Below are 1,106,423 nucleotides of genomic sequence, written 5' to 3' on the forward strand. Positions count from 1 at the left end.
AAAAATAATAAAAACTAATTTGCCACGAAATTCGACAAGGTCCGGCTGGATATTAAATTCTGTGTTCACCTTGAAGAATTTTTAAAGTTCCTGAGCGACGGTAGTGTTTGAATCGTGACGTGAACATGCTGGCTTCTCATTCATTTGATACATTATGATCATTAGTTGCGCAAGGAATAATGCAGGGGTGAGGTGGGAAGTCTTTGTTATCTTATCTCCTTGCACTCAAATAACGAGTTCTTAGTCGTTGCGTGATGAGTACGAAGGAATACATGCGGACGGACGACTGGGAGAGGCGAGGCGAGGACGAGTGTGTAAAGACAAAGTTTCACAGGCAGGGTTTTTTAACGATGATTATAATAATGGTTTAGGTTTTGTTTCCAAAGGCAGGAAGTGGCTGAGATAAAGAGTCGAAAGACTAAAAATGATGAAATAAAAAAATATGCAAATAAAAAAGGCAACTCCACCAAAACCCATTACATAATTAATTTTTAATGCGCGGAATGACTATTGTTATAAGTTATCATTACCGCATTAACTAATGTTTAATATCGTCGAGGTGTAGCATGGATTCAAAAAAACGAAATTAAGACATGTACTGCATAAATTTTCGAATTACGTACACATTTATATTTCCGGTAAGTTTTTTTACTAATACTATCGGCGGGTTGGATCAAGGAGCGTTTATTCTTAAAAATAAATGTTAACGGCGGCCCATCTTCCAAGCAATCACGTCTGTCTGGCCTTTGCCCATGTGGTCATAAATCACTCTCATCTCAGACATTTTTGACGTCTGTTTGCTTGTGGAAGTTTCAAGAAAAATTTTACGAGAAGTTGGACGAGGTTAGAAATTAATTATTATTTAGCTCTTACATTACAACTTGAGTAATTTCATACAAACCACAAAGCAAAGGGGTAACTTCTCGGGAAATTCGGTATTTCCCCCGCATTAAAAAAATAAACTACAGAAAATTAACAGGAAAACATTCAAGTAAGTTCTTTTTCTCATTCCATTATGCCCCAACAACTTGTCAGGCATACATACCAACCATCGTCGGGTAACTCTACTTTGCCATCATTTTCACCGTGTTTTCACCATATTACGTACAAGAGTAAGGACACCAGAGTCTCATTATTGACTCTAACCAAACTGCTGCCAAGCTCGCAGGTGGATGAAGGATATGTAGGGAAGAAAATTAGTTTTGAAGGGAATGGATCCGATATACGACATAGGAGCAGAAGAGCCGGGGGGTTTCAGAATTAGGTGCAGTTGGGTGGTTATTTCCCTCCCGTGCTTCCCTCCTTTCCCAACTTTCATCACTTTTGCCCAAACTGGAAACTTTGCTTTCACAGGAGAAAATACAAGTCATTCTTCTCCCTTCGTTTCCTTCGTCCACTTTCATCGTCGTTGGAATCAAGCTCTCTCGTGGAAAGTATCTCCCGCAGTCAGTTGACAAGAACCCGGGTAAATTCCCAGGCCGTGCACCATGAGCTACCAGCCAGGACTTTCCTCTCTCTCCAGGTTCCTTTTCCCTCTATGAGGATTCTGCTACGTCCCACGCTTCAATTTCTCTTCCCCCCGACAGTATTTCCGTCTCCTCGCCATTCCCCTCTTTCTTCTTACCAAACCACTTTCCTTCGTGTTCTCCACTCTTCAATTCCACACGGATGCAGAGGAAACTGAGGGAACGAGCGGACGAGGTCTTATCCACGGCATTCTCCGCACTTGGAAAACAGAAATTGCTGCTGCTGGTGAGACCTGAGAAGAACATGCGTGCTCAGATTGAGCTTGACTCAAATATTGATTTATTCGTAACGCTGCCTTGGTTGTGTCCTTTTCGGCTCTATTCGAAGCATTCCATTCACTTTCGTACAGCTATTTTACCAGAATTGTGTGTTTTCGAAGGCCTCGAGAACATATGATTAATGATTCGAGATAAGTAAATGCAATTTTCGATCACTTAGATATTATTTTATGTACGAGAGCACTTCCTTTTTATTGTTCATACTAATAAGTTAATGACAACATACTGGTGCAATTACCAAAATGACCAAGTAACGTGGGAGTTATTGATTTGTGTATGTGTACATAAAGCAGAGAGGATTATCCGACGTTAATACTCGGGATGAATACCTGAGAAACTATACATCTCACATCAGTCATTCTCTAAAGCGATACGAGATCGTTTCACAAACAAAGCCCACTGTGAGACCACACCCGACGAGAACAAAGGATTAAATCCATTCTCATTAATGATCTGGACGAGCAGAAGAACAAAAAACACGTTCGATCCCCACCAGCTTTTCTTTATTGCTTGCTTAAGAATCCTCTGCTGGTCATTTCACGCTTTGATATCCTCCTCAGTTCGTCATCCTCTCTTGTTCTCCAGCAGACCACTCCAGCAGCAAAATCAGACGAGGACTCGACTCTCCTCACCTGCACCCACTTTGTCCAATGTCCAATCACGAGTAATAGGCTAAGAAACCACATCCACGATACTTGCCTTATTTTATTGACGTATTAACAATAAATGCACTAACCATTTAATCATGCCCACTGATCAAATTTACTCTAACTAACAAGTTGTAAGCATGCAGTATTGTCACATTCAGAAAAACCGTAAATTTCATCTTGCCCCAAAAAGAGATTCGTATAATTTTCTGAAGATTCTTTAACAACTTACCTTCTTTACTTGTGTGCAAATAGAAACAACCACATTCATGATACAATTACCTATGTGGCTGGTGCCACCGAGACAACAAGAGTTTATCGCAGTATTTTAGTCTTCACATACCATTATTTCATCTTTTAACCTTGTTGCAAAGATTAATGCTCAATCTTTGCGTTTCATGTCTGCCTTTGGTTCGGCTTGTGAGTAATGGTAATTCGCAATATCGAGGAATAAGTATGGGTGAGTGGTGGTAAAGGGTTGAATAAAATCAAGGGCGTCATTACACAAACCGGACAGGATGAAATGGATGGCGACTGGCTGGCAGATGTTTTTCGTTCTGCGTTTGCTACATTGGTTTCATGTTCCCACAACAAACAACTTTTGCCAATTGTAGTTCTAACATGGATGATGCATAAAAGTACCGGGCTCTATTTATACAAATATAAAATATGGTCGAGCTGAAAGACGAAACCAACGAATTAATATCGCTTTTTATTGCTCTTCGTTCAATCATATACAATGAATCTCAGCAACTAATTAGATTTCTTCAACTGATGTTCATGTATTTATCTCAAATTTCAAGACGACGGTGATGACTTATTTATTTGCAACATGGAGCTCTTTATATGATAAGGGTTTACTCTGTACGTACATTTTCTGGTTATTGTACTGAAGAAGTGACACTTTTAATGGAGGTCACTCGAGTCATAAAACTTCCGGGCCACGCCTCGGAGCGAGCTTGCCTTGGTAAATAAATGGGTTACAGAACTAATAACAACAACAAAATACTTGAATCCTAGTTTTGAGTGAGCCCCATTGGAAAAGTTGACAATACTTTGTGAAACGACACATGTATTTATGGTTTTAGGGCAAAAATGGAGTTGTTTATGGCATCCATAGGTTTTTTCGTTTTCAGACTGACTTGGTCAAGATTTGGAAGGTTACATGGGTTACCCTTGTACCACGAAGGGTATGCAAGTTGAAGTGAACCTCCATCATCGGATGAAGAGTGAAGGAGACATGAGAGTTTCTTTTCTTTTGTGCTACGACGACCAACCATTTTCTACGCTCTTTTTCGTCTTACTTGAGATGTGTACGTCTTCTATTTTGGTCTCAAAAAGATCTACTGCTGCTGCTGGTTGGGTACTTTGAATCACGTTTACGCTTTCATAAAAAATATTTACAAATAGTGAATTTTGGATATGCGCCAACTTGAAAGCTGATATTTATGAGATTTGCCGAGAAAGTTGGAATCTAGAGTCTCATGGAAAGATTTTGCCCTGGTGAAGTAACTGGCGACACTAATGTTGACCAGGCGTTGTCGCATTCCTAAAAATACTTTCGTATTTCAAAGTTTAATTTGTCCTTAAACAAACGTATGTATTTGTTCAAACCAGAGGGGATGATAGGATTAAATATATGATGCAGTGTGCTATGAGCCTGCATGGGCCCAAAAGTTGATTTAATACTTACATTCCATTCTTTATTAGGAATAATTAAATTAAATCACTTGATTGTACAAAAATGGATATGTAATACTAACTAAAATTAATTTTAACAAGTACATTTATTACTTTGTATGTATGAGATACAAATACATATTTATTTGGTTTCGTAAGCTATTCATGAGAGAGCAAGAATAGTGATCAGTTCCAAACATGGAGAAACGAAGGTCATCGGGGATGAGAGAAATCATTAATCTCTTTCATTTTGAAAGTAGGTTTGTATTAAGAAAGTAACTTTTATTCATTTCGAGATTCACTCCAAAACCTTTGAATTAATGAAATGAATTGAAAGTGGTTACATGCAAGTTTCCAGTTTGTATGATTCGTATCTAGCCAAAAGTACACTACTTAACTATTCAATGTTATCTCATAGGCTAGTAATATTTGTTCTTTATTGGATAAATGAAGGCAGCAATATCTTAGCCTTGTCTATCTAATACCACCAAAACAACAAGTTAACGATTGTTCAAATACATAATTGCATATGCATTTTAACATGTTCAACATTTATTTAGGTATATATGTCCACGCTGAATTCTTATTGTAGTTGTTGTATTTGAGTGCTCTGATTTCTAATTAAAATCATTATTTACTGTTGCAAGAAGATGATACAAAGGAAATCTTTTTCATGAGCATTTCCGTACAAGGGAAAGTAATGGTTTTGCAGCAAAAAAGCATATAAGTTTTAATTTGTGGCTGATGTACAAGCAACACGGCGGCCATGTCTGAAGGGAACAGGCAAGCTCGAGACCGTTCTTATTACCACAGAAAGTACGGCTTGCAGCGTTGTTGGGGTTTATTTCATTTTCATTGATTTCGTCCTTACGGATAAGAACACCCAGATGAGCACCACTGGCACTACCACGAACCAAAGGGGAACTGGGGTGGTGGCCCCCAACCAGGTCGTTCAACCACACCGTTCAAGCGTTCGTTCGTTCGTTCGTTCGTTGGTGATTTTATTCCTTCCTCTGTCCGAACCCCCAACGCCCTTCCTCCTCCCAAACTGGAAAAAACTGGTGCTGGCATCTTCGTGGCGAGAGAAAACTCAGCCTGGCTTCGCCAACAACACCAGTACCTCCATCCCTACTGCTTTCTTCGGAATCAAAATTCCAAACTCGCACTCCGCCGTTCTTACTGCCAGAGAGTGTGTGAAAGAGGAAGAAGATTTATTGTACGTGCAAGATTTACTGGAATTTGTATGCCAAAACAGATTGAATCCCAGGGGTGAGCACACACCATAACGCTGACGGATTGTGGATATGATGAACCAAAATGTATATGATGAACACTAAAGTTATCGTTAGAAAGCAATCTTTAAACTATTTCACATAGAAACGCTAATATATAATCATCATTAGAAAAATATGATGAATAATTATTAGAATAATTTTGGTGCGCCACGCTACACAAAAATAGATTATCTGAGACATTTTTATTAAATGATGTACATATTTGTTCCAAAATGGTTTGTTCTGACGTTTAGTTGAGTATATTTACTTTTACTTGCAGGGAAAAAATTGCAAGATTTAGAAATAAATTGGTAAATAGCATTTGTGATTGGCCAGTCATATTTCCATATGGCAAATTAAAAAAGAAAATTTATAAACTAACAAAATTTCAAATTAATTCAAATCCTGCCAGGTTTCGCTTATATTGGATCCAATATCTTGAAAGAAATACAAAAAAATAAAATTGCACATTTTGTTCATGAATCAGAAATGAAATGAGATGTTACTTTACTCCATTTTATACAAGCCTTATTGTTACAGACGAAAAAATAAATTCTCAAAGCTTCCAAATGAGTTGAGGTGGTGGATCCTCATCCATTATGCATTAACCATTGCTCTGTGCAAGAAATGGCTCAGTGCTCACTGCATATTCAATGCGCTGCATAATTCATTCACACCAACACAAACCAATTCAAACTGTCAGTATCTGCTTAGCAGACTTGGCACGATTTGAAAACTTAAAGCAACTTTTCATCCATAGCTTCCCTGATTTTATCCCGTCGCACTGTCAGGAGTGGGATCGTGTTCAACAATATTTCCTAACATTACATCAACTTCAAGTTGCTTGAGACTATCATTATCCATCGGGTTGAAGAAAATTGTCTAGCTTACGTTACATTAGTAAAGAACCCCGAGGACATAATTTAGACATTACTTATTGTAAAGCCAATCTTTGGGATTTGTGGGAATAGTGGAAGTAATGGGAATATTTGATACTGCACTCTGTTCTTTTACGTGTTCCGTGTTGAAGAAGGAGGGGAAAATGAGACGACGGAAAATGGAGAGCTCATTCTCGTAAAAAGCCCACTCACGCCAACAACGGGTACGACGTAAAGAAGAGATTTCTTCTGGCGGACCTTATTAGCGGAATAGGCAGAACAAGACAAAGAAAAGTTATCGTGAGGCATTGACGAGATTCAGTTCTGAGGAGTAATAATAACGAAATACGGGGAAAGGAGATGCAGAGGGGAGATTGTACGGGGAGGAAAAGGGAACGATGCTGATGGGCAGCAGGGAGGGCGACCCTCTTCAAACTGATTATTTCGATTGGTTGTAAGGTTGGGATCAAGGCACCATATTGTATTCGATGCATTGTATTCGACCAGACGGCCAACTTTTTTCCGTCTTCCTCTCCTTTGTATTAATAACAAGGCTTTTATTTAAGGCTGCTTTGCTGGTGACCTGCATGAAGCATTTGCTCCATTCTCAACCACATCCACCACCAACTCTATTGAATCCTACTCGGGAATAATGACAGGAAAATAAAGTGAGGAGGGAATGAGTTCTCTTAATTGGTCCTTTGCTGAAGAGCAGACAGTTGCTGAAATGAGACTAATTACATATTTGGGCTACGAAGAATGATACAAAATTCAACACTCAATCTCATTTCATTTCATTTTGCGGAACTTATGGGCCAAGAACGATGGATTATTGAGAATTTGTAATCTGAAATTAAATGACATAAGTGTCTCATCCTTCACCAAATAATAATGCTTCCAAATTATTAAGACCGTAAAAAACGCCATATGACATTGGTGCTGGTGGTAAATAATTTGGTTGGTGAAGTTTGACATGCCAAATGGTTGTGATAAAGAATGAGAAAGAGTATGTTTTATAAGTACCCTCTTCCGGTCCTTCGTGAAAATTGAAGGTAGCAATAAGTCATCGTGTATCTCAAGTCGGTCCTTCGTCTTTATAACTTTCTACACATTACACACACACCATCAGACAAGGAACAGGATATGCAAATGAATACGGAATCATTAGAATAAAATCGACAAATTAGTTTGTACGATTCAACAGCAATAATTTATTTATTTTACTGTCTCATAAAATTTCTTAACAGTGAACACTTGATTAAATATTTTCATATTCATGGATGCATCATAACGAGCTCTTCATTGGTACAGTTTGGCAATAAGATATTTTAGAGATTATTTTAGAGATTACGGATGATAAGTCATTCATACTCTTCAAAATGCTATTGTACTATCAATCATAAATCCTTCATGATATAAAGTTTTATACCCTGTTTTATATAGTAAGTACGAAGCTGCAAATACCTTCTAGAGAATTGTGAGCATATAATATATACGATAATGATGAAGTGAAAGGAGACAGCAATCTAAAGCCAAGAGTTGCTTTGCAAGTTTAGAAATAGACATTTTTTGCAATCACATATTTTTCATAAGAGGAATTTCTGTTTCTATCTTGATCACAATAAATGGTCAGGGATATGGATGTACATATAAGTATGTATGTATTCGTATATAAATACATTTATATATATGATATATTTATATATTTATTATAAGGGGAATAAGGGATACCTTTCTTTCTTAATACAAGATCATGATCATTCTGAATAATATGTAATTCAGCAGTCTTCTTTTCAAGCGAACAAGTAAAGGAAGCGAAGGAATATCTAAATTCAGATAACGTGGAAATGACTAAATGATTCACTTCACATATTTTTCATTCAAAACGAAATTACTGCTACAATAAATTAAGCGTTGCTTTTATAATATGCAAAACCGTTAGATCTTTCCCTAATGGCTTCCCTGTTTTCTCATGTATATGTTTTTCGTGTTGTCTGTGTATGGGGCCCGAGTAATTGAAAATCTGACAAGGTGTAATTTAAGGGATGGGTACTATTTTATGACCCGTGTATAAAATTAACGAGTCATAAAAGTAGGGTTTATTTCGTTTCGACTTAGGCACCTGTTGTAGACGACTCTGAATTGTTTGCCAATTTATTTGCAGGAATACTCAAGCAGGAGTCGGCAGAAGGTGGTGGGTCGTTGTTATTGTTACAAGGCGAACTTAATGTGGACTCGTCGTCGTCATTGCAGTTGGCTTTTTCATTAAGAGGATGATTACTACATTCAACATGAACAACTTCTTGTTTTACACCCGAGTCGCTCTGGATAGTTTCATCAGTAGAACATTGGAGAATTTCAGAACCTTCAATAGGATCAGTGTCGTTTGTTTCCGATGATCCAGCTACACAATCCTCATTGATGACTAAATCTGTACTGTCATTACTATTTGATGGAGACGATGGACGGCAAATATTTTCTTCATTAATTGACTCTTCTTTATTTAACGAAAATGTGGAGTTTTTAATGTGAGTAGCGACCGTGTCCGAAGATTTAGGTTCCTCGCTTGAGGGATTCGAATTACCATCAGAAATTGATTCGACAACTTCATTATTTGTCAGACTTGGACAATTTAGTTCAATTTCTTTGTCACAATTTTCAGACGTGGTGCTCAAACCCGAGCCAGAGTCCACTCCCGAGTCAAAATTTGATGCTGGTGGGGGACTAGTACAGGAACCAGGAGCAGGGGATAACTGCTTCTCAAAAATTTCTGACACCTCGTTCGAATCGCTAATGATGTTGGATGACTGAGGCTGTGAATACTCTACTTTTTCACTGACTTGATGAGATTTTGTGTTCAAATTTTGTTGCGTTGAACTGGATTGAGAATTATTTTTAGGACTTGTATGATTTTTTAAGGAGGACGAGTGTCGTTCTTTTTTCGAGAAGTTGTCCTTTGAAATTGCGGCCTTGATTTTCTTTAATGACAGGTCCAACGAAGTGCTGTTATCCTTTGGGGTTTTCTGTTTATTTTTTATTGGCAATGGCACTTCTGTAGCTTCAGTTTTTGGTACAACGACGTTATTATTCGTATTTTCAAGATTAAGAACCCCATTTTTGAATCCTGACAATGATGGTGAGGATAACTCGCTTTGATTTGTAAGAAAATTAGTGGAGCAAACCATAGGATACGTTGAGGTTGTGTTTAACGAGGCCATCGACTCATTAAAAGGTCTCGAGTTTAAATATGGCATGGAGGCAAAGTTGTTGGTCACCAGAGGGGCCACCATAGGAAGAAAGTTTGGATGAGGCAGACCTCCCATTGGAGAACTGAATTGAAGTGCATTCCAATATTGGAAAAATTGACTAAGCGAATTGGGTGGCGAGTACATTGAAGCTGACGGTACAGCAGTTGTTGTCGGTGTGGCCATGCGCGATGGCGTGGTCATCGTCTGGTTCAATTTCGCATTGCTGCTTGTCGAGTTTATCAATTTTAAGTCAGTTTGGCCATGAAAACCGTTTGACGAAAATAAAGTTCCGTTTTGCTTGGACGTTGAAATGGTAGAATTATTTGATAATAGACTTGGACTTTTGGGATGATTATTAGTATGGTTGTTATCCACGGGTTTACGTGGGCTTTCTACATCGGCCGACTGTTTAGATTTGAAAAATTTTCTAGGTTTTGTAGGCGAAGCTTCGACTGAGGGTGTACACGTAGAAATGGGTTTAGAGGCCGTCGGTAAAATATTTCTAGGACTTGTGAATCTAATTTCTCCATTTGATATCGTGGTTTGATGTTTGAGCTTTTTTGTTGGTGGTGGTGGTGGTGGCGAATCATGGAGAATCTCTTTTCCTTTAAATCCATTACTGGGTTGTTTGACTTCAATGGAAGGGATCAGATTGACCGTCATTCCTGAGGATGCCAGTGCAGAAAGAGGAAATGGTAAGGGGTTATGATGACTGGTATTACCGAGAAGCGATTGAGAATTCATTGGCATCTTTGTCCCGTTACTAGCAGCCGACATTTTGTTGATATTTTGTTTGACGTTCTTTTGCTCCATTGGCAGTTGATGATTTTTAACAACGTTGTCTGCAGATGAAGCATTCAAATGTTGTCTGTGAAGATCTTGAATTGCTTTTTGCATGTTTGCCTTCTTACTTTCAAAGGAAGTATCCTGATTTGAAGAAACTTTGCGGCCTGCTTGTTTTTTGTCAGTAGGAGTAAGAAGTAGAGTTTTTTGTAATGGAGATGACTTGATGGATTTTTTACTCGATGCCAATTTTCCGGCCGGGTGGACGGGTGGCGTAGTGGAATTGAGCAGATGACCATTCACCGCCGGGATGTTAAGCTTGACATAATTGAAATTAATTTTGCCATTTGAATTGACTCCGTTGATTTGAGGCTTGATTTGAGATTCTGGTTCAGACCCTGGTTGAGCAAGTGGAAGAATGACGCTTTTGGATTTCTCATGTAAATGATCATTATTGTGATCAACACTAGAATCGGCTCGAGCAATAATTTTCTCTATTCCAGAAATGATACTTTTGGCACTTATCACTCCAGACTCGCTAATTTGTAGCTGAACCTCTTTGTGCCCATTCAACTCGGTTCCTTCAGTACACTGGGACTCCATGTCCTTAAAGTCGATCTTGACTGCATTATTACTCATCTTCTTTCTTTTCACGTCCACTTTCTCCGCTGCATTTATTTCAGAGGACAGTTTCTTTTTGCCATTGACTTTCCCATTTGAAACAAGTTGTTTCAACTGAGGCAACTGAGGTATGGTTGATCCCAATGAGTTTGCAACATTGGACGATTTCAAAACTTCCGAGTCTGTCAAGGATCTTGCTTTTCGTTTGGTTGGCGATGTTGCTTGATAGGGATGTGCGTAACAGGTCAATTTTGGAGTGCCTCTAACTCGATACGTCAGTTGCAGTGGTTTTGTCATGCTCTGAAATTGCAAATGCCAATATCATAACGTAAGTTGAAACCAAAGCGAAAGTGACGTGCGTTTGAATAATTTTCTTACCTCAGTCCAACTATATTTGTACCTGAAAGAATTCAGAAAATATTGAAGAAATTGAGTATTACACATAAATATGTACATAACTACATATTTATATAAAATAGCAGTATGTATGCAATAAAAATATATGTCTAGGCTTACGCAATATCCATAAGAAGAAATTCGTGCGGGAGGACTCTTTCACCATACATCACTTCAATGTCTGCATCTTTAGGCAGCTCGTACTTTCCTTGCACCCATTGCCTCAAAACGTTGACGCTCACTCCGGCAGGAGTTTGCAAATACCTTCTGCTGTTCTCCTAAAGAATACAATTTCACTAGTGCACTACATCCACATGATATTCAAATGCACAATTTTTAAACGAGATGCATGCATACTTGGACATTCTTGTCGGTGGAGGAACATTCCATGGAAATGTTAATCTTGTCACCAGAAGTTATGTAAGGTTGCTTGAAGATTTGTCCAGAGTCGAGCTGAGATGTAGGAATACTGTTTGGATGTGTCTACGCAGGGAATAACCAAATATTTTTCATCATATATCTTTAATAAGCATCAAAAAATCATGTAAATGTAATGAGCCTACATTGTAGAATTGCCTTCTTCTCTCCATTTCCCCTGAAAAAAGATTAGTGATTTTATTACAAAATCCGTAATATTGATTCCGTATCTATTATAATTAACATTTGCATCAAGCTTACTTGTAAAAATACCCGGTACAAGTTTGTAAATAATTTCTTGGAGCATCTGATCCGATCGTATTCCTGACAATGGTTTCGTCGAATGTAACTGGACATCGCAAACTGGGCAGTACTCACTACTCTCCAAGTGTTTCACGATACAGCTTTTGCAAACTGAGGAGCACAAATAATAATTTGCCATTAAAACATTACACGCATTATTGTACAAGTACATATGTGTGTACATGATATTCATGTGCTTACAAGAGTGGAGGCATTCGATAGTCGTAGTTGCATCAATCATGTATCCTCGACATAAATTACATGATAAGTTGCTGCTGATGTCTTTCAGCTTTACTTTTCTTGTGGCGTTCATTTCCGTAACTTTTGTCCTGCAACGCTTAAATTGAGCTAACGTACACCGGTGTATTAAGGCCGCTGCCGGTTGGCGAATTAGTCACTTATTTTAGACTTTTGTCCTGGCACTAGTTTTAGGCGTAGTTAATGCACAAGGTTTTATTTGATGAATAATTACAACTTTAGAACTATTAAAATCTCAATACATACAGATGCACATATGTCAACATTTTGAATAAGTTAATCCGAAATTACTAAATAATTTGAGCTTTCACTTTATTACGTTCACGGTGGATTCAGGTTGCGTTACTCATGCACTCACGAAATGTTTAAATGTAATTTTGCTCCCAAGAAGCGTGCTGTTTAGAAAAATATTAATGGTTCATTTTACTGAACCTCTGACATCATATCACGAAAATTGCAACACAACTTGCAAGGCACCCGCATGCACAATAGGACTGCTGTTGCGGCTGGAGTTTTGCAAAAATTCCCAAAAGTTCACCTCTGAAAGTTGGCATGCTCGTTGGATTCTCTAATCGTCATATCTGTTCTCCGTTGCTTAATATAAAAACACGCTGCTCTGCTTTCTCGATATTATTATGAGCGAAAGTAAATACATTACTGTATTATATATTATGGCAAAATGCTTCGTCTCGAATCAGCACAAGTTAACTTTGTGCATTTCACTCAAACTTTGAGCATAATTATACATGTAAGCTCAAAAATGTAGGTATTTTGTCTCACAATTTGTTTAAAGTTCGTATTCAAATAGTGCTGATGTTGCTTCAACCGAAGAGACGACTTTAAAAGTATGGAGCAGCAGCAGGCCAAAAGGATGGAGGGACACTGTGTGTGTTAATTTTGAAGGGCCCAACAACATTTGCGTGGAAGGTACGGAAGGGGATGGACGACGATGGTGATGCTGTTGGGTATGGTGCTGCTACTTCAAAACAAAGAAGTTTGGGCAGCAGGGCCCTTTGGCGAGATGATGGTTCTGCTGGTTAGAGAGGAAAAGCAAATGTTCACATTTTCGTCACGGGAGAGCCTTTCTCGCATAGGCAAACCCTCCTGCATGCTATCCCTCATGGAATATAATATACTTATTCAATCCTTCCCTTGTTCTACTGCCGATACTCTGTGTGGTGATCCCATGGATGGAGTACATGAGAATAGGAAAAATGGAATACGAGTCAACAAATGTGAACATGGATAGATGAGAATCCAGAGAGTTTCAGGTTACCAAACCATGCAACTTAATAACGCAACGGGTTTACATTCATAATTGTACTTGTAGGAATAGACCTTCGGGGAGGCGATTCTCAAATCAACATCCAGCCAAACAGCAGCAGCCTTGTAATATGGTTCCACTGGATTCTAGTAATAAAGCGTAAACCGGGTTATTAAAATGGACTGAATAAGTACTGGTGAGATGAGGAGGTGGCCTTATTACTGCTGCAATGATGCACGGTGATAAATGATGAACACGGCACAAGACTGATTGGTGCAATGCATGTAAGACTTTGCCAGAAAATGTTATCTCAATTTGTATGAGAATAAGGAATTTATGTATTTCATTCTCACACAAGGAAGATGTATTTCTTAAATTAATGGAACAATCGCTACATTACATACTTACATGTGCAAAAGCTAACAGTCATACGTACAATGCTTATTTCATTTCACAATATCTTTATGGCTTTGCATATGTACATAAATACTTAAATGGATATCTACAATTTACGATTTCTAACATTCACACAGCCATATTTCCAATGATAACTTGTTCGTTCATGATACTCGGGCTCGTGTCTATTCTTTGTATGAAAATTATACTCAATGCTACGCAATATAAATATCTCTACTATGAAGTGTAAAATAGTAGATATGTATGTACATATATGAAGACTAACAAGGATATGATACAGCAAATATTTATTCTCTAACATAAGTGCAAACTTGTGTTCACATCTGAAAATGAGTGAGATAAAATTAAAGAACAAGTCAAATGGGTGGTGTATGAACCACCGTCTCAATCAAGATTTAGTCACTTCCGGTGCAAAATCTTATTTGGTCAAGAAATTATGAGCATACAAAGAAATGCATAAATGAACTGGCAAATGTGGTCCTTCTTGCATAAATTCACATGAAATCAATCAATATGCATAATTTTGGGCAATTTGCACAAGATTGTATCAGTGCATTAGAAGCGAGGTGAAAGTTGAAAGTGGATGAGACGATTCCAAGCTGCCCCAGTAGTGAAGAGAAATGGAGATTCTCGACTTGCCTCAACTCTCCGTCCAGCCCAGTTTGCGAAAGTTCAGATTCGCAGTTTAATTTTTTTGGACAACTTTTCTCCAAATTTTGATACTCTTGGGAAGATTCTCCTTTTCGGAGAAAGTGAAGGTGAACAATTTGAGATTTCAACTTTTTAAATACTCGTCGTTTTACCCATTTGTCACATTTTTTAAAGGATTTTATCTACAAATATGTGCGTTTTTCTTTGACAGATTTATTTTCTTTCTGCATTGGAAATTATAAAACAAGAGATACAAAATGTCCTTGATCCCGTTGTTTGTCGTTCGACGGGCTCTCAATGCTAAGACAATCACTTTCATCCAACAGAACCGAACCATGGCTGGTTATTGGAACAGGGACTGGAGACCTGCTGTAGAGCTTCCAAAAGTAAGTAGACCACGTCCCCTTCCCATTGTTTTATCGTTTGAAATATTTACAGCGTTATAAAATATTGCACATACAATTTATTTACTTAAAGACGGAGGAAGAAAAGAGGGCCGCTGCCAAAAAGTATGGTATGATTCTTGAGGATTACGAGACGTTCGCAGGTATGATTGTATAGAGAAATATGTAATCTATCCAAAAATGCATCATCTTACGAATTTTTGTCTCTTGGATAGACGACGGCACTGGATACGGAGACTATCCCAAACTGCCACTGATCAGTGCTGAATCAAGGGACCCACATGCATTGTACGATATCCCAGAATTGAAGCGAAATTTTGGAGAGCCAATGGCTGTTGATGCTGACATGGTTGGTGAGGATCGGTGGGATATCAGCAGACGCCTACGATTCCCAATTACTCATATGGTGGCAGCATACGTTGGTGTCATGTCCATGTTCGCATTGTTATTTTTTATTGGGGAAGAAATTCGTTTGTATCCAGTGAAAATGATGAATAAGCACATGTTAACCGATGGCAAGAAGCACTACTCGTTTGAGCTAGAAGATAAATGAACAGTCAAATAATAGTCAATCATTCTATTCTGTCTAGGGTAGAATTATGTAAGTATAGTATGGAGTACGAATTGTCAAAATTGGAGTGTAAAAATTGAAACCTCTTCTGTTATATTAAATCAAAATAAATCGCAGGTTGTCTTAACTAAAGGCTCTATGAATAATTTATTTGGTTGATTCTACCATTAAACACGTTGTGATTATTAGTGTTTTATAAGTAAAAGCACATAATTCAGTCAAAATATTTTTCTATAAATACTACTGGACATTTTTATATAGTAACATTTTTATGACTTCAAAAGGTGAGAATCTCTTTGTAAATTATCTACTGGGGAAGAATTATTCATAGTACTAGCTTGGGATAAGCGTTCAGCAATTTTTTCCATGTTGTGCTTTCTTCTGGTGAAAGGCACATGACGTTCTCGGATGAATTCCACATCATTCCCGAAAAATGTGAATCGCTTTTCACCGGGCGGTCCCATGATTGATCTCAATGCCATATTTCGCTGAAGAGTTCTAGAGTAAAATTCTACCCCTCCTTTGGCATAAGACAAATTAAGGCTTCCAGCTCGTTTGTCAGCATAATTTTCATAAAATTTAGTCAAAAGATCACTAGAAACAGCCCAAATTCCAAAGCAGAAAAGACTAAGCCCGGAATATACAACTGTTCTGAATGATCTAGGTTTATATAATCCGTACAACATATCGTTGGCATTACGAGATAAAAAGAAATATAACATTATCGAAGAGGACCCCATTATACCGCGAGAATAGACATAGTGCGTATCGGACATGCAGATATCTCTTGCAATTCCAAATTTTTGAGCATTTTCGCTCAATACTAGAGCCTCTTGTAACAATTGACCACCGTCCGAACCCCACTCCACATTATTTCCATCGACCTGGGAATAATACCAATAACTGTATATCCATTTCTTTTCTGTTATTATTATAAAATAATGAACTAAAAAACTCACAATGATGTCATTTCTTTCAAGGTCTGCCTGTGTTTTATATGAATAGTTGCGAGGAATCCCAATTGCCACACCACCGGTTGTTTTTGTGGAACCAGCGAAAAACATATCCATGCCATATACTGAGAAAAAATTAACAGATTGTTTCTGTTTTTCTGGCAGTTTTACATCTTCAAGAGCTGTTTTAGCCCTCTCAAACACGTCTGCCGTAGGTGGCGTCATGAATCCATTCCTGAGATTGCATGGTTGTTGAAAACATTACAAATTTAATATTTTAACATTTACAAATAATTATGACGCGATGAAACGTATGTACTTGTAGAGCTGTACGGCATTCCGATAGTTTGGAAGAAACCAGACATGGAGAGCTACATAGCCCCCAAAGTACCCACATGCTGCGGCGACCGCGACACCTGACATGGCGAATCGTCCTTTTTCAGACAACCAAAATCTGGCGAACTGCGACATGTTCTTGGCGAACGGGGTCTGTTCTGGGGTGATGTCGGGAAGTTTGGATGGACCCACTGCCATTTTCTTTTGTCTTTGCCTTGAGACTTTCAAGAGATCAAATTTATATGATTTAGTTTGTCGACTCCTATCAATAAATAAAATACAAACTAAATAAATATAATGGGTAATGAACTCGCGTTACATCAAATTAGTTTTCTAAGCTTACGTTCAACGAAGGACTATTAGAATGAATGGGTTGGAGAAATGTCATGGCATAACCACTGCGTACTATTAAAGGATTATTAAAGTACTCAAAATTTTAAAGACGCAATTAAAGGAAGGGAACAACTTACAACTAAAATGCAAAAACCGAGTATCAAAAGAACGTGAATACGAATTAGGGTTGGCGGAGTTGAAGTTGGGGCGACGTGCACGCATTTTGCGTACAGCTGATAACAAAACAAACACTGTGCGAGTGAGGGTGTGTATCATCGCAATTAATTTAACTGTATACTTTAACTAGTTATTTAAACATGTGACCTCAAGTTCAAAATTGTATTTGAAAAGATACGTTTTTCTGTAAAACATTGTTTAGTTTGACTTGATAAGCATCAAATATTAGATTTAGTTGGACACGTTCTGGCTGGTAAAAGTATAAACACTTTCTCTTCACTTTCACTCACTTGATTTGTGAATTTCAGCTTTATTTTAAGCTGGACTTTGCTGGATGGTTGGTGATGAAAGGGATAAGGGGATGAGCAGCATGGAGGACTATGACGATTTTGAGTCTGGAAGCCTGGGGGACTCTGCCTCCTTGGATGGAGTTGATGACGATGAAGACGAAGAAGACGATGAGGAGGAACCCAAGCTCAACTTTATCCGAATTCGCAATGACCTTTTAGGCATATTGGAAAAGGACGCCGTGAGTTGTGTTGCAGTACATTCCAAGGTAAGCAATGAAGTTTTGAATTTTAATGAGCTACGTACTTTTCAAATGAGATTTCTAAGATTTTAAATTTTTGCCATGTCAAAATTTTAGTTCTTGTGCATCGGAAGTCATCGAGGAGAGCTGTACATTATGGACCACTTGGGAAACAATGTGACACCTTCTCCGAGAGGATCCTTTCCTGCCCACAAAATAATGATAAACTGTATTTCCATTGATGCCGAGGGTGAACATATTGCAACTTGTTCCGATGATGGCAAAGTACGTATTTTTTTCTAATTGTGTGCTGACCAAGTAGTTTATAAATGTTGTGAACGCTTTAGGTCATTGTTTTCAATCTTTGTGATGGTCATTGCGAGACTACCCTTTCCTTGGACAAGAAACTTCGATGCGTGGCAATTGATCCTCAGTACAGTAAAAGCAGCTTTAGTCGAAGATTTCTAGTCGGTATGAAAATAAATTATGTACCACCAATAATAATTACGCGGCCTGTTCTTAATGACCAAGTACGAATAATAATTGGATAATGCTTTTACTTCAGGAAGTGATAGTGCCATGCTTTACCAAAGAAACATTTTTAACTTGCTAAAGCCATTCCCCATTTTGGAAGGAGGCATTGTTTCCACGATTAAATGGGGCAGTCGTTTCGTTGCGTGGAGTTGGAAGGACGAAGTTCGAATCTACGATATCGAAGAGGAAATAATGATAAGCCGTGTTAGATTCGAGTGGGAAAGCAACAACCTCGTCAACAACAGCTTGATAGAGCCTTCTTCCTTACATATGTCCAGCAATGGGTCAAAGGAGAATCTAATTAAAACTTTGCATGAAAAATATCGGTGCAATATTTTTTGGAAGGATAAATACACGGTGTTTATTGGATGGGCTGACATAATCAAGATTTGTCAAGTGGTGGAAATTAAAAATAAAAACATTCAACCTGGTGCTCCTTCTCACTACGTGAAGATCTCTTGCATGTTCACGACCGACTTCTGGACCTGTGGAATTTCTTCCTTTAGTAATTACACCACTGTGCTATCCCTCACAAAAGAGTTTATGGCCATTGGAAATGGTGACACTAATAATGAATATGCAAAAAATAATAACCTACCAAACGTCCAAATTTTGGAGACAGACACAACCTCTTATAATGTGCTACAAGCGGACGCACTTCGTACTCGAGGATACACAGAATACAAACCGTTAGATTATCATTTAGAATCCCTTATAGACGAAATTTTATTCTTCATTGTGTCCCCAAAGGATATTATTCTTGCTAAAGCAAGGGATCAGGATGACCATATTCAATGGCTAATGGAGCGCAAGTAAGTTGAATTGTAGAACTACAAACTTGTCACTTTACAATATCCTCACAAACCGTGCAAACTAGGATATCAAAAAATAATAACTTAGGATGAAAGAAATTATATACGATATTTATAATTACAATTTATTGCAGAAAATTTGAAGAGGCTCTAGAAGTGGCCATTCAGGATCCAAAATCATTACAACGGCATTCAGTCATGAATGTGGGACTGGCATACTTGGATCATCTCGTTGAAAATGAAATGTTTGCAGACGCTGGAAAGTTGTGTTTTAAACTTTTTGGTAAATAATTTTAACTACAGGGTGTTAATAAAGTCCGATCCCATTTTTCCTGTAAAAAAGTGAAGGCTAGTATAAAAAAAAACTACCCGTGATACTTACAAAAAATGTTCGACATATTTACCTTAGTATTTGGTCTTGTTACCATTTACTTTAACCATGCCCTCAACTCTTTGTTTAAGGCTCTGTGCTAATTTTTCCAATGTGCCTCTGGAAATCGAATTCCATACATCTTGAACTTTTTTTTACTAGCTCTTCCCTCGTCCGGGGTTGTGGCTCTTTGTATACATTTTCCTTAAGTATGGACCACTGGTTCTTCAGGGGATTCAAATCTGGGCCGTTAGCGGCCCACACCCCCTTGCTCCAGACCGTTGAAACTTGCGTCTTGATGAGACTCAAACTCGCTTTTGCTGTATGGGCTATAGCACCATCCTGCATGAAAACTATTTTTCTTTCATTCGGAAATATTTCCTTGTTCCCCATGCTATCGAAATAGATAGGTAATATTTTTTCCATATAATGCTTTGCATTGACTGATTGGCCTTTTGGTATGATATGTAGAGGGGTCACGCAACGTGCACAAAATCCACCCGCTACCATAACTTTAAGCCCGAATTTTGGGATCGCTCTTGATGGTACATCCGATTTGTTTTCTGTCCTGTAACGAACATTTTGTTGGTTCAATTTTGGATATAGTTCAATAATAGATTCGTCAGTCCAAAGGATGTGACTGCGCAATTCTTCACCAAGTCTTTTTTCACTCAAATGGGCACTTTTCTGAAGGAGTTCTTCAAATTTAAGACGGTCATCGATATATTTTTGTGACATGAGAGGTTTTTTTGGTTAGTTTGTAAGCTGTGTGACCCCACTTCGTAGTTTTCACAAATTTTTGCACGGTCACACAGTTAATTTGCTTCTTCTTCTCTTTATAGCGTTTTGAGTCATTTAACTCCCTTGCTCAATTACGTAATGAACTACCGGTTTTCTTGCAAAGTCTGTTTTTAATCATTCTTTTTGTGGTAGGTGACACCTTTCTGGGTCGCCCTGGTCGCTTTTTGTCGTGGACAAAATTTTTATTCTTCCATTTCCAAACAGTTCTGCGGCTGCAGCCCAATTTTTGCACAATTTCTGTAGGTTTAAGCCCCTGCTGATGCAATGTTTGTATCTCAACTCTAAGATGCTCATGACTTACACGTTTAGTTGTTCCTCCCATGGTAAAAATTTGAAATAAATAACTTCACTGGTTCAAAAGTTCCAGCTGAATTTGTAACAACCACGCTCCAAAAAATGCATGGGATCGGACTTTATTAACACCCTTTATGTGTAGATAAACTCAAACCATTGCTTGAATTGAATTATAAAATGTTTTCCTAATCCGTGCCTAATATGATAGGCAAAGAAAGCCCAGAAAAATGGGAAGAACAAGTTCTCAGATTTGTCCCCCATGGGCAACTCAGAGCAATCGCACCCTACCTTCCCCGAGGAGAATCGTCCAAACTTCAGCCATATTTTTATGAAATGATTTTATATGACTACCTTAAAAATGACCAGAGTGCTTTCCTCGGGCTCATCCGAGAGTGGAACCCACCCCCAGAGCTGTTTAATGTTACAACCATCATCAATGCTGTCGTTGATCACTTAATTATTTATGACCCAGAAAATCGATTCCTCCTCCAAGCCCTTGCAGATCTGTATTCATACCAAAAGAAATTTGGAAAAGCTTTGGCAATGTACTTGAAGTATGCCCATGAAAATCTTATCTTGAAATTATCTACTAAGGTGAATTACCTAAAATAAATGATTGTTTATGATTGTAGGTTGCAGGACCCTCAGGTATTTTCGTTGATTCAGAGGTATGGACTCTATGAAGAAATAGAAAGCTGCATTGAAGACCTCATGCATTTAAACGTCAGTGAAGCCATTAATCTTTTCATGAAACACAAGGAACGCTTAACGCCATCCATTGTAATTAGTCGACTTGAAGGAAACAGATATTATCAATACTTGGTAATTCAACGAAATACGAAATTACAAGTTACGAAGTTTACGAAATATGAATTATATTTTATGGGTAACATAACGCTTTAAATTTGTATGTGTAGTATTTGGACGTGCTATACAAGGGAGAAGGAAAAGACATGAAACCTGAGTTTAATGGGATGATGGTTTCACTTTATGCCGATTATGGTCCCTCTTACCTTCTTCAATTTCTCAAGTCATCAGACAGCTACCCTATTCAAGAAGCCCTAGATATTTGCAAGCAACGGAAGCTATATGCTGAAATGATTTTTCTATTGGGTATTTAATCAACTGTAACAAAATTAGTTATGCACAACTACAGTGATAAGGTTTACTAAAATTGGATATGTATAAAAATTAGGGCGAATGGGGAACACAAAAGAGGCTTTGCGTTTAATTATTTACGTTCTGGATGATATTTATCAAGCGATTGACTTTTGCAAAGAACATGATGATACGGAGCTATGGGAGGACTTGATTAATTTTTCACTGGATAAGCCTAGTACATACACAATGATATTATAATGTCTTGTATGTTTTTAATCCTGTAACTACAACTTTAATAATTTTACTTTTTTAGGCTATATTACAATTTTATTATGCAACATTGGAACATATGTCGATCCCCGCATTCTTATTCAAAAGATTGAAAACGGGCGAGAAATTCCAGGATTACGAGATTGTTTGGTTAAAATTTTACAGGACTACAATCTACAGGTATAAATTAATTACTATTTCTTGACAAATATGCATTTCCTTTATATCAAGATCAAGATCAACAAGGGATAATTTGTGTTTTGACAGATGGAATTGCAGGAGGGTTGCAAAAACATCTTGGTAGGCGACTGCTTGTCATTATTTCAGACATTGGTTAGGACTCAATTGAAGGGGGCTTGTTTAGAAGGTTCGTTCAGTATGTACTGACAGCTACTCACAATAACCCTAATGATGCACATGTCAGTGATGTTTCTCTCCGATCTTCTAAAGACCAAGTTACTAAACACAATTACTGTGGTACTTGAGCACTTCTGCAGCATTCACGGAGCTATAATGGTGAATGCTCCGCTTTCCGATGGTGAAAATACGCGTCTTGCCAACTTAAAACCTTCGTGAATTCTGCAGAGTGCTCAAGTGCCACACTAACTGTTGTTTGTGTTTAATAACTTGATTTTTAGTGCTAGTTTTTAGAGGTTCGGCGAGAGAGAAACATGTCTGACATGTGCATTATAACTTGTAAGTGATAAATATTCGTTTGTTTCTCAACAACTTAAAATTACTAATTTATATTGCTAGAAGATCAAGAATGTGGGTCATGCCATAAAGGAATATTAGTCGGAGGTATGTACATAAGCAGTTTATATATTTCGATAAAAAAGTATTTTATTTCTGAAATTGGAATCTGTGTTGTGTATTCTTAGATAATTCTGGTGAAGATTCCAATTTGCTCTATTTCTTTTGCAAACACATTTTCCATGTTTCGTGCATATCGAGCTTTGATTACCAGGTACGTAGCTAAATAATGAACAATTTGCATATTAATTGCCAAATTCAGCTCGCCCTTTGAGTCGACCTAATTTGCAGTCTCGAGTTGTATGTGTGGGGGGACTAAACTTCTTTGTTGTACAGAAAACAAAGAAGTTTTAGTCCCTTGTGTGTAACTCTCTTTGTGATGACCTGTTGTGTGTGATGTGTGACGCTGCTCACGTCCGGCATATTATTGTCCTTTGATGTATTATGCATGAGTTTTTGTTTTGTATATATTACAGAACTGTATCATTTGTAATCTCCCACGACGTGCGACTGGTCTTCTGGAGAAACTGTGATAAATTGTGCCGAGAGAGGAGTATCAAGCATTCAAAATGTTATTTCTACACATTCTAAACTTTCAAGTCTGAGAATATCGAGCCCATGCGAATTATGGAGCAAATTTGATTTGTTGTCAAAGGTTGAAGATACACAACATGTTAAATTAGATTTGGACTTCAAAACACATTCTGCAAAACTTGTTCTTGTTCTTCCCTTCGTGTCTTTTGTGGATGTGGGTGGTAGAGAAATTCCAACAGGTACGTGTGTACATAAGGTCTAATTAAATGATATTATTACCCAACCTGTTTGCCTGGAGGCGGTTGGTGGATGAAATTCAATCACAATGGCTGCCTATTATTTTAAAATAATACGAGAGAACGGTTCTATAAGGAAAATATTTATATAATAATTAAACTCCGTGTTCACATCTATTTTAACCATTTTACATTTTATAGCCCCCGAGAGATTACATTTGCTTGAAGCTAGGGTGTAAGTTCTCTCGCTCTTTCTAATTAATTATTAAACTGTCTGTATTCTTAAATCAAACGTACGCTCAATCATTGTATTTATTATTTCAAAATATTGCTACATACTTATTATTATGGTTATTATTTATTACTTTGTGAATATACCCGAGTCAGATAATGAGAATAAAGTGTGGCACTGATTTTAAGAATAATACCACAAAATTGCAGAATAATTGTACGAAAATAATAATTCTTGAGCTTGCTCAACTTCACCCATCATCGTCATTGGGGTTGGAAACATTTTCGTCATCTTCGTCAGATCCCACAGTTACATTTGAATTTTCTTTTTCCTTACCAACCACCTCTAGACCTTCTGTCAAAGCTTTTCCTTCTTCTTCCCCCACTTCCTCCTCAGATGAGACTTTCTCTAATCCATCGAGAGGACGAGTTGGTGGAACAGGATAGAAACGAAATGAGTCTGTCTTTGCATCCTCGCCACCGTCGTCCCATTCTCCCCACTCTCCCATATCCGATTCGTTGGAGGAACTGGAGGATGACACCACTGACGGCTGCTGACTATCAGGACGAAACTTGAGAAAGGACTCAAAGTACTGTTGAGTAAATGGGATGAGATTGGCAGGTTTCCGGAGAAGAACAGCTTGGACAAAGTCACTCAATACTGCTCGAAGGTCCGGATGTTCTAGCAAATAGCATCTGTGGTCAGCAGCCAATTCATCCTAGCATCATTAGATCGACACATGTGCATTAATATTGTGTAATACGCTGAATTATAAAGTGCACTATACATAAGTATGTATGTGCTTGACTTTTTGAAATTCAAATATACCCGTTTCAACAAGTATTTTGCATGGAGTTCGGCATCACAAGCCCAAATGTATGGAGGATAGCAAGCTTCGTGTTTTCCCTTCTTGCTTTCCTTTACAGGTTCGAACCAGAGAGGGATGAGGGCATGCACGTTTTCAGGCTGACATCTTAAAATCAATCGTCCAAACTGATTCAACATTGAATCCCAAAGTCTTTCCCCGAATTCAAACTCTACAGTTCGCCTAATTGACCATGTTCGAACTTGCTCGCCTTTCACATTTTCCCATCCATTTGTCAATGTTACCTGCGTGCGATGTTCAAAAAAGAGAAAATTGCATAAAGAAATCCAAAATAAAATACGAGGCACTTGATTTGATTGAACAGACACGGTTTCTGCCCACTTACATATTTATTTTTAACCACAGATCCTGTGAAAGCGAGTGTTTTGAGTTCCATATCCCCACCTGCCCTTTTTTCTAGCATGATAAGTCTCAAGAGAACAATATTTACCGACTCGGTGACGAGTAATCTTTGTTCCAACCGACTCAAATTGATAGCCTTTTGCTCAACCACTTCTCCATCCTTGTACAATGAGATTGTGATGTGCATTACGTCTTCCTCCTTCATGATGAAAATTTTTCTTTCTGTAACTTTCCCCTCGCACACCGCCCACTCATGAACAAACTCTTGGAACGGTTTCATATCGAAGGAGACGAATCCAGTGATGGTGGTCTGAAATGTTTTTTTTTACATGCTGTAAAGATCTATGTACAAATGCATGCGGTTTATAAACGAGCATACTCCACATTCCAGATCTGGATCTGGCGTCCCATAGCAGCCCGAATGGACGCAGAGACAGTGTTTGTCCCCAAACTTTGAAGGTTTCACGCTCGTGTACATTTTTCCTGAAACATTCCCAACTTCATCCACCATGAGAAGGGACTCGGAGAAACAAAGGTGTTTATACTCCTCTGGAGCTGTATTATTATTATTGGATCAGAACGAATTAGGCCAAAGACTAACTTTCACTCGAATTTCATTCAGCAATTAACATACGCATCCGAATCTTTTGAAACCATTCCAGATTCATTCTATTTTTCATGGGGTCTGACAACATTTTGACCTCATCCTTCAAATCGGGACAGCATTCGGGAGGAAGCTGGGGGACTTCTTCCTCTTCGACGCGTGCAACTTTAAGACCCACGACCCTGGCCTTGCTTGCTATTTTCTTATTACTTTTGCTTTTCTTCCCTGCAGAAACTGTGCCGGATTTTGTCTTGTCAGATCCTGCTGCTGATTTGTTGGGAGAAATTGATATCTCATTTTGAACAACTACGGGTTCTTCTAGTGACACTGCGGATTCATCTTCGTTTGACATTTTGTAGGCAAAGTCTGGCAGAGTTAACCAATTCTAGGTTAATTAGGACATGCATTTAAAAATGTCATACGACAAAATCACAAAACGCTCAGAAATGAAATGAATTTCCAGAAATGGACAATTTCTATGGAACAGAGAGTCGCATTTTGCCCTTGGAAGACGAAGAGAAGTCTCATTTCGTCCGTCATCCTCGTCTCACTTTCCCATTATGTGAAAGTTTCATTCACAGTGAAACCTGAAACATTACGTTCTACTCTGCGTCGATTATCAAATGGGTTTGTTCTCCTGAATCTGTATCAATTGTCCTGACTGCAAGGGGGGAGGAACTCTTATTTGTATAATACAACATTGGCCCAATAACTAGGTAAAGAATAGATACAACCATCTTCTCTGACCTTGGACAACAGAACATACTAAACAGAACATACTATACATACAGCCTACATTTTGTCAATTATTGTCATTGCATAACTATGGATAAGAAATTTGCGTAACTTCGTTAATTGGGTAACTGTGGTGGTGGTGGTCCGACCAAGACAGGATAGAACATGTTTTCACGTTATATGCGTGTCTGGACGGGACGGAGGGAATGCGTTGTTGCGGCAAAAAACTAGACTACTCGCAGCTGCTGTAGTGTAGCACGTTACTTGCTATAATTTCGTTTTTCGTTTTTAATTCTAGTCAAAGTGAAAGAGCTTTCGTATGTACTTTAAACTCCTAAATTGAATAAAAGTATTCCCCGACTCGTACTGAATTGCTCGGATCAATTTAGTTGAACGGAGAGAGGCCGGTGAGGAGTGTAATACAACAATGGAAACGGAAAAGGAAAAAGTTTCCGACAGCGACAGCGAGAAGAATAGCGAAGAATGCGAAGAGGACGAAGGCGAAGACATGGTCGCGAAAGCCACAAGGGAACAATTTGTTCAAAGTATGAAGGCAATGGAACAAGTTTGCAAAATTTTGAGATGTGTCAAATGGTAAGTTATTCTATTTACTTATTTGCTGGTATTGCTCATGGTTCAACAACTTTAAACCAAATTAGAAAACGGGTGGTCGTGGGTTCATAGCCACTGCGGAAACCAATTTTTTAACCTAATAGCAATTCCACATTCAAAAACTAATGCTCGAAACTTCAAAATTTCTATCTAACAAACTAGATTTACCTACTTATAAGATTTGTTTCGTTTGTTCTTGATTTCTTTTTTCTGTAACCATCTCTAACGTTTTTAAATTAGCAGGAGCGTCCAACTACGTAGGTAGTATCATTATGGTTAAATGGCAATAAAATAAATGAGATGGACTAAACGATGTGCCATTATGCATTGCTAAGTCGTTCCATTGATAAGTTGTAATGAAATTAGGCTGAAAACGATAATTTGGCTAATTTCAGTGCCGGTATTCCCACGCAGCCGAGGGAAAAGGTGTACACTTTAGGAAATTGCTTCCACAAATATTGCGCTTCCTGTGTAGAAAGCATGTCCGGGAAACCTTGTGTCGTATGCGACGTCGTTGGAAGACTAAACAGTTCTTTGGAGGAAGATGCATTCTCGTCTTCATTGATTGATGCTCTTATGGCACTCAAGGAAGAGATGAAAAACATGTCGCGTGAAGAATTGAATGAAATTGAACTTGGCGATGAAGAGGCTTCACCACCACTTGATATCGACTTGGTGACTGGGGGACCCATTGTGCCGAGGTCCGCGACCTCTGCTGAATCAATTTTTGGATGGTTGAACGACACTACAGCTGCACAAGATGAGAGTAGCCCTACGACTGACAACATTGCCCCCACCAGTCCCCCCAAGTCACCGATGGATAACAACGTGAGAGAAAATTCCCCAGATATGTTCGAGGATTCTCAGCCTTCTCCTGTTGTTGCCCCCAATGCAAGACAGAACAAAAAGCGCGCAAATTGTTCTTCTGATGCCAGTGACACTGAGGATCCCCCAGACTTGGTTGCCGCCGACTCGCCTTCTAGGCCAACCAAAAAGAGTAAAAGTTCTCCAGAGTCGGATTCGGATGTTGATGCTGCTGATGATGATGATGATGACACGGACTTTGAAGAGGATACTTTTAATTCCACGCCAGAGATGCCTAAACTGACTCGAATGTCACCTGACATTGACACAACCATCGTTAAATCCAGCTCGCAAGAGGCTATGCCAGGTAACACCAGGCGCAATTCTACTAGGTCGACCGTATCATTGGACTCTGCCACTACACCAGCATTGGGGAAACGGCGTAAAATCGCACCAAAGGCTAGTAGTCAACCTGTTAGTCTCAAAAGTACCAAACATACCGCAAAGTCTAGCAGCAAGACAGTGGTGTCTGATGAAACAAAAACAATCTCGCCATATTCTACACCTATTCCTGCAAAACGGGGTGATGCTATTATTGGGAATAAGGCAGACAGTCCTGCCTCACTTGGATCTGCGTCATTCTCGTCAACAACAGGCAAAGTGGACAAGAAAAATGCAAAGGGAGAAACACCGCTCCATATTGCTTGCAGATCTGGTCAGGTAGAAAAAGTGAAGCAGTTGATACTTGCGGGGGCTGATCCTAATGTTCAAGATTATGCTGGATGGACTCCTTTGGTTAGTTAGTTCCTTCCTACAATAATAATACGATATGATAATGATATGACTTACTTATTTTCTATTATTAATGATGAAATGCTTCATTTTTTGCGTGAGTGGTGAAAATGTCTGATAATTTTTTAATTGTTTTTAGCACGAAGCAATAAATGGAAAAGCAAGTCCCAGTTGTAAGTTCGAGCTAGTAAAATTACTCTGTGAGGGTGGGTCATGCAATCCCAATATCCCTGGAATGGATAACGAGTCTGCTATTCATGAGGCTTCGAGGGGAGGTTTTCAAGATATTGTCGTTTATCTTTTGGACTATGGTGCTTCTCCAAACATTCGAAATCGAGTTGGCAACCTCCCACGGTATAACATGAAACCTAATTGTCATTGCAATTGGTTAAGTTTTATTTCCTACAGAGATGTTGCTGCCACTGAAGAAATCGCTAAACTATTCGAGGACTCTTCAATTGGTGGAAACAGTCCTGACATTTCTTTTGTCGATGACCCGGTTGTCCTTGAAATACAGTTGTCTAATGCGCTCATCTACTTTAATTGTGATGTTTCCCCTGAAGAGCTGTCATATGTTGAAAATACTCTCAAATTGAAGGTCACTAAAACCTTGCAGTAAGTTACTAGATGTGTCTATCTGTGGAAAAAAATTATGACGACATTATGGACGCAAAGTTTTATTAAGCACAATTATAAATTCTAGGGGCGAAGTGACTCATATGATATTCAATTGTGACAGCGAGAAGAAAGTGCAGTATTCTTATGACTACCTACATGGAATCGCAAATGGTCTCTGGATGTTGAGTATGCAATGTAAGTTTCCCGAGTTTCTCACTTTCCCCACTTTCGCTCTTATAACACCGTACTAACACCGTAATGAGACTCCCGTTTGGTTATTTTCTTATTAATATCACTTAAAAATATGTATCAAAGGTTCGACTACTCTTTAAAGTCTCTTAAATTAAACTAATAGTTTTTTTGGTGCTTTTAGGGATCAACGACTCAATTGAAGCCAAGAAAGTCCTTTCTCCTAGTTCATTTGAGGTTCAAAGTTGCGATGTACTTGAAAGTGAAAGAAGTGCACCAACTTCTGCCCGAACAAATAAAGAGCTAGGGGTAATAAGTTATTCTCAAAAATATATTTTGTTCATATCTTGATATTATTGTCCTAATAGTTATACGTACCAATTTGTAGAATCCAGGACTTTTTCATGGATTTTGCTTTTACTTATACAAGAATTCTGCATTCGACAATATTGGGAAAACCATGTTGGCTGCGTTGGTCAAGTCTACTGGGGGTGAAGTTATCAACCGAGAGCCGAATCCCAGCGTCGTGGACCCATTAGAGTATCCGATCCGATTTCATGTGCCGAAACAGGACAGCCACAAGCTGACTCTTACATCTCACATTATTCTCTACGATGATAAAAACAAGCCTCCTGCGTCCAAAATGCACAATATGGAACATATAAAGGTTCTTAAGGTTCGGTGGATGATTGACTCGCTGGGGGATTTCTCTCTGAAGGATCCGGACAATTACCTTTCATAAATGATTTCTAATTCTCTACAACATACTTTTGTAATCATAATTCAAATTAATAAACCATTGCTTAATTTTTGACAGTTTTTGAAAATATACATTTGTTTTGTTCAACTTATATGTGAATATTATCAAGCATGATCATCAATCACGAGTGCGGCATATACACTCGACACTTTTTCCTGATATGTAACTCAATGATCCAAGTGACAATGACAATCATTTTTGTAAACGGCGATGAAAAACATTTATTAGGGAATATTTTTGGGTCAATGGTTATTTTACAACCATTTGACCCAGGGTAAATCCATAAGTAAACGCTATATATTACGGAGATAATCATTCAGATCTAGCGCAGCGTGTCCATATCATCACGGATACCTGTCACCACCAGCACCACTTTCAAGATAACGTGCTGGATGGATAATATTGTTTGCTATACTGCATTAAATAAAAATAATGTCTCATTGTGTTCCCACTTAACGGAGGTCGTCAATTAATTTCCAATATTGTCGAACTGATAATCATTCATAATCCGTCGATTACATGAATCCAGGGATTCCCGTATTAAAATAACTTGAATCTGTCGAATCCATTTCTCATGATCTTCTGACGCCTGCCAATTATTAAATATGCACTCATTAAATACTTATGTAGTTACATAGCATATTGGGACAGGTATAAAAAGGCAGCCGTACTTTCCTCCGACCCACATTACCTTTCGAAGTACATCACCTTGCACACAACATGAAAGTCATAATTTCTCTCCTTTTGGCCACAGTGGCTCTGAGCCATGTCTCAACCACCCCGGCCTCAGTGGTCAATTCTGCCTTACTCAAGGCCTACTCAACCAAGGATCATGCCGACATTATGATTGTTCTCAAGGCGAAAACCTCCCAAGTTCTTGCCCAGGTCGAATCGCAAATCTTTGCCACCACCGACGACAAGGCCACCACCCTCTACAATGAGCTCAACAGATTCACCTCCTCCTCCCAAAAGGAAATTTTGAGCATCCTCACGAAATTTAAGTCATCCGGAGTTAAGGGATTTTACATCACCAACAGGATCTCTGTGCGAGGTGCTCCCTTGGAGTTGGTCCAAGCCCTTGCCCACCGAGATGATATTGAAGAGATCCGCGAAGCCAAGGTCGTCCATATTGAAGCGCCCGTCGAAGTTTCCCAAGAACGAGTTTTGGAATGGGGAGGTAATTATCTCCATTTCCAATAATTATTTCCATCATAATTCATTTTATCGAATTAATCTATCTTTAAATTCATAATGTTTGCAGTGTCTCAGATTAACGCTCCAGAGGCGTGGGAGCGAGGATACACGGGGGCAGGAATTGTTAGCTCAAACATTGAGTAAGTCGTTATGACATGTGGTCATCGTTATTAATTGCTCTCCAATTCATTCTAACACCATTTGATGTCCACAGCACTGGTGTCCGATACACTCACGTTGCTTTGCGAGACGGCTACCGAGCAGACTATGGATGGTTTGGTAAGTATGGCGAAAATCCTAACTTTTGTAGAGGCATCACATTTGGGGGAATATGCGACTTGCTCAACTTTCTCTGCTTTCTCTTATGCACAGATCCTGAAGGAAACACTGAGCTACCGAATGACCAGAATGCACATGGCACTCACACCATGGTAAGCCCTCATTTGAATTTGTACAATAGGCATCAAACCTGATGTATGATATGATGAACAGGGTAGCATTGTTGGGCGAAACGGTACGGGTGTGGCTTCTGAATCCATGTGGGTGGCTTGCAAGGGGTGAGTTAATATGCAATGAAAGTCTATAAATGTTATTTAAAATAAATCTACTTTAATATTGTTTGAATTTCATTTTCAAGCTGCTCAACGAGTGCCTGTTCTGAGTACGCATTGATTTCTTGTGGAGAGTGGACTTTTTGCCCGACAAATTGGGATGGGTATAATTTCCTGTCTATACTGATCATAGGAAAGGAGTATGTAGATGATTCGAATTTGTTGTCACTGGTTTTAGCACTGGCAGTGATTGTACCAAACGACCAAACCTGAGCTCCAACTCGTGGGGAGGTGGTCAAGAGGACGCGTGGTACGATGAGGTTATCAACTCGTGGAATTCTGTCAACATTATTCCTATCTTTGCACTCGGAAATTCCGGCCCAGGATGTCGCACAGCGAACAGTCCTGGCGATCGACCAAACGTTATCAGTGTCGGAGCGACCAATGCTGACGATGCTGTCGCCGTCTTCTCCTCTCATGGCCCAACCCTTGCCACCAGTGTCATCAAGGTCAGTCCCGTACCGTGCGCTTCTATGCAATTTTACGTGTTCCAATTTCCACATCAGTAATTCAATATGCAAAACTATCAAAATTGTTAAATAGCCCGAGGTCTCAGCGCCAGGAGTAAATATTAGGAGCTGCGGAATTGCGACTGACACCAGTTACACCCTTTTGTCCGGAACCAGTATGGCCACTCCTCATGTGGTAAACAAACTTAAGTTTAACCTTCCTAGACCGATAATATGTAAATTGTAGCAATAACCTTTTATCTATCATCGGATTTATAGGCTGGCGCTGTTGCTATTCTTCTGCAAGCCGGCTTGGCCACACGACCGGAAATAGCCACAGCTCTTGAAAGTATGAATATTTTGCACTATGGGATGAAGTATCTAGTTCTGACTATATACTTCATCATACGGTTTTTTAATTTTTAAATCAAGGTGACTCCATTCTAATTAATCTATTTTTGTCCATATCGCAGCTACCACTGTGAGACCAGAAATACCAGAAATTGTGTGCACTGGTGGAGGTGTTAATATCACTTATCCATGGCCAAACAATTCGTAAGACAACTGAAACTTCATTTAAGATAAGGATATTCTGAATATTTTGATTTAAAATATTTTTTTTCCATTAGATATGGCTGGGGTCGTATCGACGTATCCGCTGCCTTGAACTCCGTCCTGCCTTGAATTCAATTCTCAAAAAATAATATCCGAGTATAATCTTTGTAATAAATTTCAAAAATTGTACATGATTCTATCCATTGCTTTATCCAGTCCAAAATTAACATTGAAAATAAAATGTCAAAAAATGTGATCAATTTCTAAATTATATATATTTCATTATTAACATGTACATACAAAATACAAACACACGGCAAATGTTCCCCATTACCAACAAACACCCCGTATTATTACAAGTTTATATATAAGTGAACAATAACATCCCCTTAGTATACCTTGAATCTAGGACCCTTAACAATTAACTTGGGCCTGAGGACTTTTATTCTCCACGGAATAAACTTTATTTTTGGTTTGATGAGTTTCAGTCTTGGCAGTCTCAGGGGGACTTCGTGTCCCCAGCCGCCTCCTTTCCCCTTGTCGTGAGTATTTTCAAGACTAAAGCTGAACCCTAAACTCGCTCCCTTTCCCTTCCCGTGACCCTTGTGATGATGGTGACCTTTAGGCCTTCTGTGACCTTTCTTTCCTTTCTTATGTGGTTTTCTAGCATCCAATTCCATTATAAGGAATGCCACTAAAACCTATGCACAAGAGAATTGTTATTATTATTAGCACTTTCTCGACGAAGGCACTGCTTTTTCAAAACTTGAGTAAGAAATCACTTACCAGCAAAAGTAGAAATTTGAAATTCATTTTTCACCTGTGGTTGCCACTACCACTAATCTCACCACCGTATCAGTTCTAAAATAGATTACTGACTAACGTGCTGTGATTTACAAACTCTTCTTTATATACATCGTATACAAATTACAAAGGGCGCAGATTTGTAGGATTATTTGATGAATTCATTCATGGCCCTCAAATCAGCACTGTTTATTTATGCATGTAAGTAGATCCTCCCAACACTGAAATGCCCCCTGCGCCGAAGGCTGCAACGCAACTATTACGCGCATATGACATAACAAATGTATAATTTGTGGTCACTCTGTAGCCATCAACGAGATATTTGAAAAAGCATTCTACTTCCTTTATTCATTTCCACCATAATAATGATGATATGCTGTAATATTTAGTCGCAGTCCATGTCAGTCCACACAACTACGGACGGCGTACCTGCTTTTTGGCTACTTGTTATACATGTGTGACATACATAATATTGAGGTAATTACACATTCGCCGAAATAATTGAAATTCTAGGGAAGGATTCGAGTAGGAAATATCCTTGCCTTTACAGCAAATAAGATAAAGATGACTAAAATCATCACACGATCACTACTACTCTGCTTCTCTTGTATAGCACTTAAGTTAGAATTCTTAATTTTATTAATCTGCAGTGTGCATGCATCTAGAGTATAATAAGCGTGTGGAAGTATGTACATAAGTACTTACATAAATGCATCCGTTGAAGAGCTACAAAAATTCGAGTGTCAACTTTTTTTGCACAGGAAGTAGCAATAAGTCAAATGTGTGTTACTACAAGCACCTACATACTTTGTGCCTTGTCCCGTAATTTGTTAATCTTGTAGAGCAATAACATGATATTAATTTATTTAAAAAATATTGCACACGCACCACAGCTCAGCTTGGTAGTAATGGAGCCATTATAAATGTTATCATCTCCACATTTCCGGACACCAATTGGGCATATATTTACTGAAATATTAAATGAACATAAAGGCATCTCGTGTACAAATTCGTACATTCAGTGGACTAATCTGATAGTATGACATGCACTTATTGGTGGGGACACAAAACACTATTTAGGTCTAGTTAATGGATTATCTGAATCTTTTTTAGTGTTTATCTGGTTTAAACAACAGTGTTGATTACAATCCTTACTACAGCAGAGGGGCATAAAAAGTCAAGCATTCCCTTAACGTTTACTACTTAAATCATTGTATTGTTATAGTTTGTAAATAAGATTTTATAACGTCATGTTTATCATTTCCTAAAGATAGAAGTACAAAAACAGGTCACATGTGCATGACAAAACTTTCTCCCCTCCGACCTATTCTACAGATTCTACGCCAATATCTTCAAATCGTGAACTCGTGTACAATTCAAACTTTTGTTTGCATACAACACTAATTGCTTATGATGCTGCTACTCAATCAGCAGTATACGCGCAGGGCTGAGAAACAGGTTTGGCTTTTATAAACAAAAGAGCAAATGTGGTTTGAGAGCGTCGTCACAACAAAATTCGAAATAACGTATCCCTATTCCCTGCCAGTATTGCTTCACTGTGCGTGCTGTGCATTCGTTGCTGCACAAGGTAGCAAATTCATTGTTAGGCTGCATAGAAGTACAAGAACAAGGAAGATGATGCGGATAAAGGCCATTTTGAATTTATAAAGGGTGTTAATAAAGTCCGATCCCATTTTTCCTATAAAAAAGTGAAGGCTAGTATAAAAAAAACTACCCGTGATACTTACAAAAAATGTTCGACATATTTACCTTAGTATTTGGTCTTGTTACCATTTACTTTAATCATGCCCTCAACTCTTTGTTTAAGGCTCTGTGCTAATTTTTCCAATGTGTCTGTGGGAATCGAATTCCATACATCTTGAACTTTTTTTACTAGCTCTTCCCTCGTCCGGGGTTGTGGCTCTTTGTATATATTTACCTTAAGTATGGACCACAGGTTCTCCAGGGGATTCAAATCTTGGCTGTTTCCGGGCCACACCCCCTTGCTCCAGACCGTTGAAACTTGCGTCTTGATGAGACTCAAACTCGCTTTTGCTGTATGGGCTATAGCACCATCCTGCATGAAAACTATTTTTCTTTCATTCGGAAATATTTCCTTGTTCCCCATGCTATCGAAATAGATAGGTAATATTTTTTCCATATAATGCTTTGCATTGACTGATTGGCCTTTTGGTATGATATGTAGAGGGGTCACGCAACGTGCACAAAATCCACCCGCTACCATAACTTTAAGCCCGAATTTTGGGATCGCTCTTGATGGTACATCCGATTTGTTTTCTGTCCTGTAACGAACATTTTGTTGGTTCAATTTTGGATATAGTTCAATAATAGATTCGTCAGTCCAAAGGATGTGACTGCGCAATTCTTCACCAAGTCTTTTTTCACTCAAATGGGCACTTTTCTGAAGGAGTTCTTCAAATTTAAGACGGTCATCGATATATTTTTGTGACATGAGAGGTTTTTTTGGTTAGTTTGTAAGCTGTGTGACCCCACTTCGTAGTTTTCACAAATTTTTGCACGGTCACACAGTTAATTTGCTTCTTCTTCTCTTTATAGCGTTTTGAGTCATTTAACTCCCTTGCTCAATTACGTAATGAACTACCGGTTTTCTTGCAAAGTCTGTTTTTAATCATTCTTTTTGTGGTAGGTGACACCTTTCTGGGTCGCCCTGGTCGCTTTTTGTCGTGGACAAAATTTTTATTCTTCCATTTCCAAACAGTTCTGCGGCTGCAGCCCAATTTTTGCACAATTTCTGTAGGTTTAAGCCCCTGCTGATGCAATGTTTGTATCTCAACTCTAAGATGCTCATGACTTACACGTTTAGTTGTTCCTCCCATGGTAAAAATTTGAAATAAATAACTTCACTGGTTCAAAAGTTCCAGCTGAATTTGTAACAACCACGCTCCAAAAAATGCATGGGATCGGACTTTATTAACACCCTTTATATGACAAGTTTCGTTAAAAGTGCTTCGAGAGAAGACTTACATGAATATAGCAGTAAGTGTATTAATAGATGGATTTAAAAGATTTTGTGCTAAGCACTATAGTAGTTCCGAATTATCCAATAGCACAATAAAAGTATTTAGTCCCGATCAGGGATGAGGACTGAGATCAGGGACGAGGACTTCTTCCCTTGAACAGGGTGCGTGGTGGATGGTCAACAGTTCAAACAAAAACCTATTAAATACAATTATCTCGCAAACTCGAGCTCGAACAAAAACTTTGCAGAAACGAAGCTATTGAATACCATCACCCTGCTCAATAATTTAATTACTCTGTTTGTCCATTGGGCCCCAAAATCTGATCTGACCTGCAAGAAAATAAGTATAGAACCTAAATCTTCCCTAACCTGTACAATCCACATTACAATTTTCCCTATACTTTTCAGTGTCACTAATTGAGTTAGTTTTTCACATTCCAGTGACATTAACATGACAATGTATGACCAAAACCTTATACAAATTTTATACTTGCTGACATAAATTCAAACCACTTGAGGTTTGAAGTACTTTCAGGTGGGTGGTATGTGCTCAAGTGTCTTATCATTTGTTTAACCAGCGTATGCGCATACGTATAAATGTTTACACATTTCTTTTCCGGGACGCTTTAATTGATCGTGACCTCTACACCCACCCACATTCCACTAGAAATCAAATCCGAATAATTTATGACAAGGACAATTTTCAATAATGCACAATTCACTTGAAAAAACATTTTATGCATGAATTTAAGTAGCATTGATCAATACCCACTAAAAGTTTTCTACTCAACGGATTATATCCATAATACAATGTCAGAAACTTTGCAATGAATTACTTATATTTTCCATTGCGACAGATTTTATGTGAGTAAACAAAAGCCCGTGGAGCACAATATTTATTTGTTTTGCTGATCGGCATGATTCAAGCAAAAGTTACTAATGCAAAGTTACGTATGAACATATACATACATACGTCACGAGTAAATAATATTTCGCAGTAAGCTCCTAAAATGATATGGTGAACACATCTCACAAGAGAGGAGGGCATAAAACTGATCTCTAGAATCCAAAGATGAATTTCTTGTATGCAACACTAATCCGAATAAAGAGATAGAAATGCTTTGAGACCAGCCGAAACACTTTCACTGGAAGAAAGGGTAATTTGTCTTGCCTTCCGGCGTATGCATTTACATCAAACTCGTCCATCCGACCGAGCTCAGACAAAAAAGTCTCGGATAGAATGCATTAATAATACCAGGATTCGAAGGTTGATTTGCCAACTTAAGTGTGGGTGGTGTATTCTCATTGTGTTGATGGGTAAACATGTCAAGAAGAATGTCGGATTTTCTTGCGCTTCTGACTTTTGCTGCCCTTGCAGTCAAGGGTGTAATGCCATGTAGTGGCTTCTGATCGATCTTTGCGATACTTTATTTGAGTGTTTTGTACAATGTTCCGCAACTACCTACATAATAGTTTTAAAGTGACTTGTGTCAGGTTATTATTTAAACGGTTTATGCAAGTTCTTGTAAAATATGGGACAAATTCTGACCTAAATGTCGACCTTCGAATTCAATTGTACACACATGTTTATACAAGTACATAATTTTCATAACTTAGTGATGGGATCCAAATGCTCTCAACATTAGACCATTGTCGTCATTCCTAAATATGTCACATGTGTACTATCAAGTCTGGCACATGTGTGTAAATAAGTACTTATGATACATACTCGTACATACGTAAACGTGAATGTAGTGCATGGTCAATGATAATGACATTATCAAAATATCATGTAAATAAGTCATAAACATTATAAATTATCACCCAACAGAGAATTTATTCCCGATCATTTCTTCATTAACGGCATAAAATGTGGTAACTAATTACATTTTCTAGATGGAAAATACCATTTTCATTAATTATAATTTTCAACATGAAATGACTCCACTGGGAAATGTCCCTTCTTTTATGGCATTGTGTGACTAAAGTAATTTCTAAACTGTTATTACACACATTATATTTGCTAAAATCTTTAAATATCTGAATTCATACACGAGTCAGGATAGAAAAAGAGAAGGCGTGTGTAAATGTGAGAATTCTTTTACAAAAGTCGATGAGATACATTTCTATAAAAACCTTCATTTGTGCATTCTCAACAGTAGTGAACGAATAACTGCAAAACTTTGTGCTAATGCAGTGTCACACGACAACTTATCTCTTGTTCTATCAAAAACAAATCAGATGAGGCACACACAACGCGATTTTTTGAGGATTGTTGCTGCTGCTTTCAAATCATCGCTGGAAAAATAAAATATCAATACAACTGTCTGTCGATCATTGTTTGCTCTGATGAACAATTCTTTTGTCATAATGATTTCTTCTTTCCTCGCAAATAGACACATTTTCGAGCTCTCCAGTAGGTAACGACGACCATGCAGAAATAAAATTGCATGGGACGACCAAACATAAAAGATAAATCGCTCAATTATCCCGATCTTCGTTGCATTGACGAAACAAAGCATAGGAATGAGAATAGATTTCTTAAAAAAATATATTTAATAATACGCTTCAACTCAAGTCTTGAATCCATTTGTCGTTTATGCTTACACTGATTTATTCAATGCTAAATTATTTATTCAATTGTATCCGAAAATAAACCTTACACAGACGAATATTGAAACTGATTCTTCAGAGTAATGTAATAAACTGAGAAAAAAATAAACTATTTTCTTTTCTCAAATTAATCTTTGTCCATTTTAAGCAAGCATCTCCAATTTCCCACTTCCATGAAACACAATTAGGCCAGCGTCTCTTGCATGCGTCAACTCTGGAACGAGTCTAATAAGACTTTCACCTTCACACTTTCTCCTTGATTATCATTATAATTCTGGGCCTGCATGGAACGTGGAGCTTTGGTGTTCTTTGGGGCTGAACTAAAATAGATCATCTCATCTGTATCGAACCAAACCCACGTTTAACGTGAGCCAAAAGATGATGACGCAACTACTGGAAAGAAAGTTTTTTCAAGTCTGGGTTTCGCCATGTTCGTCCGCCCCTGTTCGCAGTAATGTAGGATTGGGTGGCGAAAAGTAAAACACAAGATGCCTGTTGTACATAGTTTGTGTGTGAATAAATGATGTTGATTGTGCTTTGAGATGGGTTGGGGGTTGGAGAATGGAGTCGTGGAAGGAAGCTAAAGTTTTTTGCGTCTCTCTCCATTGGACTCGCACTGGGAGAAAGTCGCGTGGGTGGAAAACTCCCTTCAACTCCTACTTTTTAGTGAGATATGCATCACAGTCTCTCTCCGATGAAAATGATGGTGTGGGGCAAAGTGGACACCCTCCGAATTTTGGCTACTAGCCCAGTTATTCTACTGGAGATTATACTGAAGGAGAGAACGATGACGCTGGTGAATCTGGTGTTCAGGCCCAACTTTGCTCTCCCCGAGACTTACCCCTCCATAATAATTTGTTGGGAGACTCCGAGCTCTTGTGGATGGATACACATTTCGCCATCGCATATTTAACTCCTTCTGCTTCTTTTGGATATTACGTTAGCGAATGGTTTGTCCTTCCTCGCGAGCGCCTATATAGAGTCCGACGCTTTCTCCCGTTCCTCACAGTACCCTGAGAGCAATTGAGGAGGCACATTTGCAGAGAAAGCTGACGGGAGCGAGACCAACCAACCAACGCTGTGCCACCAATTCAACAAGTTTGTAACTACTGCGTCAATCATCACTCAAATTCAGTTTCATTTTTCCAAATCCAATTCAACAGCATCTGTCACCTTCATAATCTGGCAGAATAATTGATTTCTGAAATAAAACTTTGCACTAAAAACTTAGTAATTGGATTCTGTAATTACCTCCCGATCTACTCCGTTGGCTCTGTCGCTGCTTCACATTTCGTAATTAACTTTATTCCCTGTCTCAGTTTGCAACCTACCAACGAAACGTATTAACTCAGGTAAGAAGAACAGAATTTCTCACATTTCCCCGCATGCACTTTCCCCATACTCAACTCGTCCAGTAATTTGTACTAGTACACCGTCAAACGATAGAGTAATTGAAAAGAGCAAATAGTACACAAAACGATGGAGATTATGCATGGGTAAAATATAACAAAGTATTTTTTGAAAGTATTTATTCTGCATGTTGCATTCAAGCTTTTCTATTTCAGATTCATAAAGGCATTAATCAGTATACATTTGTACGTACGTGGGCTGCTGACAGTTTAAATAACTCCAAGTAGCGACATTTCAAAACTTTTGTCATCGGGTTTAGTTGTGAAACGAAGTTGTTCTTCTGAATAGAAAATGAGGGACATTCATATGAGCATGCTTTTATCCCATAATTCGGTTGTTGAGTATTGTTCATATGTTAAGCTTTCCTCCAGGGTGTTCAGTTATGCCCTGCTGCTCGTTCACTTTTTTGATGACAGTTAAGTTCGGATGGCTTGCAGTTGAGTGCCTCATGTAACGACATAAAATTTCCTGAGTTGAACAACAACTGCGCTTTATGTAGAATAATAACTGCTTAAGTTAAGATGAAAGACGCTGTTGTATTCAAATAAAGGCTAAACTACTTGGAATATTGTTGAATACCGCCGGCAATTGTCAGAAATTTAAATGGACAAGTTTTTTTCACTTGAAGGAAGAGTAATTTGTTAGCATTTTGTTAGCACATGACGGAACGGATAAAAATATGCATGTATGGGTGGGTGGGACTCTATGACAGGGAGATTTGTATTTAGCTATGTATGCATTTACATAGAGAAATTATTGTTTACTAATTTATTTATTATTATGAATGATTGACACGAGTCTCTTTCACCAAATGACTATTTGAGTTACTACTCACTTGTGTCCACAACTTATTAAGGATTATTTCTTAGCTCACGAGTTAGGGCTTATGTTCCCATCATGAATGTCTGTCTGTCACCAGAATAACTCGCTTGAAACTTATTCGATTGATTTGAAGTTTGGCACACTTCTTTATTGGGCAAATTGTGAGATTAGGTTTGAAGATGCGCAAAATCAGGTCAAGTGGTTACCCAGCAGGGGTCATATGCACTAATAAGTTAGTCATATTTCATGATATGTCAGATTGTCAAAATTGTTGTATTCCCCTTGCTTGTCATTTACTATTTAATCCTAAGTAACGGTAGTGTCCCTTAATGGATGCAAGTGATCCACTTTGCAGTATTTTTTTTTTACAGTTTTCAGCATTTTCCATTGTAAATTTTAAACAACTTTTAGTTTTTAAAATGGAAATTGGTTTTGTGGCTTGACCATTTCTCGTAACCTGAGAGTGATAAAGTATCAAATAATCTTGCTACAATGGATTTGCCAAATCTGAAGCAAATTGAGTCTTCGTTAAGGTTAAGGTAGCATGTAAATATTGTGATAAGAAGATTCTGCTGTTTAGAGTAAACCCTGTGGCTCGAGCTATGCAAAGCTGTACTGAGAGTTTGCTTATGCATAATAAAAATAGGCGAGTGTCTAATATCTAATGCATAATGGTGAAAGTCATGACTTCAGTTGAATGAAGGTCGAATCGTAAACTGCGACATGCAACTCTTTAACTGTGGCGAACAACTTAGATTTTCATTTCGATCTTTCAAATGTCGTCTTAAAATAATTTTTAATGCTTACTGAATAAAAACATCCTGACCGAGTGAATTTTTTAGTTAACTTCTTGGCATTCATGATATGAGAAGCTAATGCGAATAACTGCAAAGGCCATGAATCTTCCAATCTTTTGAAAAGGCTTTGCGCAATCCATCTCCAAAATGCTGTAGTACACAAGTGCATTCGAATAAACGTCTTTGTTAACAAGTCAGCTAAACAAACGATCTCGTTTTTGTCCATTAGATTTAGTCAAGATTTGTGCAATCGAGAAAGTTGGCAAGATTTTCTCCTCGGTCTTTCAAGTTTTTTTTTGCTTTGGGAAGTTGAGATTTAGCTTTAATCGTTGTGTAAAACCCTTCTTGTTTTGCAAACTTGCACTGCTTACAGTTTAGTTTAAATGGTATGAGCAGTTGAGGGCTGTTTGATGAAGCTAGGTTTTCTAAACACCAAACAATTTGATAATTTTGAATAATAGCAGACATATCCATCCCACAATTCCTCGTCTCTATCAATTCCTCTGTCCGTTCCGTTCTACTATTTCTGATTCTGATAAATGTCCGGAAGGAAGTTTGTTGGTTTTGAAGATTTTGACTTTCGACCATTTTGCCAAGTAAATAAACAGTCGACAGACTGGCGTTATCATCAAGATTATCGCTTTTATGCATGCAGCTTTGTTTCTAAATGTGAAATGAAGACTCATGTTACTTGGACATGGGAATGAGTTAATTAATTAAATGGGCCACATTGTTTCCTAATTTTGAAGATTGTGCAACTGCACAATTGGAGTAAAACAAATCGGAAACTGGGTAGTTGCCAGCGAATCCTTCCCAATGTGCCTGCAGAGCAGAACCGTCCATCTCTTTGGCCGACAGGAGGAGGAAATATTTTCTCTCATTTCTCTTATTCTTGTCTTACTCCTTGTACACACATATGACCTTATAGTGTGGGGGCGACTAAAATGCTTGGTTTGTGCTCATGCTGTCACACAACGTTCTTGCTCTAAGGATAAGCCTAAAAATTCATGCATGTCCATATTTCGCTTTCTCGATCTCAAAGGAGTATCTGTATGACTATATACAAAGTGGTGGTAACGTACAGTGTGGAGATAGTCAGCGGATGTGCATAAAATAAGAGTAAAAAAGTCAAATGCAAGAGTTTGCATGTCATATTAAGCTTTGAATTATGCAACAAAGTATTCTTAAAATAAGCTATAAAAGTACAAAAGCTATTGTACCGGAAATGACACACATAGCGTAAATCAGTTGGGCTGAAAGAAAAGTTATCCCAATCAAAAGTTAAAACCTACAGTGCATCCTTCACTTAGCCCGAGTAAGGGCAGAGTCCGCTTCTTAATTTTTGTCTGAATTGACCAAACTACTAATATTCTGTAGTGGGGATGGTCGAATGTTAGTTACCAGGACCAGTGGGGCTTGCTTATTTCGAATCTTAAACTCCCAAAGTCATATTTGCTGCGCAGAAGTAATTTTTAGCCTCCATACCAAATTTCAACCGAAAATTGCAGCTTTTAAAAACGGTATGGGTCACCCCTAAGGGTAGCTCTGGTTCAGTGGTTCCCCTCTAACGTTTCGCAGACACACAGACACACATACATATCGGTTCCATAAGCCCTGACTCGGGCTAAAAAGTTATGATAGCCATACATATATGATCAATCTAGGACTAAAGATTGTTAATGTAGAACTAAAATGTGTATGTATCACTTTCGCATTGGATATGTAATGGGCTAAAATAACAAAATTGCATTCTTTTATTTTCAGCAATGGCGAAAATAATGAACCAATGTTCTGTCCGAATGATGATAACCCTTGTGATAGCTGCATTCCTCACATCACAAGTTCTCGTGACGGTCAGTGCAAGATATTTGCCCACGAGAAGCCAAGATGACCGTTTAGAGAAGTTGCGAGAGCTTCTGCGAGACGTAAGTGCCCAAAATGAATTGACCCAACACGTGATTTTATACAGGTTTTTATTATTTACTACATTTTAATACCGAGCCAAGCTTAAACAATAAAAAACATCAGTCAGGAAGTAATTCCAATTTCTCATTAATAAAGAATTAACAGTTTCTTATTCAAAATATGTTGGATAACGAAAGAGTATTTTTACAGAAATAATCTGAATATAATAAAAAAAACTTTTGAGATCTACGCAAGGGCTAAATTGGTACAAGTCAGCCATTATTCTAGTACAATACAGTCTTCTTCTTGTGAATTTTCCATCAAACTTTCAATATTGCGGATGCGGATGAAGCCATCTTCGTTTTGGGGGTCCACGCCAATCTCACGAGTGCCACCACTATCCGTTGTCTTATCATTTGTAGTAATATCCTGGACACTCGTAGCCTTCTGTTCACCTTCAGGGCCCTGCTCATCAACAACACTCTGAGGCATATCACAATCTGCAAAATGATGAAAGTTTGCCTTTAGATTTTGAACAAATTAGGAAATTGCAGTTAAATAAGCTGAGACCAACAAACATACCATCATTTGATCCACTCAAGGGGCAATCCGTCTGGTTCTCTAGTACAACCACTTCTAAAACCACTAATGGTTCAATTGCTTGAGTGTTACTCTCATCATCATCATCATCATCATCAATGGTTATCACAATTGGAGGGGATTTGTTCAATCGACTCTCAGAACTGAGAGAATTTACATCTTTTGCTGCATTTTGGCCCAGATTCGCCAGATTGGCATTCCTACTTTCCTGTCTTTGCCACATTTTCTCCAACGTACTCTGGCCTTTTGGTAAGACTAAACTGCCGTTCAGTTCAATAATTTTTTTTTCAATTGTGTCACGTGTGCCAGGTTTCGTTTTGTCCTTATTGGCCTCCCAATATTCGGAGGCTTCCATCCTGCTGACATGAGCTGATTTAATATAAACATAAAAACAAATTAAAAAATATTTCATTTGCAACATTTGATACATACCTTTAGCATAAAATCATACAATCTGTAAGTATCAGTACCTGGCGAATGAGGATGTGCTGTGCACCACGCATTATACAGTTGATTGTAAAGCTCATACGTTGATGCTATCGGGGCACTTCTTTTCTTCTCGTCTAGAAAAAATTATCAAGGATTAACACACTTGTATGAAATTATAGAATTTAGAGATAAATAAACAGAAATTCGAGGGGGCAGAAGAATATATTCGAATCGTAAGGGAAGTCAGTTTTGACGACTCCAGAGGATTGGATGACATTTGGTATGCTCACCTGATAAGCGTCTGTTATGATTTAAAACAACTGGAACTTTATCTGACATGATGGAGAGCGTGGAGAGCCGAATTGTCGTCTACTTTGTTTTTGTCTTGTTGTTTTTCCTGCTGACTTGATACTGTTCCTTCCTCGTCCTCCCACTTAACTAATTGGGGACAAGTAAGACTAGGCCTGAAATCACCCCAACTTGCAATAAATTGACACACTGCAACTCCTTACGTAATATTTGAATTGTTTTCTTCACAGCTATTGGAGGGGGACCTTGAAAGGAGACCTGCGACCTCGGGGGTCGACTACGAGATGATGGCGCAACAGGGACGTCCTCCAGTTTACAAAAGATCCACAAACGCCTATACGGATTTGGATGCTGCTGCTGCTGCTGGGAAGGTTGGACCCAACTTTCTCCACCGGATTGTCCCCAACCTTCGCAAGTCGCTGGACTAGAGAGCGATGACGACACGTAGTAAATGACGACAAAATTCGTGGAGCGAGTGGAGAATTTTACAAGATTTCAGATATTGTTTTTTTGTGCATGTGTCCTTCAAAAAATCCATGCGTCGTAAAATATGATTCTAATTGTGTATCGCAAACCTTGTAGTTTAATAGATACATACATGTTATGCATACGTAACTAAGGATTGCTGTTTATATCGATTTCAATGGAGGCAAGTTGACACCCTTTTCAACTTGTCTCACCAATTCTCATCAAATCTGTTATAGCTTACACCGAGTCTTGGAATTCTGCTATTTTCATTTTCTTCCTTGTCGGACTCCTCAATAATTATTATAAACATGATTATTTAGAATTACGTAATCTTCGTATAACTTACCATCTTATGCACTAATGTCACTCTTTTAGTACATGCATAAATAAGCGCAAATAGCGAAATCTTACTAATAATTGTATTTACTTGTTACTCCTTTACATTCACACTTCATTGATCAAGTCTTACTGGTCTGTCCAAGTAGCGACCAAATAATATTTTGCCTGTCCTTTTCACTGTAACTGAATAGAATTGAGAGTAAAAATAACTATAAAAGTAATTGCTTATATTAATGTTCACTTTAATGAAAAAAAAACTGTTCCATCTCATTTATCAGTTTCTCTGAAAGGCAAACAATGCACCGTAAGGCTGGAATGAATATTCGCAAAAAATAACGGTGCTTTATTTGCTGGTACTCTTACATGTTTTTCATTTTGACGTACAACAACATTGTTTTACCAGGTTGGGAGCCTGTTGTTTGCATAAATGTTGGTTGTTGTTGACAGACTATCGGGAAACTACAGATAATTCACAAGCAAAAAACTAGTAGTAGTAAGTAGTAAATACTATGATTAGATTGTCTCATTTTGTCACTTCATTATGGATAAAATAGGCTAAAAATAACCACACTCACCAGCTAAACTAAACTATAGCAAGCTGTGTGTTTGATTAATTGATTCGCTGTAATAACGATGTATATCTATGTACATGTATGTTTATCTATAAGTGTACATTCAACATTTTATGTTTGTACTTATTATGTAACAGAAATATCTTAATGTTAAATTGTCACCTAGTTGTTGGTTGTAATTATTGAATTGCACAATTTTATGTTAGGCAATAAACGTGGATTCATTCATGTGAAGTTATGTTTTCATGCAATCATTTCATTCCTCTTTATTTGAACTTTTTGGAAACAAAAAGGTCGTCAGCGGGGAGAATTTACCTGGGGAAATGGACTTTGTGATTATGGTGAAACTACAGGTATAAATACCCCATGAAAGTTGATTATCTGAAAGGATGGAATTCTCCAACTTTCACAAGTCTTCCGACCGCACTTTGCAGAGTCATCTCATTGTACTGCGTATATATGCAAACACCAATTTAGCGTATCCGTGTAGGTGTCCGGAACCGGAGTATGATTAAGAATGCATCAAAAGTAAAAGGATATCCGTTTCTGGGTTAATGGAACAGACTTCACACGGTTTTGTTCCTGCATGTATTTTAGACTTTGATGGTCATATTTGTCTTTCTCGCCTACATAAAGATAGATTGAGCATTTCTAAATGCGTCTGTCTAGTCAGTAGCATATTAATACAGATGCATATATATGTACATATTTACATATAAACCATGATTGAATGGGAGCGACATGACCCTTCACTTTCACGTAAAATACCGCTATCTTGGCACAACCTAAACCTTTCGTGTGATCTAGGAATGTCATCCAAAATAGAGCACTAGAGATTTGACCTATTAAATAAAGTATGTAGCCTACAGCCTGTACAAAGTGAGTGTAAATAGTATTGCATGGATGCACTACTTCATGCACAATTCATCCATGCAATGTCCAGAGATCTGAATCTTGGCGCTTTTGTCGAGTATATAAATACGGCTGAAATCCGTACTCCAGGTTTATTCTTGGATTCCTTCGACATCAAACAGTGATCTCGGCGAGGGAGAAATTGATAGCATAATGGATTTGAAGCAGGTATGTAACATTACACATAATTCATAAATGTATGCAAGTAAAATTTGTAGTGATAATAATATTGTTGTGGCTTTCGATTTCAGATTTTGTTGGGAAGCTTGGTGCTTGGCTTTCTTGGGGTCGTAGTTTCTGAAGAATCCAGTCTAGCCCAGCAGCCACTCAAACAATTTCAAACTACCCAAGCACTCGCTCCCCAAACTGCCCAGAAAAGATTTGACTTGTGGAAGAAAGAGAAGAAAAACGGCGGAGGGGGTGGTGGAGGAGGCGGTGGGTGGGGTTCAGAAGTGCCGCCATCCATGCCTGGGGGATTTGGAATGTATCCACTGTGGAAGTTTCACAAGTTTGACGGCTTCTCCCTTCGTCCAGTTCCCATTCAGCTCGACATTGGTCACGGAATCCCGGCCCTTCCTCAATCCAATCTCCCAGCCTACCAAAGTGCAAGTGGGTGGGGCAGTGGAGCTCAACAGTCGTCGTACGGTGGGGGACAACAAAGCAGCAGCGGTGGATACGCCCCAGCCGGAGGTTATGGACAACAACAAAGCAGTGGATATGGACAGCAGAGTGGGGGTGGATATCAATCATCAGGAGGTTACAACAACCAAGCTCCAATCACCATGGCTTATCAAGCAGCCCCACAGCCCAGCTATACTCCAAGCTATCCTCAGCCAGCTTATGGTGGCAATAGTCAACCAAATTATGGACCACCCCCTCCTGCTCAACCTAGCTATTCAGCCCCACAAACACAGAGTTATTCGGCCCCACAAACACAGAGCTATTCTGCGCCAGAAATGAGCTATGGGGCATCAAATGCTCAGCCTGTGGCAACAGTTCCAGGTTTGAAACATTAAATTTTGCCACACACTTTGTATTTCAAGAATTGTTGCAAATGAGTGTCAATATGTATGCGTTTTAACATTATTTTATTTTCAATTTACAGGGGGAAACAGCTTCGGAGCTCAGGGCCCATCGTATGCTGCTGCTGCCTTTGAAGGAAACAGTCCCTACGGAGGAGTCTCTGACTTGTCAATGCCATCCATGGACACCAATAATCAAGGAGGATATATGAAGAGGTAATCAATCTGGAAAACAGTTGCGAATTGTTATCTATGTTAAACTACGAAAGATTGAACCGTCTTTACCTCATGGTCTTATTTTCTCTTACAGATATTATAACAGAGACAGTGATAGCAGCCAACAACCCACAAGTTCAGTTGGAGAAAATGAGAATGATGCTCAGTAATGAATCTCGCCCTTAACTAAATTATTAACTATTATAACTAAATTATTTTTGAGGGTACTAAAATTTAGGTGCATTACTACACAAATGGTCTTGTCTAATTTGTTAATTTATGACTATATAAATTATTTTTACGCAAGCTTGTGTACACTTTGAGACAAGTTCAAGTAGACGAGTTCAATAATTCAATAAGTATGCATTGCTATCTTATTGAAGTTTGTGAAGTATATGAGAATGATTGCATTTATAATTATTTTTATATGACCCTATAATAAAGACGAATTTTATACTAATCTCAATCACTTTCACTCTTTTTATTTTCATTCTAGTCACCCGACTAATAACTACTTCAAGCATACAAAATATTACAACTAAAGTTGTGTCGTAGATGATTTACTATAAATGACATTAGGTAAAATAATTGCCATGTATTGACCTTGAAGATACCATTTACACTACATTTTCAACCACAAAATGCATTTTCACAAGCAATGGCAAATTGCTAAGAAAAAGATGGTACAATAATATTGCAACAAGATTGCTTTAAACCTGTTTGAAGAAAAATTGCTTTCGATTTCAATTTTGTAGAGTTATATGATAAGATGCATTAAATCTCTTTTTGATAAGTGGCACACTTTTTAAGTAACCAGCTCCTGACACGTATGATGTACATAGGGCGGATATGTATGTACTTAAATTCCTCAAAATATGTATGTAATATGTGCTTAAAAAACAGGAAAATATGCATATAAAACATATTTGTCTATTGCAATTTTCTACTGTATTTAAATTTAATTGTCCAAAACTTTCAACTTTTTAACACTCTTATAAACGAATTATTAAATATATCATTTTAATCTTCATCTAATGACCCATAATGCGACATTAGTTACATTTGGAGATTTTCAGGGGTAATTTTTTGACTTGAAAAATGGGGCAAACTGGATTTTCTAGTAGTTCACATGAAACCACCCTCATGATTATCATGATAATCTAATTTTGACAAAACTTTAATTTCTCAATAAAGAAAAATATTTTCACATTAAAAACCTCGAAATATGTATTCAAATATTTATTTTTAGAAAAAGGCTCGAATATGTAGGAAAATATGTGTATGTGCGAAAAATAACTCAAAATATGTATGAAAATATGTATATGTACGAAAACCCTAAAATATGTGAAATATGGAAAACAATGTTTGAATTTTTGAGATCACGCTTCGATGGGATGACAGTACACAAAGCTTTAGTACGATCTGATTTGATATGAAAAAGTTAGAAATACATATGTACATATCCGCCCTCTGATGATGTACTTTCCAAGTGATGCCATGATTCTACAGAGGTAAACTCGAGATTTATATGTTCATTTGTCAAACTGACTACAAAATCAGGCTCAAAATCAAGATCTAATTCCGGTTCAGTCTCATAGAAGGAAGATTACAAACTAAAAAAAACAATAAAACTGGTTCAATATCTAAAATAAAACAGACAAAAACCTTCAAATGTTCAATTAATATAACTGTACTACCACATAAAAACTGCTGAAGATTACTTTTTTAGCAGAGAGATGTCAAATGCATGATATTATAAATGGTAAAAACTAACTATGTGTGTCAAAAACTACGCATGGTTGAAAGACTGACAAATCCAACGAAATATGCGAAACCCACTATGGGTTACTCTCTAACAGAGCAAACTCTGACAAGTGGATTTTATTTCATGCAAATATATTTCATGCAAAGCATTTTCGATACAACAAACTTGTAACTGATTTCAAAGTGTTATGAAAGGATACAATCACAAAGTTTAGAAACTAAGAAACTAGAAGGAAAGCACTAAAATATATATGTATATTGGCAACATTTATATTTCTCCGCAGAACGTATTCAACCTTTTTCAACGTTCGTTAACATAAAGATATTAGTAATAACTGATTATTTGGTCCTATGCATTATTCTAATCATTGCGGCAAATTTATGTCCAACGACATAATTTTGACTTCATCTTCGACCTCGATTCCTAGTTTGACCTTGTGGCTTTTGCTAACGTAAAACTTAAACGTTATGATATACCATCCAAGCTTATAGAGAGGTATCGAGATGACGAGGAGACGGACAGACAAGATGGTTCCATAAGCCCTGGTTCGGGATAAAAATTATGTGGTTCTCATAAAAGTTAATTCCACATTGTCCCATCCTCACAGGCTCAGACGATCTATTCCATCCAATTCCAACTTACAAAATAACACACATGAACAGCGTAGATATTTAATTATTAATGATTCTTCATCAATGGACAAAGGAAGTTTGTACTTTTTTATTAAAACATTAATGCGAATGTGGAGAGAACTTGAACCTCCGAGTCTTGACTTTTTTTAATCCGCACAAAGTTTCAACTCGGATAATAATTTTTTTATATTATTAGTCACGCCTTATTACACCTAATGAGGGATGAGGCGTGAGTTTTTGTAATGAAAGGGAAACTACTCGTTTCGCGAGAACAAAATTCTGCAGAAAAATGTGCCTCGTTTAATAAACTACGGTCTAATGGAAAATTCATGCAAATGATCTGTCGTGTTATATATCTAAAGTCAGTTTAACTGTTGACTTTCACCTTTGTGTTGTCGAAAACTAAGTACACAATGTGTACGACACATGTATGTGAAGGCTTAATATACAAACTGGTTTTAAGTCATTTTAAACAGGTGCATTCATTTATTTATGATGATTTGGTTCGTGCGTCTGCTTGAGGAAGTATTTAGAAAATGTGTTATTCTTCCATAAGCCGAATGCATGCACTTGCTAGAAACAAATTATATACGATATTATCACGAGCGAGGTGTCTATTTCACGAAATTACATTTGCAACCGTAAGATTAGAGATGCTGGTATTAAATTTTATATCAGATTAATGGCAATCCGTCGCAAGATGATAATCCTTCTTTGTCAGGCAGCAGGTGGGTAACAACGCAGGTCTTATCTTAATACCAGTTTGATATATACTTTGAGGACTGATATTCTATAACCTTGCGTTTCTCTTGTGTGTTTTTATGATCTGCAAATCAGAATAACTTTGAGAAAAATGTGTTAATGTGACTCTTGGAAAATGTGACGCTATACTTTCTGTTTTTTTTAAGTAAATGCAAATAACGGTGTGCAGCATTAAGACAATTGAAAGTTAACCCAAATCATATGCAGACTTTTCATAGAAATGCAATATTGATTTCATTTATTCTATTTTCTAACTTTCCACTCTCGAAATTTCTCTGATAATTATAATAAGGTTTAGGTTTCGCATAAAGTGATGTGATTAAATAAAGTGAAACCACACGTGAATTTTGTATATTTATATATTTTTATTATTTTCGATTGACTTACAAATTGATTGATTGACTTACTTTGTATTCAATCCATCATATATTTTGTTTTGTTAAATACGAGCATAAATGGGAAGCTAAGAGGCGAGAATAAAATTTAAATATTTATTTTTGGGGGAATATCATAAATAAAATATGTACGACCAATATCGTTCAGCCCGTTGCATTTTTAAAATAAATGCAATCCTTCGATTATACATTTGTTCAGAGTGACCCTGCTTTTAATTCTGCTCCTTTGAATAATTTTGAGATGTCTCAGATTAAAATACTATTCTGGTAATCAAGACTGCCATTTCCTGGCTCACAAAAAACGAAATATCACACCAGACTCTTAAATGGTATCAAGAATGGCAGATTTCGCTTAATTCCTTTCTCCGAGAACCTTTCAGAAATCAAATCCAACATTTCTTAACAATGAAAAATAATAATTTAAGTATTTTGGCTTGAAGCTATCTTCATAAATAATTGTGTTGACATGTAGGAATTAGTTAGTAGGCTGGACTTCCGTACTCTTGACCTGGAGGACCATATTCACCTCCGTTTCCAATTCCGTTTCCGCCATGACCAATGTCTCCTCCACCAGCTCCGTATTCGACTGAAGGCCCGACACCACCTCCGTCGCCAATTCCTGGAGTCTTGTAGCGAATAAAGTACACCTCTGGTTTGGACGGTCTGGTTGGAGGAGGAGCTGGGATCTTGATTGGTGGCGCAGGTTCAGGCTTCTTGACTGTTAAGATTTAAAGATGTATTTAAATTTAAAATTAAAAATATACATGCATTTTTTATTATGTCTTTACCTAAAACATAGACCAGCGTCTTGGTCTCTGGTGGGGGTGGAATGTTAATTTCTGGGATTTCTGGGGGTGGAGGAGTTGGGGCTTTGATAAAGATTATCTTGTAATGTTTTTGAGGGGGAGGTGGTGGAATAAATGGTCTTCTGGGTCTGGGAACGTTTGGCTCTGGGGGTGGGACATGCACATAAACCTACAAAAATTAAGGATATACATTGAAAATGTATTGTTTTATTTAAACTATAATAGAAAAAGAAAATGACGGAATTTAACCGTTAAAATTTTAAATTACATGTTTATGCACCACTGGGGGTGGCCCTCCGCCACCTCCACCGCCAAATCCACCCGGACCTCCTGGACCTGGGCCCCCATACCCTCCAGAATAACCTCGATGGGGGTCAGAATATGAAGGTACCCCGAAGGACGCTTGGGGTTGTGGTTGTTGAGAATTTGTAGAATATTGTTGTGGCTGAGCTTGAGTTGATTGAGTTTGATATTGCTGCTGCTGATATTGTGGAGCTGCTGTTACCAGCATCCCGAAAGATGCTAGTACCTAAATGGAATGAAATATTGAAGGTAACTGCAAACTAAACCACATAGTTCACGAAATACAAAATTTGTTTCACAAAACTTACCGCAAGGACTTTCATTGTTTCCACAGGACTATAATCAGCAAAATCAGATCAATAGAATCCAAAAGTGTAAAACAATTTTTGCGAGTTTGAGACCTTTTCGTTTGATACGTTCAGTACAACAATCAAAACATAACTCAATGACTGCAGGTGACCAACTTCCCTTTTAAAGCTTGGCTGAAGTCAGCGTCCACGCCAACACAGAAGACGAAGGAGCTTCCGACAACAATTGGATGAACCATAATGCATGCATGCAATACCGGTATATAACATGCAGAGTGATAAATATGGTAAATACTGAGTAAGAGCACATTCGATTTCAATGAAGGGAGTTAACTTCTTACTCTTGATCTCGACTTAAAAAACTAAACCAGTCACTTTTAACTATTAACTTGAGTCCATACATCTTCACAAAAAAACACCACTGCTTGTGACACAAAGAGTTTAATGGAATAATCTCACTTTTACTCGAGACATTTGATATACTAAACTCACAATTTTGTACCTTTTTCTACATCTTGAAGCAAAATTAGTATGCAATATGAACTCTGCATTCAAAATCTTGTTTTATCAAAAAAACACAACTTTTGTTTATCTTGTAAAGTTGGTCATGTTACTTTTACTTTAGCCCATCACGTCTTATCATACACATTATGCTACATATTAAAAAAAAACTATTTACCAAAACTTCAATTTCTACTATCATTAACCGAGTTTTTTATCAACTACTAAGCAAGGTAGTCACTTAATTATTTTATTATTTAACTTAACATGAAGTTATGCATGTACCTCCCTCACGAGCGAAATGCAGTATTATGACCCACGTAATAATAATTGGTACGTACAACGTTGACAATATGAGTGATCATATATAAAAAAAAATAGTGTTGTGGTAACTAGCCTCATCGAACCATAGTGCTCAAGAAAAATCCCCCTTCCCCAAATGTTAGTTATAAAATTATAACTAACGCCAAGCTTCTATTTGCGCCAAGAATTATCACGCCGCCGAAAGTAGTTAAGAGTTAAGCCAAAAATTTTTCATTGGTTCATTGATTTTTAATTGGCATGCAGTTTTTGGTGACATGTCACAGAAATTTTGTAATTTGTAGTATGTATATATATCTGCTTAATTTATTCATTTTTAATTTCGTTAACGAAACAAGCCAAGAGTACATGAGACAGTCTTAAAACAATCATTATATGAATATAAAGTGAATAACAAATTAACAATGCTAATAATAATGGTAAAAACATTGTGAGCCCAATGGTTAAAAAATGTGTCTGTCATTAATTGGTTCATCGATGATCTTCATTGTCGCCTGCGTATTTTAGTTGTTGAAGAAGCAACGCTCTCTGTTTCTCAAGTTCACTTTCCGAAAGTTCATTTGTATCAATACTGCCGTCACGTCTATGTCCAGATGATGATGTTTTTAAATCGCCTTTATTTTTATCCTTTTTCTTGGAATCGGTATCTTTCTCCACCCAAGACTCCAGGGAACTGTTACTCTAAATAAATCATCAATATCATCAGAATATAAAAATCAGAGCCATAGATTATGAGAAGGCAATACAAATTCATTATTTAGCAGAGAAGCATTAATAAAGATATATGAATACATGAATTTTTCATCTAAAAGCTCAATAGTGGCACAGAAACGACTGTACAACAAACTGCTAGTGTTTCTACAAGACCTACTAAACTAGCTAAAATAATGTAAATGCATTCAATTTTAATTGAACCCAAAAGATAGAGAAAGAGAGATGAGTTAATTTGTATAGCAGTAATACTAATGTTATATTGAAAAAATAGGATAACAAAAACATCAAGTTACAGAAGATCTCTTTTTTGACTTTTTCTTCTTCGCCTTCTTCTTTTTCTTTGACTTTTCTCGTAATTCAGAATCAGAACTAATAGATGATCGGCTTTCTGATCTTGACCGAGAAGATGATCGTTTTCTATTCTTCTTTGACTTTTTCTTTTTCTTCAGGCTTTCATCCAGCTCGACAACCTAATAAAAACATATAAATGAAAATGAACAATAAAAATGTTTCGATATCTATCAATTAATTGCCTGCATTGATAGATTAATTAGTTAGTTTGCTGCAAAAAATTGCCCAACTTACAGGAGAGTGAGACTTTGAGCTATCTGAAGAAGAAGCCCTCTTTTTATGCTTCTTTGCTTTCTTGGTCTTTTTTGTAGAATGATGGTGATGGCCACAAGTTTCATCCATTTCATGAACATATTCCTATTCAAGGTAAAAAGTTTACTATTAAAAAAATACGCCCAATAGCAGAGGAGAGATAACAATAAGCCAAGAAATACCTCAAAAACCTTTTGACAGTCGGCTTCACTGTCAAATGCTTTGAATTCGACAGTATCAATAACCTTAGAACGAATATCATCCCAAGTAGTTTGATAGTCAACTTCAAATCCTTTTAAACTTGCAATTAAATCTAGACCGAGCAATTTAAGTTTCTTGGTATGCTCCTTAACTTTCTCCTTTGCTTTTGCCTCAGCCTGTAAATAATTAATTACGTTTTTTTAAAAAAAAACAAAGATGACTACTATGAAATCATTTCATTACTAAATATATCTGTAGCTGTGCAAACCCTATGTTGTATGTAAGGCATAATAAATACCCTAAGATAAATATAGTATAGTATATCTTATTCCATGTGCAAACCTTTTCGAGGAAGGAATTAAATGTAAGTTTAACATTGCCTGCGTCCAACGTTGCAGCTCGTTTGTCTTCGCAAACAACTGTAGCAAATTCTTCAAATGTTGTCACTTCCTAGAATTATTAACCTTAAGTTTTATAACTATTGTGTAATATATATCCAAAACTCAATAAAAAATTAGTACCGTCACATCAAAACTTTTGCCACGTAAAATTTCTCGGATTATTTTTTTCTCGTCTTGATAGCGAGATTTTAGATCCTCAACCTGGGTATAAGTAAAACTAAAGTTTACAACAGAAATACAAAGCTCATAACCGAAATTATATAATTATTACTTGTAAATTAAATTCCCCTATAATAAAGCATTAATTAGAATTCTTTTACTTACGTAAAATTTGAACAAATCTAAAGGACTTGAGCCGGGTTGACCAAGCATTTGTGCGAAACGGGCGTCAGAACTAATAATTGGATACAACTCAACCCACAAAGACATAGATGTCAATTTCCCGTGATCATGAAGCTCATCCAACAGTTTAATAAACCCGTCTCTATTTTTACGTTCTATTCGGCGCTTCCTTTTCTTTTCTTCTCCGCGTTCTTCCTCCTCTTCTTTCTCTTGTTCTTTAATATGCTTCTCAAACACGATTAAGGCATCCTCTTTGTCCATTGCTGGACATATTATGAAATGCAAGAATAAATTAATTTAGTTTGCACAATTAATAATATACACATGATTATAGTTTTTATTCACAGTGCATACCTAACAGCTCTCGATCCTGGAAAAAGGCAGAGTTTTCTAATAATAGTTGTTGAGCTTCCTGCCATGTAGTCTGGTATATGATGGATGTCATCCCCTCTAATAATCCAGACAACTTTTTCATGTTTCTCTTCTTTGTCGTTTTCCCTTCTTCTTTCTCTTTCTTTGCAAGGAGCTGGATTGGGGATATTGTAAGATAAGATTAATAATTAAGATAAGCTGTATTTCAGAACGTTAATATAAACTCACCTGTATTGCATCTTCATAAATATCACGTCTATCAGCATCAGGTACCTAAATCAGATATTGATGCTATGAGGATTTACCAAATACTAACTATATAATTCCAATAATTTTGTAATGCCTTTCGCCAGATATCCATTGTTCCAAATAGTTCTTCACAGCGATAGTACTTTGTTATGCTCGTCATTTTATCATTTTCTAGCAGGAATTTTTCGAGTTCCTCTTTAGCTTTTTTGACTTTTTGTCGAGCATCTTCCCTTTCATCTTTCTGCTTCTGAATTTTATAAGCGTTGAAGGCTTGCTTTCTTTCATTATTTTTTTCAAACACTTTAAACCTGGGATCTCTGCATATAAGTTTGCTCGCCTGCTCCCATGATGCCGTACTATGTACATTCTAAACAAATGAAATAACTATAATAATGTGATTGTTATGATATATATAGACTATTGTTAATAACAACAGTACCGTGCAAGTAGTTAACGACTTGTACCTTTTCCCGAAGCAGTTCTTTAAATATTTCTGTAGCCTCTTTTTTGTCTTTAACCTTGGGAATTTCGTCCTTTTCTTGTACTTCATCCTCGGAACTTGAATCTCCTCCAGATTCGTCGCTCTTTCCTGCCGATGTCTTTGTGTTATCATCCGTCAAGGTACTCAATCTGCTAGTTTCGTCTAGAACAGCAGCATCCAAGCTTGATGGCGTTGAAACTGCCAGTCTACAAAATCATATACATTTTTTAAGAAACATTGCACCAAAGTGAACATGTATACTTGAGGATATTTGTCCAATTATAATTATTACGGGGGAGCATTCATGACGATTGCAGGAGGTAATCCTTGAGGAATAATCATTCCAGGAGGGAGTCCAGGCATTGGAATATGACCAGCGCCAGCAATTGTTGGGGGGATAGAAGGGACAGCAGTTTCCATTGCGAGTTGTTTCTTAATTTCATCTAACTCAGCCGGGATAGTCCATTTACTTTCCTTTGTGTTGATATTATGATAATATTTTTTGCCAGTATCAGCAGTATATTCCTTCCAGGGACATTGAGACAGTAGTCTCTAAACAATCAAAGGGGTAATTCACTTTAAAAAAATTCAGCATAACCACTTTTTAATTTATTGTCATACCTCTGTTGGCGATTTCATTTCCTCTGGCTTATCCCATGAACTTTGCTTAGTTTTGTTATTGTAGTAATAAGTCCGACCATCAGGAGCGGTATGATCTGACCAGTCACAAGTAATGTGAGATGATGCTCCGTTGTTAGTTGCAACAGGAACAAATCCAGGCCTGCAAATTTCACATTACACCCAGGTCAAAATGTGGTTTAAGGTATATAATGAATATCAAATATCACGTTTACATTGTTGGAGGAGGGATTGACAATGGTATCCCTTGCGGTAAGGGCATCCCTGGCATAAATGGTGGCATCCCGAACATGGGTGGCCCTGGTGGAAGACCGGACATGGTTGAAATATTTTTGACACTCTGCATAATAAAACAGTTTAAATGCATAAATGTTTAATTTGATTCATTCGCCTAATCAAATCGGAGCCAAGGCATATATAGCCAAGCACGATTGCTTGACTTTAAGTATCTAGGTAACGTTAGTCTCCCTTAAGGGTAACTAGGCACTAAAAGTCAAGCAATCGTGATAGCCAAGGTTTATACAGCAAAGCGATAACCACAATTGAACCAACTTTGATTCGTTGTCATAACATAGGTACATAAATCTATACCATAAAATTCAGTCTAGAGGACAGACTGAAATAAGTTGATTTTCTGTCAAAATGCCCATTGAACTTCAAACAATTTTTTGCAAATAAATTCAATTTGCAAGTTTACTTTATTTTTCTTTGAGATTGAAATTCGGGTTTGTCTTTAAGTCATAATATAACCTAAAGGCGGAAGGCGTCTATACTTTATTCGAGTGATACTTATTATTAATAAGTCATAATTCTCCTGCTTGTTCCCAACGTCGATGCAAATTTAAAATACATATTACGAACTCAACTTCAAACTCTGGATCGTGCTCTCTCCCATCTTTTAGCTTTGCGGAATTAAATCAAAGCACAAGGTACTATTATTAATATAAATTTAATAAATGAATAATATAGTTTATAGCTGACAGCAATTCTTTGCACTCGGGCACAGCAGCGGTGTCATTAGTTAGCGATCTATATTATAGATTCTATAATTGAGGCTCAATATTTCCTGAAAACTTGGCACAAACAGGACAGATTACAGACTAATTTACAGTCTGTAATCTGTAATTTACAGATTAATGAAACGAAAAACGAAATGAACTCACGTCAGAACAAGAATGTGAGAAGGGTTGTCATCCGGCGGATTTTGTCAGTTTTTCCATTGAGCAACTTTTGCACCTTACATATCCTTAATTAAACTTATGTAGAATTATTTACTTTGAATGTTTTGAAAATTATCCTACGAGAACGAGATTGCAATTTTCAAGCCGGATTTTGAATGAGACTTGGGCGCCTGCTGGCACAAGGAAAACGTAGACATAGAGGCCATCTGTTTTTAAGTCCGGCATTTTATTGGCATCCATCTACCCTTCACACGAGGTCAAAATTTCGAAAACCAAAAAATAGACATTTTCGTAAAGCTTCTTATTCCACAAGGGAACAGGAAATTTAGTTTAATTTTGACAGGAAACGTGTGGGGGCCCCTGAATTGTACGAGGTGTGGTTTTTGTGTAGAGTAGAGGTCGCTGCGGCTGATCACAGGACTTGGCTGGAGATATTCTTCCATCACTTTTCTGAGTGAAACGAGAGAGAGAACCCGGTTGGCCAGCAGAAGAGACGACGAGAGGTAAGATCTTAACATCGGCAGCCATCATTTAAATAATTGTGTCCCCCACGACCTTGCCTCCCATTGACCGCTCGTAACTTATTGTTTTGTAGGTTACAAGTTCCCGAACATCATCATCACTGCCAACCGTTTATTTTCACTTCACTCACCATGTTGAGCACATTGCGTACCGGTTTGGGTGGAGTGTTGAGAAAGTCCTCGTCCCTTCTGGGTGCAGATGCCCCACGAACATCATCCGTCATCCTGAACAAGGACTGTAAGTTCACCAATACAACAAGCCTAATATTTAGTCGGCAAGTATAGTTAATCTAATTGAGTGGTCACAAGATTCATTTTTCGTGGTCAGTTCAGTAAGTTGGCCAATTTTCAGGTCACTTTGTTGAAATCATTTAATAGACTCTTTTGAACTTTTAGTTTCAATATATAAGTTGCATTTCTTTATGGGCTTGTTTGCTACACAACTATTTAGGAATTTTATTTCATGCTACAAATACAATGTAGATTTATAATAATTGGGGGTTAAATTACTTTACTTAAAAAGCTTTGCTTTTTTAAACAAATGTTTATTACGCATTTTCGATCGATCTAATTTCAATTTTATAATGGTGTAAATCTTTAATAACAACTATTATGAGATCGCAATAATTTTGCAAGCAGTGTATATACAAAATATAAAAGAGTAACAATTGTATTTTATTCATGATTTTACTATGCAGTGTGTTAGTAGTAGCTTTTGTGGGATTTGTCATTTTTATTTTATTTATACAGCTTATTTATTATTTGGAGTTCGAGATTATTCAGGACGATTGTGGTATGCAACCAGTGCCCCGCCTTCCAGCAAAGCCCCCTCACCACCAACGCCGAAACCTGGTAGTCCTCCTCCGGCTAAATCCTCTGGTGGCCCTCCATCAGGTCACTAACTACTACTAACTAGTACTACCAACATCAGCTAACTATCAACATTATCACTTTATTCGTGCTTGGGTGAACCTACTTATGTTGTTGAGTACTTTATATTATTTTTGCTTTATACTAATCAGACTAAAGACGGAAATTCTAGTCATCATGAATCGGTTTTCTCACCTGAAATTCTAAACAAGCATTTGTGTGACATAAGAAACCATTGTTGAAATTAAAGTCAGTTAACCATAAAGTTAGTTAGTTACCCATGCTGATTCTTAGGGCGACAATACTGCCCCGATATGAGTGTTAATCAACTTGGAAGCAGTTCAACTTTTGTATGTGATCTCTCTATTTATAGCATTAGTAGAGTATCGCTTTACGAGTTGTGTTAGTTTGCTTGTGACGCGACTGAAGGATGAATAGTGCAACTAATGTATGCAGATTCACTCTGCCCATGTGTGAGGATTGACGTAGCATAGAATAGCATTTATCTTATACAGTAAGGCCAGGTGAAGTTAATAGTTGTAAATTATCAAATTATCAACAATGTTGAGTTTTAATTTAAATGAATTGAAGATGAGATCAAATGAAGAAGTGTCTAAACGCTATAATTTTATGATTTGATACGTTTTAGGGGGAAAGAGTGGATTTGCTGCCGCTGCTCCCAAGGGCAAGGGTAAAGGAAAGATTACTGGTAAGTTCCATTAGTTTTAACAGTATGAATTTCTGTTTATTAACAGTCGTATTACATGATTTGGATTTTATTTGTAGCCGTTATTGGTGCCGTCGTTGATGTTCAATTTGAGGATGCTCTGCCTCCAATCCTCAACGCTTTGGAAGTCGCTGGAAGACAACCCAAGTTGATTTTGGAGGTTGCACAACATTTGGGTATGTTTGAAATACTGCTTACTTACCATAATCATCTAATATGGAAAATAACTGGCCTATTTTCAACTGTGTATTTTAGGTGAAAATGTTGTCCGAACAATTGCTATGGACGGAACTGAAGGGTTAGTTCGTGGTCAAAATGTTGCGGATCTGGGATCTCCTATCACCATTCCTGTTGGACCAGAAACGCTAGGAAGAATCATGAACGTCATCGGTAAATGGAGGGTTTATTTTATTAAGTAGTTAATTAATACTTCTTTATATAAAATAGAACTATGAAATGTTTATTTTACGTTCGAATTATTAGGTGAACCTATTGACGAGAGGGGTCCAATAAACACGGATAAATTCGCACCCATCCATGCTGAAGCCCCAGAGTTCACGGAAATGAGTGTAGAACAAGAAATTTTGGTCACTGGAATTAAAGTGGTTGATCTTCTTGCACCATACGGTAGGCGAAATGTATTCGAAGTTAAAATTCATCATTGAAACTCAAATTATCAGAATTGGCCATGAGGACAATAAGGGCACGACCAGTTAGAAGTTTTAAACACTTTCTACAAGTAAACTTAGTCTCGTGGTTCAATAGTATATTGATATGTTTATATTTCATGTTATCTTATTATATAAGGATGCTATTTTTGTATTGTTCCTTCATCTCTGCAATTACCAATGTTTTTATTCCCAACGCTTCTTTTTATGTGCAGTCTTTTTTCACCAAATTGAATAGTTCCTGCTGCTGATCAGTCCAATTTTTAAAAGGTTTTCCGTTTTTCTGTGTCTATGTCGTTGCCAATCGCAAGTTGTTCATCACGGGGGTTTGGTAGAGGACGCCTGATTTGAATGGGTCACTACTCTAATAGGATAGAAACATTTCAATAACATACCCACCCGTGAATTAACAGAATTGTGAATTTATATTTATCAACAATATAATGGTCTTTGTTTTTTTCAGCTAAGGGTGGTAAAATTGGTACGTACAGTCAAATTCCCTCAATACAAAAGTATGACTGGCATAAGTGTAAATTAAATTTTTATTTATTCATGTTGTAAATAGGTCTATTCGGCGGTGCTGGAGTCGGAAAAACTGTGCTTATTATGGAACTGATTAACAACGTTGCAAAGGCCCACGGTGGTTACTCTGTTTTCGCTGGAGTCGGAGAAAGAACGCGAGAAGGAAATGACTTGTACAATGAGATGATTGAAGGTGGTGTCATTTCACTCAAGGACAAAACGTCCAAGGTGAGTTGATACAAGTATAATTAAAAAAGGCACGAAAACTTGAATTTAAAGGACATTAACATGTTTTTACAGGTCGCATTGGTGTACGGTCAAATGAACGAGCCCCCAGGCGCTCGAGCTCGTAAGTAATTATTAGCGTATACCGTGCCTCATCATGAGGCCCTCATGAAGATCAATCGTTATGACTATGACTATTTGAAGGTGTCGCCTTGACTGGACTTACTGTTGCTGAATATTTCCGAGATCAAGAAGGACAAGATGTGTTGCTTTTTATTGACAATATTTTCCGTTTCACTCAAGCCGGTTCTGAAGTGTCTGCTCTGCTGGGTCGTATCCCCTCTGGTAAGATAAGAAAGACGCAATTAGTTTAAATTAGAATATGCATAAGACATCAAGTGAGTAATCTATTTTATTTATTTATTTAGCCGTCGGTTATCAACCTACTTTGGCAACTGACATGGGTAGCATGCAGGAGAGAATTACTACTACCAAGAAGGGATCTATTACATCTGTTCAAGCTATTTACGTGCCGGTTAGTAGTAAGGAATAATAAGAGTGCAGTTGTACATCAATAACTAGGACTTGATTCCATTAGTTCTATCGTAAAATTGTCATTGACACCTTACACTATTTGTTCTGTCTTCAGGCCGACGATTTGACTGATCCTGCTCCTGCGACAACTTTCGCTCACTTGGACGCCACCACTGTGTTGTCTCGTGCCATCGCAGAATTGGGTATCTATCCAGCTGTCGATCCCCTTGGTACGTTACATTACTAAATAATTGCTTATGACAATTGCAATAATGCTGCTTTGTACTTGTAGACTCCACGTCTCGTATCATGGACCCCAATGTCATTGGTGAGTAAAGTATTATACAATCACTATTTTACACAATCGGTAGATTACCAACTAAATTACGTAACGTAATGTTGTCTCAATTTCAGGGCCTGAGCATTACGGAGTTGCTCGAGGTGTTCAGAAGATCTTGCAAGATTACAAATCCCTTCAGGATATCATTGCCATTTTAGGTATGGACTATTTATTTTGAAGGTGATCGAAAAGTTTCTAAATGATAGTTACATAACCATCTTAGGTATGGACGAGTTGTCTGAGGAAGATAAATTAACTGTTGCCCGCGCGCGTAAGATTCAACGATTCCTGTCACAGGTAAATAAACAAAAATAGACTATAAATTTTGTGGTTAATTGATAAAGTATTCTCTTAACTTGTAATTGTGAGCAAAGCAAACTGCTTTATGTCATAGGCAAACAAAGTAGTCAGAGTTAGTTTATAGAACCCGATAGCTGAACCGATCGAGTTCAAATTTTAATATTTTAACCATGTTGTGCATATTGAGTAAAAACACAAGTTAAATTCGAAAACGAGTCAGAATAGGTTGCGTGGGGGTATTCAAGTTCTTCTAAGAGTGACACCTACGATCTGCACTGTAGGTTTTGTAATTTACATTAAAACACTAATCTGGGGAATACGCCAAATTAGATTGATTTTACAAAATATACTCTACGATAATTTAATTCCAATTCTCAGCGAATGTGTTTATATTTTGATTTTTTTATTTCAGCCCTTCCAAGTCGCTGAGGTCTTCACTGGTCATCCAGGAAAATTGGTACCTATTGAGGAAACTATCAGAGTAAGTCTTTCTTTGCATCCTTGCGTGTGTGTTTTTATCATATGAAACGTTTTTTGTGACATAATAATATTATTTTTTAGGGGTTCAAGAAAATCCTCGGAGGTGAAATGGATCATTTGCCTGAAATGGCCTTCTACATGGTCGGTCCCATTGAAGAAGTCGTACAAAAGGCAGAAAAATTGGCGCAGTAAAAATTGCAGAGTCCCAACAGTCTTAATTATCTAATTAAATAAAAAATGATAGTCAATTATACAGAATATTCGGCTCTTAAATTTGTTGATCTTATAGAAGAGTTTCTGTAAACGGTTTGAATAAGCAATATGACATTATGGTTGACTTCAATTTTTGTTAGATGTGTATTGGATCCGGTGTACGTTGGTGGAATGCGTGTGTATGTAATTGCTGGTGATGATTTTTCCCGTCGAGTAGGATGTTATTCGCTAGTTCAATACCCTTTTAGAGAGGCTCTTTTAATAGAACATTCAATTATTGGTTATTCGAAGCGTCAATCTGAGCAAAAGCATTTGTAGGTAATAAGTAACGTAGTAGTTGTACATTTATCGAGAAATTAAAATAAAGTAATATTTAATGTTTTTGGTACTTTTATGTCCAAACTTTTCTACTCGTTATGCATACAACATCATATTTGGATTGCATTTTTGTAATCTATGCAGTTTTCTGTCACTATCATGTTCAACTCGCATGCATGAGATTTTGTAAGTGGCAGACCATTCATTCACGTTGAGATTTGCCCAGTCTCGCACTAACTAACTCGCTCATTGGTGCACTACTGTTTTTCCCTTTCACTTCTGCTCACTATTAATAAATAGTCAACTCTTGAACATTCCTGATTAATCACTAATTGTTGATTAACCCTAATGGTTCGTTTTTTTAACCCATACACAATATCAGACAGGACAATGTGAATATCGGCTCAAAATATCCCAGGACGTTCCGCAGCAGCTGGGCAGAAATGGAATAATTGAATTTTATCACTTGTTGCAGCAGCTGTTCACCACAAAAGTGAGTTGGAAATTTGGAAATATTTCTCAAGATGCAAGAGAGAAAGTTCAATCCGTACAATTTATTAAAATAATTAAGCGTAATTAATTTGGTAATTTTGCTGTCTAATTGCAACTTCTTTGCAGAGTTTAAAATGTTCAACAACACAAATGGTGCTACATTCGCAGAAAAGCTCGGACTGGACTCAGAAGTTCGAGAATTGAAGTTTGGGTCTAGTTTTACTCCTGGAAATCGGGGACAATCAGGAGGCTTTCACTCTATCAAGTAAATATAGTTGTTATTATATTTATTATTAATTAATTAATTGACAATCACTTATTATTTTATCCTTCTCTTAGATATGATTTTAAACCTGCAAGTGTGGACAAATCCAAGACTGCAACGCTGGAAATGGGACCGAGGTAAGTACAAAGAATGGTTAAAGAATTGGTGAAATTACATATTTTCTCTGAGCGTAGTAGCGTAGACTATTTATTAATTATATATTACTTGATGGAAGGATGGACTTGATGCGGCATCGTTAAAATTCTGACTAATTTATAAATTTCATAAATTATGAAATAATATTACTAATGCAAATTATTTAGAAATGAAATGCTCATGATTGAATGATTTGTTAATGGACGGTATGATTTGACGGCTTTTTTATATGCAGTGGACAGGTCACGATATCCATGCCACATTACGACAATACCGGGAGCACTATTTTTAAAGGATCAACGAGACCATACACTAAAGAATGTGTACTTATTATTGATAAACAAACTGGAGAAATGGTTCTAGAGGTAACGTATAGTTTTATAAAAGAGTGTTATTAATGAAGGGCATGAGATCCTCAGTTAATCTTATTCTATGGTTCTAGAAACTATCACACAATGTTCAAGTAAAAAAGACAAGGTGAGTTAGAAAAACATAAAGCTTGTCGTTTAAACTTTTTGATCCTGTGTATAAAACAATATAAATATTACTTATAGGCAAGAGGGGAGTGGTAAAAACTCGTCCAAGAATGCTGGACTTTTAGGAGATGTGGAACCCAGTCCTCCTCCATCTGCTCCGAGGTCAGGCTCCAATCGCACTGATTATACTTCATCGTCGTCGAGAGGTCGCGAGGACGGTATGGGTTACCCAACTAAACGCCCAGTCCCACCAGCAGTTTCAAGCTTGAATCCACCAATTGCTGCTGGTGGTGGTAGTGGTACGCATGGACGACGACCAAATTCGCCTTTGCCTCCAGCAGCGAGTTCTTCGAGACATTCCCCACTCCCTTCTCATCATCATACCTCTTCTTCAGGGCGATCTTTATCGCCATCACCCTTTGAAACTACATCAGGAAAATCAGGCACGTCAGTTGCTGCCTTTGATACTCTAGTTAGCAAACAAAGCACAACAAACTCCACTCCTGCAATACTTTCGTTGACAAGTATTGAAGATCTATTAACGACCACATCTCCACAACAGCAGCAGCAACAACAACAACAACCTCCCCCACTTCTCAAGACATCTGCAAGTTCCAATAATAATAAAAAAGGAGCAACAGATCAATCACTTGTTGGTCCTCAACCTGGGACAAGTGCTTTCATGAAAGACAACAAATCTACTATCCATTCACCAAGTAGCAAAAAGATAGTTTCGGGTGAAATGTCAGATTCTTCAGATGATTCAAGTAGCAGCTCGAGTAGTGAAGATGATGACGACAGCAGTAGTGCATCAGACATGGAGGAAGTAGCATTACCACAAATTAGCATCGCCCCAGTGCCTATGGACATTTCTAATGGAAAGCATCCTCATACGCATAATGCATCACCAGCGGCCAGATTTCCTCCTGCAACCGTACCTGGATCCATGCCAAATTTTTCCGATTTGGGAGATATACCTTCCCATCCTCATCTATTGAGTGAAGATTTACAGCTATCCGAGTCTGGCTCCGACTCGGACTAATTATTGTTAATTACCACTATCGTCTGCCGCTAATTTGTTATGTCACGTGTAAATCAAAAAAACTGCCAATGCACATCAGAAATTTGCTAAATTGCCGAGTATGCAATAATATTCATTAATGGCACAATGCCAAAAATTAGCTTATTGAGCATTAATTTGAATATATATTGTATAATTGTATTGTATGTTTGTGCTAATTTTCTTTGACTGATGCTATTTTGCAACGATCGATTGGCCTTCTTAGAGAAGTGAAACGTCCAGAAGAAATAAATGCAAACAATTGCAATAAGTGCAAACAAGCCAATCCACCCTTGTGTCAAGGGTTGGTTGTTTTATACTTTTTTTTATTTAAACATTAGGGAATTTGCAAACTTTATAGTTTTGCATTCTCGTTATAGCGTTTCCAAAATCCGAAAAGTAGTAACAAAGTTGTTGGAGCTTTGTAAAATCAGTAACGTGAAGTTGAAGCTCCCGACTCAACCTTTGTGTTATCTATATAACTACTGAAAACATAAATACCGTATGCATCAATGCATATAAGTTGACTTGGAGAAACTATATATATATATGCTTTACAACTCTAGGTTTAGAGTTGGAGAAGTATGTACATTTAGTAGTATATAATATGGAAATGTAAGATGAATGATTCAAGTTAACACTTAACTGAGGTCATTTTCTACATTTCATTTTATGATTGCATCATAATTCATGACATTATAGACAGAGATGTGGTGATTCATTCTACCCATAATTTATATATCTGCATATTGTCTCATCATCACGCTGCTGCCTCGAACGAACGAAGCAAACTAATCCAAAACCGAAAAGTTTCATGAAAATGTAGTTGAAACTGTTGAAAGCTCCCTTTATGGAAATGGATCAGCAGACATCAACACTACTATTATGCTTTCGTTATCTAAAACGAATAAAAATAAAATAAAAATAAACTCTCCGCTAAGCTAACTGCGTCCTTCCAGCAGTCCCAACGAGGAAGATAAAATGACAAGGCAAGAGGGTGATATTTTTATGGAGATAAATACAGATGAAGTCCAACCAAACTAGGGAAGCGATAGCGTAAGACCCTAATACGAGAAATTTTAGTTTTAAGACAGTAAAAAGAATGTAACTCAACTTTGCCCTGCCATTTGTGACTAAACGAATATGGAAAACCGGAAAGTAAAGGCGTTGCGTTGAGAGAACTGTATGAGCGAGCAGTTCAAATCTCATACATGAGGTACTCGTACGAGAACAACCACAGTTGTCCTTCCTTATATTATGAGTTGTGTGTGGCTGAAGGGCTGTGTGGACTTTTGTTTATTGATGCAGCACGGGCGGGTGTGTAAAAGAAGGGGGACATTTCTTCCCTTCACGCCTTGTTTGGTGTACGACTTTTTAGAGGACTACATATCTCTTCTATCGCTGGAGGATGAACTATGAATGACGTTGTTCAACTGTATGCGTAAGTACACGTATCATCATCTTGAGAAAGAATCAGAGATCACATTCCAGCTCACCCACCATTGCCCATTGTAAATTGTAATGCTCCTTTGAAGAAATGGTCAAACTTTAACCAGTGATTGGATGGAATGTGCAGCAAGAATCTTTGGTTTCGAGTACCTTTTAGTAATAGAAGCTGTTTACGTGTGGTGTGTGTTGTCATAATCGTTGTGGGCCTGACCCCTAGATTGGTGACGAACTTGGTGTACATTTCATTTTTCGTTTCTTCTATTATTTCGTATTCAATGGATAAATGAATGAAGGAAGAATAGAAACTAATTTAGTTCCAATTTCAATTCTCACTTTTCTCACTTGCTTTTATATTATTCGTACTATAACCATTCGTCGTATGTTTAGGGTTTCAAAAATATGTATTTAGTCTGAACTCTGTCATGTCACAATTCCATTATAAATCGGGGATTGTTAGTTTTATGCATTACCAAGGCATGCATAGTACTTATGCATTGCAAATTGCATACTTGCATGTAAATATGCATGTAAGCAACTGGTAATTTCGCTTCTCTAATGTCATGTATCATGTTGATCTGCCATAATCATGCATTGTCCTTACTTTCCTTTATTACTACTATCGTATTGTAACATTAGTCATTTAACATGATGTCCGAACTCTGTAGTAACTTTATTCTATGTACATATATCAATACGCGAATAATATAGGATCCCGTCGTCGTCTCTAAAAATATGATTGTGTCGAATTGGCAAGAAATTTAATACTATCTTTGGTAAAAATTATGCGTTCTTAACCCGCTTGTCCATAGTTTGTCATGCATAAATAACTGGCAGTTTTGACATCTCAGAACAACTTGATTTTCTGGAGATTTGGGCTGAGCTGCTTTGTCGAAGGCAACTCTAGATTAACATATTGATAAATGTAGTGCACACACGGACATGTTGAACGGTTACGAATTACGATGGGACTATTACACAGTTTCAACGAATGTATACCCTAATTCTTCAATGCGTGGTTAAGTAAATAGTTAAATGGTTCATGTTTTCTTGTAGATTATGTAATGAGAACGACAGTGTTGTTCAAGTAATAAGAATTTGTTATAGCCTTCTTATTTATTAGTCAGCGTGTGAGCGTATAGCAGAAGTGGCAGTGAGATAAAGAGGCTTTAGGGGAGGAAATCAACGGACTGGAAGAAGGAAACCGCAGTAGCACTGCATTTCAGAATCTACAAACATTACACGTAATATTGTTATACTGTTTTAGTCAACTGATCTTGCCTCCTCTTGTTCAATTTATATTCCTTGTTAACTAATAATAATAATACCATTTATACATTTCAACAACTTGTTGCCGTACAACGATGTCTTATGAGCAGTAGTGGTGTGACGCTGACGAATTCCTCCATTTACTCATTCTGCTGAAAATCTGCACTGTTTAGTAGTCCATTTATATTAGTAGATTGTTGCTGTGAATCTGCTGTGATTGTGATTGGCGATACGACCTTTAGTCTTGTACACTTAAATGGAGACAAGTAGTACTTTCCATTTATTTTTGCAGACAAATGGTGAGAGTGACAAGTGTGGACAACTGGTTAATTTAAAAGGGAAGGCAGCAAGCAACAACTTATTACCAGATGACAGAATAGTGTGTGAAGCGAATTATTTCAGTTCAAACGATGAGGTAATCCTAATAATAATAGCTAGTTCCTAGTATTTAGGATTAGCACAGTGTATAAAATGAATTGCGGGAGAATGACAGGAAATATCTTATAAGCCCAGCATGCTCATTCACGACATCAAATAATCAACAGAATATGTAATGTGCTCATGGCATTAATAAATGGGGTGGTGCCATGCGGTGGTACTATGTACAAGTACTACTGCAATTTGCAAGGCAATAATTTCGCACATCAAACTGATAGTAGCAGTGTATTTTATTTTGGTGGTTTGTATCATCATCCGTGCTGACTGACTGGCCCTGGGTTAGGCCACAACATATTTTGCCAAAACCACATCCCAGAAGTCTGCATAATGCTCAATTTGCTAAAAAAAATGAAAACCTCCGGCATGTTATGTGGTACAAATACGTTGTACATTGGTGACTCAAATATGCACATTATTTATAACGTGCTGAATATTCTGTATTGCTGAACAAGTTGAATGTGGTCATCTCCATCTTAACAATATAGCCAAGCCACCATCACTAACCATAACCAAGTAGCCAACACAATATGCAAATTCTCAGTTTTATTTTCATCTATCACATCATTGTTTAAAGCATTACACACAACACAAAGCACGACTGACCATAAAATTGATCTCTAAAATATCTCTCTGGATTTCAAGTATTGGTTGGACTTGTGACTTTTTGTGTTCGACTCTATGCATTTTATGTTGACTCGACGATAAGCACAACAGGTAAACGGAAGGTAACATGTAAATATTTGATGGGCAAGTGTCAAGTCAATATTTTAGATTGCTTTTCATTAACCCCATTCATTGTTTGAGTTTGATATTGAAGTTTAAAATTTAAATGCCAGCGATAATTTGAAAAGGATAGTTTGTGCTATTTAATAATATTTATTTGACGGAAATATGCAAGTTGACTGACACGGCAAAAGCAATTAACTAAATTTTCCTTGTTTTTTAGTTCCTGTTTGACGTAATAAAAACCAGATCAAACTATTGTAAATGAAAAAATCTGGACAATAACTGATCGATCGTCTCGTCGTCATCATAATTTCTGCGACAATTGAGATTTATTAGAAGATTTATCATTTACTTTATCTGCTTCTCAATCTTGTCACAACGTGAGCAGTAGCGGTTCGGTGATAATTTATTTGTTAACTCGTTTGTGCCGCAGAAAAAGAGTGAAGAGGTCAAGTTGGTTGGTGATTTCTACTCGAAAGCTCAATTCACATTCAATTCCAGGAAGTGCTTGGCTCGGTGAATCATCATCATCGTCACTACTAGCATCAGGAATATAAGCAATGTGTGGCGATAAGAATACTTCACGCTACCCCGGTTTTTGGATAATGAAAATCTGTTTGTTTTGACGCCTGTTTATCAACAAAGAGAGTAGCAAGACTGCCTTGCCTTTCACCTTTTGATCTGATTTTTATTTTTTAAGTGTGATCGATTTTGAAGGATTCAACAAAATAGCCAGTTTTGGTACGAAACTCATTCGTAATAGTAGTTTAGCAAGTTAAAATTAATAATTAATAATACGTATTATGTGTGAGGTTTTTGTTAATTTGAATCAATTCTAGTCACATTTCCTTCCTCTTCTTCTGACACATATTTACTCACACTAGTACAAGTTTTACTGAATTATTGTTGAAATTTAAATATGTAGCATAACTAAACTACTAAATAGTAATCTGTGTTAAAGTGATTTATGGGAACTGAACTGTGCATTTTAGAATTGTGTTTAATTCCTGTTTTCACTTTTGATTCCCACAACAAACAAGTTATTATTAACAATTTCCGCCCGTTTAGTCGTCTGCGTAATCGCAAGTTCGCCATCATCTTCCTTGCAAAATGGGAAGCAGTCTCAGTACTTATCGCCGTGGCTCTGTTTCTGGTGAAAACCCAACTGCGTTGAAATTCAAAGAAAGCATTCGGCCCACGACAGGGATTGGATTAGTCACAGATGAACTTTTGCCAAAAGAAACCAACAAACCAAACCCGGGTTTCTCTACTACCAGATCCGATCTCCAACCAACATCCGGCGAACTTCATAACGGTGGACAACATTCCGGTGTTTTGAACAGTGACAACTTTTTAAGAAACCAAAAGAATCTAGTAAGCATGAGGTCATCCAAATATTCGCCAAAAATCCAGGCACCCATGCCTAATCCAGATGAATTGGAGAAGCGCTTTACTAAAGTCTTGGTGAGAATAATATTCAATAATAATAATGTGATATAATAAGTAATTAGCAATGCAACATTATTTTCAGACGTCCATGGATCTGCCTCCAGATAAGGCTAAACTATTGAAGCAATATGATGATTCCCGCAAGTGGGAAATTGTCCGTGATCAGGTAAATTATACTATTTACGATTCGGATGTTATGTTATACCATCTCATTACTATCAGAATTTATAATATTGTATATTGTTGATTTACAGGAGTTGGTACAAGTTCGAGAGCCGCCTAGAAGTTATCTCAAAAAGATCCAAACATATCTAGACCCAAAAGCATCTAGAAGCTTTAAGGTTTGTATACAAAATCGTATACTTTTTCATGGACAATTGATTTCATTATTCTGCTTTTGATTTTCAGAAAAGAAAAGCATTGGGTGAATCAACATCAACTCAGGTTATTATCAGCAATTTAACATGTGATATCATTTGCATAGTTCCAACATCCTACAAGTTTATACTGTGAGCATATTTCCATTTAATAATAATTTGTTACTCCTTGTCAGGTTTTAAAGGACCTGGAAATTTCATTGCGAACAAACAACATTGAGTAAGATTATCTATTAAAATAATACATATTACCGATACTTGTTTAATTGATACTTAATGTTACAGATGGGTCCGAGAATTTCTAAATGAAGAAAATCGTGGATTGGACATTTTGTGTGATTATCTAAATTTCCGTCTAGTCATGATGCGGCAAGTTTTTTTGGACTATAACAATTTTTTTGTGCTTAAGTAAACTTAACTCGTAGGGTTAATTGCATACAACTGTCTCATTGTCTTAAATGTTTTACAGTCATGAGCAAAAGTGCCAAACCCTTCCACCTTCAGAAATTGAGAGTCCGACTCATAGCAGTGGGGCCGATTATGGTCCATCGTCCTTAGCAAATGGTTCTAATGCAAGCCAATCAAAGAGCATGGATAGTCCTAGTATCAACAAACGAACGTCGAAACACATGATGAAATTGAATATGGGTGACGCCAAAGATGATATCCATGTGTGCATTTTGTGTCTTCGTGCCATCATGAATACGAAGCACGGCTTAAATGAGGTTCGCTCGTAAATAATAAAGAAGTGGCATAGCTTAAAAAAATTCTTTCCGCGGAACTTTGTTAATTTAACATAATAACTATCTTTAGGTCATCATGAAGCAGGACTCAATCAACGCCATTGCTCTTAGTTTAAGACACAAAAGTCTCCGGTAATACATAAATATTGTTTTTGATATGATTATGGTTTTGTTAATATATTTAAAAGATAATCACTTGTGTACTTCTATCATATAGGACTAAAGCGTTGGTGCTGGAACTATTGGCGGCAGTTTGCCTAGTCCAAGGAGGGCACCAAATCATTCTAAGGGCGTTTGATAACTTTAAGGATGTAAGTTATTTCTGTTGTTACATACCACTAACCTAAGCGTATGAAAATGGCGTTGATAACATTTTAAGCGTCTTTTGAATTATTTTTCTAAAGGTGTGCGGAGAAAAAAGCAGATTTGCAACCCTTGTCGATCAATTTGTGAATTACGAGTCCTTCTATGTAGAGTTTATGGTAATTTTAGTGAAGCTCTTACAATTTCTCGTTCAAATACTGTATTTCTAGTGAAAACGCCAAAGTCATGCCAAAACTTTTTTGCATTTATTCAAAACAGGTAGCGTGTATGCAATTTATCAACATTGTCGTGCATTCCGTGGAGGTAATAAGAAAAATCAAATCTACTTAATATATAATTATGAATATTTAAAACCTTGTATACTAATTATAAATACAATTACCAGCGTAGTAGTGGGATATTTCCAATTTTAAGCCCAAAGTATCCATTATGAAATTGCAAATTACATGTCATAAAAGTAAATGTTTTATTTTGTATGTAGGATATGAATGAAAGAGTGTACTTGCAATATGAATTCATGCAACTTGGAATTGACCAGTACCTAGAAAAACTAAAAAATACTCAATCTGAAGAACTAAGGGTATGTCCCATTATATTGATATATTTTTTATTGTATGCAAACTTAATTATTGTATTGCAGGTACAAATCTCTGCGTATTTGGACAATGTATTCGATGTTGCAGCCCTCATGGACGATTCCGAAATGAAAAATACAGCCTTAGAACGAGTGTCGGATTTGGAAGTAAGAATTTAACAATTCATTCATAAAGGGAGACTTGATTGTATTCAAGATATCTAATACATACTTAAGTTCTCAGATTTATGTGTTCTATCAAAAAATGTATTTTGGTACAAATCAAGTATTTATTTTTTATAGGAAGAAAATTCTCAACTCAAAGAAATTTATCAAAAGCTGGAATCGGATAGCATGTCTCGAATGATAGAACTAGGTGTCTTTTTTATCTTATTTGTCAATGAAATGTAGTCAATGAACACATAAGGAAATTACGGAATTGTATTATTACTAATATTTGACTGACTTATTACTATCTAGAACAAAAACTACACTTAGCTATCGAAGAGAGAGACTCACTTTTATCTAAACACGAGGCAATAACTGAAGAAGTGACGACCCTTAGAAGGTAAGAGGATTTCATTTAAAAAATGTAATGTATTATATTTTTATTATTTTATTACAGAGTGGTAACGCAAAAAGAAGAAGAGAAAAAAATCTACTTAGAAAGGCTTTCTCGAAATATGGATGCAGAATTGAAACTTAAAGACGAATCAGATTCCAACGACATTTCCACAAATCCAAACGTCAACACAGAGCGACTTATGAAAGCTTCAGTACCTGCTCCACCCGTTCCTGCTCCACCTCCTCCTCCACCCCCTCCATTTGCTCCAAGAGGCATGCCAGGGCCTCCACCACCACCACCAATGATGGGTCACCCCGGAGGCATGAATAGTGCAAATTCCAATATGACAATAAAGAAAGCCTTGCAACCAAAATGCAAGCTGCCAACATTGAATTGGACAGTCTTGAAACCGAGGGAGGTGAAGGGGACTGTTTTTAATCAACTTGACGACTCCAAGTACTACAGCGTGATAGACTTTGATGAGTTTGAACGAACTTTCCAAATTGGATCTGCTGGGTCTGTGGGGAAAAATTTGGATGAAGCAGACAGCGAAGGAACTCTAAACAGTTATCCTTCGAAAAGGTTCAAAAAGCCAGAGGCCGTATCATTACTGGAACATACTCGACTAAGGAATTTAGGTACATAAAATATGTCGTATTAATAATATTATGCTTTCTCTTCTTGCCTTGATTTGAATTTGTGATAAATTGTATACCTTATATTATTTATAGCAATCTCAAGACGGAAGCTTGATCTATCTATTGACACAGTTGTCCGAGCAATTAATGCACTGGATCTTACGACTCTGAAATTGGAGCATGTCGAAATTATTACACGCATGATTCCCAATGAAGTTGAAACTAAACTTTACAGAGAGTACGTCAATGAGCGTAAAAACCCTGAATTACTGACTGAAGAAGACAAGTTTATTTTACAACTTTCTCGAGTTGAACGAATATCCACAAAGTTGGCTGTAATGGCTTACATCGCTAATTTCAATGAAGTAGCCAACACAATTCAGCCTCAGATTCATGCAGTAATAATGGCATCCAGAGCAATAAGGACCTCTGAAAAATTTCACCAATTATTGGAAATAATTCTGGCATTTGGAAATTACTTGAATGGTGCTAAACGAGGTTTGTTTGTTTGTTATTATCTTATTTAACTGAATGTAATGTCATCCAGACCTATTATTTACTTGATTGAACGTATTAATTACTCAGGCCCTGCGTATGGATTCAAAATTCAGGTAAATTAAATTGCACACCTTTTCAATCATGTTTATATGATTATGGTAATTTATTTATTGGAATATATTTGCTTATCAGAGTTTGGAATGCTTGATGGATACGAAATCGTTAGATCGAAGACAGTCGCTGTTGCATTATATTGCAGAGACTATAACATCGAGATATCCTAACCTGGCTGGATTCGTCAATGACCTTCAGTTTGTCGAAAAATCATCCTGTGTTTCATTAGAAAATGTACTCAGCGACCTGCATGATTTGGAAAAGGGAATGGAACTCACTAAAAAGGAATCTCAGTTCCTTATGCAGAAAAACGAGCAAAATAATGTAAGCATGCAAAGGAACATTCATTTGTTTGTAGTTTAGTGCTATCCGTGTTTAATACATTTGATTTAATATATTTATAATTATTTAGGTCGTGAAAGATTTTCTATCTACTGCCGAGGACAGGTTGAACAAAATCAAAGTTGAGTGCAAAACTGCTGTCAACGACTTTGGCGAATGCGTGGAATTTTATGGAGAGGAAAGGCAGCAAACCGATACTAATGGATTCTTTTCTGCAATTGTAAAGTTTCTTCGCGCCTATAAAACTGCAGATAATGAAAACGAACAACGGAGAAGGTTATCCATGAGAAATCAATCTCCTCCCGAAACTATGAAAATTACCGGGAAAAAACAACAAGTAATTTATAATATATAATTTCTAATTTTTCAAAGTATTCATATAACTACTTGATCATGTAATAATGTGATTCATAAATAGGATGCTGTCATCAGCGAATTAAAGCGCCGTCAAGGTACAGATGGAAATAAGAAACCCTTTGAAGTAAGACACAAACCTATATTTCCATACTGATAGTAATAACTAGTATGTACTTAATTTTTATGTAATGCTATTTTTAGGGCCAAGACGGCATGTACGGCTCACGCTGTGAAAGAAAAAAGAACTTTTATCAAACCTTGGAGGATGGCGCATTGGAAGATATCTTATCAGATCTAAAAAACGAACCTTATAGACGTGCAGATGCGTTACGACGGTCTCAGCGTCGAAAAGTTAATGAACGCCTTTCAAGAAATTTTGACGACTTTGATGTTTAACGTGTCTTACATTTGCATAAAACAAAGTACATATCTCATTGTTCAAAGTTTCAAATCCATAACGTTTTTTTATTTATCGTTAGTTGTCAATGTGCCAATATGTTGTTGATCTGATCATGTATGGTTTGAAGATCTGTTGATTTTGATAGAATATGTAACATGTTAAAAAATATTTACTATGTTCGAATGTTTCTTGCTCGTACGCTCATAACCGAAAATGCCTTATAATAATTCAGGATCGTATGCACTCTTATTTACAAATGTCTATATATAGGACAAATACAATATTCAATGCAATTTATTTGGTGTGAAAGTGCTCTGGACCAAGAGAAATGACAATCGCTTGCAAATTGTGCTTATAATAACCATAACTAAATTATACGTGTAATGTCTGGAGGTAAGAGATCTGATTCTTTAAAGTGCCTGTATGATCTGCCGATATACTCGTTCATATGCAATGCAAGAAAATATATGTCTGAGATTTAGCCTGAATCCAAAGTATTACAACTCATTGTTACCTTTACCAATTAGTTAAATCGATGTGTATTTTTGTTATATCCTGATACAATATTCTATTTAAAGAAATCTTAGTTTAGATATAAGTAGGTGGATAGTAAAAAGTATATTTATATTATATAAATAGAAAATTACACACTTTTTAATAATATTTTATTACTATACAAGCAGACCGGATGAACTTAGTGATGCAATACATTGATTACAAGTACGTTGGAATTAGTGTGGAATAAAGACTTGCAACATTGGTTATGATCTTGATTATTATAAAGATTTCTTGTCATTCCTTAGACTTTGAACTTTTACTGATTCCCAATGCCAAGATCAGAAAGGGTAGTCTCCATTAGATAAATATGGATGCAGATATGACAGATTCTAGATAAAGTTCTGGATTCTGGATTTCATGTGTATATAGTACAACCGAGAGTTCGCCTTTTTACCCATTTGTATTTGTATGCTTATTTATTACACATTGCATGCACGTTACTATGAAATACATACGTATGCATGAATTGACTACGTTTAAATTGGTCTATTATCGCAAGTATGTATTTAATTTTGTGATGATGATAAAGTCGAGCGTCGAAATAGTGAGAGACTGATTATTATACGAGCATTAATTATATGTATGTATGTACAAACCACTACTTTTACTTCTCCAGCTAGCCATATAATAGTGGTGACTTCTTATCACACTTATGCAGCCATTCATTACATTTTTTTTCGTCAGCCCATTTTATAATCCAACTCCTCCAACGGGATCAAGTAGTGTCTATGTAGTTGAGAAGGATAATTGTGTGGAGTAGTAATTGGTGTATAATTTGAATTATTTTGCACTTTCGTTTCAAAAACATGGTTTCATCAACGAGTACAAATGGTGTGAGTAAAGGATGTGCTACAAAGAAACTGAATAGGCAAGTTTTTGCATCTAAAACATGGACCATGTAAAAAATGGTCTAGATATGTAGTTATGTACTTAAATTAGATAATAATTGTCACTTGCATAGTGAGTTGAGGAAGCCGCACAAAGTCCTAGGGGTGGAGTTTGCACCAATTAATATTCCTTTGGAGAGGAGAAAGCAGACGGTAAGGGACATGTTTTTCAATTAATTATTGCATAGAATTTATTTTTTATATAGACAAATACAAATTATTGTACGGGTTAGTTGGCCGTGCTAACTTGGACAGCACTATTTTTCTTCTCTGGTCCAGGAGGACCGGTAATTCTTGTCTATACGTTCTTTTTCACCAGACTCTGGCCACTTTCACTTTTGTACGCTATTTGGATCGTGTATGACAGAAACACGTGCAATGTGGGGTCGAGAAAGTAAGAATGCATCATCGATTCATGATAATGCGATACCCTTTAATGGATACATAATTCGTTGAGTATAAAAGTTATTACATATACTTTTGGATAAATTTAAGCAGTTTACTTTCTTTTCTTAATGTTTCGAAGGAATGGCACTATCACCAAATTCTTCAAAAACTGGGTTTTGTGGAAATACTACGTGCGCTATTTTCCTATCAAGGTAACTTTATCACAGATGGATTTTAATCGTTTTTAAATTAAACAATTAATGTATACATTAATTTTATTATCGCTTAAAGCTTGTGAAAACAGCCGAATTGGATCCCAAACGGAACTATTTACTGGTTAGGATAGGATTAGTGTGTACTTGCCAATTTTCTCATTCAGTTGATTTATTAAATAATGCTTACATATTTTAGGCTTCTCATCCTCACGGAATTTTAGCAAGTGGAACGTTTGCAAGTTTTTCAACAGAGGCAAACAAAGTGTCCACAGTGTTCCCGAATATTCAATTCAACATGTTGACACTTCCGCTTAACTTTTATCTTCCAATTTATCGCGAGCTTTGTTTGGGACATGGTAAAAAGTTTCAATCACTCATCCTCTGTTTTCAAAAGATGTCCATAAACTAATAAGATCATGTCATGGATTGTTATTTGCTGCAACAGGCTTATGTTCTGCGAAGAAGGAGAGCATGAACTATCTTTTGAGCCATCCCGACGGGGGTAGAGGAGCCGTTTTGGTCCCCGGTGGGGCTCAAGAGTCGCTAGAAAGTCATCCGGGAAAGTACGTGGTACAGTTGAAGAAAAGAAAAGGATTCGTGAAGGTGGCTTTGCAAAATGGGTGAGTCGCTTTTGACTAAGATTTTGAATAAGTTGGGCATCACATTTTTTAACATGGAGTCGTTTTTTTAGCTCTCCGCTGGTCCCGATTTATTGTTTCGGAGAGAATGATATTTATGACCAAGTTAATAACCCGGACGGATCATTACTTCGTGGGTTTCAAAATAAAGTGATGGAACTCTTTACATTTGCTCCGCTCTTCTTTACAGGTGCAGTGAAAAAAATCATATTTATTGACTAATCATGACCGCATATAAATATTTTATGGGTTAATTATTTTTGTAATACATACATAAATTTAAGGGAGAGGAATATTTCAATACAACTATGGAATTTTACCTAGAAGACATCCAATTTTTGTTGTGGGTGAGTTAAACTTCCTTACATGTATAGTCCACCAATTTATTACCACCTTGCTATGAATAATGGAGCAAAATATAAAAGTATAATCAATAATTTGCCTCATTTAAAATATTATAAGTCGGAGCCCCCATCGACGTGGAGAAAGTTGAGTCACCTACAAATGATCAGATCGACTCCTTGCATTCGAAATACATGCAAGCATTACAAAACCTTTTTGACAAACACAAAAGCGAATTTGCACATTCCGATGCTCAGCTTAAAATCATTTAATTTATGACTCTCAAAGAAACCTGACTGTTCATCATCAATTGTCCCCTCTCAAATCTCAGCGACTTGTTTTGCTAATTACAAAGTTGAAAATCACACAAGTGTAATATTTTTGTTGAAAACCATACGAATAAAAAAATGTTGACAATAAATGCAACTATTGAAGGGACTATGTAGTGTATTCATCACTTTTTGTCATATTTGCGATTCTCATTAATATTTAAGACCTCACATTTCATTTTTCATTGATATTGTCTTGTCAGTTTGGCAGTCGATGTAGAAAAATTGGCCATGCAAAAGTTTGCTCATACATACGTAATACATAATAACTTTCGCTCACACGAACCAGGTAATAAAATTGCTAATGAAATTCTGACTCTGTTCGTGCGAACAGTTTTGTCAATTCACTAATTTAGTTGAGTGCTATAATAATCTACAGTGGAGTTAGTGTTTTCCTGTGCTGAGGAGGATGGCCCAATTATCAAAAAAACTTTATCTCCGCCTTAAATTAATCCGAAGTGGGGATGTCGCTTTGCATGTTCAACGACGATAAACATTTGCATGCGGAAGAACGCTGCTCTAGCTCAATTTCGTAAACTGCGAGTTCATGTGTACTTACGTACCCGAGGGCATTTATATGTCCACCATGACGCATCCCTTGAAGATGTTTGCGACCTGCGATCGTGTGGGTGTGTCAAGTGGAGCGCGATCCCTCGATAATTATTTCACCACCTCTGAAGAAGCGGAAAGGTGAGGAGGGAAAGTTGGAGTGAGTGTGGAGAAAGTAGAGGCGGAGCGGGGCATTCAAAGGATATGGAATTTCAAGCGGAAGGAGAGCAGTGCACATGGAGTTTTCTCTGCATTTGGCTCCTCATTTACTCTGATTCTCCGCTAAAGAGATACTAAATAGCATTGCAATCCCAGCCCAGCTCGCAACTTTCTCTCCCACACTTTCACTCTCCCTTCCCACGTCGTCTCTGCCTCACACTGCGTGTTGTAGGGCTCCTCACTCCCACCCACATAAACTCTAAATTGTAGGCAAGAAGATACCCTCAGTCTGCACAATTACAATTCACAATAGGTAATCAAAAAGTGCAAGTAAACAAATATGCGAAGATTTTTCTAAATTTAGTGGGTTATATTTTATTCTAGCTACTAGTCAAGAAATAAAAGAAGGAGAGAATTCAGCTCAACTCTGGAACAGCGACAGATCTTCATTTAACTTTTTTGTCGTATTGTTGCTTGTTATTAGTGTAATTAATTCATATGTAACTGGTTGATGTGAGAGAAATATATATATTAATGTACTAATTTGATTTATTTTAGAAAATCACTCGTCGTCGAAGAAGGTAGTGAGGTTAGTTCGTTCGAGAACCGAAGGATTCAATGCACAGATTCAGACAACTCTTGAACAGAAGGCTCCTCCAGCAGTCGCAGTGCTCACTCCCCTCTCAATGCAGTGGGCTCTGCTTTCCCCTGCAACAATGGTTACCTCTTCAGCGAGATCTCTCAATTTCTTGTCCCTCACTCTACAGTTCTAATTTCAACAGTGGAAGTGGAGGAAATCGCCCCGGTGGGGGAGGAGATGGGAGTAATAATGATGGGGATGGAAGGTCACAAGGCCCTTCGGCTGCATACAACACCATTTCTGATATTCTGAACGTGACCACCAAAACGAGAGAAGAGGATTCCTGGGTGGATAAGCGAGCTTCGAATGATCTAAGCAATATTGATGAGACGGAGGACAATGAGAAGAAATTGAGTGAAAGTATTGACCCTCGGCCGGTTTTGAATTATGCGTCAGGTCCTGGGGGCACGACTAAGTCAGGCGTGATTATGGGGATTGAAACTAGCTGTGATGACACGGGTGTGGCTGTTGTAAACACAGAGAAACAGATTCTTGGCGAAGGTAACATAAATAAATCAATTTGTATACTTATTCTTAGTGTCAGAGAATTGGGATTTGTCGCCCAGAGTACAATCTAAATCATAGGATCTATAAGGAGCAATATCGTAATCGGCTATGCTAAATATATCTCTCGCTTGATAGATGAGTATATCTGTATTTTATTAATCAAGTCAATTGTGTTGTTTGTATTTAGCACTCAACTCTCAACTCCAGATCCATTTAAAGTAAGTTGGTGGACAACGATAATAACAGTAACCTGTTCTAAATTTGAGGTGAAACTAAAGACTAATTATTTTCTTGTGTGTACAGCCATGGTGGAATCATTCCTCCAGTTGCGAAGCATTTGCATGAGCAGCATATTACGAGGATAATAAAGGAGGCCATGACGGAGGCAAAAGTCACTGTTAAAGATCTGGATGCCATTGCTACTACCGTAAAGCCTGGTGAGCTTAGAAACTGAAATTGTAGTCATTTATTCACTTTTATATGTGGAGGTCAGTTACAGATAACATGTTCAGATTAAATTCTTATTATTCAGGTTTATCCCTTTCCCTTTTGGTGGGTTTGAAACATGGAAAGCAACTCTGTGTTGAGGGAAACAAGCCTTTTATACCCATTCATCATATGAAGGCTCATGCGTTGACGTGCAGAATGTTGCAAGATATCCAATTTCCTTATTTGGTTCTTCTCATATCTGGAGGGCACTGTCTCTTGGCTTTAGCAAAATCAATTGACGACTTTGAAATTTTGGGGACTACGATTGATGACGCTCCGGGCGAAGGTTACATTTGCTCGTTTTGTGTGTAGCTTATTGTAGGTTGGAAAGTGGACGTATTTATATATCAGATGATCCGGTACTTGTTTAATTGTTTTTAAATATTTTATGCTGGTTTTCGTGAGGTGGTAATATATGTAAACTATTATAACTACCACTGCAGTTCAGTAAGCACATAAAGTGATGGTGAAAGAAAAGATTTGCAAGTTGAAAATAAGAAATATTTTCACTGACAATCTTTTGTACCACATATTACTTTAGGTAGGTTATGTATATGCGGCGAATAAAATGTTAAAAATATCAGACGGGTGGTTTCCCCATATCGGGTTTGACAAGATGAGCCACTTCTAAATAGATCAATACAAAATACGTTCACTTTGTTACCTAAAAAGTACGATCACTTCTTAGCTCCGGTGCTGAGGATTTTGAAATACCAAGGTCGAGTTGATCTTCAACTCAGTGATCCTATTTATTATGCAATTAGTCTAAGCTACAAACAAAACGAACAAGTGTTAACCACCTATTTGCGTAGCATTTGACAAGGTAAATATATACTGACACGATTATGAATTGGGCGAATGTATAGATACTACGCAGATTAGCCAGTATTAATATAATTTCTGAATTCATAGACTGCAAGGAGATTAAAACTTTACAATCTTCCCGAGGGATCATCTCTTCCTGGAGGCGCTGCTATAGAATATTATGCAAGGCGTGGAAATCCCGAGGGCTTCAAATTTCCAACTCCAATGTATAAGTATCGAGATTGCAACTGGTCATTTGCAGGTACTAAGACACGAATTAATTATTAGTAAAATATTCATATCTGACCAATTCGATCTATAAATATGTTCGAATTTCGATTTTATTAGGTCTAAAGTTTATCGCGCTTCGTCACATTTTGAGGGAAGAACGAGCACATGGTATGATATTGACTTCATGTGAATATGCAATCAATATAAGCATATTAGACTGTATATAAATGTTCTAATATGTATGAAATTGAATTGCATAGGATGCGATGGTCCAGATGTGATCCCGACCCATGCAGACGTATGCGCTAGTTTCCAGTATGCTGTTGTTGCTCATTTGTGCAAGAAAATACAGGTTAGTTCGTTCGAGAACCGAAGGATTAACAACAATAAAACTTGAATTCATAAGAAGTAAAAAACATTTAAAACTTTGATCTACAGCGAGGAATGATCTATGCCGACATGAAACATCTTATTCCTGACAACAATCGCGTTCTGGTATTCTGATTCTTAAGCATTATTGTATACTCTATTCATAAACAGGTCGAAAACAATTATGTTATTCATTCTTCAGGTTGTCTCTGGAGGGGTTGCTTGTAATGAATCGGTGAAGAAAGGACTTGACCTTGTTTGCCAAGAGATGAACTACAAACTAATATGTCCTGAAAAGAAATTGTGTACAGACAACGGGGTTATGATTGCATGGAATGGAGTTGAAAAATATCAAGCTGGAATTGACTTGATTCCTCCTTCAGACCTCGACTCCATAGATATTGAGCCCAAGTATTTGACATTGAAATAGTTTTTGGCACGAGACTCATGAATGAATGTATACTTCATTAATTATATGTCTACAATTTCAGAAGTGCAATGGGAATTTCGCTTCACGAGGAAATTCGTCAGATGAACATTAAATGCAAAAGGATTAAAATGTTGCATTTATTTCAACCAGAAATTCCCAAAGTTGCAAGCACTGGCACTGTCGGCTAAATCCAGTACTTTTAAAATATTTCCTGGAACCTATGACTGAACTACAATTTGTGTCCCCTATACAGTGTCGGACAGATGTCTACGTCCACATAGTCGCGTCAATTTCATTTTCAAATTGTCACTGAACTACTGAACCAATTTTCATCATTGATATATCAAATTCTCACAAATTTAACGTAATTTCATAGCACATTATTAGTTTTCCGCTAAAAAATTTATTTTAGGCCAGAGATGTATTTTAATTCAAAATGAAAACAATTGGATGGACAAAAGTCAACGTCCAGTAAGAGAAAACATACAAAAAAAACTGTAATTTATAAGGAATGTTATAACAATTAATTTTTAATATTTGGTTGGGCCTCCGTTCGCTTTAAGGACGGCTTCAAGGCGTCGAGTCATAGAGTTTACCAAATTCTTGGTCACATCTTCAGAAATGGTTTCCCAAACTTCACGAATTCTGGATTTAAGGCCCGGAATTCCTGAAAAAGATTGTTTTCTTATTTCTCTTTCAATGTGGTCCCACAGATGCTCAATGGGATTCAAGTCTGGAGATTGGGGAGGCCATTCTAGCTTCGGAATTTTTTTTTCTTGAAGTATTCCATGGTGGACTTGGCAGAGTGTTTCGGATCGTTGTCTTGTTGGAAGGCAAATCGTCGTCCAAGTCCAAGTTTTCGAACAGATTCCTGGATATTACGGTCAAGTATTCCCTGGTACTTGTATTGGTCCATAATTCCGTCAATAAATTCCATTTTTCCTGCCCCACTTGAAGCCATGCATCCCCACACCATTACCGACCCGCCGCCGTGCTTAACTGTGGGGTTGAGATTTTTTGGATTCAAAGCTTCTTTTGGATACCTCCACACTCTACGACGCCCATCTGACCCACAGACATTGAACTTTGACTCGTCAGTCCATAAAATATGTCCCAGAATGTTTGTGGCTTGGAAATGTGGTCTCTGGCAAACTTCACTCGTTTGGTTGCATTCCTCGGTACAATAAGAGGCTTCCGGACTGCTCTGTGGGATTTCAAATTTCCCTTGTTCAGTGTTCTTTGGATGGTCCTAGGACTAACTTGTTTGTCGAACATCTCCTTGATCTCGGTAGATAGCTTTGGAGCACTAAGTGAGGGTGTAACGTTGACTTTGTTGAGCACGTGGCGTACTTCTCGGTGAGCCAAAATGGGTTTTCGACCACTTCTGACCTTGTTTTGGACTGAACCATTAGCTTTAAAGTTCTTAATGATTGTCTGGATGGTTGTCCTTGCTAATTTATACTTGGTCCATATTTGTCTCTGCGACAGCCCCCTTTTTGTCCACCCTTCCAGTCCTGAATGACAAGATCTCGAATAGCGATAGGAATTTCCTTGCGTGTCGACGCCATCATATTTTTCTGGAAGAAAATTATTTAAAAATTAATGCGGCATATGTTATTGATAGATTTATTAAGTTACCTGATTTTATAAATTGGAGAGATTTTTGTTGTTGACAATTAAAGTGAAGTGGACGTAGACTTTTGTCCGCTCAAATTTCATCCTCTCTCGCTCTGCACTATGATTCTCAGTTTTCCCAGAATTTTCAGAAATAACTCATATGTTTTATGAAATTACGTTAAATTTGTGAGAATTTGATATATCAATGATGAAAATTGGTTCAGTAGTTCAGTGACAATTTGAAAATGAAATTGACGCGACTATGTGGACGTAGACATCTGTCCGACACTGTACATACATAATTACATGTGTACTTCATTACGTGCGTAGAAGATAACAACAATAATTAGAAGCTAGCTCTAGTTCGAATTCAGATTTTACATTATTGTGAATTACCAGATAGCACAATGAACTTTTGCATTTATAAACGTTCCATCCAATTTTTATCCAGTTGTATGGAACCCGTTTACAGTTTGACACTTTTGGTTAAATTTCAGTAAGGACAACGACTCATTTTATGATTAATAATGATTATGCTACAGAATTACCACTCAAAGCAAATTTTATGTGGTCAATATACCACAGACTGTGATCTCACAACAATATTTCAACCGATATTGGTTATACCTGTTTTAATCGTGTTTATTCTGCGACAGTGTATTTGAATGAATACGGCTTAGAAGCAAAAAGTAATGTAGTCAACTACTACATATGACTCAGAAGATGTTGCAACTGTTGTATGCCTTTGTCTCCAGAGCTGGGATAATCCTGATTAAGGATTATGGATTTTAATCCCGGATTATGGATTATTAATCCATAATCCCTAATCCGGCAATGAGAGTTTTTTGTAGATTAATCCCAATCTATAATCCCTATTTTTCAGGAATTAGAATTAATCCGGGAATAATCCCATTTGATTTCATTAATCCATAATCGTGATTACGGATTACTAATCCTGATTAATCCCAATCATGATTACTAATCATGATTATTAATCCAGATTAATCCAAATCATGATTACTAATCATGATTACCTATTCATGATTAATTCTCAATCTGGATTACTCAGTTCAATTCCCAGTTCCATTTCATCCCACTGTGTAGCTTGAAGTCTCAAGTTCTCACAACTTTGTTCTGTCAGCTACCATTTGAAGAATCAACATGTTCTCGCTGCCTTGTGCTACATATATCAATTGAAACTGGCCTTTTAAATATTTTATGTGAAACCACATAGTTGAAGTTTTTGCGCTAGATATAGTGTAAAAATCATTAATCACCAAATTAATCCGGATTATTAATCCATAATCCATAATCCTGAAATTTCCAGAATTTATGGATTAATCCGGATTAATCCTGACATGAATTAATCTCACGAAAATAATTTAATCACAATCCACATTATTTTGTGGTTAATCCATAATCCTTAATCCACCCTAAAAAACCAATAATCACCCAGCTCTGTTTGTCTCACTATCAATTGTCATAAATATGTGTATTGTATGGTAGCCAAAAATATTTGCCATTTAGTGGAACCTAGAGTCAAGTCATACGCCAAACTGGTGCAATACTAATGATCCGAATCGTTCTTTTAATGAATTCAGATGACCGATGATTTACCATGTCTGAAACAATAATTCATGACAATAATAACCACATAGAATTTTTCCATGTGTATATACTTCAGTCCTATAGCATGAAGTCTCCTGTGAATTGTGATGTATGTATAATATTAATGATAATCTATTTGCAAACTGATTCTGCAACATAGACATCTGCACGTGCAAAAAGTTCACGTTGCATTCCTCACCCGGATATAGCACTTCTAGTCACAAAGTATATTATATATGTTAATCATAAACGTTGTAATCTCCCGTTGTAGTGTGATCACTTGATCGTGACAAAACATAAATAAATATTGAGCTCTTTAATACTAAAATTGAAAAATATTTATTTATCGTAATTATATTTTCGAGCTAAGGGCATGTTCAGCGAACAAGGGAAGGTGAAGATTACGCAAAAACTGGAAAATTGTAGATACGATTCACTTTTTGTTTTTTGACTTTTTCTGATTCTTCTTCGAGCTGGTGGAAGGTTTAGCCCCACCAGCACTGCCCAGACCAGCCTACACAAGTTATATTGTTTACTTGGTTTAAATTGATTTCTCTTTAGTTATTTCGTGTTACCTTTTCTGCGGGAAGGACGTCGTCGGAGGGAAGGATATGAAGCGTCTTTCCGTCCACCACCGCTTTCTCTCTCACGGTCGTCTCGTTGTTCTCATTGATGGCCCTCGTTATCGCCGCCCCCACCGCGTTGGCCGCCTTCTTACGCTGCGCAGGCCTGTCTTATAATTTAAGCAATGGATAATTACCACAAATATGACTCATGTCTAATAAGTATAAAAATGGGATTTTACTACGAATGTTGTTGTTCACTGCTGAATTAACTTACTTCTCTTTTGAACATCTTTCGCTTTGGCAATTGTCCGTTGTTTCACTTTTGCCCCTACCGGAATCTTGGCTTTCACCTTCAGCTTTCCCTGTGGCATCCTGTCCTGATAATTCCTTGTAACTTTAGATATTAGTGGAACAAGAAGCTGTTTGCTTGTTGATTTTATATTTTAGCGACTTAATGCACACGATTTTGTTTTGCCTGTAACCAAAACTTATTTACTTCATGAACCTCATGTGCAACTGCGAAAAACCGGGCTGAAAGAAGAGCAGCGTAGTGAGAATTTGAGACGACTCGCTCAAAAATATTGTATGCATGTGTGTTGCATTTGCATTGCAACTTTGCAAAAATAAAACCAGTGCTATCATGAAACTGCATATATTGAGTTTTATAAAATTTGCATCAAATCGAAATAAGCGTCACATGCGTACGCAATTAAAATCTCATACTGAGGCTGGATGGCATAATATCACGCTATGAATGAACGACGCTCCATTTCAGAAACTTTAAATGGGCCGAGGTTCTTGTCTGCTGCCAAACACTTTTGCACTTTGCTTACCTAAATGGTTTAGGTTGTCGCAACACGAAAATCTACGGAAGTTGTAGATTCTCAACAAGCAACTCCTGTAAAAATAAAATGTTGGCATCGATAATCATTCCTTTTCTCTCAGCTACGTTCAAATACGTTGGTAGATTTCATAGTAAATACACTTTCAAGGCTGGATTGATGACTTACGATATATAAATACATACATTCTATGTACATACATAATAATTTGCGTGCATGTGGCGTCTTGTACTATACTTTGTCAGTTTTTATTACTTTTAAGAAACTCTTAAGAAAATGTCGAGTTTGTACGTTTCCGAAAATATTACTGTGTTGTATAAATTAAACAGCAGCAAATTAAGAAAAGCTTGCAGTAATCTGTGCACATTATGTACTTATTATTGTGCACCGAATAATGGGTCCAACGAGTTTGTGGAAAATTGCCTATTATAGAAATGCAATGCATGAAAGTTTATAAAGTGATGGTTAATGCATATATTACTTGGGAAATTGAAACACCATCCATAATCACCGGCCTACCTCTGGGAAGATGCTTAATACAAAAGGAATAGGTAAGAAAGGCACTTATGTTAGTTTACATTATTGGTGCATTCTTTTGTGGCTCTCGTTGGCATTTTCAGGACGTACCTTTATTCTAGAAAGGAAATAACAATAAACTGTGTCATCATTTATGAGCCATGAATTGGGACACATGACCAATTATAAAAGACCCCTCCACTATAAATATTCAGTCAACGAAAGCTAACTCACGCCTATTTGAGCAAATCAATAAATTGTTGTTTCGTTTGCAATAATATTTTGCACATAGTATGGCAGACCAGCCAGCCGCACAGCATAAAGCAGAATTTTCAGGTTGTTGGTGCACCCACGAGACATTTCTATCGGAAGAAAATCTCGTCGCCACTGCAGCACCACACGATCACAGCATTTTCTCCAACTCCGTGCATACTTTCATCGCATGGCATAAGAAGCACAAGCATGCAGAACCGATGAAAGGGTAACTCCATACAACGAGGAGAGAGAAATGTAGCATAAAAAACAGGGAGCTAAGCAAATGGAACAAGGAATAATAGTTAACAAGGAAGGAACACGATACTAAAACTAATGTGGAGAAAGCACAGTGAAAGCAAGCTCCACGAGAGCAGAAAATGTTGGCACAAACACGTTCCGCTTGCCTTCCACCTGCTTTAATATTATGCTTATGTTCATACACGCTCTGAGAAAATCTGGACCATTTTTTGCCCTTCTACTTCCACAGACTTCCCAATGCCAATGCAATTTATTAGCAGAAGAAGAAGCAATAATAGTTTGCGGCATTGTTGTCAATCAAATTTTTATAGGTCATGCTATATCTAATTCGTCAGCATTACAGTACCACTCAAATTATAAGCAATTATTTGTCTCCAATTCGCATTTAATGAGTAGCATTATAGTTCTCTTTTTCCACATACTAAATATTTATACGCGACTTTTAGTACATACGTACATACAATAATTCAAGGCAATACTATATGGTTTCACTCTATTGAAAGGAGGAAATTGATGGGGATGGAATACATTTACATTTGCAGAAATGGCCTGTGCTATTTCTAGAGTTGGGGGTAATCCTGCACCAATCCTGAGAGAAAGAGAGTGTTCTTGAGAGTGGAGCAGGAGAAAGCTGAGCATGATGGTGCATGGTGGCCTTTATATTACACGAGTCCGTGCTGGAAGTAGACCATGGTGGATTTTCTATCTGCTTTCAAGAGTTCTGGATGGGAGGTTGCTACGATAATGACAAAAAGAGCGAGTTGCTTTTCACCACTGCTTCTCTAAGCCGAGCATTCTATTCCGGATCCCCGTGTAGCTCAAATGCCCAGGCTTGTGAAGAGTTTTTCGAGGAGGGATGTGATGGAGAAGGAAAACGGGCGGCTTTCTCCATCCGCATGAGAGAGAGAGAGAGAGGGAGAGAGAAAGGCAGCAGCAGCAGCAGAGGTCTGGATATATGGAGTAGTATTGATCTGACGACAAGGAGGACGGTGGGTTATAGTTGGGAGAGGCCAACCAGCGAGGCAGACCGGCCAACTAACTAACGATAGGCAGGATTCATCGAAATCAGCTCTGGGTGGTTTAGGAGGAGGGAGAAAGCAGTTCTTTTATACAGAATGGAGACAACGTGCCTGATCTGCCTTCACTCCAGTTATTTTAATTCACTACCTGCATCACGTCAGACAAAGAGCTCGTTTATCATGGGCAGCGGATATTAAGCAGTAAATATCCATTCCAAATCTGTTCTCTCTCTGCACACTCTCGACGAGGAGCAAGTGAGGCAGTGGAGCCATAGGAGGAGAAAGCTATAGGGGGGCAAGGTCGGCAGGCGAAAATTATTAATACATACATAATCGGAGTACGCATAGCAGCCTTCGTCTTCTTAATCCTTCTTCTTCTTCCTTCTTAACAGCGCCCAGGAGTGGTGGCCGTCTTTCGTTCAATCATGTGCATAAATGTCGATACTTTCATTTCCTTATGCCAATTTACCCCGTGCTTACCACTTTTAATATGGGACTCGCTTCCACTATTCTGACGATCACGTAAATTATAGTCAGATCTCCATCAGCATTTTAGTTGATATTACTTTCGGCTTCCCTCAGTATATCTGCATATTCAATTTGTCGCAGTTTGACTGAATTTTGAATCTCATTCCTTGTCGTAACTCGAAAGTTTACATGAAAACTTGAATGCAATAATAAAAGTCTGTTAGGAATAGAACAAGAAAAATTCATGCAAATGAATCTGCAAATGCAAGCGTTAGAGAAAGTTAGCGAGAACATTTACCTTCTTGCTGGAGCTGTCTCATCACTTGCGGTGCTCATCACTTACTACTTATTCAATGTCGCAAAGGTACTTCCGCTTGACATATATTTCACTTTTATACATGAATATTTAAATGGAACGAAAAGATCATTTTCCGTTTCAAATAATTTTTTGAGTAATTATATGTAATTCAATAATTTATTTTTAAAAGGAGCCCAGGATTCATACCAGCAATGAAAAGCTGCGTGCATTTTTGGACAAACATGTGCACACTCTAAAAAATAAATATTATCCATCGTGTTTCTGGGAAGGGAGGTTACAATCCGTGATGGGCTTGCGTCTCAGGTGACGACTAGTGACGATAAATTCCTTAAATTTATATTTTAAAATAAACGCAATGAAATTTAAACCATGACGTGAAAATTTGATTCGCATGATTTCAGACTTTCTCCAGCTTTCAAATTGCCTTATCGACGGGAAATAGTGACACTTTTGGATGGTGGTCAGGTCGGTATTGATTTTCTGGAACCAACCCAGAAGAAAGACAAAGAGTAACACCCCATTTATATTTACTTTATTTTAACTTTGATTTCGATTCGATTGAACAATTTTGATTGATAGTTGATTGATTATTTTGAAGGCCTAGCCTTAAAGTACTTATCCTACCTGGGTTAACTAGTTCGTCCCAAACTTCTTACGTAAAAACGCTAGCAATGACGTGTCAAAGTGCTGGGGCTACAGTCATTGTGCTAAACCATAGAGGACTTGGAGGAGGTAATGTCACATAAGCCTTGAACATTGACCAATTTCTCTTTATGGCCATTGTACATGTTTTTACTGAACATTTATTTCAGTTCCCATAAAGGTGATGCCCTCATTTTCTGTTCTTTTGGAGTGGAAACTCGTCGTTCGTAACTCACAAGCTAATTATTTATAACTAATATGATTTATTAATAGACACCCAGACTGTATTCTGCGTCTAACTGTGAAGACCTAGTCGAAATAATTCACTACCTGAAACGAAAATACCCTGGAGAAAAGATGATGACAATAGGAACGTCGATGGGAGGGTACGTGGTCATTGGCAATCAAATCACTGGGCATTAAGGTATTAATTTGTGACATGAATTTCATAGAATGGTTTTCTGCCAATATATGGTCAATCACCAACAAGAAGCACAGGAAACATTTATCTGCGCAATGGTGATTTCCATTTGTTGGGATGTGGTCAATGGGGTCAAAAATCTAGAAAAGCCATTTATTAACCACTACGTCATAAACTACGGGTTGACTCAAAATGTAAAATTTTTGTCAAAAATGTAAGTATACAGTTTATACAATCAAATCAATTTGTAAGCTTTAAATTTATAAAATATTGCAAACTCTACTCACCAACTTTTCTCCTACAATTTTCCTTAAATAGGTACCGACAAGTACTTGAGGTGCGTTGCAAGCATTTTTAGTTCCAAAATTATAAGTCGTAATTAGACCCTTATTATTTCAATTACCATTATAGGTTCGTGACTGTTGGGACTTTGAAAAAGTAAGAATATGAACGCATGTACGTAGGTGTTTTATTATTGATTTTCAAAAGGTATGTTCCGCACTGTTTCTGACCAAAGTTTTGATGAAATAATAAACTTCGAATACATTTAGGAGGCTGTGATTTTTTTCATCCCTGTGGGTTAACATAAACGCTGGCAATAAATCGGCAAACTTTACCTCGGCGGAAAAAATGTCAGATTTGCAAATTAAATATCGTAGTGTGATTTAATTTTTAATGCTGGATGGGTAATACGTGTCGCAGATTTATGATCGAATGCTTAAAATTTACGATGAAAACTGCCCAACACAAAACACAAATTCAATTGTGCCAATAATTTTAAATGATGGCGAAAAGAGATCTCGGACAAAAAGTCGCCAGGACGCTCAAAATCCGTTTCTTCCACAGAAAGGCTCCGGAAACTAGAGGAACCAATAATGAGAAATCCGTGATTGAAACTGTCCTATTTAGCAGATGAGATGGGGGTTCCAAAAACAACAATTTGTTCCATGTTAACTGAAGACTTCGGTATAAAAATGGTTTCCGTCCTTTGGGTACCAAAATTGCTTTCGGCATCTCACAAACAGGACCGAGTCGACTTTTGCAATGCCAATTTTAGCCTATTAAATAAAGACTTGAATCTGCTCAATATTTTATTAGCTGGATATGGTACTTGGGTATACTATTATGACCCGGTGACCAAATAATAACTCATTCAGTGGTAGCACGAGGGGTTGCCACCGCCCGTGAATTGAAAAGTGCAAAAATCTGACAAAAAATTGATGATGACCATTTTCAAGGATACCAAAGGTCTCCTCCTTATAAAATTTATTGCTGGAAATACTACAATAAACGGGGCTGTGTGTGCAGGAACCCCGATGGTGCTGCGTCCTGCGGTTGAAAAGAAACGTGGGGTCAAAATAAAGAGTTGGCCTTTTTTTAGACGACAACGCACCACCAAATACCTGGCTGTTTTAGAGGGCTGCTGCAGACGAAAATCTCTTTACCTGCACAAACCACACCCCGTGCAGTCCAGACTTGACCCTTAGTGATTATTATTCGTATCGAAACTTAAAGAAAGACATCAGGGATAAACGGTATTCGGATGATAATGAAATCAAGTCGTAAATTTTGGCATATTTTCGAGGTAAATTTTGATGAGTTGTTGCTAGCGTTAATGATAACTTACAGAACTGAAAAAAATCACAGCATCCTAAATGTATTTGAAGTTTGTTATTTCATCAAAAGTTTGGCCAGAAACAGTGCGGAACATACATTTTGAAAATCAATAATAAAACACCCACGTATGTACGTATTGCTTTTACTTCATTTCAACGAAGTACATGTGTGATTAGTTTAGTTATTGGTTGCATGAAAAACTACATACAAAACGTTACCGTGTCACTGGTCCTTAGTGTCTCAAAATACATAAACTTTTGCAGATTCTTCGCAGCACGAACCTGAGGGAATTTGACTCTCATTTTACAGCTCCTCAATTTGGCTTTGAAACTGTGATGGATTACTACAGGTAAAATATCACCAAACTGTCAATGAATGATGTGATGAGACATTTTTATTTTTCTTAAACAATAAAGAAAGTGTGAACTAAGGATTAAAAAGTTTATATTTGAATTCCATATACAGATCTGCTACTGTTATAGATAACGTTGACAAGTTTACGATTCCTGTGTTTGGACTTTCTTCTGAGGACGACCCTTTGCAACCCCTGTCATGTAAGTTCATAGTAAAATATTGTTTTAAAACTGGCATGTTAAAGAAACTCATCATCATTTTGACAGGTCTGCCGATTAAACAGGCGGAAATGGAAGGGAGTAATTTGGCGATGATTGTGACCGTCCGAGGTGGACACCTTGGTTTCTTGGAGGGCGTGGTTCGGAAACCTTTTCATTACATGGAACGAGTGGTGCATGATTTTGTGACGGGAGTTCGAAATCACAGGGAAAATCTTTTAGGCTTCAATGAGAACTAATTACTACAATAATCCGCAGTTTTGTCTGAAACATTGCTCTGTTCCACATTGATGACATCAAGCAATTCATAGTATAATTCCCTATTCAGACACAGGGAGGGATACATAAATAGCTCATATATGTAGCTCATTACATGTTTGCAAAGCGCAAAACAAAATTTACTGAGAATATAGACGATACATACAAATAACTCACCTGAATAAACCACATGGCTCATGTTGCGTTGTGTGCATCTCAGTCAGTACATATATTATGTAATAATACATGCAGTTCAGAGATACAATGACGACGATAATGTAATCAATAATGACGTGTATGTATATTTAGTATATGACATATGACAAGTTGCAGATTGTGGGATCCTGGTGATACATACATTGTAGTGTATTTGTTATTTTTTTCATCAGAATGCCTTCATCCATTAAATGTATGTGTATATACAGGAATAGTCACTCTGCACTTTTATTGCCTATGCAAAACGGGCTCATGTATAAATGATAACCATTTAAATCGTTTTCATGATTCCTGAAATGATAAGGCCACGTCTTTATTGCTAGAAATTAATTATAGGGACAGAGTTTTCAATATAGTTTTGAAAAGTGCAAGTTTTGTGATAATATATCAGTCAAGCCCATAAATATTAGCACAAAGGACTTTAAACCTACAAAGGAAATCAACTATACATACATTTGGTTAACTGTAGATCGATTTAGGTTAAGTATCTTACATATTATCGAGGATGAACTAAAGTTTGGGAGGTAACCGACAAAAAACTATATAATTTTAGATTTTCATGGTCCATTAAAAAATTCCAGCTACAATAGGAGGGTTGGTGGTTTTATATTATTCGTAAATAGAAGTACCTTATGTGCTCGCCTATAGTAATTCCATTGAATTTTTTATGTGTATTGATTTTCAATAATAAAGATTCAATTTTATTAAAGATTAATGATTACATGAAGTTTGATTTCCAAAAGGAATTTCTCCAACATAACATTACAATAATAATTATAGTAATACGAGACAGTATGCAAATAAAATTGGATTGCACATATGTATTTAAGATAATGCTTCAAAGCATATATGTAAATATATGCTTTGACGAACGTACGAACAAGTATATCGTACTCGTACAAGTATAATCATGAACATTTGCCTTAATAATTTAGGAGTACTAAGCAAATGGCTTACCAGCAGTAAATCTATTGATTAAATCAAATGCATACTTGGGTTGATCATATGGCACGATATGCCCTGCATTTCGTACCAAAAGATAACTCAAATTATCTTCAGCTTTTACATATCCTGCAATTTCATTGCCAACTCTCCAAATTTTCCGGTCAGCATTTTCCCAAGATGTTTGTCCATGCCATGATAATTTGTGAAGAAAATTTTCTGTCAATACGTTCGCAACTATAATATCGAGCTGCCCGTTGTAAAATAAAACTTTGTAGCCTTCCTTGGCGTCCAAAATGTCGATAATCAAGGGAGACACTGACTTGTACATATCTTCTCTCATAAATTTCTCAACCGTACTTCCGTCATTGTAGGTTTTATTGCCCACATGAATGGAACGTCGAACGTGGGGCTGTTGAACAAACGCATTATAGTATCCCATCTCCTTAGGCTCCGCAGACATGAGGAAATTGAAGTAGAAATCAAATCCAGTACAATTCTTAAAGTAGGAGGGCCCTTCTGTTAAATCCCCGTCCAGTAATTCGTCAATGACCTGTCATGGAATAAAACCTTTCTCAATTTTCTATAACTAGATTAATCGCAAATCTATCTATTTACCATGAATGCTTCCATGAATTTTTCGTTCTTGATAAAGTCTCTCGCTTTGGCTTCCATGCTTCTAAAATAAATTCTCTGGGTTTGATCCACCAGCCCAATATTGTACAAATAGTCCCCATAGTTCAACATGTTCTCAGGATCTGAGAACCCATCGCCAATCACCATTCCCTTCAGGTTAATTTTAACTTTGGGCGACTTTTGATTTTCTTCATGAATTTTGTGAACAATGGCTGGAACATACTTTCCTAATGATTCATAAAGGCATCTGTTTGCACTTACTGTAATTCTCAATAGTCTACATACACAATACTGCTATTAAATAAATACCTGCATAGGATTCCCCAGTTGCATAAAAATCTAGAGATTGGTACTCTGGAAAGAGCGTGTAAAATTGTGTCATTGCACTGTAGACATTACCAGCCACATCATCTTCGGATTGGGCGTACCCTTTATCATTCTCCGTGAAACTGAAGCCTTAAGAATTTGTCATATTTACTTTAAATTTGCATCACAGATAGGACAAAAAATAAATACAGCGAGATCTTCATACATACCAGTGCCCACGGGATTATCGATGTATAACACTGAGGACCATATCAATAATAAATACAGTAATAGTAAGTACAATAATAAATAGTTGGATATTATGCGTGATACCTGAGTGAGTCAAACTCCAAGAAGTCGTGCGGAATGTAATGTCGTTGTTAGCATCGATTATAAATGGACCATTTTCAACGAAAAGTCCAAACAGAGATGACCCCCTGGACCTCCCTGAAGCCACAACACCACAGGAGCTTTCTCGCTGTTGTACTGCAAAGCATATTCCAGTCACTTATCTGCGTAAGATTTTTTTGTATAATTAATGAGATGAACTTACTGCTGCAGGGAAGAACCAAAAGAACATGTTGGAGTTGTAAGTTTCGTTCACAGTAAAATAACCAGTGTAGCTCACAATTGATGTGAGATTAGTCACCAGAGATAGCTTTCGAGCTTCTTCGACCTTGCCAGAATTGAGTAAAGGAGTCACAAATAATGGTTCGCCGACGTCCCTTAATTTCTTATTACGTGAAATTTGTGCTGGCTTAGGGTACACTCTTTTACGTGAAAATCCATGTACTGTACATGCAGTAAGTACCAATAATAGCAAAAGCATAAAACACCGCATTATGAAGAAATGTTGCGAAAATTCTCTCTGAAATTATTGGGCTTGGTTGTTCTTTCTGTGTGCAGAAATCTTATAATATAAATAGTATGTAGCTTTATGGTAGGAATTGTCCGACTGAAAAGGGATTACACTATCTTCCTCATAACTTGAGCAGAATCTTTATCAGGAAATAAGAGACACAGAGAGAAGATAAATTCAAGACGACCTAACTACTTAAATTAAACTGTTGACTGCATGCATGTGAGTCAAGCTGATATGATTATACTATGAATATGAAAATAATGCAAAGCATATAACCAGAGGAAAGTAAATGTTGGTCTCTTTATTTGGATTTTGTTCCAAATAAATCATACAAAAGTCATCAAGTAGTAATACGCATGTACTTTATACTCTTTCGGTACAAAAATTAAATGAATTATTTGTGAAAGTATTTTACCATTAATACAAAAGTACTATTACGTATGTATAAATAGAAAATATGTAAGTTATAGTTTCACTTTATGCAAAAAATATGACATCTGAACACTATTTTATGTCTGAACTTTAGCCATATATACACAGAACTGCATAAAAAACACAAGTATTAAATCATCATCCTATGCATCTACTCTGGTTCCGCAAATAAAAAAGAAAACTTATTTAACAATTTTCCCTTCAGCCAACCCTACAATTCGTTTTTCTATCTCCTTAATTACCATATCGTACTTTGTATAAGCTCCAGTATGGAGCATACCACTTCGCATTTGTGTCAGTCTCTGAATCTCTTCTTCATTTGTTAGGGTCTCATCTGTTTGGTGCTGAGGTTCCTTTTTAGTACTTTCATGATTTTTTTCTGATCTTGCACTTGCTCCCTTCTTGTTCTCAGGAGCTGTTGCAGGCGGTCTGTGGTCTTGCATGCTGCGAATTTGCCGTGAACAATCTACTAGTACTTTTCTCTCCTTCTTCATTTCTTTATGTTGTTTATTAGCAAAAATCTGCAACCTAAATAAATATACCAATAAAAATCAATTGACTAGAATTACAACCGTTGAAAACTAAAGCGTAAAAGGAAAGTAACTACTTTAGCCTTAAATAATTATTAAATTCTCATACCGTAGAGCTTCATTTTCATCTTTTAGCTGGGCATCTCGCTCCTCTTGCAAACGGGAAAGTTTTACACATAAACTCTGAGATTGTTTCTTGTACTGGTCCCGTGATCGCTCTACTTCTATAACTTGCCTTTTAAGTAGTTTGTTCTGAATAAAATAAAAACGCACAAAAATATATTAATCCATGAAATTCTTCATGCATTCATGGGCATTTAAAGTACGTACCTCTTGCTCCAATAATTTCAATTTTTCAACTATGCGAGACTCAGGTCTCTCATATCTCTCCATCTTTAGTTTGTTAATATAATCTTCTTTCTCTTCTAATTTCAGTTCGAGGATCTCTAGTTTTCCTTTGCATTTCTTAAGTTCAGCCTCAAATTCTTGATTACGTCTACGCAGGGATGATATCTGGAATAAAAATATACACGCGACAATTTTATATCAATTTATAGTACTATAGTGAGTGAAACAGTGGATGACTTGCCTCGATTTTATGTTCTTCTTGCATTCTCAGAATACTGAGTTTCGCATTTTCCAAAGTGGCTGTACTGTCCAAATTTATTTTTTGGTTCAACTCAAATAGCTAAATAAAGTAATACAATTATATTTAAGGATCCCTAGCGTAACAAATAAATAACACGGTACTTACCTCTAACTCTTTCTTTTTAACCCGTTCTTCACGGTCAAGTATGCCTGCTGACAATTGGCGAACTTCTTTTTCTTTTTTTGATAGGTTGGCCAGTTTGTCAGCCATCAACTTTTCTCTTTGTGTGTCTCTAGAGGCAGCTTCTTGAGCAAGTATATTTAAATATGCCCTTTCTTTTGCTTGTAACTGTAAAAAATATTAGAAAGGCTAATCTCATTTAGCTAGAATTCATTGCTATGTTGTTAAATTTCAAAAAAATATGAACAACCTTGTGCTTAAATGCAGTCTTTTTCTCTGCTTTCCACGTGCGAAGGTCATCCGTTGTTTGAAACACCATAGCAGGTGGGACGTATAAATTTTCACCTGCCGAGAGGTCAGTACACTCTTCGATCTGGGTAATTTTATTTTCATTGGTATACTTGCTTCTCCGTGAAGTCGAAGGTATTGGTGGTGGTACACTTTTCGCAGTATTAAAAAACCCACGAGTATCATCCACATTTTCACCTTCCGAGAGGTTAGTATAGTCTTCGGTCTGGCTAGTCCTATTTTCATTGGTACTTTTGCCTTTTCGTGATATTGGTGGTGGTGCACTTTTCGCAGTAGGATAAAATCCATGAGTAGCCTCCACATCTTCACCTTCCGAAAGGTCAGTACAGTGTTCTTCAGTCTGGAAAATCCTATTTTCATCGACGCCCTGGCCTTTTTGTGAAATAGATGGTATAGGTGGTGGTACACTTTTCGCAGTAGGATAAGGTCTAGAAGTAGCGTCGACATTTTCGCCTTCAGAGAGATCAGTACAGTCTTCTTCGGTCTGGCTAGTTTTATTTTCATTGATATCTTTGCCTTTTTCTGGACTTTGAGGAGATTGTGGTGGCGTAGTTTTCATAGTGTTAAAAAATCCATTAGTAGCGTCCACATTTTTACCTTTAGAGAGATCAATGAAATTTTCTTCGGTCTGGATAACTTTATTTTCGGCGATATCCTTGGGTTTTAGTGTAATCGAAGGTACTGGTGGTGACAAACGTTTCACGGTGTTAAAAAATCCAGGAGTAGCTTCCAGTTGGAAAACAGTACGAACTTCTGGCTTCTCGCCGGGAATGATTGTATTTGGATACCCCCACTCAGATACGATATCTAAAGTGGTACGTAGCTCTGTGATATCTGCCTCAGCCAAATCTTTTAATTCTGCAAAACTAACTCCCATAACTTCTTCATTGATTAAATCTTGACTAGAAGAAAGTTCGAATCTAATGACATGAAATTCAACTGCCGTTTCCTGAATATAATCATAAAAATATGGAGCAGAAGCTCTTATCCGAGCAGTGGCTTTGTCCCCAATGAATGTTCTTCTACTTGGATCGGAAGTGCTAAGAACAAACGGATCCGATTTGATCTCACAACCATAAGCTTTGTACCGTATTTGCCAGACATAATTATCAGCTTCTGCTGGTTTCTTTGGGCTTCTGCCATTCCATAGCTATTCATACCATAATAATAAGTTTAATATTAAGCAATACATGAACATTGTAAGACTAGAAGAAAATTTATACTTACAAATTGTAAATTGTGAGCAGAAATTATAGTTATGTTGAAAATGTACAAATCATCACCATCTGCTGGTTCTCCTAATTGAAAGCACCCATCTGTTTCACTAATTCGCCAGGTAAACTTATCCACAGAATTCTGTAAAGTCACCATAAATTCAATCACATAGATCAATATGTGCACGGATTTTTTTTTATTACAGTATCGTCATAATACCTGAATTTCTGAAATAACATCCACTCGAGGCGTTTTATCAATAGACTCTATATTTTCAAATCTTGGCTTTTCTGGAGAAACTTTTGTCTTATTTGAAATATTGACCTTCTTTTCATCAATAACTTTTCTTTGTACGTTAGGGCTAGTAGTTAGTTGTTCAACTGAGTAGTCTTCGATATGCAGTTGCATTAAAAGTTTCGGGTGGTAATTTTTCCATTGCTCTTTAGTTCCAAGTAGCGGATATGAGTGCTGAAATAAAAAATTTAAAAATCACATAATTTGGTAAGTTTTTGCAGAAATTGTTTCTAATATCTTATTTCTAATGTTATTAATATTTATTTGCGTACAGCCTTGGATGCTTCAACATCGCCTCCAGACCATGGGAAGGCATCTTTGATGTGTAAAACCGTATAGCCAAGCTCAGTATGATGTTTGCTAATATCATTAAGCAAGAGACACCGTACTTTTATAGCCGTTTTATTTGCCCGGAGACTGCAACATAAATTTCAGTTTTATTAAAGTACGCTTAATAATAAACACCAATAATTGAATATTTTTCCTTACTCTTTCAACTGACGTCTCGAGAATTGCCACGCTAATTGCACATTGAACGCAGGTTCTGTGTTGGTTGAAGATATTGGGAAAAACCCAGAACGCAAAACTTCGTCACAACCTGCAAATAGAAAATCCCATTTTCCAATTACTTGTAAACTAAATTTATAAATGACATTTAAATAGTTCTATTATTTTTTTTACTTACATTTCGCCTCAATTTTACACCTTACACCGGGTTCTTTACAGACGAAATTCTCTCCTACCATTCATAATGCAATATTTGTCGTAAGAATTTTTTATTCAAATAGATGAATTATCTCTTCATATCAGGTAGTAAGTAATGTATAAAGCATACCTTTGAAAAGAGTGAGGACCAAAGATAGTTTTTCTTCCTTCTCTCTACTGGCCATATTTTCTAATTCCAAATATTGTTAACTTGCATATTATTGAACGCGTTTCACTGGATGAAAAGTAAAATCCGAAATCAAAAAAGTTGAACTTTTTCAAAATACCGACCACACCACGATTGCTTGACATTTAGTATCTAGGTAACTCTTGGGTCTTTTAAAAGACCCAAGAGTCTACGAGTCTACAAGCCCTACGGTCTCACCCGTTGTCAAAATTGTAACTTCCTACGACAAATTTGGGACTTTTCTATGGCATTTAATTTTTTCAGTCAACCCCTAACCACTTAAAAGTCCCCCACCGACCTAACCTATCACGTCTATCTTCGAACCTATCCTTATTTTTGACCCGAAGACGAACTTCGCAAAATATCAGGTCGCTAGCTTGTGTTTAAGGAGAAGTATCATGTATCGAAATTTTATTCCATCTACTCCGATGATCCCCACCGGTCAACCACTTGACCGATTTCGCCCATCTTCGAACCCGTTTCCTAACTTTGTCCAATATGTACAGGATAAAAATTTCAAGTCAATCGGTTCAGCCGTTTTTACTATCGTGTTTACGGACGGACGAACATGACGGTTCCGTAAGCCCTGCCTCGGGCTAATAAAAATGAGAATTTATTTTATAACTCGGCCATTTGTCGTAACCTTATAGATTGATAAAGTGTCAAATAATCTTGCGACCACACCAATAATTATTAAATAAAGTTGTCATACCAAAAAAGAGATTCGCTCGCACGTGTCGAACGGTGAAATTAAAATTGTCCGTTCGAGTCTCCAGTGTTTTGCTGTGATAGTGGACGGTTTTTTTTTGCTGGAGGTGTTGGCGGGTGCGTGACTCTGCCCATTGTGCCCCTACACGTGCCTCGCTCAAGGATTGGCAAATATACGTTCGTCTCATTTGCTTTCTCACTTCACAAGTTATTCACATTCACACTTTGAATTTTTGTTGTTATTCATTTTTGCAAATTATTATTATAATCATAATAGTCAGATGGGATTGCTGCTGTAAATGTTCAAATTCTCTCCATTTGGATAATTTAATTTGCTGGCAAGCTGGTCAACCTGTCGCCTTCGTGCAGTTTTGCTTTTATGGAGGAGTTCAGAGTAAGTTTGTTCAATTGATATATTTTGTGAATTTACCACTACTTAAAACTATTCAACTTCAAGTTATAATTAAGAATATTGCTAATAATTGATCATTCATAATAAATCCATATATTCCATATAATATAATATTCCATATAATCCATATAATATTGGAAAAGTTTTTTATTTGCTTATATCATTTTAAATTTTTATGTATTTCTAGCAAGCTGACCGAGCTCTGCTGGAGTCAATGACAGGAGATTTCGAAATTGGTCAAAGTGCTCCCTCTCCTCCGGCTAAGCCAACTTGACACTCTCTGAAAGCCCTAATAGACCAGAGGACTCTTCTATTTAAATAACATTATGGATCGTTGTCCTGTCACTTCGACCGCTTTGAAGCCTGACGGTAAGGCACATAGACGCTCCAACGTGCCGTCGCGTACATCCCGAAGCAGGAGTAAAAGCAGAAATCCCAGTCCAAGGAAGCAAAGTAGTAAGCAGACCACGACCATGATTTTGGAACATCGAAAGTCGAAGGAAGAGCGCAGTCAAAGTCCACGAAGGAAAACTTCACTTGCTACCATAGAACTTGATCAGAAACTCGCAAGTACACGGACATCATCAAAGGAAACAATTAGCTGCACTTCTCAATCTTCTCGTCTCAACAAGTACAAAATTCCTAAAAAGTCAACCGTGTTAGACAGTGCAAGCGAATCTAGTGTTTCCAAATCAGATCAAACAGTAGAAGCGATTCTCAAGGCAAAAATGGTAAAATCAGTTTCCACACCACAACCACAGCTTTCACTTATAGCTTCCGAATCACAGCCGAGTCTGCTAAACAATAAGGAAAGGAAGGAAGCTAATGTCAGGATGGGCAACGTTAAAACGTTGGAGGAAAGAGATTCTCAACGAAAGCAACGGCAGCCGCTGCAAGCCAAACGACGACTTGCTCAAAATTCTGCAAGCAATCTAAAATGCAAAAGTGAAGATGACATCCTTCGCATTCCGAAGAAGGGCGCAACCAACACCACGAAAGTTTTTGCTGATTTACCCGATTATGAAGATTCTCTGGACCAGGACGATGACGATGAGGGGACGGATGCGGATTTGAACAACCCAGTTAGTACATTTATGTGTTTTTGTTCAAATTGCATTCTTATTTTTTTTATCAATGACAGATTCCTAAAATTCTGAAAATGGTGAAAGACGATAATAATAATGGCGTTGGAACGGAACCTCACGGACCAGTGGTATCAGAAGTAACAGCAATGGACGTGGATATTGATGTACACATGGATTTGTCACCGCCACTTGCTTCTTCGAAAATTATTGTAGTTCCAGATACCAATATCTGGATTAGTAAGCATTTTATTGATATTTTATTCTGTTCAATATATTAGGGAAATAAATGGGATTTATTTGTTTGTTCAAGATAACTTGGGTCTAATTGAGACCATCGTGAATAAAGACTTCGCCAAGCCCGTCATCATTGTAATACCTTGGATGGTTCTGCAAGAATTAGATGTTGGTCTACACCAGAAAGCAAAACCTGGACAATCTTTAGCGCAAATGAGAAGGCCTGTCCAATACATACATTCTCTTCTGGCAAGCAATCATCCCAAAATTAAGGGACAGAAGGCATATGAAGCAGCCATTTCCAAACTCAAATTTGATGAAATAGTTGCTGATGACTCAATTTTGAATTGCGCAGTTCAAAATTTAAAAATCAATACTACTGTGGTGAGTTGCTTGCTAATTTGCATTCAAACTTCTTGCAAATTAATTTGTCATATATTAAAAAATGACCATTTTCTTTTAGATATTCTTATCAAATGACAAAAACCTACTTAACAAAGCACTTGTAAATGAAATTATTGCATGCTCAAGTGGGAATGCAATGGACAAGATTACTGAGGCCGTGCTAGGTTCTAATCTTCAGCCAAGAACTCCATGTCTTCCATTTTCACCGCCATCGTCATTCTTAATCCCCTCTGCCTCGACAAATTCCGTACTGTATCCCCCAAACTTGGCAGTCAAAAGACGTTTAGAGTCATCCGACAGCAATAGTAGCAACGACAGTTTGGACTATATTCTTGATAATAATAATGACGTTGAAATGCAAGAGGAGGCTTCAGATCCTAGTCAACCTTTATGTAAGGTTAGAGCTGTCGGAAACACTTTCTCGTCATCCTTCAAACCCGAAGAAGCTGATTCTTTTCAAGCGTTGGAAAGTGCACTTTTAAAAGCATTCAGCTACGTAAGCATTTCCATCTTAATTGTGTAATATTATCTACGCTATGCATTGAGTACACAATTTGTATTCTCGCAATCTCGCATTTACAGATTATTAGGAGAAAAATGATTGAAGATTATGGGATGGGTGGATGGGAATATGCACTCAAAATTAAGCCTCCATGGACTTTAGTGAATGCCGTCAAATGTATGTTGGTACACTGGATAGCCAACTTTTCATATGTGTTCTCTAGGAGGGGACAAACACATTTGGAAAGTCTCAAGCCACTGGTTGAAAGTCACAAGTATGCGCGATCGGATAGTCGCAAGCGCTTGGAAGAACGTATCATTGATACCTGCATCTCCCTCTTCAACTTTCTGCATAAAGATTTTGAAGAGGCAGATACAATTGTCGAATGCAGACGCATTTTACTGGTACGGCCTTACTTCTTTGTATGTATATATTTACTTCATCTTCAATTAAATTATTATGTGTATGTAAATATATTTCGTTTGATTTTAGGAACTCTCTTTACCGGGCGCGAACAACTCATTTGATGTTACAAATCAGAGCAATCAATTATAAACTTAGAATTATTCGTCCTTGCAAGAGCTATCTAGTCATAGCCCGTTTACTACAATTATGACAATTAATAATTACTTACGACTCAGCTATACCGTGCCCGTCCAAGAAAATATATACAATAGACATGTATGCATTTTGCATACTACGAAATGAATGTTTCGTATATTTATTTGAAAAAATGTATTTTTGTACTTTGCAGGCTTACATAAATGTTTTGTATGCTATTACTAAAATGTCATCAGTTCATTATTATCCGCAATTCCAGTTATTGGATCGGCTGGGGGTGGTTTGCAGTTGTTGTAGTTGTTCCAGGTCTGTTGGTAAAATAGGCAGAGGTGTCATAATTTATGACATGCAGTCCAAGCCCAGTCACAACTAGTAGGTCAGGTGAAACAAACTCGATTGCAAGGATATTTCTTGGCAATATTCTTTTGCATACAATCACCCATTCAGGAAGTATTTCATCCATATATTTGTAAACTAAAAGTGCCTAAAATGGAACCGATAATAATAATTATTTTATTTTTTAATTGAATTGAATTGAAATTGAATAATTTATATAAGCAGTTACACTCACACAACCAAAAGTTCCAATAATAATTTCATTCTCTCCATCCCTATCAACATCTTCGACGCAACAACACTCGACAGCATCCCATCTTGAACTGAATTTAAGGGGACTCCCAGCTCGAAAATGTTCTTCGATAACATTTCTTTAATAATTTGTAATTATTTTCATTATATTATGTACTTATTGTTGGTTAAACTTGGATTACTTATTATTATGAAAACGCTTATGACTAACGTGTAAACGTAAGTAGGAGAGAGAGCAGAAGCAACAATAATGTTTAAGCTGAATCCATCCGTATATGATTTAATTGAGGTGATCAGTCCTTCGTAGTAATGTTCAATGGTTTCAAAGCTCTCGTCTAAAGATTCCAACATGGAATCTGTCATACATTCCCCATCCTCTGCACATGCACTTTCTGGCGAAGACTCATCAGATTTTGTCACATGATTCGTTGATTTATTACTCTTCTCCCATAATTGTATGATGTCCCGTGCTCTAGATGTACTTGTGGTATCTTTAGTTTCGGAGATGGACATTCCTTCAAAAGCATCATGAATCGACTTTGAAGGTGTAATGCTTCCTGACGTGACGGTAGTTTCTGAATCCATACGTCTTCGACGATGAAATTTTGATGTAACAACCCAAATCAATAAATTCCCTGATTCCAATCCACACATAGTTATTCTTCTATGATTAATTAACAAAACAACTCGTTTGTATCGTTCGGTATTAAGTTTAACATAACCATATCATTATTGTACCTTGTGAGCTCGTTGACTGGCTGAATTAAAATTCGGGTACATATGGAAGGGAAGGTTTGTGCTACTGTAAGTTGTAAGTATGTACGTATGCAAAAATTTGGATATACATTAATGATTAGTTCAGTAAAAAAAATGTTTTTTTTACATTCTGGGAAATAAGTTTTCACCGGAACTTCTATAAACGTCAAGTTGTCCTCGTCTGCTTCATAAGAGTGAATTTTCTTATCAGATCCACTTATCAGTAGAATGTTTCCCTAATCATGGCGATGATAAAAACCATAAACATTCACCTAATTCATCGTTTGTATGTAAAATGCGAGTCTTAAGTATCTTACAAAGTTTCCATTTTCCTTTACGACTGGAATATGGTACAAATGATAGGGAATGTAATCGAGAAGAAAATTAGTACAGTTTTGTGCAAGCAATTCAAACTGACTAGAATGAAATTCTTCTTTGGGATGAAAAGTTGACTTGATTCTAGAACCATCTGAAGACGTCGAAGAGGTTGACGTTGGAGAGTCTTGATCCACGGAAATCCAAGTTGAGTAGATGTTTAAGTGCGACGTAACAAATCCTCCTTTTCCCATCCCATCTGGAATTGCACCGTTCGTGGACGCATTGCATTTCTATAAAGATAACCCAAAAATGAAAGAACCACTAATTACAAGAAATATGCTTATAAAGTGATTATTCTTAAGAAACTCTACTGTTACTTGTCTTACCTGGACATATGCCACCGCTAACACTGGAAATGCGTCGATGTATGCGTCGATTGAAATAATGTCACACTCATCTGAATAAAACAGCAATTATATATATGCAATAATGCGCATACTAAGACTTGCGATCTTTGTGTAGATAACTATTGATTACGTAATTATGTGGTTGATTATTACAAGGTAAGTTTTGAAGGGGCAATTGTTGCATGATCGAGGCCCAAATGTGGGCGTAGATTTTCCCATAATTACCCGTCCCGATTATGAGATGACTTCCCAAACGCCCCACTGAGTAAATTGTTCCCTGAGAAGGTAACTGGTTGAACTGCTCCTCCTTCATGTTTTCCTAAAAATCATCTATGTTTTCTGGACTTGCAGTAAACTTCTCAACTGGAACGAGAATGAAGACAAATCGTGGTGAAAGTCCTTGCCGCTTCAAAATCAACAACAAAGGCAAAGTGAGACTGCTCTGAGTGAAAGCTCCCAACTTTCTCTCTGTATGTGAAGCAAAAACGAGGTGAGGCGACAAAATAATAGCAAATTTGTGCTACGTCGCATTATATTTGGTATTATGGATATGCTAAAATTTAAATGGATTATGATGTCGTGTGTGGCGTGTGCAGTAAGACGATATGGAGATATGGACTCGTTGTTTATACATAGAACATTATGGAATGCAAAAAAACGAGATACGAATTTCAGCGTTTTACAACGACTAAATGTTTTTTTTTTTGCTTTGACAATTTATTTTCTCTTTCAACATAAACTGACGAGACTAATTTCTAAGAATTTCGAGGTAATTGTACTTATAAATTGATCATCCGTGATCAATCAAGAACAATAAAATACTATTCAAGTACATTAAGATCCCAACGTATTTATTACACATAAGATTTAATTAGTAGATATATATATATGTTAGATATATGAATATATAGGTAATCGTTAATCATCATAAATATTTCGGACATACATAATAATCATAATAATAGTAATTAATGAACTGAGCAAAAAAATCCACATTTTGTTACATTATAAGTACGAGTACTGCTTTAGTTGGTGTGGGCATAAGAATATGAATAAAAGTACATAAACTCCCCATGCAATAACGTTGCATTCACAACTATCACATTCTACCAGGGTCTCCAGACTCCATCCTCCTCCAGCCGATACATGACCTCATGTTTGGAGAGATTGAGAGGTTCCGAGAATTCCTCGTCCATGGGCTCATCATCACCCTCCTCCTGTCTGGCGGACCGGCTTTCTCCGCCTGGACTCATGTTGTAGTAATTATGATTGTAAGAAGAACTACCAGTGCTACTCGTATGGGTGCTCAGGTTGAGGACGTAGGCGTTATTCGCATCGGTGGTCCTGGGCGTGGGCCGTAGGAGCATTATTGTACTGTCGTCAAGGAGTTGGACGGGGGGACTGCTCATGTTTGTAGTGCTCATAATTTGTTTGGAGGGGTGGTGGTGGTAGTGGTGGTGGTGCTGGCGGTGATGCTGAGGACGGATGACCCTTTCGAATGACTCGACTGACCCTGGGTGATGATGGTGAGGATATCCACCACCCTGCTCAGTAATGATGGTCCTTCCAGAAGGGGGAGATGAGTCACCGTTGTCACGAAGAAAGCCATCGAGCACGATGCTGGGAGGGAGGACGACGGTGGTGTTGTGGTTGTTGTTGGAGTCGTTGGAGAAAGCGGAGGGTGAGAGACAGGAGCTCTGGCTGTGGGTTGAGCTCGGAGCTTTCTTCGCCCGGCTAATAATAGTGGTGGTGGTGGTGGAACTGCTCGTGGGTGGTGAGAATGAGGCTTCCCTTCGTAACCGAGGGACATTGAGGGCAAATGTGGCAAATTGGGTATGACTCGGCTCCACAACTACCAAACCTTTGGTGGATGCGATGGGGAACAATTTCACAGGTTCTTCTTCCACGGAGGAAGGAATGGAGGAGGATGTGACACTTGTACTGCCACCTCCACCATTGCTGGACACAAGCATTACTGATGATGGCATGGCCACTCCGGCCTGGCTAAATGAGGTTGGTAGCTCTACATTTTGCTGAAATTGCTTCATATGCTCTGTCAATTTGTGCACAATGGTGCTTCCGATTTTGGATTTTTCAAGAAATCGAATCGTTTCAGAGAAGCATTCCTGGAATGAATCAGATTTACTTAGGATTAGTTTACTGGGACTTTTGTGAAATACAACATAAATACATGTCAAGAATTTGGAATTTGTCCCTGTACATGTTTCAAGGAGTAATCTAACCGGGCACAATCAATGCCCAAAGCAACAACTCAACTCCCCAGAGTCCAAATAAAATGGGAGTGCATTTAAGGCCATACAACTATAGCAGGTGCATTTATATTGTGTGGACACAGTCAAAGAGTGGAAGAAATAAGACTGTTCCGAAACACGAAAGGGCAAACGATATGCATACGCGGACCGAAAACACAATTTTATGTGATCTCATAATTAATAATTTTGTAAGGAAAGAAGGTGAAAATCAAAAGTTTCACTTTACCTCAAACCCCTCCATAAATTTTTGTTCGTCAGACTTTTTAACCGACTGAACATGCTGAAGCGTCAGTTCCAAAATATCTGCCTGCACGATGAGTTACACAAAAAAGAAGATAAGTTCCCGACTTATTTGTATAGACCATTCCATCATCATGTGAACTTACCTTCTCAAGAGACCTCTTTTGCGACCCCTGTGATCCCTGTTTAACAAAAAGACAGTCATATAACACAAATTGTGCATATAGAGCTGGCATATGTAGCAACCATGCAACAATTTGCAAAAAAAAGTCGGTGGGGCAACCTTAGCTAACTCCACGCGTGGTATACTTTTTCTGCCCAAAAGAACTACCCAGCGAATGGCTTATTGCCTTTTAAAACTCGGTTATTGGGACGACCAGTTCTATTCCATTGTTATTTAGAGGATTTAGTTTTGGGCAATTTTAAACAGTGAGAGCAATAAGTCGGCAAAATTTTATTACATGGCCATTGTAATTTACGTTTCCTTTTTCCAAAATGACACTTGAGCCACTTAACGGCAAAGTCTTAACCACCAAATTCTACTATATAACTAGAACTACACTACTATACAAAACGAGCGAGCTCCTGGAAAGGAGCACAAAGAAACGGTGGCCGACAACCAATTTAAAGAAATGGAGTCTGGTGGAGTATTATTTTTCTTTATGAGAGTGGCAATAATGGGGTGGGTGGTTCTGTTGTGGGCAAAAGAATAAATGAAATCAATCCATTTTCTCACCTCAACCCTCTGGTTGTCGACAATGAGACTCTTCAGAATCGCCAGACTTTGATTTATTCTTGCACGACGCCGCTTCTCCATCAGTGGTTTCGAAGCCTACATAAGAACATATTTATACATACATGTTTTCCCGGCGTATGGATAATGTAAGGTTACAAAAAATCCAACCACTCACCCTCCTTGTTTCCGCAGTTGTACTTTTATTGTTGGAAGTTTTATCTCCATTTGTGAATTTGGTGGAGTTTGCGGAGGCAGTCATTTTGTGTGTGGGAAAAGGTATACTTTTTTTGCACTGAATTTTGCACGTAAACTCTCCCGAGTTTTACGGGAGAACGAGGGGAAATGTATGTGTATAACAGCTCTGATGGATAGATATCAACTTTCCCTGGTGGAATGCAGAGAGAAAGTTGTGCTTCTCGCTAATTACTTGGTTTCCTCGGAGTTGAGTTCCGTAAAGGTGAAGGACAATTTGCAGGCAGTTCAAGCCGTGGTGGTGGAACAGTGCAGACGACGACGACGACACGCCAATTAATGGGAGAGATGGTTGCCTGCTATGCTATGCAAATAAATATTATCCCCGACTGTCCACTAATTCACCTCTTGACTTGCACAGGTCGGATCGGACTCTGTCCAGCCAGACGTATACGTACGTACACACATTCACTTTACGCTATTATAGCTTCCCCCCTTTGATTATGGAAATAATGGAGGGTACAAATAAACACTGCTGGTGATGATGATGATGATGAGAAGCTTTTGGCTGAATCAATGGATCACAAACACACACACACACTCTCGAGTCGTCTGATAAAAGCTAGGTCAAGCCACCAATTGAACAAGTCAGACAGACGTCGACTGTTTACTCACACTTCGTAGTCAAACCACATTCAGATGAGGAATGGCATTTCTGTGCAAATCGCTCCATTCAGCCACAAGATATTATCTCTCGCTCTCACAATATATACACAGTGCTTAATTGCTGTATAGTCCTGTTGTATATATGGTTATCAACATTTGTCCAACGCCAGACCAAAATGTCGAGCTCTCGTTCTTCTCGTTATATGTATATGTACCTGCACAATAATAATGCGTAGCCCTCGACTGCTCTAATAACAATAGGATAATAACTCCCCTTCTTCTGCACGGACCGTACGTACCTCTCCGACTGATGAGGATGAGCTGATGATGAGGTGAATGATTTGTTGAGGTATAAATGTGATTGGTTTGCGAGATTTGCGACACGAGCGAGAGTTGAGACTGTTTCTTCTACTGCTGGAGAGACCACAATTTGGCTATGTAGTTAGTTAGTTGGTGGTGATGTACCTACATACGAACGTACCAATAATACGTGTATGGATGTATGTACAAGTTATTTCTCTGATAGTTGGCAAAAATGTTATCTGTTGCAGACAGGACAGCGAGCGATTCTATGTACATGTCCAGCTATTTACAGATATTTGCACTATGTCTGCAGCGTCCGGTGCTCATTCCAAGTTTATCTATTAGTCAATGTGTCACAAAATCCAGGACTTGCTTCTTCTTCAACTCTTGTGTCTCGCTCGAGTAAGGTTGAGGATGAGTAATGTGCGGCTGCAAGTTTAATATTTTAACCCAATAGTCCATTCGATGGGTTCACTTACAAACTCTTTTTTTAAATACACAATGCTATCACTTTATACTACTAAAGGGTTGACTCATGTGTCAGCCAGCATGAGACGGAGTAGGTAGAGATGTGTACCCTTTGTCATTTACTACAAGACATTACATATTAAAGGTTCGGTGCATGCATGCTAAGAAAAGTTTGAGTTGGGTTGGCCGAGGTCGGGACTTTTTTTTAATTGTTTGTCCCGTATATAAACCCCACAGCACAGCATTCACTCACAAAAGTCACAACAAGAATGAATTTCATAAAAGTTTACACAATCGAAATATTTTTTGTCTCAGGTGGACAAGGAAAAATATCTAGTTGTTGTCCCGAGAATGGAATCCTATTCAGTTTTAGGCTTGAATTATTCTTTTGCTGCACACTTGCTCAGTTTTTTAGCTTTATGGCTTCTTGGTTGGAGTGGAATACTTGGAACATAAACTATAAAGTATGAAATAGACACTTGTTTGGGTCAAGTCAATCCAATCCTTTCGCAGTGACAGGAGTAGATAATGGAAACGAATGATAAAACCACTTAAGAGGAATATATATGATGGAAAACGGACACGCAGTGCGGCGTTCGGGTTGAGGTTGTAGCGATTTAACCAATTGTCAAGTCAAAATTGGTGAGAGAATGGTTGATTTTACTGTACATAGTGATCACCACGATCATATATTTGTGCATACAAACACATATGTAGGTACATATAACACACCACCCTTTTTTCCTTGCACATTTTTATTCGACTCGTGTAGAGAGGTGACACAGACAGGTAGCAGACGGCCAGTCGGCTTTGCTTAATATGGTCAACACTTTAGTAAAATTGTGTATCATTGATGTTTTGATTTGCTCCCTGTTGCTTGTGCATAGGCAGCCAATTGTATGACAAAAAACCAAGCAAGGGGAAGTAGTGGCTGTTGTGCAGGTATTCAGGAAACGAATTGTGTTGTGATTGTATTGTATCAAGTTTCAAAAAGAGATGAGGATGAGTAATGACATCAAGTGAACACGCGGACAGTGGTAACCCATTGGGGTGCACTTTTATGAATTTCACTCAAGTGTGTTACTTCACAATGCGTGACCTTTTTCCAGTTGACCACTATCGTCTCTCCTCCTGTTGCGGAAATCACAATTGTATTTTTATTCAACGCTTGATTGTCACGTGATCTCACAGAAACCTATTGTATTTGCTATTCAGTTCATATGTAAATTTGTCTTATTTCTGTGTGTTATCCAAAATTATTGTATTATAAATGGCTCAAAATGTTTCGGAAGTGTAGTTGTTTCTCTGAAACGGAACTTGTTGGCTTGAAATCTTGACTTATTATGGTGACATCAGTGTAGGTTCGTCATCTCGAGGTATGATAGTGATCACGTGAGCCTATCGGCTAGTGTTAAGGTCATATACTATGTATGTTAATCTATGTATTCTGCTTGCAATACTACATATATGTCACAACAGGTACAAGTGTAGCGTACTGATGAGAAGGGGACAAACGCAGGTAGTTCAACCTGATTGTTGTGTCGTTGGATGGTGAAGTACAGACGGCGGAGAGACTGGTAATAAATAATGGGAATGGGCAAGCACTTGTCACTCTACGTCTTAAAGGAGGACAGGAATATTATCGACATTTCCTCTGTGACTGGTGGTCGTAGCGGTGGGAGTACACGCGTCGCATTCTAAAGGCAGACTGAGACTGAGGCAGACCGTCGTGTGCCTTTCATCCAAGAAAGAAAACCCAACAAAATCCGACGAGCCAGCAACTTATTGGTCTTCTTTCTAGTTACCTTTCTAGACCACCCTATAGCATAGCAACTCACTCGTTCGTGGAGTTTTCGATATGAGCGTGTAACTGGCGGAGGAGGATGAGAATGGGTATCGAAAAGTAAGTGGGTGACGTCTCCCACCTACGGAAGCTTAAAAGGGATATTGCAACTTCACATCAAAGCGCGTACTTTCACCAAAGCGCGACTTTATACCAAAGCGCGTACTTTCACCAAAGCGTGACTTCACACCTAAGCGCGACTTCATACCAAGGCGCGTACTTTCACAAAACGCATACTTCCGCCAAAGCGCGTAGTAAGACTTAAGCGCGAATTCACATCAAAGCGCGACTTCATACTAAAGCGCTTGCTTTCACCAAAGCGCGTACTTTCACAAAAGCGCGTACTTTCACCAAAGCGCGTACTTCCACGCGCTTCTGTGTGAGTACGCGCTTTGCTTCTGCAAGTTTAACATACAAAGCCCAATGTCCCTTTTACGTACCCACTTCCAAAACTTGTACTTTTGGAAAGCTCCGTCCGATCACACTTTTGTACTAGTTGCATACATATATAACCAGAACCAAGGCTCAAAAGCAGCCACTTTTTTAGCAGGAACAAAACCTAAAAGTAATAAAACTTTCTGCTCTCTCACTAAAATGGCTTGATCGTATCAAACAGAGAATCTCTCGCCTGGCTTCGCATGCATCTGTAATCACACGGTGCCATTTTGCCCACGTACATATCGATGGCGATTTTTATTTATGAAATTTCTCACCTGTAAGAATAATAAGCCTTCAAGTGCAACATGAAATGCGCCACTCCAAAAAGACGATCGGAGTGCACTACACCCTTTCATTATGCATACATCCACTATTTCTACAATTATTATTATTACTGCCGTCGATCCATATACATAGATTTGGCAACACTATAACCAGCTATATCTTCTACCCACATCACAATCCATGCACCAATTTATTTGAGCGTACATATGTCATTCTCCTTGTCCGTCGTTCTCGTGCCTCCGCACACGAATCCAAGAGCAACTCCTTTTACGTCATACGCAGATCTCTGCCGCTTGAGACGCTGAAAAGTCAATATATAATGATTGCATGTCCATTCTCATCTCAACGTGCCGATTGTTTTTGCAAAGTTCCGAAAAGGAAATCTGTCCGTCACACGTAACAACTAGACATGAGTATTGACCTGCAATTGTAGTGTGATTTGTTCAGTTTATGCAATTGGTCTCGACTGACCCACGGCATATGACAATGGCATTATAAATAATACCAGACATTCAATAACAACCAACAACCCCAGAGTGTGATGGTCTTTCTGTCTCTCTGTTCACGTCTTTCTTGGTGTTTGTTCAGGCCGTATAATGCATAATATGAAGGAGCGACGTTGGTCCTAACTGATGATGAGGTGCTTGAACAGGTTGGTCACCCATCCAAACAACTGGCTGGCTGGACGCGTGGATGTTGGTTGCATTGGTTCTTGTCTGCGTGTGTGTATTATGTGTGTGTGGGGTTAAAGGCGAGGCTGGGTTAAAAAGCGAACCGCATATCGCATAATAATGTGCATGTCGTGTGGTGTCGCGTGTGATGCTATTTGCTCTAATTCCACTACATTTACATGTTGTTGTGTTGTGCTATATGTATTATAACGTAGAATCAGTACAAGGATGATTCCTATCGATATCCCACGAAGCAGTCACCTTTGAAGCATTTTCATGTCCTGTATGCGTTTGAGCATTTCAGCCCATGCAGCAATGACCAAATCACACATGACAACCACTTGTCCATCGGAATTCCCATAAAAAAATCTCATCCGTGGGTATCTCCCTCCTTCATAACGACCAAACAGGCACACACCACACGACGAGGAGTGGAAATGTAATTCGTAGAAAATATGCCTTGTTGTTAATGCCAGCTTATATTCTTCTCGCGTTATTACTCTGCTGCTGCTGCTATTGCGTTATGCCATGTTTTATTCATCAATTGATTCGTCAGTGCTCAAACCAACAACCTGCCCACAAACTGTTTATGCTTCTGTATAATGATCTACTTGCAGTGTTTCGTGGACGCTATTAATAAATAATAATATAAGCGTCAACCACCACACGACGTAGATGAACTTACCAACGTGCGAGAGCAGTGGACAGCAGCCATGAAGGGAGTTAATTTATATGTAGGTGTAGTAAATGGTGAAACCAAATATTGTGGGATGGATGGAATGATGAGATTATGAGATTCATGGGCAAAGAACGAACGGACACGGACCGACGGACAAGGAATAAATGAAATGCTAATAATATCCATGCCGTGCTCCTCCTGTAAAACTCACGGTACGACTTTTCTGACAAATAAAGAAAATCATGAGACACGATTCATGCCTGCTGGTATAGATTCCAATCCTCCGTGCAATAGAGGATAATGATGATGACGACGATGTAATAGTCGTGAAAATATAATGGTTCGTTGGTTGGTTATCTATGTAGTTGGACGGTCGCGAGTTTAAGTCGGAGCGTGGTGTCGTGGAGAGAACTGTCATTTTTTTCGTCTTTTTTTCATTCGCTCACCTCTTTTCGCAGCAGCAGCACATGAATTATGAATCCGTGCACCAAGTCAATACCATGATGAGGAAGCTGCATAAGTTTGAAAATATATATATTTCTATAGGGGCTGTCACCCTTATGTTGTGCGCAGTCCACACAGACATTATCACACAGGTGGTGTTTGTGTTGTATTGTTAATTATGTATGCATGTATGTATGTGCTCTGAAAATACTTTGCCATGTGGGCATTATAAGCGAAAGGAATATTTTTAGAGAAGCGGCCAATGTTAATGAATGATTTGGTAGCTAAAAATATTATATTTTTATAAATAACATAATTCAGAGTTAGATTTAGCTTCGAAGTTCACTAAAATTTTACATACAAGCATTTTTATCCTCTCAATTAGAATTCAAAGCTGTTCATTTTCATCAATTGAAAAAAATGTGTAACCTTCATTTTCATCAGTATTGGAAAGTAGATACATACGAACTGAAACACTTTTATGCACTTGTTAGCTGTTGTCAAAGATGAGCCAGTTCGATATACAGCCTGTGGAATAGAGGTTCAAATGGATGCCGTGGTATAATAGATCGAACCATAAACGAGATAATCCCTGAGATGTAGTAAACTGCATGAACTTGTTCCTCGCTTCCTTCGTGTGTGCGTGGGTCACTTATTTCTCCCTTTTCACTTAACAGCAAGGCAAGTGAATGACTGACTGGAGTCATTGTTATTGGAGAAGAAATGAGGCAAAAAGTCGCTGGGCTGCCTTTTTGGAGTATTGATGACGATGGTTGTGGATTCGAAAGTTAAACCCAAAGACAAATCCTACCAAGAAAACGCTTCAAGTTTCAGATATTTTCAAACTGACTGTTTTTCTTTTGGTGTATTTTTTACATTTTTACATTGGAGCCTCCTCTTGTTTCAAAATTCAGTGCTGCATTTTACTTTTGAGGTTTTGACTAATGCCTGTAGATTCGACTTTGGCATAATTGTTGTTGTGTGTGTGTGCCTTTGAAAGGATTATGCTGTCAGAGCGTGTGAAGGCGAAGGCTACTCATCCCCTAAGGAGGTATAAAGTCCAGAAAGGTTTCGTTAGTTTGCCGTTCTTTTTTCTGATGGAACACGACCAAGCAACCCAGTAATCAGTATCATTCAGGACGAGATGCTAGCTGATGTCCTCTGGCACTCGAGAAGGGATTTCTCAAAAACTTTTTTTGCCTTCTTCCTTGAGAGGATCTCTTCTCTCTCGACCAGCTTGTACCCTTAATTCCTTCCTTCTCCGAAGGTTGGGCACATTATATTTCAACTTCAAATCACGGCGAGGACGACGACAACGTGGTGTAGCATTACTTCCTCGTAAATAGCACACAAAGCAGACCCTTAGTATTGCCTTTGTGCATATACATATGTATGTCTGTACATATCTGAGTATATAACTGCATATGTAGCTGCTTCCATCATCGTCCCTTCCTCCTCGTTTATTTTATGGCCTCTTTCGTTCATCGGTGCACTTGTAATACAATTTTATGTGATTCTTTTTATCTTTTACTTCAAGTTTTGTTCTTCTAGAGTTCCACTAACAAACAACAACTAACAAGTGCACTTGTTTCGTTTCCCCTTCGGCTTCTAACAGCCAAACACTTGTTCTCCTGAGTTCTCGCCCTTCTTTCCTTTCCTCCTCGTGGGATCTAGCCCTGAGTCAATTCTCATTTCTCATTAAATAATGCAAGGCGTGCATTTATATATATATTGACGCGGACACCTGTGCTGCTGTGATGACTGGATTTTCCTTTCTCTCAAATTAATTTTGGGCTCTTATGGCCACCCATTTAAACCCATGCGGGATTCATGCATTATAAATGTGTGTATGCTTCTACTTCTATGATTATAAATACGCATAGCATATAATCTCATTGATTCCGGTGGGTGGATTACCTGACTGATCCCCTCTCTCGTCTCAATGGAAGGAAAGGAATGCAAACCCACACGAGGAAAAAGTGGTAGGAATAATAATCATCAAGGAAATGTTCTTTGAAAGACACGCGAACCAAACTTCCGAATCCTTTTGCCACACGAATGCATGTTCTCTCTCTGGCTCAACCTCTGTGGCAACAACTCAGTACGTACGTACGAAAAAAGTAGTTTGCAAAAAAAAAAACTTTTCGTCTTTGGATTCTCGCAAAAGTTGGTAGAGTGGGCCGAGGGTGGGAGTATTGGGTTCTTTCTGGCAGCAGAGAACTCCCAAATCACTCGGATTAGTGAACCGGGTGGAATCCAGCAGTCCTTCAGTGTCACCCGTTTCCAAGAAAGTCCATTTTCTCCTTCTCATCCTCAGTCAGCGGCAGCATGTGCAAGCAGTAACCCACAATTCGCCAGCTTTCCATCCACGCAGAGTTCCAGTTTTCTCCGTCATTCGTCCGTATCATGTGGTTTTGTTGGCTGTTGGCAATTCTCTCTCCTCCGCGTGTCCTTCGCTCTCTCCAGCCAACCAACCCACCAACCAACCCAGCAACTTCGTCCTGGCATGACACTTACTTTCTCCGTTTACACCCTTTTTGTATGAGTTCAACGCGGAGAGGTCTGACAGATCGATAAGCGCGTTGCCAAAAACCACGCTTCGATTCTCTCTCTCTCCCGTCTACTACTTCTCACTCTCACCCGCCTGGCTTATGTACATCCTGTCCTCGTGGGCTGCTCTTAACCGTCGTGAACTGGGAGCAAGAGTACAATTGGGACGATGCTATAGGGCGGTGGCATCAGTAATAAGTAGGAGCTCGTGGCAAAGTTGCTACTGCGAAACCTTGGACGACCACGCGTTTCCAATCTTTGCTCGTCGTCATCGTCGTCTTGCTGTGTAGTCGTGGCTGTCTGTGGAATCGCTTCCGTTCTAGTTTCGGCTGAAGTGGAACGAGGCCCGTCTGCTTCTGTCGCGTGCCGAGCTATATTTATTTGCCCAATGTGCTCCCTGCTTTCTGCTCCCACTTTTCCTATGGCTTTGTAGGTTTCGGACTTTTATCCATTATGGGTTTCAGCAGATATTGCACAACTACTTTTTCTACTTCCACCGCTACACGCTTTCCATTCTAGAGCCTCCGCTCCCCCTCACTTTCACATTAGAACCTCCTGTTCGTATTCCCACGCCTTGCCCAGCACTCGTCAGGCTGATTCTATACGGATTTTGAAATATGCATGTACATGTGCATAAGAAAGCATTATGACGCGCGGACTGTGGAATAATCACTCGTAATCAGCACTAGTATTTTCTTTATGCTTCAGTGAGTCAGTGAACATACAATTCGTGTTATCTATACGCATGTACAACCTTGTGCCGTAAATACGTGCTGAATTTTAGCCAATTTCTTCAGGTCATCCATTCAAAGTACAGAAACCTTGGTCGCGTGCAATCATCTTGTCAATGATTTCACCAATTGGCAGTCATGCTAAGCAAATGAGTATGTATGTTCAGAAACGGTGGCTTTTACATCTTGCAACTTTCATCACGCCACGCCATACACATCACTTTTTGTTGTGTGTTATGCTGTATTGTACTCCATATTCTTGCAAGTGGCTACCATCTCATAGGGTAGGAACACGGAAATGGGAAATATCACATGAAGCAGGACTGTGATAAATGCATACTTGTCACGTCCTTAAAAAAGCAAACTGTAGAGACATGTGGGTATCCATGCGTGTGTGTGCCCATTATAATACACTGTTTTGCATAAGCTAAAGTGAGACACGTGCTGCAGCTACATACATATTTCGTTATCGCACAAAGTGAGACTGCTGCAGGAGGACACACGTGTACAAGTGTTTTACTCGGTTGTTGTACTAACTATGTAACCCCGTCTCACCGCCGTTTTTCTGCTGCGTTTTAATATTTCAGCACGAGCCTCTCTCTTGACGTGTATGACAAACAAACTGGACTGATGTTGCCCACTTGACGACTGATGATGAATCTTAAATTCAGAACTGCACGAAGAGAGAGCTGCTTCTCCTTTGCCCAAGGAGAAAGGGTTGAAAAGGGACTCTGAACGTGGATTATTATAAACTTCCTAATTGCTCCTTACCGAATAGTATGCAGCATGAATGAGTAGCCTAGACATGAGCAACCAACGTGCCCGATGTGGCTTGGGTTGGGGATTCAGAAGTTCAAAGAAAGTTTGAGAAAATTTTGAAGGGGGTAATAATGATACAGGTTTGGAAATAAACGGATAAACTTTAAAGAAACCATGTGTGTATTAAATAGCATAACTAGAAAAAAACTCGGAGAATATAATAAGGGGATAATATTAGTCATGATTCTAGTCTAACTCTGTCCTATTCGTATCACTAAATGTTTCAGCCAAGGTAAAAGCACTTAACGATTAATAAGTACATTGTCGTCGCAACTTCCTTCATTCACTCAAACACGATGCAGTAATCCAGTGTTCTTGTACTAATGCATGTACTACATGAATTAGCAGGATAATTGTGGTAGGAAACAAGTGAGGGGAAATTATTTAGCAAAAGTTTCGTCCAGTTTCTTTTTAACTTTGAGTTGCTACATGCATTGGCCGATGGCAAAATTAAATGAGATCCACCATGATCTACCCCAGCATCAACCCACCTTTACTTACAATAGAATTCTCTTGAAAACCTCCACGTGTGGATTTTCTCATGATTCTTTCCCATGTGTGCACTGAAAGTGTATAGTGCGTTGCATGCAAGTTATTATTGCCACCCTTCTGGCTGGGAAGCTGTGGCACACCTCGTGCACACAGATTCAGATTCAGAGCCCAGTTCGGACTGAAATATGCTAATGATAAAAACAAGTCGTCTTCGGGTTTTCTGAAGAATAGGAATCACCAACTTCATCCACGAGGAGAGCACAGCAAAACATTTTAAGTAACTCCAGCCAACTTACCTTCTTGCGTACCTTCTAATGATTCACGAGCATGTGAACAATTTATACGAGTCTGTGGTCGCACACACTAAATTAAGTAAAGTGAGCTGACTTCTGAGATGAAGAAAAAGAAGTTTGGTTTCCCTTCTACTTAATCAGAATTCGAAGAAACGCGTACTGTATCTTATGCATCGAAACCAGAGAACCTACTCCTTGACATTGAATTCTGGAGAATCACACACCACCGACAGACAAAACATGGGCTACGGATGACAGTGGATGCGTGCACGTACTTAGCTCTGTAGGAGAATCTATGATTTATATTATACCAGTCATTCTCCTTCCTGAATATATTAGCATAATATTCAGGGATAATGATAATAAGTAATACGATATCCAATTCCCGTAAACATGCTTGTAAAAAATAATAAGAACTGTGGCATGCATATATGTATGTACAAGTATTTTGATGGACATTGAATATCTGCAAATCTGATTTCGCTAAAAATATGCACTTTTCTTATTTAACTTGTGGCGAAAAACTCCCGATTTCTTAATCTGGCATCATTCTTCTTCCACGAGTAGCTACATACAGGAGTGAGTACATAAATTAATGCTCCTTGTAACTGAAACAACAGGCAAGTGTCAGTCTCTGTGATTTTAATCAATGCGAACCACCACGACAAGGAAGCCACGCTTAAGTATTTAGCAAAAAGTCTGCTTATGTGAGACACACTGCAGGAAATTCCACGTGGTCTCAAGCTGAACGAAATGAAATAAAGGTAATGACATTGCACGGTTGGTTTGCCTGGTGGTGAGACAATTACACGCTTTTCACTTTTATCCCATCATGAAGTTTACAATCATGATCACGTTTACTTTTTTGCTCGCAGGCATTTAAAATTTGTTCGTCCCTTTTGGACACGAATTTACATCTCATTTCCATCCCATCTGATGATGGGGAAGCAGTAGATGATTGCAGTCACTCTCATCCACTACACAACCACAACAGGACAAGAGCATGGTCACGATCCCCTTCTTCTGCTGGTCCTAAGTAAGACTAGGAGTGATAGTTCACCGAGAAAATTTTATTTACATGTCTACGCCACAGCAGTCTGCCTGTAGTAAGTATGCATGTTCTACCAACAAATGACAGAACAGTAGTATGATGATGACTCCAGAAGCTCCTTGTATCCTTTCATACTTTTATTAATAAAATTCAATGATGTAACAAGTGTTTATCTTCTGAATTGTATTTTTTATCATGAGGAAAGCATTGTTGTATTCCCAGAGTTCGCAGAGTATTCCTTTCTTACTTTTTTTAGGAGTATACATATGAAACAATTCAAATAAAAAGTTTTTGCCTGTTGATGTAGTTCAATTCTTACGTTTCGTATGATGATTCCGAAACCTCGGATAGGCAAACAACATATGCTCAAGGATAATGCTTGCATTGTTGGTACCGAACACGGTGTATGAGAGATGTGAAATGTGATCTATATTAGACTTGAATGTCATAGAAAAGTAATGACGAACTGAAGGCATACGCTATTTATTATACAGAGTCAATGATACATACATATGTATCTTGATTTCTTGTGCATTCGGTGCTAAAAACTCCAACCGAGTTAAAGAAAACACTTGCTCATTCACGCAGCATTCAAAGGAAAACAGAAAAGATGTGAGATTATGTAGTTCTCTATTTTCGTACATTTCGAACAGTGGTGGCATGCCCATTGATTTCCATTGTGCTTCTTGTACGATTATGCAGAAACAGAATCTATCCGTCAGCAGTATTCTAAACTCAATACATACACACATCATTGTCAGTAAGTTGGCATAGATTTGGTACGAACCGACAGTTTCTAAATACCTTCTATCTCTTCTGCATCTGCTTCTTCCAAAGACCTGTACACATACTGGCTTAAACATGGTTGACGGTATAACAAACATGTTGAAAGTAATATCTGATTTTTTTTCCTTCAGACCTTTTGCAGGTTTAACCTGTCCATAGGAGGTCAAAAGCCAGGTTGATTTCATGAGCTTGAGTTGGAAATACAAAATAAGCGTGCAAGACCAAAAGTCGCACGTGCTGATATTATACTACGCATTATTCCCACATAATTCTGTTTTCGTGCAATATGCAAAATGCAGAAACACGTTCCATCATCATCGACAAGATCCCAATCCAATTTCCAACATAATAATTTCCTTTGATGATTCATCCTCCTCCACGCTTTCACCCACAATCTTCATCCACTCCCACATTTATTCTACCTCGACGCAGATTGCAAATATGTACATACTTATGTATACCCAGCGATTTCTACCTCCTCTACATAAGAGTATGTATATTCCTGCATCAACTTATAAGTACATACATCAGTACATTGGTGATGAAAGAAGAAAAATTGAGCAAGAGCTGGACCCCAATTTATGGAAGCGAGGGGCGAATTAATTTTGTGGCTGTATTAATATATTCAATTACAGATATGGATGGACCACTCTTTCCGTAGTGGATTCGCCAGTTTCTCTGATATTGCACTTTGTACGAATTTGCCATAATGGCGTCGTGTGCGTGGAGGAGCGTAAAACATTGATGTAGATGCTCATGAACCGATACATACTGCGATTTGACTGCTCACTCAGGCTCTGAAGTCATCAAACAAGACAAGGAAATTCAATTGAAGGGTTAAAAATTCATCTCCTAGCCTGATCCACCAGATTGCTCGTCCTCATCTACATGTGCAAGGCAACTCGGCAGAAAGGAGAATGAGAGGTTGGAATGGAATAAGCTTGCTCCGATTTCTGATCATTTGGTGAAACCTGTCGACTTTGATGGAAAGAAAATTGAATTAAATTGGAACCACGTACATGCTGCACCACAGATTCAAATCAAGTAAACCTACCCCGGCTGAAAATTGTATGCCGTACTGGCAAGATTATTGAACTTGTTTGTTGATGAAATAAAATGTACGCATTGTCCACAATTAATTGACATCATGGGAGGTTAAAATGCATACTTCGGTGAACTTTTTTAGCTCATGTAAACAATTTGTTTCAAAAAACGACAGGAGTATAGGGTAGAAATGGCTTGTCCCTTATTAAAGAAATCCAATCAAAGATCACAGCCCTCATTGAAGGGAAGAGGGCGACCACGTATAACCTTGCAGAGAATGAGTATCACAGTTTAAAGAGAGGATGTAGCATCTAGTCCTTTGTTTCTATAGTCATTTTGTTCCTCACCTAAGAGTGATAAAGCGACAAATAATCTTGATAGTCACAAAATAGCGAAATGTCTTTGTCGAACTATACCAATTAAATGAATGATTATTCTGATCGGATTAAAGCACTTCGTCGCAATTTCGGAAATCTGAATTCTTTTCGGGAGAAACATGGAAGGTTCAAATGGCACTAATGTAGAAAAGAATAAGCTGTGTAACATTTATGAAAGGTATCAAAGAAGCAAAGCTTCCGGTGGATTTTCTGGCATTCGGCAAAATATAATTTTTAGCCTCTTTGGATTTGTCGTAAGTGCTTTAAATCTTGTTAATTAGAATTTTTATTTTATTTGCCTCTCATATTTTACAAAACATGTATACAAACATAGATTTTTCTTCTAATTTTCTCCTTTCTCCGACGCCGACTATGGGATTATGGTGTGTGGGCAGTTATCAAGAGGCACACCCACAACGAAGATCTAGTGTAAGTGAACGCATTACTTGCACTACGTCATGTGTTTTTTAATTCTACATTTTGATTTACATCTTTCAAATGAGAGATTGATTGGGTTTCAGAGACTCGAAGCAATTTTTTGAGCCAAGAGGTCGGAACATACGTCGACCAGGTGACCCGGTCAATCCATCATTATACAAAAAGTCCAAAGATACATTCGGATGCGAGACACAGGATCGATTCAAATTGAGATGGTTAGCGAGGCAGCAGGAACTGGACCATGCAATTTTACAGGATCGTACACTTTTTGGCTGGATTCGAACAACATTTTCCTTGGAGTGAGTGTTAAAGATCCACTGCTTTTCAGTAATTTTGTGCAATCACCTAAATATTTGCATTCCATGGTGGTATTAGGATCGAAGACATTTTGCACGCTGGTGAGATCCAATATTATACCCACTTATAGGTTTCGACCTTCGTCCCAAATGCTCCAATTTAGGACTCAAAATGTTTTTGACTTTTAACACCTATTTACCTCGTTCTTTTTCAGCTGGTCCGGATTGCGTCAAGTATCTTATTTTTCAGCGACATTTGATTGGGTTGACTTTCATTTGGACAGTAATTTCATGCGCCATTACTCTTCCTATTAATTACATGGGATCCAATACTGGTATCAGAAATAACGACCCACCTGCCGTCATCTTTCTTCGTTTCTCAATTCAAAATCTAATTAATAAGTATGCACTTATAACATGTATTGCAGTAATTAAGCATGTATAGGATGACATTTCTGCTGTAGTATGAAAAGTGTATGATTGTTGTATATTTTAGGCCAAAATATTTGATGGTTCATTTGTCACTAACAGTTTTGCTAATTCTTCTTGCAACAATCGTTTTACGCCATTTCTCCGAATATCTTGTATGTTATGGTGACTATGAAGATGATGCTTTCCGAAGTGTTTTCATTCAAGGAATTACGAGAGCCCATAATGCCCGTATATCAGAAGAAACAATTAGAAATCATCTGCAGGAGGTTTACCCCAACGTTGAAATACGGGAGGTTTTGCTCATTTACAACTTTTCAGAATTGTTCGGGCATTATGAATACTTGTACGAATTTACTTTTTTCATCGAGATTGAAATTTTTAATACGTATGTATAAGTAACCATGCAAAATTTTTGCATACAGGAATACTGTTCAGCAAGCTCTTTTACACTATGAAGCATTTGGGCAGCTTTACGGGAAAGTTCCAAAAATTGTTGGATGTTGTTGCGGTATTTGCTGCTATTACAAATGCTGTATTTGCAGACTTTGTTGTGGAACGGTTGTGGAGACAAAAATTAATTTTATCAGTACATTTCACACTCGCTTACTCAAATATACTGACATAAATTATTTTCTAGACGGATGCAATCGATTTTTATGAAACAGAAGAAGCACGATGCAAAAAGTTGTTGCTGTTTGAAGCAGGGTCAAGGTTAAAATCCCGGAGTTTAGGAATGGCAGTGGTCACCTTCGAGGTACTGACAATTGACTTCCATATTTTTATTTCTTTATGCAGAGTGATAAAACTCATTGATTGCTTTTTTTTCCGAAGAATGTGGAGATGGCTTTCAGATTCATTAACGACCACAGCTGGGCTATGAAATATTTTAAGAAGATCCCTCAATCTGAATGCAGTCGCAGATTAGGTACTGACAAGTGGAAAGTATCACTGGCTCCGCACTCCCTTGATTTGCTGTGGTTGGTTGTATTATTATTGTGTACATATATTGTTCATCGTCATGTCCAGTATTCATGCTTAATTGTTTGACCCGGTAACAGGCTCAACATTAGGTCTGGAGTTACTGCTTGGTATTAGCGACATAGTCAAAAGTCATTAGGCGTATTGCGTAATACAGTCGTAGTGTATATATTTTTGCATATATGTAGGTACATTCGGTTCTTTTTGCTCAACATGCTGACATTTTTTATCATGTGCATCTACACCACGCCCGTCTACGTGCTCCAAGGTCTTACAACAGTAGTCCCTTTGGAAAGCCTCCTGCTAGCTCCTAATAAAACCAGGAATAAAACTAATAAATTGGGGAACGAAGAAGGGGCCATGGAAAAAGTGTGGGTACGTGCACAATAAGCATTGAAAAAAGATAATTGGGAATGACAGATATTTTAAAAACTGGCGTAGCGCATTATATTTATATAATTAGCGTGGTTTAAATTCCAGACCAGATTTATGTATGACACGGCCCCAGTGCTGCTTCTGTTACTCTTTGCTGTAACAATGCCGTCTTTGGTGACCGTTTCTGATCTTCTTGCCGGGTTTTGGACTAGATCTAGTATGCAGAAATTAATTAATTATGCTAGCTCTTAATTATGACATTCATTCCCAATTAACTATGGATAAACAGGTGAAAATAGATCCCGGATGATAAAAACATTCACTTTTCTTATTATTATGGTCATAATACTGCCGAGCATTGGTCTCGTGACGTAATACAACTTTACATTATAAGATTGGATAATCCATTGTGTTTATGGTGTTTATCCATCGTTTATGCTTTAGACTCACAAAAGTGCTGGCGGAGAGGAGTCACAAAGATTTGATCAAAACCGTGTTTCGGTGGCAATGCATCCTTGCCCCACAGAACGGAGAGTTTTTCGTAAACTACATGTGCACTGCAACTTTCGTTGGTACTCTTTCAGAATTGATAAGGTAATGTGCATAACTATGATTTGCACCATGCAAAAAAATACATTATACATGTTAATTTTTTTTATGCACACCGCGAGTGAAATTAGCAAAACGTTCATCATGTGCTTAATATTTCAGACTTCCTGAAATCCTACTATTTAGCATATACACGTGCTGTCTTCAAAGTCCGGGTAAAATTAATGGTTGAAATTATTAAAATATGATCCTGATTAATTAAAATAATAGGAGAGCAAAGGTCACTAAAGCTTAGCATGCTTTACGATTTTCCGCTGGGGTCGCAATATGCATACACGATGCTTTATTATGTCACGTTCGCAGTCTTCAGCTTCATTTTCCCAGTAATCACACCGTTTGGTAATTCAAAATTGCACAAAAGCTCAAGTTTGCGCATTATTGTTGTAAATTTTAACCCTGAACCTAATGTAATATCTCAATGAAGGTCTATGTTACATGATTGTGAAGCATTTTGTGGACAAGCACAACATTTATTTTGTTTATGGACCTTGTTTGACCCCGAAGCAAGAAATTCATGGCCTTGCATCGAATCTCTTGATGCTTGGGAATTACTTGGCGCAATTCACTGTGGCAGCTTACTGCATAACACAGGCATATTTTCATCAGCTTCACCCAAAAAATGAGACAACGGAAGAAAAGGATCGTTTTAACAGAGGCTTGATTTTCTACGCCATTTTGACTCTGGTCCTTACCCTTGCCCCATATTTCCTTCATTGCTGCTGTGGATTTTGTCCATCCCTTATGCCTGTCTTTTATCGAGTAAGGAATGTTCCAAAATTATACTTGGAACATTGAAGCGGATGCATTTATTTCAATTGTATTACATTACTTTCAGCGTACATCTGAACCGGATGTGACATGTGGACCGTTTGCTCCAACAAGGCGACTCTATTATTCAAACAGATTGGAAATCCTGGCGGACGAGGAGCTGAAAGGGTTCTACAATAAAGCAGCAGCAAATCGAAGGTTTGCTCCTGATGTATTCCACGACCTCACATTTCTCACGTCCATTACGAGTCTGATGAACCGCAAATGTCTTCCTGCACACGATTCTTCGGATTCGGACTCTGAAGACGAATTTAAAAATGCAGATTGTGCACGTCCACTGCCAGTACCAAGCAATATCATTCCTTTGAATTTCAAGTCAAAAATGATTAAATCTCCACAACATTGATAATGCTGTCCGAGATAAGAAAGTTTTAATTTAAGCTTGTGCTATTTTGTGTCATTCGTGGCAATTTGTGTTTGTGGTGAATAAAAAGTATTTTCTTCAATAAATGTTCAAGCCTTTATTTATTTCACAGTTACAGACCGAACAATATTTCTCATAATACTTTTACTTAACTTTCACATATTTTTAGTGACTGGTTGTGATGTAAAGTCAGAGGTGGGATATTTTTGTAATGAACATGTCATGGCACTTTCAAAAATCGTAGGAATTTCTAATAACTTATCAGGTACACATCATTCTCTCAAGATAGGACGACTATATTAGCTTATTGGTGCAGATGAAGGCTGACGACGCTGAACCTTTGCTTTATTTCCTCCATGCATTCTCGAGACAGCTGCAATGTCAAATAGAGTTGAATTTATACTATGGAAGTATTTATTATCCAATCATAGAAAGGTTGCAGACGATCAAAGAGTAATATATTAGAAGATAGAAAATAAAAAATCGTTTATTCACCATCATAGGACGAAGTCCAAAATCCAAAGCGATTAAGCTTTTCATATGAAAGAGTGCCAGGTAAAATGAAATTTCTGTAATTTCTACAGGGTCGCTGGATCGTTTGCATTTTAAGTTCAGAGTTTTCAATTCTGTAACAGAAATCCAAGTTGTGAGCAAAAGTGCAAGGCATTATTATTAATTAGTTATTAAGCTCCATATACTCATGATGAAATTCGTATTGAAAATATGTTGATTTACTAACTTTTTAGGCATACGATTGACCGTGAGGTTTGATATCCTTCAAGGTCCTTTATCACGAAATCATAGCACCTTTCCCGATTTATTTCAGCACACAAATCATGTGGGACTCCAGTAATTATGTCGTCAATCAAGCTAACATATCGAGTGTTAATCGATAGCTGACAAACAAAACATTTTTTTATAGATTGTAGTTCATTGTTTGATAATAAAATAAATTATAAATTAAGACTAACCTCTTCCAAGTTGGGCATAAGTTCATACACCACAGTTATCAAAATGGGATGACAGGGCACCTCCAATTTTTTTAAATTGGGAAACAAATATGCAGCCCTTCGTAAACACGCAGCATCACAAAAGTCGGAGGGCAACTTCAACTCCTGTACAGTCATTGATGGTTTCATTCCCGTTTTCAAGAATTCTTCCCACTCACCAAATAATTCCGTAAAGCTAAATTATGCAGGTAAGATCATGTTTGTGAGTGATTTTTTATTTATTTCAGTAAACAATTTCGTGACACTTTTGGTGCCGTCAAATGTAAAATTTTAGCAAAGCAAAACGAAAGTTACCTAAGTGTTCTCAACTTTGGAAATTGGTCAACAAAGCAAATGTGAGGAAATGTCACTGATATGCGACCCAGCATTGACCCTACATCGATAAATACAAGTACAATAAATTTGCAGTGAAAGATAATTTCTTTTGTGCAAAATGACAACCATGACACAATGCATAAAGAAATCGATATTTATTATACTTACCCTTGATCTTCAAAGTTTGCAGTTGTTGCATTGTAGGAAACTCAATTACACACAATGAGCTGGAAATTGACAAATTTAACCAAGTTAATCAGATTAATGGAAATCGTATTTAATATCTCGTGAAATGCAAAATTGAAATAATATCATAATCATCACCTCATTGCGACATCCGACAATTTAAATGTCTCCAACGTTGCACTCTGACTCTCCAAGAACCTCTTAAAGATAAAAAATATTCGATACCTTACATGAGCATGGTAGAAGACAACCATAATCTATTGTACTCAGGAGGTAATACTACTATATTACATTACTTTACTCTACTAAACACTACGTTTTTTTAGAGAGATACAAATAAAGATCAAAGTTATTCGATCCGTCACCTTCATCCCATTAGAACTCGGTAGATGAGAACCCCAAAAATCCACGGTCAAATGTTGAAGAGAAAGATTTATTTCCTGCGTAGTAAAAGTTGAATCAGATTAGTGAGGAAATACATTTTTCAATTAGTAGAAAAATTATAAAGTTAACAGAATATTATAAGATATCAGAATTCAAGGTTATTCAGCCTTTGACTTTAGTCTACCAGTTTTTACATTTATTTAGTTTACTAATATTCGCAAACTTTGAATTATTTCAATTAGCATTAATGGAAAACGACCAAGGTTCACAACTTACCGATAATGTGATCAAGTGAATTTCGTTCATTTGGGCTTCAATTTCCAGTCGTCGTATTTTGGTGATATCGCAAAGGAGAAGGGACTGAATAAGGCACATGACTGCTTCACCCTCATCAAAACCGTGATGGCTAATTAAAATGATATGATCCAATTTTGAAGCAGCTTGAACAATGGTGTTGATAAAGTCAAAGAAATTATCCAAAATTTCTGGACAAGCTTGCAAAAGATGAATTCTCAAGATCCGCAGAGATTCTAAATCAAGATTGGTTGACATCCCCTTCCGAAAGATTGGTTTTCCACAATCCTCTCGAATTGTTAATTCATGAATATAAGGACCGCATGCTTGAAAAAACTCTTCAATCGTCCCTTCTCGTGAGCTTGGTTGCATGACACTTGTTCCCAAATCAAACATGGAAAAAGGGCACTCTTCGCTCATCTCCACTAAATGTATGAAATCTACCTGTTGAATTCAATTTATAATTGGAAAATTTTAGATTGGTTAATTTTGAATCCATGAAGAAGGAAAGTTTATTCCTAACAGAATTTATTGTCTGATGTCTTTATGTATAATACAAATTTGTACATGACAGGATATAGCTTCCTAGGAAGGACGCTACCAAAGGGTCCAAAATATGACTGGTGAAATTGAAAAAATTGAATTGCAATGATTTTAAGGACATAAATGTGTGTAATTATAATGTAAAAGTTTTTTGTTGTTCACGTTGATACGTTTATAGACAATTGATATAAACCATTCAATTTATGCACGAGCGATATTTTCTATGCATATTAGCATTAATTAATCTGACATTTTCCTTTCTTTATGCTCTATATATATCGGATGGAATTAAACCTACCATCTCATTGATGCCATAATTTCTTGAATTTGTCCAGTAATTGTCTTCATTGAAGCTTAGTGTAACCTGCGCATTGGGTTAAATGAAGAGAAATGAAATTATACGTGTAGATCTTGACGATGATAAAATAAAATAATTATCTTTATATGTGTATTTAGTACGTTCTCACTTTTGAGCAATAGGGGTAGAAAAATGTAGAAGCAATTTGATTCCAGATTCTGAAATTAAAATGAAAATTCATATTTACAACGTAAATTTTACATCATGCATATCACTCTTTCTCCCACAATGTACATATACTGTACAATATCCATTTTTGAATTTCGTCACTATACATATATCCTGCATTTCTGTTTAACTTTTAGCTCATGTTAAATATAGTCTACTCATTATAGAATAAATATGGTTTTAAAAAACTTTATAATTTCTTGATTTTAAAATTATTATTTTCCTCCCTGTGAGAAAAACTTTTTTGTCACGACAAGTTGCAAGCCTGGACTAAGGAAAATTAAACCGCAATTGGAATGCCATATATCCGACCATCATTCGATTTTTTCGTTGTTAAATGCAAATAATGCAATGAGTTTTATTCCCACTTTGTATTGTATCAAGGCACACTCACAAAGGTTGAAAAGCTTACCGATTAACTTCTCGAGCTGCTTTCAGCTCATGTAATGATAGAAAACTTAGCAGTTTTCTAATTATCTGTAATTATAATCAATAGTTTAGTCTAATTATCCTGTATTCGTATACTTCATGTGAAGAAATATTTAATAGGTGCTCACCAAGTCAACATCCATTGGGTTTAAACGTCGATCCCCTTTGGGCGATGCTGACGAAGACTTTAGCCGCAGAGCTCCAAAGGCTCTAATTTCGGCATCCAATGAACCTTTCTTATTCTGAGCAGACATTTTTAGACTTGTGAAGGAAAAGTTTTCCAATCTAGAAAATGTATAAGCATTTTGTATTGTTAACTACTGGCGACATTATCCACATTAATGCAAATTCGCGTATAAATAATTAAAATTAACAAAGGAAAAGGTATAGCTTAACCCAGAAGAACTTACATCAATTTGACTAATTTGTAACAAGATTGTGTCGTAATAATGCGCTTATCTTAAGTCATGTCCTATCTGTGGAACTATATTGTGAGCAGTGAAATGGGAAAGTACTGTTAGATTAGATATTTAGATTGTCTCAAGACCTAAAATCTATTGTTAGTTTTCTACGTTGCACAATATTATAAAACCCACTGGATGACCATAGTAGTACTTCTTCAAAGTCAATTCTTTATGTCACTTGTGAAATAGTGTAAGAGAGGATTTGAGAAATGCCTTAAATGCGAACAACGAGTAAGGATGGCGTAAAACTGGGAATTACGTCTCGTTGAATCAGATTTGGAGCACTTTCACCGTACGTTGTTGAATCAGATGGAGATATGATCGAGATCATTGCCATTGCCATTAATGGCCCAGTATAAAGGCTAAAACCCAAAATAATATTCTTCACCCTTTCTGCTACGTCTTAACAACAACTCGGTTACACAACCAACTTCTTCCCCGATTAGTTCGCAAAACCAAAACCCTCTCTGCTTCCTCCCGTTATATAAAAAGAAAGATTATGTGTATAAAGAGAACACGGGGCAAGTGTGCAATATTTAGTTCGCATGATGATGAGTCGAACTCGAACTCCATAGAAATTATGAATGATGATATTTCGTAATAAAAATTATTAAGTAGCATGAAAAATTCATTTTCCAGTAGTACTACACATACACCTGCTTCGCTTGTCTTTGTTTGTATTTACTTATCTTTCTCTATTGGATTTGTTCGAAGCAGTATGGCTGGCACCAATGATATCAGAGTATGCAATGTCATGTTATTACTCTTGAATAAATTACATATAAGATAAGCAGTGCAATTTGTTTTCCTTACGTACTTGCACAGCTTCCTCCAAAATGGATCGAGCTGAATATTACGAAGCGTGAATGCAGTTCCTACATTGCTACCGTGGAGGACGAAAATATATGCCAATGTGGAAATCCAAAAAATTACCACGCTAACGTGAAGCATTTGCATCGCTTGGACTCCATCTGGACACCTGCCCACAACACAAGTTCTTTTCCAACGGGTAAAACGATATGAATAAATTATCCACGAACCAAAACCGAAATCAAGGGTAAAATCATGATTATGTTAATACGCAAAATTTTGTGCAGATGCTTTTGGTAGTGTAATATTTGAAGGGGAACATCATCCAAATAAGGGTAAAATATAACGTTTATTTAGTATATCATGTTACATAATTTTAGTAAAAAATATATCTTTGAAGCTTAAATTATTGGAAGGAGTGACGACATAACTTCACTTGCCTTTATATTTCTTTCAGCACATTTTGTAAGAGTAGGCTATGACACAAGTCCAGAATTGGCTATACAGCTTATGACGATGGTGTGGGGTCTTCCCATGCCCAAACTGTTAATTACAATTCAAGGAAGTTCGACAAACTTTCACCTCTCAGATCGTCTAGGGAAAGCTCTGCAAGTGGGACTAGTTCGGGCTGCCAAATCATGCAACGCTTGGATTTTTACATGTGCCCTACTTAAAAAAATATAAAGTGGCCGATCATTAATGCAGTGGGTATGAATGAGAGGTACATATATTTTCAGCCGGACTAAATGATGGTGTTGCTAAACATATTGGAATGGCACTGCATTACGAGAGGAATACCACTTTCAAAAAGGGAACAAGAGTTGTGACGGTGGGTATCGGTGGGTGTACATACAAACTCAGCAATTAAATCCTCCGAGCTTAAATCTAGCTGCAATTCTCGTCCATAGCTCCATGGGGTCTGGTCGAACATCGTGAGGAGCTTCTGGTCAAGAACAAGGACAAAGTGTACAATCCGCTAGAACATGCCCAGTCGAAATTTAAATGCCTCAATCCAAAGCACAATAATTTTCTGCTGGTTGATAATGGAAGTATTGGCAAAATTGGAGGAGAAACATATTTTCGCCGAAGGTTAGAAAAATGCATCTCCCGTCATCCTACAGGACCTAGTAATACATAAATAAATACGCTATTTTTCGCTATTTTTACACATTCATTAGAAATATGCAAACTTATGTAGGTCGAGGGTGTGATATTCCTGTCGTTTGCATTGTCATTGAAGGCGGTTTATTTACTTTACGATCAATTGGCGATTATCTTCATGATGATCCTCCAACTCCCGTCGTCGTTTTTGCCGGATCTGGCAGGACTGCTGATTTTATATCGTGGATTTTAAAAAGACTTCAACAACTTCCTGCAGAAACAGACATTGGAGTCTTAAGGGAGGAAATTTACGCTCAAATGATGCGTATTTATCACGTAAATGCATTACAATGCGTCGTCCTGTTTGCGGAAGTGAGAAGAATTATTGAAAAGAAAAATCTTGTAAGAGCAAATCTACTAGAGTTAAAAATTTATTTCCAACTATTCATTTTTTACTATGATATTTGGAAATCAATTTAAGGTGACCATTTACAACTTGCATTTGACTGATGAACCTTTCGACACGGTGATTCTCGGTTCAATATTTCGGTCTCAGCACTTTACACCTTTACAACAATTGTTCTTAACCTTAGTTTGGGATAGGGTGGACATAGCCCAATCGGTCAGTAATTCTTACTAATTTCACTTAATATTGAGCTTTCGATAAAGGCTGCAAACTACTAGTAGCATGAACATAAATCGAATATAATACTCGCTATAATACTGATGAATTACAGGAAGTGTTTGTATATGGTCGAGAGTGGTCTGCAGGTACAGATGGAAAGCCTAATTTACTGTAGTTTAAATATTGATGACCTATTTGACATATTTATCTATAACCTATTCAAAAACTAACTTGGATGCTTTTATAGAACACTTGGAAGTGGCCATGATGGAGGCATTAGTGTTCAATCGCCTCGAGTTTGTGAGCCTGTTGCTCGAGCATGGCGTAAACATGCAGCGATTCCTGACTGTGACCAGGCTGGAAATACTTTACAATACGGAACACTCTCGCGTTCTCAAACTCTTGGTTGCTGAATTGGCGAAACTCAAATCCCGCAAGACAGGTCCAATCGACAGCAGACTGGAAGAAATTAAATTTACAATTCACGTACAAATGATTTCGTAATTAATATTTATTATCGAAGCAATAACATCAGGGCAAAATGTAATGCTTGCATTCTCTGAAGGATATTGGCGTCGCGATTAGCCACGCAATGGGACACATTTACAAGTCCAGCTATATTCACATGATGTCCAACGCAATGACCACTATGTCCAATTTGGGCTTAAACTATGCTGGCGAGAATACGGAAGCGAAAAAGGAAGTGAGTTTAGCTCATCCCTTCGACGATCTGTTTGTCTGGGCCGTTCTTTCTAAACGACACGCGTTAGCTCTCCTGCTCTGGCGTCACGGACAAGGTATTTTTAGCATATTTCTTAACTCAAGGGCTACTACTTCCGCTACTATTATTATTATTGTTGTTATTATTAGGCGGTTTGACCAAGTCCCTGATTGCCATAAAATTAAACAAGTTTATTTCGGAACAACTTGTAGAGAAATCAAACCCAAATCTTGCTGTCGATTTTCAAAACTACGCTACAGATTGGGAAAATATTTCTTGTATGCATTACTTTATGTATTACACTATCGACTCGTTAATAATATCAAAGATTTAATTAATAGTTGAACTTGTGGATTCATGCTTCAAACAAGATCAAAAACTATCGAGACAGCTGCTTACGATGGAGCTGGAACGGTGGAGCAAGATGACAAACCTTCAGGTATAAGAATTGCTAATTTCTCATTATTACGGTTCTTACCTTAATTACCTCACTGATTTCGAAAACATAGTTAGCAGTGATTGGAAATCACAAGTCATTATTAGGTCATCCATCTTGTCAAGTACTTCTGTGTGATCTGTGGATGGGGGCTCTGAATATCAAATCCTACTCAACTCTCAAAGTTGTGGGTGGAATTTTCTTTCCCTTTATTATATTTTTTCTGGAATTCAAATCTACTGAAGAGCTCAAGTTGCTGCCACACCAAGATAAACCACTCAACCCCACGCATAGCCGTATCATGGATGATTTTGTTGATGACGACATGAGTGATGGCACAAGTCTTATGACGTATGAATCCAAATCGAAAAGCACATTTGTTGGAAATGTTTTCCACAGACATCGACACGAAACGTCTACCAAGCCTGATGAAAATATGCGCGTTTCGAAACACATGGACCATGCAACCCATCACCCTGACTCTATCAAGCATTTTGCGTTAATAGAAAAACACGAAAACATGACCGATTCCCACGTCGTGATTCAGACTGATAATGTGAGGTCCATTTTTCCAACGGAAATAAAAAGTGCTCCCTCTTTTCCAAAGATACCAGGACGCCAACGCCAGCGTTCCAGCTTCGTTACCACCCAGCAATCTCTCTCATACTTCCGAAAATTTTATGAATTTCAACGAGCTCCAATCACAAATTTTTATCGGCATGCGGTAAAATCCATGTAACAGTATTTAAACGAAATATTCAATTGAAATGTAGCTAAAAACTATTTTCCATTTGCAGTTTGCGTACTTGATATTTGTGATTTTACTCGGTTACCTAATTCTCGTTCCACAAGATCCGAAACGTTTGCATTTCGTAGAAATATATATCGTCGCATACCTGATTTCCTTAGGTCTAGAAGTTTGTCGCGAGTTTCTACTAATTGATGCACTCAACTACGGTAAGTAAATTACAAATTTATTTATTCCTTACATCAAACTTTATTATCGTATGTATTTAATATGCTACTTCATTTGAGGAATGTTTAACGTGGTTATATTTTTGTAGCTCAGAAACTTATAGAGTTCAGATCCCACATTTGGCAAATTACTGACTTTGTTGGAGTCTCCTTTTTCATGGTCGGAGTTTGCCTCCGGCATACCTATTATTTTGAACACGGTATTTTGATTTACCGTGTATCAAGTATATACTGGAATATCAGGTATGCAGCTACTTAAGTTTGACGTGATTATTTCAGCAGTTCCAGCCCATACCCAATTTAATTCGCTACATGTGTAACAGATTATATCGCTACATGGAGGTGCATCGTTTTCTAGGCCCAAAGATACTGATGATGTTTAAAAGATAGAGAATCCGTGTCGGATTCTCTATCTCCCCAGTGCGGAGAAGGTGAATTAGTAAAGTGCCCTGTGGGTTATTGGATTATACCGTTGATCTGGGCCGTGTATATGATGGTCGCCAACATCTTAATCGTCAACGTTTTAATCGCCGTATTCAATGGGGTGTACGCTGAAGTAGACGCAATGTCACTAGAGGTTTGGCTATTTCAACGCTTCAACTTTGTAATGGAAGTGGAAGGGAAACATCTGCTGCCCCCACCGCTCATGATCATTTCTCATTTGTACGAAATACTGATCTGGCTTTATCGGAAAATCAAATCCTGCCTGTGCGAACAGGAGCTGGAGACTCAACTTGATGAGGAAGATGGACCAAAAATAATATTAGGAAATGATCACAGACTTAAAACCTATTTGACACCTGCAGAATTCAATATTGTTAGTCATCATCATCATCATAACTCGAGACGTGTTGCATAATTTATAACAATTGCAAAATCATTAATTAGGTTTCCGAATTTGAAGAGGACAACGTGGCCATGTTTAGCAACAGATCCACGTTCGGAATGTTCTCTGATGATGAAAATGGGAGCTTTGCTCTGAAAGGGCTTCAACGACTTGATCCCAGATTGACTATGGACACATTTAAAGATCGCCAAGTTCAACAATTGAGGCAAAATTTCCAAGAACTTTCGTCCGAGCTGGAATCCCATCGTGAGAAATTAGATCGACTGCTATCCTATTGGGAGGAGGAGTTAGAACAGGACAATCAAGATCCCGATAGCTTAGATACCTCTGAAACAACTTCTAGGACTTCCAGAACCTATGTCCGACGAACTCGTACAGCAACTTTACCAGGATCCATAGAAAAGAAGACAAGAAGCTAGCGTATGGGTTGAGCAGATACGCATGTGAATATGTGCACATATAAAATAAATGTAATCATCAGTGATCATACGTATGTAAATATGCAATGCAATAATAAAAAAACAAATTACATATGCTTATTGATTTGCATGTTTAATTAACGCCTTTCACAACAATTGACACATTCTGACTGTATAATTCTATGCTAGTTAGCTATATTTTCTTGTAAACATATTTCATTAGTTTATGCTACTTTAGTAAGTTTTATTATCAGAGGAACACCATCATGTATGTATGTAGGTATATAGACACATTAGAAATTGGTTGGTTGGTGTATATTTTACTAAATGTCCACACGAGAGGTTTGTGTCGTCTGAAAGGTTCGATTTATGTTTCCCTAAAGGATATCAGATCATTAACAATAATGACAATGTGTATGTACTTACATGTATTGATACTTAATTCCACTGTGTTTATATTTATATTTGATTTGATCCAAAGAACATTCGCAGCCTTAGATGGAAAAATATGTTCACCTTAGTTAATTCAGAAGTTCATGTACAAAATTAATGCAACATTGTTTGATTCTCTAGTATATAGTAGTATAAATCGTAGTTAAAACTAATGTGTAGGTCGAGAACAAGAGCTGGATCAATGGAATATTTATAAATTTATAGATTATAATGAACACGATGACCAAGTATTTAATTTTTACTACATAAATAAACGTTGTTCTTGAAGGAAAAAAAAGTTTTTCTACCAACCATCGACAAGATTGATCATTTTCATATTTTACACTTGTTTTTCTTTTCCCAAATGCAATGATTGATAAATTTGGGGTCCGTTTAAATAAAACTGAAAATACATTTGTATGCATATTAAAATCTCGCTACACTACGCTGTACAAGAAAACCTCACGTAATAATTAAAAGTGATTGCAAGTTACGGTAAAAGTATACTAGTTGGAAATTTTTTTTACAATAAATAATAAATAACGTAACTGTCCTGCATTTGTTGCGGCCTCAGGAGAGGGATCCATTATTATGATTTAATATGTCTACAGCAACTTTGAAGTCATTTTGATCATGATGGTTGTTATGAAATCCTCCTCCTGGTTCACTAGCAGGCGTAATAACATAGGAATTGTGGCTTCGAGGGCGACTACATTGGTCCATCTTTGGAACAGGAATGGTCAACGTGATACTGTGTCGTCGATATTTTTCGACATCACTCTCAATGCGTGCATTGTTCCCATAATGAAGTCCTTTAGTGACACCGCTCTCTGGGTTCAATTTGTCCCCCACACCAAATGCATCCGACAATGGAGGCCATTCGCTCCCTGCAGCCGCCAGCTCTCGTTCAATGCGGGCATGTTCTTTCTTCCCATTTGTCCGATCGACGCCAAATTTCTTTGCAACAAAGTAATTGACGACTCCATGTTCTATAATTATCGCAGTAATGAGATTGACCAGGGCGAATACGAGCAGGGTAAACCGAAATTCGTATGACGGAGGGAGTTGAAGTTCCAAATTTTTCACCAGCCAAGAACATGGACTGAGGACCAAGTAGGCCGTGAACGAGGTGAGAATTATTAGAGCAGCCAATAATCTGTGATTTGTCAGTAGAGATTTTCGATAAGGTTTTCCTCTGGAGAAGACGATGGCTAGAAAACAATATTTAATTAATTATCATCAGCATTATTGGTAATAGTTAGTAATAGATGCCTTTCAATTATTATATAAATACGGCACCAAAAAATACTTCTGCTTACCCATGATGATGTATTGGAACGTTGAGACAGAAAAGAGCGTATAGTTTTCATAGCTGGCATACTCATCTTCTTTGTGAACGTAGGGGCTGAACCAGGACTGATACTGGACAAACGCGAACGCAAAACTCTGGATGCCCACGATGGATGCCATGTGACAGAGGATGGATATGATGGGTGCGGCCGAAACCAGGCTGGCAGATGGAGGTTGCTTAGAACAAGTTAATAAGAACAATATAAGAACACACAATAAGAACAATATAAGAACATACAATAAGAACAATATAAGAACAGTCAATATCTTTGTGCTTCTCTACCTTCTCAAGGGGTCCATCGTAGGGTTCAGTATGGCCGAAAAAGAGGGCGAAGATGGAGATGAGAAACAAATCAATGTACAGAAATTGCAGATCTCCTGCGAATTGCAGAATCAATTAGATTACGCAATTCAAATTTCGATACATAATAAATTCGTACGATTCTCAATACGTAATAAACTAAAATAATGCAAATTAAACTTACCCAAGTTCGATTGAATTGTGTACAGAATGATAACGGAGACGAATTGAGTCAAAGAGTACACTGCCATGTATTTGAAAATACCAAAGCTGGTGACAAGGGCGGCTCGACCTGAGCAACATATAAGGAAATCGTTAGTGTCATGTACAAAAATGAATGCAATTAGGTAATTAGGCAACACTTTATTACCCTCTCGGATGATATGAGGGACGCATTTTATATTAGATTCAGTGGAAGTGAAAGGTGACGCCACGGATGACTCAGCCTCAGAAAGTGAAATTCCTGTCATACAAAGTTGAACTTGATTTAATTCCCAATAAGATTTGATTTTAATTTGAAAAGTATTCAGCGTACCGGCATGAGCGGCCTTGAGTGCACCAACGTCGTTCGCACCGTCTCCACACATTCCTGAAATCAGATACAATAAGTGGTGTTGTGATGTGCATATGTAATGATATAGATCTTGTGTTTGAGCTGACTTGGGATGAATAATCTCGACGATCATACTTCCTACGACTTGAGTTTGAATTTTTACCTCGTTAACATCGCTAGATGAGTTGTTAACTTGTACTAAAAATATTTGTCTAATGTCAAAGAATCGTATGTGTATACAACAAATGTGTATGCATTTAGCAGACAACGATGTCTATGAAACGTCCTCTCCCGGTTGTCGAACTCTTTTTGAATTTAGGTCCGACTATGTTGAGCATGATTAATAGAACTGGATGAAAGGCACGCAATTTGTTCCATTCAGAACCACAGACCAAAATCTGCATAATATGATTGGCACTTGTCAACGGTCGTTTCAATGAAATTGCTCAAATGAACCCAAGCCAATGACGCAGATCTACTACATACTTTCTAGGAAGAGATAGAACGAGATGATAGAAACGTTATCTTTGATAATACTTAGGAACAGTGCACCCCGTTTCGTTGACATAGTTGATAATATGAACTTGATACTATCATTATTTTTATTACATGGCCATGTTTGCTTACCGACAAAGTATTGTATTGCCTGAAGATGTTCCACAAGTTGCTGTTTCTGTTACAAGAAAATAAAAGACATGTTGTTGAGATAAAATTGGTATTTCAATAAATGAATCCGGCTTTTGATTCTTACCTGATCTGGGCTCATTCGAGCAAACACGGTTCCTCGGACCAAGACTTTGGATAGCAGATCAGGATAGTGGAGTTTTATTGCAGCGAAAGCACTCCCACTGACAGCAAAGTGATATCGGTTCAAAGCGGCTTCCATGTTGATTAAATTCTGTTCAATGGTGGAACAACTAGCTCCACTCTCCATCGACACAGGGCTCTGACTTCCGCTGACAATCTGTGCAAGGAGGACAAAAATGAATGCAATTTCATTACTCCCAGAACGAGATTGTATTCATAACAAAAACCAGAAATATCAAAGAGATAGAAAATTTATGTGCATAAAATGAAAGCAACACACACCTGCTTGTTAACAATTGAGAAAGAGATTGCAGGCTTTCGATTCTTATCCTTTTTATCCATCTCCACGTTGATGACAATGACTTTCGCATTCTGTTCTACCATTCCGCAATCCCTTGCTACGGACAACGCAGTCAACATATTGTCTCCTGTAATTGCAGGATTTCACAAACTTTAGTGAAAGTGTTGATTGGTAGAGCCTCATGAAATTGTATTTAACATACCGGTCACCATGATTGTTCTTATGCCGGCTTTCTTTAATGTAGCCATCTCCGTGCTAGAGGCGGGTTTTAGGCGATTATCTAACACGATCAAGCCTAAAAAGATCAGATCTGTTTCCACTTCTTCTCGAACAACTCTCTGAGCCTGTAAAGTGCAACTAAATATGAAGACAAGGGAAACAACGTTGACCATTTAAGATGGAAAAATATCATTTATACCTTTGCATAGTTGAGACCAAGCTTCTTGTACCCAATGGCAATCACTCGGAAACCTTCTTGAGTATATGCTTCCAAAACTAAGTTGAAGTTCTTGGGAACTACAAAAAGTTGTCAGGAAATGGAAATAAGTAAACATGCGAAAACGAATTGTCTCACATTTGTTTTCAAACATGTTATACATTGTAGCGCAAAACTGAGGTTTATTTACCTGTTTCTCTTCGACTGAGTGACGTAATCATTTCTGGAGATCCTTTGCAGTAAAGCTGTGAAAAATATAAAGAAGGTAAGATAAATTTGTTCTTCCTAAAATGATCATGTGAAGCAAGTACTTAACAAACACGCAATTTTAAGAGCTGTACACAGTCAGTCAAGTTGGATAGAGAAGTAGACTAACCTCAAATTCAGACGCACCCAATGTTCGGGTAATGACCGACATTCGTTGTAACGACGAGGAAAATGGGAATTGTCTGATTATGCCATGACTTATGCCAACTTCCGTGTCTCCAGCCTAAGAAATAGAAAATTAAATGAAAGACTAATGTATAGCAGTTGACAGATACATATATGTATCAGTATGCTTCTATGCGATATAGTGCATACAAAATCAATGCCTTAAATATATATGGTGGAACGTCATAGTTTGCAAAACCAATTGGTGAGAGACTTTCAATATTAGTCCAAATATATAAAGTAACTTACAATATTCAAATTATCGTTCACTTCTCTCTGTTTAGGACGAACAATAGTTGGAGCAATTTTATCAAATTTTTCATTATCTGCAACTCCTGGCTCTTCCAAACTCCATTCCGTCCACTCGAACATCTATTTTTATACCGATTTAATTTTCGTATTTCTATTAGCTGATAACCTTACTATAAGTAATTATCAGTTTTCTAATACCTTCAAGTCCAATGGGTCGCCGATTAATGTACCGTCAATTAAAGTCAAGGCTGTAATGCAATGATGTAATTAGTCAAGGTAAACAAAATCTCAAATTTCACTTCACCCCAAGTGATACTTTTGCTGTCGCATGGACTTTATTACAATTTGTACTTGAAACTCACTGATCTAGATCTATGTACTTGATTGATAAATATAACTACCGAGAAATTTTAAAAATTAAAACGGCTTTCACAACCAAATACATTTCACTTCAGTTAAGGAAAATTAAGCGTTTCTTGGAAGAAGTCAATCCTACGACAAAACATTAATTAACTCACAATGACAAGCTGCCATTCCGATAAACAATGGTCCGGGTGCCAGTTTGCTCACTTCTCGAACTGGGGTTTGGAACGTCGCAAAGTCTTCGGACGTCTCATCGTCCAACTTCCTCGTTTCACAGCTGGATGGAACAGCCCCCCACAAGTCCAACCCCTCCTCTGTCAGCGTCCCAGTCTGACAACAGAATATGAAGTAATGATCCATGCTACTCACTCAAGCTTTATGTATAAAAAAACTAAATACTTTGATGAATAGATTTTCATCAAATGGATCATGTTCTCCTTTATGACTTTTCAATGAGTTTTCATACAAATACATATGTACATCAAACAGCTAACAGAATTCAACAGACTCAACTCCTGAATCATGAAGAGCATATTAATAGGTCCTCTCAAAGCTCTAAAAAAGATCTGATTTTTCTGCTCATCGCTCATTCTGATCATTTCTGCTCGGCTGTGCGCATGCGATTTCGCTCAAAATCAGATTTTCTTGCTCAACAAAAAAATCGAGTTTTGGGTTGATTTTTTCTCTCATAATCCTGCTCATTCTGCTCCACATCAGCACATCAGTTGTTTGTTTACTTCAATTTTTCGTTTAAAAATTAAGTAAAGTTCTCACATATTCTTTATCATTATGGGTCCCAAGACCCAGGTTAAGCGTACCAGTGTCGAAAAAGTTGCAAATCCCGTAATTTGTTGTAACAAAAGTAGCGTCGTGGAGGTAGGCGGCCGAAAAATATTTCGCTGGACAGCACAAGTAAAAATTGACATGGCATATTATGTCGTCAACAATAACACCTCATTTAAGGTAAGGTAAATGATAATTTGTTATCCACATGTAATTTTGAATAACCAAATCCTTAATCGCAAAAAAATATTTTAGCAGGTGACCAACCGCACTGAATTCCTTCGTCGTCTCCAAGATGCTTTGCCCTTAATTGCGAAGAAAGTCAAATAAAAAATGGATTTGACAGATTTCTTAAAACGTACACAGAGACTAAAGAGAAGTTAAACCAGTCGGGTTTTGGGATTGACCCTGAGAAAGACGAAACTCTGGACAAAAGTGCGGTCATTTCTTTCAATTACATCAAATCTAATGATTTTCAATGCGATAAAATTACGATTCAGCGAAGCCGAAATAAAAATACTGGAACTCAAAATTAAATTGGAAACTATTACATCTAAATTTTAAGCATTTGATTTATACATAAAATTGTTTATTGCTGCTACATAAAATGAATTATTTGAGATAATGCTGTTCGTTAATTCTCCTGCAATATTTTCACAATGCCTGTTGTTGAAACCCATTAAAAGCCATGTTAAAGCCATGCACAATGATAAAATTTCTCATATCTCTTGACGTTCAGTTATTTTCGGAATTGTATGAATTATGAAACTGAATTTAGAACCATTAAAATGATAAACAAATAATTGAACTTCCCACAAATAAAGATCACGATTCTCAAGAATTATGATCGATAAAAAAAGTGGTACGTTCAAGGTTTGAGCAGAAAAATCTGATTTTTTATTTTTCTGCTCATTGCTCATTTCGCTCATTTTTTGAGCCTTGAGAGGACCTAATGAATAGCTTTTTTGATCAGACATGTTCTATTTCTAGTAGTGTGCACTCAGCTGAATAGAAAACAGAGAAAACAAGGACTAGTGATTTCCAGCTCGTGTAGGTCACCTATAAAGGAACGACAGGTGGCTAATTTCTGCAGTATTAATACAGTATTTCCAGTTTTATGGTCAAGACACAGACTTCAATAAACTATGGAATGACATAAATATTTGAGCTAAAAAACAAGTGTGAATTGGCTTCTGTATAATATACATACACAAGTTTTGGTTTCCATAAATTACTAAATGACATTTCCAAATAAATAGTAAAATACACAACACTAACCTTGTCGAAACAAACGCAGTCAATTGATCCAGAAACATTAATTGCTCTTGGGCTAATGCAGTAAATCCCCTTTTTCTGAAGGCGTCGCTGTGCATATAGCCTCCCCACGGTCATGGCAGCTGTTAAGGAATTAAATACTCTTAAAGCAGGCAGACATAGAATTCTAAATTCCGTTTCCGTTGGTTAATAACCTGGCAGTGCAGGGGGAACCACCTATTATAATAATATAATATTATTATTAATATTAATGATAATATATGATAATCTGCATAAAGCATCACATATGAATAATATCATTCCCCCCCCCCGTAGTGTTAGTCAATCGCGGGCAAGTAAATACTCGTTTACTTTTGTCACTCAGCCGGCTTTTCTCTCTCCCCGTCACCGTGCAAAAATATTATACTTGTAGATAGAAAAATAAGAAAATGGATAAGTCGGGGGAGGATAGTAATCAGGTAAGGTTGATACTCTAATTTAGTTGTTGTTAATGAGTAAGAAAATGTTTTATTTTATAGGAAAATCCAGTCCCTGTCAAACGGATCAGGATTTTGGTGGATATGCCCGTGTCAAAAGCCCCATTTAATTTAATGACTTGCAATTCTCAAGGAGAACATGTTGAATTAAATGGTGAGTTAATTCCTTATAAAAATTGTTGTTTAATGACATGATAATAATAATGTATTTTTTGTAGTTTTACAAATTGAAGACGAATCTCCGTCAACCTCCACCAAAGTGAAAGCGGAGTCAATCATCAAAGCTATGTTACAGGGGATGATTGACAATAGTGGATATAAGGGGACAATGGAATCTTTCTGGGAATCGGACGAGAGGAAGAAGTTGAGTGATAAGTGGGCTAGTCACGTCAAAAAATCCAAGAATGACACGGAAAAGTACACCCCCCTCGAAGTGTTTTATAATAATGACAAGATTGCGATGCAACTGGTAGATGGGTTGCTACAAGTGGTGAAAATGAAAAAAGTTGGGACTGAGTGGAAATTCAATGGATGGTCGGGTCGTCAGCAGAAATGTAGCATTTCTGCTTGTACTACAGTGTGTCAGGTAAATGAAATCATGATCGTTAATAACTATGATTGCAATTATAATTATGATAAGATAATACACGTTTGTATTACTTTATAGGTTGGAAAGTTCTGTTCGACTCATGCCCCCAGAGAAGTTTTATTAATTCAAGATATGCGAGCTACTCCCCCTGTGCTGGCCTTGTTAAACCTTGACCCCACAAGTCACCCCTACACTGAGAGTGAAATACGAAAAAAAATTGCTGGGTGTGGGGCTAAGAAATTGTGGCGAGGAAAAGAAATGGATGGGGGGACGGAATTACGGAATCAAAATATCCAGCTCTATGAATATGCTGTAAGGAAAAGTGCCAGTAAAGAAGAGACTTTCTTTCGGATCATAGGACGCTGGCCTTATCAGGATGACAACAACAAACTCCGTGCTTCTGTATATGTAAGTGTTTTACATATTGATAATGACTGTCACCATTAATTAAAATGTATATTTTTATAATTGCAGTTGGCTGTGTCATTGATGGTGATGATAAAAGGAGGTGCTACACTGTTGAACTCGAAAATTCTCTTCGTTGGGGTTGACTTAACCTGGGTGAAGTCTTTTTTGAATCACAACGGGGTGCTCTTCGAAAAGGGAGATCAAGTTCAAGAGTCTGCTAACTCGACTCCACCAGGCGTATCAGGAGAAATTAATCGTTGTCTGCCGTATGTCTATCTCGGAAGAAACGATAAAGGTCAATTCTACACGGGGGTACAAAATTGCATACAACTACGAACTGCTGGAGCAAAATCTCCATACCATGATGTTGTAAAGGCTGAAACGGGGATGGATTCATTCACAGATGATGAACACGAGGTCATTTTTCAAAGCCCTATCCCGAAGTTGTTGCAAAATGTAGTTTCCAGTACTAAACGTACCAAGTTCAGCCAAGCAGAAGAAGCGGAATTTTGCAAAATGGAGGAGGCTGCCAATAAATATGAAACCCTTGCTCACTCAGCTTTGAAGATTGGAGAGATGGTCGGTCAGACCTACAAAGGGGCCCTAGTGAAGGGAATGCCAAAGCAGTTGAATCATATTGAGGGTGCTATTAATTTTGTTGATCTCATGTCTATGTACTCTTTTTTGTTTGAATCATATCTGGTCATGAAGGAAGTTAGTCAATTAGAGATAGGTGGTGATGGAAAGGTTGTTATTACTTTTGTTGTGTAGATACTTCTACGTGTCATGTGCTTGTTTCAAATGAATTAAATAAATACTATGAATGGTTACTTACTATTGTTATCAAGTCCAGTGAGTCAACAATAATGTTTCGAACAGTTTCTCCATGGCGTAGCTAAAAACACGTACATTCAAAGGAGACATTTTTTTTATATTCGCATTACAGAAAGTTGTATGTGCTATTTTCAGTCCACCCACCTTGGTAAATATGCTGTTGATAAACCCTACTCCAGCAATACAAGCAAGTACAGCAACAAACTTGTAGGAATCCCTCTCAAATTTGTAATCCACTGGAGGAGGATACCTTCAAATTGACATTGACCATGTGTTTTAATTTAACACCAGATAACTGGCTCTCACTAGATTATACTACTTGCATTCGTTTGTAACTTACAATATTGATCTCACCAAACTTCCCTTTGCCGTTAGAAAACCTGCATAATTCATAAACAATTGATGGTTGCGAAAGCTTTATCTTTTTCAGTTAATTATTTCAACATTCTCACTTTTCCAATTGCATAGATAACGATACTTTTTGGTTAACAAGACAAAGGGGCAAAGTAAGACAAAAGTACATTTTTAAGAAATAGAGGCTGAAATCGTCGCTTTCGGTTATCTCAGATTAAAGATCATACATGTTGTTAAGTTTATTATTATAAACTTTCTCTAGACTTCTCTCGTTGGCGAAAGACTATAAAATTTAGACCGATAGCCACACAAATTAAGCATTTATTACTTCTTTTCGGTATTCTTCATGTACAATTGCATCATGGAATAATTTTATAAAAATTGAAAATCAATTGTTAATAAATTGTAGGCCAAAACAAAATTTTATTTGTTAATAAACCAGGCTCGGACGCATATTGAAAAATACTGTTCGTACTAGTAAAGAAATTGTTCAAGTCTGTATTCATTTTCTGTCTACATAAGTACTGACCATCAAAACAACCATGAATTTTAGCAACAGTAAGAAATGGGGAGAAAGGAAATATTCATATAACTGACAGAACAGAGATTGCTAGTACTAAATGTTTCCTGTAAATTGAACCATGTTGATGCTATGACCTAAAGTTATCTAGTAATGAACCATGCATCCGGACCGGAAATTGGAAAAGTTAAATTCAGTTTCACTTGTGTATGGCTGCTACGTCGCAACCATAAAGTCAGTCGCGATTCTATTATTGATCGCGAATCAGACGTCAGAGGAAAACATTGTTGTTTCGCTACGATTATATGTATGCACAAGTTTTCAATTTTGTTTCAACTTTGAAGAGCATGTAACAATTCTTATGTATTAGGCATGTAGTTTATTTGTTCGGCTTACCACAACGCAGGACAACAGCCAGGACCCGTTCCGAGCCATAGTATCGTGTCTGCATCACGGTAGTTCCCGAAAATAGCGTGTGTCTAGCATGTTCTTTCACATTGTACGCGATATCTGGTCTGTTGGGCAACGGGATTTTGGTGACAGGAACGCTCTCTCCTGGAAACACGCATGGAAAGAGTTTTAGAGAAAGGAGTTTGATCCCAAATTTCATGCACTCTTCCTAAAATTAATAGCTCAAGATCACGCGCTGCTTTCTCCCACATCTTTCTCAAGTCAAGGGTACTACGCACATTGGCGTTTGGGAGCTGGAGCTAGGAGTCTGTTGGCAGTTTGAGATCCGAGATGAGAGAGAAAATACTAATGGATATTAATTCATCTCTACACATATAGTCAGCACATAGTCCAAGTGTCCCTGAATATCTTCTAGATATTTATGTACACATACTCCCGAATGATCAAAGAAGTTTCCTGTCTATACACCAACTGCGCAATTCATGTCGAAAATGCAGAAAGCATACGATGGGTATTGTAGCTTTCTCTCGGTGACACACATGTTGGGAGAATGTACAAATTTTTGGTGGGATTGTTTTACCTGTAAGCATGCTTTCATTGACAATACAATTTCCTGAAAGAAGAGCAGCATCGCAGTGCATTGTGCACCCGTGAGGACCTGGAATTATGTTTAAATCATATTTAATAAACTACTATATAGTAGTTTATTGATATATATATATCAATGCAGCAAAATTGTTTGTTTACCATTATTTATTACGATCACGTCGCCAGGAACAAGATATTCAGTTGGTATTGGCTCATACACGTCACCGCCTCTGGACACCATCACGATATCAGAGGATTGGACAGTTGTCCTTAGCTTTTGTTGATTCTGTAAATTATCGAGTATCAAAATGTTTGCAAGGAACAAGGTAATTGCAAATAAGAGATAATTGCAAGGAGAAGTAGTGGGTAGAAAATTAACAAATAGATTTATGCAAATTTACAATTAACCTGAATTTCGCAGCAATTCAGATCAATTTAGAAATTGCTCCGAGTATATTATTCGAAAGGTTTATCATTTATTTAGGACGGAAGTGCGCATTTCCTGGAGTTGAACGTGTATTCATAGGAGCAGAAAAATAATATACCTTTCTAGTTTGAATGATTGTTGAGGTGATTCCGAATACTGACATGACAATTATGGCGATAGAGAAGTAAATATAGTTGTCAGAGAGCCAGAGGCTGACAGAAAATATTTGAAATACGTAGAATGGGTTGAGAACCTCAAGAAACAAAAGCTTGACGATGCTTTTTACTTCGACTTTGATCTCGTTATTTCCATAAATCAGTCTCCTGTTAACGAATAAATAATTAAACTCGTACACATAAAATATATAACCAAATACTACAAGCACATGTCGTTAATACTTTGTCTCGTGGTAAGCTGTGTTTACCTACATATTCATAACTCATACATAACGCTATAGGACGAGCACAATATTGTGCACTGAAAAGTACAGGATATTGATTGCAATTATGATGACTATCAATGTCCGAATCGACCTTTATTTCGTGCACGGGAGAAAGAAAATTCCTACTGCCCATAATTCTGATCTATTTACACAATAAATAATTCAAGTTTTGATTTCATCCTAGGAAATGTTGCACCTGCAACATGAAATAAATGGGATCGATCGATTTAACAATAATAATACTTGTGTTCTCCTCAAGTTCCAAAACATTATCGAGTCAAGTAATTCAAGTGATTGGCTTTTGACTCGGCCAAAATTGCGGACATATAACTGAAGTTTATTATCAAAGTTTCTGCTGTGTGTATATTTACTTGAGACAATTAGACAAGCTTTGAAATGGGGTTTGAGAAATGTTACCGTTGACACTGTTGAAAAATTGAGAGTCCACTGCTTTCATGTAGTTGATGCGTATTTGCACAGTCAAATCCTGGTAATTTGCAAAATGCCCCATATTGTTCGTCCCATAAATATCGAAGCTTTTTGCACGTAAAAAGTCGCACAGCTTGCGTTTCTGAAAACAAAAGTGATGCCATTTATGTATCTATATTCGTGCGTGATGCTTGGAATATGCATGTATTTGTGCTTTTGGCGATTTATCATTGTCAAAGATGATACGCAACAATATGTGAGAAAGTCGACTTTACTACCTCTGATACTCCCGTCTCCTTTAGGAATGGCTAATTGTGGAAATTCAATGTTGAGTAGTTCCTGTTCAAGTTTTTGATCCCATGCTTTTGTAGTTTCGTTAATTTGGTCCTGAGGTAATCCTGCTGCGAGGAAAATTTGATTGGTTCTGCAAAAAATTTAGCCCCGAATAAATTTATGTTTTAATAAAATTAGTAAGTCAAATTAAACTGCTAATAATTAGTGCAATAATTAACTCATGCAGCAAATATTTTTGGTGAAAGTTGAATGAGTGGATCTATATTTGCTTTCAAGTGATGTTGATGTACTACCACAATAACCATTGCACGATGCACAACTCTTTTATGCATCGACTTTAGAAGCAATTAGGTATCTACATGCAATTCTAAAACAACACCAGCTTTCTGCATATGCTTCTTTTAGTCCATTCACCTAATAGGCGAATGTATGCATCTATTCTGGGATGAAATATACATATTCATGTTGTGAGAGAAACTGGAAAAAAGCATACACGTCGATACACAAGGAAGAAAACTCATCCTCCAAAGCCACTCATGATGCTAAGCAATAGTAGAAAGTAAAGAAGACATTGCACTGTGTAAGCATGTATTGCATATTCTCAGGACTTGGTCAGCTTTGTGGGTGAAGCAGGTGAACGTTCGTAAAGCGGGGAGAAAGCAGCTCAGAAAAAAAGTAGTTAGACTTTGAGATGAAAGGATATACCTTGAAGAAGATTGTTTTACAGAAGATAGGAACCCATGACACCGTCCGAGAAAAAAATCTGAAAAAGCGTTGCGCCACCACCAACCACGACCACCACCAGCAGGCTTTGATACTTTTTGGTCAACCACCATGTCGCCCATCGTCGTCCCGTCTTTGTCCAGCGACTCATCTTCGTCAACCATTCTCAACGACGAAGAATGTGTCGTTGATTCAATGTCGCTGGGAAGTTGAGACTCAGCAGCGTCAAGTCTTGTTCTGCAAGGAATCCAATCAGTCAACTCAACCACCGCTCCATCATTGTCGTGAAAAATCAATGCAGCGAATAAAAGCATCCATTGCACGCGACATGAGTAGTATATCAAACAAGTAGGTAGCGTCCAGTATATGACAATAACCAATAGGCATAAAGCGCAGCAGTTAGAATTCCGTTCAACTCATGGACTACATACATTATCATTTTGATTGAAAACGGCTGAAAACTTGTGACTCCAAAAATCGAGGAAATATGTAACGGTTCTTCGTGAGAGTTGCTTCACATGTGAGCTTTGTCATTCGTTGCTGTTGTGACGGCTTGGCTTTGCCATATGACTTTTTAAATGTAAAAATAGACCTGTCTAAATCTAAACCCTGCAACAGAATCAAGTAGGAGCTGTTCTTTTGGCTCAGTTTTAGATATTCTGTCCTACGTCGTACAAGTATATATGCATATCTTACTCATGCATCATGAGATGAGATGATGGTTAGCAAATTGAAGGCCATTTTTGAAATCTATTACATACGAAAGGAGAGGTTATCATATTCTTAAAAGTACGTACGATGCTCTCTTCTGTCAACCACAGTTGTCCTTAGCATTTTGCAACACCTCAACTCATACGAAGGAATCTGAGTTAGATCATCGAGCCTCCGCGTTGTTCCAGTTAAACGAAGATTAGACTAGTGCATAAGTGTAGTGCAGGTATATGCCGTCTAAATAATTGTGCTAGATCTTTAGTCTTGGCTACTTGTATTTTTGTAGTAATAAACATGCAAACCTACTCATCATACAAAATCTCACGTTGCACCCAAGCCTCCTTTTATGTTTTTTGTTATTCATACTTACCGAGAGTTAATATTGCTAATTAAATTAAATTTTGATTTGGGAAATAATAATAAGTAGGTTGTTTATGAAAACCAAAAAAGTTGAGTCTACGCCTCCTCCTCATTGTCCCCATTTATTTATTTGTTTAATTTTTAAAGTCGCTATTTTGTTTTATTGCTCAAACGGGCATGCTGTTATGTGTGCATAAAAAACCGATGGAACAAACAGCGAGCGACTTTATTTTGATTTCCTGGTCCAATGGGATTATGGATCTATGCCAAGGCTAACAAACTGGAAAAATTAAATTAGACTCGTGTGGGCGGAAGGGAAAGGTTATTTAGATTTAGAAACATTCGTGCTCAAAAGTATCTCTAAATGTGCTCTATCTTGCAGCTATATTAAAAATGACAATTAATTTGTCCCAGTATATGAATGTTTCCTTCATACATGTAAATTTATTATGTACCTTAAGCCACATACCACCGTAGAAATTAACTTGAGACAAAGTAGCATTTCCAAAAGCCAAGCTCCAGAAAGTCTGTGCATTTTTCAATGCATATTTGCACATGTAGTAACGACAGCATCGGTCTTTAAAATAGGGTAATCTATTGCATTCGCTAATGAGATTTTATGTAAACAACTAGATTTTTTTGTACTCGAAAGAACATAATCCCTAAATAAATACTCGAATGAATCACGCTCCAATTGGGAGTTTGCAAGGGTCGAGTACGTACATATTATTCTTGCAACGCCGAAATGCTATTTTATTCAATCCGTGCCAAACGGCGAGACACTGTGGGTTGAAGCAACAAGTTTATGCAAGTTTTATATATTTGGGTATATGTAAAATCGAAGGGGATTTAAAAGTTTAGCATGTCACGAAAACCTTGACTTCAGAATCAATGGTCTTTGTCGCAATTTACTGATTGCTGGAATCGGGATGAAATCATGCACTTCACTCGCAATGATTACTAGATTCGCCACTTTCAGAAAATTGAAAAGAGCAGTGAAGACATGGACGCAGTACTGTGGCGTGGTTTCCAATTTAATCCGACGGAAGTCGTGAAAGATGCATGAGGTCCAAATACCAAAATGGCATTGGACAATTAATTACTTATTGATGTCATCTACTATCTGGCTGAAAGACTCCGAATCTCACTGACAATAAGCTGAGACTAATTAACAAAAGTGCTAACGACTAGGCTTTACTTTTAGACAGGCCCTGGTTAACTTGACAGCAAAATAAGTACATATCTATATATTTACGCCCTTAGTCTGCACATTTTAGTCGTCTTCCCCATGTTTACACCATTAATAAATCATGGACGAATTAATATTAATTGCGTCAGTCGACTCGTAGACTTTTCCATTTGTTGCTACATTTAAATTATGGGCGTACTTAAATCACTGGAAAAAAATAAGTGCATGCCGACACTATAAAACTTGAGCTATTTCTACCCGCGACAAGAGCACATTATAAAAAATATTGATTTATTTATTGTGACTCGCGAATACCGAGCCATTAAATCGTTTGGACTTTGTCCGCCATTTTATGAAGCCATTATTTAAACGTTGGTCCAAATATTTATGCCGCTCCCTTTGTTGAAATCAAACTGTATGCCGGATGTGTACCCAATGCCACGTTAACATTAGGCTTGGAACATGATATGATCTTGGGCTTCAACTGAATGTGTAAACTATGCTTCCAGAATTACAATCAGAGTTCTTGGAATATTAACTTTACGATCTTTTCAGTATCAATGCATTCCAGCATAAAAATCCAAGTATGTACACGTACATATAAATAGAGCAAGAATAAGCGTAGGCATAAATATGTCATTAAGCACTGACTGTTCCATTTTGTAGACGAAGCAATAAAGACTTTTGTCGTGTTGATCGTGGCTCAAATAGAACTATTTAAAATTTAACCCATTCGCAGCACGGGTTTAGTTCGATAAGAGAGGCTTGTGCTAGCCATATGTACCGCAAACAGATTTTTGTCACTTACCATTTTGCCTAACTTTAATGACAAGTTGTAATACGATCCGATATTTTATTGATCTAAATAATGGAATGCTTTTCATACGAATATGAATCAATTTTCCTTACCTGAACAGTTGGCTTGAAACAGTAAAAACGTTCTTGGCATGATAACGTTTATACTTCTGTTGGTATTGTTCCTGGAAATTAAAAATGGGGAATAGGAGTTCAAATTAATTGTCCTCCAACCTGGCCCACGGCGTAAATCTCTATTGATGTGTGAAAGCTGATTGTTTATGTGCCCATAAAAAATGACAAATTCTGTTGTCAATGTCCATGCAATGATTCAATGAAAGTGCATGAATACTTAAATGAAATTTCTAGCAATTTGCCTCAAGGACAGGTTGATTTTTCCAAAACATGCCAGATATCAGCAATTCAGTTAATGAAAGAAGAAAAATGGGATTGGACTTACGATAATCAGAACCTTCTCTGCAGCTGCGAGAGGGACGCGCTTATGAGTAGCATAGACCTGTGAAATTAATTATTAATTAATTTTACTAAATTAATGATTAAATTAATTATGAATAAAATTAACTCACCATTAGCCTTGGCCACCAATGGAAGATAAGTCTAAGCAATCCAAGAGTGATGATGATGAAAAACCTGCATATTTTTTAAATATGGATAAATTTTAAACCAATGTGTTACATGCAAAGATTTCTATTTATTTATTTTCGTAGCTCTCGATTACCAGGTAATGGTCGTCTTCGGTCTCGAGCGTGCATAGCCTTCGATTTCCATCTCATCCTCCTCCCCGTAATTCAGGTAGTCCGAATACTGAGATGTCTCCGAACATGTCTCCTCTCCTGTTTTCCCACCTCCTCCACCTTCAACCCCGCCACTCCCTCGACGACCTCGCCCTAAATCATCCATAAGTTTTTAACTTGCAAGTCAGCCCATCAATCAAGGCTGCACGAAAGGTGCCTCAACAATGAAGCCAAGTAGGTAATATTTAAATATGTATAGGGTCACTTAAACATATGGAAATAAACTTGACGCTACAAATACATATAAATTTATGAAAAAGCAATATCTTATCAAATCTAATTTTGTTTTCAAAAAGAATACCAGCAGCATGAACATCACAATTGAGACTGAATGCATTCGGGTTATGAATTCACGCAAGCTGCATGTCATGGATCAATGTAGCTTTTGCGAATCAAATGCCTTTACTTTCCTTCGAGTAAGTAATTAACTGGGATTCATCAGATAAGTAAACGAGCAATCTTCATGACATCAATAACATTTTCTTTCGCCATTCTCACGATAGCGTTTCATCCAGATTAATTCAGTTCGAACTGGAAATTGTTTACTCGCGACAACTTATTGGGGAAAGTTGAAAGACAATTGACTCCATAATGAACTATCAATTACGCTGTGTGCTAAAAATACAAAATGTCATTACACGTTCTGTCAAAATCAGACGTTTGTCTTCTCTCTCTGAAGGGAAAGCAAACGAACGCGCAGAAAATAATTTTGCATGTCATTGCAAATTGCCATGTCCCCGATGATTTAGTGCGACCCGGAATTATCAAAACTACCCCTTTTCATACAACAGTAATTTTAGAAGCTTACAAACCTCGAATTAGTTCAACCTCTTGGTCGGCATATCGGCCTTTCCCACCACCAATCGTCCTCCGGAACAGGAAAAAGTAGAACGAATAACACCAAGCTCTTAGCTTCTCCTGCAAGCTATTTGCCGTCGATCTTTGAGTCGTGCGAGCCATTGCCAGAAACAATATTGAACTCAATTTTTAATTTTTAACATGCAGTTTGTACTTGTCCTAAAGTTTGTCACCACTCTTACGAGTTTTCTTAAAACGCCACGTCTATAATAAATTAAGTTGACTGAGTAATGTACTTAAGGAGTTGGTTGGTTAGTTAGTGGTGGGTGATGGTGGTGGTGAGGAGGAGATGTGTAGACGGGCATGTACGGTTTGGAATTGGTAGCAAGAACGGCAAGAGTTAAAGGAATGAAGCGAGTGAGTTCGGGATTGAATTACAGATTCGCATTCAACACCACAATAATTTCAATACTGTTGATAGTTCAGCTCGCAACTAGCACCCAGCACAGTTAACAGCCGCACTTATCTTGCACGTAACAATGAACGTAACTCTACACCAAAATTTATTATATGGAACAGCAAATTTTCATGTCTGCATAGGATTACGTTCGGTATTGTTTAACACCACTTTATACCGTGATTTATGAGTCTGTTTCTCTAAAATTGGTTAAGATTGTCTACCGGAAAGGTAAAAATGCTATCTAGAACGGATGGGTCTCCAAAAATGGGGTCCGAACGTCGTCGGACCGCCGAGATGGCAATGGATAACTTTTTCTGCCGAGGTGAAGTGACCCCTGCTGACTGATGATGCGGATGGTTCAGGTGGGAGGAGGGGAGGAGTGTGACCTAGTCAGCCGCCCGGATTATGCAGGAACCATCGTGCTTGTTTGAACTCTCCGTTGTCGAAAACGAAGCCGGATGGCAATTGGCTGTTCACTTGGAGGTAACCGTCACAGTCAAAAATGTCCTTGGAAATGTTATCCGCAAGTGCTGGGTCAAACACGAAGGAAGTGTCTTCTTCCACGCCTGTGTTGCCACTGATTGCCACACCACTCAGTCTGTTACAGTTTTTACTCGTAGCAACTTTTATTTGTGTATCTGAAGCCATTGTTGTTGAGCAATGTTGAACGCTGAATTTGATCCGTTTTAATACTATTATTCACTTGAAGATGCTTGATTCTCCCAGGATTATAATCAGGAAATTCAATAAACGTGGATAGACACATGCAGCCGTTTAAGAGTAAAACTTAATTCCCAAAACTAAGTAGAGGTGAAAGTATGCTTTCACTCACTTTTTCTGTTATTTAACCAGTGAAAAATTGGTAAAATTGGTTAAAATCAGTGCCCGAGTGTTTAAAAGACGAAATTGAGTTAACGCCCTTACAAATTGTATAGTGTTGTAGCAACAATTCTCAGAATTTGATTGTACCAGTTGGTGAAATGTGTCGGGTGAGTAAGCGAGTACAGAATGTGTAAAATAAGTGCGAGAGAGTGTAATACGCTCTTCGTTCGCCTAACGCAGACAGTCTATTGACGAAGGAAACCAATATTCAGACCTCTGGCTTAGTCAGCCAACTTTCCGACTCCTAGGAATTGCAAACGGGATTTTTGCAAGTATGGTCGGTCGGTGGGGGTTACGATAGTATAGCGACTGCTGCTTTTCTCCTCCTATTTCTCGTCACATGCCTACGCAGAAAGCATCCCGGATCATACTTACTGGTTCCTATACTTCTTTCTAGTCTAAGAACCGAGTTTCCCAGCATAACCCCATAAAACCATCCTCGACCCGTCGCAGTTTATTCTTGCCCGGTAGAATTTGCACGGGGCTAAAACCCACGCTATTCTCCAAGCGTAATAATAATGTCGACTCTGCCGCGTGCTCCACACAAGCATTGCTTACTGCGTGGCCACCACGATGACATATATTTGTCAAATCATGATTATTTTGCACATAAAGGCGACTACCTGCATATATTTCTGGGTAGGTTCCAAAATCGAAAAACAGTAACATGCAGAAGTTTACATATTTAGATATATAAACAATTAGTTCAAAGTATTGTTATTTTCTTTAGCAAACGATATATCCAATTCGTATGTGTACTTAATATGCACGTATTTCCTTAGTTCAGTTGTGAAGTCCGACATGTGTACATATGTATGTATGCTGCTAGAAAACTTTGAATAGGTAGTTCTTGCCATTACCTAAGATTGTGGTACAGCATTAGTTAATGGAACTTTAAAATCTATTTGTGCACGGTATTCAACCTTATTTATCCAATACCCTAATAATTTTAGGTGCACTTAAATATTGGTGATTACGTCTAAACAGGATGAGATATATATTTCAATCGGTTCAGAATTCGTACAAGTACTTATTCACATACTTACATCCCGTGTATACTCTCCCTCGTTACATACGCAGTTTTACTTATATGGAATTTGACACTTTACTCGCAAATTCGTGAAACAAAGCTCCTTTGAGCTTAATTTAATGAGAAAATAATTAACACGTGTCGTTGTATTTACACAGTTGGTGACGCAAGATTCAATACAAGTGTCCAGTTTCATTCATTTCTCTAGAAAGAAAAAATCTATATTGGCAATGTCTCATTTTTCATGGAGCCAATCCATAAGTATTTGTTACTGTGCGTCGTTGGTAATTTCTTCGAATTCATTTATCGATATATGATAACTGCCGATCACTCACTTGTCAGATTTATGATTGTATAGCTCTATGCTGGTGATGCACACATTTGTGATTTCCGCTTTAGCATAAAAAATGAAAATTTCCAGTGAACTTAGAGAGAACATATGCGAAAACTTAATTTGGACTCTCTTTAACAAGAAACCACCTTACAAATTCGCAACTGGAAAGACAATGATGGCTTACTTTTAGTGTTATCAGTAGTGGCCTGATGACTGGAACCGGAAGTGAAGGCATTTTCCTCCAGTTCCATTCCCAAATTATCAAAGCATTGAGAAGGTGGTGGTGACGACGATGACCTCGAAGTCTGTTTCCCAGACATTTGCTTACGTCTCCAAAACTCTGCAGTAAAATAATTTGATATAAAAAATGCATACACTTGCAACGATCGGATGTATATGCATCCAAGATAACTTTCGTCAAAATGAAGAATGACATCATTGAATATGTAATGTCATGACTATTCAGCAAAACTTGTGCTTACCATTTAGATTTCCCTTCGCCATGTTGCTGCTGCCTCATTAATTCTTCTTTCCCGAGACTGATTTTCTGTTGGGAGACATTTCATAAAAATGACCAGAGTTTACAACTTCCACGAAGACTAGAGAATGCTACAGAGATATAACTATAAGCTACGTATATGTACATATGCATGCAATGCTTCACAATTTATGTAATCCTATTAATTATGCTGAGTTGACGCTATAATTCTCAATACAATTATGCCAATTATTAAATGGTACTTACCAGTTAAAAGTATGTGGAACGAGTAATTAAACTTGAACAATTCACCAAAATATGACCTGAATATTACTTGAAGCTAAATTTCCTTTGAAATCGGTGGTTCTAAGATCTCGCTAAAAACGCCGACTGACTAAAGCATTCAGCCCCTATTGAATTCAAGCACTTATAAACCACAAACAATTGATGGCATCGGTTGACGACCGAGTCGAGTATATAAATGTCCAGCCTAAACATTCGTCTTTATAACACAATGTGATCGTAATTCGTACTTTCTAACCATATTTTTAATCACTTTTATTGCATTTCTATTCTTTATTCATGAATCATCTTTCTCTATGTGTCGGATTTTACATTTTAAATTTCTCTGACCCTATAAACTTTGTCCTGATTCATATTTCTTCCTGTCTGTACAAAAAACAAAAGAATTTATAAACGAAAACAGAAGTTTCTTCCTTACCCAAACTTTCTAACCCATTGAATTTTTTTACTCGTGTGTAGGAACCCAATTATTTAGCATTGCATTATTTTATACATTGTGGACAGAATTTGCAAGTATTGGCAGTATTGTTCAGGCGAGTATAAGTAGTAAATCACCGTTATGATTGATATTTTACAATATAGTAAAATAATACAGTCATATTCAATAGTTGTAGCGATGATAAATTTTCCTTAATTTTGGACACTGCACACTCACTTATAGCCTGAAATTCACGGACTCACTTGTTTTGCGTATACGGATGAGTTTTAGGGAAACTGAGACTTTTATTATAAAATTCTCGCTGTCATCAGTCATCACTGCTCCATTCCATGACTGCAAAAATTATTCAGTAGTATTCGCACTTGATTGATGTTATCATTCATTCACAAATATAGAAATCGCAGACGAGGTGAACATTGTTGGGATACACGGCCTAGATAACTTCACTAACTGCCAGTTATTGTTTGCTTTGTTGTCTGAATATACGGAAAAAGTCCTGAATCTCTTATTTGGTCTGGAAACGTCCAGTTTCAGCTACACCACTGCTATTGTGTCAAGGCAATACATTTATGTTCACAAATACTCGTATTATTGTAATTACAATGTGTATGTATGTACATCTGTCCAACAAGATTGTTTGTAAACTGACCCTCAGAGATATATGTATTATCTTATTATCTGAAGGATTCAATGAATCGTAAAATCGTGAAATCCTGATATCCGTGGTTCCTTTTCTTATGTACAGAGTAGGAAGGAATAGAGACATTCTCCTATCTGTATATGTATGTACTTCTACATATTTTGTACTAGCACAAACGCGTATTATGTATTATTATACAATTTCATTGGTTGCATTTCGTAGCTCATTTACTTAATAATGGACCCATCCATGCAACACAGGCTTGCTCACCTTCAACAAAAACATATTATTTAACACTGTTGTTAAATAAGTCATTTCACACGTAGAGCTGAACTGATCTATTTTTTAAATGCTCTTGTTTGCGACTCACTTGATTAATAGAGATTTTGTTCCGCTTGACTTGATGATGATCACGTTTGTAAAAATATTAGCATATTTATCTACGTGTGTACATACATTAACCGTTCGGCGTTCCTCCGTTGAATTTGCTCTTTCCAGTATTCAACGCTAGCTATCTCTGTGATGGCGTACTTTTACAAAACTCTCCGAGTATGAGAACACACTGACAACAAAGACGGTACAAATGAACCAACCACTTTTGGGTGTTATGTGTTAAATCGCTAAATGTATAACTCAATCTCATCAGCGCCGACTGACGACGAGTTTAAATCATTGGAATCGTGGCGTAACATATCAGAAATAAAATTGCAACAATTCAGTAGTAATACAAAGCACCGGTAAGTATTTAAATATTAAACGCCCTTTGCTGGAGAAAACAAAAGAAATATTTTTCGAGTAAATTAATTACACAGCGATTTTTATTACGCTGATGGTTCATCGTGTGAGACGAAAGTCAAGTTATTTCCAAAATAGCCTTGAGTATAATGCAGGCAGTCACATCACTTCATTTTGACACTACAATTAAGTAGTGTTCTGAGCGAACAATGGGAACCTTTCTTATTGATAGAGCATGTGTGCGCAATGGTGCATACAAAAATTACCCATGGTTGTCTACGATAGATTTACTACTCAGGTGCATCTATTTATTATGTTTATTACTTAATACGCATATGTACTTTTATAGACTCTGGGCATTGTAAAAGTAGTATGCATTTATTTCAGGTTGTCCATTATCAAATGTAAAATAGTATCTTGAAATAATGGATTCAGTAAAATATGTATATGACACAATTAGAAAATATACGTCATGTAAAATAAATACTTGATTTACATTCGAGTAGAAAAATTATGGCAAATCATGACAATTGCAAAAAGGATGCCTTATTTTTTTACCAGTAGAACCATACAATGCAATTTTTGATTAGCAGCAATTATTTAGAATTTTTATTTCAATGCAGATGTTTGTTCCAGGGTCAGAGGAAGATACTCCAAGTGCTTAATATTAGCTAATTAGCAATTCTTGGCACTTTAAATGATAAAGATTGAGAGAATATTAGAATATGCAGATAGTTTCAATTTATTTAACGAGATTCTACAAGGATGATTTTAACAGTTTCAATATTATCTATTTTCGGATCTCATGCCCAACATTTACTTCAGCAATATTTAACTGATTATATTTATGCTATGGGCTTCACTCACGCCTGACCTAATCAAGTTTTCCGAATCCATTAGCTTAAAAAAATTAAAGGTCATACTAACCAAATATCAGAAATGATATAGAAAATCACATTAATATATCAACATACATATATATCTCAAGATTTAAATTATGCTAATTGTGAGGTTTTATACGTTCCATTTAAAGTATTGAGTAAACATCTAACTAATTGTAAGTAAATTAAGGTAGCGACCATATCAGTCTAAGGTACACTTATTAGTATTATTACTGTAATATAACATCAGTCTCAACTATCCAAAAGAACAGTTGCTGCAGTTTCTAAGTTCCACTGTGTTCTCGTTAAAGCAACTTCACATTTTGATTTGTCAGCAATTCCTAATCTATTAAAACGAAAAATTAAGTAATTATTTCATTGTATGCATGTACATCACATTTATGTATATCGTAACAAGGTATATAACTTACTTGAACAATTCTCCCACTTTCAATAGTCTTTCTGCTGCCGCAATACTCCCATTACATTGCTTTAAAGCGGTCATAATGTCGTACCGAGAAGCTGCAGGTACATTTGTAGATAGAATATCTGCAGCTTGCATAATTCCGTTGTAATTATTCCCCTGGATAGCATACGATGATGAGGATGAAGAATAATTCAGACTGTTCTGAGGAGATGGTGGTGGTCTATAAGCTGGGAGTACTAATCCTTGTTGTTTCGACGTAGTACTACCGATTCCAGGAGATAAATTATTCCGGGTTATCGTGGGAGGTGGGGGTAGAACATATGGGAGTTGAATATTTGATGAGTTCGCTGTAGACGACCCAGAAAATATTTTCGAGTGAGATAATCCTGCCCAAGTCTCATCTCCACTATTCAATGTAGATGAATTGGAGATGCTTGTTGCAGAAGACGAGTAAATCATGGAATGCGTTTCAATTTCACTCAAAGCTCTGGAACTCGAAGAGGTGTTAGAACGTGAAGGCGAAGATTTACTCGTCGATCCTATACTTAGTCCTCCAAGAGCATCATCCAGCCATGAGAAAGCTTCGTCTCTTTTCTTTAAAAGTTCTAATGGAGGCTTCACGACAATTTTGTTAGTCGGCGACTCATTGCAATGATTCGTTACAAAGCTGCCATTTGTAGTAGAAGAACCATTATGTCCAGCAGCTGACATGTTGAAGGATGGAGAGTTCCCATACTCGCAATCTGGGATTGCACCATTTTGGTTTTGAGATGCTGATTGAGATTCGTCAGTGTTGCATCCTTCAGGTGAGTGGGGAACGAATGAATAATATCTTGTACCATTTTCAATCGGAGGGCTAACAAAAATTCTTTCAGTGTCAAAAGGATCTGGTGAGGGATAATCGTTTTCAGAATATTGAGACCATTCAGCAGAATCCACAGTATTCACAGAGTACAAACTTGCTGCAGCTTTATACACGTCCCTAGTAGACGATGTGTTTTGACCTTCGGAATTGTTTGCATATAGATTAGGAACTTTTGGGTGAAAGGTGTTTTCGATTGATCCTGATCTGTAATTTTCGGGTAGCAAGTCGGTTGACGTTCTGTGACTCATGGGTGCTTGTCGTCCTCCGAAAGAGTTATTTGCAGCAGCACTGTTCGATGAAAATGGTGGTGGTGGTCGCACTGGTCTACGATCTGCACGGCGCAAATACATATAGTTAGCCGAACACAATAACGAACTAAATAAAATATATTAATTAATTCTATTATGAATTAACTAACCCTTTGGTGATGATGATTCAAAGGAAGAGTCACCAATTAATGATATGTCCACATTGGAATAAAGAATGTTTGGTGGTTGAGAATTTCCCTCATTGAGATCAATTAGAATTCCTTCTACTGAATGATGCGTGTGAGTTTGATGATTTGGAATAGCAACGTTTTGCTTAGGAACTTGTGACCAATCTACTTCAGTACCAGATTCATTTTGGAATTTGGAATAGCTGTAATAATAGTAATAGTTAATTATTAACAGTCCGACACAATATCCTGGTCAATTAGATGCTAACCCGTATTGCTGATTTTTGTGCATGCTTCTCAACGGGGGGATACTGTTTGTGACAGTTTGTTGAATCCCTAAAATACAAACGATTAATCAATAAATAAGGATTAGTCAAGTCGAACTAAAAAACTTTAAACGTAAGTTCGTACTTCTAGTTCTGCTTGGTAACTTTGGTGCACTCTGTGTTTCATCACTTTCTTCCACAATTCCAGTTAGATCAGGAGGTTCCATAGGATTTTTTAAGTATACTTCGTCAATGAAACTGGGACTTCCTTTTAATAATTCGAATACGAAAATATCAGTCATATATTACTATTTTGCATTCAATTTCTTGAGTGGATTTCATTACCCCAGCTTTTTTCACTCACACTTCCATGTCCAGTATGAATGAATGAGTTTCGTAATGGAGCACTAACGAGAGGTACATTCAAAATCAATGTTCATATTGTAACGAAATTATCATAACAAACCTAATATCGTCCGGCTGTCTTCTTCGCAGTGGTGTTACGACGCATCTAGGAAACAGGCCAACTTGGAATGTCCTTAAACACTGGCCTTTCCAGTAATAATGATCTGGCTTTCCATCTATGATAATAACCTTATCTCCATCTTCGAGTTGTAATTTCTCTCGATCCCCTTCTTCGTGGAATGCTTGAGAAACTTGCATTTCCTGCAACATCCCCGTTTTTGGTATTACGCTGGGTAATCGATATGGTTGTGAAATAAAAATTGTTGCTTACTGATGGGTAAGTTTCTGCTAAGTAGGCTCTAAGTGCTACAAAACTAGGTCTTTCATTTGGATCATGTTCCCAACACTGAAAAATGTACAACATTAAATAATATTCATGTTAATTAACATAAAGGGTCTCATTTAATAGGCCAGACTTTTAATTGAAATCACATAACTAAATATATTGAAATTCCATAACTTGAATTTCCAGTACTTTATATGCCTTAAAACAACCTCTATAACTGAATCCATCAGACACGGAATTTCATAACTTATGAATTCATTTATATGTAAAAATCTACCAAAATAGTTACTGTTCAGGTATCCCTTGCTCTTCTAATCAGTGGTAAACCATACAATCATAATCTAGGAGTGCACAGTAGTAGAAATCGGAGACACCAAGGAATTTTGCAACCACTTCACTGTCAGAAATCTGGTATACTTGTGCTGGTATTGATTTCTCGGTATTATAAAGTTGCTACCGCTTGGTATTAAAATCATACCGGTCTGTGATAATTTCCTACCGACATGGTAAAACTTTAATAACGAACTGTTATGTGTTACACCGTATTACTTATCAATACCACTTTGGTAGAATCATACATTTATGATAGCCTGGTAATGAATACTTGATTTTATTTGGATATTGGATTTCTAAGAATGTTCGAAACAAAATTTGTTAACCAAAAGTATGGGGCCTAAGCTCCAGGATTCCCAAGTACAAATAATGTACATATGTAGTTGAATCAATCAATGAAAAATGAAAATACTTTTAGAAAACGAGTCCACTGGTGAGCTACATAATGGTAAGCCTCAAGCATATGAGATTCTCGTTAGATTCCAAAATAATGCTCTACACCGACATATGACCTCGTTCCAACTTTAAACAAACTATGTAGGTTAACTGGAGTATTAACCGGAAACTAGTTCCTTTAAAAGTGAGAAGGGGTGCTGGGGACCGTTGTTTCCTACGGTCTAGGAATTGCAATAATTTGGAATGGTTTCAACGTCAGAGAGAGAGGAAGCCGTGACCGTTCCTGTTGGGATATTGAGCCTTCAGGGTCTGCCCTGCTAAGGCCGGTAGGCCGCCTACTTGTTGACAGAATTTGTTTATACAAAAATTCAAAGAAATAGCTCATGTTTTTCTAAGATTTCTAAAGGCAAATCCTCCAAATTGAATAAAATGTATGATTCAGAAAAGTCTGGCAGATTTCAATTTTACAGTTTTTAAATTGAATTAAAGCACTGGAAATTCAAGTTATGCGATTTCAATATATTTAGTTATGTGATTTCAATTAAAAGTCTGGTGGATTAAAAATAACCCTTAACATAAATTGACGAACAAAGGGTATGACTTGGACTGACCTGTAACATGCAATCGTAAAGAGAACTAGAACAGGCGTCTGGTCTATGAAGGCGTTCACCCTCTTTGTCAATCTTTTGTAATATTTGGGCCCCATTCAAATCAATCCAAGGTTCTTCGCCAAATGTCCACATCTCCCTTTTCAATAAATTATAAATTTAATAAATAATAAGTAATCTTTACAGATTTATTAAATCATATTTTAAAAATAATATTATTTTACCAAAGCGTCACTCCAAACATCCAAGTATCTGCATATTAAATAATTTAGTTCTACAATTACTATTAGTTGGTGACTACCTATTTATTTTGAATTAGTACCAGATGCATGAGAGAACTGTCTAGCTTTCAAACTTTCAGGCGCACACCAAGGGAATGGAACTTTTTGTCTTTCTGTCATCACATAACAGTCGTGTTCCTGTGGCAGGGCACGCATTAGGCCGAAATCGCCTATCTTAATCTCACTTTTGGACGAAATAAAAACGTTCCGACAAGCGAGATCCCTAAATAAAAACAATTATTATATGCGAGAAATAAGCGAACCTATCGTAATTATTTAAAATAAATAATATACCTGTGCACACATCTCTGCAATTCCAAGTATTGCATCCCAGAAGAAATTTGAAGGGCCCATCGAAATAAATCTGCAAATAGTGAATATAGCACCAATAACAGTCTACAGCTCATTTGACACTACAACCCGAAGAATATTTTATTTCATACCTAATAAAGAAGTATGGCTACACTGTTTTCTGAGGCAATCGAGACTGAAATTCAGAAATCATACTTGAGTTGGTCAGAGAGACATATCGACTATTAATAGAACAACACTTACAGGGAACCACTTTCGGCCAATTCCGTGACCATCATCAAAGGTGAACTCAAAACTACACCGTGTAACCTGGAAATGATGAATCAGTGAAATCAGTCAATAAAATATAGCACATGTAGGATTTCTGTAATTAGTCTGAAAAGGACCTGATAAGATTTGGATGTCTCAAATGGTGCATTGATTGCACCTCTTTAACAAAATCTAAAATGACAATAAATACATGTAATAAATATATAAATATGTATTGGTGTGTTTCAGTAAGCATTTTAAAGCAAAGCCCTACCTTGCAAAATTCCTGGCAATGCAAGTGCATCCTGCTTCAAAACTTTCACAGCAACTGGTAGCACAGACCCTATTGGCGTTTTCCACGACTGGCAAGTATTTAATACATAAGACAGAAATTCACCATATTAAATATTAAACATGTTTGGCTTACCCCCATCAAAACTACACCGAACGAACCATCTCCCAACTTTCGACCAAGTTCTAAATCCTAAAAGAAATAAGTTGTTTGAAAGGTTAAAAAAACTATGATCAGACCAAACCCCCAAAATATATTAAAGAATCATCCATCCACTCACGTACATACCTTTTCTTGAATAAGACATGTTAGAGTAGTAGTTCCAGAGTTATCTATAGACGACCGTTTCTTTTTATTCGCATTTAGCGAAGTCTTGGATTTCTGTTGACTAATAGCCTGTGGAACAATTTTCTGGACCAAGTTTTTATTGCGGATTTTATTTTTGCGTTTCTTAATTGCTTCCATAAGCCGACGAGCTCCTGGTTTTCCCATTCCAATTTTATCCAGGTCATCAAGGGTAACATAGTCGAAATGGGAAATTCTTGACACCTGCGTTGAATCAATTTTAATTTAAGTAAATATATTTTACAAAAAATTTGCATACATGTATATAACTAGATATAGTATGTGATGATAACAATATTTTACCTGAAGCTCATCTCTAATCCTGACATAAAACTGTTCTAGTTGAACATCTTTAAGTATATGGATTAGCCATTCTGACCCCTCGTCGTCTGACATCTCTCTCTCCCTCTCAAACTTTCACTTCAGTTATACTATCGTCCAAACTGTGCAATTGCTAATCCTCATTTTATCTGCAATTAAAAAAATTCGTGTCATTATAAAAATTGAAAGTATAAGTTTAAATCCCACCACCTTGTTTGTAAGGTCAACCACGCGATGACTACGTAAGTTATGTGTGTTCAATTATCAACTATCCTCTTTTCGCAAACAATTAACATATGGTGCCCACAAACAAAGATAACATTATTTGAAGTATATATACATACAATACAGATTGTGTAATCTCAGCTTTTGTTGAGGACATTCACTGAATGCCATCTTCTACAAGCAAAAGTTATGGCTACTTATTATACGTATGCTTTATTATATGATATTTCAGTGCTGGCATTGAAACAAACTATCTAAAAACTGTCCTTTCTTTTGTTTTGGATGGTAGTAGCCACCCCACAAGTATTAAGTTTTTAGACGCTAGATTACTTGTTAACACGTATGTATCATGAATGAGGTTGACTCTTGACTGATGTTGGACTTGGAATTTTGGAGAATGCACATAACACTTTTTTTTACAGCGCAGATCAACATCAATATGTAAATGCTCCAGTTCGTCCTCGAAAATTATGAAATGAGGAACATGAGTATAATTCACTCTGTTTAACGTAAACAGACTACTCGCTATTACTGTAAATATAAGAACTAGCATGATAAATTAGTACAACCCAAAGCCAGGAGCATGGAGTAATAATAACATAATCCAGATACTAGCACATATGCTTGTTTTGGTAAAAAAAATTAACGTGTCGAAATTACCCATGCAAATTTGCGATGATCCTCTGCATATCTCTTAAAATATTAAGACGATAAAAACCAAATATACGAGCAGGAATTAAGTACTGCAAAAATCAAGGAGTATGACTTTGGTTGTGGGGTTCACCATTTAAACTGGATTACTGGAATAACTACTCAAAGCGATGTCGCACACTTCCTCCAGTCGGACGGACTACACCTTCTCAACTGAATATATATAACTAGAAAGATGCCGTGATCTATAATACAACTTCTCCAGCGGATATGTTGGGCTGGATTGCATGGCTAGCAGATGAAGTTTGAGAAGTCCTTAAAGGACCAGAAGGGTTCAGCTTTGCTAACCCCAAGGACTCGTTAGCTTTGATTCACAGACAGTGAATGTGCAGTATGAGACGTTTCTCTCATTCATATTCTTTCAATCCTTATTTTTAAAATGCTAGTCGTGGAAGACTCTCCTGGCCATTACAAATATATTTTCATGAGAAGCTGCACAACCACTACAACCTCCTTTTCTTATTGCCACTAAAATGTCTCCTCAGCTAACAAAACTACTGCTGTCGAACTGGGCTAAGCAACTTACTGCACTGATCTTCAACCCTTGCAAACCAAGATAAGTTGCGTACTTCCGTTAATTTTTGTCTTTCGAATAAAACCTTTTGTGGTTGCAGCTGTTCATTTCTTATGAATGTATTCTTATGCCAACTCACAAGTTTAATATTCAGGCGCAGATACCGACACAAATTATACTAGTAGCAAGTATAATACACACAAATCGATATACAAATAAGTATGTCTGTCTATTGCGACACAATGCAGCTATAAAATAGTATTTAATTACATTAGCCAGCTAGACGTATTAAAAATCATGCATGCATACTTCTAGTCCGAAAAGTGGCTATTGTTTCGCCGTAGTATGTTCAACATGAATTCGTAATTCAGGTCCAAGGTTCCAAATAATGGAAGAGAAAATGATTCTTTTAACTAACTGTTGAGCTGTGCTTGGTTATTATGGGAAATTAATTTACAGATGGATGATAAAATGCCGATGATTGTGATTCACAATTTTGTGATCGTGGGAGCAGGATACATATAAGTGCGAGATAAAGTCATCAAAACTATACCGGATTTAAGTAAAGTGCAGGAATAACGCTATATTGTATGCACGGGATGACACAGTTTAAGATGTAAAATATGTACTTACTTTCTAATCATAAACTCCGAAATAAACTCGTACCTTTCTTTCATTATCTACTAATAGTTGTGTAGCAGACACATTCAATTTATTGGAATTCTCGTGCAACGACCTATTGTATTATTTATTTTATTTATTTATCACGACGACTTCTGGATATTTATTAAATATTTATCAATTAACTAAAAGATGACACTTTAGGTTTCAGCCGAAACCATCGACTAAACTAACTAACTAACTGATGGTCAATTGCTTTCACTGGAGTATTTGGCAAATCCCAGGCACATTTCGCATGGAATATTAATTATCGGGACAGCTGAGTAATGCACAATAAGCTGCCTGGCGTAGTTGGTCCGTTGAGTCACAAAATACTTTTCCTCCTCTTCAATGGAATGGTAAACAAAAAGCACCACTGTCTCAGTCTCAACTGTCTGTCCATCTAAACACAAGAAATGAATGGATGTGCTAAAAGTGTTGCTAAAAAACAAGTCAACGGCATAAATTTGCACTGCGAATTTCTGAGTGAATTGTAGATGGCTCGAATGCAGCTGACGTAAATGATTCACTAGATTCAACGGTTACTCGTAAAATGACAGCATATATATTTTTATGGGGAAGGTGAGCATCTGGTAAATTGACCAGGTAATAGATAGATAATAAATGAGATCACGCAGGATGTACTGTAATAAATTTACCCAAACCGTGTGGATATGAAGTATAAATACCTGTTGTCAGTTTAGAAATATTAAATTTCACATAAATATTCTGCTAACAAAATTACATTTTTGTGTCAAATTTCAATTCATGTAGCATCTATGTTATTGGTGAAAGTGATTCTGTAATTTCTTATTTTCTTGACTGTGCAGCTTATTAAATTACATTAAAGAGTAAATTATGTATGTATTTCCCAGATACTTACCATATTAACCATTGCAATTTGTGGTATCAGCATATGGATTTCAATATGATCTGATAAAAAGCAATGAGAAGGACAAATCGCATATTGTTAACGTATTTCTGATAACGTCCTTTTGTTATTTGAATAAATTGATTGCAAACTTTCCGTATATCATAAACCATAACAATTTAATACCGTCTGCACTCATTGATAAGTTTTTGTTAAAGTAATAAAAATGTACGTTGAAAATTAGCATTCCATGAATCAAGTCCAGATAATTATTATATTTGATGTTGATTTTGGTTTGCATAAAACGATAATAAATTCATTTCGCACATAGAGCAAGTGTATATACACTACAAGTATACACTTGCTGCATGGTATTACAAACCCTCATGTCAAAAACGGGTTGTATATATCGATTGCGACTTTAAAAATGTGTACCTTTTTAGCAAATAATTTTCAGCTGTACTCTTTATATCATATTTTACAACCCAGCAATCCTGTTTTGTATTTGTCATCACCATTAAGCACAGCACGTATGTATACAGCAATAAAAATGCAATAATACTACAAAGTTTTGGGGCAAAACTGAAGGCAACAAAATTGCAAATTATGGCGATGACATAATTTGACTACAGTTTCAAGCATATCTCTGACAACCAAGTGGTGATGATCTAGGAGTGGATGGGCAAAGTGGGGGTGTGGGTTGTGCCAAGGGCATCTCATCTTTGGAGGCTTTGGCGTTCAGTTTACCACGCTACGATATACACATTAAATATTACGCCTGGTTTAATTGTTTCAGGTCCGACCAAGCTTTTTGTATGTATCTATATATACATTTTGAGTATTTATCCTTGCACATATGTAGTAAGAGTTGGAAAACTTTGCTTGGAATGAGTCATCATCTCGACCTCACCCCAACAAACTTGGGTTAGAAATTTAGGATTAGGGTTGTTTCCCCTCGCGAATCACAAATAGACCAAAATGTTCGACCATGTGCGAAGATGCAAGGCAAAAACACAAATGTGCGTTTTCCTTTCATGGGTGTGGGGGAAGAATATGCGGTGCTTATTTATTTAGCGTGGGTATTTCACTGTGCAAAATACATTCTCAACTTTCCCTACCTACCAACGAGTAAAGAACTTGCACAACAAATATACACCATTCATGCCATGCACTGAAACCTGATCTGACAAAATATTCCGTACATGCAATTCCAATATGTGAAGGCGAATAATTTGGTAACTCGATATAAACTATAGGAAGTTGTCATGTGCAAATATGTACATCGGTTTGAATGAATGAATTTCCACAACGTGAACCATGGATGAAATGAGACGGGGTGTAATATATGCATAAGACGTTAATATGCTACTTGTAATTATCTGTAGAGCTTCGTTCTATAATCCGACTGACTTGAGACCTCCTCAACGGATTCCTTTCTATTTCTTGCAATCCTTCTCCCTTTATAAACATAAACACGGACGCATCCTTCGATCTTTTGTAAACGCATGTATGCAGAAAGTGTTGAGATGCACTAAGGTCTGCTATACAACCCAATACCGCATAAGTTATGATGCAATATGTAACAACGTTATGTAGTTGTGCATCCTCGCAGATATGTAGTTAGCCGTTTTTATGCCATACAAGTTCACTTTGACTAACCCCACTTGGTCGATCTTCTTGATCGTTGGAGTTTTAGCGTGCATAGTTAGTTTCTGCTGCTTCGACTGCTGAGTAAGAAAAAAAGTCGCTTCAAGAATGAGCTCATAGTTCCCTGTTTGTTAGTTGTGTTTCAACTCTGAGTCAGACCGTTGCCTTGTTCGACTACAGTTTTTGCATTTTGGCCGGCTCGACAACATTTGCAGCTTCACTTTATCATAGTGGACACTCATCACGGTTCATAAACCGACGATACAATATATACATACTTTCATTACACGCTGACATACCTCACCTGTGGTTAGCCTGGCCTAGCCCGATTTGCCATCCCATGCTGGCTGTATTTGTTATCAGTTCTGCAGTGGTGATAACAAAGTATTAGGCAAAAGTTGAACCTCTGGCCAACCAACGACTGCTAAAAGTGCTATGTATCTCCGAGTTTGAGCTCATTGTCATCCTCAATTTGCATTCTTATAACATTCTCAATTTTGCAAATTGGGTGTTTAGTCACAGGAAAGCAAATATACTGAGAGGATAAACCCATCCCAGTGCACACTGCACACATCCCGGTGTTAATGGTTATAACTTTACAGAGTCAACATTTTATGAAATTCATACATTTATAATCCAATTGTGTTTAGTGAATAGGATAGGAGTGTACCAACTAACATGTGTAAGCTAATCATCGTGTAAACCAAAATTTCCTCAGTCTATGGAAATTTAACAAATTGAGTATAAACCACAGTTTGCAGCATAAACTTATTACAATTGTGTGGATAAAACTCGCTATTTGGCCAGAAAAGTGAAAAGTCATTGTGTTTAACTATGGCCCTTCATGATAATGTCGGAGTTGGAGATTTTGTCCTTTTGGACAGAATTACCAAGGATAGTTTCATTGATAACTTGGAAAAAAGGTACGATACTACATAGTACAGCAAATATGTAGCTTAAATGCAAGAACAGTATTTCAGCAATGCGATTGATTAACTCATTTTCATAAATAGAAATTATACGTTATATGTAAGAATATGTGTGTAAGATAGATACTTCACAGTTCTGCATGCATATTTACGCATAGGGGAACAGGAAAAGTATCAAAAATGGAATACTACAAAACCAGTGACATGTGCTATCAACTCTCCTTCCAGTTCCAAAATACATATTACATGACACGAAATAATTTTAAAGGTTAAAGTTAAAAAGAATTAGAATAATATTTTCCTGGTTAATTAATCCGGGTGTAATAATGTGCACCAATCCTATATTGTTACTACAGATTGGCATCGAAATAGCTACAATTTATTTTGTAAATTTTCTTGATTGTCGAGCAGATGATGAGAAGGATGAATCTACGTATTAAATACTAAAATAATGGCAAAGTTTTAAGCCAGCGAAGCGTTCCAACTCAAAGCTGTAATATTTTATCGAACAATGAAAAAATAATAATGTAATTAACATGGCGAGACATGCACTTTAAAAAGTGATGGCATCAAATATTCATGTATGTAACAGCACTCTGCAGCACATTGAGATCGTGATAAATCCAAACAATGGACAAATGTTAAATCAAGGCTAACCTACAGAATTACTTTTAGAATAAAGTGTAGAGTACTAAATTCAGTTTCTGAGAGATTAAAAATATCGTATATTATGGGCATTAGCATGAATAGTTTTGCATTCACGACCTTTTCGCTTGATACGTAAGGCTATTATTATGAGTCAGGTGCAATTTTTGCAAAAATATTCCAAGAATAAGAATCCCTGAAGAATGTGGTACTGTCCAAGTGGCTTTGCGTGAAACACTGATAACTGCTGCTATTGTAACTGCAGTGCTTATTTTCAATGGCTTATTCTTGTAAACTGTACATATCCACATCCAACAAGACAATAACACCACACTTTAAAAATGTAATCAACCCTCAGGCAGATTCATCTATGATACGTTGAACCTCAGCTCATCCTCTATCTATCACTATTTTAATCTCATAACCAAGTGAGTGAAAGGATATAGAAATCATGATCCGAGGAGAACATTACACGTTGTTGATTGTTTGCTTGTTGCACTAACAGCTAATATTGTTCTGTGATACAACATTCTACACAGCAGCACAAAATTCTGGAGTTTGGGTGAAGTTTTAGCATAGCACTAAAAATGCTAAAGTTGTGTTATGTGGTAATTTGTATTACGACATGTCTTACTAATATTTTTTAAAAAAACTAAAAAATAGTTTCATGATATTTATTTACATTAGTATAACTTGCTGCAACCTGTGAAGCATTATTGTTGACTCCCTTCACCTTCCGGGTGCTATTATTTGTTGATTAAGAAAATAAATATACAGTCAACAGTAAGGCTCATTCTGCAAGCATAAGTGTTTCGACATACATAACCTTAGCATAAGACACAAAAAAAGCGAGGTATTTTACTGTCGGAATTTCTTTCAGTCTGCATCCAACATGTTTTATTGCTCGTATTATGATTGCAGCAAGTGCAATGTATTGTCGAGACTTTTGAAAGAAGAAGTGCGGTTGCATTTTTACATAATTTGCAATGCTTTTTGTGTGGAAGGAAGGAAATGAATGTTATAATATCCCAAGATTTCTTTGTATGGCTCCTTCTGCGAGATCTTATTCATAATGAAAAGTGTAAATTTTGAATGTACTCTCAGCATGCAGTTGCAGTAATGTGAAATTGCTCATTAGGCTTGGTTTATATATTCTCTCAAATGTGGGTGTTTTCTCCCGTGATTGAAACCATCGTGGGGGAGTATTTCCGTGCTGTTCGTATCTTGAAGGAAATGGATTTCTAAAGGTTGTTTGTAGCAATGTTTTGTCTAACTTGGCTCGTGGTAAATGAGGCGTGGTACGGAATGAAAAATCATTCAGACAAATATTAAATCCACTATCGACTGAATTTCTCATGATTTTAAAGCAATAAACATCCCAGGAATAACTCATAGTCACTGTAAATCCTATTAACATGCATCCCAATACAAATAAATATTCTATTAAAAATTGTAATTCCATCAAACATGAAGTATTCAGATATTTCCTGACATGATTATGGAAAATACATAAGAGCAGCGACAACAAGATTCTATTTAATCAAATTCTGGCCAAAAGCACACGAGATGGTAAGATTCAAATCTTCACGAAGAGGATTCGATAAAAGATGTGACGCAACTAAATGTTTCCTTACTTTGGTTATGCCAACGCCAGTGAGTCATTCTTCACACAGATGCTGCATAATATGACACACTTGCAAGTAGCGTGTCGTCCCTGATGTCTCACTTTTTTGTCTTCTCGCGTCTTTCTTGGTGTATACTTTTTGGGCGAGAATATTCCATTCAAACTATTTTGATGCATCATCCAAACAACGCCACACCTTTCTGAACAAGGTACAAACGCTGAATATAGCGACAAAGGTTGCATGACACTGTCTTCTTTTGGTCTTTTCTACCACGACCTTGACTCCCTCATTTATAAAATAATGGAAAGAAACAAAATACACATAGTTTAATTGCCTGTTCATAATATCTCTCTGTTGAAATAAACAATGGTTTTATCAGTCGTCATAAATCCAGGAACTCAGATATCGAACAAATGATAAAAGCATTATTTTCCATGATTGATACCTCAACGAGAATTTGATAATAGACTCCATCAGCAAAATGGTAGTTAAGTAGCACAGAAGTGGGAATGAAGTATGGGTTTTGCATATCCCTTCGCTAAAAAAAATTGCCAAACCATTTAAAACTCTTTGTTTCTTATGTTTTTATCGAATTGCAAAATTTTTCAGATACTGGGTTTCAAACCAATTTTTTCTATGCTTATACATACATAATTAACAATTACCAGTCATGTATCAAAATGAAGCTACTGAAATACTCTTTCAGAAAATTGTACCATTTGATATGAATTGTTATTGTTGACCCAAAGCATGTCATGTTAGATAAATACTTAATTCAGACGACTTTTGTGTGTCTATTCAAAATCCAGAGTTGAGGTGGAATGATGTCCGGTTAATGAGAGCTCATTATCATAAATCTCTCCTCGCTCTTGTGGTACATACATATCTGCCAGATATTTAAGTAGCTGGAAGAAATCGATTCAAAGTTCGGCAACTGGATCAGATCAATAGTTCATTCGCTTAACGGAAGTCCTTCCTTTGCCACTGGGCGTCAAACCAGCAGCACACAGACTTGATATTATTTTCGTGAACCTACATGCACGAGGGCGGATTCTCATGTTTTGTCTCTTTGTGCTCAAAATATGGTAGTTGTAGCTTCTGCAAAAAATCTCTTGCATTTCATTTAGCCTGCAAACTTGAAATAAACCAAAATTTTATGCTCGTTAACTGGCTGGATGGTTTATGTAAAGTTATACCCATTCTTATCAATAGAACCGAAGTCAGCAGTAGGAGATACAAATACACGTATGATCGGTTTTGTGTACTACAAATGTGTGCTTTCACATGCATATATGCATTAGTCTTATTTCCACTGATTTTGGAGTCATAAAGAATGCTGAAATATTTGTTGTTCCTGAGGAATTCCAGCCCTAAAATCTTTTTTTCTGTAACCGGCAACTTTTTTTCCCATAAATGGACCGTGAAATAGTTGTGCAATGCATGCATGCACTGTTGAAATGGATGTAGATGCGTATGTACAAAATTAGTCTATTTTTGAAACCATGCAATTCTAGAGATTATTTTATCTTTACGAAAGGTCTCAAACTGCTCATACCCATTATACGTAGGTACATACATACTTGTGTACATACTACAAATGTTCAATTCATATCCTGTATGTTTCAAATCCTTTTACGTATGCATGCAAGTGTTTTCTTCAAGCTGCCTTACGAGATGACATTTGCGTTAGTTTCAGATTAGGCGAGCATTACTTGCACATCATTTTCAATCTCACCCTTTAAGGAATTCTGTTAAAACCGTCACGTAACAATGCATTCGAGCAACACAAATGACATGAAATATTGTGTAAATAGACCAAGTGAAACACGGCTTCTGAAATTCTGTTCTATTCGATCTGCTAGCAGTGAGCATAAGTATTTAATACTTACTTATCCGCCCGCTTATGCTATCTCATCTCATCTTTTTCTATTTCAGGTTCAAAGCAGGCAGAATCTACACGTATATTGGAGAAGTATGCGTGTCAGTTAACCCGTACAGGCAAATGCCAATCTATGGGCAAGACAAAGTCAATGAATACAAGGGTATGCACAATTCAGTGTTGATTATAAAATCGTGTTTAACATCATTTTGACGCGATGAATATTGACTTGACAAACACGTAATGTGTAACGTTGAAACTTACAGGGCGAGAGTTGTTTGAACGCGCCCCTCACATTTTTGCCATTGCAGATAGGTAAAATATCTATAAAACAAGCCACATCTTCTTGATCCAACTCAGGACCTGAGACTTAAATCGACAAGATATTTGTGTTTAAAAATTAATCTGTAATTAACCCACGTAATCTTGCAGTGCCTACAGATCCATGCGAACACAAGGAAAAGATACTTGTATAATGATCAGTGGAGAGTCCGGGGCTGGTAGGAATGATATTGTTTAGAGTGGTTTGGAGTTTGATTGATTGCCAAGTAAATATTGAGTATCAATAACTTTGCCAATTGCAGGAAAGACTGAAGCATCCAAAATAATCATGAGATATATTGCTGCAGTGACCAACGTAAACGGTCATCAAGAAGTTGAACGAGTCAAGAACGTCTTAATTCAGTCAAATTGCGTATTGGAAGCGTTCGGAAATGCAGCAACGTAAATGCCTAATTATATTATAGCATACTTGCATCTGCCATTTTGTACTTTTAGATGATTTTATTAACTCGTCAATTGAACCTTATTCTCAGGTGTCGAAACAACAATAGTTCAAGATTCGGCAAGTACATGGATATTCAATTTGACTGGAAGGGTGACCCCATTGGAGGACAGATTGAAAATTATCTACTTGAAAAATCTCGGGTGGTCCAACAGCAGAAAAATGAACGGAATTTTCATGCCTTCTATCAGGTTAAAAATCCTTCTTGTACTTATTTTGAGGCAAAATGGAAGGAGTTCTAAACGACCAAGCACGATGACTCGTTAGAACCTGCAAATTGCATCTCGTACATATGTAGAAATGAGCAAAATCAAGAGTGGTTATTTGTCGTTAACAGATATAATTTCTGGTATTTCATAATCCTTCAAGTCATTCAGCATGGCAATTAGCAAGATAAAAGATTATTCTGATAAAGCGCTTCAAAATTAAATGCTTCGTTAAACTGCAATCGTGAGGTAAAAACTGTGATGACTGAATGGGTCACATAAAATGCTCCATTATTTACCCCTATGTAATTAAACCCTATCTCAAATTGTGGTTCATGACGGAATTTGTTCACAATGTATTATTTGTGTCAGCCATTATGATGTCATTTAGCTTATTGGTACACGTTTGCAAATGCATGTTTATTAAAGAACACATATAAGTAGTTCAGAACTCGAATATTTGTGACATAAACTTTACATGACCAGATATTGCATTGTAGAATGTAATATGTAGAACTCAGTAAACCACAGATTATTTAAAAGTCGACAAGGAATCGTCATTTGGTGATGAAGTATATGTGCACACATTGACATCCTTCCTGTTGGTATGACACATATATTTTTATTATTTGATAATATTAGAAATGAAGTGGAAATCGAAAGTGACTCGTCAGTATTAGACCACGTTCTCTTCTTGTTCTTGTTGGGGGACGAGTTCTATTAGAGAATACAGAAATTTCAAAATTACCATTAAATAACTCTAATAGGACCAGAGTAAACCATGACCATAGAATGACGATGCAGTGCCATCCATACATGGCTTCATATAAAAAATAATAATGCATGCATCCACAGAAAGCCCACTGTATAAAGTGGGAAAAATGAGATCACGACAATATGACAGAAGAATTGTAGCTCATTAGTGACAGCTTTGATATTGATTGTTTGTCTACACACTTTCACTTTATAAATTATTTTGATGACAGCTAATCTCTGATGATGGTCAACTGCGACAAAGGGATTTGCAAAAATCTCCAGGGGCATATTTTTATACCAATCAAGGGGGTGTGTCAAAAGCAGATGGGATAAATGACAAAAATGATTACAACACTGTCAACTCTGCGCTTAAATTACTTGGACTGCATGATGCCGAAATCAACACTGGTAATTTATAATCTTCTTCAGACTTCAATATCTTATCATTCAAAATAAATATGATAACCAAATAATTCTTTTGTTTTTACACAGCTTGGGACTTGGTGGCTGGCATCTTACAGTAATTTACACATATTTATTTATCATCATGAAGCAACTTGCAAAACATTTGAGCAATATCAATCATGACAATAATTTTAGTTCATGCAAATTAAGTAGTTTAAGCTTGAATCTTCTTACTAAATGAATGTCTTACAGTTTGGGAAACGTAACACTTTCCGCGGATGGAGAGGGGGCAAAGGTATTGCATATTACTAAAATCCCTCAAATTTATTATTCTCTATCCCTAAATATATCGACTTTGTGACTAATTTGCAGATTGCCCACAGTTCTCGAAGTTCCGTTGAAGCAGTTGCTAAACTCTTGCAAATTAAAAGTTCCGAAATCACTAAGGCGTTGTGCGAGAGAGCCATTGCGGCTGGAGGCAACGTGGTACAGAAAACTTTGACATCTGGCCAAGCCATGTATGCGAAAGATGCACTAGCAAAAGCCGTGTATGAGCGAGTAAGTAGCTGCTATTTCCAGTTTTGTAAAATTGTACACTATTTATTTGTGGTATGATGAGTAAATATGTGTGTTCAACCTCTAGCTGTTTAACTGGCTTGTACAAAGAATCAACGAGGCTATTAAACCTGGCGATATGAATGGCTACAAGGGAACTGTGATCGGAGTTTTGGACATTTACGGGTTTGAAATCTTGGATACCAATTCCTTCGAGCAATGTTGTATAAACTATTGTAATGAGAAACTTCAACAACTTTTTATCGGTAAGTTTGTGTGTACCCTTGTATCGTAGATACGAGCATATTTAACTTTATGCTTCTGCTTACTAAAATTTTCGGAACTTTGTCATCTGGAATTTGATAATCTGTTTACAAAATAATCACAAGAAATAATGATCTGGTTATGAAACGAAACTGAAATATATTGTAAAACATGCACCGATTCCGTTTTACGTACTCTCGAACCCGACTTCAAGCACTTCGAGGTCCTCAAGAATTAGCACATGGACGACCAATCCCCATCACCACGGTTCCTGGGACAGAAGAGCTGAACGACACTGGTCCAGAAATACAAGCACCACCGGACGAGCTTGGCGGAGGGCGTTACCAACTTTCGACAAATAATCCATTCGCAATTTTTGAGAATCCCGAGTATCATGCGAACGAAATACCATTTCCGAACCCTCCGAGCTGGGGACCTGTTTCATCAGTAGTCACCAAAATGATGCGCTGGATAAAACTCAAACTGGGATGGTCTTCCTAACTTCTTGATATTTTGTTCATATACACAATACATATACTTCAGCTTATTCCAAATGCCATGCTTGTAAAAAATGACATGCTATTTTAATGCCTTGATCTTATGTACATACCTATAATGTAACAAAGTAAATAAAGTCGCACTAACGATTCTACGTAATATGCATTACTATCAAATATGGTTTTGCTCTTGTCCCATTGCAGTAGCACTACATATTTAATGATAATTTTGACATTTCTGTGTTCTCCAATAGAACTCGTCCTCAAACAAGAACAAGAAGAGTACCGTAAAGAAGGAATACAGTGGACGCATATTGACTATTTTAACAACCAAGTAATTTGTGAGCTCATCGAATTGCCTCACAAAGGAATAATTGCCATTATGGACGAGGCTTGTTTATCTGTCGGAAATGTAACCGACAAGACGCTGTTAGAACACATGGATAAAAGTTTGAAAGGTCATCCTCACTACACTAGTCGACAATTGTTGCCATCAGATAAGACTTTGGTTCATGCTCAAGACTTTAGAATAAAGTAAGAAAAATTCAGTCCTTTAAATCTTTTATCTATGTTTAAGACTTGTTAATATTTTTTGAAACATTATTTTGCGCAGGCATTATGCTGGAGATGTTACCTATTCGATTGAAAATTTTATGGAGAAGAACAAAGATACACTTTTCCAAGACTTGAAGAGACTCATGTTCAATTCAAAGAATCCGATAATTTCCGGAATGTTTCCAGATGGTGCACAAGACATTACGAAAACCACAAAGAGACCGGTGACGGCTGGAACGGTTTTCAAAAACAGCATGATTGCCCTAGTAAAAATTCTTGAATCAAAGGAACCTTATTATGTGCGCACCTTGAAGTATGTGCTTAACTGAAACCGAATTTTGATTGAAGATGAGTCGAATAAATCTGTTTTAACGGTTGACTTTATTTTAGGCCAAACGATATGAAATCCCCGACGTTGTTTGATAAACAAAGAGTTGAACATCAAGTGGCTTACCTGGTATAAATTTTTAAACAAAATTCAATGATAAATATACAATCGTATATCTTAGCGTTTTGAGTTTTATTTTAAATTATATTAAAGGCTCTCATGGAAAATGTTCGTGTAAGACGAGCTGGATTCGCTCACAGAACACCATACGAAAGATTCGTTCAAAGGTAAATGGTTGTATCTTGATTTTCGGTTGCTTGCCGATGCAATTTTATGCAAATTAACGATTTAAAAAAATTGTGTACTAAACACGAGTTCAGATGTTAGCTCTCAAGTTTTCCAGCACGGTTGCAATAATTTTTGAGCACGCTCCCAAATATTCTGCTTGTACATAATGCTTGATTCATCTCTTTCTCATCTTCTAAGATTTCTTGAAATGATCCGACATAGTTATGCAGACACGAAGCTTACCTGCCAAAGGAATAGGTTTAACGTATTTTTGGAATTTCATTTTTTTATGCATCTTGCGATGTTTGGAAATGGAGTTGGCGACTAATTTTTAATTAAATTATGCGTCAAACATTTGAATATTTTCTACTATCCGGGTTTGTTAAATATTTGATTTGATTCTTTATTATTTGTTCAAAGGTACAAAATGTTATCACGAAGAACCTGGCCAAATCCGAAAACCAGGTAAGGAAAATGAGATGATGCTTTAGTAAGCGTGGCGTGGACGCGTCTTTGTTTTGGTAGTTTGGACGCACCAGATTTGTTATCGTGGAAGTTATTATTTCCAGGAATATGCAAGAGGCCACCAACGCCATTCTTCAGGACCGAGGTCTAATCAACGATGTTGCATTTGGAAAGACAAAAGTCTTTATTCGAAGTCCACAGACGCTTTTCGAATTAGAAAATAACCGCCAAGCCATGATCCCAGGTACGACAATTATACGACATTTTCAATGCGCATACTGCAAGAAATAGGTAGAATGATTTCACATTTCCTACCCCCTTTTTTTCCTAGAATGATTTCACAGGTTAGGTTACTTAATCTGCAAAAAATCTAGATGTATGCATTTCATACATATATATTCCAAATTTCTCTCCATATAACATTACAAAATAATCGGGTTCACTATAAGTTACAAATAAGCTAAGATAGCCTCGTAATTGAAAAACTATTATTTTATATTCAGTCAGTCAATTAAATATTATTAAAAATTTCCAGGAATTGTGACCTTCCTGCAAAAGATCTGGAGGGGATATCTTGCTCGCGAATATTACAAACGACTTCGTGCCGTGTACAGAATTATGGGCGTCTACCGGAAATATAAATTGAGAACGTGGGTAACTGCTACGCAGCGAAGCCTTGGTTTTCCTGTGTCATCGCAAACGGGGATAAACAAAGGAAGGATTCCAGTCCCAGCATTTGGACTGAATGCAAATTGGCCATCTGCACCAGGGTAAAACATTATTTTTCTCTTAAACAATTGAGTCAATAGCATAAGACATACATGGATTATTTGTCATTGCATTATTTTCTGATAACCTTGTTTTTCCATTTGCAGACCTTTAAAGTCGTTGGTTGGACTCATAATTGCCGCATACGGTCGATGGTGGGCATATGGAATCCTGCGTAGAGTTCCAGAACACGATTGGGTACGCAGAAACACATTTAATTTTTGATCTACATGTATTTCAACTTTGACCACAATTTATCCTCTATTTAATTACAAAAAAATATATAATTGCATGTATGTGTATTTAAATATTTTAGCCGCAGTTGCGCCTCAAGATTTATTGTTCAACCGAACTAATTAAACGACGACGGGCGAACTGGGGACTTTCACGAGATTGGAAAGGAGATTATCTACTTTTAGAAGGACTTAACCAGGCCCGAGATTATCAGCAAAGTTTTCAAAAGTTGCAGAAAAAAGATCATTTTCAACAAGTTTTATTCAGCTCCAGAATTCTGAAAGCTACTCCAGGTAAAGCGCGTTCAATTTTCATAGTGATCCTACATTCGGAATTGTACCTTGTGACAATGTGCGTTACACAGGTTTTTTCTTGATTTCTGAAAATTAGGTTCTGGTGGGAAATGCGCCGAGAGGTCCATCATGATTACGGACACTGCAATTTACAAATTGGACGGCCCGAAGGGTTCGTTCAAAGGCATGAAGTCAGGAATACCCCTTAATCAAGTTACTGCGATAACGATAACCCCCGGGCCAGATCAACTAACCATCCTTCATCTAAGTAGTGGAAGGGACATGGTGGTCGCACTCCATTGTGGGTCCATCCAAGGAGTGAGTTCTTGGGTAGTCGGCACACCCGACGGAGGCCCACCCCCTGATTTGACTGGAGAATTCGTCACAATGGTGGCAACACAATGCTTAAGGTAAAAAAAACAGGAACCTCGATATCTCGATTGTCGATAAAAACATTAATTGTTCATTCAATTTTGCTTTATTAGAAGGAACAATAAATCAGTTCCAGTAAATGTAACATCAAATGTGGAATGCAAGCTTGGCAAGAAATGTAAGTATGCAATCAGGTTAAGGTGGGTGAAAGTATTTCGAACGTTTACCATGTTTCTTCTCTGCTATAGCAAATAGTATTCGCGTGCAAACAAGTGACCAAGCCGTCCCAACGTTTGCCAAAGACGGTCCAAATCGATTAATGTTAACTTGGCCAACGGTACCCGAACAACAAGTTAATCGAAACAGTTCTCGTCCTCCTTTGTCCAATATCAACAATCGCAATGTTACAAGCAGTAACGGGAATGGGAATTACAATAATGGAGCTCAGTCTCGCATAAACAATGGATACAACAATAACAATGCTGAGAATGGAAATGGTATTGCAAAGCCAAAAACACCAGCCGCACCTCCACCCCCCATCCCGCAACGAATTCAAAGCAATTATTAAGCATTGGCATACGAAATGTCACAATGTTATTGAAAATTCTCTTTAATAATTTGCTACCAATGCAAATAATGTATTACCAATACTATAACATATTTACATACGTTATACACAATGATATTTAAACACTGAATCGTGATGAAGCAATGACTAAAGAATATTAATAGGAATGTTGTAAATTCTTTCGATTTCTGTTTATATCTTGTATTTATTCAATTGAAAAAAATATTACCGGTGCCATTTCTGTTTTGTTTGTGATTTGTGTAGACAAGGTTTCTCGTGGCTTCTTATCTGTCATAGTCTATCAAACGTAGGTGTAAATATGTATGCTTCATAATCTATAAGACTAAACGCTATACAACGAACAAATATAAAAATAAATGATGTGTATTATTGTCGTATTTGATAAGTATTGTCAAGAACTTGTCAGAAACTTGTTGAGTATTCTTTGAATTTAATTAAATCACATTCAAGTAAAGCTCATGAAAGCTTAAATGCACGTCAACGAAGACAACCCCAGGTCAACATTGCAATCTTTGGAAGAATTAGGGCAGTCAGAATGCCAGATATTAAGTTTACTCCATGATTATCAAAAAGGCTGACTCCACTAATGTGGGTAATGTTAGGCCCAGGGATTTCATGAATTACTCCTTTCGAGTCCTTGCCTAGTTGCATTGCATAAAGTCATGAGTCTAATCATAAATTTAATCTCACTTAATTTTTGTGACATTTACCAGAATACTGTAAAGTCGCACCCAACACAGAGTCAATCACACTTCCCAGTAATCCACCAATAGTTCCAATAATCAATAAAGGCCACTACAATTTCCGTCATCAAATTAATTCTTCCTAAGATATTATTATTACCGATTACTGTAATGTACTTACTTGAGGTGGACTCCTTTCCAAAATAGCGGAATCAACGACAAAGATTGTCGTCATATAGTATCCTAGGCCAACTGCGCAACCTCCCAGTGCACTCATAATCAACCCACCCAATGTTATTCCTCCATTAGTACCGGTCGGCACTTTCTTAAAAGTCGTAATCAATCTCGGTGTTGTTGTTTGTATGACTGTTCCCAGCTCTGATTAGTTAGTATTATAAATTATTGTTTGAATTAAATTAATCCTAAGTTAATTTGCATATAAACTTTCTCATATTTCAAAGATTGATTTATTACCACTTGCCCAGGTGTCGCCATTCGCACAAGCCAATGATCCAAGAACTGCAGTCCCAAGCCAAGAAGCTCGATGGTCTAGTACAAAGTCTATCGGTTTCTCCCCCCACCCAATATCGACCAAATATAGCTGAAATTAAACAAAATAATCCGCAATTAGGCATATGAAGAATATGAGTATCAATAAAGTTGTCTAACTATCGCCAACTGTGTTGCCATTCCTCCATTGCATATAACTTGAATCCAGTTCCTCTGACCCCCTATTTAACAAAATTGATTTACAATAAGTCAAAGGGGAAAAAATATTGTATCTAACGTACGTACCTTCCTTAAAATCTTCTTCAAAACGACGTTTTCTGCTGCTTCTAAATTTTGTAGCTCTAGAGGATGTCAGGAAAAAGACGATCAACGACATCATGAAGCAATAGCTACTGATAGTTAGGAAGAATCCAACAAACAGAGCTGTCAATTTAAAAAAATAGATAATTACATATTAACTATACGAGGAATATGTCCATTAATTTATTTTCCAACTACCGCAGACAGCTCCGCTTTTGCTGAGACTCTTTTTTCGAATTCCATACGCAGTGAAGACCACGGGCACAAGGAATGCGACGAACCAGCGTCCAGGAGTGACATCATGATCTGTTAATAAACATACTTGCTTTCACTTAGTTTACAGCCATTTAAGTGGTAAAATTATGCATGAAGAGCTGTAAGATGTAGCACAGTAATTTTTCTAATGTTATGGATTACCTCCTGTAACGGATGCTGTAGTAATAATTGGAAAAAAGTAGTTTACAATCCAAATTAGTGTGGAAATCGAAAAAACAGCCGCACCAATTATAATGGGAAGTATGCTCGGACCAACTTTCCGTCCCAGTTGCAGTTCTTCCAACTTCATTGTCAAAAACGGCTCAACAATTACAATTTTTCACAGATATTTACCTCATATTGGTTATGAAACGGAAGCAGAAAGTTACGCTGCGAATAGAACAACAACAACATTGGACTTGATACAGTTTAAGCACACCCTCGGGCTGCCTGGTGAAAGTTGCTTTAAACAAACGTGAGAGTTGGGACGAGTTGAGATTGTCTGTAAATGTTGCTTCCGTATTTAAGCTTATGTTACAGATTCGCTAATTTATATTTGTTCAACGTGATATTAGATGACGATTTTGATAATAATGATTAAATTTTAGTCTCATCATATCATCTATGAATTAGTATGACTATCTTTTTGCCTTGTGGTGCAAGAACTCAATTTTTGAGGTGTCTTGCTTCATAAATTCAAATTAATAGCTAAACATACTACGAAACGTGTACGTGTACTCAAAATCGTTACACTAAACACATTTCATGAGCTGCCTCTAATTTCTTTCCCAAGTGTAATAAATATCTAACATATTTTCCATTGCGTTATTCATCTCCTTTAGATAAGGCTATTTCTTTAATTTAAATGCAATGTCTGGAAACTTTCTCTTTGGAAAGTATAAACGAGGAGATGTGAACGACTCCTAATGCTTTGTGTGAGCTGAATTTCAAAGAATTTTGAAAGAGCGAGTAAGAGCAAAATCATCAACGTCCTTGAATTCATGCAAAACACGCAGCACTCTGATTGATTTTGTGAGTTGATTACATTTTGGCATATTCCAGGCCACACTTTTGATGAGCAAGTTATTACACGAGTTTTGAGCAGCAGTGGATTCTATACATACAGGATCCTTAATGAGATGTTGAAAAGTATAGCATAACCAATTACAAGAATGGCAAATGAAATATTGCTTCTCCACAATGTAAGTCTGATACCTGCCAAAGGTAGATATATGCATTTGCTTAAATTGCTTATATATATATGCCCATCACCCTGGAAGAACTTATCGACATTGCTCCTGTTTGGTTGACTAGTTCGATTAGACTTCTTTTGGCTCCATACATGTGAAAGTTGGAGAGGAAAATCCCTGGAAATGCCAAATCAAAAGGACAGTGAGAAAGCCAGAGAGGAACGTTCCACTCATGGTGCGAGTGAGAAAGCTGCTTTGCTACCTACTCTGTGATGGGCACGTACTCTTGAAACCTCGTCAGGGGTGAAAAGACAAAGCTCAATAAAAAGAGAAGACGCTCTCGATTTCTTCAATTACATACTCCACACTTTCTCATATGCACTTCATGCACGCAATTGTGTCAATGTGTCCGACGTTCAAGGTTGAAATCTATGCTTATTAAGATGCCTAATAAAATTAATATCTGACATTTCGTTTTTCAATTCAACGACGACCTAAGGACTCTGGAAGTGTGCACAATGGAGGAGGGTGGATTTGCACTACGTGACTGCTGATTACACAAAGTTTGGAAGCAATAGCTCATTAGCAGAACCTTAGCGTTGGCTTTATGATGTGATGGATGAGGAGAAAGGTAGGAAAAGTGTAATGAAGGGAGGAGGAGGCTGTTGGAAGCAGTCGTTGTCGGCGTCGTAGGTGGTGGTGGTGAGATTCCAGGAATAAGGAGGCGAGAGGAGGGGTTGGGCTGCTGCTTTCTCCGGGGGACCGAATGGGGTCGACGAGTGTGGTGGTGCTTTCTTCCAGTTTTTCCCAGCCGGGTTCCTCCACAACTCGCAGTCTATTAATACTTACCGCTCCACCACCAACTGCTCCACAGCCAGCCAGCCAGCAGCCCTCCTCGCTCTCTCTCTCTCTCTCGCAATGTAAGTCAGAGAAAGTGGAGTGAAAATGTGACTCCAAACAAAACATACGTTCATGTGAGCTTTCATCTCGCTGGATCCTTTGCGCGTAAGTAACCACACTTTCTCTTCTCTAAATCCTCGCCGACCACCGAACACTCCTTGGCACCGCCACCCTAAAGGTCACGGCGAAAAAGTATTTAGCTAAAAATTAAAATATGGAAAGCCATGCGGAGTGGGCGAAGAGCTTTTGCCGTGTGTGACAATAAATGTGTTTGAGCACGTCACGTCGTCATTTGGGCTGTTTTCCAAAATATCTAATTCCATGAGTTTCCTCCGCTGTAAGATTTGTTAGCTAGCATCATTCATAATTTTATGTAACTGTCACCGCTTATTTGGGCGGCGATGATGGAAAGGAAACATCTAAAAACAAACCGTTGCATTAAATATGTCAGGATATTTTTATTTATTGACATTTCACGGTTCTATGTTTAATGCGGGGTAATTACTTTGTGTGTGTGTGTCTCTCTCTGTCGCCGAGTAATACGATCGAATTATTGATTCTAAAAATACGACATGGTCAAGTTCAATACAGTCAAGGATAACCGGGTTGTCGAAAATTACTTTCCACGTGTCGATTTGCCAACCGTTAATTTGCAGCATACCACTATTTTCCGGGGTAGAAAGCCTGATCCAGCACTTTGATATGAATAACAGTTCGGCTGTATTGAAACGATGAAAGGTTCATTGAGAAAAGTTTGAGTGCTCATAAAATATGCAAATCCACAAGCTATGATTTCGAATTGGACTTTAGTTTGTACAATATTTATCGATCAGCAAATAAATTTCTCCCCTCTGCCTGATGACAAAGCCTTCGTTGCACGAAAACAATTGTTGGTTTCATATATAATTAAATGGTGATGGACATTCATTTGTACGAAAGGAAAACAAATTTTGCGTTCTATTTCGGTCCCAAACTTTAAACTAAGACACGAGGCAATATCAATATACACATATTTTACTCCAGTTCGTTTTCATTCCTAGACACGTGCATACATATATCTGCTTTCGACTCACTCTTGTACACACATATCTAATTCCCTTTTCACATGTCCAATCAAAACTAATAAACAGCTCCACGAGGAAGATATCTCGCCCATGTGGAATGTAAAAATAGCAAAGTTTTCTTTGACATGATCTCTACAAAATTCTTCTAAATGTGCAGACCTGCTTTCTACTAGATAGACACTGCATAATTATTGCCTCATCCCTGTATATTACAAATGCATGTATATACCTAACTAACTACGTATGTAAATTGTTATTTTTTTAATCATTCCTACGTGGCATTCCAATCCAAATATAAAATATGCAAGTTCAAGGAACGCGTGCTATTTTGAGCAATTTCATATATATGGACCTGTACTCATTGTGAATAGCCTAAAAATAATAATAAGGTTGGTGTTTATTTCCGTCGTGGATATTAAAAGAAAAGGTTAACAGTGGATGGGAAATGCAGTTTAAGAATAATAAATTATGGGCTAAATGAAATTCAAATGCTACTTTTCTTAACCGATTTCCTGATTCATGCAGTCAGGTCAAGGCAGGTGCGATTAATAGGAGCCTCTTTTTCCTCATAGCCAGTACATACATTCATAACCTCGTCACGATTCAAAATAATAAAAAATCTTTACCAACAATAATATAATATTGAATTAAATACTACTGGTTGGTACTAGATTTCTGTCTGTGATCGTCATGTTGATGGCCATACCTGAACAACCTGAGACGACAATGTCGTCCAGCTTGTCCCCCAACACTTCATCTGCTGGCAGTATTGAAGGTGGCGACGGCCGAATGATGGGAGGAAAGCCCCTTCCAGGACAAAGTCCCGGTGGTGGATCACCAGGAACGATGATTATCAATCACAACCATCAATCCGGACAATCACCAAGAAACAACATTCCTTCCAATTACTCCAAAATACACGGTGAGTAGTTTACTTTGGATATCTACATATGTACAATGTATATTTACTATAAACGCTATTATGCATATTAAATGTACCAAAGGAGAATGGCACAGTGAACAAAAGATCCTCTAGGTTTGAACTCGAGTCTACAACTTTTCCTGAATTTTAGCAATTTAAGTGAGACAAATTATATTGGATGTATGACTGATATCACTTGAATTATAATTTTGTTGGGTTTTTTTATGACTCAATCAGACTGAATAAGCATTCCATGTTTCTTTCTTCGGCATGCTGCCTCTGAATGCAATCATATTTTCACTTTTAACCAACTGTCGGCAATGATAATTTGGCACTGGGGTTGCGACCATTATCAGAGCCAAGAAATATAAGAGGTATATTAAATAACCGTCCACTACAGATTTTGTGTTGTACCCAAAGTCATAATAATTGGAAAAGTGCCAAAGGACAGGCAGGATCACCTTTTGATAGCTATAATTGTACGGGAAATGACGCTGCGGATGACGCCAATGCAGTTATTATTAGAGGTTGTGCCACTCATTGAGACTTTGTTAAACGTTCGCCTTCTCCGTCCTGAGTCCCAACAGATGAAAAACATGATCACAGAAACACTCACTCGCTTTGAATGCTTAAGGTGTATTTTAAGCATCCTACATATATTTTTTATGTATGTTCCGAGTAAGCATCCATCATGTCTAGTCATTAATACAAGCAAACAACTCGAGTAAACCTTGATCTATATACATAATAGGTGAGACGGGGGATCGTGTGGCTGGAAATCATTGGAAAAGCCATACAAATAGATTCAAGTCCGATGTGTACAGCAAAATCTCTCAATCAACACAAGTTGACCAGTGTGTTTGGCCATGGTCAGTATGTTGGCACATTGTTTACTCAAATTGCTGAAGCGAGGTTTGTCGAACGAACGTGAGGTTTGGCACTTGATGTGTTGTGATTAGAAGAGATTACTGAGAATTCACTCTTTAGTCTCAATTTGAGGAGAGAGGAGATTCTTTGATGGCACTCTACTAACGCTGCCGAGTAGTTTGGTCAAGTCATAGCGGACAAATGCTCAAAACTAATTTTATTCACTTTGCAAAAATGGTGAAAAGGGTTAATAATCACATTTCATTTCTAGACACGTAACCAAGTTTGGTTTTTCTATCAAAGCTCATGAAAAGTATAAATGTGCATTTGGTCGGAATGAGAATTGGAGAAAGTAACTTCCCAAATAATAAAATCAATACCATTGACCAATACGTTGAATAACGACCAATAATCGACACTGAATAATCTTTCCTGAGAGTTTCTGCCAATAGTTTGTTTGCTACATCCTTCAAATTATTTTAAGCCGCACCTTTGCATAATCAAACGCAGAAAGTATCCTTAAATTGCTGGAAGTTACATGGAATAGATACAACCAAATGTACCAGTAATTTGAAGTACATTTGGTTGTATCCGTGTGTGCGTGCTATGTTTACATACAAAGAGTAATTGCATCAAGTTGAGCGGAAATCGACAATTCAGAACATTCAAATGATGGAGTAACTTCTTTAGGACAATTTCAAATCATTATTGGATAAAATCGAGGGTAAAAATAGTTTACCATTTAATTGATGGTGTTAAATTTTCTGACCTTGTTCCGAACTTTGTTGACATTAGCAGTGCACATTTATATTTGGTCATTTTAATAATTAATTAAATTGATGAATCCATCATCACGTCATATGAATTGTTGATCGATAACCCAAAGTTATCGGATTTCTTTACTACATTGCATTAATTGGATTGCCTAGCAATGTATTATTAAACCATTACAGATAACCAATAGTGCAGTGATGGTCAGGGTCATAATTGATCCAGTTTCTATTTGTACATGCACCCACTCGAGTGTTTTTAGTATCATGCAAACCAATGCTAATTTATGAACTTGAATCCATTGTAAGTATTTTTTGAAAAGATTGCACACACACATGGCGATTGGGAAGAGGGCGGTGTGTGACATTCAATACTTCATCCGCTATAGTGAATAACTTGCCAAGTTGCTCAAACTATATGTGGTTGGAAAGCTGGCAAGTCCAGGAAAGTCAGGCTTGTTTCTTTCCCCTGTAGCCTAATTTCTACGCTTCTGGCAGTGAGTCAGATTGTGTTAGTGATATGAAAGTATGGCAAAAGTCGTATTATAGGGAAAGAAAGAAGGCGTATTTTAGTAGTACATACATAGTTCGGAGTTTACCTGTTTCCACCACCACCAGCTCAATGCTAGTACCTTTCTTTCTTCCCTGTTTTATTTGCAGGGCACTAACTCACCATCCATCCATCCATCCACCAACTAGCTGAATTATACATAAGATCTTACCTTTCCTCTGCTGCTGGGTTAGCAGTGACTCCTCAGTTCAATTTAGAATTACGCTATATACTTACACTTCTAGCTGCGGAGCCTTATACTTTTGGACATATGACAACTCACTCGCATTGTATTTACGTTTCTGAAATGCAAGGATTTCTGAGATATTTCGTTGGTTGCATATAAATGTGTATACGTGGCCGCTGAGAAACGACCTTCTGGCAAATTACAGTTTTCGACCAATACGCAAATCCGCACGGAAAGAGAAAGGAAGCGCTGGGTACAATATGGCGTGTTGATTTTTACCCTGATATGAGACCCTTACCTTTTCAATTTATGTAACCTTATTACTGAACCTGGTTCTCGTTGGCGTTCGTATAAAATGTGGAACATAAGAGCAATACATCGCATCCGATATTGTTATGAGTAATTTTTTAGGCAAGCAGGTCCTTGTTAATAACAAGTTGTTACGCCGTCTTACTCCTGTTGTAGATATGATTACTTTCTATAATGTCATAAATTTATGTTTCCCTTTCATTTAATCTCTCTTCAGAGTAGTGCACGAACTTGAAACCAAGGTCAAGATCACTATTGGGTTCAACGGCTGAAATCAATGCGATTGACATAATAGTTTTCATTTTTTTCATAGAATGGCATAGAAATTGAACATGTCTGCATTTGTCGTAATATTATGTATTCAGTGGAAAGTTTATCCAAAATTTTAGTGCCAGAGCACCTTGTCAGACCTTTTCGCAATTGTTTGGTTAAACAATGCATACAACTTTTTTGCACAAATGGATAACACAATTCCAAGCCTAACGTTGCTACATATATGTTACAATAAACCCCTGGAAGGTGTATACATTATTTTACCTGTCACGCTTTCACGACAAAAGAATCACGTCGCATCGGAACGGACAAAGTTGAAACAAGAAAATAAATCGATGAGAGCGACATGTAGCATCTAGAAAAAGTTCAATTCAGAGAAAACTATGAACGTTGATTTCAGCAGTGAAAGCATTATGGCTGGAAGGAAATGCGACATAAAGTTGGAGAAAGCTAATTTACCAATTCACCTTGAACTGACTTGTGCTAAATGTTGTAATAATGAGATGTAATTGGCCACGTAATTTTAAGAATTGGCCATGAAACTCCTATGCGGCTCATTCTTTTCTTACAAACACTTATTAAGACCTCCTCGTACGGTACTTAATGAGATTGAGTAATGACAGACAAGGAAGGGTCTGATTTGTTCCGTGGTTTTGTAACATTTTTTCATGTCCGAATGTTCATGTGTCCCAGAGAAATGAGAGGCAATTTTCCTTTATTCATTACAACCCTTCTTGGTATTCTGTTATTACGTCCATTTTTATTATTATCTGGGTAGATTAACATTGTATAGCGTAGAATACGCACGCAATTGCAATATTATGGTGACTAGTATTAAGAAATCCATGCCTGAATCAGCGTTTGTGAACCAGCATATCAGTTGATCATTAAGCCAAACAAAACAAAATAAAGCTCAAAAGAAAGTACATATTGCAATATTTTTTTTCATCGATACACAGGCTTATATACGAGGACGATATTTGGTATGCCAATGTATGTACATATTATATGTACCTAAGACATGGCAAATCACTACCCAAAAGAATATCTTTAAGAAATTTGTGTGGAAATTAAAGAACGTATAGTGTTCAAACAGACTCTTGATGAAAGACGAAAACATCAAATAAATCTGATCCATATTTCCCAGTTTCATTTTCTATTAAACTGTCAAACGCAGCCAAAGTTATGTAGGTTAGGGAATTGAGTTTGTTGCACGAAAATAAATTAGTCGAGCTGTTTCTCATCTGTTTTATAGTTTAGATTAAATTTTCTCCTGCCTTCTTACCTTACATACTTACTTACTCTTTACTTGTGGAAAGTTGAGGTGAGGACGCTGAGCGCTGTTTCGGTGTCATATCTACATACATGGGATTGAGAACAAGTAGGTTGAACGGTGTTGGCAAAGTGTAGGTAGTCGCTAAGGTGGATAAATGCCCTGAAAACCTAAAAATAGACTCCCATAAAAGGGATATTACTCGCCTTTCGAGTAAAACAAGTCCAGCACACACACGGGAAGAATGCTTACACAGAGACGATGCAAAAATATTGTGCATATCGGAAAGTTGAAACGTGCCTCGACTTTGTTCGTTTGTTTACAATTTTCATTCTCTCCGTCTCGTTACATATTTCGTCTCCGTCCACAATGCATTTTCCTCCTTTCTCCTCTACTGCTTCCATTTCCTCTACTTTTGTAAAAAAAACTTGGTTGTTGCGTTTCGTAACTTTTGCAAAAATGTGCAAAAATCAACTAATTGACTGAGCTACGCTTTTATTCCGAGTCAGAGCTTATGTAACTGTCGCCTCTGTGTGTCCATCCATTTGCGAACTTATCAGATTGATTTTAAGTGATGCGCAATAAGGATGCACTTTCGTTAAGGATGTCCCGACAGGGTGGCCCACGCTTGACTTAGAATTTATAAGTGATGTAATGCCCGACTCGGGCATATGAAGGCTACACTGACTGTAGTACTTTTTATGTCATGTAAATAAGTACATGGAGACATACTTACGTATGAACCTACCGAATGTTCATAGTGCTTTGTCACTTGCTGTATCCAGCGGTTATAAGAGTAAAATTCGGATTTATATTTATTATGTCTGCACTTGTGAATTCTATACAGAAATATGATTTGGAGTGACTCGAGTAGATGTTTCATAAGGTTTCAATAAATTGCCAATAACAGTTTATTTTGGTTCTGCAACTCTGAGATTATCTGAAAGCGTGGTCGTATATTCCGTAATTACTCATTCTTTGAGTAATGGCTGATAAATAATTGTGGCTCAATTTAGGATTGGTGAAAGTCCCACCAATAAAACTTTCACCAAGATTATGCAGCAATGTTGGAATTTATGAGGCACGTATGAAAGCAAGGAACGCGTCAAGTGTTCTTTTTATAGTGAACGAGTGACCCTTTTTCCATCATTTAGCGACTCGAATATCGTCAACCCCTGCCTTTGCCAAAAATAGATTCATCAAATGTCAGTAATTCCCTGTACCAACTTTGTGCATATGGTTTGGTATTTTTGTATTGTTATTTATACATTTTTTTTATGTTTGGTTTACTAACTCCATATTCTTTACTGTAGTTCAAGTTTCACATTTAATTCTGTTGAATATATTGGGTGACTACGTGGTTTATTTTGAAAATCATAGAAATCACGAAAACCAAAAAATTGTATTTTATGTTATAAATTCAAATATAGATGAATAGATTTGATGATTAGGGAGCAACATCCGTTTTATTGCGAAGCTAATAGAGTTGATTTAAATAGATCATAGATTTGTTTCGTAGGACTTGGCTGAAAAAAAGTTTTTCTCATCGTGCACTGTTTTCCTTCTGATGTTTAGAGTTTAGATTTTGAGACAGAAATAGAATATTGATATTTATTTTTAGAAAGGCACTCATCCTATCCTCTGAAGCGTTTTTATTCCTCAAGTTTCAAATTTAGACCAGAGAACGTATTGTGAAAAAACAGACACAACCGTAAGCTTCACATAGACGATGACACGCTCAAGTTGTAGTCAATGTTAACCAAAGGTGTGTGTGTGTTATGGCTTTTTTCCACACCGCACCAAATCTATTCCTATTTGTTTTCTTTTACTCTGCTAATGATAACAAGCGTCTATTTTCATCCAAAATCCCAACTGACTACTAATAGGCATCGGATGCTCTGTTCTCTTTATAAATATTCGTCTGAACTGCGTATTTGCACCAAATCTTGAAAAGGAATTTAATAAAATTCTGAGAAGCTTTCCCATCATAAAATTAATGAGTATAAATATATGTACATGTACATTAAAGGAACCATAAAATAAATAGTGCTATAACACGTGAAACGTAATTTTTAAATATATATATATTTTTTTATTATTACCAAGTTGATTAATATGAGGTCACCCAATAAACAGTAAGCTGCAAACTACTTTGTAGAAACTATGTGTCAGCAACGCTATGGGTTCTCTTACTCGTTGATGCACGCGGTATGAATATTAACTAATTACTAGGGCATATTTACAAATGTTGTTTTTATGTAATTCGCCGCACAATTAATCTCTGGCACTTTTAAGCTTGAAACATTTTGGTATGGTAATTTGCGGACAACATCATCTGGAAAGTGGATAGAGACAAAGGAGCATACAACTTCCATCAGACTCTGTGATAGTCCTGGTTGAAATTAGTTAAATTGGTTTCGACGACGTCTGCAGCACAGCGCAGTGGTGCTTGATTTTGACTCCTTATAAAATTTGCACCCGAGAATTATGAAAGTGGATACGTACATACGACACTGCGAACATAAAGTATTTAATGGTTCGTGACGATGACGTAAATATTTTAGCCAAACAATAAGCATGATTTGCATTTCTATGAGCGCTTCATTTCAAGTAGATCATCTGGATCTGTACTACATAATAGGTACTGAGCACTCTAGGAACTTTTTTTCAATTTAGCACACATTGAACATTCAAGCAAGCGATTCAAGTGTAGCAAAAATATCGATAACAAATTCGGTTGTGATATATTACCATACGTAATGTGCTGAGTTAAACAACGTGAGACAGCCGTAGCTCACAATTAGTTGCTTGCAATACAGTTTTATAACTTTGGTATACCTGATGTGTGGCAGTTTTCACAGCCAAATAGATTATCACATTCAGTTGTCCATTGGAATTAAGCATCCCGACACACAAAAACTTCCATTCTTGAAGCATAGCGTACATACGTATGTATACGTACGTATGTACATACATATTTGCGTACAGCCGTTGCAGTCACCAAGTCATCAGTGAATTAGGCAAGCAAATACATAATAATAATATCCAAGAACTGATTTGGTCTTCATTTGTCCAACACTTCCAAAACCTTCAGTTCCTCAGTTTTCATACACAACGGTGGTACGCAAATTTAATGCATGTCATACTTCTTCAGCCTGTTCTCTTGTGAAACAAGTGTATTTAATACCATCATGAACATTACATTACAAGAAATAATAATAATTGTGTCGCTATGAAGCAGTTACATTTTACTCTTTCACTACATTCGTGGCGTTTGAATAACTTGCTAAATCAGTGATTCCACTTTAAGCGTACATACATAAGTGGCAGTGCTCAACGACTGTTCAATTCAAACATAGTGGTTGTGTTGCTACCTAATTTCGTACAATGTATGCGGTTAATAGAGTTATATAACTATCGTCAATGGTGCAATTGTTAGTTGAGGTGATGGGGAACATTCATGTATAAAAATAGCTACCTCCATTTTAACAATCTACAAGATGCAGATGTAATTCCCACAAAAAATTGCGTCGACCCTGAAATCATATCTTGAGGCAATTCTTTCACAAGCACCAGAATAAGTGTCATTAGATTTGCTGCCTGCAAAATCCTCATTCCTCTTCCGAATGGTTTCCAACAATAAACTCCAACATAGAAATTTCGCATCACCTGAACTCGTCTTGCTCACTGAATGACAGGAAGTGACAGGTCTCATTTATAATACGATGCTGCTACAAAATACGTCAATGAGTGATCTTTGTATTCTTCTTCGTGTTCTATAAAACCCAATTAATGTGAACTCGTTCACACTCGCAAGAGCAACGAGATGATTAGCAGTTGCTGATTAATATAACCCCAACAACGCAGAACTTCATCTTTTGTAGCGAGTTCCTCTCGACTGGAAAGCAATATTGCAAAAATACAATCGAGGGTGTTTTTTTTGTTCCTAGAGCTTGAACATGTTAAAATAAGACACCACGGCCAAACTGTTGAGTTCCTTACTTCACGCAATATAGTTAGTCCTTAAAATCTAAATATACACACCATTCACATCATTATTATACAAGAAAGAGTTCAACAGTAACTGTGATGTTGCTTGAGCATCAGTAGTCGAGAAAAGCCAGTCAGGAACAGTATGTGTTGCGTATATTACTATGTACTTTTGATGCACACCAAGCAAACCTAACCAAACCCAGTTAGTTGCAGTTTGGAAAGTGGCAATAAACCATGATTCCTCTTCTGCAGATGTACTATATTTACCATTCAACAGAACCTAATTCAGTGTCAAAATCTGTGCTACTTGATCAGGTAGCAGTTTAACCTTTGAAAACGCGACATATTTCGTCTTTGCAAAAGTGAAAGCTTCGGTTCCTTAAAAAAACATCGCATTCAGGGACAACATTCTTGTGGAATGAGCCCTAATAAACGCCACCAAATGCATGTGCGGGTGAAAGTCCTACCACACTCGTTGTACATTGCACATCATGCTTTCAAGAACTATCAATGTGATACTTAAGCTACAAAGTGATCAAGTGACCTCAGTCGTAGCGTGAAAATATCATCGTCACAAGTGGACTGCAGCCTAAAAAGTGATCTTGCGTAGACTTATTGGTAGTTCATACTGAAATTTTTAGAATCATCGTTGACGCACATATGTAGCATTCGAAATCGTGGTGTAGTGGTATTTTATAGTAACGTGCATACTGCGTAATTCAGACAGTAACTGAAATATGCAAGGTGTGGCCTGACGAAAATAAAATTTTACTAAATAAATAAATACACATAATTTGCCGAAATCATATATGATCCCAATAAAAACAGAACTCTGCAAAACAAATTTCCAGGAAAATGCCAAGAAAAAATATCTCAATTTCGATACGAAATTGAGCAAAAAAAATTGTGCACAATAAATCAATATAAATATAACAACATTATTATTACACAAGAGTTGAATTGCAAAAATTGCCAGTGACGTGAATGGGTATTGAAAGGGATTTTAGTATGCTGAGAATGCCGGAAAATATCCTAAATTGTGGTTTGGGTATGTTCCTCTGTTTTTACTCTCCCCCACACGACTCTGCTTTGTGCGTTATTAATAATAATTATTATAAGCTCGTTACAATTATGTCAGAATATTTATTATCAACTACATGGAGGAGGAAACCGCATATTAGATAATTAGTTAGTTGACGTCGACAGTGTCAACATGGTTCTTATAATACCAGCTTGATCAGCAGTAAATTTAGAGATGCCATTAAAACCACTCTGCATTCTGTGCACTCGACAGTAAAGCATTATTCTCCTCACACACAACGCAACAACCACGTTAATATAACAAACTGTACAAAAATTATTTGCTCCATCATATCTCGCTTTATTGAGCATCGACTTGTTTTTATCATCTCGAAAATACAGCCTTCTGGTCCTTGCTTTTGTATTTATGTTGTGACCGAATTAACTCCTCGACGCTGCTGAGCAATGTCCAATGTATCACTGTGCTGCATGGTTAAAAAACCACCAGCCATCCAGTATACGCAAGTATAATATGTCGTATTTATTTATCAGTTTTTGGGGGAGGAGGCATGCCGTTGCAGCATAAATGGTCCCTGTGTGTATGATAAAATAAGTAAAGATAAGTCAAGTCAACATACATACATATGTACTTAACTCACCAACTCAATGCGACGTCTGTTTTGTAACCACCAGCCAATAAAGTAATTCCAATATGCGTGTACTCGTACTTTTTTGGTGCTTAATATTTTTTCGTCATCTTATATATTTATGCAGGATATCATGAATTCATGATTGCTCAAACTCTAGTAAGACGATCCACCAGAAACAACAGACATCACATAAATATTGATCACGCAGCAGTAGTAAATTAAAACACTCAACACAAAATCCAGATTATCCCGATGCTTCAGTACGAGAGATATCACTTTCTGAATAAATATACTTCTTATGCATACTCTGAAATTCTGTATAGTGTATGTACACACGAGTATATGAGAGGTTAAGGAGTATGGTTAAGGGGTAAACAGATAGACACCTGTTTACTTTTTATTAATGAATTTCACGTGCGTGCGTTCAAAAGTAGTTATAATATACATAGATCGATGCTACTAAATTAATTAGTTTAATGGAAAATTACAAAGCGGTTTAGGCCTGAAATTTATTTCGTACAATCAGGAAAACTGAGCGTAATGTACAACTAAAGAGAAACCCCATGTAAAAATTAAGACGCATTCGTCTAAAAATATACTTATTTTAGAGAATCTATTTATTAATATTTATGTATGAGCATATGTACACATGTGGTTTTGAAGATTTTCCTTTGCTGGGAAAAAAGGTGTAAATTTTATTTATTTTATTCAGATGCATACTAGCATTTAACAGATCGTTATCATCTGTACACCGTTATTCTGTAATTTAATAGAATCTTGGGCCGATCGAATGGCGTCACCCAACAACTTATGCATAATGATAGATAGGAGCACGGTTTGCATCAATGCAGAAAGTGATAACCCTCCATAGAAATAATGGAATTGTGCCAAATACGACCATTTATCTTAACCAAACCTTGTTAATTGAATGTTTTGGCGTAAGTGGGATTAATTTCTCGGTAGGACTGGTGTTGGTCTGTTCCGCCTACAACAACAACCCATGAGTTTCCATCGTGTGCTCATGGCCATTGAGCTTTTACTATTTTGAATCCAATTTTCCTTCGGCTTTAATTATGCTGGTTCTTGTTCGCTTTTCGGCAAGCACCTAATAACATGGTTATCAAAACAACTGCAGTGCAGTGATGATCATCTACAGCATATCTTTTAAACACAACATGACACCAGCTAACATTTTTCTTTTTGAGTGAGGTCGAGCTAGACATATGAAAAATAAATTCACCAGCCTGAATTGCATGAATTTATTTATCGCGAGAAGGATATTTTGTAAGTATATCGTATTTAGCCACCATTGCCAAATGTTATATCTGCAAAACTGCAACAACGACGCGTAGCATACATCATGTAGCAGCTGATTAAAGAGAAAATGCATTTTTATTCGGCGCCCTCACCCATTTACGTACGTACGTTGATGTCATTGACGATAATCATGTTTACCATTGAAAGAAAGTATATTTTGTCTCCAGTTCATCCCCCGATTTGATTTTAGGGTGATCTCATTGGATTTTCCGAAGAATTTTGAGGGAGCAGCCAAATTTTGGCTTCAAGTTTGTCTATGAGCCAAAGTATAAAAAGAAAGATTTTTTCAAGTTGGTTTTCAAGTTTCAATATGAGGTGCAAAGAGTTCGTTAAGTGTGTGTAAGAAACATATTAGTTGTTGGTCCATATACATACTTTGTTTATTGAACTAATTGGACGACAAAAGCTCAGGAAATAGGAGAAAGCAGAAAGAGAAAGGACCTGTTATTCTAAGAACTCACAAATTGGTAACCTGCCTGCACACTCGGTAAACATATCAATAACTAAACCATTCTGAAAACCTGATGGCTGAGCAAGTAGTGATTGCATTTTTCGGGTTAATCATATATTTGTTTCCTCTCCACAACTTCATTTCGTCCATATTTTGTTATCATTTACATATACAGTATTACTACCATACATGCACATGTTATAAATTTTCCATACAGTTTATGCGTACGGTATACCTATATTGTGTACATATGCAGATTGATAAATTTGCGAACCTCAAATAAATGTCATGTGACTTTGGGTTATCTCTAAATTGTTTATCGCCAATTTAAATCTTTCTTGTCTGGGTTGACCGATGATGGTCCCAACATCAGAGTGCTCATATATGTAATGTGCATATGGCTACGTGGTTAATTACGTCCGAAAAATACCTTGCTCTTCAGGCAAATTGTGGAATAAATAGAGATAGCCCAATGTACACGAACAGTTTAGCTTATCATAAAGATACGAGTCTGTTACAGTGTTGATTACGGAAAACACGTCAATTTTATTACGCCAAAAGTTTTCTGCCCATGTCTAATATATTTTATTTTAAGTAAGTGGTTCAAATATCCCAAAATATTGACGCTTGGCATACATTTTATCTGCATTGTACGATGTGTGCATAATTCATGCAATAATATAGTTTCAATCGCGAAACTAAGTAAATTCTAAATATTTTTTGCCTTTAATAATGAAGTGGTTTAAATTTTCAATTCTGTAATGCGTACTAAAATATTTATGCGGAAACATGCTATATTATGCACAATATGAACTAGTACAAGTTGTAAATATCTACTGTCCGACGAATCCATCAATGAAGACGTGGAGCATCGCTGAATGCTACATATGCATTACTTACATACTTCAGTTTGTATATGACCTAGTTCAGGTCATACACAAACTTCAGAACATTTAAAAATACCAAGCAAGTAAACAAGGATTAAATTAAGTAAGGAGTTTGATTGGTTCAGTAAAAATAACGTATTTATAAAAACAAGGAATATAAGTACGTGTACATATTCCAACGGGACTGTGCACATCCATTTCGTATTTTTTGCGATCAATTGTGCAAGAGTTATTAGGTGTGCACATAACTGATTAGGATAAAAGCGAGCTTATAAATTGCAGCCGGCACTACGAGACTGAAGGAAAGCTTCTTTCTATCCTTGATTCTAACGAATGACCAACAAAATGATAAAATAATTTGGCGATGTTTATAGCGTCCACTTAACGGTGCCTATCTCGACTGCAAAAAATATCTATCACTTTCAGTGCCGACCACCAATACGATTTGGGGGAGGGGATTTATTATCATTAGATCACGCATTGTACGCCTGATTTTTCCCAAACTGTTTTTCCAGTCTTTGTTCTCCCTCATGCATCATGCTTTTAGAACCTGGCTGTTTACAGGCAGTCTTAACTGTAATTGAGACCGTCCCGATAAAACTTATCAGCGAGATAATTCGGTCCAATACACAACTGAGAGATGGGAAGCAGATGATGTGGTGGTAGACGAGGAATACATGTTTGGGTGGATGCAGAATTCAGAGAAAAAATTTAGCTGATTGTGGTACATGTTTGATCTTCGCTACCAAATTATTAATAAATATACCATCACCGAGCCGAAATTAGCTACAATATTACATCACCTTTGCCTAAACTTAGCTTGTTTTTGTTGTGTGTTCGTGCAGAGATTCGGGGGGATTCTGACCAAAGCAACCCAATGTTACTACGAAGGGTGTGCCCAACTAGTGAAAGTAGCGGCGGCCCTTCGATGAACGGAGTCATTCCCGAGTTCCACATGATGGACCCCTTGCTGCAAGACCACGCATTCCAACAGCAACTTCTCCAGGTATGAATCAATTCGATGATTTTGAAAATAAAAATGTTTCCAGTAGAATTAAATTATGTACTGATCAACGAAAACATAAATATCTACATACATACGTATGCATATACTGAATGCCAAGAATACGTACATATGTTACGACGAGATGCGGAGAACTTTGTCGCAATCGGGCATTTAGTGTGTGTGTGTTGAGTACATGACAGAATGTTTTTTTGTCTCTCAGGCCGATGAGTCTCGAAATAGAGAAAGAGTTTCTTTATAAGTAGGTTAAGGGCAGTAACCGATTGGTAATGTTGCGTAATCTTGAACAGTGTCGCGTTGTTTCAAACCGTCAAACAAACTATGACTTGCCATTGAGCTAATAAATGCATCCGTGTCTCATAAATTTCTAACCAAGTGACAAATGATCAGCAACTTGAATGTATAATAGCAACATAAATACATATATACCCAAAGCTCAGACGTGATATACGCTGAGGCAGTCAGCTTTTTCTATCAATTTGCAATAACTAGCGTTTGTCGAACTGGCCAATATTTATGCATCAATTTTCAAATATTTTCCGCTTGAAAAATTAGCTTCAATTTCATAAAGAAGACCTAACTACAGACTAAGCATAATAAGCACTTGTTGGTGATTTATTCGGGAAGATCCTTCACTTGTTTAGATGTATATATTCCATATGGTTTTTACCCATAACATAAAACTAGTGACATAATTATTTTTTTACTAACGATAATTGTCATTATAATTGTTGACTTTACAGTTGAAACAAGAACAAGAACTCCAACATCAGCTCTTGCTGCAGAGTTACCAAGCTCAGCGACAGAAGCTGGCGGAGGCTCATGAAAAACAGCTTGCCCAAAGACTAAAGGTAATGCAATCAGGTCAAAATTCAATTTGAATCAAAATTCACTTATTTCACATTAAGGAATTTAATAAGGCCAAATATGAAGCCGATCAGACAGCTAGTTCAGTTCTCACTCATCCAGAAACTAAATGGGTAAAAGCTATAAATTCAGGAAGAAAGTGTTCCCTTTGGCCTACGATACGTACGTATGGATGGATGGATGGATGTGCACCTATTGCCTCTATATATCCGCAGATTCGGTGCACGAATATGAAATGAGATGCTGGAGAGTTGGCATATGCACAAAACCATAGTTTGATGTACTGCCTATGAAATCTAACCCAAGAGTCATGTTCATGTGAAGTGTGATTCTAAAAATAGTAAACATTTCAAGGTTAACCGTTAACCACCACCCTTCAGAACAGATGAAATTGAACGTGGTATTTAGTAGTAGAAGCCTGTGTATGATGAAAAAGAGTGGAAAAGCATGTGAGAATGTTGGCAAATTGTTTTAGTGCTTTATTGTGTTCGGTCTTCATCATCACAGAATATCCCGAATTCAACATGCCACTACCATACCACACTAAATATTTAGTATTATTTAGAATAATAATAGATCCACAGAAATCTACAACATTGTTTCACCTTGCCTCCCCTTTGAATAAACTGTCTACACATATGCTATGCATAATAACAATGAATAATACGATGCCGCAATAAATTAAATGTAAAGACGTGTGATCCACGTATGGAAAAGTTATGGCGTACCAAAATAGCATTTCAGACTACCAAAGGTTGCAATTTAATTTTCTCTGAGGTTTTCCCTGGAGCTTGTCTGCTTGACTTCCTGGTTCCAGGATTACATTATTGTACGGTGACGGGACTTGGTGGCTTTGCGAAGGGTAATTGAAATTGGATGAGAGGAAAGGAGGGCACGGGACGAGGATCTTATTGTGCGGAATGAGGTTGAGGGTATTGTCGTAGGTATGCAGGTCTCTGACAGTCAACAGTCGGCGGAACATAGTTGGTGAGGTAGGGAAATATCGATTTAGGACCAGAAATAGTCCAGATTTCTCCAAGAAAGCATGGCATATTTTGAGGATGATTTTATTTTAGAACTCTCTCATACGTACGTATACGTAGTTCATACATAGCCCCACTGTAAATGCAGAGTAACTTTTGATGACGAATGAATAAGTAGGAGAAATTCTATACACTTGTTTAATTGTTCTTCTATCCAGAGGAAGCCACACATGCTACATTGCATGTCAACTCTCTGCAGCAGTCGACACAAAGTATTATGGGAGTCCTGTAAATGGTAGGATTACTTATTAAGAGGGGTTAGTCGGAAGTGGGATATGTGCATCATAAAAGAATAAGATTCGTAATAAATAAATAATAATGCTCCTTCCAAGCCATGATGATTCTTGTGCATGCGAGTGTGTGTGTGGATTTGGCCTTATTTGGCTGGTGGGGGAAAGCAGCTTTCACTCCACGCTCCATCCCGTCGCCGTCGTCGTCGTCCTATGGGCGGAATGATGTGGAGGAGCAATGACTACTGTGATCCATCCTTCTTCTAACCTTGAGCTCCTCACTCCTTCCAGCTCGACTGCTGCTGCTTTTCCACTTTCCACCAGAAATAATCTCTCTTCTCCTCTCCTGATTTCTCCCAGCTTGTGCTCAAAAAGATAAGAGGCTTACTCCAAAAGGACAGAAACGACGCAGTTAGGCTTCTATTTGCGGAATTTTATAAATAGCAACATAAATACATCAGCCTATAGGGAGCCACCTGTGATATGTCGGGCACATATAGGATCTGCATACATAATGCATATAGCTTTGTTCACATTTCCGCAACTTTCCACATCAAAGGAATACGTGGTATTGTGACAAGAACTTCAAATGATGCTCGTGTGGAAATGGATGTAATATTTCGAGTGGAGAAAATAAATCGTTTCGGAGAATCTTTCATCCCATTGAAGTATGGCAAAGTCCTTCCATAATCTTTCCTAATCATCATGCCTAAAGGAACGAAAACATGAATTCACAATATTGTGGTTGCACAACATGAGAAGACAACGCTGTAAATTATATATCATCATAACCACCATCATAAACCGTCTCTTATTACCATTTGATTTAATAATAGCAGCAACAAGAAGAAGGATGCTTCGAGAGGAGATGCAGGCAGAGTGAAAGTTGAAATTAATATCGTAAATATTGTTGAAAACTGACAGTTGTCATACTTTCACCAGTTTGCAGACGAGTTGAGAAAGACTTTGGTTAATAGTTGGATAAGTCGTTACAATAGTTGTCGAGATTTCCAAATCAGCGCAGTATATAGTTTCAATCCATCTGCACGAAATTTCACTTATTCATTGCTTTCTGGACACAATTAGACGTGCTAAAAATAGCCTGTTTTTACATTGTGAGGGCTGTATGTGTGTTGGTTGGTTGAATTAAATAATGGGAAACGTTGGTGCTTGCTTCCTCTCTTTGTTCGTGCTTGTTTTGAGGATGAGAGAGAAAAGTTTGTTCATGGAAAAGGAAGAAGTAGAACCATACAAAATACATCAAGTGGGGAAAACAGTTCAGCATGAAACTCGGCAGTTTGGTCTATTTTTGCTCTTTCTCTCCGCCCGCACTGCTTGCACTCGTGGAGAGCTGGGTAGTTGCGAAACGGGTGTTTGCCATTCCCTAGTCTTAACTTAGACGCTAAAAATCAATATTGTATATGTCCCTTGACCTAAAATCGGTTATTTATACATGCGGCGCTCCTATATACCTGCAGCAAAATTCTTGTTAAACACAACATGCTCAATGCGAATCGGGTTGGGTTGAAACTAAGCTATACTCCACTTTTTTATCTACATAAATGACATGGCTGAACCCAAAATTAGACTTTTATTACAAACAGGTTGCCTTTCGTAAAGCAATTTTATTATGGGACAAACTTTATGAAGCCATTGTGCATATGAGTCAGCATAACAAGAGCGAGCAATAAGTATACAGAGCTAAAAGTGGATGCATGAATGTAATACCTTAAAATAAAGTCACAATGTCTATAATGCGATTGATATGTATGGTTACTCTAAAATTAGGTTAATGAAATGAGTGCGTGTGGACTTTGGTTTAACGCCCGTCGACATGTGATAAGGTCATTTTTTAGTGAATGAACCATTTCTTTCAGGAGTTCTGGGAAAATAAACGTCGTCAGGATGAAGAAAGGGACAAATTGGAGGCGTTGAAAAATAAGGACAAGAATGAGCAGAGCGCGATCGCCTCGTCGGAAGTGAAACAGAAACTTCAGGGCTTTCTCCTGAACAAGAAACAACGGGAAGCGGCGGCTTATGGGGCTGCAGGAACCCCAACACCAGGTATACCATACATAATGAGTCGTTTGAAACAAAGTAAAAGTCCCAGTGTAGAGGCACCAAATACATGAAAAATATGTATGTAAATATGCGCTTGCTTTTGAATGTGATAGGTCAACCAGGACCATTTCCATCACATCCGTATCGTCGTCCAATGTTGATGGCGAAATACGAAGATGACTTTCCCCTCAGGAAGACAGGTACGTTGAAACATATGCAATGGTTCGGTTACTAATGTTTGGCACTGGTTCCATTGAAGGAGTCATAAAATATAATAATAATAATAATAATCAACCGCGTACAAGCTTGTTTGACGTGACTGTGTTTCAACTGTGTGGGTTTGCAGCATCTGAACCTAACATAACCTTACTGAAAATGAGACTAAAGCAAAGAGTTTTGGAGCGTCGCAGTAGTCCTTTGGTTCGTCGAAAAGAGCGCTCACACATTAAACGTCGTTCGTATCTCGCAAGTACGCTTCATTTATTGACTTTATATTATTTTTTGAAAATTGCTTTATTTTTTGAGTGGCAGATGCACCTTTTATTTATTAAGCGAAATTATACACATGTACAAGTATGCAACCGCATTTTTCCTTTTTCAGTGGATGGAAGTGGTAGTGCGGGATCAACGCCTGATTCAGGACCGAATTCACCTCCAATTAACTGTGGAATTGTGGGCACACCACAATCAGGAAGTGGTGGGGGCACACCTCAGCATGATGACAGTGGAGGAAGCGGAGGGTCACCTTATGGACATTCAGCATACGGCCCAACAAACAGCGTGTGCGACTTAACACTCTACAGCAGCCCTTCACTTCCCAACATTTCTTTGGGGGCGAGAGTGCCCCACTCCCTCACTTTGGGAAGACCAATTCCTCCAAACTCTGTAAGATTCTTAATCTCGCAACAACTAGGCGTAGGTCGTCGTCGTCTATATTTTTCTCACCAAATTTCTTATGCACATGTTGACAATATATTTAGCAGGAAAGTAAGTTGGCTGCTGTGTCGGAGACTGAAGTACGCTGCCCGATTCCACCCCTTTCAGTACAGTCAGGCAATGGTCCATTAATGCCAATGCCGTTTTACCCACCTCCAAATCTTCCCATGGACCCTGCCGAGCTTGAAGCTTTGTATCAATCTGGCGGAATGATGGCGTTGACCACATACCAGGCTCAAGCATTGAATGCTGCTAGTCAGGCACAAGCAGAACAACTTGCACAACAGCAGGACCCTCAGAGGGTGGGACCAGGACGTACAATCCATCACAGTAATAAATTTAGTTTATCTTATGATAAAAATATAAGTCATTATACTACATATGTATGTATCAAAGTCTAGAGCAGTAGAAGGATTGCATCACGAGGATAAGTCGAGCACAAGTATTGAGGTCAATAATAACTTTATTGACAAAGTATAAATCTAACCAAATAACAAAGTTGATATTAAGCACGGTTCATAAAAATAGTTATTTCTTAACTAAAACAGTCGTTGTCTTTGGGAATGTAAATTTCTCCCAAAGAAGATCCTCATAATTTTGCACAGGATAATATATTTGTGTGCCATGTACGGCGATATTCACCATCTTCTTATCCTCCTCTGGCGATAAGGCACAAATAAAGTTGGATTTCTGGGACACTTTCTGATTCATCATTGTTATCTTCATGCCTGTCCCTCCACCAACTCCATGAACTAAATAGCAAACATTATCATTATATATGCCGATACAATTAATTACTTTCGTTCACCTCTCTTATAATGGGCCAACACGCAGTAAGGGTGCTGCCAGTTCATCGCAGCTCGAAAATTTTCATGTTTGGTCGTCTTACTGTCTGCTTTTCCGTCACCAAACTTAATTCGCTGTAAATAAGGGAAATGTTGTAATAATTCATGTAATTTAGTCTTCATTTGTTTATTGTACACTTGCCATTATAAAAGTTGACCACTTGTCAACGAGATCCGCTTCCGTGACTGGAGACGTGGAGTTCTTCCTAAGATGGGTGGAATAACATGGGCCTTTCTGCACGAACAATTTAGTGTTATTTTAAATGGCAAACTACATAAATGTATCACTTACTTCGCTGCTAACGTCATAAAACCATTTAGACTCGAAACTGGGGTCATGTTCGTATCTATCCATCATTTCCTTCATGGTCATCTCTGGCTTATCATCCGGAGGTTTGAATTGGCAGATCACCTAATAATAAACATAGTTTATAATGAGATGAGATAATAATAAGATAATAATACTGAGTTACAAATACATACCGTTCCATGATACGCACTCCTGTCCACTTTTTGCGACTCCTCATACTTCTTGGCTTGAATAGCTGAGGTCTCAGAAATAAGTCTTGGTCACCCTTTGGTTCTGTACCAGTTGGAAGAATTGGGAAAGTTTTGGGCTTATTCTTAGCTTGTTGGTCAAGTTGGAAAAAAGTGATTTTCTCGGCAATGCATTTGTTCTCTTTGGATTTACAAGCACTAAAAAAGTTGTCGGTCTTCCTCTTTTTCTTACTACATAAATAAATTAGCTTATTGATTAATTATTTGATTTTTAGTTATAACCTTACATTTCTTCTTCTCCGTGATTGAGCTTATAATGGGGGGACATGCATGATTGTCGAATTTCTTCTAAACATAATTTCCCATTTGCTTTTGTCTCATTGCAAATCACAATAGGATCGAATCTCTGACCTTTAACTAAATATATGAATGAATTATTTGTACGTGGATTGCATCATAATATTAAACAACGAACGAACCTCTCTTCTCGTTTGGATCCTTTTGTACATAGTTGTACTTTCTCTTCCTGCTTTTAACATCTGACCAAAGGAATAGATAATAAGTAAAATAAATATAAAGAATATAAATAAACCCACCTTCATTATTATCTTCTTCTTCTGATAAGAGTGACGAGGTACTTGGCTCATTTGTCGCATCAAAGGAGTCCTCATTCCAACTTTCAAAACCACTACTACTGGTATCCATTGTCGTGACTATTTGTAATATTATTGAGCACCGAATAATTAAATATTGACTAGAACAAAGTTTGTGTTTTGCGTCACATGAATTGAATGAGCGGCGAGTGGGGTGAGACCATAAATTGTCCTCTATGGCTAATATAGCTATAGCTGGATATAGGTTTGTATAAAAGACAACTTAATTTGTATCTTTGTATCAACAGGACCCCTTGGACGAACTCAATCTGCACGTAAGAAATCATGACGATATTTTCACTGAAGTGACACTTTATTCATAAATATACATACTTAATATACATTACATACGTACACAATTTCAGCTCTGCCACTTGGTCATCCTATGCTGGTCATGAACAGTGTTGGAATGGTAAATGGAATCACAGGATCACAAATTCCTGGCAATCCAAACATGAATCAACCACCCACAACTCATCAATTGTTGAGAAATGCAATTCGCCAAACTGTATTAACCAGGTACTTAAAATGAGCTTGTGATTGCTCGACATTAAATTGCACCGTATTGTTGAATTTTATGGCATCTTTTCTTAACAGAGCTGGGTCTCGGGGTGCGGTGCTTGGATCTCTTAGCAGGACTGTTAGCGTTGAAGAAGACTCTGGCGAAGGGGAGGGCGAGGTTGACGAACAAACTCAGCACATTCAGCAACAACAGGTATTGTGTTTTACATAAAAGTAGCTTTAGGGTATAAAGTTTAGAGGAAAACAACTCAAGGATTAAAAAATAGTCTCATCGGAACGTTCAAGCTAATATTTTTGCAGGCCAGAAGCGCTTACGTGAATCGAATGGTTCAGCAACACCTATTGAAGCATCAACAACCACCTGTCCCTGAAGGTTCTACTAACATTCCTGGCGGCACCAATGTCGTATCCGCCATTCCTCAAAGACTCCATCACACCGTCAGACCCCTTTCTAGGGCTTTATCTAGTCCCCTGGTTGCACTAGGCTCACCAGGTTCACCCCAGGATGTATTACAACAAACAATGTCTGCAAAGCCTGGTGGCACTGGATTAGCGTTTGATAACATCATGCTAAAACATCAGTGTTTGTGCGGGTAAGTAATTTATTTCAATAATGTACACTTGTATTTAAATGGTTACAGACAATTTCCTTTTACACAGGGATAACTCTCAGCATCCTGAACATGGTAAGCAACAGCCATGCTTAATTTTAAAATAAGTCGTGATAATTCTAATCACCAAGTTAATTCATTTTTATGCATATGTCGTTTAGCTGGCCGTCTTCAGAGCATTTGGGCAAGACTTCAGGTGAGATCAGATTTTGGAGTTAAAGTTTTTTGTATATGAGGTACTTGGTAGTACTGATCATCGAGTGACACTGTATTTTAAAAACTTGGGTATTTTTAACCAGTTTTATTTTAATTTATAGGAAACGGGACTTATTGGAATGGTAAGTAAATAGGTTGGGTGAGAGAGGTCCGAGAAAGATATTTATTGCATGACAATAATTAACAGAGTTTGACTAACTCTAAAAGCTTTCTCTTTGCGTTGTGAACAATTTCCACTTGTCCTTCTGCACATGGACTTCTATTTCGATGTAGGGATTGTTATGTAAACATAAAAATCGTCTAATATTTTCTGTATAATATTGCTTCCGAGTTCAACGAAAGAGTCAACAACTTCGGATGGAATATTAACTTAGATTTTAACGTTTTCATCTTTCTTCTTATCAATAGTCGATGCTACGATAACAGAAGCAGGGAGAATATTCTCTTGATTTTTTTTTACTTATATTCTTTAGTGTGAACGAATTCGAACAAGGAAAGCAACTTTGGAGGAAATTCAGGTATGCACATTTGAAAGTGAAGGAATATGTTTTATGGAATTTTATGTATTCATTGATAATTGATTAAAATTCTGTCTTGTTATTCTCCAGGTGGTCCACAGCGAGGCTCATACTTTATTATTTGGTAAATTATATTTTTTGTGCATTCTAATTTTTCAGCATTGAATAAGTCCAGTACATAATCATATTATTAAATTCAATACTGTCATACAGGTACAAATCCGTTGAGTCGTCAGCGTTTGGAATTGAGTCGTTTCCCCGAATCGAGCCTCCCAATTAAGAGTTTGGTTCGATTGCCGTGCAATGGAATTGGCGTGGACTCTGGTGAATGCAATAAATATTAAACTCATGAAACAAAGGCAATATCAATAATAATCAATTATTTTTTTCAGATACTGCGTGGAATGAAATTCATACTCCTGCGGCTGCTAGAATGGCAGTTGGTTGTGTCATGGAATTAGCTTTCAGGTAAAACAACGTTTATTACCGGATATTCTAATATCTATCCAATCAACCGGAATCCAAGTCACATTTGTTACTTAAATCTATTATAGGGTTGCAGCCGGAGAACTCCGCAATGGTCAGTGTATATGTAACTTTCACTTATGTACAAGCATTTGACAAAGAAAAATACATCTTCATTTCGACTAGTCTGGACAATTTTTATTTTCAAATTGTTGTCAGAATTAGACTAAAAATATGTATTTATTTTTAGGATTCGCAATCGTTAGACCACCAGGTAAAATTCCTAGCATATTGATAATTTTCATAAATACGCAACTAAGACAGTGCTCATAATTCATTACCCTTTACTTTTTGGTTTTATCAGGCCATCATGCTGAACCTGTGCAGGTATGAAATATTTCTTATTTATTTGGAATAAGCTAAACCTTATGGTAATTGATTCATCCTTTTTACTGTAGGCAATGGGTTTTTGTTTCTTCAATGCGGTGGCTATTACTGCAAAATTACTCCGAGCAAGATTTCAACTTGAGAAAATCATGATTGTTGATTGGGACGTTCATCACGGGAACGGAACTCAGCAAATTTTCTACGACGATCCTCATGTTTTATACATGTCTATCCATCGGCATGATGATGGTAATTTTTTTCCTGGGACCGGTGCTGTGACTGAGGTATGCATACATAGTTAAAAAATATACGCTCCTTTATCAGCATCATACTTAACATGATAAAAAATATGCAGAGTAAAGGTATGCATAGTTTAACTGTGGTTTTAATTATTATATTTTTCAGTGTGGACATGAAGATGGAATGGGCTTCACCGTTAACATACCGTGGAGTGGAGGTTTAAATCCTCCAATGGGGGATGCAGGTACACATTGACATATTTTTACTGATTTGAACGTTTGGATCGAATGTAATATTTTTTTGTATTTTTTCAAATTCAGAGTACATGGCAGCTTTCCGATCGGTGGTGATGCCGATCGCTAATGACTTTCAACCTGACGTTATCTTAGTATCATGCGGTTTTGATGCTGCTGCAGGCCATCCAGCCCCGTTGGGTATGATATAAACTTTATATTTAGTTTTTGACCATGATGACCACATCTGATATTATCAAAAGTATATTTTAAATGTGTCATGACTTTTAGGTGGGTACAAAGTGACGCCGGCTTGCTTTGGTTGGATGGTCCAACAGTTAATGACTGTTGGACATGGTAAAGTACGTAAAAAACTATTATATCCTTATTTTACATCGCATCACACATTGTGCGCAATTAACACACTGTGTTTCTTATTTCAGGTTGTACTGGCATTAGAAGGTGAATTTTATTAGACATTTGAAGATAGAAAATGCTGAATATCAAAATGCATGAAGAATTGTATAACTATTCTAACTCTGGTTACAGGTGGCTACGATCTTCCAGCAATCTGTGACTCCAGTCAAGAGTGCGTGAAAGCCCTGTTGGGAGAGCAAATAACTCCCATACCTGAAGAGGAGTTACTTCGAACTCCCAGCGCACCTGCAGTCGATACCCTTTTACAAACAATGACTGTTCAAAAACCCCACTGGCCCTGCATTAAAAGGTTTATTTTACGTTCTTGTAACTCGCATTGCATCGAAGAAAACAATTATTAATGTATAATTAATGGCATCCTTTATATTTTGTAGGTCTTTGGTTTCTTGTTCTGCAGTGGAGGCTGCTGCAACTTCGATGGAAGGCAAGATTTTATTGAGAGAACGGGTCGAATCGGAAACCGTAACTGCTAACATGGCGTCGTTGTCCATGCATAATGCTCGTCGACCCAGTGAAGCCACGACTAGGTCCAACGACAGTGAAAGTTCCGATGTTTCAGCTTCCATAAATTCGTCTTCGAAAGTGACAGGTCGCCGATCTTCCGACATGAACATGAATGAAGATAATACAAATGAACAACGGGTGAGAGGGGACAGCGAGGAGCCCATGGAACAAGAACAATGAGCTCCCAATGTAATCAACTCATGAACTTGGTCGCGTCATATTGGTAAGAAATTATACACAAAGCTTCCGGATCCGAATCTGAGACACACAAAAAAGTACTACTACAGCGACCATACGAGTCTATAACAAAATTCTTGTTTTGTTTTTACAATCCTACGAATTAGAGTGAAACACTGTTTCGTGACCAATACTCCAAGTCGAAATACAATTATTTTAATAGGTATAGAATGCGCTGGATCGCAACAGTTTTGTCCGGGACATGCATTTTTTGTTACGTGCAACATGCCTCCAAAAATAAACAATTGATCGAGTCTCGTAGAACCAGACATTTTATTTACTCTTGTTAAAAATGATCCAGATTGTTTCACAGAGATTTCTAATACAAAATCAAATATAGTTTGAATCTGAAATTGGTTATCTAAAGTGTTGCATACATTTACATATATCCTCTAAAATTCAACTAGTCTTGTTCGTTTGTTAAATTTCTTTGCACGTTTATGTATCTTCGCAACTCGTTAAATACATTCCCGTCACGAATCGACTAGCACAGGGTCGGCTATGTACGACTTCGTATATTTACATATATATGCATATTATGTAATACAGGATGTTTACAGATTTTGTAGAAAGACAATTACATGGATTACTTGTGATCCAATTTGCGCCAAATTTGGCAAACATGATCTCGAAGGTCACGACCACATCTGCCAAAAGTTTCAAATTTCTATCTTCAAAGTTGGCCCCCAAAAGTTAGCCCAAAGTGGACGAACCGTAAAAGCGGTTTCCGAAGCTAATTTGGCCGCGAAGAGTGCCCAAACGATTATCCAAAAATCTGAAACCTATCTTATCGTGTCCCTCACATATAATTGTATTGATTTTGTAATAAAACGATGGTAATTAGTTTCATCCGACCAAGGTATACCACGAAATGCATACCCCTCAAAACGATGAATTCTGCCACCCTGAAGAACATTGACCACCACGATGTCAATCAGAATCCTATAACCAAAAAACAGGTCACAATGCAATCCCAGATGTCTCCTGGACACGTTAATAGCATTTTATGACACAATTTTAAAAAATCTGTGCAGAGGAAGGCGAAAGTCCGCGCACTTAAATTTGCCCATATTGTAAACAAAAAAACTAACAGTCAGAGGCTGTTTGAAGGTCATGTTGGTAACAAAAATTCCGAATTTGTCGTCACATTGACCTGGGCACTCGGCTACCTTCAAAACTATAACAGGACAAAAATAATTTGCTGCAAAACGGACCGAAAGCAGATTTCAAACCATGGGTCTGAAAAGAAGGAAAAGTTGTCTGACTTATTCCTGGTGGTAGATGCAATGATGGACCGTGGAGTGCTAACGTTGGTATCTGGTGCGTCTAATGCAAAAATAAACTCGAAGTACTTTATGGACAATGTTTTACATAAGTTGTTCGAGGTCAAAATTGCAAAGAAGCATTTTGAAGAGCCTGACAAAGTTTGCATCCATCACGACGCGACATTTTCATATACGGCCGAAATTACCCAACCGGACAGCCAAGATTTAAAGGAAAACCCCGGAATGACCTCCACATCTTTTTCCGGGGTACATATTAAGTAACATGACAGCAGTCCGATGGATTTTTTGAGGCTTGGGTGCCTAGAACAAAGTATTTTCAATGACAGAGATAAAAAATGTCTGCTGCTTGGAAAACTCTTTCACCGATTCCTCTACTTTGAGGTCACTTTTTGAGCTCATTTTTAAAGATAAAAATTTGAAACTAGGTACATGTGTGACCGTGATCTTGAGGATTACGTGTTCGAAATTTGGGGCCAAAGAGGAATATAGGTTCCCAGTTTACCCATAAATTTGTCTTTCCACAAAATCTGTAAACACCCTCTGTACGTAGTAGATGTGTTTAATTATAAATGCATAATACATGTACCACATTATTAGTACTTATGTAAGTACGTATGTTTGTCGCCAATGAAGAGTTTTTTATGTTAACAATGTCAGAATGAGTGCTATGCAAACCTCATATTCACAAACGATAACAAAGTAATAGTTCTTGTATGGTTCGTTTCGAATCTTTTTTTTTTACACAACGCATGACAATTTGTTAAACTTTTATGTATTTCAGGAATCCGAGTTTTTTAAGACTATGTTTCAGAGTAACCCACAATTTGCTTTCTCATTTTAACATTTGGAAATTGATAAAATTGTGTAACAAGAAAATTATGCAAAAAATACATATATATATATATATATATTTAGCCAATAGTTTATGTAATATACATAATAATGTCAAATTCCACTAATGGAATTATCTCAAAGTTTTTTGGTAAACCGTGCGTACCTGTGTGCATGTGGTCAAAACTGAAACATTCAAAAAGAAGAATGTGTAACAAATATTTTTAAAATTTTATGTATAGCTTTACAACATATTATGTAACAACTCAGTCAGCACAATTTGTTGTTGATTGACAAAGTGTACACGACTTGAACGGAATGAATATTTTATCGTATAATATAATTACAAAAAATGTCAAAATCTTTGTACTCTTTTCAATTTAAACCGTATTTACAAGGCGGGTTTTAGTTAACATTTTACTGATTTAATTAATTGTTAAATAATATTTTATTAATTAGCTTATACACAGTTACTTGATCATCATCTTAAAATTATTCTGTATCCATTTCTATAATTATTCTTAGCTTATATAGCACAGTCAAGTTTTGTAACTTACGAATTCTAGTCAGATTTATTTTCCACATATTGATGTCCGTATTATTATTACTCTTATTTAGTTGCTGGTGTGAGCATGACGCTATGTAAGCTTCCTTCCGGCCACTTCCGGGCGGCAGTGTTTATTTTCTTGAACAACAATTAAAAAACAATTCTGTTTGTCCAAAAAGTATAAAACCTCATGCTTTCCACATTATTTCCTTTGTTCATTATGCACAAAAGTCACGGCTATCGGCTATGAAGACCAGACAATGAGTGCATGTGTAACAAAACGACGACTCTTTAAGTGAAATGGAGCATAAAATGGAGTAATACTATTGTTACAATAGTCTAAATTTGTCGTATGCAACAATGCAACACACGGAAAGGGTTGACTGGTCTAATTCCTTGCATGATTTTTCCTTCGGCATAAAACATTTATGGTGAACACCTGGACCAAGTAACTTGTTCTTTCTCCACGTCTGTTATGCATAGTATTTCATAGTATGATGTATCTTATTCCATGCGTGCGTGCACCTTCAATTTATGAAATAAGTTGATATGCAAAGAAGACGCAGGGAGAGAGATGGTCCCGGAGAACGGGAAGCAGAGAAAGGGTTAAAAAAGTTACATCATTCATCGTCGGAAGTGTTTACGGTGGTGGTAGCGGTGTTGGTGGTGGTGGTGATCTGCTGGGATATAGTGTATACTTCTATTATGCTATAAAAAATCACCTACCTATAGATAGATAGTACGTACAACATACAGTATTAGTGGCTGGAATTTTGAGCGTGTTGTGGCAGCAGCGCTGCAGAATTGGATAAGTTGTAAAAAGACAAATGAAATGAATTGGTCAGACTTGTCAGGCTTTCTGCATGACAATTATGACGAGAGTCCAGTTCATCCAATAATATTCAACTCATGATCTCTTCTCCAGTTATCTACCAGTGCAGTGTAGCGTCGCTAAACCATCGAGAAAAAATCTCATAATTACTTAAAGTTGTGGTGTATGAATGATATGGTGAGTTAATGTCATTATTCTTCTTCTCCGGTTCCCAAATTTGAACTACGAGCAATCCAGTAACAAAGGCAGCCGGCGCAAAATAACGAGTTTTTTTTACCGAAAAAAGGTGTCAAATTCACAATTTTTCCAAGTGACTGAACTCAAGCCTAAATTAGCTAGTTGGTTATACCACATACATGCAACACAACTAATTTGCAGCTTGATAGGCGCAAGTATAGACTTGATTTAGTTTATTCGAGTGTATTTAATAAAGTTACCACTATACACAGTTATTGTACAATACAACTAATCACGCTTATCAGTCACAACTAGACAGTATAATATGGTCTAAAAGGACACTTGAATTATAGTGGTGACAATGACATTCATGAACAATGTGCCGCAATTATAGTCGAAATTAACGATACACAACGCGATGGAAGTCTTAATCCAAACCATTCTTGGAGTTGGATTAAGGGCTCGTCGTGACCTTTTCTAATGTCGTCTGATGATGAAATGAAGGACATGGTTGGCGGATGGTGAGTTACTTGGGAATAAAATTAAATGCAATTTAATTGGTGGGTGCATTAAGTTGGTTTAATTGTTGCATTTTTAAAAATTAAAGTTGTGTATGTTCGGACGAGAGGGGTTGGGACGAAAACCCTTTGGTATACTGCGATGGTCAAGGTCTGCACTAATTCCTTAAGGATGCATGGCTTTAAAGACTCATGGCGTCGAAAACAATAATGATATGCATTCATATTTTCTTTCAGGCTGCAATGTTGCGGTACATCAAGCATGCTACGGTATTGTGCATGTGCCCACAGGTACTTCACTTTTTTTACACCTATTATTGGTAAATTAAATAAACTATGCTTATTTAATACTGATTCATTTAGGCCCATGGTTTTGCCAAAAATGTCAATCACAGGAAAGGTCTGCCAGGGTGGTACGTAAATATCGTGTGCGTGGTGTATGTAGATCTTTTTTAATGAATAATAATGCTACCTTGCAGAAATGTGAGCTATGTCCAAGCCGTGATGGAGCCTTAAAGAAGGGTGAGTCAGGAGTGCATAAGATAATACAACACACGTCAACTGATTACTAACTATTTGGTTTTCCCTTTCAGCTGATGTGGGGGGTGGGTGGGCACACGTCGTATGTGCGCTCTATATCCCGGAAGTCCGTTTCGGAAATGTTACGACAATGGAACCCATTCTGGTATTACTTTAGTTCAAAACAATAATAGTACAACTAAAATGACGTGACCGACATAAAAATGTTCAACCTTATCAAACTTTGAACTTTAGATTTCATTAATTCCCACGGATCGATTTGGCCGCACGTGCTATATTTGTGAGACCAATAACAGGGGCTCCAAAGCTACCGCTGGGGCGTGTATGCAGTGCAATAAACAGGGATGCAAACAAACTTTCCACGTAACCTGCGCACAACTGCAAGGTAGTTAAGTAAATGCAGAGAGAATTAATGCATTATATCAATGTCATGCATTATTATATTTATGGAATATTATTATTAGGACTGCTATGCGAAGAGGCTGGAAATATGGATAACGTAAATATTAATTACTTATAAATGAAAAATGACTATAGTGAACAGGCGTCTGCACACCTTAAGTAATGTTTTCCATAATTGTAGGTTAAATATTGCGGTTATTGTCAATATCATTATGGGAAATTGGTAAAGACCAGCATCAATTCCATAAATAATTCATTTCACAAGATATCTAATTGTAAAATTTCTTGATAATAACACATAGAAAACAACCAAAAATATGAACGTGAAAATTAAAATTATTCCGCCGTTCCGCCCGGTCCCCAGTAGCACTAGTAATAATACGAATGCCGATTCGCCAGGAAGCTCGCCAGAAAAAGAAAAACCTGGAAGCAAGCAACCAAGCTCCACCAGTGACGAAAGATTGTCATCGACAACTTCATCAAGTAGCTTATCCAAAAATCACGGGACGGGAGATTATACTCCAGCAAGGAAAACAGGAAGCAGTAACAGTATAAGCCCAGATAATAGTAAAAACAACAAAAAAACCAGCCATTCCTCTGGAGGAAAGTCTTCAGACAGTTCATTGTCATCGAAATCAACTAGTAACAATGCTGCAGTAACGCCAAAGATTGGTGGGTGTGGTTCTCCTACTACTTTCCCTCGTCGACAAAGATTGATAACAATTAATAACGCCTAATTTATCATTTTCAGCTCAACCCATTCTTACTCCTGCTACTTTCTCAACAGCTCCACATTCAAATTCAAAGAACCTCGAAAAAGAAATTGAGGAAAAGTCTGTAACTGACCTTGGTGTTGAAGGTAATCTCCAGCCCTCTTGTAAGAAGTTGACAAAGGAGAGTGACACAACATCAAAGGAAGACAATTTCACCGTAAAGTTGGAAAGGGTGGATAATCCACTATTGAAGGTTTAAGTTCGATAAGCTTAAGTTCGACGGTTAGAGTAGGACACAGGGTTGTAGGTCATGTAATCTGTAACATTGCATGTTATAATGTTTCATTTAAAGGTAACAGGTTACGTCCCGTGCAGGTTACAGGTTACTAACTAATTATGCCCCACATTGAGGTATGGTTCGTATTTTAGTCGAGCAAAGTGAACAGGTTAGCTTATACTAAGTACGCGGAAAGCATGAAATTTACGAGAGCCAACTAGTAAAACTAGCTAGGAGAGTTTTCTGTGTACCTCGTATAACTTAACCTTTTTTAGAAATATCTCTGTAACTCTATGGGCAATTATGCCTGAAAGGGTTTTATGCTGTAAATCAACTTTAACCTAACCTGCGCGCTTAAAATCCAACTACCCCCCCTACCCCCCCCCCCCCTTTGTAACTTGTAACCTGCTGGGACGTATCCTGTCACATGTAAGCTTTAAAGGAGACGTTATAACATGTAAGGTTACAGGTTACGTCCCCTAAAACCCTGTGCCTTACTCCAAGCCGTTCGACAGATCCGGTGTTAGTTGGGTGTAATTGAAGAATATGAATTTAAATTGAAGGGTACTTCTTCGAAGAAAGACTTTAGCAGTACCTTACAGCTGAAAGAAGTTGTGACTGGAGCATTGGACAGGTCGTCTAGCAAATACGATCACGCGAGTTCTGGACTAGGAGGCAGTAGCGGGATAGATCGACATTCTCATCACGGGGAGAAGCCAGCACCTCCGGATATTAAACCTCATGTTACGGTAACACCAAATAAATAAAAATGCATTATTTACTTAATTAATTCAAATTCAGCTGGACATGTGTACGGATCCATTATATTAAATAATATTTTATAGCTGACACCCATCCCAATGCGTGGATCTAGAATAAGTCTTACAAGAGGTGATAGCGACGAGAGAGAAGAAAAAGAAAAGGAAATCTCGTCGTCGACGGCCAAAAATAAATCACCTGTTGGAAGTTCTATGCAATTCAGGTAAGATTAGAGACTTTAAATGAAAACCTCTCTTTATGGATAATTAAAATATTTCTTATAAAAAACTAATTGACACGTTTGTCCGATCTGACGTATGATGGTTCTTAGAAAACTAATTAATTATGTATCATAATACTTATACATAATTAATTTCATAGCTCTTTCGGACAGAAAATGAGCAATCCTGTACAATCCGCATCAGAGCTATTAGAGGTGAATTCAAAACTATCAAAACATTCTGCTGATGCTAGCTCGCCAAACGAGTTCCCTTCAGACAAGTCTGGTCCCCCTTCTAAGAGATCAAGGTATATATTTAGTAGTTTATATAATTATTTGATTTATTCAACAAATAGTCAACAAATAGTTGAATAAGTCATCAAGTACATAAAAATAAATACGTAAGTAGAATACTTAATGATCAGGTAAAAAAAGGTGTGCAGAAAAATCATTAGAATAGGGCATTCGCTAACCCTTGTCCTTGGCTACTCGAACCAGTGGGGTCGCTCCTATAAACATTTTGAAATTCCAACTTACTCATAAGTTATTTTAGCCTAATTTTGAAATTTCATCTTATAGCAAATTTTTAGTCGGCTTAGGTCGACAGATGCATAAATGGATGCAAAGATTTCTTTGTTAACGCTTAGAAGATGCTGCGCAACAACCAGTAGTAATTCCTCATTTACTTGTATTTTTAGAGGTGCAAGTCGGGACGACGAGCGTGGCAGGAAAACCCCTACCAAGGGACGAGGGGGTGGACGTAGAGGTTCTGCTCATTCTGGCTACAAGCGGGACAACTTTATGGATGAAAACTCAAACGAGCCCATGGAAGTTGGAAATATGAGTAAGATATTACTATAAATACTATTATTACTGGGAGTTTATATTTTTAACGTTTATAATTTGGTTACAAAATCTTGAATTGCCAACAGGTACATCACGTGGAGGTAGAAATGGAAAGAAGCAGCCAGGCGGATCTCGACTAATGGGGCGACAGGCTGGTGACGATCCTCCTGCGCCCACCCTTTCTCAACTTAAGGCCCAAATGGAGTCAGCTGCAGGTGGAGAGACAGCTAGCAGTGGTAGTATCAACAACAACAACAGCGTTGGAGTTTTACCAACTCATATGTTTGGAAATGCACTGAACCCAGCATCATCGATGGCACAAAGAATGGTAGATACTTTAAGCCAAGAAATGGAAGCTGTGGCTGCTGCAGGTGCTGTTGGAATTCCAGACATTGTACCTCCACCAGCCCCTGTTGTTGGAATTACTCTTCCAGGAAAATCTTGTACGTTGAATAAATATTTTCTAGATATGTTTTACCTATTTATTGACCTTATTCTTCATCTGTTACTTTGTATAATTGTTTATTTCAACTGTTTTTAGCAATAGTGAATGGAACTTCTGGTTCAACTACTTCCACGCTCCCCAGCGCTTCGGGATCTGCACCCCAGACATTAGAACAACTTCTTGAACGGCAATGGGAACAAGGATCCCAATTCTTGATGGAACAAGCCCAACATTTAGACATTGCTCAACTATTGTCTTGTTTGAACCAATTGAAACAAGATAACCGGGCATTGGAGGAACATGTAAATTTTCTTTTTTTCTAAGGACTTACGTTTTAAATAAAGGCAATGTGGATTAATGAATTGCCTCGACTCAGAAATATTTTATATTTTTTTTCTTTTTCTTTATAGGTTGGTACTTTGGTACAACGGCGTGATCAGCTAATTGCCATAAACGCACGCTTGAGCATCCCATTAGGAAATTCCAGCGCACTTGGACCATTGGCTCCCGCATTTAACAACAATGTGAATGGTATCTCAGCACAAAACGGCCACGGGACCCCTCCGCCAAATTTGTCTGCTCAAGGTGTGACCCCTCACTCGAGCATACCAAAGGGTTTACAAGTGAACCCTTCAACCCCATCGCCTCAGCAGCAACAACATGCTGAATTAATGATGCAGTCAACCCGGCACGGCCACAGAGAGGAGCGAGTTTACCATTCGGAAATGCAAGGTATATTTGTCTGAGAATGACGTGAATTTAACAATTTAATATAACTTAATTGTTTAATATATTTCTGTTGCTAATGTTTTTGCAGTGTCTCGGGCGGAAATCAGCGTTGCTCATCCTACTTCAAGCCCACATGGTCATGGTCATCAACAAGGGCGACAGAATGTTGCCCCCTACGGATACTCGGGTTCCACCCATTCTAGTGGTGGTGGTGGCTCTGTTGGTCAACCATCTCACCACTCGAATCAACCATCGTCACATCATTCTCATCGTGATGGTCGTTGAGTTCTGGCTTTCGAGAAGAGTGGGTACTGTATATTATTCAACTAAATCTCAGGTTCTGTCACGCTTTTCAGTTTCATCCACAAATATTTCCCTAATATTCCTATTATGGATCATTTCCATAAGCAGTATACATATGTATGCTATTAGTATGCTGTCCGCTGTGCTCTTGTGTTCATAAGATCTCATGTCATTTGCTTATATGTATGATACTCTATATTTTGGAAATATCTATATTCTTTCGGATCCCGTAGAAAAGGACTTCAAAAAACAACACAGTTCATTGAGTTTAAAATTCGGGATATATATCTGATGAGCAACTTTTCTTAATTTATTCGTATTATAGTTTTCCTACTTGTATAAACTTCAACCATACCACCAACAAATATACAAATTAACCGAGTAAAACTTCCGTAAAAAATTATGTACAAAGAGTAAGTAATTGATAGTGTATGTAAGTAGTTAGTTGTGTAACAGTAGAACATTATACTATATATGCGTTGATTGTATTTCTAGATTTTCTATTGGTTCACGTATGCCAGTAAGGAGAGTGTGTATTTCCTTCTTTGTGTAGTATTTTTAAAATAAGAACATATGCCAAAAATGTGTATGTATAGTTAATTATAAAACAATGTAAGTAGTGGTTGGACTTATTGTCCGCGTTTTGTAATGGAGTACAAAATTGATTTCATATTACTTTTACTTCTTGTAGTTGTAGTCAATATGTATATTACATACTCTATAGTTCATGTCAAATGGGACTTGAGTAGTTCGTACATCACATGTTTAATATTTTGTAACTTTATAAACTTTGTTGTCTAAAAAATACTAATAAAATTCCAGATAATTTCATGATTGACATTCAATTCTTGCAAGATTATTTTACAATAACAATGCAAATGATTACATGTACGAGTTACTGAATTATTAGGTTTTAAGATGCTTTCCATCCTCCTCATATATATTCTCTCCAAATAATTTCGCATACATATCTAACTATATTTGGCACGACGAGTAATATCACCTAATTTCATAAGTTTTGCTCATTGCAGTTATTCAATCTTGGGCTTGTATAATTTTATTGAATATAGTCAATAAATTAAGGCGTCCCTTCAGTTGTCCGACTGAACTGATTTGATGAAGTATTCGACCAAACAATGCATCATTTATAATTTTATGAATATGACGAACATTACATCAGTTCCTTTTAGACTAAATATTGGCTTCCTCCCTCACACTCTAGTAATTCAATTGAATTTGCATTGCTCAATTACAAACCGCATTGAAGCGCATTTTGTAGCTGCGAGCAAATGCGTTCCTTCACAAAGTTTGCAACTACTTGCACCTACCTCTCTGTTAAGAATGAATCCACGAGCAAATTCAGCAACATGCAACATGGGTGTCTTGGTAAATAAGCACGTCAGTAAGTGCATAGTAGTAATCCCAACTTTATTTACTTCCGCTCCCACTATTTACTTGATAAATACATAGCTCAGCATTTTTAGTAGCGCCACGGGACTCCATGAATAGCAACACAGCGTAACGGTTTCATGAAAACAAGCGCTACATTTTATTGTCAATTTTTTCAAATGAACAAAATATGAACTAATAACGTTTATTTCTCATATTTTATGAACAATTAAAAAGTGTTGATTATATATTCTTTTTAATACTTAAAAACAAAAGAAAAGTCTGGAATTTTATTTAACATTTTAATACATATTAAAGTTACACATTTCTTGAGTCATCATTAATCATTGACGAGCCAGTATGCATATCGGACTAAAATTTACAAATAATTAACGATAAGGAAATCCGCTGCACTTGTTCCGAGTCATAATATTGTACTTTACACTGTTATAATAGGCTATATTGGAGATATAATTTTATCGTGCAAATAAATAAGAATCTCATGATATTATTTATGCTTAATCAGTATTAGATTGTCTTGCTTGGATGGCAAAGTTAATTTACAGTTTGCTTGGTAAAGAATTATCATAATTCTTATACGTAAATATTTAGTTGTCTTAAACTTGCATATCTATGTATGTATTGTATTTATTGTATGCATGTAAGTATTGCTCGATAAATCATTCAATGCTCATGTTGTTGTTAATTCATTCAAATTCTCAAAAACGAAGAAAACCCAAAGGACTACCAACCCACATTGCACTCTGAGATAAACTGAGAATTTTCGCCTTGCTACATTTTACACAATCCATTCTGTCTGTTCTCCCAAGAACGAAGGTGGCGAGAGAAAAAGAGACAAAATAAATTTGTTCAATTCTGAGATTGAACTTATCTTGACAAATTCGCCTTTTAAAAGTTTCATCGCTGTGTATAAAAAGTAGGATCAGTTGCTTTAACAAATTAATTAATTGTTGTCCATACCCGAGGGCACCTTTATTTAAGTCAAACAGCAACTCTAATAGTTTTTCAGATCGAGCTGAAACATGCATTCAAACAGTTTGCACAAAGGTTGGACTAGAATCCATTCAGTGAAGACTCGTATTTAAGGCTACCCTTTGACGTGAATAATTTCATTTCGGTGCATTTACAACAATGCATTAAAGTTGCAAGGATTTATTTTTGCAGCTGCAGCTTTTTTTAGCTTACGCATCTACGTGTACATATGTATTCAAGCTCTACGCTTCTTCTCATGTTCTTACACCATAAGTGACTGATGCCAACTGGTGGACTTTGAAGATTTACGATTTGTGGGTTTTGTTGACTGCATGGATGGTTTCCTACATAATTCGCTAGACACTCCTGCTCCTTAGATTTCAAATGCGAAAAGTTATTGTTACCAACCACCGATCTTGGTGCATGTGCTATGTGACTCTGCGTGTGCTGGTGGCGTCGACGTCTCAAAAGTGTCAAAAGAGGTATGTAGCTATACACTCATTCTCAGCATTGCATTTTGGATTAGGAGCTGCAGCAGGGATTAATTTTTCCTTACCTGCCATAAATCCAACGCGAAGAGGATCTCGCAAATCAGTGAGCTGTTGGTGTTCAATCTATCGTGTTGTTATTGTCATCACTCAGCCATTCATTTGTATATTAATAATAATAATAGTAGTTGTTAGCAGTGATTTGCAGTAGCTCAATGCATGTAGCATATCACATTGATCCAGTTTTGTAGGAGCGACGCGTAACAAGTAAGTTAGTGGACTTATTTATTTTGACGATAAACAAGGTTATTTACAGGTATGTACGTATGTATGTAAGTACGTACATGAGTTGTAACAATAACGATTACCATTTCGCAATCAGCTACTGCATTAGTTTACTTTTCTTATCTTTGAATTTAAAAACACAACAAACGATGATTTACTGCTGTACTGTTGCGATATGAAAAGAGTTGATTGATGCGGATTAATAGGGGAAATTTGTTCCTTGGTATTGATGGCATATTTGCGCAAGAGTGATCCTAAAATTTGTCATACTTGGCTCTGTTTCCAACAGACCGAAGAGAACAAGTAACTCAAAATAGGCTTACGCAATTGTTCACTAATTATTATTCATTTGAGTCTCTTCAAACGAAACATGCAGAACTATTTCGTACAATTTTTGTTTCATGAAAACGCCAAGAGAACTGGCATGGCTTGATTGTTGCATTATTAGTTCTCCTCATATCTAATGTATAGCAATTAACGATTTTTAATTAGATTCGGACTAATATGCTAATCAAATTAGAAACTCTCTTTTTGTGTAGAATGAAATTAACGTGATTCTGTTGTTCAATTATAGGCCAAAGAGAAGATATTAGGCAGGCCTGATGCACAAATAAAATCCTGCCTCCATTGTTTTGATACGGTGGGTGGATTCTTCACCTATTTGAAAATAAGTGCATATGTTACACTTGTTGGCAGCAACGCATATCATCTTCAGTCGTCTCAGTCGTCAGACTCATCCATTCTCGTTGCTGCTTGAGACACAGATTATTATGTAGTCTCAGTCAATTCCCTCGATTTCGCCAAACTTTATCCTTCCACTGACTGCGTTAAACAGAAAGTTGGTGGAACAAGCAGTAAGCAAGAAGAAGCTAAGAAGAAGAAGAGGATACATTTTCCCTTGTTGTTAGTTAGTTGAAGAGCTACCAAAAATGTGAGTTGTACGTACCGACAGAGTGAGAGTTATTCATCACTATTCACTGAGTTGGACACTACTTCTGAAAAGTTGTTGTACATTGTGCTTCAAAGTTTCAAAGACAATAGAAACTTATTTGAAATCAAGGATTTTCCTTAATCCGTCCTCGTGATACCGCGTGGGCGAGTAATCCGACTGATTTGTTTCGATCAATGACAGAATGAGAGTAGTGTGCGGTGAAACGTGGTTATTGTGTGGACTTGACTAAGAAAATAAAACAAATCTTGGGTTGAGACTGCGAAAAGTGTCTCGGAATCAAAGTACAGAAATATATCATTCTTATTATTAATCCTATTTTGTGTGCGTCCCAAATACGAAGCAGATTAATTTAGTAATGTGAAACATCAATACAAGAATAAGATCTAATTCCAAACAAGAGCAAATTGAACTTTGTGTACACATATGAAAATATTATGTGACGACTAGTGACGAGACTGAGTGATACATGTACAAGTGATCGTCACATCTACTGTGACATTTAAACTGGTTTTCGTGATGTTGGAAATGATTATAAACTGTTTTAAGGGGTTCCTCTTCTGCACAAAGACAATGGTTTTGCCTGCTTAACAATGTCATCGTGGAATTGATATCTCCATTATCAAAATAGCAGCAGTGTCTAGAAATTAAAGCTTAAGACGTTATTTTTTTCAACATGCCATCAGTCACTAATACTAACCCGATGGAACAAGCAGTCGCACGCGGATGTGTTGAATGCATTCGGATGCTCTTGGAAACGCCACCATTTTACAGGTAAAGAAATTAAGTCTTTTCATGAAAATATAAATACATGTGCAAACTCTTCAAGTTTGGAGCACTATTAATTGCACTGGCACCACACGTATGGAGATGCATAAGAATCTAAATATGTATGCTCAGTCAGCATCATTTGATGCTTAGATTAAATAGCGTGGGATTCTAGCGCAGTATCTGAGATGATTATCATGCATAAATATTTTTAACTGTTTGGGTGATTATACGCTCAAAAAGATCACGCCAACATTGCTTTTCACGCCGAATTTATTCCCCAGGTACGATTTCAAATCGAATGAATAAGTTGGTTGGTTGGTTGGTGGGCGACGAGGGATGTCAGTTGTTGAACTAGGCCACGAACTAACTCACGATGATGCCTCACAACAAAGGGCTTCAGGATTTCACCACTGGCACTTGTGTAGCAGATGTGGCTACAAATGCATGCATTATTGCTGTCATTGAAATACTCTAAAGATAGATTTACATGATTAGTAACTAGTTGAATAATTCCAAGCGACCCCGATAGCAGAAAATATTTGGTCCATGATTCATGAGTTCAATTAATTTGAGTACAAAAATATGTGCATATTTTTGTAAAATATTTATTTCTTAAAAAATTTGTCCCATATTTTGACGAAATTTTTCCTAGAGACATTCCTGGATTAGGGACAGCAAAATTTATAGTTTGGCATGCCACACCTCATGGGGGCAGACTGACTAGACACGCATACAGGCATTACATGTAGGTAAAATTTTGTATAGTTCTCAGGAGAACAATCATAATAACTATTCAGCGAAATGAGTTGGCCATATCACAGTTGCCTTTCTCCGTGTTTGTTTAATCGACCACGACCATAACAATTATTAGCATGCATCATGATCTTACATTATTCTGGCAGTTTTTAATCATATTCGTATATTTCATTGTTTCCAAAAAATTAATTTATAGGAAAGAAGATGTCAATAGTGAGCAAAAGATCTTAATCTTGGAAGTTGAATCTTGTGTTTAAAATAACTTATTGATAGGTAAAAGAGAAAAGAAACATTAATATTAGAGCGATGTAGGGCAAAAATTACTTGCCATTTGTTCTGACCTCATAAATTGCCTTTCTTCATCATCAACATGCTAACAAACTAAAAAATATTTGGCAGTTTTAATACTAAATTGCATCCACAAAAGTAAATAGATAATCACAGATTATCACCGACATATGTACATAAGCGTTAACTGTTAGCACTTACGATCTCTTCATGTATCTTTTAAGCATACAAATAATTTCACTTACCTGGCAGTAATTTAATAAAAATACTTCATCACCATCTTCATACGATTATTATATGCAAGTAATTTTTGAATAAAACTGATCATTATTCGAACCCAACTACCTAAGGAAATTGATACTAGGATCAATACATACATGCAAAATAACACTCAGGCTAAAGTTTCCAGCTTCTTATTAACAAATTGTTAATAAAAATTGTAGTAAGAAAAAAAGAGTCCATTTATTCAAATGATACACATAAAAGCGAAATGAAATAGCTCAGGGTAATTTTGCGAACAATGGATTGCCAATTATGCATTATTGTTTACATTGTGGATAACAATTATCGTTGTGAATCGTTTCGTCATCCCAGCCAATTATTATGTTTGCAGCTAATTCACATTTCGGTAGCAATACGCATTTTATAACTTTCAAACAAAGGGTAAAGAATACTTCCTATCCTAGCCAAGGAGGTGTCAAAGCGTTAAAATTGCCATCCGTGGGAATTTACAGAAGATTGAGGCACAGCGAGTACAATACGTGCACAAAGTTCAACTCTTGACGAGGCTCATTTCGTTCGATTGCGTTTGTTTCGTATTTATGACATTACTTCCAATCCTACTACATCACGTATCCTGAGTCGAAGAAGAGTTAGTTACTTGCAATTGCGTAATTGAAATTAACCTGTTTCTTTCATACGTAGTTCAGAAATTGTTGACAACAGGACTCATCATTGAGTTACTGAAATATGCAGTCTGAAAAAAACTAACAATTGCGACACATTTACATTATGTCACATTAATGGTGGGGAAGAGCAACCAAAATTATGCCGGAATTCAGTATTTATGATAACCTGCCGTCGTTTCAGCAGTTGTCAAACAAATTACAGAAAATTACACTACTACTTTATTCTTCTCTTAAACATTCAGTTTCACTTTTACCCTGCTTATATGTACATAGGTAGGCACCTACATACCTCATACTTATGCATATGTATTGTTGTTGAGGTTATGCATGTTTGTTAATTTGAGAAAAGTGGGAAGGAGACAATTGAATTAATTTTACATTAATCTGCAACTTGCAATTGCTATAAAACGGAGAATTGGATTTAGGAGAAAAGAGAGAATTAATAGAATTAGAAGAATCTTAAGAGCCCTGGATGGAAGAAGAAGCAAGGTATTGCATTACTGACTGTAACTAATCCCTAGTCTCATCCTGATTTGATTATTCATCGTGCTGCTGGTGATTGGAGCTCGTGTTCGTAAAGTTTTCTGAAGGAGCTTTTCCGACAAATAATGTCCCCTTGTTTAAACAATGGGAATTAGAAAGTAGTGGGATGGTGGTGGTAGTTATTGGTTTTGTAGTTCCTCTTTTTAAATAATTTGGAAATAATGTCCTTTCTGGCATGGCGTTGTTGTTGAGATTATTTTATTCCACCCACGAAGGGCAAGCCGAGACTTATTGAAATTACGGATGATGATGAGTTGTTAGTGGATTATTATGCCCACAATGGAGTGACCGTTTACATCTTGATCACTTAAATATATTATTGTTGGTCTCGCTACTCGCTCTCTAATTCTCGTGATTTGAAAACTTCATATTTGCTGAAATGGATTTTATAATAACAATAATATTCGACGAAGAAACTGTTAATCCGCATTATTTTCTATAATTCAACTATTTTGTATGTTGTGTGCGCATGCCGTACATTTGCCTGGCATTATTATTAGCTAACTAAACATGTACTGATCCTACACAAGCGAAAAGATCATTACCCGTTCCATGGCGCCCATTATTACCTAACAGCTTCTCGCTCCTATTAGTACGAGGAGGTCAATATTTTTTGAAGCAGAAGTCTGTTCGTCGTGTAAAAATATGAACTTTTTTCTGTGTGAACCATAGTTAGTTTGGTGTACATGAGGTCGTGCGTTACTCCGCCAATTCATGGATGAATGACTCTAGTCTCCCAGCGACACGATAGGAGCAGCATAATCGCCAACGTGAACGAATAATTAGGGAATGCTCATATGCCGATTGACCCGCATTTGGAGTTAACCGCTTGTAAACCAATTCCCCCATAACGGAGCCATAACTAATGCAGGCGTGCTTCGAATCTAGATTAGCATTCGCCCATTGTACATAATATGCCATGGTAAAACACCCAATTGAATCAGGAACAAAAAATTCTAGATTGCATATTTACCACCGCCGTACTTACGTCTAATATCCATTCGTTCTCGAAACGTTAGCTGACGAGGGACTTTGTTTTGAGTATTTCCAAATATCATTCTTCTGAAATATGTAGTGCTGCCTTAGATGGTCGTGGTCACCCATGTAATAATTCCGTATAATGCCAGCAAGGAACCTACGACTCAAAAACCGGAACAAATTGCTGAGAAAAGTAAAGCAACGAAAATGTATGCAACAACTTAATTTGCAAAATATATTTTAAATGTCAGAGTATGAGCTATATTGGTTTGGGGTTGAGGTGATATGTTGTGCAATTTTTAAGACTCTTTTAATTTCCACTTTCTCAATCAAACTGACTGACTGGTTGAACATGGGAGTAAAGGACTGGCTGACACTGCATTTAACCCTATGGAGCCAATTATTGGAGTCTACTAGATTGGTCAATTAGTCAATTAGCTTTTAAACCCAGCCAAATAGAGGTGATGTCTGAGTGAAACTTGCCAGTCGTGAAATTTTGATAGAGTTTTCTTATAATCGAAAGGATTAGATTTATTATCGCCTTTGATCTCAATTCAACGCCCAATCATAAATGTTATCTGATTTATCTTAACTTGTAGATTTAACGGAAATAAACAATTAAATCTCAAAATCAATCGTCTCAAAAATTTACCAGACATACAAAGCGTACAAAAACATCAGTAATTTTTGTACTTGGAAATTAGATTCTTATCTTATTGACGTTTATTATTGCCCTGCACAGTGCAATTTTGTCTCAATTTATGAGTCTACTTACAAAGTAGGTACCCCTCATGCCAAATTGTTTTAAATCCATCGAACGAGCAATTTAATATTTGAGCTATATCCATTTCCGTATTTTAATCGTTATTTAAAAATCGAGGAACAAAGTAATATTTAGGTGTGTACAGTGTCCCTACATGTGTACATACATATAGACACATAGACGTAAGAAATGCCGTCTGGATTAAAAAAGAGAGAAATATCTGTCCAGTCACTATCTCAATTTCAACACCCTGAATTTCTAACATACTTCGAATGATCTAAAAATCATCGTCTCAGCATCAATATGAAATCACACTTTTCATTGCCAATTTAGTACACTGGATATTAATGCTGAAATATGTTGACAATTTGTGAAACATCTGTCTCTTACTTTTCTGAATACCTACCAAAGCAGCCTGAAACTCGTGTGCTCAAAAAGCTAAACTGAAAACTATGTGTATACCAACAACAAAAACATTCTTTGTTAAATCGGGATAACCATTATTTAGTTTCTTTCTTGGTGTAAAGTCAATTTAGAAAGGCGATTTTAATGCAATGTTTGACAGGCGAAAAATATGGCTATTATGCTCTCGTCTGTAGCTTTGATTTCACAGTGAAACCCTCTGAAATAGGTAATTAAATTTTCATCTTCAGTTAGTTTGCGGCCAGGCATTATTATTATTGTGTGCGTATGTATGTTTAATGCAATGTTTGTTGTGAAAGACCGACAGCCACAGTTGGTCTTTATTATACGTACATACGTAAAGGTATGTAGTATGCATTTTGATATTAATAACACTGCTTATTCGTTCCACTAAATTGTATTCTTTTCTCTTGCATCTTGCACAGAAAATTTTACCTGCTCTACAACGGCCTACTTTCAGCCAACCCACCATGAATTTGTCACATTGCTATTATTACTATTATTGTGCTACCAAGGCAAGACGACCAAGTTCAATTCAGCCCTTTTTATTATGTCGGTACGACGCCACGATGGTGGTAATTCCTTTATGATTTCGACGTGGCCAGGTTTTTGACATCGAATCAAGCTTGTGTGAGCAAGTGCGGATGCGAAAAGTTGTCAAAAATAGAAAGGTGGTTGGTCGGTTAGGTTCTTTCCGTTGCCTCGGTTGGTTATTTAAATTACTTTGAAATAAGACACTACCCAGGTCATGTGGCGTTAAAAATAATATTCATTTCGTCCAATTACGATAAACAAGATAATAATGAATATGAAAGAAAATAAAAGCACAACGCATTTGAACCTCAAGTGCATGCAAACCCATTACTTATTTATCTATTAGACGTGTACTGGCTTGCTCTGTATGAATGCGGATTGCGAACCAAAGTCTAAATGAATCAGTGTTATCTCCCCACGAAAAATAATTCATGGGCATGTTTAGTGTCAGGTGAAAAATTGGTGTCAACGGCATGTGCTGTCCGCCTGTTCTTGGAGTAGCTCATAAAAAGAAAAGACAATCATGCTGATAAAGCAAAAAAATGAGTCAGATTTAGATCAGAAATAGTGTCAACGGCTGCTGCATGGTTTCTCATTTCTAAAAATTGACACTTTAGACATTTACTGAATTTAATGAAAATGATGTTTACCATCTATTTTCACGTCTCTAATTATTTGGACCAAGGTTGAATGGATTGGTGTGATTGATGTTTGCATTTATTTATTACTACTAGAGATCAATGTCTTTCGTATGAGATCAAGCGATGCTATGCAGATTATTGCAATTATTTCAACTTTGAGAGCTATTGAAGCAAATGAGAATTCATTCAAGTTTGTATCCGCGATGCTATGTAGTTGTGGTTTTGGGTATTACATATTTGGGAAGATTAGCAGAAGTCGAATTAATCCATCCCACCAACATTACTTACTTATTACAACCGCGAATGAAGCTTCCAAGAAGATTATAGGAAATCGAAAGTCAAGTTAAAAGGCAGATCAGAAGAAATAGGAAATTCGCTGTATTTTCAATGGAATGAAATAGGAAAGTTTCAATGCTACCAATTCAAGCAGCTACAGCCAAACGTGCAACTTCCTCGCAGCTACAAATGACATTAATCGCGGCAGCTATTGAAAATTTGATGAGCATTGTTGTAAGTCGCCATCACATCAGTGAAACTAGATGAACGAATTGTGTTCCTTCTGTCAATTTCACACTGTGCTTATGGCCGCACTTCTTCCAACTACTTCCTCTCTCCGGCCATGCTCCATTGCACCCAGGTTGAAAAACTGTGCTAAATTGATTTCTTGGACCTAATTATTAATAACATCATCAACCACTCCATTATACTTGCTTAGAACTATTTAGAAGAGCACTATGCACATATAACTCTGGGTGTCCTGTTGTTAGGTTCATAAATATACGCATTTAAATATATGGTTTGTCGTTACTTCGTTCGTTGATCTTGGGTTTATTTTCAAGTGAAGCGATTGACAGCAGCAGTTGTGGTAAATTATTTGTCGTGGTTTGACTGTAAAAGTTTTCAGAAATCTTATCCAACACAGTAGAACGATTTATCATTCGATTGGTTGGGCAGTGCTTGTCTTTGATATTTGACAGTTACGCTAATTGCCATGATTGGTTTTGCCATGAGCAAGCTGTCTTCACCGCAGTATCAAAAACCAAAAGCATTTACTTTTCATGAAAGTGAAAGAAATCGTTGCGTTGTATGCATAAAAAACTTTTCATTTTGTAATTAGCGATAAGCAAGCAGCGGGCGGAATGCATTTCTATACAAAACATGTCTCTAATAAAACTGCTTTTTAAAATGTAAAATTTAATGTATGCCCAGAAAATATGTGGTATGAAGGATTATGCTGCACTATTTTACAAGTGTGTAATATTATTTATGTTTGTGCAGAGATGAGAGAAAACGTTAAAATGACTATGCTTCTGTAGTGGCTCTGCAATTTCGTATGCGCATTCATACAAAATGACAATGAGCGAAAGACTCCAATTCATTCACGATGACAATCCCATCACCATTATGCTTCCAACATCCGATCCCCACATGATCCAACCACCAAATTCATTTCGAAAGAATAAAAACTTGACGTGTGATGCGACTGATGAGTTTTTTAAATTGTCAAATAAATTATCACTGTCTTTGCCTCTCTTCTTCCTTCCAAATCGTGACAAAGTGTTCTCTCACATGTCATAATCGTCCATGTTGCTTTGCACTGACACGTGGTACGGAAAAAATAAGACTTTATCTCGCTCAATATAGTAGCCACATTAATATACACTAATAACTAGTAAAATTTTAATTTACCATTACATAGTATAGTACATATATCGCAGAGTTAACCTCTTGACGACGAAGTACACACATGTGTGTAGTATTATATTTACCGTTCACGGCGAAGTACACACATTTGTGTAGTATTTAATTTTCCGTTGACGACGAAATACACACATTTGTGTAGTGTTTTATTTTCCGTTGACGACGAAATACACACATTTGTGTAGTATTTTATTTTCCGTTGACGACGAAATACACACATTTGTGTAATAATTGAATTTTCCGTTGACCTCGAAATACACATAAATGCGAAGTCATATTTTTTTGCAAATTCGAGAATTTCGCAATTTAATTTCGCATATTTTTTGGTGCTATTGCTTGAAAATGTCCCAAATTATTTTCACACAATCTGAAGAGATTGTGGATGAACATCCTCAATTGCATACTCCTTCATGGGTCGAAGAAACTTATTTGGAGACACAATATGAGATGGGCGAGGAAAATATCGACGACGAAGCCATTTTGGAGTTCGAAGCGGTGGATGAAGAGGATGAGAAGCCCCTGATTGAAACAGTACGTTGTACTTAACGTACATATGCGTGCCACCGATTGTGCTAATTTTTTAATTTTTAGGATGGAATTGAATGGGATGGCGATCACGAATATTTCTTCCCAGAGGCGGAAGATTTTCAAGAGAGCGTCTTTGTGCGAGACCCGGAGGTCAACGATGCATCATCGCCATATTTTATACTTCGTAGATTTTTAACAGAAGAAATAATTCAAGAAATAATTTATCAAACCAACCTCTATGCCAGGCAGACAAATATTCCCAAGTGGACAAATTTATCAGTTCAGGAGTTCTGGGTTTTTTTCGCACTTAATATTCTAATGGGAGTCGTTCGAAAACCAACGCTTCAGGATTATTGGAGCACTAACTCGTTGATTGCAACGTATTCGTTTGGCGACTCCATGAGTAGAGATAGGTGCATACTTAAAATACTGCTACAGTTGTACTCAAGTGTTAATCTTGAAAATGAATAGGTTTTTACAAATTCTGCGTGCCCTTCATTTTGTGAATCTGGAAGACCCTGAATTGAATCAGACAGACAGGTTTCACAAGCTTGGATCAATTTTGTCAAGAATTTTGGCCAATTTTAAGAATTTTGTGAATCCTGGAGAATTTTTAACACTGGATGAAGAGTTGATGCCATACAAAGGAAGACTGAGCATCCGGCAGTACAATTCAAAGAAAAGAGGGAGGTTTGGCATCGAATCATTTTTTCTCATGGATTCACAACATCGCTATGTATTGGACATTATTCCATATCAAGGGAAGACCACTACAATTCATGATCGGTCTTGGATTACAAAATATGGCTTTGGAGGTGCCATCGCTCTGACTTTCTTACAAAAAGGATACTTTGGAAAAAATCATCGCCTTATCCTTGACAATTATTTTCAGTCCCCTACTTTGGCAAAAGTTTTAGTTAGGAAGCGTGTATTCGTATTAGGCACTGTCCGGAGGACTAGAAAATTCATGCCAAAATTTAATGATCCCGTAACAAAAAAGCCAACAACTTTAAAATCTGGAGAAATCGAAACATTCTCGGATGGGGATCTCTTACTAGAAAGGTGGGGAGATCGAAGAGAGGTTATGATGTTAAATACTTTCATAGAACATCGAATGGAAGAATGTGAGTCAAGAAACCCTGCAAACCAAAGGTTCAAGCCAGCAAGTGTCCTTGTGTATAATAAAACGATGGGATCTGTGGATAATATGGACGCCATCATTCGACCATATCAGACTCTGAGGAAGACAAAGAAATGGTATCGTAAATACGCATTTCATCTTCTCGATATTTGCATCTACAACTCTTTTGTAATTGCTGGCCACTTCAATTCTCAAATAACGAAAAACGGTTACAAGGCATATCTTCTCAGTTTAGTGAACAGTATGCTTGACGAGAATCAACTTGAACTTGGCCAAATCGAGTCCACATTATCCTCAAACTCTTCAAGATGACAATGGGAAAAATAAAAGGTCAAATTGCAAGCTATGCATACAGAATAAGCAAAGAAAGGCAACAAAATATTTTTGTGATGACTGCAAGGTGTGGTTATGTGTAAAGGGCGAAATAACTTGTTTCGAAAAATTCCATAAGAAATGATTTGTGATGTTTTAGAGCGTCTTCATGTTTTTCATGCAGTTTTCAGTATTTATATTTGTGATATTGCATGATGATTTTGAGGTTTTTAACTACAAATTATGGTAATTATGGTCAAATTCTAAATAAACCCATAAAATTCGATTGTTTAAAAATTCCGGTTTTCGGGTTTGTTTCATTATAATTAACCCAGACGGCAAGGGCATGCCTCTAATTTTAGTATTCGTCTCCAATTTAAAGCATCCTAAAGTATCTTAGTGATAAATATATTTTAAGCTGATGTATAATTAGTCAGCAACGGATTATCTTTAACAATTCACTTAGAAGATAAGAGGTTAATATGGTTATACACCAAATACATATGTCGAAATAAATGCGATACCGCAGAGTACCCATTGCATTGTCACACATTATAAAATGAAAAGCTGTCTTCAAAAGAGTTGCAAATTTGCATATATCTAAATACAGAGTACATGTGTACATATTTGCATGTATAGAATTCTGCACAGATATCGTTGTTGAATATGAATTCGGACACTTCTCCAGGAGTCGTGTCCAAATGCATATTCAACGACGATTAAATGTACATATGCTAATCGAATCAATATCGGTAAAATCGTGTGATACAATTTTCACAAAAATCGTAGTCAAGCTTAAAGAAAATACCAAGTACATACATGAACAAGAGACAAAGAGTTTAAATATTTTAAAAATTTAGTGCATTCATGCTGCATGCACATGTTATGCAATGGCAATGCATTTGAATAATTATAACATAATTATGATGCATTTTAATACATTTTTTACGCAAATGTCACTTTATGTCTGATAAATAAAGGTGTTGAATAATGAATTGTGAGTGATATTTTTTGCCAAAAAGTACTTAGCGATTAACAGTAGTATTATTGGCAGTGGCTTATCTAATTTGGGAGTGGACTAACGAACAGAGAGAGTTTTCTCTTTTATTTAAACGCAGCCACACACTCCCTCAATCCATCAGTGTTAATGTTACAAAGATTCAGAAAAACGGTGGAGTTGAAGGATGACTTTTGTGCACAAAATAATGTGGCTGCCACTGGTATAAATAAACACATAAATACGATCATGCTAGACTTGGTTGTATAATGGCCAATTAAAAGCAGTCAAACAGCAGCATGCAGAATAATGAAACAATATGCAGTTGTATTTAGAATAAGTATGAGAGGCAAAAGGTGAGGATGAGCAAGACTGATTCCAACAACATAATCCACCGTTCTTCTTATTTCACTCATTTAATTAAAGTGCATGTTTTCATTGGCAGTTAAAGTCATCATAAGAGTTGGGGTGGATATCATCACATGCATGCACATTTTATCATTCATGCTCCACCATGGATGAAGAGGGATAGAAAGTTCAAATATGTGGATTTTCTCAAGTACCTTTCTTAAGAGGTGCATCTATTAGCACAGCTCTTACTTGCTCTTACTAAGCATTATGTATGTATGGGTCTGGGCAATGGGATGTAATAATTTCATATTGTATCAGAATTAGAATCAAGCAGAGAAGACATACAAGAGGCGAAATATCTCGAGAGCAGTGTCCATCGATAATATCTTCAAGTGCTCAGAGTTTAGATAGTTTGCAAACGAGCTGCTGCATATGAAAGTGATAAAAATTTGAACAATTATCCTGATATACATACATTACGTACAAGTGTGCAAATATCTGACCGTGGGGTGGTTATAATGACCAGTATACGTAATATATATGTATTACTGTTTCACTAATACACTGGGTTTTGGCGTTGACTAATGACGGTATCAAATGTTGAACCAATCCATGCAAGAAAAATGAAACTCATCCTGTATGGGCCCGTTTTCATTTTTTGTTTTAAGAAAGTGATAGATATTACGCATTGTCTCGACGCTGCTTATATCATAATCTCCTCCTGCTGCTCCAAAGGTGTGGTATTTAATAATATCTCGTAATCACCCAAATTAGCCAGAGCAGAGTACATTGGCATGTTGTGGTTCTTTTTCTGTATTATTTTAAAATCAAACCACATATGCAAGTTGGTGGTGGACTTCTTGCCATTGATGCCCATTGTCTAAGTGGCGATAGTCTGTGAAAGAACTCAAAACTTATGAGTCGTATCACTGCTTCTTCTTCCTCTCCACCAAATCAGCGCACTTGTGATTTGTGGCTATTTTGTCATTAACTGTCAGTGAGCTTGTGACAATGTGAGTCAAACAATAAAAGTGTGGTAAATTAATTCATACGTAATTGCGAAAAGTGATCTCCCAACCTACTTGAATTGACAATAATCAATTTTATCTGTTTGAGTATAAACCTAACACACTCAATTTAAAGTTATCTGAAGTATGTATATTTGGAATTTGACGTTAAAAAAATGTTTTTAGAGTTGAAAACAAGATAAACTCGAACATTCATAACATCAATATCCATGAACTTGAACTTATTTTGTGCAGTGTGGACGCTTGTTGTGGAGCGGATGGGTTGAGACCGATTCATATTGCGGCGACACAAGGACATATTCAGGCCCTTCGATTTCTATCCTCTGCAGGGGCTTGTTTGCAACGTTCTGACGCATTGCAGCGCACTGCCCTTCACCACGCCGCAAGTGCTGGACAACTTCGTGCGGTCCGATGGCTTCTCAGACACGGGGCCAAAATTTTGCTAGGTAAGCACACACCATTTATTTCGTGAGCATGTACTTATTTTCGTCTATCAAGCATTTCATTTAAAATAGTCAATATCCAACAAATTACGTCAAGTTACGTCCTTACAGTGCAGATTTATGTACAGACGAAGTCAGTGAAATAATGTGAAATTGACTATATTTGTTTGTAGACAAACGGGGACGAAGCCCGATTCAAGTCGCAGCGGATCATGATTACATGGAAGTAAGTACTCATTCACTCAAGTTCTGCTGTATTGTCCAGTTCCCAAGTATCATAAATTTCTAGTAGTTACATACCTAGTCAAACTAAACAGGGTTGTGCATATGTTCATATATGTAGGAAGGCTTGACATTCGAAATCATTATTATTTTTTAAATGGTTAGAATTTCAAAGGTCAAGTGCGTATATAACTCGTATAATAATAGTAGTATCATTAAATGTCAAGTATTATTAAACTGAATGTGCATTATTATGTACTTTTAATCTCCATACCATAACTTTTTTTCTATTCTATTTCTTTTTTTCTTCTATTCACACCATGAACAAAAGAAAGTTACATATCAGATGCATTGTTTCCTTGTAATGCAGATGTAAGCACCACTTACGCGTTGTTGTACTAACCAGACTAATAACAGTTGGAGATATGAAATTATGTTGTTTATAATGAACCCGTTGAACCATGAGCTTTTTCTATGCAATATGTTACGCCAGCCAGTCCAAGAAGTCTTAATAGAGAGAGATCAGCAAAGGAGTAAACTTAAAAATGGAAATTCAGTTAATTTGACCTGGCATTATATGAATGGTTCTCATATGCACAACCATACATAATATTTCATAATAATAATTTCATAGTATTGCTTTCACATAACAAAATGCAATATAAGAGTGTCAAATTAACAAAGATACTGATTTTCATTGCATCTTTGTTCATGTTATGCTTGCGTTTATCTTTCACAGATTGTGAATGTACTTGCCAAACATGCAACTTCGTCACCTCTACCTTCTGTCATAAATTCATCAAACAACGATTCTACCGACAACGATAACTGTGAGTCCCAAACGAGTCGGCGGTCAACAACTCAAACTTCTGAGAAGGACACAACGAGTGACTTTATTACTGGGATCGTTGACGACTACAGTTTTAGTGACGCGTCCAACCACAATCTACGAAATCACCACCAGCAGCACAAGCCATTTAGTCACCTGCACGTTGAGAGAGAAAATCCTGACAAGATCACCTCTTCAAGTCCAGGGGATTGTGCCTCCTCCAGTGGAAACTCGAGCCTTTCGGCCTCCACGAGTGCCCCCTCCTTGTCCCCCTCTTCGTCCTCAGCCGTTTCTTGTGGATGTTCTACCTCAGATGAAACTACCCTCGTCAAGTCGGACGTGTCAGACACTTTCACCCTCGCAGATTATCAAACTTCTGGAACTTATGGTTCTACCAATTCCCTCATAGGAGCATCTCCCAACCCATTCTACTTGCACCCACCTTCAGTCGCAACTCCCACTTCTCCTGTGACACTTGATTTTGGCAACAGCGGAGCAGCAGAGGTTGGAAAAGGGATTCTAAAGAAATCGAATCACAAACGACAAGGGTCGACTGTCACTTTAGCCAGCAGTTCCCCATTTTTTCTACATCCCCCAGAAAATTTGGTGAGTGAGACACAAAAGGTCGTCGTGGGAAAGGGCATAACAATCATGGCTCCTGCCCCCGTCAACTCGAGTCATTCTCACCATCACCACTTTGCCGACCCATGCAATGAGTCTACACCGAAGCTCAAGGTCGGATTGGCAGAGTCTTCTTCGTCCTCGTCAACATCATCCCCCCCACAAACACCCCCAGCAGGGTCGAAGACTGGCATGTCCACAACCATTTCAGAATGTATTAGCAAATTCCAGACAGAGAAATCTTCTTGTAAGCGAGAAAGTCCCAATGGACTCGTCTCAAACAATAACCGGGTTCCGGGGGGTGACACCACAAAACTGAAAAATCAAGTAAATGCAAATAATATGCCACCACCTCCTCCTCCCCCTCCGCCCATGCCACCCTTACACACACAGTCCGACACCACCCCCAAACAACTTTCCTGTCCTCTGCCAAATATACCCAAAGAAAGTGAGATGAACAAGTCAGCCGAGCCAGAACCAGAAAATGATTACGAAGACATTGAAGAATTAACTAATGGTAAAATAATTGACTTTGAGCAGACCAGGAAACTCTTGCGATCTGTTTCATCTCCCCCACTGGTAAACGAGAACAGTAGTAACGGGCACGGAGGAGGGACGAGTGAGGAGAAGAGCTGCGAGGAAAGTAGTCAGCATGTCCCCTTGACCCCGACCAAGCCATCTGTGAACCCAGGGAAAGTCCCCTTCATCCCTCCACACTTTCCAACACCTCCACAAGATGCACTCATTAAACCGTCCGAGTATTTAAGAAGTATTCAAAACAAGTCAAAGTCAAGTCAGGGCACCCTTCTTGGTGGGAATCACGGCAATACTAAGCAACAGAATTCAGCCAGAGTTGAGGAGACAATGAAAGCATTGGGAGTGGTCATCCCCTCTGATAATTCGTCTGGGTTGTTGTCAGTTCCAGAGGAAACCAATGCTGAAGACGAGTTTGAAGAGATTAACCCTGAAAGGATCAACGGGTTTGTGAAAATGAATAGAGAGTCAAATGGGTCGACTGCTACTAGCGATACAATTGATGAGAACAACAACACCACCAACGGGAACTCCTCTTCTGCATCTGTCGCCTCGACAAATAAAATTGGATGTGGTATGATTAAAGCAGAAGAATTAATGGTAGGTCCAACAAAAATTGTCATTGCTTAATGTATGCATGTAGTTGAGATCGTGTTACTCTTGACACACTATGCAACTAACTTTTGTAGAAGGTACATTTGAGGAAGACGCCAATGTCAAGGACAAAATCTGCTCCGCCACTGGGCCGAGTAATTCCTGACGCTGACGAGTCCGACGCATCTTCGACATGCGGAAGGGGCGGTCAGCAGCAGCATCAGGAGAATGGTCATGAGCCCCTGAAAAGGACCAGTACCATGTCGCCCACAGCATGCATCATGGGTGGTGGGGATACTGTATCGAAAGCGGATGTCATCGCCGAGTTGGCCGAGGTAATTAAAATAATAGAATTTAATTTGTCTTAAATATTTAATTTAGCATTTAATTTATTTAATTTTTACAGAGCAGCTCAGTGGGCGGGGTTCGGGAGTGGAAAGAAGAACTAAAGAGAAGGCAAAAGGAACAGGAAAAAGCAGTTCAAAAAGAAATTGAACAGTTGTACCAACCCGTCAATTTTGTTTCAGAGGTTTCAGAAACAATTATTTAAAAATTTCCATTCCACACGGTATTCCCCAAACAGTTCATCAAGCCTCATTTTAAACTAAACACTATTTCGTAATGGTGAAGGATTATAATAATAGATTCCAAGTCAAACCTCTAAAATTTCATTTTGAGGTCTTAATTTAATATAGAAATCAGACATATGCGTAAAAATTTAAGAAATGTTTAAAAAGCATTTAAAGATTTTTCAGAAATTTATTTGAAATTTTGTGATTTGTGCCGGATTTCCTTCGGATTTTTTTTTCTTCAATGACTTATGACCAAAGGGAATAAAATCGCATGTTATGACGTGCAAATTTGGGGGTTTGGCATGTAATACATCAATATGCTATTAATAAAAAGTGCTAATTAACATCTGAACTCGAAATGAGCTTGTTTGTTTTGGGGAATACGGTATATAATACTTGAATGTATGTACAGCAATAAAGACGCTTGTTGAATAAATAATGTGAATATCTCCAGGTACCCTCGACGGATATGACTGGAGTTCCAATCCCGGACTGGAAGCGTCAAATGATGGCCAGGAAGGCTGCAGAGAGAGCACGAAAAGAGGCGGAAGAGGTGCGGCGGATGGAGGTCGAGAAAAACAGATTAGCGTCGATTCCGATGTGGAGACGCCAGCTGCTTCAGAGACGGGAAAGTGACGCAAAATATGCTCAATAAAAATATAGAAAATAATATCCGCACAACTGTAAATACATATTTACCTCCCTAAAATAAATATGATGGGGACTTAGTCAAATTTGCGAAGGTTGAAGATTTATATTCGCTTACGCCAATAGAAAATACTTAAAAAGAGTTAGTTTTTCTTCTAATTTTAACACATCTTGTCAATGAGAATGGGAAGGAAAACTTTTTGTGCTGTTATCTCATGCGGAACAGCAAAGTAAAGTACATTGTGGTGCGGAAAGACCCAAGTTCCGTTAGATCCTTACTTTGCTGAGATATTTCCCGTGAACTGAACTGCGTCACTATACGACGTTTGAGTATCTGGGTTAATCGGACTTTTTAGCCAATTGGTTAAAGGATGAATTTGTATATATGCTGAACTAATAATCAACCAAAACACCACCGTCTGTCGAAATTCTTTTTGAATTCTCAGGCAAAGCGGAGACTCGCTGCGGTGGTTGCGTCTGCTGGTTGAGTGAGGTTAGCTTGAATAAGGGGACTAACTAAATTTAGATACCTGGGAGCGTGAGAGGCGCTAATTAAACAGAAAACACTAAATATTATTCGCATGACCGGGCATGAATGGAGCGACTCGTGATTTTTATGTCACATAAATTCCTTATTTTTCCTTATCTTAATTTATGTAATTTTAAAGCTGCTGAGTAAACAATTTATTTTTCTGCACTTTATCTTTTTGTCCGTAATTACATAGCTTTAAACACGGAGTCTATCTAAATAAACACACATATTATGCATGTTCATATGCAACAGTCACCACTACTGATATACATTTAGAGAAATTCAAAATCTTAAAATCAAGCATACATGTAGAAACTTATGCCTCGCTTCGTGTTTCAATGTCGTCTAAAATCTGTTGGCATTTCTGTTGTGCCTCTTTGTATAGTGAATTGGCCTCTTGAATCAAACTTTTGCGAAGGTTGGCATCCGTCAAAGATTTGCAATTTATTATAACGTTGCATCGCGCCCCGTATATTCCAGTTTCCACACATTTCACAGCAACCTGCGTTAATTAGGTACCAATTAGAAACATTTTTTAATGACACTGCCGACTAGTAGTATACGTGGCCTGCACATCTTTCGGTGCTTCTACTATTCAAACATAACTTAAGATAACGAATTAATATGCTTCTTAATAATTGATACGTCTGGAGCCATTTAATTAATACAGCATGTAAGGATACAGTAATTTGCGAATTATCTCAAGTACTGTCTGTGGTTGTCGAATGTGAAGAAATTTCTATGTATTGTAACCCATTATATTGTGAAAAAGATAATAAAACTATTTCATTTTGAATTGATATGATACAAATCTCTACTTGATTTATTACTACGTGTTACTTACTTACCTGAACATCTGAAATGCAGTTAGGATTCCCAATTTTGCTTATTGTTTCCAAAACACTCCACAAGGAAGCCAGCTTTCTTTCCAGTTCCATCGGAACGTTAATCGCGTTCAGCAACGCAGTTTGGGCAACATCAGATTCTGCATTCTTAGTTTGTCTGATTGCCTCCTGAAACATCAAGTGGTTAAATGTCTAGACTAATTTTATGGAAATATGCTGATGTTTAATTCATTGAAGAGATTAAATCTAAGATATCTTAAAAGTGATCTCTTAATAGGGATCTCATCTCACTACTTTGAGACTTACGACATATTTGTTGAACGCATTCGTGTCTGCCTCAACGAAGCGCAGAAGGTGGTCCACTCCTCCATAAAGTGGTGGAATTATATCTCGCATCGTGGAATCAAATTCTTCCCACTGCTTTTTGCCATAGGTCAACAGCCCAACCATGCTTCCCAGTGCAGCACCCTAAATAATTACACGACATGTATAAAAAGAATAAGTTCTGACACATTTATTCAGCAGTTGGACATACCAATGCTCCTACAACGGCAGCAACGGATCCTCCCCCTGGAGCAGCAGTTCTAGCTCTCACTTCTTTAATAAATTGTGTCAGTCTTAAATCCAACAGTGGTTTCGGAGGATCGGATGATTCAACCTTCCATTCGATAATTCGTTCTCTGTTTTTTATATGCAGAAGACAATAAAACTGTATAGCAATTCTAAATACTATTCATTAAAATTCGTAAGGGGAAAAAATGTATGTTAAACGCACTTTGGATCGAATGAGTACAGTGAATTCAATCCAAGTCGATCTATAGCCAATTTTACTTTTTGATCATCATCAAGAATCATTAGATTTTCGCGTTGAATGTAAAAGTTTGCTGCGTCAAGTAATGCGGAGAGTGGCACCAGACCCACAAGTTCAGACCCCACAACGGACAAATTCAAAGACTCTGCAATTGCTTTGGACTGCAGTACATTACAAAATCACGAATCTTAACGAATTGTAGCAGAATATTCACCAAATCAAATCGGAATATGTACATATTTATTCTTATGTAAACCTCTTCGAAAACGGTATGCAAGGAGGTGATCTCGCTGTCAGTAATGTTATAAGAAATTTGGGCCAAATTGGCTTCGTCTAACCACCATCCAATACCCTGAACGGCTTTAAGTTTCCCCTCTTTTCCAGGACCACGGCCATTTTCCCGCAGATCAAGAGCTTCACAGAAATATTCGAGTATAATTCGTTGGCAAATCAGAAATACGAACATTTGCATAAACATTGACATTTAAGTGCATATATAAAATATGCAAGTTATGCATTACCAATTCTGTGAGCTTGCTCTTTAGTGGACAGAATATTGACGTTATAAGCCAGCAAAAACTTTCTTGCTCCTACCATACTCGCTCCTGCGTTAAATCATTTTCACTGTGTCATTCAATTACTTATGTTCTTTTTGTATCTTAAAACAAACTTCCACGTTCGATAATATGATATTTTAAGCACCCCATGATGGTACAAATGATGCGGGGCCTGAAAGTATACAATTATTATTAACTTTTTAAGAACCAAGGTTTGCAGATCTCACGTCTTACCAAAATCTGGTTTCCATTCCTCTTTAGTGATCTTTAGAGAGATGAAATTTTACAATTTAAACAATTTAACATGTATTTGTTTAATTTCAAGTGAATTCTTGCCTTTTTCTCAATTCCTTCATATTCTCCTGCCCTGATTTGAGGGACTGCTCTTCGATACTCAGCCCCAGCCGCAAATCCATACAAGTAAATCGGAATTGCAAGTTCTTCTGCAAGACGGGAGCCCAACCGTTTTGCACACTTCACGCAATCCTCCATCGTTGCGTTACGCACGGGGACAAAGGGACAAACGTCCACTTAGGTTAGTAAATTAATTATGTTGTTCTAACTTTATTTTAATGATGATGACTGTGTAGGTAATCTTTTTAACCATGCAAATAAATATGGAATGCTTACTTGCCCCAAGCCGAGGATGTTCACCCTTATGATTCTTCATATTAATTATTCCATAGGCAGCTTTGGCAGCTGAAATTTTATTTGTTTCCCTTTTAATATTAATATTTTAATATTAGTACTAATTTGATATACCATTTAACGCAGCTTCAACAACCGAGTCTGGACAACCCACGAAAGTATACACCTATTTACAAAATGCATGGAACCAACGCAAAACACAGTAAAAATGCTCAAAGATATTAGAGAGTTAGAGATTCCTTGTACTCTGACTGTAGACTGTACTGTGGACTCTAGATGATGACGTCATCAGCTTTTTGTACTAATTCTACAGTCTACAGTAGACAAATTGAAACACGGGCTCAGTTTGTACTACTGTGGAAAATCAAGCGTTGGCAAGTAGGATATCTCTTGAACGCCTCAATATAATCTAACGCCGTTTTCGCTATTTCGCTACTAATTTTTGACCCTAGGTCGATTTCGAAAATGGGCTCCCTGAGGTCAAGGTCAAGGTCACCTTGGCATGAAGTAAACGCAAAGTTCTACCTTAATTTTCATATGCGGTGTCATTTTAAAGGAAATTTCACCGAGAATTCATTGTCGTCAATACTTTTGACCTCCGACCAACCCATGACCGAGAGGACGAGGTCAAAGGTCAAAATTTAAGTGTCGAATGTTTTAGACTTCGGCTTGGGCGAGAATTTCAGAAATCGATACAGTTTTAACGTACGAAGACCCCGTGACCACGTCAAAGGTCAAAAATGTTGAATTATTATTTGGACCGTTGCAGTCGTGTTTAGTTTGAGGCGGGGAGTTCATAAATCACTATCATTTCGGCTTACATCAGCCTGGTGACTGTTGTAAACGAGGTCAAAGGTCAAAAATGTCGAATTTGTAGTTTTGAACATTTTATACACACTTTGTGGGAGGGGGTTCATTTCGTATATCATGAGTTGATTTGTCTCAATTTTTGACGCATCTATTTCGCGGAGTTTTACAATACAATTTTTCAGAGTACAATATAATGGAAATTCTCTAGGTCTTTTGAATTTTGTACTAATTTTTGTATTGTACTGTAGTCACAGTACAGTACAAGTAAAAATACAAAAAATCTCTAAGTCTCTATTTTATAGTTAAATTGTACAGATCGATTCGTAGACTTTCCAGGGTCAACTCCAAGCAAAGTAACTCCAGCCGTGGCTTTAATTGCATCTGATATCGTATCCAGTACCTGGTTTGATGATTGTTAAAATACGAAAATATGATTTTTTGACAGATATTATAATTCCCAACCTTCGCGTCCTGTCCCTCCGAAAAATTTGGAACGCATTCAATCAAAGGAGCGTCCATGTTAACGAGAATTGAAGACAATTAATTAAGAATTAATTTTTCAATTGCAAGAACTGATGATTGTGTGTGGCTCAAATAATTACTGGATTAGATTATTTATTGCTGTCGAGAATCGAGATGGTAATAAATAAAACGAAAGGAAGGATCGACTTGGGATTTTTCCAGTTAAGCAGCGTAGTTCAAGGCTGCTGGATGGGTTTAATTGCTCCTACGCCTATCATTTTCAACTGTTGAAATCTGTTGCGTAATCCATTTTTATTAATGAATGTAATGAATATGAGAAGACTCCTTTATATTTTGTCGTTCTAATGAAAAATATTACACAGATGTAACGTATATAATAATAATAAACACCTATAAAGTTTATTTAACGTTAAGAATTCGTCACACAAATACAAGTACAACATACTATTGCTACTTAAAATTCATACATATTTTCTATGACTGATGTTTATTATCAATAGATATCTAAAGTAGATACAAGCAAGAAATACTAATTAATTTAGTACACAAATATCATCATGTCAAAAACGAATATAATTCATAAAGTACTTAAACGACAAGGATACAGTAGAACAACAACTAAGACACCATCATATTATTTTCAACATGAATATTAATGAATAATATGATCTGGGCATAAGCTTATTTAAACATATAGCCTTACTAACCATGCATTATGTATGTACGAACATAAAAAAACGATTTTGTTGTTATATGTGTGTGTGTGTGTATGTGTAGATACTTAAGTAGCAAATCTCGCAGCTCGAAGCGTCTTCTTGTCACTGGAATTTGTTGCAGTAGTTGCTGTTGTTGATGGTGGAACTGCTGCAGCTGCAGCCCCAAACCGTGCAGCTCTGGTTTCTTTCTTCTCGGACTCGTCAACTAGTCCGAATCGCTCTTTTCTCTTGGCCAACTTTACATCGTCCTCAGTTGTAAGCTGAAAAAATGAATGCATTCAGTTATATGCTAAAAATAACAAGAGAGGTAGTATGGCACAATTATCATTGTAAATATACATATATTACAGAAACAACTTTGCTTTCACTTGAAGTCACCGCACTTGTTCCGTTGTTGAAGCGTTCTGCTCGTTTCTTTAGCTTTTCATCAACTATGGGAGCAGGTTTTCCTTCTGTCGACTTTGCGACTGCTGCAGAAGGTGTTGACGAAACACCTCCTGTTGCTCCAAACTTTTGTGCTCTCAGCCTTGCTTTCTCTTCTGCTGTAAGGGACACAGCGCCGACTTTGACAATTTTCTTTTCATCCTTGTCACCGTCGCTTGCTTCACTGGGCGTGGAGTCAGTAACTGGGAGAGCTTGAACTGATTCTCTATTTATTGTGATTTTCTTTTTAGCAGCCGGACTTCTTACTTCCGAGTCACCATTCGCTTGAGTTTTGGATGGTGAACTGGGTGCTGGTCGTTTAACAGCTTCCACAGTTTTAACTGGGGAAATTGGAAGTTTGGTAGGAGAACCAGCAACAACTTTGGAAATACTAGCTGGAGGAATTTTTGAAGTAGGGGAGGTTATGTCTATCGAATTCGTCGTTAAATCGGCAAGATCGTCACTCTCATCATCATCGTCCTAAAATGGAACAAATAAATTAAGCAATGAAATAACAAAAAGCATAAGAATGAAAAAGATTCATTTGATTGCACATTGCAAGAAGAAATTGAAGCATATTGTTAACCACATGATGGATATTAAATTAATATTATTAATATAAATATAATTTACGAGCATGGAATCTTCATCAATAAGTGCATCATCCAAAACCGAGTCATCAGAAGGTGGTTTTTCTATTTGATTACAAAGAATTACTAATTTAACTTAGTTGCTAAAATTGACTGAAGAATTAACTAATTTATGGACCAATTAGTTCCCAGTTAGTTAGGAAATAAATAGGAGAACAATTTTTTCACTTTACCAGTAGACATTGCGGTTTGTAGTCTCGTTACAAGATCTGCTTTATTTCCACTGGTAGATAATCCTCTTGTCTTGCACTCTTTCTTCAGTTCAGGCAACTGCGCAAATTGTATAAAACAGACAAATGTATTCAGTTTTCAAATACTTCCAAGAGAAATCAATGAAAAACTGCTTCTATTTTTTTAAATTTACAGATACGCCCAAAAGTAATGAAAAGCTGGAGATGGAGCCTTTTTAGGAGAAATTATAATCTTGCCGAAGCAAAGAGAGCTTTTCGGTATTTCGGTAGATAAAAGTAGTGCAAAGAACGGACATTGACAAATCTGCCTTTGACTCTTCATTAGCGTATCACACTTCCTCAACAGATAACTTCCAGCCTTACCTTGAGACTTGCTAAGTCGTCCATGTTACGAATATTGTTTTTCACCAAAAACGCTTTATTCAAACTCAAATTTATTATTTGATGAATCACAGCTCAACGTCTACTTTTATTAGGCCGGAGAATGAGAAATGTGGACGCTGTGAGCAGTCGCAACTCCCGCTCGAATTCTCCATGCCCGTCTCTTCTCACATGCTAACAGGGCCAACTTTCTCCACTTCAACTTTCACCCACTCTGATAACCCTTTCCCCGATAACTGCATAACTATGTTACTTATTGTGGTATGAAAACTAGCCTTTGTGGCATATTAAGCATGTATGTGTAGCAGGATCAGTTTAAAAGAGGTTGTTACTTGGTTTTCTGCAAATAATGAACTTTCACTTCCTTTCTCCCGTTCCATTTATTCAACCAAAAATTTAAATCATTGTGGATAAATGGCATCACAATTTGTAGGCTTGTAGCACATTATTTCTACCGTAAATTTTACAATGATTTATTGAGACAGGCATAAATTAATTAGGCTGGTTGCAAATGCAAAAATAAGTAAAATAATATTACACTATAAATATTACGTGGGAAGGGATCAGAATGGGACTAGGGTGAAAATGAGGATGATGGAGACGATAATGAGGAATGGGAGCCAGGTCTTGATGAACCCTGCAAAACTGACATAACGGCCGTGAAGGACCATTCCTAATGCCAGCCAGACCATGTTCCAGGAAGAGGAGCCTTCATAGCGCATCAGGTTAAGGGCGTAGGCCACGTGCGAGTGGCAGTTGTCGCAGCACAAATTGTGCATCCTCGTCTTGTACTCTTCCGACGCTTCGTAAATGGCTCTGTCCCAGGCCTGACCTCCGCCCACAACTTTCTCTGTGCTGAGAACCTAGAAGTCAGCCAATAGTAAAATGACTTCTTTGCTATTAAAGATGAAGTCGATTAGTGTGTAAACTAACCCAGTACTTTGTAGGTTTGCCGAACGCCATGTCGTCTTCGGAGACGTAGTATGGCCCGGCAAAATCACGGATAACTCCGGTGGTATAGGCAATTCCCATGTGCCCAATTATAGGAAATAACCAACTGATGATAATATAAAAATGTTTGTGAATATGGCCCACTTATAGACATCTACAGAGTACATCAAGAGTGTCAAAGATATATTCTTATCTTACGTGAGAAGTGGGATAGGCGTCCATACAATGGAAATTGGATATTTGCACCGTTTGACGTCCATTATGGGTTGAGCTTCAGACCTTTCACTTGGATCCGCTGGTGTTGTTCCACCCATTATTACGAATTTTTAGCATGCATTTATTCGGCTATCATAATTCATGACGCCATAACTGTTTTCCACCTGTGATTCAGGATAAGAAAAGTTTGACCTGTCGTTTTGGATACTTTAGTGTGACAAAATGAACATTGTAATGATTGATGCAAATTAACCTAACCAAGCTAAAACTCATTTATTAACCTTTTAAAAACGGATTCCACCAATAAGGTGGAGGGCGATTTCGATCTCTTGGCGACGGACTACACCAATAAGGTGTAGGCCAAATTTTTCGCCTTAGCGACGGACTACACCAATAAGGTGTAGGCCAACTTTTTCTCGTTGGCGACGGATTCCACCAATAAGGTGTATGGTTACAGAATTCCGTTGAGACCGGGCTACATCAATAAGGTGTAGGAAAAAATAAAAATAAAATGACCGAGAAAATTTTCTCAGTTCCATTCTTTCCTCCTTATTTGTCGTTGGTTTTTCTTCAAGCCTGAACTAATTTTTTTAGAGTTTAGAGTTGTAGTTGTAGTGGGGGGAGGAACTCGGAGGAAGTGCATCAGAGGTCACGCCGCGCCCCCGAAAAATTATCCAACATTGGCGCCGCTAATAAATTGGTCGGCGTTGACCTCTGACCTGTATCATGTTGTAAATATGATACAGTTCATATTTTTTTAAAATTATCACAACGTTCTCTTTAGCTAATATATTCGCAATAGTGTCACCACCGATCGGAACAAGTCACAGAACACTGAAGGACAAAATTATAGCTAATAACTTGTTTAAAATATAAAATGCATCCCAAAATCAGTGTCATCAAATTGATGACATGAATGATGACGATTTATTCGTTTAGTTTATTTTTGTAGTACTATCAAAATCAAATCCGATCTTTTTATCAAAATTAATATCGTGTGTTCATTTGGTTCAGTTGCAATTTCATGTTAAAAATGTATTATGTTCTAATTTTTGTTGTCGAATCAGTTCCAGGTCTCTAATAAATCATAACTGCATCAGTAGAATATTCAAAATCGGTTTGCATTAATTCAGTCCCCAACTGATTTTATCACCGCCCCACAAGTCGGTCTCAATGGTATTCTGCCCCCCAGTAAATCCGCCCCCAAATGCAATAGAAACCATTTTTAATTCCGTTTTTAAATGGTATCCAGGTCAAAATTAATTAGTTTTTATAAGGTTAATTGTATCTTGATGAGCCTTATAGTCTACTGCATATGTAGGGTATGAATAAAATTCAATATAATAAATAAAATTTTATACACAAATCAGCGAAAAATCTACCACACACATTATATTTCAATCACATATAAACCGTTTCCCGGCTCACATTGTCTATCATGCCATAAATTTAATCAAAACACGGCAAATGCGTCTTTCAGACTTGCAGAATTATTGTAATGAAATCCACTCTCTTCTTATACGCCACTAAAACTACATAACTCGCTTAAAGAGTTGCACCAAATCTGACTAAATGCACTAAAAGTTAAATCAGCATCAGCGGTGGTGATGGCGCACGATGATGACGCTATACGCTATTCATGCTGCCATTTAAGCTCGTAGCTGGCTGGCATAGTAAAAGGGAAGACAGAGTATTCTTATAAAGCCATGGATGGCACAATGTCCTGGGAGACCCAAAATCCTGCCAAAATTATTTTAAGGCCCAAAATCCTCCCATGGGGGTCGGAGACCATAAAAATGTGGTTCATTTTGATTTTCGAAAGTGGGTGTGGTCAGGAGGGGGGTTTTTATGGAATTTTCAAAAAGTCGCAAATCACCCCTAAAACCACACCCACTTTGTTCAGAATTTAACGCTGATGAAAATGAGGTATCATACATGCCCCTAGCTCTTACCATTGTCTCGCAAAAAAATAAAATGTAGCGGAAGATCGGTGTTTTTGTCAAAAATCGTCAAAATGGCCTACTTTGAAGGGCTCTCAAATCCTTGATACTGAATTTGTGCAGGAAATTGTTTCTGCATTTTGAAGTACTATCATAGGACTAACTTAGGCCACCGCCTCGGTCGGATCTGAGACGGAGGTTTTTTGCAAATTGAGCTCAAAGTTGACGAAAAAAAACATCGCGAAAAAGGTGGATGGGAAGGGACTTTTGAAGGGCCACTAAATCCTTAAGGATAAACATTATCACCAACTGACCTATGCATCCTAGGCTACGGTCATAGTAATATGTAACAGCGTGACCTTTGTTCCATTATAAGCAATAGTGTTCCTATAAACGCGGGTCAAACTTGGCTTTCCTGAGGGCCGCAAAAATTCCTGAAATTGGCCAACTTTAAACGGCTCTCAAATCCTTGATACTGAATTTGTGCAGGAAATTGTTTCTGCATTTTGAAGTACTATCATAGGACTAACTTAGGTCATGACCTTGGTCAGATCTGAGACGGAGGTTTTTGGCAAATTGAGGTCAAAGTTGATGAAAATAGCGTCAAAACGACATCGTCGGGATTTTGTTTTTTGATTTTTTGGGGAAAAATTTTTTATTGTTGATTTGCACGAATCATGACCTCTAGGTCACGAAAAACAGGTTTATGGGGCAAGTTGAGATTTGTCTCACTTTGCCCCAAAAATCTCAACTTGCCCCATAAACCTGTTTTTCTTGACCTAGAGGTCATGATTCGTGCAAATCAACAAAAAATTTTTCCCCAAAAAATCAAAAAACTTCGTCATTTTGATGTCGTTTTGACGCTATTTTCATCAACTTTGACCTCAATTTGCCAAAAACCTCCGTCTCAGATCTGACCAAGGTCATGACCTAAGTTAGTCCTATGATAGTACTTCAAAATGCAGAAACAATTTCCTGCACAAATTCAGTATCAAGGATTTGAGAGCCCTTCAAAGTAGGCCATTTTGACGATTTTTGACAAAAACACCGATCTTCCGCTACATTTTATTTTTTTGCGAGACAATGGTAAGAGCTAGGGGCATGTATGATACCTCATTTTCATCAGCGTTAAATTCTGAACAAAGTGGGTGTGGTTTTAGGGGTGATTTGCGACTTTTTGAAAATTCCATAAAAACCCCCCTCCTGACCACACCCACTTTCGAAAATCAAAATGAACCACATTTTTATGGTCTCCGACCCCCATGGGAGGATTTTGGGCCTTAAAGTAATTTTGGCAGGATTTTGGGTCTCCCAGGACATTGTGGATGGGTTCTTTCTGCTGTTGGATTATTAAGGGGTGAAAGCCCTTTATAAGATCGTTATGTCCGTCTGTCCGTCTGTCTGTCCGTAGCTCCGATAACTTTTGAACGAAAAGACATAGAGACTTGAAATTTTGAACGTAAACTCCTAACGTCAAGGGACAGGACGAGTTCGAAGATGGACACTGTGACATCGTCACCTGTGACGATGACGTCGTCACAGTGACGAAAAGTGACGAAAAAGTGTCACGTGTCAATTTTGGCATGCGACACATCATTTTTAACTATTTTTCAACGAGGAATTTGAAAATTCATGTCATTTTGTGTTTGGACGTCACCTGTGACGATGACGTCGTCACAGTGACGAAAAGTGACGAAAAAGTGTCACGTGTCAGTTTTGGCATGCGACACATCATTTTTAACTATTTTTCAATGTCAAATTCAATGGTGACCTCCATTTTGACCTCAGAGGTCATGTAAAGGTCATAGGACATATCTATTTCAATTTCAACTGAAATTTAACCCCGAATTCAATGGTGACCTCCATTTTGACCTCAGAGGTCATATAAAGGTCACATAAGGGTTATCAACTGTTAAATTTGACACAAATAAGACACAAAAGTCGAAAACACGTCAGAAGTGTCAATCTTAACAAATTTTCGAACAATTTGATATTCACATTGACGTATGACACTCCTTTCACCCCTTGGTTACATGCGTTGTAACGGTTTATTACATGCTAGATCTTGAACTCTTATATTTCTTATGTATCCCACAATTCTTCCAACAAGAACTTCCTCCACATTCGTTCTCACCCAACCAAACCAAGCAAATGTTGTAATGCAAAAGAAAATCAGCCACAAACAACCCTTTCAAAATCGTGGCTGACTCGAGCAAAGTTGTTGGCAGAGTGGTATTGCTAAAAACAAATGCCATCATCCATATATCCATATATCAATTCGACTACTAAAGTGAATAAGTATAATATAACAGCTGAAAATTGTTCTAAGCGGACGAGGAGTGTCCTTAAATTAATGCAGTTGGATTAAGCAATCGACAAAGTTTTTATACGTACATCCACTCACCCTCTTCCAGCCAGAGTGCTTCCTGTGTGTGGCTCCTTCTGAATATTGTAATTTCAGTGGTTGAAACTTAAAGAGTGAGCAATATAGTCCTGTGCTGTTCTTCATTTACGTATGTACACACACATAATAGTTCTGATAATCCACATTATAATAGGTCGTGAATCGTGATGAGGACAACGATCATCATGTCCAGACTGACTCTCTACGTTTTATTCGGTGCTACTTTCCTCCCGGGTTTTCTCTCGGACCCTTTCGATCCACGTAAGTCTTTCCTTAGAGGAAAATGACGCTGAACTTACTTTCACCGTTCGTTTCACTATACCCTCCTCTCCCCAATAGTAATAAGTCACAGAGAACAACGTGTTTGACACCCCATGCCGCAAAAGAGAGGCTGCCGAGTCCTTTGATAACGCACTCTACGTTTTACACTTTAAACTTTAAGAGAAAGTTAGGCTAGTTTCTGAGAGCTGAAGCAATCAGCAGATCATTTACTTACTTTATATGGATCAATAATTGGGATTAAGTTTGTCCAGAAAGAAATTTATTAACCATTTGCATGTGCTGCTGTTGAGGTTGACATTGTAGAAGGAAAAAATTACAATGATGATGATGATACATATGATGGTTGTCCTTCATTCTACTGCAAACAGAGGCTTATCTCATATGTCTAAGGTGGATATCAGGTGCAAAAATTAATGATCAATACTCGTAAAAGCCACCAAACGTTGTGATTCATGGAGTTTCCCATTGTGCCTTGTTATTATGTTATTTAAATGACTTTAATATAATCAGATTAGATTAAGCCGTGACAGAATTAATTTGAGATTTATAGCATAAAGTGGAATTTATTTGAATATTCTACTATAATAGTAATGCAATCCTTGATTTGATCGTCTATGATTATGTTAAACCATTTCAAAGGAGTGATTATAATTTTTATATACTTTCAATAAAAATAGTTCGGCTCAAAAACGCAGTTCTCCTCACATACCTATAGTTAGCTTTAAACGAGCAGTTGTCGAGTTGATTGATATTATAAAATGCATTGCTTTCAAATTATTGAGATGACACTCAATAAATAAACCATGATGGTTTATTTTTATTTTGTGTGCCTATTATTGGACACGGTGTACATTTCACCATAAAACAGTTACTTTCCTTCAAGTCAAATTTTAGCATAAACTTTGACATTCATTCAATGGAGCATACAACGACAATCTACTTTTTTTAGTTCTTGTAATGAACATGCAGAATAAAGTGCAATGCACTTGTGCAAAGTTGTTGGAACTACGACTACTTTTGCTGATACTCTGTGTACGTAGCTGCCATTTATGAGCGAAACCTTCTTGAAAGATTGTTGTTGAGCATTATTTTGGGGTACCTGACTCCAAATCTGTGGTGGAAAGCGTCTCAGATTTGCAGTTTACTATACACATAGTATATGGAGTTCAACGCGAACGAGTGAAAACTCATCTCTCATTTCAGTGCTAATAAGCTGTATTCATGAACTGTGACCACGATGAGTCATTCAACAATATACGAAATCTGGTCATTTCTTATTGCCAGGATGAGTTCAAATAAACAATGCGAGTCCCTATTGCATATTAGTCGTCCCTCATTTTCTTTCATACATAACGACCTATTTGATAAGCATTGCACGAAATTGTGTCATAATATTAAGATTATGCCTTTCATGTAGTTTGAACATCTCTTTTACAGGTACCGCATATTCTATTGGAAATGGTGTTCCGTCTGAAGTTAATAATGAAATTGTTTCCCATGAAATTGTGCCCTTGAAAATCCGAGAAAAGCGACAAGTGTCTGTCTCAATCCCACCATCGTCGTCTCCGCCCCAAGTTTCTGCACCAAGCAAAACCTCTCCCATTGGGAAGCAGAATTCAATATGGGCTAACAAAACTCGAAACCCGGTAACAACGGGTCAAAGTCAAAGTCCTTCAAGTGGCAGTGATGGAACAAATTTGTTGAGAAATCCGGGCAACATTTTTACCTCAAATAACGCCACTGAACATCAAACCACTATTTTACCTGCGGTTGAAGAGGATGATGCTTTTATCAACGGAACATTGGCAGAAATTCCTTTCTCACCCACAGACTTCAATAAGGAGAATTATACAGAGAAAGTAAGAAGATTAACAATTGCAACCACAATACAAAGAAAAAAAGAATGTCACATTTAAAATTCTATTAAATGATTTTTAGGAAGACAACTTTTTGTACTACGTCGTCCAGTATAAACCACCCACAGCCGGTGAAGATTTTTGGATTGGAGGCAATAAAACAAAGCATGATATGCTATCCCAGGCACATAGAAGAGCAGCCGTAAGTGATTTAGTAGACTTTCATAGATTGATTGATGATGATGCAGATATAAATAAATAATAATTATTATTATTTTTTTCAGACACTAAAGCCGAAATTTGATTTTCCGTTTTATGGACACCTTATTACCAACTTGACCATTGCTACGGGGGGATTTATTTATTTAGGGGATCAAGTCCACGCATGGCTGGCTGCAACACAATACGTAGCACCATTGATGGGAAATTTCGAAACGCAAACCTCGCCAAACTCAAATGTTAGCTTTCTCAGCACTAGCGAATTCTTCGTGGTAATTCTGACAATAATTTATTCATAACCTACAAGTTGATTAATTTAATTCAAAGTGCGTTTAATTAAAAATCAAGGTGGAATGGTCAGAGGTGAAACTTCATGATTCTCCCGAAATTGGGAATTTTACCTTCCAAACAACATTATATAAAAATGGAACCATCGTATTTGCATACAAAAATGTACCCATCGCTGTGAACGCAATTAATGATACACAGCATCCCGTGAAGGTTGGGTTGAGTGATGCCTACATCAGGGATAAAAGTATTTTAGGTGAGCCGCTTTCTAAAAGAAAAGAATTTGGGTTTCTTTAATTATATCAAAATATAATATCATAATAAATTCATTATTCTTCGCCAAATAGTTCTCAAGCAAAAGACCATTTACGAATACCATCGTGTGGACTTAAAGGATAAGGGTTTCCAAATAGTCAATGGATCCGCAATTATTTTCCGACTGCAGGAGACATGTTTAACCTTCACGACATGCGAAACTTGTACAGCAGAGAACGGCACAGATTTTGACGTTAGCAAAATTTTTTTAGATCATCTTACGGGGTTATTTTATTTCACAAAAAAAGCTTGTATTATTCAAATTTGTGTTTAGTGTGCGTGGTGTCCAAAGCTTAACCGTTGTTCTAGCGGATGGGACCGTCAGCGTCAAGATTGGATGCTCAATAACTGCGACAAAGAAAATGTTCACGTTCAGCTTCCTAAATATTGTCCTGCAGGAGGCTTCACTTTCAATTACAGTAATCCCACTACCTCGTCATCTCGTCACGACGACATCGACTCAAATCATGATACTCCTAATTTCCCTGACCATAGGCAGTTCAAACCAGAAACGTCACAGGTTCAAAAATCCAAAACTTCAGGTATGATCTACATTTTTATTTGACATCACAAAATCATAAAAATAAAAACGTGGATGGCATAAAAAATAAGACATTATACATTTTGTTATTTCAGACTCTGGTGGCACCAGCGCAGGAGGTGTGATTGCAATACTGTTTTTTGTCATTGTGATTTTTGCCTCAGTTGGCTGGCTGGCGTACGCCTATTTCTACCCGCATACCACTTCAGGCCAGCTACTAATCAGGGTAAGTTCAGAACTATATGACCTACTTAATAATAATACGTTAATATTTGCATCCTATTTTTAGTTTAGTTTATCCATTGTAAAAATATTTAAAATTTCGGTGCTAAATACCTGCAACCATTTCTACTTTTCAGTATCGACCAAGCCAATGGACAAGGGGGGATCGAATAAGATATAGCGCGGCGTCCATTCACATGTGATAACATTAGTACTCTTGCAGTGGTAATGTGACAAACCAACCCCAAGTTTTGTGAAAGTCAAGTCAACTTTTAGAGATTCTCATATTCAGAGCCTTTTCTTACTATTTTGCATTACTTAATCATGGTCTGAGTCTCGTCAAGATTAAAAAATCTTAATATTATTTGTAAATATAGAATCTCAATATAATGTATCGTAAGCCACTTGAAATGGGTCAGTCCCAAAACTAAATAATGGATGATTGACATATATATATTTTGTCTTCAAACATTTAAATTAACGTTACCATTAAACTTTAACATCATATATATTTAGGCGTACAAAAAAATTGGTGCATCCACTAAGTCTTATATTCAATACGTATGTATATGTAGCCGTAGGTTTATGCAGAATTAATAGCTTGTACTATGAAGCAGAAACAATAGTTATTGTGAGTGAGTGAGGGGGCTTTAACAGGAAACATAGTATATCGTGTAGTATTAATAATTTACCATTTAACTGTATGACGATGTATGTATGTATGTACATATGTATTTGTTTTGTGTGGATAAAATAGTTTTTATTCGCCTGATATCTCCATGTGTATTGTATGGTTGTAAGTATCGTTAGATCTGATTTGCTGTAAGTAGGACACAAATTAAATGTCACCATCTCACTCACGAATATTTTCATTATGTTTTAATAATAAATACATACATATGTCATGTTTCGACTTTAACCTGTACTTTTGAAGTAGTTTGATTATCACAAATATTTTTAATGTGGTAATTCCTCCAGTAAAATAATAATTAATGATTATTGGCAATTGCACTCATTGAATGCTTTTTATTACAATTTGTTAACTTGTATTGTATTGATCAATCTCTGCTGATAAAAATGAATATGAATAAATAAACTGTCCAAATGCTGATTTCATGTCCATCGCCTGTCCCTGGCAATGATTTGTTCAATGTCAGTCATAAAAAAATAATGTGTGCAAACAAAGTTAATGGCGTATACTCTTTCGAATTTTAAATAAATCAGTTAATATTTTAAACTGAAAAATAAATAATAGTATTAAAGTATTGAGTTTAATCAAAAAGAATCCAATATTGCATAAAACTTCATAATTATTTTCATAGTTGCACTTTGTCATTTTGATGTCAAACCAAAGTGAACTTTTCCAGAGATCAATAATTCTCCTCTCAAAGCCATCACATCATTGGCCAAATATATCTCGTCTTCTTCGGATGTTCATCATACGACAGTTTTCTCATCTGATGATAATGGAAGACAGTTAATCAACATCTTATCCCGACCCACGTGCTTTGCAGACACAACATTCTTAATTGCAGAGACGACTCATCTAGCTTATGTAAATACTAATATGCATGAAATCGTAGTGTGCATGAAATGCCTAGTTTTTCAACTTTGATCCGAGCCGAGACGTCAATTTTGCTTAATGCTAATGACACGTAGGCTTCTCTTATTTCGTGTGGTGTAGTGCGTCAAAGTGGTTTTACCCTTTGCTTAATTTTCGGCCACAATCAAACTACCTTTATAATTTTACGTAGGAGTCTTTCTACACTGCTTCCTCATACACAGAGAGATACACTCATTCATTAGCGAGGAGTGAGTAAAATGACCTTCATTCACGTAATCGTCTCACTTTATACCTCAGATTTGTTAGTTGGCCCATGGTTGTGATTCATAGCAAAATGCGAACACACAGAATGAGGAAGAGTTAGTTATTTGGGCGCCGACGCGAATGTACATTTCTTTCTACATCCCTCTTGCTCCAATGATGATGAGCATGAGAACTTGTTGTATTAAGAAGATCGGGAATCAGCAAAGCAAACTGCGACTTGTTTTCATTGCCAAACTTGCCAAACTCATGGTTTAAGAGTCCAAGTTCATGTGGCAAAAAACTTATTGAGTCCATCATTTTCAATAAGAAGAAGCAATCAGCAATCACTATATTGACCACCACCTGCAGCTCTTTCTTTATACTGCGATGTGGGATCAAGCCAAATGTGCGTGTGGGTTCGTGATAATGCAATTAGTAAGGTGCATGGAAATCGGGAACTTTTGGGCCGGGTGACTACCTAATATCACAAATGACAAATAAGATAACTATTATTGTGTAGCCAAAAAGGAAGTCAAATCAAATAATTAGTGATGTCAATAAGAACTAAGAAATTCAAACAACGCATTTGAGTTGAAATTCCAGCGAGCAAAAATAAACTTAAAAAGTGGAGACAACGTACACTGTGTAAAATAAGGAAGGATACTTTCTTTCCGTAATCATGAATGACTGATCAAAGCGCTTTAATGAAGGTTGGTTTTTTTGATAATCAATTTTTTCGCAACAGATCATGCAATTATCAAGGAACATTGTTATGAATCTTAGGATTTTACATAATTTCGACCTTCGTCTTTTCTACTTTCCCTGACATTCGACTTTTAATATGATTGATTTTGACGATGTCAAATTGAACATAATGACTAGATTCACCGTGAACTATTTAATAATTTAATTACTTCCGGTTTAATACTCAATTTATCTATTTGATGAACCGGAAAGTATGTAGAGCAACACTCACAAGTTCATACGTAGTAATAATTCCCTATATAGACGTCATATTTATTATGATGAAAATGCAACTCGTAATAAATGTAACAATAAACGAAAGAACGCTATAACCGTAAAAGTTTACCCCCCTCTTTTGCTTCTCAATTTTGCACCATGATGATCCATGAAAAAATGAACCATTTCCTCTAACGGCGATTGCGTAATACTTGGTATTTACTACTGGCGTATTTGTAATATTCTAGGTTAAAGATGGACACTGAAGATCCATTGTACTTTCAACATGAATATGAAACGAAAAGTTCAAGAATTAAGTCCAGAGCAAGTAACAATATTGCTCCCGGTGGTGGTGCCAACGTTCGAAGGAACAGTTTTCAGCGTCGCCGTGCTGAGGGGGACGGCCGTCAGTCACTGGGTTCACCCCCCTCGTATTTCGGTGAGGATGAAAGTCCTCGGTTTAGGACAGCAACCGCAATGTCCGAACAGCAGAAAAATAATCGAACAATCCCAGAACGTGTCGCTCAATTTTACTATTCACTTGGTCTCTTTTGCTCATCTCACTCATATGTAATACACAGCACATTTATATATATGTACTAGTTTTAAAGCCCCACTGACTTTCACTTGGAAAGTAAGGAGTGTTCCATTTTCTCAATTATGCTTTTCCATAGGTAATCCTAACCTTGGCAACGCTGGTGGTTTTCATTTCTTGGTGAGTTTCACATATTTACTTTATTAATAAGTAGGAAATTTCCCTCGTTTTTACATTTTGTTCTCTTATCCACCCCTCTCAACAGCTACCCGTTATTCAGCCTTCCATTTCTTGGAAATAAACCAAAGGAGTTTGTGACTCCCTATGTAAATTATACTGAACCCCCAGTTAACGGATTTGATGGAGAATGGCCGCGATGGTACCGGGGTCATCCAGCAGCTTTTATTCAACAAGGTATCGCTTTTATTGATATACGTACACCAAATTTCATAATAGTGGGTACTAATTATTTGTATTCAACAGTGATTGTCAAGTCTGCTATCACGCCATGGTCGAATGAGCTGCTTCTCACGGATGCATTCAGAGGACCCTTGGCTGAAGTTTTTTATATTATAGATCTGATGAAGCAGTTTCAATTGGACAATAAGTATGTCAATCAGAATCAATAAGCATGATCAGCAAAAATGTGTATTAATTGAGTCTAATTGTTTTAAGGAGTGTTCCATTTTCTCAATTATGCTTTTCCATAGGTGAGATTTTAAAGTAAGAATTATTAAGAATGTGATCCTATTCCTTATCTTATTCTAGGGGAAGTCAAGTCTAGAGTGCTCAAAGGGAAAGTAGCAATGCTACCTGAATATGGATGCTTAATGGTAATAAATTATATTATGAAATATATGAACTATAAACTTTTCTGCTGCCAAGTTTCATCATTCAAATTTTTTCAATGCAATGAAACATTTTTTCAACATGGTTTGAATTTTTCACAGGTCTCTCCGGGCGGTGAGTCTTAATTTATTACCCAAGAAAGAGAATAGTTTTTGATGTATCTCACCATTTTCATTTCAGATTTTTGGAAAAATTCACTAGAAAAGTTTCGAGGAGATCCCGACGTATTGGCCACCATATTAAATTATCAAAGTCATCAAAAGGGACGAAGTGGACTGGCGGAAATCCTCTTGGGAATGAGTGTACGCGATACTGGGTTCAAAAGATTCCCTTTAAAAAATCGTGCAAGGGTTGTATCTTACGCCATTACATTTGTACTTCAAACTTTCGAGCCAAGGTGGTAGCCCAAATATGTACATACTATATGCATACAACTATCAACTGTATGTATGTGAAAATACAATATGCCTTCTGATCTAGATACGTCGACGGATTGCGGAGAGAGCTAACTCGCGTTTATCCTCCTCATAGGCCCACTGAATTGAATTCGTCTAAAACACATGAAGATCACAAGATGGAAATTGATGATTTAAATATGATTCATGTGTTCTACCCCTCACAATCCTCAATTTTTGAACTCTTTCCACTGATTGTAACCTACTTCGCCATGTTTATTTACGTATACTTCTCTGTCAAGAAGATTGACATCATCACATCGAAATTAGGAATGTCTATCAGTGCCTTGGCTACAGTGATAGCATCATTGTGTATGTCTGTAGGATTGTGCAGTCATTTTGGAATGGTTAGTTCATTGATTTTGTGGTTGATTTCTTGTGGGTATCATTTTCTAGTTGATTTGATTGCGTCTGATTTTCCACTAGACATTTGAAGTTAATGCCAAAGCAATATATCCGTATCTAGTAGTAATTATTGGACTTGAAAATATACTAGTGTTGACACGTTCTGTGGTTTCAACTGCAAAAAACTTGGACGTTAAAATTCGGGTTGCTCAAGGCCTTAGCAAAGGTATGTTCCAAGGTTTTATACATATACATGTCTAATAACATATAGTTTTGATTGGAACCTTTATTTTCAGAGGGTTGGGGTATAACAAAAAATTTGTTGACAGAAATTACCATCTTAACGATTGGATTTTTCACGGTAAGTTTAGTACATCTGAAATATTAATATACATTGAACTTTGTTGTTTATTTTTTCAGTTTATTCCAGTGGTTCAAGAGTTTTGCATTCTAGCTATAGTGGGACTACTTTCTGACTTTTTTCTGCAAACTTTCTTCTTTGCTACAGTGTTATCTGTCGATATCCATCGACAAAAGTTTTCTGCAGATTCAACTCGAGACATGCGATACGTGTACCCACCTTTACGAACTCCCATCCATCCCTCGGAGGTTTCTAGTAGTATGCACCGAGTAAAATCCAATCCACAAATTACAACAGATCAAAATGGAAGCCTCAAGAAATCTCAGAGTGGTATCTCAATTGTTGCTCCATCACACAATACTCCAATTCTTGTCAAGATACCCAAGCGCTTACAACTTGTATATTTCTGGGCACGAACTAGATTTTTTCAGAGAAGTTTCACAATATTCATGATTGGATGGATATCCATAATTATCTACGAATCAGGAATCGTAGCTCGATATTCGAAATTTGGAGTGCACGAGCCAGACGATGTCGCAATTCCACTGCATCAAGCTGGACCTATTCATTCATCAGCAGCTCCACTCAGTTTCCTTCGCTCTTCTAATGACAAGTACTCAAAGCCTTTAGGGTTTGCTAAAGGAGGCCAACCTTTACAAAATAAAACTCTGGATGGACAAAACAACAAGCTCCTCAGGGACCTTTATTCTCATAACCCTTATATTTGGAGAAGATTGACTCCATATCACTGGCAAGTTTTATTTGGGGTTTACAACATCTCCCTGACCGGCAGATATATATCAATATTACCATCCATATGCATCTCCGCTCCACTCCAACCCAAAGCTGCCGCTTCTCAAAGACATCCACTAGAGTTCCAGAACGCCAAACGTTTCAATTGGCAAGCCTTGAGTGCTGCCTTTGACGCGATAGACATGGGAGATGAATATGACACAAATCCAACCACATCTCCTGTTGGACGACACTTGAAAACAGGAATACTTAACGACGATGACGATCCTTATATTCCGTCATCCCCTGTCGAATTGGCGTTGACCGTGTTGCTCGCAATACCCAGCCTAATTTTCATTGGATATCTCGTGGTGGTTCTATATCGTTGCATATGCTCGAGGAACTATGCAGAATGGAGATCAAGCTGGACGAAAGCTAATGAGACTGCTCAGGATCATTACACACAAGTTGTATTTGAAGCGGTGCCACTAGTACTGGATGGGCATCTCCAAGATGTAGAGTGCATTGCAACTGATGGGACTACAATTGCGTCTGTATGCCTCAGTGGTACCCTGAAAGTCTGGCATGTAAACAACGGAGATAATATTGTAACTGTGGATAGACAAAGGTAACCTACATACATATCTATCTATTTAACTCCGTCAAATTTTGTCGTTTTTGTTATACATTATTTTAATTGCTATTTAAAATATTTGGGCAGGTATTTTGAGAAATGTAATGATAAAGAAGACAGCTATTGCACCTGGGTTCCTTCTGATGCGGAATCTCCGGTTTGTTCTCCCTCTGAAGAAAACCTCCTATGCACAGTAGCGGAACAATTGGAGACTACTACGTCAAACAGAATTTCCAAAGTATCGGAACATTCGGATTTCAATAGACATCATCTTCAGGATTCCACTACATCCTCCAATAATAGTCGTGGAATACCAATTCCAAAATCCCTTCGCCTAAAACATAGCAATTCTAATCCTTCTTCAGCTAATTGTTCAACTTCGCCCAACTCTAGATCTGAGTATTTGCACACAAAAATGATTCCAGAAGTTAAGAAAGTACTTAAAAGTAAGAAAAGATGTGTTTTAAATGTTGTCAACCAATGATGTTAGATGTTGTAGTAAAAGTAGTGTTTTACAATTCACAGCTAGGACCAGTAGCAACCCTGATTCGTTTCTGACAGATTCTGATCCTTGCTTCGCTAACTTTTCTGAAGAATATTCCAGAAACATTAATGACAGCCATAACTCACTGTCTGAATCTGCATTGATTGACGATGTTTCGGCTGTATGGTGCATGGATTGTCAAGAAAATCTGATTTTCTTAGGTACTGGCTCCGGTCGGTTAGAAATATGGAATGCAATGAGTGGATCATTGAAGGTACGTTCATTATAAACTTGCGTACTGCATACTTTGAAATAAAAATGATTAATTAATTGTTGAACTAATTGTGTACATTTATATTTCAGTGCATATATGCAGACGGTAGTCCTGCTGGGATTGTATGCATTAAGGTAGTAGGAAGCAGGGCACTTTTAGCCAGATTGAGTGGTTGTTTGGATTTCTTGGAGCTTGAATCGTCTTATGGTGGGCAACCCACAGAGAGTCCTTCTCCCTACCACATGTGTAAGACTTACATAATTGCATGCATAGCACATTTTTTCCCAGTGTTTTGGTTTCTAATATTCCAGCTAGAAAGTTTGTATTGCAGGGAATTCAGAGAGTGATGCCATTTCTGGTGACGCAGGAGGTCGCACGGCTACTTTCTCCATTGACGTCGAAAATGAAATTCGTTGTATGTGGCTAACGACTCAGAAAGCGCACCAGCAACCGATTACGTGTTTGGATTGCGAAGGTGGAAGAATTCTCACTGGGAGTCAAGATCACACTTTGAAGGTATTATTCGTTTCTGAGTCTCACAATTTCTAAAAAATAAACAAAAACTCTTCTAATTCGCTTTTATATGCAGGTGTTTAGAATAGAGGATCATGTGCTTCTTTATACTCTCCATGGTCATTATGGTAATTCCATAATATTGGAGTGCTGTTTTATGTGGTGAAATATAAAGAAGTGGGATTTAACGTTTGTGAATTTCTTAGGTCCCATCACGTGTTCATTTATTGACAGATTTTCTCCAATGACGTCAGGAAGTGGAAGTGGTAGTCACGATGGTATGCTATGTGTTTGGGATTTACTGACAGGTACATCTGACATATGACATTGATCATAATTCTTGCGCGTACATGTATAACGATAAGTTCTGTCTATAATTTCAGGAATGTGCATGTACTCCATCCAAGCTCATGACGGTCCTATCAGTGCTATTACGTACTCAGCTAGCTATATCATCAGTGTCGGAGGGGATGACAAAATATGCGTGTGGGAACGATTTCAAGGACATTTACTTAATACAATACAACTGGTAATAAAAATTAAATATATGACCAAAGTGTGATTTAAAAAATAATCCAAATGTTCCATGGGCGCATAGGACCATGCATATTGTTCCAGTTTGGTTATGTTGACACAAAATCTACTTATTACAAGCAAACAGGTAATAATCCCAAAATCTGTTATATTTTACCTCTCAGTTTCTAACAGTTGATAATTATTCTTTATTTCCCAGGGGTCTTTAATTGTTTGGGATGTCCGAAGTGGGCAGCCGGTGAGGGCAGTGAGACTGGGACACCGAGACAATGCAGTTTTCGTTCGTCAAATTATCGCTTGTGCAGATGCAGTTTTATGTGATTATGGGTCTCAGTTGCGTCTTGTACGCTTCCCAAGTGTTGTTAGTAAATATGACTAGTGAAAATAATAATAATCAATCGACATAGTACTATTTTTCAAATATATGCATAGCTTTAAATAGGTGTTCAACGATTGTTGCCGACGAAATAAGTGCCTTTACCTTCCTAATCGGTCAAGTACAAATTAGTCGCTTACATGCATATGATGAAAGTGCTGGTAAAATCCTTTGTAACGACTCAATTCCAATTACCTTTCACAAATACAACTGATGAATTGAATGTGATCTGTTGTGCTTAACTCGGCCTGTTTGAGGCTTTAGATGTCTATTTTGTGAAAAACGTATATATATATTGTTGATGATGTTCCTCCCTCTATGTGTCTATAGGTTGATAAATTCAATAAAGAATTCATTTGATCTCGAGAATTTCCTTTCAAATCACTTCATCTCAAGTTCCTTCGTTTTGGGACATGGCCTTTGGTGGACAGACAGTAGGCGTCGTACATACATGCAGTGTAGCTTTCACAAAGGATGATTCGAAGCGCAATGAAATTAGAGGCTAACGGAGGAGACGAGGATAGTAAATAGTTTAATCACTCTTGTGATCTTTTCCCCTGAGAGGAACCATCCATTCTCACATCATTTCGCTTGGATGATAAGGGAAAGGGAATATCGTCGATAGGAAATGCACACGCACACAAAGTTTGCTGATGTACATCACACTGATCCTGAGAGGAGGAAGACAGGTACAGATGTGACATATTTGTTGCACATTAACTTCGAAGAAAATATAACAACCTTTATTAGTCATTCATAGTGTTGGTAACATTCATAATAATAATTTGTCATTGTATAATTTGATACACGAGGAGATTGACAAGGATATAATAAAATTACACATTATACATATTATGTATGTATGTATACAGCTACATATAACAGCAGGGGGATTTTCAGGTCTCGAACCCAAACCATTCATCATCATACCATCAGCTTTAACTAGCTATACTTATTTATGTATTATGCAGAATAAGCAGGATTTCGATACATATGCGTTACTTTAGGAATGATGAGTACTGATACTACTGATAGGATCATTTGATAAGGTAAGGTAGAGGTTTGAAATTAGTAAAACTACGATGGTTTCACACTGCAGACTGACTTGTTTTAAAAAAGTCGCTAGTTGTTTGTAGAGAAGCTTGAAACGAAATTAGAGTCAGAATAACTATTTACTATTCAAACGTGGGTGTGAACCCTTGTTGTTAATAACTTGTTACAATTTTTTAATTATTGAGATCATACGCTTAGACGGTGGCCAACATTTTTAAACACTGAACTAAATTATATTCTTGACAAATTTTAATGTAACACATTTAGTACATTTTGTAACATATCAATAGGTTTTTCACACTCTATAATTTGAAACTAATAAGTTTGTTTTGTGGTTATGTATTTACAGCACAAACCTCTTCACAATGGAACCGTAGCCGTCATTTTCGTTCCTTTTTTTATGAAATCCAAGACCGGTCCGATCAATTTCGCTAGAAAAAAAATCAAAGCTCATTTTCGATGATTGGTTGGGTGTATTAATTGTGCAAAATTTCAAATCGGACTAGTTTAAGTTTAAAAACTCGGGCTATGAATTTAAACCTTACTCGAAGTTGCGTTTGACAAAGTTCCCAAAAGAGTTCCGGTCAATTTCACTGAAAAATACCATTAGGTTTTGATTAAATGACTTATGATATACCTGCACTGATACCAATGTATTCCTATGGGTGTATGCTTGTCACTCATACACCCAACATAAATCAGCTAAAACGGTACATATATATGCATATACCACCACAACATATTTGCCAGCATTGTGTCATACAGGTTTCCAAAATTCCAACAAAGGCAAATTTAAAAAGCATGCATTCGACTGTAAAATATTCCGTATAATGAAAATAAGTAACTTACTCAAAGTTGCGCTTGACAAAGCTCCCAAACCCATTTCTGTCGATTTCACTATGAAAAATAATCTTGTTACTAATTATCTATACAACTATACCACAGATATGTATAAATTCAATTAGATGTCAATTCCGTATTAAAAACGTATAGTATTTAAACATTACTACTCACTCGAAATTTCTCTTCTGAAGTCCGAAAGCATCGCCACTATCAATTAAAAGTCCATTCCAGTTAACCAATCGGGCAATGTAATCAAAAAATGACTATATTGTTAAATGGACAATTCTCACCTCAAGGAGTCGAATCGCTTCTGATAGTTATGGGGCGCCCAGGACGATGGTCTTCTCGAAGGATAGCCATCATAAAATCGTCCTAAATATATGTAAATATGTGTTATTGCTTCAATCGAGATTCTTTGAAAAACCTGAGTGCGTATTACTATCGACTTCTTGGATAAAAAGTAAACAATTAAAACTTACGTGCATGCTGACCATATACATAGCATTCCAAAGCTATCCAAGTAAATTACAAGTCAAATTATCATAGCACTTCGTATCATCATGCAGAGTACAGTTCTTGTCGCCTTGGTTGGATCTTTCAGTCTGAATCATGCAAATCTAAAGAGAAATTTCGGCTTTGTCCAAGTGATTGCCGTGCTATTGCATGCATGCAAGATTCGTGTTTGCGTAGGTGGTGGCAGACGGCGAGGAATGAATAGACAATCAAATGTACAGACGACAGGGGTAAGAAAATGGTCTCCGAAGAAAGGATTAGGTCATGCATTTCAGTTATGGGATGTCCTCTGATTTTAATGCACAAGTAAATAAGCAATACGAAAGAAAAAATGTTCATGCAAGTTTTATTGTATCGTGCAACAGGAAAACAATAAATATTTAGTTAGAAAATTTTCAGGAAAATTGTAAATATTTCAGTAATGTGTGCAATAAGTTAGCAAAGTAGATCTCACAGCGAGAGAAACCGCTCCTACAACTGGAATATAGACACCATTCCAAATTCGCGTATTGTTTGAAGCTTTGATACACTAATCTACTACAGGATAATAAAGGGAAAGTGACAGAGAAAGAGGCACACAATGCAAATCAAGTAAACTTGCGTTCTCGCGTGCTAACTACTAACGTTGGAACTATTGGAAGTGTAAAAATTGCGGTAGGGATTATTGAGATTTAGCTTTCTTCCTGCTTGCCCATTATAAAAGACTGCATTCTAAGCACGTATATTTGTATATTTGTATATAGATCCGACAACTTCCTACTTCATATTTATACCTGTACGTTCAACCACCGTCAGGTGGTCTGAAGAATAAATGATCATGCAATTCTGCTACAGGTTTACTTTCTATAAAGTTTTCATAATGAGGGAAATGTATGCCGGTCAGGCGAGTCTTTTTCACCTTTGATCTCCCAGATTTAGGCGACACGGACACTTCTTTTCAGAATGTTCCCTTTCCCTAACGAATCAAGACTACGAAGTTTTCCGCCCGCAGACCCCAACGCGTGAATAAAGTTGGCAACCTCATCATCATAACTAACTCTGCGGAGAATATTCCCTCGACCAAGAGAGTCCAAACCACCCCCTCGTTTCGGGGAACCACCTCCGACGTATCCTAATCTCCAATTGTTGCTCCTAGAATCCCCCCAATCGTTCCCCATCCCGTCCAGTGATCGCAAAATGTTTCCTCTCCCCAGGCTGTCTAAACCTCCACTTCGGGTCCGTACGTTGTATTGAGACGCCAGGCGTTGGAGGGGGTCGTCAGAGTACAATTCTAGAGAAAAAGCGATTTTTTCATGCAACTCATGCAAAAGACATGGAGATTTGTTCTGAAAGTACGAAGAGATTTTGTAGCAGGTAAAACTAATAAATTAACCATTGCTTTTGGTCTTGGTCGTGGTCTACATTGTGGAAAGCTTTGTTGGGGTTAATTACGTGCCACCCAACATGCGGAGGTGACATTGTGACATGCCTTATACTAGTAATACTAATAATGCCTTCTACTAATAGAATGTCAGGCTAATAATAAATATGTACATAAGTCATTGCTGCGAAACTAAATTCTATATTTGAGCAATTATTATTAGATTAAGTATGTGATGCAATGCAATGAGATTTTGCAAAATAGGCACAAATTCCTACGGTGCAAGAGTTAAAGAGTGTAGATTACGAAATCTATGATGATGTTGCGTGAAATACCATTATTCTCACATTGCCTCACCATGCAAAGTGAAGTCAGTACATATGTACCCTTCCCCACGGGGACAGATGAGACTTACCTTGATTCAGTGAGCTCCAGAAATCGTCACCTCGCAGCAGTCCTGACGCAATCTAAAACATGACAAAAATAACATGGTTGACATTTTATAAATTGAAGATTTGATTTTGATTGGATTAATATTCATTAAAAACTCAATGCCGAACAAGTTAGAAAGGGTGGGGCAAGAATGAGATGAGTTTAGGCTTCCGTACTAGTTTCTTAAGAATTAGGATTCAGGAAGTCGTGGGATGAAGGATTTATTACAAATTCATAAATTTTTGATTGAGTTCCTTTGTTGCAAAAACGTCCAGACTGACGCTAAACTTATCGCTATCTTTCTGCATAAAGAATACTTGTCGAAGGGTGCTTAAGGAAATGAATAAAGTTTCTTCTTTTTAGTATTCAATGTTCGAAGCCATATTCATTGTACGCTTTTTCACTTTCTTAAAATATTTAATTTCCTCTGAAAGGATCAAATTTGTACGTTCTCCGTACATCAAGGGAGTCTGAACTGGTAGTCTAGCAGGTGACTTAATTTTTTACTCGAGTAAACTAAAAAGGCTTAATCTTCTCCGATTCTCACGTAAATTGAACAAGCGAGGAGGAAATTGCTTGTGTGAGAATAATTATTATGCAAATTGTGAGTTGAACCTTTATGAGAGAGTTCATTCATGTGTAATGCATGGAAGTTTAATTCTCACTAAATTCACCTCTGCATCTGTGACGACTCTGCCCACAAAGATTCCTTCGTAATGACTACTTCGTAAATATTTATGGTTTTGTCAAGTGTTGGATGTGTTTGAGTGGAAGGGGAAGCAACAATGTAACAAAGCAGAGTTGCCAGAATTCAAGATCCTCAAAGTTAAGTGCATTTCATTCAACAAAACCACAAACAACACAACGTTTTTACAGTGTTCTAAATTATTTAGCTGATTACATTACATTCCTCTTGTCACGACCTTCAGCATGACCTTTTGGTTCGTGTTTGGGGGTTTAAGTAGTATGTGGGGGAAAAAGACAAATTGTAAAGTTTTACTTGAGACAATAACGCACCTATAGCTATCTATGTGTAACCCTCCTAAAATGCACATACACCCCTGCAGAATCGTGATATGCATTGACAAATAGATGGAGAAAAATTGATCATGGATGGATATGCTGCTATTCTTATCTTCGTCATCGCCCCCACCTGCATTTATTATAACCCTGAGATACATACATATTTTATGAATCAAATCTAGCCAGAAACGTAGAAGTTTAGCTACTCAGTCTGGACACGCGGTTGGTTGCACATACCGTTTTCGAAGAAATAGAAAATCTGTACATGAGGATATTGTCACTTAGCGGGGGCTACTTTATTTGTTGGGGAACTGAACTGAACTGAGGAGTAAGTGGTCTAGTAATTATGCTGGTAATTAATGCATGAATAGTGACCGGTAATGGATATTAAGTGTGGTGGTGAAAGTTGAAAATCTGAGTATGCATGCCATGATTTAGCAAATGTATTGAACAAAAGTACCACATGTCTAATTTATTAACAACCTAAAAGTAAGGGTCATACCTGTTGTTTTAATGAATCATCACTTGCGGGAGCTCCTAATACGAGTGGCAAAAGTATGCAGAGCGTAGCAGACGCCAGGATCCCAATTCGCCTCATCTGTGAAAGAACCACATATCATTATGTTAAATATACTAATATGTTTTGGACATTTTAAAATGCTGACCAAAATATATTTATGAACAAACTTACGTTGATAACTGCGGGAAGAAATGTCGACTGCATGTTCTTTTTCAGAAACAGACGCTTATGTATTTCGTTACGGAATTTGGATGGAATTTCTCTTCGTCTAAAACCACAAATAACGACAAATAAATAAATACTTATGCTCTCGCTTTTTAAATTTCAACCCTTTCAAGCTTTCGATAAAGTTGCTCTAATAATTTCTCTCACTGTTTTATGGGGTGCAGCCTTTATTGAAAATATATCTCTCTTTTATGACTGAGATGTGTTGTTGTAGTTGTAAAATTGTGCCTGACACGAAGGAACGGTTTGCTTTTCCCCGAGACGATAAAGTGCAATGGATTGGAGTATCACTTGAGCAGCGGTTCGAATCTAGAGGAGGGTGACAGAAAAATGTCACAAGTTATAAAAACGGAGGATCAGTGAGCGACTTCCTTCCGAAACTCCTTACGTACGTTGAGTCTGCTGATGTATTCTCTGCCAGGTCGATCAAAAGGAGGAGACTCAAAGGACTTGAAGCTGGCGACTGAAATTTATGTGCGGAGAAAGCTCCTTCTTATACCCCAACGCAACCCCCACTTGCTTTCTCCTCAATACAGCGTTATTATCACCAAGCACACTTTCACCACCACCACCACACGCCAATCCATGCCACAGGTTTATCTCTTATTTGCATCATCCCACCAGTTGTGGATTTAACGGCCAGGAAAAGTTTTACAGTCTAGCACGACACTTACTCGGCTGAAATGAGATATAAATGGGAACTCAGGATAAACAAAGACAAAGGAAGATGTGAGTACAATAATTGTGTCCCATGTTCTAAGCTTGGCTAATTACCTGGACCAGGAGAATGGAAGAGATGATGCGTTTCCAGCTTGGTCAAATGGCTAGTCGTCCATTTTGATGGGCCCTAAGTGACGCTCTTATCTAAGTTATCTGCCATTTCCAATTAAACTTTAAGTGGTTTAGGTTTCCTGGAAAATTAAAGGGATATTGATTAAGGTAATTGCGGTAGTGAGGACAGATGTGGCAGGAACATGGCCAATAATAGCAAAGTTGTACCGACTCGCTGATTAATATAACCTACACAAGTATATACATGTACATCCATCTATCTACCTAGTAGGTGTGTATGTATCTAGCTGCTGATACATGCCTACATATACTTTTCAAATAGGTTTAACAGCTATAATGTAGTTGGGCCTGTGACTATTCCAAGTTTTTGAGACACGAAAACCATATTTTCGCTGACATCAGAGTTCGCCCACGCCCCTAATTTTTGACGCATGATAACAATAACTCCGGTCTGAAATGGCAAAATTTTGGAGAAAATAACAAATCCAACGGAAAAACAATATGTCAATGGATAAATGAGTGAGCGAATATGCATCATGTGTCAGTTAGAGCTACGTATTCACAACAAAAGAACATGTCATCCTCCATGAAATTCAATGACAAGTGACAAGGTTTTCACAATGCTCGATCAAGTTAGACAAGTGTCTTACAACTGATCAATTTATCACAGGCTAGCAAACTGTCCGTAAGTTTTAGAACTAAAATTATGTAATTTGGCGTACGTTGAATAAAGTTCTTCAACTGTTGCTTAATTGTCCATTGAAATAACATTGTTGGAAGGTCTAAATTTTTGTCGGATAATCCAACTACTCTTCGTAATTGCAAAAACTGTTTCCATAATTCAACCATGAAGAATTTCAGCTTGTTTAACAAATTTTAAAACCAGTACCCATATAGCACCATGCCAAATTTCAGCCAATAATTTGGTGGTTTTTACATTTAATTTTCAGCTAATTCTAAGTACATACTTAAATATGATCAATTGAACAATTCCCTGCATGTCATCCTTCTACGACTATTCTGCATCAATAACCCCACTACCAAATCTTTATGACCATTGTTCATCTTACATCTTACAACATCAATTGTTGTTAGAACTTGACTTAACTCCTCATTTGCCCCATACTAAGAACAATTATACCAAATATCAAGTCGATAGGATAAGTTTAACGAGAGTTATCGCAGGAGAGCAGACAAACAGACCAACACGATGGTTCCATTAGCCCTCACTGAGGCTAAAAAGTAATATGCAGCTTTAGTGTATAACCGAGTCATATAGTTTCTACCTATGGCTATTTCAAATTGATTTCGCAATAAAAAATTAAATGATAGATTTAGCAGAGTGGTCGTGTATGTTTCCCTTTCTTCAACATGCTTGTACAGTTTCATATGGCTCTGTAAATGTCACCCTCAATAAATAAGCCATTAGTTGATTTAGAACTGGAATGAGAAACCTCAATAGCTCGTGAGAACTGTGTGATGGCATTTCATTGTGTAATGTCAATCAATTTGAGACATGCTGTCCTCTAATAAACTGAAATATGCTTATTCCAAACTCGTGGTAATATATAGTCTCGTACATGCAGTGTTCACGTCATAATCAATAATTGACAACATCCCTTGCAACCTGTGGAGTGTGAATTGATGTTTAGATGTTCTGAGGACGCATCAATTTTCTAACTCTTAGGTTCCTTATAAGTAATTCTAATAGTGTCGCACATTGCCACATATATTTGGTTGTGTATAATATATGCATAACTTTTTTGCCTTGGCCAACTACGATTTCTTATTTTCGACTATTTACAGATAAACTCTCCCATCAATAATAACTGGATTTGAAACAGAGTCCGCAATGCTATAAACTAGTGAATATGCAACCCACGCACGTACATATGAGCTACTTGACTCATCCAAATAATGCCTGACGACGATCGACGATAAGGGTTTTTTATTCCTTCTCAGGGGATTTAGTTTATTGACGCGACGAATAAATCTAATGGTACATGGAGATGTTACAAAACCGAATTTAATGTAATTGAATCAAAGACTTGTCGTGCGGATGCATAACGTCCTTCGTCTTCAGCCTCTCTTTTCCTTGAATATTTTGTACCCGAAAACTTGGGAAAATTCTAGAAAATGGACATATTCAATTTTAAAGGGATTGGATAACAGCGAAAAACGGAAGTTTGTACAGATTTATTCCGTTCTTGTTTCTATTTTTCTTTCCCTTCTATGAATAACCGACTACCTTGTTCGTGCGACGTTGACGTCGCCCTCGTTCCTCATTTTACATACGTTTATCAGTATAACTGAATTCCATGTTCACTACTTTCGGGCTTCCTTTTGATGTAGTCGTCTGGTCCTTCAGGGAACAATATTGTTGATCCAAATACGCAATGATGATGATGGTGCTCAGTTTCTCACAACTACTGCAGAATACATACTTCAGATTGGTTTTAACTGAACAAATAATCGTATTTCCTATGAGAATAGCTAAAAGCATTTACTCAAATCGAGTTCGAATGAAAGTTTTCAAACAGTAACCTCTTTAATATTCGACAAATATCACAACAATTGCATTCGTTTTTGCATAAATAAGAACAAACATTTAAGTAGAATGTCGGTGATGTAGTTAGTCCAGCATTGCAATAAATATGATGAATGAATGTGAATCCGACAATTTGACTCATGTTCTTATGAATTTTCGAACTCATCAAGTCCTTGGAAAGATATGAAATTTATTTAGAGGACCAATTTGATCACAATTTGTTCAGATATTCGTCCACGGGCAAACATTCATATCGATTCTGTAAGCCCTGGGTAAAAACTGTCAGGGAAAGTGAAAGTTCTTACTTTGTACGTATGAACATAGATATGCAAGTAGTATTATGAAACGATAAGTGAGAAATGGTTATGCATATAAATCGCCACGATAAGAAGTTTAAAATATTTTATTAACGACGAAATGTCATGGATGATACTACTGGTATATATTAACCAGCATTATCTAAAATGGATGATGTAATGATTTAGGATTGTGTGTTCCTCGTCACAGGAAATGATTAATGTTCAAAGTTATTGTTAGCTTAAAGTGTGACAGCATTATTTTATTAACACGAAAAGATAATGCAGTTCAAATAAAATTGTTCGACAGATTGAGTAGCGATTAGAGAAATCCCTCAAGATGCTACACACTTATTTACATATTGCCCATGATATGTGTCTACTTTGTAACTTATGTATGCTATCTAATCTACATAACTAGTGGCTGTACATGCAGTTATGAATGACTACATATATCACGGGTTTAAAGCTAGACTCAAAGTGATGAGTAGACAGAGTTCAGTATTCATACAGCACTGTGAACTACTAGGGTTTGAAAATGTCAAGTACAATTTGGGAATTTTAACAGCTTTTTTGGCCATATAATATCGATAAAATGCAGAAAGAAATTGTAACATTTCTTGTAAAATGATGTGTCCGTGTGGAGTTCCTGGGTTTACCTCCACGAATGCGGTAGTTGTAGTTGGTGGAAGTATTTGTGTAGTAGCAAAACATTAGGACTTGGATTCAACGTGGATGCAGTACAGCATACCATTTTCAATCGAATTCAAAAAGTGGGCTCCATCGACGTTTTCCAGAAGTGCCGAACTGGCATAGTTTGAAATGACACATATCTAAAAATATCAGCAGAAAATGATTAGCTCAATGCGAAAAGTATTTCTCATCTCATTCCATCCCAAGAAGATGGTGTATTTGCATATGAAAAGGAAGGAGTAAAACCTAATACGTGACGGACTTACATCCTTCGCGTGCTGCTGCGAGCGATTGGGACCTTTTAACAGGAGGGCCGCCGCTGGAATGATTGATTGGGAAATGGCCAGGTCGGGATCTAACTACGACTTGTTTGGGGGGCAGGAGATCGTAGTCGCTGTAGGTGCCAAACAGCCCCAAATGACCGTTCTCAACCTCTTCCGAGGGATCTTTTTCGATGAACGGTCCATTTGCTTGATTGAATATCACAGGGTTGTTGGCAGACTTTGCAAATTGCTTGGGAAGTAACAACCCCGCTGGGAGAAATTGTTGCTGCTTCTCTCCATATGAACTACTCTCCTGTTCATAAAAAAGTCAATTATCACTAATAAACCACTTTAAGTTACATAGCGCATCAATTCACATCCATCTATTAACATAGATGCCATTTTATATCCAACTACGAGTATCAGGATGTTCTTTAATCCAGTTCTACATAATCCTAAGTTGTGCAATATATATGTCTGACAAGGAAAAAGTATACTAAATATAATCGAAAAAGAGTTTTGTAGGCTGTCTACTGCACTTGCGGTCTGGTTTTCTGCGACTTGCATTCAAAATCAATGTATATTTTTAGTTCGTCTGATTTTTAACTCCAGTAAAGAACAATTGAGCTAAACTAAATAGCTGGCCGGTTAAGTTATTAAGGTTATAAATAAATGTCTCACTACCTCTTGAGTTCCTTTGTCCATGCTGTCTCCAACTTTATTATGCAACTCCAGGTTGTCCTGTTTCCCTGCGTTTCCAGCATTTTCTCCTTGGACACTTTGATCACTCGATTTATCTTTAAAGCTTGGAATGTGAGATCGTTGGTATTGAATAAAAAATCGGTACATGTCAGGGCTCACTGCCTGATGTGATGGATTTGGAGCAAACATGCTTTCACTGCCACACATTACTGAGAAGCTATTCAATATTTGCAAGAGAATCCCACAACTAAACAAAACTATGGAAGGGCTCAGATGAAAATGTCCGGAAGGGGGGATTTTTATTCTCACTTTATTTCTCATATTGTGAAGAGTTTTCTTAAAACGAGGGTCAAGCAATAATTGGAAAATCTTGCAATAAACGTGTCTCAATGCACCCCACAAGTGAGAATTTCGTAGCTAATGACCTTAGAGTTTTTCCTAGAAGAGGTCCCTTCCTACGGTTATGGGGACTGGACGAATTGTTCGAGATTGGAGCCTTTTTATATCCAAATTTTTCTGACGCTGGATTATTAATGTCGTGGCTCAGAATTAAAATCCACCTGTTGTTGTACAGATTTCATTTTATTATCCGTGGGGTTGTCGTTTCACCCACATCTTTCTTGGCGTCGCAGTTGTAATCCAAAAATTAATTACTTTTTGTGGCAGTAATGGATGTGGATCACTTGGATGTAGACACCCCACATTTGTAAAGAACTCGAGAAGACGAAGGTTATGTAGAAAGGAGACGAGGAGGAAACAAGACTTTATTTGGATTTATTATTTCATACGTTGCATACCATAATTCCACTAGAGAAACGGAAAAATTTCTCGATCCTCAGAGGATGAGATCATCCCACATGGTTTGTTCACTGCTATTGCAAAACACGAGCAATATTTAAGTAATAAGCCGGTCCAGCTCAGGATCAGGAGCAGGTCGTCGTGGACTGACTGCAGGAAATAATTTCAAAAACTCCTAAGCTGAGCTGTGGACAGTGACGTCACGCGAAACTACTTTCAGATTTCATGTGTAACAGTATTTGTTAATTAATTATTAGTTAGGAAATTGTGTAACCATTTTCTTTTTCTTGCCATACGGAGAGTTGTATGATTCTCCCATGAGCCGTAAACTATGGCAAGTTATTGAACCAGAGTTATGTAGGTATCAGTTTTTAAGTGAATGACTTACTCATGCAAATAACTGACCCGTTGCATTGTGGGTCCGGCATATTTATTTTAATTTGGGCCATTTTGCATACCATGCAAGACAAGGATAAAATTTCATTCTGATACATTCTCAATCACAGTGACATTCATTCGTTTGTTTCGCATTTTGGCACAACATGGCTTACGAATGAGTGAGCGAATGTTCTCACAAGTGCATGCTTTGGTAATATAATATATAGAATAGACATTGATAGTTTTATACATGCATAAATCTATAGTTGCGCTTCTCTTTACAGTAATCTTTATACTCGTGTACGCAATAAAAATATGTAATGTCAATTCCAAGGTTGGGATTAAGGTTGTGGATAAATTTGAAAAAAGTTTGTTATTACTGATACTGACACATATCATTGCAAACACATAATGCTACATACAACAGTCAGTATACTGAACCATTCTAAATAAACAGTTGCAAACGAAATGTAGCAAAATGGTGAAGCCAAATGGAAAGGAAACGTGCCCTCTATAAATATTTAAACCATGAAAACAACAAATTTGTGGTTTTGACGAAACGGGCAAACCCGTCACAATATTTTGACATACTTTGTGACGACCTCACACAATGGGACAGAATAAGCGAGGATAATTTCGACACATATCAAATTGTATAATTATTGATTCGGGTTATTCGCACTTTTGGTGCGTTTTGTATCGATTTCCCCAATTGTTTCGCACCATTTTGCGTTACCGATTGCTCGATACCAATGATGCTACTAATCCTAAGTGATTCAATGGAGGAGTGATTCCTATATAATTAGCATCAATATTGATGCAAACAACTGGTTAACAGACAGACAGACGGACAAGAGGAATTCTTCCATTCTCCAAGAAATAGCTCCCATGCTACGCAGAGCGAGTAGTATTGAACAACTATCGGGCATAGAATATGTATAATCGAATTATGTTTGTAGAATGGAAAAGAGAATTATTGTGTTTATCCTTCGTGTCCCCAAAACTGATTTATCGCAGTAATGCAAAACATTTTTTCCCGAATTGTGTTGCGTGCAACGAGCTCATCAATCCGAGACAAACCAAAAAAACTCCGATACATTCAACCTTCTGACATGTTATGATTTGCAATATTTCTATATGTTGGTTTAATTTCTTTTAGTACATATGCAGAGAAATTCAGTCTAAAACCATCATTCTACTGACTCGGACTTTACATATTATTTTTAAATGTAATACTAAACAGGGTAACCCCCCAGCTCGCAAATATTTCCTATGGAAATGTTCATACGCAGTTCAGGCAAATAAGCTTGTAAATTGCAATGATTCACAAAAATAAAGATCTAAAACTCGGTGTGTGGCGCATGCGACGAGAAGTTTGTGCACAGAATAAAACATAATTTGTGAAACTCTGTTTGTGTAGAAAACTTGCATCAATGGAGAAAACAGAATCTCAACAAGATAACCTTCCTTCCGGTCCGAATTCCGGTACGGATGTAGTGACACCACTTTCACTTTCTGGGGAAGGAAATGATCCAATTGTCCCTGAGGAGGACGAAGTAGAAGAAGACGAGGAGGAAGAGGATGAGGAGGAAGGTGAAGATGAAGAGGAGGAACAAGTTATGGACGAATATGAAATTCAAAGTGCATCTCCTAAAGACGAGGACGAAGAAGAAGTCGATGCAGATGTAGAAGATGATGAAGAAGAGGAGGACCATGATATTTATGGAATTGGAATGTCAGTGAAAAGTGAAGGTGGAGTTACTACAACGTCGTCACTACCATTGCCAAAAATGAGGACCCGTTTTTCAATGAGCAATCAACAAATACTGGATTTAAACGATCCTTACAACCAGCGAACTTTTGAGGACAACATTTCTCGACTTAATCATTTGTTGGAGAACAATCAGAAGGAATATTGTTTGATCAACTACAGAGGACAAAATCCAGAAGTAAATGAGTTTCGACTTCATCGAAATCTATTGGCAAAGGTGGTTTATCAAGATGAGCTAGACTTGACTGGAAACTTTCTCCAGCAAATTGTTGGGTATGTAATAGTACATAAAGTTTATGCATATGAGAAACCAATTTGTTGTGTCATAATTTCTAAAGTTATAAATATTCTACTTAATACATAAATTAACTAAAATTAAATTACTAGGCGCCGTTTAAATGATGACGACATGCCGCAACTAGCAGAATTTTTAAGTACCGAAGCCCAAGTTTCAAGACTGAATCTCGCCTACAACAATTTTGGCGATGACGCAGTTTCTACTCTGGCAGGAGTTCTACTGGTGACTGAGATTTTTATTACGCTTTCGTTGTTTTTCGTCCTGGTCGCACTATATTTAACCAACTTTTTTAGGCATTTTGCATGGAAGTAAACATGATCAACTTGTTGTAGGTACGAGGAGATATATATCACGTCAATCTGGCTCACAATGACATTACTCCGAGAGGATGCTCCCAGTTTCTTGAGAGCTTGATGCAGCGTTCTCCGCTCCATTCTTTAAAACTATCTGGAATTAAATTGGGAAAAGAGGTACCTGTGAATGCGTGTAATCTCATCGTATCTCACCCAATCTTATCTTACGGTTCTCGAGTGCCCGTACATTATGCTCGTGTTTATGCATTATGGTGCACTTCCCGTGAATACAAATCTAATTAGCGCCCTACCAGTTTTACGCAACTTGCTTCCTAATGAAGAAAGTAAACTTTCTTTTGTTGGCAGCCACCATGCTGTATCGTATCGTTTATGTTGTCGTAATTCTGCATGGGAGGCGAGACTCATCCAAGTGATGATGCAGTATTAAAAAGAGGACAACGAAATCTGAAAGCTTTTCCTTGTCACCTCATGAATTCTTGAAAAAGTGAAGCGAAACTCTAACGGGATTTCATTAATTTATTAAAACTCGATTTCAGGGCTTCGACTCTCTCATTTGTCTTGTCATGTGTGGACGTGGACCGTATGACTTGGACGTGAGTGAATCCGATATGTCCATGGCCGACTTTCAAGGATTGTGTTCCAGTTGGCAAGCTATTGACAGAGATGAAGATTTCCCCAAATTCCTGGTGGACCACCCACTTCCAATACCTCTTGGTAAATTATTTTGCCATCATACCCCATGCGTCATCAATCTCTCTTAAATAGCCACACTGTTTGCATAGTAAATACATACGACGTACGTATACATTTCTTCTACGTTGCATGGACTTTGTTTGACTTAAATGAGTTTTTGGTGACGAATTTTCTCGGGCTAATTCATTTCATTTTATAAGATCTTCATGTACCTGTTCGTGCTCTGTCTGCTCTTGTAGTAGTAGAAAATACAAGAATGGTGTCCAACAATAAGAAAAAGTAGGCTGCTGCTGTTACTGATCAAATATTACCAGCCTCAGACAGTATAGCGCAACAAACGGCTCACATATTTATCTATAGAGGACATCAAATAATGGAGAGAATGGGCCAGACGTAATATGCACATACTTGCATACATACATATATTTCGCATTATTATGGCTCATCGATGAGAAAAGAAGTCAGTGGGTGTATGTTGCAACTATTTCTGCATCCCGGTGGAGAAAGGAGTTGTTTCACCCAAATAAAAATTTTAAGAGTTTGGAACTGAACTCTCTTGAGAGTTTGTGTTGCTTCATCATTGCGTAAATCTGTCTTTGTTGAAGGCTGGCTTCAAAGGGATGGAAATGAAATGAGAAATCAGATCCACATGGAACACGAACTGTTCCATCTCATCTGTTCAAATATTTAAAATTCCTTTGATTGCTGATATATCCATCAGATCAGATCGCATCCATCCAACCAACCATGTACATACACTGACATACAGAGACAAACTAAAACTCGAACCACCAAAGTTTTTGTCTCGAAAGCCAGGCGAAAGCTCTATATACTCATTTTGTTATTTTAGAGGTTCTGGCGGACATGAAGGTGGCCAATAATGAAATGAAGAGACAAGAATACAATTTAATTCAACGGAGAAGCATTGTCGAGCTGATAAGAAAGGATGCTGGTGACATGGTGAGTTCGCAGTAGTGCAAGTGTTGGTCCTTGATTGGCATTGCACAGTGTAGTCAATTGAAAGTAATTGATACCATTTTGAGATAAATTAATTAATTGATGGCATCTTAAATGTCCCTCACTCCACATGAATCGAGTTGACTAACTCGTTTGACTTGACTCTGCTCGTTTGTCATTTGTTCTATCCTATCCTTCTCGTATGCACAGAGAAGTGAAACGAGAATGGAGAAAATTCCAGAAATCCCCAAGCAGGATTTTGGACCACTCCAGGATCCTTCCCGTTTGGTGGAGAAAGTCTCAGCCACCATCCTGCATGGGTTATTTGAGATTCCGGAACTGACGTCGATGGCGAATAATAATAGTGGCGACTATGGCACGGACAATAATTATGACGATGCGATAATGACGACAACTTTGGACAGAGGTCAAGCAAAGATTGACATGATTTTAAAAAAGTCTCAAAAGCTTCCCGACACCGGCTTAATTATTGACGAATTCAAGAAGATCAAAGAAGCTGGTTGCATTCCCTTTGACGCCAAAGGACGACCAGTTATAGTTTGTCCCAGCCTGTACTCTCTGAATGCTGATAACATTCTTGAACTGGAGTCGACCATCACTGGTCACTATGGACATTTTATTCCATCCCCTTTGGATGACTTGGTAGAAGGAGCTCAAGAAATGGCCAGGATTGAAACACAATCCACAAAAGCTCCAGATGACGAGACTGCACAGCAAGCTGCAAATAAAGTGGTCACACGCGTCCTCGCAGAAGCAGCTAAATTCTCATCAAACACAGAGTACGACGAGAAATCGGATGCCGCTCAGATATTATTGGCCTCCGTGTTAACAACGTGTCAAAGGGTGAAAGAATTGGAAGACTCGTCGGCGGAATTTGCACAGGAGGACTTGAATGCGATTTGGGACAATGCTACTCAAGAAACAGTGAACCTAATTTACAAGAGAATTCCTCCAGAACGTTGTTCCTTGTCTCCAAAAGAAATCATGAGTTTTGTGAGAAAGTTTATGGAGTCTGCTAATCGAACTCTTTTGCGACTGTTACAAAACCCTTTCATTCCGCCACTCCTTTTGGACGTTGGGAACGCAGTTTGCAAAGAAGTTGCAGCCGAGGAAAGCTTTAAAAGGGTTGGACAGGAAGGCGGGGGTGGTTGTTGTAGTGGTGTTGGTGAAGCAGTAGTGTCGGACGAGGGGGGCCGCCGCTCCGTCATTACAAACGCTGATGGGCGTTCCATGGAGGGGAGCAATGTTCAAAGGATCATCACCAGCTTCTTGGAAGGGGCAGTCACGGCAGCAGCCACCTTAATTGGTTCTGCAGACCCTTTCTCCTTGAGATCACGAGAGCCTGGTAGTTCCTTAACTCGTGCGTTAGAAGCAAGTCAGCACGTTGCAGAGGAAACAGAAGGACGTGTTGGTCGGACGGTGAAAGACTTTATCCTCGCGGGAGCGTCACTATCAGTCGATGCCAGTAATGCAAATAAGGTTCGTTATCCTTATCCTGCTTATTTGAGAACATGTACATATATTGATTGGCCGTTCAGCTATAAGATCCCCACCCTCCTATGTAAAAAAGGATGGGGTGGGACAGATGGCGAATTTGTGGTATAGTGCTATTTAGACAAAATAAGTGTGGAAAGTGCTAAAGAAGCAACAAGAAGCCATGAGCAAATAGCATTCCACATCATACGTATTACTAATCATTTCCAATTTTACTGGTTTATATTGTTTCTGTATTCTGTATAGTAATTTTATTACGCAATGTAAATAATACTCAAAGAAGTCTGGCCTAAGAGGTTCAAGTGTTTATACTTTCCAATGTTGACGCTGGTTCCTCTTTGTCTGGCCTTTCCTTTGATGTTACTTTTGCACTTGTCTGGCAATGTCTGATCTTTCGCATACAACTCATTGCATTGCATGCATGTACATGTAATGGTCATTCAGACACATAATACGAAGGGAAAATTTGGCGTATTTTTGCCAATAGGACCAATAATTAATTTCATGAACTATTAAACAATGTGCGTGTAACTTGCTTTCAACAACATCCGTAACGATTTGAAGGATAAACTTAAAATCACATGATTGGTTTATATAACATTAGAAATTGGAGACCGTTCTCGACACCTCCCTTGATCCGGCAGTTGAATTTCTAGAAGAAGCTTTTGACCAAGTGGTGAGTATTACTTGTAATTTTCAAGATATTATAAAATTTCGTGGTACCAATTTCAGAAGTTAGACCATAATTTGTATTTAGGCCAACTTGATAATTGAAATGGAAAAGCGTCGCAATGAACACGAGGTCCCAGTTATCAAGTTCCCCTTTGCCTCCAAGCCTACACGGTTGGTGCTCAATCGACCAATATTTCAGGACTTTGAGCCAATAATGGCTGCAAAAATGGGAGACTTTCTCCAGGTTTATACAGATTTGTCTGGTGATGTTTGATCTCAAATACATGATTAAGTTGTCTTATAATATTCTAGTTGAATACATCCGTGAAATGTTTGCATATGCGAAAGTGGAATCTCGGCGAGGATGGAATGATAAGTCTGATGGACGGTCTCTTAGCTAACTCAAATATTGTCCTTTTCGACATTGGATGCAATGCCATAGGGTACTTTTAATTGCAATCATGTATTCTTCTCCATTTCTACATCCTTCCATTCTTCATTTCTGTCTTGACAATGCAAAAGAAAAACGTTGTTTAATTTACTATTTTTTTATGCTGCAATTTTCCATGTCTTCTTCGTTCATCACCCATTTAGACCTGAGGGGGCGAAATGCTTGGCGAGATTTATTCAGTTGAACCAAAATCTGAAACATCTCATCCTGAACCATAACCGCCTCCGGAATCCAGGTCTAAGGTAAAAGCTGTGTGCTCACTAAAAAACCACGTCGCCTACTTATCCTCGAATATAAATGCCTTTGCAAAATCTACTTTTCTGTAATTTTTTCCAGATATCTAACAGAAGCACTTCCAGGCTCCAGCGTAGAGTTCCTCAACATAGCATACAACGACATTGCGGAATCTCTCGAGCAGTTTTTTGAGATTCTTCCAAATACTCGGATTAGATCCCTGTACGCACTGGGGAATCGATTCAACCAGGCCTCGTGGACTGTAATTAATTGAAATACTTAGTTTTTTAGCATCCACTTTTATTACTTATTAATACTCTAATTACACTAATTGTAATTACGGTTGTACTCACAGAAGCTAAAATATTTATTTGACACGGAATGGCTACTCCCAGAATATTGTGACTTCCTCCTTCAAGACGTGGACGGAAGTGGGATGATTGTGAAAAACGCTCAAACTCGAGATGCGAATGGTGGGTGGCCATGTTATGAGAATGAAAGCAATCTGCACACATTGAAACGAATTTTCGTTCTATTTTAGGAAGTATGTGTAATGCTTATGTAAAATGTAATTTTTCCATTTCAGAATGGTATGATGTTCAACCTCTGGTTGCACGGGGACTTTACCGAGCTCCGTATTTCGAAGAAACTGCCCACATTACAACCCTCCTCAAGGACACTTACTAGACAGACACAAAATTACACTCCTGTCTTCTTTTGATCATACTTTTTCATAATCAAATTGACATTCGTAATCTAATGACATCAGTATTATGTAGATTGATATTGATAAATTGGGGGAAAATGAGACTTTCCTTCGATTTCATTATCGCTATAAAAAACTTGACAGCACATTTCCGAACATTGATGCATCCTCAAATATCTAGAAGTGTACAGACTCTCAGAATTACTTACTCGCAAGGACACTGAAAGAATTGATTGATCGTTTTACCAAGTTTTGTTTTGGGAAAATTGAGACGCTCAAAAGCATTTGCATCGTAGTACCCTAGTCCATATAGTTCCATCCAGCCATATTGCGACAAGATTTATAAGTAAAATTGTAGTGCCTTATCCATCCATTTATCTTGGAGACACAGTTGGCTGTCTCCCCGCATTGATTGATGGCATGATGAGAATGAGACGAGAAAGTTATAAAGTTGTGACGGATGGTTTTATCAGTGGTGGCGAGAGCTGGTGGAGCCGGGCAGTGCGTCCATCTGGTGGGGTGAGAGAGGCACAGCTCGGCAGTTTTCAAGCACCGGAAGCTGTGGTGGTAAAACGATGACTGATATTCAACACCTCTGCCGATGATGATAAACTAGACTTGTCATCACTTTTTCTTCACGACAAAATTTGCAGACAAGTGGGTGGGACACATTATTAGTAGTGATTTTGGAGATTGGCTAAAATTGAGTGAATGACGAGTAAGGGTTTGGAAAATCCCTGCTGTGAGTGTCAACTTTTGCCCGTGATACTAAGAAAAAAAAGTTTTGTTTGGCCGAGTAGTTTGTCAATTAAGTGAGTTCTTGGTAGTTATTATTCGAGATAAATTTTACTGTTGAATTAACCTAACCGTCAAGCGGCAGAACTTAATAAATAACATTCTGATTTACAGTCGTCAACGGCCAGCATGATTTTGTTGGAGATAAACAATCGTATTTTAGAGGATACCTTAACGCTCAAGTTCAAAAATGCTTTATCTGGGTATGTTTTGTGTATTGAGACATTGTAATAAAGTTGAGATAACGTACATTGCAATGGAAGGTAACAATATAATGGTTTACTTTACTTTAATTCTTAGGAACAAGCCAGACTCAACAGATATCCAAGTGGCTGATTTCGACGGTGTTCTATTTCACATTTCCAGTCATAGCGGCGATAAAACCAAATTGAAGGTGCATATTTTATTGCGTGTGTTCGTTTGCAGACAATTGTAATATTCGCTTAATTTGAGATTTAAAAAAATATATTCTAGGTGAGTATTTCCCTAAAGTTTTACAAGCAATTGCAAGAACATGGGGCAGAAGACTTACTTAAAAGAGAATATGGAAGTTACCTCCTTTATCCACCTGAAGACGGTATTTGCTATTTAATTCTGTTAATTCCATCATTACATGACGAATCCTTGTTTATGTGTTGACTTAATTGAAAATACGTCCCAATTCCAAATGTTTAGGGTATAGCGTGTCTCTCCTGTTTGACTTGGAAAACGTGCCAAACGACTGGGAAGACTTGGTAAAGAAAGTAGGACTTCTTAAACGCAATTGTTTCGCCTCCGTATTCGAAAAGTATTTCGAATTCCAACAAGAAGGAATCGAGGGACAGTCCAGAGCAGTGATTAATTACAGAGAAGATGAGACCTTGTAAGTTCATTTATGGTCTATGGTTATGACATGTAGATAAAATAGAAAATAATTTCAGAGTTGATCAATTGATCAATTCTTTTTTTTCTGCATTTAATACATTTCAGATATGTTGAAGCTCAAGCAGACCGAGTTACTGTTGTATTCAGGTGAGCCAGACGTTGGGTTTCTTGTTGCATTGCAATAAATCACAATAATTACTTGATCTACAAGTTAATTTTTTTTAATAATTACAGCACAGTATTCAGGGATGAGGATGACGTAGTCTTGGGAAAAGTGTTCATGCAAGAATTTAGAGAAGGCCGACGCGCTTCGCATACAGGTGAGAAGAATTTATTATACCACATGATAAATGGTATGACCATAGGTTGCAATAACCAAACAGTACAAGGGTTAAGCTTACGACTTTCAACTTCATTTAACCTAAAATTTAATCGAAATTTCGTATATGTACTTACATATACAGTAAACGGAAAATTCTAATTATGAATTTCAGCACCTCAAGTGTTATTTTCGCATCGAGAACCACCCCTTGAGTTACAAAACACTGGGGCACGAATTGGGGATAATATTGGATACATCACTTTCGTATTGTTTCCACGTCATACGAATAAAGAAGCAAAAGATAACACAATCAATCTGATCCACATGTTTAGGGACTACCTGCACTATCACCTGAAATGTTCAAAAGCGTACATTCACTCAAGAATGCGTGCAAAAACTACAGAATTTTTGAAAGTTTTGAACCGTGCAAGACCAGAACCAAAGAATGTGGAGAAGAAGACTATATCGTAAGTCTTACACAATTAGAGATACAAAAGAATCGCATTAATTTTATAATAAGTGATAAATTTTCGTGTTAATTTAATAACTCATAATAATGTATTGTGAATTTTCAGAGGGCGGACATTTATTCGACGAGAATAGTTGAATGGAACTGGTGTACACATCGTACAAACGCAATAATAATTGTATTATTACCCTTGTAATCAATTAAAGTCAACAAATTATTACGGTGAAAGTCATATGAGCCTTCCAATCTTAATTGCTTTTTAAATCGTGCTTCACTTTTAAGAAATGTAACGGTAGGATATGATACTAATTCTGATTCGATCCGTAAAAAATACTACTTCAATTAGCATATTCGCATCATAATGATGATGATTATTATACTATTCAAATGTTTCATTTTTTCAACAACTGTTTATGTATTAGTTATATGTCTGAATTACTTATTGAGTGATAATTTATTAATGCAGTGCAAATATTTGATAAGTTATGTTACATATGTCAGTGAAAAGAAAGTATTTATTTAGAACGCAATCATCTACCTACTTCACCAACAACAGCATACTTCGGAATACGGATGGCGAGTTATACAACATATATGTAGTCGACCTACTTATTTGTTACGTGGTAACATTACTTTATTATTATTATGATATATAGCCAAACAGTTTTGTGATGCTAATTTAAAATTTGGTTCCAAAGCCTAAAATAAACCCACTTTAAAACTTGTCCAAACTGCTTGCAATATATTTTTTTTCAAAAGGGATGCCTGTGTTTGATTCTGCCAGAATCCATAGTTTTCATCAAGGCAGTCCCCCACGGAAACTAAAGTGCATAGAAAAGCAAATAGATTTAGCTGAAAATATAGAATTAATTACGGTATTTGGTGGATTGATGTCTGATCCACAGACTCAAAATCAATCTGGGGAAGCTCGTAATTGTCCAACCTTTTTCAATCACATTATGAACTCAGGGACGACGCCAATGACCACGACTACTACCCATAAAAATAGCAATGAAATCAAGCAGTTTTACATATTTTTAAACTCTGTAGTTCTTCAGGTTTGAATAACATTTCCTGATTTTATTTTTTTGCATTATAAATTCTAATAATTAAGTATATAATTTTTAGTATTTAGAAATTCTGGGATTCAACAAGACTATTTCCACCTTTGCCCAAGAGTCTCATGATGAAGGATTTCCAGTACAACCTCGTCCAACACCAAAGATCGAAAAGGTGTGCTCAGAATTAACGCATAAGGATGTTGAGCAGTTCCTGCAATATTTTGATGATGAAGATACCACACCATTGAATGAGGTACATGTAAATAACGTTGACATATTTTAGCAAATATTTGTTTATTTATAAATAAATATCGTAATACGACGTATGTATGTCCTTGTTCATGTAGAAATGGAAATATGTTCGAGGTAAATGTCCAGTGGAAAATCGACGCGAAGAACTTAGATTAAATGTACACCTTCAGATCTATGTCTACATCACGATCCCGTTCAGGCGAGATTTTTCTGATGATGCGAAACAAACAAACATGCAAAGTTTAATTGAAGAGTTTAAAGCAAAAGATCATGACGATGTGGACGACCCAGAAATTCTAAGTCTACCTTTTGTAATGAACCCAGTAATGCATTCAGTTTTCTCCAAATATTTCACGGTATAACCGATCGCTTTATTATCCTGCATCTCAAATATCAAGATACTTATTTGTCGTACACCGTAGGAACATTGGATCCAAGCCTTGCGTAGTAATCTCAAAATGTTTTGCCAATCTCTGTGCAAACGGCTTCCAGATCCATTCGAGACAGATATCGCCAAATTATATCGCCTTTGGGTCAGCACAAATAACATGATGCGTCAATTTGGTAATATTTCAAGCTCTTGGAATCTCCTCGGACCATGTGACACTTTAAACTTGGTGCCCCCTCCCAAATTGTCGATGATTTGTCAACTTCCGGACGATTCCTTGTTCAAAACCTTTTTTGAGAAGATGAAACAATGTGACCGTTCCATGAAAAATGAGTACATGCAGAAAATCCGTGAGCGACAAAAATTGTTACGAAGCTCTTGACTTAAATTTCCCTCTTCTTTATCCAAGCTATTTACAAATATATCTAGAACTGTGTGACGCCCTAGTGACTTGCTTGAGGGAACTTTACACAAAGCCCGATGACCAGAAAATCCCATGGGACAAAATAATTGATCAATGTTCACAAGCGAGTCTTATTAGCCGTGATTTCAAATCGTCGTCAGAATATAGTCTTCGTGGACAAACTGAAAGCATGATGGCAAATGGAATTAGTGACGACTCAGAATTTCAGAGTGAAATTAATTTTCTCGTGCCAGAGAGAAAATTACAAAAAACGGCTTCATGTCAGCACCAGCAATTGTCCACACGGCAAAGACAATTCTCCTCTTCGTCGCTTGATTACGAGGAGGGGACAAATCATCAAATGCGGGAAAATCAACAGCCTCCTTTAGCTGAAGAGACGCCATGTACTACTACCAGTCGAAGCAACAAGAATAACAATGAGGAACCCACATTGCGAATAATTCGACAAATGCTTTCTGCCAGAGGAGGAAATCCTGTTTATGACGATGCATATGAAGATGCAGGCATAGGGGACTTTAACAGGGTACAATTTCTACCACCTCCTCCAAGCAAATTTGAGAATATTTCAAATCATAGCCCTCGAAGTCTTTTGAATATGATGCAATGTAACGCAATGCTGCGTGACATAGTCAACGAAAGTGCAAATATAAATGAGGAATGAATAATTGGGGGATACAACAAATACATAAAATATACCAAGAGTACAAATGTATAATTGTATTTCTTCTTTCTTACTACTCAAACAAGACTTAATAATAATTTGATAAAAGTAATATAATAATGGCAGAAAAAACAGTATTTTGACATTATCGACTATCGACGAAGAACAAAACTAAACGAATGCTGAATCATCAATAAAATGTACACAAATATCCATCAGCCAAATAAAAAAGCTCATTTCACTGTCACTTAATTTAACAATTAGGCAATCTCATGCATTTGGTACTAAACGTTCACTCAATAATATGTACGACACATTCTATGCGAAAATGTTAATTGCGATATTAATGAATTCAATTTAAACGTCACACTACGTTAATCTAGCTAGAGCTTGGTATACTTTGTTAAATTAGTGAAAGGAAGCAACTCTGTAAATGTTAACAAGGTCGAAGCAGTATAGAAAATTACGGTCAGCTTGTGATACACAAAATCGCATGCACGTATACGAATCTCATAGCTTGAAGCCTGATTGCTTGTGACATTTTTATTTGTTCGAGATGGTCCACATATTAAAAATATTTCAAGAAAAAAGTGACCCCTCACATAACATCTATAAAAAATTCATTAGGTTTGGTAGATGTGGACGCGCTGTGGAAATTCGGGTTATTATGATTATTAGCATCTCCATTAGCATGATTCACATATCCAACATTGGGATGAATATTCATATGAGAATGTGGTTGATGAACTTGTTGGACACCTTGTAGGACACTTGAACCGGATTTTTTCGATCTGTTAGACCCGGAATCTGAATCGATTGACCGGATTTCTGGAGGAGCGCAAAATCCAAGTGGCATTCCGTGACTGTGGTGATTGTCCCGAACCAAATGCTGTCGTTCACGTCTTGATCCGCCAGTGTCATTACTACTTCCGCCTGTAAAAATGATAAGAATAATGTTACACAGTCTTCTTAGTTGTTTTTAATGATATTCTGTTTGCGAATCATGCATAGGGTCCCCATCATATTTCACATATTTATACTACGAGACTCATTTTTCGCATACGATATATCGAGTACACGAAAACACCTTAAACATGGTGGTAGTTCAAGTGGTGCAAAGTACTCGGCCTGTTTAAAGTGTAATAGTAGGGAAAAACGTTGACTTACCAGAGCCGCTATTACCACATGGCTCCTGAGGATAGCTGTACGCGTTGCTTTCATATCCCCCTGTCATGGAATATGGCATTGGGGCATACATTGGAGCAAGAGGAGGCTGTTGATGTACCGCACTAGAAGAATAAGGATTGCTCCAGTGAGGTGACGATGACGAAGGAGGCGGTAGCGGCCCCAAGACATCCGATGATGAGAGAGATTTGTTATCCCCGTCTCGTATTTGCATGCCTTGCATCATTGAGTTGACTAGTTCTCCACCAAAGACGTAATAACATTGTTCGGAAAACGTAAGTTTATTAACGGTATGTCTAATAAATCCCGACTTCAACATCGTTGAAGCATATTTTCTGGCATCTTTCCTTTCGTTGAATCCTTCAACATGTGTCAGCAACCACTCCACGACATCCGACCCTACACGTTCATTCACAAGAGAATAACATATAATGTGGTAATATGCAATATTTATAAACCTTATTCTTGTCCAGTCTACGTACACATTATTATTTTTAACTCTCTAAATTTGTAAATATTTACTTACCAATGAAGGAATTTGGGATGGGAATTTTTAACCATAGTCTGTAAATATTCAACATTTAATTCTTGAAAATTAAAATAAACGACTGATAAATTTGTAAATCAAGTTTTAACCTGTCTTTCACTTCGAGTCCAGACTCGGGCTTTTGCATTTCTCGGACTATTAAACTCATTGGCGTGGCTGTAATTAAAATTTAATTTAATTAAAATAAAATTTGCTAACAATAAGATGTAATATTTTAGTAGAGATGCCTGAGAATTTCATCTCCTAAATATTTACATATCGTTATTTGTGATTTACTACGTAGCATCATTGTAGTTTTAATGGCATGACATGATAATGATATCCGAATGTTGGACATTGACAATGAAGAGGGGTCCTTCGAATCAAGAAAAGTGGACAGTAAAAGGACTCAAGATATTTCTTTCGCTAATCGCACCCGCAGGTGGATAGGACGATTAAGACCAATAGTGGATAACAATTGATTATAACTATTAAATTAAAACCACATAATTAAAACCAGAACTTACTTGCAGTAAGTCGGATAGGCATTTCTTCAACGGTTCCTGAATAAAGAACATAATAAATGTAAATAAATTTTGTCGTGTTGTTCACTCATCGTGAGAAGAATCATCCCACAAATACATGATTTGCTTGTTGTATGTTATGTACTTTCTGTTTCTGGTATACTGGATGCAATAGAAGAGCTTGTAGATGTAAGAGTCGTCACAGAAGGAGGTCTAGCTGGATATTCTCCGATAGCTGCCGTCGTATGAGCGATCCAAGCCCCTGGGTCAATGGGTCTGACAGGTTCCGTTCTTGGGATAGTGAAGTAACCCTTTGGATTTGGATCCCAGCACTTGGCCACACTTAATAATTAGCAATTTTCAACACAATGATTAGTTGGACACCTAACTAAATATTTTTTTTTCATTACTGTTCGTAAAGACCCAGAAATTGTATTTTAAGATTTTTTAGAAACCGCTGAATGTGGCATAATTTTTTGAGGGCAGGTATTTTTGACGTTATGGGTTTTTCTAGATTGATTGGTGGCGAAAGGTCGTTTACATTTGGAACAGTCGAAGTTGGTAACACTGTGTGTGTGCTAACTAACTACCCCGCTCAGACTCCAACTCTCAACTAAACAACAGCTACCTCCAGATACACGAGTATGACGGTCTGAGACATGACGAAACATGTTCGAATTCCGACTGTGAATACTGTCAGACAATTGTGGTATTTTTTCCATACTTACACGAGTTTTACGGGACCCGGCTTTTTAACAACATCTCGCAGAACTTCCACCTAGAAAAGATCATACAACACATAAATCATAAACCCTCAAAGGCATTGGAAAACAACAAATAATTAAGAAATATACACACCGCTTCGTCATTGGTCATATTTTCGAAATTTATATCGTTGACTTGTAGTATCATGTCGCCAGGCTCGATCCTACCGTCTTTTGCCACTGCACCCCCTTTCATAATAGACGCAACATAGATACCCCCATCACCTCCTTTATTACTTTCTCCCACTATTATACGTGGAAATTAAATAAATCCAAGATTGAGTATATTTGAGTATACTAGAGGTCATGACACAAAATTAATTATACCGATAGAAATTCCAAGAAAATTGTGCGTTCCATTTTCACCCGGGGTCGTCATGTTCAAAGTAACGGTAATTATGTTGAGACTCATTGTGGAATCTGTGATTGATAAGCAGTAACTCGTGAAATTTGAAATATGGTTAACCCATTCGGTGAAAGTCAAAGTAACCTGTGATTGATGAAAAACTAGAGGTTCTCGACATTGTTGGTTGCCTGTGTTTTCTTCTTCTTTGGCGTCTCTGTTGCTGTTGTCGCGCGATAACTTTTGAGACGCTAGTATGTTCTAAGTAAATATCAAGTAGTAAGATCAGCTCTGAGGTCATGTTTAATTTATTTGTTATATCAAAAATTCAGTTATGAAATACGAGCAAGCATAAATACCTGTCGTAGCAGTGATTCTACTGGAAGCGTCATCATCATCAGACTGGAAGAATGTGGTCGTTTCTAGATCTGAACTCATCAGTGAAGATTCGTAGTGTCCCTTGCCGTGCATACCGTCAAATCGACTATACTTGTCATATTTATCTGTCAGTTTGAAATTTTGATCTTTCTTATTGCGATGAGGGTTATAATTGAAACCTGCAAGAACTTTTTTAAATTGTGCCTCTTTATTAAAAATGTTTATATTGGCCTCATATTACGTGAGCTCATAATTGATTCGGTTTCCGTGCAAGTGGTCGTGTCATCAGCAAATTGCTGCTTAGCTGCACGTAGTCCTTTGGGTCTGTTGTAAAAGAAAATATAAATATTCCACAAAACGGCCACAATTTTTAAAGCAATTAATTATAGTAATTAAAGCAATCAAGACTCACATCGTTCGTGTAGGCTTTTCAGCCCCCATCCTCCCATCAGATTGTGCCACACTGCTGTCGGCGCAATGTGAATTCGAATCAGAAACATTACTCCCCTCGGTAGAGACCAACTAATTAAAAGAATTATCAACAGAAATCAAGCAAGGGCCAAACATGGACAATTCCTAATCAAACAAATTTTCAACGTACCCATGAAATTACTTTTCCGTTGAAACATGGCAAATTGACATCATCATCAACTATTTCCTCCTTCACCACCCTGCACAAATTATTATTGAATTAGTTGTGCATCCTTTTTTAGTATTATTGGTCATTTACAGAGAATGTGAAGACGACTTGTCTCTACAACACGTACCCAAAGTCATCGTCGAAAGATTTAAAGAAAAACTTGTAACTCGGTCTACTGAATACATTCTTGAAGTCGGACAATGTGACTCTGTCGGGGGGCAGAGGTATTTTGACCTGAAAAGATTTTATTAAGGAAAAATTGTATAGGACTTATTTATATAAAATTAATATAGTAAACAAATAAATACACAATTTTACCAAGTAAGGTGTCTCTTCCTCATCAATGTGGTAGATAATTTTAGTTTCCTGTTGAGCTTCCTCCATGTTACTCAAGCTTTCCTCTCCAAAAACGTCCTCGACCTCACTAATTAGTGATTTTAATGGCAATGCAACTTAACCCTTATTTACACTTCTCAACATTTACGAACCAACACGCCTGGAGAAATCATCGCTCACTAAACTACTGTTTAATTTTTCGAGATTCTTGTTTACCTTTGTGGAGTGGATTTTGAGCTATTCTATTATTATTATTATTACTCGCAATTACTAATAAAATAACAATGGTCCTCTTTTTGACGATTACATGCAGTTCTCCTAATAAACTAGCTCTTTCTTCACACTTCTTCACGTCACAACATGTACGATTATCTTTCTCTCGCCTCAAGGTGAGTCTAAAATAAATTGGTTGAAACGAAGCAGGGAAAAAAGTTTGTTATTATTGCAGATTTATTTATGAAACCTCACTTCTGCTGCCGTTCTCGAAGTTTTCGATAAAAAAAATAGTCTTCCTTACATACTTTAAGTTCTGGGACGACGACAAGTCTATAGATACGATATCATAGAAGAGTATCTTGCAAAACAGCACAGCTTTCTTTTCTTGTTCTTGTTGCACTACAGCTACTGCTGCTATTTATTACACCACCACCAATATAAATAAACTAAAAACTACCCCATTCGTCTTTCTTTCACACAGTCATAAAAAAGCCCAGAGAGAGGAAGAATGAGGTACAGTTTCGAGATCAGTGCAGGCAGAGGCTTCTCTTGGCGAACTGGCAAAGATGTCGTCTGTGGGGTCCAAATTGCAGGGGGCGTGCTCCGCTAAGAAATCTTTGTTCACATACTTGCTCATTCTAAGGACTTGAGATTGGAGCATTTTCGAACATAAAGAAATGTACAATCGCGTGTTAGAATAATTTTAATTTATTTTTCATTACTAATTTTGTAATTGCGTATTGCAAGTTTATTCAGAACACGGTTTTAGTCCTACATATGTCCTGTTATAATGCGCGCCATAGTGCTCTGAAAAGTGTGCAATGTTTCGAATTATTTTGAGGTCTCCATTTTCTGTCGTCATAAGATGCACACGTTTGACTTTTAAATGTGCCATAATGTCAAATGAATCAAGCGAGATGTCTCGCTGAGGGTATGTGTTTACGTACAAAGTGTTAAGCTTGTTAGCTTATTTATTTCACTTTGGCACAATCTCCGCTTTCCGGCTTCAACGCTTTTAAATTGACGTCAGTTTGTGACAGAAAGTCATGTTGTTTCATTCCATTGGGCGAGTTAATAAGGTTCAGAGTGATAAATCCGGTTCGGGTTGATGAGGAGATATACCGGATGTTGGCTCAAAAGTTGGCTTTTGATTTCTTTTTTCAATTAAAGCTGAAATCATAGACTACCCATGTTGTACTTGGTTTCTTAATTAGCTTCACACTATGTCAGAGAACGCATCAGGACGATGACAATTAAATGTCCGTATCTGTTCGTATGTGGCGAATCTCGATGGATGACAAATTTTCACTCTTCCGTAACCATATCCCGAACATGTGGTAAGGAAATCCATTCAACTTTAGCAAAGTCATGTTGAAAGAGAAGTCGGATAATCAATGAACATTTTAAGGAGGAAACCATTTCGTCTCGAGGGTCTGAGGAAATATATTCACGGTTCTATGTAAATGGGACATGTTTGGTTGTTGAGATTGTCGACTTCTTCGAGCCATATATCTTCAGAGAGGAGTGACATGTTTTTACTTCCGAAACCCCCGTTTTTTAAGATGTTTCCCCTTTTGGATTTTATCGCTTAGTTTACAAACAAATTTTACTTTAGAACGAATACAATTTTCATGACTTTAACTTTATGGCCAAGTTTGTAAATGGTTTAAAAAGTGCAGGGAGAAGGTGAATGCAAAGATTTACATATATTTTATGTGTAGCTTTAATGCTGATCATTTAAATTACTCAAAATGATACGTAAATATCCATATTATGCGTGATCACTAAATAAATTGACATATTTTCATTCTTTAAACTGGAAAAAAGAAATCGGTTCGTTACTTTGAAATCACTCAGCAGATTCGTGATTTTAACTACTGATTTACAATATATAGACAACGTACGAATATATTATTCAAAAAACTGGAGCAGCAGCTGAACTGAAACTCTGAGGTCGTAACTCTTGACATTGAGCCATTTGGCTGCTAATGAATATAATTGCAGATGTTTGAGTGCGGGTGGATTTTATCGCCCTATGATGAAACTCTGAAAATAGCAAAACTTTTTGGCAAGACTTTCTTCCTCCCATATCGCCAGTGACGATTCATGGGAAAATCTTCGCTTGAAAAGCAACGCGGATGCAATTCATATGTACATCACCCACAACTTTAAGCATACCTGCTACTGTATGTATGCATGCATATACGCTTAATACCACGACATAAAAAACAGCCAATAAATGACATGCCTCTCTGATCACACTATTCATTAGAAAAAAATCAAGAAAAGAAAACACAAGAAAGTTGCTTTTAGAATCTCTCAAATCCAGAATGTTATGCATGTGTCGAATATACAAACGTTTTATAACTGGTATACATATATTCTAACGATCCGGAAACCTGATGCATGCAAAAGTTGTGCTTTCTTGTTTCTTGGTGCGAATTGAAGGCGGATATATGGATAAGCAGAAAAGTTTAAACTACTTTAGTCAGTTGAGTTGCATATCTTACATAATTTGAATCCTCGACTGTCATCCCTATTAAACTAACGCAAACCCACCGTGCTGGGTAGATGTAAAAAAGCGATGACGAAATGGTTTGAAATACTCTGAAACTTTTCTTCCAAACTTCTTAGTTGCAATTTGGAAGTTGTTGAAGTTGGTTTGAGGCGTTTACCTTATCCACTAATTCCATGCAATAAAAATTTAAATTCTTACAATTTTTGACATTTGTGCAAATTTAATTTAATCATAATCCAAAATGCCGGTACTTTTCTAACTTCGTTATTTGTCTTTGTGTAGAAGGGGTGTATTTTTGACATTAATATTTTTTGCAGCCACGTAATAAGGAACTAGAAGACGAAGTTTTGGCCTGGATTCAGGAAGTTATGGGGTGAGTAAATAACTCCATCCGCGTCTCATACATGGGACCTTTCTGCACTGATGTGGTGAAAGCCCCGGAGTGCTCAGCATGGAGGCGGTCCCAACCACACCCCACCTGAGACTTTTATTTGTTACAGGGAACCTTTGCCGAAAGGAGCCTTCGAAGATATTCTGAAGGTATTGCAAATATTAGAATTAATTTTTAACTGAACATATTGAAATTGAAACATTGTAATATCTTTGGATTGAAGGATGGTGTCATCCTGTGCAAACTTATCAACAAAATGGTTCCTGGGAGTGTGAAAAAGATACAAGAAAAGGGTACTGCCTTTCAACTAATGGAGAACATTCAAAGGTAAACCCAAAATGCAATAATTCCTGTATTGTTTCTTTTGGGTTCAATTATTTATTATTCGACAAACGAAGTAAAATTCTTTATTCGAATATCAACTTGAAGTTATATTAATTAGATTTCAAGCTGCGATCAAAAAGTATGGTGTTCCAGAAGAAGAAATATTCCAGGTAAGTTCACATACAAAAGACTGCACTAATAAAAAGTTTGCTTATAACGAAAAGTCTCATGCAAAATTCAAGAACTAATTATACTCATCCTCAGTAACAATAAATTCAGGTTCATCAGCATATATGCAAAAGTATCGTTTTTTATTATTCCAGACTCCCGACTTGTTTGAAAAAAGAAACGTTCAGCAAGTTGTCCTCTGCTTGTTCTCATTGGGCAGGATAACGCAGAAACATCCCGAGTACACGGGGCCCCGACTAGGTATTAATTTCTGCCCCATTTTTTCCATAGTCTGTGAATTGTATATTTTGACCGTTTTGTACGTTGCTGACCAGGTCCGAAGATGAGCGAAAAGAACGAACGGGAGTTCACAGAGGAACAATTAAGGGCCGATCAAGGTCATTTAGGTCTGCAGATGGGTTACAACAAAGGCGCATCGCAATCTGGCCATGGTGGAATGGGAAATACAAGGCACATGTAATTTTAACCGACTTCTTGGTTTTGGCAACAGGATAAATAAATAAATAAATAAATATTTTTAAGCTTATCTGACAAAGATAAATTGCATGTTTGTGTGGTACAAGAGGAGAACATGATTTCCTACCACCTTAAAACCAGAACACTTCCGTAACAACAATTGAATACAGTTACATATACGGCAAGTATATAAGCCAGTTTTCACGACGAAAAATAACACACTAAACTAACAAAGACAGAACATAAACTCCTATATGGTTTTCGACAAAGTAATTACTGATTTTCTTTTGTTCATGTGTGAATGGTTTCAAAAATCTATGTCACTCGGTCAAATAAAGACGTCCAGCCAGACATCCCACATCTACTCTTTCCACGTATGTACATATGTGTATGCATATGGAACACATTTTCTCATTTATCATACCCAAGCCACAGATTCTTTACACACACCACAAGACACCATCCGGTTTATTTCCTGCCCTTGACTCCAATTTTATGCTCTTTTTTTACGTGCTTATTCTCTGACTTTGGAAACCTGGAATTCAGTATTTAACATGAATTGCATTCATCTGGTATATATATATGAACGAAATATTGTTTATACATGCATGGACTTTGTTCATCAAACTATTTCTTTAATCACCATCATTTTAATATTTTAACATATAAACCAAATATTAAACATCCTGGCGTAATTATATATTTATAGCTAATCGTCATTTTCTAATTTCTAATATCAATTACTGTCACATTCATCAAAAACTGTTTCTAAAAGATTCACCGACAAGCTCACTAGCGCATTTTATTTTAGATAAGTCAACTTTGGTTTAGAGAGTCGTTCATTTTTTGGACTTTGGCCATGACTTTGGGCTAAATATAGTTTCGTTTATACATCTGCCACCCATAAACCAACGTGCGGCATAATTTATTAGCCTATACGTTGCATGTATTATGTTTCGTATTTGACAACACTATTGGTATTAAACATCACAGGTAAAATTGATTATAAAAGTGAATAAAGTTGCTGGTAAAAGGATTAGTCTAATATTAATGACAGTTTATCGCTGACTAGATGATGACACAGCATTGTTAGTGAAGTCGTACACGTACTAATAAATGACAAATATTATATTTATATTAAACATACATTGGTATTAAAGATACATAACATGTGTAAGAACATTGGACACACTGTAAAAAAAGTAATTTGCCACAATTTAAAATACTTGACCTTGTAAAATTTATCAAATTATATACAATACTATAAATCTCATGGAGAGAATTTCCATTGCACTACTTACAAATGTGATTACGTTGCATTATCATGATCATGTATTTTCTGGAGGGAATGCTTTTAGGATTATTAACTGCAGTCGTATATCACGAATAGTGTAAAAGTTTAAAAAGAAAGTAGTAGATCCTCGCGACAAGTAATTACTGCTAAAATAGAGACCTGTTTGACACCATAGCTAGCTTTCTGTTGCTGGCTGGAAGGAATGCTAAGATTTAACTTCGCTATTACTGACTAGAGTGTTTGACACTGGTTCTGTTGCAATTGACTCTTGTTCTTTGGGTGGAGTAGATTCATTTCCTTCTAGTTCTTTGACTTCAGGAAGGGAGGTTGTAGTACTAGGCGCTTCACTGACATTTTTTCCAGGATCATGGAAATGCGGTGCGATTCCGTAAGGCCTCAAATGATAAATTAAATAGTCTGAAAAAATACGATAAAATAAAGAATAACATTTAAATGGAGTATTAACAATTGGAGAGCAAGCTATTTATCCTTTTGCGAGTCACGCAGTCCATCCACCATCTGAGACAAATTACTGTAAGCTATAGTTCGTTCAGCACTTAACCAAGGCAATGTGAAATTCAGCAACTTATATGGACATTGCAAGTTCGCGAAAATGCTAGGTTTCTCTGTCAAAAACTGCGTTACTAATCTAAATTCGAGTAAATTCCTCGCACCAAATTCCCCCACTCCTACGCTAAGATATTGACCTACGTTCCAAAACGAACAATGCAAATCTTTCATGAGTATAACTTCAATTTTGGTAGGAAGTAGGAACAGTTTAATTTTGTTGGAAGCAAAAGATAAACAGACTCTTATTTCTCTTAATACGCGATTTGAGCTTGTGGTGAAATTTAACAAAAATATAAATCATATTTTCCAAATCTTGCAATTTTTGAGAATTTTGGCGCAAGTATAAAAATGCGTAGAATTATTTTCTTGCTTTATTTTACAAATTCAGCATCGAGTTTTTTATTTATGTATTTTTCATAAGCTGAAAATATAGCGGTTTATACCGACGTCGGTATAAAACCGACTGTCAGAATTGTTCAAAGAGTTTAGTTTACAAAGGTCTATTAAACTGACAATTTGTGACAAAAAAATTTAGGCTGCAATTTAGGTGGCTTGTGCTCCAATTGTTAGTAATAATGTAATAGAGATAGAGGGTATTTGAATAAAATATTGTTTGGTTCTAATCTCACCTAATACATACATCTGGTTTGGATTGACATAATGGAATGATATGGCAGTGTCGCTGCAGCATCCCAGGCCCTGTAATATTATTATAATTCAAATTTTAAACAATACCAATCCGTTTAAAAGCTTGGTGACCAAATAGAAAAGCACGCATTACCTGTTGTTGTGGATAGTAGATATACTTCCAGTACCAAAAGGATTCGTCAACATGACCAGGAATAACATGATGCTCTGGAACAAAGGGTAGGAAACGATAGCGACCTAACGGATCCCGGGAATCTCCAGCTTCTACCCCCACGTTCTCCATACATTTTCCTGAATTAGGTTGCATGATTATTTTATATGCACATTTGTCCATTTAAATATTTTGATACTAATTTAGTTTTCGTACCCATTTCAACATCTTCGGCTCCTCCATGATCCTTCCTGCACTTATTATTGTCTGGAATAGCATCTTCAACGAATCGCCTTAGAGCTTCCTTACTGAGAACATACCCTAAAAAATAAGTTGAAATTATTATAATGTTTATCTTCTTTTGTATTTCAACCCATATCCAATATGTGTATACCTGCACCACCACTCATATAACCCTGTTTGACATAAGGTTTGAACTTGCACCCAAAGTAAATAGGGTATTCTGGATCAATATCTTTCAGCATAAAGCGAAGGTTTTCAACAATGACGTACGTGTCATCATCGGCCTTCATGAACCAATCTGCTTCATCGAAATGATGTTCGTATACATATTTGAAAGCTTCCTTTGTTTTCGCCCACAAGAAATCTCGTCCCTCTTCAACATTGGGAAGTGCGATACTCGGAAGTTTAGGATCTATGCAAAGCAAATTAAAATGCATTAATTTAAACAAGCACTGCAAATTATATAGCGAGACATCATTTATCACCACACCCAAATCAATCAATAAATCCAACACAAATGCAACAAAAGTGTTATTTTACACCTTGCTGATCACACTTTACAACTTTTAGGAAAATTGGCGAAATTTTTATTTTTATTATTACCTGCTGTAGAACTCATAAAGACAAGCTTGTTGCATCTTTTTCCCCAGGTTCGCTGCACATGGATAGCCTTCTTCTCGTGATTATCTGGATTTGTCATAATCCAACAAAGAACTCTTACTGCAATTGAGAAATCAAATTAGTTACATTGAAATTTATTTTCCTAGATAAAATACGTACATTTTAAACATAATTATAAATGTACCTTCTTTGGATAAGCGTTGTGCTTCAATATCTGCTCCCTTGTGCATTGCTTCGTCTGAAGAATGCTGAGAAACTTCGTCACGAGGGCCAGCTACATCATCCAGCGACCCATGGGAATGAGGATCAGTTTCATCATGATTGTGACCATGACCATGGTCATCAAGTACTCCCGCCGCTAGACTTGTCAATCTGAAAAGTCAAATTATGTATTAGATATATGGATAAAAGTTGAATTAGGTGTGCACACTAATAGATAAAAAAAGGCAAAAAAGTAAAGAAACCTGGACGGGATTAAGTTGTTGGTGTAAGAAGAGTCTGCACTAAGATTGAGCAGGACATAGGCGAATCCAAACCCAAACAGAATTCCGGTTGACAGAGTTATAATAAAACTTCTCCCAAGTCGTCCAGCCAGCATGGTTAATGAAACTACTACTATCGGCACGGCCTTTCGTGACCCTCCACCATCAAATTTACAAAGTTGTAGAGTTAGAAGAAGAATTATGTCCAAATATTACTTGCTCCCGAACAGCAAAGTCAAGTCAGGCTACAAAAAAGCGTTAATTTGGTAAACTTTATTGCTCACAAAAGAAACTTGAGATTAGTGCATCATTCTGATACACAGCGTAGTATTATCCGTATAAAATATGGTGTATGTACGTATGTACATACACACGTATGAACATTTACAGTACACGTCACGAAAAATATGGTGGAAAAATGTCAGATAACTTAAGTAGGTGAGACAACACACCACCGGCCAATAATAATAATACTATTAACACAGTATTAATGAAGATAAATTCCTGCGATTACTATACCATTGTCTAAATAAATATAGTGACATATTTAATACCTGATGGTTTCAACTGGAAATTACACGTTATGTATTACAAAGATGGCAAAACTTGGAAATTAGGGATATTAAATATTTAAAGTTCGTTCAGCGTATGCACTATTGGAACCAGCCCCACAACACTGAAGTAAATCGGGCAATTAACAACTTTCCAAACCCCCTCAAGGTTACTTCATGCAAGACAATGCATACTCTGACAAAGTCAACCAAATGCGTGGCATTATGGTTGATGGTAACAATGAATAATGTGTAATATTAGGTTCCTTCTGCCAATTAACTGGATCAATTAGTAATACCTTAAAAAACCGTCGGAATAACTGTTATATGATTGAAAACTATTTATGAACCAAGTTCTAACCAAGTCTTTCCTAGCAAATTATGCTTTTATTACTAAACACCGCCACTGCTAATCCTAAGTAGAAATGTTTCCAGTTTGTGAGAACTGATTAGGAATGCAAACAGATGCACCAATTTAACATGATAATGCAAAATTGTAGTCGCGTCACCGGCGTTTGTTGCCACACTTACTTGTATCACTCACTAACTGATCCATTAAATTTAACGCTAGTGGAAGTCGCCCTGTCAAGTGTGACCAATAGTATTTAGATTCACGCAATTTCGAGGATTAAACCACCAGAACGTTAAAGAGCTATACAAAATAGTTCTAACTCGTATGCTGTGTTTTTTAAGTTGTATATCGAATTTCATTATCTACTGCATCCTGTCCTGCCTGCCTGTGCCTTTAATGGTATTACTTATGTATTCACATTTACTCCACTTCCACATGGAACGCCTGTTTCCTCTCCATTGTTTGACGTTTTAGACTATATCTGATTAGGGTGAGAAGTGCAGTTGATGTTAATGCTGTTTACACTATTTATCGACTATGGGCGAAATCATTTCGCCGAAATGGTTTTCGTCATCACTAGTTTTTAAACATTATCGGACTCTACAAAGGTCAACTTTTTTGTGTTCTGATGGCCAACCAACAACATGCACCTAATGCAAAATGACAATGTAAAGTGCAAAATCCCTCAATACAACAACAGAAAATATGTATAAAATAATACATTGACTAACTACAGTACAATCACAGCTCCAAGTCCAGCTCCAGCAATACACTAAATATGTGAGTCAGTATAGGATTTAAATGTCATATTCTGTATAAATAACATTTCATTACTCAATTCAATTTTTCACAAAAGCTGTCAATAAATACAATGGGAAGAATAAAGTCGGAATGAATTGTATTTTGTTGTTTTATGATTGTGCGTGCCAAACTCTAAAACCATAAGAAACAACCGAATTCATAAAATGGTGTCATGCATAATACATTGAATCCGTTTACCAGGCTCGACTATCCAGCCCTGTTCAGAATAATTCAGAGATGCAATGAACATAGAATTGTTATCCACAATTGTTATCTTACATACATACCCCGACACGCAGCCATGCTTAATGAATATAAGTTCTACCTATACCCAATCCTGATATGTAAATAAATATTGACATTTTACTATTTCTTACTGCATTTTAACTGAAAATGAAACGATATATATCATTTGGTCAATTTCAGACCATCGAGAATAGGTTTATATTATGACGTCATGTATTTGTATTGTTCATGCATGTATAATAGTAGCAAAACTGTTCTGGAAACAAAGCCCAAAGCACACCACAGGAATTTTCGTATGAAATCTGTACTTTCAATGGTTACTACCGCCTTTAAACTCTTTTAAAGCTAAAAGCTTAACCGCATTGTTTCCCCAACCACCACATTTTTTAAATGCCGAGTCTTTATTAAAACCACCACCATTACCAAAACAAAAATTAAACTTTTACCTGTCCACCGTATTTGTTTTCACATTTTTATTCGGAAAAAATACTACACGAATCTGGACAAATTCCTCGCAGATATCTGAAAAAACATGCGTATATTATGAAAACTTACAACTTTTCATACATTTAATATATAATTTACACAGCAATTAGTAACCTCAATGTTTACACACACACCTGTAACAATCTATAGTATAGGTCAGGACTGGACTTTTACTTTGACAGTATTATTTTCGTATTCCTTCTTTCACCGAAACAACAAATAGTAACAAAAACAAATTAAAGCATTCCACACATGCACTCACACAAACTGACTGACTATTTTAACGACTTGACACTAATCTCAGCTGACTAGAGGAGTGGGTGGTGCTGGTGAAAATGGAGAAAGTGGGCGGAAGAGAAGGAAGAGAGATCGAGTGAAAGTGGTTTGAACGGAGCGGGAGAGGAGGCACAGACCCGATGCCCAAACTGACTGAGCTGGCTCGCTGAATGACAGACTGTAACCTAAAATCCGTAACGTGTGTTGTGTAATAAGGGGAAGAAGAAAAAGCAATCGCGAGTAAAAAAAAAATCCGTAGCAACTTCTCATCCGTCTGCTATTTGCATGCAACACGAAGAATCGCTTTGTTGGTCTTGCACCCCTTCTTCTTCTGCAACTTGTGCTTCTCTGCCACCATCCAGCGTGCTACCACGAGCACGTAGGATTTAGTCGACCTGGAGAAGTCCATGAGATCGGTTAAGAAAGCTTCTTCTTGAGCTATTTATTGGCGTGCATCTTTGTTTTCGCTACCCTGCGAATTTTTGGCTACGATTAGAATGCAGGAGGACCAGCTATTAAATAATTGCTCTTGGATTAATAGTTTCGTTCTGAAATTATGATAGAAAATGCACATTTTGCATGAACATTGGGAAAGTGTGTCTTATTTAATTGTTAATAGTTCTTAAATAATCAGAGTTTCGATTTGATGTGAATGTTTGTGTGAATCTGTGACTGAGAGGGGTTAAATTGAGGTGTATTGTTCTATAAGAATTATTTCAATGCAAGTCAGTGTCACATTCAATTTTAGCAAATAACATAAAAGTAAAGTTTTAGCATGATTTTGTGTATCTGGGCTGAAGATGGATTATTATATGCGATACGCACGCTATCATTATATAGATCAGAATGATTTCGAAAACGGATCTTATTGTGCAGGTACAAATGACGTTTACTTTTAAAAAAGTTGTTCATTCAACTAAACAACATATTAATAACAAAATCATTGTTTAAATACGCTTGCAAATTGTAATCTTAAAAGTCCCTGGAATAATGTGCAAATTTATTATGCAAGTATGCATGTGAATGTGAGCTCATATTTATCTGGCCTGTGTGGCTTGCAATTTTTCTCTCTCGTAACATTTTTTACATTACATTGTCTACCTGGTATTTTCAGAATATTTAAGTCGCCTTTGGCGTGGCAAGGTTTTTGGCAACAGCAGCATCTTTTTGGGAGGGGATTGGTTTAAGGCGACAGTCGTTTATAATTACGACGACGGTTTGCATGTGGATTAAGTAAATTAACACAGAGCGAGCAGCAGCAATATCTTGGTAGACAGGTAGAACGCGTTGACTTGCATAATAACGTTATGATAATTACTATCTTAGTTATTAGACTGGCATCGTGTGCGACATAAATAGTCTGATGTGATACATATACAGACATTTTTACTCCTAACATTATTCAGGATTCTTAAGCAAGTTTTACTTCAAGAATGAATTAACGACGACAAACTGATTCTAGGGATCCTCGGTCTTCTAAAAAATTATGCTTGCATTAAATAATCAGAATATTTATGTAGCAGCTCGGCTCCAGAATTGTTCAACCAAACGAAATAAACCAACAAATGTAATCGCAAACTAATTGCTTCCAGAACTACGTATTTTGATTTTTATAAATTTAATACTTTGTGGACATACAATGGTCGAATGGTCATGAAAACTTTTGTTTGTCCGTTCAGTATTTTTTCATTTGCATGCGGAATCTCAAGTCAACTATGTACATATGTATGTACATACGTACTTCCAGAGTGGAAGTAATGCAGGATTTAACAACACAAACTCGTTAAACTTATTTAAACGATGTGCAAACTCAGGAGGGGAGCTTGCGAGGTTGATAATAACAGATATTGGTGCCCTTTGGATATGTGGTAGGGACCCATGAGTGTACTAAAACCCTGAAGTAGTTTGACTCCATGGCCACATTTGCGCCCGCCACACCCACTCAAAAATGTCCAAAAAACGCTTTCACCCCAGTTTTCACTCACTCAAATCCACGCCAAAAATCCAATTTTACTCGGATTTTGAAATTTCTTTCACCATTATACTCCCAGATAGTTGCTTTCTTCAATCCAATATCAAACTCAATTTTTTCGAAATGTTTAGTATTTTTAAAATTTAAAATTCTGAATGAGCATTGTTGTAGTCATCAACAAAACAAATTATGTTTGCGAAATAATCATCAATAAAATTGAGTTTGATATTGGATTGAAGAAAGCAACTATCTGGGAGTATAATGGTGAAAGAAATTTCAAAATCCGAGTAAAATTGGATTTTTGACGTGGATTTGAGTGAGTGAAAACTCGAGTGAAAGCGTTTTTTGGGCATTTTTGAGTGGGTGTGGCGGGCGCAAATGTGGCCATGGAGTCAAACTACTTCAGGGTTTTAGTACACTCATGGGTCCCTACCACATATCCAAAGGGCACCAATATCTGTTATTATCAACCTCGCAAGCTCCCCTCCTCAGAGGTGCTGATTTGTGTTGTCAGTAATTATTTTATGAGCATAATACAAAAAAGTACATCAGAAAAGCCGGTATGACGGTGTCAACATGAGAAGTGAGAACATTCATTCACCCCTTCTCGTACAAGGACTTGCTAAATAATTTAGCTTCTATATATGTAAATATATGTTAGTAGACAATGAGTTGGACCGTGTTGCCTATTGTAATAGTTATTCTAATAACAATAAACATGTTGCATAATTAATGTACATTTATCAGTTTTCGTCAATTAGATAACCTTAATCCGCTCTCGTTTATTGGTGTTCATCCAAATGCACCTTGTTGTTTATTACATTCAAGCACATGTGTATATGTACGCTCAAAATTGCTAATATTAAATATTATGTATACTATAATTATGAAGGCACCAGCAAGTGCCATACTCCGTAAGTATTTTCTTGTCCACATGGCGTCACCAACAAGAAAATCCAGCAAGAATGTATGTAACATGAATCTAAAATCCCGAATAAGTGACTATACAGCGTGCTCAGTTGAATAAATATATGAAGGCTATATATTCATAATATGCGATGAGATGACCAAGAAAACAGGGCTTATTATTTTTCGATTGGAAGAGAGACGATGAGGCAAGAAAAGTTGAATTGATCTGCAAAAAGGTGCAATGCAATGATAATACATTTCTGGTAAAATCTGGTTTGCACTTAAGAAGACGAGAAGAATGGACCCATTTAATGCCTGCTGGAGTAGAATTGGTAATAAAGATCCATCCAACTACAACTGGCTTTCAATCTCACTGGATATTACCAACTACTTTTTGTAAAGGTCTCTCCTTGTTATGTGTGATTCTCTAACGCACAAGTTAAATAAATACTACTCTACTACTCATACCATGCCATGACTTTAGTAATTTTGTAGCGTCTCTTCCATTCTCTGCACGTCATTACAATTTGGTTTTATCAACTTGTTTCTTTTGATTGCAAATGTTATTGGAACACAACTTCAATGAAACCCACTTGACTGCATAGACTCGCCATTTATTTATTCTTAATCAGTTGCACTGTTTTATTAAGGAGCAAGTTTATATTGAGACCCCGCAGATTTAATGTAATGTAAAAATGCTGGTATTTTAAGAGGTATGCAGAGATTTCAGAGATGATCATCTCACCATTCTGTTGTAATCGATGTGTTTTGTCAAATGTCAACATGGCAAGATAACTCCACTGTATATAAGTATATGTATGTGCATAAGCGTAAATGACTCGTGTTTGACAAGACCCTAACGCTGTTAACACTCGTGAAAGTGGCCATAATATAAATTTAATGGATGTTGTAATTCGTATATAATTTCATTACTCTGTTCCATATGATGAATGTATGTATGTAGTTTTGAATTGACATTGACTGGACTCATGAAAATGGGAGAACCATGGCGAGCTGGTTAAATAGCAGTGCAGTCCTTCACATAATTTGCACAGCACTTATTTATTATCGGCTCACATAATATTCCGCATCGTAACACAATTCCTCTCGTGTTAACTTTTGACTCTTACGCATAATATTTGTTTTTGGCTTGGTTAGTTATTGTCACGATCCTGTTTATAATACACAACAATAATCCCATTGCTTATGTATAAGACGAGCGTATATTTATGCAAAAAGTCAGTTCTAGTCACATAGACGAGTTCTCATATATTTGGAGGAAATGAATTGTAATTTTTCTGATAATTTTTTATATCTCTGACTATGATCATTTTTGGCTACTAGATACAGTTCCAGTTCCTATAATGTTGTTTGGAGTGACAACGTGACATTAGGAGAGATTTGGCAAACGCAAGACAATTAATTAAAGTTTAGCCTAAAATCTTGGATCCAAGACAAAACCCACAATCATGGGATCATCAGACGCTAATAGTAAGCCACGAGCAACAGTTGTTGCTGGGAAGAAAATCTCGGGTTCTTCGAAAGCCGAAAGTGCTGAACTGGGTTATCAACATACTTTGGTAATTTTTAAAATCACGCAAATACCACGTTTAAATGATACATGATTAACAAAGTCCCTGATGATTTCTAGATGTATGGTCGCTACACTAGCGAAAATTTGGGTCAATTTGCCAAAGATGAAGCTCGGCGTATTAAATTACTGGAGAAAAAGCGGAGGAGAGAGGACAAAATGCGGAAGCAGGAACTTCGGGAAAGATCCAGTAACCGGTACCTTAAGGGCATCAAGAAAGGCTTTTCCTTCGTCTGGCAGAATACATTTGCCAGACTGGGAGAGGACTGGGTGTTTCTTGCCATTTTAGGAATTCTAATGGCTATCATCAGTTTCATGGTGGATTGGGGAATTAGTATTTGCAATAAAGGTGACGCTTATGTATATATGATTGGTGATTGTAACACAAAATATTGCGTCTAAAGTTTGAAAATGCCGTTTACTTTAAAACGGTTACAGCTAGAATTTGGCTCTATTTGGATTTAAACTATCATGTATCCGTCCAGTATTTGGGTGAGACAGCAAAGTCAAATCACTCAGGACCCAAACTTAATTTTGTGTTTTGGAATTGTAGCATGGATTACTCTTCCGGTGTGCTTAATTTTATTCTCTGCAGGCTTGGTAATTAATTGATTTATTAATTCATGTACTCAAATCAAATTTCAAATCGCAAATCAAGTTAACTAATATAAAGCGGAAAAATATGTACTTTGCTAAAAATATTATAATATCAGGTTAAAATCAAGGTCAGAATTAGAGCTAAGTAGAAGACGTCGACATTTTAAAGTATCTACTTTCGATTTTCTAATTTCTATAAAATGGCAACGTTTGGTAAATATTCCGCAAGTCTCTGCGCACAAGTGACCAGCGGCAGAGCGCCAGGGTTCCATCTGCAGATGCAAACACCCTTGAGCGTGGCTTTGAAACACTTTTCCTGGCGTGTCTGATGTTTTGGGTTACGCCTTGATGATTTGAAGTTTGTTGTGTTTCATGCTAAACAATTTACATCGAAATGTAATAAGTTGTGAATGTGTTATAGGTCCATATAATAGCACCCCAAGCTATCGGTGATTATTTACACATAAATATTTAATAATTATTTCAATCAATGTTGCAAATAATAATATAATTGCAAATAACCAGGGAGTGGAATTCCCGAAATGAAGACTATTTTACGCGGAGTTACATTAAAAGAGGTTCATTAACGTTTTAAATAATGAATTTGTAGAAAAATATTTATAATATCAAAACTTAACTAATTGATTGTTCTCAGTATTTAACGTTTCGGACTTTATTTGCAAAAGTTGTGGGATTAACTGCATCGTTAGGGAGTGGTATGTAAATTTTTACCTGGATTCCCTTCATGCCTTTAAAAATGTTTTCAAAAACTGTTTAATTTTTCAGGGATGCCCCTAGGAAAAGAGGTTGTTTTGTAGCACGTAGAGTTTAATTTGGAAGTTGTCTACAACTGACGCTATGATTTCTCTCAGGGACCATTTGTTCATATCGGCTCTATGGTGGCGACCCTTCTCAGTAAACTTCAGTCCTTCCAAGGGATCTATGAAAACGAGTCTCGAAGTAACGAAATGTTGGCAGGTGGGCTGAAAATAACTGTAGAACTAGAACCTGATAATATTAAATAAATACTAATTTCCTACCAGCTGCGTGTGCCGTCGGAGTTGCCTGTTGTTTCGCTGCCCCCGTGGTATGTTTTCTCGTTTTCTCGTTTATTTTCTATGAATTCAAATTTTATTTTTATAGAAATAGTTCATTAACAAAAAAACCGGTAACAATCAACATCGAACAGTTTGTTTAACACATAACTTTTAAATTCAAGAAATAACAACTTTCTCATAAACTTTCTTCTGAACACTAACCTTCTTCATCTTATCAACATCCAATACTTGTCTCGCTTTCTCTCCAACACCCATATTCTTATAAATTGGAACCATAAATTTAACCTCAGTAGGAACAGCTTTGAGCTTTTCTTTCTTTACAACAATCCCCTTCCCCGTCATCATTGCAATCAGATCGCTAAAAATACCATCTTCCCAGCCATGGTCGAAATGAGTAAACTTTTCAGCCAAGTTATAAACATTATGACCATCAACAGTCTTCATTCCCAACATTTGAGCTACTAGCACCCCCTTATGGCCTAAAGTCTCCACCTCCTTCATCTTTTGCAAACTTTGTTTTGATGTGAAGGTGGTGGGGTCAGCCTGGAACACGTTGTGGATGTTTTTGGAGTCGATCCCTTTCATGGTGGTGAATTTTGCCGTAGAGTGCGTTTTAGATCCTTTCATAGTAAACTCACGTTTCTCTGAATGGTCTTCTCCGAATCGATAACCTCCCTCCTTGTTATCTCCAACATAGACATAGGGTAGTTTGTTGTTGAACGAGGTGGGAATATGAGGAGAAAGTGCGAACGAGAGAGAAATGTTGTCATCCCCTATTTCAAACCCCATGTCGTTCAACTCGAGCGCTTTCTTCACCTCCTCCAAGTTCCCTGCATTGGTATTGATGTCACAGTTGATAAGATGGATCTGCTCGACTGGTTCGGAAGTCGTATTGTTGTGGAGGGTCGTGAGGAGCGACATCATGATCTGTGGGATTAAACAGTGTTACTCTGTCTTTCTGCTCGGCGTGGGGACAGTACTGGACGACGAGGGGGTGGGAGGAGCTACAAATTAAATAATTTATATATATTAAATTGAGGAATTGAATAGTCAGAAGAAGATGACAAAAAAAACAACCATACTCACCATACAAATTTTCAAACTCTTCCTGAGAGTTGATGAAGCCGAGCTCACGGTCCTCATTCAAGGTCAACCTTGTCTCCCAATCCACTGCGGTGGCTCTCTTTAGTTGGGGCACTATTATCCCCTCGTCAGTCTTTGTCTTCTTTATAAGGGGTTGTTCTGCAGGCGATGGAGGAGGTGTGTCCATTCCGGAAGAAGTAGCGGGGGTGGAGGTTGACTGAGTGGGAGTGGCATTGAGCCGCAAAACGAAACGATCCATTTTTTCAAAAACTTATTTTTTTAATGAGAACAAAATTTAAAATGATGATGAGAAATAAGAGAGGGATGATGAAAATGTGGAGTTTGAATGAAGTGGAAGAGAGAGAAAGCGATTTGGGGTATGTGAGACATGCCATGCTTTCTATGCCATGCTTTCTATTCGTCCGAGAATTATATGGCTCGATTTGTAATAAATAATAATATTGTGAAGTATAGCAGTGTAATCATTATTATGATGTAACTATAAACAGGGTGGAGTTCTATTTAGCATCGAGGTCACAGCAGTCTACTTTGCTGTCCGAAATTACTGGAGAGGGTTCTTTGCCGCGGGGGTCGGAGCAACATTTTTTCGACTCTTGGCCGTTTGGTTTCAAGGACACGGTAGGTATACGACTCACCTGCATAACACAGCATAATCTGAGGTGCATACTTCATAAATTATAATTCAACGTTTTTTAGAAACTCTCAAACCTGTGTTCAAAACAAACTTTGGTGGAGAATTCCCTTATGATCCACTAGAACTTATTGTATATGCAATCATTGGGTAATTTCTTATACTTGTCTCTTGAAAACCGTGCGATATAATGATTAAATTCGTTACACAAACTTTCTCCAGAGTTGTGTCCGGTCTTTTAGGTGCATTGTTTGTATGGATGCATAGAAAGTATGTCTTATTTATGAGAGGAAATAAGAAGTTAAACGCCTTTCTACAACAAAAGTAATACATCTAATATTTTGCATTGTTTGATTGATCATCTAATTGATCATGATTTGATTGATTATTTGATAATATTTTATAATTTCAATAGTCGTTTCATATATCCGGCATTGATCTCGTGGTTCATTGCTTCAGTACACTTTCCTCTGGGATTTGGACAGTTTGTTGCCGGTGAACTAACTACGTAAGGCAGCAAAAGTATAAGCAATTAAGCTACATATGTACGCACATAAATCCATCTATATTAATTACCGAATTGTTGGTTTACAGGCATGACCAGGTAGTTTCTTTGCAGTCTGAAAAATGCTATAAAAACTTTCTTAAAAATATGACATATTTTTCAGGTAGTTACTTTGTTCTCAAACTTTTCATGGTCAAAAGAAAACTTTACTGTGGAGGAAGTTACCATTATGAAGCACTGGATCAATCCTTACACAGGAATCTTTGTTAATTGCACGTTATTTCTCATTGTTACGGTAAAGTAAATTTTCATTTCTTGACGTGAGAAGCAATGATGAAAATGAGAATGTTCATTCAATGATTACAGTTTTTGCTTTCCATTGTGGCATCGACTCTGCCGGTCCCGTCTGGCAACTTTGTACCCGTGTTCAAGTTAGTACTGTTGGTGATAAAATGGAATAATTTTTGAGAATTTCTATGAGCATTTTGAAAAAAATCTTAATAGTGATTGAATGATAAACAGAAAATGATTATTGCTTTTGAATTGCAGAATGGGCGCAGCTCTAGGTCGAGTTTTTGGTGAAGCTATGTTTGTAATGTTCCCAAATGGTATCCGATTTTCAGGAGAACAATGGCCAATTGTGCCAGGTTACCTAAATTTTTAGACCACAATTAACACTAAGATCTATAATATGGTAATTGATTAAGTATAACATTTTGACATTATTTAGGGGGTTATGCTGTTGTGGGAGCAGCCGCGTTGTCTGGAGCTGTTACAAGAACAATTTCTATAGCTGTTATTGTGTCGGGTGAGTTTCGATGCGAAGTGTGTCGAATAGTGCGTAGTAACATTTTCTACCCGATCAAAAACAATCACGAGCATTTTGTATGGTACTTATACACTTATGAGTACGGATAATATACGATAACATGATAATATGACAATTGCTGTTTTCAGAAATGACAGGTCAGATAACGCATATTATTCCGGTGATGATTAGCGTACTTATTGCAAACGCGGTGGCTGGTGTTCTTCAGGTATTCCAACAATTGTAAATATGTCAAAGTTACTGATTATTAGGTACATAATTAATTTGATTAATATTATCTTCCAGCCTTCATTGTTTGACTCTATTTCAATGATTAAAAAATTGCCCTACTTACCCGATTTTATCCCATCTAGTTCAGGTTAGCCAGAATTTTTTTCATTGTACGCTTATGAGTTTATAATTTGCCCATTTATATATTTAGCTGGAGCGTACAACATTACCGTAAAAGACTTTATGATACGAAACGTAAAATTTATTTGGTACGGGATGAGCTACACAGAGATGAAGACTATTCTCAAAGATAATCGGACACTCAGCTCCTTTCCTCTAGTGGAAAATCCGAGTTCGATGATCTTGCTGGGTTCAATTCATAGACAGCATTTGATTAAAGTGTGTTATGAACTTTTAAATTTAAAACATAGGCTATTGTTAATCCAATATTATTATGCAAACTACGATTAGGGGCTGGAAAAGCATATCGGTCGTGAGCGCCGAATACAGGCCGCTGCTGTATGGCACCGAGAAGCCGCGGCGAGGGCGCAGGAAGAAATGGAACGCCAACAGTTGATTGAAATGAGAGCCCGTCGGCCATCAAGGTTCGAAGTGGTCCCCGTACCGTCCATTATCACCTCCAAGGCCGACTCGAACGACAGTGTTCGTTCCTCTGACCAAATGCAATTCCGAGATCCCGTAAGCAACATTATACCAGATTCTTAATCCGCGAGATCGATTATTTTGATTATGTTCTTGGACATTTGTGTTTACTTTCAGGCGCTGATGACACAGGGCGGATCTGGATCTCTGCTGAGCCCTACCTGCGACGGAAGACCGATGAAGTCCATCTTAAAGAAAACCAATTCCTTCTCCTTGCACAATTTTGGGCAATCCCCGAGTCGATTTTCTCCATATATGACGGTAAGAACAAGTAAGGAGTTTAATACCTATTGTTTGGAGCTACCCGTGACGAAAAAGATAAATAAATGAAGTTCTCGAAATGCATTATGTATTATCGATGTCAAACTGCGTAGAATTTGCGAGAATGTGGTAATTTATAAATAAGGAATTAATTATTTCCACCTTCGTTTTCCAACATTTGTGAAGGTAACTGGGGCGGAGAGCAGAGTAAGGAACGCTTTTCATGCCATATTTCAAAAGTCTGCTACACTACAAGACGCGCAACCTGGGGATTCTGTAGGGGGCGAACTTAACGTTTCGGAAGCAGTACTTTCACCACCACAAATCTCGGTACCAAAAAAGACTGTGCAGCTGGTGAGATATTTTCCTCGACTAATCCTAATAAATAGCCCACATAATAAAAAATTTGAAACTAGCCCTCATGTTTTTACTTAGCCTCGAGAACGAGTGATTGACATGTCAGTAGATGATCAGAAAGTTTGGGAGGAGGAAGAAATGTAAGTATATACCCCGTAGACAATAAATGACTGATGGTAATACCAGGTAGAGTATTTTTCCCCACTTGACCGATCACTCATTTGGACCGAGAGTGAAAGTATGTGTAATATTATTATTATACATACTCGAATTCAAAATATTTTCCAATACAATCTCGTTAGCCTCAAACAAAAGTATCCAGATTGACAAGTTGAGTTTTCATGATACGCATAATTAAATTTACAGGGAGAAAGCTGTAGATTTTACAAAATGCCCCATCGACGCTGCCCCCTTTCAACTCGTGGCTACTACGGTAAGATTTTTTAAACTATTTACACTCATGAAATTTTAAATGTTTAATACCTTCATTGACTAGAGTAGATACCTGTCATTCCTACGTAGTCTCAATTTGCCTCATGTGGAATTTCTGCAATCATTTATTGCTCGTTTCATATATAAACAAACTTTACAAATTCACAGACACTCCTAAAAGTCCATTCCATTTTCTCTCTGCTTGGCATCACACATGCATATGTGACAGCGACGGGGAAGCTCATAGGCGTGGTGGCAATGAATGAGGTACATAATCCCAATAGCACTTACCATAGGCTTTGTTTTTGCTAATCTCCACATTATTTTTGCAGCTTCGACAAGCAATCGAGCAGTGCAATGCGGGGACGTTTCGAAGACCATCCAAGGCAGTTAACCTTTCTCCTGACTTGGAGAGCCCAACATCGGACGACGCGGACGGAGGGCGAGGGGATGAAAGTTCTGGGAGTCGAGACGAGCTAAATTCCCTGGAAGACTCAGCCGTGGACACCGAAGCTGACGAAACGACGGACGATGAAAATCAGCGACTAAACTGAAATTCGGTCACCGGTGGATTTTATACAAAGATTTATTTAGCAACGTTAATTTGACTAATAAAAGATTTTTAGTTTTTTTATTTGCACTCTTTACTTTCGATATTTTTTCACAATATGGCACACATAGTAAGTCCAGCAAATGGACATACTTTATTCATGTAGTAATTTTAGGAAGCTGAAGTATAATGTGATGTTTTATTGGAGTTTAAATATTACGTACAGTGAAATTATCATAAAAAAACATTGAAAGGAAAGTTCTTTGTCGTCTTATGCCATACTTGTACTTTTTTCTTCATTTTGGGGCATCTCACATTTCTCATCTCGCTCCAACTTTGACTTCCACTCATGTGCTCATTTTCATTTCATTTCATCATCCCTACATTTCACATTTCGCCGGTCATCTCTTCTTCTTGCTAATCTAGACTGCTTCGTTTCTACATTTTGTCGTCGCCATGTCGTGGTTGTTTGGGATAAAGAGTACCCCGCCGGCCCCCAACCCCTCCGACATTCTGGGGGTGGACATCAACTCGGCGGCTGGTGGGAGTGGTGGGGACGGGAAGGACCCTGCAAAAGAAGCCGCTCAAAAAGGCATCGAGTCCAACTACAGATTCGACTCGTCAGCACTCGAAAGAGCTGCGGCCGGTATGTACAAAAGCAGTTTATCCTGCATCTTATTGCAAGTATTGAAACGTTAAAAAATAAAAATGATGGTGGAAAGAATAACAGTTTACATTAAATAAATAATTGTCAAACTAACCTTGTATTGTTACTTTCAAAGCGGCCAAGGATCTAGAAAAATCGTCACATGCCAAAGAAGTAAGTAGGAATCATGCAATTGATTTAAATTCATTTTTTTTCAGCCGAGTAATTTATAAACTCTTTTCTTTTTAGGCTTTAGAGCTAGCAAAACTTCAAGAAGCTACGAAACAAAAGGACTATGACGCAAGAATTGCAGAATTTCAAGCGGCGACGGAACAATCAAAAATGGACTCTCTTCGTTTGGCCGCAGAAGAGAGGAGGAAAATATTACAGGAAGAGTCAAAACTTAATCAACAGAAGGCATTGTATGAGGATGAACTCGCTCGGAGACGGTGGGTAGTAACGTTACACTGATTATTTTCTGAAAACATTATGATTATATTTGTTATTGATCGGCTATAATGGTTCATGTAAAATGTAAACAGATATGGAGACCAACTTGAACAGCAGAAAAGGGCTCAAGAAGAAACGTTACGAAGACAAGAAGAATCTGTGACCAAGCAAGAACAAATTCGTCAGCAAAGTGTTATGAAAGAACTTCAGATGCGGGAGGCAGAGAGAAAAAACAGAGTTAAAGAGGAGGCGGAAATCAAAGCAAAGGTAGAGCGAGAAAATCGGGACATTTACTTGGAACAAATCCGTTTAAGGGCTCAAGAGGGTCGAGTTACCACATTAGAGTCTATAAAGTACTATTACATTATGCATATTTTATTTTATAAAATGACAACGGAAACTCATTAAAAAAAATTTGTTTCCTAGAACCATTGGATCTGTTGTGGGTACTGGTCTTCAATCATTTGTTTCTGACTGGGACACAATGGTTAAGGCTGCAGGAGCAATGTCACTACTTGCACTAGGTGTTTATGCAGCAAAGAATACTACTTATCTTGCGGCAAGAAGAATGGAGGCTGTCCTAGGAAAACCATCACTAGTCAGAGAAACCTCAAGATTTTCTCCGCTGGAACTTTTTCAACACCCGATTCAAATAGTTAAGCGGCTGTTTAGGAAACAAGAAGAAGCCCTTTCTGGAGTTGTGCTCCATCCGAAGCTTGAAGAACGATTGCGTGACATTGCAATTGCTACTAAAAATACTAGAACAAATAAGGGATCACATAGAAATGTTATGTTTTATGGTCCACCTGGTATGTTTCATTTTCTTGTACAACAACATGTATAATATTGAGAATGTGTTTCTCATTCTTTTTTTTGTGTGCCTCAGGAACGGGTAAAACTTTATTCGCCAAAGTAAGTTTTGCGTACATCTGCAAAGTAGACGATTTTCGAGGAATTGGAACTGTACATTTGAATTTTTATTGTACATTGTAGAGACTGGCAGTTCATTCTGGAATGGACTACGCACTTTTAAGTGGTGGAGACGTTGGTCCCTTAGGGAAAGATGGTGTAACAGCTATTCACAAGGTGTTTGATTGGGCCCATGCATCCAGAAAAGGACTTGTTCTATTTCTGGACGAGGCCGATGCTTTCTTGAGGTACTTTTACTTAAAGTTCTAATGGTTGAATTGATAACGAGAATTTCGTCAGAATCAAATTTTAGAAAAAACGACTGCCGATATAATTTTAGAGTATTTACGTGTTTTTCTTTTCTGCTTCTTTAAGGAAACGATCTGCAGAAAAAATGAGTGAAGAAATGCGTTCCGCTTTAAACGCGTTTTTGTATCGTACTGGTGAACAAGTAAATCGAATACAACAACTTGATTTGTAAAATCCAATTTTACCATTTCCATTTAACAATTTTTTTAATTGACCGTTCTAGTCCAAGAAAATCATGGTGGTGGTTGCATCCAACACTCCTGGTAAGTAATGTGATTAGACAGATAAGTTAAGACTTGCATAAGATTTCACTAATGTTGTGCTTGTTTTATGACCAACTTGATGACTTTAGAGCAATTAGATTTCGCTGTCAATGATCGAATTGACGAGATGGTACATTTTATTCTACCTGGTAAAAATTTTTTTGCATTCTTCTAAGACAAACTGTAATAACATCAGTTAGTTTAGTGTTTAGTCTTCAAAGGTACATACATTTAATTTTACCTAAATAATATTTATTTATCTACTCACTAGGTAAAGACGAACGGGAGCGACTCGTCAGATTATACTTTGACCGTTTTATCTTGGAAGTAGCTGATAAAAGAGGGTCCCGAATGAAATTAGGAGAGTTTGACTATTCACAAGTATGTTCCGAAGTTGCCACTGTCTGTGAAGGTATGAGTGGTCGAGAAATTGCGAAATTAGCATCAGCTTGGCAGGTAATAAAGAACCGTCAGATTTGTAATTGTGTCGTCTTCCCATAACTATAATTGGATTTCTCTCTCACACAGGCAACTGCTTTCGCTTCTGAAGATGGAATTTTGACAAAAGGCATGATGTTAGACCGAGCAAGAGATGCTGCAGTACAACATAGACAGAAAACAGAGTGGTTAGCTGACTCAGAGAGAACTAAAACATTTGCAGTTTGATTAGAACTTTTAGTAATAATTAGCTGTTTATATTCTGGATACCATATTTTTGTAATAGTCTGACAGGAAGTTGTATTCATTGCTTTGCTACATTACCAGTCTTAGTCTTATCGTCGCCAAGTTTGTAAACCCGTGTTGTTGAAAGTTATGGATGAATAAGATTCCTAGTGAATTCGGTACGTCTTTGCTTAAATTGTATAATATATTTTTTAACCTGTAAGGAATATAAGTAAGGCCACCGCAGTAAGTTAAATTTCTACTAGCATGTGAGGCTGAATACTCTGGTCTACAGATTTATCCAATGTAATTGATATTTTAACTTTGCTCAAAAGAGCTTTGTTAACGGGTTCTGGTCGAATTTCATATATACGCAACCCAATCTACGTAATAGGACCAGTATAATTCAGCTAATCGCTCAAGGGCTTCGTTTTTAGTCTGATGGGAACGAGCTAGATTGATTATGAGCATAAATGATATCATATTTCGGCATTTGCATCTTTAGGCTACAAATTGAGACAGAATCCTATTCCATCCTCTTGCGTATGGTTTTTGTTGTACAACAAGAACCACAATTTTTGTTCTCTGGTGACAACCCTGCCGCACAAATATAGATTTGTCTACAACAAAATGGTTTCCAACCAATATATAAAGAGCCAGGATAACCTATGCGTCTTGTACCTTCGCACTATACTGCTATCTATATGAGAACTCATTAACCTTATTGGAGACTTTTAGCTGAAGTGGTTATTACCTGATCAATATTAAGGAGCAAAATTATGGGAAAGAATTGTCGAGATGAAATAGTATCCCAGTTGCTATCAAACTGGCTATGACGCTACGAGCTGACTGATCCATCGAACAGAGAGAGACCACTAAAACACTTTATGAAGTGAGACGGGCATCGAATGCATGCCAGTTGGTCATAAAACTCCAACCGATCCGCAGCACTCCTCACTCTAGCTCTCTCACAATTTCACATCTTTCTCAAGCAACTTTGCCAAATATTACACAACCACCACTACCACTGGTCTCACTACAATCTTTTTCTCTTCTGGACTACTGGAACCTTTAAAGTGGAGTACTTTTACATACAATCACGCTATATTTGGCAGGAAGTGAATCTCAAACCGGACCACAAGCTGACATCCCTTCTCCCGACTTAGTTAGCTGCTAAATCCACCCATATCTCATTTCTTGAGAAAACATTCACTCACTCGTTTGCTCTCTATAATTCATGGAATTGTGCAGGTCATCCCACGAGTCGAGATGAATTGGCCCACTTTCCAACATTCCGTCAAGCTCATTACGACTTGAGCGAGCGTTTAAATTTTGTAGTATTATACGTTGAGAAACCGATATAATTTGACATTTTGTTACTCTTCATTGACAACATTTTCAAGTTTGAGACATTAACAAAACAGGATAAAGGGAAAGTTTCCAAGAAAGAGTACATTTTTGGCAAAAGGGGGCACTTTGAGATCACGCAACAGCTTTCTCCACTCTTCCTCTTCTCCATCCGCTACACCATTAGTGAGTACAAATCTTTTCTTCCTCTTTTGTAGATTATTTTAATAATTAAGGAATTAATAAGCGCTTAAATTGATGAAGAACAATTATTTCCTGAGTTTAGTGTATATATTTATTTAACTTGCGTTCTTGATCGTTTTTCAAACAATTTCTTCCTACACTAAAATAAAATCAATGATTAATTCCAGCACTGACACGAATTTGTCGCTACATCAAGTCAGTACACATATGACAAACAAACGGTCACGCAAACAGTTCATTCTGCAGTATATTTATAATTTATTATAGAAAATTAGAGAACAAAGGTTGGCGGAATACACGTTGTCTGATGGGAGGGAGTTGTCACTATTGTGATAGCACTGCCATTATTATCCTCGGCTGGATCAGTATGACATTATGGTTATCTGTCCTCAGCCCTGGATAGAGCTGTTGTTTCGGGTGGCTTCTTGTTCATTCATGTATTCATGTATCCCATCCGGATAGCAAATTTCAGATCCCATAAAACGAAACAACATTGTTCTTGCTCTGGCGAGGAGAAGAAGTGGGTGGCAAATTAACAACTCCACCCGTTTCTCATACTTCTATGTATGCTGTGAGGAGTACCCATAAAAGAAGAAAACAGTTTCGCTCGTCATTACACTTCCGAGTATTTGGCAAATTTGTAGCAGCATGGATACTCATTTTTCTACACAACTTGTTGCCAAAACTGTTCCAACGCCAAGGTCATTAATTCGACTACTGCAAAATCCGTTGGGAATTTTCGAGCCATTCTTAAGATTTAGCAGTAAAAAAAACACCCTTGCCTACAGAAAAATTGGTGGATTGACGCCGATGAGGGCCGCCTCGAAACCAAAGCACAATACAAGCATGATTTGGTCAGCATTCTTTTGCCTCTCTCCGGTTTTCTTCCTCGTTCCAATTCGCATTACGCCAAGCTCCAGTCTTTCGAGTGGAAAAGAAGGGAACGTCTGAATGAAATTCCGAAATCCAATCTTCGACCACAAAGGTTAACTTTACTAACGCAAGTACAGATTGGGCTGGGAATATGTGGGATTTCTTTTATATGCTTTGATCAAATGCCGTCATTGCTTATACAACAACCACGGCTTGCACTAAAGCTCTTTCTGACCACTACTGAAAGGAGTCACTCCTTCAACATTTTCCCGAAATTTCGTACATTCATATGCTAGCTTTTCATAGTATGCATGCAGTTCCATGACCCTTATTATCATTTCATAATTCGTATATAGAACATCCTACGATATGTTTCTGATTTCCTCGTAATTATTTTACCAACAGACCTTTTTTTATTAGAGAACATTGTCGTGTACAAATGAAAAAAGGTGTTGTTAATTAGTCTACATTAGTTTGGGTTGGAAAAATTCTGCCAATTGTTATAAAAAAAATAAATTCGTCCCACAACACAGCGAGTGTTGTAAAATAGTTGGATGTCGTTTCTGTATGCATACATATTCGAGGATATGTCGGCCAGAATAAAGTCTAATTTAATTTTATGACATTTCGTGAGTTAAAAGTGTCATAGTTCAGTTGATTAAGCTAGTTCGTCGTATCAAAAGTTTCCCACTGCTGCTCTCATATAGTAAAGCTTCTCCTGCCCATATTCCCCCTCGTAATATACATACAATGTACATACATACGTATTTGGCGAATCCGGCCTGTCGGATTGTGTGTCCATCCAGCCGTATGAATAAGCCGGCTTTGGATGGTTCCTTTCTTCCATTATACATACACCTCATCCATGATTCCCATTCTGTTTCTGGCGATAAGAGCCAAAGAATCAAGACTGGATTCTCCAATTCCCCATTTTCTTTTCATAAGCTGTGTTCATGCACCCGAATGGAGACCAATGTCTTCCATGACTCTTATTCATCTAGCCAACCAGCCAGAAGTCATCATCAAAATCTTCTTGTCACTTTTCATTTTATTCTGTTCTTCGATAACATAATGCTTTCTACGGGCCTAAAGGACAGGGAGGAAAGGAGAAAGTTGCATCCTCCGGGTACGCTGTTTCTGACAGGATGAAGTGTACAATTTTCACAGTATAGAAGAAAACTCTTTGACACCTTTGATTTGATAAGAACAACTTTCATGGCATTGGTTGGGCAGAAGTCCTCAGTCGGTCATAGATACTCAAACTTATGTACAAGAATAGCACGATGGTTTTTTGTCATGTCATTGTTCCATCGTATTGTGTGGAGTTGGTGGACTTATTTTTTGTTTGATGGAATCCAAGCACTAGTTTAATTTGGGTTCCTCCTTCCTCACAACGACGAAAAAGTGGGTGGGGTTGAATCTGACGCACGGAAAAAATAAAACCGGATAGGACCATCCACAGCTTTACAACACTATCCTGTTCCTGTCATGTGAGGACAAAGAGAAGTTCAACGCCGCACTACTTTTGGAGATAAGAAGAAGGAAAACTTGATGTAAAATTTAGGAGAGATGCGAGTGATGGAATTTTTAAGTGGGACATTTAATCCTTGACTTTCTTTCTGCTGGAAGTGTTCTTGCGAGGGCAAACCCATTTTTTGCTTTATTTCTCTCGCATCAGTTCAGTCGGAGATCTAAAAGAGATTATGCTTAAATTATTGCCAAGTTGACTGCCTCCCGCTCCCAGAGAGATAAGCGCAATAAGCAACGTGCACTCATATTAGTCGAGAATGCATTATTCTGATGAATAAATTACCCAGTTTTAGAAGGGATTCAATGTCTTAAAGTGTCTCCAAATGCAATTATAGAAATTGCTATGTAGATTTAATGAGGATGCATTGTGCAATTGTAATTCCATTGCTCGTCGAATCGTATGGTTCGCATAACTAATAGAAACATTGGAAATTCATAGTTGCAGTGCAGTTCAATTTCAATTGGACTTTTTTACGACGTGATGCGAATAGATATATTGATTTGTTTAACACTAGCGCCATGTACATATGTGCGCATAATAAGATTTAAGTGCACATTTATTTCTAATGTCTCCAGACTACTTGAGAAGAGGACCCTTTCACCCTGATGAGTTAAAACTGATGAAAACTGAACCGAACTTTCATCAAACTTTCTCAGGTCTCGCTCTCTCTCTCTGCCAACCCTTATTTATAGAGGGAGAGAGATGAAAGAAAATGTTGATTCAGCACATTGGATCAACATCCTGTTTTCTCTCTTTTCCTCTCTCACCAAAAGAAGAAGAAGGATCTGATTCCAGTCTCGGTCTCGGTTTAGGTAACCAAAGCTTGATGAAAGCAGTCCCACTTGCACTCTGTATCCACCCAAAGTCCACCAGGTTTCATGACACAGTCAGTCAGCCTGTTGCTTCTTCCTTTCCTTTCACCAGTCTTCTTTGATCTTGGTAATGGAAGGGAAAGTGTCTCCAGTGGTTCCTTTGTTGGCATTGCAAGGAAGTCGGTATCATTATTGTTAAATAAGTTGCCACCACACAAGAAAACTCACCAGAAGATGTAAAACCACTTCACACATTGGGTTGAAAAATATTTACCATCTTGTAACACTCGTTTTCATTTCAAACCTATCTTTTCATGCCAACAAGTCTTTTGGGAACAAATACTCTTTGTACTTGGAGATATGTACATGCGGAATTAATCATTAATTATACAGACTTTTTCTTCAAAGCATGGACTTTGATTATTTTGCTCCGCCGAGGATATCAAATCACATGTTGGTACTTTATGAGGAGTTTTTGAAGGATTTCCAGACATGCATTGTTGTTGATGAAAGGCAAATATCTAACTCGCAGTGTATACACGTATGCATTATTTTGGGAATACTCTTTCAGATATTGCATTTCAGCACATCAACTCATCACAATTCACAAGGACACATATTCATCTCATCATTATTGTTGGGTCATCATTATGTGAAAGCACATCTTTTACCTGTTTTTGCTTGCACGACACGCGTCAGGTCGGTGCTGACTTGGAATGACAATATGCTCATGCAAAAGTATAAAGAAATACAATGTTCCATCCTCGCCTTGATATAGAATGGCTCCTTTTCTCTCTTGTTTTCTCCTCCAAGCATCTATTTTTTTAGTGCACATCTTGCACCCATTCTTTAAGTCAAAACAAAGAAAGGTTTCTGAAGATCTATGGTTGTATGTACATACATAAGTATTTCCACTACGTGTCTGAATCCTGCTTCCATGATATTTTCAGCAGTTGCACCCATCTGGCAATCACACGGTGAAGTGAAAATACATCTCATAAATACATGTGTTTTACTTTCTCTTTTCCTTCGAAACATTCTGCTCAGATTTCTCGCCTTGTTATTGTGTGGAACGTGGAAAGAAAAATTAGATTGTCAGTTATCCTACTTAACGGCATTTCATTCTCTGCAAAATAAATTCAATTAGTTTCATATCTCTAGCATGTACGAGTACCTGTCTAATCTTGATAAGGGTCACGGAGAGAAAGCTGGATTCAAAACTAGGCTGTGCTGCTTCACAGTTGCCACCGGCCAAGATATACAATCTTTGCAGCAAATGTAAGCAAAATAGGACTGCCTAGGTTTTCGCAAGAAAGCAAAATATTACGCTGTATAAAATCCAGTTTCTGTTTCTTATTTGCAGTAAGGATTGATGGTCGTTCTTCGTATACAGTATTTTTTCGAGACAGGAATTTAGCTTCATTTGACATTATTAAACATGTCACTTTGGACGAATGAGTTAGTTTTGTTTCCCATGCCGTTAAGCTGAAGGTCTTCAGATATTTATAGGCTGTTCTTGTCATATTATGTGAAGCAACTGAAGGAGCAATGAAATTCCACAGTACGTACTGGCAGTCAAGTCAACAGGTTTCTCAAGAGCATTTCCAAGAAGAGAGAGAAAGAGGAGCTGTCCCGGCATTGTCCCACTCCTTCGAATTTTGTTCCCTTCTCCTAGTTTTGTTCCTAACAAAGTTCATTACATTTTATTTTTGGTGAGAGCAGAAGACAACAAGAAACAAGAGACAGACAGGAATCTTACATCTTGAACCCGAAAATCGTTTCCCCTGAGTGTGATTCCATCTCGCTAAAGTGTTGGAATTTATTGCAAAAGCTTTCCAAGGGTCCTTTTAGATAATGATATTTTTTAATCTTCTTTTGCCCCTTTCCCAATATTCGATCCCATTTTCGTCTACTTACTTATTGTGTGGGAATCATATAGAAAATATCTACAAGTCATAAATTGTGGCCTTACAAAACCAGAGCATTTTCTTGAATCGATACCAAAATAGACATATTTTACGAACGCATGTGGCGACGTATCGAGGGCGATTTAGAAATGGGGCACCCTAATCCCGCATCAGCTTGCATCTCTCCACAGAACGGTCATAAAATAATGCAGTTTTTCCTTTCTTAATGCGAAACACATTCTGCTTAATCAAAGAACCAACTCCAACCTTTGCACATTTATCGAAACCACCATTTTCAGGAGGGGATAGTGTAGCAATAAAAACCAAAAAATAACTTTGTTGACACTCGGTTACTGGTTTTAGTGGCAGCAACTATAAAAACACGCTCATACTCGAACATGTATCCACCCAGAAGGATGGAGGTAATGTACGTACATATCGACATATGAACATACATGACCTCCAGGCAAGTGTATAAATGGGAAATAGGTACCTGTATAACGTGCTGAGATGTTCATGTTATAAAGTCGACGTACAATGTTATGAATAAACTTTGCAATTATGATGCTGCTTTGGTAAAGAGCTTGTACTCTGAATTTACCAGAAGAGGGAAATAAAAAAATGGAATTTGCATGGGTGAATCAATAAAAACGTTTTTTAAACTTGAATCAATCAGTAAATATATGAATTGTCGAAGACTAATTGTTTGCTGTGGATTAATCATGTTCATGGAATTTTGAGTGAAAATACCTGAGCGGTGTAGGTGAACAGTGTAATACAAATATATGCACAGTCTTACATGACACCAGTCTTGTATTCCAACAAGATAAGTATTTAATAATTGTTTTGCCGAGTTGCAGCCTGATTCGTCAAGGGAAATGCACCCAAGGGACGCACGTCGTTCCTTCCCCAATGACTGCTAAATAAATGCAACGTAGCTTTAACTAAGTCGTTCTCACAGCTTGAGAGGCAAACTGCTGATAACCAAAAGTAAAATAAAAACTCTTGCTTCTAAACACGAACGAATGAAATGTATGTAATCCAGTGAAAGCTCTTTTTAATCGGGTTAAATTGGTTATTCATTATACAACAGCTTTTTGATCAAGTCTTCAACAGGGAATATAATTTATGCATGTAGGCACACATACATGTTTCCACGTCTTTTGAAAATAAAGTTGACGGCAGTGTGACCCTTTGATTTCTAATTCATTGACATCCTCGTCTCCTACGATATAATCCTATTTGTGAAATAAAAATTCAACCAAGAAGCTTTGTTTGAAACGTGGGTCTATCAGCTCAAAATACCTTCATTTATATGCCAAAAAACATTTTCAGTCTAGATTTTGGTATTCGAAACATGTTTCACAACCAAAAAGGATATGTAGCTTTCTTTCACTGCACTTGCCAATTTGGAACAATGTGAGTCAAGTGGAGCTCTCTCTCTCTATCTCCAGGCGATCTCCTCGCGTAGTGGTATCCAGTCGGTCGGGGTTTATTGTGGGTGAAAGTTGGAGCGACGTCGTGTAGCTTTTGCACTATGCATAAGTCGTTTACTCTTGAAATTCACACCCTTTTCATTTCCATCCACAGCGTTCCTTCTCACGTCGGTAAAGCGACAGCTGCCAATAGAGAAGGTCAAGCTGGATGTACAAATACCTTGACAGGACACTAATTTTACACATGTAGTCCTGAAGGTTACAGGAAAAAATACCCAGGAAATCCTCAGTTGAAATGGTTAGAATTCGTTAGATATTTGATTTCTACAAAAACTTGCCTCCACTTTTGAACTTTAGCTAAAAGTAGTTCAAGTTTATCAGTTATAGAGTCCATGAAACTACAGGGATTAGGGGGAGGTGTTAGTTGACATCCGGTGAAAACATTTGACTGACATATTACTTAAGGAACTGGGTTTATTGAAGAAAGTTTGTTTCTTGGCAGTAACACAAAGTGGAGTTAGAGTAAAGTTTAAAAAAATCGTGTGCCCATAGTCTAACTATTTTTACTAATTTTGAAGTTTACAAACTTTGATACAAGATTGCGAATTAAAAATAAAGTTACGAAACAATCTTGTCTCATTTAACAAATCACGAATCTCAACTGTTTCGAAGGTAAAAAGAAGGTCACTCTACGAGATTGCATAATTTTGAGTTAAGGAACGTATGTACATATAATTTCCACATATTTCAATGTTGATATGTACATCTAAATCCGTAGTCTATTTATTTGTATTTTCATTCTTCAAGGCAAAAGTTTTAATCAAAAAGTAAGGATTCACAAATGTATAACGATAAAGCTTCGCATTTAATCAGTGTCTTGCACATATATGTTTACGTCTTCTTCATTCCTTGAAAATGCACAATAATGAGACGGGCGAAAATTGTGGATAGTGTATTGATTACTTTCTTTAGATCAACTGGGTCAAACTAACTGCTTCAGCTGGAGGCAATTTTACTTTGGAGCACATGCAATGTAACTTTCATTAAGCAACTAGGATTTCAATTTACTTTATGCATACTTTGCTATCCATTTCTGTTTTTGTTCATTTATTGTGCAAGCGAAATGTTAGAGGGAAGAACTCATTAAGGCTTCTTCGTAATGTTATTGGATAACAAACAAAGGAAGACGTTACATAAATAGAATTAGTGTTGGGACTACTTATTATACTAATCTGTTAGGTGCCACTCACATTGATTATGCAGGCTCTGTAGAAATTGATCACTTGTGTTCAACATTGAAATTTAATCTCACAGATTGGTCATGTTTCCTTCTGCACACATTCTGAAAAAAATTGAGATTAAGATGCATCAATTACAGCATCAGAAGTAACAAGTGCCTATATGCAATTCCAATATTCATGCCACATTTTACAAATAAGCTACACCCACGGTACATACGTAATCACTCAACAAAAAACCAATTATTTCACATCGGCCTTGATCCTCTCATTAGAGACAAGAGAGAAAGTCCATGTTTATATTTTGCCTGTCCAAACAAGCAGTTAATTTGGGGATGGAATGCACATGAGACGTTTTCTGGTAATTTATAATGCAATGGGATAATTAAATTGCGAGCAAATTAAAGGAGCTATGAATGACGGTAAGAATTCAATTTGACTAATGGAGCCAACTTGGATGGATGGAGGATAAATGGAGGAAGCAGAAGAATGAGGAGATGCTCGAGCAGTTCATTTTCTTATAATTTGTAACTCACTTTTAGGCAATAATTTTATTACATTTCACGTGACAAGTGCAATAAGATTCCATGAAATTTTAGATTGGCGATCCAAAAGTGGTTGGCACATTACAAGACTCGACGCTGACTTATACTTAATTAGGTGAAAATTTCAAAAGGGAAAATTTGCAAATTCAAATTTGTTGATGTGGTTCACAGGTGCCAATTTGTGAATAATTAATTAGGAGACAAGATAAATCATCATCAATCTTATTGCTGTCAATGTACGCTCCTACCAAGATATTTCACAAGAACAATCCCAAGATAATTCAATAACGGTTTTCTGGGGAGCCTGAGAACTGAAGATGTTGGATTCTATGTACATATACTTTCATCTCCAACTTTTTATCATAGTTTCAGTATTGCTTATGTCTATTTTTAGCATTCAATGCATTCTACCTCCAGTGAAACTGTATGGTTTCAACTATAGTTGTACCCTTCAGTTTCACTTCATAACAGCCAAAAATTGGTTTGTTTTTATGTCTTCCTCTCCATTCATCCATCGCAAAATGATTTATTCATCACTGTTTTTTGTCGACGACATTTTATAATGTGGTCCTTGCAAGCCACTACAAGAAAGGGAAACCATTCAACAATTGGGCTACTGACTGACGTATAAAGACTCAGACGTGGAGAGAGAAAGTAACGATGAGAAAAAATTTGCCTTCATGTTACATACATTCTCATTCTATGTTATAACCCGGAAAAGTCCAAGCTATGAAAATCTGAATAATGCTGAAACTCATGGAAAAGTCAGACTCCATGTAACACGCTGATTAGCGGCGCGACACTTTCTCGCTGAAACCCGGCCGGAGTATATTTGGAATCTAGATTGTCTAGGAAAAATTTCATGCAGATGCAAAACCACATGAAATGAATAACCAATTCACTAATACCAAGTATTTCAATCTCCTCTTGGCATATTTCATTGGACATTCAAAGGAAAACTTGAAGGGTGGGAAATGACATGCAGAGAGAAAAAGGTTATTTGAATTGTAAATTTTGAGTTCAAAGAGCTGGATCATCAAACTTTTTAACATATTGATTTCTATATTTAAATTAATACTTCGTGTTGAAGGATAGCAAAAAACAAGTTCACATTTTGTAATACGCTGGCATTGCAACATTACTTTCACCGGATGAAAAGAAATCACAACATTTCTGACGCTCTCTGAAACTTTGTTGCCTTCTGGACTATGTAGAAAGGTATTCAATGGACTCGTTATTATCATTATATTTCGCCCGAATACATTCATATTCACTCATTCGCAAGGGTAAAGTATTGGGAAGCCCGAAAAGTACATAGGCTATTTTCTTAACTGTGCTTTTAGTAAATAATTTATATTTTGGTGGGGATGAAGAATTCCATTGAATTTTCAAAAGTGGTCCGTACAACTCCATATATTAGTAGGAATGCGCATGCAATATTCAAAAGATACAATAAATTGGTAATAAATATTCTCCAATCCAAGTCAATCATAAATAGTTCAAAAGTCAACTTAAAAGGGAAGAAACATGGAATGCAATTTGTGTACAATTTAAACTTTCATTACAATTTCGTAATGTCAAATCTGGAAATTATATAACGACTACTTGAGTCGAAAACTGAATTGTACATATCATGCATAAGGAATTAAGGAGTGAGATCGGTTGTGTGCTTGTCGGTGACACCAATTCTGTGTTATGTGCATGCATTTTCTCACAGTAAATTTTATCTGTCCGTACTACGTACATACATGCGTAATATGTATATATGTATTATATATAGTAGTGCGACGTCACGATCAAGAAACGCCTTTATTAATTTATTAATTAAAAAAACCAAATGCTCATTTCTGGCTAAAAACCATTATAATTTTGACATTTAACTACGCCCTCGGAATCAGAGATATGTTACCAACTCAAGGTGTCTCGGGCATATTTATGTAAGTAGTACCTCTATTTGTATTTATTTCTGTGGTCTCGAGCAATTTATTAGAGGGTGAAACTCTCTGATAAGATCGTTATGTCCGTCTGTTGGTCCAATAACTCGTGGACGCAAAGACACACAGACTTGAAACTTGAAATTTAGCTTCGGCGATATAGGTCACAAGGTCATGGCGCCAGGTTACAGGTCATAATTTTCTTAAATGAGATACCATGTGAGGACTCAAATTATGTAATAGTACTTTCAAAGAGCTACCCAACGGAATATGTAATTTTGACCTGCGGTGCCCGGTGACCGTGTGGTCCACGGCCAAAAATGTCGAAATACTTCACCTGGGTCAATTTTGACAGATTTTTAACGGACAACTACTTAATATGATAATCATTTTCACATAAAGTTTAACTCTCAGATTACATAAGTTGTAAAGGTTTATTATACTAACTTTATACCTTTAGAACGGTACTCTATTGATGGAGATCCCCATACACATATATTCATTTTGACCCATATTATCATCGAATTAAAGCAAAATTTTATAAAAATTGAAAAGTTCGAGAGTTTTGATCGCGCATAGTCAAATACATTGTTCCTATCGTGGACTTATCGCTTAAAAATGCCAATCCTTTCCATTTCCTGTTTAAATCTTATTTTCTGGAGGACAAATGGCAACAAAACATTTAGATGCCGTAGTGCCCGTAGTGTAAGCTACTCGACGCTGTGGTTTACCCCGTACAAGGAGGAGGACAAGATTTATTGCGAATTTCTCCTTTAATATGAATTTTATGAGGTTGTGCATCTGCACTGTAGTCTCACCCTCCACTCGGATGTCGGATGTTGAGTGTGCTACAAATTCAATAACAGGCCGTAAAGAGCACTAAACTAAATACAATCAGTCGGTTAGGAAAAGTCTTGTGTGCAACTTCCTATTGCTGCCAGACTGACACCAAGACCATAATGCAGTGCATAACAACCTCTCGTACAACCTCCTGCTGCTGCTGCTCAGTAGTGCAAATTGCTCAAAAGTGCCAAACAACAAACGCTCTCAAACCAACATAAAGTGAATTCCAGCATTCATTAAATCTCACTGCGATGCGATGAGAGTTGAGAATCGTTGACACCACTCAACTCAATGTTACGTGCCCTTACATCTGAAACCACGAACACAACCACCCTCGCAGCGCTTATTGTGATTATTGCTTCTTCTCCATCCATCTTTTGCACAAATGTACTTTGTAGTGACGATTGTGCCAAAATAGTAATTTAGAGGAGAGGCTTGTCCTCCCGTCTACTCGACTAAAATCGAATTCCTAATTTATTACTCACTCAGTACTCGATTGTTGTTCTCAAACTAAACCTGACGGGGTTCTTCTTACTAAACGCCATACAATCAATGTGGGATGCAGTCAGTAACAGAGGATGCATAATTTTACAGACAATTGAATACCCAAGTTTTTCAAATATGCACATGGGCTATGCCGTGTTAATGTTCATATTCAGATATGTATGCGAATGTAAATGCTGTATATATCTGAATTTGAATATTATGTATTTGACTCTGAACTTTACTTTGAAAAACCATGAATGAGCTTATTCGTTTGGTCCAAATTTACATATATTGAGCCTCTTCTGAGAGGAGTCCTCTCAACTGAAAGAGTGAAAGGCACCTAGGAAGCTATTGAAAGCAACTAATCCTGAATAACAAAACTGAGCCCAACCTTTAGCCATGCATTTATTTGCCAAGAAGTGTGACAACTACACATTGAACAAAAAGCAGTTGAAAACTTTTAAAGCCTTTAGTATTGCAGAAGAAGCCGGAGGATGCCTAAAAGAAATGGGACGGAGACGGCACCAGACGGCGAGATCAGCTTCGAAGAGTCCCAACAGTGGCAACTAAACGTCCTCAGTCAAAAGGAGGAAGAATGCCGGCTTCTGCAGGAGTTGGATAAAATCCACGGTGGTCCAAGTCGCACTGATCTCAATGGTAATTCCGCTCTGCTTTCACTTTCTCCATTCCGTCGACTAGTGTTCTCGGCTCAGAAATGTCGTCTATTGACATTGCAGTGCTTCAAACTCTTCACTCAAGTGAATCGCCTCTTCTTACTTGATTTCACTTATTGCCCCCACTTAAACGTGTTTGAATCTGTGTAAAACAATGTATGTACATATGATTTGTACCCACGTACGAGAGTAGCAAAGTGGAACATACATAAATATGTATGGCTACTGTACTGTCAGTGAGTCTCAACAACAATGATGTCTTTTCTTTTGTTTTTTATTAGGTGAACTACGTTGTCCCAGAGCGTGGGATTCGCTGTATTGCTGGGAAGCAGCAAATGCTGGGGAAATTGTCAGCGCACCTTGTCCTGAATATGTTTTCATGTTCAATCGGTCGGTAAGTAATAAGTTAACAAAATTTAAAATATACGTACGGCATTTATTTTTTATTTTACGGTGAAAGGATGAACATGCGAGGATGGCGAATTTTATGAATACAAATAGATTCATAGCGGAGTACTTAAGCAGAGGGGCTGTTGGAACATGTCGCAGAAAATTAGTAGTTTACATGCATATTTTGCACAAGTGTATGGTTATAATGGTCACATAGTTTTCTCAACCACTTGTTATCACGAGAGTCATTCACTTTATTGCTCATAAAACAATGACATTCGTAGGACGTAATTGGCCTTGCTTGGCACTAAACCCAAGGGTTTCATTTCATTTCCTTTGTCCAGAATCCACATTGTGTCAGTAGCATGATAACAACTGATCATGATCTCAATCATTAGTTGCATAGATTTCATTACGTATATAAGTTGACTGCCTCTGTTGTTCACCGATTGGATTTTTATCTCAGATAAAACAAGCATCCACTGTTTGGACCATAATTGAATTAGATTGCAATTTGTCGTCATCATCCTAACCTAAGACTACACTCGTCTGCGGCTTCAAACTGCGGTATTTCATGTGACTGCACTGTCGCAAATTATGGGCAAGTCGGAGAGGGTTCAGCATTGAAATTCTATTACATAAGGCAGGAAGCAGCCTTGGATGGGAATGTGGTTGCGACATTCTATGGATTTCGAGTAATGACAACAGAAGGGAGCAGAAAAAGAGTGGGTGGCTATGGCATGAGTAACGACATGGCGATGAGAGAAGGACTGACCCATTTTTCCATGTCACTAATGAATTCTCTGGAGATTCTCTGCGTGTTCTAGAATGATGTTGACTTTTAAAATCAGCTGGACAACAACTAATGCCTTCTTACAACAACTGGTAAAACTTTTAACCTTTCTCTAATTCGTAGGAGGAAGTCTCCAGGTACTGCACCGAAAATGGTACATGGTTCGTTCACCCAGGCACCAACAAGCCCTGGTCGAACTACTCAATGTGTCTGGGTGGGAAAGTTGTCAACTCTGATGGAGAAGCAATGCAAGACTCTCTGATCATGGTAACTCATCAACGACAATCCGATTTCTATTTCTGTGGAAAAAGCCGCGTCAGTGCAATTTGTTGAATGAAATGCGTAGGAATGGCTCCCGATAATCAAGACGATCTCACAAGTTGGCTACTCCTTGTCCATGTGCACACTCATCATTGCATTTCTAATTTTGATCTCAATCAAGTAAGTTTACTGAACCATTTTATACCATTTTATTATTCAACACAGACGGTAAACCTCGCAAAATTACAGGAAGCTGCGCTGTCCTCGGAACACACTGCATGTGAACCTTTTTCTTTCGTTCATGCTTCGGGCATTTATGGCGCTTTTGAAGGACTCTTTGTTCATCGACGGAATCGGATTGCCACAGTCCATTGTGGACGGTACCATCTTTTCTGCAGAAAAATCAGTGAGTTATACTTATCTTACTTTAATTATTACTTGTTATTATTTCTATTCTTATTCTTCTTCAAACTACCGACACTTTTGACTTTTTGCATATACACAAATATTTGTTAATGTTGTAAAAACACTCGTGGTTATGTATTTGTATGTATGTACGTATGTCATCAAAACATTTTATGGCTTTTTAAAACCAACGAGAGAGACCAGGTTGAAAATATTTGTGCTCCAACTGGGAACATAAATCTACATGCATTTGAATACATCAGGCTGTGAATGAATTTTGAAAATGAGGTCGTGATAAAGTTATGAATAAATAACCTCGAGCAGTCTCTAGTTTATAACCAAATGTAAATAAAAATACGAGGAAAAATACAAAGAACTTCTTTCATATGGATACATCGTATTGCATATTTTTGTATATGTATATTATAGAATTGGGAATGCAAATTGGTGACTACCCTCTGGCAGTATTTTATCGTCGCCAACTATTCATGGATTTTGATGGAAGGTAAGCAAATTTTGCGATATTTCACTACTTTTTTCTTTATGGGATAATATAGTCACCACCTTCAGTTTTCTATTAATAAATTATTTTTTGGAGAAAGTACGTGTTTATGAGGAAATGTAGATTTACAAATTTTTGCCACGTTGCCTTTTCCTGTGCTTATTTCCTTGTCTCAAGGCATGTCTTAAACACTTGATATCCAATTCAAACATTTTTACAGGTCTTTACCTTCACAATCTGATCTTTCTGGCTCCTTTCTCCGACTCATCAGCCATCACTCTCTACGTTCTGCTTGGATGGGGTAAGCATAGTGCATGCCTACTTGTAAACTAGGATGAAAGTAGATCCCTCATTATTAAACAACAGGGAAGTTACAAATGAGACGACTCTCTAGTCTCAACAACTTTTGTGCAACCACTACCCAAGCAAATTCGCTATTCGTGCTTTCTCTAGTCAGCAGAGTTATTATTCTATGCTAAATATGCCTAGTGCATACTATTATTATTTGCCACACTTCCGCTAGAACTAAATTAAGTCTGCACTAGTGAAGGGACTGCGATTGGCCAAGGCCCAAGCTTTTTACCCTTGTGTCATTCTGTATATTGCAAGTTAACGGAACTATAGCTTTCTATTCAACCGTCAGTCTATCCAGGTTTTGTGGGTTCTAGTTAATAAGCGACTTTCTCCATTAGTCAATTTGATACAACAATGAGCGTTTACTCAACCATGTAGAACGTGAAAACTTTTAAGGCTTTTCTCTCGTGTTCATTGTGCAAGATCGCTGCAAGAGGTATTGGTGCTGGTGAGCAAGAATGGTTGCTTATTCGAGCCGGATTCATTAATGGGTGTCATTTACATTCAAACCGAAAGAGGGTATTTCGCACCTGTATGAGTTTCATAGTTTTTTATGGTATCCTTGGCGGAGGCTATTTCTGGCTTCCGAATTTCTTGAAGGTGCTATCGGTACTGTGAGTAACAAGTAAAATATAAATGTTCGGACGTGGTTGAGACATTGCAAGCCTAGTAGTGAAGCTTGTACTTGAAATACTTAACTAATCCTAAGTATGGCAGGGAAAGTAGCCGAATTCTAATGTTGTGTTGCGTAGATTTTGCTCATACGTGTAAATATGCGATGAAAATATACTTTTTGCTTTTTCAAGGACTACCAATTCCTGTGATAATCTCATGGGTCGTGTGTCGAATCAACTTTGATGACTCTCTCTGCTGGACTACACATCATAACAATGCCAATCTTTTTCTCATCGTCAGGTATTGTCTTTTGTATATTTATACGTACTTACATACTTGCAATATTTTTTTATTTCTAGCACACTTGTTGCATTGCAATTCTAACGTAGCGTTTTAAAATGGTATCCTAATAAGTCTCACTTAATTTCGTTTCAGAATTCCAATCATCGTGACAATTGTGGTAATAATTATTATGAAAACGATATTTGTTAATGGTTAATGGTCTTATTTGGTGTCAATTTTAGTTATATAAATGCAAGAGTACTAATGTTGCGTCTGGTTGTTTTTTAAACCAAGCCCAAAATGTCTACTCATTTTGATTTTACAAAAAAAAACGAATTTGCTTTGTTTCTATTAAATCTGTTCCAATCGGATTACTTCCCTTGTTTTCTTTCACTCGACTCGAAGATTTAGGCAGAGTATAAAACAATATTTTGTTTCTATTCATTCGTTGATCCATTCACTCCACTCATTTTTTTGTCTCCCAAGGTCTCCTTTTTATAACGAAGAAAACTTTGATCTATTTATCCGCTTTCTCTCTTTGTCATAGTTGAACTTTCTCTTCTTCGTCAATATCACGCGAGTTCTTCTGGTAAAGTTACAATCTGCAGTATCAATCGAGACAAGAAAATACAGGTGAATAAAATTTGATGTACATTTATTTAACTAAAAATCTTTCGACACTTTGAAATTTATAATTCGTTTTCGTTGACATGTTTACAGGTACAGGTTAGTATGCATTCTGCACAGTCTGCTTGCATGCTCTCTTTCTTGAAGCTTATCGAATCTCTGCTTTATTCTGCCCCACCCACCCATCATAAAATACATAGTTGTACATATGCGTGCATATTTGCTGTCATCTAAAAAAATGTGGTCAATATAAAATTTCGAGGTTTTTTTATATGAAATCGCAGAAAATGGGCAAAATCTACCCTGGTTCTTGTTCCTCTATTCGGCGTCCATTACATGCTGTTTGTGGGAATGTCATACTATTGGGGTATAAATCCCCTGATTGAGGTTATCTGGCTGTTCTGCGACCAATTATTTGCAAGTTTCCAGGTATTCGACGCGTACTGAAAACCTGAAATATGTGTATTCTACATTATAATATAACGATTATCATAATCAGGGTTTCTGCGTGGCAATTCTGTACTGTCTGCTGAACGGAGAGGTGCGAAGTGAAATCACAAAGAAATGGCGAGGATGGAGGTCTGAGTCGGAGTCGAAGAATGTCTGGGTTCCATTGCACCATATCACATCACGATTTAACCACCACCGGTTAGTGTCACTTTGATAACTTCATAAAAGAAAGTTTGTAACGTGAAGCCACGTGAAGTGAAATGGAATCACACTTTTATTATCCCAATTTATATAGGTCAACTCAAGAGATGGGAATGAGTGGCACATCGATGGCTGGCGTTTTGAGCAACTGTACCGCAGCCGTTAAGCAACCACTCACCGCCGCTGATAACACCAACCCGAGACGATTGGATAGAGAATTCACCGAAGAACATCAAATAGAAATTACTCAAGGAGATTAAGTTGTGCTAATGTTGCAGCAGTGACGTCCTATGTACTTCCACTCGTCATTCGGCTATTTCATGACCTGATCATGCAGTCTCAGATGTCTTTAGGCTATTTACGTGGTAGGAGAACGGACAGAGAAGTATAAATTACTAGAAAACCGTGGGGAATAATTGTTCTCAAATGCTACCCGTATCAAGATGTTAATAATATTCAAAAGTGACGGGAGAAAGTCGTGGTGCTGATATATTGCGCTGAATATTTTGAATATATGCTGCTGAATATTTTTAATTAACTACCCTCCTAAAATGATGGAGTTTGTCGCTAAATTGTGGAAATGAATCCCCAATGATATTTACCCCCTCAATATCAGAGGAATCCCCTTAACCAATATATGAATATTTTATTCATATGGCTCATCATGCAGATTATATGGATAAAAAATTGTCGTCCCTCACAATGAGAATTTCTATGATTATTATGTAATATTGTATTACACGTACCATATTAACGACCTTGCACGTATGTTTGTACATATAGATCTGCTTTCTTTAATTATCGTGAGCATTTATTTACATCTCAAAGGGAACCTTTAAAAGTCCCATTATGTCACTCGACCTGTGTAAAGTGTAATGTTTCCACAAGTTAGTTTATCGATGGTCTCAATTCATAAATATGGATGTATATTATAGTGAAAGTAACAATTTATGGTGATAAAATGCCAAGTATTAATCTAAGCTACATATTGCATTAATTTTCACTTTCTCAATATATCATAAAAGTCATGCATCTTTAAAATTGCAAAAAATACATATATATGTACATATACACAGATGTTATACAAGAATAAGTCAAATGTATCTATTTATTTTGTTTAAATCATAAATGCTAACGACGGAATTGCATTATATTAATGTGTCTCAAAAATACAAAATTTCAACTGGTTTTAAAAGCACTTGTTAAACCTTAGAGTTAGTATATAATGCATGCAAATTATACTATGCATAAATATATGCTAATCTGGCAAACATAAATATATGCATACATGGTGTAAAATTTTAAGACTTTGTCCTATTTTGAAAATAAAACCCTTATAGCAACTATTGGTTGGTGTGTTTGGACTGTTGGTTGTACAATTTATTCAAAACTATTTTCAAAGCGTTCACGGGTTAGAAAACATCAAGCAAGAAACTTGGAGCTGAGCTTTCTTGACGACTTGCACGAAATCAGAGGACTTCAACCAACAATAAAAGTGTTCTGCATGAATTTAAGTATAGCGTTAAGTGTCTTCGTTCTACACTAAAGGCTTACGACAAATGCATACAAAAATTCACTAATAACTACAACATGATGCTATTTTACTCTAATTAAAGTACAACACAATAATGTTCATTTTTCCATTTGCTAATCACACGAATGGGAAAATGCTTGTCTACTAATGCCTTGCTCATTTCGTTGGATGATTCTTTTTAGTTGCAAATTTGCTGTCTGGAGATTAATTCCAAAAATGATCTCCCTTTCTGTCCAGGTTCGCATCCTGTTGATGTATCAAAGTTGTTTGAACTCTACGTGATTGAACTTTTAACTCAGACTCTTTTGATCGAAAGTAGTGGTGATGAAAGTTAAGAATCATGTACTTTGACATTTTACCACACGACTCATTTTCATCCTGTGGTGATGTAAAAAGTATAAGCTGTCGAACTTTCATCACCAGCTTATGAAAATATGTACGAGGAGAAAATTACAAAGAATGTAAAAGCTTGGCACGTAATTATTTGGGTGGAAATGATACTTTGAGTAAATCATTAAAGAGAAAGCAATCGGCACAAAACTTTCCTGACATACTGTCAACGTACACTTTATCGATATTCGATATCTAATCAAATTCCACAAAGTTGCAAAGAAGCAAGTGAGGCGGCATCAATTATTGTACCTTCTTAAACAGTACAACATCTGCACTCGTTAATTCGACGACGTAAGGCACATACTTAGGTAAACACAGTTCAAATAGAACTTGCAGTCTTATTTTACAACATCATCATTTCCAAGCGATAAGTACGGGAAGTACAGATAAATGGAGTTCGAATTAAAGTAAATAACAAAACAATGGCGGAAAAAGACGGCTACGGAGATAGATTTGTGCTTGAAACTGAGGATGACAAAGGTATCTAACGAATTTTACTTATGTACGTACGTACATGCTTTGCTGATTTAAGAAGCTTATGGAGCTTGTAAGACGAGTTCAGCGTATTGCAATTCATAATTTAGAATAAGTAAGGTGCACTTTGTTTTGTTTTTGTTTATTTTTTATATATATTTGCAAATGCATATCATTCCTAAATATTATAAATTATGTCATACGCTACGTTGGCATTGGAATCTAGAAAATAAAAGTAGTTTGGCAACTTCTACATAAATCACGCACCATTCATTGAAACTCCATATTATGCATTCGATAGGATCATGCACATACTTCACAAATTATATTTATATAAAAAATAATTTCAATTTTCGCATGCACTACCTTGGAATATGCAAAATCAGTGTTCAATGCACGAAATGGGGTACTGCACGAAATTGGACGAAATGATTTTTAATTCATCTTTAAATACGATTAAACTGAATTATCTAGTTTGAACACAATCAGTGTAAACCAATTTACAACAAGGTCTCTCTAGAGTTATTTATTCTTAACTCACAATTTTTCCCACGTAATGATTTTGAGTAATTTAAATTAGCGTATTTGACAACTTCCAACCACATGAAAATGTAATAATTTCATACTTGAGTATATGTACATATGAAAGTTTCGAACAATTCATGCAATTCATACACGATACAATTTTATATGTATTATATCCATTTCGTCGGAACACTGTGCAAATGCTTAATACACGCTGGCCTTGCTACTTCCTTTAGGCAAGTTTGGTATCATGCTGATACAAGTACGGTAACTAGATAAAATTTTGTCAAGAACAAGGCGAGTTTAAACAAAAGACTCCTCGAACCGTGTAAAACAAGAAGAAAATTGTCATGAAAAATTAATTTTTGGCCGACTCATTTCCAAACAGTTGATACGTCGACCAACGATTCATTAGAACAAGGATCGCGACAGTGTTGTCCACAAAGTAAGAAGATGCGTTGCGGTTTATGCATCATTGGCACCATCGTGTTCCTAGCTCTAATTACTCTCGGAGGGGGTTGTCTTTTCAGAAATCCGACCATTTTCAAGTACCCACTTCACGCCTCCTGCAACGTAACTTGGTAAGTTTGTAACGTCACAACCCACAATCCGTTGCACTGATAAATAAATATCTAACATGCACAATGTTTAAAAATGACAGGACATTCCAGGAGAAATGTGACGGAGTAGCGAATAAATTGATTCAACAGATGGAAGTCTGGAAAACAAACGCTACTTGCGGTAGTGGGCAGAAATGTCTGTATACGGTAATTCCTATTTGCCAAAATTACAATGGGTTTGAGTTCCTTAATGACAACTGGACATATTTCCAAACAGTTTGGCTCCATCGATGGAAACATTTTAAAAGGGACGCATACAACACCCAAAGCCGGCTATACTGACGATCTCGAGTTCAAGTTCTACCCAAACACTGCGTCTGGAGGATGTAATTTAGTTGTGAGTCCTTATCATAACTTATGATTTGACTCATTACGGTTATGATTCATATAACTATAATGAGAAATGTGGTACGAACGAAAACATGTAGATACCTAAATAATTCATCATTTGTCATGGTCAGGGATTTTCAACGTCGAGGATTTTTTTCGCTGTTCTTGATTTCGGAACAAATTACTGCAGTCTTCACAACTTGATGGAAGGTTCTGGACTCATAAATGACCCAAACTACAGTGAATTAACTCGTGATGAGGTTTGCACTCAGTACTCGGCAGCGAATTGTGATAAGTATTAAGGAAACTTCATTTCGAAGACCCATTAGGAGTCAAATCGTTCTCACAGTATTATTTTTCTGCTCAAGCACGAACTTGTGAAAAGTTTGTTAATGTATAACACCAATAGAAATAATAAAATTGCACTTTCCTGAAGCTCATAAACCGTGTTTTAATTAATTGATATTTGCATATAAAAATCATTTTTTTCATGCAATTCTTGCATATAGCGTGTATATGATATCTCAAGTTACCTCAATCCAGACTCTGTTTGCAGGGGAGCGCCATTGAAAGCGGCTTCTCTCAAAAGCTTCACCGGCCCTGTTTTTCGTGGCGTATGTTCACTTTCTCCTCTCTTCCTCCTCCACGTTTGCACCAACGCCCAGCTAGTTTGTCGACCAGGAAGGTCCCAAGGACTCAAGATGAGTAAGGCACATCCTCCAGAGTTGAAAAAGTAAGTGCTCAACCGTTTGTATTCATTTGACCCCATTGTTTGTAAACATACATTCACCGGCTTATGTATCACCTGTTTCCCTTCTTAAGAAGGGATGAAAAGATACAAGGGCTAACCTTTGTATCATCGAAATTGGGTCAAATCAAAAATGAAGGTGGTGATTAATAATGTTTACTTGATACTTTCAGGTTGATGGATAAGCGATTAGCAAGTAAGTGAAAGTTAAATAATCATATTCTATCTATGGGGAAAATTTCACATGGATGCCAACTTTTTCGCGTAGGATATATGTGTATGTGGTTGCAATTATTTTTTTGTTTTTATTTCCAGTGAAGCTTAATGGGGGGCGATCAGTTAACGGAATCCTGCGTGGATTCGATCCCTTCATGAACCTTGTGTTGGATGAAACCATTGAAGACTGTAAAGATGGAAATAAGAAAAATATTGGAATGGTTGTAAGTTGTTTTGTTCGTTGTGCTCAAACTTCAAATTAGTATCTTGTATTGTAATTAAATGAGCATTGTGTATTTATTCAGGTGATCCGAGGTAACAGCATCATAATGATGGAAGCATTAGAAAGAGTAACGTGATTACTTTACTACTTACTTACTATACTTTGGACTGTCGATTTCGTTCATAGGTGACTCTAGGCTAATTTGCTGCCTTGAAATGAGGCCATATTGTTCATATTTTAATTTTGTATGTGAAAATTAAATGTCTTTTGTAATAAAGGTTTAAAACTGTCGTATATTTGTAGTTGTGTTGTAGGATCTCTTTATTTTTATCAGAGCTTCCCAATCAGTCAATTTATATAAATAAAATAGTAACATTGCACATTATTTAGTATAAGGCAATAGATGAATATCAATCATTATATTGCCACCGAACTTCAATTTGAGAATGTACATAAATACATAGATAATAGCACAATCACATATTTAAACTAACAATTACATGTATGAAGATGTGTGTGTTGTTGAATCGTTAACATATTTTGTTCTAGAAGTAGGTAAAAATAAGGTATCGTTACAGACAAGGGACAACCTTTGCAGAATATAAAATGAACACTAGTTGGTTGGTCTAAATTGATCTAATTTTAGTTCATGTTCGGTAACTTTCGTTATTAAAATAGTTTCAATAGTAGGAAAAAAGTATACAAAGTATTAAATTTAAAAAACTAAGAAAAAGACTTAATTAATTTTCGGCCATCCAATTTGGCATCCATATCTTTTGTATGCTAAAGCTGTCGAGCCTCCATCAACGCAGTTGTAAACCAATTCGCTTTCTGGGCAAATGGTTTCTGAAAATAGGATATGCAAATTTTAAAAAAAACTTCATTAGATCAAGTTTCGGCCATTACTCACCTTCGCCATTCTTTATTGTGACTAGAACATAATCTGTGGGATTAGTGATTGATAGTTTGGAGGCCAATATTTTTGCTACTTCCTTGTTGGTCGTCGAATTCCTGACGGGTACCATTTTTCTAAAATAGACAAAATCAGCTCTACTAATTAGATCGCTAAACAAATGTCTACAATTTAAGCTTTGTGTTAACCTGATTAAAGTTCCATTTCTTTCATCTGGTATGAGAACGCGTACTGAAGTAAGGCTTAAACTTCCTTTTCTTGCATCGGATTTGTTAACTTTCAGTGAAGAGACTGCAGATTGCAGCATTGATAAAGAATAATTATTTTGCTCAGCTAAAGCCGTGGGCAATAGCCCAATCATGTAATCGACATGCGAGGGAAGATTAGCAGAACAAACATTTCCCATTGTTTGCGACAAAAGAGGTAGAAAGGAATCGGAAGAATAATTGTCCAGCTCCTGAACCTGAGTTACAACATTTTCATTACATGAAATACACAAGTATCATTGCTTATTTTTTGTACATGCATAGTAAAAGAAAGAGAAGTCTGCACCCTCCGTCAACACTTTGGTTTTTCTTGATGACATACCTGACAAACAAACTCGTTCCATTTATCAAGCTTCTCGAGTGGAGATATCGAGTCTTCAAATCCTGAGTAGATAATTCTTAACTTTGCGTAGATGATCTGATGTTCTTTATCAAACTGAGCAATATCTGGGGTGGATGGTAAGTGTAGTGGTTCACCGTTTTTTGCATTATAAGCTTCAATCAATCCTCGAATGTGCAGATTCAGTGGTGAAATCACGAGATCCACTAGGCAATCTGATTGAAAATGATTAATTAATTATGTAAATAAATAAATAATTAATGGCTTAATGGATAAAATACCTTCCAAAATGGAATCAATGTTTAAGAATTCGCTATGACTTAATGTTTCCGTTTGCTTTTTAATTTCCTTGCGCAGCTCTTCACTCTCCGAGTTGGAAATGCCAACCAAGTAATTTTTCATTCCCGAAAAAAATTGTCGGACGTTACGCATGACTTTAAATGGGTCCTGGACTTTAGCAGCAATTGTACACGAAATGAAGCTTTTTATAGTTGGCCCAAAAACACCGTCATCTGTGGTGGCCAATTGTTTTACGACTTTTTTGACAGATTTTCCAGCCTTGTCGACGTTTCTACCAACCTCTAGCATTCTCGTGACCTTAAAAAGATACAAAAATTAGCGATGCCATAAACGTGTAAATAGAAACAAAAAAATGAATAATACTTGAAGCACTGGATCCGATATATTTGGACTCCTGCTTGGTCGAAAAGTTTCATTTTCATGAAGACTGGCATTGTTGCTACTGCTGTGAACAGTATTACCCACTGATGAGAGTAAGTCTAGCTGCTGAGTTGATTCGGAAATTATCCTCATCAAGTGATCCCATTTTTTAGAATTCCATGGAGGTGAAATTTTGTCCTCTTCATCGCTGTCTGTCACCTCATCTGCATTAATTTCGGCTTTGCTACGTTCCAAATTGTCGTAGCATGAGAAGCGACGTTGTAAGCTATTGTACGTTTCGTTGGTGCTGTTATTATTTGTAGAAGATGTAGAATTTTCGTGACTGCTTTCACTGGGAGTCGTCTTATTACGTCGCACATTTGTAGGAGAAGGAATAACGGGGAATTTTGAAACATTTTCCTTTAAACGCCTTTCCTCTTCTTTCTGTAAGTCAAAAAGTCAAATCAATGCGTGGAATTCTCGTAACCGACGACAGACGATATGCATACTTATTTTTGGTGTAAAGTAGTAAAATAAATTGACGACTGTTGAATTTGAGGTTTGTCATAATGGAAAGGTGCAGTGTAGTTGGAATTGTTGACCCATTAAAATAAATGAACAATTTTCTGTGATCTGTAATTTTGGGGGAGAAATTGAATGACATTTTAGCGTTCGGAGTGGTCATACTTGTCTCACAGTTGTGAGAAAGATGAGAACGATGAAATAAGTAGCGATAGTAGTGAAAGTATATGAAAAACTTATGTCTAGATCGAAATGGGATGAAATGAAATAAATTTTATTTCACCAACCTGCCACATTACCAACTCCCAGGAATTATCCAAACACCAAGCTTTGGTGTTTGGAATTTCCATGCTAGGTGTCATTTCCGGGGTTCCTGCTGCTCTCATCCCCGGAATTGGTTCATAACAAGTGTCTAATAATAAAAATAATATTCATAGTAGTGCTTGGATGGAATACGTTTTGGTTTATGATACCTATTAGAAACTTACTTATAATACTGAAATTTTTGGACCCATCTTTCCTCTCGTCTGCTGTGACTGGTTGTGATGAAGTCGCATTTTCGACGTTGTCTCCTTCAACTCTGTTTATCATCTGTGGCTTAAGTTGTGTCTTCTTAAAATTAGTATGGCACAGGTTGTCAACACTGGCACAGGTAACCTGAGTTTTTCGACTACTCTTAGTTGAACTACTTTTTCTGGCACGCATTTGGTTCATAGACTTGTTTGCTAAACTGACGTCAGCGCAACCACTCAGTTGTGTGGTGTTAATTGCCGTTTGCCCAATGTTTATTAAGTTTTTACTTTCAGAATGTTGTGTTGTTTTGGTTAGACCTGGATCCATAATGTTCGGTTTTCCTTGTCCACCACTTCCTGTCATGTTGTTGGAGGGGCAATAATCGTCCCTGCTTGTTGTATCGCCACCATTACTACTAAAGTCTAGTTTCAACAAGGATAGAGTGGGCTGCGACCATCTAATATTAGGTTCAGTGTTACGATTCCCGTTCAGCTTCCTCAACGTTATTGAATCCACAGGTTCTGAATACAGACCAGGCGACTTCCGGTTACCATCGTTGGCTGTGTCGTCGCCGAGAGTGAGATATTGGGATCTACTGATATTGCTTTCACTGCTTCTCGAACACGAGGTGAGATTTAAATTTTGAACATTGAAACTTAATCGATGATTGTGAATATTCATATTTTGTATGACAAATTCATCTCCCGCGTTATCCTTGAATTTAGATTGATTGGAATTGATCTTGCTGCTACTGCGTGATGAGGAGTGATTAACGTTGTTATCATCATCGTCCATAGGTGTGAGAACAGATGGAATTAAGTCGGGCTTAAATGTAGACAATTTTGGGGTATGTGAACGTTCATGGGGTTGTTGCTGCTGCTGTGGACTCCATAAGTCCTCGTAATCGCTCTCCTTGTCGCGAACAACCGTCTTGGTCTAACAAAAAGAAAAGAAAAGGTTCATAAATAAATAAGTAAGCAATGAAGCTTCTCTTGAATAAACAATGGGCACGCCACTGTGGAGTGTGTACACGTTTATCTACAAGTGCAGCCATGTGAGTGGGTGGCAAAATTATAAATTATGATGATAATATTCACGTCTCACAGTGTCAAGTACAAACAAATAGCAAGAGTCATCTTTATATTCCCGTTAAAATAGATATATTAAGACAGCAGACGATATATGTAAGCTCCTATGACCCGATACACATTGCATGCATACATTTACAATACAATATACACCAGGATATGACCAAACTTAGAAAGTAGCAACTATTACTTATGTAAGCCACAAGGGATTAATAAATACTTTCACGCACTGTGTCACGTACAGTGCATTCGTTATTCCCGAAAGAGTAAAGTAAAATTAATGAAATGAATCCACAGAAGTATTATACCACGAGGTAAAGACGCAAAGAAAGGAAATTCAGATCTAATGTAGTAAGTACAGTACGATCCTCTATCAAAATGTAGACGATACATTTATGCATGCTTTTTAAGAGAAAGTGAAAGAAAAATCCATGCTTTTTTGGCTGAATAACACAGTCAAGAACAACATGTATTTTTTGTGTCACAACAAGATCCTGAAGAGAAAGAGAAAAAAATCAAAAGAAGGTGAGTAATGAAACAGTAATAAGAATATGGGAGGATATATGAGAAGTAAATACAAGACGCAAAAGGGAACAAACAAGTCAAAGTAAAGAAGTCTCATCTTACTCCTTTGAAGATATCCAAAGCCAAAATCTCCGTGTCTTTGTAATGGATAGATTCGGCTTTGTTTCCTCCGCCAGAGTTTCTTTTCTTCTTCTTTCTCCCTGTTCGCCCACTTCTATCGCTGGTGGTGGACTGGATATCTGCAGAGGGGGTGGACTGCAAGGAGGATGGTGGCGAAAGGGGAGACAGTAAGGCTGACCTGGACCATCGCAAAGGCACGGGTGGTGGATTCGGAGTCGCAGAACCACCACCACCACTGCACTTTCCCAGTTCCAGCGTTAACGTTGTGGGTCGACAAGGTCTAAGTTTGTTGAGTCATTATGTAAATAAATTTCATATGCACCATTCCTGAGTTCAATATTTTTAATATCAGGAGCATATTTTTCTTACTTTTTTGAGAGATCGCATAGGCTGTGGCTTGAGCTTGATTGGCTTCCTAGACTGGATTGCACCAAAGAAGGATGGCTCGTTGGATCAGTAGGACTATCTTTCAATCCTGCACTGCTACTTCCAGCAGGTAGTGACCAGAATTCTGTGGAAGCCAAACAGGAATATTGTTTAAAAAAAATTATATATTAGCAGTGGGTTGAAACTAACATGATCACAATTTAACATACTATGATTATGATTATGACCATGAAACTAGCATACTATGATTATTAGTGAACCTGGTCACGTTGCACGATAATAGATTAAAATTTGCTTACCTTGACCTAGTAATGCCAATGATGCTAATTTCTGTCGAGATGTTGCATCTGAAATGATCTCGGGAAGTCGGAGACAAACTGGGATTTCGTCGCTAGAATATTTTAAAATGCAACTTAAAACTTTTAGCAATAAAATTTCACTTTCACTCAGTTTCTAATTAACTATGTGATGGGTGTCAATCCACGAATGTGGGCCAATTGGAAGTTTGGAATGTTGGCTGAGTAATTACTACTGAAAATATAATTAGTTTGGACTGGGACTAGCACTAGCACGCCCATTAAGTAGTATCCGCACTCTGCTTAAAAACTCTCTAGCTCTGGTGCGAAGGTTTCTTTTCGAAACTGGTAGGGTTGAGAAAAAAATGGAGGTGAAAGCACATTTTCGAACGTGGAGGGGAAAGTGTGGAAAGAATTATATACCTTGTATCGCCGCAGTAATGGGCAATAAGCTGATGAACAGTTTCAAAATCGTGAGTAGAATTCTCCAGTGATATTTTATTCCCATTCGCCTTGAGCAGGTAGTGTTCTACATGGCTTGGCAGCTTGACTGAAATGGCCATTGTTCTTGGTAGCGTACAACTACGGACAAGGAAATTCCCCACGTTGCGCCCCTGTTGTAAGGATAATACATAATAATACAATGGGGGTCGAGAGGCTTAAATCACATTCCACACGTTCATCCTATAAATTAGGCTGCACAATACAAGTGTCAATTATAGCCTGCTCATTAATTCCCTGTCATGTACAAGAGCACACATTATCTGCACTGCGTGAATGATCAACTATTATCCATGTGAAATCAAATACACGGGCAAGCCTTTAAAGTGGCAATATTACACAGGTTCAGTGTGCACATACATTCATCATGCTTAAATTCTTAATACTACGAGTGCAGAACTAATACGTTGTACGTATGTAAACTCGACGCCAAAAATATATTACCAATAAATAACCAACGGTGCACCGCACTATCACAAACACACAATAAGTGCAAACAAAATATGTCCATACAAGTGTTGTTGATCATATTTTGTAAAAGTTTATATACGCATGTTGGGATTGTTTATTATGAATGACATTTACGTCACCTGAAAATAGTGAACGCTATAAAAAATTATGGGTGTGTCTTTTCGGCCAAAATAGTACATTAACGTTGGTATGAATTTGTGGGAGCATTCTCAATATGGACCGTAGCACTAGAGTAAGTAAGAAATGTTACCTGGAGAAGGTGCAGAGCCCCAGATCTTTGTAACGATGGTAGAAACCAAACAGGGTGCGTTCGAATCAATCGTTCCAAAAGAGAAATTTCACAAGTAGGAGATGACGAGTTGGAGGAAGGACCAGATTCGGAGCTGGAAGCGTATGAGGAGTCACTTTCTGGAGATGGGACACAGTCAGACATGATCTGAAAATACAAATACACCGGAAGTTAATAATACTCATTGTGAAATTAATTTACATTTTGTTGTCCAACAGTCGAACTACCCAACTATTTATATAGAAATATTGGTAAGTCTACTATGTCAATGTTTGTCACATGATGAGTCATGGTCTGGCTAATCATTGCTAAATTTTAACAAGTACGCTTATGTGTGCCTCGATCGCCATATCTTCCGTATTAAACAGTAGTAGTACACGTGTAGTAGAAAGAAACTAGAAAGTGTTGAAAAGTCTGACGAGATCTGATATTTCACTTTCTCCTCCTCGAAAAGTTCTGAACTCAAATGCACCACAAGATACCATCCAAGTGTCTGCTGCATTAGTCCCCTCAACCCAACCAACAATATAATAAATCTTCTGATTAAACCTCCTGGAAAGAACCAGAATTCACAGCGGTTAATTCCTGCTTCACTTTCACTATTTTACTTGATTAGAAAAAAGAACTGCTTACAAGGCAAACATCTTTCCAAAATAATAGCATTGTCATTGTCGTACTAAACTGAACAAATGCAATCACATAAAAGTTAGTGACGCTGGCACAATGAATATTGTTCCATTTTCTTCCTTGTATTTATCCATTATATTTATTAGAAGAATGGAATGGCAAGTCAATGAATGACATGATGAAAGTGCAGCAGGAAAAAGTCAGCGGTAGCAGTCGACCAAAACACAAAGAAAGAAGATTCCGGATCAAACGGGAGTCAAGAAAGCAGTAAACGAGCAATTCAACTAAAAATGAATGCAACAGATAAAATTGCCCATGCACTCATCCCCAGTCAGTCGCGTGTAGCATCATATCGTGCAACTTGTAATCGGTGAACGGAAGCGAGTAAGTTGCAAAAAGAAAGTTGAACAAGAGATAACCCGAAACATTACTCATTTGCCTCATACCAAAAAAGAAAGTCGTTTGCTGAATTACATCTTCTGTTTGTGGTGCAAGCAGTTGTCTTTTGCTTAGTGGATGCATCTCCCTCCGTTATAATTCCAATTCCAACAAACTTTTCCACGACACAGGCACAGTGAATGAGATGTAGTTAACCGAAACTCATCGACCCATCTGTCTACACTGATAAAATAAATGTCCCCAATTGACTTCCACCACCAACACCGACCGACAACAATAATGCTCCCCTCGCTCCATCCTCTGTGGCTTTTCCTTGGTGCATGCCATGATCATATGAATACCACTATTTAGCTCATGGGGTGAAACGCAGCAGCAGAGGAGCATAGCAGCAAACAAGTTAATATCAAAAAGAATGTGAACTTGGCCTTTTAACCACAAACAAATGCATTCTTTAATGACAATCGCTGCCTCATCCTCCAAACTTTTTGTAGTCTTTAATAATGTCGGGAAATTCGGCACAAGCCAAACCACCAATCTCCAGACAATCGCATCTATTACGCTGAACGTGAAGGGAATTTCTCGTTGTAATTAATGTTTCCGTTTCTTTACTTATTACTCCCCCACAATATTTTATCCTTCGCCTCCAAAATATTATTCAACTCACTCATGATCTATCCAATAAATTGACATTGATAACTGTCGTCATTTTAAACAGAGCGAATCAATTTTGATTTCCACTCTTCTGTCACAATGCCATGCACGAACAATAAAAGTGGTTCTTTTCATATTATTAGCACAATTAGCAGGAAGCCTAGCTACATATGTACAAGTAGAAGGTATAATTGATTTATGCAGTAAAAGGGACGTAAATAGCAACAAACTTCATTTGTAAGAAACAATGGGGGCGAACATCATAAATGTACAGGACCGTAAATAGTAATTATTAGATACTATCATACATGTGTCATCAACTATCCAAAAAATACTCTATGCACCCTAACATCTTTGTATGTATATCCATCAGAAATCGAAAACTTTGATAATAAGACAAGAGCTGGACACAGTGAGACAAGACAATCAATTGGAGATAATTTGACAGAATACTGCTGTTCTGCAGGGAATAACAAGAAAAATACGAGATAAAAAAGTTACCAGACAAGGAAATTCAGCAAGTCAAATCCAATCAGAGAAATAGTTTCCCAAGATGGAAAATTAACCAACTTATTACCCCAATTCCACGGGGTCCATCGGTCGTCTTCGCAATCTTATGTATGCTTTTATTAGTTCACTAAGAAAAGGTATGTCCAGAAATAACATGCCTCGAAATAGACATATTTAGTTTGAGACTCCACTTTTCATGCATGCTCTTTTCATGTATATTTTATTTCACATACGCCCTCCAATTTTCTCTCGGTTGTCAACTGCAAGATAAGATTATTTTGGTATGTGCTTAACAAAAGTTCAGTACATCAGAATAAGGAAGATCCAGAAATGGTATCGGTCAGTCACAAGTAAGCATTAATATTTGCTTACCAATATTGTTTAATCAAGTTTTATATGTATCTCACTCAACAAGGACCATAGTTCACACAATTGGTGGTAAAGGAAATTAACAAATATCATTCTTGCATATGTTCATTAACCACGTTCACCATTTACTGATTTACTATTACTTTTAAAAAGTTTTCACTAGGTACACATTTCTTAATATAATTATTGGCACTAGCAGACCCACTTTTTCCAGGTATTATTTATAATAGGTGTTGTTGCCACTAAAATGCTACAAAGCAATATGAACGATAAATTAACGAGGTGGGTTCTGGGCTAGTGTTTAATGACACTGCATTAGTTGGCAGTCAAATCCGAAGAAAACCAAAGGAAGTGAGTCATCATCAACAACTAAAATTCTCAAGTGATCAGTCGTCTCACGTTTCATCCTGAGCAGTTATACGTACGTATATTATGAACTGAATGGAATGAAATCCTGCAACGCCAGCGTAAATATCTATTATCATTCAGATAGACATATCGTGTCTTTTGGCAAAGAACGGACATGAAATAAGCATGAAATGAAGGTTGCCAATATAATACAGAGATATGTATAACCCACCCAAAATATAAGAGTTTCATGCTGCTCGAATGACTATTTTTTTGTGCATCTAGCTAGATAGAAAACCGTACTATTTAACGTTGCGAACCAAAATATCGCAAAAGCAGACTGTCGTTTTACATATCTCAACAAGACTATACATGCAGACCAATCAGTCAGAACAACTGTCCTAAATCTTTGTTGATGTAGTAGGATTATTGCAGTAGGGGCATTCAGTTCGGGAGAGATTTCAAATGTAGACACATCAACGAAACTGGTAACTGGCATGTATAAAATAAATGTAAAAAATCCTGCGTAAGACGAATTCACATATTGCCATTCCCATTACCCTGCACAAAACGACTCTTCTTTCTCCCAAAAATAAACAGGGAATAAGAGAACGACATGAAAAACTCGAGATGAATGTGCAACAGCAGAGTGACTCGATTTCCACTTCCTGCCTCCTCTCATTTTTAGGTTTCGCGTGCATTATTGGCGAGATTCCACAAATCGGAAAGCTGTTCACTGCCATAGACTGAATACCACATAAATACTAAGCAGCATACATCAGGTTAGACCATTTTGCCCATTAACTGAACCAATTCTCTCACTTCCACTCTTCTTTCATCAAACGAAACCGATCAAACAGCGAGCTCATCTTTGTCAAACCGTGAATGAATGAATGAACGAGCTTCAGCTAATTTAAGATAATGTGACAGTAGACAAACGAACGATGCGATATATCTCCACTCAAGTGGAAAGAACAGGGTTTAATTCAATAAAACAGATTCAAGATGCGTGATGCAATGAAAGGAAGGGTTTGTTGCATACCAACCAGCTCTCATCTGCTTAAGATTAGTTTATGCGTACAGTCAATGGAACAAGTATAGGCACCACCCACACAAGCTAAATAAAAATGGTTATAACTTTGGCATGCATTATCAAATTAGCATGAAACTTTGTACACATTTAGTATATCTAATGTAGTGTTCGATTATAATCATATTCCCGACTGAAATTATATAACCGTAACGTTATTCTGATTTTGACACCAACGCGTCAGGTTGGAACCTGCAAAAAGTATTGGCAACCTATGTCTTAATTATTTGTGCGAAATTTTTATAACGATAAACCTGTGCCTTTTGTCACGGTAAGTTAATCAGATCATAAAATATAACTTTATCTGCTTCGTAAGTCGAGAATGGTATTGTCTAGAGTCAAAATTGCGACACCAAACGAGCTATTTATGGCGGAGCAAGAAATAATCTTGCCTCCTAATCAAACAAAGTTGGATATCGAAAATTCAGATAAAAAACATGCTCCGCTATATTTGCTATTCGAAACGTAGCCAAATAACATGAAGCGACATTTTTAATTGCTGGTTTCCAGTGATCCGGTAGAAAAAAGATACCTAATCCTAAAATCAACGGGTTAATAAATCAAATTATCACTCGAGATCGGAATATTTGAGCTCCCAAAACCATGTTGAATTTGAGTACGAACTGTGGGGTCAACATATCATACAATATGCTGATCAATCAAAAATCATGCAATGGGGTTTGAGGGTCCAGTATCCCGACAGGCGCGAAGGTCCCCGAAACGAACAAACCCAATTAATTGGAATGGGCTAAATACCACCCTAAATAGATTCCTAATGAATGAAAAAGGGCCTGCTGGTCTCACATAAGCTAATTTTACTTATTCAGAGCTAATTAAATGGTTCAAGTCTGGCGGATGCAATAAAAGGCTCAGAAAAACGAATATGTGCATATGGCAGTTAAACACAGAAGAGGAGCGATTATGGTTTGGGGTTAAATGACTAGGTCGTGGCGTAGGTAGCTGGTCATTATCGATGGAATCATGACCAATGAGGTCCAAATAATCATTCTAAGCGATAATTTTAAATTATTTGACAAAAACTTGACCTAGGAAAGAATTTAATATTCCAAAAATGCAGTGACCCCAAACATTTACCCAAATTAACTATGTAAGTTTTTGGAAATCGAAACGGTTAAGCTTCTTTCGTTGGCCGCACAGTCTTCCGATGTGATTTTGATTGTCCGTGTCGAGGAAAGAGGGACTGGTGGGAAACCACTCGTCGAAAAACGAGCTTATCAAAAGTTCGAAAGAAGTGTGGGCAGCCATATAGAAAAGCGTTATAAAAAAACTTGTGGGATCCATTCGAAGGCCTATTTATACTCTAATTCCGTCGAGGGGAGGTGCCACGTAATATTAAGTGACAAGAGTCCTCAGCGTGCAGCGAATGTGCAGCGAATTCATTCCTCCAGGAATATTTTTTTACTTTTAAAGTTTTTGGAGTTATCGGCCACCCCCAAACTTTAAATTTGTTCCATCATCTCCCCAATAGACATAATAAGACAGTGGTAGATGAATTTCGACACCATGACCACATCTTTGACCTTTTTGGGCGACCTTCGGATCAGCCACCAACCTTCCACCCCTGTTCTTCAGAAATAAACTGTTCCAGCCACATCACCCGCATATCCCATTTCCACCACTTACTCGTCAGAGGGGATACCAGCGGACTTACGGGGCGATCTCTACGTCCCCAAGTACATGGTCGGAGTTTGAGACCGTGTGGTTGTATGCGGACCGATCGCTCCGGCGCACATTAAGCGCCTACCTAAGGCGAGTTTTAAATAACTCATACCGTATCATGTTTATTTATTTTGGAATCTAAATTAAACTATGTCTTCCTTAAATTGTATGGAATGTCATCTCGCCTTTAAGCCTCACCAGCACAAAATCCGCTGCAAAACCTGTAAATCCCCCTGCCATCGCATTTGCCTGCCTAATAAAATTCCCCGTGCTGAATGGACAACAACCTTCCAACAATCATGGATTTGCTCCTCATGCTCAACATCTCAACTTTCATCGTCTACAAACTTCGCCGATATTTTACCTCATGACGCAACATTTAATGAGGACGAAAGTGTTAATCTTAATATTGATGTACAGTTAAATTTAAACATAGATTTAAATAATATAGCCAAAGTTCCCCCTCCCAGTTTTATGAATGGAATGAGGATAGGACACCTTAATTGTAACGGTATTCTGGGCAAAATAGATGAAATTAGACATTTTTTGACCACTAAACCTTTTTCAGTATCTTGCTTTTCAGAATCGAAACTAGGTCAGTCAACTCCCTCAACTTTCATGTCAATCCCAGGTTACAACCTTGTACGGTCAGATAGATCTACTAGAGATGGTGGCGGCTCTTTAATTTACATTAATGAATCTTTACGTTACTTACCCCTTACTTATGACGTTGATTTTCCTGTTGAAGTCGAAATTAAGTGTGTTCAAATATTCCCCGAATTTAGAAAGCCAATCATTGTTATTTTGATTTATCGGCCGCCAAAGGAAGTTTTAAAGTCACAATTTATTCGTTCGCTGGAGTCTTTATTATTTCAAATTGAGAAGGACAAAGTAGATTATATGGTGTTGGGGGACTTAAATTTTGACCTCTTAACTCCAGACCCCCACACCAAGTCCTTAAATAGTGTAACAAGTAGTTTTGCGCTCAAGCAGATAATCACCGAACCCACTCGGGTCACACTAAAAACTAGTACCTTATTAGATCCAATTTATACAAATTGTCCGCAAAAATTTTCTGTGTTTTCAGTTTGACAAACTCGGATCACAGGTTCACATATACTGTTTATAGAACACACAAAATTAAAGTCCCACCCAAGACTGTTATATACCGTCCATTAAAAAATGTGGACTGGGAAAAACTTGGTATCAGTATTACTAAAATTAATTGGGAACCGCTTGAAGAATTATCGTGCGTGAATGATAAGTTAGATATGTTTCAAAATATTGTACTCAAGTTTCTTGATGAAGAATCCCCACCACAAAAGAAAAGAATTAAAGGAAACTCAGCAATATGGATGTCTGACCATATTCTTAATCTAATTGATCATAGAAATAGTTTAAAAAATATTTGTGATACTAAACCCACGCCAGATAATATACTAAGGTACCGTAAACTTAAAAATTATGTAAAAAACCAAGTAGGCAAAGCGAAGAAGGATTTCTTCATGTCAAACTTTCAAAAAACCTCCGACTGTAATCATATTTGGAGGACGTATGATAAATTAACTGGCCAGGATATAAAAGTCAGCCTAGACATACCATTTTTACACAAAGACGATAATTTAATTACCGATGATGCTCAAAAAGCTGAATTGTTAAGTAATGCATTTTTAATCCCGGATACTTCCTCACAAGAGGAACATGTAACCCTAGTTAATAAGTTAAATTTAGCTAAATCCGACCAAAATATGGAGAATGAAAAAATTACTTTGAATCTACATGACATTTCATCCTCTGTCAAGAAAATGAAGTGGAAAACGTCACCCACTGACAAAATTAGCGCTGTAATTTTAAAAAATCTTGTACCACATATTCTTATCCCGATATGTATTTTATTCAACTGTTTTATGAAATCGGGGGAATTTCCTGTAGAATTTAAGAAAGCTATTGTTGTCCCGTTATACAAAGGAAAGGGCAAAGTAACAGATGCGGATAGCTATCGGCCCATCTCAATGTTACCTAATCTAAGTAAACTGTTTGAATACTGTATAAATTTTAAGCTTATGAATCACGTAGAATCCAAAGGTTTACTAGATGAAAACCAGCATGGGTTCAGATCAGGCAGATCGTGTCAAACAGCACTTACTTTGTTTTCAAATAGTATTTTCAAGGAGTTAGATAAGCCCAATAATACAATAATAGTCGTATTTTTTGACCTAAAGAAAGCATTCAATTCCTTGTTACATACGTATCTTGTTAACGATCTTTTGGATATTTTTAAAATTAATGTAAATCTAGCATGTCTGATTTATAATTTTCTGTTGGATAGACAAATAAGTATAAAAATAGGGTCGTTTCAATCTAAGTCATTCCACGACAGCAGGGGTATCGGTCAAGGAACGGTCAATGGACCTGCTCTATTTATTTGTTATTTTAATAAGGTCAAAAACGTATTATTTGATTGTATGTACTACTTGTTTGCCGACGACCTTTGTCTGACCCTCAGCGATACAAATCCTAATCATGGTATAGAGAGAATGGAAGTAATATTAAATAGGTCGGATAAGTGGTGTACTGATAATGGCCTAACAATGAGTTACAGTAAGACCAAATTAATGATTATTCGCAAGAAATGTAATAATACTCCTATTGTGAAGAAACTAATTTGTAATGGTCATGAAATCGAGAAAGTAACTGCTTTCAAATATTTAGGTGTGTGGATTGATGATCAGTTTTCATTCAAAAAACACTCTGATTTTGTTCTCGCTAAAGTCAGCTCGAGTGCAGGTTTTATTAACAAATTGAGACGTATGTTAACTACTCACATGTTATCAATGTTAATTAATGCCCACATAAACTCTGTTACCGATTATTGTCTTAATATTTGGGGTCCATCGAGAATTAAGGGCTTCTGCGAGATCCAGAAGGTCACAAATAATCTGCTAGCCATGCACTTCTATCCAGATATAGCGAAATACAAGAAAAAGAGATTTTGGTGTAATAGAAATTCGGATGATTTGATTTCCGCCAAAAAAGAATGCTTTGCGGCCCACGGTAAAATTAACTACTTTGAGTTGATGGAAAAATGTAATCTGTTGACCATCACAGAACGGCTTGAGTACTATAGTTTATGGAATATTTTTAAGATTAGAAAATTCGGTTCTAAAGTCGTAGCCATGAATGAACTATTCTCTCCGCGCAGTAATCACTGTAATATGGTAACACGAAGTAGTAGTAACTGTTCGGCAATCACACATAATAGTAAACTCTATGAAAACTCTAATCTGTACTACTCTTCCTCGCTCTGGAATTCTCTCCCCAAAGAAATTACTGATTTAGAAAATCCAAATCTGTGTTTTAGAGCAGGCCTAAATAGTTGGCTACTTGAGAAGAGAAGCGACGACTTTGTTTATTAATTTAACATATGTAACGAAGAACTCTGTTTTTTTATTTTATTACTATTAATTATCTTATTAGACTTAGTTTAATTTTATATTGACGAGTCTTATTTGTTTTCGCGTCGTGTCTCTCCCGGGAGTCCAGTCTTAATTGTACTGTGGGTTTTTTTTGACACTTGAATAAACTGGATAACTAACTAACTAATTAGAAGCAGTGTGACGTAATAAAATTGGTAATTCTTTGGTTTATGATTTTATAAGTTAGAGGGTGCCAATACTTTTTGCGGACTAATTTTGCATATTTTCCAACAAATTATTTAAAAACTATGTTTATCTAATTTTAATCAATAAGACATGATTATAATCGTACACTACATTAGATTTGTTAAATGCGTACAAAGTTTCATGTTAATTTGATAATGCATGTCAAAGTTATAACAAGTTTTATTTAGCTTGTGTGGGTGGTGCCTATACTTGTTCCATTGACTGTAGATTGACAAACAGGGTTAACTCGGTTGGTTAGGTTGAAGGTGGTGTCATTCAATCTTTTTGATCACCAGCTCACTTTATAAACACTTCTAAAAAGAATTACCTCATCATATGTACCAGTTTTGAGTTATTTGGTAGCAGATTTACTTAAAAACGAAACTTTAAAGTGCCGGATATTGCAAACAAAGAAATTCATAAGTCATAAATCAAGTTGCAATATGATTTCATAATGATTCATACTGTATTCAGTTAAAAAACCTCATTTGCAAAAGTGTCTCATATGAACAGAAATATGATGTTGCACTAAATCTTGTGTGTATGTACAAGGGCTGAGAAGATTTCATTCACAAAACATAACCAAAGGGTGGATAATTAAAGTGGAGTCAGTCGCATTCACCAACAAACTATGTACAATAGTACTCTACTTACTACTTGCACTCCGTTTTTGCATAATGAAAGGATGTGGCTCTGCTGTTTCTCAAAGAAGAATAAAACACAAAACTGTTTTTGTTGATGAAGGGGGCTTAACGAGCATTATAATGCCGATGAGATTTCTCCTGCGCAGAGATAAGATGCAAAGCTTGAATTTAAATTAAAAGCAAAATTAAGGTACAGATTGGATCATTTACTTGACAAAAAATTGCTTAATCGTAGAATAAGTATAAAAAAGAGTGAAATCTAGCACGTGAGGACAATGGGATGAGTAAAGAAAACGGTACCAAGAATACACTTGCTAAAGAATGGACGAATTATAACTATAATTATATGCACGCACACAGTGGCAAATGAAGATGGCGATGGTACGAATAAATGATATGTTTTTACATTTTGAAGTTTAATTTCGCTTAAGGCAGCATTATCCTCATTCCATCATACCACTTTACTGACAGTCTAGAATGATTCTCATTTTTTTGGCAAATGAAAATTTGTATGCGTTCAATTTTTATTAGCATGAAATTAAGACGAAAGTAACCAAAAGACATACTCACCAGTTTTTTTAAGTTATAAGATGAGTGCCTAAATAAATATCGATATTTTCTTTAATGGAGAATGAAAAACAAGAAACACGTCAATAAAACAAATCTGGTCTTGCATCTATTGGTTCCAGGTGTCAATTTTAGGTAGCAATAATGACAGGAATAATATAAATGTTCATTCAGTTCACAAGTGAGACACGCTGAAACTTTTGCTCGCATTAAATATTCACTAGATTCTCCTGGAAATGTTTTAAAGTCGGAGAATTTGATGTAAATCCCAATACGCCGGATTTGTAACTTTAGTATCCGTGCACGCGGTTGGTTGTGGAGTTTACAAGAAAGTTAAGTTTGTCGTCGTCGTCCTCTGACACACGGCGGACATGACATTGCTACACAACTTCCATCCACTGCACTTCACTGATGACTGAGCATCCAAGCGAAAACTGACATGGTACTCTTGTGTCTTTACACGAACAAATTCCACATCACCACTGAAATGCAACACAAGCAACACGAGGGAACAAGAGCCAGCTCTCAAACAAGAACGAGTACACGTCGAGACGGTTTTCACGGACTGAACTAAAGCCCTGCAATCCTGGGTGAGCAATAAACTACCCGAATTTCCTTTTCCCCATACAAGCAGGAGCGCAACCACTAACCAATACCAAACTAACAGTAAATAAACCAGACCACCGTAATTGATACGAAATAGAAGGAAAGTAGCGTGTTACTCGATCCTCGCTCGAAAAAGTTGGGAATTGAGATGTATCGTCGCTGAGGAGTTACTTATGTGTGCACATGTAACAAAATAGTATAGTTGGTTTTGAACTTTAGAATGATAACAAACTTTAAGAGAAACATTACAAACTAGTCTCTTAAGCCCGCAGTGCGGGCTCTAAGCAAAACGATTTTATTATTTTATTACGAAAAACGTTCACTCACGACCCCATCGGCGTGACCACGAAAAACGTTGTCACGACTCTAAAGGGTGTGACCACGGAAAAACGTGCCGTCACGACTCTAAAGGGTGTGACCACGGAAAAACGTGCCGTCACGACTCTAAAGGGTGTGACCACGGAAAAACGTGCCGTCACGACTCTAAAGGGTGTGACCACGGAAAAACGTGCCGTCACGACTCTAATTGGGTGTGTCCACGAAAAACGTTGTCACGACTGTAATTGAGTGTGACCACGAAAAACGTTTAGTCACGACTCTAAAGGGGGTGACCACGAAAAACGTTTAGTCACGACTCTAAATGGGGGTGGCCACGAAAAACGTTCAGTCACAACTCTAAAGGGGGTGGCCACGAAAAACGTTCTTCACGACTCTAAAGGGGGTGGCCACGAAAAACGTTCAGTCACGACTCTAAAGGGGGTGGCCACGAAAAACGTTCAGTTACGACTCTAAAGAGGGTGGCCACGAAAAACGTTCAGTCACGACTCTAAAGGGGGTGGCCACGAAAAACGTTCAGTCACGACTCTAAAGGGGGTGGCCACGAAAAACGTTCAGTCACGACTCTAAAGGGGGTGGCCACGAAAAACGTTCAGTCACGACTCTATCGGTGTGACCACGAAATTCGTTTAGTTACGACTCTAAACGGGGTAACCACGAAAAACGTCCGGTCACGACTCTATGGGTTGACCACGAAAAACATTAGGTCACGACTCTAAAGGGGGTTACCACGAAAAACGTTCAGTTACGATTCTAAAGGGGGTGTCCACGAAAAATGTTAGGTCACGACTCTAAAGGGGGTTACCACGAAAAACGTTAGGTCACAACTCTGAAGTATGGCATTGTTCTAACGTTTTAAGTACGTTTAGGCACTTAAACCAAAAGCCCGCCCTCTAGCCCTGAAAAACAGCCAACATCCGATAGGTGGCGCTGGTAGGTAATTAAAATTAGTAAGGCACAGGTCAAGTGTCAACTTTACCGTGGGGCACAGAGGTCACAGGTCAAGTGTCAACTTTACCGTGGGGCACAGAGGTCACAGGTCAAGTATAGTGGATGTGCCCAGGTCACAGGTGAAATGTCAAATCTAGTGGGTGTGCCCAGGTCACAGGTGAAATGTCAAATCTAGTGGGTGTGCCCAGGTCACAGGTCAAGTGTAGCGGGTGTGCCGATGTCACAGGTCAAGTGTAGTGGGTGTGCCCAGGTCACAGGTCAAGTGTCAACTCTGTAAAGTGTCAACTTTATGGGTTGTACGCAGGTCGCAGGTCAAATGTCAAGTCCAGGGGTGTGTGCCAAGGTCACAGGTCAAATGTCAAATCTAGTGGGTGTGCCAAGGTCACAGGTCAAATGTCAAATCTAGTGGGTGTGCCAAGGTCACAGGTCAAATGTCAAATCTAGTGGGTGTGCCAAGGTCACAGGTCAAATGTGAAGTCTGGTGGGTGTGCCCAGGTCACAGGTCAAATGTCAAGTTTAGGGGGTGTGCCCGTTCATTTGATCAAGTCTCGGCAGATCTAAAGGGTGTGTTTCGTTGTTATCGTGTTCGTCAACGTTTTGGACACGTTTTGACACTTTAGCGAAAAACGCCCTCTAGAAACGAAAAATGTAACATAGTGCCCCACCTGCCGCTAGGTGACATTAGCTTGGACAATGTGAGACACGTGTGTAATCAAGCGCCAAGTTCAACTGGTAACACACACCACTGCACAATTCTTGGTTCTGATATCTAAACCCTGACTTTAAATATAAAACCTCTTTTTACCAAAGACAAGTTCTGTACATAATGTATGTACTGTGTGGCTTCGTTTTTTTGTTTTCCATTTAAGGTAAATATGGGCTTCTCTCGAATCTCGCCTCCAGACCTCGACCTACCAGAGAGAGCACATCCAAGCCGAATATTCATTAAGAATTAAAAACATCTCACATAAATATCCTTCTTCCGTTCCATGGTCAGCAGGGAATTCTCCAAAATATATGTTGCTGCTCAACCCCTATCCAGCCAAAGTAAAAGAATGCCATTCCATATCCTCTTTAACATCCCAACCAAAAGTTACGATAAGTTGATAACTGCAACTACTGGAGGATTTGGAGGATGTATAAGACATTCATACATATTCTTGTATATACGATCCGTTGGAGACCACCAAACAACACAAATAACACGCATTCGATCTTCTCCACCTACGCTAAACTCGTGCTCGTTTTCATAAAAAATGTGAATGTGATCTCCAGGCAGAAGACCTGCAGATGCATTTCCCTCTGCTGGTGAAGCCTTCTTTGGATGGGTGTTCACTCGTAGTTCTTGTAAACAATAATATATAAATCTTAAAGCACCACCAAGTCAAACAAAACACGCATATATGTAGTACTGCAGTCAAATTCATACATCCTTCCAGAAATGGATTCAACATGCCGCAGATGATCATAATTTGGTATATTTTGTGATATTTTTTCAGTCATTTATCCATGCAAATTAATAAAATATAAATGTAACATAGGCATACAAATTTTCAAAAGCAAATGACCAAAAATTAAAACTGAATTTTGACTAGGGATTATCCTTTTAAACCAGTGCAATGATTACAAAATGCAATTCGTAACTTTGTTGCTTTTGTAAGTTTCTTTCGAGTAATGTTTTGTACTCATTTCAGAAAGAATTAACATTAAAAGCAACCACAATGTACTTATTTTTCTAGTAACAGTTTCAAAACAAAGGGATAAGCAGTAAGCACTCTCTGGGGCGCAGTATTCGCAGGGTCGTCTCATACCAGATTAAAATTTATTACAAGCAACAGGAGATAAGGTCGTAAAACAACGGACTCATTATTAACTCATCGACTCTGATTTTATGTCGACATGAAAGTAAATCATAAACCAACGAGTCCAAACAAATCTAATGCATTATTGTGTTCAATGACAATAGAATTAGATAACTCATACACACAATTTCTTGGTTCCAATTAACCCGAACCTAGGCTTATAGAACTATCATGTCACCTGATTTTAACCTACTTAGGATTAGTCGTACCTTTTAACAAGACCTTAACATGGGCGTGATCGGTCCAGTGGGGGAAAGGTCTGTCAAGTGGTGGGGGTAGAATTTTATAATACAAATTGTTCAATGTTTTATAAGGCTTAAAAGATTTGTGAAATTGATAGCAAAGAGCTGAAATTATGAATGCTGGGTAAATGGGGAAATTTATACCCAATAAAGACGGCAAACAGACAGGATTTTGTAAAATAATATTAGCCAGGACACCCTCTATTAAGGTCATATAACTATAACTGCACGGTGATGTACTATACGCATGTTAAAGATAATAGCATAGAATGATAGGGTTTTGCCAACTAATTTATTTACATATCAAATGTATCAAAGATGATCATATGTATCAAAGCTTCACTGCACTGGGAGTATTTAAATGGAAACAAAATTACGTAAAAAAAAGTTGTGGAGAAAGAATAAAAAGAAATGCTTACACTGAAACCAGGAGGATGTAGCCGGACGGGAGCGTTGCAAATGTCGAAAATGTCATCCATGCTGTGAAACCTTTTCCTGGTGCGAGTTTCACTATTTCTCCTGCCCGTTGGCCCGTTCATGTCGAGAAGGTTGGCGTTGGAATTCGCCCTTGTCCTCGTGGATATTGGAATTGTGACAAGTTGGCTGTTCGACACGAGCAAGGAGGACAAATCGTCACTGCTAAATCGTTTCTCAAACTCACTCATCATCTTGTATTCCTCCTTCGATGCGGAATATTATTGGCGAATGACTAATATACTTTGCTTACTAATATAATGAATCAGTCTTGTTCTCAGCAGTACTTATGTTGCTTAGTACGACGGCAGTGGTTAATTGGCACAATAGTTTGTATAAGAATTAGTTGTTACATTTTTAAACCGTTCATTGCGAAATATTGCAATATATCTGATAAATTTCTTTAAATTAAACCGAGGCACACTTTCTTTACACAACCAACGATCAGCGGTTTGTGTTCTAGGTCCCGACTGGATGGCATTATGTATGTAATTGCACTATAATTCGAAACTAGTTTATTGGAAACGATCAGTACAAAGAGCTACGTTCATCTATTTACGAATACAAAACATATACATGTATAAATTATAACGATAATTTCTTTTTCGTCTAATCAGTTAAACAAACCTGAGCCGTTTTCCAACCGTGGACATCATTTTCGAGAACGGAAATTTATTTTTCTATTTTGTACTTGGAATTTGGCAATTATAATTGCAATCTCTTTCTCAAATTTTGACTAAGCTAAAATAAGGCACCTAATAATATTGGCGTGCCCTTTAAATTCAAAGTAAAAACAATTACAAGTTATATACCTAAAGTTCGTTCCATCCCCTTCCAATTTCACAACACAGTCATAAAAATATTAGCTAATCGACAATTTGTAAAATTACGATTAAGAAAACTTCACAGCACAACCAAACAAACCAAGCCAGCTGCTTTCACACAAGCACAAAGAGGACGGCATTCTTATTGTCTCTTCTCTTTATCAGTTATCCTGGGGGGCTGGTAATGAACCGGAAGTGGTGAAAGTTGCAGCTGGAGACTCGTGTTTGTCAACATAGAGGAGATTTTGTTGAAGGTAGCGCTCGCTAGCTCCATGTGCTCGCTACTCATTCTGGGGGGGCAATCCAAAAATCCCTTTCTCTCTCCTCAAAAGTCTAGGTGCTCGTGCTCGCTCATCGAACAATAAATATTTCACAATTTCCTCAGTATTCATTTATCGATAAGCTTAGCAGGGTAGAATTTTAAACAAGGGGCATTGCTGTGATAATACAAAAGTAGCAAAATATTTTCACTTCCAAATTAAGGCAGTATTACTAAATTTTTGACCGTGTGTGCATTTTCTTTTCTTTCCGCATTCGTGACGTTTTTCTGACATTAATCATTTGCAATTGTCATTGTTCAGATTGTATATTTATATATTCTCTGTATATATATATTCTCCAAAACTTGACTGCTGCATTGTGCAATGTGTAATATCTGAGAAGAAAAAGTAGGTTAAACTTCGATACAGTCGAAGCAAAGATTTCCAATTTTTAGGGTATTTTAATTTCCTGTCATATTCGTAAAATGTACAAACGCAGTGAAATTCATTGATTTTTTTTGTTTGTGCTCATCAAGAAGTAGTCACAAAATCAGTTGGAATAAGAAGAAGACACAATGGCGAGAAAGAAGTATTTGGACGAAAATGGGGACGAGACACAAGGGATTGAGAGAAAATGTCAGTCGCAACATGTACAACAGGGTGGAAAACCATTTCCAAACCATCATTTCATGGGAGGTGGTACCAAGAATGAGTACAGACACTCGAACGCTAAAAATTCTGACGAATCTCACGACCATGACACTTTAGTAGGAAACCAGCTACTATCTCTTGGATTAAATATTCGCGAAATGCCTGGTGATGGGTAAGGAACACATAATATAGATTGTTCACTCAATGGATCTTAAAATTAAACCCTTGATGTTTGATAGAAATTGTTTATTCCGAGCCCTCAGTGATCAAATTTCTGGTAATTCAAGAAACCATCAAGGTATTATCAATCATTTAAAACGTTAACTATATTATGCGTTCATGTTTAGATATTTTCTTTTTCACTTACTAACTACCATCTTGTTCTGACATAGAATATAGACGAGCAGTAGTACAATACATGAAAGAATTCCGAGCAGATTTTGAACCATTTGTTGAAGACGATGTTCCGTTTGATAAATATGGTATAGTATTTGCAAAACGGTTTAGGTTAATATTATTGTGGATATTTATACTAAAACTAAATTTGTTTAGTACAACGACTTTCGCAACCTGGGACCTTTGCAGGCAACGACGCAATTGTAGCATTTGCTCGTCTCCATAATGTAAGTGTGGTAATTCATCAACTGAATTCTCCAGCATGGATAATTCATCCCTCAAAGGATTCTCAAGAACAAACTGGTGGACGGGAGGTAGATTATTTATTTACAAAACATTTCTTACAGTGCGCATCGCCTTATTGTCATATCTTTTCTATATATATGTTTTTTTATACAGATTCACATATTTTATCACAATGGAGATCATTACAATTCCGTGCGACGATTGGGCGATGATTCTGAAAATCCTACAAATATTCGTCTACACGCACAAGTACAGTAGAAATGTTTACTTTATTTGTAAATATTTAGTATGCTATCTGCAATTCGTTATCATGATAGAGGCTAAAAAAATGTATTTTAAAAAATTTTAAATTACATTTTTAGTCTGGAAGCGCTCAAACAACCAGTTTCCCCAAGGGCAGCGGAAAGAAATCTCCGCCACACACAGCTTGCAGTAATGCCTCTCAGCAATCTTCAGATTGCTACTCTGGTCAGTATCAAAGCAAAAGAGACGAAGACTACTGGGTCAAAGACAGTGGCGATGTGGATCGACTCGTTGAAGAAGTTATGCAGCAAACCAATTATCCAGATGCCAGTTTCATACGAGAAACCCTCGTAGATTACAACTTTGACATGGTGGCCACCATAGACTTTATAATTTCAATGTCCGTCATGATGAACCAACACCAGCATCATTACCATCAGGAAACAACTAGCGTTGATGAGAGACCTGACTCCAACAAATTGAATAATGAGAAGAAGACTTGTGATGGTAATGATGCATTGCTGGGAACTCCATCGAACTCTGTTGTTGAAGCTCCAGCCATCCCTCCTCCTGTGATGAAGAAGGGCGACAATGACCCATTATATCTCGCAGATAATAATCCAGTTCGTCCTGTCGTGATAATCAGTCCGAGTACAGAAGATCCACTAACTTCAGGTAATATTAACAACCAAAGATTAAAATTAGTTTACGAGTCGATGGTCATTGAACGTATGAATTAATCGTTTTGTGAATTTGTTTTCTAGAATCTGACGACGGCAGTAGTGGCAGTGGCTCCCCTGTCGAAGGTGTCATTTCTAGTCAAGAAAATGTCGAAAAAAAGAAGCAGTCTGTTCGGAAAGAGGTAAACTTATATTGCAATATGCTGTGACTAATTTCTGTACGTTGTGACATTAACTAATTAATAAATACTTATTTGTTTAGTCAAAGCGTTCCAACCGGCATAAAAAGGAATTGAAACAACGAGAGAGAAAAAGAGAGGCTGATCGTCGAAGGCTGGCAAACGCAAGCCCATCAACCACTACGAATGTAGTCGAGGAGAAAGAAAATACCGTCGTCGTGTCCCACTTTGGGACTTTAGATATTTGAAAACGTGTGCTACTATAAAACACCAAACCATTTAACTAAAGCCTTAATACAACCACCGATGCTAATCACTACACAGATTTTACGACCTGCTTTAATACCGCAACCATTAAATAAAGCTAACATTTTGTCGCCAAATATTATAATAATTATAATTATTAATTATTACTATTATTGTATGTTGTAAAAGTTGTTACTGTAATAAGTTGCCCGTTCTACCTTTTAGAGCTATGCAATATTTTAAAACGAAACGGTTTAGTTAACTCTGGTGATGTATGTATGTGTATAAATAATTTTCGACCGATTTGACTTTGGTGCATACGCACCATTAGAGTATGTAGGACCAGCATGCATGTTTTTTTAATTGACGACTATAAGGATAATGTAATGCTAATAATTTGTTTGTTGCGATTCTTTTGTTTAACTTGGACGTTATTAACTATGAAATAAAATCAGCAAGTAAATTATGAATGTATTGTATAACCATTATTGTTTGTCATCATACGCTATAGATATATTATATATGATATATATTTTAATTAAGAATAAATTAGTACAATAAATACTTAATCACAGTAATTTTTGCATTACGTCGTTTACTTGGGTAACCGTGAATGGTGGGAATATCTGTAACAAAAGTACTACACATGTACAATTCTATAATGCTTTATTATTTTACGCACTTGCATTTTTCTATTCAAAACTCTAACTCACCACATGAACCCGATATCCCAGCTTCTTTAATTGTCGAATAATTAGGTTTCCGGATCCTGTCAACTTTTTTTCCGAAGGAATAAAATCGCTCCTGTTGCAAGCGTACATTACATGGAACTGTAGATCTCCCCCATTCAAATACTTGATTTCATGTTCTGGGAGGTTTCGGTAATGATGAGGAATCGGGGAAGGTTTTCCAGTTGCATCAGTACAAAATATAATCTCTGAGCATTCACATTAACATAAATTCAGGTTAATTTAAATCATTAATTTTTCAAATCAGGCGTGTAGCATGTAACTATTACTTTTGCAATGATGATGTGGCAGAATGTTGGAAATAACACAATACTCTGGTCCGCCCAAAAATGACTCTAAAATAGTAGTCAATTTCCTGAGAGATACTTCATAGGCTGATAACTTTGGTCCGAGGGGTTTAGAAACTCTTGAAATGTGGCCCTGTAGAAGAATGGAAGGAAAGGAAAAAGATATGTAAATATCTATTTTGACATCACAAATAAATGATTTATTATGATATATGAAAGGAAAATGAAAACCAGGTACTTTAGATATTTTGTCTCTGGCTATTTTGTCAAGTCTTGCTCCAGTGTATCCCACGATTTCCAGTTCGGCACAAAAATCCAAACACAAAAGTTCTCGAAGGTAAATTTCAGATGTATTTGCTGTGAATTGAAATTCAAGATTTTTGGATCAAAAATAAATATGCAATTGCAAACTCAAGATCGTGTCTTCATATTACCATAATATGTTTGTACAAATTTTTCTCCCAAGACATAATTTATCAAATTCTGTGGAAATATCTCCCTAATGCTCAGATAGTGAAGAATTGCAGGAAGACAGCGGCCATACTCCTGCGAAAAATTAGATTACCGATAGGTATGTGTAACCAAATAAAGTGTTTAACTTACTACGCTTATTGTTTAAAAAATAGTAATTCATGATTAATTTAAATCATAAAAAGGGGCTGAATCTTAATATTACTACTTACTTTAATCTCTTCCGTTCTTCGTGGAGACGCTAGTTCTTCCACAATGAGCCAGCCCAATTTGTCACAATCTACGTCAAACATTGTCATGACCAATGCAATCCGCTCCAAGTCTTTAAGTCTTGCACTCTCTATATTGTCCTGGATAATTTCCACCACAGCGTTAAGCAGAGGTTTGTGTGCCAATTGAGTCTTGGTTCCAACCAGAGCTAGATGTACGCTTGAGTGAACGTTCAACCTTCCCAACTCGGGAAGAAACGCTTCTTGCAATTTGATCAACACGGGTTTGAGTTTCGGACTTGAGGTAAATCTAGCAAATTTGGCAACGGCAGAAATCGAAATATAGTCAATTTCCTGTCTCGCAGAAATAGCAATGTTGAGCAATTTTTCAACTATTACTGGGTCATCTATATTCGTCTCAGTTTTGAAACACGACATTGCTACGATGGAGGCCTCTTGATGATTCATAGTGTCCACCTCTGTTCTCAAATAATCTTGAATTTCATATTTTGCCGAATAATTTGGAAGTGTTCTAGCCAAGTTTAAGCAGTACATGAACCGAATGAAGTGTTCCCTGAGGAAAAAATGACATAATGAAGAGAATAATGAAAAAAGTAATTAGGTTCTCTTATTCTCTTATAATAACCTCTTTAGCCGGCCACATTTCTTGAGAAGGGTCAACATGAACTTCTTATGGAAGTTTGAAAACCTTACCAATTTCACCCCATACCAGACATCTGCAGTTTGGAAGAGGAAATCCAGACCCCAGGTCGACATTCGCGATACGCATTCTGCATCCAAGGCTGACCAAAGTCGTACATAACTTGGATCGTTGGCTTGCTCTGATGGGGCGTAGAAGCGAAGATGGTGAATAATTTTGAGCAACTCTTCGTCAGTTAGCTCCCTCAAGTTCGATAACACGGCGTCAACAGTACTCTTATTCGAGGGACAACTTATGGGCTGACCACCGTTGTTTACCGACGCCTGAATAAACTCGTGCACAACTTGATGGCATACTTTATTCTTTGGCTGCTTATTGGGATCGAAAAACGTGTTTTTGTAGCCGGTCGTAGTCCTCATGTAAGCCTCTGCGTTATTATTCTCATCATTCTGCCACAAATACTTGTGTACACCACTAATACTACTGCAACGCGGAGTGGGCAAAGTGGATAAGCTCCTTTTGAAGAATTGATGCCAGCACGTGTTACCGTGAAAATCTTTTATTAACCTGTAATTACAATAATGTCGAGAATAAGAACCACCAGTTTTGTGAATCGCCCAATTCGCAAGACGAATCGTCTGTCGTATGTTTTGCAACTCTTGGCAGAATGAAAAATGACGACAAACGGGAGCTATCATGGTCAAACAATTAACACAATTTTTCGTTCTTTATTTATTATGTACTATATGAAATAACTATTTTCATTGGAAATAAATTATCTTCAGCAGCAACACGAGGAGGGTAAATTCGCGCTGTGCTGCAACTTCTTGGTTGGTTGGTTGGTGAGATTCTGCTTGTGGGTGAGCCATAATAATGCTTTCACCCGAATAATCTTAGCAGAATGATGCAACTTTCTCCACGGTGTACGCAATCATCCTCTACATTACACAGTGAGTGTTGGATTTTCTGTTTACAAAAAGTCTCAACGGGTGGTCACAAGTAGATAAGTATGGTGGTGTTGGTAGTTTTTGGTACTTGCAGGGTGGTCTTGTGAGTGAGATTTAATAAAAAATTACTCCATTTTCATCATGTACATACTGATGTTGAGCAGGATTCTAGTCCGGGCAAAAAGTCCTGTTTTGATGGGAATCGAGCGTGCACGCCCTCATCCCTACTTCTGCACGGATTCATATGAAATTTTAAACTTTGTCCTAGAGATGCGAAATTTGGCATGCACATGCACCAACATATGCTGCATCATAATACAACATCAATTCCCGTTCCGTTCGCTATAAATTTTTCAGGAAAAATCAAAAACCAAATGTCATCCCTATCATTTCTTGGTTTTTGATTTTTCCTGAAAAATTTATAGCGAACGGAACGGGAATTGATGTTGTATTATGATGCAGCATATGTTGGTGCATGTGCATGCCAAATTTCGCATCTCTAGGACAAAGTTTAAAATTTCATATGAATCCGTGCAGAAGTAGGGATGAGGGCGTGCACGCTCGATTCCCATCAAAACAGGACTTTTTGCCCGGACTAGAATCCTGCTCAACATCAGTAAGTGCTTAAATTCGCTTTCTCCTCGTACATATCCATATCCCGTCCAACTTTCTCTTTCTGTGACTTTATTCTAAAAGAGAAGAGAACGAGGTTTTATTCTCTCTGATTCCGCCTCTTGGCCAAGATTGTCATAATTGAGATAAAATCTCAATCATCAGACTGTCATGTCCAGTGCAGCCAACTTTTCCTTTGTGACTTCCTGATTAATTTTGAAGTCGGACCTAGCCTTCATCATCCGAGGAAGGATAGGCGACCGTATATTTGTCTATTGGTGGATGAATGAGAAAGGGATAATATCCATTCTCATCATATTAGGATTCGGGCAGGCATAATTAGAAAGCAGAATTTGCATTATGTGTTGTGTGCTTATGATTCAATAATCCTTCTCAAATTAGTCTCAAAGATTGAGGCGCATCAAATTACTTTATTTATTGAGTCACCTTAATATAATTTTACTCAATTAATCCAGAAAGGTTCAATTTGGATTGTATATATTTATTATATGTAAGTTTGTATGTATGATGGGTATCCTACTTCGACACGGTTTCACGAGCAAAATTTAATCTACTTCACTACTTACAACTACGTGTAATTACATGTGTAGAGTCAAGAGTTAATTTTGTTCACTCAAATTAAGCAATTCTTGAAACAATGCTGTCACTCTCATTCATACGCCTACATGAAAAGTGGATCACGAAAAGCATAAAGCACCACACCATCAAAAGGTACAAAGATAAAATGATGAAATTCTGGTTCTTGTTCTTAATAAGAGATCGTATTTGATCTCTTTTCCCGTTGCCTTCCCCAGCCCCATGTATTCACTGGAGCTGCGTACTGAATTTGCTTCACAGACTGGATGTTCCTTTTAAATCCTGTCCCTTCGCCAAAATAATCACGATCAGATTTCGAAAGAGGAAGCCAACCAACTCGTGCAGCAGATCCAACGTGCCTCTTGTCGTATGGATTCTCTGCCGTAAATCCTCTGAACTGTCTCGGAAACCATCCCCCTCTTGCAAGTGATCCTGAATTATTAACAATATATTAGTCAATCTTTCTCTTTTAAAAATGTATGATGCCACTTCTACATACTTTTAATGATGGGCTGGACTATCAAATCGCATGATTTAATGAGACAGTTGAGGATGATGGAATCCTACAACATTGCTCGATTTGTACTTACCAAGGAATCGTTTGGTCTTGATGGAAACAACATTGCTATCCTGAAACCCATCGGAATCCCCATCAACTCGGTTATTAATGTCGACGGGGTAGTCGTAAAAAAGGTCATCCGAGATTTCTCCAGATTCGGTATCGTCAAATTCACGAGTACGTTTGAATGGTTTGGAATTTATTTTCGCCATTGCACCCAAGTGTCGTTTGCTTTTGGTTAAACTTTCATCAGAAGACCCTGATCGCTGTCGTGCGGAATTTGATGCAAATCCTGACTTGGACAACACAGATCCCAAATACCTCTTTTCCATTTGGGATAAAATTTGTTTCTGCTTTGATCCTGTTGCTGATGCCGCAACGATTGAGCCCAAATGGCGTTTCAACATCTCGGGTGTCAACTGACGTGGTAGAAGTAGCTTGTCCTTGCCTCCAGAAAGAGCGACAACGGATCCCAAGTGACGTTTCTGTAAATCTTCTACGGTGCCTACGTCAGGGTTGTAGCCAATCTGGGATGAGATTGAAGGGATGAATGCTTCCCTCGACGTCGAACGACCCAATTCATCCGTGTAATCATATGCTGCAGGACTGCGGAAGTTCTCTGTAGCACATTGGACGTCACTTGTTTGAAGTAGCTGAAAATTAATGGATAAAATGTGTCATTCAACAACACTTTATAATCCTAGGGTGTAAGGGAAGTAAAAATCACTTCTCTTGCATGAGTGACTGTGTATGCATGTAGACTTTGCGTGTGCATTGGTGACGTGTTCCAAATGTATAATTAAAATGGGAGTGAAAGCTTTCTCGGTGTAAAATACCGATAAGTGCGTGGTTGTCGATCTCATCCTTAGTCCTCACCACTGCATTAATGGAGCAGACATGAAATCACGATGACTCAATGACATTTTATTGGACAGTTTGATTTTTCACCCAAAATATCACTACAGCGAGAGCTTTCTTGTGTGTATGTATGTACATCATGCGAGGTTGAGCCATTAGAAACTTGTACTTCCATTAGCTTCATGTGTATGTAAGTAGCTGGTTGGCGTAGATAATAATATGTCACTCAACTGAAAGGCCCAAGTCATTTGCTTAAGTTATGTACATCCATCCAAAATGATGAGCCAGTAAATCATGGAGATTATCTATATCTCCCAAGAAAGTAAATTATGAGCTATACTTTATAATTACGTATTTCTTAGAAAATTGTATTGGTGGGCAGATGTGAAAGACGCATTGAAGAAGAGAGAAATATTATGTTGTTTCTTTTCTGTATCAAGAGCATGGAGAAAATAATTGAAGGATTAGTATTATGTACAAGTAGTCATTTTATGGAGTTTGATCCTGCTCATTATGGAATAGAAAAGCCCATGTAAAAAATGCTAAGATATTAACTTGTGAATATTTCCTTGATCCTTGTACGATATTTTCTACAAGTCATTAAATTTTCTCGCAAGAGACATTCGTATTCATTAGTTTAGCTTGTAAAATTGCTACATATCTTCTAATTTTCTATTTTCGAGATATTTACATATACACATGTTCTACATTTCTGTAGAACATTTCTATATCCAATCAGAATGATATGTGAATACGTCAGTTTTTAGCTCGGGTCAGGGCTTATGAAAGCCTCATATCCGTCCGTCGTTGGGTCAAAAATTTAAGATAGTACTCTAATCTAACCCTGACTCGGGCTAAATGAAGTGTGCCCTTTAGATTTTTACAGATATAACATGACAAATCGTATAAATAATAGTACCATCTGGATCTCATGTTGATCCAGTTGAGCTATCTGATACATAAACAAGAAACAAGATGCACAGCAATATATTTGCATTATAAGTGACAGTGACCAAACTGTACCAATAAAAATTCAATTTCTTACCTACATTCAGACACGTAGTGAACAAGGTAATGAGAATTTCTGAACGCTGCTTGTGCAGAAGCTTTCCCGAGTATTGACGGCGTCAGACATAGATTAACTGCCGTAATTGAATAAACGGCTCACTTTGATTTCCGAATGAAAGCCTTGGTGGAGCACATAATTGTTTCTGACACCCACACCAACCAAGACAAGAGGGGTTTCTTTACCAACAAGTAGAACCTACGTCAAATTAATTCCCTCCGTGATGGTAAATGCGACTGTTCCGCATACCGTGGAAGATCCCTGGTTTTGCATACATAGATCGTACTGGTGATGGTTTGTACGTGTATGCATTGACCTGTGTCCCTGTCGCTTAGGTCGGTATTTCAAAATAATTAATAACATTTCTATGTGTTACAGCATAAATTTGAACAAGATTTATGCTGTCAGTGACTTTAAGCTTTATAAACCTACATCAACTCGGCTTTATTTCTTTGTTTCGACTTTGCTGTTCCCACGTACATAGATAAATATCAAGACATGCTCTAATTGGACCAAGTTTTAATTGGAAAGCAACACTTGTCTTGCAATTCCGAACTGTGTAAATATCAAAGATGTTAACAAGTTGTAAGTAAGTACCAGAGGAGAAAATAGAAAATTGGAACCAAGAGTCGGCATCGTTCAACTCACAAACTTATTGCACAAATTCGAGGAAGAATACATGGGTGGAAAGGGTACAGTACATAGGCTCATAAACTTTTCAGCACTACATTCCATAGCTCGGCGTCCCTAGTGGATGTTGGATCTCTGGAGGTGGAGGGCGGATTTTTTTTGGAGGTTGGAGGGCGAGAATTTTTTTAAATATCGGATACTTGGAGGTTAGAGAGCAAATTTTTTTTATGAATTTGGAGGTTGGAGATCGAAATTTTTTGGCGAATGTGGATATAATATCCTAAATTTGGAGGTTTTATGTATGCATGTCCTCCGCCGAGCTCTGCTACAATCTCCTTTTCTGCTCAGCGAGGTAAATACGGAGCAAGAACTTTGAATTAATTCTAATCAATTCTGCCTTGTTACATTTCCCTGTGTCGATGAAAGATCATGCTGTATAAATGTCGTACACTAGTGGATTTGCTGGAAATAATGAATAATATATAGTCCTGTCTATCAGATTGAATATTTATTACGTGCATGTACGCGTGGGTGGTTTGGTGCGCAGGAGATCTTATTTTATTTTTCTCGAACAATGTTCCAACCCATAAAATATAAGTCATCTATTTATCTAGGGAAATCATAATGGGATGCAATGGAGCGCATTGTGAGATTACCTTATCAAACCACATTAGGACTTTACGACACTAAATGGATGACGGATGATGACAGGGGAAAGAATGGACGTGTCATAATAACGTGACGCTCTTATGTCTTACATTCTCCTTGTTGACCGTTGACATATTAAAAGCCCAGAGTTTTCTCCCACTCACGCCTCTACATGAAATGCTTAATTGAATTTTCCTCTTTTCATGAATATGTTTTGGTACTTTTGCATGTTTGATTTGGCTATTTTGGATGACGTTGAGCAATACTTAAGCTGGAGTAATCATCATAATAACATATTACGAAACTGCATGATAGCATACTTAGTTGATGTACTAATTGGACATTAATAACCAATTGTGCACATACAAGCCTTGTACCAGGAGGCACGTGTGTGCTTACTTTCATGCAATATATGGTGATGATTATAAATGATTTCAAAATGCTTGCTATATTACATTTACATACATACAAAAGTATAACCTTGGGTTTCTACTCTGCTTTCACTGTAATGGTTCGAACTTATACTTTATGCACCCTTTGATCCAAATTGATCCTGTCTCACGTAGATATTCTCCAGTTCCATATCAAAGATGAAATTAGAAAAAAACGACAGCTTTCACATTTGCGTATGATGATTTCGTTGGCAGAATCAGTAAAAAGTACAATTTAATCAAATCATATAATGTCTAAAACAGATTTTCCTCCGACATGAATTAGATATGTTTCCTGAATACCAATCGGTATGCATGAGACTACTAGCTAAAAGCTCAGAAATGCTGGTTATGCGAATTTGTTAATCCTACATTTGTATGTTGTTGATATAAATATTATGCTGCACCTATAAATGCATAGAAATTAGCACCAATTGTAAACCTTACCTGTAATAATGTCACCAGACAAAGTGTTTTCATGCTTGAATTCCTTGATCTCGATCGCCCTCCACTTGGACATGAACTCATCTTGGATTATGCTCTAAATCCCAACTAGTTCGTAATTCCTTCGAGTCTGGTTTGTCAACTCTGCGTCGTTCAAATCAGTGATGACTAATCCTCCTAAATGAAGGAAATTAGACGTTCAGACTAGTAAAGGGGTGATGTGAGAAATAGGGAGATGGCGAATCTGTCAGGACCTCGTTAATCCTCAGGATCTGTTTGAACTATTGAGCTTTTTATTGTCTCAGTTTCAACAAGTTCTTGATACAGCCAGGAGTGATCAAAAGTGCAATTGGAGCTAATGGTGCAGGTTGAGAAAGTCTTGTGAAATGGGTTGTTGTGAGATTGTTGTGCCCGAGGAGAGACAAGGACGCGACGACGGTGATGGTGTGTCGACAGACGGGAAGAAACTCTACAAGTGAGCACAGATTGCTGCTTTCTCTTCGGGTGAAACTGCGATGCCCGGAGAGGAACCACCCTTCCTCTAACGCTCTCCTTTCTCCGTCGTGAAGCATAAGCGTGTGTGTTGTGTGTGTGCACATTCTTGCTGATGATGATGGTACGGACTACTTAATACGCCCAACGTGCATACTTAGCCAACTGTCAAATGTGCTGCTATTGTTACTTAAGTAGTGCCCAGGGAACCATCCCATGTCTCTCACAGTTTACAATTCAAGCGTTATTTGTATGCAGGTTTTCTTCAATTTTTAAAATAAATTTGAAGAAAAGATACAAAACGCTTGTGTCAAAAATCAGTCCAGAAAAACAAGGTCCAGGAAGACTTGCGTTACTGGAAAATACATTTTAGAGGTTTCGAGCTCGGCGATAGAATGTGTAGTCGTGCAGTAGTAATTCCAGACCATTTTGCAAATATGTGTACGAGTATTTTGTGTTGTGGTGGGTCCCAGTGATTCATTTTATTTGGCTGTTCGGCCTCTGCATATCAGGATTATTCAGGAGAGGGGAGGACTGCAAAAATGGGCCATAGAATTGATGAAGGCTATCTTGTCGGACACACGCAGGCTGCTGCTTCGTATACACATTATCAATCTCCCTCCCACAACGTCCCTCTGGCTTTCTCTCTTACATCAACCCAACTGAAGATTTCCATCCATTACCTCACCTCACATTTGTCAAGCCATAAAACCCTTCATAAATAAACGGACTCCCCCTTTCCACTGACCACGAGAACACATGACTTTTTAGCCCGAGCCAGGGTTTATAGAATCGTCATGTGTATACGTCCGAGACACGATGGCTGATCGAGTTCAAGTTTTGCACACATGTGTGCTAGACAAAGTAGGAGTTAAGTCCACCCCCACCGGTCAATCGGCTGACCTGTGTGGGTCATGGAAGTGAGTGGGGTATTATGCGCCAAAATTTCAAAATAGTGCTAGGAAGCTGAAATTTGGTACACGGATTAATAATGAGAGTTTCAGAGGTAAAATTGGGAAAATTTGTAACAAGAAGGACCCTAGGGGGCAGAAAGACCCTAGGGGGAAGGACCCATACCGATTTTTAGAAATTGTAAATTTCAAATTTTCAAATTTTTTTACTAAAATTTGGCTAAAAATGACTTCTTAGTGGTAACTTTTGAAGTTCCAAGATTTTTAAAGAAGTGAGCCCCCACTGATCCTGGTAGTAGTCAAGTGAAAGGATTTGTGAATTCTTAAAAAAATTGATACTGAAGAGTAGAAAATACTCAATAAACATTTGACGATCCCCACCACGGGGGTGGAAATAGTAATTCTGTCAATTCAGACAAAAATTGAGAAGCGGGCTCTGTCCCACGCTCGGGCTAAATGAAGTCTGTACTGTAGGTTATTTTCAATTTGGATGTAATCTAAGTCAACAGCAGAATGACTATTGCTTGGGACGCGGGGGAGTTACATACGTATGCTCAATTTTTGTTGGCCACGATTCTTGAGAGTTGATCATCCGAAATGGTAGCGAAGGATCTGGGTCGTTCTTTCTTTCTTGTGAGTCACAAGTTGTGACTCAACCTCACCTGACGTATTACAGGGAATCATATGCATACTCTGACGCGTGGGCGAAAATCTTGCAATGGCCACGATTTCCTCAGTTTCGTAAAATATTTGTATAGGAGAGGATGTGAATCCGAATTGACTTACCTTCAATGTCTGCCGCCATTCCATTGCGTGTTTTTGCTTTTCATGTATAATTATCCTGCTTACATATGTCGTACAAAGTAGAATAATTATATTTATTTACTAAGGAGGGGAACTTCCGTACTTCCCAATAACAGATTTCGATGCCCTTTGGACATGTGATAGTATCCCAAGCGTGCACTATAACCCTTCAGTGGTAGAATACGGGATTTAAATGATTCGATTGGGTAGAAACTGAATGTTCGAATATGTCTACATACTTATTATAGCTACCTATTCTAAACAAAAAACTGAATCTTACACATAAACGGTACGTTATACTGGTTCCATTTTCTAAGAATATTTGGGAAAGTTAAGCATGCCATGATTCTTCTACATAACAATAATCGAGATTCTGGGTATGCATCAAATAAGATTAACTAAATTCACCATTGTTTGCTTGCCCTTGACATTACAAAACTTTCAAAATTCCATCAAGACATAGTTTAGTGAAAATGTGACGGCTAATAGTTACAGCAGTGTTCCATCAATCAGCAACAGTTTGGCTATTTGGTTTGAAAGTTTCTCTATTTTCCGAATTTAGGCGTAGTTTGACAAAGTTTACAACTTTGTTTGATGACCCATCTGAAATTTACAATAAGTTATTCTTGAGATTGGGATCGAGTTATGGAGATGACTTCTATGTACGTAGATATAAAAAAATATATAGCACTTTCTACATATATACAGAAAACCAGTGAAAGTGATACATTTGGCACAGTTTCAGTATTATTTGACACTTTATCAATCTATGGGGCAGCGTCGTAGAGCGGTGTCAATTAATCGTGGCACATTTTAGCATGTCCTGCGGGAAATTGCCTAAAATGGGAGAGATAAATCGGAATATTACTAGATACGAGTAACAGTGAACATACAAGTATGCGACCCAACTTTTTTATCGTGAAACTATAAACTCTTGCATTGCTTCACTCTTGTAGGAAAACGATTTTGAATTGGGTGAAAGCGAGACTTTCAGATGCACAACTTTGGGTTGTTGGTGTGAACCAAGTTTAACTGCGTAATGCTCGACTCTTATTGTTTTCATTTACTTCTTACTGGGTCTTAGGGAAATTCGGGAAAAGTTTTTCTCCAGATTTTCAAACTACATAAAACTATGCAACAATTAATCTTGAGAGAGAAAGCAACACGAGCCAATATGTTGATTTTTATTTATTTTTTCTCATGCTTTTTATACAGACATACTATAGGCGCAATTTCTGCTTATATCATTTTTCTCAGCTTGAAACTATAAAATATATACATTACGCACTTAATATTAATATATACATATCAACAACGACTTCCCCCCCCCCAAAAAAATGCCTGATTTGGCTACCATTTATCCTAAAGGACTGGGGCAATAAGGTCATCTCCACCCCCTGCCTAACTACAGCTTCCTTCTGTAATATTAAATTTCATTCAAAACTAGAGCTAACATTATTCAAGTTAACAGTCAAGCAGTAAATGCAAAAGGTCACCAAGACACATACCACTTTCACTATTTTCACAAGGCTGGTGCGATATCTAGCTGTCTTTCCTTTCCCGGTGTCAATATGTATATTTCTACTCGTTCCTCTTTCTCCATCATAAGCATATGACTCTATTATCTGCAACCATGCAGCTCAACGGTCACAGAGCCCAAGAATGATTGGTTCCGTGGATGCATAAAGTTGTAATGATATGCATATAATGATACCCGTTATCTCTACCTTGTCTCCACAAGCAATAAAACCGTGACCATACCATGCTCTCGTAAAATTCTACCTTTTGGCAATTTATTGAAACAAAATTTTCACATTTAATGTGAAAATAACCGGAATACAACATAATATGTTATATTCCGGTGTCACACATTAGGTTTCAATCATGTACACATTGAGTATCCATCAGTAGAAGTTTCAGATTCTAGAAACCAATTCATTCTGAAAGTAATTTGGTCCCCCAGTTTCTGAGAATTTGTCAATTGCACTGCGCCTATTCATCAATAATTATAATACATAACCCCTCTGCTCCTTATACCCTTCTGGATGAAAGGCCTGAAAGTTACGGTCTCTTAATTAATTTGTGTTCAAATTTCACGGTAATCTTCTCCATGAGTTCTGATAAGATTAATTATTTTCATCAATCACATACTTATTAGCTCCAAGAACGAATCACTTCCGACTGATTCATAGATTGTATTGAAGTCATTCGCATTCATTTGATGTTCTAGAAGTAGAAATACTAAGCCCCAAATTGAATTATGAAGTACATAAGTATTTTGCGTAATTGGGAAATGTATTAATATAGAAATTTGGTCGCAGTAGATATGTATGCATACTTATGTATGTTGAGAAATGCTGAGCATGCACAAAACACTTAATTAATGTTTTAACCCTAATGTAGAAAGTATTAAATAATAATTTTTCCAGAGACCAGAGAGTTAATGTAGAATAGGAAATGATACCTTGTGACCCAGAGTCGAATAAAAATACACAAGGAAGCTCATAAATATGTAAATATCTCATTTCAGAGAACAATTTAAAAATTTACTGAAGCTTAATCTTCACATTACTGCCCTGAGGATGAGAAAGCAATTTTTAACATGGGTTTTGTATCTACAATTTTATAACTCTTCTTGTTATGCAGATGTTATAAAACGCTTATTTTCCTAAACTATCCACGAATATTTTCAGGTTTAAAGATTCATAAAATGACTTTAGCTGTTTTATTACAATGGAGCTGCAAGTTTAGATATTTTTAAGCATCTGCCTTAAAATAAATTTTCACACATTTTATTGCCCACTAAAATCACGTGGATTTGAGGAATGTCAAATTATTCTTTACAAGTTTGTGAAGTAGGAAAATTTTCTATGTACGTACTTGTTGTTTCAATTGCATAGCGATTAAAGATACATTTCACGTTGATTTGCTAATCTTGTAGGAGCGAACGCGTGAAATATCTAATTTTTCAACTCGTCTTCACTTTATGATACAGTGAGCACTGTTGACTTAAATTATAATTATCATCAATCTAGTGGGTCCAACACAGACTGAATTTACTAATTCCAACCTACAATTACTGAAGTATGAATAAGGGTATGCAGATTAAGGCATTCAAGACAATACAGGAAACCACGAAACCTGAGGTTTCTCAAATAATTGGAAATATCCCAGAATGGGCGAGTGGTCGCATATTACGGAGTTGCCCTGCCAAGTAATAAGACATCAATCTCGCGAGTTCAAACTTGAAATTTAATTATTAAAGGATTTAACCAATATGAACAGATGGGACTATCCAAAATACAGACTTAATCATGATTTGCAAGTTTGAAGTACGGGGAGGAAAATCCGGAAGTGTTTTCTTCACTTCCAAGTTCCTACAGACCGAATGTTTCAAGAAAGCAGAAATTGCACAGAAGTCAATTGTACCAGAATATTGTACAAGATCTGCGGGTTCTGATTCTTCGAAATCTGTATTGGGGAAAGTCGTGTCCTCTGTGGTAAGAAACTTTGGTCATTTAACGAAATGTCACGAAATGACTAGAATAATAATAGAACAAGTTTCACTTAAATACTACACACTTCAGATTCCGTTGGCTTCAGACAATTGTCCATTCATCTGCAATTCCGACATATGTCGCAATCCAATCGCCCTATCTGACACTGGCTACATGTACATACATGCTTATACATAACTCTGCATATTCTTCATCATTTTGGCTGACACAGAATGTGGGGATGAGGTGCGGATTTATGAATGGAATAACATTGTGACGAATTTTCGTTATTTACAGGTTCGAATTGGACACGAAATCCTTGGAATCCATCTCAAGTATTCATCTCCATTTTTCATCACTCGGGTATTACCATTGTCTCAATTTTATTAATCGTCAGCATTTCTAGCTAAAGTATACAGTTACAAACTCTAAATCCCAGTAAAATTCTGCGACTAAACCAGACTATCTTCTCACCAGTAACCCTAAATCGGTTTTGGTCTATCACGTCTGTCTGACTGAATCGATGTATTGTAGAAAATACATAAGTTTAAGCGGTCAAATGTAGAAACATTCGTACATTTCCTGAGTGGGAGGATTGATTAATGACCATCGAGTCTGAGTGCTTCATCTTCATTATGAAATGTCAGAATCAGAATAGAATGTAGTAGTGCTTTTATACAATGGCTGTGTATGTACATAGTAAATAGCCACATACTCCAGGGAAATGGGAGAAACCCACATACATATCTACTTAGGTAAATAGTTGCTTTCCCCAGTTATGCATGCTGATCTTGCAAGAAGCTTGAATATAAATTAATTGTCAACTGTAATCCCTATTGCGCAAGTTTTTTTGACGAATTAGTTGTGAGTGACCTAACATTACAGATTTTCCCATACTGTAACTGTACAAGACCTATTGATAAAATTATACGCATACGTTCATATGTACATATGATGAGCTTCCACTCTATCAATATCTCTCACCTCACTTTCAACTTTTCAAAAATGTAAATATCCGGTAAAATATTTATTTCGCTGATAAAATATTTATTCTCGATAATTTAGGACATGATTCTGTAAAGGAGTTGAGTCTGCACTGTCTTACCCCCCCCCCCCCAGACCCAGAAACTGGAGAAACTTACAACATCGGAATGAGCCTATGCCCTACAAAGTGGAAAATACTAAAATTTCCTAATGGGTGTAGTTCGAAAGCGCTTCGAGACAGCATGAAACAGGCTGATGAAAATCATGATGATGGTTGCCTGATGATGTAGCCTGATGTAGCCTGATTTCATCAGGCTATGATGAAAATCATAGGCTCACATACATGCAGCAAAACGTCTCCTTCATGGTTTCATTCGTTCGGGATGACGAAAAACTATCTGATCTGGTAAAATACCTAATTATATAATTTTTGACTTGGTAAACATCAGTATTGAACAACCATGCAGGATTAGGGCATCCAGAATCGGAAAATTTTCAGAAACCGGTTTTCGATTTTTCCGATTTTGGCAAACTTTCGTAAAACCGGTTTTCGATTTTACCGGTTTTTGAAATTTTCGTAAAACCGGTTTTCGGTTTTCCCAAAAACCGGTTTTAAACCGGTTTTCAAAATCGGTTTTCTACCAAATTTTTAAAATTTGTTAAATATAATATTGTAAAATTTAAAGCTGAGCAAATTTTGGGCATTAAATTGACAGATAATATTTCAGAACAATTAATTTTTGCATGAAAAACAAGATATGACAAATATTTAGTGGTTTTGAAACAAATTTTGTCCAAAATCGAAAACCGGTTTTCGAGTGTGATAAAACCGGTTTTTGACAAAACCGTTTTTTTAGAAAATTGTAAAACCGGTTTTCGGGTAGCTCGAAAACCGGTTTCTAACCTGTTTTACAAAATCGGAAAAACCGATTCTGGATGCCCTATGCAGGATCGAACAACCCTGTCAATTCAGCTTGACAAAGGCTGCAGGGTCACTGCTAAATGGATTTTGTCCAAGAGAGACGATGGACTGGTTTCCACAAAAGAAGAACCGATTTTGTAAGCTTGAATATACATAGCTCTTTTTTATGTGGATACATACAAATATTAATAGCCCAACTTCATTGGTCGCCCAAATTCGACTGCTCAGGACGATGGAATAATTGTTTTTGTAGTGATTAATTACATTGAGACAAAAGGGGAGAGAGATTTTGTGGTCTGGCTGGAAGGTCGAGATTTGACAGAATTTAGGAGAACTTATTTTGACACCGAAATCCCTATTGCCCTTCACTCAATTTGGCACTCCAATTAAGCCAAAATTTTGAAATCAACAAACTTTATTATTGTATAATATGTACATAATAATAAATATGATTGGCAATCCATTGCTCCAACGCGTTGCTCTTGTTCATTGCACTTTCACACCAACCTGTGATATTAATAATCATATTTTGACTCTTTGGTACGACATTCGCAAAACACCGAGCACACAACAGAATATAATTCATAAAATTTATAAGAGAATACAGGAATATGCACCAACCGTAGGATTTAAATCCGACTTGTTCAGTACACAGTAATTGAAGGTACAGCTTGTATATGCCTCAAAATAGCCTAGATCCGTTACCCTGCATTCTTGATTCTTCCCAAGACTTTATATGCATATGCACGCTTGAGTAATAGTGAACTTGAATTTCTTTGCTGTTTTCAAGATCGAATTGTGGCAGAGTTCTCACATCAATTCGTGGTTTACTAATAAAACTACTTGCCATTACTTGAATACTGCTATTACTGACTGTGGAGGTATATCAACTGCTCTCTTGATGAAGAATGAACGAGACTACCAGTCACTACCTGCTTCAGATTTAAGAAACTTGTTGGTGTTGGTTAGTTGGTTTACATACCATTGTAGGCTCAGGTATGTTACCTAATTTTTTGCCATAGGCTCAACAGAATACGTTCTTTTACATTATGAACATCCATCCTTCATATGTCAATTACCTTTAGCTACACCTGGCTGACGTGGTTAGTTTCGTTTGGTTGTGCTCCTTTAAGAGCTTTTAATTAATTAGTAACATTTGTCGGTGAGGTTAGTAAGGATCTCATGTTCTGCCGACTCTTGTAAGATTCGTCGGGACAAAGAGGTTTGTGCTGGTTTCCGTGAAATTAACCAATAATTAGTAAGTTGATAAGGTCAGAGGTAAACAACATTCCGTGCTGACTTCCGTTTAGCATTTATTTCTGACCTGCTCGATTGTATTTAAGCTGTGATGCAGAATGGCTGGGCAGTACGATTTTCTGTACCCTACGCTGGAGGAAATTCACGAGCCGGAAGTAGCTCCATTAACTGGCGTTCTCCCACCATGGATTCACAATGCGTCCTTAATTAGAACCGGACCAGGTCGGTTTGATTTCGATGACTTTACAGTCAACCACTTTCTGGACGGTATGGATCCTATTTCATGATTCTAAAAACACCATGTGAATTTATCAATTTAATTAATGTTCATTTTCTTTAGGCTATGCCATGTTAACAAGATTTCAGATATCTAAAGATTCTGTGAAGGTATTCTAATTAAGAATATTTCTTGTACCGACTCACCTCAATAGAAAAGCCAATTTCTATCTTGTTAAATCTCACATTCCAGTATGATCGGAAATTCCTTGAGACAGACGCCTATAAAAAAGCGATAGCTGCGAATAAACCTGTGCTTTCGGAATGGGGGACAAAAGGGCAGAAATCTGATCCAACGAAAAGTCTGCTTTCCCGATTTATTCCCTCCCTGGTAAGCATGGCACTGTAGTTACACATTGTTCACAATCATGCAACTCGATCGTCTTCTCAAACTTTTTCTTTACTCCAATTACAGATTCCGGTTAGTGTGCCCTTTGTGTGCCTTATGTATGTATGTATTTGAGTCATGTGATCGTATTTCTAATATTGCAGGAAATATCTGATAATTGTAACGTTAGTATGTTCAGTATTGGACATGATATTTTTGCTGCAGGTATATGACTTTCCCTACTGATATTCATAATTTATCTAATTAGTTATTTAAATTGTGTGTACATTTAATGAACGCGTATTAAAGTGTTAATTTGCTTTATACGTCTGCAAATAATAATTAATAACTGATGTACTATTAATTTTGCAGCGGACACCTGTTTTTTTCGCCATATAGATCCTAATACATTACAATGTGGAGAAAAGTATGACACTAGCAGATTATTTGGATTAAACTTATGGAGGTACGCTCTGTATTTATTAATTGGATAAGTATAATCCAAACTTATTTCCAATTGACTTATTCTAGTTGTCATCCAATGCCTGACGATGACGGATTTATCTATAATATTGGGACCTCATTTATCACAGGTACATGTGAACTTAAATTTGTGAATGAAACCAAGCGTAATTCGAAAAGAAGTTTTAATGTGTAATTTGTGTACACATTTGTGCACACAGGATTAAAATACAACGTTGTGAAGATTCCTATTCCAAAAAACGGGCAAACAGCCAAGGATGTGTTAAAGAAGGCCAAAATATTGACTACAGTCCCAAGTTCTCATACCTTTTGCTCGTAAATTTTTGACAATTACGTTCGTCTAGAAATATCCAGCTTACTTATTTGTGGTGTTGAATTGTTACAGGAGTCCGTGCCATAGTTTCGGTAAAACACCCAATTACATTTTACTAATTGAACAACCATTAGTCATCGTTACTCAGAAAGTGTTGGCAGCCTTTCTACACAAGTCATGCAATCGGGATTTCATGGAGTATCGACCAGAGATAAGGAACCGTTTCTTCGTTATTGATAAGCATACTGGGAAAGTTGTGAAGACTGACTATGTCTCCTCCGACCCTTTTTTCTTTCTCCATTTTATCAACTGCTACGAGGAAGACAATGAAATCGTAGTAGACTTGTGTGCGTTTCCCAATGCAAACTGTATAGACTTGAGTCTGCAGGACTTTAAGAATGGGTTTGAAGGAAATATAGAGGATTTGGCTGAGGGGAGGAGATATGTGATTCCACTCGGTTGTCAGGATAAGAATGGAAATGAGCTTGTGGAAGGAACAAATCTAATTCAAAAAGTGCGAACCACTGCGACTGCCGTGAAGGAGAAGAAATGTGTCACCCTGACCTATGAACCTATTACCAAGCAAGGAATTGAAGTTCCTACTGTTCACAAAGACTTTTGTGGGAAAAAGTATTCTCACTTTTTCGGAGGAGGTCCGAGAAATATAGGACCATTTAAGTCAGCAATTTGTAAATTCAATGTGGAAACCAAGAGAAGCATGATCTTTCGATTGAAAGAGGGTGAATTTTTGGGAGAGCCGATTTTTGTACCATCTCCTGAAAGTACGGACGACGATGACGGAATCCTTATCACATGCATGACCCGAGCAATTCCAGGAGAAAAGTGTGGCATTATTTTTATCAATTCTAAAACCATGACTGAGGTTGCTAGAGCCGAATTTATTAACTTTGTCCCGCTAGCAATTCATGGAATCTTTATTCCCTCAGAACCAAATCACGTAAGCTGAGGTATAAAAAAATTAATATTGTATTTAGTATTTATTTTTACTTTAAACGATGTTCAGTATTATAACGTATGAAACATGTTTAAATAAATATGCATTAAAACCAAATTATTTGAAGCTAATACATACAGACCTATATATATGCACTCAATTTACCACATTCACATTTTGCACTTAAAAATAAGTATTATCGCATCCTCCAACATTAAAATTTGAATTAAATACATCAGTTTACTAGTCCATGTCCAATTTTACATTGACATTTGCATTCTTTAATGCGGTTTAAAAATGAGATATCCAGTGAATTTCACAAAATTTAACCAAGAAATAAAACAAATATTTCGTTGCAATTGAGTGACATGCAATCAATGCGTAAGTGTTACAAGGAACTTTTTGAAAGTGTTTAGTATTGCTAATGACGCTGAACGAAAACTTGCCATCCTTACTTGACTTAAAATTGCACGTAGTAGATTTCTCAACGCACACAATTTCAAATATGAAAGTGAAAGTTTCAGTTTCGTGTTGGTGGTGGGTGACACAAAACATTAGATTCGCACCCGGACGTCCCCTCCACACCACACGCCATTAAAATAATGCAACAAACGAAACCTGCTTCATGACGGACTTCGTCAGATTTCATATGATGCAGAATTTACGATGCACAGACATTATGTACATATATGCAGTAAGTCCAAGTTAAGGTTGCTCACGGTCTGCCTATTTTTCACAAAGGAATTCACCACTGTAAAGAACACAACTGCGAGGGGTAGCGTCAGTTGTGATCATTTTGCGATGGGATTTTTTTAAATGGTGGTTTATTCATGTATATGTACATACTTGTATATGTAGGCTGAGCATTCTAAATAATTTGATAGTGCTCGCAGTTCCTCCTTCGCTCATCTCGTATACATATATGCAACCAGTGCAAGTATTAAATTCGTCAGTGTCAAGCAAGAACGATAGCTTAAAGATTATTAGATACCGCATAAATTTAACTGAATAATAATAAAATATTGAAAAATGTGTGAAGTTCAAAATGATTTGACAAAGTTGTTCCAGTCTGCGGACGAATCAAATGTTCCTGAAAAATTTCCCATTGAAGGTAACGCACCGAAAATCTTGAACCATTTTGTCTCTGGGTCTGGTAATAAATATCATAATGTTTCACAGGAAAACTTCCCCAGTGGCTTTCTGGATCGGTTGTCCGGATCGGCCCTGGATTGTTTGATTTTGAAAATTTTTCCATGCGCCATTATTTGGACGGATGTGTGTAACTGAAATGGCAGACCTTATATCATGGATGCATGCATAATAATTTTACTCTTGATATTGCAGATGCTATCTTGAGCAAGTTTGAAATATCAAAGGACTATGTGACATTCCAGAAGAAGTTTCTCCAATCAGATTCATACAAAAGAGCAATCCGAGCACAAAAACCTGTGGTAATCGAATTCGGGACGAAAGCATATCCAGAGAAAGGAAAAAGCCTTCTGTCGAGATTCATGTCTACAATTGTACGTTCATATTGTGCACCATACTTGCCTTTGCAGTTTTATTTAATCGCTTACTAGATTGGGTAACGCTTTATGGTCTGATTGGCACTGAGGTGTGAGTCATATTAGCATTGCGTAACCTAAGCCATTTAGTGGCTATGTAATATAATTTGGTTATTTCTAACATAAAAAGCAAGAAGCTCCCTTGGGGGCACGCCGGTACATAAATTACATACGTATATGCATGCCCTTCGTTACACATAATAATTTTTAGTTCTGTTTTTTTTCAGATACCAGAAATGAGTGACAATAATAATTGCAACATTTTCGAATTCGAACAAGAATTGTATGCTGCGAATGATGCGTGTTTCTTTCGAAAGATTGACCACAAGTCATTGGAGTCTGGAGAGCGCTACGACTCCAACAAACTTTTTGGATTAAACGGGTGGACTTCACATCCATTAACAGGTTTGTGGACTGTAGTAATCCTTAGTTTGTATGACTTTGCTGCTTATCGTACCGTATACGCGGAGAAACGTAGCTGTAATATTTATTTTTTGATGTAAAAATCGGATAAATCCTTCGGGGTCAACCTTAATCTTTCATTTGTCTCGAATCTGCACTCCAAGCCTTTACCATTTCCTCCTGAGAAGTTGTCAATTTCCCATTTCATGGCATAGCAAGTATCCTTAATTATAAATTATTTATCTTTTTCACAGATGCGCAAGGAAATATGTACAACATTGGGTTTTCCATCCTATCAGGGTTGAAATTTTATCTAGTCAAAATTCATCCTAGTTCAGCAAGTCAGAAAAACGCCAAAGAAACTTTCAAAAATGCCAAAGTGCTCTGTACGATCCCTAGCAGTTTCCACGCAGGAATTTCATTCACGCACAGCTTTGGGATGAGTGAAAACTATTTTTGTTTCGTCGAGCAGGTATATAAATCTCACGAGTAGTAATTTCTGCCATAATTTGGTGGAGGTTCATTTTACTCTTTTCTTGAACAGCCGTTTGTGGCCGCAGTGTCTGCCATCGCGAAAGCTCTTGTCAAAGGATATTCTGCCAAAGAATGGATGGAGTGGAGGCCAAAGGAAAAAAATCGATTTCATATTATTGAAAAGGCAACGGGAAAAGTGATAAAGATTGAATATTTCTCGTCGGAACCATTCTTCTTTCTACATTTTGTAAACTGCTTTGAAAATAGTAACAACCAGGTCGAATTCCAAATTTATATCCAAATATTGGCTTCACACGTAATTTATGTTGTACCCTTTTGACTAAAGTATTTTTCCTTCAGATCGTGGCAGACATAATTGCATTCAACGACCCAACTATTTTGGATGGAATGTATCTATCCAAACTCAGAAACAACATTGTTGAAAACGTTTCGCAGCCAACATGCCGCCGCTTTGTAATACCACTTTCCATTCCTAAAGGTGGGCGTGAAGGAAGCAATGTTCTAGGAAATTCTCCTGCCAAAGCTGTACGATACGGGGACAGCAAACTCATCCTAACACCACAAATTTTAACTGAACCAGGATGTGGTTTGTCATGTATAAACCATAATTTTGCTACTAAAAACTATCAGTATTTCTACGTTAGCGGAACAATAGCACAAAATTCTTTCAGTCATTCCATTTCGAAATTCGATATCATTAGACAACATAGAAGCGTCTGGAGAGGAAATACTGGATCATATCCGGGACCACCGATTTTCATTGCCAACCCGTCAAGTCAGAATGAAGATGATGGGATCATCGTATCGCTAGTTTATGATATTAGAAAGCAGAGTAAGGATTTTTTAGTATTTATCGATGCCAACAAAATGGTAGAAGTGGCCAGAGTCGAATTTGATTCTCATGTTAATATACCTGGAGCGTTGCATGAAATATTTATTCCGTCCAACTAATAATATTTATTAGATCTTCTTTATAAATTACCATTACAAATTTGAAATTTAAACTTTATAAGCATTTATTCATGGGTCTTTTGCATATATGTCAAAGTAGTAGCCTCCACTAGCCCTGTTAAAGAAATAAATCATAGTATACATTTGTCAGGCTTTCTCCTGTGATTCTACATACATGCATTTATAGATCACATTAATGCAAATTCCTTACGTTGGGGGACAATGGAATCCGAACCTGACCTTATTTTTGCAAAACATTCTGCAAATAATAGGATCAGCTTGTGAAATGCAAGCACATGCCGTAATGTTTTTTGAGAGACCAGCGAGATAATAAATCCAAGCTCGATTATGTGCACAGGTGCCTTTAATTTAAATGAAACAATTTGTATTTGTGTTTAGTTCATCTGAGTCTCAATGAATTCAAACCTGAAATTGTGTTGGGGACTAGTTCAACTCCAATGTCCAAACAGTCTGATTGATTTGGTCCACCTTAAAATCAGTATGGAATTTCAAGTAATAATAGTAATTAGACTGAAATTAAAGTCAAAATTGCTGACCCCCATTTGGATAAAAATCTGCCGTTCCTACGATTAAATTTATGAGTTATCAGTTCACAGTTTAGATTATTCGAGCTTCACTTCCAATTGAAGTGATGAATACCCTACCTGTATTCCCAAAATACCCGTCTTGACCTGTGACATATACAATATATGTAGCTTTACGTTGATTTTTTTATAATAATTAAAATAAAAAATAAATCTTGCCTTGATTGGAATGAACGATATCAACAAATGTTCCATCGTTTGCATTCAATTTTTCATTAGCAGGAGCAGATTGGTAAAGGGGGCCAGCTGGGTCCTGGAAATTGGTTTCGTATTTATCGTTGGAAATTATTTTAATGCTCCGTTAAATAATTAATTTAGACTCGGAGAACTAACAAGTCCTGTGATTCTTCCAATTAGAATTGTGTTGTTTTGTTTCACAAACTTCCCAGCATATCCAGAAATTTGAGCTCCCAAGCTGTATACATATGCATTCGTTCATACGCGATACAATAATTCAAAGATTATTCACCAAGTTCCAAGTAGGAATAAGTTATTATGAGATATTTGGTTGTACCTGAAGCCGAGCAAAGTAACGTTTGCAGGAGACTCTAAGCGTTGTTCAGATATCAGAAAGGAAATAAATTCAGATACGACCTTTCCAACTTTTGGAACGTTATTAACGCTAGCCCTGTAATAGAGATCTTTCAATGGATCATGAATTTGTGATAGCCACGCCGTGAGATTCGCTGGAGTTGCTAACTTTCCCCAATCAACAACCAAAATGTTAAGAGTCTTTGAGAAACCTTGCTTCAGAAATTCTATAATTCGCACAATGAAACAAAATAGATAAGACCTAGTTGAAACACAATACATACACGATTCAGGTTGATCGACATATACCGTTTTTTACTGTTTGGGAGTACCGTGTTGTATAGTTGTTCAAAAATCTGTATTAAATATACATATATATTTATCTATGTATATGCAAAGTAAAAATATTATAAAATATACTGTATTCAAAATACCCATGTATTATAAACAATGCAGGTTTTGCAGCGTCGTATCGAGAAGTAGATAAGGATTCTGAATTGCCAATCATTATGACATCATTGTCCGTAATATTGCTATTTAAAATACACGAATAGTGGAATATTTATTGGTTCATTTATTACCAAAGGTAGAAATAATCTACATATGTACAAAGTATTATACTGCTTACTCTGGATTGGGGTAGAGGTAAAATGCTACGTGACGAGGATCGTTGGACAAAAGAAGGCCAGACTCATTCTGGTTCGAAAGTTCTTCCTCATTTGCGAGAGGAATTCCTGAAGAATCTTCAGGAATATCGAAAACCGTTGTTTGCGATTTTGAACCAGATATGAAGCCTAAAAATGCCACCAAGAGTAGCAGGAGCCTCAAAATGGATGTCTTCCCACACATGACGCTTGATAAAAACAGAAATAACTGGTTGTGATTGATGCCAGTTTTCAAATGCGATCGGGAAACGTTTTACTTACATCTTTGACCCAAGCTTTATTTGATGATGAGACTGCTTTAGGTATCAAACACAAAGATGCAGTAAACATTTTCGAGTCGAGTAAATCGGTATGATCTTGCTTCAAAATTATTGGTGTCACTACGTGATCAGAATTTATATTTTTCATTTTAGTGGCAAACCGTCTTTATTTTATTTTATTAGACAAATATTTTTGTTTAAAACTTTGGTACTTTTGTATTTCACTTATGGTTTATTCAAGGGAATATACCAAGGTAGCAAACAAATTAAGTAGACACGTACATACATACATACATATACCAAAATGGATAACTTTTTAAATGCACTTTTTAGTCATGTCACAAATACCGTCACGACTTTGCGAAAGGTAAATTTTACTGAAAATAATCCCTTCATTTTACTGAAAAAGTCATGCATTGTGCACATTTTGGTATAAGTGTCGATTCTTAAAAAAGATTATGATTAAGATGATTTCTTAACTCCTTGGTATGTTCCACTGTAGGAGATTTGTGGTAGCAAATAATGAGTAAATAAGTACATGACCTGTATACATGCACAGTTTTAATATGGAAGCAAAGTCGTGTTCCATTTATTTGGCAAGTGGATTGTAACCCGACTTTAAAAGGTTAATATTATGTGCACATATAATCAACTGGATATGCGATTTGTATGAGATTCTAAAGTTTTAATGTAAATTATGTCCATTAATTTACTATACAATCATTCATTATTTAAATTACTCAAACTTAAACATTCACGAAGCATTTGTATCAAAAACCGAGTACAGTATTTTAGTCATAAAGGGAATGAAGCGGACGATCCCAAGGCTTTTCAGCCGAGCCTAATAATGAACTCCATCCAATTCCTGAGCCATAACCTGGATCATTTCGCCGGATGTCAAAAAAGTAACTTCCCCTTGTACTAAAATTACAAGAAATCGAGTTAAAGATTAAAGTTAAAGATTCAATAATAAAACACCAAATGATGTGTACCTTGGTGGCACTCTGAGACCGAATAAAACTTTGTCTTTGCAAGAAGACCTGTGCAAACTGTATTCTTTGTACGAGTTGGCTTTACATGCCCAAATTTTGCTTTCTAGGATCGTCTCTGTAAAATACTCCCATGCGCGTTGATGAGGACAAGATCCTTTTTAATGAAAAATTAAAATTTATACAGCTTTTTCGAGTATTTGAAAAACGTGATGATATGAATTGAAACCAACCTGGATACCCAGCGATATCACTTCGGGATGTGCAACCTGGTTGATCCGGACCTGTAAACATCTTGCCGTTAACCATTGTCCTTTAACTCATAAATTATTTAAGTTATGAAATACCTCCGCCATTAGGGAAGCTGTAATTATTACAAAATGAAGTTAGATAGAGACAGAGTTAAGGAATAACTTGAATTAATCTTGACAACTTACAAATCGACGTGTCCACTATTTCCTATGTAGCCATATCGCGCTTGATTTGTATGTATAACATCTGTATTTAAAAAAAATTTGTAGTTTAATTATCATGGGTCATTAGAGGAGCTTGACCATTTCGTGTCCATCAAGAAGAAAACTCTTATATGCATTAAACTCACCGACAAAGTAAGCGTCGGTGTGGTCTAGACGTTTCCCTTTTATCCGACGGAACTGAAAAATTATTTTGTCCAACTTATAACCTCCGTTGGTGGTATATTTGATAACCTTGTATTCATTACCTGAAATAATGGCCCGGCTGGGTCTAATCCCGTAACACGTTGAATGGGTTTTCCAGTATAATGCTTGATATGTTGACCCGCAATACCCGCAATTTGTGCACCCAGACTGAAGCCAATAATGTGAACTCTTGTAGGGTCCGATAATAAACCGTGATTTATTAGAAACACCACCTGAGCAATCCCAAATTATACATTGAATTGTATTGTAATGACAGTTCATTCGTGTATATTTGATTCACTAAAAACAATCAAAAGTAATTAATTACCATTCCAGCCACCTTCCGTCCTATGCTATCTGCATTCAGAGGAACACCGCCATTTGCGTCCCCTGAGCGTTGATTGCTCTCCTCGTCCAAACGGCCCCAGTCCGCCACGATGATATTCCCCTGCACCGAACTCTTCAGCATGGCTGAAATATAGGTAAAACCATTCAATCAATGCTGAAACGTCTTTAGGAAACTGTGGGATGCAGACTATACACGTAGACTTTGCGATAATCTAATTTTCATGATTTAGTTTCGTCACATTTCATAGAAACTGAGACTTCTAAAACCTCGTGTTCTATGTATTTGCAAAAATGTAAATATTTGCATACACTTACGCCCTACATAACCATAACAGACTCGCAGTCATGTTAATTGCAGAACCTGTTTTTTGTAATGTAAGTCAATGCGTTTCTTGCATGAAAATTAGCTTTTTTAACTTCTGTTATTGATGTATATTTTTCATTTTTAAAACACAACTCACCGTCTTTTGTGAGCTGTGGGAAAGTCGTGGATAGGTTCTGCCCAAACCCGTGCACCAAAATTATTGGGAACTAGAATTTAATTTAAATTTAAAACTTATCAAAACAAAAAGATAAACTTTGTATTTAGCTAACCTTCCATTTGTCGTATTTTGAGCTGAACAATGATTTAGAGTCTCCTGGTATAAGTTCTTGACAAAACTCGGTATTTCTATATATTTAGAATTCATCTTAACGACATGATCACACAACCTTCAAGTTAAACCGAAAATAAAGTTAAGTGAGCACGTACTTGGAATCAGGAAACAAGTAAAATCGGACTGCGGGCGGCGTCGGCTTTGAAGAATTCACAATGACAAAAATAACTGTGAGAACGAAGGTCACAAAACACAATTTTAAATGCATTTTTATTTCAGATTATTTTGTAAGTCTAATAACAACTTTTAAACCCTTCACAACTAGTTTTTGTGTCTCAAAGGGTGTAGCTAATTGGGTGGCATCGTCTGCACTCGGCCGTGTCAGAAGTTGAATTGGTTACTGACTTGAGCAAAAGTTACTTTTGCCAATCACTATAAACTTTGAATCTCTTGAACAAATATGTTATCCTTTTATTGAGGGAAAGTTCGTCCTCTTATTTCATTTTAACATATCTTTCAAAATTGCCAATTATGTATAAGGGTGATACACATATCATTTATGTACATATATTTATAAGTGCAACAACAATCAAAGTGCGGCCAATTCTATATATGTATCTACTCTTTTACATTATAAATGCATTTTATAATGTACATGAACTACTACAGTTTACACTAGATAAATAATGCCTTTATCTCTTCATTGTCTTGATTCATATAATTAACGGGCATTACTCACTCCTGTGTTGATTACAATTCAGTAAGCAAAGTGGATAATATGTAAGACTTACTTCATTCATGGTTCGCATTATATAATAAAAAGCAATCCGATAATTTCTTGTTTCACGTCGATTCATTCTTTACCAGGTGAGATATGAACCTCAACGAAAAAGGTACGCATTTATGGGCGAGATACTTTTTTAACTTCCTGCTTTGCACCCTTACCGTTGTTTATGTATTATTTTAAGAAAACGGCGTAATTTATTCCGACTACATTTACGTTACTAATTATTGTATTGCCGAAAGCAGGTAATTTTGAAATACGCCAGTGAAGAAGTTGTTAATTCATTTATTTATTCTTGTCTAGGAATTCCTGTCTCATTTCCGCACAACCACTTCCCGTCACATTCTACAACAAGCTATTGACGATTCGCATAAATCTGATGTGACATAATGCATACAGCAATTAAAATTTAACCTATCAATCACTTTATATTTTGTCTCTTCCGGTTTTTGGTCATTCTATTTATACATAATCGATTTTTATCATTTTAATCAGTACTGCACATGTTTATTTATGGAAAATCGTTAAAAAAAAGGATGCGCAGCAGTCAGCAAGTCATACTAAATGTGTAAAATTGGCCCCAATACTTACAATTCAAAATTCTTGAAAGCTTTCCTTATTCATCAAACTTAAACTTGATCAGTAAGATAGAAAACAATCAATACGATGCCAATATTCATTTTCATATTCGACACACAAGCCTTGTTAATTGCCATTTAATATCTGATTGAAGTAAAATAATTGAATCACTTAAAATTGTTCCAAATCACGAACATCATAAATTATATTATTGTTTATTGACTTACTTTTCGAAACTGTCAAACTTGGTCCTTCATAAATCAAGTTTCTCCAATGAAAACTCATTGGAGAAACGAGTACATGATATACAAGAGCGCAGTCAGACATATGCACATATAAATAAGAAATATGTACATCAAAGGGACAATTGTAAATATATGTACTTAATTGAAGAGGAAGACTGATGTTATTCTTTGGGACGAGACTAAAGTTGAAACAGTAGCATTTTTAAAGTCCCGTTATGGCCTTCTAAATTTGTGACTTGATTCTCATTCAACTGATCAATCCAACTTTTTTTGCCCGAGTGTTACCTGAGCTATCAAATGCTCAATGAACTCAGGGGACACTGACTACACGCTTTGAATTTTAATTTGCACAAGTTTAGAGTCATTCAACACGCTTGCATTTGGCTGACCGTCCAATAAGGTTATCAGAAAGAGCTGAAAAAGTAGTACAAATGCAATAGGCCAACTTGTTTCAGCTCTGCGACTCGATTTTTCGGCAACGGCAAATATGTAGGTACGTAGGTAGTTGTTCTCGACAAGTTTTAACATGAAATTTAACTTTTACTTTCAACCAGAGAAACGACTTTGGCATGAAAGTGGATAAAAAAATATCATGAAAAAATATAAAAAAATAGAAGCTTAACTAGGCTGGTCTTCCACTAATGAATACTTAGGTAAGTTTAAGTGCTGATGTTTAAATAGAGATGGAGGACTCGAGTATCAAACATGTTGAAGATAAATTAGAAAAAACTGGGGTGAACTAAAGATTTATTTCTAATGTATATAAATGATTGTAAAATGACGTATTGTGTTGATACTTAAAATCAGTTGAGATCATGTATTGGCGAATCAAGGGTGAGAAAGTTCTATATTTATTGCCAAAAATTTATCAGCATAGAATATTAATTTGTTTATCTTATTGAGTGGCAGTTGGCGTCACACCCACAAACCAACTTCGCTACTGCAAACAACATGAACGTTAACATTGAACTTGCTCAACTAAGATTGCTGGTATCATTCTAAGCTCATCTATAAATTCAAATTCTCTTGACATTTTATACTGACTGTGTATTAAATAAATGCATACGTACCTAAAATTCATTTTATGCATTGCAGTGAAAGCGCACAAGTTCATACTGTTACTCCTACATGGCTTACATACTCTGTATTTGCCTCATTTAACTTGTAATAACCTGAAATTCGTTGTAGGTATGTTGGGTCTTGTCAATTTTTTTATTTTTTGTTTTTTGTTGTACTCATTATTCAGAATTTGTCCAGGCTTGTGTTTTCATAATTTACTTACCTACGTATTTTCTGGTTTAGTTTCGATAAATAGAGGCAAAAAGATAGAGTTAACAATATGGGAAATAATTCAACCCAAGTTCTCACGATCAATTTTCTGAAACTGAATACAAACACTCGCAAGTTTTCCTATTCAGAACATTTCTAGTTCTTGGAAGATACGCGATGATGTTGGCAACAATTATGCATTATATACAGGTCCATTCTACTTAATAAGTAGAATATACAATAAGTAATACTTATTGTATATGTAAAACCACCTGAAGTCGGGTAGTGTTTTCCAGAATCTATCATTAAATAGCATTATATATTACTACCTTCAATTGTTATTGGTACATAGGAATTTAGATGTAAAAAATTATTGAGCAACATTATAAGGAGCCACATTGCTCATTTTTTTAGCATCACACGTCCAATGAATGCTATTTTGACATTGAAGACATATTAAGTACATTCACAATGATGACAAAACAAATTATTTTGATCCTTTATCATACGCATATGTACATATGCAGCCTATAGCGTGACTAGCGTTTCTAGTGGCTGGGGAAGTTTGGTTTGTTTCATTAAAACCATGGCTTACAACAAGTGTTACTGCATAATGTGTGTGCATGTTGGACTTCCACACTCGTTGGTCATCGCAATGCACAAGACGTGTCGTACTGCTCTCCAGTTACGTAATAATACTGATGCATAGTCATGATGGCCATAAAAAACGCTCTTTTCCATTGTACAGCACTCGTCAAGGGAGTATAACTTTGGAGGTTAAGGTTGGTTTAGCCAGTCTTCACAAAGAGTAAATCTCGGATCGTCTGATTTGTCATGCGTTGGTCGTGGATCGTGCAGGACGCTCTCTCAAGTCCAGTGATTCATTAAAGTCACAAAATTCATATCAACAAATTTTTTGGTCTCCACATATTTGAGTGTTCGCCATGCCTGTTATAAGTGACGCCCCACTAAAGCTATTTTCAAGTGCTGAGGAGACTGCGGAGAAACCGGAACAAACACCAGTTATTGGTAATTGAGTACTTTTGTCAAATTGTTCAAAATCTATTGAGCACATCGCAATCGATTTAGAAACTCAACGATCGATATAGGTTCTTTTATACGTGTTATTCTTGTGTGAAATAGAAATTGTCCAGTACTTTTAATGGTTACTTGGACATGAATCACAACCTTGCATTGAGATGAGAAGCATAGACTTCAAGTCACAGAGGTTTTAGGAATCGCCATGACCGTCTGTTTATTAGAGCATTCAAATGGCGACCAACCATTGAGATGACTTTGATAATGTGCATGTCTCCTAGGCATGGGCGTAGTCCGAAGGTGGCAATGATCAGTCCAGTGGTGGGGTAATTTTAGCACCAAATTTTATAAATCGTCACATAAGCCCAATATTTGACATGAGGATGCAGATAGATACATTATGTAAGATACATATAACTGTAAGATGAAGATGCAAATGCATTTCAAATTCAGGAACATACAGTATACATACATATTTTAAGAAACTTTGTACCAAGGATTCCAACAGAGTGACCCATCCTGATTTTAAAATTATCTGAAAAAGTTGAAATTTTGCACACTGTGTTTTGCATATGTACTTATGGGAAATTTTGTGCTTAATAACGATGTAATTTCTTAAAATATTGGTCAGTACGTCGCGAAAAGGGGAAGCCCTCACTAGCTTCCAAAATTAAGCAAATGACTAGCTCAGTCGAATTGTACTATGGGTTTGTCATCCTATCATTGAGTCAAAGTCGCCTTTTCTGGTTTCAGGGTGATAGATTTAAGATTAGCTATCTCCCCTTCCTTCATGCTGCACGCACAAAATTGTGATAATCTTATCATCTCCTTGCAGCAACTGTGCTTGCATTACATAGATTCGTTCCTTTAATCGATTGTACGCATTGAAATGGAAATGGTCATGAGAATCTTGTAACGCAATGTCTTTTAATTGTGGGACGACCGTGATTGAGACTGTGCGGACGGAAAGTAAAATCTCTGGGTGCACTTATACTAATAAATATTGAATAAGTCAATATTATGCAACCAGCATTGACGTGTCTATATATAGATAAAGCCAAGTCAATCTCTGCATACTAATAGTTAATAATATTTCCTTGCAGGAACACTACCTTCATGGATTCAAGGCAGCTTCTTGCGCATAGGGCCTGGAAAATTTGGTTAGTAATTAATCTTATTTGAAATTTCCATTCTATGCTTCGTAACCCGCATTGTTACTAAAACGATTTTATTTTTACAGATTTCGGCCATGAATTTAAAATGAATCATTGGTTAGACGGGTGTAAGAGACTACATATTATATGAATCACTTTATGCATATTTCCATATCAAAATGCTAAAGGTCAATTTTCAATGTGTTACACAGATGCTCTTCTCCAGCGATTTGAAATCACTAAAGATTTCGTCAAGTTTGAGAAGAAATATCTGCAGTCAGATGCATACAAGAGAAGTGTGGCTGCGGGACGACCATTGATCAATGAGTTCGCCACAGTAGCTCAAAGAGATCCCAACAAAGGATTCTTTTCAAGAATGGTCTCAACCTTGGTGAGATTTTGTTGTTGCGCAATGATTTCATTCAACTGTAATATTAACTAACTTAGGTTTGTTTTAAGCTCCCAGAATTTACTGATAACAACTACTCGACTCTGTTTCACATTTCTTCCGACATTTTTGCAACTTGCGACACTTGTTTCTTCAGGTAAGATAGTCCTTTTTTTAATTTTAGTTCAAACTTGGACTTCATTCAAAGTATTGCAGAGAAAAATATTCATAAATGTATCTTTATTTCAGAAAGGTTGATGGGAAAACCTTGGACAGTTGTGAAAAATATGATGGAAACAAATTGTTTGGCTTGAATGGGCAATCCGCGCATCCATTATGCGATAGTGCAACTGGCGATATGTACAACTCAGGATTCTCGCTATTTCCTTCTTCAAAATACAGTATCATAAAAATGAAAAAGGCCAACAGTTCAAAAGAAATGCTCAAGAACGTGACCGTTCTATGCACAATTCCATCGCGATGGGTGGGAGCGCTATCAATCAATCACAGCTTCGGATTAACGCCGAACTATTGCTGCTATATAGAGCAACCATATGTTGTAATAAATCATCTAAATTCATATGCATAGACATAGGCGAAAATAAGTAGTTCAAATGTCTTTCTTAATATAAGGTCAGCGTTTCCAAAATTGCGAGTTCCCTGGTTAAGGGTCACACTCTCAAAGACATTTTGGAATGGCGTCCTCAAGAAAAGGTACAGAGCAGAAGAACCCGATGATATTAAATTCCCTTGTTGGGAGTAATTTTTACCAGTCATATTGTTATTGCAGAATCGATTTATTATTGTGGAAAAGTCATCCGGAAAGGTAAGTAATAAAGACAAACAGGAAAACTTTACTCATTTACACAGTAACATCAACTACTGAAGTAATTTTCAAATTGCTTAAAGGTTTTCAAGACGGAGTATCTTTCAGCCCAATCGTTCTATTTTATGCACATTGTCAATTGCTACGAAGACAATAATCAGGTTTTGAATTTTACTCATATCGACTGGTCAGCTTTAATAAGTACACACATTTATTTTACACAAATCGCTTCCAATTTTGACTTCCAGATTATTGTGGACCTGATTTCGTATGAATCACCAAACATGCTAGACTCTTTATTCCTCAATAAGTTACGTGATTGCGAAACGGACGTCAATGTGGACTTGTCATGCATCCAGCGATTCGTCATCCCGATAATATCAGACATAAAATTGATTGAGGAAGGGGTGGAGTTGGTGCAAACCAAATCTCGATGCTCTGCGATTCGTCGAGGGAATAGAATTATTTTGGAAGGATGTAACATCACAGAGCGTGGAATTGAAATGCCCACAATTTCAAGGTTATTCCAAGGGGTCAAATATCGATATATTTACGCTGCAGGGACATTTAATCGAAGTTGTTACTCACATACTATAACCAAGACTGATTTACAATCTGGGGAAACCACTGTGTGGAAGGAGGGGGAATACCTATATCCAGGGTAAAGTAAATAGTCTTATGTAGTTTTATTAATCGTCCAAAGGGTAATATACCTCAAGCTGTCTTAAGAAGTGTTTACTAATTGATCATTGCATAGCTGATAGAAACGAGTAAATTTTTGAGTGGATAATAAAATTTTATGTCCTACACAGGGAACCATATTTCGTCCCAAACCCAAATAATGAAAGTGAAGATGATGGGGTATGTCATGTTCTACTTGTTTTTGTGTCCGATTTATTATTATTTCAGTTATTTCCAGTGATCACCTGGATTTTGATCAAATATTTATTTCAGATTCTTATTTCTGGCGTGACAGACTCGAGGGAAAATCACGAGGACTATCTTCTATTTCTTGACGCTAAGACCATGACAGAAATTGCTCGAGCTACCTTCAAAATTGAAAATGTACCCTCTGCACTGCACGGACTATTTTTACCAAATTAGTCCAAACTTTTGTCTGTCATCTTATTTTAATTGCTTACTCATTGCATACGTACTTTTGTGCATAAATTGTGTACGTATGGAAAGTCCAAGTTTCAGTACCATGCCGTGACATGCATTTCTTATTAATTATTTTGGCTGAGCCATGCAGGCGTAAATAATTATAGTAGTATAAATAGCAAACGTAATTGGAATGCTTATTGTTGCTCATCTCTGGTGTAGGGGTATCTTTTGTCGAAAGCATTAGAATTAACATATATAGTAGGTTGCGCAACTCTCTTCTTCATACATTCCTTCATATAAATATGTATGCACGAAGAAGTACATGATGTGATGGTGAGAGGTCATGCGTTAAACGTAATGACCAAAATGCAGCAGTTGTGCATCTGTGGATGTCAGACGCTAAAAAAACAGTCCCCCTGCACTCCTCAGTCCCCCCAACTCTGAACGAACATTTGGTGCTTGGTGATGATGATCTCCACAAAAATAATAATAGGGGACCACATCCACCTTCACCTTAAACATCACTTTGTTTTTAACGCCAATATTGCATCCAAATAAACGCATCGCTTCAATTTGTTGTGACTCATTGGGGATTCATTGTATTTCTACTAAAGCGGTTTGTGTCAATGCCAAACAAATTAATGTTTTCGTTCATCTGGGTCATTGCTTGGTAAGACATAGGGGTTGAGCCTTTCTGCATGTTCAGACAGGTGACCTTGAGCACAATTTTATTAATTATGTATTAAAATACTGAGGATTAACAATTGCTTCAACAAAATGTATTTTTAATAGCGTTACAATTGCATTTAGTTTTTAAATGGTTTGTTAAATAAATAAATTTTTCATCTCTGGTAAAAACTCTATGCAATTATATTTTTGTACAGTTTTATTTACTAACAAACATAGCATATCTAATATATAATGTAGCAAATATATACCCAGGTACAAGGGCTACATAATTAATTAATACGCTATTGTCTGATAAATATTGCGTGACAAGTCAACTACGGAATTATGACTAGTACGTATAATTTGGGTGCCTGCACCTGTGTAATGCATATTTTATTAACAGTTATCATTTTTATCTTGTCATTTTAAGCTTAAACTCATCAATAAATTTTCTCCTTATAGAGATTTTGTTGACAAGACAAGAGGTGACTTAAAAAATGAGCTATCCCTCGAAATTGCCATAAACTCGACAAGCAAGTTTAACAAAGTGCCCAGGAATCACCAAGAGTACGTATTACTTGCCATACCTACTTAAGTATAACGTCGCATAACGCACACAACTTATGCATGATTTACACACGTAGATTACAAATCCACTGCCACATTTGATCTTCTCCCATAAGCTTGGGTTCAAATCAAATTAAATTATGTAAGAAAGCACATATGGGAAAATGGGGAAATGTGTGCATTAATATTTCAGTTGTAGGATCAAATTCTATGAAATGTTTAAATTGCATTAGTATTTTCATGTATCTGTATCATGCTGAGAACACTTTTAGAGAACTTCTTCGGAAACCAACAATAACGATTATACTGAAGCAAGGAAGTCGTCTGAACAAAGCACATGCAACCAAATACAAAACGTCAAGCTTCAAAATCAAAAATACGAAAAAATCGAGGAAAAAAGTTTTACGAAATATATATTTCTGTTTTCGCCCAGAAACAATATTATATTCAAAATGGACCAGGATGAGGCTGAGAAAAAACTTCTCGACTGGTCAAAAGCAGGCTTAATATTTAGTAGTTGGGTCATCGATTACAAATATACAAATATGTACCTACATATTATTCGTACACTTCCTCCGAGAGTACCAGGTAGAGAATTAATGGAACATAATGAAGATAAAGAAGTTCTTCCACGTCAGGTTATTAATTTTATGCAGTCAGTTGATTGCATATTATCCCAAGCTTATTTATGACGTGGTTATTCTCAATTCCTGTCGATAGATTGCATATAGATTGGAATTATATACATATAGATTGGAATTCATTCTACATCATCGTAAGGAAAGGAAGAATTATAATTTTCTCATCCGTACGAATTTTAATGCACTTCAGGAGTTTTCATATCCATAATTACATATCTCATAATTAAAAATTAACACTAAAACACCCTTACAAACCATTTCTAATACGTTTGGCACAATAAGATGACATTAACCTACATCATAAATGGGTAAGACTTAGTTTAAAGCATAAAAAACATACTCCAACGTGTATTATCTTGGCACCACTCGCAAATTAATATTGCACAATTTGCAAATTTCAAAATCAAAGCAGATGAAGTCAACCTTCAAATTTTCAGTACGAAGGAAACCATTCAAAAAACATTTAATAGCCTTAATCTCAATTAGTCATAATCTCAGAGCATATAGATATATACATGGCTGCAAATTACTTTTAAAGTGCATGTATGAGCTGTCTTATTGTTCCACGTCAGCAGCTTTGCAATTCTTTGAGCCGGCTTGAGTAAAAAATTTTGTGATACATCTCCTTCGCTTCGAGTGCCTTAAACAACGACGGCTCTGCATTATTAATCAGGTTCAATATAATCCGGGGGTCAGTTAACGCCAAGCGTAAAGGGGACACTATTTAATCGTAGTGCAAAGATACAAAGGGTTCTCAGTCGTAATTTGACTCTCGCATGGATTCAATAGCATGTTTTATTGTTATCGTCTTGAGGGATGCACAATAAAATATAGTTCGGTAAAACAGCGAAGGGGAAGGAAACGTAGATTTGTGCCACCAAAGCAATTGGATCCTTTTCCAAGTGGAACAACTTGTTGAACTAAATACGTGAACATTTTATTTGTGCCACGCATACGCGTAACCTTGTCCACTTTCGCTTGATTAAAGATTGGACAGGAGGCTGTGGAGATTCCCTTACTCATCGTTGACCAAGTCCAACGCAGTGATTCATTGTTGCATATTCAACAATAGCAGACTGTCAAACGCGTTGCTGGTTCTTCGCGTCGATAAAAAATTTTGTTCCGTTCCAACTCTTAACATCGGAAATTAGTGCAGTTGGAAACTTTTGTGAGGCTGGAGTTGGTCCAGTGATTTAAATATAGTGAAAAATATCAAATTCTAAGTCTATTGTAGTCAGCTAGGAGGATGGCAAAAGTGAACTTTGGTAACATTTTTCGAAACCAGGAGGATATGGAATCCCCTGAGATTGCTAAACTCACAGGTATGTCAAGATTTTGGGGATAAATGTGCATTAAATTCCATGTGGATGAATGAAATATTGAAAAATGTGGCATCTAAAAACTAATTAACTAATTAATAATTAATTTATGTGTATTTTAAACTCAGTAAGTAATTAGTTTAAAAGTTTTCTTTCCAAACTGTTTTGCATAATTGGTAATGATAACTATTTTATACCCATATCTTACGTTGATAAAAATTTACTAGCGTATGAAAAAGTAGGCACAACGCAGATTCTTGTGAATGGGCACTGTCCAAACGAGTGTCACATAAAAATGGTGTCAATGCACCAAATTCTACTCGTTCGATTCCTTAATTTTGTAATGCCTTGTTAATAAACTTTAACTTGAATATTTGAACAGGTTCACGTGTAATTTGTAGAGTATTGGCTGGTTTTATTAATTTTTAAAGTACAAGGGGCAAGTAAATACATTTTTTAGAAGTGCATTTTATCAGTATTTTCATACCATGCTTACTTTTTGCAAAAAATCGTTTACAGTTATTTTAACCCAATTACAAGTAGACAAAATTCAAGAAGTCTAGTAGAAAATTATTCCTCAGGAACATATACTGTTGTTATCTGATCCTTATATAATATTACCCATTAAATTATGCACAGAAGTATCCGTGTTTATTTGTCTGTGTTATTTTTTAGTTCCATTTTAAAAATGAAAGACTTCGCACAGGAATAATTACGTGTATGTATTATGCAAATTAAATCAACAAACCCTCGTGCTCAAGGAACGACAAAAGTGAATTTGTAGGTTATGACCCATTGAATATTTTTATGAAGTTGTATGAAATGTACAACTTAGGAAAATCGCTTTGTTATGCATCGTTCTGCTACATAGCATTACACTCAATTATTCAAGGACACGTTTGTGTAAATAATAACAAATACTTTGCATTATGTATTACATAGTATTTTAGAATAGATGCATATGATTTTGATGCCTCAACATGTGTATTACTGTTTATTCATTATAATTAGTGACTTAAGCTTCGCCCATACTTCACGTCATCATCATGTTCTACTCCCAATCCGATTTTTTGATTGGCTCATTGAAATTATCACTTCAACAATTAAAAGTTTCGACCAATCAAAACATCAATCGGATTGGGAACAGGAGCAGATGACGTTAAATTAGTTATTATCCCAGTTGCAACTAATAATCGATAAGTGGCCAATAGTATGGTTTTTGTATATATGGTATTGGGCAATGAATTGAATAGCTGTAAAGATATTAAAAATGATTTAGATTAGTACATATGACAAGTATCTTAATATTCTGCTCATGAACATACAATAATATCGCAGTTTTACAGATTGGTACTGCACCCAAACTAGCTATTTATCTGCATACATAAAAGTGACTATAAAATATGCCTGCTATCTTCAAGATATGCATTTCCTGTACATACAATTTTTTTGATTTACTGCTTTTCAGCACCGATACCAAGTTGGGTTAATGGTAGCTATATACGGATAGGCCCTGCACTATGGGATATCGGAGAAATAACAGTAAATCATTTTCTAGACGGTTATTCGATGTTCACCAAATTCGACATCAGGGATGGAAAGGTAAGACATTTTGCAAACCTTTTGTAGGTTCGTTGCGATGCGTAGCTATTTCATTGTGATATAAATGTTCAGAACTTTTCTAGCACAGTTATTGTAAACTATTTAACTATTTCAGGTGCTATACCAGAAGAAATTTTTACAATCCGAAGCTTATAGAAAAGCAATTGCAGCAAAAAAGCCAGTATTCGCAGAATTCGCAACACCATCCCACATCTCGAAAGGATTTTTTTCACAAGTGGTCAACGCATTTGTGAGTTTCAAATATAATATGCGAGAACGACTGACCCAATAAATCGACAACTCCATGTATGTGACTCTTGAGACGGTAAATACGACATTACGAAAGCTAAATGAGGTTGAAATCCCTGCTGTGTTATTAAAAATTTTCAACATTACACGACATGATTGGACGATCAATGGGGTATTAATGAAACTGGATGACGAAAACTGAAATTCAAACGTTGCATAATGCAAATGAAAGACTGAATAGTAACTCAACTTTCACGTATTGATTTCCTAACATGGTGTTAAGCCCTCGACGGACAGGATTGAAAGTACATATTTAAAAAATCTATCCTGTAGATTTAAGAGTAGTTTGAGTAGTTTAGTGATTGCATGTCTACATATGTACATATGCATAAGTACTTTCTAAACATGCCGGTAGAGAAACACGCCCATGGTCATTAAAATGTACCACAAAAAAATTCTCAGTGCAGTTACGACGTACATTGGACGGTTTTAGACTGATCTAATACGCTTACATATATCGACAAAAATTGGGACGAACAATCTGACCCACAATTAAACAACTTAAAAAAAACTAATCAAAAGTAATCCTAATTCTGCACAGAGCTCGAAAGGGATCACGGATAACGATAGCCTGAACCTTTTCTCTGTGGAAGGAGAACTCTTTGCAGCCTCAGAGTCTTGCCATATTCATAATTTTAAAAAGAACAATTTGGAGACTGGAGACAGAGTATGTCGACGACGATTATTGGTTGTAAAAAATCTATGAAATATGCATACTTTAATCAAGCGTTCTTACAGTTTGACTTTTACAAACTCTTTGGGGTTCACATGGCTTGTTCACACCCACAACGTGACGCCATTGGGGATCTCTATAATATTGCAACTAGTTTTACCACTGGCTGTAAATACCAAATTATGTAAGTACGGCTCAGGTGTTGTAGAATCTATGCAGTGATATGACATGACAAACCTCAGCATTTGACCATAGCTGTATAATTATTTGTTGTTAATTCGTTCACAAACTAAATAGCAATTATTTACAAAAAAAATATTTTCATCAAGCCAACTCACAGACCAAAGATGCAAAAATGCACACATAAGTAATCTCACTGCAGAAAAATTATATATCACAAACAATCTACTGCAATGTTTCTTAATATGTGTATACAGATTAAAATCTCTACAAAAATTGAATCTCAGTGTGGGATTTGAACAATTCTTGTGAAGTTGAAAATGTGTACATTGGCCAAACGATGCATTGTTTGATAAGTATTTTGGACAGACCCATAACGTGACTTAATTTATAAATGTCTTAAATATTAAATATGATAAAATGCTGAAAAAATTGATGCACTTGCTGCAGTGAATATTAGGCATTACATATGCATCTTAGGTGCCAAATATGATACTAAAAATTTATGATCTTTGAAAATATATAAATCATATTTTTGTTTATAATTTAATAGCAAAGTCCCAAATGTAGGCACAGGAAATGCTAAAGATGGTGCGTATGACTTGTTTAAGTTATTCAATAAATACTTCTTCAAATTATTTGTATAATGCAGATTGATTTGTTTAATGATGACTTTATTTTCTTTACTAAAGCTCTAAAGAAAACGACAAATTTTGCTACAATCTACCCGTCTTGGAATACATGCTTCAGTTATTATCACAGCTTTGCTATGACTGAAAATTACAGTAATTCGTATAGTGTTTTTAACAATCATTTATATACTGCTATTAATTTTGTGTTTTTTTCTTATTAGTTGTGATGATAGAACAACCACTTTTAATCAATTTTGTCAAACTGGCGGATGTAAAACTTAAGGCCAAAGCAATAGTTGATATTCTAGAGTGGAGCCCGAGTGAAAAGGTGGATAGCGAGCTAAAAATATGATTTTCTACACTGATGACTTTACGGTTTAATGCATGATTATGTACATTTATTTGCCTAGAACCGATTTCATATTGTTGACAAGAGGACTGGTGAAGTCTTCAAAACCAAAATTTACTCTGCCATCCCATTCTTCTTTTTCCATTTAGCCAACTCTTATGAAGATGATGGCCACATCGTCATTGATGTTGACGCTTATCCTGACTCCTCCATTTTTGATACCATGATGATGGGAAGACTACGAAAGAGGGAGCTGGATGGGGCGGACGTCTGCAGATTGACCAGATTTGTTATCCCAATTATAAAAAATGTTAAGGTGCTGATCAATACATATCCCTCATTTTTCAAAGATTTATTACAAATCTCAGTATTACATTAACATTCCTTGCATAGGATGTCGACAAAGGAGAATATTTGAGCACTCTTACCTACACGAGTGCAAACGCGATCCGTGAAGGCGACCATATTGTGTTATCACGTGAGGAAATTGGAGCACCGGGATTTGAGGGTCCTAACGTCAGCCCCATAAAACATTTTAAGAAGCACAGATACGTTTATGGAAGTGGTACTTGTTGCAACGGATTCTACGCAAATGCCGTAAGTGGCAAATTTTCTGACTTTTTAAGTCAATATAACAATGTACTAAATGTGTGGAAAATATCTTGTTTTTACATAATATAATATGTGTAATAGCTTTGTCGAGTTGACACCGAGACAAAGGAAACAATTCTTTGGAGGGAAGAACCATATTTTTTTCTGGGTGAGCCAGAATTCCTCCCCTCGCCAAATGCCACCGAGGATGACGAAGGGATCATTCTCTCGGCAGTGTCCGACGGTCGGGACAATGGAAAAGACTTTCTTTTATTCATCGACGCAAAAACTATGACTGAGGTTAGTCGAGCTGTTTTCGACAACCAAATACCGCAATGTGTCCACGGACAATTCCTACCCGACAAGAAAATGAGAAACTGCTTCCCATCCCATTATGTTACATTCTGATGGACTTTTACTTCTTCTTCCCGAACTTTTTAAGTCGGTTTTTATTAAATTATCACCAAGGCGGTGAACAATTATTGTAGTTATGGAGAGAAGTATACCAGGTGCTGACAGGTGACATTATTTTTTCGAAAAATTGAACTTTTTAAGAGTTTGGGAAACTCAGATTTTTGAGTGGTTGCGATGCGTTGGCAGGTCACTGGAAATGGTAACAAATATGAAATCCTGAGAGGAAATATTTTGAAAATATCTCCAAAATATCAGTTTTTAGGCCTTTTAAGATGGCCTTATAGATTTACCCAGATGTCTGTCTGTCCGTCCGTCTGTGCGCACGATAACTCTCTTTAAACCAAAGCTATCGAGTTGAAATTTTGCATGCTTCATCTTCGGGTAAAAAGTAAGGATGAGTTCGGAGATGGGCATGATCGGTCAAGTGGTTGGCCGGTGGGGGTCATTTCCACCCAAATGTGTTGCCATTAACTACCAAGATGGTAGCTTGATAGTTAATCTCACTACTTCATGATGGCATTAATGCCATCTTAAAAGGCCCCGCAAAGTTGCTTGGAGTAGGTTTTCAGGAATTTCACAGCCAATTCTTATGTCACAAAATTCTATAATATATCAAATTGATCGTATGATCTAGACTGATTGATTGACACCCCATTAAGTGTGGTGTGGGCACTTGACCCGGATTTGCCCTTTAGGGGGCCATTCCGATCTTCTTCGAACTTACAATTGTTACATTGTTAGCAACGGTCCACCCACACCATTTTTTAGGCCTTTTAAGATGGCCTTATAGATTTACCAAGATGTCTGTCTGTCCGTCCGTCTGTGCGTCCGTCTGTACGCACGATAACTCTCTTTAAACAAAAGCTATCGACTTGAAATTTTGCACACTTCATCTTCGGGTCAAAAGTAAGGATGAGTTCGGAGATGGGCATGATCGGTCAAGTAATTGGCCGGTGGGGGTCATTTCCATCCAAATGCGTTGCCCTTAACTACCAAGAACCTTTAGAGCAGGTTAAATTATTTAAGTGTAAGTAAAATATTTGTAGCTTGAGAAATATCTATAGTAATAATTTTAAGTAATTTTAGTATGAAGATTGCGACTGACCTCAAAGCGTTTAAATTGGAGTGGAGTTTCAGAAATTTTAAACCTGGGAGACCCGATAGGGTGACCCGACGGATTTCTAAAATTTGTAGTAGGTAGTTGAAATTTGGAACAAAGGTTGCTAGTGGATTGTAACAGACAAAAATGAATTTAGGTTGGAAAAATTTTAATCTTGATGGACCCTATGGGGTGACCCATACTGATTTTTCAAAATCGTCATATCGAAGTGAAATTTGGGAGAGAGGTTGCAAATGGGTCTTAATGGAACAATATGAAATGAAATTGGTAAAATTTATATCTGATGCGGTTATCCATATCTATTTTTAGAAATTGCGTTAAAAACATGAAATCCGGCACGGTAATACTTACAATTAGTGGCTTCTCATCAAAGAATTTGAAATTAAAAGTTAGCTAACAAGGGATACTTTCGAGGTGATAGTCGTGTCCAGGGTACCACTCATTGGTCTAAATGTTTTTTGATCGAGTGTTTCTCACGGGTTCGGGTTCTTACTTCGGGTTTCGGGTTCGGATCGGGTTTGGGTCCTGCTTCGGATACGAAATTTTTGAACCCGAAACTTTCGGGTTCGGGTTCGGGTCCGAGAAATGTGATCCCAAAATTTCGGGTTCGGGTCGGGTTCGGGTTCCGACTAAGAACCCGAAACCCGAACCAACAAGAACTTTTTGCCACAACGAACACGAAAACATTAAAAAAGAAAATAAAGTGTTAACCAAACTTGCTACGACGGTTATGCTGCAGTAATTCATTAAATAATTAAAATTTTTAATTGTCGTAACTTCTTTTCACAAGTGTCTTCAATTAGTGTTATGGTTTGAATATTAAAATAAAATATATTTTTTATCAAAAATTTGCAAAATATTTAGCTTGAGCTTACTTTAATATTGGAAACTTGAAACTGAAAATCATTTTCAGTTTTCAACTGATTTAAAAATTTCTGAATGTCACGGAAAGCCATTATTCATGGTCGATTTTTTGAGATTGCATTATTATGGTCAAGGAATTAAGAGTTATGTACTTATGCAGAAATGTGCTTAATTATAATTCCTCGGTCATATTTACAGAAGTATTGTTTGTTTGAAACCTTCCAAAGAATTTTTAGCTAAAAAGCCAGTCACCCCTTAAAGTTATAATATATTCGGGTTTTTCGGGTTCGGGTTTCGGATTTGATCCGCCAGTTCGTGTTCGGATCGTTGCAAACGGGTTTCGGGTTCTTCGGGTTCGGGTTGCCCTCAAGTTTCGGATCAGTGGCATCGGGTTCGGGTTCGGGTTTCGGATTTGCAAGAACCCGACCCGTGAGAAACACTAACCCATCTTCGAACTCGGTCGATGCCCAGATGCATGTCTGTATCAAATTTGGTAAAATTCAGCCTACTCCTTCGAGAGTTATGGAAAGACAGACAGACGGACAGGTCGATTACATAAGCCCTAGTCCGGGCTAAAAATTATATGCCAATCGTTCATTAGCATACCCCGGAAAAATATTTTTTTATCCTACCCTACTCGTGTTGAGCTCAACATGAGTAGGGTAGGATAAAAAAATATTTGTCCGGGGTATGTTCATTAGAGTCTGGCTTTTATGTAATAATGCCGTCTTAAAAGGCCCCGCAAAGTTGCTTGGAGTAGGTTTTTCAACTTCGGTCATCAGTTCTGTGATGAATTTTTAATCCAGGTGGATTTCGTTGATTTCTAAAAATTTTGAAAAATGTGGCTGAGGTCAAGAAATCATTCCCTCTCAGAATTTCATATTTGTTACCATTTCCAGTTACCTACCAACGCATCGCCACCACTGAATAATCTGAGTTTCCCAAACTCTTAAAAAGTTCAATTTTTCGAAAAAATAATGTCACCTGTCAGCACCTGGTATACTTCTCTCCATAACTACAATAATTGTTCACCGCCTTGATTATCACATTACATTAATGTGTTGCATTTAAAATTCATTCATACCAGAGATACATATGAGGGGTATATGTACCAGTATGCTCAATACAGCTTAATACAGGCTGCGTAGTTAATTAACAAGATTAATTTGGCTCTGAATTAAATTAGTCACAAGGTATTTAAACGATGATTTGATTATGCGGAACAGATTATATATTCTGAAATGTATGACCTAGTGGGGGTTAAATTTATAGTTTTATTAATTAATAATTTATTTTTAATGAATTGCATGTCATCTACACTACTTGTTTACTCGAAATATAGAACAACTAAATAAATATTAGTCAATACATAATTAACGTCATCACTTGCAATCTTTTAATGTCTGAAAATATTTTTGGGAAAAATCACCCAAACATAACGGACCAAAAAAAGTTTTGCTATCTTTACAAAAGTGGATGCAAATATATAAATATCAATTAATTCATTTTTGACATGCATTCTTTATTCTATTTCTTAAATCGCATATTCTCATGAAAATTGAGAATCAAAGTTCAAGATTCATTTATTATGCCAGCGAGCGAGGGTCGGTCCAATAACGATAAGAGCATATTCACCGTCATCTGAGAATTGAGAGAGGCGTGTAACAACTTATCATTTCATCGATAACCATGCAACGCTATTGATTAACGAGGCATTCATGTCATACTTGATCACGTTCAGTTCACGTGGTTAAATCGTGTCCACCCTGTGTCAGTACAAGAAGATTGGTATGAAGTGAAAAGTAGTTTCACAAAAAAGTAGTTCCTCGTCATACATCGCACAATATCCTCTGTGTCTTCTTGTTGACGTATATGTAGACCAAATAATAAGCAATAAAGGATGCATATATACTACCCTTCATGCAATATACACACTTGACTTGGTTGCCTCGAGCATCGTGACATGACATCAAGAGTCTTATACTTCTTCAAAACTTTACACACATATGCTTTACAGATGAAGAAATGAATGAAAACTGCCATTTTCTGGCTGGATCCTTCTGTTTAGTTGATACTTTTCAACCACGAGACGAGCCCCAACAGCAATACAACTTATTTATTTGCCTTTAATTGCAAATTTGTTCAACAGTTAACGAATTGGTCACGCTAAACTAATACATCAACGTAAAGCATATAGCATATTTAATATCGCAAGTTATTGGACTGGATCATTCCACCAATGCTAAACATCCCAATATTGAATGATGTAACGTTGAGCGTAGACGAGACCCATCAATTATAAGCCCCAATTGTTTGAATGCAACAACTGGAACTGTACCTCCAACACATTTGCGTAGAGTCTTTTTGATCGAGGCTTCGTTTTGGTCTGGTGGTGAGGACGGCGAGCTGATATTTGAGCAATATTTATTTGTTTTCAAACAGTTTACCAAAGATAAAAGGTATTGATATTTGCCAAAAATATCCCAACTATTGAGTTTATGGGCACTAAATTTCTAAGTGCTTAATAATTCTTAACTCTCCAGAGTCATTATGGCAGAAGCTCTACCCGTTTCTCAAATTGGTTCTTCCAACCCATTATCTACATCGTCACAGTCTAACAATATGGAACAATTGGTCGTTGACGTTGTTTCCAACGAAGATAACTTATTCGATCCCAGTCAAGTTAGCCCTGGCCCAACTATTCTTGACTTTTCGTACACAGGATTGGATTCCATTGGATTTTGCGAGGCCTTGTCTAATCAACCTGACGCCGTGTTTGACTCTGTCGAGTCTATCTTAGCCACAAATAATTCCATTCTTGAAATTCCGGATGCTATTTCTCGATACAAGAATTTGCGGTTGTTGGACTTATCAAGCAATCAAATCTCTGATTTTTCTGACTCCCTCACACTTTGCCATAATTTGGTCACGCTTATCGCCCGAAATAATCTGCTTGATGAGAATAGTTTCCCAAAACACTTAAAATGCTTAGTCAGATTAAAGGAACTTAATTTAAGTGGAAATCGGCTGACTAGAATTCCTTATGAAATTTTGGAACTTCCGTCTATTCAAATTTTACACTTGGGAGCCAACCGTATCGTAAGTCGTAGATTTAATGCATCAATGATAATAATTTATAACGTAAAATACATAAGTCAATTATTTTTATTTTATTCAGGAATACATCACAAAGGACATTTCTTTAATGAGAAAATTAGAAGTGTTATATTTGGGAGGCAATATAATTACAGAGTTACCCTACGAAATTGGAGAGTTAAAAAATTTGCGAGTTATGGTCTTGTGCGATAATCGTATTGAAAGTCTCCCAAAAAGTATTTCGACCCTGAAACAACTCAAATCCTTATTGCTCCACCGTAATCAATTGAGGTGAATTGAAATTATGTATTACTGCTTTTAATTCACATGCAGGATAAAATTATTCACTGGTGAATTAGACGTTATCTCGATATATCGCATACATATTATGCTATTAATTACTTAACACTATATCCTCCCGAGGAGTATGCACACGTATCTTATGAATAATAAGTTTACATACACTGTTGTAGTACAATCTATGTAACTAATCGTAAAAGTAATATACATATGAATGCATGTAGGACGACGGTAAGAAACCTGGTTTAAGACAATTCGTCCATTTCAAGAATTGTAGAAAGCAAAATTATCGAATGGCCACGGTTGACTGTGTCTGCGTAATAGTAATAAACGTTTTTATTCGTCGCGTTAGAATCCCACCGGAGTGGGAGCTCACTGATCATTGATGATCAATGATTGATCTCACTCACTCCGGTGTGAATTAATTCCACTACCACTCGTAAAAGTAAACAAACGTAATTCTCCCCGCCCACACTCTGAACGTGAATAAATTAGTGAAATTAGTATTACTTAAAAGTTGGACATGGCACCCATTTTCAAGAAGCTGCGAAAAAGAGTGGCAGCCAAAAGTGAAGCTTTCAAAGTGGCAAAAAAACAAAATCGATATGGGTGTGACATGTGTGAGGAACGTTTTACGAGTTTTTATGATCTTGACATTCATCGAAAAAGACACTTGGAGATTAAGGAATTAGCTTGTGACAAGTGCAGCAAAACGTTTGTCGCACCGTGTGATCTGAAAAGTCATCAGTTGACCCACTCCGATGAGAGAAAGTTTGTGTGTGTAGTATGTGGGGTAAAGTTTAAAAGGTTTGTCTCTCATTATTCATGTAATTTCGTATTATTGAGTGTTTGATTAACCTAAACATACTTTGAATAACTTTAGAAATTCTGATGTCCTTCGGCACATGAGGGGACAACATCCCGGATCCAGCCTGATTAAAAGTAATGATTAGCTAATGTTTATCTAATTTATAAATTACTACAATAATCGTTATCTATATTTTTGTGTTATATAGACTCAATGACTAGGCCGAACAACTCGTACAAAGATTTCGACGTAGAGACTATTGGTGGTGAATTTGTTGCGACGTGCATAACTTGCAGATTCGTGGTGACTAATCAGCTGTCGATGCAACAGCATACAAGGAGAGGACACGTCGCCATTCCAACACACGTTTACGCAGAAGGTGACGGTTGCAAAATTGTTCCGAGAGCATTTAAACATGAAGATTATTATGGTACAAACACGTTATAAAATATATACGGTTCCAGATATATTTAACTCCTTTTTATTGGTGTTTGCAGAGAGTAATGGCGGATTACACAATGTAACACTCAAAATTTGGATGAAGGACAACACGATCGGTCTGAGTATAAGTAAAACTACTTATGGAGACGGGGTTCTTGCCGCCCAGAGAAACAAGAATGCAATGAAGAGTGCCGGGCGTCACAACACCACAATGCTGAAGAAGGCTTGCTCGTCGAGGGTCCTCCTCCCAGAAGGATATGAGGTTATGTGTGAGGAAACAAGAGTCGTCCCCATCCACCTTTTCAAGGAACTTTGTGCAGTTCGAACGGGAAGTGGTTAGTTCGCAACATTCTTCAAAAAGTGTGCGTGGACACGTTGATGCCCCCAGAAGCTCTCACGTATTTTGAAGAAGATCAACTCGTCATCATCATCGAAGCAGTGGAAAAGTTGAAGAACTCGTTGGTTGTTGGGGACCGTGAACTAGTCTTTATAGACGAAGTAGAAGAAGGCGATCGACCACTGGGCGACCCGATTCTCAGGGCAAAGATTGAAGAAGGGACTTCAAAAATTTGCAAATTGGAGGAAGAGCTGCATCAGGCCTCCCTTCGTGAAGAAGAGTTGCTCAAGGAGTTGGAGGATGAGAAAGAAGCTCACAATGAGACCAAAAAAAAGGTAAGTCAACTCTCCTTCTTTTCAACTCTAACATAAGTAATTTGTATTGGATTCGTTGTAATCGTTGAACTGTATTTGAATAATTAGTTGGTGGCGATGAAGCGAGAACGAGCTTTGTTGCTGCGTGCAAATTCTGAAAAGAGGAATGCGAACCGTGTTCCCCTCTCAAACGCCACCAACTCACCGGTGAAGTGGAAGAAATGACATAATCTTTCTTGAAATTATCATTTTTTGTTGTGTTCTGACAATCTTATTGATTATAGTATTTATTGTAGCCTATAGTAATAAGTGTCCAAAATACTTTACTGTAATACCAAACCGCTTTATATAGTACGACTTTTTAAAAGCGTGAAAGGGTATTGGTGGAAAATAAATATTTCATATAGTCAAAAGGGCTCGAGAGAATTTGTCTAGATCACAAGCTCATGGTTTAAACTTGCATAATTTAAACGACGCTTTAGGTATTCATTTAATTTGACTTTCTTACACCCACGTATTTAGAGCTCTTCCTGTGGAGCTTATTAAACTACGTAATCTCATGGAGGTAAGCAAAAGATGTAGTTTATTGACTTTTAAAATATGTGAATTTAAACCAAGGGAGGAAATTGACGTATTTTATTACTAATTTAGCTAAGTTTGCGGGATAACCCTCTAGTACATAAATTTGTACGGGACATGGTATACGACCCCCCATCCCTCATGGAACTAGCAGGAAGAACAATTAAACTGAAGAAAGTTCCATACCAACATTCAGATTTACCCCAAAATTTAATTGACTATCTCCGTTGTGCACATCAATGTGTAAATCCTCGATGCAAAGGTACGCATCAACAAAAAATAGTTGTATTTCAATCCTGCAATTCATCTTACATATATAAATAAGTCTATAATTTTTTACTTTGATTTATTTCAGGAGTATTCTTTGACACTCGAGTGGAACACATTAAAGTAAGTTTAAAGAATAAATCAAATAATTTGAAATGATTTAAATAATTTAATTAATTTAAATTTCTAGTTTGTCGACTTCTGTGGAAAATACCGAGTTCCACTTCTCGAATACTTATGTTCCGTAAAATGCAGTGATCACAGATCTCCAGCATTTGAGGCCAGCGACTCAGATTCAGATGAATATCGAATGCGTAAAGTTTTGCTCGGATAGATGTAGTATCGCAATATTGTTACCCTTACGACCTCGTTCCTGATGGCATTGTACATTTCTTTCACACACATAATAAAAATTACTAATGACGCTACCTAGATTTACGCAAACATGTGCATAATAATAAGCAGTATTGTACCACTGCACCTTTATTTAACTGGTGTAAACAAGCATTACCCACCGTGATTAAAATGCATTGAGATGGAGAAAGTGGAAAATTGTGCTCATGTAGATGCGGAAATGATACGATGATAGAACTTGAACGTTCTATTGATTATTTCTCAATACTGACAGACTGCAGTAGTGTAGCTGAGGAGCACTTTCTCTGCTATTCGTCGAGTCCGATGCTATGTGCCTCAATCCGAATCCACACCCGACTTTCTCCACTACTTTCTCTCTTCTTGCCAGCATTTGCTAAAACAAGTGGTGTGCTGACCTTGGCATGCAAGAGTGGGTGTAGTACACAAATCATGCACGTGTAGTAGTGACTAATTCCTAAAAACAAAAGTCAAAATGACGCAAATTTCTAATCTTTTCACAACTCGACAAGAGCAAATCATTCCGGTTGAGGGTAGTGTCAAAGGTATGCATTTGTTATATATACGCACATAAAAACGTGATAAATGTTGTTAACAAGAACTGGAGCAGCAAAAATGATAGATAACTTGAAGTTAAAGTCTTATGAAAAATGTAAATGTCGTTTTAGGTATAATTCCGACATGGCTGGAAGGAAAGCTATTGAGAATTGGCCCTGGAAATTGGCTAGATTCTGGTGAAGACTTTAGCATGGCCAACTATTTTGACGGGTTCGCAATGGTATCCAAGTTTGACATAAAAAATGGAAAGGTAAATAGCTTGGGTCGTTTGACTAATCTTAATTATGCATAAAAATCACAATTTATATTGAAATCTGTGTAAATAATGTCCAATAAACAACACAAAGTTCACACTCTTCTCTTTTATCTAATAATGAGAGCATATATAGGATAATAATTTTTAACGGAAACGGATGCAGGCATGGTTAATTTTAGGATCGGATAATAAGCTAAAGCCAAAAAGTCAGTGTCTCAAGAAATGTTGGATATTTTAGGAATTCTATTTGCGTTTTGGCTTTGTGTTTACAAGAGAGATAAAAATTTAAAATAGATTTCTGTTTTAGGACCAGTTTAAATTTACAAGAAGTTCTCTCTTCAATCTAAAAGTGAACGGCTATTTTTGGGGCCTGAATAAGTGATCAAAATTAGGCTGGAATGGGGAAAGTATTTTTAAGCTAGAAATTTTGAACTGTATTTAGCTTCGAGTGCATCGGCTATTTTTGAAAGGCTATTTTTGCAAACAAGTGTGAGTGCAGCTCAGGATGTAAGGTAAAAGTGAGGATGAGTTTAGCGTTTAGCGTTTTAAAATAAGTCTGGCTCACAGCAACAGCGAAACCAAATAAGCTCACTTTAATTTTGGATCATAAGCACTGAGTACTGTATTTTCGTTTCCTCCGCAGTGCACACTTTGGGAACACGTATTTATAAGTTGACGGAATTAGACTTCTTTGGCTGAGGCTATTTTCGAGATTCCAATTTTATAAACTTTCCTCTCCGTCTAATTTCAGTGATCCTAAATTCGGATTTCCTGTTTCCCTTTTTCTAAATAGAACTCCAAAATTAACGATAGACTTAAAAATAAAATGGGCTAAAAATTCCCATTTCGTATTTAAAGATTCTCTTTCAATTTTAGTTGGATACATCGAGGGCAGAAACTCAGGATGGTTTGTACATAGGTGCATGGGTACATTAGTTAAGCTCGTTGTCATCGTATTCATTCATCGTAGTGAATGAAGTGTTGGATAATTTCCCATATTATTCAAATCATGATTGTTTATCACGCTTTTCAACGCGACTTTTAACCTTTGAAAATGAAGATGCAATTCAATGTTCCGATTTATTGAGACACAATTGAATTTTTAGCCAAGCCAGAATCCGTCTGGTTAGTAAATTGATGATGCTGGCCGAGATAGAACTGCATGAATTAAATACACTGATGCACTATATGCACCTTAAATATGCAAGACAAATTATTTTGTTGTTGATGGACAGGGCTAATTTATTAAATGTGATTTAAGGCCTTGGATCACTTATCTAGTTTTTCACCTGAAGTCTAAATTTAGACTCGTAATTTTTTCTAGCAGATTTTCCACTCCTAGATCAACTACAGTAGAAATAAATTTGATTTCTTATGAAATTTTGACAGGTCTCATATTGTCAGAGGATGATTGAGTCGGAATCGTATCAGAAGGCTAAAATAGTAAAGAGACCTGTCTTTGCAGGTAACATTCGACTTATTTTTGTGCCATAATTGTGCATTGCATCAATTGCATCAACATTAACATGCTGCTTTGCTTTTCAGAGTTTGGTACTCACGCCTACCCAGACACCACCAAGGGCTTTCTTTTTCGAATGTTTTCGACATTGGCAAGTTTCATATCTCAAATTCTTAACTTAAAAATAGTTACTCCAGGTCAAGGACAGAACACTACACAAGAAAATGTCCTCTTGTAATATTTTATCCTCTTCAAAATTAGAGACTCTGTCAGTTAATCATAATTATTATTATTTATGCAATGAACTCATGTTGACAGAGTGAAAGAAGAGTCAAGTGCTGACTGTCGACAGTGTCCACTGCCAATAATTATTGTTTGTTCAAAACTGAATGCTTCCATTGTGACTTGAAGGTTCCGACAGATCTTACTGACAACAATATCGCAGCGATTTATCGCATTGAGGATGAAATGATAATCTCATCTCAGACGTGCTTTGTTCACTCAATTGACGTCGACTCCTTGGCCACGAAGGAACGGGTAATCAATAATTTTTAGATTATTGCACTTATTTCTTATTAATGTAGCATATTTATCATTCCATGACTTGCTAGCTGCATAATGCTTTGCAAAAGCTGACTTTATAGAAAAAGTGCACAGCTCTTGTGAATTTTGGACGATACGTGCATGTTTTGTCGCTAATATTAAGTTTCGCACTGAAATCGATATAGGATTACCATTGTTTTAAATTAGTGTCCAACCATAAGCTCCAAAGGTTTAGCAGCAGGCAATACTTTGATATAAATAGAGTAGGCCTTCACTATATATGAGAGGACCAGTACATGATTCTCTCATGAATGACCAGTTAACAACCGTCATGTAACCCTGAAAGTCAACAACAATTCAAAGAGAATTATTTACACTTAATCATAATTCATAATTTACAATGTGCTTATAAGCCCTCCTCGCCAATAAGCTCTTGCAATGCAAAATTAGTCCTCAGTGAAGAGAGAGAGACGTTAATCGTGCTTCAATTTCATTCAATTTCTCCACTCACGATTGGACAGCAACAGCAAAATATACACATATTTATAGTTGGCAGTTAATCTGTATAGGTGATGTCAATTTGGATATAAATGGTAGTAGAGTTAATCTTATCTTTATGTCGTGATGACAAAATATTCGAATTACTTGCAGACAACCCTTTATGGGGCTGACTCTGTTTAATTTTTTGAAAATCAGAGACAGCGAACGCCAGCATTATTCCTTTTTAATCTATTATGAACCTCTTCTTGCATAATCCCACCTAACATAATACTACAAACAACTTGCGAATGTAATGTAACAACACGACACGACAAAAAGTAAGTGCACGGCAAATTTAGGTATTTGTTGCAGGCAGAGAACGTCGGCGAGACACAGAAATTATAAATATCTTTCCGTTTAGCTAATCGGTGACATCAACTTTTGATAGTGCAAGGAGTGCAATGTTAAAAAAATGCAAATAAATGCCTATCTGCTATGTGCATTTACGGCGCAACGTGATATGCAATGCAAGCGATTCCAAAATCATGGGCGAAAAATGATATGCGGTAATTCAAGACGTGTAATGAAGAGTGAATTATTGGTGAGGTGCAAGTACAAATATGTACAAACGTTCAATGGCTAATGGGTAACAAAATGCAGAAATATTTTTGACACGAAAATTATAAAATTAACACAATGTTCATCTATTTGCTTGTATTTTACGCAGGTAGTATGCATACGCTTACGATGCATACACATTCACGTGTACATAATATTTAGTGTTGTGCAAGCAACAAATTCATTCAGGATGCATGCTCTTCTTCACTTCTGGTAAATTCATTCATTCTTACTTTAGCTTGACCAATGCACCAGGTTTTTGACATGAAAAGACATAAATTCTTTTAACCGATGACCAAAACTCTTTTCTACTTCAATTGATTGCAACATGGTCATTTTTGCAACATTTGTCAACAGTTATTGTGCACACAAGTTGACCTTTGAGTGGTGAATGACGGTTGGTAAATACATAATAATGTCAATATTTCCATTATAACTCCTAAAGAATTTTTAGAATGAATGTATTTTTTGCAAAGTCAGTTCGTAAAAATCTCAGCAATAAATAATACATCAATGGCAAAAGAGTAAATACGTCAGAGAATTTAATAGTCAAAATTTATCGATTATTTTATGAATTTTCGGGAATGACGTTTTCAATTATTACGCTGAGAGAGGACTACGTGGGAGTCATCACACTGATTTATACTAAATTAGAAAACACACCATTTTGCATACATTCATATGTACAAACGTTTGCTTAAAGCTTAAAACGAAAGTATTAAAACTAAACGCTTATTATCTTACAATTATATTTTAATTCATTTGCATGGATGCAAAGTGTTGCTTCTAATCATCCGCTGGCTACACGAGGGTGACAAATTTTAATGACACGTGGTTTGAATGTGTGGTTTGTAGCATGATTTGATGAAATCTTCTGGAACGATGTTCACCACTGCTCATCCTCTTACAGACTCGGATGGGAATTCTTGGAACATTGGGGCAACAATGCTCACTGGTTGTAAATATCATTTAATCAAGATTCCATTCATTGGTTCAGGAAAAGCATCAGACGGTAATCAGATATTCAGATGCATGCTTAAGATTTTGGATGTCTGATTGTAATCACACAAAAAATGAATGTATGCATGTAAAGCAAAAGTTCCTGGTTCTCTAGTCTTCCTAACTTGGATGAGTACAGATTGGATTACACAATTTTATATTCCAAAGTCTGTGATGACGAGATAGCTGCGTTATTATTAATATCATTGTTGGATGAGGACGAATAGCACGTATCACACAACCGTGTATATTGAAAACTACAAGTGTACACGGAATATGTTTCGTGTACTTCAAGCCATTTCCTTTCCTGTTTGAAAAATGGCAGATATTTTGCTAATTTCAACCTTTCATCTCTAATCAATAAATTACCGCAGCCTATACTTATCCTCCCATTATTATGTCGTCTTGTGACTGGTCACTCACCAGTGCAGGTACATATGCAGTAGTGGCACAGCCTAGTCATTTCGTCAAACGTGAAACATCTCGTATTTATAAATATGTGTAGGATCCGGGAGTATGAGATGTTACACACTTAAGTATGTGTCAATAGTTATTAAATATATGTACATACATATGTAGGTAAATCATATTAGTTATTTCCAAAGTAGATGCAATCAAGATGTTAATAAAAACACCGAAGAATGAAAACGAATCGCAATCCCACTGCTTGATAAATAGATAATAGTTCATTAACTAACAAAAATGTAGAAAGAATCGCGTTAAGAAATTGACGTTGCTCATGAAATCAAACTTATTTTTATCTGCAATGAGCATGCTAGAATTTGAATATTTGAATAACTTTAATCTTTGGATTTCAGCTCTGAAAAGCTCCAAAGTTATTGCGACTATCCAATCCTCGTGGAAGACTTGTCTCTCATTCATCAGTTCATTTGCTATGACGGAGAACTATGTCATTTTTATGGAATCACCTCTTTTAATAAACTGTGTGAAATTAGCACAACTTCAAATAAAGCACTTTGCTCTGAGAGACACGTTTGAATGGACTCCTTCTGAGAAAGTAAATCCTCCTCAATTATTTACTTATTTATGACCATTCTTTTATTTTCTTTTATTAATAAAATCCAGCATCAGCCAACAATACAAGCAAATACTCTATGACAAAAATTTGTACTTTTTGTAAATTTATATCATGACTATCATTATGGTTATTATTATGTAATTCAATGAGTCTGTCTCTCTTTGTTTGAATATTTCATTGTTGAGCGGTAGATGTGGTACAAGCATATACATACATGCAATATGTACGTATATACGAAGTGGTACCTGTGGGCGAGCTAGGATTAGTTAGTCCACTCTTTACTTTCAATTTGCTCAATTTGAATTAATGCTTTGGAATTTGAGACGACTTGAAGGGAGACAAGGCATGCATTAGGGTACACATTAGTTATCATTTATTTGTGTATAATTTGTCGTTGATGTGTCATACTCTCGTCTGATGGAAGTAATGGTCGTGAGCCATCCAAATACCTCTCATCGCAACGAGAAGTTTGATTGATGATATTTATCCTTAGACAATGCTTTAAAATGACCTATCAATTTATGTCTCTTTGCAGAATCGATTCATTGTTGTCGAAAAGGAAACGGGGAACGTAATCAAGACAAGATTCATTTCTGATCTTCCATTTTTTTCCATCCACCATTGTAATGCTTTTGAACGGGACGATCAGGTTTGTTAATCATAATCGCAATTAGTACTTGTCCTCATTTGTTCCCTTGGGTTGCATGATGATCACTGATGGTGTGGCCTTGGGTGGCTACTCAACCATTTTACCTGCACCAAAGCCAACATGTCTGCCCTGTTGCATGAAGAATTCAAGAAGATGATCTCTGTGTACTTTCTGTAATGCACTAATGTACATGTTGAGGAGATGATGATGATCCCATATATTTATCGTTGCATACATCCATGTGCTTATTATTTCCTTGTACAATTTGCATCCCTAATTGAGGTAAACCTCTATTAAAATGAAATTAATGCAAAGGATTTTGCTGAAATAGTTTAATAATCGTAATAGAAATGATTCGTTTCAAATGAATAATTTACAAAATCATCACATTTTTATTGCATTGTGGCACACTGAGAAGAGTCAGAAGCAGTGGAGATAAACGTACAAAAAAATATATATTAGCATGTTTTATGTGCTTATTTATGGGGTGGTTGTGTGTGAATTTGGTTTGTAGTTTGGGGCAAATTAACAAGCTTAAGGCTCGATTTTAAATAGATATTTTTGGAAAATCCAATTGAGGGATCAGTGCGTGTCTCATCAGGAGGAACGATAACAGTAAAAGTACAACTTAGGCCTTGTTGTTCTCGATGTTCTTGTAGATGATGTCAAGAGCCTTCTGGATAGCTTTATTTATAAAAAATATAATAATTTTAGATTTTAATGCAACTTTTAATATTTTAAAAGGTTGGGTTAAGTTAGACAAATTTTACCTTCTGGGATTGGTGGAGGTGTGGGAAGATGAGCGCCTTGGGGCTGGAATCCATTTTCCTATGGAACGAGACAGACGTTGATTATCAATAATTTAGATCGGATAGTCAAATAATGCACAATTTCTTACATCAGCAATATAGGTGAGCTCAATGAGTTCTCCTTCCGGAGAGTAGTAGCTGTATGAGCCTTGGATAACTTGAATTCTATAAATCAATGTCAATAACAGTCATCGTTAAATGATTTTCTTGAGTGAGAGTAAAAAAATGCAGATTTGTGCAATATGCAAATGTTAAACTGACCCTTCTGGGTTCTCAGCATCTGCAGGTTTCAAGTATCCACTCTGTTCTTGCTTGCTGCCTGCATTACGTAATAGATTGTGTTGTAAGTAGTGGCAATGAAGCGGAGAAAGTAAAAAGATAATGAGCAAGTAGTAACTCGAAACTAACCGTCGGACAATTCTGACAACCATTTGAAAGTACCGTCTCCGAGGTTTTCGTGTTCGCTTTTCAAAATGGTGACCTTTGGTTTTAATATTAGAAATGTACAAAGTAAGCCACTTGTTCAAAATGTTTGGCATTTATGGATGGTGGTTATTGTCGTGATAATTAAAACGCACCTCTTCATTCTTTTGTTGTGGTCGAGCCAAGGCCAACCCGAGGAAAGAGGCAATGAGGATCTGAAATTTATTATAAACTTACGTTATTTCAAGATCCAATTTCCTTTATACCATTTTATTGATTGGTCAAAGCTGAATTGCAGGAGCACTCCAAAAACACGAAACGCAGCAAAAAATCGCACAAATTTCAAACTTTGAACATTTATGGTTTCAAGAGTTCGTAATTTTGTCACACATTCACAAATCGTAAACAACCACAGAACAAGCTTTCTTACGTATTTCATCATTTTGATGAGAGGAGGGTATGAAGTGATCCGTGAATTCACTCGAGAGCTAGAAGAAGGACTGATGGTCAATTTGCAGATTTTCCACGCTTAAGTAGGGGAATTTTTGGCGAAGGTAGTCCAAGTGGTGCTAGGGGTCTTGTACCCACGGCACTGTTAGTATTTATGTAACCAAGTCCCTTCTGCCAGGGACTGGTGTCACATTCCCAATTCATAGTCATCTTCTTTAATGGTAGGACAGCAGGACGACGCTCACTTTGTTTCACACACAGAAGAAACATCATCATCCGTTGGGAAGGATGAGTAAAAAAAAGTCACTGTATTCCATTATTGGGATCATCTTCTTCTTGCTTGTCTTAATCGAACTCGTCACCCTTTCCTCCACCTCAGCATACATAATTCATAATATGTACTTCAATATGAAATTTTCAATTCCTATATTCATTCCCTTTTCGACTATAGTTTGCATATTTTTACATATAGCTGTCAGGCAATTAAAACTGCATATGTACATATGTATGTACTTAAATATTGTGTGTTTGATAATCGCATGCTTTGATTGTGGCTGGTTTGTGGTATAAAATTATGCACAAATTCATTTCATGATTACAGTAAGTAATTACTGTAGCTTTGCAATATATATACATATATTACAAACTTTGTGATTTGATATATTTATAAAGTGAATATCTATGCATAATTATTGTTTTACCAGCTTGTACATACTTAATGATTTTTGCCCACGTTGTTCAATACCGCTTATTATCCCAACTCCCAAGTACAATAATATTGCATTTCTTATTATTCTTTCAATCAGGGACAAATTTTTGGGTTGCAAGACAGTGTCAATTAGTATAGACCAGACGTCAGAGCCTGTAAACGTATTTAGCGTGAATCGACAAATATTTGGACAATTTCATATCTCAATTGGGTTATGAGACACGTGAAACTTTGTTGTTACTTAATTATTTAACAAGTGACAAATGATTTGTCTAAAAGATACGAAAAGCAACTGATCCTCTTGTTACAACTTTATTGCGTATGTGCACATCCGTTTTTGGAAGACATAATAAGATATACGTAGTTGAACATAGTGCTGTAGTAAATATCTTTATGAGCCTGCTTTAAAAATGCAAGTTGTTCCTGCATTCCATTCATCGCTATTTTTCATAATTACGTATGAATAGCATAAAAGTGTAATTATTGAAAACTTGTGCATATTCAAAAATACCCTAAGCATGTGTGCATGTAGTTATACAATATAACTTGCATATATTGCTGTGACTCGGGACAAGATGAGTAAGAGATACATATGTACAAATATAGATATTAAGAGATTGAGCGAGAAAGTAGCATACAAATGTTCATCCAGGATACACTCTTTTATGATTTTATTAATCTGGCTGGTTAAGAATAAAAGCTGTAAAATAATCAAAGAACAATTAAATACGGGCATGAAATACGTGCATAAAAAATGCCACATTAAAGTTATGTATTTTTGGAATCATGTTTTAATGTACGTATATATATATTTAAATAATTTTGGGTAACATCCAAGTCTTGGATCGTGTTCAGCTTATATAATAATTACGTGCAATAATTTGGGGTAAAATTTTGCCCTTGAACTAATCGAGATCGCTGCCGTTGATGGAATTCAACAACTGCACTTATTGTTAGTATTTATTAGTTTTTCATGCATTCCACAATCTCAGATATACTTGTGTGAACTTCATTTCGTTAGCAGTTTTGCAGCTAAATAATTTTTAAGTTGCATCTGGTGATTCATTGAGGTGATAAAATTCAAGTCCATAAAATGAACGCACAACGCTTAAGACGATGAGAACGGCAATTGAAGATAAATAATATGCAAATGTCGACAATAGAACAAACGTTGTGGTTTGAGGCTGAGGCAAACTCCTTCCGTTGGTCCATCTTCATATCATCAAATTCATCATCGCATCATTTTGCCTATTGCCATAAATATATGTTTTGGTCATCAAAAGCGTCTAATACCAAAGTTCCAAAATAGGCAGATATTAAGAGCTCGTTACGTGTGAACAAATGCGGCCATTTAGAAAATATCAAGAAAGTAAGTACAAACTTTTGGTGTTTTAATGTCTGTGTTATTAGTGGCATACATGTGTCTCATAACATAACATCCCAATTGAAACTACAGCTTGTGACCTCTGATAGAGATGTCCATAGGTAAATAATCTCATAATCATCCACGATATGTCCTACAATACTAGAATTCAGCCAGTTATTAACATTCATGGAATGTTTACACATTCTCACAATTGACCTCACGATCTCAATTGGTAATTTCAACTAATTTAAATCATCAATGTGTGTCGCGTTAATAAATTGAGTTGCATTAACAGTACGTAGGGTACATATACATATTTATATATTTAATAGATATTTAATAGAAATGAGAGACAAAACAAAGACTCGTTTATTAATTAACGAACCAATACATACCATTTATTTTATTGCCAAAAAATACTTTTGCATTTTACCAAATCTTTGAAACTTGGAAAATTAATTTTGAAGATTGCAAATTAATGAGCAATATTTAATGAGTTTTCTCGTTTTAGTTAAAATGTGAGGTAATAATTCGCCTCCCACTACAGTATTGCATTTCATTCGTAACGATATGCATGCATTCATTCACGATTGATTTAATATTTTCGTCTGTTTCTTTCTGTTAATAAGTTTCACCAAGTGTGTCATCCTTTTGCTTTTAGTTTTGTAACAGAATGATATGTATTGTAGCCAGCGATGATTCATGAAATATCTGCAATGGAAGTTCATCATAAGTTTTCAGTATTATCCAACTCTATGGTTTTCAGGTAGTCGGTAAAATTCATAAGAGTCTGCGAACACGCGCTGTAATGTAATTAAAGTTATATTTTCTGCGTTATCGCATGTTTTATCTATTTCCATTCCCATCTTTTCACTTTTATTGTGTATAACTTCTTGCTATTCAATTTCAATATTTTAATAAAATGATATGAATGACAAGCGGTGAGGCAAAGTGTAATAAAAATTAAGAAAAAGCCTTTAGAGTCCGTCGGGGTCCGTCTGATTGCAACATAAATTTCATTGTCATTATTATGATTAGGTTGAGATTCCATCTGCAAGGTAAACATAAAAATAGTAGAACATAATCGGGGTGCAGCAAAAGCAAGTTTGTGTAATAAATGGAATTAGTGTCGTCTTCGGTGTTGTTTTTATGTATTTGTCAGGCACGAACTCTAAGTAATTGCTGCCTCCTTCGAAACTTGATTTTAATGACGAGACCCATTGTCAGTTAGTCAGTGTATAATCAGTGTGGCCATTTATTGATGTTATTGGTAGTGCCTCCAAATATCGACAAGAAACATAATAGTCAACTTTGTCCTTAGACATGTATTTATGTTTGCATGTGGGATTTTGTAGCGTGTGAATGAAAATCAATTACGAGATGGGACAAATTTATGCAACAAAAATAATTAAAATTAAATTATACTAAATTGGAAACTTGAGTGCAGTATTTCAATTACATTGGTGTGACTTAATTCTAAGAACGTTATGATTCTCTTTATTTATTTATTGACAACTTATTATTGTTTAACACGAAAATATGCCGAGCGGACTTGTAGTAAGTCTCCTCCTCCCACTACATTCATCATAATGGACGAGTTTAAGCTAGCGACGAGTCAGATAAGTCGACTATTTAGTCAGATACAATTGAACAATTGCGAATGCCATAGTTTGATTTTATTCACATATACATCAGATTAATAATTTCGCCTGCCGCATGATTTCGTCCATGTTGTAACAGTATTCCATAAAAACCTTGACTTTAGAGATAGTGAGCGTGTTAATTATTCTAATTGTGAGCAATAATGCAGTGCATGGCTACTTACTCATCATTCGCATGCATATGTAGTTGGATTTACATATATGTGTACGAATTTCAGATTATTGTTCAAAATTGAGAATGGAAAAACCTGACGTTGCCAATATTAATTAATTACATCTTATTTATTTGTATTGCTTGCTTGCTTGCCACGAACACTCTGCAAAAGAGAGGTCTTCACAAAAGCGAATGTACATACACATAAAGAGAGATTGAAAGAAAGAAATAAAGATGAGATTCATACTGCTTATTAAGCATTCGTTTTATTTCGCCAATAATTTTATACGATTTAGTTTTACGCAAAATTGTGGAAACTCACTTATTCACTTGTACTGCGTGACTTACAATTCATCACGAGCGTGCCTTGATGGGGTCACCGTTGACAAGATGAACCAAACCTTTTTTTGCAAGTATGTAGTAGTCATCTCCCATATTACAAAAGTCAATTGTTGACTTTATAGATTTGTTTTACAACTTTGTCTCTAAATTGCGAATAATTGCATCTTCTGTGCATATATGTATTTATATATTGTTCAACAGCGTCGAATGTTTTAGACGCAATCGATATAAACTTGTAATCAAGACGTCAACAAGTAAAAGCATAATAGGATTTTGTGATCCATGACTCAATTTCCAACCATTGATGCTAATGTCACGTTAATGTGTAATTAATATGTACGTATGGTGTAAGATGAAGCCGAAATAATAATGCATGGGATTTAATGGTGGTTGAACATGTTTATTTCTGAAATTGTTGGGCAACGTATTGTCAATTACACAAGAATTTTAATTCATTACAGGTTGTCGTTGACTTGATTGGATATCCGAATGCAAATATTCTGGATAAATTCAACATGTCAAATCTTCGACAGAACCAGTTCAGCTCTGCGGATCCACCTCAAACTTACCGATTCGTCATCCCCTTGATCCATTATGTTGTGGTAAGGAGTTTATTGATATACTTCAAGTACACATTCATGCACAAATGGCACAAATTGTCATTTGCAATTGTTCGTGAAATATAAATTTATAAAAATAAAAATATATTCTACACGTAATGTATTGGATTTAATGTTCTAGTTGACACTGAATAGATTGCGATTTCCTTGTTATCATGTGTGTATTGGAGTATCATATTGAACTATGATTAACTTTTCCCTCTTTATTAGTACTTGCAACCATAAATAAAAGTACTGGAGATAAATTACTATTATTATTGTGATAGGAAGAGGAACATATTTATAAATGTAAGAGCGAGTAATGAGATGCGATATAATGATACCAAAAAGAAGACGCAAAAAGAAGATGCGTTGTACTGACTCACATAACGCAACATTAGATCTTGATTCTGTATGTCTTTTCACCTTTTTCTACCTTTAAGAAAATAGTGGTTATCCGTGTGGAAATGAGTGCCACGTATGTAAGTGAGGTAGTCTAGGCTTGAAACACTTTTGTGGTTGCGTCGTGATGCGATATCAATCCACATATTAATACTTGAAATCCTTCGAGCAGAGATTTTTGTCAGAAGTAGTAGAAGAAGAATTATCTTACTAAATTAGCAAATGGCTAATTACATTCCACTTTACTAATGTCGTCTTCATTCAGTTATTGTTACATATTACGTACAACAAAGGAACACGAGTTATGTGGTATACATAAAAGTGTCAACTTGCCTTGGGATTTTGGCATCCATTCATTCCTCTTAATAATTTTCTTATAGGAAATAAGATTACTTTGTCAATTACAATAATTAATGTCAGTCATACTCATCCTATCATAAATGGTGTTTACATTATTAAGCGCATTATTTTTAATGGAAAATCTACTACTTTAACATTGACATTGTATAATAGGGCAAATTTGGGTAGACAATGCAATGCAAGAGTATCAACAAAATTCTTCACAAATGATTTAATTTGCATGAATTTACAAAGATGTCAATGCTTTTATGCAAATACTAATGACAAAAGAACTGCAATTGTTATCCCAATAAATAAATAAAATATAATATATCTGGATCTCTTATGGATGCGCCACTCATGTCCTTAATTACAATTAATTCAGGATGTGACCGAAGGAGAAAATCTAGTGACGATTCCTGATGTAACTGCCACTGCCATCAAATCCGGTGATGCAATTGTATTAAAACCGCAACAAATTGCTGAACCTGGACTAGAATTGCCAGTGATAAATGCCAGATTCGCAGGGAAACCGTATAAATACTTTTACGCGTCTGGAATGTATGGAGAGAGCTCGTTCAAAAATTCAGTAAGTTAAAAATTATGCTCATCTAATTTTCGATTAATTTCACACAATTTCCAACACCGTTTCATTTAGATCTGTAAAATAAATATGGAAACGGGTAAAGCCGATTTGTTCAAAGTGGGAGAAAATGAATATTGTGGTATGTACTTAATAGTTAATAATTCACTATTTCGATTAATTGAGGTTATTCCAAACTCAGTGGCACATCATTTTTTTGTTAGGTGAGCCGTCATTCATTCCGAAAATGGCGTTCGACTCGGACGAGGATGACGGAGTGGGTAGGTCAACCAGCCTCATATCTCCTACACATTTCACAAATTAATTACTTGCCATCATTTTTTCACCTGATAGTGCTCGTCCCTGTCAGTTGTGCGGACAGCAATAAGTTGGACTATCTGGCGTGCTTAGATTCTAAGACATTTTTGGAATTAGGACGAGTTGAATTTGAGACAAAATTTCTTCAAGCTCTTCACGGGATCTTTATGTGGTCATTGAAATGATTGTAAGAAATAACTAGGTATGTATTGTAAGGGTATTTGCATATGCATGCAGTTGTGCACCTCAATAATCTGTTGTAGGATTTATCACCATTTACTCTTCATCTAATTCTCACACAACGCATATTTATAGATGCTGAATTTTGTTAAACTCTTGAGGGCTAGCAATTAACCATTTGCCATCGTTGAAGGCGTAAATGGAGATAAGTGAGAAATCTGTTAATAAGAGTCGTATAAATATTTGATTTTTTCGTAAGAATTTTGTATAGTTTTTTGTCATGAGGTTGAGGTAGTACTTCTGATACTATATCATAGCACTTTTCTCACTTGTCGCCATTTGCACCTCCACTTCCAACGATGCTAGACAACTTTTAGCAACTACTATAAATTATCTTATCCTTAGTCGATATGCCGTGTTTTTCGATACTGAATGTTAATATGCATATATGTATTTGTGCATAATCGAGAACTAAAACTAAAGTAATAACCTTGTTGGTGATATTCATTGCAATATTGAATTACGGAAATTATATCAATTTTTACTGAGATTGATTTCGACAATCTGTCCAGCGATTCCATTTTTTCGTGCCTTTAAATTCAGATTACTATAAATTAGCTTCAGTTTGCAGTAAATGAAACTAGTGATTATATTATAACTTTGTCCTCGTACATATGTGTAGTTAGTTGTTCCAAAAATGAATAAACTAAATTGAGCAATATAAAAGTTTATTTATTGGAAAACTAGTATTATGCCGTAGCAGCTCAAACATAAATATAATTAATGCACCATCAATAAGTCATTAATTAATGAGTAAAAACTATTTTATAGATTAAAAAATATACAGTTTGTATTTACATATCCAAGGGTAGACTAATAATTAAATTGGCAGACTCCTCCCCACACTAGAAGTTATCATTTGCACCAAATACTTGATCCCACTCACACCCCCAGGTAGATAAGACACAATAAAGGACAAGAGTGACACGATTTGAAGAATTATCCCAACAATGGTCAGCACGTAACTTTGAAGCCCGATAGCGAAGTATAGTGTAGCGATAAGAGAACCCAGGTACATTCCGGTAAATGGCAAACGTTCCGGCGAAACAAGGTGTTTTATAAAGGACGTAAACCCCCATAAAACTGATAAACTGCAAGTAAAACCACACAAAAAATAATCGCATTTCTCCTTAGCCGGCAATTCCACCATCGATCTGACGATAACACAACACAAAATAAATGTATATACCTTGCGAATGTAAAGAGGCTTCCTAATGTGAAGAATATGCTAAACTTCCTGCAAAACACAAAGTAATAATCAAAACAGAGAGAAAATTAACAGGTTCAGGAGCTCAACCATTTTACTTGGGAACAACGTAATGATGTGGTGTAGGTTTGTGACAAACAACGGGACACAAATTGAAAATTGTTTCTGCCACTGTGGTAGTTGCTACATTGTAAGTAATTAACAATTCTTAGTAATTCTTACCTTGCGGCAAAGATGAGCACCGGAATATATAAGCTGGATAATGTGAAGAAGAGTATCCCAAGTCCAAGGAGGACAAAAAATCCTATGATCCTCTCTTTTCTCGACTAAAATTAAGAATGCATGTAGGTTTTAAAATTTTGTCTCATTCAACTTATGAGAATTATGAGAATCATAGCATACCAAAGTGAACCATCCGCTTGACGTTGGTGGGGGTTGTGAGGGGGCTGAAGAGTCGAGAGAGGTCGTGGAGCCAAAAAGGCTTCCGAACCTAAGGGCGATGTCATCCTGAATACTGCCCGTCGTCCCCCCAATCTTCCGGGGAAGAATCCTTTGAATCCCCGAGCCAACGTTAGAAAAGAAACCGGAAACCCCGTTGGGCCGCTTTTGCTGCTCGAGCAGATATTCCTCCAGCTCACTCGTCGCATTAGTATCATCGTCGTCTACGTCGAAACTAATCTCAACGGCCCCACCACGGCTCATCCTTTTTCTAAGAAATTGTGGAAATGATTGTCAAACAAATGCACGACAACTATACAATTTTAAAATGAGTTATGCCGGGACAAATTTGAAGATAAGGTGTACATTAATGTTGATATTACTAAATTGTTTGCAAGTCTGGGTGCGGTCAATTTTGAATTTTGAATGTTTTTATCACAATTTGAAGAAACTGTTTTGCAAAGTTTTGCATGTTTTGTCAATGACTTCTTTATTTGTGACACCTCGACAGATTGCACACTTTCGCAGCTGGTGCAGAGCGCGAATTATTTCTATTCCGATCTCATCATTTGGAAATTTTCCGTGCCGGGTAGTGTTCAGACCATTGGTCGTCAGTACTCCAGGTCCGGAAATTCTAGTCCACTGCAGGTTATCAATTTAATTTCTATTTAACTCATTTATCTGCATGATTGGTCCTAAATGTGTTGTTTAAATGTAAAACACTTTGTATTGCATCATAATAACTATTGATTTTTTTTCAGAATTAGAAATTAGAATGATGGGATGCCGATTTCGGTGGGTAGTGGGTCAGGCAACAACTGCATTTATGTCGACTCGTCAATCCATTGGAGCAAATATAATGTTGAATAGGGGACATCTGGAAAACTCTAGGAATTTCTCACACCAAGCTTATTGTAGACTGAATTTGTCACGGTTTGCAAAGATTTATTATGAGAAATTGAGAAGTTTATTCTGAACAAGTTTGTGCATATTATTTTTTATACAAATTTTGATTTTGTATTTTAGTCCTCAATCAAACTATCTGACCACTGTAATTAGCAGTAGATACAGTACTGCTACAGGAGGACAGAATCAGCGACCCGAGGAAGTACCTACCAAGTCAAAAAATGACCGATTTAGTCCAATCACATGGCGCAGCGTTGGGATGGCCGCAGCCATAGGTGGATTAATGTTGGGTTTCATGATGTATTTGAAACATGAGAAAGAGTTGGGTATGTGAAGGAGCAAAATTGAACCATTTGCTATAATACTCATGTCACGTATCTTTGATTAAAATATCAATTAATTGATTAAAATATGTAGCAATTGCTAAAGAGAGGAAAAAGGCTTTAGGTAAAGCATCAATTGGTGGACGTTTTGACCTCGTCGATCACAATGGAAAGGCATGCAAGAGTGAAGACTTTTTAGGCAAATGGGTGTTGATTTATTTTGGATTTACACATTGTCCTGATATTTGTCCTGAAGAAATGGAAAAACTTGCAAAAGTTGTTGACATAATACGTAATTTTATACATTCACATTATTTTTTGAGGGTCGTATACGGTGCTCTAATTATAGCATGTAAATAATATTTCAGAGGAATCGCCGAAAAACGAAATACCTATTGTACCATTGTTTATCTCGGTGGATCCCGAACGAGATACGGTAGAAGCTGTTCGAAAATATGTTCATGAATTTTCCCCAAAAATTATTGGACTGACGGGTTCAGTAGAACAAGTTCAAAAAGCATGCAAAGCTTACCGAGTTTATTTTAGTGCTGGGCCGAGAGATGAACAAAACGATTATATTGTAAGACCATTCATTTTATTATTACAGCTAAACAATACTTTTATTAATACATGTCCTATATAATCCTCAGGTGGACCATACAATCATAATTTATCTAATCAATCCTGATGGTGAATTTGTGGATTACTATGGCCAAACCAAGACTGCTGATGATATATCTAATACAATTAGCATCAGTGTTGAAAAATTCAGGGCAATGAAGAGCAAATGGTTTTAGAGTACTGAAATTTTACGGAAAGTGTATAGTATTCTTTAGTTTAACTTGCCTTTTGTTATCTTTCTATCACTTGTATTTTATAAACCAGAAGAGCAGAGTAAATTCAGACATTCTAAATTGTACTAGCTAGTATTACATAATTTGTCCATTTTGAAAAATGAGTAAACAGAATATGCATGCACCATGGTCATTAACCACCCAATAGCTATACTTTAATATATATTAATGCCCTCATCTATTCTTAGAGTAAACATATTGAACAGAAATTCATAAAGTATTGGATAGTTGGAGGTGCTTTAGCCAGGGCGTCAGAAAATGAGGAGAAACTGGAGAAAGCAGTCTGCATAGGAATAAAGCGGAGAGAAAATTGAGACGACTGGCTCGCGGCTGAGAGGAACACCTTGATGGTGCTGGTCTGGTGACGGAGACTCGTGCCAACAAATCCAATCCGGCCTCTGCCACGAAATTAACTCTCACTCTCTGCCCTCCAGCATCCCCGATTTTTCGGTCTTTTCCCATCCACTTCACTCATTTTCACTCTTGGGACAGGACGTGGGAATCCAGGTAAGCACAGATCGAGTTGGATATATCATCAAGCCATTCATCATAAATCTAAATTAACAAACGTGGTCCTGTATTCAATGTTAATAACAATCCGTTCTTATTTACTACAACCAGATTTTCCGATTCAAATTTTAATTAAAATAAGACCTACTCAATCAATAAACTATAACTCGGTTCGAGAAGATGCAGTAGGGAGAAAATTTGCTTTTCGATTTATGATTTGTATATTTCAAGCGTAAAATAATGATTGATTTTAAATGAATTACAAATACGGGTAGAAATTTAATTGCATAACACAAACTGTCACAAACCATAAATAATTAAAAATGGAACGATCAGATTAGATTTATTTGAAATAATATGAACTCACGACCAAGTGTCAAATTCTTAATGTTTACGTGTCTGACTAAATGAGTAATTACAAGAAATATAGTATTCATTTAAAACATGCCGAAGAATCGTGCTTGCTCAAAGTTGCTTTCTTAGCGTACTCGATACCTATCGACCGACTTCCAATTTATAAGTTATTAGGGAAATTGGGAGTAGAAAATAAAACTACTGTTAATTATGTGTTGCAGTCCTTTCATCTGGAGATTAGTGCGATTTTCTAGTTGCTTTCATCTTCCGTCGATTACATAAGTTCGCCATGGCCATTATTCGTGCTCTCCTTTCAAGAGCCTCCGGCGTCCATTTTCAAGCAGCCCAAGCTCAGGTATTTACTTTCTTTTTAATTACAAAACTACACAGCAATCCGCATTCATTGCAACTTTTTAAGTCATGTAACATAAGATTTATTGTCTTTTCGAATTTTTCGTTATTTTTTTATAAAATTATTTTACCGGGATAATTGTCGTAACTTTTGACAGTGTGATGAATTTACTATAAAATTTTATCTTATGCAAGAGATGGAGGTCGAGGTCGCGTTATGCCATTTCATTCATTAAATGTGTGTATAATTGGAACAGTCGTTATCAAGGACATTAGTGAAGTGATGTAGCAAAAGATTTATTACTGCAATTCCACACCATTATGAAATGAATTGCATGCCAATACATGCCTTCAACTTGTGAATTCCCATGCAGTGTGAATGAAAGCATGACGCCTCACTCGTGTTGCTTAAATTATATTCAATATCAATACACATTAAATAAGTGTGAATGCGTGATACTCCCGTAGTTCGTGTGTGATTGTGCTATCGTAATTTCTTATAGAAATTTGGAGCGGCCATCACTGTCCCATGCCGATTTGAAAGCACGAGTTTGAAAGATGTTCTCAAACAAAAAGTGCCCATTGAGCAGGACAATGTTAAGAACTTTAGGAAGGAGCATGGGTCAACTGTCATTGGAGAAGTTACTGTTGATATGGTACACTCACATTTTCATGGTTATTGATTATATGATGTCTAACATTGCAAGTAATATGCTAATGAATAATGCAGGCTTACGGTGGGATGAGAGGCATCAAGGGTTTGGTCTGTGAAACATCGGTTTTAGACCCTGAAGAAGGAATTCGGTTCCGCGGGTATTCTATCCCAGAGTGTCAAAAATTACTTCCTAAGGGGCCTGGTGGACAAGAACCCCTACCCGAAGGTCTCTTCTGGCTTCTAGCAACTGGAGATATACCAACGGAGGCTCAGGTTAATATTCATACCTCATTAAGCACAAAAATTGGTTACAATATTACAATATGTTAAACTCGTACTAACTTTGGTGGTTTCACCACAGGTGAAATCACTTTCACAAGAGTGGGCATCTAGAGCTGATTTGCCGCAGCATGTTGTGACCATGTTGAACAACTTTCCCAATCACCTTCATCCAATGGCTCAGCTTTGTGCCGCCGTGGCAGCTCTCCATTCTGAAAGCAAATTTGCAAAGGTATTAAAAATGAAAATATTCATCATTTTCAAATGTCTCTATGTGCATACATGCCTTATGCCGTTATTGATTATTTTTGTAAAACCACGTGTCATTTTTCAGGCGTACCAGTCTGGAATTCCGAAGAAGCAATATTGGGAGTATGTGTATGAAGATGCCATGGACTTGATTGCCAAGCTTCCACCACTAGCTGGTTAGTATAGTTTGATTAACAATCCGAAAATATTTCATCCACATTAATTAATACCTACAGTGATGGTGTTATAAATTATTCACATGGTTTATTTATATTTGTAGCCACTATTTATCGAAACACTTACAAAGACGGGTCTTCTATTGGTGGGATAAAAAGCGATTGGGATTGGAGTAAAAACTTTTCATCAATGTTGGGTTACGAGGATCAACAGTTCATCGAATTGATGAGACTCTATCTAACAATTCACAGGTAAAAGAGACTATTTTTAAAACTGATTGGTTGGTACATTAAATTTTACTTATTTCAATATTTAAATTATTTTTTAGCGATCATGAGGGAGGCAATGTCAGCGCCCATGCTACACATTTGGTAGGATCAGCTCTGTCCGACCCTTACCTTAGTTTTTGCGGAGGAATGTGTGGATTGGGTAAGCTCCCATTTTATTTACAATTCAATGTATCACAATTGTATTGATAAAACATATCACTAAAACTTGAACCAATTATATTATTTATAGCTGGTCCACTCCATGGTCTTGCTAACCAAGAAGTAATATTATTGTTATTATTGTTACAGTAATATTGATAAACCTCAACGATATAATTTGACATGTTTTTTTGCCTATACAGGTATTAATCTTCCTTACAAAAATCGCAAAATCCATAGGGGCTGATGCTTCCGAAGATAAGTTGAAAGACTTTCTTGTAAGTGAGCTGAAGCAAGGTCGTGTTGTACCAGGATATGGTCATGCTGTCTTGAGGAAAACTGATCCACGTTATACATGGTAAGAATATACAACGCAATTTGGGTCTTTCTTCTACTATTGCTGATGGTTTAGTTGTTAATTTTGCTAATGTAATATACATAATTGTCAACAGTCAGCGAGAATTTGCTTTGAAACACTTACCGAATGATCCCATGTTCAAGGTATGTTCACGACATTTTTCCATTATCTCATTAATCTCATTAAATACGTACACCATTTACAACTACATTCTATATACATTCAAATATGTAAAACAATCTTTAATTTGCAGTTGGTTTCCAACATTTACAAAGTCACCCCTCCAGTGCTCTTGGATACGGGCAAGATCAAGAATCCCTGGCCCAATGTGGATGCTCACTCTGGCGTCCTTTTACAAGTATGTCGTTTATGAATAGTTGTACATGTTAATTTTGATAACTGATTTATGATTTGTGACTATGTAATCGTATTAACATTTGCCATTTTTTTCTCAGTACTACGGAATGAAGGAGATGAACTACTACACCGTTCTATTCGGAGTCTCTCGAGGTAAGAACAATCATTTATTAGTTATTGGGATTTTTCGCTAAATCATTCATGCTTCTTCTTATTCTTAGCCCTTGGAGTAATGGCATCTCTAATTTGGGACCGTGCCCTCAATCTTCCGATCGAAAGACCAAAGTCTATGTCTACTCCAGGGCTGATGAAGTTAACAAAAGCAAAAAAGTAAATTACAACAACAGCTAGAAACTCTTAAACCGCGTATCAGCTAATCTGGATCTAATCGGATTTATTGGCAAACGTCACCATCATAAATAATAATAAGTAATAGAACACAAAAATAAAGTAAATTGTAAATTTATCACTCACTTCAAGTTAAACCACGTATTTTTGACAAACCATAAAGTTTTTGTGTTTAATTGTCAATCAATTCTTGTCTGGAAAACTTAGCTCTCGTGTCGTGTGTATGCTAAAGAAAACTTTTGTTGTTGTACGTATTTTTTTTCTTGGCAAAATTTCTTTAAACTCGATTGTTCTTCTTTTAATATTTTATCCGTGACGTATTGAAAACTGTTCAAATCCTAATGTGTATCAAAAGATAGAAAACTTGGTGTAGTCGAATACTTAGATTTAGATATAGCTTGCCGCGTGGCATAAAATTATTGAATTTGTCTTGATGAAAAGCTATACTGTGTATTAGAGGCAGCTGTTAGGACACCTACGATAGATTTTATTTTCATCACATCCAGATATACGGTCATTAGCTAGCTTTCGAATTTGTCGACACCAAGCACAATTATTATTGTAATCTTGATTATTGCACATGTACACACTTCATATATTAATATAACCTTACATTTAAAATCAAACTTCAACGCGTGATAGATGTATGGACAACACTGAACACGAGGATGTAATCAATCGCAATAAAGACTTTAGAAACATGTAGAGGAAAAAATAATGCTACATAATGCATAAGTATATATGATTGTCCATAAGGCATACATACTTGCGACCGCATAACATGACATGAATTCTTAAAACCACAATCCATTTTCTTGGTCCAACTTGATCATTCGCACATGATGATGATCCGCTATGGTTCATTCACCTCGGGCAGAACTGACCCCGACTTTTTCATGCCCGTAAATTTTCTTGCCTTGATTTTCACTCTGTTCCCTTTCCTACTTTGTGTTGAAGATTCAATCAGTCAATCGTTTCTTCCAATCAGAATTAAAAAAACAAACTCGAGGAAACCTTGCAGAAATTTTTGCATTGCTAGAAAAACAATACTTTAGCGAGACAGCGAGCATATAATTCGAATAAGGAAACTGCTCCCATATATATATTTCATACATATATTTCACCTGCAAAGGTTGACTAACTTTGGCGGAGGTATAAAATACAATGGACCAGCAATCGCACCGAGGAGGTCGGAAGAACTTTAATGGCGGAGGAGGTCGTTTTCCCCACAACAACAACCATTACATCAACAACAATGGTAATAACCACCACCACCACCACACTCGAGGGGGAGGAGGAAGGGAGTTCCATTCCACTCAACAACAGCAGCAACGAGGCAATGGTTCCATGGGCCCTGACCTGAACAATAACTCTGTCTTTCTGAATCAGGTGAATAGAAAAATTCTTATATGCTTGTCTGATCTCCCTCAATCATAATCATATTCTAAGTGGTATGAATTATGCTCTTGTTGGGGACAGGGATGTCGTCCTACAATTCATATGTGGCGAAGTTTAATGCGGCGACAGAGCGACTTGACTAATGACAGGAACAGGAATTTGAAAGATGCAAGCAGTCGAGGAGTCGAACTTGTTGGAAGGAAGAAAGCAGAGATTTCTGTAAAAGATGGGAACGTCGCGACTCAAGCAGACAATGAGGAAATGAAAGAAAAAGTCAAAGGGGACAATATATCTGTGGAGCGAGGACCAAATGCTGTCGATGAAGATGCGACATCATGTGTCACTGGAGCTGATGGTCCCATCAGTAAGGTGTCTGAAAGTTTTGAGAAACTCAACGTGGGGGATAATAATGCAGACAGAATTGAACTGAACAGAATTCAACAAAAGGAGAAAAAGTTGGATCAAGATGTGCAAAGGTTTTTGCAAGATATGGAAAGACACATGATTGGCGTCGAAAGAAGGATGGCATATGATTCGAGAGCTATTGAAAATGAGTTGCTTGTACGAGATCAGGTAATATGAATGCTTTAACATGGAATTAATGAGCATGAGCTGAGCAATGATAGTAATGATTGTGTGATTTTAGCAAATCTTGTTACTTCATCAAAGGATACTCACTTTAGAGGACAAAGTTCGTAATTCAAATGATGAATTAGAATATTATCGGCATATGGTGCAACAATTTATGCATGCTGCGGCTCTCCGAGAACAAGATTTTACGGCAGAGAAAGAAGTTCTTATTGCAAAAGCGAAAACTGAGGCAATGTCACAACTTGTTCGAACGGGAGGGAATACTGGTGACGGCGTTTGGCAGGACCAGTTTGCAGAAAATCATCAGATGAATCTGAATAATTCCGAATACATGCATCATCCATTGTTTTCTTCCGCCTCCTACCATGTAAATGATTTCAAGTGTATTAGATTCAATACTTCAACATGGTGCTCTAATATTTTTTATTGTTTCATAAGGCTTGGGTCTCGGACTCGACTTCTCCTTGTCTTCAACCAATGCCTACATTTTGTGGTTTTGGAATCATGTCAGATTTAAGGGATCGGTACGAAGATGTAAAATGTGCAGGTACATAAATTGTGTGTTAAATACAAAAGCTACAACAATGACTATATGATTAAGAATAATGAAAACTGACAGGATACCTGCAGAGGAATGAGAAAACCGAGTGGGTCATGACAATGATTAGAAAAATCGTCTTGCATTATGAAAGTCACAATATGAGAGTGTGTGAAGAAGCTTTACAAAATCAATATATTTCAACACTTCTCTTATGCCCAAGTGATATATCTTGCCCACAAAAGGCATCATCATCACTTGCATTTGGTAATATATTTGTACGAATTATATAATCACTTTTTTAACTATGAATTTAATTATTCTATAATTTATATGTAGGATATGGAACCACTCAGCTAGAAGCTACTGAAAATGCTTTACAACAAGCGTACACCTTTATATTGGAGCAAGAAAAGAAAGAAACTGAAAAATCAGGGGAAACTGAATCAATGTCGGTATCGTTACCGAAAACAGAGGCCATGTCATCGTCGCGCACTAACGATACTGAAGTGGGGTCGGCAGACATGGATACTTTACGACTTGATGAAGTTGCCGAAGAAATTATTGCTGCAACTGAAGATCACAACAATAGCTCAGTGCCAGAAACGGATAAATTAAACTCCTCATAATAATAATCAATGTTAATGTGATTTATAGTACAGAGATATAAAATATATCGCTTTTATGTATCAGCAAAAAAGATCAATTTATTTATGTAATCCGTTTTGAAATACAATTAATTTCGAGAATGGTTCATGCTAACGTTAGCATTTGTTGGTTAGTGTTGATCATTTCTCCCAGAGCAGGTACTGCATTATTCATGAATAGAATACTAAAAACACTCGATCATTCAATCAGTGTTGTTTAATTGACTGCTACTGCCGCATCCGCCCTGTTGCACCGTTCTACAATTTGTTGGAGATGTTCACAATCGTGCGGCGCCGACGTAAAAATTGTTCCTACAAAGGCGTGAGTTCCCCATTTATGATGAGCAATGACTTTGCAACAGCCCAAATCTGAAATTCTAAACCCTAAATGGCGATATCTATGCAAAACAATAAAATTATCATTTAGTATTCCTACGTTGATATTTAATTAGCCTTTCTGTAAAATAGTGTAAAAGGTTTACCGTTCATCCGTTTCAAAAAATGTGAGATTTGTAAATGATGAATAGTACGGTCTTCCAGAGCAAGGTTCAATAAAATCGGCCTGAAAATAATTAAAACAATACAGATGAGTTCCCAATAATTCTTATTATTAACAGCTTCCACCTTACCCATATTTGAGCCTTCTGTCGAAGTTTATCACAAACGTCTTTGGCGGCTCTGATAAACTATAGAAAACCAACAATCAATTAATTTTGTGTAAATAATTGTCTTGTTACGCCAGAATGAAAAATGTACTTAAATAGGAATTTATAATAAATGACGGGCAATTATGTTCATGCCATGGGCATCCAATAACTCTAGTAAAAATTAAGTATTTATGTAACCTTTTCTGTAAGTGCTTCACGTTCTTCTTCAACACTTGGAGACCAACTCGTCATATCATGATTTGTGCGTTGACAGAACGTAATAACGGTCAAGGGTCCCTCAGTCATATTTACATTAGTGAATAATCCAGCCAATTCTAGATTAAGTCAACAACGGTTTATCATTTTTGGATTATTTTTGCCATGTAAAATACCATAAATTGTCTTGCTACCTCTGCGTAGTAAATCAGGGCAAACTTGGGCTATACATTCTAAATTTTCATTTATGCCCATCAACTTTCGGCCAATAGACTCCATTTCCTCAGAGTCTCTGCAATCGTTTTCGTCGTCCTGATTTACAATCTGGAAAACAATTATTTCTGATTTACTATTTGCTTTCAACAAAAGTACGGGAACATTTGTATGTTTGTATATATACATCGATCTGATGTTGATGGTTCGTGTGCGTTCCTAAAAGGCTTTTCCAAAACTTTGCTTGATTCTCAAGTTCCTCTTTGTCAGCCTTCAGTCTGTCAGGAGTGGGGGGTGGTTCTGTTGGCAAAAGTGCTTTGTCAAGACCAATATTGCCGGGGAATCCAAGACGTTGATCTTTCGGTCCCAAACAACCCAAATGCGGATCAGGCCAAACAGTGTGTTTTTCTGAGTATTGTAAGGACATTTTGAGAACTAATTGAATGTAGTTCTACTAATAAAACTAACCATTAAACTCACCAATAGTCGTGTTACCAAACAGTAACTGTTGAACATAAGTGTTTTTTCGCCTCCAGCCGTGACTCGAGTACTCTCTAGTCTGTAAACTACGAATTCCTTTGCCTAAAGTTCCTTTCATCGAGTTACTCGTAAACAACTACAATTAACCAGCACCCAAATAATGAAATCATTATAAAATGAAAAGCATCATTTACAACACATATGAATGAACTCACCCTATTAGCCATCTCCCAAATTATAATCCTTCCTGATGTCGTAATATTGAAGAAAATAAATTAAAGAGAAACAACTACCAGCGATCGGTAGATTTTTATCTGTAATAATAGTCATAAAACGCAAGATTAAAATACTTTATTAGTATTTCACATCGTTTGGCTATTCACTAATCCCAAAATACTTAGAAACTCTCCCTCAAATATATTAAGACATTAATCGTCAGTCGTTAACATTACCCTCACTGAATAACCAGATCAATACCTAACACCTAATCTAATATTGATAACAAACTTTAATATCTAGAGTGAAAACACATTAAACTGAATTTGACAGTCTGTACAAAAGCTTATCTTAATATTTATATTATGCAAATCTAAGTTAGAAACTTAACAAAGAGTTGACTGTTATGGAAGTGTGGACTGCAACACAAAGCTACACAATTCGCAATGACGAAAAATCAAAAGTGGTCAAACAACAACATTGGCCATAGTTGCATTATGTGATATGATGTAACAACAGTATGAAGTGTATAACTGAGATGAAATCTTGCATAATAAGCATTTGTGAATGGTCGTATTACATCTCGTTAATCTCAGAATTAAGATAATTAAAAAGGACGTACAATTAGTAATATGTGCTATACATACACATACACTACTAAACTTATAGCAATCCTTTGTACTTTCACTCCTCAATTCATAATTCATAAATTAGTTCCCATCTATATTCTAAATTTTAGATGATGAATAAAACATGCATCGTTAATTTAATACATTCGCTCACCTTTAGTTCAAGACTGCAAGTGTGAAGTAATGACTGCGCAGTAAGGAAAGCGATTAATTTAGGAAGAAAGCCTTCCTGCCCTTCGCAGTGTGTTCTTGTCAATCTTGTTTTCGTGTGGGTCTACCTACACGAGACAGCTGAACGTTTTTAAGGCTGAAATTAGTTACTTAATTGTAATTAATGGGGATGAGTGCACTTTTTAATTGCGTCACAGACTCACCCTCACTCACTGACTAAATACGTAAATAGTAAATATGGTTTTTGAGAGGGCCGCACGCTCGCACTTATTGGCTCCATTGATTGCGAAACAGAGACCGAGAAGCAGCCGAAGCAGGTAGAAAATAGGCCAGCAGCTCGAAACTATTACCCATTCCAACGTCATTCTTCCTCTGTAGTCGCTCCGCTAACTTTCACTTGCTTTCTCTCCCACTCCTCCAAACCGCTGCTGGATGATAAGCCGAAAACCATATTTTAATCCACACTAAGTAATCACTTACCTTTTGTCTACAGCTAATAAATACATTTTTAAACCAAATTTTCAAATTTTCCGTGCAGACGAAAGTCCTAAGCTTGTTTTTCTTTTAGTTAACTAAACTAGAACGTAACGTAGTGGACTAAGAGCGTGTATTTTATTTTATTTAGGGCTCAAGTCAAACTGGTATGATCATCATTTTGTAGGAGAACTGATATACGAATAAGACTCAAGAATTTTTGCCCGAAGTTAAACAAAGTGCATTTTAAAAATGCCTTCCGCGGAAGAGATTCTTCAGGGGTTTAGAATGTAAGTCGTCCTCCACTCATCCAAAATTTGATTCGATTCATGCTAAGAAGTGAATAGTGAATGATCAATGAACATTTAATTATGTTTATTGGTTTAGCAATTGGATGAAGTTGAGGGACTCTGACACGGGTGCGGTTCTGTGGGAAGCTCATGATGACCTGTAAGCCAATTGAATTTTCTAATATGATAATGTAACATTAGTTTTTGCATTGTTAGTACTGTATGCTAAAGGGCGTATACATTGCTTTCCTTAGGTCCCTGCCAGACGTGGAACACGAAGCCAGGGTTCCGAAAAGTGTGTTGCAATGCAGAGCAGTGTCCCGAGAAATCAATTTTTCCTCAGTAGTACCAATGGAAAAGTTCCGAATTGAACAAAAAGTATTATTCAAGGTGTGTCATTCATAGAGTTGGATCGAGGAAATTATATGATATTACTTCGGCTAATTTAATGCAGATAGATGTGCACGGCATTGTGAAACATTATCTTGAACACGCACCAAAATCATTATTATGAAATATATCTACATTGCTATGCTATTTATATGTACATAATATGCCCTCTCCTCAAATCTTATATGATTATTACAATATTTTAGGGTCGGTGCATTGAAGAATGGTTTTTCGAATTTGGCTTCGTTATTCCTGAATCTACAAACACTTGGCAAAACTTGATAGAAGCAGCCCCTGAATCTCAAATGATGCCCGCAAATGTGCTAAAGTATGTTTTCCCATCCCATGTAATAAGAAGATTAAAGGTGATTATTAACTATGTTCCTGTTATTTTGCAGTGGGCACATAGTGATAGAGACAAAGTTTTACGATGCCGATTTCCTAGTCTGCACATCAAACGTCAGAATATTTTATGTTTAATTATTTTGCATTTTCCAAAATTTCCATTTTATGCATTCCATATTTTTCTTATAAAATTGTGTCCACCACGGCTTTTATCCTACTTTAATTAGGTGATTTAATTTTTATCATGATTCATCAGCTATTTTGTAATTTTGTAATATTCCTATGAATATAATAGTCAATCACATTTTGTATGGGACACCATCATCTTCTTTCTTAAACAATGCTTCACACATGCTATTATGTTTGTTTAAATACTTTTTGTGGGATGTAACTGCTCGTGTAAGTTAAAAACATAGATTACTCAGGATGCTCATCTAGTCATTAATAGATAGATATAAAAAAGTTTTTATATTGCTCTTTTCGAGTTGGTTTTTTGCCATTTCTGCTTGATACATATATATGTATATGCAAGGTAGATTGATACAATATAGCTTTTAGAACATGTAATATTGAACTGTACAGTGGTAATAAAAGAAAGAACCAGAACAAAATGTATAGACTTTAACAATCACAGGGGATTGTCTTTATTATTGGATACACTACCGATGTACTCAACCGTCATTACATTTTACTAACTAGCTATACATGGTTAATTTTGAACACAACAAATTTTGAATATATTACTGATTACTACATTTATTTACCAAGTGTTTAAATGATAATCATTGCAACGACGGGGTGGTTATCCTTCTCCTCGAAGCGCTTCAATTTCCGCCTCTTCTTGCAATCTTCTTCTCAGATACTTTCCAGAAGTCACGCTGCCAGCAAAGTAGTTGGGATAATCGCCTCGTTGCGACATGAGGTCCTTTACTTTATTCTCAAGCAATCTGTGTACCCCAATGACAAGAATTTTAGAATAATCATTCATCGGTAATAGTTTTGGCATATATTATTGTATTCATTGTTACGTCAAACGTCTCGTCTCATCGAGTTCAGTAATGTAAAACAGGTTCCTTTCATATCTCTCCTGTCGACTGGTGGTGAAGTACCTCGCTATGAATCGTGAAATTGGGTGCTGTGATTATCAAGATACAAATAATTAGAAATGCAATATTTTTTTGTAAAGCCCAGCTGCAATTGCAAACTTCAACGAATGATGTTAGAAAAATATCTTGCCTTTTCATACTCCCAATGTCTTGGCTGGTAGTCGCAAGGGATTTCAGTCAGGGTGGCAGGTCCAATGAAAACATTGGTGTAGAAAACTAGTCCCAACGCTGGGATAGCTCCCAACATGAGATAAAAGTGAAGTAAGTCCTTGTACTTATGCCACTGATATTTCGACGGGATGATCTCCATCACTCGCTGATGACCGCCACCATTTCGCACTAAACCTATTAGAACAAAAGAAATTAATACCATCATTCTTCTTCACCGAGAGTCGAAACTTCGAAACTTACTTGTTGTCAACAATCGAAATGTGTTAACATTATTTACAGCGGACTCAGTTGTACTACGAGTCCCATTGATAACAGAGCCACTTAAGCACTTTTTGAAGACAGCTGACGGTCGTAGAACACTAAGCACCGTCATTTTAGTCTTCTCTCAAGGATTTCGAAACCTCCAATCCCTTGAGAAATTAAATTTTTAAACAATATTTGATCTGGAGTTTCCCAGTGCAGACTGAATAATTTTCTACTTCCACCAGATGGAGATTGCAGTTCGGTATCCAATTCGTGGTGTGTAATTTGAGACTGGATCATATTTTACATTTTGGGCATAGCGTTGGTGCTAATTAACTAGCAAAAACCCCACCCCCAGAGCTCAAATCACCCTCAAATGTCCCTCATCATCTGCAATCAATCCACAACTCCTTTGATATTTTTTTATGCACGCACTAAATTACTAGTACCACAAAACAACCATGCAAATAACAGATTCGAATGAGTTCATTGCTTGCGTAATGAAAAGATATTGATGGTGAGAACACCATGTAACATTATGCTAAAATTACATGTTATGTTATTTACCATTTGATGCGATATTGATGACGCACGACGCACCTACTCGATATTTATGATCTGAGCACGTATTTAGATGTGGAGGGAGACCACATACCTTTATCTAGGAAACTTGCGAAATGGCGTTGCTTTCTCCCTCTCATCCTCAGTCTGTCATTATTATTGTACTTTTCTTCTATACTCCTCGCCACCACGCAACTCTGTGTGTACAGAGATGTTTGTGCAGGTAAGCAGAATATGCCAGAATGTGAAATTTTTCCAATTTCCAAAATTCATGAGAGGATGAAGAGAATACGGAGAGAGAGAGAAAGAGAGAAGTATGAATGATATCTGCCCGTCAGTCAGTCACCAGTTATTATGTCATCTCCGAGATGCTGTAACTAGACGAGATGTATAAAAATCCCAATTTTCCATTTTTTCCAACAGACTTCCTTTCTGACTTGGGTCCTGGTGTGATGACTCTGCGCCACAACTGAGAAAAATTTGATAACGAGACTTTTCTGCGATGACGAAGTTGGGTTTCATAGAAAAAGAGACAATTTTTTTTTGCTTTCTTTCACGAAAAGGTGTTCTACTTTCCAATGATTGGGCAACTTTGGTCAAAGGCAAATATTTATAGTTGATCTTTGCATAATGTTGGAAACTTTGCTAGTACTTTGAGTCCTGCATGACGTTGGCAGATAATTGGGTTCAGCAACTGGAATGTTCTTGTATTTTCTGTACATACATATGTATAACATGAATTGAACATGAGCAAGTATATCACTAAATCAATAATATCAAGCATTTTGAATTCTTATTATTATTCATAAGATGTACATCTACGTAGTCACCGTTTTTTGATGGATGAAGAATTCCTTTGCTGGTCCTTCTTCAAGTTGAACTTCATTATTTTGTCCATCGTATGTGCTCATCATCATGCTTGAGAACACAGGCTGGACTGCTTATTATTACTTTCCTTTTACTTTTTCTGGTGCTCGCTCTTCCTCAGAAAACACCAGGTTGGACATTATTGAATAGGACGATGTGTGTGCAGTGGTGGTGGTTGGCCTGAGAGAAAGTTGAAAGAGGGAAAGAATTCGGGATTCCGCCTCGTTGGACACATTACGCTTTCTCATGGAGGAAGGAAAAGAAGTAAAACCACGGCCGAGAACCTACAACGTCGTCCTCTTAACCTACATTGTCTCAAATTCTTCAACACACACAAGGCATGAAAGGAGACCATCTCCTCAGCTAAACTAGTGCTTGTGGTTTCTGGTTAGTTGACTCAGAAATGTATTCCTAAATGTGAGGTGGTAGGCGTAGCAGGCAGGAGAGAATAAAAGCCAAGAAATGGAAGGAATTATGTACCAAAGAACTCCCCTCCGTCCTTCTCCTCCGGTCAGAATGTACATATGTACGGACGGCGGATGGACTTTCTCCTCTTCTTCTTCTCCAAACAGAATAAAAGACAAAGCACGTTTTGCCGAGGTGGTGGTGGAGTATTTGTGTTTCTGTCTCGTGTATTTTTGTCTTACGTCTCTCTATCAAAGATGAATTGGACAGTTGGAATTGGGAGACGGGAGGCGGATGTGATTCATGGGGACTTTGTTTGGGAAGGAAGATGTGACTACTGAGGAATGGGTGAAAGTTGAATTTCCGCTTCTGGAGCAACAAGACAAAAGCAAAAGCAAAGTTTCAAGTTTTTTGTCAAAAATATATTCAATTCGCTATTCATCCATGCCATTAAACTTCCGGGAGAGGAAATTGAGTGATGATAAGAAACTGTAAAGGGAAACAAAATCAGCAAATTAGCAATTCTTCAACTGTCTCATGATGTACCGATATCAGATGCATTGGCATTATTCTGGAATAATGTAATGAATTGTGTGGTCTCGAGAGAGCTTGAATAAAAGGATGCCATATATTTGGTGACATTTCAATGCATTTCTCCCTCAGCATCTCTTCGTCGTCGTGTTCCGTTCACAAACTAAACTTTGGATACATTGGAATGTCTTTCATGTAATTTACTTTATTGCTTTGGTACATACACAGATAAACCAGGCACATTTCAGGATTTTGAGTTCAGTTGTACGTATTGACAATTCTGAGATGTGGACATCCCAAGTTTTGTTACGAGACTTATTTTCATTTACTGCTGAGTACCAGTCATGTACCAACGGGTACTAGAGTCCAAATATTTGAATTGTTATACCATGATTAATATCTTCTATAGGAAATTATGGAGGATATTGCAGTGGTTCAATCGTACTATATGTACAAAAAGAAGGAACAAGTCGTATTTGTCATCTGCAGCATATTATTTATTCTAGGAGCTACTAGAGATGATCAAAAAATTTAAACATCCACTCACAGCGTTTCCGTTCCTAGATTCTTAGAGTTATGTTGATTTAAATTGCCTTGGGAGAGGAGCCATTTCCGAGGAGGTATTCCAGAGAAAAAATCAGGGACAACGTTGGAGAAAGAATTTTCGTTCTAAGATGTGCATTTGGCAGCTTGAATGTATACGTGTACATAAATAGAAAAGGAAATGAAACTCCTTGAAGGGTATATAGTGCTTGGTGTGTGTGTGTATGATCTGCTGTTGCTGCTGTGTATGGTTAAGGACCATTCCAGAAATAATAATCTGAAACCGTGATGGTAATATGGTAGCCTAAATATGTGGCATTTCTGCTAGTACTGTGCTGGCTGTTGTGGGAAAAAGCTGGCTGGTTCTGATTTCCATACTCAATATTGGATGTTGAAGGAGATGTCAGTTTGGGTGAATGAAGAAATCAGGAGATATTCGCCATTTCCTATGTGTCCGTATTATTCCGGTGGAATAAGCTTCTTTCCATTTCGGGGGTTGCTTTCCTTTCATTGCCAGAGCAGCAGCCACAGACACGACGACCACACGACTAGCAACAAGAAACTGGAGTGAGGTGATGAGAAAGTGTCCTTGAGAATGCACGAATAAATGGCCCAAATCTGGAAATGGAGATTGCCAATCGTTCCCTTCGAATGGTTAATGTATCTCAAAATTACTTGTGCTATGCATGTCGCAAGGAGGAAAAAAGATGCATTTCAGCCGAAACACTCTGCGAGTGAATTATGAGAACGTGCTGCTTCGTTAGACAAATGGGATGGGGTTAAGTTTGTTACTCGCCTTCCTTTGTACCCTACAAGACCAGAGAAAGAGGGAAAAAGAAACCAAAAAAGAAAGGAATAAAAATAATGAATTTCTCCGCAATCACTCGACTACTCATATCAGAAGAGCAACTTGATACTTTCTTGCTCTGGTGACTGCATGGTTCTTCTCCTAATGAACGAGCAATTGCTAATTAAGTTGAAGGAATAAGTTTGAAATTGGAACCCAGTTGCTTATATCGCTTGTTAGTTTTGTATGCTTGAACAGTTACGTAAACCTCTCGTTGTGTGTAAAGTGCATGTAAAATTGCCATCTTTGTTCTTCGTAATAATTTCATTTTTTTGTTCAAAGTACAATTTTACAAAAGGTATTTTAGTTGCAGTCTGTTTTGGTTTGACTAAGGGCCAAGAGAACAAAGTTGAATTCTGAAGAAGTTCTTTCAACTACGAATACTGGTAGAATCGCTATTTTGAGCTTTCACTCACAATGACACTGATGAATATCTTATATGCATTAATATCTATTCGTCAATGTTGTATATTTACTACTACTTTTCACAACGTATCTTCTATGTAAGGAGTTATAACCTATACTACAATAAACAACTTGCCTCCACGAAGAAGAAGACCAATGTTTCCCCCTCTGAAAGTATAGAACCCTTCTGCCCTGTAATAGACCCACTCAAAACAAAGTTTTTTTTATTGACCATTGAAAATCTGAATGGTTTGGTTTTTTTTGTACATAAAAAAACGCTTCAACTAGTTCTTGGGGATCATATTGCTGGTGGAACATATAGACACAAGTACATGTGTACAATGGAGACTAATACAGGTCGATAAATTGCTGAGAACCACCGAGAATCCATTAGTCTTCTGACCACATTGCATTGTGCAAAAAGTAGGAGCATATTCCCAAGAAGAACGAGGAGCCCTTTCTACACTGGGAGCTTGAATGGCCGACCACTGAGACTGAGGCTGAATACAAGGATCCCTCTTCTGCATCGAGACTCGATAATAATGTTCATGCCTCTCAATGCAGAGAGGCTTCCAGCGAGAGAAAGTATGTATCCGCTGCTGTTCTTCACGCATCAGCTCAAAGCACACTGTTCAACTTTACGCCAAGTGAGACTCCTTTTAAATAAGCCTGGCTCTCTGCACACGACGATATACAAAATCATCCACTTGAAAGGCGATCTCCCAACTCGCTCTCCAAACCAACCTTTTACCGTCGTCCATGTGTGAGGCTCACAGGAGAAAGAAAGCACGTAAAATGGTAAGAATGCAGCAAAAAGGACTTTCTCCAACACTACTTCTCGTCCTCATTGTGAACATCGTGCTTTAAATAAGTGCAGTCTTACATAGCCCGAGCCTTTGTCTCTTTCTGAATTTTGGAAGCCAGTGAGGGTTGTTTTTGAGGTGGCATCGTCATTATACATTCATCAATTTTCATTATATCTCTCATTTTAAAACAATTCTAGGAACCAGTAAATATTCGTGAAAATGATTTTATTATTCTTTGGTCGGATACGTACCTACCCCGTTATGACAAATGTCAGCTTTTCCCACTTGTAAAATTAGATGCTATTTTCTCCTATCACTTAAGAAAAACCCCACCTGCCGGTACTTATCAAATCAAAGGACTAAAGTTAGTCAAAATCGGTTCAGCCTGCTGGTGTGACAGACAAATATACAAAACTGGTACATAAGCCCTGATCTGAGCTAAAAAAACTGGGTAGAACCCATATCCATGTTCAGGTCGGAAGTATTATAGCATATTTCAAATTACATATTTAGTTCCCCTTGCTTCATACCAAACAAGCTCCTTTGTGTAGCATTCAGTCTGGTTTTAGTATTGCAATTTGTGCATTATTCCTCGTTGTATACCCCAGGAAATGGGACATGAAGAACGAAAACGGCAAGCAAACTATAATCTTGATAGTGATGGAGTTCATGCGACTGAAGACTTAAACCAAAATAAGTGAGTATTTAAAGGAAATATTACATGCTATTAAAAGATTGCTCATAATCTAAATAATAATAAAAAGTTACTGAGCTACCGTCGTTCAACTTTCGTCCTTGAAGGAAATTGCATATATAGAGTTTATTCACGTAGCACACTTTTGAGCATAGGACATGTGTACGAAAACCGTCGTACTAAATGTTTAAGGAATGGTTTCCTAGCTTCAAATCAACATGCTAAAAAAATTGTCCATGCAGGACTGGATTAAATAAATTAGCTGTCAATTACCACAATGGTGTACATCGAGATTGCACAGGCAACGAATTTTGGTAAAGAACGGTCTGGGCTTAATTGAGAATTAAGCATGTTTTTGTTCAGCTACCAATCGAGCATAACAATGACTCAGGCTAAGGATTTGCAGTAAATTCTATTCTACTCTCGTAATTGGTATCCCGCTCTTCATGAATTTAACAAACAAGATTAAACTTTATTTTGCCATCCTGACTGACATGCTTGGATGCTGCTGGTGAAATGTCATTTTCTTTCTTCTTTCTCGAACCAATTTTTTTTACTTCTTTCCCTTCACTTCTTACGCAGAAGGCTCGCATCTTCTCCATTCGCCATTCGCCAGCCCTTAATGTCGCAAGTTCTGATTAACGTCGGTTTGAACATCATGCAATTTGTAATCTTAAAGCAGAAACTCAGTGTGTCGGTTGTACAAGCATTTGCTAACTTACAAAAGTAATTTACCATTAACCGTATTAGCGAATACTAATAATAAACATTAATGAAATTGACGTCTCCAGATATTTGGTAAGTATTTGCTCGGATACCTGTATTGTGTACCAAGCTGATTTGCGGCACTAGCAAAAGTGAGAGAGAGAGAGAAAGTAATGGATGGGAGAACATTATGAAATCCGGGAAGGAAATTTGGAGAAAAGTTGTACACACACCATGGTTCCACTATTACTACACTGGTGGAAGCAGTCCCATCAGGCCAGCCAGTCAGCCAGTTCTCCTTAGAATGTATGTTGTACGTAGAGCAGATTTACTTATGCTCACCAACCACCCAACTAAACTCTTTCTCTTTCTGGGCTACGGGCTGACTGCTGCCCGAGATGAAGAAGGCGAAGAAGTGCAGCAGCGACATTACTCACATTACTTACGACGACGACCAGCAGAAGGAAGTATATTCACGGTCTGGACTGATTGGAGGAAGGCGAGGGTAGTCTCCAGTCCAGGAGTTTTGTGGGAGCCTGCTTGGTTTTCAAGGCAAGGTTTCCTCCGTGTGTACTCTGCATTTTAGATGAAAAAGAAGACGGCCAGTCTGATCTGCTATTGAGAAGTGAAAGTTCTCCTCAGTTTTCTTCTTCTTAAGGAGCAGATGATAGAAGATGGGAAAGAACGCGAGGCATCCACGAATGTAACCACACACTTGAAGTCGACCCAATCTCTTTCCCCTTAAAAATGATGGGGTTGTGGGTTCATAGCAATCTTTATTGTCAATTGTATTAGCAAAATAGATGGAAAAAGGTGCTTGCTTGGGCTCTGGGCTTGACTAGACTAATATTGAAGCTGCTAAATATGAACAAGAGAGAGCAAGATGGGAAACTATGTTGCTGGGTGAGAGCAGAGTGTACTAAATACTTAATTAAAGTATAGCGATGATGATAATATTAATGAAAATAGTTTTTATTCGCAGCTATTGATTAAATTTAAAATTGTTGGGCAAATTGTAAAGGCGTTTGCCAAATGTGTGAGCCCTCTCACCCTCTCATTGGGACTTTCACCTATTTTCGCGAGGAGTGTGTGTATAGCAAATGATGGGTAGTGAGTCCACACTACTACGCTCTCTGCTCTCCACTCTACTTTCTCCAATGTTGTGTTCAGTGGGTGATCGGATTTCTCCGGATCCGGATGGGATGCGCACTAGTGTGCGACCCAGTTCCAGTCTCTCATAGTCGGTGTTGTAGTTTAGTCATCTCCATCGCCAACTCATTTCGCACTCATTCCAAATCCACCGACCAAACTTGGTGCACCTCTCCTGCCGCCTCATTCCCCCTTTCTCCGCCACGACGGACGGACGGTCATCAGGCTCCACGGAGAGAGAGAGAGAGCGAGACCCTCAGATAACCAGCAGCCAAGACATCCTCCTCCTCCTCCTCCTCTTCTGGTGATCTACACCCGCTCAACTCGTCAACACTGACACAATCGTTCCTTATTCAGCCACTTTTTTGCACTCATCCATACTGCCAAATCATATCACCATCACGCCATCACCGCGGCCGCTGACGCCGCGACCACGACTCGGCATGTTCTTGTAGTGATATGCACGATTCTTATCAAAAGAGAGGAGTCGTCCCACGTCGTCTGCACAGAAGGTTTGAAACCGACGACCGTGTTGGCAGGAATCTCTGACACTACAACAAAAGTACATCCTTCGTGGTGGGTTGGATGGAGATAAGTGAAAGCGGAATGTGTTCCCGCACTCTGAGAAGAACTGCTCTTCCTCGTAGTCTTCGTGGCATGGACTCGTGTGTGGCAAAGACAGCAGGAAAAGGAGCCGCAGCAGAAAATAGTGGGAGAGTCGTCGGTGGTGGAGTGCATGGTTCTTGTCTCATGTCCCACTTTGTTCACTTTGTTTAGTATATGTCTACCACTGCACTTTCACTTAGCACAGAGGAAGAATTATAGGTACGTAAATCAATGCATAAGCATTAGTCGCAGGAAATAGAAACGTGCTTTTCTTGTAGACAACCTATTTAAAGGAGAATGCGAAAACGGTGATGGTGAGAATATGTTCACGCTGAATTCAGATTCAGACACCGTCATCATCACCATAATTTCCCCCCTGCTCTACCTGCCTTTTTCCTCCTCCTCCTCCTCCCGTAGTTGATATTTGCCATGCATTTAACCAAGCATTCCATACGATTGAGTCCAGTGTGAAAAAAGCGCTATGAGATGATGTTAAGTACGTTTGTTAGTGTTTGTAGTGACTGATTATGAGTATGCTCTTGTTCTAGCCATTACATAACATGTATTTTGACGAGTAAACGAGAATGAGTGTAAATGAGACTCCCCATACATACATGCATTCATCCCATTTCCCCCGACGTGGGTGGTTGCTGATTGATTGAGTGAAAGTTGAAACATACGGCTGCTCTTATGGTCTTGTGCTACTACCTCATGGACTCATCCTCTCCAAATCCACATACTAAATATATATATATATACGTATCTAGCACGATAAGAGATAGATATATGTAGGATAAGCTGCTGCTGTATTGCAACTTCTTGATTTCCTCCATTCACTGCCAAAGCACCCAATACATTTTCTGTGATGGAAAAACAGACCGTTGGTTCATCAACGGATCGCTGGCAACGGCCACCGTCGCGTGGAAGCGGCCTTCTGCCCCAGCCTTCACACAATCAGTCCGGCCCTGCCATTTCTCCTTCCGGGATCGTTTCCGGTGGTGGTGGGGGATCAAAAGCAGCAACAACGAGTTCACATCTTCATGCTCAGGGGCAATCACATCACCCCTCAACCTCATCCTCTCTTCATCACCAGCAGCACCAGCCGACGACTTCCACTGCTCCTCCGCAACTCCTCCCACGCAAGAAGAGTGTCCTGGTTTGTGGGGGGGCTGGTGGTGGGCGAGACGAGCATCAGCATCATGTCATGATGTCCCCACCACCTGGTGGCATGAACAGTGAACAGCGGTCACAACGGGGTGGGGGCGGTCAACAGGGGGGTGGAGTGCCACCACAGTCTCAGGGAACTTCCGGTGATATCACTACTGCCACTGCCATTGTGCACCAACACGACCCAGACACACTCGAATCGTGTTCAAGAAGCCCACTTTTGTGTCTCATTTGCAACAAAGTGTACGAAGACCCACGTCTCCTCTCCTGCTACCATTCCTTCTGTGCCAAGTGCTTGCCTGGAAGACTGGGAGATGCGAAGCTCGTGTGTCCTCTCTGCGGGTATGTACAACTACTTTCACTCCTACATACATACACAGATCCACCAAAAGTGAGATTCATTCCGTCTAATTTATCACCTTTCCAAAAAGACATCCGTTTCTCATTCTGGTATCCTATGAGCATCGATAAAGCATATAATAATAATATGGGTGTAACTCCCACTAAGCTTATTACACACCGCAATTTATACAGATACGTACATAGCATACGTACATATATATTTAGTCAGTGGGATAATATGCAGATGGTTTTTGTGCCTAACGAACCCTGCACTGACGATGCCTAATTTAAAACCAAGACGTTAGAAAAATCTCTTGAACTCAATTTAGTTTTTGGTCTCCGCAGCAGACTCTATTACTCACCATGTAATACTACTGCCACCTCAAGAACCTCCAGTCTATGCGCCTCTAAAGTAAGTGGAAGTGAAGGTGGGAAACCAGAAGTAACATTGCTCTGAGGTGGGAGAGGTCTTCTGGTGAAATCCCGTGATTCTGATTACAGTTCTGATTTGATTCACTGCACAAGAACACAATTTACCGAGATTGCCTACAGCATACATAGCACGCTGACTGAGCCGAGGTGAAGTACATCATACACTTCTCTGCATTGCATTATTGTTATTTTTACCATGCGGCTTCACAGCCAGGATAATTTTGTATTAAGCCTCCAGAGTTTCCAGATCAGAATATCTCATTTTGTCATTTATTAACTCTGTTTCTCTTTCCGAAACACCTTCCTATTACGCGTTCCCTTCTCCCCTGAATAATCCCCCGTTTAGCGCATACTGCTCATCCATGAGACTAATTACACTCTGTCCGGATGCTCAACTGGAAATTGCAAAACGCTAATAACTCCTCCTAAATTTGTTGCAAAGCGCTATAAATCCCGAGACAACACTTCACCATTAATACTTAACTTATGATTTACTCGTTTGATTCAAATGAAAATACATATTTACGAGTATTCACCAGTACCATTCCATGTCTCTTTTTCCGTCGTTGTGTGTCCCAGAGTTTCCGCTAGTTTGAGTCCGTGCGAGTCACCCTGCCTTTGCTAACATTTAATGTAACCGAATAAGCATCAGGTTAGGTGTGCCTTGGGACAAAGACACAAGATAAATCTGATGACTGCATAGGATTGTGAGATGATTTTCTTTGCTCATAAACGGCATTATTACAGTTGAGTCGATGGATATGATTTACTCATTCATTGTGTGAATTATTTATATGTGCTTCTAAATAATCCACTCTGATTACAATCTGTATTTTCACTCTTGACGGAGTTTTCGTTTCCTGTAAATCCAGAATTGATGATGTTCACCACACGATCAAACCTTCTCTCTCACGCACTTTCAATCTCCCATATCATTCAACAATGTTATTAACCTTTGACATTTCCCAACACCCAAGTTATTTTATCATTCTCACCACTCTCACCACCACCACAGGCTACACTTCCATGTATGTGTGTATTTCCCCTTAAGTGTGTTTGTTGATAATGTTGATATACACATATCTCGTATGTTGCCGTCAATTCTTTTTAATGGCGCATTTTGAGGCAAATAATCTCAAAGAACGTCGACGAGGGCGGTTCGTGCCATATCTTGTGCTGTGAAGATCCGATGTAAAGATTGACTGGAATCAAATTGTGTTCAAAATTGGATTCAATTCAATCAAAACCACTCAATCAGCAAACATGAAAATGGTGAAAACCAAATCAAAGGATGGCATTACTTGTAAAATGACTCGAGTCTTGTTGCAAGTTTTACACGTCAAAAAACATAAGTTTCACCCATCCGTAAGATCTCCGCCATCCAAATTCTAATCTAAATGAGCAAATCGGATTTAGCATCTTTCGAAGGGCGGGTGAAAGGAATAATTATAGGATATCAATCTCTGGCATCACTTTAAAATTCATGCATTGGCAGCTACGCACTGCTCGACGACACTAATGCCATTCGGGACTAATCCCACGGTATACGTACAAGAAACTTGGAATATGCATGTAAGGGCAGCCCAGTGTATACGACAGTCTGCGTCTCTGGAGAGATTGACAAATGCCATCCCGCTCACCGTCCAACATCCCAACGACGACGACCACCACGACGAGTGGGCTATATAGATTTTCACCAGCTTTCACCAGGATGCGAAAGGCTCGTCTCATCTCCCATCAGACGCTGAGTCTGGAGCTCAGCCTGATAATTTATTCGAATCACAAGAGGTATTTTTGTTAATAAACGACGCCCAAATCCCACACTGCTGCTGGAGAGAGGAGTCATTGATGCATTACAGAATTCATGTGGTGGTAGTTTGGAGACAGTTTTCTCGATCCGATTTTTGTGAGGGAGACGGAAACGGAAGGTGCAGCGGTGGAATGGGGGTAGCAGTGGCATTACTGGGAGCATGTAGATACAAGCATGGGGATTGGGGAGTCCTGTGTGGAAGGATTAAACTGGGAGAAGGAAATCAAACCCAAGACGCTTAACGTGAACGAGGTCTCTTTCTGTGACACACATTGCTCGTTGTTGAATCTGCTCTCCTCTCCTGTATGGATTTAAAGAAACATTTTGTAAGGACATTTTGTAAGTGGGGAACGCCGAGCAGAAAGCACGGGACCTACTTAGATTTGTAGTCGTCGGTCCAACCGGCTGCTCGCTGGTTGGGACTCTTGCAGCGTTGGGGAAAGTGAGGAGGAGAGTACTCGACGTTGTGATTTGAATAAGAAATTCCAGTTCCTGGCTGGCTGGCTGGCTGGGTGACACTGACGGAAAATCGGGTCGTGATACCGCCATGGATTCATGCCTTTTAGGGTAATTTATCATATCCCACGTTGTCCTCGTTCTTGTCCTCACAGTTCCGCTTCAGCATCCTCATACTTAGACGACATTTATCCCGCCATTATATATCCTCCAATTGTTGTCGACTTTGTCGGAGACAAAGTGGTCAATGTAACTTATTCGCAAGTCTGGTGTTTCACATCTGATGTCTTCTGTGCCTCCTTCCAGTTGACCTTCTAGTCTCAGAGAGAGAATAGCCGTGATATGTAATAGCCATCTATTTATCGTCCCTCATGAATAATATGCTCAAACATCCTCATACCGCCCCCACAAATTTAGCTACAAAATGTTCTGACATCCAGTATGTGGTATGAACATCTAATTGTAAGCATAACTAATTCGCCATGTTTAAGTATTGTCTCCTGGTTGATTTTCGCATAATCTTTGATTTCCTTAACGAGGAATAAGCGTAGAGTGAAATTAGTGACTTTAATACATTGAATTTCAGATTTAATCTAGAGTTGTTCTCCATTTTTGAAAATTGTCTTTTGTTTGTGTGCTTTTATAATTTGTAAAAAAAGTGTTGATAAGAGGGGAATTTTGCATTGTCATAAATAAGCAAATGAGATCCTGGGAAATGTATTGTCGTTTCTTGGCGTGTAAAAAAGTAGACAAAAAATTCCCAGAAGGAAGATGGCTGCGCGATGGAACAATAAAATTATGCTGAAGCGTGATTATAACTCTTATCTGATAAGAGTTGCAGTGATTTTGCTGCGACGAGATCATAATCACGTAAATTGCAGATTACAGTGGAGAATCGTGTTTTCTACGTAGTCTCCCAGCGCATTTTTTTGAGTCGCTCGTCCATGCAGTTACCATAATGTAATTTGGTGTGTCCGTAATGTGCGAAATGCACGACTTTCTCCACTTTACCAACTCTAACACAAAGGTGGCCATTAAAAAGTATGCCTGTTTGACTCGTTCCAACTCACGTATATATCTTGTATTATGCTAATGCTTATCCAGTTTTCCTACGTCGGGGACTCGGAGTAAGTAGGAAAGCAAGGCGTTGTTGTTGGCGTTTTTAACAAATTGTAATTGGTCTCTGCGGTACATTCCTGCATAAGTTTGTATATGCGGCGTATGACGAAAAACTTTGTTCAGTGAGCCTCTTTGTCAGAAGACATCCCCCTGCACCGAAGCCTGAAGGTGGTGGCGGATGAGATACGGGGATACACACACACACACAGAGTAGACTTTGTTCAGCAGATGCCAAAATTTCCTTTTGTGACAGGCGCAATAATTTTGTAAATTAGAAGTCAGTTAACAGTTTGACCTTTCTCCTGGTTCAGAGATAACTTGGTGATTTATCACATAATTCGAACAAGTAAACGAGGGCAAAAACACGGCTTCGAACCATTAGGTTATGATGAGATCACGGCTTTCAAACGCCTTGTCTGCAGAACTTGTACTTTTACAAGTCTTAAATCACCACAGCCCACAAAATCACCCAATCAATAGTTTCTCTTCTCTCCAAGAGTAAACGCGCACACATACTTTTGGGTCTTACAAGGCTACTTTTGCAGTCTTTGCAAGGTTTCCTCCTCGGAGTGATATGTGCGGACTTGCTTCAAAAAATTTACTTTATCTATCAGTTCGACCAACTCTAGAGATTCAACTCAATTCATAGTGCCCACTTGTGGCCCATCATCATTTGTATGTAGGGAACTCCTAAGTGTTGCGATCCTTGGCCGTAGGAAAAAAATGTGAGAGCGGAGCGCTCAATTTCTGAGAATCTAGAAATGAGAAAAATGAAAGTAAAAATAGCATTCCTCAGACTAAATGTAAGAATCGATGAGCAGAGTAGTTGTACACAGTGGTGCTAGTTTGCTGTGCCAGTTTGCAGGGAAGAGGCCTATTCAGAAGAAGAATTCGAATTCCAGGCTGCAAAGAGTAAAAGTCCATCCATAATTCGCAGACACGACTACCACCCATCGCACATACAGAGTCGTAGAGGTTATAATAATACCTACCACTCGTCCAGATAAGAACTCTCTCTGAGATATGGCTAAACAACTCTAGCAACTTTTCGTGCTCACTTTTCTCATTAGTTTCCCATTGTGCTCGAGACAAACTGTTTCTTCCACCACTATTATTATTGGCCTACTCGCTTAAAACTTTCCTCGGCCCAGCAGTAGTTTTCCTCTGCTTGCCCAAAACACCAACGTCCCCCTTGAATTATAAATTTAATACACACAATGACACTTATCAGCATTCCCTTGTTTTCCTCCGGTCCTCGTCTCCTTGGGTAATTTCACAGATGACCACCTTGCTTCATACGAAGCCTTTCGCTACACTCGATTTTTATTTTATTTTTTTATTTTATTTTTCTTCCATCTGTCATCGGTATCCGTCTTCTCCTATTTTTCCTCATCTGCAGTGAAAATAAAACAGGAGTGTTCAGGCTTCGGTCCCCATTCAATAGGTAGCAACAATAGGAAAGTATATCCAAAAAGACAAATCCATGAGAGTGGAGAGCTTATCTGGCTTAAATATTATGATACACGCGAACATCTGCTGGTGAAAACTAGCAAGTGCTTTCTCAATTCAAATTTAATTTCAAGAAATAGCATTAAGCAAAAGTACAGAATCGGGGTTTGAGTTGGTGTAGTTTGCAGTTATGCTGGAATTCATACGTATTTATTTACAGACATAACATGAGAACATTAATATCAAACCCTTCATGATTTCAACCAGTTCAGAAGATCTCATAACATTCAGAGTCTATTGTTCTCAATGTTTGAGCACATGCATATTTACAAAATACGGGAGCACAAAATAATTGGTCACCGATATGCAAGAAGACTTATTACTTTCCAGCTTGAACTTTTTCTTTAAGAGAAAATATGTAGACATGTAAATATTTAAATGAAATTTGGAAGGGAACTTTGAGTAAGCCAAGAAGGAATTTTGGACCTAACGAGGAGAGAGCGTAGTGCTCAAAGGAACTGAGATAATTCATAAAGGGAGCCCATAAATTGTGAAAACTATTTGTGTCATCATACAGCCTGGAAAATAGACTACATTAGAACATAATTGAACCTAATACCTTGCTATTTACGACAAAGTTGGAGTAAGATTATTATGACCACAGTATGGCTCCACAGTATGTGCTCTTATAGTTACCTTCATTATTCTGGCGACTCGTCGCAATGGAGTAGAAGAAATAGGACTCCTTTCCAAGAGCGAGGAGCTTGGGCGAAGGAGGAGAAGAAATAGCGAGGAGAAAGTGAATGAAACAAGTCGACCGAGGAAGAGCGAGGAGGTAAAAGCATGAGAATCTGAATTGGACATTAGCACAAACCGACCGACCGACAATGGTGGAATCTTCTAAGGCTGAGTTGCCTTGTTGGGGGGGGGACCCAAATTATGTCTGCAGGTTAGCTCTGCAGGGGGCTATATACATCTGAAATCCTTAAATTGTGCCTCATACATACCAACCATACCATCTCAACATCTCCCCTTTGATCTTAACATGCACCATCCAACCAACCAACCAAAACACACTTTACACCATCATTAACCTGTGTGAATAGAAGAGAGAAAGCAAAGTAACAAGTTTCTCTCTAATTCAATGTCCAACTAATTTCCATATTCCCTCCTCCCCAGTTAAACTTACCTCGTACAATGGGAGTGACAGAGTCCTTATCATTTTGTCGATTGCTTTTCTAACTCCCCCCAGCCACACGTATTATGTCCGGCATCATTCCAGGTCGTAAAATTTAGTTGCATATGCTATCATCCTTATCTGCTAATAAGGTTCTCAATTCAGTGTTCAATTCAAAGTTTGTGGGTGACTTGAGATTTTGTGAGAAATAATGAGAATAAGCAGACCGCATGGTGAGAATTAAAAATTAAATCATTGCATTTCGCCCATCCTAGTCGAGTTCATTCTCGATTAGTTCGACATCTACATTACGCATAACATCAGAAAGTTAGGTCAGAAATAGAATTGTAGATATATAACAAACTGGAGATTTTAAGTAATCTGTTCACCTACCATTCTTACACAATTATAATGGATTTCTGTAGATGATATTACATTTTTTGCTATTACGAACTGAGATCAACTGCAAATAATCAGATTAAACTAAAAAAAAATAACGAACGAACAAACGAACTTGCTTAATTGGACTTCAAGAGTTTCTGAACTGAGGCAATAACTTCTTTAGTTTTGGCTCTAATCTACTTTCCTCCTGGTTTCATATAATAAGAATAATAATAATAATAAGCATCCGCACTCCTCGCCAATATTCATTTCACATGATTTCCCTTCCAAACTCCATTCCATTCAATTGTAATTAGCCATGGAGTTAGCGGAGCATGTCGTTTCAGTTTACGTAACGATAATTCTGTAAACAATACACATACATATACTTTGGGCCAATCATTATTTCAACTTAAGGTAAGATTTGGGCTCGTTACGTAAATTGCCACGATAGTTGAAGATTCTTTGGCCTGGTTTCTTTTGGAGAAACCCTATTTGATTGTTTCACCAGAACGGTACATACATATGCACATCTATTATACCTCGTCTCTCCGTGTTTCATATTTATTCCCACGTATTCCGGAGTTGTGATTGGTTTTAGTTTGGATGAAGAAAACTGATGATGTGCTATTACCAACCACTAACGAATTCTGCAGGTAAATATCTGAGGTTGGGAAATGTGAACGGTTGACTAATTTCTACATGCAAAACAAGGCACTATTGAATTCATCTCACATGTCGAATTCGTATTCAAAGGAAATTGCTAATTTCCCATTGAGATGGATGGAAGTGAGCCCCTATGCACCTTTTGCTACCCGCTTACCCGTCAGCCCTCCTGCTCGGCGCAGATGACGACGACAAATTTTCAAAGGAGAACTATACACACTTAGCTCAGGCTTTGGACTGGTACACATCACGAACGTTGTAAATTATTTTCACGTCTTTATTCATGAAGCTAAAAATCCATTTGCATCCTAAAGAATTTTAATTGGAATTAAATTACCAAAAATTCCTTGCAGTTGAGGTTACAAAGTTTATTCAGATTACACAACACGTTGCTATTGTGCACTGCACCAATACCAAGTCTCGCCATCGTAACCTTGTTGAGTATTTATATTGCCTCCAAGTACGCAGAGGGTATGTCTTTGAGGAGCATCGTGTAATATCATGATGACACAAACAGTTCCGGGTGGTGAGCAAATGTGAGTTCATTACTTTGTTGAGACATGTTGAAGTGAAGTGTAACAATAAATGCTTCGTGGTTGGCCGTCGTCATTGGAAAACCTGGCCCGTGATGCATGTTGCTGGCACATTCGGAGTCATAAACAAAGACGCGCACACACACAGACCGTGGCTCACGAGAGAAAGCAATCACACAGTGCTTTCTCCCAGTCGGAACGGGGCTGCGTTGAGGCGAGATGAGATCGCTCGGATGCTGCTCTCGTTTAGAGGCTGCATACAGAGTCCCAGCTACCATTTAGTTGCCACTGATACTATCCCCTCAAATTCTCCCCGAACAATTTGTGCGGAATCAGATGTGTAACCGTGGGAGGGAGAAAGCAGGAGATATTAAATCTGTCGTGATAATAATACTTAACGCGTAGCCAGCAGAATGTCACCGTACATTAAAATTAATCATAACCCCACATAAAACGTTTAATATAGATTTATGTTTATTTTCCCCTCAATTTTCGCCTTTCTGGTGTGGATGGATGCATAAATTGTAGAATGTCGACGACCTCGAAGTAGACATAAGTACCTAAGAAAAATGAAATCCTGAATTTTATCCACAATTGAAGTAGTATGGACACATCCTAAGTAGTTGTACTTTGTATAAGCACATAATATGCACGTATGTACGTATCTGGTTGGCATTTAGATAAGAAATGTGAAAGAATTACTAGAGAGGAAATTGGGAGATGTGGATTGGAATGAGAATATTATGTTGCTGTATTTAACCCAGTCGTAGAGTTTTGCCATCCAGAGCCTCACTTTGGAGAAAGTGGAAGCACAGGGATGTTGTTCTTGTCGTAATTTACTGCAGTGTGATCTAGAATAATGTTGTTGCAAGTTAATGAAATTTAGGACTTAATATGTTGTCCTATATAGCTCAACCAACTCGGAGCAGTAGTAGCCGATCTTCTATTTGTGTATGTATTTCCAGGATTAGTGAGCATTTGCGCTTGAATTACAAATCTCTTGCTTTTACAACACATTCCGCACACGAATAGCGGCCTTTCCAGCCCCGTGACGTGATTGCTTCCTTCCGCTCGCTCAGCCTGTGATCTGACTGTCATGTCCTTGTTGTATGGTGTCTATCCTCCTACATAATTGAATTGTCTCCTTCTCCTCGTCTCCCCTGCTCTCAAATGTGCGAAAATTCGTTCACCTTAATATTAAAAGGAATCAATCACTCTGCATAATATTCCTATTCAATTTGCATGATTGAATTAGCCAATAATAACGATATACAGGGTCTGACTAGCAAAGGTTGCCAAAAAACGATTATCAAGCTGATGACAGGATAATAGATTTGAACTCGACTTCTGCGAACAATCGGTGATGCACTGGACGCTAAAGAGTGACAAGAGTGGTGTGGCATGGGACAAGTAAGACACGCGAGTCGAGTAGTATCAGAAATATATTGGAATTATGTCTTGTTTTCAAAGTGATGTATCTGCCATAGGCCAAATTGTCTGCGAGCAGATATGGATTATAACTGAGAATAATGCGAAAACATGATACATACAACAGTGCCAGTGGTACAACTATGGGCCAAGGACGAAACATTAAATGGCGTGGGATGAAACAGACGGAAAACTGAATTTTATGGCAAATGTTTCTTTGTAATGTTGTGTTTTACTCTGACTAAAGTAACTCAAGTCGAACTTGTCAGGCAATTTGGCCACCCCTCCTTTCAGCTCGTTGGCTCTTGTCCCACGCGACCCAACTACCAATGCGGACTTTTAGTAAAATTTTCCTACAAGAATCCCATGCTTTTTATTCTCTTTCCTACGTCTTCCCAGCACAACACGACATTACAATTGTGGAGCATTACGTGGAGATATTATGCAGCAGCAGTTCGAATGGGGGATCATTAATACAAATTGGGCCATCCTAAATAAATTTTTAATTTGGAAATTGCACGGTGAATGTTAACGATGACCTCCTTTTCGTCTCACGATACAATGCTCACACATTACGACAATCAACCAGAAATAAGGAGGCTATTTTTACATATAGCTCTCTCACTCGCATATTGTTAAAGGTATATGCGCATCCACAACTTTTTCCATATGATCCATATTACACTTAAATTGGCAAACCTTGTACTTATCATTATTATCATTCAATACGCTCTGCATACATGTTTGTACACGTAGTTTGACATTTCCTCAACCATAAGTAAAGTGTTTATTAGAGCGTTCAAAGTTCAAAAGGGAAATTTGTCAATGTTATTTCGATTTCACTCCTATATTATTCGTAGTGGGGTGGGGACCTTGGAGCTGGTAGGCATAGTGATGCATGCGGATTTGGTGAAATAATCTGCGAAGAATTCTATTCCAATTGAAATGTTCACATGAGGAGGAGGAGGGGAAATGACGAAGGCCAAAGGCATTTATTCCCATACGGACGACGTTTGACGTTGGAGAACCATAGTTACACATCCGCATCAAAACCCACAATCATCCAAACCCTACCAGAAGTAGTAGTGGTGTGGTGAATGGGATTAAAATAGGAGGAAAAATGTCTAAAATTTGCAACAAAGATGAAGATCAAACGATTCTATCAAATCTCCATCCATTGTCAGTTAGATTCATGCACAAATGTTTGCTTGGAATTTGGGCATTAAAACTAACAGTTGTTGGTTTACAGATTATGGTTATCGTATGTACATAATCATAATCTGATCTCTATACAATAAAGCATATATATTATGAAAGCGGATTAAATTGGTTACAATTTTGGATGTTCTTAATAGCTCTTATACGCCACGCTATGCAAAAAATTATTTTTATGGAATATGTGATTACTTTGTTGTGTTTTGAATAAAGTATTTTATGTATTTACTACAAATTTTTATGAACTTGCAGGAAGCCAACACCTTTAAAAGACGGAACAGGTCCACCGAGTAAGTTACTGAAATTGTATAAGTCTACTTGCACTCTAAACGATCTTGGTTCCAACCATACTTGGACCGGTTTTATGTAATAATACAAATTTCTAAAAACAAGCCATTTTCCGACAGGCGATCACCTTTTGCGTTTTCTGCTTCACTCCTCGCCCGATATTCATCCCTCATGTGCTAACTGTGATAACAAGAGCAGAGCTCCCATGTACTATTGTAATACTTGCGGTAAGTCGTTCCTCTGTTCATTAATATCTCATTTGCCCTGAAAATCGCATGTGTCGTCACAGCCCCTGATTCTACTTAAAGTTTATGCTTATAAGACATATATATCAAATCTCTATACATATTTACAAGAAAAAATAACGGATATAAAATTAAAATTCGTTTACTAATGTTGTAGAAAAACTGGCCTCGGCCTGCACCGTTGAGCCTTGTTTTGTACAAACAGTCTCACAAGCCCCTCGAGTATAATTGATTCATAGTGACACTCTCCGAAATCCAATCTGATCAAAGCTATTAGGAGAAAACAAAGTAATCTTTGGCACTAGACGGGATTTTCTGGAGGGCAGAGCTGAATAGATCTCTCTCTAAGTTATTTTTTCCTACAAAATGCATGTGTATTGATGTGATGGCACTACGAGAAGATAACTTTCTCTTCCTTTTCTCCACATCCACATCTTTATCCTTCGTATAACAATACATAAAATACGAAGAGCGTGCAGTCGTTACGCTTCCGAGAGTGAGAGAGTGCATCAAACCAAAACAACCCGTATGAATTTGATCAGATCTTCAATCTACTCCGAGACACATACACACATAACTACAAACTGACTGGGCCTATTTTTTATCAAGTTGTATTGTATTGTCTGAAACCTTTTTGAAGGGAAAAAAATCATGCGCGACATACATGGAAAGAAAAACACATAAGTTTACGCCGTGCGGCTTTCACCCATCCTTCCACTGATTTTATCTACCAAAGAAGCTCGTCCGCTTCTACATACCTTTTTATTCTCAATGTAGATACGTGCAACTCCTTTCGCTTTTGTATCAAGAAGTCTTGATAATCTTGGGTAAATGTGCTCACTTCACTCAACTCAGAAAAATATGCATTTTACTCACTAAAAATTTCTCAACGAGTCCATAATTTATGCACCTTCGCACCTTTAAAATTTCTCTGAGTAGTGTGTTAAATCGCGAATCGTGCCGTAGCATGTAAGTTGAAGGGGCTTGGGCTGAGCAGATAATTTGCAACTGTCCAGAGGAGGGTTCCAAGAAACGTGGTGGAATTGGGCAGGGGGGTTGAAATTTGATGTGGAGAGGAGCGAGCGAGAATGTGTAGACAAGGAACTTGGAAGACAAGGGAGTGGAGAGGTCTGATAATAATGCCGATCCTACGACTGCCAGCCAGTTGATTTCAAGTGAACGTTTCCAGCCAGACGACTAAAAGGATGGAATGATAATGATTGGATTCGAGTCTGTACCACTGCTTGCTTAGGCCTCCTTTAGGTCCAATGCGATGATGACTATCTACATTTCGCCCAGAACTACTACGCAAACACACAATAGTTGCCAAGTGTGGTACTTTTACCCTTTATCCCTGACGTCCTTCTCACATCGAGAAACCTGCCGACTTGAAGAAGGGTCTCTCTCTAGACGAACACTATTTACTTTCCTCAAGCACGCCACGCACTCAACACACCCAATTAAACACTATCCATTTGCAAAATCTCTCCAATTACTCTCTCTTATTTTCAATCAGCCATGTTTTTACTCCATTCTTCAAGTATTTATCTAATTCAGGCCGTGTGATCGCATAAAGCTTTCTCTGATAAGTAATCAAAATGAATGATTAGAAAAATTGAAGCTTCGCTTTATTTTTACAACAGATGCTGTGGAACAAGAACCACAGCATCTGGCTCACTGAAAAATGAGACACATTTTTGTATAGTTTTCCTGGTCGACATTGGAGAGGATTGGTTCAAGAGAATATAATGTGTGTGTAAATCACATTTTTCATCTCTGTTCCATTTTCTTGTCATTATCTCTTTTGTCAAAAAATAGGTCAAAGTTTATTGCCCAACTGTCTGGTCTTGTGATCTCCAAACAACAATAAGACACTAGTCGAACTTTTAGTAGTCGTACTAAACGAAAAGCTAAAGTTGCTGGCTGTAATCTGATGCAGTTCGTACTTTCACAGGAATAGCAGACCGAGATATCTAACGTAAATTGCGTACGAAAACTGGATATTACTCTTCCTAATAATATGCGAAACATGACTTTCTTTATGGATATGTATTACGATAACCTTAGAAGGAGTAGAAACTGTCGTTGCACAACACTATAGAAAATCAGTCAGAGCCAATCAAGCTTGAAATCATTGGAATCACAAAGAACCTGGGAAAGTGAATAAAAATTTATAGAGAACAGGATGCCGAGAAAATAAGGGGATCAATGAGAAGTGAAAGTGGGCGTTGTGTATTTTAGTCGTGCAGAAGCTGGATTCTTTGTGCAGTGATTGATCAAATGCAAACCTATGTATTCATGGTGGATGTACATACACGTAACCAACTTGATTCTCCTCGCAGCAGATGATGAGAGATGCAGCCAAGGAATGTGTAGCAAATGCTCACGGTGTGCCGCAGTGACACCGCTTGTTTTATCTATATTTAACGTAATGGAGTCTGATCCAGGAGTAAATATTTCATCAGATCTCACACACAGACAGGTAGCGTTCCTAACTTTTCACCCACTACTCAGATTGAAATCTTTGCTTTGTATTCTTGTCTCGTCTCACTTTTATTTTATATGCATTATTATTTTAGCTTGAATTTGGGCTGCCATTATTTGACTTTTACTTATCCTGGGCGAAAGTGAACTGATTGGTTTGCTTGATTTTTTTTGTCGGAATCCAAAACCATTGGCTTTTCATTCCTGGGAGTGGTATTCTATATTTGGTAAAGCCACTGCCAACTCATTCCGCACTGAGTGGATATTGGTTGAAGGCAATTTGATTAGTGACTCCTAAGCTACATCCACGCCACGCCAGTCGAGAAAATCATGCCAATACAGATATCTGAAATCTCTGTTTGTAGTCAGAAGTAAATCTGAGCCGCACCAAGTCAGTCAGCATAGCAGATTTCGTCCTATAAAATTGCTAATGTAGATTCGAGGCAGGTCACAATACAAGGGAGCGACGGGATGGATGGCAAATTTATAAGGGTTGTGGGTTAGTTGGATGATATGCTCCTCTTCTGTTACTATTACTTTACATCATTTCGATTTGTGAAATTGCTTCCCAACTCGATTTTGGTCCTCATTCATGTCACGAGCAGTTGGGCCAACTCGGATGCACATCATAACTAGTTAACCAACCAAGCCAAACATGTTCCAACTCTCTCTCCCTCTCTCTCTGACAAATAATGGTGCGTGAAATCAAAAGTCGATCCTTCGACGTAGCACTTTGAGAAAAAATTAGATAAATTTCAGGTCAACTGGAAAATTTGGACTACTTATTTAAAAAAATGTTTATCTTAAATATTTGCATTATTTTCTTCAATCCTTATCTTAAATTGGGCAATAGTTATATGTATTTGGGTTTGATATATCAACATCCCGCAAGTTACAGTGCTATGTAAACTTAGCAGTTGCATAATATTCCTAGCACTTTTTTGATTTCTCCGGATTTCACAGAGTATTTGCGTTTAATAAGAAGGATTTCGCTTCAAGCGTCACCGTCTTCAACTCGTGCAAATCCTGATTGCTTCATTTAAGGGCTCAATGAACTTTTCATGAGTAAGTAGGACATCCGGTTATTTGTCACACAAATTTATTTTATACTTAATTTTGCCAATCACTACTGATTGCCACAATCATGGAATTTTTAAATTGGATTTTCCACTTTAATTTTGTCATTTGTCGTAAAGATATAGCATACATAGATGTATACACCTATGTGCATGCATGCATACAGTAGCCCACAGCACTATAGAATTGTTACGATTCATGTACACGCACATATACTGCCCACCATTTCTTTACGCCAGACAATATGTACACGTATACCTATTGTCTGGCGTAAAGAAATGGTGGAAAGTCAAATAATCGCAACAATAGAAGTCGTAGAATAGTGGGCAGAGTAAACTAATTTCAAAGCAGAACAAAGAAAAAGACAACCGGAAATTGGAGATTTTCTCGAGCTAAACAAAGAAGAGTTGGTAAGTAGCTCCGTAAGCTGGAGAAAGTGGATACGATCGCTGATGTACCTTTTATGTGTGTGTGTACGTATATCTGTGGTTGACTCGTGATAGGAAAGACGTATGTATTCCTCCCTGTTTGTTGAGATCTGGTGCAAGAAGAAGCGGAAATTCTTCAGCTACTGCTTGTTCAGTCCGAAGAAGAAAAATATTATTTCCTTCTGGGCCATTCCACTCGGCTCTTGGGTGGCAGGACTAACAGTAGATTGCTTGATATCTCAGATATACGTAGTACTTATAAATATGTATACGAGTAAATTTTACAAACTAACGCATGTCATGACATAATAAATAGTTCCAATTTTATCAACGGTCGCAAAAGTCAAGTTCCCGGATTATTAAAAGCACACACATCGTGGAAAAGTTGAACGCTTGAAATTACACAAAATGCAATTAAAGTCAGAAACATGTCAGTTAGACATGTCTGAAAAATATCTCTATTAAAAAATAATCTGGCATGACCACCGCCACTCTGTTTTCTACGTTTCCCAGTATATCACTTTTCGCAATAAAGATAAACGAAATGTTTTTTTTTGTATTTTTTACTGCTCTGTGTTCATCTCGTGTGGGTGATTTTGCTGGGAACCCTGAAATCTGTGACCGGACAATGGTCTCGAAATAATATGGAACAACAACCAACTTCACATACGCTATTCCACGAACGACTTTGATGTGGATGTTGGGATTTGGACTCTGCTGTTGAACAATATAAATGACTCAATTGCGTCTTTCCTTGAAATTGATCACCAACTGCAGGACAAGTACTTTGTAACGGATGCAGGGAAGAAACCCATCGTGCCAAAATGTTCTCAGTAAGTACGCAGTATTGACATTGGATGGATACCATAGCTCATGAAATATATATCCACTCGAATTCGTGCTCAGCTACCAATTCCACTCTTTATTTGTATTTTCAGACTCACGACATCATTCCAGTGTCCAAGTATACGAAAGATACACCGAAAAAGGTAAACCCTTGTTGTGCTAAACTATTAATTGTTCCCGTCTTAGCGTTAGCAGTTAATATTTATTTATATACCTACTAACACGTACTTATGCACATGTGCTAGGAGCATTATTTTTATTTCAATACAAACAACATGACAAAATCGAGGAGGTACATCTGGCACGGTCACAGTCCGTCCTTATTTATGGCTTGTTATTTTCCAATCCATCCAATTACTTGAAATTCATTGACAAAAGTTTTATAACAAGTACAATAGCTGAATAAGCTATAATAAGACTCTGCTCTTTTGACAATAGTTTGTTGTAATGCAAAGAAATATATATGTTTTAAATCCCAGAAAGCTTAATTTGATATCAAATAGTGGTGGTAAAAGAATAAAAGGGAAAAGAATTGAGCATAAAAAGGTCTCCTCCTCGTATCCCAAGCAGTCCAGGCTAAACTTGAAGCGTCTCCGTTGAGCCATTTCCAAATCGAACCATAAATACAATTGAATTTAAAGGGAAGGGATTTTCAGAACCGTTCTTGCTGTGATTGGAAGAGAATGGTGTGGAAATACAAATGCTCCTTCTGTCCGAACCCATCCCAATTATTTGTATTTTCCAATTTCAACTTCCTCCGTTCCCGAGAAAGAGAAAGCGACAGCGAAAGAGAGACAGACGCAGAGAATTCAGAAAATTGGAACAGGAAGAACAACTTTCACGCGGCCGGAAACCCTTTAGGGGATTGTATACGTATTTCCAGTTGGGTGACATGCATTTTTTCCACCGTGCTCATCCCCCAAGCCAACTACAGATATTGCATAGAAGTAGCAACTCTCTTTTCATAATACATATGTTCCATTTGTACATTTCGTCTGCATTTCGTTTTCTGTACATTGCGCTCGTTGACAATTTTACTCCAACCGTGGAATATTTAGAAAATATTTAGGGCATAGATAATCGTGCAGAAATGTTGGAAAGCGAAAACAAACTATGCCAATTGTCATTAGACCAAAAAAACAACAAATTCCCGTGTTGCACTACTTGTCGTTGCATATCTGCACCTCTGCTTGGATTCTGAGAAAGTTTTCTGTATTTATTAAACCGTGAAGAAAACTGCATGCCTATCTAGAAGTTGTAATGGGTCGGATGATGGAATTCTGGCTGTTATCTGTTTTCTGCAAGGAGCTAAATGTTGTAATATGCACATAAAATAAATGGCATTATTGAATGAATGAGGGTTAAGAGTTTAATAATGAGATTTAAATTACTTTATAAATTCCTTTGTCTAATCAAACTTATCTTTAATTATTTTTCATGTTAATCTATTCACCCATTTCCCAAAACAAACAAAAGTGCTCAGTTCACGGCGAGCAATTCATTGTAAGTTGAGTTGTAAAATTGTGTTGTGGGTTTATTCTAACAATGCATATTTAGTTACAAAAAACGTGTACTTAATGTTAACTTATGCAATTTTAGATGTTCTCAAACCTACAAAAAACAATGCTTTGTATAAATTGCTACCGAGATACGGCCATGGAAGGCCGACTTCATTGCGTCGATCTGGAGACGGGTATTGCCGATATTTTATTTCATTTTCTAAGGAGAGAAGATTTTCTAACTCTTTTATCCTACTTTTACAGCTTATTCACAAGGGTGTAAAAAATTGGATCGGGCTGTCATGGTATGTCACTTTCTCTGCCTTCCTCCAAACTGCATACGCCAACAAACAAAGTTTCCCTTTTCCTCAGACCCAGGTCAAGTGGAGACAGGCAACTAATGATTTAGGATGTGTGAGCTGCCTGCTTAACTAGTTATCTAGAAATGAAACAAAAAACATTGGGTTATCGCACGAAAGTCGTTGGAAAGTGCACATTCACAAGAAAAAGTGCTTCAAGATAACTGCCATATAGATATTTAGTTCATTCCCCTGCGCTTCCTTGTCAAAGTCATTTTACGGGCACTCGAAATGTATGTTGATTGAGTTACCACATAGACGAAATTGTTTCAGCCGTCTTCTTAGAATGACGTTGGGAGTTCTTTCCTGATCATTATTTCTCTCATTCCAATAAATGGTGACAATTTAAGAAGTAACTCGTTGACCAGGCAGTCGTAGTGTCATCGCGATCTTTTATTGACACGTGACAATAAGAAGGAAGCACATAAGAATTGAGAAAATCATTCAACTTAATTTTACAATTGGACCCTGACATTTGACTCCAACTGCAAAATCGGCAATATGAATGGTATCATTATTAGGACTTGTTCTACTTGATGCCCTTCCTGGCACATTTCCCAATCACTTTAATACCTGTGATTTAATTTAAGAGCAAATTGAATTGGTGGTGCAAAAGCTTTCATATGTCTGCCTACGAGAATGTTTTTGTGACTCAACTAAAGTGGTGTAACCCAAATGGAGATATCGATAATAATAATAATGGTAATAATAATTCCTTGTCAAATATCCTCATGACCATCGTACGCCAACTGCTCCCTTCAATTCCTATTCCTTCCTCTCTTCTATTTATATCCCCACGTCCGGCCAACCAACCCTGCTATGACACCTAATAAACACCTCAGAGAACTCTCACCCCACACGTCTCGAACATCTTTAGCGTGCTTCCCATTCTAAAGGTGTGATTATTTCAGACGAAGCGTCAATTCGTAAAAAAAGTTGAGTCATGCTTGGTCTGAAAGTTTATCGAAGCACTATTCAATTTGTTGGAGAAATAAGTGCTGAAAGTTACAAAAACTACATAATTCGTGAATCTAATGCTTGGTGTTGGTCCTTAGAGCCTGAGAGACCTCCAAGTCGCCGTTAGAGATGGGATTACTATGCTGAAAAACGTGTTGGAAGAATTGCGGAGAAATTCGGATTCTGAGAAAAGCGCTGTCAATGCCGTTTGCCAGGTAATTTTTATATGGAGTACGTTACCTATTCCACAGAATGAAAACGACCCCCCTTCTCGTGATGCCCCAAAAATTGTTTTTGTAGAACCCTGCCCATTAGAGCATTCTGAGAATTTCTCAGGTGCCCAGAAGTGTAGATCCTTAATTGTTGACCTGACCTTTCTATGAGAGTTTTCTGTATGGATGCAGAAGCATGAGTTGAAACGATATCCTGCCTTGTCTCAAAACTTTGGTTTTAGTTTTGTTAATTTCAGACAATCAAAATAATATTTTTTGATTTCGTCTATATATTTGACCTACGCTTTTCCACTAATGCAATGCGAATTGTGCAGTCAACTCCGCCAGACCTCACAATAAACAAATTATGCAATGCTGTTGCTTTCACTGTGCCGAGAGTTGTTAAATTAATCTTATTTAACTAAAATCAACAGGTAATACTCGACGCTCTGACCAAGACACAGGAAAATTTATTGAAGGATGTGGATTGGTAAGCCTAAGCTCTTAAGTACTTATTGCTTCATGAAAAGCACGGGGCACACGAGAGCCTGTAGTATTGAAAAATGTTCAGCTCGGTGAAAGTAAATCTGATTTTCCCCATTGTGCACAAATACTTAATTCCACATAATTTAGGCAACCAAACCGAAAAGTTTACTCAAATTCGATGTACAAATCATCTACACTGGAAGGGATTAACTATTTCTCAAATGTTTGTGATGATGAATGCGTGAAGAAATATTGGTTAGAGTTAACTTTATTGAGTATTAAAAGCATGGTTTGATTTGAATTGCAGCCAGATGGAAGGGAAAGATAAAGTGATCAGGGGTCAACTGTGCCAGGTAAGTGTTTTCGCACCGTAATTTGCAGTTTATAGTTTCTCATAATTTGTATTTTTTTTATTTCCCTGAAGCTCCGATCAGTCCTGCCGACAATCAAACTTCATCTCACCATGTGCGCCACGATATCAAATGCCACAAACAAATACGACTTTCTGGACTTAGCCTATCCTCTAATAGATCGTCTTATGGCTATTACTCACATGGGCTCAGGTCACCACGCCATCAGGTCAGATTCCCGTTTCACAAATCTCCTTATCAATTGCTTTCTTCCGAAAAAACGACAGCCAAATCGCCCCTTTCGTACCAGACAATGATAGAATAGCTCCATGTTTAATCTTTTATGGTGCAATGTGATCCCATCCGCATTAGACGAGAAAAATAGCCTTGTCAACTACCAGTCGAAATAAATTGTTCAACTTTTAAAACAACGTGAAAGCTGCCCCTCGCTCCTCTGCCTGCATTTGGCCCCTTTCCCAACCTCTAATAGTCGACAGGAAATTGAAAGCATCCTTTCAAGTCAGATAGTTTGACGCTTAACCTCGATATCAGATCTGATTCCCTGACTGAACTTCATCGTCATAATTTGTGAAGATTATATCACGGACAGAACGGAGTTTCACGCTCACAGTCAGTAGAAGAATGGGCCTTATAATCTAATAGTTACGAGTAGCAAACCCATTATCTAATTTTATCAATTTGTAGCCGAAAATCTTAGTATCGCTTTCCATGAAACGACACCATATTACTGCAGCACAGCCACATGCTGACTACCGAACTAGACGCGTCAAGTCAAAAGCCAAGTTTGTCCCAAAAACTTTTGTTTTAGCTGAAAATGGAAAAGTGTTCTTGACATTGGGTGTGTACGTGGAAAGGTGTCCGTAATATGGACTCCGTAAAGCTCCCAATTGGTATTTGCTAAACCTACCTTAAACGAAGGAAGTTAGCGGTGATCACTAGCCCCGAAAACTCCACAAAATATTAAACTTTGAATACTTGAAAGTCAAAAGTCAGACAAAAGACTTTCGTCATGGTTGGAAGACTCCAATTTCGGTGGTAAAAGGCAGCGATCCCTTGCCCTTTAATTAAATTTCTCTGGAATTAATTATACGACATTACCCTTTGATTATCGTTTTTGTGGAGAAACTAAATACGTCCATACTCTGCATACTTGTACATGCAGAGACGACCAGACAGACTTTCCGTCTTTTTGCTTTCAATTTGTTGCATTACGCCTCATATGAGCCCAATTAGGGCCATGTTGTTTACACCAAGTTACAAAAGTGGTACAGCATATTTAGCTGCATACCAAGTATGGCATAAGCCTATTCAAAGTAGGACATATACATAATGGGCATAAATACATAGTTATGCATTGATTTGCTCTCCAAGTAGTGAAATAAAATGGTTTTACTTGCGTCTCGGTTTTCCCAATCTTGCTCTGCAATTAGTTTGGTTAATTATTTTTTAGCACTCAGCAGAAACAAATGCAATGAGCTTACAAATTATTACATGCTGATTTCCAACGTGAGTTAAAAAAATATAAATAAAACTTTCTAGGCCGGGACTCAGCAGTCAGATAAAATCGACCTATAAGGTAGAAATGGCAAGAACATTGGAACCCTGGGTGTAAGTGTTTTAAACTTTTTTTTATTATTATTTGGAAACAATTCATGTTCAAATTTAATGCTAATTATGAGATAATGTTGCATACTTAACAGGCAACCCTGGGTATCTGGTGGGGCGCATGGGGGTGGTGGGGCGACGACGTCAAAGTCCTCCTCCCATCACCATCTTCAAAAGGATTATACCCAGCCTGCCGACCCCTCGTTAAGCGAACCCATGTATTCTCAGTATTTTCCAATGTCGAGATCCACAGTCACTCCCATGGTTCAAAAGTCTCAAGTTTCTCAACTTGGAGGTGGATATGCAGCCCCGGCTGGTGCCGGTGGGGGCACTGGACCCCAATCGGGGAGGAAGACCCCTGTGTTCAAAAGTGACCGACCAGACGAGCATTTTGCAGCCCACTGCCGATCTTTCACTGCTCATGTTAACGTAAGTTTTCACACCAAATTTTATTTTAAAATCTTGTCAACGCCTATCAGCATGATCCATGCCACATGTGATTTCTTCAAAAAGTACGACGTTGAGTTTTTGCATTGCGGTTTGTAATATTTTGTGCCAATTTCCTTTGTTTTGTGAGGGAAAGTTATGACCACAGCTACTGTTGTTTTCCAACACAATAGGTTGATACAGCATTACATTGTCTAGTCTTGAGAGAATCATATCAAGTTAAGACAGTAGATACAGCCTTTGATGATTAATCAGAGCTCAAGGAAAGTGAGTGAGTGAGTGAGTGAATGAGCAGTACGTACATAACTTTAACCACCACTTTATGTGGCGGCGGCGGTACTTTAATAATAATATCTTTAGACAAAAACATCCTCCGGCAGTCGGCGAGAAATAATACAAGAAATGGAAGAAGAAGGAGAAGACGAGGAGATACATGTGCATCCTCCTATAAACCATGCGCCGTAATACTGAGCAAGTTGTTGCAACTTGGCCAATGTATTAAAAGTGAAAGTTGAGACAAAGTTGTTGCGGGCAGCAAATGAAGCCTTTTCGAACACTGTTCAATTAGTTTGTGAAGGATTCATAATTGACGGAATATCACCCAAGGAGCCCTTCTCCAACTGCCAAAGTTTTTTAGGCAATAAAAGTCATCGTCTAATGTTTCACTTGTGTACAAGGAGGATTTGGCTTGCTAGAAACTTTCGTGCTAATATAGTGTAACTGAGTACAGGCTTCTGCCTTGTATAGTTTGGGGTGTCTTGTGCTGTTGATTATTACTTAATTTATTATACCGTCTAACCGTCTAAAAGTAACTGAAAATACATTCTGTCCAAATAAATCTTCATTTCCAAGATTTGTGTCATTCTTTCTCAAGCGACATTTTCGCATTGATTGATATTTCTTGAAAAGCCTACCTTTTCACGGACAATGTCTGCATCGGAGTACCTACGTCGTATTATTCTTCTAGGTTCTTACGCACGGAGATCAAATCCTACATCAGTTCACTTAAAGGGAAAGCGTCACTCAGCTTTGAATAAATGATGTATATGCATCTGCATTAATTTCCTTAATGGAATAGTAATAAATTGTTTACTGTACATCCAAGCACTTGTGATACATCCCCTCTCTGCCTTGAGCTACCGTTTAAGTGTATGCATATTTTTTTCGCTTTCTCCAACTGTCAGCAACTCAGGCCAGGCAAGACTAGCACTGATTTAGCGATAGGAATGCACATAAATGTGCACTCAGGTTTGTTCCTCATTCTGGTTCCGTATGCCGCACGGTCAGCATTTTTCTGCAAATGCTGGATATTTAATCTTGATTTGTAGGGACTTGAATTTATTTACATAGTTGAATGATCCCTTACCAAAGATTAGAATGAGCAATTCTTGCAGTTTTACACGCAGTTTGAGAAATATTATGAAAACTCATTTGGGTTTGAGATTCTTATAAGGCATAAACTTAACTGAAATTGAGGTTCTTATAACTAGGAATTCGATGTATATCTGTAGTCTACAGTCTAGTTCCATAAAGGAAAAAAAATTGGCTTTGCTAATTACTTCTAAGAAATACTTACTTGTTCGTTCATCTATTTATACCCATATAAAAATGAAATACTTTCAGCGAACTTAACAAAGTAAGCCTTCCTTCCTTCAATCTAGTCTAGAAATGTTGAGTTTTGTCACCCAGATTGAGTATTAAGTATTAAATATTGTGCGTCCACTAAGGTAATCAAAATAGTCAGAACTTGTCTTGCACATATTTGTATCTGAAATATACTGTTTCTACATATGCTACCAGCACATGCATACTTTCCTATCGTCTCTTCTATAGTATCCTATGTATCGTATGTGGAAATGCACATCTCTTCGTCCTGTATCATATCGTATGCACGAGCCTATCAATTATAGCTTCCTACTGATATCTGAAAGCAACCAAAGATTACACCATCCAAATGCAAAGTACGAAAAGACGTTGAGCTCAAAAGAGCGGATGTGGGGAAAGGAAAAAATGTGGAGAAAGTATACACGACAAAATCCTCGAGCCAAAGAAGTTTTAAGGAGGCAGAAAAAGAAGGAAAATCGGGTAAATTTTATTTCAATTCTGTAATAGAGTTTAGATTTACAACTCTCGAAGATGTTTCACCACCACATTTGGTCTATCCCATCGTTCCATTTCAGTGGAAGAAGAGCAGCAGCAGCAGCATCAGACGCATGCAGCAAGGAAAAGTTGGGATATCCGTTCCATGAACAAACTTTGAAATGAGAAAGAGCATAAAAGAGCAATGACTTTGGAGTTAGTGTGGTAAATTAGTAGAAATCGTTCCAATTCAAGTGAAGCGACTACGGTCTTTAATTAAAGATTTGCAAATGCTTGCTTACTTACTCACTTACTTGCCACCCGGCCACAGCAGCCTCTTTAAATTCTTGTGGTGTTTTGGCCAGAGTGTAAATTTGAGATGAAATTGTAATTTACATTAACTGCTTAGGAGCGTCGTGTGTTCAAGAGTTGAGCACATCAACAGATTGCTGAAAAAATGAGATAGAAAGTTGTTTCACTGCTGGTAGCAATTGGTGGATTAAGTACACACGTAACATCCACGAAGAACCTACATACATAGATATGTATATACGTACGTACGTACGAGTGCAGAGGTGTTTCGCACAAGCACCATCGTACTTTTAAATATTATGAAAAGGAAACGAAGGAAAACAAGAGGCACAAAAGTTCTACAGACTTTGACGTCAATCCCTCTAAAAAATGGAACACAAGAAAATTTGAAATTGTAAAATATGCAGCGAATCAAACTACGTGGATATTGCTGAAGCAGATTAGCATAATAATGGTTGATAGCTTCTGAATATTCCATTTTTCACAACCACGCCGGCAATAAGGGTCCCATTGCCTGTAAGGGCACATGTGTATGTATGCACACATGAATACAAAACCTAGAGGAGAAGTTGCGCAGTGGTAGGTACAGATGTGCACACATACATTTAGAAATTGCATGAGTGGTGAAAGTTGGTGAGGACTTGTGTCTTGTGAAATGGCTTAATTCCAAATGTGATAACGAGTGCTGCTACGGTTGATCCTTGATAATTGATTGGATTTTGTCCAGGGTCGGTTGCATATGTGCGTATAAAATGACGAAGAAAAATAAAATAAAATATCACTCACATCTGCATGTCTGCTTGCTAAACTCACCAAAAAAACCAGTCTCTGCCACAGTTTCTGCCATAAGTCTCAGTTTGAAACCAATAAGGTTGCATGTAGTGTAGCGGCGCACACCTTCTTACTTGCCCGACTTGAGTGGAAGAAAGAACACACGAAATGCGAGGTTTACGGGTCGACCGAAAGGATGGGAAATCTGGGAGACAGAGAGAAGAGAAAAAGAAAGGACGTCTTAATAAGAAAACGAGGAATCAGGAAAGCCTCTGGTTCTTACTGGTGGTTAAGGGAAGGAAATGAATGAATGGATCACACCCCGCACTTTTCCAGATTTTTCTCAGACCACCAGAGTGAAAAGATGCCTCTGTATTCTGTGAATGAGAGTGAGCGAGTGAAAGCGAGAAGAAATGACTTAATCAAGTTCGGCAAACCATCATCAAAAGCTGTCTGAGACCTGGATATGAATTCATGTATCACCGAATTTGCTGATGAATAGGGAACACGCCCAGAAGTAGAAAGCGATTACAGCTCCAGTGGTTAGTCCTGCTGCTCTACTCTTATTCATGGCTTTAGATAGTCATCCTTAATACATATCACACAAAATGAATCCTTGAAATGAATCGAAATGTTGTGAATCCAACGTCGAAGGAGGAAAAATATTTCTCTGAGAATTTGAGAGGTTCACTTTAGAGATAGTAAAATAGGTGGTAATAAGTCACTCTCTCGCACGGAGGTCCTTCCTTCCGTGCGGATATAGGATTTTGTACGTACACACGCACGATGAGGATTTCAGTAATACATGGAATATCCTGGTACGTATAATGCAAAATGTATTTTTATGATTCAATATTGATTGGAAATGACTCTGCCAGTCTTAGGCGTAGCTTTTGTCTTAGATCCATCCATCCTTACGACTCGAAGAAAGCAAAGGCTGATATTCTCGCAGCGCTTAAGTCTGGAGAAAAATGCAGGTGTCAAAGAAAGGAGAAGAAAGCAATCACAACTGGAGAATCTGGAATCTGGGGAGTGGACTCGAGTGTGAAAAAATGGAAATAAACTGACTTGAGAGCAGCTGATACCATGTCATCCCAACCCACTTTCTCTATTCATTATTCTGCACTCAAACACTTCCCAAACCACACCATCACCATTTATTCAACTAAATCGGGGTTAATATGGTTGGCAGTTGGCAGTACCCCTGCTTCCTTGCAATCAACAAAAGCTGTGCTTAGTTGGTGGGAGAAATTGGGAGAAAGCTATACGACGACCTAACGTTGTACTGCTCGACTCTGAGTGGAGGACGAAAAGTTGTGTGATTTCATACTTCTAGGCCCCTCTTTCTTCTCTCGTTAAACTCATGAATTCCGAGAAGTCAACCTTTCACCATCAGGCAAAAGCTTTTACTTACTTAGAAGAAGACTCAAAACTCGAGCAAATCCACTTTTCGTCTTCCAAGAATGGGTTGGTTGGCTAAGTTAGATTTGTGCCCCCAATACGCGCTATCCTTTACGAATATTCATATTCCGCCATACATACATGCATATATTAAGTCTGAAAGTTCTTCTGGAAACTACTTCAAGCGTCTCCCGGTTTCCATCGCCTGAGAAACTTGTTAGCAAAAAGTGTGAGTTTAGGATGTAAACACCCTAATGATCTAAAGCATCACTATTATGCATTATTATGCTTGATGATGTCTGATTTCGGACTGCTGTTACTCATGCACAAGTACATACGTCGAAATGCTGTACGTAGCTCTGAGAAAATGAGCAGAAGGAAAGTCGTGTCATGTTGAATTGATTGAGAAGAGACATTTTATAGTCAAAGCTCACTTCTTGGAGCTTTGAGTCGTCTGATCCCTAATAAGAAATGTGTTGGATCGAACACTTGAATTGGGTGTGGCGACGACGAAGGAGAATAAATGGTTTATTTATCAAAGGGACGGTGGACTGGATGATGGTTTGCAGGGTGTTGCGTTGTAGCAGGACGACGTCATCCAGTGGGAATGATTTCATATGCTCTTTCCTCATATGTATATCACTCGATAAATACATGAGTTCAAAATAGAATCTATGTATTATTGCGTTATATGTAAGAGCAACATACGTAAAGTAATGTCATAAATGTGAGTGGATGTTACACATGCAAAATGTTGACTATGAAAAATGATTTTTTTACAACAAAATGAGATCAAAGGACGGGAAGTTAAATTACGATGTTAGTTGTTGGACAAATTCATAATTGAGCAAGGGACCTTTTTACCTTTATTCTTGGCTAATGACGAAGGAAAGTTTTCTCTGTAGCAAGATGACAAATTGAAAATCTGACTGTTGAGGACAAGCGTCAAAGCTATCCTGTGAAAACAGTGAAAGACTGTTCTTTTTAGAAAGTGAGATAAAAAAACCAAACAAATTTTTCAGAGTCAGAGATTGAGAAAGTTTAATGATTAGAGCAACAAAGTCGGAGAAGAGTATTCAGACATCTTAGTATTTTTTATTTTGTATTTTTCGTACATTGATCATACGTGCTTTATTTTTCATTCAAATTGTACACAGAACTGATAACTTGCTCAATTTCAGGAGCTTAATCAACGACTGAGCCGACTTAAAGAGCAAGTTCAAGAACTCCACCGTGATGTCACTCTCCAACGAGGTTCGTCACACACGGTCCGAGCAGCGAGTGCTTTAAGAGAAGGTCTTTTCTTGGAGGATCAACTGGAAAGGCGACATTCAGAAATGGAAAGAATACGGAAACATCTTGAAAGTATGAATATATTCGATTTATGTATTCGTAACTGAATTTAAGCTAATTTTATGAATTATATAGGAGTTTCAAGTCCAAGTTATTTGTGTTGATCATTAGACTATGATTTTTTTGTAGGTCATTGGAATGACAATATTCGACAGATACGACTGGAGCAGGAAGTCTTCCAGTCTCAAGTAAGTGACTTTTACATACTTCACTGACTGTGTTCACTAAGGATTGCAAATGCAATTTTTTCGAATTCGGATTATCCCGATTTGACAGGAATAAAATTCGGACTTTGAGCGTTTTAAAAGCATTTGCAAGCCCTAGTGTTCACAGATATCGAATAATCATAAATTGTAAAGTAAGAAAAGGAAAGCTAGAGAAGCTAAAGGAGGGGTCGTTCGTGTCGTGATACTCGCCATTGTCAGAGACTGTTGTATATACATAAGATAAGCAGGATGAGGGATTTCACCTGTACATCCCTCACTGCCATGCCACTCCAGTTTCACTTTATCCATTTTCTATCCAGTTGGTTGCTTAGTTTGTCTACATTTTGAGAAATATGGAAAGAGTTGAAGCTGGTAATAAATGCAATATTACACACTCGGAGCATGCGACTACGACAGTCCTTGTGTCAGTTGGAATTGAATTTGAAGTGAGGAAACCAGCAGTGACTGTGTACTAAATAGTGAGAGAAGTGAAATGCACGACGACACAATGACCAACCACTCGAATTGAATCTCGGCTCCTTCTTCTTTTTCCAAAGATGGGAAATAACTCAGCGTCTCTTTCATCTGTCTCTTTTGCCTTCTCCACTTTTCTCTTCCATTCCCTGATCCAATACAAATTTACAAGGGAGACAAAGACAACGAAACTACATTTTGTCAAATCGATGAGAGAACCGTTGAACTAACTGAGATGGAAAGGGACGCGAAAAGGAAGTTTGTGTGCCTTGCAATGCCCACCTCCTCATGATTCCGTCCGCCGACTTATTTGGGGGCTCCGAAATGAAATGAAACTACTGGGAAGACACTCGTCCCCTTTGAACATTGTGATGTATTGTGCGAAAACAGGTAGCAGCGGAGTGTATGTTTCAAGAAATTGATGAAGATTGATTATCCCAAGCATTTTTGGATCATTTGTTATCAGTTCCAGTTTCTGCTAATCTTATGGCGAGTAAAGATTGGACGCATACACCCATACATATAGTGACGAATGGTTGTTCTAGCAATGACGCTGACTGAGATTTGGGACACGCGAAATAGGTCACATTATGACATGGCTCGGAAACTTTTTACAGCTTGGTGCTGACTTTTTAGTAATTCGAGTCCATTTCAGCAGCACAAAATCAAAATCTGCATTTGAGTGTTTAGTGGAATTAATCATAACATAAATCTGAGTGCAGCTAATAAATCACTTTTATCCTAGATAAACGATCTCCTGGCGATGAAGTCAGAAGTCAAACAGTTGAGCAGCCTACTCCAACAATTGCAGTCGTTCCTCAAATCCTTAAATGTTCATCCACCCCCTCAGCAGCAGCAGCCTGGTCGAGGAGGAGGCGGAGGAGGTGGTGGTGGTGCTGGACATGGCGGGGCGTCGTCATCTGGGGGCGGTGGTGGTGGAGGAAGCAGTGCTGGTGTTTCTGGGACAAGCGGAATTGGAAAAATGGCCACAACGACGTCTTCCTCCTCGGGTCAACAAGGGGTCATTCAGCATGGGCAGCCTAATCGTCAAACACAACAGCATGTTCACCATTCCGGCGTTCCTGATGCTTCCTCCAGGTTAGTTCAGGTTCATGCGGACTTTGACTTATTCTTTTTGAGCCATTCCTGCTCACTCTATCCGCAACAACAGTCATCATCAATCATCCAGACTTTTCTGAATACGGGAATAAGCCCGATTTTTGTGAAGACAATTTCCTTGTCTGCCTTTCTGTCAGTCAAAAGTAGGGGAATGACTTTTCTGCTTACTGGAGAGGGAAACAAGAGAAGGATATGTGTGATGTTGAACGCTATTGTTTGTTGGTGAAAGAATTAGGAAGGCTAATACAACTATCTCGCTATTGGCTTGACGTATGTATCTCACAACAAATACAGAGAAAATTTCAGAACAGCAGGAGAGCATGTACGTATAGTGTATTTTATATGACGATTTTATTTCATAGAGCTATGAGCATGCTTCTCGAACTGCCATTTAATAAAGGTTCAGATAAATACATTGAAACTCTCCATATACATATCTCCATATATTTATATGGTATTACATATTTGCCATATAGCACGTAAATGTGCATATGGAGCTATAATAAGCTCTGGGTATGAGATAACTGATACAAGAGTAAACAACTCTAATACCTTTTTCATGTGTGCATGCTTACCATCATTTATCAGCACCAGCATAGATTTGGCAGATGCAAACTTTCCCTTGGGCCACAACAGCACGGCAGCAGATACGGGAGCTCGAATAACAGGGTTTTCTTTGTGTGTATTGTTTCAGCAGGACCGACATTGGTTCGCAGGTAACTCCGTCATTGGGAGAAATGGCATATTTGGAGCAATCTAAAGGTGAGACATGGATACTTTCTCATCGCTTCCTTCTATGCGCATATATGTACTTACTCGGCACAAGATAACCTGGCTTTATGTGTGTAGTACTGTGTAGTTGTTTGTAATGTTGAGGTGCCATTCTTTCTATGGTGGTATATACAGCAAACATTTTATTGTTTTCAAAACCAAAGGATGCAACAAATGTTTGCTAAATAAAAGCCGTGGAATTGATTGAATCCCGTGTGATTTTCTTTCTCTTTAGATGGAGGCGTTGGGGGCCAGAGTCTGGGGCCATCACAAAAATCCGATCCAAATCGCCCATTTGGAGCTCAGCAGCCCCAAAGACCCACTTCCTCTTCAATGCCCACTCCAAGCGGAGGATTATCAACGGCCAAACAACAATCCTTTCAACCTGCAGGCTTCGTTCCACGACCGTGTTACCAACAAAAACAACCCACTCAAGCAGAGATGGAGTACATTCAAGTGGACACTTCCTATTCGCATCCACCACATCAGCAGCAGCAGCAGCAGTCACACTCGTCCAAGATTGGTGGTCCGCCTCCTCATCCCAATCTTGGAGCCTCCGAAGCGTCGATGATGAAGTCGAAAGGGGTGCTAAGTCAGCTTATAGATAAAGTAAGATTAAAAGATGATCGTAAAAAGAGTTCGGCAAGTGGTGTAAGCAGTTCCTCATCCGGTGGCACACCTCACCCTCAGCCACCCGCAGTTCCTCCGTCAGCCTCGGCCCTAGCAGCTCGACGAGCTCTCACAATGTACGATGCTCAATGTCAATTCGGTCTGGATTCGTCCTCTGCGGTATCCGCCCTGGCAAAGTCCAATCTCAAGCGAGGTGTTCAAAGTGGCGAACCTGCTGCTTCTTCAACTTCTTTTTCCCACCAACGACATGAATCTCGGCCTACATACCAAAGAGCAAAGTCATTTGTCAAGTCGAAAAGTGACGATGAGCGTGGTCAGCTTATCGACAAGTGAGTTTACTGTAATTATTAATTGCTTCAATCAACTAATTTTATTATCAACAAGAAAGCTCATCAATATCACATCAAGTCGTAACAAACAAATACATATCATACTGAACAATCATAGCACATCCACCAATTTACTGACATACACACTCATCTTGAAGTTTTTTCATTTAATTAATTTTTCATTTTGAACTTTGAAGTGTGGCGATTATAGTATCGTTATAAACGAATATAAATAAGTAGCGTCAAAGCGATTTAAATTTCCTTTCCAATGATATGTGATAATTATGTATTTTTTTTTACTTTTGACCTCGTCCTCGCCGTCATGGGTTAGTCGGGGGTCAAAACTATAAAACTGGCTATTGACCTCACGTCATGGTCACCTTGGCCGCAGGGATTCCATTTTCTAACTGATGAGGGTAAAAAAATTAGAAGCACAAGGAGAAAATGGCGTTTGATTATGTTGAGAGGTTCTGGAGATATCTTGCTTACAAACGGACGGATAAAACGCAACATAAAGCTGTTGATGCTACTTAATAATTTCATACAAAATATTTCAGAAATTGGAACTTAACTTTTTCCTGAATAGTATTCTTTTTTCCTGTCATAATTAGTTTTACATTTTGTGGGTATGATTTGGTGCAGAAGTTAGTTAGACAAGAGAGAACAAGAACTAAAAAAATATTCTGAGTGAGATTTTTAACGTTTAGTGAGACACATGTAACAAACAGACGCCAGGCCAGCATGACACCTGGCTGGTACATGCTCACATGGAGGTAGAAAATAATCATGTATGACTGACTGACTAACTTGTTTTTTCTTTACCCCACCTAGCAAATTATCACACCAACGTGCTCGCAGTGCAGGTCATTTGGAAACGGAAACTTTACTCAGGTCTTTATCGTCCGGATCGAAGGATGCTACACGAATTATTGAACTCTATCAAAGCTTATCCAAGACAATTATGGAGCGAGAGAATCAGCAATTCCAGAGTCGCACACCGTATCCTTCACAAATCTACAACCCGTACTCATTGGATCAGCCCATCTACTTTGATTCCCGATATGAAAAGTATGGTACGTCCTCGTTCATGGGGACAATTCCCCCTAAATCATCCAGCAGTGCAGGTTCCTTCCCATACGGGCAATCCAACAGTTTAGGTCGTACCCACTCTTCTAATAGCAGGCAAGGGCCAACAACACCCTTCCGTTCCTCGTCTCATCCTCGCCCCCAAGAAAGTCTCACTGCCACCAGCGAGGATGACTACCAGCAAATTTCCTTCAACTTTCGTAGTCTACCAATGGCCCGATCTCATTCTGCCCCTCCTCGCAAGCCTACCCAGGAACATAGATCCTCTGGTGGTGGTGGGGGTGGTCAATTTGGTGGTGGGGCTGGTTCTTCAACAGAGGTGAAAGTATTTGTTCATGAAGAACCCCATTCGTCGACCTCTTCCCACCACCACCACCAACAGCACCACCATTCTCGTCACACTGCCTCCCGATCACCTTCTCCTTCCGCTGCCGCATTGTCCAAGAGTTTGGAGGAGTCCTTTTTGTATGGCTACTTGTCTCAACATCACGGGAGTGGAGGAGGAGGACTAACTTCCTCATCCTCTGGTCAATCTGGCGTGGGTGGTGGTGGTGGTTTCACACCATCACCGCTCGGGAAAAAGCCGTCCTCAGCGGAAAGCCTTGTTTCTCTGGGTGCAATGGATACAGATGGTCAGAGTAGGAAATCGAGCATTGATTTTGATCGTCGGTCTGTTGTGACTGTTCGAAGGGCAGGATCCAACCAAGGATCCAAGTCTGCCCTCCTGACTCGCCAACATTCATGGGAAGGAGGTGCTCAACTGTCTGGGACGAGAGAACACTCCATGTCCACGCCACATCTGTCTCCCACTGCAGATGATCCGTTTGAGAACAGGAGCGGTGCTGCTCAGAGTGCATCACGGGGTGGTGGTGTCAGGGCATCTGCTTCATCTTCTCATTCTCGGAGACGCTCTAGGATTTATGATGATGATGAAGATGACCTCGTTGTTGGCAACACGCTGCACAAAGCCGACAGTTTCGAAGGGCATGAAGAAGCCGTTCGCTCCATCGTTGCCGCAGTACAGGAGACCAGAACGTTACAAAGGCGATTACAGTCCAACTAACTCGATTCAAATTTATTCTGTGTCCCATAGAGCCCATAGTATTTAGTCGTCTTTGATGTTCGTTATCTGGCGCAGATTGTATGTAAGTGTATAATTATATAAGCAGGGTCTATCTATCTCCCTCATGTCTAACTTGTCTTCAACAAAGACGACGACGACAAGAAATTGCAAATCTCTAGATTATTATTCTAATTGGTACCTTCTACTTAACATTTATTGTGATTCTAATTCGTACATTCCTAACTATATACCCACGACATAATCCCTTATCAAAAGCATTCGTGAGATTAACTACACTCCTCCTCCTCCTCCTCCTCCTCCACCAAATCTGCTCTTCTAAGGTACATATGTATATGCCCCTCATTGCACTAGACTCGGAAATACAAACTGTACAAGTACAACGCACTTGAAAATGAGATTGAATAAAAAATACAACAAAGAAATTTGGCACAGCGTATTAATTAATTATTGCATATCTGCATCCTCATCATTCGAATTATTTTAGGAACAGGAGCAAAAAGTGTTTAGTTTCGTGCACACGTTTCCATTCGTTTCACGCAGAAGAGAGAAGAAGCTACATCATATCGAACACGGTTCGCCAAGTTGTCCATCCCCGAGAAGAAAAAAAAATATTTTGTTGTATTTTTTTCCTGACGTAGAATTACCAATTTGAACTGGACAAGGAACAGAAGACAATAACATCCATTCATCTGAGTCCAGACTCGAGACAAGGATTTGGGCTCCGTCAAATTTAATCCATTCACTGCTATCGTATCGCGTTCCCTGCTTGGACGGGTGGCATATACGGGAGAAAGTTCTGTCACTAAATTTTAACACGCGTGGTAGAACTTGACATAAAACAAAGTTCTGTCACGTTATGTTATCCAATGTGGAGAATAAAAAAGAGAGAAAGATGTCTGTGTGCATATACTGCGGAGAAAAATTGGTCAGCAAGAAGATGGTTAATAGGAATAACAAGGAGGCTGATACTTTCACTGTATTTATGTGCATAATATGTGTAGGGAGGAAAAGGAGGGGGTCCTTTGGCAAGAGCTGACTCGACAAGTGCACGTATATATATATTTACTTTTATAGAACATTATCCAGATAATGCATACATACACAACTTGATACGATGAACTCTATTATGAAATCAGATTTTGCTTCCAGACTTTATATGTCGAGAATTATTTATTTTTAATAAGAACATTTTGCACACGCCGTCACTTTCTGCTGGCGTGGAATGTTTTTTTCTGCGCTGAGTTGTTGAGTGGTTGAAAAAAGTCGGAAATTCAGAAAATGTGACAATGAGAAGAATTGTATTTGTTGTTGACAATGTTTAAAACTTGTAAAATGTCACGTATCAGAGAGGGAAAATGTTTCACTCAACCAGCATAGTTTTTGTTTGTTCTGGGCTTACTCGTATACATGCATACTCATCGTTGACAATGCTTAAATCAATAACAAATACCAATTTAATTGAGATTCCATAGTCCATGGACTCACGTCCCACGCCTGTGTATGTAGATAGTAGCTGAAAAGTTCATTTTGTAATTCCTTCATCTGGATGTTAAATATGGGGTTTATGTAACGAAATCATCATCATCAAAGTTATTCTCATAGTGTTTGAGTTGCGAGTCTTTGCTAAATTAAATTCTATAACTTCATGTAGCAATAACTCAGAGAATCGGGACAAATGGCCACCAGGATAAATATGAGGCTGGTAATCCAAAATGGTGTTACACCATTTCGCCATAAGTTGTTCTTCGGTTCATCCTGCTTACAGATATCACGTAGGAGATTGTACAGACGCACAACCAACTTTCACCAAAGATTTCATGCAAGACCTGCCCACATCGACAAGGGGACACGTATACAGAGTTACTTGTGTCAACAAAAAGATTTGTACAAGGTGAAAGCCTGTAATGGTCAATAGAATCGTTGCAGGGACACAGCATGGATTTCAAAGACGGAATTAGAACGAGACATTTGTCTGATGACGCAGGGATAGCACGAAGCGTTCTTTTTTTCATATTTGATCTCACGGATTACTGAATATTGTGGGTAGCATTACTGAAACGGTCCATATAAAGATTTTGCTCACCAACTGATAATATCGGATGGTCAAATAACATTTATTTCCAAGCAAGTTATATTACCTTACGTAGAATGTTTATAAATTCTATAGACATCATGCAGTGAATTCTAATTTACTACGTGTGCGAGTTATAAATACATATTGCAAAAAAATATCGCGTCACTTTAAATTTAATTAAATAAATATGCACATTTACTTTTAAATTACATAAATTTTTGTTAGATTTCTTTAAATCACGTCAGTTATCGATTGTTACATGTATGTATATTCACTTATTTTTAGTATAATTATAGGGTAACTTTGTAATTATCATAAGTCTTAAATAGCACCTGATATGATCAAATGAAGAATATCAATGACTAGATGAAAATCTATCGGAAAATGAAATCAACAATTTCTGACAATTTAAATTATAAAAAAATATACAAAGTCATTGTTTTGATATCATTGCGTTCGCAATTGCTAACAATATCCACGTAATTGAAATCTACTTAATTAAAATCAACCAGCTAATAGTGAAATAGGTCGACGTTTTGGAAAAAGAATCGCTTTTATGTTGTCCATTCACTGTTCTCTTTCGGATTCGGATAATAGCATCTCTCCCTCTGGTCGTGGTCGCCTGTAAAATAAGGTTTCAATTAGTAATGACATGAAATTGTGAGTGAAAATGGCGACAACCAACCTCCGGAAACGAAAGTCATAGACCAGTGTGATCACAGTGCAAGCGAATATCAGCAGAAAGATTGCAACAAAGTTGAGGACCATAGCATCCGATGGAAGGCCAGAGTACCTTTTTCTGCAATATATGTACAGTATACTGTTTCGTATGTTTTCAATTAAAAATATGTGCGTATTTTACACTCAATTCCTTACCCCACTGTTCCCAATGCTTTCATCATTAATCCAGTTGCAGCTGCCACCGTGGATGAAATGAATATAAGAGGACCTAAATAGTTTTATTTTAATGAACGTTAGAAATTAAACCCTTGGGTTAGAATTATTGTAATGTATATTATAATATAAATTGTTGCATAATGCACAATTCAAATTACCCATCATTTTGTGGTAGGGAATTATCATCGTCCGGACCCTCAATGAAGCCCATGGAAGGAGGAAGATGGTGAATCCAGCCAAGAACTGTAAGACATATCCATTCCTTATTTTATTAGCTGCACAATTATAGCAACAAAAAATATTTTACCTGTCCATAATAGAGGATAATTGCCGTGAGCCCAAACCAACTATGCAGGGTGTAGAAGTTCGGATCATTATTCAATCCATGATGTCGAATTGCGCTCCTGAAAAAAAAATCGTTTTCGTCAAGATTAAAGTAATTTAGATTTAATTTAGACTCCAGTCAAAATGACATAATAGTTGGCTACCATAGTCCAATAATCATTGCCAGAACCGTAGCAAAGTGAATCCCTGCAGGGATACATTAATTAAATTGTTGTTTTTCATTATTAAATTACAAATAAATTAACCTTATACTAGAATCTAAAGTCATAAATTAACTTACCTGCATGAAGCAATTTCACTTGTATTTTTGGTTTGGTTGGAAATAATCGGAACATGAGAGACCCTGCATGTCAGACCCCCATGCATATTATTATTGATCTTAATGGGATTGTACTATAGTTAGAATATTTAGTGTTAATACCATGTCCTTGCAGATAGATGACAAAGAATATCATGAGAACGATGTGAAGATTTATTTCCGACTTTACATTTGTGCCCCAAGTCAAGCCACCATTGTAGTAAAACACCCAAAAGAACATGAGGATCCACATTAATGTTCCTGAAACACCTGCAATAACAAATCCAATTTTGAAATGCTTCTGTGCAGTGTCATAGTCCCGAGGATCTTCTTCTGAGCCCATCGTGGCGTCCTTTCCTACATAAAGAAATAAATACAAATTGTAAAAATACTTTACATATTTTCATCGACGTGACATGTCTTTTACACATTATAGAAAATATCTGCACATCGTGCAGATAATGGTTCTCGTCTAATGGTTTTAGTAAGTTTCTGAACGACCGCATATACATACTATGAGAATAGAGGACAAGTGAACTCTATTAAGGCTCGAGGACAACGAATGCCTGGATTAAATAGTTTAACATTTCTAATCTTGACAAATCGACATCATTCTAATTGGTACTTGCAAACTTCCAGCAAGCGTAAAATTTTTAATTCATGTCACGTATTCAAGATATGTCAAGCCCCCTACTAATGAAATTGCTTTGACTATTCTTCTCCATTTAAGTAAAACACTACTAAACCGTATAGTTAAAATCATGCAATTAAAAGTACCCGTCGAATTATATGTTGTATTCCTTGGTAGCGTTTTTATTTAATCCCCATCCGATGGGAATTAGTTGGACGGTGTGGCAGATTTGTGATGACGACTGACTTGTGGAGGGTGGGCCGGAGATCAACAGGAGCTTCTTGGTGATCAATATGGGAGGAGAGCTCTAATCCGGAGAAAACGAGCAGCTGGCCCCTCCGAATTTCTCCAGCTTTCTCTTCCAACTCCCACACACGGTATGTTCACAATATTTACTTTCCTCTCCCGATGCTGTCAGAAAGCACCCCATGCAACATTTGCTCCTTGGGCTTAGGAGAAAATTGAGACTAAGTTGAACGCAATTACACGTTGAAAATCTCACCTTTCTTCCCTGCTGTTTGTCGACCACACTAACTGGAACTGCTTCAATTGGCTATGAGGATGTGGTCATATACTTAATTTGTTAAAACAAACCTTCCATAGTTCAGACCAAATATTACATTTACAACTACAAATAAATAAACCTTGTTGACTACACAAGGAAAGGAATAAAAACAAACTGTCACGCAAAGTTGCGACATACATACATCAGGATGAATAATGTTATCTCTGTAGGATGCATGCGGGTCAAGACATTACGAATGATATTATGTATGAAGAATGATATTAATACTGGCACAGTATATCTAATTGCATGACTAATAAATACGATCCATCAATCCTAATGATGTGCAACGAGTGGATGATAAAAAGACTTGAACACAAACGCGCAAATTTTGTTCCAAAAACGTTTAATGTCAGGTAAAAATTGGTTAATAATCGACATGAAGTATGAACTTTAATAATGCAATTTTTAGTACAGAATATATCTCTGTATAAATACGAGTTATCCTAACCACAAAGAATATGCATTGCCGGCGTTCGCTACGCTTACTAAATAAACTCAATAAAAGTAGCGAACGCCGGCTACACATAATATTCTTGTCCTAAAACATAAACAACTTAAATGAACCCTCGTGTGTTTATTTTTTTTCAATGATGGGTTGAATAGTTTGACCACGACGAATCTGACCCCACCCGATAAGCCTGCAAACAAGGTTATAATTTTATCAACCAATGACATTAACCAAATAGAAACAAATGTAAATAATATTACCGCCAATGTTTTTCGACACGACGCGACAGGGCAATTTTCTCTCCAATTTCAGTACACACTGGATTTGTTAGCGCAACTTTGGCTGCAATTTAAAATGTTTTAATTTTTTTAAATTTTCATGTAATAATTGTCTAACCGTCAGTACTATTTCGAAGCTATGTTAATAGAGTCATAAAATGTGAACATGAAATAACCTTACCTAAATCAGCCTTTACTGCAGTCACCCTTCCTCCAGTTGACAAGGACCCAATGTTCACCATAAGCACCTCGCCCTTGGAGAGTTTTTGAACCTGAACAAGAAAATCAAGTGTCATTTAATAAATGATTTCTTTTAATTGGTCATCATCTGCTATAATAACCAACCTTTGCTGCTTTTTTGTCGCCTTCAGTTCGAACACCAAGCAAACGCCTCAAGAGGTAATATGAAATTTCAATTTCGACAAAAATATCAGGCAAAGCTCCAACAGATCCAAGTACTTGACCAACCATACGATCAGCTCTGCAAAGTGTTGGATCAATCATCGTTCCCACACCTATAATGAAATTAAATATTGTTAAAGCTATGTCTACAGTGCAACTCAATTATGTTAAGAGATCAAAAAACTTTAGTTTACCAATCAATCCTCCCGGAACAGCAAATTGAAGGTCATTTTGCTCAGCATACAATGAAACAATCCGTGAAAAAATTGGTCTACACGTCAGTTTTCCTTCAGCATCCTTTGATACCAGTCCAGGGCGAACTTCAATTTCTTGACCAACCTTTAATACTCCCTTCAACAAAGATCCACCAGCTACACCACCCTTTAAATCTTCAACCTCAGAGCCGGGTTTGTTGACGTCGAATGAACGGATAATGATTAGACGAGGTTCAGAAGTAAAGTCTCGCACAGGAATTGGAATTTTGTTTGTAATATACTCGCAGAGCACTTCAATATTATACTTTAGCTGAGCAGAAATTGGAATAACAGGGGCACTCTCCGCCACGGTCCCTGTAACGAAATAGGTTTAAATTATCTGCTGAGCCATATATATCCCCTGTCTTCCAATAAAAATTTACGAAATATTTTATTTTGCATACCTTGAACAAACTTGATGATTTGATCATACTGCTCTTTTGCTTGGTTTTCTTTGACCAAATCTATTTTATTTTGTAAAATGATAATATGCTTCAATTTCATGATCTCAATGGCCGCTAAATGTTCTGAAGTCTGTGGTTGTGGACAAGACTCATTCCCAGCGACGAGGAGTAACGCTATAAAGAAAAGTTTCCATGTTTATACTCATCCTAACCAAACACCACACGCATGAATTATAAACAAAAACTAAACAAATGTACATACCTGCGTCCATGACTGCAGCACCGTTGAGCATCGTGGCCATAAGAATGTCGTGACCGGGGCAGTCGACAAATGACACATGACGAATTAAGCGAAACCTTCCAGTGCAAGTAGAACTGAGACATGGGAATGAATCGTCTTTCGATGAACCTCCCGAAATGAAACACGTGGGCCTGGGACACTTATCATTATCGCACTTGTAAATTTTTGCATTAGCGTAACCTATCGAATAATTAGAAAGAACATGTTTTACAAATATTTCAATCCAAAAACTTTTACCTCACACGTGTTGTCATTATAAATTAATAACTTACCCAGTTTGATTGTAATATTTCTTTCTAATTCATTCTTAAATCTGACTGTTTGTACACCAGAAATTGCTTTTACGACGGTAGATTTTCCGTGTGCTACATGACCAATTGTTCCTATGTTAATTGTCGCTTGTCGACTAATTACTTCTGGTGACAGGGGGTTCAACTTTGCAACATCCTGAAATCAATGCGACACAAAATAACATTTAATTGTAATGCCCATACAAGTAGTAAATTTATAGCATCCATAACTGATTTTATCAATTAAAAAAAAAACATTGTGACATTTCAAAGAAAAGATGATGCAATATCACCATATGCAAAGAAAAAGCCGGTTATTTCTTCTTTCACTTACCAAAGTTGATAAATCCTGCTTCGCCAAGTGAGGTTGACCAATGGGCTGTTCTAATGACATCCTGGCTGATGACTCCAAATTACCACTCTTCACTGAACACTGAAATTAAACAAGTTTCGAACACCACTTTCAATCAATTTTCAGTCAATGCAGAAATCAGAAAGCAATTTGAACGAGAATTTTGGAAAGTGCACCGAGCAGAGTAAAATCGCTGAAATGCAGTAGATGGAGACGGAGTTGCCTCTGCTCAACCACTGGCAATCTCCTTCAACCCCGCACGTGCAGTGCAGCCTCCTTCAATCGACCAAATTTTGTCGCATTTCATTCAAAAATAGATTTACTGACTTTTTTTTATCAAATTTTATTGTTGAGTATAATTTATCTAAAAATTAATTAATTATGTAAATGTTTGAGATTAATTCATCTTATGATTATTACCTGCGAATTTAAATGGCGCAAAAAATGTTCCGCGTGTTAATTAATTTGGCAAGAGAATAATTTCTTTGGCATTTAATTCGAATCGTGTTTCATGGATGTGACAAAGCTGAAGTGTTTTCGAGGTTTGGCATGAATTAATCTGACGCAAGGTTCATCGAATATTGTCGCATTCGTTTTTTATGGATCGAACTGTTCAACAGTATAATAATTGACTCTGATTCTGACTGCATCACTTGAAATCATTTCAAGCATGAGATTTATCAAATCAGATTTATCAGATTGTATTTTTCCCAATTGCATACTTACGGCATAATTGCGTACATAATGTGGTTATATTTGTACAAAAATTGATTGAGATATTTGCATCGATATTTCACACAACATAGAAATGCGGAAGACAGGTGAGGATCGTGATCACCGGAGTCTCACTTTCTCCACCGAGAGAGCAAGCTGCCGGATGTTGAACATCACGCCGGCCGCAGCCTTTTGGAGTTCCCCGTCCAGCGATCCGATCATGTTGATGAGGTAAGGGACCACCCCACACTGATGCATCGTGATGCAGTTGCGATGGTCCACCGAGAGTTCGGACAGCGCCTGGGCTGCGGCTCGATGGACGAGTGGATCCTCCGACGTGAGATAACTGCACAGCGGACTCACGGCCTTCCGACGACCAAATTCAGACGCGTTGTGTTTGTACTTGCAACATTCAGCGATTGCAGATGCCAAGGATTGTCTCAACATGTCATCCGTTGTTGGGGCAAGTCGAGCCAAATACTGGACAACCCCCTGTGGAAATATATACAAAATATGTACATATTTATTTGCTGTAATCTTGGCTTCAATATGTAGCCAATCAAATGACCTCAACTGACTGAGGTCGGGTCGACTTACGTGGTCACTCATAATGGCCAAGTTTTCATTGTTCTTTGCAATCATTGCGACGGCTTGGGACACTGCAGCTTGTACATTTATTTCATTGGACTTGAGCAGATTAACCAGTGCTTCGAGGCCCCCAACGAAATTTCGAACTGTGTCACCAGAGTCCTAACAAAATGTAACTTTTAGTAAGTATAAATACAGAGGAGAAACCATGTTTATTTCACTGATCATTTAGCTGAATTCTATGAAGCACTTTAAGTATTTTAGAAGTACCTTTGTACTTTGCACGTAAGGGCGAATCGCCCAGGCCGCACTGGCCTGTACCATTGAATTTGGGTGCTTTAAGAGAGACCAAACCAGGCGGAAGCCATCGTACTGGTCCATTTCTGCCCTCGAGTCGGGATCAATTGCCAAAACGCCAACAGCTTTCGTAGCATTCACCAACAGTGCCTGGGTATGCATCATAATCATAGTTAATTAATGGACCATCTTGACAAATATTATGATAGCTAGTTAATGACCGGGTTATTTATTGTCAGTAGGCCGATTAAGGGCGCAATTGCATTCGCATTCTTAATTATTTGAGCATTTTTTGGATCTGTCTTGACAATCTGTTCCATTGCTCCAGCCACATTTGTAAGCACGTTTTCGGGTTCATCTTCTAGCAATGATACAAGCAGTTCCACTAAGCCTTGTTCCAAATAACGTTGGGACAAGGATGCTGCGCACTTCCAAATAGCACCAGTTGCTGCAGCTAGTAGTGGCTGAAAACGAGAAATTCAAATTATGACAATTTATCGGTAAATGTGTTGAATCACCACATATTATTTTATTACTTTGTTTTTACGAAGTTGTTCGTCAAGAATGATCATAATCAGAGGATCAATGGCACCCTTCTCATAAATTATCTGTCTCGAGTCAGGGTCCTCGGCACACTGCACAGCACAGATAAACGATTAGTTTAGCCGCTGAACTATAACAAGATGCGTAAATGTGTAAATTAATAAGATATTCAGTTGCACGTACCATGTAAATGGCAGATGCACAAAATTGAACCAGGTCGTGATTTGGGTTTCGCAATCCATCTACAAAATGGTCCAACAATCCTTCAGTTCGTATGGCTAACCGGAAACTGGCCTGGAAATTTAATAGCAATAAATATATGTATGTAAGTATGCATAAGGGATTGCAAATTATCACAAATCATATTTGTGTACCTCGGAAGCACATTCATGCAAAATTCCAACCACTGGGATGACAACGGTGACATGACGTGTCTGTAAGAGTCGAGCCAACAAGGGGATCGCACCCGCTTTTCGAATGGCGTCCTTGTTCTTTGTCGAACGAGCGAGTGACCAAAGGGCAAGGGCACCGCAACGTGGCACCTCAAAGTCTGTCTCATCTGGATCCGACACTCCTGTAAACATGCTGGGCTGCTCAATATCAAGCATGTCCACCTGCAGATTAGAATTAAGACTTTTGACCTTTTGAAGATGAACCAGGAATATAGTGCTAATTTTTACCAACCAAGCGACTTATCCCATCCCCCTTTCTCATTGCGCGACGGGCCTTTCGAATCTTTGAAATGTTTGCAATAGTTTCAGCGGACAAGAGTTTCAGTTCCTTAGCTGGATCACGTAGCGTATTAATCAATGTCTCTAGTCCCTAAATTAAATTATGTATGTGATGATTCTTGTTGATTATAGAGGATAAACTGTAACTGTCCATGTACCTTCATGTTATAAATTGCTCTACTGATGTCTGGATTGGAAGAAATTTCTCTGAGAATCCAAGTATTTATGATTAATTTGATTCACATTCGAAATAATTAATATGTCCATGTATTCATGCTCACCTGAGAACCAATAATGCAGCAATTTTACATCGATTCTCGTCCGTCTCAAGAATATTGAGCAGTACTTCCAACCCCCCGCCCTCTTTTATGGCCATTTGTACATAGTTCTCTCGAAGATTGAAATCTCGCAAAGATGACATAGCGATAATGGTAGCAGTTGGATTACCTGGACCATCACGAAATTAATATTTACATATACTACGTAAACATGTAGCTTAATATAACAGTGATCTTACCAGCTTTTACGTATTTAATAAGCCTTTGAACTTGCCAATACTCTGCTGGTATTTCTGGGGATTCTGGACGATCTTGATCCTCTCCTTCAGATTCAGGCGATGACTCTGCGTCTGATGAGAGAAGTCTTCGACTCTTTTGTAAACTTTGTCTCCTTGTACTTTGGTCCTCGTTGCTATCACTTAATTCCAGGGCACTGAGGTCAAAATCTTCTCCCTTTGATCATTAAGAAATGCACATTAAGAACTGTCCATAAATAAATGGTTGACTGCTTTTAGTGGAGATACCTCCTCGTCGTCTTCCTCCTCCTTAGACTTGCCCCCACCTCCAGTCCCGTAGTTATTGTAGAAATCGTTGTCGTCATCAAACTCGGATTCTGAGGCGGCCACCGCATCCTCGCCATCCTCGTCATCCGCAATCTCCCCGTCCTCATCGTCACCAGGAGGGGGAGGTGGAGGAGGGGCCGCATTGTCTTCAACTTCCCCTTCCCACTCTTCCTGCTCTTCCGACATTCTTGCAGGTTAATCAAAAGTGTATTCTCTCTCTGTGTGCGATTAGTATTAGTAGTGAAATTGAAGTCAGTAGTACTATGAATGATTTCTGGATTTCCCTTGAATCATTTTTCAGATACAATTTTATTATATACCACGCTTCTTGCTTGAGACGTATTCGTTGCCTTCGAAATAAATAAAAATCTGTAAATCGTTCCTCTTTTCGGTCAGTGCCTATGTTACATCTATTTATCGAATACCCCCTTTCTAATTCCTAACTAATTCCTTTCATAACTTGACTGATATTGAGGAATCAAGATCCAGGCATTGCAAAAATTTCAATATTTTACAAATATGTGTTACTGAAATTATTGTTCGTATAGCTGAAATTGTCGCAATTTTAAAAACATTAATAAAATATGAAATACGCTTCATATAGCTAGACTTTGGCACGAAATATATACATTATGTCAACCATTTGCTTCCGTTTTATGCAGTTTAAGTTTGCCAAAAATATAATTAAAAAGTTCACATGCATTTGTGATTTGTGGCTTCTGCAAATTGGGTTGGGTATAGAAATACATGTTTGCAGCTTGATGTATATATGCCACCTAACGGAAGGGTAGCATTGAGAAAACTGTCCGGGAACATTTTTCTCTGCAGACGAACAATAATACAGCAAGTAATAAGTACATTGGTCGTACGACGGTACGACTTTTCGGAACAGTAGTTTGATACGTTCCCAATGAAATGGTGGTGTAGCGACCCAAAATGACGCCCAACAAGGACACGACGTGCGAGCAACCAACAACAGCCCAGCAAGAACAACAAGGAATAAAGGACATTGAAGATGTTTTCAGAGACAATTCTACCGCTGACAAAGGGGGCATTTCCACCGTTAAAATTCACACGCGACGTAGGGTCAGACCATCTGAAGACGATGTTCAGCTAGGTAAAGATATAGTATATAATCACAACCTTTAACTAACTGCTGAGTAATAAATATATGACTTTGACCAGGTTGCACTGCGGCAGAGACTAATGATATCAATCCGGAAATGCACAAAGTTTTCATGCGAACATGGGGTTGTTCACATAATACGAGTGACTCTGAGTACATGGCGGGGTTACTGGCGCAATCTGGATTTAGATTATCAGGTTTGACCTCTTCCCTTGTAATGTTGTTATATTTATTGATATAACATTAAACTAAATATACTTTACTTGAACAGCCAACAAAGCGGACGCATCAGTATGGATTTTAAACAGTTGCACCGTCAAGGGACCATCAGAACAGCGCTTCAAGAACGAAGTTGAAGAGGGTCAAAGTCTGAACAAGAAAGTCATTGTTTCTGGTTGTGTTCCTCAAGGTAAAGTAGCACTATTCTCAACTCAAAGTAGTCAAGCATCTCCCTGTTCTTATCCAATTCATTTAAATTCTCTTTTTAATTTTGCTCCAAGGGGATCCAAGAAGTGACTATATTAAAGGTAACTTATTTACATGATGTAAATTACATCAATAATTAAATTTTGGATTGAAGGACATGCATATATGTAGTAGTATGTACATAATTAATTTCAATTCGATGCCTCTAGGACTAAGTATCATTGGGGTCAAGCAAATCGACGAGATTGTGACGGTGGTTGAAGGTATGGATTTACGCATTTATCAGATTAATGTATGAACCAAGTAAATACATGTTAAAAATGCGACAGTTTTGGTTATTCAGAAGTGCTCAAAGGAAACACAGTCAGACTTTTGTCTTTCACAAAGAAAAATGGTGCTACAAATGCAAACGGATTAGTAAAGAATCCACCCGGCGCAAGTCTTCATTTTCCTAAAATTAGAAAGAACGATCTGATTGAAATTATTCCAGTCAGCACTGGCTGCCTTAATTCGTGCACATATTGTAAGACTAAATTAGCCAGAGGAAATCTATCCAGTTATCCAATCGGTAAAAATTAGTAAATTATTATGCATGTAAATTATTAATTATTATGGTATTTTATATTCTGCACAACTGATCCTGAGTTGTATTTCCTCATAGATGAAATTGTGTCCAGAGCCAGTCAAGTAGTGGAACACGAAGGGGTAAAAGAAATTTGGCTCACAAGCGAAGATTTGGGTGCCTGGGGGATTGATTTGGGTCTCACAATTGTAGACTTGCTAAAATCGCTCGTTGAATGCATACCCGCAGATTGTATGCTTCGACTAGGAATGACCAATCCCCCGTACATTTTAGATCATCTAGAGGTAACTATTTAATATATTTATAATTCACATTTATACTGGTTATATAATTAATCTTCAATTCTTTATATTCAGGAAATATCGGAAATCCTTAATTTGCCACAAGTTTATGGTTTCTTACACATACCGGTCCAAGCCGGCTCCGACAGTGTATTACTTGAAATGAAACGAGAATACACTCGCAAACAATTTGAGCAGATCGTAACCTTTCTCCAGTCCCACGTAAAATCATTGACAATAGCAACTGACATCATATGTGGATTTCCCACTGAAACAGATGAAGACTTTGAAGAAACTTACGCCCTCGTAAAAAAATTCAAATTCAAAGTATTGTACATCAATCAGTTTTATCCCAGACCAGGTACTGCTGCTGCGAAAATGCAAAGAATCCCCACACATATAGTAAAACAAAGGACAAAAGCCCTAACAGAACTCTTCCTCTCCTACACCCCTTACGACGAGTCTCGTATTGGAATGGAATATAAGAATGTTTTGGTAACTGAAATTTCCCACGACACCATCCACCTCGTTGCTCATAACAAGGCGTACGAACAAATTCTTATTCGACGAGACTTGTTCAAAGATGAAACATTGATTATGGGAAAGAAGATAGATGTTAAAATTATTGCAGTTAGTAAATTCTCCATGATAGCCTTACCCCTTGAAAAATCGTATAACGTGCTTCAATTTCTAAATAATCATTTAATGTTTGTTGGACTGCTGTTAGTCCTGGTAGCTGTGTTTTTATCATGGTTTTATCGTTTGTAGCATTACAATGCATATATAAATATTTTAGTTAATGGTTTAGAAACTAAAAAGATGTAGCAATAAAGGCAAATATTTAAGAAAATGAATATTCAAACCAACTCTAACTCAATGAATGCACAAACCTTCGGATTAATTCCTTTATTATAAAATACTGCGTAGTCGAATACAGCAAAAGTACGTTAGGTCGCAAATGCTAATACTACAAGGTTTATTCTTAGTCTTTAAAACTTAAGCATTTCATGAGAGACTTGACTCTTGTCGTTTCCAAAGATAAGGTTGTCCCACGCTGCCATTCAGAGGAACCAACAGGCTCAGCCATTAGAATTGATTTGGCTTCTTTCATAGTTTCCAATGCTTCTGCAAGCTCCTTTTTGCACCTTTTTCGGATTATGTCAAATTCCTTGGCATCATAACATTGATTGATTTTGCCTGTGCAAATGGTTAACAGTGCATCCTGAAGGACACACAAGAGATTTCCTGGAAATAATGAGCGAGTCATTTATTTTGTGACATTTTTCACAAGGCTCTATAAAATCTCGAGAAATGCACCCACCTCTGAATTTATTGTTGCCAGGCTGAATGAGATCAGCGACTAGAGAGAGAGAGAGTAAAATACTTATGCAATTTGTACACTTGTGGTTAAAAATGAACTTTGTGTTTAAAATAATTCGAGTAAGCAAACGTTTGTTACCTGAAAGGCAATGTCGGCAAAGGTCCACTTGCCATTTAGCCAGGCGAAGCCTTTCAGGTTCATCAAAAACTGTGCTCAACGCGACGTCAATCAGTCTCAATATCTCACATTCCATGTTAATTACAAGGTAGTGATTCTTGTGTAAAGTTTTATTCTTGTAAAACTCTAGAATATCCATAAATTCATTCAAACTGCCGGCTTTCCTTATTTTGGCTTTCACATCTTGAAGGATGTCTTCGACGAGCATGACATTAACGTCAGAAGCGTTGCATCCAGCGGTCAGATTCTGATTACAAATCCAATTTGAATTCGGATCGATTGGGTTCTTTGATATTAGCCACCCATTTTTGCACGAGTCACTGGTACATTTGACGGAGGAGAGATATGTCCCAATTTCCGTCGGGTCTCGACACCTGCTACATTTACAAGAAAAGTAAAAATTGTCCAGCAAATATGCCCGACGCTCCAGCGTTCCACAACTTGGCTCCACATATGAAATAGTGATGGGATCCTTATATTTTATATTTGTTGTGGCAATGACATTGATCACGAACGACTTTCCTTTTTGCTGTATTACGGATCTTGCGTTTGGAATGCAGTCATGCGTTAGAAAGCTTGCAAAATAGAAAAGGAATGAAGCATGCCTGCGGATAAAACAAGATATTTATAAATAAATCAGTTTATAGACTGGGATTCGTTGTGAAAAATCATAAAGCGATCACTAAATATTATGATTCAACCCTTTAGGTCATTAACTAACTACTATTTTATTATTTAAGTGGTACCTTAAGGGTCCATCAGAGTAGCATTGTCCTAGCAGTCCATTTCTGCTATACGAATTGATGGCACAAACACCAGAAAAATGACTGATTTCATTGAAAGGAAACTGCTTTAGTAAATGGCATTCATCTTTAATGAATTTGTAGTAAGATATGTCACCTGAAAAAAATCATAAACGAGACACATAAGTGAGGTACACAAGCAAAGATAAAACTTTTGATTAGGCTCAACATCAACGTGTAATTCATTTATTTTGCAACAATGCGATTTGTAAGAATTTGTAAGAATACGTGAGACTTTCACTTTGGTGTAAACTTCCTACACATTAATATGGAACTATTTTAAGATAGAGCTGTAGAGCATTGAATATCTAAAGTTTCTTATTATGCATCGGCATTTATTTAGATTGCAAATGAATGAGTTAAAGTTTTTCATCTGGTCATTTAACCAATGGGTGATTTTAAACAATTGTACAATAACTCACGAGACACTGCAGCAACATCTTGTTTCCTGTTGGCAATGTGAGACTGCAAATTCATTAGCAGTTTCCATTTGTCTGGACTTTTTTCTTTCAACATCAAACAACGTAAGATCTTTATTTTCTCGTACTCAAGGGGCGAAACGATTGGCGACACGGGACAAGTCGCAAATACGACGCATTCAAAGTTGGAGTGGTCAGGCATCTGAAATAACAAGAACCAATTTGATTCGGTCGTTACTTTCATGCTTCTTATCTATAGGCGTGTATGCGTGAATGTATGTATGTATGTATCTCTAACAGTTGGTTGGTTTGCCACATGTCACACAAGTGTGAAACTTTGGTTCAAGGTCCAATGTACAAATCTCAGCGATTCGCATGTGTATGTGTATTAACTGAGCCATACTATTATGATACAAGCTTTTAATGCCCATGCAGATTTAATGCAAAAATGCAGTATTTCTCAATGAACTAAATAAATCATGATGTGATATATGAATTTCCTTTAATATCACAGCTCAGATGACATAATCGTCACATTTTATGTATGACTTTGATTTATTGAGTGAGAAAGTGAGAGAATTAATTTTTCTCTTGACTCGATGCAATGCAGTCAGCACAATAATTAACGCATCTCTATCAGTCGTTTCACTTCGAAAGTGTGTCGAGCATCACTTTGTTTGTCTTTGTCATGAATGAATCTGAGTGGAGCCTGCACTGCATGGTTTGATGTAAACGTGTAGATGTGTAAAGTGCACAAATTGAAGTACAAAGTACAAAGTGCGATGTGATCTTAACTATATTCGTCAGTCCATTGAATTTAAAGTGTTGAGGAAGTGAGACGGTTTGAGTAAAATGCGTTCGCCAGCAATCTCATTCAAAGGCAATAACATTAAAAACACGGATATGAAGCACGCGTGGTTGTGATGCGATGCGACTCCGAGTAAACCGAGCAAATTATTGCAAACTCTCCCCGTGCCAACTAATTATTAGGTAATATGCATATGTACACGTCAGATTTGCACTGCAAACAATGCACACGTATAAAAGTGGTTTGACTTTTGGTACTCTCTCGGCCACACAAATATTTATACCCACACTTTTGGACAGTGACGATATGAATTTTTAATTTAAATTCATTTAGTGTTGTTCTTTACATAATCCATCAAAAGATGTTGTTTGAGATGGCGCTGGTGACAGGTGATGACCAACAACATAGCTATTTTACCTGGGATTTTACCAAACATGAGTATATACTACATCAATTTTGGCAGGTGGGGATTATGACCAGCAAGAATATCACTACATGAAAATGATTACGTTTGTATAATTCTGTGTCGTCGTGTGCATGATAATTCAAATCAACAGCACGGTAAATGCCTATGAGGAAGATTGAAAAAAAGTTCAATTTGCTATGATGTCACTCAAAGTCCAAGGTTCAGGACGAAAATCGGCCAAAGTCTAATACATAATTGATTGAAACAAACACGAATATTGCATAATGTGCGAAGCAGGTGCCCATCTACAGCACCACCTTAACGAACACAGATGATGGGTACAGGTGAGTGTCTTGACTTGGCAGCTTGTGCTGAATAGTACATATGCCTTATGCGTGTACATATATTTGATCAAATGGGCATGACGGACAATGGAAATGAAGGTACTCACCATTTCACACTGAAAGTTGCAAACAGGCCAACCACACTTGGAACATTTATAAAATGACGTTACGTTCTTGTAACAGCCGAGGCAAGTTGAGAACGTCTTGGATTTCTCAATTCCAACCCCACAAGGACCAACCATCAAAGGACGCTCTTGAAAAATAATGTCTCCTTGTGAAATGTCCTTTGCTGCCTCCAGGTACCTCCCTCGGATGGAGTCGGCTTGAATAGAAAATGGAGCGTCTCCAGAATTCATCGTGCAGCAGGGTTTTTTAATTATACTTTTTCCTGATTTGCCTGGAGTTAAGTTACGTGTAATGATTCACGTCTAATATAAAACTCACTAATATTCTTTAGTCTGGGTTGACAAGAATGCTCCATATAGCGAACTATTGCTTTTTTTACACCTTCGTGGATAATTGTGTTAGAGGAAAGTTCACCTGGCGTTTATTCAAATATTATTGAAAATCACAACAAATTGTTTTCATATTGTTTATTAAATGCACAGCTTTGGCTAGTCGAATTGACAAATGAGGCATGTCTTCTGAGCAGTACGAGTTGTGGGAGCAAAGACTTTGGTCTCGTTTGGCTTGGAAAGTGTGTGCGTGTCTCTGTGTGTTTCAGAGCACCCGAACGAGAGTGAGTGGGAACAAGACCTTCTCAGTCACAAAACTATGTCCTGACTCTACCACGATCATGCACGTTTCGACCTTTGACTTGGTTTGCTTGACTTTGTCTCACACTCCTCGTCGTCGTCGCTCCTTGTGGGATCGTGGTGGCTCAATAATCTCAATATGACAACACGCCAAAGCCTCCAGCCGAGTACTTATCTCTCTCCACAAACAATCACTGCAATGAACTTTGGATGCAATTAAGTTGAGATTGAATAGACAAAAGCTGGGAAGCAAACAAGGAATTTCATGGGATATGAAGCCTCATGGTGAGACATGAGCAGGAGAATGGTGTTGTTGACCATGGTGGAAGAGTAACCAAGCAATGCATGCAGCCGAGCCAGACAGGAGGTGAAAAGCATACATATATCATATCTGTACTCGCACCTATATGCAGTTTTGGTATATAATGATGTGCAACAACTTTTTATGTATAAAGATATCCAAACGACATAGTAAATCTAATATAATCACTCACATTATTATGTAGTATACAATTTTCTCATTGTAATAAGCTCAGGCAATACTCGATAGTGTGCACTTATACGTATATATGTGCTTAGCTTATGCATGAATTATTTTGATTAGTTAAGCACGCCATCATCAGTTTGATTGTCTCTGGTTATCTGTTTATTTACAGTTTTTCTAATCCAGTTAAAATAACTTTGGGGAACATCCTTCAATTTTTCATTGTGTGTCCTGTGACAGAATGGAAAGGGTGAGGTCAAATCCTTACTGAGCTAAAAATCTGGATGATGGATAGTCTCATGTTGTGAGTAATCTTATTATGATTACAATAAATAATCCATCTTTATTAATAATGTTATCACGGATGTTTGTATACATACGTTTAATAAAGGCAACATACAAAAATGCCAGCCTTATGAAGATATTGAATACATTTGCTACAACGCATTACATATTTCTTGGTTTATTAAAAAACAATATCATGCAGATTATATATACACCATCAATACTTGATCTGTCTAGAATCAATTATCAGTCCGAATCCGAAGAATCACTGCTAGATTTCCTTTTCTTGCTTTTCTTGCTGTGGGACGATTTATTCTTTTTCTTCAGTTCTTTTTTCAGGAGACTGAGTAGTCGAGTCTCAGATCTATGAAACAGTAAATAATCATTGTTAGTGAAAAATTTAGTTAAATATATTAGATTATAATTGATTATATAATTTAAAGTGTTCGTACGGTCGATCTGAAGACCTAGCTTGCTCTGAGGCGTGACCTCTTGAATACCGTGGCGGAGACCTGCTCCATTTATGTTTCCCAGCAGCAGTTCCAGTTGCAGCAGATGAACCATGCCCTCCTCTGTTGACGTCACGATGATCTCCTCTGTCATTGTTGTTAGATGATTTGTCATCTTTATTAGAGCTTCTTTGTTGTCCAAAATAGCGAGATGAGCCTCCTTCGTTGCGAATCCAAGGAGCAGATTTACTGGCATTTATTGGCTTCCCCTTCTCATCAAATATGTCGACTCCTCTTCCTTTCCCTTTCCATTTGTACTTTGAAACGCTCTGGCTGAAATCAACGTGAATTCTTCTGTCGTCTATGAGCACATTGTCCATTTTGAAATATGCATCTTCACAGGCTAAATTAAAAAAGATTCAGATTGGTATCTTAATTGTTTTCTTTCATGGTACATACTAAAGTATGGGCAACAAAATGGGATAGTTCTGTCTTTTCAAATTTCATTAACCTTTCTTGTCTTCAAATTCGATGAATGCATACTGCAAGGATTCCCCTGATTTGTTATCACGGATAACTTCGCAACTATGAACAAGAAGCAAGCATGATATTATTATATTATTACCTTCATGTAGGTTTCATGTAATACGTGCTATATTTACATGCAAATACACTAATGTTCATACTTTTTAATTTTTCCAAATCGACTGAAAATGATTTCTAGATCTTCGTCTGAAGTTACAGGATTTAATTTGCAAACAAAGAGGACATTTTCTGGGGGTGCTATATCGGCATCCGGGAGATCTCCAACCATTTCCAAAATTGTGGCTCTAGACTTGGCTTCCTTCTCCTGAATAATCTCTTCAATTTCATCCATTGTTTTCCCATCCATGTCATCAATGTCTTCATCTGCCGCCAGTCTTCCACCCTATAAAAATATCAATTCATATGAGCTTCAATACTTTGAATCAAGTTTCCTGATCAGCTATCCAATCCAATTAGCTATAATAAAATCCATATTACCATCATCCTCTCTGGATTGGGCGAAGGGGACCTACTTGGAATGTTTAGCCCTACCGGATCATCAAAAGGATCCTCTAAAATTACGGTGTGACTAATTCGAATATCTTGATAAGGGCGATTAGTTCCATCACATATGGCTTCATTAATTTTACCTAAAAGTAGATAAAACAATCAATTAGAATGTGACAAACCATAGGAAAAAAAGTTATTATTTCACAATACTGGTCACAGTAACTTACTCAGCACTTCAAATCCTTCCGTAACCTCCCCGAAAATACAGTGATCCGTATCTAAGTATGTTAAGTGCTCATCTAGCGTAAAGAAAAATTGAGACCCGATCATTGGCAGCATTCCATCGCCACAATTTACCATCGAGACGGTTCCAGGCTTTGTGTGTTTTAAACGAGGCGTCTTCTCTGCCTCATAGTAGCGAGCTTGATCTCCATATAATATACTGAAATAATAACACAACCAGAGTGAAGAATGCTATATTACATATCTGAAATATTTTCAATTATTACCCAAAAATAGAGTCTCCACCTTTTCCAGACCCGGTTGGGTCTCCCGTTTGTGCAATAAAGTTCCTCTGAACGGTATGAAATAAGTTGAAATTGTAGTACTTCATCTTGCATAGTTTGAGAAAATTTTTACAGGCTGGAAAATTGATAAGAAATAAATTCATATAAATAAAGACCGCTATTAGATATGTACTATTAAACCTTGATTTGTTGTTATTAACTTACTTTTTGGCCGTTCTTTGATATAAAGGTCAATGGTGATGTCTCCCTGGGTCGTTTCAATAACCACCGACATGGTAATGTAATGTATTAGTGATTCCAAATTGCAAAACAGAAATAGAAATATCAGGTCGAAATGCCGAAACCAAATTTTCTAAAATTTACATCCAACTACATTCAGAGACACACTGGATTATCTTACAACAAAGACCGGAGAAGAGCAATTTTAACTGTCTTTTCATCCACAATTTAAAACAAAAGTACTGTTAAATATTTTCTAAAAAAAATATTAAAATGTGCAAAAGTTGCAAAATTTTAGATCGTAAATTTGTAAACGAAGAGGTTGGCGGCTGATGAGTTGCATTTCACCCACCCGAACCAACAACAAACCAAATACAAGGAGGGAGGTGAAGTGAGACTGCTACTCCGACTGCTCAGCCAACCGTCTCATTTTCCTCACATATAAGAACATCGCCCACGAGCAACAGTCCTTTCAGTACTCGTCTCAGCTTGCCTCCGACGGAGTACAGCATTGTTGAGAGAGTCCGTGCTATTTAACGTGATATCACTTCCTTCATCTGTGCAGTTGCTGTCACCTTTCTTTTGATAACATGACCGCAACGTCCCCTGCCATGCCCCCATCGGTAAAAAGCAGAGTCACGCATGAGAACACAAGGACGGCACGAAAAGCAACCAGTGGTCGAAAAGTATTCAGAATTTTGAGTTATTCCAAGTTTACTTTTACATTACACTGGATCTGATTATTGCATAATTTTCCAATCTTAAGGTTATCAAAGGTCTCATTGAACGACGAAGGAGAGCTCGGATTAATCAGAGTCTCTCGATTCTGAAGGATCTAGTAGTGGACAAGGAGTCGCGAGAAGAGAAGGTTGAGAAAATCCCCGTGATCTATAAATGCAGCTTTGCTAGGTTTTTTTAACCAATTGTGCGCAATGCATATTTAGGTTCTCAAATTGGAGAAAGCTGACATTCTCACGTTGACGATTTCGTACTTGCAAAAATTAAATCAAGAGAAGGAACTTAATCATCGTCACCTCTGTTTCAATGATGGTTACAAGGTATGCAAACAATGCATCAAATTGCCTTATTCAAATAATACTAATGAACGGATTGATTACAGGAATGTTTTAGAACAGTTGTGAAATATCTGGAAACATGGAGTTTTCCGAAGAGTACGATAAAAGAACTTGTACTAAGCATAAGTCCGTCGTCATTCGCTAATAATTCGCACGGCGACACGTGTGGTTCAAATTCAGAAACTACACACGTCAGTGAGCCAACTCATCATCAGGATCAAATCCACTCGCACGGGATATTCACTTGTTTAGACGATTTTTCGAATGAACAAGGTTCAGGATTCTTCTCGCCATCGTTTGAACCAGACCCGCAACCTCTTGACCTTTCTCAATTTGGTAACCATTCGAAATTTGACCGTGACAGTCTTTGGAGGCCTTGGACTTACCATATACCTGGTCTATCGAAAATAACAGGAAGTGGAGAGACATGGCCCGTACAATGTACGATTTGAAATTATTATTTTTAACTCGTAGTTTTCTATTGCAAAAATTATTGCCATTAAAATAAATAACAATATTGTACATACGTACAGTCAACTTTATACATACTCCTTTATTGCGAAAAGGAAGAACACACCCAGCAACAAAGTAGTTGGAGCGATAAGAATGGCAATTATGGAAAGGAATCGATCTGTGTCGACTGTGTCGTCTTTTTTTCTTCGCAACGATAAGTTCTTTATCCACGTAAATATTCGAGGGAGGAAAATATTCCACAACAGTCACACGACGGTTTCCTCAGTTTGTTACACATTCATGGCGGAGGAATGAATTGGAGCAAATTGACATACAGCAGGAACTTAACTTAATGCTCTGTCAGTCAAGTGATTTGCCTGCAATATTTATTCACAAGCAGAAGTCGCAGAGTGGGTGTAATGAGCTATGCGACTGAATAACTTTTGTCAACTGCCCACCCTTTGGGCATTCACCGTTTATGCTGAGAACACGTCCAACAATTTCCTGCAGATCCAGTCCACTAATTAGTACAGTCCTTCCCATTATTTATGCAACGGCTACACCTATGAATACTGCCATTTAAAGACAGCAAAACCATGACGGGAATGTTTCCTACGTAGGTATGCAGATTCATCAGGGCATAACATCATCATTTTGAGAGAGGGCATTCTGCCATGTGTCCTGTTTCCGATGAGTTTTCTTACATACGCATGCATACCACTAAAATACGTAGGCATCTAATTGTTGTTTTTTGCATAATAAAGCCTTGATATTGGAACAATTACATAATTCCCGCATGTATATATATATATATGTACAACACTTCAATAAGTGCGATATTTCAGATATAATAAGTATGGATGTCTATATCCTATCGTCATATACATACATATATATTTGTGTAGTATGTATGTGTGCACTGATGACAACACGGTTGACGGTGCCTTTAGTTTCGTAAAAACTGCGGGGGTAAAAAAATCCAACACACTTGGTTGACAGACCGGTCCCAGCATTCCATTATTCCATCGTCTGAATTTCATAGATCGTTGAATTTTGGCAATGGGATTCGTGTCTCAAATTCATGAATATGACGACGAAATGCTTCATAGCAATGCTTTAATTTCTTCTAGTATGAATATTGCATGAATATGACTGTGGCACTATCCAAAATTAGACATGCACGGGTAGGTGCAAGTATTATGTTTAGAAAAATAGTTTTATTTTCAGTACCATAAGTTTTAAATTTTATAATTCGACAAACAAATTCAACTATATTTTCATTGTAAAGAATAAGTTTAACGATTCAAAGAGTAAATTCAATGTTAGGAGCGTTTTCAGAATCCAGAGGAATAAATTAAATTCTGTGCATGCACTGTACAAAATCTTATAAGAGCTAAGGTGACCTCGGAACACTGTCCGAAAGGTTTTCCAACACTAACATCGGGTTTTCTAAGTGACTATTTTGAAGTATTCTATTACGAATTTATGTCGTGTAAAATAAAATAGTACACAATTCATGGTGAAAGTGGCATCATTTTATTTTTGCATGCAATCTGTACTGGACCAATACCGATTGAATTCCCTAGTATTGTAGTGCAATGCCAATGTTCCTAAGATACCAAAAGTCAAGCAATCGTGTAGTAAAAGGTAACTTTTATCATGCCACTGAATTTGACTACTGAATCCAGCAATATCATTTCCGATCTATAGTCATCCCCACTCCATGGATCAACAAGAAACCCCACGATACATTTGAATTACTCATCGGCATTGAATTAGTCAAATTATCTACATTAAATTAAAAGTCAGACTGAAATTGTTTTTTACGCAAAATAAACTAATCATGAGCGAACGAATTGGCAAACAGAAAAACACACTTGAAGTTGCTCAAAAGTTGTCAACAAAGACGAGATTCTCCACCGACGAGGTTATCATCATTTGACAAATTATATTTCGTACATTTTATTAGGAACTGCATAATGAAATGCATTTTATGAAATTCAGTGTCGGTCATTACTTACTATTCATCAACGTATTGCTGCTCTCGGAAAAGTGGATCGATTGCGATTTCGAGAAGTTTTACACACTGCATTTGATATCACGGGTAAGAATGAGCATGCATATGTACATTGTGTAAATTATAATCATATAATCTTAATCCTTTACGTGTAGATGACGTGATGTTGGACAGAGTTTATCGGGTGTTTGACAAAGATAACGACGGAATTGTAAGTCAAAGTATATTTTGAAAATTTCAAAAATGAACAAATCTTACAAAATTTTTTAATTGGAAATAGATCAGTGACCATGAGTGGGTTGAGGGGGTATATTTTTATTATTTTATGTTATCATTATATTATAATTTCTTACTTCATATATTTTTTATCTTACATATTTCGTAAGGTGTCCTTGCTTTGTCGTGGCACACCAGACCAACTTATAGACTTTTGCTACATGGTTTATGATATCAACGGAGATAAATCATTGGCACGAGAAGAGTTATCTCACTGTCTGAAGGGGGGTTTAGTCCCATATGCGGGTGTCATGAACGGAGATGAAATTGAGGAAGCTATGCGCGAAATTGTTGAGATTGTAATTTACCGATCTTGTAAATATCATATAGAAATCTTCAGAATTAATAATTACTTTTTACTTGCACACAAAAATCGTAGGGCATGAAGAAGTTAGATCGGGACAAGGATGGCCAAATCACTCAGGTAAGATGACCAATTTGCAGATTTTTTCACTAATGCAATGTAATATTCAATGAATCTCCCAGCCTGATTTCACAAACGCCTGCTACTATGATCCCCTTCTGCTTCAATCTATTGGACCTTGTCTTCCTCCAGCAAGATCATTGGGTAGACAGAGAGTTTTACGACAAATTTAATCTCTATTTTAAATTTCCTCTTATTCATTGTAGCTGCATTTATGGCAATCTTTACTGAAAATTACCGCTCATATTCAACAGAGTGGAATGGTGAGGACGTTAGCTTTCACTCGAGGTTACTGGAATTATTCTAGTAGAATAGCAAGTAAAATATTTATTTTCTTAGATGAATGGAAAGAACAACAACGAAGAGTTGAACTTGGTGAGAATCCACTGCAAATTGATCGGACGTTTTCAAAGGACAAAACGAGTACGAGCAGTGTATTGGTGGTCGGACGCTCTGGAGCAAAATCAAAACCTCAAAAAAGCAAAGGAAGGAAAAAATCGATGTCAAAAAATTATAAGTAATGAAAAGCTTCCTAATTTACGACTTCTACTTCCAAATCAAGAGTGACGATCATTCATGACGAAATATGCACAAAATATGCACTACAAATTATTGTACATAATATGGAACGCAATGTTAATGACGGCAAAATGAATACATGTTTGTGCGTTTTAAATAGAAACCCTAACTGTACAGATTTATTGTACACAATGCATGAATTTTGTTACAGTTTATATATTGTCATTAATACATTGGATTCGTGGCCTTGACGGGGAGAGGGTGACATTCCGTATTCATCACCCACTCATCCAACGAGATGAGGTCATTCGTACTAAATATTAAGTACAAGTACTTCAAAGTCTCGGCTAAAAAGAAAGTCTGTTGCACGTCATCCTGAACTGGGCTCAGTGAGTTGGTGTTCCGAAGACCACTGTATCCTCGCCCTGGACCTGCCTTTGAGTAGCGTTCGATAGCTTGTGCAGCATCTACACGATTTATTTGCATGCTAGTTATGTATATGTAAGAGCCAAGTCATTTATTAATGAATAACGAATTGCATACCCCACGCCCAATCACGATATTTCGAATCTCCAGTAATCCTGTACATGACGAAGTAAGATTCGATTACTTCTGGTCTCAATATGTATCCTCGTTCACCATCACTTCCAGCTTCAGCTTCCAAGTTATCTGTGAATCTAAATATCTCTGGCCCTGAAATTTAGTTCACAATTTCAGAATTAATGATTAATAATCAGAATACCATAAAAACTTGAAACATTTACCAATATGCGTGTTTGTACGAATATAACTCTCGTGACAAGTGTTGGTAAAGTTTCGGCCAATTTCAGCATCACGATCTGCATTTGCATTGTTGGGATCGACGTGAGCTCCCAACGCAAACATTCCACCTTTAATACATATATTTTTAATTTGTAATTTCTAGTTGTCACAATTTATTTAAATACATGGATGACATTACATGAATACATAAACCTACCAGCAAAGCAGGCTAAATGACCTACCACCGGATCTACAGAAAAGAAATTTAATTGATTTTACATACGGAAATAACACCGCAAACTTCTTTGTGTTGGTTTGAACCTGCAAATCCTGCCCGTGATTCCGCAATATACAATAAGTGGTTTTGTCGAGAAACTCTGACAAGATCATTGTTAACAAAGGCATCCATTGCTTCGTCATACATCGTTCTGGCCTCTTGGTCATTAAGTTGGATTGCTGCTTTCAAAAGATACTCGTAGTAAGAATCGCCTAGAGCCCCGATTGACACGTGATCTACAAACAATAATATTTATAAATTTAACCATATAGTAAGACACTAGGTAATAGTGACTTATGTAAATATGTATGCATATTTGTACCATCAGTCCATCTGCCTTGGTTGACATCCAAGTGGTTGGGATAAAGTCCATTTGGTTTTTCAATCTCTTTCAAAAACTTGCGAATAGCTTGAACTTTTTCAGCGTAAATAGGATTTCCAGTAATTTCCGACAGGTACATAAACTCTAATGTAAATAGATTTAGATTCAGGTTTAGTTTATAAATTGATTTTTTGGTGCACATAATAAAGAGAAATGGCATGCTATCTATCATTTAATCACAGAGGAAAAATTGTGGATTTATTAACTTCAAAAAACCTTAAATAAATCCCCCTTCTTAAAGGTCCCATTCACCTAACCGGCCTCCAGATTGGGTGAGAAATCAATTACATATGTAACAACACAAAATCGAGGTAAACTGGATGAACTATGACATAATTAATTAAAAAAGTGGATAGAGCGACCCACTATTGTAGCAATTGGCGATTTTGGCGACTAGTTAGTATAATTAATATTTGAAAAAGTGGGTTCATGATCTCCTACTCCGGAACCCTCCCCCGTTTGGGGTGGCATCCCAGGCGACATAGTATTGATAAATAAATAAATTCACTTTCATACATGCCCACGGATTTACCTAAATGTAATGTCCCGAACTCGGCTAGCACAGCATTTGCATTCGTTCCCGTCTCCCCAGTCAAAACGTTGACACTACCGAAAGGAATCTGCAACATTATGCACACACATTTTACATTTTTTGATGGAACCTAGAATATATAAGTCGTCTTTTTGCGAATTATGAATAATAATAAACCAACTAATTGTAAGATCACAATTTATGTACCCCCTAAAGTAGATAGACCCGAGACACCATTGTTTACGCCCAGTGCTGAATTACATAATGTCTCTCATCTACAGTATTGTTTCTCAAGAGTAAAAATTGGGTAATTCGATGGTTTCAACTTTAAACCATGGAATAATTACCCAATCGAATTTCCATTGAATAACCCAACTTGAGGCTCTCAAGTTACTCATGTTTAAATATTTGTGTGACATCACATATATGAATGTATGAATACTGAAGAAATATCCTCCAACATTGATGAAAATAATGCCTATAAATAATTTTAAATTTTACCCCGGTTGTCGAATTAAAGGCAGGCAGCAGTTTGTTTGTAATTTCTACAGCGCGATCCCTGTAGATTGTATCTTGGGTAATGGCGTAAGCAGCAAGAAATCCGCCCACAAAACGTATATTTGTTTCAAAAACTGAAACTGTGGCATTCTGAAAAAAACAGTAAATTCACAAACTAAACATACTCCACCAATGCTGACCTTTGGAATATTGGTTATGCCGTTACCACTTCAAAATCCAGCTCATTTGCGACATAGCCCCTGGCCATTTCATACTCTTGCATCAACTCCATGATATAAAGAGTGTCGAGTGAGTCTACAATTGTCGCCCCTATTTTCGAAGGACCGAATATGCCCCCCGTCTGGCCCGTTTGGCTGACTGGTTTTAATTCATTGTCCCCCCACGCCCACCTAATTTGTTCAAATTAACAAATTAGTTCATGATTTGAGATGACATTTTAATATAATAACATATTTGTTATGACGCATAAGTAGCATGCATAAGCTATTCAATGTCGAAATAATTAAAGCGTTATTTGTGACAACATTAATTAGCCAATTCGACTACCTGACATAATCATCCCAAGCATCTTTCATCATCTGGAAAAAAATTTCTAAGTTTCATTACGAAAATGATACTATCAACTTCTGCATATGTAACTATTAGTAAATATGTACGATACCTGCTTGACGAAATTCCTGCGAGCTTGAATCACTGGATCTGGGTCTTCCCCACCTTGGTTTGCGAGGGGCTTGTAGGCCAATTTCAATTTAGAAATTTCATTACGATCCAACGGGACGGCCCAGGATGTAGCAACGAGAGCAAACACGAATCCCACAACAATTGATAATTTCGTCATCTTGAGGATTGTCTTCAATTATATCAGATTCTCCTGTGCTCCTGCATTACACATGAGTAAGTTCTCATTAAACGCTGCGTGGTTGTCACAAAATGATACGCTTTTTAATTCAAGTTCGATTGCTGCGCATGTTCATAGACCTCATTGACATCCAACAAACCCTATTCCACACGCAGAAAAGATTCCATTATGATAATTTAGTGCATTACAAAAACAAGTCAATGGAAAAATTGTCTACTACTTTGAGGACTCGAATGATTGGTATGCTGATCACAATCAACAAACAAATAATCATAATTTGTGATACATGCATTAAGTGCATACGATGTGGACTGACTTGAAAAGACTGTGCCTGTTCCACAATCTAAGATTCTGTAGGATGGAAAAGTTCACAAACTGCTTATGGAATACAACCAATCAATATAGAAAACAATAATTTTTACAATAATCAGGTTATTCACGTCTCAATGCTCCCCCGACTGACTGATTTATATAAGCAGTACGTACATACGTACATACACACTGATTTACCTCCGAGATGATGATACTTTGGCTTAATATAACGAGTGTCTTTATTGTCAACCACTACGATTCCACTCGGTTTATCAATTGCAAAACCATTATGGTATTCTCGTAGTTTAGTAGTTAACAGCTTAGCAATTTAAATATGTCATGATTAAATATCTACAAAAATTCAATAATAACGAACAAGTAAAACTGTGATACTGGGAGGATTGCTACGTATGTTGTGTACATACTTTTATGAACTTATTAGTATCTGTAAAACCACTGCTCACGAAACGACCAACTCTATGAGACGACTGGAAAAGGACATCAATTGTTCATTTTCATGCATGATCTTGTAGACCACGAGCATTTTATATTATTATTTGTGCATGCTTTTGTGATCCTCGGCCACTTTTCCACTACCCCGAGCCCATTTCTCACAATATTTAAATCGGCAAAGGGAATGTTTCCAGTTCATGGTCTCGGAGCCAGAAGGAGAGTTATGAAAGGATAAAAAAAACGAGGAAATGCTTTGACCATCCTCCGTGTGCATTATACACGTTCAACAATGCGTGGACCCCAGATCAACCTCCTCCCCAGGTGAGATCCACCAAAGAACAACAAATATCAGGACACAGCCAAGTTTGTGAATTGACAATAGATTTGTAGAATAACACGAGGAGTAGGACTGAAGGCAAGGCGCAGGGCTAATCTGATTTTCTCATTCTTCTCAGGCCATAAATAATTTTGACTGTAACGGGTTACATGTTCCCTAACTGGAAGTTAACCACAGGAGATCAGTCATTTCTCCAAAGTCTCCTGTGACTTTGCCGTCCAACTATGTACGCTCATGTACTTGTGTACATGCATATACACACATAGCTAGCCTTGCATTGTGTACTGAAACCGGATGGGTCAACCAGACTCTCGTCATCTTCATGTTAATAAAAGTATATGTGGAAAAGGACTACGGCGTATAAGAAACACATACAAAAAATACAATGCATTCGAATAGATGACAAACTTTTACTCTTTTCCATCCAGCCCACAGCCACCTGTCAAACCACATTTCCAGTCAAATGCAACAAACCAAAAGCCGTCTTTGTCCCACCGGTTAAATATTTACAGAGTTGTTCTAGACCATAAACTCGTAAAATGCAACTTATTCAGGCTCCTATGCATACAAGGCCCACTAAACTAATCCTAAGCCTATTTAACTTATGGATCTTTACTTATTCGAATTTAATACCTTTTTCACCTGGATCCAAAACTTCCTTCACTGCCACCCGATGACAAAGGAATGGTTTAACATCCAAATTCGAAAATGTACGTGTGTGGTATCCTTCGATAATCAGACGTTATTTTCAGATTTTTTTTATCATGCCACACAGTTGACAATGTAATCACTCAAACTAAAGTTTATCAATCTGGTCATCGCTAACTAAAGAGCATCCACTCGTTGTGCTCAATGTGATTAATCATTGTCGCATCGGATTATGTACTTGTTATTGTCGTATCTAATCATTATGAAAATGAGAGCCCCATGGAATTAAATTAAATATTAAGGGCACGCCCGCACCAAGTGATGACAATGTGCTAATGTGCAAGGTAAAATGTTATTGCCAATTAAATGCTCAAAGTTAAAATCGTGAGCCCAACCTTTTATTAATTGATGAAGAGAGGGTTTGATAACGTGATAATCCTTTTCCAGCCTTCAATTGAGTGCTACCTTGCCTGTTCACAAGATATGCATATGCAGATTTATGCAAATACTCAAATATGCAACTCTATTTTCTGCCAGATTTTACTTACAATATGATGCCGAGATTGACTTTGCATTGTCTTATCGACATGCTCATATGGCCAACATGCTCATACGGATTGAATATTCAATATGCTTGCTTGTAACAGTATGCAAATAAATAAAGTCCATTCGTAATTGTTGAACTCAACCATAGCTTATTCACTAGAATTTTAAGCGTTATAAATTATAGAAAACAAGTATTTTTACAAAGTTTTGTACAATCACTCATTTGCGAATTAGTTTTTAACTAAACGTTGAAATGTGAAAGTACGGCGTGGGGTGCTAAGGATCGTGGTAAAGGTGTTCGTCCTCACACTCTTGAATGCTCTGCAGGGGGAGAGAGGTCCGAGTTCTGACGTTGCCTAATTTTCGACCTCGCTCCGACGTCCTCGCCCCTTGTCTGCTGCCCTCCTTTTTGGGGCCTCCCATGAATAAAGTGCTCCGAAATGCGGGGTGTTCGTCATAGCGGGAGGACATTTTCAAGTTTTGAGATGAATTCACCCTCCTCTCGTTATATATTTGATTTGAAGACTTCTGAGGCGTTGCAGCATTAGCACTCTCCAAGCAAGCCAATTTTGCCTTCTTTAGAGCCTGCACACATATAAAAATGTTGAATTTATTTTTAAAAGTATATTATCCTATCAGTAAATGATTGAAAATTACTTACGCAAATGTCTCTTCTGTTAGTTTCAGTCTTCAATTGGTCTGTAGCTGGAAATGTTGGGATCTCGCCGTGAAAAACATGCTGTCCAATGCACCCTCCGTTTTTAACGGTACGGCACATTTTGAGGACCTATTGGAACACATGAAACCTACTAAGACTTTGACATTGTTCTTAAGCCCGGCTTCATGCCATATGACAAAGATATTACTGCAACTCACTTGGACTGCCTTGTTCTGAATTACGTTTTTCTTTTGTTTCTCCATCTTTTTTGACATCTCATCGGTCTGTATTATGCAATAAAGAAAATTAGTACCAATAAAATAGCTTTACATAGTCCGAACCAGGATTTAGTAGGAAACGTATTTATCAGTCCTTTTCTATAAAATCTTCCGGTTATGCATACATATCTATGTATGCCACTTTAAAATAAGTGAATATTTTCCACTAAATTGAGTCAATTTTTCCTATTATTTGGCAGCAATTTATAGAAGTATTCACTACACATTACTTTATTACTCAGAGTTTATCCCTCTATTGAGACCATTCGTCCTTCTAAGACTATTATCCTGCACCAAACCCTCCACCGAGACCACTAATATCACCCCCACAGGTTCTAAACGTTTTTGATTCTGCTCATCTTTGAACTCGGTCGTTGCATTCTCCAGATACATGTTTCTACCAAGTTTACTCGCAATCACTAATGATATCTGTGGCTATCGAAATACAGAGGGACAGACGGAAAGATTGCATGAGCCCTGGTTCGGAGTAAGACACATCTAATGCATTATAATTTTACGGGTAGCTTTGTATATACCTGGTGTGGGAGGTACTGCTGATTTGAGCGTTTGAATAATTTCTTGCGGAACAGCATTTTGATTTTTTAAATAGTTTAAAAATCTTGTCAGCTGTGTATGTATTTCTGCTAATTCTGAAACAGAGATGAAAATGAACTGAATAAAGCAGGTCAAATCTCTTGGCTATATAGACGAATATTATGCAAATTACAAGAGCTTGTGATTACGTGCCTCATTAGGGTTTAACACGACATGAGGGGAAAAATGTAGCAACTTACGTTGAGCTTTCCGAATATTTTTGTAAGCGTTGAAGTTCAAGGAATGATAAAAACAAACTCATTAAAAACAAATTCATTAATAATGACTTTGTAATAAACGGGTTGCTTCCTTCATGGCCTTTTTATAATCTACGCAACGTTCACAAATATGCATACGTTCGTAATCTCAATTTGGAAGAACATATTCTAAAATCAGTGATATGATAAACTGTTGCCTTGATCTCAGCCCAGAATCTCACGAGTTAGAAGCTTAATGAAATAAGAGATCTTTGTCATTGGAAATTTTCCATTTTCCTAAATTGTCAGGAATAAGGTCTTCCTAATGAGGTATTCATACAGATACATACATATGTATCGCATTGAACTAATCTGTATTGTTCCAGTGGTTTAATGGTGTCATTAACGTAGTCTATTTTTAAACTTTAATAGTCTTGCTTTGCTTATGCTATTTAAAAGTGTACAATTAGAAAAAAAGATTTAAATATTCATCCAGATCTATTCTACATGTCTGTTGGCCATTTGTGAGTAGGTTTGGTCCACACATTATTAACGGTGTTGTTCTAAAAATGAAACAACAGGCTAAAAATAAAGCACATTTAAATAATCTTTGCAGCATTTTGTCGTATTGCATATTTGCATTGATAATTATTTACACAGAAATGCGTCTTGTACATAATGCTAATATGGGGTTTTATTTACTTGTCCAAAGCATTTGACATAAAATCGCTATTTATCTCGTTTGTCGCTTTAACTTTGCTTATAGCAAAAAGATAACGAATGTACAGATATTCTGTCATCTTCACTGGATGTAATCTAATAATAATCAATAAATGAACTCGTATTTATAACGTTATGAGCAATTACAGATGAACTTTGTGTACACCACATTTTTTAATGTATACTTCACACAGCACAACCACTTGAAATATAATAGCTTTACCATGTTTCTTTCTTTATATTGACATTTTTTGGAGAGTGCAAAGTGCAACTAAAGGCCTGGGTTAATAAAACTCGTAAATATCATAAAAATGTCGCCAAATCTACAAAATAATCATAATTCACAAAGCAGACATAGGGGTACAGATTTGAGTAACGGAAACGTCAAAGGTTTCCAATCCAGTTTTCCAGGAGTCATTTACTCTGGACCAAGAGGAGAACCGTTTCCAAATATTTTTGATTGGCTACAAGGTATAAACTAGTAATTTATAATTTTATGTAATATTTAAGTGGCAAACAAATCTTTACTACTCAAGCAAAACGAAATGGCGATAATATTGGCAGCCTTTGGAGAGTGCACGACAATCTATATGACCTTGAGGCTTTTGTTGATAAGCACCCTGGGGGAAGAGACTGGATCAAATTTACAAAAGGAACTGACATTACGGAAGCATTTGAATCTTCTCACATTGTGGGTTTCAAAAATGTGGAGAAAATACTTGAAAAATATTATGTGGCAGCTGCCAGTGAACCAAGAAATTCTCCCTTCTCATTTAAAAAAGATGGTTTCTATAAAACGCTCAAGACTAAAGTTGAACCAATTCTTAAAGTGCGTATTAAATTTACTTAAAGTAACGTTTAGAGCTTGGGTAATATGGCCATCTTTCAGAAATAAAATTTTGAATAACTGCAGTTTATGTACGTATTTAGACAGTTGGCACCGACTCTTCCCATTTAGCACTACAAATCGAGGACGGTTTGGCAATGACTTATCTAATTCTCGCATTATTCTCTGTATGGATTGACTCCGTGGTGCTGCAAGTGATTGCTGGGTTGGTCTTGGGAATGTGCATTGTTGGTGCGCATAACTTTTTTCATAAAAGAGACAATTTTCGAATGTACTACATGGATCTCAGTCCACTTTCTTCCTTTGAATGGAGACTTAGCCACGCGTTAAGCCATCATATGTACCCCAACACAGTTTTGGTAATGCGTAATACTATGTGTACAAAAAAATATGAATCCTTTATAGATATGCAATTAGTTTAACCGATTTTATTATAGGATTTTGAAATCATGCTGAGCGAACCATTAGTTGAATTCCTACCAAGTAGGCCAAAGAATTTTGTTCAAAAGTATATTGCTGTATTCTACGTGGAAGCGATCTATTTGCTGTATGGCTTAAGTCAAATAATTGTTCGGGCCCTGTCCATTATTCAAGGGAAGCAACGATTGAGACCGGAGAACTTGCTGATATTTCTTGAACTATCCATTTTCATGACAATCGCTCCATCGCACAAGGTAATTACAATTCATCATCATATATCCTATTTGCATTCAATATGTGTAATTGTAGTCGGGAATCATTGCATGGATTATTATTTTTATGATGAGTTCATTTTGGTTCATTGTTGTCTCAAACAATTCTGCTCATCATCACCCAGACGCTTTTCATGATGGTGATGAACCTCGTATTGATCCAGATTTTGGGTATGCCACCGTAATTAGTAATTAATTGGTACTATTATAAATTATAATTAGTGTGCAATGCTAACAATTGGGTTCCACACAGTTTATGTCAACTCGATGCCACCAAAGGAAAATCAGACTGGTTTCATAAACCACTTTTCTCCGTGCTGACTACGTTTGGCGAACATCCACTACATCACCTCTTCCCAACAATATGTCACTCAAAGTTGAGCCACCTCAAACCAGCGTTGGAAGAGACTTTGAAACAATTTTCTGAAGAGTTTCCTCAACTGACGCAACTTGAATTGTTTATTGGAACTCACAAACAGATTGGAAGAACGACTCGTAACCGTCACAAGGCTGCACAGCAACGAGGACACTGAGATTTATTAAATCTTTCCAAATAAGATGTGTATTTATAAATATGTACCCGTGTTTCAAAACATGAAACACATTTATCCGTGTCATAAATAATAATGATAAAGTCGTTTTATTTCCGCTTATTTGCTCCCACAGCGGACTTGGTCATGTTATCCACAAGACTTCTTCTCTGTTCTTCAAGCAATCCTTCTAAATGCTGAATCTGGAAATTTAATTTTTCCACCTGTTTCTGCAAACCGTGAATCGTTTCATCTTTACGTTCAATTGTTTGTTGTACCCTGTCCCCGATTTTGTCAAGCTCTGCATCTTTATCCTGACATAGTTTTTCCGTTTCTAAACACTTTTGTTCAAGCTCTAATTTGTGTTTTGATTGGATTTCAACTAAATTACTTCTCATCCCTTTGATTTCATTTTCCAAACATTCAATTTGAGATGAGAATTCTCTTCTTATTACAGATGTTAAATTGGTCCTTTCTTCGAGCATTTTCATATTTATATCCTGTAGCTCTGCGTTTTGTTTTTCTTTCAAGGACAATGCTGCCCGAAGACTGTACACTTGTTCTTCAGCCAGTAAAAGTTGAGATTTTGCTTGATTAAATTTAGATTTTAGATCCTTTTCTGACTGGTCCATTTCTTGTATGTCAAGGGTAAATTTTTCCTGCATTCTCCTGAAAAAATAGGAATGTGTTGAGGAATAAAAAAATGGAATTGTTATGCACGTATTTAGAAATCTTATTTAAATAAAAATGATTGAGTAAAGAGAACGGAATAATTTACTTGAATCGAATGTCTGAGCTGGCTTCTTCTTCGTTTCTGACTTTCTCAAACTCATCCTTCAACCTATTTTCTCTCTGTTTCAGCTCATTTTCCATTTTAATCTTCAAGTCGGCAATCACATCGTTCTCCTTTTGCTTCACTTCAATCTCAAATTGTTTAGTTAGCTTGCTGATCAAGGTTTTGGTTTCGGCTTCGTGAATATCTTTCATGCTCTTAATTTCACTGGTATGTCTTCTCTCTAGGTTTGCAATTTTAGACTCGTATTCCTCTTTCAAGTTGTCCAGTTCCACTTCTCCTTTTATTTGGGCCTTCCTGATATTTTCTTGCATATTTTCCTTAAATTTCATTTCGTCCTTGGCTGTTCGCTCTCGCTCTTCTTGCAGTTCATTCAAAAGCTTGCGTTTAATAAGTTCAAAGCCTTGTTCCTGCTCTTTAAATCCCATCTCGAAACGGCACGTGAGCTGCTCTTTCTCTCTGGAGACAATTTCATCCGCTTCTTTCGCCAGTTTTTCTCGCACGTCTTGTATTTGCATTTGTAGCTTTCTTTGATACCTTTCTTCCGTCTCACGCAGTTCATCAGAATGCCAGGCCCTCACTTCGCTGAAATATGTTTTGCATATTACATTGTGTGTAAAGTTATGATGGTGCGTGCTACCGTAGTTCGTTACCTCATTTCTTGTTGATGCCGTTGAATTATTCGCTGAACCTCAGGTTCGAGTCCGATCAAAGTCTTTTCCTAGCATAATATTTAACACAATTTGAATGTGCTGGTGTTGTAATACGTGACTACAAAAATATATACATGCGCCCATATATAGTTGGAATTTGGACATACTCTGATTTCTTGAGTTTTGCTCCCCATCCACTGTTGCTTTTTAACGCTTTCTGCCGTGATTTGAGCTTTTCTTACACGCTTTATCTCATCTAAATGTTTTTGCTGCAAATTTTTAATCTGTTCCTTGTACTTTTCTTCAGTTTCGTCAAAGTTTTTCATAAGCTTATCACAACGTTCTTGTAAAATGCGTTTTTCAGCAACCATTTCATTTATTAGGGCCTCGTTTCTTGCAAAAGCGGCATCAAATTCTTCCTTCTGTAGCCGAAGTCTTTTCTTTAAATCTCGTTCAGAATTTCTGCAGTACAAAAACGTATGTAGTACATATGATTAAATCCTGTTTATAAGTTAGAGTTGTATGATGTTTAAATTAAATCTACACACAGACAAAATTATATTCACCTTAAATTGCGCATATTTAATTCACGCTGGTGAATTAGTGTTTCTTCCAGAATTTGAATACGTTGTTGGGACTCTTCAAACTTTCTTTCGAGAATTATGTGTTCTTTGGCCAACTCAACACTTCCCTTCGTAATCAAAGAATCGATCCTAAATCAATAGAGTTGCTTATCAAGCAATTCCTTGTGAACCATACGCAATGACCAAATACTTATATTGTAAATAATACTTTTGTAGGAATGACAAGTTACTTCCAGGTTCGTTACTGAATGCTCGTGACTTTTTCGTATTGCTGTCTCCCGTCTGACCTGTCGTGTTGCTGTTGGAATTGGTGGAAAGTCCGAGCAATGTCTCTCTGTCCGCTTTCTCCGCTTGATCGAGAAAGGAGAATATTTTCCTAATGCAGAGAAAACACGTTCAACTTGAAGTTATAGATAGATAAATCAATTTTGCTATACTTTGAGTTATCCGTACTTGGTTTTTTCATTGCTGCTTTCCATCTTTGCGTAATCCTGAATCGAAGCTCCGGGCTCTGAGTTATGATTATTGGCTTCTCCCTGATGCGAATATTGTGTCATGACCAATAATGGCACATCACCACTGTCAAGAATATTAGATATCCGAGATTGAGAATAATGAGGATATTGTACGTCTTGGGAGGAGTCAGTTTTGAGACTTTGTTGGCTCTCAATAGGAGGTTGGGAAGGCTGAGTAGGTTGGAACTGTGGGAATTTACTGCTATCAACGCGTAGGGGCTTTTGATCGGTATTGTGACCGCATTTGACACTGGACGCTTGGGACGAAGGCCGAGTTCCAAAGTTGGGTGAAAGAGCAGAGTTGTTTAGTGGAGGTTGAACCTTTGGATATTGATATTGAATAAGAGAGTCCCAATTACCCGAACCTTGGATGGTTTCTAATCTATCGGGAATGGAACTGGCTTTCACGAGCAATTCTTTTAGTTCCCGTTGTTCTTCTTGTTCAATCATTTTAATTGTGAGAGCGATCCTGCCATGAATGTCCTCGTTGCTCACAGACCGTACGAAGGAGGCAGAAGCAGGGCGGCTAATCGAGGTCCCTCCTCCTGTGATTATTAGAATTAATAAAATAAATTATGAAATTTAAGGTGTATATTTAGTAGTTCTTGGTGTCTACCGTCTGGGCTAAGGTCAAATAATCTGTGTCCCATAAGTGGTGGTGAACTACTAAAGTTAGTACTTCTTGCACTATCCATCATGACAATGGAAGGACACGTAACGTCATCTAATCCTTCAACACTCTGAATAGTAGAGTTTGCCAAAGTACGAAATTGTTCGAGGTCTTTATTTTGCAAAGTTTCTTCCTCATTTTTATTTGGGGAGTAGGAAAAGTTGAGTGAAACCGGAAATTGTTTAGTACGAGCAGAGTTGATGTCTGCAAAATAGCGAGTAACGTCTGATATCAAGTCGTCAGTTTGGGCAATTATAAGTTCATCTTCTGAAGTCAAATTGTCCAACTGGGGAGTGGTTTTAATTGAGGCGATTGGTCGTCTGTCCAAGCGTCCCGACTTTTTTTGGTCTGGAACATGATGACTCGTATTCATAGGAGTAGGAGCCACAATGCTTTCACTATTTTCAATGCTGTCATTCTGTGATATTACTCTAATCGGTTCACTTATTTTATCGTCTCCTTCGATGGGAAGAATAGTTTTGCCATTAGTACTATGCAAAGGTTCTGCAAAATGAACTCGGGGACTTTTGACGGCTTGTTGAATAGGAGGAGTCCCTTGATATGGTTCGTCAAATGAACGACCAATATTTTTGTATTTCTGATAAGCGAAAGGTATATCTTCATCTCCTTCACCACCACCAGTTGCAACAGAGTCGTTAAAGTCAAAGTTCTTGGAGAAAGAAAAAGGGCGTCGTTTTTTGGGGCCTCCTTGTCCAACATTATTTCCAGTACTTTGACTTTGTTGTACTTTTCTTCCATCATAGGCCACGCTATTAGTACGCTGAATTTTTTGGGCAGAAATCTGCATTTGATTTATTGGAAATAACTGTAGGCTTGCTGCATGACCATCTTTTCCCTAAGTACAAATATATACGTAGCATTTACAGAATAAATAAATATACAGCAGCATAGATAAATATATGTTGTATGTATGTATCTGTTAATATCGTAATACATACAATTTGCTTCGAAATTCCTGTAGATTCAACACTTTTGCTCCTTGTCAATCTGCTATTTGTCTTTGTAGTGTTTTTCGAATTATAACTTTCTACAGCAGAATTTGCCCGATATGGACCGACTTTAAATGGTCTCTTTTTTGTTCTACCGTCATCGTTCCCCTTTTCTGATCCGAGTGATTTACTATTTTTGGACTGTGAACAAATTATTAATATTATTGTTATTAAGGAATTCAAATTATATCCTGACAATATTTTATCATTTTTAACAACACAAATCGTATCCAAACTTACCATCTTTCCATTTTGTCTCATACTAGGCTATATTTGGAAGTAAAGCGTTCCAAAAATTTGTATGCACTTTCACCACAAGAATTATTGAAATAGTATTAAGTTAAAACCTAAATTCGGCCATTCACTTCATGATAAAAATGTATAAGTGGACTCGAGTGTGTAGTTTGTAATAATGTAAATATGGTGAAAAAAGGCCCCCTCTGACCAACTCTGAAACTCTTCTGAGCACTCCACTCACTCAGCGTCAACAGTATCCTGGTTACGCCTCTCGACAAACAAAAGCCCAGCTTCTTCATATACATAATTTACTCTACTCTTTTTATTGCAATAAATCTTTTTATTTACTCTACTATATCGGTTTATTTTGTAGTATCTCATTTTATTGATCAATCTAAACAGTCAATGTATGTACATAAATATACATGTAAACATGGGGCCACATGAGAAATCGATTGGAATTAATAGAGATTGCATAAATATCAAATCAGCTATTCTTGCCATGTCACCTATGCAAAATAGACGCCCCTGAATCTTCATACTCTGATTTTGTGATCCATTTTTCCTGAAAAGTTGGCAAAGATGCGAGGATTGAGCCTCCAACCCATACGGAATATTTCCTTTCCGGTGGTGCAATTACTTTCACTTTGATGGGGTCTTGGGACAATTTCGTCATTTCGATTTCAAGCCGATCAGGCAAACCTTGATACATTGTTGATCCTCCGCTCAAAACCACGTTCCCAAAAAGTTCCTAAAATAATAAATGGTAAAGGCAAATCAAATGTATTAAATATAAACAACTTTGCCAGTTGTAGTTGAATTTCATTACGATTTATAAGAATGTTAACTTTCTCTCGATTGTTCTTTACCTTGCGAACATCCAAAGCGCATTTCATAATCGAATTGTATGTTGTTTCTGCCAGTCCAGGCATTTCGAGACCAAGCATGGATGGCTGAAATAATGCTTCTGGACATTGGAACCTCTCCTCTCCCAGGGTCACAACTTGACCGTCAGGAAGTTCATACGATTTTGCAACTGTTTTGGTTTTACAATTGCTCAACTCTTGCTCATAGTCGTGTGCTACGTAACACATTTTTTCCTTCATTGAACGCACAACTTCTTTCTCTGCACTTGAAATAAATTGGTAGTCCTTTTCCAGCAACAGTTTTATCAAATACTCGGTCAGGTCTACAGTGAAAAATTGACTATATAAGAGGTCATTTGTTTCCTTCAAACTTTATTTTTTTACCTCTCCCAGCAAGGTTTAATCTGCTTATCCCGTGCGAAATCACGTATCCTGAATGCAATACATAGTACTTAAGTATTAGCACTTTGTTGATTATAATGGCATGCATTGATGATAACCTTCATAAACAGGCGCAGTGTGAGACACACCATCTCCTGAATCTAAAACCAGGCCCGTAGTTCTTCCGGAAGCGTATAACGTTAGAATAGCTTGTACTGCAACATGGAGGGCAGGGACTCGGAACGTTTCAAACATGATCTGTGCAATGAATGGGAATTAAGTTAGGATTTTTTTTGGGGGGGAGAAGCAGGAAGAATGCTGTGTAAATATTGACCACCTCTGCCATTTTCTCTCGATTAGCCTTTGGGTTTAATGGGGCTTCTGTCAACAATACTGGATGTTCATTAGGAGATATTCTTAATTCGTTTTGAAAACAATGGTCCCAGATTTTCTCCATGTCCAACCAGTTGTTGATTATGCCATGTTCTATGGGATATTTTAAAGCAAGTATTCCACGCTTTATTTGGGCTATTTCACCAACATAGCAGTCGATGGTTGATGCTCTCATCGACCTCTGTAAATGCATCATCAGTTAATTGTTATAAATGAAACTATATTGAAAAATGTGCAACCTTGTGACGGGGTCGGCCAACAATTGACGAAAAAATGGAAATAGGAGCTAGATCGCCACTAAATCCAGCCTTACACATCCCAGAACCATTATCTATCACGGCAGGAATTTTCCACTCTGATTTATTCATTTTTTATTAGTATAGAGAGAACAAATTTACGCAATACAACAAAACAAGATTTCTTCAGTTATAAAAATACAAACAATTTTGTAACAATTTTTGAAAACAATTTCAACTTGCTTATAGATACTAATACAAGCATTAGTACCAGTATGTAATATACGATAAAACAGCCGATATTCAATTACGCTCAACACACAATCCAATCGATCTAATCATATGGCTTATCAATATAATTGTCTTCTATCTGAATACTAATAATTGAGTAAATAATTGGATCTATCTCTGGACACCGGCATTTTGAGTGGAGAGGAAAACTAACTCTGTATCAAATATCCAATATAATCCAACTTAGTTATATGCTAAAAAACAAAAAAAAAACACAATGTCAGTATCCCAAATTTTTTAATGTTTTAGATTTCAGAGAGTTTTTTAAAGAATCGCTAAGGATAAAGTCTTACAAACCATTCGTAGGTCCTAGAACTGCATGTATAGCCTCAAAATTGTCAGTGAATTTCAAAATTGTAAGAAAATTTTGAAAATTCTTTTCATCTTTTGTAGCAATGATTTCAAGCACTTCTACAGAACGGATGTACTCAGAAGAAATATTTTTCTAAACGATTAAAAAAAATAGGAATGAAAAAATGTCATTCTCCTTTATGCTTGTATCGTAACATTTATAGTGATTTTATGTAATTACCAATCTCATCTGATCATTGTATGTGATTACTCCAAAGTGATGTAGAAGGACAAGTATATCTCTAGTATTTCGCAGTCGCTCAGCAAGAAAGTTTATATTGTGCTCTAGCAATTTGTCCAATTGTTCCTCTTCATTGGCGGAAACCTTATTTTGAGAGCAAGTAGTACCATTGATCAAAGGTTTCGTAAAAATCTTCACTTTAACGTCTTTCGATTTCAGTGCAAGCAGTAAATTTGGTGGTTCTATAGCATCTTTCGATAAAATCGGACTATATCCCGAATGGTTTGCAGTGGGAAGTGCTTGACAAGTCGAAGCTTGAGAGACGATTGGTGCCTGGGAATCTAAATCGACATGTACACGACAAATAAAACTTTGCAAATTTACTGCATGAAGTAATATAACAACTAACCTCCAGATTGTTGCAAAACCGGTAAAATCTATAGTGTAAAAATGAGATCACACTTTATCATTACTCGTATCCGAAAAGCAGTTTAACTACAAACAATATTATTGATTATGATTATACCTCCGGCAAACCCGAATTAGTTCGCCGACTCAAATTGTAAACAAAGTCCATGTTTGTCCGAGCGGCAAGTAATTTGACGACCTGGTTGCCGAACATCTTCCAATCATCCAAGCTTGTGGTATTCGGGTGAACATATTCTCGTAGTTGACACAACCAATTCAGATTTTCTTCATTGAAAAACGCCTCTACAGAAATTTGTGCCAGACGAGTCACAATCTATGTTTACAAACAATAGAACAACAATATAAATAATGTATGTAACGTAAATTCCTAAAATATTGTTAACAAAACTTACCATAGACCAGTGACATCCAATTTCTGGATGATCATCAATAAATTTCGTGGCAAGCATTTCAAGTATCTGAAAATATTATCATTATTTTACGCGTCAAATAAAATTATCCAACTCTAATTAAACTGCATGCACGCAACACCAAAAAAATCATAATAAATACCTTAAATTTGTCTGCAATCCCAGTCTTTATCATTTGACGAATAATACTGCCAACAGCCCTGAATAACCGAACATCCGATTTTTGTACGACCCACGTGATCATATCGTACACAAACAGTTCCGCTGAATTATCTAATAAAAAATAATAATTACAACGTCATTTGAAATCACTTTGATTTCGAAATGGAATAAAATATGTTAAAAATACCTGACAGCAAGACACTTTTTATTTTCATGGCTGTGTTGTCCCAATCTGATGTGTCAACATATTCGCCAACAATGTAAGCTACGTGTTGCGAATAGTTGAATTTTGATTTGATTTCGCTCATTGTGGAATCAACCTCCAATGACATGACGTCCGTATCTAAAATTTCAGTTGCGGGGTGTATATTTGTTTCGTCGTCAAAGTAAGGTTGGTCCTGCTGCATTTCTTCGAAATCCGAGACAGTTTTACTGTCACCTAAAAATCAGGAGCAATAGTACTTCAATGCAATTCAACTGGTTTTGTTGTTGAATTTTTGTAATTCATTAGAACATCACAACAAATATAAAATCGCTGCAATTATTAAACTTACCAACTAAATTTCGAACCTTGTCGTATGATGTCGCAGGAACGGGAGACATCATATCATACACGTTGTCAACACAATTTGGCGCCGGACATGCATCTACCATATCATCTTGATCGTCTGTGTAACCATTGAAGTCGGGTTCTTGTAACGTCAACGTTGCTTTATTTTCTGATTGCAGGGAAGAAACTTGGACCTTGAATTGTGCTGATGTTTTCTGCAATTTTAATAACATATATCTCAAATCTTGAACCAAAAATGAATAGATAGCCGCTGCAAAAAAGAAAGAAGTATCACCATATCAGGCGGATGATGGCTAAAGCTGCTACTGGTTGGGCTACTATCTCCGGCCGCCTCTTTCATTTTACGGTGAAACTCGAGTCTGACAGAGTCAGACGATACGGACTTTGTAGGAACTTGTCTTTCCACGCGCTTAAGATTCTGTTCATGCTATTTATTAAATTATGGTATCAGAATTTCTGGTCTAAACATTTTTTTTCAAGACACATATCTTTACCTTGATTTTGCATCCATCCGTTACCATCTTCATTATATTTTCACCATCGATGACTCCTATACATGGTAAATTTATAGACTTATGTAACTTTTAAGTTTTCGAAAAAAATCAAACAGTAGTAAATAGAAAATTCAACGTACTTGCAGTCGGAACATCCAGAGGGTCCATCATATTTTCCAATTGAAAATCGAAGTATGGGCCTCGTTGTTTTTGGTAACGTAACCTCACCTCGATGGGTGAAAGTTTATGCAAATAGCACACTCTAGCATCTTTCATAATTTTCGGATTTGTTTCCAAGTTTGGGCAGCGAACAGGGCCCTCGTCCAGTACAGCTTGGTCAATGAGACGCATATTTGATTTGTATTTATAATCTCTCGAAGTTGGCAAGTATTGGGACTGCGTCTATTTCGGAACAAATAATGTTACTCAAGCTTGCAATTTGTAAATACAATGTTTAAATAAACTTACTCGTTGTGGGAATTGTTGTACAGCGGTTTGTAGTGGTGTCACAAAATACGTTGCAACCGGATAGGTGGGAAATTGTGCGTGGAATTCTTGGATTGGTACAGCAGTCGGTAAATTTGGAAAGGAGCCGAAACTGCTGAAACCTTGATTTGGACCTATAAACTGTGGGTGTGGCTGTGTATACCAGTAGGGTTCGACGTTCCTGTAGTTGGGTCCCCCGCTAAAAAGATTAAATAGAAATTACCCTTTATGCATTTCTACACATTGGAATTATATAGTTTAGATTTTACTCATGTCACAAGTATCGTAACATTTAATAAATAAACCACCTAGCACTACACTTTACTTTAACTAGCAGACAAGTTGACAATTGTAGTGTTAACCAAAACACCCATGACTTACTTTCCGATCGTCCGCCAGTAGGTGATCATGATGGTCCCACCCCAAACAAGGTCAACCCTTTCAGTTTTACGCAAATGTAATGTCACGAGGAACGGAAGTTAACAACGAGACAACCAAGTGCTCAAGATAGCGAGACTAACATCTGACTCTTTCTATCACGACATTATTATGACGACAATAACTCGCAGTCTGGTCGTTCAACTTTGGAATGCAATGAATTAATCAACTACAGGAGTTTCGAATGACCGTTTTGTAACATGACTTGACTGTTTTTGCTTAGTTAATGAAAAATGAGTACAGAAATAAAAATTTGTTACTACATAAATAGTAATTATTTACTTACTATCGAATTTCTTCCAATTAGGAGCAGACTTTCGTTTATATTTTAATCCACCCACCCAACACAGTATGACAAATTTGAATGATATAAAATTCTATGATGACGAAAGTAGCACGGACAAATTCAATAAAAGAACAACTGCCAAGCGAAAAAAAAATCACCACTGGACTCTTTTTTCAAGCTACGATCAAGTACGATCTAATTACAGAGCAAGTTGATAGATGGGACACGCAAGCAAGCAACAGTGGCAGAACCGGAAAGTTGGAGAGTTACAAGTGTCTCAAACTTGTCAAACCGTCTCAAATTCCCAGAAATTAACAAAATCGGGCTTAGAAAATAATTGCTTACATTTGCACTGGAAAAGTTGGTTCGTGTCCATCCGTCTCCAAGCAGTCAGAACACTGCTTATGGTCCTTAAGTACACTCCAAGAGTACTGGGTTAATTTCAGGCTGTGCATCACGCTGACAATTTTTCTCAATCTTTTCAAACTTAAAATAAACAAATTTTCGGTCGGGCAAACTTCGCCACTGCTGGTCTGATCTGCACAAAGGACGGAGGATGACTGACTCAAATGAAGAAATGCTTTAGAAAACTGGTGATGATGGCGTCGCGTCCCTTCTGTTCACGTGCTTATGCTCATTTTTACTTGGGAAGGGCACCACGCTTTGCAGTTTGCTTGGTGCATCTTCACGACCTTTTGACCCACTTTTAACAATACAGAGGTGGATAATATTTTATCCTATCTATTTATTCCAGACTTATGAATAAGACTCCCACTATATGTCTTATAAACCCAATATTAATGCAGAACTACATCATGTATGTACTAAATATTCATATGTGATGACAGTGTCAACACCGCGAGTAATGGTGATAAGTGTGGTTGACTGATTAAAAGTCATACAAAAAAGCAAGAGCATCAGAACATCTTTATGATGCCAATTTGCCATTAAACTTGTATTTTGGACGATGTGTAAATATGCAAAGAGAGGCTCAGTTCTGATTGAACCTTGTTTCTTGGCTGATAAATAAATTGCAATAAAATGGTGGTTCTTCATACCCTTCAGAAAACTGTGATATTTTCACTTATTTCCATATTTTCTGGCTGTCTACCAGCAATACAAGCAGCGAGTCATCCTTATCTTCAAGCTATCCATGTTTTAGATCCCGGTATATGGTTATTTTTTAATATTAAAAATATTCTATTTTACGTAATGATAACGAGTATTAAATTTTTTAAATGCCAACAATGTTAGAGGTCCAGGAATTCAAGTATCACAACAGTTGGAATGCGGATCAGTGGGTTCAATGGGTTCGAAATCTGTATAATCAAGACTTGGCTGAGCTGAGGAGAAATCGATCTGAAGGCGAGGCTTCTGGGCCACGACGACACGGTCAGTGGGTCAACATCATCATAATTGCGACTCCGGAAGAAATAAATTCAGCTTTTTCCCAACTCTCCACTAAATCTTACCCGGATGATAAGCCCGATTTTCTATGGAGTGACATCTCATTTCCCGTGTTCGTTGTTGTGAGGAAATCCATGACTAATCAGGGTGCAGATGATAACGATCTCCCAAGTTCTCACTTTAACGTCTTCAACTGTTCCGACAAGAAAATGTACATTAATGCCCAAGTTGATGTGTCCACTTTCATTCCGCTCTCCATTAAACATTTGTTTCCTAAAAAAGTTAAAAATCCAATAGACACACTAAGGATTCCACTAATTACATGCACCAAAGTTGGTAAAGCCAGAGGACTCTTGGACGAGATAATGTTTCAACTTAAAAGCAGATAATTATCATTCTGAAGTGTGCATTTTCATTTATTTCTAATTTATTTGTTTGTTGTACATATATGTATTTAAACATAGGCAAAACAGTACGTGATGTATAATAAATAGTTTACTTAAAACTTTTCATCATTCATTTTCGTATAAACTTTTAAATATTCCGTTGCACTAAAATGCTATGCAGTTTGTATCCAGCCTACAATACACGTTGCACATAATCTGTAGTTAAAATATCTTGAAGTTGTTGATGGTGTTACGTAAACGCATGCATGCAGACTGCACATGTTAATTGTATTTTTAACTTTATGAGCTTTTTGTGTGAAGCATCTTACCTTTCACGAAGTTATTAAATATACACAATCAATACAGTCAACTCCAGTCTGGTTGTTGCATAATTACATGACACATACCCATTTAAACTGTTTGGTGGTATCAAAAATTTTAGTCGTTCGTTCATTTATACCAACTTCCGGCCTAAAACTATGAACGTAAATATATGATCATAAATTACTCATCGTTTGCCTAAAGTTGAAGTAATAATGTTATCTTGTTTGATATTTAAAGACCTGGACTTTCTCATCATGGATAAAATCCCAACCAGAGGAGAAAGAACGGACATACTTTAGAGATAAACTTCAAATTTTATCATTAGCCTTCCTGTTCTTTGTGTTTGTACTTTTATTTGTTCTCATATTTGCTGCCATTGGGGTATTGTGGTCGTTGAAAGGCCGATACGGATATAACAGAATCATCGAGCCGGCAGATACTTTGCCAATTAACGGTAAGCTTCTATATAATAAACTATTGTGCAACGAATAATAGCCAATGAAACACTAACATATAAATCCAACGTACGGAGATGCGAAACTAAATAATACCACTGACCAATGTCATTCAGTCAGGAAAAAATCATAAATGGCATTTAACAAAAATTGTGCGACATTTGTCAGAATTCGTATGCACGACAGCCAAAAAAGCCAGCATGGTGCAATATGTTCATGTTTTAACGATGTTCAATTTACAAGTCTAGGAATATATTTTTAAACATGTTTATTCGTTGTAATAAGATATGACGTGTATTCTAAAAACTATAACAATCAAAGTATTTATCCCATGTGTCCCACGTTTCAATCGTGCATACGAAGTTATCACACGTTAATGAGTGGTAATACTCGTATCGAAAAATACGCATACATATGTAGTATTTGTATTACTAAATAAAAGAATTTGAAGTTCTGGAGCACTTTTCCAAACTGTCGAGTTAGCATTGGCAATGAATGAACACAAGGTTTCCCGGAAATTGCCCTGATTGTGCTGCGTATGCAAAGATCACAATAATTACAAAACATAATGCACATCGCGTGATTGAATTGATATTGTACCTGCTTCAAGTACAGCACTAGTAAGGTCGTAATTGTGTGCTTCCTCCGGCATACCAAAATATATACCAACTCATCATCAGTAATATAACCGAAGTCGATTTAAAATCAGTCTTCATCAATTCGTGTGAATTTCTAGTCTTGATCACAATTCATACGTACATATATTTTAAACGTTAGAAAAAAATAATATTTAACATGGGACAATTCATAATGCGTTCCTCTCTTCATACGACGCTTATTATGGTGCTGTCATTCGGATTACTTTCTTGTGCTGCATTCTTTGAAGGTATACATTGTGCAAGGGGGTTGATTTTAAGGGTTTTAAGATACAAACTTTTCACATATTAAATAAATATCGTTGATTGTTGTTAACCCTGTTGTGCTTGTTTAGACAGGAAAGAGTGGTCAGTCACGGAGTCCACCTATGGAAGGGCGAAACCGAAGGCACTAATTTTTAGAGAAGAATTTAATACCCTTGATCTTGATTTGTGGGATCATGAAATTACCATGAGTGGCGGAGGAGTAAGTGTGCAAATATTATTAGCATGCAACATGCAGTGAAATGAAGTATGCAAAAATTAATTCTCTAAAAAATATATGCATGTACGCACAGAATGGAGAATTTCAAGTGTATCAAAATAACCGGTCAAATAGCTATGTGAAATATGGAAAACTTTACATAAAACCAACCCTCACAGCGGATAAGTTTGGAGAGGATTTTTTATACGAAGGAAATTTGCAATTGGGAGGTCCTGCGCCGGCAGACCAGTGAGTTAGAGATGATTTTCCTTGTCGTAGTCTATTTTATTGATTAAAATTAAATCCAGATTAAATCCAGTACTATCATATTATTGAGAAATTAAAAAAGTCGACTAATCTCAATCTCTATAAATAAAGATGCACAAACCCTTTGTGGGAGGGATGTGAGCGTCGGGGCACCCAAAAAAGTATTCTCAACCCAATAATGAGTGCCAGGCTTAGAACTGTACACTCCTTTGCCTTCAAGTATGGAAAAGTGGAGATAAGAGCGAAAATTCCAACAGTAAAATCAGTTTAAAAACAAATAACATAGACATTTAGATAAGTTCTAGTATGACTAATGATATATTTTATGATGATAGGGCGATTGGCTATGGCCAGGTAACGTTTAAATCTAAAAATAGGTACACATTTAATGTCGTAACGAATATTATTGATATATATATGCAGGAATTTGGCTTCTTCCTTTGAAAAACCAATACGGTTCATGGCCTGCTTCTGGAGAAATTGACATTCTTGAGGCCCGAGGAAATACCGATTTAAAAGACAAAGATAAAGTGCATATTGGCACGGAACAAGTGTCTCAAACTTTGCACTACGGACCCTTTCATCCCATCAACGGATGGCAGAAAACACATTTTTCAACAAACTCTGATAAAGATAGCAAAGCGTATGACATAGATTTTCATGTGTATGAGTTGCATTGGACGCCAGGTATAAAAATCATGGTCAATCATAACTCTTGACCATGAATTTTACATGGAAATCTTCATAATTAGTTTAATCAAAGGGTTCCAAAATCTTTTCCAGATTTTATCAAATTCAGTATTGATGGAGATCCTACAGCAGAGGTGCATCCGACGGAGGGTGGCTTTTGGGAAATTGGGGGGTTTCCTGATAATATTGACAATCCTTGGAAGTATGCAGAAAACCCTAAAATGGCACCATTTGATCAAAAGTTTTACATATTACTGAACGTTGCTGTTGGTGGGACCAATTCCTATTTCCCTGACTCGGCAAAAGGTCCTTATACGAAACCCTGGAAAAATAATTCTCCTACGGTCAGTTCATTTTGCTTGACTTGATAAATAATCACAAGTCCTCACTCCTCAATGGCTGTTTTTACAGTGAACTTGACAATAACATATTTCAATTGATTTATTTAGCCCATGCTGGACTTTTGGAAGGGGAAGAAAAACTGGTGGGCAACATGGAAAGGAGAAGATGCTGCCTTGGTGGTTGATTACATACGCGTTTATGCAATTTAGACTTTTTTTTATAAAAAAAACAATCGAACTAAAACCAATTTCATATAAGAAACCATCAACTGAGGAATTACAAAATAAGTCCACTTTACTTATCTTTTATAAAAATGCAGTTAGAGTTTACACTAATTGTCTCATTTTCACCCGATTTTCATGGGACGATGATGCCCTGCCCAGTACTCTCCAATAACTTGAATTATTATTGTTTTTGACCATTCCGTCCAATTGCATTCATATCCCATCATCGCATTGCATTGCATTGTTCTCCGTTACACACACACCACATTATGCATTGCATGCCAAGGAGAGAGATAGTAATAAGACAACGCCGCTGAAAGTGTGATGATGATGGAGAATACAATGGGACTTCCACGTATAACGTGCAGTTTCTCACCATTTCCATCTCTGCTCTTTTAGCGGACGGAAAGTGACGAATAAATAAACGATAAGATGTAAATAGATGATAAAATAAATAGATTAATTGGTGGGACGAGGTTGTTGGAGGGTGTGCGAGGATTTCCGTGAAGGCGTAAAATTAAAAACTGGCGGGGTGAGACGCACTCCTGGCGAAACCCCGCCTCCCTTCGCTCACTCTCCAAATCTCCCACTCTGCTCATCCTCCACTCTTTCACTACCACTCTTCAGTTCTTCTCCGCCACTAATCTGCGCAAAAATGGCAGACGCCAAACCGGAAACCAAGGCCGAGACCGTTACACCCCCTGCGAAACAGGTAACATCTTATCATCAATTCATTCCTCTCTTTCAACACTCCAAAGAGAAGGCTAGAAACGGCTCCGGGGCTTTCTTGGGGGTCGGCCCGCTCTCTCAAATATATCCTCAAATATATTTCCCCATCCGCCAACCGACAATAATATTCATAAAAATAATAGTGCATTCAAGAAAGGATTTTTATCATCAAAATGGAAGTTGAGGTCAGTTTTTCAGTGGGGATGTCACCCTGGGGGTTTTGTGGGGGGAGGAAATGTCATAAATTGTTGAAATAGCTGAAATAAACGAGAGAATAGGACATCATGGCGCATGGACTGGGTGGACGGGCTATCCTTCCAGTATTTTTGTGCTGGTGGGAATGCTGGACTCCACGAATATAACTTTGTGGCTTAAATGGCTGTCGGCTCTTCCGCGTCTTTACCCCGAGTCAAGTTCATCAGTTCATTGCAGAATATCATGTGCAATATTCCCGCCCCGGTTATTTGTAGAAATAATAATTACAATTTTTAGACCCTTAGAGAAAGTACAAGATTTTAGAGGCAATATGAATGAGAGAGATGCATTATTATGGATAAAAAAAGAGCATCGTCGTCGTTGCAGAATGTCACACTTGTTTATAAGATATTAATGCAATGACTAGCTAATTTTAAAAACATTGTACACTTTTTTCAGGATAATGAAAGTACGGAAAAGCCAAAGGGACGTCGTGGCAGTGCAGGACGCCCGAAAGTGTCCCAAATTATGAAGGCGGTCCAAGAAGGAGAAGCTCTTCTTAAGGTGCATATATATACTTGTATTTTATAATTCTAATATAATCATATATAAATTAAATGCAAGCGTGTAAGAGAAAGTGGATAATGAGACATAATCTGATCGACCGTGTTCTCTCCTTATTTCTAGGAAATGGGCCACACTGAGGATGGACCAGAAGTTGAAGGAAGGAGACGTACTAGATCATCCGCTCGTGGTGGACCACCCCCACCATTAACGCCGCCACCTGTGAAACGTGATCGTAAGTCGGCAGCTGCTTCAAATTCTACAGAAAAGAAAAAGGCTACGCCGACCCCTCCTGCTGCCAAGGGACGCAGAGGTCGAAGAAAGAAGAGCGATGTCGTGGAAGATGAAGACGCTGTCCCCGAAAATAATGGAGATGTAGAGATGCATGATGCTGAAGAAGAAACTGAAGAACCTAAAGCTGAAACTAAACCAACTAAAGTTGAACCTAAAGCTAAAGTTGTAGAAGAAGTCGTTGAGAAACCCAAAGAAGAGGCTTCTCCAACCCCAGTTAAAGAGGCTCGGGAACGTAAGGTCGTTGACAGCAAAGAAAAAGCCAAAGTTGAAGAACCCAAGGAGAAACCCAAAGAAGAGGTTCCTGTAGCAGAACCAAAGCGAAGTCCGGAAAAACCCGTCAAAGAAGTTAAAAGTAACGATGTTTCAAAATCCCCAAAACCTAAGGTTAGTTAAAAGTAGTCACCTATTACTACTCAAATATGATGTATATCATATAATTGTTTTCTACTTTAGTATGTAATTCATTAATTTCCTGTATATCCAACAAAGTTGAATTTAATTAATACCATTTCATATATATTTATTCTGCATTGTGTGTATGTGTGTACACAGGTTGAGGAAGCTAAACCCGAGACTCCAAAGAAGCCCGAAGACAAAATTCCAACCCCAGTTAAAGAGACTCCACCTCCTCCTCCTCCCACGATCGTAGAAAAGCCTCGGGAACCAGTTAAAACTTCACCACCTGTTGTTATAGAAGCTAAGAAGGAAGAGAAGAAAGAAGCTCCCTTGTCCCCAGTAGTGGTGCCCCCAGCAGTGACAGTGAGCAATGCAAACTGCACCACCCCTGAGAAAAAAATTCCATCGTCTTCGTCACTAGAAGCTGATAAGGAGGTGAAAGGACAAAGCCCTGCAGTTACTACATCCCCTGTTAATAACGGTAACAGTAACACTTCCGTAAATGCTGCCGTATCTCCACCAAAGGCGGATTAAACTGAACATCGTTAGTAATAACCTTTTTCAAATGAGGTGTTAATTGTAATTCGCGAAAATCATCATATTTGCACATAACATACATTTATACATCTTGACTTTTTAGACTTCCTTGTGTTTAGAATTTTCAGTACGCAATTCCTTGAGCTCCTCCTGTTTTTTTAAAATCCATTTCATTTAAGAAACATTGGGAATTATATATACATATATAAATGAGTTTGCGCTATTTTTGTTTGTTAATTTGAGTATATATATATACTCATACAAATAGTCTTTATAGCTAACAACAAATGTGTATGTCGTTTAAATATACTTTTTTTTGTCTCTTTCAAAATTCCACATTTTGTGATTCTAAATGAATTTGCATTTGCACAATTTTGTGAAGTCGATCATCTCTATGTTTTGAAATAAATAAAAGTAAATCAACCTTTTATATGCAAAAATAAAATCTCCTCGGTATGTATATCCGCCTCACAGTTCGACTTCACAACACATCCCTCACTATTTAATTATTAGATATTATCTTGACTTTAACAACAGATTTAAGTTTTACTACTGTGTGAAAATAAACAGCCGATAATTAGCCTGTATGTAATGTAAAGCGTGATTTGTAGCTTGGTACAACTGTATTCAACTTTTATATATGATATAAATCATTTTATCGGGTATTGGTATTTTCTCTAGTGTAAACCATACTATTATATAAAATTACGACTTTATTTGGATGAACCTGATTATAACGGTAGCGTAAAAATGAGTAATTAATGAGACAGGGTGGACCCGACCCTTGCATTAATTTGTTTACAAACTGTTCTCTTACATTATAAATATATAAATATTTGTGTTACTCTGACTGAAGTACCAAAAATCAAATGTTTCAAATCACTCTCATATTATTATTACTATTATTAGCATGATATAGTTTAAGAAACCCTAGCACTAATATTGTTAAGAATATAAGAATATATAGAATTAATTAGAGTCTCAGGTCCGATAATGATAACTTTAACGTTGATTACGTCTTGGTTTTCCTTGATATCTTAAGATAAATCACGTGAAACCAATGTAATTCCAGGTCGGTGTCTTAAGTACAGCATTCTAACCTCAAGAAATAAAAGAGAGTTAACATTTTGTGAAAGAAATCCACTCTGAAATTCTGTCTAGCATTATTTATTGAATTTTAATATTACCCTTATTCTGCATGCCCCCAGAACCAGCATCAGATAAGTAGTCCCATAGGTTTCGCACAAAGCTGTTTAATTTCAACTAGAAAATGAAAAACAAATCAACTTGACGTGCATATTATGTTATGTTGTTTTTCTGATGTTGCATTGCAGTACTCATGAAATGGCAATGCTTGAAACTGACAAGCAACGATAAACTTGAGACGTCAGTTTCAGTCCTCACAGCAGCAGCAGCAGCACTCCGATTTAGTTGAGATGCCCACTAAACTCCTCAAATATGTGTCACTGCTGCCTCGCCGACACTACAACAGCGTTCAAGCCTGCTGCTAACTTATGTAGCTCGTACCCACAACTGGAGAAATTGTTGCAAAGAAAGTGAAAGTCGAGATGAGATTTTAACTCGGAGTGTAGTGCTAAGAGGAAACTTTGTCCTACCACGACTTGAATCGGCAGTGGTGGTGAAAGTTGCTGAAGCTGCTGCGAGAGACGGAAATTCCGATCTTGTCACTCACTCACGTTTTCATCGCCATTTTCTCCTCAATTATTATTATTGTGTGCCAGAGAGAGAGCCAGGATAAAAGTTTCAGAGCAAACAAGCTGCCAAACTCGCTCTTTTCTTTGCCATCTCCTCTCTAATAAATAATGTGATGTAATCAGAAATGGAATTAGGTGGAGTGGGAGGAGGACCAGTCTGACGCTACGTTTGGTTTGACAAAGTCCAAGTAACAACGAGGGTGTCGAAGACAACAAAGGCATCCTCTCGCCCTCCATACTTTGAAACCAGCAACAGAAGATCTCAATTATCAACATTGCATTGACAGAACTTTGACATTTGTCAAAGTTGTGTGCCACTTTGAAGTGGACTTTTCCTCTCTTTCTCTTCCTCCTCATAGATAAGTAAGTAGTAGCGTGAATGAATGAGACTGACATCAGTACTTCGGGAAAGGTTAGCATAATTTAACTAATATTGGGTCATCTTGCCAATAATTAGCTTCATCTAAAAATCCATCTTTCCATATGCCAAGTGCATGCATGTGGAGAACTGCTTTTAGTCAGTCTTTCATGTCAACGTCTTTCTTAAATAAAACGAGGAGCTTCGAAGCTATATTTTATCAACTTATTGATACAACTAAGGTGACTAAGGTGTCTTTTCGGTTTAGAACAGCAGGGTAAAAAAATTAAGGAGAGCATGATGGTTTTGTAACCCATTTTGTAACTTTTTTCTTGTGGCATTGGCCCGTTTAAATTCGAAAAAGTTTTTCACGAGCTCCACCACTTTTCCGCGGAGAACGGAATAAGATCATTTATCACGCCCCCGTTTTCTCCTTGCATATTAGGCATAACTTTTATCAGTCAGATTATTGATCTTATTGTACTTTTAATCGGCTGACTGACTGAGTTGGCGAAAAAGAGAATGTGGGATCTCGGAGAAACTTTTACTGTTTGAAAAAATGTCTAAAGAAATGCGTAAAAACTTGAACGTGTTTTCATTGAAATTGGATGTATGTAAATGCACATATAGCCAAAAGAGAAAAGTTGAATTTAAAATGCTCTCGACCTACTATCGCTATCACCACCACCGTCATTTGTCTACTTGCTGACTAAAGGTGATCTTGAAGGAGAAAATCCATTTGAAGTATCTGACATGGCAAGAATTGAATTTCTAATCGCTTCCTTTCCAAAAAATAAATAAAAAAAGGTCTGGGAGTCGGTGAAATGGATAAGTCGTCTTAAATAAGGAATCCGATATGTCGAGCGTCTTATAAACTCCGTTGGGCAGTAGAGCGAAATTGAGATGGATGAATCACGTCATCGTGAGTGAGATAGTACGTACGTACGTATAAGCCCAGATAAGCTAGTTGGTAGAGTGAAGTGTGTTCTTCGTCGTCCTTGGGTCTAGATGGCTCTTTCAAGTGAAAGTGTTTGTTCCGTTAGATTTTAGATTCCATTTCCGCCTGGAAATGCATTCCTTCCAGAAAAAAATATTCTTTCATATGGACGAATCCCTCATTGTCCATCCGGCACTTACAAGCCCATTTATCATGCATACGTCTCGTATTATTGTAGAAAGGTGCGAGTTAATCAAATATGAATGTCTGACTACTGATTGCAAGAGAGATATGATATACTTCCTTTGATATCCAAAATGAAAATTCCACACATACATCATAAAAACTAGGACTTACAACATTTCCACACATGTGCTATGGGATTATATTCCAAAAAGTTGATATTTGCCCATGATAATGCTATGAACTTTAAAACTAATACTATTTTATTATATTCATTTCCTGGTTTCGTTTATAAATACATACATAATTGGACTTTCAATGTTCATTTTTTGTAGGACGGCCACCGGTTTATTGGTTCAGACACACATATGCAGAACTATAATTCAACCCTCTCAAATCCTACCCGGTAATGGCCTAGTTACACAGACAAAATATTGCCATAAATACTTATTAATATTTCAAGGAATCCAGGCTGCAGTTTTTCCGGCAGACTACGAAGCATTATAAAACTAGCACGAATTTATAGCAAACTCAATTGCAGATGCAAATCCTAGTTCAATTACAAGATTTCGTTGAAACAGACATAAGTGCATGCCACTTGGTGGAATGAGGCTTGAGAAAACCAACATCTGCTCATCCTAAATCCTAACTGGTTAGATTGTCAAAATTACAATATGCAATCCAGCCAGATTGCCGAAATTATATAATGGCTCTATTTAAACACGGAGAGTGTCACACTCGTTGACTGGTTTTCCATTCTCATGTAATGAATAATACGTGTCCTTTGCCTAATTAAATGAGAACAAGCGAGAAATTGTATAATTAATTAGCTACACATTTTAAACACAAACTTCTCTTTCTGCGATTGATTCCGAGGGCTTTTACAGATAAACGGAACCTACAATGGTATACAACTTTCTCCAACCTTAGCAAGTACTATTGACACTCGATACTCGTGATGCTCGATCGAACAGAATTTTTTCTATTCCTTCCATTATCCCATATTATTAGTCACTGGAGCTGAAGCGAATCACACCACCAAAGGCATACTTCCAGCGAAAGCAACAAAGTATGTATGCGGTACACAATTCGGATATTGCTGGGTGTGAGTTACCAAAAAAGCACATTACATGAGCCCACACCTGACGATGTGGAAGAAAAGCTTAGTATCGAAATCAGAATCACAGACGCATGTCTTCCTACATATATGTTCCCGTATCATCCCTTTGAAAATGGCTTGCGTTTCTATTTGTATTGACTGACGCAAGTTGACATATTTGAATCCGACCATGCAGAAGTGCAAGCAAAAGTCAGTCACACAAAAGTCCTCGTTTATTTATTTTGCCAAAAGTCCATATTCGAATGAGTCAGCATACGTAGGAAATGTGAAGCTTGGTGGGCAAATAACCTCGTGTGGCAATTATAATACGACAATGCTCGAATCTGAAGCGGATGAAAAATCATTTGGTCACGTTACACACCAAAATCGAACTGTCATAGATATGTATCAGACTCACAGAAGAACCAACATATTTGGAAATGATGCTATGTCGTCACCCAGAGTTTGATCTTTTATGCTCCTTTCAAATAAGCATGTCTAACATCAAACAAATAGATACAATATCTACCGATGCAATATGTACACATCAAAATGTGCACAGATTTAGGGAAACAGTAGTAGCACCGTCATATTAAGTATTATTATTACGTCTCCTGCTTGGTTTCAATATCCAGATACCCATTGTCATCAAATTTCTCTCCACTGCTGCTGGTACATGCAAAGTTCCAAATCATCAGCTCCAAAACAATACAAACTATGGCACTGTATTTATTCGTTATCGCTTTCTCCACCTTTCACAAACTGACGCTCAACCAACCAGACATTTGTTTGCTTTCACCAAATCTCCACCCTGCACATTCCAGTTGAACGAGAGAGCCAGATCCCAAATTATTTGTTATCTATCATTGTGAGCGGACGTTTTACGAGCTACTTTATGGATAAGAAATGGTCGATAAGTACGAAGAAAATGAACTTTTGGTCCTTCAGCTAAATGACTGACAGTGGGTTTATTCGCAATAATGCGTATGTATACAACGTCGAAGCAAACCAACCGCACTATAGTTTCTCCACTCGTTGGTGCCTCGGTATGGTTCAGTGCGACCAAATATATAGTTGAGAAAAACAAGAGAAATCATTTATTGCTGATTACTCATTAGGAGAAAGAAGAATGCAGTAACGATGAGAATCAGTAAAGTCGTAAACTTGCGGAGTGAGTGTGATTATGATTTAAAGATATGGATGCACAGGCAGAAACATATCTCATTCTACTCGACTTGCCACATCATTGGCTAGAGTTACAAAGCACACAGAGGCTCTTCCCTTTTGATGATAAGTCCATTTTATTGCTGGCGATTCATCTCAAAGTTTAAGCCTTGCTCACTAAAGTTCCCCAGCATTTCTACATAAAGTGCACCATCATCATCGAAGGTTGTTAACATCGCACCACCCCATCGGTTGAGTATCATTATCATTCAATATCAAGGACATTCTCCGGGGGGGTTACCTCCTGTTGGTGTGTCTGCTTTGTGTCCTATTCATTCTTCCAGGAAATCAGCACAACTGTTCAAAGTTGATATACATTGATTTGCATATACGTACATATGAACATCCAGCCATATTTAGATAGTTATTTTGTTGTTTTACCTGAATATTGTTTTGTCTGTTTTTGTTGTGTGTGGCAAAAATCCCAACAACTCCGCAATTGCACATGGACAAATAACGACAGCACATCTTGGGTGTTGGGTTGGTAAATGACGTCTGTCCAGATTTTGTCAGCTAGCCCTTTGGAAGTGAGGACATGGGGAAAGTAAATCCATATCGACTAATGGGCGCAACTCTCCCAGTGTATGCACGCACAGTTGCTAAAGTGGTGGTGGAGAAAGCTGATTAGAAAAAAATCCAGTAACAAATCATCTCCTCCGTGGAATTGAACTGTAACCCTGTCATCTGGTCTATCTGGAAAATCGCTAAGCTGCCCCACTTCGACAACAACTTTTGTCTACCCACTTTCACCGAAATTGATATTGACTACTCCAAGGAGAACGATAGCGAAAGTGGTCTGATGCCTTCACACTCTCACGTTGCCTGTCTCCCTGCCTACCCTGCCTGCCTGTGGGACGTTGAGACATCGCCAAAGTCCACCCGCACACCGTGCTCAAGTTTTTGAGCCATGGCGAATTGGATCTGATCGGACTGCTCCTATCTGCTCGCCCTCCCTCCTTGTCACCAAAAGACATAAACGCGTCTCTAATCCCAAATGATTTGTTGTCCCTCCAGAAGAAGTAGAACTGGATCCAATTTCACCTAACGAGAAATTACTACTGTGTATCGGAACTCTCACTATTAAAACCATTTGCCCTTCTCAACCTGCTATAAAATGGAACAAAACGCTAACCTGTCGTGTGTCGCACATCTTTATTACAGAGTCTCAAATTCCCTTCTGCTCTTGAAGATAGATATATCGTAAAACAGTGCTCCGCGTGAATGTCCATGAAACTAATTTTTTTCAAGAAAAAGAGAAAGAAAGTAAAATCAGAGACTTAAACTGATTTCCCACAAAGTCGAGCACTTTACGAAATACATGTATCGTCTGGTCTCATAAGCCAGCATACGACACTGACATCGACTCATACGAAGGATATGTTCCTTATAAAAATATAAAATAGCAATTCAAAATTTGGCTGAAAGTGTACAGAAATAAAAAATGTACGTCTCCGATATCAAATTGCTGCTTGAATGCCAACCCTAAATCCAAATTTAACGTCTTCAACATATTGAACATATTGCTCTCCTGTACAGACATACATATAACGAAAGGGGCGATTCACTTTGTGATTTTTCCCGAGAATTAACTCCATATTTCATACAATTTTATATCCCACAGTAGTCAACCTAGGAGAGGAAAGCGTCGTCGAGAGATGGGAAATAGCATGGAAGGGAATACACAATTTTTCTGCCTGCGAGAGTTGAGGGGGTTGTTAGGCCTTATGCCTTGGTGGTTTGTATGCAGACCAAAAGAATATCCAAGGCTCAAATCCCTTCCAGGCCCACACTTTCTACATATCCGACGTATTCAGAGCAGCGGAGGAGGTTGAGAAAGTTGAGAAAGAGAGATGAAGCGAATATAAAATCGGAACAAGGGTTTGGTTTGGTGGATGGATGGATGGATGGTGGGAGACGAAGGGCGAGAAAGCGTAACCCAAGCAGTCGTGAAAGAAGAAGTAAAAGACGAAGAAAGTGAACTTCAAGACCACGGTGAAAGCAAGGCAGGCTTCATATTATTCGCCCTGCCTGCCCAACTGCCTCCCTGTCTGCTTACTAAACTTGCCTGCTCTCGTGTGCTCTGCTGCTTATTGCCTCCTCCTCGCCTACGACGATCCACCGCGTTGGGTAGAAATCAGTCTCTCGCTGGCAGCCAAGGCAAAAATATCGGAAGCAACTACTTTCTCCGCCAACTACTCGCTCCAGTATTCACCGAATTTCCATCGGGTCAGTAGACATTTATTCACAGGAGGATCTATTTACCCACAAGCGCAAAATTCCTTTCAATTCTCCACTAATACTACTTTTCTCCCACACTCAAACTCAGGCACTGTATAATACTAATAGGAGGGCTTTGACGAATCCAACACACACACTCACACACAACAGCTCTCAAGCGTTTTTATTTTCTAGTCAGAACGAGTCAGGAGTGAAGCTACGAGAGAATATAAAGAAGCAAGAGAATAGGTTGAGGATTTGTTGGTCGGAATAAAAATGGACATCAAATGATGGATTGTTAACTTTCTAATTCATTATTCTTTCTTTCCGGTAGCAGTGTGACAAAAGGTTTCCCAGATAAATCATACACTTTTGCGTGCTCACTGTTGAATCTTATTCCAATTTGATACGTGACCGTGTTCTCAATATTTTTCAGTCCAAAAAGATTCATTCTATTTTCAAATAATTTGTCACTAGAAACACATACATTACAAGTTTTTGACATATTGATTTCCGATCCCGACTAATTTCTAAACAAGATCAAATTCCATTCAAGGCGACTGACAACGAGGAATTACTTTTGGGGTAAGTTGTTATATTGCATGTTTTCCGTGTAAAAAGGCATTCGCATGTTTTCGGTCTGCAAAGGAATGGTCACTTAATAAAAGGCAAACACCTACACTTGCGACATATGGTCTTGGTTTCCGTTGCATTTGCACTCGGCGATTTTATTAATAAATTTTCTAGGCAGTTGTCGTGGGTCAGGTTAACCCAAGTGGTGAGTCTGCCGGCATGTTGATCGAGTGCAGAATAATGTAATGGAGTTAAGACGCAGATATTCTCAAAAGGGAACTTTATTCTGCTACATCTTATCGATTGTTTATACACATTTACAACAGTGAGTGCTTTGGTCATGAGTGTGTGAAGACGGCTGTAATGTAGCAGTATCAAACAACGGGATTATATCGATAAAGTATCAATTACTTGCTGATTGATTCTTCTAATAATAGGCCATTGAAATGTCAAGGCTCCTGAAGTTTTATCAGAAGGATTGAACGAAAACATGATTATGATAATTGAATAAGATTTGCTAGTCTCACTTTGCCCCATATGGATGATTATGGAGAAAGCAACTTATTACACTTCGGTTATTTCGTTTAATTCAGACTTCCATTTTGAACGGATTTAAAATTAAGTTAAACTTAATTGAGTATTAAGTTAATAGCACTATTAAATTACACTGACGCAGCATACATTTAATGTATTATAAGTTTTGCGTTTATTCGGAGAAGTTTTCTTCAATAAACCAGTTCACTAGAAATTATACACGAATAAATTATAAAAGGAAAATCTTTTAGCCAGACTCCTATTTACATTTTGAGACAGCAAGAGCGTGAAATTAAGGCAACTGAAATTATGTAGTAGAGAGGAAGGCTTAAATTTGAATGCATAACATCTATTTTCAATTCTGTAATGAAATTAGGAGAATTGTGGTAATGCAAAGTATTAATTTTGAGAATTGCTACAACGTCTACTCAGCTTAATGAGCTACATAAGTAATTCTGATTAGCTAAGCGAATTGTCGTTAATAACATTTCATTTAATGAGATCTCTTCGCTCAACCATGACTCTCTCTCTCTTCCATAATTGCACCACCGAGGCTGTCACATTCCAGGAAACTTTCGGAGTCGTCATTGGGGCGAAAGATCTGAACCATCATTCCTGCACATAAATCGCATCTCGTATTCCTCCCTTCCATGCAAACCTGCGACAATATACATGTATCTCGTCAGCAACCTTCTTCATGCATGCTGAGACTAGTGAAATGCTGTAAACACCTCTTTTAATGAGATATATGAAGCATATGTACGATTGTTAATATTCGTGAGCATTAATATTCGTGTTAGAATTTAGTGTAATGGGCCACATGATGAACATTCACTACTTGAGCTACTTCAAACCTCATTACCTTCAGCTCCATCCATTACGATCCCATTTTATTCCATGCTATGCTCCAATTTAATCGGGGAAGAGGGAATCATGTGGCGAAATTGACATCGCAGGATGGCGAAGGCACCTCCCTTCAGAGACACACCACAGTTTCTTGATAGACTGCGTGGTAAACTAACTATTGAGAGTGAAACATTGATGCCTCGGTGGTATCCAGTGTCGGAGTGGTGGAGAGAAGAGAGATAGCAGACGAGACAGAGGGACAAATTTAATTAGTTTCGTCTCACAATGGAACCTTTTTTCAAGCTACACCGGGATTGACTAACGACTTATATCAAAAAATCAAGCCAAAAATTAGGAATCACATGGCGCTTATCATTCCGTTGAATGGCCCCTGTGAAGAAAAATATTGGCGGCAAAGTTCAATTTTTTATTTAATTTTCTCTCCCTGTTTCCCCACCAGGCGAAAACCCACGGCGCTCGAGGGTACTTTGACCCCCAATATTTTTCTTCAAAGGGGTCATTCAACGGAACGATAAGCACCATGTGATTCCTAATTTTTTGCTTGATTTTTTGATATAACTCGTTAGTCAATCCCGGTGTAGCTTGAAAAAAGGTTCCATTGTCAGTCTCCTCCTTTCTACTTTTGTGGCACATAATGCATAGTTACTTTTACTTATTTGTGGCTCTTATTGCAAAAGTTGATCCGGTGAGTATCAACTCAGTCGTCTCAGTTTCTGAAATCTCTCGTATCCATTTCTGCTCGCTGCTGGGCTTGGGCAAAGAGAAAGTACAGATTTAATAAAGTTCTTCTTCTTCGTATTCCTCTCTCCCTTGTACTTTCTGCCACCACTACATCCATCCGTCCCTTCCAAACCACGACCATCTTACGTTCCCCACTGTTTCAGTTAATATTGCTTCTACTCTCTCCGGTGGGCATCTCTGACTTTCTTTTTTCTCAGAATGAGGATGTACATCTACTTGTAATAGAAATAATAAAAACCGGGTAGAACCACCTTAGTCTTCGAAATTAGAAGATATGCAGATAATTGGAAGATACATAATTGGCATATTATTTTCAGCTGAATCATCCCAACTGAGAGTTATTACTTGGGGACAAAGAGTTTAAAATCATGGACAACTGGTACTTACACGTGCGGCCAATTCCAGATAACTCGTCGACGGATCTGGCAGTTATAACTGAAGATGGTCTCCTCTCGTTGGCAGTCGTGCTTGGCAGCAGTCTCTCTCTCGTGGGTCTTGTTTTTGCTTTCATCACGTACAGGTAAGCAAACTCCACTCTTTCGTATTTATGTGTTGCTGTGTTTGCAATTATGAGACAATCTGACAAACTTGTTCAGACTGCATACCTGAAAACATGTACGTTACGTCCTTACACTTACGTATTCTGCCTCAGAATTACATAATATGCCGTTTTATAAATAGCTGAACCCCGCAGAATTTCTGAGAAAAATGCCCACGTAATTGTGCAAGCCATGAAAGAGCGCTAATGTCGATGGAGATCACACGCAGTCCTTTGACAAGTAAATGAAAACTACCGCAAGGGGTTTCTTTTTAGCTCACTGCAGATTATTGTATGCAGTTCACTATCTCTCTCCTTTTTCATTTTCAAAAAGATATGCAGCATTTATTACGACATATATGCACATACATTATGGAATATATTAGTATATGCCAATGTTCTGCAGTCCCCAGTGCACCTTTCTTCATTCTCAATCTTCCATTTTTAGCCCGAGCGAGGGCTTATGGATTTGCCATGTCCGTCTGTCTGTGGCACAGCTAACAAATATCCATGTACAGTAGACCAACTACTGAACGGATTATGACAAGCTTCGTGTTAAAATTTGTATCTCTGTGGATGAAGTATGACATGATCAGTCCAGTTGACCGGTGGGGCTTAAGTAACACAAAATTTTATAAACTGTTGTAGAAACCTAAAATAAGGGTGCAAGTCAAGTCAAATAATATGAAGCCAGATTGACATGACCACACCAGTTTTTGAAATTAAGTAAGCAATGAGCAAAAATGACAGACTCGGGCTATATCAAATTTGCCCCAGGTTGCTTTAAATGGACGTGGGCGAAAGAATGTAGACATGTTTTATATTCTAAAAGCATACTGACTCATGAGCACCCACACCGCAACCCATTTAAAACGTTGGACTGATTAATCAGAAGGAAGTTTCCGGCTATGGTTGTTGTTTTTTTTTGTGGGTACATCGTCTCAGGGTTGAAAGTTTATTCTGACCTTTTCATCCGTTTTAGAAAATTAGGGATATACAGGAAGACAAAACTCTGGAAATTTAAGAGGTTCTAGATTTATACCAGATAGTAGACCTGCAGTGCGAGTACGGAATATTGATTGAGGCATTTTCATGGTGAAATTATTAGTATGGATAAGCGTGTCTGTCATCATCTAGTGCCTCTCTTGTTCATGTTCACTTTTGTTATTGGCTGGGGTGGGCTCCGACACACTGCTACCACGCTATGTACCAACCAACTATTGTCTGCTGGCATTTGAAAAGTGATGGCCTGGCAGGCAGTAGCAAGGAAGGAATTTGAAGTGCCGAATTCAAGGCTGAAATACTGGATTGGTGAAATGCTTCGGTCAACAAAGAAAAGCAAACTCATTTTAACTTTGATAGTGTGAGTGACGCCTTATTTAGAGTATTATTTTCTGTTTATGTTTTTTAACATTTTATTTTTGTTTTGATTTATTTTTCATCATGCTAATTTATAGTACAAGATGAATATTTAAAAAATTTTCATCTCTCTTTCTTTTAATTTTCACGACAACGTAAAACCAAACACTATAAATTGACAAAAAAATAATCCCGGCCAAACATGAAAAATTGCAAATTACTCTACATATTTCCATCTAATTCATCCTGCTAATCATGGATCGAACTACCATTATCAAAATTCTTATTGTTCAACGTCTGCGACGGCGACTGAAGAGAAAGCAGAGATCAGTTTACATTCGTCCCATATTTCTGAAGCGTGACAATGACGGCGAACAGCAGTTGGTCATGGATCTTCGAGATGACCCCTACTATCATTTCCGATACTTTAGGTAAACTAGATAATATGCATATTATATTACCACCACCGTTACCCATACTTTCGCATTATAAAAATAGGATGAGCAAAGAAAATTTCGATACCATTTTGGACTTGGTGACCCCAATGATCTCGCATCCGGCTAATCACATTCGTCCTATATCACCTCTTCAAAGATTGGCAATAACATTGAGGTACTGAAAATATCCCAATTTCGGGTAGTGTCGTATGACAAAACAAACATGATTTTCGTGCAGGTACCTCGCCACAGGAAACTCTCAAATTTCTCTTGCAATGAGCTTCCGTGTATCGCCTTCTTCTGTGTGCGGAATTATTAGAGAAACTCTTGCAGCAATTAATCAAGCATTGAAGTCAGATTATTTGCCCACCGCATCTACTTGGATAAATAATGAAAACCAATTCAGAACAAAGTGGAATTTTCCTCATGCTTGTGGATCATTGGATGGCAAACACATCCGAATCAAGTGTCCTTCGGCATCGGGGTCCCTGTATTTCAATTACAAGACTTATTTTTCAATCGTCTTGATGGCCCTGTCAGATGCAGATTTCAAGTTTACAGCCGTAGATATTGGGTCGTACGGATCTGAGTCAGATGGAGGAATTCTGGCAAAATCCCACATTGGACGCAAGATTTCCAACGACACTTTCAACCTTCCATCGCCACAACCACTATCCAATACTGGTACTCCTCTGCCCTATGTTTTTCTAGGAGATGACGCTTTTCCGAAACGGCACAACTTGCTGAAACCATACAAAGGAAACTTCCTGCAAAAGACGGACCGAGTCTTCAACTATAGGCTTTCAAGAGCTCGAATGACCGTTGAAAATTCCTTTGGAATAATGGCTGCACGATGGAGGATTTTCCATTCGGTGATTGAAGCGGATGTGGACCTCGTGAAGCAAATTACGTTGTCGGCCGTAATTTTACACAATTATCTAATGAATAAGAAAGACTTCAACAATATTACTCCTGATCGATTTGAGGATGGAAGAGTTCAGCATGGGAACTGGCGTGATACTGTTCAGAATGATAACGGGATGATACAAATACCAAGGCAAGGCACCAACAACTACACCCAGTATTCAGCTCAGGTCAGGAACCACTTTCGAGACTATTTTAATAGTGAGGATGGACGACTGAGCTGGCAAGATCATCATGTTGACGCGGGGGTAAATGATTTTCTATTATGTTGTATTATATTGTGTTATAATCTTTTTGAGTGCATTGATTTGTAAATTATTTTGAGCAGTTTTTATTTCACCACATCTTGAAATAAACTACAAATACAAATTTTGGATATGCAACATAAACTCAACGCCTATTAAATATAGTTATATGTATTGTATAGTAACTGTAATTACAAAATATCGAGTTCTGTTTTGTACAAAACCCCATGCAGTTCATATTCGCAGGTCGCAGCAGCCTTGGGATCCTTTTCATGAATTTTGCGAAGTTTTGCAGCCAAGGTCTTCCCAAATCGCTCAAATTCGTCATCCTTCGAGTCACCTCCCTTGACAAAATTAAGCATTTGTTCCTCCAGACTGTCCAGCTTCCTCTTCTAGACACAGCACAAGAAAAATATAAGTTTACATGCATAAAAACCACGCAATAGAAGTAATATACGCACCCCTCCGAATTTAGCATGGGATCTCGGGCGAGGATTAGACTCTGGCACCGAGTTTTGAGTTTGAATTGGGACAACGGAAGTGTCAATGTTGTCATCGTTCAAGTCAGCGAAGTTTATTGTTGAGAATTCGTCATCTGCATGCTCTGTCTCGTCCTCATCACCATCAAGATTACAAATGGTCCTAAATGAAAGTATAATATCAATAAAAATTCTAAGAGAATCATAAGCAACAAACATCTCACTGAGACTGATCTTGTCCTCCTGAAATAAAGGACATTGCATCAAACAGTCGGAAGGAACTTCGTGCTTTAGCCCCACTTCCCGTTGGAAGAGCTCGTCTCGCGGCCAAGTACTGGGTCCTCAAACTTTGCCAAAGTGCCATACACACGTCACCTGTGTTGAGGTGCAGTTAATAATTATCAGAAACTTTATGATAAATTCAACCTACCAGGTTTTCCAAGCTGCTCTCCAATACTAGTAAAAGTATTTTGTCGCATCGTGTTGACCTTGTAGTCCTTGTCTTTGATGTCCCAGATGTGGCGGTGGGGCTCCACTAGGGTCACCAACTTGGATTCGAGCGCCAGTTTGTCATCCTCTGGCGAGAATGCGCTTTTCAGGGCTATTTTTTTGGGACCCATTTCCGCTTTATATTAAAATCTGCATGATGTTTCGTTTTATTTTCACTCGGAAAAAGTTGACCGCATGTCAACTTTGCAAAATGATGTGAAACAGAAAAGAAAACGAGATGAATTGCACTATAAATAATTAACGAAAACAAAATGAAAATAAAATGTTTGCATGACATTAATTTTGAACGAAATCAAAATGAAAAGAATATACTATAAATTGATGTCGTGGTGAAAAATAAATTAAACAGAAATTAAAACGACATTAATGCGTTACTCTAAATAAGGCGTGAGTGGGGCGAATTCTTTGAGAAATGTGGATTATGAAGTCCTCTGTTCCTATACATGTATGTACATGCATATGGATGTACATGGCCCAATTTCACCGCATCCAACACTCTCCAAGCCCGAGGCAGAGTTAAGCTGCAATTCAATGGATTATATGAATGTGATAAGCCGTCTCCTTTAAAAGTCACTTGGTTGGCTGTATCTGTGTGTGTATGAGTTCCGTACAATGTGCACTTCACATTAATCATTTGGTAAACACACTTGAGCGGTGACTACTATCTTCCCATTTCAACTGACTTATTCATCTTTCAAAACATGATCCATCCGTCACTCTCTTTGCTCAACAAACAGCACGAGTTCAGGTGAATGATGATGATGGGCTCGAGGGAAGATCTATTTTGAGGGTAATAATCATAACCCATGAACGACTTTCACTTAATGTTTGCTTACTTTAATAACATCAGACACACAACAGTTCAAATACAACGCTGAATCGACCTCCTACGCTGATAGGATACATGATAAATCTGCACACGGTAGCACATCGATTTTCCGTAAACTTTGCCACAAGTCATGACAATAATTTCAGATAACCTGCTGTGTGTGATTGCAAAATTATTGTATTCAGGTGATCGATATTCGTGGTTAGAGGCGTCATTAAAGTGTGAAAGCTCCAAAATGACAACGGCATTTTGCTACTGAATAAGTGATGCCGATGTCGATAAAACATTCCTCAGTTGTCAAACTGCCTTTCAAACTGTCCAGGAAATCAAAACTCAAGAACCTGGAGTTCAGATTCCTTGATATTTGCTCCTCAGGGAGACAATCTATCTCGAGAAACTCTCCTTAGAGAAACCTGACTTGTAGTCATATTGCTGCGATAATTTGACTTATTTGTTCATCAAAATTTAAGTTCCAATCCAAAGGCGTCGTTTTGATGCTACAACGACAGTTGGCATACCAAAATTATGTGGGCTACTTATCTTCTCTATTCTGCCGCAGATCATAAATTCATCATCGGTTTACAATTCATGAATAGCTAACCGTTGGTAAATTTAAACAATAGGTAGACAACAACGTAAATAATACCGCGAATATTATAATACCGTTTCAACGATGTTATAATATGCGAAGTTAAATAAGTGAAGTACAATATAGTACATAATATAGCTTTCACTGTGTAAATACTAACGGGTGACACGAAAAGAAAATTAATATTTTATGCATGAATTTCTTCTTTAATACTTAGGTCTAGTTCGACTTTATGTATGTCACTCTATTCCCTTCCCTTGATAATAGTTATAAAGCGTCAGTGCATATTTACGATCTTAGAATATGTAACACATTGACCGAAAAGGTTTAAAAAGTGCAACATAATTGTACTGTCTTTGCTAAACACGATGAGATTAAAACTTCGTACTTTTCCATTAGCTGGCTGGTACCCACGAGTATCAACCCAATGTTATTTACGTAAAGTTTGGCAATTACTCTCGCTGGAGGGGTTAACTTCAGACTTTCAGACTTACATAATTGCAATTTTCACGCGAAATTCTTAGTACATAATCAATAATGCATAAACTTGTAAGATTATTTGTTCACCAGTGATATGGCTCACATGGATGGATTTCATTACAGAAATTATATTGTCACCCGTAAAGAAATGTATCCACTTACATTGTTGCGAATAAAGAGTTGAATAGCATCTGATACAAAAGCAAAGTTGTAGACAGGCTGAGAAACAGTGTAGCCGAGCATAGTTCCTTGTGTCACTAGAAACTTCTCAGAATTAAGCTTATGAGACCGACCTCGTTTTTAATAAATCCGACTCATCTGCTGGGCCATTATCATTACCCACTATTCTACTTTGCTGATTGCCACTCTTAGGACGTCTTTGATCTTCCTCTCCTGCCCCAAAGGGTGGTGTGGTGAAGAACAAGATGGGAGAAAATTATTCTAATGAATTCTTATGTATTCGAGCCAACAGCGATTTATTCAAGTCCAATGGTTCCTAACTAGGACATTTCTTTGCATTTCGAAATGTAAAACATCCCCATTTATAACAGCGATGTTGAGAATCACTTGACTTTATATTGGCTGTCTAATGCCCGAGTGGTTTGGAATACATTTAATTCTCCCTGCCACCCTCAACTCGTGGATAAATCGGGAAGGAATTTTGGCCAACATTTAGTTTCACTTCTTTGGGCAATTTATGGAATCTTCTCTCAAAAGCTGTTGTGGCAAAAGTGTTGGAAAATGTTGTTGCATGGTAAACAAGCCGCAGGCTCATAAGATGCAGATGCGAGATAAACGGAAGAGAACAAGGACGAAAGAATTCGCAAGACTTTTATGGTGATTGTGTTATCTGGAAACAGGGGAAGGCAAGGTAATGAATTATGAACAGGACAGAGAGAGAGAGAGTGTGTACGCCACATCATTTATTTTCATCCTGTGCATCCATTCTGCTACAGTTGGCTATAAAACCATCCAAAGTTCAGAAAAGAGTGAGGACGAGGAAAGAAATAATAAAGCAAGAATGTCTCGTTAGTTATTTCGAAGGAAGGAAGCGTGTATCCCAAAATCCTAACAACAGGAGGCAAATAATGAAATGAATGCTATTCATTGCGTGGTCTGTTGTTCTGTTCCGCCTGCAGTCAATTCATCTCCGCTTATCGTCTCACTGACTCTGATCTCATCAAAATTCATTTATTCCAAATCCTCCCCTTCCCCCCTCGCCACAAACCAAAACACAAATTTGACAGATAAAACTTTTTTCCCAAATAAGAACAGTACTAAATTGGTTGAAATTTATGAGTTCACCGTTATTTGTACTTTCACTGATGAGCTGATTGCGCATCTTTACTTTTCTTGATTGAAGAACCAAGAAAAGTAGGAAAGTTGTACAGAACAACTTTCAAGTCTACAGAGCACCTAATAATTTGGCGCACATAATAAAAGAACGATTTTACCGCATAACCAGAAACAAAATTAGCATACATATTATTGCATATATTAAAACGCAGAATTCAACGATTGTTATGGGATAACGGATGGATGGTGGATTTCCAAGACGGCTGGCCAGATCGAGGAGAGTAGCAGATTACAACTGGAAGTTGAGCTGTGGGATGGAGGGTAGAATCGGATGGGAATCGAGGAAAACAAGCTGAATAAAACATCCACATGTCACACAGCGGAGGAGTCAAGAGGATTGAGCAGTAGTGTGGGATCAGGTCTAGCTGTTTCCTTTCTCCATCTATCACATCACTTCCTACTTTCCCCTGATACGTAGTGGCAACCAGGATGTTTTACTTTCATCCTCATTTTTTCCCCTCTCGCCCACTCCGCAACATGCCAGGGCCTTGCAGCAGAGAGTGTTTGGTTGGGTTTTTGTGAAAGAAGTTTTGGAGGTTACTCGTTATCAGGAAAGTAAGCACTATGGAAAAATGGAGCTGAATATGAACGAAACAAGGTTGCATTTGATATGCAAATAACAGCGGTGGTGTGGATGGGATTGAAATATGCGTCCATGTATTTTTGTACATGAGAAAAACAGGCCCAATGCTTGTGATCTTTTCTCAGAGTTACCTTTCTTTCCTTCCTTTTTTCGAGAGAATATGGAAATGATAAGGTGATAAAAGGCCTTCAAAGAGAAAAGTGCAGGGAAGAGCTAAGTTTTATTTAGCTATCCCAAAATTGGTTTACATCTCCCACACCCATCACCACCCCGTCAGACTTCATTCCATCCATGCACTACTTTATTTAGAATATTCAATGCTCAAGTTGCAATCGGATTTGTAGCCCTTTTGTGGCCGTGGCTGGAGAGGATAATCTGGTTGCGGGCAAACTTTGTTTTTTGTTCGTCGTGCAATTCGTGCACAGCTTTCACTTCCTCCCCAACAAGCTCCAAGTCTCTCCGTAACATGCATAATATCACCACCACCACCGGCCCTTGTTATCCTGGTTGGGAGGGCTTAATGCAATTGGAGACATTTAATTTATTTTGCGGAATTGAAATTAATTTCAACTCACACTCGCTCTCTGCCTTGCTCTGAATGGCAGAGCAGCACACTAGCAACATGTACTTAGCGTGGTTCACTGAGTGTGGAAAAGGCAGTGGTGAATAACATTATGTGCTTTGTTGGAATCACATGAACTGAACAAGTTTCTTGATAAATTGGGTGATATTACACCAGCACCACCGCTTGCACAGTCAGCCACCAACGGTCCTCAGAGACTGCTCCATTGTTGGATTTGGCACTTATAATAATAATACAAAATCGAGTTCAGCCACCGTTCCAAAAAAGAAAGACTTTGCAAACTTGTTACATATATTCACTGGCTAATATTTTACACGTCCGTTCCCCTGCCTGTACGACGTACGTGGATGCGTGTACTAATGGAGAGAAAATAATAATGGTGGTTCACATTCACCGGATTTTGCTATGCTCAAGCAAAATTATTCCACGATAGGATTGACCAAAAACTACTTCTCGTAATACGTCTCTAGTATAAATGGAACCAAAATTTGATTGCCATGCATGTACGTTGTATAAATAAAGTGTGTCACCCACTCATACTAATAAGGTCTTATCTGAATCAAGAGATAACAACGCTTGAAATATTTTAAATGGAAATTGAAATAGAGAAAGGAAGCAGACTTTGACTTCAACCATGCTCAACCGTGATGACATAAGTACTCTGATTACTTAGGATATTCTGCTCATATCTCAAGTTGAACACAGTTTCAAGTTAGCTGGTGGAATTTGCAATCGGGTGCGAGGAGAACGAGTGCTCAATCCAAGGAGTGAACTTTAGACCTTGGCGATGAAACAGAGATGGAATGCTACTATTTAAATTCAGGGATGTTCCTCATCATTTTCGGAATGTGAGTCTGTCGCCAACTCATGAAGATTCATACAAGTATTTTAGCTCCAACCACTCCAAGTCAAGTACATTCCTTGACTCTGATTCATTTACTTAATGCTCGCGAGCTCCTCAAGCATTTTATACTGTCAAATTAACTCTGGCTGAACAAGGGGAAAGCATTCAGCAGTGAAGTGTGCTCTTGCTTATCTTCATTGTGCATGGCAGAGAATAAGGAGGCCTGCACACGAATGGTGGGTGTCAAGTCGAGGGGCAGCCGGGCCCATGTTCTTAGGAATCCAGAAAGAGAGAGACAGGACGGAAGGTTGGCCTGCTTTCTCCTCTCCCTTCTTCTTATGCTCCACTCTCTCCTCTCAGCATAGATACTCACTATTCAGCCAATGCTCCACAATTTTATATGGAAATAACTACTCTACCTGCTCCGTATTGGGTCACGCAAATTTTTGGCATTGAGACCCATCGAACGAATTGACTGACTGACAATGGAATGTCCGGACCAATTTCGTGATACATTACTCATGTTGCCAAAAATAAGGAAAGGCTAGAAAGTGTTGCTACGCTGGTGCATAACTCAAAGGAATTTCTGGCCTTGAAGTGGAAAGCGTATATGTGTAGGACATGGACGAATAAGGTAATATGTATATGCGCCAGAATTGTATTAGCTCGAGCCCCCAGTGAAATTAAGTTGAACTTAGAACAACCCACGAACGACCGGCGTACCCCAAACTTTGTAGGAAAGTTGCTTAAAGAATATGTTTACCCATTGAAATTGAGACTTTCTCTGCTTGTCTCGTATCCATTTCCAATACCAGAGCCGTCTTATCTCAAGGAATAACATGGGACATCATAATGATATTACTTTCTTGAATCTATTGTCAACTTTCTTAATGAGTCCTTTTCGTCCCATTTAGAGATTCATGCGGAGAAAGCGATTATGGAAATGGACCTGAGACTTTCTTTGCCTTCAGCTGTGCGTCACAAAGACGAGTCGTCGTCACAGTGTAGAGACCAACTTTTTTTCACAAACTTAACCATTTCTTTTTCATTAATCACCCAGCGTGACTCCGCCCACCTTCCAATCTCCAATCTCCCAAGGCTTCACCTATTTTTAAATGTTTGAAGAAGTTGACATCGCTATTTGGCCGATCGTCACATAAACCTGTATACTTTCCCTTGGATTCTCTCAGGAATTGATTAAAAGCTCATCGCAGTGAACGGGAAGAGAAAATTCTCTTTGCTCATGATTAAATCGACTTCTTGAAAGTCACATACATACTCGAACATACATATTACGTAAAAGTGCTTACATATGTCCGCTATATGGCTATAGGTCAAAATTAATTTTGCTGGTTGAACTAGTTTGGAAATTTTCGAGTTCGCTTTGACGTTATTTTATGATAACCAAGTCAAGAAGGACGACGCGTGATGGAATTGCGCTGTCGTCATTGACTTGCCCCAATCATTATCTTACTCGATTTACTTTCACTTGAGCAGGGTTGAAAGAATGAAGCAAGGATTTATTGGACCCATCCAAGTGTAACTTCCATCTAATTTTATGACTGACTTCTCTTTGATCCAGCAATGATGTCCCCAAGGTCTGGCTTCATTCAAACATATGGTTCTTGAGACAGTAACACGTATGTGTGCGGCGGGTTAGAAAGTCAATTCGTTCCTTCAGAACTTGCTCTTTGGGCTCCACATTTCGCTCACTTGCTTAAATAGTAATATATTCAGGAGCTCTCAGGAAAGGAAAAGGCTTTTGTTTAATCTTCATTCGAATGTGCGTCCCATACATTTGCCAATTTGTCACTTGTTCCACTTTCTATTCACTAACAACGTGTTGAGTAAGATTGGAGGCTCCTCATTCAAACCCTGAGAGAGAGTCAAGATCGAGCTTATCATTATTTTTACCATCACCATCATTAGGATTTTATTCTAATTCACTGTATTTTGCCAAACATCGTTTCTTTCTGAAGTGTGCACTACTTAAAATAACATTTGCTTCACGTGAACTCGATTTACAGTAGGTTAAAGTGAGACTAAAACTGTGATGAGCCTAATTTGCTTAATTTTTTCTCCTTTCAATATTTTATCCTATAAATATTTATATAACTATTTAGATGTTACTTTTGGTTTCATCCTATTTAGCTGAAAAATTGAGCAGTGAGTCAAAGCATGTTCATGTAAATATGACCGAATTACATAACGTTGTTGGGTTCGCCTTTTAGGAATGAAATGAACGTGATGGTGGTTGGTTGTGTTGTTGTAAGATTATGAAACCAGAGAAGGCAACATTTGGAGGGGAAAATATGTCATGCGAAAACCGCTATCAGAGTTCTGTCTGCTCCGAGAATTGTTGTTCAAACTCTTGAGAATGCCAAGACTCAAATTCGAAAGTAAGTCGGAGCTTTGCCGTCATTACAAGGGTTTCCTTTTGATTAGTACCCATTGTGTTGCTGGGAGTGAAATTGAAAATCATGGCGTGCTATGACTTTGGTTTCCTTTAGACAAAATTAAAGAGATAAGATAGAATTGTACAAAAGGAGTGGGAACGAGTTGAGCCGGTAGACCAAATGGTGCTGCTAGATAAATGTGACAAAAAATGGAATCAAATCAATCAGATAAGTCAAGTTGCCATTCACTCCGACCTTACACTTCCACTCTCAATTCCAATCTATCCTCCACGCACCAGCCAACCCACATTTTTTTGTAACAATAACGAGCATGCTATAGGTGGTTGTCGTTTGATTCAATTTCAAGTTGCAATGACAATGAAGCATCGCGAAACGAGCAGAGCGAACAACCTCTCAGATTTGCGTCTTTTATAATAAAACATATTGGAGAGAGAGACTTTCTCCAGCTTTGGATGAAAATCTGAGGGTGAATTGTGGTTGGAACGTTGTTGGTATTGTTGGAGGACCACTTCGATGAGACTGTCCTTCTCATCCTGATTTATCTTCAAGGATCTTCACTCTGTCTGTTCGTACTCAAATTGCTAAAATCAGGACCACATTTAAATTAAAGTTGATGTGGGGAAGGTCCCCTTGAAAACTTGAATCCGAAGACCTCTTGTCCACGTTCTTTCAAGTGCTTATCAAGTACATCATTAGAAGGCAAATGTTAAAATTATTAGTTCGCCTTCAATTTATATCTACGCCACATCATTTGACGTCAGCTTAAGTGCAAAACTTCAAAATTCACAATTAATGATTAATAAGCGGCTTGGAAATGATAACTTTTGTAATGCAATCATATCTGTGTCGCCCTGGATGGAACCTTGCATTTTAAATATTGCAAATATTCTTTGGCAGGTGTATTGAGCACAAATAGATATCTATGGAGGTCGCCGAAAGGTGAATAATCGTCCATTGCATTAGAAGCCTAGGATTGTTTATGTCGTTGGTCGCCCAGCAAAAGATTAACATTGTTGTTGATAGTACTCGTATAGTTGATGCGTTTTCTGAGAGAAATGGATATGGGGGGAAAATAAGTGTTTGCAGATGAGGACGTGGTGCACGAAAAAATGCGAAAGTGCTCCATCACATTATGCTTGGCCCATCAACTCGTAATGACATGCAGTTTATTTGGCAGAAAAAGTGTATCAAAGTGAACAAAGCTCAGTTTAGTTGATGACAATACACCTTCTAAGAAAGCGGAGAAAGCAGAAATCACGCTGGATGGAGCATCTTCTCATTGCACAATGATAGCCTGATGAAAAAGGTGCTGCTAAAGTGGTTGCCCTGCTGTGCTCACCAACCGACTCCTAATATTTGTGTTTACCGAGGAAGAATGAAATTGGATTCTCAAGGGGAAAAAGAGACATTTGACGTAACCCGAGTCAAAAGAACCAGCGAATGTTGCAAGTCCAATTCTTCTAAATGTGTGTCATAATATTGGATTGAGAAACTTTTAATACGCAATAACAGATTTTTTTCTGGGCTATTTTTGTAAGAAATTTCCTGCACGACTGAACCCCATGAACGGAATGTGTGTAATACCATACGTATGAAAATATGTGTATGTTCTTCCTTTTCATTTATAGATAACTATTTTCTCACATTGTGCGGAAAACAGAAAGATGCTTTGAGATTTCTATTTTTTATGGTGGAGGAAATTTAATCCAACATTAAAGTGTTTAAGTAAAACAACGGATACAGAAAAAAGGTTCTGCGAAAAGAAGTTGGTACACTGCAGTAAAGCTGTGATACGTACGTTCGTACATGGATGTCAGCAGAACAAGCATTCTTGGTTTCTTCCTGCTGACCAAAATTGTTGTTAAACCTCCACATGTACAGCAATGAGCCTTGGTCTGATTAAATAATTCCCTCCCTGTCCCCTCACCCACCCCGAGTTAGCTCTACCTCTGGCCATTCATTTCCTCGACAGCTTTACACTGTTTGCTGCAAGAAAGGCACTAGCTCAACAGCTCTTACGTCTACTCGAGCATCGCAAAGTGAAGGATTGAATGAGCTGAAATTCCTTCTTTGATGAAACGTGACTGGAAGACTGATGTCCTTGCTCTCTCCTTCGACTCGTGTTCTGTGTCTGACTTTCCCTCACAGACTAACGGCTTCCTCTTCCTCGTCGTCATCACTCATCTCTCATCTTCCGGTCCCACACGGTTTGATAGGATCACGAAATCTTTAATCCAAGGTGAAAAATTATTAACTGCAGGGAACCTGGTGAGAAAAGACAAATTAGCGGAATGAAGTGAGGAAGTTCTTTCTGCTCCTTCTGATTCAGCTGCAATTAAAGCGATCCCTGTTTGACCTTGTGTCCCATTAAATGTTAGAAAGCAAGCGGATTATATATGTATATATAATAGGACGGGCTTCGTAAATATGAGTACAGAAAATTAGAGGCGGAAATAAATTGCAATTTACTTGGTTTAACCAATAAGGTTGCACCCTAAATATCTAAATGATTCTTATACGTTTCTTTAGTTTTAGACGTTTAGACGCAGGCAGAGATAAAACTGAAACTTGAGAATCACCTAATTCACCTACATCGTAGTTTGTGCTTGTCTGAGCAAACAGTTGGCTGGAGAAAGTTGTGCAACAGAACCACAATCAACGATGGTGGTACAATACAAGCCAACATTGTTGGTTAAGAGATATGAGCTATAAAGCCACCAAGCAAATCGCTCCCTCTTTTATGAGCATCATGGGACATGAAATAATGAAGAGGACAACTACCACACTCCGGAACATGCTTTGCATCTCATAACACACTGGGAATGAACAAAGAGACGCCGTGAGGAATTCACCGTCCAATACTTTCTCATTTCTAAAATTGTAAAGCGGAACGGAAATTACATTCAACTCTTTATTCAAATAATCCAACTCCCAACTGATGACTGAGGAGCCGTATTATTCTCGCTATTTGTCCTGCTTCTAGTTATTCCGTGTACAAAAAGCCTTTTGCCCACCCAGCGCTACATGGCTTTATGTATCACAATGAACTCTTGTGAATCAAGCTCGTTCGTAGTTTTACTAATCTCGAGATTCATTTACATGCTATTTTATGGTGATATTTTACATGCTTTATGTCTTTGAATTACATTCATGTCTTCAAACAAGCATTTTGAATTTGTATGTATATGCGCATGCAAATTCTGGAACTGGATATTTATAATTTCTCATATTAGTTATTTGTTCGTTGTTTTCACTCTATATATGGAGGAAGAGTTTACGATGTTTTTCTCCCAAGTCGCTATTTTTATTTCTCCATAGTAAGCAAAATTGGAAATCGATAGAAATCATTACATTACTTTGACAAATCCAGAATTGGTATAATATGCAGCATAGGTATAGACACATACATATGTAACTATTAAGGTCATACCAGCAAATCAATCCTCAAGCATATAGACAAGTGATTGTGATTACTGAGAGCACAACAAAAGGAAATACATACACATGCATGTTGCCTCTGCGCACAGTATTAAATATTAATATTTGCAACTTTCGTGCAAATGTTTTAAAATACATAAATGCATGTTTTTGTTATGATACTAAACCAATTATGATTGGCTCTATTTCTACGCTAAGCTAGTAATTATTTGTACTTAAGCTTATCCGGAATGTACTTCCATCCGCTTGTGTACATTTCTTTCTTTCACACATAATTAGGAAAAGATTATTATGCACATAAAAAAGTTATGCCCACGTATGTATTACTTTCATCCAATAATTTACTGGCAAGTTCAATAAACGTTCGGAGCCAATTTAGTACCAGTGAGGATGACAGTTGGGCGCATTATTATTAAGCTTTATGTAAGGTATTGACATCATTGCTGACAGCCTACATATATGTGCGTTGTAGTGGCCGTTGTGAATTAAATAAATCCAAGAGTGTGTCGATCGATACATATAGAAATGCGATAAAGGAGCTCGCTCATGTATGTCCAATAATCTCGTCCAATCGATTGGCGGATACTTAACGTGATTATTGTGGACTAAGGAAAAAAAGTCATCTGCAGAACATGAAATGTTGAAACTTTCTCAATTTGATCTACAGGAGACGGCAACAAAAAATCTTACCTGCATTCATTCCTCCAAGTGAAATTGAAATCCGTCTTCAGTTAACAAAGCCTGATAAAGAAGTGAGCAAGTCTCATGTTAAATCAAATTTGAGCTGAAAGTAGTGCCAAATCGGCTTTATTTTCTCCAATAAAATCTCTGATTCTCTGATTTCATCCATAACTGAATTCAAAGAAGTTCCGAGTTTTTTGAGCTCCATTCTGTAGTCTTTTTTTTTTACTTTACAGATATGTTTGAGTACCTAGTAAAATTGTCCAATATAGAACGCACGGAAGCGTATAAATATAACCATGAAAGAATCGGAATTTTTTCAGGTGTATTGCTATATGCATGTGGATGTTTATTCAATTGTTCTCATTGTTTGACTATGGACCACCTCAGAGACTCTTTTTCGGTAGGAGTATGTATGTAGATGCAGTGGCAAAGTATTAATCAGAAATTCATTTAAAAAGAATAGGGACAACTTTTCAGACTCATTTTTGAAAAATATTTCGTTGAGTTTGGGGCAGACAAGCTAATTTCATTAATTTTATTCACTAATCGCTGTCGGACAACGTGGGTGAAAGTGAACAACTAAATTCCTCAAATTTTAGCCTCAATCTTCTAAATGCTATTATGGTTCATAATTTGTTTATCAACTTAAGATCATAATATTTTTAAATGTGCTTTAAACTTCGGACAGAAGGACTTGTGTACTAAATAAGTTTAGAAAACAAAAGGTCGTTAAGGCATGAAAATATGACTAGAGGATAACATCACAGCCATGTAAAGTAAATGAATTAACTTTAATAATCCTGTTACGGGCGGGAATTTCGAGTAGAATTACCATTTGTCAACATCCACATAAAATGAAGTAATTAAGATTATTATGTCCTGCGATGTCGCGCTCGTTCCGCGAAGCACGTCAATTACGAGTTTCCCCGTACTTGGCGACGGATGAGAAGAGGGCACAAGCAACGAAAGTGGCGTTCATCCAACTTTGTTCAAACACCAAAAGCACTACAACCAAAGTTGAATTAGTTGTTTGAATTAGTTGCCTGTCTCATTTCTCATCGTCTCTCAACGAGGCCATGTTCTGGTGAAAGTACTACATGGAAATTCCATGCTGGTTAAAAGTGCTATTAAATTAAATGCTGCTACCTACATCTATTTTCATTCACCTGGGTTGAGTTTCGGTAAACAAGACACACAGCAAACAACTGACAGAGTCACAAACCGCTTTGCTTTAAGGGTAAATTACACCTTATATAATTTGAAACGATGGTGTTGAGGAATAATGAAAAGGGAGGCGTAGGTAGAATGTGTCATCCTCCGTATTTTGTTAACTGAGGTAGAAACATGCCCCAAATCTTTGGCACCATGAATGTGTAAACATGAAACTGGATGTGGTGTAATTCGTGGGATGGACGCTGTGAATATTTGGACGTGGACTTGAGCAGGAATGGGACATTTCTGTCTGGAAATGTTGATCCCAAAACGTAACCACAACCGCTGACTATAAAATTACCCACAGAGAATTTCCTAGGAGAGCTTTAATGATACCTCAAAATTTCTCTAATTTCTCTGCAGTCACAACTAAAAGCCCGTTTCCGGCCGAGTTTAATTCCTGAATTTATTATCCAGGCGGAATAACGTTTATTATCCTCATTGCGTAGGAGAAATTTGAACCCGTTCACGGTATTTGCGAACTTGACTACTATGCACACCGCAGGCCCGAAAATTATTGTGACTTTTGAGACACTCATGACTCCTGTAAACTACTTTGACACGACAGCAATATGTCAGGGTGGTTTTAATTATACGGGTTACTGGAATTATCATAATATCCCAAATGTACATATACACAATGTGGTCATGTAACCGTAACTGTTACCTGAAGGCATATTTTGTTGCTGCCGTATTCTGGGCTCAAAGCAAGTGTCCACTGAAAAATAAATACAAAGCTGCATTACGACAAAGGCGTTTGTAGTCGTACCTATGAAATATGATCATTCTGTCCTTTTACAGGAATTTCTTCCCTTTGGTTGTACGGGATGAGTTTTTCTGAGTTTTAGGAAACGACTAACATGCCCCAAGAATGATTTTTATGTACACGAACACAATATTCTCCTGACGTCTCATAGATATCTATTATTTTGTATGTTATGCATACTAAATATATCATTCTATGTACATACTTTAATTTGCATTTTCGTAGTTTATTCTATATGGAATAAAAAACACGCCTGCCATCTTAAATGGTAGGTATGTGCTCTTACATATTTACTGTAAGTAAAAGCGTATTATTGACTTAGTCGTCAACCCTTGAATTATTCTCATGTAGAAGCATTTTCTACACTCTAGGTTAATTGCGAATGTGACTACAGTAAAGGTGAGTCGGTCTTGGAAGGATGACTATGATTGTCAACATAACAACTAAAATTCGTCCTCCTTGAAATGTGTAGCGAAAGTACTCAAGATGTAATCAGAAAGTGGATCTCTTCCTTCCTTTCTCTCTGATTTTTCCTAACAAACTCATTAGCACCATACTCCAAATCCTTACTTGGATAACAGTAGCTCTAGGTATGTACGTGTGTACTACTTAATTTTCTCGTGTAATGGATTCTTGACTGTCGTAACTATAAATATGTACCCAGGCACTAAACGGAGTTCAATTTCATCAGCACTCTTGTGTCTACAGCCTGGCTTTTACCTCTCCACTTTCCAGTTAGATTTTTGCTTGCGAAGAGGAAATCAAGTTTATTGAGCATTATCAAGTATCATTAAGCAGAAAGTTTTACGACAAGCAATTTTTCAAAGAGCTTCACCTAAAGACCTCTCGTCTAGCTCTCCTCTGGTGATGGTCCTGCGACATAAAAAGATAAAAAGGGCAAGTTCAGAACCCATCTGCTGCTACCACGATCAAGTGGGAACTGGCAGCAGTAGCGTCAAAGTTGTCCCACACATTGACCAAATCCTATCAAGGAAAGTGTCACTTCCTCAACCATTCAATGCTCTCAGACCAGAGCATCATTTGAAATAGCCCTGTGTTTGCCGAAATTATAGCTAAATATACGTTCCTATATGGGTAAAGGCTTGAAGGATATCTTGTATATGTACGTGTCCTTATGAGGGTAAAAGTAAAAACGCTTTCTCCACTTGTAAGTATTATTGGATTTAAGGTGAGCACAGGTGTTTCATTCCACCCTCGATGAAATGACTCAAGTTTGCAGCATGGCTACAGCAGAGACTCCAGATTTTATGAAATGGCTTGATCCAAACCATAGCGTTGCCAGTGTAGTGCCGTGGTTTTCAGTTGGTGGTGCTTGTGGTAAAACCAGACCGTCGTACACGGCCCATTATGGCATGTTATGTGACCCAAAGGTCAGACTGAAATGGGCTGAATTTCTAGATTCGTCTAAGCCATCAGAGTCAATATAACGGAAACAGCTTTCACTTTAGCAAAACGTCTTTCCTAAGGTTGCCTTTTCTCTCTGTGCGTCTGTGTTCTCATCTCATCTGGAATCTCACTCGTAAAATTGATGCCATCACTTGGATAGTTCCATGAAGAATAAATCTGAGATATTTGGTACAGTCGAGGAACTTTTGGAGATTGAATTTTTTGTCGTTGATATGTGTTGCTCTTTCCATTTCAATTCAGTTCTATGGTCAACAGGAGGGTCGACCACATCACATCTGGGCCCTGCGTACAATGAACGGGAAGGTTCCTAAACTTTAGATTAAATTTCACAGCTCTCATTCATGCAGGTTTAATAAAAAGTTATTGTACGTCTTCTGGTATGATATGATGTTGGTTGACCACAGAATGAAAAATGTCTCCCCGTGTCATTGTTGAACATAAAAATCCGCCGTTGCAACATTTAATCTGAGTTTTTTGACGATATCATTATTCATAAAGCAAGGAAATTCTCTATATTACATATTTACGTAATCTATATTCCTTGCATTTTATGCTTCTACTCTTGACGCAAAATTAAAGGACCCACCGTTGACGTATTCTAACTTTTTTCGCAAATATAGTCGGGACTCTCAAGTCAACTTTGGTCGTCGGCAGCATAAACTTTCTTAATCCCAAAAATGGCTGAATATAGGGCTGAAGTATTCATCGCGTTAGCAAAAAGTCCTCCTTGATGGAGGATTTTGCGGATTTATTTTCAGTTTTGCCCGTGAGGTTGACGTAAATAAATTGTGGGTTTTGTGGTAGAATTAAAGTTCGCGTTGAAGAAATTGGTTCTTTTGTGCAGGTTAACGAATGAGGGGGAGTTGAGAAACAAACTTGAGTCGCATCCTCTGTTTTTCAACCTGTTCTTCTTATTGAGTGAAACAAGCTGAGACCACAAGATCCTTAAATGTGTAAAGAACTATACGAACAAAACAACTCAAACATGCGATGTACTTAAGTGAGTAACTTTTCAGCCCGAGTCGGGGCTTATGAACCCGTCATGTCCGTCCTTGCAATATAAGTCGATTGGACTTTTTTCTACAACTATGGGGAAAATGAGAAATCAAGTTCGAAGATGGGCACGATCGGTCAAGTGGTTGACATTTGAGGGTAAAATAGGTCGTGTGAGTCGTTCATGCAGAATATTAGGGTTGATATTCGGAGTAATGTCGATATTTGACTACATAACTAAGAATAAAATGTTATAAAGCAGAGAAAATTGTACTAATTCCATAAAACCTGACTCGGGCTAAAGAAGGCGGCAGCGACCTGTAGGTTATTCTGTTGTCAGTTTATCTCCCGTATTATTTCTTATGGCGGTTCTACCAGTCACGGATTATTAATAGTCCCAACAACCTTGGAGTCCGAAGTCTTATTGTTTCTCATAGTCCGTAACATTCGTAAGCTGAGTTGCGTGTGTTTTTAGTTATACGTACGTAACCCTTTCAAAAAGATCGAACTTTTTCATTCTGCCAAAATCAGCTTAGTTGTTTTTTCATTAACTACTTGACTTATTTAGTTTTCTCGAATTAAAATGACCCCTTTTTGTCTTATCGGACAAGACTTCCATGCAGCGTAAAGAGGTGATCAACAAAGCATCACGCGAATGTACTTAATTTAAAAAGGTAGACTGATTAGCCGTGAATTAATATTAATTGCCGAATAAAGTTAAGTTTGACTTTGTTATTTATAACAGGAAATATTAGACGTATTTCTATCTTAATTATTTTACTTCGGAATTCTTCATACTCTGAGGCGAGGAAAGGCAAATATTTAAAAAGATAGGAAAACCACAACCTATAATATTCTACAAGATTTACCATCAAATGTCAAATATATGCATTTTATTCTGAGGTGAGGAAAGTAACCAAGGGCTACCCTCACGACAGAAAAGCACATGGTTACGGCGAAGCCAAGGTATGCTTTCAAGACAGGGTCCTAAAACTTCTGTCAACGCTACAGCTCGAACGGTTGAATTTAGTGAAAAATTGTTGAAACAAAAAAATCAGACAATCACGAAATCTAGTGTCTTTTCAATTTTTTTTTTGCAAAACTCTAGTATTACAAGAATTTTAGGACCTTTGAAACTTTCAAATGAACTGGAAATTCAATTTTACCATACAATGATCATGTCGGATATTGATTTTATTGTGCGGGCACTGATTACGCACCATTTAAGATACGTTCGAGCAAAATCGGTTGAAAAATGAGAAACTTTTGATGAAGGTATCTGCAGCCGTTTAAGCTGCTTCATCGCATATGATAATTGCACCTTACCTATCTTATTGCTATTGGTAACCAACAAAAAAATTCCAACCCAAAAACCAGAAAATAAAACTACATTTAAATAAATAAATTTTAAAAAACAAACTTAGGTGAAGGACGCGCTTAAAATATTAAAACAAGAAGCATTACAAAATGTCATAATATCGTTTAATATTTATTAACTTTTACTTCACAGTGGGCCCAACTTTTTCATAATAATTAACAATAAATGTAACTAAACTAACGACTTGATTAACAAATAAGTGCACCGTTACAGGGAGAGTTACTAAAATATGCCAGAACATGAACAAATTTCCTCTATAACAGGTGTCGCGATTTATTGAAAGATAACCAATCACATCTTGCAAGCTTAATATACAAATACTACGTATTTCGAATAATTGTTCCAAATGCCTGAAAGTATAGCTTTTCTCCTGTATTAGTTGGGCCCACGGTGAAGTAAAGGTTAATAAATATTAAACGATATTATGACATTTTGTAATGCTTCTTGTTTTAATATTTTAAGCGCGTCCTTCACCTAAGTTTGTTTTTCAAAATTTATTTATTTAATTATTTTTAGTGATTTGTGAACTTAAATGCATAAAATAATATGCAATTATCAAATCTTAAAAGTTGATAATTCTCCTGTGGGTGGATGCGTGGTATACTAAAGTAATACCCCAGTGGGTGTGGACGTTTGGTATACTTATTTAATCCCCCAGTGGACGCTTGGTATACCAAATTAGTCCCGCAGTGGGTGTGTATGCGGCCCTACTAAATTAGTCTCCCAGGGTATGCATGCGTTAATATTTGTATTTCATTAAATTTTAAAATTTGTTCAATGCTCTTGTTTAAAAGTTTTTAGTCGCACCCTCACCGAAGAATGCTGTTTTTTAAATGTAGTTTTATTTTCATTTGCTTTCACCACACACGTCTTGCTTATGTATGTATACAAGAAACAATAATCACAGAAGTTGTGAAATTATTGAAGCAGTTTGTACATGTTCAGAGTATGCAGGTAAAATGGAGCATGAGATATATTTTTGCTGAATGTTACTAAATTGATTTACCATTGTTGCAGTTTGTTCTCGGACCTGCGGAGTGTGGCTGGGACGACCTTGATGAACCTCTTGGCTTCGTTATTCCTTACCCAATTACTTTATGTCGTCGGAGCTGGTGGAGTTCAGGTTTGTTGGTGTGCTTGTTTTATTTCGCCTTTGTACCTGTGCTGTTGACTCCGAAAAAGTTGTAGAGACACAAAGTGACTGAAAGGAGCAACGTTATCGAAAATCACGAAAACTTTGCCAAAAGTCTCAGCTGTCATTAGCCACTTCTTTGCACATATTCCAGTCGCATTGTTGGCATTGTTGCGACGGGCGTGCCTGGGGTGCAAATTTGAGTATCATGTATCACCTCTAATATTTGTGTAGCAGCAACAAGGCGTTTCCTCTAGTCTGATTATTCGGAAGGATGAAAATTACGAGGATTCCTCGCCATTTTCGTTATCGTTGCCCAGCGTCAAGCTTTTGTGCGATATGTCACCTATCATTATTCGATGGTAAGAATAGAGCGTAAAGTAAATTGAGTAAGACGGTAGTACTTTGGCAGATAATCAAATTTATTGGCCCAACACTTGGTAGTTCATTAGTTAGAGCCCCTAGACTTTTAGATACTTTTAGACTATGCACGAGGCTGCTGTTTCCACATGTTTCTCAAATACGTCTTTAGATTTTGTGTATTATCAGATACGCTACAGTATAACACAAAATTCACACCTACGTCACACCTTCCCTTATACATACCATCCTTAGTTTATATGAAAGCATTAGTTTTGACATTTTACGAGAGAGCAGTTATAAAAGCATATTTCTGCTTCGCATAATTAGACAACTTGAACACGTTGAAAGAAAGACATAATGATATTTAGTTGAAAGGTTCTGGACGGCTGGTGTGTAATAAGTTTTGCTTTTTTGGCGGCTCCATGATGACTTTTCCCTGTGGATGCATTTCTTATACAATTCTCAAGTGACCAACGCCTTTGAAGTGTACATAATATGTCATTCAAGGAGATTTTAACGTCAGTCTTGTTCAAAACTTTCCTTCCTTCCTTGTTCTTGTCCCGGTGGGATGCGATTCTCGGAAGTAATATATAGTTACATATATAAATACAGAAAACAATGAGGAGAAAAGAGCTGAAATTACTATTTCAATTTTATGCCATGCAATAAAGGATACGCTTTCATCTCAAAATTGCCCTACTTTCCACACAGCAGTCTCAACAATCAATTATTCACTGACAACAGACTGGAATTAAAGTTAATGAGAAAATTAAAATTTTAAATCACATTGCTTCTCAGTTTTTCTGCGTCGTCTCAAATTTGAATAATAATGAAAACTTTGCCACAATAAGCCCATTCAACTTTATAATCAACTCGGTGTATAGCTTTCTCTTTTCATTACGTTGCCTGTTTTCATCTGCAAGAATAAATTGGACATTTAAGATTCAACTTTTTTGGGATTCACCATTGCAGAAAATTTGCATATAGAAAATTCCTTCCAAAAATTTCCAACAGCGCAAAAACTCTCATTATTTTTTATCAGAGTCCTTATTACTTTCGACATGCGTTATTATAATAAAAATAGAAATTGGACCTTAATCCTTTGTTTGGTTTTTAATCCAACAGTCTGGTAAATGAAACTGGCCATTGTGAGTCCCGAGTGTGTCCTTGCTTTTCTTCGGTTCGCTTGAGTAAATATTTTCACAACCCAAAGTCTTCATTTCGCTGTGATCAGAAGGCAACGTTACATTGTGTGTTTATTTGTATGAAAAGTTCTCAGGCAGCAGTAGAATCTTTCCTTCTTTGAAGTTGGAATCTTTTCTCGACTCTGGTTTCCTTTCACTCCCAAAAACTTCTAGAAAAAATGAACTCCTTCCGAAACGAGATATCTTTCTGTGCTTATTTATCGCAAACATGTTTAATTTTATGGTAGTTTTTCAAACTTGTTCAATACATGGCTCCACAATTTGCATAAATAATGTTAAACAAATATACTTGCACTTCATCCGTATATGAAGATAAACACCAATCAAATTTTAAGCACTTGGGCTCAGGTCTGCACACGTTTGTATCAAACTAGAGTTTTCTTCAAAAGATAAATGATTTTGCCAAAGAAATTTTTAAGAGGTTCGAGTGGTGTTTGTTTAAGCCTTTTCCAAATTGAAGTAGATAAAAAGAAAGATCTTTGAGGAAAGTGGTATTTCGATTTTTTCGGCAATGACGCTTTTGATGTCTTATGTCTCGATATAAATTGCAGGATTTCGCAACTTCTTAAAGTGGTTCATTTTCCATTACAGATTGCCTCTCATTCATGTATTTATAGCTGAACTGATAATTTAAATTTTGCCTATCGAACTAAAATCTTTACTACACCCAAAGTATTTAAATAAATCTACTTACTTCTTCCAAAACTGAACTGAATTATGCAATAATTAAATCCCGTCGCATTGGTAAATACGATGTTTTTCTAAAATGGTTATCATTTTATTCTTAATATTATTTTAAGATTCTAGAGAGATGAATCTCTTCTCCTGTATTATTATGTGATAGAATAATTCTAATTCTCAAGCCTGATTCGCTTCAACAGATGAAATTAACAAAATGGCAGAGAAAAACAGTTTATAAAGAAAACACTCAATTGTTCATGAGCAAAGAAAACGTTTAGTTTTCAGTCTCCTGACAAGAAAAAATAAAGAAGCTGGTGGGAACGAGGCAGATGTGGTGCTAACGAGAAGTGCTTCAGGAACCCCAATTTGAACATTGCATGAACATTGTCCATGATTCCGAAAACAAACATACATATTTCTTTTTACTTTCACCCATGATTTCATGTTCACGGCAAACTTTGAGTTTCAGAATAGTTGGAAATGTGTGACGATGTGGTCATCCTGTTTGTTTACACTTTGAAATGTTGGAAAACTGATGTATTTTTAACACGTTCGTTAAAATCAACGAATCGTAAGGGCAATGCTCATATGAAGAAGTGCTGTAATACACAACTTCTTATTTATCGTCGCAAAAATTGATGGTAGCATAAATGGCATCATCTTAAACCATACGCTCTCGCATTCCCCCTTTCCATTTCGTGGCCAATAAATAAATGTAAACTTTGTGTGACACGGATGAATGAATGAGATGACCTCGAGTGGCGTGGCGCAGGTGTCTCGTGGTTCAGCCGTCCTTTCAGCACTTCTTCTCTTTCAATCAACCACCTTGACCACAATTGAGACTGATTTATTTGAGGCCATCCATCTCCGAAAGTGGATGGCTTTCGATTTCTCCTGCTCTCCCTTTAGTTTTCATACAAATATCCCCTCTCGATCCCTCTCATACGCCGCTTCTGGATGCATTTAAGGAGAAAGTGGTAACCCCTTTGTTGCTGTTATATTGCAGGCAGCGGATTTATGCGTGAGCTTGGCCTTAGCTCTCCACTACTCGCGACTCACCGTGGTTTCCTGGTTGTTGGCAGCCACTCATGACTTGTATCGTACGGTGAAAAGCCAGGTTGGAATGATAGATTGTCCACCCCCCTCGCTCCTCTCCAGCTTCCTCAAGTAAGTGCGCCTCGAGACTGTGATGCATCTTCATATGCAGCACCAGAGTAAATAATTTTATTATGTTATTATGGATGCTATATTTAATTTTGACTGTTAGGTACTCTCTTCTTGGGTGGGGTCTTCCAGCTCTGCTCCTCGCCTGTGCTGTATTCATCCAGGTAACAATAAACGCCACAGATACATCATTATTCTGTGCCAATTCCACTCTGCAACGTACATACGTTGGAAGAAGCAATTTGAAAATGGACTTGGATGCTCAATCAAATTCAAAGTTGTATAAGATTGCGAGTTGGGAACATGGCAGGAAAAATGTTGCCAACAATACCCGAGTACATACGCATACCATGAATCTCTATCACATACATATTCCAGGAGAAACGATTCTTTATGTTAAAAACTTATTGCAAGCGACTTCGTAGGGCCTTTAAGATGGCTTTATTGATTCTGCGTAATGTTGGGCTCAAGAAATATATTTTTGCAGACATTTTTCTTGAAACACAGTCACCCAGATAGAATCCCTCAAAGAAGATTTCCCAAGGCAAAACTCACAATTGTAAAATAGCTATTTAACAAAATCTTGTTACAAACACAATTCATACACCACTTTGCTTTAAGCACAAGTTTGTTACGAAAATTCACAATTCTAAGGTGAGGAGATAATGTGAAATTTGGTAGTGGAAGCTGAAATTGGGATTACAAATAGTCTGGTGAAATTTTTAGCCCATCAATTAAAACAATTTAATGTTCTACAACAAATCATATATGCAGGTCAACAAATGCTTTTTTCGCTTTAGAAAATTTCACGTCACATTTCAATTGCTTTTGACAGAAAAATAATACACATCGAATTACTAATTGACAATTATCAAGCAAAATTACAAATTAGCAATTCTAATTTGTTCGGTTAACAAAGCTGCTCAAGTAATTGAATTACTTTCCAAATTATAAACGATTGTCCGTCTATCGTGTTTATAGATAGACGGACAGACAGACAGACATCAAGGCAATTTTATAAGGCCATCTAAAACGGTCTAAAATGTACTTTAGCCAATGTCAGAGTATATTTAGTAATAAGATTGGTGTATCCAAAATCTTAGCGAGACAAGACGGCATCTCTGATCCATTACATAGAGCTAAATATTAAACTATAAACTCTAATTCAAAGCTTTTCTGTCAAGTTCATGCTGAAGCAGGCAGTATGCAGAACTAAGTCTATTTTTTCCAGTGGATGGAAACTGTCACTACTGGTTTGTTGATGACTTTAATCGATTGTTGCAGGACTACGACGGAATTGGGGAAAGTGGAGCCACTCAACTTCGACGCCACAATTGCTGGTTTACGTCTAATCGAAGTTTTTTTACGGCGTTTGTCCTCCCGTACTGGATCATACTGGCTGTCACGATTTACTACATTGTACGAGGAGCGATGGCCATACGATGGGCAGCTGCATTTGCCCCGTCAAAGAAGGTACTTTTTAGGATGTTCATATTGCTTTATGTTCTTCGGTAAACCCATCCATCTAAATAATGGGAGTTTTACGACGCTTTTCTGGGTTAACTGCACTTTTCAATTTTACAAATTGAAAGCGCTTATTGCATGGCTATACATTCCCAATTTTAAATTTGGGGTTAGCATCGTATTATTGCCCTGTAGTTAATATTGGTATCAACCCATGGACCGACTGACCAGCCGCATTTTGCAATCGTCGTTACTGAATGGGCTCTGTATTTAGCTTTCTAGCTCTTCCGTGTCACATTGTTTCCACTTATGATCGAGTTTGTTCTAGGAAAACGTTAGCACAACGATTATTTCACACTCGAGAGATTTTTGATGGGGTTGCCACAGAGTACCGACAAGCCAAACTTGAAGTTATCGATCCTTATTTATTATTTCATGGCTTACCAGAAACTACACACTTTCACCAGGAACAAATGTGCCCTTAGTCATTACTAATGATACGTAATAATTACGCCGTACCACCTAGAAAGTTTTAAACGAGTTAAGGTTATACAACTATCGCTCCTGCGTCGGAAATAAAATTAATACTGAAACCGTGTAGTTTATTGGCACCAGGCAGCAAATACTGGCAGATAATTGGCTGTTGAGCTGAAGTAAATGAACACACATACATAGACACGACGCTGTTTGAATATAATTTTCCTTCCAGTTTTCCTCTGTTTATCTCATCCAAGGTCTAACCACATAATCGAGTTTTCTCTGAAGCGTGCATGATCGTTCAGAAATGAGATGGATTTCTGTGAAGAGAGAAAGCGCTGATATGCTGCTGCTGGCTGAGGTCGATTTCCATCTCGCTTCTCGGATTTAGCTCTAGCCACCATAACATTGGACAGGACTATGCAATTAGCTTGGTAAAGCAGTGTCCAGTACCCAACGGGTGAGTGAGTGAGTGAGTGGAGGAAAATAGGATGAGAAAGTAAGCCTTATTATCCTCACTTGGGCAGCCCACATGCACATGGTAATTGAAACGAAATAATCCAGATTCTCTCCCAACCAGCACCACTAGAAACTCACCAAAACTCATCTTCTCTCGATGCTCCCCTCGGACCACCCCTTTCTCCAACTCGGCGGAATTGATAAGATCCGGAAAAGAGGAGAAAGAGCAGTTTGATACGCACGCAATACGTGAGGGGAGTACCAATAACTTATAATTGAGATCTGACCTTGGACTTCTTCTCCACTATTTCGCTGCTGCTGGAGAAAGCAGCTCCTCCATAAAACCACATCCCATGCATTCAACATATTGATCATAGAGCTGAAGATGATTGTTTTATCTGAGAAATTGCTTTCTCCTCTCGCTTCTTCTTCATCTCTCGTGAGAATAACTCATTTGTTAAATTGTTTTTGAGGTTTGCAAGGAACGAAACCATAATCACCTTTGTGCAAAAGAAGTAATTTAATTTTGTGAAATGTTGACCAAATGTTTCTGCACTCTCCTCCAAGGCATGGCAGCCATACACATATTAATAGTTTGCAAACTACGACTCATCTTCTCAAAAGGGAATGGCATCTCATGATAGATACGGCATTTGCAAAAGTTTACAGTTTTCCACCCACGGTTTTCAACTTTTGATTAATCTAACGTAGAGAGATACATATCTGGCAGGGGGAAAGTAGGCACCAAGTCAACAAGACAGTCGGTGAGTTATTTAGGAAGGTGAAGAACCAAAAGTGAGTAGTGAAACGTCTAAACAGTTGAGAAAATAATGGTCTCATAAACACAAGATCGCTTGCAGCTGTTTGCTTTTGTCTTGCTTTCTTGGGAAACGATTGGGAGAAAATCTGAAGATAAATGTTTGTATTATGTATCATGGCATTCCCAGCAAGTTTGCACTAACAACACGAAGAAGAAAAAACAACTTTTCAGTTCCATCGATCCAATTATAAGGAAACAAGAGATATATTTTCCACGTTGCTTCTGGGAAATCGAATGTCGACTGTCAGATTGACGTGATTTGTTCCAACAATATCGAAACCTCTTTCTCTCTCTGTCTGCAAGCACCTTGTTCTTTTATTTGGCCAATAAAGATTTGAGAAATGCTAGCTTGTTCAAAAAATTCTTACTCCAACAAAGTGACAGCTGCTTCCCAAACGTAAATTTGGGAAGCAAGCGGCTATCATTTGGTTGAAGAGGACGAATAAGACATGAAAAAATTCCTCCTTGCGTCACCACAACCAATTCCTCCTCGATTGATCCCCTCCTAAATAAATTGTGTCGCTATTTTTCTTTCAGGCACAGGAGAAATTGACAAGAAGGAGGAAGCTTCAACTGATGCTGTTCGTGCGAATTCTGGTTTTCCTGACCCTTATCATAATGGCAGGCGCTGCTAGCGTCATTTTTGGTTCTAACTTGGCGTTCATTGTGTATTCGTGTGGTCAAGCTATCCAGGGAATCCTCATCGCCCTCGCGGTCTGTTGTAACTGCCAGATTTTGAAACTGTACACACGATCAATTCAGGTGGCTGGACAGCAGGTTGCTACCGCAATGACGACTTACGGTTCCTCAGGACAGGAGCTGAGCAAATCCGCCAGTTTGCAGCTACTGACTTGGGACAGGAACCCAGACTCTGTTTAAGCTTGTACACTGCACAAGTTTTTACCAAAGTTTCTGTAAAAACCAAGGTCTTAGGATTCTCATTCAGCATCCCCTTGTCAATTTAGAAGTATTACGTACGTCAGCGTCCCTACCAGTAGACAAAATTAGACCCCAAGACGACATCCATAGATTTTTTTTGTGTCTGGATATTGTTCAGCAGTGTCTCCTGGTTATTTTGTGACAGAAGATATTAAGAACATTGATTGTTGTTAATGATATCACCTCAACAGCTTATTCAAATTATGCATAACTGTCGGTGCTGCATGAAAACTTTTTAGAATAGAGATTTTATACTAGTACCCATCTTTAGTTATTATTAGCAGTTGATACAGTTTAATGAAAGGTAAATGTTTAGTGTAAAATTAAAGGAATGAACGTATAGCTAAAATGTGACTGATTGAGTGAATGCAAGAGTACAAAGTTATTCTAAGGGATATTTTATCGTATAAAGTGTTATGTGTACAATATATAATTTTAATGGGCGACAATGATGAAATTTTTGAGATTTTAGTTACATATCAATCATGATGACGATGAGATATGGAAATCTTTGCTCTCTCTCTCTGCTTCAAATAGTGATGACTTATCTAAATCCCGATACAAGATTCTAATCAATATCGCTGCATTGCATTATCATATTATATGAAACATGTGTACCTATTTAATGTCAAACCTTATATACATACATACTTACATGCATATAAATAAACATACAGTTATAATGATTAATGTGAAAATTCTCTGAAATAAAACAAAGCTTGAATATAAACACATTTGTTTACTTCTGCTGATTGACTTTTCTCTGTAAAAAGTTATTTGCACACTGTTGCATTTCGTTGCTATATATTTAGTATCAAACGTGTGTGCATTATCGCACTACCAGTAACTGAATTATTGGTAATTTGAGACTTTCGATTTCATCTACTTGATTTGCAACTATAGATCACTTCCGCCCCGACTATGGCGAAAAATAGTAAAACTAAACTAACCCCACGTTTACAGACCATGAACATGGAGAAAGCATGTCAAGAGTGATGCTGTGGACCATGAGACGAATAGTGTTATTTCTGGGCATGGGAATTAAGATAATGCTCAACCTGACTTAATTTGAAAGACAGTGATTTAATTATCTTCACTAACGACAAGACTGTCCCAAATTCAAACCGACACTTTCTCTCTCGTGGATGCAAGGGAGGAGAAATCTCTCGTGAATCAGTAGTGGTGCCACTACCTGCCGCAAACGCCGGGCAAACTACTTCTACATACCCTTCCCCATCCTTATTTACCATTGTTTGGAGCAGCATATACAAGAATTCACGAGAGTACTCTGTGTATAAAAGTTTGTATTGTTCATCTTCTCATTGTGTTCCATGAACATGAAATTAGAGACTGTATCTGAGACTGTCCATCCTTCTGAACAACTTTCTCCCTCTCAAACTTTACCTCCACCAGCAGACAGGCTGACGGCTACCACCATCGTTCAACATTGGAAATTAGATGCGAAGGGTAGATGGTAGCAAAAGTCATAATTGCATTGAATTAGAGAGCGCTTTTGGTCATAATTAGCGAGAAAACCTTCCTTGCTCATCAGCATCCTCTCATCATCTTCTAGCAAGAAGGCAGAGGTGTGGGCCTACCAATCATGGATGCTGTCCTCCTAATTTTATCAACTCCCGATGGAGTTGGTTCTGCGATGATGATGGTAGTGCTGATTAAATACGGGAAGGATATTACTTTATATATTTCTCTTCTTTGCGATTTTCACCCGCAGTCTGCCCAACTTTCTCTTTCAACAACGCTTCAACGAACATTCTACAGTTTTCACTTGTTTTACTTTTGTTCAACTTTACAACAATTGTAAGGGATATATGCACCCACGTGGTTATACGATATCTGTATGTGTAACCCCTACATGTCTATATTACTGCGAGATTAATTAGAATTCTACGAGAGAACATGCTCACTTCTATGCTGATCGGGAAAGTTGTACTCCTTTACAATTCAGAGTTTACTACTCGCTCAGTTTAACTTTTCAACTCGATTCATAGAAAATATTTATGAGTCAAGAGTCGCTTTACGTGGCGAATTATTTTTTTACTAAAGTTTTAAGATTTAGATTTAGGTGAAATCTGATGCAAAATGCCAGTTCTGGATATGTTTCGTATAACTAAATGTGTGCATAACTTTAGAAGTACATGGAAAAACTGAGGGTGAGTGATATTTTGTGTATATGCAATGTATGCAATGACATGAAAGCTCTCCTTTCTATTTTAGAGCACAAATATTTGCGCTTCCTCCCACTATCTGCATTCCAGCGACGATGACTTATTTGTACTAAATTCAACACGTCACTTGATTTTCACAGATCAACTTATTTAGTTATATACGTGTTACACTACACATTTGGAATTTTCCTGTTTTTCACTTTGACCTTCAAATAGCTCGCAAGGTTAATAAAACTTTTGAAATAAAGACAAACTGGCAGTCATCAAATAAATGTGCCGCGGTGACGACAAGAAAAGTCAGATCACAACTTTCTTCTGCTAATACATTTCACTTCTCGTAATGCAAGAAGTAGTGCATAGTCAACTACCATCCCACGGGTGGATCTATTACAATTGGATAGATATGTAGTGGAATATTCAGGTATATGTTGTGAAACTCTACTATTTGTGCTGCATAACTTACTAAATGCACTGCAACTTTCGGATGTGGTCCTCATATCTCATTGCTAGCCCTTCCTCAAGATAAGCTAAAGTAGGATCACAAAGTTCCCGTGCTAAGAAGGAAGGCTCTACAATCGCTAACCTAAGGTCCTCTTTTGCCCCATACCCCTCCACTTGTTAATTTAAAGGGAAGGACACAGGTTTTTAGATAATTTGGTGTCTTGAAGCATCAAAATTATGCCTGCCTCTCCTCAGCACAGGGACTTTGTGATCCAACTACATTGTGAATGATGATTGTGGTTGAATGTGTTACGTGCGAACTCGGGACAGTCGTAGGAAACGGTTCTGAATAATTTGAATATATGTATACCCTGAGTTACAAGTGCTAAGGGCAACCCCACAGGGAAGCATGAAAACGGAGTAAGGGCACGTATTTCCATAAACAACGTGTTATCATGCAAAACGACTATGCATACATAGATAAGTACGTCATTTCGAAATGTAGGACCATTTACGCAGAAGTTCAATTTAAATTCTGAAAGTTTATAGTATGGTTGTGCCGCTTGGTTGAAATATCGCCGTGCCAGAGGAAAGTGCCACACAGATAAGCAGGTTTCTAACGAACGACGAATTGTCCCGGCAGATTGTACTTACTTCTATGCAAATCAGTTGACGTGGATGAATGTGAAGAAAGCTGAGACTTTACTTATTCATTCGCGATGATGAGAGTTGAGAAATGAATGTGGCAAAATGGTAAATTTTTCAGAGGGCATAGTTGTGGCTACGTAGATATGTATTATGTAGCTATGTATTATGTATGTATGTACCTTTATTCGTACAATACATATGCATTACTAATATTTGTAGGGAATGATTCAAGTAGTTTTCCAAGTAGATGCCCAGAGCTTCGTTTACTTTTCTCATCCAAGATAATCACAATCAGCAGACGCAAGGTTTCTTCACTTGGGGATTGCTCATGGATTAATTGATGTTGCTACAAAGGTACAGGTTAGGTTCTAAATTAGATTAAACTTGAACCTAATTTTTAAAATATTAAAAAAATCCGTAGTTGGAGAATTGTCTACATTAGAGTAAAGATATGTTGGGCAAATATGTATGTGGGTGGAATTATGCATTGTTTTTGCTCAACAATTCAAAATAAAATCAGACCACATTGACCCTAATTTCATTAATTCTAGGCTCAGTTTTTTTAAGCGTTTGCATACATAGATATATGCACGAAACCCGCTTTTTCCTTTAAGTTTGTGCTTAATACAAATAAAATAAAATATTTATTTATTTTAAAAGTTTTTCATAATTTTGGACTAGCCTTATAAAGTTTCAACGACGATGAGCGCTCATCTTATTTTTTTTCCAAATCCAATAACATACATATTTTCACTCTAAATGGACACAATGTTAAGACAGAGTAAACGACTTTTCGAACTCTCTTACAAGGGAACATACCGAGGTGTCCAACGAGTTAAGGGTCGACACCTATACCAAAATGACCACAATACATGACTTATTAAACAAACTGAAGGAATTTCCGTGTAAAATTCACTTTTCGTCACGTTGTGACGATATTTGTGACGAGCGCATGACTATCGGGTTGCCAGCGGGATAGGTCGACCACTAAACAATCAGGTCGAACACAGAGAAGCTTCGTCGTCTTCAGAGATTTCAAATTCTTTCAAATTTTGAAAACATTTTGAAATTGTGAAGAAATTTTGAAGAAATTTTGAAAACATTTTTTAATTTTGAAGATATTTTGAAAAACTTTTTGAAATTTTGAAGAAATTTCGAAATTTCTAAAAAAATTGAAATTTTTAAAACGTTTCGAAATTTTGAAGAAATTTTGAAAAAAATTAGAGGTGTGTAAGTTATTTGAAATTTGAAATCTCTAAAGAGGACGTGAAGACGACGACGCTTCTCTGTGGTCGACCTGATCGTTCAGCGGTCGACCTCTCCCTCTCTGGCAACCCGATGGTCATGCGCTCGTCACAAATATCGTCACAACGTGACGAAATGTGAATTTTACACGGAAATTCCTTCAGTTTGTTTAATAAGTCATGTATTGTGGTCATTTTGGTATAGGTGTCGACCCTTAACTCGTTGGACACCTCGGTATGTTCCCTTGTTAGTGTGGATTCGATTAAACATAGTAGAAAAATCGAATTAATCCTCGAGCAACCCTCCCCCCTCCCAAGTGAAAAACCTGAAAATGGAGCAAAAAGCAATCTGTATGCTGATGTGTGCTTAATAAGCAGACTTAATTACCAAGAAAAGCATATATGGCAAGAAAGTTGGTTGAAACGGACAATTTGAATACCTGTTTATATGTATACATATATCGTTCATTTATGTACATAAGCATATCAGAAAACGCTAGTGTTCTAAGGAGACAATTATTAGCCTTTTTACTGTACTGTCTTTTTTACTGTCTAAGTCATTCGTCGACAAGCAAATAAGCTGCTCTCCAAAATTGTAGTTATTTGTGTTAAGAAACAAGAGCATGATATCAAATTTTTGGAAGGAGCTCTAATGTATATTCGCGAAATAAAGTCTCAAAGTTATGCATTTTTGGATCATGTGACATGAGAATTTAGGTGTCTTTTCAATTCGATGTTGCATTTCTTTATTATAATATTTTTCACTAATTTATAGAGCTTAAACTAGTTGAACTTCATTCTACTGTAGGACTACCTGCTAATTGCGCTACTTTACATAGTGCTACTAATATGTCATCTATATTTGGAGGACTAATAAATACATGTCTTGGCAAAAGGAGTTTGCTTACATATTTTACTTTACGTATGCACACATATGGAAAAGGCTTATCATAGAATTTTTAAATTTTGAACGAGCTACATACATAGTTTACAGTATAATAAAAATTAATATACATAATTGACAGTGCCAGAGATGAGTAGGTTGTGCTTCACACATGTGTACTTAGAATTAGCTTAACTGTTGAAGTGTAGAGAAAGTTTTACAAACGGACAGACATTTGAATTTTTCTAAATCTATAACATACGATTATCAACTCGGAAATATCATCCAGCCTTTTAAGTTTACAATCAACAGAGTTGACAACAATGTATTAACAAAAGTTCTAACTCAGTCGTAAATATGTATTTTTGGTCAAATTATTTCATATGAGATTTGTGCTTCTCTTCTGTAAATCGCAGTGGACCACACAAATTAATGATTGCTGAATTTGATTGTTAATATTGAAATTGGTTTTGATATGTAAATAACACATAATGGTGGCAAAATATTTGTAAAGTCTTTGGTTTTAGAGGAACGTATCGTTAAAACGAGGTAATAATGATCATTATATTATGCAACGATCAACGTCACTTTCTTTGTGGAGTATATTATCCTAGTTAATGAGGGAACTCAACGGAACATTATGTATTTGAAAGTGAAAGTAAAGACGATGAAACAGTATCACTATGGAACAATCAACATATTCCTTTCACATCACATAGAACTTGAAATTACAATAAATATGACTTATTATATGTACAGAGCGTGAATCAAGATACAAAACTCACTTTTATTTTTGAGATAACAAGTGTTAGAGACACTTGGGATTATTGAAATTTGCACGTGTCGTACCCAGATAGTCAAGGAACAGTTTGCAAAATCACTCTTAGTTCTGTGCAGCAACATGCCCCCACTCCCCCCACGGAGTGCGAGGTAGCCGTAAAAGAGTTTTCCAAAGATGAATTGTACCATAAATTTTTTTTAAGAAACTGGCGACAACTGAATTCAAGTACCAGTCAAAGCCATGTTTCCATTGTATTAAATGGCACTATCATAAAGAGGCAGAAATCATTGGCTGGAGTTCCACCTCCACCAAAGTGGCGTTCAAGATCAGTCAGGATCGAGCATGAGTTATACTAGATTGCAAATTTCATCAATAAGGAACATCCGTCACCACAGAAAAGTATGCAAAATGTTGGGGGTGAGTCAGGCAATAGTTTTTAGGATCAGTCACTTTGACCTAAATATATTAACGCGGAGGAGGACCCGCTGTACGCCCCCACGCCGTCTTACATCACGTTTTTCGAAGCAAATTCGCGATAACTGCATGAAAACTTATTTTCCAGAAATAAATTTTTAACTGCAATTACTCTTGGCGAGTCGCATGACATTATTCGGATGGATTATTTTAGATTTGAGTACTTGAAGCAGAGATTTTCAAGCTGACGGCTCGGGCGCTAAGTGGGTTTTGGAAAACTTTTCAAAACGGGTAGAACAAAATCACTCCAAAAAAGTGTCAAAGGTGATAATGGCGTAGAAAAAGCGATTGCACCTCGTTAGACAAACTAATGGGCTACCCATTGAAGCAATTTATAAAATTCACAAACGAAAAATAAAGCTGTAGAAAAATAAACAAAAGTGAGTTTTGTATCTTGATTCACTCTCTGTACAACAGTCGGAAACTATCTTTTAGTAGAGAACTCGCTAATATTTAATTTACTACTTTGGTCTAATTGTGGCAGCTAATAAGTATTTATCTCGATGTATTTTGTTAGCCATCTCATATTCTCTCTCGCTGATCTCCGTGTACTATTTCATTTAATACAGCAATTCATTAAATACATTGGCTGTATTCTCTGAAGCTCAATTAAAATGTAAATATGTAAAAAAATTTGTAGGCCGAACAATATAAAATCCGTACAAATGTGGACCGCAGAATAGAATATCCATACATAAAGATAAACCGAAAAGATGGAAATATACTTATTTAGAAAGGAAGACAAACGAATTCAAATTTTGACACAATGAGTTCTACATCGAGCTGGGCCAACGAAATTGAACTTTAAGAGTAGAATATAAAGTAATTAAATTAACAACTTCGATTTTTAATGGAAATCTTTGTAAATTTGAATTTATAGAAAAGTTTTCATTTTTTGCACGCTTATCGATTGAGACTTGTGGTTTTGATGCCCCTGATAGAATCGGCTGAAGGACTTCCAGCCACCGTTAGCTCCACACCTGCATCTTCTTTTATTTCTAGTGCACTATTTTTGATCCCGTATTTAAAATACATTATCAACCCTGAAAATATATCCAGATAACGTATAATTCAGACTTCAGACATGGTTGGTAAAATGTTGGAAATAGAAATTCGACTAGTTAGTACGTACCTAAGGTCATCCAAATTGTGAATCTAACCAGAGTTAAAATTGATAACTTTAAAATTAAGTAAAAATTGACCATCACAGCAACAGCCGGCACGAACGGAAGTGCGGGCGTCATAAAAAGCAGTTGTTTACTGAAATATAATTGATTGCATAACTTAATTAGCTCTTTATTAAATATTTATTTATCATTAATTTCACATACTTGTTTTGCGGCTTCCTTGAAATTGTTAAAAGACAATACATGATGCCTGCAAATAACGCGAGCAAAAGGAAGCCAGCCACACTTCCCCAAAAGCCATTGCTTCCTACGTAAGCCACCAATAGAAGGTCAAAGCAAACAATTTGTAGAAACATGAGGCCAGCCAGTTTGGTGACCAGACGTCCACTTTCTTCAGTACATGGTCCAGGTTCTTGCCAGGGAAAAAGTTTAGGAAACATGTATTGTAATAATCTGAAAAGAAAAAGTGAACATCTCTGCATTTACTCTCTAAACAACTTGCTGGTTAAAACTCTATACAATTTTTCAGTCTTCACCTCATTTGTTTTTCCCAACGACTTAATTTGGGAGGTCCGCCTGCATGGACTGAACCGTAATATCTGGATTCATTTCTGTCTGACATTAGAAAAGCGTCGTCCGTCTCAGCGTCTCCGATGGTGTCAGTGTCATCCGAATCGGGAGAATTGCGGGTTACTTTCCGAACCAGCACAGGCCCTCCGACCGAGGGTTGAGTACTACTCGAGGAGAACGGGTTTGTTCCCATGCCCAGAGAGAGACTCAGTCGCTGCTGCTGGCTGGAGGCTTGGGGACCATTGGGTTTGTCTCCCCAAAGGTCGTTTTGATTTTGGAGAAAGAGGGATGCTCCATAGTCTTTGGTGGGAGTTCCACCTTCTGTCGGAGAACCTGCCATGGGCGACCCTGGCAGTGGGGTTCTGATGGACTCAGGCAAAAGGTCAACTAATGTCGTCGACGTCGGCTGATACCTCAACAGCAAAACGCAACTGGCTACTAAAGTGTACGCCAATAATGTTCCTAAAGTGAAAGCAGTCGTTTTCAAGTTATCGTGTTTCCGAGGCTATACTCATGTGCATGCATTCATAAGAACTTTCTCCATCGCCGCTACTAGCAAGTAAGTGTCCAAAACAAAAAGGCATTTTTGAAAATGGAAAAGTGTTTACCGATGCTCATCATCTCGACAAGTACCTCCAACTGTATAATCAAAGCAGCGAGAGCAGCCATAAGTCCGAGCACAACTGTGGCAACGGCTGGCGTCCCTGTTTCAAATCATGTTGAATTCCAGTGAAAACCTTTCGCTTTGTATAAATTTAGTCACAGAATTTCAATACCTGTCAAACTCCAGATTTCGGATAGCCAACTAGAAAATAGTCAAAAGGTAGTTGATGACAAAAATATGTTCACCAATGTTTCAATATCCAACTTACGTAAAAATTAGACCATCTTTTGCCTAAAAATATAAAAAAAACATTTGCATTTATTCGTTATTGTTTGATTATTTTACCAGTTTGACTATATAATTAGCTAATCCTATATAAGTTAAAACATACCATCGCATAGACGATACGAGGCATGGGAAACATTGAACCAAACATGGAGACGGTCAGCCCTGCCAAGGCCCCAATTGCGACCACAAATTGGCATCTATAAGCTGAGGAAAGAGTTATAAAGCATGATCAGTTGTGCAAGGTTCATACTTTCACAATTAAATCGAGTAAAAAAGCCTACGTAATATGTACCTCCAACTTGACCAAACATTTCGACCAACGCTGATTCTTGTGCTACTTCGTCATATGGCACTGCAAATGACATTAACAACATTATTTATTAAACTGCATTTCGCAAATGATGGGGCCGGAATTTCTGGCGCTAAAGTTATTTACGTAACATTCGACTGAAATTCTATTTGGACGTGGCCACATCAAAAGTGAAACAGGGTTTATGCATGATGGGAAATTTGCCCATGTAATCTCATGCATACGACAAAAGAATAGTGGACGTCGAGGCGGATGAGCGATGGAAGTCTTACCGACTAGAGTCAGCATTGCAGATGAGGTTACGTAAGCGGTTACGATAACCAATAAACTCGCGACGATTGCAGTTGGAATAGATTTTTTTGGGTTGGTCGCCTCTTCTCCTGTCGTGGCAATTATATCAAAGCCAATAAACGCATAGAAGCAGACGCTAAATATATTGAAAATCCAATCAACAACTAGTTTGGCATTTAACATACAATTCAAATCTCTTAGCATTCGTATTACCTCGAGCCCTTTAATACCTGAAACACAAAACATAGGCAATATCATATGAAATTCTAGAGCACAAAACTTATTTTATTCAATTCGTCGGCGTTCAGAAACTTTATCCTCTTCTCCTAAAATTAGGTTTGTAGAATTGACTGAATCCAATTGTTCTCATAAAAGCACAATCTTCTTTCTCTTACAATGACGCTGACTAGATTAAAGTTCATCTGCGCTCATTCTGCATGGTGCCTCAGCAGAAAAGCGAGCTCATATTTTCTTCTACTGCTGGCATTATTACTTACCCACGTCTCAAAGTGAAAGCGGAGAAGAGAGAAAGTGAACAGCGATCAAAAGAATTGAGAAAACGGAGTTGAATAATCAAGATATTTGAAATCGGTTACTTTCTCCCCTATCCTTTCTCCCACAAGAGTTTTATGTCTCCATTTTATGTCCCATAACCAGTTGGTCATTACCCCATTCTTCAAAATGGATCAAGCTGAGGGACACGTATGAGTTGTTCTGCACATATGTACTTTCTCCGCTAAAACCAATGTTAACATAACGGTAGCGGTCGGAAAATTCTTTTCTACCTCGAGGAAATCAAAGCTTCGAGTAACATTATTTCAAAATTCTCAAACACGGATCCATACGTCCTGACATGTGTAGTACCATTAGTGAAAGCGATGGACAAGAAAATAAATTGAAAGTGAACATGAATAAAAAAGCTTACCCCAGACCAGCCATACGGAAGAACGCCACCATAGTCTGTCCAGTTTGAGAAATCAACGTAAAATAATCCAGCCACTACCAATAGAATATATGACAGTAATTTAATAGTTGTTGCACACTTGACAGAGCGCTTCCCTGCTGTAGCTCAAACTCACCCATCACAAATACCCATGCAGAAAAATTTATAGCGTTGAGAATATTATTGAAGATCACTGATTTTTGCACTCCTGTACAGAAATATTTTACTTCTTATTTAGCAAATACGTAATAAGGTAATCTTATAATCTGAGGAGGGGAGGTTGTGTACTATCAACTCGCGGATTTCGATGCCCTTTGGATATGTTATAGTGTCTCATGAATAAGCAAGCCCCAAGTGATTTGATGCAATGGCCACATTTGCGCCCACCACACCCACTCAAAGGTGCCCAAAAAGGAGAAAGTAGCGCTTTCACTCATTCAAATCCACGCCAAAAATCTAATTTTACTCTGAGTTGGAAATTCCATTATACTCCCAGATAGTTGTTTTCTTATACCCAACATCACAGTGAGTTGATAGTACAAAACATTCCCCTTGAGTGTTTCAATCCTTACCCGCAATCATGACCATCATCATTAACACTGTTATGAAGAAAGCAAGCACATCTGGTGGGCGACCATGAAATGTGCCGATAGAGTTTGCCAATTTTTCAGTAATTGCTCCACTGCTAATCGCATCAAAACAGGCGCTTAGGGCACAAGCACACGCAGAGGTGCCAATTAGATATTCCAACACCAAGTTCCACCCAATGACAAAAGCAATAAACTCTCCGACGGTCACGTAGGAATACACATAAGCCGAGCCTGTCGTTTTCGGCACCCTTTGAAACAAATTGATGAATGCAATTGTTTCTTCGAATAAATTACATACTTCTTATTTTTGAATTGTTTTCTTTAATTTTGAAGAGTTACCTAACACCAAACTCCGCATAGCAAGCTCCTACGTCACGAAAAAATGATTAATTTCATATTATGTATGTGGCATTTGGATTCATTAAACTACATTCACTCATAATTCTTAAATTGTCGAATTAAGCGAAAGCGTGAAAGAAAATCGAATATATTTAGCATACCAGAAAAAATTGAGGCAACTGCTGCTATGATGAACGAAAATATTACTCCTGGGCCTGCAATATTTTTGGCGACCATTCCTGCAACAAGGTACATGCCGGTCCCAACGCAACTCCCCACCCCCTGAAAGCGAACGTAAAAGTGAAAGTTTGAAAATAATAGTTTGAAATTGAATCGAATTTGTGGATCACTTATGTAAAAATTTTATCGGAGGTACTTACCAGGCTCGTCAAGTCCAGCGTAGTAAGACATTTCTATCCAAAGAATAACAGAATATGTGGCTAGATTTATTTCTGTGTTTATTATCATGAGTAAAGTACTGCATCGCAGAGTTAAATTAAACCAAAATTACAAAGAAAAATTCACAAAAAGCTAACTTCACGGCAGTCGTGCAATTTAAATCCCTAACCTCAAAACGAGAAAATTGAAGAACAAAGATGTTGATAAAAGTTAATTTCTGTACATCTGACGAATGGATTTCATGTATCAATATTGTTAAAATGAATTACTAACAACAATTTTGGATTAACAAGTGTGATTTTCAACAGTTTCCAATTACTTTGTATTATCCCCCAAAAAACAAACAAAATGTAACATGAATCCACCCCTTCAGGCTAAAATAAAGTACACCGTATCCCTTTGACGGACAGTTACGATCAGAATCATCCAGAATTTGCGTACATTTCTATACACCTTCGATGTGGTAATATGGATTGATGTGCAGGTGTTTATATCCACTCAAAGCCAGCTTACGAACACCAGAAATGATGGCCAAAGGCGTAACAAGTGGTGGAGGTGAAAGACACATCAATTCAATAAGGTAGCACACAAAGTGATAAAAGTTTCCAAAGATTGGGCGATGCGTGAGAGAGGATTAATTTACTTGTGGCAGCAGCTAAGTAATCAGCACAGAAGAGGCAAAAACGGTGAAAGCGACGGTGTGTACAAATGATGATTTACGGTCTTGCTTCCGACGGAAATTGTAAATCGATTTATTTGACAGATTTGATTTGATATGATGCAGTGTAGAAAATATTACCATAACATGAAGTGAACCAAGAAAACCAGCCATAAAATTCAACAGTCTGGACAGAAAATAGCGACCATATGGATCTTTTTCTTGCACGATTACCTTCACAATTTGCACGACCACACGAAGAAAAGTTCTCCGCGTGAATGTATTTCCCCATTTTTCTATTCAAATGCAGCTTCAAATATTAAAATTACGATTCTGAGACTCATGGTGAGGGAATTTTATGGGGCAGGCTTAATATAAATACTTTCGAGAACCAAAGTGAGTGCAGACGTGGATAATCTCAGGGATCATCTCACCATTAAACATTGTACATTCATTATCCATTGGGGGTGCTCTCTCTATACATATTTTTAACAAGCATTTATACTTGTGCAAGTTTTACATATTACGCAAACCCATCATACAAATGATAAGGATAGCACACAGACCAGTTTTTACTTTGTGGATGAAAGAAATGGAGAAAGCAGAGCTGGTGTGAATAAAAAATCTTTCAGTATGCCCGTCACAGGTTTGAGAAAGTAATAAATTTAACTCGTGATGATTACTTTTCTTCAACGTTCAACTTATTTTGGTACGATTTAGATCGTAGATCGAAATGATGAAGAGCTTTGTAAGCTGTTCTAGAGCCATTTGACATTCTCTCCTGGGTTCTCGCCCAGCTGCATCGTTCGTAAGTAGAATTAAATACGATATTCGATTATGACCCAGTTGACTTTTGTCAGAATCATCTTGCTGAGAAGCGTACGGGTGTGCATTCGACAAGGGGAGGACTGACTGGCATTTTGTACTTTCACTGGAAAGCACCAACTTCAATTTAACAGGAAATGGTGACGGTGAACGAGTCTGTAATTAATCTCTCGTTCTGCTCCATCCTCCAGTTCATTGCTGTTTAAATACTCAGAATCAAAGAGGAAGGAAGAGGGCTGAGAAGATCTCTTTCAGTGCTTGAGTGCCTTTGATTTATTAAAATTCAGCCAGATTCTCACTCTAATTGAATTTCTAGTGAACAAAAGTATTTTCTTCTCTTTTCGATAGCAGACGACGGTCTGATTGTTTATTATTCATATTTGAAAGCTCTGAAAGGTTTCTGCCATTTGTGATTGCATCCCCATCCTCGCAATCCTCCTTTATCTGCACGTAGGCAGTTGTGCTTTACCTTCCATGTATATACAAACTATATACACATACTTATGTACGTATTGTAAGCGATTTCACCAGTTGAATTTATGCACAAAGGTATTTGAACTAGTTTTGCATCATGTCGTCAAAATTAATTGCAAAATAATGTGAGTACCTGCTTATTGTTTATCCTGAACAAATCAACATTGACCTGCTATTATCGCGTTGTACTTTTAAAAAGGGTTGAACGACAAAACCTATGTACTTCTGTCCTTATGTATTTCAGTTAACCAAGCAGACAATACTTCATTTTTTGGCTCACAGACAGTGTTTAAATATAGCTTTTAAGGGATCGACAATGATTAAAAGAATTTCCAAAAGGGACCACACAAGAAATGGGAATCGTATAAATGAAAATGGGAAATAATTTGCATTACACACAAACATTACCTCAAAACATTCGTCTGGATGTGTTTTCTTTCATGTCATTTTCTTTTAATGGATGATTATGTGTGTTCTGGGAATATTATTAATGATTTCATTTTCCAACCAACTTTTTACGAGTTATTTCCCATTCGGAATGCATCAGACAAGTTGTCGGCCTACAAAAGTTGGTCTCATTTTCATCCGTTTTCCACAGAGAAGCCGGAGCGAAGAAATGACTGCAGATGAGACTGAGATGTACTGCTAATAGGCTGGAATCTTTGAAGCAGCACTCAGCCGAGTCTTACCCATCTCTAGGCTACATCTCCATAGCTTCCCTTTCTCACATCCAACCACTTTCACCCACGTACTTGGATTGCACAAGTGGAAGTTTCATTAAAAAATCTCATCTAATCGAGAGTGGATCTCGTGTTCCGTCGACTTTCATCCTCATTTTCTTGAGATGCCTTCAAGGCACTTTCAATTATGTCATCCTCACTGGAAGGACACTTATGCTTATTAAAAATGGCGTTACGACGCTACCCACTGCTTCAGATAATGGCGTGTAATATGCAAGTATATCACAGTGTAATCAACCACTTGTTCAAGAGAAGAAATGCAGAAATGGCAGAATATGTACTTGAGTATATATATATTCTCCATTACTTGTTTGCATAGCATGGCGATTGAAATGTTGGCAAATATTTATATTTGTAGGGAGCTTTATCATAATGCTGGAACTGGTTGAAAATAAATGAGTTAAACTCTAGACTGGGAACCACAATAAATAAACCACATCAACGATCAGACGAAAACCACGGCATTGTTCACTTAGAATAGGAAAATAAGCCTTGAATTGGATCCATGCTAACATTTTACACAAGTTATGTACATAGTGCAGTATGATTGTTTTTCACTCTCCCCCAAGTACAACACACATACAGAGTATTGCCCAGTGCACTATACAGTTCATTTGCTAGTCAGATAAGACTCGACGATTTGTTTGCCTTCTCCATAAGCTGTTCACCGTTTGCTTTCCCAATGGACTTTCACTAAGCTAACAAGCAGAGAGAAAGTCAACTTTCTCCAACTCCCCCGCCTGACCATTTCAACCACAGCCGTAATGAGCACGGAGAAACTTTCTGCAATCTGCAAACCCAACTTTTCTGTGCCATACTGTTTTTGATCAACTGAGAAGAAAAATATTTGATAAGCCGACAGATCATTACCTAATTCCATTCTATTTCTTGTCTTCTTAACTAAATTTTTGGGAAAACAGACCCCAATTTGGTCCAAATCCAATAAATAATTATGTAGTTTTTACAGTGAGAAAAATTACATGCACAAAAACTTTTACTCATAGTACTCATCTTCATAATAAATAGTCCACCCACACACATTGTTAATACATACGTACAGGAAATTTGAGCAAAGCTTGTCTTACTTGGAGAGACCCAGGCTCCTTCCCGCCCCCTAATCCACCGTGTATGGGATCTTCTTGGAGTGATGCGAGGTTCTTGGTTCTGATCAGCTTATTGAAGACTATCAAACTCTGCTGGCGGAAGGTTTCTCGGTTGGAAGGCAGGAATTGCTGGATTTTCTCAGCCACTACTTTCTTCATGGTGGGTGTGTGAAGATACAGCTACTCTTGATTATACGAAGGAAGACTACCATTACCGGCACGGCATAACAATACCGAGCCCCACTTTTTCTTGGTACAATCCGCACAGGTAACTTTCTCCAAATGCCAAGTGTCACACGGCAACGAGGAACGACGGGTGGATGCAACTGGGTGAGCTGCTAAACCATGGCATTCCCTTTTGTTCTATTTTCACTCTCTCACCTCATGGCTGCTGCACAAGAAGAATATCTGCAACATCCACCTCACATTATGCCCGGCAACCAGTGTAATGTCGCTGCCATTTCAATCTCGATGGTTTCCCACATATCGACATAAGGACTCTGGACTCACTGCTGCTGGACTCCTCGGTTCGAACGTGGGCTGCGAATAAAACATGCCCATTAAAATCATCCTTTTTCTGCACGGCATACAAATCTCACATCAAATTAAAATGGGTTTGTTTACTGGAACTTGCGATGTATAAATATCAATTTTGTGGCGGTTGCAGATATTGATTTGCAATTTTTTGCATGCAATCAAAGACCCAGTGTATGTACTACACACATGGAAAACTGCTTGTCGTACGTGCATAAAAGGGAAAGTTAGTGAAGCAGTAATGGAATTCCTGTCATGTGCAAAATCTAAAAGCCATATTAGAGAATACAATCTAGTGGATTTTGTATGCTTCCTGAGAATTGAAAAAGTTTGCTGATGGAGTGAAAAATTCGTAGAATTTTGTTTGTAACGATAAACGGAAACAACGGGCTACGTCGATTGCATATTTATCAAAAACGAAGGGGAAAAGAGGGAAAGTGGGCGTAGCATATAAGCGTTCGTTTGTAAAACCAGGAGACAGAATAAACAGTGGCGAAATGTTAACATAAAATTTGGTAGTGGGGCAGGCAGTACTTGTAGTCAAAATAAGCCAGGAATTTAAAGGAGAAAGGCAACGAGAGCGGAAATTCGCGTTTCACTATTGATCGCTCCCCCACGACTGGGGAAATCTTACGCCCTCTCGGCCTACGTGTCAGCCTGGCTCGAGATAACTTTTAGGCTTCAGCATATCCACCTACCCTGCAGTGAGTCGGATGGATGAAGATGGAGAAATGACAATCAAAATCAAATGAGGCCAAGACAGGCTAAACAATGTCATTGTTATCCTTTTATTCTAAATCTAATCTCTCCTTCCTTCACCCCTGGACACCTCTAAGGCTGAACAAATATTGCTAAATCCTCCGCCTGCAATCACTTCTTGTCTCTGTTTCTTTATTTACGAAACTAGACCCACAAGTCAACTCAACTCACAGTCAAAAGAATTCTCGGTAATCGCCTCGAAAAGTCTGTGCAGGCACGTGTGGAAAATTCTGAGCTCATATTGTACTAATGTATTGCTAGAGTTCTCCAATTCGCTCCAAGTATTGTTTCACGGCACATTTGTAACCCCCCGGTTCCGATCATTTTCAGGATCAGGATCTGTATCTCTGCTCCATCCAGGTCATGAAGCACCGTGACTGAGCGAGAAGAAAGCAACGGTAATGGACTGGACGGGCAAATAATAAAAGCTTTTTTATATTCTCCCACCCACCATGCTTCCTGACTTTTAATGCCGGGGATTACTCCATTCTAAGTGACGAGTCATGCTAACTTAAAACGTAAGCCTTTTTGTAGATGACAGAGTAGCTGAAATTTGAAACATGCATTGTCAGTGAATTCGCCATGTCGTATTAATTACATCAGCTATGCTCCTAAGCTCTACCTTTGTCCGTTCATTTTAGCCCGAATTAGGGCTTAAATATGAACTCGTTATGCCCATCTGTCTTTCGATAGCTCAAAAAAGGATTGACCATTTTGATGAAATTAGTAAACTGATAATGTTACGACCGAATTTTAAGATATGAATGGTCACCACCAGTCAAATATTGACCGGGGTGGAGTCTTTTCCAGCATCAGGAGAAGGGCTATCGTCTTTATAATATATAATGCTATGCAAAATCTTATGACTAAATATTTTCAGAAACTCATCAACTTAGTTCCTTGCGTTACTCAGGGAATTTGAACGATCAATAATGCTCACGGCTTGTTGGACATCTATCTATCAGGGTGCACAAATAAGCTTATCCTTCACTGTCATACATATGGCTGGATAAATATTCCGGATATATCACTCGGATCCTGGCAAAGTATTTTACTCCCATTATTATTTTGCTCGCAATTTTTTAGATGAATAATCTGGGAGCACACATTTATTATTTACTTGGTATTTGGAGAAGGCAATATATTTGTTCAGAATATATGGGCTGGCTCATATTTATAAGTATAATGTCAACTAAGGACATGATATTAGGACGAGATGAGAAATTAGAAACATGATGCCATGAATAGTTCTCCTAGACAGAAAAAATCAAATATATTAAAACTTGTAAATCTTCTTGAAGCAATACATAAACAATTGGAAACATCTACGTCGCTACGGTGTGCATCTTCTCCTTTCCCTCTCGTGGTTTACTGTGGATCAAAGGAAGTGAAGGAAATACATACAAACGAAAATGTGGTTGCTGTAGTGCAGAGTAACATGAGACGAGATGTTTTCGATTACACGATACAAAAGCACTCTCGTCTTGGGTATGTTATAGGTCAGAAGTAGAACTTTAATCTATTTCGCCATTGGAGTACTGCATAAAATGAACATATTACACAGTAATGTAATTTCTTAATGCGCACGCCGCAATTCACCCGCTGGCTGTTTATCTAAATTTGTTACTTGGATCCCAAATCTCAACTGATCAGACTTGATTATCATAGAGGAATTAGATGTAGTTTATCAAAAACTTAATTTCTGGCCAACTTTTCCGGACAATGAGAAGCTCAATTATAATCCAAGCTTACTGCTTTGTACGTACCACAGCAGATGCTACTGACTGATTGCGAGTACTACGAGGAGAAAACACGGGACACTGCAGAGTTTTTTTCATGATGTTGCGTGCTTACTTTCCCCGAGTTGTTGTAATGTAAATGCCAGACAATGACTCACTCACCTGTGATTTAATTCTTGTAGCATCGATTGGAATGCACTGCTAATCTAGTTTAATGCACCACAAGTGGATTAGCAAATTGCAATGTCAACCGGAATGTAATGCCTGTTATTCGTATTTCGTTGGATATGCAAATTGGGCGCAATTATTTTAAGTACTGTTGTCTATCGGTGAGATTGGTGGGAATCCCGAGTTGAGGGGGTACCCCAGTTAGTTGAGCACGATGTGTAACTGTTGCTTCGGACGAGGTCCGACTGGATTCAGAAGCCACACCAGACTAACTCTGCCCGCCGCCTCTCCCAACTACCCACCACGACCACTTCTGCTCACTCAGGCTCTTGCGATCGAAGTCCCTTCCACCACCACCGCCGCCTCCTCCACGCCAACAGCTATCTCCAATATCGGAGAGAGAAATAGAGAAAGAGAGAAATGGGGCAGCCGTGTTGGGAGAAAGCACGTGCGGCTGATGTTCAGTCAGCCTGATCTCAGCCTTTTCTTATTCTTCCTCCCATTGAGTGAAAGTCCATTCAACCACTCCAGCCAACCTGATGTCCCGTCTTTTTCTGCTGCCACTGCTGCTGCTCCTCTTAACGATGATGAGAGAATATTCGACCGTGACTTTTGACCCAAGGAGAAGTGTAGCAATAAATTGATCAGACACTCTCTCCAGCATTCTAGAGTGTTAACTAGATAACTGGAGAAAGTGAGGAATGCAACTTGGGTATGTGTGTGAGTTGTATGCCCATTATTATTTGCTCCGAACTTGCAAACCTTCTCGTTCCATGTTGCATGGTTTGTTTTGTACATATGCGAAACAACTAACGCAATGGGAGCCTTGCCGCAGTTGGGCTGTGCTCCTCTGTGTGTTGTACAAAATGCGGGTTTGGTGCAGAGCTTAATATTGCATTATATGATGGGATATTCTACGTTCTGTAGTGAAGGCAGTATAAAAGTGACACAAACGAACCGAAATACGAACGTATATATGTATGTATGTATCCATGTATATGTATGGGAATGCTCAGCAACAGCAGCAGCAACGGGTTGGAAGTTATGAAGAGCTATTTTCTCTGCACTTTATATCTCAGCAGGGCAAGAGTGGAATTCTATTTCCTATCACGCCGCTCTGTTGAAGCATTCCACAAATTTTCTTTCACGGACTTGATTTTGGAGTTTCAACGGCAACGTTCTGTCGAGATCCATGAGTCCAATCTGCACATATCAATAGCATGCATACGTGCTGTTCCGGTCTAAATTCCTAACAAATGGTTTGATTTTATTCGACCATTCGACACGGAAAATACCACGATGCCCAACAGGAGGAGGTCGAAAGATGAATCTAGGTTGAATTCTCATCGTGTGTGTAACTGAATGATTCGATTGAGGAAGAAGTGTGAAATGGGGAGAAAAGGGATCAAATGGTGTACGAGCTCGACAACAACCGTGCTAATATTTCAGAAAGAATTGTGTGCTCTATGAAAGAACCGTTTGTGAAAACGGATGATACTGAGGAGAGGGCTCGGCGTAAATGATGTCACCGAGGGGAGGATAAATTTTATCACTTCGAGTCACGTTGCTCGTGTGGGTGGAGGGTTCATTTGAGGATGTATTGGAGAGAAATAAGCAAGCAATAGGACCTTTCTCTCTGTACATGAAACATTAAGGCTCAAACGTAAAAAGCAAGCCCACCACGGCACTACAAATTGGAGACGCAGCAGTTGGGCTGAAGCCTTCAACTGCATAACTCCACCGCTTGCACTGTTGCTCACTCGTGCCTTACTCACAAGTCGTTTGAGCTCGTTCCTGTATATCTTAGCCCACTTTCTCCTCGCTTTCTCCTTCGCTGATTGTCTCAACTCGGCAGAGCAGCAAACACCAAGCTGGCTCTTATCCTCTTTCCGTCCCAGCAAGTTCAAATGTGAACTGCCCTCCTGAATGCAAATGCTGACGGTGCATGCTCTCCTCCATTCAAAACCATTTAAACCAGGGCCAACTTATGCATGCATACTGCGCGGTATATAAGCCGTGAATAATCGCTCAGTTTTTAGCCTGCGCCTATTTTTGTGGTGGGGAAAGTCAAGGTAGAGCAAGTGAATAAAATGGACGAGTTACCACAATCAAACGAAAGCCGTAAAAAATAGAAAATGCAAAATGAATGCTTTACATCTGACGCAGCCAATCTTGACAATCTCCTTTAGAATGTGCCCACCAGTGGCTTGCTTCGGGCCCCCGCACACAAAACGGAGATTGGTTCTTTCTTTCCAACAGTCAACACACTCGAGGGAACTTGAATGATGCTCCGTATTTTCACCCGTCGTTACAATGTGCTACCAAAGAGGTTTACTGGTCGACTAGCATAGTATTAACAGTCTTCTAGATCGACGACATGTCCCCCTTAGCGGGTTACCAAATTTTCTATAGGTCTGCCCGAAGTTCCATCCCTGCACATTCACAAGATTGGTTTCAGGAGATAATCGATCTCTTTGAGTGTCTACAGGGAAAATGCAATCAGTTCTTATTGATATTTTGCAATAAGCTCTGAAAGATTAAAACAAACTGTTAGCGTCATCAATAAATTCTTTAAGCACTAAAACTAAAACTAAAATGATGTACAAATTGACTTGAAATCTTTTACTTTTTGTGAAAGATAATTAACATTTGTTGACACAAGGTTTGGAATAATTATTTTATATTTAAATGGTATGTCAAATTATTTACAGAATCTTAAAAGTGGCCGAATGGCGATCTCGGACGCCTATCTGGATCAAGTAGAGGTTTTCCCAACCCACCAACATTGGGCTTTTCCTCTACTCCCCAAGCCAAGTAACAATAAATGTATTTTATATTTTATCAATGTGTTTGTGATTAATAAAGTAATGCGTAAGTCCATCTACGTGTTAAGGATGCATAGACTCCTTCGAGCTTTGTTACCAACACGTCATTGCGTAATGCGGTCTCTGTGAGGCAACGAATCATATGTTGAAATCACAAAGTAATTTCTCCAGAGAACAAGTTTTTCAAACCCTCGATCTGTCTGCTGCTGATTGCAGCCTGGTCAGAGTCTCCAGCAACCAGGCTCCAAGATTATACCCTGGACATCGCTTCTTCGCTAAGTCTCTGCTTGTTGAATTTCTCCGTCAATCCAAAATCCATTGCTCCACTTTCTTCCTCCGTTTTGAACGGGCGAGCAACATGGAGTTGCTTGAGTGAGACTCAGGACTCCTCAGTCCACCAAAATGGAAGGAAACCGAGTTTCCACTGAGTGAGTGTTTTCGTAGGGATGCCGGATGGTCATGAGAATGCTTTGTGATGCATTATTCATCTCAATAAATAAATTTACATAGACTTTCAGAGGAGTAGAAGCAGGGATATGAAACTGGTCTCTCTCTCGCTCACACTTTTTGGTCTTCTTCTATGTATAGTTTGTGTGTGGAATGTCTCGAGTGGTGGCAATAATGATGGTGATATCTGCAAAAAGAAATCATGGCTTTGAAGGCAATAGATAATGTAGTGCCTGAGTGATGGTGTTTACATTACGAGGCATGTTGTTTGTCCATCCAACTTTAATCCTTCAACTCCATGCTTTGAAACCCTTTGTGTTGAAGGTCGTAGTTGAGTGAAAGTTATAAATTATAAAATATCTTGATCTGCTCCAATATTGTAATTTCTGGCAAAAAATTTCTGGCTTAAATTTTTCAAAGAATGAATTGAAAGCTGAAAAATTGCGTTATTGATGCATACTTACTTGGTTTACGCCTGATAATCAATTAAATGTATGTGCGTACTAATAAATACTTCTGTATCAACCTTTCACATTTTTATTATATTTAATTTTGGAAGTGGATCAATCCGTTTAGTCATCGGGGTTGTTATTTAATCAAAGTTAATCACTTCTTGTTTGATAATATTTTAACTCAATGTACATATTGAAATACAGGAGTTGATTTTAATTAAAAATGCAATTCAATGTTTGTTATTGGTGTGCCTACAATTGGATTACGTAATAGAAGGGTTCTTGTTCACCCTACAAGCAAATTATGCATCGTAAATCCTAGACGGATGTGACGCACGCATTCCACGATACATACATTTTTAATTTTTAATTCAAAAATTTCGCTGTAAAGAAAACTCTAATGATATTACAAGTGTGTGTGTACAGGGTTTATGTACTATTTGCCACCATGCATTATTGTAAGTCAATCCTGGTAACAAAACTCAAGCAGCTCAAAATGCAGCAACATGGGAATAACGGGATCGTGATTATCTATAGAATTTTTTCATCTGCACCTCGTTATAGAATTGACCATTTATTTATAGCTTGGCATGACACAGTCTCGTCCATTGGAATCCACTCGCTCACCGAAAGGTAAACAGTTACAAAGTGTGGTCCACATCCTGGTGAGCTCGCTCATTGTGAATTGTGGAGCCAATTCGACTTGCTGTAAAATTTTAAGTGGGTTAAGTTTTTAGGCGTAGGCAGAAAATATCTCTTGAAACTGCTACTTTATTAAAATGACATTTTTGGTTCACTCCCATTCCCATTATTTCAAAAATTCTCATCTTGTTTAATCGATAGTTAGCTCAAAATTTGGCGAAACAACTTATACTTTTGATTAAGGAGTAAAAAATCAACTTTCCGTGGCTCAGATTCATAAGTACATATGTACATACGTATAGAACTCATGAATCATTAAAGTTAATTGATGGCAGCATTCTATTTTGCTCAGCTTTCATCAATTGCGTATGCAATATACAAATCCGTAGACGGAGATGCAACTGATATGCAGCAAGCACACAAGGCAAGGGTTTGCATGATGAGAGTATTATGGGATCATCTGTATATTATGTACAATGCAATTCCGCTTTGTTCAGTGGCATGTAAAGTTGCATAAAGAAACAAGGATATAGATTGGAGTAAAATAATGGGAAAAATTCTTGGCAAACTACTTTGGCCATGAAACAGACCTGGATAGACGATCATCAATTCCCGGAGCAATAAAATATTTCAAAGAAACTCCAACCTCTTCATGGAAGCGATGGAAAGTTGTTGTTAGCATTGTTGGAAAATACTGGTAAAGTGGATGGATGGAATTCACCTGAAAACTGGATGAGAAGGAGTACGAGTACGAGGGGTGAGTGAGCTTAGGGATCAGCATATCAATGGGATGGTCATTCCACCAAGAAGGACTGGATTATTGTTATCAACACCATCAACATTGTATGGAAGGGTGGTTTCATTTCATCGTGCATATGACAAGAAAGTCTTCAGCAGAATCTATCATGCAGGTGAGGCGGTGTAATGTGTGTGTTGCCGTTGGTGGATTAAGTAACACAATTTTCGTGGACTCAGGTGGAGTTGTGAGAGCTACATAATCCTTGAGGTATCATGTAGCTGAAATCATCAGAGGCTGATGCACACAGTATTTTATTAACAAATTCTGTCTAAAGGGAGTGATGTGAAAAGTATTACAAAATTGTTAACATAGGAAATTACAGTGTTTGTTTTTGGGTGTAAACTTTTGTGCTCATCAATTAAAACGTAAGTGAAAATGACATTGGTTGCTGTCACTCTTGATTATCCATACTACTTTTAAACTTATACTACGTAATACGTACATACGTCGCTTCATATATTTTCATCTTAAAAAATTCTAGAGACTTTCGCACATCTTAAGTTGTGATGTGATCTTGTGAGGTTGCGAAATTTAAGGCAGTTACGTTGTACATATTATGTTATGAAAACAAGTAAAGTACTCACACTTATACATACATGTATACATATTTATGTACATAATACGTATGTATGTACGTATAACCACTTGGAAGTACATGGAGGTAGATGAGTCGTAATTCAAATATCAATTTATCTCCTTTATCCAGCATGTTATTAATTAGTAAGTGACAACTACAAGTGCTTATTAGACTACGTCTGGAATTTGGCAGTGTTCCAGTTATGGTTTGACACGCGAAGTGTTGAAGTAATATATTTCAGTAAGATGCTGTTTTTTTGCAAATATGCCCACTTGTGAGGTTATGTGTGGTGTAGCTTTCATGACTCGGTCGTTGGTTTAGTGTCATTGGATTAATTGAATCATTCAGTTTATTTATTTAGCAGACATTCTGGATTGGCTATGCATAGTCCGTGCTCTTAGCATGTGAGTCTATCCAGAATTCTGCAAAATCAACATAGCGGAAAGATAACATTTTTGCTGAAAATGAGTAATAGTCTATCTCCACATATGCTTGAACACATGCAAGTCAAAATGTGGGTATGCGTTGCACCTGTGTTATGTCAGCGGTAGTAAAAATAAGTTGGGGTACAGTCATTTTATAAATTAATACATAAAAGGTTTATAATTCTATACTTACGTCTGTACGTATATCTGTGCTGCCCGTTGCCTGAATTTTTGGCAAGTAAAACAATGCCACTCTTCGTTTTACCTCACAAAAAGACAATTATCTTTCAGAATTACATTATTTAACCCGCTGTCAAATATCTTTCCAAAAATATTGTTCATGTAAAGCCTAAAAAAGCAGCCTGATAAATGCCAGGTCATGATTCCGACCATTTTACTTTGAATTAATTCTATATACTTAAACACCTTCCCTCAACTTATTATGTTAAGTGGTGATGTTTGTTAGAAAGTATTTCGCTTGAGATTACAATTTTAAATTTCTTATGCAAACTTGTATTCCCCAATCACAAGCAAATTATGAACAAAGATCGTCATGAAAATAGAAACTGTCGATTCATTCGTCTTTGCATCAAAGAATGGATTATTTTGTGCACAAAGAGGAATCTGTGTGGTTCAGGTGGAAAGCTATGGATTGGATTTGGTTTTTAACTAATTACTTTTCCATCAATTGTTAAAGCCCATAATATGTTTAACCAACAGTAAAATGCAACTTTTACATAACGCATTCATTAAAGCATTAGTTATAGTAATATAGGTATGTATAAATCTATATTTCCTTCCGGTAGTCTTGCTAAAATTATGGGGACTTGTGTATTTACAAATATGTATACTTGTGTGCACTCCTTTCGATACTTTCAAGAACGTGTATGTAGTATGTACTTATACAAGTATTACGCTAAAAATACAGTAAAGCGCAATACTGCACTTTGAGATGGACAACTAAATATGAGTACCACCATCAGTTTCAATTGAATATTATTGAAATCTAAGTTAGAGTTATGAGCATAACCAGAAGAAAGAGTTAAGTGTTATGTGCACGTGGTATCGTTTACATTATTTTGTTGAGGCGCATTAATATTTGTCAGATATCGCAGATATTCAGATTCTTTATAAACCCGGAGTTACTTTACAAAAGATAGTAAATACAATAGTCATCCAATAGAATTAAGCCTTGAATCCAATAAATGTACTCTAGTTTTTGGTCTTTAATTCACAGATATTTACTGTACTTGCACTGAATTACACAATAATGCGTCTCTTAAATTGCGATGCTAAAATACGTGTTGATTAGGTTCTCAGGTCAAATTCTGTCAAATGAATCAGGCAACATTAATCAAATTTTAGAATTTTCAGTAGTACTCACAGTTTGCATGAGATTATTACACAGGGAAACTGCATTACTTATGTATGTCCGTACATCCTATCTCATACTCCAATGCCGTTGAATTAGCGAGAACGAAATATATAAGAGAACAGATACTAACCATGTTTCAATTTTACTGGAGCTTTCAATCTTACAGCTCTGCTGCATTTGTTTGCATTTAATGTGAAAGCACGAAATTGAAGCAAACCTTGTTCTAAATTTGGTTATTCAAACAGCTCATGCAGTTCGTCACCATCTTTCATGGGAAGAATAACTGAACTTCATATTAAATTCACATACCAACCGCTATTATTGTAAAGTGTATAGCTCTTGTTAATTAACCCCACAGGTGTGTGCTTATACTTTCAGAGTAACGTTATCTCATTCAGTGTCGACAAATTATGTAACAATATAGTCGTTTGTTGCAAGTATTGAAATTGTGAATGGTAGGAAGGAAGTGTTTCAGCAAGAATGTCTTCTTCTGGGCTAAACAAGCTGACCAAGTAAATTATTTAGCCCGTGATGAGACAATGGTTTCAACTAACTAATAATATGCAATGTCTGGTATTATTTTACAGGTAACGACGACGCAGGAGGAGGTGTGGTGGCTGAACGGGAAGCATTATATAGCTGTTTTAATAAGCAATCAACACTAGCTTTTAGAAAATTAATGTGCCTTTCCTCATGTTTTGAATATATGTTAGTGTTTTCTTACAAAGTTTAATATATACGATAACTTGGTTCATCATTTTGAACTGAATTGTTGAATGCCTGTTGTGCCCGTGACATGAAAAGGTATCAGCAGAGTGAAAGAAACGGATGACGAATTCTCCCATCAACATAAACATTTCGTTTGACAAAACTCGTTCTCGAAAAGGAAGACAAAAATTTGTCTCAATTATGACTTGTGCGGTGTTTCTTACAACGTGAACAACGGGATTTTACACACGAGTGAGTTGGCCCAGGGCGAGCAGTGACTGTGAGAAAGTTGCAAAGTTGAGGTCGAAACACAACTATTAATAAATTAAGTACAGAATTATTACATATTCTGGAACAGTTGTTTCTATAAAAATCAAGATATTTTTCATCTATTGATCAATTCGTCCCCTCGTATTTAAGCTGTTCCATTGATTGACTGACTGGTCCAAGAGGCCAGTCAAACACCTGTCAAAATTTTGTGTCTCAAAAAAAAATTTTGGGGATCGTCGTCCTCATACGGTCCCCAAAGCAAAAACAATCAAAATGGGATAAACGCAACGCTGCCTTCCACATCGAAAACGGATGCCCAGAACAGTTCCTCCACGTTGAGCTTGAATGATCACTCCTCTCTGATTTCAAATAGGTGAGAATAAACGTGCAATTTTCATCTAGTCCGTAGTATATTCATTTGCATCCTTATATATTCAGTTGTAAAATTATGTATGATATTAGTTCAAGTGTGTTCTTTTAAGGCAAAAATGGTTTATTGATTGTGTGGATCTCTTTCGGCAAAATTGGTATTTGGGTATTTGCATTTGTAGAGGTATCTATGCACATATAGTACTTAGTAACTGTCGGATGGGTTTAAAATTAATTAGCTAAACTAAAAGCTGACTAGTAATAAGTCTTTGATTAGAGGAGGTAAGGCTGATAAAAATTTCGTTACTCAAAATAAATAGTTTCGGTCGATATCAAAAGTTTTCCCGTGGGCTCTTCGTACATATTATATGACGAACATATGCGTTGTGCATAATACACTAATTTTTTCTCGCAACTCTGACAGCCGTCTAGGATGGACCTTTCTGTGATTTTTTGTAAGACCGCTATCACCATTCTCTGATCATCATGTGTGTTCCTATTCCGTCAAAAGCTTCACTTGACGCTGTGTTGTAGATAATTTGCCACAAACGGGATTTTTTTCAAGTTGGTTAGTTTAATGAGATGCTACTCCGATATGACATTTTAAGAATATTCATGTGCGGTAAATTTCCGAGTAAGGTTTTGGCATTCAGTAGAATGTGTACATATTCATGTGCGGTAAATACGGGAATTGCCCAATACTTGCTTGTTTAATGAAGGACGTCGATCAGAAGCTCCAGCAAAAACCGAACTATTGCGACAGAGAGAATCCTGCACATGTAGTATTTCTTAACGTCAAATAATTTGTATCGGTCAAAAGAATTATATACGACCTAATTATTCTGCTACTGAAGATTACAAGGTGGTTGTGCATGATTTTAGGTTTTACATAATTACTCACGACATGCAGCAGTAATTAATGTTGTACACGTGGAGGAGTAGGTGTCTAATGACCAAAACAGTAGTAGGAATGGTTTCAAAAAATAAATATGTAAGAGATTCAAAATATTTTATAAACTCAATTTATTAGTCACAAGAAGTAGCTATGAAGTTGGCAATTATTGTTAAACTTTTACGCGTAATATTCTCAACCCCAATCTCACCAATTTTTTGAGAATGGTAATTTGTCAGTGGACCTCGTAAATCTAACTCCATGTTGTGCTCATCAGTCATCACGCACCGTGTTGTTAATCTTGGTAATTCTGTGTCATCAACGCGAAAAGATTTTTCATGTTGTCTGGCCTTTAACGCAAATGACAGAAAAACAAAGTAAATGACCACACACAACAAGCCATCGCAAAATTATAAAGCAATCTGCAGAGTTCTGCTGTACGCTGAGTAGTAGTTGACCAATTCGACCGTCATTTATCTTTGGTATTTGTATTTTTCGCCTCAAATACAGACTTCATGCCCTAATCTATGCATTTATAGCATCTGGAATGTGGTGTGATACACGCTGTTCAATGCGGGAGGTAATGCATTCCTTCAAGGTGGTGAATTGTCACATTGTGCACGTCGACCGTACATATGCCTCAGTTGCATTGCAGTTTCTTGTTAATTGCTCAATGAAGATTTCGTGTTGTGGAGTGATTGAAATGACAAATGGTGTCAAAGTGAAAGTAAGCTCACACATTGCAAAATCTTGCACTTGAGTCAACAGTATTCTGGTGTAACTCGCTCGACAGAAATTAACACTGCCTTTTGCTAATGGTCGCTGCTTAATGATCCCTAATTAAATAATCTTACTCATCAACGTGTACCAGAAAAAAACGAAAAAACCTGCTGTTTTTACATCTTACAATTTCTGCATGACAATTATGCAATACACATAACACGGCATGTAATTTGAAGAAATTAAAAGTCAAACAAGTCGAAAAAATTATTACTCAATATTTTTGTCAATTTTCAAAGTAATTAATGTGCTGTCAATAATTTGTGGAGATCGAGATCAATCGAAATACTTATCTCCACTTAACATCAGTTGTGGTTGACAAAGAAGGTAAAGTGGTGCTGAGCATACAATTTCACAAATTAATGACTACTCAGCCTGTTCTCCGCAATAGTAATAGTTGGTGAGTTGTACTTTATTTATTATGATGCGTTGCAAGAGTAAGTGATCAATTCCGGAGGGTTTTGAGCATGACAAGGATAAAATTGGCATATCCTGCTATCTGCAAAAATGGATCACCTCAACTTCAAGGTAGATTTTCCGTCGATAGGAATAATTTTCTTCAATATAACCCAACGTCAAAGCTCTGCATAATTTTGGACTGCATCCCTGTGGCATTCAACCATTATATTGGAGCACTGTGTCAATCAGAACTTCTAAGATAAGATAAGCTACGTACTGATAGATGCTCAGGCTTATAGCTACATATGTATAGAGACATATGTACATATCTTTTCTTGCATGTATCAATTTCACATGTTGTTGCGTGCAGAAGCAGATTGACTTTCAAATAAATTATGCCACGATCCTTAATCATTATCGTATTTTGTCTGTGGCCATCAATTTCAAATTGTAATGGTCGTAATTGTGCAATATTTTATTTCTTGAAAAGAACGCACGTTGACAATACAACAATTCCAAATTATACGAATGTGTGCACAGCCCACTGGATTTGATTACTTCTTTTGTTCTAAATATAAATTGTCCAATTAAATAACAAATTGTTTCGATGTGAGGCCTGCATTATTCATCAGCAACAATCGTACTAAATATAGCTTCTTAGACGCATTTACTTATGTAAAGAAATTAATCACAGTTGAACCACGGAGGGAGAATGGTATGTATGTGGAACACAATGAAACTTCGGAAATGATCTTGTGCCTTCCTCTGATTTACTCCCTCACATTGTCAGATTCTACTTCAGTAGACCTTTGCATACATCTCGAATAAAGGTGGGACGAGATAAACATTTCCTTCAGTCATTCCATCTTATTGTTCTGCTTACCCATTCAACCTGTGCCCTCAACCTAATCTGTAATTATACAATTTTCTGTTTGTATCTACATATTTACAGACAAGACAATAAGTGAAGAGGCTGCATTTAAAAACTGGAAACATAACCCAAAATTATTAGCATCCCTATTTGAAATAACCTTCTGTTGACTCTATGGTTGGGATTATGGTTTTAGAAGAAGAAGAGCAAATTTCCCAACCATGTTGTACTTATCTTGTTGCATCATCATTCGAACAAGTTTTTACTTTTACCACGAGTCATCAGCTCTCTGAGAAATCTTTACCAACAAATAACCTTGGCTGCGTCCTTGCATGACTGGAATTTTGGTATTTTTTGGTGCATTTACTTTTCCACGTAATTGGGAGCTGATTAAGGAAAGTCTTGTATTGTTTTCAGATAATACTGACTCTATCGAGAAATAAAGACTCAAATGAGTGCAATATATAAAATAGAATAATTAAGCATCTTTGATTGTGTCTAAATATTTTTTCCGTAATTGCGTACGTAATACGTACATATGTGCATACGTACGTACGTCAATTAAGCGATGGTTCAACATAGCCATTTTATCAATGTTGATCTAAATGGTAAGAATGAGTACAGTGTCATGAGAAATTAAGGAGAATAACCAGCTGACATCGTTGACCGTTGAAATGACATTAGTTCATTAACATTTATTCGCATGCAAAGAGTCAAGGACGTGAGAAACTTGGAACATTTTCATTGTAAAAAAGTTAATGAAGGGATTATGTGCCACGCAGCAGACCTTTGGATTAAAAATTTTTCTATTGTGTTCTACAGCTCAAAAAAATAACAATAACTCACGATTCATTTAGTTTCGAGTTTAAAATCTAAGCAGAATTTTAACGAAAAAGAATTACGGATTTTTTAAGCAATAAATATTATCGTTCGAGAGAGTTGAATATTTTTTAGATCGGTTAATGTAATTTATTACAAAACAAGAAAGGTCATGAAGGATTTCGTGCATTACTGCCGTAAAATTTAAGCAGGCTTAAAAACTTACACGCTAATTACTTAATTGCTTATGCTTATTGCTATTAAAAATGTATTAAGTGCTTAGTTGTAAAGTAACTTCCGGTCATTCGTTGGATTGTTTAAAAGAATGACAATGTGCACAGTACAAAGGAAGACTCTTGGGAATTAGCTGCCTCCCAAGTGGTCTGCACACTGCAAATCTCAGCCGTCTCTATTCATTCGCAAAATCTGCTTTATTGGAGCCAATTTGTGCACACTTTCTCTCATCGTCTTTGGTTTGGACTCGTTGAACTTTTATGCTTGTGCATAAAAGCCACAGACCAATTTTTGACAAAATTGCTGTCAATACAAAGTAACCTGAGTTTGTCAGATCCGCATATTTGCAATGACATGATCTTATATGTTGCAATGTGCATTTCCGTAACTTGAGTCCCAACTTACTAGACACGTTGCTGTTACTTATGACATTTTAACACGCTCCATTTCAGTAGTTAATTTTTTAACTTGCATTTATTTGTTGGATTGGTCAATCAACATCGAACTTTGTTCACACTTAATTTGTATTTGTGCAATCTACGAATTTGAAGGAGTATGTTAATTTTGTGCTCCATGCTCTTGGATAATTGTGACTGGCATGTAGCGCGTTTATTGAAGTGCAACGTATTGTAATTATTTGGATATTAAAATTGTTCAATTAGGCCATTTGATCGCTGAAAAAATATTTACACATATTATTGGCTCTACACTAAATCTTTAAAACCTGTGTTGCATTGTATCAAACCAAATCCTAGTAAAAATTGAACTCATAAGAGCGACACTGCATATATTTTACATGCCGCTCTCAGGTTGCAATCCATTTGTAACTCGTGCAGAACAATCTGCAGCCATACGTTCGTGCAACCTGTCTTAAAAAATTATTTCAACATGCGTTGTATTTTTTACATGTCAAAAAACCTACAAAATAAAACGATTACAAAAATACATTTAAAAAATGTAAAAAAATGCAATTGCAGTCATCAGTATCGAGTCAACAATGAATTAGCGAAACGTCAAACGAGTGTGGCTTCTTGTCGGCGTTGCATTTTTATGTATGTCCCTCTGCATGCACACATACTTCAATTTGCTCCATTGGCTGAGATGGCAAACGAATTGTTTTGATCTGAACTTTTACACATATTTAGTAGCGATAGTTGTTGAGACGTCGCAATGATGTTTTTAGTGATCGTGAGATGAGTGCAAGAAAGCAGAAGACGCAGGCTACATGTGCCCTACTAATCTCAATCAACACTTTTACTACGGAATATCTATGCTTCCATTGCTTATCTCATCATCCAAATCTGAGCACCTCTGATATTGTATTATTGGTTCAAAGTTTGGTTGATTTTAATCTCGTTTTACTACATCTAAGATTAAACCGCACCAACATGTGAGTTGTGTAAAATTTATGGAATATGTGAGCAGATGTGATACTTTATGTATGTGAGATACTATTCGTACTTTAATTCGGTGATACTGAGACGTTACAATCTTACAAATATCATCAAAGTACCATTAAAGCACAAATTATGCTATAGTAAGTTTATCAATCTGTTGATAGTGCTCATGTGAAGTTGTGATGCACTCCCAGATAATTTAAATAATTTCACTTCTCATGTCCCATAGATAGTCGTACTCACTGACCCACAAAATCCAGTTTTGCCAAAATCATCTTGTCAGGGAAGGACGTATCAAACATGATGTTGCTTTCCTTGCTGACTCATAAAATACTAAACATTGCAGCAATCATGACTTTCTTGGTTAACTTGGTCTAGTAAACCTGAGTCGGTTGTGGTCACAACTTGTGTGATTAATATTGGTTTTAGGCTTAATTAGTGAATGTACACATTTTCTAACAACTGGTTGATTAACTGACAATGACAAAACATAAGTATGCAAAAAATCGTCTTTTTTGGAAAAAATTCAAATTCAGATTTTTTTGCCTGTTTCAATTCCTTTTTACCACTTTCCGTATCGGAACATACATTATTACCCAGGCAGAATTCTTACCGTGTACTTATTAGAACCAATGATAAGAACATAATAGATCTTGCTGAATTATGGTCTCATGCATGATGCATCTACTTATAGAACTCACCATCGAGCAAGGCACATACAATGACCCCAGCATTGAAAGTAATTTCTTAATTTTCGAGTCGAAAGACACCTCGACTATTCATAATTCGAATTGGTATGAAAATTCAATTACGATGAAAGAATAAATCTGCATCAACCTCGGTTTGATAGAGTGTGTCATTGCATTATTGTGATCAGCCAGGTCAGGCAGCAGTAGTGCATCCTCTGTTGATCGTCATTCATTCCTTTGAATGTGTCATCAGTGGTTCCTGTTGTGATGTACACAACTTTCTTTTGTCTTGGGGATTTAAAAGTACATATCTGCTGTAACGTCAACCTAATTTTGCTGTCACAAAAACAAAAACTTTATACAAATTTAAACCCATAATAATTAATATTTTGCATTCTTCTTCTGATTTGCACACTTTTTTTACCTCCACCAAATTGAATGTTGTACTATGCACATGTTACGCGTAGGATTAGAAGTGTGCCTGAGAATCTTTAATTTTTTGCCACAATTGAGAACTACCTCTGGGCAAGTATACTCTTCAAAGAAAAGCACGTCGTTAGTCCAAATATTCAAGTGCGACATAAACGTATGTACATTGCGACATTCGAATTTAAAAGAAATTGATAGTATCACGTCGTTGACTTGGATTAAACTTTCATCCTCAACCTTACAATTCGTAGAATCATTTTGTTTCTGATTACTTGTCGCCTTCCTCGGCGTTTTGAGGTCATCGAATGATTCAAATTGTTTACTGATTCACGAGGGAACGTCCAATAAGATGGGATATTTAAATAATAGCTGTATCATTATTGTTTTTGGCTATTTAGCTATTTTTTATGCAGGTAAGTACGGTAGGAATGCTCAAGATTTTCCATAGTTGAACGTGATTCATTTCTTGGGTTAAAAATATTGAGCACTTTATTTGAGACTTATTACAAAAAAACATGATACATGATATTAAATCCATTTAAATCACGAATTTCAAGTAAAGAATGCGTCTGCGTTTATTTGTCTAAATACTTGGGCAAGAAGGGAAATAGGTTCATTTTCCTCGCTGGATTCAAATACGACACGAGTTTTTCCGTTATTTATTTGAATTGTAATAGAAAATGACAGTTGCATCTTTCATTCATTTTTCTTCGTCTGATTCCTGCAATTTATAAAGATCACTTGAAATAAAGTTGACAGTTGGCCTGTTAGATTTAGAAATTTTTCTTTTCTTTTATTCAGAATTGTATTTCACAGATCTATAAAATCAAGATGCCATGAACGAATGGCACTTATGCAGAATTATTTTTTATGTCGAGCGAACAAAATCGTCCTCCCGTCCTAAAATGTAATGCAACATTAGCGGCTTATAACTTTCTATTTGCAATTGTAACTGACAAATTCGAGTCTATCTTTAGTTAGTGCGAGCAATAATAAAGTTGACAAGTTGTTCTCATCTCTTGTGTTGAGAAAAAAATAAAGAAGATTTGCAACAGCTCTCGTGTACGTATGTGGTATGAAATTGCAGTTGTTGCTTTCGCAGTTGAGACGATTGATGATTATTGTGATGCACCCATTTTACAAGACCGGATTAATGAATTGCTCGTTAGCGACTTGAAAATTGAAAGTCCAAGACTACCAAGCGACGATACTAACATGCAGGAAAGCTGTTGCGTCGTCATATTATATTATTTATTAGTAAAATCTATTTATTACACTGCGTCATCTTCTTCACTGCAACTAAATACGAGGACAGGACGAACTCTTTGCTTAGAAACGGATTCAATATTTCCAATCATGTCAACGCCTTCTTGGCACCATTTCCTCCTCCTTCAATTTAAAATCAATCAACTTACTTTTCTGTAACACCCCAGATGGACACATGCTCTAAATGGTGGTTGAAACATATGTACACATGCACTAAGGAGACTGAGGCATTATTGAGACAGTAGTGTCGAAAAGAAATATTATTTATTGTGCGAGTTAATTCATCGATTTGATTAGATGGTGCAACAAATGCGGATGGATGTGTGTGGCTATTGCCCTATTGGAAAGGAGGGATGTTACCATATTACCATTTAAATGATTGATAATGAACCGCATCTGTTTCTTATTATGGAGGCTGTGACCAAATTCTGCATTTTCCTTTGAATCCCATCAATTATTGATTCATCCTCCACAATCACATACAATACGCAATAATGGTTTTGAGTTTATTAAACAAAAAAATCTGGCAGCGTATGCAGATTAGAAACCGGTATTAAATTAGTATAGGAAATAAATGGTGGTCTTAGACACACACATAAATATGTGCACACAAGAGGAGTAGTGCTGTACGTGTAGTTTTTGGTTTTCATTCAAATTTTTATGACATTACTTTTTATTCATTTTTGTGCAGTTGTATGTAAAGCAATCTGCCCACCTGTTTTCCTTTCTTTCGCTCCCCATTGAATGCTGCATCACCTGAACCTCATCTTCTCTGGCATGCTTGACGATGCGGAGCTTTTATCCACATCCGAGTAAATGGATTCCACTTCCACGTTCATTTTCTACCAATTTAAATACCATTGCTTCCACCAGACTGAACCATCCGCAGGGCTAAACCCAACTTTTGTATTTACTAGTTTGTTAGCCTTTGGATGTACGTACAGACATACTTTTATTCATGAATCAACATCTCTCTAATGACTCCAATCCAACCCAACATGAACTCACTGAACGTGTTCCTCTCTCTACCTGTCTGCATAAAGGAAGGGAGGCAATAGCAGTGACACGTTATTAGTTCCAACAACAAGAGCATCTTAATGCATACAAGTTGTGCGTGATGCTGCAGCAACAGGTACGCCATGACAAAGTTCAGCCAGGTAAACTAATATGGTTCTATTGCAGCCAAGACTCTTCATCCATACACATATCCATACACATTCTCACGAGAAACTCGAGGCAGAGGAGCTGCTGTAAGGTCTTCTTCTTCAATTTGTTCTTGGGTTAGGTAAAGAAGGCTCAGAAACTATTTCCTTTCCTTTCTCAAGCCAAGAGTGCTGCTGCATTGTTCTCGTTGCCACTAAGCGTCGTGTTTTGGTTTGGTTTAGGCGTTTGGAGGCATTCATTATTAAATCGTGTGTTGCCCAGCGGTAACAAACAACAGTGCACGTAAACCCTCTGCTTTGCATTTGACAGTTGATGTTAAGGAGTGTCAAATGAATTGCAGTACATGAGAAATTTCACGATGGTTGGTTGTGGTTGGCAAATTCACTCTTGGTTCTATGCATGCGAATCAACCAAGTTTTCAGCAGTTGCTGAATACGTCAAGACCGAAGAGGATCGAGTGCAACAGTGGCGAAGAAGGTTCGGTGTTAATGGGTTTGGGTGGTTGAGTTCGTCGGTTAAATAATAATAATATTACCGAACCATCCCATTGTTTCTGCCTCCTTCCCGAAAGGCGGATATCACACACACTTCCGTTGGCCATTACACATATAGACTGCGTCTAGTGACCACTAAATGGTGTAGCTGTTTATTGCCACTCGGATGGCCTGAGCATTGTTAATAATACATAAGTTAATCGGAAGACGGACGGAGTCAACCAATTTCGAAACAAGTTTGAGAAGCTAGAACAGCACAATATCATTCTTCTGAATATCATATTCCATATGTAATATTGTGAAACCTCCAGTGTTCACTCACGACACGAGAACGCTGCCCTTGTGACCAAACTGTGGGATGTGACTACATGTCTTCCTTCCTGTAAGCCACCTTGAGTCGACGCTGAAAATGTGCTTCAAACAAAATGCAGGTGGTTGAGGCAAACAACTATGGACACAAATAAATCTAATAATTACTACCATCAACTCCATACACCTAACCTGATAGTTTTATTTACCAACATTAGTGCAACCTCAACACAAAGAAATGCTTGTGAATTTTATTGGAAACTTATCAAGGGCAGTGAACTGATGATACTTTGAAAAAGATCAAATCGGGATCCAATACATTACGGTTAGTTTTCTTTCTAGTCATAAAATATGTTCAGATACTTCTACATGATTCACTAAAACGAGTAAGCACCTACCAAAAAATATGTATTGCGCACTGCTTCGATTTTTTGTTCTAGATAAGACAAATTAGTAATGGCAACAATATTTTACGACAAATTAGGCGTGCAAGTAGTAAGTGCATAAGCATGTCACATGTGTATTCAAATTACTTATGCACCGATGTGTCTCTTTGTGCAATAAATAGACGTGAGTACTCGTCCTTAAAATGGGAAAATCATGGAAGTATTTGACATTCATTCATACACAGTCGTTGATGTTGACTAAATATTTCAAAATTTGCAAGTCAATAACGCAACTGTAAATATCGGCGACCGTTGGATCTACTGTAATCAGTGCAACTAATGAACGGATTTTGGCAATGATAATAATTACCTGCGCTCTGATTTGTAATCATGCTCAGTAATTTAAAGCAGTCAACCAAATCGAACCGGCTTAAATAAAGCTTTTTATGTACGTATAAATATTTAAATACTTGTCAAATATCGGTTAATGAGTTGAGCGTGTTCAATAGCTGTCGTGAGAGAAGGTGTATAATATTGAGTTCAAACGTCTTATTGTTATCGATAAATAAATATTATTATTGCTTATTCTCAAACATTAGCAATGCTTCATTTGTTTTTAGAAACGATCACCACGGCGCAGATATGAATAACAAAGGATTCAAACTTACGTATGTATGTTAGTATCATGACCATAGAATATTAGTAAACTTGCGTATATACAGATTCATTCTATGATTGGCCATTGCCCTCATCGGGAAAACATGAAAATATGCATCGAAAGGTTAATATTTGCTAAATTATGTTCGGAAATTTCAACTACAATGTATGTATAAGGAGTTGTTCAAGTTAGCATTTTTATGTCACCAAATTAGTCATGAATCTGACTGATTGCCAAATATTATGGTCTGAAAACCAGATATTTAAAAGATAAAAGTTTTGTAAAAATTAGAAAACTCATGACGAATGAAACAAGACATTCATTTAATTTCGTAAATGTCTCTGAATGTACACAAGGTGATATCACATTTAATTTAAATGCTGACCATGGTTGGCTATCGAGCATGTAGTAAGTACAATCCAACCTTTCAGTGTTTTACAAAATGTTGTTGTTCCCAAATCTCAAAAGATAGTGAAATCTTTAGAAGCAGGAAAACTGCACGTACTTATGTACTTACTATGCAGAACTTGAATTGCAACACATTTAACCTTGATATTCCATGTAATATAAATAAATATTGCGGAATTTTTACACTTTTTATTGAACGCTAAAGTTGCATTTGTTCACCAACTACCTTTCATTTCATCCTTGTAAGGAGCAGGCATGATCTCATCTTCTTTACTCCTCAAAAACAAGGGTGCTTCAATTGGCTGCTAGATAAGTAGGTTTGTCTTACTGTGGAAATGCTGGACCTCTTAATTTGTTGAGCAATAAACATAAACGTGTCATTTAAAAATCAAATAATATAATATCCTGGTCCTGCTATTTAATATGCATACAAAATTAGGGTGATATGATGTCTGAAGTGTAGCTGAATTTGAATTCGGCTCCGTGGTCGTAATTGTACGTTTACATTACATGGTTGAATGCTACTCCTTGAGGTTCGACGACCTACCTCCTCCAAACGTGCAAGGTGAAGTAGAACTTGTTGTTCCATTCTTATTGTTACAATAAAAACATGGTTGTTGGGACATGATGGGCTACTGCTGCCACCAATATTTTAGCAATGCCGACTGCCGACCAAGGAATAAAATGGGAAGTCCACTTTGCCTTATACACAAGTACGATAACTGCTTGAGTCACAAAATTATTGCAGCATGATTACGACTTGCGACAGTAAGCCCGGCAGTGCCCGACTGTAGGTACACACACGTTGCAATAAGAATACGGCAAGACTATACGAAGCAAAGGATGGGTACGTATAGCCAGCTCATCAGCAAGACACGAAAAAGATTGTAGTTACCGTTTGCAAGGATGAGTTTCTGAATTACCAAAAACAAATTACAATTTGCCACAAATTTTTCTCTGTAAGGTTTTTAGACGGAAGGATTACGATAACGGGTTAAAATGCATATAAAAAACATGTGATACAAGCCAACGTCTCGGCCAAATAGGATTAGCTGCTTAGTTTACAAGTCATAATTCCAAACTCATAAAATTGTAATGCGAAAATTTGAGACAACTCAGAGTCGTAATGTCACACCAATTTATTTAATCCTCTCTTGTACTCAAGAACAATATGACGTCTTCTGCTTCTGAGGACTAATCGATTTTGGGGCTACAACTTCTAAAGTAAAATTTGTGAGGTGAAATTGGTGGGACTTTAAGTTTTTGGTTATCAAACTGTAATTATGCGTGTGTTCACAAATGTATGTACTTGCAAGGATAAATAGATAAGCTCGCTTTTAATCAGAACAATACCTCTGGTTTAGTGCATGTACATATGTATGTATATTTTAGTAAATATTTCTATATATTGTGTGGGTAAAGATTTTCAATAATTTGTTTTCCAATGGATTTGTTTCAAGGAACATAGTCAACAACATAAATGCATATCTACATAAGAACAAATTATCAAAAATTTGATAGAGATGACATGAAACTCAACTTACAATTTTTTCTGTCTTTATTAACCATCATTGCTGCATTTTACATGCAGAAATATGTGGTAATTCTTCAAATTGCAATTTCTAGAGCTGTTGTGTGCACGTTCTCAGAACAACATACATATAAATTTTAATTAGAGCATTAAACAAACGGAACTTCTGAAAGGATGAGTCAAAAAGCATCAAGACGTCAAGACGGAACTATATTGCATATTGGACTCAACACTCGAACTATATTGCGTAACAGTAAATGTTGACATGGATGAGTAGATAGTTTTTTGATGATTATGTCGTAACGGTGTAGGTTACTGGTCTAAATAGCATGTCATACCGATGATATCTGTAACACCGAAACAGAGAAACGATTTATTTGCACATGTAAAGAACCGAGTGACAACCAACTGACAACTCATTCAACAAACGGCAAACTCAAAACAAATTTTCTCTCCATCCAGTCTGATTATTCGCAGAGTTTTACGGGAGTCGTGTCTTCCTCTAGTATTTATGTAATATATGCAATGGTGTAAATGCATATGCATTTGTAGTGGCACGCAACGCACAGCACTCTCGAAGAATTGAATTTTCTTTACGAATGGATACAATGATTTTATCACCATTTGATCTTGAGCCTGACGAATTTTACATCACATCCTTTACATCGTTAAAGATTGTAGATGACCGTTCTTGCGTTTAATCTCCATCAATCAGGGGCTGCTTTATTTATAACCGTCGTGCTTGGGAGGTATGTATGAGGTAACAACAGAAGGTTATTTATTTGTATAAAGTGAATTGAAGGGTGTGGACTCATCTCACACCAAGCAAGATGTGAGCTCGATAAGGTCAATGTCAGAGTCAGATCTGATACATACCTATTCCAATGCGTTTCAAGAGTTAAATATGCCAAAAACTTGACAAAAAACGTATTACTTCCTGTTGACTCGCCCGCAAAAGAGACGAGATGTACATTCCATGTAACGAATAACTGCAGTTCTGTATAATAGAGAATTTGCACGCACAATTATTTTGTACCTACAGAGTTGGTGCTGCTATAATAATCCTGGTGGTTCCTTCACAGGAGGCCGTGTCGTTCAACTGTGTGCATAATATTCCAACTTTCTGGATTTGCTAAATTGGTTGCCTGAATTATTTCATTCGAGTTCAAAGTTTTGTGGTTCATTCCGCGATGTATTTTTGCCGTTTGAATCAACAGATCATGATAAATCCTCCCAATTTACATCTACGGACTTGAGATTCATGTGCCAAAAGCAATACAGTAATAAAATTTTAACAGCACAAGAGAAACCAAGTTGAGAATTTGTCATAAATCTCCAAGTACCTAATATAATTGCTGCTAACAACAATTCATTGAACCGAGGACGCTTACATACGAATGTCGTCCCTTTATTGCCACCGGAGTTATTATGCAAAGCAATTTGGTCGTGTGAATATAGTGAAGTGACAATAATTTCGACGATCTCGTCCATGTGTGCCAAATCTCGTAGTGAACATAAACTCAAATGATGCCAACTGACAAGAGCATTATCATCTCCAGTGCCTGTCCCCAATCCTCTCCTCCTCCGTAGAAGGTCAAGTCCATTAAGTTTATCTTGTGAGGAAAGAGAGAGGGAGAAGTGCAGCACAATGGCTGGTGCCGCAAATGGCAACCAAAACTATTTTAACTGTGGCAATAAACCCAGTTATAGATCAATTACAATATTTACGCTGGTTGTTTAGTAATGCACGAGGAGAAATGAATGAATACTACGCGAATTCGTGGTTTGTAGTGAAGTGCACGTAGAGTAGCATGTTAAACAAAGTATGTGACTCTTGATTTGTGAGTCTTCTTCTTCGTTTTTCAGAAATTGTACAGACTTTTTCTTATTTTTACCAAGTTTTATTTATTTTTATATCTTTTTCTGATCTCTAAAGATTAAGGTTAATGCAACGTATAATTAATTATGTGGGTTAGGTTTATAAGCATTGTTTGTTTATAATAACTAATTTTGGGGTTTATTTCCTCCTGTGTATTCTCAAAAGATCAAGCATTTCCGATGAGTTTCCTTCTACAAGGTGTTGTTCCGATTGAGTGACAGTGAAACAACAATATTTATAAATATAGTAAAAATGAATCACCTCCGCAATACGTACCATTTGCTGTAAGTACCAAAATCTGTTGCCGTTCATAAACTTTATGTGATAGACATTGCATTTTCATTTTACACGTCTACTTACGTCTCATCATTTAAATTAGTAAGCGTTTAGGCTGCAATCAATGCGTACTTATTACAATTCACGAGAGACTGAAAAGCTACATGATTTTGATTATAGGAGTCGTAGAATTATCCTGCAGTGTGCAGTTAAGTAGAAATCATCCAAATCCAACTTTATAAACCATGATTGCCACAATTGGAATCAATGTTTTCGATTTTTAGAAATTTTCAATATATTTAAAATTACGAATAAGAAGTCTAAACTAAAGTTATACGTACAGCTTTATTATGCATGCATTCGCTTCCTGCTCAGTAATTCCTTAGCAATTATGGCTGATCGGAACTGTAGATTTCGAGAAATGAATCGCTGATCGAAGTTCGTCGAACAGAAATGGATTGTTGAAGAACAGGTTAAACAGTTTGAGAATCGTGAGAAGAAATTTTTAAATTTGAGCAAGGCCAACTCACAAGTCTAATCTGTTCTAGTGTGAAGAAGCACCTAGTTAGTTAGTTGGTAACCGGTATTTCCAAAGACTTGTCTTGGCCGTTTAATTTGAACTGATTGCAACTACAAATATGCTGATGGAAGATTAAATCACTTCGGCTCGCAATCGAATAAGTTTTTGGTAACGAATCTATAACGCCACTGATATGCAATTTTGTAGACAAAATGGATCAGCTTTCATTTCTTATTTTATCGAGAATTGTCCGTAAATTGGATTGTTCAGATTGAATCGAGGTCAATTTTGGTTGTGCCAAACTTTAACTATATGCGTGTATTTTCACCAACAGGAGCGAGGCGAATCTATTATTATTATGGAATTATGTACATTTATTGGTCGTTATTATCTCCACTCCACTTCAATATGATGTAGCTCAAGTGTAAATCTCAGCACTGTTCCCCTCTTAACTGCATACTTCTCTTTATTACAAAGATGCTCTTACAACTTGCTTTGCTAATGCGTGGAACAATTGTAGTAAAATGCGTGAGAAAAGGTGATGTGCTGGCATAATTGACGGCTTATTTAGGGCCAAGAATAAAAATTTGCATTATTTGTGTCATGCGAAATTTCCAACAATTACGGCAAACTTTCATGACAATGCATTAACAGAGTTTTTCTGAAATCCCGCTGATATTGAAATAATACAGCCAATCCTTCACTGAATAAAACGATCCGTTAATGACCATTGAAAAATATGGATTGGATCTGTTTTTCACATCGGTACAATGATTGCTATTGAAAAACCCATCAGTGCATTATTATGCATATAATAGTGATCTTTGGGAAAGTGATGTTCTGCGTATATTTCTACCGCACTGATAATTTTGTACATACGTAGTAGCATTGCAGACGCTTCGATGGAGACTTCATACAGCGACAGTGGGCTGAATTGATATATGAGTTACCAGCAAATTGTTAGCCTCTAGTTCTGTAGGTTATTTTGTAACCAGAAAATGTAACTTGTTGAATGGGATGACAATCAACAATTGGGGCACACAAATTACAATTAATATAAAGTGAGGGCATTACTTATTATCTGTGCATATGTCAAACGTGGTAAGCACTAATCCTAAGCAGACAGGTGGATCAGCTCAACTCTCAGCAATTCCGAATTAATTTGCCAATTCTATGTCAGTACTACCAAACCCATTAGTCATTAAGCCATTGTCATAATTTATTATTATTAATATTAATGCATCCTGCTGCGAACCTAGCCTTGCCAAAGCTAAAATCGAATGTCGATGTCGCCATACTTATGAACGAGCAGTAATACTTCGTACTCGAAATTTGCAGAGATTAGATACATGCCTCCTCCTCTACCATAATTTTTATCGAGTAGCAAATCATATCAAATTTGACTGCTTTGCACTTGGATTAGTCGAAGTATTTCAATCAATATAATCTATAATTAATTTTAAGATTTATTGTGATAATTTTCAAGTCACTTTCGGCACGTGGTAGATACATATATTAGTAAGTATACATAAATGAAGGTTCATTATTGAAGGATCATTCCCAACGCACTTATTTTTTCAATACAAGATTATGTGCTATTACTACTGTAAACTTATTGCCAAAGTATATTTAGTAAGTATGAATAACAGAAGCAAGCAGGGGTTACAGTACGCACACATCATTTAGGTTTTCTTTTAACAGCTCTAACATAAAATTGCATAATTTCCTAGAGTTTCCATTCCATGTTAGTCTGTCTGATAATCCGAGGGCGTTATATATATTTATATATGCATAATACTTGAAAAGTAGTAATCCATTCCTCTAAATGACTTTGTCGGAATTTCAGACGGAAAAGTCGTAGCAGCATCATGGCGCCCCCACCTTCGACAACAGCCTCCTCCGGCGCACCCACAATCCACCCATCGGTCCGAGACGTGACTGAGGACACACCAGCGGACCTTTTGGAAGGGACGATGGAGCTGTTGGTGGTTCTTCCCTCAACGTCCACCGTTCGAATGACCGTGGATCGAAGGTGCGATTTCTTGCACGATAAAAACAACTACTTATTAATGTATGAGTGGTTTGAAGGTCTTCACACTAATTATTCCCTACAGAACGCCAATGTTGGATATTCTCATCAACGTGGGAACCCACAATAAATTGAACCCTGGAGACCATATTGCGCAAGTACGAAATCAACGGGGATTTGAACTTCCATACAAACCAAGCACTCCAATAGGTAAACTATTAAAAATAATTTTACGTTATGTTTCACCTAAAAAACAAGGGTGCAAATAAATATCATGTAATTTGTGTTCCAGGTGCTTTAGATACAACGACGATTGAAATTGTGCCAAAAAACAAAGTCAACGATTACATTGTTGTGAAGAAGCCTTCAAGGGTCGCAAATCAACCATTCGAACACACTTTCAGATTGCAAGTACGTGTTGAATTTTTTAGTGACTTTGACAAATATTGCTTTTCTGACAAGCAAATAGAATAAGCTGGCTCATAACGTGGTTTTGAAATTGTGTAACTTCTTAACAAATAGTTCTTCTTGAACATAGGTACACCTTCCGCGGAATCAATTGTATGTTATGAGAGTTAGCATGAAAACCGTGCTAGAAGATGTAAGTAAATATTTTAACTAAATTCATTCATTGTGGTCATGCCGAGGTTTAATGTATCAATGTTTGACGCGTTCTAGATCCTAAAAGAAGTGTGCCAAGAAAAGAACCTGGATATTCTGAAATATGAGATCCGTCATCCAGGTGAGTTTTCTTTAGGGCAATTATATGCATCGTTTGAATAATTGCTGTTAAACTAATTATGGAAATTATAATCATCCTGACGCCATTGTGTTACGATTTTCTAGGGAATCTGGATGAAAGACTCCCACTTAATGGAACTTTGGGGGAGTTTGGTCTTCACGAGATAACAGTTGTCTCTAAAAATACAAAAATCAGCAATTCCGTTTCTACTGCTGACATTATTGCACTGCAACAGACTGATAACGTAGGAAGAGGGAAAGGCTACTTGGATTCTTCCTTCAAACATAGCAGATCGGTAAGCTACTTACTTGTTAATTGGCAAAGTTTAAATTTATTACGACATGACATGGTGGTGTACACTACCAAGTTCCGGTAGAATTTGTACAATTTTGTTATTCAAGGTTATGTCATGTCATCTTCCATTATCTCTCACTTTAATTTATATTACCATGCTGAAAACCTTTAAAACTGTAATTGGTCGTCCAACTCATTTTCATGACATGTAAAATTTTACTGACATTTCCATGCATGCTCAATTTTTATGTGACACTGAAAACATTAAAAGAGAGAAGCAGGTGTACAACACTTCAGTATTATGTCGTGCAATAAAATAATTGAATTGGTTTTGATGTGCATATCATAAAATCGCACAAATATGCGACGATTTCAGAAATATTTATGCACATAATAGCCAAATATTTAATTGCACTATTGGTTGATGTCCTTGGATGCTCCGTAAAGTATAGCCATCATTAGTATGACACAAGTGGGATCAGTTGGGCGCATGAAAATATAGCCACCAGAACTTACTTTTAGACGAGAAGAAATATAACTGATATTCGATATGTAATTTTATTGTGTTCGACACAGAGTGTTGGGGACAGCAGCGTCAGTAGTGGAAGTACAGGAAGCGCTCGAGGACTTTCTCCAACCCGATCGGACGACTCTAGATCTGCGTCACCTTTCTCTATGCACTCTCCAGGAAAACTTAGTCATCGACCAAATTCTGGCTCTTCCTCAGATGTCAATCGTCCTGTCCCAGCAGTAGTCCACAAGTCAATGTCAATGTCCAACATGTTTTCTCCAGCAGCTTCAACGTCTCCGGCATCGAGTGGGATCCACCCACCTCCGCGGAATAAAAAACGAGCTGCTCCCCTCCCACCCCCGCTTCTTAAATCCCTAACAATGTCATCAATGCCCACAGCAAGTGCAATAGACGAAAAACATTTAGGAACCAGGGTGACTCCAAAAAAGAAGGAGGCACCAAGAGCTCCAGCTCTAATGTTAAAATCGTCCCTGACATCATCTGCCACTCAGTTGAATCAGTCAGCTCATCATCATCATGAATCTAATCATTCGCGACATAGTTCTGGTAGCAGTGGTGGGTACAACGAAGGCGGTGTGTTCGGTCTGACACAAAATGAACTCCATCGATATGACAGGTGAGGAGCTTTAAGTTTAATCCAAGATAACTACGAAAACACACATTCTCTGGAACACTTTTCCCATAAATATTTTGAGCACATATGTTGTAACAAACTATTTTGAACAGGATTGGAATTCAGAAAGAATTTGCTTCCCGAGAGGGAGAGAGATAAAATGCTTATCTCAACCTTCACTCCAATTCATATAAATATGTATATCTCATATTTATTGCGTAGAAAAAAACTCATTGTTCCGATAAATCCCACAATATGTATTGTGTCACAGAACCAAATGTTCCAACCAGCGATAAGCATGCCAGTCATCCTATATTAATTCCCCTTTTGGTGCAAAACATACGGTTCCGACTATGCACATACATTTGAGCATATGCCGTGGTTATGCTTATGCTAAGGATAAGCATAAACACATATGTATGGCTCTTAATGACCTTAACCACATTACGTGGCTGTCTCATTTTAAGCACGTCGTCATTCTTGAGCATTAAATTTGTATAGTTGTCAACCCACACATTTAATAATTGTCTCGATTACTATAATTGGTTTGTACTACCCTTGCTGATTATTTTGATGCAGACAAAGTTCATCACCAGCAATGCTATCGAGGCAAACGATAGCAAAGAGTGCTTCAAACCTGACAACGACTTCCAGCACATCAAACACATCTTTGGCATCCTCATCTGGAGGTGGATCGAAGAAACGCAAAGCCCCGACGCCCCCAACAGCCCTCCCCCCACTAAAACCACAGTCTGAGATTGATGAGGAAGACTACTCTGAGTCATCTTCCCTGAGTGGTCCAGTTGGTGTTCCAGCGACAGCCAACAAATCTGATAAGAAGACTGGACAACCGCAAAACAGTGTAGAAGTGAAAGTGGATGTACACAAAAGTTCTATCACTGCTGACGTGCATGCGAGTACCCCAATTTCAGTAAACACTTGTAAAGAGGAAGATCAGTACAGTTTTTCTACCCCTGCATCAAGTCTTAGCAGTCCGGGGTCTTACTTGTCAAGTTCTTCCACTTCCCCATTACCACCAAACACTGAGACTCCTGGCCCTGCTACCGACCTAAATCCCAACAGTAGCCCAACTATCCTTCAGGGTAGTAATTTTTGCTCCAGTTCAAGTGAACCTGTTGTTGATAGCATGCAGTCTTCCGACCACACGCCTACTGGTAGTTCTCAAGGTAAGGTTGGCAGTGATTGGTGGCGAGGACCGGAAGTAGAAGCATAGTTCATAACAATAATTACTAAATTAAAGGGAGACTCGAATTTGAGCAATGGCATCAAAATTCCTTCATAACTTAGAACCTATTTTACAGAACAGAACCGAGTTTGTATAAAATGGAGGAATTTCTTGAAGAAAGCCGTAGTTTGTGGGGTGTAGTACTTTGAGATATTTATTAGTGGTACATAAAGTATTGTACTATTTCAAATGCCACTTCTCTCTTCCTCTTTAGCTAGTATGTAGCTCTGTTATTACCTATAGGTAACTGTATAACTATCCGCATTTACAAACACACATTGAAAATACGTCTCAATTAATGAGCTACCGAATTCTCTTTTTTCAACCTTGTCCCATTACTCCAGTTTCGTATTTTCATAAGGTTCTGTTATTTGGGAGGATAAAAATGTACATACATATTCACCCCTTTGTTGTAGAAAAGATCTGAGGAAACAGAATTCTATCCATTTTTACTTAACACTAACCATTTCACCTTTTAATTATTCGTTCTCGACTGCCCATTTCCTTCACCTTATCCTGTTCTTAACTTATTTATTATACAATTGCTTCTGCTTGTAAATTGCACTAGTCCCTGCACCATTACCTCCACCTCGGAAAACAAGGGAAGTTCCACTACAGGAGGGAATCACAGAACAACCCCAGCCAAAACCACGACCAAAGCCAAGACTAGATCGTAAAAGCAGTGACAGTCCAGCCATATTGTTACCGGATCTTGTCAGCAAGCCATCCTTGACTTCTTCTGACAATGATGAAGAGGAATCAGGAAATCTGCCACCTCAAGCACAACCAGTACATGCAAATCAGCTTAGAAACCCCTTGTCCAGATATGGCGTCAAAGTTCTGCCTGACCAAGTTCTCAAGGAACGAGCAGACCGTCTTGCGAAAGCAGCTTCAACAACTTTCTCAGATAATGAGGATAGAAGTGAAAGTAAATATGAGCCCAGCTCTCATTCCAAGGAAGGTGGCAGTGGTGGAAGTGTAGCATCACGCAATAAAAAAACATCGGCGCCACCCCCACCAACAAATTCCAGCACCACAATTAAGCCTCCTCTCCCACCATCTTCAAAAAATTCTGCTTTCCAACTTCGGAAACGAGACTCGGACAGTTCTTCCCCGTCAGAGTCCACTAAAATAGTAAAAGATGAATCGAAACCTTACAAGGCTATTCCCAAACGACAAAAATCTCAAGACGAAGATTCAGATAATTTGGAAGAAAATCTTGAACTTTTTGAGCCTGTTATTTCAAAACCCAGCAAGCACAATTTAATTTCTTGGGACAGCCCCACGTCGTCACTTTCTAGTGGCACTGGCCAACCTAACAACTTACAAACGGTGAAAACACCCTCTGCTCCACATCCTCAGTCGTCAACCACATTAAAACTTCAATCATCCGTTGCTAGTAATGACACCATATCAACAACCGGGCCAAAAGACAGCTCCAGAGTACTTTCTTCGAGTGTGTCAGATTTCCAGGAGTTTAAGCGAAAATCTGGCGACAAGGAAAAATTGCAGGTCGATGCGATGGGGTTAGTTAGAACAAATTCGGATCGTCTCGCCAACACAAGCAAAGATAACTCTCATTCAAATAATATTTCTCTGGCTGAAGATGGGAAAATGTTGAACCGATGGCAGAATTTGGAATCACTTAATGAGAGCAGCACTGATCCTTCTGATGCTTCTAATCACAAAAATACTAACAATTTACCAACGGTGAAGGGTGAGGTTGCTCGTAACACTTCCGCACAGTTTGCTAAACGGTCACATGCAAAACTTTCTTCATCGGATCGTGACTTTCATGAAGGGAAACTTAATTCAGGTCAATATTTTTGGCATCTCTTGAGACTTACTTTGCTTATCTTCATTATTTAGCTGTGCTATCTACAATGTATGGCTTCTAAAATTTACATTCTTTACTAATTGTGCTTCTTGCTGCATGGTTTGTTGAAAGGCGACTTTGTACTTGGCTCTATGTAGCTCTCGCCTCTCGAAGACTGAAAATGCATAGTAAAATGTGTTAATCAAGAATCTAACCCGTAATTCTATGTACTTTTCAAAATTCTATGTCCCAATTGTACAAACATTGTATGTATAGCAGTGCATATTTGTAGTGTTCGTCAAAAATCGTAATATATGTAAATTAGCTTGACATAACAAATGTCATTTTTCAACAACGTGTTTTTCGTGATGTAGTTGACCAAACGGATGATGTAGATGATGCCGGACACACTTCATCTGAAAGTGAAGTTTCATATACTGACTCCGGTATTCCGACAACCATTACTCCATCCCCAATGGATTTTGATGCAAGAATTTCTGACCATGATGACGACGATCCAGATAGTCCAACAAAAGAAAAGGTTTGTTTGTAAAAAGTACAAATTATTTTTTCAGGAGTTGAAGCTTTCAGCTAAAGAGTTACAATAATTTCGTAATGTGTATTTTAGACGTCAGAGTCTAGAGGATCGTCCAACAGATCCTCATTTCGATCGGATGAGGGTGACCAATGGAGGGACGTACTCAAGAAGAAGGCTGAAAATAGTCATGAGGTAAACATAATAATAATACTGCTGATAGTACAGAGTTTAAATACTTACGTATTTAATTTTCGCTCTTGTTAAACCACCAAACTATTTATTTTCAGGCACGGGAAAAAACTTTTCAATCAATGCTACCTCAGAGCTTAAATAATGTAGAAACTAAGGACAAAATTAAGCTCGATTCGGATGAATTGAATAATTATCAAAACAGAACTGAACGTTCAAGCACCGACGATGACCAAAATCTTACAAAAGAGTCTACGCAGAGACATAGCTCCTCCGAATCTGCTTCTTCAAGAAAACTTTCAAAATCTGAATCATTTTCCGAATTCGAGTTTATTCAAATGAAGAGAAAGCAGTTTGCAGTTGGGGACAGATATGAAAAAGTTCAGAGTTTAAGCTCAAATTTGTCGTCATCTCGTCATTCGAGCTCAGAAGAAGACCTGACACGTTCCACAGAAACTCAAGTCAATAAAAATATAAAAAGTGAGACTACTGAGGTAGCAAGAAATCCAATGTACTTTTCCAGTGGGGGCGTCAAGCAGCAGGAAAAGCATGAAATCAAAGCAGAAAGCAGCTCTCTTCACAAGACCACGAGTCTTAATGAAATCCAAAAGTCAGAGTCGTCATCACAAAACGATCCTGAATTGATGAAAGCAATTCAATCTCAACTCGAAGAACAGTTTGAACAATGGAAACTGGATTTCATTAAAAACCAAGTTGAGCCAGGAACTACTACCAACGATTCAAAGTCTCAAGTAAGCTCAATTGTGAGTTATTTTTAATGCTGCAATTAAATATGCAAAATTTTCATACATAAAATGCACATCAAATATGCTAGTGATAAGCATAATACATTATTATGGTAGCAATATGAATGATGCCATCTAAAGACTAGCACAAAACATATCAGCCTAGTTTAAATTGAGGTAACTTGCCGATTAGTTTTTATTGTGTTTATCTTATCAAGAATCGATATTTGGGGCACAGCTGCCGCGGGTCCCAGGTGATTTTTATTTTATTCGGATTTTATTGCTTGAGATAAGAATTTTGTGTTCGGATAATGTGAGCAATGAGTACTTGAATTGAATGTGTATATTATATTCAATATCCGCGTATTGATGCGGGCGATGATGTGCCCGATATCTTTCTCCCGTATCTCGTGATTTACGTACACAATTTAGTGATATTGAGAAACATATCAGTAGGACAATGCATACAAATGCAATTATTTCTACCTTGAGTGTGCATTTTTTGCACATGACACATCCTGACATATTTGATCAATGCCTCATACGTATACGCACACCACTTACTAATAGTTCTCCCGAGTAAATTAGTGTTACCTCAAATTACAGGTCGAACGGGAAAAGGAACAAGAAAATAAATTAATCGTCGAATCTTCGGGTGCAATGGATAGTTCGAAACGGGATTCCTATTCTTCCGACGATGGCTCAGATGAAAACCCAGTTCCCAGCAGTGAACCTTTACATCGTGACGAATATTCTCACCAGCCATCATCGACTGTGACTTATTATTCAGAAGAGACGACGACTTATCACAATAACTTGGAAGGGTTAGACTTTTAGACTTAAAGGATTGATTTTCTTTCGTGGGGTTTATGTAGTAAACTTATTATTCCTATTGATTTCAGTACTCGATCAATTAGAAGCTCTGAGCAAGTAAGAGACAACAAACCGATTCAAAAATATACGGGCCCCCCAACCATAAACATGGGTTCATGGACTGAACGACCACGAACAACCGTTTCCGTGAAGAAAGACGAGGACTATATTATGGGATTTGGTCAAGCCAATCCTAAAGTAACTCCAACAGTTGAATCCAGATCTGCAGGAAAAGCCCCCCAAAAGCCATTTTTTAACCAATCTTTCAATCAGAGCACGACCTCGTCACCTAAACCTGCACCTCAAGTTATTTCACCCACTTTCCGATCAGTGGTTGAAACCGTTGCTCCTTCTTCAAAACCAGACACTCCTTCACCCAACAACAATAATAATATTAAAGGAATTTCTGCTACACTGAATGCTCGTCCAATCTCTTCAGTAGATTCAGTTGACTCAGTGAGCACCATAAAAAGTGTCCTTTCCACTTGGAAGCAACGAGTTGAAAGCAGTGAAGACCAAAAGAAAAAGAATGTCTCTCAGGGACATCCTCCAGAAATTGATATTTATGAAAACGAGAGTCCAAACACGTTCACGAGAACTCATAATCAAAAATTTATCAGTTTACATGAAGAGTCCTCCAGCAATGATTCAGTTAAAATGCCAAAATTGCAAATTGTGGATGTGGGAGCTAACGTAAATATAGAGGCCTCCAAAGAAAAGTTTGACTTTCAAAGGAAGATGCCAGAAAGTGAACGACCTGTAATTATCTCTAGAGAGCCACCTCCTCTTAAGAAACCTGCGACTAACCAAGAACCTGCACCATCACTGAAAACCCATGACACTGTAGATTTGGGTAAACCTAGCAAACCAATGTTCAAAATCTCGTCCATGGAGTCAAAACCAAAATTATTGTCTCAAGTTCAAGTGAAAGAAATTGAACCCCCAGTCCAAACACCATCTTCAAATTCAAAAGAAAATGTTGTCCTACGTAAATCACAAATATCACTCGACATTTCATTCCCAGTTGAAAACGATGGGGGTCCATCTTTTAAAGAACGCAAAAGGTACTTTCAAGGAATTTCCCCAGTTGAAAGTCCAAGTAAAGAAGTACCACTTCCAGCAGTGAATTTGAAAACCAGCATTGCGACTATTCAAAAAGTATTCGAGCAACGTCAACAAAGACCAGATTCTAATAGCCCATCCCCATCTCCAACTCCCACGCTTCAAAGAAATCTGGCTTCCATACCCACGAAGCCTGTAACCGTTGTTGTCGAACCTGCACCCAAAATTATTAAGAGTCCTCCCCCTGATAATGCTGCTGCTGCTTCAGCAGTTCCATTTGGCCAGGCAACAACGCCCAGACAGTTTCAAATGATGTCATCTGCAGAAATGGTTCAAAGAGTTTTGGGAAAATCTTCAAAACCATCGTTCGATGCTTTCAGACGATCTCCGTCTCCAATTTCATCGACAAGCTCAACATTGTCAAGAACCAGCTCAGGTCGCAATACACCCTCCTCTTCTGCTGCTGCTTCTGAAGGAGTGGTCGAGAATTCTACTCGCATCACAAACGAAATTAAGAAGTCTGCTCCACATAATATTAAAAATGTTGGAAATAAGTCAATAATAATCGTAGAAGCTCAGGCAGAACCAGTTATTAATACGGATGCTAGCAAACCTAGTGCTGGATCTGTTAGCAATAATGTGTTTAAACTGCAAAACAGTCTGAGCATCAGTGGTGGTGGGGCTGGTCAGAAGAAACCTGTTGCCTTCGGGGAAGGTAACAACAATGTGAAACGAAACAACTCAATCACGACAACTACAACAATTACCTTAAACGGCGAGGCGACATCGACATTCGGAAATAAAATCCCCTTTAACGAAAGGCGGCAGAGTAATTTGGGCAAAGAAAGTCAGGGTGATACTACTTCTGTTTCAATTGTTGAGCGAAAATCTTCAATTCCAACGAACGGAGGTGGTCCACCGCCACCTCCACCTCCGCCGCCCAGTTCGGACACAATCACCAGGCCCCAACATATTTCATTCAGTAATCGGCCAAAATCTGAAATTTTTTCATCGCCGTCAAGCAACAAGTCATCCACTCCTAGCAGTCCAAGTGGCAGTGATCCCAGATCAGAAATATTTAATGTGATAAAACAGTCTAACGGAAATTTTGGATTAAAAAAGGTAAATATGCTAATAATCTACACAATTGCCGATATTGTATTTAAGTATACACATGCAATAAAACAATGACATTTTTCACCTTTTCTAGACTGGTTCCACGTTTCTGCTGAAGTAACTTTGTACGTCAGCTATGGCGTCAAAAATCGCAACCCGACGCAATTGTTGTATTGATTTGATGACTGGGACTAGATGTTTGATTCCATGTCATTTCGTTACACGCATGGACATTACTGTACAGCGGATAGCGGTCATGTAGCCATAACTTATGCTAATTACATATACATATTTAATGGATGAGAATTAGTGCCAATAGTCATTGAAACGAAAGGTTAATGTAATTTAATAGTTTCCCATGAAATGAATAAATATATATTTGTTGACAAATACATAGAATATTTTGTTACCTCACATTTATTATTTAGGTTAAAATCTTATGTGGATAGTGGACGTCAATGGTTGGTGTCATTATTATTTGGATTATAACGATTGCAATGTCCCCCATCCCGGAGCACTATGAAGCCCATGGCCATAGTTAGAACCAAACTTAGAACAACGAGTATTCCGAGAAATACTTCTCTTTTTGTCTTCCCCTGGAAAATAATGCAGCGACATATACTATTGGAACAATGGTGACATTTTAACAGATAATTTGGTAGGTTTTACCGGAGCATCATCCATTGTCTTTAGTCGCATTGGATAAGAAAACAAGGCCCGAAATCTTGTGCTGTTATTCGGCATTTGATGATCTTTGATTATGAGGAGAGTAGAGAGCAACCAGTAAATGCAAAAGTGACACCCAATCCAGACGAATGTAATCAAAATTACGCTACAATCCACGTTATCTGGCATTAAATATGGGGCGAGGGCAATATTTAAGACTAGTGGGAATATATTCAAGAGACAACAGTTAAACAATGCACGCCACAGTTTTAGTTCAGTATGTAAAAGTAATAATTAAGACTTACGTCCCAGCATGTAGCAAACGGAGCCAACGACGGCGTGAATGATTGAGTACACTTTCTTCACATTTAAGTGTTTTCCTGGTATGTGGACTATCCATGGCAGGATGGCTTGGGTTGACAACAAACCGATCGAAGTCATCCCTAGGAATGCATGAGTTTGCTCTCCACTTTCACCAGGCCACATCTCTCCCGTAGCAATTGCCATGCAAGCGTATCCCAGAATTGTGAAAAACATTGCCCCATACAACAGTCCAGCGTGAATCTGTCACATTAATTGTAATAATTATGACTACTAAATAACATATTTACAATGTTGCAATGATTTGGAAAAACTTACGGAAAACCACAGACGTTTATTAAAAACTTGTCTGGTCGACCAGGTTTCTCTGAAAAATCTTGCAACGACTAAAGTTTGACATAAAAAGATAAATTAGTCAACTTTTATGATCCCAAAAATAAAGCTTGTGCGTAAATAGGCTAACTTGTTGCAATCGGCATCAAGGTGAAATAGGAAAGGACCATGAAGAAAGCATGCAGGTGTTGCAGCAAAAAGCTCCTGCAAAAGTAATAAAAAGAGCCTCTTGTAATGAAGTCTTTCTGAATTTACGCACATATATTGAACTCTCTCATTACTTCGACGCGATTTTATTTTGGACTTCCATAAGAAGAAATTTGGTAGATGCCTTAACCGCCTTGTGATGGCATATTAAGGTTCCTGGAAGCATAGATGAATTATATTATATATCTCACAGAATTGTCACTAATACTATGTATCCAATATGCAATACATAAGTACTTACCTGGATAATTTCCGTCTGGTTTTACACCAGCACAACTGTCGGGTCCATCTGCCACATTTCCTATTGCAACACTAACCGCATATGCTGTGCTTACTAAGTCAACAGTAAAGGACTGCGATGGTAACTTGATGGTTAACTTTTGTGGGAGATAAAAGTCGCAGTAGGCAACTCCGGATTCAGACTCTGGGGGAGTAATGTTGGCTGGCGTTGGGGGCAGGGATGGCGGCTCAGTTCCGTGTGAGGGAGTGGGCTGCGTTGTATCGAGAGTTGAATTTGCATTTGAATAAACTCTAACCGGAGCAATTTCTTGCACTGTGGTTGTGGACAAAATAAAGATTGGGATAATAAAAAAGCCAACTAAAGCAAAAAATTTAACATCATTCAAAATTCATTCAAAATTTCAATATGCTTTGTAATTGCACCAAACGAAGTAAGCTTTACGCCAAGGTGGTGGCGTGGCTTCTTGTGAAAAGGTGGACTGATAAGAAAACGTGTTGGTTGTATCAATTGCTTGACTGAACCTATCGTAGTCCATCACTCATCCTCAGCTGGTAAACAAGGTCTATTTACGCAACTTTTAAAATTTATTTTCGTGACGAATTCGTGGATCCTACATGACGATGAGCACGATTGGACGGACTCATGTCGGTAAGTGACTATCATAAATACAATATTGATATTCCAGACAGCGTTGATGTCAGCATTGTTAATTGGAAACCTGCTAATGCCATGCAGAATGTTGCATTAAATTCACACTCACTCATAACGTTTACGACTTTCTTCAACCCTCACTATTCAAGTTCCATATCGACGAAATCGTTTGTCGTAATAATTGTATTGGATACGAAGTGACTAATAAAACGGTATACGCTTGATGTATTTTTTGCGCCTGTGAAAATATTTTTCATCATACCTATTCATGTTAAGAATTAGTTTTTCTATTTTTTCCGACTTACTTGCATGTGTCATGAAAGTATATGTGAAATATGTATATAGTATGCTTTTGTGTGTTATACCAGACGTTTTGGTTGCCTCGTTCCACGATAAATATGACCGTATAGTACCACTGCCAGGCTCTTTTACACACTCCAATATCACCATTTTGTCCTTTTTAATTAACGGAAGGCAGCTTAATTAATTTAAGTACATGAGAAATAATCAAGTTTGTTTGATAACCAACAAAAAATGTGCGTACCATTTTTTCTCCGCTTGTGATGCCTACTGCTGCATAGCCCAATTGATTAGTGTTAAACTGCATATGAAACTGGATCGGTTGGTCAGGTTGATTTTTTAAGGATGGGATCAACACCACAGACGCAGCACAATCCTCCTTGACACATTGAAGCATTTCTGGCCTTGGGGCTATACTCATATTCCAAAATTGAATCAGCGTAGTGCGTATGTATATAAGAATAATTTGCTAAATACAAACTTACTTCCATCATTCGGAATTCCTATTTCACAAAATGAAAATCAAATTGTTATTTTGGGAATATCGTTTCACGATTTAGTTAACATACAAGTTTTACCATTGCAAAAATATTACCAATATTTTACACATATTACCTGTCTCATTTCGCCTCAGTTTGTCTCTTCAAGAGACAGATTGAGGTGAGACAAATTTATAAATACCTAAGCATGTTCCAGTGATTCCACACGACTTAAAATAATCCTGCAAAGGTTAATTGATAGACTTTTTGCGATTCAAATAATACAAGTGAAAATGAAAACTCACTTCACGAGACTTGACAAGACCAAGGCTGAGAGAAATAAGGATGAGTAAAGCTACGATTTGATCCATTTCGAGACAAATAAGTCACGTTATTTTGAATAGAATATATAATCTCGTCGGTACATTACATGCGTAAACTTTCACTACACTGAAGCATTAAAAAGTATGGTGCATCACTCTTGAAAATCGCCATTTGAAAATCAAAAGTAAACACTGCTTCTAATAGTTCTGATTTTGATTTATCACATCATCATAACAACGTCTTTTGCAGAAAAATTACAACAAAATGATCCTTGACCCTTTTTGCAAAATTATATTGCTTCAACTTCAGATATCAAGTAGTCGTCGACGTCTTTCAAAGGTCATCTATCTCATTTGTCATCCCCGATTCGTAGAGAACCAGGCCCGACATGGCCAAGAAAATGGAGAGGTCAGCACTGGACAAGCTGCTGAGTCGTAGCCACCTGACAGAGACCTTCCAAGGGGACGAGGCAGGTGCCCACAAGGACGACACGACCTTTCCTTCGAAGGAGTCTGCAGCGCCGACACCGGGTCCACAGGGGGAAGACGTACCCACCACGACCACCTCCTCACCTCCCTCGCCCCCTGGACAAGGCGATGCTGTGACTCGGGACGAAACAGAAATTCCAAGCCATCCCCGACGTGGTCCAGGATTTCTCACCCTGATCGGATACTTGTACCACAGTTCCCATAAAGAAGTACTTTTTAATTATCGAGTTCTCCTCATTAATGTATCGTGTGATTTTGTATTAGCACTTTGCGAATTGTTTTCATCCTCGCTGCCCTCTCGACTTTGATACTTTTGGGCTTGTATGGTCTCAAATTGTCTGGAATTTACGATCCCTGCCAAATACTGATGGTTTCGAGTGAACTCGAGTGTACTCCGACACCGTACTTGAAGGGTATGCAAATACGTGCAATAAGAAATATGTATTGAGATTTATTAATTCTGGTACTTAATTGAATCGAAGGACTATGTAAATATTTACGTTACAGGACTGTTTTATCACGTGGAATGCACCAAACGTATGCATTGTCTTCTTCCTGGCTTTTCCTCAGTGAGTATGAATGAAGGTAAAATTCTAGTTTTGTGATTAGATATTGTAGTTATTAATTGATTTGCCTCACATTATTTCTTTCGTTTGACCAGATTGGACCCTCAACCCAACTCAAAGATCCAACTAATTGACATATGTAATGGATGGCTTTATTATTCATGTGATTAAGCTTCGTAATTATGTAATTATGTTTGTAAATATGAAAACGGAAGCATGTGCAAAATAATATTTCAACGATTCAAGTAATATCAACAATGTAAAACAGCGTAAATAAAAATCAGTAGATGGACGAAATATGTACACAAAATTCTGTATTCACATACCTACATACAATAACAAGGCATCTATTCATTTTAAAATTGTATCCCATCCTTTTCATAACCTACAAAATAAATGAAACCGCAAGTGCATGCAGTGACGCGGATTATAATATAGTTCATGCAGACAAGGAGTAGTAAATAAAATAAAGCATAATAGATCTGGTGTATACATTAACTAGTCAGCAAGGAAGGAGTTATTATCTTCATTCATCTGCATAATGTGAGTCCCTTTGTCTATTTATGTGTTTCTCAAAAGGCAAGAGAGAACTTTGACTTTCGCACAAAGAGTGAGTGAAGATGCTAATTACTGAAGACCGCATATGCAAATACGCGTATTTACTTTCGTTTACGATTTACTTTATGGCTTTTGCACCATTAGCTGAGCAAGTAACCTTAAACGTGATTTCATACTAACCTGTCAATTTTGAATGTGACCCCATCGGCAATTGGCGGTCACGAAGAGGGAGATCAGACCGTTGCGATGTTCAATGCATACATATTTATGCAGAAGGGACTACAATAATAATGACTGTTTTGATGACTCTGCCTTCCTTCAGCCGGAACAAACAATCCCACCTAACTAAGCAAAGTCAGAATTTGGAACAGACATTTAAAACTGCTTGTCAAGTCATTGTCAACGCGAATCTACATATGTAATCACGAACGGAGTAGTAAAACAAAACTCTTGGTCGATGTGGGATGATGACAATAAAAATGTCGGTGCAGCAAACTTGTACCACAAAGGGGATGCGTTTTTTTAAGATTTGGTTACATGTATATGGGCAAACCTAAACTAAACAGTAATGTCATATATTATGCTTAGAGATCACCATGATTGAATTATTACAGTCAATTACAGGTCGAGAAAGTATAAAAAGAAACAGATAGCAATTAGCACTTGTCGAAGGCAATAACCAGGTTTCACTTATGCGTTTATAAATAAACAAAAGTGAATCCAGTAGGGTTTCACTGCCGTTAATGGGCAACACAAAAGCTTTAAATGGGTGTCTATCTCAGACTCAGTTCTTGTTTTGTTGTAGAGAAGATGATGACAACCTCTTCGTCGTGAAACACTTTGACCAAGAAACCTACACGAAAACATAAATCATCCTTGAACTTTGCAATTTTTTATTTTTTGTATCATTAAACCAGCATGTTCAAGTTTAAGGAAATTCTCAGAGTCATAATTTCCGCCCTCATATTGTTAGTCTGCAGTGGTGTGACCCCTTTAATTAGAGCGGATGAGAAAAGGTTTCCTCTGGAAAGGACGCAGTGCACGAGCAGAAATGACATTCCTGTAATTAAGGTCACCTCCGTGACTACGACCGTCCCTTTGGAGGATCCTTCCTCAAATCACGTCATCTTCAGCAGTTTCAGCATGGCACGAAGGCGTCTGCTGAAGGAAGTTCGTCCCGTGAAGAACGTTACGGAGGAAAAGACCGAGGTTTGTCTGGGCGAGGGGGGTGCAAGGGAGTGGTCAGTTCCCGTGTCCAATAGGTCTGAATTCATTACAGAAGTCATCATCGAGTGCTATGACCAAGGACTTGGTCCTGTAGAGTTTGAATACAACGGTATAGGTGTAAGTGAAGTCACTATTTATAACGATTTAAGTAGTTTAATTTAATTTCTGGGACACACTTCCATACAACAAAATCTTCATTGTTACACAATTGGCACAATTTTATCCAGGACTTTCAAGTTGGAGACCACGATGAAATGATAAACGCTTCCAATAACGCAACCTTCAAGCATCTGTACATGCCAACTGGCTATAAACTAGTGTTTAGAAATATTTCCGATCAAATCAGTGGAAACTACAGGTAATAAAATTTGTAATGCATGAAGTTTTAAATTTCATAATTAAACGACTGCTAAATGTTGCAATAAATGTAAAAGCAATAAAATGGAAAATGGGACTAATTTGTTTATTACCTATTCCAAAGTTGCCGAAGTATAGATGACCCAACCAAAGTCAATTTCTTTCACCTCTTTGTTCCAAGTAAGTTGTAATAGTGTTCCTAATTGATTGATATATTGATACGAAATTATAATGTATTTGCGTATAATTCAACAGTGGGGGGAAAGCCGTATCTCATTCAAAGGGGCAAAACGATAAATGTCACGCAAGAGGTACTTACTTATTATCTTATCACTACTTGTAGGGAAAATGAGACTAACTTATTGATTTACAGCCCGGATCCTCTCTTGTCACTCTGCCATGCATTGCAAACAATCCGAAGGCCAAGGTGTTTCTCTTCAAAAAGTTTATAATTGCGAGAATGGGCATCGTAATTGTAAAGGTAAAAGATTAGTTATTACTAAATAAATAAATGGATTAGATCAATTAATAATTAATCTAATTAATCTGGTTAAAGTATCAACACCAGCCATTCCACATTTATGACCCCAAAAGTGGTTTCGTTATCAATACAAGCGACGTTGGGGTGGACCCGTATGGAACATACGTCTGCACAAGTAATCCCGACATTAGGAATGGAGAAGATAGGATTCGAATCAATTTAATGCCCCCACTTGGTACACACAATTTTTCAGAATCTGACCAAGGTTTGGTTTTGAGTCGTCATTTTATTTTTCAGGAATGGCAAGAAAGAGCGACTATCACCCACCATCAATTTTCAGCATTGGCTCCCAGTTCATGAGAGATTCGTACCGACGGTTGCAAAATATTGTAAACTCATTTTTTATTTGAAGTGGAATCTTGACCGAAAACTGTTATCTTATTGGAGACACGTTCTAATTATAAGTGATGCCTGTAATTGTTTATTATGCATAGTACAGAATATTTATTTTTATATTTGCTTATCACGTCATAAGCGTTGTTTTTGGTGGGTTATGTAATAATTATTTGTCTATGTGTAGTAAAAACACACATTCATTGCAAAATATGCACACGAGTGACTTGACTTAAATACTTCCCATAAAGCTCGACAAATTTTTACAGAGCTATTACGAGACAAATCTCTGCTGCCTATCTCTTTATGCGTGTATGTGGTCGGTAATTATCTCTGCCCGGTTGGTTCTGCTGAATGTAACAGGAAAACGGCCTGGGAACCGGGCACCCTTCAGTCCACAAGCGACTTGCCATTATGAAACACCCATGAATAGATGATGGGCGTCCTCCACTAGTTCACACACGGTGACAATGTGTGTGTGCAACAATATGCTCCGGGTAATAAGGGACTCGTAATTGTTACTCTCGATTTAGATACACGGCAATTGTATCATTTGATGATAATGGACATGAAATCATCCCCCAAATCGCCCCATCATTACTTACACGAACTTGTTTCAATAATTGTAACTTTAGTTTGGTCTATCCATGTTTTCTCGCACCTAAATTTTTAAAATGTGGAAATTTTAACTTGAAATATCCTAGCTAAAATTTGAGTGACAAGAGTCTGCATGCGTAAGCGACGACGATTTTTTTCCATATTGATAATGGATGATTATTCGTGTATTATTGGCATGAATAATATCCTGCAGTTTACCCGTGCAGCCCAAGTCTCAAGTGCAAATAGAACTAAAATTGAGTGATGCGGAAAATCATTTCAATCCGGTTTTGAAATGAGCTTGATGGGAAACATATTAGGGGACGAGTAAATTATGGTTTAACGAAAGCCGCACAGCAAGTATTTACAAACAAGCCACAAGCCGTGAAATCTCAATTGGAGCCAGTGACATGGGATGACGTGAAAGCAATTGGACCATCTTCTTCAAGCAGCCGTGGTGGTCGCGTGCCGATGCCCGACGCAATATTTGTGTGTGCGTACGCCAGTTCCCATAAAGTCCCCCTTTTCTCTCTCATCCAGAATCAGCAGCACCGACCCTTTTTGGTGAAGGGCCTGCCTTGGGCTTTACAGTGTTGTATGCGGTGATGATGGGCAAGACTTTACAATGGGACCATGTATGACTGCCAATTCCATATGCACTTCAAGTTGATGGGATGCGAAAGTTCACCACAACCAACAATCAACCTGCTCTCTATTCATTTCTGAAAACTGGAGGAACAATGAATTGAATTTTAAGTGCCCAACGTATCGCACAGTCATCATCACCCTAATCTTGGCACCCTTATCAATTGCCACTTGTCAAAAGCATACGCTTCGCCACGACCTTTTTATCTCGTGCCGTTTAATTGAACGTTGTTGGTAAAACATACTTGCAAACCGTCATCATGACTTTACCTTCTAGGCAAGTGAAAGAGTTCGAGTGGAACTTTAAACTGGATCTGTTGAGAGTATTCGATGAAAGTACTCTTACATTTTACTACATTTACTTAGTTCTCAAGTGCCATATTGCTCAATAATTTTCTGCCCGTTTATTATGGTCAATTGTAATGAATTTGAAGTGTGCACATATGATACTTAAAAACTTAATGCTCTGTTATTATTATTGCGCCCTTTCATTTTTACGGGTCACTTTAAAAATTTTGATATTCCGACCGTGAGACTTGAAGACGGATGTTTCAATAGCCCTAATTTGAAAGTTCACATATACAGATCTTCAAGTTGCAGATTTTTTGGGGGAAAGCAACGGAAAAGTGTTTGCAAGTGTCTTCAGATAAGAGGAGAAAGCAGCATGGCTGCAAGTGAAGGTGGGCGGAGTGGTGGAGAGTGGCTGAAAATAATGTTCTGCGTCCTCTCTTGACTCGAGCTAGTTGCTTCACCGTCGTCTCTCCCAGCGTGAAATTTCCCAATTTATCCTGTCAAATACAGATCCGGTTTATGTCCACATCCATTTATTTCAGGCTACAGGCATAGCTTGTAATAACTTCATATGCAAGTGGAGAAATCAAAGGGAAAGGTTTGCTTCTACCATTGCGCTCTACGAGTCCTTGCAAAAAGAAGTCTGGTTAGACAACAAAATTGAGTACGACTTCTTTTGGGAATAACATTTTTCTTAGTAGTAAAAGCGATATTAAAATTAGGTCTTCATATAGTAAATAGGGGTAATTTTACATTCAATATATGTACGTATGTATATTCATACTTATATTCAAGTACGAAAATCAGGCAGTATTTTCAAATACTTTGAATAGAAGTAGAAAACTGTGGAATTTCACTGGTCGAAGGAGTTGCTAGCCTGGAGTCGTGGTGGGATTGGAGGAGAGGAATCCTGGAGGCGGTTCGGATCGCTGACAATGCTGTAACTGGAGGATCTGAAATTGTCAAATTCTGCTTTCCTTCCAACAAAGCGATTTTCCCTTCCGCACATAAAAATGAGAGAAAGTCGTATAGCTGGTCCCCTCCGTGCCAAGTGGGGTATGATGCACGATCGTGTACTTTTACTCTGTCTGTAAGACATACATACATGGCAAAAATAAGCTGAAAACTACTGGAAGTTGCCACTTATCAAATATCTTTCACTCGTACATGCCACACTCTTTTTATCGCTTCGGTTGGTTAACAATTATTATAAGGAATTGGCAAAATATTAGAGTGCTTAAAATTTCGACATTCTTACTTTGCATTCCATATTCATTTGCTGGAGGTGCATTTGACAAGAAATCTTTGAGTAAGATCTGCCGTTGATCTGAAGTGTTTAGCGCTCCAACCAATCCAACCCATGAGTAAATTCTTTGGACTTGAGAGGTGATTTTCCAGTCTTCACTTGCAGAACATCCGCCCTTCAGTTGCACCCAACCAAGGAGTCCCTCACAAATGGAACTAATAATAATGGAGAGAAAGCGTGAGTTTGACTCAAGTCGGTTTCTCTAATCTCCAGTGATTTCCCCACGAACCCACACAACACCAGCACCACCAGCACCAGACGACGACCCGTTCACTTGCAGAAAGGAAATCAAAATCAAAAGAAGGGACGAGAATTCAATTTGTTGGCTGAGTCGAGGCAAGTGTACCACACAAAACCACCGTTCTCTCTCGAATCTTGACTATTAAACCAACCCATCGGTCTCGTCGTTCCCTTCTTGCTTTCTATTTTACCTTCCATTCAACTCCATCATCTTTGGTATAAAAAGCCGTCTGGACATTATGGATTCCACTTACACTCATTTTCGAATCCATCCAGAACAAGTTCCCCTCCATCATCAGCATCACCACCAGCATCATAATCACCGATTTGATAACTGCTCCTCAACTACTGCCAACATTGAGTACGACATTGAGGAAGAGGAACAATATTGTCTTCCAAGTCAACATCAGCAGATTTTACTTCAACGACACCACCTTCACGACGACGAGAATTGTGGTGAAAGCCATCATCGAAATTTAGTTCATCCTTTAAGTGGGGCAAATCAACACCACCTTCACCATCAGCAGGAACTCACAACTCTCGCTTCGCCTCCTATTCGAGACAAGGGCATCGTCATGCAACAGCAACAATATTCTTCAAACAGTGGACCACGTTCAGGTCAAGATCATTGTCACAACCAGACCAGAAGTTCCATGGGCCAGCAGCACGAACTCATTGACGAAATGGAGCACGAAGAAGACGAGCTGCCTGCATGTGCATATGCAGGTTCTGGGGGTAATGCTGGACAATCGACTTCAGGAAGGCCGGAGTTATCGGCTGGAGGACATCAGTTTGGGTTGACAGGTATTTATTTTAATTCATCTGATATCAAAAGTCTGAGTTATAGTGTTTAGACATTGAAATCATGTGAAATGAATGTAGATGAGACCTCGGGTGGTGGAAATCAAAATGAGCAGCCGTACTACCCCCGACAACACCCTTACAAGGTGCAACGGCAAAATGCCAATGTACGAGAGAGAAAGCGAATGCAGAGGTCTGTTCCAAGGTCAGAATATGAACATTTTCAATTTCTCTCAAACATTTCAACAAAATGGTTAGAATTTAGAACTGTCTATTTGAATCAAAATCGTGTTTTTTAGTAAATGATATGATATTTCTAACCACAGCATAAATTCCGCCTTTGATTCGCTGCGTGTTCACGTTCCAACTTTCCCTTATGAAAAGGTAAGATACCAACTATAACATTATTTTAACATTTTTCTGGTTCCCAAAAAAACATCAGCAACATAAACCGAATATTATATCATCATTTAACATGTAACAATTTTCTGTTTGGAAATTCCTGTCACCCTTCAAGCATTTACATAATAAGTAGTTGGTGCAGCAAGTCTTACCCGTTTTTTGACCTTTTTTAGCGGCTTTCAAAAATCGACACGTTAAGACTTGCTATCGCCTACATTGCCCTGTTACGTGAGGTTTTGATATCCAAGTATGACCCTTTGACCTATGTGGAAAAATGTCTAAAGGGCGAACTAAAGTGTGAAGGGGCCTCCATGTGGAACACGAGTGGTATGTCGTATTCTTATCTCAATTTTTCCCCTCGAACTCTTCTTTCTAATCTACACCTGCATTATACGCTTGTATTCAAACTTGCATTATATTTACACAAGCATAATTTTAGCGACATTTACATACAATATAATAACTTGAAATTGGTGAATTTTCAGATCTCACAGCGAGACTATCATGGATAAACTGGGAAAATTTGGGAGTCAATCCCACAAGAAGAAGTTCCTTAACTTCACTCACTATGTCTCCCGACATGTAATTAATCCTACTTTTGTCAATTTATTTTTCAGTATACGTTTACCTAGTTATTTAGATGTTATGCAATAATGGTAGTGTCCAAATTTAATACATATACCGAGTTAGAAGGACTAAAAGTGAAAATATTGTCTTACAGTGCCCCGATAACATTTACCAAAGGTTTCAAATACAATGATTCAATGAATATTATATTCTCTAGCAATTTTAGGTAATTTTAACGTGATACAAACTTTATGGTGTCATTTAAGTGTAGCATAATTCATACTACTTTGAAAATACAATGTATGTATGTCGTTGGTACAATACATACATATACACACAAATTAGACGACGCAACTTTCACCAGCTCTCACTCTACCCCAAATGTAACTTTCCTTTCTTATTTTTATTCGTTGATCTCTTATTAACACGACTTTTTTATTCATATACACTAAGCTTAACGTTATGCAATTTTAGATCGCCTTACAGTTGTAGTACCTTGAGTTCCATAGTCACGTGATATTTTGCTTCTGCATGAATATTTCAAGAGGGTTTAGAACATTGATATTCAAGCTCTAAATTAAATTGGCGAGACTCACCCTCGTGACCATGTCGTTCTTCTCTTGAAACTCAACAATAATAAGATGAGCCCAAGAAGTAAGACAAAGCTGCCAACACTCATTAGTATAATTCCCAGAATAACATTTCTCCCCCCAAAAAATGCTTGTTCAGTTAATATCAAAGTTTTTGTTCCTTCAAATGAGGCAACCTCGTAATCTGGAGAACAAAAAGCCAATTTTTTAAATGGATTAATAAGCTATGCATTCTTCTTACTGTATTGTATTTCAAACGAGTAGCTCCCTTTCGGCATTTCCCCATTGCTTCCCAGGGAGGCCATGTCAATGAATCTGTGCAACTTTCTAAAGTTTGGGAGAGCCGACACTCTCATCCAGACCTAATCGAAGAATTATAATACAATGTAGGTGATTTTCTATGTATCGGATGGTAATTATTTGAAAATAAATAATAACTATGTAAAAAAGTGCGTACAATAAGATCTTCATTTTGCAATCCATTATTATTTGCATCCACTTTGTCCAGATCCCAAAGTGATTTGCCCCAATCTACACACAATTGTAAGAAATTTGGCATTTTTGCACTGATCTTTTTAGAGTTCAAACCATGTAAACAAGTAAAATTATGTATAACCCCTGGGCTGCACAAACTTGTCCCAGAATTTGGTGTTGTTAATATCTAAAAACAAGTCAGGATTTTTGAACTTGTGCTTCTTGTCGCTCTCCCATGCGATTCCAGTGCGAATCATTCGCACCTCAGTTTTACTCCCGTCGTTGAGATGACGAAACATTGTGTATGTATCGTTGAACATGGAATTAGCAATTGCGCCACAGGGAAAGTAGATTTTTCCATTCGGAGCTACATATGTACAATTATCAGTAAATCTCAATGAGAAGAAATTAAAGTAATGCTTAATACACAGTCATAAATTACGTATCAATGAATAAGTACGTGTTCCCACCTATCCCAAAAGGATCACAATCTGACGAAGGACTGATAGGCGTGGACGTTCCAATTTTTCCCAGGAGTTGATCATCGTCTCTTGAAGCAACATATTCACGGTGATTTTGATAAAAGTTAGAGAGAGCGTAGTATAATCGAATCTTTCCCTATTGTTATTTATTATTATAAAAATAATGTTAATTTAGGATGTAATTAAAACCGTAGTTCCCAACATGTTCACTTTAAATATGACCTTCATTGGCTCCTCGAGTTGAAAATTAATGATGCAACTACAGCTTTCTCCAGTCATTTTCTGTACAATATCCGAACATTTGTCTCCGTTTGAGTTGAGACAATCTGTGTAGTCGAATTTAAGTTCTTGTATGTTTTTTGACATTGTAAAGATAAGAACTCCAAGGGGGATGAGAAGAACACCGAAGACCAGGAACAGAGGGGAAATTCCTCTGGGAGAGAAAATAGGCTGAAAGTTTATCAAAAACCATAATCTTGACATATACCTTTATTTCGCTCCTCTGCATATTTTATCTCAAGTATTGAAAAAAACTAACAAGTTGTAAGTAAGACTACAGTAAATGGATGGAAAAGATAACGTTAGCATATGTACGCTAAATCCATGCAAGATTGATTCAATCCTGAATTTAGAGTAATTTGGATTTGGGCAAAGTTAATAAAGTTATTGCAACTTGCAATAATGTGGGTTGCAAATTGCAACCAACATTAACAAGTCTGTTTGTTGAGCAACCTATTTGTGAAATCATAGTCTGAGAAAATTCTGATGCATATGCACACATTCTGACACCGGTCTTGAAAGTCGACTTTAAAATAAAGGATACAAGAGGCTTGGTTTTAATCACAATCTTTCCCAAATCCATAAATATTTTTCACAAATTATCTATGTGCACATCTATGGTTTTACCTGCCATGCTGCAAGTTCTTGTTGTTTCAGCCTTTCCCACCCTATGCATTTATAAAAATAAAATAATGCGTAAAAATGTGGTTGGGCAAAAATTAAATTCCTGGTATGCCTCAAGCAGTAAATTGCTAATCATTGGTATAGTAAGTCTTACCAGTTTTCTTCTTTTTCAGCTTTTGATTCGTGGCTGAAGAAATTGAACTCATTATTTTACACAATGTTTTGTTCTAATACAACAAATTAAACATTCGGATGGAATGGGACGGGATAACTGAATCACCAAGAATGAGTGTTGCGTTTTATCTTATCAAGCACGTTATCTGACTATTCCCAATTGCATAGTCTCATGTGCAAACAATAATGACATTAGTAACCACTGGCATGTATAGTGCATAAAAACGTACAAAAATTTATTTACGTCCAATTTAAAAAAAATGTGTAGTGATGTGTGGACAAAATATATGTGTGCATATATAGACCTCTCTGAATTACAAGTATCTGCGAGTTAAAAAAGATCATTCATCTGTTTCTGAATCAAATCTTGTGGCATAATGTTGTAGTTCATCTTGTAATTTGGTGATGTATGTTCGGCATTTGTCATTTTCTTCTTGAAGTGATTTAATTCTCAACAGAGCACATCGTAAATGTTTTATATGCTTTGTTTCTTGACACTTTAGATCATCAATTTTCTCCTTCAAAATAGAAATTTCTTGATCAATTGTTGGATCTCTAATGGAGCTTACATCTCCCGTCTCTTGCTGTTGTTGCATTGTTGGACCTTGGGGTCCGTCATTCATGATGATACTATGAGAACCTTCTGCCATGATCTGAAAAAAAATTATTCAAAGGGGTTTAACTACAGAATATTAAATGTACATATCTGTTGGGAAAACTTTTAAAAAAAATACTTGATTAAGGTGCTCCTCAAGTACTTGCGACTTGTTTTTCTCAATTTCAAGAGCTTTATGCATCTGCAAAAGTTCCGTCTTCAGCTTTTCGAGTTCAAGAATCATGTCCATTCCCTCTAGTCTGGAAATTTGCGCCTCGTTACTCACACTTGGAGCATCAAAATCTTCAGGTGGAATTATCAATGATCTTGAACGCTCGACAAAGTCCACATCTACAACAGTTTCAGTAATGTTCTCGAATGTTAGTACGTCAGTATTAGAATCTGTCGGGATAGATTTTATTGCTGCAGGTAGATCATCGCTGTCGTTGGGAACTACTTGGGTACCCAAATATGTAATTTCCTTCTCCGCCACACTAAAGTCCGAAACTGTGGTGATGCCATACGTGGGAATGGATTCAGTTGGAATAGAACCTCGTTTCGATTCAGGTGTAGGTTCTTCACTTGTTACTTGAGAATTCTCATAATCCGATACCTTGGGACTGAGACTGAGACTACTGGACACTTTCTCTACTGATACTTTTTTTGGTTCGTCTGTAAACACTTCAGACGAATAAGCTCCGGGAATCTCAACCTGCAGAGAATAAGCTATAAGAACTCTCTTTTCAAAAAAATAATAATGCTGCCACAAATAAGTAAAACAAACATACCTCTGATTGCTGGTTAGCACGGGAAGGAACTCTGCCCACCGAAGTCGTCGTCTTAATTTCGGTACTAGGAATTTTGTTAAGCTCTGTTGCCTCTGTTTCAGTGTGAGGAATTTTGGTGGCTTCGACTGTTTCTGTTTGAAAACATGGTACACTTGTTAAGCAGTATTTACCAGAATATAAATAAGATACTAAAGAAAAACAAGACTATTAATAGCAACGAACCTGCCGCTCGTTGATCAGGAGGTACTACAAAGGCTTCTCGTGTACTGCATTTAATATAATAAATAAATTAGAAAAATAAATCACCTTAAACAGGGTTTACTAATTAAGGTTCGCCCTTAACTTACCTATCCTCAGCAAGTGCCGAGTTACCGATATGTCGAGTTATTTCCGGGTGATGCTTCACAACCTAAGACCACAATCATACATAATCTATATATGTAGCAATAAAGCCAGGAGAAGCCAAGTAGGGAACTTACATGTGTTTTTTCTGTCGATCCACTACCCGATTTTGTGGGGACTGCTGAAACTGGTGGAATAGTTGATGCTGACTGTCCTGAAGTGGTGTTTGCAACAGGACTCACAGCTACCAGCGGCTTGGATGATGAAGCCGCAATAAGTGGCGCAGTGGGCGTTGGGATTGTTTTGTCAGCAACTTGAACCATTTCGTCCAATTGTTGCATCCTACAATAAAATAATGTTTTCAGCATAGTTATTGCAAGCCGACATAATAATGGCACTAATAATAATAATATAGGTTATATATTTGCTATATTACTCTCCGGTTGTACTGTTGATAGGAAAACTTTCGTTGTCATTCTGGAAATAAAATCAGGATGCATGTATTAGTGTTACAATTATTAATCATGCGAAACATCAGTCGAGCTGTGAGACAATAAAAACATGTTGTTACTATTACATCTTCGTTTAGGACTGGATTCATAAATTCTAAAAAATGCCTCCTTCTATCACAATTGCATTGACTCCATGATCGTAGATCATTGACAGATTCTATTCCATGAAGAGTGCAATTTGATATTTTCTTTCCTAGTCCTTTTATTTTTAAAGGGCGTCTCAAAGGAGCTCGTTTTCCTGACTGACAGAAGGGAATCAGTCGTTGTATTCCGCAAACATTGAACGAGGCATGAGAACTGAACCACCCACACGGACTTGAGTATGGTTCTGTGTTCTGACATTTCAATGGATCGAAATTTGTAGTTTTTCTAGGAGTTACTAATCCCAATATTCCTCCATCACATTTGCCATTATTTGTGCTAATAGTAGAGGAAGCCTTGGTAGGTGAGGTAGTATTGTGACATCCTTGCAAGCGTTCTCTAGCAAACTTTTCACATTTTGATTCTGAACTGGGAACTTGTGTTTTGCATTTTCCGCTACTAAAATTCAGTCCAGTTTATACAAAATTAAGGCTATTGCCATAAAATTTAATACTACTAAAAGTAGGAGACAATAACCAATCTGACCTGTCTCTACTCATTTCGAAAGCACCTTCACCTGACCTAACCCGAGACAGGATATTAGAGTGGATTCATTCTATCGTTACACATTACACAAACTTTTCATTTCAATTTGGAATCTTATGTATAGCATTATTTAATTTTATGGTAGTCGTCACAAGTTTTAAAATGTTAAGGACTTATTACTACGCCTTTATTCTGTCATGACAATGTACTCAATTAAACTGTCTGGATTATTACTATTTACCAGTAGCAGGGTTGTTAAAGAGACAGTAACTTGATAAGGGGTTGCGCAACGTGAACACTTTTTGCGATTTTTTAAATTTTGAAAAAGCTGGTGGTCCGGAGTCCGGACCACCAGCTCCTGATTGGTTGTTAGGTTTTCCATGCAAAATTTTATTTTTTTGGCTTATTCTGGTAGCTGTTTAAGCGGGTATTATTTATTATTAACATAAACATTGATAAACTATGAAATACACTTAGTTGGCTTGGGGAGTAGAGGAAAAACCCGATGTTGGTGGGTTGGGAAAACCTTTACTTGATCCGGATAGGCGTCCGAGATCACCATTCGGCCCCTTACATGATTTTTGTAAATAAAACGACCTATCATTTAAAATATAAAATAATTCTTCTAATCCTCGTTGACTGGGGACAGCTCCCATGATTGATGCCGCATTCCCGCGTTGAACTGCCAAACTAATCCGTTGAATGAGAAAAGTTGTCGACATTGGTCCAGTGACATCCTTCATCCTCCTCCCAACATCTTGGATGAACTTCAACCCTTCCGTCCCCCATACTCCTGATGTCTCGATAGCCACCGGAACAAAGATATAGTTTGTTTTAAGTTCAGAGTACAGTTTGTGTTTTTTGGTCTCGGCTAGTTTTGCTGCTGTGCCAGCATGTCTAAGTGTGTGAGAGAGATAAGAGGGGGCAAAAGTGTCTGTACATGTAAAGTCCCATATTAGTGAGCGTCCCTGTTTGTAAGGTATTAGTGTAGCTGTTTGTCCGTCTGTTGTCACGATGAAATTTATATTTATCTGAGATTTCTTTGAATTATCCTTGTGTTTTAATATTGTTGGAATTCAAATTTTTATCGATTTAAAATAATGTGGAGTGTTTTTATAATGGGGAATATTTAACTGATCATAATTTAATACTACTTTCGACCATAATTAATACTTTTTCCCAGAATACTATCTCTCACCATAATAAAGTGCTTCGTTGTGTATAATAATTACTCGATTTTACCATAAGTAAAAATACACTTTAAAATCACTTCAAACTATGAAAGTTTAAAAAACTTTACAAACTTTTCGATTTTTAGTCAACTTCATGTCTTGGAAGGTTTTTCCGGTCTACCACGCTTACATTTCTCTTCAATAGGTACACGTGTAGCTTATGGTGCAGGCTGCGAAATCGCTGCGAAATCGAATGTGCTTCCAAATGATGTCTTCAGATACGGTGGACATATGTATAGACATGAACCTGACTGATTAAAGCGTATTATCCAAGAGCCAAGACTTATTCGGTTTGAAGGTAAGAAATGATATGCGTGGCCCGGATATTTGCGTAATTGAGACCAGCGTTGGAGGATTTTAAATGCCTTTCCGAAAAACATAGGTAATGATAATCGTTCATTTAACGTTGCAGCGTTGTAGATTTTAATCCTGTTTTTTTATTATCACATGCGCCCCAGTGGACATGTGTGAATGATTTTGGTAATCTGATTCATCTGATTCGAATCCTTGAACTACTAATTTGGACAATTTGTAGTGGCAAATATTTTTGGTATCCTCGTCTGATTCGAATTTTAGAAATTGGCAGAATCTATTTACATATGTAAGTCTCAGCAGATATCTTATCCCTATATCGAAATATTTTCAAATTCCATGTCTAAAACCTACAGTGCAGACTCCATATAGCCCGAGTCAGGGACTATGTCCCTGACTCAATAAGTCCGAGCCCGCTTCTAATTTTTTTTCCGAATTGACCGACATAATAGCACAAACTTCCGCGTTGTGGATGGTCAAAAGTTTGTTAGATAGTTTCTACCATTTGGTACCAAATTTTTGAATTAGTTACAAATCATGTGCCTTGACCACCATGACCACTGGGCTTCTTTAACATCCTGAAGTTCTAAGCTGTATGCATGTGCTACCCAGCAGTGGTTTTCACTTTTTTAGCCTCCATATCAAATTTCAGCTCGATATAACGATTTTGAAAAATCAGTATGGGTCACCCCATAAGGTCGCTCCAGATAACAATTTTACCAATATCATATCATATTCTTTCATTAAAACCCATAAGCAACCTCTCCACCAAATTTCAGTTCGATATGATGATTTTTAAAAATCGGTATGGGTCACCCCATGGGGTCACTCAAGATGAAAATTTTTCCAACTTGAAGTCATTTTTATCTCGTAGGAGCCATTAGCAACCTCTGTACCAAATTTCAGCTCTCTACGACAACTTTGAAATTTTGGTGCATAATACCCCACCCACTCCGATGACCCCCACCGGTCAACCACTGGACCAATTTCGCCCATCTTCGAACTCGTTTCCTAACTTTGTCCAATATGCATATGGTAAAAATTTCAAGTCAATCGGTTCAGCCGTTTTGGCTCTATCGTGCCGGACAGACAGACAGACGGACGGACGGACATGACGGTTCCATAAGCCCTGACTCGGGCTAAAAAGTTTATTTTGCGCAAAACTTGCAATGTATAATCCTCGGTCTAGCATGAAAAACTAAGGAGAATACCATGTCTTTATTCCATTTAATCTCTCCATTGTCTTTCTGCATAGCCTTTGGTTGTAGTCGAGGGAGGATTTATAATGAATAAGTTAGTATTCTAGTTATGGTCAATTTGGATTCCATTATGATGAGAGATAGTATTCGGGGAAAAAGTATTAATTATGGTCAGAAGTAGTATTTAATTATGATCAGTTAAATAGGACCCTTTTTATAATGTATGTATATAAAAAATGGTATTAAATTGTGCTAGTGTATTTGTATGTACATATGCTGGTAATTCCTGAATCGGGCTATGCAAAGTTGTACAGTGAGATTTAACCTTTTAAAAACGGATTCCACCAATAAGGTGGAGGGCGATTTCGATCTCTTGGCGACGGACTACACCAATAAGGTGTAGGCCAAATTTTTCGCCTTAGCGACGGACTACACCAATAAGGTGTAGGCCAACTTTTTCTCGTTGGCGACGGATTCCACCAATAAGGTGTATGGTTACAGAATTCCGTTGAGACCGGGCTACATCAATAAGGTGTAGGAAAAAATAAAAATAAAATGACCGAGAAAATTTTCTCAGTTCCATTCTTTCCTCCTTATTTGTCGTTGGTTTTTCTTCAAGCCTGAACTAATTTTTTTAGAGTTTAGAGTTGTAGTTGTAGTGGGGGGAGGAACTCGGAGGAAGTGCATCAGAGGTCACGCCGCGCCCCCGAAAAATTATCCAACATTGGCGCCGCTAATAAATTGGTCGGCGTTGACCTCTGACCTGTATCATGTTGTAAATATGATACAGTTCATATTTTTTTAAAATTATCACAACGTTCTCTTTAGCTAATATATTCGCAATAGTGTCACCACCGAACAAGTCACAGAACACTGAAGGACAAAATTATAGCTAATAACTTGTTTAAAATATAAAATGCATCCCAAAATCAGTGTCATCAAATTGATGACATGAATGATGACGATTTATTCGTTTAGTTTATTTTTGTAGTACTATCAAAATCAAATCCGATCTTTTTATCAAAATTAATATCGTGTGTTCATTTGGTTCAGTTGCAATTTCATGTTAAAAATGTATTATGTTCTAATTTTTGTTGTCGAATCAGTTCCAGGTCTCTAATAAATCATAACTGCATCAGTAGAATATTCAAAATCGGTTTGCATTAATTCAGTCCCCAACTGATTTTATCACCGCCCCACAAGTCGGTCTCAATGGTATTCTGCCCCCCAGTAAATCCGCCCCCAAATGCAATAGAAACCATTTTTAATTCCGTTTTTAAATGGTATCCAGGTCAAAATTAATTAGTTTTTATAAGGTTAATTGAGTTTCCCCTCAAATTTGCTTAGTGATTTAGCTTAGTGATTAATTTTTTTTCAAAACTTAATTTTTTAATTATTTTTAAAAAATCGCTCACGTTGCGCAACCCCTTATCAAGTTACTGTCTCTTTAACAACCCTGTACCAGTAGAAAGTGGATAAAGTGTAATCTTTCACCAACCTTTCTATTCTTATGCTGACTGTGACGAAAAATAGGCGAGCTTGTATTTTCTAAACCTCGTCCAAAACTTAATCCAGTATTTCGTAATCTTTCGATTGAGTGATTAGCGAATGAGTTTGGGTTATTATTCTCTGTAAGAAAATTCTCAAATTCCTTGATTTTTTGACGACATGTAGACAGATCTAGAGCAAGCTTTCCCTTTTCTGTTTTCAGCTCCTAATTCAACAAAGATGAGATTTGTTAATAAAATTACAGTACATTGATTATACGAATTCCGTGTAATTTAAACTACTATTAGTAGTTTTAAAATTAAATTACTTCAATTTTTTTGTTTTCATTAAGAATCTTGAGGTCTCCATCTTTGATTTTCTTGAGTAGTATTTCCTGGAATCTAACAAAGCCATCAAAACTGTATTCTAGTCTTCTTAAACTGCAGAATACTCTTGAAACAAAATCTCTGGCATCGGAAGAATCATCACAATTTTTGACATGAGTAGATGTTCCTCTAAAAAATAAATAAAATTATTAATTTTTTGATGCGCATATTTTCATGCATGCATCTATCTGACTGGACGATACATACCTAACTGATATGTCATCTCCAGCAGCCGAACATGAACTATTTGGCCGATTTTGCCACGGGAAATTTTCAAGTTCCATTAACCTTTCTTCAACTTTGTTGGCAAGTTCGTGCATCTATAAAAAAATAAAGGTTTGTTAGTAATAAAATTAAAATGAATTTGTGTAATTAAAGGAGATATGTAGCTAATACCTGAGCCCATAACTCTTCTGTATGATCGATTTCAGACGTACAACTGGCATCTTGGTGGGAAACCAGGTTGCATAGTTCACTCTGCAACTGATTATCCATCTCCATTTCTAGAAATTCAGTAGTATCCTTGTGTGCATCCAATAGTGACATTGAATGTTTGGTCATGGCCTCAATTTGTTCTTCTTGAGTTCTAATAATTTCTCTCAACTCGAATACCTGTCACAAAGAAAGTATGTTAATTTTATTTATATGTACATGCGATTTATGCATGCATCAGCAGTTACAGCAAGTTGTAGAATTAAATTTTTAAAATACTTTTTCAACAGCTTGCTGAAGCTGGTAATCTTTATTTAAAAGCTGATCTTCCACCAGCTCTTTGTGTCTGAGGTGTTCTTCAAGCTCCCGAATTTCCATTTGATGATGTTCTAATACATTTTCCATCTTTTCTTTTTCCCGTTTTCCTTCTTCGTATTTTAATGCCAGAGTATTAATAGTTCGTTGATACTCTTCACGTTCTTGCTCTCTTTCAACCGTCATTTCTCTCAAAAATCGCTTTTCAGATTCCAACTTTCTCTCAAAATCCATGATCTAGATAGCATTAATTTATTTTTGTAAGATGTTAAAGAGTATCTCGATAAAGAAAATTCAGCTGAGCAAAATATTAAAATGTTTACCTGCAATCTGAGATCTTCAAGTGTTGAATACCCACCAGGGCCGAATAAATCATTTCCGCCATATGATTCTGACTCGTACTCACAAATTGATGGAGAAAAGGTTAAGCGTAACGCATCAGGATTCATAGCGAAAGAAAGCCTTCGAGGAGATTGATGTACTACGGCTTCATGCTCATCATCCACTTCTTGATGCACATCGTCATCATGCTGAGGTTCTCCTGCCTGCTGATAAAAATAAACAGTTCTCCATGCATATCGTTTGTTTCAGTCAAGCCCCATTAGAAATGATCATACGCTAAAATTGGAGTCTGGCTTGTGAATTTCTGGTGACTGACGAGGACAAACGGATGTGCCTACATCCTGATGGGGAGATCGTGATTGCTTACTACATGCATCCAATTCATCTTCAAAGTTTTCAGTTTGAGTGGAAACCACATTTGCTGATATTGAGTGCGTAGGTGTAGTAAGAAAATTAGAATTTTTCAACCCGTCGGCAAAACTTTCCAACTGAAAATTATGACAATAATTACATCAGAACGAATTATGATTTTGATGTCAGAACGCTTACATTTTTCTCCACCGAGTTTAAAATTGAATCACCATTGCCCTTGTGGTTTGACATATTTTTCATCACACTAGTTAATTTCGCAATTAAATTATCTCTTTGTCTTAATTTGGCTACTAAATTCTCCACCTAAATGTTAGAATCAGTACGAACATTTTTATTCTATCAAGATTTGTAGTTTCCAAAATTGTGAGCTACATACGGTACTTTCTTCCAAGTTTCCATTTCCATCATCATGCAACTCATCAACACAATCCAACAATGAGCACGACAAGTCGCCAAGCTTTGCCCCGTAGTTGAACGTCGTTTGAGAATTTTCATTGTTGCCCTCGTCTGCTGGATTCCTGGGTTCGCCTTCATCCTCCGCCAGGAAAGATTCGCTAAACTCTAGCCAACGATCAACAGGCGAAGCCTCACTATTCTTTTCATCTTTTTCTGTTTGCATTTCCATTTAGTAATATTACTTAGTGCAAGACGTCTTCTGTCCTTGACATTCTTTTAATTAATGGTGCACAAATTGAACAATCATATAAGTGGCCTAATGACTTAACCTAGTTTCTATTAAGCGACCAGGCACGGAGAGCACTCGTTGGGTAGACTCAGACAAGACACGAATGTGAATGTTTTTGACCTATTTAAAGTGTTATAATTCCATCACATTGATAGATCTGAAATAATCAGATCATTTAATATACAATTATGTGGTTAACAATATTACTATTTCCGAGAACAATAAAACTATTATAAAATAGCTGAACTGTCAAAAAAGCAAACCGAGTTCAGAGTTTGTTGTGGTTCAGTTTGAACACTCTTCGCGGCTTCCCCTGGAATATGCTTCAAACTTCGCGGTGAGATTTTCTACCAAAACTTTGAACTCTTTCTGCACTGTCATTTCTGCTGCTGGTTGAACTCTAAAAAAACTCATTTTTGCAATCTCTTCGCTATTTTGGAAATAAACTATTTATTTCCTTTTGCAAAATATATTCGCATCACAAGGAAGATTTATTCTTTAGGAGAGACGTCGTGTGACGACTCGTGTCAGCTTATCCAAATATTTGTGAAGTAATAATTCTAGCTCCATTCACCTCAGCAAAGTTTGATTTGCTGAATTAAATATAAGAACAATTAGTTTAAAATTGTCATCATCAATCAAATAAATCGTCAAAAATGGCAGCGGCTGAAGTTGCTCGACCAAATCTCCCCAAAGGGAAAACTCAAAGTCCAAAGCCTACATGTAAGTAATAAATACCGTAATCATTTCCCACTTAATATTAATTTAGAATTATTCATTATTTCTTATTGATGCAACATTATACAATTCAACACTAGCCTTTAGCACGATTCATAATCCTAATTTTTTGTTGCATTTTATAGCTTCTGATAAAGGAGCCCCGTCCCTTTTTCACAACGAAGAGGATATTATGAAGGAAGCTGAAAAATGCAAGGCAAGCAAGGATTTTGCTGGATTCGGGCGATTGTTCCAACAAGTCCGAGGTTTTGTGAATTCCGTCAGTAAAGCAAAGGCTGCAAAGTTGGTCCGTTCACTAGTGGATATGTATCTGGACATTGAGGATACTCCAGCAGAACAACAAGAGAAAGTCGTGCAAGAGTGTATTGAATGGGCAAGGGAGGAGAAACGAACCTTTCTCAGGCAATCCTTGGAAGCAAGATTGGTGGGAGTCTACTATGACACGGAAAATTTCCAAAAGGCGTTAGCACTTGGTGGTCAACTATTAAAAGAGTTGAAGAAGGTGGATGACAAAAACTTGCTTGTTGAAGTTCAGCTTTTGGAAAGCAAGACTTATCATGCTTTGGGAAATCTTCCAAGGGCCAGAGCTGCACTCACATCTGCTCGAACAACGGCTAATTCCATCTATTGTCCACCCAACATGCAAGCTGCGTTAGATTTACAATCTGGTAAGCCATGAGCAGCAATTTATTTACAAAGATACAGTACTCAGTACTTGAAGAATTTATACATAATATTAATACTACAAACCATGAACGATTTTTATAGGTATTCTTCATGCTGCTGACGAGAAGGACTTTAAAACAGCATATTCATATTTCTACGAAGCTTTTGAGGGCTTGGATAGCATTGATAGCCCGAAGGCTTTAATAGCCCTGAAGTATATGCTAATGTCCAAAACAATGTTAAACTTGTAAGCATTTATCTTTTCAATGGTTCGTTCTACGATTTGTTGTAAGGCTGACAGATTGATTAATTCGATGTTTTTCTAATAGACCGGAAGAAGTTACTCATTTGCTGAGTGGAAAATTGGCCTTGAAATATGTCGGACCAGATTTGAATGCCATGAAGGCAATTGCTGACTCTGCACAAAAGAGATCGCTCTTTGATTTTCAAACTGCAATAACGACTTTCCCCAAAGAACTTCAAGAAGATATGGTTGTCAAATCCCATTTGGCAACCCTTTACGATAACATGATGGAACAAAATCTATGTCGTATTATAGAGCCTTATTCTAAAGTGCAGGTGTGTTTTACTATTGTACTTTTTCATTTGTTTCATACGAAAGTTTTTTACTGGTATTTTTTTTACTAACTGTTACTGCTTTCCAATGCAGGTTGATTATATCGCAAAGACTATCGGGTTGAAACAGAGTAACGTGGAGCAGAAACTTTCTCAAATGATTCTGGACAAAAAGTTGTCGGGGGTATTGGATCAAGGACAAGGACTGTTGGTAATTTTCGAATCAAATGAAGAAGATAAAGCGTACGAGGCTGCTTTGGGTCTGGTCCAAAATATGGGAAAAGTTGTCGACGCCTTATATCACAAGGCCAAAAATCTTACATGAATGTCAGCAGTTTTTGGTGTGTAGCTCTTTCAATTCTCTAAAAAATACATTGATAAAATTAGTAACAGTTTTGAACCAGTTTTTGTAAAGAAAGTATAGATTACTTTTATAGTATTGGGTCACTCGACTTATTACTTTACTTTTCCATTTAACAAACTCATCACACATGCAACCAAATTAATAAACGTAATTAAAAATGATTTATTTAGTATCGTGTTTTTATTGCTTAAGATATTTCAACTACAAAACACTTAATTAGTTAACTGTCAACTATTAAGAAGGTAAGCAGGTGAAAGTTTTAATCCAAACTGATTTCCAACAAAGCTTAACCACGAGATCAAAAATTGTTCGCAAGTAGGTTCTTTCCCTTGAAAGCATTCCTTCATGATGGCCCAATTACTACATGGATGGACACAAAGAAAGGGCATGTGTAAAACTGGATGATCTTGCCAGGACACCACATTCCATAGACTTGTGTCTGTCTCTGCTTGAAGACCAAATAATGTCCATACTTCATCTAGACTTAACAACCGTCCAGACGTTTCAGAAATTGTGAAATATAGGACTGGAACGCAATGGCTGACACTATAAAGAACATCAAATCGGTATTGCAGTAGTTTCATATTAAAACTATTGTCTGTTTTTCCAGCATCACTCTCTTCGACAGTACAAACAGTAACATCTGCATCAGTTCCACTCGATGGGACCGAAGTTTGCCGTATGGTGGACAAGGAGAGAAAGCTTTCTCCAAACTCATGAGACTCGTCTTCTAATCTCCATGAATCTATTTGAGCTTGAGGACATTTAATGAAATTAGCACAGGCGAATGTAAACTGTTCGTAGCTCATTCGCCCTTCTTGCATCGTCATTTCTTCTGATGGTGAAGAAGCATCCGCATATTGATCCTGAAAAAAAACGTAGCGTGAGATTATGAAAAAAAATCCATGCAATGAGAATTAATTTTAATATGGAATAGTAATGATAATGTGAGATGAAAACGGCAAAGAATTACTGCTGAAGCTGAATATATACATGAATAAAATGAACAAAGTTGCTTACTTTTCAGTTGCACCTCCTTCTCACTCAAGGAAAGACTCCTCCCGTCTGAAGACCTTTATGGAGTGAAAGTTGTGGAATAAATTTTGTTGTCGAAAAGTGGTAAAAAGTGATCATATCATCATTGTTTGGCGGCGTTGCTGGTGGTGATGGGAATGTGGAGAAGAGGGCGCGTGGGTACCATACATCGACGTGGCTGATGGAGTCAGTTTCTCTCCCTTCTGTTCTGTCATCACACACGATCTCAAAAATCCACCACCTTTTTACTTACACCACATATATTACAAGTCTTGCTAAAAAGCTGCTCTTCTTCGTCATTCATTCGACCACAGTATTTGACTCTAGCCTTTCACCTTATCGCCTAGCTCCTCTGCTGTGGGTGGGAGTACGATCTCCTTACTACGTGGACATTTGTACGACGACGAAGAATCTTGCCACACATTTTCAGCAGTAGCCAGACGACAACCCTTTCTTTCGTGAACTTTCCCTTTACTGTGACACAGCGAGAACGCGGAAGTCAAAAAAGTATATTATTTTGTATTTGGGTTGATATGTTGGACAAGATTTGGGACCAGTAGTAGTATATTATCATACTTTGTGCTTTACTACTTTAATTAAAACGGTTCACGAATTTCACGATTAAATAGAACACTTGCTGTGAAAGAAGTAGAATCGAGTAAGCGTGAAAAGTACTGTTGACGATATCAGAATGGGGAATATCTTCGGTAAGCTCATTATTTTTTTATGACTCAGTTCTGGAGTTTTCAATGAAAACTTTTCATCTTGGGCAATTGAACAAATAAGTATTTTGCAAAAATATAACAAAATATTTTGTGTTTTGTATATTTACAGCCAGTTTATTTAAGGGGTTGTTTGGAAAGAAGGAAATGAGAATTTTGATGGTGGGGTTGGACGCGGCTGGTAAAACTACTATCCTCTACAAACTCAAGTTGGGAGAAATCGTGACCACTATTCCTACAATCGGTAAGTCAAATTACTAATTACTATTCATTCTAGTTACCCATCATGACCACCCAACCCTGTCGCCTGTTTAATGCTGTCCTAGTGTCCTCCGATATGTTATATTGAATAATTATTCATTGTGCATTGTATCGTCGACGGTGAACTAAACTGATGAAGTAAAACAATCTTTAATTCATATTACATAGGTTTCAACGTGGAAACTGTCGAATACAAGAATATAAGCTTTACGGTGTGGGATGTGGGTGGCCAAGATAAAATCAGACCCTTGTGGAGACACTATTTCCAAAACACACAGGTAATACACATGACACATGACACGACATTTGCGAATAATCTACCTTGGACTGATGAGGTGGTTATCTACAAAATCTTTTAATTACCGCTTACTCTTTGTTTAGGGATTGATATTTGTGGTGGATTCCAACGATCGAGAACGTATAGGAGAAGCACGAGAAGAACTAATGCGAATGTTGGCAGAAGATGAACTCCGTGATGCCGTTTTGCTTATCTTCGCCAACAAGCAGGTTTGTTTAACCATAAATTTAAAAAATATATTCCTGACTTGTTAATGTATAAGAGTTAAACTACGTGTCAAATTTAAAAACGTGTTTGCGACTAGGATTTGCCAAATGCAATGAACGCTGCAGAGATAACGGACAAACTTGGACTACACTCATTACGAAATAGGAACTGGTACATCGGAATATTATTTATTTATTACTAAAATGAAAGTGTATGGGTGAATAATAATCGTTTTATTGATCTGGGTAGGTACATACAAGCCACGTGTGCCACATCAGGGGACGGTCTATATGAAGGTTTGGACTGGTTATCAAATCAGCTGAAAAACGCTAATCGTTAATTTATCAAGTCATCTAACTAAAAAATCAAGTCTGGCTGTAAAAAATCTATTTGCTAGCGAATTCCAAAATATTGTTTATATGAATTAGTGAATGAACAGTAATTGTTAGAACGAGTAATATCTTCCATAAACCTCCACCTTATATATAAATAAGCTCCAAAATCTAATTATCTTGTACTAATTTGTCACCCCAACACTTTTATAATTTCTTGAAATCTGTAATCAAAGAACATCCGATATTCTACCAAATACAATTTTACCATGAAGGTATTTTACCCTTCCCTAATGTATGTCACGCGCATGTAAGAATGAAATTTATTGGTAGTACATACTATATAATATCCAAATTCTTATTATTGTTTTATTGGAAATCAGAGGAAAGTACTTTGCTTTTTGTGATGATAGCTTCTAGGCAGATAATTATGCTGATCATCTAGCTACCTATATTACTATATTTGTGTATATTGAAGGGACAGTATATAGGGCTTTAACAATGAAACGTGAAACGAGATCATGGCAATCGCGATCGAGTCTATTAGTAAATGTTATTACGACATTGTTACCGATATGTAGGATCAGCGCTAACTATACAACAAACGGAACAGATTGTGTTAATAATTTTCATAATTTTCCATTCAGAAATAGCATGTAGGTAAATGTATCCGTGTGTGCTATCACTTTTGTTTTGACATCCTCAACATAGTTATTTTTAGTGTATGAATGCAGTTTATCTCTGATCTATAAGGTTTATATATATTCTATTCTATTCTACAATTTATTCGCTAAATGTTTTCCGTACAAGTGCAAATATATCAATTAAGCCCCAATTGGTGACTGCTGCATAATTGATTAAATTACATAGGGCGTTTTTTCATTTAAAGAATTTGAACAATGAGGAGAAGCATTTTTCAAATTCCATCCAACAATTTAATACTTCTACAGCTGACAACAACGGTTATATAAAATAATATATACAATAAGAATAAAATAATTAAAATAAAATAAGGTTAGAATTAATTAAAAGTACTTGCGAACGTAATGAGTAAATTATTATACTACATGCATAATTAGGATAATATTAATGTTTATTTTCGTTCAAAAAAATGTCATAATCTAAAAGATAATAAGATGGTAAGCACTAAGCAGTTTTGCATAAAAGTGTGTGGCTGCAAATGTCGTACGACTCTCAATTTTTAAACATGTTTTATCTATCATCTGCTGTCAATAAACATTCAATTGTATTTTAAACTGTGTACATCCAGCTATGATACCAAGCCAAAATTTTCGTTTTACATATCATGTGAAACAATTGCATGTGTCATCATTAGAGTTGCATGGCGTTAACTGTTTAGATATTAGCCTTAATTGTGTGCCATCAAAGTCAGGAAATAGAAAAATCAATTGCTGACCCATCCTGTTATCATCACATGGCACTGAAGGTGATTATCCTGCAAGACGGCCCAGAATCAAACTAATTATTTATTTAGTTACTTGTGCACTTTTATGTAGTGACTTTTGCAAGTTGAAAGCCGGCCGGCGGGGCAGATTGAGTTTTGCTCAATGAAACCACACCTGTGAGAACCGGGAACAGAAAAATAATTCTTCAAGACAGACATTTGGGTAAGTTGGAAAACAATTATAATTTGAGCTGCTTTTTTCGCTACTAAATTGCATCCTATCTTTAAATATTTGTAAAATTACTCTAAACGTTGATTAATGGACAAATAGTTTTTAATTAATAGAGAGCCGCACGACAATGGGAAGCTACTGCTGACAGATGAACTTTGAAATTGCTTAAATTTGTGGCATCGAAGATCTTTGGGCGTCATTTATATGGAATGATTCTCATGTAATTTTTTTGCTTTTCGATGTCGTAATATCATGTACTGACATGTTTCTATTTCTAAGTGATTATCCAAACACAATTACAAATTAACGTGTTTTACAGATAGTACATACTTTCTAGTCAGTGCAGGATGAAGACGACATAATTCCAAATTTACCATATTTCCTTGATTATTGATTGACATATTCACGTCGACACGACATAATCTCATCAATTTGAAAAAATGCTCAGAATGAATCCGAAAAGAAATCCTGTGCGGCCGATATTAGCGTCTGTGGTGCGCCTTCAATCAATTCCACTTGTTCATCAGCGAGGACTTGCCATGCTTGTCGCCAGAGTTCTCAGATCAGCGTTGAAGCTGAGATATATAGTTCTGGGTGGTGCTGCTGCTGGAACGGTTAGCCTTCATCAGGTAATATGAAATTATCAAAATCAGCCCTTGATGAACGATACTAATCTTTACATTTCCCTCGCAGAGTTATCAGAATTGGAAGGATTCCCTCCCTGATACATCTTGGTTAAAAGATTTGATGCCTCCTCCTGAAAAAATAGATGCTTGGCAAGGGTCAATAATCGAGTTTAAAAATAAAGTCAAGGATTTTGAAATCGATCCAGAGACCAAGGCATTAGGTCAAAAGCGCTTAGGGGAATTCCGTCATTGGTTTGATCAGCGATTAGACAAAGCAATTAAGGCAACCGAGGATGAGACTACTGCACATATGTCAGAAGAGACACACTTGACAAGAAATTCAAACGGAGATGCAATAGTTATGAGCCCAGGGGTGCTTCAGCGAATGTCAGTTGCGGCAGAGAAAGCTGCTGGAAAAATCCATAATCCTGCGGAAAGAATAGAATCCCTCTATGCTCGACTGGAGTCGTTACAAGACGAGTTAATCAAGGTTCAACTAAAGTATCAAAAGGAGATAGAAAAATTGGAGAAGGAAAACAAGGAATTAAGGAAACAAATTTTGTTACGTGGAAAAGATGTTCAAACTAGAAGAAACATTAAGAAATCCTTAATTGACATGTACAGTGAAGTTTTAGATGAATTGGTGGACTTTGACTCGTCTTACCGATCTGCAGATCATTTGCCAAGAGTTGTCGTAGTTGGTGATCAATCTTCTGGTAAAACTAGTGTTTTGGAAATGATTGCAAAGGCTCGAATCTTTCCTCGAGGAGCCGGAGAAATGATGACAAGAGGTATGTTGTTTGTTTATTTGTTTATGTTTTCTATAAAATACGCGAAGTTGAGCTACCTATCTAAGAGTTTACAATTTGTGAGTATAATATTCTTTGCTTTCTTCCAGCCCCAGTTAAAGTTACCCTAAGTGAAGGTAAGAACATTATTTGATGAATCTCGGTCTAGAAATTAAATTGATTTTATGAACCGATTTAATTTTTCTTCATCTATAGGACCCTACCACATTGCCCAGGTAAGTCGAAGTTAATAAGTTAATAATAAGTTATACACTTCATATGAAAACTAAAAAAAACTTCTTATTATTTATTGCTCTGCAGTTTAAAGATTCATCTCGAGAATTTGATCTCACGAAGGAAACGGACCTTGCGGACCTCAGACGTGAAGTTGAATTGAGGATGATGAACAGCGTCCGATCCAGTGGGAAAACAGTTTCTGATCAAGTCATCAGCATGACAGGTAACTTGATGGCACATTAATATGTAACAAGCAAGGCTAGCAAACATGTTTGAATAAGAGACATCCTTGTGTTAATTGTTTAGTAAAAGGACCAGGCTTGTCAAGAATGGTCTTAGTGGACCTGCCAGGAGTGATTTCGACACAAACAATTGAAATGGCCGATGATACCAAAGAGTCAATTTTGCAAATGAGCAAGCAGTACATGTCCAATCCTAATGCTATCATCCTTTGCATTCAGGATGGTTCAGTGGATGCTGAAAGAAGTAATGTTACAGATCTAGTCTCACAAATGGACCCTCATGGAAGGCGAACCATTTTTGTACTTACCAAAGTAGACTTGGCTGAAGAAAATATGTCGAACCCGGACAGGATTCAAAAAATTTTGTCTGGAAGTCTTTTTCCAATGCGGGCCTTGGGATACTTTGCAGTTGTTACTGGAAGAGGAGGAAAAGCTAGCGACTCGATTGATCAAATTAAACAACATGAAGAAAACTTTTTCAGAAATTCAAAGCTTTTCAAATCTGGGAAAATTGGGTCGACTCAAGTAACGACGAAAAACTTATCATTAGCTGTCAGTGAATGCTTCTGGAAAATGGTGAGGGAAACGGTAGAACAGCAAGCGGATGGATTTAAAGCCATGAGGTTCAACTTGGAAACAGAATGGAAAAACAACTTTCCAAGGTCAGGTTCATATATCAATTTTTCAATATCACAAAGCTTTTTATTCATTCAGTATGTCAGAAACAGATAAGGGAAAACGATATCAAGGTTATTACACATGTTCCCCCTCGTCTATCTGCTTCAGGGTCGGTGTCACTGTCCGAACTTTCAACACTTGGTGTTTTTGGCTATGATAATGCTAGTGTCCGCATACTTTCATGGCGCTTTCTTTTCTGCAACTAGGAACTATATCTTAAAATTTGGCGTGTTGTTTCATTTATTCTTTCCAATAATTTATTGTCGCTTAAATTATCTAAACTTTCCATCATCTCTACAACTGTTTGATTCGCAGTTAAATATTTAATAACACTTATCCTTAATGGTACAAAAACAATGCTAAACTTAAATTGTCGTGGGGTTTAATTGTCTCACTAACGCTGTGATTATATCTGATTTCCATTTCCAGATTACGTGAGCTTGACCGAGATGAATTATACGAAAAGGCTCGTGGTGAAATTCTAGACGAAGTTGTAAATTTGTCTCAAGTTTCTGCAAAAGAATGGGAAGAATTGATCACAAAGAAGCTTTGGGAAAATATGAGTTTACACGTCTTTGAAAATATTTTCCTCCCAGCAGCACAGTCCGGCTCATCAAATACTTTTAATACTGCAGTAGACATTAGATTAAAGCAATGGGCTGAGCAAAAATTACCCAGTAAATGTGTTGAGGTCGGTTGGGAAGTACTACGAGACAAGTTTTGCCAGTTTTTAGAATCTGCCAAGGCGTCAAAAGACCACGATAAAATATTTGACGCGCTTAAAGCATCTGTAGTTGATGAATCTTTTAAACGTCACCAATGGGAAGAAAAGGTAACTCAACTACAGTAAATACAAATTCCAGTTGTGTATTCGTTTATTAGATATATATTTTGTTTGCAGGCCCCTGAAGTTTTAAGAGTAATTCAATTAAATACATTAGAAGATCGTTCTGTTCATGACAAAGGGCAGTGGGATGGGGCCGTAAAATTCCTTGAACAGTGTCTTAAGGATCGTCTCCAGGTTAATTTATTTTTATATACATATATTTAAATTTTTATTGAAAGATGAAAATTGATTGATAAATTGATTGATTGTGACTGATAAAGGCGTCGAAGGAGTTTCTACATCAAATGGTAGGACCTGGAACATTTGAAAAGTGGTTAAAATGGCGATATCCTTCAGACAGTCAGCAACTTCGTGCGGCAGTTAAATCTGAAATTGAAGCCATTTTGAACAACGGTGGGAATAGCGATGTGAGTAGGTTATGTAGTTTTCACTCACGGGCACATTAATCAAGACTATTTTTTAATCATTTTTAATTATAAAATTTTTTCAGAAACATGCGGCTAGTCTATCACCAGAGGAAATTACTGTGATAAAAAAGAATTTGGAAGCTAGAGGTGTGAAAGTAGACTTGGACACAATTAAAACAACATGGTTTGCCATATACCGTCAGGGCTTTTTAGAAAAAAGTTTGAATAAGGCATTCGAATGCAAAAAAGGATATTGGATTTATTCAAGAGGTGTAGAAGGCGAGGTAATTTCCATTGACGCTTTCAAACGGTTTTTATTTGAGGAACCTTGTACAAGTTGTCAAGAAATATTTTTTGTAGATCGATTGTAATGAGGTTGTCTTGTTCTGGAGAATTCAGCAAATGCTAAAAGTTACTTCAAATGCATTGCGGCAGCAAGTAGTAAATAGAGAAGGTTATTTTTTGTTTAATTATTGTGGTATATGGTTTTTGTATCATGCAAAATTATTTATTCCTGAATTGTAGCTCGCAGATTAGAAAAAGAAATAAAAGAAGTATTGGAAGACTTTGGTCAAGACAAAGATAAGGTCTGTCAACTTCTGACGGGTAAACGTGTTCAACTAGCCGAGGACTTGAGTAAGTTTTATTTTGCATGCATTTAATATAGCAATGAAATATTTATGTAATCTATCGTGGTTCATCTAATTTCAGAACGCATTCGGCAGATTCAAGATAAACTAGAAGAATTTATTCGAGCGCTTAACACCGAAAAATAGAAATAAAATTTAAGGTTAGGCTAGGTGGTTCTATAATGACAAATATTCCAATGAAGTTGCTCGATGATTACTTAATTTGCTAGAATTGTGATTGTGATTAATATATAAATTATAAATACTAACAAAGTTTTATAGAGTTGATCGCATATTATTCCGTATTAAAGAATATCGTGTCCTTGGAACTCTAAATTCGGTCGTGGTAGATTTGATTACTTAAAATGTTTACTAAGCATTGTTTAGCATTCTTCTAGTGCTTTATTAGCCACATATATAGTATAGTATATATTCTCTTTAATTGCAAAAAGTCATCCTTCAAATATATCTATTATGTCAATAATAAAATACAAAAATCATTCTATTTATTGTTATAATTTTAATTCTAAAGTCAACTATGCGGGATTTTGAGCTGAGCCATTTTTCTTGGCGCAATAACCTCGATCATTGATTTATCCCATGGCATCCCTTGATAAAATTGAAAAGAACAGTGTGAGTATTTTAGGATACATACATAATTTACCAATAGCAGGGAGGGGCAAAATTGAAAAGAATAGTGTTAAAATTTTAGGATTCATACATACCTTGGGAGACGTTTGTCAAAATTTCAAATACTGAAAAGTTAATATTTTGTAGTGTATTAATTAGTATAGTGGTACGGTACTGTTTACCCTAGTATTCACTAACCGTGATTGATGGTCAATACTTTTCTCGTTTTCATGTCAAGATGCTCATCAATCGGTAATCTTGCATGCTTTATCCCATTCTTTACAGCAAGAGAGTGGCATAGGCCCTTCAATGGCAAGCAGGAATTGACTCAATTAAAATACAATTTATTCTAACCAACTATATAATATTCTTAAGAAGCGATAGCTCAACTGTTCAACGAACCTTTTGGGAGTTATGGTCAACCAATCCCCCAATAACGTACAGGTATTCCGGTTCAACAGTGGTCAGTACATTTTCGGATTCACTTGATAAATAGATTATTTTATCCTTTGGAAAATTTTCTAATTCAAAATATGAATTACTAGTAAAATTAACCTGCATAAAATAAAAATCTATCAAAAAATCTCTCATAAATTAAGTTTGTATAGATCGATTGTTGATTTACATCCCAATGTTCCCAACCATTATATTTCTTCATCATTTCTGGTGCATTACAACTTGATACGTAGTATTGGACCGGATTCTTTTGTATCCTGTTGAAACTGTAGCATCTATTTATTTGTTTGATACATTTTGCCATGTCCTGTAATTCATAAAAATATATACATTTGATAGATTTATTTTTATATTACCATCATAATGCATAAGTACCAACTTTTTCAATCATCAAGTGGTTGAAACTCATGTCAATAGCCACGCCGACTCTATTACCGGATTCCTTCATAGTATTTGACTTTTTGACTTTTCGAGAAAAAAGAGGTTTTGGAATCAAGCCGGCATTTATCTTAGCCTGGAGTTCCTTCCTTTTCGCCTTGGTCTTGGCTCGACGCAGCTTCTTGTTCTCCTCCCATTTTAACTTTTTTGCAAGTTTCTTCCGTTGATGTTTCGACAGGGATGTCTCACCCTCCATGACATGATCTTGGGTTCTTCCCTCTTCTGGAGTAGAATTCGTCGGAGCATCGATGTTCTGCCGATCAAGATCTTCTTGAACGGTAGCGTTCTCACTTTGAATTGTATCCATTTCCCTAGGAAAATATTCACTACGCCTAAAAAAGAAATTAAATGTTTACCTATTTATAAACTACTCCAGAACCATCAATAGCGAATTAAATACCTCGAAATTTGTAGTGAATACGCAATGAGATTTATAGGTCGAGCAAGTGAAATTAATTGCAGGATTAATCGAATTAACTGCCCAAATCGAAATATTCACAAAGATTAATATTGATAGGCCAAATCAGTGTTGACTTCTGTTGACGTTGAAGTTGAACAGTTGTTAATCTCTGCCATGAAAATACAAGACATGCTGGAGTTGGCAGCAACGTGAGAAATGTGGTTTTCGCTCTGCTTTCTGCCGTAGTATTATTATCGTAATATTAAGGCTCTTGTTACACCGTCATAGAGTTTTTTTCTCACCTTGCCCTTGTTCAATGTTTTTAAATGCAAAGTTTAAAATCGAATCAACTTCATGAGTTTTGAGATAAACTCAACTTTTGATACTTTAATGTAAAGCTAATTTTTGATACTACAAACAAGTCGTTTTGGAAAAAAATTAATAAATTTATTTGCCATCTTTTTACAATAAATTTCTGCAAAAACGAATTTTTTAATTTTTTTCAAAACGACTTGTTTGTAGTACCAAAAATTAGATTTGCATTAAAGTATCAAAAGTTGCATTTATCTCAAAACTCATTAAGTTGATTCGATTTTAGACTTTTTCATTTAAATACATTGGATAGGGGTAAAGTGAGATTACGCGCCAACGTGTCATCCAAGAGAGTCTTAAGTTTCTATGATTATTATTGTAGTGTACTCGGTCGGTAGTGGTAGTCGTATTCGTATATAGGAAAATGAGGTAACTTGAGAAATGGAGAAAGCAAGTTTTCCTAGTATCTGACTTTTGACATTGATAAATGCTACTCAGACGAGTTACTTTGTTATATAAAAATAAAAATAGTAATAAATCTTTGATGCTTATTCTGCTCCCTTGGGAGGGACCCTTGCTGCGTCTCCATTATGATATTGCACAGCGGACTCATTACTGAAACGACTGTATTTCGGCTAAAACGATTCTCATGTTTTGGAGTTCTGATGAGATCAATGCGTGGTGGGTGACACGATTGTAGGCTTGACCTTTTATCAAAAAAGGGTATAAACTACGTGTACATAATATATTTTATCATCCCATCAACAACAGCCAGCCAGTATAAAAGAGATGAAAACCTGGGCCAAGTGGCGACGGGTCGACAGTTCCAGTGGGACGACCCAATAACCCGTCCATAATTATCACTGGGCTATTGTACTTGGCTGAGTTGAAACTTTGAGAGACAAGATGCGACTAAGATTTCCAGCCTAAATTAACTCGTCAAAGATAAAGCAAGTATTTCGTAAGTCAGATTGTGCTGGAAATCTTGATAGTTTTAACTAACTTGTTAATATTTGTGAAAAGTTTGGCCAACCAGTATAATCAAATCCTACAAAATGTCATTGGGATTCATCTTTCCCCTTCTACTTCTGGCAGTTGCTGATGTTCAAGTTCAAGGGACTTCAGCTTGTGAGACGCTCCCATCCACCATTCATATCATCAAAGGTTATATTACCAAGTTTCCTTTTGAAAAAGTGCATTTGTTCATAAATAATCGAGTGCAAATAATCTGTAAATGTTTCTAGAAATCTACGCTGCGAATGGACAGATGGAAAGGACATGCGAAGGGGAGGTTGCCGTGAGCAAATGTGAAGGTAAGAACTTGATTTACTAACCTTACACTGATTGCATAAATTGAGTGCATCAGGGTAATTATTAAGATCATTACATGTGAAGGAAGTTGCGCTTCGAAAGTTCGACCGTCAGCTGTATCTCATTCTGGTTTCATGAAGGTGAGTTACAGAGTGAAAGCAGTTTGAGATTTGTCACACTGCAAACCATTTTGACTGGGTTTCTGAAATTTTAAAATTTTTCAGGACTGTCAATGTTGCCGAGAATCGAATCTTCGTTCGAGAGAAATAACGTTGACAAAATGCTATGATCAGGACGGGAAATTGTTGACGGGGGACAAGGAGACATACGTTATCTCTCTTAAAGAACCAGCGGATTGTCGCTGTTATCGATGCGGGGAGTCAGCCCAAATACGATAATCGTTTATTTGGACTATATATGCTAAAATAATGTACATACTCGCACATTGACACTGGACTTTGAATACTATTTCTAGGATGTTCTCGGCGCCCATACCCACATCCATGCATACGATTCCCTGTAATAATAATAATTTAATGTATAACTAACATACTAATAAAACACGTTGCTTGCTCGCTTATAAGGAGTTTGCATAAGTAAATATTTATTTTGCATGTGGCAAAATTAAAGTTATTTTTAACAACATCGTCAACATCACAACATCACAACTCAATTAAAATATGCAATTCACAACTCGTAAATTCTGTCTTAAAAGTACTGATTATGATTAGCTTCATTAGCGCTAAGCCAGAGTAGTTGAGGAGAATAAATATAATAATTATTATTATTATGGAATGTGTAGCGCATTAATAACTCGTTTTCTCGTTATGTCGTTCCATGTAGCTTACATTGAATTGATACAATCAGTCACAGGCGAAGGCTGTTTCTCGGCCGCTTTCTGGAGAGCCATCCGTGATCTGAGATTTAATAGTTTTTATTTTTATTCTCAGTTTGCGCAAGGAGAAAAGAAATTTAATAACAATAATAATATACCGAATTTGTCCAGCGAGTAATGGGCTAATTGCATAAAGCCAGTCAAGGACGTCCTTATCCTGTAATAACGAGACGATAATTCCATTATACCCCAAACTAATATATTTAGCATCAATTTTTTTACCTGTGGTGGTTGAAGGGTATAAGTCCTCTCCTTCGTTACGATTCTATTTCATGTTGAGAATGTTAGCATATTAATTATTATAAGTATATCCACAAATGTATGGCATTCATCTAAAGCTTTTTTATAGCAGACTCACGTAAAAATAGATGCTTGTGGTCCTACAGCATCTGGGTCATAAATAACTTGAGAATTCGCCAAATTAATCACGTTTCGTTCAACGGGATCTTTTTCATCACGGAACAGGAATACGTGTGGTCGTCTCACTATATATCATAAGCAACAAACAGCTCAAGTACCGTGTGAGACACCTCATGGCGAGAGAAATGCAGTGAATCTCACTTTTCCCATACGAGAAAAAAATAAGAAAGGCTAACCTGTAATCCACCGCTTTCTCCACACTCCTCGCTTATCATCACATAAATGCAGGTAACCTTTGCGAGAAATGATGGGGCTGATTCTTATTTCTTCAATCTCAGGAATAAAGAGAAAATACTCTTTGGTCGGAGACGATGGAGTGGTTTTGGATTGAGGTGGCATTAATGAGTTTATGTTAAAGTTTCCTGTGAGAATTAGTGAGCGAGGTCGTTCTAGGGTCGTGTCCCGTTGACCCATGTGGGAAGCAATAAGATTCCTAAAAAGTACGCATCTACGTTAAAATTGAAATAATGAGGCGTCAAATTATCGATAGTGCATACTCTGCAGAAGGTGAAGGCGTAAGAGATTTTCCTTCCACATTCCCATCCTCATTATTTTCATCCATGATTGTATTACGATCAAAATCTCTATCTTGGAAATTCTGTACACAAATTCAATTCTTGAATAAATTTAGCAAGTAGCAGAGTTGTAGTTACTAACAGAGCTATGCGTATTTAATAGTTCAAGAACCTTTATCATTTTGTCTTGCATAAGATTCACAAACTTGAGAAGCAAGTCGATTTGATCCTGAGTGAGATTCTCTTCAACTGAGGCTGACTTCATTGTCACCACATGAGTTCGCCCTTCTTTCGCTGCTAAATTGCAAACCTCCTATAAAACAGGACATCATCAGCTATCAAGCTTTCACTACGCAAATGTATACTTCGGATTAAAATTGTGTGTACCTTTTCTTCTTTGCTGCTACAAATGCTGCGTCTGAAGGAGTTGACCTCTTTGTTGGGAGGAACGAGGGCGTCCTTGAGTAGGAGTGCATGGCGAACTTTCTCCACCTCTTCAATCCGTCTTATCTTTTCAAGCTCCCACCTGGTCGACAAATTCAATTCTAATATGTACACATACATAATACAAATTCCAAAAACAGGTCCACAACAGAGTACCCACTTGTGATCGAATATCAAAGAATCTCCTCTGGGTCTCCAACCACACAAATTCTCTTCTCCACGTACATAAGCTGTGCTCGTATCCAATACGCGACGAAAGCGACGACAGCTTCGCCCACAACCTTTTATTGTATGTAGGTTTTTATTACGTGCTAATTTAGGAAACCACAGATTTTATGCGGAGATTAGATTTACTCACTGGCATCCGTAGCTCTTCGAAGGACTAGGTCATAGAGTCCTGTGAGGCGATTCGCATCTGGAGGATTTCTAGTGTGACTGGAGAAGAATTGTTTGAATGACCTCGGGCCTGATCTCCCATGAATTTGAATGCACAAATCCTTTGTAACTATTGCCGGCTGCCCACAGTTCTCCAGCTTTGTTAATAAATATGTACTTATTAAAAATTAAGGCCAAATACTTATAGAAACTGATCCTTAAAAACATACCTCTAAATATGCAGAAATTGTCAAAAATACATGTTCACCAGAGTTTGTGGACCGGTTTAGCAAAGGCGAGTTATGCAAACTGGAGTCCCAAGCACCCTCAAATCTAAAGATTGATCTATCCTCTCCTAAGCATTCGAGATATTCACCAGGAAATAAACCTAAACTTAAAACGTGGTCGTCAGTCTCTTCTTCTAAGCCATCATCGCCGTAATTGGATTCCGGAGTTGTTCGAATTCGACCTTTAATATTGCGCCAAATTCATTAGTAAGCGTATTACTTATGTATGTCAAGTATTGGTAAGGATGCTGCATGCATTCTCGGAATATTCTAGAACAATAAGACACTTACCAACCAAGACTTCGCGGACATCTCTCCACTTAACGTCTAAAAATTTAATAAACCGATAAGTTAAAATATATCAAATCTCTACTAACAATGCGATGGTGTGAAGTGTAACCCCCCGATTTGGTTGAAATTTTGAAATTAAGTGGTCCATGTCAATACAACCAACGTTTCTTGAGGCAGTTTGTGCGATGGTCAGAATTTGGCAAAATATTTGAGGTCAAAGTTGAAAAACGGGCGGTTTTTACCAGACGGAGGAAGCAAACTCAACTTCCATTCTCTTCCCGTGCCAAAAATTACACATTTTTCAACTTTACCCTCAAATATTTTGCCAAATTCTGACCATCGCACAAACCGCCTGAAGAAACGTTGGTTGTATTGACATGGACCACTTATTTTCAAAATTTCAACCAAATCGGAGGGTTACACTTTACACCATCGCATTGTAAGTAATGACTTAATAGTGACTTGGGTTTATTATTTTATTAGCGATAGTGATATAATTGTGACTTGCCTTCATCAGTTTCGTGAACTTCGTGGACAATTAAAATAAAACAATTGTTACTTTGATTAACAAACACCTCACATTTCATTATTATGCTCCTTACCAATCGTTACTCTAATTCTACGCTGAATTCCTTGATGTAAAATGAATTCTCCTCGACAAGGGTTAGTGTCTCCATGATTAACTGTAAAAATTGAACATACCTTGCTCGATTATAAAATTCATGAAACCTGTTAGGTTTGGGTGTGCATATTTCATGTAAGTTACCGATGCATGGAACATATTCTCCGCTTGGAGCCAGTTCACAAATCTCGAACCAAACCAGCAATTCCAATTTTTTAGCAACATGGGAAGATGATATAGAGTTTGATGGAGATAACACAGTGGAAATGTTTGTGAGGGCTGCACACATTGGGTATTTGCTGGATCTGACGGGAGCGGAAATAGGAATAGGCGGAAGTTGTTGTAATCGTCTTGGAGGATGGCGAGATGGTGTGGATAATCTGTACATATTATAATTTGGAATTTAGCATGAAATATGTACGTTGGCTAAATTGAATCCTATTTAATTATATATTCAAATACTTACACTCCATCTTGTTTTGAGTCTTTATGCAGGGGATGCAACTACAAAATTGAGAGCAGAGATTCTTACTCAACAAAGAATAAAGCTGGATGACTTGGTGACCTACCTGATAATGACCAAAAACTTCAAAAAGAATAGGGTGAGATTTTATGTAGTCGAGGAAAGGTTCTGTCACAGCCACCGTAATCTGCATGAGGCAATTAAAATTAGTACTTAACTTATGTACATTTCGATCAAGCCATATAGATAATAAATAGTTCCTAAATGCATTTGTTCTCACATTTTGATGATATGCTATTTGAATTGGAACTCCTTTTCCTGGATTTTTTACAGGTTCCTGAAAAACACAGGGCGTGGTTAAGCTATTATTAGTGGCATTATTCTGCATGGATGCGTGCTTTAGCTCTAGGAAGAATTGTCCTAAAGCTAAAGTTTAAAGAGCATCCTATACACAAGTTAGAATTTATCTACTTACGGTAGAAAACGTCTCATTATTCTTGTTCAAAAATCTGAAAATATTCAGCAATTAAACAATATCAATATTGATATTTATGTAACCTGTGCTCTACACAGCAGAGAAAGTCACCATCCTGAAACGCCACTCACTTGAATTGAATGAAAACATCCGAGAAGTTCTGGTCAATGCCAACAGCGCTAACAACCACGACACGGAACGTAAAATCCTTCCCAATTTGTAAATGTGGTAGATGATCTGGACCGATATTTTCCCTGTGCACTTCATCGTTGAACTCATCGTCAAAATTTATTCCTAAAATGAACGAAGGGAACGAATGAATGTTGGAAACGGGACGAAAATAATGAGAAACATTTATTCACTCTTCTAAATTTCTTCTTAATTTCTATTAAGACTTGATCTCATACTTACTCGCACTTTGACGTACTACAAAGTTTCCTTCTGTGCTGACCATGGAGTTGTCGGGCTCTTCAGGTTTTGCCGATTGGACAATTAATTTCACGAACCCTGTTTGAAATATATTTATGAATAAATTATAATCGAGTTTCATGATTAAGATGAGATTAATTTGATACAAAATTCATTTCGACGCAATACCTTTCACGTCACCATGTTCGTTTACGACAGGTACTCGGTCATGAGTTAATGAAACCGGGTAAAGCAGGTTAGAAAGGTACACATAAGTCCGACCAATGAGTCTGAACCATGGAAAACGCTAGAGAAAAAGGAATACGATCGAGTATTAATGTCTTAGCTTTAAGATTTACTTGTCTGAGACAGCTATATAATGGTTACAATTACTCGTTCGTACATCATAAAATGGGTCGTTGGGTCCATCTTGAAGCTGTGCTTGATTCCCATTTATAGAAAGAGTTTGCCCAGGAGTGGTTGGTGAAATATCGTCAGCTAGGTTTTGATACATTTCTCGCATCAACTCCAATCGTCGTCTATGAACACATTAGCATTCATAAACATTTTTTAGGTGACACATAAATGTTTCTCAAAAATGTTTCCAGAAATACATCTTCATCGTCGTTTATAAAGCTTACCTTAATTTTTGCAAACTCCAATAATGCATTGCTCCGTTTTTCATATCCTGGACTTCAACAGCCACCGTTGTCTTGTTATTTTTTTCAAAATGCTCATCATCTTCGTCGAATAAACTGTTCTTGCTCTCGTTCATTATAGTCAGCTCAGGAGGAAGGGGAGAGTACAAAGTTTCGGTTAATAATGTAAACTGGAATTGAACCTACGCAATTGATAAAATGATATTTATGCAATTGTCGCTGTATGTATAATTATAAATGAAGTAACTGACTGGACAGATCGTTTGATATGAAGTACCTTTTTCTTTAGCTCAACAGATATTGAATTGGCTTCCTTTAAGAAAATAGCATTTCCCCACAAATCATCGCGTATTGAGGTGAACCTATGAGATCGCCATTTGCGGAATGCTTTTATTGCCATGTTGTATTCCTTTTCTGACCATTGAACAAGTTCTTCACAATCATTTTCTGCTGATGAAAAAGCAAATGAAATGAAAAAATTGCCAATTGTGACCTATGCAATATAAAATCTATACCAATGGCATCATCCCCCTCGTCAACGTGGCTCAAATAGGAGCTGGAAAGCATAATGTGAGAATCCTCCATATTTGTGGCAGCCGACATGCTGCTGTACATGCTCATGGTCATGGATTGCTCTTCAACTTGCTTTTGTAGTGCATCTATGCGAGCCTCGTAGTCCTGCAAAAAAGGTCAAAGGGTGTTATACACACACAGATCAGCCAGGTCAGTTTCCATCCAGCATCAACATGCTAGTCAATAGTTAGTTAGATTGGTAAGTAGATTAAAATGGGGCAATGTGAGGATTCTTTGGAGAAAGCCGTGTGTATTTATGTATAGTGCATATTTTATAGTTTACTTTTCTTTGTTGCTCGAAAGCAGTGTCAGCCTCCAGTTTTTCTTTTCTAAATTGTTCTTCCAAGGCCACCAACCGCTTTTCCATCTCCAACTTCAAATCGATACCTATAAAAAGTATGCAAATGTAGCAATGGAGAAAGCATGAAATCAATAAAATGTGTTGAAAATAGATTCATTCAATCTTATTGAAATTCCGAGTCACACCATGACTCCAAATTAATCAAATCCCATTGAGACTTACGACGTGATATGTTACTGCAAACTGTATACGTATGTAACAAAAAAGGTACTTTCACCACTTACCTTGTTTCTCAAGTAGCTCTATTTGCGCAAAGTTCCAGTCACTGACAACATTTTCCGAATCTGGATGAACTTCTTCAGGATCTTCCATCATTTTCTTTGCAATTTGACTGGGATTATTAAATCTGAAAACGTGATTCTTGCCAAGAATGACTCTTGAACCGGAAGTAAGTTCTAATGGGGAGTCCAACTGTCGACCATTGACGTAACACTCGGCTCCGGGAAGTGGAATCAGTGTGACGACGTCATTTAAATTCTGGAAGTTGCAATGCTCGTCTTGTATGTGTGCCCCATAAAGCTGAATATCCTGTTAACGAATGTCGCATGTGATCAGAATAAGATAAATAGATCGGGTTGTTAAAAAATAACGTTGTATCACTTACTTGAGGAATGTCCGACCCAGCAGATCCTACTTTGGTGATGCCCTCTTTAATGTAATACAGCTGAAACATATGGGCACACATCAAATGCTTGATTTCATAAGCGAACTTTGTGGCATATCAAGAATAGAAATAATTTTTCATATGCGTTTAGATGTATGCTTTCCATTGCATTGTTTAAAATTAAATATAACAATTGACAATTTTCTAAGACTTTTAAACAAATGGCAAGAGCTCGTCGATATTTGTACCGTCATATAATGTGTCACACTGGTTTTCACTCACCAAGCATTCCGACATGAACGGGTCCTCATTCAAGTTTACCAAGTGAGGAGTTTTTTTCGGACTAAAGACGCCAACAGTACCGCCTGTAGATAATAATATGAGCAATATTATCTCAAAATCACTTGAATTTAAATGACCAGTTTGTATCAAATTCCCCAAGGACCAGTAAATTCTCATAATATCTGCATCCTTTCCATACATGATAATAAATATACGTAATTCGGAATACATAAGTAGGAATTGGGACTAAGAAATATGTACGTACCATCTTCTTTAACAGCAACGCCCATTTCTGCAAACACAGCTTCTCTTTGCATACGAATTTGCTCTGTTCTTTTGGCGATAGAGAAAAAAAACTATTAATGAACATCATCGATATAGCACTTTGAGAAAGTAAAATGCGAACTTGGTTAAATGGCGAGTTGCAGCAGAGTATTAATATATTTGTGTTTATTACCGTTTGAGCTTGTCCTCCCACGTTTCGTTTAACTCTGTACATTTATTTGTGAAAAACATGTAAGAATTTTGGTACGGATATACGTGGCAGTTGTGTGGGGATATTTTTCGTAAACAACTTTTACGAGTACAAACGTATGTATTTCTATATCAATGGAGTAATATTTACCTGCAATCAATTTTTCATTGGCATGCAGTTGGTCAACTGCCTCTTCTGCAATACTGCTCGTGCTATTCATTCCTCGTCGTCCTCGAAGTGCTTTCACCGAGTTTGTTCTTTCCGGTGTGGAATTAGAGTTGGTTTCACTGCTCGTTCCTTGAAAGGCTTCAATTTCTCCATCACCCAGAATCATGTCTCCTCCACCCTCCATAAAAATTCCTTCCTTTTCCAACAACTCCTTCAAACGTCGAATTTCGTCTTTCTGTATTAATAGGGAAACATTGAGTAGTTAGTTATGAGTGGACAGTGAGGATGACCATGATGACGAAGATACCGTCTAATTCTCTCTATTCATTCATCATATTCCAATTTTTTTTAACCATTTTACTAACCAGTTCTCGGATCAGTTTGGCATTAGCGTCCTCGTTCACCACAGCCTTGCAAACAATTTGCTTCGCACGATCCGCATACCTGAAGGAAGACGAATAAATAACACTACATTGCTCAAAATTCAAATTCCAGAGACTTACATAACACTTATTTAATTATCTTGTACCTTAGTGTACTTAGCGTCTCTTCATAGTTAATGTCAGCTATAAAGAGGGATGAGATACACATGAATACCATTAAACATTTTACATGTAGTGCCATTGAAGTTATTACCAGGGCTAATGGCTGCTCCGAGAAAAATAAAAATATTGTTTGAACTGTAATCTTGCATAATGTTGTGCTTTTCGTTGTTCGTACTTACCAGCAATCATTGCAGTCTTTGAGTTTCCACCAAGGCTTTCTCGGAGCAACCATGTTAAAACGGAATCTCGGTACTACAATAAAAAATAAAATACGATAAATGGCAACATTCTCCCCCAGTTTTCTTATGATTCATAGGTACATATATCAATTACTGGTATGAATTCTGCTTTCTTTTTGCCAGACGACGACGTACTTTTTTTGGCCGACTGTTGAAGCGACATTATACTCATTGAACTATTCAACAAACTGACGAATTTATTATTACAAGGTAATCAAGTGTTTTACCGAATTCTCTGCCAAAGCGGAAATGACTTTCCCTAAAATAAAAAATAAATAAAAAATTACACCATCAAAATTCTTGCTATTTAAAAGTACAACTTTAACAGGTACTTAAATGGGTTACGGTTTTGACAAATTTCTGGGAGCTTAAAGCTACTTTCTTTTAGCTTCTCTTTTTCCATGATTGCATACAAACACAAGGAAGGCACATTCATACCCAAGCAGGAAGAAGTTCCAAGTGTTCCAGCCCCTATGCCACTTAATTAAATGCTAAAAGTAGTAAAATTTGTACTTACCTAAAGTTGTGAGACTTTTGTTAATGTTTGCCCCTTCTTTCAAGCGTGTTCCTTTCGCTCCTGTGGAATCCAATAATAGTATTAATAATTAATAATACTCAACAATACTCTCGATATTCAATAATACCTGTGGAATCTGCACGCTCACTTCCAGCCAAGTCTACTAGCGAAATTTTTGCAACCTACATGAGCAGTTCAATTTTAATTAAAATGCATGTAGGTAATATTATCTATCTAGATTTGATAACACTTTTTCCAAGAGTATAAACGCACCTTTTCAGCAGTCAAATTTGTAACCAAGTCTAATCGTTTCTGAGTTAAAATTATTGTAAATACTGCATGTGATCGAGAACTGGTTTCATTCATATTTGTGGCTGCTACCGTTCGAGCTTTGTTTCCTAGAAAAGGAAAGATGTGCATATCAACATGTGTATTCATAAAGGTAAAATTGTTGAAATTATCACTCAATCAAAAAAAAATTAGCGTCATAGACGTTATTGCTTTAATATGTGAATTCGGAACAAACCTTCGTCCATTAATTGATGAATATCTCTGTAAGACGTTACTGCCAATTTACTCAAATCTTCAACATAAGGCCTAGAAATATAAGAAAGAGTTTTTGGGACACATCCACGTCAAAATCAAAATCCACGAATTACCACAATACAACAAAGATTTTGTCGCAAAAAACAAAGCAAAATGAGTATTGATGAACTAAAAAAAATTGTTATATTAGTATACTTGTTATTGAATAAAAAAACTCGTACCCTAGAAGTGGATGCTCTCTAACTCTTAAGTTGCCTTTATTTTGTGGATTTAGCAAGTCTCGGACCCGTTCGCAGTAAATTTCCATATAGCTGACCTTTAAATTTATCATACATGAAGCAACACGAAAAAATGAATGCTTATAAAATATGACACTATAAAATAAATGAGTTTCATTTCCCCAACCTCTACGGAAAACTGTAGACCTTCGTCATCGTCGTTGATTTTTTTAAACAGATCTTTACACATTTGCGGAATAATTCCTTCTTCTCCTTCTTCCTGCTTTCCCATCATAGTGTAAGACTTGCCAGACCCTGTTTGGCCATATGCAAAAATGCAAATATTGTAGCCCTCGAAGGCATGGAGCAGCATTTCTTCGCCAATATCTTCATACACTTGTGTTTGAGTTGCAAAATGTGCATCAGAGGTCTAGAAAAATATTAGATACCGCATAGTGTAGCATATTTTCATGTAGCATGCTTTCTGGACAATGCGGTCTCACACCCCACTATTTATTAGCTTACATCAAAACTCCAGTAAGAGTAGTCAAAGTTAAAAGATTTTGTCGCATCTTTCCCACTTTGTTTTGGGTTTGTAATATCTGAAAGGATGGCAAATTGACACAACGGATAATATACTCTGATTGCTTATGCACTTCTGCAGTTAAGTTACATACAAAAAACTTACAAGTGGACGTTTCTTCCATTGAAATAATGATACTGCTCTCGTTCGTGATTTCTCTGTTGTTGAAAGGTCGCACTCGGACGGCAACTTTGACAGACGACATGTTTGAACAGGAGAGCCCTTGGGGGTGGTACGTTCAAGGGGAGGTGTCGATGGTGAAATGGCACAAACTGGCGTAACTGAATGATTAAATTTTCTAAGTCTACTTAAAGAACAGTCACTCCCAGTGTCTGGTCAACGCGCAAGATCTTTGTACAAATTCGTGTGACTAACAAGACCTACAAGAAGAAGAACGGGTAGAGCAACGGGGATGTTGGAGATACCGATTTGCCAATTCGGTCTCGGTTTGTTCGGAGTGTGGTGGGGAGAGAACAGCAGAGCATTTTATATTGGGCAGAATAAATCGATACTTTTCCGGACCAACTTGCAGCCCTATGAATGACTACCCGAAAAAGTCCATATGGTCAAACAGCATAAGAGAAATTCTGAGCTAGAGTTACAACCCGGCACACGCACTGTGCGACAAAGTCAACCGGAATCTTGCTCTTGGTCCACGGAGGAATGAATGGAAATATTAACGCTCTTAATAACATTGTCCTTGTTTTGTTTAGCACAGAGTCATCTTTATGAATAATATGGGAAATTCGTCAGAAAATTTTAAAATGATTTACGAAATTTTTATTAAAGCATTTAAGAACTTGACTGAAATCTATCATAATAATAACGGTGCACATCACCACCGAAATGGGTGTGAATACTTATTATTTATTAAACTACATTAACGAGCAATGGTTACATATCATTATACAGTAATATCCTATATATTTCATATCGATTCGTATGCAATAGTATAAATAAAAGTTATATATTCTATTTGACAGCTTAACCCTACAAAACTTAGGATGTCGTAGGTGGAGGATGTTGATACTTTGGTTTTCCATGAGTGAACGGAATATACTTGTACTTGATCATGTGCTTGATTTGTCGTTTCATTGTTATACAAAACAGCGTTATGAAGTACATGACCAGAATTGGCTGAAATTTATACGATACATATTATATTTCTTCCCTCGTATGAATTAATTAACCTTGTAAATATTATAAAATTAGAACGAATACTTACCCAAAACACAGGGACATTGAAGCAGTCAAAAATGGTGCAAAACAACCCAATCAAAGTTGACTTGACCATCCCTAACCAGAATTTAAACTCTGGTAGCCGACGAATGAACGGGCGGAATTCTTGGGTCGACCTTGTTGGAAGATCTAAGCCATCGTCTGCAAAATTCAATATACAATTATAATACATATCAACAAGTCATTCGTTTTCTAAGGGGAAGCGAATTTTGCTTCAATGGCAATCACATCATTAATCAGTAATCAGTACTTTTGTGTTGTTTTTCGTTATACCTTCATAGTCCAAAGCAGGATCGATCTTGGGTGTCAAGAAGGCGATGAACAGGTTCAAATGATAGATTCCTAGTGCGTAAGTAATGATATACCATCCCTAAAAGATATATACATATGTACTTAGTTGAACCCACTACTACTGCCGCACGTTCTATACTACTGAACAGAGTACCTGAGCAAAGATAATCCTAAGCATAAACAATATGATTAGCGAGACTGCAAAGATCCATCTGGATCTAGCATGAGGGGTCCACTTGTCCAGTAAGAGCTGGTATTTGACTCCAATCGATCTGGTAAATTTGGTGAAAGCATTAGGAGCTCCTGAATCTGTACAAACCCATCAGCAACATAACAATATTATTTTTTAATGAACATGGTGGTCAAGATATTGTCGTTAAAGTTATCATTCATTACCATAGTCGTCACTAGCACTGTTAGTGTCAGTCCAGGTAGGAGTAGCACCAAGGGTAGGATCCGCAGCCATAATTTTGCCAAATCTCGTCAATCAAATTTTATAGTTTCACTGAACTAAAGCTCTTTTCCAAGCGTTGCCCTAGTCGTCTCGTCCTTTCAAAACCTTTGCACTTTTCAATATTGGTTCATTACCTAAACCGATAAAATAAAACTTGATGATAGCCATACATGCTGATAATAAATTTGGGATAAAAATCAAGAGTAATACTCCTATTTACTTAATTAATAATACTAATAGCTTGCAGTTATAATTTGTATACCTGGGACTAATGGAGCAATGCCGCTGTAGCCGTGGAATTCTAGATGCCAAGAAATGCTAATTGTTATCCAAATAATTAAATGCTGCTGATGATGAGTCCACCGACAACCGACATGAGCAGTGTCACCACCAAAAAGACTGACACTTATTCATCTGCACAGATTCACAGCAATGCAATTACTTGGTCAGAGATGATTTGTCCGCATTTGGACCTCACCGCCCTCACTCTCGCCCAAATCCTCTACTCGCCCCTTTCTCTAGACACGAATGCGAATAATAAAATGATGTCGCGACTTTCCGCATGTAAACTTATTTTTACCTCCTCCGAATATTTTATTTGCCAATTACAAACTGCACATATACAATTTATGTGATCGTGGCTACCATAAAAATGTCACCCCAATGATACATATTGAAAGATTGTTTGCAAAAGATGTGGTGCATCCAATACAATTGAAACTGCCGAGATATTACATGCACAAACATTAAATTAATTGCTGAGATTGCATGTGTAGAAATAATAATTACGAGACTTACAACAGACATTCCAATGCCTAGTGCAAAATTAAAAACGAAAAATCCTACGACGTCCTTCAGCCAGGGGCTCATCTGACACAGCGTGGTCAACAATGCCCCCGAAACTAGGTAATACCCGAGAATGAAGAAATCCAAAAGGGCATGATTTCTCATCCAGACGCGATCATTCTGCAAGCATTTAAATATTACTATTTGTTACTTATTTATGCATTCCTGGGAGAGCGATCCGACTTTCACATGTTTGTACCATCCGAGCCTGGCTAAAAATGTCATGAAACTGACGGATCATACTAGAATACACGAGATAACCCCTGGTATCATTGTCGCCATAATAGGTAGAAGTCCAATAATAGGGTTTGTTCACTCTGCATCCTGTAAAGACGTTCCAGTAGGGCATGTTTTCCACCTGTCTGTCATACTTTACTTTAAAGTACACGATTAAAAATAGACTGGTGAAAATCAGGCCAAATTGGTATTCATAAATGAGTCGCTGTGTTCCTGGAGGGTTCTGCATATAGACAGCCGTGCTTATTTGAGCCATTGCCATTGTCTTTAAGGAAAGGTCAAGAAATGCCATCATTAAGGGCGTTGATAAAATAAACATTGTTTTGTGTGCTGTCGTGCTTCCAAATTTCTCACCTGAATGATGAATAGGACAGCATTAAAGGAACGGAAAGTTCTATACCAGTGCAATGAAGAAGGCGTCGGTAGGAGAGGAATTGCTGGAAGTGCTATTCCAAAATATATTGCTCTGAATTACAAAATAAGCTTGAATTAATTTTAATTAATTGGTAAATACAGGTAAAATTAAAAAGAAAATGCAAGCTAACAAAAAGGGAATGAGGTTGCGCCAGTTTGTACTCTTCTGAAATGTACAAAACGGTCTCTCATTTTGTCTGAAAATTAACGCAAAATTTGTACGCTCAATATTTGTATGAAGATAATTGACAAATGCGACGCTAAGAAATAAAATGCGTACAAACAATGATTCCTGACTCCAGTGAGATAACATAGTGTGTAAATCGCTTGTATAATCCTGAGAGCTGGGACGCCAATTTGAACTCTGTGCCATGGGGGACAATCGCGTAAATAAGATAATTTTTGATCACAGTACATCAATAGCTGATTAATAAGTTTGCATAGCCCATGATGCCTCTATACATACAAGTTCATGCTCACTCGTAAATAATCTTATTATTATATTATGATAATTACTATCAATGGTAAACCACCTGAACATTATTATTAACTTCATCTAGAACTCCTAGAGGGGTTTCACTGTCCGTGACACTTGGGGAGATGGGAGGAGCAAAGTCTTTCTCATATTTGTACTCGTCCACAATCTCACAGTCTTCGGGAAATGAATCATAATGAAAGTCGAAAACTGCAGAAGGAGGGACTCGATATCCCCTCTGAAACCCTTCGTGGTCCATGATCATTGCATTCGTCACCGTTTTATCTGTTAATTCTGATTTATTATTACTATTATTATCCCTGTTTGACGACGATAAGGATGAAATTCCAAGAAAGGGGTATCCTTTTTTGCTGGTTTTAGCCTCGTCTTCTTTACACTTCATACTAGTTGGACTATAGTCAAAATGTCCCCAAAAGTTGGGCCTTCCATTCTTCACATCTCGACATGACTGGGGTTTCCAGCTTCTTGGCAATCCCAACACCCAGCCCGTCTCTGGGTCATCGCTCGGCAGTCGCATGCTTTTTATCTTATCGTGGTCGATTCGATAGTCTTGGATGCTGATTTGGGGGAGGTTTTCCGTGGCGGCGTCCCACTGTCTCAGGCAGGGCTGATTGATGGGATGTGTGTCGCCAGGTGGGGGGAGGGGCGGCAAAGGTCGCACATGGTACCTCCGACGACCCCCCTCGCCTCGCATCCACTGGAAACGTGTAGTTGAGTATCCGCCCCTCCCAAGTTCAGGGTTCGCCAGAGTTCCCAGCCCAGGAATCCACTCCATCCCTTTAGTTTAAAGGTCATGTCTATTTATATCCCTACTCATTAAATATATTTACGGACTATATATGTATGGAGGACTACTCTGGTAGTCACACAACTTGTGACTTGTGTGCACAACAATGATGTGGCCAAAACTCATTATTAACTACGCACATCTCATTACTTCTCGCCACCACGCGTCCATCGAATCGTCAGCACTGTTAAATAGTTGTTATTATTTAGTAGTGGTACTTATCATACTTCGTCTGAGTCGTTGGTCTGCATCCAGCAGGAGGGAGGAGGTAAATTGGTAGATATTTATTTCGTTTCAATCGTAATTTTCCAATTGGTGTCTATTGTCAAGACAACCATTGAGGCCGTACTGAAAATTCCTCCAGATTGGAGGTCTGAAGATTTTTTTTTCTTCATCGTAGTGGAAAGGTCAGTTGTATTTTAAGTGATTTTTTTAAAATCTGTGCAACAATCTCTCACCTCAGAGTGACATCATCTCTTTGGATATTTTCTTCTCAAGAATCTCAGATTGGGTGGAGAAAGCAGCAGCCTCTAGGGTGAGTACTAAAATGACAAGAGTAAAGTTAGGATAGTGCAGAAGGTGAGAAAGTATAGTTGACGATCGAGTGGACGACTATATGGGCTGGACGAGGTATTTTGAGACGATCCTCATTTTACTACTACTGGGGTGGGTTGAGAGGTACAGCTCAGCCTGCGTAGCCCATGGAGCCATCTGGCTATATTTTGGTGGTTTTGTGGCTCCGCTCACTCCATCCCTTCAGAATCGTGATGAAACACTCTCACGTCACAGGCTCACACACTCACCCACAGCCACAGTATAGTTCTTGCTGATTTCAATTCAACATTTATCCAAGTGACTGCGACAAAAATAATATGACAGTTCGTATTGTATTATTATTAATCAATTCCCTCTCGTACCGGGTGACCAGGCCCTGATCGTATTATCCTGTGCGGACGGAAGGAATCTAACGCCCGGTCGGGCACCTCCCCCGGCGGCCGTCTCACCTACGGCTTCTTCCTCTCACCTCCTCCTCTCCTATCCTCCACTTCCACCAGTCGGGAGCTGTGATGATGAATAACAAGAGGTCAGTCATATTATAACTCCCTTGTCCCGTCTACTATACATTATCCAAGTCAAAGTCAACTCTTATCTTCTAACCAAACAGTCACGGCAAACAAAACTCCATGTATGTGTTGACATGCTTCCTCATTTGGTTTGTTTTGTTATTCGTCGCACAGATTTCCGAACCCCAACCAGATGCAGCAACAGCAGCAACAGTATAGCCATAATCCTCGGCCTTATCCACCGCCGCAGGGCGTGCCTCCACAAGGAGCTGTGGGATCAAGAAATCCCAATGCTCCCCAAAATATGCGTGTTCAAAATGGGCCTCGGCAGACACAACCTCAACAAACACAGGCTCATAATCATAATCAGCCTCCACATGGGATGACGGGGGTCGTGGTCCAGTCATCCCATCCCCATGCACACGCTCCTTCTGCTCCCCAACAACAAGGGCAACAACAACAACAGCAGCAGCAGCAACAACAACAACAACATCCCCCCCAACAAATGGCATTTGCTAGTTATCCGACGGGCAATCAGTTTTTTATCTCACCGCAGGGAGTGCAGTACGCCCAGATTCCCAATATGCACGGCGGTCCCCCCACGTACGTTCAGCTGAACCAACCACGATATACACTCCCAGCGCAACCTCAAGGGGGTTTTGTTATTTATCCGAACCAACAAATGTTCCAAGCAACTACAGCTGTATGTACAACTAATTAGAACGTTGATTTTTGTGAAAAATAACTTGGAAATTTCTAATTATAATTGATCTTTCTCTTTTGCAAACAGCACTCCAACCAACCCGCAATGATTCAGCATCACCCAGCACAACATGCAGCAGCAAATTATTACCATCATCACCAACAACAGCCTCAGCATTATATGGCACCGCAGCCCAGACTTCCGATACATTCTACTTCAGTACACGCCCCAGTCCAAGTTCAAGGCCCTGTCCATCAAACGCCGGGTGGGGGGCATGTTCAACAGACAACTCAGCACAACCATCAATTACCTCATGTGCCACAACAACAGCAGCAGCAGCAGCAACAACAAGCACAACAACAGCAGCAACCGCCAAATTCTGGACAAATGGTCAGTAGGACTGAAGGATCTGCAGCAACTTCAGAATGGAAACGAGAGAGAAAGATTCTCAAAATTGTTGATCCAAACACAGGTAAATAATAAGATGTTGTTATCTTTGAAATATAATTGAATAACCCATCTACAAATACGACTGGAATTCATATTTTTATTTTAGGTGCTTGCGTAATTGGTGACACGAACGCTAATTCCTCCACAACTGAACCAAATCAAGTAAAGGAACCCGTAGCAGAAGGGAATGGAGATATTGTTCCTACTGTAAATATCCAGGAGTCGCAAACGCCGCCTGAAGTATCCGCTCTCGGGACTGACGTAGCTGAAGAAATTGTTGTGAAGGTCGATAATGTTGCAAAACCTCCCTCTGAAGAACCTGTCGATGAGACAAAATCTAAAGCTAGGGCCGAATTTTATCAGAAAATTACACAGGCTTCTGATGATGGTAGTAATGATGGTAAGGAGAAATAATTTGGTTTGATTTTTTTTGTGGTTGTTTTTTTTTTAATTGACTAAAATCGTGGTGTACAATCTCATTTACAAGTAAAGTATATACATTACCGGGTTTGGAAACCCCGCTTTCCAGGCCGAGTGATCAAGTCGTAGTTTAAATCAGCAACGTGCCATGCTCGATGCTTACCATTCAGTGATATTAGTCTAAAAATAACTACAATAGGCTAGATCATCTAGACTGCATCCGGTCGCTTCAAGATTGAATGACTAAATTAAGCACAAATCGAGGAAATGTTGCCTGCTATATATGTGTCGTTTCTTGCTTTATTTGGTGTAGTGATACAAACGTTGACACGACACCACCTCTGCAAGCTGGTGGAGTTATTTTATTTAGAATAATGTAGGTTTTAATAATTGACTAGTATTGGTAGTAGTGAGTTAGCTATTTAAAATTGTAATGTCAAATAAGTTTTGTAATGGGAAACAGAAAGAAGAAACGCAATTTAAGATCTAGATCAAAATCTGTGGGAAATGGTGTGTCACAGATACAAAACTATACACAATAATTACTCAATTTTCACAGTAGCAATATTCCTCGTATAGTTGTCAACATTATGTATTTGGTCCTGATTTATATTTCTTGCTAAATTTAGGTCGCGCATTATCGGGAGGAGCTGCAACTCAAGGTTCGTCACCAACTCCTGCTGCTCAAGCTCCTGAACAACCAGACAGCCCCCAAATTGACTCGAGTAAGTCACAACAGGCAGTTGCGACTCCAGCTGCCAACACCTCCTCTGACGAATCCAAGGTAATAAATAACTAGTTTAATTCATGATGGGACTGTTGGTGATTTATTGGGTTTTGGTTTGACATTCGAAAAATTAAAAATATTTTTCAGGATACCAGCTTGGTTTCAGTGTCCCCAATCCCTATTGAAGCGTATCTAACTCCCCGAAAAACTTCAGCTCCAGGACAGGTGGATGACAGATCGTTTGAAGAAGAAAATGCAGACTCTCAACATGAAGACGAATCATTTTCCACAACTGTAGAAACTAAGGAAGACATTGCCATCAGCCCATGTCAAGATGAAGAAGCTCAGCCACTTCAGCCAGATTCTGAAACTTCCACGATTGAAATCGACAATGGTTGTACAGAGGAGAGTTGCAAAGACGATGGTGAGGACGACGAAGTGTTATCGGTCAATGATAAGTCTGAGTCACCTACTAACGAAATTCGAGCTCCAAGCGAAGAGCAGGTCTCTATCGTTCACCAAAATGGGGACTTGGAGTTTGAAGATGGTGAGCTGGTTCCAGAGGAGGTTGACGATTTAGACAATGGAACGGAAGCTGGTGGTGCTGCTGATGGATTAGGGACAACTGATGGTGAAATTGAACCTGGAGAAATAACTGATAAAGAGCAACCTAAAGGAAAGATTAAGTATGACAGGGAATTTTTAATGAATGTTGGGCAACAAGTCAAACAAACTAGTAAGCCAACCGTACCTGTCCTTTCCGATGTTGCCAAAGACGCAAATTCGATGAGATCTCAACATGTGGGTTTTTTTAAAAAAAAATCGTACTCATTACCTTCACTAGTATAAATAACTTATAATTGGTATGGCTCGTTAATTCTTGCAGATGTCAAAATCGCCAGGTGGGCCTAGTAATAGAGAACAATTTGGAAGTATGGGTCGCAGAGGTCCAGGTCAAGGTCCCAAACCTGGACTTGGAGGCATGATGAACATCAATTATCAAAACAGGGGAGGAAATACAGGGATGATGGGTTGGCCTCCAATGATGGTTCCGCCTCGACCACCTCCCCCAAAAGTTATCGAACTTACGAGGGAGGAAGTTAAGCTTCATAAAGCTAAAGACGCGTGGAAACCGGGTTCAATTAAACGTAGCGGAAATGAACAGAAAAGTCCTGAAGAAGCGCTTGAGGAGGTAATAATGCACACAATGCAACAGTAAAATTCAATATTTTTCACCTACTTTGTTCTTAATTTTGGTTGTTTGGGTCTTGTGTTTTTATAGGATCTAGTAAAAAAGACACGTGGAATCCTTAATAAACTGACGCCCGAGAATTTTAGTAAACTTACTCAAAAATTCATGAACCTTCCATTAGAAGATAAAGAGGAACGAATATCAAAAGTGATTAAAGTAGTATTCGAGAAAGCTGTAGATGAGCCGTCATTTTCCAAAGAATATGCCAAAATGGTACACTTGCTCATTTTTTCATGTTTTTGTTCTTGTTATTTAAAGCATTTATTTAGTTGTTCAAACTTTTTCATAATTTTTGTAAATCTGTAGGTGCATGCCGTGTGCAACACATCACTTGAGACTTCCAAAAAGTTCAGAAAGCAAATTCTTGATCAATGTCAGCAAGAGTTTCAAAACAATAATACAGACGAGTCAAAAATAAAAGACGCAGAGATACAGTTGGAACAAGCAGAAGATGATAAGAAAGAACAACTGAAAGCTGAACTGGAGGAACTAAAATTTCAGAGCAGAAGGAGGTCTCTTGGAAATATTCGGTTTATTGGAGAATTGTACAAATTACAAATGCTGACCCCAAAGATTATGGTAGAATGCGTCGTAATGCTTTTGTGTAAGTTTTACCTCAATGTTGTAACAACTTTTATCCAAAATTAGCTAATAAAAGTTAATTACTTTTTATACTAATATTTTTAGCGAGCAGCGATGAAGAAAACCTCGAGGTATTAAGAATTATACGATTTGATCATATTTTAAAAGTAATCAATTTTATTAATGTATGTATTATAAACTAAATTAGGGTCTTTGCAAATTACTCACTACTGTTGGGTTGAAATTAGAAGAGCAACTCAATGAAATTACGCATAGAGTGAACATGGTCAGAAACCTTAAGCCCAAACAACAAGAGGATCCAAACGCACCCAAAATGCCAAAGTTTATTCCTGACGATGGTTGGATGACTAAAACTTTTAGTGCGTTACGCAACCTGTCTGAAAACAAAGATTTATCTTCCAGAATCCGTTTCGCCTTGCTGGTAAGCACATGTGTAAAGAATTAAAATGAAAAAATATGCATAAACATAAAAAGTCACAAGTTACAAATATAATAATAATAACTAGGACGTCGTGGAACTCCGTGATAATAATTGGAAACCACGAAGAGATGCAAATGCTCCAAAGACCATTGACGAAGTTCGTCGAGATGCAGTCAGACAGGAAATGGAGGAAAAAAGACAAATAAGCAACCTTCCTCCACCGTCATTAGACCAGAGAGGTTCTAGTCGGGCAGGTATGTAAAATTGATAAGTGGTGGTATTTATAACGCTTTTGGAGTTTGTATTTATAAATTAACAATCTGATATCTACAACCTACGCCAAATCAAAAGCAGCACTATATAATACAATCTGATAATTTACGATTGGATTATTAATACCATATTAAGAAAGCTATCAATGTGTATTATTCTCTACAATTATTACCTTATCCGATGAGGTTGACTTAAAAGTGGATGAAGCTGGTTCAACTTTTCCGTTCGTACTCTCGGGAGGGATAAAAAATAAGGCCGGAATTTGTATGACTAGTTTTCGATTTGCTGAAGAAGCTTTGTTTTGTCTGTTTTAATATTTTTTTAGTAGTATAGGGTATTAAATAGTACATGCTGCAGCTTTGTTAAACTCGACAAGTTCCAGTCGAGTAGTAATGGGTTTATGTATGGATTATGTACAGTATGTAATCATATTTTTAATCAAATTTGATATGTCCGTACTCCTGTCCTGTCCAACAAACCAGCAGTTTATCAAGCAAAAATTCACAATGCATCTGAATGGTGTCATCTATACTTCCTATAGTACTAGCAACACGCGATTGGATCCATGCGTTCTCTCTCTAATACTCCGTCTATTGTTTCTCTCCAGGTCCTCCTCAGCCTAAAAAGGGAGACTGGAATGTCCAAACGAAATCGAGTAGATTTGCGGTCAAATCAAAAGATGCGGTAAGCTGATTCAAGTAGACTTTATTTGACATATCTTTATTGATGGCATGTTGTTAAGCTATAATTATATTTTTCAGCCTTCAACTCTTCCTCTTCTGGCTCCACCCGTTTGGGGAAGGGGTCCAGGAAGTGGTGGAATGCAGCCTAGCAAGCCTGCAAATGAAACTCCTCCACGGTTTGTAAATAGGTTTAATTCCCTGGCAGCTGATGATCGTGAGCGAGACAGAGACAACAGAGATAGACTGAATTCCAATCAACAACAACCCAATTCACGTAATTCCATGCCCCCTGTACAACAACAACAACAACAGCACCACCACCCGTACACTCCCACATATTCACCCTCACCCCGAAGATTATCCCCCGCCCCAAGCAGCACCTCGTCAAGAGAAAATTCGAGACCCGTATCTCCCAAAGAGACAAATTCGGGGATGAATAATGAAATAGGCACTGCTGATGTTAATGAGACTGTAAAAAATATATTCGAAGAGTATTGTAGTGTGGGAAGTACTTCTGATTCTCTTGAATGGATTCAGCAACGGTTCCCAGGTACATAAGAAAAACTTAACCCACATCAATTGGGTATTTCCATATATGTTCTATACCTTAAAATTTATGTTTCTTTAATTTCAGGCGACAAAGTAATAGAATTTCTCGATGAGCTATCCAGACAAGTTGGGGAAATGTCTAAAGTACCGCAGCAACAAAAGGCTGGTAGCTTAGTTCGCTCATTAATTAAAAGCAACGAAATTAGCCTTTCTAAAGATACGGTAAATCCCGACATTTTATTTTTATGTTTTGAGCATTTATTGATTTAATTTATTATTTATTATGTGGATTCAGGTTTTATCTACGCTGTCTCGTGGTGTTATCGCAGATCTTCCAGATATTATGATTGATGTTCCAATGGTATGATAATTTACTAAATAAGCAGGGAAAGTGGCAGGGAGGGAATGTATGCAAGTGAATAATTTTTTTATCATCTATTCGGATTGTTTAGGTGTCGACCTACTTGGCTCAATTTTTGGTAGAAATATTTCACGATGATCGCAATTTAGACTGGTTATTAGCGTTAGATGAAGTACTTCAGAGCAGTGAAGAATATGAGTCCGCGTGGAACGATTTCTGTTCTCAGTCCTTATCCGCACTGAGATCGAAGACAAACGAAGAAATGGTACGAACGTTGTACACCTCGACTAAGGATAAAGGTCGTATTCCCCTCAAGGTATTTCGTTTTCACTTTTTTCAGATTTATTATTCAACAAAAGTTTAAAAAAAGTTTGGGTGTTTCAGGATCTTCCATGGATTTCCCCAGACCCCGAATCCATAGGTGCGTTGGTACATTAACCTATTGGCTATAAATGCCCAAAACATATGGCATTCATTCATCCAGCTGAATAATAAAACAATATTAACCCTACTTCTTATAACATACTTTCTATTGTTTATAGCGAAAAACATGATACCGGTGCTAAAGAAGGGTCTGGTTGTAAATAATTCAGATGAAAATGAAGTTCGCCAAGCTTTGAAAGTAAGTTGTCCGACCTCCGACAACCAACAATCATAGGTTTAATTATATTTAACACAGTAGGTAAATAATTCTAACTGCAACCCACTTTTTTTAATTTACTACTATCCTTTAACAAAATGAACTAATTGTTGCGCTTTTGTGTATAGGAAAATTCATGGGACCTACGTGAAGAGTTAATAAGTCATAGTTTAATCGAAGCAATTTGTATAATATCGTGGACTCCAAAATTAAGACAATGGGACGAAAAGGCCCTTAAAAAGTTAATACCTCTATTGCCTCCAAATCCAAAATTGTTTCCAAGTCTATGGAATCGAGTCTGTGACTTTATTGATAGGAATAAAATTGACGATGGTGAGTCATCCCATTTCAAAATTGTGAGCCAGTGTACTGATCCTTAATTTGTATTTAATTCGCAGCTCAAAAGGAAACAATATGGGAATCATTTTATATTACCGACAGAATCCCACCTGCTAATTCCGAAGATCCAGAGCAGCCAAGTAATTAATTATGTAAATTTTATTTAAATTTTGATTGAAGTGCCTATTGTGAAGTAAATATGCATAACATAACGTTGAATACTGTTAATAATACAGAGCTAGTTCTAAATCCTGAACTTCCACAATATATAAAGTCGTTTCCTGTTTTTATACTTGTATCAATTATTTGTCATTGCTTTTATTTCTCTTTGCATATTTATGTCATAATCAAAATGAAGCAAATTATTCCACAATAACCAACAAACAATTATTCTCCTTCATAAATACACGCATATTTAAGTAACAAACCAGTTTTCTTGTATCTTTATTTGTGTAAGTAAGAGATTCATTTATGAGAGAGATATGAGGAGGCCGCTTATTGAGTCAATATTTTCGTCCGCTGATTTGAAGCCGTCGTGATTAATTGATTGTAGAGAGCGTAATATACGAGTAGTAAATAAGTGAGGAGGACGTTGAAAGTAGTCGTCGGATTATCGGATACACACAGACTAGGGATCCACGAATGAAATCATTATGTATCTGAAACATACAACACCAACCCAAATTAAATAAATTATGAACATGCACAATTAACGTGAAGGGAATTATGTGCATATAAATAACTATTCAATAATCATTCATATGTGGTAGACCTACCGCGTCCCTTTCAGAATCCGAAGTCCTTCATGTTGATGCGTCAACTTAAAAAAAACAATAACACAAAATTTAATCAGCGTGCAAAAGGACAAATCTCAATTTTCCTCAGTAAGTACCTTTCCAGGATGCATCAGCACATGTCCTAATTTTGTGTCCACTACGGAACAATTGTACCTTGTAAAGCGACATCCACCACCCTAAAATCAGGAAGCAAAAAAAAAACGTTATAATTCACTGGAAATATTAATATTTAATAGTGACGAAAACGATGCAAGATAACGAACCTCATAGTCAACATGGGGCGTATTCAAGGCAATGTTTATTGTGTAAGTGGACGTATCATGATGTGGTTTGAGCTAAAAATAATAATTAAGATTAGTAACAGGAGAATCCATAAAGTTGAGCTACTCTTCACTCTTTTTTTCTTTTCTCAATGCTTGATACGCACCTAATTATCTAAACAAATATAGCAATGAATTGATAATCAGACGTATTTTTCTTACCTCACGCTGTTCATCCGGCTTGTACCGAACAATAAAGTTCATGGAGGCATAGGGTGGCTATGTAGAGGAACATCCAACAAATTAGATATTTGTATAACAGCAAATACTAGAACAGGTTCCGTGAGACAAAGCCGAGAGAAATATTGAAATTATGCTACGTATGCATAGTGCTACATACAAATAAATAATGGAGTAAGGTCGGCACAACTCGTACAAGTTTTTAGATGGTGAGTGAGTTGTACTTTTACCATGTATATACATAGTGATCTGTCGCAGCTCTAATATTTAGAAAGCCCAGTATCAGAAATTCGGAAGGGGGAGTCGAAATAAATACCATATACCAAATACCTTACCTACTTATTTGCTTTCTAACAACTACTAACAAGGCTACTCTTTGTAATTTGCATGTACTACCGACCGCCTGTCATAAAACTCTTGTGCCTACCTCTTCATACCCGTCATAGACTTTTAGTGTCAAGGGCGCAACGTAGGTACGCAGGAAATGTAGCCATGCTTCTTGCATGCCTACCTGAAACAGATGAGCGTCCACTGTGGGCACATCGTCGTGACCTGTTTCTGGTCTTGAGTCAACCTACATACAAATCACTCACCATCAAATTTCTACTATGCATTCATTCATACCACTCCCACCCAACCCCCACGTACGCAAAAACTTTGCAGACAATTTAATTATTTCCATCGCGCTGTATGTAATACTACTTGTACGCATGCTTATCTTTATGAGAACCTAGTCTCCGAGTTAAAATATTATTTATGAGAGTAAATTATTCTCGTAATTTGTCTCGACTTTGTTTCACTGGTTGTCCTTTCATTTGAACGCTAATTACGTACGTAATGGTGATAACCCGTGAAGACTTTGGATTGCAGTGGTTCTACATATAAACGCAGAAACTCCAACCATTGTGCCTCCATACCCACTTGGTTAGTGTGTATATCAACCGTAGGGACATTCTCATACCCTCCGTCAAGTCGTGTATCCTTCAACCAGATTTAAGTTATTTGATATTAATTACATGTAAATAATATATTATTTTGCGCACGTCGTTTGATAATTTAGTACAATATTACACAGCAATTTATTGAAAATGTAACTGGTCATGACTTACATAATTCGATCCGTCGGACCACTGGCCAAAGTTTTCCATTTCCCCAATGAGTTCTACACAATATCTGGGTGTGACTATTGGGAACCAGAAAACATCTGGACATGGCTTTGAAGAACAAATAATGAGAATCAAATTGACAATTTTTTCGAAATATGATGCATATTTTTGTCATTATTTATGCATACCATTGTTTCAGGGTCTTTCATCATAGCCTCGACAGTCCGGTTAGGATCCAAAGCTTTAATAATTGAATTCAAGTTAATAGGAGTTGCGATGCACATTTTCATGAAAGAGATTTGGAAATTCTCTAGCGAATGCCTCAGTTGATACGTGTAAATAAAATATAGTTTGATGATTTATTTTACAAACCTTTGGACCAATTAGGATGCAAATACCTCAGCTCCCAGTCCCACCTGTTGTCGAATATTTGATACAATTCGTTATACAGATGGGTCGTTTCAAAGTTGTCTGAGTTGACCTGCAATACACACGAGAAAATATATGAAACTCTTCCTAACAATTGAATAAAAGAAAACTAACCAAATGTCCCCAATCCACTCTGTTTGACACGTACATGAAGACGTCATTATTTCTGTTGATAATAAAAAATAGAAAACAAATAAGTATGCATTGACTATTATTAGAAAATCGGTTCATTGCCACACTTACCGGTTATTCAAGCAGAATGCCATGTCGGCATCAAGAAGGTTGTTGATATAGTTTGGCCGCAATTTCGGATCGTTCAGAATACTTCCGTTGACCAAATAAGCACCGCTAAGAAATGGCACATTCCATAATCCCCTAAACCAAATAATGTAAAATAGTAAGGCGCACTTGAATATTGCAGTTTACGGTGCAGCATATCATATTCATCGCCACTACAAAGATGTGGTATGCTGCATTGCAAAGTAAAAGTCGGGTGTACAAAGATTCGAGTCCGACTCGTTGACTTTTTCTCCCCAAAACAATCACGTACTCATCATCGATCCAATCCTTTGGCACACTTTCACCTACTTTCCCCTCGCCGTTAAAAATATTATCATGAAGCTAAGAAGATTTACCCTAGTGGCCATTATTCTACTTATTTGTGATCTCGCGTCTGCAAGAAGGGTAAGGCTGGCGACGGCATATTTATTGAGATATCAAATAATTGTAGCGTCATGCTGCTGAGCAATACTCCTCAAATAAATATATATATGCGTGATGCTAGGCTCGAGGAAAAGGGCGGAAAGGTGGATTGAATACAAATACAAGGGTTCCTCCGGGGGGGCAATGGAGGGATACTGATACTGCTAAGTACTACACAAATTCTAAGGTGCATCACATCATCTCAATGATTTTGCCGATTCCAGTAAATTATATTTAACCCGTCAATAACAGGGAGCAAGAATCATTAAATCATCACACTTTGATCTTGAATTCACATTGGGTCACAAAATAAATTTCATGTGTGTTGCAAAGGGTCATCCTCGGCCTCACATTACTTGGTGTGAATTATATTATATTAAAATTGTTATTATACCACGGGTTATTAATAAATGTGCAATTGATTCTAAATAAAGGTTTAAAGACGGGATTGAGTTATACTCGCACAGTTACCTTCAGGTAATACGCATTTTGTATATGGGTCAATCATAATACATAACCTGATCTTTGAAAATATGTATCATAATTTAGGTACATGAATGGAGAGAGGGGAACGAACGGATCAAGTCCAAGATGGAAATCGACCCAACGACTCAAATGGATGCAGGAATATACGAATGCTATGCTGACAACAAGTATGCCGTGGACAAGAGAACGTTTCGAACTGATTTTATAACAAGCTTTGATTAATCGCAGTTAAGTAAATTATTATTTAAGCAATGTAAGTTATAAAACTATGCAATTAAACATAATTATTATTATGATGTGGCACAACCATAAATATGTGCATATGCATAATGCAAATTGTATTACGAATCACATTTTGAGACTCACCTTCGATCACCTTTCACAATGTCCATGTAGTCATTTGATCGAGCATAAAATCCTTCCGAGGTTAGGGCACCCCAGAAGTTGGACCAAGCCTGATATGGGGGAAAATATCAGAATTACAAAAGATTTCGGAACTTGGTCAAATATTTGGAGTCGAACCCATGAACTTGTTGAATGGTACTAATTTGACACTAATATAAATGATTATCTTGCATGGATAAATATCGCATTTACCTTGTATGGACGGACGAGCATTGGAGCGACAACTCCTCGGTTCTGCTCAATAAGTAATTTCAGTGTGAATGGATTGTCCAGATGAGCTTCTCCATCAACGCTGAGAAAGTACCCGCAATCTTTCTTCACAGCTTCTTCCCTGGTATGACAAATAATATCCATAATTATTCCATCGAAATAAATTAATATGACTCAACACAACTTACACAGCCAAATTCCTTGCATGCCACTCTTTGGTTTTATCTTCAGGGATAATTTTCTTGAAGCTAGCATACGTTTTTGTGTAGTTGGCGATAAACTCATTGACGAGTTTTGAATGATACTCAACCTAAACAGTAAACAACAGGAATATTTATTTTGTTATTCTTTATGTATGTTAAGAAATGTTCCTACATTATTGTGAAGGAAAAAGTGAACTTTCTTCTTTGGGTAATCCAACAAGGTGATTTTGTGCAAAAATTCCTCCAAGAACGGTGTTGGTCTCTCAACTGAGGAAAAAAACTTGATAATTTGCGATTACTTACCAACGACTGCATATAAGTGAATTAACTTACTAAATACTCCAATTAACACGGGTTTCAAGTCATCTTCCTATAAAATGCATCACATGTACATATGTTAATGGTAACGATCATATGCATTTATATAAATTTTGACCTCTCTCACACAATTAATATGTTAGTACGTATATTATACCTTAATATCAGCAAGAGTAGTCATCTCATCCCAACAACTTGCACAACCACTCTCTTCGTTCCAGTTTGTCGGTAAATAATTCCCATAAGAGTTGAGAACTGTTTTAGTGGGTCCTAATTTATAGAAAAGATGCTTTCAGATAATTAGCCTGGTAATGTAACACTTAGTTGCACTATATGTACAGGTGCTTTCGAAAAGTTTGTGATTACAGAATTATAAATATTTTGCACTTACCATTGCCATGCAAGACCAACGGGTATGTGTTGTACTGCGTATTGAAAAGAACGGGACTTCCTTCAACAAATCGCCTGTTAAAATAAAGCATTGCACAAAACATTTATATTTTCCTCTGTAATATGTATTTAGTAAGATATGTCGCAAACAGGTAGTTGTCACACTCACATTTCAAGCTCCCCAGTTGCGCCATTAAGATTTTGAAAAATTGAAGATTTCGAGTCCAATTTGATTTTATGCTTAGATCTCAATTCCTCGTCCAAGAACAATTTCGTAAAAAATAATTGATCATCATCCGCATTCGCAATCTCTTTGCTGCGTAACAATTCATACAGCGTGGATGCGTACCCAATGTAACCTATATTCATTTTAGAGATAAATTCACTTGATATAATAATTATTCGGTTTCAATTTCTCTTGACATCATTGCTCAGTTTGTACCTCCAGAATTAAGATACCGCTTTCCCCTCAAGACCTCTGGATAATCGTTGGACAATTTCTCATCTGGCCAACAAAAGGACTCCGCACCGAATAAAACTTTTGAATTTGACATTTTGAATTGCTTAAAAATTTGTGCAGTATTCCCGAGAAGTAGAATGTCATAGCTAAAAACGTTAAAACCATAAATCAGCATTAAATTATCAATAATCCAGTATGCTTAGGATGTCTCATGCACCTGTCCGTGAACATTACGACTTTTTTGTCGAAATCTGGAAGATCTTTCATCTTTTCTAAGGCAGTCTTAACTAAGTTGACTTTTTGACCGCCTCCAGGCCCCACTCGGACTTCACCTCCTTCCCATTGGTCTCCGAGGCCTAGTATTTCCACGGTCAGACCATTGACTTTTGCACTCCTCAAGTATCGAACAAGCGATTCTGTCCATTTCGTTGCAACAGTCAATACATGGAAATCTGCAAGCGTAAGAGTCATTGTTATTATGTGCATAACTATCTAATTAGCAGGTGCACGCATAATCATTAATTGTCAATTCAGTGAATCTATGTATAAAAGAAGCATGTGTACTGATATGTACATACTATTTACTTATTTACAAGTGCAAAATACCGTTCAGCAAATCTGGGTTTCACATCATTTGTCACCCTTCTTTGATCATGAAAGATAATGTTTTTCAATAGCATCTTTATCCTGTCTCATTGTTCATTTCCTGGTTGATGCTATTCATATTTCACTACCACACCTCGTACAACACCTAAATATGTATGCAATAAAGTAACGTAACGGACAGTGATTTTGTTCAACACAATGAATCCATCATATACTTCTGTCATCCTCGCAATCATTGCACCTTCTTTCCCCTCAACCACTATTATAGCAGTAGTTATTTAGTGTGATAAAGCACCCTAATAATAGCAGCACGCCCGCATTTTAAGCTGCATATTTGTCCAACATTTTGTACCATAATGTAGCTCCCCATCATAACCACATCTGAATCTATTTAATCCTACCCGGCTTTTGAATAACATACAAAAATCGAACATAAAGTTCCTAATGTAACTTTATAGAAATGCAATAATACAAGACATGCTTATTAATACCAGAGATGAAATAATTTCACACAATGACTTTTATGTAGCTGGCCAGCACTCGCATCGCTTAGACTTGTTGAGCTTCTTGTTATACACGGATTTAAAACATTGTGATTATGATCCCCGAAGTTTCGGGGGTTCATGGTCAGTCATTCTTGAGGGAGTAACATGCCGGCTTTACTCGTACATAATGCATACCTCCAATAAACCTGCAGACGTACCAGCATCATCGTTATACAATGCATGCAAACCTTGTGTAGCTTTGTCTTATGCATATGCCGTGCAAAAAGAAGATGAACAAGTAGGTTCAAGAAACTCAATCAAGAATAAAAACATGCAATTTGCCCAGGTAAAAAGAACCGGTTTTACACGTAGCTACATGCATCTCTAGTCGGACTGACTACGTGATATCATGGAATTCTGGACAATCACCTTACAGTCGGTCTTAACATTGTAATGTAATAAATATACGCCGCATTTTGATGCTGTCGAACATTTGCACTGTTTAAGAATTGCAATAAATAAAATCTTGAAATGTGTATGTAGAACAGTTTTAAACATCATTCAAATACAATAGATCAGGTTAATACACCAAATAATCTGTATTTTATTCTATGACTGGGATAAAAATTTAGAAAATTTTACGCATGAATAATGAAATTCTTTTAGGCACTGAGATACATATTTTTGCAAGCTTGACACATTTTAACTTTTGAAAGTCAAATTATGATTTCATCAAAATTCGATATGGATAATTACACAGTTTGAACCCCAATGAAACAGAACGAAATCTTCACTTTTTTAAACATCCTTCTACATAAATAGGTATGAAATTTCACTTAAACCAGACTTCTCTTTAAAATTACAATAAAGACATCTTATTCCCACAGTCGTATGCATATGTATGCATTAAAATGTAGTCAGGGCATACATATTTTTGAAAATCTCATGGTTAAATATATGTGAAATTTAATACTTGTGCATATCTTGCATTAACCACTGCTCGTACATATGTATCTATGTACATGGGCTGGTTAGAATAAATATGTATTTTCTCTCCGTAGTACAACGTCGTTGATCATCATTATATATTCGGGTAATAATAATATGCGATAACGAAGGAGGAAGAGATGTTAGTGAAGAAACTAAGCTAAAGTTAAGACATGCTGTCATTAAGAGTTGAATGAAAATGTTAATGTTATCTCTTTCACTCAACTCTTCTCCTGTCCGTCTCGTATTTTGCAAAATAAATTGAGCAGTTTATATGAACTTTGTAATTATTTTAGCCAAAAGTGGACTTACGGTTTTTATCAATATCTTCCGGAGAGTCGTTTGCATCAGCTGTAGTTTTTAATGCTAAAAGTGGAAGAATTACGACGAGGAAGGCAATGAAGCCGTTCTTGAGTTGAAACATTTCGAGTTGTTTCACAATAAATATACGAGTTTAACTTTAGTTACAACAAAAACACGTCCACCATTCCAGTTCCCATCTAATTCTTACTAATCTTACTTTTTGAGATGAATTTGAGATGTTCGTTTTGATCTTGACAGCTCAAATCCTTCTCAACTCTGTTGGCAAACTGACTGGACGACAGCGGAGGGAGTTTGGGTCGGCAGCAGATCTCAACTCTTTCTCTCCCCTTCCTATGTGAGATGCATCAAAGTCTTATTATCCGGCTTCACCAAGAAGACCAAGAATAATAATGAAACAAGTTGATGATGATTTAACCACCCTTGCTTTGCTTGGGCATACACTGCTGCACTGGGAATAGTGTAAAGACTCGACTAATACTTTATCTCGTTTAACTCCTCAATTCGATAAAGGATTAATGAAGGAAATGCATGCCAAATTGCACGTACATCCTATGAGCCTTATTTTGCTGTGAAATTTGATACTTTGGTCAAGCTTAGAAGGATTTACTGCTTCCTATATTCATTTATGTATATTTAGACCATAATGAAGGAATAGTAAATCACTTTTTGCCTCTATGTATATATTTATAACTTCTTTTTGGGGTTAGGTTTAAATATAAGTGTAACTGTTCCTTTGATCAGCTCTTCCCTTGTCTACTAAATATATGCATATGTACTTACCTACATAGTGCATACTACGTACCTTCAAGTGTGTCAGACTATGGTTTCCTGAGATGGGACAATATACCCAATCCAATATTTGGTCAAAAAGGGGAGAGAGCGAGGCTGATTAAACCATGAAATGATGACAGTCCCCCAAAAAACTTGAGAATATGGTTAAAATAGAGTGCAGACAGGGTGCATCAAACAGCGTTTTAAAGTGAAAGCTGGTAAGACGATGTGGATCAGTGATTTTTAATGTCATGTCTACGTTGGCATTATTTTGGTTGGTTTTTTATAGGGTAGTTGGTTACTTGAATCTAGTGATGCTTGAAATATCTTGCATTTTAGTTGCAAGCATTATTTCTACCTTGTCAGAAAACTGCACACATCGGATATGATACAAAACTGCATAAAATGGAAAATTACACCATGAAATGGGACAAGTCAAAAGGAATCTGACCACATTACTTAAATATTTATTAGTGTGAACATGTACATATTATTATGACATGTAATCTCTTTGTAAGCTGAATGAATTCATTATTGCATCTTAAGGCCGACAAGATCTGGCATTCATTTCTGAAAGATACTTGATATTATACCCACGCGGAATCAATAACTCAACTAAAAAGAGGACTAGCAATTATAATATTAAACTTTATTGTTCTATTTATGTAATGATATAGGCCATGAGTACATATATTCTAATTTAATACAAAAGACAAACATAACTTAAATGCATTATAATGAATTGGTTCCACTTTTTATTCACAAGTAAGTAATGCGGGGTATTTTAGCCATATTGTATATGTTTTTGGAACAGCCACAATTATTATTCTAACACTCCAGTAACAGTATTATTATTATTATGATTATTAACAAGGTGTTAGCCATATGTCTCAAATCACCGTCAAATTTGTCTGTACACGAATGAATAAGGCGTCAGTAACCTGTACAAACAATTGTCTCAATCAAACTAATGAAATTGTGGCTGCCACCAATTTGGTGAGAAATATATGTGGTGACCGCTGTACATTTGAGATTATAAATAGAAATAAATCATATAAAATGCGGATAAATAAAATGAATCTATTGCACGATTTATAAAAAAACATCACAGAGAGAACAAGCTACAGAGCAAATAACAATCATAATGACTTTTTGCACATTTGGCATAATCTTGGTAATCCTAAATGTAACACAAATACTTTAACATTGGTAAAGCACATTATTTTATAATTCCGAATGCTTCACCTTCAACTCGTTGATATCGCCCAATTATAAAATCATTTGGTTTATAATAAAGTTTGCTGAGTATTTTAATTGCATAGAAAAGTCTGATTGGATTGGCTAACTTTGTTTTATATTGTTTGTAGGAATATAATAATTGTGAAAATTATATTTCAGACGACAACAGATAATTTCACTATAAAAGCACAACCAACAAAATCACAATTAACCTCCAACATAGGGTTCCTTCTTAATAAACTATTTGTAGGTAAACATCATTACAAATATCAGGACGTGGGTCGCAGTAATTGCATATTATTTCGATTCTCAATCAGCCATTTGCATATATATTTATGAATGTATATGTATTATGGATTTCCTGAGCTTATCATTTGTTTGTTTTACATGACGCAGCAATTTTTTCTCCGACTTGCTTGATTTTTCCGATCAAAATGTTCATTTGCATTATAGTTTCGTATGATTCGTACGACTTCATGAAAACACGCATCCACCTGAAAGGGGGGGTCCTTTGCACTAGTTTCCAAATATGATAGACCCAGTTTTTGACTTAATTGACGACCCTGTTCCTCTGTTACTTTTCGCAGATGAACTAAATCAACTTTGTTTGCCACAAGGAGCTGAGAGTACAGAAAATAAAATTTAAAAAACCGCAAATTCATTAAAATACTCTTTAATTTGCACCCACCATTGGATATGAATCACAATCTTTGACACGATTGATTTGGACGTGGAAATGTGTGATGTTTTCAAAGCTCTGAGTGTCTGTGACCGAAAGACAAGAAATTTAGTTCATCAACAGCACCAGTAACCAATTTTGCAATGAAATATGTAGATACATAAAAGTAAAAACTCATGTACCTGTCACCGAATACACTAGCAGAAATCCGTCCCCTTTTCTCATATATTGTTCACGCATGGCTGAAAATTCTTCTTGACCCGCAGTATCGAGCACTGTAAATTAGCAATGTTTTTATTTTTATTCATATGCAGGATAACTTCTAATTAAATAACTTAACGGGGTTTAAAAAGAATAAGACGCGTGCATGCAATTACCGTCCAGGACGCACAAGATGCCATCCACCTCGCAATGTTGTATGTACGAGTCTTCTATTGTGGGGTCATAGTCGGTCACAAACATTTTTTGAAAGAACTGAATCGTTAGAGCTGATTTACCGACGCCCCCATCGCTGCATCATTTCATATTTTGCATTTAATTATTACATTGAAGAAATTACGACGAGCAAAGTTTTGCATGCATTTATACATATATTTCATAGAATTTACCCAACAACAACCAATTTGTAATGTGGCAATGAGTCATTGTGTGGTGGTTTGCTCATTGTAGAGTTAGCAGTCTTTCTGTAAATCAAATATCCGATTTATTTATTGCGTATAATAACTGCATTTATATTTATGTTTCATTGTTCAGTGTTCGTTGCGTTGAATTTCATATGTTGCAAATATGTATGTATAATGATCTTTAGGATTGATTGATTGGTTATGACACATTAAAACCGACTACTTGCGTATGTTTTAAGCTTATGTATTAATCAAATATCCTTTACTTCTTATCTCCATTATTATTGGCCGTGATAAGACAGAGCATCATATAACACTGAGGAGTAGTCCATGTAATGGTGTGCGTATGTTATGTACATATGTAAATGCAATGGTGACGGTGACATCATTTTATACAGTCTGATGTGACAATTGGGATCACAAGTGCAGTGTAATTGCATAATACAAAGTAATGTCCTATACAAACGATTGTAATGAAATGGATAAAAGTACGTAATAATTAATTTTGCTGTTACGAAAAACTGGTGGCTTGGCATACGTTTAAAAATTACTAATGGTTATAAAAACGGGTTAAGTTATCTAAGTGGCATGCGATGCCATTTTGTTTTGTTTTTGTGTATAAGAAATAGACAGTGTAAGTCATTTAACAAGGAGCAGATTTCTTTAAGTAAGCCTTCAAGTCAGGTTCATCCTGTTACTTTTGTTATAAGAGTGGCTTTCTTTGTAAGACAAACCTTTTTGAGCTCTTGTCCACAAAAGTGCTGTGTGTAAGCGTATGAGTAATATTAACCCTTTCTAGATATGTATGTACATACGTACACATAGATCCAACTGATCAAGTTTGACAGCAGATTTGTGCACTTATGTACATGCTAAATAGAGTTTTTTATTCCATTGTAATATAAGGTTAAAAGTTAAATGAAATTGTTGAGAGAGGACAACATGCGGTAAAATAGTTTCATAAATGCTATAATTGTGTAGCAAATACTCAAAATATTAGCGTACATGGTGTGCGTAGTGAATTTCATGATTGTGTAACACAATTTGTGCTGTATTAAAGTGAAGGATTTAAAGGCAAGAATCAAGTCAACGTGAATAAATGTACATAAGCTGAGCAATTTACCTGGCCCGAAAGTAACTTTAGAGTTGAAACTAACGAAATTTGAATCCAGTATATGTTCAGCACAATAATTTATTGCTATTATTTCTGTGCAAGGTAATTTGTGGTATTGATAAATATTTTATAATTGGTTAATTTATAGTTGCTGGAACGTGAAAGGAATTTTTTGGTTGAACCAAAAATATGTTGGCTTAAATTACTGCACTCTCACTCTATAATTTATTTATTTGCTTTATATTAATAGGAATGCCAGTGAAGGATCGGAACCAAATGTACAAATAACTGACCAATTATTACTCAAAAGGAAATAATTGAACGAAAGAAAATGAGTTAAATGTTTGGAATTAATTCGTTCGCTCTCCAGCGTGGTTGACTCCCAGAAGAACGATTGTACTATGTTTAACTTAAGTTGACATTTTGACTCGTTTAAATCAATCCGAGAAAACAAGTAGTTTCGTTGAGAGGAAGGAGAAAGGGAAAGGCTCAAAAGGAAAAACGCATGATCAAGATTCCGTTTATGCTCTCACTACTACGGCTTCAACACCTCAAAGCACCCGGGTTCGGGTTTTATGCAACTATATACCCGGTTGAGCTCTATTGTCGGCTTTACTTACGCTCGTCAACCCTTGTTCTTCGCGTTGGGTCTTTGTTCTGTCCCTGAACCAGCAAACGTAACCAATCTTGACTGGCAAATCAATCAAAATGCATCACTTATTCTCATTAGTGCTGAACGTCAAAGATCTGTCCAAAGTAATTTCCGATGATCATCATGTAATATCGCATTCATTCAGTAACAATTGTATAATATCATTGCAATTTTATAGGCGGGGGAGTTGTTTACTTTATCTGATCGTCTAATAATGAATGACATATCCGAAATTTTGGCAAAAGTACGAGAAATTACGGCCTCAGTACATTATACTCAGAGTTTGACAGATCAGTCGGTTGTGGAAATTATTGTATCACGAATCACTGCCACCCTTAGGTAACAAATACTTGTTAAATACTCGTTAAAAAACAACGGGTTTCAGTTGAACTCTACAAAATTAATTTTGCATGATCATTTTCAGAGATGCAAATTGTATCGAGGACCACATTGAGGCGTTGGTGGATTTGTTGAAAACATGTTTAAACCATGATTTGAAGGCATTGGGAAAGGACATTGATCCTCCGCATGCTAAAATTGCATCGGATGTACTTGCATCAATATTTCTTGTAAGATCTCAAAACTCTAACAACAGTTATGCATTGAGCAATATTATGCCTATTATATGGTGTTGAAAATCCTGTTAGGCTTAATACTTACGTATATATGCTTTTTGGCCGAATTTTATAGAATTATACAAAACGGAGTGTGATGAAGTATTCAATGTCGATTGCTGTCAAGTTCCTACACAAAGGAAACCGAGAGTTGACACGAAATGTATCATCTTATCTTCCACTGGCGGCTATTGAACACCCTGACCTCGTTGCAGAGCATATTCAACCAATTATTGACAGCTTAATTGGAGGTAAGATTAATTAAATTAACTAATTAAAGACTCGCTTGTTTCCACCACCAGTTTATTTGTACATGTATGTATCCAAAATATACAGCTGACACCAATTATTTATAAAAAAACAGCTAGGCTTGCATTAGTGTCACCTCTTTGTGTAGTAATTAATGCATAGATATTCATCTGTAAATAAGTACGAGACTATATAAAAGTATGATTAGTCTTATATGCGACTCCAAATTATTTTCAAAACATTTGGTTTACAGGAAACTATAGCTTAGCCAAAATTCTTCCTCAAATATATCTGCTAAATCCGGAGAGAGTGAATGAACATATCATGGCTCTGGCAAACATTCTCAGTTTATGCGACGACAGTGAGAAATCGTGTCTGCTGAATCTCCTGAAAATGGTCGCATCAAGTAATCCGTCCGTAACAGTACCTGTGAGTGAATCATTTATTCCCATAAAGTATCCTGAAAAATCCGGATAAAACTAACAATTTAATTTGGCATCAGCTTTTAGAACCATCTCTTCCTCAACTACTGGACTGCTTAAATGAGTATGAAACCATTGGCCCCGCTCTTGGAGTTTTGGTTGAAATGGCGAATGAGGTAATGATTATAAAATAGGAGTAATCATTAATTAGCAAACCCAAAGTACATGTAATGTCTTATGCAACATAGTCAAAACTACTTCATGATCATCTCGACATAATCAGCAATCGAGCATCGAGCAGTGCAGTTCCGTCAAACGCGTTAATACTGGCAGCCAAATTATTTGCGGAAATTGGTCGAAATTCTTCACATGTAGGGAGTTATTACCTATTACTTTAGTCAAAAATTGGTTGTGACTATATGAAAACTGAAACTTATTATATATCTACTAAATCTTGCACAGGAAAAGGCTACTCACTCTCTCAACAAGATGATCCTATTGATTCAGTCATCGAATCAAGATCCATCGACACAAATTCAAGTTCTGAGAGAAATTGTGGTTTTCTCCCAGAATCGACCAAACGTCATGAATGCAGCCGTCATATCAACGATTCAACGCTACTTGACGATATCCAGGGGATTCAGTGGGGCTCGTCAGGTTTTATTAGACAAGTTATGGGACATCTGCAGGTACAATTGGCTTATCTCGAAACAATTGCGCGAATAATAATTTTAGCAGTATTTTGAAATCAATATATTTTTTAGGAATATTACGGTTGTCAATATCAGAGATAACGACTCCACAACGACGGGAGCATCTTCATCCACTGAACATTTGTTAAAGTCCCCCATTGGGAATACAGCACATTCCCCATCACCGTACTTATACTCAAACGTGAACTCTGGATATGGAAATTTGGTCAATCGAATTCCAATTTCAAATACATCGCATCCCAGGCACCGTCCAACAACAGGTCCGTCGATCAACATCACCCCTCGACTTCAAGGTGTGTAATAAGTTTCAGTTTACGTTGTGCAAAATTATGTGCACTATATTCATGGAAGAAAATGTGTCGGACAAAACATTTGCATGAACTTATGTATGATTTAGCATCTCCAATAATAAAACCCCAACCTACGAGCAGTGGTGGTTTAAAAACTTTCAACGATAAGCCTTATGGATCACAACCTTCAACAACGCTCTTTCAGCAATATTATACCACAACTGGGTCTGGTGGTTCTTCGGGGAACGCTGCTACAACTCATTATAAAAGCCTAAATAGACTGCCTGCAACTGTGATAACTGGAGAATATAAGAAACGAACTGCACTAGTTTCCCCGTATCAAAATAGAAGCATTTGGTATGTGTACTTATGTATATGGTTTATGTATATAAGTACGTATTTGAATGCAATTCTTGGAATTGTGATTTGCAGTAGTAGTATCGGACTAGATGATTTTCCTACTGGAGGATTAAAGTCGATGAGAAACTCTCAAAATTCTGGTACATTGTACTATTGCTATTAAGATGGGAACAATAATTCCGTAAAAAGATGATAATTTCATATACATATTATTACATTACATACATAGTGACAATTGGCAACTCCAGCATAATCCATCCAACACCCCATTATGGAGGACACCACAACCCTCTGATGGACAACAATAATATCAACAATTCAATTTATTCCGTTCATCCCCAGCAAAACTTGTCTCTGCTTAAAAACTACTTTTCGGCAAACTCTGGAACTCTTAGCTCATCCGCCTCCATTCATGCAATGGCAAATAACTTTGGGTCCAGGTCCACCACTCATTTGTCCAACAATAATCCCCAACAACAGCAGAACTCAACTTCTGTAATGGGATCCAAAGGTCTTCCCTCCCCGACGCCAAAGTACGCTACGCCGCAAGACGCTCACACTGCTCCAGTTCACCAACCTTATCACTACAGCCAGCCAGAATTACGACATCACGCTAATAATGACCCTGTGCTCCGTCCAAACCATCCAGACAATAATAATCACGTAAGTGGCATGTGCTTATGTGCATGTGCTTATGCACGTGGATTATTTTCAATCTAGTACATATACATAAATCTATTTATTATTTATATATTGAATTTATCTGTGTAGCGAATCAGCGTTTTTGAACCTGTTCCAATGCGTGATACAATTCTCCATTTTTGCGAAAAACATTTAGACAAAATCAAGTCGTATATGGAGAAAGTGTGTGTAAGAATACCACTTCCAGTGAAATGTACAATTGAAGGTAATTATATTATTTACCTACTTAAAATAATATTTTGTTACACTTTCCTAAAGTCAAATCTTATTTATTTGAAACATTTGTAATTTTTAACAGAACGAAAGTCCAAAAAAAGTGCCAAACTGCATTTTTCATGTCAGTGTAGAACTAACCACTGTTTATACGTTAGTAATCGCCTATTCACAATGAAGACTCGTCATCCTAGAATATGGATTCATCTCATGTTCTTGGCCTTACAAGCTCGAAATAGTAGTGCCATAAGTTCGAGGGATTCTTCCGTGACAAGTTTAAAAAACTGTTGGGACATACTCAAGTCTGAAAGCAAATCATTCCTCGCCATCGTCACCAGTGCATTTCCCAGCGCCAGGGTAATGAAGTTTGGTGGTTAATTCGTTGAAATTAAACTGTTTTAGCTGACATTATGATACTCATGCATATTTTATATGTGTATTAGGATCAAGATCTCCTTTCAAGCGAACTCAGAAACGCAAGTTTCTTTGACATCTTTGAATTCAATGCAATAAAAACGAATTGGGGATGTTTCTTTTGTAATTATCCTACGAGGTATCCTATCAGACGATATTTTACATATTATGTCTCAATTCCACTTGCTTATTAGTTTTATTTCCTAACACAGGGCCATGGAATTCCTCTCCTCTGAGGAGCCCATTCTAGAAGGGTGCTTAAAAGAAAAGAAGGGGAAATGGCGACTATTTAAGCGATGGCGAACAAGATATTTCACACTATCTGGCGGAGGGCAACTTCAAGCAAAAGGGGTTCGAATAAATCAAACCATAATATTTTGCCATACAGAAGAATAACTTAAAAATATAACATGTGAATATATGCAGACGGACTCTTCGTCTACTCTCAACCTGCATCAAATCCTTTCCCTCCGTGTCACACGAGGTCAGAGGAGTATTCCCAAAGCTTTTGAAATATTCACGGAGGAGAAGAAGATAGTGCTGAAGCCCAAAGATGGGAAGAATGCCAGCGAGTGGGTGCAGGTAACTTATCTTGATTTTAGTGTGAAACTATGATTTGATCTCAAATGTACATAAATAAAACACGTTCTCATGAAATTTAGTGTCTGAGCGTCCTGGTGGCACAAAAAGGGGTGGCATCGGGGGGAGGACGAGGAGGGGGGCGGGATGATCTGGACTCTGGAGGAATCTACTCTGGTCACCACCCACTGGGCGGTGGAAACAAGGGCAACAGCAGCAGCATGAGCGCCCTCCGCACAGAGGTCTGAAGCCGATCGACACCAATTGTTCCTCGGTCAATGCAGAGTGCAGTCTTTCATCTGACAAATTATTGAGCAATGCAGTTAATTATTCTCAATCAGCATATATTCGCAATCGCAACAATGATGCAAAAGTATTTGGACTTATAGGTATTTAAGGACAATAATGTGGTTTTGTTTTTTTACAATGTATTTTATTTTCATCTTTATACAAATGATTGCCAATTAAAGGTATATAAATTATTTTGTAAATTGCAAAGTACAGTATATCATATTTTCATACCCTTGATGTTTTATACAGAAAAGTAAGGCATCTTGTTGAAGAGGCAGCATGAGACTTGAGACACTCTCTGAGCTTTCTAGAATTTGCTTGAAAGCCACAGAATTGCTCATCAAGAGTAAAATTTGTACATTTTCCAGAATATTCAACTCAAGATGCATATCAAGTAAATGTTCAATTTCATAAGAGTATTTAGTTTGTAATTTCCTCATTCAGGTACATATCAAACACACAAGCATACATAAGAGGAAAAGAGTATCCGACCGTGACCAAAGGTGTGCCTTTACTACGCTACACGATAAAATCCAGCAACAGATATAGTAAACTCGAGGTGTGTGTATCATTTGCTAGAAAAATTTTACATTTTCGACGTTTCGACATTTTATGACCTTTAACCTCGCTTACACGTCATCAGGTCGAAATAACACTAAGATTAATTACTTATCCTTAGAACTAAATGTCAAGCAATCGTTTCGTGCGGACAAATCCATCGCAATAACTACGTTTATTTGCTCCGTACATATGATACGTGCTATTGCACCATCGTAATTATTCGTAATCATCAATTTATTTGTTAAACCGATCACAACGTCGATTCATTTCCAGTTTAAAGAACTATTATTGTTGACTCATTTCATTAAATAGATCATTCCCCTGTTGACCACTTGTAATATTACACGACGTGTATTAGTCAACGAAGGGATAAAGGCATGCACGCAAGATGATGAAGGCGAGAGGAAATGAAAATGATGAAAATCCATTGAAATTTCGTGTGCAATGCAATCTCTCAATCTCTCTCTGATCGTAAGAGCGAGAACTCTTGCGAATAAACTGAACCACGTGACGCGTTGACGGAGGCGTGAAATGGGCAGCAAGCAGCACTCCCTCGCCGCTTGGTGGTGATTGAGCTCGAGTGGAAAGTTCTGGCTGGTTCACGGTTCCGTTGCCACGAGGACCGGCAGTCGTCTCGATTCGTCTGGAATCTTCCAGAAGCGTGTGTCTCGCTTATATAGCCACTCAGCCTCGTCTCCCTCGTTCACTCTATATTGCTCCTTTGCCTCCTGCACACTGTCTCGCTCGTTGACAGAGATTTTTCGCCAGGATTTTCGCCAGTGATAGTGTTCTTCAATTTCTACAATCTTCTCAAAGGTAAGGAGAAATTGGGACTAGTTAAACATAGACACATTAGCTATAGATGTATAGCTAATTTGATTAAAATTGTCAATTTTTGTGGAGGTCAAGTTTTGCGAGAAAGGCCGTAGTTTTTTTTTGCCTGACTCATGGATGGGTGTGGTGTGATGACAATACACTTATTCTAATTTATACAATTCTTGTCTTTGGTTTACAGATGCCAGAACAAATGGAGACTGAAAATGTCGAGACTTTCGCCTTCCAGGCGGAAATCGCCCAGCTCATGTCCCTCATCATCAATACATTTTACTCTAACAAGGAGATCTTTCTTCGTGAGTTGATTTCCAATTCGTCCGACGCTTTGGATAAGATCAGGTACGAGTCGTTGACCGATGCGTCTAAGCTTGAGAGCGGAAAGGAACTCCAGATCAAGATCATCCCCAACAAGGAGGAGAAGACGTTGACTTTGATCGACACGGGTATTGGGATGACTAAGGCTGATCTCGTCAACAATTTGGGAACCATTGCCAAATCAGGAACGAAGGCTTTTATGGTAATTATTTTATTAACATTTAATTATTAATTATTTTATAATTATGATTTAACATTGTAATAACTGAGATGAATTTTGTTGAATTGTAGGAAGCTCTTCAAGCCGGGGCTGATATCTCCATGATTGGACAATTCGGTGTAGGTTTCTACTCCGCCTATCTCGTTGCAGACAAGGTCACCGTCACCAGCAAGCACAACGATGATGAGCAATACGTCTGGGAGAGTTCTGCAGGAGGAAGTTTCACAATCCGTACGGACAATGGGCCCAGTATAGGACGTGGAACCAAAATTGTCCTTCACATGAAAGAGGATCAGGCAGAATATTGTGAGGTTAGTGATTTGTGATTATTTGCATGCACTTTTACGTTTGTTACGATAATTTGGATGCAGTGGCACAATGTGGGTTAGTATTTACTGGTGTACTCATCTTTAAATATATTTATTGCAGGAGAGGAAAATCAAGGAAGTAGTAAAGAAGCATTCTCAATTCATTGGCTACCCAATTAAGTTGCTTGTGGAGAAGGAACGTGAAAAGGAAGTTGAAGAGGAGGAGGAAGTAAAGGAAGGTGAGGAAAAGAAGGAAGATGACAAACCTGAAATCGAGGATGTCGGTGAGGATGAGGACGAAGACAAAAAAGATGCAAAGGACAAGAAGAAGAAGAAAATCAAGGAAAAGTACACCGAAGATGAAGAATTAAACAAAACTAAGCCAATTTGGACCAGAAATCCTGATGATATTTCTCAGGAGGAGTACGGTGAATTTTACAAATCCCTCACCAACGATTGGGAAGATCATTTGGCTGTAAAGCATTTCAGCGTTGAAGGCCAGCTTGAGTTCCGTGCACTTCTTTTCGTGCCAAGAAGGGCTCCATTCGATCTATTTGAAAATCGCAAAAAGAAGAACAATGTCAAGCTGTACGTTCGCAGGGTCTTCATCATGGATAACTGCGAGGACCTCATTCCGGAATATCTCAACTTTATGCGAGGTTAGTTTTTGTTCTGAGCGTATTATTTATTAGCTACTAATTCAATGTATTCGTTGGTTGATTTACTTATAAGTTTCTTTCTTTTCTCATCAGGTGTGGTTGACAGCGAAGACTTGCCCCTCAACATCTCCCGAGAAATGCTTCAACAAAACAAGATCCTGAAGGTTATTCGAAAGAATTTGGTGAAAAAGTGTTTGGAGCTTTTCGATGAAATCGCTGAAGACAAGGACAACTTCAAGAAATTTTATGAACAGTTTTCGAAGAACTTGAAGCTTGGAATTCACGAAGACACCGCCAACCGTAAGAAAGTCAGCGAACTGCTCCGATTCCATACATCAGCTTCTGGTGATGAACAATGCTCTCTGAAGGAGTACGTATCCCGAATGAAGGAGAACCAAAAGCACATTTATTACATCACCGGTGAATCTCGGGATACCGTTGCCAACTCTGCATTCGTTGAGCGTGTCAAGAAGCGTGGTTTCGAGGTCATTTACATGACCGAGCCAATCGATGAATATGTTGTGCAGCAGTTGAAAGAATTTGATGGCAAGACTCTCGTCTCTGTTACCAAAGAGGGGTTGGAACTTCCTGAAGATGAAGAGGAAAAGAAAAAGTTTGAGGAAGAAAAGGCAAAGTTTGAAGGACTTTGCAAAGTCATGAAGGACATTTTGGACAAGAAGGTCGAGAAAGTAGTTGTAAGCAACAGGTAAGAAAAACAAGAAATGACTTATCCGATACTGATGAGAATAATATATTGAAGCGATAAATTTAAAACTTTAATTTTGTTTGTTGCAACAGGTTGGTCGACTCTCCTTGCTGCATTGTCACTTCTCAGTACGGCTGGACCGCCAACATGGAGCGAATCATGAAAGCACAAGCCCTCCGCGACACCTCCACCATGGGCTATATGGCAGCCAAGAAGCATCTCGAGATCAACCCTGATCATCCCATCGTGGAGACTCTTCGAGTTAAAGCTGAAGCAGATAAAAACGACAAGAGTGTCAAGGATCTAGTTATGCTCATGTTTGAGACCGCTTTGTTGTCGTCTGGATTTAGCCTTGAGGATCCCGATGTAAGTTTTTAGTGGTTTATAATAATATTTACTAAAGTAATTGGTTAAAAAATAGTACATTTATTTTATATTCTATTATTTTTGTGTTTTAGGTTCATGCCGCTCGAATTCATCGAATGATCAAATTGGGTCTTGGAATTGATGACGACGAGCCCGCTGCTGTGGAAGAGACAAAGGATGGGGATTCTCTTCCAGAACTTCAAGGTGAATCCGGGGACGCTTCTCGAATGGAGGAAGTGGATTAACCTAACAATCACATTTACTTAAAAATCTAAATAATATTCTCCATTGTTCTCAGTATTTAGTTATTCCCCCCTTGTCACTAGTTCGTAATTTTTTGGGGGCAGAAGAGTTTTATAATTTGTTTATGCTCGAATGTTTTTTTACAAAACACGTCGGCTTATTTATGCTGTCGACAGACTGAATTCGTAAATAAACATAGCAAAATTACACGTGGAAATTACTCAAGTTTTTTTAATTTGTTTTATTCTCATCAACACTTGACGTCCGCATACCTACATGAATGAATACTTTATAAATAATTGATTAAACCTACTACACAGTGCTTGCTTTAATTCATCTTGGTGTAAGTTTATTTCTGTCATAATGAAACAAAAATAACACGAAAGATTTGGTTTGAATTACAATGATTGTTATCTTGACATTTTCATCTGCGGTCGATGGTATAGACTAATATCGAGGACATTCATAATGAGAGAACAAAATACATACAGAGTGAAGGTGAGTTTGCAAAATTGAAGTCACTGTTGGTTATTTGATTACAGGACATTTTGAAGGTATTTCAAGAAGAGTAAGAGAGAGTTGTAGTAGTTGATTGCCGTCATCTCCTACTTATCTTTTTTACAAACACCTAGGCATACAAAATAATTTTTATACTAATACATCAGTTGCATGCATGTAATTTATCTATTCCTCTATGGGTTACGTTTAAAATCAACAAGACGCTTTTAAAAAGACTGGAAGTAATGGAAGAATAGACAAAAAACAAATTTTACATTATGATTAGAGCTCGTCGTAACTTATGGTCTTCAATACGTATCTGACGCTGTATGCGAAGAAAGCGAAACCCACTGCGACAATAGCAGTTGCGAGAACGTTCTGATAGCTATTGGACGAACCTTGATTGACTGCAAGGGAAACAGACGCCTTTCTGCTTCCGTTTTGGGACGTTGAAGCGGTATCCAGACGACTTTCGAGAATCTTTTTCATCTCCTATAAAACACAATTGTTATGAATATATTGCTTTAGAATGGCAGCAATAATTCCAAATAACAATAATACTACAGACAGGAATTTAAACTTACTTCATATACTTCAGGGAATAACTCGACTACGATTTTATCTTTTACATTGAAGTCAATAGACTTTAATGCAAAGGATTTCTTTTCCATGTCGTTTGTTTCAACAGATCCTAGGGTGGGACTTTTCTCTAACTAAAATAAAATTAGCGTAGCATAAATTCAGTTCCTAATATGTTTTACTCCTTGATGGACTGAATATGTATAGTTTATTCAAATAATAATACCATAAAGGACAGAAGACCCGTCAGAATCGTTCCCACTGACCAAGCTGGATTCCACGTATCTAGAAAGGATGAAAGTAAAAAGTTCATGACGAGGAGGATGATGGCATATCGGTTAGAACTATAAAACACCAATAATTGCAACATATATGACTAACCCGGATGAAAGTCTGAGATTGATAAGCAAAGTCGTGTGTTTGTCTTGAATCTGTATGACGCACATAAATAATTAACGATTAACTTAACTAATCATATGAATGCAAAATGCTATATCATATTTCAAATAAATTATTTGCATTTGATTTAACCAACCTGCCGCTGGGAGTAATCATATAAATGCTTGGGGCTCGAAAAGGGAATTCAGGAGGAAATTTCAATTTCCCGTGATAAATTCCACCTGATAACGGTAAAAATAAGCCTATTTAGTTAAATTGAAAAATTGAGTGAATCATAATAGGCAATAAAGATCGTCAATTTGTCACCCACCTTCGTACAAAGAATTTTCAGGTCCTCTCACCAGGTAATGCCTACAAGAACAATACATTATCATGTCCTGACTCTGAGCCCAATTATACATATAAATATAGAATATCAATTAAGATTGTCCTCCTTACCACTCCAAAATATTGTTGGGCAGTGGTTCTGCAACAATGTACGGTACTGGGTCTTTTTTGAGGCGCATATAATCTTGTCGAAGTCGGGACAACGCTGTTCCCGTCGTCCGCTTTTCCTTGCTCATCTTCAACTCGAATTTGTATTTTTTAAACTTTAATAGCTATTAATTAACTTGAGATAAAGAAAAAACTACGCTACAGGCTACGAGTCACATTACAAGAACGTATAAACTAAATAAAATAAATCGTAAATGGACTCGAGTGATTTCTACGGCAAAGTTGACTCAATTATAAAATTTAAACATGAATTTCCTTACGTTTCTTAAATCTTTTGATACGAACAAAATCTACTAGAACTTTTAGACTTTTGCTTTGTTCAAAATAATAATAAAATATAAAACAAGTAGTTCAGACATTAGACAAAACCAGTATACTGTATATACATCCAATTCAACACTTTAGAAATTAAAACGTAAAATTATTGTATAACAAATTGTTATTAATTAACAATATGCCTTCATTCAATTAAGTAAGGACCAGCCTTTTTGTTTATATCTTTTCTCCTTTTATCACCTCTTCTCTGCATTAGAGCTTGGCTGGTTAAAAAATTAGTATAATTACGATTATTATTATTACTTTAAATGAAATCTAACTTGACCAGAAACAAGAATTTGGAATGCTAGCAAGTCTATCGATATATCTTCAGGAGAAAGAGAGAAACAAAAAAATAATTGATTTCTTTCACTTTGAAATAAATGTTTGCTGAATTTCTTTTCGCAAATAATTTTTTCTCTCTCTTTGAATTTCCTTTGAGTCAGCTGGTGATTGTGAGCGAATTTGCAGAGGGCAGGACCAGCTTGGGATAAATATCGTTCTTCTTGACAAAATAAATAAATTCTCCTCTCATCTCATGTCCGTCTCAACTTTCCTCTCCTAAGCTGCCGATATAAGAATTGGCATTGGATAAATATCTCCACAACTTTTTCCTATCTCTCTCTTCACGTCGTAAGTGATTAGGGATTGTGCCGTGAAGCGAGTGATTAAACGATTTTTAATCAAACCATGTAGAAAGGATTTCCTATCGTATGTGTGCCTTCACTTCAATTTCGCACGAGTTTGGTGGAAAATGGAAAAACTTTTAAGGAGGTAATTCACTTAATGAACCTGAATTTGCTGAATCTATAATTTCCAAGATACCTGTTCTATCACTACGGATCAGTAGTAGCTCGTGCTGCTTAATGAAGATGATACTTACTTACGTGTCCATAAACATGAATCTGTATCAATAAAATATTATCGATTCGACTTATCATCACGAGGCTAGAAGAAGCATTTGCATGTATACTCTGCCTGTGTAGATGTCACGATTTCACACATCTTTGCACCACCCACCCGTCATCAGATTGGGTGGGTGTGATATGCCTCGCTATCAAGCTATGCATGAAAAATGCAATTGCAAGTAGCCCCAACTTTATTTTTTCATCATTTTCACCACATTTTGGATCACAAAACTCCCAAGAAATTGTAATTTTGGTTGAATATTTTTCCAGGGTTAGGAAAAGAGTTTGATAACATAACTCTCTGAATGGGTATAAAAAATGACGATCTGACCATCCAAACCGAATTATGAAAGAGAGAGATGCGATATCAGTCCCAAAGATCTTAATCACGACTGTTGAGTTTGTAGATAGGAATACGACGTTGGACTTATTATGAAAGAAAATAGAGAGGACAGAATGAATGTGGGGTTCTCATCAGTCAGTTAAGGATCTTCTCGACGAAGAAATTTCACTAGTCATCGCCCCTCCCCCTTCGCTCCACCAAACCAAACCCCTGTCTCTCTAGATCTCTCTCGGTGGAGGAGGTGATGGAATTATTTTATCATTTCGTTTTACATTTGCTGCTCCGTTGCAGGACAAAATAATTCATTGGTCCTCTAATGATAATGAAAAGGAACTGCTACCCGAGACCGACGACCGACCAAAAAAGATGAGTGTGCTCGTCCTGTCCTGTGCTTTGCCTCATCAACGGACTCAAAAAATAAAAAAAGTTTTCGTCACGATGCCCGACGTAACTTGTCGTCGCCTGGATTTCTTTCACCTCCCAGCTTTTAGTAAAAATGAGCCACACCAAAAGTATTATTTACCAAAAGAGTATTTCTTCAACCTGGGAGGCTGAAGAATTTGTCTTTTGTCAGTTCGTGGACAAAGAATGTTGGACTAGTATTTCAACTCCAATGTCATCTCTTACCATCATCGCCTCGAACCATATGACTTCAATTATGCGCAGAGGGCTAAATTTTATTAGATGCCGTCCGATGGAATGGGTCGTTTGACTTTTTATCGTTTATCGTGCCCATCTGCTAATTCCTTAAACTGACTTCATCATCATGCAAAGTGCTGGCTGGTGACGACGCAGGTGAAAAATCCACCTGTCATGTTTTTGAGTCACATTGTTAAGTAATAATATCATTTTTGTGGAATGTCACAGTGAATGTTATGATGTGCATGTCGTGAAGTCAGCCAAGACGATTACTTGCTTTCTTCTTTTTCATAAAATAAAATAAAAAGAATAGTTTGTGGCAATCAATCAGTCAACTTTTCCCAGTCATCATCAAGCCGCGTCTTATTTATGCGTAAAAACTAAAGTCAGTACAAATTGATGAGAGCAATGAAATTACCAAACTTCATTTGCATCGTTAGCAATAGAAAACTTCAAACGCAAATTATATTTTGAAAGTTTACACAAATTCATATTCAGGGCTAAAGTCAAAGGGGTTGTACTATTTGCTCATTGTTTTTTGGAGTACAACATGTTGTACTCCTGTTGTACTCCTGTTGCAACAGGGTAGAGGTAACTAGTGACGTAAGTGATAAGATAACGATGACATATTCACTGCAATTTTTTATAAATTTTTCACTGCTTTTCTTCCATCGGAAGTCAATGTTGCGATAATTTTAACTTCATTAAATGCAAACGTAAGAAGATCAGTAAACATTTGATCGAAATGTTGAGAGGCAGAATTATATCATGGGATTTTGTTATGGGATGATTATCCACCCAGCCTTGGCAATCTCTTTTTTTTTGCTTATCCAAGCTTGACTTTGTCGAACGTCGAGGTGTATCGTTGACAAATCATGCAAGCTTTCTCTCACTTAATCGATCACTTTGCTACACTTTTACTTTCGTCAACTATGCAAAAAGACGATGAGCCGTTTGACTTTTGCACTATTTTCAATAAGTCAAATTGCTCGAACCAATGTGGAAACGTTGTTGAATCATTTGGTTCTACTTGATTAAGCTCATCTCCCGTAAAATGAAAGTGGTTTTAATTTTCGAAATTTTACACAACGAAACTGTACTCCCTGTGCTAGCTGTCACTATTAGCTGTCATCTGCCTGCCCCTTGAAGAGTATATTATTCATCGTTCATTGGCTGTACTCGAAAATTATATCAACCTGGTTCATTGAAAGACATTCATCGATGTCGATAATATGGGTTCTCGTTCACTGATTCATTGCACCACATTTCATATACCATTGATCTTTGCTCTGCAAAATTGATGAACCATCACATGCTATTTACTTACCTGGCAAATATTTGGTGAATTTCATGTCAATTTTTGGTTGTCGGCCTCCTGAGACGGTCAAATCGCTCCGTCGTCAGTTCACATGTATTAAAATCCAATTAATAACACCAAGTACGAACGAAAAGTTTTTCTTAGTTAGAATAATTGATCGCGATGTGAGTTATTGTGAATTACCGTAAATTTATTTATAGCAAAAAGAGTATTTCGGTTGGGACGTGGATGTTTATTTGTGATCAAAATAAGCGACAATGACGTTAACTTTGCAATCAGTCTCAAAAATCAGTAAGTTAGAAATAACCAACAAACCGTGTGACAAAATCACATCGTCTCATTTATTACACTACGAATCTGCCTCACCAGTTCAAGATCAAGATCAAGATAATCATAACAATAACAAGAATGATAATGATAATTGCTTATCCCTATCAACCCGACTACAAGAAAGCAATACCCTCCATGAATCCCGCAACACAAACGGCCATTATCACCATCAGCATCAAAATATGCTTCATCGCCAATTCCCATCCTTCAGCCTTCACCTTTCTCCATTTCATCAACCAATATTCAATCCCAACTTTATAAAGTCCAGCAAGGAGAACTACATCAATCCAATATTTGATACAAACTTGCATCAAGTTATTTTGCCCATTGAGTGTGGCAGAAATGCTGCTCTCATGTTTCTCTCGAAGTTATGTCAAGGTAAGCGCTTATTCATGAGAAATAGTATATTAACGATGCTTCAGGTATAGGGAAATACAGATAATATCTGTAATTCTAATCTGCCTCTATGTGATATGCATATGCAGCCCATGTCTCACAAGGTGGTAAATTATATAAACATTTTTATCACTCGAGTGGTGGTGAAAGTAATTTGTTGCACATCAAAATTTGATTTTCTTTCAATGGAAACAAAGAGAGGCCATTAACTGCTTTATGTATGGATTATGTAATATTGTACAACATAGTTTGCTTGCATTGCAGATTTGAATGCATCAGTGGGAGTATCAAATAAGTAAAATATGTCGACCTTCAGTGAGTCATAACCTTTTGACCTTTTTTATTCCCAAGGTTCAAAAGGATCATGCATCCTCTTTGAAAGTTGCTACTGGCTGACTCCAAATGAGTTTCAGTGCATCAGTGGCAGAGAAACCGCAAAGGATTGGAAAAGGTGGTGAAAGTAATTTTTAATTGATATTAAATATGGACACTTTCAACTTTAATATCAAATACTAAATTAATAACAAAATTTAAATTATGTTACTTTTATCTAAAATATTATTAAATACGTATTATTTTGATTTTAAATACCAAAGGTCAATTCGACATAACGGAAAAAGCATCAAATTGCTGATTAACAAAGGAATCCTCACTGTCCATTCTCCCCTCTGCGAATGTGGAACAGCAACTCCTAGTTCTATCAAAATTGGCAAACTTGACATGCACCAATATTCGGAGGGTGAAAATTGCATTTCTTCACTTCATAAGGTTCGTCGTCCGCTTTGTTACTTATATTTTTTTCATTCAAAACAACAAAATATGATAACACATTTTTATTTATCTATGTATATGCACAACTGCAATGATAAATATAAACACGAAACAGGTTTAGTAATTCATTCAAGACAATCGTACGTAAAATTGTAGTAAATACTAGTTCTATGAATGAATGAAACCTGTTTTTTTTTCAAAACCATAGCATATGTACATACGCACACATTAAACCAAATAATGTTGTGAAACAACTTTCTGCCATATAACCTGTTCTCATCTTCTAGCTGTCTCTTTTCTCAAGACTTCTTAAATAGATAGACCTTTCCCCTCGCTTTCTTTTCGACAAAAAATCTGCCATTTGCAATGAGTACATCTTTTCCTCGTGAATTCATGACAAATGTCATTGTGCAAATATTGAATTAATATGGTTAATTTGTACAAAACTAATTTTATTTAATCGAGATGAAAAAATGCAGATTGTTGCAGTAATCATCTCTCTCTCACACTTTGTCTATTTTGTATTCAAGGGACGTAGGTATGCAAGTCGGCAAATGAAAGCAGAATATTGTATATCTCATCGCAATCGGAATTAAAATGCGCACCAGAATAATTAGAACTGATTGCCGTAATTACACGTCCCCAGGAATTGCATTCCATCGCCACTGCTCGTGATGGCTGCTGCTCATGAGGTGCACGAGTTATGAGACGCGTTTTTATTTTTCCTTCTTATTGTTCTTCTTATTATACTTATGTTGTTGTGACTTGATTGTTGGAAACTGTTGAATTGAAGCAACACTACTGGCTTAAAAAAGTAGAGTTGTTAAATATTGGGCATATATAAAGTGGCAGCATCAAACTTACGTAGCTACATACTTATATGCAGTAGACATATTTATAAAAAAATACCCGACGACTCTACTCTACTACGTTCCCAAAGGGGGCTTCATCAAAATTACATTGAAACTGAATAAGTGACCCCTTTGACCTTCCGCTCTTTTGTTTAGTTCCATGGTCAAAATTTGAGAGCCACAGGGCTTCAATCCGTCGTCGTCATTTCATTCGTGATACTAGATACAAAGTCTTCTTACACACGTAGTAGGTACCAGCGTCCGTATACATATCCATGGATCCGTACCTATAGCTATAGATAGTGATGGCGGTGGCGAAGGAGATTTAACAATAGAGAAATAATTAAATACAGGTAGTCACTCTCATAAGGTCTGCACAATAGAGTCCAAGTCGTCCATCGCCATACACACACCGACCGACCACCGCATGATTAATAATCTTTTGCCCTTGAGGTACACCCCACTAGCAGCACTGACTGCCTTTCTTCAAGATTCTTTATCCCAGTTTTTCTCTCAAAACTCTTCCCGTCACTTTTTTACTTGCCACCTTGTCAAGTTTCAGAAGCAGATAAGCATAAGCTCACCTCATCTCCGAGCTCCGTTCTCCACGACACAATATCGCCCATCTCCGCTCAAAGCAAATCAGCCTGACTTCATGCAAGTTATGATACTTTTGTTTTTTAGCCTTTCGCATCTGTCGGTGCTCCTTGTTTAATTCATCATCAAACCAAATCCAATTTCATTGCACCCGATTTGATGGGATGCAAAATGAGTTCATGCTCATGCAAAATTGTGATGAATGTGTTTGCTTTGAGGACTTCGAGTACGCCTACGTTTCATGCGGAAAAGTTTCGATGAACAGAAACATGTAAAGTGTTCGGTTTTGTTTGGTCGGCACTCTTGTGGAGCTGATCGCGTAAATTATTTCATCATTTACTGTAGCAAATGGTAATGGAAAATAGCTCTCGGATATTTCGTGTGAGCATGCATGCCATCCTGCTCATTCTACAAACTTTCACCAACAAATACACAACCAACAATTCCCCAACTCATTATTATTGCTATCAGTTTTTACACAGTAATATCAGTTTAAAAATATACTGTACTTACCTGTAGGGCTGTATTTTTTTCAGAATGAGGGGATGAAAATTATAGGTGGCTCAGTAGATGCAAATTTTACAAGTAAAGACAGTTATGGGGCAAGATGGAACAAGGAGGTAGCAGATTACCAAGAACGGTAATTTAGATATTCTTGCATTTTGTATCACTTTATACTAATGAACTATGATGTATAATAATATTTTGTTCTAAAATACGGAATCAGGGAGGATGGCTCGGGAAGTCATCGCATAGTTGATTCCTTAGGGGAGAGTGAGACTGACGATTCAGCATCATCTCCAGAATGGACCTTTTCATCCGGTTTCGGAGGCGACAGAAGACTGAGTCACCTCCCCCGAATTCCAAGGCTCGTCCACTCTTCGGACAACCACAACTTGGTGAATGTCGAAGACAGGGATGAGTTAATTCTGAGCGTCAGCGTCAGCGGTGGCGGCGTCGGCGACCTGGGTCCGCAATCGAGATCTTCCTCCGATGCTTCTTCATCGTCCATTAGCACCCTCACAGGTAGCCCACATCATGACATAACATACAGTAGCTGCTCTTCATTAATTTTATGATTCGTTAATTATAACACAATACTGACATCTCGAAAAGAGTGTGGAATAACTTTCAAGCGCGTTTACATCTCTCCTTGATGATCACGAGAAGGTTTGCCAGTGTCAACTATAAAATTTAATGAAAAAACCAAATGCATAATAAATGTTCTCAGACTCGTCGTAAAGAAGTATCGGCGGCGGCGGTGAATTACTCTCTATTCTTCGTAATGAGTATAGCGCTTTGACTTTTGTGTCGAGGTTGACGGAATGGATCAGAAATCCACGATAGGAATTTTACAGTATAAAAAGGAGAGGGCTGCAATAATTGCCACCCTTAAGTCATCCTTATTTCTTGCCAAGAATAAAGTGAAAAGCTATTCATGCATCCTCGGAAGGATGAACATAATGCGGCCATCCAATTTGATAAGACTATTCTTCTCTCGTGAAAGAGTATGCTCTTCTTGTGTTGTGGACGCTGTGAGATTTTTTCTCCTCTCTGAAAGAACCATCTCACCTCTTTACAAGTTTAAAGCTGCCTGATGATGATGGTAGAAGAGTAGCAATCGCCAAGGAAAATTATGATTAATGAAAGATGGGCAAAAGCAGCAGCATATGTTGGACGAGATGAAATGTTATTTAACAGAATAGACACCTCGACTCTATTATGTATCCCGTGTGGAGCTACCAGAAACAGTATTGTGATGTATTTTGATCGGGATGGAGGAATTAAATAGAATTGCAGCGTAATCTGGTTGTTGGGAAAAGTCACAAACTTTTTACCTCTAATTATCCAACAACAACATAAGTACACACATACATACCTCGTCTTCCATTTTAGTCGTGTGCATGATTATTACATGTGCTTATACATAGTGTTGGACAGTTTTGCTCTAACACCTCTTTTACACCGATATAACTTCCACATGTATCATTTTTTACCATAGTTAGTAAGCATTCCATTTCTGCTACTGCAGCTTTCAAAACAGAAAATGCATCCATTTTGTACGAAGGTTGTTGTTATTATGAATCTGGAAAATTATTAACCTTGAAAACACTTCTCAGTAGCCCCCAACGTTCTTGTGCTGCATCATTAATTTCCAAGTGTTTTCTAATACTTTTGGCTTGACCATCATCATCTCATCTCACATGACAAAAATTCTCTTCCGTCGTGTTATATTCCACACAGCACAGCTAATTACTCGGTTTCTTTCTGCCGTTTACCTTTTAAGGACAAAGTCGCTTTTTAAGTCGCCAGCCATCACTGACCAAAGAATGTGCTGCTACCTTACTGCTGCCTTTATTAGATATGTTGTATTACATATGCAAAAAGTTTGAGAGGCAAAGTTCTTTGTAAGGAGTTCTTTGTCAATGTTTAAAGGAGAACTTGGAACATTTGGATTTTATGTGCCATTTGGCCTGAGCATTATGCAGGGATTGAATTGGTTGCAGACATTGTATCATCATTTATTTATCCTCAGAATCGTTTTCCACGCAGGGAGAAGTCATAAAAAACTAATTATACAATTGCCGAAGAGTCAAGTGAAGGGGAGAAACGCATTAACTAAGAGATGCTGTTCAAAAGAAGATGCTGAGGCTGATGATGACTGTTTCATCTTGTTGACCCCCGAATGAAATGAATAATTGGAGACCGTGATGGAGTTAAAAGAAAATGAGAATCTTTTTGTCTCCGGCTGTCCATCTAATGGTCATTGCCAGTCAGACACAGACTTCCACCATTGGTAGTAGGCAGGCACTAGGCAGGCAACGTAGCGGCAGTGAGCGAAGGAAGGAAGAAAACTATAAAGAATGAATATTGATGATGCAAAATGCAATTACAATCAACGTTGTTGGCTACAATAGCGCCTAAAGCGTTGTTGTATCCGAGCAGATAAGAGTCAAAGGGATAATAGCAGTTGACGATTTTGTCAAGGTACACATTCTATCTCGAGATAATGCATTTCCGATCAGGAAGAATTCTAATGACCAAATATTTCTAACAATCTTGGAAACTATACATCAAGAGTGGTAAGATGCCAATAGGTTCCAATCACTGGTATGAATAAAACCAGGGAAATCCTCCAAGGAAACGGGAAAAGGGAAAGGCATTTGCCTGAGGGAAAGTCTCACAGGTCAAGGCTATTGCTCCTTTTCGTATGAATAAACTTTTACCTTTCTCGCCAGGCAAATCCCCTTGGTTTCGGGCAAATCCCCTGACTTCAATTACATGTAATTAAAATAATACCATGGCAACGAACACAAATGCATTTCAAAAATTTCTCTGACCATGATTTTGATCAAATTCTTAAAGAAATGTCCTCCAATGACCCCCACTGGTTTGTGATGTTCGCTAAAAAGGCTAAAATTCGGTATCGGCGCATCTCAGAATTGCAAAAATCAAGGAAATTTCAGCGTTGTTTTGTTGTATATAAGTGTATTTAATTTAATCTATTTTTGATTTTTTGAACACCCTCCAAACTCACTCAGACTAACCTGGAAAAAACCACCTTCAAATGCTCGCCAAAGATCAAATTGTTCTCGGAATTTAAAAACTCTTTTACGATTATTGTCCCATACAGTTATTTTATAATATTCAAGATCAAACTCATTTTTGAATTTTTTATAGATTTTCAAAAATTTCCTAACCAGGAAAAATACTAAAATTCTAACCTCCTAACTTTGTATAAAGCTAAAAATTTTCGAATTTTGAAACCTCCCTTTTTGTAAAATATGCACGACGATGAATGGGTTTCAAAATCGCCATTTATATGGAGGAATGGAAAGTTGAGACACAAAAATTCAAACTCAAAACCCACATGCAATGGACCCTTAAACGGCGAATAAATGAGCGAAAGCAGAATTTAATTAGAATCTTGGAAAATTTTCAACATTTATATGCAACTTGCGCGATACCGGTAGCATGACCAGTTGGCCGAAATCTGAATTTAAAAATATTTCAGAAAATATTTTCAGGTTTTCAATGAAAATATAAAATACATTTTTTCGATGTCGATAGCAAATAAAAATCTATATTTTTGTCGATAAATCTGGTTTTGTGAGTTTCAAAGCCCTAACATGTCCAACTAGTGTCCAACATTCATAAAAAGTACAACAGATGCTTAAAAACTAAGTTTTATTGCTAATTTTGTTAGTTGGGGTCAGCATAGTAGCTGATCGGTATTTTTTGGGGAGATTGCCTGAAGGAAAGGCTTTCACCTTGGTTTTATTCATACGAAAATCCCCGACTCCAGGGAAAATCTTGAGGTTGAGGGAAAAGCTATTCCCTTTTTCCTTTCCCTCGGGGAAAAGCAAATGCCCAAATTTTTATTCATCTATATTGGGGCATTCTCCTCAATTTTTTCGGAAAAAGGATTTCCCTGGTTTTATTCATATCACCCAATGGCTGTGGTAACCACTGCATAAATAAATACACATGTCTCAATAATGTGCGTATATTCATCATTAAGAGAATATTAGCCCGAGACATTCGGTGAACATTCATGTGAATTAATGAGCAAAACAACAAAGTGAGGTTAAATTTTGCTTGAGAACAAATTGAGACCTGAGACGCGAGTTTGTCAAACCGACGCTGACTGTTTTTGCTCATAATCATTTTTCACACACAAAGCTACACAATCACATTCACATGTATGGCTATCTACATGAATATTCATCATTTAGCGAATCCAAAGACAAATTAGATTTTAAAACTGACTACACACAGAATTTTCAACTTGGATGGATGGGTTTGACTTGAGATGATGATGATGATGACGAGGTACGATGGAGCACTGTGTGTGTAAAATTACGACCGAGACTGGACTGTTGGTTGCCTGTTGCTGAATTTCAAGGAAAAGGTTTTTACCCTCGCTCCATCCAAATCAAAGTAGAAATACGGATAAGCTTGGGAATATTTTTCGACTTAACAAATTATGTGACATGCTGACTAAGATGATGATGAGTATAAAAAACCAATTGCATCCGTAGTTCGTAAAATGCTCTGCTCGAGCATTACTTTTTGCACAAAGGTTCTTGATTTTATTTAGAGTTCTTCAAGGTAGAAAAAGCAAAGAGCGGAAGTAGGGATTGGGAAACAAATCACTGAGACAGAAGCCACAATTGGACGTGTATTTGTGTGCATCGGAGAAAGACGACATTTGACCACATCATCTCATCATGATGTCGTCGTCGTCGTCGTTCCATCCACGATTTTTGTTCTTTTTTTTACATATATGTACAATAACCCAAACATTTCGCAGAAGTGAACAAAATACGAACGGATTATACGTAAACATAATACGAATTCAATATAGAATGATGCTTTTGGGTGGTTTCTTGAGTTTGTTACGCAAAAAGTCCGCTGGGATTATTCAGAATCCAAGACATCGCAACAAATATGAGACAAAAATGTCCCACCATTTGATCCCTTCTGTTGTTGATTTTTAGTGAACTCGGGCGTAAAGTCTCGGATCACACTCTTTGCGACAATATATTTTATATACTCTTCGTCTTCCGTCTTCCCACATATTTGTCGGTGTAGCATTTCATACTTTGTACAGTACTTCATATGGTGCATAGGATTTTTGAACCCCAGCACAACTGCCACGCCAGGGCAGAGGCTCCGAGTCTTTGTCAAATTGAATGAAATCGTACAAATGTTGATTCATTCGTGAATCCATTTTGTACGCACCCTATCTCGAACTCTCATACACTTTTGGTTCTATTTTCTGAGGTGTTGGTTGTCTGGGAAGGTCAGACTACTACTCGTTTAAAGTGAATCTCCGTTTTTAACCGCAAAATCCGTCTCCCATAAAAACGCATAAAGAAGAGGGAGACATTATTACTATATGTACATGTGTATCTACATGTGTATGCACCGTGTGAGTGGTCTTATACGTACATATATTCTATTGTTCTATGACGAATGACTTATTCGGTAACCCTTTCCGAGCTGTAGCCCACTGATAAGTCAAATCCTATCATCGTAAGACGTTAACTAATAGAACAACAACTCAGCGTTTTACTTACTTATTTAGACTTTTTTCCTCAGTGGCTCTTTGTTGCCTCTTCTCACTCAAATGCGTGAATCGGCCCAACGAAGAAGCAGTCTTTTCAACCAAAAAATCAACAATGGCTCGCATGACACCATTACGTAAGGTTTGAAAAGTTTGAATTGTTTAAGTGAATAGTCCGTTGAATTGCATCCTCCCTCTCCTCCTCGTTTAAGTATAAACTAGTTTTGGCTGGCAGAAGATATCAAAATAGTGTTTCAAATCAAGGCAAATTGTAAACGAAGCAATTGCCTCGTAGACAGTTCATTTATTGTCTTTGCTATTATATTATCGGTTTCTGGGTTTTCCCTCTTTTTACAAACTTTTCAACCACGGTGGATGACACGATGATGCTGATTATCATCACCACCATCGTCTTCATGGCACTTGTTGCACTACATGTGTACACAGATATACGAATGAAGAGCAAGCTACATAAATTAGGGATGGCATGGTGTTAACCAAGGGAGACAACAGTTAAGAGATAGGTAGAGAGATAGGTAAGCAGATTATGAAGTAAAGTGTCCCCACTGTGCACAGAACCCGAGATTGATTGCGGACATAAAAATATTCGATTACTTTTTCATCACAGCATTCTCTCAGTGTTTTTGTGAAAGTGGTTGAAAAGATGAAGAATTATACAAAATTTATAAATTTCGTCTGACGCTGGCAACTGCCGCTGTGAACAATTGCGAGGTAGACGCAGAAGGAGAAGAAAAAGTACCGGAAGTTATCTTTGACGCTTGAGCGGGCTCATGAGAAGAATCATTTGGTTGGTTGTTGAAGTAAGTTTTAAGTTGACTTGACCATTTCCTTCAATCTTTACGAGAATATCTGACAGCAGTTTTAGTTCAGTAAGTTTAGTTTGTGCGACCGAGTTCAGATGAGACTAAATATAAATTGTGTGTTCTGCTGTGCATATTTAAACCTGACAAGAACCCAGAGTTTGGTTAGTTGGCAATACATGCAAAGTTCATCGACTCGCTCTCTCCGTCGTCCCTGTTATCTCTGTGTGTGAAGCACATTCTTAAAGAAGTGAAGTATCCTCTGGTCAGTTTTCGTTCGACGTGCAAGATTGATTTCAGGCAGATGAGTTGGAATTCATAATTCATATTCATTTACTCCTCTCCTGTGCTCCCAAGGTGTGTGGTGTAACAGCAGTTGAGCTGTTACATATGCACACATGTTGCATATTCATTCTGTCCTCTTCTCATCTTTATTTATATGTAGCTCAGTGCGCTATCTATCTCTGCGGGTATTTAGAGATGTGTCGAATTCAAATCTTTTTGCCGTGCTAAATGCAAAATCTTCATCATCTCATCTTGGTCATCTTCGCCGGTCGGTCGGTCGGACGCACCGGACATCACAGAACAGCACTTGAGGCTTCAATTTGTTATTTGCAAAGCCCATCGCTCCTCATCTCATCTCGTCCTCGTCATCTGCCTCGGAGCACCAGATGTTATGCTAACTTTGGTTAATAGTCACACTCACACACTTGACTTCATTATTTATTATAACCAAAGTAAATTTGTTCATTTCATACCTGCATTCTGCATTATTCTCGCTAAGCTAGTGGCTTGCCGTTGAACAAAGAAAGTCTCAACTTTAGAGTTTTCAACTCAAATCTCAACATGCCAATTATCACTTTGCCACTTGATCATATTATTTCGTCATTTGAAATATGATTTTTAGCGCAAGTTAAAATATGTATGTGTTCACTCGTTAGGTTTCCAATTCTCATAATGTGGGAAAATTTGTTGAAATGAAATTGAAGAAAGCTAGAAAATGAATTAAATTAGCAGGAAAGTCACAAAAGATGAAATGGAATGATACACACATTTTTAGATCATTATATCCAAATGCATGCATTACTGCATACGGATTTACGTCTCACAACGACGCCTACTACCTAACTCTGTTGGCACGTCTTCTTCGTTAATAATTAAGAAGGATGATAAGTCATATCTTGGAAATATTGGATTAAACCTCTCTCTCTCCTTCATGCCACATCTGCAAATAAAACAAGTCGTGCGTAAGAATAGATTTTCCTTGACTTTTTCCCTTGATCTTTACAACAATGAATAGGAAGCCAAATCAAAGCAAAGCGAGTCATTGGGACTACTGCTGCTGATGCTGCTGCTGCGCTGGCTGGTGTGATGTATCGTATCAAAAGAATCGGAGGCTCAAAAATATCTCTAAAGGGATTTATACTTGTGAGACGACTATGTATTTATTATTCCTCACTACTGTCTGACCACCAAAATCCTATCGCAAGGTTGGTATGATTGGTTGGTCGTTACATTATTTTCTGCTTCTCTCCTTCTTGGCTGTGTATTCCTCATTATTTGAGATTTTGTGGGCTAATCTTAGTTCGCTAGTAATGAGTTAACGATGAACTCATAAACTAAGCAGCAGCAACAAGCCCCAAAAAAAGAGGATTATAGATGAGTCGCCAACCAACCACTGCATGCTAATAAATGTAGTCAGTCAGTAGTTAGTGGTCTGTCCGTATATGCATATGCATCAGAATTTTTACTCGGCGAGTGTCCAATGTGCCATTACTATAGAAGAGGACTCGTAGTAAAGTAAAAGACGGTGTGGTTGTGGGAAGAGATTTCCTGCAGGCATTTCTATTCTTTACACACGGCATGTTGGGATACAACGAAGGTTGGATTTAGATCGTGGATCAAATAAGTCCTCTCTCTGCAACCTGTTGATCAGCATCAGCCCGGTGTGTACGCCACATTGGTAATTCTCATCTCACCGGATCAGCTTCTTCCGTATTCAAGTTGTGTTCTCTTCATCGACATAATTTAACTTTAACAGTTCAAGCTTAACAAAGACATAATTTTTCAAGGAGAAAATACCAGAAAAGTCGGTAACCTCTTACATCAGAGGGTTATGTTGCAGTTTACCTTAGGAGTCTCATTTTCCCCGGAGTGAAACAGAAAACTGATTGTTATTTCTTTCGACTTTCCCCTCTCGGTTTGCGTTACATATTGCAGAATTATTATTGTCCTTATTAGTGTATGCAGCTCGTAGCAATAACAATCCTTGTCGGCGAGTCTTCCATAAAAGTTAAGTGTGGTGAAGTGTGCTAGTGAGGTTGGGTTTTGGCAATGCTGGAAAGTGGTTGAATTCCGACAACGAGGATATAAAGTATCCTTCCAAAGGTGCAGACCCATCTCTCAGCATAAACTGATTGCACATATATGAGCAACAAGGAGGATCGGGAGCGAGATCTTTTGTGGGGATCAAGTTTCCGTAATAATTATGACGGAATTGGACACTAACTCCAGCCCCGTGGTCTGGCCTTCTTGGTGCTATGCTGGGTGTAAGTAACAACCTATTTTTTTCTGGAAATGTGATTTGATACTCGTCTCACTGTCGATCGATTTTGTTCTCCTTTCCCTTATTTTCATCGAAACCACATGCATGCCAACTTCAAACGCCTTGGTTGTAGCTGAATCAGCATTGGCAATTCAAAAGTAGACAATACGAATTGTATGTGTGTGTAAAAAAATTGAGCTGTTGGCCCTTTGTTCTTTCTCATTTAATTAGTCTCGTGGTAGTAATTGTGGATATCTCGCAGAGGTTTTAAAAATTTTGATTTATTAACTGTTTCATCTCCACTCAAACTGTGAAGCAGTCGCGTCGTCGTCGTCGTGGTCTGAACAATCGTGAACCTTACGGAATTATTATAACAATCCAAACTGTCAAACGCATTATTATTTTCACTCGCCGGCATTCTCCACTTGCGCCTTTCTTCTTCCCATTATTGCAAAAAATGTGGGCTTAGCGCATTCCACAATTCGCGAATCCTGTTACCTCCCCAGCATAATTGCCACGTAGAGTTGATGTAATGATAGTGAGTGGTTTTATGAGACCAAAGAACCATCATCTTTGTCAGTCTCATATAGTGCTCTTCATTTTAATAATTGGTGGCCACTGCTAGAGTTCCAAGAGACACCACCACAGTCTTGGTTTGGTCCTAAAATTAATGTAAGGGTGCAAAACGGCTTCTCATAAAATGGGTGGGCTCCAAAGGCATAAACCATACACTTTAATAAGGAGGAGTTCCTCTTTATTGAAAGACTTTTTTTAAAAAATAAAATGGCCATGTTTTACTGCCTTCTTGCTCAGGATGATAAGTCTCACATTTTACATGGTGTCCTATTTGCCATCAGTTTATGTTTATACATTCACTCGAAACTGCAACCTGTTGACTTTAGATGCATCTCAAATCCAATTGCCTTTATAAATACATGCTCAGTAATACATATTTCATGTAAATTCTGTAATTTTTGACTAAACGTGCCTCAATCTTGCCTCGTTGGTCCATCAGAGGAACATAAGTGTATTGTGGAGAGGAGAGAGGTGAGACAGCAGCAGAGAATCATCAGAGGCACGATAAAAATAAAGTATACTCTCATCATCACGGCCACAGTGGAAAGTTGGTTTGGTACAAAATCTCGTCTTTTATTCACCAAACCAAGAGCAAGAAGTCAGGCTCCAAAGTCTTTTATAAGAAATTCCGCAAAGTCACTCTCTAAACAATTTAAATTACTAAAAAGGTCACTCTCAGCCATGCTGCTTCTGAGCTTTCTCACACTTCGTCCGATCGTGGATGGTCTTCGTCATCTCTTAATTATTATCGCTTAGTCATTTTCTCTCTCTCTTCACAGAAGCTCTTCACACACGACTACTGCTGCTCTTTCCAACTAATAATCCTCCTCGTCCACATGCATATTATTATGCATGCATGTCTATGATGTTGATGAGATGGACCTGTCTACCTTCCTCTGCCACACACAAACACAGGCGCCGCAGAACCTGGGGACATTGTTCCTGTTGAAATATTGAATTTCCCTATCCTGCAATGTCATTACAAGTCCCTCCCCTTCCATATCTCTCAATGTTATAGTCCCATACGGTCCCCATAATTCTGCGGCCCTGGGTCAGTTTTAGACCGTTTTAGCCCGATTTAGGCTTATGCAACTTTCATGTCTGTCCTTCCATCTATGACGATAGAGATATTAGTGGAGTACTGAAACTACCGAACTGATTTGAACAAGACTTGGATTGGGCGAAAGTAATGGATAGTTTATCACATTCATAGGACGTGTGACCTCTAATTTTAGAATTAGGAAGATTAAATTAGAAAGATTTGAATACCAAATTTTCATTTGTCTATATTATTGTTTCGAATGAATCAATATACTCAGTAGGGTGAATGCTACTACCGATTTATGAAAATTATACATAAGCTGTTCTCTGTGTAGATGAGTTGGAAAAGTGAAGTCAATTCCATAATTTTCTATCAGACACCGATAATAATTAAAGTTACAATATTCATGACTCGGGCGAAAAGGAGGTTTTTGACCAAACAAGCCATCTATTCAACTAAACTGCCTATGCCATTGTTGCCAATTTCTAAATAATGATAATTGACTCGAGTTCTCACACCCATAAACGTACCACCAGAACCTCATCATGACTTGTTCATTTGCTTTTCTTTCTCAAAACAGCTTTCAAAATCAATTTCTACTCGAAAAGTAATTCAAAACATTCAACACTGCAATATTAGATTCACCATAACCATCCTCCATCCATTTTCATTGATTTGTACAAAAAAGCTACGCAGTAACAATGTGAGACAATTTGTACTTGAAATTCTCATCATGCAGATAGATTCTCCTTTTGGGGCACATTGCGAATTCTTGCGCTGGTCAAAATATCTTCACTGTAACAAACTAATAAGTACTCTTTCCAATAATATGTCTTGTGACTTTCATCTCTAATGAAAAATACCTTACTCATCTTCATTATTAATGTGCAGCTTAATTGAAGGAGATGAGAGATGAGACTTTTGTACAAAATCATACGCAAGCGAAATCCGTTTCTCTTTCCCTACGTGTGTGCTCACTTGGCGCACTTCGCTTCACGCTGTCAGCCAGGTCTGAAAAGTGGAAGAAGCAGGAATGACGTCAATAAAAGCAGGAGAAAGTAGTAGACGCAATTCGCCCACCCACCCACCAACCACCAGCACTCGAGTGAGACTCCAATAAGTTTTGGGTGATGATGCAACATCCTCGCATGGATTTCTTAGTATCCAAACGAGATTAACTAGTTTTACACTTGATGTAATAAAATTGGTTAAACTTATTGAATACTTCATGAAGCATTTATAATTTCGTTATTTTCAGCAGCTGAATCCCAATCAGAAGAGACGTCAATAACTGGATCCGCTACAAATATGAATAACAATAATGACTCACCAACCCCACCAAAGTCCAATAAACGTAAGAACAAGGCAATCGTGGTGAAAAATGAGCGTCATTCGCCACAATTAAGTTCATCAACGACTTCGCCGCCAATGACGCCACCTCCGTCGACGAGTCAGAATACAGGCACCGCTGGAGCATCGCCCCCACCTCAACCGATCAAGCAGATGGAACTCATGATGGGATCCGGTAGCAGAAATTATTCCGACTTTATGAGAAGTCTTGCAGCAAAGTACAATCAGCAGTCGACGACCATGACTCCAGAGTAAGAACAACTGGAACTATATGAATTCACATGTTTTATTTTTAGAAGCAAAACGGGAAATTAGTTTTGCACAATTGCTCCTTCGGGCATATCTATGAGCACTTCTCAGAATTTTCAATTTTAGTAACTGACACCACTTCACCCATATTAAACGGAAGTATACATAGAGCTTCTTCATCTGAATTTCCGATATCATATGTCGCAAAACTCGTGCTCCATGAAAAAGTTTATGACGATGTGTGCAAGCACAACGATAGCATCGGGATAGACAGCAATTTCTACGTACTGTTACTTATCCTTAAATGCACGCATTTAACCTCTTGTCGTGACCGAGTATAATAGTCTAAAGTGCATAAGTAGATATTTCTTGCTACAGAAAAAAATCTACGCTCATATTATTTAGTAAATGTTATTTTATTTTTATTTTCTGGGACTCTTGTCGAAAAAACGGCAGTCAAAAAGAAAGACACTTTTGCGTGATCTGAGAATTTAATGGGATGTGTCCTACGGCTAACCTTGTGTTCTGGAAAAAGAACACTGTGTTTGTCCGGTTTTAGGCCTTCCCATCTTCTTTTGATGCTTTAAAATTGCATGCAATTATAAAGGAATAGGGTAAACCGACACACCAACTTTCTCCATAATCCTTATGCCCAGTAGACGGATAAGCTCCTAATTAAACCCCGTGGCACACAGTAGTGGTGTTGCTGTATATCCCTCCCAGTGTAATCTATAGGAGAATAGCCTACGTGTAGTTTTACACGGCTTTGCATCAAAGGATTTAGGTGTGGGGCTAAAGAACCACGTGGAAAAAGTTTTAGTACGTTGGACAATCATCACAAGTACAACCTACATACAATATAATGACAGGGAAAGCATAATTTCTGCCAAAATTCCAAACAAAACGCATATTAGGCTCATGTTCTAAAATGTCGGTCACAGTGTAAAATGAGCTTATCTTTGAATATTTTATAATTATAGCTACTACAGCAGAACGTCACCAGCAAATTTTGCATTTGATACTCGTTTCCTCAAACCAGCAGCAGCAGCCGCCTTGCTAAACCTCAGTTGCTCTCAAATTCCATCCTCACTATTTGGCGACAAGGAAAAGTTTATGGACATGTCTTCCACCTCCACGCTCCTCTCCATGGTCAGGTCTGCCTCGGCCGCGGCTGCCAATAATTTGGAGAGTTTGAAGGCAAACAGTAGCAGCCAAAGCCACCACAATAAACGCCCTAATTCGCCACTGGATCTATCCTCCAGAGACACGCCAAACACTCCACCCCCCGTGAAAAAGTCCAAACAAAGAAATCCTCTAGATGCGATGACTTTGAAATCTGCAAATGCAGCCAACACCTCCATCTCATCGCCATGTCTCTCCTCCTGCTCGACCGGATGTACTGAGGAGGCTCAGACCATGATCAGTTGGTCTGTAGACGAAGTTTGTCGATTCGTATCCAACATTGACCTCTGCAAAGATTATGTTGAGGTAATACATGAATACCTTTTAGAAAGTGGTGCTACAATGTTGCTCAAAGTTATAATCATATAGTTTTGTTAATACAAAGAGTCTAATGTTAGCATCTTTCCTGCAAGGTTTTTCGTCGATTATAGTGTAGCGCTTGTAGGTATGTAGCTGCGATTGCACTTTGTCTGCTTTTAAAAAAATATTTCAATCCTTCTGATACAACTCATCAGGGACAAGTTGGAATGATGATGAATGATGTTAAAATTAACTTTGCTCCTCAGATCTGTTAACATGTTGTTCTGCCGTTTGATCCTCACTTGTCTGCCTTTAAACCTAACCACCTGAATTTAGTTTTGCTTTGCGTGTGTGTGGAGTGAAATTTAGCGAGGAGGGATTTCTGGAGAAAATGTTGTGAACTGATGTGTACTTGAACTACTTAAAAAGTCTGTTTGTGTGCGCATTAGGTATTTATTGAAAACCCACCAGCTTTCTCCCCAGGGACGCTGGTGCCTTGGTTTCAAAAAAATTGAGTTCTTCTCAAGTGGTTACATGTGCTGATGCTGATGTGTTGATCTCTCCCACAACTCGCTTCTGTACAAATCCAAATGTTAAAGATCCAGCAAAGTTTGAGTGTTTTAGCTTTGAAATTTTTATAGGTTTTAAGAGATAACGATTATTAGGCATCTCTCTTTCAAAGACTAAATGGATTATCTACCAGGAAAATGAAATGCATATATGTCTTTTTAATGCTTTAACCCCTCTGGGTTAAAGGTGGTGGGTGTTTGGGTTGGTTGGTGGCGTCTTAACTTTCCGTGCAGGTTATTCACAAAAGGTTATTACTGAAGAATAGAATTCTTGATCCGCTTATCGTACACCAAACCACCACTGAACCAACAGCTTGAATTTGAGACCGGCAAAATGTCCATGTTATATAAATGCTCTGCTTTACATATTTTAGGTCTTCCGTGAGCATGCAATTGACGGATCATCTCTCCCACTCCTTACCGAAGAACACCTCATGAATGGAATGGGAATGAAATTAGGCCCAATCCTCAAATTTCGATCAACGATTGCCAGAAAACTAGGAACATGTGTCATTTGTTCTCATTGTTCCCATTGTCACAACAATAACGTCAACACCAACAGCCCTTAGTGAAAAAGTGTTACTTTCTCCTGATATTTATATCCTATACACCCATGCTGATAAATGCTGCTTCGATTTCTGATGCATATTAGAAAAGATCCTTCAGGAAGTGGACTCCTTCAGTGAAAGATTTATAGAGCACGGTGATACCAAATCTTATATTTTACTTGTAAAAATATCCTGTCTTTCCAATGTGAATATTATAATTAAAGTACATGATTTCCCCATTTTCGTAAAAATCCAAAGAGTTAAATGTGGTGAAATTCTGTGAATTATGAATTATTCTGTAATTACTTACGTGTAGAGGGTTTGAATTGGTGAAATGTTTATACTTATAGCACGCCGCCTGGACATAAAGAGTAATCACTAATAGTTTGTAATTACTTGTTAGGTAAAAACTTTGGTACAATATGCCAAGTTATATGCGATTCAATGCAATCATTGTTTACATATCAGTATTATGTTTGTATTTTGTAAGTGGAAATATACAGTAATTTTATGTAAACTGTAACTTTCGGTATGCGAGAAAATAAATTTTATTAAAATTAAAAATCATGTTCAATTCCTTTTACAAATTCATATTTAATTTAACCAAAATTTAATACACATTAGAAAATTTAACTTGGCCACTGATGACACCTACTAAATACATGTGTATAACTCTACCTATGGCTATACATACGGACATGCACACGTGTATGATAAGAAGGGTGAATAAAGTCATGTAACAACCGTCGGGGCAGGCTCACACACATGAGAAATGATTCAGAAAGATGATGAAGAAAGTGGTTTTGATGGCTGCTCAACCTGTTGTTCGGAAACAAGTGTGGATTTTCGCTCGTCGTCATCGTCGGTGTTTCATTTCTTCTTCCTGAAGCAGGACACGGCGTTAAAATAACATCTGAGGTAGATTTTCCTGTCTTTCTGAGCCGCCTGACCTCTCCGTTCAACAAGTGCAGCTGGAAACTAAAATACATCGTTTTTCTTAAGCCAAAACAGAAGAAATTAGCACATCGTCTTATACAACGTGTCAAATGTATGTAATAATTAATGCATGCAAAAGTTCCATATTAATGATACATACGTGATTAATTAAGTAAGATTGTATTTCTCACTATCTTATGTCTAACTAAATGTTAATATGCAATATTGATTACCCGATCAACACTGCTTCCCCTGACCAGGGCTCGGTTTATATCCCCTGAGAAGTTGTCATTTTCCTAAAACAATTAATTTTGAGACTGATGACGGCATAATGTGCAACTACGAAGTCCATGATAAAATTGATGTCAACTGGTGATTGCCAATTTAACGAAATAATGAGAGAACGTGGTCTTGAGTCTTTGACAAAGTGGTTTGTGTGTTACTACAACAAAGGCCTTCTGCCTCTCGTGAATACGACTGCATAATGTGTCCCCTGACTATTTGTAGAAAGTTGTTTGCGTATGCAGCAAGCGTAACAATAACAATAACGCGATGGAATCAACAAGTGAGCTAACTTTGGGTGACGTATGTATTTATGTGACATGAATCTCACAAGTTTAATCTTACCCTTGAACCTACATCATTTTCTGGAGATGATGGGGCAGCCTTGTCAAATGAATTCCGAAGAACATAAATAATTTTGTTCAGCCCAGCCGCCGCTCTCTTTGGCATCATTTCCTAAATTGACAAAATAATGAATTAGTGCTTCCACGCCATAAAGTGGACGATACATTTTCTTATCAGAGGTTCTGATACTTGGATACTTGGACACAGTCTGAGATAAAATCACTATTCAGCACATCCTTAAACTGAAACTGAGGACGACGGTTATTTAAGAAGTGTCAGCAGCAATGAGGGAGCGGATGGAAAAGCCGGATGGAAAATCCATGAAGGTGGTGTTGTTGGAGAAAGGCAGAGTGAAAGCACAAAGGTCTGTCGGCATGCCTAACCTCCTCGTGTCAGTAATGATCATACGTTTGACCTGAGGCCGCAAGTAATTCTGGACGTGAAACCTGACATTCTTAATGGTTTCCATTTCTCTTGGATATCGACTTTCGTGCGGGGGAAGTTCTACAAGAAGGATTACCAGAGTACACTAGGTTTATCCTTTGCCAAGGTGTGTGTACCTACCAGTTAGCCAAGATTTACGGCACCCTCGCACTGCTTAATAACGCTGTCAATATTTATAAATAACCTCGTAACAAATGGATGAAAAGTTTAATTTCATCAATCATATACGTCTGTCAGTAGGAAACTATATACGATGCACGGGGATAAGGATACATGTAAAAAAAAAAGTATGTAAGGTTGACTTACAGAAATTCGGTAATCCGGGAAAAGAACATCGTTTGCTTCTGCAGGGATTTCTCGTTTTTCTCGAGCATCCAGATTCCTTGAGGCCGGATGCGATGAATTATAATTCTTAGAATGTGATGCCAGTAGGGGTGATGGTGGAAGAGATTGGTTAAGAATAGGTGGTCGTGCTTTCATGTCACTCGACGTCCTCGCAATGGTTCCACACACGATGGAGGATGGGAGAACAGCGGAGAAAGCCAGGATTAGAATAAGGTTCATCATTTCGAGTTCTTCACTATGCACTTCTTGAGTCGTTCTTGAGATGGATTAGTCTATCCTTGTTTCATCAGGAAGTACCCTCCGCCCAGCGTGAAGAGTTCACGTACTGGTATCAGTAATGGGTTGCCTAATAACTTGCGAAATTCCGAGAGAGTTGAATTACTCTAATCTTTAAAATAACGAGATTATAACAGGTTTATAACTAGATTTGCATAAGGAAGGGAGCAGGGAAATTATTTAATAGGTCGTGAGTAATATTTGCAAAAAATATGTGTATGAGGGACATGGAATATAAGGATCCAGCGTTTTTAATGGGTGAGAATTGGGAGTGATGGGGAAGTTGATACAGATCGGAAGAGTGAATTGAATGTGAAGTGAGAATTACTGACGCTTTCTCGCTCGCCCTATTCCGCTGCTTCACTATTCTATTCTACTCTCGCAGTGGTTGGTTGGCGTGGGTCTTCTGCTGGTCTTGTCTTGAAATTTGGCTTACTTAGAATAAGGACGTGAAGTCAACATTCTTTCCTCCTCGGGCGCAGGGTGTTGGCGGTAGGCGAAAGTAGCGCAACTGGTGAAAGCACAGCACACTGTCTGCACTGCCAAAATCCACTCTGCATCCCTTCATATCCTGCTGCATTTACATTCGAACTGCCACCATGCCCGCACTATGTACTTGTCCTCCCACTAATAATTTTCTCGTTGGATCCAGCCGACTGAAATGTCGACTGACTTTTGCTTCACTTTGTTTAATGGATTTATTCTTTCGTCGGGACGGGAGAGCAAGAGGGGTGACTATGACCCATGGGGATTCCTACATCACAACGACTGATACACATATGTACATATGCTCCCAAATGCTTTCTCATTCCTGCCATTATTCGCACTACTCCGGCATGCATTAATCTTTGACCGCTTAGCAATGTACTTCCCACCCTCAAATAAAATACTAGGTTTTGAGCAATTTTGCAGTCGAAATTACGTTTCCTAGCACTTTGATCCTCCTTCGACCTGTAACACATACCTGGGAACGATTGTTTGCTTACCTTTCATCAAAATCATTGGCGAAACAAGCCCACACAAAGAAACGTATTTACTGCTCATGACGTTCGAAATGAATTTGTACACCTTGAAATGATTAACCGGTGATAAGCGTAGACAACGGTGTATAAGACAGTTGACATTCAGTTACCGAATAAGTTAACCACCATTCATAACTTTCTTTTTATCTCTGATTGTTTTCTTTATTCAAATAATCCATACTATTAATTTATTTATAGGCCAAAACTACTCTTGATTAATGCGTCCAAAGCTAAATTACTTGGAAATTGGAGCATGATTTCTTAATTCTCGTTTCATCGATTAGTTAAGAAATACGCATGGAATGTATAGACTTGGAATATTGGTCATTCAAATCAATTCAGTTTTCCTTATTGAAAAAGATGTAAAAAGAAAATGGGGACAAGAAATGCTGGAACGAAAGGACATGGCTTAATTGTATAATGGAACTATAGAATAAATCTCCTCGTGCTATGCATCCTTACTGTTATACCGGAAATAAAATTGCAATTTTCACAGAGTGCTTGCCATGTTGTCAAATTTTTCTACTGGCGCATCTATCTTGCAAGCAAATAGCTAGAAGTGTATTATATTGTGCCTTGATTATTACCATTTCAGAACCTCTTTTCGTATGCAATATCATGTGCACTTCTCTATTTTATTCAGTTTACGAGGAAACATTTCCATGAGGGTATTCATTTCGAGTTCGCATCGTTAGCAACGTTCGCAAAACAATAAAGTTCGCAAGTTCGCAAAAATTATTGGCTTGAAAATTGACTTGCGAACTTGCGCATCTCCAAGGCTAGTATTTAGTTCGCAAAATATTTTTCACAAATTTTGCAATAGGAAAACTCCATAAATCTCTATTGGTTACGGAAGTTTGGGGTTTGGAATTTTTGAAATTTCTTATTTGGTAAATTTGAGACGCATTTCGGTAACTAATGGAAATTAACATTTTTCCCATTGCAAAATTCGAGACATTTGTATACCAAATTTTCGCAAATTTTTCATTTGCGAAGTGTGTTCACTTTGTTGCTTCGCAAAATTCGCAATTTCGAAAAAGTTATGTTGCGATGCGAACATGCGAAGTCCTAATGAATACCCTCCATATAATCGATAACCTTAAAACGAAATCAATCAAAACCTCAACTTTCTTTGAGCGGAAAAGTTTGAAAGCAAAAAAATAAAAAGTTTATTGTTCGGATCTAGTGCATGATCATGCATTGCAATCATGTAACGATATATGCGAGAGTCGAAGAAAATCTCTGAAAAACATCAGCCACTATAACGTCGCATTTACATGCTATACATCCAAACTCGTAAATCGTCGTACTAATTCATAAAAGACCTAAGTGCAGTCGATGCTTTATTCAGAAAAGACCTAAGTGCAGTCGGTGTTTAATTCAGAAACGACCGAAGTGCAGTCGATGTTCAATTCAGAAAAGACCTAAGTGCACAGAAAAAAAGTAAAAAAAGACTTATGTGCAAGTATGTATTTACTTATGGCTAAATCTTGCCAAAATGATTTTTCCTATATATCGCGCGATTTAGCCATAAGTAAATACATACTTGCACATAGGTCTTTTTTCACTTTTTTTCTGTGCACTTAGGTCTTTTCTGAATTGAGCATCGACTGCACTTCGGTCGTTTCTGAATTTAGCATCGACTGCACTTAGGTCTTTTATGAATTAGTACGACGAAATATATGTTCAAAAGTGAGTCACATAATGTAATCGGTCTTGGAATATATAACGCTCATCGCGTCATGTGCTTCCAAGCTCACTCACTCACGAGGGTTTATGTGTGGGCGTCAATTCGTTCAAATTGCTCCGAATTAACGATGTATATTCAAATTGTGAATGATTCTCACGTACCCTGCTTTATCAAGTCGTAAAACACCATAATACTGAAGCGAGTGTTCTGAAATTTGATATTGCAATGTCATTATATTCCTCATTCATGCGCATTCGTTGTTTTGGTATTTCTGCCACATCAATAAGTAACTGATAATTACACTCATCCAGTGGATATTCTTGGGTCATTCTCTATGCTGAGGATGACCGCATGAGTCTGCACTGAAGCGTTGCGCCTGCTCATCTCAAATTGTTGCTGAGAAAGACAGCGAGCAGGTTTGGCAAGAGATGCGGTTAATTAGTACAGGCAACCTGGTCACTGTTTCCGCTTGAGAAATTATTGCGAATTCCAAATCGGATCAAGAAAGTATAACGCACGTGATGGAAAAGGGATCAACCGTGCTGTGGGGGATTATGTAAGTTCATAGCAATAAACTCATATCTCCACTGCTTTTCCTTTGCTGTAACAATGACGAAACGGCTGAGGAAGATGTTAAATAAGTGTAAGCGTCGCATCAAAAATAGATCGAGAGTATTTTATAAGCTGTACGTACTATGTACATAAGTTGAGTTAATACCGTAAAAAAAGAGTGGTGATCATAGAAAGCATTCAATTCTGACAAACAAACTCCTTCTCACTATTTCACCTGACCAGATTACGAATCTCATCCACCCACGCCCTGCCTAACCCTGCCCTGCCAGCTTGGTCAAACAAAAATGATTGATTCCCACAATATTCAAGAACTTTCATCATTCAACCAACTTCGGCAGCATCAATCTTTTTTGATTCAAAATGCTATGCAAATATTTTTAATGTCGTACACACTCCACAACCACCTGCACCGCAGACCTTATTAGTAAGTGCAAATATGTATATTTTTTTGATGCTGCAATCAATCTTTATTTTTCATCAAAGATCGCAAAGCCTTGAGCAGTTTGTGGGAAAATAAATTAAAATCCGACTTGTATGTACATATAGCGTAGATCTTTGTATGCACTGATACATGTGTATGATGCCGCCGTCATGCACTATAAAGGCATCACCTCTCTTCTACGTCAAGGTCGATAGCAAACAGTGAAGTTAAATAAATGACCATGTACGGATGAAGGCCCTGGATGAATCCGACCTTAAAATGAGGTCGTTACTAACGAGTGTGGCCAGTAAATTGGAAATTTAATTTGTCAAGTGCCAGCAGTTCGATGTAAAACCAATTTTGTCGAGTATCTGCTGGAGTGCTTAATTAATCTGTGCTTCTGGAGTGGAAGCTTGGTATCATTAATTTCAGTGGGATAAATTTGACAAGGTACCGTCAAAATTCAAAAAATGTAAGGCACCCTCAAACCCTCACGAATAAAATAATCATAACATCCCTAAATAATACCTCAATAAACTTATTATATGTTCACCAACCTTCAACATTTGAGTATGAAATAGGATATTCTGGTTTAGAATTGACCACAAATCTTAACCAGTGAAAGTCAAGACATGTACGTATGCGGGGCTCTGGGTAGATTACTAAAAGTCGTTCTCGATGATGAACCACCAACATTGTTGGCGTTTTGTCCAAATAAGGTGAAATACGGAGAGGACACGTAAGGATGAGCAGTGGTTGCATACGAGAGAGCCAGGCAGGGAGGCAGGCAGGCAGGGAGCGAGAAAGGGGAAGAAAAGTTGTCGTCGGTATAAAAGGCGAGTGCTTTCTCCACTTGGCCCACACAGACTCCACTCCAGTCCACTCTTGCTCCCTGCGTCCAACTGTGCACGACAACCACACGACCTCCGCCACTTGCTCCCAGACATCAGAATCCCATTAAATTTTTCATCTCAACACCAAAAGTAACGAGTCAACCACCTCCTCCGACTTTGAAACTACTCGAGGAAACAACAGGCAGCAGATTATTCGTCTGGTGCATTAAACTCTCGTAAGACAATCACTCATACATATTTCCCCCTTTTCCAATCCTTTCCGGAGTTGGAGAAGAGCAGGAGCTTGGTTTCAGTATAATTCTTGGCATGGCACAAATACGCGTCTTATTTTTTGCAATCGCTTAATTTATTCATTTTGAGCCACCAATTATCTCATTTCCTAATTCAAGCTGTATTCATACTCTGTGACGATGTGTTTATAACGAAATGTAATGGATATAGTATGCGAAATGAATATATGGCTTTGATTTGAAAGAGAATCTCACATAGCCCCTGCATTGGGCTTAATGCTATATAAGTTGTCCTACTTTACTTTCTCCACTTTTTGACGGATTCTATTAACAAATGAAAAATTGAATTTCCGTCATTTTTTTCTAAGCAGCGTTAAATCATGGTGACAGCTGCCTATAAAACTTCGTGGACGGTTCTCATCCTCCCGTTCATCGTTGTGGTAATGGCGACGTTGATTTCAGCATCACCTTCTGGATCACCAAGTTCCGAAGACCTGCTTGGGTCCAGAGTTTATTACAGAAATAGAGAGACCCTCTCCAATCCAGAAGATAATGTAAGTCATTGTAACTTAGAATTTCTGGAATCATATACATAAACTGAAGTCTCTAACGAGAGCAGATATTCACAGACATCAGACCCAAAAATATGCTTGAGAGAAAGCAAAATAATGATTTGAATACATAAAAGAAAAAAGCCAGTTGAGCTAAACATCCAAAAGTATAAAAACTTATACAAACAATGATCTGTGTTGAAATTGAATTTAGAAAATCGCAGTGTACAAAAGGTTTCAATTTTGTTTTGTCATACTTTCACCAAGATTTGAACATGAATCCGTGCTATCGAGTAACAATTTCTATGCATTTTATCTGCCTAAATCATACATTTTAAGGATGTTCCTCTTCTTGACCCTTTTCATTCAAGCGTATCATATTTTATTCAACCATTTATTATCCGTGTGTAAATGCGTAAAAAGATAGTGTTCAATTTGGGTCGCCATCTCCCAAATCCGTAAAAGTTTTTGATTCGAAATTCTTTGACCTCAGAGTCAAAGCAGGAAATGCATACACAGATTTGTATAATGATCCAAGGGGTTGCTACACATACGCTACGCAACACATACGTCAGGTCAGATATAGTAGCCGAGCCGACGTAATGAGAAATTTTGTGGGTCAATCTGAAACAGTGCCGTCGGCAGTGTTGTTTCAATAGCAGCTTCAACCCATGCAATCAATTTCCTAACGAACAGGTGACTGATGCGCCCACTCAAATGAAAGAGAGGCTAAAAGTTTGTTAGAGAAAAGAACGTCACCGACCTGGCTTGGGTTTAATCTCCCCGTGAGAGAGAAGAGCAGGCTTAAAATTGTATCTCAAATCTAATCGAAAATTGGCACGACAGCTTCGTTACTGCTGCGAGCCAGGTGAACTAATTAAAGGCTGCTTCCGTGTACATCCCACATAATTCGGACAGACATACATATTATTTGATACTGACATATTTATGATTGAGTGTGTGATCCAGTAAAACACATCCAAAATAAGTTATCAATCCATTATTCAAATGAGAGTGATCTCTGACAAGTCGCAACCATCTGAATCATCACAAGGCAATCATTGTCCTCCTATTTTGTAGGTGGTCCCAATTACACTGGATGCCGGCCAGCAATCATCTCCCATGCTCTACGACCCACACGTTCTGAGCGCCCAAGCACCATCGGATAACGCGCTGATAACCTACCTTCTCACACGGCGCTTTGCATTGGCCAACAACAATAGACTGCGATCTTACGTGGACTCGTCAAGCAATGAAATTTCAAGAAAACGTAGCTATTCCAAGTACTGTGCATTCAATGCGGTCTCCTGCTTCGGGAAAAAATGAAGAATTTACCAACGTTGCTGTCTTCAATGGTATATGTAGTAGTCATTTAGGACTCTTTGTCCCCTCCTGCACTATCATCCTTAATGTGATTGAGTTGTAATTCTTGTCATCCTTCAATAAACCAATTTATGAATTTATATAATTTATTTTATTATTACTAAATAAATTGTTGGGGAGCAGCATTTCCATCATGTCGAAACACATTTTCAATCAGTCTCCAATATATATATGTAAATATACTGCTTCAAGTTATATATTAACTCATAGTACATTCAGTCGGTTTGTGCCAAGTGTAATATGAGCAAGTTCCATGTAACAACTAACAGTAAGAGTTGCGTCAAATTTCAATAATGTAGCATTTCTTGTAGCAGTAGTAGATAGAGTACGGATTTTAAAATATTGACTCGATCGTCATATGCACAATGTGATGATCATTCTGTACACACACCAGCGATACTAATAAGTACACATTTATATATGTATAGCATGTTGTATTATAATTATTATTATACATTGTACTCGTGACAAGTGTAGTTTGTAATTGTGTAGTTGATGCATCATTTTCACGGGGGGTAAAGAATGATAGATTCCTCTTTCTCTGAATAATTTTCGAATTTTTGCTAATGCCAAGGTAAGAATAAGCAACAGTTGCCTGTGGAACTACTAATACCTACATATTTACATACTTACTACTGTTTCAAATCTATAGAGAACATGAGAAGAGGCGCGATGCTTCTGAAAAAGGATTACTGTTATCCGGGCATCTCGTTGAAGTAAAATTATTATTAGCAGACTTCAGATTAGGTATAAGGTAATCTTGGTAATGTATCTAAAAACAGAATAAATGAGTCGTCGCTTGCTTCCCAACAACTTTATTGCATTTATAATTTATTGTTTTTTTTATTTCTCTGTCCTCACTCACTCGAGATTGATACATTTATTTTTCATTGAATCATGTCTCTCGTCTTCTTATTACATGAGCTCATACCTATTCCGAAGGATATCAATTATTATGTAGAACTATGTAGACTGTATCATGTAGGAGGAATTGGTTCTGAAGTGCAGTACTTTATTCTCTCACAATCTAAATAAAGCAGAATTTCCAAAAACAAGAACTACTTACGTAGGAGGAGAGTGCGTGTCGTAATGGCCTTCTGTTTTCATTCATAACATAATACAATGAACCAGCTAATCAGTAATAATAAGGTTCTTTTCTCTACTCGAATCTACCGTATTACAGATTATTTTAAATTGATCAACATCAACGAGTTTGATTTCTTTTTCAAAAAGGCTCAAACTAAGGAGTGTCCTAAGTAGTCTGCTATTTTACAAAATTGAACATCCTTAGAATACATCATTAGTATGGCAGCACTTTAAGCTATTTCGTTTATTGAAATCCTCATTATTTTAACAACGTAGGATGCTAAACTCATCTTTTTCATGTCTTTTTTCATTTGCATACGTAAGTACATGCTGGAAACTCACTTTCCCGTTTGGCTATCAAAACATGGCTAGTGTGACATGCAAAAAAATTTGAACAAAATTTCCTTGTACATTTAGAGTACACATGTGTTAGAAATGTAATTTCTCAGACGAGGAAAAATGACGACAAAACTCTACATTATGTAATAAAAAAAATTCAGTGCAGACTTGGTATAGCCCGAGGACAGGTTTATACAAATATTTTACAAAAGTATAGTTATCGTGTGCCAATTTTTCCATCCATATCCCTGTACAATTTTAACTTATCCGATTAATTTCAAAAAACAGTGTGGATCACTCTCTACCAAAAATACTCCTGAATTTGACTTCATATTCTTTGTTCAGACATGCATATGCTTGCCAAATTTCATTTCTCTACGACAATTTACTTATAAAATTCTGTGCTATTTACCTTCCGAACTTAAATGACCGCCACCGGTCAACCTTGGCGTTCATGTCTTCGAATTTATCCATGGCGTTGTATATAGAAATACCAATTTTAACACTATATTGGTCGGTCAAAGTTACCGTTAGCCTGTCACAGAAGAACAGACAGAAATACGGACATGGTGATGACATTAGTCCTGGCTCAGGCTATCTGGTCAACACCATGAATGGTTACATATCTAGTTGTCTCCCATATTGTCTCCACTATCAACTATTCTGATCCGCATTTTTTCTATAAAACTAGCATGTCTACAAAATTGAGACAATGCTGATAGGCTGCTTAACACATAATAAATAGAATTGCTAAGGGTAAATTTGAGTCGAGCCAAAAGACTTTTCAATTGCAAAATGTATACTTAACAACAAAAATACCATGATAGCTTCCTTGTCTGACAAGTGGTGAGTGGAATAATACTCATCCTCAGTACGTAGGGAATACTTCTTGTGGCAGGAAAAAGTCAGGTATTTAGAAACGCTTCAATGGTTTGCAATAACAATGAGAAACCTGGTCCAAAGCTTGAAACTTGCCAAAGCCATCGGACCAGTCATGTCCTCATCCATCCATTCCACTTGTGGCTTCTATTTCTATGTACAGATGGTATATGTACGTATATCATACATGCATATGTACATATATGTAGTTTTATGTAGTTTGCGTTGTCTGTCGCATATTACGAAGAACATTCAATGCAAAACCTGCGAGACCAGAGTCTGTATACTTATATTTACTTTTGTTACGTTCCATTGTCTGCTTACATAACCAACTCAACTAAAATTATGTTGTATTGCAGTGCTTGCGAGTAGCAAGTATACATCTTATTGTTGCCGACAACATCCATTTGATGAACTATTATTCTTCTTTTATACTATGAAAATGGCATATATATTGGATGCTTTGTTAATTAATAGCTTATAGTAGTTTGCATGCGGGACTGTAACCACCAGGAATCAATAATAAGAATATTATCTAAATTATTACCCCATTATCATAATTTTTATTGCTACATTTTGTTGTATTGTTTTATAAGTGCTATATAATTTAGTATTCCGGTTGACTGCAGTTCGAAACAATTTTGTCTGATCTTGAAAAATTACACCTGAACTAAGAAAATAAGTTGATACAAAATAGTGTTTCATTATTCATAGCACGATTAACCCCATTATACATACATAAATACGTTCGTGCTTTTTTTTCCAGCGTCAGCACTGTGTCAATCTGTCTATCATGTCTATTATCTACCAATTTATGTACATCACACCTAATGTGAAGTGGTGTTTTTAACGTTCAATGTGTGTTTGTTCAAGATTTTAGCATTGAGGTTTTGATTCCAAAAAATATTAGGATTCCAAATTTGGAGCTTTTAAAAAAAATCTGTATAAAATTATCAGTAAAAAATTATAACTATCGCAATGGCTAACGGAAACGGAACAGTGGAAGTGATCACGCAAAATTTGTCCGAGCTCTTTGGTTGGCCAGATTATCTGGTGTTCATTCTCATGCTTGGAATCTCTGCAGGAATCGGAATCATGTTTGGATGTTTTGGGGCGAAGCAGAAGACAACTAGCGAATTTTTAATGGCTGGCAGAAATATGGGCACGTTCCCCGTTTCGATGTCCTTAATAGCCAGGCAAGAAATATTCAAATCTGCATTTATCTAATATTTATTTATTTATATATGTATATGGGTTGCATAAGAAATATTCCATAAATATTTCTGTGCAATCCACCCACAATATGTGTGTCCAAGGTTAACCAGGTACACGTCGACGAGATGCCTGGCCTGATCCCACTCACCCCTTGGCATTACTATATATTTATGAGCGTGCATACATATTTTATTTACATGTATACGACAATCGTTTGAACCAATTACCATTGTTTCATGAACTATACTTTTTTTGCACGAGCCATGGTCCGTCGTCGTCTACGATCCATGAATTCCTGATTTTAACTATATCAAATGTATGTATTTGTAGAACCATACTGGTTTTTTGCAAAAAATGTCTTCTCTGAGACTTGTTGAGATTACATAGAACTGGTTATTGTAATGGAAAGAGGATTTAAATTAATTCAGAAACCAATTCATGATATCCTGTACAGGCTTATTCCAAAATTACATATTCGGCAATGCTAAGAGTAAATAGGTTCATTATCATAGCGAATATTTAAACCATAATTTAATTAATTTGAGTGACATATGCCAACATTGCTTATAAATTTCATTCTTGACATTCATTACGCGTTCACGTACATGTCATACTTTCAATGCAAACCCAACAACTTCACAATGGATTGCGTGTTATAATCTGGAGAAGCTGGAAACTAACCTTGAATTAGGACAGGCTACGTTTTTTTAATTAATGAAATAGTATAATTTCAAACTATGAAGTGATAAGTTAAGGATGAAGCGATTTTATAAATTTATTTACAAATACGATAAACATTATTTTTGTCCATTTATGATCTAGCCTTGTTTTTCATATGCAATTTACTTCTTCCTGCCTCTGGCTGAAAAAACTCATTTGACTTTGACTTTCAAAGTAAAAAAAATCATGAACTACGCATATATCAAATATTTTGCCAAAATATTGTATAAAAATAATGCCATCCAAATATTTCCAAAAGTCTTAATTCATGTATGCATGGGTGGCGCAAGGACTTTACATATATAACATTGAAAGTAACTCAAATGTAATCTAATTAATTAAACAAAGACATATATTTTTGCACATCGTTTTTGCACTTCATATGTAGATCCTATATACTCGTCGCATGCAGCGTAAATGGTCAACATTAAAAATAACAAGGGTTTCATTTGGAAAAATTAGACAGTTTATCGCACTTGCATTAAAATGCATTTAATTTATGCATACTTTCTTCTTGTTTACAGTTTCATGAGCGCAATAACTTTACTAGGCACCCCGGCCGAAGTTTATTCCAAAGGTTAGAATTTTATGACCTTGCGTGTCAATATGGACAATAATTATGTACATGGTCATGTTGTTTGCGAGCAGGAACGCTATATTGGATGATAGGACCTTCGTACGTCGTCGTCATGGCGAGTGCTGCCTATTTGTACTTGCCAGTATTCTATAATCTCCAAGTGACGTCCGCCTACGAGGTAAAAGTGTCAACGTACATATGTTTCTTATGTAAAAATGACCAATGCTTAAAAATGAGTGGTAGCAGTACTGATGACAATTTCCGTCAATAGGGATGCTAATGTGGTGCCCGAAATTTCAGCCGCATACCCCGAACGGCATTTAAATTTGACCGATTCACATTAATGGGCTTTATTTTTTATCCGAATTAAAAATATTTTCTTTTATAAACGATGGGATTTTAAACTTGAATTATTTAATAGTTTTAACTGATCAGACCGGTTTTATCAAAGCGCAGCTGCTGAAAACCGCTACATATATCCATTTACTTTTGGTTAAAAAAAATGTTGCGAAGTTGATAATTTAATTGGCTATTGAAATGATCGACATTATTATGCTCACGCAAATAAACTAAAAATATTTGCATCTTACAGTACTTGGAGCTGAGATTTTCAAAACCTGTCAGAATGTTGGGATCAGCAATATTTACAACTCAGATGGTAAGAAAATTGTGCTACTTAAAATTGGAAATTAAAAATGAATGATTTTATAATTTCATCTGAAGCACTTGATTTTCCTTCAAGTGAGACTTATGAATAAGTTTGTATAAGCACATCACAGTCTGTGATTCACAGATGTACCTATATATTTGTGGACCTATGTACATACGTGCCATGTTGCGCAATTTACGTTGCTCCCTGTCCTTTTCATGTTATTACTGTCAATTAATTAATGCTCAACAAAGATGATAGATTATAATTATGATATGTAAATACCGCATATGAAATAATATGATCTTAACAATCTAATTTTCCTTAAAAACTTTAGACAATCTACATGTCTATAGGTGAGACATAACCTTAAAAAGTGTGTATTCAAAAGTCAATGTGAATTTCATAAAAAAATGTTTTCTAGTGGTATATGCTCCAGCCCTCGCATTGAGTCAAGGTAAGTAGAGCTTTGAACTTAAGGCAATAAGTGAAACGTACTAAATTATGATATAAATCATACTTATTTTTATAATACTTATTGAAACAGTTACTGGATTAAACTTATATGGATGTGTCACAGCAATTTTTGCTATTGTAATTTTCTATACGGCTTTGGGAGGCATGAAAGGTCAATATAAGCATGAGATTTCTTTACAATATATTCATGTATATTATTATGTATAACAATAACGTATAATAATAAATAAATATACTTTTTTCATGAAAGCTGTGATGTGGACCGATGTCATTCAAACAATTATCATGTAAGTCTTAGGATTCCGATTAGTCAAATGTTTTACTAATCCTACCCGATTGATTGTTATATTTATATTTTTGCATTAATTACAGGTTTGGTGCAATGCTTGCAGTTGTAATTAAAGGATCGTATGACTTGGGTGGCTTTGCGAATGTGTGGAGTATTTCGAATGAGGGACAAAGGATTGAATTCTTCAAGTGTGTAATGCATATTTCCCTCTTTCGAATATGTTTGATATTCCAACTGAAATGTTCCTACTTTATAATCTAATATGTGTATAAAAATGAACATATTTCTGATTTCTATTTAGCTTTGACCTTGACCCACGAACTCGCCATACTGTTTGGAGTCTTTGCATTGGTAATAACTGTAATTGTTTTGGAAATATCCCGTTGATTGGATTGATCGTCCCGTCGGTTGGAGAGTTTATTAATCACTATTTGAAAATAGGAGGTTATTTTACTTGGATTGCTGTTTATGGAGTCAACCAAGCTCAGGTTAATAGAGAATTGGGGTTATTCTCAATTCATGTATTTTCAAAATTTTATGTCGACTATTATTTCAGGTTCAACGTTATCTCACTGTTCCCACGATGAGACAGGCTCAAAAGTATGTATTTACGCCAGGAAAATGACTTTACGAGAATCGAAAGAACTGCATTGTGAGAATCTGTGTAACCATTTGTCATTTATTTCAGTGCCATTTGGATGAATTTCTTCGGGCTTTTTGGCCTGTTAACCATCTGCTGTTACGCCGGACTTGTAATTTATGCCCGTTATGCCGACTGCGACCCGTTGATATCAAATGTATGCAATGCAATTTGTTTTACATACTGAAGTTTGGTTTGGCATTAATTGAATCATAACATATGCATGTATTTTCATTACTTGTTTATTCATGGGAAACTAGCGAGTGAAAACTCCAGATCAATTATTTCCTCTGTATGTAATGGATACATTGGGGTCAATTCCGGGTCTACCAGGGTAAACCAAATAACTTTCACTGACGTCACATTCCGTATTCTGTAAAAATACATCAAACTGTGTTTAAATAGGCTGTTTGTGGCTGGAATTTTTTCGGGAGCCCTCAGGTAAATTTTTTCGGGTGCCCTAAGGTACCCATGATTTTTGTAGAAATTTATTCTAAACTCTGCGTTTCTAAATCGATCACAATACAATACTAAGTATTACGCAGTACGGTATCAAGTGGGCTAAACAGCTTGGCTGCAATCACATTGGAGGATTTTGCTCGACATTTCTATCCAAACATGACTGAAACAAGAGGTACACATGTAGAATATGTTATTTTTAAACATCCTCGCCCCCAGGTTAATTGCTTAACCTTTTGTTGGAATATCAATAACACTGATGAGGATTTGAATATTTAATTTGATTTTCCTTTGTTCACCCAGCCACAACCGTTAGCAAAGGCTTGGCTGTGATGTACGGGCTCATTTCTTTCGGTAAAATTTGTTATATCCTCCGTATGAAAATTTGAATTGTATAATCTTGCAATATTGATTATTAAGCTGTATATATTTGCGTTAACTTGATAGGATTGGTATTCGTTGCTCAACAGTTAGGTGGAATTCTTCAAGCAGGTCCATAGTCAAATTTATTGGTCCTAAAGTACATGTCGTAATAATGCATGGATGATGATGAATCCCTTTAGCCCTATCGATTTTTGGTATCATTGGGGGGCCTCTACTTGGGGTCTTCACATTGGGCATGTTTTTCCCTTGGGCTTCTTCGAAGGGGGCTTTTACAGGGACGGTTACAGCCCTCGCATTTATGGTTTGGTTGGGCGTGGGTGCAAATATGGCGATTGCAAACAAACAAATTGTGACGCCCAAGTTGGATATCAGTGTCTCGGGATGTAAGCACGGCAATTTTACTCTCCCCCTGACGAGTTCGGGAGAAAGGTGAGGTTACCCCGGTTAATAAATAAATTACTTTTGGGTTACATCGTGTAGTTAACATTTATGACTGATTACATTTTATTTCGTACAGCGGAGGACTGCTGGAATTTTATCGAATTTCCTACATGTGGTAGGTAGCGATTAATGCAGAATAATGACGGGAAAATATTTGATGATGCAAATTATTGCAGGTATTCATTGATTGGATGCTCAATCACGATCGTGATTGGATTGCTAGTTTCTTTTTTAACTGGAAAGAGAGACCCACGAACACTGGTACGTTTCTCTCGCAAATTTTGAACAATTTTGAAAATTTGACCGGAAGTACTTACATACAATTTATTTACAAAATTTTCATCAGTATTTATTTTTTCCTGATAAAATTTTCCTTTAGAATTTTTACACAATTTAGACAATTTGGACGGAAGTGCATACGTCAATTTGTTTATGAAATTTACATGCGTATTTATTTTCCCTATATAAAATAGGATCCTCACCTTATTAGCCCACCTATGGATAGGCTTATGCGAAACTTTCTCCCTGAGAGTTTTCAGTGGGACTTGGGATCTGCAATCAAAGTGAATCCTTATGTTTAATCAGCGATTTGACTTAATTAGTTAGGCAAAAAGTACACCAAAACTAATTAAAATTTTTACTTTTAGAAACCACGAAATTTTAGCAACGGAAACGGTGCTCAGACTCCGAAAGCAGAAGAAAATGGACATCAGAATGGAAGGAGTCTTTCGGGGATGGATAATCCTGGATTTAATCATTATGAAGACTATGAAATGAGAAATGCCTTAAAATTAAAATCTTAATGCATGGTTTTTGTAGCGGTACATTTGCATATTATTAATACGCTGTGGTCATTGATACTTAACTGACAATTTTATACACTTTAATAAAATTAAATTCTGAACTTTACATTTGTGCTCCATTGTGTTTATTAGTGACCAGTACACAATAAATTGTATTCTTATAGGACGAGAATGACATTGTAAAATATGTACATAATGAATAAACCAGTATAATTTGTAATAAATTTTTGTCGTCCTCATTAAATTGTTGTTTACGAAAAACTTTTCACCTAACGCTACTGGTTTCAACTGTCTCTCTACATATACGCAAAACAATTTGCTTTTGATAACAATGGATTGACTGTTAAATTGAATAGGGAATGAAAAATCATTACCAGCGTATGTACATACTTACGTATAACCATTGTATAACACTTCAACTACATGAATGTTAAAGTGCATTTTGGTTGATTATTGGTATGCCTGGGACAAAATAATAAATTCAAATAACATATCGCCAAAATGTGTCGCGTTTTATTATAATCTCGATCGGTTGAGTCAACGTGACACTCATCGTCATGCTCATTCTCATCATCACATAACGCAGGGGATTTCAGATAACTGTTCCTTGATAGTTGGCAGCTCTCTTGCTTCTGTGCTGACGACGGATACCTACATATAATAATCATAATACTAATAACAATAATTCTGCTCCTGCTTCGTGTTTTTCATCACAAACCAAATCCACCAAAACGCCATTAAACAAATATCACTCGATAAAGCAGGGAAATCAGGTTCAATTTGTCATTGTGATCGTCATGTATTGATAATCACATCCTGCACTTGCGCGTCTCTTACCGCATTCAGTATTATATTTTTGTATGATAATATTTCAAAACCTTTCATATTTTCATACTCTGTTGCACAATTTTTTAGTACTACAATTTTTACAAAACTGTAGGTATAAGTGATTTTTTCAAAAATTTTAAATTGCCCACAAGTGCAAAGCTAACAGAAGAATGAGCTCGTCTAGTAACAGAATCGGTAACCCGATGAAGTTTTCATCCAGCAGGTATGAAAATTTATTTTTTATTATCTAATATTGGCGATCACGTAATTCAAGGTGAATCTACTGAAGCAGCGTCACCCAGCTCAGGATACAATATTTGTTCATTGATACACGTCTAACAAATGTAGGGAGGACGAGGAACGTGCCCAGAAATAATTTTCTGGGCCCGTTTTATTATCCATTAAGATTTTTCATTATTTATGTAATGTTGAAAAGATAATTGAAAATGTCGGTATTAAGAATTTATGCCCTGTTCCTGGTAAGGCTGAGGATGAGTGACTATTAGTTTAAATACCACAACCTGAGGAATGAAATCCTATATTGCGACGACTGTAATAGGACGAATGAAAACTTATCATAGCCGTAACATAAAAAAATTGAAGTATTTAAAATATATATTCAAATATAGTGACAAATTTAAAATTTTGGAACAAGAGGAAAATTCCATGTCAGCCATACCAAATATTGTGCATTCCAGGTGTAATTATTATGATACTAGATTTGCGAAATCACGTTCCTATTTCAGCATATAGACATGCATACACTATAATCTATAGATAGACAATAAAATCCCAATATACTTACCTCCATATATGACAATCACCATTTTCCTTTTTAATTTTACAACGCATCATCTAATGAAGATAAAGTAGTAAATTTATCCTTAAAAATATTTATATGCCATATAATATCATCTATTTATTTTTAGTACAATATTTTATGGGAGAATAATTAAAGCTTTGTTTGCCATAATTCACAAAAGTATCGTTAAACGAGGTCCCCACATTGCATAGATATTCTAATAACTGAAGAAATACCAACTCGATTTTATCAATCAGGACAGAAAATATTGAAGTTAGAATCTGACAATATTGTAACAAAACTCCAAAGCTGCCGTGTTGTGAGCCGAGTGAAATTTGAGTACTAGTTTAAATGGCTTCTAAGCGCATCAATAAGTTTCGAACAACTGTTCCGACAGGAGCTTATAATCCCAGCATATACGCAGTCAGGTAAAAATGACCACATAAGATTGGGGTCGACAAAGTGGAGAGAGATTTTGTTGTTTGAAGAAAGTCTTGCCTGTATTTCACCGTTTATCCTAAGTGAGATTACCGAGGAGAGAGCGAGAAGTCTCAAGTTTTCTCATATCTCCTAAAAAATACATATATTTGGATGTACGAACGAAAGTTCCTATAAAAATCTAAAATCCTACCGTCCTCATCGCCTCCTCCTCACAATAGTTGCAAATTTTCCTAATTGTAAGATCATCATAATTATTATATTTCTTGCTCTTTTTTCAGAAAAATTTCTCCCGGCCTTGCAGCACCAGGTAATGAATATTTATGCACTATTGTTTTCTTGTCTCAATTTTTTCCCATGACAGAATGGGATATTTCTTTATGAAAATACTTTCCTGTACAACTAAATAATTTTTGAAAAGTAACATCAACAAATTTCTAAATTTATGAATTCTCTACCTCAACACAACTAATCTCAATATAATATGTGCAATATGTTGTGAAGTCATTCTAACATTTTAATTCACCTGGCAGGATCACCTGGGACATTTCGTCGCACATCTGCTAGTGACCACCTGCCCCCACTCTTAACGCCGGGATCTTCGTCATCGTCGTCGAATAATATTAACAATGGAGAGGAGGAGTCGACACCTCGTTTTCGCAAGTCGGGAGGGTCGGGGCTTGTTGGTGGCAGCAGTGGCGGGAGAGCGCAAAGTGGCCAGAGAGGAGACGGAGATATCAACAACGCGGCGCAAGAAGGATCCTCCGACCCCACCAGTCTCTCAAAAATGGCCGCGGACATCCCTCCCGCGGTGCAAACCCCTTGGTCCAACATCAAGGAGGACTACGAGCTCAGAGAGGTCATCGGTACGTCCTCTTCCCCCACACACCCATCCATATTTCAGTGTAGCAGCAGCAGCAAGTGGCTAGTTTTAGCCGGACATCCTCATTAACATTACGTCCATTTAGCACCTCTTACTAATGAGCATTGAGAAACATCATGCTTATTGCTTAGTGCACCATTGGATAAGTAATTAACTAAACGGATTATTAAATGTACCTTTGCAGGGGTGGGGGCGACCGCTGTGGTTCACAAAGCTTTGTGCATTCCCCGACAAGAAAAGTGCGCAATAAAACGGATCAATTTAGAAAAATGGAACACTTCAATGGAGGAATTGTTGGTGAGTCAAATTGGACCATATGCATACAGTTGTGCGGTAGTTGGGCGTGACTGCATATTCTAGTTCATGGATAGATATTGATAGTTTTAAAATTATATTGGTGTTTTTTCTCGAACAGAAAGAAATCCATGCAATGTCATCATGCAACCACGAGAATGTGGTCACGTACTACACCTCCTTTGTCGTAAAGGAAGAGTTGTGGTTAGTCCTCAAGTTGTTAGAGGGTGGTTCCCTTCTGGACATAATAAAACATCGGATGAAGCAACCTGATAGTAAAAATGGAGTATTTGACGAGCCTACCATTGCTACCGTATTGAAGGAGGTACTCAAGGGATTAGAATATTTCCATTGTAAGTAAAACATTTTATTCCACATTATTATATTCAGCGATGGAAATCTAATGTAACTCAATAATTAATCACGCAGCCAACGGGCAAATTCACAGGGATATCAAGGCCGGGAATATTCTCATTGGAGAGGGTGAGTTATTCTACTATTACTCAAGTGGTACGGGAAACGTTTCCCTTATATTTTTGGCATTGATTTGACGAAAAAACATCTAGTAATTCGAATTCGTTGTATGTAAGATGGGACTGTTCAGATTGCCGACTTTGGGGTATCAGCTTGGCTAGCGACCGGAGGTGACTTATCACGACAGAAAGTACGGCACACTTTTGTGGGGACACGTAAGTAATAACAACATTAAAGACTAAGTAAAAGTTGTAAATACTTTATTTTAGTTGTTTTTTTTTTAAATTAGCGTGCTGGATGGCTGTCGAAGTTTTAGAACAGGACCACGGATACGATTTTAAAGCAGATATTTGGGTAAGTTGCATATGTATTAGCCGACATATACAAGTAAATTAATATATAACGCGTTAAACTTGCAATATTTGTATAATACGTTGCTTGTTTCAAGTCCTTTGGGATCACAGCAATAGAAATGGTGACAGGAACTGCCCCATACCATAAGTACCCACCTATGAAAGTGTTAATGCTGACCTTACAAAATGACCCGCCGACAATAGAAACAGGAGCAGAGGATAAAGACCAATACAAAAATTATGGAAGAACAATAAGAAAAATGATTGCCGACTGTCTCAGGTAAATCAACTAGCATTATTATTATTAATTATTGCTAATGTTGTGCAGTTATTTTATTATCACTTGAAATAAAATAATTTATCTTTTAAGAAACCAGGATATGATTATATATATACAATTAATTATCGTTTACAGCAAGGATCCAGCCAAGAGACCAACTGCGGCGGAGCTGTTAAAACATCCCTTCTTCAAGAAAGCAAAAGGTATTCAACATCAAAAAACTCTAAGTAAAAAACTGTATTTAAATAAATAAAAATGCTTGTCAAAAGACAAAAAGTATTTGCAACAAACACTGCTTATGACCGGGTCCACTCCTGAGGTTAGAGTTCCAAAATCAGTGAAAAAGCAGCCTGGAGCAAGCGGAAAACTGCATAGAACTCTGAGTGGTGAATGGGTGTGGTCCAGTGATGATGATGAGCAAGACGGGACTGAAAATCCAGCCAAAACTGTCAGGAGGCATTCCTCTGCAACCATATCGAGTACCGATTTACCAGGTGATACTATTACAGCACCAACTGATGCTACAGAGAAAAGTCGTGGTGATAGTGAGGCTACGTCGTCTGAGACAACGAAGACAAATAACGAAAGCCCTTCAGCAGTCGGTCAAGTCAACGTTGATAGTGTTGGACTTTCTAATGCGACCGTTAACCTTGTACTACGAATGAGGTAAGCAGTTATGAATCGTCATCAGCCCTGTATTTCCACAGTATATTTCTTCTCACGATGATAAATAATATTACTAGGAACGCGAAACGTGAATTGAACGATATCCGATTCGAGTATCTGCCGGGGAAGGACTCTGCGGAAGGGATAGCGTCAGAACTGGTGGGAGCTGGTCTAGTCGAAGCGTAAGTGAACTAAGGAGGACATTAGATTATTTGTTTGTTGACTCTTTGTTTAATATATGCATATGTATGCATGGTACACCTGAGACCGTTTTTAAAAACATTTTCTTTCTTATTTTCAGTAAAGATATGAATGCAATTTCTGCTAACCTTGAAAAGCTCATAGAAAAGCGGGATCAAATGAAAAATATTACCTTTACATTGGTAAGAAAGAATCGTTCCCTAAATTAATTTGTATTATGCCAATTGCACCTATGTGTATCACTCATTCAAACTAAAAATTTCTCTATTTCAGAACTCTGGTTGCCTTTCGAATGAAACACCCGATGAAAAGGCTTTAATAGGCTATGCACAAATTAGCATTTCATCGGAATGACCTCAAGTCAGAAATAATCGAAATAAGACATAATGCAATTTGCCATATTCATGAACTACTACTACTACTCGCGCGCCAAGAGAACAAGTGTCCGGTGATGGGTTTCGTAATTAATTTTAAGATGCATGATGAAAAAAATCTAGATTTTCGTTAGCGCTTTCCATAAAACAACCATGTAATTCCCCAAGAATTAGTATTAAATCAAGAATTAAAGTTTCGCATCGTTTCATCTTATATAATAATAATAATAACGAGTAATTGCGCACTTATTTCTACTTTCGTTATTTAACTTTCTTCTTGTTGGTGGTGGTAATTTTCTTGGGTTTATTTACGGGTTCATCCTGGTCATCTTTCACGATTTTGCTCTTCAAATGAGCCTTATATGACAGAATATCACCCGGCCATTTGGTCACCGTTTCATTTTCACATACCCATATTTCCTCAGCAACCTACAAGAATACCGCAATGTTTGAACAGAGTTTTTGAGCATTGTTATATTTTTTTATTCATGACAAATTTATGTGTACCTGAGAAATCAATCGGAAGTCGTGGGACACTAGGACCATACCCCCATCAAAATCATTTATAGCGTCCGCGAGCGAATCAATCGTTTCTATGTCGAGGTGATTTGTAGGTTCATCCAGCCTGCAAAAAACAAGTATGTATTATCGAGTGAATGTATTGCATATGTATTGTTGACATATCCTCCACTTACAGCAATAAATGTGGTACTTGCCAAGATAACTAAAGAAGAAATAGAAATAATAGATCATTAGGCCATAATTAGCAGGAGGGACAAATTTAAACTTTTTCTGTAACCTACCCACGCAAATACAACTCGGCAACGTTGTCCATCAGACAGTTGTCGCATGGGGCTGACCTGCAATTATAGAACAGAACTTTGTGTTAAGTAATGTAAATATGACAAAGTTAACGACAATGTGAAACCTCTGTACTACTGTTATTAAATACATAATTCCTAATTGACCTTACCTGTTGCTTTCCCGATAACCCATACCGTCCTATAATTCTTCGCATCTCTTCCACCTCCTTCACGTCAGGAAAACACTTCATCATATAATCCAAAGGCGTCATGTCCATATCCAGTAACTCGTGAAGATGCTGATGGTATCGCCCAAATCGTAGATGCGAATTCCGTCGAATCATACCTACAAATAATTAAATGAAATCTTATAGTATGAATGAACGAATATTTCTATATATTTGTTAGAATGGTTGAGACCATACCAGAAGTGGGATGGAGTTCCCCTAAAATAAGAAATCAAACAAGCACATTACACACAAGGAAATAAAAATAGCAATTTTGCTATTTATTTTTATTTTTAGAATTGCAGAACTTACCAAAAATCATCTTCAACAATGTACTTTTCCCTGTAGAATAGCAAGTTAAATTACAATTTATATAGCAATATGCTCACTTTCTCTATATCTCTACTTACCGGCACCATTTGGGCCTACGAGTGCGATCCGTGTATCGAGATCGATACCGAATTCCAAATTGCCTATAAGAAAAAAAATCAAGTAAATGTGAGCTCATTAATCTCGTCGTTTTGTAGAATATGTATGAGAAAGTACTCTATGGAGAAAGTAGAACAAAGTAGGTTTGTTAGGAATAAAAAACTTACGATAAATCCAAGGTGTCCCTTCCTTATAACGGAAGCTAACATTTTGCACCATAATAACTGGTGGTGGAATCGTTCCACACGAAGGAAACGAGAATGACAGAGTCTTGTCAGCGACAACTTTCTCCTGTTACCAACAAAATAAACCATTTAAGTAAAATAGAATTTCCTTATCTATGATTTTCTTGTAATGTGAATCCATCATACTTACAGCCAATCCTCCAGCAACCATTTTTGCAAGGGTTTTTTCCTTACTCTGTGCCTGCCTAGCCAGCTTTGCGCTTCCGTGACCGAATCTTGCGATGTAGTTCTAAAAATAGTCAAGTCAACTTTCAATTTACTTTTTCTGAAGAAATTTTCATAAATAAACACTACTACGACTTTGTCTTAACAATTACTTGTTTTTAAGCAACAACATATGGCATCAGAAAAACGCTTCACCAATTGAAATCACAATTAATTCAACATTTAGAAAAATAATCATCAAGCATTTCGGCGAATACATGCTAATTACTAGCGAATGGAGTCACAGCATAAAAGCGTAACTCGACACTCTGCCAGTTGGAGGATGATCCATTAGAAATGCCACGACTTTTATTTTTCAAAGTGAAATTATTCATATCGGCCTTTTATCATCATTATAGTAGTATTCATTATTACATAGTGAAATTATACACAAGTAGTTTTTATCTTACTTTCATATGGTCGATTTGTTGTTGTTCCCAGTTGTATTGTTTCATCTGGTTTTCCAACAATTCCGACCTCGCCTTCACAAAAGAATCGTAGTTCCCCGTATAAGGTTTCAACATTTGCTTCTCCAAGTGAATAATATTGGTACAAACGCCATTCATGAAATCTTGAGAATGGGAAATGATCACCTGCAATTGATTGAATTTGTGATATTTGTAAAAACTAAAGAATAAGAGGAGAGTACGATAAAATATGCAATTACGAACCAACATTCGCTTATACTTCGACAATTCCTCTTCCAGCCACACACAGGCATCCAAATCAAGGTGATTAGTTGGTTCATCTTCACAAAGCAAAACAAACATAACCTATTTATCTGTGTCCACATTTACTGCAGCGTCTAAAGTTGGAAAAATTTAAAGTTCATGAATACCCAATAGGAGCAAACTTGGTTTTAGATACAGCGCGCGTGCTAGAGCTATTCGCATTCTCCAACCTCCGCTGAAATCTTTGCATTTCTTATTCTGCATAGCATGGGTGAATCCCAAACCGTTCAATATGTACGCTGCACGTACCTAAACAGAAAACAAGGACGAATTGATATCAACTACTTTGTGTTTTCAATTTTCCGTTGACTTATTTATTTGTGATCTTACTTCTGCAGTATCCGCAGATATTTCATCCAATCTTTCGTAAACGTCCATAAGTTGCTCTTGAGATTCTAATAAATAATACAAGATTTTAGTTATTAAGACTACAAAAATTCAAAGATTTCATATGCTAGTATCTAGTTATACCATCATCTTCACAAGCCACCAAACTCTCTGCCAAAGTTTCTAGCCTAACTCGCTCGGCATCGACCTCCATGACGCACTGTAAGGCTGAAAATAAAATAAAAAGCATATATTTATGTATTTATCGCAAATGAAGTCATGCAAATAAAATAAAAATATAAAGATTACCTGTCTTATCCGTTGCTGGCATTTCACGATCGACCTATTTCCGGAGATAGGTTGTTTAATGTGTTACATGTATCTTGCAATAACATAATATCTATATATAAAATTATCCATCTTACCAAGAAAATATCAATATGATCCGGAACAGGAACTTCTCGATTCCCCACAACAGCTAACAGAGTACTCTTGCCACTTCCGTTTGCACCCACTAATCCATATCGCCTTGTACAATTCAATTCCAGCTTTGTATCTACAAGGATTTCTCGGCCATAGAAAGTAATAGACAACATGTCTATCTTGATCTACAGGAAACAAAAAACGAATAAAAAAACGTACAGAAAGTTATTTTGCTGAGTTATTTCATTGTTTCGTTTGTGAATTACGTCTCGCGACTTCGGGTGCAGTGCGAAGTTCCCTAAATAAATAATTAGTAAAATATATAATTTGAACACTCTACAACTCTACACTCATATATAGCAACTTTTAATTGTATAAAAATGTACCTGTACAAGCCCTGGCTTCCGAATTCAACCTTGCCTCTTTCTCCAGCTTTTGACAAAGCAATTCTAATAAAATGCATCAAATGGAAAGATTGGTCGATTATTTCGTTAACGTGATAAAACGAATAAACTAAATTACATTACTAATCATTACTAAATACCTTCTCGTTTAACAACGTCGTCAATGTCACCATTGGTATCCCCAGCCCCGTTGGTTTCTCCATTTCCGTTCGTCATCGAATGACCATTGGTTTGTGGAGTTTCTTGCCCTTGGTCGTCTCCATTTTCAACCGATTTTGGTTTACCTCCTTTCGTCTTTGCGGCCTGTTTCTTGGCCAAATCGCGTTTCTTCTTTGCGTCGGAAGGCATTTTCTCAGAAGAGCCGTTGGCCGAATGATATATAAAGAACAGAACCTCTTAAGATCTTCTAAGATGAACTTGAATTTTCTGAAAATTGAGAGAAATAAATATACACTCCCAATTACAAAATTTCTCAAAAGCTCTATCTTGTCCATACAACTTTATAAAATGTGCTTATGGAGACTGATTAAAATGTCAATCAATCAATCGATCAGTAAATTACATACTTATTTAGGATGTATTACGTGGATTAAATTACAATTGATTTACGCAATTAATTAACCATTATAACCTTGCATCTGGCATGCTTTCCAAATTGCTTTAAAAAACCAGTTTCATGATGCGTCATGTCTGGGTTTCAAAAAGTCGCAAAATGTATGGATGACCTATGACGTACGTACGTGCGTAAAAATTGGGACAACGAACCGAATCCTCTTACCTCTTTTTGTTATCAACGGGTTTATCGTAAAACAGTTGTTTTAAAGTCCTACGATGATGAAAAGATGATGACCAACAGTTTCCACACAAGCCACACCTTGACCTAAATTTCAATTTCGAGAAACTTTGAAATTTCCGAGAATCCAAATTGGAGCGGAGGTAGAGACGAGTAGGTGGGCTGAGCACGGGGATGAAAAGGATTTGACTGGCTCCTTGCCGCCTTCTCAACAGACAATCGGGGAACTTGACCCACCTCACGCGCCGTAACTGAGGCCTTTGCAGGGGGCCAACTTCATTCCTATGAAATCCAGGCCAGCTGAGCAGTTTGGCAGAAAACCGATAGAGGGCCTCTCAGCCGCCTCCCTTCAACACAACCTGCTCGCCTTGCCCCAACAGGAAAATGGTGCTTCCAGTCCCGAGAAGCAGTGTCGGAGGGAAATATGAGACTATCTCATATTTCATTTTATTGGGTGGGCATGAACAGGTAAGTTTTGGAAGCATAGTCGTAAACTTTGTCGCATTGTGAGACTCTATATGTATATTTGCCTAATCGGATTAATGATGAATGTGCATATGCAACAGAGACCAGTTCCTACCATCAGATCGTATAATTAGTCAGATCCAATATCTCATTAGTGCTCGTCCATGAATAAATTTTCGGGGAGAGAGAGAAATGAGACTCGAAATTGGAGATATTTTCAGCCTTCCGTCTTCTTCTTACTACGGTTGTAGTAAATAGTCGTTGTAAGTATCAGGATAAGTGCTCTCAGGATTAAAACCATATACATGCAAAGGCCAGAGCAGCTCGATAAAATAACCTGTAAGACAACTATACACGACACAATTATTAACGAGGCAAACTCTTGACAGATAATAATATAGTAATGAACTAGTAACCTGATTCTGGCTCACGTTTCATTTTCATTTCCTTAATGAGCAATCCCTGTCAAATAAATAAGTGAATAAAAGTTGAAACAATTCCCAAAAAACTTTCATCCGCAGGCAGGGATAGATAATAATAATAATGCGACGATGATGATGATGATGGCTCATTCCCAGAAAAAAGTAGATAATTCACTACTCGTGGTGGTAGCCTTCCTATTATAGCAGTAGTTCTTTTAACAAAAGCTGGTGGCAGTCATTCAGTGGCCTTGTCTTAACAACACAGAAACATTGCCAACAAAAGACAATGGAGGGGAAGGCAGACGGACGGGAAAAGAAGGGAAGAAAGTGCATATGTACCATAATCAGAGCACCACCATTAGCTCGGCCAAAACAGGAAGGAAGTCTCGACGCAACACAATAATAATTTTATATCGCAAAGCCATCAACAACGCTGAACAAAACCGACAAGTAATTCGAGTATGTGTTTGTGCAACCACAAAATACCATGTCGACTTCCAGAATCCTAAGAAGTGTACGATGGTATAAAAATATGAAAGATGATGAACTACGTACTTACATACGTTTGCCTATGTGTCATGTGTTTAGCAACTGATACTACGGATTAGGTCTACCTTAAAGTTTATATACTCTAATTTCCGAGTCAATGTGATTACAATTTTAACACACTCTGGTTGTGCTGTACTTGGAAGTATTTGCAAACAGTTGAACACCTTGCAATTTCCCCAGGATGGATAATCCATATAAAATACCCATGGTGTATTATAATTGCCGTGCAAAGATATAATAGTCCAGCAATAAATTAGTTATGCGTCTATACCCGTTTATCCCTTTGACATTATTGCTAGGAGGGATTGGATCAGGTTCAAAATAATCAAAGAGGTTGGTTGGGCTTGTGTTGGTTGGTGTCGTAGTCTTGGGGCCACTTTGAAATCCGCTTTCATTTGTGGTCATAAATTAGCCATTCACAGTCCCAGCGAACAGTCTTCTCCGATAAATTCCCGTATTATGAAGTCTCGTCTCTCTCGCTCTGTTCTTGTTTTTGGCAAAGGAGTCAAAGTTGCCAATATTATGGGACGACACTTCTTGTGCACTTTCTCCGTCATCCTCTTCCTCCCCCACTATCAGAAAAGCGGGGAGCCTCACTTTCACCGCTCCAACTTCCAACTCGTAGACAACTAACTCTATCGATGGTTAGGTTAATAAAAAATATGAACATAATCATGTATGTTATTATGATACTATAGTATGAAAAATCTACATGCATCAAGTCAAAAGTCACAACCTTGGCATAAATAAGTCACCAAGTTCAAAAAGTTCATGATATGGAGAGTTCCATTGTGTACACATATTCAAAAGCATTTATCATAAACACATTTTCATAGAATTTAAATATTTTTTTGGATTGGGTACACGTTCAAACCTACATTCAAACCAACCCAAAGTAACGAAACGCTGGCTCCACGAGATCCGAAGGTGAGCTTCTTTCTCCACTCGAGTGCTGCTGCTACTTTACATCCTTCACAAAGTTTTGCAAAGGAGCTATTTTTCAGTTGACCGTTTTATATATTGAATGCTTTTGGAGAGGAGTATCTTTGTGTTTGCAGGGCTTTTCTCTTCCCACGACTGACTTTAGAGTTTGTTACTCTATAAATACGAGTCCTCACAGTCAGTCCCTCTTCTTGCACCATAATGTGGGGATAACATGCTAGATTTACTACAATTGTTGAGAGAAAGTTATCACTTGGTCGTGTGGTGTGTGGCATGAGACTGACTGCTTTCTCCAACTCGAGTCTTTTCATCCAGTCCAACACTTAAATTTTATCTTGAGTTAGTCAGTCAGTGAAAAAGGCAAAAGTTCTCCTTTTCAATTACAGTCGACAACGTCACTTGAAACTTTTGTTTGTATACAAAGCGACGAAGAAGAGAAAGATTCAGAAATCAAGGTAGAAAAGATTTGAGAAGATTGGCATGGGATTTGAAGAATCCTTAAAACACTGTCCTGGAAAACTTGCCTTAATTGCTTTCTTTGACTTGAGCATGCAGTACTTTTTGCAAAGTCAAAAATTAGAAATACAAAATTGTACTGCACCATTAGCTCCATATTTGCATGTATGACGTACAACACATTTATACATGTAGTGAAGCATATATGAACCAATTATTTAGTAGTAAACGTAATATAAAAATAGAACTGCCAATTTAGTATGTCCGATTTTTTCAAAGTCAAGACAAGCTATTTTTACCAAGTCACACATATCTAAACGCTGAAAATACTAAATGGAAAGTTCAAAAGACAGCACAAGAGGTTCTGTGAAGTGGCTACATTATGCACTCCCCTCCAAAATGTTTTAAGTTTCAAACTTTTTTTTTTGAGTATGCCATTTTTCAGACGGATCCGTAGTTTAGCCACAAACACATACGCAGCAATGTATGTAAATAAAAAGAGCCAACAGTAAATAACTTTCTGAAAATTGCCCTGCTCTCAGTGTTTACATGGTTTGTGTATGTACGAAGTTACATGGTCGACTGTCCCCAATTTTGAGGCTGTTGCGCTGAATTTCTCCTGAAACCGACACTACCACTTATTGAATAGCAAAACTAGATTCCAAGAAAGCCTGCGTTGAGGAACACAGATTCGTCTGCTGGCTTTATAACTTCTAGCGTCGCCTGAAAACATGGGTCCATTTCAAACGTTGAAAGTTAGTGAAAAAGCACTCGATATTTACATACATACCATGACCGGCCACATTTACGGTATTTACCTAAACAATTCAAACTAATAATTAATAAGTTGTACGCACACTCGGGCTGATTATTGGCTATTTTAGGATAGTTTATGAAAAATGTGGTTTGGTTATGAAACACTGATTCCCTAGATTGCAGTCTATGTGGAAATATAAAGGTAGATAAAGTATTGATTTCTTATTTATAGTTACGAATTTTATAGGCGCGTCGCGTATTTATCTATCTATGCAAAACTAATAAGAATGATAACTTGGGCTGAATATTCAAGACTGTCGTCTTCCAAATCCACTTATGGTATATTTACGTGTACCGTAAATATCTGGTGTCTTTTGTGCTTAAAGGAACCTCATCTTTGCTGTGGTATTCTTTGTCATTCTGTGCAATCTTCGTTCAAATATTTGAATTCATCAACCCTGATGAAAACAAAATTCAGTGTTCTTGTTTTCTCTGGTGTGGTTTTAATTAATATTCTTCTATCCATCCTTGACCTTAATTAAAGTTAAGGAAGGAGAATCTCCACAAAGTTCTCAAACTTTATTCTAAGAAAGAATCTAAAAATAGAGTTCACATGAAACTTATCTATTCGTATTTTATTCAAGTTAGTTTTATGAAAAATTGACAAGTATTTGCTAACTGATAAATACGACGGTACGAATCTCTGACAAATGTTTGCATATTTTGAAATTTCACTATTAAAAAAATAACAATAATAATAACAAGGGAACCTTAAGTACTGTCATATTTCGATTTTATTTCGGATGGTCTTAATTGATAGATAATTTAGCGTAACTAAAACTTTGTCACAGAACATACGGTGCAAAATCACGTTTTAGCGAAATATTTGGCGAAAGTTGCGCCAAAAAGTACAATTTTTCCAATGCTTTTAATATAGATAACAGCCTTCGGAATAATGAAATGAAGTTTATAAGTTATACACCTGTCCGTAATTTCATGCTGACCACCAATATGCAAAAAAACAATCCAAACAATTGCCATTTTTTTAAATTGGGAAAATCTGGATAATTTTCTCAATTTGGATTTCGCCGTTTTTTGACATTTCAACAATTTCCAGCTTCTTTTAAGCATTGCAAAAAAGTTTTCCAATAATAATTTTCCCCATTACAACACAATGGGAGAAAATTTTCAAAGATTGAAATTCACAATTTTTAATGAAAAAAGATAACATGACCAATGCTAGTCTATTTTACGTATTATTCAAAATTGTTGGCTATATTTATTTTTGCACGTTTTAAAAAATTCTGGAAAATTGTATCGCCAGTTTTTAGCATATTCAACAAAATAACTTTCCGTATCTCGTTCGAGATTTTAAGCTTTTTGGAGAACTTGAAAAATTTTCATCTGGGAGGGACCCCATAGGGTCCCTCCACTATGGTATATACTGATAGATAAGACGACCTAAATAAATAGGGCGCCCTATTTATTTAGGTCGTCTTATCTATCAGTATATACCATAGTGGAGGGACCCTATGGGGTCCCTCCCAGATGAAAATTTTTCAAGTTCTCCAAAAAGCTTAAAATCTCGAACGAGATACGGAAAGTTATTTTGTTGAATATGCTAAAAACTGGCGATACAATTTTCCAGAATTTTTTAAAACGTGCAAAAATAAATATAGCCAACAATTTTGAATAATACGTAAAATAGACTAGCATTGGTCATGTTATCTTTTTTCATTAAAAATTGTGAATTTCAATCTTTGAAAATTTTCTCCCATTGTGTTGTAATGGGGAAAATTATTATTGGAAAACTTTTTTGCAATGCTTAAAAGAAGCTGGAAATTGTTGAAATGTCAAAAAACGGCGAAATCCAAATTGAGAAAATTATCCAGATTTTCCCAATTTAAAAAAATGGCAATTGTTTGGATTGTTTTTTTGCATATTGGTGGTCAGCATGAAATTACGGACAGGTGTATAACTTATAAACTTCATTTCATTATTCCGAAGGCTGTTATCTATATTAAAAGCATTGGAAAAATTGTACTTTTTGGCGCAACTTTCGCCAAATATTTCGCTAAAACGTGATTTTGCACCGTATGTTCTGTGACAAAGTTTTAGTTACGCTAAATTATCTATCAATTAAGACCATCCGAAATAAAATCGAAATATGACAGTACTTAAGGTTCCCTTATAAGACCCAGCTCCAGGTTGTTCTCGTGCGTGAGACACATAAATAGATACTTTCCCAATTCTCTACATATACAAGAACCTGCTCGAGGGAGATATATTCAATTGTTTCAAAGACTTGCCATACAAAAAGCTCTTGAGACCAATTTTCTTGTAAATAAAAAGCCACCCTCATCAATTAGTAATTAAGTGGCAATCATGACACTTCTTATTAGTTCCAATGAGATGAGTCTTTTGAGAACTTATGCATAATTAATATTTTATTCAATTATTTTAAATATCTCGAATAATAATTATAATTAGTTTTTCCTAGCCTTTTCGTTTTGGTACAAACATGCTAAAATTTCTCTCCGGCATAAGATGAAAGCGAACCCCAGAATTGAAAATAGAGCAAAGAACGCAATTTTCTTCCTAGAAGATGCTGAGCAAAGTCTTTATGAACTTGCTATATTTTGCATACATACCTGTTAAGTCCCATGATAAAAAATATGAGGGACGAACGCTCTTGAGCGACGTGTCGTATAGGATATGTATTTAATATTCAAGTTTATTACAAGGTGGGTATAGACATGCTTTCAAAGGAAAGTAATGGATTTGTCTTGTTCGTTGAAGGTTCGTTAAATTGATTCATTAATCGGCACGGTGAACAAATTTTTCCGCAAAAGCTCTCAATACTTTTAAAAAGGCTAACTTTTAATGTCGCGATGCTTATTATAATCCCCATCTTTGTTCACCTTATTTTATGCCGGAGGAAGGATAGACCATGCATGCACACCATTCTAATAAAGCTCAGAAAGCTTTGGTAGAAACAATAGGTGGGCTAAACATTTTTCGTCTGTTGTACTTAACTTATTATTCTGTACCAGCTTGGTTAATATATTTTATGATATCATATTGCCTTAAGCCCTTGATGCTGCTGTTGCAAGTAGATAGAAATTACTTCTGAGTTGGATACCTGGGTATTAGGGTTACAGCGGATCACCCCCCTTTGCGGATACGTATCCGCAAAAGGAAATCCGATATTGGAGTTTGCAGGAATATCTGGCATAAAAAATAATATAGTCATCATATATATTTATATATGCCTTTATTTTGCATAAAATTATCCTTAGATATTGATGATCTGCAATACACTACAACAATGGAGGAAGATACGATCTCGCAAATGATAATTTAGATACATTCATTTGAAGGCATCTAGCAATTTTTGCCGAGTTTTTGTTTATTTTCAATTTTTTCAATGCTTTTTGAGAACACCTAGATTAAATTCAATGACTGGCCTACGTACTCTTGCATACATACTCTTGCATACATAGTCACATTTTGCATCAAGTCGCCTGTAAGATAATTAAACTATTTGCTTTAACAATTTTTTATTATTTTGACATGAACAAGTGAACGCGTGACAGAGAAGATATCCCGATTTGAAGGTAGACTTGCATACGTCCAACGATTCTTGCAGTTGATGATGAAATGATTTACCGAAATGCAATATTTCTAACTCTAACTGCATACACATTTACAGCAACCTTTCTCACATTTTCACAGGCGCTCTTTACCAGTCATTTGTATGAATTTCTTTACCTATCTCGGTCTTTCTCGGTCTCGGTCTATTTAAAGCTTTGAAATAGAGTTATGCAAGTGAAAATGTTTAAAATGTGTTTAAAGATTCCACGCGGCATCGCCTGTGCTGCCTGCTTGCTGCTCCGGTGGATGGTTTTGTCATGGACGGCATCCTTACTAAAGCGAGCATCCTTAAGTTATACCCTTTCAACTTTCTCCCCTTTGTTCACCGCCGACTCGACTTTCTCACCGTAAAATATTATTATATTCACAGGTACACAAGCCATTAAATAAATTACTCCCTCACCTTTTCATCAACTTTCTAAAGTCAAAAAGGAAAAACTATTTCCAGAACCTTGCGGCATCATTCTCAAAAATTGAATGCACTTCTATTTTGTAATGAGGTTTTGCATCGCTTGAAAAGTTTCGTATAATGAAAACTTTAAGTTTTCCCAGAATTTCGGTACAAGATTACGTCAAAACTTTCAAACGTATGAATAAATTTTATTCAAATGAGAACATACTACATGTTTTTATTGTTAACAAGTAAATAAAAAAAATATGGTTTCTCAAATTAAAAATAAGTTTTATGTTGTATATATAGCAGAACTTCAATTGTTAATTGTATTTCAATTGTTATTTTTAGATTTTAATGTTCAAACTTTTTCTAGGACTTACATTGCACAGTGAGTTATTTCACAAAAAATGCGAATCAAATATTTTAAGGTTTAAAATGGACCCATGTGGGTGGGGGAGCATAAAAAAATGGGTCATTGTGGTTTTTGAAAGGGGGTGTGGTGTCTGGGGGGGTTTTTCTGAAATTTCAAAAAAGTCTCAAATTCCCCCCAAGACCACACCCACTTTGAAGAGAATTTAATGCTGATTAAAAAAAGCTATTATACATGCCCCTAGCTCCTAGCTAGCTCCTAGATTTGGGGCACAGTGAGAAAAAGTCTTAGAATTGTCTGAAACGTGTAAAAATGCAATAAAAATTTTTTCCTTATGTCATGCAAACACTTAGAAATTTTTTTCATTTTCGCCAACCTTGATTTTGCCCAACTTTGCCTTATCTTTTCTCAAAAATTGTGTCTGGGATTTTCCCAAATGTTGCGTCATTAGATACACCTATATGGGTACTTTAAAACGTATAGGTAGTGTTTCGGGCGACGACTTATGTCTTCCGAAATATACTTTTGAACAACGACTTGTGTTGATCAACTTATAAACTTGGCTTTATTACTTTAGAGTACATACATCGGGCATCAGTAATCATGCATAAGTACTAACTTGACATACGTACATGAAATAATGACCCTACTGACTCTCTGATTCAGACTCTAAAAAAATGACACCAATTACTCAAATTCTCAGACATTGTAAAATTTACAGACATACATATTTAGACATGAAATAATGATAAGACGTTGTCGGGGTAATTCACTCAACCCACGACAGGTAGTTGGCTGCTACTTTTTCGATTTAAGAATTTGCCAGCCATTTTAAGTTGTCGAGTTTTGGAATTTCCGGGAACGCTCATCTGACGCAAGTTTGACTTAAATTATTAGAAAGACTGCAACTCTGGATGGGACAAGGGTCACATTATTATACAGTCTTATGAGCGTACTTAACGAGAAACAGGTCAGTTATTGCTACTTATTACTCTAAAAGATGTAGCTTCTCTCAAAAGTGGTCGACGCATCACCATTTTCGACACCCAACTTTGCGTGACGTTTTCCCAAAAATTGTGTCTGGGATTTTTCTAAACGTTGCGTCATTAGACACACCTATAAGGGTAGTATATGACGTATAGGTCATTGGCTGCTACTTTTTCGATTTACGAATTTACCAGCCATTTTAAATTGTCGAAATTGTCGTTTTGGACAAAAATCCCGTTTCTTCGCCACGTTTTATTTTTTCCCGGGAGAATGATAGGAGCTAGGGGCATGTATAATAGCTTTTTTTAATCAGCATTAAATTCTCTTCAAAGTGGGTGTGGTCTTGGGGGGAATTTGAGACTTTTTTGAAATTTCAGAAAAACCCCCCCAGACACCACACCCCCTTTCAAAAACCACAATGACCCATTTTTTTATGCTCCCCCACCCACATGGGTCCATTTTAAACCTTAAAATATTTGATTCGCATTTTTTGTGAAATAACTCACTGTGCATTGTACGAACATCGAAATGACAACAAAATACAATGAATGTATGTTCAGCATAAAAAAACTGGGAGCCTTTTTCAATGACAAATTGGTCTTTACCCAGAAGATTTCTCGCTGTGGGGTATTATGTATTGTTAACATTTCAACAAAAGTTTCAATTTAAAGTAAGTAGTCAATTTTTCACCACTACGGGCTTCCCAGTTCAAAATGTTCAAATAAATAATTGAGCAAATATAAAATCCAAGTCGTGGTCTTTAGAATTGAGCACAAGTAAACATTTCAATCCCAAGTCGGTGGTACATAAAATGACTTCTTGAAATTCCCTACATAATGCAACTAGACTTTCCTTCAAACAAAGTACAGACTAGACAATTGAGTTTGGTCTTATTTGCATACTTAAGTAGTCACAATTACACAATACAATCTACCCAAACAAATAAAATGGGCTACTAATTATTCACAAAAGGAAATTCATTAATAACCAATGTTCGTGTTCTTTGACAGGTTCTTTGATTTATCCGACTTTCATTAAAGTCCAAAGTGGGTAACTTTGTTTACTTCGCTTGAAAGATGAAAGTGAATTGAATGAGGAAAAATTGTCTGAGCAATCTCGGCAATAAAAATCCTTTTATTATTTATAATAAAAGTCTAGGAACTGCAGAAACCGTCAAGTTCAACCGGATCAAAATGGTTTAAATTATGAGAGTTTGTAGTAAAGTAGAGTCCTTATCTCTTACGCAGTCATTTATACGTAAACAACATAATATCCATAATCCTACGTATGGTTATTATGCCAGGAGAGTCAGTCAAAATAGAAATGAGCTGAGGAGAGCGGAGGGAATTGTTTTTGCACATGCTTCATACGTTATCCATTCATCCACTCGCATGTACACACGTATTACAACAACTTTTGTGTCTGTGGGGATCAGCGAGATCGAGGAAGGGCAGGGAAAGCAGAGTCAGTCATCGTCGTCAGAGAAAGTCGTAGGAGCAGCCAGTCGCAGCAGCAGCAGTCGTCATGTGTTGGCATGTTTAATGTGAACATGTCATGCTGTGAGCCGACTTTCTCCAATTCCCCGTCATCATCATCTTCACTGCTCCTCCACGAATGCATGTGAATGTGAACTAGCTTTCATTGTTCTCTCAAAGTCCGCATTGGTTGTGACTTGACGGGGGTCGTTCCCTCTTACTCAGTGTCACATTGGCTTCATTTCAAGTTTGGAAAACTACTCCTTGAGTGAACTTGTGGGCTCCGTTCGTAGTCACACCAAGAAAATAAAGCAGATTTGGTTTGTAAATGAAATTGTTTTGATGCAAGTCAAAGCAATTCGGTATGTCAAGTAAAACAAGCTTGTAAAATAACATATTGTGTGTGCAATCTTATTTAGTCCGGGTCTTGGTATTACAACAGTTTTCCTCAGATCAATTTCTTGTCGGCTTTTTTTATCATTTATTTCTAAACCCAACTTAGAAACACGAATTTTAGCTTCCTCTAAGGGACTAGTGAACAAATTCCTGAAATTTATTTAATATTTTTAAATCTAATGTTCGCTCGTGCCAAATGTCAGCTTTGTCACAATTTTCAGAAACCCTGGGGGCTCAACTTAAGAAGTAATGTAGTCATTTTAACACGTCATTCTTAGTTTGGAAATACAAAATTAGTCGCGAATAACCAGTCTTCTACGATCATGCATCAAAAACCTCACCCGACCTATATGATCTCTGCAAACCACTTAATTGGCATTGTCCTTTTGAACTTGATCCTCATTTTCCCCATACTAAGTTTCTACCAAATTTCTACCAAATTTGTACCAAAGTAGATTTGATGAGTTTCACGAGAGTTATCGATAGACGGACGTCATGATGGGTACGTACGTAAGCCCTGAGACGTGGCTAAAAATCCAAGTAAATTCGAAACGCAATGTAATGTGTGAAATAAACGATGTGAATATTATCATCAGAACGCGTCGAATATTATGTGACCAGAATGTTGGGCAGCTGGAGGAAAGAGGAAAGTGGATTTCCATTTAAGCGAACTGATTTTATCACCACAACCAACAGCCCAAGTAAATTGCCAACATTGCATAAACAAATATGCTCCCACACCCATTCCTTTGTTCCTTTGAATCTCCAGATTGAGAGTATTGCATGGTAGGTATGTGTGTATTCTCCATGAGTTCTGTTTAGAATTGTGCTGGGTCCCAAATGCATAATCGCCGAATGAATGTGATGTGATACGACTAGACCTCACGGCATGCATGAAATTAAATCCCAAAGTCCCAAAAAGCGGATGATGATACATCTACATGTGTAGCTTTGAGGCCCTCTCTCGCCATTAGAAGAGATTCTATTCTGTTGTAGTCTCTAATGGGAAAATCAGATCCATCCGACACGATGTTGACGAGTTTAGAGGTTGATGAAAACGTCTTTTTGCACTTGTTGCCGTCAGCTTAGATTTTCCCATCGTCAATTTAAAATTGGGCTGCGTCAATTCCACTCGCATCATCTCACACACAGATGCATGCCTACCTATGCAGTACGCCCTGTTGTATATGCAAATGTTGCCTGTACAGGGTACTTATTTGTACAGAGTTCACAAGTTGGAGTATGTGCCAATTAGATTTTCGTAGCTTCATATTTCATTTATTTTGTTGCACAGCGGTTGAGTTCGGAGTGGAACGTCTTGGCGTGAGAGGATCATGCAGACAAAGTTATTCAAGTCGAGTGCTGACGTCCGTTGTGGTAATGAAATTAGTCAGCACTATGACACGAATAAACTGAAAAGTTTTATCAATAGGCAAACAAGTGACAACTGATTTAAGAGATATTCTATAAATAATAATGAAGCAAAGCCCATCTCCGTTGTATATGTATCGTGAATCGTGCTTACATATAATGAAATGGAACATCTCGGCGACAGACAACCATCGTCATCACAGCATCATCGCCCTCGCATCAAGTTACATATCTCAGAAAAATGTGTTCATGTAGTATGGACAGAAGCATTATATTGCGTGCAGAGTACCACTTCTTGCTACAATCTCGTTCGTAGGTATGCATGTACATATAACTCAATCAAGTTCAACTTACTTGAGAATGTCGCCCTTCATGTCAGCGTCAGTATATAATTCCAGCATCAAATGAGAATGAAACGTGAAGCATTTAAGATTCGCGAATATTTTTTATTTACTCTTAACTTAGACAGGTTCAGTCCTTGTAAGTTGGTGAAAGTTGCTACACAGAGTGGAGAATAAGTGGATAGTTGAGATACATACTTATTTATAGAGAAGAAAGGAGGACAGGGAAAGTTGAAACACAAACACAAGAGAACAAAGAAGATTACTTTGTTCTTTCTAAAGTAGTCTTACATATGTACATGTGTATGTATAGTACAAGCGTATAGTGAATACAAAGTGCTAGCTGATGTGTATTATGTATTGTATATAATTTCGTGTCTCGTAAAGTAAGTTAGTGAAGAACTTATTCGAATTAGTATCACTAGACAAATGCACAAATTCTGTGATTCTCACGGTCCGCGACATATATTCGATTTCCATTTGGATTTCCGTTCGACACTGCGACACCTTCTAGACCTTTAAATTCTCCGTCGCCATTACCTGCGAGGGCATTAATGAAACATCACGTGAATTTGGTTCACTTTGATCTCATCATCCATGTATTTACAAATGATGAATTGGTTGAGCAACGTACATAAAATTTTCACATAAAATTTTCTAGATATTTACCGTAAGATCCAAATGACAGGATAGTAAACGTAATGCGACGTAAAATGAAAAGTAATGTTTGCTATTATAAATATTATATAATAGAATTATATATTTCACCTAGTTTAATATGCGTAACGAAACGGATGTACCGAAGGCTACTAACTATTAACTTATTGTAATTTTAATTGTGAAACGGGATATGCGATTCTAAATAACTTTATTTGTCCCTTGAATTTGCACATCTGAACTAATTAGGATGTCAAATAAATCATTGTATCCAATATATTATATTCAAATAAATTTGTTAACATTGTTCATGTGTGCATACAAAGCAACGTCAAAGTCTTAATTTTCATAAAAATAATATTTCATATACTGTTGCTCCACCTAGAGTCAGTTGAAGGAATCTGTCAATACATGGCATCATCGAAAATGTGCGGGATCTCATTTGCCGTTCTTAAATCAACAACAGCAGTTGTCTTTTTCTTGTTCTTGTAATAATTTTCTAAACTTATTCGCAATATTTCCGCAAATAACCTACTATGCATAATTTTCATTGTTGTGAGTGTTTAGATTTAATTGTGTCGTGTCGGGGCATCACATCCTTCAATAACAATGCTTGTAGAGGTCACAAAGTTTGTATACCCTGTTTTTGAGTCATGTACATTGATTGGATATTCCAAGGAATTCAACAATCTTGTCCAGTTTGTGGATCCTTTGGGATGCCCAATCAATGGAAAACATGATCGTTTTAGCGCCCCCCCCCCTCCGCTTGGTGGCGGGATGAATGATGTGGATTAAATGTTTACTCAATTTCGGCCTGTCTTTGAATTTATGAACCAATCTTTTAATTAATCAACTACTAATTTAATCCTATTTTCATTATTTCTTGCAAGACATTTCAATCTACTATATGTGCTCTGCTTGCTTCCCTATGGATCCCCCGTCAGTCGGGTCCGAACATAAACAAATTCCCAAGTGGTTGTTCACCCAGGATCTGGGTAATGCTAAGAACTGACGTTAAAATTATGATGAGAGTCAATAAAGTCAAAGTCAATAAAATATTTTTTTACGGAATACAAAAATTAACTAATTACTTTAAGTTTACAATGTACAATGTTCTGATACTGATTTGATTATGATCAAACCCGAAAATTAATCTTAACAAGTTGCGACGAGATATATCCGTATCACGAGAATTATCATAAAACAAAGTAATTAACTAACTACGTTCCACTATAGGAAGGACATATTCAGGAAGGACAAACTTATTACGGATCAGTTCAAACTGTACTCTCAACTAAAGTGATATATTTTCTGAAAACTAGAACATCCTCTAATTAGGCAACCCTCCTAAATTTAAAGTCGGACAAGAAGAATTAATTAGTATTGATGAACAACAATTACAAACTTATACATAAAGTTCAACGATGTTTCCACACATAGGTATTATTTGCGTCGTCGTCATCTTCTGGTTTTCTTCACATATATAGCTCATTATTTTTGATTGAATGTTGTATAAGGTTAACTCATGGCTTTAAACATTTGCATCAAATTCAAAACTGAAATAATAGTAATAGTAAATTTGTCAAGGGCGAAATATAAGATTGTAATAAGTCTGACATTGAGATGGATGACATATGCTCAAGATTCTGAGTTCTGTGCGTTTAGAATAAAACTAATTTTATTATATTTAGTATTTCGATTTAAATTATGGATCTATAAATGAATATGTTGTTAGCCGTGTCCGAGAACTTCAGGCGGAATGGATGAATGTCACACAATGGGACTTTATAATCAACATGAATAATTTCGTTCAACATGGTTGTATCCAATGTAAGAGATGACTTGAGACGATTCTTAGGTAAAAATTACCAAGTATACATATGTAGAAATTGAAATGAAACCAGTTACCTACCGTGTATGGATTGAATGTATTGTGTTTATGCGTGATTGCATAAGAAAAATATTATTATGTATATAGTTCTACGTAATGAAAGTTTTGCGTTGAGTGATTAAAACTTATATGCACAACAAACCCTGAATTAAACAACTTTTATATACATGACATGCCTGCTAACACAAATACAAACTTTAACTAATGGCAATTTTATAGAATTACAGGTCTTCCAATCTACAAAACAATAATTGCATATACATATTTGTACAGGCATACATAAATAGTACACAATAGATGTATCGGCATTTCTAGGCGCCTTTTATTCGTTCACAAGTACAAATTCACATAGAAAATTTGTCAATACGACAAAATAAATAATTGTAACAATTATTGTTACTAGAGTTGATGAAAGCATGTATCAATTGTATTTCATGCATATGTAGTAATCTAAAATGAAATAATTATTTCTATGTAATACAAAAATTCCTTTAAAATCATTTGAATACACTACAACGTTTACCTAATTCAAGAACAAAAGTTATTCTATAGATGTTGCTGTTGTAAAACTAATCGCCAACAGCATATAAATACTCAATGATGACCTGCACGTTTAATCTTAACATGAATTGCCCAACTCTCCACTTATCAATATTTCTTTTGATGCCTTGAACTCTCAAACTATTTTCAACGTTGGCTACACTCATTTAGAAATAATTATCCGGGTTTTCCATTTCGTCAAAATGTATACTTATTGTTGCTTGAACTCTTCCAGAAAAGATAAAGCCTATGTCGCCCTCGCCCTGTTGATTGCAAGACGTTACAGAATTGTTACATCTTCTTCGTTGGATGAAGACTCATTATCGTCAACATAGCTTATTCTTATTTCTTTTCTTCGTCTTCATAATTTTTCGTAGCTTTCATAGTTTTCATACCTATTGAGAAAAACGAATCCAATCTGCGTCATATATTTTTTCCGATCTTGTGGTTTTCCATGGTATGCGACCCACACATAAATTTGCTCATTCCTTTCCAAAGCTCGAATTAGAAAAAAAAGTTGTAAATATTTAACTTTCCAGCTACTTGTAATAAATAAAAAAATAAGTCATGGTTCAATCTCGTACATTAAATTACTACATCAAACACGAGCAGAGGAGGAGACGACGCCACCTGTAAATCAGCAAATGAACCACATCATCAGTCTCTGATTTGCGGTGCAAAATTGATGAAGAATGAAGAGAAACTGACCAATTACAATATTCAACAAGATTCAATAATCCATCTACTATTAAGACTCAAAGGCGGGATTCTCGTAACCCAGCACCATGAGGGGGTCCCATTTGACGTCATTTTGACAAGAGTGATACCAGGTGGAGATGAAATTGATTTTGCTTCGTTCTACACGGGACAACTTTTGACTGACACAGCAATCAACGCCGCAGCACAGCAAATCTTGAATGATGGAAATGTTGATCATCGGCTTCGATGTTACCTTCCTGTGGGAGCGATGGCAATTTTCGGGGTTGATGAGAATACAGACTCACTTCCTGCCAATCTCAACATTCAACGAAGCCAGCTATTCAATGTCCAACACTACAACAATCATTGGATTCTGCATCATGTTGATTTTGAGAACAAGAAAATGCGAGTGTTTGATAGCCTACAAGGTAGTATTCCCAACATCAAAATTCAGCAACATCAAAATCAATTGGCGAAGATGTTCCAAAGACGCTATAGAATTGAGACGAATACATGGAAATACTGCCGACCAACTAACGTTCCCCAGCAAATAGACTCCTATTCCTGTGGAGACTTCTGTTTGGCTTACATGCAAGAACTACTAAGAGGAGAATTAGGAACAATTGGTAGCCTTAACCCGCATGAAGTTCCTAAACGGCGTCCTAACATTGCTATGGGACTCCTCAGGAATGATGTCAACGGGCGAGCAATGTTGGATGCAACTCCAACTGCAACTCCAGAAAACAGAACAAATAGTATGCTAGCAATATTCCACAGACGACAACAACTCCGTTCTGCACAAAATTCTCTGAAAATCCTCATAGACGAAAACAACGGGGATATAATACTTCAAAACTCAAGTGATTTAAGGGATGCTCTGGAAGCAACGATTAGAAACATCAGTACATCTGTAACAAATCTCCCACCTGGACAATACTATATACAAAGCGGACAATCCGGGTAAGTACCAGGTAGTGACAAACAGCACTCGGAAGTCTAACAATGCTGTATCAGAAATTCTAGAATAGCACATACCGAAACCGGATCCGGGTTAACTCAAGAATCAAAACGTTTGAAACTAGTGGACGATACGGATACATCCGGTCCCGTTAAACCCCGTGATTCTATAAAAGGACATACCCACACAATGCCAGATGGAAGCAGATGGAAATCTCGGGGATCGAAAAATCAATGGGACCGATTGTGCATAAACAAGAACTGCCCACGGCTAGCTCAAAAAGGCCATGAATGCGCTAGTTGTGAAAATGGGAGGTAATGTTAATTATACTTGCACATATTACTAAATCTTCCGAACAAAGTACAATTTTATGCACAAATGTCTAGAGTACCGATAACATTAACCCATCCACGCAATAAAGAAGAAGGATTCGAATATGAAGACAAAGGAATTCGATGGAGAGCTAGAGCCAATCATAAGTATGACAAACTATGCTCAACTAAGGATTGTCACAATTTAGCTGAGAGCAAATCTGGTACATGCAGATCATGTCAAACTGGAAGGTAATACAAAATGATCGTAGTATTAAGTTTAACAAAAAATGAAAAAAATGTTCTTACAACAGAAAAGGGAGGAAGCATCCGATAAATCAACAAGATGGTGCCGAACATACAGATCAAGATGGTATCAGGTGGAGATGTCATCATTCGATTGAGCCTAGCACAGACAGAGTTAAGCTTAACTTTCGGCGAATATGTGTTTCTGAAGAGTGCAATAATCTTGAATCAGACTTCAATATGTGTTGGACGCACCTAAGAATTTGGTAAAAAAAATATTGGTCACATTGCCACCGTTTCCATAGCAATTCCTTTCAATTCCTTTTTCAATCATAGCGGAATTGGATTCCAACCCAACGGAGAGAGTATGATTTACATCATGATATGGTCAAATCTTGACAATGTTCCAGCAGGCGTGGTATGTCTTTTCACCTCAATCATGGAACTCTCAAAAGCTGCAGAATGTCATGTGCAGCAACAGGGGTGTACAGATAAGTAATAGTTGTTTTTAAATTAACAAGTATTGAGGGTTAAGTTTAACATGAGTTTTTAGCCCGAGCCAGGGCTTATGTACCCGTTATGTCTGTCTGTCTGTCCGTCCGTCCGTCTGTCTTCGCGATAACTCTCTTCAAACTCAACCGATCGACTTGAAATTTTTACCACATCTATATCTACCCAAAAGACAAATCAAGTTCGAAGATGAGCCGAATCGGTCAAGTGGTTGGCCGGTGGGGGCCATATGGGTGGTGGGGTTATTATGCATCAAATTTTCAAAATTGTTGTAGAAAGCTGAAATTTGGTAAATATGTAACTAATGGCTTCTAATGAAAAGATATGAAGTGAATTTGCGAAAATTTTTATCTGGAGGGACCCTATGGGGTCACTCAAACTGATTTTTCAAAATCGTCCAATTAAGCTGAAATTTGGTATGGAAGTCGATAGCAGCTTATAATGGGAGTTTATGATGTACAATTTTGAAAATTTTGACCCAGAGGAACCCGGTGGGGTGACCCATACTGATTTTGCAAAATCACTCAATTAAGCTGAATTTTGGCGTAAAGATTGGTAAACAAATTCTAGTTGTACCCACCCTGGCTCGGGCTAAGCAAAGCTGCACTGTAGGTTTTTTTTATGTAATCATGTAATATTTTATTCAATAAAACAACATAAATATTATGTAAAACAGCACTTAATGGTTGACTTGGGGAGTAGTGGAAAAACCCGATGTTGGTGGGTTGGGAAAACCATTACTTGATCCAGATAGGTCTCTGAGATCACCATTTGGCCCCTTACAAGATTTTTTGAAATGATTTGATACATTATTTAAAACATAAAATAACTCTTCTAATCCGCGAGAATCTGGAATTGCACCCATAATTGATGCTGCATTTCCACGCTGCACTGCCATACTTATCCTCTGAATCAGAAATTGAGTTGACATTGGATGACCAGTGTTGGATTTGATCCTTCTCCCCACCTCCTTCACGAACTTCAAACCCTCCGTCCCCCACACTCCAGATGTTTCGACCGCCACAGGAACAAAGATATAGGTTTTTTTGAGTTCAGTGTAATATGTGTGTTTTTTTGTTTGTGCAAGTGTTGCTGCTGCGCCAGCATGTGTTTGAGTTTGGGAAATGTAAGAGGGGGCAAATGTGTCTATGCATGTAAAGTCCCAAATCAATGACCTGCCCTGTTTATATGGGATTAAGGTTAATCCATCTGGTCTTTTACCGTCTGTTCTGCAACAACCTAGTGGTTCCCTAATAGATGGAATATCTGCGGAAATTAATGCTCTCTTTATGATATCGTTTGCATGTGTATGTCGAGGGTGTCTACCAGCACTTTTTTTACAAGAAAGCCCATGCAAGCCTAATTCATCAATTTGTGCACCACAAACACATTTATGAGGGAAGCATAATTTTAAACCTAATCGTAAACCAATTGCAATCCTAAAAGTATTATCATCTAAGAGTGTGCCTAAATTTCTAGATGGCAATGCTTGCAACCATGCACCTGACTCTTTTGAACGGGAAGCTGAAATTCTAGCGGTATTTATTGCAGTGCTGGATGATTCCAAAATATGTGTAGAAACCCTGTTAAAAATTGGAATTTCCCAGGATGACTGAATTGAATTAATTGTGTTACAAGGAACTTCACTACAACTGATTGATTTCCACAAATCCTGAGCCTCGGTCACAAATGAATCAGACAGTGCAGTGACATATGAGGGCAAAATAGTAGAAACGAGATCTGAAGTGGCAAAGGAAGATACAAGGAAACATGGAGTTGCTGAAGTTTTCGATTGTCTAATTCCTAGACCACCTAGTTTGATTGGTAATGCAATCTCTTCTAAGGAAAGTGGACTAATTTCGCAATTTGTAATTTGTTCTAAGGCATTATGAAGTAATGAATCGAATTCTTCTAGCAAATGTGGTGATTTAAAAATTGGCGATGCTCTCAAAAGATAAATTAAACGAGGTATAGCTAATGAATGTTTCAAAAGATAAAAAGCGATATGATTGGGAATGGTGTTTAATCGACCTGTCATGTTAGAAAATGCATCTATCTTTTTGCGGAAAACGTGTTCAATGGACTCCAATGTTAATGGTGCACCTAAAAGTTCGGCATTATCAGGTGTTATGCTTGAAATACCTGGCGCAACTAACTGAAAGGACTTAACAATTGATTGTCTATTGTTCTGGGGACCTAATATTGAAACCTCACATTTGTCGAAATTGAGTTCTAAACCTACATCATCTGCACATGACATAATATGCTTGAAATCATCTAAAACTGTATTGGGATTTCCGCCTAATGTACCATCGTCCAAGTACCACATATTAAATTCTGATTCTAACTTTGAAATGACTGGGTGTAAGATCAAACAAAACAGGGGTGGACCTAAAGGATCGCCTTGTTGGACGCCTCTACACGAATCAAGGAGAGAAGAATTCCAAATAAGACTAGATGTGAACTTATAGCATTGTTTTATATATGGATACAAGGATGGCACCATTTCATGAACCGATGAAAGTAATTTGCCTCTATCTACCATGTTGAATGCATTCTTGAAATCTATTTTGAGGAAAGCCGTGGGTGATGTATGTGGAAAGGAAAAGAATCTGCGTGCAGCATGTGCTCCTGTTTCAGCGCCATTTTTAACATTGAAGCCTAGTTGAATTGGACTAAAATGATTCTCAAAGACATGGTTCATAACCTTGACACTTACTTTAGAAACCAATCGACGATAAGTGCAACCTACTGCTATTGGTCTAATTCCGCCTGATTTCTTTCTAAGAGCTGTTAAACTAGCACCATAAATGAAAGGGCAAATTTCTAATGGGACCTTGCCTGCCAACATAAAATTACCTAGATTTGTTAGTGATTGTACTAACTGTGCCCCTATTTCCCCTGTATGCTCTGAAATTAAATCTTTCAAAATTTGTGGGCGTAATGCATCTAGACCACCAGCTGAGCCACATGGAAAGGAAAATATTGCTGATTTGATCTGTTCCTGTGTTGCAAGATAAGGTTCAATGTTACTCTCATCTAATTCGGCAAAATTATCTAAGGATTGTGATGGGTGTTTTTCCAAAAGTGTAACCAAAGTTTCTGAAGAATTAGGGGCAATAGTATCGTCGGATGTTAAAAGCCTAATTGCACCTTGAATATTGCCCTCAGAAACTTTAGATATAACTTTTGGTCCTATATCACTGTGAAAATTACCCAAATTGGTATGAACATATTTTTGGATGAAAGGGAAAGAAGGAAGTCTTGGTAGGTATTACTGTTCAAAGATTGAAAACCTACAGTGCAGCTTTGCTTAGCCCGAGCCAGGGTGGGTACAACTAGAATTTGTTTACCAATCTTTACGCCAAAATTCAGCTTAATTGAGTGATTTTGCAAAATCAGTATGGGTCACCCCACCGGGTTCCTCTGGGTCAAAATTTTCAAAATTGTACATCATAAACTCCCATTATAAGCTGCTATCGACTTCCATACCAAATTTCAGCTTAATTGGACGATTTTGAAAAATCAGTTTGAGTGACCCCATAGGGTCCCTCCAGATAAAAATTTTCGCAAATTCACTTCATATCTTTTCATTAGAAGCCATTAGTTACATATTTACCAAATTTCAGCTTTCTACAACAATTTTGAAAATTTGATGCATAATAACCCCACCACCCATATGGCCCCCACCGGCCAACCACTTGACCGATTCGGCTCATCTTCGAACTTGATTTGTCTTTTGGGTAGATATAGATGTGGTAAAAATTTCAAGTCGATCGGTTGAGTTTGAAGAGAGTTATCGCGAAGACAGACGGACGGACGGACAGACAGACAGACATAACGGGTACATAAGCCCTGGCTCGGGCTAAAAATGGATAAATTATTCCTAATTTTACTATTCAAACTCTGACCATTCTTAATATTCAGTTTTGATTCACATTGCAATGAAATATATGGAAAGGTCAAAAGTAGGTGCCATGCTTCTGGTGTATTTTCTGTTATGCATTTATCTATAACTGATTTTAAAACTTGAGCTACTGAGATTCTACAAGCTTTTGGACATTGTTTTAGAGTCGGACAATTTTTCCTAAGAGATGAGATTATAGACTGAAAGTCAAACGAAGGGACAGAAACCTGATCTGATTTTAATTGAATACCTATATAATGATATTTTGATGCACCATTCGGTTCCGTTCTGAGCCTACTCGATTTTACCCCAGGAAATTCGACTTTAACTAATTTACCTATTTCTGCATTAATTAAAGGTTTGAAAATGCCAAGTGAGCCTTGCCTATATGCTTCATGCAGTATCTCCTTCTGAACGACTCATTTAACATGAGTTTAATTTGCCTAGGTATTTAACAAGGGCAGGGTGGACACCAGACATTTCAAACCTCGTCCAATTGTGCTTGTGTCCAGATGCAAAGAAGCATCATTTCAAGTTTTACGCGAGAAGCCAACTAGGAGGAGGAATTTCAACCATTGTTCGACCTGCTGAAAATTCATTGACAAGAGATGATAAACTCTTTATTGACGATTCAATTAGGTCAAACTTAAAATACCTTCCAATACCAACGTTGTTCAAAATGGATCAAATGGAGTTTTGGAAGAATGATAATAGCGTACGTTATGAAACATTTACAATATTAAGTGTTAAAGTTATAGTATGGAAATGCAAGTGTATAAAGTATATCCCCAAAACGGCACAAATTTTTATAGTTTCAGGCATTCATGAAAGATAAACGCACAATGCCCAAAAATAAGATCCTTGCGATACTACAGGATATAGATAACACGATAATAAATGTAGCCTGGCAAGATGAAAGGGAGGACGACGATTATGACACCGAGGATGACTATGCTACCAATGACGAAAGCACGATTTACTTCATGCCGTGGTCAAACCTTGATGATATTCCAGCCGATGTCGTGTGTCTTTATACCTCAAGTTATGATATATTGACAGCTGCCAACAGGCATGTGTCAGATGAAGCTTGCACGGATAGGTAACAAATTGAATAATTACGTAGACATACAAAATTTTATTATACATATATAATATGTATGATTTGCAGATTTCTAAAATGGGCAGGGTGGACACCGGGTATCAGCAATGTCATAAGTTTGTGCCAATGTCCTTATGGAAAAAGGAATAACTTCAAGTGTTTCGCGAGATCTATGTTGGGCGGTGGCATTTCTACGTTTACCCGGAGCAAGGAAGATATTCTGACACGAAAAGATAAAAATATCGTTATTCAGGCTATACTTGATAATCTCGAGTATCTACCCAATCCAACCCTGTATAAAATGTCAAACATTGAAATTTGGAAGAAAGACGAAAACGTAATTACATCAAACATTATTATAAAATTAAAGGACAAAAATTAATTCATGTTTTTATAGTTCCAAAATGTATGGAAGGATATCAAGAATAGAATTGGCGAGTTTCGAAGCATCCTACGGAACATTCAAGAAACGCTACGAACAGAGGCTTGGAAGAAAGTACAAAACGTATCGGACGATTTCAATTACGTATAGGATTAGATATTGCATTGGTGAAATATAATTAACATTTGTTGTAACATTCATAAGAACCACCATCATGGCTTATTCTGGAGTCTATGATTTAACGATATTTGCTCATTGCTCGTTGTAAATCAAAGATCTACTTATTTTATGTCTGCCATTTTATTTACTTCTTCATTAGCAGTTGATTTAAGCATGTTTTACTTTGTCAAGTTCATAAATTTGTATGATACCAACTTTTTAATTAAACAATGTTCCAAAAGCAAACAATAGAATTTAAAAATGTCTGTAACAAAATTACCGATCGTTATATTTTGACTAAGTTTATGTCACAAGTCTTCATATACTCATTATTTATTAGTAAACGAGTATTGGGCTCGTTAAAACCGGATAGAGTGAGACAGGGGCAGAGTCGAGACACAGTCATCGAGTAGTGTGTGTGGGAGTCAAAATCGCAGACACCATTGTCTATTTGCAGGGGTCCATACACCCCTTGTCTTCCAACCTGGAGCAGGTTATGTCTGACCGACGCCATGAGTGCTCTGCCACTTGTTTTGGCTTTCATCCTTCATGCCATATTTTTAAAATAAATGAGAATTAAATTTGATGAATATTCACAACAGATATCGTGAATATTTTGTATTTATTTCCAACGTTAACTGGCACAGTTGTTATAAATCTGCTATAATAGAAAATACTAATAAGTTAACTGTAGTGCTTGTAGCACAATTATAATATATAGTATTACATATAGTTCTTGCATGTTTTAAAAATATGCAAGGTTTACATTCTTTTAAATTAGTAGAATTAAAATATTTGAATACGGTGATTCTCACGGTCACAAACTAGAATATTTTTTTTTGTCGTCACCGCGACGCCTTCAATGCCTTTAAACTCGCCATTTCCAACTCCGTAAGATCCAAATGTTTTCATAAATTTCCATCCATCCGGTCCATCTGCCAAACAATAAGAAGATTATATTTATCATTCATTAGGAGGAATTAGGAGGGTCGCATAATAATAATAACAGTTCATGATGCAAACACCCACCTGGACTTAAAATTACAATACGATTATTTCCGCTATCCCCCACAACAATAACACCCGAATCATCTATGGCCAAGCCCCTTAAAGAAAACAAAATGGAGAACGTTAATAAATGACTCATGTTAAACACCAATTGTACGTGCTAAGAAATCGCAATGCACATAATTTAGGAAGGTATAAATTTGAGTAGGAAAAGAACGTTTGGCAGTTTTCATCGGTTCTCTGGTGAAGAATTCGTACATTTAATTGGGGTTGCAGGTCCCGTACGGTACGTGTATAAACTATAAACAACGTTGTACGTGGATAATTATTGTACGGTAAGTACAGTCCCATTCAACAACGATGCATGTAACAATAGAAAGAACAAAAATCAACAAAAATTGGCAAACGCTCTCTTCTAGTCGAAAATGACAGACAGCTTTCTCCCAATTATAGCGTTACGAATTCTACAGAACTTTCAGAAAAACTACCTGGGCAATTTAAACTGTCCATCTCCGGATCCCTCCTCTCCGATACAATTCAGAAAACGTCCGTTCACATCCCACACGGAAAGTCGATTGTTGTTCGTGTCAGAGACAATTACTTTATTTGTAGAAGTAACTGCGACATAATGTGGATTCTGAAGCTCCCCAACCTTTGACCCAATGGAGCCAAATCGGCCCACGAACGTCCCGTCCGATTGAAATACGGACACTCTGTGGTTTTCTTTACAGCCACAAAGATCAATTTAGTTTCCTTGCTTTCTAATTAGCCTTTGTTTAGAGGTATGCAATTACCCTTATCACACACATAAATGAAGCCTAAAGGGCACGTGGCTACCCCCCAAGGATAGTTAAACTTCCCATCTGTGCTCCCTTGGCTGCCGAACGCCCGCAAGAACCGACCAGATGGATCAAAGACTTGTATTCTATGATTATACCTAACAGAATTGACAATTTTAAGACCTTGCACGCAACCAACAACTTTGGACCAGAGTTGTTGACTGATTGACAACTTTATTAAGTGATTCATGCAAAACCCTGGGATATAAATCGAGTATTTTAAAGTGAACTCGTCAAGTAATGTAAACTCGGCAATGATTTCATCCGAGGAAAGCATTTACATATAGAAACTACGTACACTGAAAGTGTATACAGATATTTAAAGTGTAGACTTTAATGCAAACCGGTGTAGACAGGCCTGGAGTTCAACATAAACTGATTTATTCTTGCATGAATCACTTAATTAGTATTTATATATAGTTGTCTGATCCCTTTAGCACCTGTCCGAAACGATGAATTGACCGATTCTATTCACAGCCACTCCTGCCAGACAGTCAAACTCTCCTTCGGAATTGAAGAGCAAACGATTAATTTCAATGCTTTGAATGTAAATTTTAGGAAAAAAGCGCTCCAGTAATTATGAATCATAGTTCCATAATCATAGTTATGGACCCACCTTCGCAATTACCATACTGACCAAACTCCTTGATAAAACTGCCATCCTCGCCAAAAACCTGGACTCTCTGCGTTCGATAGTCAAGGAACAAAAGAGAAAGTTGAAATTCGTTAAGTATATGCATACACAAATTCTGGCCCTCGCAGATGGAGAAAGTCTTTTGACTTTGATCAGAGCCATTCATTCAACGAATAAAATATGTCAAACGAACATGATTTGAGGAGTCTGCGACCACTATTTGACCGTCTAGTCCACAAGCAATTCCTATTAAAAAAACATTTTGTGATTTGCGTCATGCATGTTGAATGGAACCCAAGAATTTATTCGTATGAATGCCTAACATTTTACGAGTATGATTTTAGCCCGAACCAGGGCTTACGTAATCATCATGTACGCCTGTCCGTCTTTCCATAACTATCGAAAGCGGTACAGATTTTGACCAAATTTTGTTCAAACATGTATCTGGGCAAAGTAACAACCGAGTTCGAAGATGGGTTTGATCAAAACAGATTTGGGTAAGTGGATAGGTCACATAAGTGGGTGGGGTATCATGCACTAAAATTTCAAAAACAGTGGTAGAAAGCCGGAATTTGGCATGGAGCTTATTATTGGCTTCTAGTGAAAGAATATTACTTATAAATATGAAATTGAAAAAAATTTCAACGAAAGGTATATGGAATGACCCATACCGATTTTTCAAAGTGAGGTTTATGAATTAAAGCGATAAACTTGTATGCTAATTGCTAATCACTCCTGGTTCGGGCTAAATCAAAGCCGTACTGATAGGTTTTGTTAACTGATGTGAACTGATACAAATTCTTTTACAAATAAAAATGATCATATGAATAACCTAACCTCGAGGCCACGTAAAGCATCCCGCTTCACTTCCCCTGGTTCCGAATTTCAACACCATTTTTTTCTTGTTCATGTATGGATTAGTAGAAAAGTTAAACTTTGGCAACTCTTCAACTCTGGCAACTTCGGGAGATCGCTGAGTTTGGGATGGCTGTTGGCGATCTTTCCCATATTTGTTTTTCAAATATCTCGCCCAAGAGCTTAGGCTGCTGGAACTTTCATCTGTGGATGGAACTTTATAATCCGAATCCACAGGACCTGTGGTTGATTTCCGCCGTTGGTAATTGGCGTATGAGTTTTTAGAGGTAGGACTTTCCGGCCCACCATTGTCTTCGTCCTCTTTATTGAAATCAAGTCCAGTGAGAAGGACATCGTGTGACGATTTACTACGGTTTATTTTCGCCCGTCGGTCCTTCAGATTACTCAGTCTACTTGCTTTACTAGACTCGTTTTCGTTGTTGTTGGAAGGAGGAGAGGTTTCTAAAGGGAGGAGGAGAACACAAAGTATGGTTAATTGCTCGGTAAAACACTTACTTTTGCTAAGATAGCTCCGCCTCGTTAGAGGTGCGCTGGACGTGGATGAAGATGTAGGATTAGACGAACCATATCTGGATGCTGATGGGGTGGGGTGGTCGTCCGCATCAAACGTGTGTCGTGACCTAATAAGTATTATATGTTATGCTCATTTTAACACTAATTGCAACAAGCTATCTTCATATATGATTTCATGATAAGTATGATGTTGTGTAAATATGAGTTAGGTTAGGTGTGTGGGAGGTGTATAGTGAATTAGGAAACTGCTTATTTAATCGTAAATTAACCTGTTCAGGTACTTGGAGGCCAGTCCGGATGAATAGCGGGACGAGGAGTCCTCCGTGGTGGATGAGGGGGTGGAGTAGAGTGAGGTACCTGTCCGGCTGCGAGCCAAGGGCGTCGTGTAGTCCGAATTACCCGAGGATGTGTAGGAGCTTGGATACCTTTAATTCATTAATTACACCCACGTCATCACAATTTCTGCCTCAGTAGGTTGAGTGTGGCCAAAACAATCACCTAATTTCACCACCCAATAATTAACCACCAGTACCATACATATGTCCTGCACCACTAACATTACCGCAACTTTCACCACCAGTGCCCAGTGGGTGACTACATATATACAGAGTGCATTGTGTGTGTGCATTGTTTCGGAAAATGGATGAAATAAATCAAGCGTGTGGAATTGTATCGTAAGTATCATTTGTCTAGCATGTGCACATGTAAGTCTAGCCATGAATGCGGTTACTCGGAATTTGCCTCATTTTGTGAGGATCAAATCAACCATGGCAGTTTGTTGCTTTCGCCCACTTTCTCTCTTTCTCTCTCCACGTCGCTATTTACTGAAGGAATATGCCTCCCTTCCACATTATACTTTGTTAAAGTCAAATTGATGAATGGGAAATAAAATGACAGTCATGTACACAGTTTCGCCCACGTCCCACGAGTGCATACCTGTGCATGCGGGGGAGATTTTGTACTTGCCCGCTATTAAATAGCTGCACATCAATTGAATAATTTATGATTTCTTTAACTGGCCAAACATCTACTTATTTTGCAATTCCTTACAACGTCGTCATGATTGATATTTATTAGATCTGGTGGATTATTTTATGACAAGAAGAATTACAAGAAGAATTACCTTGAACTTCCCATGCCAGCCGTTGAGCTCGACGTCGTTGTCCCACCCGAAGAAGAGGAGGACGTTCCATAACGCGATGAGGGTGCTTCTGTTTCCCGAACGGGTGGAGATGTGACCCTGTTTCGCCTGTAAGAACTCAGAGCAGAAGAAGCTGCCGTTGTCGTCGTGGGCGACGTCGGTTCATCCGTTGGACGACGTGCAGCTCTGGACGTGTAGGAGGAGGCGGATGTGCCTGTTGAAGACGCACTCTCCCCTCGCTCCTTGTCCCGTGCGTTGGCACTCCGAGCCAATATGGGCCCAATGTCGGTTTTTTCCATTTTGCTTAAGGGTTTGACGGGCTCTGTCTTTTTGAGGACGGGTGGGGCTGGTGGGGATGAGTCTGACTCTTCCTCCTCACTCTCACTCTCACTCGACTCCTCTTCGCTAGATTCCTCCTCCTCGTCCTCCTCCTTGGACGGCTCCACTTTTTTCTCCGGAGGAGTACTGAGGTAGCGATTGGCAAACCTCGATCCTGCCGATGGCCGGCTGGTCCCATTTGTGGAACTTGTAGAGTCCTTTCTTTGAGCTGCAGCACTTCCGGCTCCAGCGGCGGCCCCTTCCGACTTGCTTAAAAGCCGATTCTTTTTTTCTTCTAGAGTAAAAAGAGCCCCTAGAAATGTATTACTAGTTTATAGAGTCGAAAAGGTGCATGCAAACAGGTACATTCATTTATTCCTCAAGAGGAGGAATAAGAGAACCCGGAAAGAAGGTTATACATATGCATAAAGAACATATATTTTCATCATCAAATTCAACATAGACCGCATACAGAGGAAATAAATAAACGCACCAGAGTGAAAATTAACGGAACTTCACAACAATGATGGATTTATACGCTTCGCGACTTTGAAAAGGTGTCCACAACCAATTATGGATGATCAATGGTTGCCTCGTGTGGTTGCAGTAGTGGTGATATCGTAACTACTATGACCAGATATATATGTGTATTTATGTATGTAGGCATAGTTATGTCGTGCAGTGCCTGTGTCTATCTATGCAGTGGTGGATGAGGTGGTGGTCGTGGTTGGTCGCTGGTATTATGGAACACGGGAAGTGATGTGAAATATCGGCGCCGCTTTCTCCGGTCCAAAGAATCTCAGAGGAGGGAAGCAGTGTGTGAAGTGTAATTTGGTTCTTCCAGGACGACGACATCCACTATCTGAACCTGTCGTCGGCATCATCACGACTCCGCTCGCCCTGCTTTCTCTTCTTCCTGCGTATCCTTTTCTTAGTCCTTTCGCCTGTCTGATCTCCCACCAGCACGACCACTAACGATGATGATGATACGACCTTTCTCTTACACATACGTACTTACATGCTGCGTGAAGTGGAGGGTAAAACATGCACGGTTTCATCATGTACAAATTGGAAGATTAATCGAATAGAAGACTTTTGCATCACTTGGCTTTTACATACATACGTACTTCACCCACGTCTAATTCTCTACACCCCACACATACATAAATATTAAACTGTTAAACATTGTGCCAGCAAATACTAGCTGATGTCGAATGAATGTATGTACGTACGTATGTATGTTGACAACGATAACAGTAGTATTACAACGCTCTTTACTCTAGTTGTAAAGTCACTATCAGTTTGTCCTCGTTGCTCTTCAGAGGAAGCTTTGAACTTTTCTTTGTTTTCAAACGGCCCAGAACGAAAGCATTACGTAGTGGATACGAGTGGATAATGCATGAAAGTGTTTACACACAAGATAGTGTATGGCAAACTACGAGAAACGCTTGATGGGAACCTTTCACATGGTTTATTCTGCAGTTTGTATATTGTTTAATATATTCCATATTTTTGGTTTAATCACTTCTAATTTCTTCGGCTACGTTAATCTCACAAACGAACTATGTGGGATTAACAGGTGCAATTTTTTAATTAACAAGATATACTGGCAACAGGATAGTGTAGACCAAAAATGGGTGGTTAAAAATCAGTGTGTGATTTAAATAAAAGAGCAAATTGAAAAGTTTGCATGCTATGTTATTAGATTTGAATCTGACTAAACACGCAGGAGAGCACCGAGAATAATCTTTCTACTACTACTGTCGTCACTGAGAGAGAATTTCGGTCCAGATTGTAATAAACTCTTGGGAAAAGAGAATGGCTCTCATACAATGGAATAGAGAGAGAGAGGGAGAGAGGGAAATGCAGTAGTTACTTGGACCATCCCGTCGTTTGGGATTTAGAAAGAAGAAAAAAGAGCTGGATGACTTCAAGTCTCGTGAAAAGAAGGATGTTGCGGAGCATTCGAGTATGTTTAGAGTAAGAATGAAAGTCATTGTTGAGGAGAGTGTACAGGTGGGAAAGGAAGAGAAAGTTTGAAATATTCCACTATTTTCTTTTCAGTAATAGTAATCATAAAATAAAGCTGTCAAGGCATTCAACGTGGAAAAAAGTCGAATGCAGTCAGTGGCCGTTATTAGTAGATTGTGGAGACGAAGGTCGGTCTCTACTCCCAGAAGATGCCAAGTACAAAGACGAAATTGTTCCAGGTTTTGAGAAGAATGGGAGGAAAACACGGGGCAAATGAGGTGCCCGATGCGATGCCTCACCATGCGATGCGATGTTCTGGGAAAGCTTTCTTCATGGGCCTAACCCATCGTCATCCTCGCCGTCTTTTACTTTGCCTTCTGTCTCAAATTTATCCTGATCCGGAGGATTTCCATACTTAAGCTAACTGCTTCATCTCATATATATGGCCAACAATCGCTGTTGCAACGCTGCCAAGCTTCTGCTCCTCCGCTTAATGTCAGTCCTCGGCTATTACGACACAGGGGTGATCGTAATTCTTTATCTCATATTAGCATGATGATGAGATGATATCTTGTATGTTTATCTCTACTGCATCATCCTGGTATATCACTTTTTGGCGAAAATACAGCTGGCATCTGATTTACATGGTCTTCTGGGATTATGCTCAATGTCACGTTGCATGATCTCATTTCATTGCATCAAAAAGTTCTATTCTGCCATCCGGTCATAAGCCAAACTGATCCATCACAGCAGTTCTACAACACTGCCACTACTGACGACATATCCGCCAGCAAATATAATAGAAGCCTGATGATAATCTCTCTCTTTCATACCAACATCAACATGAAGCCGGCAGGATGACAAAGTCCATTTCTCTCTCTCTCTCTCACTCTCTGCTATCTATGCTTTCATCGTCTTCCATATTTACTCTCCTCCTTCCATGGGCATAGGCATGCAAAAGTAACACAAATGGTAACAGGGACGGAGAAACGAGCACTAAAAAACTAGGTGAAACAAATTATACAGTATAAAAAACTTGGAGAACAACATAATGAAGGAAGAGAAGAAGCCTTCAGGATAAAATCAGGATAAAATAGATCAAGGCAAGCAAGCATACTTGAACTGGTAACAGAGACCAGAACGTCGATGAGAACTCTATGAGTTTAAAAAGCGCACATCATTTGCCAAAAGGAGGAGAAATTTGTGCCAACGAACCTGTTCCCACCGAGTTGGAGCTGGTTGCGGATTCACTGGTACTCCCAGAATCCTCAGATTCAGATCTCTTTTTTGGAAATAAACGATCAGGTGACAATTTCCGAACTCTTGATTGACTTGTCTCCTGAGCAGTTTGAGCAGCACTTTGTGAAGACGGAAGTTCTGAATGATGTTCAGCTTCCGCAGCGTGACTTAGACTTTTTGGCTCATTAGACGGCTGTCTTCGTGTTGCACTTGCAGCTTGATCTACACGACTTGCTGCTTCTTTGTTTAATTTCTTTTGCTTTGTTATCTCATCATCTTCGGAAAGTTGGCGAGATGTGCTTCTCCACGGGGCGGGTGGAGTTGGCGTGGTGGCCGTGGTCACTTTCTGCACGACAGGTGGAACAACTGGAATTGGGGCTGGTTTCTTGGGTCGCTCCGTATCAGCAATTCGTTCAATCACTTTTGTATCTTTAATAGTCGCATTATTATTTTTTTGTCATTTCGCTTGAATAAGTATTGTAACCTTACTATCGAAAAGTCTCGTAATTCCACTCATCGGTCCTTTAATAAAAAAAAATAAAATAAATGAGATTGAGAGACTGCTTTTACTTTAGACAATCACAAGGTTGCACGCTCTCGAGAAAATGTATCTTCACACAAAAAAGCAAAATCTTATCGAGAATAAGTACCAACATAAATTTGTTACACAAGGCCAATCCAAAATATGCATTAATTCCTATGTTAGACAATGCACACATTGGAAAGCAAAAGTTCGCAATCCGTTGGGAGCCTAGGCTAACCTTTGCTTGCGTCATCCGTATCCAGCACTCGTTCCCGTTCTTTAACAGGTTGTTCGAACCGGACACCGCGACCCTGAGGAGGCTCTGGCTCCTCAAAGGAGCTCTCCAAATGTCGAGTAAACCGGGATCTAAAGCGAGACTTGCGGTCTCCCCCAGTCCCATCTTCTCCATCTTGACCATACGTTCGAGGATGTCGAGGGTCACCGAACTTCCTGCCACTTCCTGACCCATAACTCCCAGAACCAGATTCATCGTCATCTTGCATGTTCCTATACTGCGTTGTAAGACGGTGGTCTGGTGGGACAAAGAAATTCATTGTATTTACGAGAAATATAAAGTATGCAAAATATGCAAAATGTATGGACATACAATTAATTTTGCTTATAGATAACCTTACCGGATTTGCTACGCATTAATGCAGACCCTTGACCAGGAGAAAGTTGGGATCCGAGTCCTGACTGGTTGGGGTTGTTGAGAAAGTTGAGAGGTTGGCTAACTGGAGGGATGTAGACATCTGCAGTCCATAACAATGTGTTATCATGACATGCATCCATAATTGCTTAGTAATATCAATACAGAGAGTTGAGAATAAATGAGGAGTGAAATGTCATGCCTGCAAAAGTTCCCAAGTCCATGGCCGATTTGTTTGGATCCACGTTCATAGAAAATTTGATTCTGCGAGCATAATCTCCCGGCTCGTATTCAAAGTTACCTTTATAATTTATATTTAATAATGATTATGTAAATCCGCAAAGTTTAATTTAAAGTTCAAAAGAAATTACGAATAAATTCCATCGTCCTCAAAAAAACATCCTTCGTATCCATAAGCTCATTGTCCTATAATTATAAATAGCAATTGGCAGTATTAAAAATCTCGTCAGCATAAAATGAAATAATTTGCAGCAACTATATAATTAAACCGTGTATACTAAATCTAAGCCATATACATAAATCGGCTAGAAAGAATTTATTGTCTAGGAGTTGGTTGTTTCAAGAGTGACAGCATGCTTAGTTTATAAACAAGCGAAAGTGAAAGTAGACGTGCCTGCCAGGTCATTTGTGTTCCATGTTCATTCACCATATACTTCTCTACTAAATCGCAGTTGGATTGGATATTTGCCACTTCCTGTTCTAAGTTTGCGCGAAATGAGCTCAGTTGCTAAATCGTAAAGAAACCCATATTAATATAAATGTTAGTTATGTATAACCGCATGTGCTTTATGTGTGCATACCCCGATTCTCGCCAACGACTCACCTTGAGTTCATTTCCCAGGTACCTTTCCACCTCATGTTTCAAGTGTTCCGCACGATCTTTCAGCGCCTTTGACAACCGTCTGAATCAAATGAGTTCAAAATTGATAAATTGTAGAATCTGGCGTCAGATGACAAAAATGGCCGTTAGTCAAAGCCGTTAGGAATGGACGGTCCATTAGTCCATTAGACAGACTAGAAGCGTGAGGCTGAAATTCCTTGGTTAGTTTGTGCATGTGGTTCTCACACTCTATTCTTTAGCTCTTCTTTCACACTCGATGTTATTTAGTGACACTCGTCAATCAACAGCCAGAAGCTCGTTACCTGTAAATGTCCTCTATTTCCTCTATCACACTTATACTGTTGGTTTGCAGATGCATCGTGTTTTTATCTATTGTGCAGATTGCGTCTTCTAGTCGATTTAAAACCCTCTTAACCTGGTTGTTAATTCTTTGTATTTCTCGTTTCAGCACATCCACATGAGCTGTCAAAAAAGATTACATGAGGATAAGGCAACACAAAGAATGCAGGCAGACTAACATTACTATTTTTGCAAACTAGATTAACGTCATTGTGCAACTCTGCAAAGAGGAATGTGTAAAAAAGAATCGACCAAAAGATCTAATTTTATGACCAGTAATGCTGAAATAAATAAGGCAAAAAATACATAGTCAACTTTCACCAATGATAACTTTTAAAAAAGTATCAGCTGGATTTTTTTTCTGGAATTGCTAGATTTAATGATCTTTTTCACAGAAACCTCCAACAGACAAACTTTGGGATACTCTTACCATCTTTGCAGTCTCCACATATTTTCTTGTCACAATGACTGCAAGTATTTAGGTATTGCTTCTCACCTACGCATTTACATACATATGAAAATATCATAGGATAAGCATAATGCAAAATTATCATTGATGTTCATACTGCAAATTTGACATCTTTCCATCACTGCTTGGTTGGTTTTGTTCGTTTTCCAGAGGAGCAGATGAAATAAAAATAGCCCAATCAGACAATGAATTATGAGTACAATAAATATTTGACCCCGCAGAACCAATCTGTGGAACTTCGTTTGAAGGTAAAAATTAATTTTTGTTCACCTTGGTTTGAAAATGGGTCTGGAAGTTCGCCAGTTAAGTCGATGTGCAATTCTAGAAATCGTTGGAGTGTCACATTGGTTGGGAATCCTGCAACACCCTATTCAAATACACAAATATCCCAGTAAAATCTATCATATCGATACGTACTTTAAGCAAATACGTGTGACACAATTGAGTCATTCATTTCTTTGCCAATTTCCAATTCGCCCACGCTACCACCCAACTTTTAATTAATCTCTGTATGTATACGTATGTATGTATGTTCGAGGTTTCAGGGTTAAATATATAAGTCTGGTGAGCCGAACTCCCGATAGTTTACATAAAATTCGCCCACGCAACGTGTGCTCATTTATTTATTTTGGCAATTTGCTCCACTTTTGCTCCCACATGGATTACATATTTACATATACATGTGCATAACTAGTAATAAGACGGTTCATCAAACATTGCATTTTGATATTTGTGCATTGAAGGCAAAAATTGCTTGCAAGTGATATTAGAAATGACTACATAGAGCTTAATGCTTATCTACGACCTCGTACATACATACAAAACGAGCTTGAAATCATCTGTCAATTACAAGTTGAAAATATTTTTATCTCATCTGGACGAATTTATAATTTCGCCCTCCACTGATTTAAAAAAACATACTGAATACATACATATGCAATGTACACACATAATAGTATTACATTCAAAAATGTATAACTTACTTGGTAGCCGACCCTGTGCTCTGCCCTGCATTCTGGACATTTTATCTTTTAAAAGGAATAAAAACTTGATGAATATATAATAATCCAGCTTTATATTTGTTTGCATGTAACATTATGGCATATATTTCTCGTTTCAATGGAATTTTTGTGTGAAATATATTAGCCCACTTATTGTCCCCACCACCAAAACGTAGCTCAAAAAGAAGAAGAATGGGCTTCAAGATTTATGCAACTATTTTGCAGTGATCACCATTCTGACTCTGAAGAAATGGGGTAATTAGGGCTGGGGTACTATTGCGTATGTACATATCACAGCTCCTCATAGCGCACACATATCATGTCTTCCATTCCATGTCTCTCTCACCAAAAGGAAGGAAGTTCCCCCTCCTTCCCACTCTCTCGAGTCATCATACTTTTTTTTGGCGAAAGGAGAATGAATGTAATGCAATATGAAGGTTTGTAGAGTGGAATTGTTACACATCAACCATTTGGAAATAATATTTCTGGAAAATGAAATGTTTTTCTAACATGTCAAGTCGAACTGAAGTTGCTCCTACAGCGATAAATCTTCTCGGAGTCCCTGCAAAAAACAAGTGTGTACTTCCTTCATCTATTATTTCTTCTAATGCCCTTATCCCACTTTCTCCTTCGCTACTAGGCCGGATTTCAGTAGGGACGACGACGAAGATGAAGGAGCAAGTCGAGATTTATCCATGACCACTTCTGTACAAAACTATCTCTGCATCATCATCATGATCTACACAGGATCCACCAACCACACAAACTATGTATGTATACATAAATCGGCTACTCTGGCCGACTCTCCATGTACGTGCTCCCCAATTCATGAAGTTTATTTTCAGAACCAACTACTGTCTATTTACAATGAATGATTACTCCTCACTCTTTGCAAACGAATATGAACAAACCGTGCAAGTTCGGTAAAAAAGCATGATTCCATGGACCAACTGCATACATCGTTCCGCTTTACTTGCCGTTTATTGTGACCTAAACTAGCTCCAGAGCTGAATAGAGGCTTTACCGTTGTATAACCCACATATTCAGCCCGCACTCACTCACTCACAGCAGCAGCACTTTCTTTTTTCTATCTCCTTCTGAAGGTCTCCGCACACACAAAAAGAAAGTGAACTGGAATTGGACTTGACGTAAATTACAAGAAAAGTAAAAAGTTGGAGAAAGTAATTGTAGTACAACGAGGAAATTTGTGTAGCTCTCCTCCACCACCATTATTACGTGACAATAAAGAACGTCGAATAGACCATAGTATTAAAAATGCAACAATCTTTGCCGTCACTCACAATGCTGCGACTGGTTGCGAGTACGAAAGTAAGCACAAACTTTTGAACTACGTCTTTTGAAATTGAATGAATTTTTACTCCCAATTCGCAATATATATTTGTGTAAGTTTCACTCTATTTCCATTTCACTGAAACTGAGAATAATGCATATTGAGTTTTTTTTCTTAAACAGCTTCACATTCAAGACGATTATGATGTGCCAGGTTGGCGTAACGAGGAAGACTCGCAGATACATGCATACAGATTCGTACACATGCAAAAGTCAGGTCATTCCACAGCCATCACCTACATATGAGACTACAACAACTGTCAGTCGTCTACATTCACGTGAAAGTTATTCCCAGAGGAGCAGCCGTCGTGTTCTGTATTTGTACAGAATTTGACATTACAGCAAATGAAAAGTTTAATAAAACACAATCTTATTCTTGGAAAACTCCTGTTGGCATTTTGTCTGGAACTTGTGAAAACTCACTCGTGTAGGGAATAGCTGTGTGGAGGGATGAAGCTCCTGTCCCTCTGGTATACTAGCGTCAGGATTAAACTAAACATTGTTACATTTATTTCGGAACATTGACTACGGCACAACAGTAACAAGTAGTATTTACTATCCATGTATTCACAGCAACGCAGTCGACCGGTAGTGCTGCATTGTCCCATTAGTGAAGCTTTAGCTGAAAAACCATTCATTCGCCTAACTATCTAATAAGCAAACAATGATGATTCCGATCCATCCTAATCCTGCAAGTGGTGAAAGGCTTTGTCTGTTGTTTGTACTCGTCACCTCATTAAATAACAGAAGAATGTCACAAAATTCTATTATAAAATTTATTGCCCACGGTGCGCACAGTTGTAGTAGTGCAGATAATAGCAATAATAATAATAAATTTGGTCTCAACTTGGTCGTTCACTCTATTTTCCTTTATCAACATGGCAGCATTACATGGCTAAGCTGCAGATTACTGTGTGCGTGTATGGGGAGGACCATACATACACGTAGTTTATCTAGCTTATAAACAAACGTGCTCTCTGGTGAGCACACAATGATATACGACAATGATGATGGGAGAAAGTTTGACAGCATACTAGCCGCGATGGAAGTCGAAAGTTGGTCTGGACGTGGACTTTTGCTGAACACGAGTAGACGGTGGAGATGCAAAGAGAATTTTGAAATCGCATAATCATCATGGACAAGTGTAAAGAACTTCCTCCTCAATTCTGAATGAGCATCACAACTAAACTGTCATCCAACTTCGACATTCATGAGTTTCTGTTCACTTTCCCATGTGTGGAGGCAGCAGCAGCAATGAATTGTATAACAGCATGTTTAGTATGGGTTGTGAATGCGAATGGTTGTCAAACTGACATAATAATTGTACGTATTTTGCAATAGGATGCTTGTTTATACATATCGCATTTGTATGTCGTAGTGGTAGTAAACTATTGTAGGTTATCTGTCGGTGGGCGTGCGAGGTTGAAATATGACATCACCATCGATTGGTCGAAACCAGGTTTACGGACATACTTTCCTTGGTTTCGTGCTTCCTTTTTACAGCAGCATCAGTACCGCAAAGGATCCAGTCAGCTTTCGGACACTGTGTGTATTTGTATGTAGAAAAACTTCCCTTATCAGGTGGCGACTTTCACACGTTGCATTTTCAAAGTTGAACAAACTTGGGTGGCATGCATGATATAAATAGTTGTCGAAGGTGCTAGCATGAGGATCACCTTCCTTGTGAGTTTGGGAAGTTAAGTTTACCCTGCAAATGGTGATTTTAGGCATGAGATATAAACCTCGTCCACCAGAAAAGAATAGAGAAAAATGTATGAGTGCTAGTTTCGGCCAGTCCTTTTTCGTGATCTACACGAAATTTACAGTGATCTTTTCCCCGTTTCTCTACACCTTTTGACATATTTAGGTTATTACACTTGACTTCTTTTTTTCTGTTGCACTTTTATGTAAGTTAAATTGTTCGGCAGGATGACAAGCAAAATGCAAATCGTCATGATGCTCCTGGCAAGAAAAGTGTTAAAACAGGATGGAAAAGGGGAAATCACAGTGATCTTCATATCGTCGGAAGCTCGGCTCCATCACAATGCATGCATTTGCCTATTTACTTATTCTGTTCGCATCCAACTCCAATTCAGCCGGTGAGGTGACGAGATACACACTCTGATATTACTACACGTAGACCAAATCTGTTGACATATTCCATACTCCTTGGCCTGAGTTCATTTGAACGTTTGCACATATTGTAGAAGTAGTCGTAGAATTCAAGAGCCAAAAGATGAAAATTCAAATGTCCAAGTCATGCTGTGTCGTCAGAAAGATGTGTCACGATGATTGGGAGAACTGCGGTGATGAGAGACGCTACACGTACATACGTATGCACTATGACATATCAATTCAAGCACGATTTAAGAGTCAATTTTTAAAATATAACGGATGAAAAGGGATAATGTGCATCTATTGTGTTGATTAATTCAATAATTCAAATTTCTCAGGAGGAGAGACGAAGTTCAAGATCAAGTTTGAAGCATTATAATTACGCATGGAGAAAACTTACTTGTTTTCGGACGTAGTCGACCAATCCTTCGAGGCATTCAACACAAAATGAATGCTGGCAAGGTAGCAGTTTTGGATTCCTATATCTATCCAAGCAAATTGCACACGTCAGCAATTGATCGAATTGATCCATGATGATGATGACCACCAAGTATTCTACGTGGTGCACTAATATAAGCGTAAATTATATCAAATTTTCTAGAAAAATGTAAAACAAAACTATTTTCACGTTTTCACTTTCACTGTGAAATTAATTAAATGGGTGCACCAGCAGCAGACGGAGACGAGAATGCAGGGATTCTGTTACGGCTAGTTAAGATTTGAACTGCGGGAGACGATACGAGGTGCAGATCTCAACGTCGAAGTAGTGAATAAGATTTCGACTAATGTTTCTCCTGCATTCTTCTTCCGAACAAGTTTTTGGGGAAACTAGACCGTACGTTCGTTGGTTCGTTCTATACTGAAATAGAATCTTGGCACAAGAACCCAAACCATCTAAATATGGATGACAAAATGCTATTTTGGGAGTATTATCGTGACGAAGAAAAATCCCGAGATGAATACACTCCGACTGTAGATTCTCTCGTTCTGCGACTGACTACATATGTACATACGTATTATGTGTATCCTGCATATATGTACCAACATACATACATAATGTGTATTATACGCGTTCATTCAATGACCTAATCATCCAACTTATCTTCTTCCGACAAACGATGAGCAGCATACTCCGTTCCAAAGTGTGGGATAACCTCATACATATAATTGTCGCCCATGCGACGACGAGTACAAAAACCCCTCTGCAGAAATATCTACGTAAGTATGTATAGAGTTTTGAACTCCAAGAATCGGCCCATCTCCGCCACACCAAACCACCCCCTCCAACCTGATATCAAGTCTTTATCAACTCCGAGTTATGGATTCCGTGCAGTTGTTGCTCTGAAATTGACAACCGCTCGAATGCCAAGGATTTTATTATCGTCATTTCCGTATTTACTGCTAAATGAATATGGTGTTTTTATTAATCAAATCAAACAATCTGAAACACGTAAAATAAGCTTAATATAAATTACGTACACTTATATGAATATGCATAATTATTTAGTTACACTAGTAATTCTGTTCACTTTTGTAGATTGTCGTCGACGACGAGTCAGTGACATTACCCTCAGTTGATCGTTAGTGACAAATGCAAATCTATGTTGGGTGGAGCACTGACACTTTAGTTCTGTTCGGAATATATGCAGTACATACTATACGCAGATAACTATAGTTCTGTTATCTGTGACAGAGTATAACGACCGAACCGAGAGTATGACATAGAATGAGCCAAGAAACTCATCAGATACACACAATACTGAGTTACTCGCGATAAGAAACACCAATCTGAGACGTAAAAAAATCTTTGAGTTGATTTGCATGAGTGAATTGGTGTCGATTATTGAATATTATTCTTCGAGCTGGATCCACAGCTCTGATTAGTCAGGATTTGTGGAGTACTTTCTCCGTTGATTAGTTAGTCAGATAGAGCACCGTGGTTGATGATGAAAGGTAAATTCAGTGACGTCTACGGGCAGTCTTATGTTGCCTCCCGAACAATATTCTCTTAAATGCTTGTCGAAATTCCGCATTGAATATTGTATAAATCACTGTGGAAAAAGGTTAATTTTATAAATAGACACCAATAAATAACCTGGATATTGGGTACCTGGATTTAGAGTTGAGTTGATGTACCCCAACCTGTCGTAGACACCAAGAAATTTTGATAAATATTATGTTTAACATTAGTAATTGGATCACTGCGTATGTACATTCGTTAGAATAAATGATTTTACAGTCGAGAAAATAAGTACTATAAATCAGTCCCATTCATACTCACATATCAAAATTTGAATAGACAAAGTATTCTATATTTTGCAGAAGATACAGCTGGTGTGCATATTGGTACAGTGAAAATTATCTCGGTGAGGTGATATTGAAACAATTTGACAGGACAATTAGCTGGAGAAATACATTGACGTCATCAGTCAATTTAATTGTACTAGTACTCACCACTGGAAAGCGTTGGCAATGTACTCTGGCAGCCAGCATTCGGTACAAAGAGCCATAATGAGCACCTGAAGAAAGAACGGTCCCCAACAGACCATGAAGCAACCCTGCAATAAATGTGTAATAAAATATTACCATAAATTATTTGTAATCGTGAATTACAATTCGGTTTGTTATATTTCAAATGCAAACAGGGCTGATCATTAATTGCAAAAAGATGGTGGTTGGTTTTGAATGCATGCACAGAAACTTTATAAATTCGGGAGCGAAAGAGTCCTACACATACATACGTAACCTTTGAGTACTTGAATGTGCGCAGATTATAATGATGATGCAAAAGGTAGTTATGCAGAGACAATGATCATATAAATTTTGACTCACGGTTATCACGGCTAAAGTCTTGGCGGCCTTGCGTTCCCGTTTGGCTTCGAGTGTCTCCTTCTGCTTTTGAAGATCTTTCATATGCTTATTTGAGTTTGAGATTTGGTTGGAGCTGTTGGCTTCTAGATCTGGAGAGGAGAGTGAGGCCTGTGATGCTCGGAAAGGGCTACACGGAGGTCGCAAATTGTCTGAGGGTCCAATGGAAGGGTTGACCCCTGAGTCGTCGTCGCAAGTGATAACTGATGATGCGACTGCTGGTGGTGCAAGCTGCTCCATTTCCTGCCCTTCCGCCGCAACAGTCGGACTTGCCATGACAGACTCTGTACTCGTTTCCACTGTGACAACAGTTCAACACGTTTCATTGACATATGTACATGCATTTTCGAATAATAATTAGCTCATTATGGTTATCATTTTGCATGAATCGTGGGGTTCATGAATTTATATAATCTCAAGCCTACGAAATTTTAAGCAATTGAAAATGCATATTCCATATTATGAGGAGTCGATTATACAAATACATAAGCTCAAGTTTGTATTTAAATGGATTACCCGTGGCAAGCTCGTCAGCGGAGAATGTGCTGGACAGTGGAATAGCAGTTTTGGCAGCTCCGATTGTTGTGGTTGAGGTGGATGTTGGAAGTTTATGATTATTTGCTTTTCCAACCCGGTGTCGAATTCGCGTCTTTGCACAAAACCAAGACGTGGATTAGACCTTTAATTAATTTATTAATTACCTTATTTATTGAACCTTTGCAGTTTGCCATATTTTCCAGTAGAGGATGAAAATTAATACTGTTGGAGCGTAGAATGTGGAAACGGTGGCAAAAACCTGATAACCCACATCAGGGCTGACCATGCATCTGAAACAAAGTTAAAAAAAATCGATCATCTTCCAATGCAATATTGTTGGACGAGTATGAAAAGGTAAAACATTGAAATTGAAGTAAGTTGTAGGTGAATGGAAATAAGCTCCCATCACCCGTGACGTATTTTTTAGTAGTGGCATTGGCATTATTCTAGATTCGACAGCCGACTTCTTGTTCTTGACTGGAGTTCAATTTCACGTGATGCGAATGCGATTAATGGTTAATTTTATGCTGTGTGAGTACACTTTATCCCTGCTGCATTCCTATCCATGCAGCCACGCTTGTGCTTTCCTCACAACATTTGAGTGTCAAATAAATAAAATTGAATCAATTCTGTAGGAGGAGGAGGTAAACTGGAGTTGATCTAAATCCCTCAGATCTTATCCATTTGTAGAAAGTGTAATCAAAGAGTCTGTCAGATATCTGTCCAACTTATAGGTATGCATTGGTTGAACTGTGTGTATTTTTACTTCACTTTCACCTTTCTTTCCAACTTCACCTTTTTGTTCCTTTGGCCCCACTTTTACAAGAAGAAAGGAGAAAGTTGTCAGGGAAGATGATCATTACGGGTTATTGGGACGTAAATACAGTTGCAAACGCGGATGGTGCAGTTCGCGAGGACGTAAAATTGTAAAATGCAATGGAGTAGTAAAGTAATCGAATTTCGTATTCAGAGTTCGTGGCAAGAAATTGTGGAATCATCCTTGAAGTAGGGCTCAAGATATTCAACTTGTTTATGCAAACGACGTCTATCTCAGACTTGGGTGGATGGGCGCAGCAGCAAGAGCAGGCTGGTTTACTTTTCTAGATTACAAAGTTATGGAACGACACCAGAAAAGTGTCTAGTTGTAGTTCTTAAGATTTTATCCGAAAATTCATTGACAGGCAGTTTTTGAACCCCTTCAACCAGAACCCCTTCAACCAGAACCAAGTTTACAAAAGCAGAATTTGATGATTCGCTCTTACTGGTGGGTGGAAATGTATCAAATTTTCGCACTGTGTAACACAATGTTGTACAAAACTGCTGTCGAAAACTTTTGGAAAGATTTTGCATCAACAGCAAGTCATGTCGAATGGCTGATATTGTTGATTGCATAAAAGGATTAAATGTCAGCCAGCTCAGTCAACACTACTCCATGATGATAAATCTTAATGCTGATAAGCGCGATACGGAAGAAAAAACCTACAGTGCAGACTCCATATAGCCCGAGTCAGGGGCATAGTCCCTGACTCAATAAGTCAGAGCCCGCTTCTAATTTTTTTTCCGAATTGACCGACATAATATCACCAACTTCCGCGTTGTGGATGGTTAAAAGTTTATTAGATAGTTTCTACCATTTGGTACCAAATTTTTGAATTAGTTACAAATCATGTGCCTTGACCACCATGACCAGTGGGCTTCTTTAACATCCTGAAGTTCTAAGCTGTATGCATGTGCTACCCAGCAGTGGTTTTCACTTTTTCAGCCTCCATATCAAATTTCAGCTCAATATAACGATTTTTAAAAATCTGTATGGGTCACCCCATAGGGTCACTCTGGTTGCACTTTGCTCACTTTTAACTTCATATTCTTTAATTAGAAGCCATTAAGTATAATTGTGCCGGATTTCAACTTTTTAAAGCAATTTCTAAAAATCGGTATGGATCACCCCATAGGGTCGCTCCAGATAAAAATTTTACCAATATCATCTCATATTCTTTCATTAAAACCCATAAGCAACCTCTCCACCAAATTTCAGTTGGATATGATGGTTTTGAAAAATCGGTATGGGTCACCCGATAGGGTCACTCAAGATGAAAATTTTTCCAACTAGAAGTCATTTTTATCTATTAGGAGCCATTAGCAACCTCTGTACCAAATTTCAGCTCTCTACAACAATTTTGAAATTTTGGTACATAGTACCCCACCCACTCCGATGACCCCCACCGGTCAACCACTGGACCGATCACGCCCATCTTCGAACTCGTTTCCTAACTTTGTCCAATATGTGTATGGTAAAAATTTCAGGTCAATCGGTTCAGCCGTTTTGGCTCTATCGTGCCGGACAGACAGACAGACAGACAGACAGACGGACGGACATGACGGTTCCATAAGCCCTGACTCGGGCTAAAAAGTTGTGTGAGTTGGGCTCCTTTCAAAAGAAAAGCTCATCTTTGGTCAACTTTTTTCTCAAAAAAGAAAATGAAGTGTCTGAAATCGTGGTAATCTACTCAACTCAAAAGGAATAAGCAAACCTTGTTCTTTTTCTGCATGCGCTCAAAACTTTCTCCCATTCAAGAGGAATTCGGATCCTTTGACCTAATCCTGCCACAGTTTCGCTGTACTTGGAATCATATGTCACATATATAACCTGCTGCTGCTCATGTTTCGTGCCTATGTATATGTAGTTACATGGAACAGTATGTATAATTCAAGTCTGTGCATGGAACCAACCTCGTTTCTGAGGTATTGAAATTTGCTATATCATCACGAAGAAATCTTACATTTTCATTCTACACAATTTGATTTCCTTATTATGACTGACGAGACTTGTATTTTTGAGGCCTTTACAAAAAGTGTAAAACGTAATTGCTTCTTCTGACTTGGTAGAAACCTAATGGCCTGCTCGAATTATAAATTTTTCAGAGCTGACAGTGCCAAAAATGAGTACTTGAGGTTAGATATTCCAATCCTACTCAGACTTCAATATAGGTGATTTTGTGGAGATAAATCTTTATATGCATTAGAAATGAAGGATACGAATATAAAAAGAAACCCTATACTTTGCAGTAATCGCGGTAAAGTGAAAGTACCACTGCAAGATATGCCATAGACGACGACGACGACGACGATAAACTCAGCGGAGCTTGAATTCATTAATTTTAATAATACGAAAGATTCTTTTGAATCTCGCAAAAATGAGTGACAGATATGACTCCAAGAAGATGATTTCATTGATTTAATTCAGTTCAGCTATCTGAAGTCCCACAGTGTTCAAATGAACTTGGGAGCGAAATTGAATTGGCTGAAAAAGGATGCGTATCGGTATCTGCATTTCCTTCTCATAAGGACGGGTGTGAAGGAATTGGATATATAATCAGAGGAAGTAGAGGAAGAACACATTTAATAGCCTTCTGCCATTTGGGCTCCGGTAGTTAGGAAACATCCGCAGCAGCAACTTTATAAATTACTCCTTGAATTACTCCATGAGCAGCCATGCACTCTATTTACATACATACTGCTGCAGTAAAAGACTAAAAGGTCGTGACAATGAATGGAGAAGTATTAAAATTTACATGGAGAGCTATACGATCTCACAACCAAGCCAAGAAAGCTGAAGATGAGCTCCTTTCTCCCACTACATACACATGTACTTACGTACGTACATGCACTCATCTTCTGCTTTTTCTTACGAGGAGTTCACTCCTCCTCAGCCATTATAAAATCGAGTGTAAACTATGTGTGAGCACAGTGATTCTTCTCCGCCACCCTCAGCAACACGATGCACGAGAAGCGAGAGGTAATTTAGTCGAAAGATTCAAATGATTAAAAATATTTTTTCACTCTCTCCTCCTGGTGCTACACACATCGTAGTGTCACTCTTGACTACATAATGGTCTTCTACTTGGCCACGCTTGTTTCGTGGTCGGTTCTCTGGAAGATCTATTGCTGGAGAGGCCCAGATATTTGTAAGTACATGCTACATAGCGACTCGTACTGGAGAAAGTTATGGTGTTTTTCTAATTACATAACTGAAATTTATGACACACAGTGTTCAGGCATGATATGAATTCTAGTTAAATGACTATCTTGTGCATTTCATGGGATGAATCAAGAAAACAACTTTTCGCTCTCTATGTATGCACTTATGTTCCTTGGTTTGAGGGGTTATTATATTTGCCATTTTCCCACCGATCGTACTTGCTCTACCAGTATACACTTATCTATTACGGAAAACTGTCTTTGGGCAAAGTAGGAGAAAGTTTGGCGAATCACGGACTTGTAAAAGTATATTAGAGAATGTCAAAAGTACGTGGAAAAGTGGGTTTGAAGGGTAGGCCGCAATCCTCGAGGATATGAAAGTTAATGGAGTTAAGCGAATGCAGGGGAAATTGTGGTGTAATTCAAGTAACAATCCTCAGCACGACTCAAATGTGTTGGCGATGATGAGAATTTTTTGTTCGATCTGTCGAAAGAGAAAAATGAGTTATAAAAATGTCTCACCTGTTATCTTCGATCCTGTCCTGAAAGTGGGGGTCCTTCCACCCCAAAAGCGGGGCAACTGAGACGAGGAAAGCGACCAGCCATACGAGGAGTATCATAAGGTTGATGTGGGTTACGTTTCTGTTCACAGTCCAATTTATACGGCTTACCGCCCAGAATCTATATCAAATTATTCCAGTGTTTTTATTAACCTACAAAGTATAAAACCTTTTTAACTGAGCATGCCACAAAACTTCACACGGTCATTTGTTACGAGGAGGAATGCGAAGATGGACTCTGTGTTGGACAATGGAGTACAGGGATGATAAAACGTTACATGGCGACTGGAATGGCCTTCTGGTGTGTGAAAAACGACCCAACATTGGCTTTGAAAGGATTTACCCATTACATTTGAAATCATTCAATCTCATGGATTCTCATTGAGCCATGGAAAACGAAGCTCAATAAAATGGAGCACAGGCACCGGGCAGGCAGGCAGGGCGACGACGAGTAGGAATGAAAACAGGATGGGCAAGCTCATCGAGATTCTCGATCTCGATGCCCAGCTTAACCCCAACATAAACTACACATCATGGCCAACCGATTCTGCCATTAAGGTTTCACCAGCTTTCACTCTCTCAGCTTAATTTATTCCACAAAGCCTGGATACATTTTCATCCAGCAGGAGGATGAGAATGGCTAATGCCGGATCCAATACACACACATGTTTCGGATCATCTGCATACGTAACATATTTGTCTGCATCATGTGGGAAGGATAACTCAAAATTCAATTCGGTGGTCGGAACCACCATCCATAATCCAAACCACAAATGCAAATATGTATGTTCATCCAAATCGACAGACACGTTCACACGAATAACGTGTGCATAATACGGTGCACTTACCTATCCAAAGCAACTGCTAAGAGATGGAGGATACTTGCGGAACAGCAAAGGACATCAAGACCTGAGAGCACATTTTTCTCAATTCAGTAATAACCATCAAAATAAATAATTTCTTGAACATGAGAACAAGTTATTATCATGACAGTGGTGAAAATCCTACCGTAGAATGAAAACATTTGCATTTATGTATAACTCTAATAAAAACATTCATAAGGCGAACTTTCTATTAAATCTATTGCTAAAATAATGGGCGTACTCACGACAACGTCTTATTTCGCATCGCAACTCATTTAGCAAACTTGCGAAGCTCAAAAAATTTTTGTCGTGAGGGGATTCGCAAAACAAATTTCGCAAACTCAATGCTGTATCTTTTATGCTTTATCTGTTTGCAAAAATGCCCAAAATTTCGCAGAAAAAAGTTTTAATTCAACGTATTTGTGAACTAGCCGTTGTGAATATAGTAAATTCCAATGAGTCATCTATTGGAAATATTTTCGACGACACCATACAAGATATTGTCCTGGTTAAAATGATGAGATCGACAGTTCCACGTAATCCAGTTCCCAAATCCGATCAGTGGTTCTCCATCGTACTTCCAACTCTCGACGATCATCGCTTCAAATCATATTTGAGGGTGTCACGTTACAACTTTGGAAAAATTTTACAAGAAATTCAAGATGACAAGGTTTTCAAATCCAAGAATTATGGAAAGCAAGTTCCTGTCGAGAAGCAATTAGCTATAGCTCTATACAAATTTGGGTTTGATGGAACTGGGAGTTCTCTAGCAAATACGGCAGCGTTATTTGGAGTTGGTGATGGGGGGACCATAATGAAAATCATTTCCCGAGTGATAATAGTAAGCTTCATTATTGTTGTAATTAAGCTAACGGATTATTATGATTATGTGTAAAACTTGATTATTTTGCTAGGCCATTTGTGCTATTGAAAAAAGATGGTTGTACTGGCCAACAGAAATGGAAAGGGTTAGGATTGAATACGACATGGAGGATTCATTGCCGAAATGTATTGGGTACATTGATGGGTCACATATCGTTTTAGAGGAATCTCCTGTTGAGGACCCAGAATCTTATTACACAAGAAAGCAGAGATATGCAGTACAGCTTCAAGCGGTGTGCGACAATAACCATTCTATTCGGAACATCTTCGTTTGGTACCCAGGATCGGTGCATGATGCCCGTGTGTTTGCAAATTCGGATATTGGGGGAAACCTCAATAAATATCTATCAAATGGACAATGGATAGCGGGTGACTCAGCATATCCCAATAGTCAATACGTTGTGACACCCTTTCGAAATAATGCAACGACTGGAACAACCATTGAGAGGAGAAAATTTAATAAATATTTTTCATCACACCGAGTCAAAATTGAATGCACGTTTGGCGTTATCAAAGAAGTGTTTTCAAGTCTCAAGGGTTTAAGAATCAGGATTAAAAACAAGAAAAGTCACAAATTAGTTTGTCAATGGATTACGTCGTGTTGCATCCTTTACAACATTATTCGAGACTCAATTCCAAAGGAGGATTACAACGATTATCTACACGAGGAGATTGAAGAAGCGGACACTAGTTTATTCAGTGATAGCGACGAGGTTAAACGTATTGAGATCTTTAATTTTGTTTGTAACAAGTTTTTGTGAACTGTAATAGTTTAAACAAATTTTAATTCAAAAAATTCAAAACTGGTGCATTAATTCATTTTAGATAACTCCAATTTATGCTTAAATTCTAGTTCGATTTTTAACTTGGCGAGTTCAAATTCATTTTTGAGACGAGTCTTCTCAAGTTCTATCCTCTCCATATCCATTTTTTGCTCATGGTCAAATTTTTTCAAATCCAGCTCGTATTGCGAGTCTCGACGACGTTTTTCATCTTCCCATTTTTCTTTGGACAGTTCCAGCTCTCCTTGCTGTACTTCAAACCGAAGCAATGCAGTCTGACCAAGGATTTCTAGTCCCGTACTCTCCGAACTCTTCCGCTTATTTTTATTTGTGCTAGTATGACTTTGTACCGTATTTCTGGACGACATTGTGACACCAATTTCTTGCTCGATTTGTCCTGGCATGTCATACTCTTCGCTGTTTTGCAATTGAATGTCCTCCATGATAGATTCGATTGAAATGGATGAGTCGTGGAGGTATGGTGGATTAATGTTGGTTCTGGTACCATATATTTCGTCCATCTCATCAAAGAAGGGGCAACGCTTTAATAGCACTTCTAAAATTACGTACAAAACGATACAGGTATTTTACTGGCTTATATTTGATATGAATATGATCAATTCACTCACTCTTCACACTTTCTTCACCTTCCTCGAGTAACACTCCTTGTCCTGTTTTGCTTCTCCATTCAATAGCATCCATGTATTTCTTCTTTAAATTTTTGACCTGATTTTTGAGCTGATTCCCTGAGCAGTCCTCCAATTTTAATTTCTCCACAGCGTTTTGATAGAAAATTGTAGCATTCGGCTTTTCCAGGGGCTTTCCTTGTTTGACAACACTTGTAAGATAGTTGAGAAGGATTTTATTTTCATCGTCCGTCCACCGTCTTCGAAAAACTTGAAAAGAAACCGGTTTTGGTTTAGCTTCTGGGTTTTCGCTATCGCACTTCGGCTCAACAGTTTTAGCTTTTTTCGCTTTGACACGACCAGCAGCCATTTCACCGTAATTTAAATTATGGATAAGACTAAAATTATCTGTAATTTTTATCGATTTTGATAGAGTTTAATCTTGCAAAATAATCTTGCGAAATAATTTTGCGAAATAAGAACATGCTCAATTGCTGGGTAAATTTGCGAAAAAAATCCCATGGTTTTCCAGCAAAAGTTTTGCGAAGTCTCGCAAATTTCGCAAAACTTCGCAAGTTATGTTGCTATGCTCAATTTGCGAGATATGCGAGATATGCGAAGGTTGACGTGAGTACGCTCAATATTTTTTTAAACTTAAGTGGTGTTTATGCTTCACGTCATCGTCACGTCCTCCTTCAAATCCGATTTTTTGATTGGCTGAACTAAATTATCACTACGACAATTAAAAATTTTAACCAATCAAAAAATCGGATTTGAAGGAGGACGTGACGATGACGTGAAGCATAAACGCACCTTTATGCCATGTCAATGTCAAGGGACTAATAACAGAATAATATTAGCGACGAGTTTGTATGTTATAGACTTTAATGCTCCTTTAACTTTCATACCACTGGGTGAAATCGATTTCCTTTGTTACTAGCTTTTGACTCATACTTTAACTCTGTTGAAACGACGAGCCTAAAAAAGTTTAAACTCATGGCCTACCATTTTACCATCATTATAGTGACTTGACCACACTGACACCAGATAAATGACTTGACCACACTGACACCAGATAAATGACTTGACCACACTAGATAAATCTTATGTGAATGGTCATCTTGAGGATAATAATCATCGTCAACTAGTCATTATTGATGAATACTTTTGAATGATCATTATTAACAGAGCGGTTTAAAATTGATTTATACGGTTTAATATAGCAATCAGGTTATTCTTTTTTAGTCAGTCTTATACAAGTATGTACATATCTGCTCTATGTTGTATATGTGTACATGAGCTTACAAAATAGACCAGTCTGCTATACGATTACTTGAATCACAATAAAATAAAATCTCACTTAAAACCCAAAAAACTTACTCGTCCAAACTTCGCAAAATCCAGAGCCAAAATTCCAACGACCAGATATCTGAATAAAATAGTGAAAATCAACATCACATTAGAACTGTTACAAGATTGATTACTTTCTATTACACTCTGTCTTAACTATCCTTTCTCTCCTGTTACAAATAACAATGCTGCTACCACGATCACGAATACCAGTCAGATAAAACCATCTCAATTCATTCTTGCCATCACATCACACAGTTATGCATATATATATGTGCATACATATACGCTTCCGTTACCAACACTGGGTGCTCACTCCTTACATGTGTGCACATGCCGGAGAAAGCAAATGTGAGCGAGCTTCTCATTCACAGCGTCAAACTGAAGGAACTTGTGATAAAGTGAAAAAGAATGGAGATAAGATGAAAATTTCAGTTTCTAAACCTCCCCCTTCACGCCTGACTACATATTAACCAGTTGCAACTTTCACACCCCGGGCAGGATTTATTTCTTGAATATTTTATAGTTTAAGTTTAAAATATATTACATATTACATGGTTCGATAGTTGGCTATTCCATTACGATCATCCAGCTCAGCTAAGCCATGTGTAGGATCGCGGAACAACATTGGTGCAGACATACATTATTGGTTTGCGACCAGGTGGCGATCAACCGTTCGTCCAACACAATGGCAAACTTTTTCCCATCGCTCACACCACACCACACCATCACCACATCCATTATCTACTTTTTAGTTGGATGCGGATTTAGAGTAAATTTATTTTATCCATCCACGTACGGTTCATATGCAGATGGAAGAATGAATCAAGTTTCGGAGATTAAGGTTTGAGATGCGAAATTCGATAGGATTGAGCTACCAACAGCTACCATTCAGCTATTGTTATATAAATTCGTAAGATGGATAAAACCGCTGTGCTGGTGGGTGTACGAAGTAATAACACTCAGCATGAATATCGCCTGCTCACCAACAGGATGTCTTTTGCCATAACCAGAAACGTATTACAGAATAGGAACACAAAAGACGGGATCTGTTATGGTGATCATTTGGGCTAAATTTCGGTGAATTCTGCATTATTCGGATGAGAAATTAGTTTTTTGGATAATAATATCTCATCAAAATTCGGGTTTTGATTAGTAAATGGAGTGATTTTTACCTCTAGCTAGGGCTTAGGGAACCGTTTTGTCAGTTTGTCTGTTTGTTCGTCTGTCAATTTACCTGCCTGATTTACTTGAAATTTGGAAAACTTTTAAAGTACTTATTTATTTAGGAATTATAAAAAAAGCATTACATTTTCGGTCAACCAGCCTATCGGTTGGATAGGGTCGTTGGTAAAATATTCGAAATGGGTGTGGGGAGCTTAAATTTGTGATATCTAGGTACTGAAGTATGAGTATCATGGTATAAAATCGATGTTTGATATCACATCAGAAAAATCGCTCATAGTCTTCGCCGTTTTATAATTTACCAAAACTTAGGATTAGCCCAAATGGATCACCATACTAGATATCGTTCTTCCGTTTTTAAATTACATGAATCAAGAACCGTAAAATTACAGGAGACTTGTAGAATACTGCCGTAAGTGGGAAATGATTTGGAGTTTGTTTCTTTTTGACCAATTTTGCGTCCGATTATTTTCCAAATCTCGCTTTCTCTCCGTCGAGTCCACTTATTCTGCTCTTTCCTAGCTCACCCACCAACGCACACGCAACATGCATAAGTACATAGGCACATATGCCGCAGTAAAATCTAATGGAACTACTTGTTAGTGTTAATAATGTATGGGGGCAAACTATATTAAATACGTATACTTACTATTAGTTTTCTTATCTCAATGCTTTCTCATGGCCTTTTTTATATAACCACCTACCTCAAAAACCTTTGAATTTTTCATGGTGTAATATCCTAGTTATCGTTTCTGTATTATACAATACCAAAAACAACTCAAATTCATATTTCAGCCATTTGGCATGTCTTTGTTTCTGGTTCGTTTTCCTTGACTGATCCAAACATGTATGTATCGCTGATTTTCACCACTTGAGAGAAATATTTGAGAGAAATTTTCGCATCTAGTGAATCGGCAAGCAAGCAGGCAGGCATAAGTTTCTCTACGTGTCACATTGTTTGCTTTCGGAATTTGTTCTTGTTAACTCAACATTGTGCAACACAAGAAAATTCCATCTCGAGAGAAAATCCGGCAAGTTTGTTGAAATTACTTTTCAATTTCTAGCTTCTTCAACTTTCTTCGACATGCATCATGCCATCCATTTTCTCATCATCATCTCATAAGTTGGATTTATATTATGTTTCATATTATACATCTAGATACTCATCACACAGTTTGTCCTTATTGTTCGCGTAGCCCATATTCTCCAAACGAACAATTCCGACATTTTTATCAAAATCCTCAACTAGCAAGTTTCTGCACCCTTTTGTTGAAGCAAAATACCACACATCCTTTTGCAGAAGACCAATATTGTTGCTCACACATGCAGATTTGGAGCCTGATGTACTTTGGTGAGAAAGTTCAAAGTGATGGAACGTGACGACGGCTCGAAAGACAGCTGTGGTGGTGCCGGAGTTGGTGCAGACAAAGATTGAATGCCCTCCGAGAAGTTCCTTCGAATATGGAGACCTATGTACTCTCGATCCAATAACCGTGCTGGAGTTTGGCTGTTGCCTGGTGGTGGCGAACGAGACGACCAGAATTGAGAGATTGAGACATAATCCATGAATCCATGCCACAAGCAAAGACGAACACACACACACAGACACAAATAGCAATGAAAAAGGAGAGAAGATAGGCTGGTTGGTACTACTGCTGGCTTGTTTTTGTGCCAAAAGGAGCGGACAGCCACAAGCGACGGGATTGAATAAATGTTGTAGCCTCGAGGAGCGAGTGCTTTCATTCTGTGGCGTCGGCATCGCAGCGGCGTTGCGTTGGTGGTGGTCGTGCTGTCTTGCTTTCCCTCAACTCGTACCTCTTTTGGGTTGGCAAAGTGGATCTTGACTTTACTGCTCGTCTCGGCTTTGCTGACCAACCAGGAGGGAAAAGAGGTTGATTGTCAGAGGAAAAACCAACATCTTCAGAACTCAATTTCCGTTTTGCGGATGAAGCAATGCAGCCGTCTCAACTGTTAACGGTATTACGATGTCACCTTTGGCACATTCTCCTATTTCTCCTCCTTTGATCTTTTCCTCCTACCTTACTTTTTTTACAGCCCCCTCCTGCCCCAAAACTATATTTATGTCAACAACATTGATTTTATGACTAGGTTCGAGTGGTGGCCATACCAGGAGGATTGAATAACCAATATTTACTTGTACACAAATAGCACATGCTGAATAACTATTTGTTTATTATCAATACACATATTAGGCACATTTTCTCCGTCGAGGGGGATTTTTTTTTAATGTCGGAGGCGTACGAAGAAATCCGTAGAAGCGGAAGATTTGTGTATGTATACTTAATCCACCTAAGTAGGTGACATATTGTATTAAGAAGGCAATCTCCCCAGAGGCACAATAAAAAGTAAAAGGCAGCAAGAACACGCACATAGACACGTATATAGTTGTTTTACAATTTAGAGCTCACGTCTATGGCCGTCTCCAATTTCAGTGTTGGCAATTAGATAAATAGAGTATTTCCAACGTGGGACGAGTAGAACTTGTCTCTTCCCTGTAAACCAGATTTACTGCCTCACCACCATAAACTAAACCAACTAAGCTAGGTGTTGGAGTACAACAAAACGAGATTTCTGTTTTATATCTTTCTCAAAATCCGCTTTTCTCTCTCTTTCTTCCTCTTCCTCCCTTCACCTTTTCTCTCCCTCTTCTTAACTGATCTGACCCAAAACCAACTCTGGATTATCCACTCTTGTGGTCGCCAACTATAAAATTATCTCTTATCTTACGATAATGCTTATGTTAGCACACGAGAGGCATGACAAGAGACAAACCAGGTTTTTTTTTTTACTTATTCCATTAAAACTTACCATGTAGTGTGCGGCAGGTCCCATAACGAAACATGCAACCTATCAGAGAAAGACACGTACATGTGTATTTACGTAAGAAACTGTATGGCGTTACACAAACGATAATAGAATGTTGCTTAATAATGAAACTCACCATCAAGTCGGCTATTCCCAGACTCACAATTAACCTGAAATTAATCAGTTTGTAAATAAACTGGGTGATTCGTTCATACTTGAGTAAATAGGTAAGAGGGCTCGAGTGTGCGTAGGCAGTGGTGTATTTGCACTTGAATTACGGAAATTGGAGTTAATTTTTATTTGGGCCTGTTTACCCACATCTCGCACGATCTCTCAAATCCTTCTTTCAATTTGTTTAAAACCTTCGGAGAGCCACGGCTGCCGCTGCCGCAATTCCTATTTTAGGATGAATTCATCTAAATCAACACAGGTTAATGGTTGAGGGGTGGTTTGTGCTAAATGTGTGTTGATGTCGGCACGGAAAGAGAAAAGTACTTTCTCCACTGGGTGTTGGACTGTGAGAATTTCGTGGCAGTTTTCTTGGGCTGCTTGGCTAGGCTTGACAACTCAAATTATATCAGAACATTCCACATGACAAAGCAGTACCGGTGGTTTTTATGGCCTGATTTAACCCAGCTTTTACACTTTGAGTCAGGAAAGTGTGGTTTTCCAAGAAACAGTCACTTTTCGCGAGGGTTTGGGATATTTTTTATTAAGGACTTTCTTCCTTGTGCAGCTCCACTTGGTTCATTCCGTAATTGGCAATGACTTCTTTCCGGATTTGCTATGGGGCTCATGGTTGGCCGGTTTTGTGGTCAGTTATTTGGGCAATGCCTTTATTCTTTCACCTCTTTCATCTGATTGGCAACACCACCACGACTTCTACGGTATCACAGCTACAAAGGGACCCTCTTTGATACAATTCGTTTTGTATAACACTTCTTTATTGGTCTTACATGTAGTACACGTAGCTAATTGAATTGCTGGGTATTGTACAAAACTCTGGCTGAATTGATAATACAACATTGTTTGGACAATGTTTGGACACGCATGCATTACCTGTTTGCCACGTTCTGTAAATTCCTCTCGATAAACACGGCAACAATGACGAGGACGTTACCTGAAAGAAAACAGAATAATCAGACTGTAGTCAGAAATTGCACCTGTTCACACGAAAGAATGTGGTGATAAGTAGTCGACTGTGTGAGATGAGAATTTGTAGCAGTGGACCAACTTGAGCCAAATGGGAAGACGTCCGCAATCAGAGTTGAAAATGGAGAACAAATTGGGTTGGAATAAAGGAAATTTTCAAGAGACGGCAGATGAAAATGTGTTGTGGCTGTAGTCATTGGGTAACAGATGTAGCCATTAACACCTCCAAGCACCAAGGAACACAGGAGGAACAACAACTTTCATTCAATTTCAGATGGGTTTTCTTTTTTACACTTTCACCACTCTCAGAAACAGCAGGAGCGTTTGTGGTAATGCAAAAGTGTTAAAAACCAGAGGAATCCTTCTTACCACATGCATGCACGGCATACATACCTTTTTTATCCATTACTTTTCCGAAAAACCAAAGGGAACCAACAAACAAAGTCTTTTTTGTAGTGGCATTTTTTTCTGCCACCGCTGCTGCCGTTCGATGGATGCCTTCCACTTTACAAATATCTAAATGTTTTAGCGAAGCCCACTTTCACCTCCTTGTATAAATAAGAAGAAGAGGGAGCAGTGGCGAACTATTTATATGGACTGCGTGAAAAGTGGGATCAATCAATATCTTTCCAAAACCAACATTTTTTATCCATTCACGTTCCCTACGTACATGGATTCTCCAGCCCAAAGTACAAACAGGTGCCTGGTTCACTCTTCCTTGATTTATTTAGGTGTTTTATTTGCGGATTTGTAGCAATTTTGGAAATAATGAAAATGAAATGGAAACCTGATCCAGACCAGATTCTTTCATTTTTGATCCTCAGCCAGCCACTTACAAAGGAAATATTTATCCCGAGAAACAAACCAAAGTTCTCCTCCATTAATCTTTGATCTGAGCTGGATGGATGAAAGCAACTCTGAGATGACTAAACTTTCTTTATTTCAGTGCGAACAAATCAAGAAACGCGGCACATGGAGCACAATTACGTATCGTACAACCACTGCTTCTTCTATCATTACACAAGATCAAACCTTCCCTAATTTCATTTCATTTAAGAATGCTGATGGGATAGAATTTTGCATGGCTTCCTCTGTAATTTTAAACATAATAATGGAATGCAAACCGTGACCAGCCTAATGTTAATGTTTGGTTGTTGAAGATGAAAAGTTTCTCTACGCGTCTGAGGGCTGAGGCTTCCGTCGCACACATGCATATGTATGTGCGGCGCATAGTGGAAGAGTTAATTTAAAGCGGATTATAGGGATAAGACGGAGGAGCATAGGTTACAAATGGGCATCCCTTTCTTCCTCAGTAATCAACCACAAGTTAAGAAACAAAACGGGGGAAAGTTTACTTTCTCCAGCTTGACAAAACTCGTTGGTGTAGTGGTGCGGTTGGTTGGTTGATGCACAGCCAACTACGGGAGAATGATGATGATACGTACGTATGTACCTCGCACATAGCGACTTGATGAGTGTGCTGCTTCCTTCCTAGGAAGATGCGAAACTAAACTAAACTTGACTAACTACAGGAGATACTTTTAAATAACTCTTGGCCTGAATAGTCTTGGAGTTAGTTGATATTGCATTTATCTTCCATGCTCACATTTTAGTCGTCTCAGCCTAAGCTACAACCACCAAACTGTCCATCCAACTCTTTCAAACTCATTCACCTCAAACTCATTCAAACAAGAGTTTGGTGAAAGTCAAAGAAGCCAGTTTGCATTCAGAGACGGCTGAGAACGCGGAATACTTAATTGCATTAGGAGTCGTCGTCGTAATGAGATGAGACCACTGTAAACTCGTAGCGCTAAAAAGTTCCAGGATTATGCAGGATTGCTTATACATATATGTGCTATTGACTAATGAATGAGTTTCACTCAATCGTTTGTCGAGTTGGCGAATTAAGTAGCTGGCCAAAGTTGAGGAAATAGATAAGCGATGACACCAGGGGTGAGATGAGCATCTAAAAATACGTAGACTATAGCGTGGAGAACGGTGCTACCGATAATGCAATTTACAACCCCATGCCCTACGTACGATGGGCAGTTGAGATTCTCCTAAAAGTTTTTTTAATGATATAAAAACCCATTGTGGTTTGTGCAGTGGACGACTTTGATGTCAAAGCTGCGGCCTCGTCATGACCCCTCTGACACTGAATTGAATTGAATTTGGCATAGTTTTAGTTTGCTTCTTGTGCGGAAAGGAGAATGAATGGTAAGAAACGCAATGAGACGACGTTATTATTGAGCCGGATGGAAGGAGCAGAGGATTGAGGGGGAGAAAGTTTGACTGGTCTGATATCCAAGAGTGTAGTGGATGGGAGACATAAGTGCTCAATAGAAAAAGTATTGCTGAGGGTTTGATTTTGAATTTCAACTTCTCCTTGGAGAGAAATGGAGAGGAGCGGAACAGGCGGAGAGATAAAGACAGAGAAATAGAAAAAAGTTTTATGGAAATGACTCCAGGCTAAACTCCAATTTAAGACCTTTCGATAGATCACGAAATAGACATTCCTTCTGAAGGTTTATGTTGTTCCTAAAATCAAATCACATCTCGGCAGCAAAGGATTAGAATTCCAAACCAATCTCTGACTCGTCACTACAAGTCGGCGAGGCTGTCTCTGCTGATGAAGGGAATTCACCCATATCATCTCTTTTGGGTCTTTTCCTTAACATCGGTCAATACGCACTAGTAAAATTCCCTTCAATCTCATTACTGTGACAAAATTAAGTCGCATCGACATTTTTATATCTACACGTGGTCGATTCGTTCTCAGACGGAGTGTGTCCTCTCACAAAATATCCAGCAATATCCAGCAATAAGAACTTTGAAATTAAGTCAAAATGTTTCCCTAGGAAAAGAACAATGTGAAGCCAGTGATGTGTTCCATATTCAATTTCTGGCCGCAACCCAAGTATGAAAACCACCCTTGAGGGTAAAACTCATTGAACCGTCGCATTTCAGATCGCCAACCGCAAAAGCAGTGCTATCCTCACCTCCTCCTCGTCATCGCCTCTCTCGAGTGATTCACAAGTCAAACCTGACTAGCTGGTGACATACTTTTTGGGTTTGCTGCTTTTCAGAATGTGGAGTATTCGACGGAAAAAGTGTAATCAAAAGAGAAATGACGCTCGATTCTTACGTATATGCAGGCATACGTATAAAGCTATACTAAATCTTTGTTTTAATGGGACAGACTTTTTCATTGTATTAGTTTGCACATTTTTATCGTCACGCGTGGGTTTCGGCTATCTCGCTATCAGACATCCTGCAACAAAAATCTATGGCAGTGCAATTTCTCGTCTGTGTTCCGTTCCGTACTGACCAAGAGAAAAACATTTTGTTTCCATTGCCCTTTCCGCTATAATTATCGAGCCATGTGATGGAGAATGTACTTCTACTGTTCTGTCGTGTCGAGTAATTTCATTCGGCTGTATTTACCTCCTGTCACCAAAACATTCTGGCAGACTAAGCTTACTGCATAACTGAACTAATCTTTTCTGCGTACTCCCACACAGTATACATTTTCGTATGCTTTGGATTTTGAGATCTGTATTGTCTACGTATGCACACATGATTGTGTTTGGGTTGGCAAAGGAAAATTTGAAGCATATGGAGTCTGAAATTTCTAAGTCACATGAAACGAATGAAGAATCAGGTTTTCTACTTGAACGTTGACCAATTAATGTTCCTATACGTAATCTGCTTTCCACAATCAGTCCATGCATCAACCTTACAACTATTGTTTCCTCAACACCAAAACGAACATAACATTAGCCATAAATCCGTCCCGTAATGTGCAAAAATGTAATCTCTGAGAAATTACCAAACTTTGCCTATTCATTCCATCAATGGTACTATTAAGCAAAATATCTTTGCTGGTTGGAACATTCGATTTGCTGATTAGAGCGAGTGCTTTATTTTCTAACGTTTCACCAGGTTCCCTGTGAATTAATGGATGCAATACCATTGACAAAATTCCAATAACATAGAAAAGGGGACACAATGCGAACAAGAATAATGTGAAATGAGAATGAATGAAAATAACTACATCCTGCAAAATGCCACATATAGTCAAGTTAATCAAAAATTCTCATATTTCCCATTCCACTTTTGTCCGAAGACATCTGACAATAGGTATAATAAAGTTGACTAATATAGTAAAGTATGACTTGAAAATCTGTTAATGCAGAGTGAAGGAATTTGTTTATAATGTACACAGGCATACATATATGTATTCATGTAAATATGTCTGTTCTGTATGCATATGCTGTAAATGTAAGTATATGCTGTGTGTAAATTTACACTTTTAGACTTGCAGCTTACCGATAATTTATTACAAAGTACACAAAAATAAGTATTACCGATTATTGTAGATAAAATGATGACAGCAAGAAAGATTGAACTGAGACACATTAAAGCGATTGTGGACCAAGTTGTGACCCCGTCCGTAGTGGAGTTTTCGGCCGAGAAGGAGGAATTGTCGAGAAAAGGCCCATTGTCCAACCCGTCACAGGACGGACATAGATCCGTCTCGTTCAAAATCTCCTCCATTTGTGAAGGTAAACTTCTCAAACTTGATTACGCCAGAGATTCACAGTTCACTTTGCTCTGTCAAAGAGAAGAAGTCTCACTATCAAACCGTAGCCCATTCACCCCCTTGAGTCGCACTCAATCATTGGAAACGTAAACGGAATCGATTAGGCATTCATTTTCATTCCGTGCCGTATTTCCTTCTGAGTAACTCTTCAGTGGGTGACAGTTGGGATGGTTTTGGGGAGGATGAGAAGATGTCCAAATTCTCACTCAACCAAACCACTTGAAATGGAGATGGCCATTGGAATGGTTAGCATTAAGTCACTTAGCCGACTTTGGGAGTCTTCACATAAATAACCCCAGGAATCAAACAAGATGGGCCCGTTGGGAGTTTGGTAAGTGCGCTCCGGTATTGAACATTGTGTAAAAGAACTACCACTACCCTCGCACCGGCTCAAAATACACCATATTTTTACTCCTTCTGTCGAATTCTGATCTCAAATCCCTGCGTTATATCAGAGTTCTGGATAAAGAAAGCATAAGCCGGAGAAAGGTCGGTCGGTGGGTCGGTCGTTGCTCGAGCTCGGATTGAACAACTTTCAAATTGAATTTTTTTCTTGTTTGGTTATGCTGAAGTCCAACCAAAGTGATACCGAACCGGAACCACAACCAAACCAATTCCAAATCCACAAGATGTTTTCATATGAAATAGAAGCCCGATGAGGAGAGGGTTGACTTATTGGTTGTAGACCTTGTACTTGGAGCAGCAGTTGAATTTGTGTGGGAAGTAGAAATGTGAGCCGTGGCACGACTAAGCATAAACTCTTCTGCTCGAGGTAGAATATAAAAAAAATCAACTGAATTGATTTGGCGCAATATATATCTGCTTGTATGTAGGTTCATGTACAATGTATGGGGTGACAGTTGTGGTTGATGGATGTAATCCCAATGAATAGTATTTGGAGCTATACGAGCACGGCGTATGAAGTAGACCCAGGAATCACTTCTCACCAAACAAAGAATAATATGTCCGTGTTCAACAACAACGACGGAGCAAAATTGAGTCTCAAAATCTACACCGTCGAGAAAGAAGACCAAGCGTGGGTCGTGATGAGAGGACCAAAAGTAAGAGACCGGACTACTTGTTCTAGGTTTATTGGCAGGCAAGAGAAATCGGGAGAAAGTCAATTGAGCTCCAGCAGCAGCCTCCACGACTGAGCCAATCTCACGTCCGTGCTGGGACAAAATCCACTTTTGCCCGTGCTTTCTCCAACTGCACGCCTGCGTTCCCATGCTCCTCACCTACCCCCTCGCCTAGCCTTCCATGCACCAAGAATTAGGTTTCATCAGAGCGGTTGGAAATGTGCTCAGACATCAAAACTCTTGCTATTAGCAGAGTGCCAGGCCGCACCATAACTCTCCATCTACGTCAAATACATCGTTTGACCTACACATGTCAAGGGTCATCAGAAGCCTGTGTCAGTCACACACAGAGCTCAGTCCAAGAAAAACAAAGCGTTCGTCCAATGTGCAAGCGTTATTGCGGTGGTGTTAACTGGAGAAAAATCATCCAAGATAATGGACTTTCACCAGAACACATTTTTCACCTCACATGTCTCAAGAACAATTAAAAGTGTTACCACCATGGATGAGAACTATTCCTTATTTCAGGCAAAATATAATTTTTCATCCAATTCTTCTCCTCTCCTTTCTGACAACCCTGTGCATCTATTTGTACATAGAGCAGTCCTATTTATAATGCATATGTACGTATTTAGTATCTGGAGAATTTATCCCAGACATGGCAATTATACGAAGGACTACTTTATTCTTAAAAAACGAGTTAAAACATTTGGTTATATTATAACTGAAGAATGTATAAACACATACTGAATAATTGGAAGGAAATATATATGAAATGATATGAATGCGCGAAGATGCTGAGGTCCATATATCATTTGAAAAATGTAATAAAGTAGGAAATGGCTACGTGACTTTTCTTGATTTTGTTTTGATCCATTTGCAGATACGTGTGTATTTTTCATTCAATGGTACCAGAAAAATTGATATAAAATGCTTAATAATGAATGTTTTTAAATAAATGTTTTTAGCCCGAGTCAGGGCTTATTCTGCACTCTCCTTAATGGTAAAAATGAGATTTATTCTGACATGCATTCCAAAAGGTCTTGACATGTCCGTAGGTCATAAAAGGGTTGGGACACTGGCTGGAGGGGTGTCATGTTAATGAAATAAATATTTTGAATAATTTGCATTCTCTGTCTGAATAGATTGAAATGGTGCAATTCGATTTGAATTGCATTGCATTTAACTCTCTGTATAGTTTTACTCGGTGGTTGTGACATGTCTCAAACTAACTTTGGCCCATACCAAATCGTACATTGGGACTAGAATGTCATCATCTGAAACTCAACCTATCGTGTGTTTCTTGTCAATTGCATGGTTAGCATAAGGCGAAACTTGACCAGACAGACGAGCAGAGAGCAAGATAAGAGGTGGCCAAAGAGGGCTGAATGGGGAAGAAGAATGGAGACGAGGAGGAAGAGCCTGCCTGACACACCAAGGGCTGCTCTAGAGGGGAGTTGACAGGTGATATGTGAAAAAGTCGCACCCAAGAAGACGACGCAGCAGGAGGAGCAGTTCAAGAAGAACACGGCGTTGGGTGATTTAATTGGCAAGCGATCAAATTAGCTCCTTCTCGCTAAAACCAAGTGTCACGCTTCTCGATTTTTTTCCTGCTCTCGCCCCCCTCCACATACGTAACATGCACTTACGCCGAACTGAAACTCACAATTGCTGGAGTATTGCCCTCTCCCTGTGCTTCCACCAGTCAATTAGGTGGGATAAAGACTAATGAAGATACCCAAGTCGTCATTATTGCGAAGACAATAGGGTTTGGATGGATTTTCTTGTCTCGCATTTCAACTAAGATTACGCGAGGAGTCAGCAGCTAACTCCTGTTTTTCTGTTGGTGCCCAAATCACATTTTTATCACATGGACATATAATAAGGTTGATCAGAGGAACACGAGAGGACTTATCAGAAGGACATAGTTACAGCTTCTTATTCAAAGCAGAATGGCCTTCGGTCACTTTACATAATTTCTGCTGCATAACTACCATTCACATAATGGCGATTTTACATAATTATCAATTATGTTAAACCCAACTTTGCATAATTACACATTGCATAATTTGAGCCAAATCCCATTACCCAGCTCATTCTGTGGTCACTGACCAATTATGTACATATACTAAGCTTGACTAAAAATGTATTTCAGAGTATACAAACTATATAGGTACAAAAAGATTTATCTACCTACACCTACATTATGTGAAATGGTTACACTCTTGCTATTAGAAATCCAGTATTAAAATAATACCCAGTGGTCTTCATATATGACTCAACCAGGATGGTACTGATAATACACTCAAAATAAGGTAGTAATGAATCATTACCATGCGGAATGACTATGTGGCTCTACCACGTCGGTTACGATTTGTCGTAGAAATGGTAATAACATTTTCGGGGAAATTCAAATTCATTACCAAATATTAAGGAAGTGAATACCACTATGTATTAAATTTGAATTTCCCTGAACTTATTATTACAATTTCTACGACAAATCGTAACCGACGTGGTAGAGCCACATAGTCATTCCGCATGGTAATGATTCATTACTACCTTATTTTGAGTGTACCTTCTTGTCATAGCTCGGTATTTTTTACGGGCCGGTAAAATTTTAATACCAAGCGGTAGCAACTTTAATACCAAAAATCAATAACTGCATGACTAGTAGGTATATCAGATTTCTAAGTACATTTGTAAGTAAAAAATAACTCCAATGGTTCCACCGACGACTATATTTGCACCTTATGGTGCTCGGCTACTGTATATAACGACAAAGGAAATTTCATACTTACGTAAAAACACCAACTTCTAGCCCTGATAATTAAGCCTGTAGAAATTACGAAATTAAAATCCAGTTTTCCCTGCAGATTTCCAAACACGCCATTCAGGAAGATTTTAAGATGTGCAAGTTCCTCTCAACCTTAATTACGAAACAATTATGCAATACGTATTTATGTGATAAGGCTTCTTATGTAATATGACTTTTATGCAATAAAAATTAGGCGAAATGGCCATTATGCAAAGGTTCGTTATGTAAATTGACCTAGGACCAGCAGAATACTTATTTGGTGTTGTTTATGTTAGTAATTGTTTGCTACAGGATTGGAGATCGAAATAGAATTGTGAAAGTGCAGCTAGTAGAATGAGCTTTATTCATTGCTAGAAAAATACCGACTCTACAAGGCTTAAACCTGCCTTGCCACCACTTTGTAACTACTTCCTGAGTATAATTGTCCTCCCCAATTTAGACGTAGACCTGAGGAGCTGGCGAGTGGAGAAAGCTGGTGGAAACAAACAAGAAGATTTTAAGAAGCCCACGGTCCTGAGATTAGAATACATGACACTCCGGAAATTATAGGAAGGCTTTGAATTCTCCTGAAGGGAAGACACGACGACAACCGCAGAGGAACGCAACAGCAAGTTCTTCTCGTTATGCTGGTGCCTTGTGCTCCACCGGCCGGAGGAGTGGTTTATAGTTTCTTCGTGTGCCGTTTGATTTGGGTCCCGTGATTTGATTTCCTTGAGCTAATACAGAGATTCATTAGGATATTTGTATGCCTTATGGGCACTACACAACAAATCGTACAAATACAACATTGCAACATCCTCTGCATTCCATCTCTCTCTCTCTTATACAATAATTCTTATTCAACTTCTTCGTCTTGTTATTAGTATTATTATTTCCATCCCTTCCACATTTTCCTGACTTTTACATAGCTCCGGATATGAGTCAACTCTTTACAATATGTTGCTGAACTGCCCTATAGCACGAGTAAATACAATATCACTGATTTTTGCACCATGGTGTACACAAACGTAACCGTGACGCATCGTGGTTGGAAAGGGTTGAATTATTCCCGATTTTGAAAATGTAGGAGAGCAGACAAGTGAGAAAACAAGGGAGCTCGATTGGAATACAAATAACACAACAAAAAATAATGCATGACCAACAAAAGCCACATTTAGCTAATTGGGCATTGCCATTAAGTAGTTTTGCCAGACTTTATGCTGCAGTTATTTATTGCGTGCAAGTGAGCAGGCCAGCCGTCTCTCAAGTATTTTGTTTGTGGATATTGCTTTCTCCATGATGCTATTCATGTACCCGTCCTGCTCCGACTGTTGAACTGCAATTTAAAGGGGTTCAAACTGCTGGAAGAGAAGGAGTCAATTGGAAAACAGTCTTGAGTGAGAGTAGGACCGAAAGGATATAAATTAGGCGAGAGAGCACATGAGCTGACGCACATAACATACCAAATAGATTGGCATCCTTCGGAAAAGCGGGATTTCATAGATAGATTAGACACAGGATTCGCACAACTTTGGATTTGGTTCAGATCACGAAGGGATAACAACCATATTCGGCCATACGTAGTGCAGATCCGCGCTCCTCCTGTTTTATCCTCAGAAAGAAGAAAGTTCTCATTTATTTGCCGTCTCATTCCTCCAGTCGCTTCCCTCCGATTTCGAGAACACACTTGAATGAATTATTTAAACAAGTTTCCGTCGTACTTATTTTGCTTTTTAGAACGGTTGGAAGAATTTCTTGCACTTGGGCAAAGTTAGAATAGCAAATTTATGCATTTACAGCACTGGAGAATAAGAGGGCAGGTTCGCTGAGCCGCCAGAAGAACAGGAGACACCGATATCTACTTGCTTGACTCGCAAAGTGAAGTTCCACTACTTTTAAGATGATGACGGTAACAAGTCGGATCGGAGCAAGGGTTCGAAATGCCTTGGCTCAGGTGCTTCACTTTCCCTCCCGTCCCTCCTCCTCCTAAATACGTATGTAGCTTCCTCCGCATTACCAACTTACACCACCTTCCGCTCCTATATAATGGAATTGATGAGACCGTTACCAACTTGTAAAAGGAAACGGAGAAAAATGTCTGTGTCGAATGACGCCCATGATATTTTCTCCTCTTGAACCAAGAAAACCAAAGTGGTGGCATGAATCTTGAATTTGAAAGCTTCTTCTCACCAAAAAAGAGCGGGGAGAGAGATTCCCCGTTTTCTGTCAGAGATCCAACTATGAAGATGCAATAGACGATGTATTTATGTAGGAGGGAAAGAAGAAGAGAAAGATCGGATGTATTCCATCTCCGTTCAATCCCTTACTTAAACTTCCGTATTTGTCTGCTTGTGTGTGTAAATATGGAGCAAAAGACTACACACGAGGTGGGTTAGTAGGACCACGGGACTTTTCGTAGTATTGTCTCCTCCAAAACCTTCATACATACATATGAACCATATGTACAGTCGGCCAAGTTTGACTTTTCTGGGGGTGCAAAAACTGCAAAACTCTCACACGTCCCATCTCAAGTTGTTATATTTCCCTTCACCACCAGACCACCCCGAAGCCATCGATATATATTTGCTTCTCAATCATTCTGAACTGAACATGTGGAGCATCTGAGCAAGGCGAGGACGGTTGTAAGTTGCTCAAGCAATGCGAAAACGCCTGAATAATGTATGACTTGGACCTTTCATTAGCTCAAGTGAAACGACTTCCAAACTGAAAGAATGATAAAGTGTACAATTCCTCCTCTCCCGACAAGAGACAATTCCAATAAACAACTTTTACTCAACACTCAAAAAGAATCTCCTCCTCCTCCAGCAGCAGCAACATCCGGCTTCACTTTTCCCGTGTAAAAAGTCTGGCTCACCTTCGCTTTGATCTGGACGAATGGACGGAGGAAATGGGATGGATAGCACAACGGATACATAATATTTGATTTGCGCTCGGGTCAAGCCATCATCCAGACAGTTGAAATGGATTATGTATGGGCAGCAACCGGGTCGTTTCTCATCAATACTTCATTTCACCTGACGCAGCCACACCGGAATATCGGATGATGGAATGCTTGCTTCCCCACTTTTCCTACTATCGTATGTTCATACGCTCATGCTGCGTAACAATACTGCCCAACACCAAAAGCTTTCATAATTCGTAATGAGTCATTTCCCTAAACTGATTACTGTGTTTAATTATGCGCCAGCGAATAACTCAACAATTTCTGTGTCTGTTTTAATATGCTGGCGCTAGTTGGAATGTGAGACAAATTAATTTCACTATTTCTAATTATAAACTCTCATCATTCACATTACAAAATTGCTAGATCTGTGCAGTAGTTGGGTTGGCTTCTCTGCTTAGATCTATCTATGGATGGATACCAATGCATAAATATGCCATAACAGGTATTTTAATTACTCTGCCCCTGTTCGTAATTACTGATTTTACGGACGTATTTACAGGTTTAAGAGTTACATATAAAAGCAATTTTATTTTTCAGGATAGTTCTAACGGCGAAGAGAACTAAAAGATAGAGGGTGGACGGAAAAGGGTTAATTATTGAGTATTATTCCTTCATAATGAAACCAAGGTCTCAACTTTAGTACCTGGGATATCTAACTTTCGAATATATGTGCAACTGCGCGCATTACATGTACATATAGGCCGTCTAATAGTAGACTGATTGGAATTCTACCGAATTAATGGCTCAATGCATTGCATTCTATTGCTCTATTTTGGCCAAACCTCCTATTTTGAGCTGACTAACTGGCTGGGGAATAAGTTTGGTTAAAGTTTCTCTCAAAATTAAACCTGTGCGACTACTTTCCATAGCCGACAGCCGTGGAAATTTGCTTAATCCTTCGCTGCGAGTCTAAATGCTCTTCTCAACAACGACGGACAAGTCCCACTTGAGGACTCCTTGAGAATTCCTCAAAGTATTATTGACAACCGACTCGGTTCTGGAATGTATAATGAAGTCTCCTCAACATAGACAGTCCATAGCCTCATGTGCCTGCAGAGAAAGTGGTGTCACCAAAATTGGTGTCAGTTGCATGACAGTATCAAATGAATGAATATTCTGCTTGGTGAATCTTGTTACTTGCAAGCGAAAAACGAATGCATAGATTTGCAATAACAATGAAGGATAACCGTTTTATGGATTCTGGTATTTCAATTTGTCATGCATCAAGGTTATTTGATTAATATGACCAATGCTAATAATAATATTCAAATTCATAATGTAAATTACTGACAGGACCGAGATTTGAATTTAAGAAAATTATACAACCTCTCGACATGGATATCCATGTAAGATCGTACTTGCATATTATTTATAAAATTTGATAAGTATTCAATATTCTATTATAATTATTGTCAGCTGCTGTCACTCATTTTCTAAGAATTGTATTTAAAATTACCTATGAGTGAGACTCACCTTTGCTGTTACTGAGTTTTAGCTCTTGCGAACACAATAAGTGAGTGCATTCGTTGATGAAAGATTGTTATTAAATCCACATGAGGAGAAAGTGGGGCTGCTTATAATAACAATAATACCAAATTGTTCACTTGAGGGTTGATATTCATGTGCAGAAGGACTATATGTAATAATGCTGGTGATCTGTGCTTCAAAGAACACAACAAAGAAAGTGGCACGGTACCCGAAACCGTAGTGGTAGAAAATCTTCAAACGCATTCTTTTTTGTAAATACATGGATATCACTTGTACTCACACATATGTAAATACGTCCCATAAATCATCACATCCCTCCAATTTTCCTCAATTTGCATTTGATTGTTAGGCACAAACTCCTACGTGAATAAATAAATGTGTGTGATGTTGGTATAGTCTGGTAAATGCTAATAAATAGATTACCTACAACACTAACAATGGGACCATCGCATTATTTTGGTTCATTACACATTTTGAACATTTTGAACGTTACATTTTTTAATGCTTTGCTTACGGCATATGCTATACAAGCATTGAAAAGAAAGCGTAGGTAGAACTTGAAGTTCGTCCATTGTTTGGTGGTAACAAAAGCACGTCTATAACAAAACCAACTGCTCCTTAAATCGATTAACTGTACGAGTGAAGAAGAAGATGATGAATGGTCCTTAGGGCCGATCGTCTTCTTCTCTCTCAACCTCTCTCTGTCCGATGCCGTATTTTATCGGTAACATCCGATGACAACTACATTATCCTATGTCCTACTGCTCAGTAGAGTAGTCTCACTTGCCAACATTACAGAAGAAGTGAAGCATTTGCCTAAGACAACCACAAACTATCACCATGAACGGACACTGACTGTTCCTCAGCAAAAGACCACACCACTCAGCTACTCAACCAGCCTCCATACTTGGAAACCCACCCGGTTCATGAAGAAAGAAAGTCTTAGGAAAGTACATAAGTGGTAAAATGCCAAAATTGCCACTTGGATGGAATCCTCCGCCACCACGGTCGTGCAGCCTTCCTCCCAATTTTCCAATGTTCGAATCTTGCTCAGCATGGTAGGCATGGGGGAGCATTGCTTTGTTGGCTGGTTGGTGTGTGGCATTGGTTCGAGAGTGAATATTTGATCAGTGTGTAGTATATGTAAAGACGACTCGCGTCGCTCTCTTTGACCAAAACTTATTTCTTCGTGACATGGAAAATATACGATTCATATAGATTTTCGTTTGTGATGTCACGTAATGTGGAAGCGGGTCACACCCAATACATCATTCATTCTTGCGACTACTGACTTACCAGTCAGTTGATTCACGTCCACAACTTGGTCCAGTACATACCAGTGAATTATTGGCCAAAGGGAGATGTAACGCGTCAACAGGAAATTCATGGTGAAACTTATTTTCTCTTCTTTCTCACTCCTCGCTTCACTTGTTTCAAACCTTGTTTACCAACTTGACAGCGAGATTAACAATGGATAAACAAAAGCACTTTGCCAAATATACTCTTTTTAAAGCTGAAAGTAATGTTGTGAAAAGACCATGCATAAATAATTCACCTGCTGAACGTTCGTGTAGAACAATTCCATAATTTTAATTTAGGAAAGGGAAGAAGATGGAGAGGAGAGCGAGGTGGGATCGTCAATGATTGTTCCATCTCCTCCATTCACATCCTAAAATTTAATTGCAGACAAGAAATGTAGATTGAGCACATAAATCAAATAATGTGGTGGATGGACCAGCGCTGTGTGTGGGAAGGATCTCTCTCTGGTGAGCTCAAAAAGGAGTAAAGTTTTCAAAAAGCCAACCGTCGGAGGAGGAAGAGGACGGGTGAAGCCTCTCGTCCTGCCTTCTTAACGCTCCAGGGTGTCTGGCAAAAACTTGAAAGGGTGCCACACGATGATGATGCAAGTTGGGTTATTGCCTTAGAATACTAATAAGTACACTTTGGCTGTTGGTGGAAATAAAAAAGTTTCCTCTCTTCTCTCGTAATTGTTACACTTTTAATTGTCAGAGCCAATTACCCGAATTTAATTTTATTCCCTCATAAGAAGTCATGCAACAGTCATATTTTGTTATTCGACAAATTTCAGCATACATACACCAACTGGAATAATATCATTCTTATCATCATGTTAACATCGAGTAGTTTAATGCAGACATTTCATTAATCGTTAAATATAACGACAATGGAACAATAGACACCTATGTACGAGGCGGCTAATTAGCGTAATGGGACCAGTTATCGTGCTATCTCTTTGCTAAAGATACAGCAGAGCATTCTTGTCATCAAAACCACACCCAATTATTGTAGCCGTAAAAGTGGTAATAAATTAACTAAAATTCTATACAAAATTAGTCATCACCCTGTCGTATTTAGTAGCAGCGTACTTATAGTCCTTGCTTTAAGCCAGAATTTTTGTTTGATTTTTGAGGGTTGGCTTGAAATGCTGCATTCTTCTTTCTGAAACAATATTTATTTTTCTCTACGGGATCAACTTTGACTTTCACCAGTTCTTAAGTAACTCGCTTTCCATCTCATGCGAAATCTCTGAACGAAATCATTTTCAGTCCAAATCTGTGCTCTTTGGTTGAAGAGAGAAAGCAAAATCTAGAGACGACGACACGAAGGCGACGAGGACGAATGCGATAGTGAACCAAACCGTGCAGGATGATTCGATTATATAAGTTAGAGGCTCGCTGAGACTACGACTTTCACTTTTAACATTTCGTACACCACGGCGACACAGTTGATGCTCTCTCAATTCCTCTCCAACTCTTATACATACGTCGTCAGCCAGAACAAACTCGGATTTTCTGGTGCTGTTCTGCTTCCTATTTCCGATTCAACAGATTTTACTACTTAAAATCCTTCCTTCCGGCTTCCTCATCATGTCTCATCATAATTTGTATCTTTTCCTCTGTCAGAAGGTGGATCCGCCTCATTATTAAATCAGACAGATGGGTAGATACCAGACCTGCAAATTTCTGGTATTAACTTAAGTAATTACACAAATATCTCATTACACTCCAGGTAGATGCCTATCAACTTGCCAACCAAGCCCATCAGGAGTGAATTTGTTTACATTCTAGTGGTTTGGACAGAGCAGGTTTTTTCGTGAACGTCGTCATCAAGCGTGTACCCAACCTACCACCACTCGGATTGAAATAAAGTAGGAAGAGAATTTATAAGCCGTTGAATAATCGAGCTGTTTTGGTTTCCTAAAATGTGGAGCACGCTTGAAAGTGGTGTTGTGGTGGTGAGAATAATCCAGAATCAGGAATGGATAGGTCTTCTACACTAGAAGGCGAAGGACGTTAGTGAAAAATCAGGGCAGAGAAAAAAAAAGAAAGAAAGGTCCTTTGGCAAATAGGATTCACTTCATAAGAGGGGCTAAAATAACTCTCTTTATCATCATTTCCTCCACTCCTACGTAATAGCGAAATGGATCGCATCAAGAAAAATAGACGAGTTTCTTTCTCCTACTTATCTGGTTGCTTCTTCGCACATGTAGTTGCAAATGTACAGTCTGCGTTCTCATCTCTCGTGCGAGTATCTATTTTTTCTGTGGGTGAGGTGGTGGTATTGCATATATTATTTCCCCCTATCGCCGCTTTGAGTACTGAATGAATGGGCGAATTCAGAGCAACATTGATGGGATATTATTTTGTGAAGGAACTTATATTATTTTTATTCATGAGCTCCCATAACTTAATTTTATGACCGAATTCACAATAATACTGACATCAAAATTAGAAGCAGGCACATTTTTAGTCTGATGTAACTTCAATTAAATTATTTATAAATGAAACTTAGAAATTACTTGTACATATATTAATAAAGCAGCAGTCAAGTTTTTGGCACTTTTAATTTTTTTAAGCTAATCAGACTCGCTATGTGAATTTTCTCCGTTTTCATTGAACAAGTTATACAATTTTGGCCACAACTATTCCTGTAGTTATAGACTCACTTATCGTTTATAGGGATCTTCACGAAATGGCATTTCTGTACATTAAGTTGAAAAGCTGGAGGAAATAAGGTTGTCGCTTTCTTTCTTTTTGAGATATTTTTATCTCTTGTGTCTGCTGCTACTGTCAAATGATGTCTTTCGATCTGGTGAGTATTCACTCACCAGGCAAACAATGTAACAACGGTACACTGTTATTATGCTACATTGTTTTATGGGCTGGCTTTTCCTGGACACATTTGACTCGAGCAGTGGAACATCATTCAATATAGAGGATCATATTATTACTTCTTCCACAATGATTGTATCGTGAGCCAGGATGTCTGCATAGACACATAAAGTGCATCGGTCTGTGTGTTGTGAATCTCCTGATGTCAAGGAAGGCTTGTGAAACTGGGGAGCTCGTGTTTATTGCTTTCTCTTAATGAAGACCGTTCGAAATATCTTTGTCAGCTTGACCAAGTGAGTATTTGGTCCGTTTGACTACCCAATTACAATCTGGTGACATAAAACCAGTTGTGTTCGTGGATGGACGAGGGTTCACATGGTCACAGGCTGGTTTGCGGTTGGTGTTTGCGATATTTGGTGAGATGACTTTCACTGTCAGCTTGCTTCATTCTAATTCTGCATTCTATTTCCAAGAAATACGTGGGAGACGAAGAGTCCTTTCTTAATTTCCCCAGTTTTACAAAGTGGCTTTCGTCCGTTGAGTCTGAAATATTTCAGAAAATTATGGTGAGTCTGGTAGCACAATTATGATATATATTTTCTATGTACGTATAACATTGTGAAGAGCTTTTGGCTAATAATATATAAGTGACACTCCGTCAGTATTCAGATTGCTGATAGAGGGATTAAGTTCGCCGGGAGAAGTTTGTTGAGTTTTTGCTTTCTTCATCAAATTCCTACCTTACCACATTATTTTCGAAGCAACATGAGGGGAATATTTTTAACTCATATTGTGTCATATTTTGATGACGACTATTATTATGCTATTGTTATCTTGCACAGTTCACTCTATAAGTCTACCATAATGTTGAAGAATACAAATGCTAAACATGGTTACCTTACCTATTGAACTCCCACATTGTGCTTAATTTTTGAACTGAAGAAACCGTTGCAAACGAAATGTATCAAAAGGATGAAACCAAATGGGGTACCCGTGGCTTACGTCGCCAATTGAAATTTTCTACCTTTGACCTCATTACCGTGGCGCCGTGGTCTACAATGTTCATCGCCGAACTTAATTCCTCCTCGGAAATTAGAAACACGTTAGTGAAAGACCGTAATCCGAAATCCCATTCGAGAGTTATCGTGAATACGGACAGACAAGGAATGATCAAATTTTTCAAAATATATTCAACACAATTTTACATATTAAAATTGGAATTAGTAATCTTGAGAGATGTACCTGACCGATTCAACAAATGCAAAAAAAGATGTAACTAACGTTAAATGGCTACATCTTTGCACCTGGTCAAACCACTTGGGGGTACACTTATTGGGCACTACAATATATCAAAGGACATACAAATCTGAGAGGGAGATGGTGTGAGACTCTCCTCCAAAGTACGAAAAACTGAAGCAATAAATGGCTCATCACAGCCAAAATAAACCAGGAGTACATATCGTGATCAGAAATCGAAATCACGACTATCACGAGTCTGCCTTTGACACTCCTCTCGTGTACAGTCTCCATTTAACTTTAGGTCGGAATTGCTTTTCAAAGACGTGTTTCACCAATTTTCAACTCCAATATAAAAACACATTGCTTTCTCCGTCAAAGTCCGAGCAAACGAGCCGTACGGCCCACTTCTAGTATTAAGTAGTACGAAGAGGCGAGAATGCATCCTAGTGCTACTTAAGTGTCAAATTGCACTTAAGTATGTACAAACAGACTTTTGATGGTGGATAATTTGCAACAACGAGATACTCTCGTAATAATTTGCCAACTTTGTCTATAGTGAAGAGCAGAAATATGTTGTGGTAGCCAAAAAGTAAATCATGTAGGTATTTTTTCTATCCTAAATATGCATATCTGTGTGTGTGTACATATGTACATACACATATGTAGATCTGCTACAACTTTTGGCACGGCTAATGATAGAGTCATGATGATCGGAAGCAGGCCGATTGCTCTGAAGATATGTACGGAAGGAGAAGAAAGAATGAATGATTTAATCGAGATCGCTTTCTGATGATGATGATGACCGTCGAAGAGAGATGTTAATTCCAGATAAAGTAGGTCAATCAGGAGATCACAACATTTTCCAAATAATTGGGTAGTACGATGAGCAATGTGAAATGAATGCATAGCAGGATGGAATCTAAATAAATACTAAGATCACGGAATTCAAATTGCACAAATTATATAAAATCTTTGATCAAATTGCGCTGCACCATTTGATAAAGGATTTTCCATAATAAAAAATAATTCTCTGCATTTGACATTATTAAAGAAAGGAAGAAGGCATCTTTCTAGTGGTTTTATGATCCGTGATAACAATTTCAGTTTTATTGATTCGAAGTAAGAAATTCGACGCTGTAATATTCCAGACTGGCTATGCAAATTCGACCAATTTCGAAGCATCTATAAAGATTCTTCTCCTGATTACCAAGTAATTTCAATTTGATCCAACTTCCACAATCCAGAATATGCATGCATAGTGCGAGTGGCGGATATACGTTTTCCAGGCAATATCTCCGTTCGTTTCATCTCAGGTCAAAATTTTTATTCAATCAGACCCGACTGCTCCAACTCTGACCAAACTCATTTTGATTCATTCATCCAAAACCATTAACTTTTTGGAGCTTGGAATCCGATTTGACTTATTGCTCCTCATGGTTGTATTAATAGGTACATTCTGTCTAACTCTTAAAGTTCTCTCAGATCTGATGCGTTCCAAGAGTCCGCGGAAATGAAAACTGAATTACTTCCAAAGAGGCTCATTCTAGGATAAGAAATCGTATTCAAGTCTCAAAGTATCAGTTTGATCAAGAAATTCAATCGGGTTGGAAAAGTCGAAATTCATTTGGAATAATCTGCCTCCTGCAATTGACTTGAGTTATTTATCACAGATTTGGAAATGGATAAACGTAGAATTATCTGCATAATTCTGATGGTCAGTGAAATGAAAAGTATTTTGAGAAAATGCAGCTGGTGTGCTATTCGAAAGTTGGGGAAACGAGAAACTTTCTTGAACAGCAACTGTCAGGAACCCACAACTGTTCTTGACAAATAGCAATCACACATCAAAACCAGTAACATCTCTCTTGTTGACAAGTAGAAGTATCCGTAACTGTTGCCCTTTTTATAGCGTATGTACATACTTTTTTGCATGAATCTATAAATTACCCTTAAACGTACAAGCCATACATTTTCTCCGTCATGTAGGTTACATACACTACATACATACACTATTTAAAATTATAAAACACGAAAAACTATTACATGAAAAACTACTATATTAAACTATGCATAAAATAATAAGTAATGAGAAAGAGAAATGCATATCGCTCTCGGGAGATGCATATGAATATCCATCCCATTACTTTTTCATTTATCCAATGTCAATAAGTGTCACAACTCTTTCAAATCTCGATGCTCATGACATGCACCTGCAGTACAAGCCTCGTCGGAACAAATGGTGTACACATATCAGTATGTGTATGTAAGCATGTACATACATATGGACATATAAAACATTTGATTTGATTTCACTCAAAGTGAATGTCAGTCGGAGAATAAACTGAAAGGTTTGGTGGTGAAGAAGTGGTGAAAATAGGTACAAATCGAGAGCATGGAATTCAGGGAGCGAGAGATTCGCTAAAAACAATCCCATGAAATGTATTGAATGCCGAAAGGAGACATGGGCTGAGTGGAAAACTTTGTGGATATATACGTCAGCACTCCTCGAAACTGCAAACACCATGTCATGAAAAGATAGAGGATGTAAAAGTGTCAATTTTACAAAAGGAGGAGAGCAGGTTATGCTAGTTTCCCTATTTATTTCATTCGACGAGGAGGATGAGGAGGCGACATGGGAAACATGGGAAGAGGGGAAGACGACAGGTTATATAAAATCGCAATAAAATTCAAAACAGAGGAAGTGAATTGAATAAAGAGCTGATAGATAAGCTGAAAGGAACTTCCGTCAAAAAATTGTGATTGGTATTGAAAAGGAGGTTGTAAAGGTCGAAAATAACAATGCAATTTCCATTGAACAAGCTACTTACTGGGCTCCAGCGACAATCAAATGTAGACATTAGACATTAGACTCCCATTTCACTTCCCATTCCCTCCCATCCTCGTCGTCTCAAAAATAGGGAGGCTGCTGCTGCTGCTGCTGATGGCGGTTGTGTGGAGACTTTGCTAGTGAAGGAGAAAGTAGTCTTTCATTCATTGTGCCATTAGCCACAGTTGGACCGATTGGAGCTGAATAAATGTTCCAAATGGGATCACTCCTCAGAAGTCAGCCGCTCCACTCCACTCTCCCTCCCGCATTCATCTTCCATATCAATGGACAGATGTGGAGGAGGACCGTGGATTTAGTCAGACAGGGAGAAAGTAAGACCGTAGTTGGGAAAGTATGTAAGTAGTGGATGGAGGGCGACCTATACCTGTGAGTTTCCTTAACTGGAGGTGAAATGATTAGAAATCGAACTTCTCGGACTGTCTTTCCCCCTCCTCCTCTTCGTGCGATAGGAAATTTGCGAAAAGCGCCTCACTCACTCACTCCCTTCATGGCTTCTTTGTTTTCTCCGAGCCTCTCCCTTCCGACAGCCCTCTTTATCAATCTCGTGTCCAATCTCATTCCCCCGACGACGTGTATGAATGAATGGAAGGAAATATCTGAAAATGAGAATGGAAGATCTCCACTGCCACGGCTCGTTGCCAGGACAGAGCAGAGCAGTCGGCTTAGGACGACGCGTTTCCTGGACAGTTTTCTCAGCATAGCACACAGGAGAAAGTTAAAAGAGTATAATAACAAGGTCACACAGCTCGGGGATGACCATGGAATAAAAACCATGGATGTGCATATGAAACGCACTTGGCTGAAACCTACATAATCTTGAAGTGGTTTCCTTTCAAATAGAACCTCAGAAATGTTAGAATTGAAGAAGAATAAAAAAATCCATGCAACATCAATTTCTGGAACCAGCATGGTTATGGTATCATGGATCATAGCCATCATGTCCTCAGACAAATTCAGCCAACCGTGAATCGTTGTCAACCTCCAATTCAGATAGTTTAGAAAAGGGTCCAAAAAATCTTCCTCGTTACATCGGCAACATTTTACTAAAATAAAAAGGACTGGCAGATACAGTTACGACTATTAAAATCCGTCATTGCATAGAAAGTGGGCAAACGTGTCACTGCAAAATGACTTTTGGGTCGATGGTTGGATGAAACTCAAAGTCTCCAAATCTATCCAGTAAAACTTTAATGTCTCACATATCATGATAAAAGACAACGGTCGCGTACTTATATGTATTACATTTAGTCTGGTCCATCATTCAGACACTCGCCTTAATAAATATTAGATGACGGATTAGATTAAGCTGTGTAAGGGATTCGATCCAATATATGAACAACCAAATAATTCACGAACCTGTAATTGACAACCAAAAACATAATAAACTTGAATGGATATTTGAAGAAAATTTGTAGCTTTCTTTCATCACTACAATCAATTCTTGCTACTACCTTGTCTTCAACAACTGCGCATCGTCCTGTGTAATTTGTTTTCGTGTTTCAGGCTTCGTTCATAATCTCCAACCAACTCTGGTCCTTGTTTTCATGCTACTCGTGCTGGCTAGTTAGTTCCACGTGGAAGACACAAGCTCCTGCCTTTCTTTTTACATGTGGCGAATGTAAGGGTCGTCGGTGAAGATTATAGTCCATTATTATTATTACACTCAGGATGCCCTTTTGAGAAGGCCATAAATTAACCCTGCGTTTCGACATCACTTGTTTTAGCTTCAATGTTTAACCCTGCTGCTGCCCTGCTTTCTCCAATGCATGGACGGCCGTATGCACATGTTCCCAGCTTGTAATTTTCGTCATCTCTTTCATCCACCACCCTTTAGACGACGTTGCTCGTGCTCCCCAGACTCTGCCATGTCAACACTATTACACACAATAAAAGGTCCAAGTTGGAACAGCAGAGCTAAATAAAATGATCATAAGACTGGGAGTACGTCACTCACATGCAAAGCCAGCAGCAATATTTTCTGATCTTGAAGGTTTAGTACAACAATAGGGTTGGATGGATGTAATAAAGAGTACAGAATTGAGTATATACATACATATATATACGCAGGATTATTATCATTAAGCATTAGCAAAATCATGTCAGCCAAACAGAATTAGGTAGCTCCAACTCCAACTCATCATGCACGCGACTCAAGATTTTGAGTATTAATTTTCATAGCCGGTGCGTACTTGTCTTACTCAACTTGCTGGAGAATAGAAAGCGGATAGAATAGATAATTACAACAGTTTACCATATAAAAACTATATAAAGATTTTTACTTCGCAATAATAGGGATAAGTTTCTAAATTGAATTTAGGGCAAACACGTACCGCTCTCGTCAATTTACAGAGTCTGAGAAACATGAGTTTTGTACAAGTGAGTCGGTAACAAACATGTGTATCTATAATCTACATCGTTACGTCAGTCTATTTCACTGTAGTTAGCGGACCTACTACTAGAGAAAACTGATTTTGACAAACTTGTCTCAAAATGCATATCTTTACGTGAGTTCGAAAATGGGCATGGTTTGTCTAATTTACTTGTCCAGTGGGGTGAGTTAGGTTGTTGGCGTTGTACGTACCAACTATTTTGTCGTACAAACTCAAAATTTGGTACAAGTGCGTATCTAATAATATAAAATCAAACTCAAGAATAGTTTGAGAATGAAGCTGACATAGGAAGAAGAATGTCTTGTAAAACTAACATCTTGTAAGAAAGGATGCATCTGCACAGCATGTTTTTAGCAATTTTGTGAGATTCTCATAAAAATCATTCCGTCTCAATTCGAAGTCTTTGTGGGGATAAATTTGGTGAGAATTCACAGTTCGCTCACCCTGGTGAGCCTAAGCCGCACTCAGATTCTCTCTCACATTGATAACATGCTCGTGCCGATTTAGTAACGGGAACGGAAAAGTCTTTTTATTTTCACATAAAACTAGACTACATTCTACCACCACCGCCTGCCTACTATAAACCCACGTAAATACCAGTACACAAACCAAACCATCTGATAATGTAAATAGTGACACACAAAACACACTCGGCCTTCGCACTTTTGCTCAGCAAATTGCAAAAACTCTCGATAATAATATTCACTATTAATAACGTTAAAATAATAATGACACCATACCAATGATTAAAGTGCGACATAAATTCAGTGCTACAAAACTACCTGTGGAAAAGGTGAGGGATTTGATAGTTACATGTGCTGCTGCTTATTTTGGGTATTCCATTTCATTGAATACTTATTATTGGGAGGATGTATGTATTAATGAACGAGTGACGAATGATTGATCATCTAGGACACTATTAGTAAAATGTGAGTATCAAATACTCGATCAAATCATTCTATTACTTGTGACTTGTTAATACAACTTGCCAATAATTGCAAGAATAATAATTTAATTGTACGACAGTTGAATTTATGCTATTGAATCCTTCAATTTAATTAATGTATAAACAGTGATCTAAAATTTCGATTTGTAATTTTGAATTTAAAAATTTATTTTTTTTAAATTTAAAGATTGAGTGCAATGGAAACTCATAAACCCGTCATATCTGATTGAAAATGCAATTTGGAGACAAGATAGTTCAAGTGCAGCTGAAAACGTGGGTTCTACAAAATCCCCAGAAACGATTGACGGAGGGAGCCGCATTTCAAGACTGACCGACCTTCCATTAATTAAAAAAAAGATAGATAGTGTTTCCTGAATGAAATGAAGTGCTACCAAAATATATCCAGTTTTATGCTTTATTCGTCTGTTGCTGAGCTGTAATAACCCGAATGAATACGTCCAGAAAAGAAGGTAAAAAAACGAAGCAGAAATAAAATATGATCAAGATAATTACCTCCCCTATATCGACTTAGGGCAATTCTAACTTTAATTCCGCTCGAATCATGAATGATCCTACTCATAAAAATATCTCTGTCTTATTTATTATTATTTAAGAACATAAGAAAAGTGTAACAAGGAAAAATTGTACTAATATAACGGGACAATCATAAAATAACAGCTATAATAACAGATAACTTCACAGCTTGGGACTATTAACAAAGTAAGAAAACGAAAGTCTATTTGTATTAAATATATACCAATATCAACAAACAAACCTATCTTCATATCCATGTAAGTATTGAGTGCTATTATTTCATACTTAAAAAGGATAAGACAAATGCTGAGAATACAAAATACAAAATAATAATTATATTTAAAAGAAGAGACCAGCTAGCGCAATTAGCTGTCTATTATCTATCTATTACACAATTTCTGCTGGAGCAATATACTTATATGTGCTAGCAGTTCCTCCATTGCAGAAAAGTGAAAAGATTATTCTGTGACTCTGTGAATTTATGGTACAAACAAAGTAACTCTGCTGTGGTTTTCTTCAACTTGTACAAGTCATTAGCTACAAAACGATCCAGCTAATCTTGACCAGAGTGAAAATAGAAATCAACCAGTTAAAACGCAAGATAAAACACATCATGCTGTTGCAAATGCAAGTGTTTGTTTACTCTTCTGGTTCTGGATAAGACCATTTGAACATGTACAACTGAAATTTAATGCACTAAGAATCGCTTCCTTCCATTTTGGACCACTAGTTTATGTACATGTTAAGAACGATAATGAGAGCTGTCTTGCACTCTGCTGAAGAATCTAATATCCGCCAATGAACTACCTTTCCCTTCCCACCATACCAGCGAGAGTACGTACGAGATGAAGATGTGAGAAGAATAAAGTAAAAGCCGTCATTTCTTCGTCTTCGGACTTCGATCCACCTCTCTCCTAGTTCTTTCTTGCCCACGTAAATAAATTGAGTAAGTGAAAGTAAGTAGAAAGGAAACTGAATCCGACCGAATCGCATTTACCATTTAGGAACTATTTTTTTTCGACTCCCGAAAGGAACCACTTTCTACTCAAGATTGCAGATATTTTTAGAAGAGATGTGGAATAAGTTGAGGAGAGACTTGAACTCACAATAAATCAAAATAGGAATACTCTCCACGCTGGACAACCCAACAACGTCAAGGACTATAATACATACCACTTCTGACATTCCTTCTTATTATTATTGGTAGCTGTATACAGCAAAAGCGGCAGCAGTACATTCAGGCAACTCGTTTCCGGTGCTCATTCATGATTAATCGTTGAAGAAAGTTTATTCTCGGTGGTTACTTTCTATGTACTTTTGTTTGGCTCTCTGTTACGAGCGAACAAGACAATCAATTTTCCTTCAAGTAGAACAATCTTCTACCAGTACGAGAAGATGAATTAAATTCAATACGCAACGTCTCTTCCTTCACTATTCATCCCTATCTGTGATAACTGGTGGCTTACTACCATTTCCTTAATATACTTAAACCCATGTACTAGTGCCCATGCAGCGTCGGGGTAATAATATTTGCCAGAGTACAATAAGGTGAGAAAATCTACTCACTGCTGAAGCTGCTGTAATTTTTGTACTATTATGGCTTCTGCTACACATTCATCGCTGCAAGTGGAACAGAACAATCCCCTCCATCGCCGTCCAATTGCCCTTTTGAAAGTGGCCTACGATTATGACTATGACTACAAAACGCGAAAAGTGTCAGTGAGGGCAGGGGAACTGCTACATTTACTTCAGAAAACTAATGAACACTGGTGAGACACGTTATTTTTTGAAAACACATGGCAAACCTTTAATTTCCTTTTTAGCACAGTATCTTTCTAAATCTTACATTACATTTGTAGGTGGAAAGTGATCAGACCAGGTGTCAATAACAAACCCTTCTTCGTACCGGCTCAATATGTCACTGAGGTGAGTCACCCAGCAGACCAAAGTCCAAAGGAAAATGGACAAAAATTGCCACTAACGAAATTTCACTCTTTGGATCATGGATCCCCAAATTTAACCCCGAAAAATGGTTCGAGTAATAAGGAACGAGAAAGCGTAACCAAGAGTAAAAGCAAAGAAAGTTCTTTTTTCTCATTCTCCAAGAGTGGTAAGAGCAGTAAGGTTACAAGAAATGAAGGGTCAAGAGCGAGTCATCGGGAAAAAAATTCCAAACAACAGCAACAGGCGTCCACAACCAGCTCAAAGAAGATCTCATCCACTTCGTCGTCAGGAGGAGGAGGGAAGCTGAAGAATTGGTCTGCAAGTTTGGAAGAATTGTCTAAACAAATCGTATTTCCAGGACTGGCCTCCGAATCTGTAGCGGATTTAACCTTTGCCACAAGAGCGATTCGGGACGAGAGGAAAGGAGGTCATCAGAGTTGTGAACCTTTTGGACCAAGAGACGTGGACTCCACTACTGCCATGGATGACATGATGCACTCTGTGTCATTCGGGAGAGAAAGGTCTTCCTTCAGTTCATTTCACTGTGATGACAATAGAAATCAAAACGTCCATTCCAACTCAATCAACAAGTGTCTAACGTTCCGCAACCCAACTTTTAACAAAAGTTCGGAAGGTTCTGCCGATTCCAAATGTAGTACTTCAGAGGAGAAACTGGAGACAGGAAGTTCAAGTCATGATATTTCAGGATCCCCAGGATCACTTTCACAGGAGGGACAGAGCCCTCGTGTAGTAAGTGGATGTCTTTTATATTCTCACTGATGTTGTTGCAACCAGCATTGGCATAATTCTCTGCTTATCGCCATTCTCCACACGAAATGTGCTCTCGTCGTTTTCACTCAAAGAACTATTTTGTGTGAAAGGGAAGAGAGACAGCGTGATTGAGATGACGGTGCTGCTTTGGCTTTGTGTTTATTCCAATTTACTTTTATTTCCTCCTACAACGACCATGCCCTACTTTTTATAGTACAACCAAAACCAACCAACTGTTATTTATTGACAGCGTTCTGTGTTGTACGAGAACGAACGTATCTCTAGGAGCATTTTAGTAAAGAGCTTCACTCCATCTGATCCTCTTTCTATATTTATTGGCTGTATATATTGGCTGACTAATTGAATATTTATAAACACGAACGACCATTCATCATGTACCACACAGATAGAGATGACACTTAATGATGCCTTAAAATTCATAGCAGAGACCTACATACATTCTTCTCTCGTATACTCTTTCCAGTTTGTCCAAGTATCCTTCACATCACAACCCATTTTGCTTGCCATGAGGAATCCTTCCCCTCGTTCACCTCCGCTTTCATGCAACATTATCAGATCAATTCCTGTGGTAAAATGTTAAAATATGGCGAATTCTTTATAGTAGAGTTAATGCATGAAGGAGTAGCGGGTGAAATTTTTATTTTTTGCCATCGTATGGTTGCATGGTCATATTTCAGGATCATATTTCCTTATATTTTTTCCACCTTCTTTCTGTTCAATTACTCTTGGCTTAATATCGATGAATTCAACAATTCGCAAATATCCTAAAACAATCCAATCACACCCTGCCATATATTTTTAGCCCATGCCTTACTTCATTCATTGCCATGTTTTTGGGGGATTGTCTTGGATTCTTTTTCGTGTTTCTTTCTACCTGACTTCACAATTAAATAGTAGATCAGTAGATGCATTGTTCAATACTTTTGATCTGCGTTCTGTGTGTTTTACTATTTCTGCTTGTTGTCCACATTTACTTGGATGCTTTCACAGATTCGCGAATACGCTATCTCTCTCGCTGATGCATTACAGTAGTTATATATCTAATATATATCAACTAATTGCAACTTGCCTCTAGCAATACGACGACTAAGTTTTTCGTTCAATTTACTATAGGTGAACAACATGGAATCTGATTATACGATTTCACATAGTGCCAGTGGAACAATCACAAAGGAACCAACGAGACTTCCAGCTACACCACCCATCAATTCCCCCGTCCGGAGATTTCTTGCTGACGACTGGGCAGAGTATCAAGAGGCAGATAGCAAACGATACTTTTACTACAACAGCAAAAGTAAAATTACAAGTTGGAAGCCGCCCCGAACTTCTTCGTCATCTTCAAATAAGAAATCTGATGAACACCTTGGCGGCGGTGGTTCATCATTAAGCGACGGATCTGCTAATGCGTCTTCCCTTGAGAAATCGTTGGAATCCTTGGAAAACATTGATCTACTTGGCAGCCCGAATCTCTCTTTGGAAGCAGAGCCGAGTGTGAGTGCTGTTGCTGACAGGGCTTCACATTCCTTTTCAGACAATAATGATACTACTGCATCCAACATACTCAATGAAAATTCTGGAGAAAGCAGGAGTCGCTCCTCTGAATCCATCACCATGAAAGAAGAGCAGGGACCTTCAGGGCCAGTCGCCGAGGTAGTGGCAGAGATCCCAATTCCTGAAGGTTGGGAACGTCAATGGGACACAGCATCGCAACAATTTTGCTACGTTAACAAAATAACAGGCGCTAGGGTGAGTTCTGATTAATTGAACTTAACAATCATCTCTATGATGTTCCTCAATGCCAATGCCTAATGAGCTTCTTTCTGGCTGGATTTACTTTTCTAAATCACTAGTCACTCCTTACTAAATATCTGCGCAACTCTGCAGGCATAATTTATTTATATTTGAATTTTAGCCTATAATATATTATTATGCTTAACACACTCATCCTCCGTGATTCACATACACCAATATATGGAAATATAATTGTATGATAAATTCAATGCTACTAATGAGGATACTTTCGATAAAATAAACCCAGCAGCACAACCACAAGTTTAAACTTGCGATTTGCGAATATGCCAAATGCAAGTATGGAGGAAGTAGGATTTCCTGTCAGGAATTTATTGTAGCTGTATAGTTACTTTTCTCTTTCTCAACGAAATATTTGCATTACGTACCACCAGCAGCAGATTATTAAATTGCTATATCCTATTTATTTGTTAGCCAGCTTAATTGTATAAAATATTGAAATATTTCATAACTTATTGCGTGTTGTTGGACAATATGGCCGGAATTAGCCGAAATAGACACCTAAATAGATCAACAATTGCGGTTGTTAGCACATCTGTGAGACGCTCCATGTCGGAATCTGATTTGTCGGCTCAACTCATTAAGTCTGTAGCTGATACGAATCAGGTTTGTCGTTTCCAGCAGAGAATCACTTATATCACATTACTGATCATATTATGCTTGTATCACTTGTGAAAGGAAAATCCCAGTAACAGTAAACAGCCCCTGCGTGCGCTTAATAATGAAACTAATATTACTTTTATATATTACTTTTCCTTTACTTGGCTTGCCGTCATAAAGCATCAACAATAATTTTGCAAAACAGCAGCAGTGTATCAATCGGCTCTAAGGAAGTTCCAATTGAAACACTTAATTCAAGACTCATGATGAATGATCATGATTAGTGTGATAATAAAATGCTAACCCATGCACACTAGGACTAACACTACTGATCTCAAATAAACCACGCCAAAATAAAACAAAACAAGTAGCCATTTATTTCATATGGCACACATCATGTGTAGAATGGACAGCAATGAGGGCAAACGTGTAGACAAAAAATCTCCAAATCTTCAGCATGTACAAATTTCCACTGAAACTTTTCAGCTTTTAGAAGCGATATTTAACGAATCGGGAGTTGATTTGAGATCAGAATTCAGCATTCAGTCCATGAATAATAACAGGTCCATAATTGAGTCGTCGTCAAACGAAGTGTGTTTTTATTTATTTATATACATGCTTATTTATATACGTGCGCAAAGAAAGATGGCGTCGAGAAATAATGTTATCACATGTTTAATTTGTTATTTTCAGTGGTTCAGCTCAACAGATTCAGACCAGAGAGTTTATTATTATGAAGGTAAGAGCAATGGCTTTAACAGATCCCATCGTTTTTACAAAATTTGGTGTATTATGAAGAGCACAGTTCCAATTCTTCCTGGTTTCTACCTGTTCCTGACGTAAATACAACTCATAACCTAAACCAAGTAAGAAGGAATTGTATAAGTACAACAATTTCGTATTGCAGATATACGTGATGTACATAAATGAATACAAAATAAATAAAATTTCATTCTCCTATTTTCAGAGTCCCAACACCAAAGAAGGCAATACTAGTGTAAGTAGTGAGACTGCTTCATTACAAGAAAAAAGTCTGGATTCATCAAAGCCAGTAGTCGGCCTTGTAAAGAAGCACCGTCACTCTGCAGGGGAAGTGGTGGATAGAAATTTAAAAACTAAATCGCTTTTGATTTCCTCATCTGATCTCAGGTAAACCCATTGTTTACTTTTCAAAACAATTTAAAAATATTGAATTTTAATTTATTTAAAATTTAATACAAATTTAGAAAACATGAATTCGACAAGTCGGGGAGTTTGCCTAGGTCATTACGAACAATTTGGGCGAATGGGATGCTTGATGTCATTCGAGAAGGTCCAATCGCAAGGTCAAAGATAACAGAAAATGGCAAAAAACTTCGAAAAAGTTGGAGTGTTATATATTGCGTATTAACGGAGTCTCACTTGAGCCTGTTTAAAGATCAAAAATCCTTTCTGGTAAATTACTGATCGATAATTTATTACATCTATCATCCATTTATATACATGAGTTACAATAGATACTTGTTATTGGGTTTCTTTAGATGCTGACAAAGACTGAGGTGGAAATTGAGCTGAATGGAGCAACGGTAGAATGGACAGATGAAAGGTCGAGTCGAAAAAATGTCTTCCAATTGAGTACCTTATCTGACTTGCAAATGCTTTTCCAATTGGACGATAAGAGCTTGGCGCAAGAATGGTTTGAAAGCATCCGATATGTTACGGAAAAGAATGACTCGGTGAGTCGAAATGAATACTGGCAGAGTTAATGGATTTACTAGAGTGGAATAATTTCCTTTTTCCCAAAATTCAGACGTTGGACATTTCTATGCGGTTGAGAAGTAATCCAGAAAGTCCAGATAACTTGTTAGATCCACCCGTGGGGGAGCGCAAAATTTCTTCCAGACTGAATCGTAACAAGTCTACCAAATGTAAGGAACCACCACCATCCAGTTACTAATGATTGTGCATGTATGTTATTGTGCATTTAAAAATTTTGGTTTGTCATGTATTTCGTAGTGCGTATAACCACAGTGGAAGACAAGGATAAGATTAAAATTAAAGAAAGTTTGCGAAGGTTTTTTAGGTAAGCGTTTATTTATATAACAACTAGCACTAAATCTCAACTGGTCGATGCAGCGTATACATGTTAGAAGGAAAAATATATGTGCAGATACTAGATTTTATTCCTAACTATGTAATTATCCATTTATTTGCACCAATCAATACTCTCAAAACATAATCAAACAGACAAGTATTAATATTATATTTAAAAATGTTGATTACAATTTTTAACCCAAACGAACTTGGTTTGTGACCACAGTCAATTTGGGCATGTGTCGTCGCTTTTCTCGACGACAAAAAACGTGTATTAGGTGTGAGATGAGATCTAATAATGCAACTATCTAGGATCAAGAATATTAGCCTTCTACGACCAAATTTCAAAAGTCCGTGTGGGTCACTATTTAAAGTCCTGTATCGACTAGTTGAGATTGGCGACCAATATGCCGTGTCAGCCAATATGTTATCGACCAATCACGTGTCGATGGGCTGGTAGTTGGTCACTCGCCTCTTTCATTTTTCATTGAAATTGAAGTTAATGACGATTGCTTAATTCATTTTTGGCAGTCGAAGACCTCCTCGCGAATCTTTGGTGAAGAAAGGAATTTACAAAGGTAGATGATTAGATATCAAGTCAAATTCGATTGTGTGGTCACAAAATTTTAATCCCGACACTTTGAATCTGTTTCAGATGAGTCAGTATTCGGTTGCTCTTTAGAAAAATTGTGCACTCTGGAAAAGGAAGATGTTCCGCGATTTGTTCAAGAGTGTATAGTTGCAATCGAAAGCAGACCTGAAAACCTGAAGACAGACGGCATATATCGGGCATCGGGAAATTTGAGCCAGGTGCAAAAGATCAGATTACAGGTGAGGGCTTAAGTAATATTGTCAAGTATTATTAAATTATGAATTATTTATATATACACGTTCATGACAAAATAGTTAAACATTCCCATCAATCGAAATGCTTGCGAAAATTGATTTCAATTATTATTTATGATTAATAGGTTGATCAGAACAATTTAGCTTGTTTATTTCAAGAAGAAGATGTGCACGTACTAGCAGGTAAGTTATCAATTTTTACCTGATTGCGTTGCCCCGTGGCCGTAGCAGTGTCCTATCCTGTGTATTTATTTAATCCAGCGTGTCTGATTTTCAGGTTGCCTTAAGCTATTTTTCCGTGAACTAAAAGAGCCACTCATCCCATCTGAATTATTTGAGAAAGCTCTTCAAGCGTGCCGTAAGTCCTACAACTTGTGGAACCATGAAAATTGACTGCACTATATTTATTTCTAATTTTTGTTCTTAGATGCCTCTAACAGAAAAGAGAAACTAAATCGTCTCGGTGAAATTGTTAACTGTTTGATACGACCTAATAAATGCACACTTCAAGCATTGCTGAGACATCTTCTTAAAGTCGCAGCATACAGTGAATTTAACCGAATGCAAATCCCAAATCTAGCCATTGTATTTGGTCCAACCCTCATGTACGCCGCAGAAACACAAAATATGGCGACGGATCTAATGTAAGTTTAATATATTTATTTCTCTTCTATTGGTGGAATTTTACATCGCTAATTTGTGGCTGCTTTACTTACAGGCAGCAAAATTTGGTGATTGAAGCATTATTGCTGGAATACGAGTCCATTTTTCAGTGATAATATAATCTGCAATTCTCAACAATTCTTAGGAATCATGGTTTCCCTTCCTCTTATTCTTTCCTGTATTATTTGCATTAGTTAAAAAATTGTTTGCCATTCACAGATCGATCACGCGATATAACTGTAATTTATACGATAAACACACAAAGTAATAATGATAAATCAAACTATCCGTAGCTGGAAATATATAAAAATCGGAAATTGAAATAAGCATATCGAAATGCGAACTTTATTGTTGCATAGTCTTCATCTACAACAAAACTGCACAGTATAATTGATTATTTTCGGCTTTCACTTAATTAGTATAGACTAGTTACCAGTTAACATTTTTCAATAAATAAGCTGTACAATCTCGGATTATATTCATAAAAATGATTGAAATCCAACCACTTTAATCTTGGGATTGCGCGATCCAAACAACGGCGGATTTCAATGAAGAAAATTTAACTTTTTTCAAGAAGCTTCTCATAATTTTAAATTCTAATATTTCATTTGTCTGAGACAAGGCTTTCGCAGTCAAGCAAACCAACCACTGAAGAATCTAAAACAAAAAAAATCGTAACCCCATGTATTATAACATAACATTGCCAGAATAGATTATTCTTGATCGGATAAAAGGAAAGAATTTGAAGAATTACATCGTCATCATTGGGGCATCGACCACCACTTCTCACCATCCAGTCAGAGGGTGCCCACAATAGCAAAATGCAAATGTTGAAAGCTTTTTCTGCCGAAATCCTCTGAAAAATTTCAATTTATTCGTGATTATAAAGTTATGTAGCAGAATTGGAGGATGTATATAAGTATATATAAACATATATAACTTGTACGCATACTTGATCTGGATTTCGTTTCAACAAGCCTTTAATCAATTTCTGCACAATTGGATTTGCATGATTAACAGTAGGCAAGTCGTTATCAGTGTACGTTCTACCATCAAGGTGGTTTTCTCCATAAAACGGATTTGGGTTGCCAAATATTTCATATGCAATCGCACCACATGTCCATGCATCCGAATTTTTGTAGTTCAAATATTTCCACGCACCGGGTACAGCAGTCTTTAAATAAATAAATCTTGTGAAGAAGGGCACCAATAAAGCTTTGTCTAAATAATTTCTGAAACACTAAAAGCTCACCGAAATTTCTGGAGCGGTTAAAGCTGCATTTCCACCTCTATCGATATACTCTGTTCTGAATGGCAGTGAAAGTCCATTAGACTTATCAGCCAAGCAACAACCAAAGTCTGAAATGACGATTTCTGGGAACATATATCCTTGGGACACATCTACTAGGATATTATCGGTCTTTAAGTCACGGTGGGCAATTTCAGCGTGGACCAAATGACTAACTCCGCTTAAAATCTGAGTAAAGATCAACATTCTTGTGCGATGTGTCAGATCCGTATTTTTTAAGTAATCTTGTAGATTGGTGTCGTATCTGTAGTAAAATTGTTACAATATTATACTTGGTTTAATCAGTACATTATACGATAAATATAATATATTATAGTACCTTTTCATAACCAAAAACAAGCTCATGTTTCGTCCTGTGAGAGATTTAGTATTAGGGCGATTTGGTTCTTTTTTGTTATTGGTTTATTTAATTTCGGGGTACTTTACCAAATCCGGCGTCTGGATTTAGTCTTTGGGGTAAGGCATTTGGATACCTCTGCAAACCCTCCAACAATGGAATTTTATCCACAAAAGCATGGTGTATATCAATGATATTTTGATGGGGAGGGCATCGCTTCACATTTTCGAAAAGACTGCAGCATTTTATATAAATATTAAACATTCAAAAATCATTTAGATATAGTGCGAAATAATGACCATGACATACCTTTTGTCTAATTCAGCAAGGTTTTTCAAGTCGACTTGACGAGCAGGTACAATCTCTTTTACCATTCCTTTCAAAATTGAAAAAGCATTGGACTCAATGTCGTAGTTAAACATCATTTTAACCGCAAGAACCCATTCAGCTTCAGTCGAATCTTTGTAATTTGCAGCGTATACCTTTATATAATAAAAATCATATAATCATTCATATAATCATTTGGAAAATCTTGAGTAAAAATACATGTTCAGCACAATTAATTATCAAGGGAACGTGAAAATTGGAACACAGACGTAGAAATGTCCATACTGGACAAACTTTCAAAAAATGAGGTGAGATAGAGATTGTGCAAAGACATTGTTTTCAAGTAAAGATTTTCAAAAATTCTCACCGCAGCATTGCATCCTTGATTTAAAATTGGTCCTATATAATTATTCATTATCTCATATTTAAGGTTGTAATTGGGAGCAGTAATTTTAGTTCAGAATCCCAAGTAGGTTATTTACCAAATTTCAAATCGGATACAGATGTTATTGGTTCAAATTCAATCGATGATGATGAGGAGTACATATTGCTTTCCTTTGTTTGCCTTGAAATTGATTCCTACACATATAAGACAGCTTAGTAAGTAATATTGTTCTGCATAAATCGCCAGACAAAATCGCTACCCTTATTTCCCAACAAATCCCATCAAACTCGCTGTCCTGAGAAACCACTCCGACGGACCCAGTCGCCAATGACACTCCAACAAGGGCGAAAAATGGGCGAGAATCCCCATACAACAGACGTTGTGCCGCCTTTCTGGCAACCTCCTTAATGCGAAATATGTTTTATAATTAGTCAATGATTTGTTCCGGACAGTATTTACAGGGGTGGGACAGAAGAAGGAGCCCCTTGAATTTGAGGGGTGGCGTGTGATGCACAGTCGCGGCATTTTCAAAATTTGCATATGTCATACCCAGATAGTTAACGAAAATTTAGCACTATTCAGATTTTCCCTACGGTTAAAAATGCCCCTGCAGCACCCCCCAGAGTGCGAGGCACGCATAAAAGTGTTTTCCAAAGACATACTGAGCCAGAGAGCGATTGTTAGAAAATTTGCTGCAAATGGATTTATCGTCGATCGAAAGTACGTTTCTAATGTACTTAAAAACGTTGGAATCAAGCGGAGGGAAAAAGCGGTTAGAGCTCCACCCCCACGGAAAGGATACCCAAGATCCGCTTGAACCAAAAAGTTTATCCGGAAAATCAATTTTTCGCCAAAACGGTAAATCCACCAACTAAAAGTTGCATGGCGAAAATGTTAAACGTTAGTAGGAGAACATTTCTAGAGTCATTCACAATGACCTACAGCAAGTGACTCGTAGGAAATCCCGAGATCATGCTCTCATCCCAACTTATTTCTCACAAAATATCAGCCTACACGAAGGATTTTAAAAAAAGTTTGGGTATAACAATTATTCCTACTATAGAAACTCTCGTTAGTTCCTCTGATATCAATCCGATGTTTTTTTTTTTTGGATTCGAGTACTTAAAACAGAGCCTTCTTGAAAGGAAAACGCGTGCGTTTTGATGCACTTTGGAAAAGTGTTCAGGACGAGTGGTGCAGAATCACTCTGAAAATTGTGTCAAAGGTTATGACTGGTTGGAAAAAGCGACTGAGGCTCGTTAGATAAACTAAAGGGCTTCACACTGAACCAATTACCAAACTTCACAAACGAATAATAAGGCCGGAATAAATTTAGGCAAAGTGGCTCCTTCTTCTGTCCCACCCCTCTGTAATACTGCATGCACTCGTATAAATAAGTATATATTTTAGGACCAACCTGGTTCGTTGTAGCCCTTCGGAGGACATTATTGATGAATATTTGTCTCACTTGGGTATGAATTTGTTGTCCTATTCGTGACAACGTCGAGGATGAGAAGGAGCTCCCCCCACTGTCAGTTGACGATCGTCCTGCTGCTCCTCCAAGTTCGGATGACGCTCGAGGGCCAGCAGTGCCCACATTTCCTCCGCCAACTATAATATTGCAACCCTTCTTTCCCTCGGTCCTTAGAAGAACACCAGACTGGTTTTCCGGCGAAACTTCGACCTTTCTCCGACCCAGTAAAATTTGATGATTTCGGAGTATGTAACGACTGTAGCAAATTAGACGGCGTAGAAAGGACATTTCTTGAGTTTGCTGATGAGTGGCGAATGTTATAAGCCGTAACATTGCCTTGTTGTTTTTCACGTCCTGGAAAGACCTCAAGTAGTTACCAGTAGTTGATGAGGAGGAGGAGAATAGATCATGTCATCACTGATGACTCATCAGTCATCAATGAACTATCTTTGTTCCGAGGTTGTGACTTGTGGGAATAGAGAATTTCTATAAAACATATATATACTTTAGAATTGACCCTCACACAATGTATAGATTTTGATTTGTTTAGTTTTTGTAGAGGATTCAACTTACTTTGCAGCCTACTCGTCAAGATTAGGGTACACTAAGTTCGTTTAATCTGACCCAAAAATCAGAGAAATTCAAGAAAAACAAAACAACAATAACCTTCAATAACATTCAGATTTCATCAGATTGAACACACCGCTGCGCAACAACGGAGTACTAATGCATGGAATAGGAGAGCGGAGAGTGAGAGTCCGAATATTTACGTATTAGTTAGAATGCATGACTCATGTCCTATAATACTTTGACATGGGTTATCATGATTTTTTGACCATATTTTGGAAACACCTTTATTTTTATGTACATATTCATTTGATGAATATTGGGTTTCATGCATTCATACATATATCAATAATTGTTCCTAATTTACAGATTAGAACATTTGGAAAAAGTACAGGCAAAGTTATCCTTTATCAAGAATTTACTTATTGTATCAGGAAATAACTTATGGATAATAAGGATATAAAATAGACAACAAAATAGGACATCATGGCGTTAATAATGACTAGCATACGTTTGTGCGAATGAGATTGGAGTTTGTTTGAGACAGTGAGATCGAGGTTGTCTAATTAATTAAAAACCATGAGCGCCTTTTAAAGGAAGATTGTTATCCGTCGAATGCTTATTAATTAGTTCAATAAAGGGATGAGTTATTTGAGAGGAAAATCAGGCCAGTAATTTATATGATAACGATGAGTTGATCCCTCGAAAAGCCTATCCAACCAGTTCTGAAAAATTTAAAATACCATAAAAATAGCATATTACATTTTTTGGACAACAAAAGTAATCCTTTTCCCTTACGGATAAATTGTCCAGCAAATGGTTTGTAAAAAGAATTCCAGCTTCCGGTGTATCGCTGGTATCCTGTTATTAATTATACAAATATACCAATCATTTCATCAACGCACAATGTGCTAGAAGTATTTACTATGTATTCAATATATAATGCGGTAAATACATTATTCAATCCGCCTCCCCGTTCCACATCCGATTGTTCATCACTGCTGTTTTCAGAATCAAATCCGAGAAACGCACCATTACGATAGCCAGAATTTGCTCTTCTCTGTTGAGTATAATAAAAAAGAATCGTAAATATATGCCTGTACTCTAGCGTACTCTAGCTAGAATATTAAAATTTAGACGGAATGAATATGTAAATGAAGATGACTTTACTCTATTTGGATTTCCTGGCATTGTGACACTGGCATGAAACACACAAAAGTACTTGCGATGACCATTAAGGGAAATAACGGTCCCAACACAGTTTCTGGGATTAATGTTGAGAGTTGATGAGTACGTCTCATGTCTCACTAAAGTTGAATGGAATTGACTCATGTAAGTAGTGTAATTATTTAGTAATATGATTATTACTCACCAAGTGATAACTGAAGTAATTGTTTGTACCATGACAAACCAGCTGGTCGATCAACATGCATAAAGCCAAACTGCAATGACTTGTTCCTGAAAAATTAGAACAACCATATTAATGTATATTATGACTAAGACTAAATAAACAAATCATGCAATGCATCCACCAATTTCATACAACATACTTTCGGTATGGCCAAACGCATCGTTGAAATTTTCTTATCAGTATTTCTTTTGTATCCGCATCCAATAAGAGCAATACAGTTCTGCAGCCAGGCTTAATAAGTCTGACGAGACCATTATAAGTTTCCCCACGCATTTCGTGAATTCTGCATTCAGGGTTTTGTGTTAATAACTGCAAAGGCGTCGGATTTTCAGTAGTTGTTGATGATGCTGGGCGGGAGTTTGACGATGGAGGTGATCTTTGAGCATCTGCCTTGGCTTTTGCTAAAATACTTTCTTCCTCAAGTCGTCTATAATATATTGGCACAATATTTAACTATGCATCATATTAAACACTTATAACAATATGCTATTTAAAAATCTGAGCAAGTACGCTTACACTAGGTATGCCATTATAAAGCCACCTGCAACTATGAACAGAACTGTGGCAATAACTGAGGCAGTCTGGATAACCATTTCTCTTGTCACTTGTGCTCGAACAAATTCCATCGTCAGTGATACCTTCCTTAGCACTTTGAATAAAAACCCTTGTGCATGTTCGTCTGTTAATTCCTAAATGAAAGTAAAATAACAATTAAAATCATCAGTCGTAATGCATATGAGAGTTGGAGTAATACTGGAGGAATCGTACTAAATATTTACCTTCACTTCCACTTGGTATGACAGGGATGTTTTTTCTGTTATTAGCCTGTGAAGAATACTGTCTAGGCGTTGAGCTGATGTATTTGTTCCGTCCCACCCACCTTCGATCCATTCGTACGATATTTTGCTGGAGGTCTGCCTCCAAATTATCATCAAGTTTGAGTCTTTTTTGCTTCCTATAAAAATTAAGTCTCATACGTGAGTATAACTAATATCCATCATGTAAATAGGTAGAAAATATACGATCCTTTAATTTCATTACCTGAGAGTGAGCTAACGAAATCCCGCTGGACCTGATGAAGCGGGCGAAATATATTATAATAATAAGTTATTATTTAACTAAACAATTATTAATGTTATTATTACTAACATTAATAATTGTCCCCTGGCGTAAACTTACCTCTCCATACAAATATGCGAACTTGACTCGGACGGAGGAACCTTGACGCAAAGCGTATTCTCGAAGAGCTTTGGCGCTGTCTTCGTCCTCTAATATTTTCGTTTTTCGAGTTAAGAATACTACACACAAGCGGCGGCGATAAAGCGATGTTTCAGTAGGACAGATAGTATCCATTACAGTCTACAAATAATATCCATCCAATTGTTAAAAATTTCAGTCATCCTCGGCAATAAAGATTGATTACCTGAGATGAAAGTCGTGGAAGTATCAAAAACTTGTTGTTTTCAACAAGGTCGCTCATTAATTTTTGTGAGATTTCGGTCATACTTAGAGAAGCAACGGGTTTCTCAAGTTCTTGGAACAAACAAAAATATTAGACGTGTATTATTAAATTATTCAATAAATCATTCAGCTGTCTTAGTTTTGTACCTTTGAACACAAAGATACTATCCATTCCGTCCGGGATTCCATAATTTTGCCGGAAGACGTTGAAATCTTTGTCTTCGGTTGTCACATATCTACAATAAAATCATTGATTTATTCTCACCAATCTATGTCAACACTAGTTATCTAGTATATCTTATTAACATAAATTACCCAAATGCAGCTCGTTCACGAAAATGGAAAGCTAAAACTTGATACCGAAGTCGAACAACCTCAGAAGTTCCAACAATAATGACACGAATTCTGTTGTACACATTAGATATTGAATTTTGCTACCAGGAATTTCAAAACCAAATCTAACCTATTATCTCTCCACCAATTTCCAAGAAAATCCTCCACAGTTTCTTTATCCAAAGGGACCAACAAGTCAAATGGTAGTTTGGACCTTATAAATGCTACAAAATACAAAATCATCATCAAGTATATTTTAATTAAGACCCCAAAAAAGGTGTCACTTATTACTTACTTACCTGTCACTTTATTGGCAGCAACAACAGTGTCCCGATAATGATAGGCATGCGAATCCAACACTAATACAACTGATGGAATTACTTTAATACCAATTTTTCGAGCAACAGCGGTTTCTCGATCTGCATGCACACAGGATACGTCAATCTGAAGATATGGTAACATTATGACCGTATAGTTATTTTGCAACTTCATGGTAATAATTAATAATAAAAATAAAGCAGAGGGTACAAATCTCACCCCAATATTTGTTAGCTGATCAGAAATTGTTCTCCAAATAGAAGCGACGCGTGTACATCCACTGCACCAGTCACCACTAGTTTTGAAAATTATAACGTTTCTAAATTATTTTCAATCATACGAAGATGATGAATGGGTAGTTAATATTTTAAACCATTGACTTACTAGAAGAGAATAAGTTGTGGAACGGTGAAGGATTTTGGCATTACATTCTGTTCAAAAGTTCTAACATAAAAACAACGTTAAATTAACAGATTTAAATATTGTAAATGTATCAATTTACAATAAAACCCTCAACTAATCTTATGTTCTTACTTTGCCGTAATGCTTTGTTTATGCAAAAATGCAATCCCATCAGCGAATGGATAGTGAAAAGCTCCGCCGGTAGTGAATGTAAGAATTTCATCAATAGGGTCAAATCTATTGAATGTGGTGTAATCCGGCCTGGGATTGAAGTTGGGAGAATCCTCCGTCACGCCCCTCTGATCATACAAACGACGCCGAGCTGGGTCACTCAGTAGCTAATGAAACCATATAAATAGTAAACCCCATATTTTATTAAATATCCATAAAAGTGCAGAAACTGACCTCATAAGCCCTATTTATTTTTACAAACTGTTCCTCTGCTTCAGGAACCTTGTTCTTATCAGGGTGCCACACCTAGGTTAAGTAATAAATTATTTACAACACATTTGCATGCACAACACTGTGCGAACTTACCACAGCCAAATTTTTGTACGCCTTTCGAATCTCCTTGGTAGTGGCTGACTTTCCAACCCCCAGAATTTCGTAGGGGTCTCCCAACACGGAAGAAGAAGTTGTCGTCGTTACTGCCCCCACTGCCGTCCTGCTTACGAGGTGCAAACATGCGACGACCAGGGTGAGCAACATCCAGCAGTTTCGACAATCCACGACACCACCTCGCACCCACCATCTGATCGGGAACATGGCCATGTGGAGCCTTATTTGCATCCGCCGTCCAAACCGACCAAGTCCATAATCCCAAATTTGTCCCTGGATCGAAGAACTAATTTGTTTTCGCCTGCTGGAGAAGGACCCGTCAGCTGTGCTCAGTTTGTAGCGAAGTAGAAATGGGACGAGCCCAGCCCATTGAGAGGATTGAGCAGTGCGGAAAATGGTTTTGGGCCTGGCGGGTAGGCTTTCACTTTCTCGGAGGAGTGGACATCCGGCTCACTCTCTCCGCTGCCATGGCCACACGTTGAGATTTCCAGAGGCGGATTGAGACTTCTGCTTGATTCCCATCACAAAACAGTGTCAACTTGCCTCCTCGCTCATGCCACTCTGCTTCTTTCATCAAGTAATTCCCTATATCAAGTATTATCAAGATTCATATCGACTCTTCCGAACTTTACATAGTTTACAAGGAACTGTAAATGTTTTTCTACATAATTGGAACTACAGATATCAATATGTTTAATAAAATTTATTATATTTAAAACTCTACCATGCATTTAAAATGATGATGATAATTGATAATATAGTTTATGAGTCGTAAATTTTTGAAATATAAAATAATTCCTCCAGTCCTCATTGACTGAGGACAGCTCTCATGCCTGATGTCGCATTCCCACGTTGAATGGGAAGCCGATCCTTTGAATAAGAGATGTGGTTGACAATGTCAACTACTTGACACTGACATAGGACTAGGACTAGTGATGGATGCCTTTCATCATCCTCCCAAAATCCTTGATGAAATTTAGTCCCAATTTAGAAATAATAAATAGAAAATATCCATAGATCTAGGCATTCTTTTCTTTTAACTTTTCATGAATTTCAACAAAAGAGAGCGTAAACTAATGTAATTAACTAATAGTTATACGCCGCATTAAGTAACGTAATTTACATTAAGGTTTTTCCAAGAATGAGTGTGCTGCTGTGTTTGTGATTAGGCAACAAAAGTTCGACACTACGTGATGTATATCTTGTGCAAGAGAGAGAAAGTATGGCTTCTTTCGGGGCAGAGTGGTTTGTATTAATCAACAACCCTTTCATCTCACTCTCTCCCCGACCGAATATCATTCTTAAATATAGAGACCATTCTTCCAACTTTGTGTATTTGCAGCTCATTTACCAACTTGTATTTTATTGAAGAGCTATCGGTAGAAAAATGGCTCAGCATTATATACATATTCGTAAACATATGCATTTATATTTATTTGGTCGGTTGGTCCCTATTCTACATGATGATAAGATGACATACAATGCTTATTCCAGGATAATTGGAATTTGTTTTTTTGTATAGCGAGTTATAAGCCCTGGTTTAGGCTAAAAATGAAATCCTGACTTTCACCTCTTCATGACTAATAGTGGCATTTGTATTACCTCGTGATGAAAGTTTTGTTTGATGGTAATAATATATAGCGCTTGCGTGGGTTTATTGTTGGTAAAGTATGTCTATTTTATTAAGACAGGTAACAGGAAAATTCGAGGGTGACATGGTAAAAGTAGAAATGTGCGAGATAAATATGGGGAGAGTTCATATTCATATAGTCCGTTTTTTTCGCCCGAGATTGGAGCATCACCACTGCAATGTCTCAACGCTACACGATAAACGGCATTCTGAAGAACGATCGTCTGCATTTCGTTTCCGAAGACCCCGCCGCCATGGGGTCTGACCCAGCACTACCTCCACACCCAATTTTCAACTGCTTCACCCCCACTACGACCAACAACAGCAGTTTGAATATGTTTTGCTGCTCGACACCCACGCCACCCCCGCGACGAAGCTCGACTGAGGCGTCTATCCTATCACAACTTGGTCCCATCTCAATGGGAAACCTGCTCGAACAGAGGCATCATCGTAAGTTAATTACAAACTATTAATTTAATCATCCTCGATTCAATTATGTGAATTTGTTGAAATACGATTGAGCTAACCCTATAAGTCAACCCCAGAAAAGGCTGAGTAATCGTATTATGTTCCGACTGCATTGTCAAGTTATTGAATGATCATTTGTGATTGTGCCATACATACATGTGCAAGTATATCAAAATAATATCATTCATTTGAAGACGACGTTTATCTCAATGTATAGCTCCAACAATTTTAAAGGCTTTTAAAAGTTTGACTAGTTATTCATGGGAATACGTCAAATTAATCTCCCAAATTAATATTTTTAATTGTCTACAATCCGCATTATGACGATCGTTGCATAGAGTTATATAGTAATATATCTGGTTCAATATAGTTCAAGAGATAATTGCCTATTCTTCCACCCATCTTGTGTACCATAACTTGAGGTAAAATGTAAAATCCATAAATAAAACCTACAGTCAACAGTGCATACTTCATTTATCCGAGTCAGGGCTTGTGGAACCGGCAGCGTTCGGGCATCAAAAATCGAAAGATTTTGAAAAACTGGGTTTCAATTTTTCTGATTTTAACCGGTTTTAGTGCGAATTTTAGAAATGTTTGCAAATATAGCACGCTAAACAAAATGAAAATTAAATATAAACTTGGGAATAAGGCATTTCAGAACGATTAATTCTGATCCTAACAATAAGAAATATTAAATATTAGATCCGAAATAGTTTGCGTTACTAAAAATCGAATACCGTATTTCGAGTGTGTAAAACCGATTTTTTACAAACCGGTTTTTAAGATAAATTATTTTTTTACAAAACTGTTTTTTAATATAAATGGTTTATAAACCAATTTCCTAGTTATGTTTGTGTGCATTTGCGGCACGCTAGCGGACAAACCACTGAACCCAGAATTGGTTTGACACCAGAATTGGTGTCAAATCTAGGATGAGTCCTGGATGAGTTTGAAGAAGACCTACATAGATCGGTCAAGTGGTTGTTCAATAAAGGTCATTTAGGTGAATGGGGGATTGTGCCCCACCCACCTAAAATTTCAAAATAATGCTAGAAAGCTAAATACCCCAGTCACCTATTCTAATCTCTACGGGTCAGCCACTGGACTTATCTAATATGCATATAAGTAAACACAATTTGAACTCCGTTTCGACTCTATCGTGTTCCGGACAGGCATAGTGGTCCTATAAGCCCTGATTCGGGGTAAAAAGTATAATGGATTTTGAAATCCCACAAGTGAATTGAATGACAGAATGAGTATTCGAGTTGGTAGGTATATTTATGCATGATATACCATCAAATAATAACCTCGACCCCAAGGTTTTCCTTCACAATAGGCGATGTTATGAGTTATCCGAGTTACGCGTATGCCAGAACAAATTTTGCAATCACAATTTATATGAAATCATACAACTAAGGAAAGTTTGCACTATGCTACTCGATAGAAAAATCGTCCATCTATATATTTATTTACATATGAACGACACAAATAGGATGTAGGACGTGACCATAACTGTAACATAGCCATTAGGAGAAAGTATTCAATATTTAAGGATGATTCCTCAATATTCGTTAAAAACACGTAATTTCACGTAAAACACGTAATTTTATATCCCTCACTCCTTCCGGCATGATTTCACTATTGATATAAAATGAATACAATGCACAAAATGATGCTTTGTCTATGCATTGGGTCATCAGGGGGGGACTCGGATGTGGATAATTACAACAGGATATCCTCCTCATCCAACGTGGCCCTAATGGAGGCCCTTGTGTCGACACGAGGGTGCAGTGGTAGCAGTCCATCCACGTCCATTCCATCAGTCTACACCCCCTCCGCCGAGCGCCACAATATGACCACCAACTCTGGAAAGCGAAAACAACGACGATACAGGTAATAAATACGTATAGGCTGGACTGGAAGTACTGCTTTGCCCCACTTTGTAAGAAGAAACCATATGACCATGACTTCACTAAGGAGGGGAGGTTGTGTACTATCAACTCCCGGATATCGATGCCCTTTGGATACGTTGTAGTGTCCCATGAATGAACAAGAACCCTGAAGTGGTTTAATGCCATAGCCACATTTGCGCCCGCCACACCCACTCAAAGGTGCCCTAAAATCGCTTTCACTCCAGCTTTCACTCTTTCAAATCCATGCCAAAAATCCAATTTTACTCTTATTTTGAAATTTCTTTCACCATTATACTCCGAGATAGTTGTGTTCTTATATCCAACATCAAACTCAACTTGTTTGATGCTTATTTCGCAGGAATAATTTGCGTTGTTGATTACACAAACAATGCTCATTGAGAATTTTAAATTTTAAAAATATAAAAAAATTCAAAAAGTTGAGTTTGATGTTCAATATAAGAGAACAACTCTCTGGGAGTATAATGATGAAAGAAATATTTCAAAATCGGAGTAAAATTGGATTTTTGGCGTGATTTTGAATGAGTGAAAGCTAGAGTGAAAGCGATTTTTGGGCACCTTTGAGTGGTTGTGGCTGGCGCAAATGTGGCCATGGCATTAAACCACTTCAGGGTTCTTGTTCATTCATGGGACACTACAACATATCCAAAGGGCATCGAGATCCGGGAGTTGATAGTACACAACCTCCTAAGGATGGCTCTCCATACCCTAATTTGGGGTGATATTGCCACAATGCTTCACTGACTAAGAGGTCTTTAATTAAACCTCCACATGCTAAAATGCTATTATTACGACGGATTGATTTGCAGAACAACTTTCACCAGCTACCAGTTGGAAGAGCTCGAGAGATCATTTTTGCGATCGCATTATCCTGATGTGTGAGACTAGATTTACAAAGCAGAGCTGTTTTTCGATGCATAAACTGGCTGCGATGCTATTGTTAACAGGTTTTCAAGGGAAGAACTCGCAATGAAAATTAACCTGACCGAAGCCAGAGTGCAGGTGAGGTGTGGGCAAGTAGTTCGTTGCTAAAAAGATGCACAAATTATTATAGCTTCACTAGCAATAAGTACTTGCACACTAAAATACTTCTTAATTATGATACATGTCTTGCCTGCCTGGTTTGGTTTCAGGTTTGGTTTCAGGTTGGTTTTATGTATGGCAAATAATGGAAATGCGTTTAACATGTTTTATCTTTATCTTGTGTTTAATAAATACCAATTTTTATGTTTATTTCAGAATCGAAGGTACCTCTTGAACGTACCCATTTTAAATGATGGCCAAATAATAGCAAATGGTTTGAAAGTTAATGTGTCAAAAATATTTACAGGGCCAAATTTCGAAAAGTAGAGAAAGTGAGGCCTGCTTCACCGGCACCTTCTCTCTTGAGTAACACTTCTGTCCCCGTTGTACAAGGTAATAGATCCATCCGTCTAATTTCACTTTAAAATCAGTAAAATTCACCTAATTAATCTGTTGACTCAATTTTTTCAGATATCCTTCCAGCTGCCCCCCATTCAGCGGACAGCCTCTTATTTCAACACGGGATGCACAATAATTGCTCCACAGCCACCGACAGCAGTCGGCTAATGAATTCATACTTAAGTTTTGAAGCGTGGCCATTTTTGTCTGCATCAGTCGCAAATGCAATGTCATCAAATCTGACCCCTTTCACCCTAAGTCCACCCACAAACTTTTTATGTCATAATAATACAGATAACCCTCATCCACATTCATCCTTCCACCCGATTCATCACGGCATTGATTCCTCCTCTGTTGAAGAGCTTTCCCCACCTTTCAACAACTGTAATCTTTCCATGGGCGACAAGCAAGAACTCGACAATGCGAATGACACTAATTCTACTACCACTAGCTTGCTCTAGCTTAAGCTAAACGCTTCCTCTACAATTTAAATATATTCCATTTAATTTTATATATTTATTTGTTATTTGATAAGATAATTACATTAAGTAAAAATAAAGTATGGGTCTGACACTACCTGTCCTCCAGTTCACTATAGTAGCTTTATAAGTTACATTTGTTGTCAAAATCTTCGCGAAGGCACGTCTCATCACCAGTCACACTCCTTTTCCGTCGTCTTTTGCTTAATTCCTTCTCCGGGCGAGGAATTTCCCACGGATATTCTACTCAAGGAAATTCACAAAATTAGAAACTCACAAATGTTTTTATGTATGTACTATTCCGACGCGCATAAATTTTTATGTGTTTACGCACCCGTATCAAGTTTTGCAAACTCAGAACAGTACGTCACTCCATCCATCAATTTTATGGGGTCTCCTAGTAATCCTGAATATGGTTCCTGGCTAAGTTCTGTCATGCTCTTCCTGTATTAAATATCAAGTTTATTATTTATTATAGCTGATCCATTCCTATTCATAAATACTCCTTTTTCTCATCGTTGAAATTGTTTCATATTCAACATTCTTTACCAAATATCATTGATCTCATTGGTGAAGACTGGCATTACTGCACTTGTAAATCGATGATGATCATTGAATCCCACCTCTTCAAAATATCTGTTGAGTAGTAAAAATGGTTGCTTTTTTACTGGTTATTTGGTATTTCTTTAATGCGTATGTAAAGACAGCTCTTTTTCACAACCTGTAGCACGCTGTATGGGTGTGTGTAAAAATCTTCCAAACGGTTTCTATTAAAGGTTCCCGTTCTCTTCCTGACGACCCCCATGACACATTTAGGTTTATCATCTGACCAAATTTTTCAAATGTTCCCAATTCCTTCGTGCGGAATCAATTTCATATAAATATAACATTGTTATATTATTATAGTAAAGACAATTTTAAAATTTAATGTACCACAGTTTCATTGCAATTTTCTGCTGAGCGATTCAGAGGGTCAACAAATGGGTATGCGGTAATATTTTGTAGACAAAGGTATAGACTGTAATTGACATTAGAAATTATATGTCAATCCCGCATGACATTTGTAAAGTTAAAGATGTACCTATCTTCAATCCTTTGTTTCGCTGCATAATCGGAAAATGCATCATTGAAATTGAAATTCTTCTTTTGTAAATTCATAAATGTTTGCAGAGCAAGGTCAAAGTGGTTATCTTTCACGTAATGGTTAGGACATGCTTTTTGCATAATTCTTTTAGATAAATCCAGGAATTTGAAAGTGGGAGTGAGTGGGGTCTGGATCTTTGGAGATGTTAAATTGAGAATCTCGAGCGCTCTTGATGTCAAGTAATTCCATATTTGCGAATTCATTTCAGGAAAAGTCATGTTCGCAGTTAAGTTTCGATCCTCATGATACTCTGGAAACTTTGAGTCTGTCCCGTTTCCTTTCGACTCTTCTGTAGCAGTGGCATTGGATTCACCGGTTTTTACTTTCCTCATAAAGGTACGACCCGTATGTTTATCACCACTATCGTCTGATCGCGCAAAGCGATCGGATTGCTTCAAAATTTCTGAACATTCTGGACTGTGAGCTGCTTGATAACACGTTCAATTTTATTGTAGTATTAGTAATTAGAATATTACCATGTACTTACATGTGATGTAAGGGATGCATGATTCTGATGAAATTTTATCTACATCAGGAGTATTACAGTTTGCAGACAGCTTGGTTTGAGGGTTAACGTCTGCCTCTTTCATTCTGTAATAGCAGTATTCATGCGTATTTAAAACGGGCTGATTCTTCCTCAAACACTTGTTATCCTCAAGTCTCCAGTCATTCGCACCACTGGACAACAGGAATTCTGCCTGTCGGCTCGTGGGGATGTCAATCGAGTTTGTTTTGGTGATATCAAATTCTAATCTGCCAATGAGCCTTTTTCTATCATCCATGAAAACAGAAGCCGTTTGCTTCTGTGAATCTGGGGCGGATAGCATGTGGACTTTGGCCATCTTGATGACAACAACAATGCAAGAATAAAAAGTAAATCACAAATAATAGTCATTGTCATAAAGAATTTCAAACCGTGTTGAGTAAAATGCCTAGTTTAAATGAGTTACCGTTTGGTTTAAGAAAATACATTTTTCTTCAACAGCTCCAACAATTTTTGAAGGACCGTCACATGTATTGTCATAAAATGCCCATCTGCATTTCAAGCTACACATTATTATGACTCTTGTCGAAATTAATTATGAACTAACTTACAATCCTGTAATGCAAGCACACGTAACACTGAACGAGGATTTTAGCTCTACTCCAAAGGGACAGTCTTGTCCATCAATCACAAGAGGTGGATCATCTCCTTCGCTGCTGTATATGGACAGTTTTGATGTACAGGCAACATTATTAGAAATGGACAACTTTAAAATCAGGACTAAACTCGAACAGAAAAATCTGATGAACATTTTTCTAGATAACTATATAGAAGTAGCCAGTATTTGATAATACGTAATAAAATGAACAATAATTAGTGACACTGCATCGCACCTTGTCGTCCAAATAAAACTTTACATAATAAAACAATTGTGGAAAGTAAAAGTGAAATTTTTATTTCGAAATGTATTGCATTATTGTATATAAACATCTTCATTCATCACCGTTATTTAATCAGACTACAAGATAATTAGTTTAGTATAGTTTATTCAATCAAACTTGCTTGCAGCACGGCGTTCAATGTTTTTGATAACAGAGACATTCAATAAAATGGTGTGGTACATATATAATTTTTAACAAAAACTGTCTTTACCAACAATATGGATCATTTGCATCAGAATAATCGTCAGGGTTCATTATTTGATAGTACTGCATTGTGATCAAGTCTCGTATTGAGCTAAAAAATTATAATGCAATGAATAAAAAAACGTATTTTATGAAGAATAGGTCCCTTACGCAAGCAGTTGACCTTCAAGACTGCAATCTCTCCAATCGGTCGGGGAAGGATGGGCAATTTTCTGAGCAAGTATTTTTTCCAATGTCGCTCGTAAAGCCTAAATGCAAATTATGAAATGAGTGTATAGTCATGAATTTCATAAAATTATTTTATTTTGTTATAATGACCTCAATCGTATCGCAACCATCTTTGGATATCTTGAACCGGTTCCATCCATCTATTTCAACAAATGAAACTCCTTTGGTAACTTTGTGTGCTAAATTAGCTCCGAAAAAAATCAACGGATAAGGGGAAATCATGGTGGTGTCTAAAACAAAGAATATGCTCAATCTTAGAATTGGATGATTTTTTAGACAACAGCTCTGTACTTACCAAACAGCATTATTTGTTTTAATTTTTGCTTATTATGGTACACGATGAACGGGCACTCAAATTTGGTTTCTTGAGCGTTGACTGACTTTTTGTGTATATATACACTTCCATCTTCTTTGGTTCTGAGAAGAGGAAAGGGAGGCCCCCCTCCTCGTGAATTTTTAAGACGAACCTTGGCAATATCTGCAATTTAGAAACAATGGAAAATCAAGGTATTTCAAAACTTTGAGCAATATGAAATGCATGATACCAGTCAGCACCATGTGAACGTACTTGGATAGAGACCCGCACATACGACAGCCTTAACTAACGCAATATTGGAAGAATTTAGGTTACGTTCAGGATCTTTCGGATTATTGGATGTAAGGAATTTCATATGATGAAGTTGATCACAAAACTGCTGCTTAAAGTCGGTCAGCAATTTACAGGTCGACAAGGACAAAAAGTTTTTGAAGCAGTAATCCCGTTCGCAATTTCTAGCTACAGCTTTTTCGTATCCACTTAATGCTTCAGCAATTGCCTAAATCAAAGGTTGCATATGTGTTATTTATACCCATCTGATATGCCATACCTCATATTATACGACTTTATACGCAGTTATACATATTTAAATACTTACCCAATGGTCGCTTTTTGATCCTCCAGCAAGAGATTTTCGTAGATTATCCACAACATGCTCTTTTCCAAGTGGCATAACAAATGGATCTTTATAGCTTAACGAGGCAGCTATTGAAAATACAGGGTCTACGACCGAAAAAACAGCTCCTAGTAGAATCATTTTGCCAGTTTGAGGATGCATAGGCAAATGACTCAAGTGATACCCTAAGGGTGTTAATTTTTCGTCTGAATTCAAGGCGTGTAGTAAAACTAGTCTATCAAACGAGAGATCAACAGCATGCTTCGAAGGAGGGTCCAATAGTTTTCTCAATAAACTGCGAATATCTCCTACTTTTAATAGCTTTAGTTGTAAAATGACTTCTTCCAGTCTTTTTCTTAGTACTTCGGGCTTTTGGAAATCATCCAGAGTACTTTCTCTAGCTTTGGTGAATAGGTGATAGCAATAGCCTTCCTGAATTCTGCCTGCTCTACCTCTTCTTTGTTTTGCATTTGCTCTGCTTACCCATTCGGATTCCTAAGGTCATAAATGGGGGGTAAAAATTATTACGGATCACTATTAAAAGGCATTTATTACTACCAATGTCTCCACATTTCGAGTCTTGTCAAAGTTTGTCATTTTTATTTTTCCAAAGTCAATGACGTGTACGACGTCATCAATTGTAATACTGGTCTCGGCCTATTTGATGAATAACAGGAATTGGAGTATTTTTTCAATTTAAACTTCCCGTGCTATAAACTACAATATAAAGATAACTTACAATATTGGTAGCAATAATAATTTTACGTTTTCCAGGAGGTGGTCGGTCAAAGATTTGTCTTTGATTTACCGTGGGCATCATTGAATGGAGAGGAAGAATCAGAAACTTATTTTCTGGAAACTTTCCAGATTCGATTAAACGTTTGTTGAGTTTGGAAATTTCGTCCCATCCAGTGACAAATATTAAAACAGCAGAATTGCTATCATCCAACTCTTGAATTTTAATTAAAAGTCGCTCCGTCAGTTTCATGAGAAACTCAAATTTTTCCGACTCTGGCTTCAAAATTTCATTAATAGTTGCAAGTGAGTACTTGCTACGGTCTCGTAGACTTCTTCTTACATAGTCAGTAAGATATTTTGCGTACTCTTTATCACTAAAATAAGGCGTGTAGTTGGAGAAAGGTCCACATGCGTCTTCGTCGATTTCAAACTTAAAATTGAGTTGTTCTGCATTACGTAAAAAACGAAATTAACATGATTAATAGAATATAAAATATCCATTTACATCTGTACTCTGTAGTTGATTTAACCTTTACAGATATAATAATCTGTGTGCAGTCTCACCTATAATGTCTTCAAGGTAGTACTCGTGTACTGGAAATGTTAAACCAGGGATGTTGAACATTGGACATTCTCCAAAGTATGTCGAAAAATGAGTAGCGTTGATTGTTGCACTCATAAGAACAACCTGAGATGCAGATTAATTTATTTATAGCACACGCTCACACAATATATAAAATGGTAAATAAAAACTAAAATCGTACCTTAAGGTCTGGGCGCACCTTAATCAAATCCCTTAAAACACCAATGAGAATATCTGAATTGGTATCTCGTTCTAATTTGAATAATAGAAATCACTCGGTTTAATCATCTTTGGTTATTATTATTAGAAGCAATTTCTTCTACCTACCATGAACTTCGTCAATGATGAGATGACTGTATCTCGTGAGGTGTGGGTCGTCCTTTAAATATTTAAATACAACGCCTGTCGTACAAAAAGTGATGGCTCCTTCGTCCCGTTTTGGTCGCTTACTTTCTAGTCGAATTACATATCCTACCGATTTTCCCCCGACTCTTTCACACCTTTCTTCAGCCACCCGTTCAGCTACACTAACAGCCGAGATTCGTCTTGGCTGAGTACAAAGAATGTTACATACTGATCCTTTCCTTTGCATGATCATGTCATCCAATATATACTGTCCAATCTGGGTAGTTTTACCACATCCTGCAAAACATACATAGAATGGAAAGTAACAAACGATATTATAGAAAGTTTACAATTTAGCTTTTAACCTGTTTCGCCGCTGATAACCACAACCTAAATTTTAAAAAACAAGGAAGGCAAATAAATTAATAATTTTCTCGGCAATTATTACCTAGAGTTTGCTTATGCATACTAATTTTACTTGATTAGCTGCGATGGATTGAATAATTTCTTCCTTGCATTTGCTTGCGGGAAGCCTTTCGCGAAAACACAATAGGTTTTGAAATTGGCGAGTGCTTTGAAACCGGTGCAGATCTTCCAACATCATTTGGTCTTTTGATTCATCTCGTGTTAATTGACATGGAATAATGATGCCTTCAGGCTGAGGTTTTGGATTGTTAATGTCATCTAATAAGACTGAGAAAGAGCAGGATGAGTCAGAAGATGATGATCCGCCAAAGCCTTGTACAGATTTGTCAAACGCAGATATCAGCGATGTTAAGTGACGAGTCATGCTGTGGTTAACTTCAATGTCCATGGCCTAAAGGAATATTAAACAATAATATCAGATCAGCGCATCTTGCATTCACAACAATCAACCACTAATATAATTGAAATCATTCATGAATTACCCCGAGAATTTCTTCCTCTTTAGCCTTCGTCCCTTGTTGGCGTGCGTACCTAAAAACGTAATTTACAAAATGAGTTATTATCATTTTGTCAGTACATTGCAATTCTAAAAAGATACAAACACGTAAGAACAAAGTGCATACCAGAGACCAATGTCCCTGCCCTTTAGATGTGGCGGCGGTCTTTCTCGTGGAGCGTCGTCTACTGCTGCCTCCCGTCTGTCCGAAGTGGAGGGGGTCGAACCTACTCGACGACCACGACCACGACCTCGATTGTAGAGTCTGTGTGATCCTCCACCGCCACCATCTCCGCGACGATTCATCACGCTGGCAGCGGACACGTTTCGCAAAGTTCTCCTGAACAGCGTCCTGTTAATTAAAGATAACTATTGTGTACAGAGATTTAACAATAATAAAACTGCATTGCACAGTGTACTGTAGACGTGATATAATCCGAGCCAATAACTTTTTCTTACGACTCTAACAATGTTAGACGATCGAAGTTAACTACTATAATGAATACGGACATAATTTATGTCACATAAATGTATAAAAATTTAAAATCACGATGCAGGAGTGCAGGACCAGTAATTTTAAGAATCACAAATTAACAATGTTGTAACAATTACCTACAACATAAAACGTCTAGAGAATAGGATTTAAACTGCCTCACGGAACAATTTTTCATGTGCCAGTTCTTAAAAAAAACTCGGAATGAGGATGAATTGAGTTGTGTGTGTCTGACTGAATTCACTACCGCTTCCCAGTTAGGGGCAAAATAGTTATATTGGATGAAAATTGAACACCAAAAAAGAATGTTTGCTTTATGTGATTTATTTACTTATTTGTTTGTAAACTAAAAATTCAAGAGTAATAGATTGAAATCAAAACATTTACATTTACACTGAGGATTATTTTAAACTAGACACCAAACAATATAAAAACAGACGTTTGTTTACACAACATATTCTAATACAGCTATGTGAATTTTTATGTATATTACATTAATAAAACTTAGCATGTTTGTACGAATTTAGACAGCTAATAATACGGTAATCACTTTACATGAGAGGGTTATTCAGACAATATTCGAAATAGAAAAGTGACTAACCCTAACCGAGAGCCAACAATACATTTCACAAGTCTACCAATTGGCTAATTATTTGAAATCTTTCAAAATATACCACGTACATAGATAAGTAGACGTTACATTAAATAAAAAACATGTGTAGAAGCAGCAAGCACAGGCTTGTATCGTGATGGCTTGAGTGAGTGATGTCAAAAATTTAGAAACTAGAAATACTACTGCCCAATTATTGGGGTTGAGCAGTTCCAGGGAATGCAGCTTGAGGAACCATGTTGGCTTGTCCTGTTGAAGTAGGAAAAATATTATAAGTATTATAAATTGTTTCCATTTCGGTGCAATAAAATAATAGGAGTACCTGGTAATGTGAACTGTGGGCGGAAAGATGACAAATTGGTTCCACCTAAACAGTATGAAACGAGATATAACGCTTATTCAATAGTAATTATTATATAATCACTATAATAAACTTATTAACTCACCAAGAGAACTACCTTGAAATCCGGTTGGGAATTGTGATCCGATGCTCCCTGGATAGCAAACAGTAGTGCATATATTAGCAATTAATAATAAGTATTTACAACCAAGATAATCCGTGTAACAATTTTAATTAGATTAACAATGTAGCAATTTGATATTTATTTACGCATAAATTACCTGTAGCAGATGCTGATGAGGAGCCACTAGATGAAGTACTTGCTAGTCGAGACAAAATCTGTCTCTCCGACATTTGCAAACGTTGTGCAACGGGAGGAATTCGAGCTAACGTTGCTGGCAATCTACTAACATCTGACTTCATGTCTGACAACAGTTCTTCCAATTGGTTCAACACCTACAAAGTTTAGCATAATTGATTAAGTGCTTGCATAAGTTGGTATGTTCAATTCAAGTGCATAAAAAAATACCTTGTGCAAAACTGCATTAGCAGGTTTGTTTCCTGCTAAACTTTCTTTGGCCAAGTGTTGATGACTAAAAGAAAAAAAAACAAGATACATAATTTATTAATTACATTTACATATAATAGCTTGTAATAAATAAAAGTCAGAAAAACGAGGATTCCTACCTTTCTGCCAAACATTCTACTTCTGCAAATCGAGAGTTAAGAGCCATCGCAGGGTGATTTGTATCTTGCGATAGATTCAAGTATGCTGCCCGTCGGAGTTGTTCTTCAATAACCAAGGCTTGTTCAAGCAACTAGAATTGTTTACATATCGATATACTCAATAATAGCTCCGTCCAACAGCACCATGATGTACGTATAACGTATGCATTAGTTACCTTAAAGCGCCGAGCAAGAAACTTGTTCTTTATTTCGAGAAAGTTTCCCTTTCCCACGTCCATTTTGAATGGCTCGTTAATGATAGCGTAGCGGGGATCATTTTGAATATCTTGCCATCTGCCATACCCATGATTAACAACTCCACCCAAGAGCCAGTAGTCATGTCGTCGGTGCCAGATTTCATATTCACGGCCAGGAACAGCGGCTTTTTCTTCATTTTGCCACAACGTATGTAGTTCAGTGAATCCTCCATCAGCAATGTTGAACATGAACTTTCTCTTCTTTCCACCAGGCTCATCAGTCTTCACCTCATCTTTCTCTCCATTTTCTTTCTTCTCGCTACCATCTTCCTTATTATTATTTTTAGCCTCATCCTTGGACTCTTTTTTTACTTTGGATTTAGTCTCAGCAGTTCCTTCTGTCTTTTCAACAGCTTTTTCTTCATTACTACTGGTGGTGGACGTTGATTCGTCATCATCCTTTTCTTTTTTCGTTGACATAGCTAGATCGATTGCTGTATTAGGTTTCTCGTCAATTTCCATTGGTTCTTCTGATTTAAGGAGCTGTTGTTTAGATTTCTTTTCTTCCTCTTCCTCATCATCATCGTTCAACATCTTTTCAGCAGATACCGTCGTCTCAGATGATGGTTTTTTCTCGACATCAGGCTTGTCTGCCTTGTCCTCGCTACTAGCATCTTCTGGCTGTTTTTCATCCGCAAGGGTTGATGAACTTTGTTCTTTATCGTTGTCTTCAGCAGCTGCGGCTGCTGCGATTTTATTTGCTTCTTGCATAGCTGCTGCTTCTGCGGCAAGTGCTGCTGCTTCCGCAGCTTGTTTAGCTAGAAGCCTTTCAATGACTTCCGGCATACTGTAAAGTCCATTTATGTGTTCGAATTCCTGAACCTTTTTCCTAATTAGAGCCATAACCCCGATTCGAGTGAGAACATGTTGTCGGCTAAGTCCTTCCCTTGGAACACCATCAGCAAATGTCTCGGTGTTGTCAGCACCAGGTTCACAGAGATGTCGCATGAACAAGGACACGTAGGCCTTGAAACATTTTTCTGCCTTCCCCCGCAAATCTCTCACAAGCCTACATGTACCGAATATTAAATATTATTATTCTACATATGTACATGAAAAATTTAGGATGTTTATTTTTCAATTACCATTGAGTGTTGAATGCGTCCTGGTGGGCATCGAGGTGGCACAAATAGGCGCGAAAAAATCAAACAAGAGATGTTACTCACACGTTGTATTAATTAATTTCATACATAAATAGATAAATTTAGAGTTAAAACTTGTTGCGTAAGTTAAAATGCAAGGTTTGTTCTATTCAAATGTACTAATCAGTAAAATTGAAATTTCAAAACCAATTAAACTTACTTGAGGTGGCATTCCATAACGCATGATAGCATTAAGAAAAGCTTTGCGCTGACGAGCATTAAATCCAAGGACCTGGGTAATAATATTATTACGATTTATTAATATTGCATTACTTATGAGCAGCATGATAAAATTAACTAAAATGAACTGTTGTGGACACACCCCTTTAACAACCTAATTGTTCTAACGTATAGGTTGTCCTAATGATGTGTCCATATAATTATAATATATGTCCATTGTACAAAATAGTAAGAACATACTTTTCTTAAATGTTAATTGTAACTGGACACTTTTATCAATATCACGTTATTTATTTAATGTTCAATACCTCAATATTCCCTCCCACCCGGGCCAATAGTGGAGGTAGAGGCCGATCGCGTTCCTCTCTTCGGTTATCCATTCCACGTCTTCGTCTTCGGCCACCTGGCTCGGCTGATAGATAAATAAATTTAAAAAATTATTATTTCAATTGTCAAGAAATTAATTAATATACTTGTGCATTTAATTACCGTCATTTTTCTCATCAAAATCGTCATCCTCTCTGTCATCATCCGATGGAGCAGAAAAGTCAGAGTTGTAATCTGACACATTTTCTTGCCAATTCGTTTCTTCACGCCCGTCATTTGTATCGTTGTAATTAACCTGCTTTCGAACACGTTTGCCTTTACCCAGTGATCGTGCAATATCCTCTTGCTGCTGTTCGTAGTGGTGCCTCAGGAGTTTTTCCCAGTACGCTGGATCAGAATTCTCAGCCTCCTGCTTGATGACTTCAGTATCGACTTCCTCCTTAACAATGCAGAAAATTGCCCAAATTAGTTCACAATTAAGGATTTCATTAATTATAAAATTATTTTGTACTTACCTCTTCTCCTTCTTTCACAGCATACGCAGCAACTTTAAAAGATGACAAATATTCGTTTGCCCAGTTTTCTTTCTGTTCAATTCCTTCCTTTGAACGGTCAAGAAGATCTCGTATCGCATCATCGGTATAATGAATGGCATCATCTTTGCCATCTTTCCCTTCCTCATCTTTGAAAAGTTCTTCTGTTCCAAATCGAATGATATCGTCCAATTCTTGTTTCGAAAAATTGCCACCCTTTCCCATTCCAGGTCGAACAACCAAATGGGTCAACATCATTTTCTTTTTAGCAACCTGTGTCACCCTCTCTTCAACAGAATTCCGCGTAACAAACCGGTAGATCATAACTTTATTTGATTGACCAATTCGATGCGCTCTTGAAAAAGCTTGGATATCATCTGCAAACATTAACAAACAATCCATATTATTAGCATTGAGAAATTAAACACAAAGTGGGCAACATTTTCAGGGTAAAATTTTAGGTTACAGAAGGTTAGCATGAAGTATTTTGCACATACTATGAGGGTTCCAATCAGAGTCGTAGATGATCCTGAGGTGATACAAACAATAAACAAGATTAGAGTGATCTATACTCATAAATGATGTAGTTTGTGATTTTCATTATAAAGCAATATGGGATCAAAATAACTGGTCCCCAGTCAAAATCCATACAGTACACGTTTTTATTTACTTACACCGTGTCAGCAGTAGCAAGGTTAATTCCTAGACCTCCAGATCTTGTAGATAGAAGGAACACAAATTGTTGGGCACCAGGAGCATTGAAACTGTTGAGAAAAAAAATATTTATAAATGTAATTCTTATACGGGTTGAGGTTGATAACTCACCGATCAATAGCTTCCTGTCTCAGAGACCCAGTGACGCCTCCATCAATGCGCTCATACTTGTATTGTTCTCCATCCAAGAAATCTTCAAGTATGTCCAACATTTTAGTCATTTGCGAGAATATAAGAACTCTGTGTCCTTGTCCTTTTAAAATCCGTAACATTTTTTGAAGTAAAACAAGTTTTCCGGACGCTTTAGCGAGTGCATTTACTTCAAACATTCCATTTGGTAGAGTTGGAGCTGGAGTTCAAAAATAGACATTTAAGACGAGTGACCAATAACAAGTGATTTATTAAGTAATTTTCTAACCTTCCATCATTGCCGCCGAAAACAAGTATGGATGGTTGCAACACTTTTTCAAATCCATCATGACGTTCAATAATGTGACCTGAGGTTTAATAAAAAAACGGTTATTTATAATAAAATCAAGACCCGAATTTGTAATTGTCGAATAACAGCAAACGTTAAGTAAGTATTATAGCACAAACCTGATGTCCTCCAGCCTTGTTATTCAATGCTTCAAAATTTCTAGTTAAAATGTATTTGTAGTATTTTTTCTGCATGGGTGCAAGTTCTACACGAACAATGAATTCTGACTTGGATGGCATATTCTGAAAGTTATAAAAGTTTACAATGAGATATATTTAGTTAAGATAATATTAAAATAACAAAACGAACAAAAAAACAATCTTGATACCTTTAGCACATCCGCCTTTAAACGCCTCAACATGTGAGGTCCCTATTTTAAAAATTGTTAACAGAAATTGCATTATTGTACTATAACAATTGAGAATTTTCATTATATTAATAATAAATCTTACAAGCATGTCATGTAACTTTTTCACTTGATCTTCCTTATCAATTTCGGCAAATTCATTTTGAAATACTGCGAGATCGTTAAATTTTTCAGGGCACAAAAAGTTCAACAAGTGGAACAATTCTTCCAAGTTATTTTGCAGGGGAGTTCCGGTTAGCAAAAGTTTATATTGGATTGGGTAGTTGTTGAGGATTCGGAAAAACTATAAAATATCATCACTATTAGTCAAAATCAAATATATTACAATCAAAAGGCTACATAATGAATTTTTGAACCTTCGACTGATTATTTTTCAATCGATGAGCTTCGTCGACAACAAGTACAGACCAGTCAACCGATCCCAAGCATGCAGCATCAATGGACACCAACTCGTAAGATGTGAGTAACACATGAAATTTTACAGACCCTTTCAGTCTGCCAGCTTTGGGACCTCCACGAACAGCTCCCTCATCATAGGACAATTCTATTGACAAAATAAATTAAATATAATAACTTCATAAAATCAAAAATCGATGGTCTTATTTTGACTTGCCATGTTCTCGAATCACTTGTCTGGAGTCTTTGTCTCCACTGTATGTGACCACATAAAAATCTGGTGCCCAGGTCTCGAACTCTCGCTCCCAACTAGATTTTAGAATTTAAATTGAAAATGGTTAGAAAATATTAAATGTGTGCTTATTATGAAAAAGATTTACTTGATAATCGTAGACAGAGGGGCGCTGACCTATTATAGGGAACAGGTTCAGAATTATAAAACAATTTTTATATAGTGCATGCAAAATAGAGTTAATTAATTAGTAAACTTACTAAAAATGGCCCTCGACAATGTCCTTCTTTAAACAATGCATATAAAAACACGATCGTCTGGATTGTTTTACCCAGACCCATCTCATCTACAAAAAAAGTTTAGTAAATTAGTACATATCATCAGCACTTTGCATTAAAAGTTTTAATCGCTTACCGGCCAAGATGGTGTCTATACCCTGACCCCAGGAATAGCGCAACCAATTTAGCCCTTCGATCTGATACTCATGAAGGGCTAGTCCACTTGACAAAAATCCAGGTTGCTTCTCGTATTTTTTCTTTAAATCCATATTAGCACGATCCGGGAAAGGATTGATATATTTGCTAAAATAATTTTTTGCTAGTTAATGTTACATTTATGGTATTGAAATACGGAAAATTTTAACAAGCATTAAATTAAACAACTAAAATTAAAAATTAAGCATTAAAAATATGTTTTTAATGCCTCTATGTGAATAATAATACACTTACTACACGAGCTCTCGCCCTTTCTTTCCCTTCTTATCTTTTTTACGACCTTCGCCAGTTGCCGCAGCACGGAATTCCTGCAATAATGGTATGCAAGTTAGTTAATGGTGACTGAACTGTTGTTTTAAAAAATCGAACTAACGTGACTAAACGTACGTAATAAATATCGACGTGTTTCTTAAACTGAGGAATTTCTTCGTCTTCATCTTCCCATGAAATTCGATCATATGACAGTTCTCGCCATTTCACCAAGTATTGGTTTATTCCGTCCCGAAGCGTACGGTGGTTTAATACTCTGTGGATTTGTAGCCATTCTGGGCGAATGCCATATTTGTAAAATCTTTCGTCCAACGGATCCACTTCTGCATCTGGTTTCTTGCGTCTTCTGGACAGCATATTGTCGTCATCTTCAAATCTTGGTGGTTCGTCATAATCAACTTTCTTGAAATAGCTTCTAATCAGAGTTGCATGGAAAACGTCCATGGCTAATTCCGTTACCCACGAGCAGTGCCAGTACGACATACCAGCCCAAAGAACAAAAAATTCGCGAGTTGGTTTAGGAGCATACTTTCGCTCTTCGGGGGACATTAATGCAAACTTGGTTCGCTCTTCATTTGTTTCGACCCATCGCCATGTTAAGATCTTTGCAACTTTTCCAGGCAATTGCTCACACTAGAACATAATGTACAAAAATAAGTAAATCAATAGTCTAAAAAATATATTCTTATTCAATGTACGTACTGAACATCGTGGACATCTCCAATCACCATCTGGAATCTCCTTTAGGGGTGGATTCAAGCAGAAAGTGTGATACGCCCACGGACACGAGTCACAGCAAAGAAGTTCTCCGCCGTCTTTACATTTTCTACAAAACTCGTTGTGTTCATCGTCCTCTTCCGCTTCTTTCCCTCCTTCGGCTTTAAATTACAAGAAAAAATTGTTAAAAATAATATCTTCAAAGGAATAGTCAATATAAATATATTGCTGCCAATTTAGTTCAATTTTTTCATCAAAAGTCCGTAGCATAAAGTGCTTACCCTCACAGTGGGGACACGACCATCTACCCTCTGGAGCCTCTTCCAATTCGGGTTCAAGACATACAAGATGATATGCTCGAGGACAGCTGAGTAAAGGTAAAATAAAGTAATTTTTACTTTGGCATACACGCAACACGCCTTTCTTAAGGGACTATTATATCAATACTCAGTTACTCACGTGTCACAGAGAATAATTTCTCCACCTTGTTGACAGACTTCACAGTAATCTTGATGCTCTTGCTACAATTAAAAAAATACAATGTGAAAAATTTGAAAACAACCTACAATTAAATTGGCAATCACGCAAAACATGTCTTCGATCGAACGTACCTCTTCATCTTCATTTTTGCCTGCACCAGGTTTTTTGCCTTTGCCTTTCTTCCTATATTTATTCCCAATTTTAGTTTTAGCCTTTTTTCTGGGCCCGACGCTCGCTGGGGTACTTGGCGCTTCTTCTTCTTTCGAAACTTCTTCAGCTTCTTTAAGCATTTGTTCAAATTCAGCATCAGAATCCTTGTCAGACACACTTGGTGCTTCATCTTCGTCCTATAAATAATTAAATTGCATTCATATTTACAAATCCAAATCTGAATTATAATATATGTATATATATTATAGTATATTATTTGACTAACACCACATACCGAACCACCACGTTTTCGCTTTCCAATTCTAATTTTCAATGTAGGAACTTTGGTTTTACTTTTCGCAGAGGAGGAGGATGAGGAAGCTGGGGTCACCGACTTTGGTACTTTCCTGCTACTTCGTCTATTACTTTTTCTGGAGGATGATTTGCTGTCGTCGTCATCATCATCAATCTCTTCATCTTCAACGATTGAAGGTTTTCCTTTTTCTTCGTCTGCTCCTTCAACTAATTCTGGATAATCTATACTAAAGTCTCGCCACTTTGCTGTTATAAGAATAAAATCATTTTTTAGTCAAAGTTACATGCATGCATTGTTTAAACATATATCAACGATTGTTTTGTTTCGTTTACAAGGTATATTTAAAAACTACGATTGAATAGAATAAAGAACTATCTTAATAGTAATTTGCAGTCGTCTTACCTTGAACAAGAATCATTACTTTGGGCATTGGAACCTACAGTGTAATAATTAAATAATAGGTCAAAGAAAGTAGTCTACGCACAAATGCCTGGTGCATACTAATGGATGCTAATTACGTACCTTGGGATTTTCTTTTTGAATTATTGGTCGCACTAACTGTTGAAACTGCTTGTAATTTATATTCTGGTACTCTTCTTCATTATAGTCTATCTCCACGTCTTGCAACCCATATGATTCACATACTTCCACTGCTGTGGGACCTTCAACTGACAAGTAAAATTCAATCTCATTAAATTGCATTTTAATATACAATCGTTGAATATTTATAGTATTTTGGGTTAACCGATTTGATGGGACTACTTATTTACCTCGACTCTGTTGTGGAGTATCTGGTGCAGATTTTGGTGTTCGAATACGTTTACTACGTTTCCCCGTGCCGTAGTCTGATTCTTCAGGGTTTGTTTCTTCTTCGACGCTTACACCTCCAAATTCTTCTTCTTCTCCACTTTCGGATGCTTTCTTTTTCTTTTTCTTCTTTTTAGACTTCTCTCCCCTGTTTTTTCGTTTACTCTTCATTTTCTTTTTCTTTTTTGACGCTTCTGGATCCTCATAATCCTCATCATCTTCTGGATCCTAAAACAAGACCAATGGCATTATTGCACTACTATGTCACATATAAAGCGGAAGGAAGCCCTCAGAAGAGGTGTATGTATAAGTTTAAATTTTTAATACGATTTTGCCGACCTGCATGGTCAGATCATCGTCGCCCGACAATTCTTCCTCGTCTCGTTCAACACTTTCTGGCTGTTCCCTGTTGCCATCTTCAGGTTCGGCTACTTCTTGTTCTTCTCCGTCCCCACCACCTGAACAAAAGAACATTATTAATTTTAGTAAACGAATAAAATACTGCATTAAGCAATGAGAAAAGTATTAATACTAAACACAAGACAACACTAAAAACACTTCCTAAGTTCAAAATGTGTTCAACTTACGTCGAGATTTCGAACTTCGACTCATTTATTCATATATTTTAGTATGAATTTTTCAAAATTTGTTCAGTTATACTGAACCCTTCCACAAAGGACTAAATAAAATACGTTTTGTATATCTTCACTATATAATGGTTGAATCAATCAAGAGGATAAATAATTGATTGTCAATACTAATTAAAAATTAAATCGGGAATAAAGTAGAGGTGAACGGGTCGTGTTGACGAGGAGCGGAGGAGCAAAAGGGCAATTGTGCGAAAAAACGATTTGATTGGAAGTACCAGCGCATATGCAATAATTTTACCATCCTCCGCCATTAATGACCTCGCCAGAGTAATTTCGGCATCAATTCCGCTCTGGGTGGTGGTGTTCTTACTCTCGCAATAGCCACCCACCGCACGACCCGTCGGTGTTTCAAAACTCATGAATTTTGCGACATGCCACGACACGAAGGAAGCCGGAGAGGGTTGCCGAGTAAATTTGGGGGTGTGGTCTTACCTGGAACGGACTCCAACTCATTGTCGGAAGACATTTTTGATCAGAAATTAAATTTTCAAAAATTATTTTCAAAAACCAAATTCAGTCAAATCGACTGACACAAAGAGTGAGAAAGAGAAGCGGGAGCAACAACCCTCACCACCAGCAATCCTCTAACACTCGGCTGCTCGGGGGTCTCGGGGGTCTCCGTCGCTACAGGGTCGTCCTAATCCTCAGAGCAGTGCGCACATGTTGACGCACAGCCACTTTTTCCACCCCGTGCATGCAGCCGCTTATGCATTAGGCATCCTCCGCCATGCATTTTCATACCCTTCATCAGCAGAATGCAAACTACCTTTCATAAGGATTTGCATTGTGGCGTTGGGGTAGCGTTGCTTGTGTATGATTTCATTTCACGTCAAGCTGCAGGGACCCATAAGAAAAGATCTCAGGTAACACAGACAGGTAAGAGGAAACCAACAATTTAACTATATAGTTATGGCAAGACGAGAGCCGATTCCCAGTGTTGTGCAGTGATCAATTACACCAACGTCTTGACGCTCCTAGTCACCAACAGCGAATGGGAGTCAAAAATTGTCTAAAATTTCCTAATCTCAGTCTGACTTGTCTGCATAATCATTTTTCCGCAAGTTTGAACCTACCCCCACGACGAGTCTGAAATTCGAATTATGATTTCCACAGTCAATGGTCACTCGAAAAATTGTTGCATGCAGGATTAGTATTTATCTCAATTGAGACGAGGGAGATTTGCTCAAGTGTGTACCGTGTGTAAAACCAAGAGGACAGTGTAATGGTCGTTCTTCTCATCAATTGCAATCAGCATTGGGATTTTTAAGTATAATGTCTTCCGGAAATTGGATCTACCCGTGTGTGCTCTTTTTCGTCATCATCAACGGGAGGACTGCGTGGACTAGTTCAGGTATTAATTCGTAATAGAACTCTGCGTGGTGTCAATGTCAATGTCATAATTCATATGTGGGAAATCACAAGTCTCGAACAAATTTTCACCCTCAACATGAATTATTTTCGATTCTTGCAACGCATAATTCACTCAGTAGTGCAACGTAACGGGATTTACATGATGATGATGATGTAGGTGCTCAAGTGAAAGTTGTACGAGCTTCGAAATAGATGGTCGTGGTGCATGGATCGTCATGATGCAATAACGCTACTTACTACTTACATACATACATATGACTAGTTAGTTGTTTGTGCATGCAGTTACTTCTCATGAGTTTTGCAGAGTCTCATCAAAGATAGTCTCAACTAACTATAAACCACTGCTTAGGATTAGTACTTACACGCTACTACTGGGAATAGACAGACAAACCTATCTTAGCATTTTCATTCTATATTAAGTCTTGAATGTTGGTTGTAAAATTATTTCTAAGGCGGCTGTAATAATGCACGCAGATGCATTATTTCATTGTTGATTGTTATGTCGTCGTCCATATTTTCTAATCGCCGTGTATGAACAATCAATCTGGGAAGTAGTGTACTACCTACCGCAAATTCATATCTCAGCCATCATTATTACATACCGAAGGAATAATATGTACGAAAGAATGGGCTCACGACTTGTTGTAACACAATAATTATGCAGATGTTCATGATACATATTAATAGTTGTATGTTGATAAGAAATGGCTGAAATTTTATTATTTTTCTACTATTTCTTGCAATTGTGCTCATAAATCGAATTATGAAAAGGTATTATTAGGTCCCAAAGGCCACAAACCTCAAACCAAGCCGGTCTAGTCTAGACTAATAAAGTATAATTCATAGAAATTTCTTGATAGACTGATTAAATTATTGCCCGATAAGTAATTTATCAATTACCACTCTCTCAAATCAATTCCAACATTGGAACATCCAAACTACTATTAATACTTTGTATGTCAATTTTTCTGGCTGTCAAATGTAAGTACACACAACTTGTCCTTTGCAATAATGTTACTCCACAACTCCACATTGTGAGACCCCGTAATATTAAACCATATGAAATAAATGTTAATATTATACATACGTTTCGAATCAGTGACAACATTATTTATTTCCCCAGAATTTCACTTCATCATGGGAAATGGAAAGTTAAAAAATATAGTACAGTCGTCACCATTTTACTTTAGTAGTAATCCATCACGTTTGAAGATTCCAATCTTCATTAGTAAAGTGTGGAATAAAAAATAGCATGGATTTCCAGGCATTGAGACAAAGATAAACTGACGATATAAATATTCTCGCCTAAATTAGCAATGGCGCTATGGGCCACTTTGCTTTATTCTCACGAGAAGTTTGCTGTACACGGTGCTGGACAACTCTCCATCTAGAATGTAAAAACTTTTAATTTTTTGGTTACGCGAAATTGTGTATAAACAGGATGTATGGATCTACGTACAACGCGTGCTTGTGGGGAATGACTAAACATTTTTATGATCATGATAAATGGAGTCAGTTGACGAATAAGAATACGAATGAGCAAATAAGTATATGCAATTATATATCCGCAACACCACAGCGATCCGCTGTATGGAATTGCATGGATGAATTGAGTTTCGATGTTTTTTTTACATTTTCTTGGAAAATTGATGTTTGAGTCACTCCACAATATAATGGCGAATGGTCACCAACCGCAAAACTATTATGGGACAAAACGATGGCCAAGACTGTATTGAAATTATATAGTATGCTCAAAGGTGTGTTGTATGGCCCTACAGCAACAACTTATTGACATCTCTATATGACAATCGAGTAAAACAGAAGATGTATAATTATACATGTATATAAAAAACGAGGAAGGGCATACGAGCTTGTCAAAGTAGACGTTTAGGACATTTTGAAAAAAGTCTTTCAATTTCTTTTTAACCCTTTCCTTCGTAACGATGGATATATCCGTCGCCGAATTTCGAACGTTGCTGCGGAACAATGGAAATATCCGTCGTCATAAACTTGGCGTTGTGACGGAATAGAGGATATTTCCATCCTATTTTTTTAGGCGTTGCGACGGAGCAACGGATAAATCCCTTGTCTCAAAATTCGGCATAGATACGGAAAGAAGGAAATATCCTTTCCTCTGGTCATTGACTTTAGTGCGTAGTGAAGGATATTTCCTCTCATTGAAAAAATATTTTTTCCATGGATTTACGCATCTTGAAAAAAATCCGATTTTTAGCCCGAGTCAGGGGTTGTGTATGTATGCATGTACCTGCTTTGTCCGGTGTGTCTGCCTGTCTGGTTATCAATAACTCTCGTAAATCTATCCTATCAACTTTAAATTTTGTACTATACTTTGTCATTTTTAATTTTCCAAAATTTCAAGTTGATAGAATAAGTTTCACGAAGGTCAAGACGCAAGACGGACGGATGGACAACACGGGAACATAAGTCCTGGGTCGGGCTAAAATGTCTCCATGATTACGTCATTTTTGAAATGAAATGCCTCCACAGAAATTTGAGATAATTTTGGAAATATATCCATGGAACATATCACTGAAATTTACATTTGCTCCGTGATATAGCTTTGATAATTAAAAACCTACAGTGCAGACTCCATATAGCCCGAGTCAGGGACAGAGTCCGTGACTCGATACGTCCGAGTCCTCTTCTAAATTCTTATCTCAATTGACCTACATACTAAAGCTGCATATAGTCCAGAAGTGGTTTTTGGTCTTCATACCAAATTTCAGACGAAAATAACAACTTTTTAAAACGGTATGGATCCCCCAGGATCACTCTGGTTGCATTTTGCAAACTTTGAACTTCATATTATTTCATGCGAAGCCAACACGGTATCACCGTGTTGGATTTCATCTTTTTAAACCACTTTCTATATCGGTATGGGTCACCCCATAGGGTCGCTCCAGATAAAAATTTTACCAATTTCATTTCATATTCTTCCATTAAGACCTACACACAACCCGTGTACCAAATTTCAGCTTGATATGACGATTTTGAAAAATCCGTATGGGTCACCCCCTAGGGTATCTCAAGATGAAAATTTTTCCAACCTGAAGTTATTTTTTTCTATTAGGAGCCATTAGCAACCTCTGTACCAAATTTCAGCTTTCTACGACAATTTTGAAATTTTGGTGCATAATACCCCACCCACTCCGATGACCCCCACCGGTCAACCACTTGACCGATTTCGCCCATCTTCGAACTCGTTTCCTAACTTTGTCAAATATGGACATAGTAAAAATTTCAAGTCAATCGGTTCAGCCGTTTTGGCTCTATCGTGCCGGACAGACAGACGGACAGACAGACAGACGGACAGACAGACAGACGGACGGACATGATGGTTCCATAAGCCCTGACTCGGGCTAAAAATTGCTACGCCAAGCTGTGGTTGTGAGGCGTTGCTATTCCGCAGCAACGGGATATTTTTGAGAATTCTCTTACGAAGGAAAAGGTTAAAATGATATATTTATATGATCTCATTTTAATCGGTGCGAAGTATCTACCTTCAAGGGAAGTGTGGTTTTTGTGGAAAGTTGACACTTTATTAAAGCTCGAGAAAGCTACCTTTTCTACCCACACCCGGAAAAGAAAATAAACTATAGCCAGATGATATCCCCACCTTGTAGGTAAACTTTATAAATTAAATTGTTTGTGTTATGGTACTAATGCATTTTGGACACTGTCCATTGAAAACCAAGCAAAATGCATTCACATAGTCTCGCATAGACACACTTGAAGTGCACTTACAAAGTACAGATGAAGTTATTAATTTATTTGGCAAAACAATGCAAGATGGAATTTTGCAGATGGACAGGAGAAGAGTCACACCATATTGAAATCTACATTATAAGCTGGAAATGTCTGTTGGCAACGGAAGTGAAAGTAAATGTTCCGCAACGGAAGTGAAAGCAGAGAAAGTGAAGTTTCGAATGGCGCAAAAATTCAAAACAAATTAAAAATTCAAAAATTAGGAGTCAGATGTTAGTTATCTAGGGGTGGTTATCTAGGAGTGGTTGTCTGATGGTGCTTATCTGGTAGTGGTTGTCTGATGGTGCTTATCTGGGAGTGGTTGTCCGATGGTGCTTATCTGGGAGTGATTGTCTGATGGTGCTTATCTGGGAGTGGTTGTCTGATGGTGCTTATCTGGGAGTTGGATGGTGCTTATCTGGGAGTTGGATGGTGCTTATCTGGGAGTTGGATGGTGCTTATCTGGGAGTGATGGTCTGATGGTGCTTATCTGGGAGTGGTTGTCTGATGGTGCTTATCTGGGAGTGGTTATCTGATAGTGCTTATCTGGGAGTTGGATGGTGCTTATCTGGGAGTGGTTGTCTGATGGTGCTTATCTGGGAGTGGATGTTTGATCGTGCTTATCTGGGAGTGGTTGTCTGATGGTGCTTATCTGGGAGTGGATGTTTGATCGTGCTTATCTGGGAGTGGTTGTCTGATGGTGCTTATCTGGGAGTGGTTGTCTGATGGTGCTTATCTGGGAGTGGTTGTCTAATAGTAGCTATGCTGCGTGGTTATTTCACTGCGAAGTGAAGTGGAAATTAGTTAGATTCAGAGTTTCATCACTTCTGTGGAAGTGAAGTGGAAGTGAGTTCAAGGATCCAGAGTTTCGTCACTTCTGTGGAAGTGAAGTGGAAGTGAAGTGGAAGTGAGTTCAAGGATCCAGAGTTTCGTCACTTCTGTGGAAGTGAAGTGGAAGTGAGTCCATCTCTACGACGCAGGGTTTTGTCACTTCTGTGGAAGTGGAAGTGAAGTGGAATTGAGTTCATGGATCCAGAGTTTCGCCACTTCTACAATTAACAATTCTGTACGAGTTTGTCACTCCACTGCGGAGTGGAGTGGGAGTCAGACAGGAGTACTCGGAATTTGTCACTCCACTTCGGAGTGGAGTGGAGTGGAAGTGGAGTGGGAGACAGAAACGAGTACTCGGAATTTGTCACTCCACTGCGGAGTGGAGTGGAAGTGGAGTGGGAGTCAGAAACGAGTACTCGGCATTTGTCACTCCACTGCGGAGTGGAGTGGAAGTGGAGTGGGAGTCAGACAGGAGTACTCGGAATTTGTCACTCCACTGCGGAGTGGAGTGGAAGTGGAGTGGGAGTCAGACAGGAGTACTCGGAATTTGTCACTCCACTTCGGAGTGGAGTGGAAGTGGAGTGGGAGTCAGAAACGAGTACTCGGAATTTGTCACTCCACTGCGGAGTGGAGTGGGAGTGGAGTAGGAGTGAGTCGCGAGCACACAAAAATTGTCACTCCACTGCGGAGTGGAGTCAAGATAACCACCCAAAATAACCGCCATCTGACAACCATCCCAGATAGCTACCATCAGACATTGAATTTTTTAAATTTAATGTGTTTTTAATTTTCGCGCCATTCGAAACTTGACTTTCTTTACGCTCACTTTCGTTACGGAAAATTTGCTTTCAATTCCATTGCTGACTGACATTACCAGCAAATAATTTTCGCTCGCCCGGCGGGAGACGGGCTTATACGCTAGTTATGTATATAGTAGATATAAAGATGTAATATTAATACCACAATTTCCAGGTAGATATTGTTCATTGGTATGTAGTATTGCTCCATGCAACTACTTATTGGCATCTCTATACAATGCCAACAATCATGTAAAATATGAAAATAGGAGATGTAGGTACACGTGTATATAAAACGACCTTGAGGGCACCAGTATTGCTTGTCGATTGGAATCTAATACCTACATATTAAATCCACTAATATGGCTTTGTGATCTAATAATGTGGACGTGGTGGTAACAAAACGAAATAATCATAGCTAAACAGGAATCAATAATGCAGCACAGATAAGATGCTGTTCAATATAGTCGAGTGACTGAGACGAGACAGAAACTTGTTGAATCACACGCTATTTGTTCCTCAACTTCCCACCAACAAAGGAAAACTTCCTACTAATTGCTTCATCATTTTTCATTTTGCTAAACTTCGTGTTTTTTGACACCTTTATTGTGGTTTTATGAGCATTCTAAGACGTTCCTCACGAATAAGGAAACAAACAAAACTTGATTATTGTTGCTGCATCATGAGTTGTAACTTGTATTATAAAGTCATTTGTTTATGAAGGGTTTAAAACTCAGATTTGTCAAGATCATGGAATATTTCGTTAATGGATACTAAATGCAGGAAGAGACCGTGAACATATTGCAATTTCAAGATTTCAGGATCTACGAAAGATGTCCAAAAAAATATTTATGCTCAAGATTATTGGACGGTCTCACAATGTCGAGATAAATTAAATATCACTTTTAAGAATTAGACACACATATATCGGCTAGTTGGAAGTTTATTTGTACGCTCAAACTTTTACCAGTCATTTTCTGATTCAAATTGGATACAATTTATTTAGACATTTTACGTGCATAATTTAAACAGATTTACATTTTTAAATTGAAAGCCAATTATTTTTTATTACCTATTTGATTCTATACATTAATTTAATGAACATTATGCCTAATTTTCAAGACTTGCGTTTGATTGTCATCTCTTCTCGCTGAGCTTTCCCCACCGGAAGTTACAAGCCGCATGGGAGCTACCCCAACAGGGCACCCACTCTTAGGATAAAGCCCGCTTCCTTGCCATGGGACAGCCGAATGTGGGGGCGTGGCTAAATGCCGTCCCATCACCGCAAAGAGAGATTTTTCAGGTCACATCCATGAGCGATCATGGCCTAAGTTGCGCTGGTCGTCATTGTCGTTATTGTCCGTGCGATTCGATCCACAGGCGTGCCCTCCATCTTGGACCCTGATGGTGTCAAGATGGGTTTACACTCGTAACTTGTTTATACTTCCGCCTTGGGAACGGTGTCGCCCCATTTCATGGGACTTTACGTGTGGGGATACGTTGGCTCCCAATTATTTCGTCGACAAAAGCCGACACCCAGGGGTAGCAGCCTGGGAGAGGTTTATTTCCATCCCCGTAGCAATTAAAAGACAGGAGTATGTGGACGACGAGGGCCCTCATTAAGGAATGGGATATTTTTACTCAGAGGAATTCTTTTGCGCATACACTAGACTTTTTACATGCAGAATTTAAACAGATTACATTTATAAATTGAAAGCTAAATTTTAAAGCTTTAAACTTAAAATTTTGAAGCTTTGTATGTATCATGAATTTACTTACATCCTCTTAAATAAATTTGGTCAAATTGTGATTGACTTATTCTCATCGGCAAAAAAAATTTTGTGAGCGACACCAATAGCACATTTTATTGGAATATGCCACACAACAAGGTTCTCAGAACCAATTTTCGCCAACTCGAATTTCAATTTCAACATAAATTAATAAATAAACCCCTTTTTGGAAGACAACATAACTCATCTCACTCATTTATTTTTGTAATGGTTTTCAGCCATTTAAGGAATATTTGATGAAGTTGGAGCACTTATTTGATAAGTTTTTATATTTATCAACATCACATATGACTGTAGTGTCGACACCCATCCTTCCGCTCAATTTCAACCAGGAGAATTGGAATGGAGTATTTTAAAAATAGTCCTCTGCTTCATGAAACTGAAATGTTTTTTAAAATATAAATAGCATGCAGAAAGTCCTTGTTCTTATATAACCACCACATCAATCTCATTATGACGATAACCACTACCTTCGCATAAGTAGCTCACTCCTTGTCTAGGGTCGGTCGTGAAGAATAAGTGCAGCAATCATCATAAATACTGAATTATTGAGTACTTCAAACATAATTTAATCCAATAAGCAAGTTAATTGAGAATATTGACCCAAAGGCACGCCTCTGCATTTATTGGTTAATGAAGGTGTCGACCCTTCAATGTTTGCTAACTGATCTAATATACATAAATTTAACTTATCATTTTTTATTTCTTGTTCACAACCGAGCAGGGCCCGGAATGATGTCACCCTTCGTTTAAGTTGCATAACATAGACATTGGCGATTATGTGTTTAAAGGGACTAGCCTGAAAAGTTTTCAGGCTACATCAACTCCTTTAGCTCGGCATCCCTACGCAAACAAATTAAATTGGAAGCACACTTGAAATCTTTGAAAATCAAGCGTCATCTCATTGACTCGTTCCTTCCTCACAAATAAAAGGCGAGTACTGCACAGTATTTAAATAAATAGAATAAATTAGCTGCTGGGCAGGTGAGAAACAACAGCAGTACACTGTCAGATTTTGTAATTATTGCTCTTCACTGCAGAAGAACAATAATCCATATTTGGAGGTAATACGTTTAATCAAATATAATTAGTGTTGCCAGAACATCTCGCCGTCATCGTGGTTGCTGTTATTTAATTATTAATTCTGTCACTTGCAAGTAAGATTGCTTCCACAACTACTGCCACATGCTTCTAAGTAGCTTTAAATACAAATACCTATGTTAAATTAACTCATATTAAAATATGTACGCACATATGCGCATATTTACAATATTTAGATGCACCACCAAGGAGTAGGTAGGAGTCCTACGAGGGTGGTGCTACGCTGTGGCATTTTATTTTCCATTCACGTTTATTATCATTACGATTTGCATAACAGTTCAGGACTCCTCTCCACGTTTTCTAGTGACCTTAAAAGCTCCTTATTAACTCCTTTAATTGAGGTTGATAAGTGGGGAGAGCGAGTTAATGAGAGCAGCGGCGCAGAGATTTTCATGAATGAGTTGCCTGCCTTGTCGTCGTCCATCAAATCTAATTGATATGCTGCTCTAAAAGACCAAAAGTAAATCAAATAATCGCACTTTTATCATTACGTATTATTGCATCTCCTACAGTCTATTCATTCCAAGCTATCAAGTACGCAAATTAATAATGAATATTGCATATAATCATTTTGCATTGTGCTGAAAAAGACCTAAAAAAACGGAATTCTATGCATTTGAGGTTTTTGCCTTATACATAATTGCCACATGCCACACCGTCGGGTGTCGTAGGGTGGTGCGTACGTTGGGTTTTCAACACTTTCAACTTTATCATTAAGATTTTAATCTATTGCAAAGTTTTAATTTATATTTATAATGCAAAATAGACTGTCGGGTGGTACCTTCCTATTATACGAAAATATACATTTATTTATGCCTTCTCGACCAGTAAGTTATAAATACATAGCTCATTGTGAAAGGGATGTGAGGTTCTCAAATTTGGAGATTGATTTATTGTAAAAATGTAAATTATGCTTCATATTTCAACTCGTGTATTGCATTGATATACAAAAGCAGTAAAAACTATCGACTTGTTGCAATTTCATTTCAGGAGAGATTAGTTGTTGACTTTACAGTTTATGCTTATCAAATACATTTATTTAAAAAATTGTATATGGGTTTCTTGCACGGCAGTTGTACCACCAGCAACGCGAGCCTATCAAACTATGATAATTCATCATAATTTAATTGCAGTATAATTTAATTTAAAGTACAATGCTGAGTAAGCAGATCAGTCATAATTTGCAGATTCTAATTTGTATTGGGGATTTTATTTATAAAGGTCGCGTATTATGAGTAATTTACTACAAATTGCATTGACAGGTGTCTGTGCATGCATGATCGTACCGGTCACTTGAAGTAGTCCATACATATCCTAAATATTTCTACGTGCCCATGTATTTGCCATCCTGAGAGAGCGACTTATCGTCAAATCATCAAAAGTGGTAGCATGTAACTTGTTGTAATCAATAGAAATCGTAGGTAAATGTAATCCAGGTTGTTGGTGGCAAACAGTTGCCAACCAATAATATCGCCATGTTAGTGTATAAGCAAACTCCAAAATTAATGGAATAACACTTCTCATTAGCACAGTAGTGGCCTCACAGTTTGCCACAGTGGCAGAGTAGCAGACGTGGTCAAAAGTTATATCATTTCAAAACTACATGCCACTTATCAAACATCTAAACATCTTATTTTGATTTGACTTTCGTCATGGTCGTCAATGATGAGATAACATCTAGATTTATAGCGGACATAAGTGTATCAATTAATTACACTGATCGACTGACTAGGAATTGACAGCTATATATTTGAGGTGGAGGTGACTGGCATAGGTTGGCATAGTTCTGCCATGACTTTTGCTCGTGTTTCTACAAACATAAAATTATAAACAGATCTGTCTACTGACAGCACTGACTATAAAATATGCATGTAAGTGGATACATATGCATTGAAATCTAATCAAAAATTACTTTCCACTTCTTCAAAGGCTCGTAAAATTAATGTAACTGCATGATGTTTTCCACCTGCGCTATATTTTTTGCATATTGTACAATTATTATGCAGAATTTATTGGTGATGTATTAATTATTTAATAGAGTTAGTAATTGTTGACTAATATGTTACACATAGCGCACCCTCTTTATTAAGCTTAACAGGTGTCACATGGCTAGCGGCAGCAAAACGACTGTCTAAAGCATTTAATGTTATTAAGAGTATTTTTATACGTACGTTCTACGAAATGCATTGACGAATGAAACAAATTTATTCGTCACAATTTCTTGTAATGTACGTAATAAATAAGGGTCTGATCTAATCTGCTACAACAGAGACCGTGGTGTTATTAAGCATAGGGTGGGGGTCATTTGGTTTAAGTGTTCTGTTTTTTAGCTACCTTTTACATTAAGTTAAACAATGCATGTTTATCAGCCAATCGAAGCATTAAATAAATATCTCTGTTGAGAGAAGACGGCCCAGACATTTGCAAATCAAAATATTTGCACTAGACTAATTTCAAATAAAACTAGGGCAAATATGCCCTTTGGCTGCGTGTAAAAACTCACTCACTCCAGTCGTTTAGTTGAATATTTATTTGCTATTCTATTATCATTGATCATCTTAAGTAAACTAATCAACACACGTCATTGTTGAACTTGAGTGGTTCAAGATGTGAAATAGTGGTTGGTAGAAGTACATAGTGACTATTTGTTGTACACATTACGTGCACATTATATATGCACAGCCTGTAATAAGAGTATTTACAGTATCTATATCCTTAGTCAGAAAAATCAAAATTATTAGTGAGATACTAACGCAAGTATCTCCTCGCACTAGTTACAGGATGATATTTACATCAGTCCATTGTGCTACTCCATGACTTTATTATTATTACTATGCATTATGTTCACGCAATGGATATGTGCATATGTAAGTTTCGTACATTCACATCCCGTAATGGTAACATTCATGGCAACTTCTAATCACAACTAATTGTGCCAATTTAATGAAAATAATGGCAAATGTGCGCGACTATGTGTATGTACAAATATAAGTATTTGACCACTCTTTAGTTCCATGTAACTTGTCGATTGTAATTAGCTACAATTTATTGAATATACATTGTTCTTGATATATAAAATGTATGTAAATGGTCAACCCTTTCCAACTAATATCTAAGCACCATGTTAGATACATATAAACCCCATGCTTTCGAAGCTCACAACGGTAATTTTAATTGGGCAGCGGCACATCTTGCAAAATTAGCCATGATGAGGATGTAAATAAATTACTGTCTTTAGACATCCAAGATAAATCTCTTGTGTGTTAACTTTATAAATATGTTCTCGTATGCATTTATTAAGGGGTGAAAGCCCTTTATAAGATCGTTATGTCCGTCTGTCTGTCCGTAGCTCCGATAACTTTTGAACGAAAAGACATAGAGACTTGAAATTTTGAACGTAAACTCCTAACGTCAAGGGACAGGACGAGTTCGAAGATGGACACTGTGACATCGTCACCTGTGACGATGACGTCGTCACAGTGACGAAAAGTGACGAAAAAGTGTCACGTGTCAATTTTGGCATGCGACACATCATTTTTAACTATTTTTCAACGAGGAATTTGAAAATTCATGTCATTTTGTGTTTGGACGTCACCTGTGACGATGACGTCGTCACAGTGACGAAAAGTGACGAAAAAGTGTCACGTGTCAATTTTGGCATGTGACACATCATTTTTAACTATTTTTCAACGAGGAATTTGAAAATTCATGTCATTTTGTGTTTAGACGTCACCTGTGACGATGACGTCGTCACAGTGACGAAAAGTGACGAAAAAGTGTCACGTGTCAATTTTGGCATGCGACACATCATTTTTAACTATTTTTCAACGAGGAATTTGAAAATTCATGTCATTTTGTGTTTGGACGTCACCTGTGACGATGACATCGTCACGGTGACGAAAAGTGACGAAAAAGTGTCACTTGTCAGTTTTGACATGTGACACGTCATTTTTAACTATTTTTCAATGTCAAATTCAATGGTGACCTCCATTTTGACCTCAGAGGTCATGTAAAGGTCATAGGACATATCTATTTCAATTTCAACTGAAATTTAACCCCGAATTCAATGGTGACCTCCATTTTGACCTCAGAGGTCATATAAAGGTCACATGAGGGTTATCAACTGTTAAATTTGACACAAATAAGACACAAAAGTCGAAAACACGTCAGAAGTGTCAATCTTAACAAATTTTCGAACAATTTGATATTCACATTGACGTATGACACTCCTTTCACCCCTTGGTTACATGCGTTGTAACGGTTTATTATCGTGTTAATTTTAATCATTGGACCTGCTGTGAAGTCAATCAACGAACATTTTGAGAATTGAGTATGCTAATATTATTTCTATATCCCTGCTAAGAAAGTAACTGACTATCACATGTGCATAGGTGGTCAAAGTATAGCTTTTTTTTATTATACTAATATTAATGATGGGTATTTTGCATGATCCAACGTCGAGATTGCAAGTGTGCAAATATTCGTGTACTTCAAAGCTTTGATGCTAATGCCATGTCAAACCATCAAAAGAGATGATGACACACAATGCTGTATGAAATGAAATATCAAGTCAAAGTGTCAAGGGTCATTGATTCACCTGGCTGCAAAAAAAACACTATATATAATTTGATGTGATTCCATTTGGAGGTTCAATAATTTAAATCTTATTCATACTACGATTTGCACTTGCTAATGAAGTTGCGGTGAACAAATATGCGTCTGAATATTTGTTGGTCATCGCAAGCAAAGAACCACTTGTCAGTTCTCAGTAAAAAAAAAATAGGGGTGTTCATCCACAATTTATTAAGTTTACAATATCTACCTGCAAGGAAAACATAAATATTTGTCATAGGCCATGACACGGCAAACCCACTGTGTATCGCCGGCTATCTATCTGAGACAGCTGCAGTAAAATAAATTATCATCTTTCAAAGATACGCAAATTAATATTTGGTTGATAAATTGCTTTATGAGATCAGGTGTAGTCTCACCTTTTTTATTTAGAAAATGATAGTACCATCTCATTTCAGTGGTGAATAGATATGTGAATATCTATGGGCATTGAAGGTACCTAGTAGTTATTATTTAAATGTATGTATTTACTGTATTTTTAAGAAATCAAAATGCAATGTAGTTCAGAGTTAATGTCAAGATTACGATTAAAGAGAAGTACAAATTGTCATAAAACAATAAAATAAAAATAGTCTCATATTTCCTCAACTTTTTTATTAAGCAAGCTCCTTTTTCTGCTTAAAATTCAGCAGGATTCGCTTTATGCAAAAAAGTTTCCTATCAACTATGAAAATCTTTAATCGTAAATCCTCATCTCGTTTTTCGTCCAACTTTATAGCAGCATAATGTCACGTCGCCAACAACATAATACTTATTGTAATGAACTTATTGTTATTACATCGACATTCACTAAGTGCGCGTTTAGAAAGACATAAACGTTTCAATTATTAAAATCTTGATGCTTCAGTGTAGGCTTCAGTGATAGTTTGCTGTTGTTGTGATATCAAATCGAAATGTGGCTGTAGTAACAAACTTGCTGAAAGATGTACACATGTTCATCCTGTCAGTCAGTAGTTAATTGGGTTTGAAACCATGTGCCATTTTTCATTGACTATTAAAATTGATTTTAGAGTTATGTAAATATGCCAAGTTAGGTTGAGATAATGATAATCGTTGTGACCAAGAAGTTAGTTTATTCCTCTCCTCCACTTCATGCATGCATCTACTTAAACTTACTGAAGGTGTGTAATGGCTATAAGAATTATGTGCTAAGAATAATAATAAGCACGGTCGGTCGGTCGGTACTGACTGGTGATCAGCGTTATGAATCGATAATATTTTGGTGGTAAACAGCTATAGGGGAATATTATGTATGGGCAATAACAATATCTGTCTCAGTGCTACTACAAATATGTAACCGCTCCTTGAAACACAATTCTAGTCGAAATATTGTTTTGAAATGGTCTATTTGTCATGCTTCTTTGGACATGACACGATAATATACTTATTCTCAGCAGCAATAAGGTTTCCGAGTAGTGTTTGTCAGCAATTGACCTCCAACGACCTAAACCTTTTCCACTCTTGTCACCCATGCGTATGCATATATGCAGATATTGAGGAATCTGTAATCTATAGAATCTGTACCACAACAGCACTCACTCGGACTTTGTTCTGCTGGTGGCTCGGTACGTAAAGGGAAAAATGCCGTCGCGGTGATAATGCTGCACTATTATTGGCGAGAATGAGAGATGCCCAGCCGAGGATAAATTTGTGTCCCAATAGATAATCATGATTCATATTGCTTGCTTGCATAATATGTCATATTCACATTCTTAATATGTTGATTATCTTTGTATTATCTATTATCTCACTTTCATCACCACACCATGAAACATGGTGCAGAACACTTTGAGTGACTGAGTCCATACCAAATGCAAATTTGATGCGAACAACAGCTATAAAATGACCTTCTTCTGATTTCAATTGAAATCGAATTCGTCCCAACACGTCTTGCAACACGGAGTCACATAAACTATACTCTGCACGTAGTCCTTAGACTTTTAGAAGATAGGATTATATGCATAGTTTATTTATAAACCATCATCTGCACAACTTTACAATGAAAGACTGCAGAGTGAAAGGCACACATTTTGTCAATAATGTTCCATATACATATTGCATATATAGCGATTTCGAATATACTTGCGCTCCCCACCAATTTGATTTATAGTTAAAGATTAATTAAAATGTCATCTGTCTGGGCTGTCTGAATGAATTGTAATTTTTTATGATTTGTTTTTAGAGCGTGCACAAAGTTTCACCGAAAAGCAAAGATATGACGGATGGTACAACAACCTTGCCCATCCTGAGTGGGGGTCTGTGGGTAAGTTATTTGCATCGCTCTTAAAAATAATAGGGAGTTAACAAATGTTGTTTTGTTCCATGTGTAATTGTTCTTTAGATCTGTCTTGTATGTGTCATATATAGTTTTTTGTCCTTAATTTGCAGATAGTCAATTGACACGGCGCACGCCCCCTGCATATGCAGATGGCGTGTACATGCTCGCCGGTCAAAACCGTCCAAGCCCAAGAAAGCTAAGTCAAGTTTTCTTGAAAGGCATCGATGGGTTACCTTCGGCGAAAAATAGGACCGCGATGCTGGCTTTCTTTGGTGAGCAAATAATGCAACAAGAAATGCATACTTTGTATTCTAATGCGTATTATGGAAAGCAAATCTTATTAGCTCTTAAACTGACTGCGCTCATCTCATCAAGCTAACAAACTGACCTAATACATGCATGCTAACTTATTTTAGGACAAGTTGTCTCATCTGAAATTCTCATGGCTAGTGAATCCGGATGTCCAATTGAAATGCATCGCATCGACATTGACCAGTGTGACGAAATGTATGACTCAGATTGTAGAGGAAACCGCTACATGCCCTTCCATCGTGCTGGCTACGACAGGAAGACTGGTCAAAGTCCGAACAGGCCCAGAGAACAGGTAAGCTTTCGATTCATTGTACATTTTTTCTTTCTAATGTATAGCTAAATATTTATATCTCATTCAACACAATCTTGATTCCATCAAAATACCGCATTGCATTATGTCACCTTTCAATAATGTGCATGAAAACCAAGAAAAGATGTTGGGTTTTGAACAACTGTAACCAATTTCAATTTTACAATGACGACATTTCTGTGCATACCGAGTTGCTTACGGTACTGCTTCTTGCTCAACAAGATATTAGATACAACGCGTAACCACAACCTGACACTCGAGTCACGTCGTATGTAACTAAATATACCAGCAAATCATACAGTATGAAATGAACCCCATTTCATGCCTCGTTGACTCCCTTGTAGAAAAGTTGTGGAAATGAAATCAAATAAACCTCAATAACCTCCCCTACTTCTACCTGAATCCAATTTTACTTCTTTTTGAACCCAATTGGAATATATAATTCCATTCAATCTTTTCGCCAAGTCAATGACAATGATTAGTTCCATGAGCATGGAATTAGTCAAAGCAATTTGCAATTATTTTACCAGTGAGCTAATACAGGACAAGGTATCGTTATTGGGCAATGAATTGGGTTTGTTTTCCTATTAAATACGTATTTCGTTTGAAAGGAAGTCAGCAAAGTTGGATGATAGAATCTGCATAAAGACAAATGCACATCGCCAACTGGCTTTGCCCTGGTGGTAATGGAAATATGTAATAGTACGTAATGATAAGTCACAATTGAGTCAACCAAGCAACGACATGTGGGCATACCACACATTATGCATAAGCACTGTCGTAGTAAAGAGCAACGTCGTGTGTGTGTGTAGAATATAATAAACAGAAAGCGACGCTCATTGCAATGGGGACAAGGTTGATTTTTGCATTGCTCAGCTTCTTGGATGCCTCTGAATGAAGTGATTAGACTGCTACGACGTCAAAAAATAAATAGAAGGTAAGGGTCAGCCAGCCGCAGGTAATAATAAGCAAGTGACAGTCGCATCTCATCGCCACACTACGTCCACATGCAAACGTGGCATATTTTATTTAAGGAAGATTAAAAGAACCATCCCCTCACTTCGAGTGTATTCCTCAATCACGATTTTCCTCCCACCAGATTACCTGATGATTTGTCTAATTACATTTCATTTGATTACTTTCGTAATTCGTATGTGATCAAATGCTTTCATTCACGTCACGCATTTCTTAGAACTGGTCAGTGACCAACAGAGAAGAAAAAATACAAATAACCCACAAGAATGCACAATAGATTTGAAATATTTCATGGCTCTGGAGTACATATTTACTGCGTATAAACTCATCGCAAATTATTTCCATTACCAATAAAATGATAAATTGCTGAAAAAATCTCCTGCAACTATATTCATGATGCATACATAGGTAGAGACACACAATTGCTCATAGCATTGGTTGACAACTTGGTTGGTTTCTATTATCCAAGTCTATAGTTGGCACTCAACAAAAGTATGTAATAACGAGTTGAAAATTGTAATATAAAATATTTTATGTAAAGTCGTGACATTCATTAATGTTACAGTGCCGCTAGTTTACACTCGTAATTTCTGTGCAAGAAATTACACATATACAGATATGTGTAGTTTATGAATGAGATGAGAAAATGTGATTCACTTAAAACGTGAATAAGAATGGAGGGACATTGATTGTGATGAGATGTGAGGTCTCTCTTCATAATCATGAACTAATAAATCACACGTGCCGTCGTTCTGTCTCTCGATTTTGCTTAATTATCTTCAACTTCCACAAGAACATGATTTTATGATGCTTTCTCTCTCTCTCTGTGATCGAAGAATGTGTTGAGTCTGTTGAAATGGGAATAGCCAGATATTTAGTAAAACTTTGAGATAACTTTATGAGATTTGTATGGTAAAACGTTGCGAATGTTCTAATTTTCCAATTGCATTGCAGATAAACAAGGCGACTAGTTGGATTGATGGGAGTTTCGTCTACTCCACGTCTGAGGCGTGGGTGGCCGCGCTTAGGTCATTCGTCAACGGAAGTCTGCGAACGGATAGCACGGGGAAGTTGCCTCCCAGGAACGCGGAAAGAGTTCCGCTCAACAGTGCCCCGTCCCCCCACGTCCTCAGAATGCTGGATCCTGAGAAAATGTTCCGTGAGTGACAAATCTCTGTAATAGATAATAGTTACATTACAATCCATAATGACTTTGTGGTTTCTGTGATCAATCTCAATTATGTATCTCAATCCATGTCCTCGCCATCTCCGGTAGTGTTTGTACAAATAAATATTCACACAAATTCCACAAAACCTCCTCAATATATAATGGATATACGGTGATTTGCACATTCTTAGCAGGTATAAAGCTATTGAATTTATATGTAGATGTAGGTACACCATACAATTGGATAAATAATACGTGCTCATTTCCGTCATTTTGAGACACCTTGGTTTCGTTCGCCTTTGCATCTGCCAGTTACTTACAAGTTTGTAGTTCACTTATTTAGTTGGTGCTGAATGTGCGATTGATGAATTGGTAGTACACTACAACACGAAAACGTTGAGAAAAAATTGTTTTTATGGTCGCTTGGTTTTATAGTTGGATGAATCAACAGCAAATGCATGCATTATTTTATAGTATTGTGCTTTAATTGTGGACAAAAACTAAGAAATTAATATAGACATGATTTTGTCACTCATTCATCATTCATTAAAAGCAAGGTCATCAAGGCAGTCTTTATGATCCAAGTTGCATTACATTCTTAATGGTGGCATTACTTCCTCGTATTCTCTGTTGTAAAATCTATGCACACCGCTTTCATGCATTTGTATGAAAATAAGTTAGCAGTGGAGGTTACGTATGTAGGTGCAATTGATGCAATTGATCTGTGCACAATTTTGAATTATGTAGGACGAATTCTCTCAAATAGATATACATGTGTACGTACATATGATTAGTGGACATGGCATAGTTCGACTTAAAAAATAAGACACGGCAAATGATGATAACTATTTGTTTGAAATCAATAATTTGCTGATGCCTTCAAGGCACTTTGTGAGTGGTCTGTAGTGGTCATTGAATATTGACGAAGGAAATATCAGATTAGATCATCGCACGTATGTAACATGTAATTGATTCTTGATCTATATTCGATTGGTGATTATGGTGCCCATCCCCAGTTAGCACTGACACGTAGGGTGACGAATATATGACCACAAACTTTACATTATTTTGGTTAGGTACATCTACATGGTTGTCTGCAATTATACCAAACCATGTCCAAAATAACAGTTTTATTATTTCATTTGCATCAACAGTTGTGGGCGACCCAAGAAGTAATCAAAATCCAGCCCTGCTGGCATTCGGTATACTTTTCTTCAAATGGCACAATGTGGTTGCAAGTCGAATTCAAGAGAAGCACCCAACTTGGACGGATGAAGAAATATTTCAGCGAACACGTAGATTCGTTATTGCTACCATGCAGGTAAGATTCCAAGCAATGTGTGGTCATGATTGAATGATTGGAATGTCAATATTTTTCAATCATCTTATAACCACAATGTACATCCTATGATACCAATTACCAGACCTGCTCGTCCTTTCCAAATCGATTTACAAAATGTGTACTTGCTTTGATTATTTTATTAAAGGATTAGTCTCTTCAATTAAAATGTATAAAATTGCATTAATTAATTAGTTAAACTCGAAAGTTACGTTGTGTAGAATGTCACCAGATTTCTCGTCCATTTTTGTTTAGTCCAAATAAGTGCATAATTTGCTTGCATTCTGCTTTTTTTAGTCAACTTGTTTATTTCAATGATTTGTCACGAAGTTGGCATCATTTTTCCCAATCGTGAAGAAAATGCTTAATTAGACCTTCAACCCATTGTAAGTATGTTCAAAATCTCTTAAATCCATAGGCATTTCAAAGTCATAAGCTGTCAATGAGGGCAAGTATTATGATGTGAGAAAAGAGATAAGATGAAGAACAATGTGATGACATTAGACTTATCCTTAGATATTCGTGTGTGTGTTGTGCATGCATGTATCCTTTATAAGAATGCTAATTGCTGTACAATCAGGCGTAACTTTGTTGTTTTGTACGTAGAACGTCATCATGTATGAATATTTGCCTGCCTTCCTGAATACGAATCTTCCTCCTTATGAAGGATACAAACCGGATATGCACCCAGGTAAGTCTTGCCAAGTGAATCTAAAATATGTTGGAAGACTTGAGTATTAACGTCAATTTTTGTTGTAATCCTAGGAATCACTCACGTCTTTCAAAGTGCCGCTTTCAGATTTGGGCATACCTTAATTCCTCCCGGAATCTATATGCGAGATGCCAGTTGCAAATTTAGAAAGACAGAAGAAGGGGGTTCCGCAATCAGACTATGCGCTTCTTGGTGGGATTCTGACGTATGCGACGTTTCCCCTTTTGTACTTTCGTTGTTGGTGCATCTGAATTCAAATTACATATTATTTTGTTACAAAATTGTAGGATGTATTTCACTCTGGGATTTTTGAGGAGATTATTCGAGGCCTTAGGTAATTTCCTTCGTATTAAATCTTCACGGATGTGTATTTGAGAACTTTTTGGCTCTGCTTTCTTCCAGTTCACAAATTGCTGAACGTGAAGATGTAATCCTTTGTTCAGATGTGAGGGATAGACTCTTTGGACCAATGGATTTTTCAAGACGTGATTTGGGTGCCTTAAATATTATGCGTGGACGAGACAATGGTCTTCCTGATTATAACACTGTGCGGAAGTATTTTGGACTGGCTAGAGTTTCAAATTGGAGTGAAATAAACCCCATACTTTTCAAGGAAGAGGTAGGCGACGGAAATAACTATTTTTATTGCTATTATATTCCATAATTATGGCAATTTTTGCAAATCTGTATTTTTTGTCAGCCTCACGTCTTTGCAAAGCTGAGCGAGCTTTACAAAGGCGACTTGAACAATATTGATGTCTATTTGGGTGGAATGTTGGAGTCTCACGATGGTCCCGGCCCATTATTCACGGCAATCATAAAAGAACAATTTACCAGAATTCGAGATGCTGATCGCTTGTGGTTTGAAAATGAGGATAACGGGTACCTTAAATAAATCATTAGTTATAGTGTATATGATTTTATTCACAGGTTTGTAAAATGCCACGTACATTTCTATGTACATTTGCAGAATGTTTACCAAGCAAGAGATTGAAGATCTAAGGAAAATAAAATTGCACGACATCATCGTCAACAGTACCTCAATGGCGAACGATGAAATTCAAGAAAATGTATTCTTTTGGCATAATGGAGACCCTTGCCCCCAGCCGATGCAACTAAATGCTTCCGTTTTGGAACCATGTAGTTACCTCAGAGGATTTGACTACTTTGCCGTACGTCTTGCATTCTATACTTCTATATTCTATATGTTGTATATAATTATTATATTTATATAATCCTAATTGATTATGTTAATGTGTTATGCTTAGTATTTTATTTGCCTCTTGTCATATTATTTCATGATGCGTGTTTAATTATAAATTGTGTAAATTTTAGGGGAGTGAAGTGGTGTACATTTACGCTTGCGTCTTCCTTTGTTTCGTTCCAATTATCTGTGCAGGGGCTGGATATGGAGTTGTCAAATTACAAAATAGTCGAAGACGACGGCTGAAAATGAAACAAGAAGAAAATAACAACGGAAAGTCTGTGGACAAAATGATTGTTAAAGAATGGCTGCATCAAAATCACAAGAGACTGGTCAAAGTAAAATTTGGTCCAGAGGAAGCCCTGTATACAATGAATCGGAAGGGGGAGAAGATTAGATGCGTCAACCTTCGGGGTTGTGACACTTTAGTCATCGAGGTTACTCAAGATGCAAGAAAGAAGCCAATGATGCTTGTTCGTGTACCACGAGATCATGACCTCGTCTTAGAATTTGATTCCACGCATTCTAGGGCTAAATTTTTGGCAAAATTAGACGCATTTTTGAAAAGTTTAAAAAAGTCACTCGAGACAATAGCCACGTACAGAGAACCCATGTTGGCCAATGCTGAAACTAAAGAACGAAGACAAAAGCGGTAAGTTTGATTAGAACATTTATTTGGTAACAAAACATTAGACAAACAGTATTGATTAGAATGAGGTTAGAATTGATACTGCAAATAATCTTCATGGTTACATCCATGATGGTGTTGGCTATATTATTCTCAGTTGCTTCCAATCTGAGACGCTTTTTCTTCCTAAATAACAACCAGCATTGATTTACCTTTGGGTCACAATTATAACTAAAATAATATTTGAATAACTCACTTGGCTTAATTTATCTAGCCATTCTCTTATCGCCGGTCTGCCAAAGTTTTTGACCGCTTGGAGAATTTCATTTGGGGGGTTTCCCATCACGCGTCGTTTTGACGGCGACGAGAGGGCGACAGGTGCCCCAGACGTAATTGTCTCCACCTTCCGTTTCCGAAGGGGTTTCACCCCGTTCTCTTTAGCTGCGGCTGCGACTGCCGGTTGTCCGATGACTAAAAAACAATTTTATCCAAATTCCTCAATTGAGATGAAGTAAAGCCATGTGATATTATTTTAAATATGTTAGAGGAAAAATACCCACCCGTTTTCTTCCAATCATAGTAAGTTAGAGATTGCTTAGGCTCGTCTGAATAATATTCTGAGAATGCAGATTGTCTAAGCTTGGCATGTACAGCATCCTTCTCCTTATCCATCAACTCATACTCTGACCTATAATTCTGGAATATTGAAAAAATCCACAAGTTAATGGTCTCCGTGAACAAGTGATATACTCTTGTTGCAAAGGAATTTACTTGTTGGGAATTTGTATTGGGAAATAGGCACTTACAGAATAAATTGAGTTAACGAAAAATTGTCTGGCGTACATTTTGAATCCTACGCTGGCTTCATTCACCCATTTTTTAAACTCTTCATCAGTCTGGTGCTTCTTCCTTTTTACGGTAACCGTAAATAGTTTTCGGGCGCTGCTGTGATCCAAGAAACACAATCCTTCGGATTCAAAGTCTTTACTGCATAAAAAAGGAACACTAAATTAAATCAATAGTAAAGCATATTTGCATAAATACACATATGTATATATTGTGAGGGGTTTATATTGACATCATAAACCTCATCTACAAATTATACGAATGAAAACTATGTTGTATAAAAAAATTAAAAAATACTTACGTCACAATGCATTTAGAGTGTACACTATCTCTGTGGCTCGCGGCTGTGCGTGGGTGGTACGCTTTGGACACCCCAACAAATAATCCAACCACACCTCCATAAACACATCTCAGTTTCTCAGCCCACACCATTTTTTTATTATCCGGCAGGCTGGCATTACAGGCCGGTTGGCCGTGTACGACTGTCTTGTGTCGATAGAGTGACATTATATTATCGAAACGGTACGTACAACCGGTCACATCACATACTTCCAAGTTTTTGGGGTTGTGAGATTTAGAATAATGTTTTTGGAAATCAAATTTTCTCCCACTTCCGATAGAAATAAGGCACAATTTACACATTTTTTTCACTTCATCATAATACTCCTCCATTCTGAACGAGGGAAGACGGAGATAAATGCGAAATTAATTAGACAATCTAATCACAAATTGCTGAACGTAATTATTTTTGATAATTTATTATTCAATCCGAGACTTTTGTTTACGTTTCGATTGAGTTTGGTTTTGGCTCGCCTTTTGGGGAACTTCCTCACAAACTGACTCGAGAGATTTGCATGTATTATATTTACATGTCAGTTATTAATTTATTTATTTATTGATTAGGTTGGAACACTTTTTCAGAGAAGCGTATGCTCTCACTTTTGGACTGAAACCAGGAGAAAAACGTAAATTAGAAGATGTCAGTTCTGATGTGATCATGGTCATGCGAACTTCACTTTCACAAGCTGAATTTGCTGGAGCACTTGGAATGAAGGGGGACGCAGTGTTTGTAAAGAAAATGTTCAACATTGTTGATAAGGACGGAGATGGAAGAATATCTTTCCAAGAGTTTCTTGATACGGTTGTCTTGTTTTCTAAAGGAAAAACAGAGGATAAACTTCGAATTATTTTCGATATGTGCGACAATGACAGGAATGGCGTCATTGATAAATCCGAATTTAGCGACATGCTCCGCTCTCTTGTAGACATTGCAAAAACAAATAGTTTGTCAAAAGAAGAAGTTACCGAACTTATCGACGGAATGTTCACAAATTCTGGGATTGAAACCAAGGATTATCTCACGTATGAGGACTTTAAGCTCATGATGAAGGAATACAAGGGAGATTTCGTAGCAATCGGGTTGGACTGCAAGGGTGCCAAGCAAAACTTTTTGGATACTTCAACCAACGTCGCTCGGTATGTACATAAATGAGATTAACACTTTCTTGTAATGTCTTACGCATCATATATGCACTCCACAAATGATGAATTAGATATTATACCAAATATTATAAATGCCAATGCTTGACTTGCAGAATGACCAGTTTCCATATTGAAACGGTTCATGATAAATACCGTTCAAAGATAAGGAAACAATGGGATTGCATTACTACTTTTCTGGAGGAGAATCGTCAACATATTTTTTATCTCTTTGTCTTTTATGTCGTCACGATCGCATTGTTTGTGGAGCGATTCATCCGTAAGTTTCTTAATTAATTGACATTTATGCTTATTTCAAGTTGTAATCGTGTAACATGCCAATTACTTGACACATCAAGATTGATATTTGTGTGTTATTGCTTTTCGTTTCACGTTAGACTACTCATTCATGACGGAGCATACGGATTTGAGGCATATCATGGGCGTCGGAATTGCAATTACTCGAGGATCCGCCGCGTCACTTTCTTTCTGCTACAGTCTCCTACTTCTTACCATGTCTCGCAACTTGCTAACAAAGCTGAAAGACTTTCCAATCCAGCAGTACATCCCCCTCGACTCCCACATCCAGTTTCACAAGATTGTTGCTTGCACGGCTCTTTTCTTCTCACTGTTGCACACTGCGGGACACATTGTCAATTTTTATCACGGTAAGTTTACTCGATATTTTACATCGAAATAGTTTGTAACTGTGTTTCTCATTCCAGTCTCCACCCAACCCGTGGAACATCTCCGTTGTCTTGTAAGTTTTTTTTATGGAGTAGCACCTAATGTGATGTCAAGCTCACAGAAAACATGCCCGCACTATAAATTTATATACTTATCTGTACATTGTTCATTTTTTCAGACGAAAGAAATGCTCTTTCCCTCGGACTTTAGACCGACAATATTCTACTGGCTCTTTGAAACTGTGACTGGAATAACTGGCGTCATCCTGTTTGTAACAATGGTCATCATTTTCGTATTTGGTAAGACGTAATAATTTGACAAGAATTCCAGTGATTTGTAGAATAAACTCATGTTGATCTGTTGCAGCACACCCAACAATACGAAAAAATGCTTACGGATTTTTCTTTTCGGCACACAAACTCTACATTGTTTTATACATTTTATGTCTCATTCACGGGCTTGCAAGACTTACTGGAGCTCCAAGGTTTTGGATGTTCTTCGTTGGACCAGGTATAAGCTTACTATTATTTTATTGTTTTTTTATTAGCTACATAAATAGTTTATACTTAATTATCATTACTAGGAATAATTTATACACTGGACAAAGTGGTCTCTCTCAGGACAAAGTATATGGAGCTGGATATTATTGAGACAGAATTATTACCCTCTGATGTCATCAAAATCCGATATTATCGACCACCAAACTTCAAGTATCTCAGTGGTCAATGGGTGCGATTAGCTTGTACCGCATTTCGGCCACATGAATTTCACTCGTTCACATTGACATCGGCACCTCATGAGAATTTCCTCTCTTGTCACATCAAAGCCCAAGGTCCTTGGACTTGGAAATTGAGGAACTACTTTGATCCTTGCAATTACAATCCTGAGGAGGACAGTCCTAAGGTAATACTATTGCTTGCACAAATGAGTACCGTAATAGAATTCTAGTTTTCACATTTTCTTTTTTTTGCTAAACCAGATAAGACTGGAGGGGCCGTTTGGAGGAGGTAACCAGGTGAGAAATGTGTTCCGATATTTGTGAGAATCATAACCATTCGTTCAAAGTCTTTCGTTGTCATTCTCTAATATGCATATGTTGATGCTAAAATGTAATAAAACACTGAGAAACATAATTAATTTTACCCCATAGGATTGGTACAAATTCGAAGTAGCTGTAATGGTGGGAGGTGGCATTGGCGTTACCCCGTACGCCTCAATTTTGAATGATTTGGTGTTTGGCACTTCCACAAATCGTTATTCAGGGGTAGCTTGTAAGAAGGTGTGCAAATTTAAATCTGAAAATTATATTATCTATGAATTAAAGGTATTGCTGTATTTTATAAATGGTTCAATAACCATATGCCTTAACTATTTAGGTGTACTTCTTATGGATATGTCCATCTCATCGACATTTTGAGTGGTTCATTGACGTACTGAGAGACGTGGAAAAGAAAGATGTGACAAATGTGCTTGAGATCCATATTTTTATCACCCAATTTTTTCACAAATTTGATTTGCGTACGACGATGTTGGTGAGTGGAAATTCACTTAAATCATTAATATATTTACCATCCTAAATTACCACAAGCTTTATTGACATTGATTCTTCCTTCCACTAACGCTCGATACATTTTCCATTGCAGTACATTTGTGAAAATCATTTCCAAAGATTGTCAAAGCGAAGTATGTTCACCGGGCTTAAGGCCATCAACCATTTTGGTGAGTGCACAACATTAATAAAATAAAAATGTAGTAAAAAAGTCATTGGATATAAAAAGCAGTGAAATAAACCAACTCTTCTTGCTCTTGAAGATGGCCAATTTTTCATGAATTGGAAAATATTATTTTGGAAGTAAATTTTTTGCCAAACTCTAATAGCTCATTGTTTTCCTTTAATGTGTAGGGCGTCCTGACATGACGGCCTTCCTAAAATTTGTGCAAAAGAAGCACAGCTACGTAAGTTTCAAAAATAAATCTGAATAGAACATAATGGTATGAAATGTATGTGTTATGTCATACAGGTGAGTAAAATCGGAGTCTTCAGTTGTGGACCTCGCCCACTCACCAAAAGTATAATGTCCTCTTGCGAGGAAGTCAACAAGGGACGAAAATTGCCGTACTTCATTCACCATTTTGAGAACTTTGGGTAATCATCCGTCTACCTGGACCTAAATTTCCACCAAACTGTTTACTATATACTACTAGTTGGGATGCCTTTAGTTGTTGCTTTGTGATTTAGGAAAAGAGAAGGGCAAATATATTTTTAAATTAAAGTATTCCTTTATGTTGATATTAAATTTTTGTATGAATTCTTCCATTATAATTTAATAAGGTAATTTTTGCGATTTTTTGTAAAAAATATATAGGTAGTAATGTCGTCTACGACCTATTGTTCATTAACGTTTTCCACCTTCCACGACTAGAATTTTAAAAGAGCCGCAAGGATCTGCCAAACAACAAGACTGTTATGCTATTTCTTAAATATTTATACAAACTGTGAACAATTTAACAATATAGAAAACGATGCAAAGATTCATAGTCATCTATTTCCGTAATATACAATTGATTGTGTGTTTTGTTACAGCGCTTCTTTACTTTTTTCCAGTTATAATGAGTTGTCTTATGAAAATGTTTTAGTCATCGTACAATCTTTGATTGATGACAAATTTTCACCGTTTGTTAGTGTTAAAGAATATTTTTGATGAGCTTAATGGGTTTAATATGTAATGCTGGACTCCAGTATATCGCACCGTACATAAGAGATTTTAAACGAAAGTATTACATGGCTGGTTTACCCCGTTTGCAAATTAGTATTATAAACCCATTTACTTAGATGAGTTTGCCTACGTGATGAGTTTGTAACGTCTTTAACCTTATACGTAAATATACTTTATATGAATTGTCATTCCGTTTAAAAGAAAATAAAAAGAGTTACACCATAAAGAACATTGCAAATTTTCAACTGTGCATAAGCCACCGCTGTGGCGTACACCATTATTGAAATGTTCACACCGTGTCATAGACATCGCTGTATGCAAACGCTTCACAAGCAGTTAAAAATGATAAAAAATCAACAGAAGCGATTTTTCACACTCGTAGCATTTTTATTCACTGATTCATTCACTGCGCTACTCACTATTTATCACTACGTATGTATTTATCTGAGGCAATACCTGCCTATGCTACTGATAATCTGTAGCAATGAACTTGCTGATTAAACAATGCAAGTGATTAATCTCTTCACGTATAACAAAGGATGATAAAGTTCATAATTAATTACGATATATTGCTTCATTCCTTGTTTATATGTTGCGTAATGAGTAAACTTACCTACGTACGCAGAGTAGGGATGCACTGGCTGGGTAGTGCAAGCGTTTGTTCAAGAAGTTATGATAACACGTACCTTTTAGTATAAAAAACATGCATTTCCGATGAATTGCTTGCTCGCATCTTCTTTCAATCACATGGCGTGAAATTATTATCTGGTTATGTTTAATCGACTGTAGCTAAATTTGTGTAACTTAATACAATAGTTATTTGGCTCCCTACTCCTTAGAGCCAGATTTAGGCATAAAAAATAGTCATATAAATATGTGGCACAAAGTGTTTATAATAATCACAAATGCAGAATTCTATTCTGCAGATGCATAAAAGTACTCCATGGATTCATTGTAAACTATATTGCAGTTGAGTAAAAAAGAAGTTGATTTACGTACGTACATATGTCCATAGGCAAATCAATGGTAAAAAACGTGGTGGCGTAAAATGGGAGTTGAGAAGGGGTGTACATCAGTAAATGTGCCCAACTGGAGATGAAAAATACAGTATAACGACATGGGAATCAGCAACTGCAAGCACAACATGAAATGCGAATGTAAAAAGTTGGCATACAAAAGGGGACCCTTGACCGCCTTCTTGGCTATGATCGTATAGTTCCCATGCATCCTGTCGCTAATTTTTTGGATTTAGTTGCACATGAGTTGAGTAAGGGACGATGTAACGAAATATAAGTCTCACCATAAGAATACATTTTCAGTAAAATTTTATACACGGAAATATTGTACTCCGTTATTTAGTGTTCATCTTCCGATCGTTCGGTAGATGATAGATTAACATCGGCTTGCCGTTTGTGGAATAAGGTTATCTGTGTCATTTACACTTGTGAAGAAAATATTTGGATAACGCCTCTGATAATGTCATCATCATGAGCGGCACGAACAGGAATGTTTCAACGACGCACGACATCAAGAGTGCAAATTCTTCTTCATTTGTGGAGTGCTGGATTTCATTTGCAGGGCAAAGGTAACGACTCTTTAATATTGACACATTGCTTCAATAAAATAACTAGTAGGTCTGACTGGTAATTGGTAAAATTAAAATAGTGCATATTCGAAATGCATTTTTTCTCATTTGAATAATCAATAAATGTAAAACTCTTGTCGAAACTCAAATGTGTTAAAGTAAAAGGTTTTACCAAGGCATGCAAATATTAATCAACCTGTGGAATATACTAGTAATGAAGAAATTTAACGTAAACATAACCCTGCTTGTGACATTGACACAAAAGTAGCATGAAAGCTAATTATGATCATTTAGTTTTTCGTTAATAGTAAGGAAAATGATAATTGGTCGTGTCGCTAACAGTCAAGTCAGCCTACATGCGTTCGTATACAGTCGCCATCATCACTTATCACGCTACATATGTACATGCTGGCACCAGGCTAATGTGCAGGTAATATTTCTTGCTATGGAGCCAGTTTGGGCGACGTGAACAAAGGCCTTGCCACTTAACAATTTACTATTTACTTAAGACCCTCTATAGTCGCAGCGTTAGTAAACATTTAGAGGCAGTTTGGTATCCTGGCCTTCGATATGCTCTTTGGTTTCTGCCAAAATTACAATAATTTGCAAAAACGTCTTCATTCATTCCGACTTTTTCTTGATCTTCACCTTAAGTGTCGCTGATGATGTGGCGCATGCCAATTTAAATAAATTATCAATACATCCAAACCACCCATCAATTAAAACGACTAGTTGAAGCGTTAATTATGTACTTAGGATTGGCCAGGCATTTCAATAACACCATAAAAACTATAACACTATAAAATTGATGTAGTGGAGATAAGTAAATACTGGGAATAATAAAAAACTGATACACACCAATCCATGGAAGCATATATCTGTGTATGTGACTTTCTACCCAAAAAATGCTTCAGATTTAAATTTATCGCCATAAATATTTGACATTTGTAAAGCACAAAATTTTGGTGTTATCCGTGGTTCATTTGTAACAAGTGGGCTAATCCTAAGCACAAATTCGTAGCATTTGTGGTTGCTTGTACGTACATATGCACCACTCGTTGTTCTAAAGGTATTTATTTTATGCAACTATTTCAATGGGTTCATTAAGAAGTGTTGACGACGATGACGACGACGACGAATATCATTATCTATGGTTTCTTTCTCACGTATTTAGTACACCCATTTAGGATTAGTCTCAACGAGTGCTAAGCTCGTCGGCGTTACTTCAACTCGAGTTATGTGAATACAAATCAGCACTCGAAGGTGGATTAATGTCCTCTGGGTAATTGGGTGACGGCATGTCTAACATGATTGCATTGCATAATTGTAACTGTTGAATCCGCTCTTTTCTAAATCACGTTTAAATTTGGGGAACAAATTGTCATCAATAATAACAAACCGCACAGGGTATTCGTATATATTTCTTCGACGTCATCGCCGTATCATAAACCTAGACTCATGTAGTAAGTATATTACTGCTGCATTTAGTAAAATTACTTTTTTATTATTGATTTTTAAAGTTAGTACGAATTATGGGTTTCATTAATTGGAGTAAACAGAATAAATCTACAAGTCATATTCATGTGACTCCAAAAAATATGGATTTAAGACGACGAAACACGGTCACTCAACAAGTTAAATTGTGTATGAAAATGGGAACCAAATTTATTGTGAAATTCAAGCACACATGTCGGCAGGCAAGTTCTGAACTGCAGCCCTCAGCACCTTTGTCGTTCGGACAAAACAAGGCAGAATAAATGGTCCCTTCGCATAGGGAGTTGGTGCGTTTCGACGTACGTATTATATGTAATTACATATACAATGCACAACATTGGCACACACGCACCTACTCGTACACGAGCTATCACTCCCCGCAATCACATTATCAAGTTTGAATTGTGGAAAAGAGACAGAAAATAAAAATGAGCCAACTTTTTTTGCCAGCCTTAACAATGAGCCAGTAAACTCAGGTTGTTGGTGGTACTTATTTGCGAATAAGACACTGTATTTGCAAAAGTCATATCAACGACCCATCGTGGCAGCAGTACTTGGTGGCCGAGTTGCATGTCTACGCTTCGTAGTCGTATGCACGGCAGTCCTTTTATTGATGGATGAGGGAGACTAAAATTCGCCATTTTACGCTACATTGCATAGCAATTCATCTCGTTACATGTCTTGTGTGATGGTGATGCTAAGCTGCTGCGAATCCAAATCAAAGACCATAATTTGTATGCGCATTATTCACTTTCGTTCGACTGCGACTGCATGTTGCACAGGGAAACTACATAATTTGACTACTTTGAGTGATATTACTTCATCACCCCACTTTGAATATCTTCTCAACAAACACTCCCTCCTCGACAGGGGTTTGTTGCCTGCGTTGGTAGCTGCCAAAGTAAATTCTTCGTTGCATGTTTTGACATTGTTGCTTATCACATTACTGGACACACATCGCTTCTTCTGGCAGAGGACATTTTAAGTGCTAATTTGGAGGAAGATATATAAAGATGTGTCAGAGAATAAATCCATATACGTAAGTTTGCGGTGTCATGAGTGCGTAGGAATTGTAAATAGATCGTGCTTGGTATGAACGTGCAATTTGTTTTAAGATTATCCAGTGTCTAGCAGTGTTTGGTGTGTGTTTTAATTTATTAATATTTATTTATTGGGATACGATCATTCTTGGAAGTGCATGTGAAGGACATGACATGAGTAGCAAGTATGGTTATCAAACCAATACATTGTTTGTGCAAATATCCGCTTTCCTGGATTGAGGATAATGCAAACGCCACCAGGTATAAATTCAAGTGATACATACATATTAGTACACAACCTAAAAACCATGTTTATGTAACTGATAAAAATCAGAATTACCTAGAAATTTAGATCATACAATTTTCGAAACCACAATCAGAATTTAAATTCATGCAAATTGTGCATGCAAATACATATTACCAAAGGCCTGGCAGAAATCCCACGAACAAACAGCATTGACAGTATCGCCCAATTGAGTATGCAATTCTGCAATCCACTTGTTTGTTTTCGTATTTGGCAATGCGATTGTGTGACCATCAGTTGACCATTGATTGTGATGCAGGGTGGAACAAAGGAAGGGAAAATATACATGATTTAGACAGTTCTGTTAATAAGAGTGGTCGAGGGCTCAGTAGTCTTCTCTGCCACATCGAGACGGTTCATTTAACAAAACAAAGCAATGGAGGAGAGGGAGAGAGTTAACTCAGGAGTTCTTCAATATTGTTAATTGCGATTGCAGAGAACAAACCCTTCCGTCAAATGCGTAATCAACTCTTGACCATAATTGCACCCTTTGTTCCTCTCAAGCAGCATCATCTCTACACTTGTTGCATCAATCGTTTCTGCTCAATTTCTAGTACAAAAGCATGCACAAATTTAATTATGAGTATGCATCACCACGCCATAAAAAGTGTCACAACAGTCTGGATCGTTTGCTATATGTATAAACCTATTAAGTAAATGTGTCGCCTACATAATCAGTCGCGATCAATAAGTTACTAGTATCATTTACGAATTTTAAACAAGTAATGCAAATCTGGAGATGGGTAGAAAAATTGGCTTCATTTATGATACTGGAGAATTTTACATTTTGTAGTTTTGGTTCGTATGTAGACAACAATTTAAATGCAAATGTCGCAATCAATCTCTCGTTGATAGCTATGCTCTGTGTGTGCGATGATTCGTATTTCTCAAGAAGAAATCCCATTAAAAACTATGCGACTAAACTTGCGCCCCACGCCCATGATGAAATTATTGTAGTGAATAAGAGAGAAGGCATTTTTAATTGATGACGATAGTAATTAAAAGAATCACTTGACGTGCTTCATTTTGGTGTAATCTAGCTCAGTCAGTTGCCTTCATTTGTAGGTACAACTATCCTCCGACCAAGATTTGAGAACATATCATCAAATGGACATGTAATGTTCTGGTTTGATGCGGATATTTGTCACGCTTTATCCTTTATTCTCAGTTCATGTACAGACCCCAAATTTTGTTCACTTGACTTGACGGTACAAATGTTGACCAATCAATTCCTTTCCCTTTTCAGGTAATACTTATTTCAGATATTGTGCAGGCCGAGAACGATTTTGTTAAATATTTTGGGCTGGCCGAATAAGGATGAATAGCTGAAAGCACTCCATAACGTATCCACACGAGTACAAGTTGTTATCAAAAGCGTAGAGACGGCGACGACACGACACGCGCCTGCAATAAAATTTATTGTCATTCTTTGCGTTAAATTTAGTATTTGTTTCGGTTTGAAGAGCTACCTTCGTTACATAATAATTGAATCAACTTCAACAAATTCGACAATACCAGTTTTTTCATAAAGGCGTAAAATGTAGAAGGTCGCTTGCTAAATATAAAGCTTATGTAACACTCATCTCGATTTGAAGTAATAAAATCTCAATAGTGAACGCATAGTCGATTTTCCACTTTATAAATGGATTATTGCAGCAGCATGAACCTGAACCACAGATTGTGGTAAACTGCAATTCTCGTATATTGCACAAAAAACTTGCAGCAATGCAATCTGATACTCTTACAGCTCAACTCTGTACAAATTGAAACAACATTTGAAGAAGGACAATTTGTTCACACGATTCATTCCATATAGATTTTATGCATTTTGTGTTCGTAAATGTTTTTTTTTACAAAATTGCGCTATGATTTATGGGATAACGCGACGACATTGATTATGGCTCTCTTTTATATGCGCACATTACTTAAAAATAGGCAATGTAGATTCCTTATCGGATCACTTGTCCCCTAAAGAAAACTCGACGTTTGCTTGAGCTACAGTAGTGTACAATTCCTAATGTATAACAGTTGACAGTAATATCTATGAAGATAAAAGTTTTCCAACGAATGACTGATTCTGACAATCACTTGTCGAAATTGAAGCTGCTGCGATAATAAATTGTGTTGCACTATTGTCATCGCAGGTCCATTTACATGCAATCGTTTAATTACTATACTTAGTTCCATTTTTAATCAACGATAACAAGGATTCGAGGATATCAAAAATATACAAATGAATAAATTACTTCAAACTTCTTGTCAGGTTCATTAATTCAGTCTTTACATACAACTTTCTATGTCTCGATTGGATTAATTGTCACTGGGCTACACGCATATATGGATTTCTTAGCTGCACTGGTTTATTTTTGATGAACCGAGTTTGATCATATAGAAAACTAAAACTACTTCCGATGGATAAATCATTGAGAACATGTTTTAAGCGATGAATTCACTACAGATAACTTTTCTAATCTTAAAATATTACCACTTACTACGAACTACCCTTCGAATAAAACGTTTTTAATAGAATATAAAAATATAAAATAAAAGTATGTATGATGTTATTATCATACCCCGGAAAAATATTTTTTTATCCTACCCTACTCATGTTGAGCTCAACACGAGTAGGGTAGGATAAAAAAATATTTTTCCGGGGTATGGTTATTATGCGGATATTACAAATATATAATGCACAAGGTTAGGAAGCCGCAATTTGTTCAAACCATATAATTTAAGCAATAAATAAATAAATATGGAATGGAGGTCTAGAAGTAGAGAAATTGATCATTGGATGATTAGCTGTGTGGCCGAGTACAAATTATATAAGTTTATTCCAGTCTATAGCATTCCATGACCACGTACGTATTTAATCTCTCGTAAGAAATAATGCACCTTCATCACTTCCTGCCTGCCCATCCCAGAGTCAAACTGGATGTGAGCGCTCTCATTGTGTCACTTACACATGTACCTTATGTACATATTTATTTTCAACCAACTAAATAAAGCCATCTTCGTTAGATGGTAAAACTGATTGGCAAATGTTGTTTATCGACGGCACGACCGATAATGATAAATTACCAGACTACTAAACTCGATCTATTTCCGTATGGGTGTGTACGTACCCTAATCTTACGGAATGTCTGCTCACAATTGATTTATATCATGATTATTAGAAATTGATCGAATAAGTATCCCGTCATTCGCCGTATGAGTCGCTATTAGATTTTTATAAATAAACCATGTTTCATTGGAAGGGTTGCTTAAACCTACACTAACAAATTCATTTACTCTCTGAGCACCCACTTGTATTTAAAATTTTAATGACTACGTACTTGTAGTTAATGCTAGGTTAGAATATCTGCATGACTATTTAAATTCTGTAGGTATGTGGAATCAGAATAATTCTAGAGCAGATAATTTGTATGCATAAAATAGCACAATCAGAATGCATTCAAAGCTGAGGAAGCGAAATGGTTTCCAATGTAAAAATAAATTTGTGCATTCATATATCAGCGAATGAATGAATCAATATCACCAAATTGGCAGTGGCAGTACCTGAGGGCAGTTTTTGCCAAAGGAGGAAGGAAGGACGGAAGGAAGAGTGAGGAAATGAATCTCGGAAGACCGATGACCCGGGATCGAATCTCGAAGGAGATTCAAGGGCAACTGGTACTTCGTGTCTGCTTCTTTGTGGAAGGGTTGCTGACTGAGTTTTGTCGATGCGATTAGTAGACGAGATTCAATATCCAGATGAACCATCACCAGTAATCCAGACCTAGCTGATCATTGCTTTGCATTGTACTGCATCCCTTTATGAATACGAAATGTGTTGCTATTGCTGAGCTGCCTGTTGCTTGGGCAGAATGGATTTAGAGAAGTAGCTGATGCAGCGTGAATGCATGGGTAGAAAATCATAAGATTATAGGCATAAGGTATGCGAGACCTTGGTCATGCTGATGAGAGAATTTGAGGTGGCTGTTTTTGAGGGTCACTATTACCAAATGACTTTAGCGAGTCGCTCGTCACAATACTCAGTTCCTCATCAGACTTTGTGCAATAGCACCGGATATTTCTGCAACGCCAAAGGAAACACATCAACACGTTGCTTCGTTGTGAAATAAGTTTTTGGAGAGTGAACTTGTGAATTGTGTTTGCAATATTGCATGTGTCCAAGTTTTCAATTAAAGAGCTAGTCTCCCACTTGTGCGGTGCCCCATTAAAAATAATCCGTAAGTGTTCAACCGGTGTGTGAATAATGCTAACAAATTGCTTGGTTAACCGGCATTTTATAACTTTATTACGCTTCACCTTACAAATTAGAACCAGTGATGTATGGCTAATATTTTGTATCTGAAAGTGTTAAAGATATTGTTACTACATATGTTTCATACAAACTCGGACGCGTCATGAAACAAAGAAATAATTGCATGCAGTTGGATTGTTCCTTTCTTGTAAACTGAACTTTGTCCACGTGCGTGCGAGTATTTTCATGAGAGAGTTTGTCACAATAAACTCGGACACAATCTCAAAATTGTAAAGCAAAATGAGTCACACAGATTGTGCCACATTCACATGTCACACATTAAGGTGTACGTATGTACACCTTAATTTGTACAACCATTGCCACCTGATTGATTTGAGATTTCGTACACCTCCTTTAGAAAATCAACTGTAGTGCATATGCAACCGTAAAAACCAGCAGTGGATAACATGTACAAATATTAGTGAGACAAAGATAGAGAATTTATCACAGGATTTTCATTTCAAATAGATCTGAAGGATAAAAGCACTCTCATCTCACGTGTATTAATATTTTAACGAGAATAATAAGGATTCTCGTGGATTTCAATAGAGACTTATGTACGTATGTACACTCAGAGGGTATTCATGTGAGAACAATTTCTTGGCATGGCACACCGACCACCAAGGTCCTCCTATTCCTTCCCTTCAATGAAATGTTTCCAACCAAGTAAAACATCGTCAATATGATACGTAATTTTCAAGTACTTGCTCATCACACGAGTCGTAGACATCATGCAACAACATTTGTCACTCAAGTACCGAGTGTGCTTTGTAATTATGCACAATCCGTTAGACAACGACGACAGGGATGAAGAACGAGCCAACGAACATCCTTCCATGCCTGGGTTGAGATGAAGAGAATTTTTGAATGAGTGGAAACAGTTGCTTTTCGTATTATTCGCATTTAAGTGTTGCATCATAACTAATTCACTTTCCCTAACATTTGGTAAACAAACCTCCACTCCACATACTTACATGAAGACGAAGGCAAAACCATGCAGAATCAAGGGGTAGGTTTATGTAGCTTGATGCAGCAGCAAACCGTCCCCATTTTGCACACTTGCATTTAATTAATCAACCAGTCAATTCTGTGAATTATGTTTTAAGGTGAGCCTTAAGTGGTCTTTCCCACACGATGCATTTTGTTGTGCCATAATGTCGTGCTATTAAGGGTAATTTATCAACGTGCTATACATAAGTACTCACTCAGGCGCAGGCATTTTCAATAACAGTTGGCAATCCCTCCCTTTATTCGAGCAATGAATCAGAATTATTATTGATGGGTATTGGCAATTTCTACAAACAGGATGCTCAGTTGTTTTTTACAGTACTCGAAGTAATCGCACTATTCCAAAAAAGAAATAAAAACTAAAAATTCGCAAATCATGGTCAGTAGTTTTTTAAACAAAGTGTTGAAAATCTGGGTATTTCTCAGGTGAGGGCGGTCGTTGGACACTTTGGTGGTGGGAAGCTGCCCCAGGATGCGTGGGTGGTTCGACGCATTTCGCAACGACGGCGGACCGACGCTGTACAGTTACAGCAATCGGACCCCAGTGACCGGCGATGTTCCGACCATCAGCCTCTACGTCCTTTTCTTCACGCTATTCATCGCCTTCGTCATCATCTTCCCTGGAGTTCGGAAAGAGGTACGTTGAGATTTTTTGTGCCTTTGCACGCTACGTACATACACAAGTACTTCTGTACGTACACATTGATGTACACAAGCACGTACATAAGTAACATGTTTCCGGCCGTTTTTTATCTCGACAATTTGTGAAACTTGCCACGCGGAACAAATATTCACGAAAACTATAATGACATGAGACAACTTTTTTCTTTGAATGTCTTATTTTTATATGCGTTACCTTGTGCGTTCTTTGATTCACTGATATTTTATGGGCAATTTACAGAGATTCACAACCTTCACCGTCACAACCTTGAGTCTTTTCGTTGGATCGGCTATTCTTGGTAAGTATAGAATTTTTTCACTATTTAATACGCTAGTATTTTCACCCTACTAAAAGCTCTCATAGACCTTCGGTTGAAATTCATATTTTAATTAAATATGTAGCATGAAAAATTGAGGCTTGGAGCATACATACCTGTTTCAAGCATATTTTGAATGAACTCTATATGTTCACTAAACTCAACATAAAATAAGTATATATCAAACTGCAAATAATGTTCATTGCAAATCTTATTCCAAATTTGAGAAACCACTCATGATTCCTTCCTTAAAAATTCCATCCAACAATTACATACCCTCTCAAGCCATAAGTACTTTATTGATTTTATTTTGAGGAGTACATAGATAGTTGAACTTTTGCCAAGATTTTATGGGGAAATGGGGAAATCCAGATATTTGTTTTGCTAAAAAAAATGTATCTACACACAATAAACGAGAATCTATGTAAATCGACAAGGAAAGACAATACGTTTTCAAGACTAGTTATAGATTGATGCGCATAACATGTGTATGATTATGTAGCACAGGAGGATCATACGCTCATTAACAGGAGGCAAAGCTAACGAATGAAGATGAAATTTCAGTATTGCACAAGTGCAAGGGCAACGCAACGAAATGAAACGAGATAAAAAACAACAAAGACTTATGCACATTGAATTTCTCGATTATTCAAACATTGAAAAATACCATCGCCAAACTTTTATTTTGTGTGCAATTACTTGATCTATGGTATACAAATACGCTACACATCTCAATTTGTTTGTCCTTACGTACAAATTATTTTCATAACTTATTAGAACTATATTTGGCAGATTGTCCCATTTAATTAGTTCTCATTATTGCTGAATTTGCAAAAGCATCTTATCTGCGCAAATGTTGGGCTGGCGTTAATATCTAGTGAAAAACATTTGTCAACTCAATATTTTCGCGAATTGAAGCGATAATTGCAGATGAGCTACTTTGGTGTGTTATTAAATATGATGATGGTGGTAGGCATATAGTAAACGACGTGTGGCAATGTATGCATTACAAATGTGAACGACACAATCAGAGGATAAGGAAGTAAGTGATGATTGGAGATGCTGCTCTACGTTTGAGAAGAGTGGTTCTTATTGGTGATGATGATTTCATTCTGCTAATATTTAGGCCATGACCTATTTTACCTGATCACGTTAAGCTTCAAGGTTCTTCCTACATTATCACATGTATTCCAAAGATTACCAAACTTTTTGTCTTCACTTTCTTTCATGTCACGTAACAGGTTGGGACTGTCTCTGTGTCGCCAAATTCATCTGAACAAAGTAAATATGTACGTGCAGCATTGTTCCACCTACAATACGACCAGACACAACTAAAAAAAACTACAGGCCAACAATAGCATGTTAACAATGGTATATTTTTAGTCACTGTAAACGGACAAGGAACTTCTCTGTTTCATTCATCAGGTCAGAAATAGTGAATGATAGTTATGTACGTACGTACACAGAGTTAATTTTTATAGCAGACTCATTGTAAGAGCAATTTTAAGCTGTTTGTACATTTTCAAAATTACTAAGACCTTGCTGGTTCTTTACTTGGCTAATCTCACCTAGCGAATGCCGCACACAGCAAAAAAAAAGAATGCACTATAAAATAACACACCTTCCACAAACAAATCCGCCAAAATATATGATTCTTCTTTTGTAATGGTTTGTTGAGTTTGATGAACACATTATTTTATCATAGAATATGATTGCGAAAAAGGTGAATTACGCGTTGACAAGGAGAACCTCCCATTTTGTCGTTTATGCAACATAAACTGTAATTTAGTACGAACACTAAATAGCGATTATTTTAGTATCGGATGAGCACAGTGAACGGTTATATGTTTTGTCATTTAATGTTTTTCATTAGACACTTTAGATACATACATAACTCGTGGTCGTATTTAATGTGCAAGTATTTAATGCACTAATTTAGTGTGCAAATAATTAAACTTAAGAGCTTTGAATTATTTATAGTTTCATTGCAACATTCATTAACAACTAAAATTACAATTAATTGCACATATGCACACACGACTAGGGAACCACACACGAAGGGTGTAAAAGGGTGTCTCGAGTGTGATCAAATGTTTGACATTATTGATTCTGCATTACGCAGAGAATGCACCAAGCAACTTTTTTTAAGAACGGAAAGCAGATGAGGACAATAGTGTGTCAAGGTGGTGCATATACATATACATACATGCATACGTACATATGTACGCACGTATATTGCTTCTAAGGAAATCTTGTTCTCTATTCATGAGAGCAATAATTTGTCTTTGTTTCTTTTCTCCATTATCATGTCGTCCAACTAGTTCCAACTGCTGCAGAATATTTCAAATGGATTCAACCAAGCTTATTCAAAGTTGTTGGCAAAATTAAATGGTGACTTATTTCTCCTTAATACAATAGTTGTGCAACCAAACATATATCCCCAGGGTCTTAACTTGACTCGAGTTAAATTCAAATTGCACAATAATACTTTGTCCTACCTTCAATTTAAAAGGAAGGATTCTCCTCTAAATGACACAATTAGGCATATGTATGAATCTGGTTGGGAGACTGTTGACCATCTTTCAAAGGGATGCTGCTCGACGCGAGCGAGTACAGATAAGTCTGTATTAGGCTGAATTGGTTGGCGATCATAAAATACAAAGAAACAATTTTCGGTATCCTTTAAATAAACCTTTTCAATCTGTCAATTTTGACAGCATCAATTGCGATTATTTGCCAATTATGGCATTGCATTTTTAAATATTGCACAATGTACTGCTCAGACACTAAACATGACTAATTATTCAACTCATCCTTAGCCAGAAAATGCACACAGCAACGTATTTGAACAACTAAATATTTGAAGAGTAAATAAAGTTTAAGGCCATTCGACTTATTATCTATTCTTATTATTATTAAGAATTCATATATACGTATGTATGTATACACCTGTTATTGCACATCTTCCCAACATTACATTACTACTACTAATTTAGCTAACCACCTTAAATCATCTCAAAATCATTGAATATAAATATCATCTAAATGTTCTTGCACGAATTACGATTATTGCGAGCTTAAACGTAATTTTTGATGTGATGCGGTCAGCGAAGGTCAAATTTTGTGCGGTTCGTCAAAACTGAAGCAAATTAGAAAATGAATAATGTTGTCGGAAGTGGGATATGTGTCTGCATTAGTAATTGGATGATTTAATAATCCCACTAATCAACAATGGACGAGCCCATTAGCCTCCAGTTTATCTCAAAGACAATTGGCATATGTAGTGGTGATGATGATCGCACTTCCGCACTTCCTGCCTCGCTCCCACACACAGCTCGTTGTTAGCGATTAGAATGTGATCAATGTGATGTGTATTACTTCCTAAATCGAAGGTAGTTTAAGGTCAGGCGTTACATTAACCTTCGATCTTAAACAGCGACCAACTACTATAAGATTCACTACTTATGTATTAGTCACTGCATACATGCATATGTATATTAAAGCTTTGTTAGTCAAAAACGTTAGGTAAACATGACTGGATAACTAAAAGTAAGACCATAACGAATTCATGTTGCTCCCCAATTGATTTCAGACATCAATTAGTTTCTATAATAGATTCCCTTCCGTTTCCTGTTACACACGACTCTGGATCAGAGAAAATAACACTGTTAAAATGCAAATGTGTACGTATGCGTGTAATTTCTATCCAAATGAGGCATATAAATACTTATAAATTGTGTAGTTAGTGTAGTTACATAGTTCTCACTGTTTATTATATATATTTAATGAGCCGAGTATGCCATTATACACGTGTATGCAACAGCCTTGGGTCCTATATTCGAATACGCTGCCACACTACCAATTCCTCGAGCAACTTCAAATAAGTCTTTTAGTAATCTTGTTGCTGCACAAACTGCATTGTATGCACACCATGAAAACGAAATGCACAAAGCTACTTATGCATAATGCGAATAGATTGCACAACACGACGGCTGATGAGAAATAATGACTCGTGCATGTAGCTCATTTCTGAAATTGTAGAACAAAGGCTGGATGGTTCACAAAGGGCTAAACACGCTTTTTAAACTTCAATTTCAATTCAATCTATAAGGAATTTATAGAGCAGAGCCAGCGTCAGTGCGAAGTGAGTTGCACAGATCGTCGTCACTCGGTTGACAGAGCTTGCTTATTAAAGTATGCCCAATGCAAGTGCAGAAAAATAATTTACGTTACGTAATTCATCGCTTAATCGAGCTTCAATCGCAGCACTAGATCGGATGGTTGGTCTGGTGCACTTAGAATTTAGGGCCAATCGCACATTATTTATTATATGCTTCATCAGCTTGTCGTATTCATTGACAAGTATGTTTTGCATTTGAAGTTGCGCAATCTGCCGAGATCAGGGTTATGATTTTTATTTTTATTTTGCAAACTGATGGATTTTCGGGATTTGTATGTGTGAAAAGAGTAAACTAGAAAACATTATATGCTGAATATATGATTTTTTTACAGTGAGCAAGTATGGTTCAGCGTGGCATGTGGCTGACACGGTAAGTATTTAAGAAATTGACCATTTAACACTGATTTCGTACTACAATTTTCTCGTTGTTTACAGTCCATAATGAGCTATTATAGAGCTTTCTCACGAGAGAAACTCGCCGCAGATATTGGGGTCCATATCGGTTTAATGCATTTCAACGTAACACTTCAAGGTGAGGAATTGTTTCAGCGGACATCGAACCGGCATGCAAGTGAATATTACAGGATTGATGAAAAAATGATTCTTGCAGATATATATTTATCCGGCACTGTGTTATCCTCCCTCAATTTGAACGATTCGCTAGTAAATACTGGGCTGCTGGAGGACATTGATTACAATGAGAGATTCCATTGGGAGTCTGCTACGGAAATTCAGGAAGAATTTCGCGAAGCGTTGGTAAGAATTTGTAAATTAGATCTGGAGATTGTCTGGTAGTGCGTTGACTGGAATTACTGGTTTCTACAGATCAAAGGGTTGCCATATCCCATTCTCACCGTGGTTGAGTACTTCAGCATGGATGAAGAAGGGTTTTGTTGGGGAAGGTCATATCGCCAAGCTGGATACTATGCATCCATCCTTCTATGGTAATGAATACTTTTTCTAAGACTGATTTTGTGATTTTTTTACTGCCTCTTAAATCTGTTTGAAATAACGGTTTTCACGACTAATTTTGGAAAATTGATTAACTTCATGAAAGCTGAAATTGTTTATGCATGCATATTATGCACCGGCTAAAATAACTCATTTTACATTCGAGCATAATAATTATTATGTTTAAGCCATGCCGCAAACCAAATACATAAAATTGCAGCTTTTGTTACCCCTGTAATTTATTCATGTATCATTTGTCAATTGTTCACACTTGCACGGACAAGAGCAAGAAAAGATATCGGTGCTGCCAGACCTTGCAATTTTTATTCTTGCAACTCCTAGTGTTTTATTTGTTAGTCGAGTCTTTTGTTGCCAACTTTAATCATTCTGCTATAGCTGGCGCAAGAATTATATAGTTGGTACAATCAGTTACAGTTGAATGTGTATTATAAAATAATGGAAAATCCTCCAAATTTTATGCATGATGGATCTGACAGGGAACATTTTTCCTTGCAAAAAACAAAATCGCAAAATTTTGGCAAGCAGAGCAATCTTATTATTTCAGCCATCCAATTTAGGATACCTTCGCACTCACATTCATCTATGCAATGAATACGACAATGACAATTTAACGCTATGTTGTATGTCTGCTGGCCCCGATATATATTAAAAGATCTATGGTTGGCCCTTTTATTCTCAATCATTAACTAACATACGAGCTTGTGATGAGATTGCAAATTTTTCAGGCTTTATGAAGTCGTCATGTCCGTCTGCGAAAACTTATTGCGATAACTCCCGTAAAACTTATCCGATCAACTTGAAATTTTGTACAAATGTGCAAATTATACATACGTGTACTTTGATGATGAATTATTTTTCAGAACTTTTTTTATTACACCAATTATGTCATACGCATGCTCAACAAGATGACAACCCACACAAAATGGGGAAAAATTGCTAAAATTTTGCATGTTGTAATTTTGCCTGCTGGATATGTCGGGAAATTAATTAATCAAAGTTTTTTAATCTATTTGTTATGAGTGCCAAGGGATAGAAAAAGGCTCGGGCTATATCAAGCTTGCATTGCAGGTTTTGTTAAGAATGAAGTGTATGCTCAATTAACAAGATTTTGCCGTAAATCCTCTTTAGAGTGGAAGGACTTTCTGTCAGTCGTTATATTCTGAGAATTTAAATACCTCATTTTAATCTGTCATCATTAGCTAACAAAAGATTTAGTATTTGGGAATAACCTCCCTGATGACGCAATCTAAAAAACGGAATGACTAATGCATTATTGAAGTGTTGATCACGGATGTGGTTCTTGTTTTTTGTCCAGGGCATCGTTTGCATCATGGTGCCTCATGAACCTCCTTCTCGTCGTCGTCCCACGCTATGGTGCTTACCAAATGATTGTCACAGGGGCGTAAGTCTACTAAATTTTTCTAAATAGTTTACGTATTACTTATCTCAGATGTATATTCGGGATATGGATATGTACATGTCCATACATATTTCACTACATTCGAGGCTTAATGCTAATCTAATTGTTACTTTTTGTTATGCACCTCTCAAGTCTCATGATCACGACCAATGTTCTCTACTATCTTCTCATCCCCAGCACGAGACTCATGATTAGATTTGAAGATAATTTCCTCATGTTCAAATTTGGATGGTGTTACTGGCTCTGCTTTTCTGCTGGTAAGGATTTCTAACATTTACATAATCCAGTTCCATTTATTATGGATGACATAATTTCTAATTTGGGATTTGATGACTGCAACCTAAAGTGAGATGTGCATTTCTTAGTAACCCAAAATATGCATGTCTAGTGTGAATTGTTACACCTGATATTAGTCCAGCATTGGTACAAATGAATCATTCAGCTTTTAAGCTATTGTTTGGCTTATCTCACCAGGAAGAGTAGTCTACAGTGTTGTCATTCATATTGTAAGTCTGCTTAGCCTAAATAGCTGACATCAAGGTCATATAGTTGATGTGTGTACAGATCAAGTCAAAATTAAAAAAAATATGCTTCTTACAACCATTTCAAAAATCTTTACGCTATTGATGTTATTTTTCAGGTATTCTATGTGTTGCTTTTGGTGCAGTTATTTCTATAGTGGATTTAATGTATCCGCACAAGTTTTCAACAATATTGGAAGGTATTCCTATAGCATTCCTTAAATTGTTATGAGACGGATCTTCATAATGTATTTTTATGCTATGAATAAATAGTGGATTACGGAACGCCATTCGATCGGCACATAATCATTGAAGAAAGTCATTACACAAAAAGAAATAAAAGAGGAAGTGGTAAGCGTTCCTTGGAGGATCCCGAGCCAATGGGACTAGGCAGAAAAATTCTGAGGTAGCAAACCTTTAAAATAAATTTGGAATTGTCTTTTTATGCATGCATACCATTTACAAATTTAAATTTATAATTTTTTATAAATACTTTATTCTACATTGTACATAGAACGCTTTCAATGCGAGGGGATAAATCAGATGACTTAAGACTACCGCATGGTGTGCTCAACTCAGGTTTCGAAATGGACCCTCCCAAATCACCCTGGAGGTAAGATGCTGTGAATTATTGAGCCTCCACGTATCGTTAAATTCTAATTGCGAGGGACTTTGAACTTGAAGGTATCCTCATCACATGATGAACCGCCCAGACGGAACTCCTCTTAGACCTGCGCTACACAATGCTTTTGCAAAAAATCCGGCCTTGGTAGACCGGTGAGTATTTATTTAGTTCAAAGTCCATTTATTTCTAACTAAATCAATCAATCTTTCGATACAAATCACTAACTGAAATGATCAAACTTAAAAATACTTGAATATAATAATACTCAGTCCAAGTACTCCTACTCGTTTTCTGCAGACTCATCATCATCTTCTTCCACGACATCATCATCCGAGATGTCCAAAGAATGCGAAATAATATCTGGAATTAACAATTCGTACCATTTGTAATAGTGTTATACCACAATCATGCAAATTATTAGTTTAATTGGCAAGTTCATACCTAAAAATGCAATGCTTTTGGAACTTCCGTCTTCTGGTTCAAACCCATACCTGTCCTTGAATTCAAATCGAAACTTGAGATCTTCGTCAACTCCAGGGAATGTGGCGTCCACAATGTGGAGGTCCATTGCTTCGGCAGAGAATTCCAACCACCGTCTGGTTTTAGGATCTAAGATGTCCATACATTCTCGGACGACATCATTGAGATATTCTCCCTTGTCGTGGAGGAGCCGGACACACTCTTCTGGGTGTATAGTTCCCAACGCTTTAATTAGAAGTTTCAAGTACCACTTGATCTTCTTGGCAGCAAGTTCCGATTTTGCGAAAATTCCGAGTGGTATTGATCCATTAGTACGAGGGCTGAGATTGTGTTTCTTAACAAACAATCTACATGCATAAACAAATGATAAGCAACAAATTTATAAATATGAATGATAGCTATAAAATAATAGGACAAACCGGAAACTACAACCATCGTCATCGTCTGTCATAATCGTGTCATAAATTTGTTGGGCGGCTTCATTCACATCATCCTTTTGGGTGAAACAGACTGACGTTCCCATCAAAATTCCGGTGGGAGTTTCCCACAAACTGAGGTAGAGTTTCCAATATCCAACTACAATTAATATTATGCGAATGTGAGACATGCATGTTTTACTGTGAAAAGTTAGACTGTAAAATTACTCACATGTACTTTCACCGTCCTTCACACTTCGCCACTTCATCGTCATCTTCTTGCCTTTTTCCTTCAGCCAAAAAAATCTTGGACGCTCATTCCTTGACGTTTGTGTTGGAGGAGGAACGAAAAGGAGTTGTGAAGCATTTCGGCGATTTCGATCCCAGAACCATCTCTGGAAATAGAATTTATTATTATTAAAAATTATTAGTTTTAAATGGTAGAATAAATAACTTACATTTATCTGTTTTCGCGTCAACCCCGTTTCCTCAACGAGACGAGTCCTCACAACATCGGATGGATCCGTATTCTCTTGAAACGCATTCTCCAAAAACGTCACTTGTTCTGGAGAAAACATAACCCTTCCACGACGAACAGTGTTCCTTGTCTGTGTAAACCAGTTCTATAATACAGGAACAAATCACTAAATTACGCATTCATTAGTTTAAGTAATATTAATAAACTTACTTTGATTTGAGTTGGACTTTTGTTTAGGAGACGGGCGATCTCGTTCCGTTTTTGCAGAGTTGGATTAGAGTTGGTGGCGAACGCAACCTCCAGAATCTTCTTGTCTCCCTCACTATAATGCGCCCGACTTTTTACTGATGCTCGACCTTTTTTTGGCACTATCTTTGGAGAACGACGTGGGACTGACGTCGTCCTTCGAGCCCGCACGTTCTTCTCCCCGTTCTCGTCCATATCTTGGCCTCGTGTTCTTTGTCGACTTAGTCGCGGCTGCTTTAGTGGGGGCTCGTCATCTGATGACGTTAATTCATCTTCTTCCTCCTCCTTCTCACTTAATTCAGTGAGAATTTTCCGTATCGCAGAACCAACTTTTTCTTTCACGGCCCTTGGAGGATTTATCTTCCTGTTGGAGGTCACCTTATACGGCAGCATAGTTGAGAACGAGGGATGACGTATCACAATAGGGGAAGAATTTTTATTATTTTTTATGAGCACCAAAGTAAATTCGGGAGTTTCGTCACAAAAAATGTCTAAGTGGTCAGGTGCTCTGAATAATTATGCTGGTAGCAATAAGCAAGGATGTCTGTTTGCTTCCCACTCTACGCGAGTTGCATTTCTGTTTGTGGTGAACAGGACAAAACCTGGTTTGAGCCTGGAAAGAGGGATAGATAAAGTGAAATATAAATAAATGTTCAATTTTTAATCTATGATTGAGTCAGAATCAGTTTTTAACTATTTTTTCAGTGCCTTGGTCAGGTTGGCCGCACCTACGCCAACAAAATCGCCAAAATCCGTCAGTTTCCGAAGACAGAGTCGGCTCACAGAAACATTTCAAGTAAAGAATCATCCAATAAAGTCAATGAAACAAGTGCTCATTTCTCGGTCATTCTTTATTGCATTTTAGGTCGACCCCATGAGATTAAGACGAAGCGAGTCCAATGACTCTGCAGGCTCAGGAAGTACAAGTTCCTCTGGAATTGGAGTTGACCACCACAAAGAACCTCAAAAGTTTCAGGCAAAGTCTAATAATAATATTTTTATCACTTTTTGTACTGAATTGCTCTTTAGCCTTAATTACACGACAATATCTTAAAAATTACTGCTAATTTCGTATAACAACATTTCTTATACTAATTTTACCAATATCAAGCTCTGCTTAACGCTGACTTTGCATTTTATTAATTCTTATCCTAACCAGACTAACTCCAATACTCATCCTGAGCCTGAGACATGACCTCAAAAATGATGGTGTTCCTCTATGTCCAAGTTACATACTAATTTCATATCCACACGAATACAGACTCAAACGAGGCCCGTGGATATCAAACGGACAGACTCTGCTTCGTCCATCTCCAGTTTTGGGCTAGGCCTGCTTAGTAGAACTCATTCGAGACACGAAGTTTTAAATAATCCTCATATCGCCATAAGTCCGCAATTGTCAGGACAGAAGATTCAAATAGACTCCTCGCATTTACCCTTAAGTCGCATAACTTACAAACAGAACAAGCAAACAATTGGGCTGCTTCCGAGAGCTTCACTGGAAAGGAAGAACAGTGACGCTGAGGAGGATTTACAGAACTCGCCTCCTTCTGCCAATAATCGTCGTGATTCGAATAATTCAGACAAGAGTAGATCCGCCTCCAGTGGATTCAGTTCAACGGGATTTGACATTCGACAGCAAAAACGACCTGGGCCGGATGGTCACGAGATGGAAGACAGGTGAGAAATTAAAGGGTTTTTCTGCGGTTTCTCATTTTTAAAGTCTGTCATAATTAAATAATGCATAATAATTATAGTTTATGACTAATTGATTGTTTTTATTTAGCAGGCGTGGGTCTAACGAAAGCAGTGGGAGCAGTAATCATATCCCGAGCCTTAAGATGGCCTTAAGAGAGCCAGACTGGTGAAAAAGTTGGCAGTGTCCAGTGCAAATTAGCGACGAAAACGAAAGACTGGAAAACCGTTGTCACTCAGCGTTTTTAACTGTGATCGATTTAGTTATAATTTTACGTTTAATTTTAAAACGAAACAATGCAACTAACGTAAACCATATTCCGACTATTGTATTTTTAGTACCAGTACTATTCTCGTATGCCATATAAATATTTGTTTTAAATAGTTTCAAAGTGAAATTGTGAGCATTTTGTAATTTGATTCGTAATTTACGAAGGAAGCCACAAGAACAGTTGAGTAGCCAAAGCATTATTATTAAGTTGTAAATGATTGACTGAATTTCTGTCGCCCGCAATATCGCAATTTTATCAAGTATTCTGCTGTTTTTCGTAAATAAGATGTATAATACGCGCAAATTGAATGTTATTTACAGGAATATTTATCTGTGTATTTTATTCATTATATATTTTATTTAAATGTGGATGCGAAACATCAATCATTATGAAACGTTTCCATTTTTATGGGGTTTATTATTTTTAATTCCATAATAATGTTACAAACTGTTTTTACACGAATGCTTTTATTCATCCGGTTTTTATAAATACTTTAAATTATGACATGAAATATATGCAAAAAAAATCAAAATACCTGAATATTGAAACTTGGCATTATTTATTTTCACCATTTTCCAGAACCTTCAAAATGAACGCATTGCGACACAATCTTACACACACAATATTGTTGTTGTGAAATGTTAGCCAAAAAAAAGAAATTACAATTGAAATTTCACTTTCATTCATTGCATAACATTTCAATTTAGCCATGAGCCAGTACTTTATTTGGATCAAGTAGTATATATCAAAGCGAGGTAACTTTTCAACAGTTTTTACTCATGCTCAGAAAATCCTATAAGTCATCGTAATATTGAGCTCATAGTAATATGTCGTTAATATGGTTTAGGAATTTCAATGTCTTATTATTATTTTCCTACCTTAAATTTGTTCGATCTGCAGAAGTTACTTTTTGTGATGCAGATTCAAAAATTCAGAGATCTAGGGATCAGTGTAGTTCAGGGTTCACGTTTGGTGAGAAAAAACCAGATTGCATGTGCATCAAAGGAATGTAAGCTATGGTTTAATCTATAAGAGGGAAGAGCTGGTGGATGAAAACATTAAATAATTAACACGTTCCTTGTGCAGCTACCGTTTGTGGACAGATAGTTGCGAGACAGCGGATGGATTTGCCGAGGAAGTATGCACAAAGCTTCACGACCCTCTAACTGGTACAAATATCGTGGGATTGAAGCTAACCAAAGACCCAGTTAGCTGGTCACAAACTGTAATATAAATTCTTTGTCAGTTGAATGCGTAAGGATAAAGGCTGAAGATGTTGTAACTCTGTGCGACTTTTCTTGAATTTAGGGTGTTGTCTGTGACAAGAAAAATTTTGGAACGGACACGTGGGACTTCATTACAGAGAACTCACGAGGAACGACCACAAAGGGGAACCATTTATATGTACTTAATGGCAAAGCATTTTGGGAGTCGAAAGGCGTGGAAGCATTTGCGTGAAACCTGCCGTACTTCCTGAAAAAGAGAAAATCTGCAAAATTTTCAAAAAGGATAATCCAACCACCTGGAAACAATCTGAAGTACACATTGAGGTAAAAAAAAGATTGCACTGGAACTCCACTCAAGCAAAGCTCCTGCTTTGGTGTATTGGAAAAGAAGGATTGTAAGGGTTGCAGAAATATTTATGCTCTAAACAAAGTTAGTATGAACGAAAAATGAATGATTACAAATGAATTAATTTTCCCCGTATTTTAGCGGAATGCGAGTTGACCTGTACGCCAAAAATGTCTGGGCGTGCCTTCTCTAAAAGCAAACCTAGTCCTGCCAAACAAGCCGCCCCCACTGCCGCCAAGAAGGACAACCTGACGAATCCAGCCGACTATCGGAAACATGATAACAAATATCTGAACCGAAAAATGCTAATCTATAATATAATTAGTCAAATTGAGGAATCGCCGATTAAAAACTCGGATCCTGTTCCGCCCTACGGAGCTCCTGCAAAAACATTTGAATTGTTTCACATGATGAAAAATATCACGCAACGATTTTGCCCAGATGAATATGTGAGCACAGAGTGGCTCGATTTAGCCATCAATCTATTTTATATTCTCCACAAGGGAAATGTGTATCAATATGAGGAAATTTTGAGTCAAGAAGAGTACGAATGGATCAAAAACATTTTAACTACATGCGTCGCTGCAGTTGAAAAGATTGAGTTGACCTCCAGGAGAACGGAACCTCCAACCGATTATAAAAATAGTTCTTTCACAATAGACCAGGATTGTAGTGGAGGAAAGGTATACATAAAATACATGCTGTTTTATGAAAATATTATGCAATGCAATTTTACATTGTTTCGCAGGCCACAGGATATTGCAACGGCACATCAGACGAAGGTTGTAATTATAGACCAATAACGGTTGGGAGCGATCGAGCCAATTCCTCGTTTCATTATGTGCCAGACGTGGCTTGGGATATTGTGGATATCGTTCAGGTCGCCTGCTTTGACAATTTTAATGCATCTTACAGAATGTTCCACGTGTTGGAACAAGGTAAGTTCAGATGGTGACATCTGGGCTGAATGTGATTGAGAGGTACTAGTCTTAAGACGGGCAGTAAATCAGAGGTACATAAATGAGTGGTCGAGAAATGTGTGGAAGAGAAAGTCGGTGGTGTTTTGAAGTGGTTATCCATTAGAACACTCAATTTCGCTCGCAAACATTTAACTATACATTAACTTCCATTCAATCGCGTTAAGCCCAACCTGTTCCACCCATATCTTAAGTATTGCATGCCTATTTTAATTTTTCATTACGTACACAGCTGCAGAAAAGTTGTTTTCACTTCAGATCAAAAACTTGTGGTAAGTTTGTTTCTCAACTCCGACGCAAGTAAATGGTGTCAATCACGAACACGAATGTACAAAGCGATGACGAACTCGACTAATAGAGAGTATCAATTTGCCTCTTCACAGGTATTACCCAGGGTGGTCTACAAGACAAGGATGAAACTTTTAGGAGCTGCGGCAGATATGCAAATGCACAACTTAGGTAGGTTTTGAACTACTTAAATTGATATTGGAATGCTTGTATAATAATAATTTGTATTTGTTTGTAGAAGTTTGTGTCGAGTCGGCATATGACAGAAATGGGAAAATACCACGACTGGTTAGACCAACTGTTCCAAAATATCTCAGGAAAAAGTTAGTTTGAAAACAAAGTTGTTTTGGGATTTGTGATGTAAAATTGTTTGATGTTTATGCTTTTAGACGTGCTGTTGTGGGACATCATCGGCCGACAACTTCTTCCTTGGCGAAAAGTTCTCAAGTTTTCTGCAGCCGAACTAAAAAAGAATTTATACTTCCTGCAAAATGTTCAGCACCATAATCATAATGATAACGGTAATAATAAAACTGATTTCTGATACTCCCCCCTCGTCCTTCTATCGAGTACGTTGTTGCACATTTTTGTAGAATGATATTAGTGGTATTGCAGGTTAAACTGAGTGTTAGAATTGCAGATATCACATGCCTAATAAATACGATGCCACCAGAAACTAATTGTTATTTTGTCTATGTGTAAAATGTTTCTTTTTTTATTTAGAATTAATTTTAGAATTAGTTTGTATGTAGTTAGATAGTACCAATAACTGGGTTAGTAGTAGTAGAAGAACATAGAAAAAATGATGGAAAAGTTTGAGCAAGAGAGGTAAACATTCATAAAATGTCCGTTTCGTACAACACCGACTTATTAATATTGCTGAGGGAGCCGGTGGGTGCTGCTGAGAATTCGAGCCCCAATTTGGCACGCAGATTACTTTCACTTCCGGTTTTCTTCAGCTCGAGCTTGTTGTTTTCCGCGGGAGAGTTGGAGCCCGTGGAGGAGACGGACCGTTGTTGCAAAACTTGGAGCCGATTGTACTGCGCCTGCAACTGCTGCTGCTTCCTCAAAAGTTCTTGGTGACGCTGGCTGAGCTTGTTGGAGCCGGCGTCTTGGCTGTTGATACTTTCACTCGAGTCCCCTCCACTGGACTCGATGCTGGGTGAGATGAGGGGGGACTTGGAGCTCGTTCTTGGTGGTGGGGGTGGCGGAATTCTGGCAGGTTTGGGCAGCAGAGGAGGACGCAGAGGAGACCGGACCGGTGACCCAGACTCGGTCGATGGGTACGATGGTAAACGCTTGGGTGGTTCTAGCCTATGTTGCTTATAAGTTCCTATCTGATGAGCTCCGTCTAGCTCGTTTAGTAAATCATCTGTTGGAGCAGACATATTGTATTAATTAGCATAAGCTGATTACATTTATTCACTACATGTAAGTACATCTCAAAGTTAAATCCTAATGAAATGCCCCACAGCAAATGTATATGCACGTATGTAAACAATGCTGCTGTGTTAGTAGATGGGACAAAGAGAATTAATGGAGAAAAAAGCCTACCGAGTGCATTTTCTGGACCAACGGCTGTTCCCGTGGCATAGTTGATTCCGGGTCCCATGACGTTCCCCGACGCATTAAGGAATCCGTAGCCGGGGACTGAACCGGTGGTGGCCCCCTACACAAATAGTTGGAACATGGAAGATGATGTTTCAGAAGGTTACGCGGTAGTATTTTAAAAATTTAAATTAACATTAATATAATAAATAATGACGATAATAATAATAATAAATGGAACAATCACCGCTAGCTCAATCCACACGACACTACTACGACAGCAGCATTAATATTAATAATCAGCAATATGATATTAAGAATATTTAGAGAGCAGTAACACAAAATATGCGCAAACAGGCAAATAAGTGAACGAAAACTCCTGTAAATGATCGAACGAATGAAGGAATGAATGACACGACGACGGGACAGCCTGACATGCATATTTAATATACGTACTACAAAAAACAGCATTAGTTGATCAACGTACTCTGAGTCTGAAATTACTTTCTTGAAGTGCGAGCTCCATTTCCAGCCTTGTTTGAGATACTATATAAAATAAAAGCACTACCGTAAGCTTCAGTCTCTCAGCTATCGTTTCGTTACTATACACACGTGTTCCATAGTTCGTTCATGAACACAATAATAAGTTTTACCATGCAGAATAATTAATAACTGAGAAAATAAGGTTACTATCAAATATACTTTGGTCTACAGTGATGATGTTCACTAAAAACTTTATTCTCACTTTATTCGACATACCGACCCCAACCCCTTTTTGCTTACCCTGTTGTTCATTTTACTAGAATTTGGAGTTCCTCCCCCAGGCGGGCTCGTGCCTGGACTGCTTTCCCCATCCTGCGAGGGCAGTCTTTGTTCTTGTACAGATGCCAGTCTGAAAAATAAGGGTATATTTTACGAGATTTTTGCAATACTCTAGCCAAAATTTTAAACAAACAGGTATTCATTTCAATTATGTTTATACGCATGCTATTTCTACCTCTTCAGCGTGACGAGCGTCCCAGTTAATTTCTTACATCGCCTCAATGCAACTTCCAGTCTCTCAGGTTCTTCTTTCAGGAATCTTTCTTCGACCATCATTGCGTCCATCTCGTTTGTTAGCAAGGTTTTTACGCTTTCTTGCAGGGATGGAAAACGGGTTTTCAGGTCTGCCACCGATTTACTATGGAGGATATTCACAAATAATTTTATGGGCATGAATACGTGTATTTGCAATATAGATTGCAACAAGCATTACTGCTGATAGCTGAACTTACCTTGCCTTGCTGAGAACTAATGCCATATTCTCGACATCTGACATATTCACACGGGTTCTGGGAAACACCGAAACCAAACAAACTCAATCAGAAACAAATACAAACCAAACAAATGCAACATTTCTTCATTCTTTATCAACACGAAGCGTACACGGTGAATAAACTAACCGTTTCGTAATAACATGACCCCGTAGAATCTCCACTGTCGTTTCCAGCTCCCTGTTCAATCATCAATTACAACGTTTCGACGTGTGTGTGAATGTATGAAAGATGGCAAAAATAGCTCTGAAAAACATACTCTAAATCATTGTCCAACTTTAGCATCTCTTGTTTGTAGTATTCCTTTTCCTTGTGTATTCCCCTTAAACAAAACAAAACATGTAGTTGCAAAGTTTTAATGTTTAAAGACTTACAGTATCGTGACGTCTCTTCGTTTCAGAATTTAAAAATTGAGATCAACGCACCTGTGTATTCGTGCTTTCTCTGGATCACCTTGCATCCATTGGTCATTGCCGGCCATTGCAGCAACTCTAGAGAAAGCCCATACATTATTAGTTTTGTGGTTTTCAAACGGGGGTGTAATTTACTACCACATAAAATTGTGCACTTACTTAAATTTTAAAAATGTGTCCTTGATTGTCTCTCTTACGGAATGAGCCTGGACTTGCACATTTCGTCGAAGAACGCGAATCTACCACGAATAATATTCTATATGTTTATTTTATTTTACATATTTAATGAAATTAATGGAAGATTTTTCCATGTACCTCACTCTTCAATTCCCTCGCCTTCTTTTGCAAATTTCTTAACTGATTAAACATTTCTGGGTTGAGACAAAGTTCGCCTGTAGGAAAATACACCACCATAATTTCTTGCATTGCTACGTTTAGAAGTATTTTATCATCAATAAATACACATGGGTCGCATGTGTGTGCATACCTCTTGGACCAGAATAGTATTGTCTATTATCGTGATGCGAAGGGATATTAACCAGTGCTGGTTGAGCAGGAAGAACAATTTGTTTTGGCACACCTGTAGCCGCCGTCGCAGGAACAGGCTTAAGAACTCGATCTATAGTAATAAATCATTGCAAATTGATTCCTCTTAGACATCCAAACGTAGAAATGCATGCAGCATAAGCAGGCTCGTTTATGGTTGTAGTCGTTTTGAATATGCAAGTATAGGAATAATGATGAATACCCTGGGACATTCGGGGCAACGTAGTTGATTTGATTGCTGGCTTTGTTGGCTTCTCGGCTGCAGGAGTGAGAAAGACAAGCCCCCAAAGACAGGAAAGAAAGTTAATTGAGTAAAGGTGACGAATGTGAGACAGTTATTATTAGTGGTACAAATAGGTATGTGAATACGTGAAGGATAATATTTCGTTATATGTGTGAAACTTCATGAGTATGTAATAACCTGAGTATTGAGAAGGCGAGTGTTGTTTCCCATGTTCGGGAGGATCTTCGCTAAACGACAAATCAAACGACACGGTACGAGACGACACTAGACAAGACAAATTTAATGATTAACGAGAAGTACTGAGATTTTTTGACGCGCGTTTATTAAAAGCAAAACAAGACCGATTTGGTGAGAAATCGACTAAAGCTGGTTCGGTCCCAAATTAATTATTTATTCACCGGTGGAAAATGGTTAAACTACTTAATCAAGTCAAGTAATATATTTAACTGGGTAAGTTACTAGTATGTAAGGAAATAACCTATATTTTTGTACATATTTCTTGCTCATTTCACATTTTTAACTTTTCAGTTCTATTATTTCTTGTCACTCTGATTGCAATGTTTGCAATATTCACTCTGGTCAACGGGAAGGTGGTGGAGGGGGGACGGGTAGAGTTAGGGGAAGCAGAAATTGCTGAATACGTCAAATCAGGTAATCAAAGCATAAGTCTTATCATATTTTTACATTTATGCTCATATCTATATAACAATTTCTATTATTTTAATGTTTCTTGCAGTAAAAAAGAGTGTTTTCGTGGAAGTGCAAGATGTTTTGAAGGTGAGAGACTTACGGGACCGGTTGTACAAGGAGATATGTACAAGAGCAGGACGCGCAGGGCGTCACTTCACAAGCACAGATGTTCGTGAGACCGACTACATCTTCAAGTTTATAAAAGAAAAAAACGGAAAATACGTTGCTGTGAGGGTAACTAAAAAACAGTTATTGGCGACTCCAGGTGAGTGGCTAAATATTATTTATTTATGATAGTCAATGATAAAGGAAAATGCAATCAGTTTGTTTTTTTGTGCTTGATTTCTAGCTAACGAGTATGTACTGCATTCTGTCATCGCCCTTCTGTGGCGTGACCCCCACAAAAGGATACGGGAAATGACACTAGGAACGTCAAGTCTTGTTGACCCACTCGTCGCCACAGGAGCCGCGATACACAATGCATATATCGGAAAATGCTCCGTATTGTAAGTATTTGCATTCGTAATACAAATCTATTAATATACATCTATTTCATAATCAATACTTAACATTAATTTTTTTAGGGATTCAATTGATCCAAGTTTTACTGCCGTGAACACTGATTTTGTTAAGCTCCCAATTTTTACATACTCCCTGCAAGAAGCTAATCAGTTAAAGCAATATCGAAGAAGGCAAAATGGACTCCCTGGGAGTTTCAAAAGTAAAGCTACGGAGTACACTTTTAGAAAAATTCGGGTAGACCTAGATAAAATAATTGAGTATGTCACCAAATAAATTTAAATTTATACATCTTATTTTGTATGGACTGAATGATTGTATTTAATTTGTAATTATAGTGAACATACTGCTGGTTTAATTGAGGAAGTGAATGACGAAGAGGAGGAGAAATTAGTTGTAAAAATTGTACCAAAGGCAAAACGTCGCGCCCCTCTTGGAAAGTTTAGATGTCACGTCAAAGGGTGTCACTTTAGTTCAAAGTCAACCGTTGCAGTGAAACAGTAATTTATTTATCCCTCCTCCTATTTAAATTTTTACCCCACATTTAATGACTCGTTATTTTGCAGGCACATGACCGTCCATACAGGAGACAAGCCGTTTAAATGTTTCAAATGTGATAAAAGTTTCGGTATTAAATCCAACATGAACCGGCACAAAAAAACATGCAAGGCAATCCGTGGCTATTCTCCTTCGAATGTCCCCCTCAAGACTCTTATGCATCACAGGTATTCTATTACTACTTGTAGTAAATCATCGCATTTACAAATACATATGTAATTTGCACTTACAGATCAGTGTCCTCTGGACCGAAACCGTCTACTTCTACTTACACATCCACTTCGACCCCTACACCAAATTCAGTCTCCCTAAAACGTACAAGTCAAACAGTCCAGGGCTCTCTCTCGTTTAAACCTAAAAAGTTATTGCTTGGTTCCACCAACAGCGCAAACGGAGATGACGAATCTCCCAAACTCGTCGCCAAATTGTCAGAAGAGCTCGAAGTAGTGAAGAAGGAGAAGGACGTCTCTCTCAAACTCGTCGCCAAATTGTCAGAAGAGCTCGAAGTAGTGAAGAAGGAGAAGGACGTCTCTCTCAAACTCGTCGCCAAATTGTCAGAAGAGCTCGAAGTAGTGAAGAAGGAGAAGGACGTCTCTCTCAAACTCGTCGCCAAATTGTCAGAAGAGCTCGAAGTAGTGAAGAAGGAGAAGGACGTCTCTCTCAAACTCGTCGCCAAATTGTCAGAAGAGCTCGAAGTAGTGAAGAAGGAGAGGACCAAGTTGAAGAAGGAAAGGGCAGTTGCGTTATACAATTTGTGGAAGTTCAAGCAAGGGGTATCATCACCTTTAGGAAATCTCACCAACCAGCCAAAACACTTTATGTAAATGAAATTCGTGCTGTTAACATTAAATTTTAGTGTCATTGACTCACTTTTCGCTAAACGACACGGATTTTTCTGCGCACATAAAAAACAGAGACGTGAAGATGACACAACTCAAAGCATACGCGGCGAGATATTCTTATGCATGCAATAATAAGGTTTCTCGGCCATATACTAAGAATAAGTCGCGGTAGCATTAACAACTAATCTGGAAAATGTGTCTGCTATTATATAGAAAAATAGCCAGCGTTTTTACACTCGGTTATACGTACTACTACTTACTAACAAACAACCAAAAGCGCACCTACCTTTGCCAAACTTGGGAGCTTTTGTATGAGTGGTGGCATTGGAAGGAATATGATTTTCTGCAATAGGTCGAACAGGGTCATCTGGAGCAAGGAACAGTACACATTTTACACAATGGATCACAACTAATTCCACATTTTAAATGGTGTTGGGTCAAATTCAATATTTGTTCAAGACTGAGACTTGTGGTAACAATTCTCCTTATTGACACACAAAAGGGAAAGAGAAAAGAGAGACAGTCGAGACAGAAGGAGTATAAAATCACCAAACAGAGCACAAAAGCCGGCATATTTACCTGGTAAAGAAGAGCTTGAACTAGAGTGCTTATCGATATCGTCTGCACAAAAAGTAACCAAGCATTAATTTAAGCCCTACGAAGGCCGTTGTGTGATGGATTTAGTAGTAGCCAACAACTATTAGATGCGAGCAAAAAGGATGCTCCCGACTCTAAATCTTTGCTGCTTTGTGTCTGCCGTTAGAGACAACGCAATACATACCTCGGTAGTCTCGAGTGGGTATGTAATCCCGGTAAGTATTCTGTGTGGGAGGAGTGATGATAGCACCAGGTATGGTTCTTGGCAAGGGTGAAGAGTGCACGAGTCTTGTGGGTGGGGTAGGAACTGGAGGATGGACCAAAGCCTTTTGCACTAGTCCAGTTAAGTCTAAAGCAGTAATTTAGACAAAAAAACAGTTGTTTTAGACTTGTTCAAACTAATGAGAGAATAAGTCAAATAAACTGTTTGGGTTCTTACTGGCAAGTTGACGTTCCATATGTTCCATACGAAAACGAGCCTCATCATCAATTATGACTGGAGTTATCGATCCCGATCTCGTTTGAGGAAATTGGGAATAGTACGGATCTTCCACGCATCTTCGTTCCGGAGATGAAACATAGGTTGGCTCTGCTACCAATGAAAATGAAAATAATTATTGTCACGAGACGCCTTAGCAGATACACACTCTACTCTATACATGGATAGTAAAAGTATGCACATATATTTACCTCCACTGGAATAAATATTACGCCTCAGATCTGGTGTGATGTATCCGGATGGTGGCATAGGAAACGCTGTGCCCTGGGTTGTTCCGGTTGTCCGAGGAGAGTAAAGCGCCGAATCTGCTAGAACTGCAATTGTCGTTGTCATTCGTTATTCCGCCGTTAGCAAGAGACAGAAAACTATCTAAATTTATTGGTTTTAGTAGGAAATTATCAAGCCCTGGACCTACTTACCAGTGGATTTCATGGCTACGGGCGCAGGCGAGAACGGTCGATTTACTCGAGGTAACGAATTGGTAGCACCAATAGGGTAACTATAGGTCATATACGGAGGTGCTTTGCTCCCCTGTAAAAATTCCATTAACGTGCCACATGAACGTATATATGTATATACTCGTCCGTTTATTACATGCAACAACTGTAGAAAAATGCATATGGAACAAAATCAGGCACAAAACTAAATAAGGTACCTTAGTTTTATGAATGTGCTGATGTTGATATTCTGATTCGAATTCCGGCTCAGAAAAGTAGGACTGGTCTTGATCCCAGGTATCTGGTAAATTAAAAATTATGATATTGAAAATTAACCCTCAGGGTGACAGCTTAGTATTTTTGGTGGCCTACTTTATATCTGAGTAAGCATGACAAACATATGTAAAAGTAGCTTAAGTTCACCTTTCCCATTAACCAAACGCATTACAGATCTATCCCGAACGTCCCTGTCAACAAAATTGTATAATTTTATACTCTTTTCCCTGTTACTTAACATCGGACAGCTTAATAAAAGAGATTGACTGGAACTTACCTGAGGTCTTCCTAAAAATAAATAGTAAAAAATCACGCTAAATTTTATAGGGACAAAAATCCGATACGCATTAAAGAAGGCTCACACATACCAGCTCGTAAAACATGTCCTTGGATCCGTCGTGGATATAAATCTTTACATTCATGGCATCCAAGTATTCCATTGAAAGTTGACGGGGAAACGATCGTACGAAGAGAGCTTTTACAGTATCCAGCGATGTAACTGAAACAATAAATAACGCCCTTACTTTCATGCGTATACAATTTATTGTCAATTTTTAGGTAAGTGAAACCGGCTTTAAGGATTTATAACATTTTCATCATCAAAATCACTTTCTTGATGCATAATTTGGAACCCATTTTGAAATAAATAAAAAAGTACGAAGGAGTTTATTACCTTCATTTGGTAGCAAAGCACGCTTAGTCTCAGTTCGATACTGGAGAAACACCAAACCTAAAGTGAAAGCACAATTGTACACACACAAAAAATCCATTCCTTTCTCTCCATTACCACCCACTTGATTGCCTTTCGTTCTACATGACTGATTTCATCTACACTTACCCAAAGGTCTTTCCAAGGTTTTACTTGGCGTTCGCACTACTGGTAAGGACGATCTAGCCTTTCCACCTCTTCGAAACCCTGTCGATGCGGTTTCTAAACGACCAAGAAGATTTTAGCATCCCATTTTAACCACTATGATGCAAGTCTTTCTAGTTTGAACAGTTTGCCATTTTTACACATAACGGTTGCAAGATTTTAATATAATTACCCGCTTCCGACATGATGCCAGGGTCGTCAGCTTCGTCAAACATTGCACTAGATGGATGAGGAGGCTGTGGTCGACCAAAAGCCGACCGTTGTGAGAAGACCCCCTATTGAAATAGCCAGAATACTGCTTGAATGCATTGTCATTAATTTTTACATGTTTGATTGATTGCAATTTGGACTTGTGCATCGTACTAAATACTTTTGAGGTCACACTATGGGGTTTTACATTTAGATTTACACACCAAAAAATATGCATTTTTCTAGTTGTAAAACTCATAATGAAAATGCACACAGTAATATCGTACAAAATAAGCAAAAAATAAAGTGAGTGATAGAACCTGCTTGTACGAAGACCTAGCGTGGATGGGTTCTGAGTAGATGGAGGAAGAGATAGAGGGGGATTTGTAGTGGTACGTGTACATTGGATAGTCGGGGGACAATTTTCGATAAATTGTGTGGCTGTAGACGGGTGGCTGAACGATAGCCGCCGACTTGGTACTGATCATTCTGGACGTTCCACCACTACCACCGAGATGTTTTGGTGGTGGTGGGGGCGACTAAAAGTTCAAAGGTCCACATTTATGAGTCACGATACAATTAAACAAAAAAAAACATTTAAATAAATATTAAGCAAAGGGATTTTTTATTCTGATTTTTTACTACATATTTAGTAGGAGTGGGAGGAGGATAAGAAAACATTATTTCGTCATGAACGCTATCAATAGCAGTAGCAGAGGAACGGCACAATAAATGGTCCACAGTGAAACATGCATCCACCATTCCTCAGTCTAAATACATACAACAACAAGTAGTAACTGAAGGAATGGATTCAAGAATTTTTTTGAGAATACTCGTTTATTTTGCTGAGCATAGTTGAGAGAATTACTTTATGTAGACGTGTAAATTCTTGAAATAGACGCTGACGAAACTAGAAACCATAAAGATTGCCGAGCAAATAAACATCCATCACGAACGCTGAGCAGGAGTAAAATTGGAAGAAAGCAATAACAGCCTTAAATTTTAGGGTAAAAGCTGAGGAAATACGATTAGATGAATAATGAGTGGCGTGAACCAACTGACACAGCAAGTAAGCTAAGCAGAGACTGCTGAGAAAGTAGATCAGCGGAATTCACGGGAACAGAAAGGAATTCTTCAGGTTTTGCTAAAATTGGAATACTTACATTCATCATGTCCATTTTCATCCGTCTGGTAGCTCGTGGTAGCCCATTTGCACTTGTGTCTGACTGACGTCCACTTCCTCCCCCAGCAGCACCAGCGACGCCACCACCCAACAGTTGAGACCCTTAAAATTAAAACTGAAACGTCAACTTTTTCCACATTTCAACGGCACCCAACAATTGCCAACTTCCTTGATTGATTGAGCGTATGGGAGAATGTATAATAACCTACATCTGCTCATTGCATGAGAGTTTTGGATGATGGAGAGCGTGCGGGAGTGAAATGATGAATACTGAATTACTGTGTTCAAATGGGTTAATATGCTCTTTATGGATAAACGTAATGATAAGGCGCTATCTTCCGATGCATGGTGAAGCAGGGGAATGAATGCATTATTATTATGCACTTCTCCATTAGACTGGTAATCAAAGTGTGTCAGGGCTCATTAGGTGAGAAGATGAGCTCATTCGAGTCATACCCAGGAATAAATGTGCTAATATTGTTCAACAGACAGTTTTTTAACAGACGGTAAAAATTATAGTGCTGCTTCTGCGAGGTCAAACAAATGTACTTTCAAGATGAATTGACACGCATACATGTATGTACATAAGAACATACGTACATATGTACATATGTATGCATTAGTGAGAGAGAGCAGGCTGCAGAATATCGTATCAATGAGCTACCTAAATGTATCATTTGCAACACACACTTGCCAATCCATCTCACTCCAATTAGCTGCAGTATTAACTTTTAACTGTTTTTACTGTGCATTCCTTGCTGGGGAAAAATGTCGACATTCTTGGAATTTTGGCAATAAAGGAGCAATTTAATCCTAACGTAGAAACTCTATACGTTATGCTATCTCGTAAATAGATATTGTTTTTCGAGAGAGGAATCCTGTCAATCAGTCAGCGAACGAAGTGAACCATGAGATTCCTGATTTATGAAGCTTCCGGTCGGTGTGTGTTCTACAGATTTATTAAATCGCTTTGGCCTCTAATGCTCCCAGTTTTGTTGTGATTCATGTTCTTCACTTCCTCGAGTAGTGCTAAGCCACGTTCTGCTTCAGTTCAACAGCCAAAATATGCACCCCTTCACATTCACGATGCTCTTTCTCATACGCTGTGATAATTTTTTTTATTGCATTAATCAGTTAATAAATTCACTCATAAGTTTAGTACACGTTAATAGTAATATGAATCAACCTTCCACGAAATAAGAAATGGTTTCCATCTCCGGTTTATGTACACATGTAAGCACACCATGAAGTGCAATTATTCTTACACGGCACAAGTGCAATTAGAATGGTGACAAAGTAACATCCTAAACAAACTTGGAGGTAATGGATGTTTGCACAGGCTATATAAAATAAGTGACTTATCATTTGCCAGGATTTATGGCCTCGTGGTAAAAACAGTATTGATTCTCCTCCAAAAAGCATGCGTGTCGTATCCATCTCTATCTGAGCACTTTCTTCAATTATGTCTTTACTATATATTGCCGTGCGGCAGGAGAAAAAAAACTAAAACCAAAATGATGTGATCCACCCACGAGCTAAATGGTTTCGTGTTTCTCGAGAAAACCAGGTCAGATCCTTTCTTCACAAAACATTATAATTGAAAAATCGAAAGAGTAACAGCCGCAATGTTTCTAAAATGTTCTTTTATTGGAAGACGGGAATCTAATGCTGCTATTATGCTCAGCTTATATTTGTTGTATTCGAGAATGTTCCGGTACGATAATCGTTTTATGTTACACAATAAACTGACAACAGCTTAAAGATGTTACCTTATGGTCAGTCAGTAGGTGCGGTATTATTATCCTGTCCGCAACCCTCTGTTCTTCCAGTTGAATCGCTATACAACGGTCAGTAGCAGTAGTAGTAACCTTTCCGCACCATTTCCACGTTTATGTCGTTGCCTTTAAATAATGAAGTGCAATTGTTGTTGTACAGTGGAAACGGGAGTTGTGCATTTCCTTGCTTTCTTTAAAGTGTAAAACGTGGAACTACTTTTACGTCACTTCCAATTTAGAAATACCACAATGACACAGAAATAGCAGCAGGAGAGAGGCAAGAAACGCATTAAATTTTGACTAGAAGTTTGAATTCAACGACTCGGTTTGTGCTTTCGTAAATTCGTAACTACCTGAGTGAGAGATAAAATACAACACCGGAGAGAAATAAACAGATCTTGTAGTTCTGACAATTCGCTACTTTTTGAAGCCTCGTCGTCGTCTCTCTTGCTTTAGCTAGTTAAGAAAACACAGGGTCGTGAGTTTACTTAAAGATGGGCTGATTTTTAGCCGAGGTGCACAACCCCAGGCAGCAGATGGATGTTGAGTGTGTGAAATTGTAAAGTGTAAATACAATCCCTTCTGTATGTTCTCATCTGCGCTATCCGTCGTGCAACTAAAACCCTCTTCTGCTAAAAGAGAATCCACACCAGCAATTCCCTGCTACTTGGTCTACTACTAGCTGGATAACAAAGCAACAACGCACCGAAAAACATTGTGATGCTGTTTTGTAGGCACCCAAAACTCAGGAGCAGCGTTTACGTTGCGAAGTTGTAAGAGCGATCGATTATGGGACCCAGCCCATAGGAAACTCGGAAGCCAGAGATCCATGAATCCATTTCAACCCTTTCGTTCCTCCGTTACATTTCGTTACATCTCTCCACGCTAAACCAACCTCTCTCTCTTCATTTTTCCCCAAAATGTGGAATCGCCGAGCTAAAGAAAACGAAGAAATAACACGCGACGAGCTCTTGTTGGTGGGTTGCAGCAACCGTTTACTTTTAGCAAATTTTTGTGGTCCAGCGAGACGGAGCAGGAATGATGCGCTTTTGTATTTTCGCCCCTTTGAGTAATTCGCCTATAAGTTTAGATCTATTTTTGCTCAAACCGTAACCCAACATCAACAGCTATCGAGCTATATGTACATAATATCTATACTTGGATGGAATGAAGAACGCGTCATGAAACATGATACAAAACATGTGCTATACTTTTTCATACCCATACCGGTCATACGTACGTACGTACGTACATATACATATATAGATATATTTGCACGTCTTTGTTAATTTGTGTGGTCAAAGTAAGTACATAATAAGCAATAAGTCGCAATTACATATAACCAGCGAGAAGTATGAACCACGAGCTCGCATCTTCATGGAAGAAGTAGATCGAGCGCAAAAAGGGACGGAACGGAGGGCAAGATGCTGGAGGGATATAATTAATTAATAATAATATGCCAAAATGTCATGTCCAAATTGAATTACTTTTTCACTGGAAGTGGAGCCAACTGTATCTTGCCTTTCCTTTGTGCTCCTCATTTCTCTTGTTGATATTAATGCCTTACGCCAGACACACATCTCAATTCGGGCTAAAATTATTTGCTCTTGAGACAACCAGGGTCGTTTGTCATCTCAAAACCAAGCTTCTACATATTGGAAACAATTTCGCCGTGAATACATACGTGCATACATATATCATCGTACATACGTGACTGACAATTTTGTCCCGATTTCAGGTTCAGTTACTGGTTATAAATGCCTGTCAAAGGGAAATTCATTCTCAAATATTATTATGAATTGTTTCTCATTTCCTATTTCAAAGAACAATGTGGTAATAAAATGATACTATGCATTCGTAAATATATATTTTTGCATGGACGAAAGTGTTTTCAAACAATATGCATGTAATAAAAAAATTATATTAGTGAACGCAAGTGATATTTGATTACGTCAGTCTGCAAATAATTAAACTAATGCATGAAATTGATCATCATTAAAATTTCCAAGTTATTCACATTTGTTTATGACAAATATTGGCCCTATTGTATCACTTTATGCGCGTTGTGTGGATCGTAAATTATGCAAAGCACCAAATGCGAAATTCTCTAGTTTTCTCCTTTCATGGAAAGGTAGGAAATATGTATATGTATATAGATACGTATTTCTCATATTATGTCTAATGTTGATGGCTTTGTCTGGCAGTATTTTGCAGCAGAAGGTAAACCACGAGAGTTTTTGTTCCGTCCTCATAAAATGATAAGTGGACATTCCTCTCACTCGAGCGTTTCGTTGGAGGAAAGTTGAAAGCCATTCACGAGTTGTGTGCGGTGTTCCATGAGAGGAAATGTTGGGATGCGATCCATTATCACCGTTTTAATTCGGTCGAGTTTTCGTAAATGGCGGAGGTGAGTGAATTCAATTTGCATTTTAGAGCTACATATATACATATACCGCATTGTTCATTGATGCGGCTTTGATAATTGATCCTCTGGTCCACTGTTTTTGAAAGGTCTTACATTACAAGTGCTCAACTTGTTAAACTATTATCATGAGTGTTTTACATGACATTCTCAGATATCCCTGGTTTATCAGGATTTTATATACAGTGAACCTAAATTAAACTGCTGAACAAGATTTGCATATAAAGTCATGTGAATAGATGTTGTTTGATGTCGCACAAAACTCGTGTAATTAATTTTAAAGCATGATCCTTGTTTAATAAGTTTGCAGCAAGAATTATGCATACATTTCTTTATTGTCCCTTGCGTGGTCGATATTTTCGACCCTAGCTACAAAAATATATTCGATATTGGTTTTTATACACAAATTGTGATGTGTTCTCCAATTTCTTTCTGAGATCAAACCCAGTACAGTACCATTCTTTGGAGCATTTTATTATTATTGTAGTTAATTGGAATCTATTCAGCAGCTAAATAAATGAGTTATTTGACACGTTAACTAGGCAACTCTTTCGTAAGTAAGAAATATTTCGGATTGAAAGAAGGAATGAATGTGCTGTTGATTAACTGCGTAAACTGACGATTGGTTATACAAAAAAACGTCGTAATTCAACTTAGTGAATTCCATGCATCAATCATTAAAGAGCTAAAGAACTAAAACAATGTCATCAACTCAATAACTTTGATGTGTGTGTAAGCAAAGAGTTGGTGCTTAATTTGACTTTCAGTAGTAAATTGCTAACCTAACACGTTTTCTTTCTTTATAATCCAATTCTCTCTTTGCTGAAATTGGCTTAACGTCTCGCGTCTACGTGCCACTGACTGTCAACTCGATCTTGCTCAGTGTCCCCGGAATTGCAAGTGACATTTAAATAAGCCGTGCTTTACTTTGTCCATCCATCCTGCGGAGGTTCATGTTACTTGAGCATGTTTCTTGCTCCGCTCTGGATAATAAAGTCACAAATCAAATCGTGTTAACTCACAATAGTTGAACCAATTTTGATTCCTATGCCCTCGACGTCACCCTACCTTACGCAAGTACATATAGAAGGACTCGTATTTAGGGCTGGTTTATGTAAGCAAGAGTCACCATGAAACCCAATACAAGTAAAATTATACATGTTTCTCTGACGTGTTCACTTTTCAAGAATTTTGGGCGAAATGTCGCTTTGAGAAACCTGAGTAAGATGACAAAGTGCTGCTGGTGGTTCAATGCATAGGTAGTAAGTGGAGTCGTTTCGTTCTAATGGGGAAACTAGTAAGGAAGATGAAATTATGGCGGTGGTGAAGCTTTCAAGACTTTCTGAGTTGTTAAGAAAGAAGAACTAGTGGCTTCTGCTCTTAAAACTTACCAAAGGTAGGCCTCGCGTGGGTCTTCCTTCTTCCGTGGGATGGGATGATGCCTCCCAGCTCGTCGTCTAAACAATTTTAAACAAATGCAAATGAAGCGATTATTTCATGCAAATGGGTTCATAACACATATTCATTGAACTGCAGCCTATGGATGTACAGTAAATCTTGATAATAATGGTTCTGTGCTGAAAGCTATGATATGTGCTGTGGAAAGGAATCGGGCATATTTCTAAGAGGTACACACTGCATGATATTTCGATTTTTGAAGTTTAAAAATCAATAACTTCCGTTATTTAAACTTGGCGTGGACTTACGGTTTTATACGTATTTATCACCTGCTTAAAAACTAACTTTTAAATAAGTTAGTACACACGCACACACACACACAACTCTGGTCATAAGTAAGTGAAGAAAACATGCCTTGAATATATATTTGAACTTCACATGCTCATCGATGAGGTTAGTTACCTTATTCTACAAGGCAAGACCAATATGCATGCTCTATAATAAAATGGTCATATTACATCTTCTTGTCCAGGTTTCTGCTACGCAGCATCTGCATGCATGCAAATCGAACAAGTGAATATGTTTACAAGTATGGAAGTCAGAGTGTGATTAAGATGGCGAGGTTTTGACTTGAGACGGTCGTATTACAATCTAGTAACGTTTCGTGCAGTGCAACACAAAGAGTAATAATAGTTGATAGAGTAACAAAAAGCAAAATAAAGGATACCAGAGTTTTGTTGACTTCCACTTTGGCTTCCATTGCCATCAAAAGAATGAACACAGTCAAATTTCAAACAGTCACTACAATAGCTACACATTATAGCGTACAATTGACAATCTGGAGAATTTACCTTAAGTTCGAAACACTTATTCAAACAACAACAACGATAACTACACACTTCCACCACCACCACCACTCACTCCTCCTCCGTCGCCTCTCCACTGCTTGTCATCCCAACTGCTTTCACTTTTCCACTTTCACCACCACTGCCACAACGACGGCTACTTTCCAGTCCAAGCAAAAGCAGCAGCAGCATCATCCATCCTCTCAAAATCACTCTTATCTCTCATATGTCTTTCTGGTCGAGTCTGGTTGATTTGATGGTGAGACTGGTGACTTGACTACGAGATTTTTTTTTCTACGATTTTTGACACAACTTGAACAAAACTCAATTGTATGAACCTAGAATTTTTCTTGTTTTGGCACAGCCTATAAATGTTAAATAAATCTACAGTTACTTGCCGGAAGGAAAAAGTTGTTTTCACTATTCGAGTGGATATGATGAAACATGAGGATATTCGGTTTTGCTTTGATAGATATCAGCATCTCAGCCAATGCAGGAGAAAGGCTTTGGCTGGTGGTGTCGATATTGGTGGCAGTGATCTGGCTGACTCGATTCATTCACACACACACCCTTTTCAAGAAGGAACTCTTTCCTCTGTTTGAGACTTTTTTTCACTTCTTGCTTGTTGATTGGTTGAGACGACTGTTCAAAGTCAACCTCAACTGTGGATGAGAGGTCAGTGAAGCAGCAGAAAAGGAGATATGCACTCGACACACCTACGTACAACTACATATGTACAATCACGTATTTTGATATTGCAGACAAACAACACGCAAAATTAAAAGATGAGACAAGGTGACATTGCCTAAAAATAGCCTGCGGACCTTTATCTGTTCTTTGACGTGACTTTCTCCTTCTTGTGGGGAAAATAGGACCAAGATGAAAATCCCTATTTCTCACTTTGTGTTACTACTGCTGCTGCTGATGCTCCTTCTGCAAATTCATGGCACGACACGGCTACGCTACGAGAGGAGGACTAGGCTATAACTACGGATCCACGCCAACTTTCAAGGAGACCAACGAGCTCCAACTGCTGCAAACTTTCTCTGCTTTCTTTCTGGCCCGTTCTCCACATTTGCGGCAGCCTTTGCTTTTCTCCTCGCTCTCGTCCAACTTAACTGCTCTGTCGTCCTATATCCTCACCCACAAGTAAACACGCGCTGACACTGCCTCCTCCAGTGCGTGATACTTCTTCCTCTGGTTTGGTTTCTCTTCAGTTTCCGTTTCGGTGGCTGGATGAGTTGGACGCTCCTTTGGCTCACACCCTCCTTGTTGGCCTAGGTTCTCACTCCACATGCCTCAAACCCAGCTAACTTTGCGCCAGACCTTTTTAAGAATATAGAAGAGGAAAAAATAGCTCAATTTCCTAATTTTGTGGGCACGCAGAGTTGAGACATCAAACGTCCAACGCCGGAGAGTTTTCGTGGGAATGTGAAGTTAAATGAGGACAACAAAGTATGATAATACTAATGCAAGTCTAAACCATACATTTGGAGGCACAACTTTCATTTCCCTTAGCTTTATCCGGCTTAAAGGCGTATGTAATCTGTAGTGTCGAATGAACCGAATATTTCGAGAACTTTTAGATCAATTAATCAAATGGACACTTTCCAAGTCGTTGGTATAAACTATATATCAAGTAAGTACGCGGATTTAAGGTGTTAGGCACGCCAAACAAACTAACTCTCGTTGCGCATGAACCTCAAGGGCCTGTACTGATTACTGCCGAGCAGGAGGAGGCACACATCCTAGACCTACCTGAGGCTAGGGTTATTCCAAGTAAAACTGGTCCTTGCATGTTGCTCTTTGGCTGGAGCTGAGTTTGAGTGACATAGTTTGGGAGTTGTAACAAAAGAGAAATTGATACAACTGCAACTATAAACTGGAAACAGTTTTTTGACAAAACTTGGCCGTGGAAGGGTACCAAACTCAATAAGTTTCCCCTTCCGGGCGAAAGTGAAACCACTTAGTACGCTTTCACAACAGACCAAGAACAATTTGTCTCTATATTCTCATCCATTCCACGCTACCTTCACTTCACCTCAGACCTTTCTCTTTTGTTACTTTATAATAACAATTTCTTGCGAAAACTGCACGAGGCAACACACACGTTGAGCAGAAGGGAAACGCATATCAGACTGTGAGCACTATGAGCTCCTGAGCAACTCGTAACCATTGCGGCACGGCTACTTACTTTCACTCCCATTCTCTCGCTCTCTCGTGCCACCGCTTCCCTTGCTGAACCAACTTGATGCCTGCACACCGAATACGTCTGACCAAAATAATGCTTTCTCTCTGTCTGAGATATTTACTACGTATAAACAACCAACATCAGAATGACGCAAAAATAAACGTTGTAGAAGAGAAAGTTCTTAAATTGAAAATTACTCACGTAATTACACCAAATTAAAATAAAACGATGCTGGCACAAAGTTGCAACACATTCTTTCTTATTATCACCCGGGCTATAACTTTAACACTGGTTGGTTGCCATACATGAGTCTTCTTTATCAATTTGGAAGAATATAGCGAAAGACTAGGAATTTGGAATCGTGTAGATAAGACGACACTTATTTATCTCTGCATTACTTTCTCACATCTATTTGATACCTGGTGGGCGAGATCATTTATGCTGGACCATCGTACATGTGTATGCATGCAGACTGTGTGAAACTCTCTATTCACTCTCTTTCTCACTCTCTCCTCACCTTTGTACTTGTCTACTACATTGGGTGACTAAGTGTGGAAATGAAGAAAGGAAATGAATAAAGGAGAATAATGACGTGATGTACAATGTGAGGTGGGATGAAGAATGTAGGAATCCCTTGCAACACTTTTTCAATCTTGCTTTCCCAGCATGCCGGCCAGCCAGACCACCACCAACCAAGTACCCTTCGAGAAGCGAGTTCAAAGCAAGGAACGAAAATCAACTCCTTGGCCCACTTCCGAGGACTAGTCGCCTTTCCAACAACTGTCCGACTCACCTGCCTTCCTTGCTTTCTCCTTCACGGAGGCTGCACAATGGAAAAAGGGACAGCGTGTAGAGCCTGCTGCGTCAACACCGGACAAAGATTTCACAATTCAGGGCAATCGAATTTATTTAACGCAACTTCTTCGCCTTCTTCTTCTTCTCCTCTAAACTCAAAAACTTGAGTGTGGCGTGGCTGTGACTGGATCGGCGGACAATGATTCTCCTCTAATAAGACTCGGATATCTTTCCTTTCACACTTGAACTTTCTTGAAATCACATCACACAGTTAGCAAATTAAACACCTCTCTCTCTCTCTTTCGCCACTTGAACTGCTCACTTTCGCCGTCTTCCCATTACTTAAGTGAGCGAGAGAGACTGAGGCTGTGACAAGGAGACCAAAGGAAAGATTACGAGACTTGAGTTAGTTTCCTCTTTTCTTGCAGACTTTTGCAATCAACGGACTTCCCAATGGTCCGTCGGTCGGTCGATGAGATCGGGCTGAAATGTTGAATAAAAACTGCTGTCCCAACAAGATTATCAATGAGTTTTAATTTCCTCTTTTTTGGAGCAGCCAAAAAGTCTTTCTTCCACTTTCTCTGTTCTACAGGGGAAATTCAGTCAGTCGTGTGTTTTGAGAGCTTAGCCGATTTCCATGAGTAGAAACTGCGCTGTTCCCCTTTCAATAGTCAACAGATTGTGTAGTCGGTCTGGTTTAAGCCGAGTCTAAGCAGTTTAGCCGTCCTCTTGTAGTTTTCGTCTATCGCCTTCTTCTTGACAGTAAATAGAATAAGGGAAGAATAAAATGGAGACGAGAGATTATCTTTTCTGGAAGACTATTACAAGAGAATAGTGATTTTTAATAGGATAGAATTTCATGGTGACTTGAGGTAGTATATGTATTGTGATTTTTTCAGTCTGGATTTAGTGAACTGTAGGAAACTTGGTGAAAAAGCACTAATTTGTGTCACAGTACTCTACGAATAGCCTGCCACTAACTGCCATGCAGCAATAGTCTCCAGTCATCATGAGACGTGTGTGTAGAACATGCATAAGTGAGAGGACAAGAGAGATGAGATGAGAATAAGAGGGCTGTCCCGTGCATACAAAAATATACACTTCACTTTTACAATCATTGGTTGTTGAATGATATTATGCGTCCTGCTATGTGTTCCTGAGAGAGACTGAGAACAACCCTTCTCCTGCTCATTAAGAATGAGTGTCACTTGCCTATATTTAGACACAGACGACACGTACAAATTAAATTCGACTTGGACATGGCTGAGTTAGTTCAGTCGAAGAAAGACAAATAGCTGCTCGCTGACTGCTGGAGGGAAGATAAGACTCGGCTGCTCATCATCACGGTTAAAATCACGCAGAGATATGCAGATGCAATATTATCATTCTCTCCTGCACTTGACAAAACTCTGTTTGGGTTGAGTCTGGCCCTATATATTTCTCTGTGTACTTTCGCAGCATAAATATTCTGTTCCGCATCGATTAAGTTTACCGAGATTAAATTTCTTGCTTGGATTATCATGTCTCAATAATAATAGTGAAGCCGTGATTGGATTGCCTTATGCCAACTAATGGATATCATATGAACATGCATAGATATGTACATACATACATAGATACACATTTATTACATGTACATTTGGTGTGTACGTACCTCGCCACCTCCTTATTTAGTTTGTCTAATTATGCACTTTGCCATTTGAGAATACAGAGTATGCATGTGCTCTGTTTTAGAAGTATCGTACCTCGATGGGTTATTATTCCGACGGACAAATTTGCACAATTAGTGCATCGCAGAGTTCAAGTATTTAGAAGTTACAGAAAATTCAGACGAGCAAATTAGACTCGAATATGTAAACTGACGGATTTAACAATCAGTCACTGTAATTATGCAATTGTAAATATTGTCCCCTCATACATAGTCAGTCATGTAATTTGTGCACAAGCAAATAACAAACAAGTCGTGAACTTGGACTGGTTAGATTATTCAACAGGGAACGTAAACAAACCCTACAAATGCTTTGCAGTTATCAATTCACAGATAAACTTTGTTCAACTTTGTCATCCTGGTGGAAAGGTAAACTAGAAGCCAGGAAACACAAATTAAGAGTGGCACTAAGAGAGACATGAGTAATTGGCAAAAACAATGACCTTAGTTACTAGTTAGGTTTAATATGCCAATGCGAAACTCCCGTCGAAAACGAAAATGACTAAAAATGGCTGGAAGGCTCAAGTGAAAACTTGTTTTACTTTTTTATTTCTGCAGTACTGGAGCTGGAGAAAGACTATCAATTTATGATTGTTGCATGTAATATCAATGTCCTAATAGCAATGTGGCAAAACGTACACTCTGCTCTATAATTTGGACCAACGACGCAATTACAGTGGTTACGAATTGAACTTCACTAAAATTTGTTTCAGCATTTTCAGTTGATCGCACTTAATAGGTTAACTTGAAATGTAAAATTTCATCAAGAAGCATTAAGCTAACGATGGAAAGCACCCGTAATGGATACATTTTGACGCATTTGACAACTAGAGTGTTTTTCTAGCAGCAAAATTGTAGGATGCAGCATAAATGAGGACAGGAAGCAAAGAAAAGGGAGAGACACAGACAAAAGATTGAAGGATTCCATTATGAAATGATGCTGAAATCCACATCCTCCTCCAAGCTCAGTAATAGCGGCACTGCAAAATCTCATATTATTCCAAGCAATCCCCGAAACAATTATTATTATTATAATCGTCAACCATTCTACAGCCTGAGAGCTCAAGGTGGACGAAGTAGCAACATTTATATGTAATTTGCAGACTTGAGCCTCTCTCCTCCAAGTAATTTGGAAAAAAAAGAAACTGACTCTGAAATGTAATCATCCACCCAAACTCACAAACTACTTTGAAATGAGACAGTTATTACGTAAAGTACTCGACACTAAAGCTCTTGGGTTTCTTACAAATCATGAAAAATAATAATACCAACAGCAAAGCAAACCCGATCCCAATCTAAATACTAATTCATACACAATAATAGTTGTTACACATAACAGCACACAGTCGTGTGATGTAATATGCAGAAATTACAGCTTATGTAAATGGTTATTGCATACGAGGAGCAATATTTTCAATTCTTTGGTGAAATATAGATGTAAGCATTTACAAGGTTGTGGTTAAATGTTGTTAAACAACAATAAGCTTGCTTAGTTGTTAGTGGCAGATAGAATATGTTTTTGAATTGCATTCACAAATAAAATATGTAAATATTTATCTATATACGTTTTCATTTCATCTAAAAATCCACATAGGTATTTGCATTACACAACGCTAAAATATAAGAGAATTTCGTGAGAGGTTCAATTCAATTTGGAATTTGTAAAGGTCATTTTCTTGTCTCACACCACGAACAACGATGCTTGCACACCCAATAATTTTAACAATATCACATGTATTTGGTGAACGTGACAAACAATGTTTTATGCAATTTCCCAAGTCTGCAATATTGAATATCCTTCAACTGCCTACACTTTACAGGATATGTTCTAAACAAAAATTGATTCGCTTACGCGAGTATATTGAATTTGCTGTAGCTAAAGCGAAGGATGGTTGCTTACTTAAGCAAACACATCTTCCCGGAGGATCATCTGTCTTGATGTATTTTCCAAATTGAACAATTCAATTCGAAAGCGAGCAGCGGGCATGTCGCATGATGACGATTGTACTATTTGTGTAAGAAATGCGAGACGGAAAATAAACTACGTATGTATATATGTTCATACGTATATTTGCATATGCTGGTAATGAGAAAGAAGAAAATCTCTGCAAGTAAACAGCGATGAAATGAAACACATAGCCCAGACGGTCCACAAACCAGACGACAACGGGGACTGGGAGAAAGCAGGTAGGCTAAATCGTGTGTATGTTAGAACAGGCAATTGAATATTCATGCTTTCAAAAGACCCTTTCTCATGCATAAATGAAATGACAATCTTATTACACAGCAAGAGTAGGCAGGCAGGGAGGATCTCTAGTATCGGTATTATGGAGTGAGAAGATGAGATGGTGAGAGCCCACTCACTTTCTCCGCTGCTCTGCGGGTCCAACTTGACAGGACAATCGTCTCATTTTAAATCTAATTACGCTTGAAGCATAATCAAGTATTTAAAGACAGTGATAAATTATTTAAGGCGACCCAATATTTTATGATAACCAAGTGCCTAGGTATCGCATAATTAAATTGGCACAGCTCAATAAATCTAGACTTTAACTAAACATAACTTTGAGTCAGTTTTCCCAAGTACGTGACTCTGTCAGCTCAATTTTTCTCCTTTTTTTATTTATAATGCCCGAGTTCACTGTCGATTTAGTTCAAATAAAAGTAGAAAACGCAAATAATGGTCTGTTTATTTGTTCTCGTTCCCTCTCCATCGCGATTTCCGAACAACTGGACAGCAGACACTCAACAAGTACAACATTCAGCCGTCAAATCAAACTCTCTCTTCGAAATAGAACAAAGCAGCAAAGTTTTTTCTTCAACAAAAACTGTTTGCAGACTGTAATAGTAATTGACAAAAGGAAATTCTTACGATTATAGAGTCCACCCTACCATTTCAAGAGTTGAGATGAAATAAGGATTGACGGTCAGTTTGGCGAAAGCCAGTTTGGCGAAAAAATTTTTTTCGCCAATGTGGTAAAAAATTGTCATGAAAGTACTAAATGGCGAAATTATTGTCACATTTGGCGAAAGTGGAAAACTCGTAAAAGTACATTTGGCGAAATTTAAATTTCGCATTTATTTATGTCAAATCGCTCAAAATTACAATTAACTCATAATTATAATTATAATTATAATTAAGATAAAATAAAATTAAGACTTGTAGTCTGGCGTGCTTCTCACTAGCTTCGATAACCAATTAACAAATTTTTCATAACTCGCCCGGGTCCTGTACTTGCTCACAACTTCTCGAACAAAGTGATTCATTTTCCTATATTTTTGAACACGGACTTTATAGTATCAAATTGATACTATAAATTGCCGCGGCCTGGAAATCCAATATGATTTGAGAAGGATTATGGTTTTTGACGCTATCTTTTACAAACTCGAACAATATTTTGTAGTACTCCTTGTTTTTTTAGGGAGATGAGCATAAACCATTGCAATGGTTTATGCACCCCGACAATGCGTTCCAATGCATTGGAACGGATTGTCGGAGTGTTGGGCTTATGCCGTCAATTGTTCTTGAATGCAATTTATTGTGTAAAGTTGACCACTTCTTTTAAATATTTTTGGACATGATTTAAACGTCCCGTCACAAATCCATGTATCCGATTTTGCTAATCGCTGTAATTCGCATGATAAGCAAGAACTTTAGGAATTCTGGGCAAAGGGTAATTTTATTGAATTATTGGATTTTCACAAAATCCTCGTTTTCGCCAAATGCGACATTATTTTCGCCAAAAGGTACTTTAAATAAAATAAAACTAACGTACGGTGAAATGCATGCAATTTTTTTTTCGCCAAATGGGATTATTTTTTGGCGAAAAATTTTCGCCAAAAGTGTTTTCGCCAAACTGACCGACTACCGAAATAAGGCTAGTCCATAACCATTTCAAGTCGTCCTCCAAAAAGAGTCCAAATGAATGTCTTTGACTTTTCCTCCTATTCTTCCAGCCAAAGAAGAATAGAAAACTCTACTTGAGCTGAATCCAGCTCAATTTGCGGTGCAGGCTCTTCGCCGTTCAGTGCCATTCAGTCTATTCCCACATCACATCCCTACAGTGAAATATTACAATGTTTACGCTGCCCATGCCTGTATTTTCCTACTATATGTACTATTTATACTACTTAGAGAAAGCCTGGCTCGTTTTAGTGATAGACATACATACGTCGACATAATGTCTCATGGTGAAAGTTGGCGTTGACTTGAACCAGTTGAACGTAGAACATGGAATGGATTTATGCAGACGTGTTTGGGTAAATAAATTTGGATTTCAGGCAAAGTCGAGCGCTGACTCTTTCTTCCTCGTCGTCTCCATCCACACAGGACATGCTTTGTGGAGAGGGTGAAAAGAGTGCAATAAAAACTGTGAATATATTCACTGCCATCATTATTGTTGAGCTGGTGAATTGGACAGAAAGAGAGAAAGCAAATGTTCATGACGCTGCTGCTCAACTTTTACTCGAATCTCAAGACGCCCGTTCGTCTGTATGACAATTTGACTTATACGTACGACGAACACAAAATGCTCCTGCTCCTGACCTGATGTTCCACTTTCTCCCACCATCAATCCCAAACATACACGCACGCACATTCAGTTCCGTGTCAGAATACACGTACCATACACCTTTCAGTTGTGAAATGAAACAACAACAACAACAATTTACAAAAAAATATTCCACACTGATTTTGGGTGAGTGGGAGGGCAGTAAGTGGGAGAGGTTGCTTTCTACTAGGTTAAATATTAATGGGGTTGTACATAATTTACCGGTTGGTTGTACGGGAACTTTCTCCTGATGGTTCCTTACGCCAGGGGATTTGTTGGTGATTGCAACAATCTTGACTTTCCCCTCCACTACAACTCCACAGGATGTGGATGATCCATCAAAAACTCGATGCCGTGGTGAAAGTGATGGTGGTGGTCTTTGGCATTTGGAAGTAGCAGGATTTGGCACTGGTGAGGAAGAAAGAACTGCTGGTGTTGGCGTGGGGGTCCTCTGCCGTTGATGTCTGCATTCTCTGGATATAGATGTGTACGTGGATCGGATGGGAATAAAGCTCCCCAAAAATCTTTTGCGTCCATTCTGTAGTCATGAACAGATAGAGAGAGAGAGAAAGAGAAAAAGACATGAATGAATGAACCAAATGCAATAAAATGGACAAGTTCATGCCTGCCGAACAAAAGTTTTAGTTTTAGGTTAGATCATTACATTTTATAGATAAATGGGAAGATTACACTCAGCGTGAAACAAACTAATCATGTATTGTTTTTCATTCCTGAGAGGTTGTGGTTAAAAACGTATTTCACAATTGTTCAATAAATAAATAAACTTGCGTAAACTCACAAACTATCCAACTATTCAAATAAATCAAAAGCGAGAAAAGAAAAAAGTGTTACATCAATGATGAGAAAGTTCCCACACCACACACTTTTCAAATCGAACTCGTCGTGATCATTGGATTCCATTAATTTTATCTATCTCACCAAAGTCTAATGGTAGGAAAGAGTCAGAACTGCGGATCTTTTTTCTACATTCACATGAGCGTTCGAGTTGGCCAAAAGCTGTTTAAAAATTCAAGGAAGGAAAATGAATAAAGGGAATTCGCAGGCAAACCATGTAATGTAGCAGCAGCAGGCGTTAATCTTGCAAGCAAAAGTTGCATACTATTGCCAACGAGCAAAACTATATGGTCTATGGTTGGCATACTTTGGTTGGTCGGATGACATGAAAATTGCTCACTTTAATATGAAAATATATATGTATGCAAATGCATGCAATACTTATGTACGTACCTTTTTGGGAAAGCTGCTGCTCCGAACCAAGTTTGGAGATGTTAGTGGTTCCACTGCCGTAGTTCTTAGGATTACGGGTGACAAACTCCTGGCACGTTTTACCTGGACTTTCTCCTAATCTTGTAATAATGGAAAATAATAATCAGCATGACTATGATTTACAAAGGTTCATAATATTTGTATCTAGCAAAAAACAGACATTTTTCGTGTTCACAACGTATGAAGATCTCTGCAGTGTATTTTCCCCATGTCCTTTAATCATGGGTCTTGTTGAGGATCTGAGCTGGCTAAGGCAAAGCGGAAGGCTTCTAATTTGCACCAGAGGTGCAAATTTTGTTTTTGGGGATTCCAAATAATTTTCCTTTGTCGTTTGCTGCTTCCATTTGTCCACCCCGTTGAGTTGTCTCAACGGCGAGGAATCGCTGGCTGGCTGCAGGCACTTAGCGTGCCGCACGTTAAGCTTGGACGCTGGTGGTTCTTTGTACAGTGAGCTGGATGGATAAATGATTGAATTATCATCATAAAACAACAAAACGGCACACCACATGCAGACCCATGAGCGACCCGAAATGAGATTAGTCGTTGTGCAGAATTTTTTTGGGAGGACCGAGGACGGATCTGGATGTACGTATAAACACAGAACTGTGTGGCCTGGATGGACGTGGCGTGGAGCAGACAGGAACAGAGCAGAGCAAATGAATGATGACAATAATAAGGAGAAGAGCGACTTACGTAACTTTGAGCTTTGCCCTGCTGTAGCAAGATTTCATTATAAAAAGAATTGGAAGACAAGTCTCTGGAGATTATTAAGATGTGCTGTCTTGTTTGGAAGAACAACTGCTGGGAACTCGGCGCAGAAAGGTATGATCTCCTGCCTTGCCAGACGTGAACTTTTACATGAATGCGAAAGAAGAGCGAAAATGCAATGTGGAATGGAACTATCTACATGGAAAATGAGATTCTGTGGTCAGAACTAATCCCTTTTGGTACTATTGTTATGGTGCATCTACAGAGGTAGAAGGATACATAATTATACCTTCGAGGCAAACCACTTCCTATTACTACTACTGCTACATGAACTTGTACAATTTGAATCATTTTGCAATCACAACGAGTGCAATGTTATACATATTATCATCACGACATGTTGAACAAATGTATTGCAAATGGATGGAGGATGGTTGAATTAAATTGTACTTCTAGAGATGAAAATTGTGTCCAAATAATTAAACTTTTTTTAATCATACCATTCTTTCGGTAATGGAATACTGAATATTATTTCGACATGCTAGATACCTTATATAATAAGTTACGTATCGACATGCACTCATTATTACATATAGCAAACTCTCATATCAGATAAAGGCACACCCCTCAGATAGTAATTAAAGTATAAACTGTTAAACAAATACAAAGTAGTACATAACAACATTTGTAGCACCAGTACAATAATAACGTGCATCTGTAGAGATGCCTGTAAAGAAGATCACGCTTGAATGTCCCAAATTTCCGCGAGGAACGGTGGGAGTTTTCTGTTTTTCAGTTTCAGTGAAAAGCACATTTCTGAGTTAATGTTTCCTAATGTTCGCAATTCCGTTAGCACTCCCAGAAGTTTAGCAAAATTAACACCTGTGTGAATTAAAAATATAAACAAATTGAAATACAGCTTCTTTAATCATACGTACAATATATAAGTCAAAATTATTTACCAGGTCGGATGGGGTGCAAGTACTCAACATATGCTCTAAAGGAATAATTAAAAATTCATGTCATTAAATTTTATTCTCGATATTAATACTCAAAACTTTTTATATACCATATAATTAAAATAAATTGTAAACATCCCTACCTTAACGCTTCCAAGTAGATCTCTTGAATTTTTTCCACCTTTCTTGGTTCCAACAAGCAAGGACGTTCTAATTCACAATTTAACAATCTTTATTTTATGAGGCAACTTTTCTGATAAAATTATTCTGATCTAAATCTTATTTAGCGTACCTGAAAAAATTACTATAGCAGTGAGGAGAGCATATTCGGCATTGTCCACCTTCATTGCACACCTACAATAGTTCATCACCAGTTAATACTTTAAATTTCAGCTTTTTTTCACTCAAGTAATGAATTACTACTTACATATGACGACAAAAGTTAAATAAGGGATCCGCAGAGTCTCCGACGCCAGCCAAGCTGTAATTGTCACGGGTATATGGATGATTGTTCGCAAAAATGATGGTGTCAGATTGATAATCATATCGTCTGGCAGTTCGTAACATCATGACTTCAGAGGAACAAGCCTAAAATGAAGTTATTATTATTGACAAATTGTATTAAAAAAATTATCATGTTATTAAAAGGAAAGAAACAAAACAAAATTCACGGCATGGTGTATAAAAGGAAAATGGTTGTGTTGAATGATTGATGAATTATTATTATAATTAAAACTGTGAAACTGTTGGATGTCAAAGTCAACCTTTAAAAGAGTTATTTGATCTTCACGAAGCAAAGTATCAAACCCTGGACTTTTTTTTGAAAATTCCACCGTCAGCTGTACAGTGAGGATCGTCATCTCCGTAATATGTTTGAACTTTGCTTCAGAGTCGTGAATATTCACCGGGGGAGCCTTTGTAAGAAAGAAAATACAAAACAGTTAATTTCTACGTACCTTTAAAAGTGTAATTTGGTCCTCCCGTTCGAGTTTATCGAAGCCAGGTAAGCGCTGGGAGATGGAGTAAGTTAGTTTGGTTTTGTATATAACAGTATTGAGACGTGGTCGGAGAAATGCAACTGGCAACTCATTAACATGTCGCTTAATTTTACATTAATGTGTGACTCCAAGAAATATTTACAAACATTCAAGAGGTGGATTATTAATCAACCATATTTTTTAGTCTACTACAAAAATTAAATTTTGATCCAATCAGTGAAACATTTGTATCACGTTGAATTGATTGTTTAATAATAGTTTAATGCTCCTCCTTTGAATGCAGTTTTATTCCTTGAAGCTACATACACCTTACTATTGTACGCAACATTTTAAGCGAGTTTGCTTGATAATTTTGCAGTTACATTACTCCCCTCTCGTCTGTTTTATAATACCAAACCAAACCCACTTTGGAGAATTCTACGATTAGCTGCACGGTCAGGATCGTCATTTCGGTAATATGCCTGAAGCGACCTTCGGAGGCATCTTCTCCCTCGTTGGGAAGCCCCTTTATTTATCAAAGCGAAAGAACAGTTACACACAAGAAATTCACGATTCCGTTATTTTTTGATTTCATAATCAGACATGAAAGAATTACACACACCCACCCAACTTAATCAACAAGAAAAAAATTACAGAATGAATAGAAAAATTATCACGATAGAGCGTAAGAAGAGTATATATAAACTATATAACAACACAAACAAAACTGGATTTGCCCTAACCCCGCATACAATAATTAAAGAGAACTAAAGGACAAAAGTGTAAAAAAAACATACATTAAGTCGTTTGAGATCATCGTCGGTGGGCTGTTCGAATTCATCTTGGAAATAAACCAATCGATTTATAAGTTCTTCCTGTTCGACGCTTAGTGACCGACCGGTAGCACGCAGTTTTGTTGGCGGAGGTCTTTCTGGAGTACCACCAACAACGCTCAGTCCAACGGTAACCCTCTCCTCCTGCGCATGGAATTATAAGGTATAAAAAAGAGTGTAATATTCACTTTCTCTTTCATCTTTTAACAAATATATATGTGGCATGCCTTAATTTCAACTTCTTTTGGAGTTGGTGACTGTGTTGTGGAATTTGGCTTATCTTTCTCCTTTTGTGCCTTCTTGGCTTCTCGTTTAACTGCACATTGGTATTCAGGTACGACACCTGGAAAAAGAATGATATAAGTTTAGGTTACATAAGGTCAGTTGTAACATGTGTAGAATAATCCTTACACTCAGGACGCATTCCAACTGCGAGGCACTTTTTAAGTCTGCATTCTTGGCATTTTCTCCTGCAATTCACAATTACAAGACAATTACACTCCGCTTAAGTAAACTTTAAAATGCATAAATCTTGGTATTATTCTTACCTCATGTACATATCAATTTCACAATTATTGCCATACTTGCATTGGTACACAGCATTTTTCGTGATACTCCGACGGAAGAAACCTATAAACATAAGGCACAATTAAGTACGGTGGTTCATCTAGCTGAAACTTTGTGAACATATAGTCCATCCAATATCAATTTCATCGCTTACCTTTACAACCCTCACAGGTCAGTGCATTATAGTGATAGCCGCTTGCTCGGTCGCCGCACACCAAACACAGTTCTTCCTGCTGCCTTGGAACAGGACCTTTCTTTTTCTTCCCTTCGCCACAACTGTCTGCGCTGAACCCACCACCGGGGGACAAATCCTCCCTTCCTACAGATTGAAAATATTTAGTTATATAGGATTAATTAAGATTAATTAGCCATCAATAAATCAATAAACATTTCATTCGGAGTGTGACCATTAACCGATGTAATAACAGTCAATACTGGATATACGCATAATAAAAGCAAAAGTGAATACAGTTCAATGGCCGAGTTCATATGTATGTACATATGTACGCATGCATTCACAATCAAATGTTCATAGGAAAAATTAAACGAAGTTTGTTTGTCATTAATCCAGCTAGGTCAATAACTCAGGTGCATTTCAAGGTTAGCATGTCAGTGGCCTGGCAGTGACGAATATTGTGAAACAGGAGGAGCGTATTGAAACTCTGCCTTCCACGAGCGCTCGGGGATCGACGACGCCTTTCCCTTTCGCCTAAACTTGCCATGCTCGGTGTGATATTCTATCTCCAACTCAACCAAATTCAACCAACCACTACCTACCAACCAATATACTTAATGTTGTCATTTATATATACTCTTCTGCTCCTCCGTTCCATGTTTTAGCGAAAGTTGTGTACGCTATGCTGGTACGTTTGCTAAAAGGTATGCCTTTATAAACTTCATTCAAAATATCAAATGGTGAAGCGTAGGAGAGCGCCGCACGAGAATAAATTGTTGGTTGGCGAATTTGCGTTTCTGGAAGTAACAGCACTCAATGATGAAGAATGTAATGCAAGCCATGTATTTATTTACGGCAGGGTTGCTGTCCTTCCATGATGATTGCCTATCATAACATAATAGGAAATATTATGTGGCTGAGCTATCAAAAAGCATGCCATGAGAGAGAGAGGCTATCGCCCTGTCGTGCACAGACAAGAATAAATAGTTAACTAAATGCGTTATCAAAACTTTACTGACTGGAATAACACATCATTGTGATGTATGTATGTACACACGAGTTCATTCCTTTATATTTATGATTGCGTTTTCAAAACCAATATACATGCTGACTTATCGAGTGAATTCAACAACGTATTTTTACACGCATGCCAACAATTAATTAAAAACACATCTTCTAGCGTAGATTTATGAACTGTTTAAAGGAACAAATTATATGCGTCACTTTCACCGCCTTAATGATGCATATTAACGAAAGATCAATCCTCTCTACCTGAAGAACTGTCAGAGAAGCTGGAAATTGCTAAAGAATTGTTCCTCATGTGAGTTCGCTTGGCCGGTGGGACATTGCCACCATTGCTGATTGTGTTATGATTATTATTATGACCACCATTCGAAACTGAAACGGATACACTTTCACTGTACACATTGTTAACGTTCAAGTCAAGGTCCCACAGGTCTAGGTCAACGTCTCCTCCATGCCCACTTCCAATGTCATCTTTATTGACGATAACGTCGGCCACGATGACTTGTGAGTGACCGTGTTGACCTGATCTGGAGGTGGCAGAGGACGATGTCACTTCGGAGTCGTCACCCATGGTTCAGGTAGGAAAGGTCAATAACACCGAGAGAGAAAGCACGAAACAAAATAAAGTGAGCACTCTTCGACTTAAATCTGAACTTGTACTGAATACGCTGCGGCTGAATATATAGACGGAACATCGCCGCTCTCTGTGTGTGTGTGTGTTGCTCTGTGCTCTGCTGCTGCTGCTAATAAAACTCCACTATTCCATCCATCCATTACCACATGCAGCAGGAGAACAGCCGCTCAGTCGGAATAAGAACTGGATGGATGTGCTACGCAAGGTTTCGTTCGTAGGCTGGAGGAGGAGGTGCCTGATTCAAGTTTAAGGTTCTCGCTCTCCTCTCGCTCTCCTACAACGTTGCGCTATGCAGAGGAGAAAGATGCTTTTATGGGTGGCAATGATATGGTGCGGATCTCTCGCCTTTCTGCTGTTGGGCACTCGACTTTTTATGCCAGCCTGGATTTCCGCTCGTCCTCTTCTTCCCCTAACGCTTATAGAGACCATATAATACCACTTACTTGTATCCAGTCGTCTTAACCCTTTCAACATCATCTCATGATTCGATACAACTAATGCAGCACAGTGCTACCTGCTCATCTCATCGTAATTTTAATAACGCATGCAACATTATTAAACCGAACCTCGTGTCGTTTCGTGAAAAGGGGTGAGGATTCGCTAGCTGGTTAGACTACTTATCGTCAACATTGTTTGCACTTTTACGAATCCAAAGTGGAGAGGGCTGGTTCAAGGGTTGCAATGCAATGCTTGAACTTATTACGCTCTTTATGACCGAATGTTGAATGTATCTCATGTAGTTATTCACATACATACACACATCGTATCATATCCTCCTTTAATTTTAATGCAACATCTCCTGCTCTACTACGCTATTACGATGACCTGGTTTCAAATAACTCGTTCCACCACTGCAAGCCGACTGACATGAAACTATTTCAAATAATATCAAAACCGGAAATGCGAATAAATAAGAAAACTGCTTCAAATTTATGGTATTACTAACAAGTCTCATGGAAATTTCGATGCATATATTTGCATGAAAATATTTGTATGTATTGCTTACCCAGATCTGGACTGTATGGGTCATCCAGGCTGCCGGTAGGTGAGATGAAGGAAAAGCCCTGGCTGCCATACTGGCCAGCTGCGGCGGTGGGTGGGGGTGACTCCCCGTCGCCCCAGTCGTTCGTCGACGAGTCGTGTCGAACTTTCTTCGAGGGAGGAAGTCCTCCAAAGCCGTCAGAGTTATTATTGGACTGGTTGTTGTTGTGCTGTAATAGCTCCGTCTTCACCGAGACCACAGACGTCTCGGAAGAACCACCCGAAATGTTCACGGCTAAATTTGTGGGGGTGGCTTTCCTCTGAAACATCCTGCAAAATTAATAAACCAAAATTCAATGTTGATTGATCACCACAGCTCTCGCTTTGTTCCTAAATATTATGTATTATTCAATTCACTAATCTAATTCAAGTCTAGGCCAAAATTTGCACTTGAATATTTAAATAATTTCAAAATGCTTTTTTTCAATCGTTAAACTCAATTCCATGTAAAGAAGCACGCTTTATTCCAAAATGTTTTCACTACTTGGAAGTTGAGACCCAAACAAAGAATCGGTACTTTGTAAAAAGCAATTAAATTTTGGCGATAAAGAAAGCTTGTTAGAAATGTTTACTTATAACTGTGGAACATAATCATGTAATTAAAACTGTGGAGTTGCAATAAAATAAAAAATGGTCTACAAAAAAATAAGTTACATGAATAATACCGATGAACCAGGTCAAGGACTTGAAATCTCCATTTCTTCTTATTTATGAGTAAAATTATTTACGTTAAATTTTCATCGAAAGATTAAAAAAACATTGTACATCAAAAAATCCATCCATACAATCAACACCAATAATGGAATAAAAATAAATTCTATATTCTACCAACAATTTTACCATTTAAAATAATCCGCAAGAGAAGTAATGTAATATTTCGAGTTACAAAAATTAATGTGAATTAATTAGTGATCAACTGTAAAATATTTATATGGTCGACATTAACCCTGAAGAATACAAAATTTGTTTGTCGAAGGCTTGGTGAAGCAGAATAAAACCGTAAACTTTATCAAATAGTTCTCCTAGACCGTTCCCAACATTTTTATGAGTAATGAGAGGATCGAAAGAAGTCATAAACTATTTAAATTCTCTGTATGACCAATGTTACATTGTAAAATAATATGAAAATTGAATTGAGGGAGAAGAACGAAATCTTACTCAATCCGATTTCGGCATAGATTATGTATATTAGTTACACAGATAGCACATTCCTTTGTTAACCAAGTAAGGAGTATGATGCCCACCCCTACGATTCAGGGGACACGTTAAAACCTATAGAAACCTATGGCGTGATCTTACCCGCCCTCTGAATAGTGTGGATAGACATTTCATCCAGCCTAAAATTGTGTTCATTTTCTGTATTGGTTAATTGTTTACCCGTAGAGCGCCCATCGACACTCAATTTAATGCAATTTCCTACTAAACCATACAGTTTTTGGATTCCGGTCATTTTGAGATAAACAATGGAGAGGGGAAAAAACGCCACCATGGCGCAAGTTAGAAAGGCGCAATCAATTTACAACAATAACAGGAGACAGTACTTTTTGGTCATAATCGTAATGTGGGCGGTTAAAAACCATCCTCATAATAGCAAAATAATGGCACAATGCGAATCACAATTTGTGATGGAGATGGAACAAAACCATGCACACAAGTCAGTATGCGATGCACAAAGAGGATGCTTATAATACAGCTTAACCAGCGTAAGGGTGTGTTTGAAGAGTTTGACTTGACGAGGAAGACCAAAAAGCGTCCTTCAACATCAAGGTTACCTCAGTCATTCCAAAAATCAGCACTGTGCTGTTGTGCTCCGTGTTCATCGTCGTTTTATATTCTTCTCGGCGTTCAGGCCGCATAGTCACTCAGACCAAACGACTATGTAACTCTATAGGACCTATAATGACATGAATGATGCTCCTGCTAACAAGATCATAAAGTCAGTCACCACCATCTCATCATAGTCGTTGTCGTCGTATGCATGCACATACATTACATTGTCAAGTGTGATACCAAAAGACAGGAAGATCAGCACAGCACAAGGTTAATTCGTTTAAATATTTTGCTCTGCAAGCTTCGTTCTGCATGTTACGGAGGGTTATGGCATGTCAGGCAGGGTGTTGTGCTTTAACTCATTTCCCTTTGTCCTAATACAACTCAAACGATAATGTGCATGGGTCTCGAATTTTTTATGTGAGTGATGTGCTGTTGGCTGAGCCGATTGATAATAGTACGGCCCACGTAAGTGAACTCTACTCAATTATTATTATGATGATATTTACCAAGTGGTGGTATCATTTTTAGCTCCATAATAACCACTAGTAAATCGAATATGCTTGCTTAGGAGCAAAAAAAGAACATGTAGTATTTACTTTTCAGAAAGGTTCATTTTATGTCGTACTATTGTTGAAAATTACTTCCACAACATATATTATGCTCATTGATTAAAATTCATTTTCATTTCACTGATGTCTGAGTGGCACTAACAGTAAGTACTGACCAACTTTTATTAATATTTTAATGCAACAGAAGTATACTGGTAACCTTAACCGTCACCTTTGCTAAATGTTACATATCATCATATCAATCACTAGTTGTTTTTATTATTATTGTGCGCTAGTATTGTGGTTACATGCAAACTATGACCTGCAGAACTGGTTTATCATATTACCATTTGTTTCATATTCGTATTGTGTATCTGCGATTTGATGCGGCGGATATTCACAGGCCTTAAACTTAATGAAAATGCCATGTATGGAAAATTGCTAAATACTTTTGACAGTGGAGTAGCCAACATATTATATCCCCATCAGACTGATGTATTCATGTAGAATTTCGATTCCATTCAAAAATGCATTTTTTGTCCATTGCTCGTCGACCACTATATATTTACATGACACTACCATCAACCAAGTTGCAGTAAACTTGCATGCATAAAATAAAATAAAAATCTAAAACTATGTACCCTTGACTGGAAGTAAGTAAGATTACAATTATAAGAAAGATTTTAAATTCAACATTGTGCACTTACTCTCCTTTCATTGAACCCAAATTTATAATTTCACCAAGTTTGCAAAAACAAATGGATTTCCAGTAGCTTAGATTTAGATTGTGGTGACTGGAAGCTCTGCGTTCTTATTTTTCGCCCATTATGGAACTTTCACAATGGAACACCTCAATAGATAACAAGCAAATATAAACACACGCTTGCTTCTTGTTCGTGTAGTTCAGTTGACTCCTCTCCTTCACTCACTAAAGATAATTAAGAAAATAACTCCCAACTCATCAACCAAAAACTGTACCACAAAACTTATGGTTAGTCGTCCTGGAACTGGAACTATCAATGCACTTTGTCAGTAGTATTAGCGTAGATTGTAATGTAAATTTTGGATATTAATATCCTATTACAATCTGATTTATCACAAACTATTAGTTGAAACACTGGTAAAACGTCCTATTCCTTCTGCAGACAATGAATGATGTGTCTTTCAATTGAGAACGTGGTTGCTGGTTGTCATTGCAATTTTATATTATTCAAAGTTCAAACAGTAGCAGTGGTGCTAGTGGGAGTAAGAATTATTAACATTTCAACAACAACAACAGGCTTTACAGTCAACCAGAGAATGCACATGCAATTTTGATATATATACTTTTGAGATTGAACTATTTTCAACGCTAACCTTCCCAAAGGCTGCAAAGAGAGAGACTGACTGACCAACCCAATAACCCAAAATCTGCTGTAAACACTCTTCCATGCCATAGCCGAGACCAGCAGCAGCAGGAGAGTTGCATGCAGTTGAAGTCGTTTAGCAGCACTATATGTGCAAATAATTGTGGAATGGAACGAGTAAAATGCTTGCGAATTGTGAGAGAGCGAAAGATCCACCTTGCTCGCAACAACCAGCCTGCTTGCATTAATACACATGCATGATGTATACAATACACACAGTTCACGTAACAATGATGATAATCCAACCTTCGTTTTATCATCACAACTCGTTATGCTGCTTCTTTTTTTACAAATTTAAATGGGATGAACACAACATCCCTGTCGTTTTATAATAAATGAACCAACAGAGCGTACGGCTAAATACATGGAATAACAATAATGCTCCTCTCTCATGCTACTTACTATACGATCTCTGCATGCATAAATCTGCGTGTGATGTGTGCAATGCACATACCTATCGTCATACATCTTGTAATATCTCAAGTCCACGTTGCATATTGTAATGCAAAACCTTAGACATGCAGAGAGTTTAATAAGGAGCTGTGCAGCAAAATACTCATCTCGTCCGCTAAAATATATTGTGCATCGGTATGGCCATAATTGTCAATCCTTTATTGGTTGGTTCGTAGGTTAGTTGCAAGTTGAAGTTTATGAAGGCAGCACGATGTGATCAGACAGAGAATGAAATAAAAACTTGGTTTATTCATCCAAAACCTTTGTGCTTATTATTACATCGCCATACCAGCAGCAGAAAGCAGCATTGTAGCATGCATAACATGGCAAATGTACTTTGTTGGGCCTCGCCGCTAATAAAATGCATTGTTGCCATGTAAGTATTATAGCAGTAGCAGAGAACAGTATTGCCTCCCAGTGGATGCACAATAATTTAGCAGCACTCTCTCTTTCAATCATTTAAGCAGAGTTTGTTATCTAATATCAGGTCTGACCTGAGCTTGACAAAAAGACTGAAAGCCTAGATATATATATATAGCTACATAAATACACACAACTAAACGTTGAATCAATGTACGATAAGGTGAGACAGCGAGACATTTCAATTTAGTTTTTATTTGGTTAGCCCTCCTCCATCATTCCCATTTTCTATTTATCGCTCTTATTTGCTGATTGATAAAACACAAATTGCATATTACACTACACACATCCCACCCATCCATCCATCTGTGTGAACACAGGCTTAGTTGTTGCTGTAGTTGATGATAACTAAAATACATACATTCATACTGACATTCAATATTTGTGGTAAATTCGTCTCTCCTTTGAGTCCTTCCACATATATCAATATTCTAGTTGGTTTGGTAGTGCACAGTCATTTGTTGCATTGAACTTTATTTAATTGAATGATGTCACCTCCTCCTTCCAAATCCAACAACTTCTTTGACTTTTCTCAACGTTAAACTACACATGTACCTAGTGCAGAAGAGGTGATGAACGTTTTGTATTATGATTTAGCTAGTAGACATCATGGTACAAAATTTACGAAAGAAACATTCACCTACCATGGATGGTGTATAATACCTTTCCCACTACTTACTATGATGCAACATCCTTCTTATGTCTGTTCAAACTCAACAATGATGATGGAGTGAGTCATCAAAAAAGAAAATCAAATGTCGTCGTTCAGAGAAAGACAATCGCCTAGTAATTGTGTGCGACTCTTTTATTTGTACGCATTAATTTCCTTTTCGACTTCGACCTTAGAAACCCCATTCAGTTAGTCAGACAGACGCATATTTTTGATAGTTTAGCAAATCGATTAACTCATTATTAAATGTGTCCAATTTCACAGTCTAGCTAGAGTTTGTAAATAACCATTATTCTCAGTTGGAAAAAGTGAGAGTTTATAATATAGCAGACAAAGCATGTGATGACCCTTCTCCAGCTATTTAATGAAATAAAAGATCCCAGCATAAGAGTTTAAGAACCACGGATGTTTAACGGCATAATCATTTTTGATAAGTGGAAGAACTAAAGTTCAGTTGATACTGAACTAAAGCATTTAGAATGACCTAGAAGCACCGTTATGATTTTATACAAAGCGCATAGTTGGAGCATAGTAGAGTAAACCCTGTCAACAATGTCCTTGTTGCACGAGAAAAATGTGCCCCATTAGTTACGAAACGGGATGTACTTTGCAGATGGTATCATCGTGAACCAGCCAAGTTTTGGACCATTCTTGTATTCTCCACGTTGGCTTTGGTTTGTGGATCTGGCAGAATAATGCATACGACGAACGAACGCACGGCACGGACGGACAAGGAGGATGGAAAGTCAGAGGTTGAGGTTTCGATGTAATGCTCACTCCTGAAAGGCCTTGGGCTGACCTACTTTAACCCGGACTTGTACGTAGGGGAGCTCAACAGCCCTCAGCAGGAGAACAAGTGCAGAGAGCAGTATGCATATAGCCGATGAGCTCTAAATAAATGGAAAAGGGTTATTGCAGTTGGATGGAAGGATGAAAGTAGGACAAGGATTTCTCCCCTGTTTACTGTTCCTCTTCCAACCAAACTGCCTGCATCCACTATATGACCCACTCACTACTCTGTTCCTGAACTAAAACGACGATACCATTATTCTTTAGGCTTGTTCTGCATTCACGTACTACCAGCACTACTGTTCGTATTACGTATAGTCACTTAATGTAATCCGACTCGAAAAAAGCCTACACCAGCAAATACACACATACACCCGCCCCACCGAAACTATTTCATTCTCATTCTGGTCACCTATATAACTCAATTGCCAAAATGTTTGTACATGTGTTTCTTTCTTTCCACTAGGCATGCATGTTCACAAAGCATTGACCGAACAAAACAGATATTGCCTAATAAATCTCTGGCTGGTGGAGGATTTAATATTTGTTTCGTTTTGATTTTGAACTCGAACGTTGTAATTCTTTTTGCCAGAGTCAGGACTTTTGGAACCATCATGTCCGCCTGTCTGTCTTGCGATAATTCTCGTTCAACTCATTATATTGACTGAAATTTGACACGTGTAGTATGGGGGAAATGAGGAGTCAAGTTCGAATATGAGAAAAATCAGTCAAATGATTGACCGGCAAAGGTCATAAAAGGGTCGGAATGATCGTAGAAGGCATATTCGGGAATTTGGTCATATTTATCCAATAAAGTGGACATTCAATGTCATAAGTTATGACGCTATGACTCATAACGAGCAAATTATTATTCATGCAGAAGGGCCCAGTGGGGTGAAAGTGGAATTTTGCATGTTACATTATAGAAAATTTTTGACGATTACGAATAGTAGTTGGGTACTATTGGTCATCTGACAAAAACGTAGAAGCGGACTCTGACCCTAACTCGGGCTAGAGTAACTGTTGAGCCAGAAATTTGCAAACAAGTTTCAACGTTCACAAAAGGTATTATAATGGCATTAGTTCTCATAGTCCTATATTTTGATGAGAAAGACTAACAAAATTATCATAATTTTCTCACAGGGAAGCAGAAGCAGACATTGTAAATGTAACTATTAAAATAACGCAGGTCACGATTGCTTGACATTTAGTGCATAGTTACTTCCCCTAGGAATTAGGTTCAGTTTAAATAATTGTAACAGTAATAATTATATTATTAACAGAATATGGAAAGGATTGCTTGTATATATGAAATTATATGCTATACTATACTGACTGACCACCGAAAGCAAGTGGCGTACAATTATTAAGAAATTTTAGTCGCACAAATAAATTGGGATGTGCTGAATTATGAAATGACAGGTGCTCAAAATCAAACCATGAAGTTGTATTTAAATGTAGATGTACATAATTTAATGCTGAATTTAAAAAACCATGAAACTACTACAGGGAACAACACCACTGTTATTTAATTAGATCTGTTCATAGGAAATCTGTTTACGTTCTACAAATTGCAAAAACTCGATATAATGAGATGTCGGAAAGATCAAAACTCTAGGCTAGGCTCAAGTCATATTCTAAAATTATGGAATTCCAATTATCTTGATCATCATTCATGAATGAGTCACTTGCATCGCAATACCCTCAATTCGCTTTCTCCACAAACTCGTAAGTGTACTTGACATCGTCGGATTAGAAATATTACGGATTGAGCAGCATATTGCGAGGAATGCGGTTGGAGAAAGGCCATAATAATCATTCTACTCATCTTCAAAGGGCACCCACTCACTTTTCCGTCTCCGTTGGAGATGATGATGAATAGAAAAGAATGGCGTCTCTCCCACAACAACAACCCATAAACTTTGCCATTTTATGTCCATTGAAGTTCATTATCTGACATTTTAATGAGAGCAGCGCCGTACTGCAAATGCCGAGAAAGTAATTCCGTCAAAGCACAGTTCGGGGACCAAAAAGAGGGATCGACTACATACATAGAACCCCTCAAAATACCTTTCACTCGAGTGAAAGTTGAGCTACCTTCACTGGTTGACGTCATTACATTACACCTGGCAATGGCAGAAGCCGATCTGTTGTCTGGTAATTATAGTTTACTCGTTGAACTTTGAAAATAAACTCTGAACCGCTCTGCATAATATGGAATCCAAAAAATATGATGAAGCGGCCGGCAGCGCAATAATCAGAGAACCTTCGGGGAAAAAACTTTCTCTACCATCTCTTTCATTTCATGGATTTAAACCTAGCTAAGCCATTTAATTTCTGATTATTTCGTACAATTCCTTACTAGATAAAAGTAACATCATGTTGGTTTATCACTGTGTTAACTGAAGAGTTGCTGGACTTCCCCAGAGTTTGAAATGAAGATATGACGTTGAATAATGAAGGATAAATTTTCAATTTTGCATTGTATGTGCTATTTCAAAAATTAGAAACAAATTTGACAAATCAACCCAAAGTTTGAAAATATGTCCTCAAATAAATTCAAGCTATTTAGTAACATATATAACTTGACTATAGATAGGTTCCGGTATTATCGGGACCAGCTAAATTGGTATACCGGGCGGGTATACCACTTGACACTTATGTGATATGAGATGTGACACTACAACAAATATGTGCAACACAATGCTAATTTATTTATAATGTTTACTAATATTTTATATCAATAACTTTCCCCCTCCCAAACTATTGGTCATTGTAATCAGAATAGTGAAAGTATACATATGTAATATGTACCCATACACTGTTTAAAAATGAAATTGAATGCGTTACCTTTCTGACCTTGGTGGAATCCGTGGTAATAATGAGCTCAGGTGTCAAATTAGTGAAAGTAAATGATGAAACGACCTATCCGGTGGTCCCGATCTTTGGATGGAATCTCTGAAGGAATCCAACGGTAGTAGCAGTAGAATAGTGTAGCAGTAAGTAACAATTAGCTTTAGTTAAGTACCGATCAAATCTCCACAATAATAATATTAAACGTATCCCCTCTCTCGTGGTTGGTAGTACTGTCGAGCAGTGCAATTAACTTAATTATTTGTGAGCAGTTGTTTCCGCAAAGGCCGTTCGTTGTCATCTCCAAAAAACGAATAGTTTCGCATTCTAAATTTTTGTTTAACCACCGAATATAGCACCTCCAGCAAGTCCCAAATCGTGGTTGATTGTTGTGTACTGTATTATAAACGTATAATATTGTTGTAATTTATGCACCGAGGTCGAACATTTGATGGTTGACTGATTATAGAGAATCACTTTTTTAATTAATGAGCAATTCAACAATATATAAGGCAGGTAAGAATTAATTGCTCGGCACAATTTTAGTTGTAGCTTTCAGTTTTACTTGTACAACAGGGTTATATAGATTGACTTTGTTTCACACGATTGATTGACGGAAGAACGAGTTGCAAGGAAAAAAGAAGGATCTAAAGGGGGGTTGGAGGTAATCCAAAGGAAGACAAATCCATAATAGTCCTTAACGACGGTTTTTTTACAAAAGTGGGGCAAACATTTTCAGGCTGTGACGAGAGGAAGGGTAATGATTGGATCAGATAAGGTCAGCGTGGATAAGGTGTTAACGAACGGGCGAGGTGTAGTGTGTAAACAAAGGAGAGGAGAGCCGGGCAAAAACCTGGATGACCGAGAGAACAATAATAATTAATCGGTGGTTGGATGAACTGTTTTTAAGGGAGAACAAGAATTACAACAAAATACATATACACGAGCACAGCCCACTGAAAGTGATTCCAAGGGCAAACCACTATGTCCCACTAACATCCAAGCAAAACAACTCTCACCAATCCCGTTAACTTTATCATATGGAGTATTTCACAATATGTTCGAAAAATAAACTTTGTAGAGTTTTCAAATTTTTGCTGTTACTTTGTATTCAAACAAAGTTCTGGCCAGAATTAGAGGGAGCACCCCTCTAACCTTAGCGAATTTGATCAATTGCGATATACAACTTGGTGGATGGATGAAGTCAGAAAGCAAGTTTCGGTGGACCCAAGTTGTGTGAATGAACACTTGCCTAATTTGCACACGCATAGAAAAGGTATAGAAAAGAAATAAACTTTCGCGAATTCGACCAGCTCCCTCTGCTGCCATTGAAGAGGAGTTTTTGATTGGAAGCCTACCGAAATGTGCACCAGTGGCACTCCAACTAGCTCACCACGACTTTCTCCCGGCTCACCACGCCATGCTTTCTCTTGCACTTTCTTCCTTATCATGATATGAGAATGATGACATATGACAAATATTTAAATGTATGAAATCATGTAAGTCATGTACAATAATTTGAGTAATGTTACTTAATTAGGTTATGATTGTATTATTCGGGTTGCAATAAATTATGTGTTGTGTTATGTGCATACACGAGCAAGAAATTAAACCAAAAATCTAAAAGCTATTAGTATTTTCGACCATTATTACCCACGAAAAAACATTTGTGTAAGGATTTTATTTCACTATTCTGCTAATTGTAATAATGCGTGCAATATGTAGACTATTCCTATATGCATAATAATGTCTGCAATACACATGAGACATAATAACCTCAATGAGGTTACCTCATTTCATAGAGATTGATAAAGTGATGAGTAGCGCAAACCATGCAGAATTGTTAACCAGTTCATTCATTCCGAAAACCTTGGGATGCAAGTCGTCAGCAGAGCTGTAAAGTACTGCGAATTCTGTTTTAACGCCATGGAGGCTGTGGAATGTCACCGGCATGTAATAATAATGGTAGAGCACTGTGGTTTTATTGTTTGTATTCACAGAGACAAAACATTCATTTTAATATATTATTTTATGGACATGGACGATAAAAAGAATTCCAATTCATGAATAAGCACACAGCATACGCATTGAATTACAAAGAATTTGGCATAAAATTAAAATGCTCTAGCGTAGTAGAATAGTAGAATAGTAAATAGATGTTTTAATTCATTTAAACAATAATGCTCAAGATTAGACTACATTAGCATTTTGCTAATGATCAGCATGGTGTAGACTTACGTCGTATGTATTTGTGTGTAGCGTGTCATATAAATGTGAGGCGACACTACACTTATCAGAGTAGACACAATAATCAAGCTTCATGTTTCAGTGGAGTGGTAGAAATAAGCTTATTTTTAATAACCCTAGAGAAAATTTGTATCCTGACTTGGTTAAAATATTGGGGGTTTCCACGACCTCTTTGTCGTTTGTCGTGAAAAACCCGAAACTTAGCAGTCGTAAGTTTCATTTTACATCAAGCTTACTATTAAGTATGTAGCTCGCTGGCATCACCTGCTTGACTTTTAGACAATTTCCTAGGGAATTAATTGTGTATTAACATTGCTACAACATCTTAATTTGTCGCCACGTCAACGCCATCCGCCATTCTAAAAAAAACGCCTTACGACGTAACCGTCATAATAATAAGATTTACGCTGGATGTGAAGACGTCATGAAAATCTCCATTGATTTTATCATACACGGACCAATTGAGTAATCAAATTGTGTGCTAAATATGCAGTACTTGACTAATGTGTCGGGATAAAGAAAAATTGAAAATTTAAACCAATTGAGAATTGATTTTACAGTTCCGCAATGGATGACATTAAATTAAGCGTAAATATTTATTTGAAGCTTATAAAACTAGGAGTACAATTTCATTACCATTTCAATTATGCCACATATATGTATGTATTTATGGCCATTCTGTAACATGCACTTCATTCGTTGCTCCCATTATATTGATTTTTCCATGTAATAAACTAAATGTTGACTTTGTTTTTGGGTTAAAGTGCGTCTGCTTATAATAAAGTTAGTTGAAGTTAATGATGATGAAGAGGCAAATAAGTAAGTTGCTCCACTCGACGACGACGCTCTCATCCAAACCAAATGAGACTACTTCTCCAGTTAAAATGAGCAATACTCAACAGACACATGGAATAATATGCGATAATGCGACACATCCATAATATATGCAATGTTGGGGTGATGCATTGGACGGGTTGTGAAAATATGAGGAGGAGGAATATTGTGTACATATATGCATTTACTGACATTCAATCCGTTCCTAATCTCACTCATAGCTGGAGATAATAAAAATATGATAAATAGCATTAGCCTCATGTTTGTCAATTGTTATTTGGTAATAATAATATCCCAACAGGCGGAGGAGAGGAGTTCATGATTAAATTATTATTAGGATACAACTAGCAACGTTTTGCATATAATAATGTGTGACAACTCTTGTTCTCTCTTTCGCTCGTTGCGTGGCTGCTGTACTGGCAATGAAACCAAATCTAGACTGCCAGATGCAGAAGGGGATAAATGATGACATCCTATATCTGGCGAACAGAAGCTTATCTTATCGCAACAGGCAACGGTCAAGGATGCCTTCAATCCCAACTCACTATACCAACCAAAGGCAAACTAAATATGCATGTACAATAATTCACTACAAATTTTCATCAACTTCTCTCTCTCTCACTCTCTCTCTGCATTTAAAATACGATTGATTGATACACATTGCAATTCAAGAAACTTCGATACCCAAGAAAAAGTATTAATGTTGGCGGGGTCATATCATATCGCCGTTATGTAATTAATAACCCATCGTCATCTCTCATAGTCATAATTAAAATATGATCCATTGGTCATAGGTTTTCTCCACATAATATTTCTCTACATATGTAATATTTCAAACTTGAAATTTTCAATGCAGACCTATTTGCAATTATACAGATAATAATAAGTAGGGGGAGGTTTAACTGGTTTAAGGTACTACTTGTAATGTATTCCATAGTCTAATGGGTCTACATGTGTATAAGGTTTAGCCTAAACGCAAGTGGTCCTATACACACATGTACCTAAACCGTTTAGGTATCACTGCAACCACCTAAACACATCGTTGTCACTTGAGTAATCCGTCGCCAACACACATAATTCCAGCATGATGGCTCCACACATTCGCAAACGTGGTTAAATACCATTTTGATTCTTGCGTGAAGAATTTTCGTTGGCGAGTACTCAAGTAACAAGAATTACATATTTAACGACATGCACTTTTGATAATGCAAATGATAATTATCCCAGCCAGACTATGTATAAAAGTAATTACATACTTGGAAGGTGTTTAGTTTCATTCTCAACGAGATGAATACCTATTTATCGTATATTATGTTAAGCTTTACTGCATTAAAAAATATTTTGGAAAAAGCATTTGACTTGCAAAAAAGTATATTTTGCAACCTGGTTACATGACAAAATATGTGTTTGACAAATTGCGTGTACAGAGACCACATCGTTTTCATGCTAAAGTGAGAAGACAACTGGACTGGACATTGGAGACATGCATGTGTATGCAGAGAGAGGCGGAGAGAAAGATTTGATGCCAAATGCAATAAAATAAATGAACTAACAATGAGAATGGAGTCCGTGGCCCACGTGGTTGAACCCAGTTAAGTTTTCGTTGAAAGAGTTTAGTTGATTAATCAAACCAAAAAGCAAATACGAGGATTCTGCCTGCACTGTTAGGCGCTAGTTGTGGCATATTAAAGGCTCTGCTGTTTATAAGCATAAAGACAATCTTTGTCTGGGAGGACTCTTGAAGAGAGTCGCAGAATGAAAATGCAGCCAAACCGGAATCGCGACTCTGGCGTTGCTTGCTCACTCACTTCTTTGTAACTTCTTTCAAAAAGAAAGAAAAAATAAAGAATTTATGAAGTGGAATAGTGGTGTGGACACCTGTTTTTAACGTTCGTTCTAACATCCTGGCTAGTCTATGTTGCATTCTCTCTCTAGTCCTCCACCATTTTATTACATCTTATCATCTTAATAATCCACCCCATGGTCCTTGCCACATCTTCTTGTATTTCAAGTTCACTGCATAACCAGCCGCACAGTGAACTAATCAACAAACACCAGCTCCAATATTACAATTTGCCCAGCCAAGTCAACAAGCAAGACTATATCAGTGTTGAATGATAATGATGCATTAAACAAAATAGGCAGTGAAAAGACTACAAGCGGTCCAGCAACGGCAAAAGTTTCCTATTTGCCTCCTCTCCCTAAATTCATCCATGCCTCGCCTCGCTCTCTTTGTGCTGGATGATTTTTCGTTGGAGGCTGAAGATAAGGCCAAATATAATAAATAATATAGCGCTATATGCACAAACCTCTTGTAATGTTTGAATGTGATTGGTTATTAATTTATTGACCATTTTGTACATACTTGTGTTAGCAATGGCTAGTAAATATAATAAATAAATAACAAATTTCTTGTTCCATTATGCTGAATCAAGAAGTACGTACATACTGTGGGAATAAATGGAAAAGCTGTTTATTCAGTTATATGATGACAGTTTAAATAAATCCTTAAAACAGTTAGCTTCTTGAGCTACTGGAGTAGATAAGTTGTTTGTCGTCACATGAACTTTGTGTATTGAATTGAGCAAACTACCTCAATTTCATAGCAATAAGGATGATGATGATGATGATTCTACTTCACATATGTATCGTTCTCTCAGATGCCCCTTGATCTCATCAATATTGCTCCAGTAAAGTCAGAAGTGCGTCTTGAATTGAAAATTTATTTATTTGAGATGCTTATCACCCACTTCCAATAATATTTCATACACAACCTGTCCCAGTTTCATGAAACGGTTGGTTTGTTTCCTCCCCTTCCATTCGAACATCACATCATCACAGGTCATCAGTTTATCTCCTACAAGAAGTCAACTCAATTCGATATAATAATACCAAATCTCCACCACTCTCTGCATCCATGTATCATATGTACATATGTATCTACAGTATCTCATTGCTTCTCCAACACCGCTGCTGCAAAGGCAAAGAGTCGTCGTCGTCTCATCTTGGAAGCATGAGAGAACAAAGATTACGCTGCTTCTAAGCGCTCTGCAACTACAGAATACAGTTGGTTTAGGTTTTTGATGCTGCTGCTGCCGAGATGAATTGAAACATGCGATATGGATTTGACTTTTGAGCTAACTGACTGACTGAGGAGCGTTATCTCTTTGGCCCATTTGCTCCTCAGTCTGCTTGGGACAAGTACATAAGCTCTGAATGTTTATCGTATCTTATTAAGAAGTAGAAGAAAAGACTGTATGGTTCTCTTCAAAATACTTAATCTCCATTGCATTGCTAATCACCAATAACAAGTCAATAGAACTATATTGGTGATTAAATATTGTCCTGATAAGATATGATACTCTTTCTTTTTTGGGCTGGTTGTTTGAAATCAAGCCACAATAAACGTTTTTGAATTTCTTGGCTTTGCATAAAGCTGCACGGATGTAGCAGGAGACAATTTTATTAGCTTTCTTATTCTTCGTCGTTTACCGCAGCAGCAGCAGTCTGGTTAATCCCAACCGCGTTTTGAGATAAGCAGCAAGCCTCGGCGACATTGCATTTTACAAACAAATACACACACACACTTTCTTCATCTTAAATGAGGAGGATGCGAAGGAATTGGCAATTCGGATTTTCTGCCTACTTCAATAACATATACCTTGCATAGTTGGTCGTCGCTCTCACTCTGCTTCTCAGCCTCTCCTTATCTCGGCTTCTTGGTGATTCCGATCACACAAAATATAATATAACCACATGGATCGGATACGGCTTAACTTTGTTTGCTCCGCTGTGGTGATGTGTGAGTCTGTGTACTGCTGGGAAATCTACGCGAATAGATGAAAGTACAACAAATAGTAGTAAGATTGAAAATCAGCGGAGCCTACGACGAAAATAAACGAACACCCGTATAAGTTTCTCAATGGATGGAATCATGCGTCCAAAAATAACTAGAATTCCTCCAAGAGTGAATTCTCTCTAATTGCTGTTGTGTTGTATATTTGTTCTATCTCCAAACTCCACACGATATAGATAGATGGGAAAGAATAGCTAGTTGACGAACGGAAAAATCAGGAAAAGCATACAACAATATGGCGAGGTGAGGCATAATATGTACATATGTATATTGCTACTCATTACTTACTGTAGACTGTGCATATGTATATACATACTGTACACACATACATACATAATAGACGACTATACTAAATACTCCGTTTTTCGGTTTGTACATGTGTGCATGTAATGTAGGTTTCGTCTGCTATTCACTCAGCTGAAAAGTACAATTGGAAATTAACAATGAAGGAGCAACGTATTATAAATTATTACAAGCACAGAGAATGAGATTGAGATCTAGAAATTGCTATCAGGAATTCATCGGCAATCCTGTTTCCGGCAAATAATTCAAAGTTGAGCTCCTTTCGTCACAGATTTCTGCACCAGAAGCATGTAACTAGACTGGAATGATACCATAATATCTACCCTGGCAGTTCAGTTGGGTAGAATAGGTGGATACCTGCTTGATATGGTTTGCTTACTCTTATTATTGCTTATAAAAAGGGACTGCCTGAATGAAACCGCACCGTAAATCAAACATTTCTGTTATGAGATAATTAAATCTTGATACCGGTTTCATACACTCAACAACCTTCCAACTCCTCTACCTACACTACTCCTGCTCCTCCTGCTGCTGCTGCGTTAATTTAGGAATTAAACAGTTGTTGCACATAAATGTTTCAAAGTGAATAGCACTGCAGTCCAGACCGACGTCCATTGCAGAAATCTTTAATCAAAGTGTGGAACCTTTTATTCCTTGTAGAATCCTCTTCTCATTCTGAGACGAAAGTGCAGCATCAATTTGATTTAATTTTCTCAAAGTCGTGTGTGCATGTAGCACGTCTTGTTATTTTGAGCACAAGTGTCGGGCTGCAGAGAAGGACGGGGGCGTGTTGCGAAATTTGCAATTCTTGGCTTTCTCTCTCTCTCTTCAGCTCCTTTCGACTTTTGTCCGTGCTGATTGCTCCTTTATTACAGTTGATTTTTCATGAAAGACCATCTTTTACCTGACAGTATTAGATTATTAAATAGACTCTAATGCTGCCTGGTAAGATGACCCATCACTTCCCACATCTGCTTTCTCCAGAGTTTCCAGCCTCTCCCGGTGGTGGTTCCAATTCCGTCTCAAAAATGCTGCCAGTCCGAGTTGCACGATTTTTTCTTTGGTCGAAAAATATGTATGTACTTATTGTTAGTTCCATTGAAAGATGATTCCGACCATACTTTCCTCTCGAGACTTTCTCCACATCAGCAATCACTCTTGCACAATAATTCAGACAGCAGTAGAGTGACCACCAGCTAAAGGGAAATTGAACAACAGCGCATAACCCCAAGTGCAACGATGGCAAACTTGGACTTATGGATACCTTATTCTCTTCAGTAGTCGTAGCCTTCGGAGGTTTTAGTTGAAAAAACTTTGATGCTTGTAATTGCGTAGATTGTGACAATTGTTAATTTTTGAGTGAGGAGAAGAGTGGACCTCCATCCAGGTCGTCGCCATGCAGGGAACTGACTAACAACTTCAACTTGAACCAGAGGAGAGTGCCCGAGGAACGGAATCAGTGGTGGTGTCGATAGAGCAAAGTTTAATACTGTGTGTGCACACTGCTGCCACTGCTAACTCGACTTAAACGCCATGCAATAATACAGCATCATGCCATGCCATGGGGATCATCGGAGAAGAGGCTGATAATAATACTTATAATATCAAATGCTCAGTTACTTAACCCACCAACTAATGGACTCATGCTCAACCTTATGATAATGCTGGTTTAGTTTTAGACCTTGATGCACTACTGCTAACAAGTACTGTGAAAAACTTGCCACCCTCCCAATAACCAAACCACCCATTCCATTCAACAGTGTAATATGCATCCAACACTATTCCTAAACTCAACGCACATCATCATCCTCATTCTCCACTTTCTTAATGCAAGAAGAGGATCCTTCCAATTCACTGATAAGGACTGTGTGCCCGGCCATTGAGCCTCCATAACCAAAGTTACAAAGCCATCATTTCATTCTGAGCACTTCTTCTTCTTCTTCTTCTTGTCAACTAATTCACTCGGCCCATGCGATAATAAGTTGAGGAGGAGGAGACCACTTGCAGAAGAAGAACTACAGTCATAGTCAGAAACTATTTATTGCCGCGTCAAGAATTCCTGTCTCCTGACCTGACCCCCATTTCCTTCCTCACACTCGATCCATTCCTTCCTCCTCCTCCTCCCCCCTCCCACAGTTTACACAATTATTCAACAACCAGCTACATTCATACAAATAGTACCAAGTAAACCCATCTCGCTTATCATCAAACCACTGGCTGACTCGGAGAATAATAACGAAATGAAACAGTTAATCTTTTTCTTCGACTTCTCATGTGTCACCGAGCTTCCTATTTGTAAGAAGAGCTTGACTGGATGTGGATCACGGGTATTTCACAACTCCAGCCCAGCAGACATCTCCGGTTCCAAATTTATTGAGCCATGATTATGCAAGTCTTTGAGAAATTGTTAACGGTACATTTTTGTCTATCCGATCAAGTCAATCACATTGCGACAATTTTATGAGCCATATAAATTCATGCGCTATGTGGGTATGACTCACAAGCTAAAACCCAAACCCTATAAAAAGGATCGTCGCAAACAAGCGTCCCCTAATAAATGCTCTGTCAAAAACTGAAGAAACCAAAAGAATGAGAAAAACTGTTTCATATTGACTCAAGTTGTTTTTAGAGGAGATAAGGAGTCCACTTTTCCATGCCCTACATCTTACTCATAATGTGTAGCATACATACAAACCTTAATTTTGACAACTATGCAATGCGATAAATATACATTTTGTATCATGCACATTTGTATCAGCGTAGATACATACAGACGTATGCTAACCTGCCTCGATGTACTTATAAATGAACAAAGTCTACTTTTCTGTCCTTTTCCTTACACTTTCTACCACTTATCTCAAGAAATCCTAATAAACTGGACTTTTATGTGACTCTCAAAAGTGTATAATCAATCTATTTAGGTTCAATATGTTTGAGTTTCTATAATAATAATCAGGGACGACGCAGCACACACAGAGACATGTATTTATTGCTCAGAAGGAAGCTTGTTATTTGTATGACTTTTGGACTTTTCTGGAACCAAAAGTTCAACTCGAATGAATTGTTTTTTTGTTTGTTGATGAATAAAATTATCACATTCACATTAAAATAGACCACGAGAAAAACAATTTCCATCCCTCTCCCTCCTTTCACCCGTTCTTTTGCCTTCCTTTCTGTTGCACCACCATCTACACCACAATGCACTCGCTCTCTCCCCCCAAGCGCTGCTGAACTCTGATTTGAATCAACAAATCGACCAAGTTGACGTACACACGCAACGCAATAATGTCTTTGGTCATTACTTAATTTTGATATTTTGTGGCTTTTACCGTCTTTCGCCCATAGAGCTGCATGAAGCAGTGGGTAATATGTGGAGGTATTAGTATGTAGCTGAGCAGTAAAACTGACCGAGTTTTGGCATGAAAAGAGAGTTGGAAGACTTTGCTCCTGGCTGGCTGGACGCTGCTGCTGTGTTTCAAAAATATATTATTATTCTAGAGTCCGACCCCACCGACCACCGTATACTGCACTGGCTGAAACCGACTCCTCAACCTCTAAACGAGAAGGCAGGTGAAGGAAAGCAAGCAGCCCAGACACGTTTTATCGCAGTTCAATCAGTGAAAAGGAACCCTAGAAAAGCAGCAGCAGTCTGTCTGTTCCTATGGACGATGTGTGGCAGCGGTGGTGGTGGTGTTACCTGTTAAATGCAATAAATTTCTGGGTAACAATTCATGCAGTAAAATTACTGCAGTGTATTAAAACAAGGAACAGAGCCTTCAAACCCACTTCTCCTCCGTCGTCCTATACATATCGAATAACACCAGGAACGAAATGCTAGCAAACCACCCTTAGCTTAGTATTAGTACTGCCACCACTAATAATGCTTACTTGTTGTGGTACTCCCTAGGTCGTCGTCGGCGGCCGGCAACGACTAACTCCTCGCCACTACTGTATTTTACTTGCAAGAATAATAGTATTATTGCAAACTGAGATTGGTTATACTTTTCAGCAGAAGAATAAATTGGAATCACAGTATTACGTGTTAAAATATGTTGCTTATTCAAAACTACACTACTGAAAACCCCACTTTGCAATGCAATAGGTTTGGTTTGCAATGCAAACTTCGTATGTACTTACTTGGGAGCAAGGACATTGGAGCTCTACTTTCGTTATCATCATCATCCATCCTCCAGTGTGAAGTTTGCTATATTTAATGCAACACACTATTAGCAGCACATTTTTTATCTTGGCATCCAGTCAGACACATTCTATTCTCTTTCAAAACATTTTACCCCTCTAACCAACCTCTTATATTATTGTCCTCTTTGAACGTCCTGACACAATCCTACTACGACTACTACAAAGCTTTTCGTCCTGTTGTAAGTAGCAGCGAATTCCGTTGTCTGCATTCTCTTTGCATTCTGAAAAAATCTCAATATATGCCACAACTGCAAAAATAAGTATGTGCGTTTTTCTTATACGTAGAGGTTCAGCTTCTGGTGACACGAGTGTAACGCTACACTCTGATTAATTTCTTACTTATGTATGTGCTTACTTGTTGTGTTCTTATGACTACTTGCATAGAAGAATCAAGTTTGAATTATGCCACTTAGCACTTGGAAACTGTTGATTCTCACACCTGAACGCCGATTGTAGTGAACCGATATTGGGATAAAAAAGATGCTAATCTAAGAAACATTAAAGGCCAATTCAAAAGGTTGAAGGTAATTCAATTAGTCTCACTACAGCACCATCCTGCATGAATGTATGACCATAATATGATGATACACATACTTATATTGAAATGAGAGTTGTGCAGTATTTTTTTTAGAAAAGCTGAAATCATTTAATTAAGCCAGGGAGTAATACATAGTGATAAGCCTTTCTAAGCAGTAGACTGAAGAAAACCCACAAGGCTGGTTATGTGCAATCCGAGCTGCTCCATTATTTACCGGCTTGACCAGTCATTACCGTAATATTATTTTATATGTTGTGGAGGTGGTGGTGGAATTAACGCTTAAACTTTAAAACATTTCATGGTACTATTACATGATACAAACCCGCCCATGACGTCCTCCTAACCGCCCTCAGTTATAAGTCCCGTGTCTCTCGTATATATTTTAATTATTATCCGGCAAACCAAGCGTATGCATGTACATTCATGCATACATTCAGAGTCGAGTACTGCTTCTATTTAGCACAAATAGGTAATAACAAAACAACCAAGTCGGGGTGAGGTGATAGGGTAGATATACCTATTTAGGTTTGAGAAATTTGCAGTTGACTCACATTACATGAGACCAAGTCAGTCTTCTAGATATGTATGTAGAATGCAATGAATTTGGTTCTGGTAGTGTTCATGTGGATGGTAACCTGTCACGCAAGATTCCACTTTGATTTCAATAATATTATTCCAAAATTCGAGATATGCTCAAACATTTCTCCGAAACTGCCCAAGCAACGCTGTTAGATTGCAGAAGCACAAAACAATGGCGTGCGAGATAAATTCGATACCGGGTTGATTTCCTTATTCATATTCTGTGAGTGAATGCCTATTTCCCTCAAATTCTTGCGCTCCTTGTTGTGTAACCAAAAGTGAAAGTTATGAATATTATTCCAAGTGAAATAAAAGTTTAACCCCGGTGATAGATCGGGGGCGTTTCGTTTGCACTACGCTTGGCTACTTTATAAGTGACAGACAAAATTCCAAAATTTAACACCGTTTTCGTTTTAATGAGCATATAAACTCGACGAAATAAAACGCACTTATAAACGTTCATAATAATAATCAGCGCATGCTTAAATGCTTTTTCGGTAAAGTTACTAAAGCAAAAGTTGCTGGCTGTACTTTGGCAAAGATATTCCAATCCGCATAAGTATGTATGTTTTCTCCCTTATCTCACGACTAGACCAGATTTTATGACTTTCACTCTAAAATTAATGTACCCACAATATTAATGTAAATAATCGTTATCAATGAACAAAGAGTAGGGTGGAAATGAATCTCGCCACCTGTTGCGCCATGGAATCCTCATCCCCTCTCGATGCAGTCTGTAGACCAAAGATGTAGTGAGCAATCTTTCCCACTTCATCAAATCTATATATCTGCGCACCATATTATACGCAATGGTATGCATCCTTATCATATCGTTTTCGAATAATTTTGACACTTGGTCATGCTAAAACTAAAATTGGGTACACGATAAATGAATTAATTCCATTAGTAGAAATACTTTAAGAGATATACATAAATATTTCCTTTTTCTCATGCTTTCTTTAAGATTTAATATTTTAGTAAAATTCCAATACATGCATAATTTTTAACAATCTCTGAATTGCTTAGGCCATAAAGAAAGTGATATATTTGCAGCAGACGAAGCCATGGAGAGAACTCGAGCGTTACGTGGGAACGTATACATTACATTCCCATTAGGCCCATCACCTGTAATGCGTGTACTTTTTTAAAACCGAGACAAGAAATCTCCACCCATCTTCTGACAGATAAAGTCTTTTGAAGCCATTGCATCGTAAATTGAATGCGAGCTGTTTCAACATCACAATGAGTTGTACAAATGGTTTGGAAATATCGGTTGCTTGATCAACTGGAAGAAAGGAGTCTCACTCAAGGCGAGTGGGAAAGGAATTCGGGACGAAAAAATCTGAGACTCTTGCTGCTGAGATTAAGTTGAGAGGGACTGGACTGCGGGGATACAAGAAGACGAAAATTCAAAGCACTCTCCAAAAAGTCCTCAAGCACCCTGTGGTTCATTTCTAGCAATGGCAGCAATAACGAAATATTATGGTTGTTGTGTTATGACCATAGTCGCATTATTACCTGCTTTAAACCTCACCTCGTTGTGCCGTCTTGGCAATAATTGGAGGTGGATGGATGCTGGCTGTTGTATCATCCGACATGCATTGGATAAGTTGCGTTTCAACATTGTCTAATAAGGTGTGGGATTGAATATGCACTTACATACGCTCTGCATTACAGCATCATCCATCCACCCCTTCATCTCGCTCACAAAACTCTGCTGGTGTGTTTATGTTTAAATCTCAGATAGTACAAGTGTTGCATTGCAAGGATCAACTCACGCACGGTTGGACCTCAGAAGAAACCCATAAAATCCTACTTTGTGTCAATAGTTCTACTATAATTTTATTGATTTAAAAAATACAAAGATTCTTGGATGTTGTGCATTTCTAACTCTGTAAAATTACACTCTTTTGGTGTGATTTAATTTCGTGATTGTTTTTAGAACTCTTGACGTGCAATAAAATTGGAAAGAAACGGATTAAGAATTATTTATGTTGTTGCACAAAATCTCATGAAATTCTGGTCTTCAATTGAGCGAGCGAGGAGCCGTGAGAGGTAAGTTTTTTCGTTGTGCCAAATTTACATAAACTCTTTTGCTAATTTTAAAGCGTTGATTCATCCATTCATTTGCTCCATTAAGTATTACAGTTCATGCAAATTACCAATCCATTGTTTGTGTTAACGAAATTTAAGATGCGTTTATCGACCATAAAATCTTGCCGATGCTACAACTGTTCAAATTGAAACCTGATCCGAGCTGTGTTTGAGAAGCGTACATTTAAGTACATATCAAAACCCAAAGTCAGGGTAGATACACATGCATGTACACATTCTGTGTCAAGTGACAACTATGTTTTGTTGCATAATTTCATACACGCTACCAAACTCCGTTCCGTTCCTCAAACTCCCCAATCAAAGAGTAACTAAAGTAAACATGCTTTGCATTTTCATTAAAGGATTTAATTTAAACATTTTTGCTGTAACAAGTTTCAAAATTTGGAGAACTTAACTTTCTGTTCAGAAGAAAAATTAATCAGACTCTGTGACGTAAATAACAAAGAACTGTCTTTAATTCATCTTTTAATTGAAAATGTAATTAAACACAAATACAAAATCAGCCTTCATTCGTATAGGAAAGCTCGTCTCTTTTAGCTTTTGAAGAAACTAAAAAAAACATTGATTAAAATAGGTAAATCTTAACAGCGTTAAGGTAGTTTGCAGTATTATACAATTAAGTACAACAATGTACAAGAAACTTTTCCTTAATGAGTCAATCTACACCCTTCACACTGCCATGAACAATGCGCGAAATAAAATTTGAGACGTTTAAGTGTGGATCACAGCCATGAAATTAGTGCAAAATCAAGGAGCATTATTATTATTCTACCAGAAGAGAGTATATACATCGTACGTATAATAATACGTATAATACGCATCACATCCATCTCATTGTGCATTGAAACCTAATCCCACAGAGAGTAGCAGCATTCCTACTTTGGTAATGTATGTATGTAACCGTTTAATGTGATATAACCATAAGACATGGTTTTTTAATGGCTTAAATAACGTATGCATTATAGAAATAATTTCTCTCCTTTACTTTTTAAAGTTTCATAGATTTGCTCTGTTTACGCAACGAAACTTTGGGTAAAGAAGATTTTGGTGGTCGCATTGTTCGCAACTTTGTGAATTGCTGAATTTTTTTTGGTAAGAGTTAGCTTTGGGTTATAAACTCTAAAGCAAAACAAAATAAGATTTCAAATATGTAGATTATTGCAATCGACATATTTGGGAATCATATATGTATAAGGAGTGAGATTTGTAACATTGATCATCACGTTTTCAAACTAAGTATGACACTTATTTTAAATTTTTGAATTCTTCAGTCAAGCGAGAGGAGGATCAAATAGGTTGAGTTTCAAAACCAATAGATATTGACAGTTCAAGCCGTTCAATCATCAGATATATGCACGTTTTGATCTTGTGGCTGCTACTTATTTGTGTCTTCTCAAGAACATCACACTTCTACATATTTGTAGATACCAACTTTTTGCAATTCATACTATTGCACATAAATAAATTGAAATATTTTAACCAAGCAATTCTCGTATAGAGTCAGTCACGTTATTTTAGGCTTACCTAACATTACACACACATAGAATATATAGACAGAGGTCTACGTTCCGGATGGACATCACGAACAAAATTTATGCAATTATTGTGTGGAAGTAGTCATTTTGTGGATTTCCGGACTTAGCAAAAAAGCAAAAGAATTAGTGCAAATATGTGAGCAACAGACAACAGTGGCAGCAGGGACAATAAACGCATGATGCAGAGATAAAGATCAAAATAGAAATGCAATAATCTGTGTACGTGCATTTTGGTGTACGTATCTACTATTAGATAGTTGCCCAGAATTGTGGAGTTAGTGCACAAAACCATGTTGAATATAATTAATATAATGACATTAGAAATTCTATACAATTTGCATTCCATAGCATTTCCTGTTTTCATAATCCCGAACCGTTTGCTCCATTGTGTTTGACCAATCCCCTGCTCATGTACATATCACCAAAGTTGCAACCACACACACACGTACATATTTACTACTCAAACAAACAAGTGCGGATACTGTGTTTAGTGGACACTTTATCGAACCTTGGTTGGTTTACATACATACTTCCACATCATCATGCGTGTCGTGCAACGGGTTGCTGCCAATTTTTATTTTATGTTGAATTGGCTTGCGTCGTATCATATTTTTATAATTTTTGTATGTTGCTCTTTCAGAAGAAATTGTCTGCGTAGTGTTAAGAGGTTCGAATTGTGTGACTGAATAATGTAGTTCCATATCTTGTGTTGAAGGTTGAAGGAAGGAGCATTTGTTTATTAGCAGTGGTGGTAGTAATACGTAGGACTACTTACTCAGCGCATATTAATCTTTATGTCTGGCGATTCCATTTGCTAAATGGGGCAAAAGTTTTAGACGTTAAGCAAATAAATTACATCATAATCATCTTGCTGAGCTACTGAGCAAATTCAAGATGAATTAACAAGGCCCAGGCAATGTTATACTTTACACTTGAGCACGCAGGATACATGATTTCATTTGGACAGCAAATTAAGTATAAAAGAGTTCATGTTATGCAGTCAAGTATGTACCTATATAACAATAATAATGACCGTGTAACGCACATCAAATATTTGAGTTTTTCTAACTGATGCGTATATATATACATAAAGGTACATATTTCAAAAGGTTGGTAGCAATGGTAAAAATTTGTTCCCATCATCCTTAGCCCAGAATTGGATCTGTGTAAGTGGAAAGGCGTCAGGCGAGCATAATGCTGAAAGATGGATGAGGGAGGAGAAGGAAAGAATGGAAGGAGACCAATTTTTACCTTGAATGCAAAGAGCCAATGTTGATGGCTTTTTATCTCTGACATCACATTGCAGCGACACAGCAGCAGCATTATTATTACGACGGCAGAGACGGAGTCGTCGTCGTAATATCGAACGTCGTTGTACAAGATGAAACTTCCCTTAGGCGTGAATTCCTCACAATGTAATGCATTGCCAGAGCTAAGCGACCATCGTATTTTACACCGTCAATCAAGCATGAGATGAATCCTAATCAGAATTTAAAAGCTAGACAATGACCAGGACAAGCATTGCCGTTTTTTCTAATTTTCCGTGTCCAAATACTATAGCAGTGGTTTAAAGCTATCATACAGTATAAAGCTGAGATTCATTTATTGGCTGTAATGAATAACCAAGTAAAACGAAGCTTATTCACCACCTCGCTGTTGTATAGTAGTGGATGCGTACTTAGATAAATGCTAAACCTCAGGTCTGCAGTACTGTATGCGTTGCACGATCGAAGATCATATCCCAGAGAACAACCATAAGTTTCTCTGAATGCATATATTTATATGTGTACACATGTATCTAATGATAAGCGTGCATGTTGTATTATATTTCATATTTGTACTACCAAATCATTTACATGCATTTAGCCCCAACAAATAAATATACCGACCAACAACAAATCGCCTATACAACAATGTGGCCAACATAAGCGTCTATCGGAATGAATAAATCATACGGATTAAGAGCTGATTACATGAACAGAATGAACTGTTCGATTCAATTCTTCTTCTACTACTCCGTTCGTTAACAAGTTTTGGTCAGATGAAAATACTTGTTGCATTTTGTATTGTTGCTAAATCAATTTTGAGACTCGAGACGAATATGGAATGTACGCACATACGCTATTTAGTCTATTATACGCTATACATACATGTACATCAACATGGGTTCATCATTTTGAATTAATACAAAAATTCCAATCAGCATTAGTGAATTGCCATAATACTAATAACAATAATAAGCAATTTGACGCCCAAAATAATGCAAAGTTTATTATTTCGTGATGTTCATTATTTACTGGTGTTTGCTTTAAAAATTGTAGCCGTGTAGACGATGAACGATAGCGAGACACGAAATTGCATCGTGACTTTTTGTCTTACCCAAAAGCATGAAACACCCTGACCAAAAATCAAGAGTTCATCAATTGAGCATCTTTTGTTTAAGCAGTTGTGCAACAACAATGTTCATGCATACCTGTACATTTTACTATGCATACACAAGACTGTCAGAGGTCGGAAAATGTCAATACACTGAGAAATAAAATTACAAGTTGTACGTAACCGTAAGTTTGAATTGAAAGCAAGTAATTTTCATTATACATTTTTTTATTATTCTGGAATGACATTTAAAGTCTAAAATAGAATTAAAGTATTTAGTACTTAACCAGAATTATAATTTTACGTCATAAGTTGCATTTTAGGTAGATTCGAAATGAAATTTTTAATTTGATATCCTCAAATGTAAATTGTAATTTTTGCGAACCACATTCAAAATTATTAGAATAAAAAGTATTGCGTATTTTGGAGTATATATTTATATAATTCAGATATTTGCGTAAATGTCTGGTTTTTAACTCATAACTGAATGGAATGGAGGAATCTCATATTTTTGGATTCTGCAATGGCATTTTAGCGTGTACCAAAATTGATGTATTTTGTAGAGGAGTTTTGTATGTAGTTTGCCCACCTCTGATGATGGTACAGATCAAATTGAAAGAATTTTTAATGTTGAAAGCACTGAACTAAAGTTTGGACAGTCGTGACATATTTTGACCATAAAGGGTAGAATGTGAAACCATTGAAAATATTTCAGTTCATTTACTGACTATTAAAAAACTGAATTGAAATTTATGCTGAAGTCGTTATCGTTGTTTCGTTAGTTCCAATGCTTAGCTTATCAACTATATGAAACGGTCGTACTGCTGAAGAAAATAATAATAATTTAAAACGACTGTTTGTTCTATTTTCCTAGATTGCCTTAATATTACTCAAAATGAAAATAATGAACTGAATTCATAGTCATCCCACTCCTGATACCTATTTGCTACAACAAGTCCTAGTGATTGGATTGGAATGATGAGCTCGTGTGAAGTGAAAAGTTCAATAAGTGATGTGATGCCAGCCTAAAGATAAGAAAATGCAGCCCCCCCTGATGTACAGTTGGATCGCACTGACTGCATCCGCACCCGTGATCCTTCTGACATGCTGGACCCTGGCCATTTTCCAATGTCGACGGCGTCAATGGGGGACAATGGACATATTCTTGGTCGCAATCTTGAGCCAGAGCATATTTCAGCAGTTTCTTGGCTTTGTCTACTCGACACTTGTACTCCTCAAGCTCTCCACGCCACTGACGGGGGAAGCAGTTTGTACTGGAATGATGTGGTTTTTCATTGTCATCCCCATATTTAAAGGAACCACGATAACTTCTTTGGGTGAGGACTACTATTGTGACATTATGTAGCAAATATTTCACCTTTGGAAAAAATATAACAATTTTATTTCCGTTTTTTACTCTATTAGCGGTGGATCGTTGGCTATTTTATACCAGATTCAGCTATCAGCTATCAATAAGAAAAAATCACGTCAGATATCATATCGCCGTCCTTGCGATTCTTGCGTGCTTGGTTGGGTTCACCGCTCTCATCACGTTTAACAACCCTGAACTACTTGTTGGTGGCAGCAGCAGTATTTCTTCTTCGTCTTCTTCTTCTTCTTGGTTGGCAGCATCTTCTTCGTCCCCCCAATATTCCTTTGATCAGTGCACGTTCCTCCCATTCAAGTTTGACTTAAAATTTGTCATATTTTACTTGAGCGTGCATTGCATCGTGGTCCTGGTAGGAGTCATCGTTCTATGTAAAACTTTGTGCCACAAAAACAACTCAAATAGCTCCCAACTCCTTCCTCATACAAAAAAGTTTCACTACAAGAGAAGAAGAAGCTCCCCACCCATCATGGACGTTACTCCGACAGTCTCAAACACATCTACTGCATCCTCCACCATCTCAAACAGCAGTCCAACAGCATTTTTTTCTACACCAGGCTTGTCAGCCAAGGCCGTTCTCAGCAACTCACCGAATAATGCGTTCTTCCATCATCCGCAGCAGCAAGGAAACTTTACTTCAAGTAGAGACTTCTCCGACAGACTGAGAGATAGAACGACGGCTGAAGACAACAGCAATAGCAGGCTGTACCCAGCAATAAGTCTCCTATGTCTGACGATCCTATGCACGCATCTTCCTTTTACGGTACATAAGCATATTCGGGACGCTATTCGGATGATTGATGATGAATATGATGATGGGATTAGTTGTCTTTAGTCATTAAGATAAAAACATGCAATGCATACTTCACTTAACCCGAGTCAGGATTAGAGTCCTCTTCTAAAATTTTGTGAGATAACCCAACTACTATTAAATAGCTTATGTAATTGTGGTGCAAAATTCAACGAAGCGGGTAATATTCTTATTCTTCTGATAAGTATTTATAATGGCACGAGTTGTCATACACCTAAGAAGATAATACTGAGATATCCTACACGATAATGTTCGTAATCGTCATAAATTTTCCCATTTATCCCGCATACAAAATTTCAACTTTTTTCGCCCAATTTTTAGAACGAATGTAGGTCACCTAGTTGGGTTCCTCTTGCAAAAATTCTCGAATCTAACTTCATACATATTCTTTGGTCTGAGGCATAAATTATCTAGCCTGTTACGGTCCTTCACACCATGATACATTTGACATTGCAGAATTGACGTAACGTGTTACGTAAATTATGAATCTTCCCTGATGTGCAGTATGTGCACCATCATTTTGATACCAAATTTGATCTTTTTCTTACTATTTTAGAAATCGGTCTAGACGACCCCATATTGATGATTTTTTTTCAACTTCAGAATTTTTTACAAGCAGCACTATTGAAATTCTGGTGCATAACTCCAGCCCCAGTCCAACTAATTGTATTGTATTTTATATTTTATCAATTGAGCTAACCCAATTGGTTCGACATTTGACTCTATCGTGTCCCGGAATGACATACAGACAGATTCCATAATCTCTGACTCGGGCTGAAAAGTTTGACACCAAGCAAGAACTGCAATTTGAAATTTGATTGATTAATCATTGACAAATAATAATCTGTTTCAGATTGCAACAATCCTCTCACGAATGGAGATTCTTGTGCCTATTGCCAGTATCGGATTTGGTTCGGGCGACATACTTTCCCCAACCAATTGGCCTGTGACAAACCTTCTTTTGTGGCTTCAAGTTGTTGAAGGACTGACAATCCTTCTCATATTATTTATCGTGGACAATGTTGTCCCGACATGGATATTTAACAGAGAAAGTAAGAAAAGCCAGAAACTCCCTGCTCATCATCATCATCATTCCTATGCAATAGAAGATGCATCAAATATCAAGGCCGAGACTAGTTTTAACCCCCAGACAAACTTGAATAATCGAACTGGTGGAGGAGGAGGAGGAAATAATGGGCACTACACAAATCATGCTTTCACTCCAGATTTTAAGAATAACAGATTTCCAATAACCAACGGGTCTCTGTTTGCTGGTCTCTCAGCAGCAGCATCATCTACCTCAGGCGTTATTAGACCCGTCATGCCAATGCCTTCAGTAGGGCAAACAGGACATGGTTCCAATAATAATGGTATAAAGCGACTTTCACCGCCATGATACATGGAGACATTCTAGGTTTATGCACAGTAATGATTTGAATTATATTGCATTTTCAACAGGTTGCTTTCAACAATCTCTTAATGGACAAATAGCAATTCATAGGCAGGCTAGGAACGACTTTGACAGTATTGGAGCCGTAAGTGGATACATTCTTAATGGAATAGGCGATTTAAAATGCAGTTGATTTAATAATCTAATTAAATTATTCATAGGTTTTCCAAGAAGATGAGAGTGAATATGACAGAAAATCTTACCACCACAGATACTCTTCCGTAGCATCTGTAAGTGTATGAAGTTCTATTACCGTTGGTACTGACCACTGAGGACTAATTTTAATTCCATAATTGTTAGGTGACAACCGTTGCCAATGATGATTTTGAATTTCATCAAAGTCGACCCGCAAAGTCCCAGCCCCTTCAGCAGAGGCCCTTGCCAATTCCTAACAAGGATTTCAATCCGTCCACTTACGTCGTTCCCAAGTCACAATCGGTCCCTCCTCCTCATCCCGTACAGACGTTTAACATGAAGAAGATTTCGGACAAGGAGAAAATATTTAAACAAAACCAACATATTTATGAAGAGTTTGAGAGCAGAAAAAAGCTGCCCATTATGAGAACACACCTCACGGGGGGAGGGCAACCTACCTCCTTGTCAATGAATGATCTGGATCTAATTGATGATCGTGCAGACGTCCCCCTCACCATCGTAACGGGCACAACGGAGCCTTTTGAGCACAAACAGCGAATGTATAGAAAGCGGACAAGAGTGCCTCCAAGTCCGCATCATCATCATCCCAGCGGAAGGTTCTTTAATGATCGCCGGGTCTGCCAAAAGCCAATCAGTGACCAATTCAGTGATTCATCTCATCGGCGAGTATTATCAATGGAATGTCTTTCTCCTTCAAATAAACAGACTGAACATAGAAACTTTCTGGACATTTCGTATTTAGACACGGGAGAAATATTAGTAAGGAAAGCGGACAGTAGCAAATGCATTTTTGTAACAGATTTTATATAATTTTTGTCTTATATATAAATACACATAGATGTTACAAATCACACTATACCTAAATATATTACATTCGTATTAAAATAAAAGAATACATGTATGTAGAATATTTACAAAATCAAATGAATTCGAATGTCTGCAGTTCTTCCAAGATAATTCCATCAGTACTAATTATGTCGACTTACATAAAAATAGTAATGAAATCCTGACCCGAAAGTGGAATATGTGCAGTTTGACCAGTGCTCCTTGTAAAGTTTGGTTCGAAAATGAGGTTGCGCAAACGTAATTGAAAGGAACTTTCCTCCAGGCTTCAAAATTTTTGACACGGACGACAAAACTTTGTTCATATTAGCTGAAACCTCATCGGAAACGCTCCAAGGGCTTGCCTCGTTCACAAACAAGACATCCAGCGTAGCTTTCTCTATGACTATATTAAACGTGGCATTGGGAAAGTCTAAATTTAGCATGTCCATCGTAATCCACTTCATAAAGGGGTATTTTGTCTTCATTTTAGAAATGACCACGGATGAAAAGTCAATATTTGTAATATTCTGGAAACCATCGTTGTACATTTCACTACCAAGCTCACTATTTCCACAACCTGTGTATGTACATATACCAACATTAAAATCAATGCATATTAATTATACAAACTGAGGAGTTATTTCGCACTCGAACCTAAAATTAGGATGGCATCCTGTGGATTGACATGTTCCACGAGGAGTGGTTTGAGGACGGAGTACTCTTTGCACCACTCAAACTCCTCGTCATTTTCATACCGTTGGTCCCAGTAATCTCTCCGACCATAGTCTCCATTCGTATTTGAGGACAAACTCATTATTTATACATATATGTGCTTTCTCCTACTTCCTTCCTAATATTAATGGAATTATGCAAAAGTATGCTGAAATAAAAAATGCGCAATTATTTCACATAGCATTTGTATGGGCGGAGAAAGTCGTAGTCAGTCAGTAGCAACTTGCTACTAGCAAGTGAAGAAATTCAAGAAATACTTTGGGCTCGAATTATTGAAAGTGGATTATTGAACGAATAATTATTAAGTCATTCGGACAAGAACTATGAACATCACGTTAACAAAATGATAAATATGACATCCATCCACACTCTATTATAGTGATTGCGAGAATATCCGAAAATAGCCTTTCTCCAACTTTCATCCAGTTTTCAAATTAAATATATAAATTGATAAGCAGTGTACGAACATTGATTATTGGCAAAATCAGCGGGAGGGGAGAAAATGGTAAATCCGGCGAATACTTACAGCAAATGATGACGAATACGACGTGGAAGGAAGGAGCCGGGTCGGGATGGGGAGGAGAAAGTCCTGTTGCGTGTGGAGAAAGCAGTGGAGCGAGCGAGCGAGAGAGAGGGGAGGAAGTGGTGGTGGAATTGGCGGGGCAGAGTGGCTGTGGGGCGGCATGGAAAGGATTTTCGCTTTCTCAACATTCTGAAAGCAACACCGACACCGATACCGACAGACAGGACAGTGTGTAGTACTTTTACCTTATTTTGTATTTATATTATTATATCCACATGCAAGCAGAATGAAAGAGGTAGTAGTGTGTAGTGGAGGAATAAATAAGTAAGTCTGGCAGTTTGGTATTCCATAAATAATAAACAATTGTTCCATTTCAATTTTCAATCAATTCGACTCCCGTTCGTTGGACAGAACTGACTGAAGATGAGTGTGGCAGAGTCACTCGTTTCTGTGAGTCACTGCTTTTCAGTTGGTCTGGTCATAGTCTCGTGTTCACCAGTTTCATTGTCAATTATTCGGCTCGGTTAATTTATCGTAACAGCCAGATCCACAAGAATTTATTTGCATTGTTATCATCACCAGACAATTATTAGCCAATGCACACTTTGTTTGTGTGATCAAACCTGTCTGAATCACTCATCAAACACATTTCACTTACTCACTCGCTAATAGTTACCAATGTAGATAGACAGCAAAGCAATGAGATTGATAGCAATCAATTTTTGATGGGTGGACATTTAAATCCAACTGCAATCATTGTTCAAGCCAAACAGTTTGCATGGTGGTGATAATTATGCATTCCAAACCCGTGGTGTTATTATTGATTTATTGTGCGTGTTTTTATTGTGCAGTTCTTCACTTCTCCGATGAAGTTTCTCAACTGAACACACTCTACCTGGACTGACTGAAGAATCTTTGCCAGTATTGGCGACAAGACAAATAATAATTAAGAGTCAAAATGGTGGTCAGAGCATTTCTCGACTGGTTCTGGAACCCTGATGTGTGGGTAAGTCTCTCATTTTAAGTCTAGTTGAACTACATTGAATAATTGTTAAAGTGAGGAATTTTTTGCTTTGTTTTTCTTGTGGTTCAGCTTCCTCCAGGAATTGACTGGAAAGACATAGTTCCAAATGAGAAGATCAGATACCCTGACCAGGTAATTGAGACAGTTTAGTGTATGTATATGGTTTAACTGATCAGTTTATTTTCATTGACCAGGGCGACCTACTATATCCTATTCCTTTCGCTCTCGTGTTGATCTGTGTGCGGTATTTAATAGAAAAGTAAGAAAATTATCCTCATCCAGAAGATCAGTTATTATTATACGGCATATTTCTTTACAGATAAAACTTGTCAGTTTTTTGTAAAATTGTTTTATTTGAAATTAGAATGATACTCTACCCTTGGGGGCAATTTCTTGGGTTGAAGAAAGTGAATAAAAAGACATTGTCTCTTCCGTCAAATGAAGTACTGGAGAAAGCGTATAAAAATAAGAAATCCAAGTTTACTCATAAAGAAATGGAATCTCTAGTGAAGAGAACAGATATGGATCTGAGACAAGTGGAGAGATGGCTGAGAAAGAGGTCGGGATTAGACAAGCCATCAACTCTGACAAAGTTCAGTGAAAGCGGGTATGAAAATTAATTGGGCATTCATACATGTTCTTTTCTAATGATTGTGCTAGTGTTAATTTTTACTACTTTTGGGTGTGGTTCAGATGGAGATGCATTTGTTACCTTGCCTCGACGATAATAGGGACATACATTCTGTGGGATAAACCATACTTTTGGGATATTAATCACTGCTGGTATGATTATCCTCACCATGTAAGTTTTCATAGCAGATGGTAATAAAAAAAAGATTTACATATTTGATGTTGTGGTTCATAATTCGTATCGTATATTTCAGAGTGTTCCCAACGACGTTTGGTATGCGAAATTGATTGGATTTATTTATTTCATTTTGATAATTTTAGTGTTTAATTCATCTTTATAGGTGGTATTACGCATTCGGCTCCAGTTTTTATTGGAGCTTATTGATTACTCAGACATTCGATGTGAAACGCAAGGATTTCTGGGGAATGTTTGGACATCATGTTGTTACCATTACTCTTCTGGCATTCTCTTGGTTCTGCAACTTGACTAGAATAGGAACTATTGTGTTATTGTTGCATGATTGTGCTGACGCATTCTTGGAGGTAAATGTCACTATAATAGTTTAATTAAGTTCTCACATGTGACTGTACTTGTAAAGAAAATCATTTAATTTAAATAGGCTGCTAAAATGTGCAAGTATTCAAAATACGACAAACTTGGGGATGTCATATTCTCAATTTTTGTCGTCATTTGGATCGTCACAAGGCTGGGAATTTTCCCTATCTACATTCTCAACAGGTAATGATTGTTGCATTATTCAACTATTGAAATAATTTTCACTACGACTTTGTTAAATGTGATTCTATATTATATCTATTTGAAATTGCAGTACGCTCATTGAGGTAACCATCAAATAATAAATACGTTATCTACAAGCCCTTTTTGATCTTTTTGTGTCAAATAATTTATAAGTGATGTAATTCAATCTTACACAGGCTCCGAAAATTATTCCCATGTTCGCCGCTTACTACATTTTTAATGGAATGCTTACCATATTGCTCTGCCTCCACGTATTTTGGACTTACTTTATTTGCAAAGTTGCCTTTAAAGCTTTGGGTAAGTAATTTGAATAATGACAAATACAAGGCAATAGATATGGTACTACATGTATACGTTTTTATGTTGCAATTCCATGCACGCTGCAGCTTCAGGAAAGGTAAATAATAATATTATTTGTTAACCTTGCGTTATTGACAGAGGACCAAGTTGGACATGTCTAATTTGTATATTTCCAGGTCGAAGACACCAGAAGTTCAAGCGAATCTGCTAATGATGACAGTGAAAGTGAGGATTCTGTTGAAAATAGCAGTATAGCCAACCACAATAAGAATCATCATGTAAAAACGTCTTAGAGATAGCACGGAACAATACTTGACCACATTCTTCATAATAATAATTATACTGCATAATAATGGATGCCATCAGCTTTATCCTGTCGTCAGATCAGTATCATCAAATACGTCTTCAACGCTACTACCAATAAAAATCCACCGACTCGGGTAACAAGTGAATTGTGTGATCCTAAAATAATTCCCTTGAACTCGTGGTACATATAGTATACGGCTGGCTGTAAAGAATTGCTGTTTACATACCTCATGTCTTGTCAATATCTAATGTGTCATTATTATTAACTTAGATAAAAAACCTCAATTTGCTAAATATACTTAAATTCTGTACTCGTCTTAGTCTTTTCAACGCGGCGTTTGTGTCTATTTGCTATACACATTATTGTGACATATATTTATCGTAATTTCAATTCATTTGATCCCAGTAAAATAGTATCATCGATAACTAGTACTAGAAAGAAGTACAACTTACAGAACAGTTCTAAGTCATATTTTGTATAATAAAGTCTTTTAATTCACTCGTCCAGCAATAATTTTTGTGAAAATTGCGAAATTATTACACATTTCTTTCTGTCTGCATTCATTCGTTCACATCAATACTAATAATTCAATTACATATTATGTGAATCTCGATTTTCAAAAGCACACACAACAACACAACAAACAACAACACTTCACAAAATCTCATATTTTTTGACGATGCTGCGGAGTGAATGAACCACCGCATAATAAGAAAGCTTGTTGTCGTCGAGTGTCGAGGGAGCGGTGGTGGTGTTGACACACACGACGTTATTCTGCGTCGCCACCATGGGAAGAATTTTCCACTACCGGCGTCCCGCTCATCCACACAATTCCTGCTCGCTCCCTTCTCTGTTGAAGGAATAGGAATTTATTTACACTGACGAAAAGTAGAAATCCGTCTTCAAACGGCAAAACTTTTTTTGGTTGGATAAATACTAAATTATTCGTGTTATTATTATTATTACTACTATTCGTACAAATACAAGTAAATTATAAATTCACGGTTAGTTATATAATATTTGAGCTCAGTCAAGTTTTAAACTTCAAACTTCCAAAATAGAATACGTTTTTAAACAAGGTTTAATCAAAGAAGTATTTGATAAACATAAACATACGTAATAATAATTGATAATACATATAAATAATAATAAATCCAATAAAAACGAGGGTGAGGACGAAATTAAATTAAAGGAAAGTGTCAAAGAGACTGATGGGACTTTTATAAGAACAGGTAGGTACGTGTACAATATAAACTTTACATGATACCGTCGAAATTACAAAAACGTTCCGTCAATTATGGTTTAGATCTAATATTTTTAAATGTAATATTTTGTTGCCTATTGCCTTGCAGCTTACTCATTCTTTTTGAAGTTAATGCAGTCTTTGGAGCCTTACTTAATTATTCTAAAGGAAATGAAATCATCGGGGAATTCTCAGTAATAAACTGCAAAGTCGCAATTGTCCTCCGTAGAAAATTATCAGAATCTGAGAATCTGTGCAATCAAAATTCTAGGGCAATAATAATAAATCAAAAAAAAAAACATCTGTGGTTACTGTGTAATCACGATTTGATGAAGACAAGAAACTGAATTAAAAAAAATTAATCTTCTCTGACTGGGAGATTCGAGACTGAAATCAAAATCACAGACTATAGCAGATTAGCAGTGATAGGAAGACCACTAGACCAGTGAAAATAACGCGTCTCACAAAATGCCTCCAAAGAAAGCTGGGGCTCAGAATGGGAAACCATATGCCAAAGCAGCACCGATTCCCAATGGAGAGTGAGTAATTTCTTTTGATTGCCATTCTTTGGTGGATTTGTTACTACTACTGTATTTTTGTTTCCTTTTAATAAGGCTACTGAATGATCTTTCAAACCAAAAATGGCGAGTTGGGAAAGCGATCGGTTCTGGTGGGTTTGGGGAAATTTATCTTGGTATGCATTTCTATTTAAAGAATAATAACCTCAAATTTGTTTTTAAATCTCATTACTTATTATACTGTGTGATTTTTTATAGCAAGTGATGACATCAATAAATCTGTGACTGATAAGGCAAACTTCGTTGTGAAAATTGTAAGTAGTGGTTAAACAAAATATTTGTTAGTTAAACTTCATTCTATCAAGTTTACTATTGCTTACCACACTCTAGGAACCCCATTCGAATGGACCCTTATTCGTCGAAATAGCATTTTACATCCGAACTGCAAAATTTCCCATGAGTAAGAAAAATCAATCATATTTAAAAAAATATATTTTGTGGTAACTTGAATTTTCAAAGATATTGTTTATATTATTCAGTTACAGAATGGAAGCAACAGAAAAAGGTCGAGTCGCTTGGAATGCCGCACTATGTTGCTTCAGGGTCACACGAACACAATTCTCAGAAATTCCGGTTTTTAGTATTACCAAGACTTGGTCAAGATCTGTACAAAGTCATATCAGAAAAACCAGGAAAACGGTTCAATCATAAAACCATTTTTGCGATTGCGTTGCAAATTGTAAGCAAGTTGTCAGCACATATAATAATTGACTATTAACTATATCTTCATGATATGTACTACTACATATAATGAAGAAGTGTAACTTTAAAATTTAAGAAAAAAAAATGTGTTCAAAATTACATTTTTAAATTCTTTTTCAGATGGATATTTACGAATATATTCACTCCAAGGAGTTTGTTCATGCTGACGTCAAAGCCTCCAACCTTGCACTAGAATTGCACCAAACTTCCAAAAAGAAGCAACAAATTTTCCTTTTAGATTTTGGACTGGCGTTGAAATACGTTGATGCAAACGGTCAGCACTATAAATATGCACCAGACGCTCGAAAGGCGCACAACGGTACTCTAGAATATGCCGCACGGTAAGTTTGTTCACCGACTCTTGAATTATTAGTGTCAGTCATAAAATTAATAAGTATGTATGTGCAATATTATAGAGATGCTCATATTGGTGCATTCGCACGTCGTGGGGACTTGGAAGTGTTAGGTTATAATATGCTCGAGTGGTTAACTGGAAAGCTACCCTGGACTCGAGACGCAACTCCGGAAGTGGTTCATAAGCAAAAATTGGCATTTATGGCAGATCTTAACTTAAAAAAGATTTATCCTACAGAAATTCAAGGTACAAACTATTATAATTAAATTTATATGATTCTCGTTTCTACCCATCATTCACTCGTTATTGCCTACAGGTCTCGATGTTGTTGAAAAGTTTTTGAAATACATTGCAAAACTTGAGTTTGAGGCTGAACCAAATTATTCACATTGCCGAGAGATACTTCGCAAGGGTTTACCATCGCCATCTAAGGGTTCCCTGTTTTTGGACGAAGTGGCTTCCGGTCTAAGTCCAGTTAAGAGCAAAAAGACAGCAACTAAGCGGCGCTCCCTTGACGTTGCTGATGCAGTTAGCAAAAAAATTTGTGTTCCCGTTGCTGCCGATATCGAAGAATTTAACCCGAAAAGGTAGGCTTATATTTAATTGTGCAATTTTTTTCAATCACATTATTATATTTTTCAGTTAAATTACCATTTACAATATTATATTTTTATTAGGTCGACGAGAACAACGAAGAAGGTGAAAGACTTCAATTGGGCTCGAGTTTTATCAACAGACCCAGAAAAGCTCGTCCGTGCTGCATCATCCTTGTCGCAACAAGCAGGTGGAAGTAAAGAGGATGTGAATGGGAGCAAACCTCCATCGCCAATTATTGCTAACCCTACCCCAGCAATGCTACAGATTCTATCAAAGAAGAAGGAAAATATTCGGTCTCCGATAAAGCAGAAAGGAATGCAGCCAGAGGTATAATTTATTTATATATGCAGATTTTTATTTTAATCATAGCTATATTCATGCGCAAATTTGTATATTTTTTTGTACTTCCACAGGGTACGAATGAACTAACTCCTGCAATGAAGGAAATAATGATGCGAAAAAAGAAAGTTGCTGTATCAGCTTTGAAGACGAATACTAGACCAGCAACTGGTATGCCTATTTCAACATTTTTTTAAAACTTTTGTTTTGTTTTGTCTTGCATTCGTAATGCATTGTATCATCTTTGTTCATTCACAGGTGGTGCTTCAATTGTAACTGCAAGTACTCGTACTCGTCGCAATAACAAGTAAATAAATAGTAAACCTGCTCGTCCTAGGGGAATACTTACTAAATACTGTTGTGGTGTAATGAATTTCCTCTAGACTCATTTAAAAATGAAAATGTAAAGTGTGCTGGATGAAAATTGAGATGTGTTGTATTTGCACATTTGTAATAATTATAAAACTAATTATACTTTCGAGACTCGGAAACACAAAGACTGCTTTCTCATCACCTATTGTATGTAATGTGTCCATCGTTTAATTTGACAACTAGTTGGCATTTAAAAGTATTTCATTCTGTGAAAACGTTAGGACGAATTACTCTTAGGTTAAGCCTGAATAAATATACCTATATAAGTTATTATGGGATGGTTACAATGGAATGAAGTAAAGCCATTATTTAGTAGACAGTCATCCTGTTGTTGTTTGAGGACGACGACGACGAAGGTTGGTTGGTTGATGGTAGAGGAAATGTCAGAATTTGCCCTTTTGAGTGAGTTTCACGATGAGCAATCCGCAATGAACGCCATCTCATCCTCATCGTGGTTAATGGTTTGAACAGAAATATATATCATTTAGTCAGCAAAAGTCGTCATAATTCTGGGAGATAATATTTCAAAATTTGAGCTAGTGCAAAGTAGCACCCGTTCATGCCACATCATTAATCATTACGATATTCTTCCTTTCTCTGATCATTTGATGGACGAAGCTAGGGGGTTGCCTCTGATACTTATAATCATACGTATATGTGTGCGGTCGTGGTGGCTTTTCTTTAGGGTAGTTAGTTACTCCTGATGGGATGATGACGATAAGTATTTAAGGGTTTTGAGGGGCTGAATGTCTTTGCTTTCACGTGAGTGAGTACTTTCTCCTCTCTCACAATCAAACAACTCGCCACCACCAGGACGCTATAGTCACGCACTCAACTCAATCATTACCTACCTTTCCTCCTGATCAATCCTCGACTACTCTTGCTGAACGACAGATAGATAATTACTAGGATTTGACTTACTCCCTTTCTTACTTTCTCCTGCCACCCCTTCACCTTGCTCATGCATGTAGCAACCAATGTAGCATCACAATTTCTACCCGTTCGGACTCCGTACTATGTCCTCTACTGATTCTGCTATCTTTCAGATACTACATTTTGAAAGAAAGAGTATGACTCGTTTATGATCTAATCCTATTTTTATTGAATTTTCTGGTTTATTTTATTGGCTTATGTCCTCATTTTTGGATGGCTAGAAAGTGATAAAATTTATTTTACTTAATAATGTTCACAAATGTTATCAAAAAAATGTACAATCCGCTCTGTCATCTGTCATCATAGTCAAACTGATATTCATCCTCTTAAGGCAACATCACATTCACATATGACATACATAAATAAATACGTAAATACAAATGTGCATATGTCTGTACATACATACTATTCAACCTCGATAACGAACGAGGAGACTCATCACCAGATTGGGGTATTGTGCAGACCCTTTCTCCACATTTAATCAGTCTGTTTTACATGTTTTTGCTGAAGCCACAAAATTGATTTCCGTTTCTTGTAGTCTGCAGCAAATTGTGTATTGTTTATTCTACAGCAGAATCGTTGTAATACAATGCAGAGAAAGAAACAATAAATCGTGCATACCATGCATCATTAATTGCAGAAAGATCAATAAGAAGAAGACGGAATCGTTAATTTCCAGATAATAATGCTCGTGTGGATAATGTAACGAATATTCCCAAACCGTAATTACGTCCACATGGATAAGTAGCTGCACTTGGGGAACCAGAGTAATTTTTCAAGCAGTACATTTGAGCGATAACTGACTTAATCCTCAGTGAGCAAAAGGTAATTCAACGCTTGGGTGAAGCAGGACGAGAATGGGAATTCAATTCTTCATGCCCCTAACGCTTTATTAAATATGCAACGATAATGAATCACATCAAACTAGATATTTATAGACGGGAAATATTTGATATTGATGAAAATAATGAACACTGACAACTGAGCCGCTTTCTACATTACAATTTAATGCTGACATGACTTTGCAAAAGCAAGGTAAGAAATAATACAACTTGCTTAAAAGTTGATTTTGCTAACTAGTAAACAATTTTCAGTGTTCATAAATTGGATAATCCCCACTTGAAACAATGTTATGTTTTGGTCGGGAATACGAGATCCACAAAAATGGTGTCGATTTTTGTTGTCGCCAGAGTGGGAGCATTACTAGTGGTTCGTTCGATGTTGTGAGGAGGATATCCAATTAACATCGAAAGGTTGCGTCTGGTTTGGCTTTACGACTTTATCTTAACTGTGCAGGACTGGCGTCGTCCACTCGGTCTCCAGCAAAACGGTTTGGTTAGCAGTTGGCTCAGAACGTTTCCCAAATCCCATTTGCCCCATGTTTACACAGGGATATATGGTTACAATGTACACCACGACTACTACCATCCAGCAGAACAATAATAAAGAGTACAAGCTGCCAATAGCATAGTGCAAAAAAACTGTCGTATGTCGATTTGGACTCCATGGTGGGAGACACACCTGCCAGTTAGTCGTGCTCATATGTGTACTTATATATATTATGTCGCCGCAATAACGATAAGTTTCCTTGTGTAAGAGGGGGTGATATATAATATATATTGGTGGTTTTCTTCTCAATTTTCTGTGTACACTCGTTCAGGAACATAATCCAGTCTTGTTGCTTCATTTTGTGGCGTCCGAAATGAGTTCAGCAGCACCGCTTTCTCTCCTTCTCTGTCCTTCATGTAGACAAAGTGGTTTGTATGTGCAGTACAAGTAGCAGCACAAGTCGCCACATGCACACACTTTGTCTCGTCTCCTACTTTGGATGGGCAATTTTCAGCAACGGATTTCTGAAACAGGTTCATACATACATACATGCGTACGACAGAGCAAAAAATGGGATGGAAGGTGTACTGGTGATTCCATTGTGTGAGAAATACAGAGAGAAAGAATTGATTAGCAAAAAGTAGTTGGTTGGTCGTCGCATCGTGTATCGTCAGTACGAACTACTTGGTGGTGGTGAAAGTAATTGCAGGAGCAGTAGTCCAAATGGAGGAAGCAGGTAATTATAAGGAGAGGAGAAGTGTACATAAAAAATCCATGTAATGTGCTAATGTTGAGCACAGGATTGAGGAACGAATGAGCGCATATTCATCTCCCCCATAAATAAATTACCTTTCCTCTTTTCTCGGCTAATTTGGTCCTGTCTGATTTAGATTAGCTCTTCCTCCTCCTTTGCTACTACATTGGGTTACTAAATAATAAGGGTACACTCACATCCGAGTGCCACATTTCAATATGAATGCATCTACTTAAATATCCGACAACTTTCTCCCTCTCGAAAAAAACTTTTATCTTTTGCCTCGTGGATGGATAGAAGTAGAAGATAGACAGCAGTGCATACACGATGATGTGAGACAAACAAGAGACTACCACATCCTTGTACGAACTACACGCATACAACGACGATACCAATTTGGAAAGAATTTTGCATTTGTTCTGCATAGCCCGTCCTCTTTTCTCATCTTTTCTGCATTGCCTATCTATGTCCCGACTGCCTCTATGGTCTTTTCATCTCCCTGCTGCTTATCCTCCTATTGCTTTTAGTTTTTGTGCATTCTTCTCATTGAATAGTTGAATAGTATCCGCTATGCCATCCTGCCTCAATCTCTACTACAAGCAGCAACAAGACGATCAGACGACGAGCCTTGCGTCTCCTTTCACCAAAAAAAGCAGGATAGCATTCCTAGATGAATAATGCGGAAGAGTTAAATGGCTCTTCTTCCAAGTAGAGATCGATAATTTTATTTATATGCTAAAACCAATGGCAAACCAAAGTACGTAGGACCAAGTATGTACGTGCATACCGTGGCACAGTAATGGAGAGGAAATTTCCAACTCCATTAAACTTTGGGCTACATTTTATTTTACTTTAGGGCACAATTCAATTCCTTGCTGCGATTGACTTGTGTCATGCAATTGAAATCTCTCGAACAGATAATTGTGTTATCCAGTTGCGTCTCGGCATTTCTTGCTCAAACCAGTCGTCGACTCTGACAGTCACAGTCTGACTCTTCTATCACCTATTTGGAAGAGGACGAAACAATTACGTTAGTTTTGATGTAAAAATTCATATCATATACCTAAAAACCTTTCCGAAATATTTACTGAAGATGAGAAATTCCAGAGGGAGATAGGAGAGGCGTGTCCTGAATTCTATTAAGAAGCTGCTGTAATTATTTGCAGATAAACTTGAATGATTTCTGATTCTCCTGAAACGCAATTAATCGTAGCATCTATCATCATTTGTTACCATTTCTATGTGACTCGAGATCCTCCACGTTCCCCAGTGAAATTCTCAGTTAATTCATGTACTTAGAGATGGATAGATATGCAGATCCTGTATTTTCTTGTTAAATCAAACATCAATCAACTCTTTCTTTATTTGTAACGTAAACAAGTGTTACATATTGTCTCGCTTATGCATTTCGTCTTCATTATCTATTAGCAAGGAATATAAGTTGGTCTTCAGTAGGTTGGATAAATTTATTTAAAAAAATAAGCCATACAATAATACACATGCGGCCCTGTCAGCAGTAGTAAATAGTATGTATATATAATATACATTACGTTTCTTTGGTGAGATAGCCAACGTGAGTGTCGCCGGCATTCAGGTTGCGTTATGTAACATTAATTACACAGCGTTAGAAGGAGCAAAGTAAGTAATTGTAAGTGATCAACTTGTGTTGGAAAGTTTACTCTGTAATTTTGAACATTAACGACAAAGAAGTATGTTGGCAGGAGGCTATCAATTGAGTCAAGGAAAAAACCATTAATTTGAAGATTAGCATGGAGTGAATGGAGGTCGGTGGGTGGGTAATAAAAATTCTATTCCCCGGGTAAAAACCCACCAACTGGATGGATGGATGGACGCAACGGACGGACGAGCGAGCGGGCCGACTGAGAGGAGATAAGGAAGCAAAGTGAATTAAAGGTTTAGTCCTACTTAGTTGAATTTGTACCAGTTGGTTGGTTTGTTGCCTTGTCTGGCTGGTTGTGCCGGATATTGTTATATTCCTTGGAGAGGAAGGAAGAAAGAAGTCAAGGCTGGTAAGAATGAGTGAGAGATATACCGTTTCCATTTCTTCAACCATTTCTCATGCCACAACATCATGCAAAACACGAATCCCTGAGGATTGATTAGAATTACTCGGCCTGCATGTTTGTGGGCCTGTGGTGCTCACATGTGGCTGTGCATAGATGCATAAATGGAGACGAGAGCTGAGGAATAAAATAGGTGAAAGAGAGCAAAGGAGAGAGAAAGAATGGCATGAAAGCTGAGAGTTTTGCTCCATCATCATCATCATCATCCTCGTCACCACCCCGATCCACATAGTAATCAGACCAAGCCATGGAGTCAATAATACGTATATCTATCCATACACATAATGTGTATAAGGTTTCCTATGGATGCCGTGTCATACACAAATGCGAGCAATGCATCCATCCAGTCTTTAAAAATGGTTTAAAGCCACTCGGAGAAAGTCTGGACACACGCAGGAGGAGGAAGTGTGGTGGCATCTTTTTTATGGCTTTTGGACGCGGGTGAGCATCTCACTTAAATTCATGTAGAATTGAGTGATAGCGAATTCATAAACCTCCTCCCGCTCCGGACCGCACGCCCATCGCGCAACTTTACTCTCCAAACTTACAAGTGCATGCACACCTCACTGTTTGTACCGTGAGACGAAATTTGACCATTATGCGTGGTGTATTATGGTTTTAATCGTACACATAAGGTGACTCTGACTCTATTTGAGAATAACTTATTCCCACGACGTTGGGTATGCTCCGTCTCCCAATTGTTATGACATGGTCCGAGATTGTGGTGGGCGAAAGTCGTGGGTACGGCACTACAACTGGTGGGAACTTTCTCCTCTCCTCCACTCGACCCAAACGAGTCGAGAGATCTCACTCTCTTTCTGTCTCTCAGATCTACGACGACGACGACGACCAGCACCACCACCACCTGCGCGTCGTGTCACGTGAGTGGAGAGAATCGAGTCGAATAAGAATCGATCGTATTTCTCGCCTCCGTCCCCCGCTGTTGAGAGATTATGCTTTTCCTGTGATTAGCCTGGATACTCACTGGGTGGATAGGGAAAGTGAAAAGAGAAAGTTAGTGGGCATGTGCGGAGGAGATCCCTCGCCCCGTGCGGCTGGTGGTGGTCGTGGGGCTCATCCTTTTACCAACTGTCTTCCTCTGTTCTCACTTATTGCTTTCTCTCGTCTCCTTCCACCACCACCACGCTCTCCTCTCGCTCTCTCTCCCACCAGGCCTCCAGTTCTTCTCCCAGCTTGGCCTTTAAAATCAGTCCAAGACTCTCATCCTCACGATCATAACCAGTTGAGCTGGCTCACAGCAGACCCACACACGTCCACCACCACCACCACCACCAACAACAACAGTCACATAGGCCTCACACAATCTCATACCAAACACCATTCTCCCACCGTCCCTCACAATTAAACTACTTATCCCCGTTCATAATTCAATTTTCTCTTCGGGGTGGTGGAATCAGTCCGCTAATAACTCTGTGGTCTAACTTTCTCCCCATACGATTAACTCATCATCACATTTGCCATCGAAACCAGTCTCATCATTTACTTCATCGTCATAATCATCGGCTGACTTTTTGCTCTCATCCTCTTCCTTGGTCCACCTGAGCCCCAACAACCACCCACTACCACTCCAAATCCTAGGAGTAGGAAAGCGATGCCATCACGGGGCTAGATTTCATCATCTCATCATGAGATCAAGGTACGTATTACATAATCCACACTTTTCTTTATTTGTTCTCCTCAATTTAATCAATCGCTATTGAGTCTTTTTACTCTCATCATCCTCGCTCTCTACCTGATTGTGTGCTCTCTAACTTGTGTGTGCATGTACAGATGTATGTGTGTGTGCATGGTCGGAGAGGCAGAGCAAGGGAAATAAGGGAAATGTGGAATGAGTTGGATGTAAATAGAGCATTCATCTCCTGTAATAAAGCAAAAGGCTGGGCTTGTTACTGAAACGAAGGATGAATTGACTTTAGATTATTCGTAGTGGAGAGGGTCCGTAGGAAGAAAGGCAGGAAATGGGAGAACTAATTTCGGTAGTAGGCAGAACCTAATCACCAGACCATACATACGAGCAAAGATTAGATTGAGTTTTTGATGCTGGTTAAAGTTGCCATTTGCGAGGGAGCTATTACTGACTGTCTGCCTGTCTCTCACTGCTCCTCGTCTCATAGTCATCACTCGGCGAGAGGAGCAGCTCTACACAGTCAATCAGCAGTTGTCTATCCATGTTCTGTCACAAAGACAAAGGATTAGGTGGAGAGAGGAGGATGGGCGTGTGGAAAACTAATTTGGTACAACACATAGTTTGCACACATATGGACTCGATCTAAAGAGATATCGATTTGTGTTTATGTGTATCTACATGCATTATACAAGGTGCCCACACCACAGTACAAATAGATGGATAGCAGCCAGTTCTGGGTTTCCTCCACCTTTCTCTCGCACTTTTTCTGCCTATTGCCCATCCACCCGTCAAGCCGTATGTGTGCATCTACGGTATAGTTCCACCTTGCATATTACATCCATGTACCAGCCCCAACATATGTACGTATAAGCAGACCATGGTACCCAATGAATATCCAAAAGGTTATCTCTCACTCTCTCGGCTCTCCTCCTCCTGCTGCTGCTTTCTCTGACTCAGCTTTGAGAGCGGATATGAAAAGTAACAGGATGGACGAGAGAGTGAGAGAGATTTTCTGTGGTTGAAGAATCTGATTGACTCTGATTCGATTTGTCCGTTGGCTGCAGGAATTTCATCTGCGTATAGATTACTCGGATCTGACTTCTTTATAACTGATTGAGTACGTTGCTTGCATCCACCAACGTGACAAGCAGGGAAACTCGGAGACTTGTGTACTTTCTGCTGCTTCCCATGCCATATATAATTCTCAGACTCTCTACTTACTTACTGATTTCCCTTCTGATCCGGGAAACCTTCGGGGAAATAATACTTTACACAACTTTCCTCAAAGTTTCACGCTGATTCATATTTTATACCTCATAAGTTATGGTGTACAACAGATTTATGACTTGGACATCATGCTATGTGGAAAAAGAGAAAGCTTACAGCCCACCTTATTTGATCCTTTAATAATCCGCATGCTTCCAGGATGTGAATATAGACATTTTTTTAAGAATAGTCAATATCACTGACTGTCTCTCTCTCTCTCTCTTCTCCCTCCTGTCTGTCTGGTAGATATGTCTGGTGGGTTTAGGAGGAATATTTTGCAGAGCGACGACTCATCGATGAGCCAGAGTCATCCAACTCTCAAAAGCTCATGTTTCAAGTCAGCCTTCTAGTGTTTGTAAATATTTATACAAAAAGATTAAAGAGTGAATACTTGGGCTAAGTAATACGCATATGAATAATGGTAGGGAGATGAGTAATGTAGAGGCAAAAATAACTGGCTGCCTCCTGGGCCAGGTTTAAGTTATACACATACATATTCATCCTTTTGCACTAACAACCTTACAAAGTATTTGGGTGGATGGACTCGATATTATTTGGATATTCATGAGTCTGGAAAAGTGGCAAGAAAAAAACTGCGGGCGAAAGCAATGAGTCGGTTTTTGGTTGGAGACAGGAAACAAGATTTTATCTTTTTCCATCATGATAGATAAAGATAACTCAGTTCTCAATCTTCATTCCCTTCTCAACCAGTCTTGTTTGAGATGGGAAGTCGTTTACTCATAAATAGGATGTCGACTTCCTCCCTTTCATAGATTTGTTATGAATCGTAAAATTTGCACACGGCTATCTCCTCATCTTCATCCATCCATCCTCGTCCCAAATACGGCAACAGCAGCAGCAGCAGCACCCATCTGCCAATTGTGCTCCCTTTCCTGCTGCCATTGGCCCTTTCTTGAGTTCTTCTCCTTCTTCGGTCTATTTACATGAAAGCAGATGGATGTAAACAGCAGTGGAGAAAGGTTTGCTTTCTGTCGTGCAGGACTAAGCAGTACGAGTTTAAAAGCTTCATAAACATCCCAAACCAAAGGACCAAAACCATCCACAATATTTCTGGGAAAAGTGCTCTCCTTTTCTTGTACACACGGCAATGAGCACGACAAGGAACTTGAACAACGGCTCCGGTGGTGGTGGTGGTAGAGGCTGTTTTGGGGGGATCGACCTAGAGACTCCACGACCAGACGTCGTCTCTCTCTCTCTCTTTCTTTGTCGATCGAATAGCGCAGCAGCCACCACCACATAAACACTGCTTTACTTTCCCTGCTGCCTCCTTGCTTTCCCTCCGAACAGGCCACGAACGAGAGAGATTGAGAAAGAAAGCTCACCAGCAGCCTGTGGATCTCCTCACTCGCTGCTGATGCCTTCCAATTCCTTTCCTACTATCCCATCCCATCTCTCCATGCCTGATTTCGCTCCTAGATGCTCTCATCCACCGCCGCCTGTTGTTGTTGGCATATAGTTTTTACATGTGTAGCCGCCTCCTCCTTCTCCGTGCTCTCTTCGCAGGCACAGACAAAACCGAAACAACATTTGTTATTAGCAAAGACTCCAACTTTTTACTGCTTCCAATTTCCTGTCAAATTTGAAAGATTGGGGCAGATTGGAAGGGAAAATTCACTTAGAGAACAAGAGAAGGAACAGAACGGCTCAGGCGTAAACTCATGTGTCTCTTTGAAAAGATTTATGGTGTGACTTGCTCACTCTGCTGCTCCTCCTCACCGGCCTTCTCGCCATGAGATAGAATTCGAGTTTGGATATTCATTGACTTTCTCCGGCAAATATGCATCAATTCATTTGTTAATTAGAATTCAAATTAATGGAGCAACTTTCCCAATGAATAAAGCGCATTCCTCTATGACTCACATGGACAGGCTCTGCATGACGCAACAAAATGCTTTATCGCAAACAAATGCTGCTCAAAGAGGGGTGAAAGCACAAAGTACTTTGCCAGATAGCGCATGTTATTGTTGATAATAATTTACTGTATTCTGCGTAAAATGGTGAAAAAGTACGTAGCAGCATGAAAATCACATGTCTAGCGTGCCAAAAATAACAAAATTGTGTAAACCAAAGTAAAGTTACAGTTTCGGGTAAAAAGGATAAATGTTTATCCCCATGAAATGACGTGGATGACTACCAAGCTAGGGATATGTCCATATATAACACTGTATTTTTATCCCGAAACAGAGCTAATGAACCCACGGTGTCCATCTGTCCCTCTTTCTTTCGATAACTCGTAAACGATAATGTTAGATGATTGTACCAAAGTTTGAACAGGTCGTAGAAAGTTAAAGATGACTTTGAAAAACTTGAGGGAATAAACCCCATGGTTTTTAAAGGTTGATTTATTCAAATTGGATTTATGGCTAGAAATGACTTATTATGAGCAAATATGAACTCGGAAATTTTACAAGGAGAAGCTCGCCATGATGATTGAGTGAAATGTTTGTGGTAGGTAAAAGCACAAAACACATCGTCCTCACATAACCAGATAAATCTGACTCATTTACGCATGTGAGCATTATGAGCAAAATAACTCAAAAATCGAAGTTTGGTAGAAATTAGTAAAGCAAAATTATTGGCATGCCAATAAATCTTGGTTCGAGCAAAGCAATGCGCATAAGGCTTTGTTCCATGAAATCAGAGGAGGAAAGTAAATATGCATAAGAGGGACGGCGTTTCAGCGTCGGACAAGAGTTTTTAAGTGGTCGAGTGGCAGGATGATAGTGAATACGTGGTATTTCGGGTAGCAACGGCAGGTTCTGGGTAAGTGCTGTATGTAAGAAGGAGAGAGGAGCAGCAGAAGCTCTCAGAGTTTAAGTTTGGTGATTGGAGGATCGTCAGACGCCAAGAAGATCATCATATTCTGCTCCTGGGTCTGCTCCTCGGTGAAAGAAAACAGACTCGATTCAACTTTCATCCAGAGGAGATGGCAAATGCTGGCGGAATCCAAGAACTCGGTTGCCATCACTACTTTTCCTCCGCTTGCTTTGACCTAAAACCAACTAAACTTGCTTCTCTGCTGCTACATTGTGTGTCTCCCTCCTCATTTCAGAGCAGTTCGGGTGCAATTAAAATACCCAGGTGCTAAGAACATCAGCTACGCAACCACCACTCCTTCGATTCCACCGACTCCACCATCTGCTCAACAACCGCACCACAAACCAACACCAGTCCTTCCTTATCCGCACACACATATACTTTCTTTATGTCTATATTTGATATTTATTTTACTACCACCACCATCTCGCACCACCTAAAAACCAGCCTTATTTATATTTAGCCCTTCCTTCTCCTCATCTTCCCTATTCCCCATTTATCTCTCTCCCTCTCTCTTCATGTAAATGCTGACGGGCGGCTCCGATTTTTTCATGTTTTACTGCTTCGAGCTGTCATTTATTGAGTTCACTATTTTTACAAGAACCAACTCTCCTAGGTGAGATATTTACTTGCTCCCTCAGAACAGCACGTTATTTGCTGCCCTACATTGATGTTTAATGGCATTTTGAGGAAACGAACGAGGGAGAGAGTGAACATTTTCACAGTTTCAGACTCAAATGCTCAAATTCGCCCAACCATGGTGGTGATGTTGGGTTAAGAGTTTTGGCTCTTATTGGAATTGCCGATGAGTTTGTGGCTTTTCGACGTGTACGATACTCCATTCGTAAATACGTACACCGTACTTGGTAACGTATTTAATCTGCATTAATGCTACCGAAGTTTAAAGCAGGGCGAAGAAAGGAACAAGTGTAGGAAATTCAGTACGCGTTGAAATAATAGTTGCTTGGTTGGTTGGTGGGACCCATTTGCTTGGTAACAAGATATCTCAAGGGCGTCCTAACGCTGTTAGCTCTCACTTCTTGTCCGTGTATGTACAACGTCGATGCTGCGTCCTTTTCCGAAACATTCCCAGGAGAAGCCTTTCATTTCATCTATGCTCAAATTATTATAGCTCCGTTTTTGGAAGGAATAGTAGTCGGCAGGTAAGGACCAAAGTAGCAGTACGTGTATATACTTGTACATTCCTACATATTTATATGCTCGACGTCATATAATACCCTGTTGCTAAATATGTTATGAAAATGGAGCTGTTGTACAAAATCCGTCCACATTTCTCTCTCTGAAATGTGCTGGCTTGTTTTTCCCAAAATTAATTAACGCATAGTTAAACGAGTTGGTGATGGTGACATGATCATACGGCATGACAAAAAGGAGTCATGAAATCCAGTTTTAGTATTCCGTCAGCATCCATTCCATCCGCCTCCTCCTGGTGCCACATTAACTGTAGCGGATTTGAGCAACTTGTTGCTTAACACCACACAGATTTCGCCACTCACTCACGAGCATCCGAGTTAACGGTGCTATAATTCTATAATCCCCTCCTCTCTACTTGTTAAATCTATACTACGCACTCCAATCTTCGCCTCTGCTCCCATTACTTTGAAACATGTTAATATAGCCAGCACAAATATTCTGAAACATTTATGAGACATTTCACGCCAAGAAATGTAACAAAAATGTATGCGTCTCATTGTTTTACTTTCAAGACCAGCCAATAACACGAGGTGAATTGATTGATTTAGAGCTGAGCACTTGTTGAGGAGATCTATCTATTTGGCTATAGAGGTGACTCTAATCTTGGTGACGATTGATAATTGGCAGCCAAGAGTGGCTGGCTGCTTGAGTCGTGCAAAGCCCTTGTGATGATGTGAAGATTTCATTACGCCCCTATGAGACACACATAAGAGACGGCTTATTGAGACTGGATGAGGATGGGAGGAAGATAGATGATCCGGATTGTTATCAGAAGAGCTGGTTAGTGGCAGCTAACTACTAGACTGAGAGCATAAGATGTCACAGCTCATTTGAAGAAATGAGTTTTGGATGCAAGACAAGTGGAGGAGGATGGAAAGCAACGACGAGGCACATATAGGACACAGGAGTTGAAGTGAGTTGAGGAGCATGGGCTGCGGGTGGTGCTGCTGGTGAGATAGGAGACAAAGAAACATGATTATTCCATTAGGGAGATGCTACATTGCCAACTAACTGGCACAAGCTCATACTCTTCGCACAGCCACTTTCTCCGCCTGAAACACAGCAGCCCATCTCTTCCTGGGCTGGAGAAAGCAGGCTGGATTGGAGACAACTGAATTATCATTTAGCACGAGCAGTCTCTCTTCTTCCTCAAGAGTGTAAACTGAACTCTATGAGCTGCTGCCTGTTCTTTGGAACATTCTCTTACATGCAGTCTCTCTCTCTCGTCGTTAATAATGGGAAGATTATTGGAAAACTGCTATCTTGTCATTTCTTTTGCTTTATTTTCACTTTCCTGAAAATGCTATTTTCAATTCAGTGTAATATCATCCGTAATTGGATCAATAATGTGAAGGTAGTTCGCTAGTTATTGGTTTTTTCGTATTATTATTACTATATTATGTGGATGGTCTGATGATGATGATGATGATCGGATCCTGAAAAGTCATTCCATCGTCGTTCCTCAAGCAAACAGTTCGCAGTTCGATGTATGTATTGCCATCGTCCATATATACATTTTCATCCAGTCAATAAGAATGAGCTGCAGGAGTTACGTACGTAGTACATACGTATGATGGGGGAACTGTTGTAAGGTTCTCCCACTGAATGTCAACATCTTTATTATATTGTAACATAATACTTCGCTGGTGCTGGATCACAATAGGAATACCAGTAAAAGTAAATAAGTCGTCATCGTCGCATCCTATCTACCAGTCCCTGTAATGATAATAATAATACACCTACTGGATGGCGGGTGGATGACGCAGAAAGGTTGCAAGACGACGAACAAGAAGAACACCACGTTACTTTTTCTCCTTCGCAGGTTCATTTATTGGTGGTGCCCAAACGAAGGCAGCGAGAGAGATGCATGTACTGTTTCATCCCCATTAACGTCGTCATAATGGTCTCCGTGTAAGATCACTCCACTTTCTCTCAGAATTTCACTCTCTCTCTCTCTCTCTTATTACAAAGTCAATTTTTGATGGCAGAGGAAAAAAAGGGCGTTAGGTTTGAGTTGGCATATATCTAGGTATACGCAGTGAGAGAGTGAGTGCGAGTTCTGGAGGGTTATATGTTCCGTCATGGCAAATAATGCCGAGTGCCATTGCTACTCTCTTTCGACATAAAACAAAGTCATGAACGTGATGGCAGGGCAGATAGGTGCTCCCATAGCTCACCAGACAGGCAGTGGCAGGCGAGTGTTGGTGAGGAGAGCTGGCCAGAGAGAAACTATCACCAGTTTCAAACCAGTCGAGATGGGAGAAGAAAGGGAAACTAACAATGCAAAAGTAAGTTGGTTGATAGGCGATATTATTGATAGAGAAACTCACGTCGTCCTCCTCCTCCTCCTCCTGCCTGCCGCCTGCCTGCCTGGTGAGCTATAATGATATAATGTAATGTAATGGAAATAATGGAGCGTCGACTACCCTGTCTGCACACACGCCAACCTTTCTCTCCACCTTTTGCCCATGGTACGCCACCACCACTTGCACCACTGCGGCCAGAGAGAGAGAGAAAGAAAGAGAAAGTTATGAATTGATTTCTAATAATCTCTCATGATCCCTAGAATATTTCATACGTGTACAGCAAGCAGCAGCAGCAGCAGCAGCATGTAGCAAAAGGAAGCGTGTATCCGTACGCAGCAGGACTTTTGCCGAGTTGAGCCCATTATTACATACTTTCTCCCTCAGTGCTGAATTTATATAGCAATTAGGTTGCATAAATATTTTAATCGCATCTATTCACTTGACTTGAACAAATGAAATGGGAAATCGCATATTATGACCAAGAAATGATGTAATTTGAAGATGATGGAAAATCGTATTGATCGATGGCTGCTGAACAAGGAACACGAACTTTTCACCACCAACGCTATATTCACGACCGACCTGACTTTTACTTGCTTGGCTGATTATTATAGAGAAGCGTTGTGGATGAGAAGAACCTTGTTCTCGCTCTCCTACATAAACTCGCTTTTGTGCTATAATGTAACTCGTAGCTGGGAGTCGTAGGTAGTTAAATGAGTTGAGTGGAGACCATTATTATTGACTTCCCTCCTCTTATGTAGTCTGTGAATACTAGGTGGTGTGGAACCTCATCGAAAGAAAGGTGGATTGGTGGTGGCGTGGCTACGACAACCGGGTGGCAAACATTCAGCAGACACAATTTACTACTACACCATCAGTTAAGATAGACAGGGTCGTAATTAAGCAAAATGCTAACTCATTAGCAAAGGAGAAAAGGGTGTAGGAAGGAAAGTTTCCTAGTTGTTAGATATGTACGTGAGAAGTCCGTTCGTTCCTACTTAGTGCATGCATACGAACGTAGCGTTGGTTGTGGCAGCAAGGCTATAACGATTATTAGTATCTGATTGTAAACATGAAGCATCGCAAATGATTTGCCCTGACATGACTTACACGGATTCACACAAATTGGTACTAATCTTCGAGGAAATAAACGCGTATCAAATATAACTTTCCCTAATCACCATGCATATAAGCGGTAAATTATTGAGCAATTCCTAAATTGCATCAAATCAAATATGAATTAACATTTATAGTCGAAACGTGGTCTTTCATGTTGTCGAATTATCAATACATTATTACATTATTGCCCTGTAAAATACATTTCAAAAAGTTAATCTGAATCACGTACAAACAATGCAAAATGAAATATGCACAACAAATTTTACAACAAAGTGATTGGAATGAAACCGGGGAAATATGATTTCAAATACATTCATTCTCAATTACGCTGTGTACATGACTTTAAGCATTCGGTTACGTTTCCTTATCAGGCAACTTTCATACTTTGCAGGTAAACTTTCACTCTACAGAAATGTCCATACTTATTGCACATGAATACGAAGATTGAGTCGATGGGTAGCAGATAACATGCATTCGTTCACAGAGGATATGCAGAAGTACGCAAGTATTTATGTACACAGATAGATGGGCACATATAACTGTAAAGAATGCGCTTGAGCTGCTGTTGTTGGCTGGCTGCATGGTTATCCATCTGGAAGAATAAAAGAAAAGGGTGGGTCCAGGTTTGGGTGGATTAGAATTGATAGTTTTTGGTCATATGTGGTAAAGGTTAATTCCTAGGCTGGTAAGCTTAAGGGTGGGTCTCAACTCAATCACGACAAAGTGAAAGTTGGGTTTTATCTGTAACTAGATTTATATTGGATTATACGAAACGAACGATTTTCCACCCAGCCGAAATGTTTACTCACACATTTCCCGTCTATAAAATACCCTTGTCTTCTTGTGTATTTCTGCCTCCCACAAACAAAATAATAATATACTGTTTTCCAGTCACTAGTAGCGAGAGCATCGTTCCAACTACTTGGCTTTGATTATCTCTCTCACCACCACCAGAAAGGTTTTTATCAATCTCATCCATTTCTCTTCTCATTCCAATGCTATGCGGGATAATATATCGCGTGACAACTTCCACTATTCGAGAATATCATTGCTATCATTAAATATCCATTATTGATAAAGGGGGACTTGCATTTTTAAAAAGACGCCTCTTACATATTTGTAGGTATTACTTTCTGCAGTATTACGTCTCTTAGCGTGATGTGTATTTATTTACTACAAAGTGGCAAACTTTCATTTCCTTCATTTAATTTAATGCCGGACAAATAAGCGCATAGGGATTTATTCACGCAAATAATTTTTGTCATGTGTCATAAGGATTTGTTGTGCCTATTTTAAATTTAGAAATAAGGATTATCACGTAGACGAAACCGCTCCATGTAATCTGCCGATAATAATGTGAGACATTAATGATTCTGTTATTATGCGGAGAACAAAAAGTGGAAAACTGAGACGATTTGATTACAACATATGCACGTACATACATATTTAGTACACGAGTTAAATACATACATTTTGTTATCAGTAGTTCAACCTTAGAGTGCATAATAATGTGATTCGTACATTGTGCCTTTTGTCAACTGCGTCTTCCTTGTGTTTATGGTCAAAGGTAAAAGTGTCATCCTCCATTATGCAATCTGTACGTACACTAACCAGCTACTACATACATAGATGCGTATATCTAAACTTGCAACGTTTCGGGAATATTTTTACATGCACAATGAGCAAGAAAAACCTAACCATCATGACGAAATGTGCTATAATCTCAAATTTATTCACCCACACAAAGCTTAGTCTCCAAGAAATGTCGGATTTTCGAACTGATTACCAATTCAAACAAGTGTCACAGTTCAGTAATTATACAAAGAGGATGATGAGCATCATCGTCCTGTTGTTTGATGATGATACATTTTGTAATGTGAGGGTGTTTCTATGTATCTCCTCGCTAAGTAGTGAGTGAGGCGACTATTCACAGACAGAAGGAACAACCAACACGGTGACTAAAGAAGCAGCATTTCCAAACCAAATCCTTCACAAATAGATGCAAATGACTTGAGATAAATATTGACACCCTGCATTAAACAACATTACATCCAAAAACCAAGTTAATGTCACTTGTAAAAGCAGTCCATTAAAATTACATTTGTTGAGAATGGTGTGTAGGCAACACGAGGGGAGTCTCTGGCTGTGTGTACATATGCATTGAAATATTTTGCAATGCAAATTCCAACCAGAGCGGATGTTGCCACCACCATGAGCCAGCATGATTGATGCGACGCGATAGGCGATGACCCTTGACAGCTTAGTCAGATTTACCTGTATAATTCACAATGGCTCATCTACATTTTGTTGTTACGTTGAAGGGCGGTGTCACTTATTATTATTATTGCGTATAAGTATGCACAGTCAGACTAGTGCTAGTTGGTCTAAGTACAGCGACTAAATATTTAGCAACGTACATGTATGCAAACCAGGAGACGGTAACTTTTGATCGTTAGGAATTGTAGACAAATTTTGACACAACTTTGCTCCCTAAACCATTTTGCTTTTGGTGCTGTTGCTGTTGCGGCTGCATTTCTAGTTGGTGAGATGAGATGATAGTGACGAGAGATGACATCCGGACTTCCGTACCGCATTTTAGCCCAGCCCTTCTGTCTCTGCAGGTCTATTTAATTACCACACACGGGCGTTGATGATTTCCATCCGGCCAATGTCCCCTCTATGCACATTTGTATCAGCACACTAACAACACCCGTCTGTCTACCTGTCCAAGTGAATTTTTCTACCTGCTCTGCCACCAAATATTACATCATCACATTGTGTAAAATTGTACGTGCATATGTACATACTCGTGCAACGTAATATCATATCAGGACACAATACGAAACCGCACAGCATACGCGTCCACATAATAAGTGTGGTAAACGGCGAATCTGCCAAGAATAAGAACTGGCTTTTGTGGCCGTGGAGATGAAACATATGTAAGAATACGTATAAGCAACCCGAGATGGACCTAATCGTTCTTGGTGGTGGGCTAAGCCACATGCATTTACTTGACCAAGTTAAGAGTGGCACAGCAAAATTTAAGATTTGGCTTGTGTTCGTTCTCCTTAAATCGGGCAGAGCTGTAGACGACGTCTAACTTGATTCTTTCTTTGTGAATAATGTGCAGATTGTATCGTCATCATCATCATCATCGTCGCATGTAGCCAGCCACCAGCCTATGGATTGGGGCAGACCTACTAATACAGAAAATTATTATTACTCCAAGCAAGCAAGAGTCGTTGTTGCTATCATGTAGGTGTTACATGGTGGTTGTGTTTTGCATGCAGCTCATGATGCTTTGAGTTACTTCTTGCTCGCATTGTGCTCTGATTTTAATGCGATATTGCTGATAATAAACATAATGCGTTTAGAATGGGTTTGGAATAGGAGTCAACATCACTTGTTAGTTTTTTACAAGAGATTATGTTGCGAGGGAGTAGTTGAGGGTGGCAAGAGATGGAGGGCAGGCGGACGGAAGTTGATCACAGAATAGAATTTGGTGCGTTGCCTTTACTATATTAAATCAGATAGAGTATAGAATGGGAGGAGGAGGACGACGACGATGATGTGATGTTGCCTCTGCTATATGACTTGATGCTTCATGCCGAGGTTTCGTAGCTCAAATTCTCTGACTGAGTCAGTCTGCCCTTCCAAGTCTGTCAGAGAACAACACACACTCGCTCTTGTAAAGTTTTTGGGATATTACTTATTCGTTCTTTAGCTGAAGCATTGCATAGGCAAAAGTTGAGTTTACTAAAAAAGTGGAGTGGATGAGAGGAGCGTAGTAGACGAGGAGGAAAGAAGAAAGTCTGCTGGATCTCGTCTCTCTCTCTCTCTTCTCTATTATATTCATCACAAAAACAACGAGAGGGTGGATGAGATCAGCACTTGAGAAGACCACTCGTAGCCAGTCAGTCCACCAACCAAAACCATACCACACAACAACGGATGAATGTTCGTAGCTTATTATACACGTCAAGACAAAACTACCCCAGCACCAAGAGAACAAGACTTCAAATATTGAAATACACTTTCAATATTACTCCCTCCAAGTAACTCTTGAAGAAGAAGAAGGACACAAAAATGTTACAAAATTTACGAAAGTATTCCCCCGTCTCTCTCTCCCTCGGCTTGTGGCATGATATTCATGATGTGCTGCTAGTGAATGGTACAACTCGTACCAGAGGATGGTGGTTATGAAAAAAGAGGATTTAATTACTTAAGAGCAGTGCAAACAATATGGGAAAATTAAACAAAGGTCGTCTTCTTGTATGGCGACAAAAGTAAATGAGGTCTCCTCCTTCCCTCCAATTGTCTAATTAACCTTTATCCAAAAAGTCTAATAACGAAGGCGTATTGTCTTACAAAAATAATATGACAAGGCAGAGCAGGAAAGTGTCTCTCTTCCCTTGAAAGCAGTCTGAAATGGTAGAATATGGATACACGCAGTGGTCGTAGTTTCAGTTGTTGCAAATAAATGGAGAGGAGGGTGAATCACTAATTATTATGTTTGTTGCATGGTTTCGACCATGATGATGCTGGCTGACTGGTTGGTTGGTGACATAAGTTTCGGTTGGTTGGTTTGCTATTTGCTATACACAGCATTTTGCTGATGCTGCTGCGGCTACCATTATTTTACAATGTGCAGTGATTTGGATTTATGGTCGGGCTACATTTCGCATTGCTCTAGTGATCCAAGCTCTCGTTGGAAATCCGTCGTGAGAGACAGTGCAAATGTCAATGGAAGCGGTAACGAAGTGGTGTGTGTGTGACTAAAGCAAAGATTTAGTGATACAAACGAATTATTAATAACATGTAATAATAACTAATCCGTGCAATAAATGGGTACGAAATTGGGAGAGGAGAGCGAGTCACAGAATTCTCAAAGAAGGCCAGACCGAGACGAATAAATAGTGAGTGAGTGAGTGAGTAGTCGGTTATTAGCAGTGTGGTGGATAAATAAAGTGAGCAGAAAAGTCGGGATGAGAAATGATTTCTCTGCGGAATGATAATCAAAGCATTTATGCACATAGCCTTTTCAGCCAAAAGTCCAACAACGTGGCTGCTGCTGTTGCGATATTAAGCAAATCATTAACGGTTTGAGCACATCTTTTCTGGTTGATGAGAAGCATCCGTGACATAAAATAAAGAGGAATTAGGGACGGAGCCTTAAAAACAAAGAGGTTCATTACGTAGGAAACTATGACCGTTTGTGTGGGTTTTGGTATTATTTTCTCAAAACTCTTCTTTATATTTCCAACTTATTTCCAACTCGGATTGCTTGGAGAGTCTGGTTTAAAAAAAGAATTATTATCATCACCAAATGACTGTGTGGAGCTAATGAATGTAAAAAAAATGGGAGATCATGGGATTTTGCTCCTCTCTCTCTCTCCTTGTGTCTGTGAGTAATATCTTGAGCAGGTATATGCCCAAATTTGGTTAATAATAATATGCACAACCGGGGTTGCCACATTTATTACTTAACCTTAGGGCTTTTGGATGGCAAATTATATTCATTGTTGGTGGTGGGAGTTGATACCAAACTGAAACTTATTCTCTCCCCGGACCATGTGTGCTTTTGATCTCTCTCATTATTCTCTGACTTTACATTTCTCTTGTAACCGCACCACCATCGCCCCACTTGGCTTGACTCGGATTCCCATTGTTGATTGTGTTCCGATTGGCTTCACAAAGTCAACTCCTGTCTTTCTTTTTGGACTTTTGAACTTGGAGAGAGAGAGAGACAGTCCCATCAAATATATTCGTGTCTCTCTCTCTAAAGGCCGTGCATGCATACCAAAGTGAAACCCCAAATATTACTCCAGATGAGACACGTTACGTATAGTTCTGATTGAGATCGAGAGCATGGTTGGCTGGCTGGCTTGATGCAGTGTACACACAATATTTCTCTACTTCGATGGTCTGATTGATTGTGTGCGATGGCACTTGAGTTCTGAATCTCACAAAATCAAGCAAACCCATGTATATAATAAAATGCATAGTGACGGGGGGAGAGGAACGAGGGACAATAGCTGTTTGGTCATAATTTAAGATTATATACACTCGTAAAGTAGAAGGATGGAGTGGTGGATTACTATTATTATTATTACATATTTATCCTCCTGTGTGGGTTTTAATTTCATTGGGAAATTGTTTTAGGTTAATATTGCCGTGTGTTGTGCACGTATTTATGTACACACGAGTAAGAAAAGGATCTTGTTATTGGGGACAAGAAAACAGTTTAGTTTGGAGCTAGCAACAATCTCTCGTCTCTCTCTCGCACCGGTGTTGTTGTTGAGTAAAAGAGATGTGATAAAAGTCCTAAAAATTAAAAGCTATAGGTTGGCACGACGTGGTGGGAGATTCACGAGCGTCGTGACCGAGGTTTCTAAGTTTATGACAGGGTCGTGGTGGAGGGACCCAGCCTCCACCGCTCGCCCAAAAGGAGCAAAAATCAACGCTGCTTTTACTGCTTGTTCTCCTTGTTTAGTCTCCTTTTTTCTCATGAAAAGCGCTTTGGTGGGGCTGTGTGAAGAGAGTAAAAGATCGCGTTGTTATCATCTCCCTCTGATCCACCTCCGAGCTCACCCTTCCTCTTGGCGCTCATCGTCGTCGTCGTCGTCTGCATAATGTTCTACTAATCACTCATGCATAAGTCTGGAGTCAGTCAGAATTGCTCGCACATGAAATCCTCTGAGCAGCAAGAATTTGGAATTTTTCCATAAGTTGGTCGCTTGTGTGAAAGAACATCCGTGTGCCGTCCGTCCGTCGTGGTAATGTAATAACGCCAGAGGAATATGAGACTATAAGGAGGAGAATGAGTGCAAAAAGCCCGTCTCTTCAAAGTATGCACATATCTGTCTCTGTGGGGCTAAAATTGGCCTAGTGGAAATGAGTTATAGAAGCTGCTTGTATGATGACGAGAGTTGGTGTATGGATGATGGTGTGTGCGTGTTGTATATCTATGTGCAATGTTTATTTGGAATGCCAACAAGGTTTTATTTCCGATCATAAGCATGCTGTAGAACATCTGGTTCAGTTACTGACGACGACGGCGACGACGATGACGACCAAGTGCCTTGATGTTACTTGGCGCACAGCGAAAGCATCAAACAGCGTTGGTGAACTTCCTCCCATGTAATAATACCAACGTAAGGAATGAACGAATGAACGATCTGCCTCCTCTCCTGTTCTGCTGCTCTTTCGTCCATGTCATAATCATATTCATAATAGGTCATCTCACCTTCCTCCTCCTCCTCTTCTTTCACGTCTCATTGTGAACGTTCTTGTTGCCAGGCAGAAGAAGATCTCTTGTAGGTTGCCACCACCACCGCTCACTGCCGACAACAACGACCCACAACAAGAGTGACTGCTGGCTGGTACATAAGCAGGTTCTCAAATAATGGTGTCATATGTCAGTTTGCGAGCTCTAGTTTCGATTCCTGATTTATCATCAGCCTTCTACTTAATCAATCCAACAAATCATAGCAAATGATCTCACCCACCAACCGAATATGAGATAACATACATTCCCTCATGTAATTACACGCACATTTCAATCAAATCAACTCTGACTAGAATTTATAATCAGCACGGTTCCTTCCTTCTTAGCTAATTCATTTGAGATGTTGTTGTTGTTGATGATGATGACTGTATGGGACTCGCTGCAGGCTGACTGGGTGGAATAGTATCATTAGGGATAAATAGTAGAACTATTGAACGAGGTACGCAGGTAGGCAGGCAGATTACAACACCCGTCCGTCGTAATACCTGTTTCGTTTAATAATGAGCCCCCGTGCACGGGATGGACTGGACCAAAGAGAATCTTGGTTCTTGATCATCTTGGCGTAAGACCAGCAGTATGTAGCGCAATGCAATGGATAGTGACTACTCTTTGGCACGTGCTTTTCTGGAAAATCTAGTTATCTATTCGAATGGCCATTGACGGGGCATCTTTACACACACACACACTCAATTACTCGAACCAATCTTTCACATTTCTCCAGTCACCCGTATTCTCATCCTTCTCATTATTGTCGCTCTGTCAACATTTCCACTTTTCTATCTGCATATCAATCTTTTTCCTTTGACGGGAGTACGGATGGATACAATGGATGGATGGATGGATGGATGTATGTATGTACTTATATTTACACACATGCATCCACTTGGCTCAAGTCTTTAGTTTTACAGAGATGTTGACAAGAAGAAATATTACTTTGACACTCCAAAGCATCAAAAAGCCCCATTAATAATTTTTCCATCTCTTATAAGAATGGATTATCAAACGAATTTTACACCCGTCTCAAGCCATTCATTTGAGAGCGAGTGAGAAGATCGTTTAGTTGCCTTTCCCCACTTCTCACAAAACCGTTCAAACGCCCTCAGAAATGTAAAGGAAATTTCCGTCATTCATTCCTCCTTGTGTGTGCACGTCCATGTGCATATCATTTTGCTTCGTTCGTGGATGGCGAGGAAGGAGAGAATGAATCGTTCCAAGGAAAAGGAGTTGTATGCAAGTCTGTTTTTTAAATATCGCCACCCTTCTTGTTCCTCTTGGTCTTTTTTCTCCTTCCATTTGTACGAGTAATATTTTGGCATTCAGTTTTTCCCTTTTATGAGCGAGTGGAAGGAATTCATCTCTCTGTGCAGCGGATGGATGGATGGGTTAGAATCTAAAGAATCTAAGGTTTCGATGGGTGGATGATAGGCCAATGCACTGATTTCGTTCTCGAGGGACAGTTGAGCTGGGAACAGGAGATGAGGAGGAAGACGGCGACGAAGGTGGTGAAAGGATTCTTCGTCTTGGTGGCTTTGTGATGGTGTTTTTGAGACGAGAAGTCTGCCTGAGGGAAGAACGAGTCGTGCTTAGTGGAAAAATCCTGCTTCGCCCCCCGTAATAGCGAAATTACTTACATTTTCTGTTTCACTTTTATTGCGTTGGATCACGGAATATTGCATGTGTCACTAGACGCCCCTCTAATAATCGTCGCCGTGTCGTGTTTGACATGTCAATACTTCTACCACTACTACTCTCCTACTGGGCAGCAGTAGTGTTAATCTTCGACTGTGTCGTAATAATTCGTTGGCTCGCTATACACAATCCAGACCGCTTTTTTGACTTTTGCAGAATGAATCGTACAATGACGAATTCCTATTTACGACGTATAATAATCTCTTACAACATGCATGTGTAGTATTATTGCTGTCGTAATATGTAGCGCCCACCTTTACGTTACTCTTGTACGTACAACAACCACCGGTCATCCATCCATCTGCCCAAACGTAAGTATGCTAGCTTGCTGGGGGGTAAAAGTAGTGAAGTACCACGATTGATTGAGTCAATGGTGGTGCAGATGGTGGGCTATTTTATCATTTATCAGACCCACATAAAAGCTCATTTGCCGAAATGTTTACACAGATTCTATTACGCTGGACACACACATCTCGTCATAACTTCCAGAGCTAGCAGAGTAGGAAGCAGGCAGGCAGGCAGGGCAAACGGACGGAGGGGAATGTTATACTGCATATGAAATAAAATTACCCATCGTCCAATTCCATTTTCATTAAGATCGGAACAGCAAAGGTGCATATCAACGTAACAAATTGTCATTTTTATCTCCTGGCTCCTGATAATTGTACCACAGAGTCCACCTTTTAGGATGATGAATGTGTTTTAGCATGACGACAAATCCGTAACCGGATCCAGCCAAAAGTAGTAGTAGCAGCAAGATGTACATGTCTTTTTTATTTTATTTTTTCAGGTAACTCTCAACGGTTGGGTAAATCGAGCCGGATACGAGGAACACATGTACCAACCAGCGGTGTCGTGGTCGCATGCATGCATGCATTCGTTTTTGAACATCTCTGATCGGCCTGAATAGTTGTCTCAACCTTGTTTTAATTTCGGGTGAGCAAAAATTCAGGTGAATCTGACATGCATTCAAAATCAACTAAGGAGAACAAATCATATGGAGACTGGGGAGGGACTAGCTCTAGAACTGGAACAACTACAATGAAAATTCAAGATACAAGGAAAAAAGTTTCTCAGTAAAGAAAGAGTTCTGATCCGGCGCCTGATACTTGCTGTAATCTAAGATTTGATAAGAGAGCAGATGAGCAAAGTTCAGGTGTGTGGATTGAGCCCTAATTTCACCTTTAAAAGAGTCCATTCTTAATCATTCATTCCGAAAAGAAAATCTTTGTCAAGAATTAATGACGTTTAATATTCCATGGATTGCGGTATTTTACGATAATTACTTACTAATTTACACAAGAATATTGTATGATTAATTGATGTGTATATATTGTGCTTAATTTTACAGGTTCTATGAATCATTATAAATATCACGGGATACGTTGGGCGAAAACAAATGCGAACCAGTTCAGCGTGTATCAATCTGCCCAGTACCACTTTCTACAAGAACCAAGCAAAGAAGATGCACTTAATCCAATAAAAATTAAAAACAAAGCCTGTCAATCCATATGCATTCAACCAGACATTGTGAATACAATTAAACAACTTATATAGACCATAATAATAATGGTCCTTATAGCTACATAATTGTATTCAAACTAATTAAATTCGTCAGAGGTGCAATTTTTGGACATTATTCCATTTTGGTTATGCTGCATTTCAACTCTACATACATGGAAATGGGTAAATTTGTACCATGTCCAATTTTGTGGTTAGTTCCAAGGCATTCTTGATTATTGCCTTATTAGTATCGTAAACCTTACAGTACAAATAACCTATCAAGTATTTGATAGGTTTGCATCCCTTCGTAGGGATCTAACTACATCCACTTTAAAAAGTTGCATTTAAAATTAGGAAAGTTACTTGTTAATGTTATGCCGAGGTTATAATAATACGCAAATACATAGATAAGTCAAGTTGTTGGATTGTCGACTTATTTATGCACTTCAATTGTCATAAAGAGGACCGATCTGTTTTTTTGTAAAATGGCTGCATGTATCAAAAATCTTTCTTGAATTACTTACTACTGACTGGGAAATTCAGGCTTGCGCCTTTATACAGTTACAGTATTTAAATTGTTTGGTGGAGATTCTGAGAGTTGCCAGTAACTAAATCTTAAAACTTGTACAGTTGCAGCCTATATAGATAAGCAGCCAAAGTGGAGGGTATTTTATTTATACATCTCATCTGGGTCTTAATTATATTCAACCATTTTTAATATCGATTGCACAATTTATAATAAATTTACTAAAACTGGTGTGTGTCGTTTTGATGATGTACATAGATCCAGAAATTTAGACAATCTGACCTTGTATTTTTATTTTTCCCATACCAAGTTGCAACTTTCTGCGAAAATTTTCGAAAACCAACGGTGGCATCATCTTGCATACAAAAATTTGGTCTCGTGCATTTATCTAGTACATACTCCACCAACGTCTGTATTTCAGATCATTCTGAATATTCTGCACCAAACCCGACCTATACGACCCACTGGTCAACTACTTGACCAATGTATCAAAATCATGTGCCAATGTACCATCAAACTCACTCATTCATGAAAAATTTCAACTCGATTGAGTAAATTGAAAGAGAGTTATTGCGAGCAGACTGGCGAATCGTTCCCTGACGAGGGCTAAAAATTTGTTATTATTATTAAAATCAATTAGAATAGTGATATGCAGTAGCAATACACGAATCTATCTACTACGTATATATAAACTTATTTTATCCTATCCACAATTGCAAAAATTTATTACACTTATGTATCAAGCTTAAATAAATACGTGGCTGAAGCAATATTCCCTGAAAAATTATTTACTGCACTATTTCGTAAATTAATTAACCAGTTTTAGGCGGCCTAAAAGTAACAATGTTGAGTAAAGTCGGAGCAACCTCAACGCTTACGCACACCAGTTTTATCGAAATTAAAATGAGATTTCATCAGGTTTTCCATGGCTCGTAAGTTGTGAGTCACACTTTGTCGCTCACTTCCCTTTCTCGGTTTGGAGGAGAAAGCCAAGCAGCTCCCCACTTTGCCAAACTTTTCAACTCGACAATGTTCACTTCTCGGAATCGGGGAAAGTTTGGTTCCGTGTTTCCGCTTGGATGTCGCCCGACTTTCTTTTCGCACTCGTGTGTGCTCCTGTTTTCCCCATTTTTGGATGACATCGTTCACAAGTTGTGCAACAAAGATGTGCATGAATATGTTGACACAAAATAAACTATAGATTGAATTTACTCAATATTAGAGCGACTTCTTCACACTTTAGGAAATATGTATGTGAATGGGAGAAAACATACTAGGTACAAAACATAATTGTTGTTAAGCTTTATATTAACGAAGGAATAGTGTAAATAAATTGAAGAAGACAAAAATAACATGGTTTTCTATAAAATAAATTAACAAAGGTTCTTCGTGCAAGGTGTTATAAATATATTTTTGTAACTTTATGGCTGGGTGGACAGAATCACGGGACATCATAATTCAATTAATCCTACAGTATACTCCATCTATCGGTATTAGTCAATTGGTAGTTGTCTCCTGACAAGCCCCAGCTCCCATCTATATAAAACACATTAAAAGAAAAGTGCCATGCATGCCCCGGGCTAGTATATCACCTCACAGTCTTTTTGATGCAGACCCAGCTCACATCACTAAATTTTAGCTCGTGATTTTTTCGACAAATTCGTTTAATATTTGACCTTGTACAAATCAAGATGTCGTCAACCGGCAAGGGGGACAGGTAAGCCATGTTTGCTATTATTTTTAACCTAAGGGCAAAGAGTTATATATTTTTTAAAAACTTTTGTGACGACGTTGTCGCACATAACAGAGATGACGTAGTCACTCTAGAGAAAGAGGATAACGTGGTTACCTCAAATATATTTTTTGAGAGGACGTAGTCCCTCATTAAAAAAAAATTAAAAAGCACTGAAAACTTAAAAAGTCAAACTTGAACATGTGTTGTTATTATAATCGTTAGTGCTGATGACGTGACCGCTGGTCCGCCCAAACCGAAAAAGAGGAAGGTGTCCGTTTTGGCCTCTCATTCAAAAGCAATTGCTGAACTTCAGTCACTGCCTAATGAGATTAGGCAAATTAAGGAAATTTTGCTGGGTACGCAAAATAATAGCCAACAGAAATCAGTCGACGTTGTTGACGACACAATGCAAAGCTTACTCCAACATGAAAAAGGTTTGGAAATATTGGAATATTAATATATAAGAGGTATTCAGAGATGATATCTGTTCATAGAAGTGATTGATGATTCCACTCTCGTTGACGATGGACCGACATCTGAGCTCTTAGATATATTAAATGAAAGTCAGATTGAACCGGAATTTGGACCGGATTTGCATGTTAACGTGGCCAGTTCTTTTTCGAATTTGGGAAAAACAGTGTTATCTAAAGAGAAAATCGAAGAATTGAGGAAACCCTTTCTTACACCAGCTAATTGCAAACTTCTCGGAGTTCCAAGGGTAAACCCAGAAATTTGGACCGTATTGCCTCAAAAATCAAAGCAAGGAGATTTCCAATCCCAACAAATGTTAACAATCCTATCGAGCTCAACTGTTGCATTGGCTCATTTAGCAGAAAAAGTGATGTTGAATTCGAAAAAGATGCCCCCAGAGTTGAGTCAAGATCTTCTGAGGCTGACTATTCAAGCTGCAACATTGAATTCAAAATTGAGCCAAGATATCAATATGAAACGGAAGCAGGATATTAAGCCTGCATTAAGCACTGAAATTGTGGCAGTGTGCAACACGCCATCAACACCGGAGTTACTATTTGGAGACAATGTTTGTGACACCATCAAGGCCGCCAGAGCAGCTGCCACTGTTATCAGGACGTCCACAAACCGGAGAGGATTTTCCCGTTTTTCAAACAGACCCCAAAATACTTTCACTAATTCCTCAAGAGGTACATATTTAAACTACAATCGGGCCTCCTACAGCCGAGGGGGCCCGCGATTCAATCACAGACAAAACTTCACGCAATTCAACCCAAGAGGATCGATGCTGCGACCTCAATGGAGACCACCGAGTCGATCGCAGTAAATGTAAGCAGGGCAAGAAAATTAAGTTTATATTTAAAAAATTGGGAGAAAATTACGAAAGACAAGGAAATTCTAGAGGCAATCGAAAATTTTCGCATACCATTTGTGAGTATTCCATGCCAAAGTAATGCACCAGAGCCATTTCGATTTTCTGAGGTAGAGTTACCATATGCTAGAAAATGTGTACAAACTTTATTAGATACTGGTGCAGTTGTTAAAGTGTTGCCTTGCGAAGGTCAATTTGTTTCAAGAATATTTCTTGTCCCAAAGAAGGAGCCAAATTCTTACAGATTAGTGATCAATCTTAAATCTTTGAATGAGTATATTCTATCTCCTCATTTTAAAATGGAAAATTTAAAATCAGTTATTAGTATTATAGAAAACAATTGTTGGATGGCAACTTTAGACCTAACGGATGCTTATCATGCCATTCCGGTGCACCCAGATGATCAAATATTTTTAAGATTTTAAGATATTTAGACCAATAATGGCATTATTAAGAAAGAGAAAGTTTATTTCTAATCAATACCTTGATGATTTACTTCTAACAGGTGGAAACAAATCGGAATGTTTAAGGAATATAAGGTCAACTAAATGTTTATTGACTTGGTTGGGTTTCACAATTAATGAGAAAAAATCTAAATTAATGCCAAGTCAAGTAGTTGAATACTTGGGTTTTGTTTACAACTCGAAACTCATGCAAATTTTGTTACCTGCACGCAAGGTGACTAAAATTAATGACATTATTTTGAAAGTTTTACAAAAGGAGACAATTAAGATTCAAGAGTTAGCTAAATTGGTAGGGAATCTGGTAGCAGCTAGTCCTGCTATACGTTATTCGAGTACTTACATAAGACGCTTAGAATTGCTGAGAAATGCAGCATTAATTCAATGCAGTGGCGATTATAATGGAAAATGCACAATAAATGCACAATGTCGAGCAGACATTCAGTGGTGGCAGAGAAAGTTGCCAAATTCATTTGAAACTATAAGATCGGACAGCTTTGTCTTGACGTTGACCACTGATTCGTCTACGACTGGTTGGGGTGCCCACACTGAGTCACAAGTTACACGAGGTTTTTGGTCAACAGACGAAAAGCTTCTTCATATAAATACACTAGAATTGATCGCAGTGATTAATGGGTTAAAATCATTATGCTCGAGTTCATCTGATTGCAATATTCTAGTTCGCAGTGATAATACCACCACTATAGCATACATTAATAAGTTTGGGGGATGTCGCTCAGAAATAAATTTAAAATGGGCTAGAATCCTTTGGCAATGGTGTGAGGAAAGAAATATTTGGATATTTGCATCATATATCAAATCCTCGCAGAATTATATAGCGGACAAACAATCCAGGGAAGAGATTGATAAGACGGATTATTCCTTAGATCTGAAATCCTTTAATCTTATTTGTGATCACTTCGGGACGCCCGAAATCGATCTGTTTGCCACCACTTATTCTGCTAAATGTACCAGATTTGCGTCTTGGTTTCCAGATCCAAATTCCGAAATAGTTGACGCTTTCACTTTCCGGTGGTCACAATATTTTTACGCATTTCCACCCTTTTCTCAAATTTCGCGTACAATAAACAAAATAAAACATGAAAGGGCAACTGGTATTGTAGTTTTTCCAGACTGGTGTACTCAAACATGGTATCCTCAATTTTCGAAACTTCTAAAATCCGAAGTTTTGGTTTTACATCAAAATACTTATGATTTAAAATCCCCATATGATGATTCTTCTCATCCTTTATGCAGGAAGATGAATCTCATGGCAGCAATTTTATGTGGCAAAACGACCAGTACCCCGAGAACGTAACAAAATTACTCCGTTCATCGTGCCAGGATTCTACCTGGAAACAATATTCTTCAAATTTTAAAAAATGGACGGAATACTGTACCATTAACAATCTCCCAGTTTGGAGGCCTTCAATTAATAGTATTTTAGCATTTCTTGCAAAACTTCATGACGACGGATTAGGGTATACCTCAATTAATTCAATGAGATCTTGTCTTTCTACAATGATAGGGAAAGTTGACGGGCAAAATATAGGGACTCATCCCGTCGTGTGTCGCCTAGGGGTAGCAAACAGTCGACCCCCCAAACCAAAATATGAAAATACATGGGACTCTAACTTGGTGCTTCAATTTTGTAAAAATTTAGGCAAGAATTCGAGATTAAATATTATTGATTTGTCACATAAATTAGTGGCCTTGTTGGCCCTGACCACAGGCCAACGAGTACAAACCTTATCTGCTATAAGTGTTCCCAATATTAATTTTAAAAGTGGTTCATGTGAAATCGTAATTTATGATAAATTAAAGTCTAGTAAGCCAGGTAGTACGACAATTTTATCCTTACCTAATTTTTTAGATATTAACTTATGTGTAGTTAAAACCTTGAAATGTTATTTAGCTAAAACTAAAGAGATACGGAAAACAGATAAACTGTTCATTTCTACACGAACCCCTTATGGGGCCGTTTCTCGAGATACGCTTAGTCGTTGGTTAAAAATAGTATTAAGTAAGTCCGGTATTAATATTAATGTATACTCAGGTCATAGTTTTCGTCATTCTTCTACCTCGAAAGCTCATGAACGAGGAGTTTGTGTTGATTCTATTTATAAAGCTGCTGGGTGGTGTAATAACTCCAAAGTTTTTGCTAAACATTATCGTAGACCTATTATAAACACACACGAATTTGCAAATGCTGTATTGAATGGCTGATGATATTTAATATAAATGTTATAATAAATGTTGATTTAAACATGTATTCATAATTGCTTGTTGTGTAGCATTTTCTCATGAAGCTTTGAATTACTACCAATTGACTAATACCGATAGATGGAGTATATTGTAGGATTAATTGATAATTATCCGAGGACGGCGCGAAGCGCCGGACGACGGATAATTGTAATTATCCGACGTAATACGGAATCTTGAGGTATTAGCGCCTCACCCACCCACCCGATTGTTCATTCGAAAATGTTTTTTGGACTGTGAGGTGATATACTAGCCCGGGGCATGCATGGCACTTTTCTTTTAATGTGTTTTATATAGATGGGAGCTGGGGCTTGTCAGGAGACAACTACCAATTGACTAATACCTCAAGATTCCGTATTACTTCGGATAATTACAATTATCCGTCGTCCGGCGCTTCGCGCCGTCCTCGGATAATTATAATTATTGTTTAAATTTATAGAGTCGTGTTGTATGAGACAAGTATTCAAGTACGTATTTCACATTGTTTTGTATAAATATTTAAGAATTTTGTTGGGACGCTTATTTTGTTTATCCTCGTTCAATAATGTACATATGCATGTATGTATGTATCGTAGTGGAGACAACTTAATCTCACAGGGTTTTAATTTTACATATTAAATTGATCTATGATTCTTGTCACACGTCGAAACCCAAATACATATAATATGATTAGAAGAAAAGGAAAATCACATTATACGATGTGACAAATATTAGTAGCCACGTTGAATGGTTCGTTACTGGTCTCATTGTTGTTTAATTTATCTGTAGTGATTTAATAAAAAACAAACTATTTGTGTATTTGAATCTATTTTGAAATTTATTACTAATAACTGAACAATTAAAGATATGATTAAACAGTTTTAATAGTAAATATATTCCTTTCCTGCTTTCTCAAAATATAACTCTGCAATATAAATATATTTTGCAAGAAAATTTGAGGAAGGCCTATACACATAAACGCTGATCAGCAAGCCATGAATCAAAATGACGGAACGCATCTAAATCCGATCTGGGTAGCAACCCTCCTTTCAGTATTATGATTTATTTATTTAGTGCCGAAATATCGCATGTCAACATTTAAATCTATGGCAAATGAGTGATCACTTAAGCCATAAAAACTAACAAATAAGTATGTATTTTGGTAAAGAAATAATTTCCTCTACTCACACGTTGCAAATTAAACGTGAAGGGAGAAACCTTTACTAACTAGTTGCGAGTTTGCTAAACCTAATCCTAAGTTGAATACTAGAAAACTAGTGATGCATTACAAAACCTTACATTTAATTAATCGATAGCACAACACCGAGAATTTTTTCTTGAGCATGCAAATAATCTTTAGTGCACTTGATTACGCGATCATAACGGGTGACTCAGGATCAGTTGCTATATATTCCATTATTTCCCTTATACTCGTGCGATACTGCAGTGGTCCGTTGTCCACTGAGAAAGCTTGAATTGTGTAATAATCTTAACAAGCAGGCAAGTACGTATGCACATACTTGTGTTGTTATTTTTCAACTTATTTCTTTTATGCTTGTCATAAAACTGGGCGTAGGTTCCAAATTAGCAACACAAATGCTCCAACTTACTTATGGCATAATCTGAGTTTTTTCGATGGCCAGCATACATGACTTTCATGTCATTTCCTATCCGAAATCTTGATGCGTGTTCAACCAGGAAAAGGAGTTTATCTGTTTATCGGTGTAAGCCTGCCCAAAGGATAGCATCACGTAATCGTGGGCAGGAATTCTGTTAGTTTTGGTTAGGCCAGCCCTTCTCAAAGGGTAAGAAATAAGAGTGCACCCTTTGTATATATCATGCTTCGCTATATGTCGTCTACAATTATTATTGCAAAATGTAAAAGCTACAATTGCAATTTGTTCAATCACCAACAACCTCAAATGGCAATATTGGCGTTGGTGTATTCTACATATGTACGTAGAGAAATTCAGAAGAGTGCTACATATGTGATATGGTTCAAATAAAGAAAGTTAAAGATGTTTCCCATTATTTTAAACACGACGTTTGCAGCGAGTTACTAGTGCATAAAACACAGATTTTAACTACTTAAACATAATTTAAGATGACTATTGCTTACGCAGCTGCTGTCTTTTGCATTCCTAGTTCGGATCACTTACAAGTTTCTCTTTATTTATTTTTCTGCTTAAGCGCCCTTCTTTAATGGTAAGGAAACATTGCCAATGACCAAACCAGTCATTGTTTACCTTTACATTTTTATCTAGCCTCTGGAAACAACTTTAGGCTAGAAGAGTGGAAAAACGTTGAATGGACATAAGTTGCAAAGTGGGACGTTTAATGTGAACCGTTTAGAGTTAAGTCATACAGCGTGGGTCATTTTATAAATAGCTTTAATCACAACTGCTCAAGTAAGTATCATGTGTCAAACTGTATATCTGACAAAGGTACCAAAAATAGAAGCCTGACTTGACTAATCGAATGAATTTGTTTTCAAATGAATCGCTCATCTCAATCTCTTTCACATATCCACACAAGTATCTAGCATATCTGGAAAAAAGTTCATTTCACGTTCCTTGAAATGAGCAAAAAGTTCATTCTTTTGAGTACATCAGCGATTTTTAGAGCTAAGTTTATGAGCATCTACAATTTCTGCAAACAAAGCACACTTTGTGATTACATTTCATCACCAGTTGTAGAATTAGCATACAGCCAAAGGAATCAATTGCACCAATTTCCTCTAATTCGAATTTATTACAATGTTAATTCCATCCAGGAAGGCAGGGTTGTTAAAGGATGCCTATTTCCCAGTTCCATCCCATCGGGCACACGACGAGAGCAAACTAGGTTTATTTTTTTTGCAGAGTTGAAATGCTCGAATTGAGAATAAAAATGGAGAAATTATTCCATGATATCTGCAGTTCATTTGCAAGTCTGATGTAGGCACGACCCATGAAAATGAATAATTATGGTGTACGACAGGTTATGGAGCTTACCAGATTATAAATAAAAGCCTTCTTCCCATTTTCCACCATATTCACAGTGAGAAAATTACCGGAAGTTCATTAAAAAGATTTATTTAAGTTTGCTTGCTCTCTTTCTCCCCCTCATTGTATGCCCATAAGTGCAAATTACAATTCCCGACAACTCATGTTCCTAGGAAGGCCAAAGTCGCATTAATTGTTACATCCATTATGTACGGTTGCTAAAAAACTGCCAAATTAGAATCACATTTTGCTTACTTAATTTTAAAATATTTTATTTGCATATGCTACAGTTTTAAATTATTAGACTTGGCGTGTTCTGCTAATATGAAATACTTGTGTAAGTGAACTGAGCATTGCTCAGTTCACTACTTAATGGTCGATTTTGCGTAAAGAAGTGGAAGGAATGCATCTTCCTAATTAGACTCTGGGCAATTAGTATTCTAGTTATAATGTCATACTTTCAATTAAATATAATGAACACAGAAGGGGCATAGGAATAATATATGTCGTCCCAAAATTTAAACTTTTTTGAGAGTCAATTAGAAGATTTTATATTCGCCTAATTGAATTCTTAAGCTGTTACTTCTCTCATTATAAATCAATCCTTGTGCAAATGAGTGAATAACGTCAAACTTTGAATAGCGTTTTAATAACTATGTTCTTTTGATCTCGGAGTAATTTACCTTTCCTTCATTCAAGGGCAAATTTCCCTTTGACTTTTTCAATTCATGTCAGGTCGAGCTCATTGGGTAACCCAATTTTGTTCGTTGCGAGATTTGTCATTCATGATACCGCAATTACGCGAGTTCACATTATTGTATTTATTGATGGCTTCAGTTGAATACGTATTCGTACTATGCCTCGAATGGAACGAGTCTGGTCATGATCCATAAATTTACTTTCCCGTTTCCCCTCCCACTGCTTGCCATCAACAGTTACTAATTAAATATTTTAGAAAACCCTGCTGAGCTCTTGCGAACATTGGCAAACATTTTCCTTGAGCATGTGGATGATATCCCTGGGGTGTGAGTTGATTATAAACAAAAGAGGACAATTTGAAGTGTCAAAGAGGTTGAGTTTGACGGACAGGCTGAAATGAGAACTGGAACCACTGGGCCACAACTTGCAATCTGCAATGGAAGTCTGTCAGCCATCGTTCCACCAAAAGTGTCTTGCACCCACAGCCACACCTACACACACGCCTAGATTTACCACATTTGAGCTCGTGGTCGCCATAAATAGGCTCAATCATAATCATTTTCTACGTTCTAAATTCAAGAATATGCTTATCACCTTACCTATACGTTTGTGGGGCACATCCATGCAAAAGCAGTACTTACAATTAGCCTGTGTTACATGCGAGGGGAGGACCAATAATAATCTGGTTGACCATGATTTTAAAAAAACGGTGTGACCACCCCGTTTTTTCCTGTGGGAGATCTACTCATACATGTAGATATAGCAAACAAAATTTGTTCACGGCAGAAGCATGGAGATCGTTGAAAGTGACAAAAAACAGTGAGACACGAGAAACAAAACCTAGGTATAAGTGGTACGGCTTTGCTTAGCCCGAACCAGGGTTGATTAGTAAACCCTTGTTTATCACTAGTTTTCTATAAAATTATGTTCTACTATTTTGGACTAATTCCTGCATTAACTAGTGTCAATTCTTCATATTTCTTTGCACCAAATTCTGAAAACATTTAATGTTTTCCTCCAAGTAGGCAAGGAGAAGGGACAGTGGAACTTGAACAACGTAGGTCGCCCCTATAAAAATTGTGAAGTTCAAACCTCCAAATACTCAAATGCTAATCGTAAGTTATTTTTCGACCCCATACTAAATTTCAGCTGAATACGTAGGTGTTTTATTATTGATTTTCAAAAGGTGTGTTCCGCACTGTTTGTGACCAAACTTTTGATGAAATAACAAACTTCGAATACATTTAGGAGGTTGTGATTTTTTTCAGTTCTGTAGGTTAACATGAACACTAGAAATAAATCAGCAAACTTTACCTCGACGGAAAAAATGTCAGATTTGCAAATTAAATATCGTAGCGTGATTTAATTTTTAATGCTGGAGGGGCAATACGTGTCGCAGATTTATGATCGAATGCTTAAAATTTACGATGAAAACTGCCCAACACAAAACACAAATTCAATTGCGTCAATAATTTCAAATGATGGCGAAAAAAAGTCTCGGACAAAAAGCCGCTAGAACGCCCAAAATCTGTTTCTCCCACAGAAAGGCTCCGGAAACTAGAGAAACCAATAATGAGAGATCCGCGATTGAAACTGCCCTATTTAGCAGATGAGATGGGTGTTCCAAAACCAACAATTTGTTCCATGTTAACTGAAGTCTTCGGTATGAAAATGGCTTCCTCCCGTTGGGTACCAAAATTGCTTTCGGCATCTCAAAAACAGGATCGAATCGACTTTTGGAATGAAACTTTTGCCCTTTCAAATGAAACCTGGAACTTGATTTATATTTTAATAGTTGGATATGATACTTGGGTTTACTATTATGACCCGGAGACCAAATAATAATTCACACAATGGAAGCACGGGGGGTCGCCACCGCCCATGAAAGCAAAAGTGCAAAAACCTGCCAAAAAATTGATGATTCCCATTTTCAAGGATACCAAAGGTCCCCTCCTTATTACATTTATTGGTAAAAATACTATGATAAATGGGGCAGCCTATGCAGGAATTTCGAAGGAGCTGTGTGCTGTGGTTGAAGAAAAACGTGGGGTCAAAAAAAAGAGTTGGTGCATTTTTAGCACGCCAAAGCGCCACCTCATACCTGGCTTTTGCGAGGGCTGCTGCAGACGGAAATCGCTTCACCTAGATAAACCACCTCCTGTACAGTCCAGACATGACCCTTGGTGATTATTATTCGTTTCGAAACTTAAAGAAAGACATCAGGGGGAAACGGTTTTCTGATGATAACGAAATCAAGTCGTAAATTTTGGCATATTTTCGAGGTAAATTTTGATGAGCTATTGCTAGTGTTAATGTTAACCTACAGAACTGAAAAAAATCACAGCATCCTAAATGTGTTTGAAGTTTATTATTTCATCAAAAGTTTGGTCAGAAACAGTGCGGAACATACCTTTTGAAAATCAATAATAAAACACCCACGTATATCAACTTTTAGGAATCGGTATGGGTCACTAGTGGCCCCTCTGGTTAATTTTTATTCATATTTATTTAACTTCGTATTATTTCATGATCTCAAGATCTTTGTTAAAAATTTTAAGCTTTCCAAGTTAATTTCTGAAAATCGGTCGGGGTGCCTTTCAAGATGATTTTTTTAAATTTCAATGCATACTCTTCCATTAAAAACCATAATCCATGCCAAATTTCAGCATACGATATGACTATCGTCAACAACTGGCATGGGTCGCCCCCTCGGGTCCCTCCAGAAGAAAATTTTTCCAATTTCCCTTCACTGTCTTCATCTTTCTGACCAAATTTCGGCTTTTTACAATTTTGAAATTTTGGTACATAATACCCCGCCCACCCAGATGACCCCCACTGGTCAACCACTAGACCGATTTCACCCATCTTTGAACTCGTTTCTCAACATGCATATGACAATAAACCAATTTCCAAAAAAGCCTACTTATCCTTAGGTGAGGCGCTACTAAAAACGTCACACAAGGTCTCTGGCCTCCTCACAATGAATGTCTGGAGGTTTGCATTCTTTAATCCTTACGAGAAACCACAGACAACAAAAAGTTTATGCGCCCTGAGCCCTGATATAACACGCAATAGAAAGAATATACATACTTCCACATCGCGTAGTTGGAAACTGCTCCCGGTATTTCTGAATGACACTTCAAGACAATTGATATCTATTTCAAGAATGGAATTGAAACGGGTGTTTGTGAAATATTCTCCTTGTAAAAAGGTGACGCACATGAGTTTCTGTTTACCTCTTCAGTTGACATTGGTTTGTTGGCACTACTACTTTGGTTACGTATTTACATGGTTTCATACATATGTAAGTTGTCACTAGTTTCTTCCTTACGTATAATTCTGGCGAAATCGCTATATGATGATATTTGTATGTAACTTGAAAATAAGTAATACAATCAAACGTTTTTCAGATTGTGGTGGCAAAATACAAGTTATAAATATGTAGCTCACTGTCGAAAATCAACGGAATAAGAAAATGGAATTAATGAAAAATATTTGCAAGAAATGATGAAACGAGCAAACATAATTTCCCCCACGAGCAAGAATGTCGGGACAAATATGAAAAATAAAAGTCATTTTGGAATTTTTAATATCAAGAGGATCAAAGAGACTCGCAGTACATCAGAGAACTTTTGGTTTTATGCAAAAGTCGCATCTATTTGATGGCGAAGTAAGATGCTCCAAAAATTGATATATTCAATCAATTGTAAATGCAGTAAAGTATTTAAACTGCCAAACTACATTAGTTTTGTCAGATTGACGCTTGTGGATCATATGCATGACAGGAACAAATTGGAGGATATTGGATGATGCAGGTTTGGGTTTTTTTCAGGACGAGGAAAGTTTAAGACAATTTACAACTTTACCCAAATTCTCAAAACCCGAATCAGACATACTTTTAGAATACTTAGTACATACTCACATATATACTTGGTAAGTTGTTATACACTTCCGCGCTATATTTATATCTATCCATAAATTGCTGCCCAAGTGTTGGCAAAATCAACACCAGGTTCTACCTCGTCCAGCAAAAGTGAGAAAAGTTCGTAATTGCAGAGTTTTTATTGAAACAAGTTTTCATTTTATTGGTCTTACTTTATCCACCCTTGAATTTAACTTGATGTAGTTGAACATGGAATACTGTAAATGCTACCAAAAAAATCTTTTCTGACACTTTCCACATATAGATTTTGTACGCCACGAAATCAGTGAAAACTTCACGCGTTTACTTTTTTAGCTCATGTACTATAATTTTATAAAATTGCGATTGCGAGTATGTATGAGTAGCACCACATTAGCGAATCCCACGACTATGTTCCCATCCATGTAAGACGCGACAAATAAATCAGATCATCCGTACTTAACCATGAACGTTTGATTAGAAATGTATTTATTTCTGCTGGAATAAATACAAGTCATCAAATGAATTTTGGTTACTACACACTCGGCTTTAAATGAGGCGTAAAGAGTTGTTGGGAAATTGGTCCAGTTGATGTTTTTCTGGAGGCTGCTCTCGTCCCTCTCACGTCTTGCAGTTATGAGAACTAAATACGTGGCTGAAATGGTTTTGGAAATGAGGAAAAGTTTAATATTTGCAATTATCTGCTGCGAAAGAAAACCACACTTCAGGCGCAGAGTCGTCATCACCTTCCCCACAAAAAATTACCCAGGCGTCGAGGGTTGATGGGAAGCTAGTAAACGACGTAAAGCAACCAACCGACAAATTTGCCAATTCCCAAAACTTGGCTATACACTCGGCTCGAGGGAAAGAGTTCTCTCGTCGTTGGAATTATTGTCCCCGAAAAATTACTTTTGCCACGCTTCATCATGTCCCCGCTCCCGTTCAGTCAAGCTGACATTCCCGACATTGTGGAGATTAAAGTACGTGGTGTGAGCTGTGATGTCATGTTTATTCAGATGCCAGAAGAGAGTCAACTAAAAAAGAACCGCATCCTCCGTCAGTCCGTCAGTCAGTCAGCCACTTTCCCATCACGTTCACGACGACGATGATGTAAGTTCATAAGTCCCTCACTTGCACGTACCAGCTAACAAAGGAGAATCAACAACCTCATGCCTGAAATTTTTATAGCCGCGACCAACAAATATTAACTATACATATAAAACGAGGCAGCCATAATTGTTGATAGGCCGCAACTGTCCATCCATTACTCGAGGTTTCGGTTATCATTTTTGATTGTTTCGCAAGGAGAAGAAAACATAAAAAATACATAAAAATAAAAACGGGATTGACTCGATTTTAAAATTCTCCTCACGTGAATGATGTGACTGCATGAGGGACTTTGGCATTAGATATCCATATTCCGTGTTCTCATCGATATGGTCTTCCGCTCCTTCCTCTCTCCTTGTCAGACATGGCAAACAACTTGTGCTCAGCATTGAAAACCAACACATCCACACCAGCACAGCCACATATACGCAAGTATTACGATACAACCTGAATTTGAGTGCTTTCACCAATTTCACCGCTTCTCATCAAAGAAGCAGTTCTCCGTGCACGTACTTTCCGGCTCTATCTGCTCATTCCTTGTGGCATGAGAGAAAGCCATGCAACCACCCAACCAGCTAACCAACCAGTATAAAGTTTCGCCTCTCACTTTGTATTAGTAAGTGTGCAGTATCAGTATGTGGTGGTGGCCATGGAATGGTCGGTCATAGTCACTATCGCCCAGGATAAAACAATTTGGTAATATCACGTGAATGCTTTCTTTGCTATACATTGCAGTCGACATAAAATGGTGAGTAAAAATCGCAATCGCTGCCAATCGCAACCTGAATGCAGATGAATCTGGAATGTACGTATGGGTTGGCACACAGCAGCAGCAGGAGCAGCAAATTCTCCGCTGGCTAACTAACGGACCAACCTTTATTTCCCCACATTAGCTCTCTTTCCGTCTTCTTGCTTTCCCCGTGCTCTCCTCTCTCGCTCCCTCGCTTTCTCCGTCTTTGGTGTGTGGGGAACTGTGCAGTGCAGAAACAAACGTGAAATAAAACTCCAATTGCAAACAAATTATCGAAGTCTTGTTCTTTGCGTGCACGAAATCCTTTTAAGCCGCAAATGGCGAGTGACTATGCAATACTCACGTTTTCTATTTTTTCTCTCAAACCACAGGCAATTTACTTCGCATTGAAAGTCAAACATTTAGCCAAGGGCCTGATAATATTATTACGCTTTCCCCGTCACCGGCATAATTTGCTCAAGGAAATCAAATTTTTATGCTACATTAAGAACCCACGTTCTATTGGTTTATAAAACACTCTGCGAAAATTGAAAATATGAAGAACGTCAGAATTAGATTTGCTGAATTTTTAAGGTTTAGCATTGAAAATTGAATTAAGTTTTCTATTGTTCCGCTAAAGGAGATTGTCTCTTATGAAATTTGAATGGAATTTGAAAGGTTACACTGAAAACTTCAATTTAGAAGACTCAGAACTAACGTAGTTGAACATTGTCTTCCTTGTTTCTGTCCCTAAGGACTACGCACTCAAAAATATCTGCTGAAAGCATATGAATTTCTAGATGATGTGAATTTCTGCAGTTGAAACATGATGCGTACTTTTTTGGATTCATATCTTACGTACAACAATCCAAAAAAGAAATAAACTTTTCCAAGTACATACGCCCACCTACCCATTATATAATCGCAAAAAATAATTGTTTGCAAATCAATATTCATACTTCGTATATTTACTTCCATAAAGATTCGTATGTAGCTATGTAGATAGTATAGATATTAAGTGATCATAAAATGGTGGGGGTATTGCCAATGGCAATTTGCCATCATACTTATTCAACTATTTATATGCATACATACGCGTATTTTTATATACATATATGCGTGTCGCCGATGACTAAATTAGTTCACCGGCATTGAATCACTGCAAATGTAGAATAATTATTAACAAATTGTTTAACAAATGTCATATTTCACCCAAATAGTGTTCGGAGCCTGTGTGAAGCATTCATTCGCGATGCAAATTTGAGAAGCTTAATCTGTTATAAATTCCAGCTATTGCTCTCTGCCACCATGTAGCGTGACAAGAACATCCGCCAAGCCAGCACTAAACGCGGTAATCCTCCATTGGGATAACCGTGCTCACCTTCACCACTGTGTACACTCAGACTCACTCGTCGTATGAGTAAAGGTCTGCGATCACGAAACAATTAACAAGTAATGGATATCCGGTCCTGGATGGAGCTCACATTACATGCGGCAGCAAGCAAAGAAAAGCGCAAGGTTAATTAGTTGTTAGGTGGTCTTTTAAGAACTCGTAATATTTCATTAACGACACACGTATGCAAGAACATTGCTCCAATTCATTTACAATGTTGGGAATAAAAACACCAGCAGCATTTCCATTATTAGAAAGCTATTAAGTGAACCCACTCACATGTGTATGCACTGTTTTGAAATCATTCATGGTGACAAAAATTGCTTCCCTTGTGCAAAATATATCACCACATCATGTAGCTGCACATTTCTTTACATAATCTCGCTAAGGGACATGGAACACGCCTCTAGAACGGTTGTATTTAATAGATACGTGTCATGACTGACGATGAATGTCATAAATACAAGCAAACAATGTGCACATTATTTGCACAAATAATGTTCAGCATCGGCTACAAAGTACTTCTAATCAAGACATCGTAATACTTGACTTGTGTTGACTTGACTTGTATGCAGGCACAAGTCAACGCAAATGCACGTTATCAGATCGGGTCTCAGCGCATTATTACCAAAATTAAAACAGTGTAGTAACAAATAATTTTAAACACGAACATGCACGCACACAAACACTCCTCCTCCTTCTCCTGCTTTCTCTTCTCGAGGCTCGTTCCCAACAAAGTTATGGAAAAAGTAGTGTGCGCTTTCTCTTCCGTCCATCCTGAAGAGGTGTACATACACGTATACATTATTCACTCACAAAATTGGGTAAAACAGTCCATTTCCATACATGCGAGCCGCCTGCCAATCATTATATTGATATTTAGAGAAGTGTCTCATTTTTGTGGTTGAGAACAACGGACGGACGGAGAGAAGGCAGGACTGGAGTCTAATAAGCAACAACTGATATGATCTCAAGTTCTTGGTAAGTTTCATTTAGCCGTTGAAAGTGCATGCAAATAAAGTAATCTTGAAGGTTAACTAGGCCTAGGATTTTACTAGTTCATGCAGTCTAGTCTCCTTGTATTTGTTACTAGCACCGTGTAGTATTTCTCTTAAACTCAAGTTATTCACCCAATTGAACAAAACGAGAGCCATATCGCGTGCACCATCATTATGATTTTTCATATATTTCGAGTTACGCACGTTTACATCAATTCGATCAATCAGTGCTCAAATCTCATCATTGGACAACAAATTATTTATCAAACTACATGTGTGTACATTGAGGTATTAAGTTATTTGATTTACTATGACAAGTGTAATTATTTGTATATAAAATCATGAAATTTAGTGATTTAGTAAAGTTTAGAAAATCATAACCGTGTCTGTGGCACAAGTAAATTACACTTCAGAAGAATATTTTTCTACAACTCGTTATATCTGTAATTGATCTTTCTAACAAAATGAGGGTCAGAAGAAGAAAAGGTTCGAGTTGGACTGGCACAGTTTCCGTGTTGGGCTTTGAGTGAGAGAGAGCAGAGCAGTTTTGTCGAGCAAAAGTGGTGAAGAAGGGAAGGAGCGTGGCTGGCTGGGAGGTGCACTATGGAAAACAAGAAAAGACGGATTCTGCTGCATCCTCACTTTAGTCGTGGAACATATCTCGCAGAGAAACAACATCCTCCTTGCCCAACTCTCACTTCCACCGCCGCTCACTTTCACCAACCCTGGCAGCCCACTTTCTTCGCCGTTGTCAAGTTGCCCCCAACACGTTGGCCGCAATGACATTTCGCCCCGTCCTCTGATTGTGTAGATGTGACGGCAGTGCAACTTTCACCACGGCTGCCGCACATTCTCAGTTACATTACATTATACATCCGTAATTGCATCACCAGTCAATACGTCGAATTAGTGTGGTAATTAGGGCACTAGAGAAAGAGAAGAGTCGCACATTTTGCCGCAGTTGGTGACGAATCGCGAGGTGGATGCCAGCGGTGCGAAGGCGCTGCTGCTTCCTTTCCCCATGGAAGACTGTACCTATTACAACAACACTAGCTCCTACGACCACGATGACCTCGTCTTATCCAGCAGCGAATCCACCCTGAGCTGCTTCAATGCTAGCAGAAATGCTACTCAAGATTCGACAGAGGACGAATTTGTTCTCACCGTTGTGGTGGGAATCGTGCTCGGACTCGTGTGGATTGCCACGATGACAGGTGAATTTTATGCACATTTTTGTGATACTGATCTAAATTTAATACAATCTTCTCAAAGCACAACGTGCAATGCAACCCGCTTATCGGGTCTATCATATGTAAAGCGTAATCTCAAAGTCTCATGAACACCAAAATCAATAACATCTGCATATATGTACATATGTATCTTAAAGAAAGTTCGATGCTGACATAGAATGGTGGTGATAACCATGTGCACCATACCAGGGTTCAGAGATTTCAATACCAAGGAGTAATACTTATTTCAGTATCCTTGCTTTTTAGCAAAACACAAATAATCAACAATTTGGTAAAGTTATTTATTATTGGTAAAAATTTGCATAATATATTGTACTATTCAAAACAAGAATTAACAAAAGATTCTGCCTCATTTTTCCCCTATAAATCTCATTTTCATCAATGTCAAATTCATTCTACAATCTATATATAAACGGTTACAGGATTTTGAGATGTTTCATCAGGTAATTTAAACTTTATAACGGGGAAAGAGCTTTAATTTTAGTCGTAACCACCACTTAAGTTACATAAGCTGACTATTACAAAGTTTGAAGTAACCCTGATCTTGAACTTAAGGCTTAACTGCCTCCACAAATATGTATGTAGGGATGAACATATTGTAATGGGGAAATATACGAATCACTGATTGGTTTAACATGGTTGAGAATATGATTTATATAGAGAAATGCAATCAAGGCAACTTTGTTTCCGTAATTACATGCTGAAGCATATTATTTTTTACCCACGAAGAATTATCAAACCTTATCAAGTTGAGAAGTCATAAAAAGGAGAAAGCACTAACTAAAAATGAATAAATGCATACATACGCTTCGTATGAATACAACTTAATATTTAAAATTTGCACAGAAAACTATACCTGATCTAAAAGTACAATGTAAAACACCGCATGAAATTGCATCTGCTTTGTCTCATTCGCAGTGTTAAAAGTGTTTTCGTAAAATAAATTATCTCTCTTTTCCAAGTGATGTATTTTTCTTTCGTGGTGTTATTTTTGCAAGAGTATCAAACTTTGGAGAGAGAAAGTGTGTTTGTTGAAAGGGCGTCAGTAAGTTACTTTATTAACTACTGTGACTGTAATTGGCAGTGACCCTTCCTTTCAACTGGCTACTCTTGTTCCGTCAAATTGGTTCCTCACCCCCATTGCGTTCCATTAAGTTGTACAATAGGACCAATTGGAACACTTCCAGTAAACACAGTATTACTCGAGCTGTCGTCACTTTATTATTCTCTGCTGCCCCACGTCGTCGATCTCGCATTATTGCATTTGTCGCGTCACGTGTCCATCTCTTATGGTTTCGCCTGTCTACCAATTCTGGTATGCCCTGTGTGTTAGGGTGGAGTCGTGTTCTCCTCTCCTCTTTTTTCTCGTTGAAAAGCTGGCCACACCGAGTAAACAATCTGATCTTGTCAGTATCAATCCCTATCACAACTTCTCAGAATGTCAGAACCAACAGACTACTTTCCGAGAAGAAAGACATCATGCGGCCAACTTTCTCATGAATTTAAGGGCGGTTTCACCATGTCATCCAAACATACATGTATCCCACACCAAATGAAAAAATAGAGTTCAAACACAAGTTCAAACGACAATGTCAGCTCAACACAAATCTGGAGTATTAGGGAAAAGAGTAATTTTTGTCTTTTTTTTGACAGTTTGACCTTGTTATGTATTGGCAAAGTTATCAGTTTATTTATCGTTTATTAAATCCCACTGCTGATTTAGAATTAAGTAGCGTAGTCTCTTCCTCCGTAGAGGCGGAGAGAATTTGTGAGAAATCATTTCACTTTCTACACAGGATGTGGCAGCGTCTTGTGTCAAACTAAGCTATGAGATTAGGAATTTGGGCATCGTGTGTGATAGGAATGGAAGTAATGGGAATTCCCTAATAGAATTGATCTCATCTCGAAGTCAGATGAGAACGGTGGTATATAGTGTGATAAGGAATATTGTATGTGGCACTACCGCTGCTAAATTGGCCAGCAGTGATCCCAGTTCAGAGACACACATCTATCCAAAGGAGGGTGAGTGATCGTGGTGGTGATGTGGTTGGAAGGATGGATGAAAGATCTCGATTAGATCGCGAGAGATCAGAGCTAACGTGCAAAGGTGAAGGCTTTCTTCTTCTCCTCGTTTGTATGTGTGTGTGTGTGTGGAGGCATAGACAGCAGGCAGATCAAGTTCCCGACTGCTTTTGTACGGATTTTGCAAATTTTTCCCAACTCTTCTTCTCCTTGTTTCGTGTGTGTATCTGAGAGTGACGGGGGAAGAGACTGTGATATGACCGACGTGGGGTGGAATATTTATTTGCTCTTGGCTGCCTCATGACATGAGCCATATGCCGGGGGAACAGATGTGGATATTTAATTTAGCTTGATGATCCCCTAGCTCTGAGATTTTTACTCTGAGGCTGTAAAAGGCCCAATCCACTCGCTCTCTCGCTCTTCAAGTCTCGTCAGTCGTCGTCGTCGTCCTTTGAGTAGGTTTCATCAGTTATTCATCGCTCCATTTGATGATGGCAGGCAACATGACACTCACTTTCACTCCTCTCCTTTCTCTCCCCTTAATGGATTATTGCATTAAGCGGCCCAAATGTTCAATCAAAGAGCCAAAGAGTCAAAGAAGGAAAAGCCGTAATTGCCAAGATGTAAATACAATCCGGAAAACGCTTTGGTTGTGTAGTTTCTGCAACATTATCCAGAGTATGGCGAGGAAGGCTTCGCATCAGACGAGCTTATTGCTTTGGTCAATGCCGGTTTTGCGACTGGCGCATGTAATTGGAGAAAGTCATAAAAATCCCTCCTGCTGGTGTTCTACATTTAGCCGGAATAAGCAACGAAAGCAGGCTGCACATAGAATTTAGGGTTCGGACCGGATAAAACTGACAATTGGAGGCTATATCCAATAATTACATAACGTTCTCACATGAACACTACAAACCAACGCCACAAACAGACTGTGCATATTATATAAATATATGTCCGTAGGAAGAAGAATTGCTTATTACCTTCTGAGGATGAGAGGCGGTGGTGGGTAGCACAGGTATGAGGCCTTGTTCTCACCCAGGCATAGTTTATATTTATCACGTTCATGGGCAATATTTCAACAGCGTGAGGAGTAGTTTAGATAAGTAAAACCAGATGTGAAGATGTTGTCTCTCATGATGATCACTAGACGCGGCCATTAATGTGTATTTATATTGTTCGCAGTGTTTCAAAATTGCTGCAAAGGCCCGAGGGATGATAATAAACGCAACATTTAAATATTTAGGAAAGTTATGAAGAGTAAGGAAAAACATGGTTACGACCACATTTGTGTAATAAACGAGGGTACTTTGGTGAGAAGCCATGAACGGGCTGCTTAATCTTGGACACTTGTGTCGCAGAGTAAACGACGCCGATAATTCCTCCACATGGAGTCGATAACTCATTGACCATCCTGTGTATTTTATACATTTTTAGTACTCGTGCACACATAAAACGTGCGAATACACCTGGGATCTGCTTATTTGATCTCAACTTTTCATCTCTCCAGCCCTCTTTTTCTACATGGTTTATACCAATCGTAAACAAAGAAAGGTTGCCAACGAGTCGTTGACAGAATAAGCAGCAGCATAAAGTCAAATCTTACGTATAACATACATTTATTTATATAAACGAGATGTGTGTACAATCGTGCTGAATGATGCGTGCTAATTTCTTGGTCCGTCATTATATAAATTTATAATAATTCAAAATTTTCAAAGTGCAACCGCCCCACCTAATTTAAAAATTGTCTAAACGTAATTTGCTATACAGCAAAGCAAAAATCAGTAACTAATTTCTCCGTTATATCACATTTTAAGCAATTTAAAAATTAGAACGGATTTACAATCCTTATTTGGTTGGTGTAGCTGTGGTAAACTCAATTTTAAATTACATTTCTTGTGTTTGGGGCGTGGCTTCTCAGCAAAATCTTAATGCTGCAGAAAGAGTTATTCAGGTATTGGCTCGACTAGTGTTACATAAAAGAAAGTTTGATCCAGCATCTTTGGATACAAAGTTAGATTTAAATTGGTTGTTCCCAAAGGATATGTCCATTTTTCGTACATTCTTTATTATTTCTAAAATTGTTAAGCTAAATAATGTGCTATTCTTTGACGGTTACTTTTGTAAACTATCTGAGGTTCATAATCATGTGAAAATGGGTCGTGCAAGAATAATTTTGATAGTTCCACAAAGCCCAGGACAGAATTTGGTAGAAAGTTACGTTATGTTCAAAAATAAGTTAAGGAACTATTTACCGATGCAATAACTTAAGCAGTCTAATTAATTCACAGCGCAATATTTTTATATTTAATTAGGTTTGGTGTGATATTTCTGAGTATCGTACATGTTCAAGTTAGTTGCCACCACATAGGGTAGGAAATCATTGTAGTAAATCATTGACTAATTCGTGTGCTGAATAAGCCCCTCTATTTATCCATATACGAGCATGTGTACACCAGGACACGAGGACCGTGCACATTAAGCAGCAGTTTTCCAGTCAAACAGTGCTGGTCTGGTACTTTCACGTCTGTGAAGATCAATGAAATATTTAGCACTTGCTTGGGCGGTGACACTTATTTTTGCGCCTGCAAACCACGTCTCTCACATCAACCTTCCTTGGTGGAAAGTTGGGTTTGGCTAACAGAGTTGAAGTTGTTGTACTAAAAATTTACTGGCTGGCTAAATCCGCAACAATCCGTCTCATGAATAGTGCATTGGAAAAGGTTCAAGTTAATTTAGGTTCGCAGACTTGGCTTCATTTGTCGCCAAGTTGCCTAGTACGAGACCACTATGGCCACTACACACAGAATTTGGAATTTAAATCCCCTCCTCCTCACTTGAGTATTCTAGTCGGAATTGTCTGGATTTGTGGAGGAGAAAGGATGAGGTGGGTGACTGAGTGAGCAACACAGATAGCCAAGAAAAGGGAGGATTTAGAAATGAGGACGATTCCCAAATGTTTTTGTCTTTATAAATACTTGTCTATGTATAATTTCAGAGAAACCTCAATTGACAAATCATTTACCTTTACGTGTATCCATTGGATTTAGCTCAATAAAAATGTGAATGCTCGTAAATGTTATAAATGCTCCAACGTTCTCAAATTATGAATTAGCATCGTAATTTTCACCTGTGAAAGACATTTGATCCAAGCGGATCCTGTAGCGCTTTATGTATATACCAAGTAATACGATCATATCATCCACCCTACTTACATGACTTTCTAAAGGGTTTTAAAATGCTACTAAATTTGTTAAGTCGCCAAACCAATTAAAAACTGAATTGCGCATGTATATATGTAGAGGGTTGCATAATCAATCCCCCAACTCTATGCAGGAGCCCATTGAGAACTGAAACAGGAAGGCGTACATTATTTAAAGTCTTTCGCTTGGCATAAACCGGATCCGTTAGTTTGATCATTTTCAATTTCAAGCAAGGTTGTTACATATCCCAGTAAGCCACGGATTCTGCAATCATTTTGTTTTCAACCACTATTTTGTTCTTGTGTGTGTCAGGATTTTTGGTGACACTTTGAATGCAGGTCAATTGACAATGGTAAACAACTGGAGACTGGCATTCTCTAATTACTGTTCACCGAAGGCGTGTGAACGGATCCTTTGATGATCACCACCACCCTTCTGCTTCTTCATGAGCCGCCGTATGTACAGCGTTGACTGGGAGCCTTTCTCCTTTTCATTCATGTGTCACGTTTTATTGTTCCATTTAGCTTGAATTTTACTCAGGACATCAAAGGAGTGGAAATGAGGTTATGCTGTGGCGGGGTTGGAAATGATTGGGAAACTTGGCGAATTCGTTCCTGGAATGGCTGTGTTAGATGAGCAAAAGTAAACGCTGGTACAAATCTGGTCCCCATTCAATTATAAAAGAGGAGAATGTTAAACTTGAGTTGGCGTTGAGTTGATCCGGTGTCAATGTCGAAAGTGTGATAAAAGTGCTTATTGTAACTTTTGTGCTCAATTACTGTTCCAATAGCAGAACATTCCGTCTCCAACTTTCTCCTCGCCCCTTCTTGTTCGAAGCATCCTCCACACACACGCACGTTAGCACTGCCAAAAGACGCACGAGGAGAACAAGGAGCAGAACGTGGTGCATTTGGATTGTGCAACTACAAGTTATCGCATGCATGTAGTTGCTTCCCTCTTCGTTGATGACTTTTTAATCGTCTCTCTTCTCTGAGTTACAAAAAGGGTAAATGTCAACCAGCAAACTCTTGCAAAATATGACGTATGCGTCAGTTTGACTTTTCCCTGCCCTTGTTTTTGTTTATTTTATTTTTCGTTGAGTTGGTGGAGCTCACGGATGAAGAACGATGAATATTTCCAAAGCACTATGCAAAACGTTCAAAATGACAAATGTAGAAATTTCTCATTGTACGTATTTAGTTGAGAATAAGTTGGAGTCTGCATTCACTTGGGATAACATTGTGTAAGAGTAATAGCAGTAGCAGCGGGAGAGGGCGAGACAAAGTAGGAACGACGGAGAGGCACTCATTAGTGACTCCAGTGACTCAGGTGTGCAGGAGGTTGGTCTTTAATTAAAAAACTTGGAAAGTTGTGGTAGATGAGGTTGAGGGGGGTAGCTCACCACGCCGCTCATGTCGTGATATCTGTGGGCAGAATGAACTAAGCTAAGCTAACAGCCAGTGAATTATCCTGCAATTCCCTCTTCTGCCCACTGTTGTCTCAACTCTTTACTCCAAGTCCACGGAGATTTCTGGTGGGCTACACAGAGCAGAGTTACATGTATCGCACCAGCAAGAAATACAGAACAGGACGAGAAAAGGAGTGAAGGGATTCGAGCATATTGAGTGATTCTAATTCTTTGTACTGCGTGGCCTGCACGTTTCCATTCCATTAGATGATGAGAAAAAATCCTCACGGATATCGTTGCAGAAACGCGCTCGTCTGCCTCCATCCATCCATCCATCCAACCAGCCATCCAACCCCACATTCGCACTTGTTCGTTTTACTTTCACTCAGCTGAGGAGAGAGATCCAGGAATAAAAGTAAACTGCCGTGCATGCCACTATCTCATGTCCTCACTCTCGCACACTCACCGCTTGCCCAACTTTCTGCCAATTTCACCTTGATTTCCTCCGTCGACGACGACGAGGGCTTAAAGCGGGTTAGGTGATCCAGCCTCTTAAAACATCTACACTACATGCACCCAGCTCAGCTAAGTGGTGAAAGTGGTGAAAGGAAAAGTACCCTGTTTTTTATGGCGTGCTCAATCTATTACGAGCCAAGCAGAACGCCCACAATTTGTCGTGTCATTTACAAACAACACATTTTGCACATTTTTTGATCAACGGTTGTCTTGTATTACTTGAATTCATCGGTTGTGAACTTATTGTAATGTGAATTGTTTTTTATTGCAGGAAATGTTGGTGTGTTGGCAGCAATATGGATGGAGAAAAATCTGCATAGTCTTCAAAACTATCTGATTTTCTCACTGGCAGTTGCCGATCTGATGGTTGCATGTCTAGTTATGCCCTTGGCTGCAGTATATGAAGTAAGTTGTTGGTTTTATTTACACTTTGTATACCTAAAAATACTGCACATTCCCCACAAGTCCATCGTTGTTCCATCGAAATTGTAAAAATACTCGTACGTAGAGTTACTGGTTAATTCAGTTTCTTGTGCAATGCATGCAGGAGAGAAATTAATGCAATTAACCACGCAACAGGCAACAATATAACAAAATGGTGGATAAAACCCAGGATGAAGGGAGCAATCTTGCCTAATCAATGTTGCCATGTACTCTATCCATGAAAAATGGATGAGCACGTTAGTGTTCTCAGTTACATTTACACTCGTAAACAGGGTAAACAGGAGTCCTTTTTATAGCATCACGCAGCAGCAATACGAGGTCACAGATAGCAAACGTCGAAAAACTAGACCAACAACTTGTGTAATAAGAGATAACAAGGCATCAGCAAGGAGTTAGTTGTGGCATTTGAGGTTACGTCCCTCGTAAAACACAACTTTTTCGTCTAGATAGATCTCTGGCACACCGACCGAGTTATTCAATAATGGAATCAAATTGGAGAAAGTGGAAATGCCAACATACTAAAAGTTATACAATTCCTCGAGGACTCAACTCTGATTTTCTTGAAATCACAGTTTTGACAAGTTTCTAATATTCCCATCTATCACAATCTCATACCATTGGTAAAAGTACAATACTCGCACAGGGAGATATAGCTGATGCATGCGAGTAAGGCTTCGATTTGAAGGAGGGTTGACAAATACCACATCAACAGATATCCAAACAGGTATCAAAGCCGAATTTTTGTCATACTCAATTGAATTGAGTCAAGTTTATCAAATCGAATTAGCCTCGAGTCGGGTGAGTTGAAGCACATAAAAAAGAAATGCATGTTGATAGCCAGAAATATTGGCTGCCATCTCCTCATCGTTCAACGTAACAAAATTAAGAATGAGTCCAATACATGAACAGTTCAAATTGGGAGATTGAGATTCAATTTGTGTTATCTCATAGGAATCCCAATTTATGATTATTTTTCATTACATCAGAGATTGATCTTTCGTGCTCAATTTTATACAATTTTCGACATTCTTCGTTGGACAAGTTTATTTATACATCTTAGGAACCTCATATCAATCAATATTTCATTCTGATACAAAATAAAAGACCAATAACTTTTTACTACGTATACAGATAGATTCCCACAATTCCAAAGCAGTCATCGTGTCAGTGGTTCAATTTCAAGTTAGTGACTGTGCAACACAATAAAATGAATGTACAAAAGTATGGACAGATAGACAAAGCGATTACAGAAGCCCTGGTTCGGACTAAAAAACGTGAAGCATGATCGTGGAATACTAACGACGCATACGATGGCTAAGCCTTGTTTAGTATATTTGTATTTCAACCACTGCAGATTTTTCTATCCTGCTTTCACCAAGATACGAATACATATATAGATACACAATCCATTTCAACTTATCATCTCGTCAGCATTAGGACATTTTTTTTATCTGATATGTGTTACAGTGGCTGACTTTCCTGACAAATTTGTGTAATGGCGAACGTAGCAGTCCGAATGACAAGTGGACTTAAAAATGAAAATGCCAACGAAGCAGGGACGTGGATGGGAGGATACATACAAATGTAGAAAACTTATCTTGCATTTTTGTCATGACATTGCAGCCGTATATGATTAACTTTGACAAATGTTGAAATGTTGAAATCATGTCTGGTAATTGTTCCATAAATCTTGTCGACGGTGTGGTCCACATGGATTTATTTATATGCAAACTTTAAAGTCTACTATTAGAGAGCACTCATACATAAATGGGCAGTTAATCGACTTGTTTATTTCATCAAGTTGCATCTAATGCAAAATATGTCATTCATTTTTAGTATCTTGTATCCTCAGTTATCACGTATTTCATTTAACTCGTCATATAATCCGTTTGTTTTGTGTATTGAAAACTATTTCTAATGAAATTAACTTGTTATTTTCAGGTATCGAAAGTTTGGTCGCTTGGAGAATGGCTTTGTATAACGTGGACATCCTCGGATGTCCTGTCCTGTACAGGTAAGAGAGTGATTTTCTTGAAATAGCTGTCATCTTGAAATGCATTGTGTGTGCTGAAATGGGTTGTCAGCGGAATTCCACCTCTAACTTCAACCCCTTTCGAATCAATTATAGTTGTTGTCGAAAGTTGGGATTATCCAACTTTCGGGTGAACGAATTTGACCCAAAACATGGTACAGTTAGCCGTAAATGTCAAATGCGACTCGTAATTAGTCGAATTCGTATAACCTGACTGCTCATGTACACGCCTCCCACCTTACATACATGCTTACTGTCAACCAAGCAGCAATCCACATTTGTTCTAGTTCATTACTTTTCTGACAAGAATTACAAAAACTATGGCTTGTGCTACCACCAGAAGAAGAGACTCGTCCTGTCCGTCCGACTAGTGGATATTTGGTAGTGTCATTACTCGAGCTCTTCATTTCTTCTCGAGACATTCGGGCCAAACCAGCATATTTTGTAGCTAACCATTATCGTAATTAGCGAGGTCTGTCTTCACAATTTCGCATTTTGTTCCTCTTCATTGTAACTAGCTTCCTTTCTTTTTCGTCCATTTTTACGTTTTCCATTCGCACAAGAATTCAAAGTTGCGCATTGCGTAAAATCTTTAATGTGCATGTGAACAAACACTCGGCAACTCTCTGTAAAGTAGTTTGGATAAAGTCTCTCTCGCTT

General features: G+C 37.6%; 148 protein-coding genes and 14 long non-coding RNA genes across 320 annotated transcripts in view; 85 read left to right on the forward strand and 77 right to left on the reverse strand.

Moving 5' to 3' along the window:
• Nucleotides 1–7,467: 7,467 nt before the first annotated feature.
• Nucleotides 7,468–13,432, reverse strand: LOC110846933 (polycomb group protein Psc). Its single transcript, XM_022093769.2, has 7 exons — nt 12,254–13,432; nt 12,011–12,163; nt 11,896–11,927; nt 11,690–11,815; nt 11,453–11,610; nt 11,315–11,336; nt 7,468–11,236 (listed from the first exon to the last, which is right to left on the reverse strand). The coding sequence occupies exons 1-7, from the start codon at nt 12,363–12,365 to the stop codon at nt 8,399–8,401; spliced, it is 3,441 nt and encodes a 1,146-aa protein (XP_021949461.1). The 5' UTR covers nt 12,366–13,432; the 3' UTR covers nt 7,468–8,398.
• A 1,165-nt stretch (nt 13,433–14,597) lies between these two features.
• Nucleotides 14,598–15,749, forward strand: LOC110847314 (NADH dehydrogenase [ubiquinone] 1 beta subcomplex subunit 8, mitochondrial). Its single transcript, XM_022094242.2, has 4 exons — nt 14,598–14,749; nt 14,854–15,028; nt 15,120–15,189; nt 15,262–15,749. Exons 2-4 carry the CDS (start codon nt 14,900–14,902, stop codon nt 15,597–15,599), a joined length of 537 nt encoding a protein of 178 aa, XP_021949934.1. The 5' UTR covers nt 14,598–14,749; nt 14,854–14,899; the 3' UTR covers nt 15,600–15,749.
• LOC110847313 (transmembrane protein 177) lies at nt 15,746–17,496 on the reverse strand. 2 transcript variants are annotated; one of them, XM_022094241.2, is made up of 5 exons: nt 17,377–17,496; nt 17,250–17,311; nt 16,890–17,168; nt 16,577–16,805; nt 15,746–16,501 (listed from the first exon to the last, which is right to left on the reverse strand). In XM_022094241.2, the coding sequence occupies exons 3-5, from the start codon at nt 17,102–17,104 to the stop codon at nt 15,887–15,889; spliced, it is 1,059 nt and encodes a 352-aa protein (XP_021949933.1). In that variant the 5' UTR covers nt 17,105–17,168; nt 17,250–17,311; nt 17,377–17,496; the 3' UTR covers nt 15,746–15,886. The 2 variants fall into 2 exon arrangements, with proteins under 2 accessions (XP_021949933.1, XP_021949932.1); XM_022094240.2 differs by having other exon boundaries at nt 17,250–17,389.
• A 13-nt stretch (nt 17,497–17,509) lies between these two features.
• LOC110847120 (vacuolar protein sorting-associated protein 41 homolog) lies at nt 17,510–24,085 on the forward strand. 4 transcript variants are annotated; one of them, XM_035850339.1, is made up of 15 exons: nt 17,512–17,669; nt 17,725–17,972; nt 18,063–18,230; nt 18,293–18,416; nt 18,511–19,291; nt 19,426–19,574; nt 20,965–21,310; nt 21,389–21,578; nt 21,674–21,869; nt 21,952–22,092; nt 22,171–22,307; nt 22,395–22,494; nt 22,884–22,928; nt 23,009–23,094; nt 23,357–24,085. In XM_035850339.1, the coding sequence occupies exons 2-15, from the start codon at nt 17,751–17,753 to the stop codon at nt 23,411–23,413; spliced, it is 2,742 nt and encodes a 913-aa protein (XP_035706232.1). In that variant the 5' UTR covers nt 17,512–17,669; nt 17,725–17,750; the 3' UTR covers nt 23,414–24,085. The 4 variants fall into 4 exon arrangements, with proteins under 4 accessions (XP_035706233.1, XP_035706232.1, XP_021949670.1 ...); XM_022093978.2 differs by having other exon boundaries at nt 17,737–17,972; XM_035850340.1 differs by having other exon boundaries at nt 17,510–17,972; nt 22,887–22,928.
• On the reverse strand, nt 23,962–26,301 carry LOC110846934 (ciliogenesis-associated TTC17-interacting protein). Its single transcript, XM_022093771.2, has 5 exons — nt 25,745–26,301; nt 25,490–25,665; nt 25,094–25,420; nt 24,711–24,992; nt 23,962–24,600 (listed from the first exon to the last, which is right to left on the reverse strand). The coding sequence occupies exons 1-5, from the start codon at nt 26,064–26,066 to the stop codon at nt 24,133–24,135; spliced, it is 1,575 nt and encodes a 524-aa protein (XP_021949463.1). The 5' UTR covers nt 26,067–26,301; the 3' UTR covers nt 23,962–24,132.
• A 399-nt stretch (nt 26,302–26,700) lies between these two features.
• Nucleotides 26,701–30,295, forward strand: LOC110847665 (BRCA1-associated RING domain protein 1). Its single transcript, XM_035850341.1, has 7 exons — nt 26,701–27,043; nt 27,457–28,660; nt 28,797–29,011; nt 29,066–29,272; nt 29,361–29,470; nt 29,649–29,773; nt 29,853–30,295. The coding sequence occupies exons 1-7, from the start codon at nt 26,877–26,879 to the stop codon at nt 30,204–30,206; spliced, it is 2,382 nt and encodes a 793-aa protein (XP_035706234.1). The 5' UTR covers nt 26,701–26,876; the 3' UTR covers nt 30,207–30,295.
• Nucleotides 30,296–30,896: 601 nt separating this feature from the next.
• Nucleotides 30,897–33,293, forward strand: LOC110847475 (bacillopeptidase F). The gene is made up of 11 exons (XM_022094425.2): nt 30,897–31,401; nt 31,486–31,558; nt 31,633–31,697; nt 31,791–31,849; nt 31,911–31,975; nt 32,056–32,133; nt 32,208–32,478; nt 32,573–32,674; nt 32,758–32,827; nt 32,952–33,033; nt 33,108–33,293. The coding sequence occupies exons 1-11, from the start codon at nt 30,945–30,947 to the stop codon at nt 33,160–33,162; spliced, it is 1,377 nt and encodes a 458-aa protein (XP_021950117.1). The 5' UTR covers nt 30,897–30,944; the 3' UTR covers nt 33,163–33,293.
• Nucleotides 33,290–33,953, reverse strand: LOC110847476. The gene is made up of 2 exons (XM_022094426.2): nt 33,820–33,953; nt 33,290–33,734 (listed from the first exon to the last, which is right to left on the reverse strand). The coding sequence occupies exons 1-2, from the start codon at nt 33,844–33,846 to the stop codon at nt 33,423–33,425; spliced, it is 339 nt and encodes a 112-aa protein (XP_021950118.1). The 5' UTR covers nt 33,847–33,953; the 3' UTR covers nt 33,290–33,422.
• Nucleotides 33,954–40,445: 6,492 nt separating this feature from the next.
• LOC110847232 lies at nt 40,446–47,336 on the forward strand. Its single transcript, XM_022094131.2, has 3 exons — nt 40,446–40,803; nt 44,245–44,405; nt 45,954–47,336. The coding sequence occupies exons 2-3, from the start codon at nt 44,247–44,249 to the stop codon at nt 46,149–46,151; spliced, it is 357 nt and encodes a 118-aa protein (XP_021949823.1). The 5' UTR covers nt 40,446–40,803; nt 44,245–44,246; the 3' UTR covers nt 46,152–47,336.
• Nucleotides 44,520–45,852, reverse strand: LOC110847231. Its single transcript, XM_022094130.2, has 4 exons — nt 45,705–45,852; nt 45,456–45,548; nt 44,968–45,354; nt 44,520–44,885 (listed from the first exon to the last, which is right to left on the reverse strand). Exons 1-4 carry the CDS (start codon nt 45,751–45,753, stop codon nt 44,665–44,667), a joined length of 750 nt encoding a protein of 249 aa, XP_021949822.1. The 5' UTR covers nt 45,754–45,852; the 3' UTR covers nt 44,520–44,664.
• A 759-nt stretch (nt 47,337–48,095) lies between the features above and the next one.
• On the forward strand, nt 48,096–49,712 carry LOC110847686 (RNA-binding protein FUS). The gene is made up of 4 exons (XM_022094673.2): nt 48,096–48,182; nt 48,266–49,016; nt 49,120–49,252; nt 49,347–49,712. Exons 1-4 carry the CDS (start codon nt 48,168–48,170, stop codon nt 49,420–49,422), a joined length of 975 nt encoding a protein of 324 aa, XP_021950365.1. The 5' UTR covers nt 48,096–48,167; the 3' UTR covers nt 49,423–49,712.
• A 3,044-nt stretch (nt 49,713–52,756) lies between these two features.
• LOC110846255 (formin-like protein 3) lies at nt 52,757–54,380 on the reverse strand. Its single transcript, XM_022092942.2, has 4 exons — nt 54,224–54,380; nt 53,881–54,141; nt 53,595–53,781; nt 52,757–53,524 (listed from the first exon to the last, which is right to left on the reverse strand). Exons 1-4 carry the CDS (start codon nt 54,236–54,238, stop codon nt 53,286–53,288), a joined length of 702 nt encoding a protein of 233 aa, XP_021948634.1. The 5' UTR covers nt 54,239–54,380; the 3' UTR covers nt 52,757–53,285.
• Nucleotides 54,381–55,322: 942 nt separating this feature from the next.
• On the reverse strand, nt 55,323–60,390 carry LOC110846521 (pre-mRNA-processing factor 40 homolog A). Of its 2 annotated transcripts, none has more exons than XM_035850507.1 (15): nt 60,211–60,390; nt 59,263–59,347; nt 59,030–59,189; nt 58,701–58,960; nt 58,392–58,614; nt 58,022–58,294; nt 57,907–57,951; nt 57,661–57,832; nt 57,289–57,569; nt 57,085–57,165; nt 56,906–57,013; nt 56,545–56,739; nt 56,345–56,467; nt 56,053–56,229; nt 55,323–55,726 (listed from the first exon to the last, which is right to left on the reverse strand). In XM_035850507.1, exons 2-15 carry the CDS (start codon nt 59,337–59,339, stop codon nt 55,517–55,519), a joined length of 2,385 nt encoding a protein of 794 aa, XP_035706400.1. In that variant the 5' UTR covers nt 59,340–59,347; nt 60,211–60,390; the 3' UTR covers nt 55,323–55,516. The 2 variants fall into 2 exon arrangements, with proteins under 2 accessions (XP_035706400.1, XP_021948994.1); XM_022093302.2 differs by having other exon boundaries at nt 59,263–59,387.
• Nucleotides 60,391–60,571: 181 nt separating this feature from the next.
• LOC110845533 (ATP synthase subunit beta, mitochondrial) lies at nt 60,572–66,016 on the forward strand. 2 transcript variants are annotated; one of them, XM_035850508.1, is made up of 18 exons: nt 60,572–60,731; nt 60,824–60,987; nt 61,500–61,643; nt 62,269–62,328; nt 62,406–62,522; nt 62,602–62,736; nt 62,830–62,973; nt 63,478–63,495; nt 63,580–63,764; nt 63,837–63,885; nt 63,966–64,106; nt 64,190–64,296; nt 64,411–64,525; nt 64,588–64,623; nt 64,710–64,793; nt 64,859–64,932; nt 65,348–65,416; nt 65,497–66,016. In XM_035850508.1, exons 2-18 carry the CDS (start codon nt 60,882–60,884, stop codon nt 65,605–65,607), a joined length of 1,695 nt encoding a protein of 564 aa, XP_035706401.1. In that variant the 5' UTR covers nt 60,572–60,731; nt 60,824–60,881; the 3' UTR covers nt 65,608–66,016. The 2 variants fall into 2 exon arrangements, with proteins under 2 accessions (XP_035706401.1, XP_021947661.1); XM_022091969.2 differs by lacking the exon at nt 61,500–61,643 and having other exon boundaries at nt 60,573–60,731.
• Nucleotides 66,017–66,162: 146 nt separating this feature from the next.
• LOC110847666 (ELL-associated factor 2) lies at nt 66,163–68,676 on the forward strand. Its single transcript, XM_022094646.2, has 6 exons — nt 66,163–66,439; nt 66,565–66,703; nt 66,778–66,840; nt 67,095–67,224; nt 67,302–67,336; nt 67,414–68,676. Exons 2-6 carry the CDS (start codon nt 66,573–66,575, stop codon nt 68,375–68,377), a joined length of 1,323 nt encoding a protein of 440 aa, XP_021950338.1. The 5' UTR covers nt 66,163–66,439; nt 66,565–66,572; the 3' UTR covers nt 68,378–68,676.
• A 1,758-nt stretch (nt 68,677–70,434) lies between these two features.
• LOC110845420 lies at nt 70,435–71,311 on the reverse strand. Its single transcript, XR_002547533.2, has 2 exons — nt 71,170–71,311; nt 70,435–71,070 (listed from the first exon to the last, which is right to left on the reverse strand). It is a non-coding gene; the product is annotated as an uncharacterized LOC110845420 (long non-coding RNA).
• Nucleotides 71,312–71,388: 77 nt separating this feature from the next.
• LOC110845419 (formin-like protein) lies at nt 71,389–79,422 on the forward strand. Of its 2 annotated transcripts, none has more exons than XM_022091814.2 (23): nt 71,389–71,525; nt 72,495–73,738; nt 73,806–73,889; nt 73,978–74,064; nt 74,132–74,167; nt 74,277–74,320; nt 74,386–74,469; nt 74,570–74,825; nt 74,914–74,975; nt 75,061–75,154; nt 75,248–75,325; nt 75,426–75,470; nt 75,649–75,747; nt 75,808–75,909; nt 76,045–76,117; nt 76,222–76,309; nt 76,367–76,944; nt 77,038–77,442; nt 77,530–77,555; nt 77,635–77,880; nt 77,969–78,235; nt 78,317–78,379; nt 78,457–79,422. In XM_022091814.2, exons 2-23 carry the CDS (start codon nt 73,385–73,387, stop codon nt 78,649–78,651), a joined length of 3,366 nt encoding a protein of 1,121 aa, XP_021947506.1. In that variant the 5' UTR covers nt 71,389–71,525; nt 72,495–73,384; the 3' UTR covers nt 78,652–79,422. The 2 variants fall into 2 exon arrangements, with proteins under 2 accessions (XP_021947506.1, XP_021947507.1); XM_022091815.2 differs by lacking the exon at nt 71,389–71,525 and adding an exon at nt 71,700–72,262.
• Nucleotides 79,423–79,850: 428 nt separating this feature from the next.
• On the forward strand, nt 79,851–82,121 carry LOC110846356 (diacylglycerol O-acyltransferase 2). The gene is made up of 10 exons (XM_022093076.2): nt 79,851–80,081; nt 80,175–80,253; nt 80,334–80,494; nt 80,627–80,699; nt 80,779–80,823; nt 80,899–81,058; nt 81,148–81,322; nt 81,394–81,530; nt 81,625–81,687; nt 81,803–82,121. Exons 1-10 carry the CDS (start codon nt 80,020–80,022, stop codon nt 81,952–81,954), a joined length of 1,107 nt encoding a protein of 368 aa, XP_021948768.1. The 5' UTR covers nt 79,851–80,019; the 3' UTR covers nt 81,955–82,121.
• A 639-nt stretch (nt 82,122–82,760) lies between these two features.
• Nucleotides 82,761–89,734, forward strand: LOC110846414 (probable tRNA N6-adenosine threonylcarbamoyltransferase, mitochondrial). Of its 17 annotated transcripts, none has more exons than XR_004834367.1 (15): nt 82,761–83,032; nt 83,104–83,204; nt 83,278–83,860; nt 84,054–84,084; nt 84,170–84,303; nt 84,399–84,641; nt 85,168–85,178; nt 85,268–85,421; nt 85,508–85,558; nt 85,651–85,742; nt 85,829–85,885; nt 85,962–86,170; nt 86,251–86,474; nt 88,081–88,543; nt 89,263–89,734. XR_004834367.1 is itself a non-coding variant. In XM_035849586.1 (14 exons), exons 3-13 carry the CDS (start codon nt 83,338–83,340, stop codon nt 86,375–86,377), a joined length of 1,632 nt encoding a protein of 543 aa, XP_035705479.1. In that variant the 5' UTR covers nt 82,761–83,032; nt 83,104–83,204; nt 83,278–83,337; the 3' UTR covers nt 86,378–86,382; nt 89,263–89,734. The 17 variants fall into 17 exon arrangements, 2 of the variants coding, with proteins under 2 accessions (XP_035705479.1, XP_035705480.1); XR_004834368.1 differs by having other exon boundaries at nt 86,251–86,469; XR_004834366.1 differs by having other exon boundaries at nt 86,251–86,443; nt 88,137–88,543.
• A 3-nt stretch (nt 89,735–89,737) lies between these two features.
• LOC110846415 lies at nt 89,738–90,523 on the reverse strand. Its single transcript, XM_022093168.2, has 3 exons — nt 90,255–90,523; nt 89,990–90,147; nt 89,738–89,928 (listed from the first exon to the last, which is right to left on the reverse strand). The coding sequence occupies exons 1-3, from the start codon at nt 90,349–90,351 to the stop codon at nt 89,848–89,850; spliced, it is 336 nt and encodes a 111-aa protein (XP_021948860.1). The 5' UTR covers nt 90,352–90,523; the 3' UTR covers nt 89,738–89,847.
• Nucleotides 90,524–90,949: 426 nt separating this feature from the next.
• On the forward strand, nt 90,950–97,809 carry LOC110846935 (protein ABHD1). Of its 3 annotated transcripts, XM_035849590.1 has the most exons (14): nt 90,950–91,373; nt 91,443–93,170; nt 93,263–93,702; nt 93,827–93,960; nt 94,059–94,166; nt 94,256–94,389; nt 94,470–94,480; nt 94,573–94,685; nt 94,752–94,934; nt 95,039–95,057; nt 95,132–95,158; nt 96,601–96,686; nt 96,803–96,891; nt 96,958–97,809. In XM_035849590.1, exons 3-14 carry the CDS (start codon nt 93,583–93,585, stop codon nt 97,146–97,148), a joined length of 1,215 nt encoding a protein of 404 aa, XP_035705483.1. In that variant the 5' UTR covers nt 90,950–91,373; nt 91,443–93,170; nt 93,263–93,582; the 3' UTR covers nt 97,149–97,809. The 3 variants fall into 3 exon arrangements, with proteins under 3 accessions (XP_035705483.1, XP_021949464.2, XP_035705484.1); XM_022093772.2 differs by having other exon boundaries at nt 91,443–93,702; XM_035849591.1 differs by lacking the exons at nt 91,443–93,170; nt 93,263–93,702 and having other exon boundaries at nt 90,953–91,373.
• LOC110847319 (venom serine carboxypeptidase-like) lies at nt 97,704–100,276 on the reverse strand. Its single transcript, XM_022094247.2, is given in 7 exon segments — nt 97,704–98,878; nt 98,944–99,188; nt 99,271–99,417; nt 99,498–99,527; nt 99,601–99,699; nt 99,702–99,753; nt 99,821–100,276. Coding segments are annotated over 7 exon segments (1,416 nt in total). The 5' UTR covers nt 100,109–100,276; the 3' UTR covers nt 97,704–98,323.
• Nucleotides 100,277–100,415: 139 nt separating this feature from the next.
• On the reverse strand, nt 100,416–105,390 carry LOC110847711 (titin homolog). Its single transcript, XM_035849584.1, has 13 exons — nt 105,283–105,390; nt 104,514–104,573; nt 104,364–104,417; nt 104,168–104,276; nt 103,951–104,095; nt 103,604–103,852; nt 103,397–103,525; nt 102,111–103,319; nt 101,846–102,028; nt 101,681–101,779; nt 101,422–101,604; nt 101,201–101,343; nt 100,416–101,089 (listed from the first exon to the last, which is right to left on the reverse strand). Exons 2-13 carry the CDS (start codon nt 104,566–104,568, stop codon nt 100,744–100,746), a joined length of 2,904 nt encoding a protein of 967 aa, XP_035705477.1. The 5' UTR covers nt 104,569–104,573; nt 105,283–105,390; the 3' UTR covers nt 100,416–100,743.
• A 118-nt stretch (nt 105,391–105,508) lies between these two features.
• Nucleotides 105,509–108,695, forward strand: LOC110846337 (transcriptional protein SWT1). 3 transcript variants are annotated; one of them, XM_035849585.1, is made up of 7 exons: nt 105,509–105,672; nt 105,878–106,772; nt 106,832–107,012; nt 107,086–107,393; nt 107,473–107,910; nt 107,997–108,320; nt 108,409–108,695. In XM_035849585.1, exons 2-7 carry the CDS (start codon nt 106,017–106,019, stop codon nt 108,469–108,471), a joined length of 2,070 nt encoding a protein of 689 aa, XP_035705478.1. In that variant the 5' UTR covers nt 105,509–105,672; nt 105,878–106,016; the 3' UTR covers nt 108,472–108,695. The 3 variants fall into 3 exon arrangements, with proteins under 3 accessions (XP_035705478.1, XP_021948746.1, XP_021948745.1); XM_022093054.2 differs by lacking the exon at nt 105,509–105,672 and having other exon boundaries at nt 105,721–106,421; nt 106,479–106,772; XM_022093053.2 differs by lacking the exon at nt 105,509–105,672 and having other exon boundaries at nt 105,722–106,772.
• LOC110846339 (KICSTOR complex protein kaptin) lies at nt 108,622–110,939 on the reverse strand. Of its 3 annotated transcripts, XM_035849589.1 has the most exons (9): nt 110,700–110,938; nt 110,526–110,596; nt 110,240–110,429; nt 110,139–110,161; nt 109,949–110,057; nt 109,804–109,867; nt 109,277–109,729; nt 109,049–109,184; nt 108,622–108,961 (listed from the first exon to the last, which is right to left on the reverse strand). In XM_035849589.1, the coding sequence occupies exons 1-9, from the start codon at nt 110,857–110,859 to the stop codon at nt 108,737–108,739; spliced, it is 1,431 nt and encodes a 476-aa protein (XP_035705482.1). In that variant the 5' UTR covers nt 110,860–110,938; the 3' UTR covers nt 108,622–108,736. The 3 variants fall into 3 exon arrangements, with proteins under 3 accessions (XP_035705482.1, XP_035705481.1, XP_021948747.1); XM_035849588.1 differs by having other exon boundaries at nt 109,277–109,726; nt 110,139–110,429; nt 110,700–110,939; XM_022093055.2 differs by having other exon boundaries at nt 110,139–110,429.
• A 302-nt stretch (nt 110,940–111,241) lies between these two features.
• On the reverse strand, nt 111,242–117,134 carry LOC110846714 (transcription factor HES-4). Its single transcript, XM_022093545.2, has 5 exons — nt 113,971–117,134; nt 113,796–113,891; nt 113,206–113,241; nt 113,046–113,126; nt 111,242–112,672 (listed from the first exon to the last, which is right to left on the reverse strand). Exons 1-5 carry the CDS (start codon nt 114,052–114,054, stop codon nt 111,653–111,655), a joined length of 1,317 nt encoding a protein of 438 aa, XP_021949237.1. The 5' UTR covers nt 114,055–117,134; the 3' UTR covers nt 111,242–111,652.
• Nucleotides 117,135–130,058: 12,924 nt separating this feature from the next.
• Nucleotides 130,059–132,321, forward strand: LOC118434976 (CSC1-like protein 2). The gene is made up of 7 exons (XM_035849832.1): nt 130,059–130,446; nt 130,552–130,663; nt 130,736–130,817; nt 130,891–131,040; nt 131,158–131,210; nt 131,266–131,814; nt 131,891–132,321. The coding sequence occupies exons 1-6, from the start codon at nt 130,285–130,287 to the stop codon at nt 131,475–131,477; spliced, it is 771 nt and encodes a 256-aa protein (XP_035705725.1). The 5' UTR covers nt 130,059–130,284; the 3' UTR covers nt 131,478–131,814; nt 131,891–132,321.
• Nucleotides 132,322–132,329: 8 nt separating this feature from the next.
• On the reverse strand, nt 132,330–136,866 carry LOC110846002. The gene is made up of 14 exons (XM_022092589.2): nt 136,345–136,866; nt 136,063–136,219; nt 135,918–135,982; nt 135,447–135,495; nt 135,278–135,343; nt 134,419–134,880; nt 134,124–134,198; nt 133,897–133,958; nt 133,741–133,799; nt 133,552–133,630; nt 133,219–133,432; nt 132,987–133,143; nt 132,743–132,873; nt 132,330–132,620 (listed from the first exon to the last, which is right to left on the reverse strand). Exons 2-14 carry the CDS (start codon nt 136,186–136,188, stop codon nt 132,552–132,554), a joined length of 1,614 nt encoding a protein of 537 aa, XP_021948281.1. The 5' UTR covers nt 136,189–136,219; nt 136,345–136,866; the 3' UTR covers nt 132,330–132,551.
• A 250-nt stretch (nt 136,867–137,116) lies between these two features.
• LOC110846936 (transient receptor potential cation channel trpm) lies at nt 137,117–142,591 on the forward strand. The gene is made up of 18 exons (XM_035849175.1): nt 137,117–137,140; nt 137,224–137,407; nt 137,496–137,543; nt 137,666–137,869; nt 137,946–138,047; nt 138,117–138,335; nt 138,407–138,711; nt 138,791–138,931; nt 139,047–139,080; nt 139,182–139,420; nt 139,500–139,731; nt 139,805–139,933; nt 139,997–140,094; nt 140,165–140,815; nt 140,889–141,048; nt 141,156–141,309; nt 141,442–141,883; nt 141,955–142,591. The coding sequence occupies exons 1-18, from the start codon at nt 137,117–137,119 to the stop codon at nt 142,330–142,332; spliced, it is 3,744 nt and encodes a 1,247-aa protein (XP_035705068.1). The 3' UTR covers nt 142,333–142,591.
• LOC110847884 (probable cation-transporting ATPase 13A3) lies at nt 142,449–165,502 on the reverse strand. 4 transcript variants are annotated; one of them, XM_022094917.2, is made up of 35 exons: nt 164,686–165,502; nt 163,969–164,033; nt 163,671–163,826; nt 159,907–160,075; nt 159,755–159,818; nt 159,628–159,684; nt 159,282–159,352; nt 156,095–156,349; nt 155,374–155,519; nt 155,084–155,237; nt 154,343–154,547; nt 153,957–154,083; nt 153,790–153,867; nt 153,195–153,353; nt 152,265–152,304; nt 152,069–152,174; nt 151,926–151,985; nt 149,812–149,833; nt 149,621–149,739; nt 147,715–147,889; nt 147,395–147,444; nt 147,194–147,316; nt 146,889–147,002; nt 146,703–146,757; nt 146,495–146,592; nt 146,279–146,420; nt 146,058–146,203; nt 145,720–145,932; nt 145,596–145,641; nt 144,951–145,004; nt 144,786–144,878; nt 144,600–144,707; nt 144,398–144,492; nt 144,084–144,291; nt 142,449–143,975 (listed from the first exon to the last, which is right to left on the reverse strand). In XM_022094917.2, exons 2-35 carry the CDS (start codon nt 163,988–163,990, stop codon nt 143,335–143,337), a joined length of 4,371 nt encoding a protein of 1,456 aa, XP_021950609.1. In that variant the 5' UTR covers nt 163,991–164,033; nt 164,686–165,502; the 3' UTR covers nt 142,449–143,334. The 4 variants fall into 4 exon arrangements, with proteins under 4 accessions (XP_021950609.1, XP_035706031.1, XP_021950611.1 ...); XM_035850138.1 differs by lacking the exon at nt 164,686–165,502 and adding an exon at nt 164,232–164,362; XM_022094919.2 differs by lacking the exon at nt 156,095–156,349 and having other exon boundaries at nt 164,686–165,495.
• On the forward strand, nt 147,362–149,622 carry LOC118435047. The gene is made up of 3 exons (XR_004834452.1): nt 147,362–147,472; nt 147,567–148,035; nt 149,333–149,622. It is a non-coding gene; the product is annotated as an uncharacterized LOC118435047 (long non-coding RNA).
• On the forward strand, nt 148,073–148,892 carry LOC110847886. The gene is made up of 2 exons (XR_002547707.2): nt 148,073–148,522; nt 148,598–148,892. It is a non-coding gene; the product is annotated as an uncharacterized LOC110847886 (long non-coding RNA).
• LOC110847885 lies at nt 149,744–151,927 on the forward strand. Its single transcript, XM_022094921.2, has 5 exons — nt 149,744–150,075; nt 150,136–150,247; nt 150,312–150,679; nt 150,761–151,090; nt 151,157–151,927. Exons 1-5 carry the CDS (start codon nt 150,046–150,048, stop codon nt 151,859–151,861), a joined length of 1,545 nt encoding a protein of 514 aa, XP_021950613.1. The 5' UTR covers nt 149,744–150,045; the 3' UTR covers nt 151,862–151,927.
• A 180-nt stretch (nt 165,503–165,682) lies between the features above and the next one.
• Nucleotides 165,683–172,111, forward strand: LOC118435046. The gene is made up of 2 exons (XR_004834451.1): nt 165,683–166,083; nt 171,883–172,111. It is a non-coding gene; the product is annotated as an uncharacterized LOC118435046 (long non-coding RNA).
• LOC110846322 (activated CDC42 kinase 1) lies at nt 166,800–175,353 on the reverse strand. 4 transcript variants are annotated; one of them, XM_022093028.2, is made up of 20 exons: nt 174,961–175,353; nt 172,827–172,993; nt 172,467–172,727; nt 172,314–172,370; nt 172,161–172,248; nt 172,024–172,078; nt 171,881–171,946; nt 171,769–171,812; nt 171,620–171,689; nt 171,367–171,548; nt 171,269–171,296; nt 171,048–171,183; nt 169,693–169,767; nt 169,423–169,622; nt 169,302–169,363; nt 169,102–169,224; nt 168,960–169,026; nt 168,673–168,893; nt 167,394–168,585; nt 166,800–167,308 (listed from the first exon to the last, which is right to left on the reverse strand). In XM_022093028.2, the coding sequence occupies exons 2-20, from the start codon at nt 172,917–172,919 to the stop codon at nt 167,215–167,217; spliced, it is 3,114 nt and encodes a 1,037-aa protein (XP_021948720.1). In that variant the 5' UTR covers nt 172,920–172,993; nt 174,961–175,353; the 3' UTR covers nt 166,800–167,214. The 4 variants fall into 4 exon arrangements, with proteins under 4 accessions (XP_021948720.1, XP_021948722.1, XP_035706032.1 ...); XM_022093030.2 differs by having other exon boundaries at nt 174,928–175,353; XM_035850139.1 differs by lacking the exon at nt 174,961–175,353 and adding an exon at nt 173,730–173,899.
• Nucleotides 175,354–177,603: 2,250 nt separating this feature from the next.
• On the forward strand, nt 177,604–190,307 carry LOC110845405 (unconventional myosin ID). Of its 2 annotated transcripts, none has more exons than XM_022091795.2 (23): nt 177,604–178,395; nt 182,607–182,713; nt 182,817–182,865; nt 182,983–183,050; nt 183,135–183,273; nt 183,366–183,525; nt 184,527–184,704; nt 184,789–184,816; nt 184,954–184,996; nt 185,074–185,259; nt 185,345–185,522; nt 186,272–186,551; nt 186,631–186,885; nt 186,963–187,029; nt 187,114–187,187; nt 187,609–187,653; nt 187,758–187,897; nt 188,189–188,423; nt 188,529–188,619; nt 188,738–188,948; nt 189,046–189,358; nt 189,434–189,498; nt 189,569–190,307. In XM_022091795.2, exons 1-23 carry the CDS (start codon nt 178,307–178,309, stop codon nt 189,886–189,888), a joined length of 3,321 nt encoding a protein of 1,106 aa, XP_021947487.1. In that variant the 5' UTR covers nt 177,604–178,306; the 3' UTR covers nt 189,889–190,307. The 2 variants fall into 2 exon arrangements, with proteins under 2 accessions (XP_021947487.1, XP_021947488.1); XM_022091796.2 differs by lacking the exon at nt 177,604–178,395 and adding an exon at nt 182,388–182,535.
• Nucleotides 190,074–192,180, reverse strand: LOC110845406 (transmembrane protein 19). Its single transcript, XM_022091797.2, has 8 exons — nt 191,820–192,180; nt 191,601–191,708; nt 191,388–191,525; nt 191,262–191,323; nt 191,067–191,193; nt 190,774–190,970; nt 190,620–190,704; nt 190,074–190,550 (listed from the first exon to the last, which is right to left on the reverse strand). The coding sequence occupies exons 1-8, from the start codon at nt 191,965–191,967 to the stop codon at nt 190,387–190,389; spliced, it is 1,029 nt and encodes a 342-aa protein (XP_021947489.1). The 5' UTR covers nt 191,968–192,180; the 3' UTR covers nt 190,074–190,386.
• Nucleotides 192,181–193,697: 1,517 nt separating this feature from the next.
• Nucleotides 193,698–223,653, forward strand: LOC110847836 (histone deacetylase 4). 10 transcript variants are annotated; one of them, XR_004834401.1, is made up of 31 exons: nt 193,698–193,852; nt 195,483–195,733; nt 209,126–209,286; nt 210,048–210,155; nt 213,322–213,508; nt 213,619–213,705; nt 213,852–213,974; nt 214,107–214,390; nt 214,486–214,771; nt 216,686–216,712; nt 216,803–216,956; nt 217,035–217,152; nt 217,260–217,552; nt 217,620–217,645; nt 217,732–217,766; nt 217,888–217,908; nt 218,260–218,304; nt 218,395–218,428; nt 218,518–218,628; nt 218,697–218,772; nt 218,859–218,884; nt 219,020–219,043; nt 219,134–219,156; nt 219,228–219,440; nt 219,562–219,640; nt 219,717–219,830; nt 219,921–219,991; nt 220,073–220,091; nt 220,179–220,356; nt 220,442–221,348; nt 222,645–223,653. XR_004834401.1 is itself a non-coding variant. In XM_035849784.1 (31 exons), exons 2-30 carry the CDS (start codon nt 195,502–195,504, stop codon nt 220,749–220,751), a joined length of 3,465 nt encoding a protein of 1,154 aa, XP_035705677.1. In that variant the 5' UTR covers nt 193,698–193,852; nt 195,483–195,501; the 3' UTR covers nt 220,752–220,794; nt 222,645–223,653. The 10 variants fall into 10 exon arrangements, 9 of the variants coding, with proteins under 9 accessions (XP_035705677.1, XP_021950546.1, XP_021950544.1 ...); XM_035849784.1 differs by having other exon boundaries at nt 220,442–220,794; XM_022094854.2 differs by having other exon boundaries at nt 220,442–220,794; nt 222,876–223,653.
• On the reverse strand, nt 214,887–216,558 carry LOC110847838. 2 transcript variants are annotated; one of them, XM_022094861.2, is made up of 8 exons: nt 216,381–216,558; nt 216,264–216,323; nt 216,072–216,201; nt 215,770–216,015; nt 215,579–215,698; nt 215,429–215,521; nt 215,250–215,361; nt 214,887–215,193 (listed from the first exon to the last, which is right to left on the reverse strand). In XM_022094861.2, exons 5-8 carry the CDS (start codon nt 215,657–215,659, stop codon nt 214,970–214,972), a joined length of 510 nt encoding a protein of 169 aa, XP_021950553.1. In that variant the 5' UTR covers nt 215,660–215,698; nt 215,770–216,015; nt 216,072–216,201; nt 216,264–216,323; nt 216,381–216,558; the 3' UTR covers nt 214,887–214,969. The 2 variants fall into 2 exon arrangements, with proteins under 2 accessions (XP_021950553.1, XP_021950552.1); XM_022094860.2 differs by lacking the exons at nt 214,887–215,193; nt 215,250–215,361; nt 215,429–215,521 and having other exon boundaries at nt 215,584–215,698.
• Nucleotides 223,654–224,219: 566 nt separating the features above from the next.
• LOC110847180 (protein AF-10) lies at nt 224,220–231,074 on the forward strand. Its single transcript, XM_022094058.2, has 19 exons — nt 224,220–225,002; nt 225,089–225,150; nt 225,237–225,290; nt 225,363–225,412; nt 225,479–225,521; nt 225,593–225,684; nt 225,774–225,924; nt 226,004–226,038; nt 226,123–226,164; nt 226,244–226,613; nt 226,693–226,907; nt 227,495–227,680; nt 227,777–227,913; nt 228,072–228,218; nt 228,609–228,754; nt 228,843–229,199; nt 229,298–229,503; nt 229,612–229,933; nt 230,019–231,074. Exons 1-19 carry the CDS (start codon nt 224,962–224,964, stop codon nt 230,213–230,215), a joined length of 2,853 nt encoding a protein of 950 aa, XP_021949750.1. The 5' UTR covers nt 224,220–224,961; the 3' UTR covers nt 230,216–231,074.
• A 1,387-nt stretch (nt 231,075–232,461) lies between these two features.
• On the forward strand, nt 232,462–252,165 carry LOC110847092 (espin). Of its 2 annotated transcripts, none has more exons than XM_035849643.1 (8): nt 232,462–233,097; nt 233,963–235,111; nt 247,235–247,446; nt 247,617–247,669; nt 248,405–250,249; nt 250,339–250,578; nt 250,650–250,772; nt 251,270–252,165. In XM_035849643.1, the coding sequence occupies exons 2-8, from the start codon at nt 235,014–235,016 to the stop codon at nt 251,468–251,470; spliced, it is 2,772 nt and encodes a 923-aa protein (XP_035705536.1). In that variant the 5' UTR covers nt 232,462–233,097; nt 233,963–235,013; the 3' UTR covers nt 251,471–252,165. The 2 variants fall into 2 exon arrangements, with proteins under 2 accessions (XP_035705536.1, XP_021949632.1); XM_022093940.2 differs by lacking the exon at nt 232,462–233,097 and adding an exon at nt 233,220–233,370.
• On the reverse strand, nt 252,124–256,270 carry LOC110847093 (formimidoyltransferase-cyclodeaminase). Its single transcript, XM_022093943.2, has 14 exons — nt 256,129–256,270; nt 255,980–256,066; nt 254,971–255,022; nt 254,839–254,907; nt 254,545–254,738; nt 254,443–254,473; nt 254,354–254,380; nt 254,173–254,256; nt 253,908–254,065; nt 253,616–253,812; nt 253,376–253,520; nt 253,147–253,308; nt 252,844–253,008; nt 252,124–252,497 (listed from the first exon to the last, which is right to left on the reverse strand). The coding sequence occupies exons 1-14, from the start codon at nt 256,183–256,185 to the stop codon at nt 252,312–252,314; spliced, it is 1,614 nt and encodes a 537-aa protein (XP_021949635.1). The 5' UTR covers nt 256,186–256,270; the 3' UTR covers nt 252,124–252,311.
• A 253-nt stretch (nt 256,271–256,523) lies between these two features.
• On the reverse strand, nt 256,524–264,134 carry LOC110847094 (SAP domain-containing ribonucleoprotein). Of its 2 annotated transcripts, none has more exons than XM_035849644.1 (5): nt 264,012–264,134; nt 258,112–258,208; nt 257,922–257,983; nt 257,214–257,768; nt 256,524–257,125 (listed from the first exon to the last, which is right to left on the reverse strand). In XM_035849644.1, exons 2-5 carry the CDS (start codon nt 258,119–258,121, stop codon nt 256,931–256,933), a joined length of 822 nt encoding a protein of 273 aa, XP_035705537.1. In that variant the 5' UTR covers nt 258,122–258,208; nt 264,012–264,134; the 3' UTR covers nt 256,524–256,930. The 2 variants fall into 2 exon arrangements, with proteins under 2 accessions (XP_035705537.1, XP_021949636.1); XM_022093944.2 differs by lacking the exon at nt 264,012–264,134 and adding an exon at nt 258,493–258,653.
• On the reverse strand, nt 258,861–264,158 carry LOC110847096 (transmembrane protein 222). 4 transcript variants are annotated; one of them, XM_022093950.2, is made up of 4 exons: nt 264,022–264,158; nt 259,660–259,841; nt 259,444–259,567; nt 258,861–259,373 (listed from the first exon to the last, which is right to left on the reverse strand). In XM_022093950.2, exons 2-4 carry the CDS (start codon nt 259,773–259,775, stop codon nt 259,074–259,076), a joined length of 540 nt encoding a protein of 179 aa, XP_021949642.1. In that variant the 5' UTR covers nt 259,776–259,841; nt 264,022–264,158; the 3' UTR covers nt 258,861–259,073. The 4 variants fall into 4 exon arrangements, with proteins under 4 accessions (XP_021949642.1, XP_021949643.1, XP_021949639.1 ...); XM_022093951.2 differs by lacking the exon at nt 264,022–264,158 and adding an exon at nt 261,039–261,296; XM_022093947.2 differs by lacking the exon at nt 264,022–264,158 and adding an exon at nt 261,067–261,295.
• Nucleotides 263,954–268,855, forward strand: LOC110847095 (plexin domain-containing protein 1). The gene is made up of 10 exons (XM_022093946.2): nt 263,954–264,095; nt 264,176–264,282; nt 265,741–266,162; nt 266,242–266,361; nt 266,444–266,650; nt 266,727–266,922; nt 267,014–267,174; nt 267,256–267,523; nt 267,618–267,748; nt 267,882–268,855. Exons 2-10 carry the CDS (start codon nt 264,189–264,191, stop codon nt 267,945–267,947), a joined length of 1,665 nt encoding a protein of 554 aa, XP_021949638.1. The 5' UTR covers nt 263,954–264,095; nt 264,176–264,188; the 3' UTR covers nt 267,948–268,855.
• An 816-nt stretch (nt 268,856–269,671) lies between these two features.
• LOC110845900 (sterol regulatory element-binding protein cleavage-activating protein) lies at nt 269,672–276,972 on the forward strand. Of its 2 annotated transcripts, XM_035849645.1 has the most exons (22): nt 269,672–270,261; nt 270,760–271,081; nt 271,186–271,226; nt 271,312–271,460; nt 271,530–271,653; nt 271,722–271,756; nt 271,815–271,879; nt 271,997–272,009; nt 272,076–272,292; nt 272,376–272,697; nt 272,777–272,921; nt 272,992–273,056; nt 273,116–274,416; nt 274,510–274,868; nt 274,948–275,180; nt 275,270–275,426; nt 275,512–275,696; nt 275,770–275,821; nt 275,900–276,001; nt 276,077–276,222; nt 276,292–276,354; nt 276,427–276,972. In XM_035849645.1, the coding sequence occupies exons 2-22, from the start codon at nt 270,767–270,769 to the stop codon at nt 276,604–276,606; spliced, it is 4,269 nt and encodes a 1,422-aa protein (XP_035705538.1). In that variant the 5' UTR covers nt 269,672–270,261; nt 270,760–270,766; the 3' UTR covers nt 276,607–276,972. The 2 variants fall into 2 exon arrangements, with proteins under 2 accessions (XP_035705538.1, XP_021948144.1); XM_022092452.2 differs by lacking the exons at nt 269,672–270,261; nt 270,760–271,081; nt 271,186–271,226; nt 271,312–271,460; nt 271,722–271,756.
• Nucleotides 276,973–277,306: 334 nt separating this feature from the next.
• Nucleotides 277,307–283,092, reverse strand: LOC110846076 (orcokinin peptides type A). 3 transcript variants are annotated; one of them, XM_022092700.2, is made up of 10 exons: nt 282,965–283,092; nt 282,720–282,881; nt 282,519–282,615; nt 282,330–282,425; nt 280,788–280,839; nt 278,790–278,871; nt 278,671–278,706; nt 278,506–278,553; nt 278,202–278,249; nt 277,307–278,087 (listed from the first exon to the last, which is right to left on the reverse strand). In XM_022092700.2, the coding sequence occupies exons 3-10, from the start codon at nt 282,549–282,551 to the stop codon at nt 278,000–278,002; spliced, it is 483 nt and encodes a 160-aa protein (XP_021948392.1). In that variant the 5' UTR covers nt 282,552–282,615; nt 282,720–282,881; nt 282,965–283,092; the 3' UTR covers nt 277,307–277,999. The 3 variants fall into 3 exon arrangements, with proteins under 3 accessions (XP_021948392.1, XP_021948391.1, XP_035705539.1); XM_022092699.2 differs by lacking the exons at nt 277,307–278,087; nt 278,202–278,249; nt 278,506–278,553; nt 278,671–278,706; nt 278,790–278,871 and adding an exon at nt 279,342–280,282; XM_035849646.1 differs by lacking the exons at nt 277,307–278,087; nt 278,202–278,249; nt 278,506–278,553; ... (1 more) ...; nt 278,790–278,871; nt 282,965–283,092 and adding an exon at nt 279,342–280,282 and having other exon boundaries at nt 282,720–282,958.
• Nucleotides 283,093–286,442: 3,350 nt separating this feature from the next.
• Nucleotides 286,443–289,006, reverse strand: LOC110846048. 2 transcript variants are annotated; one of them, XM_022092661.2, is made up of 4 exons: nt 288,664–289,006; nt 287,849–288,426; nt 287,168–287,477; nt 286,443–287,041 (listed from the first exon to the last, which is right to left on the reverse strand). In XM_022092661.2, the coding sequence occupies exons 2-4, from the start codon at nt 288,185–288,187 to the stop codon at nt 286,965–286,967; spliced, it is 726 nt and encodes a 241-aa protein (XP_021948353.1). In that variant the 5' UTR covers nt 288,188–288,426; nt 288,664–289,006; the 3' UTR covers nt 286,443–286,964. The 2 variants fall into 2 exon arrangements, with proteins under 2 accessions (XP_021948353.1, XP_021948351.1); XM_022092659.2 differs by having other exon boundaries at nt 287,849–289,006.
• A 1,056-nt stretch (nt 289,007–290,062) lies between these two features.
• LOC118434811 lies at nt 290,063–296,801 on the forward strand. Its single transcript, XM_035849107.1, has 13 exons — nt 290,063–291,086; nt 291,201–291,333; nt 291,444–291,581; nt 291,962–292,139; nt 292,969–293,078; nt 293,286–294,575; nt 295,195–295,266; nt 295,348–295,506; nt 295,575–295,705; nt 295,857–295,955; nt 296,050–296,209; nt 296,303–296,420; nt 296,534–296,801. Exons 1-13 carry the CDS (start codon nt 290,476–290,478, stop codon nt 296,632–296,634), a joined length of 3,300 nt encoding a protein of 1,099 aa, XP_035705000.1. The 5' UTR covers nt 290,063–290,475; the 3' UTR covers nt 296,635–296,801.
• A 384-nt stretch (nt 296,802–297,185) lies between these two features.
• LOC110845822 (probable actin-related protein 2/3 complex subunit 2) lies at nt 297,186–299,828 on the forward strand. The gene is made up of 9 exons (XM_022092338.2): nt 297,186–297,465; nt 297,563–297,651; nt 297,749–297,842; nt 297,923–298,025; nt 298,124–298,310; nt 298,418–298,459; nt 298,547–298,632; nt 298,807–299,101; nt 299,210–299,828. Exons 2-9 carry the CDS (start codon nt 297,578–297,580, stop codon nt 299,235–299,237), a joined length of 909 nt encoding a protein of 302 aa, XP_021948030.1. The 5' UTR covers nt 297,186–297,465; nt 297,563–297,577; the 3' UTR covers nt 299,238–299,828.
• Nucleotides 299,829–299,836: 8 nt separating this feature from the next.
• Nucleotides 299,837–302,146, forward strand: LOC118434812. The gene is made up of 5 exons (XM_035849108.1): nt 299,837–300,161; nt 300,232–300,417; nt 300,512–300,772; nt 300,839–301,154; nt 301,234–302,146. Exons 1-5 carry the CDS (start codon nt 299,865–299,867, stop codon nt 301,887–301,889), a joined length of 1,716 nt encoding a protein of 571 aa, XP_035705001.1. The 5' UTR covers nt 299,837–299,864; the 3' UTR covers nt 301,890–302,146.
• On the reverse strand, nt 301,922–307,207 carry LOC110846397 (segment polarity protein dishevelled homolog DVL-3). Its single transcript, XM_022093129.2, has 16 exons — nt 306,568–307,207; nt 306,377–306,483; nt 306,211–306,280; nt 306,022–306,131; nt 305,851–305,933; nt 305,591–305,788; nt 305,379–305,492; nt 305,216–305,308; nt 304,983–305,134; nt 304,853–304,902; nt 304,270–304,466; nt 304,128–304,163; nt 303,711–303,777; nt 303,601–303,638; nt 303,057–303,473; nt 301,922–302,822 (listed from the first exon to the last, which is right to left on the reverse strand). Exons 1-16 carry the CDS (start codon nt 306,631–306,633, stop codon nt 302,488–302,490), a joined length of 2,133 nt encoding a protein of 710 aa, XP_021948821.1. The 5' UTR covers nt 306,634–307,207; the 3' UTR covers nt 301,922–302,487.
• A 2,201-nt stretch (nt 307,208–309,408) lies between these two features.
• On the forward strand, nt 309,409–311,043 carry LOC110846103 (myophilin). The gene is made up of 7 exons (XM_022092735.2): nt 309,409–309,566; nt 309,637–309,692; nt 309,820–309,859; nt 309,934–310,037; nt 310,153–310,204; nt 310,358–310,463; nt 310,538–311,043. Exons 1-7 carry the CDS (start codon nt 309,561–309,563, stop codon nt 310,681–310,683), a joined length of 510 nt encoding a protein of 169 aa, XP_021948427.1. The 5' UTR covers nt 309,409–309,560; the 3' UTR covers nt 310,684–311,043.
• Nucleotides 311,044–311,292: 249 nt separating this feature from the next.
• On the reverse strand, nt 311,293–317,562 carry LOC110847165 (glycoprotein-N-acetylgalactosamine 3-beta-galactosyltransferase 1). Of its 2 annotated transcripts, XM_022094042.2 has the most exons (10): nt 317,259–317,562; nt 317,085–317,160; nt 314,671–314,933; nt 314,391–314,578; nt 314,189–314,305; nt 313,737–313,997; nt 313,559–313,663; nt 313,325–313,482; nt 313,173–313,242; nt 311,293–312,390 (listed from the first exon to the last, which is right to left on the reverse strand). In XM_022094042.2, exons 3-10 carry the CDS (start codon nt 314,802–314,804, stop codon nt 312,179–312,181), a joined length of 1,245 nt encoding a protein of 414 aa, XP_021949734.1. In that variant the 5' UTR covers nt 314,805–314,933; nt 317,085–317,160; nt 317,259–317,562; the 3' UTR covers nt 311,293–312,178. The 2 variants fall into 2 exon arrangements, with proteins under 2 accessions (XP_021949734.1, XP_021949736.1); XM_022094044.2 differs by lacking the exons at nt 317,085–317,160; nt 317,259–317,562 and adding an exon at nt 315,243–315,755.
• A 3,840-nt stretch (nt 317,563–321,402) lies between these two features.
• On the forward strand, nt 321,403–329,153 carry LOC110845392 (chloride channel protein 2). Of its 2 annotated transcripts, XM_022091781.2 has the most exons (29): nt 321,439–321,861; nt 321,933–322,221; nt 322,311–322,364; nt 322,426–322,472; nt 322,891–322,918; nt 322,995–323,047; nt 323,125–323,185; nt 323,256–323,275; nt 323,342–323,447; nt 323,513–323,556; nt 325,120–325,249; nt 325,328–325,412; nt 325,485–325,586; nt 325,678–325,770; nt 325,857–325,866; nt 325,931–326,062; nt 326,134–326,198; nt 326,317–326,414; nt 326,498–326,575; nt 326,725–326,804; nt 326,882–326,954; nt 327,018–327,205; nt 327,278–327,505; nt 327,587–327,730; nt 327,917–328,084; nt 328,166–328,227; nt 328,454–328,520; nt 328,688–328,786; nt 328,852–329,153. In XM_022091781.2, exons 1-29 carry the CDS (start codon nt 321,751–321,753, stop codon nt 329,071–329,073), a joined length of 2,937 nt encoding a protein of 978 aa, XP_021947473.1. In that variant the 5' UTR covers nt 321,439–321,750; the 3' UTR covers nt 329,074–329,153. The 2 variants fall into 2 exon arrangements, with proteins under 2 accessions (XP_035706071.1, XP_021947473.1); XM_035850178.1 differs by lacking the exons at nt 328,454–328,520; nt 328,688–328,786; nt 328,852–329,153 and having other exon boundaries at nt 321,403–321,861; nt 328,147–328,227.
• Nucleotides 322,470–324,956, reverse strand: LOC110845393. Of its 3 annotated transcripts, none has more exons than XR_004834463.1 (3): nt 324,614–324,956; nt 323,510–324,531; nt 322,470–323,409 (listed from the first exon to the last, which is right to left on the reverse strand). XR_004834463.1 is itself a non-coding variant. In XM_022091783.2 (3 exons), exons 2-3 carry the CDS (start codon nt 324,449–324,451, stop codon nt 323,487–323,489), a joined length of 822 nt encoding a protein of 273 aa, XP_021947475.1. In that variant the 5' UTR covers nt 324,452–324,531; nt 324,614–324,956; the 3' UTR covers nt 322,470–323,486. The 3 variants fall into 3 exon arrangements, 1 of the variants encoding a protein (XP_021947475.1); XR_004834462.1 differs by having other exon boundaries at nt 322,470–323,452; XM_022091783.2 differs by having other exon boundaries at nt 322,470–323,585; nt 323,729–324,531.
• A 274-nt stretch (nt 329,154–329,427) lies between the features above and the next one.
• LOC110845657 (ATPase family AAA domain-containing protein 3A homolog) lies at nt 329,428–332,495 on the forward strand. Its single transcript, XM_022092114.2, has 12 exons — nt 329,428–329,715; nt 329,852–329,889; nt 329,965–330,164; nt 330,258–330,518; nt 330,592–330,974; nt 331,052–331,077; nt 331,159–331,322; nt 331,450–331,525; nt 331,607–331,646; nt 331,736–331,795; nt 331,918–332,102; nt 332,175–332,495. The coding sequence occupies exons 1-12, from the start codon at nt 329,526–329,528 to the stop codon at nt 332,310–332,312; spliced, it is 1,761 nt and encodes a 586-aa protein (XP_021947806.1). The 5' UTR covers nt 329,428–329,525; the 3' UTR covers nt 332,313–332,495.
• Nucleotides 332,496–333,221: 726 nt separating this feature from the next.
• LOC110846937 (parathyroid hormone/parathyroid hormone-related peptide receptor) lies at nt 333,222–352,365 on the forward strand. Of its 3 annotated transcripts, XM_022093774.2 has the most exons (15): nt 333,222–333,842; nt 345,939–346,122; nt 346,421–346,533; nt 347,446–347,589; nt 347,669–347,763; nt 347,833–347,989; nt 348,418–348,493; nt 348,711–348,791; nt 349,651–349,759; nt 349,895–349,919; nt 350,289–350,374; nt 350,462–350,467; nt 350,653–350,797; nt 350,868–351,016; nt 351,114–352,365. In XM_022093774.2, exons 2-15 carry the CDS (start codon nt 345,960–345,962, stop codon nt 351,277–351,279), a joined length of 1,515 nt encoding a protein of 504 aa, XP_021949466.1. In that variant the 5' UTR covers nt 333,222–333,842; nt 345,939–345,959; the 3' UTR covers nt 351,280–352,365. The 3 variants fall into 3 exon arrangements, with proteins under 3 accessions (XP_021949466.1, XP_035706247.1, XP_035706248.1); XM_035850354.1 differs by lacking the exon at nt 350,462–350,467; XM_035850355.1 differs by lacking the exon at nt 348,711–348,791.
• A 908-nt stretch (nt 352,366–353,273) lies between these two features.
• Nucleotides 353,274–355,335, forward strand: LOC110848022. Its single transcript, XM_022095115.2, has 5 exons — nt 353,274–353,426; nt 354,334–354,526; nt 354,607–354,712; nt 354,783–354,902; nt 355,027–355,335. The coding sequence occupies exons 1-5, from the start codon at nt 353,369–353,371 to the stop codon at nt 355,195–355,197; spliced, it is 648 nt and encodes a 215-aa protein (XP_021950807.2). The 5' UTR covers nt 353,274–353,368; the 3' UTR covers nt 355,198–355,335.
• Nucleotides 355,336–355,462: 127 nt separating this feature from the next.
• LOC110848023 (probable small nuclear ribonucleoprotein G) lies at nt 355,463–356,378 on the forward strand. Its single transcript, XM_022095116.2, has 4 exons — nt 355,463–355,628; nt 355,817–355,839; nt 355,959–356,083; nt 356,165–356,378. Exons 1-4 carry the CDS (start codon nt 355,597–355,599, stop codon nt 356,216–356,218), a joined length of 234 nt encoding a protein of 77 aa, XP_021950808.1. The 5' UTR covers nt 355,463–355,596; the 3' UTR covers nt 356,219–356,378.
• On the reverse strand, nt 356,379–379,052 carry LOC110848020 (protein sprint). 3 transcript variants are annotated; one of them, XM_022095112.2, is made up of 15 exons: nt 378,619–379,052; nt 377,937–378,542; nt 362,935–363,120; nt 362,136–362,326; nt 361,716–361,807; nt 361,399–361,540; nt 361,012–361,309; nt 359,272–360,232; nt 359,071–359,195; nt 358,265–358,705; nt 357,883–358,198; nt 357,584–357,816; nt 357,184–357,458; nt 356,993–357,111; nt 356,379–356,928 (listed from the first exon to the last, which is right to left on the reverse strand). In XM_022095112.2, the coding sequence occupies exons 2-15, from the start codon at nt 378,183–378,185 to the stop codon at nt 356,819–356,821; spliced, it is 3,738 nt and encodes a 1,245-aa protein (XP_021950804.1). In that variant the 5' UTR covers nt 378,186–378,542; nt 378,619–379,052; the 3' UTR covers nt 356,379–356,818. The 3 variants fall into 3 exon arrangements, with proteins under 3 accessions (XP_021950804.1, XP_035706244.1, XP_021950806.1); XM_035850351.1 differs by lacking the exons at nt 377,937–378,542; nt 378,619–379,052 and adding exons at nt 373,524–373,551; nt 373,628–373,976; XM_022095114.2 differs by lacking the exons at nt 377,937–378,542; nt 378,619–379,052 and adding an exon at nt 365,152–365,401.
• LOC118435097 lies at nt 359,788–361,202 on the forward strand. Its single transcript, XR_004834499.1, has 2 exons — nt 359,788–359,924; nt 360,022–361,202. It is a non-coding gene; the product is annotated as an uncharacterized LOC118435097 (long non-coding RNA).
• A 67-nt stretch (nt 379,053–379,119) lies between the features above and the next one.
• Nucleotides 379,120–382,186, forward strand: LOC110847155 (OTU domain-containing protein 3). 4 transcript variants are annotated; one of them, XM_022094029.2, is made up of 9 exons: nt 379,120–379,531; nt 379,615–379,898; nt 379,966–380,024; nt 380,119–380,208; nt 380,279–380,436; nt 380,522–380,617; nt 380,731–381,286; nt 381,376–381,473; nt 381,554–382,186. In XM_022094029.2, the coding sequence occupies exons 2-9, from the start codon at nt 379,651–379,653 to the stop codon at nt 381,716–381,718; spliced, it is 1,470 nt and encodes a 489-aa protein (XP_021949721.1). In that variant the 5' UTR covers nt 379,120–379,531; nt 379,615–379,650; the 3' UTR covers nt 381,719–382,186. The 4 variants fall into 4 exon arrangements, with proteins under 4 accessions (XP_021949721.1, XP_021949720.1, XP_021949718.1 ...); XM_022094028.2 differs by having other exon boundaries at nt 379,120–379,483; XM_022094026.2 differs by having other exon boundaries at nt 379,121–379,531; nt 379,612–379,898.
• An 18-nt stretch (nt 382,187–382,204) lies between these two features.
• Nucleotides 382,205–384,916, reverse strand: LOC110847154 (FAST kinase domain-containing protein 5, mitochondrial). Of its 2 annotated transcripts, none has more exons than XM_022094024.2 (7): nt 384,079–384,916; nt 383,436–384,006; nt 383,187–383,298; nt 382,991–383,109; nt 382,735–382,885; nt 382,430–382,653; nt 382,205–382,342 (listed from the first exon to the last, which is right to left on the reverse strand). In XM_022094024.2, exons 1-7 carry the CDS (start codon nt 384,789–384,791, stop codon nt 382,286–382,288), a joined length of 1,947 nt encoding a protein of 648 aa, XP_021949716.1. In that variant the 5' UTR covers nt 384,792–384,916; the 3' UTR covers nt 382,205–382,285. The 2 variants fall into 2 exon arrangements, with proteins under 2 accessions (XP_021949716.1, XP_035706246.1); XM_035850353.1 differs by having other exon boundaries at nt 384,147–384,269.
• Nucleotides 384,917–386,063: 1,147 nt separating this feature from the next.
• LOC110847613 lies at nt 386,064–392,367 on the reverse strand. Of its 2 annotated transcripts, XM_035850169.1 has the most exons (4): nt 391,140–392,367; nt 390,889–391,062; nt 386,840–387,461; nt 386,064–386,681 (listed from the first exon to the last, which is right to left on the reverse strand). In XM_035850169.1, the coding sequence occupies exons 2-4, from the start codon at nt 390,967–390,969 to the stop codon at nt 386,422–386,424; spliced, it is 963 nt and encodes a 320-aa protein (XP_035706062.1). In that variant the 5' UTR covers nt 390,970–391,062; nt 391,140–392,367; the 3' UTR covers nt 386,064–386,421. The 2 variants fall into 2 exon arrangements, with proteins under 2 accessions (XP_035706062.1, XP_021950280.2); XM_022094588.2 differs by having other exon boundaries at nt 390,889–392,367.
• Nucleotides 392,368–398,892: 6,525 nt separating this feature from the next.
• Nucleotides 398,893–399,354, reverse strand: LOC110847839. The gene is made up of 2 exons (XR_002547700.2): nt 399,117–399,354; nt 398,893–399,002 (listed from the first exon to the last, which is right to left on the reverse strand). It is a non-coding gene; the product is annotated as an uncharacterized LOC110847839 (long non-coding RNA).
• Nucleotides 399,355–399,578: 224 nt separating this feature from the next.
• On the forward strand, nt 399,579–402,238 carry LOC110846078 (beta,beta-carotene 15,15'-dioxygenase). 6 transcript variants are annotated; one of them, XM_035849877.1, is made up of 10 exons: nt 399,579–399,717; nt 399,839–400,019; nt 400,093–400,139; nt 400,222–400,359; nt 400,444–400,449; nt 400,521–400,581; nt 400,729–400,822; nt 400,888–400,949; nt 401,040–401,154; nt 401,225–402,238. In XM_035849877.1, exons 2-10 carry the CDS (start codon nt 399,851–399,853, stop codon nt 402,117–402,119), a joined length of 1,587 nt encoding a protein of 528 aa, XP_035705770.1. In that variant the 5' UTR covers nt 399,579–399,717; nt 399,839–399,850; the 3' UTR covers nt 402,120–402,238. The 6 variants fall into 6 exon arrangements, with proteins under 6 accessions (XP_035705770.1, XP_035705769.1, XP_035705767.1 ...); XM_035849876.1 differs by having other exon boundaries at nt 399,595–399,753; nt 399,850–400,019; XM_035849874.1 differs by having other exon boundaries at nt 399,596–399,773.
• Nucleotides 402,239–402,861: 623 nt separating this feature from the next.
• LOC110846938 (beta,beta-carotene 15,15'-dioxygenase) lies at nt 402,862–405,663 on the forward strand. Its single transcript, XM_035848867.1, has 7 exons — nt 402,862–403,218; nt 403,287–403,382; nt 403,452–403,630; nt 403,900–404,077; nt 404,329–404,546; nt 404,619–404,825; nt 404,909–405,663. The coding sequence occupies exons 1-7, from the start codon at nt 403,137–403,139 to the stop codon at nt 405,518–405,520; spliced, it is 1,572 nt and encodes a 523-aa protein (XP_035704760.1). The 5' UTR covers nt 402,862–403,136; the 3' UTR covers nt 405,521–405,663.
• LOC110846573 (phospholipase A1) lies at nt 405,501–407,638 on the reverse strand. Its single transcript, XM_022093369.2, has 12 exons — nt 407,583–407,638; nt 407,285–407,509; nt 407,091–407,189; nt 406,966–407,012; nt 406,640–406,883; nt 406,459–406,540; nt 406,285–406,378; nt 406,186–406,212; nt 406,078–406,104; nt 405,947–406,009; nt 405,732–405,882; nt 405,501–405,635 (listed from the first exon to the last, which is right to left on the reverse strand). Exons 2-12 carry the CDS (start codon nt 407,503–407,505, stop codon nt 405,590–405,592), a joined length of 1,101 nt encoding a protein of 366 aa, XP_021949061.1. The 5' UTR covers nt 407,506–407,509; nt 407,583–407,638; the 3' UTR covers nt 405,501–405,589.
• A 497-nt stretch (nt 407,639–408,135) lies between these two features.
• Nucleotides 408,136–410,648, reverse strand: LOC110846249 (lipase member H-A). The gene is made up of 11 exons (XM_022092934.2): nt 410,329–410,648; nt 410,172–410,247; nt 410,039–410,108; nt 409,558–409,700; nt 409,292–409,462; nt 409,172–409,223; nt 409,008–409,068; nt 408,918–408,934; nt 408,804–408,854; nt 408,574–408,727; nt 408,136–408,502 (listed from the first exon to the last, which is right to left on the reverse strand). The coding sequence occupies exons 1-11, from the start codon at nt 410,439–410,441 to the stop codon at nt 408,373–408,375; spliced, it is 1,038 nt and encodes a 345-aa protein (XP_021948626.1). The 5' UTR covers nt 410,442–410,648; the 3' UTR covers nt 408,136–408,372.
• Nucleotides 410,649–411,104: 456 nt separating this feature from the next.
• LOC118434739 lies at nt 411,105–411,386 on the forward strand. The gene is made up of 2 exons (XR_004834218.1): nt 411,105–411,202; nt 411,261–411,386. It is a non-coding gene; the product is annotated as an uncharacterized LOC118434739 (long non-coding RNA).
• A 2,282-nt stretch (nt 411,387–413,668) lies between these two features.
• On the forward strand, nt 413,669–418,692 carry LOC110846027 (beta,beta-carotene 15,15'-dioxygenase). Its single transcript, XM_022092627.2, has 12 exons — nt 413,669–414,079; nt 415,192–415,248; nt 415,329–415,370; nt 415,455–415,633; nt 415,702–415,787; nt 415,880–416,189; nt 416,264–416,344; nt 416,421–416,456; nt 416,540–416,617; nt 416,705–417,117; nt 417,269–417,317; nt 417,411–418,692. Exons 1-12 carry the CDS (start codon nt 413,995–413,997, stop codon nt 417,558–417,560), a joined length of 1,566 nt encoding a protein of 521 aa, XP_021948319.1. The 5' UTR covers nt 413,669–413,994; the 3' UTR covers nt 417,561–418,692.
• A 1,329-nt stretch (nt 418,693–420,021) lies between these two features.
• LOC110846545 (beta,beta-carotene 15,15'-dioxygenase) lies at nt 420,022–425,852 on the forward strand. Of its 2 annotated transcripts, none has more exons than XM_022093334.2 (11): nt 420,022–420,759; nt 422,225–422,358; nt 422,474–422,608; nt 423,209–423,334; nt 423,406–423,524; nt 424,074–424,111; nt 424,213–424,305; nt 424,374–424,480; nt 424,563–424,817; nt 424,895–425,098; nt 425,195–425,852. In XM_022093334.2, exons 1-11 carry the CDS (start codon nt 420,684–420,686, stop codon nt 425,498–425,500), a joined length of 1,593 nt encoding a protein of 530 aa, XP_021949026.1. In that variant the 5' UTR covers nt 420,022–420,683; the 3' UTR covers nt 425,501–425,852. The 2 variants fall into 2 exon arrangements, with proteins under 2 accessions (XP_021949026.1, XP_035704759.1); XM_035848866.1 differs by lacking the exon at nt 420,022–420,759 and adding an exon at nt 421,769–422,146.
• Nucleotides 425,853–429,540: 3,688 nt separating this feature from the next.
• LOC110846939 (leucine-rich repeat-containing protein 58-like) lies at nt 429,541–430,799 on the forward strand. The gene is made up of 3 exons (XM_035849177.1): nt 429,541–429,949; nt 430,034–430,596; nt 430,669–430,799. The coding sequence occupies exons 2-3, from the start codon at nt 430,041–430,043 to the stop codon at nt 430,797–430,799; spliced, it is 687 nt and encodes a 228-aa protein (XP_035705070.1). The 5' UTR covers nt 429,541–429,949; nt 430,034–430,040.
• LOC110845970 (beta,beta-carotene 15,15'-dioxygenase) lies at nt 430,741–449,661 on the forward strand. Of its 3 annotated transcripts, none has more exons than XM_022092540.2 (13): nt 430,741–430,877; nt 434,673–434,812; nt 436,208–436,283; nt 436,364–436,428; nt 436,689–436,814; nt 438,774–438,930; nt 439,736–439,935; nt 440,492–440,605; nt 446,981–447,121; nt 448,245–448,448; nt 448,518–448,584; nt 448,667–448,723; nt 448,797–449,661. In XM_022092540.2, the coding sequence occupies exons 2-13, from the start codon at nt 434,753–434,755 to the stop codon at nt 448,943–448,945; spliced, it is 1,416 nt and encodes a 471-aa protein (XP_021948232.1). In that variant the 5' UTR covers nt 430,741–430,877; nt 434,673–434,752; the 3' UTR covers nt 448,946–449,661. The 3 variants fall into 3 exon arrangements, with proteins under 3 accessions (XP_021948232.1, XP_021948231.1, XP_035705071.1); XM_022092539.2 differs by lacking the exon at nt 430,741–430,877 and adding an exon at nt 434,212–434,549; XM_035849178.1 differs by lacking the exons at nt 430,741–430,877; nt 434,673–434,812 and adding an exon at nt 435,446–436,128.
• Nucleotides 430,884–434,064, forward strand: LOC110845972 (leucine-rich repeat-containing protein 58). 4 transcript variants are annotated; one of them, XM_035849181.1, is made up of 7 exons: nt 430,884–431,828; nt 431,903–432,124; nt 432,192–432,807; nt 432,895–433,351; nt 433,438–433,627; nt 433,721–433,755; nt 433,823–434,064. In XM_035849181.1, exons 4-7 carry the CDS (start codon nt 433,346–433,348, stop codon nt 433,964–433,966), a joined length of 375 nt encoding a protein of 124 aa, XP_035705074.1. In that variant the 5' UTR covers nt 430,884–431,828; nt 431,903–432,124; nt 432,192–432,807; nt 432,895–433,345; the 3' UTR covers nt 433,967–434,064. The 4 variants fall into 4 exon arrangements, 2 of the variants coding, with proteins under 2 accessions (XP_035705074.1, XP_035705073.1); XM_035849180.1 differs by having other exon boundaries at nt 433,309–433,351; XR_004834284.1 differs by lacking the exons at nt 433,721–433,755; nt 433,823–434,064 and having other exon boundaries at nt 430,884–431,693; nt 431,770–431,828; nt 433,309–433,351; nt 433,438–433,493.
• On the reverse strand, nt 440,960–442,415 carry LOC110845975 (endocuticle structural glycoprotein SgAbd-3). Its single transcript, XM_022092546.2, has 7 exons — nt 442,268–442,415; nt 441,993–442,052; nt 441,823–441,895; nt 441,676–441,733; nt 441,504–441,579; nt 441,376–441,433; nt 440,960–441,289 (listed from the first exon to the last, which is right to left on the reverse strand). Exons 1-7 carry the CDS (start codon nt 442,277–442,279, stop codon nt 441,234–441,236), a joined length of 393 nt encoding a protein of 130 aa, XP_021948238.1. The 5' UTR covers nt 442,280–442,415; the 3' UTR covers nt 440,960–441,233.
• Nucleotides 449,652–451,165, reverse strand: LOC110845973 (protein transport protein SFT2). Its single transcript, XM_022092545.2, has 5 exons — nt 451,029–451,165; nt 450,610–450,916; nt 450,430–450,533; nt 450,190–450,237; nt 449,652–450,091 (listed from the first exon to the last, which is right to left on the reverse strand). Exons 2-5 carry the CDS (start codon nt 450,907–450,909, stop codon nt 449,821–449,823), a joined length of 723 nt encoding a protein of 240 aa, XP_021948237.1. The 5' UTR covers nt 450,910–450,916; nt 451,029–451,165; the 3' UTR covers nt 449,652–449,820.
• Nucleotides 451,152–452,791, forward strand: LOC110845971 (protein SCO1 homolog, mitochondrial). 2 transcript variants are annotated; one of them, XM_022092542.2, is made up of 6 exons: nt 451,152–451,293; nt 451,407–451,578; nt 451,672–451,877; nt 451,969–452,166; nt 452,243–452,454; nt 452,525–452,788. In XM_022092542.2, the coding sequence occupies exons 2-6, from the start codon at nt 451,421–451,423 to the stop codon at nt 452,669–452,671; spliced, it is 921 nt and encodes a 306-aa protein (XP_021948234.1). In that variant the 5' UTR covers nt 451,152–451,293; nt 451,407–451,420; the 3' UTR covers nt 452,672–452,788. The 2 variants fall into 2 exon arrangements, with proteins under 2 accessions (XP_021948234.1, XP_021948235.1); XM_022092543.2 differs by having other exon boundaries at nt 451,194–451,289; nt 452,525–452,791.
• A 290-nt stretch (nt 452,792–453,081) lies between these two features.
• On the forward strand, nt 453,082–457,497 carry LOC110845979 (probable citrate synthase 1, mitochondrial). Its single transcript, XM_022092551.2, has 14 exons — nt 453,082–453,235; nt 453,814–453,947; nt 454,447–454,599; nt 454,674–454,871; nt 454,960–455,109; nt 455,212–455,302; nt 455,407–455,554; nt 455,632–455,732; nt 455,823–455,854; nt 455,935–456,089; nt 456,184–456,232; nt 456,343–456,447; nt 456,545–456,599; nt 456,668–457,497. Exons 2-14 carry the CDS (start codon nt 453,882–453,884, stop codon nt 456,778–456,780), a joined length of 1,416 nt encoding a protein of 471 aa, XP_021948243.1. The 5' UTR covers nt 453,082–453,235; nt 453,814–453,881; the 3' UTR covers nt 456,781–457,497.
• Nucleotides 457,498–457,646: 149 nt separating this feature from the next.
• Nucleotides 457,647–460,160, forward strand: LOC110846941. The gene is made up of 6 exons (XM_022093779.2): nt 457,647–458,183; nt 458,274–458,765; nt 458,839–459,150; nt 459,222–459,330; nt 459,403–459,588; nt 459,661–460,160. Exons 1-6 carry the CDS (start codon nt 457,959–457,961, stop codon nt 459,948–459,950), a joined length of 1,614 nt encoding a protein of 537 aa, XP_021949471.1. The 5' UTR covers nt 457,647–457,958; the 3' UTR covers nt 459,951–460,160.
• LOC110845790 (cobalamin trafficking protein CblD) lies at nt 460,009–462,663 on the reverse strand. Its single transcript, XM_022092298.2, has 9 exons — nt 462,524–462,663; nt 461,740–461,838; nt 461,525–461,660; nt 461,232–461,452; nt 461,026–461,155; nt 460,814–460,950; nt 460,598–460,654; nt 460,451–460,530; nt 460,009–460,366 (listed from the first exon to the last, which is right to left on the reverse strand). Exons 2-9 carry the CDS (start codon nt 461,749–461,751, stop codon nt 460,186–460,188), a joined length of 954 nt encoding a protein of 317 aa, XP_021947990.1. The 5' UTR covers nt 461,752–461,838; nt 462,524–462,663; the 3' UTR covers nt 460,009–460,185.
• Nucleotides 462,664–462,715: 52 nt separating this feature from the next.
• On the forward strand, nt 462,716–464,645 carry LOC110845792 (retinal rod rhodopsin-sensitive cGMP 3',5'-cyclic phosphodiesterase subunit delta). Of its 2 annotated transcripts, none has more exons than XM_022092301.2 (6): nt 462,716–462,857; nt 463,166–463,304; nt 463,402–463,464; nt 463,559–463,694; nt 463,901–464,022; nt 464,093–464,645. In XM_022092301.2, the coding sequence occupies exons 2-6, from the start codon at nt 463,267–463,269 to the stop codon at nt 464,172–464,174; spliced, it is 441 nt and encodes a 146-aa protein (XP_021947993.1). In that variant the 5' UTR covers nt 462,716–462,857; nt 463,166–463,266; the 3' UTR covers nt 464,175–464,645. The 2 variants fall into 2 exon arrangements, with proteins under 2 accessions (XP_021947993.1, XP_021947992.1); XM_022092300.2 differs by lacking the exon at nt 462,716–462,857 and adding an exon at nt 462,864–463,008.
• A 9-nt stretch (nt 464,646–464,654) lies between these two features.
• LOC110845791 (NADH dehydrogenase [ubiquinone] 1 beta subcomplex subunit 5, mitochondrial) lies at nt 464,655–465,796 on the reverse strand. Its single transcript, XM_022092299.2, has 4 exons — nt 465,557–465,796; nt 465,276–465,490; nt 465,068–465,174; nt 464,655–464,986 (listed from the first exon to the last, which is right to left on the reverse strand). The coding sequence occupies exons 1-4, from the start codon at nt 465,687–465,689 to the stop codon at nt 464,842–464,844; spliced, it is 600 nt and encodes a 199-aa protein (XP_021947991.1). The 5' UTR covers nt 465,690–465,796; the 3' UTR covers nt 464,655–464,841.
• Nucleotides 465,797–473,193: 7,397 nt separating this feature from the next.
• Nucleotides 473,194–509,194, forward strand: LOC110846942. 2 transcript variants are annotated; one of them, XM_035849563.1, is made up of 20 exons: nt 473,194–475,187; nt 486,106–486,143; nt 486,261–486,368; nt 491,153–491,208; nt 491,314–491,364; nt 492,698–492,724; nt 492,821–492,914; nt 492,985–493,025; nt 494,135–494,251; nt 494,683–494,738; nt 495,042–495,087; nt 495,159–495,313; nt 496,645–496,713; nt 496,806–497,139; nt 502,902–503,085; nt 503,203–503,261; nt 504,499–504,851; nt 505,567–505,634; nt 505,879–506,602; nt 507,434–509,194. In XM_035849563.1, the coding sequence occupies exons 1-20, from the start codon at nt 474,544–474,546 to the stop codon at nt 508,749–508,751; spliced, it is 4,542 nt and encodes a 1,513-aa protein (XP_035705456.1). In that variant the 5' UTR covers nt 473,194–474,543; the 3' UTR covers nt 508,752–509,194. The 2 variants fall into 2 exon arrangements, with proteins under 2 accessions (XP_035705456.1, XP_035705457.1); XM_035849564.1 differs by having other exon boundaries at nt 505,570–505,634.
• A 1,671-nt stretch (nt 509,195–510,865) lies between these two features.
• Nucleotides 510,866–513,647, reverse strand: LOC110846271 (putative cytochrome b561). The gene is made up of 9 exons (XM_022092965.2): nt 513,164–513,647; nt 512,510–512,743; nt 512,369–512,431; nt 512,232–512,274; nt 512,051–512,147; nt 511,902–511,986; nt 511,723–511,795; nt 511,532–511,645; nt 510,866–511,468 (listed from the first exon to the last, which is right to left on the reverse strand). The coding sequence occupies exons 2-9, from the start codon at nt 512,727–512,729 to the stop codon at nt 511,414–511,416; spliced, it is 750 nt and encodes a 249-aa protein (XP_021948657.1). The 5' UTR covers nt 512,730–512,743; nt 513,164–513,647; the 3' UTR covers nt 510,866–511,413.
• A 264-nt stretch (nt 513,648–513,911) lies between these two features.
• Nucleotides 513,912–516,512, reverse strand: LOC110845782 (eukaryotic translation initiation factor 2 subunit 3). The gene is made up of 9 exons (XM_022092287.2): nt 516,297–516,512; nt 515,945–516,119; nt 515,634–515,852; nt 515,372–515,545; nt 514,908–515,282; nt 514,657–514,826; nt 514,493–514,583; nt 514,294–514,375; nt 513,912–514,223 (listed from the first exon to the last, which is right to left on the reverse strand). Exons 1-9 carry the CDS (start codon nt 516,354–516,356, stop codon nt 514,160–514,162), a joined length of 1,410 nt encoding a protein of 469 aa, XP_021947979.1. The 5' UTR covers nt 516,357–516,512; the 3' UTR covers nt 513,912–514,159.
• Nucleotides 516,513–516,642: 130 nt separating this feature from the next.
• LOC110846943 (armadillo repeat-containing protein 4) lies at nt 516,643–520,697 on the reverse strand. The gene is made up of 12 exons (XM_022093781.2): nt 519,990–520,697; nt 519,705–519,918; nt 519,469–519,634; nt 519,346–519,394; nt 519,141–519,278; nt 518,831–519,070; nt 518,640–518,750; nt 518,450–518,548; nt 518,135–518,377; nt 517,887–518,063; nt 517,626–517,778; nt 516,643–517,520 (listed from the first exon to the last, which is right to left on the reverse strand). The coding sequence occupies exons 1-12, from the start codon at nt 520,212–520,214 to the stop codon at nt 517,149–517,151; spliced, it is 2,187 nt and encodes a 728-aa protein (XP_021949473.1). The 5' UTR covers nt 520,215–520,697; the 3' UTR covers nt 516,643–517,148.
• A 136-nt stretch (nt 520,698–520,833) lies between these two features.
• Nucleotides 520,834–523,310, forward strand: LOC110848006 (threonylcarbamoyladenosine tRNA methylthiotransferase). The gene is made up of 8 exons (XM_022095095.2): nt 520,834–521,145; nt 521,214–521,351; nt 521,426–521,563; nt 521,655–521,681; nt 521,790–521,843; nt 521,924–522,148; nt 522,242–522,447; nt 522,520–523,310. Exons 1-8 carry the CDS (start codon nt 520,965–520,967, stop codon nt 523,210–523,212), a joined length of 1,662 nt encoding a protein of 553 aa, XP_021950787.1. The 5' UTR covers nt 520,834–520,964; the 3' UTR covers nt 523,213–523,310.
• Nucleotides 523,311–523,320: 10 nt separating this feature from the next.
• LOC110848007 (SET domain-containing protein SmydA-8) lies at nt 523,321–527,642 on the reverse strand. Its single transcript, XM_022095096.2, has 6 exons — nt 526,830–527,642; nt 525,168–525,366; nt 524,689–524,842; nt 523,904–524,547; nt 523,766–523,804; nt 523,321–523,689 (listed from the first exon to the last, which is right to left on the reverse strand). The coding sequence occupies exons 1-6, from the start codon at nt 527,076–527,078 to the stop codon at nt 523,427–523,429; spliced, it is 1,548 nt and encodes a 515-aa protein (XP_021950788.1). The 5' UTR covers nt 527,079–527,642; the 3' UTR covers nt 523,321–523,426.
• LOC118435138 lies at nt 526,206–527,045 on the forward strand. The gene is made up of 3 exons (XR_004834528.1): nt 526,206–526,361; nt 526,436–526,821; nt 526,906–527,045. It is a non-coding gene; the product is annotated as an uncharacterized LOC118435138 (long non-coding RNA).
• Nucleotides 527,643–528,326: 684 nt separating the features above from the next.
• Nucleotides 528,327–530,771, reverse strand: LOC110848008 (peptidyl-prolyl cis-trans isomerase sig-7). Its single transcript, XM_022095099.2, has 8 exons — nt 530,462–530,771; nt 530,240–530,372; nt 529,958–530,172; nt 529,719–529,870; nt 529,382–529,623; nt 529,207–529,280; nt 528,699–529,098; nt 528,327–528,610 (listed from the first exon to the last, which is right to left on the reverse strand). The coding sequence occupies exons 1-8, from the start codon at nt 530,529–530,531 to the stop codon at nt 528,493–528,495; spliced, it is 1,404 nt and encodes a 467-aa protein (XP_021950791.1). The 5' UTR covers nt 530,532–530,771; the 3' UTR covers nt 528,327–528,492.
• Nucleotides 530,772–530,798: 27 nt separating this feature from the next.
• Nucleotides 530,799–532,094, forward strand: LOC110846944 (transcription factor HES-7.1-A). Its single transcript, XM_035850559.1, has 4 exons — nt 530,799–531,162; nt 531,243–531,344; nt 531,421–531,534; nt 531,597–532,094. Exons 1-4 carry the CDS (start codon nt 531,067–531,069, stop codon nt 532,002–532,004), a joined length of 720 nt encoding a protein of 239 aa, XP_035706452.1. The 5' UTR covers nt 530,799–531,066; the 3' UTR covers nt 532,005–532,094.
• Nucleotides 532,095–532,217: 123 nt separating this feature from the next.
• On the forward strand, nt 532,218–535,401 carry LOC110847522 (EF-hand calcium-binding domain-containing protein 1). Of its 3 annotated transcripts, XM_035850557.1 has the most exons (10): nt 532,218–533,652; nt 533,716–533,932; nt 534,010–534,109; nt 534,178–534,233; nt 534,303–534,329; nt 534,409–534,597; nt 534,678–534,722; nt 534,785–534,866; nt 534,929–534,985; nt 535,062–535,401. In XM_035850557.1, the coding sequence occupies exons 2-10, from the start codon at nt 533,849–533,851 to the stop codon at nt 535,241–535,243; spliced, it is 822 nt and encodes a 273-aa protein (XP_035706450.1). In that variant the 5' UTR covers nt 532,218–533,652; nt 533,716–533,848; the 3' UTR covers nt 535,244–535,401. The 3 variants fall into 3 exon arrangements, with proteins under 3 accessions (XP_035706450.1, XP_021950163.1, XP_035706451.1); XM_022094471.2 differs by having other exon boundaries at nt 532,218–533,932; XM_035850558.1 differs by lacking the exon at nt 534,785–534,866 and having other exon boundaries at nt 532,218–533,932.
• Nucleotides 535,388–540,463, reverse strand: LOC110847521 (mannosyl-oligosaccharide 1,2-alpha-mannosidase IA). Its single transcript, XM_022094470.2, has 12 exons — nt 540,308–540,463; nt 538,375–538,592; nt 538,260–538,291; nt 537,919–538,102; nt 537,696–537,842; nt 537,195–537,282; nt 536,603–536,746; nt 536,325–536,516; nt 536,221–536,253; nt 536,006–536,131; nt 535,785–535,934; nt 535,388–535,708 (listed from the first exon to the last, which is right to left on the reverse strand). Exons 2-12 carry the CDS (start codon nt 538,549–538,551, stop codon nt 535,467–535,469), a joined length of 1,515 nt encoding a protein of 504 aa, XP_021950162.1. The 5' UTR covers nt 538,552–538,592; nt 540,308–540,463; the 3' UTR covers nt 535,388–535,466.
• Nucleotides 540,464–540,994: 531 nt separating this feature from the next.
• LOC110847353 lies at nt 540,995–542,750 on the reverse strand. 2 transcript variants are annotated; one of them, XR_002547635.2, is made up of 5 exons: nt 542,599–542,750; nt 542,341–542,454; nt 541,745–541,810; nt 541,530–541,674; nt 540,995–541,453 (listed from the first exon to the last, which is right to left on the reverse strand). XR_002547635.2 is itself a non-coding variant. In XM_022094284.2 (5 exons), exons 2-5 carry the CDS (start codon nt 542,395–542,397, stop codon nt 541,145–541,147), a joined length of 558 nt encoding a protein of 185 aa, XP_021949976.1. In that variant the 5' UTR covers nt 542,398–542,454; nt 542,599–542,740; the 3' UTR covers nt 540,995–541,144. The 2 variants fall into 2 exon arrangements, 1 of the variants encoding a protein (XP_021949976.1); XM_022094284.2 differs by having other exon boundaries at nt 541,530–541,655; nt 542,599–542,740.
• Nucleotides 542,751–542,984: 234 nt separating this feature from the next.
• Nucleotides 542,985–545,497, forward strand: LOC110846105 (cytochrome b5-related protein). The gene is made up of 6 exons (XM_022092737.2): nt 542,985–543,786; nt 543,852–544,144; nt 544,246–544,521; nt 544,600–544,836; nt 544,892–545,025; nt 545,108–545,497. The coding sequence occupies exons 1-6, from the start codon at nt 543,627–543,629 to the stop codon at nt 545,385–545,387; spliced, it is 1,380 nt and encodes a 459-aa protein (XP_021948429.1). The 5' UTR covers nt 542,985–543,626; the 3' UTR covers nt 545,388–545,497.
• Nucleotides 545,357–550,013, reverse strand: LOC118434988 (centrosomal protein of 131 kDa-like). Its single transcript, XM_035849885.1, has 10 exons — nt 549,850–550,013; nt 549,559–549,750; nt 548,546–549,455; nt 547,868–548,474; nt 547,623–547,790; nt 547,397–547,543; nt 546,998–547,292; nt 546,831–546,898; nt 546,163–546,762; nt 545,357–546,053 (listed from the first exon to the last, which is right to left on the reverse strand). Exons 1-10 carry the CDS (start codon nt 549,868–549,870, stop codon nt 545,495–545,497), a joined length of 3,567 nt encoding a protein of 1,188 aa, XP_035705778.1. The 5' UTR covers nt 549,871–550,013; the 3' UTR covers nt 545,357–545,494.
• Nucleotides 550,014–550,203: 190 nt separating this feature from the next.
• On the reverse strand, nt 550,204–551,884 carry LOC110846497 (actin). Its single transcript, XM_022093276.2, has 6 exons — nt 551,726–551,884; nt 551,431–551,667; nt 551,213–551,351; nt 551,097–551,144; nt 550,716–551,035; nt 550,204–550,597 (listed from the first exon to the last, which is right to left on the reverse strand). The coding sequence occupies exons 1-6, from the start codon at nt 551,852–551,854 to the stop codon at nt 550,352–550,354; spliced, it is 1,119 nt and encodes a 372-aa protein (XP_021948968.1). The 5' UTR covers nt 551,855–551,884; the 3' UTR covers nt 550,204–550,351.
• On the reverse strand, nt 551,869–556,304 carry LOC110846496. Of its 5 annotated transcripts, none has more exons than XM_022093271.2 (14): nt 556,167–556,304; nt 555,080–555,296; nt 554,752–555,013; nt 554,612–554,667; nt 554,392–554,544; nt 554,101–554,311; nt 553,734–553,985; nt 553,527–553,657; nt 553,367–553,432; nt 553,072–553,287; nt 552,955–552,982; nt 552,546–552,886; nt 552,307–552,458; nt 551,869–552,207 (listed from the first exon to the last, which is right to left on the reverse strand). In XM_022093271.2, exons 1-14 carry the CDS (start codon nt 556,274–556,276, stop codon nt 552,201–552,203), a joined length of 2,202 nt encoding a protein of 733 aa, XP_021948963.1. In that variant the 5' UTR covers nt 556,277–556,304; the 3' UTR covers nt 551,869–552,200. The 5 variants fall into 5 exon arrangements, with proteins under 5 accessions (XP_021948963.1, XP_021948964.1, XP_021948962.1 ...); XM_022093272.2 differs by having other exon boundaries at nt 552,168–552,207; nt 552,311–552,458; nt 554,392–554,535; nt 556,167–556,303; XM_022093270.2 differs by having other exon boundaries at nt 552,168–552,207; nt 552,311–552,458; nt 556,167–556,302.
• Nucleotides 556,305–556,346: 42 nt separating this feature from the next.
• Nucleotides 556,347–561,079, forward strand: LOC110846945 (beta-1,3-glucan-binding protein). 2 transcript variants are annotated; one of them, XM_022093783.2, is made up of 10 exons: nt 556,347–556,989; nt 557,076–558,099; nt 558,176–558,392; nt 559,385–559,515; nt 559,607–559,761; nt 559,891–560,035; nt 560,115–560,133; nt 560,203–560,466; nt 560,563–560,813; nt 560,919–561,079. In XM_022093783.2, exons 2-10 carry the CDS (start codon nt 558,094–558,096, stop codon nt 561,018–561,020), a joined length of 1,290 nt encoding a protein of 429 aa, XP_021949475.1. In that variant the 5' UTR covers nt 556,347–556,989; nt 557,076–558,093; the 3' UTR covers nt 561,021–561,079. The 2 variants fall into 2 exon arrangements, with proteins under 2 accessions (XP_021949475.1, XP_035705779.1); XM_035849886.1 differs by lacking the exons at nt 556,347–556,989; nt 557,076–558,099; nt 558,176–558,392 and adding an exon at nt 559,056–559,279.
• A 507-nt stretch (nt 561,080–561,586) lies between these two features.
• Nucleotides 561,587–564,893, forward strand: LOC110846499 (neurofilament heavy polypeptide). Of its 2 annotated transcripts, none has more exons than XM_022093278.2 (4): nt 561,587–561,747; nt 562,419–562,523; nt 562,647–563,201; nt 563,370–564,893. In XM_022093278.2, exons 1-4 carry the CDS (start codon nt 561,691–561,693, stop codon nt 563,745–563,747), a joined length of 1,095 nt encoding a protein of 364 aa, XP_021948970.1. In that variant the 5' UTR covers nt 561,587–561,690; the 3' UTR covers nt 563,748–564,893. The 2 variants fall into 2 exon arrangements, with proteins under 2 accessions (XP_021948970.1, XP_035705780.1); XM_035849887.1 differs by lacking the exon at nt 561,587–561,747 and adding an exon at nt 561,837–561,949.
• A 6,420-nt stretch (nt 564,894–571,313) lies between these two features.
• LOC110846946 (cadherin EGF LAG seven-pass G-type receptor 1) lies at nt 571,314–605,704 on the forward strand. Of its 5 annotated transcripts, XM_035849889.1 has the most exons (8): nt 571,314–571,492; nt 572,040–572,068; nt 574,516–574,718; nt 597,288–597,393; nt 600,658–600,818; nt 600,919–600,979; nt 602,100–602,288; nt 604,573–605,704. In XM_035849889.1, the coding sequence occupies exons 3-8, from the start codon at nt 574,567–574,569 to the stop codon at nt 604,912–604,914; spliced, it is 1,011 nt and encodes a 336-aa protein (XP_035705782.1). In that variant the 5' UTR covers nt 571,314–571,492; nt 572,040–572,068; nt 574,516–574,566; the 3' UTR covers nt 604,915–605,704. The 5 variants fall into 5 exon arrangements, with proteins under 5 accessions (XP_035705782.1, XP_035705781.1, XP_035705785.1 ...); XM_035849888.1 differs by having other exon boundaries at nt 571,315–572,068; XM_035849892.1 differs by lacking the exons at nt 571,314–571,492; nt 572,040–572,068 and adding an exon at nt 574,028–574,142.
• LOC118434989 lies at nt 577,731–579,061 on the reverse strand. Its single transcript, XM_035849893.1, has 4 exons — nt 578,611–579,061; nt 578,405–578,555; nt 578,163–578,343; nt 577,731–578,093 (listed from the first exon to the last, which is right to left on the reverse strand). Exons 1-4 carry the CDS (start codon nt 578,798–578,800, stop codon nt 577,893–577,895), a joined length of 723 nt encoding a protein of 240 aa, XP_035705786.1. The 5' UTR covers nt 578,801–579,061; the 3' UTR covers nt 577,731–577,892.
• A 4,509-nt stretch (nt 605,705–610,213) lies between the features above and the next one.
• Nucleotides 610,214–624,381, reverse strand: LOC110846947 (probable cationic amino acid transporter). Its single transcript, XM_022093785.2, has 19 exons — nt 624,087–624,381; nt 620,875–621,432; nt 617,074–617,106; nt 616,855–616,975; nt 616,694–616,721; nt 616,337–616,602; nt 615,901–615,972; nt 615,747–615,820; nt 615,035–615,051; nt 614,803–614,957; nt 614,513–614,572; nt 614,324–614,424; nt 614,201–614,223; nt 614,105–614,133; nt 613,937–614,032; nt 613,295–613,790; nt 612,963–613,211; nt 612,764–612,891; nt 610,214–612,674 (listed from the first exon to the last, which is right to left on the reverse strand). The coding sequence occupies exons 2-19, from the start codon at nt 621,049–621,051 to the stop codon at nt 612,535–612,537; spliced, it is 2,265 nt and encodes a 754-aa protein (XP_021949477.1). The 5' UTR covers nt 621,052–621,432; nt 624,087–624,381; the 3' UTR covers nt 610,214–612,534.
• Nucleotides 624,382–629,386: 5,005 nt separating this feature from the next.
• On the forward strand, nt 629,387–660,570 carry LOC110845449 (serine-rich adhesin for platelets). 6 transcript variants are annotated; one of them, XM_035848947.1, is made up of 17 exons: nt 629,387–629,622; nt 632,222–632,985; nt 650,229–650,414; nt 650,497–650,621; nt 650,704–650,822; nt 650,950–651,012; nt 651,090–651,153; nt 651,258–651,448; nt 652,024–652,595; nt 653,172–653,779; nt 654,407–655,654; nt 656,029–656,195; nt 656,283–656,384; nt 656,480–657,145; nt 657,734–657,951; nt 658,030–660,184; nt 660,273–660,570. In XM_035848947.1, exons 3-17 carry the CDS (start codon nt 650,251–650,253, stop codon nt 660,297–660,299), a joined length of 6,489 nt encoding a protein of 2,162 aa, XP_035704840.1. In that variant the 5' UTR covers nt 629,387–629,622; nt 632,222–632,985; nt 650,229–650,250; the 3' UTR covers nt 660,300–660,570. The 6 variants fall into 6 exon arrangements, with proteins under 6 accessions (XP_035704840.1, XP_035704842.1, XP_035704841.1 ...); XM_035848949.1 differs by lacking the exon at nt 629,387–629,622 and adding an exon at nt 632,034–632,146; XM_035848948.1 differs by lacking the exons at nt 629,387–629,622; nt 632,222–632,985 and adding exons at nt 641,971–642,846; nt 642,943–643,049.
• On the reverse strand, nt 660,509–663,416 carry LOC110846949 (putative ferric-chelate reductase 1 homolog). Its single transcript, XM_035848950.1, has 9 exons — nt 663,142–663,416; nt 662,963–663,053; nt 661,947–662,258; nt 661,780–661,861; nt 661,629–661,702; nt 661,484–661,551; nt 661,150–661,408; nt 660,848–661,062; nt 660,509–660,774 (listed from the first exon to the last, which is right to left on the reverse strand). The coding sequence occupies exons 1-9, from the start codon at nt 663,316–663,318 to the stop codon at nt 660,634–660,636; spliced, it is 1,419 nt and encodes a 472-aa protein (XP_035704843.1). The 5' UTR covers nt 663,319–663,416; the 3' UTR covers nt 660,509–660,633.
• A 214-nt stretch (nt 663,417–663,630) lies between these two features.
• Nucleotides 663,631–665,042, forward strand: LOC110847889. The gene is made up of 4 exons (XM_022094924.2): nt 663,631–664,375; nt 664,453–664,601; nt 664,696–664,773; nt 664,850–665,042. Exons 1-4 carry the CDS (start codon nt 664,089–664,091, stop codon nt 664,882–664,884), a joined length of 549 nt encoding a protein of 182 aa, XP_021950616.1. The 5' UTR covers nt 663,631–664,088; the 3' UTR covers nt 664,885–665,042.
• A 1,045-nt stretch (nt 665,043–666,087) lies between these two features.
• Nucleotides 666,088–667,985, forward strand: LOC110847113. The gene is made up of 7 exons (XM_022093969.2): nt 666,088–666,656; nt 666,767–666,897; nt 667,021–667,076; nt 667,152–667,207; nt 667,270–667,377; nt 667,453–667,612; nt 667,675–667,985. The coding sequence occupies exons 1-7, from the start codon at nt 666,231–666,233 to the stop codon at nt 667,785–667,787; spliced, it is 1,050 nt and encodes a 349-aa protein (XP_021949661.1). The 5' UTR covers nt 666,088–666,230; the 3' UTR covers nt 667,788–667,985.
• Nucleotides 667,986–670,357: 2,372 nt separating this feature from the next.
• LOC110846950 (protein dimmed) lies at nt 670,358–673,280 on the forward strand. Its single transcript, XM_035850430.1, has 5 exons — nt 670,358–671,653; nt 671,732–671,855; nt 671,977–672,034; nt 672,226–672,379; nt 672,538–673,280. The coding sequence occupies exons 1-5, from the start codon at nt 671,089–671,091 to the stop codon at nt 672,636–672,638; spliced, it is 1,002 nt and encodes a 333-aa protein (XP_035706323.1). The 5' UTR covers nt 670,358–671,088; the 3' UTR covers nt 672,639–673,280.
• LOC110847139 (cell cycle control protein 50A) lies at nt 673,004–675,372 on the reverse strand. The gene is made up of 9 exons (XM_022094005.2): nt 675,223–675,372; nt 675,072–675,112; nt 674,388–674,615; nt 674,154–674,301; nt 673,826–674,050; nt 673,667–673,740; nt 673,451–673,571; nt 673,216–673,393; nt 673,004–673,146 (listed from the first exon to the last, which is right to left on the reverse strand). Exons 1-9 carry the CDS (start codon nt 675,272–675,274, stop codon nt 673,080–673,082), a joined length of 1,134 nt encoding a protein of 377 aa, XP_021949697.1. The 5' UTR covers nt 675,275–675,372; the 3' UTR covers nt 673,004–673,079.
• An 80-nt stretch (nt 675,373–675,452) lies between these two features.
• On the reverse strand, nt 675,453–685,161 carry LOC110846590. Of its 2 annotated transcripts, none has more exons than XM_022093396.2 (16): nt 684,561–685,161; nt 684,362–684,487; nt 684,088–684,300; nt 683,794–684,015; nt 683,435–683,707; nt 683,120–683,335; nt 682,931–683,043; nt 682,666–682,852; nt 682,348–682,563; nt 677,404–677,444; nt 677,105–677,309; nt 676,973–677,034; nt 676,848–676,891; nt 676,626–676,756; nt 675,977–676,549; nt 675,453–675,895 (listed from the first exon to the last, which is right to left on the reverse strand). In XM_022093396.2, the coding sequence occupies exons 1-16, from the start codon at nt 684,807–684,809 to the stop codon at nt 675,584–675,586; spliced, it is 3,183 nt and encodes a 1,060-aa protein (XP_021949088.1). In that variant the 5' UTR covers nt 684,810–685,161; the 3' UTR covers nt 675,453–675,583. The 2 variants fall into 2 exon arrangements, with proteins under 2 accessions (XP_021949088.1, XP_021949087.1); XM_022093395.2 differs by having other exon boundaries at nt 683,794–684,018.
• Nucleotides 685,162–685,233: 72 nt separating this feature from the next.
• LOC110846591 (26S proteasome non-ATPase regulatory subunit 11) lies at nt 685,234–687,374 on the forward strand. The gene is made up of 5 exons (XM_022093397.2): nt 685,234–685,592; nt 685,733–686,275; nt 686,376–686,520; nt 686,603–686,852; nt 686,944–687,374. The coding sequence occupies exons 1-5, from the start codon at nt 685,526–685,528 to the stop codon at nt 687,172–687,174; spliced, it is 1,236 nt and encodes a 411-aa protein (XP_021949089.1). The 5' UTR covers nt 685,234–685,525; the 3' UTR covers nt 687,175–687,374.
• Nucleotides 687,375–688,444: 1,070 nt separating this feature from the next.
• On the forward strand, nt 688,445–691,331 carry LOC110846592 (ADP-ribosylation factor 1). Its single transcript, XM_022093399.2, has 6 exons — nt 688,445–688,955; nt 689,083–689,214; nt 689,400–689,509; nt 689,613–689,738; nt 689,834–689,907; nt 689,986–691,331. The coding sequence occupies exons 1-6, from the start codon at nt 688,940–688,942 to the stop codon at nt 690,074–690,076; spliced, it is 549 nt and encodes a 182-aa protein (XP_021949091.1). The 5' UTR covers nt 688,445–688,939; the 3' UTR covers nt 690,077–691,331.
• Nucleotides 691,332–691,648: 317 nt separating this feature from the next.
• LOC110847279 (dynamin-like 120 kDa protein, mitochondrial) lies at nt 691,649–696,495 on the forward strand. Of its 2 annotated transcripts, XM_022094200.2 has the most exons (15): nt 691,649–691,696; nt 691,819–691,925; nt 692,025–692,334; nt 692,399–693,122; nt 693,230–693,256; nt 693,336–693,355; nt 693,441–693,579; nt 693,663–694,260; nt 694,706–695,108; nt 695,178–695,297; nt 695,384–695,530; nt 695,614–695,814; nt 695,891–695,984; nt 696,056–696,166; nt 696,242–696,495. In XM_022094200.2, the coding sequence occupies exons 3-15, from the start codon at nt 692,146–692,148 to the stop codon at nt 696,304–696,306; spliced, it is 2,838 nt and encodes a 945-aa protein (XP_021949892.1). In that variant the 5' UTR covers nt 691,649–691,696; nt 691,819–691,925; nt 692,025–692,145; the 3' UTR covers nt 696,307–696,495. The 2 variants fall into 2 exon arrangements, with proteins under 2 accessions (XP_021949892.1, XP_035705626.1); XM_035849733.1 differs by lacking the exon at nt 691,649–691,696 and having other exon boundaries at nt 691,727–691,925.
• Nucleotides 696,257–698,295, reverse strand: LOC110847281 (tRNA methyltransferase 10 homolog A). The gene is made up of 7 exons (XM_022094201.2): nt 698,084–698,295; nt 697,625–698,015; nt 697,415–697,552; nt 697,192–697,344; nt 696,988–697,093; nt 696,885–696,914; nt 696,257–696,768 (listed from the first exon to the last, which is right to left on the reverse strand). The coding sequence occupies exons 2-7, from the start codon at nt 697,988–697,990 to the stop codon at nt 696,692–696,694; spliced, it is 870 nt and encodes a 289-aa protein (XP_021949893.1). The 5' UTR covers nt 697,991–698,015; nt 698,084–698,295; the 3' UTR covers nt 696,257–696,691.
• Nucleotides 698,296–699,189: 894 nt separating this feature from the next.
• Nucleotides 699,190–700,289, forward strand: LOC110847283 (partner of bursicon). 2 transcript variants are annotated; one of them, XM_022094204.2, is made up of 5 exons: nt 699,190–699,356; nt 699,419–699,559; nt 699,640–699,708; nt 699,791–699,846; nt 699,931–700,289. In XM_022094204.2, exons 2-5 carry the CDS (start codon nt 699,451–699,453, stop codon nt 700,102–700,104), a joined length of 408 nt encoding a protein of 135 aa, XP_021949896.1. In that variant the 5' UTR covers nt 699,190–699,356; nt 699,419–699,450; the 3' UTR covers nt 700,105–700,289. The 2 variants fall into 2 exon arrangements, with proteins under 2 accessions (XP_021949896.1, XP_021949897.1); XM_022094205.2 differs by having other exon boundaries at nt 699,192–699,345.
• LOC110847278 (kinesin-like protein unc-104) lies at nt 700,276–711,052 on the reverse strand. The gene is made up of 47 exons (XM_035849731.1): nt 710,777–711,052; nt 710,614–710,690; nt 710,276–710,518; nt 710,092–710,186; nt 709,851–709,921; nt 709,598–709,722; nt 709,452–709,506; nt 709,325–709,384; nt 709,035–709,066; nt 708,902–708,955; nt 708,748–708,820; nt 708,660–708,671; nt 708,553–708,589; nt 708,389–708,467; nt 708,006–708,258; nt 707,838–707,871; nt 707,646–707,713; nt 707,381–707,463; nt 707,099–707,158; nt 706,719–707,022; nt 706,417–706,520; nt 706,076–706,238; nt 705,838–706,010; nt 705,543–705,742; nt 705,305–705,440; nt 705,091–705,208; nt 704,905–705,000; nt 704,625–704,787; nt 704,494–704,527; nt 704,299–704,355; nt 704,125–704,205; nt 704,022–704,059; nt 703,700–703,935; nt 703,536–703,616; nt 703,442–703,459; nt 702,934–702,969; nt 702,586–702,824; nt 702,339–702,513; nt 702,141–702,261; nt 701,924–702,062; nt 701,709–701,849; nt 701,519–701,619; nt 701,198–701,454; nt 700,960–701,086; nt 700,824–700,866; nt 700,700–700,758; nt 700,276–700,623 (listed from the first exon to the last, which is right to left on the reverse strand). Exons 1-47 carry the CDS (start codon nt 710,874–710,876, stop codon nt 700,551–700,553), a joined length of 5,124 nt encoding a protein of 1,707 aa, XP_035705624.1. The 5' UTR covers nt 710,877–711,052; the 3' UTR covers nt 700,276–700,550.
• A 384-nt stretch (nt 711,053–711,436) lies between these two features.
• LOC110847282 (protein RER1) lies at nt 711,437–713,099 on the reverse strand. Its single transcript, XM_022094202.2, has 6 exons — nt 712,918–713,099; nt 712,598–712,789; nt 712,356–712,510; nt 712,184–712,280; nt 711,897–712,051; nt 711,437–711,808 (listed from the first exon to the last, which is right to left on the reverse strand). Exons 2-6 carry the CDS (start codon nt 712,665–712,667, stop codon nt 711,671–711,673), a joined length of 615 nt encoding a protein of 204 aa, XP_021949894.1. The 5' UTR covers nt 712,668–712,789; nt 712,918–713,099; the 3' UTR covers nt 711,437–711,670.
• A 125-nt stretch (nt 713,100–713,224) lies between these two features.
• Nucleotides 713,225–716,032, reverse strand: LOC110847848. 4 transcript variants are annotated; one of them, XM_035849736.1, is made up of 7 exons: nt 715,894–716,032; nt 714,686–715,425; nt 714,433–714,608; nt 714,284–714,349; nt 714,093–714,204; nt 713,701–714,003; nt 713,225–713,621 (listed from the first exon to the last, which is right to left on the reverse strand). In XM_035849736.1, the coding sequence occupies exons 2-7, from the start codon at nt 715,421–715,423 to the stop codon at nt 713,283–713,285; spliced, it is 1,734 nt and encodes a 577-aa protein (XP_035705629.1). In that variant the 5' UTR covers nt 715,424–715,425; nt 715,894–716,032; the 3' UTR covers nt 713,225–713,282. The 4 variants fall into 4 exon arrangements, with proteins under 4 accessions (XP_035705629.1, XP_035705628.1, XP_035705630.1 ...); XM_035849735.1 differs by lacking the exon at nt 715,894–716,032 and adding an exon at nt 715,663–715,796; XM_035849737.1 differs by lacking the exon at nt 715,894–716,032 and having other exon boundaries at nt 713,225–713,375; nt 713,454–713,621; nt 714,686–715,452.
• A 226-nt stretch (nt 716,033–716,258) lies between these two features.
• LOC110847845 (eukaryotic translation initiation factor 4 gamma 1) lies at nt 716,259–724,212 on the forward strand. 3 transcript variants are annotated; one of them, XR_002547701.2, is made up of 21 exons: nt 716,259–716,519; nt 716,674–717,202; nt 717,290–717,674; nt 717,759–718,052; nt 718,702–718,856; nt 718,947–719,600; nt 719,686–719,991; nt 720,082–720,264; nt 720,358–720,655; nt 720,739–720,764; nt 720,842–721,075; nt 721,161–721,329; nt 721,956–722,032; nt 722,110–722,581; nt 722,666–722,802; nt 722,876–722,941; nt 723,033–723,257; nt 723,326–723,362; nt 723,484–723,623; nt 723,710–723,914; nt 723,980–724,212. XR_002547701.2 is itself a non-coding variant. In XM_022094873.2 (21 exons), exons 1-21 carry the CDS (start codon nt 716,503–716,505, stop codon nt 724,066–724,068), a joined length of 4,638 nt encoding a protein of 1,545 aa, XP_021950565.1. In that variant the 5' UTR covers nt 716,259–716,502; the 3' UTR covers nt 724,069–724,212. The 3 variants fall into 3 exon arrangements, 2 of the variants coding, with proteins under 2 accessions (XP_021950565.1, XP_035705625.1); XM_022094873.2 differs by having other exon boundaries at nt 723,484–723,563; XM_035849732.1 differs by lacking the exon at nt 723,980–724,212 and having other exon boundaries at nt 723,484–723,619; nt 723,710–723,812.
• Nucleotides 724,213–724,222: 10 nt separating this feature from the next.
• Nucleotides 724,223–732,755, reverse strand: LOC110847846 (procollagen-lysine,2-oxoglutarate 5-dioxygenase 1). The gene is made up of 22 exons (XM_022094875.2): nt 732,317–732,755; nt 730,144–730,378; nt 729,909–730,072; nt 729,636–729,825; nt 729,468–729,541; nt 729,234–729,346; nt 729,092–729,128; nt 728,931–729,025; nt 728,744–728,865; nt 728,538–728,676; nt 728,307–728,395; nt 726,996–727,127; nt 726,867–726,918; nt 726,696–726,804; nt 726,512–726,564; nt 726,327–726,431; nt 726,052–726,198; nt 725,200–725,256; nt 724,981–725,052; nt 724,813–724,893; nt 724,697–724,740; nt 724,223–724,579 (listed from the first exon to the last, which is right to left on the reverse strand). Exons 1-22 carry the CDS (start codon nt 732,426–732,428, stop codon nt 724,549–724,551), a joined length of 2,253 nt encoding a protein of 750 aa, XP_021950567.1. The 5' UTR covers nt 732,429–732,755; the 3' UTR covers nt 724,223–724,548.
• On the forward strand, nt 727,156–728,249 carry LOC110847847 (immunoglobulin domain-containing protein oig-4). The gene is made up of 5 exons (XM_022094876.2): nt 727,156–727,436; nt 727,537–727,641; nt 727,707–727,813; nt 727,889–727,931; nt 728,004–728,249. The coding sequence occupies exons 1-5, from the start codon at nt 727,368–727,370 to the stop codon at nt 728,160–728,162; spliced, it is 483 nt and encodes a 160-aa protein (XP_021950568.1). The 5' UTR covers nt 727,156–727,367; the 3' UTR covers nt 728,163–728,249.
• A 972-nt stretch (nt 732,756–733,727) lies between the features above and the next one.
• LOC110846429 (ras-related protein M-Ras) lies at nt 733,728–736,902 on the reverse strand. Its single transcript, XM_022093185.2, has 6 exons — nt 736,764–736,902; nt 735,626–735,700; nt 735,395–735,528; nt 735,200–735,292; nt 735,027–735,103; nt 733,728–734,958 (listed from the first exon to the last, which is right to left on the reverse strand). The coding sequence occupies exons 2-6, from the start codon at nt 735,679–735,681 to the stop codon at nt 734,722–734,724; spliced, it is 597 nt and encodes a 198-aa protein (XP_021948877.1). The 5' UTR covers nt 735,682–735,700; nt 736,764–736,902; the 3' UTR covers nt 733,728–734,721.
• A 391-nt stretch (nt 736,903–737,293) lies between these two features.
• Nucleotides 737,294–742,460, forward strand: LOC110846428 (ventricular zone-expressed PH domain-containing protein 1). The gene is made up of 18 exons (XM_022093184.2): nt 737,294–737,510; nt 737,585–737,745; nt 737,831–737,975; nt 738,097–738,271; nt 738,523–738,698; nt 738,772–738,867; nt 738,940–739,062; nt 739,154–739,380; nt 739,456–739,697; nt 739,802–740,051; nt 740,127–740,194; nt 740,284–740,717; nt 740,826–740,961; nt 741,055–741,326; nt 741,413–741,522; nt 741,596–741,734; nt 741,810–741,965; nt 742,046–742,460. Exons 1-18 carry the CDS (start codon nt 737,463–737,465, stop codon nt 742,208–742,210), a joined length of 3,123 nt encoding a protein of 1,040 aa, XP_021948876.1. The 5' UTR covers nt 737,294–737,462; the 3' UTR covers nt 742,211–742,460.
• A 1,014-nt stretch (nt 742,461–743,474) lies between these two features.
• On the forward strand, nt 743,475–746,682 carry LOC110846507 (heat shock protein 83). Its single transcript, XM_022093284.2, has 7 exons — nt 743,475–743,630; nt 743,830–744,165; nt 744,255–744,494; nt 744,613–745,150; nt 745,244–745,856; nt 745,949–746,222; nt 746,315–746,682. Exons 2-7 carry the CDS (start codon nt 743,830–743,832, stop codon nt 746,465–746,467), a joined length of 2,154 nt encoding a protein of 717 aa, XP_021948976.1. The 5' UTR covers nt 743,475–743,630; the 3' UTR covers nt 746,468–746,682.
• Nucleotides 746,683–746,788: 106 nt separating this feature from the next.
• LOC110846508 (ubiquitin-conjugating enzyme E2 J2) lies at nt 746,789–749,205 on the reverse strand. 2 transcript variants are annotated; one of them, XM_022093287.2, is made up of 8 exons: nt 748,380–749,205; nt 748,252–748,292; nt 748,078–748,162; nt 747,924–747,973; nt 747,769–747,827; nt 747,548–747,676; nt 747,362–747,455; nt 746,789–747,093 (listed from the first exon to the last, which is right to left on the reverse strand). In XM_022093287.2, the coding sequence occupies exons 1-8, from the start codon at nt 748,502–748,504 to the stop codon at nt 747,071–747,073; spliced, it is 606 nt and encodes a 201-aa protein (XP_021948979.1). In that variant the 5' UTR covers nt 748,505–749,205; the 3' UTR covers nt 746,789–747,070. The 2 variants fall into 2 exon arrangements, with proteins under 2 accessions (XP_021948979.1, XP_021948978.1); XM_022093286.2 differs by having other exon boundaries at nt 746,789–747,455; nt 748,380–749,203.
• A 2,810-nt stretch (nt 749,206–752,015) lies between these two features.
• LOC110847701 (polyhomeotic-like protein 1) lies at nt 752,016–770,408 on the forward strand. 3 transcript variants are annotated; one of them, XM_035849473.1, is made up of 8 exons: nt 752,016–752,667; nt 753,037–753,136; nt 753,282–753,453; nt 755,441–755,544; nt 755,632–755,930; nt 767,217–767,559; nt 768,538–769,045; nt 769,983–770,408. In XM_035849473.1, exons 1-8 carry the CDS (start codon nt 752,217–752,219, stop codon nt 770,175–770,177), a joined length of 2,172 nt encoding a protein of 723 aa, XP_035705366.1. In that variant the 5' UTR covers nt 752,016–752,216; the 3' UTR covers nt 770,178–770,408. The 3 variants fall into 3 exon arrangements, with proteins under 3 accessions (XP_035705366.1, XP_035705367.1, XP_035705368.1); XM_035849474.1 differs by having other exon boundaries at nt 767,220–767,559; XM_035849475.1 differs by lacking the exons at nt 752,016–752,667; nt 753,037–753,136; nt 753,282–753,453 and adding an exon at nt 754,116–754,148.
• Nucleotides 770,409–770,688: 280 nt separating this feature from the next.
• On the reverse strand, nt 770,689–773,294 carry LOC110847702. Of its 4 annotated transcripts, none has more exons than XM_022094692.2 (4): nt 772,470–773,292; nt 771,732–771,830; nt 771,326–771,388; nt 770,689–771,134 (listed from the first exon to the last, which is right to left on the reverse strand). In XM_022094692.2, the coding sequence occupies exons 1-4, from the start codon at nt 772,728–772,730 to the stop codon at nt 771,027–771,029; spliced, it is 531 nt and encodes a 176-aa protein (XP_021950384.1). In that variant the 5' UTR covers nt 772,731–773,292; the 3' UTR covers nt 770,689–771,026. The 4 variants fall into 4 exon arrangements, with proteins under 4 accessions (XP_021950384.1, XP_021950383.1, XP_021950386.1 ...); XM_022094691.2 differs by having other exon boundaries at nt 771,720–771,830; nt 772,470–773,291; XM_022094694.2 differs by lacking the exon at nt 771,326–771,388 and having other exon boundaries at nt 772,470–773,294.
• A 4,041-nt stretch (nt 773,295–777,335) lies between these two features.
• On the forward strand, nt 777,336–780,563 carry LOC110846733. 2 transcript variants are annotated; one of them, XM_035850062.1, is made up of 3 exons: nt 777,336–777,559; nt 777,943–778,128; nt 779,206–780,563. In XM_035850062.1, exons 2-3 carry the CDS (start codon nt 777,955–777,957, stop codon nt 779,449–779,451), a joined length of 420 nt encoding a protein of 139 aa, XP_035705955.1. In that variant the 5' UTR covers nt 777,336–777,559; nt 777,943–777,954; the 3' UTR covers nt 779,452–780,563. The 2 variants fall into 2 exon arrangements, with proteins under 2 accessions (XP_035705955.1, XP_021949265.1); XM_022093573.2 differs by having other exon boundaries at nt 777,337–777,559; nt 777,946–778,128.
• A 1,729-nt stretch (nt 780,564–782,292) lies between these two features.
• On the forward strand, nt 782,293–788,686 carry LOC110845918 (sodium-coupled monocarboxylate transporter 1). The gene is made up of 23 exons (XM_022092473.2): nt 782,293–783,008; nt 784,272–784,324; nt 784,396–784,502; nt 784,917–784,982; nt 785,311–785,329; nt 785,398–785,430; nt 785,521–785,601; nt 785,701–785,737; nt 785,823–785,927; nt 786,041–786,090; nt 786,181–786,227; nt 786,296–786,339; nt 786,428–786,536; nt 786,640–786,713; nt 786,785–786,820; nt 786,925–787,013; nt 787,142–787,192; nt 787,286–787,330; nt 787,402–787,651; nt 787,740–787,778; nt 787,840–787,924; nt 788,137–788,226; nt 788,311–788,686. The coding sequence occupies exons 1-23, from the start codon at nt 782,791–782,793 to the stop codon at nt 788,464–788,466; spliced, it is 1,884 nt and encodes a 627-aa protein (XP_021948165.1). The 5' UTR covers nt 782,293–782,790; the 3' UTR covers nt 788,467–788,686.
• A 609-nt stretch (nt 788,687–789,295) lies between these two features.
• Nucleotides 789,296–794,284, forward strand: LOC110845382 (serine/threonine-protein kinase OSR1). Of its 3 annotated transcripts, none has more exons than XM_035849074.1 (14): nt 789,296–789,517; nt 790,816–790,844; nt 791,068–791,400; nt 791,602–791,714; nt 791,833–792,064; nt 792,141–792,221; nt 792,302–792,400; nt 792,475–792,539; nt 792,634–792,818; nt 792,954–793,021; nt 793,088–793,484; nt 793,562–793,666; nt 793,786–793,867; nt 793,959–794,284. In XM_035849074.1, the coding sequence occupies exons 1-14, from the start codon at nt 789,465–789,467 to the stop codon at nt 794,037–794,039; spliced, it is 1,923 nt and encodes a 640-aa protein (XP_035704967.1). In that variant the 5' UTR covers nt 789,296–789,464; the 3' UTR covers nt 794,040–794,284. The 3 variants fall into 3 exon arrangements, with proteins under 3 accessions (XP_035704967.1, XP_035704966.1, XP_035704968.1); XM_035849073.1 differs by lacking the exon at nt 789,296–789,517 and adding an exon at nt 790,419–790,524; XM_035849075.1 differs by lacking the exon at nt 789,296–789,517 and adding an exon at nt 790,429–790,524 and having other exon boundaries at nt 792,141–792,194.
• Nucleotides 794,197–798,833, reverse strand: LOC110845381 (ATP-binding cassette sub-family F member 2). The gene is made up of 21 exons (XM_022091769.2): nt 798,631–798,833; nt 797,993–798,278; nt 797,835–797,897; nt 797,715–797,746; nt 797,451–797,633; nt 797,335–797,368; nt 797,170–797,253; nt 797,029–797,093; nt 796,806–796,947; nt 796,639–796,715; nt 796,378–796,560; nt 795,894–795,992; nt 795,686–795,809; nt 795,500–795,562; nt 795,402–795,431; nt 795,288–795,308; nt 795,033–795,208; nt 794,863–794,919; nt 794,755–794,783; nt 794,567–794,684; nt 794,197–794,488 (listed from the first exon to the last, which is right to left on the reverse strand). The coding sequence occupies exons 2-21, from the start codon at nt 798,198–798,200 to the stop codon at nt 794,321–794,323; spliced, it is 1,956 nt and encodes a 651-aa protein (XP_021947461.1). The 5' UTR covers nt 798,201–798,278; nt 798,631–798,833; the 3' UTR covers nt 794,197–794,320.
• An 8,360-nt stretch (nt 798,834–807,193) lies between these two features.
• LOC118434798 lies at nt 807,194–807,703 on the reverse strand. The gene is made up of 2 exons (XR_004834249.1): nt 807,381–807,703; nt 807,194–807,322 (listed from the first exon to the last, which is right to left on the reverse strand). It is a non-coding gene; the product is annotated as an uncharacterized LOC118434798 (long non-coding RNA).
• A 13,796-nt stretch (nt 807,704–821,499) lies between these two features.
• On the forward strand, nt 821,500–822,781 carry LOC118435128. The gene is made up of 4 exons (XM_035850534.1): nt 821,500–821,657; nt 821,755–822,041; nt 822,111–822,378; nt 822,439–822,781. Exons 1-4 carry the CDS (start codon nt 821,622–821,624, stop codon nt 822,571–822,573), a joined length of 726 nt encoding a protein of 241 aa, XP_035706427.1. The 5' UTR covers nt 821,500–821,621; the 3' UTR covers nt 822,574–822,781.
• Nucleotides 822,782–823,163: 382 nt separating this feature from the next.
• Nucleotides 823,164–839,278, reverse strand: LOC110846064 (RING finger protein nhl-1). Of its 2 annotated transcripts, none has more exons than XM_022092681.2 (25): nt 838,830–839,278; nt 834,947–834,991; nt 834,234–834,330; nt 834,061–834,084; nt 833,925–833,990; nt 833,458–833,617; nt 833,138–833,216; nt 832,928–833,041; nt 832,665–832,719; nt 832,496–832,594; nt 832,280–832,396; nt 831,883–832,176; nt 831,611–831,643; nt 831,098–831,550; nt 827,576–828,224; nt 826,722–826,877; nt 826,504–826,559; nt 825,901–826,380; nt 825,257–825,309; nt 825,046–825,112; nt 824,870–824,933; nt 824,385–824,527; nt 824,079–824,313; nt 823,612–823,688; nt 823,164–823,517 (listed from the first exon to the last, which is right to left on the reverse strand). In XM_022092681.2, the coding sequence occupies exons 1-25, from the start codon at nt 838,959–838,961 to the stop codon at nt 823,369–823,371; spliced, it is 3,897 nt and encodes a 1,298-aa protein (XP_021948373.1). In that variant the 5' UTR covers nt 838,962–839,278; the 3' UTR covers nt 823,164–823,368. The 2 variants fall into 2 exon arrangements, with proteins under 2 accessions (XP_021948373.1, XP_021948374.1); XM_022092682.2 differs by having other exon boundaries at nt 827,576–828,206; nt 838,830–839,277.
• Nucleotides 839,279–839,815: 537 nt separating this feature from the next.
• On the reverse strand, nt 839,816–861,797 carry LOC110846951 (5-hydroxytryptamine receptor 2B). Its single transcript, XM_035850058.1, has 13 exons — nt 860,406–861,797; nt 855,946–856,006; nt 855,023–855,056; nt 854,890–854,928; nt 850,906–850,954; nt 847,221–847,281; nt 846,335–846,493; nt 842,013–842,124; nt 841,814–841,946; nt 841,262–841,596; nt 840,884–840,987; nt 840,540–840,571; nt 839,816–840,480 (listed from the first exon to the last, which is right to left on the reverse strand). Exons 1-13 carry the CDS (start codon nt 860,593–860,595, stop codon nt 840,389–840,391), a joined length of 1,401 nt encoding a protein of 466 aa, XP_035705951.1. The 5' UTR covers nt 860,596–861,797; the 3' UTR covers nt 839,816–840,388.
• A 10,827-nt stretch (nt 861,798–872,624) lies between these two features.
• LOC118435126 lies at nt 872,625–880,035 on the reverse strand. The gene is made up of 3 exons (XR_004834524.1): nt 879,142–880,035; nt 878,639–879,061; nt 872,625–873,643 (listed from the first exon to the last, which is right to left on the reverse strand). It is a non-coding gene; the product is annotated as an uncharacterized LOC118435126 (long non-coding RNA).
• A 157-nt stretch (nt 880,036–880,192) lies between these two features.
• LOC110845390 (rho GTPase-activating protein 12) lies at nt 880,193–890,107 on the forward strand. Of its 3 annotated transcripts, none has more exons than XM_035850524.1 (17): nt 880,193–880,506; nt 880,711–882,826; nt 882,917–883,751; nt 884,907–885,539; nt 886,896–886,941; nt 887,001–887,068; nt 887,170–887,351; nt 887,429–887,636; nt 887,723–887,917; nt 887,992–888,109; nt 888,198–888,264; nt 888,807–888,853; nt 888,931–889,106; nt 889,247–889,304; nt 889,399–889,479; nt 889,549–889,765; nt 889,840–890,107. In XM_035850524.1, the coding sequence occupies exons 2-17, from the start codon at nt 882,654–882,656 to the stop codon at nt 889,895–889,897; spliced, it is 3,162 nt and encodes a 1,053-aa protein (XP_035706417.1). In that variant the 5' UTR covers nt 880,193–880,506; nt 880,711–882,653; the 3' UTR covers nt 889,898–890,107. The 3 variants fall into 3 exon arrangements, with proteins under 3 accessions (XP_035706417.1, XP_035706416.1, XP_021947471.1); XM_035850523.1 differs by having other exon boundaries at nt 880,212–880,411; XM_022091779.2 differs by having other exon boundaries at nt 880,213–880,370.
• LOC110845391 (serine/threonine-protein kinase PINK1, mitochondrial) lies at nt 890,102–894,334 on the reverse strand. The gene is made up of 12 exons (XM_022091780.2): nt 894,190–894,334; nt 893,560–894,102; nt 892,402–892,545; nt 892,240–892,336; nt 892,125–892,156; nt 891,740–891,912; nt 891,520–891,665; nt 891,413–891,446; nt 891,037–891,337; nt 890,737–890,958; nt 890,539–890,640; nt 890,102–890,441 (listed from the first exon to the last, which is right to left on the reverse strand). Exons 2-12 carry the CDS (start codon nt 893,947–893,949, stop codon nt 890,292–890,294), a joined length of 1,791 nt encoding a protein of 596 aa, XP_021947472.1. The 5' UTR covers nt 893,950–894,102; nt 894,190–894,334; the 3' UTR covers nt 890,102–890,291.
• Nucleotides 894,335–894,456: 122 nt separating this feature from the next.
• Nucleotides 894,457–899,069, reverse strand: LOC110845857 (dnaJ homolog subfamily C member 16). The gene is made up of 20 exons (XM_022092383.2): nt 898,646–899,069; nt 898,514–898,585; nt 898,241–898,446; nt 898,091–898,150; nt 897,926–898,001; nt 897,688–897,832; nt 897,519–897,612; nt 897,371–897,460; nt 897,203–897,291; nt 897,018–897,127; nt 896,774–896,953; nt 896,636–896,666; nt 896,374–896,549; nt 896,111–896,283; nt 895,734–896,021; nt 895,556–895,641; nt 895,354–895,490; nt 895,139–895,243; nt 894,982–895,044; nt 894,457–894,908 (listed from the first exon to the last, which is right to left on the reverse strand). The coding sequence occupies exons 1-20, from the start codon at nt 898,895–898,897 to the stop codon at nt 894,831–894,833; spliced, it is 2,511 nt and encodes an 836-aa protein (XP_021948075.1). The 5' UTR covers nt 898,898–899,069; the 3' UTR covers nt 894,457–894,830.
• Nucleotides 899,070–904,688: 5,619 nt separating this feature from the next.
• Nucleotides 904,689–905,434, reverse strand: LOC118435068. Its single transcript, XM_035850203.1, has 4 exons — nt 905,318–905,434; nt 905,146–905,232; nt 904,931–905,040; nt 904,689–904,839 (listed from the first exon to the last, which is right to left on the reverse strand). The coding sequence occupies exons 1-4, from the start codon at nt 905,419–905,421 to the stop codon at nt 904,721–904,723; spliced, it is 420 nt and encodes a 139-aa protein (XP_035706096.1). The 5' UTR covers nt 905,422–905,434; the 3' UTR covers nt 904,689–904,720.
• A 1,719-nt stretch (nt 905,435–907,153) lies between these two features.
• Nucleotides 907,154–911,874, reverse strand: LOC110845851 (ATP-dependent DNA/RNA helicase DHX36). Of its 2 annotated transcripts, none has more exons than XM_022092373.2 (16): nt 911,730–911,874; nt 911,245–911,469; nt 911,104–911,152; nt 910,674–911,012; nt 910,561–910,585; nt 910,178–910,492; nt 910,032–910,102; nt 909,832–909,955; nt 909,269–909,714; nt 909,088–909,186; nt 908,512–909,024; nt 908,166–908,412; nt 907,893–908,075; nt 907,688–907,827; nt 907,520–907,617; nt 907,154–907,460 (listed from the first exon to the last, which is right to left on the reverse strand). In XM_022092373.2, the coding sequence occupies exons 1-16, from the start codon at nt 911,786–911,788 to the stop codon at nt 907,373–907,375; spliced, it is 3,021 nt and encodes a 1,006-aa protein (XP_021948065.1). In that variant the 5' UTR covers nt 911,789–911,874; the 3' UTR covers nt 907,154–907,372. The 2 variants fall into 2 exon arrangements, with proteins under 2 accessions (XP_021948065.1, XP_035705883.1); XM_035849990.1 differs by having other exon boundaries at nt 911,734–911,811.
• A 42-nt stretch (nt 911,875–911,916) lies between these two features.
• Nucleotides 911,917–922,384, reverse strand: LOC110845798 (chromodomain-helicase-DNA-binding protein Mi-2 homolog). 5 transcript variants are annotated; one of them, XM_022092308.2, is made up of 36 exons: nt 922,229–922,384; nt 921,486–921,604; nt 921,110–921,374; nt 920,862–921,007; nt 920,742–920,775; nt 920,310–920,584; nt 920,005–920,220; nt 919,853–919,914; nt 919,675–919,760; nt 919,379–919,554; nt 918,794–919,309; nt 918,641–918,714; nt 918,327–918,493; nt 918,173–918,258; nt 918,061–918,089; nt 917,898–917,989; nt 917,641–917,828; nt 917,370–917,567; nt 917,246–917,287; nt 917,037–917,159; nt 916,858–916,936; nt 916,551–916,788; nt 916,400–916,489; nt 916,223–916,254; nt 915,708–916,102; nt 915,355–915,631; nt 915,174–915,277; nt 914,846–914,917; nt 914,629–914,648; nt 913,463–914,552; nt 913,248–913,378; nt 913,090–913,153; nt 912,842–913,016; nt 912,667–912,714; nt 912,543–912,587; nt 911,917–912,469 (listed from the first exon to the last, which is right to left on the reverse strand). In XM_022092308.2, the coding sequence occupies exons 1-36, from the start codon at nt 922,260–922,262 to the stop codon at nt 912,414–912,416; spliced, it is 5,844 nt and encodes a 1,947-aa protein (XP_021948000.1). In that variant the 5' UTR covers nt 922,263–922,384; the 3' UTR covers nt 911,917–912,413. The 5 variants fall into 5 exon arrangements, with proteins under 5 accessions (XP_021948000.1, XP_035705881.1, XP_035705880.1 ...); XM_035849988.1 differs by having other exon boundaries at nt 920,319–920,584; nt 921,474–921,604; XM_035849987.1 differs by having other exon boundaries at nt 921,474–921,604.
• Nucleotides 922,385–922,710: 326 nt separating this feature from the next.
• Nucleotides 922,711–950,976, forward strand: LOC110845799 (dual oxidase). The gene is made up of 26 exons (XM_022092311.1): nt 922,711–923,147; nt 938,266–938,346; nt 938,472–938,633; nt 938,778–938,965; nt 940,913–941,117; nt 942,281–942,447; nt 943,072–943,156; nt 943,231–943,382; nt 943,465–943,511; nt 943,580–943,796; nt 943,878–944,059; nt 944,148–944,349; nt 944,513–945,033; nt 946,759–947,331; nt 947,451–947,614; nt 947,733–948,002; nt 948,060–948,094; nt 948,200–948,320; nt 948,388–948,531; nt 948,605–948,924; nt 949,001–949,036; nt 949,172–949,300; nt 949,398–949,553; nt 949,665–949,740; nt 949,925–949,977; nt 950,043–950,976. The coding sequence occupies exons 1-26, from the start codon at nt 923,069–923,071 to the stop codon at nt 950,169–950,171; spliced, it is 4,494 nt and encodes a 1,497-aa protein (XP_021948003.1). The 5' UTR covers nt 922,711–923,068; the 3' UTR covers nt 950,172–950,976.
• Nucleotides 945,035–946,662, reverse strand: LOC110845800. The gene is made up of 5 exons (XM_022092312.2): nt 946,157–946,662; nt 945,816–945,996; nt 945,570–945,705; nt 945,266–945,480; nt 945,035–945,195 (listed from the first exon to the last, which is right to left on the reverse strand). Exons 1-5 carry the CDS (start codon nt 946,525–946,527, stop codon nt 945,163–945,165), a joined length of 936 nt encoding a protein of 311 aa, XP_021948004.1. The 5' UTR covers nt 946,528–946,662; the 3' UTR covers nt 945,035–945,162.
• A 1,135-nt stretch (nt 950,977–952,111) lies between the features above and the next one.
• On the forward strand, nt 952,112–973,286 carry LOC110846211 (dual oxidase maturation factor 1). Of its 5 annotated transcripts, none has more exons than XM_035849513.1 (17): nt 952,112–952,323; nt 960,899–961,109; nt 961,374–961,431; nt 965,962–965,999; nt 966,065–966,161; nt 966,240–966,385; nt 966,455–966,573; nt 967,917–968,003; nt 968,154–968,278; nt 968,662–968,742; nt 968,816–968,948; nt 969,057–969,155; nt 969,227–969,319; nt 971,493–971,583; nt 971,653–971,763; nt 972,049–972,467; nt 972,574–973,286. In XM_035849513.1, the coding sequence occupies exons 2-17, from the start codon at nt 960,945–960,947 to the stop codon at nt 972,653–972,655; spliced, it is 1,944 nt and encodes a 647-aa protein (XP_035705406.1). In that variant the 5' UTR covers nt 952,112–952,323; nt 960,899–960,944; the 3' UTR covers nt 972,656–973,286. The 5 variants fall into 5 exon arrangements, with proteins under 5 accessions (XP_035705406.1, XP_035705407.1, XP_021948568.1 ...); XM_022092876.2 differs by lacking the exon at nt 952,112–952,323 and adding an exon at nt 954,588–955,118; XM_022092878.2 differs by lacking the exon at nt 952,112–952,323 and adding an exon at nt 954,589–955,118 and having other exon boundaries at nt 972,577–973,286.
• Nucleotides 956,283–959,030, reverse strand: LOC118434907. Of its 2 annotated transcripts, none has more exons than XR_004834359.1 (2): nt 958,717–959,030; nt 956,283–956,565 (listed from the first exon to the last, which is right to left on the reverse strand). It is a non-coding gene; the product is annotated as an uncharacterized LOC118434907 (long non-coding RNA). The 2 variants fall into 2 exon arrangements; XR_004834358.1 differs by lacking the exon at nt 958,717–959,030 and adding an exon at nt 956,631–956,740.
• On the reverse strand, nt 969,326–971,316 carry LOC110846212. The gene is made up of 6 exons (XM_035849515.1): nt 970,752–971,316; nt 970,522–970,686; nt 970,296–970,458; nt 970,067–970,223; nt 969,609–969,994; nt 969,326–969,527 (listed from the first exon to the last, which is right to left on the reverse strand). The coding sequence occupies exons 1-6, from the start codon at nt 971,178–971,180 to the stop codon at nt 969,448–969,450; spliced, it is 1,380 nt and encodes a 459-aa protein (XP_035705408.1). The 5' UTR covers nt 971,181–971,316; the 3' UTR covers nt 969,326–969,447.
• Nucleotides 973,287–975,460: 2,174 nt separating the features above from the next.
• LOC110845450 lies at nt 975,461–976,422 on the forward strand. Of its 2 annotated transcripts, XM_035849516.1 has the most exons (4): nt 975,461–975,575; nt 975,687–975,762; nt 975,830–975,914; nt 975,981–976,422. In XM_035849516.1, exons 1-4 carry the CDS (start codon nt 975,504–975,506, stop codon nt 976,096–976,098), a joined length of 351 nt encoding a protein of 116 aa, XP_035705409.1. In that variant the 5' UTR covers nt 975,461–975,503; the 3' UTR covers nt 976,099–976,422. The 2 variants fall into 2 exon arrangements, with proteins under 2 accessions (XP_035705409.1, XP_035705410.1); XM_035849517.1 differs by lacking the exon at nt 975,461–975,575 and having other exon boundaries at nt 975,618–975,762.
• On the reverse strand, nt 976,278–1,004,036 carry LOC110845451 (coiled-coil domain-containing protein AGAP005037). 19 transcript variants are annotated; one of them, XM_035849499.1, is made up of 33 exons: nt 1,003,984–1,004,036; nt 1,003,451–1,003,742; nt 1,003,252–1,003,365; nt 1,002,226–1,002,541; nt 991,908–991,973; nt 986,300–986,421; nt 985,457–985,675; nt 985,120–985,222; nt 984,912–985,004; nt 984,747–984,803; nt 984,442–984,572; nt 984,351–984,361; nt 984,221–984,264; nt 984,016–984,098; nt 983,780–983,891; nt 983,552–983,674; nt 983,301–983,453; nt 983,046–983,210; nt 982,844–982,885; nt 982,551–982,631; nt 979,833–979,919; nt 979,614–979,670; nt 979,353–979,484; nt 979,181–979,257; nt 979,025–979,104; nt 978,878–978,943; nt 978,712–978,774; nt 978,582–978,632; nt 978,414–978,470; nt 978,137–978,319; nt 977,923–978,031; nt 977,146–977,260; nt 976,278–976,963 (listed from the first exon to the last, which is right to left on the reverse strand). In XM_035849499.1, exons 1-33 carry the CDS (start codon nt 1,004,019–1,004,021, stop codon nt 976,428–976,430), a joined length of 3,978 nt encoding a protein of 1,325 aa, XP_035705392.1. In that variant the 5' UTR covers nt 1,004,022–1,004,036; the 3' UTR covers nt 976,278–976,427. The 19 variants fall into 19 exon arrangements, with proteins under 19 accessions (XP_035705392.1, XP_035705391.1, XP_035705390.1 ...); XM_035849508.1 differs by lacking the exon at nt 1,003,984–1,004,036 and adding an exon at nt 977,627–977,685 and having other exon boundaries at nt 976,813–976,963; nt 1,003,451–1,003,813; XM_035849498.1 differs by lacking the exon at nt 1,003,984–1,004,036 and having other exon boundaries at nt 983,301–983,450; nt 1,003,451–1,003,813.
• LOC110845453 lies at nt 979,944–982,247 on the forward strand. Its single transcript, XM_022091879.2, has 8 exons — nt 979,944–980,105; nt 980,184–980,306; nt 980,392–980,610; nt 980,695–980,851; nt 980,930–981,124; nt 981,203–981,364; nt 981,431–981,589; nt 981,655–982,247. The coding sequence occupies exons 2-8, from the start codon at nt 980,213–980,215 to the stop codon at nt 982,244–982,246; spliced, it is 1,578 nt and encodes a 525-aa protein (XP_021947571.1). The 5' UTR covers nt 979,944–980,105; nt 980,184–980,212; the 3' UTR covers nt 982,247.
• LOC118434906 lies at nt 990,788–991,885 on the reverse strand. Its single transcript, XR_004834357.1, has 2 exons — nt 991,585–991,885; nt 990,788–991,499 (listed from the first exon to the last, which is right to left on the reverse strand). It is a non-coding gene; the product is annotated as an uncharacterized LOC118434906 (long non-coding RNA).
• A 427-nt stretch (nt 1,004,037–1,004,463) lies between the features above and the next one.
• LOC110847181 (ecdysone receptor-like) lies at nt 1,004,464–1,013,919 on the reverse strand. The gene is given in 14 exon segments (XM_022094060.2): nt 1,004,464–1,004,880; nt 1,004,961–1,004,995; nt 1,005,101–1,005,167; nt 1,005,250–1,005,311; nt 1,005,385–1,005,545; nt 1,005,914–1,005,967; nt 1,006,362–1,006,460; nt 1,006,732–1,006,911; nt 1,006,995–1,007,110; nt 1,007,179–1,007,237; nt 1,007,316–1,007,397; nt 1,007,489–1,007,653; nt 1,010,176–1,010,480; nt 1,013,239–1,013,919. Coding segments are annotated over 14 exon segments (1,692 nt in total). The 5' UTR covers nt 1,013,250–1,013,919; the 3' UTR covers nt 1,004,464–1,004,584.
• A 10,738-nt stretch (nt 1,013,920–1,024,657) lies between these two features.
• LOC118435153 lies at nt 1,024,658–1,027,854 on the reverse strand. Its single transcript, XR_004834538.1, has 2 exons — nt 1,025,865–1,027,854; nt 1,024,658–1,025,257 (listed from the first exon to the last, which is right to left on the reverse strand). It is a non-coding gene; the product is annotated as an uncharacterized LOC118435153 (long non-coding RNA).
• Nucleotides 1,027,855–1,033,245: 5,391 nt separating this feature from the next.
• On the forward strand, nt 1,033,246–1,042,433 carry LOC110845773. Its single transcript, XM_022092275.2, has 7 exons — nt 1,033,246–1,033,734; nt 1,038,580–1,039,042; nt 1,039,131–1,039,855; nt 1,040,757–1,041,273; nt 1,041,362–1,041,438; nt 1,041,515–1,041,583; nt 1,041,654–1,042,433. The coding sequence occupies exons 2-7, from the start codon at nt 1,038,745–1,038,747 to the stop codon at nt 1,042,317–1,042,319; spliced, it is 2,352 nt and encodes a 783-aa protein (XP_021947967.1). The 5' UTR covers nt 1,033,246–1,033,734; nt 1,038,580–1,038,744; the 3' UTR covers nt 1,042,320–1,042,433.
• On the reverse strand, nt 1,042,295–1,043,734 carry LOC110845776 (EEF1A lysine methyltransferase 4). Of its 2 annotated transcripts, XM_022092280.2 has the most exons (3): nt 1,043,593–1,043,734; nt 1,042,989–1,043,214; nt 1,042,295–1,042,911 (listed from the first exon to the last, which is right to left on the reverse strand). In XM_022092280.2, exons 2-3 carry the CDS (start codon nt 1,043,146–1,043,148, stop codon nt 1,042,478–1,042,480), a joined length of 594 nt encoding a protein of 197 aa, XP_021947972.1. In that variant the 5' UTR covers nt 1,043,149–1,043,214; nt 1,043,593–1,043,734; the 3' UTR covers nt 1,042,295–1,042,477. The 2 variants fall into 2 exon arrangements, with proteins under 2 accessions (XP_021947972.1, XP_035704822.1); XM_035848929.1 differs by having other exon boundaries at nt 1,042,989–1,043,693.
• On the forward strand, nt 1,043,710–1,046,750 carry LOC110845774 (ceramide synthase 6). 5 transcript variants are annotated; one of them, XM_035848928.1, is made up of 13 exons: nt 1,043,710–1,043,817; nt 1,044,441–1,044,595; nt 1,044,683–1,044,745; nt 1,044,808–1,044,872; nt 1,044,978–1,045,220; nt 1,045,307–1,045,415; nt 1,045,498–1,045,517; nt 1,045,585–1,045,786; nt 1,045,864–1,045,982; nt 1,046,074–1,046,086; nt 1,046,180–1,046,300; nt 1,046,390–1,046,400; nt 1,046,480–1,046,750. In XM_035848928.1, the coding sequence occupies exons 2-13, from the start codon at nt 1,044,548–1,044,550 to the stop codon at nt 1,046,594–1,046,596; spliced, it is 1,131 nt and encodes a 376-aa protein (XP_035704821.1). In that variant the 5' UTR covers nt 1,043,710–1,043,817; nt 1,044,441–1,044,547; the 3' UTR covers nt 1,046,597–1,046,750. The 5 variants fall into 5 exon arrangements, with proteins under 5 accessions (XP_035704821.1, XP_021947968.1, XP_021947971.1 ...); XM_022092276.2 differs by having other exon boundaries at nt 1,043,779–1,043,913; XM_022092279.2 differs by lacking the exon at nt 1,043,710–1,043,817 and adding an exon at nt 1,043,901–1,044,039.
• A 716-nt stretch (nt 1,046,751–1,047,466) lies between these two features.
• LOC110847413 (serine/threonine-protein kinase VRK1) lies at nt 1,047,467–1,051,083 on the forward strand. 2 transcript variants are annotated; one of them, XM_022094351.2, is made up of 12 exons: nt 1,047,467–1,047,846; nt 1,047,963–1,048,392; nt 1,048,468–1,048,547; nt 1,048,630–1,048,685; nt 1,048,762–1,048,831; nt 1,048,911–1,049,110; nt 1,049,254–1,049,474; nt 1,049,550–1,049,734; nt 1,049,805–1,050,075; nt 1,050,166–1,050,412; nt 1,050,499–1,050,595; nt 1,050,683–1,051,083. In XM_022094351.2, the coding sequence occupies exons 2-12, from the start codon at nt 1,048,322–1,048,324 to the stop codon at nt 1,050,733–1,050,735; spliced, it is 1,551 nt and encodes a 516-aa protein (XP_021950043.1). In that variant the 5' UTR covers nt 1,047,467–1,047,846; nt 1,047,963–1,048,321; the 3' UTR covers nt 1,050,736–1,051,083. The 2 variants fall into 2 exon arrangements, with proteins under 2 accessions (XP_021950043.1, XP_021950044.1); XM_022094352.2 differs by having other exon boundaries at nt 1,047,467–1,047,842.
• Nucleotides 1,051,084–1,076,044: 24,961 nt separating this feature from the next.
• On the forward strand, nt 1,076,045–1,078,066 carry LOC110847784. The gene is made up of 2 exons (XR_002547691.2): nt 1,076,045–1,076,533; nt 1,076,617–1,078,066. It is a non-coding gene; the product is annotated as an uncharacterized LOC110847784 (long non-coding RNA).
• A 742-nt stretch (nt 1,078,067–1,078,808) lies between these two features.
• Nucleotides 1,078,809–1,083,916, forward strand: LOC118435096. 4 transcript variants are annotated; one of them, XM_035850346.1, is made up of 4 exons: nt 1,078,809–1,079,011; nt 1,079,252–1,079,463; nt 1,079,524–1,080,328; nt 1,082,090–1,083,916. In XM_035850346.1, the coding sequence occupies exons 1-3, from the start codon at nt 1,078,986–1,078,988 to the stop codon at nt 1,080,324–1,080,326; spliced, it is 1,041 nt and encodes a 346-aa protein (XP_035706239.1). In that variant the 5' UTR covers nt 1,078,809–1,078,985; the 3' UTR covers nt 1,080,327–1,080,328; nt 1,082,090–1,083,916. The 4 variants fall into 4 exon arrangements, with proteins under 4 accessions (XP_035706239.1, XP_035706238.1, XP_035706237.1 ...); XM_035850345.1 differs by having other exon boundaries at nt 1,079,524–1,083,916; XM_035850344.1 differs by having other exon boundaries at nt 1,078,811–1,079,011; nt 1,079,524–1,083,916.
• A 10,317-nt stretch (nt 1,083,917–1,094,233) lies between these two features.
• The window catches only part of LOC110846953 (5-hydroxytryptamine receptor 2A), an 18,114-nt gene continuing 5,924 nt past the window's right edge, over nt 1,094,234–1,106,423 (forward strand). The window contains exons 1-3 of the mRNA XM_022093791.2: nt 1,094,234–1,096,099; nt 1,103,559–1,103,692; nt 1,105,673–1,105,745. Of these exons, the coding sequence (XP_021949483.2) occupies nt 1,095,907–1,096,099; nt 1,103,559–1,103,692; nt 1,105,673–1,105,745 (400 nt within the window). The 5' untranslated portion in view covers nt 1,094,234–1,095,906. The remainder of the gene's footprint in view (nt 1,096,100–1,103,558; nt 1,103,693–1,105,672; nt 1,105,746–1,106,423) is intronic.

This window comes from Folsomia candida, unplaced genomic scaffold (genome assembly GCF_002217175.1).
Source record: "Folsomia candida strain VU population unplaced genomic scaffold, ASM221717v1 Fcan01_Sc003, whole genome shotgun sequence".
Taxonomy (NCBI): Eukaryota; Metazoa; Arthropoda; class Collembola; order Entomobryomorpha; family Isotomidae; genus Folsomia; species Folsomia candida.

Bases quoted from the DNA above. Each gene is read 5' to 3' on its own strand.
- LOC110846933 (XM_022093769.2), bottom strand. From the start codon at position 12,365: ATGAACGCCACAAGAAAAGTAAAGCTGAAAGACATCAGCAGCAACTTA. The intron at 11,928-12,010 runs GTAAGCTTGATG...ATCTTTTTTCAG, and splicing joins TGTACCGGGTATTTTTACAA to GGGAAATGGAGAGAAGAAGG. The intron at 11,237-11,314 runs GTAAGAAAATTA...TTGCAATTTCAG, and splicing joins ACAAATATAGTTGGACTGAG to AGCATGACAAAACCACTGCA.
- LOC110847314 (XM_022094242.2), top strand. From the start codon at position 14,900: ATGTCCTTGATCCCGTTGTTTGTCGTTCGACGGGCTCTCAATGCTAAG. The intron at 15,029-15,119 runs GTAAGTAGACCA...ATTTACTTAAAG, and splicing joins CTGCTGTAGAGCTTCCAAAA to ACGGAGGAAGAAAAGAGGGC. The intron at 15,190-15,261 runs GTATGATTGTAT...TCTCTTGGATAG, and splicing joins GGATTACGAGACGTTCGCAG to ACGACGGCACTGGATACGGA.
- LOC110847313 (XM_022094241.2), bottom strand. From the start codon at position 17,104: ATGGCAGTGGGTCCATCCAAACTTCCCGACATCACCCCAGAACAGACC. The intron at 16,806-16,889 runs GTACATACGTTT...ATGCAATCTCAG, and splicing joins AATGCCGTACAGCTCTACAA to GAATGGATTCATGACGCCAC. The intron at 16,502-16,576 runs GTGAGTTTTTTA...TATTATTCCCAG, and splicing joins TTGAAAGAAATGACATCATT to GTCGATGGAAATAATGTGGA.
- LOC110847120 (XM_022093979.2), top strand. From the start codon at position 17,751: ATGGTTGGTGATGAAAGGGATAAGGGGATGAGCAGCATGGAGGACTAT. The intron at 19,575-20,964 runs GTAAATAATTTT...CTAATATGATAG, and splicing joins GTTGTGTTTTAAACTTTTTG to GCAAAGAAAGCCCAGAAAAA. The intron at 23,095-23,356 runs GTACGTAGCTAA...TATATATTACAG, and splicing joins TATCGAGCTTTGATTACCAG to AACTGTATCATTTGTAATCT.
- LOC110846934 (XM_022093771.2), bottom strand. From the start codon at position 26,066: ATGTCAAACGAAGATGAATCCGCAGTGTCACTAGAAGAACCCGTAGTT. The intron at 25,666-25,744 runs GTATGTTAATTG...ATAATAATACAG, and splicing joins GTTTCAAAAGATTCGGATGC to CTCCAGAGGAGTATAAACAC. The intron at 24,993-25,093 runs GTAAGTGGGCAG...CATCGCACGCAG, and splicing joins CTGTGGTTAAAAATAAATAT to GTAACATTGACAAATGGATG.
- LOC110847665 (XM_035850341.1), top strand. From the start codon at position 26,877: ATGGAAACGGAAAAGGAAAAAGTTTCCGACAGCGACAGCGAGAAGAAT. The intron at 29,273-29,360 runs GTAAGTTACTAG...TATAAATTCTAG, and splicing joins AAGGTCACTAAAACCTTGCA to GGGCGAAGTGACTCATATGA. The intron at 29,471-29,648 runs GTAAGTTTCCCG...TGGTGCTTTTAG, and splicing joins CTGGATGTTGAGTATGCAAT to GGATCAACGACTCAATTGAA.
- LOC110847475 (XM_022094425.2), top strand. From the start codon at position 30,945: ATGAAAGTCATAATTTCTCTCCTTTTGGCCACAGTGGCTCTGAGCCAT. The intron at 31,976-32,055 runs GTGAGTTAATAT...TTCATTTTCAAG, and splicing joins ATGTGGGTGGCTTGCAAGGG to CTGCTCAACGAGTGCCTGTT. The intron at 32,134-32,207 runs GTATAATTTCCT...CACTGGTTTTAG, and splicing joins TGCCCGACAAATTGGGATGG to CACTGGCAGTGATTGTACCA.
- LOC110847476 (XM_022094426.2), bottom strand. From the start codon at position 33,846: ATGAATTTCAAATTTCTACTTTTGCTG. The intron at 33,735-33,819 runs GTAAGTGATTTC...TCTTGTGCATAG, and splicing joins TCAAATTTCTACTTTTGCTG to GTTTTAGTGGCATTCCTTAT.
- LOC110847232 (XM_022094131.2), top strand. From the start codon at position 44,247: ATGGCGAAAATAATGAACCAATGTTCTGTCCGAATGATGATAACCCTT. The intron at 44,406-45,953 runs GTAAGTGCCCAA...TTTTCTTCACAG, and splicing joins TGCGAGAGCTTCTGCGAGAC to CTATTGGAGGGGGACCTTGA.
- LOC110847231 (XM_022094130.2), bottom strand. From the start codon at position 45,753: ATGTCAGATAAAGTTCCAGTTGTTTTAAATCATAACAGACGCTTATCA. The intron at 45,355-45,455 runs GTACTGATACTT...ATATTAAATCAG, and splicing joins AGCACATCCTCATTCGCCAG to CTCATGTCAGCAGGATGGAA. The intron at 44,886-44,967 runs GTATGTTTGTTG...ATCATTTTGCAG, and splicing joins CTTGAGTGGATCAAATGATG to ATTGTGATATGCCTCAGAGT.
- LOC110847686 (XM_022094673.2), top strand. The intron at 49,017-49,119 runs GTTTGAAACATT...TTCAATTTACAG, and splicing joins GCCTGTGGCAACAGTTCCAG to GGGGAAACAGCTTCGGAGCT. The intron at 49,253-49,346 runs GTAATCAATCTG...TTTCTCTTACAG, and splicing joins CAAGGAGGATATATGAAGAG to ATATTATAACAGAGACAGTG.
- LOC110846255 (XM_022092942.2), bottom strand. The intron at 53,782-53,880 runs GTAATTTAAAAT...TAATTTTTGTAG, and splicing joins CCCCAGTGGTGCATAAACAT to GTTTATGTGCATGTCCCACC. The intron at 53,525-53,594 runs GTAAAGACATAA...AAATCTTAACAG, and splicing joins GACGCTGGTCTATGTTTTAG to TCAAGAAGCCTGAACCTGCG.
- LOC110846521 (XM_022093302.2), bottom strand. From the start codon at position 59,366: ATGTCCGGTCTTCCACCAGGGCCACCCATGTTCGGGATGCCACCATTT. The intron at 57,014-57,084 runs GTACTAATTTTT...TAATAATTCTAG, and splicing joins GCAAAAGTTTTGATGTGACG to GAAGTGACAACATTTGAAGA. The intron at 56,740-56,905 runs GTTTGCACATGG...AATTATTTACAG, and splicing joins TTAATTCCTTCCTCGAAAAG to GCTGAGGCAAAAGCAAAGGA.
- LOC110845533 (XM_035850508.1), top strand. From the start codon at position 60,882: ATGTTGAGCACATTGCGTACCGGTTTGGGTGGAGTGTTGAGAAAGTCC. The intron at 64,297-64,410 runs GTTAGTAGTAAG...TTCTGTCTTCAG, and splicing joins TTCAAGCTATTTACGTGCCG to GCCGACGATTTGACTGATCC. The intron at 65,417-65,496 runs GTAAGTCTTTCT...ATTATTTTTTAG, and splicing joins CTATTGAGGAAACTATCAGA to GGGTTCAAGAAAATCCTCGG.
- LOC110847666 (XM_022094646.2), top strand. From the start codon at position 66,573: ATGTTCAACAACACAAATGGTGCTACATTCGCAGAAAAGCTCGGACTG. The intron at 66,841-67,094 runs GTAAGTACAAAG...TTTTATATGCAG, and splicing joins ACGCTGGAAATGGGACCGAG to TGGACAGGTCACGATATCCA. The intron at 67,337-67,413 runs GTGAGTTAGAAA...TATTACTTATAG, and splicing joins GTTCAAGTAAAAAAGACAAG to GCAAGAGGGGAGTGGTAAAA.
- LOC110845419 (XM_022091814.2), top strand. From the start codon at position 73,385: ATGGGAAGCAGTCTCAGTACTTATCGCCGTGGCTCTGTTTCTGGTGAA. The intron at 77,443-77,529 runs GTTTGTTTGTTT...TTAATTACTCAG, and splicing joins CTTGAATGGTGCTAAACGAG to GCCCTGCGTATGGATTCAAA. The intron at 78,380-78,456 runs GTAAGACACAAA...TGCTATTTTTAG, and splicing joins GAAATAAGAAACCCTTTGAA to GGCCAAGACGGCATGTACGG.
- LOC110846356 (XM_022093076.2), top strand. From the start codon at position 80,020: ATGGTTTCATCAACGAGTACAAATGGTGTGAGTAAAGGATGTGCTACA. The intron at 80,495-80,626 runs GTAAGAATGCAT...AATGTTTCGAAG, and splicing joins TGCAATGTGGGGTCGAGAAA to GAATGGCACTATCACCAAAT. The intron at 81,688-81,802 runs GTGAGTTAAACT...AAATATTATAAG, and splicing joins ACATCCAATTTTTGTTGTGG to TCGGAGCCCCCATCGACGTG.
- LOC110846414 (XM_035849586.1), top strand. From the start codon at position 83,338: ATGCACAGATTCAGACAACTCTTGAACAGAAGGCTCCTCCAGCAGTCG. The intron at 84,304-84,398 runs GTGAGCTTAGAA...CTTATTATTCAG, and splicing joins TGCTACTACCGTAAAGCCTG to GTTTATCCCTTTCCCTTTTG. The intron at 85,559-85,650 runs GTATGATATTGA...TGAATTGCATAG, and splicing joins GAGGGAAGAACGAGCACATG to GATGCGATGGTCCAGATGTG.
- LOC110846415 (XM_022093168.2), bottom strand. From the start codon at position 90,351: ATGCCACAGGGAAAGCTGAAGGTGAAAGCCAAGATTCCGGTAGGGGCA. The intron at 90,148-90,254 runs GTAAGTTAATTC...TTAAATTATAAG, and splicing joins GAAAGATGTTCAAAAGAGAA to ACAGGCCTGCGCAGCGTAAG. The intron at 89,929-89,989 runs GTAACACGAAAT...TAACTTGTGTAG, and splicing joins ACGTCCTTCCCGCAGAAAAG to GCTGGTCTGGGCAGTGCTGG.
- LOC110846935 (XM_022093772.2), top strand. From the start codon at position 93,583: ATGCAAATGAATCTGCAAATGCAAGCGTTAGAGAAAGTTAGCGAGAAC. The intron at 94,167-94,255 runs GTAACACCCCAT...ATTATTTTGAAG, and splicing joins ACCCAGAAGAAAGACAAAGA to GCCTAGCCTTAAAGTACTTA. The intron at 96,687-96,802 runs GTAAAATATCAC...TTCCATATACAG, and splicing joins ACTGTGATGGATTACTACAG to ATCTGCTACTGTTATAGATA.
- LOC110847711 (XM_035849584.1), bottom strand. From the start codon at position 104,568: ATGGCCAGTAGAGAGAAGGAAGAAAAACTATCTTTGGTCCTCACTCTT. The intron at 104,277-104,363 runs GTAAGTAAAAAA...TTCTATTTGCAG, and splicing joins GTGTAAAATTGAGGCGAAAT to GTTGTGACGAAGTTTTGCGT. The intron at 102,029-102,110 runs GTTGTTCATATT...TATTTTTTACAG, and splicing joins AGACTGCATTTAAGCACAAG to TTACAAGCAAAAGAAAGGGC.
- LOC110846337 (XM_035849585.1), top strand. From the start codon at position 106,017: ATGGATCGTTGTCCTGTCACTTCGACCGCTTTGAAGCCTGACGGTAAG. The intron at 107,394-107,472 runs GTGAGTTGCTTG...ATTTTCTTTTAG, and splicing joins TAAAAATCAATACTACTGTG to ATATTCTTATCAAATGACAA. The intron at 107,911-107,996 runs GTAAGCATTTCC...TCGCATTTACAG, and splicing joins TTTTAAAAGCATTCAGCTAC to ATTATTAGGAGAAAAATGAT.
- LOC110846339 (XM_022093055.2), bottom strand. From the start codon at position 110,859: ATGAAGGAGGAGCAGTTCAACCAGTTACCTTCTCAGGGAACAATTTAC. The intron at 110,430-110,525 runs GTAAGACAAGTA...TTATCTTTATAG, and splicing joins TAGCGGTGGCATATGTCCAG to AAATGCAATGCGTCCACGAA. The intron at 109,730-109,803 runs GTACAATAATGA...AATTAATCATAG, and splicing joins CCAGTCAACGAGCTCACAAG to AAGAATAACTATGTGTGGAT.
- LOC110846714 (XM_022093545.2), bottom strand. From the start codon at position 114,054: ATGACTGCCTCCGCAAACTCCACCAAATTCACAAATGGAGATAAAACT. The intron at 113,127-113,205 runs GTAAGTTCACAT...CTCATCGTGCAG, and splicing joins AAAAGAGGTCTCTTGAGAAG to GCAGATATTTTGGAACTGAC. The intron at 112,673-113,045 runs GTAAAGTGAAAC...GATTCATTCCAG, and splicing joins AATTTATGGAGGGGTTTGAG to GAATGCTTCTCTGAAACGAT.
- LOC118434976 (XM_035849832.1), top strand. From the start codon at position 130,285: ATGCTGACATTTTTTATCATGTGCATCTACACCACGCCCGTCTACGTG. The intron at 130,818-130,890 runs GTAATACAACTT...TTTATGCTTTAG, and splicing joins CCGAGCATTGGTCTCGTGAC to ACTCACAAAAGTGCTGGCGG. The intron at 131,211-131,265 runs GTAAAATTAATG...TTAAAATAATAG, and splicing joins GTGCTGTCTTCAAAGTCCGG to GAGAGCAAAGGTCACTAAAG.
- LOC110846002 (XM_022092589.2), bottom strand. From the start codon at position 136,188: ATGTCTGCTCAGAATAAGAAAGGTTCATTGGATGCCGAAATTAGAGCC. The intron at 135,983-136,062 runs GTGAGCACCTAT...TTATAATTACAG, and splicing joins ACCCAATGGATGTTGACTTG to ATAATTAGAAAACTGCTAAG. The intron at 132,874-132,986 runs GTTAGTAAATCA...TTTCTGTTACAG, and splicing joins GTCAATCGTATGCCTAAAAA to AATTGAAAACTCTGAACTTA.
- LOC110846936 (XM_035849175.1), top strand. From the start codon at position 137,117: ATGGCTGGCACCAATGATATCAGA. The intron at 137,408-137,495 runs GTAAAACGATAT...AATTTTGTGCAG, and splicing joins CACAAGTTCTTTTCCAACGG to ATGCTTTTGGTAGTGTAATA. The intron at 137,870-137,945 runs GTGCCCTACTTA...ATATATTTTCAG, and splicing joins CAACGCTTGGATTTTTACAT to CCGGACTAAATGATGGTGTT.
- LOC110847885 (XM_022094921.2), top strand. From the start codon at position 150,046: ATGGATAAGTCGGGGGAGGATAGTAATCAG. The intron at 150,680-150,760 runs GTAAATGAAATC...ATTACTTTATAG, and splicing joins CTTGTACTACAGTGTGTCAG to GTTGGAAAGTTCTGTTCGAC. The intron at 151,091-151,156 runs GTAAGTGTTTTA...TTATAATTGCAG, and splicing joins AACTCCGTGCTTCTGTATAT to TTGGCTGTGTCATTGATGGT.
- LOC110847884 (XM_022094917.2), bottom strand. From the start codon at position 163,990: ATGGCGAAGGGAAATCTAAATG. The intron at 145,933-146,057 runs GTGTGTGTTGCT...CTCCTTGCACAG, and splicing joins TCTCAATTGTTAACAAGCAG to ATTGTCAGCGGAAGTCAGAG. The intron at 145,642-145,719 runs GTAAGAATCAAA...TTCTTGTAACAG, and splicing joins CTCGAATGAGCCCAGATCAG to AAACAGCAACTTGTGGAACA.
- LOC110846322 (XM_022093028.2), bottom strand. From the start codon at position 172,919: ATGTCAGACGACGAGGGGTCAGAATGGCTAATCCATATACTTAAAGAT. The intron at 171,549-171,619 runs GTATATTATTTA...GTTTTTATTTAG, and splicing joins TTGCAGAGATGTGTGCACAG to GGATCTCGCTTGTCGGAACG. The intron at 169,623-169,692 runs GTAAGCAACAAT...GGGATGTTGCAG, and splicing joins TAGCAGAAACTTACCCATCA to GAAATGCAAGTTTCTCAAGC.
- LOC110845405 (XM_022091795.2), top strand. From the start codon at position 178,307: ATGGCCCTTCATGATAATGTCGGAGTTGGAGATTTTGTCCTTTTGGAC. The intron at 182,714-182,816 runs GTATGCACAATT...TGAAACTTACAG, and splicing joins CAAAGTCAATGAATACAAGG to GGCGAGAGTTGTTTGAACGC. The intron at 187,654-187,757 runs GTAAGGAAAATG...TATTATTTCCAG, and splicing joins TGGCCAAATCCGAAAACCAG to GAATATGCAAGAGGCCACCA.
- LOC110845406 (XM_022091797.2), bottom strand. From the start codon at position 191,967: ATGAAGTTGGAAGAACTGCAACTGGGACGGAAAGTTGGTCCGAGCATA. The intron at 191,709-191,819 runs GTAATCCATAAC...GTTTATTAACAG, and splicing joins TACAGCATCCGTTACAGGAG to ATCATGATGTCACTCCTGGA. The intron at 190,551-190,619 runs GTAAATGTCACA...CAATGCAACTAG, and splicing joins TGCGACTTTACAGTATTCTG to GCAAGGACTCGAAAGGAGTA.
- LOC110847836 (XM_022094852.2), top strand. From the start codon at position 195,502: ATGTTGATGGCCATACCTGAACAACCTGAGACGACAATGTCGTCCAGC. The intron at 217,646-217,731 runs GTAAGCAACAGC...TATGTCGTTTAG, and splicing joins CTCTCAGCATCCTGAACATG to CTGGCCGTCTTCAGAGCATT. The intron at 218,429-218,517 runs GTAAATTATATT...ACTGTCATACAG, and splicing joins GGCTCATACTTTATTATTTG to GTACAAATCCGTTGAGTCGT.
- LOC110847838 (XM_022094860.2), bottom strand. From the start codon at position 216,489: ATGGATACCAGTAGTAGTGGTTTTGAAAGTTGGAATGAGGACTCCTTT. The intron at 216,324-216,380 runs GTGGGTTTATTT...TCCTTTGGTCAG, and splicing joins AGAAGAAGATAATAATGAAG to ATGTTAAAAGCAGGAAGAGA. The intron at 216,016-216,071 runs GTAAGGTTATAA...TTATTTATGTAG, and splicing joins AATCACGGAGAAGAAGAAAT to TAAGAAAAAGAGGAAGACCG.
- LOC110847180 (XM_022094058.2), top strand. From the start codon at position 224,962: ATGTCGTCTGATGATGAAATGAAGGACATGGTTGGCGGATG. The intron at 225,685-225,773 runs GTATTACTTTAG...TTTGAACTTTAG, and splicing joins CGACAATGGAACCCATTCTG to ATTTCATTAATTCCCACGGA. The intron at 225,925-226,003 runs GTAGTTAAGTAA...TATTATTATTAG, and splicing joins AACCTGCGCACAACTGCAAG to GACTGCTATGCGAAGAGGCT.
- LOC110847092 (XM_035849643.1), top strand. From the start codon at position 235,014: ATGCCATCAGTCACTAATACTAACCCGATGGAACAAGCAGTCGCACGC. The intron at 247,447-247,616 runs GTAAGCACACAC...ATTTGTTTGTAG, and splicing joins CGGGGCCAAAATTTTGCTAG to ACAAACGGGGACGAAGCCCG. The intron at 250,250-250,338 runs GTAGGTCCAACA...TAACTTTTGTAG, and splicing joins TTAAAGCAGAAGAATTAATG to AAGGTACATTTGAGGAAGAC.
- LOC110847093 (XM_022093943.2), bottom strand. From the start codon at position 256,185: ATGGACGCTCCTTTGATTGAATGCGTTCCAAATTTTTCGGAGGGACAG. The intron at 254,908-254,970 runs GTATATCAAATT...ATAAAATTTCAG, and splicing joins TGTTGAAGCTGCGTTAAATG to CTGCCAAAGCTGCCTATGGA. The intron at 253,309-253,375 runs GTATGTCCAACT...GTAATTATTTAG, and splicing joins CTGCCGTTGTAGGAGCATTG to GGTGCTGCACTGGGAAGCAT.
- LOC110847094 (XM_022093944.2), bottom strand. From the start codon at position 258,516: ATGGACGACTTAGCAAGTCTCAAG. The intron at 257,769-257,921 runs GTAAATTATATT...GTTCCATTTTAG, and splicing joins TTGATGAAGATTCCATGCTC to GACGATGATGATGAGAGTGA. The intron at 257,126-257,213 runs GTAATATATGTA...TCATTTTTTCAG, and splicing joins GTGAAAGCAAAGTTGTTTCT to CTTACAACTGAGGACGATGT.
- LOC110847096 (XM_022093950.2), bottom strand. From the start codon at position 259,775: ATGGGTGGAACAACACCAGCGGATCCAAGTGAAAGGTCTGAAGCTCAA. The intron at 259,568-259,659 runs GTAAGATAAGAA...TATTATCATCAG, and splicing joins ACGCCTATCCCACTTCTCAC to TTGGTTATTTCCTATAATTG. The intron at 259,374-259,443 runs GTTAGTTTACAC...GCTGACTTCTAG, and splicing joins GCAAACCTACAAAGTACTGG to GTTCTCAGCACAGAGAAAGT.
- LOC110847095 (XM_022093946.2), top strand. From the start codon at position 264,189: ATGAGGACAACGATCATCATGTCCAGACTGACTCTCTACGTTTTATTC. The intron at 264,283-265,740 runs GTAAGTCTTTCC...TCTCTTTTACAG, and splicing joins CTCGGACCCTTTCGATCCAC to GTACCGCATATTCTATTGGA. The intron at 266,923-267,013 runs GTGAGCCGCTTT...TTCGCCAAATAG, and splicing joins CAGGGATAAAAGTATTTTAG to TTCTCAAGCAAAAGACCATT.
- LOC110845900 (XM_035849645.1), top strand. From the start codon at position 270,767: ATGGACACTGAAGATCCATTGTACTTTCAACATGAATATGAAACGAAA. The intron at 271,757-271,814 runs GTGAGATTTTAA...ATCTTATTCTAG, and splicing joins TCAATTATGCTTTTCCATAG to GGGAAGTCAAGTCTAGAGTG. The intron at 276,223-276,291 runs GTAATAAAAATT...ATGGGCGCATAG, and splicing joins TACTTAATACAATACAACTG to GACCATGCATATTGTTCCAG.
- LOC110846076 (XM_022092699.2), bottom strand. From the start codon at position 282,551: ATGCAGTCGACATTTCTTCCCGCAGTTATCAAC. The intron at 282,426-282,518 runs GTAAGTTTGTTC...GTTCTTTCACAG, and splicing joins TTCTTCCCGCAGTTATCAAC to ATGAGGCGAATTGGGATCCT. The intron at 280,840-282,329 runs GTATGACCCTTA...GTCATGTTTTAG, and splicing joins ATGATTCATTAAAACAACAG to ATTGCGTCAGGACTGCTGCG.
- LOC110846048 (XM_022092661.2), bottom strand. From the start codon at position 288,187: ATGAGAAATAAAGTGAGAATAAAAATCCCCCCTTCCGGACATTTTCAT. The intron at 287,478-287,848 runs GTAGTGAGACAT...TTTTATGAACAG, and splicing joins TGGACAAAGGAACTCAAGAG to GAGAGTAGTTCATATGGAGA. The intron at 287,042-287,167 runs GTAAGTCCGTCA...TGATATTTTTAG, and splicing joins CGCAGCAGCACGCGAAGGAT to ATATGTGTCATTTCAAACTA.
- LOC118434811 (XM_035849107.1), top strand. From the start codon at position 290,476: ATGGAGAAAACAGAATCTCAACAAGATAACCTTCCTTCCGGTCCGAAT. The intron at 291,334-291,443 runs GTGACTGAGATT...AACTTGTTGTAG, and splicing joins CTCTGGCAGGAGTTCTACTG to GTACGAGGAGATATATATCA. The intron at 296,421-296,533 runs GTGGGTGGCCAT...TTTCCATTTCAG, and splicing joins TCAAACTCGAGATGCGAATG to AATGGTATGATGTTCAACCT.
- LOC110845822 (XM_022092338.2), top strand. From the start codon at position 297,578: ATGATTTTGTTGGAGATAAACAATCGTATTTTAGAGGATACCTTAACG. The intron at 298,026-298,123 runs GTATTTGCTATT...CCAAATGTTTAG, and splicing joins CCTTTATCCACCTGAAGACG to GGTATAGCGTGTCTCTCCTG. The intron at 298,633-298,806 runs GTGAGAAGAATT...TATGAATTTCAG, and splicing joins CCGACGCGCTTCGCATACAG to CACCTCAAGTGTTATTTTCG.
- LOC118434812 (XM_035849108.1), top strand. From the start codon at position 299,865: ATGCCTGTGTTTGATTCTGCCAGAATCCATAGTTTTCATCAAGGCAGT. The intron at 300,418-300,511 runs GTACATGTAAAT...TTGTTCATGTAG, and splicing joins ATACCACACCATTGAATGAG to AAATGGAAATATGTTCGAGG. The intron at 300,773-300,838 runs GTATAACCGATC...CGTACACCGTAG, and splicing joins TTTTCTCCAAATATTTCACG to GAACATTGGATCCAAGCCTT.
- LOC110846397 (XM_022093129.2), bottom strand. From the start codon at position 306,633: ATGGAGGAAGCTCAACAGGAAACTAAAATTATCTACCACATTGATGAG. The intron at 305,934-306,021 runs GTGAGTCTTGAT...CTTTTACAACAG, and splicing joins GAAAAGCCTACACGAACGAT to ACCCAAAGGACTACGTGCAG. The intron at 305,135-305,215 runs GTATAATTAATT...CACGTATAATAG, and splicing joins TTTTCTTGGAATTTCTATCG to TGGGAGAAAGTAATAAAGGA.
- LOC110846103 (XM_022092735.2), top strand. The intron at 309,693-309,819 runs GTGAGTAAATAA...TATTTGTTACAG, and splicing joins TGGATTCAGGAAGTTATGGG to GGAACCTTTGCCGAAAGGAG. The intron at 310,038-310,152 runs GTAAACCCAAAA...TATATTAATTAG, and splicing joins CTAATGGAGAACATTCAAAG to ATTTCAAGCTGCGATCAAAA.
- LOC110847165 (XM_022094042.2), bottom strand. From the start codon at position 314,804: ATGCTGGCTGGACGACTTGGGAGAAGTTTTATTATAACTCTGTCAACC. The intron at 313,998-314,188 runs GTAATAATAAAA...TGCTTTGCATAG, and splicing joins CTTTATGAGTTCTACAGCAG to ATCCTAAACTTCCGAGTATC. The intron at 312,391-313,172 runs GTGAGATTAGAA...GTATTTTTTCAG, and splicing joins AAACCAGATGTATGTATTAG to ACTATTTAATTTATCATTTG.
- LOC110845392 (XM_022091781.2), top strand. From the start codon at position 321,751: ATGGGATCATCAGACGCTAATAGTAAGCCACGAGCAACAGTTGTTGCT. The intron at 326,955-327,017 runs GTTAGCCAGAAT...TTATATATTTAG, and splicing joins TTTTATCCCATCTAGTTCAG to CTGGAGCGTACAACATTACC. The intron at 327,206-327,277 runs GTGTGTTATGAA...AACTACGATTAG, and splicing joins ATAGACAGCATTTGATTAAA to GGGCTGGAAAAGCATATCGG.
- LOC110845393 (XM_022091783.2), bottom strand. From the start codon at position 324,451: ATGATGTCGCTCCTCACGACCCTCCACAACAATACGACTTCCGAACCA. The intron at 323,586-323,728 runs GTTAGTGTTCAG...TTGAATTCATAG, and splicing joins ATGTTGATAAGATGAAGAAG to AAAATAAACGAGAAAACGAG.
- LOC110845657 (XM_022092114.2), top strand. From the start codon at position 329,526: ATGTCGTGGTTGTTTGGGATAAAGAGTACCCCGCCGGCCCCCAACCCC. The intron at 329,890-329,964 runs GTAAGTAGGAAT...TTTTCTTTTTAG, and splicing joins AATCGTCACATGCCAAAGAA to GCTTTAGAGCTAGCAAAACT. The intron at 331,323-331,449 runs GTACTTTTACTT...TGCTTCTTTAAG, and splicing joins GAGGCCGATGCTTTCTTGAG to GAAACGATCTGCAGAAAAAA.
- LOC110846937 (XM_022093774.2), top strand. From the start codon at position 345,960: ATGCCTAAAAGAAATGGGACGGAGACGGCACCAGACGGCGAGATCAGC. The intron at 346,123-346,420 runs GTAATTCCGCTC...GTTTTTTATTAG, and splicing joins AAGTCGCACTGATCTCAATG to GTGAACTACGTTGTCCCAGA. The intron at 346,534-347,445 runs GTAAGTAATAAG...TCTAATTCGTAG, and splicing joins TTTTCATGTTCAATCGGTCG to GAGGAAGTCTCCAGGTACTG.
- LOC110848022 (XM_022095115.2), top strand. From the start codon at position 353,369: ATGGCGGAAAAAGACGGCTACGGAGATAGATTTGTGCTTGAAACTGAG. The intron at 353,427-354,333 runs GTATCTAACGAA...ATTTCCAAACAG, and splicing joins TGAAACTGAGGATGACAAAG to TTGATACGTCGACCAACGAT. The intron at 354,713-354,782 runs GTAATTCCTATT...ATTTCCAAACAG, and splicing joins GGCAGAAATGTCTGTATACG to TTTGGCTCCATCGATGGAAA.
- LOC110848023 (XM_022095116.2), top strand. From the start codon at position 355,597: ATGAGTAAGGCACATCCTCCAGAGTTGAAAAA. The intron at 355,629-355,816 runs GTAAGTGCTCAA...TGATACTTTCAG, and splicing joins CATCCTCCAGAGTTGAAAAA to GTTGATGGATAAGCGATTAG. The intron at 356,084-356,164 runs GTAAGTTGTTTT...GTATTTATTCAG, and splicing joins AGAAAAATATTGGAATGGTT to GTGATCCGAGGTAACAGCAT.
- LOC110848020 (XM_022095112.2), bottom strand. From the start codon at position 378,185: ATGATGAGTGAGTTTGAGAAACGATTTAGCAGTGACGATTTGTCCTCC. The intron at 363,121-377,936 runs GTAAGCATTTCT...TTGTATTTTCAG, and splicing joins TACATCCTCCTGGTTTCAGT to ATCATGTCTGACTGTGTCCC. The intron at 361,310-361,398 runs GTAAGAAAAATA...CAACAAACTTAG, and splicing joins CTATGCGATCTCTCAAAAAA to ACCTTGTCGACCCACAACGT.
- LOC110847155 (XM_022094029.2), top strand. From the start codon at position 379,651: ATGGCGAGAAAGAAGTATTTGGACGAAAATGGGGACGAGACACAAGGG. The intron at 381,287-381,375 runs GTAATATTAACA...TTTGTTTTCTAG, and splicing joins AGAAGATCCACTAACTTCAG to AATCTGACGACGGCAGTAGT. The intron at 381,474-381,553 runs GTAAACTTATAT...TTATTTGTTTAG, and splicing joins AGCAGTCTGTTCGGAAAGAG to TCAAAGCGTTCCAACCGGCA.
- LOC110847154 (XM_022094024.2), bottom strand. From the start codon at position 384,791: ATGATAGCTCCCGTTTGTCGTCATTTTTCATTCTGCCAAGAGTTGCAA. The intron at 382,886-382,990 runs GTACCTGGTTTT...ATTCTTCTACAG, and splicing joins CCAGAGACAAAATATCTAAA to GGCCACATTTCAAGAGTTTC. The intron at 382,654-382,734 runs GTAATAGTTACA...GTGAATGCTCAG, and splicing joins GCCACATCATCATTGCAAAA to AGATTATATTTTGTACTGAT.
- LOC110847613 (XM_035850169.1), bottom strand. From the start codon at position 390,969: ATGAGTTCATGTCCAAGTGGAGGGCGATCGAGATCAAGGAATTCAAGC. The intron at 387,462-390,888 runs GTAAGGTTTACA...ATTAATTTTCAG, and splicing joins GTCTGGTGACATTATTACAG to CTACTTCAAACAAGTGACGT. The intron at 386,682-386,839 runs GTAAGTACAAAT...TTAATAATTCAG, and splicing joins CAAGACCAAACGATTCCTTG to GATCACTTGCAAGAGGGGGA.
- LOC110846078 (XM_035849877.1), top strand. From the start codon at position 399,851: ATGGCTGGGCAGTACGATTTTCTGTACCCTACGCTGGAGGAAATTCAC. The intron at 400,823-400,887 runs GTACGCTCTGTA...GACTTATTCTAG, and splicing joins TTTGGATTAAACTTATGGAG to TTGTCATCCAATGCCTGACG. The intron at 401,155-401,224 runs GTAAATTTTTGA...GAATTGTTACAG, and splicing joins AGTTCTCATACCTTTTGCTC to GAGTCCGTGCCATAGTTTCG.
- LOC110846938 (XM_035848867.1), top strand. From the start codon at position 403,137: ATGTGTGAAGTTCAAAATGATTTGACAAAGTTGTTCCAGTCTGCGGAC. The intron at 403,383-403,451 runs GTGTGTAACTGA...TTGATATTGCAG, and splicing joins GCGCCATTATTTGGACGGAT to ATGCTATCTTGAGCAAGTTT. The intron at 404,826-404,908 runs GTCGAATTCCAA...TTTTTCCTTCAG, and splicing joins TTGAAAATAGTAACAACCAG to ATCGTGGCAGACATAATTGC.
- LOC110846573 (XM_022093369.2), bottom strand. From the start codon at position 407,505: ATGTGTGGGAAGACATCCATTTTGAGGCTCCTGCTACTCTTGGTGGCA. The intron at 406,213-406,284 runs GCAAGATTTATT...TATATGTCACAG, and splicing joins TATCGTTCATTCCAATCAAG to GTCAAGACGGGTATTTTGGG. The intron at 406,010-406,077 runs GTCAGCAATTTT...ACTGATTTTAAG, and splicing joins AGATTTTTATCCAAATGGGG to GTGGACCAAATCAATCAGAC.
- LOC110846249 (XM_022092934.2), bottom strand. From the start codon at position 410,441: ATGCATTTAAAATTGTGTTTTGTGACCTTCGTTCTCACAGTTATTTTT. The intron at 410,109-410,171 runs GTTAGCTAAATA...ATTAAATTCTAG, and splicing joins CAAAATACGACAAATGGAAG to TTCCCAATAATTTTGGTGCA. The intron at 409,701-410,038 runs GTGAGTTGTGTT...CCTATATTTCAG, and splicing joins CCCACAGCTCACAAAAGACG to CCATGCTGAAGAGTTCGGTG.
- LOC110846027 (XM_022092627.2), top strand. From the start codon at position 413,995: ATGCCTGTTATAAGTGACGCCCCACTAAAGCTATTTTCAAGTGCTGAG. The intron at 416,457-416,539 runs GTAAGTAATAAA...AATTGCTTAAAG, and splicing joins TGGAAAAGTCATCCGGAAAG to GTTTTCAAGACGGAGTATCT. The intron at 417,118-417,268 runs GTAAAGTAAATA...TGTCCTACACAG, and splicing joins GGGGAATACCTATATCCAGG to GGAACCATATTTCGTCCCAA.
- LOC110846545 (XM_022093334.2), top strand. From the start codon at position 420,684: ATGGCAAAAGTGAACTTTGGTAACATTTTTCGAAACCAGGAGGATATG. The intron at 422,609-423,208 runs GTGAGTTTCAAA...AATTCTGCACAG, and splicing joins CACAAGTGGTCAACGCATTT to AGCTCGAAAGGGATCACGGA. The intron at 424,481-424,562 runs GTGGATAGCGAG...TTATTTGCCTAG, and splicing joins AGTGGAGCCCGAGTGAAAAG to AACCGATTTCATATTGTTGA.
- LOC110846939 (XM_035849177.1), top strand. From the start codon at position 430,041: ATGGCAGAAGCTCTACCCGTTTCTCAAATTGGTTCTTCCAACCCATTA. The intron at 430,597-430,668 runs GTAGATTTAATG...TATTTTATTCAG, and splicing joins AGCCAACCGTATCGTAAGTC to GAATACATCACAAAGGACAT.
- LOC110845972 (XM_035849180.1), top strand. From the start codon at position 432,773: ATGAGAAAGAAGCTCACAATGAGACCAAAAAAAAG. The intron at 433,352-433,437 runs GTAAGCAAAAGA...TTACTAATTTAG, and splicing joins AACTACGTAATCTCATGGAG to CTAAGTTTGCGGGATAACCC. The intron at 433,628-433,720 runs GTACGCATCAAC...GATTTATTTCAG, and splicing joins TGTAAATCCTCGATGCAAAG to GAGTATTCTTTGACACTCGA.
- LOC110845970 (XM_022092539.2), top strand. From the start codon at position 434,480: ATGACGCAAATTTCTAATCTTTTCACAACTCGACAAGAGCAAATCATT. The intron at 436,284-436,363 runs GTAACATTCGAC...TTTGCTTTTCAG, and splicing joins AAAGAGACCTGTCTTTGCAG to AGTTTGGTACTCACGCCTAC. The intron at 448,449-448,517 runs GTAAGTTAAAAA...CGTTTCATTTAG, and splicing joins AGAGCTCGTTCAAAAATTCA to ATCTGTAAAATAAATATGGA.
- LOC110845975 (XM_022092546.2), bottom strand. The intron at 441,734-441,822 runs GTTAGTTTCGAG...TACGTAATGCAG, and splicing joins GTTGTCAGAATTGTCCGACG to GCAGCAAGCAAGAACAGAGT. The intron at 441,290-441,375 runs GTAAAATTTGTC...TTATAAATAAAG, and splicing joins ACCTCCACCAATCCCAGAAG to CTATCCAGAAGGCTCTTGAC.
- LOC110845973 (XM_022092545.2), bottom strand. From the start codon at position 450,909: ATGAGCCGTGGTGGGGCCGTTGAGATTAGTTTCGACGTAGACGACGAT. The intron at 450,534-450,609 runs GTATGCTATGAT...TCTTAATTTTAG, and splicing joins CAAGCGGATGGTTCACTTTG to TCGAGAAAAGAGAGGATCAT. The intron at 450,092-450,189 runs GTATATACATTT...TTTTACTTGCAG, and splicing joins AGCCTCTTTACATTCGCAAG to TTTATCAGTTTTATGGGGGT.
- LOC110845971 (XM_022092542.2), top strand. From the start codon at position 451,421: ATGATGGGATGCCGATTTCGGTGGGTAGTGGGTCAGGCAACAACTGCA. The intron at 451,878-451,968 runs GTATGTGAAGGA...TAAAATATGTAG, and splicing joins GAAACATGAGAAAGAGTTGG to CAATTGCTAAAGAGAGGAAA. The intron at 452,167-452,242 runs GTAATTTTATAC...ATAATATTTCAG, and splicing joins AAAAGTTGTTGACATAATAC to AGGAATCGCCGAAAAACGAA.
- LOC110845979 (XM_022092551.2), top strand. From the start codon at position 453,882: ATGGCCATTATTCGTGCTCTCCTTTCAAGAGCCTCCGGCGTCCATTTT. The intron at 455,110-455,211 runs GTATTAAAAATG...GTCATTTTTCAG, and splicing joins CTGAAAGCAAATTTGCAAAG to GCGTACCAGTCTGGAATTCC. The intron at 455,733-455,822 runs GTAAGCTCCCAT...TATTATTTATAG, and splicing joins CGGAGGAATGTGTGGATTGG to CTGGTCCACTCCATGGTCTT.
- LOC110846941 (XM_022093779.2), top strand. From the start codon at position 457,959: ATGGACCAGCAATCGCACCGAGGAGGTCGGAAGAACTTTAATGGCGGA. The intron at 459,151-459,221 runs GTAAATGATTTC...TTGTTTCATAAG, and splicing joins TTTCTTCCGCCTCCTACCAT to GCTTGGGTCTCGGACTCGAC. The intron at 459,589-459,660 runs GTAATATATTTG...ATTTATATGTAG, and splicing joins ATCATCATCACTTGCATTTG to GATATGGAACCACTCAGCTA.
- LOC110845790 (XM_022092298.2), bottom strand. The intron at 461,156-461,231 runs GTATATATACAA...ATTGTTTTCCAG, and splicing joins ACCATCAACATCAGATCGAT to ATTGTAAATCAGGACGACGA. The intron at 460,531-460,597 runs GTAAGGTGGAAG...AATTATTTTCAG, and splicing joins GACAGAAGGCTCAAATATGG to GCCGATTTTATTGAACCTTG.
- LOC110845792 (XM_022092301.2), top strand. From the start codon at position 463,267: ATGCCTTCCGCGGAAGAGATTCTTCAGGGGTTTAGAAT. The intron at 463,695-463,900 runs GTGTGTCATTCA...ACAATATTTTAG, and splicing joins AACAAAAAGTATTATTCAAG to GGTCGGTGCATTGAAGAATG. The intron at 464,023-464,092 runs GTATGTTTTCCC...GTTATTTTGCAG, and splicing joins ATGCCCGCAAATGTGCTAAA to TGGGCACATAGTGATAGAGA.
- LOC110845791 (XM_022092299.2), bottom strand. From the start codon at position 465,689: ATGACGGTGCTTAGTGTTCTACGACCGTCAGCTGTCTTCAAAAAGTGC. The intron at 465,175-465,275 runs GCAAGATATTTT...TGATAATCACAG, and splicing joins GACATTGGGAGTATGAAAAG to CACCCAATTTCACGATTCAT. The intron at 464,987-465,067 runs GTAACAATGAAT...TGGGGTACACAG, and splicing joins GATGAGACGAGACGTTTGAC to ATTGCTTGAGAATAAAGTAA.
- LOC110846942 (XM_035849563.1), top strand. From the start codon at position 474,544: ATGGAAAAACAGACCGTTGGTTCATCAACGGATCGCTGGCAACGGCCA. The intron at 486,369-491,152 runs GTAAGTCGTTCC...CACCAACTGCAG, and splicing joins GTACTATTGTAATACTTGCG to GACAAGTACTTTGTAACGGA. The intron at 506,603-507,433 runs GTGAGTTTACTG...TACCCCACCTAG, and splicing joins CGTGGTCAGCTTATCGACAA to CAAATTATCACACCAACGTG.
- LOC110846271 (XM_022092965.2), bottom strand. From the start codon at position 512,729: ATGGGCTCAGAAGAAGATCCTCGGGACTATGACACTGCACAGAAGCAT. The intron at 512,432-512,509 runs GTATTAACACTA...TCTGACATGCAG, and splicing joins CATCTATCTGCAAGGACATG to GGTCTCTCATGTTCCGATTA. The intron at 511,469-511,531 runs GTTGGTTGTCGC...CTTATTTTACAG, and splicing joins TATGACTTTCGTTTCCGGAG to GCGACCACGACCAGAGGGAG.
- LOC110845782 (XM_022092287.2), bottom strand. From the start codon at position 516,356: ATGTCATTAGAACAGCCCATTGGTCAACCTCACTTGGCGAAGCAGGAT. The intron at 516,120-516,296 runs GTAAGTGAAAGA...CATTGATTTCAG, and splicing joins AGCAGGATTTATCAACTTTG to GATGTTGCAAAGTTGAACCC. The intron at 514,584-514,656 runs GTTGGTTATTAT...TTTCTTGTTCAG, and splicing joins GCGACAAAAAAGCAGCAAAG to GTTCAAAAACTCTCCAAGGG.
- LOC110846943 (XM_022093781.2), bottom strand. From the start codon at position 520,214: ATGTCGGAAGAGCAGGAAGAGTGGGAAGGGGAAGTTGAAGACAATGCG. The intron at 519,919-519,989 runs GTATCTCCACTA...TAATGATCAAAG, and splicing joins AGGAGGAAGACGACGAGGAG to GGAGAAGATTTTGACCTCAG. The intron at 518,549-518,639 runs GTACGTGCAACT...TGTGCTGTGCAG, and splicing joins GTGCATCTGCCATTTACATG to TGTGCCGAGGACCCTGACTC.
- LOC110848006 (XM_022095095.2), top strand. From the start codon at position 520,965: ATGACGCCCAACAAGGACACGACGTGCGAGCAACCAACAACAGCCCAG. The intron at 521,682-521,789 runs GTAACTTATTTA...CGATGCCTCTAG, and splicing joins AAGAAGTGACTATATTAAAG to GACTAAGTATCATTGGGGTC. The intron at 522,448-522,519 runs GTAACTATTTAA...CTTTATATTCAG, and splicing joins ACATTTTAGATCATCTAGAG to GAAATATCGGAAATCCTTAA.
- LOC110848007 (XM_022095096.2), bottom strand. From the start codon at position 527,078: ATGAATTCTGGAGACGCTCCATTTTCTATTCAAGCCGACTCCATCCGA. The intron at 525,367-526,829 runs GTGAGTACCTTC...TTGTTATTTCAG, and splicing joins GCAACTTTCAGTGTGAAATG to ATGCCTGACCACTCCAACTT. The intron at 524,548-524,688 runs GTACCACTTAAA...TTTTATCCGCAG, and splicing joins TACTCTGATGGACCCTTAAG to GCATGCTTCATTCCTTTTCT.
- LOC110848008 (XM_022095099.2), bottom strand. From the start codon at position 530,531: ATGTCGGTGGTTATTGAAACGACCCAGGGAGACATCACCATTGACCTT. The intron at 530,173-530,239 runs GTAATAATTGAA...TTATTATTTCAG, and splicing joins GGTGGAGACTCTATTTTTGG to TATATTATATGGAGATCAAG. The intron at 529,624-529,718 runs GTAATATGGATT...ATATTTTTATAG, and splicing joins CCAATCCAGAGAGGATGATG to GGTGGAAGACTGGCGGCAGA.
- LOC110846944 (XM_035850559.1), top strand. From the start codon at position 531,067: ATGACCGCAACGTCCCCTGCCATGCCCCCATCGGTAAAAAGCAGAGTC. The intron at 531,163-531,242 runs GTATTCAGAATT...TCCAATCTTAAG, and splicing joins AAGCAACCAGTGGTCGAAAA to GTTATCAAAGGTCTCATTGA. The intron at 531,535-531,596 runs GTATGCAAACAA...GATTGATTACAG, and splicing joins GTTTCAATGATGGTTACAAG to GAATGTTTTAGAACAGTTGT.
- LOC110847522 (XM_022094471.2), top strand. From the start codon at position 533,849: ATGAGCGAACGAATTGGCAAACAGAAAAACACACTTGAAGTTGCTCAA. The intron at 534,598-534,677 runs GTAATTTACCGA...CAAAAATCGTAG, and splicing joins TGCGCGAAATTGTTGAGATT to GGCATGAAGAAGTTAGATCG. The intron at 534,986-535,061 runs GTGAGGACGTTA...TTATTTTCTTAG, and splicing joins ATATTCAACAGAGTGGAATG to ATGAATGGAAAGAACAACAA.
- LOC110847521 (XM_022094470.2), bottom strand. From the start codon at position 538,551: ATGACGAAATTATCAATTGTTGTGGGATTCGTGTTTGCTCTCGTTGCT. The intron at 538,103-538,259 runs GTAGTCGAATTG...TGAACAAATTAG, and splicing joins GCTTGGGATGATTATGTCAG to GTGGGCGTGGGGGGACAATG. The intron at 535,935-536,005 runs GTAAATGTTTCA...ACTAAATTTCAG, and splicing joins TCGTACAAACACGCATATTG to GGCCAGAGATATTTAGATTC.
- LOC110847353 (XM_022094284.2), bottom strand. From the start codon at position 542,397: ATGCTGTTCCGCAAGAAATTATTCAAACGCTCAAATCAGCAGTACCTC. The intron at 541,656-541,744 runs GTGAGTTGCAGT...GTGTTCCAATAG, and splicing joins TTCAGAACAAGGCAGTCCAA to GTCCTCAAAATGTGCCGTAC. The intron at 541,454-541,529 runs GTAAGTAATTTT...ATATGTGTGCAG, and splicing joins CTAACAGAAGAGACATTTGC to GCTCTAAAGAAGGCAAAATT.
- LOC110846105 (XM_022092737.2), top strand. From the start codon at position 543,627: ATGTCGCCAAATCTACAAAATAATCATAATTCACAAAGCAGACATAGG. The intron at 543,787-543,851 runs GTATAAACTAGT...TTACTACTCAAG, and splicing joins TATTTTTGATTGGCTACAAG to CAAAACGAAATGGCGATAAT. The intron at 544,145-544,245 runs GTGCGTATTAAA...GTACGTATTTAG, and splicing joins AAGTTGAACCAATTCTTAAA to ACAGTTGGCACCGACTCTTC.
- LOC118434988 (XM_035849885.1), bottom strand. From the start codon at position 549,870: ATGAGACAAAATGGAAAGATG. The intron at 549,456-549,558 runs GTATGTATTACG...ATTTGTACTTAG, and splicing joins CAGGAATTTCGAAGCAAATT to GGAAAAGATGGTCATGCAGC. The intron at 546,054-546,162 runs GTAAATTATTCC...CTATTTTTTCAG, and splicing joins AGCTCAGACATTCGATTCAA to GAGAATGCAGGAAAAATTTA.
- LOC110846497 (XM_022093276.2), bottom strand. From the start codon at position 551,854: ATGAATAAATCAGAGTGGAAAATTCCTGCCGTGATAGATAATGGTTCT. The intron at 551,668-551,725 runs GTTGCACATTTT...ATGCATTTACAG, and splicing joins TTGGCCGACCCCGTCACAAG to AGGTCGATGAGAGCATCAAC. The intron at 551,145-551,212 runs GTTATCATCAAT...TATTGCATTCAG, and splicing joins CACTGCGCCTGTTTATGAAG to GATACGTGATTTCGCACGGG.
- LOC110846496 (XM_022093271.2), bottom strand. From the start codon at position 556,276: ATGCACAGCCTGAAATTAACCCAGTACTCTTGGAGTGTACTTAAGGAC. The intron at 553,986-554,100 runs GTAAGTTTAATA...CCTGATTTTTAG, and splicing joins CAAGGTTCGAAATTTAGTTG to GTGACAGTAAAACTGTCTCG. The intron at 552,887-552,954 runs GTTAGTTGTTAT...ATGTCGATTTAG, and splicing joins GGTTTTGCAACAATCTGGAG to ATTCCCAGGCACCAATCGTC.
- LOC110846945 (XM_022093783.2), top strand. The intron at 559,516-559,606 runs GTAAGTGTGCAA...ATGTACGCACAG, and splicing joins TTACCATGAGTGGCGGAGGA to AATGGAGAATTTCAAGTGTA. The intron at 559,762-559,890 runs GTGAGTTAGAGA...CTATAAATAAAG, and splicing joins GGTCCTGCGCCGGCAGACCA to ATGCACAAACCCTTTGTGGG.
- LOC110846499 (XM_022093278.2), top strand. From the start codon at position 561,691: ATGGCAGACGCCAAACCGGAAACCAAGGCCGAGACCGTTACACCCCCT. The intron at 561,748-562,418 runs GTAACATCTTAT...CACTTTTTTCAG, and splicing joins TTACACCCCCTGCGAAACAG to GATAATGAAAGTACGGAAAA. The intron at 562,524-562,646 runs GTGCATATATAT...CCTTATTTCTAG, and splicing joins AAGGAGAAGCTCTTCTTAAG to GAAATGGGCCACACTGAGGA.
- LOC110846946 (XM_035849889.1), top strand. From the start codon at position 574,567: ATGGACAACTGGTACTTACACGTGCGGCCAATTCCAGATAACTCGTCG. The intron at 574,719-597,287 runs GTAAGCAAACTC...CCATTGTTGCAG, and splicing joins TTTGCTTTCATCACGTACAG to TTTGTTCTCGGACCTGCGGA. The intron at 602,289-604,572 runs GTACTTTTTAGG...TTTTTCTTTCAG, and splicing joins CATTTGCCCCGTCAAAGAAG to GCACAGGAGAAATTGACAAG.
- LOC118434989 (XM_035849893.1), bottom strand. From the start codon at position 578,800: ATGGGTCCCAAAAAAATAGCCCTGAAAAGCGCATTCTCGCCAGAGGAT. The intron at 578,556-578,610 runs GTAGGTTGAATT...ACCTCAACACAG, and splicing joins AGAGCAGCTTGGAAAACCTG to GTGACGTGTGTATGGCACTT. The intron at 578,094-578,162 runs GTGCGTATATTA...TGCTGTGTCTAG, and splicing joins CCCATGCTAAATTCGGAGGG to AAGAGGAAGCTGGACAGTCT.
- LOC110846947 (XM_022093785.2), bottom strand. From the start codon at position 621,051: ATGAAGAAAGTAGTGGCTGAGAAAATCCAGCAATTCCTGCCTTCCAAC. The intron at 616,722-616,854 runs GTATGCTAAATA...TTCGTGACGTAG, and splicing joins AGTTGCCTCAATTTTTTCTG to GAGCTTGCTATGCGGAGTTT. The intron at 615,821-615,900 runs GTGAGTTTGAGC...TTCTATTGGTAG, and splicing joins TGCATGGGTATTTGTGATGG to TGGCTGGATTATTTTACGTT.
- LOC110845449 (XM_022091865.2), top strand. From the start codon at position 647,839: ATGAATCACCTCCGCAATACGTACCATTTGCT. The intron at 653,780-654,406 runs GTAAGGTTGGCA...AAATTGCACTAG, and splicing joins GCCTACTGGTAGTTCTCAAG to TCCCTGCACCATTACCTCCA. The intron at 660,185-660,272 runs GTAAATATGCTA...CACCTTTTCTAG, and splicing joins GAAATTTTGGATTAAAAAAG to ACTGGTTCCACGTTTCTGCT.
- LOC110846949 (XM_035848950.1), bottom strand. From the start codon at position 663,318: ATGAGTATAGCCCCAAGGCCAGAAATGCTTCAATGTGTCAAGGAGGAT. The intron at 662,259-662,962 runs GTATAACACACA...CCACAACCACAG, and splicing joins CGAGGCAACCAAAACGTCTG to TGCAAGAAATTGCTCCGGTT. The intron at 661,063-661,149 runs GTAAGTCTTAAT...TATTCCCACTAG, and splicing joins CGTTTGCTACATGCTGGGAC to TCTTAAATATTGCCCTCGCC.
- LOC110847889 (XM_022094924.2), top strand. From the start codon at position 664,089: ATGGCCAAGAAAATGGAGAGGTCAGCACTGGACAAGCTGCTGAGTCGT. The intron at 664,376-664,452 runs GTACCACAGTTC...ATTTTGTATTAG, and splicing joins CTCACCCTGATCGGATACTT to CACTTTGCGAATTGTTTTCA. The intron at 664,602-664,695 runs GTATGCAAATAC...TTTACGTTACAG, and splicing joins TCCGACACCGTACTTGAAGG to GACTGTTTTATCACGTGGAA.
- LOC110847113 (XM_022093969.2), top strand. From the start codon at position 666,231: ATGTTCAAGTTTAAGGAAATTCTCAGAGTCATAATTTCCGCCCTCATA. The intron at 666,898-667,020 runs GTAATAAAATTT...CCTATTCCAAAG, and splicing joins CAAATCAGTGGAAACTACAG to TTGCCGAAGTATAGATGACC. The intron at 667,208-667,269 runs GTACTTACTTAT...ATTGATTTACAG, and splicing joins CGATAAATGTCACGCAAGAG to CCCGGATCCTCTCTTGTCAC.
- LOC110846950 (XM_035850430.1), top strand. From the start codon at position 671,089: ATGGATTCCACTTACACTCATTTTCGAATCCATCCAGAACAAGTTCCC. The intron at 671,856-671,976 runs GTCAGAATATGA...TTCTAACCACAG, and splicing joins ATGCAGAGGTCTGTTCCAAG to CATAAATTCCGCCTTTGATT. The intron at 672,035-672,225 runs GTAAGATACCAA...GACCTTTTTTAG, and splicing joins CAACTTTCCCTTATGAAAAG to CGGCTTTCAAAAATCGACAC.
- LOC110847139 (XM_022094005.2), bottom strand. From the start codon at position 675,274: ATGAGTTCAATTTCTTCAGCCACGAATCAAAAGCTGAAAAAGAAGAAA. The intron at 673,394-673,450 runs GTAAGAAGAATG...TTTGTTCTCCAG, and splicing joins CTCGTTTGAAATACAATACA to ATTACGAGGTTGCCTCATTT. The intron at 673,147-673,215 runs GTGAGTCTCGCC...ATATTCATGCAG, and splicing joins AGAACGACATGGTCACGAGG to AAGCAAAATATCACGTGACT.
- LOC110846590 (XM_022093395.2), bottom strand. From the start codon at position 684,809: ATGGAAATGCAAACAGAAAAAGATGAAAAGAATAGTGAGGCTTCGCCT. The intron at 683,044-683,119 runs GTATTAGCTACA...ATTTTTTTATAG, and splicing joins CAGAAGAGTTATGGGCTCAG to ATGCACGAACTTGCCAACAA. The intron at 677,035-677,104 runs GTAAGTTCCCTA...TTGTGGTCTTAG, and splicing joins GATCGACAGAAAAAACACAT to GTTGTGAAGCATCACCCGGA.
- LOC110846591 (XM_022093397.2), top strand. From the start codon at position 685,526: ATGGCAGCGGCTGAAGTTGCTCGACCAAATCTCCCCAAAGGGAAAACT. The intron at 685,593-685,732 runs GTAAGTAATAAA...TGCATTTTATAG, and splicing joins TCAAAGTCCAAAGCCTACAT to CTTCTGATAAAGGAGCCCCG. The intron at 686,521-686,602 runs GTAAGCATTTAT...TTTTTCTAATAG, and splicing joins TCCAAAACAATGTTAAACTT to ACCGGAAGAAGTTACTCATT.
- LOC110846592 (XM_022093399.2), top strand. The intron at 689,510-689,612 runs GTAATACACATG...CTCTTTGTTTAG, and splicing joins ACTATTTCCAAAACACACAG to GGATTGATATTTGTGGTGGA. The intron at 689,908-689,985 runs GTACATCGGAAT...TGATCTGGGTAG, and splicing joins TCATTACGAAATAGGAACTG to GTACATACAAGCCACGTGTG.
- LOC110847279 (XM_022094200.2), top strand. From the start codon at position 692,146: ATGCTCAGAATGAATCCGAAAAGAAATCCTGTGCGGCCGATATTAGCG. The intron at 693,257-693,335 runs GTAAGAACATTA...CTTCATCTATAG, and splicing joins TAAAGTTACCCTAAGTGAAG to GACCCTACCACATTGCCCAG. The intron at 695,298-695,383 runs GTTAATTTATTT...TGACTGATAAAG, and splicing joins GTCTTAAGGATCGTCTCCAG to GCGTCGAAGGAGTTTCTACA.
- LOC110847281 (XM_022094201.2), bottom strand. From the start codon at position 697,990: ATGGATACAATTCAAAGTGAGAACGCTACCGTTCAAGAAGATCTTGAT. The intron at 697,094-697,191 runs GTTCGTTGAACA...TTGCCATTGAAG, and splicing joins TTGACCATAACTCCCAAAAG to GGCCTATGCCACTCTCTTGC. The intron at 696,915-696,987 runs GTTAGTGAATAC...TTAACTTTTCAG, and splicing joins AGTATTGACCATCAATCACG to TATTTGAAATTTTGACAAAC.
- LOC110847283 (XM_022094204.2), top strand. From the start codon at position 699,451: ATGTCATTGGGATTCATCTTTCCCCTTCTACTTCTGGCAGTTGCTGAT. The intron at 699,560-699,639 runs GTTATATTACCA...AAATGTTTCTAG, and splicing joins CACCATTCATATCATCAAAG to AAATCTACGCTGCGAATGGA. The intron at 699,847-699,930 runs GTGAGTTACAGA...AAAATTTTTCAG, and splicing joins CTCATTCTGGTTTCATGAAG to GACTGTCAATGTTGCCGAGA.
- LOC110847278 (XM_035849731.1), bottom strand. From the start codon at position 710,876: ATGTCGTCTGTCAAAGTTGCCGTCCGAGTGCGACCTTTCAACAACAGA. The intron at 707,159-707,380 runs GTGAGTGAAAAC...CATATGTTTCAG, and splicing joins CGTTCATGTCGGAATGCTTG to CTGTATTACATTAAAGAGGG. The intron at 705,209-705,304 runs GTACGAACGAGT...CTTTTTCTCTAG, and splicing joins CCAACGACCCATTTTATGAT to CGTTTTCCATGGTTCAGACT.
- LOC110847282 (XM_022094202.2), bottom strand. From the start codon at position 712,667: ATGGCTGCGGATCCTACCCTTGGTGCTACTCCTACCTGGACTGACACT. The intron at 712,281-712,355 runs GTACTCTGTTCA...TATATCTTTTAG, and splicing joins TTAGGATTATCTTTGCTCAG to GGATGGTATATCATTACTTA. The intron at 712,052-712,183 runs GTATAACGAAAA...TGAATTTTGCAG, and splicing joins TCCTGCTTTGGACTATGAAG to ACGATGGCTTAGATCTTCCA.
- LOC110847848 (XM_035849736.1), bottom strand. From the start codon at position 715,423: ATGGAGTGGATTCCTGGGCTGGGAACTCTGGCGAACCCTGAACTTGGG. The intron at 714,350-714,432 runs GTACGCATTTTA...GTTAATTTTCAG, and splicing joins GGAGTCAGGAATCATTGTTT to ACAAAATGAGAGACCGTTTT. The intron at 714,004-714,092 runs GTGAGAAATTTG...CTTTCCTTAAAG, and splicing joins CTGTCCTATTCATCATTCAG to ACAATGGCAATGGCTCAAAT.
- LOC110847845 (XM_022094873.2), top strand. The intron at 720,265-720,357 runs GTACACTTGCTC...GTAAATCTGTAG, and splicing joins CCAAAGAATATGCCAAAATG to GTGCATGCCGTGTGCAACAC. The intron at 720,765-720,841 runs GTATTAAGAATT...AAACTAAATTAG, and splicing joins GCGATGAAGAAAACCTCGAG to GGTCTTTGCAAATTACTCAC.
- LOC110847847 (XM_022094876.2), top strand. From the start codon at position 727,368: ATGAAGCTAAGAAGATTTACCCTAGTGGCCATTATTCTACTTATTTGT. The intron at 727,642-727,706 runs GTGCATCACATC...CGTCAATAACAG, and splicing joins AGTACTACACAAATTCTAAG to GGAGCAAGAATCATTAAATC. The intron at 727,814-727,888 runs GTGTGAATTATA...TTCTAAATAAAG, and splicing joins CCTCGGCCTCACATTACTTG to GTTTAAAGACGGGATTGAGT.
- LOC110847846 (XM_022094875.2), bottom strand. From the start codon at position 732,428: ATGTTTCAACTCAAGAACGGCTTCATTGCCTTCCTCGTCGTAATTCTT. The intron at 730,379-732,316 runs GTAAGTCCACTT...TTACGCTTGCAG, and splicing joins GGAAGATATTGATAAAAACC to ATTTCCATGTATTGACTGTT. The intron at 725,257-726,051 runs GTACGTAATTAG...TCCTCTACATAG, and splicing joins TCACGGGTTATCACCATTAC to CCACCCTATGCCTCCATGAA.
- LOC110846429 (XM_022093185.2), bottom strand. From the start codon at position 735,681: ATGAGCAAACCACCACACAATGACTCATTGCCACATTACAAATTGGTT. The intron at 735,529-735,625 runs GTAAATTCTATG...GAAATGATGCAG, and splicing joins TACAAATTGGTTGTTGTTGG to CGATGGGGGCGTCGGTAAAT. The intron at 735,104-735,199 runs GTACATGAGTTT...TTTCGGTCACAG, and splicing joins GCTAGTGTATTCGGTGACAG to ACACTCAGAGCTTTGAAAAC.
- LOC110846428 (XM_022093184.2), top strand. From the start codon at position 737,463: ATGCATCACTTATTCTCATTAGTGCTGAACGTCAAAGATCTGTCCAAA. The intron at 737,976-738,096 runs GTAAGATCTCAA...CGAATTTTATAG, and splicing joins TACTTGCATCAATATTTCTT to AATTATACAAAACGGAGTGT. The intron at 740,718-740,825 runs GTAAGTGGCATG...TTATCTGTGTAG, and splicing joins ATCCAGACAATAATAATCAC to CGAATCAGCGTTTTTGAACC.
- LOC110846507 (XM_022093284.2), top strand. From the start codon at position 743,830: ATGCCAGAACAAATGGAGACTGAAAATGTCGAGACTTTCGCCTTCCAG. The intron at 744,166-744,254 runs GTAATTATTTTA...GTTGAATTGTAG, and splicing joins CAGGAACGAAGGCTTTTATG to GAAGCTCTTCAAGCCGGGGC. The intron at 745,151-745,243 runs GTTAGTTTTTGT...TTTTCTCATCAG, and splicing joins ATATCTCAACTTTATGCGAG to GTGTGGTTGACAGCGAAGAC.
- LOC110846508 (XM_022093286.2), bottom strand. From the start codon at position 748,504: ATGAGCAAGGAAAAGCGGACGACGGGAACAGCGTTGTCCCGACTTCGA. The intron at 748,293-748,379 runs GTAAGGAGGACA...TTGTTCTTGTAG, and splicing joins CCCAACAATATTTTGGAGTG to GCATTACCTGGTGAGAGGAC. The intron at 747,677-747,768 runs GTATTATTATTT...ATTTTATTTTAG, and splicing joins CGGGTCTTCTGTCCTTTATG to TTAGAGAAAAGTCCCACCCT.
- LOC110847701 (XM_035849473.1), top strand. From the start codon at position 752,217: ATGACGTTAACTTTGCAATCAGTCTCAAAAATCAGTAAGTTAGAAATA. The intron at 755,931-767,216 runs GTAGCCCACATC...CGTTATTTTCAG, and splicing joins GTCCATTAGCACCCTCACAG to CAGCTGAATCCCAATCAGAA. The intron at 769,046-769,982 runs GTAATACATGAA...TACATATTTTAG, and splicing joins TCTGCAAAGATTATGTTGAG to GTCTTCCGTGAGCATGCAAT.
- LOC110847702 (XM_022094691.2), bottom strand. From the start codon at position 772,730: ATGATGAACCTTATTCTAATCCTGGCTTTCTCCGCTGTTCTCCCATCC. The intron at 771,389-771,719 runs GTAAGATTAAAC...TAATTGTTTTAG, and splicing joins AAAATGATGTAGGTTCAAGG to GAAAATGACAACTTCTCAGG. The intron at 771,135-771,325 runs GTAATCAATATT...GATGTATTTTAG, and splicing joins GGGGAAGCAGTGTTGATCGG to TTTCCAGCTGCACTTGTTGA.
- LOC110846733 (XM_035850062.1), top strand. From the start codon at position 777,955: ATGGTGACAGCTGCCTATAAAACTTCGTGGACGGTTCTCATCCTCCCG. The intron at 778,129-779,205 runs GTAAGTCATTGT...CCTATTTTGTAG, and splicing joins TCTCCAATCCAGAAGATAAT to GTGGTCCCAATTACACTGGA.
- LOC110845918 (XM_022092473.2), top strand. From the start codon at position 782,791: ATGGCTAACGGAAACGGAACAGTGGAAGTGATCACGCAAAATTTGTCC. The intron at 786,091-786,180 runs GTAATAACTGTA...ATTTGAAAATAG, and splicing joins TGTTTGGAGTCTTTGCATTG to GAGGTTATTTTACTTGGATT. The intron at 786,340-786,427 runs GTATGTATTTAC...CATTTATTTCAG, and splicing joins ACGATGAGACAGGCTCAAAA to TGCCATTTGGATGAATTTCT.
- LOC110845382 (XM_035849073.1), top strand. From the start codon at position 790,448: ATGGCTTCTAAGCGCATCAATAAGTTTCGAACAACTGTTCCGACAGGA. The intron at 792,401-792,474 runs GTAAGTAATAAC...TTTTTAAATTAG, and splicing joins GCACACTTTTGTGGGGACAC to CGTGCTGGATGGCTGTCGAA. The intron at 792,540-792,633 runs GTAAGTTGCATA...GCTTGTTTCAAG, and splicing joins ATTTTAAAGCAGATATTTGG to TCCTTTGGGATCACAGCAAT.
- LOC110845381 (XM_022091769.2), bottom strand. From the start codon at position 798,200: ATGCCTTCCGACGCAAAGAAGAAACGCGATTTGGCCAAGAAACAGGCC. The intron at 796,948-797,028 runs GTAAGATCACAA...TTTTCTGTTTAG, and splicing joins TATCTGCGGATACTGCAGAA to GTACGTGCAGCGTACATATT. The intron at 794,920-795,032 runs GTAAGGTCAATT...CTATAATTGCAG, and splicing joins GGTTATCGGGAAAGCAACAG to GTCAGCCCCATGCGACAACT.
- LOC118435128 (XM_035850534.1), top strand. From the start codon at position 821,622: ATGGATCAAATGGAGTTTTGGAAGAATGATAATAGC. The intron at 821,658-821,754 runs GTACGTTATGAA...AAATTTTTATAG, and splicing joins TTTGGAAGAATGATAATAGC to TTTCAGGCATTCATGAAAGA. The intron at 822,042-822,110 runs GTAACAAATTGA...TATGATTTGCAG, and splicing joins GATGAAGCTTGCACGGATAG to ATTTCTAAAATGGGCAGGGT.
- LOC110846064 (XM_022092681.2), bottom strand. From the start codon at position 838,961: ATGGATCAATTCGATCAATTGCTGACGTGTGCAATTTGCTTGGATAGA. The intron at 832,397-832,495 runs GCATGACATTTC...TATGGACTGCAG, and splicing joins GGACTTGGGAACTTTTGCAG to ATGTCTACATCCCTCCAGTT. The intron at 831,551-831,610 runs GTAAGGTTACAA...CGACTATTAAAG, and splicing joins AATTACGAGACTTTTCGATA to ATACAAAAGTGATTGAACGA.
- LOC110846951 (XM_035850058.1), bottom strand. From the start codon at position 860,595: ATGGAGGAGATTTTGAACGAGACGGATCTATGTCCGTCCTGTGACGGG. The intron at 855,057-855,945 runs GTAATGCATGCG...GATTAATTTCAG, and splicing joins TTACAGAACGTGGCAAACAG to GTTAATTGTGAGTCTGGGAA. The intron at 847,282-850,905 runs GTAAGTTTTTTG...ATGTGCTCTCAG, and splicing joins ATTTTGCGAAGTTTGGACGA to GTCTTGATGTCCTTTGCTGT.
- LOC110845390 (XM_035850524.1), top strand. From the start codon at position 882,654: ATGGCTTCTGCTACACATTCATCGCTGCAAGTGGAACAGAACAATCCC. The intron at 888,110-888,197 runs GTAAGGAACCAC...TGTATTTCGTAG, and splicing joins TCGTAACAAGTCTACCAAAT to TGCGTATAACCACAGTGGAA. The intron at 889,305-889,398 runs GTAAGTTATCAA...TCTGATTTTCAG, and splicing joins AGATGTGCACGTACTAGCAG to GTTGCCTTAAGCTATTTTTC.
- LOC110845391 (XM_022091780.2), bottom strand. From the start codon at position 893,949: ATGTTACGGCTTATAACATTCGCCACTCATCAGCAAACTCAAGAAATG. The intron at 891,913-892,124 runs GTGAGAATTTTT...TATTATATAAAG, and splicing joins ATCAAGGATGCAATGCTGCG to GTATACGCTGCAAATTACAA. The intron at 890,959-891,036 runs GTGAGCTTTTAG...ATTTATTTAAAG, and splicing joins TAACCGCTCCAGAAATTTCG to ACTGCTGTACCCGGTGCGTG.
- LOC110845857 (XM_022092383.2), bottom strand. From the start codon at position 898,897: ATGCAAATAAGGCTCCACATGGCCATGTTCCCGATCAGATGGTGGGTG. The intron at 896,022-896,110 runs GTAAGCGTACTT...AATATATTATAG, and splicing joins TTTATAATGGCATACCTAGT to ACGACTTGAGGAAGAAAGTA. The intron at 895,642-895,733 runs GTATGTTGTATG...CTAATTTTTCAG, and splicing joins TGCGTTTGGCCATACCGAAA to GAACAAGTCATTGCAGTTTG.
- LOC118435068 (XM_035850203.1), bottom strand. From the start codon at position 905,421: ATGATAAACCTAAATGTGTCATGGGGGTCGTCAGGAAGAGAACGGGAA. The intron at 905,041-905,145 runs GTAAAGAATGTT...TATTTAATACAG, and splicing joins AATGAGATCAATGATATTTG to GAAGAGCATGACAGAACTTA. The intron at 904,840-904,930 runs GTGCGTAAACAC...TTCCTTGAGTAG, and splicing joins GTTTGCAAAACTTGATACGG to AATATCCGTGGGAAATTCCT.
- LOC110845851 (XM_022092373.2), bottom strand. From the start codon at position 911,788: ATGAAAAATTGTTCCGTGAGGCAGTTTAAATCCTATTCTCTAGACGTT. The intron at 911,470-911,729 runs GTAATTGTTACA...TTTAATTAACAG, and splicing joins CTAGACGTTTTATGTTGTAG to GACGCTGTTCAGGAGAACTT. The intron at 909,956-910,031 runs GTACGATTTTAG...TCTGCATCTCAG, and splicing joins AGGTGCGCCCAGACCTTAAG to GTTGTTCTTATGAGTGCAAC.
- LOC110845798 (XM_035849987.1), bottom strand. From the start codon at position 922,262: ATGTCTTCCGACAATGAGTTGGAGTCCGTTCCAG. The intron at 917,568-917,640 runs GTTCAAAAATTC...GATATTTTATAG, and splicing joins TGAAAAATAATCAGTCGAAG to TTTTTCCGAATCCTCAACAA. The intron at 913,017-913,089 runs GTATTTTTTTAT...TAAACTTTGTAG, and splicing joins CTAATGCAGTTTTGCACAAG to GTGTTGAACCAATTGGAAGA.
- LOC110845799 (XM_022092311.1), top strand. From the start codon at position 923,069: ATGTCTTCCGGAAATTGGATCTACCCGTGTGTGCTCTTTTTCGTCATC. The intron at 941,118-942,280 runs GTGAGTGACAAA...TTGCATCAACAG, and splicing joins GGATCCTGAGAAAATGTTCC to TTGTGGGCGACCCAAGAAGT. The intron at 944,350-944,512 runs GTACGTCTTGCA...TGTAAATTTTAG, and splicing joins GAGGATTTGACTACTTTGCC to GGGAGTGAAGTGGTGTACAT.
- LOC110845800 (XM_022092312.2), bottom strand. From the start codon at position 946,527: ATGGAGGAGTATTATGATGAAGTGAAAAAAATGTGTAAATTGTGCCTT. The intron at 945,997-946,156 runs GTAAGTATTTTT...TTTTTTATGCAG, and splicing joins CACTCTAAATGCATTGTGAC to TAAAGACTTTGAATCCGAAG. The intron at 945,706-945,815 runs GTAAGTGCCTAT...TCAATATTCCAG, and splicing joins TCGTTAACTCAATTTATTCT to AATTATAGGTCAGAGTATGA.
- LOC110846211 (XM_035849513.1), top strand. From the start codon at position 960,945: ATGCGTGGGTGGTTCGACGCATTTCGCAACGACGGCGGACCGACGCTG. The intron at 968,004-968,153 runs GTAAGTCTACTA...GCACCTCTCAAG, and splicing joins CAAATGATTGTCACAGGGGC to TCTCATGATCACGACCAATG. The intron at 971,764-972,048 runs GCAAAGTCTAAT...ACACGAATACAG, and splicing joins AAGAACCTCAAAAGTTTCAG to ACTCAAACGAGGCCCGTGGA.
- LOC110846212 (XM_035849515.1), bottom strand. From the start codon at position 971,180: ATGCTGCCGTATAAGGTGACCTCCAACAGGAAGATAAATCCTCCAAGG. The intron at 970,459-970,521 runs GTAAGTTATTTA...TTCTATTTCCAG, and splicing joins TGACGCGAAAACAGATAAAT to AGATGGTTCTGGGATCGAAA. The intron at 969,528-969,608 runs GTATGAACTTGC...TGTTAATTCCAG, and splicing joins CAAAAGCATTGCATTTTTAG to ATATTATTTCGCATTCTTTG.
- LOC110845450 (XM_035849516.1), top strand. From the start codon at position 975,504: ATGCCTATTTTAATTTTTCATTACGTACACAGCTGCAGAAAAGTTGTT. The intron at 975,576-975,686 runs GTAAGTTTGTTT...GCCTCTTCACAG, and splicing joins CTTCAGATCAAAAACTTGTG to GTATTACCCAGGGTGGTCTA. The intron at 975,763-975,829 runs GTAGGTTTTGAA...ATTTGTTTGTAG, and splicing joins TATGCAAATGCACAACTTAG to AAGTTTGTGTCGAGTCGGCA.
- LOC110845453 (XM_022091879.2), top strand. From the start codon at position 980,213: ATGTTTGCAATATTCACTCTGGTCAACGGGAAGGTGGTGGAGGGGGGA. The intron at 981,125-981,202 runs GTATGTCACCAA...TTGTAATTATAG, and splicing joins GACCTAGATAAAATAATTGA to TGAACATACTGCTGGTTTAA. The intron at 981,590-981,654 runs GTATTCTATTAC...TTGCACTTACAG, and splicing joins AAGACTCTTATGCATCACAG to ATCAGTGTCCTCTGGACCGA.
- LOC110845451 (XM_035849497.1), bottom strand. From the start codon at position 1,003,798: ATGTGGTGTGCCGTTTTGTTGTTTTATGATGATAATTCAATCATTTAT. The intron at 979,485-979,613 runs GTATTCATCATT...TTATTACTATAG, and splicing joins GTTGCCCCGAATGTCCCAGG to ATCGAGTTCTTAAGCCTGTT. The intron at 979,258-979,352 runs GTATGCACACAC...ATTTTCCTACAG, and splicing joins ATACTATTCTGGTCCAAGAG to GCGAACTTTGTCTCAACCCA.
- LOC110845773 (XM_022092275.2), top strand. From the start codon at position 1,038,745: ATGCAGCCCCCCCTGATGTACAGTTGGATCGCACTGACTGCATCCGCA. The intron at 1,041,274-1,041,361 runs GTATAAAGCGAC...CATTTTCAACAG, and splicing joins ACATGGTTCCAATAATAATG to GTTGCTTTCAACAATCTCTT. The intron at 1,041,439-1,041,514 runs GTAAGTGGATAC...AATTATTCATAG, and splicing joins ACTTTGACAGTATTGGAGCC to GTTTTCCAAGAAGATGAGAG.
- LOC110845776 (XM_022092280.2), bottom strand. From the start codon at position 1,043,148: ATGAGTTTGTCCTCAAATACGAATGGAGACTATGGTCGGAGAGATTAC. The intron at 1,042,912-1,042,988 runs GTTCGAGTGCGA...GTACATACACAG, and splicing joins GGATGCCATCCTAATTTTAG to GTTGTGGAAATAGTGAGCTT.
- LOC110845774 (XM_035848928.1), top strand. From the start codon at position 1,044,548: ATGGTGGTCAGAGCATTTCTCGACTGGTTCTGGAACCCTGATGTGTGG. The intron at 1,045,221-1,045,306 runs GTATGAAAATTA...GGTGTGGTTCAG, and splicing joins ACAAAGTTCAGTGAAAGCGG to ATGGAGATGCATTTGTTACC. The intron at 1,045,787-1,045,863 runs GTAAATGTCACT...TAATTTAAATAG, and splicing joins GTGCTGACGCATTCTTGGAG to GCTGCTAAAATGTGCAAGTA.
- LOC110847413 (XM_022094351.2), top strand. From the start codon at position 1,048,322: ATGCCTCCAAAGAAAGCTGGGGCTCAGAATGGGAAACCATATGCCAAA. The intron at 1,050,076-1,050,165 runs GTAGGCTTATAT...TATTTTTATTAG, and splicing joins GAAGAATTTAACCCGAAAAG to GTCGACGAGAACAACGAAGA. The intron at 1,050,596-1,050,682 runs GTATGCCTATTT...GTTCATTCACAG, and splicing joins GAATACTAGACCAGCAACTG to GTGGTGCTTCAATTGTAACT.
- LOC118435096 (XM_035850344.1), top strand. From the start codon at position 1,080,813: ATGGCATTATTAAGAAAGAGAAAGTTTATTTCTAATCAATACCTTGAT.